Genomic DNA, 1,035,806 nt, shown 5'->3' on the forward strand with positions numbered 1-1,035,806 from the left:
AGTGCTACTACTACTGTCAGTGCTGCCGCTACCGCTACGGCTACTGTTAGTGCTACTACTACTATCAGGGCTGCTGCTACCGCTACCGCTACGGCTACTGTTAGTGCTACTACTACTGTCAGTGCTGCCGCTACCGCTACGGCTACTGTTAGTGCTACTACTACTGTCAGGGCTGCTGCTACCGCTACGGCTACTGTTAGTGCTACTACTACTGTCAGGGCTGCTGCTACCGCTACCGCTACGGCTACTGTTAGTGCTACTACTACTGTCAGGGCTGCTGCTACCGCTACGGCTACTGTTAGTGCTACTACTACTGTCAGGGCTGCTGCTACCGCTACCGCTACGGCTACTGTTAGTGCTACTACTACTGTCAGTGCTGCTGCTACCGCTACCGCTACGGCTACTGTTAGTGCTACTACTACTGTCAGTGCTGCCGCTACGGCTACTGTTAGTGCTACTACTACTGTCAGGGCTGCCGCTACCGCTACGGCTACTGTTAGTGCTACTACTACTGTCAGGGCTGCCGCTACCGCTACGGCTACTGTTAGTGCTACTACTACTGTCAGGGCTGCTGCTACCGCTACCGCTACGGCTACTGTTAGTGCTACTACTACCGTCAGTGCTGCTGCTACCGCTACCGCTACGGCTACTGTTAGTGCTACTACTACTGTCAGGGCTGCCGCTACCGCTACCGCTACGGCTACTGTTAGTGCTACTACTACTGTCAGTGCTGCCGCTACCGCTACGGCTACTGTTAGTGCTACTACTACTATCAGGGCTGCTGCTACCGCTACGGCTACTATTAGTGCTACTACTACTGTCAGGGCTACCGCTACCGCTACGGCTACTGTTAGTGCTACTACTACTATCAGGGCTGCTGCTACCGCTACGGCTACTGTTAGTGCTACTACTACTGTCAGGGCTGCCGCTACCGCTACGGCTACTGTTAGTGCTACTACTACTGTCAGTGCTACCACTACGGCTACGGCTACTGTTAGTGCTACTACTACTGTCAGTGCTGCGGCTACCGCTACCGCTACGGCTATTGTTAGTGCTACTAGTACTATCAGTGCTGCCGCTACCACTACCGCTACGGCTACTGTTAGTGCTACTACTACTGTCAGGGCTGCCGCTACCGCTACCGCTACGGCTACTGTTAGTGCTACTACTACTGTCAGTGCTGCCGCTACCGCTACGGCTACTGTTAGTGCTACTACTACTATCAGGGCTGCTGCTACCGCTACCGCTACGGCTACTGTTAGTGCTACTACTACTGTCAGTGCTGCTACTACCGCTACGGCTACTGTTAGTGCTACTACTACTGTCAGTGCTGCCGCTACGGCTACTGTTAGTGCTACTACTACTGTCAGGGCTGCTGCTACCGCTGCCGCTACGGCTACTGTTAGTGCTACTACTACTGTCAGGGCTGCCGCTACGGCTACTGTTAGTGCTACTACTTCTGTCAGTGCTGCCGCTACGGCTACTGTTAGTGCTACTACTACTGTCAGTGCTGCCGCTACCGCTACGGCTACTGTTAGTGCTACTACTACTGTCAGGGCTGCTCCTACCGCTACCGCTACGGCTACTGTTAGTGCTACTACTACTGTCAGGGCTGCTGCTACCGCTACCGCTACGGCTACTGTTAGTGCTACTACTACGGTCAGGGCTGCTGCTACCGCTACCGCTACGGCTACTGTTAGTGCTACTACTACTGTCAGGGCTGCTGCTACCGCTGCCGCTACGGCTACTGTTAGTGCTACTACTACTGTCAGTGCTGCCGCTACGGCTACTGTTAGTGCTACTACTACTGTCAGTGCTGCCGCTACCGCTACGGCTACTGTTAGTGCTACTACTACTGTCAGTGCTGCTGCTACCGCTACGGCTACTGTTAGTGCTACTACTACTGTCAGTGCTGCCGCTACGGCTACTGTTAGTGCTACTACTACTGTCAGTGCTGCCGCTACGGCTACTGTTAGTGCTACTACTACTGTCAGGGCTGCCGCTACCGCTACGGCTACTGTTAGTGCTACTACTACTGTCAGGGCTGCCGCTACCGCTACGGCTACTGTTAGTGCTACTACTACTATCAGTGCTGCCGCTACCGCTACGGCTACTGTTAGTGCTACTACTACTATCAGGGCTGCTGCTACCGCTACGGCTACGGCTACTGTTAGTGCTACTACTACTGTCAGTGCTGCTGCTACCGCTACCGCTACGGCTACTGTTAGTGCTACTACTACTATCAGTACTGCCGCTACCACTACCGCTACGGCTACTGTTAGTGCTACTACTACTGTCAGGGCTGCCGCTACCGCTACCGCTACGGCTACTGTTAGTGCTACTACTACTGTCAGAGCTGCCGCTACCGCTACGGCTACTGTTAGTGCTACTACTACTATCAGGGCTGCTGCTACCTCTGCCGCTACGGCTACTGTTAGTGCTACTACTACTGTCAGAGCTGCCGCTACCGCTACGGCTACTGTTAGTGCTACTACTACTATCAGGGCTGCTGCTACCGCTGCCGCTACGGCTACTGTTAGTGCTACTACTACTGTCAGTGCTGCTGCTACCGCTACGGCTACTGTTAGTGCTACTACTACTGTCAGGGCTGCTGCTACCGCTGCCGCTACGACTACTGTTAGTGCTACTACTACTGTCAGTGCTGCCGCTACCGCTGCCGCTACGGCTACTGTTAGTGCTACTACTACTGTCAGTGCTGCCGCTACCGCTGCCGCTACGGCTACTGTTACTGCTACTACTACTGTCAGTGCTGCTGCTACCGCTGCCGCTACGGCTACTGTTAGTGCTACTACTACTGTCAGTGCTGCCGCTACCGCTACGGCTACTGTTAGTGCTACTACTACTGTCAGTGCTGCCGCTACCGCTACGGCTACTGTTAGTGCTACTACTACTGTCAGTGCTGCTGCTACCGCTACGGCTACTGTTAGTGCTACTACTACTGTCAGGGCTGCTGCTACCGCTACCGCTACTGTTAGTGCTACTACTACTATCAGGGCTGCTGCTACCGCTGCCGCTACGGCTACTGTTAGTGCTACTACTACTGTCAGAGCTGCCGCTACCGCTACGGCTACTGTTAGTGCTACTACTACTATCAGGGCTGCTGCTACCGCTGCCGCTACGGCTACTGTTAGTGCTACTACTACTGTCAGTGCTGCTGCTACCGCTACGGCTACTGTTAGTGCTACTACTACTGTCAGGGCTGCTGCTACCGCTGCCGCTACGACTACTGTTAGTGCTACTAGTACTGTCAGTGCTGCTGCTACCGCTGCCGCTACGGCTACTGTTAGTGCTACTACTACTGTCAGTGCTGCCGCTACCGCTGCCGCTACGGCTACTGTTAGTGCTACTACTACTGTCAGTGCTGCTGCTACCGCTGCCGCTACGGCTACTGTTAGTGCTACTACTACTGTCAGTGCTGCCGCTACCGCTACGGCTACTGTTAGTGCTACTACTACTGTCAGTGCTGCCGCTACCGCTACGGCTACTGTTAGTGCTACTACTACTGTCAGTGCTGCTGCTACCGCTACGGCTACTGTTAGTGCTACTACTACTGTCAGGGCTGCTGCTACCGCTACCGCTACGGCTACTGTTAGTGCTACTACTACTGTCAGGGCTGCTGCTACCGCTACGGCTACTGTTAGTGCTACTACTACTGTCAGGGCTGCTGCTACCGCTACCGCTACGGCTACTGTTAGTGCTACTACTACTGTCAGGGCTGCTGCTACCGCTACGGCTACTGTTAGTGCTACTACTACTGTCAGGGCTGCTGCTACCGCTGCCGCTACGGCTACTGTTAGTGCTACTACTACTGTCAGAGCTGCCGCTACCGCTACGGCTACTGTTAGTGCTACTACTACTATCAGGGCTGCTGCTACGGCTACTGTTAGTGCTACTACTACTGTCAGGGCTGCTGCTACCGCTACGGCTACGGCTACTGTTAGTGCTACTACTACTGTCAGGGCTGCCGCTACCGCTACGGCTACTGTTAGTGCTACTACTACTGTCAGTGCTGCCGCTGCCGCTACGGCTACTGTTAGTGCTACTACTACTGTCAGTGCTGCTGCTACCGCTACCGCTACGGCTACTGTTAGTGCTACTACTATTATCAGGGCTGCTGCTACCGCTACGGCTACGGCTACTGTTAGTGCTACTACTCTGTCAGGGCTGCTGCTACCGCTACCGCTACGGCTACTGTTAGTGCTACTACTACTGTCAGGGCTGCTGCTACCGCTGCCGCTACGGCTACTGTTAGTGCTACTACTACTGTCAGTGCTGCCGCTACGGCTACTGTTAGTGCTACTACTACTGTCAGTGCTGCCGCTACGGCTACTGTTAGTGCTACTACTACTGTCAGTGCTGCCGCTACTGCTACGGCTACTGTTAGTGCTACTACTACTGTCAGTGCTGCTGCTACCGCTGCCGCTACGGCTACTGTTAGTGCTACTACTACTGTCAGGGCTGCTGCTACCGCTACGGCTACTGTTAGTGCTACTACTACTGTCAGGGCTGCTGCTACCGCTACCGCTACGGCTACTGTTAGTGCTACTACTACTGTCAGGGCTGCCGCTACCACTACCGCTGCGGCTACTGTTAGTGCTACTACTACTATCAGGGCTGCTGCTACCGCTACGGCTACTGTTAGTGCTACTACTACTGTCAGTGCTGCTGGTACCGCTACCGCTACGGCTACTGTTAGTGCTACTACTACTGTCAGTGCTGCTGCTACCGCTACCGCTACGGCTACTGTTAGTGCTACTACTACTGTCAGTGCTGCCGCTACCGCTACGGCTACTGTTAGTGCTACTACTACTGTCAGTGCTGCCGCTACCGCTACCGCTACTGTTAGTGCTACTACTACTGTCAGTGCTGCCGCTACCGCTGCCGCTACGGCTACTGTTAGTGCTACTACTACTGTCAGGGCTGCCGCTACCGCTGCCGCTACGGCTACTGTTAGTGCTACTACTACTGTCAGTGCTGCCGCTACGGCTACTGTTAGTGCTACTACTACTGTCAGGGCTGCCGCTACCGCTACGGCTACTGTTAGTGCTACTACTACTGTCAGGGCTGCCGCTACCGCTACGGCTACTGTTAGTGCTACTACTACTGTCAGGGCTGCTGCTACCGCTACGGCTACTGTTAGTGCTACTACTACTGTCAGGGCTGCCGCTACCGCTGCCGCTACGGCTACTGTTAGTGCTACTACTACTGTCAGTGCTGCCGCTACGGCTACTGTTAGTGCTACTACTACTGTCAGTGCTGCCGCTGCCGCTACGGCTACTGTTAGTGCAACTACTACTGTCAGTGCTGCCGCTACGGCTACTGTTAGTGCTACTACTACTGTCAGTGCTGCCGCTACCGCTACGGCTACTGTTAGTGCTACTACTACTGTCAGTGCTGCCGCTACCGCTACGGCTACTGTTAGTGCTACTACTACTATCAGGGCTGCTGCTACCGCTACCGCTACGGCTACTGTTAGTGCTACTACTACTGTCAGTGCTGCCGCTACCGCTACGGCTACTGTTAGTGCTACTACTACTGTCAGGGCTGCTGCTACCGCTACGGCTACTGTTAGTGCTACTACTACTGTCAGGGCTGCTGCTACCGCTACCGCTACGGCTACTGTTAGTGCTACTACTACTGTCAGGGCTGCTGCTACCGCTACGGCTACTGTTAGTGCTACTACTACTGTCAGGGCTGCTGCTACCGCTACCGCTACGGCTACTGTTAGTGCTACTACTACTGTCAGTGCTGCTGCTACCGCTACCGCTACGGCTACTGTTAGTGCTACTACTACTGTCAGTGCTGCCGCTACGGCTACTGTTAGTGCTACTACTACTGTCAGGGCTGCCGCTACCGCTACGGCTACTGTTAGTGCTACTACTACTGTCAGGGCTGCCGCTACCGCTACGGCTACTGTTAGTGCTACTACTACTGTCAGGGCTGCTGCTACCGCTACCGCTACGGCTACTGTTAGTGCTACTACTACCGTCAGTACTGCTGCTACCGCTACCGCTACGGCTACTGTTAGTGCTACTACTACTGTCAGGGCTGCCGCTACCGCTACCGCTACGGCTACTGTTAGTGCTACTACTACTGTCAGTGCTGCCGCTACCGCTACGGCTACTGTTAGTGCTACTACTACTATCAGGGCTGCTGCTACCGCTACCGCTACGGCTACTGTTAGTGCTACTACTACGGTCAGGGCTGCTGCTACCGCTACCGCTACGGCTACTGTTAGTGCTACTACTACTGTCAGGGCTGCTGCTACCGCTGCCGCTACGGCTACTGTTAGTGCTACTACTACTGTCAGTGCTGCCGCTACGGCTACTGTTAGTGCTACTACTACTGTCAGTGCTGCCGCTACCGCTACGGCTACTGTTAGTGCTACTACTACTGTCAGTGCTGCTGCTACCGCTACGGCTACTGTTAGTGCTACTACTACTGTCAGTGCTGCCGCTACGGCTACTGTTAGTGCTACTACTACTGTCAGTGCTGCCGCTACGGCTACTGTTAGTGCTACTACTACTGTCAGGGCTGCCGCTACCGCTACGGCTACTGTTAGTGCTACTACTACTGTCAGGGCTGCCGCTACCGCTACGGCTACTGTTAGTGCTACTACTACTATCAGTGCTGCCGCTACCGCTACGGCTACTGTTAGTGCTACTACTACTATCAGGGCTGCTGCTACCGCTACGGCTACGGCTACTGTTAGTGCTACTACTACTGTCAGTGCTGCTGCTACCGCTACCGCTACGGCTACTGTTAGTGCTACTACTACTATCAGTACTGCCGCTACCACTACCGCTACGGCTACTGTTAGTGCTACTACTACTGTCAGGGCTGCCGCTACCGCTACCGCTACGGCTACTGTTAGTGCTACTACTACTGTCAGAGCTGCCGCTACCGCTACGGCTACTGTTAGTGCTACTACTACTATCAGGGCTGCTGCTACCTCTGCCGCTACGGCTACTGTTAGTGCTACTACTACTGTCAGAGCTGCCGCTACCGCTACGGCTACTGTTAGTGCTACTACTACTATCAGGGCTGCTGCTACCGCTGCCGCTACGGCTACTGTTAGTGCTACTACTACTGTCAGTGCTGCTGCTACCGCTACGGCTACTGTTAGTGCTACTACTACTGTCAGGGCTGCTGCTACCGCTGCCGCTACGACTACTGTTAGTGCTACTACTACTGTCAGTGCTGCCGCTACCGCTGCCGCTACGGCTACTGTTAGTGCTACTACTACTGTCAGTGCTGCCGCTACCGCTGCCGCTACGGCTACTGTTACTGCTACTACTACTGTCAGTGCTGCTGCTACCGCTGCCGCTACGGCTACTGTTAGTGCTACTACTACTGTCAGTGCTGCCGCTACCGCTACGGCTACTGTTAGTGCTACTACTACTGTCAGTGCTGCCGCTACCGCTACGGCTACTGTTAGTGCTACTACTACTGTCAGTGCTGCTGCTACCGCTACGGCTACTGTTAGTGCTACTACTACTGTCAGGGCTGCTGCTACCGCTACCGCTACTGTTAGTGCTACTACTACTATCAGGGCTGCTGCTACCGCTGCCGCTACGGCTACTGTTAGTGCTACTACTACTGTCAGAGCTGCCGCTACCGCTACGGCTACTGTTAGTGCTACTACTACTATCAGGGCTGCTGCTACCGCTGCCGCTACGGCTACTGTTAGTGCTACTACTACTGTCAGTGCTGCTGCTACCGCTACGGCTACTGTTAGTGCTACTACTACTGTCAGGGCTGCTGCTACCGCTGCCGCTACGACTACTGTTAGTGCTACTACTACTGTCAGTGCTGCCGCTACCGCTGCCGCTACGGCTACTGTTAGTGCTACTACTACTGTCAGTGCTGCCGCTACCGCTGCCGCTACGGCTACTGTTAGTGCTACTACTACTGTCAGTGCTGCTGCTACCGCTGCCGCTACGGCTACTGTTAGTGCTGCTACTACTGTCAGTGCTGCCGCTACCGCTACGGCTACTGTTAGTGCTACTACTACTGTCAGTGCTGCCGCTACCGCTACGGCTACTGTTAGTGCTACTACTACTGTCAGTGCTGCTGCTACCGCTACGGCTACTGTTAGTGCTACTACTACTGTCAGGGCTGCTGCTACCGCTACCGCTACGGCTACTGTTAGTGCTACTACTACTGTCAGGGCTGCTGCTACCGCTACGGCTACTGTTAGTGCTACTACTACTGTCAGGGCTGCTGCTACCGCTACCGCTACGGCTACTGTTAGTGCTACTACTACTGTCAGGGCTGCTGCTACCGCTACGGCTACTGTTAGTGCTACTACTACTGTCAGGGCTGCTGCTACCGCTGCCGCTACGGCTACTGTTAGTGCTACTACTACTGTCAGAGCTGCCGCTACCGCTACGGCTACTGTTAGTGCTACTACTACTATCAGGGCTGCTGCTACGGCTACTGTTAGTGCTACTACTACTGTCAGGGCTGCTGCTACCGCTACGGCTACGGCTACTGTTAGTGCTACTACTACTGTCAGGGCTGGCGCTACCGCTACGGCTACTGTTAGTGCTACTACTACTGTCAGTGCTGCCGCTGCCGCTACGGCTACTGTTAGTGCTACTACTACTGTCAGTGCTGCTGCTACCGCTACCGCTACGGCTACTGTTAGTGCTACTACTATTATCAGGGCTGCTGCTACCGCTACGGCTACGGCTACTGTTAGTGCTACTACTCTGTCAGGGCTGCTGCTACCGCTACCGCTACGGCTACTGTTAGTGCTACTACTACTGTCAGGGCTGCTGCTACCGCTGCCGCTACGGCTACTGTTAGTGCTACTACTACTGTCAGTGCTGCCGCTACGGCTACTGTTAGTGCTACTACTACTGTCAGTGCTGCCGCTACGGCTACTGTTAGTGCTACTACTACTGTCAGTGCTGCCGCTACTGCTACGGCTACTGTTAGTGCTACTACTACTGTCAGTGCTGCTGCTACCGCTGCCGCTACGGCTACTGTTAGTGCTACTACTACTGTCAGGGCTGCTGCTACCGCTACGGCTACTGTTAGTGCTACTACTACTGTCAGGGCTGCTGCTACCGCTACCGCTACGGCTACTGTTAGTGCTACTACTACTGTCAGGGCTGCCGCTACCACTACCGCTGCGGCTACTGTTAGTGCTACTACTACTATCAGGGCTGCTGCTACCGCTACGGCTACTGTTAGTGCTACTACTACTGTCAGTGCTGCTGGTACCGCTACCGCTACGGCTACTGTTAGTGCTACTACTACTGTCAGTGCTGCTGCTACCGCTACCGCTACGGCTACTGTTAGTGCTACTACTACTGTCAGTGCTGCCGCTACCGCTACGGCTACTGTTAGTGCTACTACTACTGTCAGTGCTGCCGCTACCGCTACCGCTACTGTTAGTGCTACTACTACTGTCAGTGCTGCCGCTACCGCTGCCGCTACGGCTACTGTTAGTGCTACTACTACTGTCAGGGCTGCCGCTACCGCTGCCGCTACGGCTACTGTTAGTGCTACTACTACTGTCAGTGCTGCCGCTACGGCTACTGTTAGTGCTACTACTACTGTCAGGGCTGCCGCTACCGCTACGGCTACTGTTAGTGCTACTACTACTGTCAGGGCTGCCGCTACCGCTACGGCTACTGTTAGTGCTACTACTACTGTCAGGGCTGCTGCTACCGCTACGGCTACTGTTAGTGCTACTACTACTGTCAGGGCTGCCGCTACCGCTGCCGCTACGGCTACTGTTAGTGCTACTACTACTGTCAGTGCTGCCGCTACGGCTACTGTTAGTGCTACTACTACTGTCAGTGCTGCCGCTGCCGCTACGGCTACTGTTAGTGCTACTACTACTGTCAGTGCTGCCGCTACGGCTACTGTTAGTGCTACTACTACTGTCAGTGCTGCCGCTACCGCTACGGCTACTGTTAGTGCTACTACTACTGTCAGTGCTGCCGCTACCGCTACGGCTACTGTTAGTGCTACTACTACTATCAGGGCTGCTGCTACCGCTACCGCTACGGCTACTGTTAGTGCTACTACTACTGTCAGTGCTGCCGCTACCGCTACGGCTACTGTTAGTGCTACTACTACTGTCAGGGCTGCTGCTACCGCTACGGCTACTGTTAGTGCTACTACTACTGTCAGGGCTGCTGCTACCGCTACCGCTACGGCTACTGTTAGTGCTACTACTACTGTCAGGGCTGCTGCTACCGCTACGGCTACTGTTAGTGCTACTACTACTGTCAGGGCTGCTGCTACCGCTACCGCTACGGCTACTGTTAGTGCTACTACTACTGTCAGTGCTGCTGCTACCGCTACCGCTACGGCTACTGTTAGTGCTACTACTACTGTCAGTGCTGCCGCTACGGCTACTGTTAGTGCTACTACTACTGTCAGGGCTGCCGCTACCGCTACGGCTACTGTTAGTGCTACTACTACTGTCAGGGCTGCCGCTACCGCTACGGCTACTGTTAGTGCTACTACTACTGTCAGGGCTGCTGCTACCGCTACCGCTACGGCTACTGTTAGTGCTACTACTACCGTCAGTGCTGCTGCTACCGCTACCGCTACGGCTACTGTTAGTGCTACTACTACTGTCAGGGCTGCCGCTACCGCTACCGCTACGGCTACTGTTAGTGCTACTACTACTGTCAGTGCTGCCGCTACCGCTACGGCTACTGTTAGTGCTACTACTACTATCAGGGCTGCTGCTACCGCTACGGCTACTATTAGTGCTACTACTACTGTCAGGGCTACCGCTACCGCTACGGCTACTGTTAGTGCTACTACTACTGTCAGTGCTGCCGCTACCGCTACGGCTACTGTTAGTGCTACTACTACTATCAGGGCTGCTGCTACCGCTACGGCTACTGTTAGTGCTACTACTACTGTCAGGGCTGCCGCTACCGCTACGGCTACTGTTAGTGCTACTACTACTGTCAGTGCTACCGCTACGGCTACGGCTACTGTTAGTGCTACTACTACTGTCAGTGCTGCGGCTACCGCTACCGCTACGGCTATTGTTAGTGCTACTAGTACTATCAGTGCTGCCGCTACCACTACCGCTACGGCTACTGTTAGAGCTACTACTACTGTCAGGGCTGCCGCTACCGCTACCGCTACGGCTACTGTTAGTGCTACTACTACTGTCAGTGCTGCCGCTACCGCTACGGCTACTGTTACTGCTACTACTACTATCAGGGCTGCTGCTACCGCTACCGCTACGGCTACTGTTAGTGCTACTACTACTGTCAGTGCTGCTACTACCGCTACGGCTACTGTTAGTGCTACTACTACTGTCAGTGCTGCCGCTACGGCTACTGTTAGTGCTACTACTACTGTCAGGGCTGCTGCTACCGCTGCCGCTACGGCTACTGTTAGTGCTACTACTACTGTCAGGGCTGCCGCTACGGCTACTGTTAGTGCTACTACTTCTGTCAGTGCTGCCGCTACGGCTACTGTTAGTGCTACTACTACTGTCAGTGCTGCCGCTACCGCTACGGCTACTGTTAGTGCTACTACTACTGTCAGGGCTGCTCCTACCGCTACCGCTACGGCTACTGTTAGTGCTACTACTACTGTCAGGGCTGCTGCTACCGCTACCGCTACGGCTACTGTTAGTGCTACTACTACTGTCAGGGCTGCTGCTACCGCTACCGCTACGGCTACTGTTAGTGCTACTACTACTGTCAGGGCTGCTGCTACCGCTGCCGCTACGGCTACTGTTAGTGCTACTACTACTGTCAGTGCTGCCGCTACGGCTACTGTTAGTGCTACTACTACTGTCAGTGCTGCCGCTACCGCTACGGCTACTGTTAGTGCTACTACTACTGTCAGTGCTGCTGCTACCGCTACGGCTACTGTTAGTGCTACTACTACTGTCAGTGCTGCCGCTACGGCTACTGTTAGTGCTACTACTACTGTCAGTGCTGCCGCTACGGCTACGGCTACTGTTAGTGCTACTACTACTATCAGGGCTGCTGCTACCGCTACGGCTACGGCTACTGTTAGTGCTACTACTACTGTCAGTGCTGCTGCTACCGCTACCGCTACGGCTACTGTTAGTGCTACTACTACTATCAGTACTCCCGCTACCGCTACCGCTACGGCTACTGTTAGTGCTACTACTACTGTCAGGGCTGCCGCTACCGCTACCGCTACGGCTACTGTTAGTGCTACTACTACTGTCAGAGCTGCCGCTACCGCTACGGCTACTGTTAGTGCTACTACTACTATCAGGGCTGCTGCTACCGCTGCCGCTACGGCTACTGTTAGTGCTACTACTACTGTCAGAGCTGCCGCTACCGCTACGGCTACTGTTAGTGCTACTACTACTATCAGGGCTGCTGCTACCGCTGCCGCTACGGCTACTGTTAGTGCTACTACTACTGTCAGTGCTGCTGCTACCGCTACGGCTACTGTTAGTGCTACTACTACTGTCAGGGCTGCTGCTACCGCTGCCGCTACGACTACTGTTAGTGCTACTACTACTGTTAGTGCTGCTGCTACCGCTTCCGCTACGGCTACTGTTAGTGCTACTACTACTGTCAGTGCTGCCGCTACCGCTGCCGCTACGGCTACTGTTAGTGCTACTACTACTGTCAGTGCTGCTGCTACCGCTGCCGCTACGGCTACTGTTAGTGCTACTACTACTGTCAGTGCTGCCGCTACCGCTACGGCTACTGTTAGTGCTACTACCACTGTCAGTGCTGCCGCTACCGCTACGGCTACTGTTAGTGCTACTACTACTGTCAGTGCTGCTGCTACCGCTACGGCTACTGTTAGTGCTACTACTACTGTCAGGGCTGCTGCTACCGCTACCGCTACTGTTAGTGCTACTACTACTATCAGGGCTGCTGCTACCGCTGCCGCTACGGCTACTGTTAGTGCTACTACTACTGTCAGAGCTGCCGCTACCGCTACGGCTACTGTTAGTGCTACTACTACTATCAGGGCTGCTGCTACCGCTGCCGCTACGGCTACTGTTAGTGCTACTACTACTGTCACTGCTGCTGCTACCGCTACGGCTACTGTTAGTGCTACTACTACTGTCAGGGCTGCTGCTACCGCTGCCGCTACGACTACTGTTAGTGCTACTACTACTGTCAGTGCTGCTGCTACCGCTGCCGCTACGGCTACTGTTAGTGCTACTACTACTGTCAGTGCTGCCGCTACCGCTGCCGCTACGGCTACTGTTAGTGCTACTACTACTGTCAGTGCTGCTGCTACCGCTGCCGCTACGGCTACTGTTAGTGCTACTACTACTGTCAGTGCTGCCGCTACCGCTACGGCTACTGTTAGTGCTACTACTACTGTCAGTGCTGCCGCTACCGCTACGGCTACTGTTAGTGCTACTACTACTGTCAGTGCTGCTGCTACCGCTACGGCTACTGTTAGTGCTACTACTACTGTCAGGGCTGCTGCTACCGCTACCGCTACGGCTACTGTTAGTGCTACTACTACTGTCAGGGCTGCTGCTACCGCTACGGCTACTGTTAGTGCTACTACTACTGTCAGTGCTGCCGCTACCGCTACGGCTACAGTTAGTGCTACTACTACTGTCAGGGCTGCTGCTACCGCTACGGCTAGTGTTAGTGCTACTACTACTGTCAGGGCTGCTGCTACCGCTGCCGCTACGGCTACTGTTAGTGCTACTACTACTGTCAGAGCTGCCGCTACCGCTACGGCTACTGTTAGTGCTACTACTACTATCAGGGCTGCTGCTACCGCTGCCGCTACGGCTACTGTTAGTGCTACTACTACTGTCAGTGCTGCTGCTACCGCTACCGCTACGGCTACTGTTAGTGCTACTACTACTGTCAGGGCTGCTGCTACCGCTGCCGCTACGACTACTGTTAGTGCTACTACTACTGTCAGTGCTGCTGCTACCGCTGCCGCTACGGCTACTGTTAGTGCTACTACTACTGTCAGTGCTGCCGCTACCGCTGCCGCTACGGCTACTGTTAGTGCTACTACTACTGTCAGTGCTGCTGCTACCGCTGCCGCTACGGCTACTGTTAGTGCTACTACTACTGTCAGTGCTGCCGCTACCGCTACGGCTACTGTTAGTGCTACTACTACTGTCAGTGCTGCCGCTACCGCTACGGCTACTGTTAGTGCTACTACTACTGTCAGTGCTGCTGCTACCGCTACGGCTACTGTTAGTGCTACTACTACTGTCAGGGCTGCTGCTACCGCTACCGCTACGGCTACTGTTAGTGCTACTACTACTGTCAGGGCTGCTGCTACCGCTACCGCTACGGCTACTGTTAGTGCTGCTACTACTGTCAGTGCTGCTGCTACCGCTACGGCTACTGTTAGTGCTACTACTACTGTCAGTGCTGCTGCTACCGCTGCCGCTACGGCTACTGTTAGTGCTACTACTACTATCAGGGCTGCTGCTACCGCTGCCGCTACGGCTACTGTTAGTGCTACTACTACTGTCAGTGCTGCTGCTACCGCTACGGCTACTGTTAGTGCTACTACTACTGTCAGGGCTGCTGCTACCGCTACCGCTACGGCTACTGTTAGTGCTGCTACTACTGTCAGTGCTGCTGCTACCGCTACGGCTACTGTTAGTGCTACTACTACTGTCAGTGCTGCTACTACCGCTACCGCTACGGCTACTGTTAGTGCTACTACTACTGTCAGTGCTGCTGCTACCGCTACGGCTACTGTTAGTGCTACTACTACTGTCAGGGCTGCTGCTACCGCTGCCGCTACGGCTACTGTTAGTGCTACTACTACTGTCAGTGCTGCTGCTACCGCTGCCGCTACGGCTACTGTTAGTGCTACTACTACTGTCAGTGCTGCTGCTACCGCTACGGCTACTGTTAGTGCTACTACTACTGTCAGTGCTGCCGCTACCGCTACGGCTACTGTTAGTGCTACTACTACTGTCAGTGCTGCCGCTACCGCTACCGCTACGGCTACTGTTAGTGCTACTACTACTGTCAGTGCTGCCGCTACGGCTACTGTTAGTGCTACTACTACTGTCAGTGCTGCCGCTACCGCTACGGCTACTGTTAGTGCTACTACTACTGTCAGTGCTGCCGCTACCGCTACGGCTACTGTTAGTGCTACTACTACTGTCAGGGCTGCTGCTACCGCTGCCGCTACGGCTACTGTTAGTGCTACTACTACTGTCAGTGCTGCCGCTACCGCTACGGCTACTGTTAGTGCTACTACTACTGTCAGGGCTGCTCCTACCGCTACAGCTACTGTTAGTGCTACTACTACTGTCAGGGCTGCTGCTACCGCTGCCGCTACGACTACTGTTAGTGCTACTACTACTGTCAGGGCTGCTCCTACCGCTACGGCTACTGTTAGTGCTACTACTACTATCAGGGCTGCTGCTACCGCTACGGCTACTGTTAGTGCTACTACTACTGTCAGTGCTTCCGCTACCGCTACGGCTACTGTTAGTGCTACTACTACTGTCAGTGCTGCCGCTACCGCTACCGCTACGGCTACTGTTAGTGCTACTACTACTGTCAGTGCTGCCGCTACGGCTACTGTTAGTGCTACTACTACTGTCAGTGCTGCCGCTACCGCTACGGCTACTGTTAGTGCTACTACTACTGTCAGTGCTGCCGCTACCGCTACGGCTACTGTTAGTGCTACTACTACTGTCAGGGCTGCTGCTACCGCTGCCGCTACGGCTACTGTTAGTGCTACTACTACTATCAGGGCTGCTGCTACCGCTGCCGCTACAGCTACTGTTAGTGCTACTACTACTGTCAGTGCTGCTGCTACCGCTACGGCTACTGTTAGTGCTACTACTACTGTCAGGGCTGCCGCTACCGCAGCCGCTACGGCTACTGTTAGTGCTACTACTACTGTCAGTGCTGCTGCTACCGCTGCCGCTACGGCTACTGTTAGTGCTACTACTACTGTCAGTGCTGCTGCTACCGCTACGGCTACTGTTAGTGCTACTACTACTGTCAGTGCTGCTGCTACCGCTACCGCTACGGCTTCTGTTAGTGCTACTACTACTGTCAGTGCTGCCGCTACCGCTACGGCTACTGTTAGTGCTACTACTACTGTCAGGGCTGCTGCTACCGCTACCGCTAGGGCTACTGTTAGTGCTACTACTACTGTCAGGGCTGCTGCTACCGCTACCGCTACGGCTACTGTTAGTGCTACTACTACTGTCAGGGCTGCTGCTACCGCTGCCGCTACGGCTACTGTTAGTGCTACTACTACTGTCAGTGCTGCCGCTACCGCTACGGCTACTGTTAGTGCTACTACTACTGTCAGTGCTGCCGCTACGGCTACTGTTAGTGCTACTACTACTGTCAGTGCTGCCGCTACCGCTACGGCTACTGTTAGTGCTACTACTACTGTCAGTGCTGCCGCTACCGCTACGGCTACTGTTAGTGCTACTACTACTATCAGGGCTGCTGCTACCGCTACGGCTACTGTTAGTGCTACTACTACTGTCAGTGCTGCCGCTACGGCTACTGTTAGTGCTACTACTACTGTCAGTGCTGCCGCTACGGCTACTGTTAGTGCTACTACTACTGTCAGGGCTGCCGCTACCGCTACGGCTACTGTTAGTGCTACTACTACTGTCAGGGCTGCCGCTACCGCTACGGCTACTGTTAGTGCTACTACTACTGTCAGTGCTGCCGCTACCGCTACGGCTACTGTTAGTGCTACTACTACTATCAGGGCTGCTGCTACCGCTACGGCTACGGCTACTGTTAGTGCTACTACTACTGTCAGTGCTGCCGCTACCACTACCGCTACGGCTACTGTTAGTGCTACTACTACTGTCAGGGCTGCCGCTACCGCTACCGCTACGGGTACTGTTAGTGCTACTACTACTGTCAGTGCTGCCGCTACCGCTACGGCTACTGTTAGTGCTACTACTACTATCAGGGCTGCTGCTACCGCTACCGCTACGGCTACTCTTAGTGCTACTACTACTGTCAGTGCTGCTGCTACCGCTACGGCTACTGTTAGTGCTACTACTACTATCAGGGCTGCTGCTACCGCTGCCGCTACGGCTACTGTTAGTGCTACTACTACTGTCAGGGCTGCTGCTACCGCTACCGCGACGGCTACTGTTAGTGCTACTACTACTGTCAGGGCTGCTGCTACCGCTGCCGCTACGGCTACTGTTAGTGCTACTACTACTGTCAGTGCTGCCGCTACCGCTACGGCTACTGTTAGTGCTACTACTACTGTCAGTGCTGCCGCTACGGCTACTGTTAGTGCTACTACTACTGTCAGTGCTGCCGCTACGGCTACTGTTAGTGCTACTACTACTGTCAGTGCTGCCGCTACGGCTACTGTTAGTGCTACTACTACTGTCAGTGCTGCCGCTACGGCTACTGTTAGTGCTACTACTACTGTCAGTGCTGCCGCTACCGCTACGGCTACTGTTAGTGCTACTACTACTGTCAGGGCTGCTCCTACCGCTACCGCTACGGCTACTGTTAGTGCTACTACTACTGTCAGGGCTGCAGCTACCGCTACCGCTACGGCTACTGTTAGTGCTACTACTACTGTCAGGGCTGCTGCTACCGCTACCGCTACGGCTACTGTTAGTGCTACTACTACTGTCAGGGCTGCTGCTACCGCTGCCGCTACGGCTACTGTTAGTGCTACTACTACTGTCAGTGTTGCCGCTACCGCTACGGATACTGTTAGTGCTACTACTACTGTCAGTGCTGCCGCTACGGCTACTGTTAGTGCTACTACTACTGTCAGTGCTGCCGCTACCGCTACGGCTACTGTTAGTGCTACTACTACTGTCAGTGCTGCCGCTACCGCTACGGCTACTGTTAGTGCTACTACTACTATCAGGGCTGCTGCTACCGCTACGGCTACTGTTAGTGCTACTACTACTGTCAGTGCTGCCGCTACGGCTACTGTTAGTGCTACTACTACTGTCAGTGCTGCCGCTACGGCTACTGTTAGTGCTACTACTACTGTCAGGGCTGCTGCTACCGCTACCGCTACGGCTACTGTTAGTGCTACTACTACTGTCAGGGCTGCTGCTACCGCTACCGCTACGGCTACTGTTAGTGCTACTACTACTGTCAGGGCTGCTGCTACCGCTACGGCTACTGTTAGTGCTACTACTACTGTCAGTGCTGCCGCTACCGCTACGGCTACTGTTAGTGCTACTACTACTGTCAGGGCTGCTGCTACCGCTACGGCTACTGTTAGTGCTACTACTACTGTCAGGGCTGCTGCTACCGCTGCCGCTACGGCTACTGTTAGTGCTACTACTACTGTCAGAGCTGCCGCTACCGCTACGGCTACTGTTAGTGCTACTACTACTATCAGGGCTGCTGCTACCGCTGCCGCTACGGCTACTGTTAGTGCTACTACTACTGTCAGTGATGCTCCTACCGCTACGGCTACTGTTAGTGCTACTACTACTGTCAGGGCTGCTGCTACCGCTGCCGCTACGACTACTGTTAGTGCTACTACTACTGTCAGTGCTGCTGCTACCGCTGCCGCTACGGCTACTGTTAGTGCTACTACTACTGTCAGTGCTGCCGCTACCGCTGCCGCTACGGCTACTGTTAGTGCTACTACTACTGTCAGTGCTGCTGCTACCGCTGCCGCTACGGCTACTGTTAGTGCTACTACTACTGTCAGTGCTGCCGCTACCGCTACGGCTACTGTTAGTGCTACTACTACTGTCAGTGCTGCCGCTACCGCTACGGCTACTGTTAGTGCTACTACTACTGTCAGTGCTGCTGCTACCGCTACGGCTACTGTTAGTGCTACTACTACTGTCAGGGCTGCTGCTACCGCTACCGCTACGGCTACTGTTAGTGCTACTACTACTGTCAGGGCTGCTGCTACCGCTACCGCTACGGCTACTGTTAGTGCTGCTACTACTGTCAGTGCTGCTGCTACCGCTACGGCTACTGTTAGTGCTACTACTACTGTCAGTGCTGCTGCTACCGCTGCCGCTACGGCTACTGTTAGTGCTACTACTACTATCAGGGCTGCTGCTACCGCTGCCGCTACGGCTACTGTTAGTGCTACTACTACTGTCAGTGCTGCTGCTACCGCTACGGCTACTGTTAGTGCTACTACTACTGTCAGGGCTGCTGCTACCGCTACCGCTACGGCTACTGTTAGTGCTGCTACTACTGTCAGTGCTGCTGCTACCGCTACGGCTACTGTTAGTGCTACTACTACTGTCAGTGCTGCTACTACCGCTACCGCTACGGCTACTGTTAGTGCTACTACTACTGTCAGTGCTGCTGCTACCGCTACGGCTACTGTTAGTGCTACTACTACTGTCAGGGCTGCTGCTACCGCTGCCGCTACGGCTACTGTTAGTGCTACTACTACTGTCAGTGCTGCTGCTACCGCTGCCGCTACGGCTACTGTTAGTGCTACTACTACTGTCAGTGCTGCTGCTACCGCTACGGCTACTGTAAGTGCTACTACTACTGTCAGTGCTGCCGCTACCGCTACGGCTACTGTTAGTGCTACTACTACTGTCAGTGCTGCCGCTACCGCTACCGCTACGGCTACTGTTAGTGCTACTACTACTGTCAGTGCTGCCGCTACGGCTACTGTTAGTGCTACTACTACTGTCAGTGCTGCCGCTACCGCTACGGCTACTGTTAGTGCTACTACTACTGTTAGTGCTGCCGCTACCGCTACGGCTACTGTTAGTGCTACTACTACTGTCAGGGCTGCTGCTACCGCTGCCGCTACGGCTACTGTTAGTGCTACTACTACTGTCAGTGCTGCCGCTACCGCTACGGCTACTGTTAGTGCTACTACTACTGTCAGGGCTGCTCCTACCGCTACAGCTACTGTTAGTGCTACTACTACTGTCAGGGCTGCTGCTACCGCTGCCGCTACGACTACTGTTAGTGCTACTACTACTGTCAGGGCTGCTCCTACCGCTACGGCTACTGTTAGTGCTACTACTACTATCAGGGCTGCTGCTACCGCTACGGCTACTGTTAGTGCTACTACTACTGTCAGTGCTTCCGCTACCGCTACGGCTACTGTTAGTGCTACTACTACTGTCAGTGCTGCCGCTACCGCTACCGCTACGGCTACTGTTAGTGCTACTACTACTGTCAGTGCTGCCGCTACGGCTACTGTTAGTGCTACTACTACTGTCAGTGCTGCCGCTACCGCTACGGCTACTGTTAGTGCTACTACTACTGTCAGTGCTGCCGCTACAGCTACGGCTACTGTTAGTGCTACTACTACTGTCAGGGCTGCTGCTACCGCTGCCGCTACGGCTACTGTTAGTGCTACTACTACTGTCAGTGCTGCCGCTACCGCTACGGCTACTGTTAGTGCTACTACTACTGTCAGGGCTGCTCCTACCGCTACGGCTACTGTTAGTGCTACTACTACTGTCAGGGCTGCTGCTACCGCTGCCGCTACGGCTACTGTTAGTGCTACTACTACTGTCAGTGCTGCCGCTACCGCTACGGCTACTGTTAGTGCTACTACTACTGTCAGGGCTGCTCCTACCGCTACCGCTACGGCTACTGTTAGTGCTACTACTACTGTCAGGGCTGCCGCTACCACTACCGCTACGGCTACTGTTAGTGCTACTACTACTGTCAGGGCTGCTGCTACCGCTGCCGCTACGGCTACTGTTAGTGCTACTACTACTGTCAGTGCTGCCGCTACCGCTACGGCTACTGTTAGTGCTACTACTACTGTCAGTGCTGCCGCTACGGCTACTGTTAGTGCTACTACTACTGTCAGTGCTGCCGCTACTGCTACGGCTACTGTTAGTGCTACTACTACTGTCAGTGCTGCCGCTGCCGCTACGGCTACTGTTAGTGTTACTACTACTATCAGGGCTGCTGCTACCGCTACGGCTACTGTTAGTGCTACTACTACTGTCAGTGCTGCCGCTACCGCTACGGCTACTGTTAGTGCTACTACTACTGTCAGAGCTGCTGTTACCGCTACCGCTACGGCTACTGTTAGTGCTACTACTACTATCAGGGCTGCCGCTACCACTACCGCTACGGCTACTGTTAGTGCTACTACTACTGTCAGGGCTGCTGCTACCGCTGCCGCTACGGCTACTGTTAGTGCTACTACTACTATCAGGGCTGCTGCTACCGCTGCCGCTACAGCTACTGTTAGTGCTACTACTACTGTCAGTGCTGCTGCTACCGCTACGGCTACTGTTAGTGCTACTACTACTGTCAGGGCTGCCGCTACCGCAGCCGCTACGGCTACTGTTAGTGCTACTACTACTGTCAGTGCTGCTGCTACCGCTGCCGCTACGGCTACTGTTAGTGCTACTACTACTGTCAGTGCTGCTGCTACCGCTACGGCTACTGTTAGTGCTACTACTACTGTCAGTGCTGCTGCTACCGCTACCGCTACGGCTTCTGTTAGTGCTACTACTACTGTCAGTGCTGCCGCTACCGCTACGGCTACTGTTAGTGCTACTACTACTGTCAGGGCTGCTGCTACCGCTACCGCTACGGCTACTGTTAGTGCTACTACTACTGTCAGGGCTGCTGCTACCGCTACCGCTACGGCTACTGTTAGTGCTACTACTACTGTCAGGGCTGCTGCTACCGCTGCCGCTACGGCTACTGTTAGTGCTACTACTACTGTCAGTGCTGCCGCTACCGCTACGGCTACTGTTAGTGCTACTACTACTGTCAGTGCTGCCGCTACGGCTACTGTTAGTGCTACTACTACTGTCAGTGCTGCCGCTACCGCTACGGCTACTGTTAGTGCTACTACTACTGTCAGTGCTGCCGCTACCGCTACGGCTACTGTTAGTGCTACTACTACTATCAGGGCTGCTGCTACCGCTACGGCTACTGTTAGTGCTACTACTACTGTCAGTGCTGCCGCTACGGCTACTGTTAGTGCTACTACTACTGTCAGTGCTGCCGCTACGGCTACTGTTAGTGCTACTACTACTGTCAGGGCTGCCGCTACCGCTACGGCTACTGTTAGTGCTACTACTACTGTCAGGGCTGCCGCTACCGCTACGGCTACTGTTAGTGCTACTACTACTGTCAGTGCTGCCGCTACCGCTACGGCTACTGTTAGTGCTACTACTACTATCAGGGCTGCTGCTACCGCTACGGCTACGGCTACTGTTAGTGCTACTACTACTGTCAGTGCTGCCGCTACCACTACCGCTACGGCTACTGTTAGTGCTACTACTACTGTCAGGGCTGCCGCTACCGCTACCGCTACGGGTACTGTTAGTGCTACTACTACTGTCAGTGCTGCCGCTACCGCTACGGCTACTGTTAGTGCTACTACTACTATCAGGGCTGCTGCTACCGCTACCGCTACGGCTACTCTTAGTGCTACTACTACTGTCAGTGCTGCTGCTACCGCTACGGCTACTGTTAGTGCTACTACTACTATCAGGGCTGCTGCTACCGCTGCCGCTACGGCTACTGTTAGTGCTACTACTACTGTCAGGGCTGCTGCTACCGCTACCGCGACGGCTACTGTTAGTGCTACTACTACTGTCAGGGCTGCTGCTACCGCTGCCGCTACGGCTACTGTTAGTGCTACTACTACTGTCAGTGCTGCCGCTACCGCTACGGCTACTGTTAGTGCTACTACTACTGTCAGTGCTGCCGCTACGGCTACTGTTAGTGCTACTACTACTGTCAGTGCTGCCGCTACGGCTACTGTTAGTGCTACTACTACTGTCAGTGCTGCCGCTACGGCTACTGTTAGTGCTACTACTACTGTCAGTGCTGCCGCTACGGCTACTGTTAGTGCTACTACTACTGTCAGTGCTGCCGCTACCGCTACGGCTACTGTTAGTGCTACTACTACTGTCAGGGCTGCTCCTACCGCTACCGCTACGGCTACTGTTAGTGCTACTACTACTGTCAGGGCTGCAGCTACCGCTACCGCTACGGCTACTGTTAGTGCTACTACTACTGTCAGGGCTGCTGCTACCGCTACCGCTACGGCTACTGTTAGTGCTACTACTACTGTCAGGGCTGCTGCTACCGCTGCCGCTACGGCTACTGTTAGTGCTACTACTACTGTCAGTGTAGCCGCTACCGCTACGGATACTGTTAGTGCTACTACTACTGTCAGTGCTGCCGCTACGGCTACTGTTAGTGCTACTACTACTGTCAGTGCTGCCGCTACCGCTACGGCTACTGTTAGTGCTACTACTACTGTCAGTGCTGCCGCTACCGCTACGGCTACTGTTAGTGCTACTACTACTATCAGGGCTGCTGCTACCGCTACGGCTACTGTTAGTGCTACTACTACTGTCAGTGCTGCCGCTACGGCTACTGTTAGTGCTACTACTACTGTCAGTGCTGCCGCTACGGCTACTGTTAGTGCTACTACTACTGTCAGGGCTGCCGCTACCGCTACGGCTACTGTTAGTGCTACTACTACTGTCAGGGTTGCCGCTACCGCTACGGCTACTGTTAGTGCTACTACTACTGTCAGTGCTGCCGCTACCGCTACGGCTACTGTTAGTGCTACTACTACTATCAGGGCTGCTGCTACCGCTACGGCTACTGTTAGTGCTACTACTACTGTCAGTGCTGCCGCTACGGCTACTGTTAGTGCTACTACTACTGTCAGTGCTGCCGCTACCGCTACGGCTACTGTTAGTGCTACTACTACTGTCAGTGCTGCCGCTATGGCTACTGTTAGTGCTACTACTACTGTCAGGGCTGCTGCTACCGCTACCGCTACGGCTACTGTTAGTGCTACTACTACTCTCAGGGCTGCTGCTACCGCTACGGCTACTGTTAGTGCTACTACTACTGTCAGTGCTGCCGCTACCGCTACCGCTACAGCTACTGTTAGTGCTACTACTACTATCAGGGCTGCTGCTACCGCTGCCGCTACGGCTACTGTTAGTGCTACTACTACTATCAGGGCGGCCGCTACCGCTACGGCTACGGCTACTGTTAGTGCTACTACTACTGTCAGGGCTGCCGCTACCGCTACCGCTACGGCTACTGTTATGGCTACTACTACTGTCAGTGCTGCCGCTACCGCTACCGCTACGGCTACTGTTACTGCTACTACTACTGTTAGTTCTGCTGCTACCGCTACCGCTATGGCTACTGTTAGTGCTACTACTACTGTCAGGGCTGCCGCTACCGCTAACGCTACGACTACTGTTAGTGCTACTACTACTGTCAGGGCTGCCGCTACCACTATGGCTACTGTTAGTGCTACTACTACTGTCAGGGCTGCCGCTAGCGCTAACGCTACGACTACTGTTAGTGCTACTACTACTGTCAGGGCTGCCGCTACCGCTACCGCTACGGCTACTGTTAGTGCTACTACTACTGTCAGTGCTGCCGCTACCGCTACGGCTACTGTTAGTGCTACTACTACTGTCAGTGCTGCCGCTACCGCTACGGCTACTGTTAGTGCTACTACTACTGTCAGGGCTACTGCTACCGCTACCGCTACGGCTACTGTTAGTGCTACTACTACTATCAGGGCTGCCGCTACCGCTACCGCTACGGCTACTGTTAGTGCTACTACTACTATCAGGGCTGCTGCTACCGCTACGGCTACGGCTACTGTTAGTGCTACTACTACTGTCAGTGCTGCCGCTACGGCTACTGTTAGTGCTACTACTACTGTCAGTGCTGCCGCTACCGCTACGGCTACTGTTAGTGCTACTACTACTGTCAGTGCTGCCGCTACCGCTACGGCTACTGTTAGTGCTACTACTACTATCAGGGCTGCTGCTACCGCTACGGCTACTGTTAGTGCTACTACTACTGTCAGTGCTGCCGCTACGGCTACTGTTAGTGCTACTACTACTGTCAGTGCTGCCGCTACGGCTACTGTTAGTGCTACTACTACTGTCAGGGCTGCCGCTACCGCTACGGCTACTGTTAGTGCTACTACTACTGTCAGGGCTGCCGCTACCGCTACGGCTACTGTTAGTGCTACTACTACTGTCAGTGCTGCCGCTACCGCTACGGCTACTGTTAGTGCTACTACTACTATCAGGGCTGCTGCTACCGCTACGGCTACGGCTACTGTTAGTGCTACTACTACTGTCAGTGCTGCCGCTACCACTACCGCTACGGCTACTGTTAGTGCTACTACTACTGTCAGGGCTGCCGCTACCGCTACCGCTACGGGTACTGTTAGTGCTACTACTACTGTCAGTGCTGCCGCTACCGCTACGGCTACTGTTAGTGCTACTACTACTATCAGGGCTGCTGCTACCGCTACCGCTACGGCTACTCTTAGTGCTACTACTACTGTCAGTGCTGCTGCTACCGCTACGGCTACTGTTAGTGCTACTACTACTATCAGGGCTGCTGCTACCGCTGCCGCTACGGCTACTGTTAGTGCTACTACTACTGTCAGGGCTGCTGCTACCGCTACCGCGACGGCTACTGTTAGTGCTACTACTACTGTCAGGGCTGCTGCTACCGCTGCCGCTACGGCTACTGTTAGTGCTACTACTACTGTCAGTGCTGCCGCTACCGCTACGGCTACTGTTAGTGCTACTACTACTGTCAGTGCTGCCGCTACGGCTACTGTTAGTGCTACTACTACTGTCAGTGCTGCCGCTACGGCTACTGTTAGTGCTACTACTACTGTCAGTGCTGCCGCTACGGCTACTGTTAGTGCTACTACTACTGTCAGTGCTGCCGCTACGGCTACTGTTAGTGCTACTACTACTGTCAGTGCTGCCGCTACCGCTACGGCTACTGTTAGTGCTACTACTACTGTCAGGGCTGCTCCTACCGCTACCGCTACGGCTACTGTTAGTGCTACTACTACTGTCAGGGCTGCAGCTACCGCTACCGCTACGGCTACTGTTAGTGCTACTACTACTGTCAGGGCTGCTGCTACCGCTACCGCTACGGCTACTGTTAGTGCTACTACTACTGTCAGGGCTGCTGCTACCGCTGCCGCTACGGCTACTGTTAGTGCTACTACTACTGTCAGTGTAGCCGCTACCGCTACGGATACTGTTAGTGCTACTACTACTGTCAGTGCTGCCGCTACGGCTACTGTTAGTGCTACTACTACTGTCAGTGCTGCCGCTACCGCTACGGCTACTGTTAGTGCTACTACTACTGTCAGTGCTGCCGCTACCGCTACGGCTACTGTTAGTGCTACTACTACTATCAGGGCTGCTGCTACCGCTACGGCTACTGTTAGTGCTACTACTACTGTCAGTGCTGCCGCTACGGCTACTGTTAGTGCTACTACTACTGTCAGTGCTGCCGCTACGGCTACTGTTAGTGCTACTACTACTGTCAGGGCTGCCGCTACCGCTACGGCTACTGTTAGTGCTACTACTACTGTCAGGGTTGCCGCTACCGCTACGGCTACTGTTAGTGCTACTACTACTGTCAGTGCTGCCGCTACCGCTACGGCTACTGTTAGTGCTACTACTACTATCAGGGCTGCTGCTACCGCTACGGCTACTGTTAGTGCTACTACTACTGTCAGTGCTGCCGCTACGGCTACTGTTAGTGCTACTACTACTGTCAGTGCTGCCGCTACCGCTACGGCTACTGTTAGTGCTACTACTACTGTCAGTGCTGCCGCTATGGCTACTGTTAGTGCTACTACTACTGTCAGGGCTGCTGCTACCGCTACCGCTACGGCTACTGTTAGTGCTACTACTACTCTCAGGGCTGCTGCTACCGCTACGGCTACTGTTAGTGCTACTACTACTGTCAGTGCTGCCGCTACCGCTACCGCTACAGCTACTGTTAGTGCTACTACTACTATCAGGGCTGCTGCTACCGCTGCCGCTACGGCTACTGTTAGTGCTACTACTACTATCAGGGCGGCCGCTACCGCTACGGCTACGGCTACTGTTAGTGCTACTACTACTGTCAGGGCTGCCGCTACCGCTACCGCTACGGCTACTGTTATGGCTACTACTACTGTCAGTGCTGCCGCTACCGCTACCGCTACGGCTACTGTTACTGCTACTACTACTGTTAGTTCTGCTGCTACCGCTACCGCTATGGCTACTGTTAGTGCTACTACTACTGTCAGGGCTGCCGCTACCGCTAACGCTACGACTACTGTTAGTGCTACTACTACTGTCAGGGCTGCCGCTACCACTATGGCTACTGTTAGTGCTACTACTACTGTCAGGGCTGCCGCTAGCGCTAACGCTACGACTACTGTTAGTGCTACTACTACTGTCAGGGCTGCCGCTACCGCTACCGCTACGGCTACTGTTAGTGCTACTACTACTGTCAGTGCTGCCGCTACCGCTACGGCTACTGTTAGTGCTACTACTACTGTCAGTGCTGCCGCTACCGCTACGGCTACTGTTAGTGCTACTACTACTGTCAGGGCTGCTGCTACCGCTACCGCTACGGCTACTGTTAGTGCTACTACTACTATCAGGGCTGCCGCTACCGCTACCGCTACGGCTACTGTTAGTGCTACTACTACTATCAGGGCTGCTGCTACCGCTACGGCTACGGCTACTGTTAGTGCTACTACTACTGTCAGGGCTGCTGCTACCGCTGCCGCTACGGCTACTGTTAGTGCTACTACTACTGTCAGTGCCGCCGCTACCGCTACGGCTACTGTTAGTGCTACTACTACTGTCAGTGCTGCCGCTACGGCTACTGTTAGTGCTACTACTACTGTCAGCGCTGCCGCTACCGCTACGGCTACTGTTAGTGCTACTACTACTGTCAGTGCTGCCGCTACCGCTACGGCTACTGTTAGTGCTACTACTACTATCAGGGCTGCTGCTACCGCTACGGCTACTGTTAGTGCTACTACTACTGTCAGTGCTGCCGCTACGGCTACTGTTAGTGCTACTACTACTGTCAGTGCTGCCGCTACGGCTACTGTTAGTGCTACTACTACTGTCAGGGCTGCCGCTACCGCTACGGCTACTGTTAGTGCTACTACTACTGTCAGTGCTGCCGCTACCGCTACGGCTACTGTTAGTGCTACTACTACTATCAGGGCTGCTGCTACCGCTACGGCTACGGCTACTGTTAGTGCTACTACTACTGTCAGTGCTGCCGCTACCGCTACGGCTACTGTTAGTGCTACTACTACTGTCAGTGCTGCCGCTACCGCTACGGCTACTGTTAGTACTACTACTACTGTCAGTGCTGCCGCTACGGCTACTGTTAGTGCTACTACTACTGTCAGGGCTGCCGCTACCGCTACGGCTACTGTTAGTGCTACTACTACTGTCAGCGCTGCCGCTACCGCTACGGCTACTGTTAGTGCTACTACTACTGTCAGTGCTGCCGCTACCGCTACGGCTACGGCTACTGTTAGTGCTACTACTACTGTCAGTGCTGCCGCTACCGCTACGGCTACTGTTAGTGCTACTACTACTGTCAGTGCTGCCGCTACCGCTACGGCTACTGTTAGTACTACTACTACTGTCAGTGCTGCCGCTACGGCTACTGTTAGTGCTACTACTACTGTCAGGGCTGCCGCTACCGCTACGGCTACTGTTAGTGCTACTACTACTGTCAGGGCTGCCGCTACCGCTACGGCTACTGTTAGTGCTACTACTACTGTCAGGGCTGCCGCTACCGCTACGGCTACTGTTAGTGCTACTACTACTGTCAGGGCTGCCGCTACCGCTACCGCTACGGCTTCTGTTAGTGCTACTACTACTGTCAGGGCTGCCGCTACCACTACCGCTACGGCTACTGTTAGTGCTACTACTACTGTCAGTGCTGCCGCTACCGCTACGGCTACTGTTAGTGCTCCTACTACTATCAGGGCTGCCGCTACCGCTACCGCTACGGCTACTGTTAGTGCTACTACTACTGTCAGTGCTGCCGCTACCGCTACGGCTACTGTTAGTGCTACTACTACTGTCAGTGCTGCCACTACGGCTACTGTTAGTGCTACTACTACTGTCAGTGCTGCCGCTACCGCTACGGCTACTGTTAGTGCTACTACTACTGTCAGTGCTGCCGCTACCGCTACGGCTACTGTTAGTGCTACTACTACTGTCAGTGCTGCCGCTACCGCTACGGCTACTGTTAGTGCTACTACTACTGTCAGTGCTGCCGCTACCGCTACGGCTACTGTTAGTGCTACTACTACTGTCAGTGCTGCCGCTACCGCTACGGCTACTGTTAGTGCTACTACTACTGTCAGGGCTGCTGCTACCGCTACCGCTACGGCTACTGTTAGTGCTACTACTACTATCAGGGCTGCCGCTACCGCTACCGCTACGGCTACTGTTAGTGCTACTACTACTATCAGGGCTGCTGCTACCGCTACGGCTACGGCTACTGTTAGTGCTACTACTACTGTCAGTGCTGCCGCTACCGCTACGGCTACTGTTAGTGCTACTACTACTGTCAGTGCTGCCGCTACCGCTACGGCTACTGTTAGTGCTACTACTACTGTCAGTGCTGCCGCTACGGCTACTGTTAGTGCTACTACTACTGTCAGTGCTGCCGCTACCGCTACGGCTACTGTTAGTGCTACTACTACTGTCAGTGCTGCCGCTACCGCTACCGCTACGGCTACTGTTAGTGCTACTACTACTGTCAGTGCTGCCGCTACGGCTACTGTCAGTGCTACTACTACTGTCAGGGCTGCCGCTACCGCTACGGCTACTGTTAGTGCTACTACTACTGTCAGGGCTGCCGCTACCGCTACGGCTACTGTTAGTGCTACTACTACTGTCAGGGCTGCCGCTACCGCTACCGCTACGGCTACTGTTAGTGCTACTACTACTGTCAGTGCTGCCGCTACCGCTACGGCTACTGTTAGTGCTACTACTACTATCAGGGCTGCTGCTACCGCTACGGCTACGGCTACTGTTAGTGCTACTACTACTATCAGGGCTGCCGCTACCACTACCGCTACGGCTACTGTTAGTGCTACTACTACTATCAGGGCTGCCGCTACCGCTACGGCTACGGCTACTGTTAGTGCTACTACTACTGTCAGGGCTGCCGCTACCGCTACCGCTACGGCTACTGTTAGTGCTACTACTACTGTCAGTGCTGCCGCTACCGCTACCGCTACGGCTACTGTTAGTGCTACTACTACTGTTAGGGCTGCTGCTACCGCTACCGCTACGGCTACTGTTAGTGCTACTACTACTGTCAGTGCTGCCGCTACCACCATGGCTACTGTTAGTGCTACTACTACTGTCAGGGCTGCCGCTACGGCTACTGTTAGTGCTACTACTACTGTCAGGGCTGCCGCTACCGCTACGGCTACTGTTAGTGCTACTACTACTGTCAGGGCTGCCGCTACCACTACCGCTACGGCTACTGTTAGTGCTACTACTACTGTCAGTGCTGCCGCTACCGCTACGGCTACTGTTAGTGCTACTACTACTATCAGGGCTGCTGCTACCGCTACGGCTACGGCTACTGTTAGTGCTACTACTACCGTCAGTGCTGCTGCTACCGCTACCGCTACGGCTACTGTTAGTGCTACTACTACTGTCAGGGCTGCCGCTACCGCTACCGCTACGGCTACTGTTAGTGCTACTACTACTATCAGTGCTTCCGCTACTGCTACCGCTACGGCTACTGTTAGTGCTACTACTACCGTCAGTGCTGCTGCTACCGCTACGGCTACTGTTAGTGCTACTACTACTGTCAGTGCTGCTCCTACCGCTACAGCTACTGTTCGTGCTACTACTACTGTCAGTGCTGCTGCTACCGCTACGGCTACTGTTAGTGCTACTACTACTGTCAGTGCTGCTCCTACCGCTACGGCTACTGTTAGTGCTACTACTACTGTCAGGGCTGCTGCTACCGCTACCGCTACGGCTACTGTTAGTGCTACTACTACCGTCAGTGCTGCTGCTACCGCTACCGCTACGGCTACTGTTAGTGCTACTACTACTGTCAGGGCTGCCGCTACCGCTACCGCTACGGCTACTGTTAGTGCTACTACTACTATCAGGGCTGCCGCTACCGCTACCGCTACGGCTACTGTTAGTGCTACTACTACTGTCAGTGCTGCTACTACCGCTACCGCTACGGCTACTGTTAGTGCTACTACTACTGTCAGTGCTGCCGCTACCGCTACCGCTACGGCTACTGTTAGTGCTACTACTACTGTCAGTGCTGCTGCTACCGCTATGGCTACTGTTAGTGCTACTACTACTGTCAGGGCTGCTGCTACCGCTGCCGCTACGGCTACTGTTAGTGCTACTACTACTGTCACTGCTGCTACCGCTATGGCTACTGTTAGTGCTACTACTACTGTCAGGGCTGCTGCTACCGCTGCCGCTACGGCTACTGTTAGTGCTACTACTACTGTTAGTGCTGCCGCTACCGCTACCGCTACGGCTACTGTTAGTGCTACTACTACTGTCAGTGCTGCTGCTACCGCTATGGCTACTGTTAGTGCTACTACTACTGTCAGTGCTGCCGCTACCGCTACCGCTACGGCTACTGTTAGTGCTACTACTACTGTCAGGGCTGCCGCTACCGCTACGGCTACTGTTAGTGCTACTACTACTGTCAGTGCTGCTGCTACCGCTGCCGCTACGGCTACTGTTAGTGCTACTACTACTGTCAGTGCTGCTGCTACCGCTGCCGCTACGGCTACTGTTAGTGCTACTACTACTATCAGGGCTGCTGCTACCGCTACGGCTACTGTTAGTGCTACTACTACTGTCAGGGCTGCCGCTACCGCTACCGCTACGGCTACTGTTAGTGCTACTACTACTGTCAGGGCTGCTGCTACCGCTACCGCTACGGCTACTGTTAGTGCTACTACTACTGTCAGGGCTGCTGCTACCGCTACCGCTACGGCTACTGTTAGTGCTACTACTACTGTCAGGGCTGCTGCTACCGCTACCGCTACGGCTACTGTTAGTGCTACTACTACTGTCAGTGCTGCCGCTACCGCTACCGCTACGGCTACTGTTAGTGCTACTACTACTATCAGGGCTGCTGCTACCGCTACGGCTACTGTTAGTGCTACTACTACTGTCAGTGCTGCCGCTACGGCTACGGCTACTGTTAGTGCTACTACTACTGTCAGTGCTGCCGCTACCGCTACGGCTACTGTTAGTGCTACTACTACTGTCAGTGCTGCCGCTACCGCTACGGCTACTGTTAGTGCTACTACTACTGTCAGTGCTGCCGCTACGGCTACTGTTAGTGCTACTACTACTGTCAGGGCTGCCGCTACCGCTACGGCTACTGTTAGTGCTACTACTACTGTCAGGGCTGCCGCTACCGCTACGGCTACTGTTAGTGCTACTACTACTGTCAGTGCTGCCGCTACCGCTACGGCTACTGTTAGTGCTACTACTACTATCAGGGCTGCTGCTACCGCTACGGCTACGGCTACTGTTAGTGCTACTACTACCGTCAGTGCTGCTGCTACCGCTACCGCTACGGCTACTGTTAGTGCTACTACTACTGTCAGGGCTGCCGCTACCGCTACCGCTACGGCTACTGTTAGTGCTACTACTACTGTCAGTGCTGCCGCTACTGCTACCGCTACGGCTACTGTTAGTGCTACTACTACCGTCAGTGCTGCTGCTACCGCTACGGCTACTGTTAGTGCTACTACTACTGTCAGTGCTGCTCCTACCGCTACGGCTACTGTTCGTGCTACTACTACTGTCAGTGCTGCTGCTACCGCTACGGCTACTGTTAGTGCTACTACTACTGTCAGGGCTGCTGCTACCGCTACCGCTACGGCTACTGTTAGTGCTACTACTACCGTCAGTGCTGCTGCTACCGCTACCGCTACGGCTACTGTTAGTGCTACTACTACTGTCAGGGCTGCCGCTACCACTACCGCTACGGCTACTGTTAGTGCTACTACTACTATCAGGGCTGCCGCTACCGCTACGGCTACGGGTACTGTTAGTGCTACTACTACTGTCAGGGCTGCCGCTACCGCTACCGCTACGGCTACTGTTAGTGCTACTACTACTGTCAGTGCTGCTACTACCGCTACCGCTACGGCTACTGTTAGTGCTACTACTACTGTCAGGGCTGCCGCTACCGCTACGGCTACTGTTAGTGCTACTACTACTGTCAGGGCTGCCGCTACCGCTACCGCTACGGCTACTGTTAGTGCTACTACTACTGTCAGTGCTGCCGCTACCGCTACGGCTACTGTTAGTGCTACTACTACTATCAGGGCTGCTGCTACCGCTACGGCTACGGCTACTGTTAGTGCTACTACTACCGTCAGTGCTGCTGCTACCGCTACCGCTACGGCTACTGTTAGTGCTACTACTACTGTCAGGGCTGCCGCTACCACTACCGCTACGGCTACGGTTAGTGCTACTACTACTATCAGGGCTGCCGCTACCGCTACGGCTACGGCTACTGTTAGTGCTACTACTACTGTCAGTGCTGCCGCTACTGCTACCGCTACGGCTACTGTTAGTGCTACGACTACCGTCAGTGCTGCTGCTACCGCTACGGCTACTGTTAGTGCTACCACTACTGTCAGTGCTGCTCCTACCGCTACGGCTACTGTTCGTGCTACTACTACTGTCAGTGCTGCTCCTACCGCTACGGCTACTGTTAGTGCTACTACTACTGTCAGGGCTGCTGCTACCGCTACCGCTACGGCTACTGTTAGTGCTACTACTACCGTCAGTGCTGCTGCTACCGCTACTGCTATGGCTACTGTTAGTGCTACTACTACTGTCAGGGCTGCCGCTACCACTACCGCTACGGCTACTGTTAGTGCTACTACTACTATCAGGGCTGCCGCTACCGCTACGGCTACGGCTACTGTTAGTGCTACTACTACTGTCAGGGCTGCCGCTACCGCTACCGCTACGGCTACTGTTAGTGCTACTACTACTGTCAGTGCTGCTACTACTGCTACCGCTATGGCTACTGTTAGTGCTACTACTACTGTCAGGGCTGCCGCTACCGCTACGGCTACTGTTAGTGCTACTACTACTGTCAGGGCTGCCGCTACCGCTACCGCTACGGCTACTGTTAGTGCTACTACTACCGTCAGTGCTGCTGCTACCGCTACGGCTACTGTTAGTGCTACTACTACTGTCAGTGCTGCTCCTACCGCTACGGCTACTGTTCGTGCTACTACTACTGTCAGTGCTGCTGCTACCGCTACGGCTACTGTTAGTGCTACTACTACTGTCAGGGCTGCTGCTACCGCTACCGCTACGGCTACTGTTAGTGCTACTACTACCGTCAGTGCTGCTGCTACCGCTACCGCTACGGCTACTGTTAGTGCTACTACTACTGTCAGGGCTGCCGCTACCACTACCGCTACGGCTACTGTTAGTGCTACTACTACTATCAGGGCTGCCGCTACCGCTACGGCTACGGGTACTGTTAGTGCTACTACTACTGTCAGGGCTGCCGCTACCGCTACCGCTACGGCTACTGTTAGTGCTACTACTACTGTCAGTGCTGCTACTACCGCTACCGCTACGGCTACTGTTAGTGCTACTACTACTGTCAGGGCTGCCGCTACCGCTACGGCTACTGTTAGTGCTACTACTACTGTCAGGGCTGCCGCTACCGCTACCGCTACGGCTACTGTTAGTGCTACTACTACTGTCAGTGCTGCCGCTACCGCTACGGCTACTGTTAGTGCTACTACTACTGTCAGGGCTGCTGCTACCGCTACCGCTACGGCTACTGTTAGTGCTACTACTACCGTCAGTGCTGCTGCTACCGCTACTGCTATGGCTACTGTTAGTGCTACTACTACTGTCAGGGCTGCCGCTACCACTACCGCTACGGCTACTGTTAGTGCTACTACTACTATCAGGGCTGCCGCTACCGCTACGGCTACGGCTACTGTTAGTGCTACTACTACTGTCAGGGCTGCCGCTACCGCTACCGCTACGGCTACTGTTAGTGCTACTACTACTGTCAGTGCTGCTACTACTGCTACCGCTATGGCTACTGTTAGTGCTACTACTACTGTCAGGGCTGCCGCTACCGCTACGGCTACTGTTAGTGCTACTACTACTGTCAGGGCTGCCGCTACCGCTACCGCTACGGCTACTGTTAGTGCTACTACTACTGTCAGTGCTGCCGCTACCGCTACGGCTACTGTTAGTGCTACTACTACTATCAGGGCTGCTGCTACCGCTACGGCTACGGCTACTGTTAGTGCTACTACTACCGTCAGTGCTGCTGCTACCGCTACCGCTACGGCTACTGTTAGTACTACTACTACTGTCAGGGCTGCCGCTACCACTACCGCTACGGCTACTGTTAGTGCTACTACTACTATCAGGGCTGCCGCTACCGCTACGGCTACGGCTACTGTTAGTGCTACTACTACTGTCAGTGCTTCCGCTACTGCTACCGCTACGGCTACTGTTAGTGCTACTACTACCGTCAGTGCTGCTGCTACCGCTACGGCTACTGTTAGTGCTACTACTACTGTCAGTGCTGCTCCTACCGCTACAGCTACTGTTCGTGCTACTACTACTGTCAGTGCTGCTGCTACCGCTACGGCTACTGTTAGTGCTACTACTACTGTCAGTGCTGCTCCTACCGCTACGGCTACTGTTAGTGCTACTACTACTGTCAGGGCTGCTGCTACCGCTACCGCTACGGCTACTGTTAGTGCTACTACTACCGTCAGTGCTGCTGCTACCGCTACCGCTACGGCTACTGTTAGTGCTACTACTACTGTCAGGGCTGCCGCTACCGCTACCGCTACGGCTACTGTTAGTGCTACTACTACTATCAGGGCTGCCGCTACCGCTACCGCTACGGCTACTGTTAGTGCTACTACTACTGTCAGTGCTGCTACTACCGCTACCGCTACGGCTACTGTTAGTGCTACTACTACTGTCAGTGCTGCCGCTACCGCTACCGCTACGGCACTGTTAGTGCTACTACTACTGTCAGTGCTGCTGCTACCGCTATGGCTACTGTTAGTGCTACTACTACTGTCAGGGCTGCTGCTACCGCTGCCGCTACGGCTACTGTTAGTGCTACTACTACTGTCAGTGCTGCTGCTACCGCTATGGCTACTGTTAGTGCTACTACTACTGTCAGGGCTGCTGCTACCGCTGCCGCTACGGCTACTGTTAGTGCTACTACTACTGTTAGTGCTGCCGCTACCGCTACCGCTACGGCTACTGTTAGTGCTACTACTACTGTCAGTGCTGCTGCTACCGCTATGGCTACTGTTAGTGCTACTACTACTGTCAGTGCTGCCGCTACCGCTACCGCTACGGCTACTGTTAGTGCTACTACTACTGTCAGGGCTGCCGCTACCGCTACGGCTACTGTTAGTGCTACTACTACTGTCAGTGCTGCTGCTACCGCTGCCGCTACGGCTACTGTTAGTGCTACTACTACTGTCAGTGCTGCTGCTACCGCTGCCGCTACGGCTACTGTTAGTGCTACTACTACTATCAGGGCTGCTGCTACCGCTACGGCTACTGTTAGTGCTACTACTACTGTCAGGGCTGCCGCTACCGCTACCGCTACGGCTACTGTTAGTGCTACTACTACTGTCAGGGCTGCTGCTACCGCTACCGCTACGGCTACTGTTAGTGCTACTACTACTGTCAGGGCTGCTGCTACCGCTACCGCTACGGCTACTGTTAGTGCTACTACTACTGTCAGGGCTGCTGCTACCGCTACCGCTACGGCTACTGTTAGTGCTACTACTACTGTCAGTGCTGCCGCTACCGCTACGGCTACTGTTAGTGCTACTACTACTGTCAGTGCTGCCGCTACCGCTACCGCTACGGCTACTGTTAGTGCTACTACTACTATCAGGGCTGCTGCTACCGCTACGGCTACTGTTAGTGCTACTACTACTGTCAGTGCTGCCGCTACGGCTACGGCTACTGTTAGTGCTACTACTACTGTCAGTGCTGCCGCTACCGCTACGGCTACTGTTAGTGCTACTACTACTGTCAGTGCTGCCGCTACCGCTACGGCTACTGTTAGTGCTACTACTACTGTCAGTGCTGCCGCTACGGCTACTGTTAGTGCTACTACTACTGTCAGGGCTGCCGCTACCGCTACGGCTACTGTTAGTGCTACTACTACTGTCAGGGCTGCCGCTACCGCTACCGCTACGGCTACTGTTAGTGCTACTACTACTGTCAGTGCTGCCGCTACCGCTACGGCTACTGTTAGTGCTACTACTACTATCAGGGCTGCTGCTACCGCTACGGCTACGGCTACTGTTAGTGCTACTACTACCGTCAGTGCTGCTGCTACCGCTACCGCTACGGCTACTGTTAGTGCTACTACTACTGTCAGGGCTGCCGCTACCGCTACCGCTACGGCTACTGTTAGTGCTACTACTACTGTCAGTGCTGCTACTACCGCTACCGCTACGGCTACTGTTAGTGCTACTACTACTGTCAGTGCTGCCGCTACCGCTACCGCTACGGCTACTGTTAGTGCTACTACTACTGTCAGTGCTGCTACTACCGCTACCGCTACGGCTACTGTTAGTGCTACTACTACTGTCAGGGCTGCCGCTACCGCTACGGCTACTGTTAGTGCTACTACTACTGTCAGGGCTGCCGCTACCGCTACCGCTACGGCTACTGTTAGTGCTACTACTACTGTCAGTGCTGCCGCTACCGCTACGGCTACTGTTAGTGCTACTACTACTATCAGGGCTGCTGCTACCGCTACGGCTACGGCTACTGTTAGTGCTACTACTACCGTCAGTGCTGCTGCTACCGCTACCGCTACGGCTACTGTTAGTGCTACTACTACTGTCAGGGCTGCCGCTACCACTACCGCTACGGCTACTGTTAGTGCTACTACTACTATCAGGGCTGCCGCTACCGCTACGGCTACGGCTACTGTTAGTGCTACTACTACTGTCAGTGCTTCCGCTACTGCTACCGCTACGGCTACTGTTAGTGCTACTACTACCGTCAGTGCTGCTGCTACCGCTACGGCTACTGTTAGTGCTACTACTACTGTCAGTGCTGCTCCTACCGCTACAGCTACTGTTCGTGCTACTACTACTGTCAGTGCTGCTGCTACCGCTACGGCTACTGTTAGTGCTACTACTACTGTCAGTGCTGCTCCTACCGCTACGGCTACTGTTAGTGCTACTACTACTGTCAGGGCTGCTGCTACCGCTACCGCTACGGCTACTGTTAGTGCTACTACTACCGTCAGTGCTGCTGCTACCGCTACCGCTACGGCTACTGTTAGTGCTACTACTACTGTCAGGGCTGCCGCTACCGCTACCGCTACGGCTACTGTTAGTGCTACTACTACTATCAGGGCTGCCGCTACCGCTACCGCTACGGCTACTGTTAGTGCTACTACTACTGTCAGTGCTGCTACTACCGCTACCGCTACGGCTACTGTTAGTGCTACTACTACTGTCAGTGCTGCCGCTACCGCTACCGCTACGGCTACTGTTAGTGCTACTACTACTGTCAGTGCTGCTGCTACCGCTATGGCTACTGTTAGTGCTACTACTACTGTCAGGGCTGCTGCTACCGCTGCCGCTACGGCTACTGTTAGTGCTACTACTACTGTCAGTGCTGCTGCTACCGCTATGGCTACTGTTAGTGCTACTACTACTGTCAGGGCTGCTGCTACCGCTGCCGCTACGGCTACTGTTAGTGCTACTACTACTGTTAGTGCTGCCGCTACCGCTACCGCTACGGCTACTGTTAGTGCTACTACTACTGTCAGTGCTGCTGCTACCGCTATGGCTACTGTTAGTGCTACTACTACTGTCAGTGCTGCCGCTACCGCTACCGCTACGGCTACTGTTAGTGCTACTACTACTGTCAGGGCTGCCGCTACCGCTACGGCTACTGTTAGTGCTACTACTACTGTCAGTGCTGCTGCTACCGCTGCCGCTACGGCTACTGTTAGTGCTACTACTACTGTCAGTGCTGCTGCTACCGCTGCCGCTACGGCTACTGTTAGTGCTACTACTACTATCAGGGCTGCTGCTACCGCTACGGCTACTGTTAGTGCTACTACTACTGTCAGGGCTGCCGCTACCGCTACCGCTACGGCTACTGTTAGTGCTACTACTACTGTCAGGGCTGCTGCTACCGCTACCGCTACGGCTACTGTTAGTGCTACTACTACTGTCAGGGCTGCTGCTACCGCTACCGCTACGGCTACTGTTAGTGCTACTACTACTGTCAGGGCTGCTGCTACCGCTACCGCTACGGCTACTGTTAGTGCTACTACTACTGTCAGTGCTGCCGCTACCGCTACGGCTACTGTTAGTGCTACTACTACTGTCAGTGCTGCCGCTACCGCTACCGCTACGGCTACTGTTAGTGCTACTACTACTATCAGGGCTGCTGCTACCGCTACGGCTACTGTTAGTGCTACTACTACTGTCAGTGCTGCCGCTACGGCTACGGCTACTGTTAGTGCTACTACTACTGTCAGTGCTGCCGCTACCGCTACGGCTACTGTTAGTGCTACTACTACTGTCAGTGCTGCCGCTACCGCTACGGCTACTGTTAGTGCTACTACTACTGTCAGTGCTGCCGCTACGGCTACTGTTAGTGCTACTACTACTGTCAGGGCTGCCGCTACCGCTACGGCTACTGTTAGTGCTACTACTACTGTCAGGGCTGCCGCTACCGCTACCGCTACGGCTACTGTTAGTGCTACTACTACTGTCAGTGCTGCCGCTACCGCTACGGCTACTGTTAGTGCTACTACTACTATCAGGGCTGCTGCTACCGCTACGGCTACGGCTACTGTTAGTGCTACTACTACCGTCAGTGCTGCTGCTACCGCTACCGCTACGGCTACTGTTAGTGCTACTACTACTGTCAGGGCTGCCGCTACCGCTACCGCTACGGCTACTGTTAGTGCTACTACTACTGTCAGTGCTGCTACTACCGCTACCGCTACGGCTACTGTTAGTGCTACTACTACTGTCAGTGCTGCCGCTACCGCTACCGCTACGGCTACTGTTAGTGCTACTACTACTGTCAGTGCTGCTGCTACCGCTATGGCTACTGTTAGTGCTACTACTACTGTCAGTGCTGCCGCTACCGCTACCGCTACGGCTACTGTTAGTGCTACTACTACTGTCAGGGCTGCCGCTACCGCTACGGCTACTGTTAGTGCTACTACTACTGTCAGTGCTGCTGCTACCGCTGCCGCTACGGCTACTGTTAGTGCTACTACTACTGTCAGTGCTGCTGCTACCGCTGCCGCTACGGCTACTGTTAGTGCTACTACTACTGTCAGTGCTGCCGCTACCGCTACGGCTACTGTTAGTGCTACTACTACTGTCAGTGCTGCCGCTACCGCTACGGCTACTGTTAGTGCTACTACTACTGTCAGTGCTGCCGCTACGGCTACTGTTAGTGCTACTACTACTGTCAGCGCTGCCGCTACCGCTACGGCTACTGTTAGTGCTACTACTACTGTCAGGGCTGCCGCTACCGCTACGGCTACTGTTAGTGCTACTACTACTGTCAGGGCTGCCGCTACCGCTACCGCTACGGCTACTGTTAGTGCTACTACTACTGTCAGTGCTGCCGCTACCGCTACGGCTACTGTTAGTGCTACTACTACTATCAGGGCTGCTGCTACCGCTACGGCTACGGCTACTGTTAGTGCTACTACTACCGTCAGTGCTGCTGCTACCGCTACCGCTACGGCTACTGTTAGTGCTACTACTACTGTCAGGGCTGCCGCTACCACTACCGCTACGGCTACTGTTAGTGCTACTACTACTGTCAGGGCTGCCGCTACCGCTACGGCTACGGCTACTGTTAGTGCTACTACTACTGTCAGTGCTGCCGCTACTGCTACCGCTACGGCTACTGTTAGTGCTACTACTACCGTCAGTGCTGCTGCTACCGCTACGGCTACTGTTAGTGCTACTACTACTGTCAGTGCTGCTCCTACCGCTACGGCTACTGTTCGTGCTACTACTACTGTCAGTGCTGCTGCTACCGCTACGGCTACTGTTAGTGCTACTACTACTGTCAGGGCTGCTGCTACCGCTACCGGTACGGCTACTGTTAGTGCTACTACTACCGTCAGTGCTGCTGCTACCGCTACCGCTACGGCTACTGTTAGTGCTACTACTACTGTCAGGGCTGCCGCTACCACTACCGCTACGGCTACTGTTAGTGCTACTACTACTATCAGGGCTGCCGCTACCGCTACGGCTACGGGTACTGTTAGTGCTACTACTACTGTCAGGGCTGCCGCTACCGCTACCGCTACGGCTACTGTTAGTGCTACTACTACTGTCAGTGCTGCTACTACCGCTACCGCTACGGCTACTGTTAGTGCTACTACTACTGTCAGGGCTGCCGCTACCGCTACGGCTACTGTTAGTGCTACTACTACTGTCAGGGCTGCCGCTACCGCTACCGCTACGGCTACTGTTAGTGCTACTACTACTGTCAGTGCTGCCGCTACCGCTACGGCTACTGTTAGTGCTACTACTACTATCAGGGCTGCTGCTACCGCTACGGCTACGGCTACTGTTAGTGCTACTACTACCGTCAGTGCTGCTGCTACCGCTACCGCTACGGCTACTGTTAGTGCTACTACTACTGTCAGGGCTGCCGCTACCACTACCGCTACGGCTACTGTTAGTGCTACTACTACTATCAGGGCTGCCGCTACCGCTACGGCTACGGCTACTGTTAGTGCTACTACTACTGTCAGTGCTGCCGCTACTGCTACCGCTACGGCTACTGTTAGTGCTACTACTACCGTCAGTGCTCCTGCTACCGCTACGGCTACTGTTAGTGCTACTACTACTGTCAGTGCTGCTCCTACCGCTACGGCTACTGTTCGTGCTACTACTACTGTCAGTGCTGCTGCTACCGCTACGGCTACTGTTAGTGCTACTACTACTGTCAGTGCTGCTCCTACCGCTACGGCTACTGTTAGTGCTACTACTACTGTCAGGGCTGCTGCTACCGCTACCGCTACGGCTACTGTTAGTGCTACTACTACCGTCAGTGCTGCTGCTACCGCTACCGCTACGGCTACTGTTAGTGCTACTACTACTGTCAGGGCTGCCGCTACCACTACCGCTACGGCTACTGTTAGTGCTACTACTACTATCAGGGCTGCCGCTACCGCTATGGCTACGGCTACTGTTAGTGCTACTACTACTGTCAGGGCTGCCGCTACCGCTACCGCTACGGCTACTGTTAGTGCTACTACTACTGTCAGTGCTGCTACTACCGCTACCGCTACGGCTACTGTTAGTGCTACTACTACTGTCAGTGCTGCCGCTACCGCTACCGCTACGGCTACTGTTAGTGCTACTACTACTGTCAGTGCTGCTGCTACCGCTATGGCTACTGTTAGTGCTACTACTACTGTCAGGGCTGCTGCTACCGCTGCCGCTACGGCTACTGTTAGTGCTACTACTACTGTCAGTGCTGCTGCTACCGCTATGGCTACTGTTAGTGCTACTACTACTGTCAGGGCTGCTGCTACCGCTGCCGCTACGGCTACTGTTAGTGCTACTACTACTGTCAGTGCTGCCGCTATCGCTACCGCTACGGCTACTGTTAGTGCTACTACTACTGTCAGTGCTGCTACTACCGCTACCGCTACGGCTACTGTTAGTGCTACTACTACTGTCAGTGCTGCTAATACCGCTACCGCTACGGCTACTGTTAGTGCTACTACTACTGTCAGGGCTGCCGCTACCGCTACCGCTACGGCTACTGTTAGTGCTACTACTACTGTCAGTGCTGCTACTACCGCTACCGCTACGGCTACTGTTAGTGCTACTACTACTGTCAGTGCTGCCGCTACCGCTACGGCTACTGTTAGTGCTACTACTATTGTCAGTGCTGCTGCTACCGCTGCCGCTACGGCTACTGTTAGTGCTACTACTACTGTCAGTGCTGCTGCTACCGCTATGGCTACTGTTAGTGCTACTACTACTGTCAGGGCTGCTGCTACCGCTGCCGCTACGGCTACTGTTAGTGCTACTACTACTGTTAGTGCTGCCGCTACCGCTACCGCTACGGCTACTGTTAGTGCTACTACTACTGTCAGTGCTGCTGCTACCGCTATGGCTACTGTTAGTGCTACTACTACTGTCAGTGCTGCCGCTACCGCTACCGCTACGGCTACTGTTAGTGCTACTACTACTGTCAGGGCTGCCGCTACCGCTACGGCTACTGTTAGTGCTACTACTACTGTCAGTGCTGCTGCTACCGCTGCCGCTACGGCTACTGTTAGTGCTACTACTACTGTCAGTGCTGCTGCTACCGCTGCCGCTACGGCTACTGTTAGTGCTACTACTACTGTCAGTGCTGCTCCTACCGCTACGGCTACTGTTAGTGCTACTACTACTGTCAGGGCTGCTGCTACCGCTACCGCTACGGCTACTGTTAGTGCTACTACTACTGTCAGTGCTGCTGCTACCGCTACCGCTACGGCTACTGTTCGTGCTACTACTACTGTCAGGGCTGCTGCTACCGCTACCGCTACGGCTACTGTTAGTGCTACTACTACTGTCAGTGCTGCTGCTACCGCTACGGCTACTGTTAGTGCTACTACTACTATCAGGGCTGCTGCTACCGCTACCGCTACGGCTACTGTTAGTGCTACTACTACTGTCAGTGCTGCCGCTACCGCTACCGCTACGGCTACTGTTAGTGCTACTACTACTGTCAGTGCTGCCGCTACCGCTACCGCTACGGCTACTGTTAGTGCTACTACTACTGTCAGTGCTGCTGCTACCGCTATGGCTACTGTTAGTGCTACTACTACTGTCAGGGCTGCTGCTACCGCTGCCGCTACGGCTACTGTTAGTGCTACTACTACTGTCAGTGCTGCTGCTACCGCTATGGCTACTGTTAGTGCTACTACTACTGTCAGGGCTGCTGCTACCGCTGCCGCTACGGCTACTGTTAGTGCTACTACTACTGTCAGTGCTGCCGCTATCGCTACCGCTACGGCTACTGTTAGTGCTACTACTACTGTCAGTGCTGCTACTACCGCTACCGCTACGGCTACTGTTAGTGCTACTACTACTGTCAGTGCTGCTAATACCGCTACCGCTACGGCTACTGTTAGTGCTACTACTACTGTCAGGGCTGCCGCTACCGCTACCGCTACGGCTACTGTTAGTGCTACTACTACTGTCAGTGCTGCTACTACCGCTACCGCTACGGCTACTGTTAGTGCTACTACTACTGTCAGTGCTGCCGCTACCGCTACGGCTACTGTTAGTGCTACTACTATTGTCAGTGCTGCTGCTACCGCTGCCGCTACGGCTACTGTTAGTGCTACTACTACTGTCAGTGCTGCTGCTACCGCTATGGCTACTGTTAGTGCTACTACTACTGTCAGGGCTGCTGCTACCGCTGCCGCTACGGCTACTGTTAGTGCTACTACTACTGTTAGTGCTGCCGCTACCGCTACCGCTACGGCTACTGTTAGTGCTACTACTACTGTCAGTGCTGCTGCTACCGCTATGGCTACTGTTAGTGCTACTACTACTGTCAGTGCTGCCGCTACCGCTACCGCTACGGCTACTGTTAGTGCTACTACTACTGTCAGGGCTGCCGCTACCGCTACGGCTACTGTTAGTGCTACTACTACTGTCAGTGCTGCTGCTACCGCTGCCGCTACGGCTACTGTTAGTGCTACTACTACTGTCAGTGCTGCTGCTACCGCTGCCGCTACGGCTACTGTTAGTGCTACTACTACTGTCAGTGCTGCTCCTACCGCTACGGCTACTGTTAGTGCTACTACTACTGTCAGGGCTGCTGCTACCGCTACCGCTACGGCTACTGTTAGTGCTACTACTACTGTCAGTGCTGCTGCTACCGCTACCGCTACGGCTACTGTTCGTGCTACTACTACTGTCAGGGCTGCTGCTACCGCTACCGCTACGGCTACTGTTAGTGCTACTACTACTGTCAGTGCTGCTGCTACCGCTACGGCTACTGTTAGTGCTACTACTACTATCAGGGCTGCTGCTACCGCTACCGCTACGGCTACTGTTAGTGCTACTACTACTGTCAGTGCTGCCGCTACCGCTACCGCTACGGCTACTGTTAGTGCTACTACTACTGTCAGTGCTGCTCCTACCGCTACGGCTACTGTTAGTGTACTACTACTGTCAGGGCTGCTGCTACCGCTACCGCTACGGCTACTGTTAGTGCTACTACTACTGTCAGTGCTGCCGCTACCGCTACCGCTACGGCTACTGTTAGTGCTACTACTACTGTCAGTGCTGCTGCTACCGCTATGGCTACTGTTAGTGCTACTACTACTGTCAGGGCTGCCGCTACCACTACCGCTACGGCTACTGTTAGTGCTACTACTACTGTCAGGGCTGCCGCTACCGCTACCGCTACGGCTACTGTTAGTGCTACTACTACTGTCAGTGCTGCCGCTACCGCTACGGCTACTGTTAGTGCTACTACTACTATCAGGGCTGCTGCTACCGCTACGGCTACGGCTACTGTTAGTGCTACTACTACCGTCAGTGCTGCTGCTACCGCTACCGCTACGGCTACTGTTAGTGCTACTACTACTGTCAGGGCTGCCGCTACCACTACCGCTACGGCTACTGTTAGTGCTACTACTACTGTCAGGGCTGCCGCTACCGCTACGGCTACGGCTACTGTTAGTGCTACTACTACTGTCAGTGCTGCCGCTACTGCTACCGCTACGGCTACTGTTAGTGCTACTACTACCGTCAGTGCTGCTGCTACCGCTACGGCTACTGTTAGTGCTACTACTACTGTCAGTGCTGCTCCTACCGCTACGGCTACTGTTCGTGCTACTACTACTGTCAGTGCTGCTGCTACCGCTACGGCTACTGTTAGTGCTACTACTACTGTCAGGGCTGCTGCTACCGCTACCGGTACGGCTACTGTTAGTGCTACTACTACCGTCAGTGCTGCTGCTACCGCTACCGCTACGGCTACTGTTAGTGCTACTACTACTGTCAGGGCTGCCGCTACCACTACCGCTACGGCTACTGTTAGTGCTACTACTACTATCAGGGCTGCCGCTACCGCTACGGCTACGGGTACTGTTAGTGCTACTACTACTGTCAGGGCTGCCGCTACCGCTACCGCTACGGCTACTGTTAGTGCTACTACTACTGTCAGTGCTGCTACTACCGCTACCGCTACGGCTACTGTTAGTGCTACTACTACTGTCAGGGCTGCCGCTACCGCTACGGCTACTGTTAGTGCTACTACTACTGTCAGGGCTGCCGCTACCGCTACCGCTACGGCTACTGTTAGTGCTACTACTACTGTCAGTGCTGCCGCTACCGCTACGGCTACTGTTAGTGCTACTACTACTATCAGGGCTGCTGCTACCGCTACGGCTACGGCTACTGTTAGTGCTACTACTACCGTCAGTGCTGCTGCTACCGCTACCGCTACGGCTACTGTTAGTGCTACTACTACTGTCAGGGCTGCCGCTACCACTACCGCTACGGCTACTGTTAGTGCTACTACTACTATCAGGGCTGCCGCTACCGCTACGGCTACGGCTACTGTTAGTGCTACTACTACTGTCAGTGCTGCCGCTACTGCTACCGCTACGGCTACTGTTAGTGCTACTACTACCGTCAGTGCTCCTGCTACCGCTACGGCTACTGTTAGTGCTACTACTACTGTCAGTGCTGCTCCTACCGCTACGGCTACTGTTCGTGCTACTACTACTGTCAGTGCTGCTGCTACCGCTACGGCTACTGTTAGTGCTACTACTACTGTCAGTGCTGCTCCTACCGCTACGGCTACTGTTAGTGCTACTACTACTGTCAGGGCTGCTGCTACCGCTACCGCTACGGCTACTGTTAGTGCTACTACTACCGTCAGTGCTGCTGCTACCGCTACCGCTACGGCTACTGTTAGTGCTACTACTACTGTCAGGGCTGCCGCTACCACTACCGCTACGGCTACTGTTAGTGCTACTACTACTATCAGGGCTGCCGCTACCGCTATGGCTACGGCTACTGTTAGTGCTACTACTACTGTCAGGGCTGCCGCTACCGCTACCGCTACGGCTACTGTTAGTGCTACTACTACTGTCAGTGCTGCTACTACCGCTACCGCTACGGCTACTGTTAGTGCTACTACTACTGTCAGTGCTGCCGCTACCGCTACCGCTACGGCTACTGTTAGTGCTACTACTACTGTCAGTGCTGCTGCTACCGCTATGGCTACTGTTAGTGCTACTACTACTGTCAGGGCTGCTGCTACCGCTGCCGCTACGGCTACTGTTAGTGCTACTACTACTGTCAGTGCTGCTGCTACCGCTATGGCTACTGTTAGTGCTACTACTACTGTCAGGGCTGCTGCTACCGCTGCCGCTACGGCTACTGTTAGTGCTACTACTACTGTCAGTGCTGCCGTTATCGCTACCGCTACGGCTACTGTTAGTGCTACTACTACTGTCAGTGCTGCTACTACCGCTACCGCTACGGCTACTGTTAGTGCTACTACTACTGTCAGTGCTGCTAATACCGCTACCGCTACGGCTACTGTTAGTGCTACTACTACTGTCAGGGCTGCCGCTACCGCTACCGCTACGGCTACTGTTAGTGCTACTACTACTGTCAGTGCTGCTACTACCGCTACCGCTACGGCTACTGTTAGTGCTACTACTACTGTCAGTGCTGCCGCTACCGCTACGGCTACTGTTAGTGCTACTACTATTGTCAGTGCTGCTGCTACCGCTGCCGCTACGGCTACTGTTAGTGCTACTACTACTGTCAGTGCTGCTGCTACCGCTATGGCTACTGTTAGTGCTACTACTACTGTCAGGGCTGCTGCTACCGCTGCCGCTACGGCTACTGTTAGTGCTACTACTACTGTTAGTGCTGCCGCTACCGCTACCGCTACGGCTACTGTTAGTGCTACTACTACTGTCAGTGCTGCTGCTACCGCTATGGCTACTGTTAGTGCTACTACTACTGTCAGTGCTGCCGCTACCGCTACCGCTACGGCTACTGTTAGTGCTACTACTACTGTCAGGGCTGCCGCTACCGCTACGGCTACTGTTAGTGCTACTACTACTGTCAGTGCTGCTGCTACCGCTGCCGCTACGGCTACTGTTAGTGCTACTACTACTGTCAGTGCTGCTGCTACCGCTGCCGCTACGGCTACTGTTAGTGCTACTACTACTGTCAGTGCTGCTCCTACCGCTACGGCTACTGTTAGTGCTACTACTACTGTCAGGGCTGCTGCTACCGCTACCGCTACGGCTACTGTTAGTGCTACTACTACTGTCAGTGCTGCTGCTACCGCTACCGCTACGGCTACTGTTCGTGCTACTACTACTGTCAGGGCTGCTGCTACCGCTACCGCTACGGCTACTGTTAGTGCTACTACTACTGTCAGTGCTGCTGCTACCGCTACGGCTACTGTTAGTGCTACTACTACTATCAGGGCTGCTGCTACCGCTACCGCTACGGCTACTGTTAGTGCTACTACTACTGTCAGTGCTGCCGCTACCGCTACCGCTACGGCTACTGTTAGTGCTACTACTACTGTCAGTGCTGCTCCTACCGCTACGGCTACTGTTAGTGTACTACTACTGTCAGGGCTGCTGCTACCGCTACCGCTACGGCTACTGTTAGTGCTACTACTACTGTCAGTGCTGCCGCTACCGCTACCGCTACGGCTACTGTTAGTGCTACTACTACTGTCAGTGCTGCTGCTACCGCTATGGCTACTGTTAGTGCTACTACTACTGTCAGGGCTGCCGCTACCACTACCGCTACGGCTACTGTTAGTGCTACTACTACTGTCAGGGCTGCCGCTACCGCTACCGCTACGGCTACTGTTAGTGCTACTACTACTGTCAGGGCTGCCGCTACCGCTACGGCTACGGCTACTGTTAGTGCTACTACTACTGTCAGGGCTGCCGCTACCGCTACCGCTACGGCTACTGTTAGTGCTACTACTACTGTCAGTGCTGCCGCTACCGCTACCGCTACGGCTACTGTTAGTGCTACTACTACTGTTAGTGCTGCTGCTACCGCTACCGCTACGGGTACTGTTAGTGCTACTACTACTGTCAGTGCTGCCGCTACCACTATGGCTACTGTTAGTGCTACTACTACTGTCAGGGCTGCCGCTACCGCTAACGCTACGACTACTGTTAGTGCTACTACTACTGTCAGGGCTGCCGCTACCGCTACCGCTACGGCTACTGTTAATGCTACTACTACTGTCAGTGCTGCTGCTACCGCTATGGCTACTGTTAGTGCTACTACTACTGTCAGGGCTGCTGCTACCGCTGCCGCTACGGCTACTGTTAGTGCTACTACTACTGTTAGTGCTGCCGCTACTGCTACCGCTACGGCTACTGTTAGTGCTACTACTACTGTCAGTTCTGCTGCTACCGCTATGGCTACTGTTAGTGCTACTACTACTGTCAGTGCTGCCGCTACCGCTACCGCTACGGCTACTGTTAGTGCTACTACTACTGTCAGGGCTGCCGCTACCGCTACGGCTACTGTTAGTGCTACTACTACTGTCAGTGCTGCCGCTACCGCTACGGCTACTGTTAGTGCTACTACTACTGTCAGTGCTGCTGCTACCGCTGCCGCTACGGCTACTGTTAGTGCTACTACTACTGTCAGTGCTGCTGCTACCGCTGCCGCTACGGCTACTGTTAGTGCTACTACTACTGTCAGTGCTGCTCCTACCGCTACGGCTACTGTTCGTGCTACTACTACTGTCAGTGCTGTTGCTACCGCTACGGCTACTGTTAGTGCTACTACTACTGTCAGTGCTGCTGCTACCGCTACGGCTACTGTTAGTGCTACTACTACTGTCAGTGCTGCCGCTACCGCTACGGCTACTGTTAGTGCTACTACTACTGTCAGGGCTGCTACTGCCGCTACCGCTACGGCTACTGTTAGTGCTACTACTACTGTCAGTGCTGCCGCTACGGCTACTGTTAGTGCTACTACTACTGTCAGGGCTGCTGCTACCGCTACGGCTACGGCTACTGTTAGTGCTACTACTACTATCAGGGCTGCTGCTACCGCTACGGCTACTGTTAGTGCTACTACTACTGTCAGTGCTGCCGCTACCGCTACCGCTACGGCTACTGTTAGTGCTACTACTACTGTCAGTGCTGCCGCTACGGCTACTGTTAGTGCTACTACTACTGTCAGGGCTGCCGCTACCGCTACGGCTACTGTTAGTGCTACTACTACTATCAGGGCTGCTGCTACCGCTACCGCTACGGCTACTGTTAGTGCTACTACTACTGTCAGTGCTGCCGCTACGGCTACTGTTAGTGCTACTACTACTGTCAGGGCTGCTGCTACCGCTACGGCTACGGCTACTGTTAGTGCTGCTACTACTGTCAGTGCTCCCGCTACCGCTACGGCTACTGTTAGTGCTACTACTACTGTCAGTGCTGCCGCTACGGCTACTGTTAGTGCTACTACTACTGTCAGTGCTGCCGCTACGGCTACTGTTAGTGCTACTACTACTGTCAGGGCTGCTGCTACCGCTACGGCTACGGCTACTGTTAGTGCTGCTACTACTGTCAGTGCTGCCGCTACCGCTACGGCTACTGTTAGTGCTACTACTACTGTCAGGGCTGCTCCTACCGCTACCGCTACGGCTACTGTTAGTGCTACTACTACTGTCAGGGCTGCCGCTACCGCTACGGCTACTGTTAGTGCTACTACTACTGTCAGGGCTGCTGCTACCGCTACGGCTACTGTTAGTGCTACTACTACTGTCAGTGCTGCTCCTACCGCTACGGCTACTGTTAGTGCTACTACTACTGTCAGTGCTGCTCCTACCGCTACGGCTACTGTTAGTGCTACTACTACTGTCAGGGCTGCTGCTACCGCTACCGCTACGGCTACTGTTAGTGCTACTACTACCGTCAGTGCTGCTGCTACCGCTACCGCTACGGCTACTGTTAGTGCTACTACTACTGTCAGGGCTGCCGCTACCACTACCGCTACGGCTACTGTTAGTGCTACTACTACTATCAGGGCTGCCGCTACCGCTACCGCTACGGCTACTGTTAGTGCTACTACTACCGTCAGGGCTGCTGCTACCGCTACCGCTACGGCTACTGTTAGTGCTACTACTACTGTTAGTGCTGCTGCTACCGCTACCGCTACGGCTACTGTTAGTGCTACTACTACTGTCAGTGCTGCCGCTACCGCTACGACTACTGTTAGTGCTACTACTACTGTTAGTGTTGCTGCTACCGCTACCGCTACCGCTACTGTTAGTGCTACTACTACTGTCAGGGCTGCCGCTACCGCTACCGCTACGGCTACTGTTAGTGCTACTACTACTGTCAGGGCTGCTGCTAGTACTACCACTAGTCCTACTATTAGTGCTGCTACTTCTATCAGTACTGCTGCTACTACTACCACTAGTGCTATTAGTGCTGTTGCTACTACCATCAGTACTGCTGCTACTACCACCACTAGTGCTACTATTAGTGGTGCTGCTACTACTATCGCTATCACTACTATCTGTGCTAGTACTACTACTACTCCTACTATTAGTGCTGCTGCTACTACTATCATCAATACTGCTACTACTATAACTATTACTACTATCAATGCTACTAGTAGTAGTAGTATTAGTGTTGCTACTACTACTACTACCGCTATTGCTGCTGTTAGTGCTACTACTTCTATTAGTGTTGCTTCTACTACTATCGCTAATGGTACTATTAGTACTGTTGCTACTACTATCGCTATTACTACTATCGGTGCTAGTACTACTACTACTCCTACTGTTAGTGCTGCTGCTACTACTATTAGTCCTGCCACTACAACTACCACTATTACTTCTATCAGTGCTACTGCTACTACTACTATTAGTGAAAGCACCACTGAGTCTAGAGCTTGGATAACCTGGGTCTGTGGTTGAAAATACAAAATACCCCTACTACAAGTATTACTGGATCCCTGGGTGGTACAAATGGTTAAGCACTCGACTACTGGCCGGAAGGCTGGAGGTTCAAATCCACCCAGAGGTGCCTCGGAATAAAGGCCTGACCGTCTGCTTCTGAAAGCCCACAGCTTTGAAAGCTCTATGGAGCAAAGTTCCACTCTGCACATGTGGGGTCGCCAAGGGTCTGAATCAACCAGACAGCAACTAAAAATAACATCAATGTGCACACCAAGCGTGTAAATCTAGTGTGCATGTTCACTGGCCATAGGTCCATTTGTCATACGTGGTGGCTTGTGCGTTGCTAGGATGCTGGAAGCTATGCCACCGGTGTTTCACACACCAGCAGGGTCACCCATGGTGGACGTGTTTTAGTGTATTTTCTGAGACTAAGGTAGACTAGGAAGAAAGGCTGGTGATCTACTTCTGAAAATCAGCCAGTGAAAACCTCCTGGATCACAACAGAGCACTGTCGGATACAGCGCTGGAAGATGAGCCCCCTGGGTTGGAAGACACTCAAAACACCCAGCGGCCATAGGATGGATTCAGTCATGCCAACGATTGTGAAGATGGCGCAGGACTGGGCAATGTTTCGTTCTGTTTTACGTGGGATCGCCATGAGTTGGCGGTTCACAAAACTGTCTGTAGGGGCAGGCGACTAGAGTACCCATCCCAGGGAATGGGGATAGATACAACACAGAGAAGGTCACAGCTAAAAATAACAGATTCGATTACACATAGATAGGTATGCATAGGTAAATCTTTAACTAAAAAAAAAAAAGAGTAGTAGAAAAAATAAGAAACAGAGTCAAGTACAGTGAACCCTGTGAGAGCCGGAACTCGACGAGGCTGCCTGGTTTTTCCAGGTCTCGTCAGTTTTCTGCCTTGGACAAGGTGCAGCCTCACCACTTTTCTATGGCTCATTTTAGTGGAAAATATTTGAGTTTTGCTTGCTGACAGGTTTCCACCTTACACAGGTTCCAACTCTGCTATGCACAGGAGCATCTTTCACTAAATGTGACATAAAGCCATTTACAAAATAAAAATACTGCTCCAAAAGAGCACAGCAGAATTCGCAAGAATGAATACAACTAAAAAATGTACAAATTAAATGTAGTGCAAGGGCTGTCCCTGATGGGGGAGGGCGCAGGTGGTGGAGAATAGGAAAAGAAAGAAAAACAGACAAGTAAATTAATGAAAGCAAGAGAAGGCCTTACAGGGACAGAAAATAAAAATATGCCATGGAGACAGGTGGTAATAGTTGCATAACACCGTTTCCTGTCAAGCTGATTCCGACTCATAGCAACCCTACAGGACAGAGCAGAACTGCCCCATGGGGTTTCCAAGGAGCGGCTGGTGGACTCGAACTGCCGACATTTTGGTTAGCAGCCAAGCTTTTAGCTGCTTTGCTAGTAGTAACAGTACAGTGAAACCCGTGAGAGCTGGAACTCACCAGGACTGCCTCATTTTTCCGGGTCTCAAGAGTTTTCTGCCTTTGACAGGATGCAGTCCTACCACTTTTCGATCACTCCGTTTAGTGGGAAGTATTTGAGTTTTTCTTCTCTGACAGGTTTCCACATTGCACAGGTTCCACCTTTTGAAGGTTTTACCATCATAATCATAAACACCACCCAACACCTGAGGAAAGCTTTATGGCGCAGTGGTTAATAGCTATGGCTGGTAACCAAAAGGTCAGCAGTTCAAATCCACCAGCTGCTCCTTAGAAACCCTATGGGGCAGTTTTACTCTGTCCTGTAGGGTTGCTGTGAGTCAGAATCAACTCGATGGGATTTTTTTTTTTTGGTTACCCAACACCTGAAGTAGAAGGCAGAGATAAAAACAAAAAAGAGGAGGAGGAGCAGTGGGGAAAGGGCGGGGGAGGAGGAGGAATAATGAGAAGAAAAAGAGAAGGCAGTGGGGAGGAGAGGAGAGGGAAGTAAGGAGACAGGAGGGAGAGAGCAGGACAGGGAGGAGGATAGGTGGGGGGAGGGAGGGAGAGAGCAGGACAGAGAGGAGGACAGGTGGGGGAAGGGAGGGAGGGGAGAGGAGCAGGAGAAGGAGGAGGAGGCAAGGAAGAAGGGAAGGGAGGGTGTGACAAAGGAAGTGAGGGAAGGAGGGGAGAAAGTGGACCTGGAGGGGAAGGAGATAAGGAAGATGAGGAGAGAGGAGAAGGGAGGCAGGAAGAGGAGGAGGAAGTCTGTGAAAGGTTTGGCTATGCAACATACATCATGGACTGGAGGGCGAAGGGGTCAGTGGAACAAAATAGTGACCTCAGAAAAAAAATAGTTGGATGGATAGATAGATACAGGAGAGACAGAAGGATAGATAGATAGATACAGAGAGAGATGGATGGATAGATTGATAGATGATAAATAGGTTGACAGACAGATAATAGATGATGGGTAGATAGATGTTGGATAGATGATAGATAGTAGACAGATACATAGATGATAGAAGATAGACAGGAAGATACATAGGTAATAGATAAACAGACAGAGATAGAAAATAGATGGGTGGATGGATGGATGGACAGACAGGTGGGCGGGCGGACAGATAGATGGACGGACAGACAGTTAGATCAGCCTAGAAAACCCTATGGTGCAGGTCTACTTTGTCACACCGGGTCATAATGAGTTGGAATCAACTCAAGGGCACTCAACAACAACACAATTGTGACACCCATTACATCAGTCATGTGCTACCATCAGCAACACCCACTGCCAAGCTTTCCATCCCCCTACAAAAACTCAGTGCCACCTAAACAACGATTTCTCCCTCTCTTGGAACCTGAGTGTCGTTCAGGAGGTTAATAGAAGTTGGTTTTTGATGGAGAAGGCACTGGGAGCTTGGGGAGTGGAAAGGAAACCCCAGGAATGACGGAGGTAAAGTTTGGTGCCCTGAAGAGTTTGGCCAAGCATCCATCCTTCTCTGAGAAGGTGCATCTGAGGCCACTGGGGAGCCCTGGCACCCAGCAGGGAAACGTGGCAAAGATGAGAGAGCTCCTGGGGACAAAGGGCCAGCCGTGACGAGGATAGGACAAGAGATGGAAAGAGCGTGTGGTCTGCACAGAGCCTGTGTGGCAATGCAGCTCTGCTGGCAGCTGGGGACGGGGTGGGTGGTGACCAACAGGACAGGCCATTAGTGGGGAGGGCGCCAGGGCAACGCCCCACCCAGGTTTCATTTCCCCCTGGAGACAGTGAAAGAACTGGCAAGAACAACACAAGCTCTGCCCACTGGCTTTCTGGATTTATTTTTGCATAAAAATAAATCCATGGTTTCTAATGGCATCATAAACGTGGACCAGTTAACCAAGTAGTGATGGTTTCAGGACAGAAAATAATGTGATGGTCTAGAGAGAAAAGAAAGAATAAAACAAACCACTAAAAATACTGAATCTAGCATTAACTCTTTAATCTTTGCGTGTGTGTGCGTGTGTGTGTGTAAACCGCTCGCCATCAGGTGACTCTGACTCATGCCGCCCCCATGTGTGTCGGAGAACTGTGCTCCGCGGGTTTACAATGGCTGATTTTTCGGAAGCAGACAGCCAGGACTTTCTTCCAAGGCACCTCTAGGTGGACTTGAACTTGGGACCTTTTGGTTAGTAGCAAGAGCGTTCACTGTTTGCACCATCCAAGAACCCATTTATTCAAAATACTCTTTCTCATTTTACCCAAATGGTGAAAAAAAAAAAAAATGATCGGAGTTACACATAGCGACTTGACGGCACTGGGGTTTTCACACATAGAAGGGGAAAGGAGGTGGAACGGGAGGAGAGAGGAAGGAACACAGACTTATATTTATTGACTCCCCAGGTCACAACAGCCTCCCAACAACTGTACAAACAGAACTATTCCCATTCGGGGAGTGCGGTTCACGAGGAAGCAGACAGCCAAGGTCGTAGAAATGCGGGTCAGTCGCAGCACAAGCATTCCAACCCAGTTTCCTGGCTTCAGATTCATTCCTTCCATCTGTGCCCTCCTCCGCCCGGCCCTCTCCCCTGTGGGCTGCGTTTCCATTGAGAAAATATGGCCACCATACTGCTGGCAAGAAAACCAAGGGTTTGTTTTACCAGCACCAAACGAGAGTGAGTTACTCCACTTTATTTATTTTTCTCTTAAATATAGATGCTCAACGTTTTAATTTCAGATAAAAATATATATATCCTTTTTTTTTTTTTTTTAAAGAAAAGCAGAAAACCCATTGCCAATGAGTTGGACTCATAGCGATACTTTAGACAGAGTAGAACTGCCACCAAGGAGCAGCTGGTGAATTCGAACTGATGACCTTTTGGTTAGCAGCCTTAGCTCACCAGAGCTTTTAACCACTGTGGCACCAGGGCTCCATGAAACCAAATAAACCCACTGCTGTCGAGTCGATTCCGACTCATAGTGACCCTGTAGGACAGAGCAGAACTGCCCCACAGGGTTTCCAAGGAGAGCCTGGTGGATTCAAACTGCTTACCTTTTGGTTAGCAGCCATAGCTCTTAACCACTAAGAGCGCCACCAGGGTTTCCGTATGTTAACATTAAAACCCTGACTCAAACTGCAAAAGCCTACAAGAAGCTGCTCTATAGCAAAGTCAATTTATCTTACTCCGCTAGAAAAGGCTAGTCATCAAACCTTTACCTCCTAACTTAAATCTCAAAAAGCCTGCAGGTGAGTGGAGGGCCAAATTACTTTATGAGTCCGAATCAACTAGATGGCAGTGGGTTTTTTTAGTTTGTTTGGTAAGCCGGAAGTAACCTGATATCAGTGGATCTCAGTGAAGGGGGTGGCCAGGCTCAATCCATCATGTTAAGTTTAGCAAATGGTCGATCTTCTCTATTTCTCCGTCCTCTTCTCTCTATAAGCCCAATGTACCTTTTTCTAGCCCTTTGCTGCTTCTGAAATCAAGACGGCCTCCATAAACACATAAAGGGACTCTGTGAGTCCAAATCGACTCGATGGCAGCGGTTTATATGCATATAGAATAACCTCTCGGAATGAACTTTATGTTCAAAGTTCTGTGAGTTTTGCTTATTTTTAACAGGTGTCATCCCAGACAAAGTGAGACTAAAGTTTATCTTCTCAAAGAGAAAAATTAATAACAGACATCTCATTTTGACTTAAAGGGTTTTTCTTAACCAGGAAACCAAACGTTGACCATAAAAATTCCTGACCAAATCCATGTCAGCAGCTTTTTTTTTCCACCCAGAGTTGCTAATCTTCCCTGTTTGAAGCCAGGCTCACTTAATTTAAATTTCAAAAAGTATCATGGCTGCAGGTGGGCGGAGGGACCTAGACCACCTTGTGACCTGACATCACTTGATCTCAAGACAAGGGGAGGAGAGGGCTCAATCAATCATGTTAAGATGAGCCAATGTTTCTCCTCTATTATGTAGCCCTGGTGGTGCAGCGGTTAAGAGCTCGGCTGCTAACCAAAAGGTCAATAGTTCGAATCCACCAGGTGCTCTTTGGAAACCCTGTGGAGCAGTTCTGCTGTGTCCTATGGGGTCTCTATGAGTCTGAACCGACTCAATGGCCACAGGTTTGTTTGTTTGTTTGGCTTCTCTTTATAGTCTTCATTGTATCTTGGCCACTTTCAGCCATTCATTTTTTCTGGAATCAAAATGGCCTCCCTACATGTACATAGAATACTCGCTCAGAATAAATCTTATGTTCCCATTTCAGTGAGTTTTGATTATTTTTACCAAAGAAAACAGTGTACACCATCTCTACAATAGTCTTGGCCAGGCCACACCCGATGTGTTTACCAGATTCCACATGTACCTCACGAGGACAGACCTGGTGGATTGTAGAAAAAAAAGTGAAACCGTTCATTCCAACACACACAAACTAGGTCATTTGCCATTGAGCTAGCTCTGACTCATGGTGACCACATGGGTGTCGGTGCAGAACTGTGCACCATGAGGTTTTCGGCGGCTGATTTCAGGCCTTTCTTCCTAGTCTGTCTTAGTCTGGAAGCTCCCCTGAAACTTGTCCACCATGGGTGACCCTGCTGGTATTTGAAATACTGGTGGCCTAGGTTCCAGCATCACAGCAACACTCAAGCCCCCACAGTACAACAGATTGACAGATGGGTAGGGGGTACATACCATATTTCTTTAAGAATGATAAAAAGAAAATACAAACTTTAAGAACTAATGAAGAAAAACTTTATAAACTATTATCACTTTATATGAAAAAAGAATTAAAGATAACCTGAAACCTGTTGCCATCAAGTTGATTTCCACTCATAGCGACCCTATAGAAAACAGTAGAACTGCCCCACAGGGTTTCCAAGGAACACCTGGTGGATTCGAACTGCCGACCTTTAGGTTAGCACTTAACCACTACGCTACCAGGGTTTCCTTAAAGATAACAATGGGCATTTAAAAGAGGACATTAACTACGATATAAGGGAACAGACATTAATTATTATTATACTCTATTAAACTCTTGTTTGCAGCTGTTTCTTGTCATCTGGAGTCGTGCCACATCAGCAAATGAGGGTCCCAAAAGCTTGATTGCATCAACATCATTAAGGTCGGCTCTACTTTTTTTTTCTACCTTGAGGAGGCAGCTCTTCCCCACTCATCTTCTGAGCGCTTTCCAACTCTATCATTCTACCAGACAATGGTCCGCTGCTATGTATAAGGTCAATTTTTTTTAGAATTAGCTAAATCCTTCTTCCTAGTCTGCCTTAGTCTGGAAGCTATGGCCTCACATGCATGCAAAAGGTGAACAGTGAGTGAATCAGGAAGACTGAAGAAGAAATGAGGCCTTTGAATCATGGTGTTGGCGAACAATGTTGACTATACCATGGACTGTCAGAAGAATGAACAAATCTGTCTTGGAAGAAGTACAGCTGAATTTTGTTGGTAAGAAGCAAGGACGGCAAAACTTTGTCTCACATACTTTGGACATGATATCATGAGGGACCAGTCCGTGGAGAAGGACACCACGTATGGTAAAGTAGAGGGTCATCAAGAAAGTGGAAGAACCTCAACGAGATGGATTGATACAGTGGCGACAACGATGGGCTCAAGCCTAATAACGATTATGAGGCTGGCACAGGACCGGGCAGTGTTTCCTTCTGTTGCATATGGGGTCGCTATGGGTCAGAACCTAACAACATCGAACTCTTGGTAATGGTATTGGTGTTTGTCTTATGTTTAATTTTACCAGGGGATTTTAAGAAATGAATTAACATACAAACATCCAGTTAATATGGGCTTTGATCAATTTAGGGTGGTTATAAAACACATCTCACCACCTGAAATAGTGAAAAACATTTAGATTGCATTTTTATGGTCTATTTCTAACAGATATGAATATGTCCACTTATGAAAATTGAAATGAAGATCTCAATATGTATTTACTAAAATTCTACAATTTAGATGGTCAAACGTTACTGATATCATAATTCAATTTTTTCCTTCAACTAATGTTTAAATCTGAAATATCCAAGTAATTGCACAACTTATTCTCAATCATTGAGACACAAATCAGGGCGAAATTATATGATTGGTTTCAGATCATACAACATGATGTTGATATATCTTTTATATTGTTGTTGTTAGGTGCCGTCAAGTCGGTTCCGACGCATAGCGACCTGGTGCGCAACAGGACAAAACACTGCCTGGTTCTGTGCAATCCTTACAATCATTGTTATGCTTGAGCTCAATGTTGCAGCCACTGTGTCAATCCACCTTGTTGAGGGTCTTCCTCTTTTCTGCTGACCCTGTACTCTGCCAAGCATGATGTCCTTCTCCAGGGACTGATCCTTCCTGACAACATGTCCAAAGTACATCAGACCAAGTCTCACCATCCTTGCTTCTAAGTAGCGTTCTGGTTGTACTTCTTCCAAGACAGATTTGTTCATTCTTTTGGCAGTCCATGGTATGTTCAATATTCTTCACCAACACCACAATTCAAAGGTGACAACTCTTCTGTCTTCCTTATTCATTGTCCAGCTGTCACATGCATATGAGGCGATTGAAAACACCATGGCTTGGGTCAGGTGCACCTTGGTCCTCAAGGTGACATCTTTGCTTTCAACACTTTAAAGAGGTCTTTTGCAGCAGATTTGTCTAATGCGACACATTCTTTCACTTTGACTGCTGCTTCCATGGGTGTGGATTGTGGATCCAAGTAAAATGAAATCCTTGACAACTTCAATCTTTTCTCCGTTTATCATGATGTTGCTCATTGGCCCAGTTGTAAAGAGTTTTGTTTTACGTTAAGGTGTCATCTATACTGAAGTCTGTGGTCTTTTATCATCTATCTGTCAGTTTGTCATAACCAATGAGAACCCTTGTGGATCACAACACAACATTGTCTGATACCAAAAAAAAACCAAACCCAGTGCCGTTGAGTCGATTCCGGCTCGTCTGAAACAGTACTGGACAACGAGCCTCCCAGGTTGAAAGGCACTCAGAATACACAGTGGTCACCCCAGCAAACTCAAGCTTACCAACGATGATGAAGACGACGCAGGGCCGGGCAACGTTTCCTTCTGTTATACAAGGTCATCACGAGTCGGAGTTGACTGGAGAACAGCTAACAGCATCATTATTTCATATCATCAGGCCATTTCCATCCCTTCAGAACAGGAATTTTTATGCTAAAGTAGAAAATTCTTTCCTCTGAGATCTTAAGACAAGTTCTCCCCCGTTCTCCTCCAAAGACAGCATTGACGAGAATTGTCAAGATCCTCCTCGCCTACCCAAAACGTGGTCAAAAAGAAGTCACTCTGTCAAGACCAAGGACACTGTGAAGAAACATCGTACTTCATAAAAAGGGAATTTGTATCCCCTTTCTTCCAGGAACTCTCTCCTCCCAGGCTGACCTCAGAGCCGGGCTGCCTGCCCAAACTTCAGTTCTGACAAGAGATAAGAATATCATTGAAACCAAATGCATTCCAGGATCCAAAAACTGTGAACATAGAACTCTAGGGAATTAATGACACTCACGTTCTCTCTCCACGCGGATCGCAATTACTTCAGCTCCTATGAGCTGGAATTTCCATAAGCCTGGAAGCACCCCGCACTTTGAAATTAGCCAACGCAAGCGTTCCAGCAGATGGTCTGGCTAATTTTAACAAGTTGTGCAAGAAAGGAAATTAGAACCGGCCAAAGGATTTCTAAAGAGAGAAGCCAGAAAAGCTTTGCTGATTTTTTTTTATTTATTTATCTTATTGTGGTGAGTGTCTATATATACATATATAACAAAAATTTGCCATTTCAACATTTTTTACACGTAGGATGCAGTGACATGAATTACTTTTATCATCACTACTATCCATTTGCGAATTCTTCCGAGCTCTGTGGACTCTTCACAATCAACTGGACACCTCCTAGAAGAAGCTTCTGGAATGCTGGTGCTAGTGGACCTTGAGTAAAATGGTGGGTGAGGACATTTTTCAGGATACCAAAAAAAAAAAAAAAAAACCATCTGTGTCAAGTTGATTCACACTCATAGTGACCCCGTAGGGTTTCCAAGGCTGTAAATCTTTACGGAAGCAGGCTGCCACATCTTTATCCCAAGGAGCCGCTGGTGGTTTCGAACCGCCGACGAGCAGGGTACACATGCTATATTAATTCAGCCAAACTTTTTAATGAGCACTTGATGGCAATCCACATCTAATCTCTAATTATTTGTTGCTAGCTGAGTTCAGCTTTTTTGGGGGGGGGGAGGGGGTCAGGTATTAACATCTCCACCACCTGTCTGTAATTTTGTTGTACTGTGGAGGCTCGCATGTTGCTGTGATGCTGGAAGCTAGGCCACTGGTATTTCAAATACCAGCAGGGTCACCCGCAGTGGGCAGGTTTCAGCAGAGCTTCCAGACTGAGAGAGACGAGGCAGAAAGGCCTGGCAGTCTCCTTCCAAAAATCAGCCAGTGAAAACCCTGTGGATCACAAGAGAACATTGTCTGATATAGCGCTGGAAGATGGGCCCCCTAGGTTGGAAGGCACTCAAAACACACAGTGGCCACAACAATGGACTCGATCAGACCAATGATTATGAAAGATGGCACAAGACCGGACAGTGTTTTGTTCTGTGGGGCACAGGGTCTCCATGAGTCAGAGTCAAATCAACGGCAACTAATTTAGTTTACCGATGGATGAATGTTTGCATGTCCCGTTTCCTTAAATCAGGAGACCTTGTGGCACAGTGGTTAAGTACTCGGCTGCTAACCGAAATGTCAGCAATTGGAACCCACCAGCCCTTCCTCCCAAGAAAGATATGGCAGTCTGCTTCAGTAAAGAGGACAGCCTGGGAAACTCTGCGGGGCAGTTCTACTCTGTCCTATAGGGTCGCTACGGATCAGAATCGACACCCCGGCAATGGGTTTTTGGTTTTTCTCAGGTCACCTGTGAGAACCCTGGGGTATGAAATATCCCCCCATTCCTGTTTGCTCCCTAGCCTCCAGAATCCCAAAACAGTGTTTGCTTAACCAACATCACCAGCCAGGGGTCAGCGTGCTCTTCAGGGCCAGATGGTCAGTATTTTCAGCTTTGTCATCCGTATAATTTGTTTCAACTACTTAACTCTGCAGCTGTAAGCAGTGAATTTGTGAATTAGTATGGCTGTGCGCCACCAAAACTTTGTGTGTGCCCCAAAATATTCTTCTTCATTGGAACTTTTATTTTAAAAATGTTTTAAAATGTGACAACCATTCTTAGCCGGTCAACCCTACAAAAACAGGTGGAGGGTCTGATCTGGCCCGTGGGATGTAATTTGCCGACCACTGATATAAGCCGATGAACATTAAAACATTTAAGGAGTCATTCAAAACCTCAGATGAAAGACTGGAACCGTTCCCAAAGCCAACTCTTCAGACAGGGATTGGACTGGACTATAAGACAGAAAATGATACTGGTGAGGCGTGAGCTTCTTGGCTCAGGTAGACACGTGAGACTATGTGGGCAGCTCCTGTCTGGAAGGGAAATGAGAGGGCAGAGGGGGACGGGGCTGGCGGAATAGACACGAAAATAGAGAGTGGGGGGAAGGAGTGTGCTGTGTCATTAGGGGGAGAGCAACTAGGAGTACATAGCAAGGTGTATATAAATTTTTGTATGAGAGATTGACTTGATTTGTAAACTTTCACTTAAAACACAATAAAAACTTAAAAAAATAAAATAAAAATTTCCAACTCTCCAAAACTAGTTCAGTGGCTCGGGATTTGTGGGGCTTCGCCAAACAGATTTTTTTCAGCTCGAGTTTGCGGTGGTTGCCTTGCTGTTGTTGTTATCCGTCCTGGAGTTGATTCCAACTCACGGCGACTCCGTGTGTGTCAGAGTAAAACTGTGCAGTATAGGGTTTTCAGCGGCTGATTTTTCAGGAACAGATTGCCAAGCCTTTCTTCTGAGGCACCTCTGGGTGGACTCAAACCTCAAACCTTTAGGCTAATAGTTGAGTACGTAACCATTTGTGCCATCCAGGGACACCTACGTATGCAGATAACACACATACACACAAACCTATGTTGTTGTTAGTTGCAGCCGAGCCGACCCCATGCGTCCAGAGTAGAACTACTCCATAGAGTTTTCAGGGCTGTGACCTTTCAGAAGCAGATGGCCAGGCCTGTCTTCCAAAGCACCTCTGGGTGGGTTTGAACCAGCAATCTTTAAGCTAATAGTCAAGCGTTTAACCATTTTGTACCACCTAAGGACTCCTATGGAAACCCTGGTGGCGTAGTGGTTAAGTGCTACGTTTGCTACCCAACGGGTCGGCAGTTCGAATCTGCAGGCGCTCCTTGGAGACTGCAGGGCAGCTCTACTCTGTCCTATAGGGTCGCTATGAGTTGGAATCGACTCGGCGGCACTGTCCATACACACCTACACAAACGTATACATATCGCTGTTAGTTGCCATCAAGGCGATTACAATTCACGGCGCCCCCATGTGTGTCAGAGTAGAACTGCCCTCCATAGGGTTCTCAATGGCTGGTTTTTCAGAAGCAGGTGGCCAGGCCTTTCTTCCGAGGTGCCTCTGGGTGGGTTCGAACCACCAACCTTTCCACTCACAGTCGATCGCTTAACAATTTGTGCCATCCAGGGATTCCAGGTTCTGTGTCTTAGGTGAAACGAATTGTGTTTACAGAGTCTAAAAATTATGCTGAGTTGACACGGCCTTTGAAAACGTTATAATTGAGTCATAAAAGCTGCTTGCCACCTGCTGTCAGCAACACTTGGGATGTGTCCATAAAAACGGTGGCATTGAGGTTTCTAGGGACGGCTCCCCGGGCTCTGCAAACTGAAGTGCTGTTTATTTTGCCAGCTTGCAGCTGCTCCAGCCCCTGGGCCTGCAGGCACTGCTCAGAGGAGCCAAACCCAACTGGACCCCACCAGCCCACCCCACCACAAGGGCTGATATGCCTGCCACCCTGCTCGTGAAGTCAGCTGCCAGACACTGACATCCGCAGATGTACTCTCGATTTGTGTCCTTTGTTTTTCTTGGAAAGCTAACACCACGGCCATGCCTTGGAACCCATTTCTAGTTTCGCCAAGAGGAAAACAGAACAACAACAACAAAAAGCTCTCTGTTCTTAAACAGTCCAGCTGTTTAAAACCATTTATATCAAGCTACATGAAAGGGTTATAGCAGTTTAAGGAGGCCCTGGCTGCAGACAAACAGCTAAGCCCTGGGCTGCTAACCAAAAGAAAAGTTTGAGATTTGAGTCAACCCAGAGGTGCCTTGAAAGAAAGGCCTGGCAATCTACTTCCAAAAAATCAGCCATTGGAAACCCTATGGAGCACAGTTCTGCTCTGACGCACATGGGGTTGCCTTGAGTCAGCACCCACTCAATGACATTGGCTTTTTTTTCTATAGAAATATAATTATATAAAAACTCATATATATATTCCCACCGCCCATCTGTCAGTTTGTCACACTGTGGTGGCTTACGTGTTGCTGTGATGCTGGAAGCTATGCCACAGGTATTTCAAATGCCAGCAGGGTCACCCATGGTGGACAGGTTTCAGCGGAGCTTCCAGACTAAGACAGACTAGGAAGAAAGGCCTGGCGATCTCCTTCTAAAAATCAGCTATGGACAAGGACAAGCCCATAAAACAAAACGAGACTAAAGGGGCACACCGGCCCAGGGGCCAGGACAGGAAGGCAGGAGGGGACAGGAAAGGTGGTAACGGGGAACCCGATGTGAGACCAGGAGAGTGTTGACATGTCGGGGGGGTGGCAACCGATGTCACAAAACAATATGTGTACTACTTGTTTAATGAGAAGCGAGTCTGTCCTGTAAACCTTCATCTAAAGTACAATAAAAATAAAAAACAGCCATTGAAAACCCTCCGGAGCACAGGTCTGCTCTGACACACACGGGGTCGCCGTGACTCAGAGTCAACTAGACGGCAACTGGTTTGATTTTTTTGGTTTTCACAGCCGTTTAATCAATTACCTTTCTGCAAAAACCAAAGCCAGAATAGGACTGAGGATTATTTTAAAGCAGGTTTGATGAAAAACACACACGGTATGGACCCTAGTGAGGGTAAAAGGGCATCTTCTCAGATTGTTCATCAGGGCACTTCCTGGCTCCTTCCCGAAAAATAAATCACAGCCTCGGATGCCTCTCCCCCAGATGGAAACACGAACAGATGTGTAGATACGAGCAAGGATAAATCGCCAAGAGATGCTGAGATCAGAGGCCGGTTACGCATTGCAGTCGGTTTCAAGGTTTCTGGTGGCAGGCTTAACTTCCACTGGTACCATAAAGTTATTATTCGAATCTGATTAGATAGCTCCAAACAGACAGGAGAGATACGGTCTTGCTCAGCCTGTTTCTCTCTCCCCCATCTCTCTGTCTCCCTCTCTCTGAGGGCCTGTCTCTCTTTCTCTCTCTCACTCTTTTCCTTTCTCTCTGTCTCTCTTTCTCTCTCTCACTCTTTTCCTTTCTCTCTGTCTCTCTTTTTCTGTCTCCATTTCTTTCTGTCTCCATCTCTCCCTCTTTCTGTCTTTCTGACTCTGTCTCTCTTTCTCTCTCTTACACACACACGCATACACACGTTTGTGGAGAAAAAAAAAGAAATGGCCTGTTTTGATGAAACCCCAAACTGAAGGAAGTTCCAGGGATTGTTTACTGCTTGTCACTAATTCTAACCGGGATGGGATAGGGTTCACCCCAAAAAATGCTTTATCTACTTCATGAGAAAAGACTGTGGTCCTTGAGCTGTGTGGGTGTGTGTATGTGTATAGATAGATGGATGGACAGACAGGTAGGCGGATGGATGGACAGATGGGTGGGTGGGTAGATGGATGGATGAATAGGTGGGTGGGTGGATGGATAGATGGATGGATGGGGTGGGTGGATGAATGGGTGGGTGAGTGGGTGGATGGGTGGGTGGGTGGGCGGATGGATGGATGGATAGATATACGGGTGGATGGGTGGCTGGATGAACAGATGGGTGGATAGATGATGGATGGATGGATGGATGGGTGAATGGTGGATGGATAGTGGATAGGTGGATGGATGGATGGATGGATGGATGGATGGATGGATGGATGGATGGATGGATGGATGGATGGATGGATGGATGGATGGATGGTGGATGGATAGTGGATAGGTGGATGGATGGATGGATGGATGGATGGATGGATGGATGGATGGATGGATGGATGGATGGATGGATGGGTGTGTGGGTGGGTGGATGGGTGGATGGGTGGGTCGGTGGGTGAATGGGTGGGTGGGTGGATGGATGGATGGGTGGGTGGGTGGGTGGATGGATGGGTGGGTGGATGGGTGGGTCGGTGGTTGAATGGATGGATGGGTGAGTGGGTGAACAGACGGACAGACGGATGGGCGGATGGACAGGTGGATGGGTGGGTGGATGGATGGATGGATGGATGGATGGATGGATGGATGGATGGATGGATGGATGGATGGATGGATGGATGGATGGATAAATGATGGGTGGATGGATGGATAAATGATGGGTGGATAGATGATAGATACATAGATAGAGTATGGTCCTTTAGCCATGTGGATATGTGTATGTGTATAGATTGATTGATTGCTAGCTAGATGATAGATGATGGATGGGTGGATGGATGGATGGATGGATGGATGGATGGATGGATGGATGGATGGATGGATGGATGGATGGATGATAAGATAGATGGAGACATCCTGGGTGGTGCACATGGTTAACATGCATAACTGCTAACTGAAAGGTTGGAGGTTCTAGTCCACCCAGAGGCACCTCTGAAGAAAGGCCTGGCAATCTACTTCCAAAAAACCAGCCATTGAAAGCTCTATGAAGCATTGTTCTACTCTGACACACATAGGTCATAATGAGCCAAAATCGACTTGATAGCAACTGTATTTTGTTTTGTTTTTAATTTACAGGAGATGAACCAAGAGCAAAAGTTGATCAGCGACTTCTCCCGAGTCACACAGACGAAACATGGTAGAAGCAGGATTAGAACGGAAGTGGAATCTGACTAGATAGCCCTGCCTTCACCCAGGACATGATGATATTCTGAACGGCGTCCCCACCTGGTCTGTGTGGGTTGTTAAGGCTTCCCTGCCACGGAGCCACACAGCTGTTGTTTTCCTTAGATGTGAGCGTGTCTCACTGAGACTCTGTGCTGTGAAGAGTCAGCGGAAAGCAGACTTCAGATCCAGCCCAATCCACTCAGCACCAAGTGTGATGTTATTCTTTATAACATGAAAATATAAATTGAAGAAAAAATCAAAATATTACATATCCCTGAAATATGCTAAAAAAAAAGTTTGCCACCTTCTAAGAACTGATGATAATTCTTACATAAAACCAAATTTCTTCAGCCAAACTAATATCCAGACCAAACCCATTGCCGCCGAGTCGATTCCAACTCATAGCAACCCTATAAGAGTAGAACTGCTCCATAGACTTTCCAAGGAGGGCCTGGTGGATTTGAACCACCAACCTTTTGGTTAGCAGCCGTAGCTCTTAACCACTTCACCACCAGATTTTAAGCCAAACTGATAGGCTTGTAGACATGTGCTGGCTTTAAACTCCTTTTGCATGTATATATATAATGCGTTGGTCATTTTATCACTACTCCTTTTATCTTATCTGATATTCCTTTGCTAAATTACACAATATAGATAATATATTCTCTAACATATGCATTTAAATGATATAATATATTCTTTATTCTATATATTTATTGTATTTCATATTTGGCATATGAAATATATTTTATGATGCAGGTCTGTGAGAGGTCCAAGCAGTTTGCTCTCAGCTACTAACCTAAAGGTTGGTGGGTTGAACCCACCCAGTGGTGCCGTGAAAGAAAGCCCTGGCAATCTGCTTCCATCAAAATTACAGCCATGAAAAACCTATGGAGCAATTCTCCTCCATGACACGTAAGGTCACCACGAGTCAAAATCAATCCAGCAGCAAAAGTTTCTCTTATCATAAAATGCATATAATATCATATAGAATGTGTTATATAATTATATAATACATTTGGTATATAATTACAGAGTGCGGTGGCGGTTCCGTGGTAGAATTCTCACCTTCCATGCCAGAGACCCAGGTCTGATACCCCGCCAGCGTACTCCATGTGTAGACACCACCTGTCTGTCAGTAGAGGCTTGCGTGTTGCTCTGATGCTGAACAGGCTTCAGGGGAGCTTCAGGACTAAGGCAGACTAGGAAGAAAGGCCTGGCGATCTAATTCTGAAAATTAGCCAGTGAAAACCCTACGGATCACAAGAGTCTGACCCACAGCTGATCATGGTGATGGTGCAGGACCAGACAGCATTTAGTTCCCTTATGCATGCCGTCATGACAAGTAGAGGGCTGACAACAACATATATAATTCAATGCATGATATTGTATATGTTACATCCTCCACCATCCACGCTATATCCACCCTTCATCTTGTCTCCACCCTCCATCTTGTCTCTACCCTCCATCTTGTCTCCACCCTCCATCTTGTCTCCACCCTCCATCTTGTCTCCACCCTCCATCTTATCTCCACCCTCCATCTTGTCTCCACCCTCCATCTTGTCTCCAACCTCCATCTTATTTCCATGCTCTATCTTGCCTCCACCCTCCAGCTTGTATCCACCCTCCATCTTGTATCCAGCCTCCATCTTGTATCCAACTTCCATCTTATGTCCATCCTCCATCTTGTATCTACCCTCCATCCTCTACCGTCCATCTTGTATCCATCCTCCATCTTCTCTCCTCCCTCCATCCTGTGTCCACCCTCCATTTTGTCTCCACCCTCCATCCTGTCTCCACCTTCCACCCTGTCTCCACCTTCCACCCTGTCTCCACCTTCCATCTTGTCTCCACCCTCGATCTTGTCTCCAGCCTCCATTTTGTCTCCAACCTCCACCTTTTATCCATCTTCTATCGTGTCTCCACCCTCCACCATTCATCTCATCCCCATCCTCCATCTGTGTCCAACTTCCATCTTGTCTCCACCCTCCATCTGTCTTTTTTTTCCATTGTGTCTCCACCCTCCACTGTTCATCTCATCTCCATCCTCCATCTGTGTCCACCCTCCATCTCATCTCCACCCTCCATCTGTGTCCACCCTCCATCTTGTGTCCACCCTCCATTTTATCTACACTCTTCATTTTTAATCCACAGTCCATCTCACCAGGTTGGAGAGATTCTACACCTTCACAGAATCATGGAAGTCCCAGGGTGGTACAAACAGTGAACAGGCTTGGCTGCTAACTGTAAGGTTGGAGGTTTGAGTCCACCTACAGATGCCTCAGAAGATAGGCCTGGCAATCTATGTCTGATAAATCTGCCTTTCAAAACCCGGCAGAGTATGTACAGTTCTACTCTGACGCACGTGAGTTGACGTCAACTCAACCACAACTGGTCTATACGTTTTTGAACGAGGTGTAGTGCTCAGGGCTAAGGTGAGGCGCTTGAGGCAACCCCCAAGAGCACAAAGTTTACAGAGGCTCTGAGAGTCCCCAGTTGAGATAAATAATATCTTATTACCATATTGTAAAAAAGATAATAAATCCAAAAAAATTCACAAGAACAAAATAATAAATTTTAAATAAGGACTAGTTCCTAACTCTGAAAGAGGCTATTTTTCATACACATTAGGGGTTAAGAGCTATGGCTGCTAACCAAAAGGTCGGCAGTTCAAATCCACCATCTGCTCTTTGGAAATCTTATGGGGCAGTTCTATTCTGTCCTACAGGATTGCTATGAGCTGGAATTGACTCGACAGCAATGCGTTTTGTTGTGTTTTGGTTTGGTTATTAAGAAAGGTGATTTGCCGTGAAGAAACCATACTTGGGTTAGGATTCTGGGTTTGACTTCCGTTGGGCCCCATGTATTGAAACCACAGAGGGCCAACATTGAAGCTGCCACATGAATTGTGATTTCCCCAATAGCTGTTAACTGACAGACTGATTGATACCGAGAAGACCATTCCCTGATTGATTCCTTGCAGAGAGCATTCCCAGGGTGGATCTAAGACCTCCATTTGGATTGTGCCAACTCAGGAAAAATGGAGTTTTCTGGACACAGATTGATGAGAAGGGATTGGACAGTGAGTACTGGGGGTTCAGAGGAACCTCTCACGGGTCAGTGACCTGGAAATAGGAACTTCCTGTAGGAATGTCCTGAATAAACCCAGAGAAACAGCTAGGGTTCCCTGGGTGGTGCGAACGGTAAATGTCCTCAGCTGCTAACAAAAAGTTTGGAGGTCCCAGTCCACCCAGAGGCACCTCGAAAGACCCTCAATGAGATGGATTGACACAGTGGCTGCAACAATGGGCTCAAGCATAGCAACGAATGTGAGGATGGCGCAGGACCCGGAAGTGTTTCGTTCTGTTGTACATAGGGTCACTATGAGTCAGAACCGACTCAACAGCACCTAACAACAGCAGACTTTATGGGAGCAGATCGCCAGGTCTTTCTCCCTTGGAACCGCTGGGTGGGCTCAAACTGTCCACCTTTCAGTTAGCAGCCCAGTGCTTAACCACTGTGCCACCAAGGCTCCTTAAGCACAGCCATGCAGCTTACCAAACACCCTCCAAAGTACACACCAGTTCATTTATGGAAACAACCATCGATTGGTAACTGCAGAGTCATCGGTTATTTCTTTGGGTGGCACAGTTTATGCTCAACAACTAACCTAAAAGGTCGTCAGTTTGAACTCACCCAGCAGCACTGCAGAAGAAAGGCCTGGCAATATGCTGCCATAAAGATTAGAGCCAAGAGAACGCTATGGAGCTCAGTTCTACTCTATAGCACATGGAGTCACTGTGAGTTGGAATTGACTTGATGGCAGTGGGTACGGGTAGAATCATTAACGATAGCCCTGAAATTTCAGAATTTGCCCTCCAAAAGAGTTTTCTTTCAAAACTGTGAAACAAATATGGCAGTGATGTGCTTTTTAGTACCCTTTGGGGTAAATTCTTTCAGCCCATTTGGCCTTTTTCGTTGGCAGTAGCAACATCCCGGCCCTAAAAGAACTCTCCCTTTGAGAATAAGCATTTACTTATTTGTGGTTTTCCCATTTAATAAGCTATCAGAAGCCTGATCTTTTTTTCCCCAACCACCCCTAACCACAGCTTAATGCAATCTAAACAACCATGGTTGGCTACGTACATCATTTCTCAAAGTATTTCTGTAACATGTTCACCTTTATTTTAATCGACGAAAAGCCAGTATGCTGGGGAATTTAAAACATCACGTTAAGTTTTTTTCAGCAACGTTAGTTATCAATATTATTCAGGTGTCTTAGTCCCCGAGCCCTGCTTAACAGAAATAGCACAAGTCGGGGGCTTTAACAAACAGAAATTTATTCTCTCACAGCTCGGGAGGCTAGAAGTTGGAATTCAGGGTGCTAGCTCTAGGGGAAGGCTCTCTGTGTCGGCTCTGGAAGAAGGTCCTTGTCTCTTTTCAGTTTCTGTTCCTTTGTCTCCTTTCAGTTTCTGTTGCTGGGTTCCTTGTCAAGCTCCACGTGGCATCTGTCCTCCCCCATCTGTACTTACTTCTGTACCTAATGGGATCCTGTTTTATCTCAAAAGCAATTGGTTTAAGACACGCCCTACACTGACATGACTTCGTTACCATAACAAAGGAAACCCTATTCCCATATGGGATGTCATCCATAGGTATGTTCTTGCTGTGTGCCATTGAGTCGGCTTGGAGGCACAGAGGCCCCATAGGACAGAGGAGAACTGCCTCACAGGGTCTCCTAGGTTGGGTCCACTCTTTGGCTGAAGGGGGAACCTCAGGAGTGACTTCATCACTGAGCTAAAAGGGTGTCCGGGGGCCGTACTCTCGGGGTTAGGCTGTAATTTTGACAGGTGCAATTCACCAGGGCTTTTCTCCTGAAGAGCCGCTGAGTGGGTTGGGACCAAAAAAAAAAAAAAATTTCTTTTTTTTTTTTGACCACCAACCTTTTATTAGCAGCTGAGCGCTTAGCCACTGTGCCACCAGGGCTCTTTTCCAAAGGCATAGGGGTTACAGTTGACAACACATATTTTGGGGAGACACGATTCAGTCCATAACACCATAACACCAAAAGTGATTCTGCGATAAGGATATCTGTTTTGTCCTGGAGGCTTACGAGATTTTGCTGCGTATACTGGTGTTATGGATTGAATTTTAACCTCACCCCCACCCCAGTCCCCCAGTGCAAACCTGTGAAGGAGCTGTGGCGGTGAAGGAGTTAAGAGCCCAGCTTCTAACCAAAAGGTTGGCAGTTCAAAGCCACCAGCTGCTCCTTGAAAACCCTATGGTGCAGTTCTACTCTGACCTATAGGGGTCTATGACTCAGAATCGACTCTACAGCCGTTTTTTTTTTTTTTCTATCGGCTGGTAGAAACGTGTAAAGGAGCCCTGGTGGCACAGTGGTTAAGCACTCAGCTGCTAACCGAAAGGTCACCGGTTTGAACCCACCGGCGGCTCCGCAAGAGAAAGATGTGGCAGTCTTCTTCCGTAAATACTTACAGCCTTGGAAAACCTATGGGGCAGTTCTACTCTCTCCTACAGGGTTGCTATCGGCGGGATCGACTTGACGGCAACGGGTTTCATTTTGCTTTCGGTACCTGTGAACATGAACTTGTTTAGACCCAGGGTCTTTGCAGATGTTATCAGTTAACATGAGGTCGTACTGGAGCAGGGTGGGTCCTAATCCCATCTGAGTGGTGTCCTGATAAAAGAGGAGCAGAGACACGGAGGGGAAACAGCCATGTGAAGACCGAGCAGAGATTGGAGCGATGTGGCCACAGGCCCAGGAACGCCCAGAGCCGCCAGAAGCTAGGAGAGACAAGGAAAGATCCTCCCCTAGAACCTCTGGAGGGAGCAGGACCCTGCTCACACCTTGATTTCAGACTTCTGGTCTCCAGCACTGTGCGAGCATAAATCCCTGTTGTTTTAAGCCCCCCCATTCTTGGTACTTGGGTGCTTTTACAGTTGCGGGGGGTTACTTACTGCATTGTTTCCTAGGCGTGGGAAACAGTGTTTCATTCTCCAGATTTCTGGGGTCCATGGAGTTGGGGTGACCCACCCAGGACGTTGCCCTGACGGTGTCCTTCTGAACCTTGAGTCTGGAGGAGACTGGCTTCCTAAATCACCTTCAAGGCCAACAAGAGCCAGGTGAGCAGCTGGCTTAGTGGACATTCTTCCTATCTTCGGAACATTCTTGAGTCTCTTGTTGAAATGTTACCCCAATTTGCAAATCATGTATTAAAGACACTTCAGTCTGTTTCTGTGATTGGCTGAATAGGATTATTTTAACATGGGTTACATAGGTAATTACAACAGACAGCATGTACTGACTGGCTAATACCACTGAGGCCTGGAACACGTCGGAGATCATGAAGACGGTACGGGACCCGGAAACGTTTTGTTCTGTTGTACTTGGAATGACATGAGTCGGAGCCACCTTTAGGGCACCTATCTGTCTGTCTGTCTACCTATCCATCTATCAATCGTGTATCTGTTATCTCTCAATCAGTCATCTATCTACTGTATCTATTATCTATCTACCATCTTTCTTTCATCTATCATCTATGTATGTACCTATCTATCATCTATCTGTTTATCTACCTATTTATTTATCATCTATCTACCTATCTATTTATCTATCATCTATCTACCTATTTATCTATCAACTATCTACCTACCTGGCTATTTGTCTATCATCTATTTATCTATCATCTATCTACTTATCTGCCTATTATCTACCTACTCTCTGTCTATAACCTATCCATCGATCCTGTACCTATTATCCATGTATCATCTATCATCTATATATCATCTGCCTATTATCAATTATCTATCCATCTGTCTTCTACCTATTGTCTATCTACATACCTATCCATCTATTACCCATCTAATCTATCATCTCCCTATTACGTATCAGTTTATGTGTCTATATATCTATTATCTTTCTATCTGTCCATCTATTATCTATCTGTCTGTCTGTCTGTCTACCACTGGGGCCCAGAAAAAGGCAGTCATTGGGAGGACACATGCCTCAGCTGTCACAAGGAGGAGAGGGGCACGGATGAGGACACCAGAACAGACTTCCTCAGCAGCCACGCGAGGAGGCCCAGGGCCGGGGAGGGGTCTGAGGCAGCTGTCTGACCACCAATTTCACCATCCCGCCCCTATGAACCACACTGATGCGCCTGGCACATAAAGTGAACAGGCTGCTTTGTTCAAAGATAGCGAGCGGGAAGGATGAACAGGCAGAGCCCAGGGCGTTTTGGGGGCAGTGAAGCTAATCTGTGTGACATCCTAACGGTGGACGTATGACATGATGTTTGTCAAAACCCATGAGACTGAACAACACACACAGAGTGAATCCAGGGTGAGGCTTTAGTGAAAAATAGCCAGGTGCTTTTGAGTCAATTCCAACTCATGGCGCCCCCATGTGTGTCATAGGAGAACTGTGCTCCACAGGGTTTTCAGTGGCTGGTCTTTCGGAAGCAGATTGCCGGGCCTTTCTTCCGAGGCACCTCCGGGTGGACTTGAACCTCCAACTTTTCTGTTCGTAGCTGAGAGTATGAAACACTTGCATGTTGCTGTCATGCGGGAAGTTTCACACCAGCAAGGTCCATACAACAGCAGGGTCACCCATAGTGAAAAAGCTTCAGCAGAGCTTCCAGACTAAGACAGAGACTAGGCCCCAAGATGCTCTGTTAACCCAGAACTGAAACCATTCCTGAAGCCTGCTCTTCAGATAAAGATGAGGCAGGCCTATAAAACAAAAGACGAGACACGGGAGGAATGTGCTTCTTAGTTCAATCAGATATACGAGATCAGTGGGCGGCTTCTGTCCAGTGGCAGGACGAGAAGGCAGGAAGGGACAGGAAAGGGATGAATGGACACAGGAAACCCGGGGTGGAAAGCGGGAGTGTGCTGTCACATTGTGGGGACTGTAGCCAATGTCGAAAAACCAATATGTGTATAAATTTTTGAACGAGAAATTAACTTGACTGTCAACTTTCACCTAAAGCAAAATAAAACAAAAAAAGATGAGGAAACAGATTCAGGGAATAAAACCACGCTTAAACAAAAAAAGACTAGAAGAAAGGCCTGGCAATCTAGTCCAAAAATCAGCCAGTGAAAACCCTATGGATCACAACGGTCCCACCCACAACCAATCATGCGGATGGTGCAGGACCGGGCAACGTTTCATTCTGTGGCGCTTGGGGTCGCCCTGACTCTGGCCAATTCCTCAGCAGCTCACACCAACAACTTTTTTGCCCGTCAGGAACAGTTTTGGTCTTGTTATCTTTGCATCTCCACCTACTCCTTCTCCTCCTGGCTCTGGACCGGAAGCAGCTTGCAGCCACAATGTTGCAAGGAAGATGGTACCATGGAAACCAGGAGAGTTCAGCTGAGCTCTGGCCCACTGCAAACGTCACCCCTGCTGTGGCCATGGCTCAGGAGAGCATCCTGAGGCCCTTTTCAAACCCTCTAACTCCAGCCCCTTCCCCTCCAACTGCCTGTGGGCTCCTTGGCACCCCCCTCTCCGCATATTCATCTCACTTTTGTTTCTTTTCAAGTGCACACAGCAAGTGTCTGCAACCCCATCCATGAGACCGTCCCCCTGAGTCCTCCAAGTAGCCCCCGTGGCTCCCCCTGAGTCCTCCAAGTAGCCCCCGTGGCTCTCTGAGGGCCAGTCACCCGTGTGGAATTTCAAGACACTGGACCGGAAAACCGCATTCCAAACACTCTGCCTGCTGGTGAATTCTGAGTCAACAGCATCAGCTCTTGCTGGCGGGGGATTTTGCAATCGCCCAGACTCAGAGTACAGTGTTCATAACAGGCCACGGAGGCTGCAGATGGAAACGGTTGTTTTCCTAAAGGGGCTGGAGGAGGGAGGCAACGGTTATTTCCCTGTCCAGGGGAGAAGCGTGGGACAAACCGTCCAGGTCCCCAGCCCCTCACTTCCTCCAGCTGCTGTGGAGTCCACCCTGACTCACGGCGCCCCCGTGTGCGTCAGACTAGAACTGCACTCCACAGGGTGTTCAATGGCTGGTTTTTGGGAAGTAGATTGCCAGGACTTTCTTCCAAGGTGCCTTGGGGTAGACACGAGATTCTGAGTCTTCAGTTAACTGTTTGCACCACAAAGAGACTCCCATCACAGAGAAGGAAAAGCTGTTCCATCTCTGTAGTGGGGTCAGAACTGAGTTGGCTGGACCACCCAGCCCCTTTTCTCGTCCTCTTGCTCCTCTCTTTTCCTCTGTATCAAGCTTTACAGGAGCTGGTTCTGCCCCTAATTTTAGGCTTTCTTTTGCTAGCCAATGTGAATGTTGTTATTGTTTACTGAGCCCACGACCCCATGCACAACAGAACAAAACGCCCCCCGATCCTGAGCCATCCCCATGACCTGCTGCAGATCGGAACATTGTGATCCATAGGGTTTTCATTGGCTGATTTGCAGAACTTGATTGCCAGGCCTTTCTTCCTAGTCTGTCTTTGTCTGGAAGCTCCCCTGAAACCTGTTCAGCATCACAGCAACACGCAAGCCTCCACTGACAGACAGGTGATGGCTGCGTACAAGGTGTATTGGCTGGGAATTTAAGCTAGGTCTCCTGCACGGAAGGTGAGATTTCTACCACGGAACCCCCATTAAGAGAGGTTAGTACTTGGTGCCCTGGGTTGAGATTAAAATTCGAAAATCTCACGTCTGGGGTCTTAAAACCTTGTGAGCAGCCATCTAAATACATCTACTGGTCCTATCCCATTTGGAGCAAAGGAGAATGACGAAAACCAAAGACACAAGGAAAATATTAGCCCAAAGGACTAAAGGACCACGTGGACCACAGCCTCCACCAGCCTGAGCCCAGAAGAACTAGATGGTGCCCAGCTACCACCAAGGACTGCTCTGACAGGGATCACAATAGAGGGTTCCACACAGAGCAGGAGAAAAATGTAGAACAAAATTTAAATTCATAAAAAAAAGTCCAGACTTACTGGTCTGACAGAGACTGAAGGAATGCCTGAGATGATGGCTCCCGGACACCCTGTTGACTCAGAACCACAGCCACTCCCAAAGCCCACCTTGCAGCCAAAGATCAGACAGGCCTATAAAACAAACAGTAACACACGTGACGAACGAGCTTCTCAGTTCAGTCAAGTACACGTGACCAAATGGGCAACTCCTGCCCAAAAGCAAAGAAGAGAAGGCAGGAAAGGACAGGAGAAATGGACAGATGGACACGGGGAACCCAGGGTGGAAAGGAAAAGAGGGGAGAGTGCTGACACATTGCAAGGATTGCAACCAATGTCACAAAACAATTTGTGTATAAAATTTCTGAATGAAAAACCAACGTGCTGTGTAAAGTTTCACTTAAAACACAATAAAAAAATTTTTTTTAATCTCACCTGTTAATTCATATTCAATCTTTTATTTGTATTTTGTCCAAATGAAACATTAGGGAAAGGTATGGTAGGCAGGGTGACATCAGAGATTGTGTCTGAAAACTAATAAGTCATTCAGCTCTGACTACAGAGAGGACAGAAACTTTTGGTATGAAAAATAACCAAGGTCGGAAGAAAAAGTCTGAATAAAATCCGACACTTTCTCACTAAAAAACCCGACAGGTAGTGAAGAGATACATGTCTCCCTCACATTTACACCCACCAGCCACTGTTCATGTACAAAGTCAGGTCCAACAAATATTTCCCGATATGTGCATTCTCACTCAATAACACTGGCTGTTTCTGGCTCATGATTTTGTAATGTTCAGATACAAACTGGACCCACTGGGTGGTGCAAAAGGTTGAGCGCTCAGCCGCTGACCATAATGTTGGAGGTTCAAATCCACCCAGAGGCACCTTGGAAGAAAGGCCTGGCAATCGACTTCTGGAAAAACCTGGCATTGACAGTCCTATATGGGACGCAATTCTACTCTGACACTCGTGGGGTCAACATGAGTTGGGGTCGACTCGATGACAGCTAGTTTGGTTTTGGAGTCCCTGGTTGGCACAAATGGCTAAGTACTCCTTGAAAGATCAGCCGTTGAAAACCCTACAGAGCACAGTTCTACTCTAACACAAATAGGATTGCCAGGAGTTGGTACCCACTCAATGGCAATTGGTTAATTTTTTGTAATGCAGGGGCCGTCGTGGGCACTACAGGGTGTTTAGCAGCATCCCTGGCCTGCACAGTCTAAGTGCTAATACCACCTACCCCCACATATGAGAACAATTATGTCTCTAAACCAAAAGACCAAACCCATTGCTGTCCAGTCGATTCTGACCCACAGCGACCCTACAGGACAGAGTAGAACTGCCCCATAGGGTTTCCAAGGAGCAGCTGGTGGATTCGAACTGCTGACCTTATGTTTACCAGTCAGGCTCTTTAACTACTGCACCAATACGTCTCTAGACATTGCCAAATATCCACCAGGGGATAGAATTGCCCCCACTTGTGACCATCTCTGTAGGGAAAAGAAGGGGTGCAGAAATGGACTGAAGCAGGCGAAGACTTCATCCTTCCTTTCAAGTCCCCGAGAACAAGGACATTTCTTTAATTTGTCACCTTTTAACTGAAATTTGAGAAAGTTTAAAAATTACAACCTCGGGGAATGTCATAGTTATCTAGAGCTGCTATAAGAGAAATATCACAAGGGGGTGGCTTTAACAAACAGAAATTCTATTTTTCTCACAGTTGAGGAGACTGGAAGTCCAAATTCAGGGCACCAGCTCTAAGGGAAGGCTTTCTCTCTGTTGGCTTCGGGGCAGGAGGGTCCTTGTTCTTTGGTTCCTTGGCCATCTTCATGTGACATTTTTCTTCCCCCATCTCTGCTTGCTTGCTTAACCTGCTCTTTGATATCTCAAAAGAGGTTGATTTAAGACACACCCTACACTGATACTGAACTTTAATACAACAAAGGTAACCCATTCACCAACAGGATTATAACCACAGGTATAAACCCCAGTAAACCCCAGTGCTGTCGAGTCAATTCTGACTCACAGTGACCCTACAGGACAGAGTAGAACTGCCCCATAGAGTTTCCAAGGAGCGCCTGGTAGATGCGAACTGCCAATCCTTTGGTCAGGAGCCATAGCGCTTTGACACTACGCCACCAGGATTTCCGTAACCACAGGTATAGGGGTTAGGATTTACAGCATATATTTTGGGGGGACACCATTCAATCCATTCCAGGGGAAGATTAAGTATGAACCATCATGCCAAATGATGGAGCAGTCTATGGTACCATATCCACTTCTGTGGCCCTGGTGGTGCCAAAAGGTCAGCAGGTTCAATCTACCAGCCGCTCCTTAGAAACCCCGTGGGGCAGTTCTACTCTGTCCTATAGGGTCGCTATGAGTCGGAATCCTTCGGGTTTTTTTTTTTTTTTTTTTTTTTTTGGTATATTCGCTTCCAGTGAGTTGCTTACTATGCATGTGTGGGTTATGCTAAAGTGTAACATGTAATCTGCTATCTCAATCCCTGGCCCGGGAAGAACCTCCAGGCCAGCTTTGTGGTTTCACATAGCTGACAGCAGACACAAACTCGTCTAGCCGGCAGCTGAGTCCTAACCATCTCAGGGCAGCAGGAATGGCCACAAAGCTGGCCTGGAGGTTTCCTCCCACCCCTCACCATGCAACTAACTCCCCTTGTGGAAAGTGCATGTGTGAGAGAAAGGCTGGAGCTCTGAGAACAGAGCGGAGCTATGAGATCATTTGTTAAAATGACCCCAAAGGTTGAAACTTGTAGGAAATCCAATTTTTTTTTTTTTTTTTTACCGGTACCCTGCGCAATCGGTACATACAGCAACAGGCAGTCACTCAAACAGAACAAGGGGATCCTGCATGGTTTAAAATTACCGTTGCTGATGTCAGATGGATCCTGGCTGAAAGCAGAGAATACCAGAAAGATGTTTACCTGTGTTTTATTGACTATGCAAAGGCATTCGACTGTGTAGATCATAACAAATTATGGATAACATTGTGAAGAATGGGAATTCCAGAACACTTAATGGTGCACGTGAGGAACCTGTACATAGACCAAAACGCAGGTATCTGGAAAGAACAAGGGGATACTGATTGGTTTAAAGTCAGGAAAGGTGTGTGTCACGGTTGTATTCTTTCACCATACCTATTTAATCTGTATGCTGAACAAATAATCCGAGACGCTGGACTATATGAAGAAGAACGGGGCATCAGGATTGGGGGAAGACTCATTAACAACCTGCATTATCCAGATGACAGAACCTTGCTTGCTGAAAGTGAAGAGGACTTGAAGCACTTAGTGATGAAGATCAAAGACCACAACCTTCAGTATGGATTACACCTCAACATAAAGAAAACAAAAATCCTCTCAACTGGACCAATGAGCAACATCACGATAAACGGAGAAAATATTGAAGTTGTCAAGGATTTCATTTTACTTGGGCCCACAATCAACAGCCATGGAATCAGCAGTCAAGAAATCAAAAGACCCAATACATTGGGCAAACCTGCTGCAAAAGATCTCTTTAAAGTATTAAAAAGCAAACCTATCACTTTAAGGACTAAAGTGCCCCTGACCCAAGCCTTGTTTTCAATCACCTCATACGCATGCGAAAGCTGATGAATAAGGAAGACTGAAGAAGAATTGATGCCTTTGAATTGTGGTGTTGGTGAAGAATTTTGAATATACCCTGGACTGCTGGAAATAAGAACAAATCGGTCTTGGAAGAAATACGACCGACCGGAATGCTCCTTAGAAGCAAGGATGGCGAGACTGCGTCTCACATACTTTCCACATGTTGTCAGGAAGGAGCAGTCCCTGGAGAAGGACATCATGCTTGGTAGAGTGTCGGCAACAAAGAGGAAGCCCCTCAACGAGATGGACTGACACAGTCGCTGCAACGATGAGCTCAAGCATAACAACGATTGTGAGGATGGCGCAGGACTGGGCAGTGTTTCGTTCTGTCGTACATGGGGTCGCTATGAGTTGGAACCAACTCTACGGCACCTAAGAGCAACAACAAAGGAAAACTAAAATACTACCGTTCCCTGAGACCCCTCCCCTGCTCTGCGGCCACAGTTTCTTACAGACACAAGGAAAATGGTGCCCACAAAATAGTTTCTCTAGCTCTACCTGCGTCTGTCCTGCCTACCAGCCTTGGACCTGGCCTGTGTCTGGCCTCCCTAAATTGCCTTAGAAAATTGGAGACAGCAGGATTCTTTTTGTTTCAGGAAAGCATTATGTTCGCCGGAAAAGGGGGAGAAAAAAAAAAAAAGGCAAAGACACTGAATGTCTTGAATTTAGTTCAACCCCATCTGGTGCTTTTAAAAAGAGCTTCCCATTTCCATCCAGGTAATGAGACTGCGGAGACCTTGGGTGGTGCAAACAGTGAAAGTGCTCAGCTGCTAACCAAAAGGTCAGAGGTTCAAGTCCACCCAGAGGTGCCTCGGAAGAAAAGCCTGGCAATCTACTTCTGAAAAATCAGCCATTGAAAACCCCATGGAACACAGTTTTACTTTGACACACATGGGGGCACCGTGAGTCAGACTTGGCTCCACGGTAACTGGTTTTTGTTTTAAGGTTGACTCAGTAGAAATTAGCCCTGTGATACCATCTCCCAAGCTCTTGTAGGCTAGCCACAGCCCTGCCAGCAGACTTGGTCTCAAGCCCTTACATTCATTCACCAAGCCAAGGAAGACCAGAATGCTAGGAGAACCAGCTGGGATCACCGGCAGGAGGACAACTTTCCTTTTGGTGACTCATCTCAAGCTACGGAGGACAGACCAGAGAAGACAAGATTCCATTTCCCCAAGCTGATCTGTTAAGCGTGTATCTGCTTAAAACCAAACAACATTGTCGTGTGCCTCCAAGGTGATTCCAGCTCATTGCAATCCCATGGGCCAGAGTAGAATCGCACCGTAGGGTTTCCCAGGCTGCAATCTTCACAGGAGCAGGTTGCCACATCTTTCTCCTGCAGAGCAGCTGGTGGGTTTGAACCACAGACCTTTTGGGTAGCAGCCAAGTGCTTTAACCACTGTGCCACCAGGGCTCCTAAACCAAGCAATAAACCAAAACCAAACCGAACCGATTGCCACTGAGTCAATTCCAACTCATAGCGACCCTATAGGACAGAGTAGAACTGCCCCATACTGTTTCCAAGGAGCTGCTGGTAGTTTCAAACTGCCAACCTTTTGGTTAGAAGCTGAGCTCTTAACCACTGTGCCACCAGGGTCCTCAACCAGGTAGTAGTTCAGCTTAACTCCTAAAGAATGTCTGCCTTGAGCACTGTGCTCTTTTAAGAACTAGCTATATGGGATCGAATTGACAAGAGCAACCCGAAAGGTTAGATAGGAAGTTTAGGAGGCACGGAGTTTATGTCAGTGGCTGTTGTTAGGTGCTGTCGAGTCGGTTCCGACTCATAGCACCCTGTGCACCACAGAACGAAACACTGACCGGTCCTGAGCCATCCTCACAGTCATTGCTATGCTTGAGCTCATTGTTGCAGCCACTGTGTCAATCCACCTCGTTGAGGGTCTTCCTCTTTTCCGCTGACCCTGTACTCTGCCAAGCATGATGTCCTTCTCCAGGGACAGATCCCTCCCGACAACATGACCAAAGTATGTAAGACGCAGTCTCGCCATCCTTGCCTCTAAGGAGCATTCTGACCGCACTTCCTCCAAGACAGATTTGTTCGTTCTTTTGGCAGTCCACGGTATATTCAATATTCTTCGCCAGCACCACAATTCAAAGGCGTCAACTCTTCTTTGGTCTTCCTTATTCATCGTCCGGCTTTCACATGCATACAATGCGATTGAAAATACCATGGCTTGGGTCAAGCGCACCTTAGTCTTCAGGGTGACATCTGTGCTCTTCAACACTTTGAAGAGGTATGTTAGTGGGGAAGGAGCAATTTGAAAAAGGGGGGTGATAATGGGTGCACAACCCAAAAAAGTCACCGAATCGTACATGTAGAAACAGTTGAATTGGGGTATGTTCTGCTGTGTATATTCTCAACACAACAACAAAAAATAACGTAATTTCTTTTTTTTAGGCGTATCTTCTCCATGTCGTTCAAGAATATTGAGGTATTCTTTACTAAAATTTGAGGACAAGTCAGCAACGTGATGAGGAAAGAACGCTGTAACTCCACGAAAAACTGTTCCCTGAGATGAGGACAGATGGGTTTAGAAAAAAAAGAAAGAAAAGGAAAGGACAAAAATATGAGAAAAATAACAATACTCGGCAGGCTATGAACGGTTCATGTTTATGTTTTCACGTCTTCAGGATGGAACACTCCGCAGCTAACGAAGGTAACGCTCACTGTCAGAATTCAAGGAGAAAATGAGGTCAGGCTGCAGGGTAATTGGGGTAAAGATAGATAAACTCAGAGGGGTAAAAAACAAAAGCAACAAACCTAAAATATGGACGGTATTAGAACATGTCTTACTCCTTTCACTTGGTAGGAATAGTGATCAATAGACTCTCAGGTCAAACCAGCAACCAAGCCACAATTCTAACTTTTTCAACTTATTTATTTAGTGCCAGAAAGTTTGATTTCGGGAATCAGACACAACAAGGAACACATGTTGGAAATTCCTCACCCTTCATATTTCCGTCACTACCAGTCATTTACAATTTAGCGTCTTCTGCCCGAGCCTGTGGCTGGGTTTAAGTTACTTCTCCAACTGCGTTTACTGATTCTATTAGCAAACCTTCTTGGTATGAATACACTCAGTATTTAAGCTTCCTTTCTTTTTCTCTCTGTCTCTTTATAAATTCAAATCTGTTCCCATCTGGATATACTTATTTCATGAAGCTTAGATGCTCTTGATAACATCCTGCCATGACTTATTTAAATGAGTTGCATTTAGTCGGTAATATTCTGTATAAAAACCATATTTGGCTTTCTTGCTTCAAATGCAGGGGCAACTGAGTCAGCCAGCATTTCTCAGTAGTGAATCATTCTTTCTCATGTTTGGATGAGATTTCACCTTGAATAACCCTGGTGGTGTAGTGGTTAAGAACTAGGGCCGCTAAACAAAAGGTTGGCAGTTTGAATCCACCAGGCCCTCCTTGGAAACCCCATGGAGCAGTTCCCACACTGTCGCCATGAGTCGGAATTGACTTGACAGCAATGGATTTGGTTTTTTGGTTTAACTCATAGCTATCCCACATCTTGTTCACAAAATTTTACTTGGGCGGGGGGGGGGGGGACATAGAAAAAGGGGAAATATCTCTACATTACACACACACACATACAGATTTAGGGAAATTACATAGCTCTTGCTCTGGGCAATGCAAACGGTTTACACTCGACTACTAACCTAAAGGTTAAAGGTTCGAACCCAAGCAGCAGCATTGTGGAAGAAAGGGCTGGTGACCTGCTTCTGTAAAGATTTTAAAAAGAAAAACCAAACCCACTGCCACTGAGCCAGTTCTGACTCACAGGAACCCTATAGGACAGAGCACCCACAGCCGGGGTCATAGCGACCCTATAGGACAGATAGAACTGCCATATAGGGTTTCCACGGCTGTAAATCTTTACTGAAGCAGACCGCCACGTTTTTCCTCCGGGGAGCAGCTAGTGGATTTGAACTGCTGACCTCTTGGTTAGCAGCCGAGCGCTTAACCACTGCACCACCAGGGCTGCTGCATAAACATTACAGCCAGGAAAACCCTTCGGAGCATGGGGCCTCCATGAGTTGGAATTGACTCAACAGGCAACGGGTTTGGTTTTGTGGTTTAATTCTGGCGAATTAAAGAATAAAAACTGCTCCGCATCAAGAAAAAAAAAAAGCAAAAAGTAGCCGGAAAAAAAAAAAAAAAAATCTCTGCAGTGCGGGAATTACAAGCGTAAGTGGTATTAATACGGACGCATGCTATTTGACACCTTAATTTATTGCGAGACTTCCTTGTGTTTTGAAGCCAAGCTGCTACGTGTACAAAAGTTTCAAAATAAAGCTGTTATCATTTAAAAAAAAAAGTTATTGCTGTCAGTCGACTCCGACTCATAGCGACCCCAGAGGACAGAGTAGAACTGCCCCATAGAGTTTCCAAGGAGCACCCGGTGGATTCGAACTGCCCGCCTTTTGGTTAGCAGCCGAGCTCTTAGCCACTGTACCACCATTAAACAGAACCTCAAATTGAGAAACTGTTTCAATCATCATATTTTTATACGAGTTTGCAAACACTTGCAATATGCGGCGATGGAAATTCTGAGTCAGCCTTCACGGCAGGATTCCGCAGGAACGCCATTTAAGAATTACCCTCTGTAGAAACACTTCTGAACTTAGCAAAACATTGAAACTATTTCATGAATAGGTTCCAAACTGCTTTTCCCAATGTATTTCCCATTATAAACACACAGAGGTCGTACCACTACTCCATTCTTTGGCGCCTACGTTGTTCAGTCAGGGGAGTGGAGAACTTTTCATTCTCCTGCAATCAAGAGTCACTTTATATTTTAATAAAACCCAAAACCCATTACCATACAGTCGATTCCAACTTATAGAAACCCCATAGGGTTTCCAAGGCTGTAAATCTCTACGAAAACAGACTGCCACATTTTTCTTCCTTGGAGACGCTGGTGGTTTCTAACCGATGACCTTTCAGTTAGCAACTGAGTGCTTTAACCATTGTGCCAACAGGGCTCCAGGGTTTTTTTGTTTGTTTGTTTTTTACCCAAAATATTTTCGCCTTCTAGAAATCTTACGTCACCCAGATGGGGTCAATTGCTCCTTACTTTGAGCTTCCCCAAGCTGGTTATTTAGCAATTACGGGTTTAATCTGTCTTATATCAGTTAGGAGCTGACCCATGTCTCTAGGCTTTCCTGCTACACTGAATTTTTATTTTATTTATTTTCTATTATCCCTGTATTATTTCCTCTACCACCCATTGGTCAGTCTCTGGTACTGTGGTGGCCTGCGTGTTGCTGGGATGCTGGAAGCTATGCCACCAGTTATTTTCAAACACCAGCAGGGTCACCCACGGTGGATAGGTTTCAGTGGAGCTTCCAGACTAAGACAGAGTAGGAAGAAAGGCCTGGCAATCTACTTATGAAAATCAGCCAATGAAAGCCCTGTAGATTACAACAGAACGTTGTCTGACATACAGCTAGAAGTTGAGCCCTTTAAGTTGGAAAACACACCAAAACCCAGTGCCATCGAGTCGATTCCGACTCATAGCGACCCTACAGGACAGAGTAGAACTGCCCCATAGAGTTTACAAGGAACACCTGGCGGATTCGAACTGACGACCCTTTGGTTAGCAGCTGTAGCACTTAACCACGACGCCACCAGGGTTTCCTTAAGTTGGAAAGCACTCAAGATACCCAGTGGTCACAACAATGGACTCAAGCAGAGCAACGATGGAGAAGACGGCGCCGGACCGAGCATCATTCCGTTCGGTTGTATACGGGGTCCCCGTGACTCGGGGCCGACTGAACAGCAACTAGCAACAACCACGACATTGTTCTCTACTTCCTTACAGAGCACTAGGGGGTAATGCAAGAATCGCTCAAGGTCGAATTGAAAGGGTCACCGTGTAGGTATCACAAATACTAAGCGAAAATCAGTTTCTAATATAAGCGTTCCGCCGTTAGTGAAAATGGGCTAAAAATTTCAAATATGGTACAAATGCTGCTTTGATGACATTGAGGCCAACGAGAGTCGAGGAGAAATAGGTGGGGTTAGCTCTCAACGGAAGAAATACACCCTATGAATTGATCTATAAATGTGTGGTCAGTGTGATAAGGCAGGTTCCCCAGCCTTCATCAGGGAGATTCCAACACCGCTTCCAAAGACAGCCAAGGAAACAAAGCTGTTACTAATCAGAGGGTCTTGTCACAAGACAAGGGAGGTGTTCCCAGAAGAGGCTAGATAAAGGATAAAGGACAACTAAGGGTAAGGATCCTTCTGTATTTGTCCTGCTTGCTTCAGGAGGGGATGTTCTGATCCCAATCCATACCCAGTACCCTGGACAGATGGCCACAGAGTAGAGAAGGACGCATCTTTGACTGACCCCACTCTCCTCCCATTAAAAAAAAAAATTTTTTAATTGCCATCAAGTCAACCCCGACTCATAGCAACTCTGCAGGGCAGAGTAGAACAGCCCAGTAGGGCTTCCAAAAAACAGCTGGTGGATTCATACTGCCAACCTTTTGTTTAGTAACTGAGGCCTTAACCACTGTGCTACCAGGGCTCCTAAATATACATAATCGCATACATTTCCTGGTCATTTTTGCATATAAACAGGGCTGTACTAAACAGGGAGACCTTGGATGGTACAAATGGTTGGTGAACTAACCTGCTAACCTAAAGGTTAGAAGCTCGAGTCCACCGGAGGTGACTTGAAAGACAGGCCTGGCTATCCTTCTGAAAAATCAGCCGTTGAAAACCCTATGGAGCACAGTTCTGCGACACACACAGGTGCGCCATGAGTTAACCGTGTGCACCACCCAGGGCCTCCTCCATTCCCAAGGAAGACACCTAAACATGGCATCCGCCCGACACTGACTCATAGCAAACTCATGTGACAGAATAGAACTGCCCCATAGGCTTTCCCAGGCTGTAATCTTTATGGGAGCAGATCGATGGTCTTTCTCCCAGCCAGCTGGGTGGGCTCAAACCACTGACCTTTTGGTTAGCAGCGGAGCCCTTTAACCACTGTTGGCCCAGAACAGGAACCATTCCTGAAGGCAACTCATCAGACAGGGAATGGACTGGACAATGGGTTGGAGATAGATGCTGATGAGGAGTGAGCTACTTGTATCAGGTGGACACTTGAGACTGTGTTAGCATCTCCTGTCTGGAGGGGGATAGGAGGGTAGAGAGGGTTAGAAACTGGCAAAATTGTCACAAAAGGAGAGACTGGAAGAAGGGAGCGGGCTGACTCATTAGGGGGAGAGTAAGTGGGAGTATGGAGTAAGGTGTACATAAGTTTATATGTGACAGACTGACTTGATTTGTAAACTTTCACTTAAAGCACAATAAAAATTATTAAAAAAAAAAAAACCCTGGGGAGCACAGTTCTACTCTGGTACATTTGGGGTCGCCATGAGTTGGGGTTCACTGAATGGCAACTGGTTGGTTGGTAGGTAGGTTGGTGGGTGGGCTAGTTGGTTAGTTGGTTGGTGGGTGGGCTGGTTGGTTGGTGGGTGGGTGCGTGGGGTGGATGGTTAGTGGGTGGGTTGGTGGGTGAATGAGTGGGGGGGCTGGTTGGTTAGTTGGTTGTTTTGGTGGGTGGGCTGATTGGTTGGTGGGTGGGTGGGCTGGTTGGTGGGTGGGTGGCTGGGCTGGTTCGTGGGTGGATGGGTGGGCAGGTTGGTGGCTTGGTTGCTGGGTGGGTGGGTGGGTGGCCTGGATGGTTGTTTGGTTGGTGGGCGGATAGGCCGGTTGGTGGTTGGGTGGGTGGGTGGGCTGGTGAGTGGGTAGATGGGTTCGTTGGTTGGTTGTTAACCTCGGCTTAACTGTCCACCACCATGCCATATTTAATGAGAGTGTGCTATGTAGTCTTACTAGGCGGTCTAACAATGAAATCCATTCTCTAAAGGTTTTAAATAAGGTTCATCTACTGAAATTGCCTTTCATGAAGTAAAAACAGACTATAATAAAATTTTGACTTTTAAAAAGATATTTTCTTAAGTACTGTTTACTCCATGAAAATTCTATGTCATTTGGTGTTTCAAAATCATCTTTCCTTTGGTGTTTTACAGCCTATTATACGTTCATTTGTGTTGTGAGCTTTGTCACTTAATCCTTGATGAAAGAGTTTTAATTCTCCTGGAATCTAGATTCCTGGCTTTCGGGGAAGTTGGGGTAACCCACCCAGACCATTGCCCTTAGGTGTTCTTTTGAACCTTGAGCCTTGAAGAAACTGGTTCCTAAAAGCCACTTTTGAGTCAAACCGTGGGCTAGATAAACCAGTAAACCCGTTTTGCCTTGAGCATTGTGCTGTTTTTGCAGAATTCAGTCTCGGGGAACAGACTCCGAAGGTCAGACTGGGAGCTAGCTATGTTTTAGGGTAAACAGTAATTATTTTAATTGTTCTTCAAGACAATGCTGGATGAAAATCTTTCCTGACCACAAGCTGTTTTTCAGGTCTGCTCCTGTCCTTTTTTCCATGGTAATGCCGGATAAGATGTGTGACAGGAATTTTGAAAGTTCATGTCATCTTGGAAACATTTCTGACACTGTAGTGGAAATGTTACCCCAATTTGCAAACCATATATTTAATAACGTTCAATCAATTTCTATTATTGGCTTAATATGATTTTTGTTTTAACATCCTCAGTGTTTGGCATGGTTGTTATTGTTAGTGCCGTTGAGTCCATTTTGACTCACGGTGACCCCACGTGTACAGAGTAGAGCTGCTATGTAGGGTTTTCGAGGTTGTGACCTTTTGCAAGCAGATCGCCAGGCCTTACTTTCAATGTACCTCTGGCTGGGTTCGAACCACGAACCTTTCAGTTAGCAGTCTATCGCTTAATCACTTGCCCCATCCACAATCTTGTGACCCACAATGTTTGGTGCTAATGAATAATAAACATCAATAATTGATAATGCTAAAAAAATAAAATCTCAAAGAATTTGAAACGTAAGATTTATTCTGAGCAGTTATTCTATAAGCATGTAGGGAGACCATTCTGATTCCAGAAAAAACAAATGGTTCCAAGAAGCTAGGAAGAAAGGGAATTATAAAGACAGGAGGAGGAAAAGTATGGAAGACCACCCACTGGCTAATCTTCACATGATTGATTGAATCCTGCCTGCACCCTTCACTGAGATCAGTGGATCTATCAGGTTGCAAAGTGGGCCCTTCACTCAGCCCTATCTTTTGAAATTCAAATTTAGTAAACCTGGCTTCCAACAGGAAATAAAAGATTAACAAATTTGGGAGAAAGAAAAACTGCTGGAGAGATTAATTCTGGTCAGGGATTTCTTTCAAGTGAGTATTTGGTTTCACCGGTGAGAAAACCTTAAAATCAAAGTAAGATGTCTGTTATTCGTTATTTTCTTTGACAACAATCAATAGTCAATATATAACAAGTTCCTTAGAGGGAAGCTTTTCTCTAATGTCTTAGCATCCCCTACAGGGCTTACTTGTTGCTAAACAATGAAAAACCCTCAGGCCTTTGCATTTTTTAACTCGTAGATTGGTTTTTCTACTGACACAAAGAAATCTAATGTAGGACGTTGAAAACACCTGGTAGTATGCACACCAAAGCAAATCAAAGCAAACCCGTTGCTATCAAGTCAATTCTGACTCATAGCAACCCTACAGAATAGAGTAGATCTGCCCCATAGGATTTCCTAGTAGCGGGTGGTGGCCTCGAACTGCCAATTCTTTAGTTAGCAGCCAACCGCTTAACCACTGCACCACCGGGCTCCTGGTACACATGCATTCTAAATCAATCCTGCTTAGAATTTATCACATGAAATTTAGGCATTACACACTAAATTGTTCTGGATTTGTATAGTTGCATTGGTCCTTAAAAAATCAGCCCAACTTGGAAACGAAAACACTTCCTTTCATTCCCGGTGTCTAATGAATGTCTATTCTTGGCTGAGTTAGTTTTCTGTGTCTCATTCTCCTGTCCCCTTGTATAAATAACAGACCTGCTTGCCCAGTTGGTGCACTGTGACAGGATTTCACGCGTGATTGGGCCTGACTTTTCTCTTCCTGCTCATTACGGGGCTGCCTGGGAAGTCCCAGGGAGGTTAGCGCGCAGAAAGGGAGCCGGCAGGCAAGCTGAATGAATCCAGTGCAAGACTGGGATGCTTCCTCATGGGCTTCTCTGGACACTCGCTGACATTGTTGTTGTTGTTGGGTGAGCCCCAGTCAATTATGACTCAGAGTGACCCCATGGGACTGAGTAGAACTGCCCCATAAAGTTTTCTAAGCCCTGGAGGCGCAGTGCTAATCAAAAGGTCGGAGCTTCCAGTCCATCAGCCGCTGGTCAGGAGAAAGATGTGGCAATCCGCTTTCATAAAGATTTACAGCCTTGGAAACCCCATAAGGTAGTTCTACTCTGCACTATAGGGTCGCTATGAATTGGAATGGACGCAATGACAGTAGGGTTTTGGCTTTTTATGCATCTTCTATGGTTTCTGGTACAGTGGTGAAGAGCTCAACTGCTAACCAAAAGGCTGGCAGTTCGAATCCACCAGCCATTCCTTGGAAGCCCTAGGGGGCAGCTCTACTCTGTCCTATAGGGTCACTATGATCTGGAATCAACTCCACGGCAGCAGGTACGTCCACACCAGCGGGTATGTGCACAGTGGTCCATGGTTTTCTTCTTGTTTAATTACTTGGGAGGAAGGTCTAGTCACTGTGCACATGTGATTGACCCAAGAGAGCCCAGCCTATGTGGAGACAAACACCAAGGGTGTGGACCCACTCCTGTGGCACTATTCCCATTCTTGGCCCTCAACCCTACTCTGCCGGTGGCATTGATGGTTCAGTGGTAGAACCCTCACCTTCTACACAGGAACCCCAAGTTAGATTCCCGGCCAGTGCACCTCATGCGCCGCCACCACCCGTCTGTCAGTGGAAGCTTGCGTGTTGCTGTGACGCTGAACAGGTTTCAACCGAGCTCCCGAAGACAGACTAGGAAGAAAGGCCTGGCTATCCAGTTTCAAAAATCAGCTGATGAAAACCCTAGGACTCAAAACGGTCCATTCTGCAACCAATCATAGGGATGGCACAGGACTGGGTAGCATTTCATTCTATCACACAGGGGGTCACCACGAGTCAGGGGCCAACTCAACAGCAGTTAGCAACAACACTCTATTATGAAACATCTCTGCTGTTTTTTTTTTTTTCCTCATAAAAGCATCTGTCTGTCAACCACAAAGATGAGTCAGTAAGTTATAAATCCTCCCAAACACAAAAAACCAAACCTGTCGCGGTTGAGTCGATTCCGACTCTTAGCAACTCTACCACAAGTCACTCTTTACTCAAGCCTAGTTATGTTTTCAATCAAAACTGACGTTGTGGGCCCATAAATCCTTTTGTTGTTATTGTTTGTTTAAAGGAGCTTTATTCACAACTGCAGAAAATTGGAAGCAACCAGAATATATCCTTAGATAGGTGAACAGAGAAACCATGGCACATCCACACGGTGCAATACTATTGAGCAACAACAATGACAAAAATATATGAGCTATCAAGCTGCAAAAACACATGGAAGGAACCTAAATACATATTGCTGAGTGGAAGAAGCCATTCTGAAAAGGCTACATATCGTGCAATTCCCACTATAGAACATTCTGGAAAAGGTAAAACTATACAGGGAAAAGATCAGTGGTCACCAGGGGCTCAGGGGGAGGGAAGAGGGATGAACAGGGGGAGCCTAGGGGATTTTTTAGGACAGGTAAAACTATTCCACATGATACTTTAACGGTGGGCATATGGCATTACGTATTTGTCAAAATCGATGAGAGCCTGTAAATTCTTTTTTTTTTTTTTTAATAATGTTTTATTGAGTTCTTGGTGAAAGTGTACACAGAAACTTAGGCTTCCATTTGACAATTTCCACACAAACTGTTCAGTTACCTGTGTTACAATGTGACATTCTCTATAACTGTGTGCAGTTTGTTCCCTTTCCAGTACTCTAGTTTCCCTGGCCCCTTATCTTCTCATCTTTTAAGTCATTGCTAACCTTTTGGTCACCTGTAAATTCGTGATCACCAACTACCTATCAATTTCACACACTCACACACACACACAACACTGATATAGACTGCTGTTGTTGTTAGATGCCATCAAGCCTGTTTGACTAATAGCGACCTTGTGAACAACAAAACGAAACACCGCCCGGTCCTGCACCATCCTTGAGGTTGTTATTCTTGAGCCCATTGTTGCAGCCACTGTGTCAGTCCATCTCTTTGAGGGTCTTCCTCTTTTTTGATGACCCTCTATTTACCAAGCACGATGTCCTTCTCCAGGGACTGATCTCCCCTAACAACGTGTCCAAAGTATGTAAGATGTAGTCTGGCCATCCTTGCCTCTAAGGAGCATTCTGGCTGTATTTCTTCCAAGGCAGATTTGTTCATTCTTTTGGCAGTCCATGGTATATTCAATATTCTTCGCCAACACCACAATTCAATGGTGTCAATTCTTCAATCTTCCTTGTTCATTGTCCAGCTTTCATATGCATATGAGAGATTGAAAATACCTTGGCTGTGGTCAGGGCATCTTAGTCCTTAAAGTGACATCTTTATGAGTCAGAATCCACTCAACGCAGTGGGTTTTTACTTTTTAACACTTTAAAGAGGTCCTTTGCAGCAGATTTGCCCAATGCAATGCATCATTTGATTCCTTGACTGCTGCTTCCGTGGCTGTTGATTGTGAACCCAAGTAAAATGAAATCCTTGACAACTTCAATCTTTTCTCCATTTATCATGATGTGGCTTATCGGTCCAGTTGTGAGGGTTTTTGTTTTCTTTAGGTTGAGGTGTCATCCACACTGAAGGCTGTGGTCTTTGATCTTCATCAGTAAGTGCTTCAAGTCCTCTTCACCTTCAGCAACCAATATAGACTGTAGCCCCCAGATCCTCACTATCAGTTCTCTATCTAGTATTTTCTTTTTCACATGTGCTCATTCATATATTGTCTTTTGCCCATTTTCGAAGTCTGATGTCTAGTGGAAATGGTCATATGTCCGGGATCTGTTGGCCAGCCCTAGATAAAATTATGAACTGGATAATTGTCTCTGGAGTTCTCCAAACTCAGCGGCTTCTCCCCGTACCCTGTATTCCCTAAAACCCGCCCCTGCGTCTCCACTGCTTAGCAATACAGGTCTTTGTTCTGTCACCCAGGAGACAAGTAACAGAACACCCTACCTAATGACAAATACCCTGGGCTTCTAGACAAACAGCTTCCAGGGACACCTAGAGCTTCAGGCTTACCGAAGAATAAAATACGTGAAATCGTTACACGTGTTTTTCATCAAAAGGATTGAAATCGTTCAAAGAAGGCCAGCATTTTCGGAATTAATTAGCTCTCTGCCGCTTGGTGAAAAACCAAAAAGTCATCTGTTTTGCAGCGTTCCGAGGTCATGATTCCCCACACCCCCACACCCCCGCTGCTATGGAAGCAGATGGTTTGCGTTGAAAACTGTACTTGCTAAGGGAATTCCAGTCTTTGGGGAGATTCCTCAAAATGAATGTCATTACACACCACCCCCGTTTTAGCAACTTGGTAGATTACAACCACATACAACAAGGCAAGCAGTTCGCTTCTCTCCTGCCCACGTGTGTTGGCAAGCACGTGTGTTCGCCTAGAGGTCCCAAAGAGGCAACTTCTGAGGCTCACAGCTCTTGCCGGTCCCCAGATTCAGACAATTCCCCAGGATCCTGCCTGCTCATGTTAAAGAAGAGAAACAGAAGAGTAGACAGACCAAGGTGATGAACAAGAACAATGGAGAATGCTGACGGCAAAATCAGGCAAACCCCGTTTGTGACAAGACATTTGCTAACCATCGAGGAGGTCAGAGTTCCTCTCATGCAAAGGATTTCATGTGGCGTCATTGCCTTTGCTTCCCGAGGGATCATTCTAAAACTTGAGAGTTTCCCCAGTAGTTGAGGCACCTTTGTTTTACAGCCTTCTGACTATACCTGAGGATTTGGACGAGGGGAGGGGGAGGGAATGGATTCCCAAGGAGATCATGAAATGGGTCCACATGGGGGAAGGGAGGAAGTTTACAGGGGGATTATCACAGGAGACCAAACAGAGTCGTGGTGCACCGAGGAGATCTGAAACTGGACAAAGGGCAGAAGTCTGTTGCATGGCTTGAACCCTAAAGCTTTAAGCTCAAATGTTGGAGCATCAAAAAAAAAAAAAAAAAAAAACCTGTTGCCTCGTGCTATCAAGTCCATTCTGACTCACAGTAACCCTACATGACAAAGTAGAACTCCTCCATACATAGGGTTTCCTTGGTTGTATTCTTTACGGGAGCAGACTTCCTGGTCTTTCTCCTGTGGAGCCGCTTGACTGGTTTGAGCTGCCAACATTTCGGTTAGCAGCCAAGCACTTAACCACTGCCCTGTTGCTGGGTGGAAACCCCAGGTTCTGCTCAGAGTGATTCTTCTCAGCCAATAAACAAGAGACCAAGGTGGGAGAGTGGAAAGGTGCCTTTATGTTATCGTGCAAGGAAAGGAACAGTAGGGGCTGCTGCCCCCACGACTGCTCAGTGACGACAAAAGGGAAGGTTACTTTTAAGACGTTTACAAGTAGGAAGTTCATATGAGTTACACCAGCAACCTTCTTAATCATACTACAAAGACACAATGGGGTTTACGTATAACTTCATGCATCTTGTGTTCAGAAAATGGCAGTTAAACTCCACCCAGAGGTGGGGAGTTACTATGTATGAGGCCTAAAAGGTTATCCAAAATGTCAACACGGCACCTAAACCAGTTTCCACCAATTCCCTCTAGTTTGAGGCGGCAGTTAAGGAGAGGGGAACCAGGATTTTAATGTAAAGCTACGGGGTGAGCCAAGCAAGCTGCTTGAAGCTGTGGAATTTTCCGCAGCCTGGGGACCTCTGTCTTGGCACCACCAGGGCTCCTTAGCATCTCTGTGTTGCTGTTGTTGTTATGTGCTGTCTAGTCCGCTCTGACTCATAGTGAACCTATAAGATAGAGAGCTGCCTCATGGGGTTTCCGAGGAGTGACTGGGGGATTCAAACTGCAGACCTTTTGGTTAGCAGCCCAGCTCTTCACCTCTGCACCACCAGGGCTCCATCATCTGTGTATGGCTGGGCAAGTCCCTGTTCAGAACCAGTCAACGACTTGTTGACAATATTCCTCTCCGCTGCAACCCTCACCAGCATCCATGGGGTCTCCCCTTCTAGGTGGATAACACATGGGGCACTCGAGCTTTCCAGTTCCATGACCATTATTTTAATCTCCAGTAACCTTGACAACCATCTGAGAGACTAAATATGTTGTTGTAGTTAATTGCCATTGAGTTGGCTCCAGCTCATAGCGAGCCCATACACAACGGAAGGGAATTTTGCCCAGTCTTGCACCATCCCCATAAGAGTTGGGAAGCTTGAGTCCATCGGGCAATGTTCTGTTGTGATCCATAGGTCCTCACTGTCTGGTTTTCAGAAAATAGATCACCAGGCCTTTCTTCCTCATCTTAGTCTGGAAGCTCCACTAAAACCTGTCCACCATGGGTGACCCTGCTAGTATTAGAAGTACCAGTACCATGAACATGCAAGCCACCACAGTAGGACAAACTGACAGCTAGGTAGGTGGTGGAGAGACTGAACATATGAGACGATGGCCAGACAAATAGACAGATAGATAGACAGATTGATTGATTGATAGGTAGATGCTGCAGAGTCAACCCTGACTCATGGTGGCACCATGAAGAACAGTAGGAAACGGTGCCTGGTCATCCTCATAATGGCTAGTATGTTCGAGTCCACCATTGTGGCTACTGTGCCAATCCATCTCACTGAGGGTCTCCTTTGCCCTCACTGGCCTTCTGCTTCACTAAACATGATATCCATCTCCAGAGATTGACCCCTCCTGATGATGTGTCCAAAGCAAGCAAGTTGAGGATAATATCTTGTTGTGATTTGTAAGGTTTCATTAGCTAATTTTTGGAAGTAGATCCCGTATCTTCTATGGTTCTCTCCCGTGTAAATGGGGTCATACAGTGTATGAAATATCTAGAACAGACAAGTGTTCAGAGACCAAAGTTTACTCTGGGTTCCCAGGGATGGGTGGGAAGGAGGGGGAAAAGGGAATTCAATGCCTAAGGGGCTCCACCAGTTCAGAAATCATTTTAATTCTCCTGGACTCCAGATTTCTGGGGTCCATGGCGACGGGGTAACCCACCCTGGCCATTTGCCCTTATGGGTCCTTTTGAACTTGAGCTTGAGAGAACCGATTTCCTAAAGTCACTTTTAAGTCAAACAATAGCCCAGTGAGTAGTTTAGTGGGAACTGTTTTGCCAGAGGCACTGGGCTCTTTTGAAGAATTGTCTATGAGCAGACAGTTTTGAGGGGCCCTGGTGGCACAGTGGTGAAGACCTTGGCTACTAACCAAAAGGTCAGTGGCTGGAATCCACCAGCTGCTCCTTGGAAACCCCATGGGGCAGCTCTACTCTGTCCTGCAGGGTCGCTGTGAGTCAGCATCGACTCGACTCAGCGGTGATGGGTTTGATTTACCAACAGGTAACTATGGATTATATACTGATGTCAACTATATAGTATCTGCAGTGACGTCACACAGAAAACTTTTCACCATTTGTAAGTGCCTGTCCTTGAAATGGAGCCCTGGTGGCACAGTGGTTAAGGACTCGGCTACCAACCAGAATGTCAACAGTTCAAATCCACCAGCAGCTCCTTGGAAACCCTATGGGGCAGTTCTACTCTGTCCTATACAGTCGCTATGAGTCGGAATCAACTCCTCAGCAATGGGTTTGGGTTTTGTTTTTGTCCTTGAAATGGTGATTCCAAACATTGGAGGAGTGTATCGATTGCCTTAAGCCTGAAAAGGGTGATTCTGGACAAAACTAAACTCCTTAGGTCAACAAATTCTTTGTACTTGGAAAACGCCGCTGAAGCGCACAGCCCTGACACAGCTCCCATATGTGTTGGAGAAAACAACCTCGCTGCCCACAAGACTGAAACCATTGATCCTGAAAACGAAAACACCGTCCTGAGAAAGCGGTTCACGGTCATTTCAGCCAGGGGAGGAATATGGACCCCCTCAGCCTCAGCCACCCCCAGGAGCCTGCTGCCTGGCTTCAGAAGTCTGGCCACCAGCATTCACAGTGAAACCATTGTTTGTTTTCTTGAGACCATCAGCGTGAGACAGCCCAGCTCAGAACAAATACACAGGAGCAGGGATCCTGTGGCTCTGTCTAGCGCTGGCTCCCACTCTTCCGTCTTTGCTGACTCAGCATTCTCAGGCCTTCCACCAGGGTGCTCACAACCCCTGGTGGTTGAGTCAGGGGTCCCTGTTTTTTTCCCACCCCTCAGGTGGCCTCAGGGAAGGACCACCCAGTCTGTGAGACGCTTGGAGAACTTTGAACATCTGACAGGCGGGCCCTGTCGTTGGGATTCCATCCATCCTAGAAGACCCCAGGGGTCCGTTGAGTAAACACAGCCCTACATCCCCCAGAGGTGAGAGGAGCAATCAGCTGCTCAGGGTGCATGGGCCAAGGTTGACAGGTCAGACCAAAGAATCAATGGTGAGGCATGCTGGTGACGTCCTAAAATCTCCACAGCTGGAAGGAAATAGAAATGTCTGCAACACTTCATAGGCAATTCTCATTGGTTAGATAGATAGATAGATATGTACATAGATAGATACATAAACAAATACATAGATGATAGATGTAAACAGATATAAAAAAAATTTTTTTTAAACAGATATAGAGGTGAAGAAATGATACATAAATAAATTATAGATGATACATGACAGATACATAGATGATAGACAGGCAGGCAGACAGACAGATACATAGATAAAAGAAAGATAGAGAAAGGAGAGAGTGAAGAGAAAGAGGGAAATAAAGAGAGAAACTACAGGGAGAGCAGGAACATGGTATGAGATTGGTTTGTCCTTCAGCTGCTCTCTCTCCCTCTCTCTCCCACAAGTGGACTTGAATCTCCAACCTCTCAGTTAGCAGCTGAGGGTGTTAGCTGTTTGCACCAGCCAGGAACTCCACAAGGATATTAGAAGAAGTAAATAAAGTCATGAATGTACATGTCTGACACCTGGTGGTTATTCAACCATTATTTTGACAAAAAAAAAATTCTTTCAAAAATAAAATCTGATTATCAATTTAGAAAATGTATTATATGGGAGGGAGACTCTGGTGGTGTAGCGGTTAAATGCTATGGCTGCTAACCAAAAGTTTGGCAGTTTGAATCCACCAGGAGCTCCTTGAAAACTCTATGGGGCAGTTCTACTCTGTCCTGGAGGGTCACTGTGAGCCAGAATCAACTCGGTGGCAACAGGTTTAGTTTTTTTTTATTATTATTATTATTATATGGGAAGCTTGTTGCATAGTTTAAAAATATGTTGTCTTGTACCATACATAGAGGAACATGAGGAGTTAGCATCCTTAATTTTAGGTAATTTATTTATTCACTCAACAAACTGCAGAACATCCAGTGTGGGACAGGGTCTACATAACTGCAGCAGACACAAGAGAGAACCATTTCCAATGCCTTCACACATTCCATTTGGAAAACAAAGCTTAAAACAATCGGGATCACATTATTTTTAAAACAATCACAGGACTTTTTGAGAGAATCGCTACTGGTTTCCTCCAAGTAACTGAATGGATGACTCAGTCATCGTTCATCAAAATTGGTGTCTATGTACAGCCAAGCCTGACTATACTCGGATGTGTTGATTTCAATGCGATTGGCTCTCAGATGCGTTGTTGAGAACAATCTCGGTTATCCAACGTGGCATCTCTGGAGGTTCAGAGGCAGAGTGATTGGCTGGACTGCGAGCCAATTAAGGAGCAGAGCCAAGATTGAAGTTCAGCTCCAAGCCCTGCTCCTTTGGCTTCCTCTCTTTCTGTCTCGTTGTCTTCAAGCCATCCCTCGCCAGAGGCAAGAGGGAGAGAACCCACCTCTGGTTATCCCCAGTGTTCTTCTGAGCCATAAAAAATGTTGCAATGGCAAATGTTCTGTTATGTATATATTTACCACAATTTTAAAAAGGGGCACGGGGTCCTGATAACATGCTACAACATGGATGAACCTTGAAAACATGATGGTGAGTGGAAGAGCCCAAACACAAAGGACCACCTGCTGTGCGCTCCCAGTTACATGCCACCTCCAAATGGTCAAGAAATTGGTCGACTAGAGCCACAGGGGCCAGAAAGCAGAATACTGGTTCCAGGGCTAGGGGGGATGGGGAGATGGGAGGTTGGGGTGATGGCTAAGGGATGCAGGCTTTTTTTATGGGGGCAATGATGAAAATATTCCGAAATCGATTGTGGTGATGGTTATCCACAACTCTGTGGATATGCCAACAGCCATTGGCTTGTACACTTTAAATGACTGGATTGTACGGTATGTGTATTATATTCCAAGCTATTAAAAAAAAAAAAGGAGGAAGAAGATGGAGGGGTGGGGGAGCCCGGTGGGGAGGGCAGAAGAGAAATGCAGCTGGGAGAGTCCCCACGTGACCCCACTTCCCAACTCCCCGTTCCTGCTCCTTCAGCAGCTCCCAAACTCCACGTTCAAGGTGGTGTCCACAACTGCACAGGCGTGTGGCATCGGGACTGTGGTTCCTGGTGCTAAATACACACCTGACTGCAGGAACGCGTAGGGCTCAGCGTGAGGGATGTAGGGAATCACGAGCACACTAACATCCCTGGAGTCCTAGGACTACAGCTGGTACTGCTTCAGAGGCTCAGGGAGAATTTAGCTTCAATATAGTTCTTCTGCTGTCCACCCTGCTGCCCAGGCGTTTGACATGCCTGTGTATCTATCCATCTATCTATCACAGATGGATAGATACAGGTAGATGTATCTTTACAAGGACAGATATACACAGATGTATCTATCATTTATCTATCTATCCATCCAGTCACCCATCTACATTTCTATCACCTGTAGTCCCTGGGTAGCGCCAGACCACTCACCAAAAGGTTGGAGGTTCAAATTCACCCAGAGATGCTGTCATAGATTGAATTATGTCCCCTCATAAATGTGTGTGTTGACTTGGTTAGGCCACGATTCCCAGTATTGTGTGATTGTCCTCTATTTCGTGATTGTCATTTTATGTTAAAGAGGATTAGGGTGGGATTGTAACACCCTTAGCAGGTCACATCCCTGATCCAATGTAAAGGGAGTTTCCCTGGGGTGTGGCCTGCACCACCTTTTATCTCTCAAGAGAGAGAAGGAAAAGGAAACAAGCAGAGATTTGGGGACCTCATACCACCAAGAAAGCAGCACCAGGAGCAGAATGCATCCTTCGGACCTAGGGTCCCTGCGCTGAGAAGCTCCCAGACCAGGGGACGATTGATAAGAAGGACCTTCCTCCAGAGCTGACAGAGACAGAAAGCCTTCCCCTGGAGCCGGCGTCCTGAATTTGGGCTTCCAGACTACTGGACTGTGAGAGAATAAACTTCTTTGTTAAAGCCATCCACTTGTGGTATTTCTGTTATAGCCGCACTAGGTGACTAAGACAGGTGCCTCAGAGGAAAAGCCTGGCAACCCACTTCTGAAAAAGTGAGCCATTGAAAACCCTATGAGGTGAAGTTCTACTCTGGTACACACGGAGTTTCTAACAGCTGGAGCTGACTCAGCAACTGGTTTGTCTATCACCTATTTATTATCTGTCTGTCTAGCACCCATCCATCCACTTATCCACTTATCTGGTACACATACCCTTTGCTATCAAGTTGATTACACTTGGTAACACCCTACATGTTGCAGACTAGAACTGCTTCATAGGGCTTCCAAGGCAGTAATATTTATGGAAGCAGGCTGTCACGTCTCTCTCCTGTGGAGCAGCTGGGTTCCTTCTCAGCATATGTGTGTCTATATAAAGCTATCTTTTGATCTATATCTATCTATGTACATTGTCTCACTTACTTTGGACATGCCATCGGAGGGGATCAGTCCCTGGAGAAGGACATCGTGCATGGTAAAGTACAGGGTCAGCGAAAAAAGAGGAAGACCCTCAATGAGATGGATTGACACAGTAGCTGTAACAATGGGCTCGAGCATAACAACAACCATGAGCATGGCTCAGGACCGGGCACTGTTTCGTTCTGTTGTACGTAGGGTCACTATGAGCCTTGAACCAACTCGACAGCACCTAACAACAACAACATATCTGTAGATTTAATGTCTTTTCCAGGTTACCGCATGAACCCAATGATGGGAAACCAAGTAGCCAAGATATTTTCAACAGAACGTGCTGTTGGCTGCGTTCACCAAGAGCTCTCACTCCCTTACCCTCCGAAGAGAACAGGGCCATTGGGCATCTGAGCCAGCAAAGCTGTGACATCACGTGGACTGTGGAAGCGTTTCCACGTCACCCTGCGGAAACAACCAATGGGTCTAGACGTCATCCACAACGTCACAGGCTCTGGAATCTACATTAACCAGGGACCATGATGAACCGAATGTTTGCCTGATATAAATAAAATTCGCCATAAATTTTTTTTTGATCCAACCGCAGTTTCATCATCAATTTTTATAATGACTCCCTCAAGCTTTCAGTTGGGGTCATTGACACGCCTTGTCGTTTATGGTATATCCATCTGTTCAGAATTTTTCCAATTCTTTATTTAGCAATTTCTCTTAATATTTCAACTCTATAACAGATGATTCAAGGGCTAGAGAATGTAAGCTCTGAGTTTATGCCACTGTTTCGAAAGTAATGTTTCTAGCTTGTACTATCTGAGGTAGAAGGATGCTGAAGAAGAAAAAGAAACAAAAAAAAATTAGAGCTATGGCCCAAAAAAAAAAAAAATTCACTTTATCTCTGAACCGACCAGTTTTGTTTTTAATGAAAGTGAATCTTGAAACATACTTTTTATTCCCTTCCCTCACCCGTTCCACTCAGCTACTTTTTTCCACTGACGCAGAAGCATGCGTGGAATTCGGCTAGCTCGGAAATTGTATTTCTTTTGCTGTTTTTGAAGCATAAAGGTGTCTGGTGGGCTGGCAGGAAGCGGTGAGGTTTTAACGACTTTTAAGTCCCCCGCCCCCCCGCCCACTTATCCAAGTCTCAAATGAAACCAGTTAACAGGCAATCCCCTTATACTGACTGTGAATATTCACTAGAAGTAAAAATTAGCCTCTTTTTACTACGCAAGTTGAGGGAGTTTTCCATGAGCTAAGATACCAAGTAGTACTTCAAGAATAACAGTTTTTTATCGCTCCTTTTTTTTTTTTTTTCCCAAACTCTTAAAGACATGTAACAAACCAGTGGCCGTTAATTCCAACTCACAGAGACCCCGGGCTCGTCAGAGTACAACTGTGTTCCATGAGGTTTTTTCAGAAGTAGATCACCAGGCTTTTCTTCCGAAGTGCCTCTGGGTGGATTCAAACCTCCAACCTTTCTGTCAGCAGTCGAGCATGTTGACCACTATCACCACCCAGGGACTCCTTAAAACCAGTTGTCATGGAATTGATTCCAACTCTTGGCACCCACATGTGTGTCAGAGTAGAACTCTGGTCCACAGGTTTTCCCACGGCTGGTTTTTCAGAAGTAGATTGCCAGGCCTTTCTTCCAAGGTACCTCTGGGTGGGCTCAAACTTTGAAGCTTCCAGTTTGCAGTCAAGTGCATTAACAGTTTGCACGACCAGGGACTCCTAAAACAAACAAACGAAAACCAAACCCTTTGCCATCGAGTCGATTCTGACTCATAGCGGCCCTACAGGACAGAGCAGAACAGCCCCACAGGGCTTCCAAGGAGCGGCTGGTGGATTGGAACTGCCAAACTTTTGGTTAGTAGCCAAGCACTTAACCACTCTGGCCAACTAGGGACTCCTAGAAACCTGATCTACTCCAACGGCTGCAGAACAGGGATCTAAAATGAAAACTTTCCAGGTAGTCCTGCTTTGCAACTTTTTATCAGCTCCAGTTTTCTCGGTCACTTAAGACAGGAGCCACGAGTGGAGAAGAGGAAGCTGGTCAGGAGCTTCGTCTGCCTCCAGGATACTGTCCTTCCAAAAAGGTCAGCTAGCATCAAGCTAAGTCTCTGTTTCATAGTACAGGTCGTCCCCAACTTACGACAAGACAGGGTTCCATTCTGACAACTCTGTTGTAAGTCGGTTCTGAAGTAAGTTGAGTATCTCTTTTTTTAATTTCATAGTTATTGCCTTTTATCATCAGTATCTCTATAAATCCCATCTGTATATGTCTTTGGGGGTTGGAAACATTACATCTGAGAATGAGAACATCCACAAATTACACACTGCAACATTGTATATAGTACATATTACCAACAATAAGATGTACCAGAAAAAAAAAATGATGGTAGTGAGTGTCATAGATTGAATCGTGTTCCCCAAAAACACACATATTGGTTTGTCTAGTCCATGATTCCCAGTATCGTGTGATTGTCCACCATTTTGTCATCTGATGTGATTTTCCTATGTGTTGTAAATCCTACCTTTATGATATTAATGAGGTGGGGTTAGTGACAATTATGTTGACGAGGCAGGACTCAATCGACAGGATTAGATTGTGTCTTAAGCCAATCTCTTTTGAGATATAAAAGAGAAAAGCAAACAGAGAGACAGGGGGACCTCACACCACCAAGAAAGGAGCACCAGGAGCAGAGTGCATCCTTTGGACTCGGGGTCCCTGTGCTGAGATGCTCCTTAACCAGGGAAGATTGCCGACGAGGACCTTCCACCAGAACCGACAGAGATAAAGCCTCGCCTGGAGCTGACGCCCTGAATTTGGACTTGTAGCCTTCTAGACTGTGAGATAATAAATTTATCTTTGTTAAAGTCATCCACTTGTGGTATTTCTGTTATAGCTGCACTAGGTGACTAAGACAGTGAGGTTCACAACATAACTTGAATACAGTTTAGGAGTTGATGTTCCTAGCCGCAGCTGAATCGGCTCCATCTCCTGGCGACCCCATTCACGACAGTACGATACACCACTCTGTCCCGCGTCATCTTCATAACCCTTGGTCTGCTCAAGCCCATTGTTGCGGCCACTGTGTATTTTGAGTGCCTTCCAACCTAGGGGCTCGTCTTCCAAACACTGTATCAAATAACGTTCCGTGGTGATCCATAGGGTTTTCATTGGCTGATTTGTGAAACTTGTTCACCAGGCCTTTCTTCCTAGTCTGTCTTAATCTGGGAAGTCCTCTGAAACCTGTTCAGCATCCTAGCAACACACAAGCCTCCACTGGCAGAGGGGTGCTGGGTGCACATGAGGTGTATTGGCCAGGATTTGAACCTCAGGTTTCATTAGAATTTTATTCAATATTTATCAAGTCTGGATGTCTATTTTCAAGCAGCATTTGGTAGAGAGACTCGAGAGGAAATAAAATATTAAAAGGGAGTAGTGAAGGTGACTGGGAAGGAAGAAGGCTGAAAGGGGGTGTCTCAGTTATCTCGTGCTGCTATAACAGAAATAGCACAAGTTGGATGGCTTTAACAAACAGAAATTTATTCTCTCACAGTCTAGGAGGCTACGAGTCCAAGTTCACAGCACCAGCTCCAGGGGAAGGCTTTCCGTGTCTGTCAGGTCTGGGGGAAGGTCCTTGTCATCAGTCTTCCCTTGGCCCAGGTGCTTCTCAGCACAGGGACCCCAGGTCCAAAGGGCACCCTCTGCTTCTGGCTCTTCTTTCTTGGCGGTAGGAGGTCCCTTTCTCTCTGCTAGCTTCTTTCCCCTTTTATTTCTTATAAGATAAAAGGTGATGCAGGCCACACCCCAGGGACACTCCTCTTACATTGGATCAGGGCTGTGACCTGAGTAAGCGTGTTACATCCCACCCTAATCCTCTTTCACATAACCTAATCCTGCCTCGTTAACCACAGGCAGAGATTAGGATTTACAAAAAGTAGGAAAATTACATCAGATCACAAAATGGAGGACAACCACACAATACTGGGAATCATGGCCTAGCCAAATTGACATACATTATTTGGGGACACAATTCAATCCAAAACAAGGGGGAACGTGGCTAACATGAATAACCTACTAGTTGGTTTCATGGAAGGGTCATTACAAAGAGCACGTTGTTGTTGTTGGGTTCTGTCAAGTCGATCCCGACTCAGGGTGACCCCATGTGACAGAGTAGAACTGCCCCATAGGGTTTCCTAGGCTGTGATCTTTACGGAAGCAGACTGCCAGGCCTTTCTCCCTTGGAGCCACTGGGTGGGGTCAAACGGCTAACCGAGTGCTTAACCATCACACCACCAGGGCTCCTAACAAAGAGCTCATTGAAATTTGTTTCCACCTCCACACAAGTTCAAGGCCGAGCTGAAAGTAAAACCTGACTCATTATAAAGGGGAAAAGGGCCGCGGAGAAACCAGGTGGTAGCTTTCACCCAGGGCTACAAGCGCTGGGATCAGCACAGACCTGCCCGAGCATACTTCCAGCTGTCTGCTTCCGTAGGTAGAGTCTCCCCGAGGTATGAAGCAAGTTTCTGACACAGCCAGCACCGAGGCTCACCACCCCTCTGAGCCCAGCTAGCCCTGTGTTACCGAAAACGATACAGCCCCCTGACTGAATATTCAAAGGAGAAACGCGGTCCAAATTGTGCTAACAACATGTCCAAGTTACAAACGCTGTCCGGAGCACTCTAAAGAAATTTACAGAGAAGGGACAAAGTCCAGATGGGAAATTACTGCTCTAAAATTCATGGGGTGACCACAACCTTCATCAGGTCAGACCGTGGCCACGCGGCAGCCCATAACCCCCTCTTCCGCCCCCGTGATTCCAAGGGGAGGACTGGCCGTTCGCTGTTACCGTTTTTGTTGTTAGGTGCCGTTGAGTGGGTAGTAGATAGTAGTAGGTAGATAGATAGGCAGGTAGATTGTCGTTGTTGTTGTTATTGTTGTTAGGTGCTGTCGAGGCAGTTCCGACTCATAGCGACACTATGTACAACAGAATGAAACACCGCCCAGTCCTGTGCCATTCTCACAATCCTTGTTGCACTTGAGCCCATTGTTGCAGCCACTGTGTCAATCTACCTCGTTGAGGGTCTTCCTCTTTTTCTGTGACCCTCTACCAAGCATGATGTCATTATAGCCCAGGCTGATGTGGCTCCATCACTCCCCATTAACAAACAAGCAAAAACTGAAAGATCACCCCTGAAAACAGTACTGCTTCTTTCTCAAAGTCGGTCCTCAGCAAGCCCGTTACGGTGATGTTGGCATAGCCTCATAGGGGAGGTGGGTATCATTTAACTTTCCTGTCTTTGTCGCTTTGGGGCAGTGGTGGTTCACTGGTAGAATTCTCACCTCCCGTGCCGGAGACCCAAGTTTGATTCCCAGCCCATGTACGTCAGGCACAGCTACCATCCGTCTGTCAGCGGAGGCTTGTATGTTGCTGTGATGCTGAACAGGTTTCGGCGGAGCTCCCAGACTGAGAGAGACTCAGAAGAAAGGCCTGGCGATCTTCTGAAAATCAGCCAGTGAAAACCCTATGAATCATGATTTGACTCTGTCGTGTATGGGGTCATCATGAGTCAGAGCTGACGCGATGGCAGCAACAACAACACCTCTTTGTAACCATCACCCAAACCAAGAAACAGAACATTTATGGAGCCTGAAATAAATATCTGGAGCCCAGGTGGTGCAGTGGTTAGGAGCTATGGTTGTTAACCGAAAGGTCGGCAGTTTGAATCCACGAGTCGCTCCTTGGAAACCCTATGGGACGGTCCTACTCTGTCCTATAGGGTCGTGGTGAGTCAGAATCGACTCAACGGCAACAGGTTTTTGGTTTATATATATATAAATATAAGTTACATATATGTACCCACCACCGTCGAGTCGATTCTGACTCATAGTGACCCTACAGGACAAGTAGAACCGTCCTACAGGGTTTCCAAGGAGCACCTGGTGGATTCAAATGGCTGACCTTTTAGGTTAGCAGCTGTAGCTCTTAACCAATATGCTACCAGGGTTTATATATACATATAAATAAATAAGCTATATATGAATATATTTCTGATATATACCTGAGGGCCATGGTAGCTCAGTGGCAGAATTCTTACCTCCCATGCGGGAGACCTGGGTTCAATTCCCAGCCAATGCACCTCACGTGCACCCACCACCTGTCTGTCAGCGGAGACTTGCGTGTTGCCGTGATGCTGAACGGGTTTCAGAGGAGCTTGTAGACCAAGACAGACTAGGAAGAAAGGCCTGGAGATTGACTTCTGAAAGTCAGCCAATGAAAACTCTGTGGATTCCAACGGTCTGATCCCAAACTGATCGCGACCAGGCTGCATTTCATCCCATTCGTTGTGCGTGGGGTGGGTTTGCTGCTTTGTTATCGTGTGCTGTTGATTCCTACTCATAGTGGCCCCACGTGTTACAGAGGAGAACTGTCCCATAGAGTTTTCTAGGCTGTGATCTTTATAGGGAGCCCTGGTGGCACAGTGGTTAAGAGCTCAGCTGCTAATCAAAAGTTCGATACTTCTAATCAATCCACCAGCCACTCCCTGGAAACACTATGGGGCGGTTCTACTCTGTCCTACACTCTGGGGCGGTTCTACTCTGTCCTACACTCTGGGGCGGTTCTACTCTGTCCTACACTCAGGGCGGTTCTACTCTGTCCTACACTCTGGGGTGGTTCTACTCTGTCCTACGTGGTCACTATGCACTGGAATTGGCTTGATAGCAACGGGTAATCTTTATGGAAGGGCATCGTCTGGTCTCTCTTCCAAGGAACCACTGGGTGGGTTTGAACCAACAACCTACAGTTAGCAGCCAAGTGCTTAAACCACTACATCACCAGGGCCCCACCTTGCTGCTTTAATCCCCTAGGTATCTCAAGACCCAGCCTACTTCTTCAGACTCTGATGCCAACAGTGGCCAAAACGTCACCATCTCTTGCCTTGATGAGTACAAAACCCTCCCAACTGGTAAGTCCCCAATTTCCAGTCCTGTCCTTCTTTAGCCCCAAACCGTTGCCTGCCAATGGGAGTTGTGAAATCTTAAATCGGATCATTGTGAATTCTGTGTAAATCCTACCCATGGTTTCCCTCTGTCCCTGGGATAAAGATCAAACTCCTCCTCAAGGCAACAAGCCATGAGTGTTCTCTGTATCCTAAGTTTTCCTCATTCTGAGAGTTCCAGTAACGCTGGGCAGCTCTTCTTGGCTGCTGTGCCCATTTCTGCTCCATAGCCATTGCCAAGCTCTGCCTGGAAGATAGACACCCCTCCAAATGACCACTCCCTAGTGTTGCTGTTGTTAGGTGCCGTCAAGTCAGTTCCAACCCGTAGCAACCCTATGCACAACAGAACGAAACCCTGCCCGGTCCTGTGCCATCCTTACAATCATTGTTATGCTTGAGCCCACTGTTGCAGCCACTGTGTCAACCCGTCTCGTTGAGGGTCTCCCTCTTTTTCACTGACCCGCTACCTTACCAAGACTGATGTCCTTCTCCAGGGACTGTTCCCCTCTGTTAACATGTCCAAAGTATGTGAGATGCAGTCTCACCATCCTTACCTTTTTCATTATCATTCTCATTGTCAGATCTTCATTCAACTATCTCGTTCTCAGAGATATAAACATGGCTCTGTTTGGAAATGGGGTCTTTGCAGATGTTATGAGTTAAGTTAACATGAGGCCATCCTGAGGCAGGGTGGGTCCTAACCCCACCTGAGTGGTGTCTTTATAAAAGAGGGGAGACCACCGTGTGAAGATTCACGTACGGGGGAGGAAGGTCTGGGGCCACTAGCAGCTGGAACAGACAAGGGAAAATTCTCCCCTTAGAGACTCTGGAGGGAGATTAGACTTCTAGTTTCCATAACTGTGAGGTAATAAATTCCTGTTGCTCAAAGCCTCTCACTTTGTGGTACTTTGCTACACCAAAAAAAAAAAAAAAACCAGAACCCACTTCTGTCGAGTTGATTCCGGCTCAGCGACCCTGTAGGACAGGGTAAAACTGCCCCATAGAGCTTCTAAGGCTGTAATTTATGACCTATCTCTCTATCATCCATCCACTTATCTATATATCAATCTGTCTATACATATACCCTTGGCTATCAAGTCAGCTATGACTTATAGCGACCCTATGTGTCATAGAGTAGAACTGCCTCATAAGGTTTCCAAGGCTGTCATCTCTGCGGAAGCAGACTGCCACAGCTTTCTCCGGTGGAGCGGCTGGTGAATTTGAACAGCCCACTTTTCAGTTAGCAGCCGAGCGCTTAACCACCACGCCACTAGGGCTCCTAGTTTGTTACACACGCCCTAGGAGATGAATCCCATTCTCATTGCCGTCCAGTCGACGCCCAGCCATGGCACTCCCATGTGTATCAGAGTAGAACTGCACTCTGTAGGGTTCGTGATGACTGATAGCTGTCGTTGAGTTGACTCCAGCTCATGGTGACCTCAGGGACAACAGGACAAAGTGTTCCCTCGTCCTGCATCATCCTCACGACTGAAAGCATGTTCGAGTCCATCGTTGCTGCTATTGCACCGATCCATCCAACTGAGGGTCTCCCACGTCCTCAGTGGCCCTCTTCTTCATCCAACGTGATGTCCTCCTGCAGCGATTGATCCCTCCTGATGATGTGTTCAAAACAAGGGAGTCGGGCACTGTTCTGTGGTGACCCATAGGTTTTTCCTTGGCTAGTTTTTGAAAGATCGCCAGGCCTTTCTTCCTAGTCTTAGTCTGGAAGCTCCACTGGCAGCTGTCCGCCATGGGTGACCCTGCTGGTATTTGAATACCGGTGACACACCTTCCAGCATCATAGCAACACACGAGCCACCACAATACCACACATGGACAGACAGGCAGGTGGTCTTCAAGAAGAGATCCATGGGAATATCCCCCACAACCAGGGCCAGCTTCCTGGGTGTTCCATCTGTGCGTTATCACAGGGTTCTGTGCTCAGAAAGGCCTGCATTTGGTTCCATGCTCTGCTACCACTACCTTGAAATTCTTAAAGGGGTCCCATGTTTTCTATTTGTGCTGGCCCCCAGCCCCTACCCACCAAATTCTGTAGCCAGCCGTGACCCCAAAAGAGTGAGAACAAGAATTGAACTTGTTTCTGCCATTATGACTCAGACGCAGAGCACGAGCTGTTTGTGCCTGCAAAGGTTTGCTCTTAAGCGTCCTTATTTCTTGGGCAAGGAGCCCTGGTGTTGCAACAGTTAAGTGCCCGGCTCCTAATCCAATGGTTGGCAGTTTGAACCCAACCGGCAGCTGCACAGGAGAAAGACCTGGCTATCTGCTGCTGTAAAGATGACAGCCTAGAAAACCCTACGGGGCAGTTCTGCTCTGACGCACAGCATTGCTGTGAGTCGGAATTAACTTGACGGCACCGAACAACAACGTTCCTTGGGTCTGAATTTTTAAAACATTCTTTTAGCAGGGACCTATCTTGGTTGAAGTTAAGATCAGCCATCACTGATAAAGGTTTAACCAAAAAGGGTCATGGCTTCCTTTACTGTTTTAAGTAAGGTTATGGGCAAGGGCGATACTGTGACTAGTTGGCATTTTTCTTGCAGAGAGGTCATCTGCACGTTGTCTAACTGCGCCGGGAATTTCCGTAGGACATACTCGGGGAGATGACACAATTCTGAGTCAGAATCCAAACCACCCGTTTCTCAGCAGCCTGGTGCTGATTACCAGTTCCATCGCCCAGGGGTGGATGGGCGACTTCCCTTGGCCCAGCGTTTGGGGTTGAGTTGTGTCCCCCCGCAAAAGACGTGTTGAAGTCCTAACCCCTTATACCTGTGAAGGAGAGCTTGTTTGGAAATAGGGTCTTTGCAGATGTTTTCAGTTAAGTTTACCTCAGGTCATACTGAAGTACAACAAACCACCCCTTGCCATGGAGTCTATTCCAACTCATAGCAACCCTATAGGACAGGGTAGAACTGCACCATGGGGTTTTCAAGGAGTGGCTGGTGGATTCCAACTCCCTGTTTGGTTAGCAGCTGAGCTCTTAACCACTGCACCCCAAGTACGCTAGGTCCTAATCCTATATGCGGCGTCCTTATAAACGAGGAGACACAGAGACACAGAGGGAGACAGCCACGTGAAGACGGAGCACAGACTGGGGTGGTGCAGCCAGAAGCCCAGGAAGGTCTGGGGTCACCAGAAGCTGGGACAGACAAGGAAGGATTGTCCCCTAGAGCCTCAGTAGTGGTCCCGGCCCTGCGCATACATAGGGGCGTGTTTGGAAACAGGGTCTTTTCGGATGTTATCAGTTAACATGAGGTCATACTGGAGTAGGGTGGGCCCTAATCCCATTTAAATACCCATTGCTGTAGAGTCCATTCCAACTCATAGCAACCCTATAAGACAGAGTAGAGCTGCCCCATAGGGTTTCCAAGGAGCAGCTGGTGCATTCAAATTGCCGACCTTTTGCTTAGCAGCTGAGATCTTAACCACTGCGCCAGCAGGGCTCCCGCCTCTAAGTGGTGTCTTATAAAAGAGACACAGAGAGACAGAGGAAACACGCCATGCAAAGCTGTGTCTATAAGCCAAGGCACACCTGGGGCCACCAGAAACCAGGAGACAGGCAGGAATAGTCTCCCTCAGAGCCTCAGAAGGAATCAACACGGCCGCCATCCTGGTCTCAGACTCCCAGCCTCCAGAACTGAGAAACAATAAATTTCTATTCTTATAAAGCCCCTGGTTCATGGTATTTCGATATGACAGCCCCAGGAAAACCATAATGTCCTCTACCATCAGGGATCCAGGTGACCCACTCAGGCTGGGTGCTTCCCCAAAACTTCGACACCCTGTGTCATCCTCAGCTGCTATTTGGAGCATTGCTAAGAAAGTCCGCTCCGATTTCTCCCTCAGTACTGTCTGGAAACTATGCAGTATTTATCACTCATTATTTTTTGTGACAGCTCCACCCTGACTCATGTTTGTTTGATGGTGACCAAGCCAAAACCATTGCTATAGAAATGATTGTGACCCACGGCACCTCCATGTGTGTCAGAGGAGGACTGTGCTCCATAGAGTTTTAAATGGCTGATTTTTTGGAAGCAGGTGGCCAGGACTTTCTTCCAAACTGCTCCTGGGTGGACTTAAACCTCCAACTTTTTGGTTAGCAGCTGAGCGCATAACCACTGCACCAGCAGGGACTCTCTTTCGTATTATTAACATCTTGCATTCCTGTGGTCCATTTGTAACAACTGATGAGCCGAGTCACTGATACCTTGTTATTAACTAAAGTCCACAGTTTACATTGGAGCTGTGGTGGCGCTGCGGTTAAGCGCTTGGCTACTAACAATAAGGGTGGCAGTTCAAATCCCTCAGCTGCTCTTTGGAAACTCTGCAGGGCACTTCTACTCTGTCCTATAGGGTCGCTATGAGTCAGAATCGACTCGATGGCAATGGGTTATGGGTTTCTATGTTGTACAGTCCCATACGTTCTGACATATGTATAATCTTCTGAGTCCATCATTACAGCACCGTAAAGAGTGGTTTCACTACCCTTTCTTGCTCACGGATACCTCTAGGGGTTAAGTACTTTCCCTGTCTCTGAGGGTTTATTGGGAAGCTGTACCACTTGACGGAAACCCTGGTGGGGTAGTGGTTAAGTGCTACAGCTGTTAACCAAAAGGCTGGCAGTTCGAATCCGCCAGGCGCTCCTTGGAAACTCTATGGGGCGGTTCTACTCTGTCCTGTAGGGTCGCTTTGAGTCGGAATCCACTCGACAGCACTGGGTTTTTTTTTTGGTACCACTTGGCAGCGGGCGCTGTCGCAGGGCAGGGGCCTTTATGACTCTCTGAAACTGAAGAAACAGATGAGTGTCACAAATTACTGTTTTTAGGTGGTATGGTATGAGGTATCTGAATTTTTGGGTAGGAAAACAGAAATTTTGAAAATTTTTATTTATTATGCGTATGTACCCATGGGCACCTGCAATATAATCAATGATACTTCTTCCTATGTACCACTAAATACTGGGGTAAGCTTGTGGAAAGGAGGCAAGAAAAAAAAAAAATCCATGCTACCTACCAAAAATTGAGACACACTCACTCAATGAATCAGCATGCTTCCATTAATGAAAACACACAGTATCAACAAAAAATTCAAAGCAGAAAATAATTGGGTGATGAAGGGGTTAAAAATGCCCTGTGCTCTGCCTGGTCACCCCTCCTTCCTCCCCCTAAACTCCTAAAACCACTGATATTTTCACTCCATAATCTTGCCTTTTCCAGAATGTTCTATAGTTGGAATCACACCGTATGTAGGTCTTTCTCTCTCTCAGCTTCTCTGTTTCCTGTTATTCTGATCAGAACATTTAAAAAAATACACCCCATTCCTCCAAAGTTATTCTAACTTTGAGGGGTCCCTGTTAAGCAACGACCACTGAGATGTGCCAGGTGGACAAGGCTGAATTTCTGGATCCAGTCAGAGGCTATAGGTTGAAAAGGGTATCTGTTCTTTGCAAACTCCTCCTTCAAGAATTCTTATTTAAGCTCATGCTTCCTTTATTTTAAAACATAAAATAAATGTATGCTTTTTTAGGCACGTGAAGCTAGCTATGCACTGTATTTGTCTGCCCCCTAATGGTTAAATTCATCGAGATATTTAAATCAGCCATCACTCCTTAAGGATTGGATTAAGAGATATTGGGGAAGGGAAGAGGATAAAGATTGTTATTTTTTTGAGTAAGCATATATGGAGAGAGCACTATAAAATGTATGTCATTGGGGGACATGGTTAATTAATTATTCAAAGTAGAACTGCCTCATGGGGTTTCCTAGGCTGTAGTCTTTATGAAAGCAGGTCACCAGGCCTTTCTCCCGCATAGTCTCTGGTGGCTTCAAATAGCTGGCCTTTAGGCTAATAGCTGAGTCCTTAACCACTGTACCACCAGGGCTCCCTGGCTTCAAAATAGCTAATATCCAAGCAAGCACTACTGCCTGAAGAATGAGTAAATCAATTCTAAATGAAATAAAACCGGAATGCTCCTTAGAAGCAAGGATGGCAAGACTTCGTCTTGCTGACTTTGGACACGTCATCAGGAAAGACCAATCTGTAGAAAAGGACATCATGTTTCGTAAAGTGGAGATCAGCGAAAATGAGGGAGACCGTCCACGAGATGGACTGACACAGTGGCTGCAACCATGGACTCAAACACACCAGCGACAGTGAGGGTGGCGCAGGACCGGGCGATGTGTCTGCTGTTTACATGTAAAGTCGCCATGAGTTGGAGCCGACTGGACAGCAACTAACGAAAAGCACCACCACCTGTGGGCTGTGTACTGCGTCTTTTATAGATATTACCCCACCAATCTTTGCAAAAATCCTATGATAGAGGTACTGCTAGTGTTTGCATTCTGTAAATATGACAACTGAAGCTTGGATAGTGTCACGGATTGGATTATGTCCCCCCAAAAATGTGTGTATCAATTGGGCTGGGCCACGATTCCTGGTACTGTGTGATGTTCCTGTATGTTGTAAATCCTGCCTCTATGATGTTAATGAGGGAGGATGGGCGGCAGTTGTGTTAGTGAGGCAGGACTCAATCTACAAGGTTGGGTTGTGTCTTGAGGCAATCTCTTGAGACACAAAAGAGAGAAGCAAGCAGAGAGAAGGGGGACCTCATACCACCAAGAAAGCAGTGCCAGGAGCAGAGCACGTCCTTTGGACCTAGAGTCCCAGTACCTGAGAAGCTCCTAGACCAGGGGAAGATTGATGACAAGGAGCCCACAGAGAAAGAAAACCTTTCCCTGGAGCTGACACCCTAAATTTGGACTTTTAGCCTACTTTACCGTGAAAAAATAAACTTCTCTTTGTCAAAGCCGTCCACTTGTGGTATTTCTGTTAAAGCAGCCCTAGATGACTAAGGCAGATAGGTTAAGAAACTTTCCCCAAAGCCACATGGCTTGAACCTCCAGCCTTCCGGGTAGCAGACCAGCAAGTTTTCCATGTGCACCACTCAGCAACTGCTCAATACACACAAAAACAAAAACCAAGTGCATTGCCATGGAGTCAATTCCGACTCATAACCACCCTGAAAGACAGAGTAGACCTGCCCCATAGAGATTCCAAGGAGCAGCTGGTAGATTCAAACTTCCGAACTTTTGGTTAGCAGATAAGCTCTGAACAGCTGCCCCACCAGGGATCCTTGATACATATAAGCCCTTACATTTTGAGTTTGCATTGAAAAGCAAAAGGAGACTGGTGGCGCAGTAGATAAGTACTCACTGTTAACCAAAATGTTGGCAGTTTGAACCCACCATCTGCTCTGAGGGAGAAAAATGTGGCAGTCTGCTTCCGTGAAGACTGCAGCCTTGGAAACCATGTGGGGCAGTTCTACTTTGTCCTCTAGGGTCGCTAAGAGTCAGGGAGTCAACATGACTACAACGGGTTTGCTTTTTTGTAGAGAAACAGACCAGATGGGACAAAGGGCTATAGACGCTTGCTTCCTACCACTCAAAGTCATTAAAAAAAAAATTTTAAATCTGGAAATTAAATAAACAGTTTTCACCAGGAATCCAAAAGGTAAACAGAAAGCATTAAGACAAGTGGACATTTAATAACCTGGAATTGGAGAGGAATGCATTGGCTCTCAATTGCACTCTTGGCCAGTATGAAACGGCCAAGTGAGGCGGACTCAGACCGTCTGGTCTCCAACATCTTTTCTCTTTACAACTCCCCAGCCAAGCGTTTCCCCTCTTTGTCACACAGGCAAAACGGGAACACCCCACAGCAGGGCCTCAGCCACACCCTGTCCCGGTTTATTTCTGACAGCTGCTCCTGGACGGGAATCACCGATTTCAGGTGTTCCCTCAGGGCGGCGGCCACCTTCTCAATCACCAGGTCGTACAGGGGTTCTGTGTCCCTGGAGAGTGGAGTGGACTCAGATGGGTCCCGGGAGAGATCAAAGAGCAGAGGGGGGTTGTGGTGGGTGACGTTCTCCCCCGAGCATTGGCAGTACTTGGTGGCATAGCAGGCTTGAGCTCCCGGCGGCTGGAATATCGGGGTCACGTAATGAGCCTTCCAAACGGCCTCACCTGGAGAAGAGCAGGACCCTCAGACACATGCAACACAGCTGCCCACTTCCCTCTTTCACTCCCATCTTCTTGAGCGTCTTTTGCTTCGCACCCAGGTTCGTGCTAAATATTATTCTATCTCTAGAGCCTTATTAAACCAGCTGCCGTCTAGCCGACTCTGAGTCACAGCACTCCCATGTGTGTCCCTGTAGAACTGGGCTGCCCACGGGGTTTTTAGGGCTGAATTTTCCAAAGTAGATCACCAGGCCTTTCTTCCAAGGCACTTCCAGGTAGACTTGAACATGCAACCTTTCAGTTAGCAGTCGAGCATGTTAACCATTTGTACCTCTCAGGGAGTGCAGTGCTGGCACAGGAGTTAAGAGCTCGTCTGCTAACCAAAAGGTCGGCAGTTCAAATCCACCAGCCACTCCTTAGAAACCCCATGGGGAAGTTCTACTCTATCCTATAGGGTGGCTATGAATTGGAATCGACTCTACCGCAGTGGTTTTTTCTTCTTTTTCTTTTTTTAGGGACTCCAGAGACACACTAAAATAAACAGCTCAGTTGCCGTTAAGTCAGTTCTGGCTTATGGCACCCCCATGTGTTACAGAGTGGGACTGTGCTCCACAGGTTTTCCTGATTGTCACCTTGTACAGACGTTGATCACCAGGCCTTCCTTCTGAGGTGTATTTGGGTGGACTCGAACCTCCAACCTTTTGGTTAGCAGCCAAAAGCATTCCTCTTGGCACCACCCAGGACTCCAGACTAGGACATCAGAATCCACTTGTCTGAATTTACACACTTGTGCAAGAGTCAAGAATTTTATTTCTCGGAATGGATACTTCTTAAAGGCGTTTCCTGGCCTTTCTAAGGACAGCAGTGCTCAGGAAACTTTCCAAGGGGGTATTTCCAATCACTGCTGATAAGTCCAACTCATAACCAAAAACCTAGGTGTGCTTTTTCAGCCCTGACCAAAGGCAATGACAAACGCTTTACCTGGCCAAAGGTACCCAGATGGCACAAATGGCAAAGCACTCGATGACTAACCTAAAGGTTGGGGGGGTTAAACCCATCCAGAGGTGCTGTGGAAGAAAGGCCGGGCAATCTGCTTCTGTAAAGATCACAGCCAAGAAAACCCCACGGAACACAGCTCTACTCTGTAACCCATGGGGGTCACTGTGAGTTGGATACGACTGGACAGCAACAGGCTTGGTTTTTATTTGCTTTTACGAGGCAGACCTCAGGGGGAAGCTGCCCGCCCCACCTAGCCTTGGTGCACAGCCCTTGCACTGCAGGTTCTGAAGGCAGCTACCATGTTTTTTTTTTTTTTTTGCGAATAACGTGCCCACATATATAACTCGCCCACACATATAATGCACACAGTATGAATCTAATGTGTGAATGGGGTGTCTTGGCTGGCAAAAAAAAAAAAACACGTAAAACCAATGTATTATTTACATAAAACTACGGTACAATCAAGGACTCAGGCCATCCCAACCAGCCATGCTTTTGTGCATAGCCGTCTTCCTAGCTGTTACAGACTGAATTGTGTCCCCCCAAAACGTGTATCAACTTGGCTAGGCCATGATTCCCAGTATGGTGTGATTGTCCACCATTTTGTCAACTGATGTGATTTTCCTGTGTGTTGTAAATCCTACCTCTTTCACATTAATGAGGCAGGATTAGAGGCAGTTACGTTAATGAGGCAAGACTCAATCTAAAGGATTAGGCTGTATTTTGAGTCAGTCTCTTTTGGGACATAGAAAAGAGAAGCGAGCAGAAAGACAGGGGGACCTCCCACCACCAAGAAAGAAGAGCCAGGAGCAGAGTGCACCCTTTGGACCCAGGGTCCCTGTGCTGAGAAGCTCTTAGACCAGGGGAAGATTGATGACAAGGACCTTTGCCCTGAGCTGACAGAGAGAGAAAGCCTTCCTGTGGGGCTGGCACCCTGAATTTGGATGTCTAGCCTCCTAGGCTGTGAGAGAATAAATTTCTCTTTGTTAAAGCTGTCCACGTGTGGTATTTCTGTTATAGCAGCACTAGATGACTAAGACACAAGCACCTCCATCAGAGGTCTCTTTATTGGGAGTCGTCAGCCAAGGCCACCCTAGGCCTCTCACCCAAGACCTCCCACTAGAGGGAGGGGGAGATCCCCGAAGACACCTTTCTCCACTCTGAACAGTCAGTACCTGTCCACTCCTAGCCCTTCTCCTTCACCCCTCTGGTCCCCAAGTCCATAAAACAGCAGGAGCCATATTTTGGGTCTCCCAACATCTTCCATAACCCACCTGCCTCACCCGGTACTTCTCCATGGAGAAGGATGGAACAGGAGTGCTGTGGATTGAATTCTGTTCCCCCAAAATACGTGTTCTAAATCCTAACTCCTATCCCTGTGAATCCTGAACCCTATACCTGTGGAGGAGCCCTGGTGGTGCAGTGGTTAAAACACTCGGCTGCTAACTGAAAGGTCAGTGGTTCAAACCCACCAGCAATCCCGTGGGAGAAAGATATGGCAGTCTGCTTCCACAAAGATGACAGCCTTGGAAGCCCTATGGGGCAGTTCTACTCTGTCCTATAGGGTCACTGTGAGTTGGAATGGACTCTAGGGCAGTGGGTTTGTTTTTGGTTCTCTATATCTGTGGATGTAATCCCATTTGCAAATGGGGTTTTCTTTATTGTGTGAAAGAGGCCATGTCCTTCTGGGGTGTGTCTAAAACCAATCACCTTTGAAATATAAAAAGAGCAGATTCAGTACAGAAGAAGCAAACTCAGATGCAGAAGACAGGCGCCACGTGGAGATCACCAAGGAACAGACCGAACGGAAGCTGAAAAGAAACGACTTTCCCCCAGAGCCGACAGAGAGCTTCCCTAGAGCCAGTGCCCTGAATTCCGACGTCTGGTCTCCCAAACTGTGAGGAAATAAGTTGCTGTTTGTCAAAGCGATCGCTCTGTGGTATTTCTGTTACAGCAGAGCTAGATGACTAAGACAATAGGCCAAGGGGCGCTTTCTCGAGGTGGTGGTGCTTGTTGTTAGCGGCTGCTGAGTCGACTCCAACTCATGGTGACCCCACGTGTGCAGAGTGGAACTGTGCCCCGTAGGGTTTTCTTGGCTGAAACCTTAAGGAAGCAGATCACTAGGTCTTTCGTGGTGCTGCTGGGTGGGTTTGAACACCCAACCTGATGGTTAGCAGCCATGCACAAACAATGCTACCCAGGGACCCTTCTCGAGGTTAGCCTCTTGTTTATATTATCCCAGACAAAAAAGACACAAAACAAAACGATGCCATTGAGTCAACTCGGACTCATAACATATCCCAGTAGGTGATTAAAACTTTGACTATTACTTTCACTTTGGTCTTTATTTTAAGATATGTTGGTTGGACACTGGTTGGCTCAGCTCACCTCTCCAAGCTCGGCTCAGCTCTTGACAATAACTTTTTGGCTGCTAACCGAAAGGTTGGCAGTTAGAACCCGTGAGTGGCACCACAGAAGAAAGCCCTGGCAGGCTGCTCTTGTACAGATCCCATGACCTGCTGCCGTCGAGTCAATTACGACCTGTTTCGACCTCACATGACAGAGTAGAACTGCCCCAGAGTGTTTCCAAAGCTGTAATCTTTACAGGAGCTGGATCTCTAAGTCCTTCTCCTGTGGAGCCACTGAGTGGGCTCAAACTGCCGACCTTTCAGTTAGCAGCCAAGTTCTTAACCATTGCACCAGCAGGACCCTGCCAATAAAGATGACAGCCAAGAAAACCCTTTGGGGAAGTTCTACTCTATAACACATAGGGTCTCCATGGGTCAAAATCAACTTGGCAGCACCTAACAACAACCAAAACCAGAAATAATTTGTTGCCGTCGAGTGGATTCTGATGCCTAGCAACCCTATAGGACAGAATAGAACTGTCCTGTAGGGTTTCCAAGGAGTGCCTGGTGGATTCCAACTGCCGACCTTTTGGTTAGCAGTCAAACTCAACCACTGTGCCACCAGGAGTCCCTAACCACCACAGATGGGGAAAGTAGGAAGAGACCGATGGGGCTGGAGTGACAAATCCCACTCCTGGGGTCAGCAGGGAGCAGGCGAACGTGTACTCACTGTCTTGTGGATGCCACCTGACAGCGTGGAGGTACGAGCCGCAGTAGTGGAACAGAAATTGGTGCTCCGAGCGCTGGATCTCACCGCTCAGCAAGGGCATAAGGTCTCGGCCGTCAATCACCCTGTGGACACAGGACAAGATGGTGAGGCAAAGGGAAGTTGTCCCCAGGCTGTAGGAGGTATGCTCCCCGCAATCCTGGTCAACAATTACATTCTGCTTGGATCCACAATCAACACCCATGGAAGCAAAACGAAAAAAACCAAACCCAGTGCCGTCGAGTCGATTCCAACTCATTGCGACCCTATAGAGCAGGAATCAAGAAATCAAATGAGGCATGGCAGTGGGCAAATTTGCTGCAAAGGACCTCTTTCAAGTGTTGAAAAGCAAAGATGTCACCTCGAGGACTAAGGCTCACCTGCCCCAAGCCATGGTCTTTTCAATCACCTCTCATGCATAAGAAAGCTGGACAATGAATAAAGAAGACCGGAGAAGACTTGATGCCTTTGAATTGTGGCATTGGACCCCAGTGCTGACACTATTACCTATATCTTGGAATGGAAGATTCAGCTCAAATTCATGAAAAACTTTCTTCGAAAGAGAAGAGAGGAGTCCTTGGGTCAGCAAATTGCTAATGTGCTCAGCTGCTAATCAAAAGTTTGGAAGTTCAAATTCACACAGAGGCACCACGGAAGAAATGCCTGGCAACTTACTCCTGAAAAATTGGCCATTGAGAACCGTATGGAGCACGGTTCTATTAGGACACACCTGGGGTCACCAGAAGTTGGAATTGACTCAACAGCTGGTAGGTAGATAGGTAGGTAGGTAGACAGATAGAGGATATATAAAATAGAAACTGCTCTATGTGGTGCAAAGAGTTAACATGCTCAGCTGCAAACTTACTTCTGAAAAATCAGCCATTGAAAACCCTGTGGAGCACAGTTCTACTTTGACACACTTGGGGTCGCCATGAGGCAGGGTCGACTCCCCAGCAACTGGGCTGGACCGGTCTGAAGATGGACCGTGGTCATGTACAACCGGTCTCTGATACTTGAATGATGTTCCACAGGACAGCCATGTAGAGCAGGAAAACCACCCAGGGGTGACAGGGAATTTGTCGGGATTGAGTTGGTCTCATTTGTCTAGAGCCTCCTTACAAGGAAGAAGGTTGAGAAAGAGTTCCCATTCACAGATTATACGACTTCACGTCACCTGTCCCGAGGCAGAATTCCTCCGGACAATGAGGCTAGCGTGGGGAAAATATCCATTGAGCTTGTAGGTTCCTCAATCGATTGTCCAGCAGGCAACTTTGCAGGCCATCGGAAAATTCCCGGGACACGGATTCCACCTTCCCATCCTCCCATACCTTTACCACCTACAAGACAACAGAATTCAGTTCAGTGACTGTGACCAGACAAAATAGTTACGGTGGCCAGAGTGTTGTCAATGGAATTAATATCCAAACGGATACCCAAACACTTGAAAGCAGAAACTCAAACAGAGGTTTCTACAGCTACGTTCACTGTAGCATTATTGCAATCCCCAAAGGTGGTAGCAACCTAAGTGTCCATCGACAGTTGAACGGATAAAAAAAATGTGGTGTAGACATACAATAGTCTGTTATCCAGCCATAAACAGAAACAAAGTTCTGATACATGCTACTACATAGACAAGCCTTGAAGACATTTGAAGAGTGACACCAGACAGACACCAAAGGACAAACACTGTATAATCTCAGTGATATGAAACGTCCACCAAAAAACCCAAACGCACTGCCGTCGAGTTGATTCTGACTCACAGCGACCCTATAGGACCGAGTGGAACTGCCCCGTAGGGTTTCCAAGGATGTCATCTTTAGAGAGGTAGGCTGCCTCATCTTTCTCCAGAGACCAAAAAAACGTTGTTGCATCCACCCTGTGTTAATCCATCTTGTAGAGAGTATTCCTCTCTTTCACTGACCCTCTACTTTACCAAGCATGATGTCCTTCTTCCGGGACTGGTCCCTCCTGATAACATGTCTAAAGTATGTGAGACCAAGTCTCACCATCCTCACTTCTAAGGAGCATTCTGGCTGTGCTTCTTCCAAGATGGATTTCTGTATCTAGAATGCCCTTGCTTCACAACCAAACAAGTTCATTACCAGCCTCCTTCACACCTTTACTCAAAGTCACCTTCTTAGAGAGGCAGACCAGGACGCTTTATTAAAAAGGCAGCCCTACACCAGCTTTTCCCAACCTTCTTCCGTTTTCTGTTTCCGTAGTATGGTGGCACAGTGGTTAACACCTGTGGGGCGAGCTACGGCTGCTAACCAAAAAGGTCAGCATTTTGCGATCCACCAGCTGCTCCTTGGAAACCCTATGGGGCAGATCTAGTCTGTCCTGTAGGGTCATTGACTCAGAATTGACTCGACAGCCAAGGATTTCTTTTTTTTAGGAGTCCTGGTGATGCAGAGATTAAAGTGCTTGGCTGCTAACCCAGGGACTCCTGTTGACACATGACAGCTTATTACGTGGGAATAAGAATTAATACAAGGTTGACAGGGGAGGAGGCTGAAAATGAGGAAAAGTGACTGTAACTACGGCTCATCCAAAAATGCTCGTCAAGGAAAAACAATTTTTCACCACTTACTACATACAGAAGGGAGCCCTGGTGGCGCAGTGGTTAAGAGCTTGACTGCTAACCAAAAGGTCGGTAGTTCGAATCCACCAGCTGCTCCTTGGAAAGTCTATGGGGCAGCTCTACTGTCCTACAGGGTTGTTATGAGTCGGAATCGACTCAACAGCAATGGGTTTGGTTGGGTTTGGTTTTTTCTTCAGCATAGTACCTTCTTTGAAGGCTGCCTTCCACAGAAACATTGGCAGATCTGAACTTAATTTCCTTAGTCCTTGTGCTAAACCTTATTTTACTAAGAGCAAATGCAGCAAACGTGTTTAGTTCATCATGTATTCCTCTCTTCCTTTCGTGGGCTATAATGATAGCATGGAGTCCCTGGGTGCTGCAAACAGTTAATGCTCTCAGCTGCTAACCAAAAAGTTGGAGGTTCAAGTCTACCCGGGAGTGCCTCGGAAGAAAGTCCTGGCAACCTCCTTCTGAAAAGTCAGCCATTGAAAACCCTGTGGAGCACAGTTCTCCTCTGACACACACAGGGGCGCCATGACTCAGAAGTGATTCAGCAGCAACCGTTATTGTTTAATGATAATGAACATGAAAGAGCTTTATTGATGACAGGATCCCAAGAAAAACCCCCTCTGCTCACCTTTGAAAATCCCATTCCAGCCTCCAAGCTGGGTGTGGCCTATTCTCCCCTCCAGATGGCCCCCGTGATCCGATGTAAAGTGCACTAGGGTGTTGTTCCTCAGACCAAAGTCATCGATCACGGCGAGAATCTTGCCTGCAATAATCACAGAAAACGGGACTTGTGAAAAACAAGCACATTATGAACGATTAAACCCCTGAGTTAACTGGCCCTGAAATAACTATGGGAATCGAGGGTGGCGTGGCCCTTACTACGGCAAAATCTACAGAAGGTGAATGAGCACTCAGGGTTTAATTGGCCACACCATGGAAAGATAAATGGACTTAAAAAAAAAAAAAATTAGAACCCAAAATTTAAAAAAAAAATGCTGACGTACCTGAATTTAGAGACCATCTCGAGAATAGATTTGACGCATTGAACGCTAGTGACTGAAGAACAGACGAGTTGTGGAATGACATCAAGGACATCGTCCATGAAGAATGCAAGAGGTCATTGAAAAGACAGGAAAGAAAGAAAAGACCAAGATGGATGTCAGAGGAGACTCTGAAACTTGCCCTTGAGCGTCGAGCAGCTAAAGCAAAAGGAAGAATTGATGAAGTAAGAGAACTGAACAGAAGATTTCAAAGGGCCTCTCGAGAAGACCAAGTATTATAATGACATGTGCAAAGAGCTGGAGATGGAAAACCAAAAGGGAAGAACGCGCTCGGCATTTCTCAAGCTGAAAGAACTGAAAAAAAAAAATTCAAGCCTCGAGTTTCAATAGTGACGGATTCTATGGGGCAAATATTAAACAACACAGGAAGCTTCAAAAGAAGATGTAAGGAATACACAGAGTCATTATACCAAAAAGAATTAGTTGATATTCAACCATTTCAAGAGGTGGCATATGATCAGGAACCAATGGTACTGAAGGAAGAAGTCCAAGCTGCTGTGAAGGCATTGGCGAAAGACAAGGCTCCAGGAATTGATGGAATATCAGTTGAGGTGTTTCAACAAACAGATGCAGCGCTGGAGGCGCTCACTTGTCTGTGCCAAGAAATATGGAAGACAGCTTCCTGGCCAACTGACTGGAAGAGATCCATATTTATGCCTATTCCCAAGAAAGGTGATCCAACCGAATGTGGAAATTATAGAACAATATCATTAATATCACACACAAGCAAAATTTTGCTGAAGATCATTCAAAAACGGCTGCAGCAGTATGTCGACAGGGAACTGCCAGAAATTCAGGCTGGTTTCAGAAGAGGACGTGGAACCAGGGTTGTCACTGCTGATGTCAGATGGATCCTGGCTGAAAGCAGAGAATACCAAAAGAATGTTTACCTGTGTTTTATTGACTATGCAAAGGCATTCGACTGTGTGGATCATAACAAACTATGGATAACACTGCGAAGAATGGGAATTCCAGAACATTTAATTGTGCTCATGAGGAACCTGTACATAGATCAAGAGGCAGTTGTTTGGACAGAACAAGGGGATGATTGGTTTAAAGTTAGGAAAAGTGTGCGTCAGGGTTGTATCCTTTCACCATACCTATTCAATCTGTATTCTGAGCAAATAATCTGAGAAGCTGGACTATATGAGGAAGAACGGGGCATCAGGATTGGAGGAAGACTCATTAACAACCTACGTTATGCAGATGACAGAACCTTGCTTGCTGAAAGTGAAGAGGACTTGAAGCACTTACTAATGGAGGTCAAAGACCACAGCCTTCAGTATGGATTACACCTCAACATAAAGAAAACAAAAATCCTCACAAGTAGACCAATAAGAAATATCATGATAAACAGAAAAAAGATTGAAGTTGTCAAGGATTTCATTTTACTTGGGCTCACAATCGACACCCATGGAAGCAGCAGTCAGGAAATCAGACCAATTGCATTGGGCAAATCTGATGCAAAAGACCCCTGCAGTGTTGAAAAGCAAATATGTCACCCTGAAGACTAAGGTGTGCCTGCCCCAAGCCGTGGTGTTTTCTATCACCTCATATGCATGTGAAAGCTGAACAATGAACATAGAAGACCAAAGAAGAATTGACACCTTTTTGAACTGTGGTGTTGGTGAAGAATATTGAATATACCATGAACTGCCAAAAGAATAATCAAGTCTGTCTTGTAAGAAGTACAACCAGAATGCTCCTTAGAAGCAAGGATGGTGAGACTATGTCTCACATACTTTGGACATGTTGTCAGGAGGGACCAGTCCCTGGAGAAGGACATCATGCTTGGTAAAATAGAACCCAGTGCCATGGGTCAGTGAACAAGAGGAAGATCCTTAACAAGATGGAGTGACACAGTGGCTGCAAAAGTGGGCTCAAGCATAACAATTGTGAGGATGGTGCGGGACCAGACAGTGTTTCATTCTGTTTGTACATAAGGTCACTATGAGTCGGAACGGACTTGATGGCACCTGACAACAACAACATTTATTGTATGTCTGCTGCATACTGAAATTTTTTTTATAATTTTTATTGTGCTTTAAGTGAAAGTTTACAAATCAAGTCAGTCTCTCACATAAAAACTTATATACACCTTACTAAAAAAAACACACCCCCAGTTACTCTCCCCCTAATGAGACAGCCGGCTCTCTCCCTCCACTCTCTCTTTTTGTGTCCATTTCACCAGCTTCTAACCCCCTCTACCTTCTCATCTCCCTCCAGGCAGGAGATGCCAACATAGTCTCAAGTGTCCACCTGATCCAAGAAGCTCACTCCTCACCAGCATCCCTCTCCATCCCATTGTCCAGTCCAATCCCTGTCTGGAGAGTTGTCTTTGGGAATGGTTCCTGTCCTGGGCTAATGGAAGGTCTGGTGGCCACTACCACCGGGGTCCTTCTAGTCTCAGTCAGACCATTAAGTCTGGTCTTTTTATGAGAATTTGGGGTCTGCATCTCACTGTTCTCCTGCTCCCTCAGGGGTTCTTTGTTGTGTTCCCTGTCAGGGCTGTCATAGGTTGTAGCCGGGCACCATCTAGTTCTTCTGGTCTCAGGCTGGTGTAGTCTCTGGTTCATGTGGCCCTTTCTGTCTCTTGGGCACGTAATTACCTTCTGTCTTTGGTGTTCTTCATTCTCCTTTGATCCAGGTGCGTTGAGACCAACTGCACATCCTGAATTTTTGTTTTATTTTGATATATCCCAGTAGGCTGGGTGTGTGTGGTACTCTGGTCACTAGTCTGGCCATGCTGGAGCTCTCATTCCTGTCTCCTGGTGGGTGAGACAGCAACTGGGTATGTGAACATGTGTCCTTGTTTGCTGGTCTTGCAGGATTGCTGAGGATGTAGGTAGCTTTTCTGGTAAGGTGACGTGTCAGTCCTGCTGGTCACCCGGTGCAGGGGGCCTTCACCCTGGTCATTGGGTTGGGTGTTGTGTGTGCAGTCTGTGGCTTGCTGGTTGGTGGGGTGCAGAGGTGCCCAGGTTGTTGGTCACCAGGTAGGTGGTACGGAGACTCTCACCAACAGCCCCAGCGGGCAGGGCTGCACGAGGGGGTTCAGAACCAGCACAAGCCTCCGGGTGCAGGGGAGGAGGAAGGAGAGACATTGCCTGCCCACAGGTGCCTGATTGTCTGCTAAAACTCATTGTGAGGGAGCTTGGGCAGCCATTTCTTGGATGCCTGGTGACATTGGTAGAAGGGGCTGAGGGCCATCTCTGTCTCTCATGCCCCGGCACAGGTGGCTCGATGAAGGGGGCAACACCACCAGCCCTCGGGTCCCGGTTGTGGGTAGCTGAGCCCCCGGCTTAGGGGGTGGGATGGTGGTGAATGCCATTATACCACAGTCCACAGCATGGCAGGGAGATGGGCAACGGGGGTGTGAGTGTCCCCAGGCCTGCGAACATCCAGCACAGGAGGCTGCTGGGGTGAGTGTGGTGGGTGGGCTGGTGCAGTCAGCTCTCTCAAGGCAGGATGCACTCCTGCCTGACTCTGGCCATGACTGCGGGGCCTCCCCTGCTTGGCTGCACCAGGTGGAGTGGTTTTCAGCTGGGAAGGCTGCTTTCTTTGTCTCAATACGTCCACCTTGTGCAGGCTCAGCTAGCAGGACACTGCCAACCCGTAATTCTCCATTTTTGCTGTTTTTAATACTGTCTTTCCTTCCATCTGTCTCCCAGTCCTGTTCTTCAGACTTGTCCTTGATGCTTCTCGTTGCCATTGACTTGATTCTGACTCATGGTGATCCTATAGGACAGAGTAGTATTGCCCCATAGAGTTTCCAAGGAGGGGCTGGTGGATTCGAACTGCCGACCTTTTGGTTAGCAGCTATATGCTTAACCACTGCCTCACAGGGCTCCCTTTGATGCTTTTTGTTGTTGTTACTGTTAGGTGCCGTCGAGTCAGTTTGACTTGTAGCGACTCTATATACAACAGAACAAAACGCTGCCTGGTCCTGGCCATCCTCACGATCGTTGTTATGCTTGAGCCCATTGTTGCACCCACTGTGTCAATCCATCTCGTTGAGCATCTTCCTCTTTTTTGCTGACCCTCTACTTTACCAAGCATGACGTCCTTCTCCAGGGACTGGTCCCTCCTGATGACACGTCCAAAGTGTATGAGACGAAAGACTCACCATCCTTACTCCCAAGGAGCCTTCTGGCTGTACTTCTTCCAAGACAGATTTGTTGTTGATGCTTAGGGCTCCTAAATTGTCACCTATGTCCAATTCACTTGTTTTTTCAGGTCTTTGTTGTAAGAGGGATGACATGAAGCCTCTGACTACTCTGTCGTTTTCGACCACCTCCCGGCGGGGCTGTTATTTGCATGGTCAGCCCCTCACTGGGTCTGAGGAAGCAAGAGGCCAAATGGGGAGGTCCCTGGACTCTACTGATACCTGTACAATGACAGCATGGAGACACGATACCTGGGTACAGGAGGCCTGGCAGGTTGCAGGATGCATCAGAGACAAACCTGGCCACCATTCTCATCTCTCCCCAGAACCTGCCCTTCACAGAGGGGGCAAAGTTGGAGGACAAGGGCTACCTCCTGAGCCAGGCTCTGGATTCCAATCCTGCTCATACACTCGCCCATCCTGCAACCTGAAGCCCGTGCCCAGATTATGTTGTGCTCCTGTTTCCTCGTCTGTTAGCGGGGGATGATGAAGGTGATGAAGGTAGTACCACCTATTTAGATGTTTCTGGGTATCAAACAGGAACACACTTGGAAGAATGCATGGGGTATAAGCACTACATTGTTGCTATTGTTAGCTGCCCTCAAGTCCATTCCAACTCATAGCAACCCCCTGTGACAGCATAGAACTGACCCCATAGGGTTTCCTAGGCTGTGATCTTTACAGGAGGAGATCGCCAGGTCTTTCTCCTGCAGACCGGCTGGTGGGTTCGAATACTGCCAACCTTTTGGTGAGTAGGTGAGTGTAAAGAGGGGCCTGGTACATTATTCAATATTTTTCAACCATAAAGAGAAATGAAGCCTTGATACATGCCACCACATGGATGAACCTTGAAGAACATAAGGCTGAATGAAAGAAGCCAGACACGAAAGTCCACATATCTTACGATTCTATGTTAAAAGCCCAGGAGAGGCAAACCCATAGACACTGAAAGCAGACAGTCAGGAGGAGGTGGATAATGGAGATCGACCGTTTAATGAGTTGTTGTTGTATGCTGCCAAGTCAATTCTGACTCCTAGACACAGCATGTGACAGAGTAGAACTGCCCCATAGGGTTTATGGAAGCAGATCTCCAGGTCTTTCTTCCACAGAACCTCTGTAGGTTTGAACCGCTAACATTTTGGTTAGCAGCAGAGTACTTATTCATTGCGCCACTCTATGCCCATTGCCATCAAGTCGATTCTGAGTCATAGCGACCCTACAGGACAGAGTAACACTGCCCCATATGGTTTCCAAGGAGTGCAGGTAGCTTTGAACTGCTGACCTTTTTTGGTTAGCAGTTGAGCTCTTAACCACTGTGTTGCCAGGACTTGATTGCACCATTAGGAGCCCTTCTAAGTGTTACGTTAAAAATGTTTGCGGAGGTGGGGCCAAAATGGCTGACTAAGTAGAAGCTACCTCGGATCCCTCTTGCAACAAAGACTCAGAAAAACAAGTGAATCGATCACATACAAGACAATCTACGAACCCTGACCATCAAACACAGATCTAAGAGTTGATCTGAGTGACAGGTGAGCGAAAAGCTGTGCCCTGAACCAGCGACTGCTTCTGGAACCTGCGACCCACCCCACAGCCTTGAGCCCTCGCGGTTCCCTGGTGCTGAGTGGAAGGGCTGATAGCGGCTTGCTGAGGCGAGGCAGGCATGGGACACAGCCCTAACCCCTAACGCCCTGGGGTAACCTCCATAGAGACTCAGCCAGCACAAGTAGGCTGCACACCGACATGGCAAATGAGAGAACGAGCAACCACGGGGAAGTAGCGACTGTTTTCGGAGCCTGGAGCCAGTGTCCCAGTCAGAAAACCTTGGCACCAGGCTTTGGACTGGGCGCAAGGGAGTTGACCATGGCATCCTGAGACAGCACAAACACAGGACGCAGCCCTAGCTCCCTGAAGTAACCTCGGGGGGAGCCCAGCCAGTGCACACAGGCAGCGCAGCGACGCAGCTGACAGGAGGAGAAGTCACTAGCAGGCAGTGACTGGTTTTGGAGCCAGGAGTGCAGCATCCCAGCTGGGGAACCTTGGCACTGGGCTTTGGACTGGGAGTGGAGGAACTGACCACGGCTTCGGAGACAGGACATGCACAGGACGCTGGCCTGACCCTTGGGGGCAATCTTGACCCAGCCAATGAACACAGGCTACACAACCCTCGGGAATCTCAGATAAAACAGTCCTCACCAAGCAAGATAAGTAACTTTGTCTATATTCCAGGGTGCTACTCTCTCCTATCTATCTGATCCCTCCCCTCCTCTTCCCAGGCGGCTTCATTAACATTGGAATTTCCTCAGCCAGAGAGTGAAGTGCTCTGTGATTTTTTGTTTGTTTTGTCTTTTCCTAACCCATTCTCCTGGCCTGAGAGAAGCAGCTACAAAAACCCCAGGGACCAAGAATCCTTCCCTGACTTCCCAAAATTGGACTAAAAATACAGAACCAGATCCAGCCAAGCATATGAGATCCACAGTCTTGGGCTTTCATCCCTACAGGGAATAAGGAGGCTATTATAATGCAAAGGCAATTCTGATGTGATCTGACTGTCATTGTTTTAGCAGATTACTGGAAAGACAAGTTTCCCAGGTCTGATATCTCTACCTATTAAACAGAGCCCTCATTGACCCACGACGGGGAACTGAGGGCTGAAGCTCCACCAAAACCACCAAACCTCCTGCCATAGGGGTCTGAGGATAGTGACATCTACCAATCTGTAGAGGTACATGCATTGGGTGCCTAACGTACAGCTTCAGAGCCTACCCACCAAAGTGCTTTAGGAATAGAGACACACCTACCTCACTGGCACTTGGAGGAAGCCTGTCAGCATCCTGCCCGCCCCCCCCGGAATGTGACCCCCTGCTGCTACTAGAATCTGGTGCACACAACTAACACCACTACTCTTCTAAGCGAATAGGTGACAGTCTACACCACACACTTGATGACCCCAAATCAGATTCTACTCAAGAATAGTAAATGGACTCTTTCGCTTATATTTCTGGTAACGGCCCAAACCAGCTGGTAAGAGGACATAAGTGATTCAAAGGCTACAACAATCAAGACAGCGCAATCTAGTAGCCCAGCTATGTATATTGAAAGAAAACGAAACAATATAAGAGAAAATATAAAATAAATCATTACAATATCTTATAGATGGCTCGGAGACAGCAATTGATATCAAACCACATAAAGAAGCAGACCATGATTGCTTCTACAACTCCCCAAATTAAAGAATCAAAATCTTTCCCAAATGAAGATACAGTCCTGGAATTGATAGATGCAGAATATAAAAAACTAGTTTACAGGATGCTTCAAGACATCAGGGATGACCTCAGAAATGAAATAAGGCAATCTACAGAAAAAGCCAAGGAACACACTGATAAAGCAGTTGAAGAAATCAAAAAGATTATTCAAGAACATAGTGGAAAAATTGATAAGCTACAAGAATCCACAGAGAGACATCATTCAGAAATCCAAAAGATTAACAGTCAAATTACAGAATTAGACAACTCAACAGGAAGTCAGAGGAGCAGAATGGAGCAACTGGAATGCAGAGTGGGGGAGCTGGAGGATAAGGCAATTGACACCAATATGGTTGAAGAAAAATCAGATAAAAGAACTTTAAAAAAGGAAGAAACCCTAAGAATCATGTGGGACTCTATCAAGAAGAGTAACTTGCATGGGATTGGAGCTCCAGAACAGGGAGGGAGAACAGAAAATACAGAGAGAATAGTTGAAGATCTGTTGGCAGAAAACTTCCCTGACATCATGAAAGACGAAAGGATATCTATCCAAGACGCTCATCGAACCCCATAGAAGATTGATCCAAAAAGAAAATCACCAAGACATATTATCATCAAACTTGCCAAAACCGAAGATAAAGAGAACATTTTAAAAGCAGCCAGGGAGAAAAGAAAGGTCTCCTACAAAGGAGAATCAATAAGAATAAGTTCAGACTACTCAGCAGAAACCATGCAGTCAAGAAGGCAATGGGATGACATATATAGAGCACTGAAGGAGAAAAACTGCCAGCCAAGGATCGTATATCCAGCAAAACTCTCTCTCAAACATGAAATTAAAACATTTACAGATAAACACAAGCTTAGAGAATTTGCAAAAACCAAACCAAAGCTACAAGAAATACTAAAGGAAATTGGTCAGAAAATCAATAATATCAGATACTGACACAACACAAGGTCGCAGAACAGAACATCCTGATATCAACTCATATAGGGAAATCACAAAAACAAGTTAAGATTAATTCTAAAAAGAAAAAAATGCTCAAAACAGGGAATCATTGAAGTCATTATGTAAAAGATCACGATAATCAAAAAGAGGGACTAAATACAGGAGGCATAGAACTGCCATATGGAGAGGAAAACAAGGCGATACAGGATGATACAAGTTAGGTTTTTACTTAGAAAAATGGGGTAAATATTAAGGTAACCACAAAGAGGTATAACAACTCCATAACTCAAAATAAAAACCAAGAAAAACATAACGACTCAGCAAACATAAATTCAACTACTATGAAAATGAGGAACACACAATTTACAAAGAAAAACGTCTCAGCACAAAAAAGTGGAAAAATGAAATTGTCAACAACACATACAAAAAGGCATCAAAACGACAGCACTAAACACATACTTATCTATAATTACACTGAATGTAAATGGACTAAACCCACCAGTAAAGAGACAGAGAGTCTCAGACTGGATAAAGAAACACTATCCATCTATGTGCTGCCTACAAGAGATACATCTTAGACTTAGAGACACAAACAAACTAAAACTCAAAGGATGGAAAAAAAAATATCAAGCGAACAACAAGCAAAAAAGAGCAGGAGTAGCAATATTAATTTCTGACAAAATAGACTTTAAAGTTAAATCCACCACAAAGGATAAAGAAAGACACTACATAATCATTAAAGGGACAATTGGCCAGGAAGATATAACCATATTAAATATTTATGCACCCAATGACAGGGCCGCAAGGCACATAAAACAAACTTTAACAGAACTGAAAAGTGAGATAGACACCTCCACAATTATAGTAGGAGACTTCAATACACCACTTTTGGAGAAGGACAGGACTTCCAGTAAGAAGCTCAATAGAGACACGGAAGACCTAATTGCTACAATCAACCAACATGACCTCATAGACCTATACAAAACCCTCCACCCAACAGCTGCAAAGTATACTTTTTTTTCTAGTGCACATGGAACGTTCTCTAGAATAGATCACATATTAGGTCATAAAACAAACCTTTGCAGAATCCAAAACATTGAAATATTACAAAGCATCTTCTCAGACCACAAGGCCATAAAAGTGGAAATCAATAACAGAAAAATCAGGGAAAAGAAATCAAATACTTGGAAACTGAACGATACCCTGCTCAAAAAAGACTGGGTTATAGAAGACATTAAGGAAGGAATAAAGAAATTCATAGAATGCAATGAGAACGAAAACACTTCCTATCAAAACTTCTGGGACACAGCAAAAGCAGTGCTCAGAGGTCAATTTATATCGATAAATGCACACATACAAAAAGAAGAAAGAGCCAAAATCAGAGAACTGTCCCTACAACTTGAACAAATAGAAAGGGAGCAACAAAAGAATCCATCGGGCACCAGAAGAAAACAAATAATAAAAATTAGGGCTGAACTAAATGAATTAAAAAAAAAAATGAATTACAGAACAGAAAAACAATTGAAAGAATTAACAAAGCCAAAAGCTGGTTCTTTGAAAAAAATTGACAAAATTGATAAACTGTTGGCCAGACTGACGAAAGAAATACAGGAAAGGAAACAAATAATCTGAATAAGAAACGAGATGGGCCACATCACAACAGACCCAACTGAAATTAAAAGAATCATATCAGATTATTAGGAAAAATTGTACTCTAACAAATTTGCAAACCTAGAGGAAATGGATGAATTCCTAGAAAAACACTACCTACCTAAACTAACACATTCAGAAGTAGAACAACTAAATAGACCCATAACAAAAAAAGAGATTGAAACGGTAATCAAAAAACTCCCAACGAAAAAAAGCCCTGGCCCGGACAGCTTCACTGCAGAGTTCTACCAAACTTTCAGAGAAGAGTTAACACCACTACTATTAAAGGTATTTCAAAGCATGGAAAATGGTGGAATACTACCTAACTCATTCTATGAAGCCACCATATCCCTGATACCAAAACCAGGTAAAGACACCACAAAAAAAGAAAATTACAGACCTATATCCCTCATGAACATTGGTGCAAAAATCCCCAGCAAAATTCTAGCCAATAGAATTCAACAACATATCAAAAAAATAATCCACCACAACCAAGTGGGATTTATACCAGGTATGCAAGGCTGGTTTAAAATTAGAAAAACCATCGATGTAATCCACCATATAAATAAAACAAAAGACAAAAAAACACATGATCTTATCAATTGATGCAGAAAAGGCATTTGACAAAGTCCAACACCCATTCATGATAAAAACTCTCAGCAAAATAGGAATTGAAGGAAAATTCCTCAGCATAATAAAGGGCGTCTATATAAAAAATAAAAATAAAAAATTCTTTTTTTTATATACAAAGCTAACAGCCAACATCATTCTAAATGGAGAGAGCCTGAAAGCATTTCCCTTGAGAGCGGGAACCAGACAAGGATGCCCTTTATCACCGCTCTTATTCAACATTGTGCTAGAGGTCCTAGCCAGGGCAATTAGGCTAGACAAAGAAATAAGGGCATCCAGATTGGCAAGGAAGAAGTAAAATTACCTTTATTTGCAGATGACATGATCTTATACACAGAAAACCCTAAGGAATCCTCCAGAAAACTACTGAAACTAATAGAAGAGTTTGGCAGAGTCTCAGGTTATAAAATAAACACACAAAAACCACTTGGATTCCTCTACATCAACAAAAAGAACATCAAAGAGGAAATCACCAAATCAATACCATTCACAGTAGCCCCCAAGAAGATAAAATACTTACGAATAAATCTTACCAAAGATGTAAAAGACCTATACAAAGAAAACTACAAAGTACTAGTGCAAGAAACTGAAAAGGACCTACTTAAGTGGAAAAACATACCTTGCTCATGGATAGGAAGACAACATAGTAAAGATGTCTATTCTACCAAAAGCCATCTATACATACAATGCACTTCCGATCCAAATTCCAATGACATTTTTTTAAGTGATGGAGAAACAAATCACCAACTTCATATAGAAGGGAAAGAAGCCCCGGATAAGCAAAGCATTACTGAAAAAGAAGAAGAAAGTGGGAGGCCTTACTCCACCTGATTTTAGAACCTATTATACAGCCACAGTAGTCAAAACAGCCTGGTACTGGTACAACAACAGGCACATAGACCAGTGGAACAGAATTGAGAACCCAGATATAAATCCATCCACATTTGAGCAGCTGATATTTGACAAAGGCCCAGTGTCAGTTAATTGGGGAAAAGATAGTCTTTTTAACAAATGGTGCTGGCATAACTGGATATCCATTTGCAAAAAAATGAAACAGGACCCATACCTCACACCATGCACAAAAACTAACTCCAAGTGGATCAAAGACCTAAACATAAAGACTAAAACGATAAAGATCATGGAAGAAAAAATTGGGACAACCCTAGGAGCCCTAATACAAGGCATAAACAGAATACAAAACATTACCAAAAATGATGAAGAGAAACCAGATAACTGGGAGCTCCTAAAAATCAAACACCTATGCTCATCTAAAGACTTCACCAAAAGAGTAAAAAGACCACCTACAGACTGGGAAAGAATTTTCAGTTATGATATCTCCGACCAGCGCCTGATCTCTAAAATCTACATGATTCTGTCAAAACTCAACCACAAAAAGACAAACAACCCAGTCAAAAAGTGGGCAAAGGATATGAACACGCACTTCACTAAAGAAGATATTCAGGCAGCTAACAGACACATGTGAAAATGCTCTCAATTATTAGCCATTAGAGAAATGCAAATTAAAACTACAATGAGATTCCACCTCACTCCAACAAGGCTGGCATTAATCCAAAACACACAAAATCATAAATGTTGGAGAGGCTGCGGAGAGATTGGAACTCTTATACACTGCTGGTGGGAATGTAAAATGGTACAACCACTTTGGAAATCTATCTGGCGTTTTCTTAAAAAGTTAGAAATAGAACTACCATACAACCCAGAAATCCCACTCCTCAGAATATACCCTAGAGAAACAAGAGCCTTCACACAAACAGATATATGCACACCCATGCTTACTGCAGCTCTGTTTACAATAGCAAAAAGCTGGAAGCAACCAAGGTGTCCATCAACGGATGAATGGGTAAATAAATTGTGGTATATTCACACAATGGACTACTACACATCGATAAAGAACAGTGACGAATCTGTCAAACATTTCATAACATGGAGGAACCTGGAAGGCATTATGCTGAGCGAAATCAGTCAGAGGCAAAAGGACAAATATTGTATAAGACCACTATTATAAGATCTTGAGAAATAGTATAAACTGAGAAGAACACATACTTTTGTGGTTACGAGGCGGGGAGGGAGGGAGGGAGGGAGAGGGATTTTTACTGATTAATTAGCAGATAAGAACTGCTTTAGGTGAAGGGAAGGACAACACTCAATACATGGAAGGTCAGCTCAACTGGACTGGACTGGACCAAAAGCAAAGAAGTTTCCGGGATAAAATGAATACTTCAAAGGTCAGCGGAGCAAGGGCGGGGGTTTGGGAACCATGGTTTAAGGGGATTTCTAAGTCAATTGGCAAAATAATTCTATTATGAACACATTCTGCATCCCACTTTGAAATGTGGCATCTGGGGTCTTAAAAGCTAACAAGCGGCCATCTAAGATGCATCAATTGGTCTCAACCCACCTGGAGCAAAGGAAAATGAAGAACACCAAGGTCACACGACAATTAAGAGCCCAAGAGACAGAAAGGGCCACATGAACCAGAGACCTACATCATCCTGAGACCAGAAGAACTAGTTGGTGCCCGGCCACAACCGATGACTGCCCTGACAGGAAACACAACAGAGAACCCCTGAGGGAGCAGGAGATCAGTGGGATGCAGACCCCAAATTCTCATAAAAAGACCAGACTTAATGGTCTGGCTGAGACTAGAGGAATCCCGGCGGTCATGGTCCCCAAACCTTCTGTTGGCCCAGGACGGGAACCATCCCCGAAGACAACTCATCAGACATGGAAGGGACTGGACAGTGGGTAGGAGAGAGATGCTGACGAAGAGTGAGCTAATGATATCAGGTGGACACTTGAGACTGTGTTGGCATCTCCTGTCTGGAGGGGGGATGGGAGGATAGAGAGAGTTGGAAGCTGGCAAAATTGTCACGAAAGGAGAGACTGGAAGGAGGGAGCTGGCTGACTCATGAGGGGGAGAGTAAGTGGGAGTATGGGGTAAGGTGTATATAAGTTTATACGTGAGAGTCTGACTTGATTTGTGAACTTTCACTTAAAGCACAATAAAAATTATTTTAAAAAAAATGTTTGTTCTAGAGGTGCCATAGTTGCAAGCACTGTTCTGTGAAAAGCCAGTAAGCAGCACCTCTCAGTGACTCACAGCGCCTCCATGGGTGTCAGAGCAGAACTGTGCCCCATAGGGTTCTCAAAAGTTCGGGTTTTAGAAGGAGATCACCAGGCCTTTCTTCCGAAGCACCTCTGGGTGGACTTGAACCTCCAACCTTTCACTTAGCAGCCAAAGAAATTAACTATTTACACCACCCAGGGGCTCCTATTGTGGTCTCAGCTGACCTTTCTTTCTTGTAAAAATGCATTAACCGAAAGAGAATCTATGTAACGTTCTTGTTATCATTATTGCTGCCATCATTCCTGTCGTTACTCAATAGTAGTGAAACTCTATAGTACCTGGCTAAACGCTTCCACCTGGGACTTCATTGACATCTAAGGTCAACACTCGCCTAAGCCTGTTGCCATCAAGTCGATTCTGACTCAAGGCGACCCCGTACGACAGAGTAAAACTGCTCTGTGGGGTTTTCTTGGCTGTAATCTTTAGGGAAGGCATTCACCAGGCCTTTCCTCCTTGGTGCGTCTGAGTGGGTTCGAACCACCAACCTTTTGGTGAGTAGAGTACGCCACCCAGATCAACCCAGCCTGGTGGGAACCACTCTCTTCCATGTTCAGAGGACTGCACCCACTTCCCTGTTACAGGTTAACAAAGGCATTTCCTGGGTGTCACGAACTGGCAACGCACCAGGGTGCTTTGTGCTCCACTCACCCACCATGGCGTCCATCTCCTGCACGTTGTCTCCGTACAAACCGTGCTGGCTGGTGCCGATGAAGTCCTCCGTGGTGGGGAGAGGGATGTGGACATGGAGGAAGGAGAAATACAGAAGGAAGGGCCCCCTACGGTTCCTAGAGAGACACCAAAGGCATTGCTCGAGGGTTTTCCAAACCCCAAAATGTGGATAACACCTTCTCGGACCCCTTGTCCCACATGGGCACTGTCCCATTCCTTCTACTCTTTACCTGGTGGGCAGAAGGAACGCTCCTGGGATGCAGCAGCTGTAAGACGTCCCCCTGGCCACAGACTCTTCCAGGGTTCCCCATAGCCTGGAATGCTCCCCCCACTTTGGAGTGATGTTACCTGTTGTGGATTGGATTGAGTCCGCCCCAAAAAATATATAGGGAAGTGGTTAAGAGCTCGGGCTGCTAACTGAAAGATCAGCAGTTCAAATCCACCAGGCACTCCTTGGAAACCCTACAGGGCAGTTCTATAGGGTCGCTATGAGTCGGAATCGGCCCCAGGGCATACAACCACAACAAAAAGAAAACACGTGCTGGAGTCCTAACCCCTATACCTTTGGAGAGCCCTGGTGGTGCAAGAGAAGTGGCAGTCTGCTTCCATAAAGGAAACCCTATGAGGCAGTTCTACCTTGTCCTGTAGGATAGCCATGAGTTGGAAGTGACTCAATGGCAACAGGTTTCATATTTATGAAAGCAGATTTCCAGGCCTTTCTTCCATGGCACCTCTCGGCGGGTTTGAACTGCCAACCTTAAAGTTAGTAGCTGAGCACTTAACTGTTTGCAGCACCACCACCCAGGGACCCATGTACCAACTAGAGGGTGATGAAGCTCATTCCCTTGGCAAGCTTCAAGCCACTATGTTCCAGAAGCACCAGGCTCTCTCAGCTTTATAACAATGGCCGATTTTCACATCACCCTACGACTACCCGGGAAACCCTGGTGGCGCAGTGGTTAAGAGCTACGTTTGCTAACCAGAAGGTCGGCAGTTTGAATCCACCAGGCACTCCTTGGAAACACTATGGGGTCGTTCTACTCTGTCTTATAGGGTTGCTAAAAGTCAGAATTGACTCGACGGCAACGGGTTTGGTTTTTTTTTTTTTTTAATGACTGCACTTATACCCCTTGTTCAAAGAGAAGATTTTTTATTTTAATTTCCCAAGTAGATTTTTTTCCCCACAGGGAGAAAATGTAACGGTTAATGTATTCTATTGCCTAATTCCCTGGCAAACATATTTGTTATCATAAATTCATACGCTGACAACTGATAAAGCCCAGTTTCACCAGTTTGGCAGGGGTGGATATGCCTGTCTCCGATCTGATTAAATACAAAAGTCAGGGCCAATATCTTAATAATAAGGAAGTAAACAAGAACGAACAAATCTCTTTTGGAAGAAGTACAACCAGATAGCTCCTTAGAAGCAAGGATGGCTGGCGAGACTCCATCTCACATACTTTAGACATGCTATCAAGAAGGATCAGTCCCTGGAGAAGGACAAAATGCTTGCCAAAGTAGAGGGTCAGTGAAAAAGAGGAAGACCCTCAACGCGATGGATTGACACAGTGGCTACAAAAGTGGGCTGAAGCATACCAACGATTGTGAGGATGGCTCAGGGCCGGGTAGTGTTTCATTCTGCTGTGCATAGGGTTGCTATGAGTCGGAACCGACTAGATGGCACCTAACAACAACGAACGAGATACCAGCTTTTCAGATATTATCTGGAGAGTGGTAGTCCAAAACACTTCGTATTCTTGTCTAGTCCTAATTAGTACAGTGTTTGGAAAGATTTCTTTTTTTTTCCCACCCACTGCCCACTCTCAGGCTTCTCTTGGTTTCCCAGAATAATGCCTATTGAAACTCCTACCTTATTCTGTTGTTTTTTAAGCTGTGATGTGCCCTGTATCCTTAGCAAGAGACCAAGGGAAACATCAGAGTCTTTTTGTTTTTTTTATAATACTTTGAGCCATTTTTACATTTAAATGATGTAGAAAATGGGTGCAAATACAATACATTTGCTTCGAATATTGCCAGGCTGTTGGTTTTTTGTTAAGTGTTTTTTTTTTCAAGTGTGGCTTTTGACCTAAATTGGTTAGATAACCACATAGACCCAGCTTACTTTGATTTTTTAAACTTTTCAGAGACAGTTATATAACCACTCTTTGTATGTCTCCACACACAATTTCTTTCTTTTTTTCCTCACCCTGCCCTCTTTTTGTTGAGTTTCCTCTTCTGATCCTTTTATAAACAATTCAACACACATATAAATGACACCAGAGAAATACGCCCTCTAGCTCCTCTGAACGCTGGGATAACAAAGAACATAGTCTCATTTCATTCCTCATTGAGAAAAATGTTTTAGAAATAACTTTTTTTTGTCCTTATTAGGCTTTTCACTATGATCCAAGAGGAGAAAACTGAAATTGTCTGCAATTCTTCCTCTCAAGAAAAATGACTGTTTTGAACATATTAGTGTTGACGTGTTAGCCTAGGCTCTTACGTGCTGAGAGATTCCATTTCCCAGCTCAACTTTCTTCAGATTATCAACCTTTATTATCTATTTAGGTATTTATTTATTTAGCCCCCTTACTGAATTTGATTTTATTAAGGAATTTGGCCAAACTTCTTTTTATACCAAAAAACCAAACCTGTTGCCGTTGAGTCGACCCCGACTCATAACGACCCTATAGGACAGAGTAGAACTGCCCCATAGGGTTTCCAAGGAGTAGCTGGTGGGTTCGAACTGCCAAAATTTTGGTTAGCAGCCGACCGCTTAACCACTGCACCACCAGGGCTCCTGTTTTTATACAGACACACGTATTTGTGTTACGTTCCCTGCTTCATTTGTCATTCTCTCAGCAAAATATTCTGTATTTAGAAATGCCAACTTCCTATAGGTTACTTATATGTTTTTGAACGTGGTGAATATTATACCCATTGTATATGTATGGCATTATATATACGCATTGCCTTTGAGTCAATTTCGACTCATAGCAACCCCGTGCGATGTAGTTGAACTGCCCCACAGGGTTTCCTAGGCTGTCATCTTTACAGGGGAGCCCTAGTAGTGGAGTAGTTAAGCACTCAGCTGCTAACCAAAAGGTCACTAACCGCTCCTTGGAAACCCTCTGGGGGCAGTTCTACCCTGTCCTATAGGTTCTCTATGAGTCGGAATTGACTCGACAGCAACAGATTTGGTTATTTTGGGATCTTTACAGGAGCAGATCACCGGCTCTTTCTCCTGTGCAGCTGCTGATAGGTTTAAACTGCCAACCTTTCAGTTAACAGCTGGGTGCTTAACCAGTGTGCCACCAGGGCTCTCTCTCTATGTATATATGTAAAACATACATATGTTATATATAATATGCATATTTTAAAAACTTGCCGTTTCAACAATTTTCACGTGTAAAATTCAGTGGCATTGATTATATATACATATATGTTATATATATGTATATAACAAAAATTTGCCATTTCAACAATTTTCACATGTACAATTCAGTGACATTAATTACTTTCATCGTGTTGTTCAACCGTCACAACTATCCGCTTCCAAATAAAGAAAATACTAAGAAACTAAACCAGTTGTGTTGAGTCAAGCTCAACTCATGGCAACCCTACATGTATTTGAGTAGAACTGTGCTCCACAGGGTTGTCAGTGGCTGATTTTTCACAAGTCAGTCACCAAGGCTTTCTTCCAAGGTGCCTCTGGGTGGACTTGAACCTCTAACCTTTTGGACCGTAGTTGAATGTGTTCATCATTTGCACCAGCCTGGGACAACTCCTTGGAATTAAACCAGTTGCCGTCGAGTAGATTCTGACTCACAGTGACCCCACGTGCATCAGAGTAGAACTGTGTGTCATAGGGTTTTTTCTATGGCTGATTTTCCCCAAATAGATTGCAGGCCTTTCTTTCGAGGTGCCTCTGGGTAGACTTGAACCATCAATCTTTTGGTTAGCTTCCAAGAGGCTTAAGCATTTCCACCACCCAGGGACTACTCAGCATAAATACTCATCCTATATCATCATTTCATGCATTTAAAATAAATACATATATATATATATATGTAGATTGTTACCTTTCTATAAATGAAATTGCCTCCTGAACCATTATGGACCCAGCTCTCTCCGCCTTCATGGGCTGCTCTGTGATCTCCTGTCCACGCATGAGGATGCAATCCCAGTAAAGGCCAGACGTGAAGCTGGAGAACCAGGAGTAGGCCATAAGGAAGAGGAACAAGTTCATGGCCAGGATGAAGGGCCAGGGGACAGAGATCCAGCCACTCAGCTTCCCAATGGCCAGGGTGAGTACAGCCAGGGCGACCAGCTGCACGCACTGCCAGAGCTTGCTCCCGATGGCCAGCTCCGTGTCTTGCGAGGGGTCCGGCCAGCAAGGTTCATACAGGGTGTATGGCATGCCATAGTAGTAATCGAACCCATAATGATATGGATGGTGGCAGTAGTCACTCCGGAAGTGACAGTTCAAGCCTTGGTGCCATTTGCCTGAAATTAAACACACACACACCAAAAAAAAAAAAACATAATTTATTCTCATGTTACAACGAACACGTTAACCACTCTTCACTGGAAACAATCCACTGATTGCAAACAACAAATAACAGATTTTTCCATTTGGTTGAAAATCTGACTCATGTGTCATCATTGCTGGGTGCCGTCCAGTCGATTTCTACTCCTAGTGACCCTGCGCCACAGAGTAGAACTGCCCCACAGGGTTTCCTAGGCTGTACTCTTTATGGGAGCAGATTGGCAGGTCTTTCTTCCGTGGAGCTGTTGGTGGGTTTGAACCGCCGACCTTTCAGTTAGCAGCTGAGTGCGTAACCAGTGCACCACAAGGGCACCTTGAGTTATCTGTAGCCTCACTTATTTGCTTTTCCTTAGTTGGCAGAAAAGTTTTCTGTTCAGATCTGATTGTGAATGACCACACAGGGTGGAAAATACAGGGAGGGGACTACAACTGTCAGCTTGTAGCAAGGGTATGAACTAAGCACTTCCTCAGAGAGGACAGGGTCACAGCCAGGAAGACAGACAAGTGATACAGGAGAGGCAAGGCAGAAAGGTAGATGTGTGATGGATGGATGGATGGATGGATGGATGGATGGATGGATGGATGGATGGATGGATGGATGGATGGATGGATGGATGGATGGATGGATGATAGATAAATAGACAGATGATAGGTACATAAATGATAAGCAGATAGATGATGGAGGGATGAATAGATAAATGATGGGCATAAAATAAATGACAGATAGATGACAGATAAGTAGATAGATTGATAAATGATGGATGGATGGATAGATGATGGAAATAAAATAGATGGTAGATAGATGGGTAGATAGATGATAGATAGATAGATAGATAGATAGATAGATAGATAGATAGATAGATAGATAGATAGATAGATAGATAGATAGATAGATAGATAGATAGATAGATGATAGAAGATAGACGGACAGACGGACAGACAGATAGATAGACAGATGATAGATGATAGACGGACGGACGGACAGACAGATAGATAAATGACAGATAGATGGCGGATGGATGATGGATGGATGGACAGATGTTAGACATAAAATAGATGATGGATAGATCATAGATAAGTAGACAGATTGAGAGATGTTAGATAAATGGTGGATGGATGGATAGATGTTGGATATAAAATAAATGATAGATGAAGGACAGGATAGATAGATGATACACAGACAAATAGATGATGGGTGGATGATGGATGGATGGATAGACAGATGATGGGCATAAAATAGATAATAGATGATGGGTAGATGATAGATAAGCAGATAGATTGATAGATGGTAGATGGATGGGTAGATGTTGGATATAAAATAGATGCTATATAGATACATTGACTCAACGGCACTGGGTTTTGGGATATAGATACACGAAAGACAGATGATAGATGAGAGATAGGTAGATGGATGGGTGGATAGATAGGTAGGTAGACAGATATAGATAGATGATAGAGAGGTGATAGGTAGATACATAGATACATTAACACATAGATACGTGGACACATAGATATATAGACAGACAGATAGGTAGACGATGCTGTTGTCTTGAAATGCAAGCAGCTTAGTCACAGAGAGTAAACTGTAAGGTAGCCTGTGGCAAGAGAAAGGGCAGAAGAAACAGAAGACACCACATCCCAAGACTGTGTCTCACCTGTCAGCCCCGTGCTGTACCCTTGCATCTTGAGCATCTATCTATCCATCCATCCTTCCATCATCGATCTATCATCTCTCAATCTATCTACTTATCTATCATCTATTCATCATCTATTATCTATTTTATGCCTGTCGTCCGTCCGTCCATCCATCCATCCAACCATCCGTCCATCCGTCCATCCGTCCATCCGTCCATCCATCCATCCATCCGTCCATCCGTCCATCCATCCAGTGAAAAGCTCAGACCTTTTTAAATGAAGAGTTTCCCAGTAACGAGCAAGTCAGTGACACAGCAGAGTCTGTTACTACCTCACGGTACAGGAGTAACGCTGATGACTGTGTCTCACCTATCAGCCCCGTGCTGTACCCTTGCTTCTTGAGCAAGGCTGCGAATGTCGTTTCGTTATGAGGGAGCCCCGAGGGAACGCCCAGGCTTGCGATGACCCGTGTACCTCTGTTGGAAACCATACCTAAATGCAAGGATAAGAAAATGCACAGTGAGTAGGCACTGACCGCTGAGGAGAAAGATCCGCGGTGGTTTGCCGGATGGAAGGTGGAGAGACGGTGTGCAAGGAGGGGAAAGCAATATCGTGGAGGGGGACACTGGGCTCTCCCTACAAAAATCACACCCGTCCACAATACAAGGCAAACACACGCACACCATACAGACCACTCATCACACACACACTACACACACACTTACCACACACACCACGCCAACATAGTACACACACCACACTCACACAACACACCAACACACACTCACCTGCCACACATGCACCTCACAGACACAGTCATGCACACTTCACACACTCACACACCACACACCCCACACATACACACACACTCACACATACCTCAGACTCACATACCACACTCACACCTCACACACTCACCCCCCACACACCACACATTCACACATACCACACACTCACACACACCACACACACTCACACAAGCCACACTCACACACACTTCACACACCACACACACTCACACGAACCACATGCTTATACACACGTCAACCACACACACTACTATCAGATACACACAACAGTCACAGACTAAGGCTTTGAGCAGAGCTTGTGGCATTTTTACAAGGCACCAGGACCAGCTGCCGTCAAGTCGTCGCCAACCCCCGGAGCCTCCCTGTGTGTCAGACTAGAGCTGTGCTCCTTGGCGTTTTCAGTGGCTGATTTTTTGGAAGAAGGTCGCCAGCCCTTTCTTCAGGTGCCTGTGGGTAGACTCAAACCTCCAACCTTTCAGTTAGCAGTGAACACTTCACCCTTTGCACCACCCAGGGAATATAATATAACATGGAATAACATAATGTAATATTAAAAAAAAAACAGTTTTCCTGGAGTCAACTATGACTCGTGGTGCCCCCATGTGTGTCAGAGTGAAACTGCTCCACAGAGTTTTCAGTGGCTGAGTTTTCAGAAGCAAGTCTCCAGGACTTTCTTCCACAGCAGCTCTGGGTGGACTTGAACCTCCGAGAAGCTCCAACCTTTCGGTTAGCGGCTGAATGCTTAACTGTTCGTGCTACCACCTTTACAAACATAGCCAGAACACAACTAAGGCAGGGGGTCATTTTCTTTTACTGCTTCTCTTGTCCTTTCCTCCAAGATTTGAAATGAATCCAGCTAGAAGACAGTGATGTTGTCTCCAAAGCTAAGATGTCATGATGCAACTTTTAGGAATGGTGTAGATATTTCTGTGTGGCAGCTGGAATATGTGCAGACATGTTTTATTAATTGCTCCCAGCAAGGGAGCATCTGGTTATTGTTCTCCGTGGGAAGCCGGGCTTACGCCCAGTACAAGGAGTTCAAAGTGGGTCGTTAGGTGTCGAGCCGATTTCCGACTGGCGTGATCCTGTGTGACAGAGTACAACTGCCCCATAGGGCTTCCCAGGCTGTAATTTTTATGGAAGCAGGTGGCCAGGTCTTTCTTCTGCAGAGCTGCCGGGTGTGTTCAAACCGCAGACCTCTTCGTAAGCAGCTGAGTGTTTAGCCATTGTAGCACCGGGGCTCTCTGAGGTCAGAATAAAGTCATCAAGGTGTGAGAAGATGCCACCTAGCCTCACACAGGTGGTCTTGTCTCAATTAGGAGCACATTGGTTTTGATGTTAACAGTAGTAACTGTGCAGAAATGTGTGTGCGTGTGTGTGTGTGCACATTTTTAAATTAAAACTCCTTTAAAAGTTCAGGCCACATTTAATTTCTGCCCCTCCAAAGAGGACTGCAGAGTGCTGCAGACCCTCCAGGGCTGACTCACCTGACCGGATGGGGTACCTGCCCGTGAGGAAGGCGGCCCTGCTGGGTGTGCACGTGGAGGCTGCGGACACATGCTGCAGCAGCTGGATCCCCTCACTGGCCAGGCGGTCTATGTGAGGGGTCCTGAGGAGAGAGGAGGGAAAAAGTCAGAGGGGAGGGGGCAGGGAGCAGAGGTGGGGGGGTGGGAGGAGACTCAGAGAGACAGAGACAAAGAGAGAAAAAGAAAGACAGAGAGAGGAAGAAAGAGAGATAGAGAGAAGAAGAAACAGGGAGAGAGAGACAGAGGCAGAGGGACAGAGAAGGAAGGGAGAGAAAGAGGAGACACAGAGAGAGAGGAAGGATCAGGGAGAGAGGGACAGAGAAGGAAGGGAGAGAAAAAGGAGACAGAAAGAGAATCAGAGAGAGACACAGAGAAACAGAGACAGAAAGAAAGAGAGGGAGAGAGAGACACCAAAGGAGACAGACAGACAGGCAGCAAAAGAGAGAAAGACAGGAAGAAAAAGGCAGAGAGAGATGAAGAAAGAAGGACGGAGAAGAAAGGGAGAAACAGAGGAGACAGAGAGAAGGAGGAACGGAGGGAGGAAGGGAGAGAGGAGACAGTGAGAGAAGGGCAGGGGAAGAGAGAAGAGGGGGGTAGGGGAAAGGAGAGAGAGAAAAAGAGGAAGAAAGGGAGGGAGGGAGGGAGAAGAGAGGAGACAGAGAGGGACGAGGGAAGGACAGACAGAGAGGCAGGGAGAGAGAGAGAGAGACGGAGGTGCAGAGAGAGGGAAAGGGGGAAGGGAGAGATAATAGAGGGAGAGAGATGTTTAACACACCTGTAAAATGAATGAAGCCCTGGTGGCGAAGCAATTAAGAGCTCAGCTGCTAACCACAAAGATCTGCAGTTTGAGTTATCAGCCACTCCTTGGAAACCCTGTGGGGCAGTTCTACTCTGTCCTAAATGGGTCGCTATGAGTCAGTATCGGCTCGATGGCACCCAACCACGACTACAGGTATATTCTAAGCACTTTGTGTATATGAATTCATGAGGCATAAAAGACTCATATGTGCATTCTACAGATGAGGAAACTGAGGCACAGGGAGGTTTAATGACTTGTCCAAGGCTTCATAGTCACCAAGCGTCAGAACCAAGATTTGATTCCATTCGGTCCTGCTTTTAATACCACTTGTCCCTTTAACTTCACCACCTGTCTATTTGTCATTCTGTGGTGGCTGCTAACCAAAAGGTCGGCAGTTCGAATCCACCATCTGCTCCTTGGAAACCCTATGGGGCAGTTCTACTCTGTCCTGTAGAGTTGCTACGACTCAATGGCAACGGGTTTGGTAGCTTGCGTACTATGATGCTGGGAGCTATGCCAATGGTATTTCAAATACCAGAAGAGTTACCCATGGTGTAAAAGATCCCAACCAAGCAATTTAATTTTTGCGTGTAGACACAGTCATCCCACATACCAACTTTCCAAGCCTGAGTGACAGATGAAAATAAAATGTAAAAGCCATACCTTATCGTATCGTTGCCATAGCAGCCCAGGTCACCTATCCCAAGGTCGTCAACCATAATCAAAAAGATATTAGGCTTGTCCTCAGTCGCCGTGTGTGACTGCTGAGTGTTTAGAAATAAACACACCAAGGACAGGAAGATGGAGGGGACCCTGGAACGCAATTGTGGTTTTCACTGGAAATTGTTCATCTTGATAGTTTTAGGAGCTACATTCCAACATTATCTTCCGGACACAACCAACACACCAGTTGCTGTGAAGTTGACTCTGACTCATGGCGACCCCACGCATGTCAGAGGAGAGCTGTGCTCTGGAGGGTTTTCACTAGCCGATTTTTTATTTTTTTGTACTTTAGATGAAGGTTTACAGAACAAACTAGTTTCTCGTTAAACAGTTAGTACACGTATTGTTCTGTGACATTGGTTAACAACCCCATGACCTGTCAACACTCTCCCTCCTCAACCTGGGGTTCCCTATTACCAGCTTTCCTGTCCCCTCCTGCCTTCTAGTCCTTGCCCCTGGGCCGGTGTGCCCCTTTAGTCTCGTTTTGTTCCATGGGCCTGTTCAATCTTCGGCTGAAGGGTGAACCTCGGGAGTGACTTCATTACTGAGCTAAAAGGATGTCTGGGGGTCATATGCTCAGGGTTTCTCCAGTCTCCATCAGACCAGTAAATCCAGTCTTCTTTTGTGAGTTAGAATTTTGTTCTACATTTTTCTCCAGCTCTGTCCAGGACCCTCAATTGTGATCCCTGTCAGAGCAGTCAGTGTTGGTATCTGGGCACCATCTAGTTGTACTGGACTCAGTCTGGTGGAGGTCGTGATGTGGTCCATTAGTCCTTTGGACTAATCTCTCCCTTGTGTCTTTAGTTTTCTTCATTCTCCTTGCAATAGCTGATTTTTCAGTGGTAGATCAACAGGCATTTCTCCCTAGTCTGTCTTACTCTGGAAACTCGCCTGAAACCTGTTCAACATCACAGCCACACACAAGCCTCCAGGGACAGATGGGTGGTGGCTGTGTATAAAGTGCATTGGCCAGGAATCAAACCCAGGTCTCCTGAGTGGAAGGAGAGAATTTCACCACCGAACCAACACTGCCCCTTTCCCCCTTTAAAAAGGAAAACAAACCCCTTGCTGTCGAGTCGATTCCAACTCAGCGACCTTAGAGCCCTTTATAAATGACCTGAAACAACACTAGCCCTATGGTGTTGCTAGGTTTTGCTTTAGTCATTCATCGTCCCTGGAGACTGTGAACTTTTTAAGGGTGGAAGATGTATGCCCAGGACCTTTCTGAGTGCCCAATGCCAATAGTTACAGAAATGCTTGTTGCCCGTCCACAGTTGGTTGAGTTGCTTTTACCACCTCCTGTATTTTAAAATAGTATATATGTGTCAAGGAGCCCTGGTGGTGCAATGGTTACACACTCAGCTGCTAATCTAAAGTTTTGGTGGTTCAAACTCACCCGGTGGCACTGCGGAAGAAAGACCTGGCAATCTGCTCCCATAAAGTTCACAGCCTAGAAAACCTGGTGGGGCAGCGCTACTGTGTAAGATGTGGGGTCGCTATGAGCCGGAATCAGCTCTACAGCACCGAAGAACAACAACATGTGCACTGGAAATGTACAACTTATGTTTGTATCAGTCGCCTATATCCCTCTTATTTCTTTTTATTATAGACTTACTGAGTCCACAATATCAGCGTAAACATCTGATGGACAGTTGTCTAAAGGAAGCATGACATTAACTTCCTTCATTCTGTAAAGCTGAATTTGCACGTCACAAAAATTCTCCATCAGATTCAATGTGCTCAAAATACGGATTCAGTCTATAGCTTCCCTTACCCGGCCTTCATGTTGTAGCTTCAAATAGCTCCTTTTTCTTTCTCTTTATTTTTTTGGCAAAAGATCCTGGGGGAAAAAGAAAAAAAGTAGCATGATCTTTTATCAAGTTAATATCCATCATGAAATTTTCACCGGCTTTGGGAAGCTCATCTCTATTTCCCATATTTTAAAACTGGTTTTCCAGCACTCTTCTTACGCAAACCCTATTCTTTCTTGATTTGTTTTGCCCTGGCAGCCTGTTTTTAAAGAAGGCTGCTATGTAGCCAAGTCCCTGGGCCTCCTGGCTTCCTTCAACACTGGAGTCAGTGGCCCCGTCCCTGCATCTGCCCTTCAACATCCTTGGATGACAGGATGGCTCCGGTTCCTGCTGAGACCACTGAGCCTCAGAGAGACTATGAGGAGTGGATTTGGCTTCCCAGAAAAGAAGAGGTTACCTGAATTCACCCACCTGGTTTACTTTGCATTCGTGCCAGTCTAGAAACCTCTACGAGGGGGGTTATAAGATGACTGATGGGCACATATAATGGGTGGGGTGGGGGGGGTGGATGTCTGCCAAATGACATGACAGCAAAACCCACTGCAATTAAAGGAATGCCCCTATTGGGTCAGTAACCAATTACCCACACTGCTATCTTAAAATAATGTTGAGAAGATAATACTAACCTGTCTTAGTCACCCAGTGCTGCTATAACAGAAATACCACAAGTGGATGGCTTTAACAAAGAGGAATTTATTCTCTCACAGTTTAGGAAGCTACAGTCCAAATTCAGGGCATCAGCTCTATGGGAAAGCTTTCTCTATGTGTCGGTTCGGGAGGAAGGGCCTTGTCATCAACCTTCTCTTGGTCAAGGAGCTTCTCAGAGCAGGAACCTCAGGTCCAAAGGACCCACTGTGCTCCTGGTGCTGCTTTCTTGGTGGCATGAGGTCCCTATGTCTCTCTGCTGGATCCTGTCTTTTATATCTCAGAAGAGATTGGCTCAAGACACAATCCAATCTTGTAGATTGAGTCCTACCTCATTGACATAACTGCCACTAATCCCATTTCATTAACATCCTAGAGATAGGATTTACAACACATAGGAAAGTCACATCAGATGACAAAATGGTGGACTATCACACAATACTGGGAATCGTGGCCTAGCCAAATTGATACGCATATTTTGGGGAGACACGATCCAATCCATGACATTCCACCCTTTGGTCCCCCCAAATTCATGTCCTTGCCACACGTAAGACATACTCTTTCCATCATATCATAGCAAAAGTCTTAAATACACTCCAAGTCCAAAATCCAAAAAACTCCTCATCTGTGAAATCTAGGGTACAAGTTATCTGCTTCCAAATTAAACGGTGGGATGGACACAAGCTAGATATTTCCATTACAAATGGGAGAAATTGGAGGGAAAGAAGGCAGGAGACAGAGCTCCCACAGTGTGTATTCTTGACCTGGCCTCCTCCCCTACAGTGCTGTATTACAAAATCATTTCCTTTGCTGGGCTCCCCCGACTCCCTCAGCTTTGCATTTGAATACTGCTTTTCTTGGAGGTTATATGTAAACCCCATTGTGCCTACTACTATGATTAAGAATGTTGAACTGGTATGAACTCCTTACTTGTAATCCCCTTTAAAAGTAACTTGTCTGACGGCCCTTGGTGAGCCGTCCTGGCAGTAGCAGCTCTGACTGACTCCGTTTCCTTGTACAATGAAATAAATGTGCCTTTCCTGTTCTCCCACCTCAGTCTGTCGTTTATAGGCCAATCCGAGTCACGCTGAGCACAAACCTGGGGTTTTCACCTGGTAATGCTTCTGGCAAGCCAGCCAGAGGCCATCTGCTCGGTTCCTCAGGTGGACCACAACACACTGGCCCTGATGAATGGTGCCACCAAGAGGTTTCTCCCAGAGACCTTGGAGCAGCTCTGAAAGCTGATCCCTCCGCCAAGGGACCCAAATGATGGCTCTGTGAGTGACATGAAACACACCTGGGTTGTTTGGTAAGTGCCTAGGTAAGGCCTTAGAAGAGTCCCAAGAAGTGGGAGGAATTGAGCACTGACTGAGGGCATAAAAGGCTCAGGTACCAGTTAAGTGGTGCACCGGCTTAGGCGGTGTGAGTGTGTGTATACGGAGAATGGAGAACGTTCACGGGATCCCGGAATGTGGCCTCTAAGACACATCCTTTCTTTTTGCTTTACTAAACTTTCTGGTGTTTTCACCCTACAAGAGTTAATGGTGTACCTATTGCAGAGATTCTAAAACCATGAACCCAGTCAACCTTGACGAGACCTGGACCACGGAGCAGAAACCAGCAAAAAGAGAGGTCCTACCTTCTGGACCTAAGCACTCATACTCCATGTCCTTTCAACACTGATGGGATGAGTGCTTTTGGAAAACAAGCCTTTGCTTGTTCTTTTTGTTGTTTTCCTCATATTTACTTAAGTTTTGTTTGTCATATTTGTTTGAAATACCGGTTATCTGATTAAGGAGAATCTTTCTTAGATTTTTCTTGACTGTTTTGTTTAAGAGTGATAACTAGTAACTCTTGGTGAACTGCAGTTTAGGTCCGGATTCGGGCATTTGAAACATTAAATAGGTAATTCTGTTTCCAAAGAGCTCTGGGCCACTGTAAGCTGCAAAAATTAGGGCACAGGTTGACCAGTAAAACTCATTAATTAGGGTAGTCACTTATGAGCATTAAAGACTCCGCTGACAGGATAAGGAGGTCAAAAAGCAGGCTAGAGCACTATGTTGCCTCCACCCACAAGCAAACTCTCACACAATAAAGGCACACATTGGTCTAAGCAAAACACTGTCCAATCCCCACAGCATTTCTCGTTAGGTTTTTTTCTGTGGCTCAGAGAAAACCTGGAAAACAGTGCTCTGTTTTGCCAAATTTGCAGGGGAGGTGGCAGCTTCTGACCTGTGTGACGAAATTTGCAGGGAGAAGTGGCAGCTCCTGACCCGGTTTATAAAATCTGCGGGGTGAAGTGGTAGCCCCATACCTAACGTTCCGGCAAGTTAGTTAGTTTTATCTAAAACCTGTTATTTCCATTGAATTGAGTCGATCTTAACAAAAATTGCTATATACACTTTAGGAAACTAGAATCCCCGTATCCTTGTTGTGTGTGGTAGTGTTTGGCGAGTTTATGTGCTCTTTCTGTCTTCTTTTGTTTTGAGAGCTTGCTTCTGGTGGAGAGCGCTGTGTCTAAGTTTCTGCCTTGTATCAGGTTGGAGGCTATGGCTGAGAATTGTTGTTTGTTGTAAGGCTGTCTTAGAACCTCAGTTCTTTCCTTGTCCAGGAAAAACTGTCTTCTGTCTGGCTTATGGTTTAGATTTTTAGTAGCTGCACCGAAGAACTTCATGTTTAAGTCAATCTTAAAAGCAAAACCTAAGTAACTTAAGCTAGATATTATGTGAAATATGTTTTATCTGAGGGAAAAAAAAAAATGTCTTAAAGTAAAACTAGTAGTTCCAGAGTGGGTAAAAAAAGAGATATACGACAAGCCCGGGCTGGGGGTGGTGGGGCGGCGGTGGGGGAGGCTAGCCAAGAATTGATGGATGCATTTACAAATTTGCTAAAGAGCTTTGGTGTTTACTGGGTAGACAGCCTTTCAAAATGCCTAGGCCAATTTAAGCACAAGTAAATGTATCAGAATGGTCTAATCTTGTCTTCTTCCAGGAGTCAAAAACAGGGAAGGTGGGACAAAAATCAAGTCTCCAAGGTCGTATATCTTCAGAAAGCTTACTATAGTTACCAGAAACTGGGTGGATTCCAGTCATAAAAGAACTGTGAACAAGCTCTGTCCATTGCAGGGGAACTTTAAGAAGCCAAAGGGGAGGGGGGGGATAGAAATCACAATGAGACACACTTGAAAAGGCCTAAAAAAATGTTTCCAATTCTAGCCAAATACTTAAGGTTATATTCATGCCAATGAATAGGTCAGTTGAGCAGAAACTTTGTGATTTCCAAAGCCAGCTGATAAAATCTTTAAGTGCTAAAATTTAGATTGGGAAAATATGAGACTTATTGAGACAAATAGGGTTAACTGTGTTGGTGGATGAACAAAAGAGCTTTTAAAAGATTATCACCTAGAAGTTGGGTAAACAGAACCAAACCCTATCATGATACAGATAGTGTTAACTGTGCTGGTGGAACAAAAGAGCTTTTAGAAAGATTACCATCTAGAACTTGGCTAAACAGGAACCCACCCTGTCAACACGAGATTGGATTGGGGCAGCCTGTGAATTCCTATCTCCTTCTTAGTGTCTTTGTAGTCCCCCCTCCTCCTTTGCAGGCTCCGTGTGTGCAGAGTGTGACTGCTGTTTGACCTTCCCTAGCTCTCCAAAGATGGCGATGTAGTGCCAAAGATCAAGTGCACTTGCGCTATATCCCATAATAAGTGATGCCAAGGGCTGCCAAAAGGGCTCCATCTTGAATATCAGTGGGTTCCATCTTGGATTCCAGATGCCTGCACAATCTAATTAACATGCGCCCCCATTCTGAGAAGTACCCGTCCCTTGAAAGAAGCCCACTAAATATTCATTACTCTGTTGTCTCCATCAAACCCATATAAGCCCTAGCCTTGCTTCTCTTTTTGAGGCAGTCTTTTGGAGAGGCTTAGATCCCCCCAACTCCTTTTGCTTGACTCAAGCAAAATAAAGCTTCCTCAAGATAAAGTTTGTCTTTCACGTGTGCTCTTACTCAAGAAAAGGCAAGGACCCTTGTGTCAGATTGGCAATTGGTAACAAGAGTAAAAGTTGAATGAAAACTTAGAATGTTTAAACAGGCTTTCTTTCAACAACAGTTATGTTTTATGGTATATAGTCTTAAAATAATTTCTAAGACCTTTTAGGTAACTTATTGAAGTTAAATTGAGCTAATAGATACTCCTCATAATTTAACCTTATATATTTTTCCTTTTTATGCCACAAGAGAAAGACAAAGGATATATACACACACACATATATATATTTAAATCTGCTAATGAGTGTGTCCATCTTTGCTATTTTAAAAGAATGTACTATAAGGTATGCAGCAAAAACAATGTTTAAGAGGTTTATTAAAAACAAATGTATTTGATATGGTCAGAAGTTTTATCTGTCTGATTAAACTTTGGTGGTTTAATTCATGGGATTTTTAGGAGCTTTAATGTTAAATAAATTATAAAACAAAGAATTGGGTTTCTTGTTATTAAAATAACGAAATTTTCTTTGAATTCTGAGTAAAAGGGTTAATTTATTTTTTGCGTAATCTGCCTCGAAGGCAAAGGTTTGGCCTTTCATTAGAATAAGATTCCTGAATCGGAAACCAAACCGCATGGCTTTTAGGGGAAAAAAAAAAAAGCTAAGGTTTTTTACTTCACCATCTTTGGTTAAATTAATTATTGTTTCACGGTGACCTATAATAAACTCCTAACAACGCTGAAACTTGATGGAAAGCCACAAAAAAAACTTTTATAAAAGTGCTAAAAAGTTTTATTTAATAGATTACATGGAGCATGCTGTCAAAATCAAGAGAAGCGCCTGATTCTCTTTGGGTTAAAATTTATATATTAGTATTTCTTCTTGGGTTTTTGACTAATATCAGACAGCAAAAGCATATGTCATAATTTTATTATTATTTCTTAATTGCTAACTTGGTCACAACTTTATCAAAGCCAGTGGTTTGACTGGAAATTCATATCATTTACCTATGAAGTTTTCTTTTATTATTATTCAGGTATTTAAAGATTTGATAATTTTGGTATATCCTGACTTGGCACATCCTGATATTATGTCTCAAATTATGTATGATACCTGAAACTCTTTAAAAATATGGTTAATGCTTATATTTAGAGATATTTTTATCTAAATTTTTTTTAACTGATTTTATTTGGCCTTTACCTTATGCTTGTAATTAATTTCTATCAGGTCTTTCACTGTAAGAGTATTATTTTTGTAAGTTAATCATGGCCGTATTAAGTTTCGTCATCTGCAGATTAGCTTTTATTTTGCTGATGTGCTGAAAACATTTGGCCAAAACATCTCAACAGAAAGATGGGCTGTAATGGACTTTCAAGGAGAGCGTCTGGTGGATTCAAACAGCTGATTGCAGTCGCTATGAGTTGGAATCGACTCAACAGCAGTGGGTGGTGGGTAATGGACTTGAGAAAAAAACTGTGACGAGACCGAATGAAATTTCCAGAACTCCTACGCAGAACTGGCTGTGGCTGATCCAGAATCACACAAAACAGAAATTAGCGACGTGAGACTGAGTCAACAAAAGAAAATTATGGGTTTTATATGGGCATATTGCTGACGTTGTACGGTCTTACTTTCTGGAGGTAAGTCACCATTTTCCTTTCTCCTGAATTATTTAACTAATGGGTTTAGATACTGTAACTCTTGTTTAGAAGTTCTTCTCTCCAAAAAACACTTTTGTGAGACTTCTGCTTCTGAGAAAGTGACCCATGACTGTTAATAGGTAAACCAAGGGGGGACAGCTTGCCCTTCAGAAGAACATTTAGTATGTTTAAAACAGATTGACTGAAGACTTCGAACAGGAGAAGTCCATCCTATATCATCTTGTTAATCACTTATTCTCTAATGAAAATCTGGTTGCCACATGTGAATTTTTCTCTCCCTTCTGTTTTCTCTAGCTCTGGGTGAGCAGCAGCTCTGACTGACTCCATTTCCTTGTACAATGAAATAAATGCGCCTTTCCTGTTCTCCTACCTCAGTCTCTCATTTATTGGCCGATACAAGTCATGCTGAGCACGAACCTGGGGTTTCTACCCAGTAACAGCCACCAAACAAGTCAGCAGAACACATTATACATTAGCCCTCAACACTTGAAAATAATCTTCTGTTCTCTGAGACCATTTACACAATGGCCCTGCCCTCCAGACTCTAGGTATTGGCCACACTCTCTGGATTCTGAGTGGAGGCCCCCCGGCCCTGGGCTTCAGCTCTGCCTTCTAGGCCCACTGGAATGGCAACCCTGCTCCCTCAGCTTTAGGTGCACCATTCTCCTAGTCCATCTGAGTGGCGACTCTACCCTTGAAACACCAGAGGTTATGGTTCCACCCTCTGAGACCCCAGAGGTCATAGCCATACTTTTTGAGACTGAGGCAGCTTGGCTTATGTATTCCTTGTCTCTTCAGCTTCTGCTTCCTGGTTCCTTGACCTCTTGGCCCATTGGGCTTCTCTGCCCATGTCTGCCCTGCTGGGGAAGTGTTCCAAAGCTCTTTAGCTCCACTGGTAAGTACCTGGAGGTACCTCACTGCATCAGTGAACTTTGGTTGGAAGGCACTGAGCTTTCTTGCTCCATTGGTCAGCAAGCCCAGCTCCACCGTTAATGGCCGGGAGGCTCCCTACTCTGCCAGGGAGTCTCCAGCACACAGGCACTCAGCTCTCTTGCTCTGTGGATTGGTTCCATCTCTGTGTAGTGCTGGTCTCATGGTTCTGCCACTGCCAGTTCTGATGGAAGGTCCTTGTCATCAATCTTCCCTTGGTTTAGGAGCTTCTCAGTGCAAATAATCTGAGAAGCTGGACTATATGAAGAACGGGGCATCACGATGCAGGGAAGACTTCTTAACAACCTGCATTATGAAGATCATATAACCTTGCTTGCTGAAAGTGAAGAGGACTTGAAGCACTTACTAATGAAGATCAAAGACCACAGCCTTCAGTATGGATTACACCTCAACATCAAGAAAACAAAAATCCTCACAACTGGACCAATGAGCAACATCATGATAAATGGAGAAAAGACTGAAGTTGTCAAGGATTTCATTTTACTTGGATCCACAATCAACAGCTATGGAAGCAGCAGTCAAGAAATCAAACGATGCATTGCATTGGGTAAATCTGCTGCAAAGGACCTCTTTAAAGTGTTGAAGAGCAAAGATGTCACCCTGAAGACTAAGGTGCGCCTGGCCCAAGCTATGGTATTTTCAATCACATTATATGCATGTGAAAGATGGACAATGAATAAGGAAGACCAAGAAAGAATTGATGCATTTGAATTCCAGTGTTGGAGAAGAATACTGAATATACCATGGACTGCCAAAAGAATGAACAAGCTGTCATGGAAGAAGTACAGCCAGAATGCTCCGTAGAGGCAAGAATGGGGAGACTGCGTCTTATATACTTTGGACATGTTGTCAGGACGGATCAGTCCCTGGAGAAGGACATCATGCTTGGCAGAGTACAGGGTCTGCGGAAAAGATGAAGACCCTCAACGAGGTGCAGTGACACAGGGGCTGCAACAATGAGCTCAAGTATAATAACGATTGTAAGGATGGCGCAGGACCGGGCAGTGTTTCGCTCTGTTGTGCACAGGGTCGCTATGAGTCAGAACCCACTCCATGGCACCTAACAACAACACAGGGACTTCAGGTCCCCCCTGTCTCTCTGCTCGCTTCTCCCTTTTAAATCTCAAAAGAGACTGACTTAAGACACAACAACATCTTGTAGATTAAGTCCTGCCTCGTTAGCATAACTGCCTCTAATCCTGCCTCATTAACATCACAGAGGTTAGAATCTACAGCACAAAGGAAAATCACATCAGATGACAAAATGGTGGACAGTCATCTGATACTGGGAATCATGGACTAGCCAAGTTGACACACATATTTTTTGGCAACACAATTCAATCCATAACATAACCCTCTAATCAATAAATCCATCTTGCTCAAAAGGATGCAAACTATGAACACAGGCAACATAAAAGAGTTCTTGGTTAAGAAAGAGGAGAAAGAAAGGAAGGGAGGGAGGAAGGAACGAAACAAGGAAGGAAGGAAGAGAAGGAGGCAGAAAGTAGAAAAACTTACACTCCTCCCTCCCCGCCACCAAAGAAATAAAAAGTTTGGAATTAGCTTCTCACCAGGATCCAAAGCTGAACCGATGAGTTCCGGAAAATAAAAAACAAAAACCTGTTGCCATCAAGTCAATTCTGACTCATAATGACTCTATAGGACAGAGTTGAACTGCCCCATAGAATTTCCAGGGAGTGCCTGGTAGATTCGAACTGCTAACATTTTAGTTAGCAGCTGTAGCACTTAACCACTATGCCACCAGGGTTTCCTCCAGAAAATAGTCAGCAAAAGAAATTCTCAAAATCCCTGGAGCCCATCCACCCTGCCTATCACTACCAAAACTCCCCAACAAAGCCTGTCCTGGCAAGCCTCCTCATTTACCTGCCAGGGTGTTTCCTCTTGAATTGCTGGGACAGAAGTGGGGTGTGAAGAGCATCGACCGCCCTCCTGCATCCACCCATGATAATTATGCACACGTCACCCACCCCTTCAAGGGCGGCCTCCCTCTGCCCCGGGTGCTCCTCGGGCTGCCTCCATTGGTGCTGATGCTTCCCATCTGCAAAACACAAACAAGGTCATCAGAAACCTTGATTTGCATACCTTTCTAAAGACCAGGAAAAAGGTACCACGGGTGTTCAGTGAGACATCTGCCACCTTGCTTGTGGACACTGCATGAGCTCATCCGTGAACTGGTGAGTCACCCAACCAGGCTCTAAACCAACCTTCAAGTTAATTCCAGCTCATAGCAACCCTATAGGACAAAGTAGAAGCGCCCCATAGGGTTTCCAAGGCTGTAAATCTTTACAGAAGCAGACTGCCACATCTTTCTCCCACAGAGTGGCTGGTGGGTTTGGTGAACAGCTGAGGGCTGTAACCACTACGCCACCAGGGCTCCTGAACCAAGTTCCAAGGAAGAGAAATCGCCTTCCACCTTGGCCACTGGATTCTGCTGACCCCATGACTCCAGCAACCCCTCAGAGACATCAGACACCTAACTGTCCACGTTCTGGCCGTCAAGTTGGCTCCAGCTCATAGCAGCCTCACGTACAACAAAAGGAAACGTTGCCCGGTCCTGCACTGTCCTCATGTTGCTGATAAGCTCAAGTCCATTGTGAGTAGTGTGTCAATCCATCCCATGCAGGCATTCCCTCAGTTTTGCTGACCCTCTACCTTACCAAACGTGATGTCCTTCTCCAGTGATTGGTCTCTACTTATGACATGTCCAAAGTAAGAAAGTCGAGGGAGTCTAAGAAACATTATGGAAAATACGATATCTTCCCCAGGGTGATTCCTTCGTTATCTTTAACGAGACCAAGTCGGGGGGAAATTTGAGAACTAGCGGTGAGCAACAAAAATGCTCCTTAAAGGATTCTTACTTCTTACTATTTTACTTCTTACCCTTCCAGATGTGGAGCCCTGGTGTCGCAGTGGTTAAGAGTTTGGCTGCTAACCAAAAGGTCTGCAGTTCAAATCCACCAGCCGCTCCTTGGAAACCCTATAGGGCAGTTCTACTCTGTCCTATAGGGTCACTGTGAGTTGGAATAGACAAAAGCAACAGGTGTTTTGTTTCGTTTTTAAATGTATATATTGAGAGCAGTGGTGTCCAGTGGTAGAATCCTCACCTTCCATGTGGGAGACCTGGGTTCAATTCCCAGCCAGTGCACCTCATGAAAAGCCACCACCCGTCTGTCCGTGGAGGCTTGCGTGTTGCTGCGATGCTGAACAGGTTTCAGTAGAGCTTCCAGACTAAGAAGGACTAGGAAGAAAGGGCTGGCGATCTCCTTCCTGAAAGCAGCCAATGAAAATCTTATGGATCAAAACAGTCAGGTCCACAACCGATCATGGAGATGGCATAGGATCAGGGAAACGTTTGTTCCATTGCACATGTGGTCGCCGAGAGTCAGGGGCCAAATCGACGGCAAATGACAACATAGAATCAAATAAAAAATAGAATGAAAAAGGAGACCCAAATGATAATGGCAACAAACAAAATAAAATATGGAGGACTGGCAGAAACGATCTAAAAACAAACAAAAACCAATTTCTGGAGGGTTTTTTTTCTATAAGACTTTAATAAAAAAGTATGGATTTTTTTTTTTTTTCTTAAACAGGGAAATTCAGTACTATAAAAATGTGCCTTCTCCCAATCCTCAGCCATAGTTTAAATGGAATCCTAGTTAAGGGAGGCATGTTTTCTTGTAAATTGGCAAACGGACTTTGAAATTCATCTAGAAAAATATGCACAGAACAGAAAGGTAATTGTCCAAAGAATTCCAATGAGCCACAAGTTACCCTTTTCGGCATTAAAATGGTTATAAAACAATAGTAACGTGATCAATTTACAACATCAAAACGCAAGAGAAAATGTTACATACACACCCCCAAAAAAATCGCCATAAGAGAACAGAAAGAAGTACTTCTTCCAAAGAATTTTGATGAGAGGCAAGCCGCGGCCATGGGACACTAAAATGGTTATAAAACTAAGAGACGTGGTCAATTGACCACAGGAAACAGAAAGAGGAAAAGTTGTGTACACGGTTTACGTAACCTCAAGCCAATTTTGTAAGTACATAAACACACTCAGGACAATGAATAGAAAAAAAACACACCAACCTGCTAAGCTGTTTTTCTGGATAAAAATACTACAAATCATATTTGTTTAATTTTTTCCCCCAGTTTTTCTAGATGTGCTTTGTGTTTCTATTTGGGAAAAATTTTTATTCATTGAAAACCCAAGGACTCATCTGCTTGCGGGACTCCAGAAAACCAACCAGTTGCCGTCAAGTCGACTTACTCGTGGCTACCCCGTTGGGTCAGAGTACAACTGTGATCCACAGGGTTTTCAAAGGCTGATTTTTTGAAGTAGATTGCCGAGTCTTTCTTCTGAGGCTCCTCTGGGCAGACTCGAACCTCCAACCTTTTGGTTAACAATCAAGTGCTTGCCTGTTTGCACCATCCAAGGAAACTTAAAAAGCTTCTTAGATAGCCCTCTTTCACTATGCATTCGTAGTTGCTGAGGATCGACGAAAAAGAGGAAGACCCTTGTCATGGATTGAGTTGTGTCCCCCCCAAAATATGTGTCAACTTGGTTAGGCCCTGATTCCCAGTATTGTGTGGTTGTCCTCCATTTTGCGATTGTAATTTTATGTTAAGAGGATTAGGGTAGGATTGTAACACCACCCTTACTCAGATCACCTCCCTGATCCAAGATGTGAAGGGAGTTTCCCTGCAGTGTGGCCTGCACCACCTTTTCTCTCTCAAGAGACAAAAGGAAAGGGAAGTGAGCACAGAGAGGTGGGGACCTCATACCACCAAAAAAGCAGTGCCTGGAACAGAGCGCGTCCTTTGGACCGAGGGTCACTGTGCCTGAGAAGCTGTTTGACCATGAGAAGACTGATGACAAGGACCTTCCTCCAGAGCCGACAGAAAAAGCCTTCCCCTGGAGCCGACACCCTGAATTTGGACTTTTAGCTTACTTTACTGTGAGGAAACATATCTCTCTTTGTTAAAGGAATCCACTGTGGTATTTCTGTTATGGCAGAATTAGATGACTAAAGACAATTCTCAATGAAATGGATTGACAGAGTGGCTGAAACAGTGGGCTTAAGCATTGCAAAGGTCATGAGGATGGTGCCGGACCGGGCAGTGTTTCGTCTGTTGTACATAAGGTCGCAATGAGTCGGAACCAACTGAACGGCACCCAGCAACAGGTTGCTGATACTCATCCTTCACCAAGTTTTTCTCTTAGCATCTTCAAAAAAAATCAGTTGCCATAGAGTTGTTTCTGATTCCTGGCGACCCCATGTGTTACCGAGTAAAACTGTGCTCCATAAGATTCCCACAACTGAGTTTTCAGAAGTAGGTCACCAGGCCTTTCTTCCGAGGCACAACATTTCAGTTAGCAGTTGGGCACGTTAATGCATTACACCAGCCAAAGACTCCTCCGGGTGGAGTACGAGATCAAATCCATTCTGTACTTCATCACTTGAATGGAGTGACCCAGGCCATACAGAAATGAGGACATCTCCGTATTTCACAACAGGCAGCACTCAGCCTATTTATTTACTCCAAGACCACAAGAAGATGAGTCAAAAGCACAAAGAGGACCTCAGATAGTATTCTCTGATGCCGGGCTCTGAGCTGTGGGCCGCTGGCTCAAATGGGCTCTTTGGAGACACTAGAGCGTTGAGAGAGAAATTCAGTATTGATTCATATCACCCACACGGTAAATGAATGAAATTGTTGTTGGCAGCAAATACCTCTATGCTGCTGTGTAAACGGGCTTCAAATTGGGAATTTGGAAGAGAAAATGATATATCTTTACAGACAGGGTATATGGAAACCTGGTGGCATAGTGGTTAAAAGCTACAACTGCTAACCAAAAGGTCAGCAGTTTGAATCCACCAGGTACTCCTTGCAAATCCTATGGGGCAGTTCTCCTCTGTCCTGTAGGGTTGCTATGAGCCGGAATCGACTCAACGGCAACAGGTTTTTTTACAAACAGAATTTCCCCAGAAGGTATATAAAGAAACCATCATAGAGAAGCCAGGGGACTATAGTTTTCTTTCTTTTTTGTCATTTATGATTTGGGGATTGACTTCGAAATTCACCCAGAAAAGTTAGCAGAGTAGAACAGACGGGACACCTGTTGTGAAGAATTCTGAGACAAGTTGATAAATGCAGATTACCACAAAGCAAAAAAAAAAAAACCTGTAATTCTATCATGCGAAGATTTACACATTTAACATTCATTTTAAATTTCCGGTACCCTGTCTGTAAATTTACATCCTGAAAAATAAGTACAGAAGTTAAGACTTTACACACTTAAAAATACACATAAACTGGACTAAAAAACAGACCAAACCCATTGCCATCAAGTCGATTCAGACTCATAGAGACACTATACGACAGAGAAGAACTGCCCCGTACGGTTTCAAGGAGCGGCTGGTGGATTCAAACTGCCAACGTTTTGGTTAGCAGCCGTAGCTCTTAACCACTGCGCCACCAGGGTTTCCTAAATTGGACCACACCTTCGAAATCATCCAGCAACCTGCTATGCTTTGTTTGCTTGCTCGTTTGTTCTTTAACTTAACAGAGTTTGATAAGAGCTGAACTCACACAACTAGAAGAGACAATGGACCCAGCCCCAACAATTCAAAACCAAACCAACGCCCCGGAATCAACTCTGACCCATGGCACTCCCCTGTGTGTCAGAGTAGAACTGCGCTCCACGGGGTTCTCAGTGGCTGGTTTTTCAGAAGTAGTTTACCTGGCCTTTCTTCCGAGGTGCCTCTGGGTGGACTAAAATCTCCAACCTTTCGGTTAGCAGCTGAGCACATTTTTGCACTGCCCAGGGACTTCTCAACTATTCAAAGACCCTGCCTGCATTTTCTCCAGTCTGTGAGAGATGGTCAACCCCATCCTTGTGACTCTATTTCCTGAAAGTTCTCTAACCAGAAAAAATTGCATGTATATTAGTGGTTCTCATCCAAGGGTAGTTTTGCCACCCAGAGGACATGTACCAATGTCTGGGGACAGTTAGCGTTGTCATAACTGGAAGTTGCTACCGGGATTCTTATGGGTGGAAGCCATGATTGGTAGTAATTATCATACAAAACTTGGAGCATAACCACTGCCCACAACAAATAAATTATGGTGCCCAAGACATTGCCAGCAGCAAAGCTGAGAAATCTTGCTGTGTAGAAAGACCCTTTGTTTGCACTCCTACACACAGCCACAGGCCTGCAGAAACAGACAAAGACATTTCAGAGTAAGATGGCAAATGGAAGCAACGTTACAGAATTTAACTTGTTACCATTGAGTTGATTCCTAACCGTGGCGACCCCATGTGTTACAAAGTACACATGTGCTCCATGGGGTTTTCAGTGACCGTCATCTTTACCGAAGGAGCCCTTGTGTTGCAGCGGCTAAGCACGCGGCTGCTAAGCGAACGGTCAGTGGTTTGAACCCACCACCCGCACCAACTGGAGAAAGACGGGGCAGTTGGCTTCCGTAAAGCTCACAGCCTTGGCGATCCGATGGGGGAAGTTCTGCTTTGTCACGTGGGGTTGCTAGGACTCAGAGTCGACTCAACAGCAGAAGGTTTTGATCTTTAAGGAAGCAGATCACCACAGCATTCACCTGCAGCCCCACCAGGTAAGTTCAAACCACTAAGCTTTCATTAGCAGCCAAGCACAGACCGTTTGTGCCACCCACAGACACCTTCCAAAAAAGGGTGAAAAAATAGGAACGACATCCTGTCTAAAAAGAGTGGGAGAGAGGGGGCAGGAGCACCCACACAAAGGGCATAATTAAAAAAAAATAATCATTTTAAATCAAACATCAAAACGGGAGACAGAGGACACGCTGCACTGGGTTGGAACAAGGAGCTGGGTGCGGCCACTGCTTTTGTACAGAAGTTGAAACAGTGAGTCTATAGAGTCCTGATAACCCTCACCGGTATTTCCAAATGTGGAAGAAAGCAAACTTGCATTTCACCTGACTGAGGAAGACTGGAAACGTCTCCTAAAGCAGGAAAAAGTAACGAAGGAGCAGGCAATTCTCAACACAAACTTTCTGGGACACACATGAAGCTAGAGAAGGTATAACACGGTACAGGACCCAACAGCAGCCATCTCTCTATTTGTGTTGCTTTCAAAATCCATTTAGGAAGTGTTATGGACTGAATTGTGTCCCTAACAAAATACGTGTTGTAAATCTTAACCCCTATACCTGGTGGTGCGATGGTTCGGAGTTCAGCTGCTAACCAAAAGGTCAGTAGTTTGAACCCATCAGCGACTCCAGAGGAGGAAGTTGTGGCCGTCTGTTCCCGTAAAGATTGTTGTGAGGTGCCGTCCAGTCGGTCCTGACTCAACGACCCTATGTACCACAGAACAAAACACTGCCCAGTCCTGCGCCATCCTCACGATGGTTGCTATGCTTGAGCCCATTGTTGTAGCCACTGTCAGTCCATCTCGTTGAGGGTCTTCCTCCATAAAGATTACAGCTTTGGAACCCTGTGGGGCACACAACAACAGCCACATACCTGTGGATATAATCCCATTTGGGAATGGGCTTTCTTTGTTATGTTAACGAGGCCATATTCCTGTAGGATTGTTAAACCAGTGACTTTTGAAATACAGAAAGAGCAAATTAGGCAAAAAAGCAAGCAAACACAGGTGGGGGAAGATAGATGCCGTGGGGGAGACCCCCAAGGAACTGAGTGTCATGGATTGAATTGTGTTCCCCCAAAAAATATGTGTCAACTTGTTTAGGCCACAATTCCCAGAATTGTCTGGTTGTCCTCCATTCTGTGATTATAATTTTATGTGAAAGGGGATTAGAGTGGGATTATAACACCACCCTTACTCAGGTCACCTCCCTGATCCAAGATAAAGGGAGTTTCCCTGCAGTGTGGCCTGCACCACCTTTTCTCTTTCAAGAGATAAAAGGAAAGGGAAGCAAGCAGAGATTGGGGACCTTATACCACCAAGAAAGCCCCACCAGGAGCCGAGCGTGTCCTTTGGACCCGGGATCCCTGCAAGTGAGAAGCTCCTCAACCAAGGAAAGATTGAAGACAAAGACCTTCCTCCAGAGCCAACAGAGAGAGAAAGCCTTCTCCCTGGAGCCCGTGCCCTGAATTTGGATTTTTAGCCTACTCTTCTGTAAGGAAATAAATTTCTCTTTGTTAAAGCCATCCACTTGTGGTATTTCTGTTATAGCAGCAGTAGATAGCGAAGTCACCGAGGAACAGAAGCTGAAAGAGATGAGGACCTTCCCCAAGAACCAACAGATAGAGAGCCTTCCTGTAGAGCTGGCACCCTGAGTTCAGACTTCTAGTCTCAAAAACAAAAATAAATGTCTGTTTGTTAAAGCCACCCACTTGTGGTTTTCAGTTACAGCAGAACTTTCAAAATGGCTTGGGGGCGTCTTCTGACCTCTTATAAATTCATGGGGGAAGGAGAATCAATCAAGATCAACAGCCGAAGGCTGATTGCTATGAGGCGGAGGTCAGACATGCCTCCGCTCTCGGCCATCTTTACCAATTCTGACACCAGCCCTCCCTCCCACCGCACTCTCCGCTTCTCTGCAGGGTTCGATAATTCATTGCAATGGCCACACAGGACTCGCAGACCACACTCAGGATTATGGAGTTTATTAGGGAAGTAACACGTTACAACTCAGGTTCAGGAACTGTCAGGAGACAGTTCTTCCATCAGGACAGCCTCTTCCCAGCTGTGCTCAAAGGCAGGCCTCTCTTTGGCCCCTCGGCCCCCCAGCCCGGCCTCTGCCCAGCTCCGGCAAGTGTTACAAAGCTCTTTTAGCTCTGCCAATAATTGCCAAGAGACACCTCACCCAGCCAGTAAGCCTCAGCCGAAAGCGCTCATCTTTCTTGCTCTGGGACCGGCAAGCCCACCAGGCCATCTCCTGCTACTCTCATGGTTCTGCTGCCTCTTTGCAGCTGCTGTTTCTCTGTGGTTTGTTCTCGCTGTCTTTAGTGTTACAGCTCTCTCTCTCTCTCTGTCTCCTGAATCTAGGAGGGTCTCAGCACAGGATCCCGTGTCCAAAGGATGCACTTCCCTCCTGGTTCTTGGTAGTGGTGAGATCTTTTCTTTCTTACCTCTGGCATGGCTCATTTTAAGCCTAGTGGGGTGGCAAAACTGACAGATCCCTTCATTAGGGTTTTGTTATGGATTGAATTGTGTCCTCCCAAAACGTGAGTCAACTTGGCTAGGCCATAATTCCCAGTGTTGTGTGATCACCCACCATTTTGTCATCTGATGTGATTATCCTATGAGTTGTAAATCCCACCTCAGTGATGTTAATGAACCAGGATTAGAGGCAGTTATGTTAATGAGACAGGACTCAATCTACAGGATTAGGTTGTATCTTGAGTCAACACCTTTTGAGACATAAAAGAGAGAAGTGAGCAGAGAGACAGGCGGACCTCAAAGCACCAAAAAAGAACCAGGAACAGAGTGTGTCCTTTAGAAGCTCCTAGTCCAGGGAAAGATTGACGACAAGGACCTTCCCCCAGAGTTGATAGAGAGAGAAAGCCTTCCCCTGAAGCTGGGTACCCTGAATGAGTACTTGTAGCATACTAGACTGAGAGAGAATAAATTTCTGTCTGTTAAAGCGGTCCACTTGTAGTATTTTGCTATAGCAGCACTAGATGACTAAGACAGGTTCCACAGACCTTATTTGTACAGTCCTACGCCCACATGGGTGCCATTCTGCCAAGTGGAAACCTCAGGTTTTGCTCCACGCGACTCATCAGAGCAAATAAACAAGAGACCAAGGTGGGAGATCAGAAAACAAAAAACAACAACAACAAAAAAAACCAAACCCAGAGCTGTCGAGTTGATTCCGACTCATAGCGAGCCTGTAGGACAGAGTAGAACTGCCCCATAGAGTTTCCAAGGAGCACCTGGCAGATTCAAACTGCCGACCCTTTGGTTACCAGCCGTAGCACTTAACCACTATACCGCCAGGGTTTCCAGGAAATCAGAAAAGTGCCTTTATTTCATTTCACGAGGAAAGGAACAGTCAGGGCTGCTGCCTCCAAGACTGCTCACAGGCAGCTTGGGAACGCAGGCTCTTATAGAGAGCAGACAAGGAAATGTAAATTTATCGTGAATATTCAGGCTCGACCTTTGAGGAGGTGCCCAGAGCTCAGAGATGACTATGCAATTTTCCTTAAGGGTTCGATTCCCCTGGGTGGAGAAAGAGGTCAATTTTCCTTCATTAGGGTGTTAAGTCTCCACCTAGATGCAGGGTGGTTATAGGTATTTTGTACTTAATGAGCTGATAGATCACTTAAAATGCCAGACAGTGTTGATAATCTACTAAAACCAGTTGAAGCCAGCTATTTTTTTTTTTTTTTTATGGCCTGTTCTTATCTTGTCAAGAATAATACCAGGAAAAATGTGTGGCCTGTTTTACTCTCTGTAGGAGGATAAGCCAGGGCAGGTTATTCAAAGAAGGGCTGGGCATTTTGGTTTTGTGCAATACTTATTGAATTTTAACACAGAGCTGAGATGGGATGCAATCTTCAAATATGAATAATTTTGTAAGCATAAGTAGATTCCTTTTTTTTTTTTTTTAAATTGTACTTTAGGTGAAAGTGTACAGAACAAATTAATTTCTCATTAAACAATTAATACACACATTGTTTTGTGACGTTGGTTGCCAACCCCATAACGTGTCAACAATTTCCCCTTCTCCACCTCAGTTTCCCATTTCCATTTACCCAGTTTTCCTGCCCCTCCTGCCTTCTCATCCTTGCCCCTGGGCTAGTGTGACCATTTAGTATACAGGGCTGAGTTCCATGTATTACTGTTTGTGTTATGGGCATGTCTAATCTTCGGCTGAAGGGTGGACCTCAGGAGTGACTTCAGCACTGAGTTAGAAGGACTTTCTGGGGTCATATTCTTGGGGTTTCTCCATGTTCCATCAGACCAGTAAGTCTGGTCTTTTATTTTTGTGAATTTGAATTTTGTTCTACAGTTTTCTCCAGCTCTGTCTGGGAGTAGATTCCTTTTACTCAGTCTAACACAGTTTTGCCTCATGAGTAAAATGGAAATAATCACATCTACCTCAAGGAGCCCCAGTGGTGCAACGGTTAAGCACTTGGTTGCTAACCACAAAGTACGTGGTTTGAACCCACCCAGTGGTTCCGCAGGAGAAAGACCTGGTGATCTGCTCCCGTAAAGATTACAGGGTAGGAAACCCAAGGACGCAGATCTGCTCTGTCACATGAGGACGTTATAAGTCGGAAGCAACTCGACGGCACCCAACAATAACAACGCCTCAAAAGGTATCTTTTTAAAATTATGTTAGGACCACAACAGCTGCACAATAACCTGAGTTTCTCTCCTTCGTCCCTTCAGTACTCGTGTTTTCTTTTTTAATTGTGGTAAATGTTGTTAGGTGCCACTGAGCCAGTTCCGACTCATAACAATCCCATGTGCAACAGGAGGAAACGCTGCCCAGTCCCGCGCCATCCTCACAATCGTTGCTCTGTTTGAGCCCATTGTTGCAGCCGCTTTGTCAGTCTATCCACCTGTTTATCTACCTCTATATTGCTAACATCTATCCATCTCTCCATCCACCCATCCATCCATCCATCCATCCATCCATCCATCCATCCATCCATCCATCCATCCATCCATCCATCCATCCATCCATCCATCCATCTCTCCATCCATCCATCCATCCATCCATCCATCCATCCATCCATCCATCCATCCATCCATCCATCTCTCCATCCATCCATCTCTCCATCCATCCATCTCTCCATCCATCCATCCATCCATCCATCCATCCATCCATCCATCCATCCATCCATCCATCCATCCATCCATCCATCCATCCATCCATCCATCCATCCATCCATCCATCCATCCATCCATCCATCCATCCATCCATCCACCCATCTTCCATTGTCTAACTATCTATCATTTATCTATATACCTATCATCTATCAATCGATCTTCTATCATCTATCTATCCATTCATCTATCCATCGTCTATCTACCTATCTATCCATCCATCCATCTACTATCATCTATCTAAATACCTATTATCTATCAATCTATCTTCTATCATCTATCTATCCATCCTTCCATTCATCTTCTATTTATCTCTCGTCTATCTATCTATCTAAAATATAGCCCAAGTCAAAGGAAGGAAATCCCTTATTCATCTCTTTATACATTCTCATAGATATCTTACTTGGCACCTTACCTTCTGGGAAATTCTAAAACAATTTTTATACATATTATTATTAATTGAAGAGAACGTTAAGCACAGGGATTGCTAGTCTATCAATGAGTAGTCAGAAAGAAAATCTCATAAATTAAATTTCTCTGCCAGCCATGCATGTTTTGCTTAGAAACTCTAAGCGTTTGTTTGGGATTGTGTATGTTGCTCACAGCCGTGTTAGTAGAAGCTGTAAGTGTACCAAGTCTTGAATAGGAGTTTAACTAAAATTGTTGAAAGAATAAAGAAATGACGTTTTTCTACGTAAAGCACAGTTTCTAAATCTCTGTCGAAATCATCCATGCTGTGTGATTTTAACCGTCACCTAAATTACCTTAACCATCCACCTGGACCGCCATTGTGGTGGGCGGAATTCTAAGACGAACCCAAGATGCATGCCCTCTGGTGTACACACCTCCCAATTATTCAATCAAAGACTCACCTAGGTGTTTAGAGTTAGTAATATTCTTATCTTTTCCAGGAGACCTTTGTGTCTGAGCAACACTAATATTTCATATATGTTTTTTCATAATTTCTGTATAATTTCATTCTTAATTCTACTTGACGTACGTCCACACTAAAAGTTGTATAATGAGGTTTGCTAGTAGTCTCTGTTCTGATTTGTCTCATCATTTCCCAGAGTAAGAAGTCATACTCCATTCCAAAAAGACACATTCCACTATATACTTTTCTGATTTTACAATCCTCTTTTGCATTTTTTGTTATTGTTAGTTGCCACCGAGCAGCCGGCTCTGACTCGTGGCAACCCCGTGCACAGCAGAAGGAAACACTGCCCGGTCCTCCACCATCTTTGCAATCGTCGGTATGTTTCCTTCCATTGTTGCCCCTATTGTGTCCACCTGACAACTATTTGGCATAGTCATCTTTAATTTGAGAGAAATCGATTTAGCGTATAATGTGACCTGGTCTAAATTTTAAGGAAGTATGTTCAATCATAATTTTTAGGATTCGTCCTGGGGTGGTACAAAGGTTTAACATGTTCCGCTGCTAATGGAGCCGGTAATTGAGGGGTTGGAAGCTTGAGTACATGGAAAGGTACCTCAGAAGAAAGGCCTGGCGATTTACTTCTAAAAAACTGGCCTTTTGAAAACCTTATGGAACACGGTTCTACTCTGACACACGTGGGGTCGCCATGAGTCGGAGTTGACTCCACGAAAACTGGTTTTACTGGTAGCTTTTTTTTAAGTGGATGGGGCATGTTTGAGTAACTTTAGTGGTACAGCAGTTAAGTGCTCCGCCACTAACGGAAAGGTTGGCGGTTTGAACCCAACCAGCGGCTCTGCAATTATTCAGTCAAAGACTGATCTAGGTGTTACTGTTGATATTATTCTTACCCATTTCCAGGAGATGTTTGTGTCTGAACAACACCAATATTTCATGGTTTTTCTTTCATCATTTCTGTTTAATTTCTATTTCTAATTCTGTTTGACACACATCAAAACTGGCGATCTGCTCCCCTTGAAGGTTACAGCCTAGGAAAGCCCTATGGGGCAGTTCTGCTCTGTCACGTGGGGTCGCTATGAGTCGAACGGACTGGATGGCCCGACAGCAACAAGACATACTGGATGCAAACACAAAACAAGGAACCCAGAGGGTCTGCCTCATGTGAATAACAACTGGTAAGCAAAATGGAAGGCGGTACCTTATACTGGGAAATAAATAAGTGCGGGCAAGTGAAACCATGCTTAATTCCTCATTCCTTAGAAGTGCTAATAAAAAGATACAATGCTTTTCTTTAAGGTGATGGATGTATCTGGTTACAAAAGGTTTTCAGAAATCTTAAGAACTAATCATTAAAAGAGCTAAGAAGTTAAAACACAAATATAAATTAAAAGGAATATAAACATAAATTTGATATGAATATAAATACAAATATAAATAAAAACATAAACATAATAGATATACATTTAAGTATTAAAATAAATATAAATAATAGGTATAAAATATAATATAAAAATGATAAATATAAATACAACTACAAATATAATATGTATACAAATATAGGAAGCCCTGGTGGCATAGTGGTTAAGTGCTACGGCTGCTAACCAGAAGGTCAGCAGTTCGAATCCACCACCTGCTCCTTGGAAACCCTATGGGGCCGTTCTACTCTGTCCTATAGGGTCTCTGTGAGTTGGAATCGACTCTACAGTAATGGGTTTTTTTAATATAAATATAAATGTAAATAAACATAAATTTACTATCAACATAAATACAAATATGATATAAATGGAAATATAAACACAAAATCGTATAAACATAAAATACATATAAATATAAATTCAACATAATGTAAATATAATTACATTATAAATATAAACACAAACATAAACAACATATAAAATATCACAATGTGAATGTAAAATAAATTTTAAGTATAAAATAAATACAAATATAATCATACCTGTAAATTCAAATATAAGATATAACACTAATTCGTCTCTACTCCAAACACACATGAATATAAACGTAGCTATAAATCTGAACCTGCCTTGTGACAAGCCCCCAGGACAGCCTTGTGCACACCGGGCTTGCACAGCCCTGTTTTAGGCTATGATTTCAGACCGGGAAGGGATCCTTGCTTTCAGCCTCAGAAGCTCTCTGGGATCCCCTCGTAGCCCTGCCCTGTGTGGCCCAGCGTCCAGAGGACACGGGTGTTCCTGGAAACTGTGGGTCCTGAGTGCCCTTTCCAGGGAACTTGTCAGTGGGGATCCGGCCAGTGAGCGTATTTCGTGGTCGACAGCGGTTCTCCAAGAGGAGTCCTTGGACCAGCAGCATCAGAGTCTCCCGGGACTTGTTAGAGATGTAGGTTCCAGGCCGCACCCCTTCAGAGCCCTAAAGAAGAGATGCTGGCTGGGGGCCAGCAGTCGGTGTTTAATAAACGCCCCAGGGGATTGGGATGCGGGCTAAAGCTCGAGAACCACTGAGGAAGAGGATGTACTGAAACCGTGTCCCCTGAGTGGGGTTTCAGTAAGCTCAGCTTCTCTCCACCCCGATACTCCAAAACAACAAAAGTTGACATCAGAGGACTCTGCTAAGCAGGAGGAGGTCCTCGGTGGTGCAGACAGTGAATGCGACCCAAAGGTTGGAGGTTCAAGTCCACCCAGAGGCGCCTCTGAAGAAAAGCCTGGAGACCTACTTCTGAAAAGTCAGTCAATGAAAACCCTGTGGTGTGTCAGGCACGGGGTCGCCATGACTCGGAGTTGACGTGATGGCAACTGGTAAATTTTTAAGAGAAAAAAATTTTTTTATAAAGTGAAAGAGCAGAGGTGGTGATTGAATTCTGCAAAATGACTTTTAGAAAACCTATTGGCGTGATCATAGATTTTCCACCTTCCGCTTTGCTTTTAAAGATTCAACGCCTGCTGTTTTGACAGCCATCAGGTGATTTTACATATTAATATTAACGAAAGGAAGCCTTGCCCTATCAATTAGGTCTAGTAAGGTAAAGTCCTGAGAAGTGAGTACGAAATGTATTATTTTATATGCATTTTTATGTCTCGCTTCTCCTGTGGTCTTTATTACATTTCTCTGTCCTGCTGGTTTATGTTTATACATTACAAATTTTTACATTCTCCTGGCTTATATTTATAGTCCTGATTTTATATATTGTACTGGTTTTATACACTCTGTTGGTTTATATTTACATTCTATTAGTTTATATATGGAGAGACTTTGTCTCACTTATTTTGGACATGTTATCAGAAGAGACCAGTCCCTAGAGAAGGACATCATGCTTGGTGGAGAGTCAGCAAAAAAGAGGAAGACCCTCAAGGACATGAACTGACATGAATTGGCTGCAACAATGAGCTCAAGCATAACAACGATTGTGAGGATGGTGCAGGGCCAGGAAGTGTTTCCTTCTGTGGTACATAGGGTCGCTATGAGCTGGAGCGGACTCAATGGCACCTAACAACAACAAAAACAACAATTTATATTCATAAATTTTAAATTCATACCATCTGTGTTTTCTGTCCTTGTAGTTTTACGTGTCTTTCTAACAAACTCTGAGATTAATTGGTATCTCTTCCCTGACCCCATCCCAGAAGAGTTTAACTCTTGTAGCCTTCCTCCTGAAAAGAGTTATTATTTCCAGTGCATTTTAGTTTATTTAACTTCTACGTTACTTAGACAGTTTATATATATAAAGACAATGTTTGTTTGCAGTTATCCATGGTTTAACAATTTCTCTGTTCACCATTTCATCTAACATTTCAGATCTTCCATTTCTGGAATTGCGTCCCTTCTCTTTTCAGAAATTCCTTTAGCTAATTGTTACTCCAAGGCTGCGTGGCGGAAAACTGCTTTTTGTTGTTCTGTGTTTTTAAACATTTCGTCATCATTACTGAATAGCTTGGAAACCCTGGTGGTGTAGTGGTTAAGAGCTATGGCCGGTAACCAAAAGGCCGGCAGTTCGAATCCACCAGGTGCTTCTTGGAAACCCTATGGGGCAGTTCTACTCTGTTAGGTATGTAACTCTGGGTTGATGGTTTTCTCCCAATACTTGGAGCAGATTATTCCATCGCCTGGTTTAATGCTTCTTGCATTGTAGGTAACCTGTCCTTTCTCTCTGACTGATTTGAAGATCTTTTATTTGTCTTTCGTGTTCCGCAGTTTCATGCTTCAAATTATGGATTTAGTTGTGTTTATTCTGCTTAGAATGACTTCCTGAATGTGTTTCCTGAATACCTCTCAACAATTAAAAAGCATAAAATCATCCATTTTCTCCCCATTTTTCTGTACATGTTGCCTCTTCCCCGTTCTTCCTATTCTGACCTTCAGGAAGTACAGCTAACAACAATCGACAACGATGGCAACCACAAGAACATTAATAATCATTACACTTATTGAGTGCTTACTATGCACCAGGCATGAGTTAATTTCACACGAATTAACACAAGTGATCCTGATAATGTCACAGAGTAGACACTGTTTTTCCACACTTTACTCACGAGGAAACCAAGATGCAGAGATTTCTCCTCAATCACATGGCTATCGGGAAGCAGACCCTAGGTCTGCAGCCACAATTTCCACCCAGAGGCAGACGCTTGTTAAATGGAAAGAGGACGAAAGATGAAAAGAAGGGAACTGAAGGAGTGAAAATGACCATTTCACTACCTCAAGTTTTATGTACACCGTCTGCTTCATGCCGAAATGAAGTGGTTATTGAGATTTATTACAAAACGAGTGTGTCTGTGCTACTTTGGTGAGTAGCATCTGGGGTCTTGAAAGCCTGTGAGCAGCCACCTAAGATACATCTACTGGTCCCACCCCATCACGAGCAAGGGAGAATGAAGAAAACCAAAGACACAAGGGAAAGATTAGTCCAAAGGACTAATGGACCACATCCACCACGGCCTCCACCAGACTGAGTCCAGAACAACGAGATGGTGCCCGGCTACCACCACCGACTGCTCTGACAGAGATCACAGTAGAGGGCCCTGGACAGAGCTGGAGAAAAATGTAGAACAAAATTCTAACTCACAAAAAAGACCAGACTTGCTGGTCCGATAGAGACTGGAGAAAACCTGAGAGTATGGCCCCGGACACCCTTTCAGTTCAGTAATGAGGTCACTCCGGAGGTTCACCCTTCAGCCAAAGATTAGACAGGCCTATTTTTTATAAAATAAACAATAATACTTGCAATTCAACCATGTATATGAGACTAAATGGGCACACCAGCCCAAGGGCAAGAATGGGAATGCAGGAGGGGACAGAAAAGCTGGACAAATGGAAATGGGAAACCCGAGGTTGAGAAGGGGAGAGTGCTGACACACTGCGGGGTTGGCAACTGTCTTACTTATCTAATGCTGCTATAACAGAAATATCACAAGAGGCTGGCTTTAACAAAGAGAAATTTATTTCCTCACAGTAAAGTCGACCAGAAGTCCAAATTCAGGGCATCGGCTCCAGGGGAAGTCTTTCTTTCTCTGTCGGCTGTAGAAGAAGGTCCTTGTCCTCAATCTTCCCCTGGTCAAGGAGCTTCTCAGGCACAGGGACCCTGGGTCCAAAGGATACACTCTGCTCCCGGTGCTGCTTTCTTGGTGGTATGAAGTCTCCCTATCTCTCTGCTCATTTCTCACTTCTATATCTCAAGAGATTGCCTCAAAACATAATCCAATCTTGTAGATTGAGTCCTGCCTCACTAACACAACTGCCGCCCATCCTCCCTCATTAACATCACAGAGGCAGGATTTACACCATAGAGGAAAATCACACAATACCAGGAATTATGGCCCAGCCCAACTGATAGACACACACATTTTTGTGGGGACATAATTCAATCCCTGACAGCAACCAGTGTCACAAAATGATTTGTGTATTAAATGTTTAATAAGAAACTAATTTGCTCTGTAAACTTTCACCTAAAACACAATGAAAAAAAGGAAGAAATTACTCTAGGAAAAAAAAAAAGTCAGTGAGGCCATTTCTGTCCATTGATACTCAACTTGTGTATTCCATAATTTGGAGCCTTGATGGCGTAATGGCTAATGAGCTTGGCTGCTAACCAAAACATCAGCGATTCAAATTCACCAGCCACACCTTGGAAACCCCACGGGGCAGTTCTACTCTCTCCTATAGAGTCGCTATGAGTCGGAATTGACTCAACAGCAATGGGTTTGGTTTGGTTTTGGTGCCCTATAATTAAAAAAAAAAAAAAAAGGAGCGTGCATGGGTTTAGGACATACAGGAAGGAATGTCTAACTTAACCACGTGAAATCCATAACACTGGACCTGCTACATCTATAAGGCAGCTTCTAAGAACCCCGGGTCCGCTAGAATCTTCAGAAGGTCACCTCGATCTGTCCTTGACCAATGACATGATTGTATATAAACTTGATAAAGTAAATGTTACACTCTGGGCTCACCCTGGTACAGACCAACTTTTGTTTCATTGAGCTCTGGGACATGACTCAAAGAAAGACTTGAAATTTGAGAGAGAAGAGTATGGTTTAGGCCACGTTTTGGGATCTCAAATGGAATTGAATAGCCAGCCGAGGCTTGCTCCTGTGAGCATTGTTTAAAAGTCACTTCATGGTTGGTAACAAGTAGCCCCTGCCACTCACTGAGCAATGGGTATGATGTCACCCTCCTTGTCACACCCACAGAAAGGAAACGTCCCACAGCAGGGCTGTAACCATGGTTTCCAGACGCTGTTGAACAGGGACATCTGCTGGGGTACAGGCGTTAAGGTCCTACGGTGTTCCTTGACGGCAGCCTCAATTATCCTTATCACAGAGTCGAAGTGCTCTTCGTTGTCAGGGTTAAGAGGTCGAGATTCTGAAGGGTCCCTCGAGATGTCGAAGAGCAGTGGCGGGTCGTGGTAGTTGACGTCCCCGGAACATGAGCATGTTCCGCCTCCGTAGCAGGCCCCGGCTCCCTCCGGGTGGAATTTTGGAGTCACGTAATGCACCTTCCACACGGTAGCACCTGGGGAAACATGGCTCCAGCGCAATGGTGTAATATGTAATGATAATTTAGGGACTCTTTCCATTACAAAATATTTTTCTCAAACCCTGAGACTATGGCCTCTGGGCACCCTTTTAGCTCAGTACTGAAGTAACTCCTAAGGTCCATCCTTCAGCCAAAGATTAGACAGGCCCATAAAACAAAATGAGACTAAAGGGGCACACCAGACCAGGGGCAAGGACTAGAAGGCAGGAGGGGTCAGGAAACCTGGTAATGGGGAACCCAAGGTCTAGAAGGGGAAAGTGTTGACATGCTGTGGGGTTGGCAACCAACATCATAAAACAATATGAGTATTAATTGTTTAATGAGAAGCTAGTTTGCTCTGTGAACATCTAAAGCACAATTAAAAATATATATATATATATTTTTTTTTTCCTCAAATGCTTTCCCTAACAGCTGACAATCTTCTGTACAGAGTTATACAGCAACAGGGGCGTTTCATCAAACAGAAGGACAATAAACAAGTTTACTGAAAACTTAACAGTTTTCTTTTTAGCTTATCGTGAGAACTGCTGGAGACAAGCGTTTGTACCAAAATGGCCACTAACCAAATAAATCAGTTGCCACCGAGTCCATTCTGACTCACACCAACCTCATGTAGAACTACACCCTGCAAGGTTTCAATGGCTGTGATCTTCCAGAAGTAGATTGCCAGGCCTTTCTTCTGAGACACCTCTGGGTGGATTAGAACCTCCAACCTTTGGTTAGCAGCTGAATGCTAACCCAGGGACTGAAGAATGGTTATGGCAGTCATGGAAATTCTAATTCAAAACACTACCTTGAGTTGACTTGGCATAAGCAAGGTAGGAAAATTATAAAAGCCTAAATACTACTTTCCGATCTGAAGTTGGCAATGTTCATTTGGCAAGATCAGTCATTCACTGTTCTTTACACACAGTCTGCTGGCTGGGTCTTGCAGAAAAGCTTTGTTTTCCTGCTAAAACTGGATTAAATCGCTTGGCTAGATCCTTTCCCCTCTTTGCTCTTCCCTCTCCTTCCTCCATGGAGCACAGATGTGATGGCTGGAGGAACAGCAACCATTTTGCAGCCATGCGGCGACTATCACAAGATAACAGCACCTCAGGGAAGACAGAATAGAAATAAAGAACCTAAGACTCTGATCATGTCTTTGAGCTACCGTTCCAGTTCTCTGCTTCCAGCCTCTGTAATTCTCATGATGTGAAAGAGTAAAACAGTTTGTACTTGTTCAACCGTCTGTAGGGTGTCCCTGGGTAGTACAAATGGTGAACGCATTGTGCTGCTAACCGTAATGTGGTGGCTGTGGTTGTTGGGTGCCACCGAATCAATTCCAACTCCTAGCGACCCTATAGGACTGAGTAGAACTGCTCCACAGGGTTTCCAAGGCTGGAATCTTTACAGGACCAGATCACCAAGTCTTTTCCCCCATGAAGACGATGGGTGGGTTTGAACGGCTGACCTTTCGGTTAGCAGCTGAGGGCTTAACCAGTGTGCCACCAGGGCTTCTCAGATATACACACACACGTACATAACACCACAAACATACACGCAATTCCACACAGCACACAAAACATATACACACACTCTGGTGTCACAGTGGTTAAGAGCTATGTGTGCTCACCAAAAGGCTGGCAGTTTGAATCCACCACCCACTCCTCGGAAACCCTGTGGGGCAGTTCTACTCTGTCCTATATAAGTTGGAATCGACTCGACAGCAACGGGTTTTGTACACACACCACACACTCATATGCACACACATCACACAAATACACTCACACACACATCACATACAGTTTCACACACCACAACAGACAACAGACAACATAAAACCTAAAAAAAAAAACAAAAACCTGTTGCCATGGATTCCAACTCATAGCTACCCTATAGGACAGAGTAGAACTGCTCCATTGGGTTTCCAAGGAGCGCCTGGTGGATTTGAACTGCCAACCTTCTGGTTAGCAGCCATTGCATTTAACCACTGCGCTACCAGGGCTCCACATATACATGTACACACACGACACACACGTACATACACACATTTGTATGCAGATACCACACATATACACTCACACACACAATGCCCAACACAAGCACACACACACACACCCCTCTAAAATCCTATTGTAATCACGCTGCCTAAGCCACTTTCCCACAGAGAAGACCCACGTGGCTGGGTGCTGCATGCCATGGCGTGGCTTCCCCCGGGAGCAGGAGGAGAAGGGCTGTGTCCCCCTCTGCCCATGTGTCTGCCGACCCCATACTCACAGTCCCGCTGGTGCCACCTCACTGCGTGCAGGTAGAGCCCACAGTAGTGGAAGAGGAACTCGTGGTCTGAGTGGGAGACCCTGCCTTCCAGCAGGGGCATCAGGTTCCGGGCATCAATCACCGTTAGGGAGAGTGGGTAACAAAGAACGTGGTGAGAGGAGCCTGGGCCACTTACACAGCTTGGAGCAGGAGGAGGACGAAGGGGAGGAGGAGGAAGAGGAGGAGGGAGACAGGGAGGAAGAATAAGGGGAGGAGGAGGAGGGAGAGAATAAGGAGGAGGAGGAGGAGAGAGGAGGAGAGGAGAGAAAGATGGGGAAGAGGGGAAGAAGAGGAGACAGAAGCAGGAGGACGAGAAGGAGGAGGACAAGGAGGAAGAAAAGAAAAAGGAGGAAGACAAGGAGAAGGAGGACCAGAAGGAGGAAGAAAAGGAGGAGAAGAAGAAGGAGGAGGAAGAAGAAAATGAGTAAGAGGAGGAAGAGGGAAGCACTTGAAACGAGGAATAAATTATCTTTTTAATTGACTACACATTTTCACTCAATTTATAAGAAAAAAGTCATTATGCATATTCTAAGACAACGGGAGAGGTGACAAGCTGGACATAATCATCTGATACCTTGGAAAGCAATACAAATTAATGTCATGAAATGGAAAAAGTGAGATCTTTTTGTTCGTGGAATTCAAGGAAAACTCCACGGCAGACGGTAGGTCCCGCATCCCACAGACAATGACACCCGTCAAGTGCGTGGTATATTTGTGCGTTTCAAAGCCCATAGAGAAAGTGCAGAAGAGAAGTTAGGGTGTACTCTATCATACATATATTTACACATATTTGTAATCGTCAATTCCTTTAACAAATACTTACTAAAAGGTCTGGATACCGTGAAGGATATAAGAAATAAGGAGGTATAGGTCCTACCCATGAAGAATACCAGGCACATGTATATGTAACTACATGGCACCCCCATGAGTGTCAGAGTAGAACTGTGCTCTGTAGGGTTTTCAATGGCGGATTTTTTGGAAATAGATGATCAGGCCCTTTTCCGAGACACCTCTGGGTGGACCTGAACTGCCAACTTTTTAGTTAGCAGCCGAATGTGTTAACCATTTGCACGACCCAGGGATTCCAAGTATACTAAAAAAAAAAAGTATACTACACACGTATAAAATCTTCAGGTGGAACGACATGCATGGTAAATAAATATCTGTACATTGCGAGCAGCCTTGGTCTCCATACCTGTCCTGGGGCAGTATCCCTCCGCCAATATAGGACAACGTTGGGTAAACATCCATCAGACTGGTGGGTTCATCGATCACTTTCCCAGCCTCCAGGACGGTCGGCCACCGGAATATTCCTGGGACACGGATTCCCCCTTCCCAGCCCCCCATTCCTTTACCACCTAAAGATGAAAACCAAAGCTTAATTAGACTCAACCATACCATACCCTGCCACATTGAAAATTAAACCCGGATAGCACACTTTTGTTTGCTTGCTGTATCAAAGGGGGAGGCTGAGAATCTGCTTGAAATGAAAACGAAGTGTCATGGATTGAATTATGTCCCCCCCCTCCCCCGCCAAAATGTGTCTATCAACTTGGTTAGGCTGGATTCCCAGTATTGTGTGGTTGTCCTCCATTTTGTGGTTGTAATTTTATGTTAAGAAGATTAGGGTGAGATTGTAACACCACCCTTACTCAGGTCACCTCCCTGATCCAATGCAAAGCAAGCAGAGAGTGGGGGACCTCATACCACCAGGAAAGCAGTGCCAGGAGCAGAGCGTGTCCTTTGGACCCTGGGTTCCTGCGCAGAGAAGCCCCTAGTCTGGGGGAACATTGATGAGAAGGCTGACGGAGAGAGAAAACCTTCCCCTGGAGCTGACACCCCAAATTTGGACTTCTAGCCTACTTTACTGTGAGGAAATAAGCTTCTCTTTGTTAAAGCCATCCACTTGTGGTATTTCTGTTATGCCAGCACTAAATAACTAAGATTCCTATTCTAATAAAATAATAGTAGCTCCTGATCAGAATTACATTTCCTGAAGCATGGTGATAACGTGATGAGTCTTTTATGAAATAAAAAACCTGAATTTGGGTATTCAAGTATTTATCGGTCTGAATCAGCAGTTCTCACCTGTAGATGATGCTGCCCCCTAGTGGAGACTGAGCAATGTCAGGAGACATAGTTCATCTTCACAACTAGGGGGGATGTTACTGGCATCTGGTGGGCAGAGATCAGGGGTGCTGCTCAACACCCCACAGTGCATGGGACGGCCCCTCCACAGAGAATGATCCAGCCCAGATGTCAGTAATGTTGGAGTTGAGAAAACTTGCCTTAGTGTGAGAAATCCTGTCTGCTATCATCTGTCTATCATCTATTTATCTATCTTCAATCTATCCATCTATCATCTCTTATGTCTATCATCTACCTATCTATCCATCTATCTATCTATCTATCCATCCATCCATCCACCGACCCACCCACCCACCCACCCACCCATCCATCCATCCATCCATCATCTATCTATCCATTATCTATCTATCTATCTATCTTCTATCTATCTATCTATCTATCTATCTATCTATCTATCTATCTATCTATCTATCTATCCACCTATCCATCCATCCATGCATCCATGCATCCATCCATGCATCCATGCATCCATCCATGCATCCATCCACCCACCCACCCACCCATCCATCCATCCATCCATCCATCCATCCATCCATCCATCCATCCATCCATCCATCATCTATCATCTATCTATCTACCTACCTACCTGTCTATCTATCTTTCTATCTTTTATGGATTGAATTGTGACCCCCTAAAAGTATGTGTTGTAAATCCTAACTGGTATGCACGTGGTTATAATCTCACTTAGAAACGGGTTGTCTTTGTTATGTTAATGAGGCAGGATTAGTGTAGGATTGTCTTGAATCCATCTTTTTTGATATAAAAGAGATTAAACAAGCAATTGAAAGAAGCAGAGACAGGGGATGAGAGATGCCAAGCCATGTGACAATCACCCAGGAGCAGAAGCTCAGAAGAGACAAGGACATGCCTCCAGAGCAGAGAGAGAGAAAAAGCCTTGGAGCTAGCACCCTGATTTGGACTTCTAGCATCCTAGATTATGAGAAAAAATTTTCCGTTAAAGCCACCCCTTTAAAAAAAAATTTTTTTGTGTGTGGTATTTCTGTTATGGCAGCACTGGATAACTAAGACACCATCCGTCTATCTATCTATTATCTATCTATCCATGTATCATCTATCAATCTATTTATCTATCTTCTATCCATCTATTAAACATCTATCTATTCATCTATCGTCTGCCTTCGGGAGAAAGACGTGGCAATCCGCTTCTGTAAAGATTTACAGGAGCCTTGGGAACCTTAGGGGCCCTGGTGGCAAAGTGGTAAGTGTTCAACTGCGAACCAAAAAGGTGGCCTTTTGAATTCACCAGTTGCTCCTCAGAAACCATACGGGGCACTTCTACTCTGTGCTATAGGGTCGCTATGAATCGGAATCAGCTCGACAGCAATAGGTTTTTGGGTACCATTTATCTATCCATCTATCTGTCTATCCGTCCGTCTGTCCCTCCGTCCATCCGTCCATCCTTCCTTCCTTCCATCCATCCACCCACCCACCCACCCGTCCACCCATCCATCCATCCATCCATCCACCCACCCACCCATCCATCCATCCATCCATTCATCTTTTCATTTATCTATCCATCTATCATCTACCTATCCATCTGTTCACCTACCATCTATCTATCATCTACCATCTGCCTATGTATCAGGAGCCCTGGTGGTGCAGTAAGAGTTCAGCTGCTAACCAGAAGGTTGGCAGTTCGAATCCACCAGCTGCTCCCTGGAAATCCTATTGGATAGTTCTGATTTGTCCTATAAGATTGGTATAAGTCAGAATCGACTCAACAGGTTTGGTTTTGGTTATCTATCGATGAATTATCAATCTATAAATCTACCTATCTATTTATGTATCATTTATGTATCTATTGTCTATCTATCAATTATCTATCTATCTACCTACATACCTATCTATCATAGTGGTTCTCAACCAGGGTGATTTTGCCACCCCCCGTCCCCACGGAACATTGCACAATGTCAGGAGACATGTTTGGTTGTCACACCTGGGGTGGGGGGAGCTACTGACATCTAGTAGGTGGAGACCAGGGATGCCGCTCATCACCCTACAGTGCACAGGACAGCCCCACCCCAGAGAGTGATCCAGCCCAGAATGTCCACTGTGCCGAGACTAAGAAACCCTTCTCTACATGGACTTTGAGATCCTGTGCACTTATTCTTACGAGGCTTTCATTACAGCAAACATTGAAAAGAAAAGAAAGAAAGAAACTCTTGGAAATTGACCCAGAATTCATAGCATTTTTCAACTAACATCATAAAAGTATAAACCAAAAAAAAAAAAAAATCCCTTGCCGTTGAGCCAACCCCAACTCATGACAACCCTCATGTGTTATGAGTAGAACTCTCTTCCACAGGGTTTTCTTGGCTGTAATCTGTATGAAAGCAGTTTGCCAGGCCTTTCTTCCACAGCACTGCTGGGTGAGTTCGAACTGTGAACCTTTAGGTTCATCACTGAGCGCACACCGTTTGTGCCACCCAGGGGTTCATAACTGCCATAAAAACCCCCCAAAAACAGTGCAAATGAATTAAAGCAAAATCAAGCCTGTCCGAGTAGAGACGACGTTGGTTATAAATGGAAAAGCACTAGTTCTCTGCCCCATATTACCTCTGTAGACTCCGTTCCAGCCGCCCAGCTGGACTGGCCCATCCTGACACTCCAGGCAGCCACCGTTGTCCGAGGTAAAGTACACCAGAGTATGGTTGGTCAAGCGCTCCTGGTCCAGGGCGTCCAGGATTTTCCCTGGTGAAGGTCAGAGATACAGACCCTTGTACTCCTTAATGTGGATCTCGGTTATTTTATCGTCTATTCATTATCTACTTATTACATAATATATAACATAGCAAAAACCAAACCCAGTGCCATCGAGTCGATTCCGACTCATAGCAACCCTATAGGACAGAGTAGAACTGCCCCATAGAATTTCCAAGGAGCGCCTGGCAGATTCAAGCTGCCGACCCTTTGGTTAGCAGCCGTAGCACTTAACCACTACACCACCAGGGTTTCCATATATAACATAGCTATAAATAATTTCTATTAATTATAGTTAATATACTGAATTAATTTGACAGTATATGTTAACTAATATTTGTACAAATTATTTTTTATTACATAATAATACATGGAGCCCTGGCGGCACAGCGGTTAAGAGCTACAGTGTGCTACAGCTGCTAACCGAAAGGTCGGCAGTTCGAATCTGCCAGCTGCACCTTGGAAAACTATGGGGCACTTCTACTCTGTCCTACGGGTTCGCTATGAGTTGGACTCAACTCGACAGCAAACAGGTTTCTTTTAATATAATAATATATAAAGCAAAGAGCCCTGGTAGTGCTGTGGTTAAGCACTCCCCTGCTAAATAAATGGTCAGTGATTGGAACCCACCAACCACTTCCCAGGCGAAAGACCTGGCGACCTGCTTCCGTAAAGATTATAGCTTAGGAAACCCTATGGGGCAGTTCTACCCTGTCACTTGGGGTTACTCTGAGTCAGAACGTATTTGATGACAACGGGTTTGGTCTGGGTTTGGAATATATAAAGTATTATTATACTATAAATAATTTATTATATAATATTATGTATTATATAATATTTATAACAGATGATGTTGTTAGCTGCCTTGAGTCAGCCCCAACTCATGGCAACCCCATCTACAAGAGAAGACAAAGCTGCCCAGTCCTGTGCCATCCCCATGATTTGTTGTGGATTGAACCATTGTGATCCATAGGGTTTTCACTGGCTGATTTTCAGAAGTAGATAGCCAGGCCTTTCTTCCTAGTCTGTCTTAGTCTGGAAGCTCCCCTGAAACCTGTTCACCATCACAGCAACATGCAAGCTTCCACCGACAGACTGCATATGAGGTGTGCTGGCTGGGAGTCGAACCCGGGTCTCCTGCATGGAGGACGAGAGTTCTACCACTGAGCCTCCAGGATTCCCGCCTTACAGACAATACATGTCCCTGTTGTCCACAGCAAATCAAACAACCAACACAAATTGGATACAGCAGTTAAAACAAATGTATGAGACCTAATAACAAACAGTTTCAAAAATGACAATTCTGGGAATAAATAAGCCAAGTCTTACACTCCAGGGAACAAGCATCCATCATTTTAAGAATTCTGTGTCCCCTCACGCTGTCTTGAGTCTGCATCTAAACTACAGGTTATTGTTTGTGTGTGTTAAAAAAAAAAAAAAAGAACAGACCTCTCGCCGTCGAGTCAATTCCAACTCATAGCAACCCTATAGGACAGAGTAGAACGGCCCCATACAGTTTCCAAGGAGCGGCTGGTGGGTTAAATGGCTGACCTTTTGGTTAGCAGCTGAGCTCTTAGCCACTGCACCACCAGGGCTCTGTGTGTTTAAAAAAAAAAAAAACCCGGTTGCCATTGAGTCAATTCCGACTCATAGAGATCCTATAGGACAGAGTAGAACTGCCCCACAGGGTTTTCAAGGAGCACCCAGTGGATTTGAACTGCCAACGTTTAGGCTAGCAGCCATAGCTCTTAACCGCTACACCACCAGGGTTTCCCCATGTGTGTTAAAAGTGTGTTAGGTCCCTGATAATAACTAATACTTTGCTCAACCCAGCAAGCACTGTTTTTATACTCCGGCAACCCCTCAAAAGAACAGTTTTTGGAAGAGAAAAAAAAAAAAAAAGTAAAAAATGATCGAGTCATATTCCAAACACTGTCCATTTAATTTCTGATTCCCGTGGTATTTGCCAATTAATAGGGAACATTGCCCTGAGTTCACAAAGTAAAGATTCAAGTGTTCGAATAGCACAATTATTTATTTTATTATGTGTGGAATGCCCTCCCTAGCCCTCCCCGCGAAACTGCCCCCTCTCTGATTTAAAATCCTTACTACTATTTTCGGTCTTGATCACTGCTGTGACTTTGAGACAAACAGCTTCAGTTTTGGTAAGTTAACTGAAAAACTAACAAATAATACTGACGTGCTTCCTCCTATATCCATCAGGGTACTGGGAACAGGTGATATTGTTTGCGACTTCCCTGACCTTGCCAGTGAGTGTTTCGGGAACATGGCTGTCTTTAACTTAAACATGGGGAAACCAAACCAAACCTGTTGCCATTGAGTCGACTCATAGCGACCCTACAGGACAGAGGAGAACTGCCCCAATAGGGTTTCCAAGGAGCGGCTGGTGAATTCAAAGTATTAGCAGCCAACCTCTTAACCACTGCACCACCAGGGCTCCAAACATGGGGAATTCATCTTTAAATTAAAGATTCATCTGTTGGGACTGTTATCTTGGGGGATGTATTTATTGGTATTGACGATGCTAGAACCAGTTTTTAATTCAATTCAGAGAAAACCATGCAGTAAAACCTGCAAAAACTATAACCTGTGTAAGGTGGAAACCCGTCAGAGGAGGAAAATGCAAATATTTCCCACTAATAGAGAGGATAGAAAAGTGGTAAGGCTGCACCCTGCCAAAGGTGGAAAACTTTTGAGACCCCGAAAAACAAGGCAGTCCTATAGAGTTCCAGCCCTCACGGGCTCACTGTACTCCAGAGTTCCTAGGTGGTGCAAATGGTTTACTGCTCAGCTACACACTGAATGGTTGTCCATTCGAATCCACCCAGAGATACCTCGGAAGAAAGACCTGGCCATCTACTCCCCAAAAAGTCAGCCTTTGAAAACCCTGTGGAGCACAGTTCTACGCTGACACACATGTGGGGGCTCCATGAGTCGAAATCGACTCTACGGCATCTGGTTTGTTTATCCCTTTGTTTGTTTCCCCGTGATACACGAGGGGTTGGACTATACACGAGACAATAAATATGGACTTGATTTTCTGTAAGCGGTGAATCAGATACGTAAAGCTGTGTTCCTGACCACTTACTTACCCACCATCCAATCCATCTCTTCAACGTTATCCCCGTATAATCCGTATTTGCTGTGTCCCACAAACTTCTCCTTGGTTAGGAGCGGAGTGTGGACGTGCAGAAAGGACACGAAGAGAAGAAACGGTGCGCGCTTATACCTAAGGGGTAGAAAATCAGTTGTGTTATCTACATCGATAAGGCATCAGCCCCACCTGGGTACAGTCTGCATCGTTAGTTAAAGCTGATGGACGTTCTATGCGCTGTATGGCACAATGGTTAAGTGCTCGACTATACCCAGAAGGTTGACATTCAAATCCACCCAGCCGCTCAGCAGGAGAAAGACCTGGCAATCTGCTCCCATAAAGATTACAGCCTAAGAAACGCTATGGGGTCACTGTGATTCAAAATCAACTCTATGGCAATGGGTACGTGTGTGTGCGTGTACACGTGTGTGTGTTTATGGAGCCCTGGTGCTACAATAGTTAAGCACCCAGCTGTTAACCGAATGGTCAGTGTTTTGAACCTGCCAGGTGCTCTGTAGGAGAAAGACCTGGCAATCTGCTTCCCTTAAGGTCACAGCCTAGGAAACCAATGGGGCAGTTCTACTTTGTCACTTTGGTCACTGTGAGTCAGAATCAACTCGACAGGACTCAAGAACAACAACGTAATTATCAATACCATTCATTTGAGTAGATAAATACCACAGTGAGGGTTTGGGGGAAGATGTGAAGAGGAATAAACAATCAATGAAAATTTGTATTAGCAATAAAATTTTGAATGTAGTCAGTCTTTCAGGAGCCCTTGGGTGGCACAAACATTTAAGCGTTCAGGCACTAACTGAAAGGTTGGAGGTTTGAGTCCACCCACGGTGCCTCGGAAGAAAGGCCTGGCTATCTACTCCTGAAAAAAACAGCCACGGAGCACAGTTCTACTCTGACACCTACAGGGTCACCGTGAGTTAGAATTGACTTGACAGTGAGCCTGTGTTTTTGTTTAGTGGAGAGATACAAGTTTATTAGAACTATCACGCAAAAATGCACCCACTACTATGGAATAGAATAGATTTTGTGCGCAGAAAGTCGGCCAGACACGACTACCTTTCAACGAAGGACAGTGCTTCCTTCAACATGAGAGAAGACACCTTCTCCTCCTTCATGGGCTGCTGGATGATCTCATGGTCTCTTATCAGGAGGCAGTTCCAGGGCCGGACGAATCCATAGCTCGAGTACCAGGAGATGAAGAAGAGGAAGGCAAGCAGGCTGAAGACCACAATGAGCTTCCAGGGCACCTGGAACCAGCCGGCCATCTTGGGGACCAGGAGCAGCAGGGGCACCAGGCCCAGAGTTGCCGTGGACAGCCACAGCTTGAGGCGTAAGCCGCGGTGCAGCTCCCACCTCTGCCGGGGCTGGCAGTGGCTCAGCAGGCCCAAGGGCGGCCCATAGAAGTAGTCGAAGCCGTGGTTGAGCGGGTGGTAGCAGTGGTCGTTGCGGGAGCCGCAGCTCAGGCCCTGGTGCCACTTTCCTGGGAGAGGAGGGAAGATGAAGGAACAGATAAAATGACATAAATCAACATGCCATAATTAAAATAAATTCACAAAGCATAAATAAAATAACATCAATTAACAACATAAATTAACACAAGTAAAATAACTTCAATTAAGTCAACAACATAAGTGAAATAAACTAACATAACATGAAATAACCCAGTGCTTTTTACATAATATGAAATAACATGACATAAATAAAATAAATTAACATAACATAAATTAAATTAACATAGCATAACTAAAATAAATTAACATAATATAAATAAAATAGCATGACATGAGTAAAATAAAGTAACAACAAGTAAAATAACATGACAAATAAAATAACATAAATTAACATAACAAGTGAAATAAATTAACATCATAAATTAAATTAACGTAGCATAAATAAACATAACATAAATTAAATTAACATAAATAAAATAGCATGACATGAATAAAATTAATTACATAACCATTATATAAATAAAATAAATAAATTAACATAATGTAAATAAAATAGCATGAAGAATAAAATAAATAACCATAACATAAAGTAAATTAATATAAATAAATTAACATCACATAAAGATACCATAAACAAAATAAAATAGATTAACATAACAAAAATGAAATAAATTCACATAACAAATAAAATAACATGACATAAAATAAATTAACAATACAAAATCAAATAACGTAACATAAATCAAATAAATTAACATAAATAGAATAAAATAGAAGATTTCACTGTCTCAGCATTAGTGTGAACGTGTTTCTGGAATGAGGGCTTTTTACTCGCTAACGTTAAATGTGGTGTTGACTCTCTTGCCATCATGTTAACTTCCGTTTTCTTATTATTATTGTGGTTAAAAGGAATCCTGGTGGCACAATGTTAAAGTACTCAGCTGCTAACCAAAACGTTGGCTGTTGTGCTTTCAGTGAAAGTTTACAAATCGAGTCAGTCTCTCATACAAATATTTATATACACCTTGTTATATACTCCTAATTGCTCTCCCCCTAATGAGACAGCCCGCTCCCTCCCTCCACTCTCTCTTTTCGTGTCCATTTCACCAGCTTCTAACCCCCTCCACCCTCTCATCTCCCCTCCAGGCAGGAGATGCCAACATGTCTCAAGTGTGCACCTGATCCAGGAAGCTCACTCCTCACCAGCACCCCCTGCAACCCATTGTCCAGTCCAATCCCTGTCTGAAGAGTCGGCTTTGGGAATGGTTCCTGTCCTGTCTGGGAGCCATGACCTCCGGGGTCTTTCTAGTCTCAGTCAGACCATTAAGTCTGATCTTTTTACAAGAATTTGGGGCTTGCATCCCATTGCTCTCCTGCTCCCTCAGGGGCTCTCTGTTGTGTCCCCTGTCAGGGCTGTCATTGGTTGTAGCCAGGCACTATCTAGTTCTTCTGGTCTCAGGCTGATGTAGTCTCTGGTTTATGTGGCCCTTTATGTCTCTTGGGCTCGTAATTGCCTTGTGTCCTCGGTGTTCTTCATTCTCCTTTGCTAAAGGTGGGTTGAGACCAATTGATGCATCTTAGATGCCACTCTCCAAAGTGGGATGCAGAATGTTTTCTCAATGTTGTTGTTGTTGTTAGGTGCAGTGGAGTCGGTTCCGACTCACAACAACCCCGTGCACAACAAAATGAGACACTGCCTGGTCCTGCGCCATCTTTACAATCGTTGTTATGCTTGAGCTCATTGTTGCAGCCACTGTGTCAATCCACCTCATTGAGGGTCTTCCTCTTTTCCGCTGACCCTGTACTCTGCCAAGTATAATGTCCTTCTCCAGGGACTGATCCCTCCTGACAACATGTCCAAAGTATGTAAGACGCAGTCTCGCCATCCTTTCCTCTAAGGAGCATTCTGGCCACGCTTCTTCTGAGACAGATTTGTTCGTTCTCTTGGCAGTCTATGGTATATTCAATATTCTTTGCCAACACCACAATTCAAAGGCATCAACTCTTCTTCGGTCTTCCTCATTCATTGTCCAGCTTTCACATGCATACGATGCGATTGAAAATACCATGGCTTGAGTCAGGTGCACCTTAGTCTTCAGGTGACATCTTTGCTCTTCAACACTTTGAAGAGGTCCTTTGCAGCAGATTTACCCAATGCAATGCATCTTTTCATTTCTTGACTGCTGCTTCCATGGCTGTTGATTGTGGATCCAAGTGAAATGAAATCCTTGACAACTTCAATCTTTTCTTCGTTCATCACGATGTTGCTCATTGGTCCAGTTGTGGGATTTTTGTTTTCTTTATGTTGAGGTGCAATCCATACTAAAGGCTGTGGTCTTTGATCTTCATTAGTAAGTCCTTCAAGTCCTCTTCACTTTCAGCAAGCAAGGTTGTGTCATCTGCATAACACAGGTTGTTAATGAGTCTTCCTCCAATCCTGATGCCCCGTTCTTCTTCATATAGTCCAGCTTCTCGTATTATTTGTTCAGCATACAGATTAAATAGGTATGGCCAAAGAATACAACCCTGTCGCACACCTTTCCTGACTTTAAACCAATCAGTATCCCTTTGTTCTGTCTGAACAACTGCCTCTTGATCTATGTTCAGGTTCCTCATGAGCACCATTAAGTGTTCTGAATTCCTATTCTTCGCAGTGTTATCCATAGCTTGTTATGATCCACACAGTTGAATGTCTTTGCATAGTCAATGAAACACAGGTAAACATCCTTCTGGTATTCTCTGCTTTCTGAATAGATTTTCTTATTAGGCTGTAAGTTTTAAGGGAGCAGATCACCAGGTCTTTCTACCTTGAAGCCACTAGGTGTATTTGAACTGCTGACCTTTCAGTTAGCAACCAAGCACTTAACCACTAAGCCACCAGGGCTCCTTTTCCAAGCTCTGGGCAACCACTAATCTTTCTGGCTCCATGGATTTCCATATTCTATGTATTTCATATAAATGGGATCATACAATATTTGTCCTTCTGTGTCTGACTTATTTCACTCAGCATAATTTTTCAAGGTTCATCCACTATGTAGCAGGTGTCAGAACTTCATTCCTCTTTATGGCCAAATAAAGTTTCATTACATGGATGGCGGAAACCCTAGTGGCACAGTGGTTAAGAGTGCTCACCAAAAGGTCGGCAGTTGGAATCCATCAGCCGTTTCCTGGAAACCCTATGGGGCAGTTCTCTTCTGTCCTAGAGGGTAGCTATGAGTTGGAATCAACTTGAAGGCAAAGGGTTTGGTTTTTTGGGTTTGCATGGATGGCCTACATTTTGTGTTAAATTCCTTCCCTGTGTGCCTGATCTCAAAGATAAGTCAACTGGTACAAAATCAGCCAGTATTCCTAGAAGTTTTGAGTCACAAGAGAAGGGACACTGAATTACTATATTGCAGATAAAGTCAGTCCCCCAGGTTACAAACCGCCTACTTACATACAATCCATAGTTACGAACCAACCCCGTAAAGCCTATTAAAAATTCAAGGTACGTACAAGCGTCCATAATAACAAACGGGCACTACTTTGCAACTCACACCAAAACAGTAGTAGTAGTGCTGTCTTATTTTGTGAAAAATGTTTTAATGTATCTGCAACCGTTTCTTAATGTTCCTTATGCAGGTACACTCTATACCACATACTGAGACAAACATTTGAGTAACTGGTATTAGATACCAGACGTCCCTAACTGTTCTGACTTAAGTACTGATTTGACTTAAAGACAGATTTAGGAATGGAATTCGTTCGTAATCCTGTGGCTGCCTGTATGGAGTTCCGAGTGCCATACCGATCAGTCCAGTGCGGTAGCCCCGATGCTGCAGCAGCCTGGCGGACGTCGTTTCGTTGGTAGGCAGACCACCCGAGCCAGCGAGCCAGGCGAGGGCACGGTTCAGATTAAAGGGAGAGGCCGTTCCTAAATTCACAGAAGGCAACAGATTAATACCATAGTGTACTTTTAAACGAAATCGTTTGTGTCAAATAAGTATATATATATATATATATATATATATACATGCTGTTGCAAGGTTTTTTGATTTAAATCCTTATGGATGCAGGTTGCCAGGTCTTTCTTCTGGTGCCCCTGGGTGGACTCTAATGCCAACCTTTAGGTTACCAAAACCACAAAAAACCAAACCTGTTGCCATCAATCCCAACTCATAGCGACTCTATAGGACAGAGTAGAACTGCCCCATAGGGTTTCCAAGGAGCACCTGGTGGATTCAAACTGCTGACCTTTCGGTTAGCAGCCATAGCTGTTAACCACTATGCCACCAGGGCTTCCTCTATGCACGCAGGTGAGTGGCTATGATGACGCCTGGAGAGAGGCACACATGTTTAAGTTCTTCAGACGCATAGCAGCACCTCCATTTGGACTTGGATTTATAAAACCTGTGAAAGCTGGAAACTGCGTAAGGCAGAAACCTGCAGAGAAGGAACACTCGACTATTTTCCACTAAATAGAGAACGAAAGAAATATGGTAAGACTGCACCCTGTCAAAGGCAGAAAACTTGGGAGACCCACAAAAACAAGGCAGTCCCATCGAGTTTTGGCTCTCACAGGTGTCACTGTATCTTGAACAACATTTTCAGAGTTGTTATGAAGAGTTGCAAGAAACAATCACAGGAAAACATTTTTATCAGACAGGAATGTGGCCGTGTCACCCCGCCCCACCTGATCGGATGGGGTACCGGCCCGTCAGGAAGGCAGCTCTGCTCGGACTGCACACAGACCCGGCCGCCAGGTGCTGGGTGAGCCTGACTCCTTCGCTTGCTAGGCGGTCAATATTAGGTGTGCTGCAGAAAGGACACTGATCAGGGGAGGTTTTAATTCCCCACAAAATGAACCAGATTCAAAGACCCTCCATCTTGGGCCAAAGTGACCTTGGGTCTCAAAGATCTAAAACACATTCTTTTCAAATGTCAATCTTTCTACCTAACCCCCCCAAAACCCAGCCCCATGGGCTTTGTCAATTCCGACTCATAGCGACCCTATAAGACAGAGTAGAACTGCCCCAATAGGGTTTCCAAGGAGTGGCTGATGGATTCAAACTGCCGACCTTCTGGTTAGCAGCTGTAGCTCTTAACCACTGCGCCACCAGGCCTCCAAAGAGTAAGCATCCTTGGATGGGCTATTACAGACTAATTCAGGCCACCAATGATAAAACCAAAAAAACCCAACCCCCTGCCATCGAGTCGATTCTGACTCATAGCGACCCCATAGTGTTTCCAAGACTGAAAATCTCTGTAGAAGTAGACTGCCACATCTTTCTCCCGCAGAGCTGTTAGAGGTTTCGAACCACCAACCTCTCTGTTAGTAGTCGGTCACTTTAACCATGGTGCCACCAGGGCTCCTTACCAATGATAAAATATTGCTAAACTAAAATAATACCAAAACTAGTTGCCCTCAGGTTGATTCCAACTCATGATGATCCCCATGTGTGTCAGAGTAGAACTGTGCTCCATAGGGTTTCCGATGGCAGGTTTTTTGGTAGTAGATTGCCAGGCCTTTCTTCTGAGGCACCTCTAGGTGGTTTCAAACCTCCAACCTTTAAGTTAGTAAAAACCAACACCCAGTGCCGTCGAGTCGATTCTGACTCATAGTGATCCTATAGGACAGAGTAGTGGAGCGAAAACTATTTGTTCCACCCAGGAGCCTTCGTGATCTGCTGTTTAAATTCAAACTAAGTCTTATGGATTGAATTATGTCCCCTTCAAAAATATGTGTTGGTGCCCGGCCACAATCGATGACTGCCCTGACAGGGAGCACAATAGAGAACCCCTGAGGGAGCAGGAGAGCAGTGGGATGCAGACCCCAAATTTTCATAAAAAGACCAGACTTAATGGTCTGATTGAGACTAGAGGAATCCCGGTGGTCACGGTCCCCAAACCTTCTGTCGGTACAGGACAGGAACCATTCCCGAAGACAACTCATCAGACATGCAAGGGACTGGACAGTGGGTGGGAGAGAGATGGTGATGAAGAGTGAGCTGATTATATCAGGTGGACACTTGAGACTGTGTTGGCATCTACTGTCTGGAGGGGGGATGGGAGGATAGAGAGAGTTGGAAGCTGGCAAAATTGTCACGAAAGGAGAGACTGGAAGGGCTGACTCATTAGGGGGAGAGCAAGTGGGAGTAAGGAGTAAGATGTATGTAAACTTATATGTGACAGAGTGACTGGATTTGTAAACATTCACTTGAAGCTCAATAAAAGCTAATAAAAATATATATATATATGTGTTGGGATTCTAAACTCTACACTCATGAATGTCATCCTGTTTGGGAATAGGGTTTTCTTTGTTATGTTATGTTATGCCATATCAGTGCAGGGTGTGTCCTGAACCTAATAGCCTCTGAGTTATAAGTAGATTAGACACACAGAAGAAAACACCAACCAGGGGAAGATAAACACCACAGGAAGATCCATGAGGAACCAAGGAACACCAGGGTCACAGAAGCTGAAGGAGACAAGGACCTTCCCCCGGAGCCAACAGAGAGAGAGCCTTCCCCTAGAGCCGCTACCCTGAATTCAGACTTCTAGCCTCCTGAACTGTGAGAAAATTAACTTCCATTCTTTAAAGCCACCCACTTTCGGCACAGGCAATCCCTGCGTTACAAACAGCTGACTTACAACAGGGACAACTTCTACTTCCCTTCAACGGTCTGTAAATTTGCCCTTGCTTTGAAAGGATAGCAACAGATTCTTCATCACAACCACCTTCAGTTGCTACACCCGCAGCTTTGAGGTCAACAGAAGAAGCTTCCAGCCTTTTCTTGCATTAACAACAACAAAAACAAACCCGTTGCTGTCGAATTGATTCTGACTCAATAGGACAGAGTAGAACTGCCCCATAGGGTTTCCAAGGAACACCTGGTGGATTCAAACTGCCGACCTTTTGGTTAGCAGCCAAACTCTTAACCACTATGCCACCAGGGTTCCCATCTGGCACTAAAGTAAGGCTAAATAAGAACCTTATGCATCTGTTGTGACTTAACCTACACATTTGACCTAAAGACACACTCAGGAATGGACCTCGTTCATAGCCTGGGGACTGCCTGTATCTCTGTTACAGCAGCAGTCGCAAACTAATACACTAAGAAACACACATACTGTCACACGAGCAGGACTTGTTTCGTGATGGGGGTTAACAGGGTAGGTAGGAGGGTAAAAAGGGGATCCTGCTACCAGAGGCTTTAGAAAGCATTTAAGGAAAACATTTAGAAACTCTAGACTTATGTGGTCCATCCATACATGGAATATCAATCAACCATAAAGAGAAATGAAGTCCTGATACATACAATGACATGAATGACCCTTGAAAACATACATACTAAGTGAAAGAGACTAGATGGAAAAGATCACACACTGTATGAGCCCATTTGTTAAGGACTGAATTGTGTCCTTCAAAAATATGGGTTGTAAAGCCTAACTCCTATACCTGTGGTTATAATCCCATTTGGGAACGGGTTGTCTTTGTTATGATAATGAGACGGTATTAGTGTACCGTGTGTCTTAGGTCAATCTCTTTTGAGGTCCTGTATAAAAGAGAATGAAGCATGCAAGTAGAGATGGAGGGAGAAAGATACCACACGAAGATCACCAAGGAGCCAAAGAACAGAAGCTGAAGAGACAAGGACCTTCCCCCAGGGCCGACAAAGAGGCTTCTCCTACAGCCAGCCCCTGAATTCAGACTTCTAGCCCCCTAAATTGTGAAAAAATAAATTTCTGTTTGTTAAAACCGCCCACTTGCAGTATTTGTGCAATAGCAGTATTCGATAACTAAGATACCATTTATATAAAATATGTAGAATTAACACATCCACAGAGACAGAAAGTAGCCTAGTGGTTGCCTAGTGATTGAGAAGTGACTGCTAATGGGTATGAGGTCTCTTTTTGAGGTGAGGAAATTGTTCTGGAACCAGATAGAGGTGATGGTTGCAAACATGTGAATGTACTCCATGTCACTGAATTGTATGCTTTAAAATGGTGAGTTTTATGTCATGTGAATTTCCCCTGAATAAAAACAAACAAACAACTCTGGGCTCAGGAGGACCTGGATTCTAACTAAGTACTGTTCTGATATTTTCCAGGTTTCCTAGGGTGACCTCTGCTGCTCTCGTTGATAATTGTGGTGGTTAACGTCATGTGTCACCTTGACAAGGCTGTGATCCTCAGTGGCTTGGCAGACACTGGACTGGGTGCTCTTCTGTAATATACTGTCATGTAATATAAAGTAGTGTAGTATAATGTAATCACCTTCCATAATGCAATGTAATATAATCACTTTCCATAATGTAATCACTTTCCAAAATGCCATGTAATATAATCACTTTTGGTAATGTAATGTAATCATTTTCCATAATGTAATGTGATCACTTTCCATAAAAAAACCCGCTGTTGTCGAGTCTAATTGCAACTCATAGCGACCCTATAGGACAGAGTAGAACTGTCCCATAGAGTTTCCAAGCAGTGCCTGGTGAATTCAAACTGCTAGCCTCTTGGTTAGCGGCCGTAGCACTTTCCATAATGCAATATAATATAATCACCTTCGCTAATGCAATGTAATCACATTCCATAATGCAATGTAATATAATCATCTTCCATAATGTAATCACTTTCCATAATGTGATATGATGTAATCACTTTCCATAATGCAATGTAATGTAATCACTTTTCATGATGTGATTTGATGTGAGCAGCCAATCAGTGGAAAGGGGAGTTTTATTGGGGGTGTGGTCTTCCTCCAGTATATAAATGGATGTTCTGGCAACTCTCTCTCTCTCTTTATTCCCCCTGTGCTCTTCTCATTGCCTGACATCCAGTTCCGGGGATATAAACCTGTAGAAGTCTCCAGCCTGCTGCCTGACCTACAGATTTTGGATTCACCACCTCCCACAATCTTCTGAGGCAGCAGAGGTCTCCAGCCTGCTGCCGCACCAACAAATTTGAGATTTGCCAGCCCTCACAATTGTCTGAGCCATTTTCTCGCAATTCTATGAGCCATTCCCCTGAAGTGAATTTCTCTCTACATATCCATATACACTTTATTGGTTTTGCTCCCCTAGAGAACTCAGACTACAACTGTAACTTTATGAAAGTTATAGTGGTTCCTCTCTCCAAACCCTTCTTTATGATGGCAAAGATAAGGATGTCTTGACATGGGGCGCCGTCATATACATGCAGGGTGGTGGATAGCCCATCTTTACCTCACTGTGTGATTACCGTAGCAGCACAAATCTCCCACCCCAAGGTCATCTGCCATTAGCAGCACAATATTGGGTCTGGAGTTCCTCGTTACTACGGCTCCATTTGCGCTCCCAAACAAATACCACAGCCATACTGTCAACTAGCAGTTCCTGAAAGTATTTGGGGCAAAACAAACAATAAAAAAAAACATTCAATTAATGCTTGCATTCTAGACCACTTAAAACGTGAAAAGATAGTGGTGTTGTTGTTACTTGCTGTGGGATTGATCCCAACTCATGGTGACTCCATGTGTGCAGAGTAGAACTGCTCCATAGGATTTTCAAGGGTGTGACCTTTCAGAAGCAGATTGCCAGGCCTTACTTCCGAGGCACCTCTTGGGGAGGATTTGAAATGCCAACCTTTCAGCTAGTAGTTGGGCCACCCAGAGGCTCCATAAAGATAATGATATCCCTTATCAATTATCGCTATAGAACATATCTGGGTTGGCTTACTCAAAAACTGGCATTTTTTTAAATAAAATTAATTTTATTTTAACGTGGTATCATATTTCGCAAATGAATTGTGGGTCGAATACTCTTCCCCAAAATTCACATTCACCTGGAACATGAGACTATGACATTGTTAGAAATAGGTTCTCTACAAATCTGATTTGTTAAGGATTTCAGGTTAAGTCATCCTCAGTATAGGATGGGCCCTAAATCCAAAGACCGATGTCCTTGTAAGTGAAAGGAGAGAAAAATCTGATGTTGAGACACAAAGACGGCCGTGTGAACACGAGGCTGAGACTGGATTGATTCTGCCACAAACCAAGGAACAAGAAGGTAAGAGGCACAGAAGAGAGAATGAAATAGTCCATCCTACATTTAATAGGGGAAACCCTGGTGGTGTAGTAGATAAGTGCTACGGCTGCTAACCCAAAAGTCGGCAGTTAGAATTCACTAGGCGCTCCTTGGAAACCCTGTGGGGCAGTTCTTCTCTGTCCTATAGGGTCGCTATGAGTCAGAATTGACTCGACAGCAATGTTGGTTTTTTTTTTTTTTTTTTTAACATTTAATAGGATTTAAATCCAAACCAAAAACCAAACCCACTGTTGCCAATTTGATTCCAACTCATAGCGACCCTGTAGGACAGGGTAGAACTGCCCCATAGGGTTTCCAAGGCTGGAATCGTTAGAGAAGCAGGCTGTCATATCTTTCTCCCATAGAATGGCTGGTGGATTGAAACTGCTGACCTTTTGGTTAGCAGCCAAGTGCTTTAACCACGGTGCTACCAGGTCTCATAATAGGATTGTTTTTAATAGGATTTAAGGATGGATATATTAGAATGAGCCCTGGTGGCAAAGCGATTAAGCCTCTGGCTGCTAACCAAAAAGGGTCAGCAGTTGGAATCCACCAACTGCTTCTGGGAAACCCTATGGGGAAGTTCTAGTTTGTCCTGTAGGGTTGCTCTGAGTCGGACTCAACAGCAATACGCATGTGAAAGCTGGACAAGGAATAAGAAAGATGGAAGAAAAATTGCTTCCTTTGAATTATGGTGTTGGCAAAGAATATTGAATATGCCAGAGACTGCCAAAAGAATGAACAAGTCTGTCTTGGAAGAAGTACCGCCAGAATGCTCCTTAGAAGCAAGAGCGGCAAGACTTCGTCTCACATACTTGGGACGTGTTACCAGAAAGGACCAGTCCCTAGAGAAGGACATCAAGCTTGGTAAAGTAGAGGGTCAGTGAAAAAGAGGAAGACCCTCAACGAGATGGACTGACACAGTGGCTGCAAAAATGGGCTCAAGCATAACAATGATTGGGAGGATGGCCCAGTACCGGGCAATGCTTCATTCTGTTGAACATGGGGTCACTATGAGTCAGAACCGACTCCACGGCACCTCACAACAACATTAGAATGGCTAAGGAGAGGATATATTCAAAGTTTTACTGACTAAAAATTTCCCAGAATTGAAGACAGACATGAGTTTTCAGACTGAAATAGCACGGTGAGACTCAGGTAGGAAAAAAGCTTTCCCATTTGGTTCTAGCTCTTTAACATGCAACCCAGCGGAGACAGAAACGCTAGTTTAAAAGTAGCCTCAGGTTTCCTAAAGCAGAAAGACAACCGGCAAGAAGCTTCTCAATGATCCCAATAGATGCCTGAAAACCCATTGCCGTCAAGTCGATTCTGACTCATAGCAACCCTATAGGACAGAGTAGAACTGCCCCATAGGGTTTCCAAGGAGGAGCCAGTGGGTTTGAACTGCCAACCTTTTGGTTAGCAGCCTAGCTGTTAGCCACTGTGCCACCATGGCTCCGTATATATAAACACACATATAAAAGTCACCATCAGCTGAGAATTGCATAGTGTGCTAATGTATCATTCAAAAATGAGATGAGATTGTGGGCATTTGGGGATATATATATACATATATATACACCAAAAGACACTTGATGAAACAACTACTGAAGAATTTTTTTCAGTAAATCACAAATTTATCCCACAAGGCAAAAGTGGACATAAGAAGATACATTAAGAAAAAAAAAGAAGAAAGTAATTGCCCGGAGGATGGGAGGGAGAGGTTTGGAGTTAAAACGTGCTATTATTTTTTATTTCTTCAAGAGGAGGGTACAGATGCTGATCAACCATCATGTTTTGATAAGTTAAAATCATGTTTAAAATAATTAAGGGCAAACACACAATTAAAAATATTGAAAAATGGCTGATAGCTTCTAAGCCATTTGAAGAAGAGGCAAAAAAGAAATTTAAAAAAAAAAAAAAAACCTCAATAAAGACCCTGAAAAACTGGAAAGCCTTGTTCAAAGGGGAAAAATAGTAAGACGAGTAGAAATAAGTTCAACTATGTCAATATTTGATAGGAGTCCCGGTGGCACAGTGGATAGACTCTTGGCTGCTAACCAAAAGGTCAGCAGTTGGAACACACCAGCTGCCCCTAAGGAGAAAGATGTGGCTGTCTGCTTCTGTAAAGATGACAGCCTTGGAGACGCTACGGGACAGTGCTACCGTGTCCTATAGGGTCTCTATGAGTCAGAATCGACTCGATGGCCATGGGTATGTCAATATTTACAATAAACGTAGGTGCACTTATTCCATTGTTAAAAGAAACAGGATCTCAGATTAAAATTTTCAAATCCACCTTATGCTTTTTCTAAAGAGCACACCTGAAATGTAATGACAGAGAAAGTCTGAAAAAAGACGTAGAAGGCTACATGGTACAGGTAATAACCAAAACAAAGCTGTGGCAGCAATAGGAGCACCAGCCAAAGCAAAATGAAAATCTTTGAAATAGATAGGTAGGGCTGGGACTGAATGAATAACAACACCCCAATCCATAGGGACAATACGAAAATTATGGAATGGTGTGAACTTATGCCAGAATGCTCCTGAGAAGCAAGGATGGCAAGACTTCGTCCCACAGACTTTGGACGTGTTCTCAGGAGGGACCAGTCAGTACAGAAGGACATCATGCTTGGTAAAGTAGAGGGTCAGCAAAAAAGAGGAAGACCCTCAACAAGATAGATTGACACAGTGGCTGCAACAATGGGCTCAAGCATAACAACAATTGTGAGGATGACACAGAACTGGACAGTGTTTTGTTCTGTTGTCCATAGGGTTGTTATGAGTCAGAACCAACTCAATGGCACCTAACAACAACAACATGAATGTAATGATACTTCCAAAGCAAATAAAACATAAATTGAATAACCTATAAGGAAAGATTGATAATCCAGTCATCGTGGAAGTTTTTTTGTTTTTTTTAACATTTATCTCTTGGGTAGCTCAAGCAGACCCAAAATTAGCTGAGATGGAGAAGGCTTTGACAAGAACCCTTCTGTCAACCTACAGATAATTGTGAAGGTTTCTGAATTTGCCTACTTACCAGTCATGGCATGGATGTTCCATGGCTCCTTATAATTTTCCTGAGGAAGAGAAGAATAAATTCAGCTACAAAGCAAATATTCTCCTCAATGCTAGACAGTCAATGGTTCAAAGTGCTAACTAGCACGTGTGTGGTAACCCACTAAATGCTTTATACCTAATTGCAAAGGGAGGATGGCAAAACTTCATCTCGCTTACGTTGGATACGCCATCACGTTTGGTAGAGGGTCAACAAAAATGAGAGAAAAACCTCAGTGAGATGGATTAACACAGGAGCTGCAAGATGGGTTCAAATTTATCAACCATCATGAAGGTGTCACAGGACCAGGCAACGTTTCCTTCTGTAATACATAAGGTTGCCACGAGTCGGAACCAATTCGAAAGCAACAACAATAGTTGCAAACACGTGATGTTTGTCCAGAGAGAAAAAGGCAAAACAGCGTGCTCAATCTACCCAGCCAAGACAGGTCTCCTGGTAGATTTCCAACGAGTACTCTGAGCTTAATTGATTCATCAACAAAAATCCCTCATTCCTGAGTCACCCCACAAGACAGGGCCCCCAGACTCTCCATTAGCCCAGAACTAAAACCATTCCCAAAGCCAACTCTTCAGACAGAGATTAGACTGACTATGAGACATCAAATGATACCCATGAAGAGTGTGCTTCTCAGCTCAAGTAGATACACAAGACTAAATGGGCAGCTCCTGTCCGGAGGCGAGACGAGAAGGCAGAAAGGGACAGGAGCTGGTTGGACGGACACGGGGAATCTGGGGTGGAAAGGAGGGGGTGTGCTGTCACATTATAGGGAGAGCACCTGGGGTCACATAACAAAGTGTGTATAAATTTTTGTCTGAGAACCTACCTTGAGCTGTAAGCTTTCACTGAAAGCACAATATAAATAAATAAAAGGGAAAAAAAGTTATTATAGGGATCACAAAAATTTATCTCAAACCAGCGAGTATAGAGGGAGGAGAAGTCTCCAGGCAAAGAATTTCCTAACTGGTGAATTAAAACAATTTATGGTAGTTGTAAATATGTCAGCAGTCACGAGGCAAAAGCCGCTAAAATCAAGCATTTCCAAAAAAGCGTTTAAGAACAGAAAGTTAAAGGCAAGGTGAATCTTTGTGCTCATAAGATTAGACTAAGCACAAACATGGACAAATGAACTTGGTTTTTCTAATCTACCTACAGTTTACAATAAAAGCACCCAGGATTCAAAAAAAAAAAAAGGAAACTCCTCATTCCAGAGTCACTAAAATAAATAATAAACCGACAGGCACGTATCCAACAGATACTTACATCAGACCTATGTTATTCTTGGTATTCTGCTGCAACGTGTGGTTTTTGCAAACGGCAAGTCCACAGCACCTTTGCTGCCTAAGTGGCCAGTGCTCCGAACGTTAAGATCCATAACCACGACCAGCTCTGACCTGCTATAGTCACCGGAGGCTATGTTTTAGCAGCTGTAATTACGATCCTTTTATAAGAATCTAACTCGTTGCACACTCCCCATCTTTTGTTGTTGTTAGTGGCGGTTGAGTTGGCTCCCACTCTTGGCGACCCCGCGTACAACAGAACGGAACGCTGCCCGGTCCCGCACCACCTTCCTGATCGTCGGTGTGTTTCATTGCATTGTTGCAGCTGTTGCGTCAATCTATCTCATGGAGGTTTTCCCTCGTTTTCGCTTATGCTGTCCTTTTCTAGCAGTTGGTCTTTCCAGATGACGTGTCCAGAGTAAGTGAGCAGAAGTCTCATCATCCTCATTTCTAAGAGGTGTTCTGGTTCTATTTCTTCTAAGACTAATTTGTTCGTTCTTCTGACAGCCCACGGTATATTCAATGTTCTTCACCAACACCACAATTTGAATGCGTCAATTCTCTGTCTTCCCTTTTCATTGTCCAGCTTTTGCATACATGTAGGTAACTAAAAAGACCATGGCTTGGGTCAGGCACACCCTTTACGCCTCTGTCTAGGACTTCAAAAAGGAGCCCTGGTGGTACAGTGGTTAAGCACTCGACTGCTAACCAAAAGTCGGTGGTTCAAATCCACCAGCTGCTCCTTGGAAACCCTATGGGGTAGTTCTACTCTGTCCTATAGGGTCGCTATGAGTCGGAATCAATTTGACAGCAATGGTTTAGGATTGTCAAACCACTTAAAGTTTGTGAGGTTACACACCTCACAACACAGGTGGCATATAATGGGAATTAATAACCCTGCTATAACGGTAATGTATAAGACTTAGCTCAGCTGGTAGCCAAAAGGTCAGCAGTTCGAATCCACCAGCAGCTCCTTGGAGACTGTGGGTGCAAGTCTACTCTGTCCTACAGGGTCACTATGAGTGGAAGTCAACTCAATGGCAAAGGGTTTGGGTTTTTTTAATTTGTTTTTTGGTATAATGTCCAAGGCATTTCCACACGCATTTTCCCATTTGATCTCAAAATATCTTTCCCTGCCTTCTTTAGAGGGTTAACTGTGACCCTCCCATGTTACGGGAGAGGGAACTGAAAGTCAGAGAGTTTAAAAGCCTTTCCCGAAGCTGGTTAATTGAAGAGCTGAGGTTCCAGATGAGGCTTCCGACTCAGGCTTGTGTGTGTGTGTGCGCACGTGTGTGCGTCCATGTATGTGTAAATTAGCCAAGAAGAAATTCTTAGGATCATCATCTCATGTTCGGCCTCTCCAACATGATTGCTCAGGCAGCTGACCACCCTTGGGGCCACTGAAGCCCACACTCCAATCTGTGAGTGGTCATCCATTCTCACTACCCCTACAGGCCCCTAGGAATGCTTCTGTATAAGACTCCTCACCCCCTTAAAAGGCAGACTGTGGTTTTCATCTCGGGTGCTGCTGATTTCACATTAATTCACCCTGTGGCCTTTGCAAAGCTTCTTCTCTGGGCTGCTGGTTGTTTCCTTTTAAAATAAAGGGGTTGGACTTAAAAATGTTTCTTTGAAAATAAGAGGAATGAACAGAATTCAACCACACATTAAGAAAACCATACATCATCGTGATCAGGTGGAATCCATACCAGGCATGCAAGGATGGTTCAACATTAGAAAAATCAACCAATGTAATTCACCACATAAAATAAAACCAAGAAAAAAAATCACATGATCATCTCAGTCGATGCATATCATGGACTGAATTTCATCCCCCCCAAATGTCTGTCAACTTGGCTAGGTCATGATTCCCAGTATTATAGGACTGTCTACAATTTTATCTTCTGATGTGACTTCCCAAAGTGTTATAAATCCTACCTCTATGATGTAATGAGATAGAGTAGTGGCAGTTATATTGATGAGATCTACAAGGTTAGATAGCATCTTAAACCAGTCTCTTTCAAGATATAAAAGACAGAAACAAGCAGAGAGACAGGGAGACCTCATACCACCAAGAAAGCAGTGCCGGGAGCAAAGCGCGTCCTTTGGACCTGAGGTTCCTGGGCTGAGATGCTCCCAGACCAAGGGAAGCCTGATGACAAGGACCTGCCTCCAGAGTCGACAGAGAGAGAAAGCCTTCCTGGGAGCTGGTACCCTGAGTTTGGACTTCTAGCCTCCTAGACTGTGAGAGAATAAATTTCTCTCTGTTAAAGCCATCGACTTGTGGCATTTCTGTTATAGCAGCACTAGATGACTAAGACCATGCATAAAAGGCACCTGATAAAATCCAACACTCTTTCCTGATAAAAACTCTCAGCAAAATAGAAACAGAAGGCAAATTCCTCAACATAATTAAGGACATATACACAAAACCTAGGAGCCCTGGTGACACAGTGGTAAAGCAACTGATGAAAGGTTGGCAGTTTGAAAACACTAGTGGGGAAAGATGTGGCAGTCTGCTCCCATAGAGATTTACAGCCTCGGAAACTCTACAGGGTGGCTATGAGTTGGAATCGACTCCATGGCAGTGGGTTTGGTTTTTTGGCTTTTATCCAAAACCAGCCACCAACATTATTCTCAATGGAGGAAGACTAAGATCCTTCCCCTTGAGAACAGGAACAAGGTAAGGACGTCCATCATCACCACTCTTATCCAATATTGTACTAGAAGTCCTAGCCAAAGCAATAAGGCAAGAAGGAGAAACAGAGTGTGTTCAAAGTGAAAAGGCAGAAGTAAAACTATCCCTACTTGCGGGTGACGTGATCCTATACATAGAAAATCCCAAAGAATCCACAAGAAGTCTTCTGGATATGATAGAAGAATTCAGCAACATTGCAGGTTGTGAGATCCACACACAAAAATCTGTTGTGTTCCTTCACACAAACAGTGAGAATTCCATACAAGAAAACAATACCATTTATAATAGCCTCCCAAAGGATAAAATACCTAGGAATACACCTAACCAGGGATGGAAAAGACTTACACAAAGGAAATTACAAAACACTAGTACAAGAGAATAAAAGAGACCTACGTAAGTGGAGGAAACCCTGGTGGCGTAGTGGTTAAGTGCTGTGGCTGCTAACCGAAGGATCGGCAGTTCAAATCCACCAGGAGCTCCCTGGAAACTCTATGGGGTGGTTCTACTCTGTCCTATAGCTAAGTGGAAGGGCATTCTGTGCTCATGGATTGGAAGACTTCGTATAATAAAACAAATGGAATGGACTCAGCGATTTCCTGGTCCCCTCTGACTGAAGTTGTATAATCCCATAAGGCATTTCCCAGCCACAGGTGAAGTAAAAATAATAATTAGTTTTACAAGCCTTTTCATCCAAGGAAACCACCTGGTGACCTGAATATCACCAACTTGACCTTCAGCACTTCTCAGTGAGGAAAAACAGCCTTAATATCATTAGACCCACTTGTACACAGATTCAATCAGCTACAGGAGAAAAGACCTGTATTTTAAAGTCAACTAGTAAATAAAAATAAATAAATATAATTATTTATTTTATTTTTAGTAAATTCAGACCAAGACAGACCAGGAAGAAAGGCCTTGAAATCTACTTCTGACAATCACCCAATGAAAACCCTACGGGTTACAGCAGAATATGGTCTGCTATAATCCTGGAAGATGAGACTTCTAGACTGGACCACAAATAAAACCAAGCTAGCTGCCATCGAGTCAATTCTAAATCATGGTGACCCCACGTGTTACAGAGTAGAACTGTGCTCCATAGGGTTTTCAAGGCTGTGACCGTTCAGAAGTGGATAGCCAGGCCTTTCTTTCTATGCCTTTGAGTGGATTCAAACCACCAACTTTTTGATTAGTAGGCAATGATTAACAGTTTGTGCCAGCCAGGGACTCCTCTAGGTTGGAAGGCATTCAAAATACACAACGCCCACAGCAATGGACTCAAGCATACCAGTGAAGATGGTGCAGAACCAAGCAATGTTTTGTTCCGTTGTGCGTGGAGTTGCCATGAGTCATGGCCAACTCGACGGCAAGTTAGCAGCAATAATAAATTCAAATGCAGCCCGCCCATTAATAAGAAAAATACTTCATCTATTAACTAACATATTCTGGAGGCCTGGTTGCACAGTGGTTAAGAGCTAGGCTGCTAACCAAAAGGTTGGCAATTCAAATCCACCAGCCAACCCTATGGGACAGTTGTACTCTGCCCTATAGGGTCACTATGAGTCGGAATTGACTGGACAGCAACAGGTTTGGTTTGGGATTGGATAGAATATACTCTAGGTGTCAAACTACTCCCGTAGTGCCTGTGCTGTTTAAATGAAAGAGAAATCTCTTTCTTCCTTCCCACACACACCTGGAGAGCCTGCGAACATATACAAACCCATAACACACTCGCATAGTAAGACCCTCAGTGCAGCTCAGTTCTCAGTGTTGGACCCCAAAGTCAGCTGGATAGGAGTAATCAGTGTTTATAATTATAACCCAGGGAAGACGTTCAGCAGAATCCAGCAGTTTGTGTCTTCAAGTAGAGAAAAGGACCTATCACGCTTCTTATTTTTGCCCCTGCTTCCCTCTTTGCTATGTGCTCGGAACCCAAACTTGGGGACGGGGGTGGTTCATGAAGCCCCCTTTCCTCATCAGCTAAAGTGGAGATGCCCTGGTACCATTTACAGACACAGAGCTCAAGGCATATGCGTGGCTGGGGATGTGAGCCAGCTTAGAGAACCAGGCAGACGGCACCAGAGCAAGAGTCTCAGCTTTGGCACTGCGGACATTTGGGGCTGGGTGATTCTCTGGGGTGGGGGTCCTCCTGTGCACTGGAGGGTGTTGAGCAGCTTCCCTGCTCTCTGCCCACCAGAGGCCGGTACGACCTGCCCTCCCAGTGTGAAATCCAGAATGTCTCCATACATGGCCAAGTGTCCCCTGGTGATCAGAGTCATTGGTTGCAAACCTCTCCCATAGATATAGAAGGATGGAGGGGCGGACGGACGGACGGATGGACGGACAGACAGAGGGACGGAGGGAGGGAGGGAGGGAGGGAGAGAGGGAGGGTTGGAGGGAGGGAGGGAGGGATGGAGGGAGGGAGGGATGGAGGGAGGGAGGGGTGGATGGAGGGAGGGAGGGAGGGGTGGATGGAGGGAGGGATGGATGGAGGGATGGATGGAGGGAGGGAGGGGGGATGGGGGAATGGAGGGATGGTGGGATGGATGGAGGGAGGGATGGGGGATGGGGGTGGGGGATGGGGGAGGGAGGGAGGGTTGGATATTTAGATAGGCAGATAAGATGGATATCAAGTAGGCAGATGATAGATATAATAGACAAACAGATATTGATAAATAAAAATGATAGATAATGGATGAATAGGTAGAGAGATGGGTAGATGGATGGATAGATAAGATAGATAGACAAGTAGATAGATATTAGGTAGGTAGGTAGGTAGATAGTAGATGACAGATAAATAAGATAGAAAGATATAGATAAATTGACATTTTGGGGTGGATGATTCTTTCTTGTAGGATGTTCAGCGTTCCCTCTGGCCTCCACCCCCTAGATGCCAGCAGCTCCCACATTTCTGACAACATGTTTTCAGAAGTTGCCAAGCGTCCCCTGGGGAGGGGGGCAATATAACCTCTTCTCCCCCTCCTCCCCTCCCCCGAGAACACCTGAACTAACGTGACATTGTGTTCTTGTGTGACACCAAAGGCTGGATATTAATGATTCAAGTTTCTGACTCCCTCGGCCAAGGGCCATGATTTAGAATGCAAGCCCTATGGGTCTACTCTATTATCTGTAACTAAATATTATCATAATTAAAAGTTAGACCGTTTCTTAATTATCTTATTTTAGTAACTCACTACGGGATCGAATTTCATACAGTCCGATTATTGTTTTCTCGTACGATTCCATGTTGTATTAGTGGTTCCTAAAGCTTTCTAGAGATTCACAGAAATTCACCAGCTTTCCCCAAACTGCCTAATATTCAATATTTTGGGGATGCTGTGGTTAGGCATCATAAAGGCGAATATTAAACGATATGGAAAACTTTTAAATGAGTCTGTTATTAAAAGCATTGTTTTTCTTTTTAGCCATCGGAATAAACCAAGTTTTACATTGAATGAAATAGATTCCACACACCTAATTCTTTGCTTTTTACTCTGACAAACAGTAAGGAGCCCTGGTGGTGCAGTGGTTAAGCGCTTGGCTGCTAGATGAAAGGTTGGCGGTTCAAACCCACCAGCCACTCTATGGGAGAAAGATGTGGCAGTCAGCTTCTGTAAAGATTACAGCCTAGGAAACCCTACGGGGAGGTTCTACTCTGTCCTATACGGTTGCTATGAGTTGGAATTGATGCAACAGGTAAGAAAAACACTACCAATAAGAAATTAAAATATAGCCAATATGAAGTAAATTTACCATAAGGAAATCCTAGCCTCTGAAGTGGCAAAAACTATTATTTTATACTAAGTACGTCCAGAAGGAGTCCTGGTAGCACAGTGGTTAAGTCCTTGGCTGCTAACCTAAAGGTCAGCAGTTTGAACCCACCAGCTGCTCAAGGGAGAAAGACATGGCGGTCTGCTTCCATAAAGATTACAGCCTTGGAAACCCTGTGGGGTGATTCTGTTCTGTCACCCAGGGTCACTACGAATCAGCATCGGCTCGACAGCAACCGGTTGTATTGGTATATATGTCAAACTTCGATTTGTAAAAGCAGACAAAATAATAATATAGAATTTTCATTTATTTGTTGCAATGGGATGTGCTGCATCACCCCTGCCTTCAGTGATTATAATAGATGCCCTCTCAAAAAATAAGAAACAAATCTTTGGGTTTCCAACCTTATTCACACAGGCTTCATAAATCTACTACCAACCCACCGTCATCCACCTCCATCATCTTTCAAAGCCTGCTTAATTGTCTCCATAAAAATGGCAAATATTCTTAAACTTGAATGCCACAGATCGCTCTAAAATCCACTGCAGAAACTAGAATTTGGCTCCTCCAGTGTGCAGTCTGTGTTAGCTCAGCAAAAATCAGGGAAACCCCCCATGACATGGCTGGACTCAATGGCCGCAGCAATGGACTCCAACGTGCCAATGGTCGTGAAGATGGCGCCGGACCAGACAACGATTTGCTGTGTTGTACGTGGGGTGGCCGTGAGTCGGAGCCGACCAACCACAACAGTGCCCACCCGCAGGCGAATGGATAAACCACCTGTGGAACAGCCAGGATGCAATGTACCACTATCCAGCATAAAAAGGAACCAACTACGGATACAGACGACAGCATTCCTCCCTGGATCTCAGAAAGACGATACTGAGTAAAGCCAAAACCAGCTGGAGGAGCATATACTGTATGACTCCTTTTCCACAAAATTCTAGAAATTGCACAATAATATGACTTGAGAAAAGCAATAATCAGCTGTCCGCTTCCAACCGTGCTGATCGTTAAAAAAAACAAACCCACACAGCTAGAATTATAATAAACTTAGCCCATTTACTTACTTGCAGCAAGTTGCTTCTTCGGCTTCTACGTTTGTGGACGCTGGTCCTGCAAGACGGAGCTCCTGCCAGAATTCTAGGTCAGTGTCATCACCATTATCATTAAATATCAATTAAGTGCCCAGGTGGGTCAATACCCCAGCCCATCAATTATTTTTATAGCTAAGCATCACCTACTGGGAGGGTTGTGTATACCTACTTACCTATAAGCCTTTCAACTGGTACTAAATGTGCATCTATACTTAAAGGAATTTAATGAAATCGAATATATTTTCCCCCAAGATAAATTTTATAAAATGTAACTAACGGCCACAGTTAGGCTTTGGAAGGATGGAGGAGGGAATAGAACAAGATTAAGGTGGATATCACCATTTTAGATATTACTCCATGCTTTGCACTGTAGCTTTTATCTTTCAGTCTAAGTACATCTTACAGACATCCCATCATTAAGCCGGCGTGCACAGGTCTTAGGTAAGAGAGTTCGTTAGCTGCATTTATAGATGGAAGTATTGCAACACGGGTACATCCTTTGTCTTAGTTCTCCAGTGCTGCTGTAACAGAAATAACCACGAGGGGGTGGCTTTAACAAACAGAAATTTATTTTCTCACAGTTCAGGAGGCTGGAAGTTCTAATTGAGTGTGCAAGCTCTAGGGGAGCCTCTCTCTCTCTCTATCTCTCTTTCTCTCTCTATTGGCTCTGGGGGAAGGTTCTGGTCCCAGCCTCTCTAGCCAGCCGTCCTTGGAGTTCCTGGCTGGTAGACTGGTCTGTCTCTGTCATCTTCTGACCGTGTGGGTCTTCTCTCCGTGTCTGCTTTCTTCTGTGTCTAAACTTCTCCTTGTTAGTCTCAAAGTGATTGCATGAAGACACGCCCTACACTGACTGGCAGCCCTGGTGGTGCAGTGGTTAAGCGCTCGGCTGCTAACTAAAAGGTCAGCAGTTTGAATCCACCAGCCTCTCCTTGGGAACCCTAGGGGCAGTTCCACTCTGTCCTATAGGGTCGCTATGAGTCGAAATTAACTCGATGAGGATAACGGGTTACACTGAGATGGACCCATTAGCATAACAAAAAAACCTATTCCCAAATGGGATGACACCCACAGCTATAAAAAAAATAAATAAACCCACTGCCTTCAAGTCGATGCCAACTCACAGTAACGTTATAGGACAGAGTAGAACTGCCCCATAGCGTTTCCAAGGAGCAGCTGGTAGATTTGCGCTGCTGACCTTTTGGTTAGCCGCCATAGCACTTAACCACTGCGCTATCAGGGCTCCTCCACAGGTATAAAACAAAAAATAGGGGTTAGGATTTACCACACGTATTTTCAGGGGACACAATTCAACCCATAACACCCTTTGTGCAAGCTTGAGTTGGCAATTCACTAAGAAACACTTTTCTAACGGAAGCTTTCCTTGTTTAATTTCACCATTTATTAAAGCCTAGTTGTGTGTACCATGGAAACCCTGGTGGCTAGTGGTAAAGTGCTACGGCTGCTAACAAGAACGTCAGCAGTTCAAATCCAACACCCTCTCCGTGGAAACTCTATGGGGCAGTTCTAGTCTGTCCTATAGGGTCGCTACGAGTCAGAATCGACTCGATGGCAACAGGCTTGGTTGTTGTTTTTTTTTTTTTTTTGGTTTGGCATGTATCATAAATAAAAGAGGGGCTCGATGAGGGTGAGCAGAGATGCAAATATGAAAATTCTCCTGAAAAAGACAGACAAGCCAACAACCTACAATAATACACGCCAAGGCTAAGTAACTTCCAGAGAGGCAAGCAAAGGGCTCACAATGAATGAAGGGCATATTTCTTATTATCGTTATTGTGATACAATTATACACAACATGTGCCAATTCGGCAATTTCTACAGGTGCAATTCAGTGACACTGATTGCATTCTTCAAGCTATGCAACCGTTCTCACTCTCCTTTTCCAGATTATTCCACCGCCATTAACAAAAACTCTAACCAAACAACCAAACCCATTGCCGTCGGGTCGCTTCCGACACTTAGTCTTCCAGGACAGAGTAGAACTTCCCCCTGAGGTTTCCAAGGAGCCCGGGTCTTTCTTCTGTAGCACCTCAGGAGTGTTTGAACAGTCAACCTTTCTAACAGTAGCCGAGTGCAAGCCGTTGGCATCATCCAGAGACCTGGTTTGTCCATACAATAGAATATTATTGAACCGTAAAGAGAAATGAAGTCCTGGTATGTACTACAACATGGATGAACATTGAAGACATTACACTGAGTGGAATAAGTCAGTACCAAAAGGACAAATACTGTATTTTTCCATTTATATTCAAAGCCCGGAAGAGACAAATTCATAGAGACTGAAAGCAGATTTCCAGAGGGAGATGGTGTCACGGACGGAATTATGCCCCGCAAAAAATGTGTGTATCAACTTGGTTAGGCCATGATTCCCAGTATTCTGTGGTTGTCCTTCATTTTGTGATTGTAATTTTATGTTAAGAGGATTAGGGTGGGATTGTAACACCACCTTTACTCAGGTCACCTCCTTGATCCAATGTAAAGGAAGTTTCCCTGGGGTGTGGCCTGCACCACCTTTTATCTCTCAAGAGATAAAAGGAAAGGGAAGCAAGCAGAGACTTGAGGACCTCATACCACCAAGAAAGCTGTGCAGGGAGCAGAGGGCGTCCTTTGGACCCAGGGTCCCTGCGCCTGAGAAGCTCCTCAACCAGGGGAAGATTGAGGGCAAGGACCTTCCTCCAGAGTCGACAGGGCAAGAAAGCCTTCCCCTGGAGCTGATGCTCTGAATTTGGACTTGTAACCTACTAGACTGTGAGAAAATAGATTTCTCTTTGTTAAGGCCATCCGCTTGTGATATTTCTGTTATGGCAGCACTAGATGACTAAGACAGGTGGATAATGGAGAGTGACTGTTTAATGGGTATGTTGTTGTTGTGTGCCATCAAGTTGATTTCGACTCCTGGAGACCCTATAAGATAGAGTAGAACTGCCTCGTAGGGTTTCCCAGGTGGTCATCTTTTCTCCTGAGGAGCTACTGGTGGGTTTGAACCACCAAACTTAACTATCTCACCACCAGGGCCCCTTTTAATGGGTATGGGGGTTTTCTTTGGGGTTGATGGAAAATTCTGAAACTAGATTGTCTTAGTCATCTAGTGCTGGTATAACAGAAATACCACAAGTGGATGGCTCTAACAAAAAGAAATTTATTTCTTTACAGTAAAGTAGACTAAAAGTCCAAATTCAGGGCATTACCTCCAGGGGAAGGCTTTCTGTCTCTGTCAGTCTTCTCATCAATCCTCCCCCCGGACTAGGAATTCTCTGCGCAAAGACCCCAGGTCCAAGGGTTGCACTCTGCTCTCGGCACTGCTTTCTTGGTGGTGTGAGATCCCCTCTTCTCTCTGCTTGCTTCCCCTTCTTTTTATCTCCTGTAAGATAAAAGGTAACTCCCATCACATTGGATCAGGGATGTGACTTGAGTAAGGGTGTTACAATCCCACCCTAATCCTCTTTAACATAAAATTACAGTCACAAAATGGAGGACAACCACACAATGGGAATCATGGCCCAACCAGGCTGACACATATTTTTGAGGGACACAATTCAATTCACGACATAGGTAGAGATGATGGCTGTACAACACTGAAAATGTACTTGTCCTAGGCTGGGTTCTCTAGAGGAGTGGAACCAGTGAAGCGTATCTATATATCTATAGATACCTATATTTATCTGTATATATTCCCATTGCCATCGAGTCGATTCCAACTCATAGCAACCCTACAGGACAGAGTAGAACTGCCCCACATGATTTCCAAGGAGCTGCTGGTGGATTCGAACTGCCAGCCTTTTGGTTAGCAGTCAAGCACTTAACCACTGTACCCCCAGGGCCCCATTTATCTATAGCTATCTATCTATCTATATTTATCTATATAGAGAGATACATATTACTGCCCATAGAGTTTCCAAGGAGCAGCTGGTGGATTTGAATTGCCAGCCTTTTGCTTAGTAAGCAAGGTCTTAACCACTGCACCACCAAGGATTCTATACATATGGGGTATGTATATACACATGTGCACACACAGACACACACACACACATATAGAGAGAGAGAGATTTATCTCAAGGAAATAGCTCATGCAATTGTGGAGGCTGAAAAGTCCCAAGTCCATGGGTCAGGTGTCAGGCTTCTCCTGATTCATGCAGCTCCCAGGGCTGAGGAACCCAAGATCAGCAGGCAATACCACAGACTGCTGGCTCATGTCCCAAGAACCAGAGGTCAGACAATGAGGAGTCGAATGCAGAATCCAGACAAAGAAAAAGCCAGCCAGCTTTGCCAGAAAGTCCACATATATTGGAAGCAGGCCACACCCCCAAGGTAACTCCCCTTAGAACTGATTTGCTGATCACATCAGATCACATCGTGGAGATGATTACATTATATCACAAAATGAAGGATAACTACATCATTACATAACTACCAAACTTACATACCTCCCAAGATTGTGTGTCAACTTGGCTGGGCCGTGATCCTCAGTGGTTTGGCAGTTATGATGTAATTTGGCACTCGTATGATGGTGTGATCACCTCCATGATGGGATCTGCCGCGAGTAGCCAATCAGTTGAAAGGGACTTTCCTTTGGGGAGTGGTCTGCAAGAAATATAAGTGGACATTCTGGTAAGGCTCGAGGGCTTTGGCTCTCTCTGGATCCTGCAGCTGGCTCCCGTTCCTCTGACCACCAGTTCTTGGGACTTGAGCTAGCAGTTATCTGCTTTCTTACCTGTCAGTCTTGGGATTCATTGGTCTTTACAGTCTGTGAGCAAGAACCCTGCTGTCTGATCTACTGATCTTGGGTTCACCAGCCCCTGCAGCTCCATGTATCAAAAGTCCCCAGCCTGACCTAAGGATTTGGGACATTCCAACCTCTACAACCTCGTGACCCATTTACTTGATTTGAATCTGTTTATATAGATATTTATACACACCCTTTACTGGTTTTGTTTCTCCAGGTGTCTTGGTCATCTAGTGCAGGTATAACAGAAATACCACAGGTGGATGGCTTTAACAAAGAGAAGTTTATTCTTTCACAGTCTAGTAGGCTACAAGTCCAAATTCAGGGAGCCAGCTCCAGGGCAAGGCTTTCTCTCTCTGTCAGCTCTGGAGGAAGGTCCTTGTGACGCCTCAGTCTTCCGTTGGCCTGGGAGCATCAGCGCAGGAACCTCAGGTCCCAAGGGTGCGCTCTGCTCCAGGTGCTGTTTTCTCGGTGGTATGAGGTCCCCATGTCGCTCTTCTCGCTTCTCTCTTTTATATCTCAAAAGAGATTGGCTTAAGACACTATCTAATCTTGTAGAGCTCATCAGTATAACTGCCACTAATCCGTCTTATTACATCATAGTGAGAGGATTCACTACACAGAGGAAAATCACATCTGAAGACAAAATGGTAGACAATCACACGATCGTGCAAGGGAATCATGACCTGGCCAAGTTGACAGATATGTGGGGGGGACACAATTCAGCCCATGACACCAGGCGAAGACATTAATCACAGTACTAAATGTCACTGAACTGTTCACTTTAAAATGGTAAATTTTATGTTACATTTATTTCACCACAATTTTTTTAAATGAGAGAAAAAGTGGAGATAAAAAGCGCATATCTGAGAGTAGATAAAATTGAGTGTGTTACCTGCCCAAGGTAGTAAGTGGTTTGATCCCAGGTGGTGTTGAACAAGAACCAGTACACTCAACTACCTACAGACCTGGCCTCCCAGAAAAGAACAGACATGGGATTTAACCGCTTTTTTATTAATAAACAAACTAGGACATGTTTGCTTCGCAAATAAACCCCTTCTTCCCCAAACCCCAGACCCAGCTCTCTGTGCAGACACACCTTACAAGCTTGAGATCCACCTTTTAATCTGTTGCAGGCAGGATCCTTCAAGCTGCATCATTTGCTTGATAAAAAGTAGGATTTAAAGTCTCCCTGCAAATTGTCAGGCAGGGGTGGGTCAGTGGTAGAACCCTCGCCTTCCATGGGAGAGACCCGGGATGGAATCCCGGCCAGTGAGTCTCATCCACGGCCACCACCTATGCGTCACTGGAGGCTTGTGTGTTGCTAGGGTGCTAAACAGGTTTCAGCGGAGCTTCCAGACTCAGACAGACTAGGAAGAAAGGCCTGGCAACATACTTTAGAAAAACCAGCCGCTGAGAACCCTGCGGATCACAAGCATCCACAAACCATCACGGGGATGGTGAAGGACCAGGAAGTGTTTTGTTCCATTGAGAACTGGGTCTCCATGAATCAGGGACGACTGAACAGCAGCTGACGCCAAGCTATACGAGGAGCCCTGGTGGCACAACAGTTAAGCACTCTTCTGCTAACCAAAAGGTTGGCAGTTCAAACCCACCCAGCAGCTCCTTGGGAGAAAGACCTGGCAATCTGTTCCTGTAAAGATCACAGCCTAGGAAACCCTATGGGGCAGTTCTACTCTGTCACATGGGGTCACTATGAGTTGAAATCAACTGGGCGGCAGCTAACAACAACAATTACTGTATGTGTGTGTATGTACATACGTAAACATGTACAATGTGTGTGTGTATAAACACCCATGCACACACACAAATGTTCAATTTATTCGTTTCAAAATGTCTGGAGCAGAAAGCTCGGCAGGAAAGAGCTAATTCCGAGATTAATACTGCAAAACAGCTGTTTCCAAGCCCAGACGCGCACAAACAAATAGAAAGATTAAAAAGAAAAAGAAGAAATCTGAGCCCAACCCTAAGCTGCTGATTCAGAAACTCAGGGACAGAGTTAAACCGGTAATTTGCACAAACAGCTGCAGACATTTCTGAAACAGGGCCGGGCTGCGGGAACCCTGACATCCGGCTGCCTGCTAAACAGGGGGCACACGGGTATTTTTTGAAATCACAGAATGAATCTCAGAGGTTAAAAAAGGAAAAGTGAATGGGAACCTCATTGACTGTATAAACGTTCACCAAAAACGCAATAAAATATTGTAATAAGAAGTGAAATAAAAACGGAAAGTGATGCGTCCAAGCCAGTTACAACCCTCGCCTCCAGCTGTCACGCCAACAGATGTTTTCCTCGGGGTCTGTAAGGGCTGTGAGGAAGCTCGGGGCCCTCACCGCCCCATTGCCAGGAGAGACATTCCCATCCAACAACAACCGTAGAGGTTTTCCTCTGTATTTGCTCTGCTTCTCTGAACAAAGAGTCCCAGAAATGACATCCAGACTCCTGTAACCACAGCTCTTCCTCCCCAGAAGAACTTCATTTTCTGGTTTCTAACAAAGATGACTTTAGCAGACTTTTCCTCTTCTTACCTCCCATTTTGATAAAGATTGTTAAGAACAAAAACAAAACCAGCTGCCTGGAGTCAACCCCTACTCATTGCAACCCTGTGTATTACAGAGTAGAACCACCCCATACCACTTTCTTGGCTGCAATCTTTAGGGAATCAGATCGCCAGGTCATTCTTCCACAGGAGGAAAAAAAAAAAGTGCCCTTACTGGTTAACATTGTAACTATCAGATCTAATCTCTTGGAAATCTAAATTCTTCAGTAAAGCCAAAATACCTCTCTTCCTGACCTTTTACTGCCTATCGTAAATCTTCAGTGGAAAAAAAAAACGCCAAAATCATATCAATGGGAAATTTTTAAAATGGAGTAAGTGAATTCTATCTATCTGTCTGTCTATCTATCTATCTATCATCTATCTAATTATAAAAAAAAAAAAAATTTCTTTTGTATGAAACCCTGGCGGCGTAGTGGTTAAGTGCTAGGGCTGCAAACCAAAAGGTCGGCAGTTCAAATCCACCACATGCTCCTTGGAAACTCTATGGGGCAGTTCTACTCTGTCCTATAGGGTCACTAGGAGTCTGAATCGACTCCATGGCAACAGGTTATCTATACAGAGATAGAAACAGAGAGACCCACTGCCATGAAGTCAATCCTGGATTCAAACTGCTGACCTTTTGGTTAGCAGCTGTAGCTCTTAACACTCCACCACCAGGGTCTCCATATATACAGAGAGACAGACTATATATACTATATATATTCTTAAAAGCATAAAATATATATATTCCTAATAACATCAAAGCCAAATTAATTATTTTGGGAACAGGGATTTTAAGATTGTCTTCTTGTATGTAACCCACATGAAAATTTCTTATGATCCCCGAAAATTCTCAAGTATTGCCTTTTCAAGGAAAGAACATAGTGACCGGCTGCAGAAGGCTAATTCTTGCCACAAGGAGTTGTTCCCTTTATATGCCTTGAGAGTAAAATTTTAAACCACAACTCAGGATAAAGCTAACCTAAGTGGAATACAAAGAAGAAAGAGGAGGAGGAGGAAAAGAAGGATAAAATGAGGAAGAGAAAGGAAGGAGAGGGAGATGAGGGAAGGAAGGGCGGGAGAGAGGAAGGAAAGAAAGGGGAATGGATGGATGGATGGATGGATGGATGGATGGATGGATGGATGGATGGATGGATGGATGGATGGATGGATGGATGATGGTTGGATGGATGGATGGATGGATGGATGGATGGATGGATGGATGGATGGATGGATGGATGGATGGATGATGGTTGGAAGGTTGGTTGGATGGATGGATGGATGAATTATGGAAGGAAGGAAGGAATGGTGGCCAGGTGGGTGGGTGGATGGATAGATGATCGATGGGTCATAGAAGGAAACAAAGAAGGAAGGCAGAATAGAAGAGGGAGGATAAATCAGTCTCACTGGGGGTGGGAGTAAGTAGCATTAATTCTCTGAGTTGATGGCAAGGAGACAAAACAAACAGAAAGGATTCAAAGACAAGCACATTGGAGAATGAAGCAGTGGGTTGAGAAAGATGGACGTTGGGGTGTCTTCCTGTTCCAGGTGTCTCATCTTTTCCCTCTGCTTTCTGAGCAGTGTGGGATTCACTTGGAGATATAAAGGGGCCCCTGCTCCATCTCCCAGCTGGGGCCCTGGGAGAGCTGAGAGACCCCGAGGAAAACCATGATCATGTGTGTGCCTTATTTGATTAGTGGGGGCCCCGCCCAGCCTCCAAGAGTCCCCAGGACAGCCTGGAAGCAGCAGCATGAGTCCCCATCTTCTGAGAGACTCAGGAGTGCTCACTGGTCTGGGAGGGGCACCCAGGGGCTGCTGGAACATCTATTGCCCCTGAGGAGAAACCCTGCAAAGTCATCATTGTAGGCACTCAGAGTATAGGTTTGCTGTGACCAAATTGTGTGGTGGCAGAAGTTGACCATTCAGGAGTCATGAGGTTACTTAGTTCCAAGCATTAGTTGCCATTAGGGTTGATTTCGACTCATGGCGCCCCCATGAGTGTCAGAGGAGAACTGCGCTCTATAAAGTTTTCATGGCAGTGATCTTTACAGAAGCTGATTGCCAGGACTTTCTTCTGCAATGTCGCTGGGTGGGTTCATACCGCCAAACTTTCAACTAGCAGCCAACTGCATTAACCATTTACACCGCCCACACCTAACCAGTTGCCTTCGAGTCGATTCTAATTCCCGGATATCCCACATGTATCAGAGTAGAACTGTGCTCTGTAGAGTTTTTTTTGGTCCGATTTCTCAGAAGTAGATCTCCAGGCCTTTCTTCCTAGTCTGTCTTAGCCTGAAGGCTCCTCCAAAACTTGTCCACTATGAGTGACCTGCTGGTATTTGAAATACTGGTGGCATAGCTTCCAGCATCACAGCAACACACGAGCCACAACACACAGCATATGACAAACTAATAGACGGGTGGTGGGTATATGTATGAGTTTATATATAACTTTGTTTGCATATTATATATTTATTTATTTATGTTTGGAAACCCTGGTGGTGTAGTGGTTAAGTGCTACGGCTGCTAACCAAAGGGTCAGCAGTTTGAATCTGCCAGGCGCTCCTTGGAAACTCTACGGGGCAGTTATACTCTGTCTATAGGGTCGCTATGAGTCGGAATTGACTTGACGGCACTCGGTTTTGTTTTTTTTTTTTTTGGTTTATTTATGTTTGTAGGAAAAATCACTTGCTTTCGAGTCGACCCCCAACTCATGGTGACCCCATGTGCTGAGCAGAACTGTGTTCCACAGGGCTTTCAATGGCTGATTTTTTTGGAAGCAGACTGCCAGCCTTTCTTCCGAGGTGCCTCTGGGTGGGCTCAAACCTCTGTCCTTTTGGTTAGCAGTTGAGCACATTAATCGTTACAGGACAGTGTTGCTTTTTTGATGGCTGTGTTATAAATGCCGCCATACAAAGTGTGTTTGGGCTAAGAGCTAAGAGCTCTAAGTCTGGTGCTCACTTGTCTGGGATTCGGGCCTCGACCTGGGTTCCAGTTGTGATGCCTCAAGAGTCTGAGAAAGAAGGAATTTGAAACGGGTCAGCCAGCAGTGTTGTAACAAGTATTGTGCTGTCATCTGGGAAACACCTTCTCACATCTGGAGGGGAGATGAGAAGGCAGAGGGGGACAGGAGCTGACTGAATGGACACAGGAATCACGGGGTGGAGAGAAGGAGTGTGCTGACTCATTGCAGGGAGAGCAACTAGGGTCACATAACAATGTGTATAACTTTTTGTGTGAGAAACTGACTTGAATTGTAAACTTTTGCTTAAAGCACAATAAAAATGTCTTAAGCTGGAAAAACAAAAAAATCTTCTCACTAGTGGTTCTCCACCGAGGGGACTCTGCCCTCCAGGGGACACAGCGCAATGTCTAGAGATATTTTTGGTTGTCACACGGGGGGAGGAGGGGAGCTACCGGCATCTAATAGGTGGAGACCAGAAGCTACTCAACACCCTACAGTACACAGGATGGTCCTCCCCCCATAAGGAGTTAGTTATCTGCCCCAGTTGCCAACAGGGCTGCAGGGGAGAGATACTTCCTTATCTCTGAACGGTGAAAGTTTGGCTGAACTTCGGGTCTCCTGGGAGCTTTCATCTGCATACTAGAAGTTGGCTCCCTTTCTGCTGAGTTTGTTCAAAAACAACTGCAAGAGTTTAGAAAGATGTCCCAAACGTGCAGGGGATGCCTTCAAAGGCCTTATCTCATCATTTTAGCTAATTCCCTTTTAACTTAGCTTACTTCTATTTCTGGAAATATTACCATTTCTTTTTCTTCCAGTATAACTGTAACTGTAAGAGGTCCCCTTTGGGAAGCTTTCTTCCCTTTCTCTTTCTTCCTTTCTTCCCGTCCTTCCTCCCTCTCTCCATTTCTTTCTTTGATTAAAATTACCTATGCATTGCATACATATGTCCTAGCAGAAATTTTGCACTAGAATTTGGTAGGCTTGACACAGAGGAGTATTCCTAAAAAAATTTAAACCTATGCTTTGTCCTTTCAATCTGTTAAACTCATAAAGAACTTTGACAGCTGTGTAATTTATAAGAGGGTATTTTGTAAGTGTGAGCCTCAAATCAAAACAGCAAAATAAATATTTAGGCTGTAGACTGTTAAAAAAAAAAAAATCTCAAGGGAATCTAAGGATGGATATTTTTTTCTGTGACTGAACACCTAGAAGTTTGCACAAAGTTATCCTTATTTGGAAAAGTTTCTAAAAAGCATCATTTTACATCTAGAGCAGCCTGAAATGTATGCCTTGGCACAATGTGAAAATATTGTGCTCCCTAACGATCAGTAGAGGAAAAAAAGCAAAAAAAAAAAAAAAAAAGCATAAAATCCAAAGGGACTTGGCACATATAATTATACAGTAATAATTATATAAGCCATTGTATGCTGAGAGCGGTAGTCATTGCTGAAGTCAGAGTTATTTTCTGTCACCTTTATTTCTAAGACAGGCGCCAGGAGAAAGAAACAAAAAACAACGAAATTTAAGGGCCGTCGAGTAACAGTCTTCAAGAGAGATTTTTAAGGCAACTGCTTCCTCATTTGGGGGAAAATCAGCAAATGCCTCCTCTGACTTGAAGAAAGACCACGAGATTCTAATCCCCGTGGCAAAGAATGCCTCTCTCTGTTCAGAGAGCTCTCGGAGATTCTTCCGAGAGTGTTAAACTGCGAAAGTAATAACAGAAAGGATCCTGTTGTACAACCTGGAAGGGAACAGAAAGCAGACGCCTGTGGCAGCCCTACCCCTCCCTGGGACAACCTAACTTGGCTTCTCTGGCATTTTGGCTTAGGTTTCCAGAGTCACCCAGCTACGCACATGCGTCAACCAGGCTAGCAGGTCAGCCCTTGCTGAAATACCCTGCGAGCATATCCGTCTTGGAGAGAAGACTTCTCCTTGGAGAGCCAACTCCAGCACTCCACCCCAGCTGACCTCAGCCCTCACGGCGCATCCATCCAGGTAACCAGCCTTTCTTTCCTGGGCTGCTGACAACCCTGCTTCTGCTTGTCTGGAGGCGCTCGGCTGCTGCTGTAAGCATGCTCCTGTGGCCAGCCGCATCCCTTTGGGACTTGCCTCTGGCAGTGCTTAAAGAGCAACTTCCTTTGTTAAAAAAAAAAAAAAAATGTGTACTTGAAAATAGCAAAAGTAAAAACAGCTTTTAGTTGGGAGATTTCTAAACAAGATGCTTAACTAGAATCAAGGAGAAAAAATCACTGAGGGAAAAATTGTAGCTACACTGAGCTCTTAACATAGGCACATTCAGAGCCCTGTACACAACACTGAGGGATACATTGTAGCTACACTGGGCATATTCAGAGCATGTGTACAGAACACTGAGGGATACATTGTAGCTTCACTGGGCACATTCAGAGCACTGTACACAACACTGAGGGATACATTGTAGCTACACTGGGCACATTCAGAGCACTGTACACAACACTGAGGGATACATTGTAGCTACACTGGGCACATTCAGAGCACTGTACACAACACTGAGGGATACATTGTAGCTTCACTGGGCACATTCAGAGCACTGTACACAACACTGAGGGATACATTGTAGCTGCACTGGGCACATTCAGAGCACTGTACACAACACTGAGGGATACATTGTAGCTGCACTGGGCACATTCAGAGCCCTGTACACAACACTGAGGGATACATTGTAGCTTCACTGGGCACATTCAGAGCACTGTACACAACACTGAGGGATACATTGTAGCTTCACTGGGCACATTCAGAGCCCTGTACAGAACACTGAGGGATACATTGTAGCTTCACTGGGCACATTCAGAGCCCTGTACAGAACACTGAGGGATACATTGTAGCTACACTGGGCACATTCAGAGCACTGTACACAACACTGAGGGATACATTGTAGCTGCACTGGGCACATTCAGAGCCCTGTACAGAACACAGAGGGATACATTGTAGCTACACTGGGCACATTCAGAGCCCTGTACAGAACACTGAAGGATACATTGTAGCTTCACTGGGCACATTCAGAGCCCTGTACAGAACACAGAGGGATACATTGTAGCTACACTGGGCACATTCAGAGCCCTGTACAGAACACTGAGGGATACATTGTAGCTGCACTGGGCACATTCAGAGCCCTGTACAGAACACTGAAGGATACATTGTAGCTTCACTGGGCACATTCAGAGCCCTGTACAGAACACTGAGGGATACATTGTAGCTGCACTGGGCACATTCAGAGCCCTGTACAGAACACAGAGGGATACATTGTAGCTGCACTGGGCACATTCAGAGCACTGTACACAACACTGAGGGATACATTGTAGCTGCACTGGGCACATTCAGAGCCCTGTACAGAACACAGAGGGATACATTGTAGCTACACTGGGCACATTCAGAGCCCTGTACAGAACACTGAAGGATACATTGTAGCTTCACTGGGCACATTCAGAGCCCTGTACAGAACACAGAGGGATACATTGTAGCTACACTGGGCACATTCAGAGCCCTGTACAGAACACTGAGGGATACATTGTAGCTGCACTGGGCACATTCAGAGCCCTGTACAGAACACTGAAGGATACATTGTAGCTTCACTGGGCACATTCAGAGCCCTGTACAGAACACTGAGGGATACATTGTAGCTGCACTGGGCACATTCAGAGCCCTGTACAGAACACAGAGGGATACATTGTAGCTGCACTGGGCACATTCAGAGCACTGTACACAACACTGAGGGATACATTGTAGCTTCACTGGGCACATTCAGAGCCCTGTACACAACACTGAGGGATACATTGTAGCTTCACTGGGCACATTCAGAGCCCTGTACACAACACTGAGGGATACATTGTAGCTTCACTGGGCACATTCAGAGCCCTGTACAGAACACAGAGGGATACATTGTAGCTTCACTGGGCACATTCAGAGCCCTGTACAGAACACTGAGGGATACATTGTAGCTACACTGGGCACATTCAGAGCCCTGTACAGAACACTGAAGGATACATTGTAGCTTCACTGGGCACATTCAGAGCCCTGTACAGAACACAGAGGGATACATTGTAGCTACACTGGGCACATTCAGAGCCCTGTACAGAACACTGAGGGATACATTGTAGCTGCACTGGGCACATTCAGAGCCCTGTACAGAACACTGAAGGATACATTGTAGCTTCACTGGGCACATTCAGAGCCCTGTACAGAACACTGAGGGATACATTGTAGCTGCACTGGGCACATTCAGAGCCCTGTACAGAACACAGAGGGATACATTGTAGCTTCACTGGGCACATTCAGAGCCCTATACAGAACACTGAGGGATACATTGTAGCTACACTGGGCACATTCAGAGCCCTGTACAGAACACTGAGGGATACATTGTAGCTTCACTGGGCACATTCAGAGCCCTGTACAGAACACTGAGGGATACATTGTAGCTGCACTGGGCACATTCAGAGCCCTGTACAGAACACTGAGGGATACATTGTAGCTGCACTGGGCACATTCAGAGCCCTGTACAGAACACAGAGGGATACATTGTAGTTTCACTGGGCACATTCAGAGCCCTGTACAGAACACTGAGGGATACATTGTAGCTGCACTGGGCACATTCAGAGCCCTGTACAGAACACAGAGGGATACATTGTAGCTATGCTGGGCACATTCAGAGCCCTGTACAGAACACTGAAGGATACATTGTAGCTGCACTGGGCACATTCAGAGCCCTGTACAGAACACTGAGGGATACATTGTAGCTGCACTGGGCACATTCAGAGCCCTGTACAGAACACTGAGGGATACATTGTAGCTTCACTGGGCACATTCAGAGCCCTGTACAGAACACTGAGGGATACATTGTAGCTACACTGGGCACATTCAGAGCCCTGTACAGAACACTGAAGGATACATTGTAGCTACACTGAACATACTCAGAGCATGTGTACAGAAGGTTGAATAGATACATTGTAGCTACATTGTACTTACTTAGAGCATGTGTAGGGAACATTGAAGAGATAACAGGATTAAAGCCTAAATTGGGTTTAGAAGAGGACCCAGGTGGACGCACTATCCTGGGGGCTGGAGGACAGTAGGGTGGGGGGTAAGAGGGTATGAATTCCTTCATTCTGGAAGAGAATCAAAGGCTAAATGATGGGCCGGACTTGAAGGGTTTTGCTTTTCCTTTATTTTTCTTAGAGAAAAGTTTTACCTGGTATCAAGGAGCCAGTCTCCAGCAACGTATGCACCACTCTAAGGGCTGAAGTGCCACTGAGTTGGAATCAAGTCTATGGCCACGGGTTTGTTTATTTGTTTAAGAGTTCAAGGACTGAATTCGTTGAAACAGAAAAATGTGCTTTTATAATTAAACAGGGAAACCCTGGTGGCGTAGTGGTTATGTGCTACGGCAGCTAACCAAGAGGTCAGCAGTTCGAATCCGCCAGGCGCTCCTTGGAAACTCTATGGGGCAGTTCTACTCTGTCCTATAGGGTCACTAGGAGTCGGAATCGACTCGACAGCAGCGGGTTTGGTTTGGTTTTGGGCATAGCTAAACAGACAGCTGATCCCTGAGGAGCCAGACGACAGGCTGTTGTCGTTAGCTGCCCTAGAGTCAGCTCAGGCCCGTGGTGACCCCGTGTGCTCCATGGGATTTTCAATGGATGATTTTTCAGAAGTAGATGACCAGCACTTTGTTCTGAGGCACGTCTGGGTGGACTAGAACTTCCAACTTTTGGTCAGCAGCCTAGTATGTTAACTGTCTGCACTACTCAAGGTCCGATTCCTTATTAAGTCAAAAAAGCCCAACCATTTGCCATTTAACTGACCCCACGTCATAGCTATCCTATGTGTTATAGAGTAGAACTGCTCCATAGGGTTTTCAAGGCTGTGACCTTTTGGAAATAGATTGCCAGGCCTTTCTTCTGAGGTGTCTCTGGGTGAGTTCAAACCACCAACCTTTTAGCTAGTAGTCAAGCTCTTGACTGTTTGCACCACCCAGGGAGAGAAGTATTCTTATTTTAGGATTTTTCAACCATGACTGAGCCTCTTATACATAGGATTGGGGGATGGGTGGGGGGAACACACAGGTTACAAGCAATAGCTGCATCCCCAGGAAAGTCAGAAGAAGCCCATAATATGATTTTCCTGGGGAATATATAGACCCCTGAGAGGTGCCCTGGTGGTGCAGCAGTTAAGCCCTCTGCTGCTAACCGAAAGGTTGGCCATTCAAATCCACGAGGCACTCCATGGGAGGAAGATGTCACAATCTGCTTCCCTGAAGATTACAGCTTTGGAAACCCTATGGGACAGTTCTACTCTGTCCTATAGGGTCACTACGAGTTGGATTTGTCTTGACGGCAATGGTATAGTAACTCTAAGGAGCCCTGGTGGCGCAGGGGTTAAATATTTGGCTGATAATTGAAGGTTGGCTGTTGGAAAGACCAAGTGATCTGCTCCTGTAAAGATTAACCCAAACCAAACCAAACCTGTTGCTGTGAAGTCTATTCCAACTCGTGTGACCCTATAGGCCTCAGTAAAACTGCCCCATAGGGTTTCCAAGGCTGTGATCTTTATGGGAGCAGACTGCCACGTCTTTCTCCAGCAGAGCAGCTGGTGGGTTCAAACTGCCAACCTTTCAGTTAGCAGCCAAGCGCTTTAACTACTGTGCCACCAGGGCAGCCTAGAAAACCCTACAGAGTAATTCTACTCTATAACACATGGGGTCACCATGAGTCAAAAATTGACTCGACGGCACCTAACAACAACAAGAGGCACATGGAGCCCCTGGGTGCTGCAAATAGTCAACACACTCAACTTCAGGTCCACTCAGAGGTGCCTTGGAAGAAACGCCTGGTGATCTACTTCCAAAAAATCAGCCACTAAAAACCCAGTGGAGCACAGTTCTACTCTGACACAGCCAGGGCCAGCATGAGTCAAGGTCGACTTGACAGCGGCTGGCTCTGAGAGGTGATGAGTTAAGATTTATAGCTCAGAACTGCAGAGTAGAAGTAACCACGGATGGGTGTGCCAATGTGACAAGAAGAAAGCCTTTCTAGCTATCCCTCACGTGCTAGCACTGAGACGCACCATCCGAACTGTCTATGTGTAAAGACAAGTCTCACTGGGTGTCCCTGAAGTTCTCATCCATCAGAGAAGTGAATGATTCCATCAAGAATATAAGCAGGTGGTGGAACTACCACTGGACTTCAAAGACCCTGATTCGCGGCTGGTAGTTGTTAGGTGCCGTCAAGTCGGTTCTGAGTCATAGCGACCCTACGCACAACAGAAGGAAACACTGCCCGGTCCTGCAGCAGCCTCACAGTTGCTGCCATGCTTGAGCCCTTTTTTGCAGCCATAGTGTCAATCCATTTCGTTGAGGGTCTTCCTCTTTTCCACTGACTTTCTACCAAGCGTGATGTCCTTCTCCAGGGACTGATCCCCCCTGACAACATGTCCAAAGTATGTGAGATGTACTCTCATTATCCTCACTTCTAAGGAGCATTCTGGCTAGATATTGGCAATTTCCTGTGGTTCACCTTAAAAGTCAAGGTTTCAGGGAGGCGGGGCCAAGATGGCGGACTAGGGAGACGCTACCTCAGATCCCTCTTGTAACAAAGACTCGGAAAAACAAGTGAATCGATCACATACATAACAATCTACGAACCCTGAACAACAAACACATATTTAGAGACGAAAATGAACAAATACGGGGAAGCAGCGACTGTTTTCGGAGCCTGGAGCCAGCGTCCCAGTCAGGTAAACTTGGCACCCGGTTTAGGTCAGGGCCCAGGGTTGCTGATGGCGCAAACAAGGGGTGCAGCCCTACCCCCCTGAACTCGCCCCGGGAGGGGGCCCAGCCGGTCCGCGCGGGTGGCGTGGCGATGCAGCCGGTGGGAGAAGTCCCCGGGAGGAAGTGACTGGTCTTGGAGCTGGGAGAGCAGCATCCCAGCCCGGGAATCGTGCCGCCGGGCATTTGACTGTGTGCTGTCACAGCGCAAGCATGGGGAGCAGCTCCACTCCCCTGAACTAACCCTGGGAGGGGGCCCAGCCGGTCCGTGGGGGCGGCGCCGCGACACGGCTGGTGGGATGAGAAGTCCCCGGGAGGCAGCGACTGATTTTGGAGTCGGGAGTGCAGCATCCCAGCAGGGGAACCTTGACACTGGGCGTTGGACTGGCAGCGGAGGATCTGACCGCGGCTTCAGCGGGCCAGATCCCCGGGGGCAATCTCCACACAGCCAGCACACATAGGCGACACGCCCCTTGGGAATCTCAGATATAATAGTCATTCCAAGCAAGACAAGCAACTCTGGCTATATTCTGAGGTGCTACTCTCCTATCTCTCTGATCCCTCCCCCACCCTCCCCAGGCGGCTTCATTAACATTGGAATTTCCTGAGCCAGAAGGAGGATGGCTCCGGCTCGTCGGCGGCTTTGCTTCCCTCCCCCCCTTTTTTTTTTTCCTTTTGGTCTTTTCCTAACCCACTCTTCCGGCCTGAGAGAAGGAACCACAAAAAACCCAGGGACCAAAAATCCACCCCTAATTGGACTAAAAGCACAGAACCAGCTACAGCCAAGCATATATGATCCAAATCTCAGACTTTCATCCTTACAGGGAACAAGGTGGCAGTTATAATCCAAAGGCAGTTCTGATAGGGATCTGACTGCATTTTTTTTTTAGCAGACTTTCTGGAAAAACTAGTTTCCCAGTGATGGCTCAGAGACAGCAGTCGATATCAAACCACATAAAGAAGCAGACCATGACAGCTTCTACAACCCCCCAAACAAAAGAATCAAAATCTTTCCCAAATGAAGATACAATCCTGGAATTATCAGATACAGAATATAAAAAACTAATTTACAGAATGCTTCAAGACATCAGAAACAAAATAAGGCAAACTGCTGAAAAAGCCAAGGAACACACTGATAAAACAGTTGAAGAACTCAGATTATTCAAGAACATAGTGGAAAAATTAATAAGTTGCAAGAATCCATAGAGAGACAGCATGTAGAAATCCAAAAGATTAACAATAAAATTACAGAATTAGACAATGCAATAGGAAGTCACAGGAGCAGACTCGAGCAATTAGAATGCAGACTGGGACATCTGGAGGACCAGGGAATTAACACCAACATAGCTGAAAAAAAATCAGATAAAAGAATTAAAAAAAATGAAGAAACCCTAAGAATCATGTGGGACTCTATCAAGAAGGATAACTTACATGTGATTGGAGTCCCAGAACAGGGAGGGAGGACAGAAAACACAGAGAAAATAGTTGAAGATCTCCTGACAGAAAACTTCCCTGACATCATGAAAGACGAAAGGATATCTATCGAAGATGCTCATCGAACCCCATTTAAGATTGATCCAAAAAGAAAAACACCAAGACATATTATCATCAAACTCGCCAAAACCAAAGATAAACAGAAAATTTTAAAAGCAGCCAGGGAGAAAAGAAAGGTTTCCTTCAAGGGAGAATCAATAAGAATAAGTTCAGACTACTCAGCAGAAACCATGCAGGCAAGAAGGGAATGGGATGACATATACAGAGCACTGAAGAAGAAAACTGCCAGCCAAGGATCACATATCCAGCAAAACTCTCTCTGAAATATGAAGGTGAAATTAAGATATTTACAGATAAACACAAGTTTAGAGAATTTGCAAAAACCAAACCAAAGCTACAAGAAATACTAAAGGATATTGTCTGGTCAGAAAACCAATAATATTAGATACCAGCACAACACAAAGTCACAAAACAGAACATCCTGATATCAACTCAAATAGGGAAATCACAAAAACAAATTAAGATTAATTTAAAAAAAAATGCTCGTAACAGGGAATCACTAAAGTCAATATGTAAAAGATCACAATAATCAAAAGGAGGGACTAAATACAGGTGGCATAGAACTGCCATATGGAGAGTGATACAAGGCGATATAGGACAATACAAGTTAGGTTTTTACTTAAAAAAAATAGGGGTAAATAATAAGGTAACCACAAAGAGGTATAACAACTCCATAACTCAAGATAAAAGCCAAGAAAAACGTAATGACTCAACAAACATAAAGTCAAACACTACGAAAATGAGGATCTCACAATTTACTAAGAAAAACGTCTCAGCACAAAAAAGTATGTGGAAAAATGAAATTGTCAACAACACACATAAAAAGGCATCAAAATGACAACGCTAAACACTTATTTATCTATAATTACGCTGAATGTAAATGGACTAAATGCACCATTAAAGAGACAGAGAGTCTCGGACTGGATAAAGAAACACGATCCGTCTATACGCTGCCTACAAGAGACACACCTTAGACTTAGAGACACAAACAAACTAAAACTCAAAGGATGGAAAAAAATATATCAAGCAAACAATAAGCAAAAAAGAAGAGGAGTAGCAATATTAATTTCTGACAAAATAGACTTTAGACTTAAATCCACCACAAAGGATAAAGAAGGAAACTACATAATGATAAAAGGGAAAATTGATCAGGAAGACATAACCATATTAAATATTTATGCACCCAATGACAGGGCTGCAAGATACATAAATCAAATTTTAACAGAACTGAAAAGTGAGATAGACACCTCCACAATTATAGTAGGAGACTTCAACACACCACTTTCGGAGAAGGACAGGACATCCAGTAAGAAGCTCAATAGAGAAACGGAAGACCTAATTACAACAATCAACCAACTTGACCTCATTGACTTATACAGAACTCTCCACCCAACAGCTGCAAAGTATACTTTTTTTTCTAGCGCACATGGAACATTCTCTAGAATAGACCACATATTAGGTCATAAAACAAACCTTTGCAGAATCCAAAACATCGAAATATTACAAAGCATCTTCTCAGACCACAAGGCAATAAAACTGGAAATCAATAACAGAAGAACTAGGGAAAAGAAATCAAATACTTGGAAACTGAAAAATACCCTCCTGAAAAAAGACTGGGTTATAGAAGACATCAAGGAGGGAATAAGGAAATTCATAGAATGCAACGAGAATGAAAATACTTCCTATCAAAACCTCTGAGACACAGCAAAAGCAGTGCTCAGAGGCCAATTTATATCGATAAATGCACACATACAAAAAGAAGAAAGAGCCAAAATCAGAGAACTGTCCCAACAACTTGAACAAATAGAAACTGAGCAACAAAAGAATCCATCAGGCACCAGAAGAAAACAAATAATAAAAATTAGAGCTGAACTAAATGAATTAGAGAACAGAAAAACAATTGAAAGAATTAACAAAGCCAAAAGCTGGTTCTTTGAAAAAATTAACAAAATTCATAAACCATTGGCTAGACTGACTAAAGAAATACAGGAAAGGAAACAAATAACCTGAATAAGAAACGAGAAGGACCACATCACAACAGAACCAACTGAAATTAAAAGAATCATATCAGATTATTATGAAAAATTGTACTCTAACAAATTTGCAAACCTAGAAGAAATGGATGAATTCCTGGAAAAACACTACCTACCTAAACTAACACATTCAGAAGTAGAACAACTAAATAGACCCATAACAAAAAAAGAGATTGAAACGGTAATCAAAAAACTCCCAACAAAAAAAAGTCCTGGCCCGGACGGCTTCACTGCAGAGTTCTACCAAACTTTCAGAGAAGAGTTAACACCACTACTACTAAAGGTATTTCAAAGCATAGAAAATGATGGAATACTACCCAACTCATTCTATGAAGCCACCATCTCCCTGATACCAAAACCAGGTAAAGACGTTACAAAAAAAGAAAATTACAGACCTATATCCCTCATGAACATTGATGCAAAAATCCTCAACAAAATTCTAGCCAATAGAATTCAACAACATATCAAAAAAATAATTCACCACGATCAAGTGGGATTTATACCAGGTATGCAAGGCTGGTTTAATATCAGAAAAACCATTAATGTAATCCACCACATAAATAAAACAAAAGACAAAAATCACATGATCTTATTAATTGATGCAGAAAAGGCATTTGACACAGTCCAACACCCATTTATGATAAAAACTCTCACCAAAATAGGAATTGAAGGAAAATTCCTCAACATAATAAAGGGCATCTATGCAAAGCCAACAGCCAACATCACTCTAAATGGAGAGAGCCTGAAAGCATTTCCATTGACAACGGGAACCAGACAAGGATGCCCTTTATCACCGCTCTTATTCAACATTGTGCCAGAAGTCCTAGCCAGAGCAATTAGGCTAGACAAAGAAATAAAGGGCATCTGGATTGGCAAGGAGGAAGTAAAATTATCTCTATTTGCAGATGACATGATCTTATACACAGAAAACCCTAAGGAATCCTCCAGAAAACTACTGAAACTAATAGAAGAGTTTGGCAGAGTCTCAGGTTATAAAATAAACATACAAAAATCACTTGGATTCCTCTACATCAACAAAAAGAACACCGAAGAGGAAATAACCAAATCAATACCATTCACAGTAGCCCCCAAGAAGATAAAATACTTAGGAATAAATCTTACCAAGGATGTAAAAGACCTATACAAAGAAAACTACAAAGCTCTACTACAAGAAATTAAAAAGGACATACTTAAGTGGAAAAACATACCTTGCTCATGGATAGGAAGACTTAACATAGTAAAAATGTCTATTCTACCAAAAGCCATCTACACATATAACGTACTTCCGATCCAAATTCCAATGTCATTTTTTAAGGTGATAGAGAAACAAATCACCAATTTCATATGGAAGGGAAAGAAGCCTCGGATAAGCAAAGCATTACTGAAAAAGAAGAAGAAAGTGGGAGGCGTCACTCTACCTGATTTCAGAAGCTATTATACAGCCACAGTAGTCAAAACAGCCTGGTACTGGTACAACAACAGGCACATAGACCAATGGAACAGAATTGAGAACCCAGATATAAATCCATCCACATATGAGCTGCTGATATTTGACAAAGGCCCAGTGTCAGTTAATTGGGGAAAAGATAGCCTATTTAACAAATGGTGCTGGCATAACTGGATATCCATTTGCAAAAAAATGAAACAGGACCCATACCTCACACCATGCACAAAAACTAACTCCAAGTGGAGCAAAGACCTAAACATAAAGACTAAAACGATAAAGATCATGGAAGAAAAAATTGGGACAACCCTAGGAGCCCTAATACAAGGCATAAACAGAATACAAAACATTACCAAAAATGACGAAGAGAAACCAGATAACTGGGAGCTCCTAAAAATCAAACACCTATGCTCATCTAAAGACTTCACCAAAAGAGTAAAAAGACCACCTACAGACTGGGAAAGAATTTTCAGCTATGACATCTCCGACCAGCGCCTGATCTCTAAAATCTACATGATTCTGTCAAAACTCAACCACAAAAAGACAAACAACCCAGTCAAGAAGCGGGCAAAGGATATGAACACACACTTCACTAAAGAAGATATTCAGGCAGCTAACAGATACATGAGAAAATGCTCTCGATCATTAGCCATTAGAGAAATGCAAATTAAAACTACGATGAGATTCCATCTCACTCCAACAAGGCTGGCATGAATCCAAAAAACACAAAATAATAAATGTTGGAGAGGCTGCGGAGAGATTGGAACTCTTATACACTGCTGGTGGGAATGTAAAATGGTACAACCACTTTGGAAATCTATCTGGTGTTATCTTAAACAGTTAGAAATAGAACTACCATACAACCCAGAAATCCCACTCCTCGGAATATACCGTAGAGAAACAAGAGCCTTCACACAAACAGATATATGCACACCCATGTGTACTGCAGCTCTGTTTACAATAGCAAAAAGCTGGAAGCAACCAAGGTGTCCATCAACAGATGAATGGGTAAATAAATTGTGGTATATTCACACAAAGGACTACTACACATCGATAAAGAACAGTGACGAATCTGTCAAACATTTCATAACATGGAGGAACCTGGAAGGCATTATGCTGAGCGAAATCAGTCAGAGGCAAAAGGACAAATATTGTATAAGACCACTATTATAAGATCTTGAGAAATAGTATAAACTGAGAAGAACACATACTTTTGTGGTTACGACGGGGGGAGGGAGGGAGGGAGAGGGATTTTTACTGATTAATTAGCAGATAAGAACTGCTTTAGGTGAAGGGAAGGACAACACTCAATACATGGAAGGTCAGCTCAACTGGACTGGACTGGACCAAAAGCAAAGAAGTTTCCGGGATAAAATGAATACTTCAAAGGTCAGCGGAGCAAGGGCGGGGGTTTGGGAACCATGGTTTAAGGGGATTTCTAAGTCAATTGGCAAAATAATTCTATTATGAACACATTCTGCATCCCACTTTGAAATGTGGCATCTGGGGTCTTAAAAGCTAACAAGCGGCCATCTAAGATGCATCAATTGGTCTCAACCCACCTGGAGCAAAGGAAAATGAAGAACACCAAGGTCACACGACAATTAAGAGCCCAAGAGACAGAAAGGGCCACATGAACCAGAGACCTACATCATCTTGAGACCAGAAGAACTAGTTGGTGCCCGGCCACAACCGATGACTGCCCTGACAGGGAACACAACAGAGAACCCCTGAGGGAGCAGGAGATCAGTGGGATGCAGACCCCAAATTCTCATAAAAAGACCAGACTTAATGGTCTGATTGAGACTAGAGGAATCCTGGCGGTCATGGTCCCCAAACCTTCTGTTGGCACAGGACAGGAACCACCCCAGAAGACAACTCATCAGACATGAAAGGGACTGGACAGTGGGTGGGAGAGAGATGGTGATGAAGAGTGAGCTAATTATATCAGGTGGACACTTGAGACTGTGTTGGCATCTCCTGTCTGGAGGGGGGATGGGAGGATAGAGAGAGTTGGAGGCTGGCAAAGTTTTCACGAAAGGAGAGACTGGAAGGGCTGACTCATTAGGGGGAGAGCAAGTGGGAGTAAGGAGTAAGATGTGTATTAACTTACATGTGACACACTGACTTGATTTGTAAACGTTCACTTGAAGCTCAATAAAAGTTAATTAAAAAAAAAGTCAAGGTTTCAAACAAAGTTAATTGGATAGACTCATAAATTGCTGAGAGGCTCATTTGTTGTTTCAGAGTGTTTTATTTATTATCTTTTAATCATCAGTGCTTGGATAGAATGATAAAATGGCATACAGCCCCACACCCAGAACAACACTTCTCATTAAGTTGGCTCCAACCCCATGTGTATCAGACTATAACTGCTCCATAGGGTTTTCAACGGCTAACTTCTCAGAAGCAGATCTCCAAGCCTTTCTTCCAAGGTGCCTCTGGGTGGACTTGAACCTCCAACTTTTTGGTTAGCAGCCGAGCACGTTCATTGCTGTTGTTAACTGCCGTCGAGTTGCCTCCAACTCATGGCAACCCTGTGTGTGCAGAGAACAGCTATGCTCCACGGGGTTTTCAATGGCTGAGTTTTGGGAAGTAGATCACTGGACGTTTCCTCTGAGGCACCTCTGGGTAAGCTCGAACCTCCAAACTTTATGTTAGCAGGTGAGCTCAGTAACCATTTACAAAACCCAGGGGCTCCTGGCACAACTGCCTACATGTTAAAAAATAGACAACAGTTTAAAAACATAAGGAGACCCATAGATTGGTGAAAGTACATGGTTTTTGAGGTCCCAAGTTTTTGGGTGCTGGTGAAGTCCGTGAAACCTAAGGGCACAGGGAGGCCCCGTACACGTTCTAGAACTTTCTGTGTTGGATCCGACTCTGGGCCTGGGTCCTGGCAAACAAAGACTCCTTTCTCTGCTCTCCAAGAATGGCCCAGTGAGTTTTCACAGAGCAGAAAAGCAACGTGATTTGAAAACCAGTCCCCTTCGAGCCGACCCCAACTCGTGGTGACCCTATGTCTCTCAGAGAAGAACCGTGCTCCGTAGGGTTTTCTGTGGATGATTGCTGGAAAGCTGGTTGCCGGGACTTTCTTCCAAAGCACCTGAGTGCACTCCAACCTCCAACTTTTTGGCTAGCAGTGAAGCGTGTTAACCGTTTGCCCCACCCAGGGACTCCCTAGGAACAGCACGTTAACCATATCCTCTCCATCAGTCCAATCTCTACCGTGTATGCCATATTTGGTATTTTATGGATAACTGGTTCAGTCCATTGCAAATCTATGGGAACCTTGCTTGTTCATTTAACAGACGTTTCTCAGCAGAAAATAGTTGGTGTTCATTATTGTTGTTAGTTGCCACCAAGTTGGCGCTAACTCGCAGCGACCCCATGTGTGTCAGAGTAGAACTGTGCTCCACAGGGTTTCCAAAGACTGGGATTTTGGAAGTAGATCAGCAGATCTTTCTTCCGAGGTACCTCTGGGTGGACTCCAACCCCAAAACAGTTAGCAGCCAAGCTTGTTAACCATTCGCAAGGCCGGGGGGACTCCAATCAAGACTTGGAGGAAGGTGGACGGGTTATGGCAATTTGCCTTCGGAAGTTACCGCAGGCAGACTCCACTCTTTCTGCTGGTAGAATCACCTCCAACTCCAGGTATCCAAAATGGAACTCGTTAACTGCTCTGATTTCAATATTGCTCTTTATAAAAGAAATAAATAAAGAGATAACCTTTGCTAAGCAACTTTGCTGCAAATGTTCTTCCAATTTTTTTTTTTCTAGCTACAGACTTTTTTTTCAAATATTATGCTTTTATTCATTGTATTTTGAGCCACTCCTTGGAAATCCTATGGGGCAGTTCTACTGTGTCCTATAGGAGTCGGAATCCACTCGACAGCAATGGGTTTTGGGTGGGTGAGAGTTAGTCAGCCAGGGTTTGAGAATGAGGGTGAGGGTATTAAATCGTCAGACCGTCTAACTTTTTTCTGTGTACAACTTTAGGTAGCTTCCTTAGCTACCGATCAGACTCAGAGACGGTGTTAGAATTCTGCACACCTACCTCCGTGAAAACTCATGTTGCCTCTGCTGTTTTTTTTTCTTTTTTTTTTAATTCTGCTTTAGGTGAAAGTTTAGAGCTCAAGTTAGTTTCTCATACGAAAATCTATATACACATTGCTATGTGACCCTAGTTTTTATCCCACTAACGTGACTGCGCACTCCCCCTCTCCACCCCGGATTTCCTGTGTCCATTCAACCACCTCCTGCCCCTTACTGGCTTCTTATCTCGCCTCTGGATGGGAGCTGCCTATTTAGTCTCATGTATCCACTTGAACTAAGAAGCACACTCTTCACGAGCGTTATTTCATGTTTTATGTTCCAGTCTAATCTTTGTCTGAAGAGTTGGCTTCAGGAATGGTTTTAGCTGTGGGTTAACAGAGAGCCTGGGGGGCCATGTACACTGGGGCTCCTCTAGTCTCAGTCAGACCATGAAGCGTGGTCTTTTTACGTAAATTTGAGCTCTGCACCCCACTCTTCTCTGGCTCTGTCTGGGATGCTGTGTTGTGTTCCCTGTCAGGGTTCCTCTGCTCCTTCAACAGCAGCGGGCAGGGATGTCTTCAGGGAGAGAATGGCTGGGGGTGGGGTCATTCAAAAGCCTCGTTTTCTGTCTCTCGTGTCATCACTTCAGCTAATTTTGTCCGTCTCTTTTAATTTAGCTTACTTCTAGCTCTAGAAATATGACTGCTTCTATTTCTTCAGATAAAACTCTGAGAGGTCCCGTACAAGAGGTTTGCTTTTCTTCCTTCCTTCCTTCCTTTCTTTTCTTCTTCTCCTCTTCCTTCCCTTTTTCCTCCTCCTCCTCTTTTTTCTTCTCCTCCTACATTTCCTCCTCCTCCTTCTTCTTCTTCTTTTCTTTTTACCTTTATTAAACTCACACAAGTGCCCATCAGCACATGAATGGATAAACAAACTGTGGTTCATTCACGCAAAAGAATATTGTTGTTGTTAGGTGTCGTCAAGTAGGTTCCAACTCATAGTGACCCTATGCACAACAGAACAAAACACTGCCCGGTCCTGAGCCATCCTCACAACCACTGCTACGTTTGAGCCCACGGTTGCAACCATCCACTGTGTCACTCCATCTTATTGAGGGTCTTCCTCTTTTTCACTGACCCTCTACTTTACCAAGCATGATCTCCTTCTCCAGGGACTGATCCCTCCTGATAACCTGTGCAAAGTATGTGAGACAAAATCTCGCCATCCTTGCTTTCAAGGAGCATTCTGGCTGTACTTCTTCCGAGACAGGTTTGTTTGTTCTTATCACAGTCCATGGTATGTTCAATATTCTTCGACAACACTCCAATTCAAAGGCGTCAATTCTTCCTCAGTCTTCCTTATTCATTGTCCATCTTTTCCATACATGTGAGGCGATTGAAACGCCATGGTATAGGTCAGGTGCACCTTAGTTATCAAGGTGATGTCTTTGCTTTTTAACATTTCAAGGAAGTCTTTTGCAGCAGATTTGTCCAGTGCAATACGTCATTTGATTGCTGCTTCCATGGGCATTGATTGTGGATCCAAGTAAAATGAAGTCCTTAACTACTTCAGGAGCTCTGGTGGCACAGTGGTTAAAGCAATCGGCTGCCAGCCAAAAGGTTCGAACCCACTGTGGGAGAAAGATGTGGCAATCTGCTTCCGTAAAGATTTACAGTCTAGGAAACACTACGGGGCAGTTCTACTCTGTCCTATACGGTCACTATGAGTCAGAATCAACTCGACAGCTGAGGGTTTGGTTTAGTTTTTGTTGACAACTTCAATCTTTTCTCCATTTATCATGATGTTGCTTATTGGTCCAGTTGTGAGGATTTTTTGTTTCTTTATGTTGAGGTGTAACCCATACTGAAGGCTGTGATCTTTGATCTTCATCAGTTAGTACTTCAAGTCCTCATCACTTTCAGCAAGAAAGGTTTTGTCATCTGCATAACGCAGGTTGTTACTGAGTCTTCCTCCAATCCTGATGCCCCGTTCTTCTTCATATAGTCCAGTTTCTCATATTATTTGCTCAGCATACAGATTAAATAGGTATGGTCAAAGAACACAGCCCTGACGCACACTTTTCCTGACTTTAAACCAATCAGTATCCCCTTGTTCTGTCCAAACAACTGCCTCTTGATCTATGTAAAGGTTCCTCATGAGCTCCATTAAGTGTTCTGGAATTCCCATTCTTCGCAATGTTATCCATAGTTTGTCATGATCCACACAGTCGAATGCCTTTGCATAGTCAATAAAACACGGGTAAACATCCTTCTGGTATTCTCTGCTTTCAGCCAGGATCCATCTGGCATCAGCAATGATATCCCTGGTTCCACGTCCTCTTCTGAAATCAGCCTGAATTTCTGGCAGTTCCCTGTCGATATACTGCTGCAGCCATTTTTGAATGATCTTCAGCAAAATTTTGCTTGCCTGTGATATTAACAATATTGTTCTATAATTTCCACATTCGGTTGGATCACCTTTCTTGGGAATAGACATAAATATGGATCTTTTCCAGTCAGTTGGCCAGGAAGCTGTCTTCCATATTTCTTGGCATAGACGAGTGAGTACCTCCAGTGCTGCATCTGTTTGTTGAAACATCTCAATTGATATTCCATCAATTCCTGGAGCCTTGTTTTTCGCCAGTGCCCTCAGAGCAGCTTGGACTTCTTCCTTCAGTATCATCAGTTCCTGATCATATGCCACCTCTTGAAATGTTTGAACGTTGGCCAATGACTCTGTGTATTCCTTCCATGGAGTGTGACTTCCGTTATTTATTCTATTTGTGCCTAGAATTCCTGAAGATACTACAGTTACTTTTAACATTTGCAAAGTAGGAACCTCTGTAGCCACATTTCTACGGCCAATTCAGCACTAGCTGACTGGAAAACTTCTTCCCGTATGTAATATCACAGTATACAGACGTTTCTACTCTAAAATGGCTAAAAGAAAAAAAAAAAGACTGGTAATAAAAAAAAAAAACATTCTATGCTGAGGACCTTCAGGTACTTTTCACAGGCTGTAATCTTTATGGAAGTACATCACCAGGTCTGTCTCCTAAGGAGCTGCTGGGTGGGTTTGAACTGCCTACCTTATCAGTTAGCTGAGCGCTTAACCATTGCACCACCAGGGCTCTTTCCTTTAAAGATTACAGCCTAGAAAACCCTGTGGAGCAGTTCTACTGTGTCACATGGGGTCGCTATGAGGCAGAATCAACTCAATGGCACACCACAACAACAACGGTCTACTTCTTCAACAGTGTTCAACATTTTTAAAGACTTTTCACAAGGAAGAGCACTACTTCATGAGTTTTTAGTAATTATTGCAAGTTCTTTTGCTATGGATACCATTGGAGAGAATCAAAGTTTTCCATTCTAGTAATGTGCTCACAGTTTTAAATGTGGAATTAGCTCATTTCTTTTTGCCTATGGAGGCCCTGGGTGTTAACAGTTACCGTGCTCTGCTGCTAACCAAAAGGTTGGAGGTTCAAGTCCACCCAGAGGCACCAACAAAGAAAAGGCCTGGCTATCTATTTCCAAACAAAAACCAGGCTTTGAAACCCTACGGAGCACGGTTGTACTCTGACACACATGAGGTTGCCCTGAATTGGAGTCTCTGGGTGGGGCAGATGGTTAACGTGCTTGGCCGCTAACCAAAAGGCTGGAGATTTGAGTTCACACAGAGGGTCCTCAGACAAGAAGGCCTGGTGATCTACCATCAAAAAATTCAGCCATTGAAAATCCTATGGAGCACAGTTCTATTCTGACACACGTGGGGGCACCATGAGACAGATCAACTTGATGGAAACAGGTTTGGTTTTTATGTCATTAGTAACATCTTCATTTCTTACAGGAAGAAACCAAAGAGAACATGTTGGATCCGGGACATTCTTGGTAAGATAGAATAATCTGAACTAATGAATATTCTAATTCTGCGTCTGTGTTTCTTGGTGTCACTTTCTTGAAATGCATTGATCACAAAGAGTGGCTTCACTTAGTTAGCAGCAGGCTATGCTTCCGGAAGACTGGGCTTGGAACTCACGACTTATGAGCACTGCGTGCTGCCTACCTTGAGCTGTCCCAGGCAGCCGGGGAAGAAATTCTATTTCATTCGCTCACACCAAGTAGACAACCTTCCCTACCTTTCAGACGGTGTCTGCTTTTTCAGGGAGCCCACCTTTTTAATATTTTACTGTATTTTTGGTGATAGTACACACAACAAAACACTCTCCCATTCCACAGTTTCTAGACATAACGCTTAGTGACATTGGTTACGTTCTTCACATCGTACCAGCATTCTCTTTGTTTCCGTTCTTGCTGTTTTACCCCCATTAACTTACATTCACTACCCCCCAACTTTCTCATCTATACCTTACAAAAACTGTCGACCCTTTGGTCTCACGTAGATAATTTTTTCAAAGAGCGCAGTTCTCAAGGGTGACAGTTTTTACTCTATTTTTTTTTGAATAATATTTTATTGTGTTTTCAGTAAAGGTTTTACATAGTCGTTTAGGTTCTCATTCAACAATTTGTGTACAAGCTGTTCAGTGACATTGGTTACGTTCTTCACAATGCGTGAACATTCTCATTATTTCCATTTGGGATATTCCATTGACATTCTTTACTTTTTGAGCTAAACTGCTATTTAATTTAAAAGTGACTTCAGGAGGCGGAGCCAAGATGGCGGACTAGGCAGACGCTACCTCGGATCCCTCTTACAACAAAGACACGGAAAAACAAGTGAATCGATCACATACATAACAATCTACGAACCCTGAACAACAAACACAGATTTAGAGACGGAGAACGAACTAATACGGGGAAGCAGCGATTGTTTCCAGAGCCTGGAGCCAGCATACCAGTCAGGTACGGCACAAGCACAGAGACCTGCTCCACCCCCCTGAACTAACCCCGGGAGGGGGACTAGCCGGTTCCACGGGCGGCGTGGGACGCAGCCGTTAGGAGAAGTCCCCGGGAGGCAGTGACTGATCTTGGAGCAGAAAGAGTAGCATCCGAGCCGGGGAACCGTCCCACAGGGATTTGGACTGCACGCAGGTACGCCATAAACACGGAGAGTTGCTCCACCCCCTGAACTAACCCCGGGAAGGTGACCATCCGGGTCGCGCGGGCGGCGTGGGACGCAGCCGGTAGGAGAAGTCCCCGGGAGGCAGCGACTGGTATTGGAGCGGGGAGAACAGCGTTCCAGCCGGGACACTCGGTTGCGGCACAAGCACGGGGAGCTACTCCACCCATCTGAACTAACCCCGGGAGGGGGCCCACCTGGTTCACGGGGGCGGCACGGCCACGCGGCTGGAGGGACGAGAAGTCCCCGGGAGGCAGCGACTGATTTTGGAGTCGAGAGTGCACCGTCCCAGTAGGGGAGCCTTGACGCTGGGCGTGGGGCTGGAAGCGGAGGATCTGACCGTGACTCCAGCGGGCCAGACCCCCCGGGGGCAATCTCCACACAGACAGCACACATAGGCGACGCGCCTGCGGGAATCTCAGTTATAAGAGTCATTCCAAGCAAGACAAGCAACTCTGGCTATATTCTGAGGTGCTACTCTCATATCTCTCTGTTCCCTCCCCCACCCTCCCCAGGCGGCTTCATTAACATCTGAATAGCCTGAGCCAGAGGGAGAACTCTGATAGGGATCTGACTGCAGTTTTTTTTTAGCGGATTTTCTGGAAAAACTAGTTTCCCAGTGATGGCTCGGAGACAACAATCCATATCAAACCACTTAAAGAAGCAGACCGTGACAGCTTCTCCAACTCCCCAAACAAAAGAATCAAAATCTTTCCCAAATGAAGATACAATTTTGGAATTATCAGATACAGAATATAAAAAACTAATTTACAGAATGCTTAATGATATCACAAATGAAATTAGGATATCTGCAGAAAAAGCCAAGGAACACACTGATAAAACTGTTGAAGAACTCAAAAAGATTATTCAAGAACATACTGGAAAAATTAATAAGTTGCAAGAATCCATAGAGAGACAACATGTAGAAATCCAAAAGATTAACAATAAAATAACAGAATTAGACAACACACTAGGAAGTCAGAGGAGCAGACTCGAGCAATTAGAATGCAGACTGGGACATCTGGAGGACCAGGGAATCAACACCAACATAGCTGAAAAAAAATCAGATAAAAGAATTAAAAAAAATGAAGAAACCCTAAGAATTATGTGGGACTCTATCAAGAAGGATAACCTGCGGGTGATTGGAGTCCCAGAACAGGGAGGGGGGACAGAAAACACAGAGAAAATAGTTGAAGAACTTCTGACAGAAAACTTCCCTGACATCATGAAAGACGAAAGGATATCTATCCAAGATGCTCATCGAACCCCATTTAAGATTGATCCAAAAAGAAAAACACCAAGACATATTATCATCAAACTCACCAAAACCAAAGATAAACAGAAAATTTTAAAAGCAGCCAGGGAGAAAAGAAAGGTTTCCTTCAAGGGAGAATCAATAAGAATATGTTCTGACTACTCAGCAGAAACCATGCAGGCAAGAAGGGAATGGGACGACATATACAGAACACTGAAGGAGAAGAACTGCCAACCAAGGATCATATATCCAGCAAAACTCTCTCTGAAATATGAAGGCGAAATTAAGATATTTACAGACAAACACAAGTTTAGAGAATTTGCAAAAACCAAACCAAAGCTACAAGAAATACTAAAGGATATTGTTTGGTCAGAGAACCAATAATATCAGATATCAGCACAACACAAGGTCACAAAACAGAACGTCCTGATATCAACTCAAATAGGGAAATCACAAAAACAAACAAATTAAGATTAATTAAAAAAAAAATACACATAACAGGGAATCATGGAAGTCAATAGGTAAAAGATCACAATAATCAAAAAGAGGGACTAAATACAGGAGGCATTGAACTGCCATATGGAGAGTGATACAAGGCGATATAGAACAATACAAGTTAGGTTTTTACTTAGAAAAATAGGGGTATATAATGAGGTAACCACAAAAAGGTATAACAACTCTATAACTCAAGACAAAAACCAAGAAAAACGTAACGACTCAACTAACATAAAGTCAAACACTATGAAAGTGAGGATCTCACAATTTACTAAGAAAAACGCCTCAGCACAAAAAAGTATGTGGAAAAATGAAATTGTCAACAACACACATAAAAAGGCATCAAAATGACAGCACTAAAAACTTATTTATCTATAATTACCCTGAATGTAAATGGACTAAATGCACCAATAAAGAGACAGAGAGTCACAGACTGGATAAAGAAACACGATCCATCTATATGCTGCCTACAAGAGACACACCTTAGACTTAGAGACACAAACAAACTAAAACTCAAAGGATGGAAAAAAGTATATCAAGCAAACAATAAGCAAAAAAGAAGAGGAGTAGCAATATTAATTTCTGACAAAATAGACTTTAGACTTAAATCCACCACAAAGGATAAAGAAGGACACTATATAATGATAAAAGGGACAATTGATCAGGAAGACATAACCATATTAAATATTTACGCACCCAATGACAGGGCTGCAAGATATATAAATCAAATTTTAACAGAACTGAAAAGCGAGATAGATACCTCCACAATTATAGTAGGAGACTTCAACACACCACTTTCGGAGAAGGACAGGACATCCAGTAAGAAGCTCAACAGAGACACGGAAGATCTAATTACAACAATCAACCAACTTGACCTCATTGACTTATACAGAACTCTCCACCCAACTGCTGCAAAATATACTTTTTTTTCTAGCGCACATGGAACATTCTCTAGAATAGACCACATATTAGGTCATAAAACAAACCTTTGCAGAGTCCAAAACATCGAAATATTACAAAGCATCTTCTCAGACCACAAGGCAATAAAACTAGAGATCAATAACAGAAGAACGAGGGAAAAGAAATCAAATACTTGGAAAATGAACAATACCCTCCTGAAAAAAGACTGGGTTATAGAAGACATCAAGGAGGGAATAAGGAAATTCATAGAAAGCAACGAGAATGAAAATACTTCCTATCAAAACCTCTGGGACACAGCAAAAGCAGTGCTCAGAGGCCAATTTATATCAATAAATGCACACATACAAAAAGAAGAAAGAGCCAAAATCAGAGAACTGTCCCTACAACTTGAACAAATAGAAAGTGAGCAACAAAAGAATCCATCAGGCACCAGAAGAAAACAAATAATAAAAATTAGAGCTGAACTAAATGAATTAGAGAACAGAAAAACAATTGAAAGAATTAACAAAGCCAAAAGCTGGTTCTTTGAAAAAATTAACAAAATTGATAAACCATTGGCTAGACTGACTAAAGAAATACAGGAAAGGAAACAAATAACCCGAATAAGAAATGAGAAGGACCACATCACAACAGAACCAAATGAAATTAAAAGAATCATTTCAGATTATTATGAAAAATTGTACTCTAACAAATTTGAAAACCTAGAAGAAATGGATGAATTCCTTGAAAAACACTACCTACCTAAACTAACACATTCAGAAGCAGAACAACTAAATAGACCCATAACAAAAAAAGAGATTGAAACGGTAATCAAAAAACTCCCAACAAAAAAAAGTCCTGGCCCGGACGGCTTCACTGCAGAGTTCTACCAAATTTTCAGAGAAGAGTTAACACCACTACTACTAAAGGTATTCCAAAGCATAGAAAATGACGGAATACTACCCAACTCATTCTATGAAGCCACCATCTCCCTGATACCAAAACCAGGTAAAGACATTACAAAAAAAGAAAATTATAGACCTATATCCCTCATGAACATTGATGCAAAAATCCTCAACAAAATTCTAGCCAATAGAATCCAACAACACATCAAAAAAATAATTCACCCTGATCAAGTGGGATTTATACCAGGTATGCAAGGCTGGTTTAATATCAGAAAAACCATTAATGTAATCCATCACATAAATAAAACAAAAGACAAAAACCACATGATCTTATCAATTGATGCAGAAAAGGCATTTGACAAAGTCCAACACCCATTTATGATAAAAACTCTTACCAAAATAGGAATTGAAGGAAAATTCCTCAACATAATAAAGGGCATCTATGCAAAGCCAACAGCCAATATCACTCTAAATGGAGAGAACCTGAAAGCATTTCCCTTGAGAACGGGAACCAGACAAGGATGCCCTTTATCACCGCTCTTATTCAACATCGTGTTGGAAGTCTTAGCCAGGGCAATCAGGCTAGACAAAGAAATAAAAGGTATCCGGATTGGCAAGGAAGAAGTAAAGTTATCACTATTTGCAGATGACATGATTATATACACAGAAAACCCTAAGGAATCCTCCAGAAAACTACTGAAACTAATAGAAGAGTTTGGCAGAGTCTCAGGTTATAAAATAAACATACAAAAATCACTTGGATTCCTCTACATCAACAAAAAGAACACCGAAGAGGAAATAACCAAATCAATACCATTCACGGTAGCCCCCAAGAAGATAAGATACTTAGGAATAAATCTTACCAAGGATGTAAAAGACCTATACAAAGAAAACTACAAAGCTCTACTACAAGAAATTCAAAAGGACATACTTAAGTGGAAAAACATACCTTGCTCATGGATAGGAAGACTTAACATAGTAAAAATGTCTATTCTACCAAAAGCCATCTATACATTTAACGCACTTCCGATCCAAATTCCAATGTCATATTTTAAGGGGATAGAGAAACAAATCACCAATTTCATATGGAAGGGAAAGAAGCCCCGGATAAGCAAAGCACTACTGAAAAAGAAGAAGAAAGTGGGAGGCCTCACCTTACCTGACTTCAGAACCTATTATACAGCCACAGTAGTCAAAACAGCCTGGTATTGGTACAACAACAGACACATAGACCAATGGAACAGAATTGAGAACCCAGACATAGATCCATCCACGTATGAGCAGCTGATATTTGACAAAGGACCAGTGTCAATTAACTGGGGAAAAGACAGCCTTTTTAACAAATGGTGCTGGCATAACTGGATATCCATTTGCAAAAAAATGAAACAGGACCCATACCTCACTCCATGCACAAAAACTAACTCCAAGTGGATCAAAGACCTAAACATAAAGACTAAAACGATAAAGATCATGGAAGAAAAAATTGGGACAACCCTAGGAGCCCTAATACAAGGTATAAACAGAATACAAAACATTACCAAAAATGATGAAGAGAAACCGGATAACTGGGAGCTCCTAAAAATCAAACACCTATGCTCATCTAAAGACTTCACCAAAAGAGTAAAAAGACCACCTACAGATTGGGAAAGAATTTTCAGCTATGACATCTCCGACCAGCGCCTGATCTCTAAAATCTACATGATTCTGTCAAAACTCAACCACAAAAAGACAAACAACCCAATCAAGAAGTGGGCAAAGGATATGAACACACATTTCTCTAAAGAAGATATTCAGGCAGCCAACAGATACATGAGAAAATGCTCTCGATCATTAGCCATTAGAGAAATGCAAATTAAAACTACGATGAGATTCCATCTCACACCAGCAAGGCTGGCATTAATCCAAAAAACACAAAATAATAAATGTTGGAGAGGCTGCGGAGAGATTGGAACTCTCATACACTGCTGGTGGGAATGTAAAATGGTACAACCACTTTGGAAATCTATCTGGCGTTATCTTAAACAGTTAGAAATAGAACTACCATACAACCCAGAAATCCCACTCCTCGGAATATACCCTAGAGATACAAGAGCCTTCATACAAACAGATATATGCACACCCATGTTTATTGCAGCTCTGTTTACAATAGCAAAAAGTTGGAAGCAACCAAGGTGTCCATCAACGGATGAATGGGTAAATAAATTGTGGTATATTCACACAATGGAATACTACGCATCGATAAAGAACAGTGACGAATCTCTGAAACATTTCATAACATGGAGGAACCTGGAAGGCATTATGCTGAGCGAAATGAGTCAGAGGCAAAAGGACAAATATTGTATAAGACCACTATTATAAGATCTTGAGAAATAGTAAACCTGAGAAGAACACATACTTTTGTGGTTACGAGGGGGGGAGGGAGGGAGGGTGGGAGAGGGTTTTTTTATTGATTAATCAGTAGATAAGAACTGCTTTAGGTGAAGGGAAAGACAACACTCAATACATGGAAGGTCAGCTCAATTGAACTGGACCAAAAGCAAAGAAGTTTCCGGGATAAAATGAATGCTTCAAAGCTCAGCGGAGCAAGCGCGGGGGTCTGGGGAACATGGTTTGCGGGGACTTCTAAGTCAATTGGCAAAATAATTCTATTATGAAATCATTCTGCATCCCACTTTGAAATGTGGCGTCTGGGGTCTTAAATGCTAACAAGCAGCCATCTAAGATGCAGCAATTGGTCTCAACCCACCTGGAGCAAAGGAAAATGAAGAACACCAAGCCCACATGACAACTAAGAGCCCAAGAGACAGAAAGGGCCACATGAACCAGAGACCTACATCATCCTGAGACCAGAAGAACTAGTTGGTGCCCGGCCACAATCGATGACTGCCCTGACAGGGAGCTCAGCAGAGGACCCCTGAGGGAGCAGGAGAGCAGTGGGATGCAGACCCCAAATTCTCATAAGAAGACCAAACTTAATGGTCTGACTGAGACTGGAGGAATCCCGGCGGCCATGCTCTCCAGACCTTCTGTTGACACAGGACAGGAACCATCCCTGAAGACAACTCATCAGACATGAAAGGGACTGGTCAGCGGGTGGGAGAGAGACGCTGATGAAGAGTGAGCTAATTATATCAGGTGTACACTTGAGATTGTGTTGGCAACTCTTGTCTGGAGGGGGGATGGGAGGATAGAGAGAGAGGGAAGCCGGCAAAATTGTCAAGAAAGGAGAGACTGAACGGGCTGACTCAAGACGGGGAGAGTAAGTGGGAGTAGGGAGTGAGATGTATGTAAACTTATATGTGACAGACTGATTGGATTTGTAAACGTTCACTTGAAGCTTAATAAAAGTTATTATAAAAAAAAAAAAAAAAAAAAAAAAAAGTGACTTCAGAAGACAGTTTCAGGTTAAGGTTTGAAGAATATCTCAGGAGAATAGTCTCGGGGATTCCTCTAGTCTCAACGGGTCTAATAAGTCTGGATTCTTTGAGAATTTAAAGTTCTCTTCCACATTTTTCTTCCTTTCTATCAATATCCATCTATCATGACCCTGATCCGAACATCTGGTTGTGGTAGCCGGGCACCATCTAGTTCTTCTCGTCTCAGGGTAGAGGAAGTACGAGTCTGTGGAGGCAGTTAGGCCTGTAGAGTGGCTCCTTCTCTGATTCCTGGGTTTCCTTCTTTCTCTTTTGCTTCAGATGAATAGAGACAAATAGCTGTATCCAGGAAACCTGTTTTGCAAATCTGTATTACATTGCTCTGGGTGCTGTGAAGCTACCAAGCTGGTGATCACATGCATGTCTGGGTGGTGCCCAAGAAAACATCTACACAGGCCACCACGACAGTACTGGTGGAGATGGTGGGGAAGCCATCAACCACTGTGGCAATTCCTCTCACGGCATTCCACCACCAGGAGGCTCTGAGCTGGGTTGCCACCTCCATCACCCCCCAAACGTTCATTTCTCATCGGGTATCAGTGAGTTAAAAACGTCAGCCTTTGGTATTTCATACCTGCAAACTTCCTGTGAGCAGCTGAACACGTTAAGCATTTGCACCATTCAGGGACTCCTAAAAACCAGTCGTCTGGTTGACTGACTCATGGCAACCCCATGTGTGTCAGAGTAGAACTGTGCTCTGTAGGGTTTTCAATGGCTGATTTTTTGGAAATAGATCGCCACGCCTTTCTTCTGAGGTACCTCTGGGTGAACTCCAACCTCTAACCTTTTGGTTAGTAGCCAAATATTTGATCGTTTGGGCCACCAAAGGACTTCTAAGTACAGATTACAGAGCTTCCCAAAAATAAATAAAAGATGCTTAAAGTCTAGATAAAACCAACAACATTGTACATATTTTATAAATGAAAAAAATTAAATGCTTAAGAGATACGCTGTAACTATTCTGGAATGTGATAACACCAAAAAAAAAAAAAAAGCCATTGCTGTTGAGTCCATTCCAACTCATGGCGATCCTATAGGATAGAGTAGAACTGCCCCATAGACTTTCTAAGGCTGTAATCTTTACAGAAGCAGACTGCCACATCTTTCTTCTGGTGGGTTGGAGCCGCCAACCTTGGGGTTAGCAGCCGAGCACTTTACCGCTGCACCACAATGACATCAAAGCCACCTGAAATGGTGACACAAATGCCCTGCTTACAGAGGTGATGTGAACGGAACGGAAAGCAGAGTCGAGCCCCTTTGGTGTTTTGTGTTTCAGGAATTGGCTGTTGGTGGCACTCGGCATTTTCCTGGCTTTGAGGCCCTCTGGTTGTAGAGATTTATCTGGTTCCCGGCCCAACATCCTTCTCCTGATGGCAGACGACCTCGGCATTGGAGACGTTGGTTGCTATGGCAACACCACCCTCAGGCAAGACTCACGAGAATGGTTCAGTTTGTGTCCCCACAGAGAGCCCAGAGGACAGAGAAGTCACCGATAATACGTACAACCAAGTTCTAGGTTTATCAGATATCTGCACACATTGTTTCTTGTTGTTGTTGTTGGTTGCCATCAAATCAGCTCAGACACGTGGAGACAGAAGGAAAAGTTGCCTGGTCTAGCACTACATTCACAATTACTGGTATGCTCTAGCACCCCTTTGTGGTCATTATGTCAGTCCATCTGTGATGGACTGAATTGTGTCCCCCCCAAAATTACATGTTGTAAATCCTAACCCCTATACCTGTGGTTATCATCCCATCTGGGAATGGGTTTTCTTCCTGATGTTAATGAGGCCGTACTACTGTAGGGTGTGCGTCTTAACACTTTCATGCCCAGTGGCACATATAAAAAAAATTAAATCTTTTCTTGTTGGCTTGTTTTTTTTTTTAACATTTTATTGTGCTTTAGGTGAAAACTTCCACAGCAAATTAATTTTTCAATCAATGACTCTCACACAAATTATTTCATGATCTTGGTTGCAATCCCTGCAATGTGCCAGCATGCTCCCTATTTCCTCCCTGCGTTAGTTCTCCATTTCCTGTAGTCCAGTTTCCCTGTCCCTCCCTTCCCACCTTCTCATCTTTGGTTTTGGACCATCGGTGCCCTTTTGTTCTCATGTAATTGATTGTTCTAAGGAGCACATTTTTCACGGATGTTATTGTTGACCTTATAGCCCCGTCTATTATTTGGCTGAAAGCTGACCTCCAGGAGTGTCCGCAGTTTCAAGTTACAAGGTTGTCTTAGGGCAACAGCCTTGGAGTTCCCTCCAGTCTCTCAGAAGAGCAAATCTAGTCTTTTTTTTTTTTTAATTTGTATTTTGTTCTTCATTTTTTACCCATTCTATTTTTATCCAGGACCTTCTATTGTGATCCCAGCCAGAGTGCCAACCATGAACTTTTTTTCAGCCTCTGGAGTTTATTGGGAAGCTGTTGTACCACTGATAATGCATGGTACCACAAGGCGGGGGGCTTTATGACTGTTTAAAACTGAAGATAAGGACGCATGCCGCAATTGACTGTTTTTACAGAGTATTGTATGAGGTGTTTGAATCTTTGGTAGGAAAAACAGAAATTTAGGAAAATTTTTATTTGTTACACATAGGTACCAATAGACTCTGGGGTATTATTAGTGGTACTTCCTGTGTACCACTAAATATTTAGGCTTGTGGGAGGGGGCAAGAAAAAAAATCCATATGACCTACCAAAAATTCAGATATGCTCACTGATTCAGCCTGCTTCCGTTAATGACGACACACGGTATCAACAAAAAATTCAAAGCAGAAAATAATTGGGTCACCAAAGGGTTAAGTCCATCTCTTTTGAGGTATGAAAGGGCAGATTGAGCAAGGAAGCAAAGATGGTGGACAATAGGTGCCACACGCCAAGCAATCAGGAAACAGAAGCTGAAGAGACAAGGGCCTTCGCCCAGAGTCGACAGAAAGCCTTCCTTCCCCTGGAGCCAGCGCTCTGAATTCAGACTTCTAGCCTCCTAAACTGTAAGAAAATAAGTTTCTGTTCTCTAAAGCCACCCCCTTGTGGTATTTCTGTTATAGCAGGGCTTAGGTAACTAAGATACCATCTCATCGAGAGTAGCCCTCGTTTTTGCTGACCCTCTGCTTTACCAAACATGATGCTCTTTTCCAGTGATTGGTCTTTCCTGATGACAGGTCCAAAGTAAGTGATTTCGAGTCTCACCATCTGCCCTTGTGAGGAGAATTCTGGTTGTATTTCTTCTAAAGCTGATTTGTCTGTACCTCTGGCAGTCCACGGTGTATCTATGTGGTGGACTGACACAGTACTGCCACACTGCCTTGAGCATACCAGTGATCGCGAAGATGCCGCAGGCCCAGGAAGCGTGTCCTTCTGTCATGCTTCAGGTCCCCATGAGTCGGGGGTGACTCCATAGCACCAACAATGACAACGTATATACCTATGCTTTTGTGGGAAAACCTTTTGACTGGGAATAAAGTTGTAACTCTCTCCCTCCACAGGACCCCAAATATTAACCGCCTTGCAGAGGACGGGGTGACCCTCACCCAGCACATCGCTGCCGCACCCACCTGTACCCCAAGCCGAGCTGCTTTCCTGACGGGCAGGTACCCGCTCCGGTCAGGTTAGTTCTTTCTGACATCTAACCATGGGCTGGACAAGGACATGCTCTTTTTAACTCCCCAAAGACAATTATTTGAGCCCTGGTGACGCAGTGGTTAAGAGCTACAGGGAGCTACAGCTGCTAACCAAAAGGTCGGCAGTTCGAATCAACCAACCGCTCCTTGGCAACCCTATGGGCAGTTCTACTCTGTCCTGTAGGGTCGCTATGAGTCAGAATCAAGTCAACAGCAATGGGTTTGGTTTTTTTGTTTTTTAAGACAATTATCGCAGGGGGGTAGCGGTAGTTCAGTGGCAGAACTTTCGCCTTCTATGCGGGAGACCCAGATTCGATTCCCAGCCAGCGCGTCTCATGCACAACCGCCACCTGTCTGTCAGTAGAGGCTTGTGTTATGCTGTGATGCTGAACAGGTTTCAGGGGCATTTCCAGTCTAAGGCAGACTAGGAAGAAAGGCCTGGCATTTTTCTTCTGCAAAGTCGGCCACTGAAAACCCTACAGAGCGCAGTTCTACTCTGACACACATGGGGTAGCCATGACTTGGAGTCGATTTGATGGCAACTGATTTTGAATTATAGCAAGAGTTTGGTCAAACATCATCTCAGAAGGTTAGATGAGAAGATGGGGGGGTGGCCTGTGAGTTTATGGTGCTGGAATAACTTGGAAAAGGATACAGTTATACTCCTTGAAGAATGTAAACAATGTCACCATGTTATATGTGTAGAATTGTTGAAACAGTGTATCCTTTGCTGCATACATTTCCTCAAACGTTAAAATTAAATTTAGAAAAGTTTTGTCAAATCATAGACATTTTTTAACTATCATTCTTGTTTCATTCAATACTCGTTTTTTTTTTTTTTTTTAACAAGCCCCACATCATAAGACAATAAGGGTCCTTACTAGCTTTTTCGATTAATTGATCATTTCCTTGGCTCATGTAACCCAGGAGGCAAAGCCAAGTAGGACGTAAATTTTCCATTTAATTATGAGTAATGGGGTTTGTCACCAAATATTCCAAATTAAAATGATAATGATAAAAAAAAACAATGAATGTGTCTCAGTATAATGTTTCCCTGAAATTCACTGATGACAGGGATGGTTTCCAGCAGCGGCAACCGAGTTCTTCAGTGGACAGCAGTCTCCGGGGGCCTTCCCGAAAGTGAGACCACCTTTGCCAAAATATTAAAAAATCAAGGCTATGCCACTGGACTGATAGGTATGTACATGTTTAAAGCACGTTACTTTAATATGGGGCAGCCCATTCAACTAAAGGAGCCCCTGGGTAGTACAAGTGCACTCAGCTGCTAACTGAAAGGTTGAAGGTTCGAACCCACTTAGAGGCACCCCAGAAAAAAATTCCTGGCATTCTGCTTCCACAAAAATCAGCCACTGAAAACCGTATGGAGCACAGCTCTACTCTGACACACATGGGGGGCCACGAGCCAGGGTCAACCCAACACACCTCTTTTAGAGTCCCTGAGTGGTTGCAAACAGTTAATGCATTCGGCTGCTAACTGAGAGGTCAGAGGTTCTAGTCCACCCAGAGGTACCTCGGGAGAATGGCCTGGTGATCTACTTGTGAAAAACCCAGTGTTGAAAGCCCTGCGGAGCACAGTCCTGCTCTGACACACACGGGGGTGCTTATTTTCAGAGTCAGCTGGAGGGCAACTAGTTTTTTGTTTGTTTCTTGCTTTATAATATCCAGCTAACCACTTAGAAATGAAGTGCACGGGGATGCAGCATGACTCTCCACTCCATGGAAAGCAACCTGGTCACAAATGACTTTCTTTCCAGGCAGCTTGGTGCAAAGTGAGTGCTCAGGAGATACCGGTTTAATGACAAATCTCATGTTTTATGCAATGTGCTGATGTGCCACAAGTTAAAAAAAAAAAAAGGCAAAACTATATACCCTTTCAGCAAAAATGTCGTAATTCCACCTTAGTCCCGTGGAACCGGGACCCCCAGCTCAGCATGTCCCTGCCTCCACAAATCATGTGCTTATTTTCCTACCTGCTGGCAAGCCCTGGTAGGGACGGAATAGAAGAAATTAAGAACAATAGTTTCCTGACAGGGTACAAAGTTTCCATTATCATTATTATCTGACAATGATAATTCTTAGTAACATTTATTTATAGCAAAGAAAAATAGTAGGCGATACATTGAATATAAAATAGAAAAGACTCATTGCCTTTTTCTTTGTTTTTTTTTTTTAACATGAAATAGTCCATTCTCATGGGAGTGCTGTTGTCCTTAGCTGCCATGGGGTGGGGCCCTGATTCGTGGCGACCCCGTACGCAATGGCACAAAACCTGCCTGTTCCTGCACTGTTCTCGTGATCCGTTGCAGATCAGACTGCTGTGATCCATAGGGTTTTCACTGACTGAATTTCAGAAGTCGATCTCCAGGCCTTTCTTCCTAGTCTGTCTTGGTCCACAAGCTCCTCTGAAACCCATTCAGCATCACGGCAACACGCAAGTCTCCGCTGACAGACGGGTAGTGGGTGCACGTGAGGTGCATTGGCTGGGAATCGAACCCAGGTCTCCCACAGGAGAGGTAAGAATTCTGCCACTGAGCTACCATGGCCCTCAGGTATATATCGGAAATATATTCATATATAGCTTATTTATTTATATGTATATATAAACCCTGGTAGCATATTGGTTAAGAGCTACAGCTGCTAACCTAAAAGGTCAGCCGTTTGAATCCAACGGGTGCTCCTTGGAAACCCTGTGGGACGGTTCTACTTGTCCTGTAGGGTCACTATGAGTCAGAATCGACTCGACGGTGGTGGGTACATATATGTAACTTATATTTATATATATATAACCAAAAACCTGTTGCCATTGAGGCGATTCCGACTCACCACAACCCTATAGGACAGAGTAGGACCGTCCCATAGGGTTTCCAAGGAGCGACTGGTGGATTCAAACTGCCGACCTTTCGGTTAACAACCATAGCTCCTAACCACTGCACCACCAGGGCTCCAGATATTTATTTCAGGCTCCATAAATGTTCTGTTTCTTGATTTGGGTGATGGTTACAAAGAGGTGTTGTTGTTGCTGCCATCGCGTCAGCTCTGACTCATGATGACCCCATACACGACAGAGTCAAATCATGATTTATAGGGTTTTCATTGGCTGATTTTCAGAAGTAGATTGTGAGGCCTTTCTTCCGAGTCTGTCTCAGTCTGGAAGCTCTGCCGAAACCTGTTCAGCTTCAGAGCAACACGCAAGCCTCCGCTGACAGACAGATGGTGGCTGTGCCTGACGTACATGGGCTGGGAACCAAACGTGGGTCTCCGGCCCGGGAGGTGAGAATTCTACCACTGAGCCATCACTACCTCTAGGAAATCACATGGGGTTTTCTGGTGATGGACGCCATCGGAGGGGTGAGAAGACACCCCGTGTCTCTTTATCAGCAGCCTAGTAGTGGAAGAAGGGAAGCTAACCACCTACCTTTAATAGAAGTGAAGGTTGCACTCTGGGAAACCTATCACCACCTCCAGCCTGACCCCTATCAAAGTGGCTTAGCAAAGTGAGGAACAATTCCAACGTGAGCGAGTCTTGTGCCATACCAATGATGTCACGTAGAACTTTCTAGAACAATCTGGCCTCTCCGTGCCCTCCTCATCACCCCACCACAGACCATCATAAGACAGGTGTGGTAGGCCGAGCGATGCCAAAGGTAACAGCTGCTGAGTCGATTCCCACTCCTGGAGGCGCCCCCGCGTGTGTCAGAGTAGAACTGTGCTCCGCAGGGTTTTCCATGGCTGATTTTTCTGAAGCAGATCACCAGGCCTTTCTTCCAAGGCACCTCTGGGTGAATTCAAACCTCCAGCCTTTCAGTTAGCAGCCAACCACATCAACTGTTTTAACCACATGTAGCAGCGTATATATATTATATATACTCTATCTGTGTATCTATTATCATCTATTTATCTACCTACCTACCTTCCAGGTGTCATCGAGTCTATTACAACTCATGGCGACCCCATGTGTGTCAGAGTAAAACTGTGCTCCATAGGGTTTTCAATGGCTGATTTTTCAGGAGATTGCCAGGCCTTTCTTCTGAGGCACCACTTGGTGGACTTGAACCTCCAGCCTTTCACTTAGCAGCCAAACGCAAACCACTGGCACCACCCGGAGACCCCTAGGGTTCTCATGCCCCTGACATGGGGAGGTCAGGCTGCGGTGCAAGTAACCGAGCACACTGCCCACATTCCTGCGTGTCCCCAACACACCCCAGTGCCCCTCAGAGGGCCTATAACGGAGGACACTCATGATTTCTACTTACCAGTGGGTGGTCAACTAGTTTTCTGTCACATGGACATACTTTTGCCTTCCAGGAAAATGGCACCTGGGCCTCAACTGTGAGTCCCCCAGTGACCACTGCCACCACCCCCTCAACCACGGCTTCGACTATTTCTATGGGATGCCTTTCTCCATGATGGGAGACTGTTTGCGGTGGGATCTCTCCGAGAAGCGTGCAGGCCTGGAGCTCAAACTCAACTTCTGCGTCCAGATCCTGGCCTTGGCTGTCCTCACGGTGGCTGCCGGGAAGCTCACGGGCTTGGTATCGGTGCCATGGATGCCGGTTGTCTGGTTGACCATTGTGGCTGTCCTGCTCTGCGTGATCTCCCACTTCGTGGGCACGCTGATTGTTCACGCAGACTGTTTCCTAATGAGAAACCACTCCATCACGGAGCAGCCCATGCTTTTCCAGAGAACCACGTCTCTCATGCTCCAGGAGGCAGTGTCGTTTATCAAAAGGTGAGCGTTGACAGCAAAGACGGCATCAGTCCGGAATTTTGCTTTCTTTTCTTTTCAATAGGCACTGCCGATAGAAAATACTGAGCTGCCGAAAATACAGATTTAGACTGAAATAAGTCAGTCATGAAAACTGTTTGACTTACAACAACAGACATTCACTCTCGGGCAGTTCTAGAGACAGGAAGTCCGCAAACAAGGTGCGGGCAGGGCTGCGCTCCCTCCGGAGGCTCTAGGGGAGGGTCCTTCCTCGTTTCTTCCAGCTTCTGGTGGCCCCGGACGTTCCTGGGCTTGCAGCCCCTTCACTCCAGTCTCTGCTCTGTCTTCACATGGCCATCTTTTCTCTATGTCTCCCTGTCTCTGTGTCTCTTCTCCTCCCCTTACAAGGACGCCCATCCTTTGATTCGGAGCCTCCCTACTCCAGTATGGCAACCCTGGTGGTGCAGCGCTTAAGAGTCTGGCTGTTAACCAAAAGGTTGGCAGTTCAAATCCACCAGGCGCTCCTTGGAAACCCTATGGGGCAGTTCTGCTCTCTATGAGCTGGAATCAACTGGATGGCAACTAACAAGAACAGCTACTCCACTATGATCTCATGTTAACTTAAATTTTCTCTGCAAAAACCCTGACTCCCAACAAGGTCACGGTCACAGGTACTGGGGGTTAGGACTTGAACACATCGTTCTGGAAGGGGACGCCATTCAACCCATCACAAAGGACGTGACTGTTTTGTGTTTGCTGACTCTAGGGTCTCCATCTCTGCTGGTCACAAAGATAACTCTAGTTGCTTTGTGTTTACTCTCATATTCTTTTGCTTGAATTTTTTTTCTAATTTTATATTTTATTTGGTGAAAATGCACACAGCAAAATGTATACCAATTTGCCAGTTTCTACATGTTCAACGAAGTGGTATTTGGTGACATTCTTCAAGGTGTGTGAACACTCTCACCCTTCTTTTCCGAGTTGGCCCCCAACCCCCATTATTTGTGTTTGCTTTCAGAAACAAGCACGGCCCTTTCCTGCTCTTTGTTTCCTTCTTACATGTCCACGTTCCCCTCGTTACCACCGAGAAGTCCCTGGGAAAAAGCGTTCATGGGCTGTACGGGGACAACGTGGAGGAGATGGACTGGATGGTGGGTGAGTGTCTTCTTCACGTGAAAACATGGCTGCTCCTCCCCTAGAAGGGGCAGAGGGCGAATGGCGTCAGTGAGGAGAAGGTGAGATGAATTAAAGCCAAGCACAGCAGAAGCCATGGGAGGGTAACAACCAGACTGGATCTCAAGGGTTTACAATACCATACCATACATCTTCACTCAAGTCCCTGTTGGCATCAACAGTGAACGTGCTCAGCTCCTAACCAAAAGGTTGGTGGTTTAAACGCACCCAGAGGTACCTCGGAAGAAAGGCCTGGCAATCTACTTCCAAAAAAACAGCCACTGAAAATCCCATGGAACACAGTTCTGCTCCAACACACGTAGGGTTGCCAAGAGTTGGGGTCCACGGCAAGTCACAACAACAAGGGCGTATCTTTTATACAATGAGTCAATCCCATTGCTCGTGCGTGGTGTTGTTAGTTTCCGTTCAGTGGATCTGACTCATGGGGACCCCATAGGTGCCGAGTAGAACTGCTCCCCAGGGTTTTCAAGGCTGTGACCTTTCGGAAGCAGATCAACAGGTTTTTCTTCCAAGGTGTCTCTAGGTGGGTTCGAACCGCCAACATTTTAGCTGGTAGTCGAGTGCTTAATTGTTTGCAACACCCAGAGACTCCTGCAGGTAGGCAATCTAAATTTGGAGTCCACGCCTGAGTCTGAAAAATCAGATAAAACGATCAGAAATCAGAAATCAGCTTAAAAGTGTCCAAGAGCTCCCATTGCTGAGAAAAATAGTACCTGAGGGCAAAAACCTTCTACGGCCACCTAGACTTTCTTACGTGCACCTGGTACCTGGAACCACCGATTCGGTACAAACAATGCCCTCAGCTGCTAACTGAAAAACTGACTCTTTGGGTCCCCTTCGAGGTACCCAGGAAGAAAGGCCTGGCACTCGTGAAAAATCAGCTGCTGAAAACTCTATGGAGCACAGATCTGATACCCATGGGGTCACCATGAGTCAGAATCAGCTCAATGCCAACTTCTCTTTTTTACAATGGCCCAACCCCCTACCAGCTCTGGGCTCAAACACTGATAAGAATAAAGAGTCTGACCCCTCAGCACCAGCAGCTCCAGCCCGGAAGTTTGGAGGTTGGGCTAACTCCGGGAGAACTCCCTCGTTCTCAGATCTGTTCCACACTTGCTGACACGTCAGCTTCCTCAAGCTGCCAGATGTATGTAAGAAACAACACGTACTCTCCGGGGACGGCAAAGCGGAAGAGCACTGCAGCTCAGTCTCCACTGTTCTTCAGTACACACTTCTCGTACAAAATTTAAAAACGTTATTAGGTTTGCAAAGAAGCAAGAAAACTGGACTCACGACAAAAATAAATCAGTACATAAATTTCTGGAATCCAACCTTGCTATTTTGTCTCTACAACATTGCAGTGTGTGACGCATCGACTTCCTGTGGTCTTGTAACTCCCATCCGAGTGGTTGGGTGGGACTGTGTGATAGGATAATTGTGGCCCACCAACGGCATTGGTCAGTTTTGCCATCCTGCTGGGCTTGAAATGAGTGACCCCTGAGGTAGAAAAAAGAATCCTGTCACCACCAAGGAAGAACAGCCAAGAGCTGGCACGACGTTTGGACTTGGGATCCCTGTGCCGAGAAGCTCCTGGAAGCAGAAGACAGAGAGACAGAGAGTTGTAACCCTGAAGACGCTGAAAAGAGATGGCAGGAGAAACCCAGCAGCACAGACCTGGCAGCAGGAGACACCGTGATGGGGCCCCCGCCCACAGAGAGAGAAAGCTGAGTGCCTTTACGGAGAGTCCGAGGGCCAGGGAGAGGCGTCTGCCAGCACAGCTAGGAAGAGGCTGTCCTGATGGAAGAACTGTATCCTGAGTGCTCCTGAGCCTGAATTGTAACTCTTATTTCCCTAAGGAACCCCATAATCGTGAGTATGGTCTGTGAGTTCTGTGTGGCCATTGCAATGAACTATCGAGCCCAGCAGAGAAGTAGAAAGGGCCATGGGAGGGACAGTTGTTGTTAGAATTGGTAAAGATGGCAGAGAGAGGAGGCGTGTCTGACCTCCACCTCACAGCAATCAGCCTTGGGCTCTTGATCTTGATTCTCCTTCCCCTTGTGAAGTTAGAGGAGGTCAGACAGTGCCCCATGCTGTTTTTTATAAGCATACGCCCTTTTACCTTGCCTAAAATTTTTTGGAAATAGGATAGGGTACATACAAAGAACGGAGTTCCCGGCGGGGGGGGGGGGAGCAAATGATTAGCATGCTAAGCTAAAGTTTGGAGGTTCAAGGCCATCCAGAGGTACCTCAGAGGAAAGGCCTGGTGATCTGCTTCCAAAAAAACAGCAATTGAAAACCGTGTGGAGCACAGCTGTACCATGACACATAGTCTCCAGGAATCCGGGTCAACTTGACGACAACTGGTTTAACTGGACATATAAATAAATACTTCAGTCTTAGATCAAGGACACTCAAGAGATCAACATCAGAATACTACCCAATCCCTTTATGTTTTAAATCGAAAAGCTCTTCCCCATAGGTTTTTCCAAAAGGCTAAAAGTACAGCTGTGTGGTTTGGTTTAAGAGACTTTGTTTTCTGTGGCTCCAACTTCCCTCCTCTTTGCAGGACAGATTCTGGACACTCTGAACAAGGAAGGTTTGACTGACAATACCCTGGTTTATTTTACATCGGATCATGGTGGATCCTTGGAGTCCCAACTGGGAAACCACCAGTATGGTGGCTGGAATGGAATATATAAAGGTGAGGCTCCAGGATTCCCAGACCCTTATCTCCAAGCATTATCTCCTCCCTAAAATGCCCAACCCTCTATTGGAAAGCAGACTTCGACACCAAAAACCCATCGCTCTCAACTCAATTCCAATTCCTGCAACCCTGGACAAAGAGCAGAACGGCCCCATAGAGTTTCCAAGGCTGTACTCTTTACAGAGGAGCCCTGGTGGTGCAGTGGTTAAGGGCTCAACTGCTAGCCAAAAGGTCGGCAGTTCGAATCCACCAGCTGCTCCTTGGAAACCCTATGGGGCCGTTCTGCTCTGTCGTATAGGGTCACTGTGAGCCAGAACGGACTCAACAGAAATGAGATTAATCTTTACGGAAGCAGATTGCCACATCTTTCTCCCAAGAAGTGGCTGGCGGGTTTGAACCACACTTCTGGTTAGCCAAGTGCTTAACCACTACACCACCAACGCTCCTTCCTTCAGCCCCAAAGGATGGAAATACCGCTGCCTTACACCGTTGCTTTTTTCTTATCCTGTTTACCAAAACACCAATTTCTTTTTAAATTGTTTATCGTGCATTAGGTGAAAATTCTTGTTTTATAGTTTGCACATGTGTTCCGTGGCCTTGGTTTTACTCCCCACAATGCGTCAGCACTCTCCCCATTTCTGCCCTGGGTTCCCGTTTCCTTGTGTTCTGATTTTATTCCCCTTCCTGCCTTCTTATCTTTGCTTTCGGACAATTTTCGCCCTTTTGATCTTGTATAATTGATTTTTCCAAGGAGCACATTCCTCTCAGTGTTACTGTTTATTTTAGGGACCCGTCTATGGTTTGATTGGAGGGTGGTCTCTGGGAATGCCTTCAGTTTTCAGTTCCAGTTCAGATGTGTGTCTTAGGGCCATAGTCTCGGGGGTTCCCCCAGTCTCTGTCAGACCAGTAAGTCTGGTTTTTTTGTGTGAAATTTGATTTTTTGTTCTACATTTTTCCTCCCGCTCTGTCCAGGACCCTCTGCTGTGATCCCAGTCAGAGCGGTCAAAGAAATTCCAATTTGTAAAGCTCAGGTTTGATGTTTTTGTTTGTTTTTTAATTTGATAACTCAATAGTTTTTGGTATATTCACAAATTGGCAACTATCACCACAGTCCATTTTAGAACATTTTCATCATCCAACAACAAATTCCATACCCATGAAATATCACCCCTTATCCCCTCAATCCCCAGGCCCCTGGAACCCCCACCCCCTGCCCTTGGCCATCACTATTCTCCTTTCTGTCTCTACGGATTTGCTCAGTGGTTCAGAGCTGGGCTGCTAACCAAAAGGTCGGCAGTTCAAATCCCCCAGCCGCTCCTGGGAAACCCTGTGGGGCAGTTCTACTCTGTCCTATAGGGTCGCTGTGAGTCATAATCGACTCGATGGCAATGGTTTGGAGTTTTTGGACATTTCATATAAATGGAATCATACGATCTTTGTCTTTTGTGCCTGGCTTCTTTCACTCGGCGTCCTGATGTAGAATGTATCAGGACTTCATTTCTTTTTTCGGCTGAGTGATAAATATTCCATTGTATGGATAGACCACATTTTGTGTAACCATTTGTCCCCTGATGGGCTCAAGTTTGAATCTGTAGTTCAGAAAATGGATTCAAGGAGGGTTATCACTTTTTATTCAAACTAGGATTCCAGTGATGACAGATTAAACCCTTATTTGATGTACCACAAGGTTTCAAATCAAATTAACACAGTGTTGACACTCAGAATGTTTTCATTTTTATTCCGTGAAAGAGTTTGGACTAATTTTGATATATATGTTTATCATGTATCACTTTAGTTTGTGTGTGTGTGTGGAGCCCTGGTGGTGCAGTGATTAAGAGCTCAGACTGCTAACCAAAAGGTTGGCAGTTCGAATCCACCAGCAACTCCTTGGAAACCCTAAGGGGCAGTTCTACTCTGTCCTGTAGGGCCGTTGTGAGTCGGGATCAGCTCAATGGCAATGAGTTTTGGAATATATATATATATACATATACAGACACACACATTGAAACCCTGGCGGCGTAGTGGTTAAGTGCTACGGCTGCTAACCAAGGGGTCAGCAGTTCGAATCCACCAGGTGCTCCTTGGAAACTCTATGGGGCAATTCCACTCTGTCCTATAGGGTCGCTATGAGTCAGAACTGACTTGATGGCAACAGGGAATGGGGATACACATGCGTAATTATATACACATATATACAAATATATGGAGCCCTGGTAGCACAGTGGTTAAGAGCTATGGCTGTTAACCAAAAGGCTGGCAGTTTGAATCCACCAGCCGCTCCTTGGAAACCCTGTGGGGCAGTTCTACTCTCCCCTGTAGGGTTGCTATGAGTTGGAATCAACTTGACTGCTACGGGGTTGGGGGGGATACATATATATATATATATTCCCTGGATGGCACGAATGGAAAGGTCAGCAGCCTGAACCCACCCTATGGAGCACAGTTCTACTCTGTAATATCACGAGGTCACCACGAATCAGAGTAGACTAGGTGACAACTAACAACAACATCAATACTCACTTAAAAGATGAAGGGCAAATCCACCCACTGGCACCACGGAAAGAAGGCCTGGCCATCTGCTCCTATAAAGATTACAGCCAAAGAAAACTGTACCCTGTAACACATGGAACCTCCGCAAGTTGGAGTCAACTCAACGGCGATGGGTTTTGGTTTGATTTCGGTTTTTAGTTTTACACACACACACACACACACAGGTTAACTCAGTGTAGGCATTCCTAAGCCTTCTTCACACCTGGAATCAGACTCCTCTGTGATCTCTGTCATCTCAGCACCATGCATGTTTCCACGTGCGGTGATGGCGATTGTGTGGAAACAGATCATGGTGACAGTCACACACCACGATGGGTGCAATTATTGTCACTGAACTGGAGGCTTAAAAACGATTAGCGCGACAAATGTTGTGCCATCTACATTTTACCACAAAAATAAAATAAATGTTTCCCACGGCGCCATTTACGACGCTCAGAGAACCGATCTAACGATTAAGAAGTATGAGGGAAACTGAAACTCTCTGGCGTCACTCAGCAATACAGAAGGACAACACTCAGGTTATCGAAGATATAAAACCCAACGTCCCCCGGGAAGGAACTAAACATTATTGTAAAATAATAATAAATGATCGTTCTAAAGCAAACATCATGCTGAGTGAAGCCAATCACTCTCAGAGGGACAGATCCTATATGGTTCCACTGACGTGAAACATCCAAAACGTTGTTGTTGTTGTTAGGTGCCGTTGAGTCGGTTCCAAACCACAGCCACCCAAAGTACAACAGAACAAAACACTGCCCGGACCTGTGCCATCCCCACAATCGTCATTATGCTTGAGCCCCTTGTTGCAGCCACTGTGTCAATCCAAAATAGGTAAATATATACGGAGCCGAGGTCCCTGGAAGTTGCAGGTGGCTTGTGCACAAGTACTGACCTAAATCTTTGTGGTTCAAACCCACCCATTGGCGCTGAGAAAAAAAGTCCTGTTGATCTGCTTCTGTAAAAAAGGTTATTCTGTGCCACTGAGTCCATTCCGACTCACAGCAACCCAATTACAGCCAAGAAAATCCTACGAAAGAGTTTTACTCCGTAACACGTGAGGTCTCCGTGACTCCGAGTGAACTCAACCACAACGGGCTGATGCAGACCTGGTGGCTCCGTGGTTAAGCACTTGGCTGCTAACTGAAAGGTCTTTGGTCCAAACCCATCAGCCGCTGCACAGGACAAAAGACCTGGCAATCTGCTTCTGTAAAGATTGGAAACCCTACAGGGCAGTGCTACTCTGTCATATAGGGTCACAGGGAGTCAGGAGTTGGGTAAATCTGCTGCAAAAGCGCTCTTTAAGGTGTTAAAAAGGAAAGATGTCACTTTAAGGACCAAGGTGAGTGTGACTGAAGCCATGGTATTTTCTATCACCTCATATGCATGTGAAAGCTGGACAAAGAATAAGGAAGACCAAAGAAGAATTGACACCTTTGGATTATGGTGTTGGCGAAGAATACTGAATATACCAGGGACTGCCTGAAGAAGGAACAAACCTGTCTTGGAAGAAGTACAGCCAGAATGCTCCTTAGAAGCGAGGATGGCGAGACTATGTCTCACATACTTTGGACATGTTTTCAAAAGGGGTCAGTCCCGGGAAAAGGACAACCTGCTTGGTAAAGTAGAAGGTCTGCAAAAAAAAGAGGAAGACCCTCAACGAGGTGGATTGACACAGTGGCTGCAACAGTGGGCTCAAGCATAACAATGATTGTGAGGATGGCGCAGGACCGGGCAGTGTTTCGTTCTGTTGTACATAGGGTCGCTGAGTCGGAACCAACTGGACGGCATCTAACAACAAGAACAAAGTTTATTGGTAGTTACCAGGCAGGTAGGAGGGATGGGAAAAAGGGGGACTCATTGCTCAAGGTACACTGAGTTTCCACTAAGGGTGATAGAAATATCTGAAAACAGATAATGGCTGAACTACATGAAGAACGTGACTAATGTCACCGAACAGTACCGGTGAAGAATGTTGGAATGGCAAACAAATTGGTACGTACATATTTATTACAAAAAAAAAATGTTAAAGCCCTCAGAGCAAACACTCATTTCTGATTTTGAATCACGTCCTTTTGTTTGTGTTTTAACAAAGGAGGCAAAGGCATGGGCGGCTGGGAAGGGGGCATCCGTGTGCCCGGAATCTTCCGGTGGCCTGGGGTGCTGCCCGCTGGCCGGGTGATCAACGAGCCCACCAGTCTGATGGACATTTTCCCCACGGTGGTCCAGCTGGGAGGCGGCCAGGTGCCCCAGGACAGGTATGTGTGGGATGGGACCACCTGCCCTCTAGTTTCTGAGAGCTGATGTTTTGATTTTTCACATTTAGGGGGAAAAAATACAGCAACATGAGAACATTTTAAAAATTCTGATGATTTCTTATATAACAGTATCGGTTTCCTACCTGTTGCTGTCGAGTCGATTCCGACCCATAGCAACCCTATAGGACAGAATAGAACTACCACATAGATTTTCCAAGGAGCACCTGGTGGATTCGAACTGCCAACCTTTTGGTTAGCAACTGTAGCACTTAAACCACTACACCAACAGGGTTTCCACCGATTTTTTAGTTTCCTTCAAATCAGTTCCAACTCCTGGTGACCCCGTGTGTGTCAGGATACAACTGTGCTCCACAGGGTTTTCAATGGCTGATTTTTTGGAAGTAGATCTCCAGGCCTTTCTTCTAAGGCAACTCTGGGTGGACTGGAACCTCTAACCTTTCAACTAGCATGTTAACCGTTAGTGCCACCCAAACCAAAACAAACAAACTTGTTGTCAAGTTGATTCCGACTCATAGCAACCCTGCAGGACGGAGTAGAACTGTCCCATAGGGTTTCTAAAGCTGTAATCTTTACAGAAACAGGCTGCCACATCTTTCTCCCCAGGAGCCGCTGGTGGGTTTGAACCACTGATCTTTCAGTTAGCAACCAAGCGCTTTAACCGCTGCTCAACCAGGGCTCCTAAATCAGTTGCCATCAAGTTGATTCTGACTCACGGCAACCCCGTGTGTATCAGAGTAGAACTGTGCTCCATAGGGTTTTCAATGGCGGCTTTTTCATAAGTAGATCACCAGGCCTTTGTTCAGAGGTGCCTCTGGGTGGACTCGAATCTCCAACCTTTTGGTAGCAGCCAAGCGTGTTAACCATTTGTAGTACCAGGGCTTCCTAGACCAGTTGCTGTAGTCTCAGTTCTGACTCATGGCAACCCCGTGTGTGTCAAAGTAGAACTGTGCTCCACAGGGTTTTCAGTGGCTGATTTTTGACGAATAGATCGCCAGGCCTTTCTTCCCAGGCACCCGCGGGTGGACTCGAACCTCCAACCTTTCCACTAGCAGCCGAGCACCTTCACTATTTGCACCACCCAGGGATCCCTCCCCAGCCCTTAGATGTCCAAGAAATTTTGCACATTTTTGTTCTGTCATTGTACGAGATAGAGGACTGAATTCGTGAAGTGCATAATGGAAACATATACGTAGAAAAAGAGCCCTGGAGACATAACAGTCTCAGCTGCTGACTCCAAGGTTCGAACCCACTCAGCAGCTTCCTGGGAGAAAGACCTGGCAATCTGCTCCCTTGCAGATTAAACGAAACCCAAACGCATTGCTGTGGAGTTGATTCCGGCTCATAGCGACCCTGTGGGACAGAGTAGAGCCACCCCATAGGGTTTCCAAGGAGCGGCTGGTGGATTCAAACTGCCGACCTTTTGGTTAGCAGCAGAATGCTTAACCACCGTGCCACCAGGGCTCTAAACCAGAAACCAAACCTGTTGCCATCCAGTCAATTCCGACTCATAGCAACCCCTCAGGACAGAGTAGAACTGCCCCCAAAGGGTTTCCAAGGAACGGTTGGTTGATTTGAACTGCCGACATTTTGGTTAGCAGCCGTAGCTCACAGTAGCTCTTAACCACTGTGCCAGCAGGCCTCCACCAAGGCTTTAGGGGGACACAATTCAAGCCATGACACCATCTAGGTTCACACCCTGACTTCCCCCCAAGCGCTGTGAGCTAGCAGAGAGGAGCAGGGCCCCTTCACTCAGGGCCTGCAGGTGCCGTGGGACTGACCAACTGGATGCCCCTGCTACTTTCCACAGAGTGACAGATGGCCAGGACCTCACACCCCTGCTGCTTGGGGCCTCCGCACACTCGGGCCACCAGTTCCTGATGCATTACTGCGAGGGATTCCTGCACGCGGCCCGGTGGTACCAGAGGAGCAGTGAGTAGGGGGCTGCACCCCGAGGCCCCGAGGGGAGGACCCGCGCTGGCCAGAGAGCCAGGGAGCTGCAGGGCCGTCTTCATGTCTGCTTCCGTTGCTCTGCTCCTTTACAGACTGCCTGTTCACACCAGCTTCCAATTTCGTCCTTGGCTGTGTTTTTCCCCCTCCCTTGGTGTCCTGCCTGCTGAGACCATCTGTCAGTCAACTGTGAGAAGGGCCTTCTCCACGTCCTGTCAGCATCATTTAGGGAACTGTTTCTCTCTCTGTCCTTCCCCCCATGATGCCAGCTGCGACTTTCATCATTACTCACACACACCTTCACACTCACATAATACACCCACTCACTCATACTCCCTGTCTTAGTCATCTACTGCTGCTATAACAAATACCACGAGTGGGTGGTATTATCTTCTCACAGTTCAGGAGGCTAGAAGTTCTGATTCAAGGTGCCTGCTCTAGGGGAAAGCTCTCTCCCTCTCTGTCTTTCAGTCCTTGTCTCTTTGGAGCTTCTGCTCCTGAGCCATCTTCATGTGGTGTGCCATCTCTCTTCCTCTCTGCTTGCTAGCTCGCTTATTTAATCTCTTTTGTATCTCAAAAGAGGGTGACTCAAGACACACCCTCCACTAACTGTCTCCCTAACATAACCCAGAGAAACCCATCCCCAAATAGGGTTATAACTACAGCTATAGGGGTTAGGATTTATACCCTATTTTCAGGGGGGTCACAATTCAATCCCTAACACGCCTACATGCACACACACTTACACACTCAGCCACACATTCACACTCAACATACACACACACATGCACACCTATGTACACACACAGCACACAGGCACACACACGCATTTACACACTCACACACATCCTTAGACTCAAACGTACATTCACATACACACTCACACAAACACACACTATGCCTTAGGCTGGGTTCTCTAGAGAAGCAAAACCAGTGAGCTTCTATATATACATGCACATAGAGAGAGACAGAGATTAAGATCAAGGAAATGCTTCACTCGGTTGCAAAGGCAACAAAGTCCCGAGTCTGGGGTCACCCTGGAGGCTGACAAATCCCAAGATCTGCAGGCAAGACAGCAGCTAAGCTGCTAGCTCAAGTCCCGAGAACAGGAGGTCAGGTGAGCAGGAGCCAGCTGCAGGATCCAGAGTGAGTAAAAGCCAGCGACCCGGCCACACCCCCAAGGAAACTCTCTTTCAACTGACTGGTTACTCACAATTCTTATTAAAAAAAAAAAAAAAATCATTCATCAAGCACCTTATTCCCTTGCCATGTAATTTCATTGTATCTTGACTGCCTCAATCTTTGTGCCTATGTTCACCGTCTTCATCTATGGGATTTGCCAAAGATTTTCTATTTTTATGGATCTTTTTTCTAAGAGTCCCTCTCTTGCATTTACTTAACACCTGTACTTTTAAATTTTATAACTAATCGATTTCTGCTTCCATCTTTGTCTTCTGATAAGAGTTTCACCAATTCGAGTCTCTTACTCCTCTTTTTATTTTTAGGATCATACAATGTTTTTCCTCTTGTGTCTGGCTTACTTCATTCAGCATCATGTTTCCAAGGTCCATCCATATTGTGGCATGCATCAGGACTTCATTTCTCTTGGCGGCTGAGTAATATTTCATTGTGTGGATGGATCATATTTTGCTTATCCATTCATCTGTTGATGGGCACTTGGGTTGTCTCTTTTCATGGCTGAGTAATACTCCACTGTATGGATGGACCACATCTTACTTATCCATTCATCTGTTGATGGGCACTTGGGTTGTTTCTTTTTCATGGCTGAGTAATACTCCACTGTATGGATGGACCACATCTTACTTATCCATTCATCTGTTGATGGACACTTGGGTTGTTTCTTTTTCACGGCTGAGTAATACTCCACTGCATGGATGGACCACATCTTACTTATCCATTCGTCTGTTGATGGACACTTGGGTTGTTTCTTTTTATGGCTGAGTAATACTCCACTGTATGGATGGACCACATCTTACTTATCCATTCATCTGTTGATGGACACTTGGGTTGTTTCTTTTTCACGGCTGAGTAATACTCCACTGTATGGATGGACCACATCTTACTTATCCATTCGTCTATTGATGGGCACTTGGGTTGTTTCTTTTTCATGGCTGAGTAATACTCCACTGTATGGATGGACCACATCCACATCTTACTTACCCATTCATCTATTGATGGGCACTTGGGTTGTTTCTTTTTCATGGCTGAGTAATACTCCACTGTATGGATGGACCACATCTTACTTATCCATTCATCTGTTGGTGGGCACTTGGGTTGTTTCTTTTTCATGGCTGAGTAATACTCCACTGTATGGATGGACCACATCTTACTTATCCATTCGTCTGTTGATGGACACTTGGGTTGTTTCTTTTTATGGCTGAGTAATACTCCACTGTATGGATGGGCCACATCTTACTTATCCATTCATCTGTTGATGGACACTTGGGTTGTTTCTTTTTCACGGCTGAGTAATACTCCACTGTATGGGTGGACCGCATCTTACTTATCCATTCATCTGTTGATGGACACTTGGGTTGTTTCTTTTTCACGGCTGAGTAATACTCCACTGTATGGGTGGACCTCATCTTACTTATCCATTCATCTGTTGATGGAAACTTGGGTTGTTTCTTTTTCATGGCTGAGTAATACTCCACTGTATGGGTGGACCACATCTTGCCTATCCATTCATCTGTTGATGGGAACTTGGGTTGTTTCCACCTCTTGACTGTTGAGATTAGCGCTGTTACCCAGCAATGCCCCATATCGTCTATCTCACCCTCTAAATCGCTGTCCTTCCCCCAGCAGGCACCGTCTGGAAAGTCCACTTCACGACCCCCAAGTTCCACCCAGAGGGTGCCGGCGCCTGCTACGGCAGAGGGGTCTGCCCATGCTCAGGGGCTGGGGTCATCCACCATGACCCACCTGTGCTCTTCAATCTCTCCCGGGACCCTTCCGAGGCCCACCCCCTCACGCTGGCCACGGAGCCCTTGTTCCACCAGGTCATGGAGAGGGTGGCGCAGGCTGTGAAGGAACACCAGCAAACGCTCACCCCAGCCCCCCTGCAACTGGACTCACTGAACAACATCTGGAGACCCTGGCTCCAGCCATGCTGCGGTGTCTTCCCCTTGTGCTGGTGCAGTCAGGAAGAACACCAACAATAAATGTCTGCCAGAAAAACTGGGGTTCCTGTTGTGGGTCTCATTGCTGGAATCCCATTATGGACTGAATTGTGTATCCCTAAAAGTTGTACAGAAGTCCTAACCCCCGTACCTGTGTACCCATGATGACCCCACGTGTGTCACAGTAGAACTGTGCTCCATAGGGTTTTTAAGGCTGTGCCCTTTCAGAAACAGATTGTCAGGCCTGTCTTCCGAGGCGCCTCTAGGTGGGTTCAAACCACCAACCTTTCAACTAGCAGTTGGGCGCTTTTACCCTTTTGCCCACACATGGGATCCCCATGAGTCAGAATTAACTTGATTGCAACTAACTATAGCAACAACAACATTCATGTGGATGTGATCCTATCTGGGAATAGGGTTTTCCTTGTTATGTTAATGAGGCTGTACTGATGTAGGGTGTGTCTTAAACCTGGTCACTTTTGAGAAATAAAAATAGCAGATTAAACACAGAGAAGCAAACACAAATGGGCAAAAGATAGATGCTACATGGAGGTCACCAAGGAACCAAGGAACACCAGGTATACTGAAGCTGAGCCAAAGACCTCCCCTGATAGCCAACAGAGAGATAGCCTTCCCCCAGCATCAGTAGCCTTGATTTGGACTTCTAACTTCCTGAACTGTGAGAAAATAAATCTCTGTTCTTGAAAACCACCCACTTCTGGTATTTTTGTTACAGCAGAACTAGAAACTAAGAGAGCTTCTTCACCTGAATCACCAAGAAGCCTTCACTGTGAAGTTAAGACATTCATTTTGTTGGGCTTAATTCTTTCACCAAATCAAGAGTCAAGAAAAAGCAATAATGTATAATCACCACTAAATAAAATGACTTTTATCATTCCAGGTATGCATCAGAAAGAGCAAAGTTAAAGCCCTTGGCTGCTAACTGAAAGGCTGGAGGTTCCGGTTCACCCAGAGGTGCCTTGGAAGAAAGGCCTGGTGATCTGCTTCAAAAAAATCAGCTACTAAAAGCCGTATGGAGCACCGTTTACTCTGACACACATGGGGGCACTGGTAATCAGAATTGAGTCAATAACAACTGGTTGTAGGGCACTGCCCTAGTTGTTCCTGTGTTCCATCCAGTCAATTCTGACTCATAGCAACCCCTTGTGACACAGTAGAACTGCCTCATAGGGCTTAATCTTTATGGGAGCAGGCCACCAGGTCTTTGTCCCGTGGAGCAGCTGGTGGGTTCAAACTACTGACTTCTTGTTTAGCAGCCGAGCACTTAACCACCACTGCACCACCAGGGCTCCTTAGAGTAAACAGAGTAACAAATAACGCTGAAAAAAGAGAGAGAAGCAATAAACAATGCCCAAGAATCAACTTCAGATATAACAAGTCATCACAACAAATGTAAATGAACTAATTTTGCCTTTTAAGACAAAGGCTGTCGAAACGGATTTCTTTAAACAGAGACCTCCATCCCCATTTCTAGAGATTCTAAGTCAAGTGATTTTAGGGTAGGGCTTCTAACTCTGGGTGTTCAACAAGCAGCTCGGGGGCACCAAGGCTGCCCCTCCCTGAGGCCTTTGGGAAACACATTTTATTTTTGAGGGATACAGCACTGAATTGGAAAGGTAAAGGGACATGCCGTGGGGCAGAGTAACAGGGACCAGGACCCGGGATATGACCAACACAGTTCCCTGCCTGCACTGACCGCTGATGTAAAGTCCCATGGGTGAGGTCTGGCTGTTGTCAGCTGCTGTACAGTCTCATGGGAACTCCAGTGTTGCAGAGTAGAACTGCTCCATGGGTTGGTTGGTTTGGTTTTGACTAGACCCTTTATGGAATGGAGACCCCATGTGCTACAGAGTAGAACTGCTCCATGGGTTGGTTGGTTGGTTTGGTTTTGACTAGACCCTTTATGGAATAGAGACCCCATGTGCTACAGAGTAGAACTACTCCATGGGTTGGTTGGTTGGTTGGTTGTTTGGCTTGGTTTTGACTAGACCCTTAATGGAATGGGGACCCCATGTGCTGCAAGTAGAACTGCTCCATGGGTTGGTTGGTTGGTTGGTTTGGTTTTGACTAGAGCCTTTATAGAATGGAGACCCCATGTGATACAGAGTAGAACTGCTCCAAGGGTTGGTTGGTTGGTTGGTTGGTTTGGTTTTGACTAGAGCCTTTATAGAATGGAGACCCCATGTGCTACAGAGTAGAACTGCTCCAAGGGTTGGTTGGTTTGGTTGTTTTGACTAGACCCTTTATAGAATGGAGACCCCATATGTTACAGTGTAGAACTGCTCCTCAGGGTTATCTTGGCTGTGTCCTTTACTGAAGTTATTTCCCAGACCTTTCTTCTGTGGTGCCACCCAACCTCCTGAGGGTCCTCTAGCCTAGTTTATATATAAAAGGGCACACCTGGCACAATAGTGGAGAAGAAATCCACCATTCTGGGTTTTAGATGATGACCCCTGTGAAATCCAAATCCCAGGCCCAGTTGCCTGTAGTACCGGGCAAGTCCGAGACACTTCAGGAGATGGAGAAAGGGAGCTGGCTGGCCCAGGTGGCTTCCTGGAAGGCAGGCAGTAGGTTCCACGTACCAGAGCCTTTGCTAGGATTGAAAGGCTCCTCCTTGGGCCCCAGCCTCCCCAGAATGCTCGCCCGGAGTCGTCCGGGAACCCAGAAAAACCTGATTCCAAATCAGCACCCGCAGTCACAGAGTTACAGCGATTAGAAGGGATTGAGGAAAGAGGCGGCCCTACGCACCTGGCTCGTAGCCCCAGTGGGCACAGGTGCTGGTCTGGGAGCAACGGAACAAAGTCCCGCGCTGAGCCAGCCTCTCCACCGGATCCGCCGCGCGGATGGGAGGGCACAGGGGCCCGGGGTGCGCGATGCCTGCTTCCAGGTGCCCGGACCGGGAACGCGGCCTGACCCAGCCAGGGGGACGGGGGCAGGGGACCAGTGATGCCGCCCGATCCAGACAAAGGGGGTAAGGACCTGGAACGCGACTCGACTCGGGCGGGGCGGGGGCTTCCCGCTGGGTGGGGGTCGACACCCCTTCCGGGGCCGCTGGGCCGGACTCCGGGTCCCGGGAGGGCGGTGGGAGGAGGGGAGAGAGGAAGAGGAGGAGACGGAGAAGAAAGAAAGGGGGAGGAGGGAGAGGAAGAAGCGCCAAGGAGACGAGGGCAAGGAGGAAAGGGTGGGACCGGTCCTGGACACCCCCCCCCAACACCGCTATAGCCCCTTCGCACTCTCCACGGCTTTCTCGGTCCAGCCCCCTGACTCCGTCCCCATACTCGGAGGACTGCTGTGACCCTCCCCCAAGAGGACGCACACCGTCCCTGCCCCGCGGTCCTGCCCTCTGTCCTCCCCCACCACCCGCAGCGCCACTCTGACCCCCTTACTCTTCAGAACTTGCCCCCATGGCCCCACCCGATGTGACCCCCCCAGCACCACCCCCTGTACACGTCCCCATCCCGCCTCAAGGCCGTGCCACTCCCCCCGTATGAAGGCTGGGACACCCCCAGCCTCACAATTCAAGACACATCTCTCCCCTTGGTCCTGTCCCTCCCCGTCCCCCCATGACGGCTGTGACCCCCCCACCCCCACAATCCAGGACACGCCCGCTCCCTCCCTCCGCGTAGCGGGGTCCGCGGCCGTGACCCCCCGGGTCCACTCAGTGCTGTCCCGCCAGGGCGCGATGGTGGACCGGGTCGGTGCTGGGGGCCCTGCGGGGACCCTGTGGCTTCCCGGGACGAGCTGGACCCTGCGCCCGGAGCCAGGATCCGAACGACTGCGACTATGGCCAGACCTTCCTGGGCTCTGCCCTTTCTGGGGCGGGGAAACACAGGGTCCGCCCCCGGGGCGATCCAAATCCCCCTTACAGACTTACTTTCGCTTGAGTTTCGGCTCCTTGATAACACCCGGTGCCGTCATGCTTTCCACATCCTCGCAGTGTCTATTTCGACAAAACAGCCCCGGCTAACTGGCGTGTCTGGGGGCACCTTTAACCCCCCGCGAATCCTTTTAAAATGTAAGTTGTTCCTCTTCGGAGACTCCAGGGCCCCGCCCCGCTTATTGGTGCAGCCCGAGCTGTGTAGGCCATGGGCCAGGGCGCGGGGTGGACTTCCTGGCATAAAACCCAAAAAACCAAACCCGTTGCGGTCCAGCCGATTCCGACTGATAGCGACCCTATAAGACAGAGTAGAGCAGCCCCACAGAGCTTCCAAGGAGCACCTGGTGAATTTGAACTGCCCACCTTTTGGTTAGCAGCTGTAGCACTTAACCACTAAGCCACTAGGATTTCCATTTGGGGACACGAATTCAGAAAGACACCAAACATGAACAGACCGTGACCTAAAACAAAAAACGAGTGTGTTCAGGTTACTGGGATGTGGGGTTTTTTTTTCTTTTTAAATGCAAAACTTCGGAGACAAAAGGAATGAAAAACTAGATACAATCATTTGCGACAGTACTTTAGTGAGAGAAGCCCTGGTGGCACAATGGTTAAGTGCTTGGCTCCTAACCTAAAGGCTGTCAGTTTGAACTGGCCATCTGCTCCGATAAAGGTTCCATAGAGCCCTAGAAACCCTATGGGGCAGTCCTACTCTGTCACGTGGGGCTGCTCTGAGTCAGAATGGGCAGGCAACAACAATTTAGCGGTAATACTTATGTCTTTACACCAAGCAGGTTTGATCTGTCTCCTTCTCTTTGCAAACCATAGAAACTTATTTCTGCCATTTGTTTTGTTCTACAGGGACTTTTACCGGGTTCTGTTCGCTGTATGTTTGCTTCTGGGGACTTGTGATTCAAAAGCAGACAAAGCCTTTAGGCCCAACATTCTCCTGATCATGGCAGACGACCTTGGCATTGGGGACCTTGGCTGCTATGGAAATCACACCCTGAGGTAGAGCTGGTGATGGTGGTGGTGTGTATAAAGTTGTGTTTGGCCAGATGATACATTTAAAATCCACCTGTAGAAGCTGGAAAATTTGTAGAAGCATCAAAATTCAACACCAAAAAAAATTACTTTTCTACAGAAAAAGAGGGCCCTGAAGCTTCCAAAAAAGCATGGAACTGTGATAGGTGTTGTGTGAACTTCTTGGGGCCACCCTAGCAAAGGACCACACACTGAGCTACGTAAGACCACAGGAATTTATTCTCTCACAGTTCTGGGGGCTGGAAGTCTGAGATCAAGGTGTGGGCAGGGCCATGCTCCCTCAGGAGGGCCTGGGAGAGGATCCTTCCTCGTGTCTTCCAGCTTCTGGTGGCCCCAGGCGTTCCTGGGCTTGTGACCGCATCACTCCACTCTCTGCCCTGTCTTCACGTGGCCATCTCCCCTCTGTATCTGTGTCTCCTCTTCTGTCTCTTACAAGGATACTTGTCATTGCATTTATGGCCCACCCTAATAATCAAAAAAATCTCACTTAAAAACTCCTAACTTAATCACATTTAGAAGGACACCGCTCCCCCCATTTCCAAACAAGGTCCATTCACAGGATCCGAGGGTTGAGACTTGGACATATCTTCTAGGGAACACAATGCAACCCACTAGTCCCTGAGTTCAGTTGTAACCGAACGCTACTCGGGTTCTTGTCCTGCCTTATTAGCCAATTGAAATAAGGCGGACACTGATTACAACGGAAACAGAAAGTGGCAAGTTTATTATCTGCACATGCAAGGAGCGCGTGGGGTCTAGTGACCATAAGGCCATGTGCTTGCTGACTAAGGGGGCTGGGGAGCTTTTTGTTTCCAGTGGCGTCAGGGGCTTGGGTCTGGTACCGGGAACTTTCTGCCAGGTGATTGGTTTTTTATGCCTATATTTGGGGGTCAAGGGAGGGGGTCAGTTGAAGGATATGATTTCAATCTGTGCATGCTTCAAGGTGTAACTAGGGCTAGTCAGTGGACAACCTCCCGCTCAAAACAAGCTTGTGGTTAGCAAGACAAAGAGAGGGGGAAGGGGTGTTGACTGGGGTTTTTAGTATGGCTGACAGCCTGTTTCACAGTTAAGCACTTAGCTTAGTAACACAAAGGTTGGAGTTTCGAGTTCACCCAGAGACACCTCGGAAGAAAGGCTTGGGATCTCCTTCAGAAAAATCAGCCAGTGAAAACCCTGTGGAGCACAGTTCTACCCTGACACACATGGAGGCGCCATGAATCAGAATGGACTTGCCAGCAACACTTTTTGGTTTTAGTTTTTGGTATCCAGTTCCCTGGGTAATACACACAGTTAACCCACTTGCCTGCAAACCCAAAAGCTGGAGGTTCCAGTCCACCCAGAGGCACCTCGGAAGAAAGGCCTGGTGATCTGCTTTTGAAAAATCAGCCACTGAATACTGTAGGAGCAGAGCTGTACTCTGACTCACATGGGGTTTCCATGAGTCCAAATCCACTAGCCTGCAGCAGGTTTGGTTTTAGGTTTTGGCATACTCAGGCGGTCTCCTGGGTGACAATAATGTTTGTGTGCTTTCCGCAGGACACCAAATATTGACCGACTCGCCACAGAAGGAGTGAGGCTCATCCAGCACCTGGCAGCTGCCCCTCTCTGCACCCCAAGTCGAGCTGCTTTTCTCACAGGGAGATATCCCATCCGGTCAGGTGGGTATTCTCAGAAACTGGGGGACAGTCACGTCTGTGTCTTCTCACCCGATTATCTCTCACGGTGGGTATGGGACGGTTCAGATGCAGAGGAAAACAGGAAACAGTCATCTGCCATCGAATCGTCTTTCTTGTAATTGTGCAAAGAACTTTGTTGTATAGAGCCATGCAGAAATGTGTGCGTAGACGCACTCCCCACGTTACAAACAAGATTCGTTCCTAAGTCTGTCTTTACATCAAATTTGTAGGTAGGTCAGAACAGGTACCTACGGTTCTTATTTGGTGTCAGTCAAATGTTAGCATATAGGATTTATTTTACCTTTCTGTGTATGTAAAGGAGCCCTGGTGGCACAGTGGTTAAGAGCTCAGCTAATAACCAAAAGGTCAGCAGTTCAAATCCACCAACCGCTCCTTGGAAACACTATGGAGCAGTTCTACTCTGTCCTATAGAGTTGCTATGAGCCGGAATTGACTCGACTGGGCAACAGGTTTTTTATGCACATTAAACATGTAAGACCTTCAAACCACGCCATGTTTTCATGACTGTCACAAAGTAGTACATGCATTCATTATTACGAACCATTGCATTTAACTCAATTTTTTAATATAATAGGCTTTGTGGGTATTATACGAGCTGTCCGTAAGTCAAACGTTTGTATCCCAGGGACTGCCTGTGATAGGCTTTATGGCAATCTGGTCTGAAGTATGACTTGTCAGTAAATTGGATGTTTGTAACCTGGGTACTGCCTGTAATAGGCTTTATGGCAGCCCATTCTTAAGTACAAGGTGTCTGTAAGTTGCTCATAACCCAGGGCCTTATTGTGACAGGTTTTATGGCAGTCCGTTCTTAAGTGTGGTTGTCCTTAAGTCAGACATTCGTAACCCGGGGACTGCCTGTAATAGACTTTATGGTAGTCCACTCTTAGGTAAGAGCTGTCTATAAGTCAGACGTTGGTAACCCAGGGACTTACTGTAATAGGCTTTATGGCAATTTGTTCTTTAGTACACCAAAACCCAAACCAAACCCAGTGCCGTCGAGTCGATTCCGACTCATAGCGACCCTAGAGGACAGAATAGAACTGCCCCATAGAGTTTCCAAGGAGTGCCTGGTGGATTTGAACTGCCAGCCCTTTGGTTAGCAGCCGTAGCACTTAACCACTATGCCACCAGGGTTTTCTCTTTAGTACAACTGTCTGTAAGTTGCACGTTTGTAACCCAGGGACTGCCTGTGTTGCAAATTCAAGACTGAAACTCTCTTAGTCTCCTGTAAAACATAAAAATAAAAAAGCTGTTGCTGTCTGGTAGATTCCAACTCATAGCAGCCCTATACCTGCCATAATGCAAATATCACAAGTGGGTGGCTTTGAAGCACAGGAATTTATTTTCTCACAGTTCGGGAGGCTAGACGTCCAAATCAGGGTCCCAGCTGTGTGAATTCCTCCTGGGGCCCCTCTCCTCATTTCTGGTGACTGCTGATGTTCCCTGGCACCTGTCCTCCCCTCATGCGTGTCTCTGTGTGCATTCTGCTCTTTTTATGACTCAGAAGTGATCAGGTTTAGGATCCACCCTACAACGGTCATCTGATCTAATCACGAGTCACAGGCCAGCAGACGTAATCCCACGATTCAGGTCGTAACAGTGTATGGACAACGTTTACGCCAGAAAAGCAAGAAAACTGCAGCCAGCCAGAGTCCATCCAGGGCAGGGTGTGATTGACATTTGGGGCTGAACAACTCTTGACTACACACCTTAGGGTGTTGAGCAGCATCCCTGGTCTCCACCCACTAGATGCCAGAAGTACCCACCACCCAGCTGTGACAATTAGAAATCTCTCCAGGCATGGCCCAGTGTCCCCTGTGAGCAAAGCCATCCCTGGTTGAAAACAAGGGCCTTAGATTATAGATAGATGACTGGTAGATAGATGACAAATAAAACTTGTTGTCATCGAGTCAATTTTGACTCGTAGCGACCCTATATTGACCCTGTGGTATAGGGCAGAACTGCTTCGGAGGGTTTCCAAGGCTGCGAATCTTTATGGAAGCAGACTGCCACATCTTTCTCCTGACGTGTGGCTGGTGGGTTCAAACCGAGGACCTTTCAGTTAGCAGTCAAGCTCTTTACCACTGTGCCCCCCGGGCTCCTTGATGGATGGATGGATGGGTGGGTGGGTGGGGGGATGGATGGGTGGGTGGGTACATAATAGATAACGTTGTTGTTTGGTGCTGCCGATTTGACTCCAACTCATAGTGACCCATGTGACGCAGTAGAACTGCCCCATAGGGTTTTCTTGGCTGTAATCTTTACAGAAGACATCACCGAGTCTTTCTCTCACGTACCTACTGAGTGAGTTCAAACTGCCAACCTTTCCCTTAGCAGCCGAGTGCTTAACCATCGTGTCAACAGGGCTCCTTAGATAGATAATGGATGGATGGGTGGATAGATGAATAGACCAGACAGATAGATGATGGATGGATAGATATGATGGGCAGATGGATAGATAGGTGGATGCATGATGGATGGGCGGACGGATGGATAGGTACTCAGATGATTGATAGATGTAGAGAGATTGATCAATAGATGATAGATAGATGATAATGTAGGATGGAGGGATGGATAAATAGATGGATAGCCAGATAGATGTTAGATGGAGAAATACGATTGTGGACAGTGGATGGATGGATGGATGATAGACACATAGATAGATAATTGATAGAGTAGAGATTGATTGATAGATGATAAATAGATGATTGATAGACGTACAGATTGATTGATAGATGATAGAAAGAAAGATCAATAGATAGAGAAAGAATTTCTCATGCCAAGGCCCAGGGTTTCTCAGCCTTGAAAATGCTGACATTGGGTTCGGAATTGTCCTCTGTGGCAGGGCTGTCCTGTTCACTGTAGGGTGTTGAGAAGGATCCCTGGTCTCCGCCCCCTAGTCATTCTCTGTGGTGGGGGCCATCCTGTGCACTGTAGGGTGTTGAACAGCATCCCTGGTCTCCACCCCCTAGTCATCCTCTGAGGTGGGGGCTGTCCTGTGCACTGTAGGGTGTTGAGCAGCATCCCTGGTCTCCATCCCCTAGTCATCCTCTGTGGTGGGGCCGTCCTGTGCACTGTAGGGTGTTGAGCAGCATCCCAGGTCTCCACCCACAAGTCATTCTCTCTGGTGGGGGCCGTCCTGTGTACTGTAGGGTGTTGAACAGCATCCCTGGTCTCCACCCCCTAGTCATTGACTATGGTGGGGCCGTCCTGTGCACTGTAGGATGTTGAGCAGCATCCCTGGTCTCCACCCCACTAGTCATTCTCTGAGGTGGGGGCCGTCCTGTGCACTGTAGGGTGTTGAGCAGCATTCCTGGTCTCCATCCCCTAGTCATCCTCTGTGGTGGGGCCGTCCTGTGCACTGTAGGGTGTTGAGCAGCATCCCAGGTCTCCACCCATAAGTCATTCTCTCTGGTGGGGGCCGTCCTGTGTACTGTAGGGTGTTGAACAGCATCCCTGGTCTCCACCCCCTAGTCATTGACTATGGTGGGGCCGTCCTGTGCACTGTAGGATGTTGAGCAGCATCCCTGGTCTCCACCCGACTAGTCATTCTCTGAGGTGGGGGCCGTCCTGTGCACTGTAGGGTGTTGAGCAGCATTCCTGGTCCCCACCCCCTAGTCATTCTCTGAGGTGGGGGCCGTCCTGTGCACAGCAGGTTGTTTAGCAGTATCCCCGGTCTCCACCCACAAGATGCCAGTAGCTTCCCCTACCTTAATCCTGAAAACCTAACCATCGTCTGCAGTCGTGGATGTGTCCCTCAGTGAGAACCCCTCCTCTAGGAAGAGAAGAGTGACTTTTCTTCTCCGCTCTGCCCCACAGGCATGGAAGCCAGCAATGGGTACCGGGTGCTTCTGTGGAACGGGGGCTCAGGCGGACTCCCTCTGAACGAAACCACTTTCGCCAGAGTCCTGCAGCAGCAGGGCTACACGACAGGCCTCATAGGTATGTGGTGTGGGGTGCTCGTGTCCTGTCAGCAGTCGGAAGACCAGCGAGCAAAAGAAACCCCTTCTTCTCCACAGGGAAAAGTCACCGTGTCTTTGCTTGAACCCAAAGTTGGTCTCTAGTCCTCTGGGGTTGTTCACAATTACTATTATTATTATAGTTTGTCAATGAAGAGTAATTTTTAGTTCAAAATCTTGAGAGATGGGCCTCCATCTTTCCCTCAGCATGTCAATCTCCTCCCCTTCCCCAATTTAACAGAAATCTCCCTGGAGGTTATCTTTCACTAAACGGCCACCCACCAACCCAAAACCCCCAGAGTTAACCATCACGCCTACTTTGATATCCAGGTTCAGAGAAGGTCTCTCCTTATAAGGGAGGGTGAGTACGCGTATCCCCAAGCCCACCCCCAGGTTCACCGATTCACTAGGGGAACTTACAGAACTCGGCCCAGAGCTGAACTCAGGCTGTGATTTATGACACTGAAAGGCCACAGACCACAATTCGAAAAGGGAAAAGGCACATGGGACAGAGTCTGGGGGACACCAGGCAGAAGCTTCCAGAATCCTCATCCCATGGAGTCACTCATACTCACACACAAACCAAACCAGTTGCCAGTGAGTCCACTTCTATCTCATGGCGCCCCCATGCGTGTCAGAGTGGAAATGTGCTCCATAGAGTTTTCAGTAGCTGATTTTTCAGACGTAGATTGCCAGGCCTTTCTTCCGAGGCACCTTTGGGTGGACTCAAACCTCCAGCCTTTTGGTTAGCAGCTGAAGGCCATGGAACTTTGTAGCACTGAGGGACTCCAGATAGATGGATAGATGGATGGGAGAATGGATGGAAGGATAGACTGGATATGTGTATAAATATACATATATGTGCATAGACATGTATATACATGTACCTATATATTTATTTCTTTATAGATTAAAAAAAAGTTGTCCAGAGATTGGAGAAACCCCAAGAGTATCACCCCTGGACACCCTTTTAGCTCAGTAATGAAGTCACTCCTGAGGTTCACCCTTCAGCCAAAGATTGGACAGGTCCATAAAACAAAACGAGCCTAAAGGGGCACAACAGCCCTGGGGCGAGGACTAGAAGGCAGGAGGGGACAGGAAAGCTGGTAATGACATGCCATGGGGTTGGCAGCCAACGTCACAAAACAATATGTGTATTAATTGTTTAATGAGAAACTAGTTCCTCTATAAACCTTCATCTAAAAGTGCAATAAACAAAAAACCCACTGCCGTCGAGTCGATTCTGACTCATAGCAATAAAGATAAATAAAGTACAGTTTTTTAAAAAATGAAATGGGAAAAGAAAAAAAGACGTCAGCTCCAACTCATGGTGCCCTGTGTGTGTCAGAATAGAACTCTGCTCCGTAGGATTTTCAAATGCTGAATTTTTGTAAGTAGATCACCAGGCCTTTCTCCCAAGGCACCTCTGGGTAGACTCGAACCTCCAGCTTAACCATTTTCAACACCCAGGGACTCAAGAGACACTTAATTCCCCAGCAACAAGTGTGGCAGCACACCTTAAGCCTTCATCCTGAGCCTTTAATGGCTTGATGATGACCATTACATTTGTACATTTACCAATATTTAGGAGTGTCGTTTAGCCGTTTAAACACCGATATCTATTACATTCATTGCCTTTTCTTTTTGTGGACTCTTTGTCCTTTGAACATACAAATTATTATGGGAAGACAATGAGCATCAGACCACCCCCCCAAAAAAATATCCAACCAGTTGCCATCCGCTCCAACTATGGGCACCCCATGTGTGTCAGCGTAGAACTGTGCTCCACGGGGTTCTCAATGGCTGATTTCTCAGAAACAGATCGCCAGGCCTTTCTTCCGAGATGACTCTGGGTGGATTTGAACCTCCAGTCTATAAAAGCTGAGCACATCAACTCTTTGCATCACCCAGGGACTCCATAATTACATGACTGTGTGACGGGGCATAATACATACATTTAATCACCAGCAACAACTAGCATTCATTGCTTTTTCTGATTCAAGCGTTGCTGCTGGCGGATCCTCTTTTTCCTTTCGGTGCTCAGGTCCTGGGACGATGGTTAGTGACAGGCAGAGTGCTCTAACTCACGTTTCTGTTGAACATTTCGTGGTTATTTTCAGGAAAATGGCACCAGGGTGTAAACTGTGTGTGGCGTGGAGACCATTGCCACCACCCCCTGCGTCATGGGTTCGACTACTTCTACGGCATGCCGTTCACGCTGGTCAATGACTGCCACCCGGACAGGCCCAAACGAATGGACAGAGCCACGCAGGCGAAACTCCAGCTGTACACACAGGCCATGGCTCTGGGGGTGCTGACGCTCGCTGCTGGCAGAGCCTTGGGCTCCATCTCCGTCCGCTGGAAAGCCATCCTGGGCCTGGCCAGCCTGGTCTCCCTGTTTTTCCTTTCCTGGTACGCCAGCTTCGGGTTCTTGCGTCGCTGGAACTGTATCCTGATGCGGAACTATGATGTCACAGAGCAGCCCATGGCTTTGGAAAGCACAGCCAAGAAAATGCTAAAGGAGGCGACTGCTTTTATAGAAAGGTACTCAGACGGTCACGTCCTGACAAGGGGCTGAGCTCTCAGAGCATCTGAGTTTTTACTTATAACCTCTTGTTCTTGTCTGCTGCTGTCAAGTCAGCCCTGACTCATGGCAACCCGTGCACAACGGAACAAAACGATGCCTGGTCCTGGGTCATTCCCATGGTCAGTTGTAGAGCGGACTATTGTGCTCCATACAGTTTTTCATGGCTTGATTTTCTGAATTCAATTGCCAGGCCTTTCTTCCTAGTCCCTCTTAGTCTGGAAGCTCTATTGAAACCTGTCCAGCATCACAGCAACACTCAAGCTTCCACTGACAGACCAGTGGTGGCTGCACTCAAGGTGCATTGGCCGGGAATCGAACCCGGGTCTCCTGCACAGAAGGCGAGAATTCTCCCAGTGAACCATGACTTTTAAATCTCTGGGGTTTCATAAACTGACCCTAGAGAGGATGAGTTTGAGGAATTCATCCTTTCATTGTGGGTTGGTATCCAAAACTCACATGTCTAATTCAAAGTCATGTCATGTCATACCTTGATGGCTTGCAGGTTACAATGATGCTGGAAATCTATGTCTCCGGTATTTGAAATACCAGCAGAGTCATTGGTGGTAGACAGGTTTCAGCGAAGCTTCCAGAGTAAGACCAGGAAGAAAGGCCTGGTGATCTGCTTCTAAAAATCAGCCCATGAAAACCCTATGGATCACAACAGAGCATTGTTCTATATAGTGCTAGGAAATGAGCCGCTAGTTTGGAAGGCACTCAACGTACACAGTGGCTGCAGCAATGGACTTGAGCAGACCAAGCATCCTGAAGGCAGTGCAGGACCAGGCAGTGTTTCATTCTCATGTGTGTCTTGTTGCCACTAGTAGGAGCTGACTGTAACTAATGATAACAAGAATAACAATGTATCAGGTAGCAATGAACTAGGTGCCCTTGTATGCCATGAACTATCAAGGTGGTCTTCTTCTTTCAGAAACAAGCAGGGGCCATTTCTCCTCTTCCTGTCCTTGCTGCATGTTCATACTCCCCTTGTTACCACAAAAGAGTTCCTGGGGAAAAGTCGCCATGGCTTATACGGAGACAATGTGGAGGAAATGGACTGGATGGTGGGTAAGTCCAGGGTACCACACACTCTTCACTCTGACTTTCTGCGCAGAAAATACGATAACGTGCCGGCCACCTTACCATGAACCACACTGCATAAGGAAAGAGAAAAAAGACAAAGAAAAGGAAAAAAAAACAAAAAAACTCTTGCCTATCATTCCTTTAAAAGGAGCCCTGTGGCACAGTGGTGAAGCACTCAGTTGCTAACCAAAAGGTAGGCAGTTCGAACCCACAAGCTGCTCTGTGGGAGAAAGATGTGGGCAGTCCGCTTCCATAAAGATTAAAAACCAAACCCAACTCATTACCGTGGAATCAATTCCGACTCATAGCAGCCCTGCAGGATGGAGTAGAACTGGCCCATAGGGTTTCCAGGGAGCAGCTGGTAGATTCGAACTCCCAGCCTTTTGAGGAGTAGCTGAGTGCTTAACGACCGCACCACCAGGGCTGCTTCCTGTAACTATTACAGCCTTGGAAACCCTATGGGACAGTTCTACTCTGTCCTATAGGGTCGCTGTGAGTCGCCATCAACTCGACGGCAATGGGTTTGGGTTTTGCTGTCTATGCAAGAAGTCCTGATAGCACAATCGTTCAGTGCTTGTCTGCTGACTGAAAGGTTGGTGGTTCGAACCCACCAGCTGCTTCATAGGAGAAAGATGTGAGCATCTGCTCCTGTAAACGTGACAGCCTTAGAAACCCTATGGGGCAGTTTCACTCTGTCCTGTAGGGTCGCCACGAGTAGAAATTGACCGGACGGCAATAGGTTCGGTTTTTATCATTCATTTACTCCTTCAGTATTTTAGATAGTTACTTTTGGGTGCCGTCGAGTCAATTCCAACTCATAGCGACCCTACAGAGCAGAGTAGAACTGCCCCATAGGGTTTCCTAGGCTATGATTTTTATGGGAGCAGACTGTCACATCTTTCTCCCCTGGAGCCCCTGGGTGGGTTCAAACTGCCGACCTTTTGGTTGACAGCCGAGCACTTAACCACTGTGCCACCAGGGCTCCAGGTGTTTCAGCTTACTTAGCCTAATTTTGCATAAACCTATCCTTCTAAAAAGCCGACTATGTAAAACCATCATTAGGACCCACAGAGAAGGTGGCAAGGATGTGGTCTTGCAGGACATCCAAGCAAAATCGCTTTCCTTCTAGAGCCTCGAGAAATCAGGGAGACCCAATGAGATCACAGATCCTAAAAGAACGTAGACATTGAAATCCGTGCGGCTGATTATAGTATGTCCTGAGACAAGAGTAGTGATACGCTGGAGCAGTGAAAGAGGCAGATGTTTTTGTCGTTAGCTGCCGTCGAGTCAGCTCCGTCTCACAGTGACCCCGTGTACAACAGAACCAAACACTGCCCAGTCCTGCACCATCCTTAAAATTGTTCTTATGCTCGAGCACATCGCTGTAGCCACTGTGTCAATCCATCTTGTTGAGGGTCTTCCTCTTTTTTGCTGACCCTCCACTTTACCAAGCATGATATCCTTCTCCAGGGACTGATTCATCCTGACAGGAGGGTGGCCCTCAGTTTAAGAGTTCTGCAGTCAGTACTACAAATGCCCAAGGGTTTAAAGCCCTCAGTTTCCGTGATATAAGTGTGCGTGGGGTCTCCCTGGATGGAGCAGTCGCTTTGTGTGCAGGTTGTCCTCTGTCCGTTCTGTGTCTTGGAGCCTCACATGCCAAAGGCCACAGATGCTAACGGCCTGGCTCCTTCCGGCTGGGAGGGGGCTCTGTATTGCTCACCAACACCTTCCCCTCAGTGCACTTATTGTGGACCTGCGTGCACACAGAGACATGGCGTGCCCAAAGCACCCCATTCATGAAGGATTGGTTGTATGCATCTCTTCTGTTTCTGTGTCTATGGTCCCTTTGGAGGAGGCCTTGAGTGGCTCAAAGGGTTATACGCTCAACTGTTCCCTGAAAGGTTGGCAGTTCAAGTCCACCCAGAGATGTCTTGCGAGAAAGGTCTGGCAATCCACGTCCAAAAAATCAGCCACCGAAAACCCTGTGCAGTGCAGTTCTCCTCTGCACACATGGGGTTGCTGTGAGTCAAAATGGACTCAGCATCAGCGGGGTATCTTTGTAAATAGTCCTGTGGTCTCCAAATAACTAGCTACCTCTGAACACCTTATGGGAATCTGTGAGTGGTACAAAGGTTATCGCCCTTGGCTACTGACTGAGAGCTTGGACCAGGTTTGGTTACTCCCAGAGGCACCCCGGAAGAAAGGCCTGGCAGTTTCCTTTGGAAAAATCAGCCATTGAAAACTCTATGGAGGGCAGTTCTACTCTGACACAAGTGAGAGGCACCATGAGTTGGAATGGGCTCACCAGTGACAGGTTTGGTTTCGGTTTTTGGCATCCAGTTAATGGTATCCCTGGGTGGTACAAACAGTTAACATGCTCACCTGAAAACCAAAAGGTTAGAGGTTCGAGTCCACCCAGAGGTGCCTTGGAAGAAAGGCCTGGCAATCTGGTTTCAAAAAATCACCCACTGAAAACCCTGCGGGAGCTCACTTCTGCTCTGACACACTTGAGGTCACCACGAGCAAACTTGACTACATGACAATTGGTTTATTTTTGGTTTTGTTTTTTTCTTTTGAGGGGGCGGGGGACCCTTTGTAATTCTAGTGACAACAATGGTCTCCTGGTGACTATGGCTTCTTTTTATGACTTTCTACCAAGAGGTGACTCCTATAGAAAGGAGGAGGTGTATTGAATCAGCTGGTTTTTGTTCTGTGTACATTATCCTGAAATTTTCCTTTTTTCATTTTTTTTGTAAAGGTAAAATTCTTAACTCAATTGAAGAGAAGGGTTTGAAGAACTCGACATTCACTTATTTTACCTCTGATCACGGAGGACATTTGGAGGAGGGAGACGCACATGGACAGCAGGGAGGGTGGAACGGAATCTACAAGGGTGAGAGCCTGGGCGTGGGGGTGGACGGACAGATACCTGACCCATCAGGGACTCCCGCCAACTAACGCTCCGCCACCAGGCACTCCTTGGAAACCCTATGGGGCAGTTCTACTCTGTCCTATAGGGTTGCTATGAGCTGGAATCGACTTGAAGGCAACAGGTAATTTTTATGGGAGCAAATCACCAGGTCTTTTTCTCCCATGGGGCAATTGGTGGGTTCAAACCACCGACCTTTCGGCTAGCAACCAAATGCTTAACCATGGCACAACCAGGGCCCCATGTTGTTGTTTTTAGGTGCCGTTGAGTCGGTTCTGACTCATAGCAACCCCATAGAACAGAGTAGAACTGCCCCATAGGGTTTCCAAGGAGTGGATGGTGGGTGTGAACTGCTGACATTTTGGTTAGCAGTTGAATGTCTAACCACTGCACCACCAGGGCTCCTTAGGGCTCCTCCAACTCATCGCAACCCCGTGTACAACAGAATGAAATACTGCCTGGTCCTGCGCCATCCTCACAATCGCTGTTAGGTTTGAGCCCGTTGTTGCAGCCACTGTGTCAGTCTGTCTCATCGAGTGACTTCCTCTTATTCCCTGACCTTCTACTTTACCAAGAATGATGTCCTTTAGGAAACCCTGGTGGCATAGTGGTTAAGTGCTACAGCTGCTAACCAAGAGGTCGGCAGTTCGAATCCACCAGGTGCTCGTTGGAAACTCTAGGGGGCAGTTATACCCTGTCCTATAGGGCTGCTATGAGTCGGAATCGACTCAATGGCAGTGGGTTTTGGATAGACCAAGCTCTACCTAGATGTTAGGAACAGAGAGAAGAAAAGACACATCCTTTTCCCTTATGGGTTCACATTTTAGCAGGAGAGAAAGATGGACAAACTTGATTAAAATAAAGTGAAGTTGAATATCGTTCTAAATACAAGGCACTATACCAAAACCAAACCCACTGCCATCACGTCAACTACGACTCATGGGACCCCTACAGGACAGGGTAGAACTGCTCCATAGGGTTTCCTCAGCTGCTACCTTTACGGGAGGCGCCCTGGTTGCACAATGGTTGAAAAGAAGAAGAGAGAGGGAAGCCTTGGAAGTCACGTGTGTTCACTGAAGTAGCCACAGGGGAGGACAAATGGACTCCACCCCTGGGTAAGGGAGTAAGCGACAAGTCCTAGAAGAGGATGTGGGACCGGACATATCCCCATGGCCATTTTCAGAAAACAGAGTTTTCCCCAATGAACATGTATGTGTGTGTGTGCAAGTGAGGAGTCCTGGTGGCGCAGTAGTTAAAAGCTCTTGGCTGCTAACCCACAGGTCAAAGGTCGGCAGTTCAAACCCACAACCTGCTGCTTGGAAGAAAGATCTGGCAGTCTGCTTCCATAAAGATTTACAGCCTTAGAAACCCTATGGGGCAGTTCTACGCTGCCCTGTAGGGTGGCTATGCGTCGGAATCGACTCGACGACAGTGGGTTTGGTTTAGGCTTTTTCGTGTATAAAATGTGCCAATTGACTGGAAAATCCTAATAATGCCATTTACTTACAGGTGGCAAAGGCATGGGCGGCTGGGAAGGGGGCATCCGTGTGCCCGGAATCTTCCGGTGGCCTGGGGTGCTGCCCGCTGGCCGGGTGATCGACGAGCCCACCAGTCTGATGGACATTTTTCCCACGGTGGTCCAGCTGGGAGGCGGCCAGGTGCCCCAGGACAGGTACGTGCAGGGTGGAACCACCTGCTCTCTAGTTTGAGAGCTGATGTTTTAGAGAATAGCCTAATAAGCAGGTCGCCCGACCTTCCTTCTGAGGCACTACTGGGTGGACTCAAACCTCCAACCTTTCGGTTAGCGGCTGAGAGTGCTGTTTGCATCACCCGGGGACTCCTTTTCATCATCAGCTGTTTATAAGAAAGGGTTTCAGATCACCCACCTATCCTGGCTTCCCAGCCTGGCCCCTTTATACATGTGACTGTGTGTCTTAGACTTGATATGATTGAAAAGGCAGGGCAGTCAAGATGGGGTGTGTGCAGTCCAGCTGGAATTTCGGAATGTGTGTTAAGATCCAAGGGTCCCTGGATGGTGCAAACCATGTACACATGACTGCTAACGAAAAGTTGTTGGTTCAAACCCACTCAGTAGCTCTGCAGGAGAAAAGACCTGGCAATCTGCTCCCGTAAAGATTACAGCCTAGGAAACCCTATGGGGCAGTTCTACTCTGTCACATGGGGGCGCTGTGAGTCGAAGTCAACTCGACGGCAACAGGTTTGGTTTGGATTTTGGTCAACATCCAGGGTCAGAATGGGACCCTCACGGCCCTTGGCGTTTTATTCGGGGCTGCAAAATGCAGGCAGAAGAGCTTTGGTCTGACCCTTCCCCGTCTTTCTACATGTCAGGGTGATTGACGGCCACAGCCTGCTGCCCTTACTCCAAGGGTTGGTCCAGCACTCGGCCCATGAGTTCCTGTTTCATTACTGTGGGAGACACCTCCATGCCGCACGGTGGCACCAGAAAGACAGTGAGTACGCACCTCTCCCTGCTGCGGTCAGAGTGGATCCCCTCTGCCAGGGGCAAAGCTAAGGAGGGTCATTCCCACAGGGCAAAGAGGGAAGGGCTGGGTGCTGGGCCACTGCCTCGGCCAGGGTTCTCCAGGGAAACAGAGTCATATGTATGTGATTATAGGATGTCGAGTTTGCCTCGTGTTCTCAAGGTGGCTGCTGCAGCTCCAGGCAACACACAGACATTCCAGGTAGCAGTAGCAGGAAGTATCTGCGCATATATACATGTGTGTATTGTATGTAAACATGTTTACATATATGTGTGCTTGTATATAAATACATATATATGGGTGTGTATATACATGCATCTGTGTATACATATGTCCAAAACCCAAACCTGTTGCTGTCGTGTAGATTCTGAATCATGGTGACTTTATAGATACGAAGATACACACATACATGTATATATGTATGTATACATATGTGTGTGTGTATAGCTATACCAACAAAAAAAACCAAACCCAGGCCGTCAAGTCGATTCTGCTCTGTCCTAGCAGGTCACTATGAGACGGAATGGACTCAATGGCAAAGGGTTTGGGTTTGTTTTTTTTTTTTTTTTGGTTTGTATATATACTAAGAACCAAACCTGTTGCCGTCCAGTTGATTCTGACTCATAGCGACCCTGTAGGACAGAGTAAAGCTGCCCCACAGGGTTTCCAAGGAGCAGCTGGTGGATTTGAACTGCTGAACTCTTAACCACTGCACCACCAGCCATCTTCTGTATATAAATAGATACATATATATGTGTGTGTGTGTATTTTATTGTTGTTTTTGTGTGATGTCGTTGAGTCAGCCCCTGACTCATGGTGACCCCATGCACAAAGGAATCAAATACTGCCTGGTTCTGTGCCATCCCCACGACGAACTGTGGATCAGACTGTTGTGATCCATAGGGTTTTCACTGGCTGATTTTCAGAAGCACATCGCCAGGCCTTTCTTCCTAGTCTTAGTCTGGAAGCTCCGCTGTAACCTGTCCAGCATTGCAGCAACATACAAGCCTCCACGGACAGACGGGTGGTGGCTGTGCAATGAGGTGCACTGGCTGGGAATCGAAGCGGTGTCTCCCGCATGGAAGGCGAGAATTCACAGCTGCCATAGACACACACACACAGAGACACACACAGACATACAGACACACACAGAAGGGGGAGGCTTTTTTAAAAAATCATGGGGACCGGCAGTCTGAAATCCTCCTTCCGTTGCACATTGGGTCGCCATGATTCGGGGCCAACTCAGTGGCCGCTAACAACAACAAGAAAAGCCCCTATGGTTCCGATACCCAAAGGTAGCACATTGAACACTTTGGAGTAGGTCCCTGCGCCTCTCCATGCCTACAGCACCCCACGGAGACACGGGTGGGTGCACACGCTTACAGCCCCACTGATTTGCAAAACCCATGCCCTAACTGTGGGAACAACCCAGTCTCCTTCCCTTTTCTCTTTTCTCTAAACGTTCCCTCCGCCCATCACCCCATCATGGTGACTCTGGTCATCAGGTCAGTACAGCTCACCCCCAGCTCCCAGATATTCTCCCCATTTGCTCAGCTTCTGAACCCCATCCTGTTTGGGGGGCCTTCCTCCTGAGAAAGAGACCCTCCTCCTATAGACAAGGAACTTGGACTAGGCCCACTGTCCCACCTCCCTTGCTGCTAGAACAGGGAGGGGGCTGTCATGGGCTAGAGTACTGACCCCTTAAAAGGTACTCCACATCGTAAACCCTGTATTATGGATTGAATTGTGCACCCCCCTGCATAAAAAAAGATGTAAGTCCTAACCCTTATACCTGTAGTTAGGAGCCTGGCAGTGCGGTGGTTAAGTCCTCGGCTGCTAACTGAAAAGTTGATGGCTTGAACTCACCAGTCATTCGGTGGGAGAGAGACCTGGCAATCTGCTCCCATAAAGATTACAGCCTAGGAAACCCCATGGGGCAGTTCTATTGCATCACATAGGAGTGCTGTCAGTCAAAATCGCCTCGACAGCAACGGGTTTGGTTTTGGTTTTTTATACCTGTAGTTATAATCCAGAGCCCTGTGGCACACTGGTTAAAAGCTACAAACAAAAGGTCAGCAGCTGGACTCCACCAGCTATAGGGTTGCTAAGACTTGGAATTGGCAAGGAAGCAACGGGTTTGGGTGGTTTAGTTAAAATCCCATTTGGGACTGGGTTTTCTTTGTTATGTGAATGAGACAATATCAGTATAGGGTGTGTCTTAAATCAATCTCATTTGAGATACAAGAGAGCAGATGAAGCAGGCAAGGGAGTACAAACGGAGGGGAAGATACAGGCCACGTGATGACCAAGGAACCAAGGAACAGATGCCGAAAAGAGACAAGGACCTTCCCCCAGAGCAGACAGAGAGAGCTAGCAGCCTAGGCTCCTGAACTGTGGAAAAACAAATGTCTGTTCCTCAAAGCCACCCCCTTGTGGTGTTTCTGCTACTGCGGCAGTAGGAGACCAAGAATCTGCGAATGTGGCCCTTGCACAAAGCGTCTCTGCAAACCTGTTCACGTGGATTTCTGCACCTCTGACCACCTTCTTGTTCCCACACAGGCGGAAGACTCTGGAAGGTCCACTACGTGACTCCCGTGTTCCACCCCGAGGGTGCCGGGGCTTGCTACGGCCAAGGGATATGCCCATGCTCGGGGGCAGGCGTGACCCACCACAGCCCACCCCTGCTCTACGACCTCTCTAGGGACCCCTCGGAGGCACACCCCCTGTCCACCATCTCTGAGCCCCTGCACGGCACCGTGATAGCCAGGGTGGGTGAGGCGGTGGAGGCTCACCGTGGGACCCTGAGCCCCGTACCTTGGCAGTTCTCCGTGGGCAACAACCTATGGAAACCATGGCTGCAGCCGTGCTGTGGAAACTTCCCCTTCTGCTCCTGCCAGGAGGATGGGGGCAGCACCCCCGAGGGGCCAGATCTGTGAGTGGGGACCCAGAGAGAATCAGGAGCTGCCCTCCTGGCACCCCATCTGTGTCAGAGGAGAACCGTGCTCCATGGGGTTTACAATCGCTGATTTTTCTGAAGTAAATCACCAGGCCTTTCTTCCGAGGCACCTCTAGGTGGACTCAAGCCTCCAACCTTTTGGTTAGCAGCTGAGGTGTCTTCCCTGTACCACCCAGGGCTCCATTTACAGATAAAGGGGCCGGATTTCAATATATATGTTGAGCGGAACAAAATTCAGTCCATGACAGGGTAATGTTTCACCTCAGAGAAAGGGTTAGGGGCTCTGAGCCTCCCATAAAAACAGATAAGGCACCAAAGAACCAAACCTGACTCATGGAGACCCCGTGTGTTTCAGAAGAGAACTGCCCCACAGGGTTGTCAATGGCTCCAGTCTTTTTGGAAGCAGATCTCCAGGTTTTCTGAGGTGCTGCTCCACCTCCATTTTGTACCCACCCTCCCTCTTGTCTCCACCCTCCATCTTGTCTCCACCCTCCATCCTGTCTCCACCCTTCATCCTGTCTCTACCCTCCATCCTGTCTCCACCCTTCATCTTGTCTCCACCCTCCATCCTGTCTCTATTCTCCATCCTGTCTTCACCCTCCATCTTGTCTCCATTCTCCATCTACCTTCCATCTGTGTCCACCCTCCATATTGTCTCCACCCTCCATATTGTCTCCACCCTCCATCTTGTCTCCGCTCTCCATCCTGTCTCCACCCTTCATCATGTCCACCCTCCATCTTGTCTCCACCCTCCATCCTGTCTCACCCTCCATCTTGCCTCCACCCTTCATCCTGTCTTCACTGTCCATCCTGTCTCCACCCTCCATCTTGTCTCCACCCTCCATCCTGTCTCCACCCTCCATCTTGTCTCCACCTTTCATCCTGTCTTCACTCTCCATCCTGTCTCCACTCTTCATCTTGTCTCCACCCTCCATCTTGTCTCCATCCTCCATCCTGTCCACCGTCCATCTTGTCTCCACCCTCCATCTTGTTTCTACCTCCTATCTTGTGTCCACCCTCCATCCTGTCTCCATCCTCCATCTTGTCTCCACCCTCCATCCTGTCTCCACCCTCCATCTTGTCTCCACCTTTCATCCTGTCTTCACTCTCCATCCTGTCTCCACTCTTCATCTTGTCTCCACCCTCCATCTTGTCTCCATCCTCCATCCTGTCCACCGTCCATCTTGTCTCCACCCTCCATCTTGTTTCCACCTCCCATCTTGTGTCCACCCTCCATCCTGTCTCCACCCTCCATCTTATCTCCACCCTCCATCCTGTGTCCACCCTCCGTCTTGTCTCCATCCTCCATCTTGCCTCCACCTTCCCATTTTGGTTTATTGTATTACTCTTTGTAATTATTCATGGACACAGTGATGGTTCAGTGACAGAATCCTCACCTTTCGTGTGGCAGACCTGGGTATGATTCCTGGCCAATGCACCTCATGTAACAGCCACCACCTATCTGCCGTGATACTGAACAGGTTTCAACAGACCTTCCAGACTAAAACGGGCTTGGAAAAAAAGGCCTGATGGTCTACTTCCAAAAACCAGCCATTGAAAATCCTGTTGATCACAACAGTCCAGTCCACAACTGATCATGGGGATGCCACAGGACCAGGCAGTGTTTCATTCCTTTGTGCATGGAGCCCCCATGAGTTGGCAGCTGACTCCATAGGAAATAACGACAGAAACAAGGAAGGGGCCATTCATCACCATGTGTTGGGGTGCCCAAGGACCTTCCAACCACCACCCCACACATCCTGGTCTCTCCTTCTGCTCCTCACGCCCACCCACCCACTTTCTGAAGGGTCCCCTATGGATTGACCTTAAAGCCAGAGGGAATCCCAATCAAGGGGTGCAGAGTCTAGAGGGCAGAGGTGAGAAGGGTTGGGCAAGACCTGGAAGGGCCAACAGAAAATCCAGCCTCAAACAACAAAACCCAAAGTTGTGAGGGAGGAGCGAATGTAAAAAGCCATCCAGTCTTTCTCTTGATTTCCAATGACTTTGAGCAAATCCACTGAACAAATCACGGACCCCAGTTGTTCAAAACAAAGACTAAGAATTTTCCAGTGCCCGGTGGAAACGGCTGTGAATTTTGGTTTCTCGAAGCCCTACGTAAAGTAGGATTCAAAAATGTATTTGGTTCCTTACAGCTCACAAAGAGGGTTCCAGTGTGTTCGCCAGAGCTATGGAGCTTTCTCTCCGCCCCTCAGTTTACCTCAGAAGTGAATGGGAAAGGTTTGAATCCACATACCCCCAGCCCCTGGTGGTGGTGAATTCAATTATCTTCCCTCTGTCAACGGGCATTGTCCCACAGATTGTTTCTTCTATGGTGTTTCCTGGGAAACAAGGACATTGTTAAGCTGATCACTGAGTCGAGTTCCTGAATAAAATCTGAGAGAATCTCTACCGACCATTTTATTTGCATTTGTGCAAAGTGGCTACACACTGGGCCACTAGCTGAAAGGTTGGCGGCTTCAGCCCAACCAGACGTACCTTGGAAGAAAGTCCTGGTGATCTAAAAAATCAGGCATTGAAAGCCCTATGGCACAGTTCTACTCTGACACACATGGGGGTACCATGAGTCAGAATCGACTTGATGGCAACTAACAACAACAAGTCTCCAACCCCCGGTCCTTCCCTACCAGCCCTAATCTCCTAAACCACGCGTTGGCGTACCTTGCTTCACGGATCCTGGAGACAAAATTAAACAACCCAAATCCCTCTCCCCTTTTTGGAAAACCTAAATCAGGGTCATCAGCTCAAATACTTACAGGGCTATATAGATGAGCAATGGGGACCCTGAATGGTGCAAACAGTTAACGTGCTCAGCTGCTAACCCAAAGGCTGGAGGTTCAAGCCCACCCAGAGGCACCTCGGAAGAAAGGCCTGGCAATCTTATGAAAGATCAGCCATTGAAAACCCTATGGCTACTCTGACACACATGGGGTCGCCATGAGTCAGAGTCCACTCAAGGCAACTGGTTTGTAATTCCAGAGTGGTGCACATGTTTAAGCACTCATCTTCTAACTGAAAGGCTGGAGGTTCAAGTCCAGCCAGAGGAATGTCAGAAGAACAGCCTGGTGATCGACTTCCAAAAACTCAGCAACTGAAAACCCTGTGGAGCACAGTTCTACTCTGAGACACATGGGGGCACCATGAGTTGCAGTCAACTTGAAAGCAGCTGGTTTGGGTTTTGTTTTTGGAATACCTAGCTCACCCCACACCCAGAATATGTGCTCAAAAGAAAAAAGAAAAAAAAAAAGTTTTTCAGAGCCAATAAACGCCTCGATGCCCATCTACTGTTTTCCTGTGAGAAAAACCTCCATCTTCTCCCACACCTCAGAGCCAACAACAAAGATGGGTGTGCTTCCAATTTAGGGGTTCCAGCTGGCTTTTAAACAGCTGGGATTTCTGCAGAAAACCCCCTTTGGGCCTTTTTTGTTTGTTTGTTTGTTTGTTTTTAAATTCCTTGAAACTTTGGTGTATCATTCTTTGTCGGTTGTTAGCTTTGGGGTCAATCCTCTTTCCTCTCACAAAACGCTGTCAGTGTTTAACTCCTGAGTCCTTTTCCTTATATACTTTCCCCAGGAATTGCTTGCAAAAATCAGCCTGAGGAGATCAAGCAGGCAGCTGGGAGGTGTGGGGAGGAGATGAGGAAAGACCCCAGGAGAAGGGTCTTTTCAGAGAGGCCTAAATTAGGACACAGAGCTAGAGCCCTGGAGTGTCCTAACCGGCTGACCATCGCATGGCTCCCCCAAGTGTGTCAGAGTAGAGCAGCGCTCCATGGGGTTTTCCGAGGCTGGTTTTTCAGAGGTAGATTGCCAGGCCTTTCTTCTGAGGTACCTCTGGGTGGACTTAAACGTGAACCTTTCAGTTAACGTGTTAACCACTTTCCCCACTCAGGGATTCCTAAAAACCAGTTGACTCCAACTCACGGTGCCCCCATGTGTGTCAGAGTAGAACTTCATCGGGTTTCCGGTGGACAATTTTTCGGAAGTAGATCTCCAGGCCTTTCTTCCAAGGTGCCTCTGGGCAGACTGGAACCTCCACCCTTTCAGTCAGCAGCCAAGTGTATTGAAGGTGTGCACTACCCCACCCCTCCCCTCCCACCCCTCCACCCAACCCTGTGCCAGGGGCATAGAGGAACGTTGAATTACAGCTACACTGTCAAGGCCCTGTCTTTATCTCAGGGGACCCTGGAAGTCTGGTCTTTGACTCTTGGGTACTGTGAGATTTAGGATCTATCTGCTTGCTGTTTAAAGTCCGAAACCCCGCAGGTTACCCCCAGGGGTCCAGGGGTCAGCTTCTTTCCCGGTGGTTTACAGGTTTGCAACTGGGTTAACCGGTTAGGCAGGGTTATTCAGTAGCCAGAAGGGTGTGAACCCCTCCCCCCTCCACACACACCCTGACACTTTGGGAACAGCTGCTTTGAGCTCCCCGAAGCCCAGGATCTCAGATCTTGGTGGCTCAATTCATGTGTAAAGAGGGGCCTGGGAGCTTGGAAGGGGTGTCTGTGGGCCCCCAGAGCTGGTCGCTCGCTCTCTTTCCTACTCTCTTTGTCTGTCTCTGCTGTCCCCATCAGGCGCTCTCTTTCATACTCTCTGTTTTTCTCCCACCCTCTTTCTCTCCTGCCGTGTCTCCACCTCTCATTTGCTCTCTCTCATACTCCCTCTCTCTGTCTCTGTTTGTTTGTCTCTGCCTTCTTCCCCCGTCTCTCTCTCTCTGCCTCTCCCTGTATCTCTCACTGTAGCAAACGCTTCCTCTAAAAATGAAGTGCTGTGGTGCCTGTCTCCCTCTCTGCTGCCCTGCCCTGTCTCCGCCCCCCGCCGCCCCGTCTCTCTCTCTCCCCCTCTGTCCATGTCTCTCTCTCTCTTCCTTTCCCCCCTCTCTGTCTCTCTCTTTTCCTGCCTCTCTTTCTTTCTCCCGGTCTCTCCCCCTCTATCCCTGTCTCTCTCTCTCCCTCTGCCCCCTCCCTGTGTGTGTCTCTCTCTCTCTCTCGCCCTGTCTCTCTGTCCCTCTCTTTTCTTGTCTCCTCCTCTCTCTCCCTCTTCCTCCCTTTCCCCTCTTCCTGTCTCTCCCCTGTCTCCCTGTCCCTCTCTCTCTCCGTCTCTACCTGTCACTCTCCACTTCCTGTCTCCCCGTCTCTCCCCGTCCCTCTTTCCCTCTCTCTCCGCCCCTCCCCCACCCTGTCTCCCTCTCTCTCTTTCTCACTCCCCCACCCCGTCTCTCTCCCCCCTCTACCTGTCACTCTCTCCCCTTCCTCTCTCCCCGTCTCTCCCCCTCTCCCTGTCCCTCTCTTTCCCTCTCTCTGCCGTTCCCCCCACCCCGTCTCCCTCTCTCTCACTCTCTCCCCCACCCCGTCTCTCTCCCCCCCACCTGTCACTCTCTCCCCTTCCTGTCTCCCCGTCTCTCCCCCTCTCCCAGTCCCTCTCTTTCCCTCTCTCTGCCCTTCCCCCCACCCCGTCTCCCTCTCTCTTTCTCACTCTCTCCCCCACCCCGTCTCTCTCTCCCCCACCTGTCACTCTCTCCCCTTCCTGTCTCCCCATCTCTCCCCCCTCCCTGTCCCTCTCTTTCCCTCTCTCTCTGCCCCTCCCCCACCCCGTCTCCCTCTCTCTCACTCTCTCCCCCACCCCGTCTCTCTCCCCCCAACCTGTCACTCTCTCCCCTTCCTGTCTCCCCGTCTCTCTCCCTGTCCCTCTCTTTCCCTCTCTCTGCCCTTCCCCCCACCCTGTCTCCCTCTCTCTCACTCTCTCCCCCACCCCGTCTCTCTCTCCCCCTCTACCTGTCACTCTCCCCTTCCTGTCTCCCCATCTCTCCCCCTCTCCCTGTCCCTCTCTCTGCCCCTCCCCCCACCCCATCTCCCTCTCTCTCTTTCTCACTCTCTCCCCCTCTGTATACCACAGCTTCCTGTAAAAATGAAGCTCTGCAGTTGCCTTTGTTTTGTGGAGTCTGGTGAGTGATTTCAAACATCCAAACTGAGGACATCTTTGCAGAGGGGACACCTCTGAGACCCTAATACTCCCCAGCATGTTTTCTCCTTTTCAGACTGGGTGACTGAGAGCTTGACAAAACTAATGCCACGATGAACCTACAAGTTCTCCTTCCTCTGTCTGTTCCTTCGCATACCTCTGTTAATGACTTCGTTTTGACCTAATGCTAATGATTTCAACCCCGCACCCCGCCATGGAGATCCGAGGTGTCTGACATGTATATCTTTAGCCTAATAAAAGAGATGTCCGGGCCTGTACCTCTTTAGTCTGGTAGAGAGTCTTTTGTCACTATCTTGTAGTGAATAACCCCTCCAGCCAGGCCATCTGCAGACTACAAAGACCCTTTTAACCCTTTTAAGATTCTATATAAGTTGCTCATTGGGACTCCATAGAGACAGGCTGTGTTGCTGCGTGTTCCCGAAGAGGTATGCATCTCTAAATGAACCTTCTCACTCTTTCTGACTTGAAGTACGTTTCATTGGCTTGACTGCTCCAGGGCACGGACCCTAAATGGGTTATACCTTAGTCAGCTCTGGCTGCCCGGTATTTGTGGCCATTAAAAATCCAATTGAGTGTGTCATTGTTCAGGGCAGCACTACTCAAAACAGCCAAAAGGTGGAAGCAGCCTGTGTGTCCATCAGCAGATGATAAATAAAATGTGGTCCTTCTGAAACAGGGTGCTCAGCCATATTGAAAACCCCAATCAACACCCCTTCCCCCCTCTTTCTCTTGCTAACCACAAGCTTGTTTTGAGCAGGAAGTTGCAGCAGGTAGTGGTTCGGTGCACTGACTGGCCCTAGTTATACCTTGAGGCATGTACAGATTGAAATCACATCCTTCAACTGACCCCCCAAAAATAGGCACGGGAGGGCTAAAGGCAGAAAATTCCAGGTACCAAACCCAACCCCCTGACGCCATTGGAAACAAAAAGCTCCCCAGCTCCTTTAGTCAGCGAGCATGTGGCCTTAAGGTCGGTCACTGGACCCCACTGGCTCCTTGTATGCGCAGACAGTAAACTTGCCACTTTCTGTTTCCCTTGCAATCAGCGTCCGTCTTATTTCAATCGGCTGTTTTTTTTAATAAGACAGGACAAGAACCCACGTGGTGGTCGTCACCCCTAACTCATGGCGCCCCCATGTGTGTCAGAGTAGAACTGTGCTCCGTAGGGTTCTCAATGGCTGATTTTTTGGAAGGAGATCGCCAGGCCTTTTTTCTGAGGCACCTCTGGGTAAACTCGAACCTCCAGTCTTTTGGTCGGCAGCCAAAAACATTCACTGTTTTTGCCACTGGGGGGCTCCATAGATATACAGTGGAATATTATTTAGCCATGAAGAGGAATGGTACCAGGTACAAGTTGGGTGAACTTCGAAGACATCATGTTGTGTGAAGTGTAAGTCCGACACAAAAGACCACTTACATGAAGTGTCCAACAGAAGCAAATCCACAGAGACAGAAAGAAGTGACCAGGGGCTGGGGGGAGGGGAGGATGCGGAGGTATAGCCTAAGGGGCACAGAAGTTCTGTTTGGAGACGGCGGTGATGGTTGTACAGCGTGGTAAATATAATTATTGCCCCTGAATTGTACATTTTAAAACAGCTTTTGCCGCAGTAACGGGGGAAAAAAAATTGAAAGTCCAACAAACGGCGGGGGCACGGTTGGATGTTCACGTAAGAGAAGGCCAAGGTAGACCCCAGTCTCACAGGCACAAAGATGAACTCCAAATCGATAAAAAGGAGCCTTTGGCTGGGGGTGCTGAGCTTGTGTTAAGGGTGATGGAAAATTTTGGAAATGGGTAGTGCTCATGCTTGAACGACATGGTAGACATGCCTTTGAGCTGACCCCAATGCATGGCGGCGCTGTGTATATCAGAGTAGAACTGCGCTCCATAGGGGTTTTTCACTGGTGACTTTTCAGTAGTTCACCAGGCCTATCTTATGAGGCATCTCTGGGTGGACTTGAACCTCCAACCATTCAGTTAGCAGCCAAGTGCTCAACCTTTTGCACCACCCAGGGACTCCAAGTTTGTCCCAAGCACAGCTCTACTCTGACACACGTGGGGTCACCATGAATCGGCATTGACTCAACAGTAACTCGTTTAAGCACAGGAAATGATGGCCAGGCCAGTTCCTCAATTTCACTCTGTAATTGTTAGGTAAAAAAAAAAAGTTGTAAATACTCCATACCACCTGCTGTGGATCAAAGTGTGTTCTCCAAAAATGGGTGTCAACTTGGCTAGGCCATGATTCCCAGGATTGTGTGACTGTCCACCATTTTTGTGACCTGATGCAGTTTTCCTATGTGTTGTAAATCCTACACGCTCTTTGGAAACTCTATGGGGCAGCTCTACTCTGTCCTATAGGGTCGCTATGAGTCGGAATAGGCTCAAGGGCACTGGGATGATGTTACTGATGTGGGATTACAGTCAATTATGTTCATGATGCGGGTTTAATCTCCAAGATTAAATTGTGTCTTGAGTCAATCTCTTTTGAGATACAAAAGAGAGAATTGAGCAGAAAAACAGGGGCACCTCATACTGTAACGGAACGAGGGTTCTTGTCCTGTACTATTAAAAAAAAAAAATTTTTTTTTTTTTTTTTAGCCAATCAAAATAAGACAGATGCCACACCACCAGTTTGCAAGGGAAACGGAAATTTATTGTCTGCGCAGACAAGGAGCAATGTGGGGTCTAGTGACCTTACAGCCACGTGCCCTCCGTCTAAGGGGGCTGGGGAGCTTCTTGTTTTCAGTGGCTTCGGGGGTTCGGTTTGGCACCCAGAACTCTCCACCCTTAGCCCTCCCATGCCCATACTTGGGGGTCCGGGTATTAAATCATTTTCCATCAGATGTGTGTGTGGTGGGTCCCCTCTCTTCTAAAATCATGGGCTGGGATATACCGGTCTTTCCAGTGACAGTCGGGTCCGGGGTGGGTTGAAGGACGTGATCTCTTACATCTGCGTGTGCTTCAAGGCGTAGCTCGGGCTAGTTCAGTGGATGGAGCCACTACCTGCTACGACTTCCTGAAAAATATTGCTCAAAACAAGCTTGTGGTTAGCAAGACAAAGAAAGGCGGGGAGGGGAGGGGTGTTAATTGGGGTTTCCAATACCATCAATAAAGTAGTACCAGCAGCAGAGCAAGTCCTTTGGACTCAAGTTTCCTATACTGAGAAGCTTCCAGAACAGGGGGAGATTGACGACAAGGACGTTCCCCCAGAGCCAACAGAGAGAGAAAGCCTTGCACTGGAGCTGACGCCCTGAATTTGGACTTCTAGCCTCCTAGACCGTGAGAGAATAAATTTCTTTTTGTTAAAGCCACCCACTTGTGATATTTCTGTTATAGCAGCACTAGATAACGAAAACAATGATGTTAATGAGGCAGGATTGGAGGCAGTTATGCTAACAAGGCAGGATACAATCTGCACAATTAGGTTGTATCTTGAGTCACTCCCTTTTAGCAGCACCAAGGTAACTAAGACACTGGATTTAAGATACACGAATTGCCCTGTAACCAAGGTCTCATGAACATAAAAGAGAAGAAAGCAATTCTTCAGGGTGTGAAGCACTTAGGTGCGTCCCTTTCTAGTTGTAAAGAAAAAATATTACAAGGTTTAGTAAAGCAAAAAGAAAATTTTATTCGGCATATATTCAAAAAGGCAAAAGTGGGAAGCAGACAAGCACGCTGCCACAGTCACGTCTGCCCCAGTCCAGAGAACATTACGGAGTCATCAGAATCTATTAAAATTACAAATGGGCAAAACCATCGAAAGCTTCACCTTTTCACAGATTGGCTGGAAACTGTCATCCTACATTTTGAATTGTCTTTCTTACCTTTTTTTTTTTTCTTTCTTACCATCATTGATGCAGGTTTCAGTAACAGTCAGAAGGGTCTTCGTTAGGCCAACATATTTTCCATTCACTAAATGCTAACAGAAAAAGATGAGTGGAAAGTCTCTTGTGTTCTGTTTGATTGGCTTATGTGAAAGTTTCCCTAAAAGATCTTTTCCAAGATTGTCCTAGTTATTGTCTTTGTATCTCAGGGCCCAATTGATATGTTCTTGTGAGTCCTTGTGTGTCCTTGTAAGTCCTTATGAGTCCATCTCCAGCTGGTCACATTCTCTATGCCCAAGGACAGGGAATAATGGCTCCAATATTATTTCCTAAGTCACATTAAAAGGCTCGAAAGAAAAGAGTTGCCTTTTGGCCTTGTGAATAAGCTGCAAAAGAAAATTCTCTTTAATTGAGGCAAGACACACTCGTCTGTCCCCCACTGGGATATTTTTTGTCTGTGAAAAACTTGGAGCCAGCCAAATTCCATTATTCAGCCTCATATTTTGATACATAACACTGTCTTCAGGAGCCCTGGTGGCGCAGTGGTTAAAGGGTTCGGCTGGTAACTGAAGTCTCAGCAGTTCAAACCCACCGTCCACTCTTCGGTAGAAAGATGTGGCAGTCTGCTTCCACAAAGATGACAGACTTGAAAATCCTGTGGGGCAGTTCTATTCTGTCCTATAGGGTTGCTGTGAGTCAGAATTGACTCAACGGCAACGGGTTTGGTATTTTTGGTTTAACGTGGTTGTCAGCTATGGGTAGATGGTCTTCCTTGGAGGTGATAGATATTATCCTATCACTGAGAGCGTCATACTTAAGGGTAGATCTTGAAATGTTCTTTTTGACAATGAACGCAATGCCATCCCTCTTCAATCTGTCATTCCTGGTGTAGTAGACTGCTGGCCCATTGCCCTGGAGCAGTCAAGCAATGAATCGTACTCCAAGTCAGAAACAGAGACAGTTTTTTTAGGAAGTGACACAAACGGACAGTCCAGCGGCAACACAGGCTGTCTTTATGGAGCCCTGAAAGGCAATTTCACATTAGAGCTTATATATGGCTGTTACAACAGTTAGAAGTGTCCTTTTGGCACGTAGCCCACAGATGGCATGGTGAGATCGGTTATTCTTTACAAGATAATTACAAGAGACTATCAGACTGAAGAGATACATGCGGGACCGACATCTCTCTGTCAGGCTTAAGATAAACATGCCAGACATCTGGGCTCTGATCTCCACGTGGGGGGTTGTAAGTCACAGGTGGCTGGACAGAACAAAACAAAGTCATTAGGAAAAGTATGCAGAAAGGAGAAGGCAGGCAGAAAAAACCTTATAGGTTCATCATGGTGCTAGTTATGTCAAGCTCTCAATTGTCCATTTTGAAAAGGAGAAAACACGTTGCACAGTATTAGGGTCACATAGACCATATGATGGTCGGATTCAACATGGCCAATACCAGTCCATTTCAGCTCACTCATGCCTGCGATATGGATCTTTATGTGTTCCACATATTTTGGACATGTTACCAGGAGAGTAACATGGAGAGTTACCAGGAGAGACGGCAGTGGGTGGTACCAGGAGAGACCAGACCCTAGAGAAGAACCTCATACTTGGTAATAAGGTAGAGCATGAGCAAAAATGAGGAATACCCTTGACGAGGTGAATTGACACAGTAGTTCCAAGAATGGTCTCAAGCATAGCAACGATTGTGAGGATGGCGCATGACCGGGCAATGTTTCATTCTGTTGGACGTAGGGTTGCTCTGAGTTGGAACTGACTTGGCGGCACCTGACAACCACATGGGTAGATATTCTCCTACATGCCTTGTACCTAAACACTTACAGGTGTGCAGTTGTGAGGTTGGCTTTCTGAATAGCCTCACAATAGGTGATGCAAATGGCTAAGGACTCAACTACTAGCCCTAACGTTAGAGGTTCCAGTCCACCCAGAGGCACCTCGGAAGAAAGGCCTGGCAACTTACTTCTGAAAGGTCATAGCCTTGAAAACCCTATGGATCCCAGTTTTATTCTGGCACACGTGGGTCCATGAGTCGGAATCAACTGGATAGCAACTAGGACAGGTGTACTGCTCTGGGTGGAGGGGCGAGGAACTCTCTGCTACTCTCCCTGTGAGCACGTGGCCCCTTTCCTGCCCTGCCCATTGCAGGTGGGGACAGGTGAGAACAGGTGAGTCTCTGTTCCTTCCCTTCTACCTGTGCCCTCTGGCACCTTCCTCTGGCTGCCCCAGGAAGAGGGTGGAGGAGGTAGTCTGCCTCTCCTCCTTCCTCACCCTCTGATTTCATCTCCTACACAGCCCGGTCCACTGGAAAGGCGACACCGAATCTGGAAACCGAGTTTGCCGCAAGATGAGGTTAGAGTTTGTTTCATGACTCCCTCCCTTATCAGGGAGGTGGTGAGGACTTGCTTAAAATGATTCAATACCGTGATTTCACAAGCAGACAGCCTTGAGGACAAAGTCCTGTCTCTATTGCTCTTTGGACAAATTAAACTCAACTTCAGTTGACTCTGGAGCCCTGGTGGCATAGTGGTTAAGTGCTATGGCTACTAACCAAAAGGTCGGCAGTTCGAATCTACCAGGCACTCCTTGGAAACTCTATGGGCCAGTTCTGCCTTGTCCTATAGGGTCACTATGAGTCACTATGAGTCGACTCAATGGCAATGAGTTTTTTCAGTCAATTGTAGGGTACTGCAACTGCACTTTTAATCTTTTTTTTTCTTAGCTTATTTTGAGATCATTGTGGATTCATATGCAGATACAAGACAAGATACAGAGAGATCCCATGTACGCTTCACCCAGCTTCCCCCAATGGTAACATGGAGCAAAACTAGAGTGCAGTGTCACAACCAGGATTTTGACTTTGATACAACCACTGATCTTTATCAGATTTCCCCAGTTTTATTTGTACCCTCCTTTGTGTGTGTGTGTATTTAGCTCTATCCAAAATGTTTGCACGTATAGGTTCCTGAGACCACCCCCACAGTCAAGACCCAGAACAGTTTGATCAACAGGCCCCCCTGAGCCACACGTTTATAACCGCAACCTCCTCTTCTCCAACCCCGGAAACCACTAACCTGTTCCCCATTTGTATAATTTTGACGTTTCAAGAAGCAACTGCCATTTCTATAGGTCGAATATGATCCAATAGTTGCAGGCTCGGATGGTGCAGGGTAACCTACGTTGGCAATACTAGTAACGCCCAGATGCAAAGGCTGGAAAAATTTTATGAGCCGATGCAGCTACAGTATCTGCTCAGGTGGGAGCTCCAATGAAGCTTTTGGAAATAATCATAAAAATGGCAAACCACTGACCCTCAGACAAATACAGTAGAACAAGATTTATTGATCTGATAGGTTTTAAATAAGTAGTGACCACTAAACCCGTTGCTGTTGAGTTGATTCTGACTCATAGTGACCCAATAGGACAGAATAGAACTGCCCCACAGGGTTTCCAAGGAGCAGGGGGTGGAATCAAAATACCAACCTTTTGGTTAGCAGCCGAGCTCTTAACCACTGTGCCATCAGGACTCCAATGACCTCTAAAAAAACTTGTTGCCATTAAGTCAATTTTGATTCCAACTCATAGAAACCGTATAAAAAACCCAAAAAATCAAACCCACTGCCGTCGAGTCGATTCCGACTCATAGCGACCCTGTAGGACAGAATAGAACTGCCCCATAGAGTTTCCAAGGAGCACCTGGCGGACTTGAACTGCTGACTGTTTGGTTAACAGCCACAGCTAGGGCAGAGTAAAATTGCCCCCATAGAATTACGGTGTTGGCAAAGAATGTTGACTATACCATGGACTGCCAAAAGAATGGACAAATCTGTCTTGGAGCAAGTACAGCCAGAATGCTCCTTAGAAGAAAGGATGGTGAGACTTCATCTCACTTACTTTGAACAGGTTATCAGGACACGTTATCTAATTTACCAAGCACGATGTCCTTCTCCAGGGACTAGTCCCTCCTGATAACATGTCCAAAGTACATGAGATGAAGTCTCTCCATTCTTGCTTCTGAGGAGCATTCTGGCTGTACTTTGGAAAAGTAGAGGGTCAGCAAAAAAGAGGAAGGCCCTCAATAAAATGGATTGGCACAGTAGGTGCAATGATGGGCTCAAGCATAGCAATGATTGTGAGGATGGCACAGGACCAGGCAGAGTTTCATTCTGTTATACATAGGGTCACTGTGAGTCTGAACCGACTCAACAGAACGCAGAAATAACCTGCCAGTGGGGAACGTTGAGTTCTCACTGATAATAATATAAAATCCATCTTTAAAGCCATCCTTTCTCACCAAAATATAAGGTACCGATAAGCCAGTGAGTCCCCAAAAAGATCAAAGAAGAATATTCCCAACGGATAAATGATGTGAAATTCCGACAACTGGGTCTTGTATTGGACGTTCAAGTCCACCCAGGCACCTTGGAAGAAAGGCCTGGAAATCTACTTCCAAAAGATCAGCCACTGAAAACTCTGTGGAGCAAAGTTCTACTCAGACACAACAGTGGGTCTCCATGAGTCAGAGTTGACTCAATGGTAACTGCTTGGTTAGTCAATGATTCAGGTAGCAAACTTCTGTTCCTCGTTGTCTTAATTTATCTAGTGCTACTATAACAGAAACACCACAAGTGGATGGCTTTAACAAACAGAAGTTTATTCCCTCACCATCTAGAAGGCTAGAAGTCCAAATTCAGGACGCCAGCTCCAGGGGAAGGCTTTCTCTCTCTGTCAGCTCTGGGGGAAGGTCCTTGTCATCAATATTCTCCTGGTCTAAGAGCTTCTCCACACAGGAACCCCAGGTCCAAAGGGTGTGCTTTACTTCTGGCACTACTTTCTTGGTGGGATGACATCCCTCTGTCTCTCTGCTTGCTTCTCTCTTTTACCATCTCAAAAGAGATTGACTTAAAACACAGTCTAATCTTGTAACTTGAGTCCTGCCTCATTAACATAACTGCTGATAATCTCACCTAATGAACATCATAGAGGTAGGATTTACAACACATAGGAAAATCACATCAGATAACAAAATGTTGGATAATCACACAATACCGAGAATCATGGCCCAGTCAAGTTGACACACATAATTTTTTGGAGACAATTCAATCCATAATGCTCATCCTTCCCTCTAACTGCTTGCTATATTTCACAACTTTCTGCCTCATAGAGTAGGTGTATGGCTAGTAGAGTGATTCTGGAGTCCCTGGGTGGTGTAAACGATTCAATGCTCAGCTGCTAACCAAAAGGTTGGAAATTTCAATGTGTCCAAAGTCACCTCAGAACAAAGTTGTAGCAGTCTACTTTTGAAAAATCAGTCATTGAAAACCCTGTGGGCCTCAGTTATACTCTGATGCACATGGGGCCATGAGTCAGAGTTGACTTGATGACAGCAGGTTGGTGGTTGGTTGGTGGGTGGGCAGGTGGGTGGGTGGGCAGTTAGTGCTTTGTTTGATTGGTTGGTTGGTTGTTCATTGTTGGTTGGTTCATTGGTTACTTGGTCGTTGGTTGGTTGGTTGGTTGATTAGTAGGTTGGTTGGTGGGCTGTTGGTTATTGGTTGCTTGGTTGGTTGTTGGTTGGTTGTTGGATGGTTGTTGGCTGGTTCGTGGTTGGTTCGTTGGTTCGTGGTTGGTTGGCTTGTTGGTTAGCTGTTGGTTGGTTGTTGGCCAGTTGCTGGTTGGTTGGCTGGCTGTTGGTTGTTGGTTGGTTGTCGTTTGGTTCATGGTTGGTTGGTTGGTTGGTTTGTGGTTGGTTGGCTGTTGGTTGGTCCATGGTTGGTTGGTTGGTGGTTGGTTGGTGGTTGGTTGGTTGTTTCATTGGTTGTTGGTTGGTTGGTGGGTGGGTGATTGGTTGGTTGGTGGTTCGTTGGTTAGCTGGTTGATTGTTGGTTGGTTGTTGGCTGTTGGCTGTTGGTTGGTTGGTTGGTTCCTGGTTGGTTGGTTGGCAGTTGGTTGGTGGTTCGCTGGTTGGTTGTTGATTGGTTGGTTTGTGGTTGGTTGGTTGGCTGTTGGTTGGTTGTTGGCTGTTCATTGGTTGGTTGTTTGTTTGGTTTGTGGTTGATTCCTGGTTGGTTAGTTGGTTCCTGGTTTGTTGGTTGGTTGGTTGGTTGGCTGGTTGGTAGTTCATTGGTTGGTTGTTGGTTTGTTGGTTGGTCAGTTGGTTGGTGGCTGGTAGGTTGGTGGTTGGTTGGTTCATTGTTTTTTGGTTGGTTGTTGGTTGGTTGGTTGGTTGGCTAGTTGGGCTTGTATTTGGCTGGGCTTAGCAAAGGGAAAAGAGGAGGTGATGAAAACAGATGCCTTAGTAGGGAAGGTGGAGCTTTCCATTGCCAAATGGATCACAGAATTTGTACCCAGGCTCCTTTCCATAAAACAGCAGATGTCTACCGGCCACGCACACGTTGCAAGACAAAAACAATGAGAGTGGATGTTTAAGTATGAAAATGCATATCCTTTCAGGGGCAATTTCATGAACTCAACCAGGTCATTTTCCTTGTGGTGTTGATTCATTTATTGCTTGCCCATGAAAAAACCATCTTGAAGTGCCTCTTGGTTACACCACAGGGCTCTGTGCTGGATGTGGAGCAGTGGAAATCTCAAAAAGGTGAATGCACATGCCCAACTCCAGGGAGCAGAGAGTCACCTCACTCTGCCTACTCCCTCTGCTGTGCACAAAACACTCAAGCCCTGGAAGCTCAGAGTCAGTGCTAGCGACCTCAGTGAGTTCTGTCATTGGTGAGGAGTCAGCTGGCAGAACTACTCACACACACACACAATAATGCATGCTTACTATGAGACATAATAAATTTCTCTAATAGTCAAAATAATACTTTACAAAGTTTTTAGAACAGATCTAGGTGATTCTTGGCTCATCGGTGGTAAAACAAACGAGTGTTTCTCAACCTTGGCACAACTGTCAAATTGGAGCAAGAGAATGCTTAGTTGTGGGGGGCTCTCTTGCATTGGGTAGGGGGTTGAGCAACAGCTCTACTCATAAGATGCAAGCAGCCTACCTAGTGTTGTTGTTCTTGTTGTCACTGAGTCTATTCCAACTCATGGTGACCTCATGTGTGCAGAGTAGAACTGTGCTCCATAGGGTTTTCAAGGCTGCAGCCTTCAGAAGTAGATCACAAGGCCTTTCTTCTGAGGCATCTTTGGGTGGCTTCCAACCTCCAATCTTTCAGCTAGGAGTCCCATGCATAGCCATTTATGCAACCCAGGGTGCACACTGCCAGGCTCACCCTCACCCAACAGAGCAGCAGGCCCCCATCCAGGACTGAATCACCAGCTGAGGGTTCAGATGTGTGGGAGCTGGGCTGAAGCGTGGGTGGGGAGGGGCAGAGAGGGGCCCTTGCACCCAGGTGGAAGTCCCAGGGGGTACCAGATGAGGCCTGGAGTGACATTCCAAGGTACCAAGAGTATCAAAGGCACCTGACTGAGACAGTTGGACAAGAAGCAGGGAAGTGTTTCTGCTGACATGTTACAGCTGTCAATGTCTGTTCATCTTGAAATTGGGGGGCCCAACTTAGAGATTGCCTCTGGGCACTAGTTACCCTTGCTACACCCTGAACCTCATCACCAAGTCGTGGCAATGAAAAATATTTCCAAACCCTTTGCCATCAAGTCAATTCTGCTGCATGGGACCCTACAGGATGGAGTAGAACTGCCCCCATAGGGTTTCCAAAGAGCAGCTGGTGGATTCAAACTGTCAGCCTTTTGGTTAGCAGCCAAGCTCTTAACCACGGCACCACCAGGGCTCCAAAACGTATCTCCAGTTATTGCCAAATGTCTCCTTTGTACAGGATCATTTCCAGCTTAGACCCATGACCTTAGATCACTTTGTCTCTGAGCTCATAAATACTGAAAATGATACGGACTAATAATATATCAAAGTATGTAGACCATGCCTGGCATAAGGCAAGTTATCAATAAATATTTATTGTTATTACAAAGGAAGTCTACTTAAGAGAAGTCCCTGGATGGTACCTGCACAGGATCAGATGCAAGTATACATGGGACCTTCCTGATGCTGGTGGTGGAATAAAGATATTGTGGTTATAGTGGCCATCTAAGATGCATCAGTTGGTCCCAACCCACTTGGAGCAAAGGAGAGTGAAGAACACCAAAGACACAAGGAAAATATTAGCCCAAGAGACAAAAGGGCCACATAAACCAGAGACTCCATCAGCCTGAGACCAGAAGAACTAGATGGTGCCCAGCTACCAGCAATGACTATCCTGACAGGGAACACAACAGAGTCCCTGACAGAGCAGGAGAAACGTGTAGAGCAGAACTCAAATTCACATAAAAGGACCAGACTTAATGGTCTGACTGAGACTGGAGGCACCCCCGAAGTCATGGCCCCCAGACGCTCTGTTAACTCAGAACTAAAATCATTCCCAAAACTCAGTCTTCAGACAAGATTAGACTGTACTATAAAACATAAAATAATGCTCACAAAGAGTGTGCGTCTTAGTTAAAGCAGATACATGAGACAAAATGGGTAGCTCATGTCCGGAGGAAGAATGAGAAGGCAGGAAGGGACAGGAAACCTGAGGTGGAAAGGGGAAGTGTGCTGTCACGTTATAGGGATTGCAACCAGTGTCACATAACAATACCTGTGTAAATTTTTATATGAGAAGTTAACGTGAGCTGTAAACTTTCACCTAAAGCACAATTAAAAAAAATAAATAAAGACATTGTGGTTATGTAGGTCGGTTTTTTTTTTTTTTTTTAGGTCAAATCTTTGTGATTATGAGAATTAAGCATAGATACTACAGAGTTCTTATAAGGTGGACCAGAATCTAAGACCTGGGACAGAAGAGTGAAAACCCATGAATCCTGAAGAGGGGAAGGACGATGCACGGAGTAATTAAAACTACAGTGTGCGACCATATCCCTAAATGCTGGATCCAGGTAGAAAAGACAACCTGTGCTCCACGGGGATACTCGTGGAAATTCAGGAAAAGGGAAACCACAGCAGCCCAGAGAGCCTCCCAACTCGCTATCCTCTGTTGTCAGTTCTTAAGCCCATGAGGAGTACTTTAGGGATGAAGATAGTGTTGACCCCAATATCACCCAGCATGTTTTCTCCTTTTTCAAAATGGGCAGCTGAGAGCTTAACATAACCAAGGCCATGATAAACCTATAAGTTGTTCTAACTCTGCCTGCCTCCTCACATACCTCTGTTAATGACTTTGTTTCCACCAAATGTTAATGACTTTGTTCTGTGTTTTAAACTGATGCAAATAACCTTTTGTTCTATCTAGACTACCTGTGGCATACAACCCCCACAGGAAAGTTGGAGCCCAGGTATCCGATATGTATGTCTTCAGCCTAGTAAAGAAATGTCTGACAGGGGACAACGAAGACACCTGTAACCCTTGTAAGATTCTCTATAAGCTCTAATGTAAAACTGCTCTTTGGGACTCCATAGAGACAGCCTGTGTTGCTGCTGGGTCCCTGGTGATGTATTCATCTCACTCTTTCTGGCTTGAAGTATGTTTCATTGGCTTGACTGCTCCAGGGCATGGACCCTAATCGGGTAACAATAGTAAAGATAGTAGAGGACAGAATTGACTCATCTTGGAAATGGGAAAATTGAGCTTCAGAAACTTGCCTGAGTTTCTCCAGGTTCTTTCTAGTTCTTCATGAGTGAGGTCAGATAACCTGTAATTTATACAAAGACCCTCACCAAAATGGGAAGCAGAAATGGGAAACAAACAGGCTGAACATGGGAGAGGAGGACTCAATTCCAGAAAATTAAAAGGTCTCTTCAAACTACCTAAGGTCCTCCATCCACTGATGAATGTGCACTTGGTTGCTCCTCTTCCCACCTACCACCCTGCCCCATCCACCTCCAAACCAAGACACATGTTGGCAAGAAGGACCTTTCCTGATTTTAGAAGGAGGCTCCTTCCTCAGTGTACATCAACAAGGCTAACACAGGCTCCATTCATTGTTGTTGTCAATATTAGTTACCATCAAGTTGATTCTGAATCAACTTGTATCAGGGTAGGATTGTGCTCCACAGGGTTTTCAAGGCTGTTTTTTTTTAATCTTTACAGGAGCAGATCACCAGGCCTTTCTTCCAAGGCACCTCTGGGTGATTTTCAATTGCCAACCTTTCAGCTAGTAGTAGAGCGCGTAAACATTTGGGTCACCCAAGAACTTCTTTGTAATAATAATAAACATTTATTGATAACTTGCCCTGTGCAATGCATGGTCCTGTTGTTGTTAGGTGCTGTTGAGTCAATTCTGACCCACAGAGACCCTACGTACAACAGAATGAAACACTGCCTGGTCCTGCTCCAGCCTCACAATAGTTGTTATGCTTGAGCCCACGGTTGCCGCCACTATGTCAATTCTTGTCCTTATGGGTCTTCCTTTTTTTCCCCTTACCAAGCATGATGTCCTTTTCCAGGGACTGGCCCCTCTTGATAACATGCCCAAAGTGTGTGAGAGGAAGTCTGACCATTCTTGCTTCCAAGGCACATTTTGGCTGTACTTTAAATGTATTGCTTCATTTTAACACTCACAGAAACCCTTCCAGGACAGCGCCCTAACTCTCCCTCCCCCTCCCCTCCTCTCAGGCTTGAAGTAATTCGAGCCTCTGAAATATGTCCCGCCTCCTTGGCCCATGGCCACCCCAATTCTTCAGCCTGGAAATAGAAACTTCTGAGAAATCGAAACTACTGAGAGAAGTGAGGCCAGGAAGCTAAACCTCTCACGCAAGACCCTCATCTACTGCTGGACGTCTCAGGAAACCATGAACCACACTTCTCAACACTTCTTCACTCGCGCAGGTACCAGCCTCTCTCCAGCCTACGAGATGCTCAAAGAGGAACATGAGGTGGAAATGTTGGGGGCTCCCCACTGCTCAGTGCCCCCTGGCCCCGTGGCGCCCGTGACATCCACCGTGATCAACATCCGCAGTGATACCTCGGTGCCGGATCATATCGTCTGGTCCCTCTTCAACACGATCTGTATAAACTGCTTCTGCCTAGGGTTTGTGGCCTTCGCCTACTCCGTGAAGGTGCGTGTGTGTGTGCCAGACACCAGGGGATTCTCCAGGAGGGTGCACTTGGGCGCTAGGGGTGCCCTCTGCCCACTTGGTTCTGGGGCTACCAAGGGTGTTTGTGTGTGTTCTTGTGTGTGCCTTTGTGGATGTGTGTGTGTCCATGTGTATGCATGTGCACGTGTGTGTGTCCGTGTTTACACATGTGCACATGTGTGTGCCGGGCACCTGGGCGATTCTTCACCAGGGCGGAGTGAGCACTTGGAGTGCGCTCCCCCCAGATGGGCCTGGCGGGGAGAAAGGACCTGTGTGTGTCCCTGCGTTAATATTTTTGTGTGTGTCTCTCTTGCGCGTGTATTTTATGTGTGCTTCCTTGTGAGTGTCTGTGTCTTGGGAGGGGGGTCTTTCACAGCGTAGATCAGCAATGACACCCCAGAGGGTGCTTGAGGATGTCCTTATCAGTCCATGTTCCCACAACTTCCCCAAAAAATGTTTGTCAGAGTTAACAGAGAAGTTCATCCCTCCCTCACCCTTGGGTTAGGGCTCCAGGCTGGGGCTGGGGTGGGGGGAAGGAAGGAAGGGTGGCACTGGGGCACAGCAGAGGGAAGACAAGCCCAAGGCTCCCTGAAAGGACTGGGGGATTGTGAGGAGGTCTCTGCCCCAGCAGGCAGGGAAAGAAACTGTCCTGCTAGGGCTCCATGGAATGGGCAGGGGGGGGGGGCTCTCAGATGTGGGTGAGGGCCAGTGCAGGCTGAACTGGGGACAGAGCTTCAGGTGCCCTCATTGTTTCCTCTCCTTCAGTCTAGGGACCGGAAGATGGTGGGCGACATGATAGGGGCCCAGAGCTACGCCTCCACAGCCAAGTGCCTGAACATTTGTGCCCTGCTCTTCAGTGTCCTGGTGACCATCGGGTTCATTGCTCTCGTGGCCAGTGGAGCCATGATAAGCCTCGATGCAATCTCAAAGCTCAGGCAGGCACAGGGGGGCCACTGACCGCTGCCCATTGCTGCTGCCTGAGCCCCCCAAGGCTCCACAGCTGGTCCTGCTTTCCCGCCTGTTGACACCCCACCCCAACTCTTGTCTAAAGCAGTTTGCACTCGATGATCTGTCTATAAACGAATTCAGTAAAGTTCCTCTGTGCGTAACGGGGAAACCCTGGTGTCATGGTGGTTAAGTGCTACAGCTGCTAACCTAAAGGTCAGCGGTTCGAATCTACCAGGCGTTCCTTAGAAACTATGGGGCAGTTCTACTCTGTCCTATAGGGTCACTATGAGTCAGAATCGACTCGACAGCAACGGGTTTGGTTTTGGTTTTTGGTGTGCAATGGTGCTGTGATATCGCCCGGGGAGAGGGTCCTGCTCTCAGTCACCAGTCTGCTCCTCAGCTGAGGGTCATCTCACCTTGTCCCACTACCAGGCAGAGCAGAGAGCAGGACACACCCTCAGGCCTGGCTGGTTCTGGCCTCAGGTGGGGCCACAGCTGGGCTGGAGTGGGGGCCCCTCTGACCCTGAGGTCTGAGCCCTGACGCAGGGCGGCTTCTTACAGGGGGATCGGTACTAGGAGGCACCCTCAGCCTCACACAGGGTGCAGAGGACCCTACTCAGGCACTCTGGGATGCCTAGGTCCAGCGGTCAGCCCTCTGGGGTGCACCTGGACCCTAGCTGTTCTGACAGGACCAAGCTTCCAGTGATCCCTTGTCTCTGGAGCACAGAGAAGGGAGAGCGCTAGCTCCTGAAGGGTCTTCCTCTGACCACCGCCCGGGAACCCGAGGGAAAGGTGGTTGGCCCCAGCTGGCGGCACCTCCTGCTTGGTAGCCCTGGATGAAAGAGGCTGCAGGTCCAGACTCAACTGCTCAGGCCTCAGGGAGGTTTTCCAGCCCATCCACGGGAGCCGGGCCTCTGTGGGGGCTGGGGCTACAGTTCCGGGAGGCGGGGCCGCCCTCTCAGTGATCCTGGGGAAGAACTTTCCCCCGGGTAGATCTGCAGCGGGGTGGGGAGCGGCCTGCCAGGGCCTACTTCCACGCCCTGCACGGTGGGGCAGGGGGTGAGAAGTCTGCGCGGCCCAGGCCCTCCTGGGACGGTCCTCATGGCTGGCCTCAGGGAGTGGGCCCTCCTGGCACATCTGGGTCCCAGCAGAGGGGACAACGGCCAGTCCAGTCTGCAGAAGCTCCGGCCCGTGCTTTCCCTGGTGTGTCCCCGATCCATCTTGGATCCACCCAGCCCCGACTTTTCATCCTCACTCCCCCTCCCCCAGCGTCCTAACTCTTCTCTGGCGGAGGCGCCGGCACCCCGCTCTCCCGGGGGTGCCCTTTACGTGAGCCCGGGGGGGGGGGGGGGCCGAGCAGGGCGGGAGGCTGGGCGGTGGGGAGGGGGCGCGCTGTCCCTGCCTGGTTGGAGACAGAGAACTGCTCCGGAAAGGGGGCGGCACCCCCTACCGGCGGCCGGCAGCTCCCGGGTCTGGGGGAACCAGCTGCCCCAGGACAGGACCTGGGCGGGTCCAACGTCCCCTTGGATGGACGGTGCTCGGCGTGGCCTGAAGCGGCCAGATTTGGGCCGGAAGCTCCCCTAAGCTGCACTAACTTGAGAGTCTGAGAGGGCCCTGCCAAGTGATGAGACCCCCACCGTCGTGCAGGCCCCCAGTGGCGTCATTAGGGTTGGTATCACCCGGTATGTAACTCATGGCGTCACCTCTGACTTAGAAAGTAATGTGGGGGTCATCACCCCCTGTCCTTGAGCATAGAGAATGTGACCCAACTGGAGCAGGACTCAGGGACTCACAAGGACACATCCACTGGGCCCTGAAGTATAACGATAATAGCTAAGATAATCTTGCAAACCATCTTTTAGGGAACTTTCACAGAAAGCCAATCAAACAGCACACAAAAGACTTTCTGGTCTTTATCTTTTTCTGTTAGCATTTAGTGAATAGAAATTTTTTGGCCCAATGAAGACCCTCCTGACTGTCGTTAGGGAAACCTGAAACCTTCACCCATGATGGTTAAGAAACACAATTCAAAACGTAGGATCAGAGTTTTCAGCCAATCTGTGAAAAGGTGAAGCTTTCAACGGTTTTGCCCATTTGTAACGTTAATAGATACTGATGACTCTAACCTTCTCTGGACTGGGGCAGACGTGGCTGTGGCAGCGTGCCTGTGCCTTTTCCCATCTCTGTTTATTCTGTAATACCCTTTGGACTTAGACAGACATGGCTCTGGCAGCATGCTTGTCCGGTTTTTCCATTTTGCCTCTGAAATATGCCGAATAAAACTTTCTTTTTGCTTTACTAAACTCTGTGATGTCTTTACACCTGGGTGGGCAGGCTGGCGGCCATCTCCCCTCTTCCCCCTTGGGCCAGCGGCCAGTTCCGCCCCTGCAGAACCGAGATCCCTCCCCTCCGCCCATCCCGCGCTCCCCCAGCACCTCTCTCTCCCTTTGGCCAAAGCCAAGACCCTCCTCTCCCTCCCATGGTGGCCGTCTGGCCGGCAGCCTGCACCCCCACTGGTAAGTGACACGTCTCCTTGGAGGCCCTCCCGCCCGAGGCACCCTGGGGTCATTTTGGTGTCATCGCCTGTGACAGTGAACCCACAGAGGCCTGAGGACGGACTTGACAGTCTGGAGGCCCTGGGCGCAGGCCCCGGCTCTCTGACCTGCACAGCCGCAGGCCCCTACCACCCGCCCAGGGCTCAGATGTGCGGGGCCCGCGGAGGCAAAGGGAGGTGGGTCCTTGTTCCCGGCAGCAAGTCTGAGGGTGGCTATAAGTAAGAAGGGTTTCAGACTGAGGCAGCGGACGAGAGGGGGAAAGTTTCTGCCGACGCCGCTACCAGAGTCTTATCTTGAAATTCAGAGGGGGGCCCGCAATTTAGAGGTTGCACTCGGGCTCTGGAAAAGGGCGCGCGAGCACTTTACAGATTGCCCTGTGGCGCTGTAAATGTGGGTGGGGAGCAATTTAGAGATTAGTTCTGGGACCTAGAAATGGTGGGGGGGGGTCAGTTTAGAGATTGCCACTGGGCGCTCTAAATCGGGGGCGGGGGTGCCTGCAATTTAGGGATTGCCCCTGGGTGCTCTAATTGAGGGGGCAACCAGGGGCGGATTAACCAGTAGGGTGGGACGGTATGGTTTACAGTAAGAAAGGTACTAATGGGCTTGATTGAGTTTACTTACTCATCTGTAGTGATCAGTTTCACAGGTTTCCCCACATCTGTGTTGTGCTGAAAACCAGAAGAAATTGCGCACAACAGATTATTAAATAAATAAACACAGGTAAGCCTCTAGGTACCTTCCTTATTGGGTCACCTTAACCTTAACCTAAACCTAGTGCGGTCGAGTCGATTCCGACTCCTAGCGACCCTATAGGACAGAGTAGAACTGCCCCATAGAGTTTTTTGGATGACCCTACCGCTCTTAATTGGGTAATCAGCCCCAAACCGACTGGCCTGCCGTTGGCTCCGCCCCCTCCCTGACCCGTCCGTTGTGGCGCTCCGGCCCCACCTCGCCTGCTGTGATCCCAGCTTCTCCCCAAGTTTGATGGGAGGTGGAGACCTGACCCGCTTTTAAGCTGGCTTCATTACCTGTGCCCTGAGACTCAGCCCCCTTTCGGGGCTCTGACCCATCCCTCCTCTTCAGGCTGCTGAGGAGGGAAGGTTGTCTAAGACAGGCCTCTCGTTCCACCTGCTGTGACCCAGCTCCCTTTCCCAGGGGGGAAGGTGAAGGTGGGTTCCCGCCCCCTCACTTTGTCCTGCCTTGGCCCTAACTTTGTCCCCAGGCTTGGAAATGTGCTCGAGGCCTGATAGTTTCAGACCTGCTCTCTACCTGTGTTCAGAGCCACACCTCCCAAGCTGAGTTTGGGCTCATGATGGTACAGAGAGGTGAGCATGGATTCAGACTGCCCTCTCCTGTCTCTGACCCCCAGAGGGGCTTCTATGGCTTCTCCTTCTGGCTCCTGGATTACTGAGACAAGAAAGACCTGGAGGGGATGCAGGAGCTGGAGCAGCAGTAGCAGGCCAGGGCCAGCCTGAAGTCCCCGGCCGCCAACCTCTTCACGGTCAGCAGGTGGAGGACGAGTGACCTGTGCAGTCTCGGGCCCAGAGGGCCTTGCACTTGACTGCTCCTGGCATGGCCTACGGCTGTGGTCCCCAACTTGTACAATCCAGGGGGTGGTGTCTGTGCTGGGACTTGAGGGCGTGACAACAAGCCCTTGGTGGATGACCCCTGCAGCCCCAAGTACAACACCAAAAAAAAAAAAAAAGAGAGAGAAGCGTTATCCTCAAGTTGATTCCGACACATCGCGACCCTACAGGACAGAATTTCCACACGGAGTTTTCAAGGAGCAGCTGGTGGATTCGAACTGCCGACCTTTGAGTTAGCAGCCGAGCTCTTAACCACTCTGCCACCAGGGCTCCGCAATGCCGAGGAGCTGGTCAGTTACTTCCTGCAGCTGGCTGCTGCTCAGGTAACCCCAGTATCCCAAGCCTATGGGACTGGTGCTGATAATTCAGGGCCCTTCCCGTGGCCTTGGCATTTCCTGTGAGGAAGGTAATTCCTTACTCACCATCACCATGTTCTCCTCTGGATTGGGGCACCTTCCTGATCAGAGCGGGAAGACCCCTCCCCCATTGCACACACTCCCCGAGACCATGAGACAGCCTGGCGCGGTACCTCAGTGTCCGCATCCTCTTGGTCAGCCTGAAGGAACTCATGGACAACTGTTGACTATTTTTATCTGTGTGTCACTATCTCCCACATGCCATTGTCCACTTTTTTTATATAAATTAATAGACTATTTTTTAGAGCCATTTTAGGGTTACAGAAAAATTGTACAGCAAGTACAGGGTTCCCATGTACTTCTGCCTCCCTGCATACAGTTTCTCCTATTATCATAAAGTCTTGATCACACACACACACATATATATCCAGGACACAGCTGCACACAGGTGGCCCAGGACACCCTGGCCTGAGGGCTTCCCTATCCCACCTGCTTTGCCTGCACTACCACAGCAACCATACTGAGAGGACCATAGACCTAGGCATGTTGGTGACAATGCAAACATGTGATTCAAGAACCTTGACAAGCTCATCTACCTGGTCAACACCCAGGTCAGTGTGCTCACCCAGGGTACCTGTGTGCACGTATGTGCTTGTATTTTTGCTTTGAGCCATAGTGATTGGTCCTGTAACAAATGACCACACACTTAATGGCCTAGAACTACAGAAACATATTGCCTTATGGTTCTCTCGGTCAAAAGTCCAACATGGTGGCTCCACAATAATAGTAGGAGACTTCAAAACACCACTTTCGGTGAAGGACAGAATATCCAGAAAGAAGCTCAATAAAGACACGGAAGATCTAAATGCCACAATCAACCTACTTGACCTCAGAGACATATACAGAACACTCCACCCAACAGCAGCCAAGTATACTTTCTTTTCTAGCACACATGGAACATTCTCTAGAATAGACCACATATCAGGCCTTAACAGAACCCGAAACATTGACATATTACAAAGCATCTTTTCTGACCATAAAGCCATGAAAGTAGAAATCAATAACAGAAAAAGCAAGGAAAAAAAAAAAATCAAACACTTGGAAACTGAACAACATCTTGCTCAAAAACTACTGGGTTATAGAAGAAATCAAGGACAGAACACAGAAGTCCAAAGTGGATCTCACTGGGCTGAAAGCTCGGTGTTAGCAGGGTTGCCTTTCTTTCTGGAGGCTCTGGAGAGAATCTGTTTCCTTACCTCTGCAGCTGCTAAAGGCTGCCCTCATTCCTTGGGGGGTGGCCCCTTCCTCCATCTTCCAGGCCAGCAACCCAGCATCTCTCTGACCTTACTCGGTAATTACGTCTTCCCTCCTGTCCTTTCACCTCTTCTGTCTTCCTCTTCCACTTTCAAAGATCCCCATAGTCATGAATTGAATTGTGTCCCCCAAAAAATACGTGTCAACTTGGTTAGGCCATGATTCCCAGTATTGCCTGGTTGTCCTCCCTTTTGTGATGTGTAATTTTATGCTAAAGAGGATTAGGGTGGGATTGTAATAACACCCTTCCTCAGTTCACCTCAATGATCACTCCCTGGGGTGTAGCCTGTACTACCTTTTATCTTAAAAACCAAAAACCAAACCCACTGCTCTCGAGTCGATTCCGACTAGTAGAGACCCTACAGGACAGAGTAGAACTGCCCCTTAGAGTTTCCAAGGAGAGCCTGGCAGATTCTAACTGCCGACCTTTATCTTACAAGAGATAAAAGGAAAGGGAAGCATGCAGAGAGTTGGGGACCTCGAACCACCAAGAAAGCAGCACTGGGAGCAGAGCGTGTCCTTGGGACCCGGGGTCCCTGCGCCTAAGAAGCTCCTCGACCAGGGGAAGATTGAAGAGAAAGACCTTCCTTCAGATCTGACAGTGAGAGGAAGCCTTCCCCTGGAGCTGACACCCTGAATTTGGACTTTTAGCCTACTTTACTGTGAGAGAATAAACCTCTCTTTGTTAAAGCCATCCACTTGTATGTCGCTTACAGCAGTGCTAGATGACTAAGACACCTGTGACGACATTTTGGAGCCCTGGTGGTACAGTGGTTAAGAGCTCAGCTCCTAACCAAAAGGTCGGCAGTTGGAATCCACCAGCCGCTTCTTGGAAGCTCTATGGGACAGTTTTACTCTGTCCTATAGGGCTGTTGTGAGCCAGAAACAACTCAACGGCCACAGGTTTTGGTTTTGGGTGAGGATATTGGGTCCAGCCGGATAATCCAGGATAATCTCCCTGTTTTAAAGTCAGCTGATTAGCAAATTTAATTCCATCTGGACCTTTACTTCCGTTTTGCCATGGAACCTTGGGTATTCACAGTTTCTGGGAATGAGGACATCTATGGGGGTGTGGACATTATTTTACATACCAGGAGTTGTTGGGGCAACCTCTGCAAACGGTCTGCGACTGGGGGCCTGTCAGCACAGAACCTTGTGTCATCTCTCCCATCTATGGTCCCCCTTCCTGTCAACCACATCCTCAGAGTCCTCCACCTACCCCACCTCCACGTCCTCACCTACCCACTCAGTTCCTGCACTGCTATTTCACCAAAAACACTCTAAACCATGTTGCTGAGGGCCTTCCAGCAGACATTTCTCAGTCCTCCTCCATATCCGGAGCCCTGGTGCCACAGTGGTTAAGAGCTTGGCTGCTAACCAAAAGGTTGTCTGTTCAAATCCAACCATGGCTCGTTGGAAACCCTATGGGGCAGTTCTACTGTCCTATGGAGTCGCTGTGAGTCAGAATCAACTTGACGGCATCAGGACTCCATATCCTGGGCCCTGAGGAGCCTTCAACACCCTGGGTCACTTCCTCCTGCATATACTATGCATTTGGCTACCAAGATGCCACCCTCTTGATTTTTCTCCTGCTAACAACTGCTCCTTTGCAGACTGTTTTGCAAACTCTGGAAATGGACGCTCTGGCTGCAGTTCCTGGCCCTGCCACTTACCGCCTCTGTGACCTTCGGCGGTGCTCTGAAATGCTCAGTGCCTTAGTTTTCTCATCTGTGAAATGGTTGTGATGGTGGTCCCCACCTTGCAGGGCTGGTATGGGAGTTGACTGGGTTCATATGCATACATTAGCAGAACATTGTCTGGCTCCTTGCAGGTGTTAGTGGTTGTTCATTATTATCTTTTTCTGGCTGGAAAACTCCTGCTTCTCCATCAAGACATGAGCTGCAGTGTTGTTACCCAATTAGGGTCCGTACCCTGGATCATTCGAGCCAATGAAATGTACTCCAAGTCAGAAAGAGTGAGAAAGTTTATTAAGGAGATGTATACATCAACGGGGACCCGGCAGCAACACAGACTGTCTCCATGGAGTCCCCAAGAGCAATTTTACATTAGGGCTTATATAGAATCTTATAAGGCTTAGAAGTGTCTTTGTAGTCCACGGATGGCCTGGCTGGAGGAGTTATTCATTACAAGATAGTGACAAAAGGCTCTTTATCAGACTAAAGATATACATATCAGATACCTGGGACCTGATTTTCCTGTGGGGGCTTGTAAGTCACAGGTGGTTGGACAGAACAAAACAAAGTTGTTTGCATCAGAGCAAACAAAGAACAAAGTCATCAACATTAGGTCAAAACAAAGTCATTAACAGGTATGTGAAGGAGGGGGCAGTCAGAGCAAGAAGAACTTACAGGGTCATCATGGTGTTAGTTATGTCAAGCTCTCAGTCGCCCATTTTGAAAAAGGAGAAAACATGCCGGGGAGTATTGAGGTCACAGTGTCTCCTCCTCCAGTATGGCTTCTCCAAACCCCAGGCTCTGTTCATACCCGATGCCACATCCAAGCCAATTTTAACCAATCGACTATTTGCTTAATGTCTCTTTTCCCATCTTGACTGGGAATTCCATGAGGGCAAGGGCTAGCCTCTCTGGTACTTGACTGTGTCTGCAGTCCTGGCATATGGAAGAACTGAGTGATTGCAGGCTGAGTCAACATGGCGTCTGTGTCTGGGTGTGTAAATGTGCCTACACCTGTGTGTGCCGGTATGTAGACGGGTGTGTACCCAGGTAAAGGGGCATAGTCCCACGTGCATCCCTTTATTTCCTCAAATATTTATTGAGCACCTACTGTGTACTGGGCACGGGGGTTTCAGCACCAGCAGAAGAAAGCTTCTTGTGTCTCTACCTTCCTCTGTTGAAGATGAGCCTCCATTCACCATAAAAACTGTGACATTTGGCACAAATAATTCTTCCTAAAAAAATTATTATTCCTCAGGGAGCATCTGGCTCACTTGGCATAACATACTTTATAAAGAAAATGTTTCACGTTCTACTTTGGTGAGTAGCGTCTGAGGTCTTAAAAGCCTGTGAGCGGCCATCTAGGAAAATCCACTGGTCTCACCCCCTTCGGGAGCAGGAAAGAATGTAGAAAACCAAAGATACAAGGGAAAGATTAGTTCAAAGGACTAATGGACCAGAACTACCACAGCCTCCAGCAGTCCGAGTCTGAGTCCAGTACAACTAGATGGTGCCCGGCTACCACGACCGACTGCTCTGACAGGGGTCACAATACACGGTCGTGGACAGAGCTGGAGAAAAATGTAGAACAAAATCCTAACTCACAAAAAAAGACCAGACTTACTGGCCTGACAGAGACTGGAGAAACCCTGAGAGTATGGCCCCCAGACACCCTTTTAGTTCAGTAATGAAGTCACTCCTGAGATTCACCCTTCAGACAAAGATTGGAAAGGCCCATAAAACAAAGTGAGACTAAAGGGGCACACCAGCCTAGGGGCAAGGGCTGGAAGGCAGGAGGGAAAAGGAAAGCTGGTAATTGGGAACGATATGCCGTGGGGTTGGCAACCAATGTCACAAAACAATCTATGTATTAATTGTTTAATCAGAAACTGATTTGCTCTGTAAAGCTTCATCTAAAGTACGATTAAAAAAGGGGCGGGGGGGCGGAGAAAAGATTATTCCTGCATTATACGAAAAACCATTGCTGTGGATTCGATTCTGACTCATAGGAACCCTACAGGACAGAGTAGAACTGTCCCCATAGGGTTTCCAAGGAGCAGCTGGTGGATTCGAACTGCCAATCTTTTGGTGAGCAGCCGAGTGCTTCACCACTGTGCCACAAGGGCTCCTCCTGTACTATAATGTCCAAGAAAACCCTATGGAACAGTTCTACTCTTTTAACACATGGGGTGACCATGAGTCGGTATTGCCTTGATGGCAACAAGCTTAGTTGGGTTTTTTTTTTTTTTTTAAATAAAGTCACAATTTTTCCACTAAGGTTTTCAGTAATAAAACCAAAATTATTTTTGAAGGTTTAGTACAATTTCAAGTTTATTCTTGCATCCCCGAGATTCTTTCAAGGTTGGTAATTATTTGGTTTTGTATTCATTTTCACACTTGGCTATTGTTTTGCACTCAAGACGTGTCTTAAGAGCACCTGATGGGTGAATGTGCACGCACGTATTGAAGCCTGTAGGTTCACACCTGTGTGCCCTCAGAGAAGACTCGCTCCAGGGACCCTCACCACTTCCGGGCCACCAGGAGCGCGCCAACACGCTGAGGGCTGGGGACTCTAGGAGGCGCTGAGGCGGGGGGCGAAGAGACACAGGCCTGGGTCTGGGTTTGGTTTGGGTTTGACCACTGAAGGGGATTGGACTTGGCCAACCAGGAATAACTGTGGAGGGTGACTCGGCCTTCCCTTCCATGATCCCCTATGGACCCAGTTGTTGGTCGCAGGGCTTCAAAGCGGTTTTGCCCGGTTCGGTCATGCCCGAGGAAGTGTCCCTGGAAGAAATCTGAATTTTTCTAAATTAGGGTGAACTGGAAAGATAGCTGGAATGGGAAAAATTATAGGTCAAAACCCTTCTAGAAACTTACTAACTTCTCTCTTGGAGAACAAGGGCAGCGCATCCATTGCATAGCAACCACATCTCTTGCCCTGGATTTTGAGCACAGTCCCAAGCCATGTTGCCCTGTTCATAGATGGCGGCGCCCTGCTCAGAGATGGCGGCGCCCCGCTCAAAGATGGCGGCTAACAGTGCTGCTTTGAATGTCGCTCAATCCTGCCAATAACCCAATCTCACGCATCAGGCTCCTGAAAGGGCTCACGACGCCTCTTCCAAGTCTCCCATTCCAGGGCTTCGATCTGTGATTTTTCCCATTCCCCGTACCATGCCGAATCTGCCAAATGGTAAAACGTTGGGTCTCTTCCTGTTTCCCTTTGTCAGCCAGGACTGAGCCGGTTTGAACCAGTTGGAAGCCCGGGTTGGCGGCTCTGCCTGCAGAAGCTTTTAAGTTGCATTCCGGCGTTTTGGGCTGGGCCGGGCTAAACGGGGCGGGGTAGACACGGAGCCCGACACCCACGTGGCCCCGAATGTCACATGTGCCTCCAGAAAACGTTTCTAAATCCCCTCCCAGAGTGGGAATCAAGGCAGGATCCTGGGCCAGCCCGGAACGCCTGGGAGGGGACCCTGAGCCTGGTTGCGGCCCCTCGTGGGGCCTGGTTAACAGATGTGCTCTTAATTTTTTTTTTCCTAGTCTCTCTCTAAAGAGAGGGACCATCTAGCAGGCCCACAGGCCCAAGGAGGGTTCCCCAGCCTAGCCCGGGTCCCATGTGCATCCCGGTGGCTTGATGCACCTCCCAAATGCCTTACAAAGCCTCCATGCAGAGGAGGAGACCTGAGGAGCTGACCAGGGAAGTCTGGGCAAGAGAGGCCCCAGCCTGTCAACCGCCCCTTGTTTGACGCGGATTACTGGGTGGAAACTCAGGTTCTTACTTGACATTACTCCTATTGGCCAATAAAGGAGAGACCGAGGTGAGAGAATGAAAAGACACCTTTATTTCTTTTTACAAGGAAATGGTGCTTACTGTTGCCAAGGCTACTGGCCAAGGGCGGGCAGGCAGGCTACTTTTTTTTTTCTTAATTGTGCTTTAAGTGAAAGTTTATAAATCAAGTCAGTCTCCCATACAAAACCTTGTATACACCTGGCTATATACTTCTAGTTGCTCTCCCCCTAATGAGACAGCACACTCCGTCTCTCCACCCTGTGTTTCCGTGCCCATTCAGCCAGCTTCTGTCCTCCTCGGACTTCTCATCTCCCCTCCAGATAGAAGCTGCCCAGATAGTCTCATGTGTCTTGATCCAAGAAGCCCACTCCTCACCAGTATCATTTTCTGTCTTGTAGTCCAACCCAATCCCTGTCTGAAGACTTGGCTTTGAGAATGGTTCTTGTCTTGGGCTAACAGAAGGTCTGGGGACCATGACCTCCCGGGTCCCTCTGGTCTCAGTCAGACCATTAAGTCTGGTCTTTTTACTAGAATTTGGGGTCTGCATCCCACTGCTCTCCTGCTCCCTCAGGGGTTCTCTGTTGTGTTCCCTGTCAGGGCAGCCATTGGTTGTAGCTGGGCAGCATCTAGTTCGGGTCTCAGGCCAATAGTAGTCTTTGATTTATGTAGCCAATTCTGATTCTTTGGCTCATACTTACTTTGTGTCTTTGGTGTTTTTCATTCTCCTTTGCTCCAGGTGGGTTGACCCCAATTGCTGCATCTTAGATGGCCACTCGCTAGTGCTTAAGACCCCAGACACAGGTAGGGTACTTTTAAAGGGGTTTAGAAGTAGGGAGTTCATACATACATGTTATGTCAGCAACATTTATAGTGGTACTAGTACTAGGCAGGTGCAATGGGGTTTACATACAACCTCCAAGCAAAAGCAGGATTCAAATGCAAAGCTGGGGGGGCCGTGGGGGGAGGTTCAAAGGAAAGGACTTTTCAATACAACACTGTGGCGGAGGAGGCCAGCTAAAGAATACAGCAGTGTGGGGGTCCTGTCTCCTAAGAACCTCTGGTGGCAGGATTGGACTGAGTCATGCTTGACCCTCACTTTGGGCCTGGTTGTTGCACATGTGCCCGTTTACAAGGTATTCAAGTTCCCCCCCAAATGGGGGGGGGCAGCATCCTGGGCTGGACGAGGAAGCCTGTGGAGGGTGCCAGGGACCCAGATGCTATCCCTTGTGAGCCCTGGGCATTGGGAGCACCTCTGAAAAGTTTATGTCTTTCTGTAGTGGCCGAGACCAGCAGAGGCAGCTGTGAAGGCTCAAGGTCAGTGCCGTGAGCCTGTTCATTGTCCAGCATGCAGCCTGGCCCAACAAACACTCTTGAAAATGTTTCTAAGTCTCACTCCCGTGGCAGGGACCAGCATGGGCCAGCCTGGGAGGTTCAGGGAGGCTGCCTACACCATTCTGTGGTCCCACATAGGGCCTGGGTATGGCAGGTGTCCCTAAAAAAGGTTGACAACTCCAAATCCTAGTCTGGGACCAGCCCAGGCCAGACGAGAAGCCCAGGAGAAGGTGCCCTGGGTCCGGCCACAGCCCATGTGGACCCACTTGTAGGACGAACCTCCCAAAACTGTTTCAGCGGGGAGCATACGCCTGGGCTGGCAAGAAAGGCCTGGCCGTGGTGAAACCATGTCAGACTGTGCCTCCCTGCCAATTTTTCTCTCTGTCCAAAGGAGAGAACCAGCCTGAACCAGCCAGCGATGTCTGGGGAGTGTGTCCTGCCCAGGTCATGGCCCCGGAAGGGGCTTAGCCTCAATAAGCATCTCCCCAAAACATTTCTAAGTCACCTTCTGGTGATGGAGGCCAGCCTTGGTCAGAGAGGCCCCAGGAGGGCATCACCAGGCAGGGCCTTGATTCCATAGTTGTTAAAATGCCTCCCCCTGAAAGTTTGCTAAGCCCCCTCCAGAGGCCAGGACCAGTCTGAGTAGAACAGGGCAGCCTAAGTAGGTAGCCCCAGCCTAGCCTTGGTGCTATGTGGTGCCTGTGATGGGTGCACCTCTTGAAAATATTTCCAAGTCTCCTTCCGGATGGGAGAACTGCGTAGTAGCCATGGAGGAGGTGCAGGGAGGCCGTGTCCCTCATTGGATCTAGTCATAGGAGGAGCCCCTAAAGTATTTGTAAGTCCCCCTTCACTGGTATGGACAGGCCAGAGCCAGCCAGGGAGGCCTAGGGCAGGTGGTCTGGTCTTAGAAGGCACCCACCAAAAATGTTTCTAATCTCCTCCAGTGGTGTGGACCAGACTGGGTGGGCCAGTGTGGCTTGAGGAGTGTGAGCAGACCTCAGCCAACTCCCTCTTGGGCCCTGGTCACTGTATTCTTTCACTCTGAGAGGGGACACAGACCAGGCCAGGAGGGAGGCTGGGTGTGGGGGAACCAGGCCTGGTGTTGGTCCTGCTTGGGTGGCAGATTTTAAGACTCCTAACAGAAAAGATTTCTGAGTCCTTCTCACTAGCCTGGGACTGGTCCAAGCCAGAGAGGAATGATCGTGGAGGAACCCCCTAGCCTGCCCATGGCCCTGTGTGGGACCAGATTGAGGATGTGGCTCTCAATGTTTTCTAAGCCCCCCTCCCACCTTAGGGGGAGCAGACCCAGGCCAACCAGGGAGGCCTGGAAAGATGCCCCAGGTGCACCCAATGAGCCGCTTAGGGCCTGGGCATTGGACGGACTTCCGGAAGACACTTCTAAGTTCCCCTGTGAAGGCCAGGCCTAGCCTGGCCAGCCATGGAGGCCACAGTCCTGCTTTGGGCCCTGTGTCTGGAGGTGCTCCCTGAGAAGGTGCCTAAGCCCCCTGCTTGGTGGGGTCTGGTCAGGTGCTGGGCACAGCCGCGTCTGAGTTTGTATCGGTTGTCACACGTGCCTCTTGAAAAAGTTTTCCAGTCCCCCTCTGGAGAAGGCCACAGGCCTGGGCTGAGTAGAACACCTTAGGAGGGCTCTCCAGTCCTGCCACTGCCCCTGTGGGGCCCAGTTTCTGGATGTGACACTTACAAAATTTTCTGTCTCCCTCTAGAGGAAAATACCAGTAGGAGCCCTGGTGGCACAGTGGTGAAGCATTTGGCTGCTAACCAAAAGGTCAGCAGTTCAAATCCCCCAGCCACTCCTTGGAAATACTAGTCTGTCCTGTGGGGTTGCTGTGAGTCGGAAGCAACTTGATGGCAATGGGTTTGTTTTTTTTGCTTGTTTATATAGGATCATAGCGAGTTCTTAACCACTACATCTCCAGGGCTCCATGACCCTATATAGGAACATATATATATATTGTTGTTGTTGAGTGCTGTCAAGTTGGTCCTGACTCATAGTGACCCTATAGGACAGAGTAGAACCATCCCATAGGGTTATCAAGGAGTGGCTAGTGGATTCAAACTTCTGACATTTTGGTTAGTAGGAAAGCTCTTAAGCACTGCGTCACCAGGGCTCCATATATATGTATAGGGTCACATTAGCTAATGGGGTCCGCATGTGACCATGGCTGAGACCAGACCATTCCCCGCCCCCCCACCTCGGGCCTCTCAGAATGACTTAAAAAAAAAAAAAAAAAAACCTGTTGCGGAGTTGATTCCAACTCTCTCTATATATGACCGTATACACATATATATGTGGCTCCAACAATGGGCAGAAGCATAACAATGATTGTGGGCATGGTTCAGGAACAGCAGTGTTTTGTTCTGTTGTAGGTAGGGTCGCTATGAGTCACAACGGACCGGAGGGCAGCTAACAACAACAACATGTGACCATATATATATATATATAAAACCACATATATCCATGAGACTATAAACCCATTGCCATGGAGTCGATTCCTACTCATAGCGACCCTATAGGACACAGTAGAACTGCCCCATGCAATTTCCAAGGAGCGCCTGGTGGATTCGAAGTGCTGACCTTTGGGTTAGCAGCCTTAGCTCTCAACCCAAATGCTACCTAGGTTTCCATACATGTGACTATATATAGTTGGAATCGGGTTTGGTTTTGGGGGGGGAGTCATCCCGAGACGCCCAGGAGGGGGTTCTGGTCCTAGCCACAATCACACGTGGACCCCATTAGCTGATGTGTCTCCTGAAAGTGTTTCTAGGTCTCCCTCCAGAGTGGCTAGGGATGGCCCTGCAGGGCCATCTCCCGTGGGGCTTGGTAACCACCCTTGATTTCCAAAAACGTTTAAGTCCTCCTCCAGATGGGGAGACTGATGGGGATGGCCAGGGAGGGCCGTGGAGGGCGCTCCCACAGCCTCACGTGGGGCCTGGTCATCAGGGGCACCTTCCAGAAGTGTTGTCTGTGTCCCCCGCCCAGGACAGAGGCGTCCTAGACCAGCGTGTCACCCCCGACTGCTGTAGGCGGGTGCTCCTGGCCTGAGACGCCCACCAGGCCCCCTCTGCAGGCCGCCTATGCGGTCCACGTCGGTCCAGGTTGTGCCGGTTGTCGGGCGCCACCTGGCGGCCACCTTTGTGTCGTCCCAGGCGCTCTGGCGGCCAACATGTGGGGTGGGCTTTGGCCGCCAGGGATGGCAGTGAGGAAAACCTGGTGGCCTAGTGGTTAAGTGCTAAGGCTGCTACCCAAGAGGTCAGCAGTTCGAATCCGCCTTGGAAACTCTATGGGGGCAGTTCTACTCTGTCCTTAGGGTCGCTATGAGTCGGAATCAACTCGACGGCAGTGGGTTTGGTTTGGTTTGGTTTGATGGCAGTGATGCTGCCCTAAAGGGAGTCCCTTGAGAGGTCACTGCAGCTAGAGGGGAGAGCCAGCATCTGGGAATTGAGTGGCTGGCAGGAGGTCCCCTCTGCCCATAGGCAAGATTAACCACAGGAAAGATTAAGATTCACAACATATAGGAAAATCACAATCACAATCACGAAGTGGTGGACAACCACACAATACTGGGAATCACAGCCTAACCAAGTTGACACATATTTTGGGGAAACACAGTCCAATCCATGACAACCTCCTTTTGACAACTAGGAGCCCTGGTGGCACAACAGTTAAGAGTTTGGCTGCTAACCGAAAGGTCAGCAGTTCAAAGCTGCTCCTTGGAAACCCTATGGGGCAGTTCTACTCTGTCCTACAGTGTTGCTATGAGTTGGAATCATCTCGATGGCAAAAGATTTTTTTTTTTAAACTAATATCTTCTCTTCTAAATTATTACCAATAATTAACCTGTTGTCAGTTCCCATTGAGCTGTCTCCGACTCCTGGGGACCTTACTTGTAATGGAATGAAACCTTGCTAGGTCTTGTGTCATCACGATTTATCTATGGATATGTTTGAGTCCTGTTAGTCAACATTCTTTTCTGATTCATAGGGTTTTCATTGGCTAATTTTCAAAATGCTTCTGCAGGCCTTTCTTCCCAGCCTGTCTTAGTCTGGAAGCTCTGCTAAAACCAATTTACTATGGGTGGCCCTGCTGGTATTTGAAATACCCAGAGACATAGCGTCCAGCATCACAGCGACATGCAAGCCACCACAGAATAACAAACCAATACACCCACAACAACAACCTGTTACCTTGGAGTTGGTTCGGACTCAGTGACCCTGCAGGACAGAGTAGAACTGCCCCATAGGATTTCCAAGGAGCAGCTGGTGGATTTGAACTGCTCACCTTTTGGTTAGTAGCTGTAGCTCTTAACCACTGTGCCACCAGGTCTCCTGTTAGATGTATGGTCCTTGAAAATTTCTCTCCCAATCTTTAGATTGTCTTTTCATTTTGTTGATAAAGTCATTTGAAGAACAAAATAATTTTCACAAGGTCCCATTTATCTATTTTGTCTTTTGCTGCTTGTGCTTTTGTGTTCATGTCCATCATTAAAAGCAGGTCCCACAGCCTTACGATGAGTGCCAGCTTTTAATCCCAGTGAGTTTTTTCATTACAAAATTCCCGACTACAGTAGAATTACTGGTGCACTTTCAGCATCGGGATATTATTCAAGATATAAAATTAATAAGATCATGAATGAATATTGAATAGAGTAAAAATAATATTTTAATATTGTAAAAATAATTTCAATGACCATAATCAGCACCACCCAATTTATGTGAGGTAGAGGTCAAATACATTGCAGATTGCCATATTCTCCAAGCTGCTGTACCACTCTATCCCTGACAGAGGTGCTCTGCCTCCCCTCAGTACTGTTCCCTCCCCCTGTTTAGGTTTGGCAATGGGATGCAAAGCCTCACAGACCTCACAAGCTGTGCTTACACTTAAGTGGCTTATTAAGGAAGTAACAGGAAGTAACTCAGGAGCAGTATCGGAAATATGTAGGCAAAATCTCTGTTCCTCAGTGCATGACAGCTCTCTCAGCCATGCACAGCTCCTCTCAGCCTCCTGAGGACAGGCTCCCTTTGGCTCTTCAGGACGGGCTCCCCTGGGCCCCCCTCAGGACACAGTCCCCGCAGCCCCCTCAGGACGGGCTCCTCTCAGCTCCCTCAGAATAGGCTCCACTCATCCCCTCAGGGCAGGGTCCCCTTGACCCTTAAGGCCAGGCTCCCCTGTGTCCCCTCAGGAGGGCTCGCCTCCTTACCATCAGAACAGGCTCCCCTTGGCCCCCTGAGAACAGACTCCCCTCAGCCCCCTCAGGACAGGCTACCCTCCATCCCATCAGAACAGGCTCCCCTCGTCCCCCTCAGACCAGGGTCCCCTCAGCCCCCACAGCACAGGCTCCTCTCAACCCGATGAGGATAGGCTCCCCTTGGACCTCTGAGGACAGGCTCCCCTCAGGCCCCTGAGGACAGGCTCCCCTGGAACCCCTCAGGACAGGCTCCCCTCAGCCCCCTAAGGACAGGCTCCCCTCAGCCCCCTAAGGACAGACTCCCCTCAGCCGTCTTAGGACAGTCTCCCCTCAGCCCCTCAGAGCAGGCTCCCCTCGGCCCCCCGAGGACAGGCTCCCCTCAGCCCCCCGAGGACAGGCTCCCCTCAGCCCACTGGGGATGTTACCACAAATCTCGGATTCCAGCCGCCTGCCCAAAGCCAGGACTGAGACAGGACGAGGTAAAAGGCAAGAGGGCTTTACTGAACACTGGTATTCAAGGGACAGAGGGGGTTAAGTTTCTCCCAAATTCTAATTCTAAAGAGCTTGCAGGAGGGTTTTGTAGGGGGAAGGTCAGGGTTAGCCCACAGTTGGCCTTATACATCACAAAACAACTATAAGAAACCCTTTATTAAACTAAAGATATGCATATCAGACATCTGGACTCTAATCAATATGTTTGTAACAGGCTGGAAAAAAACTTGCATAAGAATCTCTCAGCTGGTGAAACTGTTCTGCTAAGTCCACTTGGCTGAGATAGTGAGCAAGAAAGAAGTTGTAGATTAAAAATGCCAGGCAGCCTTTCTGCCCTTTTGCAGGCTAAAGGCCATTTCTCAAGAGAACAAAGAAGAGAAGAGAGACCAAGGCCACAGGCACTGAGAGAGCTCCGCACCCCTTTGGACGAGATCCGTGCACTGGTGCAATATAAAAGTGTTTAGCGGTTACTTAGAGCATCATTACGGCGTTAGTCACCTCAAGCTCTCAATCACGCATTTTGAAGAGGAAAAAACACGTTGTAAGGTATTAGGGTGTCTGTTATGATTAAGAGTGGAACAGGCTGCTCGGCCATATCTTGAACAGAGCCTGTGCCATTTTCTAAAGACTAGAGATTAATCACAGCTTATACAGCTATACTAAAACAAACTAGAAAATATATTCTCTCTACTTTAATATTAAAACACTGGAGAAAATGTATTTTCTCTACTTGAAGGATAGGCTCCCCTTAGTCCGCTGAGGACAGGCTCCCCTCGGCCCTGGCAGAACAGGTTCCCCTCGGCCCTGGCAGGACAGGCTTCCCTCAGCCCTGGGAGGACAGGCTCCCCTAGGCCCCCTGAGGACAGGCTCCCCTGGGTCCCCTGAGGACAAGCTCCCCTCAGTCCCCTCAGGCAGGCTCCCCTAATCCCCTTCAGGACAAGCTATCCTCGGCTCCCTCAGGACAGGCTCCCCTGGGCCCCCTGAGGACATACTCCCCTGGGCCCTCTGAAGACAGGCTCTTGTTGGCACTACCTTCTGTGACCACTAATCTGCCACTGGGCCCCCCAGCATTTTTCATTTTGTCCAGATTGATGGACATTTTCTGGGTGAGCTGTAAACAACTTGTGGTTTGATACTTTTTTTTCTGGTTCTGAGTGTTTCTCACACTAAAGCCCTAGAAACCTTTTAACTGACCAGTAAGTCGTCTGTGCATGTTAACTCCAAGACCTACACTTGCCATACCATACGTAAAAGCTCTCCTACAGTCCCAAAGTGTCGTTGCTTTGTTCCTAGGTGAAATCCCCTGTGTGGCCTTATGTCCAAGCATGTGGTAGTTTCCTCTCTGGTACCTCTGAGTACTAAACTCTATTAGTTTTCTGGCTTTCTCCTATGAGTCTCACTTCTGTCGCTCTTGTCAGACTATCCCCTACAGCAAGAAACCCCATTTCAGTCCAAATTAAGACATGCATCCCATGGTCCACAATACATATATATATATATATATGGAAAGCCTGGTGACATAGTTGTTAAGAATTTGGCTGCTAACCAAAAGGTTGGCAGTTGGAATCCACTAGACACTCCTTGGAAACCCTATCAGGCAGCTCTACTCTGTCCCGTAGGGTCACTATGAGTCCGAACTGACTCGACAACAATGGGTATGGGAGTACGTGTGTGTATATATATATATGTTTGGTGCTTTAGATGAAGGTTTACAGAAGAAATTAGTTTCTTATTAAACAATTAACACACATGTGGTTTTGTGACATTGTTTGCCAACCCAGCGACATGTCAACACTCTTCCCTTCTCCATCTTGGGTTTCCCATTTCTGTTCGTCCAGCTTTCCTGTCTCCTCCCGCCTTCTTGTCCTTGCCCCTGGGCTGGTGCGCCCATTTAGTCTCATATACACTTGTTGAAAATGCTGTTGGGCAAAATGGACCATTGATCCAATTCGGAATTCATCACTTCTTGGGTTTGGTGTGCTTGAGGGTTTTGTTTTTATAATTTTGACCAAGATTACAGAAAAGGAGACATATTATGTATTTGTCATCTTGATAGCTTTCCTTAAAGGGCAGTGAGGCAAATTATGCATCTAAAATGTTTAACACAACACCTGAGGGAGAATAAGTGCTCAGTAAGGAGTATCTACTATTATTTTTATGGAAACCCTGATGGCATAGTGGTTAAGAGCTACATCTGCTAACCAAAAGGTGGGCAGTTCAAATTTACCAGGCACTCCTTGGAAACTCTATGGGGCAGTTCTACTCTGTCCTGTAGGGTCACTAATCGACTCAACGGCAATGGGTTTATTATTATTATGGGCGAGTCAAATGGATTTGGATTTTCTGCAACATCTAATGGGAAGGTAGGAACAATTTACCATCTGAAAACCATTGTGAGAACCTTGGAATTTTGTTAACACTCTTTCTTTGAGGACACTGAAGCAGGCAGTCCTGAAACGGTTATTAAGGGTTATTAACCATCCTATAATACTTGTTTTTCAGAAAAATCTACTCTTGCTCCGTTTTTGTTACAACTTTTCCAGCACTTCACCATGATTGCTTGACTCCCCAGGTTCCTTCTCCTCTCCTGGCAGGAGGCTGAGGCGCAAGTGCACAGATTTCAAATTGACCCGCTATATGACCTTCCTGGGGTGATAGTAGCGCGCCATGGCCATTTTTTTTAGGGCTGTGTGCAGTATTTTTAGAGCCGTGCACAAAAACCCACTCAGTAAAATTATGCGGACTGTGCACACATCACAAAACTAAACACCTTCCCCTTGCTGTTCTTGCATATGTATGTCACTCCCTATAAAACCAGCAAGTCTGCCCTGGACCAGGGAGCTGGCAGCATTAGGTCACGAGACCCTGCCATTCTCCCAGTTTGCAAACTGTGAATAAACCTTTCTGTTCTTCCAATCTTGTGTCTTGTTGTTGTTAGGTACCATCGAGTCGGTTCTGACTCATAGCAACCCTGTGCAAAACAACAAAACACTGCCCGGTCCCGAGCCATCCTTGCAATCCTTGTTATGCTTGAGCTCATTGTTGCAGCCACTGTGTCAATCCACCTCGTTGAGGGTCTTCTTCTTTTCCGCTGACCCTGTACTCTGCCAAGCATGATGTCCTTCTCCAGGGACTGATCCCTCCTGACAACATGTCCAAAGTATGTAAGACGCAGTCTCGCCATCCTTGCTTCTAAGGAGCACTCTGGTTGTACTTCTTCTAAGACAGATTTGTTCATTCTCTTGGCAGTCCATGGTATATTCAGTATTCTTCACCAACGCCACAACAACCCTGTGTCTGGCTGGCTTCAGTTCACTAGTCTGCTTGACAAGAACCTATGAGTTGAGGGCTTCAACACCAGGTTGTTCATGAATGACTCTCAGGAAAGAAAAAAGCCACAGCAATAGATAATTTGTGTCATTTGTAGACAATGTGATTTGTCTTTCCAATGAGTTGGTAGAAAGGCCAATGCAGATATTTTTAAATGGAGAGCTGAAGTTATAGAATGTCATTGTTTTTGGTGTTCAAATCAATTGAATATAGTATGATGAGTAGAAGGGATAGGAAGAAAAATAGGAATATATATCATGTTATATCCAGCCATTCAGCTTCTTGAATAAACACAGAACATTGCACTTTGGTGAGTAGCATCTGGGGTCCTTTCCACAATGGATTTGCTGTGTCCATACAACCAACTACTGTCCCTTCCTGCCTTCTCATTGTGCTTCCAGACATGAGCCGCCTATTTGGTTACTTCTAGGGTGAATATCAACAGGGAAGAGGGCAGGAGGAAATCTTCTGTGTGTTGGAAAATTTCCCTACCTCCACCTCAGAGGAGGTTATACGAGTGTATATCCCGATGTAAAAATCCATCGCATTGTACACTGTCATGGATTGAATTGTGTCCCCCCTAAAATATGTGTCCACTTGGTTAGGCCATGATTCCCAGTATTCTGTGGTTGTCCCCCATTTTGTGATTATAGTTTTATGTTAAAGACGATTAGTGTGGGATTGTAACACCCTCTTACTCAGGTCACCTCCCTGATCTGATGTAAAGGGAGTTTCACTGGGGTGTGGCCTGCACCACTTTTTATCCCTCAAGAGATAAAAGGAAAGGGAAGCAGGCAGAGAGTTGGGGACCTCATACCACCAAGAAAGCAGTGCCAGGAGCAGAGCATGTGTTTTGGACTTGAGGTTTCTGTGCTGACATGCTCCCAGACTAAGGGAAGACTGATGACAAGGACTTTCCTCCAGAGCTGACAGGGAGTAAAAGCCTTCACCTGGAGCTGGTGCCCTTAATTCGGACTTTTAGGCTTCCGGACTATGAGACAATAAACTTCTCTTTGTTAAAGCCATCCACTTGTGGTATTTCTGTTATGGCAGCACTAGGTGACTAAGACACCATCTACTGTGGTATTTCTGTTACGGCAGCACTAGGTGACTAAGACACCATCCACTGTGGTATTTCTGTTACAGCAGCACTAGGTGAGTGAGACACCATCCACTGTGGTATTTCTGTTACAGCAGCACTAGGTGACTGAGACACCATCCGCTGTGGTATTTCTGTTACAGCAGCACTAGGTGACTGAGACACCATCCCCTGTGGTATTTCTGTTACAGCAGCACTAGGTGACTGAGACACCATCCCCTGTGGTATTTCTGTTACAGCAGCACTAGGTGACTGAGACACCATCCGCTGTGGTATTTCTGTTACAGCAGCACTAGGTGACTGAGACACCATCCCCTGTGGTATTTCTGTTACGGCAGCACTAGGTGACTGAGACACCATCCACTGTGGTATTTCTGTTACGGCAGCACTAGGTGACTGAGACACCATCCGCTGTGGTATTTCTGTTACAGCAGCACTAGGTGACTAAGACACCATCCACTTGTGGTAGTTCTGTTACAGTAGCACTAGGTGACTAAGACACCATCCACTGTGGTATTTCTGTTATGGCAGCACTAGGTGACTAAGACACCATCCACTGTGGTATTTGTGTTGTAGCAGCAGTAGGTGACTAAGACACCATGCACTGTGGTACTTCTGTTATAGCAGCACTAGGTGACTAAGACACCATCCACGTGTGGTATTTCTGTTATAGCAGAATTAGATAACTAAGACATACACTAAGATTAATATACATTGTGCACTTTATTATGTGTGTATATGAGACAAAAGTATACAGTTTGTAATTGTCATTTTCAAAGATACTTCACCTTTTACCTATGACTGGTACCTCCCTGCCTCTCACCCTGGAAAACTCCTCCCCCAGGTTCCTCAGCACTTAGAGAGGTCAGACTGGGTGTGCACAGTCTGTAAGCTGCTCCTAAGGAAAGATACTGGATACGCAAGAGACAACAAACCGTGAAATAGAAGCCAAACTAGAGACTTCACCAATCCTAAAGATTGGGAAACATTTATGGGGAGCAATGGAAGTAATTCTCTACGTGTTGCAGGTCAAGGCTCCCAGCTTGGGACTACGCCCTGCCTCTGTTCTTGCCTAAAACTCACCAAGGATGACCAGGAGAGGCTCACAGGTTCCACAGGAACAAAAAGCTCAAGAGCAGAGAACAGAGAGGGACTGGGCAACACTAGCCTCTGTTCCCCCGAACAAAGGATTTTTTCTGGGGCTTATATGGGTTTGGCGAGGATAACAGAGTGACGAATATTTATTTAGCAGGTTTCTTTCAAGGGGCCGGTACTTCTCAGAATGGCGGTGCATGCTAAATTAGACTTCTTGCCCATCTGGAATCTAAGATGGAACCATCCTGGGACGGGGTGGCAGGACTTATTATGGGGTGTCGCACCTGCGCAGTCCCTCCCATGGTGCTGGTTCGATTTCTGTCGCGAGTACTTGCATCAGGCAGAAGTCATCCCTCGGTCACCTTGTGGAAGTCTATGCGTGCTCCAGGGACCTGATCCGGTCAGTGCTTCTGAAAAACATCTTACAAGGAAGTATATTGCTCCTTCTTTCCTTATCGCACATTCCAGGATGGGGGTTTTGCGTCATTAGCCAAGCACATAATTTTTGTAAGTAGCTTGCAAGTTGCAGGTGTTGCAGGGTACCTTGCCTAGGGGCACAGGCCCTTTTTCTTCCTTGTCTCATACAGAATATGGGAAGACTTTTTCAAATGGCCAAATATGCAAATACTAACATCCTCTGTTCCCCCAAGGGTATCTCTGATTACTGAAATCCACGTTACAGCTCAGGTACACATTTAAGAAAACCCAGCCTTTTCTCCGTGGAGGAAATAAGGACAACCCTGGTCACATCCCAAATACCAAGGGGAACCACTGAACCCCACGGTCCCTATTTGGAGGGCTCTGGGTTCCCGCACGGAAGCACTCACGTACGCACCGACAGTCCCGAAAACCGGAAGCGGAAGAGGGCGGCCAAGGTCCTGACCATCGCTCTTCGATGTGAGGTGTGTGTGGCAGCAGTTGGTTCCTGGAGGCCGCGGAGGTGGGACCTGCGTGTGTCGGTGCGTGGACAGGTGAGGTGGTGGGAGCCGCGCACACCTGTGGTGCTCAGGGGGCGGGGAGACATGCAGGGTCCCGGGCCTCCTGGGTGCTCGGGGTGCTCCCGGCGTCTGAATGGCGTGTCCCTACGTGGGGTGCAGACACAGGTGCGGGGTCACCTCGAGCAGCTCCTCAGCCCTCAGTCACCGCCGGCCCGTCTGTGTATTTACTGTTTACTGAGGTGTTTCCGGAGGGCTGGGCACGGGGTGAAGAACTTTGTCTAAGGCACCTCCTTTGAGCCTCCAAACAGCACTGCCAGGGAGCGACGATTTGTAACGTTTTACAGAAGTCGAATAATCTCGGAGAAATTTAATACCTTGCCCGTAGACAAATACCTGCTAAGTGGCAGTGTCTGAACTCAAATGCAAATCTGTTCTTACTTCAAGGGGCATAGTGATCACAGTCTCCCTGCCTGAAACGGCTCGTCTTTCTTTTCTGTGCTTCATCAGGCAGGACTTTTGTTGAGTATTAGTGGTCCTGGGGAAATGAAGATTGTGGTGAGGAATATAACCTCCTCCTTTGATGGGTATATGTATTTAGGACTGATGAACACTCAACAAACATGACTTGGAAATAGTACGTACATTTAGGAGCACGTTTATTCCAGTTTCAGGAGGAAAACATTTAATACAGGCACCTTTCGAGGAATTTCTTGGGCATTAAGGCAGAAATTTTCATCACGATTGTGTGAGAAACCGTACAGCCAGGCCTAGTTGGTCCAATATAAAATGTGATGTTGCTGAACAGTCTTAATGCAGGCGACGAATGATTTATAGGTATCACACACCCTGGGTGTGTAGTCTGTGGTAGATTGGGTACTAGGAATTGAACTGTAACCTAACCACTCAGGTTCTTGTCCTGTCTTATTAGCCGATTGAAATAAGATGGACACTGATTGCACGGGAAACAGAAAGTGGCAGGTTTATTGTCTGCACATACAAGAAGTGCCTGGGGCCTAGTGACCTTATGGCCAGGTGCTGGCTGACTAGGGAAGCTGGGGAGCTTTTTGTTTCCAGTGGCCTCAGGAGTTGGGTTTGGTACCTGGAATTTTCTGCCTTTAGCCCTCCCCTGCCTATAATGGGGTGGGGGGAGGGTCAGGTGAAGGATGTGATTTTGATCTGTGCATGCTTCAAGGTGTAACTAGGGCTAGTCAGTGGACCCAGCCACTACCTGCTGCGACTTCCTGCTCAAAACAAGCTTAGTGTTATCAAGACAAAGGGGGAGGGGAAGGGGAGACAAGCAGGATCCCAGGCCTCCCGGGTGGAGGTGTTCCCTTCCTGAGTGTTTCCGTGCTTGGACAGGTGAGGTGGAGGGAGCCGCTCAGACATGTGGTGCTCAGGCAGCGGGGAGACATGCAGGGTCCCGGGGCTCCCGGGCGCCTGGGTCGCTCCCTGCGTCTCCGTGCCCCACCGCCACCGCCGCCCTCCGGTTCTCTTTTGTGTGTCTTTACCGTCCAGCTGCGGCCAGATGTGACGTCCTGTGAGCGGGCAGAATGGGGGCCGTGACGGGGGCAGGGAAAGGCGGTTGAGCAAGACTCTGGCGTTTGGGAAATCTAAGGCAACGTTTATTGGGAGTCCGCAGGCGGGGACCCGGGAAACATTTCCTCAGGTGAGGCTCCCTGCTTGAGGGGTGCGCTGCATGTTTATGGGGTGACGGAATAAGGAAGTTATAGGTATTCAGGAAGTTTGTGGGGAATCCTGTGCACAGGAACAGCGGGACGGGGGCAGATGTCTGAGCCGGATGCGGGTACCCGACCTCGGGCTTCTCAGTGTTTGGCCTCAGTTTTGTTGTGCAGCCCTTCGGTTCTTTTCCGGTCTTTTAATAGCATTTTTGTTCTGAGTAGGTCGTCCTAAGAACGCGGGAAGCTTCCCTACACGTGCCTTGTTGGTACCAGTTGTCAATTTCACACAAAAGGTTCTTGTTTTTTCCTCGAGTAAGAATACACTTTAAAGACAAACTTTACCTTCAGCAAGATTTCTTTTGCCTGAGTCAAGTGAAAGGAGTCAGCTGGGAGACTAAGTGTCTCCAAAGGACTGACTCCTTTGAGTCAGGGAGGTTATTGCTTTTATGTACCAGGTTATGTCAAGTGGCCTTTCTTTATTGATGCAGTTTCTGAGAAAAAGGCAAGGGTTTCAGGGGCAGGGGAGGAAGAGGGGGAAGGAATTGGTGTGGCTGTGGAAATGAGGTGAGTCCACGAGAGCTGTGGTTGGTAGCCAGAGGTTGCTATTTCAATTAAAACAAATTACAACTAAAAGAAGATGTTCAGTTCCTTAATCGTATTAGTCATATGTTCAGTGCTAAGTAGCCACGTGGGCTGGAGGCTACCATGTTAGAGTGTGCAGAAAGAGAACATGGCTGTCTTCACAGCAAGTTCTCCTGGATAGTGTTGCTCATAAGTATATACAACAGGTGATAATTTCTGTGTGTCAGTGTGATAAGCCATAAAAAGAAAAAGAGAAAAAAGCCATTGCTGTCAAGTCAATTCCAACTCGTAGCAACCCTATGGAACAGGGTACAACTGTCCAACAGAGTTTCCAAGGAGCACCTGGTGGATTTGAACTGTCACTCTTTTGGTTAGCAGTCGTAACACTTAACCACTGTGCCACCAGGGTTTCCAAATAGGTAGTGAAAAACCAGGGACATACGGTACTTGTACTAAAAGGACCTAAACTGAGAGATTGAACAGCATGAAAAGGAAAATTATTGGAGTGAAGATTAAAAAAAATTAGTTTTATTTGCTTACATGCATGATTGTGTAGGGCTTATAGCATGTTTTACGGGTGGGGGTGGAAAGAGTATTTCAGCTGGGAAAAATGAGTGTTGAAATTCCTGAGGCAACAGAGAACCCAGTATCCATTCGTTGATGAAAGTCGGAGATGATTGAAGCAGAGAAAACAAGGTGGTTGGACATGGGAGTAAACGAAGTGACAGCAGGCTGTTTTGAAGCCAGCTGACTACTTTGGGCTCTTTGTAGGCAAAGGCGCAGCCACTGACTGGCACTCAGCAGTTCCTGTGCTACAAGTAGGATTTGAAGTGACAACCATGATTGAGTGACTCAGGAGGAGCTTGTTATGAACAAGTTAGGGAAGACAGAGGAGGCCTAGACATGAAGATGGGTTGTGGATCAGGAAGATGATAAAAAAAAAAAACCATTGCTGTCAAGTCCATTTCGACTCCTAGTGACCCTGTAAGACAGGTTATAACTGCCCACAGGGTTTCCAAGGTATGCCTGGTGGGTTCAAACTGCCCACCTTCTGGTTAGCAGTGATAGCTCTTAACTACTGTGACACCAGGGTTTCCATCAGGAAGATAGTGTGGTGATGTAATGTAGATGTAGATGGTTCACAGGGTGTCCGATGTTGGACTGCTCATCCTTGACTTACAGGCTATAGATCAGTTAGTGACTTGAATGTCTATGTGTGTTATGGATTGAATTGTGGCCCCCAGAAATCAACTTGTCTAAGCTCTGATTCCCAGTATTGTGTGATTGGCCACCATTTTGTCATCTGAAGTGGTTTTCCTATGTGTTGTAAGTCTTACCTTTTTTATGTTAATAAAGGAGAATTAGAGGCAATTAGGAAACCCTGGTGGCTTAGTGGTTAACTGCTACGGCTGCTAATCAAAGGGTTGGCAGTTCGAATCCGCCAGGCACTCCTTGGAAACTCTACGGGGCAGTTCTACTCTGCCCTATATGGTTGGAATCGACTTGAGGGCACTGGGTTTGTTTTTTTGTTCAGAGGCAGTTATGTTAACTAGGCAGAACTCAATCTACAAGGTTAGGTTATATCTTGAGTCAGTCTCTCTAGGGATGTAAAAGAAGCCAGCAGAGAGACAGAGAGACCTCATACCACCAAGAAAGAAGCATCAGGAGCACAGCATGTCCTTTGGATCTGGGGTCCCCGCACTGAGAAGCTCATAGAGTAGGGGAAGATTGATGATAAGAACGTTCCCCGTACTGATAGAGAGAAAGCCTTCCCCTGAAGGTGGTGCTGTGAATTTGGTCTCCTAGCCTTCTAGACTGTGAGAAAATCAATTTGTTTGTTACAGGCATCCGCTTGTAGTGTTTCTGTTATAGGAGCACTAGATAATTAAAACAGTGTGGGTAACTCTGGGGATGTTGCTAAAAAGTGGATTTTGATTCAGCAGTTCTGGTGTGGGATGCAAGAGTCTACAAACTCAACAATCTTATAGTCTGTGCTGGGTATAAGGCTATGAATAAGGATGTGAATTAAAATTAGTGCTGTTAGAGGAAATAATAAAAGTAAGGATCATGCTTAAAGGGGAGACACTGGCATAAAGATCATGTGAGAGAGAGAACGTTGACTCTGAGACCAAGAAACGAAAGAATAGCAGTCAGCTGGGCAGGGAGCAAGGTGGAAAGCAATGGGAACAGAGACAGGGGAGGGCTCCATAGAGAAAACTCAGTGATTTTCTGATTTGCTGATTGATTTAGTATAAGGTTGAAAGACAAATATTTAGCAACCTTCCCTGATTTCTCAGATGTTTAGGGACTGGTGGTGTCATGGTTTGACAATGAAGGAGAGGGGGAAAAAACTCAAGGGGAAGAAAGAAATGTTCATTGCAAAGCAACGGGAAAACTACCTATTACATGTTAGAGTGCTGTAAATGAAAAAAAAGATTTCAAAGCATAATAAAAGAGTGTTAACTGCACATAATTAATAATGAATGAACTTAGATAAGTTCATTGACCACAGCTGAAAACTTCATCCTGACAGTTCACCCACATTGGTACGAAATGACGGTGCCTGTGTTGATCTGTAAGGGACAGAGGTACATAGGTGACCTCACAACTTCAACATTGGAGCCCTAACTCCCTGGAGGAAATCAGGTTCAAGTTTTGCAGCCTGGCCAGGCCTGGTTGCTCCTCATGCTCCGGGAGAGGTAAATTCCTCCATCTGTGATCTTGTTGCAGAAAGGAGAGGCCCATGGAGCTGCCTGAAGAATGCAGGTGTGTGTTTGGGGGGCTGGAGCCTGTTCTGCCTTCAGTGTAAAGGCCCTCAGGGTGGAGCATTGCCCTGAGCCTGGGAGGAGGCCAAAGGCCTGTGACTCCCTGCTTCCTCCACACTGTTTCCTCCCTATCCTTCCATTTCAGGCCTCAGGTGTGGTGCAGGGAGAACTAGTCCAGTCCAGGCAGCTGGGGACCTCAGGTGACTATCTTGCACATTCCTCAATCACAGGGAAGGATTTCAAGTGCTCAGACTGGTGTGTGGGCCAAGCATTATTCATCTGCCTCCAAATTGCCCAGGCCTCTGCTTCCAGTCCTGTCCCTCTTCCTGGAAGTGGCTTCTTGGGCTCAGAGACAACATTCCCTTAGACTTGCAGAAACTGGAGAAGGAAATGGTGAGTTCTGTGGAGAACTGGGTTATCCTTAGCATAAGTGGGTGAGGCTGGATCTGAATTGTTGGGGGAGCAGCTGTGTGCTGCGGGGCTGTGGTTCCTCAATGAAGAAAAAAGGTAGCAGAGGAGGCTGAGGGACTGAGGCCCAGGAGGCACCCTGAGGCCCTGCTTCTCTGTCACTGGGCCCTTCCCCTATACACATATGGCTTTTCAGGATTTAGATGCCTGCAGTCACCTTCCTTATGTGACTCTCAGAGCTGCCACCCTGGAGTGTTAACATCTCCACCCCGGGACTTTGTGCTCTGTGTTGAATGACAAAGTCTCCTGACCAGAGCCTGAAGACGGAGCATCTCTGGCTGTGGAGGCTGGGCCCCGCCATCCAGAGCCATCCTTGTCCTGTCTCTCTGACCAATGTTCTTGACTCCCCCCAGGCACTGGAACATTTTCAGTGCCGTTCTGAAACTACACCTGCAGCTGTGACACTGTTTTATGGGTTAGAAAAGGAGAGGAGAGTTCGTAGGGAAGGCCCTGACTGTTTATGGGGTCCCAGGTGTTGGTGGTGCTCTCCTGATGTCACAAAAAGGCATGAAGCTGGGGACAGTGAGTCCAGCTGGATCCTGTCTGCATTCTCCAAGCCCATTTTTACCTCCACTGGGGAAGGCTTTTGCCTTGAGGCTTTCAGGTATGTGGAAAGCATGACTCCGCAGTCTTGGTCCTCGTCCTCCCACCTGTGACTCGAGCTGTCTGTAATCCCTATGATTGTTGATGTTCTCCCTAGTCTTAAATTAGAATCTAAAATAAAGTATTCTCTAAGCAGAAGAGATGTGTGTGTTTAAATTCTTGGATTTACAGTTTCCAGTGGATGAAAATTTCTAGACCACTAGTTGTGTTTCTACTGAGAATTTTTCAATTTAATGGATGTAAACTTCTCAAGCACAGAGGAATGCTTATTTTTAACTTACGTAAAAGTTTCTCTAAAGCTTACTTAAATCTTGAGAAAGTTCTCATTTCTTGCCTATAGATTGTTATCATCTATTTTTATAAGTTTATGACCATTGCTGATATTATTCCCAGTATCATAGCTTCACCACCCAGGTCTGAATCCGTAAACTCTGTGTTGTTTAGTTTTGCCTCTTTTGAGCTTTCTGTTATTACTGTCTCTGGGTTCTTCAGTGACTTGTAATCTGCTCTGAAGGTTATAGTCTGATCTTCATCAGAAAATGCTTCAACTTCTCTTCTCAGTTTCAGTAAGCAAGATTGTGTTATCTGCATTGCCCAGGTGGTTTTTCAGTCTTCCTCTAATCCTGATGCTGTGTTCTGTTTCATATCGTCCAGATTCTCTGGTTATTTGCTCAGCATACAGTTGGGTAAGTATGGTGAAAAGATAGAACCCTGACACACACCTTTCCTGACTTTAAAACATGCGGTATTCCCTTGTTCTGTCTGAACGACTGCCTCTTGGTCTGTGTGCGGTTTCTACGGGAGCACAGTTAAGTGTTCTGGAATTCCCATTCTTCGTAATGTTATCCATCATTTTTATGATCCATATAGTCGAATGCTTTTGCATAGTCAGTGAAACGCAGGTAAACATCTTTCTGGTATTCTCTGCTTTCAGACACCAGCTGTGATATCTCTTGTTCCATGTGGTCTTCTGAATCTGGCTTACATTTCTGGCAGTTCCTTGTTGAAGTACTGCTGCAACTGCTTTTGAATGATCTTCAGGAAAATTTTCTTGCATGTGGTATGAAGGATGTTGTTCGATAATTTCCACATTCTGTTTTATCACCTGTCTTTGGAATAGGCCTGAATAGGGATCTCTTCCAGTTGCTTGGTCAGGTAACGGTCTTCCAAACTTCTTGGCATAGACGAGTGAGCGCTTCCGGCACTGCATCTGTTGGTTGAAACATCTCAATGGGTATTCCATCAATTTCTGGATGGCTGTATTTCGCCAGTTCTTTCGGTGCAGCTTGGACTTCTTCCTTCGGTACCATTGGTTCTTGATCCTATGCTACCTCCTGAAATGATTGAATGTTGACCAGTTCTTTTTGGTAGACTTACCGTGTTTTCCTTTCATCTTCTTTTGATGCTTCCTGCATGATTCGATATTTTCCCTGTAGGGTCCTTCAGTATTGCAGCTCGAGGCTTGAATTTTTTCTTCAGTTCTTTCAGCTTGAGAACTGTCAAGCATGCCCTTCCCTTTTCGTTTTCTAACTCCAGGTCTTTGGACATTCGTTGTAATACTTTGTGTTCTGGAGCTGCCCACTGAAATCTTCTGTTGCGCTCTTTTCTTTCATCATTTCTTCCATTTGCTTTAACTATTGTTTGTTCAAGAGTAAGTTTCAGAGTCTCTTCTGACATCCGTTTTGGTCTTTTCTATCTTTTCAATGATCTCTTGCTTTCTTTGTGTATGATGTTCTTGATGTCATTCACAGCTCGTCTGGTCTGTGGTCATTAATGCTCAGTGTATTGAGTATATTCTTGAGATGGTCTCTAAATTCAGGTGGAATTTACTCAAGGTCATACTTTGGCTCTCATGGAGTCGTCCTAATATTTTTCAGCTACATCTTGGCTTGCATATGAGCAGTTGTTGAAGTGTCCCATAGTCGGCTCCTGGCCTTGTTCTGACTGATGGTGTTGAGCTTTACCATATAGGTATAGGGTTAGGCTGTGCGATGCATATATTTTTCTTGGGGGTCAGGGAGGGACACAGTTCAGTCCGTGACACCATCCTTCTGGTTTTCAAAGGAAAAAATCTTGGACTCATCTTTGTCCTCTATTCCTTTTACACTTTAATGTTCAGTGCGTCAGGAAATTCTCTTACCTCTACCTTGAAAGTCTAGGGCCATCCCTTGCACTTGCCAGTTTTCCAGCCACAGCTCCAGTCTCAGGCATCATCATTTCTTATCTGTTCATGCCCATAACTTTATAGCATATCTTTCTATTATATTAGTCCCCTACACACCAGTTCTTTATAAGCTGTTCTATTGGTTTCCTCTTCCACTCAGGATTGTTAAATCACTCTGCATTTCCATCAGATTAAAAAGCCCTAGTCTTTTCAGTTGCCAACAGGTTCCCTAGAATGTGATAGGTCCCTTGACCTCAGTCGCTTGTCCCGTTTCCTCTAACATTACTCTCATTCTGCTCCAAACTTGGTGGCGTTTCGGTTTTAAAAGATACAGATACCTTCCCACCTTCTGGCCTGTGCTCTGGCTGTTCTTTCTTTCTGGAACAATGTCTTCTCAGATTTCTTGGATCGTTGCTTCCTATCCCTTGAGTCTTAGCTCAGGTGTTTCTTTTCAGTGAAGCCCAGTCTGAACCGCCTCCTTAGGCCGCTGCTTGCATTGTCAGGGCTGCCGGTACTCTGGATCCTGCTCTACCTTTCATTTTTCCACTGGACTGATCACCTTTCCATGTTCCTGTGATGTAACGTCCTATTGTTGATTGCTGAGTCTCTAATCGTTAGAATAGGGAGGTCTTTGAGTTTTTCAGTTATATATCCCAATTACAGAGAAGACCGTCTGACAAATTTTAGCTTATCTAATTTTCTGTTATTCATTTTTGTTTTCTAATGAATAGATTTTCTTTTTTAGAGCCGATTTAGATTAACAGAAGAAACAAGTGGAAAATACAAAGTTCCCATGTACCTCTACTTCCTCCTGTCCCTCCACTTCAGTTTTCCATATTACAGCGTCTAGTATTAGTATGCGAAATTTGTTACAATTGCTGAAGCAACATGGGTACCGTATAATCAGCAAAAAAACATAGTTTACATTAGGGTACCCTCTTTGTATTGTACGCTATATGGGATTTGACAAATGCGTAATATCAATGGATCCACCATTCTGATATCATGTGGAATATTTTCTCTTCCTTCAAAGTCCCTTATGCTCCACTTTTACGCATCTCTTCCCCTCTACCCTTTAACCTGGCAGCCGCTTGTCTTTTTACTGTCTGTATCCTTTTCCCTTTTCTAAAATCTTACAGAGTTGGAATCTTACAGTATGTAGTTTTTTCAGAGTAGTCTCTTTTACCGAGCAATATTCGTTTAAGGTTCTGCTCTGTCTTTACAGGATTTTTTTTTTCTTGTGATTTAGGTGAAAGTTTACAGAGCAAATTAGTTTCTTATTCAAAAATGTATACACAGATTTTTTCATGGTGTTGGCTGCAATCCCACATTGTGTCAGCATTCTCTCCCTTTCCCTTTCCACACCAGGGCCACCGTGTCCATTCGTCCAGCTTTCCTGTCCCCTCCCACCTTCTTGTCTTTGTTTCTTGGCAGGTGTTGCCTATTTGATCTCGTATGTTTGATGGATTTAAGAAGCATTTTCCTCATGTGTGTTATTGTTCATGTTATAAGCCTGCCTGATCTTTGGCTGAAGGTAAACTTTGGGAATGGCTTCAAGTGTGAGTTAAAAGGGTGTTTGGGGGCCATAGTCTCAGGTTCCTCCAGTCTCTGTCGGTCCGGTAAGTCAGGTCTTTTTTGTGAATTTGACCAGTTGTTCTACATTTTTCTCCCACTCTGTTGTAATCCCAGTCAGAACTGTCCGTAGGGGTAGCCCGGCACCATCTAGCTCTCTGGTCTCCGAGGCATGTGGTCTGTGGTTCATGAGGTCCATTAGCCCTTTGGACTAATTGTTCCCTTGGGTCTTTTGTTTTTTCCCCTCTCCTTTGCTGCTGACTGGAAGAGACCGATAGTTGTCTTTTTTAGATTGCCACCGAAAAGCCTTTAAGATGCCAAACGCTACTCACCAAATCTTTACATGAGTTTTGATAGCTCACTTCATTTTCTTGCTGAGTAATATTCTGGGGTGTAGTTGCACCACACTTTGCTTATCTATTTATTCACCCACTGAAGGGCCTCTTGATTGCCTCCAGCTTTTGACAAGGATGAATGAAACTGTTAGAAATATTCGTTGCAGATTTTTCTCTGGACAAAGGTTTTCAGCTCCTTTGGATAAGTATGAAGGAGTGAAATTGCTGGATCATGTGGTAAGGGGATATTCAATTTTGTAAGAAACTGCCAAACGGGGTGTACCGTTTTGCATTCGAACCAGCAGTGACTTAGAGTTCCTGTTGCCCTGCATCCTGGTGTCACTGGTGGGGAGTTTAGCCATTCTAATCAATATGTAGTGGTATTTTTTTGTTGTAGGTTGCAGTTTGTTACTGATACATAATGCTGAACATCTTTTCATACACCTGTTTGGCAGCTATTTGTTCAGATCTTTTGCTCATTTTCTAATTTGTTTTCTTTTTGGGGGTGGTTCTTGTTAAGTTTTAAGAGTTCTTTATATATTTTGAATTAAAGAGAAAAAAGGAAAACCAAACCCTTTGCCATTGAATCAATTCCAAGTAATGTCCACTCTGTGGATTACAGGGCAGGACTTTCTTGCCTGTAATTTTTAGAGAAGTAGATCACCATGACTTTATATCATGGTTCCGGTGGGTAGGTTTGAACTGTAAACCTTTGCGCTAGCAACTGAGCATGAACTGTTTGCCCTACTCAGGATCCTTTTTTGAATATCAATCCTTTATCATATATGTGTTTGGGAAAGATTATCTCCTAGGTTTTGGCGTGTCTTCATTCTCTTAACACTGTGTTTTGCAGAGCAGAAGTTTTTCCTTTTTTTAAAAACCATTTTGTTGTAAATACGTAGGTAATAAAACATTTTTTAATTTTAACCAAGTCCAATTTATGTGTTTCCATCATGGCTAGTACTTTATGTTGTGTCTAAAAAATCGTCCCGAAACCCGGAGATCACCTAGGTTTTCTTTTATGTTGTCTTCTTGGAGTTTTATAGTTTTACATTGGCGTTTAGGTTTTTGATCCATTTTGAGTTGATGTTTGTAAAAGGTGTAATATCTCCATCTGGATTCCCTTTTTTTTACTAGAGGATGTACAAGTGTTCTAGCACATTTATTGAAAAGGCTAGTCTTCCTCCTTTCAATTGCTTTTGGTACTTATTCAAAGATCAGAAGACTCTATTTGTGTCTATTTCTGAGCTCTGTCTTCTGTTCCATTTATCTATTTGCCTTTTCTTTTGCCAATGCCACACTGTCTTGCAAAATTTAATCATGCCACCTCCGGCATTGTTTCTGTCACCAAGGCCATATTTTCCAACTACCGATTCTTCTTTGTTTCCAACTTTCTCATTCTAATCAACCAGTAATTATCAATGCATCCTGACTGCACGTTTGATCAAGTTGAGAATACAGAAATCGATAAAAATCTTCAATTTCTTCACCTTCGTGGTTGGTGCATAAATTTGAATTATAGAATCAGTCTCTGAAGAAGGACATCCTGCTTGGTGAAGTAGAGGGTCAGCAAAAAAGAGGAAGACCCTCAACGAGATGGATTGACAGAGCTGCTATAACAATGGGATCAAGCATAACGATGACTGTGGGGGTGACACAGGACCAGGCAGTGTTTTGTCCTTTTGTACTTAGGGTTGCTAGGAGTTGGAAATGACTCAGTGGCCCCTGACAACACCTTATAACATTAGACTCTATTTATGTTGGAATGTATGAATTTGTTGAGGGGAGCAGGCACTAATAATTGATGTACAGTTACATCAGGTCTCAACATTTGAGAATTGTGTGGCGATCTGGATTCTTCTGTTTCCTGTCTCATTTGATCTCTTTTATTACCTTTTCCTGTTTCTAAAAAGGACAGGTGACAGACAGAACACCTGAGTTTTTGAAAACTAGGTGACTGACATGTAAAAATTCATAATTCTCCAAAATCATTCTTTTTTCTGTAGGTGAACCTGTGACCTTCTGATCTCCTAGAGTTCAAGAACATATGAGCAGCTCAGGGTGTTGGTTTGCCAGTTTGTTTGTTCAGGCCTTAGTGGTCCCTTGGCTGTGAAGGGCAAAATGAAAAACCGCCATTCTGCACTGTTTCCCACTTGTTAATACTTCAACCCTGCCTTCACCCTTTGCTTTATGTTTTGTTGAATGTTCTGGTGGGTCTTATGGGAGGAAGTGTAATTGTTTTATCACAAGGAAGTGATGGTCTGCATTAGAGTATTTCTCTAAATTCTGCTATGTTTTCTGTTTTAGACCATAAAGAGGAATGAGACTGCAGTGGGCTGCAGTCAAACTGTGGAGAGATTATTTCTGTTTCTTGAAAGTATGTGAAACAGGATGTAATCAGTGAGGAAGTGAATGTAGTTAGTGAAGGGAAGAGACTGATGACTACCCAAAGATAAACCTTGGTAAAATGCAGAGCTTTGTGTCAAATCTCTTTGAATTCTTAGTTCCCCTGGGCTGTGAGCCCTACCCTTCATTCTTGTACACAGTGAAGTCCATGGAACCTTGCTGATTCATAATGTATGGAATGTTTTAGGACTCAGTGGTCATTGAGGACGTGGCTGTGGTCTTTAGCCAGGAAGAGTGGGCGTTGCTGGATGTTGCTGAGAGGAAACTCTACAGAGATGTGATGATGGAAACCTTCAGAAACCTGACCTCAGTAGGTAAGAAGGGCATCTTTTCTTCTTTTATTTCTTTCTTTAGCAAATAAAAATATTTGACTCATTGACTTTACTCCAGAATTTGGGCTGAGGAATGGGAATAAATTGTTAACTAAATCACATGTGGTCCCTTGGTCTATGGACCCAACATAATCCTGAATTTCCTGTAAAGCTCTTTATGTACTAAGGTGAGTTTTCATTTCTCCTGTGATTAAAAGCCCTGAGGCTTTCTAAGTGTTGTAAGTGTAAGCATTGGCTTCAGGGTCACTATGGGACATTGAGATGTAGGTGGTTTGGGACCTTGTAGAGAGTTTTACAGTATTTATTACAAGTTCAACATGATTATTTTGCTGTATATAAAGTCACGCCCATCTTTCGTCAGAGATCCTGAAGAGGAAAGTATCGTCTCAGTTTCGAGGAAATGTTCATTGCTCTTCACTGTCTTCCCTTATGATGTGCATTTCTCCATTAGCACCATGTGAGCTATACCCATTTGATTTCTCAGAGAAAAAAAGGACAGATCTGAGTACAGTGAGGATAGGCCCGATCCAGGGCCCCTGTGTCAGGAAGCACCAGGAAAGCAAGAATTTTTGGAAAGACCAGCCCTGTATGAATGGAATTACATTTCAATTAGTCAGCCAGAAAAATTCTCTTTTGGTTTGTGGACACTACTTCACAGATACCCGAACTTACTTCTCTGACTTTAGCAGTCCTGTCAGAACTATGGTCACGGAGAGACTTTTCTTCTTTAATGTTACATTGCGCATTGTGTCCAATATTTTTGTTTTCAGCTCTCGTAACTGCACCTATTTATGTCACCATCACTCTCAATCCTCATGGAATTATTCCCTAGTAAATTGTTCTTTAACCATTGCGAACATGCTCAAACAGTGAAATGTGGCTAAGTCTTTCTTTGCTCATGGCAGCCTTTTTCCCCACTGACTCCTTTCTTTTTTCTTTCATATTGTGAACCTCAACTTGAACATTTGGGTTAGTCTCCCAAAACCTTATCGGTGGAGAAAAGTTATCCATATCCAGTGAATGTACAATGATGCGGTACATTAAGAATAATCCCCGGATGTCCACGTTACGAGAAATCTGCACGTGGCATGGCAATATAGGTCACTCTGACAACCAGGGGAGACATTTGAGGTGAGTGTTATTCAAACAAGAGAAAACAGTGCCTCAGGAGAAAGACCAAAAGTGTCCTGACATTAACGTATAGACATACATGTTTATGCAGGTGCATTAGCACTTTCAGCCGGTTTGTGAATGTTCAGTACTCGCCAGCGTAAATGAGGGGCAGCGTATGCGTTGCATAGAAACCAGATCTATTCCCTGTCAGATTTTGACTGGAGTAGGAAACAGTGAGCGGTGCCCTGCTTAAGGATGGAGGCTATTTGCGCTACTTTGAATATGTGTCACTCTCCACAGTCTTGCCAATAATCCAATTTCCTGCATCAGGCCCCTGAGACTTTTGGGATCCATGTGGGAGAGTGGATTATTGGCGGGACATTGGAAAGTGATACACATTCAAAGTGACACACTTGGCTGCCATCTCGAAGTTGGGTACTGCTGTTTTTCTCCTACTCATGTGAAAATTGAACAGGCAACTGATTTTGTTTCTGTGCAAAGTATATGGTGCCTTTGTTTATGTAGGCAATTCCTAAACTGTTACGAACCATTTTGAAATCTTGAAATGTACTAATATGTACACATTCTCCTCAGTTTTGACTGTCTCTTTACCCAGCATTTTGCATATTTGACAACGGTAGAAAAGTCTACTATCCGACTGTTTTGAGCTTTGAAGATGGACATTTGGCAGTAATGAATGCTGAGATGCAAGGCATAAGTATTGCTGGCTGTGATGGTTAAGATTATGTGTCAGAGTGACTGGACCACGATTCTCACTGGTCTGTTAGCTATGTAATGATGTAATTTGGCAATTACATAATGATGTTGTCATCCTTTACTTTCTCATCTAACGTCATCTGCCATTTTCACGTAATGCCAAAATTGCATAACAACCTGGTCTTTTGAACCTAGTCATGTTGATAAATGAGAAGAAATTGTACACATAGAGGTGTCTATGTATATGAACATAGATGGAAAAGTATGCATTTTGGGAGTTTTCATAATACAGCATATTCAAATAGATGAGTGAGATACAGGGTATTTGAAACATATTTCACTTGGACACAATTATCAGAAAGCCTCTTTTTTTTCATATTTTAGAAATTCAGTGACAGTAATGGTCGTGTCTCTGCTAGATGATTTAACCTAGGAAACCTGAGATAAGTCAGGCAAAAACCAAGCACCTTCACTATGTTTGGTAACGGTGAAATGGGAACACATTATTTCCAACACCGTGCACCCTATTTTTAACAGCAGTCGTACAGTAGAGAACCTCCATGAAAGTAATGAGGGCACTCAGTCTTGGAAAATCTTCAGCTGGATTCTAGATCTTACTGTGCTCCAAAGAAACCCTCCAGAAGTAAACGCTTTTGAATACTCTGAGTGTGGAAAGATCTTCATGGATCACTCACCATATAACCATCATATCAGATCTTCCACCAGATGCAGTGCCTCTCAGTGTAAGGAATGTGGAGAATCCTGCAGCTGTTCCTCTCACCTAACTACTCCTTTGAGAGTTCCTCATGGAAATAAACCCGATAAATGTAAGGTATGTGGGAAGGACTTAATTTGTATGCCAACCCTTAAGAGTCCTGTGACAACACTCACTGGTGAGAAATGTTATGAATGTAACAAATGTGGGAAAGGTTTCTGTGGTTTGTCATCACTTTGGACATGTGTGAGTGGTCATAAACATGCATGTAAAGAATATTGTGAAATCTATAATCCTTCATCCCTCATTTTACCTAAAAAATGTCCTGACAGAGATAAGCTTTATGAATGTGAGGAATGTGGGAAAGCCTGTAGCTCCTCAGAACTCAGTATAAAAAAAATACATATTAGAAATCACACCGTAGAGAGGCTTTATGAATGTGAAGAATGTGGGAAAGCCTTTATTCATTGCTCCCATCTCACTTCACATAGAAGAGCTCACAGTGGAGAGAGGCCTCATGAATGTAAGGAATGTGGGAAAGCCTTTATTCGTTCCTCCGACCTCACTTCACATAAAAGAACTCACAGTGGAGAGAAACCTTATAAATGTAAGGAATGTGGGAAAGCCTTTACTAGTTCCTCCAACCTCACTAAACATAAAAGAACGCACAGTGGAGAGAAACCTTATGAATGTACGGAATGTGGGAAAGCCTTTACTTGTCGGTCATCCCTTCGTAAACATAAAAGAGCTCACAGTGGAGAGAAACCTTACGAATGTAAGGAATGTGGGAAAGCCTTTCTTCGTTCCTTCAGCCTTACTTCACATAAAATAACTCACAGTGGAGAGAAACCTTATGAATGTACGGAATGTGGGAAAGCGTTTACTCGCCGCTCATCCCTTAATAAACATAAAAGAACTCACAGTGGAGAGAAACCTTATGAATGTAAGGAATGTGGGAAAGCCTTTATTTTTTCCTCCCAGCTCGCTTCACATAAAAGAACTCACAGTGGAGAGAAACCTTATGAATGTACGCAATGTGGGAAAGCATTTAATTGTTCCTCAGCCCTCACTAGGCATAAAAATGCTCACAATGGAGTGCGGCGTTATGAATGTACGGAATGTGGGAAAGCCTTTCGTTATTCCTCAGTCCTCAATGTACATAAAAGAACTCACAGTGGAGAGAGGCGTTACAAATGTAAGGACTGTGGGAAAGCCTTTGTTCATTGCTCCAATCTCACTTCACATAAGAGAACTCACAGTGGAGAGAAACCTTACGAATGTGCGCATTGTGGGAGAGCCTTTGTTCATTCCTCCCACCTCACTTCTCATAAGAGAACTCACAGTGGAGAGAAACCTTACGAATGTGCTCATTGTGGGAAAGCCTTTAGTTGTTATGCAACCCTCTATAAGCATAAAAGAACTCACAACGGAGTGAGGCCTTATGAATGTACAGAATGTGGGAAAGCCTTTATTCATTCCTCCAGCCTGACTTCACATAAAAGGACTCACAGTGGAGAGAAACCTTATGAATGTACTGAATGCGGGAAAGCCTTTACTATTCGTTCATCCCTTGGTAGACATAAAAGAATTCACAGTGGAGAGAAACCTTAGGAATGTATGGAATGTGGGAAAGCCTTTACTTGTCACTCATCCCTTAGTAAACATAAAAGAACTCACAGTGGAGAAAAACATTATGAATGTAAGGAATGTGGGAAAGACTTTATTCGTTCCTCCCAGCTCGCTTCACATAAAAGAACTCACAGTGGAGAGAAACCTTATGAATGTACGGAATGTGGGTAAGCCTTTATGCATTCCTCCAGCCTCACTTCGCCTATAAGAACTCACAGTGGAGCGAGGCCTTATGAGTGTAAGGAGTGTGGGAAAACCTTTTTTCAGAACTGGAACCTCACTAAGCATGTCAGAATTCACCATGGAGAAAGGCCCTATAAACATAAGCAATGTGGAAAGCCTTTAGTTGTTCCTCAGACCCCACTTTACATATAAGAACTCACAGAGAGTTGATTATTCTTATGTCAAAAGTGGGATGTTTTGTCCTTACTGTTATGATTTTGATAAATTTCTGAAAGTCAGCAATTAAAGACGAAAGTTTCTTGGTAAGTAAGAAATCAATACTAACTTAAAAGAACGGATCATTAAGAGTAATTTATGCCTTTGGGAGAAATGATAGTTTCATTGTAATTGTGGGACTGTCCTCATTGGTGTTTGTTACTTTCTTAGTCCAAGCTAAACTTCACCTTTCTGAAAGTCGTTGCTATTACAAATGAGGCTGCAGGGAATAATTGGCTTCATATTATTTAACGTTATTGTCCATGTTATTTTGCAAGCAATTAAATATGCTCATCTTGTATTTGGTTCAGACTGTTTTGTCATATTTGAAACGTTCTTTCCATTTTTTCCTATTGTAAAGTAAGCTATTTTATCTATTATAATTAATAACTCATAGTGGTACTTTGAGTCTGTGTAGATATTCTGTTTTTCGTTGTATTTTGGCCTACTAATTTTAGTATTCAAAGATAATTACATATCATTATTACTGTGGTGTTTACCAGATGATGTTTTTTGTCCCAATGTCCCAAAATACTATATCTATTAATTGGAATTCTGAAGGAAACAGCTTTTCCTTCTCCCCGATTTTATCATGTTTTTAAATGCTCGTAGTAGGATACGCAGTCCACAGATTATGAAGGAGTTCCTTCCCTAACTATGTGTTTAAGTTGAATTTTCATGTTGGAACAGTTAGGTATAATTGTAAATATGTAACATCGTTTAGTCGACTGTTTTCCTTAGAATATACCATATGACGTACCTTTCTGTGCTTAAAAAGGTTTTAAAGAAACACTTCTGGTTACAATAAAACATTGTTAACATAATAGTACAGTAACAACAGTAATGACGTTCTGATGCACATTACAATGTTGTAACCCTATGTTATTACGAAACTCTGCCACTTCATTGGGTTCTCTTTTGATACGCTTCTCTCACCTCTGACTTGGGGAGGCAAGGAGGCTGCCCTCCTAGGCACTGCACATGTGACTCCCCTCCATAGGGTAGTGGGGGAGGGAAGTACAGAGCACGGACCCCACCCCTGCACGATTCCTTATCTGACCTTACAGGGGACTTCGGCCTGTGCCCAGTTCCAAACAGTAAGAACAAGCAACACGGTGACACCGCATCACCACTGGGCAAGGGATGCAGGACTTGAGTTCCTGCAGGAGAGGATCTTCATTTCTAATAGGATGAGCCAGATTGGAAAGTCATGAGTCAGTCCAGTAAATGACTGGGAGGTGGGCATACAACAGGTAAAGATGGAGAGAAGCTGGTATAGATAAAAGACAGTAAAAGAAACAAGGGATTTTACATGGGAGTCGAAGAAGATCAACCCCGAAACAGTACTAAGGATTGAGACTAATGCTGACTTCACTGCTGGAATCAGAGGTACAAAGGGTGAGAGATAAAATTGAAAGCATTGAATTGATTTTTTAAAATCCAGAAGGAACTTGGAGAAGATACTTTTTCACAAAAAAATAGTGTCCACAAACAAGATCACTGGGAATTATAGGGAAAAAGGTTTACCCTCTTTAACCCATCTCTGTTTTCCTTACCCTGAGTTCTTTATCCTCTTTTTCTTTCCATTCCATCAGTGTTTTCCAACTTTTATAGCTCTGCTTTATTCTGTTTATTTTTGTATGTATCTTTAAGTTCATGTTATTTGGTTCCACAATCAACACCCATGGAAGGAGCAGTCAAGAAATCAAAAGACACATTGCATTGGGTAAATCTCCTGCAAGAGACCTCTTGAAAGTGTTAAAAAGCAAAGATGTCACCCTGAGAACTAAGGGACACATGACCCAAGCCAGGGTGTTTTGAATTGCCTAATTTGCATTTGAAAGCTGGGCAGTGAATAAAAAAGACAGAAGAAGAATTGAGGCCTTTGAATTGTGGTGTTGGGAAAGAGTATGGAACATACGATGGACTGCCAAAAGAACGAACAAATCTGTCTTGGAAGAAGCACAACGAGAATGCTCCCTGGAAGGAAGAATGGAGAGACTGTGTCTCACATACTTTGGACGTGTCGTCTGGAGGGATCAGTCCCTGGAGAAGGGCATCACGCTTGGTAAAGCAGAGGGTCAGCGAAAAAGAGGAAGACCCTCAATGAGATGGATTGACAGAGGCTGCAGTAGTCGGTTCAAGCTTAGCAGATATTGTGAGGATGGTGCAGCACCTGACAGTGTTTTGTTCTGTTGTACATGAGGTCACAATGAGTCGGAATTGACTCAGTGGCATGTAACAACAACTGTCTTTAAGTTCATGAAACCTATCTCCTGGTGTGTATCGAATGATATGAAACCTATCTACCCCCTTTAATTTTGCAATTATATGTTTAAATACAGAATTTGTGACTAGGTTTGGTGTTTTATATCTGTTTGTATGTTTCTGTTGTCTATGCTCGTTCATTCCCAGTGTGTCTGATAATTTGTTGTTCTGTGATAGACTTTATATTCTTTAGCTTTTCTTTTTATTTTGAACCATGTTTAAAATATAGGAAATAAAACCAAGACTTGTTTATATATTTGTTGTAAAGTCTCATCAGCTGTCAATATGTTGGATGTTTCAATTAAAGAGACAATTGAAGATATAATTTTTCTTCCAAAGGAATTTTTTTTTTTTTTTTTTTAGTGGCTGGAGTTACTATTACGAATCTCAGAAATCTTAGAACGTTCAGAGCTCAGTATTTCCTTTTGGATGACTCTCGGCCAGGCCATGTAGTCCCTGTGATGCATGGATATGGCTCCCACTTTTGGGAAGCCTGAACTCCAACTTCTGCCCATACATCTGAACCTCATTTCCATAGTTTTCTAACTGAGCCACCCTCCTGTTGGTTAAGTTCATGTGAAATGCTTGACTGCTCTCTCTCGTTCCATATTCGCCTAAATTGTGCCCAGCAACTTCTCAAGATTTTATTTTTTTATAATTTTAGAAAGATGTATTTTATTTCATCCAGTGCGTTTTTTTATTGTGCTTTAAGTGAAAGTTTACTAATCAAGTCAGTCTCTCACATAAAAACTTATATACACCTTGCTACACACTCCCAATTACTCTCCCCCTAATGAGGCAGCCCACTCTCTCCCTCCACTGTCTCTTTTTGTGTCCATTTCGCCAGCTTCTAACCCCCTCTACCCTCTCATCTCCGCTCCAGGGAGGAGATGCCAGCATAGTCTCAAGTGTCCACCTGATCCAACAAGCTCACTCCTCACCAGCATGCCTCTCTAACCCATTTTCCAGTCCAAGCCATGTCTGAAGATTTGGCTTCAGGAATGGTTCCTGTCCTGGGCTAACAAAAGCTCTGGGGGCCATGACTACCGAGGTCCTTCCAGTCTCAGTCAGACCATTAAGTCTGGTGTTTTTATGAGAGTTTGGGGTCTGCATCCCAGTGCTCTCCTGCTCCCTCAGGGGTTCTCTGTTGTGTTCCCTGTCAGAGCAGTCATCGGTTGTAGCTGGGCACCATCTAGTTCTTGTGGTCTCAGGATGATGTAGTCTCTGGTTCATGTGGCCCTTTCTGTCTCTTTGGCTCGTAATTACCTTGGGACCTTGGTGTTCTTCATTCTCCTTTGCTTCAGGTGGGTTGAGACCAATTCATGCATCTTAGATGGCTGTTTAATAGCATTTAAGACCCCAGACGCCACTCTTCAAAGTGGGATGCAGAATGTTTCCTTAATAGATTTTATTAATGCCAATTGACTTCTATGTCGCCTGAAATCATGGTCCCCAAACCTCTTCCCTTGCTGCACTGTCCTTCGAAGCATTCAGTTTATTCAGGAAACTGCTTCTTCTCAGTTTAAACTATTTCTCAAGTTCTTATAATAGTCGTCTTATACAATATTTGTCCTTTTGCAACTGACTAATTTCACTCAGCATAATGCCTTCCAGGTTCCTCCATGGTATGAAATGTTTCACAGATTCCTCACTGTTCTTTATCGATGCCTAGCATTCCATTGTGTGTGAATATACCATAATTTATCCATTCATCTGTTGATGGACACCTCGGTTGTTTCCATGTTTTTGCTATTGTACACAGTGCTGCAGTAAACATGGGTGTGCATATATCTGTTCTTGTAAAGGCTCTTATTTCTCTAGGATATATTCCGAGGAGTGGGATTGGTGGATCGTATGGTAGTTCTATTTCTAGCTTTTAAAAAAGAAAAATTAAGGAAGCACCAAAACGATTTCCAAAGTGGTTTTACCATTTGACATTCCCACCAGCAGTGTATAAGTGTTCCAATCTCTCCACGGCCTCTCCAACATTTATTATTTTGTGTTTTTTGTATTAAGGCCAACCTTGAGGGAGTGAGATGAAATCTCATCGTAGTTTTGATCTGCATTTCTCTAATGGCTAATGATGGTGAACGTTTCCTCATGTATCTGTTAGCTACCTGAATGTCTTTAGTGAAGTGTCTATTCATATGTCTTGCCCATTTTTTAATAGGGTTGTTTGTCTCTTTGCAGTTGAGTTTTTGCAGTATCATGTAGATTTTAGAGATCAGACACTGATCAGAAATGTCATAGCTAAAACCTTTTTCTCAGTCTGTAGGTGGTCTTTTTATTCTTTTGGTGATGTCTTTGGATGAGCATAGGTGTTTGATTTTTAGGAGCTCCCAGTTATCTAGTTTTTCTTCTGAATTCTTAATAATGTTTTGTATACTGTATATGCCTTGTATTAGGGCTCCTAACATTGTCCCTATTTTTTCGTCCATGATCTTTATCATTTTAGGTTTGATATTTAGGTCTTTGATCCATTTTGAGTTAGTTTTTGTGCATGGAGTGAGGTATGGGTCTTGGTTCTTTTTTGTTTTTGTAGATGGATATCCAGTTTTGCCAGCACCATTTGTTAACAAGACTCTTTCCCCCATTTAACTGTTTTGGGGCCTTTGTCAAATATCAACTACTCATATGTGGATGGATTTATGTCTGGATTCTCAATTCTGTTCCATTGGTCTGTGTATCTGTTGTTGTACCAGTACCAGGCTGTTTTGACTACTGTGGCGGTAGAGTAGATTCTAAAATCAGGTAAAGTAAGGCCTCCCACTTTGTTCTTCTTTTTCAGTCATTCTTATTTATCCGGGGCCTCTTTCCCTTGCATATGAAGTTGGTGGTTTGTTTCTCCATCTCATTAAAGAATGTTGTTGGGATTTGGATTGGAATTGCATTAAATGTATAGATCGCTTTTGGTAGAATAGACATTTTATAATGTTAAGTCTTCCTATCCATGGGCAAGGTGTGTTCTTCCACTTATATGGCCTTATGGTCTGAGAAGATGCTTTGGAATATTTTGATGTTTTGGATTCTGGAAAGGTTTGTTTTATGACCTAATATGTGGTCTATTCTAGAGACTGTTCCATGTGCGCTACAAAAAAAAGTATACTTTGCAGCTGTTGGGTGGAGTGTTCTGTCTGAGTCAATAAGATCAAGGTAGTTGATTGTAGCAATTAGGTTTTCCCTGTCTCTGTTGAGCTTCTTACTGGATGTCCTGTCCTTCTCCGAAAGTGGAGTGTGGAAGTCTCCTGCTATAATTGTGGAGGTGTCTATCTCACTTTTCCGTTCTGTTAAAGTTTGCTTTATGTATCTTGCAGCCCTGTCATTGGGTGCATAAATATTTAATATGGTTATATCTTCCTGGTCAATTGTCCCTTTAATCATTATGTAGTGTCCTTCTTTATCCTTTGTGGTGGATTTAACTTTAAAGTCTATTTTGTCAGAAATTAATATTGCTATTCCTGCTCTTTTTTGCTTATTGTTTGCTTGATATATTTTTTTCCATCCTTTGAGTTTTAGTTTGTTTGTGTCTCTTGTAGGCAGCATATAGTCGGATCGTGTTTCTTTATCCAGTCTGAGACTCTCTGTCTTTTTATTGGTGGGGTTAGTGTATTTACATTCAGCGTAATTATAGATAAGTATGTGTTTAGTGCTGTCATTTTGATGCCTTTTTATGTGTGTTGTTGAGAATTTCATTTTTCCACTGACTTTTTGTGGTGAGACGTTTTTCTTTGTAAATTGTGTGTTCCTCATTTTCATAGTAGTTGAATTTATGTTTGCTGAGTCGTTATGTTTTTCTTGGTTTTTATTTTGAGTTATGGAGTTGTTATACCTCTTTGTGGTTACCTTAATATGTACCCCATTTTTCTAAGTAAAAACCTAACTTGTATCATCCTGTATCACCTTGTTTTCCTCTCCATATGGCAGTTCTATGCCTCCTGTATTTAGTCCCTCTTTTTGATTATTGTAATCTTTTACGTAATGACTTCAATGATTCCCTTTTTTGAGCGTTTTTTTTCTTTTTAAAATTAATCTTAATTTGTTTTTGTGATTTCCCTATTTGAGTTGATATCAGGATGTTCTGCTCTGTGACCTTGTATTGTGCTGGTATGTGATATTATTGGTTTTTGGACCCATTCCTTTAGTGTTTCTTGTAGGCTTGGTTTGGTTTTTGCAAATTCTCTAAGCTTGTGTTTATCTGTAAATGTTTTAATTCACCTTCATATTTGACAGAGAGTTTTGCTGGATATATGATCCTTGGCTGGCAGGTTTTCTCCTTCAGTGCTCTGTATATGTCATCCCATTGCCTTCTTGACTGCATGGTTTCTGCTGAGGAGTCTGAACTTATTCTTATTGATTCTCCTTTGTAGGAGACCTTTCTTTTATCCCTGGCTGCTTTTAAAATTTTCTCTTTATCTTTGGTTTTGGCAAGCTTGATGATAATATGTCTTGGTGATTTTCTTTTTGGATCAATCTTAAATGGGGTTCAATGAGCATCTTGGATAGATATCCTTTCATCTTTCATGATGTCAGGGAAGTTTTCTGCCAACAGATCTTCAACTATTCTCTGTGTTTTCTGATATCCCTCCCTGTTCTGGGACTCCAATCACCCGCAAGTTATTCTTCTTGATAGAGTCCCACATGACTCTTAGGGTTTCTTCATTTTTTTAATTTCTTTTATTTGATTTTTTTTCACTATATTGGTGTCAATTCCCTGGTCCTCCAGATTTCCCACTCTGCATTCCAACTGCTCGAGTCTACTCCTCTGACTTCCTCTTGCGTTGTCTTATTCTGTAATTTTATTGTTAATCTTTTGGATTTCTGAGTGCAGTCTCTCTATGGATTCTTGGAACTTATTAATTTTTCCACTACGTTCTTGAATAATCTTTTTGACTTCTTCCACTGCATTATCAGTGTTCCTTGGCTTTTTCTGTAGATTGCCTTATTTCATTTCTGAAGTCATCCCTGATGTCCTGAAGCATGCTGTAAAGGAGTTTTTTATATTCTGCATCTGGCAATTCCAGGATTGTATCTTCATTTGGGGAAGATTTTGTTTCTTTGGTTTGGGGAGTTGTAGAAGCAATCATGGTCTGCTTCTTTATGTGGTTTGATATCGACTGTCATCTTTGAGCCATCATTAAGATATTGTAGTGATTTAGTCTATATTTGCTGAGTCTTATCTTGTTTTGTTTTCTTTTAATATACGTAGATGGGCTACTAGATTGCGCTGTCTTGATTGTTGTAGCCCTTGAATCACTTATGTCCTCTTACCAGCTGGTTTGGGCTGTTATCAGATATATAAGCCTAAGAGTCCATTCACTATTCTTGAGTAGAATCTGATTTTGTGTCACCAAGTGTGTGGTGCAGACTGTCACCTATCCACCTAGAGAAGTAGTGGTGATAGTTGTGTGCACCATATTCTAGTAGCAGCAGGGTTTCACACTCCGGGGGGTCAAGATGCTGACAGGCTTCCCCCAAGTGCTAGTGAGGTAGGTGTGTCTCTATTCCTAAAGCACTTTGGTGGGTGGGCTCTGCAGCTCTACCTTAGGCCCCCAATGCAAGTACCTCTACAGATTGGTAAGTGTCACCGTCCTTCAACCCCTAAGGCCAGAGGCTAGGTGCTCTGAGGGAGCTTCAGCCCTCAGTTCCCTGTTGTGGGTCAGTGAAGGCTCTGTTGAATATGCAGAGATTTCAGACCTTGGAAACTTGTCTTTCCAGTAATCAGCTAAAACAATTACAGTCAGATCTCTATCAGAAATATCTTTTCGTTATAATAGCCACCTTCTTCCCTGTAGGGATGAAAACCCAAGACTGTGGATCACATATGGTTGGCTGGAGCTGGTTGTGTGTTTTTAGTCCAATTAGGGAAGGATTTTTGGTCCCTGGGTTTTTTGTAGCTACTTCTCTCAGGCCAGGAGAATGGGTTAGGAAAAGACCAAAAAAAAAAAAAGAAAGGAAAGAAAAAAAAAAACGCAGCGCAGTTCTCTCTCTGGCTCAGGAAATTCCAATCTTAATGAAGGTCCCTGGGAAGGGGATGGGAGGGTTCAGATAAATAGGAGAGAGTAGCACCCCAGAATATAGACAAAGTTACTTATCTTGCTTGGGATGACTGTTTTATGTGAGATTCCCGAAGGGCACGTCGACTGCGCGCTGGCTGGGTAGAGATTGCCCCCGAGGGTCAGGCCCCTGTCCTGTGCTTGCACTGCCTCAGAAGCCGCGGTTATTTCCTCAGCTCCCAGTCCAAAGCCCAGCGCCAAGGTTCCCTGTCTGGGATGCCGCACTGCCGCTGCAAAACCAGTTGCTGCCCCCTGGTGACTTCTCCACCTGTCAGCCGCGTCGCTGCGCTGTCTGTGTGCACTGGCTGGGCTTCCCCCGTGGTCAATTCTGGGGGGTAGGGCCGCGTCCCGTGTGTGTGCCATGACAGGATGCCCTGTTCAGCTCCCCTGAGCCCAGTCCAAAGCCCGGCGCCAAGGTTTCCTGATTGGGACGCTGGTCTCTGCTTCCCCGTGGTTGTTCGTTTTCAGTCTCTGTCACTGAGGTCAACTCTTTAGATCTGTGTTTGATGCTCAGGGTTCGTAGATTGTCACGTATGTGATCGATTTACTTGTTTTTCCGAGTCTTTGTTGCAATAGGGATCCGAGGTAGCTTCTACCTAGTCAGCCATCTTGGCCCTGCCTCCTAACATCCTTTCTTTTATTACCAGCTGGTAACCTTGCAGTCTCCGTGACTGTCATGTCTCTTCAATGATTTTAAAGCCCCTCCTCCTTCCAATTCATAAATGTCTGTCAGCTATTTGCATTTCAAATACCCATCCCTGACCGCAGAACTTTCTGATATCCTGGAAGAAAGGTTAAAACTGTCCCATGCACATCTTGCCATCTGCTAATCCCAGACTGGAGACCCTTATAAATATGTTACGGAAAGCAGTTTAATCAAAGGACAATAAAAGAAAGAATCATATACATATGGAGGTTTATTTACCGCAGCTGTTTCGAAGGGTGAATCTCGTCCAAGGTCATCATTTTCACAGTGATAACATACGTGTGAGAGACAATGGGGTGGTGAGGGGGTTCACCTTGCTTCTGCTTACTGGTGTCCGGGGTGGACATGAGCTTACCCACCAAGAAAACATTCCTGTACTGTGTGTTCCGGCACTATCGCAAAAATGTCTCCTTCATTAGAAAATAATTGAATGGTAATGATTCTAACTACCAACTAATACCTCACTGTTCCACGTGTGCTCCATGGAACAAGAGCAGTAGCCCCATGTGGGAGCTTTTCAGAAACAAAGTTTCTGGAGCCCCACCTCAGGCCTATAGAAATAGAATCTGCATTTTAACAAGACCCACAGGTGATGTGTTTTTGTGAGAAAGTTTGAGAACCACTGGTCTAACTGAAGGAAGAGTAAATAGGATCAGAATTACCTTGAGGTAGTGGAAGGTAAAAGTAAGAATAGAGTTGGAGGGGCCATAATTAAGCTGAATATTACAATGAATTTTGGCCTCCTAAAGATTATTATACACAAACTGATAATAGTGTATCTGGGGTATTCATTTTCATAGGCGATTAGAGGACAAAAACGTCTAAAACATCTCCTTTATGGCAATAAAGAGAAGTTGAAAAACAGCGTTCTAGGGGTATGGAGGTACAGAAGGCTTTGGTGAATCGTAAGTGGCACTAAATTGAGTTGATGGATATTGAGTATAATTGATAATCTTGGTATATTCTTGGTATACCATATTTTTAACCAGATAATACACACCTTATACTTTGGTTTGCCAACTGTGCCCTCCCCTCACAAGGTATTTTTTAAGTGCCACCATCCCAAATTTTTAAAACATTGCTGTACAAAAATAGTTGGCATAGCACGCTTACAAAAATACCTTGTGGGGGGAGGTCGTGGTTGCCAAATAAATGTAGAAGGCGTGCATTATTACACATCAAGATTTCTATCTATTATATCCAAAGCACTTTGAAAATAAAGTTAATCATTGTTAGAGGCATTTTGTGATAATTTTTTTTGTAGTGGTTTTATTTAACTTTGCATTACTTTTGTAATTCCCTATATCCGACGTATAAAAAAAGCTGATAGTTTGAATGTGGATACCGCTAGACTGAATCAAGTTTTCCAGAGCTCATGCATAGAGAATGATTGGTTTACATACTGCTGCTGATCCTGAATTGCAAAGAATTGAATTAACTACATGGGACCGAATGGACTAAAAGTTCACTATGGTTACAAATACTCCATCAGAGTCAAGCTCTCAGAACAAAATGGGACAAAAAATACATAAACTAACCCGTCTGTTGAGTCCAGGTGAAAAGCCAGGCCTATACTCTTAAACAACATAACAAAATTGAAAGCAAATAAAGAACCCAGGGCCTTAAAACGTGTACATCAATTCCTTGGTAAGACTGACTCATTTCTACAGAAAACCAGGTTCTAATATCAGATGGGTAGATATCAGACCCTGTGAGAAAACCCGAATTCCTCAAAGAGGAAAGAAAAGATAAATGGGAACTCATTTTCCCAATGTGGAAGAAGTTGCAGGTGGGAACTCATTTTCCCAAAGTGAGCCCTGAAATTCCAAATTGCTTCTAATATATTTAGTTTCTAGTGTTTTTCGATATGAAACCCAAAGCAGCATCCCAGTAGGTGGAGTTTGAGGCTCCCTTGTCAAGGATCTTATTCCCAGGGGCTGAAACTCTGCTCTCCCCAAGTCCAATAAAATTCCTAGCAGGGTTTGGTCACTGTTTCGTTTTGCAGTGTACATCCACTGCATGAGAGTTCCCTGATGAGAAGCCTGATGCTGTGGCCCATCTCATGTCCCAGCTTATTCCAACATAAGTGTCTCTCTATTGGTAGTTCCCTGGAGACAGGCCTCCTCTCAGCTCCCTCAGGACAGGCTCCTCTTGGCGTCCCGAGGACAGGCTCCTGTGGCCCTGCTGTCTATCACCAGTGACTGCCAGTGGGCTTCAAAGGTTTGCTACTTTTTGTCCAGGTTCACTGACATTTCCTGGGTAAGCTGTAAACAACTTGTAGCTTGATACTTTTTCTCTGGTTCTGGGCTTTTCCCACACTAAAGCAGTAGAAACTTTTAAACCGATCAATAAATTCCTAGCACATGTCAACTCCAACACTTAGATCCTCTTACCTGCCATACTTAATGCCCTGTCATACAGTTCCAACATGTTGTTGCTTTGTCCCTGGGTGTAATCACCTGTGTGGCCCTGTATCCAAGTGTGCTGTAGGATCCTCTGGCTCCTGTGAGTACTTAATTCTGGCCTTCTTAATGTTAGTGTGTTTTTCTTTCCGCGGTTGACAGAGCATTGTGCAACACCCACAGACCCCCTTTGGGGGGAGATTATCACATGTATTCTATGGCCGAGAGATTTTTTTTTTTTTCTTTAATTAACCTTGAAGAACTTTAGATCCTACTCTTTAAGCCTCTTTTATACATGCCTCAGGTCATAAAACATCTCTGGATGTGTGCACAGTAAAATGGGAAAACTGCTTCCCATTTTCAGGGCTGTGTGGACAAGGTCACAGTAACTAATTATTCCTTCGTCTTTTACTCAAACTTCCCCTCCTTTCTTTTCTCCATTTCTAGAAAGGTATTACCATTTACCCTGTTGGTTATGTCAGAAAGGTGGAAATCAGGCGTGTTACTTCTGTTTACCTCAGTCACTGCCCATGAAATCAGTCTTCAAGTTCTGCTACTTGGACCTCCAAAACATAGTATTGTCTACTTCTGTGACAGATGTTCATCTCCCTCAATATTTGTTGTCACGTTGGACTTTCATCATAGAATTCCTGAGTTTCCGTTCTAAATCTGGTCGCCTAGGACCACCATTTTATATCCCAGTAGTCCTTGCTACCAGGTGGGACCATGTGACTGAGTTCTCTTCAATGAGCTCTAACTAAAAGTGTCATATGTAATGTCTAACAAATGTCCTTAAAGGTAGACAACTTACCTCTCTAAGTATATTTGATTCCTGAATTCCGCATTTCAGTTTATATTCGCACTTAAGACAACCCAGGCTTTTCTCTGTGGAGGAAATAAAGGACAGCCATGGCTAGATCCCAAACATCAGGGGGAGCCACTCAACCACAGGCCCCGACTTAGAGGGCTTTAGGTTCTGGTAGGGAAGCCACCTCCTGAGCAGTGAGCATCCCGGAAACTGGAAGTGGAAGTGAGCGTTCTGGGTGGGCAGCCACGGACGTGGCAGTCGTGTTGTGGTGTGAGGGCTCTGTTCCTCAATGGCCTGAGGTTACCTGTAGTCTGCTCCCCCTACGCCCCTCTGTTCTCTTTTTATTTGCAGTCCAATCTGGGCCAGACCCTTTGGCCTGGTCTACCACTGGTCGCTTACACACACGCACAGGCTCGCACACTAACTGGTGTCGGGGTGGACATCAGATCACACACCAAGAAGACATTTGTGCACCGTGTATTCCAGTGCCGTTAGGAAAATGCCTCTGAGGCCTCCGTGGGGATTTCCTCCCATTCCGTCGCGGTTCCCCTCCCGGCTAGCAGCCGCCAAGCCAGGGATTATAATTTCGTTTTGGCTGGAGCACACTGCACGGCTCTAAGCACAATTTGTATTTGGTGCCGGTACTTTGGGCATGCGCAGGACCTGAAGACCTGTGTCCTCAGTTTGTCCTTGGACATGGACTTCACGACATGATTCAACATCTGGACCTCCAGATGTGGACATGGGAGAGCTAAGGGGAGAGAGTTCTGGGCACCAAAACCAACTCCAGAGGCCATCGGGATTAAAAGCATCCCCAACCCCCTCAGAGAGGGAGCACATGGCCTCATGTTTGTGGAATCCTGCTTTGCTCCTTTTGTGCGCAGACAATAAATTTCCATTTTGTTTCTCTTGTAACTGGTGGTGTGGCGTCCATCTTATTTCAGCTGGCTAATAGGACGCAACAATAGCCCTCCTTCGGTTATATCTCCTCCATAAATAAAATAATGGGAATAAATATAATCACCATCCAATGTCTCTTGATTCCAAGTGTGGCTCAGCATCGCCAACACTACTTGATAGTTCTAGGGTCCTACCGCAGACGTGCGCAATCAGAATCTGCATTTTTGCAAAATTCACATGTGATGTGTGTGTGCAATCAAGTTTAGGAGCCACTGGTGTAACTGAAGAGTAAATAAGGCCGTAATTATCCTGACGCAATGAAATGGTGCAGCAGAAATAGGGTTTAGGAGCTTAAAATTTCCTGGATATTACAATCAATTGAGGCCTTCAAAAGACAATGATTACAAAAACCGATACAGAGTATGTCTGAGGTATCAATTTTAATGGGTAATTTGGGAGAAAAAAATGTCTAAAACTGCTCTTTCGGGCTAAAATAAAGAGGAAATAAGGACGACTGGGACAGATCCCTAATACAACAGGGAACTACTAAACCCAGCGGTCCCGAGTTGGATCGTTGTGGGTTCCCGTATGGAAGCCCTTCTCTGGGGCACCAGCATCCCCGGAAGCGGAAGTGGGCGTCCACGGTCGCTAGCCCTAGTGGGTGTCCGTAGCGCTCCGCTGCCTGGCGAGAGCAGGTCGTGTCCCGGGTCTGAGGGCGCCGCCCCAGCTCCCCGCGCCCTCCTGGTCCCTCTGCTCCCAGAGCCTCGGGCCTCCCTGGAGCCGGGGAGCCGCCGCCGCTTGTCCGCTTGTTTCGTGCGCGCCCCCGGCCCCGCGGCCGCAGCTGCTTCGTGGAGGCCGCGGAGGTGGGACCTGTGTGTTCGTGCGTGGACAGGTGAGGTGGGAGCTGTGGGAGCCGCGCAGACCTGTGGTGCTCAGGGAGCGGGGAGACATGCACGGTCCCGGGCCTCCGTGTTGGTGTGCCCATTTAGTCCTGTACACATGTGTTGTTGAAAATGGTGTTGGGCAAAATGAACCATCGATCCAATTTGGAGTTCATGACTTCCTGGGTTTTCTGTGCTCGAGTGTTTTGTTTTTATAATTTTGACCAAGATTACAGAAAAGGGAACATATTACGTGTTCTTCATCTTGGTAACTTTCCCTAAAGGGCAGTGAGGCAAGTTATACATATAAAATGTTTAACAGAACCCCTGAGGGAGAATAAGTGCTCAGTAAGTAATATCTGCGCTTATTATTATGGAAACCCTGGTTGCGTAGTGGTTAAGAGCCACATCTACTAACCAAAAGGTGGACAGTTCAAATCTACCAGGCGCTCCTTGGAAACTCTATGGGGCAATTCTACTCTGTTCTATAGGGTCACTAATCGACTCAACGACAATGGGTTTATTATTAATATGGGCGAGTCAAATGGATTTGGATTTTCTGCGACATCCAATGGGAAGATAGGAACAATTTACCATCTGAAAACCATTGTGAGAACTTTGGAGTTCTATTAAACCTTTTTCTTTGAGGACACTGAAGCAGGCAGTCCTGAAACGGTTATTAAGGGTTATTCACCATCCTATAATCGTTGTTTTTCAGAAAAGTCTACTCTGGCTGCGTTTTTGTTACAACTTTTATAGCACTTCACCATGCTCGGTTGAATCCCCAGGTTCCTTGTCCTCTCGTGGCAGGAGGCTGAGGCGCAGGTGCACAGATTTCAAATTGACCCGTTATATGACCTTCCTGGGGTGATAATAGAGCGCCAGGGCCATTTTTTTAGGGCTGTGTGCAGTATTTTTCGAGCCGTGCACAAAAGCCCACTCACTAAAATTATGCGGACTGCGCACGCACCACCAAACTAAAGATCCTGCCCTCGCTGTTGATGCATATGTATGTCACTCCGTATAAAAAGAGCAAATCTCCAGAGATTTAGCTCCACATGGTTAATGATGACTGAACTTTGATACGTTCATTGGCCAAAGTTGGAAACTGTTTTCTTCCTGACAATTCACATTGATACGAGGTAACTGCGTGTGTTGATCTGTAAGGGATGGAGTTACACAGGTGAGCCCACAACTTCAATATTGTACCCCTAACTCCCTGGAGGAAATCAGGTTCAAGTTTTGCAGCCTGGCCAGGTCTGGTTGCTCCTCCTGCTCCCGGAGAGGTAAATTCCTCCATCTGTGGTCTTGCTGCAGAAAGGAGAGGCCCATGGAGCTGCCTGAAGAATGCAGGTGTGTGCTGTGGGGGCTGGAGCCTGTTCTGCGTTCAGTGTAAAGGCCCTCAGGGTGGAGCATTGCCCTGAGCCTGGGAGGAGGACATAGGCCTGTGACTCCCTGCTTCCTCCGCACTGTTTCCTCCCTATCCTTCTTCCATTTCAGGTCTCAGGTGTGGTGCAGAGAGAACTAGTCCAGTCCAGGCAGGTGAGGACCTAGGGTGACCATCTTGCACATGCGTTAATCACAGGGAAGGATTTCAACTGCTCTGGCTGGTGTGTGGGCCAAGAATTATTCATCTGCCTCCAAACTGCCCAGGCCTCTGCTCACACTCCTATTCCTCTTCCTGAAGTAACTTCTTAGGCTGAGAGACGACATTCCCTTAGAATTCTAGAAGTTGGAAAAGGAAATGGTGAGTTCTACGGAGAACTGGCTTGTCCTTAGCAAAGTGGGTGAGGCTGGATCTGAATTGTTGGGGGAGCAACTGTGTGCTGCGGAGCTGTGGTTCCTCAATGAAGAAAAAAGGTAGCAGAGGAGGCCAAGGGACTGAGGCCTAGGAGGCACCCTGGGGCCCTCTCCCACTGCCATTGGGCCCTTCCCCTATACACAGGTGGCTTGTCAGGATTTAGATGCCTGGGTTCACCTTCCTTATGTGACTCTCAGAGCTGGCACCGTGGGGCATTACCATCCCCACCGTGGGCCTTGGTGCTCTGTGTTGAATAACAGTCTCCTGAGCAGAATCTAGAGACAGAGCAGCTCTGGATGTGCAGACTGAGCCCCGCCTTCCAGAGCCATCCTTGTCCCATCTCTCTGAACAATGTTCTTGACTCCTTCTAGGCAGTGAAGCATTTCTTGTGCTGTTCTAAAACCACAGCTCCCTGTTCACACTGTGATATGGGTTAGAAAAGGGGGTGGATAGTTTGTAGGGGAAGGCCCTGAATGTTTACTGGGTCCTGGATCATGGTAGTGCTCTCCTGATGTCAACAAAGTTATGAAACTTGGAACGGTGCATCCAGCTGGGTCCTGTGTGCACTCCACAGACCTGTTTTTCCTCCATTTGGGAATTTTTTTTTACCTCGAGCTTTCAGGTGTGTGGAAAGCATGGCTCCCCAGTGTCGGTCCTTGTTCTCCCACCTATACCTAGAGCTGGTGTTTCATCTGTACAATTGTAGATGTTCTCCATAGCTTTAAATCAGGATCAAAAATTAAAGGGTTCTCTGATCCTATGAGATTTGTGTATTCACGTTCTCGGATTTACAGATTACACTAGATGAAAATTCTAAGTTCCTAGTTGTGTTTCTAGTGAAAAATTTTCAACTTAATATAAACTTCTCAGACACAGAGGAATGCTTACTTTAACTTATCTAAAAGTTACGCTGGAGCTTACTTAAATCTTGAGGAAGTTCTCATCTTCTCTTTCCTGGAGATTGTTGGTAACTGTATTTAAAAGTTTATGATTACTACCAATATTATTGGTAATATTATAGCTTTGTCACCCAAGTCTTAATCCATAAACTCTGTGTTGTTTAGCTTTGCATCTTTTGTGCTTAGTGTAAATTCGTTATTACTCTGGGTTCTTGAGTGACTTATAATCCATACTGAATGTTGTAGTCTTTGATTGTCATGAATAAGTTCTTCAAGTTCTCTTCCCTTTCAGTAAGCTAGGTTGTGTCATCTGCCTAATGCAGGTTGTTAACAAGTCTTTCCCCAATCCAGATGCTGAATTCTTTCTCATATAGTGTAGCTTCTCTGATTATTTGCCGAGCATAGAGATTGAATAGGTTTGGTGAAAGGATACAACCCAGACACACACCTTCCCTGACTTTAAGCTGTGCAGTATCCCCTTGTTCTGTCTGAAGGACTACTACTTGGTGTATATGCAGGTATCGCATAGTCAGTGAAACACAGGAAAAGGTCTTTGTGGTGTTCTCTGTTTTAAGACATCAGCTGTGATATCCCTCATTCCATGTCCTCTTCTGAATCCAGCTTAAATTTCTGGCTGATCCTTGTTGACGTACTGCTACAACTGTTCTGAATGATCCTTAGCAAAATTTTACTTGCATGTGATGTTAATGATATTGTTTGATGATTTCCACATTCTGTTTGATCACCTTTCTTTAGAATAGTCATAAACACGGATCTCTTCAGTCAGTTGGCCAGATAGCTGTCTTCCAAATTTCTTGGCATAGACAGTGAGCACTTGTAGTGCTGCATCCGCTTGGTGAAACATCTGAATTGGTATTGCGTCAATTTCTAGAGCCTTGTTTTTCACCAGTGTCTTCAGTGTTGCTTGGCCTTCATCCTTCATTACCATCGGTTCTTTTTTTTTTAATTGTGCTTTCAGTGAAAGTTTACAAATCAAGTCAATCTCTCGTATAAAAAATTACATATACTTTGCTATATACTCCTAATTCCCCCCCCCCCCGCAGTGAGACAGCACACTGCTTCTCTCTATTCTCTCTTTTTGTGTCCATTCGGCCAGCTTGTGACCCTCTCTGCCCTCTCATCTCCCCTCCAGACAGGAGATGCCAACATAGTCTTGTGTGTCTACTTGATCCAAGAAGCTCATTCTTCACCAGTATCATTTTCTATCCCATTGACCAGTCCAATCCATGTCTGAAGTGTTGGCTTTGGTACTGGTTCCTGCCTTGGGCTAACGGAAGGTCTGGGGACCATGACCACCGGGGTACTTCTAGTCTCAGTCAGACCATTAAGTCTGCTCTTTTTAAAAGAATTTGGGGTGTGCATCCTAGTGCTCTCCTGCTCCCTCAGGGGCTCTGTGTTGTGTTCCCTGTCAGCGCAGTCATCGGTTGTAGCCGGGCACCATCTAGTTCTTCCGGTCTCAGGCTGATGTAGTCTCTGGTTTATGTGGCCCTTTCTGTCTCTTGGGCTCATAATTACCTTGTGTCTTTGGTTTTCTTCATTCTCCTTTGCCCCAGGTGGGTTGAGACCAATTGATGCATCTTAGATGGCCACTTGCTAGCATTTAAGACCCCAGACGCCACTCTCCAAAGTGGGGTGCAGAATGTTTTTTGAATAGATTTTATTATGCCAGTTGACTTAGGTGTCCCCCGAAACCCCTGCCCCTGCTATGCTGGCCTTTAAAGCGTTCTGTTTATTCAGGAAACTTCTTCGCTTCTGGTTTAGTCCAGTTGTGCTGACCTCGCCTGTAGTGTGTTGTCTTTCCCTTCACCTAAAATAGTTCTTATCGACTAATTAGTAAATACCTCTCTCCCTCCCTCTCTTCCTCCCTCCCCACCTCATAACTATCAAAGAATATTTTCTTCCCTGTTTAAACTATTTCTTGAGTTCTTATACTAGTGGTATTATACAATGTTTGTCCTTTTGCAGCTCAGTTCACTCAGCATAATACCTTCCAGATTCCTCCATGTTATGAAATGTTTCACGGATTCATCATTTTTCCTTATTGATGTGTAGTATTCCATTGTGTGAATATACCATAATTTATTTATCCATTTATTACCATCGGTTCTTGAGTATCGGGTACCATCTGAAATGACTGAATGTTGACCAGTTTGTTTTGGTACAGTGACCATGTGTGTTCCTTCCATCTTCTTTTGATGATTCCTTCATTGTTCAATTTTTTGCCCATAGAATCTTTCAGTATTGCAACTTGAGACTTGAATTTTTTCTCCAGTTCTTTCAGCTTCAGAAATGTTGAGCATGTTCTTCCCTTTTGGTTTTCTAACTCCAGGTCTTTGCACATGTCATAATACTTTGTCTTCTCAAGCTGTCATTTGAAATCTACTATAAATATAAAACAACATAAATATTTATAAATGTAATATAACTTTATCGATAAAGGAAATGAATAGAAGTCTTAACATTACATATGACGTGTTGGGACAGACCCCAGTGCCTTTTTCCTTAGAACGTATTGGGTAATCTTGGGCATTTGCCCTTTGAAATACTTTTTCAACGCAGTTTTTTGTGAAGTCCTAAAAAATAATGACATTGCTTGGAATTTTATGGAAGTGCATTGGAAATAACAATTTATCTGGGGAGAATCATTATCAGGGTACATCGTACCATTTTATTTACTGCTGTCTATTTGGATGTCATTTATAATGTTTTACCACTTTTTCATTGGGAATTTTAATCTACTTAATTATACTCCTTTTAGGTGTTGTTTATTTTAGCTAAAATGCATGTTGTCTTTTAAAAGTTCAGTGCTCAACTTATTGGTACTAGTGTTTGTAAATGAAACCTTTCCACCTTTGATATTTATTTTGTAATCTGAATGTGCAAAATCTCTTTAATCCCATAATCGTCTACACCGTCTTTTGGAGTTTTACATGTACTGTTCTTTAATCTGTAAAATGATATGGGGAGCTCCGAATTTGACATTCTTATTTCTTTACTTTTTTTCTTTTATTTTCTTTGTTGTCATGTACCAGATACAACCCTTTGGATGATGTTGAATCGGAATGGAATAATGGGTATCAGTTTTATATCTGCTTTTACTATCAAAATGTGGACTACCTAAGTGTGTATATTGTTTAGGTGTATATGTTTTGTCTTTGGCCCTTTTTGGATTATCCATGTTCCTTTCCAACTCTACACTGGAAAAGTATTTTTTAAAATTTCTCTTCAGGTGCAAGTTTACAGAGGAAATTAGTTTCTCATTCAAAAATTTATACACAGATTCTTTGTGACATTGGTTGCAATCTGCACAGAGCATCAGCACTCTGCCCTTTTTGCTTTCCACCCTGGGGTCTCGGTATCCGTTCATACAGTTGTCCTGTCCCTTCCTACCTTCATGTCTTTGCTTTTGGGCAGGTGTTGCCCATTTGGTCTCGCATACTTGATTGAACTAAGAAGCACTTTGGTCACGTGTGTTACTGCTTTTTTTAATAGGCCTGTCTAATCTTTGGTTGAAAGGTGGACTTTGGGAGTGGCTTTAGTTCTGAGTTAGAAGAGTGTCTGGGGGCCATCATCTCGGGGATTCTTCCAGTCTCTGTTAGACCACTAAATCTGTCCCCTTTTTTTGAATTTGAATTTTGTTCTACGTTTTTCTCCTGCTCTGTCTGGGACACCTAGGTGACAACTTAAGAACAACGATAATGTAGCAAAGTTGTTTAAGTTCATTTGTTTTGCAACTTTTGCCACTATTTTTTTCTTCCTTACTGCACCAGCAGTAGTAGAATCTCAGTGCCCTCTCTGCAGTGAACCTCCTTTTCCCTTCTTTCCCATCCCTGCTGATCACTAATAAATTTGTTCACTCTGTATTTGCCTGTTTCCTAGATGTTAGATCCTGTGGTATTTGTTCTTTTTTGACTGAATTAATTTCACTCAACATAACATTTTAAAAGTTCATCTGTATTGTAGCATCTATCAGGACTTATTTCTCTTTGTAGCTAATCAGTATTCCGTTGCGTGGATAGACTCTTACTCTGTTCATCCATTCATCTGTTGATGGGCATTTAGGTTGCTTCTGTATTTTAGCTCCTGTGAATACTCCTGCAAGGAATATTGGCGTACAGATTTCTGTCTTTAATTCTTCTGTTTATTTGCACAGGAGTGGGATTACTGGGTCATATCGTAGCTGTGGGGTGAACTTTTTGAGGAACTGCCAAACTTCCACAGGAGCTGTGCCGTTTTCCATTCCCAAGAGCAATAGATGATGGTTCCAGTTTCTCCACATCCTTGCCAACGCTTGTTATTTTCTATGTTCCTCCTTCCCTTTAAAGGCTAGTTTTGCTAGGTACAGAATTCTAGTGTAGTCTTTTTTTTCTCTCTCTCTCAACAAAATGCTAAATGTTTCATTCTCCTTGTTTGCATGATTTCTTAAGACAAATATACTCTAATTCTAACCGTTCTTTTCAGTAAAAAGTTGATTTTTTTTCTCCTCTGGCTGTTTTTCGTATTTTCTTTTTGATTTTGAGCATTTTGAATGTGACATCACCAGGTATAGTTTTTTGCTATTTGTTCTCCTTGGTATTCTCTGAGCTTCCTGAATCTTTGGTTTGGTGTGTGTCTTAGCTTTTCTAAGTTTCTCAGTCATTATTACCTGAAATATTTCTTTTTGTTTCTATTTTCTTTCCTTTGTGGCATCCTCAATATGTGGATAACCCTCTTCTAGTAATTGTCTGACAGTTTTTGCATATTCTGTTCCATCTTTTTCATTTCAGTTTTGAGTTCATTAACATATTTTCAAGCTCACTAATCTCTTCTTGGCTTTCTCCTGTCATTTGAGGAATTAGTTAAAGGTGTTTTTCATTGTTGTTACTAGCAATGGATTTGTGCCATTTCCTTTGGTTTCCTTGTTACGGTTTCCTTCTCTGCTAACTTTACCATGTGTTGTTACATGTTCTGTCCTTTATTATTAGCATTTTTAGTGTTAGAATAACTCAAAGTGTGTTAGTCGAAATTTTTGGTCTGGTGATTACAAAATGTTGGCTATCTTGATGCTTGCACTGTCTCTTCAAGCTGTGGTTTTGTCTTTAGTATGCCTGGTAGATTTTTGTTGAAAGACAGGGATTATGTATTAAGTAAAAGAAATGAGGTAAATAAATAGGCCTTTCTTAGGAGATTTATTTTTCCCTGGCTAGTCATTAGGCTGTGTATAGTGTAGTTCTCAGTTGCTCTGATGTGCTTGTTTTTTTCTTACCTATTGTGTCTGGGCTTCTTTAGATACTTCTTAAATCAGGCCTGAGGCTTGCAATTCTGTTGGAATCCTCTTATTACGTAGGAGCCCTATAGATGAGGTTGTAAGGTAGGGACAAAAGGAAGGCCTGAGACAGCCCAGTGATTAAGTCTCAGTCTTAGTGAGCCTGTGCCCTGGGCAGTGACCCTATAGGTGCTCCTCTGCTCCCCCTCACCCACTTTGGTGAGACAGGAAGCCTAGATGAGGCTGCAGTTGGACGTTTTACTATTGCAGCTCAGTTACACTCTGGTAAAATAGGTTCCCTTGAGGGAGGCTTTATCAGGTAGAACGAAACCCTCTGGGAAATTTTTGAAATGGCTGCTTTTCCTCTTCCCCCTACTATAAGGAATCATACGAGTTTTCCCTGATGGTCTCGCTGAGGACCTGATAGAGTTCCTGTAGGTAAAACTCAGAAAACTCTGGATTCACCTAAGTTTGGCCCCCTTGCATTTTTAACTTGGAAGTTGGTCCACATCCACTCTCCAGCAATTCATCGACTGTATTTTAAGTTTTCCTTCCCTGATACTGATCCTAGAGGAGGTTTTTGCTCTGGTATGAGTCTCCATAGCTGCTTATGTGTCCCTCCAGTTTTAGGACACCCGTTTGCCCATGTTACGTCAATTTTCTGAGTTCAGGATATTTAGTTTTTTCTTGCAAGGATGGAAGTGACAGCTTTCAAGCTCCTTCTATATCAGACCAGAACCTGGAAGCCTTCATTTGTGTTTTGTGTCATTATCGTGGTCTTTGTTTTCTTGTTACTTTGTTCATAATATTCCTTTATTCTGCTTTTGTTTTTCCCATTTCCTAACTTTACATGTTTGACCTACTGCTAATGACTTTTTTTTTCCCTGGGTTTAAGCAGTGTGTCTTTCCTTTACTGGGCATGAAGGTTAGTGGAGCCCTTTGGCTCCTGCACTTCTACTCTGGGACTTGCTGACATCAAAAAGCATGTTAAACATATATGAGTGTTTGCAGAATGTTTACAGTCTGCTTCTAATTTTTTAGAACTGAAAGTGCTATCCTTTTTTCTCTTGCCAAGCCAAGTTTCGCTAGTTAATGTTTTGTGAAATAATCATTTTGCTCCCTTCACTAATTTACTAAAGGGAAATATACTTCTGTTACTTGGCTGCTTATCCCCTTACTGGCCTGCATTTTATGTAGAATGTATCGCCACTCAAATATGTTGTCGTGATCTCGTCATACCAGGATTGATTAGAAATGACATAGACTGCTCATTTCACCCCTTCCCTAAGATGAGGAGTCTCTTTACTCTAAAGCTGCACTGGTTTAGGAGCCTTTTCTTTCCTCATGACAGGAGGAAGCCAATGGATTGGTGTTCTTTCACAGAGGTCACTCTTACAGACCCAGGGATTCCAGTGGTCCGGGTTCAGGTAGTCGTGGTTGTGTGCCTTCCAGGGGCTGCAAATGGGAGAGAATTTTGGAGCGGAGTCTCTAGAGGGCTGGTGTGTAACTGTTTCCTAGGGTTCACAGGCAATTTAACAGATAAACTGCACTTCACCTTACTTAAAAAATGGTGTCTATTGTTGCAGATATTACATATACCGTAATATTCGCCAATTCAACAAAGTTTACCGTGTATGATTTGACGACATTGATTACGTTCCTCACATTGTGCCATCATTACGAAATGGAAATCATAACCTCTTCTCGGTCGGCAAACGCAAGGGTGTGCCGTTCTTGTGTCTGCGGAGGTTGTGCTCTTTGGTATGGGATAACATTAGATTCTTTTTATTTGAGGATGTATGAATTCATGTTTGTTGAGGGGAGCAGTCACTAATAATTAATGTACAGTTACATCACATCTTGAAATGTGAGGATTGTGTGGCAGTCTGGATTCTCCTGTTTCCTGTCTTATCTAAGCTCTTAAAATTGTATTCCCTTTGCATGTTTCTGAAAAGGGCAGAAGATGACAGAAGAACTGAGTTTTTGAGGAATAGGTGATTGACTTGTAAAAATTCCTAATTCTCCAAAAGAATTCAGCAGGTGAATCTGTCACCTTCTGATGTCTTCGAGTTCGAGTATATATGATCAGCTCAGGGTCCTGGTTTGCCAGTTTGTGGAGGACCTTGGTCCTGCCATGGCTGTGAGGGGCAAAAGGAAACACTGTCCTTCTGCAGTGTTTTCCACTTGGTAATACCTCAGCCTGCCTTTACCCTTTGCTTTTTGTTTTGTTGAGTGTTCTGGTGGGTCCTATGGAAGGAAGTGGAATTGTTTTTTAACAAGGAAGTGATAGTCTGGATGAGAGTATTTCTCTAATTTCTGCTATGTGGGTCTGAGTCAAACTGTGGAAAGCTTATTTGTGCTTGTTGAAAGTGTATGAGACAGGATGGAATCGATGAGGCAGTGAATGTAGTTAGTGAAGGGAAGAGACTGATGACTAGCCAAAGGTAAACCTTGGTAAAATGCAGAACTTTGTGTCAAATCCCTTTGAATTCTTAGTTCCCCTGGGCTCTGAGCCCTACCCTTCATTCTTGTAGACACTGAAGTCCATGGAACCTTGCTGATTCATAATGTATGGAATGTTTTAGGACTCAGTGGTCCTTGAGGACGTGGCTGTGGCCTTTAGCCAGGAAGAGTGGGCATTGCTGGATGTTGCTGAGAGGAAACTCTACAGAGATGTGATGATGGAAACGTTCAGAAACCTGACCTCAGTAGGGAAGAAGGGCATCTTTTCTTTTTTTACTTCTTTCTTTAGCAAACAAAAATATTTGACTCATTGACTTTACTCCAGAATTTGGGCTGAGGAATGGGAATAAATTGTTAACTAAATCAGGTGTGGTCCCTTGGTCCATGGAGCTGACATATCCTGGATTCTGGATGAGCATAAAGCTCTTCTTATATTAAAGTGAGTTTTCATTTCTCCTGTGATGAAAAGCCCTGAGGCTTTCTAAGTGTTGTAAGTGTAAGCATTGGCTTCAGGGTCACTATGGGACATTGAGATGTAGGTGGTCTGGGACCTTGTAGAGAGTTTTACAGTATTTATTACAAGTTCAACATGATTATTTTGCTGTATATAAAGTCACACCTGTCTATCATCAGAGATCCTGAAGAGGAAAATATTGGCTCACTGTCAAGAAAATGTTCATTGCTCTTCACTGTCTTCTCTCATGATGTGCATTTCTCCAATAGGACCATGTGAGCTCTACCCATTTGATTTCTCAGAGAAAAAAGGAAAGATTTGAGTACAGTGAGGATAGGACCCCTCCAGGACCCCTGTGTCAGGAAGCAGCAGGAAAGCAGGAATTTTTGGAAGGGCAAGCCCTGTGTGAATGGAATTATATTTCAATTAGTCAGCTAAAAAAACTCCCTTTTGGGTTGTGGAAACTACGTCACAGATACCTGAACTTACTTTTCTGACTTTAGCAGTGTTGTCAAAACCGTGGTCACGGAGAGGAGAGCCTTTTCTTCTTTAATGTTATATTGTGTATCGTGTCCAATATTTTTCTTCTTTATTCTCCCAACTACACTTATTTATGTCACCATCACTCTCAGTCCTTATGGAATTATTTCATAGTAAATTGCTTTTGAACCGTTGTGAATGTGCTCAATGAAATGTGGTTAAGTCTTTCTTTGTTCACAGCAGCCTTTTTCCCAATAACTCCTTTGTTTTTTGTTTCGTATTGTGAACCTCAACTTGAATATTTGGGTCAGTCTCCCAGAACCTTATTGATGGAGAAAAGTTATCCGGTGAAGATACAATGCTACAATACATAAAGAATAACCCCCAGTTGTCCATGTTAGGAGAAATCTGCAGATGGCATGGCAATGTAGATCACTCTGAAACCCAGGGGAAATATTTGAGGTGAGTGTCATTCAAAGAAGAAAACAGTGCCTCAGGAGGAAGACCAAAAGTGTCCTGACATTAATGTGCACACACGTTCAGCCAGTATTGTAAATGTTTAGTACTTGCCAAGGTAAACGAGGGCAGTGTATGCATTGCATAGAAAACAAATCTGTTCCCTGTCAGGTTTGGACCCAAGTAGGAAATAGTCAGTGGTGCCCTGCTCAAGAATGGCAACTATTTGTGCTACTTTGAGTATGTGTCACTCTCTGCAGTCCTGCCCGTAATCCAATTTCCTGCATCAGGCTCCTGAGACTTTCGGTGTCCGTGTGGGAGAGTAGATTATTGACAGGACCCTGAAGAACGACATACATTCAAATTGACAGAATGACACACATTCAAATTGACACACACTTGACTGCTATCTTTGAGCGGGGCACAGCTGTATTTTACCTACTGACGTCAAAATTGAATGGGCAAAATATTTAGTTTCTATGCAAAGTATTTGCTGCCCTTGTTTTTGTAGGCAGTTCCTGAACCATTACGAACCATTTTGAAATCTTGATACCTACAAACATGTATACGTTCTCACTTTTGACTGTCTCTGTATCTATTTTGCATGTATGATTATGGTAAAGAAAAGTCTAGTATCTGACTATTTTCAGCATTAATGATGGATGTTTGTTGGTAATGAATGTTGGGATGAAAACTAAGTAATGCTGGCTGTGATGGTTAAGATTGTGTCAACATGGCTGGGCCACGATTCTCACTGGTTTATCACTTATGTAATGATATAACTTGGTGATTATGGAATCATGTTGTCATCCTTTATTTTCTGATCTAATGTCATCCTCCATTTTCACATAATGCTAAAATTGCATAACGAGCTGGTCTTTGGAACTTAACCATGTTGATAAATGAGGAGAAGGTGTACACAACACACACACATAGACATCTATGTATATGAACATAGATGGAAAAGTATGCGTTTTGGAAATTTGTATATTACAGCATATTCAAATAGATGAGTGAGATACAGAGTATTTGAAACGTATTTCACCTGGACGCGGTTATCAGAAAGCCTCTTATTTTAAGGATACTCTGTGAGAGTAATGGTCGTATCTGTACTAGGGTATTTAACCTAGGAAACATGGGACAAGTCAGGAAAAAACCAAGCATGTTCTGAATATTTGGTAATGGTGAAATGGGAACACATTAATTTCCAACACCATGTTCCCTATTTTTAACAGCAGTCATACAGTAGAGAACTTCCATGAAAGTAATGAGGGCACTCAGTCTTGGAAAACCTTCAGCTGGATTCCAGATCTTACTGCGCTCAAAAGAAACCCTCCAGGAGTAAACTCTTTTGAATACTCTGATTGTGGAAAGGTCTTCATGGATCACTCAGCATATAACCATCATATCAGATCTTCCACCAGATGCAGTGCCTTTCAGGGTAAGGAATGTGGAGAATCCTGCAGCTGTTCCTCTCACCTAACCACGCCTTTGAGAGTTCTTCATGGAAATAAATGCCATAAATGTAAGGTGTCTGGGAAGGATATGATTTGTATGTCAACCCTTAAGAATCCTGTGACAACACTCACTGGTGAGAAATGCTACAAATGCAACAAATGTGGGAAAGGATTTTGTAGTTTGTCATCCCTTTGTACAGACGTGAGTGGTCATAAGCATGCATGTAAAGAATGTTGTAAAATCTGTAGTCCTTCATCCCTCATTTTACCTAAAAAATGTCCTAACAGAGATAAGCCTTATGAATGTGTGGAATGTGGGAAAGCCTTTTGTTATTCCTCAGCCCTTAGTATCCATAAAAGAACTCACAGTGGACAGAAACCTTTTGAATGTAATCAGTGTGGGAAATCCTTTAGTAGTTCTTCAGCCCTCAGTGTGCATAAAAGGACTCACAGTGGAGAAAGGCCTTATGAATGTAAACAGTGTGGGAAAGCCTTTATTTGTCCCTCCTGCCTCAATTCACATATAAGAACTCACAGTGGAGAGAGGCCTCATGAATGTAAGGAATGTGGGAAAGCCTTTATTTGTTTCTCCCACCTCACTTCACATAAAAGAACTCACAGTGGAGAGAAACCTTATGAATGTATACCATGTGGGAAAGCCTTTAGTTGTTCCACAGCCCTCATTAGGCATAAAAAAACACACAATGGAGTGAGGCCTTGTGAATGTACAGAATGTGGGAAAGCCTTCATATATTCCTCATGCCTTACTATGCATAAAAGAGCTCACAGTGGAGAGAAACCTTATGAATGTAAACAATGTGGGAAAGCCTTTATTCCTCCCACCTCACTTCACATATAAGAAGTCACAGTGGAGAGAGGCCTCATGTATGTAAGGAATGTGGGAAAACCTTTATTCGTTCCTCCCACCTCACTTCACATAAAAAAACTCACAGTGGAGAGAAACCTTATGAATGTACACAATGTGGGAAAACCTTCAGTTCCCCAGCCCTCAGTAGACATAAAAAAACTCACAATGGAGTAAGGCCTTATGAATGTACGGAATGTGGAAAAGATTTTATTTATTCCTCAGCCCTTACTATGCATAAAAGAACTCACAGTGAAGAGAAACCTTATCAATGTAAGCAATGTGGGAAGGCCTTTATTTGTTCCTCGCACCTCACTTCACATATAAGAACTCACAGCGAGTTGATTGATTACTCTTAGGTCAAAAGTGAGATATTTCATCCTTACAGTTATGCTTTTGAACAGCAAATTTCTGAAAGTTTATAAATAAAGAACAAAGACTTTTAGTAAGAAATTAATACTAACTCAGAGGATCCTCAAACATAATTTATGCCTTTGGGAGAAATGCCAGTTTCATTGTAACTGGGACTGTCCTCATAAGTGTTTGTTACTTTCTCAGTCTAAGCTAAATTTTAGCTTTGTTAAAGTCTTTGCTATTACCAGTGAGGCTGCAGGGAATAGCATTGAGCAAATGTGGTTTTATATTATTTAATGTTATATCCTTGATGTTATTTTGCAAACAATAAAATACACTCATCTTATATTTGGATCAGACTGTTTTCATATTTGAAACATTCCTTCCATTCTTATCGTAAACCGTTTTGTCTGTTATAATTAATAACTGTCATATAGTGATAGTTTGAGACTGTGTAAATACTCTGGTTTTCATTGTACTTTGGCCTACCTATGTTAGTATTTGCATATAAATACGTATTATTATTACTGTGGTCTTTACTGGATGATATTTTTTGTTCCAATACCCAATAAAATATATCTATTAATTGGCATTCTGAAAGAAATAGATTTCTTTCACTCTGATATTTGTTTTTGATTATTCATAATAGTATAGGCAGTGCGCAGATTATGATGGAGTTCCATTCCTAAGTGCGTTTGTTAGTTGAATTTGCACGCCGGAACGCTTAGGTACGATTATTTGTATGTAATGTCGTTTAGTCGGATGTTTTCCTTAGAATATACTGTACAGTGTACCTTTCTATGCATAAAAAAGGTCCAAGGAAACACTTGTAGTTTCAATAAAATATTTTGAACATGATAGTACAGTGATAACAGTAATGACATTTTGATGTGCATTACAAAGTTGTAACCGTGTGTTATTACGAACCTCTGCCACTTCATTGGATTCTGTCTTGGTACGTTTCTCTCACAGCTCTGAGTTTGGGAGGCTAGGAGGCTGCCCTCCTAGGCACCGCACATGTGAGCCCCCTTCATCAGGTGGTGGGGGAGGGAAATGCAGAGCATGGACCCTGCCCCTGCACAACTCCTTACCTGAACTTACAGGGGATGTTGGCGTCTGCCCAGCTGCAAACAGTAAGAACGAGCAACACGGAAACACTGTATCACTAGTGGGCAAGGGATCCAGGACTTGAGTTCCTGCAAGGGGGGATCTTTGTAATAGGATGAGCCAGATTCAAAAGTCATGCGTCCGTCCACTAAATGACTGGGATATGGGCATACAACAGTGAAGATAGAGAGAAGCTGGTATAGATAAAAGACAGTAAAAGGACAAGGGATTTTACATGAGAGTGGAAGAAGATCAACTCCCAAGTGGTACTAGGGATTGAGACTAATTCTGACCTTACTCCTGGAATCAGAGGTACAAGGGGTATGAGATAAAATTGAAAGCATTGAATTGATTTTTAAAAACCCAGAAGAAATCTCGAGAAAAGAGGCTTTTTCACAAAAAGCAGAATATCCACAAACAAGATCTCTGGGTATTACAGGAAGAATGGTTTGCCCACTTTAACCTACCTCTACTTTCCTTATCATGAGTTTTTTTTGTCCTCTTTTTCCTTCCATTCCATCAGTGTTTTCCAACTTTTATAGCTCTACTTTATTCCGTTTATTTTTGTACCTATCTTTAAGTTCACTTTATTTGGTTCCACAATCAACACCTATGAAAGCAGTAGTGAGGAAATCAAAAGACACATTATTTGGGCAAACGGGCTTCAAGAGATCTCCTTAACGTGTTGAAAAGCAAAGATGTCACCCTCAGGACTTAGGTGCACCTGACTCAAGCCAGGCTGTTTTCAATTGCCTAATTTGCATTTTAAAGCTGAGCAGTGGATAAAGAAGAGTGAAGAATTGAGGCCTTTAAATTATGGTGCTGGGGGAAGAATATTGACTATACCACGGATTACCGAAGGAACGAACAAATCTGTCTTGGAGGAAGTGCAACCAGAATGCTCCTTGGAAGCAAGAATGGCAAGACTGCGTCTCACATACTTTGGTCGTGTAGTCAGGAGGAATCAGTCCCTGGAGAAGGACATCACGCTTGGTAAAGCAGAGGTTCAGCAAAAAAGAGGAAGACCTTCAAAGAGATGGATTTACACAGAAGTTCTAACAGTTGGCCCAAGCATAGCAAGTATTCTTAGGATGGCGTAGGACCTAAAAATGTTCTGTTCTACATGGGATCGCAGTGATTCGGAATTGACGAAATTGCATGTAACAACAACAATCTTTAAGTTCACGAAACCTACTTCCTGCTGTGTATGTAATGATATGAAACCTATCTACGTCTTCTAATTTTGTAATCATGTGTTTCAGTACAGAATTTATGACTAGGTTCAGTTTCTCGTATCTGTTCCTGTTGTCCATATTGGTTCATTTCCTGTGTGTCTGATAATTTTGTGGTTCTGTGATGTCATATTTTTTAGATTTTTTTATTATTTGGAATCATGTTTAAGGTATACTAAAAGAATAAGAGTTGTTCATATATTTGTGATCAAGGCTTAATGGCTGTCAATATGTTAGATATTTCAACTAAGGACATAATCGAAGATATAATTTTTCTTTTTCCAAAGAGCTTTTTTTTTTTTTTTTGCCAAGACAGGTGTTTGGAGTTACTATTACCAATCTCAGAAACCTTAGATCATTCAGAGCTCAGTATTCCCTTTTGGATGAATCACAGCCAGGCCATGTAGTCTCTGTGATATAATGATATGGCTCCCACTATTGGGAAGCCTGACCTCCAACTTCTGCCAAATCTGTGCCACCATCTTGATCCTCCTGCTACTTATTTCTGTTTTGAATCTTGCAGTTTCTAGAAGAACTGGAAGGGCGGGGGAAAGCACGGCTTATTTTTGACAAAGTGTTTTTATGGTACATGTTCCCTCTGATCCCGTCATTTGATGGGTGTAGCTTGGGTACACATTCACATATTTCAAGTGATGTGACAGGTTTTAAGTTACATGCACGGGTAGGGTGTTCATTTCCTTTCTAATAAGAAAGTTTACTTTGAAAGTGAAATGTGTTCTGTACCATGACTTAGAGCAGGGTCCAGCAAGCACTTTTGTAAAGGACTACATAGTAAACACTTTAGAGTTTGCAGCCCAGATATTTAGCTTTGCAAAGCCTTGGCTCTGTCAGTGTATCTTGAAAGCAGCTATAGGCAGTATTTCCATGAATTGTCGTGGCCATGTTCCAAGGAAATGCTATTTATAAATGCAGTTGTTGGAGCAGAATTGGCCTGGGGTTGTGTAGTGTGTTGAGCCCTGACTTACACAGTAGATTGAGATATAGGGACCAGGGAACTCAAAGAAGACAGTGTAAAATTCATAGACCAAATCACGTGCAGCTGCTTTTGTGCTAGTGGGACTCACCTAGTAGAAAGCCCAGGATGATTATGTCATCAGGCTCTGCCCTTATCCCTGGCCAATGCTGATGTGATTGTCAGGTCCTGAATCACCCAGACTTTCCCCTCTACCAACCAATGTACCTAAAAAAAGTTGCTTTCCAGTCAACTCAGACTTTTGGCAAGCATTGAGTTTCTCTTGTTTATAGTGATGGAAAATTTGACGGCAGATACTGGTGATGGTTGCACAACATGATTAATGTAATTGAAGTTACTAAATTATGTATATGAAAAATCGTTAAGTTGCTATGGCTGTGTAAAAACTCAGGGAGTTAGAAAAAGAAGCTGTTCTTTTTGGGTCCACATAACAGGTTTCTATTCCTGGCAGGCCCTTGGATGCCTTTGCATCAGCTGTGGGTCAGAAAGGCAGCTGCTAATCCAGGCTGGATTTTCCCCCAAGCTCGGGCTTAACTGGATGCTGGCTGGCCTAGGATAGGCCGTGGTTGGTTAACAAATGTGTAGAAGGTGTGCATTATTTCAGCAAAAATGTGGTATTCTCACTATACATTATTGCATCTCAAGATTACTATCTATTATATGTGAGGCACTTGAAAAGAAAGTCATTGTTAGAGATATGTTTGGGTTATATATGTAAAAAAAAACTCATACAAAAATTTATGTACACCTTGCTATGCACCCCTAATTGCTTTCCTTCTGATGAGATAGCACAGTACTTCCCTCCACTCTCTCTCCTTGTGTCCATTCGGGTAGCTTCTGGCCCCCTCTGCCCTCTCATCTCCCCTCCAGACAGGAAATGCCCATATAGTCTTATGTGACCACTTGCTCCAAGAAGCTCCCTCTTCACCAGTATCATTTTTTATTCCATAGTCCAGTCCAATCCTTGTCTGAAGAGTTGGCTTTGGGAATGGTTCTTGCCCTGGGGTAACGGAAGGTCTGGGGTCCATGGCCTCCGGGGTCCCTCCAGTCCCAGACTGACCGTTAAGTCTGGCCTTTCTATGAGAATTTGGGGTCTGCATCCCACTGCTCTTCTGCTCCCTCAGTTGGATTATGTTTTTGTATTGATTTTATTTAACTTTGCATTACTTTTGTAATTCCATCTCTCAGCCTTATAAAAAAGACTATTATAGTTTGAATGTGGATACCACTAGACTGAGTTAAGATTTCTAGAACTCTTGTGTAGAAAACAACCAGTTACATAGTGCTGCTGGTCCAGAATTGCAGTGAACCAAAATTAACTACATGGGACTGAATGGACTAAAAGATTACTACGGTTACAATTACTACATCACAGTCAAGCTTTCAGAGCAAAATGTGACAGAAAAACAACATAAACTCATCAGTCTATTGAGTTCAGATGAAAAGTCAGGCCTGTACTCCTAAACAATGTAACAGAATAGAAAGCAAATAGGGAACCCAGGGTCTTAAAATGTATACATGAATTCCTTGGTAAGATTGACTCAATTCTGCAGAAAAACAGGTCCTAAAGAAAACTTATTAACTTGCCAGAATATCAGATGTATAGGTATTTGACCCTGTGAGAAAACTTGAACGCCCAATAAGTATTCCTCAAAGAGGAAAGAAAAGACAACGCAAATGGGAACTCATTTTCCCAAAGTGGAAGGAGAAATAGGAGGGATCTCATTTTTCCAAAGTGATCCCTGAAATTACAAATTGCTTCTAGGATATTCAGCTTTTAGTGCTTTCCAACGTAGAGCTCCAGGCTCTCTGGTCATGGATCCTATTCCCCAGGGCTGGAACTTTGCCCTCTGCAAGTCAGATAAAATTCCTAGGAGGTAGTCTGCATTAGGATTTGGGTCAGTGTTTCGATTTACAGTGTATGTGCATTGCATAAGAGTTCCCTTTGTGCCTGATGCGCAGCTTAATGCTGTGGCCCATCATATGTCCCAGCTTATCCCAACACCGGCATCTCTATTGGTAGCCTCCTGAAGACAGGCCTCCTCTCAGCTCCTTCAGGAGAGGCTTCTCTTGGCCTCCTTAGGACCGGCTCCTCTTGTCCCCCTCAGGACATGCTCCTGTGTCCCTGCTGTCTGTCACCAGTGACTGCCAGTGGGCTTGGAAGGTTTGCTACTTTTTGTCCATGTTGGTTGACATTTCCTAGGTAAGCTGTAAACAACTTGTGTCTTGATACTTGTTCTCTGGTCCTGGGCTTTTCCCACACTAAGGCAGTAGAAACTTTTAAACTGATCAGTAAGTTCTTAGCACATCCCAACTCCAAGATGTAGACCCTCTTGCCATATTTAAGCCCTCTCCTATAGTTCCAACGTGTTGTTGCTTTGTCCCTGGGTGTAATCACCTGTGTGGCCATGTATCCAAGCATGCTGTAGCATCCTCTGGCTCCTATGAGTGCTTATATCTGGCCTTCTTACGTGAGTGCGTTTTTCTTTCTGCGGTTGACAGAGTATTCCAGAACACCCACAGACCCCCTTTGGGGGGAAATTAACACATGCATTCAATGGCCCACACCGTATTTTTGTAAAAATAAATTAACCTTAAAGAACTTCAGTTAGATCCTCGTCTTTGTGCCTCTTACAGTTACACATCTCAGGTCATAAAACATCTTTGAGTGTGTGCACAGGAAAATGGGAAGATTGCTTCCGTTCTTCAGGGCTGTGTGGACAAGGTCATAGTAACTAATGAATCCTGTGTTTTTGCCTCAAGTTTCTCCGCCTTTGATTTCTCCATTTCTAGAAAGGCACTGCCATTTGTCCTGTTGGTTAGGTCAGAAAAGTGGAAATTACGAGTTTTCTGTCTGCTTTCATCAGTCACTGCCCATTAAAGCAGTCCTCAAGTTCTGCTATTTGTACCCCCAACACGTATGTCAAAATTGCCCACTTTTGGTAACAGATGTTGGTCTCCTTCAATATTTGTTGTTCTTTTGGACTTTAGTCATAGAATTCCTGAGTTTCAGTTCTAACTGTGGTCACCTAGGAATAGCGTTTTATTTCCTAGCAGTCCTTGCTACCAGATGGTACCATGTGACTAAGCTTTCTCAGTGAGCTGTAGCTAAAAGTGTCTCATGTCATTTCTAAGAAATGTCATTAAATGTAGAGAACATACCCCTCTTCAGTATATTAGGTTGCTGAATTCTGCATTTCAGTTCATATACGCATTTAAGAAAACCCAGGCGTTTCTCTGTAGAGGAAATGAAGGGCAGCCATGGCCAGATCCCACACACCAGGGAGAACCACTGAGCCCCTAGGTCCCCAGATAGAGAGCACTCTAGGTTCCTGCACGGAAGCCCTCTACTGAGCATCTAGTGTCCCGGAAACCGGAAGCAGAAGTGAGCGTTCTGGGGGAGCAGCTGTGGACTGGGCAGTCCTGTCCAGGTGTGAGGTCTCTGTCCTAAATGTCCTGCCCCCACCTGCACTCCGCGGCCCCCGCGCCCCTTTGTTCTCTCTCTGTTTTTTTTTTTTTTTTGCAGTCCCATCTGGGCCAGACTCTTCGGCCTCGTCCACCACTGTTCGCCTACACACATGCACACACTCGTGCACTAACTGGTATCCAGCATGGACACCAGTTTATACACCAAGAAGACATTTGCTCACCGTGTATTGCAGTGCCTTCAGGAAAATGTCTCTGAAAGTTAACGATTTATGCTTATCCAGATATATTTCTGTTTTGTCGTAAAGCTGTATCTGCTTTGTCAACATGAAGTAGACTGTGTGTCAATGTGACCTAAATCAATTTTAATAAGTGAACATAAGCACAGTTAAGGACCTGAAGGACAAAGTCTTGTCTGAGATACAGGGCTTTACCAGGAGAAGCATCTCCGGGTTGTGTGAATTGAATAGGATGTTTCCTTTGTCTCGTCTCCCTAGTATCCAGCAGGGCCCTAGATCATCCATGGTACTTTTGGAGAATAACAGCCAGGATTAAGAACAAAACTGTAGCATATGAGCAGAAACGGGGTTGTCAGAAATTGAGACATCAAAGACAAATGGACCTGCCTCCTGACCCTGGCACGTCAGCATTCTGGCTGGCAGCGTCGAGCATGTGGTCAATCGATTGTCTCTAACTTTACTCAACTGTGAGATGTTTGAAATGATATCCGTGTAGGAGAGCCATGAGATGTAAATAAGCTAGTGTGTTGAAAACTTTTGGAAAACCTTTCATAAACCGTAGTTGCTCAATACGTGGAATATTTTATCATTATTCTATCGTATAATGAAGGTTAGGGTTTTTGATGTCTTTAAAACATGCACCTGGTCCACTGCAGTGGAGGGGACTATTGGATGTTGCTTCTAGCTCAAAATTTGTTGTGACCCGTCATACCAGGACTGATTAGAGAGGACATAGCACATTTCACCACTTCTCTGACAAGAGGAGCCTTCTTCCTCTAAAGCCGCTCTGACTTAGCACCCTCTGGCTATGTGAGGAAGCCGACGGATCGGTGCTATGTCACAGAGGTCACTCTTACAGACCAGGGGATTCCACATGTCAGGGTTCCGGTAGTCATGGATGTATGCCTCCAGGGGCTGCAAATATTAGAGAAGTTTGGAGTGGAGCCTCTGGAGGGTTGGTGGTAATCCTCTTTCCTAGGCTTCACAGGCAATTTTAGAGTTAATCTGTCTGCATTTCAGCTTACTTACAAAATTATATGTTTTTGTTGTAAAAATTAAAACTAATGAACCGTTTGCAAATTCAACAGTGTTTACACGTGTAACTTGGTGTCATTGATTATGCTTATCGTGTTGGGTGGTCCTTACAAAATGGAAGTTGTAACTTCTCAGCAGACACAAGGGTATGCTGTTGTCCTTTCTGCAGAGGTAGCCGTCTGTCATCTTATCGCAGGAGAGCGTGTGCGCGTGAGGGCATATGCGTTGATGTTTGCTGAGGGGGCAGTCACTAATATGTAATTGGCGTACATCCAGTTGCGTGGGGTCTTGGAATTTGAAAATTGTGGGGAGATCTGGGTTCTCATGTTCCCTGTCTCATCTGAGCTCGTTTTAATTTTTATTATCTTTGCCTGCCTCTGGAAGGGACAGAAAGTATGAGAGAACAAGTGAGTTTTTGAAAAATAGTTGACTGACACATAAAAATCCATAATTCTCTGAAAGAATTTTTTTTTTTTTTTTTTAGCTGATGAACCTGTCACCACTTGATCTGCTAGAGTTCAAGAAAATATAACCAGCCCAGGGCTTTGGGTTTCTAATTTGTGCGGGCGCTTGTTCCTCTCATGGCTGTGAAGGTCAGAAGGAAAAACTGCCATTCTGAAGTGTTATCCAGTTGTTAATCCTCACCGTGTGCTTTGTGTTTTGTTGAATGTTCTGGTGGGTCTTAATGGAAGGAGATACAGGTGATGATCTGAGTGAGAGCATTTTTCAAATGTCTGCAATGTTTTCTAACTATCCTAGACCATGAAGAGAGAAGAATAAGACTGCAGTTGGCAGCTTTCAAACTGTGGTGATGTTATTTCAGTGCGTTAGAAGGCCACAAGACAGGACGCAGTCAGTGAGGAGGAAGTGAATATAGTTAGTGAAGGGACATGGCTGATGGCTGTACTCTCGAGTAGACCTTAGAGCACAGAACTTTGTGTCAAATCCCCTTCAATTCTCAGTTCTCCGTGACCGTCAGCCTCAGCCTTTGTCCTTGGACACCGTGGAATACATGGTACCCTCCTGATCCGAATGTATGGGATATTTTAGGACTTGGTGATCGCCGAGGATGTCGCTGTGGTCTTTAGCCAGGAAGAGTGGCCTTTGCTGACTCTTGCTCAGAGAACTCTCTACAGAGATGTGATGATGGAAACTTTCAGAAACCTGGCCTCATCCCTCATTAAACATACAAGAACTCAGAGTGGAGGCCTTATGAATGTATGGAATGTGGGGAAGCCTTTTGGTGGTCCTCATGCTTCAATAGACATATGAGAAGTCACAGTGGAGTGAAATCTTAGGAATGTGGGAAAGCCTTTAGTCAAGCCTCACACCTCACTAAACACACGAGAACTCACAGCGGATTGACATGTTAGGAAGGTAAGGAATGTGGGAAAGCTTTTCGTTCTTACACCTCACTATACACATAAGATCTCACAGTAGAGAAAGCCTTTATGAACATAAAGATTGGGAGAAAGTCTTTAGACATACCTTATCCCTCATTAAATAGAATTCACAGTGGAGGGAGGCCTTATGAATGTAAGGAGTTTGGGAAAGCCTTTTGTGATTCCTCAGCCCTCACTATGCATAAATGAACTCACAGTGGACAGAAACCTTATGAATGTGCCAAATGTTTTCTATTTCAATCATTTCTCCTACTTTTATTAATTGGAAATTCGGAAGAAATATCTTTACCTTCTCTCCCCTTTATTTTTTAAATTGTTTATAGCAGTACAGGCAGTCCCCCAAATTATGAACGAGTTCTGTTCGTAAGTCTGTCCTTAAGTCAAATTTGTGCGTCAGTCAGAACCTTTAGGTGCAGTTCGTATCTAACATTAGTTAGTGAAGTGTTTGCCTTATTATGTAATATATAGTAGACTTTTCTATACGTAAAACATTAAAGGGAAGCTTGATACACTGAAACATGTTTAAGAAGATAATACTACAGTATTAACGTTTTGATCACTTTGCAAAGTAGCACCCGTTTGTTATTAGGAACCTTTGCCACTTCCTTGGATTACCTCTTGGTACGCCCTCCTCACCTCTGACTTGGTGAGGCCAAGAGGCCGCCTGTGTGGGCACTGCCCATTTTTGCTATGGCAGGTGTGTGGACTTGCTGCTAACGTCAGAGACCTTCAGACGTTTGGAACATGAGATTCCCATTTGGGTGACTCACGACCAGGCCACCAAGCCCTTGTGTTGTGTTCCTATGGCTCCCACTTTTGGGATGCTTGGGCGCCTATTTATGCCCCTGCATATGAACCTCGTTTCCATATTTTTCTAACTGAATCAGCCCCCTCTTGATAAAGTTCAGCCAAAATGCTTGACTTCCCTCTCTCTTATTCCATATTTTTCTGAATTTTGTCTGGCAGTTCCTCAGTATCTTGTTTAATACTTTAATGAAGATGTATTTTACTTTGGTGTCTGGCATATTTTACTCAGAATGTCTTCAAGGTTCATCCATGTCGTAGCATGTACCAGAATTTCCTTTCTCTTGAGGGTTGAACAATAATATTCCATTGTATGTATATATCACATTTTGTTCATTACTGGTTTGATGGGTACTTGGGTGGTTTTCACCTTTTGTCTACTGTGAATAATATTTCTATGAATATTTTTAGAATGTTTGAGTCCCTGTTTTCCATTCTTTTGGGTCTATACCTAGTGGAGTGGAATTACTGTGTCATAGGTAATTCTCATCTATGGGGTTGCTATGAATCAGAATCAACGTCAATGGGTTTCATTTTTTTGTTTTTTGGATTTTTTGGTGGGGGTTAGGGTCATTCTGTGTAACTTTGTTATTTGTTGTTTCGTGCTCAGGGTTCCAGTCGCCTGAGGATGAATTCTCTTACTAACATTCCTGGTAATAGCCATTTAGGGCTACCACAATATCTTGTGGTGCAAGGATTTAAATGGCGGCGGCACTCTCCACCCATGCATAATTGGAGCAGCCTAGGCTATTCACATGGCAGAATTGGGTGCTCAGAGTAAGAGGAGACATTCAGGCCCCTGGAGTCCTAGGCTGAGACCTGGCACATGCTAGTTTTTATTATTACCCAAAGCAAGTTGCCAAGAAAAGTAGTCGCTCATCAAGTCAGTGCCAACTTATGGGGACCCCGTGTCTGTCAGAGTAGAAACGTGTTCCATACGGTTTTCTATGCTATGACATCTTAGGTCTTTTGGGCAGTCTGGCAGTTCTTATTCTAGGCATTTTCTTACGAGGTCTTCTGAGGCACATGTGGGCAGGTGAAAACGGGTTTCTGGTCTTGGTTGGCTCCCACATGCACCTGCATTAGCTGAGGGTCCAGGAGGCAGCTGCATCTCCAGGCTGGGTTCTCTCACGAACTTGGGCTTGGCTGGATGCTGTGTGATCTAGGATGGCCCTGGATGGGATGACTGGGCTCTGCTCCATGAGGTGTCTCTTCGTCCAACAGGCAGCCCAGGCTGTTCCCGTGATGGAGGTGGGAGCCCAGAGTGAGAGGGAGCATGCGGCATTTCTTGAGGCGACAGAAGCAGACAGAAGCCGTCGTGGATAGAAGGAAGTTGTCTAGCCCTACAAACAGCATAAAAAGCCCATCTGAGGCAGCCGTCATAACCAAGGACTCTGCTGTGTCTGGATGTTCAGTAGCATCTTTAAGGTGGTGGTGGAGGTGTAACCGATGTCCACAGAGGACAGCCTGGAGAGGGACAGTACGTGCAGCTGGAGATGGGAGTCTGAGATGATGCCTGGGTTGATGGTCAGGTCCCGCATGAAGGTGACCACCTACATGGACAGGAAGGCCCGGACAGGAAGGGTTGCAATTCTGGTTCCTCTGAAAATCCCAAAAGAAGAAAATTGGAAGTTCACACATCATATTTTGTCTCCATGCGTTCATATTGAGTACGAGGAAAAGTTTAAGGAAAAAAAGGACTGATTTTCACGCAGACATTACGAACCTAGGAGTAATAGAAGAGTTTCTATTCTGAGGTAGATAGATGATGGTAGATGGTATCCTCTATTTTGTTTATGGGTCTGCTCCTCTCTAGGGAATACCTAGTGTCATTTCTGAGTAGCGAATTCTTGCGCCCCCACCCAGCCATTGCCCGAAGCACTCATGTGTTCTATGGTCTCTAAGAGAAATTTATCTGAGGAATATATGTTGAGCGCTAACTATGTGCCAGGCACTGTCTAGACAATGGGTATACAGTGCTGAAAAGCAGAAGTCTTTACAATCTAATGGTGGAGGCGGTGTGCAATCAAATAACAACATAGTATTGTAACATCAGATTGTTGACAAGTATTCTGGAGGAAAAGAAAGCAGGTGAAAAGTCGAAATTGAATAGGGGTAGCTGTTTTTTTGCTGGATGTTTAGGCAAGATCAGCAGACAAGGCAACGTGTAAACAGAGGCCTCAAGGATGAGCGTGCAGGAGACATGAAGATACCTGGGAAGTGTGTGCCACAGAGGGTGCAGACAGAGCAAAGTCCCCGAGAAAGGGGTTTGTTTAAGATGTTCAAGGCCGGAAGGCAGGCAGTGTGGTGAGAATGTGTTTAAGACGGAGATACGAGATGGTGAAGAACAAGGTGGCCTTGCAGCTACTGAGACTTCAAGAACACAGGTTGTCCCTCACCCACTAACTGGACCTCTTGTACTATTAATTAGGTTGAGTTGGGTCCTCTCTTTCCATTTGGTTATTGTTTGAGTTTCTGTGTTCTAGGAGACATCTTTTTGGATATATGAGCGCAGGTTCCCTTTCTCTGAAGGCCACTCATGCTGAGTGTAGTGCTCACACACACCCAGTACACCATGGCTTCCCGAGGCTCTGTGAGTGCCATGCTCCTCCCACCCCCAGCCACACAGATTAGGTCAGGATTGGACACATCACAAGCTGACAACATCAGATTGTCTTTCCCCTAAAGATTGTAGAAATGGTATCCAGATAGTCCAGTCGGGAAGCCTCGCATGGACCTGCAAACTTGGGCTCGTTTTGCCGTGGTCATTTTCTACCCTTGATTTAAAGAATTCTGAAAACGGCTCAGTAAACAGAGAGCAATGTAATGGACATGGAGTCAAATACATAAGGTTAGGTAGTCTCTGAGAGTCTGCGATGAAGAGAAGGATTCCAATCCTGCAGGATTCCAATCCTGGTTACATTCCCAGAAAAACTACAAGAAGAGCAAAAATAAACTTATCCATATAAGACAAAAGGAGTGCTATCTTTACAGTATCAAGACACCTTAAAGACTGAACACCCCTGGAGAAAAGGAGCAAAAAGCAGTAAGCCGGCTCTTCACAAAAGATAAAGTGTGAAGTACAACCAAAGTGAGGAATTGTTAAATGAAATGTTAGAAGACTTCCCATATGATACTGAACACCCGACTTTCGGAATCACACAAACCTGGATCTGTATCTCATATCTAAAACATATTAGGTGTTTGCTGCTATGCCCCCTTTTTTTTTTTTTTTAAAGGTTGCGGCATTCTTTTCATAAAAATACAGTAATCCTACTAAAACCAGTTGCCGTTTGAGTCGATTACGACTCATGGCGACCCCATGTTGTGTCAGAGTAGAACTGTGCTCCACAGGGTCTTCAGTGGGCCATTTCCCAGAAGTAGATTGCCAGGCCTTTCTTACAAGGCACTTGTGGGTGACTCGAACCTACAAACTTTTGGTGAGCAGCCAAGTGCTTACCGATTTGTGCTACCGAGGGACTCTTGTCCAGAATCATTTAGGGTAAGCCCCTGAGTGCTTCTAAACCAGTCAGTAAATTTAGACGAGATTACATCACCACCATGCCTGTTAAAATCATCCTTCCAGATTTCTCTGGCATTTCCCAAGTTGAGTTCCCATCAAAGGCACCGGGAATCCTGAAAGATTTCAGAGCTGAGAGGACAGCCACCATGGTGGTTCACAGACATGCTTCACCGCGACTAAATGAGCGTCAGTCAAAGAGGATGTCTGGATGCTAACTTAGCCCTAAAGGAGCAGACGTTTTATTCCCTGCGGTTTTCAACATACGGAATACATGGACAAGTGTCAGTAGCTTAGGGGCAGAAGGAAATTTGCAGGGAAATGTTTAAGTACACATAAAAAAAAAAAAATGTTGCCATGACGTCATCTCTGACTCACGGCGCCCCCATGAGTGTCAAGGTAGAACTGTGCTCCATGGAGTTTACAGAAGTGGACTGCCGGGCCTTCCTTCCAGACACCTCTGCGTCGGTTCAAACCTCCAACCTTTCAGTTAGGAGTCAAGCACTTCATCATTTGTGCCACCCAGGGAAGCCCTGCCGGGACTCTCCTAGAAGCTCACTCCTGCTCACTCTGCCCACAAGGTGAAAAGACAGACTCGGCCTTTCCGGAAAGCCTGGAGGTTGTTTGTCACTCGGATCAGCAGTGGGCTGGGTTTTTTATTTCCGATGTGATTTTCCTAGGTACTCAAGTTGGTCAACCAGAAGTAGAGGCACGTGGTTTAACAGTGTTTCCCTTTAGGACAGGAGATGTCCGAGTAACAGAACCATGGCAACGAGATAATCTCTGACCACACACACACACACATAAACACACACCTGCACAGATCACTGCAGAAAGCGGTCCAACTTCTCCTGAATTCAAGTGAAGGCATCCACAAACACACACACACACAGCTGCACAAATCACTGCAGAAAGCAGTCCAACTTCTCCTGAATTCGAGCGAAGGCATCCCTGCCCAGGTAGTCAATACGTCCCTCTTCCCATTTCTTCCGCTCTTCCTCCGGACTCAGTTCTCTGACCTTTTCCCGGATGGAGATCTCGGAGACAGAAATGGCCAGGTCGACCTGCAGAAGAGAAGCCAACAGAAGAGGGGCGTTGGCACTGTCCACCCCTGAATGAAAGGTGTCTACAGCATCCGTCTGCTCAGTAATCGATTCCATGAACAGTGATGTCACGAGGGGGGTGTGGGGGGAGTGCACCACACCGGGTGACGCTATCAGAGGGGGTAACACCAAAATGACTGCTTCTAAAACTTCTGTGCGGTGCTACAGCAGACATTATTTTTTATAAATAGAGGGTCCTGCACAGAGCTGGAGAAAAATGTAAAACAAAATTCTAACAACAGCAACAAAAGACCAGACTTACATGCCTGACAGAGACTGGAGAAACCCCGAGAGTATGGCCCCCAGACACCCTTTTAGCTCAGTACTGAAGTCACTCCTGAGGTTCACCCTTCAGCCAAAGATTAAACAGGCCCATGTAATAAAACAAGACTAAAGGGGCACAGCAGCCCAGGGGCAAGGACTAGAAGGCAGGAGGGGACAGGAAAGCTGGTAATAGGGAAGCCAAGGTCAAGAAAGGGAGAGTGTTGAGACATGGTGGGGTTGGCAAGTAACGTCACAAAGCACTATGTGTCTTAATTGTTTAATAAGAACTAATTTGCTCTGTAAACCTTCATCTAAAGTAAAATAAGTGGACCACAACTACCACGGCCTCCACCAGACTGAGTCCAGCACAACTAGATGGTGCCTGGCTACCACCACTGACTGCTCTGACAGGGATCACAATAGAACGTCCTGGACAAAGCTGGAGAAAAATGTAGAACAAAATTCTAACTCAAAAAAAGTGACCAGACTTGCTGGCCTGACAGAGACTGGAGAAACCCTGAGAATATGGCCCCAAGACACCCTTTTAGCTGAGTACTGAAGTCAGTCCTGAGGTTCACCCTTCAGCCAAAGATTGAACAGGCCCATAAAACAAAAATGAGACTAAAGGGGCACAGCAGCCCAGGGGCAAGGACTAGAAGGCAGGAGGGGACAGGAAAGCTGGTAATAGGGAGCCCACGGTTGAGAAGGGAGAGCGTTTACACATTATGGGGTTGACAACCAATGTCACAAAACAATATATGTATTAATGGTTTAATGAGAAGCTTGTTTGTTGTGTAAACCTTCATCTAAAGTACAATTGAAAAAAAAATCTCTGCAGTTAGTTGTAACAACAAAAACATTTTTGGTAAGCCCAGCTTACATGTATCAATATACCTACAAAACTAAAACTCTATGCTAATGTACTTTGGTGAACTTCTAATGCCCTCTGGTCAGAACTGTCACTTTACCCAATTACAATGACGCTTCGTCTGCACACGCTACAGGCACGCGCTGTTTTTGTCGCTCATGTTTTATAGTCGCTGATTTTGTCAAATTTTCTGGTGTTTTAGCTACGATACTGTGGTAATTAGTATTTGTGAACCTAAATCAACAACTTTTTTGAGAACGAAGTAGTAATTAAAGGAAAACAAGGAGTGATATACGGGAATTAAGATTCACGAGTAACATCAGTACGAAAAACATGAGTAAGGATTCTGTATAGCCTGGTATGGGAGGAGGTCCATGGGGGGGGTGACCCCAACCCTAGAGATGCCGGTGGCCATAAAGGACGGTCAGTTCTCAGAGAGAGCCTACAACCAGCAGCACTTTTTCTTGAACAAATACATACTGAACCTAGTGTAAGATGCTTTTTGCGCACGTTCTTTGAAATTTTATAAAATATATTCATTGTACATATGTTCACATTTCTCCTGAGAATTGCTGTTTAATTTCTAATGTGAGCTGCCTGAGTCAGTCTCCAACTTACAGCGACCCCATGCATGACAGAACGAAACACTGCCTGGTCCTGTACCATCCCCATGATGGATCCCGGATCAAACCACTGTGCTCCACAGGGTTTATGCTGGGTAGATTTCAGCAGTACATCTCCAGACCTTTCTTCCTAGTCAGTTTTGGATCAGACTGTTGTGATCCGTAGGGTGTTCATGGGCTCATTTTTGGAAGCAGAGTGCCAGGCCTTTCTTCCTAGTCTTAGTCTGAAAGCTCCACTGAAACCTGTCCAGCATCACAGCAACAGGCAAGCCTCCACTGACAGACGGGTGGGGGCTGCACATGAGGTGCACTGGCTGGGAATCAAACCCGGGTCTCCCACATGGAAGGCAAGAATTCTACCAGTGATCCGCCGCTGACCCACCTCCTGATTTCTGTGGGATTAACCATTTTGTGCACGCACACAGACACAGACACAGACACAATTGATTTAATATTTCCACTCACCAAAACCTTAATTTTGTATCACGGTAAATAATCAAGCTATGTTAAAGGAAGAAAAATGTTCACCTCGTGTAAATTAAACCTATAATGTTTGGAATTGGATGGCAAAAAAAAACCCCAAACTCATTGCTGTCAAGTTGATTCCAACTCATAGGGACCCTATAGGACAGAGTAGAACTGCCCCATTGAGTTTCCAAGGAGCGCCTGGTGGATTTGAACTGCTGACCTTTTGGTTAGCAGTCATAGCACTTAACCACTATGCCACCAGGGCTTTCGGGACAGCAAGATAAGCTAAATAATTTCCTCTTTCAATGGCCAGGCTTCTGTATTCTTAAGTGATAAAAACTTATTGCCGTCAAGTCAATTCTGACTCATAGCACCCTACAGGACAGAGTAAAACTGTCCCATAGGGTTTCCAAGGAGCGGTTGGTGGATTTGCACTGCCAACCTTTTGGTTAGCAGCCGAGCTCTTAACCACTATGCCAGCAGGGCTCCAGATATGATATATAAATATGCAGGTGTTCAAGCACACACACACCTTACTTCTGTTTAGTATTCAAGAGAGTCCACAAAAATAAACACATTTGCTTTAAAAACTTCTTACTAAGCATTAGAAGAAGACTTTCAAAAATACATATTGACAGTAATAACAGACTCACACAGACACACGTTTGACACTAAAATTGAGAAGGCTTTCCCCAGATGGTCAGTGCTGGACACTTAGTTGTTTTCTGCTGTTGAGTCCACTCTGACTCATGACGACCCCAGGTGACGTGGTAGAATTGCCCCATAGGGTGTTCTACACTGTCATCTTTATGGGAGCAGATCGCCAGGTCTCTCTCCTGCAGTCGCTGGTGGGTTCAAACCGCTGACCTTTCGATTAGCAGCCGAGTGCTTAACTATCGCACCACCAGGACTCCTTACAAAATGACTGTCGTTAGGTGCTGTCAAATCAGTTCTGACTAGCAACCCCATGTAACAAAGTAAAACTGCCCCCATAGGGTTTTCTAGGCCTTTCTCCCACGGAGCCTCTGGGTGGGTTTGAACCGCTGACTTTTCAGTTAGCAGCCGATCGAGTAACCCATGATGGACACTAGCTACGTGAATTACAGTTCACGGGTGGAGTAGTGGTTAAGAGCTATGGCTGCTAACCAAAAGATCACCAGTGTGAGTCCACCAGGTGCTCCTTGGAAACCCTATGGGGCAGTTCTACTCTGTCCTATCGGGTTGCTATGAGTGGGAATCCACTCGAAGGCAGTGGATTTTTTTTTGGATACCACTGGGCACACACTCGTTTTTCCACTTATTTTTTGCTCCGGTGTTTTCACAGTTAAGATTCTGCCTTCTACACAGACCATCATACATTCTATCTAAATATAGCCATCCCATTGATTAAGGAAATAGCAAGAGTTAAAAAAAAAAAAAAAAAAAAAAAAACTCTATTTCAGGTTAGCATCACATTTCTCCCCCCATAAGAAGTGTGGAAAAACCCGTTGCCGTGAAGTCGATTTCAACTCATAACGACCCTACAGGACAGAGTAGAGCTGCCCTATAGGGTTTCCAAGGAGCACCTGGTGGATTCGAACTGTTGACTTTTTGGTTAACAGCCAAGCTCTTAACCACTGTGCTTATGATAAACAGAGAAAAGATTGAAGTTGTCAAGGATTTCATTTTACTTGGATCCACAATCAGCACCCATGGAAGCAGCAGTCAAGAAATCAAATGACACATGGCATTGGGCAAATCGGTTGCAAAAGACCTCATTAAAGTGTTGAAAAGCAAAGATGTCAACTTGAAGACTAAAGTGGACCTGACCCAAGCCATGGTATTTTCAATCGCATCATATGCACGTGAAAGCTGGACAATGAATAAGGAAGACCGAAGAAGAGTTGACGCCTTTGAATTGTGGTGTTGGCGAAGACTATTGAATATACCATGGACTCCCAAAAGGATGAACAGATCTGTCTTAGAAGAAGTACAACCAGAATGCTCCCTAGAAGCACGTTTGGTGAGACTGCGTCTTACACACTTTGGACATGTTGTCAGGAGGGATCAGTCCCTGGAGAAGGACATCATGTTTGGTAGAGTACAGGGTCAGTGGAAAAGAGGAAGACCCTCAATGAGGTAGATTGACACCGTGGCTGCAACAATGAGCTGAAGCATAACAACGATTGTCAGGATGGCTCAGGACCGGGCAGTGTTTCGTTCTGTTGTGCATAGGGTCACTATGAGTCGGAACCGACTAGACAGCACCTAACAACATCAACAATAAAGAAGTTTGGATTTAGAGCCATGGTTTAAGTTAGACTCATGGTGAAAATTCTGGAATCGACAATACACACAGTAGCCCTGTTAGTCCTCGTCCCAAAACACTGTGGTGACTGAAGCAGTCATGATGAAAAGGAGAATCCGACAAACCAAGTGGCCTTTGGTTTCGTGAAACAGATTGTTAAACGAGATGCTAGTTTGGGATGTTCCATGATACATGGGCAGGAGTATGGCCAAGGGCCTGGTTAAATGGACAGATGACGAGAGCAGGTCGCCTTCCCAGCCACGAGCAGGCCGGTTGGGGTAGGACTCCATGTATATGGCAATGCCTCAGTGAGCTACGACACTCTTGGTGTCATCCACTAAGAACAGACCGGCAGTGGGACTGGAGCAGAGCGTACAAATCAGGCCCTAAGTAGGGTTTCCTCCAGACCCCCTCTCCGACCTATCCCCCCAGCTTTCTGTGGTGGGGAGCTTGTGTGTATCTCACAGATACTGGGGGAAGTCAACCAACTTAACCAAGGTCCCAATCTACTATAGGGCAAATCTGTCAATGTGAGGTCTGCCATGATTCCTCTTTGTGCTCTGAGAATATAAATTCCATGATTTCTGGTGGGTTATTCTGTGCATGGAGCCCTGGTGGTGCAGTGGTTAAGACCACAGTTGCTAACCAAAAGGTTGGCAGTTCGAATCTATCAGCTGCTCACTCTAGGGTCATTATGAGTCTCAATGGACTCCATGGCAACGGGTTTTTGTTTTTTTTTTTTGTATCCTGCATATACATGTCAAGGTACACATTTTGGATACCTCTTCAAATGGAAGGCTAGTTTGTCGACAGACGAGTTCACTATGTTGTTGAGTGCCATCAAGTCAATTCCAATTCATAGCAACCCCATGTGACAGAGTAGAACTGTCCCATAGGGTTTTCTAAGCTGTCATCTTTATGGGAGCAGATCGCCAGGTCTTTGTCCTGCAGAGCTGCTGGCAGGGTTCGAAGCACTGACCTTTCGGTTAGCAGCCAAGCACTTAACCTCTGTGCCACCGGGGCTCCTCCCACGACACCTTACCAGCTGCAGTTGTTGAAAAGGCTTTAAGGAAATCTTTACTCTCTTGGAGAGCTGAAACCTGGCCACGCTGTTCTCTGAGAAGCTCTCTGGAGCCATCAGAAAACCAGTTCCCGTCGAGTCCAACTCCGACTCTCAGCCACCCCACATGTCAGGGGCAGAACTCTGTGCTCCATGGGGGTTTTCAGCGGCTGAGTTTTTGGAAGCAGATTGCCAGACCCGTCTTCCAAGGCACCCCTGGGTGGATTCGAACGAGCAACCTTTCAGTTAGCAGCCGAGTGCTCAACTGTTTGTGACACCCAGGGACTCCACTTTCCCCCCAACAGCCTTTGGCTATTTTCCATTTACGATTACGGAGAAACCAATGTGCCTCAGGAGATCCCTGTTAGGGGGCAAAGAAGACATGAGCCATGGCTGTCATCGAATGCATCCAAGGACAAAATGGAGTCTGAGACGGGAACACCTGTTCCCAGACGAGCACTGGGCAGGAAGCAGGTGTCTTTCATTGTATTCTTAAAGACAGGACCACTGAGTGCTGCTGGGTTTGGATCGAAACGTTCACCTCCCTCCTCCCCACCCCTTGGTTTCACAGCTCGGATTCTCTTCATTTCAGAAAAGGAATGGCCGTGAGTCAGCTTCCACGTAAATAACCTTTGCAGAGAAGCTTTCTAGGGCGAGCACTGCAGAATTATCAGAGCCGTGGGCAGGAGACAGAGGAGACCAACCACCCCAGGCAAACGCCGACAGACCACAGACAAACGGAAAGAGGGAGCCCAGAGAGGCGGCTCTTATTTCAATCAAGCAGGGCTGAAATTGAGTTAGTGTGCCATGTATGCTTGCAGCCCCACGGGGTGCTGATGGCAAAGAGATTTCATCAGGAGGGACAGGGGTTTGAATACCACCTGCAATCTGTCCTGCGGAGCTGGGTCCTTTGGGGTCTGGACAGGGGGGTCCTGCCAGGGTTCCAAGTTGTCCTCCTCTGGGCTGCTCTCGGCTTTATCCAGTGGCTGCCAAAGATATAACTGCTCCATCAGTAATCTGCATTAGGCTCCAGGGACTTCAGTACCAACCCAGGGACTGGTCGTCCTGGAGTTGACTCCTACTCAAGGTACCCCATGTGTGTCAGACTGGACCTGCACCCTACAGGGTTTTTTAATAGATGTGCTCTTGTAGAAGTAGACTGCCAGGCTTTTCTTCCAAGGCGCCTCTGGGCAGACTCAAACCTCTAACCTTTCAGTAAGCATCTAAGTGCGTTAATTGTTTGCAGCTCCCAGGGATCACCAGCCCAAAAGACAGAGAGATATTTTTCCCCAAAATTAACCAGCTGCGCTAGCTAGTCTTCTCTGGGGAGATCAAGAGAGCTTTGCTGCACAACTCCTAGCTTCCCCTGAGCCACACACATCATGTCTTATGCAAGATGAGATGCTGAAAGTTCTTAGGAAGTTTATCAAAGCTAGCCTGTGGGGATGCAAAGAGTCAGTGCGCTCAGATGCTAACCAAAAGGTCAGAGGTTTAATTCTGTCCAGGGGTGCCTCGGAAGAAAAGGGTGGCTATCTGCTTCTGAAAACAGCCACTGAAAACCCTATGGAGTGTAGTTTTTACTCTGACACACATGGGGGCGCCATGAGGCAGAGTCCACTCGGCCGCAGTTTTTTTTCAGGGGATGTCTGATATAAATCATTTCCCCAGAACACTTTGGATGTTCAAAGGAAAAAGAGGCTCTACATACAGCAACTTCTGAAACAGAAAAGGCAGTGAAAGCCTTTGATAGTAGAGGTTAAATGGGTAGATTCTTCTCCGTAAGAGAGAAGTTACCGTGCATCTAGAGGAGTGGCTTTGGTGGTACAAAGAGTGAAGGTGCTCGGCTGGTAACAGAGAGGTCCGAGGTTCGAGTCCACCCAGAGGTGCCTCTGAAGAAAGGCCTGGTTATCTACTTCTGAGAAATCAGCCACCGAAAACCCTGTGGAGCCCAGCTCTACCCCCCGACACACGTGGGGGCCACCATGAGTTGGTGTCAACGCCACGGCAACTGTTTTGTTTTTGTTTTAACTGGTTGTCACTGAGAGTAAAGGTATCTGTAGAGTCTGTCATCAGACAACGTGCAGCAATGAAAGCCCAGATTCATTGGGGGTGAATTTTTTTTTTTTAATTAAACTTCCTCATCCTTAAATACAGATTCTAGATATTGGTGAAAAATCCCACCCACGATTAAAAACACAAAACAATTTAGTAAGATAAACATGGCATATTGACTTTATATCTTTTTCCTTTCTACTTCCTAAAATAAGGACCAAATGGCCAGATGACCGACATGGAATACAATGATAATATGAAGAAAAAAAAAGTTTGAATAGATAAAAACCAAAAAATCCACACGAGCTGCCCTGGAGTCAGCCCTGACTGATGGCGACCTCACGGGAGTCAAGAGTAGAACTGTGCTCCACAGGGTTTCCAGTGGCTCATAGTTCAGAAGTAGGTCGCCAGGCCTTTCTTCTGAGGTGCCTCCTAGTGGACTTGAACTTCCGGCCTTTTTGCTAGCAGCCAAGCGTGTTGACCGTTTGTACCACCCGGGGACTCTTTGGATGGACAACCAGTAACCTTATCCTCGTGGGTAGTAAGAAGTGAATGAAGTATAACACGCTTTTTTACTCTCTGAGGAAAGACTAGTCAGAAAGAACGTAGGATGCAACGCTTTCCTCGGTAGTTATCGGGCATAGACAAGCTGAGAAAACAAGGAAGGAGGGAGAGAGATGTGTTTAAGTAGCATCACAGAGATATACCAAGGGCATTTCCGCCTCTGTGACGTCTGAGAACTGGGGGGAGGATGGTGAAACCGGGCCGCGCGCTACTCCAGCGGAAGTCTCCATTTCAGGGCGACCTATCACCTGTTACAAAGATAAGAGAGCAAAGGCAGGTTAAATAAAGTCAGGTCAGCCGCAACCTTCATGCCGATAAAAGCAGTTCAACGGAAAACACCCCATCTATTGATTTCTGCCTTCACGATGCAAAGGAAGCCTGATGCTGAGTAGGTCTTGTGCAAACAGTTTACGTTCGGCTGCTACCCTAAAGGTCGGTGGTTCAAACCCACCCAGCAGCACCATGGAAGGAAGTCCTGGCCATCTGCTTCCATAAAGATCACAGCCAAGAAAACCCCGTGGAGCACAGTTCTCGTCCGTAAAACATGGGGTGGCCGTGAGTCGGAATGCACTCGGCTGCAACTAACAACAACAACACGTCAGAGAGCGACAGGCTCACTAACACCTGTGTTTGCCCCTTCCTGGGCACACACCTGAGTCTACTTCTCAGCCTCCTCGGAGTCGTAAGTACGGCTATGGGGCTGATTCTCCCAGTGGAACAGGAGCAGGTGTCCTGGGGGTCCCCACGACACTGGGAAGGGGAAAAGGAATGCCCTTCCTACTTTCTCTTTCCCCACTGGCCATGTGAAGAACAAACCCCCAAGCCTTCCTCAATGGGGGTTTCACAAGAGAATGAAACCCCAGGAAAACAACCCTACTGACTCTTTTCTCAGTTCTAAAACCAAACCAAACCAAATCCGTTGCCAACAACTCGATTCTAAGTCACAGCAACCTGAGAACTGCCCCATGGGGTTTCCAAGGCTGTAATGGAAGTGGACTGCCACCGTCTTTCTCCTGTGCAGCAGCGGGGGGAGTTGAACCACCGACCTTTTGATTAGCAGCGGAGCGCTTTAACCACCGTGCCACCAAGACTCCTTTAGTTCTCCCGAGGGAGGTAGAAAACTAGCCACCGTGCTGGATGCAAAACAAACGCCACTGCTATGGGGGCAGTTCCCACGCATGACCCCTTGTGACAGAGGAGAACTGCTCCACAGGGCACTTTTCTTGGCTGTAATCTATAGGAGCAGCTTGCCAGGCCCTTGTTCTGTGGCAGTGCAGGGTGGGTTCAAACTGCCAACCTTTAGGTTAGTAGCTGAGCGCAAACCATTCGTGCCACCCGGTGTTACTGTTTGTTTTATAGATCTGTCTAGTCTTTGCCTGAAAGGTGGACTTCAGGAGTGCTTCAGTTCTGAGTTAGCAGGGCGTCCGGGGGCCATCGTGTCAGGAGCCCCTCCAGTCTCTGTCAGACCAGTCAGTCTGCTCTTTTTTTGGGTTTGTGTGTAAATTTGAATTTTGTTCTTCGTTTTTCCCCTGCTCTGTCTGGGACCCTCTGCTGGAAGGTATATGAATGCTCATAGAAGTCCGTGGGTGGCGCACGGTTAAGTGCTTGACTACTAGTGGGAAGGTTGGTGGTTTGAGCTCCCCGAGAGGTGCCTATAGGGTCGCTATGGGTCAGAATCGACTCGACGGCAGTGGGTTTGGTGTGCTTTTATGTGTGGTACAAATAGCTAACGTGCCCGGCTGCTAACCAAAAGGCTGGAGGTTCAAGTCCACCCAGACGTGCCTCAGAAGAAAGTCCTGCTGATCTGCTCCTGAAAACCCTGTGGAGCACAGTTCCACTCTGCCACACGCGGGGTCACCATGAGTTGGAACGGGCTCAACGGCAATGTGTTTTTATGGCGCAAAGTCAGACTTTAAAATCATTTTTGGAAGGCATATGAATGTGCGTAGGAGTCCCTAGGTGGCGCACATGGTTAAGCGCACAACTACTAGCTGAAAGGTTGATGGTTCATAACACACCCAGAGGACCTCAGAAGAAAGGCCTGGCAATCTCCCACTGAAAGGCCACCACTTTGAAAACTCTATGGAGCACAGCTATACTCTGCACAAATGGGTTCGTCACTAGGATAAATGGGGTTGTCACCCGCACAGCGCGGATGTGCTTGTATACAATCTGACTTCCTCAAACTGCATTTATGTTTACCCCCAGATAATAAGCTCTTCACGGATTCAGTCCCTGAGAGGCATCCTGAAGTTCGGGTCGTCTAGAAAGAAGAGACTGAGAACTTGAAAATCCTGTAGAAGGAGGTTCTTGGCTCAGCGGAGACAGAGGCTGAAACACGGAGAGAAGCTGAAAAGCAGTAGTCTCTGTCTGGAAGTATGTAATCTGAGAGAGGACGTAATACGAATGTCACAATCATCTCAACAATGGAAGAAGGATTTTCCATTTACTGCAGTTGGCTAAACTGCTTCTTGTAGACTCTGTTGCCAAGAACAATTCAAAAGGCTGGACAAAAAATAATGTATACGTATATATATCGTGATGCACTGGAGTCACCAAGGAGGCAGAAACTTGAAAGTCAAGATCTCAAGGACAAGCGGAAGAGTTGAGCCTGAAACTTGGCAGCTTACTTGGTCTTGGGGCAACTAAAGGCTGAGAAGCTAAGAAGAGTTTTCAGCAGCCCTATAGGGCCAAACCAGTGTTACGGAATCGATTGTGTACCCCCCAAAATGTGTGTCAACTTGGCTATGTTTGCCAGTATTGTGTGGCTCTTCTCCATTTTGTTATCTGAGGTGATTTTCCTGTGTGTTGTAAATCCTAACCTCTATGATGCTAATGAGGCAGGATTAGAGGCAGTAACATTCATGAGGCAGGACTCAGTCTACAAGATTAGGTTGTATCTTGAGTCAATCAATTTTGAGATATAAAAGGGAGAAGTTAGCAGAGAGGAGAGGGACCTCAAGCCACCAAGAAAGCTAAGCACGGGAGTGAAGCTGGGGAGTGGACAAAGCACGTCCTTTGGACTTGGGGTCCCTGTGCGGAGAAGCTCTTAGACTAGAGGAAGACTGAGGACAAGGACCTTCCCCCAGAGCCGACACAGAGAGAAAGCCTTCTCTTAGAGCTGGTGCCCTGAATTTGGACTTGTAACCTCCTCAACTGTGAGAGAATAAACTTCCAGTTGTTGAAGCCATCCGCGTGTGGTATTTCTGGTATAGCAGCACTAGGTAACTGAGACAACAGTAAACCCAAAACCAGTTGTCATCGCATCAGCCACAACACATGGCGAACAAGTACAACAGAATGAGACACTGCCCGGTCCTGCACCACCTTCATGGCCGTTGGTATGCCAGAGTCCATTGTCGCCGTCACTGTGTCAATCCGTCTCACGCGTGGTCTCCCTCGTTTTCACCGAGCCCCACTTTACCAACCATGATGTCCTTTTCTAGTGATCGGTCTTTCCTGATGACGTGTCCAAAGTAAGGGAACCAAAGTCTTGCCATCCTTACTTGTGAGGGGCATTCTGGTTGTATTTCTCCTAAGACTGATTTGTTCATTCCTCTGTCAGTCCATGGTATATTCAGTATTCTTTGAGTGTATCCTGTTGTCATTGTAAGGAGCCCTAGTGGTGCAGTGATTAAGCACTCAGCTGCTAACTGAAAGGTTGGCGGATCGATCCCACCAGCCACTGTGCAGGAGAAAGACATGGTGGTCTGCTCCAGTAAAGATGTACAGCCTAGGAAACCCTGTGGGGCAGTTCTGCTCTGTCTTATAGGGTCCCTATGAGTTGGAATCAATTTGATGGCATTGGGCTGATGAATTTGGGTTTGGGTGGGTTATCATCGTTATTTGCAGTTGAGTTGGCTCTGATTCATGGCAACCCCATGTACAACAGAAGAAAATGTTGGTCAGTCCTGAGTCCTCTTCACGATCGTTGGCGTGTCTGAGTCCATGGTTGAGGGCTCCCCTCTTTACTAACCATGATGTCCTTTTCTAGCAACTGCTGTTTTCTTTTCTGCAGAGTACTCGTATTAGTCAAAGTTATAAAATGTCTATCAGCAATAGAATTATTAAGTACATTGTATTTTTTAGGGTTTTTTTTTTAATATAATCAAGTCATCTACATGAGACCAGACAGTCAACAATGACTTTAAAACAATGATGAGACTGTAGAGGGGCAGGGAAACTAGACGAATGGAAACAGAACAGCCAGAATGAAAACAGTGAGAAGGTTCACACATTGTGAAGAATGTAACCGTTATCACTGAACGACTTGTGTAGAAACTGTTGAACGGGGAACCTAAACTGCCGTGAAAATCTCCACTGAAAACACAATATACTGTTATTAAAAAAAAAAAAAGATTACAAATAAAACGAGATGCACTGTGAACAGCAGTAAAAACAACCACCCGTATCATAAAAGGAAAAGAAGTGTCAACCTTAATATTTTCATGAACCACAGTGTTTCTTTGCCCAGCGTACTGCAAGACAAAACACTTGGCTGAGAAGATACTAAACTGAAAATTTTTTTCTTAGCACATTCATTTAGTTAGACATCCAACTTTATTTCTGGAAACAGTCACCTGGCCATTGACACTGCCATGATTATGTACACAAAAGTTGGAATAAGGAGACCCAGTATCCCATTCTTCCACAGGAATAAAAACAAAAACCGGTGGCCATCGAGTCGATTCCGACTCATGGTGCCTCCGCAGGTCAGAGTAGAACTGCCCCATAGGGTTTCCAAGGAGCGCCTGGGAGATTCAACCTTTTAGGTAGGAGCCGGGATCTTGCACACTGTGCCACCAGGGATCCGCCACAAGTATAGTAATTTGGGAAATCAACAGTCTCTTTCGGCCTGGATTCTGAACCAGAATAACCCGTAGCCACCCAACGGATTCCGACTCATGGCAACCCCATGTGTGACAGACCAGAGCGGCTCCATAGGGTTTTCTTGGATGTAATCTTAATGGAACCAGTTTGCCAGGCCTTTCTTCTGTGGCACTACTGGCTGGGCTCGAACCTCTAACATTTAGGCTTGTAGTCGAGCTGAAACTTTTTGCGTTCACCTGAGCTCCCCCGAAAAAGAAGCCACAGTAGAAGGACCCAGGGGCTCATGGTCGTCAGACCTTCTGTTAGCCCAAGACAGGAACCTTTCCCAAAGCCAACTCTTCAGACAGGGCTTGGACTGGACAACGGGATAGAAAATGATACTGATGAAGAGTGAGCTTCTTGGATCAAGTAGACACATGAGACTATGTGGGCAGCTCCTATCTAGGGGGGAGATGAGAGGGCAGAGGAGGTCAGAAGCTGCCTGAGTGGACATGAAAATAGAGACTGCAGGGAAGGAGCGTGCTGTCTCGTTAGGGGGAGAGCAACTGGGAGTATAGAGCAAGGTGTATATAAATGTTTACATGAGAGACTGACTTATTTGTAAACTTTCATTAAAAAAACAAAAGCTACTGTCAGAAATTCAATGAATGGCCAGTAGGTGGCAGCAATGCCGCATAAATTAATTATCGAACCTAAGTAGGAAGCTGGCGTGGAATGAGGTCAAAACCTGAGCCTTGTTGTCTCAGACTCATGGCGACCCCATGTGTGTCAGAGCAAAACTGTGCCCCACAGGATTTTGTGTGTGTCTGTGTGTGTGTGCTTTCTTACAAGAGATAAAAGGAAAGGGAAGCATGCAGAGAGTTGGGGACGTCGAACCACCAAGAAAGCAGCACTGGGAGCAGAGCGTGTCCTTGGGACCCGGGGTCCCTGCGCCTAAGAAGCTCCTCGACCAGGGGAAGATTGAAGAGAAGGACCTTCCTTCAGATCTGACAGTGAGAGGAAGCCTTCCCCTGGAGCTGACACCCTGAATTTGGACTTTTAGCCTAGTTTACTGTGAGAGAATAAACCTCTCTTTGTTAAAGCCGTCCACTTGTATGTCGGTTACAGCAGCGCTAGATGACTAAGACACCTGTGACGACATTTTGGAGCCCTGGTGGTACAGTGGTTAAGAGCTCAGCTGCTAACCAAAAGGTCGGCAGTTGGAATCCACCAGCTGCTCCTTGGAAGCTCTATGGGACAGTTTTACTCTGTTCTATAGGGCTGTTGTGAGCCAGAAACAACTCAACGGCCACAGGTTTTGGTTTTTGGTGAGGATATTGGGTCCAGCCCGATAATCCAGAATAATCTCCCTGTTTTAAAGTCAGCTGATTAGCAAACTTAATTCCATCTGCAGGTTTACTTCCGTTTTGCCATGGAACCTTGGGTATTCACAATTTCTGGGAATGAGGACATCTATGGGGGTGTAGACATTATTTTACATATCAGGAGTTGTTGGGGCAACCTCTGCAAACGGCCTGCGACTGGGGGCCTGTCAGCACAGAACCTTGTGTCATCTCTCCCATCTATGGTCCCCCTTCCTGTCAACCACATCCTCAGAGTCCTCTACCTACCCCACCTCCACGTCCTCACCTACCCACTCAGTTCCTGCACTGCTATTTCACCAAAAACACTCTAAACCATGTTGCTGAGGGCCTTCCAGCAGACATTTCTCAGTCCTCCTCCATATCCGGAGCCCTGGTGCCACAGTGGTTAAGAGCTTGGCTGCTAACCAAAAGGTTGGCTGTTCGAACCCAACCATGGCTCGTTGGAAACCCTATGGGGCAGTTCTATTGTCCTATGGAGTCGCTATGAGTCAGAATCAACTTGACGGCATCAGGTCTCCATATCCTGGGCCCTGAGGAGCCTTCAACACCCTGGGTCACTTCCTCCTGCACATACTATGCATTTGGCTACCAAGATGCCACCCTCTTCATTTTTCTCCTGCTAACAACCGCTCCTTTGCAGACTGTTTTGGAAACTCTGGAAATGGACGCTCTGGCTGCAGTTCCTGGCCCTACCACTGACCGTTTCTGTGACCTTCGGCGGTGCTCTGAAATGCTCAGCGCCTTAGTTTTCTCATCTGTGAAATGGTTGTGATGGTGGTCCCCACCTTGCGGGGCTGGTATGGGAGTTGACTGGGTTCATATGCATACATTAGCAGAACATTGCCTGGCTCGTTGCAGGTGTTAGTGGTTGTTCATTATTACGTTTTTCTGGCTGGAAAAGTCCTGCTTCTCCATCAAGACATGAGCTGCAGTGTTGTTACCCAATTAGGGTCCGTACCTTGGATCATTCGAGCCAATGAAATGTACTCCAAGTCAGAAAGAGTGAGAAAGTTTATTAAGGAGATGTATACATCAACGGGGACCCGGCAGCAACACAGACTGTCTCCATGGAGTCCCCAAGAGCAATTTTACATTAGGGCTTATATAGAATCTTATAAGTCTTAGAAGTGTCTTTGTAGTCCAGGGATGGCCTGGCTGGAGGAGTTATTCATTACGAGATAGTGACAAAAGGCTCTTTATCAGACTAAAGATATACATATCAGATACCTGGGATCTGATTATCCTGTGGGGGCTTGTAAGTCACAGGTGGTTGGACAGAACAAAACAAAGTTGTTTGCATCAGAGCAAACAAAGAACAAAGTCATGAGCATTAGGTCAAAACAAAGTCATTAACAGGTATGTGAAGGAGGGGGCAGTCAGAGCAAGAAGAACTTACAGGGTCATCATGGCGTTAGTTATGTCAAGCTCTCAGTCGCCCATTTTGAAAAAGGAGAAAACATGCCGGGGAGTATTGAGGTCACAGTGTCTCCTCCTCCAGTATGGCTTCTCCAAACCCCAGGCTCCGTTCATACCCTATGCCACATCCAAGCCAATTTTAACCAATCGACTATTTGCTTAATGTCTCTCTTCCCATCTTGACTGGGAATTCCATGAGGGCAAGGGCTAGCCTCTCTGGTATTTGACTGTGTCTGCAGTCCTGGCATATGGAAGAACTGAGTGATTGCACGCTGAGTCAACATGGCGTCTGTGTCTGGGTGTGTAAATGTGCCTACACCTGTGTGTGCAGGTATGCAGACGGGTGTGCACCCAGGTAAAGGGGCATAGTCCCACGTGCATCCATTTATTTCCTCAAGTATTTATTGAGCGCCTACTGTGTACTGGGCACGGGGGATTCAGCACCAGCAGAAGAAAGCTGGCAATAAGCTTCTTGTGTCTCTATCTTCCTCTGTTGAAAATGAGCCTCCATTCACCATAAAAACTGTGACATTTGGCACAAATAATTCTTCCTAAAAAAATTATTATTCCTCAGGGAGCATCTGGCTCACTTGGCATAACATACTTTATAAAAAAAATGTTCCACATTCTACTTTGGTGAGTAGCGTCTGAGGTCTTAAAAGCCTGTGAGCGGCCATCTAGGAAAATCCACTGGTCTCACCCCCTTCGGGAGCAGGAAAGAATGTAGAACACTAAAGATACAAGGGAAAGATTAGTTCAAAGGACTAATGGACCAGAACTACCACAGCCTCCACCAGTCCGAGTCTGAGTCCAGTAGAACTAGATGGTGCCCGGCTACCACGACCGACTGCTCTGACAGGGGTCACAATACACGGTCGTGGACAGAGCTGGAGAAAAATGTAGAACAAAATCCTAACTCACAAAAAAAGACCAGACTTACTGGCCTGACAGAGACTGGAGAAACCCTGAGAGTATGGCCCCCAGACACCCTTTTAGTTCAGTAATGAAGTCACTCCTGAGATTCACCCTTCAGCCAAAGATTGGAAAGGCCCATAAAACAAAATGAGACTAAAGGGGCACACCAGCCTATGGGCAAGGGCTGGAAGGCAGGAGGGAAAAGGAAAGCTGGTAATTGGGAACGATATGCCGTGGGGTTGGCAACCAATGTCACAAAACAATCTATGTATTAATTGTTTAATCAGAAACTGGTATGCTCTGTAAAGCTTCATCTAAAGTACGATTAAAAAAGGGGCGGAGGGGAGAAAAGATTATTCCTGCATTATATGAAAAACCATTGCTGTGGATTCGATTCTGACTCATAGGAACCCTACAGGACAGAGTAGAACTGTCCCCACAGGGTTTCCAAGGAGCAGCTGGTGGATTCGAACTGCCAATCTTTTGGTGAGCAGCCGAGTGCTTCACCACTGTGCCACAAGGGCTCCTCCTGTGCTATAATGTCCAAGAAAACCCTATGGAACAGTTCTACTCTTTTAACACATGGGGTCACCATGAGTCGGTATTGACTTGATGGCAACAGGCTTAGTTGGGTTTTTTGTTTTTTTTTTTTAAATAAAGTCACAATTTTTCCACTAAGGTTTTCAGTAATAAAACCAAAATTATTTTTGAAGGTTTAGTACCATTTCAAGTTTATTCTTGCATCCCCGAGATTCTTTCAAGGTTGGTAATTATTTGGTTTTGTATTCATTTTCACACTTGGCTCTTGTTTTGCACTCAAGACGTGTCTTAAGAGCACCTGATGGGTGAATGTGCACGCACGTGTTGAAGCCTGTAGGTTCACACCTGTGTGCCCTCAGAGAAGACTCACTCCAGGGACCCTCACCACTTCCGGGCCACCAGGAGCGTGCCAACGCGCTGAGGGCTGGGGACTCTAGGAGGCGCTGAGGCGGGGGACGAAGAGACACCGGCCTGGGCCTGGGTTTGGTTTGGGTTTGACCACTGAAGGGGATTGGACTTGGCCAACCAGGAATAACGGTTGAGGGTGATTCGGCCTTCCCGTCCACGATCCCCTATGGACCCAGTTGTTGGTCGCAGGGCTTCAAAGCGGTTTTGCCCGGTTCGGTCAGGCCCGAGGAAGTGTCCCTGAAAGAAATTTGAATTTTTTTAAATTAGGGTGAACTGGAAAGATAGCTGGAATGGGAAAAATTACAGGTCAAAACCCTTCTAGAAACTTATTAACTTCTGTCTTGGAGAACAAGGGCAGCGCATCCATTGCACAGCAACCACATCTCTTGCCCTGGATTTTGAGCACAGTCTCAAGCCCTGTTGCCCTGTTCATAGATGGCGGCGCCCCGCTCAAAGATGGCGGCCAACGGTGCTGCTTTGAATGTTGCCCAATCCTGCCAATAACCCAGTCTCACTCATCAGGCTCCTGAAAGGGCTCATGACGCCTCTTCCAAGTCTCCCATTCCAGGGCTTCGATCTATGATTTTTCCCATTCCCCGTACCATGCCGAATCTGCCAAATGGTAAAACGTTGGGTCTCTTCCTGTTTCCCTCTGTCAGCCAGGACTGAGCCGGTTTGAACCAATTGGAAGCCCGGGTTGGCGGCTCTGCCTGCAGAGGCTTTTAAGTTGCATTCCGGCGTTTTGGGCTGGGCCGGGCTAAACGGGGCCGGGTAGACACGGCGCCCGACACCCACGTGGCCCCGAATGTCACATGTGTCTCTAGAAAACGTTTCTAAATCCCCTCCCAGAGTGGGAATCAAGGCAGGATCCTGGGCCAGCCAGGAACGCCTGGGGTGGGGACCCTGAGCCTGGTTGCAGCCCCTCGCGGGGCCTGGTTAACAAATGTACTCTTAAATTTTTTTTTCCTAGTCTTTCTCTAAAGAGAGGGACCATCCAGGAGGCCCAGAGGCCCAAGGAGGGTTCCCCAGCCTAGTCCGGGTCCCATGTGCAGCCCAGTGGCTTGATGCACCTCCCAAATGCCTTACAAAGCCTCCATGCAGGGGAGGAGACCTGCGGAGCTGACCAGGGAAGTCTGGGGAAAAGAGGCCCCAGCCTGTCAACCGCCCCTTGTTTGACCCGAATTACTGGGTGGAAACTCAGGATCTTACTTGGCATTACTCCTATTGGCCAATAAAGGAGAGACCGAGGTGAGAGAACGAAAAGACACCTTTATTTCTTTTTACAAGGAAATGGTGCTTACTGTTGCCAAGGCTACTGGCCAAGGGCGGGCAGGCAGCTTACTTTTTTTTTTTTTTTTAATTGTACTTTAAGTGAAAGTTTATAAATCAAGTCAGTCTCCCATACAAAACCTTGTATACACTTGGCTATATACTTCTAGCTGCTTTCCCCCTAATGAGACAGCACACTCCCTCTCTCCACCCTGTGTTTCCGTGCCCATTCAGCCAGTCCCCCTAATGAGACAGCACACTCCGTCTCTCCACCCTGTGTTTCCGTGCCCATTCAGCCAGCTTCTGTCCTCCTCGGACTTCTCATCTCCCCTCCAGATAGAAGCTGCCCAGATAGTCTCATGAGTCTTGATCCAAGAAGCCCACTCCTCACCAGTATCATTTTCTGTCTTGTAGTCCAACCCAATCCCTGTCTGAAGAGTTGTCTTCGAGAATGGTTCTTGTCTTGGGCTAACAGAAGGTCTGCGGACCATGACCTCCCGGGTCCCTCTGGTCTCAGTCAGACCATTAAGTCTGGTCTTTTTACTAGAATTTGGGGTCTGCATCCCACTGCTCTCCTGCTCCCTCAGGGGTTCTCTGTTGTGTTCCCTGTCAGGGCAGCCATTGGCTGTAGCTGGGCAGCATCTAGTTCGGGTCTCAGGCTGATAGTAGTCTTTGATTTATGTAGCCAATTCTGACTCTTGGGCTCATACTTACTTTGTGTCTTTGGTGTTTTTCATTCTCCTGTGGTCCAGGTGGGTTGACACCAACTGCTGCATCTTAGAAGGCCACTCGCTAGTGCTTACGAACCCCAGACAGAGGTAGGCTACTTTTAAAGAGGTTTACAAGTGGGGAGTTCTTACATACATATTATGTCAGCAACATTTATACTGGTACTAGTACTAGGCAGGTGCAATGGGGTTTACATACAACCTCCAAGCAAAAGCAGGATTCAAATGCAAAGCTGGGGGGGGGGGGATGTGCAAAGAAAAGAATTTTCAATACAACACTGTGGGGGAGGAGGCCAGCTAAAGAATACAGCAGTGTGGGGGTCCTGTCTCCTAAGAACCTCTGGTGGCAGGATTGGACTGAGCCATGCTTGACCCTCACTTTGGGCCTGGTTTTTGCACATGTGCCTGTTTACAAGGTATTCAAGTTCCCCCCCAAATGGGGGGACAGCATCCTGGGCTGGACGAGGAAGCCTGTGGAGGGTGCCAGGGACCCAGATGCTATCCCTTGTGAGCCCTGGGCATTGGGAGCACCTCTGAAAAGTTTATGTCCTTCTGTAGTGGCCGAGACCAGCAGAGGCAGCTGTGAAGGCTCAAGGTCAGTGCCGTGAGCCTGTTCATTGTCCAGCATGCAACCTGGCCTAACAAACACTCCTGAAAATGTTTCTAAGTCTCACTCCCGTGACAGGGACCAGCATGGGCCAGCCTGGGAGGTTCAGGGAGGCTGCCCACACCATTCTGTGGTCCCACATAGGGCCTGGGTATGGCAGGTGTCCCTAAAAAAGGTTGACAAGTCCAAATCCTAGTGTGGGACCAGCCCAGGCCAGACGAGGAGCCCAGGAGAAGGTGCCCTGGGTCTGGCCACAGCCTATGTGGACCCACTTGTAGGACGAACCTCCCAAAACTGTTTCAGCGGGGAGCATAGGCCTTGGCCGGCAAGAAAGGCCTGGCCGTGGTGAAACCATGTCACTGACTGTGCCTCCCCGCCAATTTTTCTCTCTTTCCAAAGGAGAGAACCAGCCTGAACCAGCCAGTGGTGTCTGGGGAGTGTGTCCTGCCCAGGTCATGGCCCCAGAAGGGGCTTAGCCTCAATAAGCATCTCCCCAAAACATTTCTAAGTCACCTTCGGGTGGTGGAGGCCAGCCTTGGTCAGAGAGGCCCCAGGAGGGCATCACCAGGCAGAGCCTTGATTCCATAGTTGTTAAAAGGCCTCCCCCCGAAAGTTTGCTAAGCCCCGTCCAGAGGCCAGGACCAGTCGGAGTAGAACAGGGCAGCTGCCTAGCCTTGGTGCTATGTGGGGCCTGTTTGATGGGTGCACCTCTTGAAAATATTTCCAAGTCTCCTTCCGGATGGGAGAACTGCGTAGTAGCCATGGAGGAGGTGCAGGGAGGCCGTGTCCCTCATTGGATCTAGTCATAGGAGGAGGCCCTAAAGTATTTGTAAGTCCCCCTTCACTGGTATGGATAGGCCAGAGCCAGCTAGGGAGGCCTAGGGCAGGTGGTCTGGTCTTAGAAGGTACCCACCAAAAATGTTTCTAATCTCCTCCAGAGGTGTGGATCAGACTGGGTGGGCCAGTGTGGCTTGAGGAGTGTGAGCAGTCCTCAGCCAACTCCCTCTTGGGCCCTGGTCACTGTATTCTTTCACTCTGAGAGGGGACACAGACCAGGCCAGGAGGGAAGCTGGGTGTGGGGGAACCAGGCCTGGTGTTGGTCCTGCTTGGGTGGCAGTTTTTAAGACTCCTAACAGAAAAGATTTCTGAGTCCTTCTCACTAGCCTGGGACTGGTCCAAGCCAGAGAGGAATGATCGTGGAGGAACCCCCTAGCCTGCCCATGGCCCTGTGTGGGACCAGATTGAGGGTGTGGCTCTCAATGTTTTCTAAGCCCCCCTCCCACCTTAGGGGGAGCAGACCCGGGCCAACAAGGGAGGCCTGGAAAGATGCCCCAGGGGCACCCAATGAGCCGCTTAGGGCCTGGGCATTGGACGGACTTCCGGAAGACACTTCTAAGTTCCCCTGTGAAGGCCAGGCCTAACCTGGCCAGCCATGGAGGCAACGGTCCTGCTTTGGGCCCTGTGTCTAGAGGTGCTCCCTGAGAAGGTGCCTAAGCCCCCTTCTTGGTGGGGTCTGGTCAGGTGCTGGGCACAGCCGCGTCTGAGTTTGTATCGGTTGTCACATGTGCCTCTTGAAAAAGTTTTCCAGTCCCCCTCTGGAGAAGGCCACGGGCCTGGGCTGAGTAGAACACCTTAGGAGGGGTCTCCAGTCCTGCCACTGACCCCGTGGGGCCCAGTTTCTGGATGTGACACTTACAGAATTTTCTGTCTCCCTCTAGAGGAAAATACCAGTAGGAGCCCTGGTGGCACAGTGGTTAAGCATTTGGCTGCTAACCAAAAGATCAGCAGTTCAAATCCACCAGCCACTCCTTGGAAATACTACTCTGTCCTGTGGGGTTGCTGTGAGTCGGAAGCAACTTGATGGCAATAGGTTTGGGTTTTTTGCTTGTTTACATAGGATCATAGCAAGTTCTTAACCACTACATCACCAGGGCTCCATGACGCTATATAGGATCATATATATATTTTGTTGTCGTTGAGTGCTGTCGAGTTGGTTCTGACTTATAGTGACCCTATAGGACAGAGTAGAACCATCCCATAGGGTTATCAAGGAGTGGCTAGTGGATTCAAACTGCTGACCTTTTCGTTAGCAGGCAAGCTCTTAAGCACTGCGCCACCAGGGCTCCATATATATGTATAGGGTCACATTAGCTAATGGGGTCCGCACGTGACCACGGCTGAGACCAGACCATTTCCCGCACTCCCCCGGGCCTCTCCGAATGACTGAAAAAAAAAAAACAAACCAAACCTGTTGCGGAGTTGATTCCAACTCTCTCTATATATGACCCTATACATATATATATATATATGTCTCCAACAATGGGCAGAAGCTTAACAATGATTGTGGGCATGGTTTAGGAACAGCAATGTTTTGTTCTGTTGTAGGTAGGGTCTCTATGAGTCACAACGGAATGGAGGGCAGCTAACAACAACAACATGTGGCCGTATATATATATATATAACCACATATATACATGTGACTGTAAACCCATTGCCATGGAGTCGATTTCTACTCATAGCGACCCTATAGGACACAGTAGAACTGCCCCATGCGATTTCCAAGGAGCGCCTGGTGGATTCGAACTGCTGACCTTTGGATTAGCAGCCTTAGCTCTCAACCCGAATGCTACCTAGGTTTCCATACATGTGAGTATATACAGTCGGAATCGGGTTTGGGTTTGAGGGGGGAGTCATCCCGAGAGGCCCAGGAGGGGGCTCTGGTCCTAGCCACAATCACACGTGGACCCCATTAGCTGATGTGTCTCCTGAATGTGTTTCTAGGTCTCCCTCCAGAGTGGCTAGGGACGCCCCTACAGGGCCATCTCCCGTGGGGCGTGGTAACCACCCTTGATTTCCAAAAACGTTTAAGTCGTCCTCCAGATGGGGAGACTGATGGGGATGGCCAGGGAGGGCCGTGGAGGGCGCCCCCACAGCCTCACGTGGGGCCTGGTCATCAGGGGCACCTTCCAGAAGTGTTGTCTGTGTCCCCCGCCCAGGACAGAGGCGTCCTAGACCAGCGTGTCACCCCCGACTGCTGTAGGCGGGTGCTCGTGGCCTGAGACGCCCACCAGGCCGCCTCTGCAGGCCGCCTCTGCGGTCCACGTCGGTCCAGGTTGTGCCGGTTGTCGGGCGCCACGTGGCGGCCACCTTTGTGTCGTCCCAGGCGCTCTGGCGGCCAACATGTGGGGTGGGCTTTGGCCGCCAGGGATGGCAGTGAGGAAACCCTGGTGGCCTAGTGGTTAAGTGCTAAGGCTGCTACCCAAGAGGTCGGCAGTTCGAATCCGCCTTGGAAACTCTATGGGGGCAGTTCTACTCTGTCCTTAGGGTCGCTATGAGTCGGAATCAACTCGACTACAGTGGGTTGGGTTTGGTTTGGTTTGATGGCAGTGATGCTGCCCAAAAGGGAGTCCCTTGAGAGGTCACTGCAGCTAGAGGGGAGAGCCAGCATCTGGGAATTGAGTGGTTGGCAGGAGGTCCCCTCTGCCCATAGGCAAGATTAACCACAGGCAAGATTAAGATTTACGACATATAGGAAAGTCACAATCACGATCACAAAGTGGTGGACAACCACACAGTACTGGGAATCACAGCCTAACCAAGTTGACACATATTGTTTGGGGACACAGTCCAATCCATGACAACCTCCTTTTGACAACTAGGAGCCCTGGTGGCACAACGGTTAAGAGTTTGGCTGCTAACCAAAAGGTCAGCAGTTCAAAGCTGCTCCTTGGAAACCCTATGGGGCAGTTCTACTCTGTCCTACAGTGTTGCTATGAGTTGGAATCATCTCGATGGCAATAGGTTTTTTTTTTTAAAAAGAAACTAATATCTTCTCTTCTAAATTATTACCAATAATTAACCTGTTGTGAGTTCCCATTGAGCTGTCTCCGACTCCTGGGGACCTTACTTGAAATGGAATGAAACCTTGCTGGGTCTTGTGTCATCACGATTTATCTATGGATATGTTTGAGTCCTGTTAGTCAACATTCTTTTCTGATTCATAGGGTTTTCATTGGCTAATTTTCAAAATGCCCCTGCAGGCCTTTCTTCCCAGCCTGTCATAGTCTGGAAGCTCTGCTAAAACCAATTCACTATGGGTGGCCCTGCTGGTATTTGAAATACCCAGAGACATAGCGTCCAGCATCACAGCGACATGCAAGCCACCACAGAATAACAAACCAATACACCCACAACAACAACCTGTTACCTTGGAGTTGGTTCGGACTCAGTGACCCTGTAGGACAGAGTAGAACTGCTCCATAGGGTTTCCAAGGAGCAGCTGGTGGATTTGAACTGCTCACCTTTTGGTTAGTAGCTGTAGCTCTTAACCACTGTGCCACCAGGTCTCCTGGGAGATATATGGTCCTTGAAAATTTCTCTCCCAATCTTTAGGTTGTCTTTTCATTGAGTTGATAAAGTCATTTGAAGAACAAAATAATTTTCACAAGGTCCCACTTATCTATTTCGTCTTTTGCTGCTTGTGCTTTTGTTTCCATGTCCATCATTAAAAGCAGGTCCCACAGCCTTACGATGAGTGCCAGCTTTTAATCCCAGTGAGTTTTTTCATTACAAAATTCCTGACTATAGTAGAGTTACTGGTGCACTTTCAGGCTCGGGGTATTATTCAAGATATAAACTTAATAAGATCATGAATGAATATTGAAAAGAGTAAAAATAATATTTTAATATTGTAAAAATAATTTCAATGACCATAATCAGCACCACTCAATTTATGTGAGGTAGAGGTCAAATACATTGCAGATTCCCATATTCTCCAAGCTGCTGTACCACTCCATCGGTGACAGAGGTGCTCTGCCTCCCCTCAGTACTGTTCCCTCCCCCTGTTTAGGTTTGGCAATGGGATGCAAAGCCTCACAGACCTCACAAGCTGTGCTTACACTTAAAAAAAAAAGCTCACAGACCTCAGAAGCTGTGCATACACTTAAGTGGCTTATTAAGGAAGTAAAAGGAAGTAACTCAGGAGCAGTATGGGAAATATGTAGGCGAAATCTCTGTTCTTCAGTGCATGACAGCTCTCTCAGCTCTCAGCCATGCACAGCTCCTCTCAGCCCCCTGAAGACAGGCTCCCTTTGGCCCTTCAGGACGGGCTCCCCTGGGCCCCCCTCAGGACACAGTCCCCGCAGCCCCCTCAGGACGGGCTCCTCTCAGCTCCCTCAGAACGGGCTCCACTCATCCCCTCAGGGCAGGGTCCCCTTGACCCTTAAGGCCAGGCTCCCCTGTGTCCCCTCAGGAGGGCTCACCTCCTTACCATCAGAACAGGCTCCCCATGGCCTCCTGAGAACAGACTCCCCTCAGCCCCCTCAGGACAGGCTACCCTCCATCCCATCAGAACAGGCTCCCCTCGTTCCCCTCAGACCAGGGTCCCCTCAGCCCCCACAGCACAGGGTCCTCTCAACCCGATGAGGATGAGGATAGGCTCCCCTCGGACCTCTGATGACAGGCTCCCCTAAAGCCCCTGAGGACAGGCTCCCCTGGAACCCCTGAGGACAGGCTTCCCTCAGCCCCCTAAGGACAGACTGCCCTCAGCCCTCTTAGGACAGTCTCCCCTCAGCCCCTCAGAGCAGGCCCCCGATGGCCCCCGAGGACAGGCTCCCCTCAGCCCCCTGGGGATGTTACCACAAATATCGGATTCCAGCCACCTGCCACAAAGCCAGGACTGAGACAAAAAAAGGAGGAGGTAAAAGGCAAGAGGGTTTTACTGAACACTGGTATTCAAGGGACAGAGGGGGTTAAATTTCTCTGGAATTCTAATTCTAAAGAGCTAGTCAGAGGGTTTTGTAGGGGGAAGGTCAGGGTCACCTAATCTTTTTAAGCACAGAGCCCACAGATGGCCTTAAACATCACAAAACAACTATAAGAAACCCTTTATTAAACTAAAGATATGCATATCAGACATCTGGACTCTAATCAGTATGTTTGTAACAGGCTGGAAAAAAACTCGCATAAGAATCTCTCAGCTAGTGGAACTGTTCTGCTAAGTCCACTTGGCTGAGATAGTGAGCAAGAAAGAAAGTTGTAGATTAAAAATGCCAGGCAGCCTTTCTGCCCTTTTGCAGGCTAAAGGCCATTTCTCAAGAGAACAAAGAAGAGAAGAGAGACCAAGGCCACAGGCACTGAGAGAGCTCCGCACCCCTTTGGAAGAGATCCGTGCACTGGTGCAATATAAAAGTGTTTAGCGGTTACTTAGAGCATCATTACGGCGTTAGTCACCTCAAGCTCTCAATCACCCATTTTGAAGAGGAGAAAACACGTTGTAAGGTATTAGGGTGTCTGTTATGATTAAGAGTGGAACAGGCTGCTCGGCCATATCTTGAACAGAGCCTGTGCCATTTTCTAAAGACTAGAGATTAATCACAGCTTATACAGCTATACTAAAACAAACTAGAAAATATATTCTCTCTACTTTAATATTAAAACACTGGAGAAAATGTATTTTCTCTACTTCAAGGATAGGCTCCCCTTAGCCCCCTGAGGAGAGGCTCCCCTCGGCCCTGGTAGAACAGGTTCCCCTGGGCCCTGGCAGGACAGGCTTCCCTCAGCCCTGGCAGGATGGCTCCCCTAGGCCCCCTGAGGACAGGCTCCCTTAGGCCCCCTGAGGACAGGCTCCCCTGGGTCCCCTGAGGACAAGCTCCCCTCAGTCCCCTCAGGCAGGCTCCCATAATCCCCTTCAGGACAAGCTATCCTCGGCTCCCTCAAGACAGGCTCCCCTGGGCCCCCTGAGGACATACTCCCCTGGGCCCTCTGAAGACAGGCTCTTGTTGGCACTGCCTTCTGTGACCACTAATCTGCCACTGGGCCCCCCAGCATTTTTCATTTTGTCCAGATTGATGGACATTTTCTGGGTGAGCTGTACACAACTTGTGGTTTGATACTTTTTTTTCTGGTTCTGAGCGTTTCTCACACTAAAGCCCTAGAAACCTTTTAACTGACTGGTAAGTCCTCTGTGCATGCTAACTCCAAGACCTACACTTGCCATACCATACGTAAAAGCTCTCCTACAGTCCCAAAGTGTCGTTGCTTTGTTCCTAGGTGCAATCCCCTGTGTGGCCTTGTGTCCAAGCATGTGGTAGTTTCCTCTCTGGTACCTGTGAGTACTAAACTCTATTTGTTTTCTGGCTTTCTTCTATGAGTCTCACTTTTCTTCTGTCGCACTTGTCAGACTATCCCCGACAGCAAGAAACCACCTTTCAGTCGAAATTAAGACATGCATCCCATGGCCCACAATACATACATATATGTGTGTGTGTATATCTATATATGGAAAGCCTGGTGACATAGTTGTTAAGAATTTGTCTGCGAACCAAAAGGTTGGCAGTTGGAATCCACTAGACACTCCTTGGAAACCCTATCGGGCAGCTATACTCTGTGCCATAGGGTCACTATGAGTCCGAACTGACTCGACGACAATGGATATGGGAGTACGTGTGTGTGTGTGTGTGTGTGTGTGTGTATATATATATATATATGGAAACCCTGGTGGCGTAGTTGTTAACAGCTACGGCTGCTAACCAAGAGGTCGGCAGACTGTATATGTGTATTTATTGTGCTTTAGATGAAGGTTTACAGAACAAATTAGTTTCTTATTAAACAGTTAACACACATGTGGTTTTGTGACATTGTTTGCCAACCCAGCGACATGTCAACACTCTTCCCTTCTCCATTTTGGGTTTCCCGTTTCTGTTCGTCCAGCTTTCCTGTCTCCTCCCGCCTTCTTGTCCTTCCCCTGGGCTGGTGCGCCCATTTAGTCTCATATACATTTGTTGTTGAAAATGCTGTTGGGCAAAATGGACCATTGATCCAATTTGGAATTTATCACTTCTTGGGTTTGGTGTGCTTGAGGGTTTTGTTTTTATAATTTTGACCAAGATTACAGAAAAGGAGACATATTATGTATTTGTCATCTTGATAGCTTTCCTTAAAGGGCAGTGAGGCAAGTTATGCATCTAAAATGTTTAACACAACACCTGAGGGAGAATAAGTGCTCAGTAAGGAGTATCTACTATTATTTTTATGGAAACCCTGATGGCATAGTGGTTAAGAGCTACATCTGCTAACCAAAAGGTGGGCAGTTCAAATCTCCAGGCACTCCTTGGAAACTCTATGGGGCAGTTCTACTCTGTCCTGTAGGGTCACTAATCGACTCAACGGCAATGGGTTTATTATTATTATGGGCGAGTCAAATGGATTTGGATTTTCTGCGACATCTAATGGGAAGGTAGGAACAATTTACCATCTGAAAACCATTGTGAGAACCTTGGAGTTTTGTTAAAACTTTTTCTTTGAGGACACTGAAGCAGGCAGTCCTGAAAATGTTATTAAGGGTTATTAACCATCCTGTAATACTTGTTTTTCAGAAAAGTCTACTCTTGCTACATTTTTCTTACAACTTTTACAGTACTTCACCATGATCGCTTGACTCCCCAGGTTCCTTCTCCTCTCCTGGCAGGAGGCTGAGGCGCAGGTGCAGAGATTTCAAATTGACCCGCTATATGACCTTCCAGGGGTGATAGTAGTGTGCCATGGCCATTTTTTTTTAGGGCTGTGTGCAGTATTTTTAGAGCCGTGCACAAAAACCCACTTAGTAAAATTATGCGGACTGTGCACAGGTCACAAAACTAAAGATCTTCCCCTTGCTGTTCTTGCATATGTATGTCACTCCCTATAAAACCAGCAAGTCTGTCCTGGACCAGGGAGCTAGCAGCATTAGGTCACGAGACCCTGCCAGTCTCCCAGTTTGCAAACTGTGAATAAACCTTTTTGTTCTTCCAATCTTGTGTCTTGTTGTTGTTAGGTGCCATCAAGTCGATTCCGACTCATAGCAACCCTGTGCAAAACAACAAAACGCTGCCCGGTCCTGAGCCATCCTTGCAATCGTTGTTATGCTTGAGCTCATTGTTGCAGCCACTGCGTCAATCCACCTCGTTGAGGGTCTTCTTCTTTTCCGCTGACCCTGTACTCTGCCAAGCATGATGTCCTTCTCCAGGAACTGATGCCTCCTGACAACATGTCCAAAGTATGTAAGATGCCGTCTCGCCATCCTTGCTTCTAAGGAGCACTCTGGTTGTACTTCTTCTAAGACAGATTTGTTCATTCTCTTGGTAGTCCATGGTATATTCAGTATTCTTCACCAACGCCACAACAACCCTGTGTCTGGCTGGCTTCAGTTCACTAGTGTGCTTCACAAGAACCTATGAGTTGACGGCTTCAACACCAGGTCTTTCACGAATGACTCTCAGGAAAGAAAAAAGCCACAGCAATAGATAATTTGTGTCATTTGTAGACAATGTGATTTGTCTTTCTAATGAGTTGGTAGAAAGGTCAATGCAGATATTTTTAAATGGAGACCTGAAGTTATAAAATGTCATTGTTTTTGGTGTTCAAATCAATTGAATAAAGTATGATGGGTAGAAGGGATAGGAAGAAAAATAGGAATATATATTATGTTATATCCAGCCATTCAGCTTCTTGAATAAACACAGAACATTGCACTTTGGTGAGTAGCATCTGGGGTCCTTTCCACAACGGATTTCCTGTGTCCATACAACCAACTACTGTCCCTTCCTGCCTTCTCATTGTGCCTCCAGACATGAGCCGCCCATTTGGTTACTTCTAGGGTGAATATCAACAGGGAAGAGGGCAGGCGGAAATCTTCTGTGTGTTGGAAAATTTCCCTACCTCCACCTCAGAGGAGGTTATACGAGTGTATATCCCGATGTAAAAATCCATCGCATTGTACACTGTCATGGATTGAATTGTGTCCCCCCTAAAATATGTGTCCACTTGGTTAGGCCATGATTCCCAGTAGTCTGTGGTTTTCCCCCTTTTTGTGATTGTACTTTTATGTTAAAGAGGATTAGTGTGGGATGTAACACTACTCTTACTCAGGTCACCTCCCTGATCTGATGTAAAGGGAGTTTCCCTTGGGTGTGGCCTGCACCACTTTTTATCCCTCAAGAGATGAAAGGGAAGCAGGCAGAGAGTTGGGGACCTCATATCACCAAGAAAGCAGTGCCAGGAGCAGAGCATGTCTTTTGGACCTGAGGTTTCTGTGCTGAGATGCTCCTAGTCTAAGGGAAGACTGATGACAAGGACCTTCCTGCAGAGCTGACAGGGAGTAAAAGCCTTCGCCTGGAGCTGGTGCCCTTAATTCGGACTTTTAGCCTTCCAGACTATGAGAGAATAAACTTCTCTTTGTTAAAGCCATCCACTTGTGGTATTTCTGTTACGGCAGCACTAGGAGACTGAGACAGCATCCACTGTGGTATTTCTGTTACAGCAGCACTAGGTGAGTGAGACACCATCCACTGTGGTATTTCTGTTACAGCAGCACTAGGTGACTGAGACACCATCCACTGTGGTATTTCTGTTACAGCAGCACTAGGTGACTGAGACACCATCCACTGTGGTATTTCTGTTACAGCAGCACTAGGTGACTGAGACACCATCCACTGTGGTATTTCTGTTATGGCAGCACTAGGTGACTAAGACACCATCCACTTGTGGTATTTCGGTTACAGCAGCACTAGGTGACTAAGACACCATCCACTGTGGTATTTCTGTTGTAGCAGCAGTAGGTGACTAAGACACCATGCACTGTGGTACTTCTGTTATAGCAGCACTAGGTGACTAAGACACCATCCACTGTGGTGTTTCTATTACAGCAGCACTAGGTGAGCGAGACACCATCCACTGTGGTATTTCTGTTACAGCAGCACTAGGTGACTAAGACACCATCCACGTATGGTATTTCTGTTATAGCAGAATTAGATAACTAAGACATACACTAAGATTAATATACATCGTGCACTTTATTACATGTGTATATGAGACAAAAGTATACAGTTTGTAATTGTCATTTTCAAAGATACTTCACCTTTTACCTATGACTGGTACCTCCCTGCCTCTCACCCTGGAAAACTCTTCCCCCCAGGTTCCTCAGCACTTAGAGAGGTCAGACTGAGTGTGCACTGTCTGTATGCTGCTCCTAAGGAAAGATACTGGATACGGAAGAGACAACAAACCATGAAATAGAAGCCAAACTAGAGACTTCACCAATCCTAAAGATTGGGAAACATTTATGAGGAGCAATGGAAGTAATTCTCTACGTGTTGCAGGTCAAGGCTCCTAGCTTGGGAGTACGCCCTGCCTCGGTTCTTGCCTAAAACTCAGCAGGATGACCAGGAGAGGCTCAGAGGTTCCACAGGAACAAAAGCTCAAGAGCAGTGGACAGAGAGGGACTGGGCAACACTAGCCTCTGTTCCCCCGAACAAAGGATTTTTTCTGAGGCTTATATGGGTTTGGGGAGGATAATAGAGTGACGAATATTTATTTAGCAGGTTTCTTTCAAGGGGCCGGTACTTCTTAGAATGGCGGTGCATTCTAAATTAGACTCCATGCCCATCTGGAATCTAAGATGGAACCATCCTGGGACTGGGCGGCAGGACTTATTATGGGGTGTAGCACCTGCGCAGTCCCTCCCATAGTGCTGGTTCGATTCCTGTCGCGAGTACTTGCATCAGGCAGAAGTCATCCGTCGGTTACCTTGTGGATGTCTATGCGTGCTCCAGGGACCTGATCCGGTCAGTGCTTCTGAAAAACATCTTACAACGAAGTATATTGCTCCTTCTTTCCTTATCGCACATTCCAGGATGGGGGTTTTGCGTCATTAGCCAAGCACATAATTTTTGTAAGTAGCTTGCAAGTTGCAGGTGTTGCAGGGTACCTTGCCTAGGGGCACAGGCCCTTTTTCTTCCCTGTCTCATACAGAATATGGGAAGACTTTTTCAAATGGCCAAATATGCAAATACTGACATCCTCTGTTCCCCCAAGGGTATCTCTGATTACTGAAATCCACGTTACAGCTCAGGTATACATTTAAGAAAACCCAGCCTTTTCTCCGTAGAGGAAATAAGGACAACCCTGGTCACATCCCAAATACCAAGGGGAACCACTGAACCCCACGGTCCCTATTTGGAGCGCTCTGGGTTCCCGCAGGGAAGCACTCACGTACGCACCGACAGTCCTGAAAACCGGAAGCGGAAGAGGGCGGCCAAGGTGATGACCCTCGCTCTCCGGTGTGAGGTGTGTGTGGCGGCAGCTGGTTCCTGGAGGCCGCGGAGGTGGGACCTGCGTGTGTCGGTGCGTGGACAGGTGAGGTGGTGGGAGCCGCGCACACCTGTGCTGCTCAGGGGGCGGAGAGACATGCAGGGTGCAGGACCTCCCGGGCGCCGGGGTCGCTACCTGTGTGTGTCGGTGCGTGGACAGGTGAGGTGTTGGGCGCCATGTGAGCCGCGCACACTTGTGCTCAGGGAGCGGGGCGACATGCAGGGTCCCGGGCCTCCTGGGTGCTCGGGTCGCTCCCGGCGTCTGAATGGCGTGTCGCTACGTGGGGTGCAGACACAGGTGCGGGGTCACCTCGAGCAGCTCCTCAGCCCTCAGTCACCGCCGGCCCGTCTGTGTGTTTACCGTTTACTGAGGTGTTTCCGAGGGCTGGGCACGGGGTCGAGAACTTTGTCTAAGGCACCTCCTTTGAGCCTCCAAACGGCACTGCCAGGGAGCGACGATTTGTAACGTTTTACAGAAGTTGAATAATCTCGGAGAAATTTAATACCTTGCCCGTAGACAAATATCTGCTAAGTGGCAGTGTCTGAACTCAAATGCAAATCTGTTCTTACTTCAAGGGGCATAGTGATCACAGTCTCCCTGCCCGAAACGGCTCCTCTTTCTTTTCTGTGCTTCATGAGGCAGGACTTTTGTTGAGTATTAGTGATCCTGGGGAAATGAAGATTGTGGTGAGGAATATAACCTCCTCCTTTGATGGGTATATGTATTTAGGACTGATGAACACTCAACAAACATGACTTGGAAATAGTACGTACGTTTAGGAGCAGGTTTATCCCAGTTTTAGGAGGAAAACATTTAATACAGGCACTTTCGAGGAATTTCTTGGGCATTAAGGCAGAAATTTTCATCACGATTGTGTGAGAAACCGTACAGCCAGGCCTAGTTGGTCCAATATAAAATGTGATGTTGCTGCACAGTCTTAATGCAGGCGACGAATGATTTATAGGTATCATACACCCCGGGTGTGTAGTCTGTGGTCGATTGGGTACTGGGAATTGAAGTGTAACCTAACCACTCAGGTTCTTGTCCTGTCTTATTAGCCGATTGAAATAAGATGGACACTGATTGCACGGGAAACAGAAAGTGGCAGGTTTATTGTCTGCACATACAAGAAGTGCCTGGGGCCTAGTGACCTTAGGGCCAGGTGCTGGCTGACTAGGGAAGCTGGGGAGCTTTTTGTTTCCAGTGGCCTCAGGGGTTGGGTTTGGTACCTGGAATCTTCTGCCTTTAGCCCTCCCCTGCCTATAATGGGGTGGGGGGAGGGTCAGGTGAAGGATTTGATTTCGATCTGTGCATGCTTCAAGGTGTAACTAGGGCTAGTCAATGGACCCAGCCACTGCCTGCTGCGACTTCCTGCTCAAAACAAGCTTAGTGTTATCAAGACAAAGGGGGAGGGGAAGGGGAGACAAGCAGGGTCCCGGGCCTCCCGGGTGGCGGCGTTCGCTCCCTGCGTGTGTTGGTGCGTCGACAGGTGAGGTGGTGGGAGGCGCGCACACCTGTCCTGCTCAGGCAGCGGGGAGACATGCAGGGTCCCGGGCCTCCCGGGCGCCGGGGTCGCTCCCTGAGTCTCCGTTCCCCACCCCCACCGCCGCCCCCCGGTTCTCTTTTGTATGTCTTTACGGTCCAGCTGCGGCCAGATGTGACGTCCTGTGAGCCGGCAGAATGGGGGCCGTGACGGGGGCAGGGAGAGCCGGTTGAGCAAGACTCTGGCGTTTGGGAAATCTAACGCAACGTTTATTGGGAGTCCGCAGGCGGGGACCCGGGAAACATTTCCTCAGGTCAGGGTCCTTGCTTGAGGGGTGCACTGCAGGTTTATACGGTGACGGAATAAGGAGGTTATACATATTCAGGAAGTTTGTGGGGAATCTTATGCACACGAACACTGGGACGGGGGCAGATGTCTGAGCCGGATGCTGGTACCCGACCTCGGGTTTCTCAGTGTTTGGCCTCAGTTTTGTTGTGCAGCCCTTCGGTTCTTTTCCGGTCTTTTAATGGCATTTTTGTTCTGGGTAGGTCGTCCTAAGAATGCGGGAAGCTTCCCTACACGTCCCTTGTTGGTACCAGTTTTCAATTTCACGGAAAAGGGCCTTGTTTTTTCCTGGAGTAAGAATAGACTTTAAAGACAAACTTTACCTTCAGCAAGATTTCTTTTGCCTGAGTCAAGCGAAAGGAGTCAGCTGGGAGACTAAGTGTCTCCAAAGGACTGACTCCTTTGAGTCAGGGAGATTATTGCTTTTATGTACCAGGTTATGTCAAGGGGCCTTTCTTTATTCATGCAGTTTCTGAGAAAAAGGCAAGGGTTTCAGGGGCAGGGGAGGAAGACGGGGAGGGAATTGGTGTGGCTGTGGAAATGAGGTGAGTCCACGAGAGCTGTGGTTGGTAGCCAGAGGTTGCTATTTCAATTAAAACAAATTACAACTAAAAGAAGATGTTCAGTTCCCTAATCGTATTAGTCATATGTTCAGTGCTAAGTAGCCACGTGGGCTGGAGGCTACCATGTTAGACTGTGCAGAAACAGAACATGGCTGTCTTCACAGCAAGTTCTCCTGGATAGTGCTGCTCATAAGTATATACAACAGGTGATAATTTCTGTGTGTCAGTGTGATAAGCCATAAAAAGGAAGAAAAAGCCATTGCTGTCAAGTCAATTCCAACTCGTAGCAACCCAATGGAACAGGGTACAACTGTCCAACAGAGTTTCCAAGGAGCACCTGGTGGATTTGAACTGTCACTCTTTTGGTTAGCAGTCGTAACACTTAACCACTGTGCCACCACGGTTTCCAAATAAATAGTGAAAAACCAGGGACATATGGTACTTGTATTAAAAGGACCTAAGCTGAGAGGTTGGACAGCATGAAAAGGAAAATTATTGAAGTGAAGATTCAAAAAATTAGTTTTATTTGGCTACATGCATGATTGTGTAGGGCTCATAGCATGTTTTATGGGTGGGGGTGGAAAGAGTATTTCAGCTGGGAAAAATGAGTGTTGAAATTCCTGAGGCAACAGAGAACCCAGTATCCATTCGTTGATGAAAGTCGGAGATGATTGAAGCAGAGAAAACAAGGTGGTTGGACATGGGAGTAAACAAAGTGACAGCAGGCTGTTTCGAAGCCAGCTGACTACTTTGGGCTCTTTGTAGGCAAAGGCGCAGCCACTGACTGGCACTCAGCAGTTCCTGTGCTACAAATAGGTTTTGGAAGTGACAACCATGATTGAGTGACTCAGGCAGGAGCTTGTTATGAACAAGTTAGGGAAGACAGAGGAGGCCTAGACATGAAGATGGGTTGTGGATCAGGAAGATGAAAAAAAAAAAAAAAAACCATTGCCGTCAAGTCCATTTCGACTCCTAGTGACCCTGTAAGACAGGTTATAACTGCCCACAGGGTTTCCAAGGTATGCGTGGTGGATTCAAACTGCCCACCTTCTGGTTAGCAGCGATAGCTCTTAACTACTGTGACACCAGGGTTTCCATCAGGACGATAGTGTGGTGATGTAATGTAGATGTAGATGGTTCACAGGGCGTCCGATGTTGGACTGCTCATCCTTGACTTACAGGCTATAGATCAGTTAGTGACTTGAATGTCTATGTGTGTTATGGATTGAATTGTGGCCCCCAGAAATGCGTGCCAACTTGTCTAAGCCCTGATTCCCAGTATTGTGTGATTGGCCACCATTTTGTCATCTGAAGTGGTTTTCCAATGTGTTGTAAGTCTTACTTTTTGATGTTAATAAAGGAGAATTAGAGGCAGTTAGGAAACCCTGGTGGCTTAGTGGTTAAGTGCTAGGGCTGCTAATCAAAGGGTTGGCAGTTCGAATCCGCCAGGCACTCCTTGGAAACTGTACGGGGCAGTTCTACTCTGTCCTATACGGTTGGAATCGACTTGAGGGAACTGGGTTTGTTTTTTTGTTTAGAGGCAGTTATGTTAACTAGGCATAACTCAATCTACAAGGTTAGGTTGTATCTTGAGTCAGTCTCTCTAGGGATGTAAAAGAAGCCAGCAGAGAGACAGAGAGACCTCATACCACCAAGAAAGAAGCATCAAGAGCACAGCATGTCCTTTGGATCTGGGGTCCCCGCACTGAGAAGCTCCTAGAGTAGGGGAAGACTGATGATAAGAACCTTCCCCGTACTGATAGAGAGAAAGCCTTCCCCTGAAGGTGCTGCTGTGAATTTGATCTCCTTCTAGACTGTGAGAAAATAAATTTGTTTGTTACAGCCATCCGCTTGTAGTGTTTCTGTTATAGGAGCACTAGATAATTAAAACAGTGTGGGTAACTCTGGGGATGTTGCTAAAATGTGGGTTTTGATTCAGCAGTTCTGGTGTGGGATGCAAGAGTCTACAAACTCAACAATCTTATAGTCTGTCCTGGGTATAAGGCTAGGAATAAGGATGCGAATTAAAATTAGTGCTCTTAGAGGAAATAATAAAAGGAAGGATCATGCTTAAAGGGGAGACACTGGCATAAAGATCATGTGAGAGAGAGAACATTACTCTGAGACCAAGAAACGAAAGAATAGCAGTCAGCTGGGTGGGGAGCAAGGTGGAAAGCAGTGGGAACAGAGACAGGGGAGGGCTCCATAGAGAAAACTCAGTGATTTTCTGCTTTGCTGATTGATTTAGTATAAGGTTGAAAGACAAATATTTAGCAACCTTCCCTGATTTCTCAGATGTTTAGGAACTGGTGGTGTCATGGTTTGAGAATGAAGGAGAGGGGGGAAAAAACTCAAGGGGAAGAAAGAAATGTTCATTGCAAAGCAACGGGAAAACTACCTATTACATGTTAGAGTGCTGTAAATGAAAAAAAGATTTCAAAGCATAATAAAAGAGTGTTAACTGCACATAATTAATAATGAATGAACTTAGATAAGTTCATTGACCACAGCTGAAAACTTCATCCTGACAGTTCACCCACATTGCTACGAAATGACGGTGCCTGTGTTGATCTGTAAGGGACAGAGGTACATAGGTGACCTCACAACTTCAACATTGAAGCCCTAACTCCCTGGAGGAAATCAGGTTCAAGTTTTGCAGCCTGGCCAGGCCTGGTTGCTCCTCATGCTCTGGGAGAGGTAAATTCCTCCATGTGTGATCTTGTTGCAGAAAGGAGAGGCCCATGGAGCTGCCTGAAGAACGCAGGTGTGTGTTTGGGGGGCTGGAGCCTGTTCTGCCTTCAGTGTAAAGGCCCTCAGGGTGGAGCATTGCCCTGAGCCTGGGAGGAGGCCAAAGGCCTGTGACTCCCTGCTTCCTCCACACTGTTTCCTCCCTATCCTTCTTCCATTTCAGGCCTCAGGTGTGGTGCAGGGAGAACTAGTCCAGTCCAGGCAGCTGGGGACCTCAGGTGACTATCTTGCACATTCCTCAATCACAAGGAAGGATTTCAAGTGCTCAGACTGGTGTGTGGACCAAGCATTATTCATCTGCCTCCAAATTGCCCAGGCCTCTGCTTCCCGTCCTGTCCCTCTTCCTGGAAGTGGCTTCTTGGGCTCAGAGACGACATTCCCTTAGACTTCCAGAAACTGGAGAAGGAAATGGTGAGTTCTGTGGAGAACTGGGTTATCCTTAGCATAAGTGGGTGAGGCTGGATCTGAATTGCTGGGGGAGCAGCTGTGTGCTGCGGGGCTGTGGTTCCTCAATGAAGAAAAAAGGTAGCAGAGGAGGCTGAGGGACTGAGGCCCAGGAGGCACCCTGAGGCCCTGCTCCTCTGTCACTGGGCCCTTCCCCTATACACATATGGCTTTTCAGGATTTAGATGCCTGCAGTCACCTTCCTTATGTGACTCTCAGAGCTGCCACCCTGGGGTGTTAACATCTTCACCCCGGGACTTTGTGCTCTGTGTTGAATGACAAAGTCTCCTGACCAGAGCCTGAAGACGGAGCATCTCTGGCTGTGGAGGCTGGGCCCCGCCATCCAGAGCCATCCTTGTCCTGTCTCTCTGACCAATGTTCTTGACTCCCCCCAGGCACTGGAACATTTTCAGTGCCGTTCTGAAACTACACCTGCAGCTGTGACACTGTTTTATGGATTAGAAAAGGAGAGGAGAGTTCGTAGGGAAGGCCCTGACTGTTTATGGGGTCCCGGGTGTTGGTGGTGCTCTCCTGATGTCACAAAAAGGCATGAAGCTGGGGACAGTGAGTCCAGCTGGATCCTGTCTGCGTTCTCCAAGCCCATTTTTACCCCCACTGGGGAAGGCTTTTGCCTTGAGGCTTTCAGGTATGTGGAAAGCATGACTCCGCAGTCTTGGTCCTCGTCCTCCCACCTGTGACTAGAGCTGTGTGTAATCCCTATGATTGTTGATGGTCTCCCTAGTCTTAAATTAGAATCTAAAATAAAGCATTCTCTAAGCAGAAGAGATGTGTGTGTTTAAATTCTTGGATTTACAGTTTCCAATGGATGAAAATTTCTAGATCACTAGTTGTGTTTCTACTGAGAATTTTTCAATTTAATGAATATAAACTTCTTCAACACAGAGGAATGCTTATTTTCAACTTACGTAAAAGTTTCTCTAAAGCTTACTTAAATCTTGAGAAAGTTCTCATTTCCTGCCTATAGACTGTTATCATCTATTTTTATAAGTTTATGACCATTGCTGATATTATTCCCAGTATTATAGCTTCACCACCCAGGTCTGAATCCGTAAACTCTGTGTTGTTTAGTTTTGCCTCTTTTGAGCTTTCTGTAATTACTGTGTCTGGGTCCTTCAGTGACTTGTAATCTGTTCTGAAGGTTATAGTCTGATCTTCATCAGAAAATGCTTCAACTTCTCTTCTCAGTTTCAGTAAGCAAGATTGTGTTATCTGCATTGCCCAGGTGGTTTTTCAGTCTTCCTCTAATCCTGATGCTGTGTTCTGTTTCATATCGTCCAGATTCTCTGGTTATTTGCTCAGCATACAGTTTGGGTAAGTATGGTGAAAAGATAGAACCCTGACACACACCTTTCCTGACTTTAAAACATGCGGTATTCCCTTGTTCTGTTTGAACGACTGCCTCTTGGTCTGTGTGCGGTTTCCACAGGAGCACAGTTAAGTGTTCTGGAATTCCCATTCTTCGTAATGTTATCCATCATTTTTATGTTCCATATATTCGAATGCTTTTGCATAGTCAGTGAAACGCAGGTAAACATCTTTCTGGTATTCTCTGCTTTCAGACAGCAGCTGTGATGTCTGTTGTTCCATGTGGTCTTCTGAATCTGGCTTAAATTTCTGGCAGTTCCCTGTTGAAGTACTGCTGCAACTTCTTTTGAATGATCTTCAGGAAAATTTTCTTGCATGTGGTATGAAGAATGTTGTTTGATAATTTCCACATTCTGTTTTATCACCTGTCTTTGGAATAGGCTTGAATAGGGATCTCTTCCAGTTGCTTGGTCAGGTAACGGTCTTCCAAACTTCTTGGCATAGATGAGTGAGCGCTTCCGGCGCTGCATCTGTTGGTTGAAACATCTCAATGGGTATTCCATCAATTCCTGGATGGCTGTATTTCGCCAGTTCTTTCGGTGCAGCTTGGACTTCTTCCTTCGGTACCATTGGTTCTTGATCCTATGCTACCTCCTGAAGTGATTGAATGTTGACCAGTTCTTTTTGGTACACTTACCGTGTATTCCTTTCATATTCTTTTGATGCTTCCTGCATGATTCGATATTTTCCCTGTAGGGTCCTTCAGTATTGCAGCTCGAGGCTTGAATTTTTTCTTCAGTTCTTTCAGCTTGAGAACTGTCAAGCATGCCCTTCCCTTTTCGTTTTCTAACTCCAGCTCTTCGGACATTCGTTGTAATATTTTGTCTTCTGGAGCTGCCCACTGAAATCTTCTGTTGAGCTCTTTTCTTTCATCATTTCTTCCATTTGCTTTAACTATTGTTTGTTCAAGAGTAAGTTTCAGAGTCTCTTCTGACATGCGTTTTGGTCTTTTCTATCTTTTCAATGATCTCTTGCTTTCTTCGTGCGTGATGTTCTTGATGTCATTCACAGCTCATCTGGTCTGTGGTCATTAATGCTCAGTGCATTGACTATATTCTTGAGATGGTCTCTAAATTCAGTTGGGATTTACTCAAGGTCATACTTTGGCTCTCGTGGAGTCGTCCTAATATTTTTCAGCTACATCTTGGCTTGCATACGAGCAGTTGTTGATCTGTTCCATAGTCGGCTCCTGGCCTTGTTCTGACTGACGGTGTTGAGCTTTACAATATAGATATAGAGGTAGGCTGTGCAATGCATATATTTTTTGGGAGGTCAGGGAGGGACACAGTTCAGTCCATGACACCATCCTTCTGGTTTTCAAAGGAAAAAATCTTGGACTCATCTTTGTCCTCTATTTCTTTTACACTTCAATGTTCAGTGCGTCAGGAAATTCTCTTACCTCTACCTTGAAAGTCTAGGGCCATCCCTTGCACTTGCCATTTTTCCAGCCACAGCTCCAGTCTCAGGCATCATCATTTCTTATCTGTTCATGCCCGTAACTTTATAGCATATCTTTCTTTTAATATTAGTCCCCTACACACCAGTTCTTTATAAGCTATTCTATTGGTTTCCTCTTCCACTCAGGATTGTTAAATCACTCTGCATTTCCATCAGATTAAAAAGCCCTAGTCTTTTCAGTTGCCAGCAGGTTCCCTAGAATGTGATAGGTCCCTTGACCCCAGTCGCTTGTCCCGTTTCCTCTAACATTACTCTCATTCTGCTCCAAACTTGGTGGCATTTCGGTCTTAAAACATTCAGATACCTTCCCACCTTCTGGCCTGTGCTCTGGCTGTTCTTTCTTTCTGGAACAATGTCTTCTCAGATTTCTTGGATCGTTGCTTCCTATCCCTTGAGTCTTAGCTCAGGTGTTTCTTTTCAGTGAAGCCCAGTCTGAACCGCCTCCTTAGTGCCGCTGCTTGCATTGTCAGCGCTGCCGGTACTCTGGATCCTGCTCTACCTTTCATTTTTCCACTGGACTGATCACCTTTCCATGTTCCTGTGATGTAACGTCCTATTGTTGATTGCTGAGTCTCTAACCTTTAGAATAGGGAGGTCTTTGAGTTTTTCAGTTATATATCCCAATTACAGAGAAGACCGTCTGACAAATTTTAGCTTATCTAATTTTCTGTTACTCATTTTTGTTTTCTAATAAATAGATTTTCTTTTTTAGAGCCGATTTAGATTAACAGAAGAAACGAGTGGAAAATACAAAGTTCCCATGTACCTCTACTTCCTCCTGTCCCTCCACTTCAGTTTTCCATATTACAGCACCTAGTATTAGTATGTGAAATTTGTTACAATTGCTGAAGCAACATGGGTACCGTATAATCAGCAAAAAAACATAGTTTACATTAGGGTACGCTCTTTGTATTGTACGCTATATGGGATTTGACAAATGCGTAATATCAATGGATCCACCATTCTGATATCATGTGGAATATTTTCTCTTCCTTAAAAGTCCCTTATGCTCCACTTTTACGCATCTCTTCCCCTCTACCCTTTAACCTGGCAGCCGCTTGTCTTTTTACTGTCTGTATCCTTTTCCCTTTTCTAAAATCTTACAGAGTTGGAATGTTACAGTATGTAGTTTTTTCAGAGTAGTCTCTTTTACCGAGCAATATTCGTTTAAGGTTCTGCTCTGTCTTTACAGGATTTTTTTTTTCTTGTGATTTAGGTGAAAGTTTACAGAGCAAATTAGTTTCTTATTCAAAAATGTATACACAGATTTTTTCATGGTGTTGGCTGCAATCCCACATTGTGTCAGCATTCTCTCCCTTTCCCTTTCCACACCAGGGCCACCGTGTCCATTCGTCCAGCTTTTCTGTCCCCTCCCACCTTCTTGTCTTTGTTTCTGGGCAGGTGTTGCCTATTTGATCTCGTATGTTTGATGGATTTAAGAAGCATGTTCCTCATGTGTGTTATTGTTCATGTTATAAGCCTGCCTGATCTTTGGCTGAAGGTAAACTTTGGGAATGGCTTCAAGTGTGAGTTAAAAGGGTGTTTGGGGGCCATAGTCTCAGGTTCCTCCAGTCTCTGTCGGACCAGTAAGTCAGGTCTTTTTTGTGAATTTGACCATTTGTTCTACATTTTTCTCCCACTCTGTTGTAATCCCAGTCAGAACTGTCCGTAGGGGTAGCCCGGCACCATCTAGCTCTCTGGTCTCCGAGGCATGTGGTCTGTGGTTCATGAGGTCCATTAGCCCTTTGGACTAATTGTTCCCTTGGGTCTTTTGTTTTTTCCCCTCTCCTTTGCTGCTGACTGGAAGAGACCGATAGTTGTCTTTTTTAGATTGCCACCGAAAAGCCTTTAAGATGCCAAACGCTACTCACCAAATCTTTACATGAGTTTTGATAGCTCACTTCATTTTCTTGCTGAGTAATATTCTGGGGTGTAGTTGCACCACACTTTGCTTATCTATTTATTCACCCACTGAAGGGCCTCTTGATTGCCTCCAGCTTTTGACAAGGATGAATGAAACTGTTAGAAATATTCGTTGCAGATTTTTCTCTGGACAAAGGTTTTCAGCTCATTTGGATAAGTATGAAGGAGTGAAATTGCTGGATCATGTGGTAAGGGGATATTCAATTTTGTAAGAAACTGCCAAACGGGGTGTACCGTTTTGCATTCGAACCAGCAGTGACTTAGAGTTCCTGTTGCCCCGCATCCTGGTGTTGTCACTGGTGGGGAGTTTAGCCATTCTAATCAATATGTAGTGGTATTTTTTTGTTGTAGGTTGCAGTTTGTTACTGATACATAATGCTGAACATCTTTTCATACACCTGTTTGGCAGCTATTTGTTCAGATCTTTTGCTCATTTTCTAATTTGTTTTCTTTTTGGGGGTGGTTCTTGTTAAGTTTTAAGAGTTCTTTATATATTTTGAATTAAAGAAAAAAAAGGAAAACGAAACCCTTTGCCATTGAATCAATTCCAAGTAATGTCCACTCTGTGGATTACGGGGCAGGACTTTCTTGCCTGTAATTTTTAGAGAAGTAGATCACCATGACTTTATATCATGGTTCCGGTGGGTAGGTTTGAACTGTAAACCTTTGCGCTAGCAACTGAGCATGAACTGTTTGCCCTACTCAGGATCCTTTTTTGAATATCAATCCTTTATCATATATGTGTTTGGGAAAGATTATCTCCTAGGTTTTGGCGTGTCTTCATTCTCTTAACACTGTGTTTTGCAGAGCAGAAGTTTTTCCTTTTTTTAAAAACCATTTTGTTGTAAATACGTAGGTAATAAAACATTTTTTAATTTTAACCAAGTCCAATTTATGTGTTTCCATCATGGCTAGTACTTTATGTTGTGTCTAAAAAATCGTCCCGAAACCCGGAGATCACCTAGGTTTTCTTTTATGTTGTCTTCTTGGAGTTTTATAGTTTTACATTGGCGTTTAGGTTTTTGATCCATTTTGAGTTGATGTTTGTAAAAGGTGTAAGATCTCCATCTGGATTCCCTTTTTTTGCTAGAGGATGTACAAGTGTTGTAGCACATTTATTGAAAAGGCTAGTCTTTCTCCTTTCAATTGCTTTTGGTACTTATTCAAAGATCAGAAGACTCTATTTGTGTCTATTTCTGAGCTCTCTCTTCTGTTCCATTTATCTATTTGCCTTTTCTTTTGCCAATGCCACACTGTCTTGCAAAATTCAATCATGGAACCTCCGGCATCGTTTCTGTCACCAAGGCCATATTTTCCAACTACCGATTCTTCTTTGTTTCCAACTTTCTCATTCCAATCAACCAGTAATTATCAATGCATCCTGACTGCACGTTTGATCAGGTTGAGAATACAGAAATCGATAAAAATCTTCAGTTTCTTCACCTTAGTGGTTGGTGCATAAATTTGAATTATAGAATCAGTCTCTGAAGAAGGACATCCTGCTTGGTGAAGTAGAGGGTGAGCAAAAAAGAGGAAGACCCTGAACGAGATGGATTGACAGAGCTGCTGTAACAATGGGATCAAGCATAACGATGATTGTGGGGATGACACAGGACCAGGCAGTGTTTTGTCCTTTTGTACGTAGGGTTGCTAGGAGTTGGAAATGACTCAGTGGCACCTGACAACAACTTATAACATCAGACTCTATTTATGTTGGAATGTATGATTTTGTTGAGGGGAGCAGTCACTAATAATTGATGTACAGTTACATCAGGTCTCAACATTTGAGAATTGTGTGGCGATCTGGATTCTTCTGTTTCCTGTCTCATTTGATCTCTTTTATTACCTTTTCCTGTTTCTAAAACGGACAGGTGACAGACAGAACACCTGAGTTTTTGAAAACTAGGTGACTGACATGTAAAAATTCATAATTCTCCAAAATCATTCTTTTTTCTGTAGGTGAACCTGTCACCTTCTGATCTCCTAGAGTTCAAGAACATATGAGCAGCTCAGGGTGTTGGTTTGCCAGTTTGTTTTTTCAGGCCTTAGTGGTCCCTTGGCTGTGAAGGGCAAAATGAAAAACCGCCATTCTGCAGTGTTTCCCACGTGTTAATACTTCAACCCTGCCTTCACCCTTTGCTTTATGTTTTGTTGAATGTTCTGGTGGGTCTTATGGAAGGAAGTGTAATTGTTTTATCACAAGGAAGTGATGGTCTGCATGAGAGTATTTCTCTAAATTCTGCTATGTTTTCTAACTGTTTTAGACCATAAAGAGGAATGAGACTGCAGTGGGCTGCAGTCAAACTGTGGAGAGATTATTTCTGTTTCTTGAAAGTATATGAGACAGGATGCAATCAGTGAGGAAGTGAATGTAGTTAGTGAAGGGAAGAGACTGATGACTACCCAAAGATAAACTTTGGTACAATGCAGAGCTTTGTGTCAAATCCCTTGGAATTCTTAGTTCCCCATGGCTGTGAGCCCTACCCTTCATTCTTGAACACATTGGAGTACATGGTACCTTGCTGATCCATGACGTATGGAATGTTTTAGGACTCAGTGGTCATTGAGGACGTGGCTGTGGTCTTTAGCCAGGAAGAGTGGGCATTGCTGGATGTTGCTGAGAGGAAACTCTACAGAGATGTGATGATGGAAACCTTCAGAAACCTGACCTCAGTAGGTAAGAAAGGCATCTTTTTTTTATTTCTTTAGCAAATTAAAATATTTGACTCATTGATTTCACTCCAGAATTTGGGCTGAGGAATGGGAATAAATTGTTAACTAAATCAGGTGTGGTCCCTTGGTCTATGGACCCGACATATCCTGAATTCCCTGTAAAGCTCTTTATGTACTAACGTGAGTTTTCATTTCTCCTGTGATTAAAAGCCCTGAAGCTTTCTAAGTGTTGTAAGTGTAAGCATTGGCTTCAGGGTCACTATGGGACATTGAGATGTAGGTGGTTTGGGACCTTGTAGAGCGTTTTACAGTGTTTATTACAACTTCAACATGATTATTTTGCTGTATATAAAGTCACACCCATCTATCGTCAGAGATCCTGAAGAGGAAAGTATTGTCTCAGTGTTGAGGAAATGTTCATTGCTCTTCACTGTCTTCCCTTATGATGTGCATTTCTCCATTAGCACCATGTGAGCTATACCCATTTGATTTCTCAGAGAAAAAAAGGAAAGATCTGAGTACAGTGAGGATAGGCCCCATCCAGGGCCCGTGTGTCAGGAAGCACCAGGAAAGCAAGAATTTTTGGAAAGACCAGCCGTATATGAATGGAATTACATTTCAATTAGTCAGCCAGAAAAATTCTCTTTTGGGTTGTGGACACTACTTCACAGATACCCGAACTTACTTTTCTGACTTTAGCAGTCCTGTCAGAACTATGGTCATAGAGAGACTTTTCTTCTTTAATGTTACATTGCGCATTGTGTCCAATATTTTTCTTTTCAGCTCTCGTAACTGCACCTATTTATGTCACCATCACTCTCAATCCTCATGGAATTATTCCCTAGTAAATTGTTCTTTAACCATTGCGAACATGCTCCAACAGTGAAATGTGGCTAAGTCTTTCTTTGCTCATGGCAGCCTTTTTCCCCACTGACTCCTTTCTTTTTTCTTTCATATTGTGAACCTCAACTTGAATATTTGGGTTAGTCTCCCAAAACCTTATTGGTGGAGAAAAGTTATCCATATCCAGTGAATGTACAATGATGCGGTACATTAAGAATAATCCCCGGATGTCCACGTTAGGAGAAATCTGCACGTGGCATGGCAATATAGGTCACTCTGAAAACCAGGGGAGACATTTGAGGTGAGTGTCATTCAAACAAGAGAAAGCCGTGCCTCAGGAGAAAGACCAAAATGTCTTGACATTAACATATAGACATACATGTTTACGCAGGAGCATTAGCACTTTCAGCCGCTTTGTGAATGTTCAGTACTCACCAGCGTAAACGAGTGGCAGCGTATGCATTGCATAGAAACGAGATCTATTCCCTGTCAGATTTTGACTGCAGTAGGAAACAATCAGCGGTGCCCAGCTTAAGGATGTAGGCTATTTGCACTACTTTGAATATGTGTCACTCTCCACAGTCTTGCCAATAATCCAATTTCCTGCATCAGGCCCCTGAGACTTTTGGGATCCATGTGGGAGAGTGGATTATTGGCAGGACATTGGAAAGTGATACACATTCAAAGTGACACTCTTGGCTGCCATCTCGGAGTTGGGCACTGCTGTTTTTCTCCTATTCATGTGAAAATTGAACAGGAAACTGATTTTGTTTCTGTGCAAAGTATATGCTGCCTTTGTTTATGTAGGCAATTCCTAAACTGTTAACGAACCGTTTTGAAATCTTGAAATGTACCAATATGTACACATTCTCCTCAGTTTTGACTGTCTCTTTACCCAGCATTTTGCACATTTGACAATTGTAAAAAAGTCTACTATCCGACTATTTTGAGCATTGAAGATGGACATTTGGCAGTAATGGATGCTGAGATGCAAGGCATAAGTATTGCTGGCTGTGATGGTTAAGATTATGTGTCAGAGTGACTGGACCAGATTCTCACTGGTCTGTTAGCTATGTAATGATGTAATTTGGCAGTTACGTAATGATGTTGTCATCCTTTATTTTCTCATCTAACGTCATCTTCCATTTTCACATAATGCCATAATTGCACAACAGCCTGGTCTTTTGAACCTAGTCATGTTGATAAATGAGGAGAAAGTGTACACATACAGGTGTCTATGTATATGAACATAGATGGAAAAGTATGCATTTTGGGAGTTTTCATAATATAGCATATTCAAATAGATGAGTGAGATACAGGGTATTTGAAAGATATTTCGCTTGGACACAATTATCAGAAAGCCTCATATTTTAGAAATTCAGTGACAGTAATGGTCGTGTCTCTGCTAGATGATTTAACCTAGGAAACCTGAGGTAAGTCAGGCAAAAACCAAGCACCTTCACTATGTTTGGTAACGGTGAAATGGGAACACATTTATTTCCAACACCATGCACCCTATTTTTTAACAGCAGTCATACAGTAGAGAACCTCCATGAGAGTAATGAGTGCACTCAGTCTTGGAAAATCTTCAGCTGGATTCCAGATCTTACTGTGCTCCAAAGAAACCCTCCAAAAGTAAACGCTTTTGAATACTCTGAGTGTGGAAAGATCTTCATGGATCACTCACCATATAACCATCATATCAGATCTTCCACCAGATGCAGTGCCTCTCAGTGTAAGGAATGTGGAGAATCCTGCAGCTGTTCCTCTCACCTAACTACTCCTTTGAGAGTTCCTCATGGAAATAAACCCGATAAATGTAAGGTATGTGGGAAGGACTTAATTTGTATGCCAACCCTTAAGAGTCCTGTGCCAACACTCACTGGTGAGAAATGTTGTGAATGTAACAAATGTGGGAAAGGTTTCTGTAGTTTGTCATCACTTTGGACATGTGTGAGTGGTCATAAACATACATGTAAAGAATATTGTGAAATCTATAGTCGTTCATCCCTCATTGTACCTAAAAACTGTCCTGACAGAGATAAGCATTATGAATGTGAGGAATGTTGGAAAGCCTGTAGCTCCTCAGAACTCAGTATAAAAAAAATACATATTAGAAATCACACTGTAGAGAGGCCTTATGAATGTGAAGAATGTGGGAAAGCCTTTATTCATTGCTCCCATCTCACTTCACATAGAAGAGCTCACAGTGGAGAGAGGCCTCATGAATGTAAGGAATGTGGGAAAGCCTTTATTCGTTCCTCCGACCTCACTTCACATAAAAGAACTCACAGTGGAGAGAAACCTTATAAATGTAAGGAATGTGGGAAAGCCTTTATTCGTTCCTCCGACCTCACTTCACATAAAAGAACTCACAGTGGAGAGAAACCTTATAAATGTAAGGAATGTGGGAAAGCCTTTATTCGTTCCTCCCACCTCGTTAGACATAAAAGAACTCACAGTGGAGAGAAACCTTATGAATGTACGGAATGTGGGAAAGCCTTTACTCATTCCTCATCCCTTAATAAACATAAAAGAACTCACAGTGGAGAGAAACCTTATAAATGTGAGGAATGTGGAAAAGCCTTTATTTGTTCCTCCGAGCTCGCTTTACATAAAAGAACTCACAGTGGAGAGAAACCTTATGAATGTACGCAATGTGGGAAAGCCTTTAGATGTTCCTCAGCCCTCACTACGCATAAAAAAACACACAATGGAGTGAGGCCTTATGATTGTACAGAATGTGGGAAAGCCTTTCGTTATTCCTCAGTCCTCAATGTACATAAAAGAACTCACAGTGGAGAGAGGCCTTATGAATGTAAACAGTGTGGGAAAGCCTTTATTTGTCCCTCCCGCCTCAATTCACATATAAGAACTCACAGTGGAGAGAGGCCTCATGAATGTAAGGAATGTGGGAAAGCCTTTCCTTGTCGCTCATACCTTCGTAAACATAAAAGAACTCACAGTGGAGAGAAACCTTATGAATGTACGGAATGTGGGAAAGCCTTTACTTGTCGCTCATACCTTCGTAAACATAAAAGAACTCACAGTGGAGAGAAACCTTATGAATGTACGGAATGTGGGAAAGCCTTTACTCGTCGCTCATCCCTTAGTAAACATAAAAGAATTCACAGTGGAGAGAAACCTTATGAATGTAAGGAATGTGGGAAAGCCTTTACTCGTCGCTCATCCCTTAGTAAACATAAAAGAATTCACAGTGGAGAGAAACCTTATGAATGTAAGGAATGTGGGAAAGCCTTTATTTGTTCCTCCCACCTTGCTTCACATAAAAGAACTCACAGTGGACAGAAACCTTATGAATGTACGGAATGTGGGAAAGCCTTTACTCGTCGCTCATCCCTTAGTAAACATAAAAGAATTCACAGTGGAGAGAAACCTTATGAATGTAAGGAATGTGGGAAAGCCTTTATTAGTTCCTCCCACCTTGCTTCACATAAAAGAACTCACAGTGGAGAGAAACCTTATGAATGTACGTAATGTGGGAAAGCTTTTATTTCTTGCTCATATCTTAGAATGCATAAAAAAACTCACAGTGGACAGAAACCTTATGAGTGTAAGCAGTGTGGGAAAGCCTTTATTCATTCCTCTAGCCCCACTTCGCATATAAGAACTCACAGTAGAGAGAGGCCTTATGAGTGTAAGGAGTGTGGGAAAGCCTTTTTTCAGAACTCGAACCTCACTAAGCATGTCGGAATTCACCATGGGGAAAGGCCCTATAAACATAAGCAATGTGGAAAGCCTTTAGTTGTTCCTCAGACCCCACTTTACATATAAGAACTCACAGAGAGTTGATTATTCTTATGTCAAAAGTGGGATGTTTTGTCCTTACTGTTATGATTTTGATAAAGTTCTGAAAGTCAGCAATTAAAGATGAGAGTTTCTTGGTAAGTAAGAAATCAATACTAACTGAAAAGAACGGATCATTAAGAGTAATTTATGCCTTTGGGAGAAATGATAATAGTTTCATTGTAATTGTGGGACTGTCCTCATCGGTGTTTGTTACTTTCTTAGTCCAAGCTAAACTTCACCTTTCTGAAAGTCGTTGCTATTACAAATGAGGCTGCTGGGAATAATTGGCTTTATATTATTTAACGTTATTGTCGATGTTATTTTGCAAGCAATTAAATATGCTCATCTTGTATTTGGTTCAGACTGTTTTGTCATATTTGAAACGTTCTTTCCATTTTTTCCTATTGTAAAGTAAGCTATTTTATCTATTATAATTAATAACTCATATAGTGGTACTTTGAGTCTGTGCAGATATTCTGTTTTTCATTGTATTTTGGCCTACTAATTTTAGTATTCAAAGATAATTACATATCATTATTACTGTGGTGTTTACCAGATGATGTTTTTTGTTCCAATGTCCAAAAATAGTATATCTATCAATTGGAATTCTGAAGGAAAAAGCTTTTCCTTCTCTCCGATTTTATCATGTTTTTAAATGTTTGTAATAGGACACGCAGTCCACAGATTATGAAGGAGTTCCTTTCCTAACTATGTGTTTAAGTTGAATTTTCATGTTGGAATAGTTAGGTATAATTGTAAATATGTAACATCGTTTAGTTGACTGTTTTCCTTAGAATATACTATATGGCGTACCTTTCTGTGCTTAAAAAGGTTTTAAACACTTCTGGTTACAATAAAAGATTGTTAACATAATAGTACAGTAACAACAGTAATGACGTTCTGATGCACATTACAACGTTGTAACCCTATGTTATTACGAACCTCTGCCACTTGCTTGGGTTCTCTTTTGATACGCTTCTCTCACCTCTGACTTGGGGGGGCTAGGAGGCTGCCCTCCTAGGCACTGCACATGTGACTCCCCTCCATAAGGTAGTGGGGGAGGGAAGTACAGAGCATGGACCCCACCCCTGCACGATTCCTTACCTGACCTTACAGGGGACTTCGGCCTGTGCCCAGTTCCAAACAGTAAGAACAAGCAACACGGTGACACCGCATCACCACTGGGCAAGGGATGCAGGACTTGAGATCCTGCAGGAGAGGATCTTCATTTCTAATAGGATGAGCCAGATTGGAAAGTCATGAGTCAGTCCAGTAAATGACTGGGAGGTGGGCATACAACAGGTAAAGATGGAGAGAAGCTGGTATAGATAAAAGACAGTAAAAGAAACAAGGGATTTTACATGAGAGTGGAAGAAGATCAACCCCGAAATAGTACTAGGCATTGAGACTAATGCTGACTTCACTCCTGGAATCAGAGGTACAAAGGGTGTGAGATGAAATTGAAAGCATTGAATTGATTTTTAAAAATCCAGAAGGAACCTGGAGAAAAGATACTTTTTCACAAAAAAATAGTGTCCACAAACAAGATCACTGGGAATTATACGGAAAAAGGTTTGCCCTCTTTAACCCATCTCTGTTTTCCTTACCCTGAGTTCTTTATCCTCTTCTTCTTTCCATTCCATCAGTCTTTTCCAACTTTTATAGCTCTGCTTTATTCTGTTTATTTTTGTATGTATCTTTAAGTTCATGTTATTTGGTTCCACAATCAACACCCATGGAAGGAGCAGTCAAGAAATCAAAAGACACATTGCATTGGGTAAATCTCCTGCAAGAGACCTCTTGAAAGTGTTAAAAAGCAAAGATGTCACCCTGAGAACTAAGGGACAGCTGACCCAAGCCAGGGTGTTTTCAATTGCCTAATTTGCATTTGAAAGCTGGGCAGTGAATAAAAAAGACAGAAGAAGAATTGAGGCCTTAAAATTGTGGTGTTGGGAAAGAGTATGGAACATACCATGGACTGCCAAAAGAACAAACAAATCTGTCTTGGAAGAAGCACAACGAGAATGCTCCCTGGAAGGAAGAATGGAGAGACTGCGTCTCACATACTTTGGACGTGTCGTCCGGAGGGATCAGTCCCTGGAGAAGGGCATCACGCTTGGTAAAGCAGAGGGTCAGCAAAAAAGACGAAGACCCTCAATGAGATGGATTGACAGAGGCTGCAGTAGTCGGTTCAAGCTTAGCAGATATTGTGAGGATGGTGCAGCACCTGACAGTGTTTTGTTCTATTGTACATGAGGTCGCAATGAGTCGGAATCGACTCGATGGCATGTAACAACAACAGGCTTTAAGTTCATGAAACCTATCTCCTGGTGTGTATGGAATGATATGAGACCTATCTACCCCCTTTAATTTTGCAATTATATGTTTAAATACAGAATTTGTGAGTAGGTTTGGTGTTTTATATCTGTATGTTTCTGTTGTCTATGCTCGTTCATTCCCTGTGTGTCTGATAATTTGTTGTTCTGTGATAGACTTTATATTCTTTAGGTTTTCTTTTTATTTTGAACCACGTTTAAAATATAGGAAATAAAACCAAGACTTGTTTATATATTTCTTGTAAAGTCTCATCAGCTGTCAATATGTTGGATGTTTCAATTAAAGAGACAATTGAAGATATAATTTTTCTTCCAAAGGAATTTTTTTTTTTTTTTTAGTGGCTGGAGTTACTATTACCAATCTCAGAAATCTTAGAACGTTCAGAGCTCAGTATTTCCTTTTGGATGACTCTCAGCCAGGCCATGTAGTCCCTGTGCTACATGGGTATGGCTCCCACTTTTGGGAAGCCTGAACTCCAACTTCTGCCCGTACATCTGAACCTCATTTCCATAGTTTTCTAACTGAGCCAGCCTCCTGTTGATTAAGTTCATGTGAAATGCTTGACTGCTCTCTCTTGTTCCATATTCGTCTAAATTGTGCCCAGGAACTTCTCAAGATTTTATTTTTTTATACTTTTAGAAAGATGTATTTTATTTCATCCAGTGCATTTTTTTATTGTGCTTTAAGTGAAAGTTTACTAATCAAGTCAGTCTCTCACATAAAAACTTATACACACCTTGCTACACACTCCCAATTACTCTCCCCCTAATGAGACAGCCCACTCTCTCCCTCCACTGTCTCTTTTTGTGTCCGCTCCAGGGAGGAGATGCCAACGTAGTCTCAAGTGTCGACCTGATCCAAGAATCTCACTCCTCACCAGCATCCCTCTCTAAGCCATTGTCCAGTCCAAGCCGTGTCTGAAGATTTGGCTTCAGGAATGGTTCCTGTCCTGGGCTAACAAAAGCTCTGGGGGCCATGACTACCGAGGTCCTTCCAGTCTCAGTCAGACCATTAAGTCTGGTGTTTTTATGAGAATTTGGGGTCTGCATCCTAGTGCTCTCCTGCTCCCTCAGGGGTTCTCTGTTGTGTTCCCTGTCAGAGTAGTCATCGGTTGTGGCCGGGCACCATCTAGTTCTTGTGGTCTCAGGATGATGTAGTCTCTGGTTCATGTGGCCCTTTCTGTCTCTTTGGCTCGTAATTACCTTGGGACCTTGGTGTTCTTCATTCTCCTTTGGTCCAGGTGGGTTGAGACCAATTCATGCATCTTAGATGGCTGCTTAATAGCATTTAAGACCCCAGATGCCACTCTTCAAAGTGGGATGCAGAATGTTTCCTTAATCGATTTTATTAAAGCCCATTGACTTAGTTGTCCCCTGAAATCATGGTCCCCAAACCTCTTGCCTTGCTACACTGTTCTTCGAAGCATTCAGTTTATTCAGGAAACTGCTTTTGGTTTAGCCCGGTTATGCTAACCTCCCCTGTACTGTGTGTTGTCTTTCCCTTCACCTAAAGTAGTTCTTACCTACCAACTAATTAGTGAATAACCCTCTCCCACCCTCCTTCCTCTCATAACCACAAAAGAATGTTTTCTTCTCAGTTTAAACTATTTCTCAAGTTCTTATAATAGTCGTCTTATACCATATTTGTCCTTTTGTAACTGACTAATTTCACTCAGCCTAATGCCTTCCAGGTTCCTCCATGTTATGAAATGTTTCACAGATTCCTCACTGTTCTTTATCGATGTCTAGCATTCCATTGTGTGAATATACCATAATTTATCCATTCATCTGTTGATGGACACCTCGGTTGTTTCCATGTTTTTGCTATTGTACACAGTGCTGCAGTAAACATGGGTGTGCATATATCTGTTCTTGTAAAGGCTCTTATTTCTCTAGGATATATTCCGAGGAGTGGGATTGGTGGATCGTATGGTAGTTCTATTTCTAGCTTTTAAAAAAAAAAAAATTAAGGAAGCGCCAAATCGATTTCCAAAGTGGTTGTACAATTTGACATTCCCACCAGCAGTGTATAAGTGTTCCAATCTCTCCACAGCCTCTCCAACATTTTTTATTTTGTGTTTTTTGTATTAATGCCAACCTTGTTAGAGTGAGATGAAATCTCATCGTAGTTTTGATCTGCATTTCTCTAATGGCTAATGATGGTGAACATTTCCTCATGTATCTGTTAGCTACCTGAATGTCTTCTTTAGTGAAGTGTCTATTCATATGTCTTGTCCATTTTTTAATAGGGTTATTTGTCTCTTTGCAGTTGAGTTTTTACAGTATCATGTAGATTTTAGAGATCAGACGCTGATCAGAAATGTCATAGCTAAAGCCTTTTTCCCAGTCTGTAGGTAGTCTTTTTACTCTTTTGGTGAAGTCTTTGGATGAGCATAGGTGTTTGATTTTTAGGAGCTCCCAGTTGTCTAGTTTTTCTTCTGAATTCTTAATAATGTTTTGTATACTGTATATGCCTTGTATTAGGGCTCCTAACATTGTCCCTATTTTTTCTTCCATGATCTTTATCATTTTAGATTTGATATTTAGGTCTTTGATCCATTTTGAGTTAGTTTTTGTGCATGGAGTGAGGTATGGGTCTTGGTTTTTTTTTTTTGCAGATGGATATCCAGTTATGCCAGCACCATTAGTTAAAAAGACTCTTTCCCTCATTTAACTGTTTTGGGGCCTTTGTCAAATATCAACTGCTCATATGTGGATGGATTTATGTCTGGATTCTCAATTCTGTTCCATTGGTCTGTGTATCTGTTGTTGTACCAGTATCAGGCTGTTTTGACTACTGTGGCGGTAGAATAGATTCTAAAATCAGGTAAAGTGAGGCCTCCCACTTTGTTCTTCTTTTTCAGTCATTCTTATTTATCCAGGGCCTCTTTCCCTTGCATATGAAGTTGGTGGTTTGTTTTTCCATCTCATTAAAGAATGTTGTTGGGATTTGGATTGGAATTGCATTAAATGTATAGATTGCTTTTGGTAGAATAGACATTTTATACTGTTAAGTCTTCCTATCCATGGGCAAGGTATGTTCTTCCACTTATATGGCCTTATGGTCTGAGAAGATGCTTTGGAATATTTCGATGTTTTGGATTCTGCAAAGGTTTGTTTTATGATGTAATATGTGGTCTATTCTAGAGACTGTTCCATGTGCGCTAGAAAAAAAAGTATACTTTGCAGCTGTTGGGTGGAGTGTTCTGTACGAGTCAATAAGGGCAAGGTAGTTGATTGTAGCAATTAGGTTTTCCGTGTCTCTGTTGAGCTTCTTACTGGATGTCCTGTCCTTCTGCGAAAGTGGAGTGTGGACGTCTCCTACTATAATTGTGGAGGTGTCTATCTCACTTTTCCGTTCTGTTAACGTTTGTTTTATGTATCTTGCAGCCCTGTCATTGGGTGCATAAATATTTAATATGGTTATATCTTCCTGGTCAATTGTCCCTTTAATCATTATGTAGTGTCCTTCTTTATCCTTTGTGGTGGATTTAACTTTAAAGTCTATTTTGTCAGAAATTAATATTGCTATTCCTGCTCTTTTTTGCTTATTGTTTGCTTGATATATTTTTTTCCATCCTTTGAGTTTTAGTTTGTTTGTGTCTCTAAGTCTAAGGTGTGTGTCTTGTAGGCAGCATATAGACGGATCGTGTTTCTTTATCCAGTCTGAGACTCTGTGTCTTTTTATTGGTGGGGTTAGTGCATTTACATTCAGCGTAATTATAGATAAGTATGTGTTTAGTGCTGTCATTTTGAGGCCTTTTTATGTGTGTTGTTGAGAATTTCATTTTTCCACTTAACTTTTTTGTGGTGAGACGTTTTTCTTTGTAAATTGTGTGTTCCTCATTTTCATAGTAGTTGAATTTATGTTTGCTGAGTCGTTATGTTTTTCTTGGTTTTTATTTTGAGTTATGGAGTTGTTATACCTCTTTGTGGTTACCTTAGTATTTACCCCTATTTTTCTAAGTAAAAACCTAACTTGTATTGTCCTATATCGCCTTGTATCTCTCTCCATGTGGCAGTTCTATGCCACCTGTATTTAGTCCCTCTTTTTGATTATTGTAATCTTTTACGTAATGACTTCAATGATTCCCTGTTTTGAGCGTTTTTTTCTTTTTAAAATTAATCTTAATTTGTCTTTGTGATTTCCCTATTTGAGTTGTTATCAGGATGTTCTGCTCTGTGACCTTGTATTGTGCTGGTATGTGATATTATTGGTTTTTTGACCCATTTCCTTTAGTATTTCTTGTAGGCTTGATTTGGTTTTTGCAAATTCTCTAAGCTTGTGTTTATCTGTAAATGTTTTAATTCACCTTCATATTTGACAGAGAGTTTTGCTGGATATATGATCCTTGGCTGGCAGGTTTTCTCCTTCAGTGCTCTGTATATGTCATCCCATTGCCTTCTTGACTGCATGGTTTCTGCTGAGTAGTCTGAACTTATTCTTATTGATTCTCCTTTGTAGGAGACCTTTCTTTTATCCCTGGCTGCTTTTAATACTTTCTTTTTGGTTTTGGCAAGCTTGATGATAATATGTCTTGGTGATTTTCTTTTTGGATCAATCTTTAAACGGGGTTCAATGAGCATCTTGGATAGACATCTGATTTTTTTTCACCTATATTGGTGTCAATTCCCTGGTCCTCCAGATTTCCCACTCTGCATTCCAACTGCTCGAGTCTAGTCCTCTGACTTCCTCTTGCGTTGTCTTATTCTGTAATATTATTGTTAATCTTTTGGATTTCTGAGTGCAGTCTCTCTATGGATTCTTGGAACTTATTAATTTTTCCACTACGTTCTTGAATAATCTTTTTGAGTTCTTCCACTGCATTATCAGTGTTCCTTGGCTTTTTCTGTAGATTGCCTTATTTCATTTCTGAAGTCATCCCTGATGTCTTGAAGCATGCTGTAAATGAGATTTTTATATTCTGCATCTGGCAATTCCAGGATTGTATCTTCATTGGGGAAGATTTTGTTTCTTTGGTTTGGGGAGTTGTAGAAGCAATCATGGTCTGCTTCTTTATGTGGTTTGATATCGACTACCGTCTTCGAGCCATCACTAAGATATTGTAGTGATTTATTCTATATTTGCTAACTGAGTCTTATCTTGTTTTGTTTTCTTTCAATATACGTAGATGGGCTACTAGATTGCGCTGTCTTGATTGTTGTAGCCCTTGAATCACTTATGTCCTCTTACCAGCTGGTTTGGGCTGTTATCAGATATATAAGTCTAAGAGTCCATTTAGTATTCTTGAGTAGAATCTGATTTTGTGTCACCAAGTGTGTGGTGCAGACTGTCACCTATCCACCTAGAGAAGTAGTGGTGATAGTTGTGTGCACCAGATTCTAGTAACAGCAGGGGTTCACACTCCAGGGGGGTCAAGATGCTGACAGGCTTCCCCCAAGTGCTAGTGAGGTAGGTGTGTCTCTATTCCTAAAGCACTTTGGTGGGTGGGCTCTGCAGCTCTACCTTAGGCCCCCAATGCAAGTACCTCTACAGATTGGTAAGTGTCACCGTCCTTCAACCCCTAAGGCTGGAGGCTAGGAGGTCTGAGGGAGCTTCAGCCCTCAGTTCCCTGTTGTGGGTCAGTGAGGGCTCTGTTGAATATGCAGAGATATCAGACCTTGGAAACTTGTCTTTCCAGTAATCAGCTAAAACAATTACAGTCAGATCTCTATCAGAAATGTCTTTTCGTTATAATAGCCACCTTCTTCCCTGTAGGGATGAAAACGCAAGACTGTGGATCACATATGGTTGGCTGGAGCTGGTTCTGTGTTTTTAGTCCAATTAGGAAAGGATTTTTGGTCCCTGGGTTTTTTGTAGCTACTTCTGTCAGGCCAGGAGAATGGGTTAGGAAAAGAGCAAAAGAAAAAAAGAAAGGAAAGGAAAGAAAAAAAAAATCGCAGCCCAGTTCTCTCTCTGGCTCAGGAAATTCCAATCTTAATGAAGCTGCCTGGGAAGGGGATGGGAGGGTTCAGATAAATAGGAGAGAGTAGCACCCCAGAATATAGACAAAGTTACATATCTTGCTTGGGATAACTGTTTTATCTGAGATTCCCAAGGGGCATGTCAACTGTGCGCTGGCTGGGTAGAGATTGCCCCCGAGGGTCAGGCCCCTGTCCTGTGCTTGCACTGTCTCAGAAGCCGCGGTTATTTCCTCAGCTCCCAGTCCAAAGCCCAGCGCCAAGGTTCCCTGTCTGGGACGCTGCACTCCCGGCTGCAAAACCAGTTGCTGCCCCCTGGTGACTTCACCTGTCAGCCGCATCGCTGCACTGTCTGTGTGCACTGGCTGGGCTTCCCCCGAGGTCAATTCCGGGGGGTAGGGCAGCGTCCCGTGTTTGTGCCGTTACAGGATGCCCTGTTCAGCTCCCCTGAGCCCAGTCCACAGTCCAGCGCCAAGGTTTCCTGACTAGGACGCTGCTTCCAGGCTTCTAAAACAGTCTCTGCTTCCCCGTGGTTGTTCGTTCTCAGTCTCTGTCACTGAGGTCAACTCTTTAGATCTGTGTTTGATGGTCACGGTTCGTAGATTGTCATGTATGTGATCGATTCACTTGTTTTTCTGAATCTTTGTTGCAATAGGGATCCGAGGTAGCTTCTACCTAGTCAGCCATCTTGGCCCCGCCTCCTAACATCGTTCTTGTATTACCAGCTGGTAACCTTGCAGTCTCCGTGACTGTCATGTCTCTTCAATGATTTTAAAGCCCCTCCTCCTTCCAATTCATAAATGTCATCTATTTGCATTTCGAATACCCCTCCCTGACAGCAGAACTTTCTGATATCCTGGAAGAAAGGTTAAAAACTGTCCCATGCACATCTTGCCATCTGCTAATCCCAGACTGGAGACCCTTATAAATATGTTATGGAAAGCAGCTTAATCAAAGGACGATAAAAGAAAGAAACGTATACGTATGGAGGTTTATTTACCTCAGCTGTTGCGAAGGGTGAATCTCGTCCAAGGTCATCATTTTCACAGTGATAACATACATGTGAGAGACAATGGGGTGGTGAGGGGGTTCACCTTGCTTCTGCTTACTGGTGTCCGGGGTGGACATGAGCTTACCCACCAAGAAAACATTCGTGTACTGTGTATTCCAGCACTATCACAAAAATGTCTCCTTCATTAGAAAATAACTGAATGGTAATGATTCTAACCACCAACTAATACCTCACTGTTCCATGTGTGGTCCATGGAACAGCAGCACTAGCCCCATGTGGGAGCTTTTCAGAAACAAAGTTTCTGGGGCCCCACCTCAGGCCTACAGAAATAGAATCTGCATTTTAACAAGACCCACAGGTGATGTGTTTTTGTGAGAAAGTTTGAGAACCACTGGTCTAACTGAAGGAAAAGTAAATAGGATCAGAATTACCTTGAGGTAGTGGAGGGTAAAAGTAAGAATAGAGTTGGGGGGGCCATAATTAAGCTGAATATTACAATGAATTTTGGCCCCCTAAAGTTTATTATACATAAACTGGTAATAGTATATCTGGGGTATTCATTTTCATAGGTGATTAGAGGACAAAAACGTCTAAAACATCTCCTTTATGGCAATAATAAGAAGTTTAAAAACAACGTTCTAGGGGTATGGAGGTACGGAAGGCTTTGGTGAACAGTAAGTGACACTAAATTGAGTTGATGGATATTGAGTATAATTGATAATCTTGGTATATTCTTGGTATACCATATTTTTAACCAAATAATACACACCTTGTACTTTGGTTTGCCAACTGTGCCCTCCCCTCACAAGGTATTTTTTAAGTGCCACCATCCCGAATTTTTTAAAATGTTGCTGTACAAAAATAGTTGGCATAGCACGCTTACAAAAATACCTTGTGGGGGGAGGTTGTGGTTGCCAAATAAATGTAGAAGGCGTGCATTATTACATCTCAAGATTTCTATCTATTATATCCAAAGCACTTTGAAAATAAAGTTAATCATTGTTAGAGGCATTTTGTGATAATTTTTTTTGTAGTGGTTTTATTTAACTTTGCATTACTTTTGTAATTCCCTATATCAGACGTATAAAAAAAACCTGATAGTTTGAGTGTGAATACCGCTAGACTGAATCAAGATTTCCAGAACTCATGCATAGAAAATGATTGATTTACATACTGCTGCTGATCCTGAATTGCAAAGATTTGAATTAACTGCATGGGACCGAATGGACTAAAAGTTCACTATGGTTACAAATACTCCATCAGAGTCAAGCTCTCAGAACAAAATGAGACAAAAAATACATAAACTCACCCGTCTGTTAAGTCCAGGTGAAAAGCCAGGCGTATGCTCTTAAACAACATAACAGAATTGAAAGCAAATAAAGAACCCAGGGCCTTAAAACGTGTACATCAATTCCTTGGTAAGAGTGACTCATTTCTACAGAAAACCAGGTCCTAATATCAGATGGGTAGATATCAGATCCTGTGAGAAAACCCGAATTCCTCAAAGAGGAGAGAAAAGATAAAACAAATGGGAACTCATTTTCCCAATGTGGAAGAAGTTGCAGGTGGGAACTCATTTTTCCAAAGTGAGCCCTGAAATTCCAAATTGCTTCTAATATATTTAGGTTATAGTGTTTTTCGATATGAAACCCAAAGCAGCATCCCAGTAGGTGGAGTTTGAGGCTCCCTTGTCAAGGATCCTATTCCCAGGGGCTGAAACTCTGCTCTCCCCAAGTCAAATAAAATTCCTAGCAGGGTTTGGTTACTGTTTCGTTTTACAGTGTACATCCACTGCATGAGAGTTCCCTGATGAGAAGCCTGATGCTGTGGCCCATCTCATGTCCCAGCTTATTCCAACATAAGTGTCTCTCTATTGGTAGTTTCCTGGAGACAGGCCTCCTCTCAGCTCCCTCAGGACAGGCTCCTCTTGGCCTCCTGAGGACAGGCTCCTGTGGCCCTGCTGTCTATCACCACTGACTGCCAGTGGGCTTCAAAGGTTTGCTACTTTTTGTCCAGGTTCACTGACATTTCCTGGGTAAGCTGTAAACAACTTGTAGCTTGATACTTTTTCTCTGGTTCTGGGCTTTTCCCACACTAAAGCAGTAGAAACTTTTAAACCGATCAATAAATTCGTAGCACATGTCAACTCCAACGCTTAGACCCTCTTACCTGCCATACTTAATGCCCTCTCATACAGTTCCAACATGTTGTTGCTTTGTCCCTGGGTGTAATCACCTGTGTGGCCCTGTATCCAAGTGTGCTGTAGGATCCTCTGGCTCCTGTGAGTACTTAATTCTGGCCTTCTTAATGTTAGTGTGTTTTTCTTTCCGCGGTTGACAGAGCATTGTGCAACACCCACAGACCCCCTTTGGGGGGAGATTACCACATGTATTCTATGGCCGAGAGATTTTTCTTTAACCTTGAAGAACTTTAGATCCTACTCTTTCAGCCTCTTTTATACGTGCCTCAGGTCATAAAACATGTCTGGATGTGTGCACAGTAAAATGGAAAAACTGCTTCCCTTTTTCAGGGCTGTGTGGACAAGGTCACAGTAACTAATTATTCCTTCGCCTTTTACTCGAACTTCCCCTCCTTTTCTCCATTTCTAGAAAGGCATTACCATTTACCCTGTTGGTTATGTCAGAAAGGTGGAAATCGGGCGTGTTACTTCTGTTTACCTCAGTCACTGCCCATGAAATCAGTCTTCAAGTTCTGCTACTTGGACCTCCAAAACATAGTATTGTCTACTTCTGTAACAGATGTTCATCTCCCTCAATATTTGTTGTCACCTTGGACTTTCATCATAGAATTCCTGAGTTTCCGTTCTAAATCTGGTCGCCTAGGACCACCATTTTATATCCCAGTAGTCCTTGCTACCAGATGGGACCATGTGATTGAGTTCTCTTCAATGACCTCTAACTAAAAGTGTCATATGTAATTTCTAAGAAATGTCCTTAAAGGTAGACAACTTACCTCTCTAAGTATATTTGATTCCCGAATTCTGCATTTCAGGTTACATTCGCACTTAAGACAACCCAGGCTTTTCTCTGTAGAGGAAATAAAGGACAGCCATGGCTAGATCCCAAACATCAGGGGGAGCCACTCAACCACAGGCCCCGACTTAGAGCGCTTTAGGTTCTGGTAGGGAAGCCACCTCCTGAGCAGTGAGCATCCCGGAAACCGGAAGTGGAAGTGAGCGTTCTGGGTGGGCAGCCACGGACGTGGCAGTCGTGTTGTGGTGTGAGGGCTCTGTTCCTCAATGGCCTGAGGTTACGTGTAGTCTGCTCCCCCTACGCCCCTCTGTTCTCTTTTTATTTGCAGTCCAATCTGGGCCAGACCCTTTGGCCTGGTCTACCACTGGTCGCTTACACACACGCACAGGCTCGCACACTAACTGGTGTCAGGGGTGGACATCATTTCACACACCAAGAAGACATTTGTGCACCGTGTATTCCAGTGCCCTTAGGAAAATGCCTCTGAGGCCTCCGTGGGTATTTCGCCCCATTCCATCGCGATTCCCCTCCCGGCTAGCAGCCGCCAAGCCAGGGCTTATCATTTCGTTTTGGCTGGAGCACACTGCATGGCTCTAACCACAATTTGTACTTGGTGCCGGTACTTTGGGCATGCGCAGGACCTGAAGACCTGTGTTCTCTGTCCTTGGACATGGACTTCACGACATGATTCAACATCTGGACCTCCAGATGTGGACATGGGAGAGCTAAGGGCGGAGATTTCTGGGCACCAAAACCAACCCCCGAAGGCCATCGGAATTAAAAGCATCCCCAAACCCCTCAGAGAGGGAGCACATGGCCTCATGTTTGTGGAACCCTGCTTTGCTCCTTGCCTGCGCAGACAATAAATTTCCACTTTGTTTCTCTTGTAACTGGTGGTGTGGCCTCCGTCTTATTTCAACTGGCTAATAGGACGCAACAACAGCCCTTGTTCGGTTATATCTCCTCCATAAATAAAATAATGGTAATAAATATAATCACCATCCAATGTCTCTGGATTCCAAGTGTGGCTCAGCATCGCCAACACTACTTGATAATTCTAGGGTCCTACTGCAGCCGTGCGTAATCAGAATCTGCATTTTTGCAAAATTCACATGTGATGTGTGTGTGCAATCAAGTTTAGGAGCCACTGGTGTAACTGAAGAGTAAATAAGGCCGTAATTATCCTGACGCAATGAAATGGGACAGCAGAAATAGGGTTTAGGAGCTTAAAATTTCCTGAATATTACAATCAATTGAGGCCTTCGAAAGACAATGATTACAAAAACCGATACAGAGTATGTCTGAGGTATCAATTTTAATGGGTAATTTGGGAGAAAAAAATGTCTAAAACTTATCTTTTGAGCTAAAATAAAGAGGAAATAAGGACGACTGGGGACAGAACCCTAATACAACAGGGAAGTACTAAACCCAGCGGTCCCGAGTTGGATGGTTGTGGGTTCCCGTATGGAAGCCTTTCTCTGCGGCACCAGCATTCCCGGAAGCGGAAGTGGGCGTCCACGGTCGGTAGCCGCGGTCGGTGTTAGTCCCGCTCCACTGCACGGCGAGCGCAGGTCGTGTACCGGGTCTGAGGGCGCCGCCCCAGCTCCCCGCGACCTCTTAGTCTCTCCGTTCCCAGAGCCTCGGGCCTCCCTGGAGCCGGGGCGCCGCCGCCGCTTGTTTCCTGCGCGTCCCCGGCCGGCGGCAGCCGCTGCTTGGTGGAGGCCGCGGAGGTGGGACCTGGCGTCTGTCGGTGCGTGGACAGGTGAGTTGGTGGGATCCGCGCAGACCTGTGGTGCTCAGGGAGCGGGGAGACATGCTGGGTGCCGGGCCTCCGGGGTCGCTCTCTGTGTGTGTCGGTGTGTGGACAGGTGAGGCGGTGGGCGCCGTGGCAGCCGCTCAGGGAGCAGGGAGACATGCAGGGTCCTGGGCCTCCCGGGCGCCGGGGTCGCTCCCTGTGTGTGTCGGTGCGTGGACAGGTGAGGTGGGAGCTGTGGGAACCGCGCAGACCTGTGGTGCTCAGGGAGCGGGGAGACATGCAGGGTCCCGGGCCTCCGTGTTGGTGTGCCCATTTAGTCTTGTACACATGTGTTGTTGAAAATGCTGTTGATGAAAATGAACCATCGATCCCATTTGGAATTAATGACTTCTTGGGTTTGGTGTGCTCGAGTGTTTTGTTTTTATAATTTTGACGAAGATTACACAAAAGGGGACATATTACGTGTTCTTCATCTTGGTAACTTTCCCTAAAGGGCAGTGAGGCAAGTTATACATATAAAATGCTCAACACAACCCCTGAGGGAGAATAAGTGCTCAGTAAGTAATATCTGCGAGTATTATTATGGAAACCCTGATGGCGTAGTGGTTAAGAGCCACATCTACTAACTAAAAGTTGGGCAGTTCAAATCTACCAGGCGCTCCTTGGAAACTCTATGGGGCAGTTCTGCTCTCCTGTAGGGTCACTAATTGACTCAGCGGCAATGGGTTTATTATTATTATGAGCGAGTCAAATGGATTTGGATTTTCTGCGACATCCAATGGGAAGATAGGAAGAATTTACCATCTGAAAACCATTGTGAGAACTTTGGAGTTCTATTAAACCTTTTTCTTTGAGGACACTGAAGCAGGCAGTCCTGAAACGATTATTAAGGGTTATTCACCATCCTATAATCGTTGTTTTTCAGAAAAGTCTACTCTGGCTGCCTTTTTGTTACAACTCTTATACCACTTCACCATGATCGGTTGAATCCCCAGGTTCCTTCTCCTCTCGTGGCAGGAGGCTGAGGCCCAGGTGCACAGATTTCAAATTGACCTGGTATATGACCTTCCTGGGGTGATAATAAAGCGCCACGGCCATTTTTTTAGGGCTGTGTGCAGTATTTTTCGAGCCGTGCACAAAAGCCCACTCACTAAAATTATGCGGACTGCGCACGCACCACCAAACTAAAGATCCTCCCCTCGCTGTTGATGCATATGTATGTCACTCCTTATAAAAAGAGCAAATCTCCAGAGATTTAACTACACATGATTAATGATGAGTGAACACTGATATGTTCATTGGCCAAAGTTGAAAAGTATTTTCTTCCTGACAATTTACATTGATACGAGGTAACTGCGTGTGTTGATCTGTAAGGGATGGAGTTACACAGGTGAGCCCACAACTTCAATATTGTACCCCTAACTCCCTGGAGGAAATCAGGTTCAAGTTTTACAGCCTGGCCAGGCCTGGTTGCTCCTCATGCTCCGGGAGAGGTAAATTCCTCCATCTGTGGTCTTGCTGCAGAAAGGAGAGGCCCATGGAGCTGCCTGAAGAATGCAGGTGTGTGCTGTGGGGGCTGGAGCCTGTTCTGCCTTCAGTGTAAAGGCCCTCAGGGTGGAGCATTGCCCTGAGCCTGGGAGGAGGCCATAGGCCTGTGACTCCCTGCTTCCTCCACACTGTTTCCTCCCAGAGGTGCCTCAGAAGAAAGGATTGGTGACCTGCTTCCAAAAAAACAGGAACTGAAAACCCTGCGGAGCACAGTTCTATTCTGCCACACGGGGTCGCCATGAGTCAACTCGATGGCAACAGAATTTTTTTTGTTTGTTTTTCAGTATGAAAAAGCAAAGGATAAATTAGACCCAGGTTTTAAAAAAGCTGGAGGACTATGTCAGATAGTTTGATTAACCGGGTGTCTTCAGTCCTGAAACAAATTATTTTTGAGCCAACAGGGAATTTGGGTGAAATTTCCCTTGTGTTTGTTTGTGGCATCCATGTGGGGAAGGCGTGGGATCTGGAGGGTTCGTTTCCCTCTGGGAGGTGATTTGCAGTCTGGATTAGCAGTGCGTACAAGATGTTTCAGGGGCTGACTTAACAGGGCCATACAGGCAGAGTCTCGGGTGGACTGGGATGCGGCGGGAATCAAAGCCAGTGTACAGGTCAGAGACAGAGCGCAGGTGCCGTGAGCTATGGTGTCGGCTGTGAATAACACAAGTCTCCGCCCGACGAATCCAGAGGGAAGACTGCAGAGAAGAGTGACTCTGTTTTGGCTTCTCTGGAGAAGAGAATGAATGCTTGTTCAGGGCCGCTGGTCAATCGTCTCAAGGTCTAAGTTCCACACGGAATTCTGTATTCTACGTGCATTATCACGTTTGGACTAACACTAACACATTTAAATTAAAATTTTTAAACAGCAGTAGTGTCTCTGTCTGGTTTGTGTTTGCATATGTTGCAAGAAATCAGTAACGTTTTCTGTTTGAGAGAAGACGTGTGGTCGCCTTTTTCCTACAGTAGACTTATTAAATGCGTTCTCAGAATTGCTGGAGTACCTGGGTGGTACAGACCGTGAACGTGCTTGGCTGCTAACTGAAAGGTTGGACGTTTGAGTTTGCCCAGAGGTCCCTCGGAAGAAAGGCCTGGCAACCTAGCTCTGAAAAGGCAGCCATTGAAAACCCTTTGGAGCTCAGGTCTACACTGACACACATGGAGGTGCCATGAGTTGGCGTCGACTTGTCTTCAGCTGACTACATATGTATGTATATGCTACATGGAAATCCTGGTGGCGCAGCGGTTAAGAGCTACGGCTGCTAACCTAAAGGTCGGCAGTTCGAATCCACCAGGTGCTCCTTGGAAACCATATGGGGCAGTTCTACTCTGTCCTAAAGGGTCACTATGAGTCAGAACTGACTCAAGGGCATCGGGTTTGGTTGATTTTTTATCCGGTTTTTATATGTGTATATGGAAGCCTTAGGTGGTACAAACATTAAACACTCGGCTTCTAACCTAAAGGATGGCAGTCTGAAGTCATGAGCAGCTCTTCGGGAAAAAGACCTAGCGATTTCCTCCCATAAAAATTACAGCCTAGAAAACCCTATGGGGCACTTCTGCTCTGCCACAAGGGGTCCGTATGAGTTGAAATCTACTCGACAGCAGTGGGTGTGGCACAGACAGTTAACGTGCTCAGCTGCTCACCTAAAGTTTGCCAATTCGAGTCCACCCAGAGGCACCTCGCAAGAAAGGCCTGGAGATCAACTTCCAAAAAACCAGCCATTGAAAACCCTGTGGAGCACAGCTGTACCTGACACACGGGGGTTGCTGTCACAGTCAACTCGATGGCAACTGGTTTAGGTGTGTGATGTGTGTGTGCCATGTAAATAGTTAGTGCACTGGGCTGCTAACTCAAAGGCTGGAGGTTTGAGTCCACCCAGATGCACACTGGAAGAAAGTCCTGGCAATCTATTTCCAAAAAATTAGCCCTTGAAAACCCTGTGGAGCAGAGTTCTACCCCGACACGTCCAGGGCCATCGTGAGTCAGAATCCGCTAGATGGCACTTGGTTTTGGAGTCCCCGGGTGATGCAAATGGTGAACACACTCTGCTGCTGACTCAAAGTTTGCAGGTTCGAGTCCACCCAGATGCACCTCAGAAGAAAGTCCTTGCAACCTACTTCCAAAAAACCAGCCATTGAGAACCCTGTGGAGCACCATTACTTTGCACCCATGAGGGCACCATGAGCCAGGGTCCACTCAGCAGCAGCTGGTATAACTTTGGACCGCCCCCATTGGTCTCTGGCCACTTCCTTGTTTCCTGGGAAAACACAGCCTGCTAGAAACACTGTATGCCTGCTCCTCTCAGACCTGTAATCAGCATTTTTTTTTTAAACACCCGATTGTGGTGCTTTTTTGAAAACAGCCCCATCTCATGAATGGAACACAGCCCATTGCTTAAAAAGCCCTCCTCTGAAGCATCCCAATAAAAAATAAACTTTCCTTCCCTTTTACCTTGTCTGTAAAAAGAATTTATCATGATGCGTGCTTGCAGGGTTTTGCAGAGAATGAAATAGGATACAGAACACAGCTCAGCGTGACATGTGCTTTTAAGCACTCAATCTGTAGTTGCTGTTGTCATTGGTAACATTACTGGAATTTCTGGAGACACTGCCAATCATTTGCCTTCTGTAAAACACTAACCCAGTGAACACTACTAAGGCTGAAAAAAAAAGTTATCCACGTCGTTAAATCATAGACAAACGCTGAAAACTTTTTGTTGTTGTTGTTAGCTGCTCTCGAGTCACTCCTGCCTCATGGCGATTTAATGTACAACAGAATGAAACATTGCCCGGTCCTGCGCCGTCTTCATGATCGTTGGTACATTTGAGCCCATCGTTGCAGCCACTGTGTCAATCCATCTCATGGAGGGTTTTTTACTGATCCTCCACTTTACCGAATATGATGTCCTAGTCTAGCGGTTGGTCTTTCTTGATAAGATGCCCAAAGGAAGTGAGCTGAAGTCTCACCATCCTTGTTTCTAAGGTAGGCAGGTAGATAAGTAGGTACCATCTATGTATATATCTGTCATCCATCTATCTACCCATCACCTATCTATATCTATCAATCATCTATTTGTCTGTTGTGCATCTTCTATATATCATCTATCAACCATCTATCTACATATCTACCATCCTCAATGCATCCATCCATCATGTCTGTCTACCATCTATCAATCAATCTGTGCATCCTTCTATCGATCTACCCTCTACCTATCATTTATCTGTCAATCATCTATCTATATATCTATCATCTATCATTCATCGATCCATCCACCTACCATCTATCATCCGTCTATCCATCCATCATCCATCTATCTAGCTATCTGTGTCTATCCGTATCTATATATCTACCTATCTGTCTGCGTATGATTCATTATCTATAGCGGTGATGCTTGCACAGTCTTGTGAATGTACCTTAAGACGGCAAAATTTACATTACATGTATTTTACAATACTAAGTTTAATGGAACAAAAAAACCAAATGATGTCTAGTCAGTTCACAGAAAATATAAGAAAGTTCAAAAGATTATGCAGCCATTGCTATAAAACCTTTTAAAAAAAGGGTAACGTATTTTGTTTTTTTTAAAGACTATTTTTAGAGAAGTTTATGTTTACAGAAAAACTGCAATCGTTAAGCTCTTAGTGCTTAAACAGAAAGATTGGCGGTTCAAACCCACCCAGCTCCTCCAAGGGAGAAAGACCTGGTTATCTGCTTCCATAAGGATTACAGCCCACAAAACCCTATGGGGCAATTCTAATCTGTCATAGAGTGTCACTAGAAGTCAGAATGGACTCGATGGCACGCAAAAGGTCAACATGGTTGGCGGCGATGGTGATGTCCAGGTCTTCTATGTGCTTGCTGAATTCCATGTCCTAGTGAAGGTTGGTAAGAAAATGGTGTAGAAAACTAAGACAATTATGATGAGCCAAAAATGTTTTCATACATTCATGAATAAAACGCCATGATTAAAGGACCCGCAAACACTTGGAAAATGTTGTTTCCTGTTGAAATTGTATCAGAGGCTCCACTCAAAACTGGTAGACATTAGGGTTACTCAGAACATGGTTCAGTAGAGCTGGCCTAAATCATGTGCATATTGTCTCCAAAGACTAAGGAGGCCAGTAGGATTGGTGCCTCGTTCCCAGTGGCAGGAGGGAACAGATGCAGCAAGGTGTCCTTCACATTGGAAAGGACACGTCACCATGCTGCAGACCCTGGACTCCTAGAAATTTCACTAGGTGGCAGACCTATGGATTTTTAGGGGGTGTCTTAGTTATCTAGTGCGACTATAACAGAAATACCACAAGGGGATGGCTTTAACAAGCAGTTTATTCTCTCACAGTCTGGGAGGCTGGAAGTCTGAATCCAGGGCGCCCGCTCCAGGGGAAGACTTTGTCAGGTCTGGGGGAAGGTCTTTGTCCTCAAACTTCCCCTGATCTACGAGCTTCTCAGCGCATGACCCCCGGGTCCAAAGGATGTGCTCCACTCCTGGCCTTTCTTTCTTGGTGGTATGAGATCCCTCTCCTTTCTGCGAGCTTCTCTCTTTTATATCTTAAAAGAGAGTGACTCAAGTCACAACCTAACCCTGTAGGTGGTGTCCTACCTCATTAACATAACTGCCTCTAATCCGGCTTCATTACCGTCATAGAAGTTAGGATTTACAACACATGCGAAATTACAGCAGAAGACAAAAAGGAGGACAACCACGCAATACAGGGAATCACGGCCTAGCCAAGTTGACACACATTTACAGGGGACACAATTCAATCCATAACAAGGTCTTTATGTCCTACCCACTGGTCAACATTTGTCTTACCAAGGTGTCTAGAAGTGTTGCTACTTCCTGATCAAACCCATCCAAGTCAGCGTAACACCATCGATGTCATAGTAGACCAGTTTGTTGTCTTGTGAAGTAAAATAGTGATCAATCTCTGCAGAGGAAGCCGTGACAGAGTCCTGGAGAGTTTCTATATCCCTGAGAAGGCAGAGGGAAGGTGTTTTGGTCCTGCCCCCTAAGAGCAAACATCTTCTTTTGGGATTTACTAGTGCAAATAGACAGTAAAAACATTTACCAGGGAAATACCTGCATACCAGGTGCTAAGGACTGTACTGCTTTGTTCCAGCAATGAAAAGACACCTGGGACAGCAGATAAATTGGCGTGACTACCTGGTTAGGTAAATAACAAGCCACTGTCCTTCACCAAGATCCATTTAGCCTTTTTTTTTATACAGAAGTAACTGAGGAATTCATACTTTAATAAAAAAGAAATTGGGGATAAGATTACACCTCTAGTGAGTGCCTGAATAGGATTCAAACCAGTGTGTCCGACTCCAAAGCCTAGGTTCACCTTCACTGCACCATCACACCTTAATAGCTCTGTAAACCCGTCAAGCCACCATCCTCAAGTCTGGACCCGCAGGTTCATTGGTGGCATAGTCTCACTTTTCCTTAAACAATTTTTTAAAATTTTAAAAATTCCGCTCTCCCCATAATATGTCCATTTAGGTATGTACCACAAAAAAGACCCTGTCCTTCCACTGCAATATTTAAAAGATGTCTAGTGGAAGTTCAAATACGCACTCACTCTCTGGATGACAGTTTCCTAATGGAACTATTCCAAATGGACCTTCCAGGGATGGGCATGGGTGGTCCTGCTGGTGCCTGACCTTGTGGACTGCGAATTCCATCCGGTGTGTGTGTGGCGGCAGGGGGCGGGGGTGGGTGGCTGCATAGGAAAAGGAGCATTGCAACCCTCACCCTCAGCTTGGGGAACGCAACAAGTAAATGTTTTTCTTTCCCCTTTTTAAAAAATTAAGGTTGTTTAACAATTCCCATGAGTGATACTACAATGTCTCTGGGTCAATGTGAATATCGGGCTGAACGATTGCCAACCTGGGATTGCTGGGGAAAATGATAAGGAACTGAAATAAGGCTGGAGGCTGGGGCACCGAGATCTGGAAAGAGTGGAGAGATTTGAGATGCAGGAAAAAAAAATCAGCCCCATGTCATCACCGTTCATGGACTAAGGAGTCCCTGGGTGGTGCAAGAGGCTAAGCACGTGGGTACTAACCGAAAGGCTAGCAGTTTAATTACACCCAGAGGTGCCTTGAAAGGAAGGCCTCGTCATCTACTTCCAAAAGATTACAACCATGAATTTAAAAAAAAACAACTAAGGGAAACCCTGGTTGCATAGTGGTTAAGAGCTATGGCTGCTAACCAAAAGGTCAGCAGTTCGAATCCACCAAGCACTCCTTGGAAACCCTGTGGAGGCAGTTCTACTCTGTCCTACAGGGTCGATATGAGTCGGAATCAACTCTCCGGCAACAGGTGTGTGTGTAACCAACAAAGAGGATGGATAGTAATACCCCTACCAGAGAGGGAGGAGCCCTGGTGGCATTGTGGTTAACAGCTATGGCTGCAAAGCAAAAGGCTGGCAGTTTGAATCCACCAGCCACTTTTTGGAAACTGTATGGGGTAGTTCTCTCTCATAGGGTTGCTATGAGTTGGAATCGACAGGAACTTGATTGGTGTACTACAGAGTCAAAGATATTAAGAATCAGAATGCTTCCGTGTCTGCCCAACTGCAAACACCTAATATGTATTAGATATGAGATACAGATCCAGGTTTGTGTGATTCTGAAAGTCGTGTCTTCAGTATCATATGGGAAGTCTTCTAACATTTCATTTAACAATTCCTCACTTTGGTTGTACTTCACATTTTATCTTTTGTGAAGAGCCGGCTTATTGCTTTTTGCTCCTTTTCTCCAGGGGTGTTCAGTCTTTAAGGTGTCTTGATACTGTAAAGATAGCACTTCTTTTGTCTTATATGGATAAGTTTATTTTTGTTCTTCTAGTAGTTTTTCTGGGAATGTAAGCACGATTGGAATGCTGCAGGATTGGAACCTTTCTCTTCATCGCAGACTCTCAGAGACTACCTAACCTTATGTATTTGATTCCATGTCCATTACATTGCTCTCTGTTTACTGAGCCGTTTTCAGAATTCTTTAAATCAAGGGTAGAAAATGACCACGACAAAACAAGCCCAAGTTTGCAGGTCCATGCGAGGCTTCCCGACTGGACTATCTGGATACCATTTCTACAATCTTTAGGGGAAAGATAATCTGATATTGTCAGCTTGTGATGTGTCCAATCCTGACCTAATCTGTGTGGCTGGAGGTGGGAAGAGCATGGCACTCACAGAGCCTCGAGAAACCACGGTGTGCTGGGTGTGTATGAGCACTACACTCAGCATGAGCAGCCTTCAGAGAAAGGGAACCTGCGCTCATATATCCAAAAAGATGTCTCCTAGAACACAGAAACTCAAATAATAACCAAATGGAAAGAGAGGACCCAACTCAACCTAATTAATAGTAGAAGAGGTCCTGTCAGTGGGTGAGGGACAACCTGTGTTCTTGAAGTCTCAGTAGCTGCAAGGCCACCTTGTTCTTCACCATCTCGTATCTCCGTCTTAAACACATTCTCACCACACTGCCTGCCTTCCGGCCTTGAACATCTTAAACAAACCCCTTTCTCGGGGACTTTGCCCTGTATGCACCCTCTGTGGCACACACTTCCCAGGTATCTTCATGTCTCCTGCACGCTCATCCTTGAGGCCTCTGTTTACACGTTGCCTTGTCTACTGATCTTGCCTGAACATCCAGCAAAAAATAGCAACCCCTGTTCAATCTCGACTTTTCACCTGCTTTCTTTTCCTCCAGAATACTTGTCAACAATCTGATGTTACAATACTATGTTCTTATTTGATTGTACACCGCCTCCACCATTGTATTGTAAGGATTTCTGCTCTTCAGCACTGTATACCCGTTGTCTAGACAGTGCCTGGCACATAGTTAGCGCTCAACATATATTCCTCAGATGAATTTCTCTTAGAGACCATAGAACACATGAGTGCTTCGGGCAATGGCTGGGTGGGGGCGTAAGAATTCGCTACTCAGAAATGACACTAGGTATTCCCTAGAGAGGAGCAGACCCATAAACAAAATAGAGGATACCATCTACAATCATCCATCTACCTCAGAATAGAAACTCTTCTATTACTCCTAGGTTCGTAATGTCTGCGTGAAAATCAGTCCTTTTTTTCCTTAAACTTTTCCTCGTACTCAATATGAACGCATGGAGCCAAACTATGATGTGTGAACTTCCAATTTTCTTCTTTTGGGATTTTCAGAGGAGCCAGAATTGCAACCCTTCCTGTCCGGGCCTTCCTGTCCATGTAGGTGGTCACCTTCATGCAGGACCTGACCATCAACCCAGGCATCATCTCAGACTCCCGTCTCCAGCTGCACGTACTGTCCCTCTCCAGGCTGTCCTCTGCGGACGTCGGTTACACCTCCACCACCACCTTAAAGATGCTACTGAACATCCAGACACAGCAGAGTCCTCGGTTATGACAGCTGCCTCAGATGGGCTTTTTATGCTGTTTGTAGGGCTAGACAACTTCCTTCTATCCACGACGGCTTCTGTCTGCTTCTGTCGCCTCAAGAAATGCCGCATGCTCCCTCTCACTCTGGGCTCCCACCTCCATCACGGGAACAGCCTGGGCTGCCTGTTGGACGAAGAGACACCTCATGGAGCAGAGCCCAGTCATCCCATCCAGGGCCATCCTAGGTCACCCAGCATCTAGCCAACCCCAAGTTCGTGAGAGAACCCAGCCTGGAGACGCAGCTGCCTCCTGGACCCTCAGCTAATGCAGGTGCATGTGGGAGCCAACCAAGACCAGAAACCCGTTTTCACCTGCCCACATGTGCCTCAGAAGACCTCATAAGAAAATGCTTAGAATAAGAACTGCCAGACTGCCCAAAAGACCTAAGATGTCATAGCATAGAAAACCGTATGGAACACATTTCTACTCTGACAGACACGGGGTCCCCATAAGTTGGCACTGACTTGATGAGCGACTACTTTTCTTGGCAACTTGCTTTGGGTAATAATAAAAACTAGCATGTGCCAGGTCCCAGCCTAGGACTCCAGGGGCCTGAATGTCTCCTCTTAGTCTGAGCACCCGATTCTGCCATGTGAATAGCCTAGGCTGCTCCAATTATGCATGGGTGGAGAGTGCCGCCGCCATTTAAATCCTTGCACCACAAGATATTGTGGTAGGCCTAAATGGCTATTACCAGGAATCTTAGTAAGAGAATTAATCCTCAGGCTACTGGAACCCTGAGCACAAAACGACAAATAACAAAGTTACACAGAATGACCCCAACCCCCACCAAAAAATCCAAAAAACAAAAAAATGAAACCCATTGACGTGGAGTTGATTCTGACTCATAGCAACCCCATAGATGAGAATTATCTACGACACAGTAATTCCACTCCACTACGTATAGACCCAAGAGAATGGAAAACAGGGACTCAAACATTCTATGAATATTCATAGAATTATTCAGAGTAGACAAAAGGTGAAAACCACCCAAGTACCCATCAAAGCAGTAATGAACAAAATGTGATATATACATACAATGGAGTATTATTGTTCAACCCTCAAGAGAAAGGAAATTCTGGTACATGCTATGACATGGATGAACCTTGAAGACATTCTGAGTAAAATATGCCAGACACCAAAGTCAAATACCCCAGGCAAATATTGTATGATTTTGTTTATATGAAATGTCAAGAACAGACAAATACAGAGACCAAAGATTATAAGCAGTTACTAGGGGTTGGAGGGAGGTGAAATGAGGGGTTATTGCTTCATGGGTACAAAGCATGTTTGGGTGATGAAAATTTTTTTGCTATAGATAAGGGTGACGGTTGCACAACACTGTGAATGTACTTACTGCATTTCCACACTTAAGATGGTTACGATGGCAAAGTTTACATTACATATATTTTATCACGATTTTTTTAATTCAGTTATAAAAAACAAAAATTAGACCAAATGATGTCTAGTCAGTTCACACAAAACAAAACATAAGGGCCTTTGACAGATTATGCACTCTTTCTTATAAAAAAACTTAAAACGAAAATTGGATACCACATTTTTGTTGACTGCTTTCAAACAGACTTCATTTTCAAACAGGTTTATGTTCATAGAAAAATTGTGTATAGTGTCCCCGTGCACCCCACCTACACCCAGTGTTTCTAATGTCCTTAACATCTTGCATTCCTCTGGTGTGGGACACATGGGTTACAATGAACAAATTAATATTAATACATTATAAAATTAGCTAAAGTCCATAGATTACATCACGGTTCACTCTTTGTGTTGTACAGTCATATGGGTTTTGACAGATGTATGTCATGTGTTCATCATTACAGTACCCTACAAAATAGTTACACTGCCCTAAAAATGCCCAGTGCTCCCTCTATTCATTCTGCCTCCCTCTCCCTAAGCCCTTTTTGACCACTGATCTTTGTACTACTGACTCTACAGTTTTGAGTTTTCCAGAATTTCACAGACTTGGAATCATACACTATGTGGCACTTCTGGAGTGGCTTCTTTTACTTACTTCTTTCCACATTGCAACATTTTTGACTCCCTAGTCGAAATGTGGAGCCACAATGGTACAGTGGTTAAGAGCACATGGCTGCTAACCGAATGGTCAGCAGTTCAAACTTACCACCCCTCCTCGAGAGAAAGATGTGCCAGTCTGCCTCTGTAAAGATTACAGCCTTGGAAACCCTATGGAACAGTTCTAGTCTGACCTATAGGGTCACACATTTCCCACATTCCTTCCATTCATAAGGCTTCTCTCCACTGTGACTTCTTTTATGTACAGTAAGAACTGAGGGCCATCTAAAGGCTTTCCCACATTCCTCACATTCATAAGCCCTCACATCACTGTGAGTTTTTCTGTGTTGAGTGAGGTATTTGGCCTGACTAAAGGCTTTCCCACATTCCTTACATTCATAGGATCTGTCTCCACTGTGAGTTCTTTCATGTAGAATGAGGTGTGAGAATCATCTAAAGGCTTTCTCACATTCCTTACATTCATAAGGTTTATCCATATTAAGAAATTTTTTATGTAACTTTTTTTTAGGGATAAAGGACTATAGGTTTTAAAACATTCTTGACATTCACTCATTTGACCTCTTACATGTGTCCAGAAGGATAAGAAACTACAGGAATCCTTCCCACATTCATTACATTCACAGCATTTCTCACTGGTGAGTCTCATCACAAGATTCCTAAAGGTTGAGATACAAATGAAGTACTTCTCAAACACCTTACATTTATTGCGTTTCTTTCCATTAACAGTTCTCATAGGAGTGGTTGGCAGAGAGGGAGAACTGCAGGCTTCTCCATATTCCTTACACTCACAGATACTGCGTCCGTTGTAAGATCTGGTATAATGGTTACGTGGTAAGTGATCCATGAAGGCTGTTGCACAGTTATGGCATTGAAAAAGATTTACTTTGGAAGGATTTCTTTTAAGTCCGGTAAGATCTGGAATCCAACAGAAGGCTTCCCAACATTGATTGCCTTCGTTACTTTCATGGAGGTTCTCTGCTGTATGACTTCTATTAAAAAAAGGCAACATGCATTGGAAATAAATTTTTTCCATTGCGCTATTACCAAACACAGTGAAAGTACATGGTTTTGGTCCTGATTTGTCTCGTGTTTCTCAGATTAAGTCGTCTATGATAAATGCTACCATTACTGTCACTGTTTTTCTAAAACATGAGACTTCTGATCATTGTATCCAAGTGAAATATGTTTTAAATACTCGAAACCTGACTCATTTTTAAATTATGTTGTATTATGAAAGTTCTCTGAACACACATACAGCTAGATTCATTTATACATACATAGATATATCTACACATGCATACATACACCTTCTACTCACGTATCAACCTTGAGATTCCAAAGATCGGGTCATTGTGCCAAAACGGAGGGTAACCACATCAGATCATAAAATGGAGGATGACTATATCGTTACATAACTGCCAAAGTATATCCTTACATGACTGCCAGACCACTGAGATTCACGGCCTAGCCAAAGTGACACATAATCTTAACCATCATAGCCAGTGTTACTCTTGCCTTGCACCTCAGCGTTGTTTACTTGCAAATGTGTGTTGTTGATGTGCAAAATAGTCGGAGAGTAGATTTTTCACTATTGTCTTAAATGTAAAATGTTGGGTACAGAAATAGTCAATAAGTGAGGAGGAGGTGTATTTATTACTATACATCAAGGCTTCAGAACGGTTTGTAACAGTTCAGGAACTGACAACATAAATGAAGACAGTATACACATTCCATCAACAACCAAGCTTGTTGTCCTGTGATTTTGATCCAAACAGGAAACAAAGAGCAACACTCTGCTCACAAATGGTGGCCTATATGCCACACCGAATGTGTGTTTCTCTTCAGAGTCTTGCCAATAATTCCAATCACCCACAGAGATCCTGAAACTTTCAGGAGCTTGATGCAAGAGATTGCTTTTCTGGTAGGAATGTGGAGAGCAACACGCATCCAAAGTGGCGCAGTCCACCAGAATCTTTGAGCAGGGCACCACTGATTGTTTGCTAATTGAGTCAAAATCGAAACAGACGAAACCCCAAGTATGGCCCCAGGACACCCAGATAGCTCAGTAATGTGGTCACTCCTGTGGTTCACCCTTCAACCAAAGATTAGACAGGCCCATAAAACAAAAAAGAAACTAAAGGGGCGCAGCAGCCTAGGAGCAACGACAAGAAGGCATGAGGGTACAGGAAAGGTGGTAATGAAGAACCCAAGGTTAAGAAGGGGAGACATGTCGTGGGGTTGGCAGCCAATGTCACAAAACAGTATGTGCATTAGATGTGTAATTAGAAACTAGTCTGTTGTGTAAACCTTCATCTAAAGCACAAAAAGAAAAAATGCAGAAAAAAAAAGCAAATGGGCAACATATTTGGTTGCCCTACAATGTATCCGCTGCCCTCGTTACTTTGGCATTAGCTGAATCGTAACAACATGCGTGAAGTCCTAATACACATACATATATACACACATACACACATATGTATGTATTTCTATGTCTCACACTTTAGGACTTTCTCCTGAGGCACTGTTTTCTCGTGTTTGAATGACACTCACCTCAAACGTCTGCCCTGGTTTTTATACTGATCTTTATTGCCGTGCAATTCAAAGGTTTCTCCTAACATGGACAACGAGGTATTATTCTTCATGTATCGCACCACTGTACATGCACTGGATAACTTTTCCCCATCATTAAAGTTTTCAGAGACTGACCCCATAATTCAACTTCAGGTTCACGACGTAAAACAAAAAAAGAAAGGAATTGTGAGGGGATAAAAAAGGCTCTGAACAAAGAAACACGCAGCCACGTTTTGCTGTTGCAGCACATTCACGATGGTTAAAAAGCAATTTACTAGGACATACTTCCGTGAGGATTTACAGTGACGGCGACGTAAAAAAGGTGTAGCCAGGAGAGCTAAATAGAAAAGCGTTGGGCATAACACACATGTAACATTAAAAGAGGCAAAAGGTCTCCATGACCACGGTTGTGAGGATTACTAAAGTCAGAAAAGTAAGCTCGGGTGTCTGCAAAGTTGTCTCCTCAACACAGTAGAGACTTTTTCTGACCGATTCAAATGTAATTCCCTCCAGGCAGGGCTAGTCCTTCAAAAAATTCTTGCTTTCCTGGTGCTTCCCCACACACTGGCCCTGGGTGAATCCTCTCTCCACTGTCCTCAGATCTTTTCCCTGTTTCTCTGGGAAAACAAATGCTTACAGCGGACATGGTGTTCACGGAGAAACACACATCACAAAGGAGGACTGTGAAGAGCAACGGACATTTCCTTGACATGCAGCCAACACTTTGCTCTTCAGGCTCTCTGAACATAGGTGTGAGTTTATGTGCACCAAGATAATCATATCAGTCTTGTAACAAACACAATAAAACTCTCTACCAGGTCCCACACCACTTATCTCTCAGTACCCCATAAGGACCGCTGGAGCCAGTATTTACACTTACAGTGCTTCAAGACCCTCAGGACTTTTAATCACAAAGGAAATAAAAACTCACTTTAATATACAGAGCTTTATATTCATGGGGACGCCAGGATACGTGAGCTCCATAGATCAAAGGACCACCCCTGTTTTATTTAACAATTTATTGCCATTGCTCAGCCCAAACACAGAAGCATCGTCAATGAGTAAAATACTTATGTTCACTAAAGAAATAAATAGGGGGAAAAAAAAGAGTCATGCCATCCTTACCTACTGAGGCCAGGTTTCTGAAAGTTTCCATCATCACATCTCTGTAGAGAGTTCTCTGAGCAAGAGTCAGCAAAGGCCACTCTTCCTGGCTAAAGACCACAGCGACATCCTCAGCGATCACCGAGTCCTAAAACATCCCATACATTCGGATCAGGAGGGTACCATGTATTCCACTGTGTCCAAGGACGAAGGCTGAGGCTGACGGTCATGGAGAACTGAGAATTGAAGGGGATCCGACACAAAGTTCTGTGCTCTAAGGGGTACTCGAGAGTACAGCCATCAGCCACGTCCCTTCACTAACTATATTCACTTCCTCCTCACTGACTGCGTCCTGTCTTGTGGCCTTCTAACGCACTGAAATAACATCACCACGGTTTGAAAGCTGCCAACTGCAGTCTTATTCTTCTCTCTTCATGGTCTAGGATAGTTAGAAAACATTGCAGACATTTGAAAAATGCTCTCACTCAGATCACCACCTGTATCTCCTTCCATTAAGACCCACCAGAACATTCAACAAAACACAAAGCACACGGTGAGGATTAACAACTGGATAACACTTCAGAATGGCAGTTTTTCCTTCTGACCTTCACAGCCATGAGAGGAACAAGCGCCCGCACAAATTAGAAACCCAAAGCCCTGGGCTGGTTATATTTTCTTGAACTCTAGCAGATCAAGTGGTGACAGGTTCATCAGCTAAAAAAAAAAAAAAAAAATTCTTTCAGAGAATTATGGATTTTTATGTGTCAGTCAACTATTTTTCAAAAACTCACTTGTTCTGTCATACTTTCTGTCCCTTCCAGAGGCAGGCAAAGGTAATAAAAATTAAAACGAGCTCAGATGAGAGAGGGAACATGAGAACCCAGATCTCCCACAATTTTCAAATTCCAAGACCCCACGCAACTGGATGTACGCCAATTACGTATTAGTGACTGCCCCCTCAACAAACATCAACGCATATGCCCTCAGGCGCACACGTTCTCCTGCGATAAGATGACAGACGGCTACCTCTGCAGAAAGGACAACAGCATATACTTGTGTCTGCTGAGAAGTTACAACTTCCATTTTGTAAGGACCACCCAACACGATAAGCATAATCAATGACACCAAGTTACACGTGTAAACACTGTTGAATTTGCAAACGGTTCATTAGTTCTAATTTTTACAACAAAAACATATAATTTTGTAAGTAAGCTGAAATGCAGACGGATTAACTCTAAAATTGCCTGTGAAGCCTAGGAGAGAGGATTACCACCAACCCTCCAGAAGCTCCACTCCAAAATTCTCTAATATTTGCAGCCCCTGGAGGCATACATCCATGACTACCAGAACCCTGACATGTGGAATCCCCTGGTCTGTAAGAGTGACCTCTGTGACATAGCACCGATCCGTCGGCTTCCTCACATAGCGAGAGGGTGCTAAGTCAGAGCGGCTTTAGAGGAAGAAGGCTCCTCTTGTCAGAGAAGTGGTGAAATGTGCTATGTCCTCTCTAATCAGTCCTGGTATGACGGGGTCACAACAAATTTTGAGCTAGAAGCAACATCCAATAGTCCCCTCCACTGCAGTGGACCAGGTGCATGTTTTAAAGACATCAAAAACCCTAACGTTCATTATACGATAGAATAATGATAAAATATTCCATGTATTGAGCAACTACCGTTTATGAAAAGTTTTTCAAAAGTTTTCAACACACTAGCTCATTTATATCTCATGGATCTCCTACACGGATATCATTTCAAACAGCTCACAGTTGAATAAAGTTAGAGACAATCGATTAACCACGTGCTCGACGCTGCCAGCCAGAATGCTGACGTGCCAGACTCAGGAGGCAGGTCCATTTGTCTTTGATGTCTCAATTTCTGACAACCCCGTTTCTGCTCATATGCTACAGTTTTGTTCTTAATCCTGGCTGTTATTCTCCAAAAGTACCATGGATGATCTACAGCCCTGCTGGATACTAGGGAGACGAGACAAAGGAAACGTCCTATTCAATTCACACAACCCGGAGATGCTTCTCCTGGTAAAGCCCTGTATCTCAGACAAGACTTTGTGCCTTCAGGTCCTTAACTGTGCTTATGTTCACTTATTAAAATTGATTTAGGTCACATTGACAAACAGTCTACTTCATGTTGACAAAGCAGATACAGCTTTACAACAAAACAGAAATATCCGTTTAAGCATAAATCGTTAACTTATTTCAGTATACCTAAGTATATGTGTACATATAAAATATATACATAAAACACAACGTCAAATGGCGTCCCATCCTGTCGGAAATGTAGCACAGTAAGGGCCTACGCAGTAAATAACACAAGCATATTTATCTCTAGTAAGTTATCGCAGGAGCAAAATAATCATTTTAGAAAACATTGGCTAGTGAAACCTGCCTTGGTAAGGGAAAAAACAGATCACTCCTGGAATTCTAAAAATTTTGATGTAGACTATGATGATTTGGTAAACACTCATGTACATCTCACATGCTTATCGGCTTCAAGTCGTCCCAACATAGACGCACAGGTGTCAAAGGGCTCCACTAACCTTCATGCCCAGGAAGGGGAAGATACACTGCTCATACCCAGAAAAAAATTAAAAAAAAAAAAAGAAATTAGCAATGGTTGTTTTTTGAAACATGCACCTTTGGGAAACGGAAAAAACAAAAGGAGCATAAACAGCTGTAGCACTTAACCACTATGCCACCAGGGTTTCCATTATAAAGTATCATGAAAATGAAAACAACAGTAATGACACAAAACACAAATAACGTCCAGTATGTGGTTTGATACATAAGGAGCTTGGAAGATTGGCAGTTGTCACTTCCATTCTCACAAGAAAAAATCTGAGTATCTTGAAGTCAGAAAATTGCAGTCGCAGAGCAAACAGCTGTCCCGAAACTGGAGGGAAAGAAACACCTAGAAAGAATCATACCGGAGCAAAAACCTAGGAGCAGAAACCACCTCTAGGGTCAGTATCAGTGTAGAAAAACGTAAAGTGCAACTGATGAACTGCTGGAGGCCAGATGGGGACAGGAAACCCCGGTGGCGTAGTGGCTAAATGCTATGGCTGCTAACCAAAGGGTCGGCAGTTCAAATCCACCAAGCGCTCCTTGGAAACTCCATGGGGCAGTTCTACTCTGTCCTATGGGGTCGCTATGGGTGGGAATCGACTCGACGGCACTGGGTTTGGTTTGGTTTTGGTACCTGGCCTGGAGTCGTGAAGCACCCAACTCCAGCACTATGTAGACTTTCTGTCTCACCAAAGTGAGTGAGGGGAGAAGCAAAGAAGCACCTGTAGGGTCACTGTTCATGGCACAGGCTCGCAAAAAGATTGAGACTTAATCATTGGACTGTATCAGGCTTCCGCTCTGTCCACGCTTTACCGTTGCATCAGTAGGGCTTACAAGAGAAAGAACTCCAAGGCTAACACCTGATTTAAGAAGTCTTCAGGAAACTCAAACACAACAGGTAAGGAAAAAACAAGAAGATCAGAGCAACTGACAAGTACAGTAAACAAAGTCCAACCTCTAGCCAAGTATAGATTAAACCTCATACTAAAGGCCTATTTATTTACCAATTTCCTTTTTCTCAGTACATAATTTCTGGCTTTCAACAAAGTATCACTAGTCATACTAAAGACAAAAATGCACCTTAAGGAGACAGAGCAAGCATCGAAATCAGTCTAAGATACAGCATAGATTTTGTAATTATCAGGCCACAAATTCCAAATAACTCTAATTAACATGCTAGGGGCACTAATAAATAAAGCATATAACATGTAACAACTCCTGGGTAGTAAAAGCAGAGAGATGGAAACTGGAACAAAGAAATCAAAGGAAATGCTAGAAGTGAAAAACACTAACAGAAACAAAGGATGCTTTCCTCAGTTCATCAAAAAAAGGACAAAGCCAAGGAAAGAATCAGTGAGCCTGAAGGTATGTCAATAGAAACTCTCAAAACTGAAATGCAAAGAGAAAAAGAACAAAAAAATGGAAAAGATGGACCAGAATGTCCAAAAACCGTGGTGCCATTACGAAAGCAGGCTGTTCACGTATGGAGAATATCAGAAAGGAAAGATGGTGGAAGTGAGCAAAAGAAACATTTGAGGAAGTGACTGTGAAATTTAGAAAGTCAACCACCGTCTTAAGAAACAAGCAACCAAGGAGAGAGTGAAATAAAATATTTAGCGTTTCTTGAGAGGAAAAAAAAAAAAAAAAAAACACTGACTAAACCAGAATTCTGTATCTAGCAAAATTAGCCTTCAAAAGGGAAGGAGAAAAATGTAAAATAACAAGTGCTGATGGAGAAAAACTGGAATCACCATTCCCTGCTGGTGGGAAGGCAAAATGGTCTAGCCACTGCGGAAGAAGTTTGGCAGTTCCTGAAAAAGTTCACTATCGAACTAAAATATGACCCAGTCATCCCACTGCAAGGCAAATACCCAAAAGAATTTAAAACGTAAGATCAAACAGAAATTTGTACACCGATATTCATGGTAGCACTATTTACAATAGCAAAATATGGAAACAAACTAAATGCCCGTCAACGGACGAATGGATGAACAAAATACAATCTGTACAATGGAATATGGATCAGTTATGAAGAGAAACGAAGTCCTGAATAGATACTACAACATGGATAACTTTGAAAATATTATGCCCAGTGAAGCAAGTCAGCCACAAAAGGACAAATAACTGTATGATCCCACTTAGGTGATATCGTTGTTAGGTGCTATGCAGTAGGTTTAGACTTACACCAACTACATGAATAAGAAAATGAAACAATGCCCAATCCTGTACCATCGTCATGATCATTGCCGTTTGGGGCCACTGTTGCACCCACTGTGTCAACCGATATCGTTGAGCGTCTATTTTCTGCTGACCCTGTACTCTGCCAAGCATGATGTCCTTCTCCAGGGACTGATCCCTCCTGACAGTATGTCCAAAGTAAGTAAGACACAGTCTCACCATTCTTGCTTCTGAGGTTGTACTTCTTCTAAGACAGATTTGTTCTTTCTTTTGGCAGTCCATGGTATATTCAATATTCTTCACCAACACCACGATTCAAAGGCATTAACTCTTCTTTGGTCTTCCTTATTCATTGTCCAGCTTTCACATGCATATGATGCGATTGAAAATACCATGGCTTGGGTCAGGCGCACCTTAGTCTTCACGGTGACATCTTTGCTCTTCAACACTTTGAAGAGGTCCTTTGCAGCAGATGTGCCCAATGCAATGTGTCTGTTGATTTCTTAACTGCTGCTTCCATGGCTGTTGATTGTGGATCCAAGTAAAATGAAATCCTTGACAACTTCAATCTTTTCTCCATTTATCATGATGTTGCTCATTGGTCCAGTTGTGAGGATTTCTGTTTTCTTTATGTTGAGGTGTAATCCATACCGAAGGCTGTGGTCTTTGATCCTCATCAGTAAGTGCTTCAAGTCCTCTTCACTTTCAGCAAGCAAGGTTGTGTCATCTGCGTCTCGCAGGTGTTAACGAGTCTTCCTCCAATCCTGAGGCCCCGTTCTTCTTCATATAGTCCAGCTTCTTGGATTCTTTTGCTCAGCAGACAGATTGAGTAAGTATGGAGAAAGGCTACAACCCTGACGCACACCTTTCCTGTATTTAAACTACTCAGTACTCCCTGGTTCTGACAGAACGACTACCTCTTGGTCTATAAGCATGTTCCTTACCATTGCTCATGCATTTTGGGATTGCGTTCTTTGCAATGTTATCCATAATTTGTTATGACCCACAGCTGAATGGCTTTCCATAGTCAATAAAACATAGGAAAACACCTTTCTGGTATTCTCTCCTTACGGCCAGGATCCATCTGACATCAACAATGATACTCCAAGTTCTATGTCCTCTTCCGAATGTGGCTTGAATTTCTGGCAGTTCCCTGTTGATGCACTGCCGCAACCACTTTTCAATGATCTTCAGCAAAATTTTACTTGTATGTGCTACTAATGATATTGTTCGCTAATTTATGCATTCTGTTGGATCACCTTTTTTGGGAACGAACACAAATATAGATCTCTTCCAGTCCGCTGGCCACGTGGCTGTCTTCCGAATTTCTTGGCATTCACGAGTGGGCACCTCCAGTGCTGCTGTGTTTGTTCAAACGTCTCAATGGGTATTCCTCGAATTCCTGGGGCATTGTTCTTTACCAATGCCTTCAGTGAAGCTTGGACTTCTTCCTTCACTCCCATTGGTTCTTGATCACATGCCATCTCCTGAAATCGTTAAATGTTGACCAATTCTTTTTTAGTACAGTGACTCTATTCCTTTCATCTTTCGATGCCTCAGGCGTCATTCAATATTTTTACCGTAGACTCCTTTGGTATTACAACTCGAGGCTTGAATTTCTTCTCCAGTTCTATCAGCTTGAGAAATGCCAAGAATGTTCTTCCCTTTTGGTCTTCTAACTGTAGATGTTTCAGATTTCATTACATTATTTTGTGTTCTCGAGCCACCCATTAAAATCTTTTTCTTCATCATTTCTTTCATTCACGTCAGCTACTCCATGTTTAAAAGCAAGTTTCAGAGTCTCTTCCGACATAAATTTTGGTCTTTTCTTCCTTCCTGTCTTTTTGATGACTTCTTGCTTTCATCATGTGTGATGTCCTTCCACAACTCGTTTGGTCTTTGGTCGTGACTGTTCAGTGTGTCAAATCTGTTCTTGAGATGGTCTCTGAATATACGTAGGTTATACGCAAGGTCGTATTTGGGCTCTCGTGGATGTGCTCTAATTTTCATCAGTTTCAACTTGAACTTGCACATGAGCAATTGATGGCCTCTTCCCCAGACGGCCCCTGGTTTTGTTCTGACTGATACTAACCTTCTCCATCGTCTCTTTCCATGGATGTAGTTGACTTGATTCTTGAGTATTCCATCTGGTGAGGTCCATGTATAAAATCACCTTTTATGCTGTTAAGAAAAGGTATAACAATGCAGAAGTCATCGGTCTTGCTAAATTTTATCATGCAATCTCCAGTGTCTCTCCAGTGTCATCTCTATCACCAAGATGGTACTTTCCAACTACCAATCCATTTTCTTTATTTGCAACTTTCACATTCCAATCACCAGTAATTATCAATGCATCTCGATTGTATGTTTGATCAATTTCAGACTGCAGAAGTTGGTAAAAATGTTCAATTTCTACATCTTTGTCCTTAGTGGTTGGTGCGTAAATTTGAATAACAGCCATATTAACTAGTATTTCCTATAGCTATATGGATATTATCTTATTACTGAAAGGACTATTTCAGGAGAGACCTTGAAATGTTCTTTTTTTTTATGATGAATGCAACACCATTCCTCTTCAATTTGTCATTCCCAGTAAACTAGACTACATGATTCTCTAACTCAAAATGGCCAATACAAGTCCTTTAAGCACACTAATGAGTAGGATATTGATTGTTAGGCATTCCATTTCAGTTTTGATGACCTTCCAATTTTTCTAGATTCATACATCATAAATTTCACGGTCAATAATTAACAAATGTCTGCAGCTGTTTCGTCTTATTTTCAGTCATGACACATCAGCAAATGAAGGTCCCAAAAGCTTGACTCCACCCACATCATTCAGGTTGACTCTACTTTGAGTAGTTAGCTCTTCCCCAGTCGTATTTTGAGTGCCTTCCAACCAGAGGGACTCATCTTCAGGCACTATATCAGACAATGCTCCTCTGCTATATATAAGGTTTTCACCGGTCGATGTTTAAAGAAGGAGTCCGTTATGTCCTGCTTCCTAGGCTGTCTTAGTCTGCAAGCTCCGCTGAAACCTCTTCACCATTGGTGACCGTGATGGTATTTGAAATACCAGTCACATAGTGTCAAGCATCACAGCAACACACAAGCCACCACAGTATGACAAACTGACAGAAAACCAGTGTTTCATACGATACAGACAAATTTATAAGGCCATACTTATTATACTGGTAACCAGAGGTGAGAGAGAAAAGGGGGCTCAATGCAAAGCGGGGACTGAGTTTTTTTTAGGGGGGGTAGAATACGTTAAGGAGAAGATAGCGGTAATAGTTCCATAACAAATGAACATAATTAATGTGACTACATTACTGCTGTCGTTTTTAAGTTGCTGTCAAGTAGCTTATGACTCACGGTAATCCCATGTCCGCTCGGTAGAACTGCTCCACAGTCTTCAAGGCAGGTTACCCAGCCTGTCTTTCTTTTCCACCAGCAGTCGACTGCTTAACCGTTTCCACCACCCATTAAGTGATACAGGTACAAATACAACTGAATTACCAAATATCTTGTTATATAATTTTATTACACTTAAAAAGTTCTTTTAAAAAGAGTGAATGAGAATTATGGACATTTCCACGGAAACAAATATGGAAGAAATTGGTCACCAGTACAACTTCCTTCCAAGAAATGGCAAAAATTCCTCAGAGAGAAGGAAAACGATACGGATCAGGAACTTGGAACTACATAAGGCAGAGCACTGGAGTATGAATAATTAAAGGTAATATAAGCTCTTATTTTTCTTATTCATAACCAATATAAAAGTTAACAGCTTGTTCAAAGTAATAACAGCGACAACATATTACAAAATTATAGTTAATGGCCATTTAATATTTTCCCCGCAGAATTCCTCAATATTACAACTCAAGGCTTGAATTTTTTCTTCAGTTCTTTCAGCTTAAGAAATGCTAAGCGTGTTCCTCCCTTCTGGTTTACTACCTCCAGGTTGTTGCATATGTCATTATAATACTTTACTTTGTCTTCTTAAGCCACCCTTTGAAACCTTCTATTCAGCTATTTTACTTCATCATTTTTGCCTTTTGCTTTAGCTACTTGATATTCAAAAGCAAGTTTCAGAGTCTCTTCTGACAGCCATTTTGGTCTTTTATTTCTTCTTAGTGACCTCTTGCTTTCTTCATGTATGATGTCCTTGATGTCATTCCGAAACTCGTCTGGTCTATGGTCATTAGAAAATATTAAACAACGCAGGTAGCATTAAAAGAAGATGGAAGGAAAACACAGCGTCGCTATGCCAAAAAGAACTGCTCAACGTTCAACTGTTTCAGGAGGTAGCATACAATCAGGAACCGATGGTGCTGAAGGAAGAAGTCCAAGCTGCACTGAAGCCACTGGTGAAAAAAAAGGCTCCAGGAATTGACCGAACACCAACTGAGATGTTTCAACAAATGGACGCAGCACTGCAAGTGCTCACTCGTCGTCTATGCCGAGCAATTTGGAAGACGGCTACCTGGCCCGCTGACTGGAAGAGACCCATATTTACGCCTAACCCCACGGAAGGTGATCCAACCGAATGCAGAAATTATCAAACAGTATCTTTAATATCACACGCAAGCACAATTTTGCTAAAGATCATTCAAAAGTGGCTGCAGCAACATATCAACAGAAAAGTGAAAGAAAATAAGGCCGGATTCAGAAGAGGACGTAGAACCTGGAATATCTTTGCTGATGTCAGATGGATCCTGGCTGAGAGCAGAGAATACCAGAAGGATGTTTACTTGTGTTCATTATAGACCGTGCAAAGGCATTTGACTGGGTTGATGTTAACAAATTATGGATAACATTTCAAAAAATGGGAATTCCAGAACACTTAATTGTGCTCATGAGGAACCTTTACATAGAACAAGAGCCAGTCGTTTGGACAGAACAAGGGGATACTGCATGGTTTAAAGTCAGGAAAGGTGTGCGTCAGGCTTGTATCCTGTGACCATACCTAGTCAAACTGTATGCTGAGCAAATAATCCAAGAAGCTGGACTATATGAAGAGGAAAAGGGGATCAGGATTTGAGGAAGACTCATTAACAACCTGCGTTATGCAGATGACACAACCTTGCTTGCTGAAAGTGAAGAGGACCTGAAGCACTTACTAATGAAGATCAAAGACCACAGCCTTCGGTATGGATTACACCTCAACATAAAGAAAAGAAAAATCCTCACAATTACACCAATAAGTAACATCATGATAAACAGAGAAAAGACTGAAGTTGTCAAGGATTTCATTTTACTTGGATCCACAATCAACAGCCATGGAAGCAGCAGTCAAGAAACCAAAAGATGCATTGCATTGGGCAAATCTGCTGCAAAGGACCTCTTTAAAGGTTGAAAAGCAAAGATGTCACCTTGAAGACTAAGGTGCACCTGACCCAAGCCATGGTATTTATTTTCGATCGCATCATATGCATGTGAAAGCTAGACAATGAATAAGAAAGACCTAAGAAGAACTGACGCCTTTGAATTGTGTTGCTGGAGAAGAATATTGAATATACCATGGACCGCCAAAAGAATAAACCAACCAGTCTTGGAAGAAGGACAATCAGAATGCTCCTTAGAAGCAAGTATGGCAAGACTGTATCTTACATACTTTGGACATGTTGTTGGGAGGGATGAGTTCCTGGAGAAGGACTTCATGCTTGGAAAAGCACGTGGTCAGCAGAAAAGAAGGTGGCCCTCAACGAGATGAACTGACACAGAGGCTGCAACAATGACCTCAAGTGTAACAACGACTGTAAGGATGACACAGAACCCGGCAGTGTTGTATTCTGTTGCATACACGGTCACTACGAGTTGGAACTGACTTGATGGACCGAACAACAACTAGGCACAGGTGTGATGACAAGGGCCTAGATTGGGGATTCATGCTTTCCACACACCTGAAAGCCTGAAGGTAAAAGCCTTCCTCACTAAGGGGTAAAATGGGTTTGTAGACCCCACACAGGATACAGCTGGACTCACTGCACCCAGCTTCATACCTTCGGTGATGTCAGGAGAACATCAACAAGGCCCAGTACCCCACAAACAGTCAGGACCTCCCACTACAAACTTGTCCCTCCTTTTCTGACTGATAACACAGTGTGAGGGGGGAAGCTGTAGTTTTAGGACTGCATAGAAAATGCTCCAGGGCCTGGGGGGAGTCAAGAACATTGGTCAGAGAGACAGGACAAGGATGGCTCTGGAGGGCAGGGCTCAGCCTCCACAGCAAGAGCTGCTCCGTCTTCAGGCTCTGGTCAGGAGATTCTGTCATTCAACACAGAGCACCAAGGCCCAGGGTGGGGATGTTAACGCCCCACAGTGCCAGCTCTGAGACTCACATAAGGAAGGTGAGCCCAGACATCTAAATCCTGAAAAGCACATATGTACAGAGGAAGGGCCCAGTGACAATGGGGCAGAGACTTAAGATACCTCTCATGCCTCACCCCTTGGCATCTTTTTTTTTTTTTTTAAGAAACCACAGTCCTGCAGCACAAAGCTGCTCCCCCAACAATTCATATCCAGCCTTAACCACCTATGATGAGAATACCCCAGTTCCCCACAGAACTCACCATTTCCTTCTCCAGTTTCTGAAGTCTAAGGGAATGTCGTCCCTGAGCCCAAGAAGCCACTTCAGGAAGAGGGACAGGAGTGGAAGCAGAGCACTGGGCTGTCTGGAGGCAGATGAATAATGTTTGGTACACACACTAGTGACAGCAATTGAAACCCTTCCACGTGATTTACGGATGTGCTAGATGGCCACCTGAAGTCCTGAGCTGCCTGGACTGGACTAGTTCTCCCTGCACCACACCTGAGGCCTGAAATGGAAGAAGGATGTAGAGGAAACAGTGTTGAGGAATCAGGGAGTGACAGGCCTCTGGCCTCCTCCCAGGCTCAGGGCAATGCTCCACCCTGAGGGTCTTTACACTGAAGGCAGAACAGGCTCCAGCCCCCCAAACACACACCTGCATTCTTCAGGCAGCTCCATGGGCCTCTCCTTTCCGCAACAAGATCACAGATGGAGGAATTTACCTCTCCTGGAGCATGAGAAGCAACCAGGCCTGGCCAGGCTGCAAAACTTGAACCTGATTTCCTCCAGGGAGTTAGGGCTCCAATGTTGAAGTTGTGGGTTCACCTATGTACCTCTGTCCCTTATAGATCAACACATGCACTGTTATTTGATATTAACACGCGCTAAATGTCAGGAAGGTTTTGTCAGTGAAGTCACCACGATTTGTTAATTTTAACTTCCGTGCTGGAAAATCCTCCAACCGTTCTTTTAAAAAACTTTTTCATTGCAGGTATTGCATCATTATATGCGATTGGTAGTTTCCGTGTTGCTTATGCAATTAACATTTCTTTCTGCCCCTTTAATTTTATTTTCAAAATATGACATCACGTATCCCTAAACTTTTGAGAAATCTGGGAATATTCCTGCACTTTGACCTCCAACTTCTTAAGTTTCCTCAAGGAGGTGTATCCCACCTGTGTTCCAATTTTTTTCCATCCTGCTCTCCCTCCAAGCTGCCTCCTAGTCTTGCCTTTTTTCTTCTCAGTGTCAAAGTTCTCGCTCTAGCATGACGTTTACACTGGTGTTTCTTCTTTCAACATTATCTGTCCTTTTATTATTTTCTCCAGTACACTCATTTTAAGTCATGTCTTTTTTCCAAACTTATTATTTCCACCACAAACTAGGAGCCTCTTCAGCACGTAGAATCTGGAGCCCCACTGGCCCCATAACTGTTCAATCGAAATTTGTATTTTAACCACATCCCTGGCTTATCCACACTGATACTCAATTATGAGAAATACTCACAGATCTACAGCCTGTAACTCACGGAACAAGCATCCTATCAAAGGATGACCTGTGAACCATCCACATCTACATTACAGCACGATGCTGTCTCCCTGATTCACAACCAATCTCCATGCCTAGGCCTCCTCACGGTCTTCTTTAACTTGTTCACAACAAGCTCCTCCCTGAGTCATTCAAGCATTTCCAAAACCTACTGGCAGCACACAAATTGCTTAATGTCTGTCAGTCACTGTCCACCGCAAGCCTTCTAAGAGCCCAGAGCAGTCAGCCTGCTTTTAAGGGACCTGTTGCCATTGCCTCCACTAAGATGCCTCACACAAACACCATCAAGGATTGAAATGTTTCCCCTCAAAATATGTGTCAACTTGGTTGGGCCATGATTCCCAATATTGCGTGGTTGTCCTCTATGGTGTGATTGTATTGTTATGTTAAAGAGGATTAGGGTGGGATTGCAACATCATTACTAAAATCAAGTCCCTGACCCAATGTAAAAGGAAGTTTCATGGGGAGTAGTCTGCACCACGTTTTAGAAGAATCAAAAAGGAAGGGGAAGCAAGCAGAGAGGGTGAACCTCAAACCACCAAGAAAGCAGTGCCTGGAGCAGAGTTGGACCCACGATACCTCTGTGGAGAAGGTCCTAGTCCAGGGGCACACTGATGAGAAGGGGGGCAGAGACACAAAGCCTTCACCTGGAGCTGACACCCCACATTTGGAATTTTACTGGGAGGAAATAAACTTCTCTTTATTAAACGCATCCACTTGTCCTATTTCTGTTAGGGCAGCATTAGATAGCCAAGACACGGCCACCCCACCCACGTTTTCTCTGCTTCAATCATCTGTCTTTCATCAAGGAACGATGATACTGGCTTCTCAGCTGCTTCAGGGCTCTAATACTCTGAGAAAATGTATTAAGAGTTTATCTAACATGGGGGTGGTACAAATTTTATTAACAGAGCTATACATAAGGATGAATTTCTACTACCTTGTTGGCCAACGTAAAACAAGTGGATTTTAATCTACATGTGATTAAAAAAAAAAAAAAAAACCTAAAGTCATTGCCGTGCAGTCGATTCGGGATCACACAACCCTGTAAGGCACAAAACTGCTTCACAGGGTCTCCAAGCAGCGGCTGGTGGAGTCCGCCTGCTGAGCTTTCGGTGAGCAGCTCGCTCAAATTTGGGCACGGGGCTGGAAAACGTTTATTTTCTGCTCACACTGGTTGTCTACAATGGATTCTTAGATCTGATAAAAACCACTTCAACAAAGAAAGACGAAACCCAAGAAAAACCTTGGCGAAAAAGAAATTGGTCAACAAAGGAAAGACCCAACATATGGAATGGGACGAAATACAGGGAAATCTGTGAAAGCAGGGGCTGAAGCTCACGACAGTGCGTGTGTGGACGGGAGAGCGCGGGTGGACTCTGCTCTCTGTGGGCGGAAAGGCGCCCTAGGGCTGCGCCGTGTGTGCGGGTGGGAGGGCGTGCGTGGGGTCCGGCGTGTGCTGGCGGGAGGGCGCACGTGGACTCTCCCGTGTGTGCGGGCGGGAGGGCGCGCGTGGGCTCCAACGTGTCCGGGCGGGAGAGCGCGGGTGGCTCCGCCCTGTGCGCGGGCCAGAGGACGCGCGTGGGCTCTGCCGTGTGCGGGCGGGAGGGCGCGCGTGGACGTGGGGTCCTCAGTGCGTACTTGAGTCCGCGCCCATGCGCGTCAGTCTCACGTGGCAGACAAGCCCCAAGTCTGGCAGAGACAGGAGAAAAAAGAAACAGAAAAGAGAACCGGGGGGCGGGCATTTCTCCCTGCTCCCTGCGCAGCACAGGTGTGCGCGGCTCCCACGGTGCCCACCACCCCACCTGTCCACCGACACACACAGGGAGCGACCCGAGCGCCCAGGAGGCCCGGGACCCTGCATGTCTCCCCGCTCCCTGAGCACCACAGGTCTGCGCAGCTCCCACGGCTCCCACCACGTCACCTGTCCACGCAGGGACACACACAGGGAGCGACCCCGGGGCCAGGGAGGCCCGGGACCCTGCATGTGTCCCGCTCCCTGAGCACCACAGGTCTGCGCGGCTCCCACCACCTCACCTGTCCACGCACCGACACACACAGGGAGCGACCCTGGTGCCCGGGAGGCCCGGGACCCTGCATGTCTCCCCGCTCCCTGAGCACCACAGGTCTGCGCGGCCCCGACGGCTCCCACCACCTGAACTGTCCGCGCACCGACACACACAGGGAGCGACAAAAGTAATGCAAAGTTAAATAAAATCTATACAAAAATATAACCCAACTGAGGGAGCAGAAGAGCAGTGGGATGCAGACCCCAAATTCTCGTAGAAAGGCCAGACTTAACGGTCAGTCTGGGACTGGAGGGACCCCGGAGGCCATGGACCCCAGACCTTCTGTTACCCCAGGGCAAGAACCATTCCCAAAGCCAACTCTTCAGACAGGGATTGGACTGGACTATGGGATAGAAAATGATACTGGTGAAGAGGGAGCTTCTTGGAGCAAGTGGTCACATAAGACTATGTGGGCATTTCCTGTCTGGAGGGGAGATGAGAGGGCAGAGGGGGCCAGAAGCTACCCGAATGGACACAAGGAGAGAGAGTGGAGGGAAGTACTGTGCTATCTCATCAGAAGGAGAGCAATTAGGGGTGCATAGCAAGGTGTATGTAAATTTTTGTAGGAGAGACTGAACTGATTTGTAAACTTTCACTTAAAGTACAATAAAAATTAATTTAAAAAATATATATATAACCCAAACATATCTCTAACAATAACTTTCTTTTCAAGTGCCTCACATATAATAGTAATCTTGAGATGCAATAATGTATAGTGAGAATACCACATTTTTGCTGAAATAATGCACACCTTCTACACATTTGTTAACCAACCACGGCCTATCCTAGACCAGCTAGCATCCAGTTAAGCCCGAGCTTGGGGGAAAATCCAGCCTGGATTAGCAGCTGCCTTTCTGACCCACAGCTGATGCAAAGGCATCCAAGGGCCTGCCAGGAATAGAAACCTGTTATGTGGACCCAAAAATAACAGCTTCTTTTTCTAACTCCCTGAGTTTTTATACAGCCATAGCAACTTAACGATTTTCATATACATAATTTAGTAACTTCAATTACATTAATCGTGTTGTGCAACCATCACCAATATCTGCTGTCAAGTTTTCCATCACCATAAACAAAAGAAACTCAATGCCTGCCACAAGTCTGAGTTGACTGGAAAGCAACTTTTTTTAGGTAGCATAGGTTGGTAGAGGGGAAAGTCTGGGTGATTCAGGATCTGACAATCACATCAGCATTGGCCAGGGATAAGGGCAGAGCCTGATGACATAATCATCCTGGGCTTTCTACTAGGTGAGTCCCACTAGCACAAAAGCAGCTGCACGTAATTTGTTCTATGAATTTTACACTGTCTTCTTTGAGTTCCCTGGTCCCTATATCTCAATCTACTGTGTAAGTCAGGGCTCAACACACTACACAACCCCAGGCCAATTCTGCCCCAACAACTGCATTTATAAATAGCATTTCCTTGGAACATGGCCACGACAATTCATGGAAATACTGCCTATAGCTGCTTTCAAGATACACTGACAGAGCCAAGGCTTTGCAAAGCTAAATATCTGGGCTGCAAAGTCTAAAGTGTTTACTATGTAGTCCTTTACAAAAGTGTTTGCTGGACCCTGCTCTAAGTCATGGTACAGAACACATTTCACTTTCAAAGTAAACTTTCTTACTAGAAAGGAAATGAACACCCTACCCGTGTATGTAACTTAAAACCTGTCACATCACTTGAAATATGTGAATGTGTACCCCAGCTACACCCATCAAATGGCGGGATCAGAGGGAACATGTACCATAAAAACACTTTGTCAAAAATAAGCCGTGCTTTCCCCTGCCCTTCCAGTTCTTCTACAATCTGCAAGATTCAAAACAGAAATAAGTAGCAGGAGGATCAAGATGGTGGCACAGATATGGCAGAAGTTGGAGGTCAGGCTTCCCAATAGTGGGAGCCATATCATTATATCACAGAGACTACATGGCCTGGCTGTGATTCATCCAAATGGGAATACTGAGCTCTGAATGATCTAAGGTTTCTGAGATTGGTAATAGTAACTCCAAACACCTGTCTTGGCAAAAAAAAGCTCTTTGGAAAAAGAAAAATTATATCTTCGATTATGTCCTTAGTTGAAATATCTAACATATTGACAGCCATTAAGCCTTGATAACAAATGTATGAACAACTCTTATTCTTTTAGTATACCTTAAACATGATTCCAAATAATAAGAAAATCTAAAAAATATGACATCACAGAACCACAAAATTATCAGACACACAGGAAATGAACCAATATAGACAACAGGATCAGATATGAGAAACTGAACCTAGTCATAAATTCTGTACTGAAACACATGATTACAAAATTAGAAGAGGTAGATAGGTTTCATATCATTACATACACAGCAGGAAGTAGGTTTCGTGAACTTAAAGATTGTTGTTGTTACATGCAATTGCGTCAATTCCGAATCACTGCGATCCCATGTACAACAGAACATTTTTAGGTCCTACGCCATCCCAACAATACTTGCTGTGCTTGGGCCAACTGTTAGAACTTCTGTGTAAATCCATCTCTTTGAAGGTCTTCCTCTTTTTTGCTGAACCTCTGCTTTACCAAGCGTGATGTCCTTCCCCAGGGACTGATTCCTCCTGACTACATGACCAAAGTATGTGAGACGCAGTCTTGCCATTCTTGCTTCCAAGGAGCATTCTGGTTGCACTTCTTCCAAGACAGATTTGTTCATTCCTTCAGCAATCCGTGGTATAGTCAATATTCTTCCCCCAGCACCATAATTTGAAGGCCTCAATTCTTCACTCTTCTTTATCCACTGCTCAGCTTTAAAATGCAAATTAGGCAATTGAAAACAGCCTGGCTTGAGTCAGGTGCACCTAAGTCCTCAGGGTGACATCTTTGCTTTTTAACACTTTAAGGAGATCTCTTGAAGCCCATTTGCCCAATATAATGTGTCTTTTGATTTCCTCACTACTGCTTTCATAGGTGCTGATTGTGGAACCAAATAAAGTGAACTTAAAGATAGGTACAAAAATAAACAGAATAAAGCAGAGCTATAAAAGTTGGAAAACACTGATGGAATGGAAGGAAAAAGAGGACAAAAAAACTCATGAGAAGGAAAGTAGAGGTGGGTGAAAGTGGGCAAATCTTTCTTCCTGCAATACCCAGAGATCTTGTTTGTGGATATTCTGCTTTTTTTGAAAAAGCCTCTTTTCTCGAGATTTCTTCTGGGTTTTTAAAAATCAATTCAATGCTTTCAATTTTATCTCACACCCTTTGTACCTCTGATTCCAGGAGTGAGGTCAGAATCAGTCTCAATCCCTAGTACCACTTGGGAGTTAATCTTCTTCCACTCTCATGTAAAATCCCTTGTCCTTTTACTGTCTTTTATCTATACCAGCTTCTCTCCATCTTTACTGTTGTATGCCCATGTCCCAGTCATTTAGTGGACTGATCCATGACTTTTGAATCTGGCTCATCCTATTACAAAGATCCCCTCTTGCAGCAACTCCAGTCCTGGATCCCTTGCCCACTAGTGATACAGTGTTTCCGTGTTGCTCGTTCTTACTGTTTGCAGCTGGGCAGACGCCAACATCCCCTGTAATTTCAGGGAAGGAGTTGTGCAGGGACAGGGTCCATGCTCTGCATTTCCCTCCCCCACCACCTGATGAAGGGGGCTCACATGTGCGGTGCCTAGGAGGACAGCCTCCTAGCCTCCCAAACTGAGAGGTGAGAGAAACGTATCAAGACAGAATCCAATGAAGTGGCAGAGGTTCGTAATAACACACGGTTACAACTTTGTAATGCACATCAAAACATCATTACTGTTATCACTGTACTATCATGTTCAAGATATTTTATTGAAACTACAAGTGTTTCCTTAGACCTTTTTTATGCATAAAAAGGTACACTGTACAGTATATTCTAAGGAAAAAATCCGACTAAATGACATTACATACAAATAATCGTACCTAAGCGTTCCGGCGTGCAAATTCAACTAACAAATGCACTTAGGAATGGAACTCCATGATAATCTGTGCACTGCGTATACTATTATGAATAATCAAGAACAAATATCAGAGTGAAAGAAAATCTATTTCTTTCAGAATGCCAATTAATAAAAAAAAAATTAATAGATATATTTAATTGGGTATTGGAACAAAAAATATCATCCGGTAAAGACCACAGTAATAATAATACATAATTATATGCAAATACTAATATAGGTAGGCCAAAGTACAATGAAAACAAGAGTATTTACACAGTTTCTAAGTATCACTATATGACAGTTATTAATTATAACACTCAAAACAGTTTACGATAAGAATGGAAGGAATGTTTCAAATATGAAAACAAAACAGTCTGATCCAAATAAAAGATGAGTGTATTTTATTGTTTGCAAAATAACATCAAGGATATAACATTAAATAATATAAAACCACATTTGCTCAATGCTATTCCCTGCAGCCTCACTGGTAATAGCAAAGACTTTAACAAAGGTAAAATTTAGCTTAGACTGAGAAAGTAACAAACACTTATGAGGACAGTCCCAGTTACAATGAAACTGGCATTTCTCCCAAAGGCATAAATTATGTTTGATGATCCTTTGAGTTAGGATTAATTTCGTACTAAAAGTGTTTGTTCTTTATTTATAAACTTACAGAAATTTGCTGTTCAAAATCATAACTGTAAGGATGAAATATCTCACTTTTGACCTAAGAGTAATCAATCAACTTGCTGTGAGTTCTTATATGTGAAGTGAGGTGCCAGGAACAACTAAAGGCTTTCCACGTTGCTTAGGTCTATAAAGCCTTTCTCAATTGAGAATTCTCAGATGGCGAGCGAGGTGTGAGGTCTGAACAAAGGATTTCCCACACTCCTTACACCCATAAGGCCTCTCTCCACTGTGAGTTCTTATATGTGAAGTGAGGCGTGAGGAACAAATAAAGGCTTTCCCACACTGCTTACATTGATAAGGTTTGTCCACTGTGAGCTCTTTTATGCGTAGTAAGGTCTCAGGAATAAATAAAGGCTTTTCCACATTCCGCACATTCATAAGGCCTTACTCCATTGTGAGTTTTTTTATGCCTACTGAGGGCGGGGGAACAACTGAAGGCTTTCCCACATTGTGTACATTCATAGGGCCTCTCTCCACTGAGTTTTTTTATGTGAAGTGAGACGCGAGGAGCAACTAAAGGCCTTCCCACATTGCTTACATTCATAAGGTTTCTCTCCACTGTGAGTTCTTTTATGCATACTAAGGGCTGAGGAATAAATAAAAGCTTTTCCACATTCCGTACATTCATAAGGCCTTACTCCATTGTGAGTTTTTTTATGTCTACTGAGGGCTGGGGAACAACTGAAGGTTTTCTCACATTGTGTACATTCATAAGGTTTCTCTCCACTGTGAGTTCTTTTATGTGAAGTGAGGTGGGAGGAACGAATAAAGGCTTTGCCACATTCCTTACATTCATGAGGCCTCTCTCCACTGTGAGTTCTTATATGTGAATTGAGGCGGGAGGAACAAATAAAGGCTTTCCCACATTGTTTACATTCATAAGGTTTCTCTCCACTGTGACCTCTTTTATGCATAGTAAGGCATGAGGAATATATGAAGGCTTTCCCACATTCTGTACAGTTATAAGGCCTCACTCCATTGTGTATTTTTTAATGCCTAATGAGGGCTGTGGAACAACTAAAGGCTTTCCCACAGGGTATACATTCATAAGGTTTCTCTCCACTGTGAGTTCTTTTCTGTGAAGTGAGGTGAGAGAAACGAATAAAGGCTTTCCCACATTCCTTACATTCATGAGGCCTCTCTCCACTGTGAGTTCTTATATGTGAATTGAGGCGGGAGGAACAAATAAAGGCTTTCCCGCACTGTTTCCATTCATAAGGCCTTTCTCCACTGTGAGTCCTTTTATGCACACTAAGGGCTGAGAAATAACAAAAGGCTTTCCCACATTCCACACATTCATAAGGCTTTTCTCTGTTAGGACATTTTTTAGGTAAAATGAGGGATGAAGGACTACAGATTTTACAACATTCTTTACATGCATGCTTATGACCACTCACGTCTGTACAAAGGGATGACAAACTACAAAATCCTTTCCCACATTTGTTACATTCGTAGCATTTCTCACCAGTGAGTGCTGGCACAGGATTCTTAAGGGTTGACATACAAATCATATCCTTCCCAGACACCTTACATTTATGGCGTTTATTTCCATGAAGAACTCTCAAAGGCGTGGTTAAGTGAGAGGAACAGCTGCAGGATTCTCCACATCCCTTACCCTGAAAGGCACTGCATCTGGTGGAAGATCTGATATGATGGTTACATGCTGAGTGATCCATGAAGACCTTTCCACAATCAGAGTATTCAAAAGAGTTTATTCCTGGTGGGTTTCTTTTGAGCGCAGTAAGATCTGGAATCCAGCTGAACGTTTTCCAAGACTGAGTGCCCTCATTACTTTCATGGAAGTTCTCTATTGTATGACTGCTGTTAAAAATAGGGAACATGGTGTTGGAAATTAATGTGTTCCCATTTCACCATTACCAAATATTCAGAACATGCTTGGTTTTTTCCTGACTTGTCCCATGTTTCCTAGGTTAAATCCCATAGCAGAAATACGACCATTACTCTCACAGAATATCCTTAAAATATGAGGCTTTCTGATAACCGCGTCCAGGTGAAATACGTTTCAAATACTCTGTATCTCACTCATCTATTTGAATATGCTGTAATATACAAATTTCCAAAACGCATACTTTTCCATCTATGTTCATATACATAGACGTCTATGTGTGTGTGTTGTGTACACCTTCTCCTCATTTATCAACATGGTTAAGTTCCAAAGACCAGCTCGTTATGCAATTTTGGCATTATGTGAAAATGGAGGATGACATTACATCAGAAAAGAAAGGATGACAACATGATTCCATAATTACCAAGTTATATCATTACATAAGTGATAAACCAGTGAGAATCACGGCCCAGCCATGTTCACACAATCTTAACCATCACAGCCGGCATTACTTAGTTTTCATCTCAACATTCATTACCACCAAATATCCATCATTAATGCTGAAAATAGTTGGATACTAGATTTTTTTTACCATAATCATGCATGCAAAATAGGTACAGAGACAGTCAAAAGTGAGAACGTATACATGTTTGTAGGTATCAAAATTTCAAAATGGTTCGTAATGGTTCAGGAACTGCCTACAGAAACAAGGGCAGCAAATATTTTGTATAGAAACTAAATATTTTGCCCATTCAATTTTGACGTCAGTAGGTAAAAAACAGCTGTGCCCCGATCAAAGATAGCAGTCAAGGGTGTGTCAATTTGAATGTGTGTCATTCTGTCAACTGAATGTATGTCGTTCTTCAGGGTCCTGTCAATAATCTACTCTCCCACATGGACACCGAAAGTCTCAGGAGCCTGATGCAGGAAATTGGATTACCGGCAGGACTGCGGAGAGTGACACATACTCAAAGTAGCACAAATAGTTGCCATTCTTGAGCAGGGCACCACTGACTATTGCCTACTTGGGTCCAAACCTGACAGGGAACAGATTTGTTTTCTATGCAATGCATACACTGTCTTCGTTTACCTTGGCAAGTACTAAACATTTACAATACTGGCTGAAAGTGCTAATATACATACATAAATATATATGTGTGTACATTAATGTCAGGACACTTTGCTCTTCCTCCTGAGGCACTGTTTTCTTCTTTGAATGACACTCACATCAAATATTTCCCCTGGGTTTTAGAGTGATCTACATTGCCATGCCATCTGCAGATTTCTCCTAACATGGACAACTGGGGTTTATTCTTTATGTATTGCAGCATTGTATCTTCACCAGATAACTTTTCACCAGCAATAAGGTTCTGGGAGACTGACCCAAATATTCAAGTTGAGGTTCACAATAGGAAACAAAAAACAAAGGAGTTATTGGGAAAAAGGCTGCTGTGAACAAAGAAAGACTTAACCACATTTCACTGAGCACATTCGCAATGGTTAAAAAGCAATTTACTACGACATAATTCCATAAGGACTGAGAGTGATGGTGACATAAAAAAGTGTAGTTAGGAGAACGAAGAAGAAAAATACTGGACACGATACACAATATAACATTAAAGAAGAAAAGGCTCTCTTCTCCGTGACCACAGTTTTGACAACACTGCTAAAGTCAGAAAAGTAAGTTCAGGTATCTGTGACGTAGTTTCCACAACCCAAAAGGGAGTTTTTTTAGCTGACTAATTGAAATATAATTCCATTCACACAGGGCTTGCCCTTCCAAAAATTCGTGCTTTCCTGCTGCTTCCTGACACAGGGGTCCTGGATGGGTCCTATCCTCACTGTACTCAGATCTTTCCTTTTTTCTCTGAGAAATCAAATGGGTATAGCTCACACGGTCCTATTGGAGAAATGCACATCATGAGAGAAGACAGTGAAGAGCAATGAACATTTTCTTGACAGTGAGCCAATATTTTCCTCTTCAGGATCTCTGACGATCCACGGGTGTGACTTTATATACAGCAAAATAATCATGTTGAACTTGTAATAAATACTGTAAAACTCTCTACAAGGTCCCAGACCACCTACATCTCAATGTCCCATAGTGACCCTGAAGCCAATGCTTACACTTAGAACACTTAGAAAGCCTCAGGGCTTTTCATCACAGGAGAAATGAAAACTCACTTTAATATAAGAAGAGCTTTATGCTCATCCAGAATCCAGGATATGTCAGCTCCATGGACCAAGGGACCACACCTGATTTAGTTAACAATTTATTCCCATTCCTCAGCCCAAATTCTGGAGTAAAGTCAATGAGTCAAATATTTTTGTTTGCTAAAGAAAGAAGTAAAAAAAGAAAAGATGCCCTTCTTACCTACTGAGGTCAGGTTTCTGAAGGTTTCCATCATCACATCTCTGTAGAGTTTCCTCTCAGCAACATCCAGCAACGCCCACTCTTCCTGGCTAAAGACCACAGCCACATCCTCAAGAACCACTGAGTCCTAAAACATTCCATACATTATGAATCAGCAAGGTTCCATGGACTTCAGTGTCTACAAGAATGAAGGGTAGGGCTCAGAGCCCAGGGGAACTAAGAATTCAAAGGGATTTGACACAAAGTTCTGCATTTTACCAAGGTTTACCTTTGGCTAGTCATCAGTCTCTTCCCTTCACTAACTACATTCACTGCCTCATCGATTCCATCCTGTCTCATACACTTTCAACAAGCACAGATAAGCTTTCCACAGTTTGACTGAGACCCACATAGCAGAAATTAGAGAAATACTCTCATCCAAACTATCACTTCCTTGTTAAAAAACAATTCCACTTCGTTCCATATGACCCACCAGAACACTCAACAAAACAAAAAGCAAAGGGTAAAGGTAGGCTGAGGTATTACCAAGTGGAAAACACTGCAGAAGGACAGTGTTTCCTTTTGCCCCTCACAGCCATGGCAGGACCAAGGTCCTACACAAACTGGCAAACCAGGATCCTGAGCTGATCATATATTCTCGAACTCGAAGACATCAGAAGGTGACAGATTCACCTGCTGAAATCTTTTGGAGAATTAGGAATTTTTACAAGTCAATCACCTATTCCTCAAAAACTCAGTTCTTCTGTCATCTTCTGCCCTTTTCAGAAACATGCAAAGGGAATACAATTTTAAGAGCTTAGATAAGACAGGAAACAGGAGAATCCAGACTGCCACACAATCCTCACATTTCAAGGTGTGATGTAACTGTACATTAATTATTAGTGACTGCTCCCCTCAACAAACATGAATTCATACATCCTCAAATAAAAAGAATCTAATGTTATCCTATGCCAAAGAGCACAACCTCCGCAGACACAAGAACGGCACACCCTTGCGTTTGCCGACCGAGAAGAGGTTATGATTTCCATTTCATAATGATGGCACAATGTGAGAAACGTAATCAATGTCATCAAATCATACACGGTAAACTTTGTTGAATTGGCGAATATTACGGTATATGTAATATCTGCAACAATAGACACCATTTTTTAAGTCAGGTGAAGTGCAGTTTATCTGTTAAATTGTCTGTGAAGCCTAGGAAACAGTTACACACCAGCCCTCTAGAGACTCCGCTCCAAAATTCTCTCCCATTTGCAGCCCCTGGAAGGCACACAACCACGACTACCTGAACCCTGACCACTGGAATCCCTGGGTCTGTAAGAGTGACCTCTGTGACAGAACACCAATCCATTGGCTTCCTCCTGTCATGAGGAAAGAAAAGGCTCCTAAACCAGTGCAGCTTTAGAGTAAAAAGACTCCTCATCTTAGGGAAGGGGTGAAATGAGCAGTCTATGTCATTTCTAATCAATCCTGGTATGACGAGATCACGACAACATATCTGAGTGGCGATACATTCTACATAAAATGCAGGCCAGTAAGGGGATAAGCAGCCAAGTAACAGAAGTATATTTCCCTTTAGTAAATTAGTGAAGGGAGCAAAATGATTATTTCACAAAACATTAACTAGCGAAACTTGGCTTGGGAAGAGAAAAAAGGATAGCACTTTCAGTTCTAAAAAATTAGAAGCAGACTGTAAACATTCTGCAAACACTCATATATGTTTAACATGCTTTTTGATGTCAACAAGTCCCAGAGTAGAGGTGCAGGAGCCAAAGGGCTCCACTAACCTTCATGCCCAGTAAAAATACAGTCGATGAATTGCTGGAGAGTGGATGTGGACCAACTTCCAAGTTAAAAATGCAAGGGGGCCAAACTTAGGTGAATCCAGAGTTTTCTGAGTTTTACTTACAGGAACCCGATCAGGTCCTCAGTGAGACCATCAGGGAAAAATCTTATGATTCCTTCTAGTAGGGGGAAGAGGAAAAGCAGCCATTTCAAAAATTTCCCACAGGGTTTCGTTCTACCTGATAAAGCCTCCCTCAAGGGAACCTATTTTACCAGAGTGTAACTGATCTGCAATAGTAAAACATCCAACTGCAGCCTCATCTAGGCTTCCTGTCTCACCAAAGTGGGTGAGGGGGAGCAGAGGAGCACCTGTAGGGTCACTGCCCAGGGCACAGGCTCACTAAGACTGAGACTTAATCACTGGGCTGTCTCAGGCCTCCCTTTGGTCCCTACCTTACAACCTCATCTATAGGGCTCCTACGTAATAAGAGGATTCCAACAGAATTGCAAGCCTCAGGCCTGATTTAAGAAGTATCTAAGAAGCCCAGACACAATAGATAAGAAAAAAACAAACATCAGAGCAACTGAGAACTACAGTATACACAGCCTAATGACTAGCCAGGAAAAAATAAATCTCCTAAGAAAGGCCTATTTATTTACCTCATTTCTTTTACTTAATACATAATCCCTGTCTTTCAACAAAAATCTACCAGGCATACTAAAGACAAAACCACAGCTTGAAGAGACAGTGCAAGCATCAAGATCAGCCTGAGGTAGAGCCAACATTTTGTAATCATCAGACCAAAAATTTCGACTAACACACTTTGAGTTATTCTAACACTAAAAATGCTAATAATAAAGGACAGAACATGTAACAACACATGGTAAAGTTAGCAGAGAAGGAAACCATAACAAGGAAACCAAAGGAAATGGCACAAATCCATTGCTAGTAACAACAATGAAAAACACCTTTAACTAATTCCTCCAATGACAGGAGAAAGCCAAGAAGAGATTAGTGAGCTTGAAAATATGTTAACGAACTCAAAACTGAAATGAAAAAGATGGAACAGAATATGCAAAAACTCTCAGACAATTACTAGAAGAGGGTTATCCACATATTGAGGATGCCAGAAAGGAAAGAAAATAGAAACAAAAAGAAATATTTCAGGTAATAATGACTGAGAAACTTAAAAAAGCTAAGACACACATCAAACCAAAGATTCAGGAAGCTCAGAGAATACCAAGAAGAACAAATAGCAAAAAACTATACCTGGTGATGTCACATTCAAAATGCTCAAAATCAAAAAGAAAAAACGGAAAGAAGCCAGAGGAGAAAAAAAAATCAACTTTTTACTGAAAAGAACGGTTAGAATTAGAGTATATTTGTCTTAAGAAATCATGCAAACAAGGAGAATGAAACATTTAGCATTTTGTTGAGAGAGAGAAAAAAAAAAAGACTACACTAGAATTCTGTACCTAGCAAAACTAGCCTTTAAAAGGAAGGAGGAACATAGAAAATAACAAGCGTTGGCAAGGATGTGGAGAAACTGGAACCATCATCTATTGCTCTTGGGAATGGAAAACGGCACAGCTCCTGTAGAAAAGTTTGGCAGTTCCTCAAAAAGATCACCCCACAGTTACGATATGAACCAGCAATCCCACTCCTGTGCAAATAAACAGAAGAATTAAAGACAGAAATCTGCATGCCAACATTCCTTGCAGGAGTATTCACAAGAGCTAAAATACGGAAGCAACCTAAATGCCCATCAACAGATGAATGGATGAACAGAATAAGAGTCTATCCACGCAACGGAATACTGATTAGCTACAAAGAGAAATAAGTCCTGATAGATGCTACAATACAGATGAACTTTTAAAATGTTATGTTGAGTGAAATTAATTCAGTCAAAAAAGGACAAATACCACAGGATCTAACATCTAGGAAACAGGCAAATGTAGAGTGAACAAATTTATTACTGATCAGCAGGGATGGGAAAGAAGGGAAAAGGAGGTTCACTGTAGAGAAGGCACTGAGATTCTACTACTGGTGGTGCAGTAAGAAAAAGATAGTGGCAAAAGTTGCAAAACAAATGAACTTAAACAACTTTGCTACATTATCGTTGTTCTTAAGTTGTCACCTAGGTGGTCCCAGACAGAGCAGGAGAAAAACGTAGAACAAAATTCAAATTCAAAAAAAGGGGACAGATTTAGTGGTCTAACAGAGACTGGAAGAATCCCTGAGATGATGGCCCCCAGACACTCTTCTAACTCAGAACTAAAGCCACTCCCAAAGTCCACCTTTCAACCAAAGATTGGACAGGCCTATTAAAAAAAAGCAGTAACACACGTGACCAAAGTGCTTCTTAGTTCAATCAAGTATGCAAGACCAAATGGGCAACACCTGCCCAAAAGCAAAGACATGAAGGTAGGAAGGGACAGGACAACTGTATGAAGGGATACCGAGAACCCAGGGTGGAAAGCAGAAAGGGCAGAGTGCTGATGCTCTGTGGAGATTGCAACCAATGTCACAAAGAATCTGTGTATAAATTTTTGAATGAGAAACTAATTTCCTCTGTAAACTTGCACCTAAAGAGAAATTTTAAAAAATACTTTTCCAGTGTAGAGTTGGAAAGGAACATGGATAATCCAAAAAGGGCCATAGACAAAACATATACACCCAAACAATATACACACTTAGGTAGTCCACATTTTGATAGTAAAAGCAGATATAAAACTGATACCCATTATTCCATTCCGATTCAACATCATCCAAAGGGTTGTATCTGGTACATGACAACAAAGAAAATTAAAGAAAAAAAGTAAAGAAATAAGAATGTCAAATTCGGAGCTCCCCATATCATTTTACAGATTAAAGAACAGTACATGTAAAACTCCAAAAGACGGTGTAGACGATTATGGGATTAAAGAGATTTTGCACATTCAGATTACAAAATAAATATCAAAGGTGGAAAGGTTTCATTTACAAACACTAGTACCAATAAGTTGAGCACTGAACTTTTAAAAGACAACATGCATTTTAGCTAAAATAAACAACACCTAAAAGGAGTATAATTAAGTAGATTAAAGTTCCCAATGAAAAAGTGGTAAAACATTATAAATGACATCCAAATAGACAGCAGTAAATAAAATGGTACGATGTACCCTGATAATGATTCTCCCCAGATAAATTGTTATTTCCAATGCACTTCCATAAAATTCCAAGCAATGTCATTATTTTTTAGGACTTCACAAAAAACTGCGTTGAAAAAGTATTTCAAAGGGGCAAATGCCCAAGATTACCCAATACGTTCTAAGGAAAAAGGCACTGGGGTCTGTCCCAACACGTCATAAGTAATGTTAAGACTTCTATTCATTTCCTTTATCAATAAAGTTATATTAGATTTATAAATATTTATGTTGTTTTATATTTATAGTAGATTTCAAATGACAGCTTGAGAAGACAAAGTATTATGACATGTGCAAAGACCTGGAGTTAGAAAACCAAAAGGGAAGAACATGCTCGACATTTCTGAAGCTGAAAGAACTGAAGAAAAAATTCAAGTCTCAAGTTGCAATACTGAAAGATTCTATGGGCAAAAAATTGAACAATGAAGGAATCATCAAAAGACGATGGAAGAAACACACACGGTCACTGTACCAAAACAAACTGGTCAACATTCAGTCATTTCAGATGGTACCCGATACTCAAGAACCGATGGTAATAAATGGATAAATAACTTATGGTATATTCACACCATGGAATACTACACATCAATAAGGAAAAATGATGAATCCATGAAACATTTCATAACATGGAGAAATCTGGAAGGTATTATGCTGAGTGAACTGAGCTGCAAAAGGACAAATATTGCATAATACTACTAGTATAAGAACTCAAGAAATAGTTTAAACAGGGAAGAAAATATTCTTTGATAGTTATGAGGTGGGGAGGGAGGAAGAGAGGGAGGGAGAGAGGTATTTACTAATTAGTCGATAAGAACTATTTTAGGTGAAGGGAAAGACAACACACTACAGGCGAGGTCAGCACAACTGGACTAAACCAGAAGCGAAGAAGTTTCCTGAATAAACAGAACGCTTCAAAGGCCAGCATAGCAGGGGCAGGGAAATGGGGGGACATCTAAGTCAACTGGCATAATAAAATCTATTCAGAAAACATTCTGCACCCCACTTTGGAGAGTGGCGTCTGGGGTCTTAAATGCTAGCAAGTGGCCATCTAAGATGCATCAATTGGTCTCAACCCACCTGGGGCAAAGGAGAATGAAGAAAACCAAAGACACAAGGTAATTATGAGCCCAAGAGACAGAAAGGGCCACATAAACCAGACACTACATCAGCCTGAGACCGGAAGAACTAGATGGTGCCCGGCTACAACCGATGACTGCGCTGACAGGGAACACAACACAGAGCCCCTGAGGGAGCAGGAGAGCACTAGGATGCACACCCCAAATTCTTTTAAAAAGAGCAGACTTAATGGTCTGACTGAGACTAGAAGTACCCCGGTGGTCATGGTCCCCAGACCTTCCGTTAGGCCAAGGCAGGAACCATTACCAAAGCCAACACTTCAGACAGGGATTGGACTGGTCAATGGGATAGAAAATGATACTGGTGAAGAATGAGCTTCTTGGATCAAGTAGACACACAAGACTATGTTGGCATCTCCTGTCTGGAGGGGAGATGAGAGGGCAGAGAGGGTCACAAGCTGGCCGAATGGACACAAAAAGAGAGAATAGAGAGAAGCAGTGTGCTGTCTCACTGGGGGGGGGGGGGGGGAATTAGGAGTATATAGCAAAGTATATATAATTTTTTATATGAGAGATTGACTTGATTTGTAAACTTTCACTGAAAGCACAATTAAAAAAAAAAAGAACCGATGGTAATGAAGGATGAAGGCCAAGCAACACTGAAGACACTGGTGAAAAACAAGGCTCTAGAAATTGACGCAATACCAACTCAGATGTTTCACCAAGCGGATGCAGCACTACAAGTGCTCACTGTCGATGCCAAGAAATTTGGAAGACAGCTATCTGGCCAACTGACTGAAGAGATCCGTGTTTATGACTATTCTAAAGAAAGGTGATCAAACAGAATGTGGAAATCATCAAACAATATCATTAACATCACATGCAAGTAAAATTTTGCTAAGGATCACTCAGAACAGTTGTAGCAGTACGTCAACAAGGATCAGCCAGAAATTTAAGCTGGATTCAGAAGAGGACATGGAATGAGGGATATCACAGCTGATGTCTTAAAACAGAGAACACCACAAAGACCTTTTCCTGTGTTTCACTGACTATGCGATACCTGCATATACACCAAGAAGTAGTCCTTCAGACAGAACAAGGGGATACTGCATAGCTTAAAGTCAGGGAAGGTGTGTGTCTGGGTTGTATCCTTTCACCAAACCTATTCAATCTGTATGCTCGGCAAATCATCAGAGAAGCTACACTATATGAGAAAGAATTCAGCATCTGGATTGGGGAAAGACTTGTTAACAACCTGCATTATGCAGATGACACAACCTAGCTTACTGAAAGGGAAGAGAACTTGAAGAACTTATTCATGACAATCAAAGACTACAACATTGAGTATGGATTACAAGTCACTCAAGAACCCAGAGTAATAACTGAATTTACAGTAAGCGCAAAAGAGGCAAAGCTAAACAACACAGAGTTTATGGATTAAGACTTGGGTGACAAAGCTATAATATTACCAATAATATTGGTAGTAATCATAAACTTTTAAATACAGTTACCAACAATCTCCAGGAAAGAGAAGATGAGAACTTCCTCAAGATTTAAGTAAGCTCCAGAGTAACTTTTAGATAAGTTAAAGTAAGCATTCCTCTGTGTCTGAGAAGTTTATATTCAGTTGAAAATTTTTCACTAGAAACACAACTAGGAACTTAGAATTTTCATCTAGCGTAATCTGTAAATCCGAGAACATGAATACACAAATCTCATAGGATCAGAGAACCCTTTAATTTTAGATCCTGATTTAAAGCTATGGAGAACATCTACAATTATACAGATGAAACACCAGCTCTAGGTATAAGTGGGAGCACAAGGACCGACACTGGGGAGCCATGCTTTCCACACACCTGAAAGCTCGACGTAAAAAAAAAATTCCCAAATGGAGGAAAAACAGGTCGGTGGAGCGTGCACAGGACCCAGCTGGATGCACCGTTCCAAGTTTCATAACTTTGTTGACATCGGGAGAGCACTACCATGATCCAGGACCCAGTAAACATTCAGGGCCTTCCCCTACAAACTATCCACCCCCTTTTCTAACCCATATCACAGTGTGAACAGGGAGCTGTGGTTTTAGAACAGCACAAGATATGCTCCACTGCCTAGAAGGAGTCAAGAACATTGTTCAGAGAGATGGGACAAGGATGGCTCTGGAGGGCGGGGCTCAGTCTGCACATCCAGAGCTGCTCTGTCTCTAGATTCTGCTCAGGAGACTGTTATTCAACACAGAGCACCAAGGCCCACGGTGGGGATGGTAATGCCCCACGGTGCCAGCTCTGAGAGTCACATAAGGAAGGTGAACCCAGGCATCTAAATCCTGACAAGCCACCTGTGTATAGGGGAACGGCCCAGTGACAGCGGGGGAGGGCCTCAGGGTGCCTCCTGGGCCTCAGTCCCTTGGTCTCCTCTGCTACCTTTTTTCTTCACTGAGGAACCACATCCCCGCAGCACACAGTTGCTCCCCCAACAATTCAGATCCAGCCTCACCCACTTTGCTAAGGAGAAGCCAGTTCTCCGTAGAACTCACCATTTCCTTTTGCAACTTCTAGAATTCTAAGGGAATGTCGTCTCTCAGCCTAAGAAGTTCCTTCAGGAAGAGGGATAGGAGTGGAAGCAGAGCACTGGGCAGTCTGGAGGCAGATGAATAATGCTTGGCCCACACACCAGCCAGAGCAGTTGAAATCCTTCCCTGTGATTAACGCATGCGCAAGACGGTCACCCTAGGTCCTCAGCTGCCTGGACTGGACTAGTTCTCTCTGCACCACACCTGAGACCTGAAATGGAAGACGGATAGGGAGGAAACAGTGTGGAGGAAGCAGGGAGTCACAGGCCTTTGGCCTCCTCCCAGGCTCAGGGCAATGCTCCACCCTGAGGGCCTTTACACTGAAGGCAGAACAGGCTCCAGCCCCCCAAACACACACCTGCATTCTTCAGGCAGCTCCATGGGCCTCTCCTTTCTGCAGCAAGACCACAGACGGAGGAATTTACCTCTCCCGGAGCATGAGGAGCAACCAGGCCTGGCCAGGCTGCAAAACTTGAACCTGATTTCCTCCAGGGAGTTAGGGGTACAATATTGAAGTTGTGGGCTCACCTGTGTAACTCCATCCCTTACAGATCAACACACGCAGTTACCTCGTATCAATGTGAATTGTCAGGAAGAGAACAGTTTTCAACTTTGGCCAATGAACGTATCAAAGTTCAGTCATCATTAACCATGTGGAGCTAAATCTCTTGAGATTTGCTCTTTTTATAAGGAGTGACATACATATGCATGAACAGCGAGGGGAGGATCTTTAGTTTGGTGGTGCGTGCGCAGTCCGCATAATTTTAGTGAGTGGGCTTTTGTGCACGGCTCTAAAAATATTGCACACAGCCCTAAAAAAATGGCCGTGGCGCTCTATTATCACCCCAGGAAGGTCATATAACGGGTCAATTTGAAATCTGTGCACCTGCGCCTCAGCCTCCTGCCACGAGAGGACAAGGAACCTGGGGATTCAACCGATCATGGTGAAGTGCTATAAAAGTTGTAACAAAAACGCAGCCAGAGTAGACTTTTCTGAAAAACAACGATTATAGGATGGTGAATAACCCTTAATAACCGTTTCAGGACTGCCTGCTTCAGTGTCCTCAAAGAAAAAGGTTTAATAGAACTCCAAAGTTCTCACAATGGTTTTCAGATGGTAAATTGTTCCTATCTTCCCATTGGATGTCACAGAAAATCCAAATCTATTTGACTCGCCAATAATAATAATAAACCCATTGAAGTTGAGTCGATTAGTGACCCTATAGGACAGAGCAGAACTGCCCCACAGAGTTTCCAAGGAGCGCCTGGTAGATTTGAACTGTCCACATTTTGGTTAGTAGATGTGGCTCTTAACCACTACGCCATCAGGGTTTCCATAATAATAATCGCAGATATTACTTACTGAGCACTTATTCTCCCTCAGGGGTTGTGTTAAACATTTTATATGTATAACTTGCCTCACTGCCCTTTAGGGAAAGTTACAAAGATGAAGAACACGTAATATGTTCCCTTTTCTGTAATCTTGGTCAAAATTATAAAAACAAAACACTCGAGCATACCAAACCCAAGAAGTCATTAATTCCAAATTGGATCGATGGTTCATTTTGCTCAACAGCATTTTCAACAACACATGTGTACAAGACTAAATGGGCACACCAACACGGAGGCCCGGGACCCTGCATGTCTCCCCGCTCCCTTAGCACCACAGGTCTGCGCGGCTCCCACACCTCCCACCACACCTGTCCACACACCGACACACACAGGGAGCGACCCCGGCGCCCGGGAGGCCCAGGACCCTGGATGTCTCCCTGCTCCCTGAGCGGCTGCCACGGTGCCCACCACCTCACCTGTCCACGCACCGACACACACAGGGAGCGACCCCGGAGGCCCGGGACCCTGCATGTCTCCCCGCTCCCTGAGCAGCACAGGTCTGCGCGGCTCCCATCACCTCACCTGTCCACACACCGACACACACAGGGAGCGACCCCGGCGCCCGGGAGGCCCGGCACCCAGCATGTCTCCCCGCTTCCTGAGCACCACAGGTCTGCGCGGCTCCCATCACCTCACCTGTCCACGCACCGACACAAGCAGGTCCCACCTCCGCGGCCTCCACGAAGCAGCTGCGGCCGCGGGGCCGGGGACGCGCAGGAAACAAGCGGACAAGCGGCGGCGGCTCCCCGGCTCCAGGGAGGCCCGAGGCTCTGGGAGCAGAGGGACCAGGAGGGCGCGGGGAGCTGGGGCGGCGCCCTCAGACCCGGGACACGACCTGCGCTCGCCGGGCAGCGGACCGGTACGGACACCGACCACAGCTACCGACTGTGGACGCCCACTTCCGCTTCCGGGGATGCTGGTGCCCCAGAGAAGGGCTTCCATACGGGAACCCACAACGATGCTACTCGGGACCGCTGGGTTTAGTAGTTCCCTGTTGTATTAGGGATCTGTCCCCAGTCGTCCTTATTTCCTCTTTATTTTAGCCCGAAAGAGCAGTTTTAGACATTTTTTTCTCCCAAATTACCCATTAAAATTGATACCTCAGACATACTCTGTATCGGTTTTTGTAATCATTGTTTTTCGAAGGCCTGAACTGATTGTAATATCCAGGAAATTTTAAGCTCCTAAACCCTATTTCTGCTGCACCATTTCATTGCGTCAGGATAATTATGGCCTTATTTACTCTTCAGTTACACCAGTGGCTCCTAAACTTGATTGCACACACATCACATGTGAATTTTGCAAAAATGCAGATTCTGATTACGCACGTCTGCGGTAGGACCCTAAAACTATCAAGTAGTGTTGGCGATGCTGAGCCACACTTGGAATCAAGAAACACTGGATGGTGATTATATTTATTACCACTATTTCATTTATGGAGGAGATATAACCGAACGAGGGCTGTTGTTGCGTCCTATTAGCCAGTTGAAATAAGACAGACACCAAACCACCAGTTACAAGAGAAACAAAATGGAAATTTATTGTCTGCGGAGACCAGGAGCAAAGCAGGATTCCACAAACATGAGGCCATGTGCTCCCTCTCTGAGGGGGTTGGGGATGCTTTTAATTCCGATGGCCTCTGGGGGTTGGTTTTGGTGCCCAGAACTCTCTGCCCTTAGCTCTCCCATGTCCACATCTGGAGGTCCAGATGTTGAATCATGTCGTGAAGTCCATGTCCAAGGACAAACTGAGGACACAGGTCTTCAGGTCCTGCGCATGCCCAAAGTACCGGCACCAAGTACAAATTGTGCTTAGAGCCGTGCAGTGTGCTCCAGCCAAAACGAAATGATAAGCCCTGGCTTGGCGGCTGCTAGCCGGGAGGGGAACCGCGACGGAATGGGGGGAAATCCCCACGGAGGCCTCAGAGGCATTTTCCTAACGGCACTGGAATACACGGTGCACAAATGTCTTCTTGGTGTGTGATCTGATGTCCACCCCGACACCAGTTAGTGTGCGAGCCTGTGCGTGTGTGTAAGCGACCAGTGGTAGACCAGGCCAAAGGGTCTGGCCCAGATTGGACTGCAAATAAAAAGAGAACAGAGGGGCGTAGGGGGAGCAGACTACAGGTAACCTCAGGCCATTGAGGAACAGAGCCCTCACACCACAACACGACTGCCACGTCCGTGGCTGCCCACCCAGAACGCTCACTTCCACTTCCAGTTTCCGGGATGCTCACTGCTAAGGAGGTGGCTTCCCTACCAGAACCTAAAGCGCTCTAAGTCGGGGCCTGTGGTTGAGTGGCTCCCCCTGATGTTTGGGATCTAGCCATGGCTGTCCTTTATTTCCTCCACAGAGAAAAGCCTGGGTTGTCTTAAGTGCAAATATAAACTGAAATGCGGAATTCAGGAATCAAATATACTTAGAGAGGTAAGTTGTCTACCTTTAAGGACATTTCTTAGAAATTACATATGACACTTTTAGTTAGAGGTCATTGAAGAGAACTCAATCACATGGTCCCATCTGGTAGCAAGGACTACTGGGATATAAAATGGTGGTCCTAGGCGACCAGATTTAGAACGGAAACTCAGGAATTCTATGATGAAAGTCCAAGGTGACAACAAATATTGAGGGAGATGAACATCTGTTACAGAAGTAGACAATACTATGTTTTGGAGGTCCAAGTAGCAGAACTTGAAGACTGATTTCATGGGCAGTGACTGAGGTAAACAGAAGTAACACGCCCGATTTCCACCTTTCTGACATAACCAACAGGGTAAATGGTAATGCCTTTCTAGAAATGGAGAAAAGAAAGGAGGGGAAGTTTGAGTAAAAGGCGAAGGAATAATTAGTTACTGTGACCTTGTCCACACAGCCCTGAAAAAGGGAAGCAGTTTTTCCATTTTACTGTGCACACATCCAGACATGTTTTATGACCTGAGGCATGTATAAAAGAGGCTTAAAGAGTAGGATCTAAAGTTCTTCAAGGTTAATTAAAGAAAAAAAAATCTCTCGGCCATAGAATACATGTGTTAATCTCCCCGCAAAAAGGGTCTGTGGGTGTTGCACAATGCTCTGTCAACCGCGGAAAGAAAAACACACTAACATTAAGGTCAGAATTACGTACTCATAGGAGCCAGAGGATCCTACAGCACACTTGGATACAGGGCCACACAGGTGATTACACCTGGGGACAAAGCAACAACATGTTGGAACTGTATGAGAGGGCATTAAGTATGGCAGGTAAGAGGGTCTAAGCGTTGGAGTTGACATGTGCTACGAATTTATTGATCGGTTTAAAAGTTTCTACTGCTTTAGTGTGGGAAAAGCCCACAACCAGAGAAAAAGTATCAAGCTACAAGTTGTTTACAGCTTACCCAGGAAATGTCAGTGAACCTGGACAAAAAGTAGCAAACCTTTGAAGCCCACTGCCAGTCACTGGTGATAGACAGCAGGGCCACAGGAGCCTGTCCTCAGGAGGCCAAGAGGAGCCTGTCCTGAGGGAGCTGAGAGGAGGCCTGTCTCCAGGAAACTACCAATAGAGAGACACTTATGTTGGAATAAGCTGGGGCATGAGATGGGCCACAGCATCAGGCTTCTCATCAGGGAACTCTCATGCAGTGGATGTACACTGTAAAACGAAACAGTAACCAAACCCTGCTAGGAATTTTATTGGACTTGGGGAGAGCAGAGTTTCAGCCCCTGGGAATAGGATCCTTGACAAGGGAGCCTCAAACTCCACCTACTGGGATGCTGCTTTGGGTTTCATATCGAAAAACACTGTAAACTAAATATATTAGAAGCAATTTGGAATTTCAGGGCTCACTTTGGAAAAATGAGTTCCCACCTGCAACTTCTTCCACATTGGGAAAATGAGTTCCCATTTGTTTTATCTTTTCTTTCCTCTTTGAGGAATTCGGGTTTTCTCACAGGGTCTGATAACTACCCATCTGATATTAGGACCTGGTTTTCTGTAGAAATGAGTCAGTCTTACCAAGGAATTGATGTACACGTTTTAAGGCCCTGGGTTCTTTATTTGCTTTCAATTCTGTTATGTTGTTTAAGAGTATAGGCCTGGCTTTTCACCTGGACTCAACAGACGGGTGAGTTTATGTAGTTTTTGTCCCATTTTGTTCTGAGAGCTTGACTCTGATGGAGTATTTGTAACCATAGTGAACTTTTAGTCCATTCGGTCCCATGCAGTTAATTCAAATCTTTGCAATTCAGGATCAGCAGCGGTATGTAAATCAATCATTTTCTATGCATGAGCTCTGGAAATCTTGATTCAGTCTAGCGGTATTCACACTCAAACTATCAGGTTTTTTTTATACGTCTGATATAGGGAATTACAAAAGTAATGCAAAGTTAAATAAAACCACTACAAAAAAAATTATCACAAAATGCCTCTAACAATGATTAACTTTATTTTCAAAGTGCTTTGGATATAATAGATAGAAATCTTGAGATGTAATAATGCACGCCTTCTACATTTATTTGGCAACTACGACCTCCCCCCACAAAGTATTTTTGTAAGTGTGCCATGCCAACTATTTTTGTACAGCAACATTTTAAAAAATTTGGGATGGTGGCACTTAAAAAATACCTTGTGAGGGGAGGGCACAGTCGGCAAACCAAAGTAGAAGGTGTGTAGTATTTGGTAAAAAATATGGTATACCAAGAATATACCAAGATTATCAATTATACTCAATATCCATCAACTCAATTTAGTGTCACTTACGATTCACCAAAGCCTTCTGTACCTCCATACCCCTAGAACGTTGTTTTTCAACTTCTCTTTATTGCCATAAAGGAGATGTTTTAGACGTTTTTGTCCTCTAATCGCCTATGAAAATGAATACCCCAGATATACTATTATCAGTTTATGTATAATAAACTTTAGGAGGCCAAAATTCATTGTAATATTCAGCTTAATTACGGCCCCTCCAACTCTATTCTTACTTTTACCTTCCACTACCTCAAGGTAATTCTGATCCTATTTACTCTTCCTTCAGTTAGACCAGTGGTTCTCAAACTTTCTCACAAAAACACATCACCTGTCGGTCTTGTTAAAATGCAGATTCTATTTCTATAGGCCTGAGGTGGGGCTCCAGAAACTTTGTTTCTGAAAAGCTCCCACATGGGGCTACTGCTCTTGTTCCATGGAGCACACGTGCAACAGTGAGGTATTAGTTGGTGGTTAGAATCATTACCATTGGGTTATTTTCTAATGAAGGAGACATTTTTGTGATACTGCTAGAATACACAGTACAGGAATGTTTTCTTGGTGGGTAAGCTCATGTCCACCCCGGACACCAGTATGCAGAAGCAAGGTGAACCCCCTCACCACCCCATTGTCTCTTACACGTATGTTATCACTGTGAAAATGATGACCTTGGACGAGATTCACCCTTCGAAACAGCTGAGGTAAATAAACCTCCATACATACATGATTCTTTCTTTTATTCTCCTTTGATTAAACTGCTTTCCATAACATATTTATAAGGGTCTCCAGTCTGGGATTAGCAGATGGCAAGATGTGCAGGGGACAGTTTTAACCTTTCTTCCAGGATATCAGAAAGATCTGCTGTCAGGGAGGGGTATTTGAAATGCAAATAGATGACAGACATTTATGAATTGGAAGGAGGAGGGGCTTTAAAATCATTGAAGAGACATGACAGTCACGGAGACTGCAAGGTTACCAGCTGGTAATAAAAGAAAGGATGTTAGGAGGCAGGGCCAAGATGGCTGACTAAGTAGAAGCTACCTCGGATCCCTCTTGCAACAAAGACTCGGAAAAACAAGTAAATCGATCACATACGTGACAATCTACGAACCCTGAGCATCAAACACAGATCTAAAGAGTTGACCTCAGTGACAGAGACTGAGAACGAACAACCACAGGGAAGCAGAGACTGTTTTCGGAGCCTGGAACCAGCGTCCCAGTCAGGAAACCTTGGCGCCAGGCTTTGGACTGGGCTCAGGGGAGCTGAACAGGGCATCCTGTGATGGCACACACACGGGACGCGGCCCTACCCCCCAGAATTGACCACGGGGGTAGCCCAGCCAGTGCACACAGACAGCACAGCGACGCGGCTGACAGGTGGAGAAGTCACCAGGGGGGAGCAACTGGTTTTGCAGCGGCAGTGCGGCGTCCCAGACAGGGAACCTTGGCGCTGGGCTTTGGACTGGGAGCTGAGGAAATAACCGCGGCTTCTGAGACAGTGCAAGCACAGGACAGGGGCCTGACCCTCGGGGGCAATCTCTACCCAGCCAGCGCGCAGTCGACGTGCCCCTCGGGAATCTCACATAAAACAGTCATCCCAAGCAAGATAAGTAACTTTGTCTATATTCTGGGGTGCTACTCTCTCCTATTTATCTGAACCCTCCCATCCCCTTCCCAGGCAGCTTCATTAAGATTGGAATTTCCTGAGCCAGAGAGAGAACTGGGCTGCGTTTTTTTTTTTCTTTCCTTTCTTTTTTTTTTTGGTCTTTTCCTAACCCATTCTCCTGGCCTGAGAGAAGTAGCTACAAAAAACCCAGGGACCAAAAATCCTTCCCTAATTGGACTAAAAACACACAACCAGCTCCAGCCAACCATATGTGATCCACAGTCTTGGGTTTTCATCCCTACAGGGAAAAAGGTGGCTATTATAACGAAAAGATATTTCTCATAGAGATCTGACTGTAATTGTTTTAGCTGATTACTGGAAAGACAAGTTTCCAAAGTCTGATATCTCTGCATATTCAACAGAGCCCTCACTGACCCACAACAGGGAACTGAGGGCTGAAGCTCCCTCAGACCACCTAGCCTCCGGCCTTAGGGGTTGAAGGACGGTGACACTTACCAATCTGTACAGGTACTTGCATTGGGGGCCTAAGGTACAGCTGCAGAGCCCACCCACCAAAGTGCTTTAGGAATAGAGACACACCTACCTCACTAGCACTTGGGGGAAGCCTGTCACCATCTTGACCCCCCTGGAGTGTGAAACCCTGCTGCTACTAGAATATGGTGCACACAACTATCACCACTACTTCTCTAGGTGGATAGGTGAGAGTCTGCACCACACACTTGGTGACACAAAATCAGATTCTACTCAAGAATAGTGAATGGACTCTTAGGCTTATATATCTGATAACAGCCCAAACCAGCTGGTAAGAGGACATAAGTGATTCAAGGGCTACAACAATCAAGACAGCGCAATCTAGTAGCCCATCTATGTATATTCAAAGAAAACAAAACAAGATAAGACTCAGTTAGCAAATATAGACTAAATCACTACAATATCTTAATGATGGCTCAAAGATGACAGTCGATATCAAACCACATAAAGAAGCAGGCCATGATTGCTTCTACAACTCCCCAAACCAAAGAAACAAAATCTTCCCCAATGAAGATACAATCCTGGAATTGCCAGATGCAGAATATAAAAAACTCATTTACAGCATGCTTCAAGACATCAGGGATGACTTCAGAAATGAAATAAGGCAATCTACAGAAAAAGCCAAGGAACACTGATAATGCAGTGGAAGAAGTCAAAAAGATTATTCAAGAACGTAGTGGAAAAATTAATAAGTTCCAAGAACCCATAGAGAGACTGCACTCAGAAATCCAAAAGATTAACAATAAAATTACAGAATAAGACAACGCAAGAGGAAGTCAGAGGAGTAGACTCGAGCAGTTGGAATGCAGACTGGGAAATCTGGAGGACCAGGGAATTGACACCAATATAGGTGAAAAAAAATCAGATAAAAGAAATTAAAAAAATGAAGAAACCCTAAGAGTCATGTGGGACTCTATCAAGAAGAATAACTTGCGGGTGATTGGAGTCCCAGAACAGGGAGGGATATCAGAAAACACAGAGAATAGTTGAAGATCTGTTGGCAGAAAACTTCCCTGACATCATGAAAGATGAAAGGATATCTATCCAAGATGCTCATCGAACCCCATTTAAGATTGATCCAAAAAGAAAATCACCAAGACATATTATCATCAAGCTTGCCAAAACCAAAGATAAAGAGAAAATTTTAAAAGCAGCCAGGGATAAAAGAAAGGTCTCCTACAAAGGAGAATCAATAAGAATAAGTTCAGACTCCTCAGCAGAAACCATGCAGTCAAGAAGGCAATGGGATGACATATACAGAGCACTGAAGGAGAAAACCTGCCAGCCAAGGATCATATATCCAGCAAAACTCTCTGTCAAATATGAAGGTGAATTAAAACATTTACAGATAAACACAAGCTTAGAGAATTTGCAAAAACCAAACCAAGCCTACAAGAAATACTAAAGGAAATGGGTCCAAAAACCAATAATATCACATACCAGCACAATACAAGGTCACAGAGCAGAACATCCTGATATCAACTCAAATAGGGAAATCACAAAAACAAATTAAGATTAATTTTAAAAAGAAAAAAAGCTCAAAAAAGGGAATCATTGAAGTCATTACGTAAAAGATTACAATAATCAAAAAGAGGGACTAAATACAGCTGGCATACAACTGCCATTTGGAGAGGGATACAAGGCGATATAGGACAATACTAGTTAGGTTTTTACTTAGAAAAATACGGGTAAATACTAAGGTAACCACAAAGAGGTATAATTCCATAACTCAAAATAAAAACCAAGAAAAACATAAAGACTCAGCAAACATAAATTCAACTACTATGAAAATGAGGAACACACAATTTACAAAGAAAAACGTCTCACCACAAAAAAGTCAGTGGAAAAATGAAATTCTCAACAACACACATAAAAAGGCACCAAAATGACAGCACTAAACACATACTTATCTATAATTACGCTGAATGTAAATGCACTAACCCCACGAATAAAAAGACAGAGAGTCTCAGACTGGATAAAGGAACACGATCCGTCTATATGCTGCCTACAAGACACACACCTTAGACTTAGAGACACAAACAAACTAAAACTCAAAGGATGGAAAAAAATATATCAAGCAAACAATAAGCAAAAAAGAGCAGGAATAGCAATATTAATTTCTGACAAAATAGACTTTAAAGTTAAATCCACCACAAAGGATAAAGAAGGACACTACATAATGATTAAAGGGACAATTGACCAGGAAGATATAACCATATTAAATATTTATGCACCCAATGACAGGGCTGCAAGATACATAAAACAAACGTTAACAGAACGGAAAAGTGAGATAGACACCTCCACAATTATAGTAGGACACTTCCACACTCCACTTTCGAAGAAAGACAGGACATCCAGTAAGAAGCTCAACAGAGACAGGGAAAACCTAATTGCTACAATCAGCTACCTTGCCCTTATTGACTCGTACAGAACACTCCACCCAACAGCTGCAAAGTATACTTTTTTTTCTAGCGCACATGGAACAGTCTCTAGAATAGACCACATATTACATCATAAAACAAACCTTTGCAGAATCCAAAACATCGAAATATTCCAAAGCATCTTCTCAGACCATAAGGCCATATAAGTGGAAGAACATACCTTGCCCATGGATAGGAAGACTTAACAGTATAAAATGTCTATTCTACCAAAAGCAATCTATACATTTAATGCAATTCCAATCCAAATCCCAACAACATTCTTTAATGAGATGGAAAAACAAACCACCAACTTCATATGCAAGGGAAAGAGGCCCTGGATAAATAAGAATGACTGAAAAAGAAGAACAAAGTGGGAGGCCTCACTTTACCTGATTTTAGAATCTATTCTACCACCACAGTAGTCAAAACAGCCTGATACTGGTACAACAACAGATACACAGACCAATGGAACAGAATTGAGAATCCAGACATAAATCCATCCACATATGAGCAGTTGATATTTGACAAAGGCCCCAAAACAGTTAAATGAGGGAAAGAGTCTTTTTAACTAATGGTGCTGGCATAACTGGATATCCATCTGCAAAAAAAAAAAACCAAGACCCATACCTCACTCCATGCACAAAAACTAACTCAAAATGGATCAAAGACCTAAATATCAAATCTAAAATGATAAAGATCATGGAAGAAAAAATAGGGACAATGTTAGGAGCCCTAATACAAGGCATATACAGTATACAAAACATTATTAAGAATTCAGAAGAAAAACTAGACAACTGGGAGCTCCTAAAAATCAAACACCTATGCTCATCCAAAGACTTCACCAAAAGAGTAAAAAGACTACCTACAGACTGGGAAAAAGGCTTTAGCTATGACATTTCTGATCAGCGTCTGATCTCTAAAATCTACATGATACTGTAAAAACTCAACTGCAAAGAGACAAATAACCCTATTAAAAAATGGACAAGACATATGAATAGACACTTCACTAAAGAAGACATTCAGGTAGCTAACAGATACATGAGGAAATGTTCACCATCATTAGCCATTAGAGAAATGCAGATCAAAACTACGATGAGATTTCATCTCACTCTAACAAGGTTGGCATTAATACAAAAAACACAAAATAAAAAATGTTGGAGAGGCTGTGGAGAGATTGGAACACTTATACACTGCTGGTGGGAATGTCAAATTGTACAACCACTTTGGAAATCGATTTGGCGCTTCCTTAATTTTTTTTTTTTTAAAAGCTAGAAATAGAACTACCATACGATCCACCAATCCCACTCCTCGGAATATATCCTAGAGAAATAAGAGCCTTTACAAGAACAGATATATGCACACCCATGTTTACTGCAGCACTGTGTACAATAGCAAAAACATGGAAACAACCGAGGTGTCCATCAACAGATGAATGGATAAATTATGGTATATTCACACAATGGAATGCTAGACATCGATAAAGAACAGTGAGGAATCTGTGAAACATTTCATAACATGGAGGAACCTGGAAGGCATTAGGCTGAGTGAAATTAGTCAGTTACAAAAGGACAAATATGGTATAAGACGACTATTATAAGAACTTGAGAAATAGTTTAAACTGAGAAGAAAACATTCTTTTGTGGTTATGAGAGGAAGGAGGGTGGGAGAGGGTTATTCACTAATTAGTTGGTAGGTAAGAACTACTTTAGGTGAAGGGAAAGACAACACACAGTACAGGGGAGGTTAGCATAACCGGGCTAAACCAAAAGCAGTTTCCTGAATAAACTGAATGCTTCGAAGAACAGTGTAGCAAGGCAAGAGGTTTGGGGACCATGATTTCAGGGGACAACTAAGTCAATGGGCTTTAATAAAATCGATTAAGGAAACATTCTGCATCCCACTTTGAAGAGTGGCATCTGGGGTCTTAAATGCTATTAAGCAGCCATCTAAGATGCATGAATTGGTCTCAACCCACCTGGACCAAAGGAGAATGAAGAACACCAAGGTCCCAAGGTAATTACGAGCCAAAGAGACAGAAAGGGCCACATGAACCAGAGACTACATCATCCTGAGACCACAAGAACTAGATGGTGCCCGGCCACAACCGATGACTACTCTGACAGGGAACACAACAGAGAACCCCTGAGGGAGCAGGAGAGCACTAGGATGCAGACCCCAAATTCTCATAAAAACACCAGACTTAATGGTCTGACTGAGACTGGAAGGACCTCGGTAGTCATGGCCCCCAGAGCTTTTGTTAGCCCAGGACAGGAACCATTCCTGAAGCCAAATCTTCAGACACGGCTTGGACTGGACAATGGCTTAGAGAGGGATGCTGGTGAGGAGTGAGATTCTTGGATCAGGTCGACACTTGAGACTACGTTGGCATCTCCTCCCTGGAGCGGACACAAAAAGAGACAGTGGAGGGAGAGAGTGGGCTGTCTCATTAGGGGGAGAGTAATTGGGAGTGTGTAGCAAGGTGTGTATAAGTTTTTATGTGAGAGACTGACTTGATTAGTAAACTTTCACTTAAAGCACAATAAAAAAATGCACTGGATGAAATAAAATACATCTTTCTAAAAGTATAAAAAAATAAAATCTTGAGAAGTTCCTGGGCACAATTTAGACGAATATGGAACGAGAGAGAGCAGTCAAGCATTTCACATGAACTTAATCAACAGGAGGCTGGCTCAGTTAGAAAACTATGGAAATGAGGTTCAGATGTACGGGCAGAAGTTGGAGTTCAGGCTTCCCAAAAGTGGGAGCCATACCCATGTAGCACAGGGACTACATGGCCTGGCTGAGAGTCATCCAAAAGGAAATACTGAGCTCTGAACGTTCTAAGATTTCTGAGATTGGTAATAGTAACTCCAGCCACTAAAAAAAAAAAAAAAATTCCTTTGGAAGAAAAATTATATCTTCAATTGTCTCTTTAATTGAAACATCCAACATATTGACAGCTGATGAGACTTTACAAGAAATATATAAACAAGTCTTGGTTTTATTTCCTATATTTTAAACGTGGTTCAAAATAAAAAGAAAACCTAAAGAATATAAAGTCTATCACAGAACAACAAATTATCAGACACACAGGGAATGAACGAGCATAGACAACAGAAACATACAGATATAAAACACCAAACCTACTCACAAATTCTGTATTTAAACATATAATTGCAAAATTAAAGGGGGTAGATAGGTCTCATATCATTCCATACACACCAGGAGATAGGTTTCATGAACTTAAAGCCTGTTGTTGTTACATGCCATCGAGTCGATTCCGACTCATTGCGACCTCATGTACAATAGAACAAAACACTGTCAGGTGCTGCACCATCCTCACAATATCTGCTAAGCTTGAACCGACTACTGCAGCCTCTGTCAATCCATCTCATTGAGGGTCTTCGTCTTTTTTGCTGACCCTCTGCTTTACCAAGCGTGATGCCCTTCTCCAGGGACTGATCCCTCCGGACGACACGTCCAAAGTATGTGAGACGCAGTCTCTCCATTCTTCCTTCCAGGGAGCATTCTCGTTGTGCTTCTTCCAAGACAGATTTGTTTGTTCTTTTGGCAGTCCATGGTATGTTCCATACTCTTTCCCAACACCACAATTTTAAGGCCTCAATTCTTCTTCTGTCTTTTTTATTCACTGCCCAGCTTTCAAATGCAAATTAGGCAATTGAAAACACCCTGGCTTGGGTCAGCTGTCCCTTAGTTCTCAGGGTGACATCTTTGCTTTTTAACACTTTCAAGAGGTCTCTTGCAGGAGATTTACCCAATGCAATGTGTCTTTTGATTTCTTGACTGCTCCTTCCATGGGTGTTGATTGTGGAACCAAATAACATGAACTTAAAGATACATACAAAAATAAACAGAATAAAGCAGAGCTATAAAAGTTGGAAAAGACTGATGGAATGGAAAGAAGAAGAGGATAAAGAACTCAGGGTAAGGAAAACAGAGATGGGTTAAAGAGGGCAAACCTTTTTCCGTATAATTCCCAGTGATCTTGTTTGTGGACACTATTTTTTTGTGAAAAAGTATCTTTTCTCCAGGTTCCTTCTGGATTTTTAAAAATCAATTCAATGCTTTCAATTTCATCTCACACCCTTTGTACCTCTGATTCCAGGAGTGAAGTCAGCATTAGTCTCAATGCCTAGTACTATTTCGGGGTTGATCTTCTTCCACTCTCATGTAAAATCCCTTGTTTCTTTTACTGTCTTTTATCTATACCAGCTTCTCTCCATCTTTACCTGTTGTATGCCCACCTCCCAGTCATTTACTGGACTGACTCATGACTTTCCAATCTGGCTCATCCTATTAGAAATGAAGATCCTCTCCTGCAGGATCTCAAGTCCTGCATCCCTTGCCCAGTGGTGATGCGGTGTCACCGTGTTGCTTGTTCTTACTGTTTGGAACTGGGCACAGGCCGAAGTCCCCTGTAAGGTCAGGTAAGGAATCGTGCAGGGGTGGGGTCCATGCTCTGTACTTCCCTCCCCCACTACCTTATGGAGGGGAGTCACATGTGCAGTGCCTAGGAGGGCAGCCTCCTAGCCCCCCCAAGTCAGAGGTGAGAGAAGCGTATCAAAAGAGAACCCAAGCAAGTGGCAGAGGTTCGTAATAACATAGGGTTACAACGTTGTAATGTGCATCAGAACGTCATTACTGTTGTTACTGTACTATTATGTTAACAATCTTTTATTGTAACCAGAAGTGTTTAAAACCTTTTTAAGCACAGAAAGGTACGCCATATAGTATATTCTAAGGAAAACAGTCAACTAAACGATGTTACATATTTACAATTATACCTAACTATTCCAACATGAAAATTCAACTTAAACACATAGTTAGGAAAGGAACTCCTTCATAATCTGTGGACTGCGTGTCCTATTACAAACATTTAAAAACATGATAAAATCGGAGAGAAGGAAAAGCTTTTTCCTTCAGAATTCCAATTGATAGATATACTATTTTTGGACATTGGAACAAAAAACATCATCTGGTAAACACCACAGTAATAATGATATGTAATTATCTTTGAATACTAAAATTAGTAGGCCAAAATACAATGAAAAACAGAATATCTGCACAGACTCAAAGTACCACTATATGAGTTATTAATTATAATAGATAAAATAGCTTACTTTACAATAGGAAAAAATGGAAAGAACGTTTCAAATATGACAAAACAGTCTGAACCAAATACAAGATGAGCATATTTAATTGCTTGCAAAATAACATCGACAATAACGTTAAATAATATAAAGCCAATTATTCCCAGCAGCCTCATTTGTAATAGCAACGACTTTCAGAAAGGTGAAGTTTAGCTTGGACTAAGAAAGTAACAAACACCGATGAGGACAGTCCCACAATTACAATGAAACTATTATCATTTCTCCCAAAGGCATAAATTACTCTTAATGATCCGTTCTTTTCAGTTAGTATTGATTTCTTACTTACCAAGAAACTCTCATCTTTAATTGCTGACTTTCAGAACTTTATCAAAATCATAACAGTAAGGACAAAACATCCCACTTTTGACATAAGAATAATCAACTCTCTGTGAGTTCTTATATGTAAAGTGGGGTCTGAGGAACAACTAAAGGCTTTCCACATTGCTTATGTTTATAGGGCCTTTCCCCATGGTGAATTCCGACATGCTTAGTGAGGTTCGAGTTCTGAAAAAAGGCTTTCCCACACTCCTTACACTCATAAGGCCTCTCTCTACTGTGAGTTCTTATATGCGAAGTGGGGCTAGAGGAATGAATAAAGGCTTTCCCACACTGCTTACACTCATAAGGTTTCTGTCCACTGTGAGTTTTTTTATGCATTCTAAGATATGAGCAAGAAATAAAAGCTTTCCCACATTACGTACATTCATAAGGTTTCTCTCCACTGTGAGTTCTTTTATGTGAAGCAAGGTGGGAGGAACTAATAAAGGCTTTCCCACATTCCTTACATTCATAAGGTTTCTCTCCACTGTGAATTCTTTTATGTTTACTAAGGGATGAGCGACGAGTAAAGGCTTTCCCACATTCCGTACATTCATAAGGTTTCTGTCCACTGTGAGTTCTTTTATGTGAAGCAAGGTGGGAGGAACAAATAAAGGCTTTCCCACATTCCTTACATTCATAAGGTTTCTCTCCACTGTGAATTCTTTTATGTTTACTAAGGGATGAGCGACGAGTAAAGGCTTTCCCACATTCCTTACATTCATAAGGTTTCTCTCCACTGTGAATTCTTTTATGTTTACTAAGGGATGAGCGACGAGTAAAGGCTTTCCCACATTCCGTACATTCATAAGGTTTCTCTCCACTGTGAGTTCTTTTATGTTTACGAAGGTATGAGCGACAAGTAAAGGCTTTCCCACATTCCGTACATTCATAAGGTTTCTCTCCACTGTGAGTTCTTTTATGTTTACGAAGGTATGAGCGACAAGGAAAGGCTTTCCCACATTCCTTACATTCATGAGGCCTCTCTCCACTGTGAGTTCTTATATGTGAATTGAGGCGGGAGGGACAAATAAAGGCTTTCCCACACTGTTTACATTCATAAGGCCTCTCTCCACTGTGAGTTCTTTTATGTACATTGAGGACTGAGGAATAACGAAAGGCTTTCCCACATTCTGTACAATCATAAGGCCTCACTCCATTGTGTGTTTTTTTATGCGTAGTGAGGGCTGAGGAACATCTAAAGGCTTTCCCACATTGCGTACATTCATAAGGTTTCTCTCCACTGTGAGTTCTTTTATGTAAAGCGAGCTCGGAGGAACAAATAAAGGCTTTTCCACATTCCTCACATTTATAAGGTTTCTCTCCACTGTGAGTTCTTTTATGTTTATTAAGGGATGAGGAATGAGTAAAGGCTTTCCCACATTCCGTACATTCATAAGGTTTCTCTCCACTGTGAGTTCTTTTATGTCTAACGAGGTGGGAGGAACGAATAAAGGCTTTCCCACATTCCTTACATTTATAAGGTTTCTCTCCACTGTGAGTTCTTTTATGTGAAGTGAGGTCGGAGGAACGAATAAAGGCTTTCCCACATTCCTTACATTTATAAGGTTTCTCTCCACTGTGAGTTCTTTTATGTGAAGTGAGGTCGGAGGAACGAATAAAGGCTTTCCCACATTCCTTACATTCATGAGGCCTCTCTCCACTGTGAGCTCTTCTATGTGAAGTGAGATGGGAGCAATGAATAAAGGCTTTCCCACATTCTTCACATTCATAAGGCCTCTCTACAGTGTGATTTCTAATATGTATTTTTTTTATACTGAGTTCTGAGGAGCTACAGGCTTTCCAACATTCCTCACATTCATAATGCTTATCTCTGTCAGGACAGTTTTTAGGTACAATGAGGGATGAACGACTATAGATTTCACAATATTCTTTACATGTATGTTTATGACCACTCACACATGTCCAAAGTGATGACAAACTACAGAAACCTTTCCCACATTTGTTACATTCACAACATTTCTCACCAGTGAGTGTTGGCACAGGACTCTTAAGGGTTGGCATACAAATTAAGTCCTTCCCACATACCTTACATTTATCGGGTTTATTTCCATGAGGAACTCTCAAAGGAGTAGTTAGGTGAGAGGAACAGCTGCAGGATTCTCCACATTCCTTACACTGAGAGGCACTGCATCTGGTGGAAGATCTGATATGATGGTTATATGGTGAGTGATCCATGAAGATCTTTCCACACTCAGAGTATTCAAAAGCGTTTACTTTTGGAGGGTTTCTTTGGAGCACAGTAAGATCTGGAATCCAGCTGAAGATTTTCCAAGACTGAGTGCACTCATTACTCTCATGGAGGTTCTCTACTGTATGACTGCTGTTAAAAAATAGGGTGCATGGTGTTGGAAATAAATGTGTTCCCATTTCACCGTTACCAAACATAGTGAAGGTGCTTGGTTTTTGCCTGACTTACCTCAGGTTTCCTAGGTTAAATCATCTAGCAGAGACACGACCATTACTGTCACTGAATTTCTAAAATATGAGGCTTTCTGATAATTGTGTCCAAGCGAAATATCTTTCAAATACCCTGTATCTCACTCATCTATTTGAATATGCTATATTATGAAAACTCCCAAAATGCATACTTTTCCATCTATGTTCATATACATAGACACCTGTATGTGTACACTTTCTCCTCATTTATCAACATGACTAGGTTCAAAAGACCAGGCTGTTGTGCAATTATGGCATTATGTGAAAATGGAAGATGACGTTAGATGAGAAAATAAAGGATGACAACATCATTACGTAACTGCCAAATTACATCATTACATAGCTAACAGGCCAGTGAGAATCGTGGTCCAGTCACTCTGACACATAATCTTAACCGTCACAGCCAGCAATACTTATGCCTTGCATCTCAGCATCCATTACTGCCAAATGTCCATCTTCAATGCTCAAAATAGTCGGATAGTAGACTTTTTTACAATTGTCAAATGTGCAAAATGCTGGGTAAAGAGACAGTCAAAACTGAGGAGAATGTGTACATATTGGTACATTTCAAGATTTCAAAACGGTTCGTAACAGTTTAGGAATTGCCTACATAAACAAAGGCAGCATATACTTTGCACAGAAACAAAATCAGTTGCCTGTTCAATTTTCACATGAATAGGAGAAAAACAGCAGTGCCCAACTCCGAGATGGCAGCCAAGAGTGTCACTTTGAATGTGTATCACTTTCCAATGTCCTGCCAATAATCCACTCTCCCACATGGATCCCAAAAGTCTCAGGGGCCTGATGCAGGAAATTGGATTATTGGCAAGACTGTGGAGAGTGACACATATTCAAAGTAGTGCAAATAGCCTACATCCTTAAGCTGGGCACCGCTGATTGTTTCCTACTGCAGTCAAAATCTGACAGGGAATAGATCTCGTTTCTATGCAATGCATACGCTGCCACTCGTTTACGCTGGTGAGTACTGAACATTCACAAAGCGGCTGAAAGTGCTAATACTCCTGCGTAAACATGTATGTCTATATGTTAATGTCAAGACATTTTGGTCTTTCTCCTGAGGCACGGCTTTCTCTTGTTTGAATGACACTCACCTCAAATGTCTCCCCTGGTTTTCAGAGTGACCTATATTGCCATGCCACGTGCAGATTTCTCCTAACGTGGACATCCGGGGATTATTCTTAATGTACCGCATCATTGTACATTCACTGGATATGGATAACTTTTCTCCACCAATAAGGTTTTGGGAGACTAACCCAAATATTCAAGTTGAGGTTCACAATATGAAAGAAAAAAGAAAGGAGTCAGTGGGGAAAAAGGCTGCCATGAGCAAAGAAAGACTTAGCCACATTTCACTGTTGGAGCATGTTCGCAATGGTTAAAGAACAATTTACTAGGGAATAATTCCATGAGGATTGAGAGTGATGGTGACATAAATAGGTGCAGTTACGAGAGCTGAAAAGAAAAATATCGGACACGATGCGCAATGTAACATTAAAGAAGAAAAGTCTCTCTATGACCATAGTTCTGACAGGACTGCTAAAGTCAGAAAAGTAAGTTCGGGTATCTGTGAAGTAGTGTCCACAACCCAAAAGAGAATTTTTCTGGCTGACTAATTGAAATGTAATTCCATTCATACAGGGCTAGTCTTTCCAAAAATTCTTGCTTTCCTGGTGCTTCCTGACACACGGGCCCTGGATGGGGCCTATCCTCACTGTACTCAGATCTTTCCTTTTTTCTCTGAGAAATCAAATGGGTATAGCTCACATGGTGCTAATGGAGAAATGCACATCATAAGGAAAGACAGTGAAGAGCAATGAACATTTCCTCGACACTGAGACAATACTTTCCTCTTCAGGATCTCTGATGATAGACAGGTCTGACTTTATATACAGCAAAATAATCATGTTGAACTTGTAATAAATACTGTAAAACTCTCTACAAGGTCCCAAACCACCTACATCTCAATGTCCCATAGTGACCCTGAAGCCAATGCTTACACTTACAACACTTAGAAAGCCTCAGGGCTTTTAATCACAGGAGAAATGTAAACTCACGTTAGTACATAAAGAGCTTTACAGGGAATTCAGGATATGTCGGGTCCATAGACCAAGGGACCACACCTGATTTAGTTAACAATTTATTCCCATTCCTCAGCCCAAATTCTGGAGTGAAGTCAATGAGTCAAATATTTTTATTTGCTAAAGAAAGAAATAAAAAAAGAAAAGATGCCCTTCTTACCTACTGAGGTCAGGTTTCTGAAGGTTTCCATCATCACATCTCTGTAGAGTTTCCTCTCAGCAACATCCAGCAACGCCCACTCTTCCTGGCTAAAGACCACAGCCACGTCCTCAATGACCACTGAGTCCTAAAACATTCCATACGTCATGGATCAGCAAGGTACCATGTACTCCAATGTGTTCAAGAATGAAGGGTATGGCTCACAGCCATGGGAAACTAAGAATTCCCAGGGATTTGACACAAAGCTCTGCATTGTACCAAGGTTTATCTTTGGGTAGTCATCAGTCTCTTCCCTTCACTAACTACATTCACTTCCTCACTGATTGCATCCTGTCTCATATACTTTCAAGAAACAGAAATAATCTCTCCACAGTTTGACTGCAGCCCACTGCAGTCTCATTCCTCTTTATGGTCTAAAACAGTTAGAAAACATAGCAGAATTTAGAGAAATACTCTCATGCAGACCATCACTTCCTTGTGATAAAACAATTACACTTCCTTCCATAAGACCCACCAGAACATTCAACAAAACATAAAGCAAAGGGTGAAGGCAGGGTTGAAGTATTAACAAGTGGGAAACAGCGAAGAATGGCGGTTTTTCATTTTGCCCTTCACAGCCAAGGGACCACTAAGGCCTGAACAAACAAACTGGCAAACCACGACTCTGAGCTGTTAATATGTTCTGGAACTCTAGGAGATCAGAAGGTAACAGGTTCACCTATAGAAAAAAGAATGACTTTGGAGAATTATGAATTTTTACATGTCAGTCACCTAGTTTTCAAAAACTCAGGTGTTCTGTCATCGGTCGTTTTTAGAAACAGGAAAATGTAATAGAAGAGATCAAATGAGACAGGAAACAGAAGAATCCAGATCGCCACACAATTCTCAAATGTTGAGACCTGATGTAACTGTACATCAATTATTAGTGACTGCTCCCCTCAACAAATTCATACATTCCAACATAAAATAGTGTCTAATGTTATAAGTTGTTGTCAGGGGCCACTGAGTCATTTCCAACTCCTAGCAACCCTACGTACAAAAGGACAAAACGCTGCCTGGTCCTGTGTCACCCCCACAATCATCGTTCTGCTTGATCCCATTGTTACAGCAGCTCTGTCAATCCATCTCGTTGAAGGTCTTCCTCTTTTTTGCTGACCCTCTACTTCACCAAGCAGGATGTCCTTCAGAGACTGATTCTATAATTCAAATTTATGCACCAACCACTAAGGTGAAGAAATTGAAGATTTTTATCGATTTCTGTATTCTCAACTTGATCAAACGTGCAGTCAGGATGCATTGATAATTACTGGTTGACTGGAATGAGAAAGTTGGAAACAAAGAAGAATCGGTAGTTGGAAAATATGGCCTCGGTGACAGAAACGATGCCGGAGGTTGCATGATTGAATTTTGCAAGACAGTGTGGCATTGGCAAAAGAAAAGGCAAATAGATAAATGGAACAGAAGAGAGAGCTCAGAAATAGACACAAATAGAGTCTTCTGATCTTTGAATAAGTACCAAAAGCAATTGAAAGGAGAAAGACTAGCCTTTTCAATAAATGTGCTAGAACACTTGTACATCCTCTAGCAAAAAAAGGGAATCCAGATGGAGATCTTACACCTTTTACAAACATCAACTCAAAATGGATCAAAAACCTAAACGCCAATGTAAAACTATAAAACTCCAAGAAGACAACATAAAAGAAAACCTAGGTGATCTCCGGGTTTCGGGACGATTTTTTAGACACAACATAAAGTACTAGCCATGATGGAAACACATAAATTGGACTTGGTTAAAATTAAAAAATGTTTTATTACCTACGTATTTACAACAAAATGGTTTTTAAAAAAAGGAAAAACTTCTGCTCTGCAAAACACAGTGTTAAGAGAATGAAGACACGCCAAAACCTAGGAGATAATCTTTCCCAAACACATAGATGATAAAGGATTGATATTCAAAAAAGGATCCTGAGTAGGGCAAACAGTTCATGCTCAGTTGCTAATGTAAAGGTTTACAGTTCAAACCTACCCAGCGGAACCATGATATAAAGTCATGGTGATCTACTTCTCTAAAAATTACAGGCAAGAAAGTCCTGCCCTGTAAGCCACAGAGTGGACATTACTTGGAATTGATTCAATGGCAAAGGGTTTGGTTTTCCTTTTTTTTTTTTAACTCAAAATATATAAAGAACTCTTAAAACTTAACAAGAACCACCCCCCAAAAGAAAACAAATTAGAAAATGAGCAAAAGATCTGAACAAATAGCTGCCCAACAGGTGTATGAAAAGATGTTCAGCATTATGTATCAGTAACAAACTGCAACCTACAACAAAAAAATACCACTACGTATTGATTAGAATGGCTAAACTCCCCACCAGTGACAACACCAGGATGCGGGGCAACAGGAACTCTAAGTCACTGCTGGTTCGAATGCAAAACGGTACACCCCGTTTGGCAGTTTCTTACAAAATTGAATATCCCCTTACCACATGATCCAGCAATTTCACTCCTTCATACTTATCCAAATGAGCTGAAAACCTTTGTCCAGAGAAAAATCTGCAACGAATATTTCTAACAGTTTCATTCATACTTGTCAAAAGCCGGAGGCAATCAAGAGGCCCTTCCGTGGGTGAATAAATAGATAAGCAAAGTGTGGTGCAACTACACCCCAGAATATTACTCAGCAAGAAAATGAAGTGAGCTATCAAAACTCATGTAAAGATTTGGTGAGTAGCGTTTGGCATCTTAAAGGCTTTTCGGTGGCAATCTAAAAAAGACAACTATCGGTCTCTTCCAGTCAGCAGCAAAGGAGAGGGGAAAAAACAAAAGACCCAAGGGAACAATTAGTCCAAAGGGCTAATGGACCTCATGAACCACAGACCACATGCCTCGGAGACCAGAGAGCTAGATGGTGCCGGGCTACCCCTACGGACAGTTCTGACTGGGATTACAACAGAGTGGGAGAAAAATGTAGAACAAATGGTCAAATTCACAAAAAAGACCTGACTTACTGGTCTGACAGAGACTGGAGGAACCTGGGACTATGGCCCCCAAACACCCTTTTAACTCACACTTGAAGCCATTCCCAAAGTTTACCTTCAGCCAAAGATCAGGCAGGCTTATAAGATGAACAATAACACACATGAGGAACATGCTTCTTAAATCCATCAAACATACGAGATCAAATAGGCAACACCTGCCCAGAAACAAAGATAAGAAGGTGGGAGGGGACAGGAAAGCTGGACGAATGGACACGGTGGCCCTGGTGTGGAAAGGGAAAGGGAGAGAATGCTGACACAATGTGGGATTGCAGCCAACACCATGAAAAAATCTGTGTATACATTTTTGAATAAGAAACTAATTTGCTCTGTAAACTTTCACCTAAATCACAAGAAAAAAAAAATCCTGTAAAGACACAGCAGAACCTTAAACGAATATTGCTCAGTAAAAGAGACTACTCTGAAAAAACTACATACTGTAACATTCCAACTCTGTAAGATTTTAGAAAAGGGAAAAGGATACAGACAGTAAAAAGACAAGCGGCTGCCAGGTTAAAGGGCAGAGGGGAAGAGATGCGTCAAAGTGGAGCATAAGGGACTTTTAAGGAAGAGAAAATATTCCACATGATATCAGAATGGTGGATCCATTGATATTACGCATTTGTCAAATCCCATATAGCGTACAATACAAAGAGGGTACCCTAATGTAAACTATGTTTTTTTGCTGATTATACGGTACCCATGTTGCTTCAGCAATTGTAACAAATTTCGCATACTAATACTAGACGCTGTAATATGGAAAACTGAAGTGGAGGGACAGGAGGAAGTAGAGGTACATGGGAACTTTGTATTTTCCACTTGTTTCTTCTGTTAATCTAAATCGGCTCTAAAAAAGAAAATCTATTTATTAGAAAACAAAAATGAATAACAGAAAATTAGATAAGCTAAAATTTGTCAGACGGTCTTCTCTGTAATTGGGATATATAACTGGAAAACTCAAGACCTCCCTATTCTAAAGGTTAGAGACTCAGCAATCAACAATAGGATGTTACATCACAGGAACATGGAAAGGTGATGAGTCCAGTGGAAAAATGAAAGGTAGAGCAGGATCCAGAGTACCGGCAGCGCTGACAATGCAAGCAGCGGCACTAAGGAGGCGGTTCAGACTGGGCTTCACTGAAAAGAAACACCTGAGCTAAGACTCAAGGGATAGGAAGCAACGATCCAAGAAATCTGAGAAGACATTGTTCCAGAAAGAAAGAACAGCCAGAGCACAGGCCAGAAGGTGGGAAGGTATCTGTATGTTTTAAGACCGAAACGCCACCAAGTTTGGAGCAGAATGAGAGTAATGTTAGAGGAAACGGGACAACGGACTGAGGTCAAGGGACCTATCACATTCTAGGGAACCTGTTGGCAACTGAAAAGACTAGGGCTTTTTAATCTGATGGAAATGCAGAGTGATTTAACAATCCTGAGTGGAAGAGGAAACCAATAGAACAGCTTATAAAGAACTGGTGTGTAGGGGACTAATATAATAAAAAGATGTGCTATAAAGTTACGGGCATGAACAGATAAGAAATGATGATGCCTGAGACTGGAGCTGTGGCTGGAAAAATGGCAAGTGCAAGGGATGGCCCTAGACTTTCAAGGTAGAGGTAAGAGAATTTCCTGACGCACTGAACATTAAAGTGTAAAAGAAATAGAGGAGAAAGATGAGTCCAAGATTTTTTCCTTTGAAAACCAGAAGGATGGTGTCATGGACTGAACTGTGTCCCTCCCTGACCCCCAAGAAAAATATATGCATCGCACAGCCTAACCCTATACCTATATGTTAAAGCTCAACACCGTCAGTCAGAACAAGGCCAGGAGCCGACTATGGAACAGATCAACAACTGCTCATATGCAAGCGAAGATGTAGCTGAAAAATATTAGGACGACTCCACGAGAGCCAGAGTATGACCTTGAGTAAATCCCAACTGAATTTAGAGACCATCTCAAGAATATAGTCAATGCACTGAGCATTAATGACCACAGACCAGACGAGCTGTGAATGACATCAAGAACATCATACACGAAGAAAGCAAGAGATCATTGAAAAGATAGAAAAGACCAAAACGCATGTCAGAAGAGACTCTGAAACTTACTCTTGAACAAACAATAGTTAAAGCAAATGGAAGAAATGATGAAAGAAAAGAGCTCAACAGAAGATTTCAGTGGGCAGCTCCAGAAGACAAAGTATTACAACGAATGTCCAAAGACCTGGAGTTAGAAAACGAAAAGGGAAGGGCATGCTTGACAGTTCTCAAGCTGAAAGAACTGAAGAAAAAATTCAAGCCTCGAGCTGCAATACTGAAGGACCCTACAGGGAAAAGATCGAATCATGCAGGAAGCATCAAAAGAAGATGAAAGGAAAACACGGTAAGTGTACCAAAAAGAACTGGTCGACATTCAATCATTTCAGGAGGTAGCATAGGATCAAGAACCAATGGTACCGAAGGAAGAAGTCCAAGCTGCACCGAAAGAACTGGCGAAATACAGCCATTCAGGAATTGATGGAATACCCATTGAGATGTTTCAACCAACAGATGCAGCCCTGGAAGCGCTCAATCGTCTATGCCAAGAAGTTTGGAAGACCGTTACCTGACCAAGCAACTGGAAGAGATCCCTATTCAAGCCTATTCCAAAAACAGGTGATAAAACAGAATGTGGAAATTATCGAACAACATCCTTCATACCACATGCAAGAAAATTTTCCTGAAGATCATTCAAAAGCAGTTGCAGCAGTACTTCAACAGGGAACTGCCAGAAATGTAAGCCAGATTCAGAAGAGGACATGGAACAAGAGATATCACAGCTGGTGTCTGAAAGCAGAGAATACCAGAAAGATGTTTACCTGCGTTTCACTGACTATGCAAAAGCATTCGACTATATGGAACATAAAAATGATGGATAACATTACGAAGAATGGGAATTCCAGAACACTTAACTGTGCTCCTGTGGAAACCGCACACAGACCAAGAGGCAGTCGTTCAGACAGAACAAGGGAATACCGCATGTTTGAAAGTCAGGAAAGGTGTGTGTCAGGGTTCTATCTTTTCACCATACTTACCCAAACTGTATGCTGAGCAAATAACCAGAGAATCTGGACGATATGAAACAGAACACAGCATCAGGATTAGAGGAAGACTGAAAAACCACCTGGGCAATGCAGATAACACAATCTTGCTTACTGAAACTGAGAAGAGAAGTTGAAGCATTTTCTGATGAAGATCAGACTATAACCTTCAGAGCAGATTACAAGTCACTGAAGAACCCAGACACAGTAATAACAGAAAGCTCAAAAGAGGCAAAACTAAACAACACAGAGTTTACGGATTCAGACCTGGGTGGTGAAGCTATAATACTGGGAATAATATCAGTAATGGTCATAAACTTATAAAAATAGATGATAACAATCCATAGGCAAGAAATGAGAACTTTCTCAAGATTTAAGTAAGCTTTAGAGAAACTTTTACGTAAGTTAAAAATAAGCATTCCTCTGTGTTTGAGAAATTTACATCCATTAAATTGAAAAATTCTCAGTAGAAACACAACTAGTGATCTAGAAATTTTGATCCACTGGAAACTGTAAATCCAAGAATTTAAACACACACTTCTGTTCAAAGAATGCTTTATTTTAGATTCTAATTTAAGACTAGGGAGAACATCAACAAGCATAGGGATTACACACACCTCTAGTCACAGGTGGGAGGACGAGGACCAAGACTGCGGAGTCATGCTTTCCACATACCTGAAAGCCTCAAGGCAAAAGCCTTCCCCAGTGGAGGTAAAAATGGGCTTGGAGAACGCAGACAGGATCCAGCTGGACTCACTGTCCCCAGCTTCATGCCTTTTTGTGACATCAGGAGAGCACCACCAACACCCGGGACCCCATAAACAGTCAGGGCCTTCCCTACGAACTCTCCTCTCCTTTTCTAATCCATAAAACAGTGTGACAGCTGCAGGTGTAGTTTCAGAACGGCACTAAAAATGTTCCAGTGCCTGGGGGGAGTCAAGAACATTGGTCAGAGAGACAGAACAAGGATGGGTCTGGATGGTGGGGCCCAGCCTCCACAGCCAGAGATGCTCCGTCTTCAGGCTCTGGTCAGGAGACTTTGTCATTCAACACAGAGCACAAAGTCCCGGGGTGAAGATGTTAACACCCCAGGGTGGCAGCTCTGAGAGTCACATAAGGAAGGTGACTGCAGGCATCTAAATCCTGAAAAGCCACATGTGTATATAGGGGAAGGGCCCAGTGACAGAGGAGCAGGGCCTCAGGGTGCCTCCTGGGCCTCAGTCCCTCAGTCTCCTCTGCTACCTTTTTTCTTCATTGAGGAACCACAGCCCCGCAGCACACAGCTGCTCCCCCAACAATTCAGATCCAGCCTCACCCACTTATGCTAAGGATAACCCAGTTCTCCACAGAACTCACCATTTCCTTCTCCAGTTTCTGCAAGTCTAAGGGAATGTCGTCTCTGAGCCCAAGAAGCCACTTCCAGGAAGAGGGACAGGACTGGAAGCACAGGCCTGGGCAATTTGGAGGCAGATGAATAATGCTTGGTCCACACACCAGTCTGAGCACTTGAAATCCTTCCCTGTGATTGAGGAATGTGCAAGATAGTCACCTGAGGTCCCCAGCTGCCTGGACTGGACTAGTTCTCCCTGCACCACACCTGAGGCCTGAAATGGAAGAAGGATAGGGAGGAAACAGTGTGGAGGAAGCAGGGAGTCACAGGCCTTTGGCCTCCTCCCAGGCTCAGGGCAATGCTCCACCCTGAGGGCCTTTACACTGAAGGCAGAACAGGCTCCAGCCCCCCAAACACACACCTGCGTTCTTCAGGCAGCTCCATGGGCCTCTCCTTTCTGCAACAAGATCACACATGGAGGAATTTACCTCTCCCAGAGCATGAGGAGCAACCAGGCCTGGCCAGGCTGCAAAACTTGAACCTGATTTCCTCCAGGGAGTTAGGGCTCCAATGTTGAAGTTGTGAGTTCACCTATCTACCTCTGTCCCTTACAGATCAACACAGGCACCGTCATTTCGTACCAATGTGGGTGAACTGTCAGGATGAAGTTTTCAGCTGTGGTCAATGAACTTATCTAAGTTCATTCATCATTAATTATGTGCAGTTAACACTCTTTTATTATGCTTTGAAATCTTTTTTTCATTTACAGCACTCTAACATGTAATAGGTAGTTTTCCCGTTGCTTTGCAATGAACATTTCTTTCTTCCCCTTGAGTTTTTCCACCCCCCTCCTTCATTCTCAAACCATGACACCACCAGTCCCTAAACATCTGAGAAATCAGGGAGGGTTGCTAAATATTTGTCTTTCAACCTTATACTAAATCAATCAGCAAATCAGAAAATCACTGAGTTTTCTCTACGGAGCCCTCCCCTGTCTCTGTTCCCACTGCTTTCCACCTTGCTCCCCACCCAGCTGACTGCTATTCTTTCGTTTCTTGGTCTCAGAGTCAATGCTCTCTCTCTCACATGATCTTTATGCCAGTGTGTCCCCTTTAACCTTTATCCTTCCTTTTATTATTTCCTCTAACAGCACTAATTTTGATTCACATCCTTATTCCTAGCCTTATACCCAGCACAGACTATAAGATTGTTTAGTTTGTAGACTCTTGCATCCCACACCAGAACTGCTGAATCAAAACCCACATTTTAGCAACATCCCCAGAGTTACCCACACTGTTTTAATTATCTAGTGCTCCTATAACAGAAACACTACAAGCAGATGGCTGTAACAAACAAATTTATTTTCTCACAGTCTAGAAGGAGACCAAATTCACAGCAGCACCTTCAGGGGAAGGCTTTCTCTCTATCAGTACAGGGAAGGTTCTTATCATCAGTCTTCCCCTACTCTAGGAGCTTCTCAGTGCGGGGACCCCAGATCCAAAGGACATACTGTGCTCTTGATGCTTCTTTCTTGGTGGTATGAGATCTCTCTGTCTCTCTGCTGGCTTCTTTTACATCCCTAGAGAGACTGACTCAAGATACAACCTAACCTTGTAGATTGAGTTCTGCCTAGTTAACATAACTGCCTCTAAACAAAAAAACAAACCCAGTTCCCTCAAGTCGATTCCAACCGTATAGGACAGAGTAGAACTGCCCCGTACAGTTTCCAAGGAGTGCCTGGCGGATTCGAACTGCCAACCCTTTGATTAGCAGCCCTAGCACTTAACCACTAAGCCACCAGGGTTTCCTAACTGCCTCTAATTCTCCTTTATTAACATCAAAAGGGTAAGACTTACAACACATCGGAAAACCCCTTCAGAGGACAAAATGGTGGCCAATCACACAATACTGCGAATCAGGGCTTAGACAAGTTGGCACACATTTATGGGGGCCACAATTCAATCCATAACACACATAGACATTCAAGTCACTAACTGATCTATAGCCTGTAAGTCAAGGATGAGCAGTCCAACATCGGACGCCCTGTGAACCATCTACATCTACATTACATCACCACACTATCTTCCTGATGGAAACCCTGGTGTCACAGTAGTTAAGAGCTATCGCTGCTAACCAGAAGGTGGGCAGTTTGAATCCACCAGGCATACCTTGGAAACCCTGTGGGCAGTTGTAATCTGTCTCATAGGGTCACTAGGAGTCGAAATGGACGTGATGGGAATGGGTTTTTTTTTCTCATCTTCCTGATCCACAACCCATCTTCATGTCTAGGCCTCCTCTGTCTTCCCTAACTTGTTCATAACAAGCTCCTGCCTGAGTCACTCAATCATGGTTGTCACTTCCAAAACCTATTTGTAGCACAGGAACTGCTGAGTGCCAGTCAGTGGCTGCGCCTTTGCCTACAAAGAGCCCAAAGTAGTCAGCTGGCTTCGAAACAGCCTGCTGTCACTTTGTTTACTCCCATGTCCAACCACCTTGTTCTCTCTGCTTCAATCATCTCCGACTTTCATCAACGAATGGATACTGGGTTCTCTGTTACCTCAGGAATTTCAGCACTCATTTTTCCCAGCTGAAATACTCTTTCCACCCCCACCCGTAAAACATGCTATGAGCCCTACACAATGATGCATGTAGCCAAATAAAACTAATTTTTTGAATCTTCACTTCAATAATTTTCCTTTTCATGCTGTCCAACCTCTCAGCTTAGGTCCTTTTAATACAAGTACCGTATGTCCCTGGTTTTTCACTACCTATTTGGAAACCCTGGTGGCAAAGTGGTTAAGTGTTACGACGGCTAACCAAAAGAGTGACAGTTCAAATCCACCAGGTGCTCCTTGGAAACTCTGTTGGACAGTTGTACCCTGTTCCATAGGGTCACTACGAGTTGGAATTGACTTGACAAGCAATGGCTTTTTCTTTTTATGGCTTATCACACTGACACACAGAAATTATCACCTGTTGTATATACTTATGAGCAACACTATCCAGGAGAACTTGCTGTGAAGACAGCCATGTTCTGTTTCTGCACAGTCTAACATGGTAGCCTCCAGCCCACGTGGCTACTTAGCACTGAACATATGACTAATACGATTAAGGAACTGAACATCTTCTTTTAGTTGTAATTTGTTTTAATTGAAATAGCAACCTCTGGCTACCAACCACAGCTCTCGTGGACTCACCTTATTTCCACAGCCTCACTAATTCCCTCCCCGTCTTCCTCCCCTGCCCCTGAAACCCTTGCCTTTTTCTCAGAAACTGCATGAATAAAGAAAGGCCACTTGACATAACCTGGTACATAAAAGCAATAACCTCCCTGACTCAAAGGAGTCAGTCCTTTGGAGACACTTAGTCTCCCAGCTGACTCCTTTCGCTTGACTCAGGCAAAAGAAATCTTGCTGAAGGTAAAGTTTGTCTTTAAAGGGTATTCTTACTCGAGGAAAAAACAAGGACCTTTTCCGTGAAATTGAGAACTGGTACCAACAAGGCACGTGTAGGGAAGCTTCCCGCGTTCTTAGGACGACCTACCCAGAACAAAAATGCCATTAGAAGACCGGAAAAGAACCGAAGGGCTGCACAACAAAACTGAGGCCAAACACTAAGAAGCCCGAGGTCCGGTACCAGCATCGGGCTCAGACATCTGCCCCCGTCCTGCTGTTCGTGTGCATAAGATTCCCCACAAACTTCCTGAATAGTATAACTTCCTTATTCCGTCACCCCATAAACGTGCAGCGCACCCCTCAAGCAGGGAGCCTGACCTGAGGAAATGTTTCCCGGGTCCCCGCCTGCCGACTCTCAGTAAACATTGCGTTAGATTTCCCAAACGCGAGTCTTGCTCAACCGGCTTTCCCTGGCCCCGTCACGGCCCCCATTCTGCCGCTCACAGGACGTCACATCTGGCCGCAGCTGGACCGTAAAGACACAGAAAAGAGAAGCTAAAGACACACAAAAGAGAACCGGGGGGCGGCGGTGGGGGTGGGGCACGGAGACGCAGGGAGCGACCCCGGTGCCGGGGAGGTCCGGGACCCTGCATGTCTCCCCGCTCCCTGAGCAGCACAGGTCTGCGCGGCTCCCTCCACCTCACCTGTCCAAGCACCGAAACACACAGGGAGCTAACACGGCCACCCGGGAGGCCTGGGAACCTGCTTGTCTCCCCTCCCCCGTTTGTCTTGCTAACACTAAGCTTGTTTTGAGCAGGAAGTCGCAGCAGGTAGTGGCTGGGTCCACTGACTAGCCCTAGTTACACCTTGAAGCATGCACAGATCAAAATCACATCCTTCACCTGACCCTCCCCCCACCCCATTATAGGCAGGGGAGGGCTAAAGGCAGAAGATTCCAGGTACCAAACCCAACCCCTGAGGCCACAGGAAACAAAAAGCTCCCCAGCTTCCCTAGTCAGCCAGCACCTGGCCATAAGGTCACTAGGCCCCAGGCACTCCTCCTATGTGCAGATAATAAACCTGCCACTTTCTGTTTCCCGTGCAATCACTCTCCATCTTATTTCAATCGGCTAATAAGACAGGACAAGAACCTGAGTGGTTAGATTACAGTTCAATTCCCAGTACCCAATCGACCACAGACTACACACCAAGGGTGTGTGATACCTATAAATCATTCGTCGCCTGCATTAAGACTGTGCAGCAACATCACATTTTATATTGGACCAACTAGGCCTGGCTGTACGGTTTCTCACACAATCGTGATGAAAATTTCTGCCTTAATGCCCAAGAAATTCCTCGAAAGGTGCCTGTATTAAATGTTTTCCTCCTGAAACTGGGATAAACGTGCTCCTAAATGTACGTACTATTTCCAAGTCATGTTTGTTGACTGTTCATCAGTCCTAAATACATATACCCATCAAAGGAGGAGGTTATATTCCTCACGACAATCTTCATTTCCCCAGGACCACTACTACTCAACAAAAGTCCTGCCTGATGAAGCAAAGAAAAGAAAGAGGAGCCGTTTCGGGCAGGGAGACTGTGATCACTATGCCCCTTGAAGTAAGAACAGATTTGCATTTGAATTCAGACACTGCCACTTAGCAGATATTTGTCTACGGGCAAGGTATTAAATTTCTCCGAGATTATTCGACTTCTGTAAAACGTTACAAATCGTCGCTCCCTGGCAGTGGTGTTTGGAGGCTCAAAGGAGGTGTCTTAGACAAAGTTCTCGACCCCGTGCCCAGCCCTCCGGAAACACCTCAGTAAACGGTAAATACACAGACGGGCCGGCGGTGACTGAGGGCTGAGGAGCTGCTCGAGGTGACCCCGCACCTGTGTCTGCACCCCACGTAGGGACACGCCATTCAGACGCCCGGAGCGACCCGAGCACCCAGGAGGCCCGGGACCCTGCATGTCTCCCCGCCCCCTAAGCACCACAGGTGTGCGCGGCTCCCGCCACCTCACCTGTCCACGCACCGACACACGCAGGTCCCACCTCCGCGGCCTCCAGGAACCAGCTGCTGCCACACACACCTCACACCGGAGAGCGAGGGTCATCACCTTGGCCGCCCTCTTCCGCTTCCGGTTTTCGGGACTGTCGGTGCGTACGTGAGTGCTTCCGTGCGGGAACCCAGAGCGCTCCAAATAGGGACCGTGGGCTTCAGTGGTTCCCCTTGGTATTTGGGATGTCACCAGGGTTGTCCTTATTTCCTCTACGGAGAAAAGGCTGGGTTTTCTTAAATGTATACCTGAGCTGTAACGTGGATTTCAGTAATCAGAGATACCCTTGGGTGAACAGAGGATGTCAGTATTTGCATATTTGGCCATTTGAAAAAGTCTTCCCATATTCTGTATGAGACAGGGAAGAAAAAGTGCCTGTGCAGCTAGGCAAGGTACCCTGCAACACCTGAAACTTGCAAGCTACTTACAAAAATTATGTGCTTGGCTAATGACGCAAAAACCCCATCCTGGAATGTGCGATAAGGAAAGAAGGAGCAATATACTTCCTTGTAAGATGTTTTTCAGAAGCACTGACCGGATCAGGTCCCTGGAGCACACATAGACATCCACAAGGTGACCGACGGATGACTTCTGCCTGATGCAACTACTCGCGACAGGAATCGAACCAGCACCATGGGAGGGACTGTGCAGGTGCGACACCCCATAATAAGTCCTGCCACCCAGTCCCAGGATGGTTCCATCTTAGATTCCACATGGGCATGAAGTCTAATTTAGAATGCACCGCCATTCTGAGAAGTACCGGCCCCTTGAAAGAAACCTGCTAAATAAATATTCGTCACTCTATTATCCTCGCCAAACCCATATAAGCCCCAGAAAAAATCCTTTGTTCGGGGGAACAGAGGCTAGTGTTGCCCAGTCCCTCTCTGTCCCCTGCTCTTGAGCTTTTCTTCCTGTGGAACCTGTGAGCCTCTCCTGGTCATCCTTGGTGAGTTTTAGGCAAGAACCGAGGCAGGGCGTACTTCCAAGCTAGGAGCCTTGACCTGCAACACGTAGAGAATTACTTCCATTGCTCCTCATAAATGTTTCCCAATCTTTAGGATTGCTGAAGTCTCTAGTTTGGCTTCTATTTCATGGTTTGTTGTCTCTTGCGTATCCAGTATCTTTCCTCAGGAGCAGCATACAGACTGTGCACACCCAGTCTGACCTCTCTACGTGCTGAGGAACCTGGGGGGAGGAGTTTTCCAGGGTGAGAGGCAGGGAGGTACCAGTCATAGGTAAAAGGTGAAGTATCTTTGAAAATGACAATTACAAACTGTATACTTTTGTCTCCTATACACACATAATAAAGTGCACGATGTATATTAATCTTAGTGTATGTCTTAGTTATCTAATTCTGCTATAACAGAAATACCACAGTGGGTGGTGTCTTAGTCACCTAGTGCTGCTGTAACCTTAATACCACAAGTGGATGGTGTCTCAGTCACCTAGTGCGGCTGTAACAGAAATACCACAGTGGATGGTGTCTCACTCACCTAGTGCTGCTGTAACAGAAATACCACAGTGGATGGTGTCTTAGTCACCTAGTGCTGCTGTAATAGAAATACCACAGTGGATGGCTTTAAGAAAGAGAAGTTTATTCTCTCATAGTCTGGAAGGCTAAAAGTCCGAATTAAGGGCACCAGCTCCAGGCGAAGGCTTTTACTCCCTGTCAGCTCTGCAGGAAAGTCCTTGTCATCAGTCTTCCCTTAGTCTGGGAGCATCTCAGCACAGAAACCTCAGGTCCAAAAGACATGCTCTGCTCCTGGCACTGCTTTCTTGGTGGTATGAGGTCCCCAACTCTCTGCCTGCTTCCTTCCCTTTTATCTCTTGAGGGATAAAAAGTGGTGCAGGCCACACCCCAGGAAAACTCCCTTTACATCAGATCAGGGAGGTGACCTGAGTAAGAGTAGTCTTACATCCCACACTAATCCTCTGTAACATAAAACTACAATCACAAAATGGGGGACAACCACAGAACACTGGGAATCATGGCCTAACCAAGTGGACACATATTTTAGGGCGGACACAATTCAATCCATGACAGTGTACAATGCGATGGATTTTTACATCGGGATATACACTCGTATAACCTCCTCTGAGGTGGAGGTAGGGAAATTTTCCAACACACAGAAGATTTCCACCTGCCCTCTTCCCTGTTGATATTCACCCTAGAAGTAACCAGATGGTCAGCTCATGTCTGGAGGCACAATGAGAAGGCAGGAAGGGACAGTAGTTGGTTGTATGGACACAGGAAATCCGTTGTGGAAAGGACCCCAGATGCTACTCACCAAAGTACAATGTTCTGTGTTTATTCAAGAAGCTGAGTGGCTGGATATAACATGATATATATTCCTATTTTTCTTCCTATCCCTTCTACTCATCATACTTTATTCAATTGATTTGAACACCAAAAACAATGACATTCTATAACTTCAGCTCTCCATTTAAAAATATCTGCATTGGCCTTTCTACCAACTCATTGGAAAGACAATTCACATTGTTTACAAATAACACAAATTATCTATTGCTGTGGCTTTTTTCTTTCCTGAGAGTCATTCGTGAACAACCTGCTGTTGAAGCCGTCAACTCATAGGTTCTTGTCAAGCAGAGTAGTGAACTGAAGCCAGCCAGATACAGGGTTGTTGTGGCCTTGGTGAAGAATACTGAATATACCATGGACTGCCAAGAGAATGAACAAATCTGTCTTAGAAGAAGTACAACCAGAGTGCTCCTTAGAAGCAAGGATGGCGAGACTGCGTCTTACATACTTTGGACATGTTGTCAGGAGGGATCAGTCCCTGGAGAAGGACATCATGCTTGGCAGAGTACAGGGTCAGCGGAAAAGAAGAAGACCCTCAACGAGGTGGATTGACGCAGTGGCTGCAACAATGAGCTGAAGCATAACAACGATTGCAAGGATGGCTCAGGACTGGGCAGTGTTTCGTTGTTTTGCACAGGGTTGCTATGAGTCTGAACTGACTCGATGGCACCTAACAACAACAAGACACAAGATTGGAAGAACAGAAAGGTTTATTCACAGTTTGCAAACTGGGAGACTGGCAGGGTCTCGTGAGCTAATGCTGCCAGCTCTCTGGTCCAGGGCAGACTTGCTGGTTTTATAGGCAGTGACATACATATGCAAGAACAGCAAGGGGAAGATCTTTAGTTTTGTGATGTGTGCACAGTCCGCATAATTTTACTGAGTGGGTTTTTGTGCACGGCTCTAAAAATACTGCACACAGCCCTAAAAAAAATGGCCATGGCACGCTACTATCACCCCAGGAAGGTCATATAGCGGGTCAATTTGAAATCTCTGCACCTGCGCCTCAGCCTCCTGCCAGGAGAGGAGAAGGAACCTGGGGATTCAACCGATCATGGTGAAGTATTGTAAAAGTTGTAAGAAAAATGTAGCAAGAGTAGACTTTTCTGAAAAACAACTATTATAGGATGGTTAATAACCCTTAATAACCGTTTCAGGACTGCCTGCTTCAGTGTCCTCAAAGAAAAAGTTTTAACAAAACTCCAAGGTTCTCACAATGGTTTTCAGATGGTAAATTGTTCCTACTTTCCCATTAGATGTCGCAGAAAATCCAAATCCATTTGACTCGCCCATAATAATAATAAACCCATTGCCGTTGAGTCGATTAGTGACCCTACAGGATAGAGTAGAACTGCCCCATAGAGTTTCCAAGGATCCCCTGGTAGATTTGAACTGCCCACCTTTTGGTTAGCAGATGTTGCTCTTAACCACTATGCCATCAGGGTTTCCATAATAGTAGATACTACTTACTGAGCACTTATTCTCCCTCAGGTGTTGTGTTAAACATTTTAGATGCATAACTTGCCTCACTGCCCTTTAAGGAAAGCTATCAAGATGACAAATACATAATATGTCTCCTTTTCTGTAATCTTGGTCAAAATTATAAAAACAAAACCCTCAAGCACACCAAACCCAAGAAGTGATAAATTCCAAATTGGATCAATGGTCCATTTTGCCCAACAGCATTTTCAACAACAAGTGTATATGAGACTAAATGGGCGCACCAGCCCGGGGGCAAGGACAAGAAGGCCGGAGGAGACAGGAAAGCTGGACAAACAGAAATGGGAAACCCAAGATGGAGAAAGGAAGAGTGTTGACATGTCGCTGGGTTGACAAACAATGTCACAAAACCATATGTGTGTTAACTGTTCAATAAGAAACTAATTTGTTCTGTAAACCTTCATCTAAAGCACAATAAATACACATATACAGTCTGCCGACCTCTTGGTTAGCAGCCGTAGCTGTTAACCACTACGCCACCAGGGTTTCCATATATATATATATATATATATATATATATATATATACACACACGTACTCCCATACCCATTGTCGTCGAGTCAGTTCGGACTCATAGTGACCCTATGGGAGAGAGTATAGCTGCCCGATAGGGTTTCCAAGGAGTGTCTAGTGGATTCCAACTGCCAACCTTTTGGTTCGCAGCCAAATTCTTAACAACTATGTCACCAGGCTTTCCATATATATATATATATATATATATATATATATATATATATATATATGTATTGTGGACTATGGGATGCATGTCTTAATTTGGACTGAAAGGTGGTTTCTTGCTGTCGAGGATAGTCTGACAAGTGCGACAGAAGAAAAGTGAGACTCATAGGAGAAAGTCAGAAAACAAATAGAGTTTAGTACTCACAGGTACCAGACAGGAAACTACCACATGCCTGGACACAAGGCCACACAGGAAATTTCACCTAGGAACAAAGCAAGGACACTTTGGGACTGTAGGAGAGTTTTTATGTATGGAATGGCAAGAGGGTGTAGGTCTTGGAGTTAGCATGCACAGAGGACTTACTGGTCAGTTAAAAGGTTTCTAGGGCTTTAGTGTAAGAAACGCTCAGAACCAGAAAAAAAAGTATCAAACCACAAGTTGTTTACAGCTCACCCAGAAAATGTCCATCAATCTGGACAAAATGAAAAATGCTGGGGGGCCCAGTGGCAGATTAGTGGTCACAGAAGGCAGTGCCAACAAGAGCCTGTCTTCAGAGGGCCCAGGGGAGTATGTCCTCAGGGGGCCCAGGGGAGCCTGTCCTGAGGGAGCCGAGGATAGCTTGATCTGAAGGGGATTAGGGGAGCCTGCCTGAGGGGACTGAGGGGAGCTTGTCCTCAGGGGACCCAGGGGAGCCTGTCGTCAGGGGGCTAAGGGGAGCCTATCCTTGAAGTAGAGAAAATACATTTTCTCCAGTGTTTTAATATTAAAGTAGAGAGAATATATTTTCTAGTTTGTTTTAGTATAGCTGTATAAGCTGTGATTAATCTCTAGTCTTTAGAAAATGGCACAGGCTCTGTTCAAGATATGGCCGAGCAGCCTGTTCCACTCTTAATCATAACAGACACCCTAATACCTTACAACGTGTTTTCTCCTCTTCAAAATGGGTGATTGAGAGCTTGAGGTGACTAACGCCGTAATGATGCTCTAAGTAACCGCTAAACACTTTTATATTGCACCAGTGCACGGATCTCTTCCAAAGGGGTGCGGAGCTCTCTCAGTGCCTGTGGCCTTGGTCTCTCTTCTCTTCTTTGTTCTCCGGAGAAATGGCCTTTAGCCTGCAAAAGGGCAGAAAGGCTGCCTGGCATTTTTAATCTACAACTTTCTTTCTTGCTCACTATCTCAGCCAAGTGGACTTAGCAGAACAGTTCCACTAGCTGAGAGATTCTTATGGGAGTTTTTTTCCAGCCTGTTACAAACATATTGATTAGATTCCAGATGTCTGATATGCATATCTTTAGTTTAATAAAGGGTTTCTTATAGTTGTTTTGTGATGTATAAGGCCATCTGTGGGCTCTGTGCTTAAAAACATTAGGTAACCCTGACCTTCCCCCTACAAAACCCTCTGGCTAGCTCTTTAGAATTAGAATTTGGGAGAAATTTAACCCCCTCTGTCCCTTGAATACCAGTGTTCATTCAGTAAAGCCCTCTTGCCTTTTACCTCCTCCTGTCTCAGTCCTGGCTTTGTGGCAGGCGGCTGGAATCGGAGATTTGTGGTAACATCCCCAGGGGGCTAAGGGGAGCCTGTCCTGGGGTGGGGGGGGCGCTGAGGGGAGCCTACTCTGAGGGGCTGAGGGGAGACTGTCCTAAGAGGGCTGAGGGCAGTCTGTCCTTAGGGGGCTGAGGGGAGCCTGTCCTGAGGGGGCTGAGGGGAGTCTGTTCTCAGGGGGCCAAGGGGAGCCTGTCCTGATGGTAAGGAGGCGAGCCCTCCTGAGGGGACACGGGAGCCTGGCCTTAAGGGTCAAGGGGACCCTGCCCTGAGGGGATGAGTGGAGCCCGTTCTGAGGGAGCTGAGAGGAGCCCGTCCTGAGGGGGCTGCGGGGACTGTGTCCTGAGGAGGGCCCAGGGGAGCCCGTCCTGAAGGGCCAAAGGGAGCCTGTCCTCAGGGGGCTGAGAGGAGCTGTGCATGGCTGAGAGAAGCTGAGAGAGCTGTCCTGCACTGAAGAACAGAGATTTCGCGGACATATTTCCCATACTGCTCCTGAGTTACTTCCTGTTACTTCCTTAATAAGCCACTTAAGTGTATGCACAGCTTCTGAGGTCTGTGAGCTTTTTTTTTTCAGTGTAAGCACAGCTTGTGAGGTCTGTGAGGCTTTGCATCCCATTGCCAAACCTAAACAGGGGGAGGGAACAGTACTGAGGGGAGGCAGAGCACCTCTGTCAGGGATGGAGTGGTACAGCAGCTTGGAGAATATGGTAATCTGCAATGTATTTGACCTCTACCTCACATAAATTGGCTTGGTGCTAATTATGGTCACTGAAATTATTTTTACAATATTAAAATATTATTTTTACTCTTTTCAATATTCATTCATGATCTTATTAAGTTTATATCTTGAATAATACCCCGAGGCTGAAAGTGCACCAGTAATTCTACTATAGTCAGGAATTTTGTAATGAAAAAACTCACTGGGATTAAAAGCTGGCACTCATCGTAAGGCTGTGGGACCTGCTTTTCATGATGGACATGAACACAAAAGCACAAGCAGCAAAAGACGAAATAGATAAATGGGACCTTGTGAAAATTATTTTGTTCTTCAGATGACTTTATCAACTAAATGAAAAGACAACCTAAAGATTGGGAGAGAAATTTTCAAGGACCATATATCTCCCAGGAGACCTGGTGGCACAGTGGTTAAGAGCTACAGCTACTAACCAAAAGGTGAGCAGTTCAAATCCACCAGCTGCTCCTTGGAAACCCTATGGGGCAGTTCTACTCTGTCCTACAGGGTCACTGAGTCGGAATCAACTCCATGGCAACAGGTTGTTGTTGTTGGTGTATTGGTTTGTTATTCTGTGGTGGCTTGCATGTCCCTGTGATGCTGGACGCTATGTCTCTGGGTATTTCAAATACCAGCAGGGCCACCCATAGTGAATTGGTTTTAGCAGAGCTTCCAGACTATGACAGGCTGGGAAGAAAGGCCTGCAGAGGCATTTTGAAAATTAGCCAATGAAAACCCTATGAATCAGAAAAGAATGTTGACTAACAGGACTCAAACATATCCATAGATAAATCGTGATGACACAAGACCTAGCAAGGTTTCATTCCATTCCAAGTAAGGTCCCCAGGAGTCGGAAACAGCTCAATGGCAACTGACAACAGGTTAATTATTGGTAATAATTTAGAAGGGAAGATATTAGTTTCTAAAAAAAAAACCAAAATAAACCTTTTGCCATCGAGATGATTCCAACTCATAGCAACACTGTAGGACAGAGTAGAACTGCCCCATAGGGTTTCCAAGGAGCAGCTTTGAACTGCTCACCTTTCGGTTAGCAGCCAAACTCTTAACCGTTGTGCCACCAAGGCTCCTAGTTGTCAAAAGGAGGTTGTCATGGATTGGACTGTGTCGCCAAAAAATATGTGTCAACTTGGTTAGGCTGTGATTCCCAGTATTGTGTGGTTGTCCACCACTTTGTGATTGTGATTGTGACTTTCCTATATGTCGTAAATCTTAATCTTGCCTGTGGTTAATCTTGCCTATGGGCAGAGGGGACCTCCTGCCAGCCACTCAATTCCCAGATGCCGGCTCTCCCCTCTAGCTGCAGTGACCTCTCAAGGGACTCCCTTTTGGGCAGCATCACTGCCATCAAACCAAACCAAACCCAACCCACTGCCGTCGAGTTGATTCCGACTCATAGCGACCCTAAGGACAGAGTAGAACTGCCCCCACAGAGTTTCCAAGGCGGATTCGAACTGCCGACCTCTTGGGTAGCAGCCTTAGCACTTAACCACTAGGCCACCAGGGTTTCCTCACTGACAACCCTGCCGGCAAAGTCCACCCCACATGTTGGCCGCCAGAGCACCTGGGACGACACAAAGGTGGCCGCCACGTGGCGCCCGACAACCGGCACAACCTGGACCGACGTGGACCGTAGAGGACGCCCGGTTGGTCGGCATCTCAGGCCACGAGCACCTGCCCACAGCAGTCAGGGGTGACACGCTGGTCTAGGACGCCTCTGTCCTGGGCGGGGGACACAGACAGCACTTCTGGAAGGTGCCCCTGATGACCAGGCCCCATGTGAGGCTGTGGGGGCGCCCTCCACGGCCCTCCCTGGCCATCCCCATCAGTCTCCCCATCTGGAGGAGGACTTAAACGTTTTTGGAAATCAAAGGTGGTTACCAAGCCCCACGGGAGATGGCCCTGCAGGGGCGTCCCTAGCCACTCTGGAGGGAGACCTAGAAACACTTTCAGGAGACACATCGGCTAATGGGGTCCACGTGTGACTGTGGCTAGGACCAGAGCCCCCTCCTGGGCCTCTCGGGATGACTCCCCCCCAAAACCCAAACCCGATTCCGACTATATATAGTCACATGTATGGAAACCTAGGTAGCATTCGGGTTGAGAGCTAAGGCTGCTAACCCAAAGGTCAGCAGTTCGAATCCACCAGGCGCTCCTTGGAAATCGCATGGGGCAGTTCTACTGTGTCTTATAGGGTCGCTATGAGTAGGAATCGACTCCATGGCAATGGGTTTATAGTCACATGTATATATGTGGTTTTATATATATATATATATACAGCCACATGTTGTTGTTGTTAGCTGCCCTCCAGTCCGTTGTGACTCATAGAGACCCTACCTACAACAGAACAAAACATTGCTGTTCCTGAACCATGCCCACAATCATTGTTATGCTTCTGCCCATTGTTGGAGCCATATATATATATGTATACGGTCATATATAGAGAGAGTTGGAATCAACTCCGCAACAGGTTTGGTTTATTTTTTTTCTTTTTAAGTCATTCGGAGAGGCCCGGGGGGGTGCGGGGAATGGTCTGGTCTCAGCCGTGGTCACATGCAGACCCCATTAGCTAATGTGACCCTATACATATATATGGAGCCCTGCTGGTGCAGTGCTTAAGAGCTTGCCTACTAACCAAAATGTCAGCAGTTTGAATCCACTAGCCACTCCTTGATAACCCTATGGGATGGTTCTACTCTGTCCCGTAGGGTCACTATGAGTCAGAACCAACTCGACAGCACTCAACAACAACAAAATATATATATGATCCTATATAGCGTCATGGAGCCCTGGTGATGTAGTGGTTAAGAACTCGCTATGATCCTATATAAACAAGCAAAAAAACCAAACCCATTGCCATCAAGTTGCTTCCGACTCACAGCAACCCCACAGGACAGAGTAGTATTTCCAAGGAGTGGCTGGTGGATTTGAACTGCTGACCTTTTGGTTAGCAGCCAAATGCTTAACCACTGTGCCACCAGGGCTCCTACTGGTATTTTCCTCTAGAGGGAGACAGAAAATTTTGTAAGTGTCACATCCAGAAACTGGGCCCCACGGGGGCAGTGGCAGGACTGGAGAGCCCTCCTAAGGTGTTCTACTCAGCCCAGGCCTGTGGCCTTCTCCAGAGGGGGACTGGAAAACTTTTTCAACAGGCACATGTGACAACCGATACAAACACAGACGTGGCTGTGCCCAGCACCTGACCAGACCCCACCAAGCAGGGGGCTTAGGCACCTTCTCAGGGAGCACCTCCAGAGACAGGGCCCAAAGTAGGACCGTGGCCTCCATGGCTGGGCAGGCTAGGCCTGGCCTTCACAGGGGAACTTAGAAGTGTCTTCCGGAAGTCCGTCCAATGCCCAGGCCCTAAGCGGCTCATTGGGTGCACCTGGGGCATCTTTCCAGGCCTCCCTGGTTGGCCCGGGTCTGCTCCCCCTAAGGTGGGAGGCGGCCTTAGAAAACATTGAGAGCCACATCCTCAATCTGGTCCCACACAGGGCCATGGGCAGGCTAGGAGGTTCCTCCACGATCATTCCTCTCTGGCTTGGACCAGTCCCAGGCTAGTGAGAAGGACTCAGAAAACTTTTCTGTTAGGAGTCTTAAAAACTGCCACCCAAGCAGGACCAACACCAGGCCTGGTTCCCCCACACCCAGCTTCCCTCCTGGCCTGGTCTGTGTCCCCTCTCAGAGTGAAAGAATACAGTGACCAGGGCCCAAGAGGGAGTTGGCTGAGGACTGCTCACACTCCTCAAGCCACACTGGCCCACCCAGTCTGGTCCACACCACTGGAGGAGATTAGAAACATTTTTGGTGGGTGCCTTCTAAGACCAGACCACCTGCCCTAGGCCTCCCTGGCTGGCTCTGGCCTGTCCATACCAGTGAAGGGGGACTTACAAATACTTTAGGGGCTCCTCCTATGACTAGATCCAATGAGGGACATGGCCTCCTTGCACCTCCGCCATTGGCTACTACGCAGTTCTCCCATCCGGAAGGAGACTTGGAAATATTTTCAAGAGGTGCATCCATCAAACAGGCCCCACATAGCACCAAGGGAGGCCGGGGCTACCTACTTAGGCTGCCCTGTTGTATTCAGACTGGTCCTGGCCTCTGGACGGGGCTTAGCAAACTTTCAGGGGGAGGCCTTTTAACAGCTCTGGAATCAAGGCCCTGCCTGGTGATGCCCTCCGGGGCCTCTCTGACCAAGGCTGACCTCCACCACCAGAAGGTGACTTAGAAGTGTTTTGGGGAGATGCTTATTGAGGCTAAGCCCCTTCTGGGGCCATGACCTGGGCAGGACACACTCCCCAGACATCGCTGGCTGGTTCAGGCTGGTTCTCTCCTTTGGAAAGAGAGAAAAATTGGCGGGGAGGCACAGTCTGACATGGTTTCACCACGGCCAGGCCTTTCTTGCCGGCCAAGGCCTATGCTCCCTGCTGAAACAGTTTTGGGAGGTTCGTCCTACAAGTGGGTCCACATGGGCTGTGGCCGGAACCAGGGCACCTTCTCCTGGGCTCCTCGTCTGGCCTGGGCTGGTCCCAGACTAGGATTTGGACTTGTCAACATTTTTCAGGGACACCTGCCATACCCAGGCCCTATGTGGGACCACAGAATGGTGTGGGCAGCCTCCCTGAACCTCCCAGGCTGGCCCATGCTGGTCCCTGTCACGGGAGTGAGACTTAGAAACATTTTCAGGAGTGTTTGTTGGGCCAGGCTGCATGCTGGACAATGAACAGGCTCACGGCACTGACCTTGAGCCTTCACAGCTGCCTCTGCTGGTCTCGGACACTACAGAAGGACATAAACTTTTCAGAGGTGCTCCCAATGCCCAGGGCTCACAAGGGATAGCATCTGGGTCCCTGGCACCCTCCACAGGCTTCCTCGTCCAGCCCAGGATGCTGTCCCCCCATTTGGGGGGGAACTTGAATACCCTGTAAACGGGCACATGTGCAACAACGAGGCCCAAAGTGAGGGTCAAGCATGGCTCAGTCCAATCCTGCCACCAGAGGTTCTTAGGAGACAGGACCCCCACACTGCTGTATTCTTTAGCTGGCCTCCTCCCCCACAGTGTTGTACTGAAAAGTCCTTTCCTTTGCACCTCCCCCCACCCCCCCCAGCTTTGCATTTGAATCCTGCTTTTGCTTGGAGGTTGTATGTAAACCCCATTGTACCTGCCTAGTACTAGTACCACTATAAATGTTGCTGACATAATATGTATGTATGAACTCCCTACTTGTAAACCCCTTTAAAGGTAGCCTACCTGTGTCTGGGGTCTTAAGCGCTAGCGAGTGGCCATCTAAGATGCCAGCAGTTGGTGTCAACCCACCTGGACCAAAGGAGAAAGAAAAACACCAAAGACACAAAGTAAGTATGAGCCCAAGAGTCAGATTTGGCTGCATAAATCAAAGACTACTATCAGCCTGAGACCCGAACTAGATGCTGCCCAGCTACAACCAATGGCTGCCCTGACAGGGAACACAACAGAGAACCCCTGAGGGAGCAGGAGAGCAGTGGGATGCAGACCCCAAATTCTAGTAAAAAGACCAGACTTAATGCTCTGACTGAGACCAGAGGGACCCGGGAGGTCATGGTCCCCAGACCTTCTGTTAGCCCAAGACAAGAACCATTCTCGAAGACAACTCTTCAGACAGGGATTGGGTTGGACTACAAGACAGAAAATGATACTGGTGAGGAGTGGGCTTCTTGGATCAAGACTCATGAGACTATCTGGGCAGCTTCTATCTGGAGGGGAGATGAGAAGTCCAAGGAGGACAGAAGCTGGCTGAATGGGCACGGAAACACAGGGTGGAGAGACGGAGTGTGCTGTCTCATTAGGGGGAGAGCAACTAGAAGTATATAGCCAGGCGTATACAAGGTTTTGTATGGGAGACTGACTTAATTTATAAACTTTCACTTAAAGTACAATTAAAAAAAAAAAAAGTAGCCTGCCTGCCTGCCCTTGGCCAGTAGCCTTGGCAACAGTAAGCACCATTTCCTTGTAAAAAGAAATAAAGGTGTCTTTTCGTTCTCTCACCTCGGTCTCTTGTTTATTGGCCAATAGGAGTCATGCCAAGTAAGAACCTGAGTTTCCACCCAGTAATCCGGGTCAAACAGGGGGCGGTTGACAGGCTGGGGCTTCTTTTCCCCAGACTTCCCTGGTCAGCTCCGCAGGTCTCCTCCTCTGCATGGAGGCTTTGTAAGGCTTTTGGGAGGTGCATCAAGCCACCGGGCTGCACATGGGACCCGGACTAGGCTGGGGAACCCTCCTTGGGCCTCTGGGCCTCCTGGATGGTCCCTCTCTTTAGAGACACTAGGAAAAAAAAATTAAGAGCACATTTGTTAACCAGGCCCCACGAGGGGCCGCAACCCGGCTGAGGGTCCCCTCCCCAGGCGTTCCTGGCTGGCCCAGGATCCTGCCCTGATTCCCACTCTGGGAGGGGGGATTTATAAACGTTTTCTAGAGGCACATGTGACATTCGGGGCCACGTGGGTGTCGGGCGCCGTGTCTACCCCGCCCCGTTTAGCCCGGCCCAGCCCAAAACGCCGGAATGCAACTTAAAAGCCTCTGCAGGCAGAGCCGCCAACCAGGGCTTCCAAGTGGTTCAAACTGGCTCAGTCCTGGCTGACAAAGGGAAACAGGAAGAGACCCAACGTTTTACCATTTGGCAGATCCGGCATTGTACGTGGAATGGGACAAATCACAGATCGAAGCCCTGGAATGGGAGACTTGGAAGAGGCGTCTTGAGCCCTTTCAGGAGCCTGATGCGTGAGATTGGGTTATTGGCAGGTTTGAGCGACACACATTCAAAGCAGCACTGTTAGCCGCCATCTTTGAGCGGGGCGCCGCCATCTATGAACAGGGCAACTTGGCTTGGGACTGTGCTCAAAATCCAGGGCAAGCGATGTGGTTGCTATGCAATGGATGTGCTGCCCTTGTTGTCCAAGAGAGAAGTTAAGTTTCTAGAAGGGTTTTGACCTGTAATTTTTCCCATTCCAGCTATCTTTCCAGTTCACCCTAATTTAGAAAAATTCAGATATCTTCCAGGGACACTTCCTCGGGCCTGACCGAACCGGGCAAAACCACTTTGAAGCCCTGCGACCAACAACTGGGTCCATAGGGGATCGTGGACGGGAAGGCCGAATCACCCTCCACCGTTATTCCTGGTTGGCCAAGTCCAATCCCCTTCAGTGGTCAAACCCAAACCAAACCCAGGCCCAGGCCGGTGTCTCTTCGTCCCCCGCCTCAGCGCCTCCTAGAGTCCCCAGCCCTCAGCGTGTTGGCGCGCTCCTGGTGGCCCAGAAGTGGTGAGGGTCCCTGGAGCGTCTTCTCTGAGGGCAGACACGTGTGAACCTACAGGCTTGAACACGTGCGTGCACATTCACCCATCAGGTGCTCTTAAGACACGTCTTGAGTGCAAAACAATAGCCAAGTGTGAAAATGAATACAAAACCAAATACTTACCAACCTTGAAAGAATCTCGGGGATGCAAGAATAAACTTGAAATGGTACTAAACCTTCAAAAATAATTTTGGTTTTATTACTGAAAACCTTAGTGCAAAAATTGTGACTTCATTGAAAAAAAAAAAGAACCCAAATAAGCCTGTTGCCAGCAAGTCAATACCGACTCATGGTCACCCCATGTGTTAAAAGAGTAGGACTGTTCCATACGGTTTTCTTGGACATTATAGCACAGGAGGAGCCCTTGTGGCACAGTGGTGAAGCACTCGGCTGCTCGCCAAAAGATTGGCAGTTCGAATCCACCAGCTGCTCCTTGGAAACCCTATGGAGACAGTTCTACTCTGTCCTGTAGGTTTCCTATGAGTCAGAATCGAATCCACAGAAATGGTTTTTCGTATAATGCAGGAATAATCTTTTCTCCCCCCCGCCTTTATAATCGTACTTTAGATGAAGCTTTACAGAGCAAACCAGTTTCTGATTAAACAATTAATACATAGATTGTTTTGTGACATTGGTTGCCAACCCCACGGCATATCGTTCCCAATTACCAGCTTTCCTTTTCCCTCCTGCCTTCCAGCCCTTGCCCCTAGGCTGGTGTGCCCCTTTAGTCTCATTTTGTTTTATGGGCCTTTCGAATCTTTGTCTGAAGGGTGAATCTCAGGAGTGACTTCATTACTGAAATAAAAGGGTGTCTGGGGGCCATAGTCTCAGGGTTTCTCCAGTCTCCATCAGGCCAGTCAGTCTGATCTTTTTTTGTGAGTTAGGATTTTGTTCTACATTCTTCTCCAGCTCTGTCCACGACCGTGTATTGTGACCCCTGTCAGAGCAGTCGGTCGTGGTAGCCGGGCACCATCTAGTTGTACTGGACTCGGACTCGGACTGGTGGAGGCTGTGGTAGTTCTGGTCCATTAGTCCTTTGAACTAATCTTTCCCTTGTATCTTTAGTGTTCTACATTCTTTCCTGCTCCCCAAGGGGGTGAGACCAGTGGATTTTCCTAGATGGCCGCTCACAGGCTTTTAAGACCTCAGACGCTACTCACCAAAGTAGAATGTGGAACATTTTCTTTATAAGGTATGTTATGCCAATTGAGCCAGATGCTCCCTGAGGAATAATAATTTTTTTAAGAAGAATTATTTGTGCCAAAAGTCACAGTTTTTATGGTGAATGGAGGCTCATCTTCAACACAGGAAGGTAGAGACACAAGAAGCTTATTGCCAGCTTTCTTCTGCTAGTGCTGAATCCCCCGTGCCCAGTACACAGTAGGCGCTCAATAAATATTTGAGGAAATAAAGGGATGCACGTGGGACTATGCCCCTTTACCTGGGTATACACCCGTCTGCATACCTGCACACACAGGTATAGGCACATTTACACACCCAGACACAGACGCCATGTTGACTCAGCGTGCAATCACTCAGTTCTTCCATATGCCAGGACTGCAGACACAGTCAAGTACCAGAGAGGCTAGCCCTTGCCCTCATGGAATTCCCAGTCAAGATGGGAAGAGAGACATTAAGCAAATAGTCGATTGGTTAAAATTGGCTTGGATGTGGCATCAGGTATGAACGGAGCCTGGGGTTTGGAGAAGCCATACTGGAGGAGGAGACACTGTGACCTCAATACTCCCCGGCATGTTTTCTCCTTTTTCAAAATGGGCGACTGAGAGCTTGACATAACTAACGCCATGATGACCCTGTAAGTTCTTCTTGCTCGGACTGCCCCCTCCTTCACATACCTGTTAACGACTTTGTTTTGACCTAATGTTGATGACTTTGTTCTTTGTTTGCTCTGATGTAAACAACTTTGTTTTCCTCTGTCCAACCACCTGTGACTTACAAGCCCCCACAGGAAAATCAGATCCCAGGTATCTGATATGTATATCTATAATCTAAAGAGCCTTTTGTCACTATCTTGTAGTGAATAACTCCTCCAGCCAGGCCATCCCTGGACTACAAAGACAGTTCTAAGCCTTATAAGATTCTATATAAGCCCTAATGTATAATTGCTCTTGGGGACTCCATGGAGACAGTCTGTGTTGCTGCCGGGTCCCCGTTGATGTATACATCTCCTTAATAAACTTTCTCACTCTTTCTGACTTGGAGTACATTTCATTGGCTCGAATGATCCAGGGTACGGACCCTAATTGGGTAACAACACTGCAGCTCATGGCTTGATGGAGAAGCAGGACTTTTCCAGCCAGAAAAAGGTAATAATGAACAACCACTAACACCTGCAACGAGCCAGGCAATGTTCTGCTAATGTATGCATATGAACCCAGTCAACTCCCATACCAGCCCCACAAGGTGGGGACCACCATCACAACCATTTCACAGATGAGAAAACTAAGGCGCTGAGCATTTCAGAGCACCGCCGAAGGTCACAGAAACGGTCAGTGGCAGGGCCAGGAACTGCAGCCAGAGCGTCCATTTCCAGAGTTTCCAAAACAGTCTGCAAAGGAGCGGTTGTTAGCAGGAGAAAAATGAAGAGGGTGGCATCTTGGTAGCCAAATGCATAGTATGTGCAGGAGGAAGTGACCCAGGGTGTTGAAGGCTCCTCAGGGCCCAGGATATGGAGACCTGATGCCGTCAAGTTGATTCTGACTCATAGCGACTCCATAGGACAGTAGAACTGCCCCATAGGGTTTCCAACGAGCCATGGTTGGATTCGAACAGACAACCTTTTGGTTAGCAGCCAAGCTCTTAACCACTGTGGCACCAGGGCTCCGGATATGGAGGAGGACTGAGAAATGTCTGCTGGAAGGCCCTCAGCAACATGGTTTAGAGTGTTTTTGGTGAAACAGCAGTGCAGGAACTGAGTGGGTAGGTGAGGACGTGGAGGTGGGGTAGGTAGAGGACTCTGAGGATGTGGTTGACAGGAAGGGGGACCATAGATGGGAGAGATGACACAAGGTTCTCTGCTGACAGGCCCCCAGTCGCAGGCCGTTTGCAGAGGTTGCCCCAACAACTCCTGGTATGTAAAATAATGGCCACACCCCCATAGATGTCCTCATTCCCAGAAACTGTGAATACCCAAGGTTCCATGGCAAAACGGAAGTAAAGCTGCAGATGGAATTAAATTTGCTAATCAGGTGACTTTAAAACAGGGAGATTATCCTGGATTATCCGGCTGGACCCAATATCCTCACGAAAAACCAAAACCTGTGGCCGTTGTTTCTGCCTCACAACAGCCCTATAGGACAGAGTAAAACTGTCCCATAGAGCTTCCAAGGAGCGGCTGGTGGATTCCAACTGCCGACCTTTTGGTTAGCAGCTGAGCTCTTAACCACTGTACCACCAGGGCTCCAAAATGTCGTCACAGGTGTCTTAGTCATCTAGCGCTGCTGTAACTGACGTACAAGTGGACGGCTTTAACAAAGAGAGGTTTATTCTCTCACAGTAAAGTAGGCTAAAAGTCCAAATTCAGGGTGTCAGCTCCAGGGGAAGGCTTCCTCTCACTGTCAGATCTGAAGGAAGGTCTTTCTCGTCAATCTTCCCCTGGTCGAGGAGCTTCTTAGGCGCAGGGACCCCGGGTCCCAAGGACACGCTCTGCTCCCAGTGCTGCTTTCTTGGTGGTTCGAGGTCCCCAACTCTCTGCATGCTTCCCTTTCCTTTTATCTCTTGTAAGAAAGCACACACACACAGACACACACAAAACCCTGTGGGGCACAGTTTTGCTCTGACACACATGGGGTCGCCATGAGTCTGAGACAACAAGGCACAGGTTTTGACCTCATTATTCCACGCCAGCTTCCCTGGTAGGCTCGATAATTAATTTATGCGGCATTGCTGCCACCTACTGGCCATTCATTGAATTTCTGACGGTGGCTTTTTTTTTTTAAGTGAAAGTTTACAAATCAAGTCAGTCTCTCATATAAAAATTTATATACACCTTGCTCTATACTCCCAGTTGCTCTCCCCCTAATGAGACAGCACGCTTCTTCCTTCTACTCTCTATTTTCGTGTCCATTCAGCCAGCTTCTGACCTCCTCTGCCCTCTCATCTCCCCTCCAGACAGGAGCTGCCCACATAGTCTCATGTGTCTACTTGATCCAAGAAGCTCACTCTTCATCAGTATCATTTTCTATCCCGTTGTCCAGTCCAAGCCCTGTCTGAAGAGTTGGCTTTGGGAAAGGTTCCTGTCTTGGGCTAACAGAAGGTCTGACGACCATGAGCCCCTGGGTCCTTCTACTGTGGCTTCTTTTTCGGGGGAGCTCAGGTGAACGCAAAAAGTTTCATCTCGACTACAAACCTAAATGTTAGAGGTTCGAGCCCACCCAGTAGTGACACAGAAGAAAGGCCTGGCAAACTGGTTCCATTAAGATTACATCCAAGAAAACCCTATGGAGCCGCTCTGGTCTGTCACACGTGGGGTCGCCATGAGTTGGAATCCGTTGGGTGGCTACGGGTTATTTTGGTTCAGAATCCAGGCCGAAAGAGACTGTTGATTTCCCAAATTACTATACTTGTGGCGGATCCCTAGTGGCGCAGTGTGCAAGATCCCGGCTCCTACCTAAAAGGTTGAATCTCCCAGGCGCTTCTTGGAAACCCTATGGGGCAGTTCTACTCTGACCTGCGGAGTCACCATGAGTCGGAATCGACTCGATGGCCACCGGTTTTTGTTTTTATACCTGTGGAAGAATGGGATACTGGGTCTCTTTATTCCAACTTTTGTGTACATACTGATGGCAGTGCCAATGGCCAGGTGACTGTTTCCAGAAATAAAGTTGGATGTCTAACTAAGTGAATGTGCTAAGGAAAAATTTTTCAGTTTAGTATCTTCTCAGCCAAGTGTTTTGTCTTGCAGTACGCTGGGCAAAGAAACACTGTGCTTCATGAAAATATTAAGATTGACACTTCTTTTCCTTTTATGATACGGGTGGTTGTTTTTACTGCTGTTCACAGTGCATCTCGTTTTGTTTGTAATCTTTTTTTTTTTTTTTAATAACAGTATGTTGTGTTTTCAGTGGAGGTTTACACGGCAGTTTAGGTTCCCCGTTCAACAGTTTCTACACAAGTCGTTCAGTGATAACGGTTACATTCTTCACAACGTGTGAACCTTCTCACTGTTTTCATTCTGGCTGTTCTGTTTCCATTAGTCTAGTTTCTCTGCCCCCTTACAGTCTCATCATTGTTTTAAAGTCATTGTTGACTGTCTGGTCTCATGTAGATGACTTGATTGTATTAAAAAAAAAAAAACCTAAATAATACAAAGTACTTAATAATTCTATTGTTGATAGACATTTTATAACTTTGACTAATACGAGTAATCTGCAGAAAAGAAAAGAGCAGTTGCTAGAAAAGGACATCATGGTTAGTAAAGAGGGGAACCCTCAACCATGGACTCAGGCATGACAACGATCATGAAGAGGACTGAGGACTGACCAACATTTTCTTCTGTTGTACATGGGGTTGCCATGAATCAGAGCCAACTCAACTGCAAATAATGATGATAACCCACCCAAACCCAAATTCATCAGCCCAATGCCATCAAACTGATTCCAACTCATAGGGACCCTATAGGACAGAGCAGAACTGCCCCACAGGGTTTCCTAGGCTGTACATCTTTACTGGAGCAGACCACCGTGTCTTTCTCCTGCACAGTGGCTGGTGGGATCGATCCACCAACCTTTCAGTTAGCAGTTGAGTGCTTAGTCACTGCACCACTAGGGCCTTACAATGACAACAGGATACACTCAAAGAATACTGAATATACCATGGACTGACAGAGGAATGAACAAATCAGTCTTAGGAGAAATACAACCAGAAGGCCCCTCAGAAGTAAGGATGGCAAGACTTTGGTTCCCTTACTTTGGACATGTCATCAGGAAAGACCGATCACTAGAAAAGGACACCATGGTTGGTAAAGTACGGGCTTGGTGAAAACGAGGGAGACCACGAGTGAGACGGATTGACACAGTGACCTCGACAATGGACTCTGGCATACCAACGGTCATGAAGGTGGTGCAGGACCGGGCAGTGTCTCATTCTGTTGTACTTGGTTGCCATGTGTTGTGGCTGATGCGATGACAACTGGTTTTGGGTTTACTGTTGTCTCAGTTACCTAGTGCTGCTATACCAGAAATACCACACGTGGATGGCTTCAACAAATGGAAGTTTATTCTCTCACAGTTGAGGAGGCTACAAGTCCAAATTCAGGGCACCAGCTCTAAGAGAAGGCTTTCTCTCTGTGTCGGCTCTGGGGGAAGGTCCTTGTCCTCAGTCTTCCTCTAGTCTAAGAGCTTCTCCGCACAGGGACCCCAAGTCCAAAGGACGTGCTTTGTCCACTCCCCGGCTTCACTCCCGTGCTTAGCTTTCTTGGTGGCTTGAGGTCCCTCTGCTCTCTGCTAACTTCTCCCTTTTATATCTCAAAAGAGATTGACTCAAGATACAACCTAATCTTGTAGACTGAGTCCTGCCTCGTGAACGTAACTGCCTCTAATCCTGCCTCATTAGCATCATAGAGGTTAGGATTTATAACACACAGGAAAATCACCTCAGATAACAAAATGGAGAAGAGCCACACAATACTGGCAATCATAGCCAAGTTGACACACATTTTGGGGGGTACACAATCGATTCCATAACACTGGTTCGGCCCTATACCGCTGCTGAAAACTCTTCTCAGCTTCTCAGCCTTTAGTTGCCGCAAGACCAAGTAAGCTGCCAAGTTTCAGGCTCAGCTCTTCCGCTTGTCCTTGAGATCTTGACTTTCACGTTTCTGCCTCCTTGGTGACTCCAGTGCATCACGATATATATACGTATACATTATTTTTTGTCCAGCCTCTTGAATTGTTCTTGGCAACAGAGTCTACAAGAAGCAGTTTAGCGAACTGCAGTAAATGGAAAATCCTTCTTCCCTTGTTGAGATGATTGTGACACTGGTATTTTTAGCGAGTAACACCTCCTGCTGTGATCACGTTTGCAACTTTATAGCCAGTAATGCAAAGTAGTGCTTCCTTTTCATTTTTTTTTTTAATATGTATCACTGGGTCCTTTATTTCATTCCACATCCATTGTGGTTTCATATCCCTACATAATTTGGGGTCATTACGTCTTCTCTCAGATTACGTACTTCCAGACAGAGACTACTGCTTTTCAGCTTCTCTCCGTATTTCAGCCTCTGTCTCCGCTGAGCCAAGAATCTCCTTCTACAGGATTTTCAAGTTCTCAGTCTCTTCTTTCTAGACGACCCGAACTTCAGGCTGCCTCTCAGGGAGTGAATCCGTGAAGAGCTTATTATCTGGGGGTAAACATAAATGCAGTTTGAGGAAGTCAGATTTTATACAAGCACATCCACGCTGTGCGGGTGACGACCCCATTTATGCTAGTGACGACCCCATTTGTGCAGAGTAGAGCTGTGCTCCATCGAGTTTTCAAAGTGGTGGCCTTTCAGTGGCAGATTGCCAGGCCTTTCTTCTGAGGTCCTCTGGGTGTGTTATGAACCATCAACCTTTCAGCTAGTAGTTGTGCGCTTAACCTTGTGTGCCAGCTAGGGACTCCTACGCACATTCATAGGCCTTCCAAAAATGATTGTAAAGTCTGACTTTGCGCCGTAAAAACACATTGCCGTTGAGCCCGTTCCAACTCATGGTGACCCCACGTGTGGCAGAGTGGAACTGTGCTCCACAGGGTTTTCACTGACTGGGTTTTCAGGAGCAGACCAGCAGGCCTTCCTTCTGAGGCACGTCTGGGTGGACTCGAACCTCCAGCCTTTTGGTTAGCAGCTGGGCATGTTAGCTATTTGTACCACACATAAAACCCACACCAAACCCACTGCCGTCGAGTCGATTCCGACCCATAGTGACCCTATAGGCACCTCTCGGGGAGCTCAAACCACCAACCTTCCCACTAGTAGTCAAGCACTTAACCGTGCGTGCCACCCGCGGACTTCTATGCGCATTCATATACCTTCCAGCAGAGGGTCCCAGACAGAGCAGGGGAAAAACGAAGAACAAAATTCAAATTTACACACAAACCCAAAAAAAGAGCAGACTGACTGGTCTGACAGAGACTGGAGGGGCTCCTGACACGATCGCCCCCGGACGCCCTGCTAACTCAGAACTGAAGCACTCCTGAAGTCCACCTTTCAGGCAAAGACTAGACAGATCTATAAAACAAACAGTAACACCGGGTGGCACGAATGGTTTGCGCTCAGCTACTAACCTAAAGGTTGGCAGTTTGAATCCACCCTGCACTGCCACAGAAGAAGGGCCTGGCAACCTGCTCCTATAGATTACAGCCAAGAAAAGTGCCCTGTGTAGTTCTCCTCTGTCACAAGGGGTCATGCGTGGGAACTGCCCCCATAGCAGTGGCGTTTGTTTTGCATCCAGCACGGTGGCTAGTTTTCTACCTCCCTCGGGAGAACTAAAGGAGTCTTGGTGGCATTGTGGTTAAATCGCTCCGCTGCTAACCAAAAGGTCTGTGGTTCAACTCCCCCCGCTGCTGCACAGGAGAAAGACGGTGGCAGTCCATTTCCATTACAGCCTTGGAAACCCCATGGGGCAGTTCTCAGGTTGCTGTGACTTAGAACTGAGTTGTTGGCAACGGATTTGGTTTGGTTTGGTTTTAGAACTGAGAAAAGAGTCAGTAGGGTTGTTTTCCTGGGGTTTCATTCTCTTGTGAAACCCCCATTGAGGAAGGCTTGGGGGTTTGTTCTTCACATGGCCAGTGGGGAAAGGGAAAGTAGGAAGGGCATTCCTTTTCCCCTTCCCAGTGTCGTGGTGATCCCCAGGACACCTGCTCCTATTCCACTGGGAGAATCAGCCCCATAGCCGTACTTACGACTACGAGGAGGCTGAGAAATAGACTCAGGTGTGTGCCCAGGAAGGGGCAAACACAGGTGTTAGTGAGCCTGTCGCTCTCTGACGTGTTGTTGTTGTTAGTTGCAGCCGAGTGCATTCCGACTCACGGCCACCCCATGTTTTACAGACTAGAACTGTGCTCCACAGGGTTTTCTTGGCTGTGATCTTTATGGAGGCAGATGGCCAAGACTTCCTTCCATGGTGCTGCTGGGTGGGTTTGAACCACCGACCTTTGGGGTAGCAGCCGAACGTAAACCGTTTGCACAAGACCTACTCAGCATCAGGCTTCCTTTGCATCGTGAAGGCAGAAATCAATAGATGGGGTGTTTTCCCTTGAACTCCTTTTATTGGCATGAAGGTTGCGGCTGACCTGACTTTATTTAACCTGCCTTTGCTCTTTTATCTTTGTAACAGGTGATAGGTCGCCCTGAAATGGAGACTTCCACTGGAGTAGCGCGCGGCCCGGTTTCACCAGCCTTCCCCCAGTTCTCAGGCGTCACAGAGGCTGAAATGCCCTTGGTATATCTCCGTGATGCTCCTTAAACACATCTCTTTCCCTCCTTCCTCGTTTTCTCAGCTTGTCTATGCCCGATAAATACCAAGGAAAGCGTTGCATCCTACGTTCTTTCTGACTAGTCTTTCCTCAGAGAGTAGTGTGTTATCATTCATTCACTTCTTACTACCCACGAGGATAAGGTTACTGGTTGTCCATCCAAAGAGTCCCCGGGTGGTACAAACGGTCAACACGCTTGGCTGCTAGCAAAAAGGCCGGAGGTTCAAGTCCACTAGGAGGCACCTCGGAAGAAAGGCCTGGCGACCTACTTCTGAACTATGAGTCACTGGAAACCCTGTGGAGCACAGTTCTACTCTTGACTCCCGTGAGGTTGCCATCAGTCAGGGCTGACTCCAGGGCAGCTCGTTTGGATTTTTTGGTTTTTATCTATTCAAACTTTTTTTTTCCTTCATATTATCGTTGTATTTCATGTTGGTCATCTGGCCGTTTGCTCCTTACTTTAGGAAGTAGAAAGTAAAAGATATAAGGTCTATATGCCATGTTTATCTCACTAAATTGTTTTGTTTTTTTAATCGTGGGTGGGATTTTTCACCAATATCTAGAATCTGTATTTAAGGATGAGGAAGTTTAATTAAAAAAAAAAAAATTCATCCCCAATGAATCTGGGCTTTCATTCCTGCGCGTTGTCTGATGACAGACTCTACAGATACCTTTACTCTCAGTGACAACCAGTTAAAACAAAAACAAAACAGTTGCCATGGCGTTGACACCAACTCATGGAGGCCCCCACGTGTGTCGGGGGGTAGAGCTGGGCTCCACAGGGTTTTCGGTGGCTGATTTCTCAGAAGTAGATAACCAGGCCTTTCTTCAGAGGCACCTCTGGGTGGACTCGAACCTCGGACCTCTCTGTTACCAGCTGAGCACCTTCACTGTTTGTACCACCAAAGCCACTCCTCTAGATGCACGGTAACTTCTGTCTTACGGAGAAGAATCTACCCATTTAACCTCTACTATCAAAGGCTTTCACTGCCTTTTCTGTTTCAGAAGTTGCTATATGTAGAGCCTCTTTTTCCTTTGAACATCCAAAGTGTTCTGGGGAAATGATTTATATCAGACGCCCCCCCAAAAAAAAACCTGCAGCCGAGTGGACTCTGCCTCATGGCGCCCCCATGTGTGTCAGAGTAAAAACTACACTCCATAGGGTTTTCAGTGGCTGTTTTCAGAAGCAGATAGCCACCCCTTTCTTCCGAGGCACCCCTGGGCAGAATTAAATCTCCGACCTTTTGGTTAGCATCTGAGCACACTGACTGTTTGCATCTCCACGGGCTAGCTTTGATAAACTTCCTAAGAACTCTCAGCATCTCGTCTTGCATAAGACATGGTGTGTGTGGCTCAGGGGAAGCTAGGAGTTGTGCAGCAAAGCTCTTTTGATCTCCCCAGAGAAGACTAGCTAGCGCAGCTGGTTAATTTTGGGGAAAAATATCTCTCTGTCTTTTGGGCTGGTGATCCCTGGGTGGTGCAAACAATTAACGCACTTAGCTGCTTACTGAAAGTTTGGAGGTTCGAGTCTGCCCAGAGGCGCCTTGGAAGAAAGGCCTGGCAATCTAGTAACTTTGGAGGTTCGAGTCTGCCCAGAGGCGCCTTGGAAGAAAAGCCTGGCAGTCTACTTCTACAAGAGCACATCTATTTAAAAACCCTACAGGGTGCAGTTCCAGTCTGACACACATGGGGTACCTTGAGTAGGAGTCAACTCCAGGACGACCAGTCCCTGGGTTGGTACTGAAGTCCCTGGAGCCTAATGCAGATTACTGATGGAGCGGTTATGTCTTTGGCAGCCAGTGGATAAAGCTGAGAGCAGCCCAGAGGAGGACAATTTGGAACCCTGGCAGGACCCCCGTGTCCAGACCCCAAAGGACCCAGCTCCACAGGACACATTGCAGGTGGTATCCAAACCCCTGTCCCTCCTGATGAAATCTCTTTGCCATCAGCACCCCGTGGGGCTGCAAGCATACATGGCACACTAACTCAATTTCAGCCCTGCTTGATGGAAATAAGAGCCGCCTGTCTCTCTGGCCTCCCTCTTTCCGTCTGTCTGTGGTCTGTCGGCGTTTGCCTGGGGTGGTTGGTTTGCTCTGTCTCCTGCCCACGGCTCTGATAATCGTGCAGTGCTCGCCCTAGAGAGCTTCTCTGCAAAGGTTATTTAGGTGGAAGCTGACTCACGGCCATTCCTTTTCTGAAATGAAGAGAATCCAAGCTGTGAAACCAAGGGATGGGGAGGAGGGAGGTGAACGTTTCGATCCAAACCCAGCAGCACTCAGTGGTCCTGTCTTTAAGAATACAATGAAAGACACCTGCTTCCTGCCCAGTGCTCGTCTGGGAACAGGTGTTCCCGTCTCAGACTTCATTTTGTCCCTGGATGCATTCGATGACAGCCATGGCTCATGTCTTCTTTGCTCCCTAACAGGGATCTCCTGAGGCATATTGGTTTCTACGTAATCGTAAATGGAAAATAGCCAAAGGCTATTGGGGGGAAAGTGGAGTCCCTGGGTGTCACAAACAGTTGAGCACTCGGCTGCTAACTGAAAGGTTGCTCGTTCCAGTCCACCCAGGGGTGCCTTGGAAGATGGGTCTGGCAATCTGCTTCCAAAATCACAGCTGCTTAAAACCCCCATGGAGCACACAGTTCTGCCCCTGACATGTGGGGTGGCTGAGAGTCGGAGTTGGACTCGACGGGAACTGGTTTTCTGATGGCTCCAGAGAGCTTCTCAGAGAACAGCGTGGCCAGGTTTCAGCTCTCCAAGAGAGTAAAGATTTCCTTAAAGCCTTTTCAACAACTGCAGCTGGTAAGGTGGCGTGGGAGGAGCCCCGGTGGCACAGCGGTTAAGTGCTTGGCTGCTAACCGAAAGGTCAGTGCTTCGAACCCTGCCAGCAGCTCTGCAGGACAAAGACCTGGCGATCTTCTCCCGTAAAGATGACAGCTTAGAAAACCCTATGGGACAGTTCTACTCTGTCACACGGGATTGCTATGAATTGGAATTGACTTGATGGCACTCAACAACAAAATGACAACGACATAGTGAACTTGTCTGTCGACAAACTAGCCTTCCATTTGAAGAGGTATCCAAAATGTGTACCTTGACATGTATATGCAGGATACAAAAAAAAAAAAACATTGCCATGGAGTCCATGGAGACTCATAATGACCCTAGAGTGAGTGGCTGCTAGATTCAAACTGCCAACCTTTTGGTTAGCAACTGTGGTCTTAACCACTGCACCACCAGGGCTGCATGCACAGAATAACCCACCAGAAATCATGGAATTTATATTCTCAGAGCACAAAGAGGAATCATGGCAGACCTCACATTCACAGATTTGCCCTAGAGTAGATTGGGACCTTGGTTAAGTTGGTTGACTTCCCCCCAGTATCTCTGAGATACAGACAAGCTCCCTACCACAGAGAGCTGGGGGGATAAGTCGGATAGGGGGTCTGGAGGAAACCCTACTTAGGGCCTGATTTGTACGCTCAGCTCCGGTCCCACTGCCGGTCTGTTCTTAGTGGATGACACCAAGAGTGTCGTAGCTCACTGAGGCATTGCCATATACATGGAATCCTACCCCAACCGGCCTGCTCGTGGCTGGGAAGGCGACCTGCTGTCGTCGTCTGTCCATTTAACCAGGCCCTTGGCCATACTCCTGCCCCTGTATCATGGAAGATCCCAAACTAGCATCTCGTTTAACAATCTGTTTCACAAAACCGAAGGACCGTTGGTTTGTCGGATTCTCCTTTTCATCACGACTGGTTCAGTCACCCCAGTGTTTTGGGACGAGGACTAACCAGGGCTGCTGTGTGTATCGTCGATTCCAGAATTTTCACCATGAGTCTAACTTAAACCATGGCTCTAAATCCACACTTCTTTATTGTTGATGTTGTTAGGTGCTGTCTAGTCGGTTCCGACTCGTAGTGACCCTATGCACAACAGAACGAAACACTGCCCAGTCCTGAGGCATCCTGACAATCGTTGTTATGCTTCAGCTCATTGTTACAGCCACAGTGTCAATCTACCTCATTGAGGGTCTTCCTCTTTTCCACTGACCCTGTACTCTACCAAACATGATGTCCTTCTCCAGGGACTGATCCCTCCTGACAACATGTCCAAAGTGTGTAAGACGCAGTCTCACCATTCCTGCTTCTAGGGAGCATTCTGGTTGTACTTCTTCTAAGACAGATCTGTTCATCCTTTTGGGAGTCCATGGTATATTCAATAGTCTTCGCCAACACCACAATTCAAAGGCGTCAACTCTTCTTCGGTCTTCCTTATTCATTGTCCAGCTTTCACATGCATATGATGCGACTGAAAATACCATGGCTTGGGTCAGGTCCACCTTAGTCTTCAAGTTGACATCTTTGTTTTTCAACACTTTAACGAGGTCTTTTGCAACCGATTTGCCCAATACCATGTGTCATTTGATTTCTTGAGTGTTGCTTCCATGGGTGCTGATTGTGGATCCAAGTAAAATGAAATCCTTGACAACTTCAATCTTTTCTCTGTTTATCATAAGCACGGTGGTTAAGAGCTTGGCTGTTAACCAAAAAGTCAACAGTTCGAATCCACCAGGTGCTCCTTGGAAACCTTATAAGGCAGCTCTACTCTGTCCTGTAGGGTCATTATGAGTTGAAATCGACTTGACAGCAACGGGTTTTTCCATACTTCTTGGGGGGGAGAAATGTGATGCTAACCTGAAATAGAGTTTTTTTTTTTTTTTAACTCTTGCTATTTCCTTAATCAATGGGATGGCTATATTTAGATAGAATGTATGATGGTCTGTGTAGAAGGCAGAATCTTAACTGTGAAAACACCGGAGCAAAAAATAAGTAGAAAAGCGAGCGTGTGCCCAGTGGTATCCCCCAAAAAATCCACTGCCTTCGAGTGGATTCCGACTCATAGCAACCCAATAGGACAGAGTAGAACTGCCCCATAGGGTTTCCAAGGAGCACCTGGTGGACTCACACTGGTGATCTTTTGGTTAGCAGCCATAGCTCTTAACTACTACTCCACCCGTGAACTGTAATTCAGGTAGCTAGTGTCCATCATGGGTTACTCAATCGGCTGCTAACTGAAAAGTCAGCAGTTCAAACCCACCCAGAGGCTCCGTGGGAGAAAGGCCTAGAAAACCCTATGGGGGCAGTTTTACTTTGTCACATGGGGTTGCTAGTCGGAACTGATTTGACAGCACCTAACGACAGGCCTTTTGTAAGGAGTCCTGGTGGTGCGATGGTTAAGCACTCGGCTGCTAATCGAAAGGTCAGCGGTTTGAACCCACCAGCGACTCCGCAGGAGAAAGACCTGGCGATCTGCTCCCATAAAGATGACAGCGTAGAACACCCTATGGGGCAATTCTACCACGTCACCTGGGGTCGTCATGAGTCAGAGTGGACTCAACAGCAGAAAACAACTAAGTGTCCAGCACTGACCATCTGGGGAAAGCCTGGTCAATTTTAGTGTCAAACGTGTGTCTGTGTGAGTCTGTTATTACTGCCAATATGTATTTTTCAAAGTCTTTTTCTAATGCTTAGTAGGAAGTTTTTAAAGCAAATGTGTTTATTTTTGTGGACTCTCTTGAATACTACACAGAAGTAAAGTGTGTGTGTGCTTCAACACCTGCATATTTATATATCATATCTGGAGCCCTGCTGGCATAGTGGTTAAGAGCTCGGCTGCTAACAAAAAGGTCGGCAGTTCAAATCCACCAACCGCTCCTTGGAAACTCTATGGGACAGTTTTACTCTGTCCTGTAGGGTGCTATCAGTCAGAATCGACTTGATGGCAATAAGTTTTTATCACTTAAGAATACAGAACCCTGGCCATTGAAAGAGGAAAATGTTTAGCTTATCTTGCTGTCCCAGAAGCCCTGGTGGCATAGTGGTTAAGTGCTATGACTGCTAACCAAAAGGTCAGCAGTTCAAATCCACCAGGTGCTCCTTGGAAACTCAATCGGGCAGTTCTACTCTGTCCTGTAGGGTCCCTATGAGTTGGAATCAACTTGACAGCAATGAGTTTGGGTTTTTTTATCATCCAATTCCAAACATAGGTTTAATTTACACGAGGTGAACATTTTCTTCCTTTAACGTAGCTTGATTATTTACCGTGATACAAAGTTAAGGTTTTGGTGAGTGGAAATATTAAATCAATTGTGTGTGTGTGTGTGTGTGTGTGCGTGCACAAAATGGTTAATCCCACAGAAATCAGGAGGTGGGTCAGCGGCGGATCACTGGTAGAATTCTCGCCTTCCATGTGGGAGACCCGGGTTTGATTCCCAGCCAGTGCACCTCGTGTGCAGCCCCCACCCGTCTGTCAGTGGAGGCTTGCCTGTTGCTGTGATGCTGGACAGGTTTCACTGGAGCTTTCAGACTAAGACTAGGAAGAAAGGCCTGGCACTCTGCTTCCAAAAATGAGCCCATGAAAACCCTACGGATCACAACAGTCTGATCCAAAACTGACTAGGAAGAAAGGCCTGGAGATGTACTGCTGAAATCTACCCAGCGTAAACCCTGTGGAGCACAGTGGTCTGATCCGGGATCCATCATGGGGATGGTACAGGACCAGGCAGTGTTTCGTTCTGTCATGCATGGGGTCGCTGTAAGTTGGAGACTGACTCAGGCAGCTCACATTAGAAATTAAACAGCAATTCTCAGGAGAAATGTGAACATATGTACAATGAATATAGTTTATAAAATTTCAAAGAACATGTGCAAAAACCATCTTACATTAGGTTCAGTATGTATTTGTTGAAGAAAAAGTGCTGCTGGTTGCAGGCTCTCTCTGAGAACTGACCGTCCTTTATGGCCACTGGCATCTCTAGGGTTGGGGTCACCCCCCATGGACCTCCTCCCATACCAGGCCATACAGAATCCTTACTCATGTTTTTCATACTGATATTACTCGTGAACCTTAATTCCCGTATATCACTCCTTGCTTTCCTTTAATTACTACTTCATTCTCAAAAAAGTTGTTGATTTAGATTCACAAATACTAATTACCACAGTATCGTAGCTAAAACACCAGGAAATTTGACAAAATCAGCGACTATAAAACATGAGCGACAAAAACAGCGCCTGCCTGTAGCGTGTGCAGATGAAGCGTCATTGTAATTGAGTAATAGTGACAGTTCTGACCGGAGGGCATTAGAAGTTCACCAAAGTACATTAGCAGAGTTTTAGTTTTGTAGGTATATTGATACATGTAAGCTGGGCTTACCAAAAACGTTTTTGTTGTTACAACTAACTGCAGAGATTTTTTTCCAATTGTACTTTAGATGAAGGTTTACACAACAAACAAGCTTCTCATTAAACCATTAATACATATATTGTTTTGTGACATTGGTTGTCAACCCCATAATGTGTAAACGCTCTCCCTTCTCAACCGTGGGCTCCCTATTACCAGCTTTCCTGTCCCCTCCTGCCTTCTAGTCCTTGCCCCTGGGCTGCTGTGCCCCTTTAGTCTCATTTTTGTTTTATGGGCCTGTTCAATCTTTGGCTGAAGGGTGAACCTCAGGACTGACTTCAGTACTGAGCTAAAAGGGTGTCCGGAGGCCATACTCTCGGGGTTTCTCCAGTCTCTGTCAGACACGTAAGTCTGGTCTTTTGTTGTTAGAATTTTGTTTTACATTTTTCTCCAGCTCTGTGCAGGACCCTCTATTTATAAAAAATAATGTCTGCTGCAACACCGTACAAAAGTTTTAGAGGCAGTCATTTTGGTGTTACCCCCTCTGATGGCGTCACCCGGTGTGGTGCACTCCCCCCACACCCCCCTCATGACACCACTGTTCATGGAATCGATTACTGAGCAGACGGATGCTGTAGACACCTTCCATTCAGGTGTGGACAGTGCCAACACCCCTCTTCTGTCGGCTTCTCTTCCACAGGTCGACCTGACCGTTTCTGTCTCCGAGATCTCCATCCGGGAAAAGGCCAGAGAACTGAGTCCGGAGGAAGAGCCGAAGAAATGGGAAGAGGGACGTATTGACTACCTGGGCAGGGATGCCTTCACTCGAATTCAGGAGAAGTTGGACTGCTTTCTGCAGTGATCTGTGCAGCTGTGTGTGTGTGTGGTCAGAGACTATCTCGTTGCCATGGTTCTGTTACTCGGACATCTGTCCTAAAGGGAAACGCTGTTAAACCACGTGCCTCTACTTATGGTCGACCAACTTGAGTACCTAGGAAAATCACATCGGAAATAAAAAACCCAGCCCACTGCTGATCCGAGTGACAAACAACCTCCAGGCTTTCCGGAAAGGCCGAGTCTGTCTTTTCACCTTGTGGGCAGAGTGAGCAGGAGTGAGCTTCTAGCAGAGTCCCGGCAGGGCTTCCCTGGGTGGCACAAATGATGAAGTGCTTGACTCCTAACTGAAAGGTTGGAGATTTGAACCGACGCAGAGGTGCCTGGAAGGAAGGCCCGGCAGTCCACTTCTGTAAACCCCATGGAGCACGGTTCTACCTTGACACTCATGGCGGCGCCGTGAGTCAGAGATGACGTCATGGCAACTTTTTTTTTTTATGTGTAGTTAAACATTTCCCTGCAAATTTCCTTCTGCCCCTAAGCTACTGACACTTGTCCATGTATTCCGTATGTTGAAAACCACAGGGAATAAAACGTCTGCTCCTTTAGGGCTAAGTTAGCATCCAGACGTCCTCTTTGACTGACGCTCATTTAGTCGCGGTGAAGCATGTCTGAGAACCACCATGGTGGCTGTCCTCTCAGCTCTGAAATCCTTCAGGATTCCCGGTGCCTTTGATGGGAACTCAACTTGGGAAATGCCAGAGAAATCTGGAAGGATGGTTTTAACAGGCATGGTGGTGATGTAATCTGGTCTAAATTTACTGACTGGTTTAGAAGCACTCAGGGGCTTACCTTAAATGATTCTGGACAAGAGTCCCTCGGTAGCACAAATGGGTAAACACTTGGCTGCTCACCAAAAGGTTGGAGGTTCGATTCACCCAGAAGTGTCTTGTAAGAAAGGCCTGGCAATCTACTTCTGGGAAATCGCCCGTTGAAAACCCTGTGGTGCACAGTTCTACTCTGACACAAAATGGGGTCGCCATGAGTCGGAATCGACTCAAACGGCCACTGGTTTTAGTAGGATTACTGTATTTTTATGAAAATAATGCCGCAACCTGTAAGAAAAAAAGGGGGGGCATAGCAGCACCTATGAAACTGTGTCAGGGTGGAGGAGGGCACGGCTGGCAAACACAGAAGGCACGCATTATTTTCATAAAAATACAGTATGTGGTCTAGTTTGCCTTGTCGGAAGTTCATTTTTAATTACACCACCCAGAGGCACCTCAGAAGAAAGGCCTGGCAATCTACTTCCAAAAAATCAGCCATCGAAACCCTGTGGAGCACAGTTCTACTCTGACATACATGGGGTCGATATGAGTCAGAATCCACTCCACGGCAAGTGGTTTGGTGTGGCTTTTTTTGTTTGTTTTTAATTTCAATCAACAGCTCACTCATAGTAACAGGACTTGGAGACGTTCTTCATTTAAAGATAAGCCAATCTGTGGTCAATTTGATGGCAATTTGGTTAGTCTAGCTTGCTATCTCTCAGCCTCACTACCTCAGTCTAAATGACCTTTGGAGCCACTGTGTTCTCCAAGCCGTTCAACCCAGCTCTCTCAGGAGAATTCTCCGTTTTATAAGGCAGGACACTTTATTCCACAGGGGAGCCTCGTCTTCAGAAATATCCTATTTTTCTGTGTTGATGACATACTGTGTTGTAACATCTCATTGGGCCTCCAGTTCGCAGCCACAGCCATTATAATCGAAAACGGAAATCAGCATAACAAAGAGAAGGAAGTGTGATTTGCAAAATTAAGTATGAGTCCTTGGGTGGTGAAATGGGTAAGCCCTTGGTTGCCAACCTAAACGTTACAGGTTCAAGTCCACCCAGAAGTGCCTTGGGAGAAAGGCCTGGCAATCTACTTTGGAAAAAACCAGCCATTGAAAACCCTGTGGAGCACAGCTCTACTCTGACACACATGGGGGTGCCATGAGTCGGAGTCGACTTGATGGCAACTCGTTTTCAGAATCCCTGAGTGGTGCAAACGTTGAACGCACTCAGCTGCCCACCGAAGGGCTGGAGGCTCGAGTTTACCCAGAGGTGCCTCAGAAGAAAGGCCTGGCGACCTGCTTCCAAGAAAACAGACACTGAAAACCCTGCGGAGTACAGTTCTGTTCTGCCACATGGGGTCGCCATGAGTCAACTCGATGGCAACAGATCTTTTTTTGTTTGTTTTTCAGTATTAAAAAGCAAAGGATGAATTAGACCCAGGTTTTGAAAAAGTTGGAGGACTATGTCAGATAGTTTGATTAACCGGGTGTCTTCAGTCCTGAAGCAAATTATTTTGGAGCCAACAGGGAATTTGGGTGAAATTTCCCTTGTGTTTCTTTGCTTGTGGCATTCATGTGCAGAAGGCATGTGTTCTGGAGGGTTCGTTTCCCTCTGGGAGGTGATTTGCGGTCTGGATTAGCAGTGCGTACGAGATGTTTCAGGGGCTGACTTAACATGGCCATAGAGGCAGAGTCTCGGGTGGACTGGGATGCGGCGGGAATCAAAGCCAGTGTACAGGTCAGAGACAGAGCGCAGGTGCCGTGAGCTATGGTGTTGGCTGTGAATAACACAAGTCTCCGCCTGACGAATCCAGAGGGAAGACTGCAGAGAAGAGTGACTCTGTTTTGGCTTCTCTGGAGAAGAGAATGAATGCTTGTTCAGGGCCGCTGGTCAATCGTCTCAAGGTCTAAGTTCCACACGGAATTCTGTATTCTACGTGCATTATCACGTTTGGACTAACGCTAACACATTTAAATTAAAATTTTGAAACAGCAGTAGTCTGTCTGGTTTGTGTTTGCATATGTTGCGAGAAATCAGTAACGTTTTCTGTTTGAGAGAAGACGTGTGGTCGCCTTTTTCCTACAGTAGACTTATTAAATGCGTTCTCAGAATTGCTGGAGCACCTGGGTGGTACAGGCCGTGAACGTGCTTGGCTGCTAACTGAAAGGTTGGACGTTTGAGTTTGCCCAGAGGTCCCTCGGAAGAAAGGCCTGGCAACCTAGCTCTGAAAAGGCAGCCATTGAAAACCCTGTGGAGCTCAGGTCTACACTGACACACATGGAGCTGCCATGAGTTGGCGTGGACTTGACTGCAACTGACTACATATGTATGTATATGCTACTTGGAAATCCTGGTGGCGCAGCGGTTAAGAGCTACGGCTGCTAACCTAAAGGTCGGCAGTTCGAATCCACCAGGTGCTCCTTGGAAACCATATGGGGCAGTTCTACTCTGTCCTATAGGGTCACTATGAGTCAGAACTGACTCAAGGGCATCGGGTTTGGTTGATTTTTTATCTGGTTTTTATATGTGTATATGGAAGCCTTAGGTGGTACAAACATTAAACACTTGGCTTCTATCCTAAAGGATGGCAGTCTGAAGTCACGAGCAGCTGTTCGGGAGAAAGACCTAGCGATTTCCTCCCATAAAAACTACAGCCTAGAAAACCCTATGGGGCAGTTCTGCTCTGCCACAAGGGGTCCCTATGAGTTGAAATCTACTCGACAGCGGTGGGTGTGGCACAGACAGTTAACGTGCTCAGCTGCTCACCAAAAGGTTGCCAATTGGCGTCCACCCAGAGGCACCTCGCAAGAAAGGCCTGGAGATCAACTTTCAAAAAACCAGCCATTGAAAACCCTGTGGGGCACAGCTGTACCTGACACACGGGGGTTGCTGTCACAGTCAACTCGATGGCAACTGGTTTAGGTGTGTGATGTGTGTGTGCCATGTAAATAGTTAGTCCACTGGGCTGCTAACTCAAAGGCTGGAGGTTTGAGTCCACCCAGATGCACACTGGAAGAAAGTCCTGGCAACCTATTTCCAAAAAATCAGCCCTTGAAAACACTGTGGAGCAGAGTTCTACCCCGAGACATCCAGGGCCATCGTGAGTCAGAATCTGCTAGATGGCACTTGGTTTTGGAGTCCCCGGGTGATGCAAATGGTGAACACACTCTGCTGCTGACTCAAAGTTTGCAGGTTCGAGTCCACCCAGATGCACCTCAGAAGAAAGTCCTCACAACCTACTTCCAAAAAACCAGCCATTGAGAACCCTGTGGAGCACCATTACTTTGCACCCATGAGGGCACCATGAGCCAGGGTCCACTCAGCAGCAGCTGGTATAACTTTGGACCGCCCCCATTGGTCTCTGGCCACTTCCTTGTTTTCTGGGAAAACACAGCTTGCTAGAAACACTGTATGCCTGCTCCTCTCAGACCTGTAATCAGCATTTTTTTTTAAACATCCGATTGTGGTGCTTTTTTGTAAACAGCCCCATCTCATGAATGGAACACAGCCCATTGCTTAAAAAGCCCTCCTCTGAAGCATCCCAATAAAAAATAAACTTTCCTTCCCTTTTTCCTTATCTACAAAAAGAATTTATCATGATGCGTGCTTGCAGGGTTTTTCAGAGAATGAAATAGGATACAGAACACAGCTCAGCGTGACATGTGCTTTTAAGCACTCAATCTGTAGTTGCTGTTGTCATTGGTAACATTACTGGAATTTCTGGAGACACTGCCAATCATTTGCCTTCTGTAAAACACTAACCCAGTGAACACTACTAAGGCTGAAAAAAAAAAGTTATCCACGTCGTTAAATCATAGACAAACGTTGAAAACTTTTTGTTGTTGTTGTTAGCTGCTCTCGAGTCACTCCTGCCTCATGGCGATTTAATGTACAACAGAATGAAACATTGCCCGGTCCTGCGCCGTCCTCATGATCGTTGGTGCATTTGAGCCCATCGTTGCAGCCACTGTGTCAATCCATCTCATGGAGGGTTTTTTACTGATCCTCCACTTTACCGAATATGATGTCCTTGTCTAGCGGTTGGTCTTTCTTGATAAGATGCCCAAAGGAAGTGAGCTGAAGTCTCACCGTCCTTGTTTCTAAGGTAGGCAGGTAGATAGGTAGGTACCATCTATCTATATATCTATCATCCATCTATCTATATATCTATCATCCATCTATCTACCCATCACCTATCTATATCTATCAATCATCTATTTGTCTGGTGTCCATCTTCTATATATCATCTATCAACCATCTATCTACATATCTACCATCCTCAATGCATCCATCCATCATGTCTGTCTACCATCTATCAATCTGTGCATCCTTCTATCGACCTACCCTCTACCTATCATTTATCTGTCAATCATCTATCTATATATCTATCGTATCATTCATCAATCCATCCACCGACCATCTATCATCCATCTATCCATCCATCCATCCATCCATCCATCCATCATCCGTCTATCTAGCTATCTGTGTCTATCTGTATCTATATATCTACCTATCTGCGTATCATCCATTATCTATAGGGGTGATGCTTGCACAGTCTTGTGAATGTACCTTAAGACGGCAAAATTTACATTACATGTATTTTACAATATTAAGTTTAATGGAAAAAAAAAAAACAAATGATGTCTAGTCAGTTCACAGAAAATATAAGAAAGTTCAAAAGATTATGCAGCCATTGCTATAAAACCTTTTAAAAAAAAGGGTAACGTATTTTGTTGTTTTTAAATAGACTATTTTTAGAGAAGTTTATGTTTACAGAAAAACTGCAATCGTTAAGCTCTTAGTGCTTAAACAGAAAGATTGGCGGTTCAAACCCACCCAGCTCCTCCAAGGGAGAAAGACCTGGTTATCTGCTTCCATAAGGATTACAGCCCACAAAACCCTATGGGGCCGTTCTAATCTGTCATAGAGTGTCACTAGAAGTCGGAATGGACTCGATGGCACGCAAAAGGTCAACATGGTTGGCGGCGATGGTGATGTCCAGGTCTTCTATGTGCTTGCTGAATTCCATGTCCTAGTGAAGGTTGGTAAGAAAATGGTGTAGAAAACTAAGACAATTAGGATGAGCCAAAAATGTTTTGATACATTCATGACTAAAACGCCATGATTGAAGGACCTGCAAACGCTTGGAAAATGTTGTTTCCTGTTGAAATTGTATCAGAGGCTCCACTCAAAACTGGTAGACGTTAGGGTTACTCAGAAAATGGGTCAGTAGAGCTGGCCCAAATCATGTGCATGTTGTCTCCAAAGACTAAAGAGGCCACTAGGATTGGTGCCTCGTTCCCAGTGGCAGGAGGGAACAGATGCAGCAATGTGTCCTTCGCATTCGAAAGGACACGTCACCATGCTGCAGACCCTGGACTCCTAGAAATTTCACTAAGGTGGCAGACCTATGGATTTTTAGGGGGTGTCTTAGTTATCTAGTGCAACTATAACAGAAATACCACAAGGGGATGGCTTTAACAAGCAGTTTATTCTCTCACAGTCTGGGAGGCTGGAAGTCTGAATCCAGGGCGCCCGCTCCAGGAGAAGACTTTGTCAGCTCCGGGGGAAGGTCTTTGTCCTCAACCTTCCCCTGATCTAGGAGCTTCTCAGCGCATGACCTCCGGGTCCAAAGGATGCACTCCACTCCTGGCCTTTCTTTCTTGGTGGTATGAGATCCCTCTCCTTTCTGCGAGCTTCTCTCTTTTATATCTTAAAAGAGAGTGACTCAAGTCACAACCTAAGCCTGTAGGTGGTGTCCTGCCTCATTAACATAACTGCCTCTAATCCGGCTTCATTACCGTCATAGAAGTTAAGATTTACAACACATGCGAAATTACAACAGAAGACAAAAAGGAGGACAACCACGCAATACAGGGAATCACGGCCTAGCCAAGTTGACACACATTTATAGGGGACACAATTCAATCCATAACAAGGTCTTTATGTCCTACCCACTGGTCAATATTTGTCTTACCAAGGTGTCTAGAAGTGTTGCTACTTCTTGATCAAACCCATCCAAGTCAGCGTAACACCATCGATGTCATAGTGGACCAGTGTGTTGTCTTGTGAAGTAAAATAGTGATCAATCTCTGCAGAGGGAGCCGTGACAGAGTCCTGGAGAGTTTCTATATCCCTGAGAAGGCAGAGGGAAGGTGTTTTGGTCCTGTCCCCTAAAAGCAAACATCTTCTTTGGGGATTTACTAGGGCAAATAGACAGTAAAAACATTTACCAGGGAAATACCTGCATACCAGGTGCTAAGGACTGTACTGCTTTGTTCCAGCAATGAAAAGACATCTGGGACAGCAGATATATTGGCGTGACTACCTGGTTACATAAATAACAAGCCACTGTCCTTCACCAAGATCCATTTAGCCTTTGTATACAGAAGTAACTGAGCAATTCACACTTTAATAAAAAAGAAATTGGGGTTAAGATTACACCTCTAGTGAGTGCCTGAATAGGATTCAAACCAGTGTGTCCGACTCCAAAGCCTAGGTTCACGTTCACTGCACCATCACACCTTAATAGCTCTGTAAACCCGTCAAGCCACCATCCTCAAGTCTGGACCCGCAGGTTCATTGGTGGCATAGTCTCACTTTTCCTTAAACAATTTTTTTAAATTTAAAAAATTCCGCCCTCCCCATAATATGTCCATTTAGGTATGTACCACGAAAAAGACCCCGTCCTTCCACTGCAATATTTAAAAGATGTCTAGTGGAAGTTCAAATACTCACTCACTCTCTGGATGACAGTTTCCTAATGGAACAATCCCAAATGGATCTTCCAGGGATGGGCATGGGTGGTCCTGCTGGTGCCTGACCTTGTGGACTGCGAATCCCATCCGGTGTGTGTGTGGCGGCAGGGGGCGGGGAGGGGGGGTGGCTGCATAGGAAAAGGAGCATTGCAACCCTCACCCTCAGCTTGGGGAACGCAACAAGTAAATGTTTTTCTTTCCCCTTTTTAAAAAATTAAGGTTGTTTAACAATTCCCTTGAGTGATACTACAATCTCTCTGGGTCAATGTGAATATCGGGCTGAACGATTGCCAACCTGGGATTGCTGGGGAAAATGATAAGGAACTGAAATAAGGCTGGAGGCTGGGGCACCGAGATCTGGAAAGAGTGGAGAGATTTGAGACGCAGGAAAAAAAATCAGCCCCATGTCATCACCGTTCATGGACTAAGGAGTCCCTGGGTGGTGCAAGAGGCTAAGCACGTGGGTACTAACCGAAAGGCTAGCAGTTTAATTACACCCAGAGGTGCCTTGGAAGGAAGGCCTGGTCATCTACTTCCAAAAGATTACAATCATGAATTTTAAAAAAACCAACTAAGGGAAACCCTGGTAACATAGTGATTAAAAGCTATGGCTGCTAACCAAAAGGTCAGCAGTTCGAATCCACCAAGCGCTCCTTGGAAACCCTATGGGGCAGTTCTACTCTGTCCTACAGGGTCGATATGAGTCAGAATCAACTCTACGGCAACGGGTGTGTGTGTAACCAACAAAGAGGATGGATAGTAATACCCCCACCAGAGAGGGAGGAGCCCTAGTGGCATTGTGGTTAACAGCTATGGCTGCGAAGCAAAAGGCTGGCAGTTTGAATCCACTGGCCACTTTTTGGAAACCGTATGGGGTAGTTCTGTCTTATACGGTTGCTATGAGTTGGAATCGACAGGAACACGGTTGGTGTACTACAGAGTCAAAGATATTAAGAATCAGAATGCTTCTGTGTCTGCCCAAGTGCAAACACCTAACATGTATTAGATATGAGATACAGATCCAGGTTTGTGTGATTCCGAAAGTCGTGTCTTTAGTATCATACGGGAAGTCTTCTAACATTTCATTTAACAATTCCTCACTTTGGTTGTACTTCACACTTTATCTTTTGGAAAAGCCGGCTTACTGCTTTTTGCTCCTTTTCTCCTGGGGTGTTCAGTCTTTAAGGTGTCTTGATACTGTAAAGATAGCACTCCTTTTGTCTTATATGGATAAGTTTATTTTTGCTCTTCTAGTAGTTTTTCTGGGAATGTAAGCAGGATTTGAATGCTGCAGGATTGGAACCTTCCTCTTCATCGCAGACTCTCAGAGACTACCTAAACTTACGTATTTGACTCCATGTCCATTACATTGCTCTCTGTTTACTGAGCCGTTTTTAGAATTCTTTAAATCAAGGGTAGAAAATGACCACGGCAAAACGAGCCCAAGTTTGCAGGTCCATACGAGGCTTCCCGACTGGACTATCTGGATACCATTTCTACAATCTTTAGGGGAAAGATAATCTGATATTGTCAGTTTGTGATGAGTCCAATCCTGACCTAATCTGTGTGGCTGGAGGTGGGAAGAGCATGGCACTCACAGAGCCTCGGGAAGCCACGGTGTGCTGGGTGTGTATGAGCCCTATACTCAGCATGAGTGGCCTTCAGAGAAAGGGAACCTGCGCTCATATATCCAAAAAGATGTCTCCTGGAACACAGAAACTCAAATAATAACCAAATGGAAAGAGAGGACCCAACTCAACCTAATTAATAGTACAAGAGGTCCAGTTAGTAGGTGAGGGACAACCTGTGTTCTTGAAGTCTCAGTAGCTGCAAGGCCACCTTGTTCTTCACCATCTCGTATCTCCGTCTTAAACACATTCTCACCACACTGCCTGCCTTCCGGCCTTGAACATCTTAAACAAACCCCTTTCTCGGGGACTTTGCTCTGTCTGCACCCTCTGTGGCACACACTTCCCAAGTATCTTCATGTCTCCTGCACGCTCATCCTTGAGGCCTCTGTTTACACGCTGCCTTGTCTACTGATCTTGCCTGAACATCCAGCAAAAAATAGCAACCCCTGTTCAATCTCGACTTTTCACCTGCTTTCTTTTCCTCCAGAATACTTGTCAACAATCTGATGTTACAATACTATGTTGTTATTTGATTGCGCACCGACTCCACCATTGGATTGTAAGGACTTCTGCTTTTCAGCACTGTATACCCATTGTCTAGACAGTGCCTGGCACATAGTTAGCGCTCAACATATATTCCTCAGATGAATTTCTCTTAGAGACCATAGAACATATGAGTGCTTCGGGCAATGGCTGGGTGGGCGCGCAAGAATTCGCTACTCAGAAATGACACTAGGTATTCCCTAGAGAGGAGCAGACCCATAAACAAAACAGAGGATACCATCTACAATCATCCATCTACCTCAGAATAGAAACTCTTCTATTACTCCTAGGTTCGTAATGTCTGCGTGAAAATCAGTCCTTTTTTTCCTTAAACTTTTCCTCGTACTCAATATGAACGCATGGAGCCAAAATATGATGTGTGAACTTCCAATTTTATTCTTTTGGGATTTTCAGAGGAACCAGAATTGCATCCCTTCCTGTCCGGGCCTTCCTGTCCATGTAGGTGGTCACCTTCATGCGGGACCTGACCATCAACCCAGGCATCATCTCAGACTCCCATCTCCAGCTGCACGTACTGTCCCTCTCCAGGCTGTCCTCTGCGGACATCGGTTACACCTCCACCACCACCTTAAAGATGCTACTGAACATCCAGACACAGCAGAGTCCTCGGTTATGATGGCTGCCTCAGATGGGCTTTTTATGCTGTTTGTAGGGCTAGACAACTTCCTTCTATCCACGACGGCTTCTGTCTGCTTCTGTCGCCTCAAGAAATGCCGCATGCTCCCTCTCACTCTGGGCTCGCACCTCCATCACGGGAACAGCCTGGGCTGCCTGTTGGAGGAAGAGACATCTCATGGAGCAGAGCCCAGTCATCCCACCCAGGGCCATCTTAGATCACCCAGCATCCAGCCAAGCCCAAGTTCGTGAGAGAACCCAGCCTGGAGACGCAGCTGCCTCCTGGACCCTCAGCTAATGCAGGTGCATGTGGGAGCCAACCAAGACCAGAAACCCGTTTTCACCTGCCCACATGTGCCTCAGAAGACCTCGTAAGAAAATGCGTAGAATAAGAACTGCCAGACTGCCCAAAAGACCTAAGATGTCATAGCATAGAAAACCGTATGGAACACATTTCTACTCTGACAGACACGGGGTCCCCATAAGTTGGCACTGACTTGATGAGCGACTACTTTTCTTGGCAACTTGCTTTGGGTAATAATAAAAACTAGCATGTGCCAGGTCCCAGCCTAGGACTGCAGGGGCCTGAATGTCTCCTCTTACTCTGAGCACCCGATTCTGCCATGTGAATAGCCTAGGCTGCTCCAATTATGCATGGGTGGAGAGTGCCGCCGCCATTTAAATCCTTGCACCACAAGATATTGTGGTAGCCCTAAATGGCTATTACCAGGAATGTTAATAAGAGAATTAATCCTCAGGCGACTGGAACCCTGAGCACAAAACAACAAATAACAAAGTTACACAGAATGACCCCAACCCCCACCAAAAAATCCAAAAAACAAAAAAATGAAACCCATTGACGTTGAGTTGATTCTGACCCATAGCAACCCCATAGATGAGAATTACCTACGACACAGTAATTCCACTCCACTAGGTATAGACCCAAAAGAATGGAAAACAGGGACTCAAGCATTCTATGAATATTCATAGAAATATTATTCACGGTAGACAAAAGGTGAAAACCACCCAAGTACCCATCAAACCAGTAATGAACAAAATGTGATATATACATACAATGGAGTATTATTATTCAACCCTCAAGAGAAAGGAAATTCTGGTACATGCTATGACACGGATGAACCTTGAAGACATTCTGAGTAAAATATGCCAGACACCAAAGTAAAATACCCCAGGCAAACATTGTATGATTTTGTTTATATGAAATGTCAAGAACAGACAAATACAGAGAGACCAAAGTTTATAAACAGTTACCAGGGGTTGGAGGGAGGTGAAATGAGGAGTTATTGCTTCATGGGTACAAAGCATGTTTGGGTGATGAAAATTTTTTTTGACATAGATAAGGGTGACGGCTGCACAACACTGAATGTACTTACTGCATTTCCATAATTAAGATGGTTACGATGGCAAAGTTTACATTACATATATTTTATCACAATTTTTTTAATTCAGTTATAAAAAACAAAAATTAGACCAAATGATGTCTAGTCAGTTCACACAAAACAAAAGGGCCTTTGGCAGATTATGCACTCTTTCTTATAAAAAAACTTAAAACGAAAATTGGATACCACATTTTTGTTGACTGCTTTCAAACAGACTTCATTTTCAGACAGGTTTATGTTTATAGAAAAATTGTGTATAGAGTCCCCGTGCACCCCACCGACACCCAGCGTTTCTAATGTCATTAACATCTTGCATTCCTCTGGTGTGGGACACATGGGTTACAATGAACAAATTAATATTAATACATTATAAAATTAGCTAAAGTCCATAGATTACATCACGGTTCACTCTTTGTGTTATACAGTCATATGGGTTTTGACAGATGTATGTCAGGTGTTCATCATTACAGTACCCTACAGAATAGTTACACTGCCCTAAAAATGCCTAGTGTTCCCTCTATTCATTCTGCCTCCCTCTCCCTAAGCCCTTTTTGACCACTGATCTTTGTACTGACTCTACAGTTTTGAGTTTTCCAGAATTTCACAGACTTGGAATCATACACTATGTGGCACTTCTGGAGTGGCTTCTTTTACTTACTTCTTTCCACTTTGCAACATTTTTAACTCCCTAGTCGAAATGTGGAGCCACGATGGTACAGTGGTTAAGAGCACATGGCTGCTAACCAAACGGTCAGCAGTTCAAACGTACCACCCCTCCTCGGGAGAAAGATGTGCCACTCTGCCTCTGTAAAGATTACAGTCTTGGAAACCCTATGGAGCAGTTCTACTCTGACCTACAGGGTCACTATGAGTTGGAATTAACTGGAAGTCACACACCACAAACAACAAAATCTATACTACTGACAGAGCAATAAAGATAGAGCCATAGGCAAAAAAAAAAAAAAAAAAAACCCGCTGCCATCAAGTTGATTTCAACTCATAATCATAGCAATGCCATAGGACAGAGTAGAACTGCTCCATAGGGTTTCCAAGGAGCGGCTGGTAGATTTGAACTGCCGACCATTTGGTTAGTAGCTGAGCTCTTAACCACTATGTCCCCAGGGCTCCCAACCCATAGCCATTGAGTCGATTCTGACTCACTGCAGCCCTATAGGACAGAGCAGGACTACCTCAAAGGCTTCCCAAGGAGTGGCTGGAGGATTCAAACTGCCAATCTTTTGGTTAGCTGCCATATCTTAGCCATTGCGCTACAAGGGCTCCTTATAAGTATAGGTATATATGCTAAATCTTAATAAATGTTCAAATAACAAAGGAGATGTCCACTTTCAGTAGACTGGACCAAGTCTTCCCGAGATGACACCTTAAAAAGTCTGGATGGAGTAAGACACATCTTCATTAAAGTATTAAACAAGATACTGAGGAACTGCCAGACGAAATTCAGAAAAATATGGAATAAGAGAGAGGGCAGTCAAGCATTTTGGCTGAACTTTATCAAGAGGGGGCTGATTCAGTTAGAAAACTATGGAAACGAGGTTCATATGCAGGGGCATAAATAGGCGCCCAAGCATCCCAAAAGTGGGAGCCATAGGAATACAACACAAGGGCTTGGTGGCCTGGTCATGAGTCACCCAAATGGGAATCTCACGTTCCAAACGTCTGAAGGTCTCTGACGTTAGCAGCAAGTCCACACACCTGGCATAGCAAAAATGGGCAGTGCCCACACAGGCGGCCTCTTGGCCTCACCAAGTCAGAGGTGAGGAGGGCGTACCAAGAGGAAATCCAAGGAAGTGGCAAAGGTTCGAAATAAGAAACGGGTGCTACTTTGCAAAGTGATCAAAACGTTAATACTGTACTATTATCTTCTTAAAGATGTTTCAGTGTATCAAGCGTCCCTTTAATGTTTTACGTATAGAAAAGTCTACTATATATTACATAATAAGGCAAACACTTCACTAACTGATGTTAGATACGAACTGTACCTAAAGGTTCTGAAGGACGCACAAATTTGACTTAAGGACAGACTTACGAACAGAACTCGTTCATAATTTGGGGGACTGCCTGTACTGCTATAATTTAAAAGATAAAGGGGAGAGAAGGTAAAGATATTTCTTGCAAATTTCCATTAATAAACATAGGAGAAATGATTGAAATAGAAAACATTTGGCACATTCATAAGGTTTTTCTCCACTGTGAGTTCATTTATGCATAGTGAGGGCTGAGGAATCACAAGAGGCTTTCCCAAACTCCTTACATTCATAAGGACTCCCTCCACTGTGAATTCTCTTTAATGAGGGATAAGGTATGTCTAAAGACTTTCTCCCAATCTTTATGTTCATAAAGGCTTTCTCTACTGTGAGATCTTATGTGTACAGTGAGGTGTAAGAACGAAAAGCTTTCCCACATTCCTTACCTTCCTAACATGTCAATCTGCTGTGAGTTCTCGTGTGTTTAGTGAGGTGTGAGGCTTGACTAAAGGCTTTCCCACATTCCTAAGATTTCACTCCACTGTGAGTTCTCATATGTCTGTTGAAGCATGAGGACCACCGAAAGGCTTCGCCACATTCCATACATTCATAAGGCCTCCACTCTGAGTTCTTATATGTTTAATGAGGGATGACAGCTGACTAAAGGTGTTCCCACATTACTTACATTTATATGGCTTCTCTCCACTGTGAGTTCTTATATGTGTTGTGAGGTGTGAGGCCTGAGTAAAGACGTTCCCACATTCCTTACATTCATAAGGTTTCTCTCCACTGTGAGTCCTTTTATGCGCAGTGAGGCCTGAGGGATAACTAAAGCATTTCCCACATTCCTTACATTCATAAGGCTTCTCTCCACTGTGAGTTCTTATATGTCTAGTGAGGCCTGAGGGATAACTAAAGCATTTCCCACATTCCTTACATTCATAAGGCTTCTCTCCACTGTGACTTCTTTTATGTACAGTAAGAACTGAGGGCCATCTAAAGGCTTTCCCACATTCCTCACATTCACAGGGTCTCTCTCCACTGTGAGTTCTTTTATGTGTAGCAGTGGGCTGAGTAACACCTAAAGGTTTTCCCACATTTCTTACATTCATAAGGCCTCACATCATTGTGAGTTCTTCTGTGTTTAATGAGGCATTTTGCCTGAATATAGGCTTTCTCACATTCCTTACATTCATAAGGCTTCTCTCCACTGTGACTTCTTTTATGTACAGTAAGAACTGAGGGCCATCTAAAGGCTTTCCCACATTCCTCACATGCATAAGCCCTCACATCACTGTGAGTTTTTCTGTGTAGAGTGAGGTATTTGGCCTGACTAAAGGCTTTCCCACATTCCTTACATTCATAGGATCTGTCTCCACTGTGAGTTCTTTCATGTAGAATGAGGTGTGAGAATCATCTAAAGGCTTTCTCACATTCCTTACATTCATAAGGTTTTTCCATATTAAGAAAATTTTTATGTAACATTAGGGATAAAGGACTATAGGTTTTAAGACATTCTTGACATTCACTCATCTGACCTCTTACATGTGTCCAGAAGGATGAGAAACTACAGGAATCCTTCCCACATTCATTACATTCACAGCATTTCTCACTGGTGAGTCTCATCACAAGATTCCTAAAGGTTGAGATACAAATGAAGTCCTTCTCAAACACCTTACATTTATTGGGTTTCTTTCCATTAACAGTTCTCATAGGAGTGGTTGCCAGAGAGGGAGAACTGCAGGCTTCTCCATATTCCTTACACTGACAGGTACTGCGTCCGTTGTAAGATCTGGTATGATGGTTATGTGGTAAGTGATCCATGAAGGCTGTTGCACAATTATGGCATTGAAAAGGATTTACTTCGGGAGGATTTCTTTTAAGTCCGGTAAGATCTGGAATCCAACAGAAGGCTTCCCAACATTGATTGCCTTCGTTACTTTCATGGAGGTTCTCTGCTGTATGACTTCTATTAAAAATAGCCAACATGCGTTGGAAATGAATTTTTTCCGTTGCGCTATTACCAAACACAGTGAAAGTACATGGTTTTGGTCCTGATTTGTCTCATGTTTCACAGATTAAATCGTCTATGATAAATACTACCATTATGTCACTGTTTTTCTGAAACATGAAACTTCTGATCATTGTATCCAAGTGAAATATGTTTCAAATACTCGAAACCTGACTCATTTTTTAAATATGTTGTGTTATGAAAGTTCTCTGAACACACATACAGCTAGATTCATTTATACATACATAGATATATCTACACGTGCATACATACACCTTCTACTCACTTATCAAACTTGAGATTCCAAAGATCGGGTCATTGTGCCAAAATGGAGGGTAACCACATCAGATCATAAAATGGAGGATGACTATATCGTTACATAACTGCCAAAGTATATCCTTACATGACTGCCAGACCACTGAGATTCACGGCCTAGCCAAAGTGACACATAATCTTAACCATCATAGCCAGTGTTACTCTTGCCTTGCACCTCAGCGTTGTTTACTTGCAAATGTATGTTGTTGATGTGCAAAATAGTCGGAGAGTAGATTTTTCACTATTGTCTTAAATGTAAAATGTTGGGTACAGAAATAGTCAATAAGTGAGGAGGAGGTGTATTTATTACTATACATCAAGGCTTCAGAACGGTTTGTAACAGTTCAGGAACTGACAACATAAATGAAGACAGTATACACATTCCATCAACAACCAAGCTTGTTGTCCTGTGATTTTGATCCAAACAGGAAACAAAGAGCAACACTCTGCTCACAAATGGTGGCCTATATGCCACACCGAATGTGTGTTTCTCTTCAGAGTCTTGCCAATAATTCCAATCACCCACACAGATCCTGAAACTTTCAGGAGCCTGATGCAAGAGATTGCTTTTCTGGTAGGAATGTGGAGAGCAACACGCATCCAAAGTGGCGCAGTGCACCAGAATCTTTGAGCAGGGCACCACTGATTGTTTGCTAATTGAGTCAAAATCCAAACAGAAGAAACCCCAAGTATGGCCTCAGGACACCCATATAGCTCAGTAATGTGGTCACTCCTGTGGTTCACCCTTCAACCAAAGATTAGACAGGCCCATAAAACAAAAAAGAAACTAAAGGGGCGCACCAGCCTGGCAGCAATGACAAGAAGGCATGAGGGTACAGGAAAGGTGGTAATGGAGAACCCAAGGTTAAGAAGGGGAGACATGTCGTGGGGTTGGCAGCCAATGTCACAAAACAGTATGTGCATTAGTTGTGTAATTAGAAACTAGTCTGTTGTGTAAACCTTCATCTAAAGCACAATAAGAAAAAATGCAGAAAAAAAAGCAAATGGGCAACACATTTGGTTGCCCTACAATGTATCCGCTGCCCTCGTTACTTTGGCATTAGCTGAATCGTAACAACATGCGTGAAGTCCTAATACACATACATATATACACACATATGTATGTATTTCTATGTCATCACACCTTAGGACTTTCTCCTGAGGCACTGTTTTCTCTTGTTTGAATGACACTCACCTCAAATGTCTGCCCTGGTTTTTATCCTGATCTTTATTGCCGTGCAATTCAAAGGTTTCTCCTAACATGGACAACGAGGTATTATTCTTCATGTATCGCACCACTGTACATTCACTGGATAACTTTTCCCCATCATTAAAGTTTTGAGAGACTGACCCCATAATTCAAGTTCAGGTTCACGACATAAAACAAAAAAAGAAAGGAATTGTTAGGGGTTAAAAAAGGCTCTGAACAAAGAAACACGCAACCACGTTTTGCTGTTCCACCACATTCACGATGGTTAAAAAGCAATTTACTAGGAAATACTTCCGTGAGGATTTACAGTGATGGCGACGTAAAAAAGGTGTAGCTAGGAGAGCTAAATAGAAAAGCGTTGGGCATAACACACATGTAACATTAAAAGAGGCAAAAGGTCTCCACGACCACGGTTGTGAGGATTACTAAAGTCAGAAAAGTAAGCTCGGGTGTCTGCAAAGTTGTCTCCTCAACACAGTAGAGACTTTTTCTGACCGATTCAAATGTAATTCCCTCCAGGCAGGGCTAGTCCTTCAAAAAATTCTTGCTTTCCTGGTGCTTCCCCACACACTGGCCCTGGGTGAATCCTCTCTCCACTGTCCTCAGATCTTTTCCCTGTTTCTCTGGGAAAACAAATGCTTACAGCGGACATGGTGTTCACGGAGAAACACACATCACAAAGGAGGACTGTGAAGAGCAACGGACATTTCCTTGACATGGAGCCAACACTTTGCTCTTCGGGCTCTCTGAACATAGGTGTGAGCTTATGTGCACCAAGATAATCATCTCAGTCTTGTAACAAACACAATAAAACTCTCTACCAGGTCCCACACCACTTATCTCTCAGTACCCCACAGGGACCCCTGAAGCCAGTATTTACACTTATAATGCTGCAAGAGCCTCAGGACTTTTAATCACAAAGGAAATAAAAACTCACTTTAATACACAGAGCTTTATATTCATGGGGACGCCAGGATACGTGAGCTCCATAGACCAAAGGACCACCCCTGTTTTATTTAACAATTTATTGCCATTCCTCAGACCAAACACAGAAGCATCGTCAATGAGCAAAATACTTTTGTTCACTAAAGAAAAAAAAAAAAAAAAAAAAAAAAACTATAAAAGAAATAAATAGGGGGAAAAAAAAAGAGTCATGCCATCCTTACCTACTGAGGCCAGGTTTCTGAAAGTTTCCATCATCACATCTCTGTAGAGAGTTCTCTGAGCAAGAGTCAGCAAAGGCCACTCTTCCTGGCTAAAGACCACAGCGACATCCTCAGCGATCACCGAGTCCTAAAACATCCCATACTTTCGGATCAGGAGGGTACCATGTATTCCACTGTGTCAATTTGGGCACGGGGCTGAAAAACGTTTATTTTCTGCTCACACTGGTTGTCTACAATGGATTCTTAGATCTGATAAAAACCACTTCAACAAAGAAAGACGAAACCCAAGAAAAACCTTGGCGAAAAAGAAATTGGTCAACAAAGGAAAGACCCAACATATGGAATGGGACGAAATACAGGGAAATCTGTGAAAGCAGGGGCTGAAGCTCACGACAGTGCGTGTGTGGACGGGAGAGCGCGGGTGGACTCTGCTCTCTGTGGGCGGAAAAGCGCCCTAGGGCTGCGCCGTGTGTGCGGGTGGGAGGGCGTGCGTGGGGTCCGGCGTGTGCTGGCGGGAGGGCGCGCGTGGGCTCCTCCGTGTGTGCTGGCGGGAGGGCGCACGTGGACTCCCCCGTGTGTGCGGGCGGGAGGGCGAGAGTGGGCTCCAACGTGTGCGGGCGGGAGGGCGCGCGTGGGCTCCAACGTGTCCGGGCGGGAGAGCGCGGGTGGGCTCCGCCCTGTGCGCGGGCCAGAGGACGCGCGTGGGCTCTGCCGTGTGCGGGCGGGAGGGCGCGCGTGGACGTGGGGTCCTCAGTGCGTACTTGAGTCCGCGCCCATGCGCGTCAGTCTCACGTGGCAGACAAGCCCCAAGTCTGGCAGAGACAGGAGAAAAAAGAAACAGAAAAGAGAACCGGGGGGCGGGGGCCGGGGGGCGGGCATTTCTCCCTGCTCCCTGCGCAGCACAGGTGTGCGCGGCTCCCACGGTGCCCACCACCCCACCTGTCCACCGACACACACAGGGAGCGACCCGAGCGCCCAGGAGGCCCGGGACCCTGCATGTCTCCCCGCTCCCTGAGCACCACAGGTCTGCGCAGCTCCCACGGCTCCCACCACGTCACCTGTCCACGCACGGACACACACAGGGAGCGACCCCGGGGCCAGGGAGGCCCGGGACCCTGCATGTGTCCCGCTCCCTGAGCACCACAGGTCTGCGCGGCTCCCACCACCTCACCTGTCCACGCACCGACACACACAGGGAGCGACCCCGGTGCCCGGGAGGCCCGGGACCCTGCATGTCTCCCCGCTCCCTGAGCACCACAGGTCTGCGCGGCCCCGACGGCTCCCACCACCTGAACTGTCCGCGCACCGACACACACAGGGAGCGACAAAAGTAATGCAAAGTTAAATAAAATCTATACAAAAATATAACTCAACTGAGGGAGCAGAAGAGCAGTGGGATGCAGACCCCAAATTCTCGTAGAAAGGCCAGACTTAACGGTCAGTCTGGGACTGGAGGGACCCCGGAGGCCATGGACCCCAGACCTTCTGTTACCCCAGGGCAAGAACCATTCCCAAAGCCAACTCTTCAGACAGGGATTGGACTGGACTATGGGATAGAAAATGATACTGGTGAAGAGGGAGCTTCTTGGAGCAAGTGGTCACATAAGACTATGTGGGCATTTCCTGTCTGGAGGGGAGATGAGAGGGCAGAGGGGGCCAGAAGCTACCCGAATCGACACAAGGAGAGAGAGTGGAGGGAAGTACTGTGCTATCTCATCATAAGGAGAGCAATTATGGGTGCATAGCAAGGTGTATGTAAATTTTTGTAGGAGAGACTGAACTGATTTGTAAACTTTCACTTAAAGTACAATAAAAATTAATTTAAAAAATATATATATAACCCAAACATATCTCTAACAATGACTTTCTTTTCAAGTGCTTTTTCACATATAATAGATAGTAATCTTGAGATGCAATAATGTATAGTGAGAATACCACATTTTTGCTGAAATAAGGCACACCTTCTACACATTTGTTAACCAACCACGGCCTATCCTAGACCAGCTAGCATCCAGTTAAGCCCGAGCTTGGGGGAAAATCCAGCCTGGATTAGCAGCTGCCTTTCTGACCCACAGCTGATGCAAAGGCATCCAAGGGCCTGCCAGGAATAGAAACCTGTTATGTGGATCCAAAAAGAACAGCTTCTTTTTCTAACTCCCTGAGTTTTTACACAGCCATAGCAACTTAACGATTTTCATATACATAATTTAGTAACTTCAATTACATTAATCATGTTGTGCAACCATCACCAGTATTTGCTGTCAAACTTTCCATCACTATAAACAAAAGAAACTCAATGCCTGCCAAGAGTCTGAGTTGACTGGAAAGCAACTTTTTTTAGGTAGCATAGGTTGGTAGAGGGGAAAGTCTGGGTGATTCAGGATCTGACAATCACATCAGCATTGGCCAGGGATAAGGGCAGAGCCTGATGACATAATCATCCTGGGCTTTCTACTAGGTGAGTCCCACTAGCACAAAAGCAGCTGCACGTGATTTGGTCTATGAATTTTACACTGTCTTCTTTGAGTTCCTGGTCCCTATATCTCAATCTACTGTGTAAGTCCGGGCTCAACACACTACACAACCCCAGGCCAATTCTGCCCCAACAACTGCATTTATAAATAGCATTTCCTTGGAACACGGCCACGACAATTCAGGGAAATACTGCCTATAGCTGCTTTCAAGATACACTGACAGAGCCAAGGCTTTGCAAAGCTAAATATCTGGGCTGCAAAGTCTAAAGTGTTTACTATGTAGTTCTTTACAAAAGTGTTTGCTGGACCCTCTGTAAGTCATGGTACAGAACACATTTCACTTTCAAAGTAAACTTTCTTACTAGAAAGGAAATGAACACCCTACCCATGTATGTAACTTAAAACCTGTCACATCACTTGAAACATGTGAATGTGTACCCAAGCTACACCCATCAAACGACGGGATCAGAGGGAACATGTACCATAAAAACACTTTGTCCAAAATAAGCCGTGCTTTCCCCTGCCCTTCCAGTTCTTCTACAATCTGCAAGATTCAAAACAGAAATAAGTAGCAGGAGGATCAAGATGGTTGCACAGATATGGCAGAAGTTGGAGGTCAGGCTTTCCAATAGTGGGAGGCATATCAGTATATCACAGAGACTACATGGCCTGGCTGTGATTCATCCAAAAGGGAATACTGAGCTCTGAATGATCTAAGGTTTCTGAGATTGGTAATAGTAACTCCAAACACCTGTCTTGGCAAAAAAAAAAAAAAAGCTCTTTGGAAAAAGAAAAATTATGTCTTCAATTATGTCCTTAGTTGAAATATCTAACATACTGACAACCATTAAGCCTTGATCACAAATATATGAACAACTCTTATTCTTTTAGTATACCTTAAACATGATTCCAAATAATAAAAAAATCTAAAAAATATGACATCACAGAACCACAAAATTATCAGACACAAAGGAAATGAACCAACATAGACAACAGGAACAGATACGAGAAACTGAACCTAGTCATAAATTCTGTACTGAAACACATGATTACAAAATTAGAAGAGGTAGATAGGTTTCGTATCATTAGATACACAGCAGAAAGTAGGTTTCGTGAACTTAAAGATTGTTGTTGTTACATGCAATTGCGTCAATTCCGAATCACTGCGATCCCATGTACAACAGAACATTTTTAGGTCCTACGCCATCCTAACAATACTGGCTATGCTTGGGCCAACTGTTAGAACTTCTGTGTAAATCCATGTCTTTGAAGGTCTTCCTCTTTTTTGCTGAACCTCTGCTTTACCAAGCGTGATGTCCTTCTCCAGGGACTGATTCCTCCTGACTACACGACCAAAGTATGTGAGACGCAGTCTCGCCATTCTTGCTTCCAAGGAGCATTCTGGTTGCACTTCTTCCAAGACAGATTTGTTCGTTCCTTCGGCAATCCGTGGTATAGTCAATATTCTTCCCCCAGCACCATAATTTGAAGGCCTCAATTCTTCACTCTTCTTTATCCACTGCTCAGCTTTAAAATGCAAATTAGGCAATTGAAAACAGCCTGGCTTAAGTCAGGTGCACCTAAGTCCTCAGGGTGACATCCTTGCTTTTTAACACTTTAAGGAGATCTCTTGAAGCCCATTTGCCCAATATAATGTGTCTTTTGATTTCCTCACTACTGCTTTCATAGGTGCTGATTGTGGAACCAAATAAAGTGAACTTAAAGATAGGTACAAAAATAAACAGAATAAAGCAGAGCTATAAAAGTTGGAAAACACTGATGGAATGGAAGGAAAAAGACGACAAAAATACTCATGAGAAGGAAAGTAGAGGTGGGTTAAAGTGGGCAAACCTTTCTTCCTGTAATACCCAGAGATCTTGTTTGTGGATATTCTGCTTTTTGTGAAAAAGCCTCTTTTCTCGAGATTTCTTCTGGGTTTTTAGAAATCAAATCAATGCTTTCAATTTTATCTCACACCCTTTGTACCTCTGATTCCAGGAGTGAGGTCAGAATCAGTCTCAATCCCTAGGACCACTTGGGAGTTGATCTTCTTCCACTCTCCTGTAAAATCCCTTGTCCTTTTACTGCCTTTTATCTATACCAGCTTCTCTCCATCTTCACTGTTGTATGCCCATGTCCCAGTCATTTAGTGGACGGATGCATGACTTTTGAATCTGGCTCATCCTATTACAAAGATCCCCTCTTGCAGGAACTCCAGTCCTGGATCCCTTGCCCACTAGTGATACAGTGTTTCTGTGTTGCTCGTTCTTACTGTTTGCAGCTGGGCAGAGGCCAACATTCCCTGTAAGTTCAGGTAAGGAGTTGTGCAGGGGTAGGGTCCATGCTCTGCATTTCCCTCCCCCACCACCTGATGAAGGGGGCTCACATGTGCAGTGCCTAGGAGGGCAGCCTCCTAGCCTCCCAAACTCAGAGGTGAGAGAAACGTACCAAGACAGAATCCAATGAAGTGGCAGAGGTTCGTAATAACACACGGTTACAACTTTGTAATGCACATCAAAACGTCATTACTGTTATCACTATACTATCATGTTCAAAATATTTTATTGAAACTACAAGTGTTTCCTTAGACCTTTTTTATGCATAGAAAGGTACACTGTACGGTATATTCTAAGGAAAACATCCGACTAAATGACATCACATACAAATAATCGTACCTAAGCGTTCCGGCGTGCAAATTCAACTAAAATTCAACTAAAAAACGCACTTAGGAATGGAACTCCATCATAATCTGCAGACTGCCTATACTATTATGAATAATCAAAAACAAATATTAGAGTGAAAGAAAATCTATTTCTTTCAGAATTCCAATTAATAGATATATTTTATTGGGTATTGGAACAAAAAATATCATCCGGTAAAGACCACAGTAATAATAATACATAATTATATGCAAATACTAATATAGTTAGGCCACAGTACAATGAAAACAAGAGTATTTACACAGTCTCAAAGTATCACTATATGACAGCTATTAATTATAACAAATGTTTACGATAAGAATGGAAGGAATGTTTTAAATATGAAAAAAGTCTGATCCAAATACAAGATGAGTGTATTTTATTGTTTGCAGAATAACATCAAGGATATAACATTAAATAATATAAAACCACATGTGCTCAATGCTATTCCCTGCAGCCTCATTGGTAATAGCAAAGACTTTAACAAAGGTAAAATTTAGCTTAGACTGAGAAAGTAACAAACACTTATGAGGACAGTCCCAGTTACAATGAAACTGGCATTTCTCCCAAAGGCATAAATTATGCTTGATGATCCTTTGAGTTAGTATTAATTTCTTACTAAAAGTGTTTGTTCTTTATTTATAAACTTTCAGAAATTTGCTGTTCAAAATCATAAGTGTAAGGACGAAATATCTCACTTTTGACCTAAGAGTAATCAATCAACTCGCTGTGAGTTCTTATATGTGAAGTGAGGTGCCAGGAACAACTAAAGGCTTTCCACGTTGCTTAGGTCTGTAAAGCCTTTCTCAATTGTGAATTCTAAGATGGCGAGTGAGGTATGAGGTCTGAACAAAGGATTTCCCACACTCCTTACACCCATAAGGCCTCTCTCCACTGTGAGTTCTTATATGTGAAGTGAGGTGGGAGGAACGAATAAAGGCCTTCCCACATTGCTTACATTCATAAGGTTTCTGTCCCCTGTGAGCTCTTTTATGCATGGTAAGGTCTGAGGAATAAATGCTTTCCCACAATCCATACACTCATAAGGCCTCACTCCCTTGTGAGTTTTTTTATGACTACTGAGGGCTAGGGAACAACTGAAGGCTCTCCCACATTGTGTACATTCATAGGGCCTATCTCCACTGTGAGTTTTTTTATGTGAAGTGAGGTGGGAGGAATGAATAAATGCTTTCCCACATTCCTTACATTCATGAGGCCTCTCTCCACTGTGAGTTTTTATATGTGAAGTGAGGCGCGAGGAACAAATAAAGGCCTTCCCACATTGCTTACATTCATAAGGTTTCTCTCCACTGTGAGTTCTTTTATGCATAGTAAGGGCTGAGGAATAAATAAAAGCTTTTGCACATTCCGTACATTCATAAGGCCTTACTCCATTGTGAGTTTTTTTATGTCTCCTGAGGGCTGGGGAACAACTGAAGGTTTTCCCACATTGTGTACACTCATAAGGTTTCTCTCCACTGTGAGTTCTTTTGTGAAGTGAGGTGGGAGAAACGAATAAAGGCTTTCCCACATTCCTTACATTCATGAGGCCTCTCTCCACTGTGAGTTCTTATATGTGAATTGAGGTGTGAGGGACAAATAAAGGCTTTCCCACACTGTTTACATTCATAAGGCCTTTCTCCAGTGTGAGTCCTTTTATGCACACTGAGGGATGAAGAACTACTAAAGGATTTCCCACACTGATTACATTCAAAAGGTTTCTGTCCACTGTGAGTTCTTTTATGCATACTAAGAGCTGAGAAATAACAAAAGGCTTTCCCACATTCTGTACATTCATAAGGCTTATCTCTGTTAGGACATTTTTTAGGTAAAATGAGGGATGAAGGACTACAGATTTTACAACATTCTTTACATGCATGCTTATGACCACTCACGTCTGTACAAAGGGATGACAAACTACAAAATCCTTTCCCACATTTGTTGCATTCGTAGCATTTCTCACCAGTGAGTGCTGTCACAGGATTCTTAAGGGTTGACATACAAATCATATCCTTCCCAGACACCTTACATTTATGGCGTTTATTTCCATGAAGAACTCTCAAAGGCGTGGTTAGGTGAGAGGGACAGCTGCAGGATTCTCCACATTCCTTACCCTGAAAGGCACTGCACCTGGTGGAAGATCTGATATGATGGTTATATGCTGAGTGATCCATGAAGATCTTTCCACAATCAGAGTATTCAAAAGAGTTTACTCCTGGAGGGCTTCTCTTGAGCGCAGTAAGATCTGGAATCCAGCTGAAGGTTTTCCAAGACTGAGTGCCCTCATTACTTTCACGGAAGTTCTCTACTGTATGACTGCTGTTAAAAATAGGGAACATGGTGTTGGAAATTAATGTGTTCCCATTTCACCATTACCAAATATTCAGAACATGCTTGGTTTTTTCCTGACTTGTCCCATGTTTCCTAGGTTAAATCCCCTAGCAGAGATACGACCATTACTCTCACAGAATATCCTTAAAACATGAGGCTTTCTGATAACCGCATCCAGGTGAAATACGTTTCAAATACTCTGTGTCTCACTCATCTATTTGAATATGCTGTAATACACAAATTTCCAAAACGCATACTTTTCCATCTATGTTCATATACATAGACGTCTACGTGTGTGTGTTGTGTACACCTTCTCCTCATTTATCAACATGGTTAAGTTCCAAAGACCAGCTCGTTATGCAATTTTGGCATTATGTGAAAATGGAGGATGACATTAGATCAGAAAATAAAGGATGACAACATGATTCCATAATCACCAAGTTATATCATTACATAAGTGATAAACCAGTGAGAATCGTGGCCCAGCCATGTTGACACAATCTTAACCATCACAGCCGGCATTACTTGGTTTTCATCTCAACATTCATTACCGCCAAATATCCATCATTAATGCTGAAAATAGTCAGATACTGGACTTTTTTTTACCATATTCATACATGCAGAATAGATACAGAGACAGTCAAAAGTGAGAACGTATACATGTTTGTAGGTATCAAGATTTCAAAATGGTTCGTAATGGTTCAGGAACTGCCTACAAAAACAAAGGCAGCAAATACTTTGCATAGAAACTAAATATTTTGTCCATTCAATTTTGACGTCAGTAGGTAAAAAACAGCTGTGCCCCGCTCAAAGATAGCAGTCAAGTGTGTGTCAATTTGAATATGTGTCATTCTGTCAATTTGAATGTATGTCGTTCTTCAGGGTCCTGTTAATAATCTACTCTCCCACATGGACACCTAAAGTCTCAGGAGCCTGATGCAGGAAATTGGATTACTGGCAGGACTGCGGAGAGTGACACATACTCAAAGTAGCACAAATAGTTGCCATTCTTGAGCAGGGCACCACTGACTATTGCCTACTTGGGTCCAAACCTGACAGGGAACAGATTTGTCTTCTATGCAATGCATACACTGCCCTCGTTTGCCTTGGCAAGTACTAAACATTCAGAAAACTGGCTGAACGTGCTGATATACATACATAAATATATATGTGTGTACATTAATGTCAGGACACTTTTGGTCTTCCTCCTGAGGCACTGTTTCCTTCTTTGAATGACACCTCAAATATTTCCCCTGGGTTTCAGAGTGATCTACATTGCCATGCCATCTGCAGATTTCTCCTAACATGGACAACTGGGGGTTATTCTTTATGTATTGCAGCATTGTATCTTCACCGGATAACTTTTCACCAGCAATAAGGTTCTGGGAGACTGACCCAAATATTCAAGTTGAGCTTCACAATATGAAACAAAAAACAAAGGAGTTATTGGGAAAAAGGCTGCTGTGAACAAAGAAAGACTTAACCACATTTCATTGAGCACATTCACAATGGTTCAAAAGCAATTTACTATGAAATAATTCCATAAGGACTGAGAGTGATGGTGACATAAATAAGTGTAGTTAGGAGAACGAAGAAGAAAAATACTGGACACGATACACAATATAACATTAAAGAAGAAAAGGCTCTCCTCTCCGTGACCACGGTTTTGACCACACTGCTAAAGTCAGAAAAGTAAGTTCAGGTATCTGTGACGTAGTTTCCACAACCTAAAAGGGAGTTTTTTTAGCTGACTAATTGAAATATAATTCCATTCACACAGGGCTTGCCCTTCCAAAAATTCCTGCTTTCCTGCTTCTTCCTGACACAGGGGTCCTGGAGGGGTCCTATACTCACTGTACTCAAGTCTTTCCTTTTTTCTCTGAAAAATCAAATGCGTAGAGCTCACATGGTCCTATTGGAGAAATGCACATCATGAGAGAAGACAGTGAAGAGCAATGAACATTTTCTTGACAGTGAGCCAATAGTTTCCTCTTCAGGATCTCTGACGATACACGGGTGTGACTTTATACACAGCAAAATAATCATGTTGAACTTGTAATAAATACTGTAAAACTCTCTACAAGGTCCCAAACCACTTACATCTCAATGTCCCATAGTGACCCTGAAGCCAATGCTTACACTTACAACACTTAGAAAGCCTCAGGGCTTTTAATCACAGGAGAAATGAAAACTCACTTTAATATAAGAAGAGCTTTATGCTCATCCAGAATCCAGGATATGTCAGCTCCATGGACCAAGGGACCACACCTGATTTAGTTAACAATTTATTCCCATTCCTCAGCCCAAATTCTGGAGTAAAGTCAATGAGTCAAATATTTTTGTTTTCTAAAGAAAGAAGTAAAAAAAGAAAAGATGCCCTTCTTACCTACTGAGGTCAGGTTTCTGAAGGTTTCCATCATCACATCTCTGTAGAGTTTCCTCCCAGCAACATCCAGCCACGCCCACTCTTCCTGGCTAAAGACCACAGCCACGTCCTCAAGGACCACTGAGTCCTAAAACATTCCATACATTATCAATCAGCAAGGTTCCATGGACTTCAGTGTGTACAAGAATGAAGGGTAGGGCTCACAGCCCAGGGGAACTAAGAATTCAAAGGGATTTGACACAAAGTTCTGCATTTTACCAAGGTTTACCTTTGGCTAGTCATCAGTCTCTTCCCTTCACTAATTACATTCACTGCCTCATCGACTGCATCCTGTCTCATACACTTTCAACAAGCAGAAATAAGCTTTCCACAGTTTGACTCAGACCCGCATAGCAGAAATTAGAGAAATACTCTCATTCAGACTATCACTTCCTTGTTAAAAAACAATTCCACTTCCTTCCATAGGACCCATCAGAACACTCAACAAAGCAAAAAGCAAAGGGTAAAGGCAGGCTGAGGTATTACCAAGTGGAAAACACTGCAGAAGGACAGTGTTTCCTTTTGCCCCTCACAGCCATGGCAGGACCAAGGTCCTACACAAACTGACAAACCAGGACCCTGAGCTGATCATATATTCTTGAACTCGAAGACATCAGAAGGTGACAGATTCACCTGCTGAATTCTTTTGGAGAATTAGGAATTTTTACAAGTCAATCACCTATTCCTCAAAAACTCAGTTCTTCTGTCATCTTCTGCCCTTTTCAGAAACATGCAAAGGGAATACAATTTTAAGAGCTTAGATAAGACAGGAAACAGGAGAATCCAGACTGCCACACAATCCTCACATTTCAAGGTGTGATGTAACTGTACATTAATTATTAGTGACTGCTCCCCTCAACAAACATGAACTCATACATCCTCAAATAAAAAGAATCTAATGTTATCCTATGCCAAAGAGCACAACCTCCGCAGACACAAGAACGGCACACCCTTGCGTTTGCCGACCAAGAAGAGGTTAGGATTTCCATTTCATAATGATGACACAATGTGAGGAACGTAATCAATGTCATCAAGTCATACACGGTAAACTTTGTTGAATTGGCGAATGTTACAGTATATGTAATATCTGCAACAATAGACACCATTTTTTAAGTCAGGTGAAGTGCAGTTTATCTGTTAAATTGCCTGTGAAGCCTAGGAAACAGTTACACACCAGCCCTCTAGAGACTCCGCTCCAAAATTCTCTCCCATTTGCAGCCCCTGGAAGGCACACAACCACGACTACCTGAACCCTGACCACTGGAATCCCTGGGTCTGTAAGAGTGACCTCTGTGAAAGAACACCAATCCATTGGCTTCCTCCTGTCATGAGGAAAGAAAAGGCTCCTAAACCAGTGCAGCTTTACAGTAAAAAGACTCCTCATCTTAGGGAAGGGGTGAAATGAGCAGTCTATGTCATTTCTAATCAATCCTGGTATGACGAGATCACGACAACATATCTGAGTGGCGATACATTCTACATAAAATGCAGGCCAGTAAGGGGATAAGCAGCCAAGTAACAGAAGTATATTTCCCTTTAGTAAATTAGTGAAGGGAGCAAAATGATTATTTCACAAAACATTAACTAGCGAAACTTGGCTTGGGAAGAGAAAAAAGGACAGCACTTTCAGTTCTAAAAAATTAGAAGCAGACTGTAAACATTCTGCAAACACTCATATATGTTTAACATGCTTTTTGATGTCAACAAGTCCCAGAGTAGAGGTGCAGGAGCCAAAGGGCTCCACTAACCTTCATGCCCAGTAAAGGAAAGATATACTGCTTAAACCCAGGGAAAAAAAAAGTCATTAGCAGTAGGTCAAACATATAAAGTTAGGAAATGGGAAAAAAAAAAAGCAGAGTAAGGGAATATCATGAACAAAGTAACAAGAAAATAAAGACCAGACCACGATAATGACACAAAACACAAATGAAGGCTTCCAGTTTCTGGTCTGATATAGAAGGAGCTTGAAAGCTGTCACTTCCATCCTCGCAAGAAAAAAATAAATATCCTGAACTCAGAAAATTGACGTAACATGGGCAAACGGGTGTCCTAAAACTGGAGGGACACATAAGCAGCTATGGAGAATCATACCAGAGCAAAAACCTCCTCTAGGATCAGTATCAGGGAAGGAAAACTTAAAATACAGTCGATGAATTGCTGGAGAGTGGATGTGGACCAACTTCCAAGTTAAAAATGCAAGGGGGCCAAACTTAGGTGAATCCAGAGTTTTCTGAGTTTTACCTACAGGAACCCGATCAGGTCCTCAGTGACACCATCAGGGAAAAATCTTATCATTCCTTCTAGTAGGGGGAAGAGGAAAAGCAGCCATTCCAAAAATTTCCCAGAGGGTTTCGTTCTACCTGATAAAGCCTCCCTCAAGGGAACCTATTTTACCAGAGTGTAACTGAGCTGCAATAGTAAAACATCCAACTGCAGCCTCATCTAGGCTTCCTGTCTCGCCAAAGTGGGTGAGGGGGAGCAGAGGAGCACCTGTAGGGTCACTGCCTAGGGCACAGGCTCACTAAGACTGAGACTTAATCACTCGGCTGTCTCAGGCCTCCCTTTGATCCCTACCTTACAACCTCATCTATAAGGCTCCTACGTAATAAGAGGATTCCAACAGAATTGCAAGCCTCAGGCCTGATTTAAAAAGTATCTACGAAGCCCAGACACAATAGGTAAGAAAAAAACAAGCACATCAGAGCAACTGAGAACTACAGTATACACAGCCTAATGACTAGCCAGGAAAAAATAAATCTCCTAAGAAAGGCCTATTTATTTACCTCATTTCTTTTACTTAATACATAATCTCTGTCTTTCAACAAAAATCTACCAGGCATACTAAAGACAAAACCACAGCTTGAAGAGACAGTGCAAGCATCAAGATCAGCCTGAGGTAAAGCCAACATTTTGTAATCACCAGACCAAAAATTTCGACTAACACACTTTGAGTTATTCTAACAATAAAAATGCTAATAATAAAGGACAGAACATGTAACAACACATGGTAAAGTTAGCAGAGAAGGAAACCGTAACAAGGAAACCAAAGGAAATGGCACAAATCCATTGCTAGTAACAACAATGAAAAACACCTTTAACAAATTCCTCAAATGACAGGAGAAAGCCAAGAAGAGATTAGTGAGCTTGAAAATATGTTAATGAACTCAAAACTGAAATGAAAAAGATGGAACAGAATATGCAAAAACTGTCAGACAATTACTAGAAGAGGGTTATCCACATATTGAGGATGCCAGAAAGGAAAGAAAATAGAAACAAAAAGATATATTTCAGGTAATAATGACTGAGAAACTTAGAAAAGCTAAGACACACATCAAACCAAAGATTCAGGAAGCTCAGAGAATACCAAGAAGAACAAATTGCAAAAAACTATACCTCGTGATCTCACATTCAAAATGCACAAAAAGAAAATACGGAAAGAAGCCAGAGGAGGAAAAAAATCAACTTTTTACTGAAAAGAACGGTTAGAATTAGAGTATATTTGTCTTAAGAAAACATGCAAACAAGGAGAATGAAACATTTAGCATTTTGTTGAGAGAGAGAAAAAACAAAAAAGACTACACTAGAATTCTGGACCTAGCAAAACTAGCCTTTAAAGGGAAGGAGGAACATAGAAAATAACAAGCGTTGGCAAGGATGTGGAGAAACTGGAACCATCATCTATTGCTCTTGGGAATGGAAAACGGCACAGCTCCTGTGGAAAAGCTTGGCAGTTCCTGAAAAAGTTCACCCCATAGCTACGATATGACCCAGTAATCCCACTCCTGTGCAAATAAACAGAAGAATTACAGACAGAAATCTGTACGCCAATATTCCTTGCAGGAGTATTCACAAGAGCTAAAATACGGAAGCAACCTAAATGCCCATCAACAGATGAATGGATGAACAGAATAAGAGTCTATCCACGCAACGGAATACTGATTAGCTACAAAGAGAAATAAGTCCTGATAGATGCTACAATGCAGATGAACTTTTAAAATGTTATGTTGAGTGAAATTAATTCAGTCAAAAAAGGACAAACACCATAGGATCTAACATCTAGGAAACAGGCAAATGTAGAGTGAACAAATTTATTAGTCATCAGCAGGGATGGGAAAGAAGGGAAAAGGTGGTTCACTGCAGAGAGGGCACTGAGATTCTACTACTGGTGGTGCAGTAAGGAAGAAAAAGATGGTGGCAAAAGTTGCAAAACAAATGAACTTAAACAACTTTGCTACATTATCTTTGTTCTTAAGTTGCCATCTAGGTGGTCCCAGACAGAGCAGGAGAAAAACGTAGAACAAAATTCAAATTCAAAAAAAGGGGACAGATTTAGTGGTCTAACAGAGACTGGAAGAATCCCCGAGATGATGGCCCCCAGACACTCTTCTAACTCAGAACTAAAGCCACTCCCAAAGTCCACCTTTCAACCAAAGATTGGACAGGCCTATTTAAAAAAAGCAGTAACACACGTGACCAAAGTGCTTCTTAGTTCAATCAAATATGCGAGACCAAATGGGCAACACCTGCCCAAAAGCAAAGACATGAAGGTAGGAAGGGACAGGACAACTGTATGAACGGATACCGAGAACCCAGGGTGGAAAGCAAAAAGGGCAGAGTGCTGATGCTCTGTGGAGATTGCAACCAATGTCACAAACAATCTGTGTATAAATTTTTGAATGAGAAACTAATTTCCTCTGTAAACTTGCACCTGAAGAGAAATTTTAAAAAATACTTTTCCAATGTAGAGTTGGAAAGGAACATGGATAATCCAAAAAGGGCCATAGACAAAACATATACACGCAAAGAATATACACACTTAGGTACTCCACATTTTGATAGTAAAAGCAGATATAAAACTGATACCCATTATTCCACTCCGATTCAACATCATCCACAGGGTTGTATCTGGTACATGACAACAAAGAAAATTAAAGAAAAAAAGTAAAGAAATAAGAATGTCAAATTGGGAGCTCCCCGTATTATTTTACAGGTTAAATAACAGTACATGTAAAACTCCAAAAGACAGTGCAGACGATTATGGGATTAAAGAGATTTTGCACATTCAGATTACAAAATAAATATCAAAGGTGGAAAGGTTTCATTTACAAACACTAGTACCAATAAGTTGAGCACTGAACTTTTAAAAGACAACATGCATTTTAGTTAAAATAAAGAACACCTAAAAGGAGTATAATTAAGTAGATTAAATTTCCCAATGAAAAAGTGGTAAAACATTATAAATGGCATCCAAATAGACAGCAGTAAATAAAATGGTACGATGTACCCTGATAATGATTCTCCCCAGATAAATTGTTATTTCCAATGCACTTCCATAAAATTCCAAGCAATGTCATTAGTTTTTAGGACTTCACAAAAAACTGCGTTGAAAAAGTATTTCCAAGGGCAAACGCCCAAGATTACCCAATACGTTCTAAGGAAAAAGGCACTGGGGTCTGTCCCAACACGTCATATGTAATGTTAAGACTTCTATTCATTTCCTTTATCGATAAAGTTATATTAGATTTATAAATATTTATGTTGTTTTATATTTATAGTAGATTTCAAATGACAGACAGCTTGAGATGACAAAGTATTATGACATGTGCAAAGACCTGGAGTTAGAAAACCAAAAGGGAAGAACATGCTCGACATTTCTGAAGCTGAAAGAACTGAAGAAAAAATTCAAGTCTCAAGTTGCAATACTGAAAGATTCTATGGGCAAAAAATTGAACAATGAAGGAATCATCAAAAGAAGATGGAAGAAACACACACGGTCACTGTACCAAAACAAACTGGTCAACATTCAGTCATTTCAGATGGTACCCGATACTCAAGAACCGATGGTAATAAATGGATAAATAAATTATGGTAAATTCACACAATGGAATACTACACATCAATAAGGAAAAATGATGACTCCGTGAAACATTTCATAACATGGAGGAATCTGGAAGGTATTATGCTGAGTGAACTGAGCTGCAAAAGGACAAATATTGTATAATACCACTAGTATAAGAAATCAAGAAATAGTTTAAACAGGGAAGAAAATATTCTTTGATAGTTATGAGGTGGGGAGGGAGGAAGAGAGGGAGGGAGAGAGGTATTTACTAATTAGTCAATAAGAACTATTTTAGGTGAGGGAAAGACAACACACTACAGGCGAGGTCAGCACAACTGGACTAAACCAGAAGCGAAGAAGTTTCCTGAATAAACAGAACGCTTCAAAGGCCAGGATAGCAGGGGCAGGGATTTGGGGGGACATCTAAGTCAACTGGCATAATAAAATCTATTCAGAAAACATTCTGCACCCCACTTTGGAGAGTGGCGTCTGGGGTCTTAAATGCTAGCAAGTGGCCATCTAAGATGCATCAATTGGTCTCAACCCACCTGGGGCAAAGGAGAATGAAGAAAACCAAAGACACAAGGTAATTATGAGCCCAAGAGACAGAAAGGGCCACATAAACCAGACACTACATCAGCTTGAGACCGGAAGAACTAGATGGTGTCCGGCTACAACCGATGACTGCGCTGACAGGGAACACAACAGAGAGCCCCTGAGGGAGCAGGAGAGCAGTAGGATACACACCCCAAATTCTTTTAAAAAGACCAGACTTAATGGTCTGACTGAGACTAGAAGTACCCCGGTGGTCATGGTCCCCAGACCTTCCGTTAGCCCAAGGCAGGAACCATAACCAAAGCCGACACTTCAGACAGGGATTGAACTGGTCAATGGGACAGAAAATGATACTGGTGAAGAATGAGCTACTTGGATCAAGAAGACACACAAGAGTATGTTGGCATCTCCTGTCTGGAGGGGAGATGAGAGGGCAGAGAGGGTCACAAGCTGGCCGAATGGACACAAAAAGAGAGAATAGAGAGACGGAGTGTGCTGTCTCACTGGGGGGGGGGGGCGGGGGGGGGGATTAGGAGTATATAGCAAAGTATATATAATTTTTTATATGAGAGATTGCCTTGATTTGTAAACTTTCACTGAAAGCACAATTAAAAAAAAGAACCGATGGTAATGAAGGATGAAGGCCAAGCTACACTGAAGACACTGGTGAAAAACAAGGCTCTAGAAATTGACGCAATACCAATTCAGATGTTTCACCAAGTGGATGCAGCACTACAAGTGCTCACTGTCTATGCCAAGAAATTTGGAAGACAGCTATCTGGCCAACTGACTGAAGAGATCCGTGTTTATGATTATTCTAAAGAAAGGTGATCAAACAGAATGTGGAAATCATCAAACAATATCATTAACATCACATGCAAGTAAAATTTTGCTAAGGATCACTCAGAACAGTTGTAGCAGTACGTCAACAAGGATCAGCCAGAAATTTAAGCTGGATTCAGAAGAGGACATGGAATGAGGGATATCACAGCTGATGTCTTAAAACAGAGAACACCACAAAGACCTTTTCCTGTGTTTCACTGACTATGCGATACCTGTGTATAGACCAAGAAGTAGTCCTTCAGACAGAACAAGGGGATACTGCATAGCTTAAAGTCAGGGAAGGTGTGTGTCTGGGTTGTATCCTTTCACCAAACCTATTCCATCTGTATGCTCGGCAAATCATCAGAGAAGCTACACTATATGAGAAAGAATTCAGCATCTGGATTGGGGAAAGACTTGTTAACAACCTGCATTATGCAGATGACACAACCTAGCTTACTGAAAGGGAAGAGAACTTGAAGAACTTATTCATGACAATCAAAGACTACAACATTCAGTATGGATTACAAGTCACTCACGAACCCAGAGTAATAACTGAATTTACAGTAAGCGCAAAAGAGGCAAAGCTAAACAAAACAGAGTTTATGGATTAAGACTTGGGTGACAAAGCTATAATATTACCAATAATATTGGTAGTAGTCATAAACTTTTAAATACAGTTACCAACAATCTCCAGGAAAGAGAAGATGAGAACTTCCTCAAGATTTAAGTAAGCTCCAGCGTAACTTTTAGATAAGTTAAAGTAAGCATTCCTCTGTGTCTGAGAAGTTTATATTCAGTTGAAAATTTTTCACTAGAAACACAACTAGGAACTTAGAATTTTCATCTAGTGTAATCTGTAAATCCGAGAACATGAATACACAAATCTCATAGGATCAGAGAACCCTTTAATTTTAGATCCTGATTTAAAGCTATGGAGAACATCTACAATTATACAGATGAAACACCAGCTCTAGGTATAAGTGGGAGCACAAGGACCGACACTGGGGAGCCATGCTTTCCACACACCTGAAAGCTCGACGTAAAAAAAAAATTCCCAAATGCAGGAAAAACAGGTCTGTGGAGCGCACACAGGACACAGCTGGATGCACCGTTCAAAGATTCATAACTTTGTTGACATCGGGAGAGCACTACCATGATCCAGGACCCAGTAAACATTCAGGGCCTTCCCCTACAAACGATCCACCCCCTTTTCTAACCCATATCACAGTGTGAACAGGGAGCTGTGGTTTTAGAACAGCACAAGAAATGCTCCACTGCTTAGAAGGAGTCAAGAACATTGTTCAGAGAGATGGGACAAGGATGGCTCTGGAGGGCGGGGTTCAATCTGCACATCCAGAGCTGCTCTGTCTCTAGATTCTGCTCAGGAGACTGTTATTCAACACAGAGCACCAAGGCCCACGGTGGGGATGGTAATGCCCCATGGTGCCAGCTCTGAGAGTCACATAAGGAAGGTGAACCCAGGCATCTAAATCCTGACAAGCCACCTGTGTATAGGGGAACGGCCCAGTGACAGTAGGGGAGGGCCTCAGGGTGCCTCCTGGGCCTCAGTCCCTTGGTCTCCTCTGCTACATTTTTCTTCACTGAGGAACCACATCCCCGCAGCACACAGTTGCTCCCCCAACAATTCAGATCCAGCCTCACCCACTTTGCTAAGGAGAAGCCAGTTCTCCGTAGAACTCACCATTTCCTTTTCCAACTTCTAGAATTCTAAGGGAATGTCGTCTCTCAGCCTAAGAAGTTCCTTCAGGAAGAGGGATAGGAGTGGAAGCAGAACACTGGGCAGTCCGGAGGCAGATGAATAATGCTTGGCCCACACACCAGCCAGAGCAGTTGAAATCCTTCCCTGTGATTAACGCATGTGCAAGATGGTCACCCTAGGTCCTCAGCTGCCTGGACTGGACTAGTTCTCTCTGCACCACACCTGAGACCTGAAATGGAAGACGGATAGGGAGGAAACAGTGTGGAGGAAGCAGGGAGTCACAGGCCTTTGGCCTCCTCCCAGGCTCAGGGCAATGCTCCACCCTGAGGGCCTTTACACTGAAGGCAGAATAGGCTCCAGCCCCCACAGCACACACCTGCATTCTTCAGGCAGCTCCATGGGCCTCTCCTTTCTGCAACAACACCACAGATGGAGGAATTTACCTCTCCCGGAGCATGAGGAGCAACCAGACCTGGCCAGGCTGCAAAACTTGAACCTGATTTCCTCCAGGGAGTTAGGGGTACAATATTGAAGTTGTGGGCTCACCTGTGTAACTCCATCCCTTACAGATCAACACACGCAGTTACCTCGTATCAATGTGAATTGTCAGGAAGAGAACAGTTTTCAACTTTGGCCAATGAACGTATCAAAGTTCAGTCATCATTAACCATGTGGAGCTAAATCTCTTGAGATTTGCTCTTTTTATAAGGAGTGACATACATATGCATGAACAGCGAGGGGAGGATCTTTAGTTTGGTGGTGCGTGCGCAGTCCGCATAATTTTAGTGAGTGGGCTTTTGTGCACGGCTCGAAAAATATTGCACACAGCCCTAAAAAAATGGCCGTGGCGCTCTATTATCACCCCAGGAAGGTCATATAACGGGTCAATTTGAAATCTGTGCACCTGCGCCTCAGCCTCCTGCCACGAGAGGACAAGGAACCTGGGGATTCAACCGATCATGGTGAAGTGCTATAAAAGTTGTAACAAAAACGCAGCCAGAGTAGACTTTTCTGAAAAACAACTATTATAGGATGGTGAATAACCCTTAATAACCGTTTCAGGACTGCCTGCTTCAGTGTCCTCAAAGAAAAAGGTTTAATAGAACTTCAAAGTTCTCACAATGGTTTTCAGATGGTAAATTCTTCCTATCTTCCCATTGGATGTCGCAGAAAATCCAAATCTATTTGACTCGCCCATAATAATAATAAACCCATTGCCGTTGAGTCGATTAGTGACCCTATAGGACAGAGCAGAACTGCCCCACAGAGTTTCCAAGGAGCGCCTGGTAGATTTGAACTGCCCACCTTTTGGTTAGTAGATGTGGCTCTTAACCACTACGCCATCAGGGTTTCCATAATAATAATCGCAGATATTACTTACTGAGCACTTATTCTCCCTCAGGGGTTGTGTTAAACATTTTATATGTATAACTTGCCTCACTGCCCTTTAGGGAAAGTTACCAAGATGAAGAACACGTAATATGTTCCCTTTTCTGTAATCTTGGTCAAAATTATAAAAACAAAACACTCGAGCATACCAAACCCAAGAAGTCATTAATTCCAAATTGGATCGATGGTTCATTTTGCTCAACAGCATTTTCAACAACACATGTGTACAAGACTAAATGGGCACACCAACACGGAGGCCCGGGACCCTGCATGTCTCCCCGCTCCCTGAGCACCACAGGTCTGCGCGGCTCCCATCACCTCACCTGTCCACACACCGACACACACAGGGAGCGACCCCGGCGCCCGGGAGGCCCGGCACCCAGCATGTCTCCCCGCTTCCTGAGCACCACAGGTCTGCGCGGCTCCCATCACCTCACCTGTCCACGCACCGACACAAGCAGGTCCCACCTCCGCGGCCTCCACGAAGCAGCTGCGGCCGCGGGGCCGGGGACGCGCAGGAAACAAGCGGACAAGCGGCGGCGGCTCCCCGGCTCCAGGGAGGCCCGAGGCTCTGGGAGCAGAGGGACCAGGAGGGCGCGGGGAGCTGGGGCGGCGCCCTCAGACCCGGGACACGACCTGCGCTCGCCGGGCAGCGGACCGGTACGGACACCGACCACAGCTACCGACCGTGGACGCCCACTTCCGCTTCCGGGGATGCTGGTGCCGCAGAGAAGGGCTTCCATACGGGAACCCACAACGATCCAACTCGGGACCGCTGGGTTTAGTAGTTCCCGGTTGTATTAGGGATCTGTCTCCAGTCGTCCTTATTTCCTCTTTATTTTAGCCCGAAAGAGCAGTTTTAGACATTTTTTTCTCCCAAATTACCCATTAAAATTGATACCTCAGACATACTCTGTATCGGTTTTTGTAATCATTGTTTTTCGAAGGCCTCAATTGATTGTAATATCCAGGAAATTTTAAGCTCCTAAACCCTATTTCTGCTGCACCATTTCATTGCGTCAGGATAATTATGGCCTTATTTACTCTTCAGTTACACCAGTGGCTCCTAAACTTGATTGCACACACATCACATGTGAATTTTGCAAAAATGCAGATTCTGATTACGCACGTCTGCGGTAGGACCCTAAAACTATCAAGTAGTGTTGGCGATGCTGAGCCACACTTGGAAGCAAGAAACACTGGATGGTGATTATATTTATTACCACTATTTCATTTATGGAGGAGATATAACCGAACGAGGGCTGTTGTTGCGTCCTATTAGCCAGTTGAAATAAGACGGACACCAAACCACCAGTTACAAGAGAAACAAAATGGAAATTTATTGTCTGCGGAGACCAGGAGCAAAGCAGGATTCCACAAACATGAGGCCATGTGCTCCCTCTCTGAGGGGGTTGGGGATGCTTTTAATTCCGATGGCCTCTGGGGGTTGGTTTTGGTGCCCAGAACTCTCTGCCCTTAGCTCTCCCATGTCCACATCTGGAGGTCCAGATGTTGAATCATGTCGTGAAGTCCATGTCCAAGGACAAACTGAGGACACAGGTCTTCAGGTCCTGCGCATGCCCAAAGTACCGGCACCAAGTACAAATTGTGCTTAGAGCCGTGCAGTGTGCTCCAGCCAAAACGAAATGATAAGCACTGGCTTGGCGGCTGCTAGCCGGGAGGGGAACCGCGACGGAATGTAGCAGAACTTGAAGACTGATTTCATGGGCAGTGACTGAGGTAAACAGAAGTAACACGCCTGATTTCCACCTTTCTGACATAACCAACAGGGTAAATGGTAATGCCTTTCTAGAAATGGAGAAAAGAAAGGAGGGGAAGTTTGAGTAAAAGACGAAGGAATAATTAGTTACTGTGACCTTGTCCACACAGCCCTGAAAAAGGGAAGCAGTTTTTCCATTTTACTGTGCACACATCCAGAGATGTTTTATGACCTGAGGCATGTATAAAAGAGGCTTAAAGAGTAGGATCTAAAGTTCTTCAAGGTTAATTAAAGAAAAAAAAAAATCTCTCGGCCATAGAATACATGTGATAATCTCCCCCCAAAGGGGGTCTGTGGGTGTTGCACAATGCTCTGTCAACCGCGGAAAGAAAAACACACTAACATTAAGGTCAGAATTAAGTACTCATAGGAGCCAGAGGATCCTACAGCACACTTGGATACAGGGCCACACAGGTGATTACACCTGGGGACAAAGCAACAACATGTTGGAACTGTATGAGAGGGCATTAAGTATGGCAGGTAAGAGGGTCTAAGCGTTGGAGTTGACATGTGCTACGAATTTACTGATCGGTTTAAAAGTTTCTACTGCTTTAGTGTGGGAAAAGCCCAGAACCAGAGAAAAAGTATCAAGCTACAAGTTGTTTACAGCTTACCCAGGAAATGTCAGTGAACCTGGACAAAAAGTAGCAAACCTTTGAAGCCCACTGCCAGTCACTGGTGATAGACAGCAGGGCCACAGGAGCCTGTCCTCAGGAGGCCAAGAGGAGCCTGTCCTGAGGGAGCTGAGAGGAGGCCTGTCTCCAGGAAACTACCAATAGAGAGACACTTATGTTGGAATAAGCTGGGACATGAGATGGGCCACAGCATCAGGCTTCTCATCAGGGAACTCTCATGCAGTGGATGTACACTGTAAAACGAAACAGTAACCAAACCCTGCTAGGAATTTTATTTGACTTGGGGAGAGCAGAGTTTCCGCCCCTGGGAATAGGATCCTTGACAAGGGAGCCTCAAACTCCACCTACTGGGATGCTGCTTTGGGTTTCATATCGAAAAACACTGTAAACTAAATATATTAGAAGCAATTTGGAATTTCAGGGCTCACTTTGGAAAAATGAGTTCCCACCTGCAACTTCTTCCACATTGGGAAAATGAGTTCCCATTTGTTTTATCTTTTCTTTCCTCTTTGAGGAATTCGGGTTTTCTCACAGGGTCTGATAACTACCCCATCTGATATTAGGACCTGGTTTTCTGTAGAAATGAGTCACTCTTACCAAGGAATTGATGTACACGTTTTAAGGCCCTGGGTTCTTTATTTGCTTTCAATTCTGTTATGTTGTTTAAGAGTATAGGCCTGGCTTTTCACCTGGACTCAACAGACGGGTGAGTTTATGTAGTTTTTGTCCCATTTTGTTCTGAGAGCTTGACTCTGATGGAGTATTTGTAACCATAGTGAACTTTTAGTACATTCGGTCCCATGCGGTTAATTCAATTCTTTGCAATTCAGGATCAGCAGCAGTATGTAAATCAATCATTTTCTATGCATGAGTTCTGGAAATCTTGATTCAGTCTAGCGGTATTCACACTCAAACTATCAGGTTTTTTTTATACGTCTGATATAGGGAATTACAAAAGTAATGCAAAGTTAAATAAAACCACTACAAAAAAAATTATCACAAAATGCCTCTAACAATGATTAACTTTATTTTCAAAGTGCTTTGGATATAATAGATAGAAATCTTGAGATGTAATAATGCACGCCTTCTACATTTATTTGGCAACTACGACCTCCCCCCACAAAGTATTTTTGTAAGTGTGCCATGCCAACTATTTTTGTACAGCAACATTTTAAAAAATTTGGGATGGTGGCACTTAAAAAATACCTTGTGAGGGGAGGGCACAGTCGGCAAACCAAAGTAGAAGGTGTGTAGTATTTGGTAAAAAATATGGTATACCAAGAATATACCAAGATTATCAATTATACTCAATATCCATCAACTCAATTTAGTGCCACTTACGATTCACCAAAGCCTTCTGTACCTCCATACCCCTAGAACGCTGTTTTTCAACTTCTCTTTATTGCCATAAAGGAGATGTTTTAGACGTTTTTGTCCTCTAATCGCCTATGAAAATGAATACCCCAGATACACTATTATCAGTTTGTGTATAATAATCTTTAGGAGGCCAAAATTCATTGTAATATTCAGCTTAATTATGGCCCCTCCAACTCTATTCTTACTTTTACCTTCCACTACCTCAAGGTAATTCTGATCCTATTTACTCTTCCTTCAGTTAGACCAGTGGTTCTCAAACTTTCTCACAAAAACACATCACCTGTGGGTCTTGTTAAAATGCAGATTCTATTTCTATAGGCCTGAGGTGGGGCTCCAGAAACTTTGTTTCTGAAAAGCTCCCACATGGGGCTACTGCTCTTGTTCCATGGAGCACACGTGGAACAGTGAGGTATTAGTTGGTAGTTAGAATCATTACCATTCAATTATTTTCTAATGAAGGAGACATTTTTGCGATAGTGCCGGAACACACAGTACAGGAATGTTTTCTTGGTGGGTAAGCTCATGTCCACCCCGGACACCAGTAAGCAGAAGCAAGGTGAACCCCCTCACCACCCCATTGTCTCTCACACGTATGTTATCACTGTGAAAATGATGACCTTGGACGAGATTCACCCTTCGAAACAGCTGCGGTAAATAAACCTCCATATGTATATGATTCTTTCTTTTATTGTCCTTTGATTAAACTGCTTTCCGTAACATATTTATAAGGGTCTCCAGTCTGGGATTAGCAGATGGCAAGATGTGCATGGGACAGTTTTAACCTTTCTTCCAGGATATCAGAAAGTTCTGCGGTCAGGGATGGGTATTTGAAATGCAAATAGCTGACAGACATTTATGAATTGGAAGGAGGAGGGGCTTTAAAATCATTGAAGAGACATGACAGTCACGGAGACTGCAAGGTTACCAGCTGGTAATAAAAGAAAGGATGTTAGGAGGCAGGGCCAAGATGGCTGACTAGGTAGAAGCTACCTCGGATCGCTATTGCAACAAAGACTCGGAAAAACAAGTAAATCGATCACATACGTGACAATCTACGAACCCTGAGCATCAAACACAGATCTAAAGAGTTGACCTCAGTGACAGAGACTGAAAACGAACAACCACGGGGAAGCAGAGACCAGCGTCCCAATCAGGAAACCTTGGCGCCGGGCTTTGGACTGGGCTCAGGGGAGCTGAACAGGGCATCCTGTCATGGCACACACACGGGACGCGGCCCTACCCCCCAGAATTGACCACGGGGGAAGCCCAGCCAGTGCACACAGACAGCGCAGCGACGCGGCTGACAGGTGGAGAAGTCACCAGGGGGCAGCAACTGGTTTTGCAGCGGCAGTGCGGCATCCCAGACAGGGAACCTTGGCGCTGGGCTTTGGACTGGGAGCTGAGGAAATAACCGCGGCTTCTGAGGCAGTGCAAGCACAGGACAGGGGCCTGACCCTCGGGGGCAATCTCTACCCAGCCAGCGCGCAGTCGACGTGCCCTTCGGGAATCTCACATAAAACAGTCATCCCAAGCAAGATAAGTAACTTTGTCTATATTCTGGGGTGCTACTCTCTCCTATTTATCTGAACCCTCCCATCCCCTTCCCAGGGACCTTCATTAAGATTGGAATTTCCTGAGCCAGAGAGAGAACTGCGCTGCGTTTTTTTTTTTCTTTCCTTTCTTTTTTTTTTTTGGTCTTTTCCTAACCCATTCTCCTGGCCTGAGAGAAGTAGCTACAAAAAACCCAGGGACCAAAAATCCTTCCCTAATTGGACTAAAAACACACAACCAGCTCCAGCCAACCATATGTGATCCACAGTCTTGGGTTTTCATCCCTACAGGGAAGAAGGTGGCTATTATAACGAAAAGATATTTCTGATAGAGATCTGACTGTAATTGTTTTAGCTGATTACTGGAAAGACAAGTTTCCAAGGTCTGAAATCTCTGCATATTCAACAGAGCCTTCACTGACCCACAACAGGGAACTGAGGGCTGAAGCTCCCTCAGAGCACCTAGCCTCTGGCCTTAGGGGTTGAAGGACGGTGACACTTACCAATCTGTAGAGGTACTTGCATTGGGGGCCTAAGGTAGAGCTGCAGAGCCCACCCACCAAAGTGCTTTAGGAATAGAGACACACCTACCTCACTAGCACTTGGGGGAAGCCTGTCAGCATCTTGACCCCCCTGGAGTGTGAAACCCTGCTGCTACTAGAATATGGTGCACACAACTATCACCACTACTTCTCTAGGTGGATAGGTGAGAGTCTGCACCACACACTTGGTGACACAAAATCAGATTCTACTCAAGAATAGTGAATGGACTCTTAGGCTTATATATCTGATAACAGCCCAAACCAGCTGGTAAGAGGACATAAGTGATTCAAGGGCTACAACAATCAAGACAGCGCAATCTAGTAGCCCATCTACGTATATTAAAAGAAAACAAAACAAGATAAGACTCAGCAAATATAGACTAAATCACTACAATATCTTAATGATGGCTCAAAGATGACAGTCGATATCAAACCACATAAAGAAGCAGACCATGATTGCTTCTACAACTCCCCAAACCAAAGAAACAAAATCTTCCCCAAATGAAGATACAATCCTGGAATTGCCAGATGCAGAATATAAAAAACTCCTTTACAGCATGCTTCAGGACATCAGGGATGACTTCAGAAATGAAATAAGGCAATCTACAGAAAAGGCCAAGGAACACTGATAATGCAGTGGAAGAAGTCAAAAAGATTATTCAAGAACGTAGTGGAAAAATTAATAAGTTCCAAGAATCCATAGAGAGACTGCACTCAGAAATCCAAAAGATTAACAATAAAATTACAGAATAAGACAACGCAAGAGGAAGTCAGAGGAGTAGACTCGAGCAGTTGGAATGCAGAGTGGGAAATCTGGAGGACCAGGGAATTGACACCAATATAGTGAAAAAAAATCAAATAAAAGAAATTAAAAAAATGAAGAAACCCTAAGAGTCATGTGGGACTCTATCAAGAAGAATAACTTGCGGGTGATTGGAGTCCCAGAACAGGGAGGGATATCAGAAAACACAGAGAATAGTTGAAGATCTGTTGGCAGAAAACTTCCCTGACATCATGAAAGATGAAAGGATATCTATCCAAGATGCTCATTGAACCCCATTTAAGATTGATCCAAAAAGAAAATCACCAAGACATATTATCATCAAGCTTGCCAAAACCAAAGATAAAGAGAAAATTTTAAAAGCAGCCAGGGATAAAAGAAAGGTCTCCTACAAAGGAGAATCAATAAGAATAAGTTCAGACTCCTCAGCAGAAACCATGCAGTCAAGAAGGCAATGGGATGACATATACAGAGCACTGAAGGAGAAAACCTGCCAGCCAAGGATCATATATCCAGCAAAACTCTCTGTCAAATATGAAGGTGAATTAAAACATTTACAGATAAACACAAGCTTAGAGAATTTGCAAAAACCAAACCAAGCCTACAAGAAATACTAAAGGAAATGGGTCCAAAAACCAATAATATCACATACCAGCACAATACAAGGTCACAGAGCAGAACATCCTGATATCAACTCAAATAGGGAAATCACAAAAACAAATTAAGATTAATTTTAAAAAGAAAAAAAACGCTCAAAAAAGGGAATCATTGAAGTCATTACGTAAAAGATTACAATAATCAAAAAGAGGGACTAAATACAGGTGGCATAGAACTGCCACATGGAGAGGGATACAAGGTGATATAGGACAATACTAGTTAGGTTTTTACTTAGAAAAATAGGGATAAATACTAAGGTAACCACAAAGAGGTATAACAACTCCATAACTCAAAATAAAAACCAAGAAAAACATAACGACTCAGCAAACATAAATTCAACTACTATGAAAATGAGGAACACACAATTTACAAAGAAAAACGTCTCACCACAAAAAAGTCAGTGGAAAAATGAAATTCTCAACAACACACATAAAAAGGCATCAAAATGACAGCACTAAACACATACTTATCTATAATTACGCTGAATGTAAATACACTAACCCCACCAATAAAAAGACAGAGAGTCTCAGACTGGATAAAGAAACACGATCCGCCTATATCCTGCCTACAAGACACACACCTTAGACTTAGAGACACAAACAAACTAAAACTCAAAGGATGGAAAAAAATATATCAAGCAAACAATAAGCAAAAAAGAGCAGGAATAGCAATATTAATTTCTGACAAAATAGACTTTAAAGTTAAATCCACCACAAAGGATAAAGAAGGACACTACATAATGATTAAAGGGACAATTGACCAGGAAGATATAACCATATTAAATATTTATGCACCCAATGACAGGGCTGCAAGATACATAAAACAAACGTTAACAGAACGGAAAAGTGAGATAGACACCTCCACAATTATAGTAGGAGACTTCCACACTCCACTTTCGAAGAAAGACAGGACATCCAGTAAGAAGCTCAACAGAGACACGGAAAACCTAATTGCTACAATCAGCTACCTTGCCCTTATTGACTCGTGCAGAACACTCCACCCAACAGCTGCAAAGTGTACTTTTTTTTCTAGCGCACATGGAACAGTCTCTAGAATAGACCACATACTACATCATAAAACAAACCTTTGCAGAATCCAAAACATCGAAATATTCCAAAGCATCTTCTCAGACCATAAGGCCATATAAGTGGAAGAACATACCTTGCCCATGGATAGGAAGACTTAACATTATAAAATGTCTATTCTACCAAAAGCGATCTATACATTTAATGCAATTCCAATCCAAATCCCAACAACATTCTTTAATGAGATGGAAAAACAAACCACCAACTTCATATGCAAGGGAAAGAGGCCCTGGATAAATAAGAATGACTGAAAAAGAAGAACAACGTGGGAGGCCTCACTTTACCTGATTTTAGAATCTATTCTACCGCCACAGTAGTCAAAACAGCCTGATACTGGTACAACAACAGATACACAGACCAATGGAACAGAATTGAGAATCCAGACATAAATCCATCCACATATGAGCAGTTGATATTTGACAAAGGCCCCAAAACCGTTAAATGGGGGAAAGAGTCTTTTTAACTAATGGTGCTGGCATAACTGGATATCCATCTGCAAAAAAAAAAAAAGAACCAAGACCCATACCTCACTCCATGCACAAAAACTAACTCAAAATGGATCAAAGACCTAAATATCAAATCTAAAATGATAAAGATCATGGACGAAAAAATAGGGACAATGTTAGGAGCCCTAATACAAGGCATATACAGTATACAAAACATTATTAAGAATTCAGAAGAAAAACGAGATAACTGGGAGCTCCTAAAAATCAAACACCTATGCTCATCCAAAGACTTCACCAAAAGAGTAAAAAGACTACCTACAGACTGGGAAAAAGGCTTTAGCTATGATATTTCTGATCAGCATCTGATCTCTAAAATCTACATGATACTGCAAAAACTCAACTGCAAAGAGACAAATAACCCTATTAAAAAATGGACAAGACATATGAATAGACACTTCTCTAAAGAAGACATTCAGGTAGCTAACAGATACATGAGGAAATGTTCACCATCATTAGCCATTAGAGAAATGCAGATCAAAACTACGATGAGATTTCATCTCACTCCAACAAGGTTGGCATTAATACAAAAAACACAAAAAAATAAATGTTGGAGAGGCCGTGGAGAGATTGGAACACTTATACACTGCTGGTGGGAATGTCAAATGGTACAACCACTTTGGAAATCGTTTTGGCGCTTCCTTAATTTTTTTTTTTTAAAAGCTAGACATAGAACTACCATACGATCCACCAATCCCACTCCTCGGAATATATCCTAGAGAAATAAGAGCCTTTACAAGAACAGATATATGCACACCCATGTTTACTGCAGCACTGTGTACAATAGCAAAAACATGGAAACAACCGAGGTGTCCATCAACAGATGAATGGATAAATTATGGTATATTCACACAATGGAATGCTAGACATCGATAAAGAACAGTGAGGAATCTGTGAAACATTTCAAAACATGGAGGAACCTGGAAGGCATTAAGCCAAGTGAAATTAGTCAGTTACAAAAGGACAAATATTGTATAAGACGACTATTATAAGAACTTGAGAAATAGTTTAAACTGAGAAGAAAACATTCTTTTGTGGTTATGAGAGGAAGGAGGGTGGGAGAGGGTTATTCACTAATTAGTTGGTAGGTAAGAACTACATTAGGTGAAGGGAAAGACAACACACAGTACAGGGGAGGTTAGCATAACCGGGCTAAACCAAAAGCAGTTTCCTGAATAAACTGAATGCTTCGAAGAACAGTGTAGCAAGGCAAGAGGTTTGGGGACCATGATTTCAGGGGACATCTAAGTCAATTGGCTTTAATAAAATCGATTAAGGAAACATTCTGCATCCCACTTTGAAGAGTGGCGTCTGGGGTCTTAAATGCTATTAAGCAGCCATCTAAGATGCATGAATTGGTCTCAACCCACCTGGACCAAAAGAGAATGAAGAACACCAAGGTCCCAAGGTAATTACGAGTCCAAGAGACAGAAAGGGCCACATGAACCAGAGACTACATCATCCTGAGACCACAAGAACTAGATGGTGCCCGGCCACAACCGATGACTACTCTGACAGGGAACACAACAGAGAACCCCTGAGGGAGCAGGAGAGCACTGGGATGCAGACCCCAGATTCTCATAAATGCACCAGACTTAATGGTCTGACTGAGACTGGAAGGACCTCGGTAGTCATGGCCCCCAGAGCTTTTGTTAGCCCAGGACAGGAACCATTCCTGAAGCCAAATCTTCAGACATGGCTTGGACTGGACAATGGGTTAGAGAGGGATCCTGGTGAGGAGTGAGCTTCTTGGATCAGGTGGACACTTGAGACTACGTTGGCATCTCCTCCCTGGAGCGGACACAAAAAGAGACACTGGAGGGAGAGAGTGGGCTGTCTCATTAGGGGGAGAGTAATTGGGAGTGTGTAGCTAGGTGTATATAAGTTTTTATGTTGGAGACTGACTTGATTAGTAAACTTTCACTTAAAGCACAATAAAAAAACGCACTGGATGAAATAAAATACATCTTTCTAAAAGTATAAAAAAATAAAATCTTGAGAAGTTCCTGGGCACAATTTAGACGAATATGGAACGAGACAGAGCGGTCAAGCATTTCACATGAACTTAACCAACAGGAGGCTGGCTCAGTTAGAAAACTACGGAAATGAGGTTCAGATGTACAGGCAGAAGTTGGAGTTCAGGCTTCCCAAAAGTGGGAGCCACACCCATTTAGCACAGGGACTACATGGCCTGGCCGAGAGTCATCCAAAAGGAAATACTGAGCTCTGAACGTTCTAAGATTTCTGAGATTGGTAAGAGTAACTCCAGCCACTAAAAAAAAAAAAAAAAAATTCCTTTGGAAGAAAAATTATATCTTCAATTGTCTCTTTAATTGAAACATCCAACATATTAACAGCTGATGAGACTTTACAACAAATATATAAACAAGTCCTGGTTTTATTTCCTATATTTTAAACGTGGTTCAAAATAAAAAGAAAACCTAAAGAATATAAAGTCTATCACAGAACAACAAATTATCAGACACACAGGGAATGAACGAGCATAGACAACAGAAACATACAGATATAAAACACCAAACCTAGTCACAAATTCTGTATTTAAACATATAATTGCAAAATTAAAGGGGGTAGATAGGTTTCATATCATTCGATACACACCAGGAGATAGGTTTCATGAACTTAAAGCCTCTTGTTGTTATGTGCCATCGAGTCGATTCCGACTCATTGTGACCTCATGTACAACAGAACAAAACACTGTCAGGTGCTGCACCATCCTCACAATATCTGCTAAGCTTGAACCGACTACTGCGGCCTCTGTCAATCCATCTCATTGAGGGTCTTCCTCTTTTTCGCTGACCCTCTGCTTTACCAAGCGTGATGCCCTTCTCCAGGGTCTGATCCCTCCGGACGACACGTCCAAAGTATGTGAGACACAGTCTCTCCATTCTTCCTTCCAGGGAGCATTCTCGTTGTGCTTCTTCCAAGACAGATTTGTTCGTTCTTTTGGCAGTCCATGGTATGTTCCATACTCTTTCCCAACGCCACAATTCAAAGGCCTCAATTCTTCTTCTGTCTTTTTTATTCACCGCTCAGCTTTCAAATGCAAATTAGGCAACTGAAAACACCCTGGCTTGGGTCAGGTGCCCCTTAGTTCTCAGGGTGACATCTTTGCTTTTCAACACTTTCAAGAGGTCTCTTGCAGGAGATTTACGCAATGCAATGGGTCTTTTGATTTCTTGACTGCTGCTTCCATGGGTGTTGATTGTGGAACCAAATAACATGAACTTAAAGATACTTACAAAAATAAACAGAATAAAGCAGAGCTATAAAAGTTGGAAAACACTGATGGAATGGAAAGAAAAAGAGGATAAAGAACTCAGGGTAAGGAAAACAGAGATGGGTTAAAGAGGGCAAACCTTTTTCCCTATAATTCCCAGTGATCTTGTTTGTGGACACTATTTTTTTGTGAAAAAGTATCTTTTCTCCAGGTTCCTTCTGGATTTTTAAAAATCAATTCAATGCTTTCAATTTTATCTCACACCCTTTGTACCTCTGATTCCAGGAGTGAAGTCAGCATTAGTCTCAATGCCTAGTACTATTTCGGGGTTGATCTTCTTCCACTCTCATGTAAAATCCCTTGTTTCTTTTACTGTCTTTTATCTATACTAGCTTCTCTCCATCTTTACCTGTTGTATGCCCACCTCCCAGTCATTTACTGGACTGACTCATGACTTTCCAATCTGGCTCATCCTATTAGAAATGAAGATCCTCTCCTGCAGGATCTCAAGTCCTGCATCCCTTGCCCAGTGGTGATGCAGTGTCACCGTGTTGCTTGTTCTTACTGTTTGGAACTGGGCACAGGCCGAAGTCCCCTGTAAGGTCAGGTAAGGAATCGTGCAGGGGTGGGGTCCATGCTCTGTACTTCCCTCCCCCACTACCCTATGGAGGGGAGTCACATGTGCAGTGCCTAGGAGGGCAGCCTCCTAGTACCCCCAAGTCAGAGGTGAGAGAAGCATATCAAAAGAGAACCCAAGGAAGTGACAGAGGTTCGTAATAACATAGGGTTACAACGTTGTAATGTGCATCAGAACGTCATTACTGTTGTTACTGTACTATTATGTTAACAATGTTTTATTGTAACCAGAAGTGTTTCTTTAAAACCTTTTTAAGCACAGAAAGGTACGCCATATAGTATATTCTAAGGAAAACAGTTGACTAAACGATGTTACATATTTACAGTTATACCTAACTGTTCCAACATGAAAATTCAACTTAAACACATAGTTAGGAAAGGAACTCCTTCATAATCTGTGGACTGCGTATCGTATTACAAACATTTAAAAACATGATAAAATCGGAGAGAAGGAAAAGCTGTTTCCTTCAGAATTCCAATTGATAGATATACTATTTTTGGACATTGGAACAAAAAATATCATCTGGTAAACACCACAGTAATAATGATATGTAATTATCTTTGAATACTAAAATTAGTAGGCCAAAATACAATGAAAAACAGAATATCTGCACAGACTCAAAGTACCACTATATGAGTTATTAATTATAATAGATAAAATAGCTTACTATACAACAGGAAAAAATGGAAAGAACGTTTCAAATATGACAAAACAGTCTGAACCAAATACAAGATGAGCATATTTAATTGCTTGCAAAATAACATCGACAATAACGTTAAAAAATATAAAGCCAATTATTCCCAGCAGCCTCATTTGTAATAGCAACGACTTTCAGAAAGGTGAAGTTTAGCTTGGACTAAGAAAGTAACAAACACCGAAGAGGACAGTCCCACAATTACAATGAAACTATCATCATTTCTCCCAAAGGCATAAATTACTCTTAATGATCCGTTCTTTTCAGTTAGTATTGATTTCTTACTTACCAAGAAACTTTCATCTTTAATTGCTGACTTTCAGAACTTTATCAAAATCATAACAGTAAGGACAAAACATCCCATTTTTGACATTACAATAATCAACTTTCTGTGAGTTCTTATATGTAAAGTGGGGTCTGAGGAAAACTAAAGTCTTTCCACATTGCTTATGTTTATAGGGCCTTTCCCCATGGTGAATTCTGACATGCTTAGTGAGGTTCGAGTTCTGAAAAAAGGCTTTCCCACACTCCTTACACTCATAAGGCCTCTCTCTACTGTGAGTTCTTATATGCGAAGTGGGGCTAGAGGAATGAATAAAGGCTTTCCCACACTGCTTACACTCATAAGGTTTCTGTCCACTGTGAGTTTTTTTATGCATTCTAAGATATGAGCAAGAAATAAAAGCTTTCCCACATTACGTACATTCATAAGGTTTCTCTCCACTGTGAGTTCTTTTATGTGAAGCAAGGTGGGAGGAGCTAATAAAGGCTTTCCCACATTCCTTACATTCATAAGGTTTCTCTCCACTGTGAATTCTTTTATGTTTACTAAGGGATGAGCGACGAGTAAAGGCTTTTCCACATTCCGTACATTCATAAGGTTTCTCTCCACTGTGAGTTCTTTTATGTGAAGCAAGGTGGGAGGAACAAATAAAGGCTTTCCCACATTCCTTACATTCATAAGGTTTCTCTCCACTGTGAGTTCTTTTATGTGAAGCAAGGTGGTAGGAACTAATAAAGGCTTTCCCACATTCCTTACATTCATAAGGTTTCTCTCCACTGTGAATTCTTTTATGTTTACTAAGGGATGAGCGACGAGTAAAGGCTTTCCCACATTCCGTACATTCATAAGGTTTCTCTCCACTGTGAGTTCTTTTATGTTTACGAAGGTATGAGTGACAAGTAAAGGCTTTCCCACATTCCGTACATTCATAAGGTTTCTCTCCACTGTGAGTTCTTTTATGTTTACGAAGGTATGAGCGACAAGGAAAGGCTTTCCCACATTCCTTACATTCATGAGGCCTCTCTCCACTGTGAGTTCTTATATGTGAATTGAGGCGGGAGGGACAAATAAAGGCTTTCCCACACTGTTTACATTCATAAGGCCTCTCTCCACTGTGAGTTCTTTTATGTACATTGAGGACTGAGGAATAACGAAAGGCTTTCCCACATTCTGTACAATCATAAGGCCTCACTCCATTGTGTGTTTTTTTATGTGTAGTGAGGGCTGAGGAACATCTAAAGGCTTTCCCACATTGCGTACATTCATAAGGTTTCTCTCCACTGTGAGTTCTTTTATGTAAAGCGAGCTCGGAGGAACAAATAAAGGCTTTTCCACATTCCTCACATTTATAAGGTTTCTCTCCACTGTGAGTTCTTTTATGTTTATTAAGGGATGAGGAATGAGTAAAGGCTTTCCCACATTCCGTACATTCATAAGGTTTCTCTCCACTGTGAGTTCTTTTATGTCTAGCGAGGTGGGAGGAACGAATAAAGGCTTTCCCACATTCCTTACATTTATAAGGTTTCTCTCCACTGTGAGTTCTTTTATGTGAAGTGAGGTCGGAGGAACGAATAAAGGCTTTCCCACATTCCTTACATTTATAAGGTTTCTCTCCACTGTGAGTTCTTTTATGTGAAGTGAGGTCGGAGGAACGAATAAAGGCTTTCCCACATTCCTTACATTCATGAGGCCTCTCTCCACTGTGAGCTCTTGTATGTGAAGTGAGATGGGAGCAATGAATAAAGGCTTTCCCACATTCTTCACATTCATAAGGCCTCTCTACAGTGTGATTTCTAATATGTATTTTTTTTATACTGAGTTCTGAGGAGCTACAGGCTTTCCCACATTCCTCACATTCATAACGCTTATCTCTGTCAGGACAGTTTTTAGGTAAAATGAGGGATGAACGACTATAGATTTCACAATATTCTTTACATGTATGTTTATGACCACTCACACATGTCCAAAGTGATGACAAACTACAGAAACCTTTCCCACATTTGTTACATTCACAACATTTCTCACCAGTGAGTGTTGTCACAGGACTCTTAAGGGTTGGCATACAAATTAACTCCTTCCCACATACCTTACATTTATCGGGTTTATTTCCATGAGGAACTCTCAAAGGAGTAGTTAGGTGAGAGGAACAGCTGCAGGATTCTCCACATTCCTTACACTGAGAGGCACTGCATCTGGTGGAAGATCTGATATGATGGTTATATGGTGAGTGATCCATGAAGATCTTTCCACACTCAGAGTATTCAAAAGCGTTTACTTTTGGAGGGTTTCTTTGGAGCACAGTAAGATCTGGAATCCAGCTGAAGATTTTCCAAGACTGAGTGCACTCATTACTCTCATGGAGGTTCTCTACTGTATGACTGCTGTTAAAAAATAGGGTGCATGGTGTTGGAAATAAATGTGTTCCCATTTCACCGTTACCAAACATAGTGAAGGTGCTTGGTTTTTGCCTGACTTACCTCAGGTTTCCTAGGTTAAATCATCTAGCAGAGACACGACCATTACTGTCACTGAATTTCTAAAATATGAGGCTTTCTGATAATTGTGTCCAAGCGAAATATGTTTCAAATACCCTGTATCTCACTCATCTATTTGAATATGCTATATTATGAAAACTCCCAAAATGCATACTTTTCCATCTATGTTCATATACATAGACACCTGTATGTGTACACTTTCTCCTCATTTATCAACATGACTAGGTTCAAAAGACCAGGTTGTTGTGCAATTTTGGCATTATGTGAAAATGGAAGATGACGTTAGATGAGAAAATAAAGGATGACAACATCATTACGTAACTGCCAAATTACATCATTACATAGCTAACAGACCAGTGAGAATCGTGGTCCAGTCACTCTGACACGTAATCTTAACCGTCACAGCCAGCAATACTTATGCCTTGCATCTCAGCATTCATTACTGCCAAATGTCCATCTTCAATGCTCTAAATAGTCGGATAGTAGACTTTTTTACCATTGTCAAATATGCAAAATGCTGGGTAAAGAGACAGTCAAAACTGAGGAGAATGTGTACATATTAGTACATTTCAAGATTTCAAAATGGTTCGTAACAGTTTAGGAATTGCCTGCATAAACAAAGGCAGCATATACTTTGCACAGAAAGAAAATCAGTTACCTGTTCAATTTTCACATGAGTAGGAGAAAAACAGCAGTGCCCCACTCCGAGATGGCAGCCAAGTGTGTCACTTTGAATGTGTATCACTTTCCAATGTCCCGCCAATAATCCACTCTCCCACATGGATCCCAAAAGTCTCAGGGGCCTGATGCAGGAAATTGGATTATTGGCAAGACTGTGGAGAGTGACACATATTCAAAGTAGTGCAAATAGCCTACATCCTTAAGCTGGGCACCGCTGATTGTTTCCTACTCCAGTCAAAGTCTGACAGGGAATAGATCTCGTTTCTATGCAATGCATACGCTGCCACTCGTTTACGCTGGTGAGTACTGAACATTCAGAAACCGGCTGAAAGTGCTAATGCTCCTGCGTAAACATGTATGTCTATACGTTAATGTCAGGACACTTTTGGTCTTTCTCCTGAGGCACGGCTTTCTCTTGTTTGAATGACACTCACCTCAAATATCTCCCCTGGTTTTCAGAGTGACCTATATTGCCATGCCACATGCAGATTTCTCCTAACATGGACATCCGGGGATTATTCTTCATGTACCGCATCATTGTACATTCACTGGATATGGATAACTTTTCTCCACCGATAAGGTTTTGGGAGACTAACCCAAATATTCAAGTTGAGGTTCACAATATGAAAGAAAAAAGAAAGGAGTCAGTGGGGAAAAAGGCTGCCATGAGCAAAGAAAGACTTAGCCACATTTCACTGTTGGAGCATGTTCGCAATGGTTAAAGAACAATTTACTAGGGAATAATTCCATGAGGATTGAGAGTGATGGTGACATAAATAGGTGCAGTTACGAGAGCTGAAAACAAAAATATTGGACACAATGCGCAATGTAACATTAAAGAAGAAAAGTCTCTCCGTGACCATAGTTCTGACAGGACTGCTAAAGTCAGAAAAGTAAGTTCGGGTATCTGTGAAGTAGTGTCCACAACCCAAAAGAGAATTTTTCTGGCTGACTAATTGAAATGTAATTCCATTCATATACGGCTGGTCTTTCCAAAAATTCTTGCTTTCCTGGTGCTTCCTGACACACGGGCCCTGGATGGGGCCTATCCTCACTGTACTCAGATCTTTCCTTTTTTTCTCTGAGAAATCAAATGGGTATAGCTCACATGGTGCTAATGGAGAAATGCACATCATAAGGGAAGACAGTGAAGAGCAATGAACATTTCCTCGACACTGAGACAATACTTTCCTCTTCAGGATCTCTGACGATAGATGGGCGTGACTTTATATACAGCAAAATAATCATGTTGAAGTTGTAATAAATACTGTAAAACGCTCTACAAGGTCCCAAACCACTTACATCTCAATGTCCCATAGTGACCCTGAAGCCAATGCTTACACTTACAACACTTAGAAAGCCTCAGGGCTTTTAATCACAGGAAAAATGAAAACTCACCTTAGTACATAAAGAGCTTTACAGGGAATTCAGGATATGTCGGGTCCATAGACCAAGGGACCACACCTGATTTAGTTAACCATTTATTCCCATTCCTCAGCCCAAATTCTGGAGTAAAGTCAATGAGTCAAATATTTCAATTTGCTAAAGAAAGAAATAAAAAAAAGATGCCCTTCTTACCTACTGAGGTCAGGTTTCTGAAGGTTTCCATCATCACATCTCTGTAGAGTTTCCTCTCAGCAACATCCAGCAACGCCCACTCTTCCTGGCTAAAGACCACAGCCACGTCCTCAATGACCACTGAGTCCTAAAACATTCCATATGTTATGGATCAGCAAGGTTCCATGTACTCCAATGTGTTCCAGAATGAAGGGTGGGGCTGACAGCCATGGGGAACTAAGAATTCCAAGGGATTTGACACAAAGCTCTGCATTGTACCAAGGTTTATCTTTGGGTAGTCATCAGTCTCTTCCCTTCACTAACTACATTCACTTCCTCACTGATTGCATCCTGTCTCATATACTTTCAAGAAACAGAAATAATCTCTCCACAGTTTGACTGCAGCCCACTGCAGTCTCATTCCTCTTTATGGTCTAAAACAGTTAGAAAACATAATAGAATTTAGAGAAATACTCTCATGCAGACCATCACTTCCTTGTGATAAAACAATTACACTTCCTTCCATAAGACCCACCAGAACATTCAACAAAACAAAAAGCAAAGGGTGAAGGCAGGGTTGAAGTATTAACACGTGGGAAACAGTGCAGAATGGCGGTTTTTCATTTTGCCCTTCACAGCCAAGGGACCACTAAGGCCTGAACAAGCAAACTGGCAAACCAAGACCCTGAGCTGCTCATATGTTCTTGAACTCTAGGAGATCAGAAGGTGACAGGTTCACCTACAGAAAAAAGAATGATTTTGGAGAATTATGAATTTTTACATGTCAGTCACCTAGTTTTCAAAAACTCAGGTGTTCTGTCTGTCACCTGTCCTTTTTAGAAACAGGAAAAGGTAATAAAAGAGATCAAATGAGACAGGAAACAGAAGAATCCAGATCGCCACACAATTCTCAAATGTTGAGACCTGATGTAACTACACATCAATTATTAGTGACTGCTCCCCTCAACAAAATCATACATTCCAACATAAATAGAGTCTAATGTTATAAGTTGTTGTCAGGTGCCACTGAGTCATTTCCAACTCCTAGCAACCCTACGTACAAAAGGACAAAACACTGCCTGGTCCTGTGTCATCCCCACAATCATCGTTATGCTTGATCCCATTGTTACAGCAGCTCTGTCAATCCCTCTCGTTGAGGGTCTTCCTCTTTTTTGCTCACCCTCTACTTCACCAAGCAGGATGTCCTTCTTCAGAGACTGATTCTATAATTCAAATTTATGCACCAACCACGAAGGTGAAGAAGTTGAAGATTTTTATCGATTTCTGTATTCTCAACTTGATCAAACGTGCAGTCAGGATGCATTGATAATTACTGGTTGATTGGAATGAGAAAGTTGGAAACAAAGAAGAATCGGTAGTTGGAAAATATGGCCTTGGTGACAGAAACGATGCCGGAGGTTGCATGATTGAATTTTGCAAGACAGTGTGGCATTGGCAAAAGAAAAGGCAAATAGATAAATGGAACAGAAGAGAGAGCTCAGAAATAGACACAAATAGAGTCTTCTGATCTTTGAATAAGTACCAAAAGCAATTGAAAGGAGAAAGACTAGCCTTTTCAATAAATGTGCTACAACACTTGTACATCCTCTAGCAAAAAGGGGAATCCAGATGGAGATCTTACACCTTTTACAAACATCAACTCAAAATGGATCAAAAACCTAAACGCCAATGTAAAACTATAAAACGCCAAGAAGACAACATAAAAGAAAACCTAGGTGATCTCCAGGTTTGGGGACGATTTTTTAGACACAATATAAAGTACTAGCCATGATGGAAACACATAAATTGGACTTGGTTAAAATTAAAAAATGTTTTATTACCTACGTATTTACAACAAAATGGTTTTTAAAAAAGGGAAAAACTTCTGCTCTGCAAAACACAGTGTTAAGAGAATGAAGACACGCCAAAACTAGGAGATAATCTTTCCCAAACACATATATGATAAAGGATTGATATTCAAAAAAGGATCCTGAGTAGGGCAAACAGTTCATGCTCAGTTGCTAACGTAAAGGTTTACAGTTCAAACCTACCCACCGGAACCATGATATAAAGTCATGGTGATCTACTTCTGTAAAAATTACAGGCAAGAAAGTCATGCCCTGTAAGCCACAGAGTGGACATTACTTGGAATTGATTCAATGGCAAAGGGTTTGGTTTTCCTTTAATTCAAAATATATAAAGAACTCTTAAAACTTAACAAGAACCACCCCCAAAAAGAAAACAAATTAGAAAATGAGCAAAAGATCTGAACAAATAGCTGCCAAACAGGTGTATGAAAAGATGTTCAGCATCATGTATCAGTAACAAACTGCAACCTACAACAAAAAAATACCACTACATATTGATTAGAATGGCTAAACTCCCCACCAGTGACAACACCAGGATGCGGGGCAACAGGAACTCTAAGTCACTGCTGGTTCGAATGCAAAACGGTACACCCCGTTTGGCAGTTTCTTACAAAATTGAATATCCCCTTACCACATGATCCAGCAATTTCACTCCTTCATACTTATCCAAAGGAGCTGAAAACCTTTGTCCAGAGAAAAATCTGCAACGAATATTTCTAACAGTTTCATTCATCCTTGTCAAAAGCTGGAGGCAATCAAGAGGCCCTTCAGTGGGTGAATAAATAGATAAGCAAAGTGTGGTGCAACTACACCCCAGAATATTACTCAGCAAGAAAATGAAGTGAGCTATCAAAACTCATGTAAAGATTTGGTGAGTAGCGTTTGGCATCTTAAAGGCTTTTCGGTGGCAATCTAAAACATACAACTATCGGTCTCTTCCAGTCAGCAGCAAAGGAGAGGGGAAAAAACAAAAGACCCAAGGGAACAATTAGTCCAAAGGGCTAATGGACCTCATGAACCACAGACCACATGCCTCGGAGACCAGAGAGCTAGATGGTGCCGGGCTACCCCTACGGACAGTTCTGACTGGGATTACAACAGAGTGGGAGAAAAATGTAGAACAAATGGTCAAATTCACAAAAAAGACCTGACTTACTGGTCTGACAGAGACTGGAGGAACCTGAGACTACGGCCCCCAAACACCCTTTTCACTCACACTTGAAGCCATTCCCAAAGTTTACCTTCAGCCAAAGATCAGGCAGGCTTATAAGATGAACAATAACACACATGAGGAACATGCTTCTTAAATCCATCAAACATACGAGATCAAATAGGCAACACCTGCCCAGAAACAAAGACAAGAAGGTGGGAGGGGACAGAAAAGCTGGACGAATGGACACGGTGGCCCTGGTGTGGAAAGGGAAAGGGAGAGAATGCTGACACAATGTGGGATTGCAGCCAACACCATGAAAAAATCTGTGTATACATTTTTGAATAAGAAACTAATTTGCTCTGTAAACTTTCACCTAAATCACAAGAAAAAAAAAATCCTGTAAAGACAGAGCAGAACCTTAAACGAATATTGCTCAGTAAAAGAGACTACTCTGAAAAAACTACATACTGTAAGATTCCAACTCTGTAAGATTTTAGAAAAGGGAAAAGGATACAGACAGTAAAAAGACAAGTGGCTGCCAGGTTAAAGCGTAGAGGGGAAGAGATGCGTAAAAGTGGAGCATAAGGGACTTTTAAGGAAGAGAAAATATTCCACATGATATCAGAATGGTGGATCCATTGATATTACGCATTTGTCAAATCCCATATAGCGTACAATACAAAGAGGGTACCCTAATGTAAACTATGTTTTTTTGCTGATTATACGGTACCCATGTTGCTTCAGCAATTGTAACAAATTTCGCATACTAATACTAGGTGCTGTAATATGGAAAACTGAAGTGGAGGGACAGGAGGAAGTAGAGGTACATGAGAACTTTGTATTTTCCACTCATTTCTTCTGTTAATCTAAATCGGCTCTAAAAAAGAAAATCTATTTATTAGAAAACAAAAATGAGTAACAGAAAATTAGATAAGCTAAAATTTGTCAGACGGTCTTCTCTGTAATTGGGATATATAACTGAAAAACTCAAAAACCTCCCTATTCTAACGATTAGAGACTCAGCCATCAACAATAGGACGTTACATCACAGGAACATGGAAAGGTGATGAGTCCAGTGGAAAAATGAAAGGTAGAGCAGGATCCAGAGTACCGGCAGCGCTGACAATGCAAGCAGCGGCACTAAGGAGGCGGTTCAGACTGGGCTTCACTGAAAAGAAACACCTGAGCTAAGACTCAAGGGATAGGAAGCAACGATCCAAGAAATCTGAGAAGACATTGTTCCAGAAAGAAAGAACAGCCAGAGCACAGACCAGAAGGTGGGAAGGTATCTGAATGTTTTAAGACCGAAACGCCACCAAGTTTGGAGCAGAATGAGAGTAATGTTAGAGGAAACGGGACAAGCGACTGGGGTCAAGGGACCTATCACATTCTAGGGAACCTGCTGGCAACTGAAAAGACTAGGGCTTTTTAATCTGATGGAAATGCAGAGTGATTTAACAATCCTGAGTGGAAGAGGAAACCAATAGAACGGCTTATAAAGAACTGGTGTGTAGGGGACTAATATAATAGAAAGATATGCTATAAAGTTATGGGCATGAACAGATAAGAAATGATGATGCCTGAGACTGGAGCTGTGGCTGGAAAAATGGCAAGTGCAAGGGATGGCCCTAGACTTTCAAGGTAGAGGTAAGAGAATTTCCTGACGCACTGAACATTGAAGTGTAAAAGAAATAGAGGACAAAGATGAGTCCAAGATTTTTTCCTTTGAAAACCAGAAGGATGGTGTCATGGACTGAACTGTGTCCCTCCCTGACCTCCCAAAAAATATATGCATTGCACAGCCTACCTCTATATCTATATTGTAAAGCTCAACACCGTCAGTCAGAACAAGGCCAGGAGCCGACTATGCAACAGATCAACAACTGCTCGTATGCAAGCCAAGATGTAGCTGAAAAATATTAGGACGACTCCACGAGAGCCAAAGTATGACCTTGAGTAAATCCCACCTGAATTTAGAGACCATCTCAAGAATATAGTCAATGCACTGAGCATTAATGACCACAGACCAGACGAGCTGTGAGTGACATCAAGAACATCACGCACGAAGAAAGCAAGAGATCATTGAAAAGATAGAAAAGACCAAAACGCATGTCAGAAGAGACTCTGAAACTTACTCTTGAACAAACAATAGTTAAAGCAAATGGAAGAAATGATGAAAGAAAAGAGCTCAACAGAAGATTTCAGTGGGCAGCTCCAGAAGACAAAATATTACAACGAATGTCCAAAGAGCTGGAGTTAGAAAACGAAAAGGGAAGGGCATGCTTGACAGTTCTCAAGCTGAAAGAACTGAAGAAAAAATTCAAGCCTCGAGCTGCAATACTGAAGGACCCTACAGGGAAAATATCGAATCATGCAGGAAGCATCAAAAGAAGATGAAAGGAATACACAGTAAGTGTACCAAAAAGAACTGGTCGACATTCAATCATTTCAGGAGGTAGCATAGGATCAAGAACCAATGGTACCGAAGGAAGAAGTCCAAGCTGCACCGAAAGAACTGGCGAAATACAGCCATTCAGGAATTGATGGAATACCCATTGAGATGTTTCAACCAACAGATGCAGCGCCGGAAGCGCTCACTCATCTATGCCAAGAAGTTTGGAAGACCGTTACCTGACCAAGCAACTGGAAGAGATCCCTATTCAAGCCTATTCCAAAGACAGGTGATAAAACAGAATGTGGAAATTATCAAACAACATCTTTAATACCACACGCAAGAAAATTTTCCTGAAGATCATTCAAAAGCAGTTGCAGCAGTACTTCAACAGGGAACTGCCAGAAATTTAAGCCAGATTCAGAAGACCACATGGAACAACAGACATCACAGCTGCTGTCTGAAAGCAGAGAATACCAGAAAGATGTTTACCTGCGTTTCACTGACTATGCAAAAGCATTCGAATATATGGAACATAAAAATGATGGATAACATTACGAAGAATGGGAATTCCAGAACACTTAACTGTGCTCCTGTGGAAACCGCACACAGACCAAGAGGCAGTCGTTCAAACAGAACAAGGGAATACCGCATGTTTTAAAGTCAGGAAAGGTGTGTGTCAGGTGTGTTCTATCTTTTCACCATACTTACCCAAACTGTATGCTGAGCAAAAAACCAGAGAATCTGGACGATATGAAACAGAACACAGCATCAGGATTAGAGGAAGACTGAAAAACCACCTGGGCAATGCAGATAACACAATCTTGCTTACTGAAACTGAGAAGAGAAGTTGAAGCATTTTCTGATGAAGATCAGACTATAACCTTCAGAACAGATTACAAGTCACTGAAGGACCCAGACACAGTAATCACAGAAAGCTCAAAAGAGGCAAAACTAAACAACACAGAGTTTACGGATTCAGACCTGGGTGGTGAAGCTATAATACTGGGAATAATATCAGTAATGGTCATAAACTTATAAAAATACATGATAACAATCCACAGGCAAGAAATGAGAACTTTCTCAAGATTTAAGTAAGATTTAGAGAAACTTTTACGTAAGTTAAAAATAAGCATTCCTCTGTGTTTGAGAAGTTTACATCCATTAAATTGAAAAATTCTCAGTAGAAACACAACTAGTGATCTAGAAATTTTCATCCATTGGAAACTGTAAATCCAAGAATTTAAACACACACATCTCTTCTGCTTAGAGAATGCTTTATTTTAGATTCTAATTTAAGACTAGGGAGAACATCAACAATCATAGGGATTACACACAGCTCTAGTCACAGGTGGGAGGACGAGGACCAAGACTGCAGAGTCATGCTTTCCACATACCTGAAAGCCTCAAGGCAAAAGCCTTCCCCAGTGGGGGTAAAAATGGGCTTGGAGAACGCAGACAGGATCCAGCTGGACTCATTGTCCCCAGCTTCATGCCTTTTTGTGACATCAGGAGAGCACCACCAACACCCAGGACCCCATAAACAGTCAGGGCCTTCCCTACGAACTCTCCTCTCCTTTTCTAACCCATAAAACAGTGTGACAGCTGCAGGTGTAGTTTCAGAACGGCACTGAAAATGTTCCAGTGCCTGGGGGGAGTCAAGAACATTGGTCAGAGAGACGGGACAAGGATGGCCCTGGATGGCGGGGCCCAGCCTCCACAGCCAGAGATGCTCCGTCTTCAGGCTCTGGTCAGGAGACTTTGTCATTCAACACAGAGCACAAAGTCCCGGGGTGAAGATGTTAACACCCCAGGGTGGCAGCTCTGAGAGTCACATAAGGAAGGTGACTGCAGGCATCTAAATCCTGAAAAGCCACATGTGTATAGGGGAAGGGCCCAGTGACAGAGTAGCAGGGCCTCAGGGTGCCTCCTGGGCCTCAGTCCCTCAGCCTCCTCTGCTACCTTTTTTCTTCATTGAGGAACCACAGCCCCGCAGCACACAGCTGCTCCCCCAGCAATTCAGATCCAGCCTCACCCACTTATGCTAAGGATAACCCAGTTCTCAACAGAACTCACCATTTCCTTCTCCAGTTTCTGGAAGTCTAAGGGAATGTCGTCTCTGAGCCCAAGAAGCCACTTCCAGGAAGAGGGACAGGACTGGAAGCAGAGGCCTGGGCAATTTGGAGGCAGATGAATAATACTTGGTCCACACACCAGTCTGAGCACTTGAAATCCTTCCTTGTGATTGAGGAATGTGCAAGATAGTCACCTGAGGTCCCCAGCTGCCTGGACTGGACTAGTTCTCCCTGCACCACACCTGAGGCCTGAAATGGAAGAAGGATAGGGAGGAAACAGTGTGGAGGAAGCAGGGAGTCACAGGCCTTTGGCCTCCTCCCAGGCTCAGGGCAATGCTTCACCCTGAGGGCCTTTACACTGAAGGCAGAACAGGCTCCAGCCCCCCAAACACACACCCGCATTCTTCAGGCAGCTCCATGGGCCTCTCCTTTCTGCAACAAGATCACAGATGGAGGAATTTACCTCTCCCAGAGCATGAGGAGCAACCAGGCCTGGCCAGGCTGCAAAACTTGAACCTGATTTCCTCCAGGGAGTTAGGGCTTCAATGTTGAAGTTGTGAGTTCACCTATGTACCTCTGTCCCTTACAGATCAACACAGGCACCGTCATTTCGTACCAATGTGGGTGAACTGTCAGGATGAAGTTTTCAGCTGTGGTCAATGAACTTATCTAAGTTCATTCATTATTAATTATGTGCAGTTAACACTCTTTTATTATGCTTTGAAATCTTTTTTTCATTTACAGCACTCTAACATGTAATAGGTACTTTTCCTGTTGCTTTGCAATGAACATTTCTTTCTTCCCCTTGAGTTTTTTCCCCCCTCTCCTTCATTCTCAAACCATGACACCACCAGTCCCTAAACATCTGAGAAATCAGGGAAGGTTGCTAAATATTTGTCTTTCAACCTTATACTAAATCAATCAGAAAATCACTGAGTTTTCTCTATGGAGCCCTCCCCTGTCTCTGTTCCCACTACTTTCCACCTTGCTCCTCGCCCAGCTGACTGCTATTCTTTCGTTTCTTGATCTCAGAGTCAATGTTCTCTCTCTCACATGATCTTTATGCCAGTGTGTCCCCTTTAACCTTTATCCTTCCTTTTATTATTTCCTCTAACAGCACTAATTTTAATTCACATCCTTATTCCTAGCCTTATACCCAGCACAAACTATAAGATTGTTTAGTTTGTAGACTCTTGCATCCCACGCCAGAACTGCTGAATCAAAATCCACATTTTAGCAAAATCCCCAGAGTTACCCACACTGTTTTAATTATCTAGTGCTCCTATAACAGAAACACTACAAGCGGATGGCTATAACAAACAAACTTATTTTCTCACAGTCTAGAAGGCTAGGAGACCAAATTCACAGCACCACCTTCAGGGGAAGGCTTTCTCTGTATCAGTACAGGGAAGGTTCTTATCATCCATCTTCCCCTATTCTAGGAGCTTCTCAGTGCGGGGACCCCAGATCCAAAGGACATGCTGTGCTCCTGATGCTTCTTTCTTGGTGGTATGAAGTCTCTCTGTCTCTCTGCTGGCTTCTTTTACATCCCTAGAGAGACTGACTCAAGATACAACCTAATCTTGTAGATTGAGTTCTGCCTAGTTAACATAACTGCCTCTAAACAAAAAAACAAACCCAGTGCCCTCAAGTCGATTCCAACCATATAGGACAGAGTAGAACTGCCCCGTAGAGTTTCCAAGGAGTGCCTGGTGGTTTCGAACTGCCAACTCTTTGATTAGCAGCTGTAGCAGTTAACCACTACGCCACCAGGGTTTCCTAACTGCCTCTAATTCTCCTTTATTAACATAAAAAAGGTAAGACTTACAACACATTGGAAAACCACTTCAGATGACAAAATAGTGGCCAATCACACAATACTGGGAATCAGGGCTTAGACAAGTTGGCACACATTTCTGGGGGCCACAATTCAATCCATAACACACATAGACATTCAAGTCACTAACTGATCTATAGCCTGTAAGTCAAGGATGAGCAGTCCAACATCGGACGCCCTGTGAACCATCTACATCTACATTACATCACCACACTATCTTCCTGATGGAAACCCTGGTGTCACAGCAGTTAAGAGCTATCGCTGCTAACCAGAAGGTGGGCAGTTTGAATCCACCAGGCATACCTTGGAAACCCTGTGGGCAGTTATAATCTGTCTTACAGGGTCACTAGGAGTCGAAATGGACTTAACGGCAATGGTTTTTTTTTTTCATCTTCCTGATCCACAACCCATCTTCATGTCTAGGCCTCCTCTGTCTTCCCTAACTTGTTCATAACAAGCTCCTGCCTGAGTCACTCAATCATGGTTGTCACTTCCAAATCCTATTTGTAGCACAGGAACTGCTGAGTGCCAGTCAGTGGCTGCGCCTTTGCCTACAAAGAGCCCAAAGTAGTCAGCTGGCTTCGAAACAGCCTGCTGTCACTTTCTTTACTCCGATGTCCAACCACCTTGTTTTCTCTGCTTCAATCATCTCCGACTTTCATCGACGAATGGATACTGGGTTCTCTGTTACCTCAGGAATTTCAACACTCATTTCTCCCAGCTGAAATACTCTTTCCACCCCCACCCATAAAACATGCGATGAGCCCTACATAATCATGCATGTAGCCAAATAAAACTAATTTTTTGAATCTTCACTTCAATAATTTTCCTTTTCATGCTGTCCAACCTCTCAGCTTAGGTCCTTTTAGTACAAGTACCGTATGTCCCTGGTTTTTCACTACGTATTTGGAAACCCTGGTGGCACAGTGGTTAAGTGTTACGACTGCTAACCAAAAGAGTGACAGTTCAAATCCACCAGGTGCTCCTTGGAAACTCTGTTGGACAGTTGTACCCTGTTCCATAGGGTTGCTACGAGTTGGAATTGACTTGACAGCAATGGCTTTTTTCTCTTTTTCTTTTTATGGCTTATCACACTGACACACAGAAATTATCACCTGTTGTATATACTTATGAGCAGCACTATCCAGGAGAACTTGCTGTGAAGACAGCCATGTTCTGTTTCTGCACAGTCTAACATGGTAGCCTCCAGCCCACATGGCTACTTAGCACTGAACATATGACTAATACGATTAGGGAACTGAACATCTTCTTTTAGTTGTAATTTGTTTTAATTGAAATAGCAACCTCTGGCTACCAACCACAGCTCTCGTGGACTCACCTCATTTCCACAGCCACACCAATTCCCTCCCCCTCTTCCTCCCCTGCCCCTGAAACCCTTGCCTTTTTCTCAGAAACTGCATGAATAAAGAAAAGCCACTTGACATAACCTGGTACATAAAAGCAATAACCTCCCTGACTCAAAGGAGTCAGTCCTTTGGAGACACTTAGTCTCCCAGCTGACTCCTTTTGCTTGACTCAGGCAAAAGAAATCTTGCTGAAGGTAAAGTTTGTCTCTAAAGTCTATTCTTACTCCAGGAAAAAACAAGGCCCTTTTCCGTGAAATTGAAAACTGGTACTAACAAGGCACGTGTAGGGAAGCTTCCCGCGTTCTTAGGACGACCTACCCAGAACAAAAATGCCATTATAAGACCGGAAAAGAACCGAAGGGCTGCACAACAAAACTGAGGCCAAACACTGAGAAACCCGAGGTCGGGTACCAGCATCCGGCTCAGACATCTGCCCCCGTCCCGCTGTTCGTGTGCATAAGATTCCCCACAAACTTCCTGAATATATATAACTTCCTTATTCCGTCACCCCATAAACCTGCAGTGCACCCCTCAAGCAAGGAGCCTGACCTGAGGAAATGTCTCTGGGCTCCCCGCCTGCGGACTGGCAATAAACATTGCGTTAGATTTCCCAAACGCCGGAGTCTTGCTCACTGTCTCTCCCTGCCCCCGTCACGGCCCCCATTCTGCCGGCTCACAGGAGGTCACATCTGGCCGCAGCTGGACCGTAAAGACACAAAAAAGAGAACCGGGGGGCGGCGGTGGGGGTGGGGCACGGACACGCAGGGAGCGACCCAGGCGCCCCAGAGGCCCGGGACCCTGCATGTCTCCCCGCTCCCTGAGCAGCACAGGTGTGCGCGGCTCCCATGGCGCCCAACACCTCACCTCTCCACGCACCAACACATACAGGGAGCGACAGCGGCGCGCGGGAGACCCGGGACCCTGCATGTCTCCCCGCTGCCTGAGCAGCACAGGTGTGCGCGGCTCCCACCACCTCACCTGTCTCCCACCACCTCACCTGTCGACGCACCGACACACGCAGGGAGCGAACGCGGCCACCCGGGAGGCCCGGGACCCTGCTTGTCTCCCCTTCCCCTCCCCCTTTGTCTTGATAACACTAAGCTTGTTTTGAGCAGGAAGTCGCAGCAGGCAGTGACTGGGTCCATTGACTAGCCCTAGTTACACCTTGAAGCATGCACAGATCGAAATCACATCCTTCACCTGACCCTCCCCCCACGCCATTATAGGCAGGGGAGGGTTAAAGGCAGAAAATTCCAGGTACCAAACCCAACCCCTGAGGTCACTGCAAACAAAAAGCTCCCCAGCTTCCCTAGTCAGCCAGCACCTGGCCATAAGGTCACTAGGCCCCAGACATTCGTTGTATGTGCAGACAATAAACCTGCCAGTTTCTGTTTCCCGTGCAATCAGTGTCCATCTTCTTTCAATCGGCTAATAAGACAGGACAAGAACCTGAGTGGTTAGGTTACACTTCAATTCCCAGTACCCAATCGACCACAGACTACACACCCAGGGTGTGTGATATCTATAAATCATTCGTCGCCTGCATTAAGACTGTTCAGCAACATCACATTTTATATCGGAGCAACTAGGCCTGGCTGTACGGTTTCTCACACAATCGTGATGAAAATTTCTGCCTTAATGCCCAAGAAATTCCTCGAAAGGTGCCTGTATTAAATGTTTTCCTCCTGAAACTGGGATAAACCTGCTCCTAAACGTACATACTATTTACAAGTCATGTTTGTTGAGTGTTCATCAGTCCTAAATACATATACCCATCAAAGGAGGAGGTTATATTCCTCACCACAATCTTCATTTCCCCAGGATCACTAATACTCAACAGAAGTCCTGCCTGATGAAGCACAGAAAAGAAAGAGGAGCCGTTTCGGGCAGGGAGACTGTGATCACTATGCCCCTTGAAGTAAGAACAGATTTGCATTTGAGTTCAGACACTGCCACTTAGCAGATATTTGTCTACGGGCAAGGTATTAAATTTCTCCGAGATTATTCAACTTCTGTAAAACGTTACAAATCGTCGCTCCCTGGCAGTGCTGTTTGGAGGCTCAAAGGAGGGGCCTTAGACGAAGTTCTTCACCCCGTGCGCAGCCCTCCGGAAACACCTCAGTAAACGGTAAATACACAGACGGGCCGGCGGTGACTGAGGGCTGAGGAGCTGCTCGAGGTGACCCCGCACCTGTGTCTGCACCCCACGTAGGGACACGCCATTCAGACGCCCGGAGCGCCCCGAGCACCCAGGAGGCCCGGGACCCTGCATGTCGCCCCGCTCCCTGAGCACAAGTATGCGCGGCTCCCATGGCGCCCACCACCTCACCTGTCCACGCACCGACACACACAGGGAGCGACCCCGGCGCCCGGGAGGCCCTGCACCCTGCATGTCTCCCCGCCCCCTGAGCACCACAGGTGTGCGCGGCTCCCGCCACCTCACCTGTCCACGCACGGACACACGCAGGTCCCACCTCCGCGGCCTCCAGGAACCAGCTGCTGCCACACACACCTCACACCGGAGAGCGAGGGTCATCACCTTGGCCGCCCTCTTCCGCTTCCGGTTTTCGAGACTGTCGGTGAGTACGTGAGTGCTTCCGTGCGGGAACCCAGAGCCCACCAAATAGGGACCGTGGGGTTCAGTGGTTCCCCTTGGTATTTGGGATGTGACCAGGGTTGTCCTTATTTCCTCTACGGAGAAAAGGCTGGGTTTTCTTAAATGTATAACTGAGCTGTAACGTGGATTTCAGTAATCAGAGATACCCTTGGGGGAACAGAGGATGTTAGTATTTGCATATTTGGCCATTTGAAAAAGTCTTCCCATATTCTGTGTGAGACAGGGAAGAAAAAGGGCCTGTGCCCCTAGGCAAGGTACCCTGCAACACCTGAAACTTGCAAGCTACTTACAAAAATTACGTGCTTGGCTAATGACGCAAAACCCCCATCCTGGAATGTGCGATAAGGAAAGAAGGAGCAATATACTTCCTTGTAAGATGTTTTTCAGAAGCACTGACGGGATCAGGTCCCTGGAGCACGCATAGACATCCACAAGGTGACCGACGGATGACTTCTGCCTGATGCAACTACTCGCGACAGGAATCGAACCAGCACCATGGGAGGGACTGCGCAGGTGCTACACCCCATAATAAGTCCTGCCACCCAGTCCCAGGATGGTTCCATCTTAGATTCCAGATGGGCATGGAGTCTAATTTAGAATGCACCGCCATTCTGAGAAGTACCGGCCCCTTGAAAGAAACCTGCTAAATAAATATTCGTCACTCTATTATCCTCGCCAAACCCATATAAGCCTCAGAAAAAATCCTTTGTTCGGGGGAACAGAGGCTAGTGTTGCCCAGTCCCTCTCTGTCCACTGCTCTTGAGCTTTTGTTCCTGTGGAACCTCTGAGCCTCTCCTGGTCATCCTGCTGAGTTTTAGGCAAGAACCGAGGCAGGGCGTACTCCCAAGCTAGGAGCCTTGACCTGCAACACGTAGAGAATTACTTCCACTGCTCCTCATAAATGTTTCCCAATCTTTAGGATTGGTGAAGTCTCTAGTTTGGCTTCTATTTCATGGTTTGTTGTCTCTTGCGTATCCAGTATCTTTCCTTAGGAGCAGCATACAGACTGTGCACACTCAGTCTGACCTCTCTAAGAGCTGAGGAACCTGGGGGGAGAAGTTTTCCAGGGTGAGAGGCAGGGAGGTACCAGTCATAGGTAAAAGGTGAAGTATCTTTGAAAATGACAATTACAAAGTGTATACTTTTGTCTCATATACACACATAATAAAGTGCACGATGTATATTAATCTTAGTGTATGTCTTACTTATCTAATTCTGCTATAACAGAAATACCATACGTGGATGGTGTCTCAGTCACCTAGTGCTGCTATAACAGAAGTACCACAGTGCATGGTGTCTTAGTCACCTACTGCTGCCATAACAGAAATACCACAGTGGATGGTGTCTCAGTCACCTAGTGCTGCCATAACACAAATACCACAGTGGATGGTGTCTCAGTCACCTAGTGCTGCTGTAACAGAAATACCACAGTGGATGGTGTCTCACTCACCTAGTGCTGCCATAACAGAAATACCACAGTGGATGGTGTCTCAGTCACCTAGTGCTGCCATAACACAAATACCACAGTGGATGGTGTCTTAGTCACCTAGTGCTGCCATAACAGAAATACCACAGTGGATGGTGTCTCAGTCACCTAGTGCTGCTGTAACAGAAATACCACAGTGGATGGTGTCTCAGTCACCTAGTGCTGCTGTAACAGAAATACCACAGTGGATGGTGTCTTAGTCACCTAGTGCTGCTGTAAGAGAAATACCACAGTGGATGGTGTCTCAGTCACCTAGTGCTGCTGTAACAGAAATACCACAGTGGATGCTGTCTCAGTCTCCTAGTACTGCCATAACAGAAATACCACAAGTGGATGGCTTTAACAAAGAGAAGTTTATTCTCTCATAGTCTGGAAGGCTAAAAGTCCGAATTAAGGGCACCAGCTCCAGGCGAAGGCTTTTACTCCCTGTCAGCTCTGCAGGAAAGTCCTTGTCATCAGTCTTCCCTTAGACTAGGAGCATCTCAGCACAGAAACCTCAGGTCCAAAAGACATGCTCTGCTCCTGGCACTGCTTTCTTGGTGATATGAGGTCCCCAACTCTCTGCCTGCTTCCCTTTCCTTTTATCTCTTGAGGGATAAAAAGTGGTGCAGGCCACACCCAAGGGAAACTCCCTTTACATCAGATCAGGGAGGTGACCTGAGTAAGAGTAGTGTTACATCCCACACTAATCCTCTTTAACATAAAAGTACAATCACAAAAAGGGGGAAAACCACAGAATACTGGGAATCATGGCCTAATCAAGTGGACACATATTTTAGGGGGGACACAATTCAATCCATGACAGTGTACAATGCAATGGATTTTTACATCGGGATATACACTCGTATAACCTCCTCTGAGGTGGAGGTAGGGAAATTTTCCAACACACAGAAGAATTCCGCCTGCCCTCTTCCCTGTTGATATTCACCCTAGAAGTAACCAAATGGGCGGCTCATGTCTGGAGGCGCAATGAGAAGGCAGGAAGGGACAGTAGTTGGTTGTATGGACACAGGAAATCCGTTGTGGAAAGGACCCCAGATGCTACTCACCAAAGTGCAATGTTCTGTGTTTATTCAAGAAGCTGAATGGCTGGATGTAACATGATATATATTCCTATTTTTCTTCCTATCCCTTCTACTCATCATACTTTATTCAATTGATTTGAACACCAAAAACAATGACATTCTATAACTTCAGCTCTCCATTTAAAAATATCTGCATTGGCCTTTCTACCAACTCATTGGAAAGACAAATCACATTGTCTACAAATGACACAAATTATCTATTGCTGTGGCTTTTTTCTTTCCTGAGAGTCATTCGTGAACGACCTGGTGTTGAAGCCGTCAACTCATAGGTTCTTGTGAAGCAGACTAGTGAACTGAAGCCAGCCAGACACAGGGTTGTTGGGGCGTTGGTGAAGAATACTGAATATACCATGGGCTGCCAAGAGAATGAACAAATCTGTCTTAGAAGAAGTACAACCAGAGTGTTCCTTAGAAGCAAGGATGGCAAGGCGGCATCTTACATACTTTGGACATGTTGTCAGGAGGGATCAGTCCCTGGAGAAGGACATCATGCTTGGCAGAGTACAGGGTCAGCGGAAAAGAAGACGACCCTCAACGAGGTGGAATGACGCAGTGGCTGCAACAATGAGCTCAAGCATAACAACGATTGCAAGGATGGCTCGGGACCGGGCAGTGTTTTGTTGTTTTGCACAGGGTTGCTATGAGTCGGAATCGACTCGATGGCACCTAACAACAACAAGACACAAGATTGGAAGAACAAAAAGGTTTATTCACAGTTTGCAAACTGGGAGACTGGCAGGGTCTCGTGACCTAATGCTGCTAGCTCCCTGGTCCAGGGCAGACTTGCTGGTTTTATAGGGAGTGACATACATATGCAAGAACAGCAAGGGGAAGATCTTTAGTTTTGTGACGTGTGCACAGTCCGCATAATTTTACTAAGTGGGTTTTTGTGCACGGCTCTAAAAATACTGCACACAGCCCTAAAAAAAAGTGGGCATGGAACACTACTATCACCCCAGGAAGGTCATATAGCGGGTCAATTTGAAATCTGTGCACCTGCGCCTCAGCCTCCTGCCACGAGAGGAGAAGGAACCTGGGGATTCAACCGATCATGGTGAAGTACTGTAAAAGTTGTAAGAAAAATGTAGCAAGAGTAGACTTTTCTGAAAAACAAGTATTATACGATGGTTAATGACCCTTAATAACATTTTCAGGACTGCCTGCTTCAGTGTCCTCAAAGAAAAAGTTTTAACAAAACTCCAAGGTTCTCACAATGGTTTTCAGATGGTAAATTGTTCCTACCTTCCCATTAGATGTCGCAAAAAATCCAAATCCATGTGACTCGCCCATAACAATAAGAAACCCATTGCCGTTGAGTCGATTAGTGACACTACAGGATAGAGTAGAACTGCCCCATAGAGTTTCCAAGGAGCGCCTGGAGATTTGAACTGCCCACCTTTTGGTTAGGAGATGTAGCTCTTAACCACTATGCCATCAGGGTTTCCATAAATATAATAGTAGATACTACTTACTGAGCACTTATTCTCCCTCAGGTGTTGTGTTAAACATTTTAGATGCATAACTTGCCTCACTGCCCTTTAAGGAAAGCTATCAAGATGACAAATACATAATATGTCTCCTTTTCTGTAATCTTGGTCAAAATTATAAAAACAAAACCCTCAAGCACACCAAACCCAAGAAGTGATAAATTCCAAATTGGATCAATGGTCCATTTTGCCCAACAGCATTTTCAACAACAAGTGTATATGAGACTAAATGGGCGCACCAGCCCGGGGGCAAGGACAAGAAGGCCGGAGGAGACAGGAAAGCTGGACAAACAGAAACGGGAAACCCAAAATGGAGAAGGGAAGAGTGTTGACATGTCGCTGGGTTGGCAAACAATGTCACAAAACCACATGTGTGTTAACTGTTTAATAAGAAATTAATTTGTTCTGTAAACCTTCATCTAAAGCACAATAAATACACATATACAGTCTGCCGACCTCTTGGTTAGCAGCCGTAGCTGTTAACCACTACGCCACCAGGGTTTCCATATATATATATATATATATACACAGACGTACTCCCATACCCATTGTTGTCGAGTCAGTTCGGACTCATAGTGACCCTACGGGACAGAGTAGAGCTGCCTGATAGGGTTTCCAAGGAGCGTCTAGTGGATTCCAACTGCCAACCTTTTGGTTAGCAGCCAAATTCTTAACAACTATGTCACCAGGCTTTCCATATATAGATATACACACACACATATATGTATGTATTGTGGGCCATGGGATGCATGTCTTAATTTCGACTGAAAGGTGGTTTCTTGCTGTCGGGGATAGTCTGACAAGTGCGACAGAAGAAAAGTGAGACTCATAGGAGAAAGCCAGAAAACAAATAGAGTTTAGTACTCACAGGTACCAGAGAGGAAACTACCACATGCTTGGACATAAGGCCACACAGGGGATTTCACCTAGGAACAAAACAACGACACTTTGGGACTGTAGGAGAGCTTTTACGTACGGTATGGCAAGTGTAGGTCTTGGAGTTAGCATGCACAGAGGACTTACCGGTCAGTTAAAAGGTTTCTAGGGCTTTAGTGTGAGAAACGCTCAGAACCAGATAAAAAAGTATCAAACCACAAGTTGTTTACAGCTTACCCAGAAAATGTCCATCAATCTGGACAAAATGAAAAATGCTGGGGGGCCCAGTGGCAGATTAGTGGTCACAGAAGGCAGTGCCAACAAGAGCCTGTCTTCAGAGGGCCCAGGGGAGTATGTCCTCAGGGGGCCCAGGGGAGCCTGTCCTGAGGGAGCCGAGGATAGCTTGTCCTGAAGGGGATTAGGGGAGCCTGCCTGAGGGGACTGAGGGGAGCCTGTCCTCAGGGGGCCTAAGGGAGCCTGTCCTGCCAGGGCTGAGGGAAGCCTGTCCTGCCAGGGCCCAGGGGAACCTGTTCTACCAGGGCCGAGGGGAGCCTATCCTCAGGGGGCTAAGGGGAGCCTATCCTTGAAGTAGAGAAAATACATTTTCTCCAGGGTTTTAATATTAAAGTAGAGAGAATATATTTTCTAGTTTGTTTTAGTATAGCTGTATAAGCTGTGATTAATCTCTAGTCTTTAGAAAATGGCACAGGCTCTGTTCAAGATATGGCCGAGCAGCCTGTTCCACTCTTAATCATAACAGACACCCTAATACCTTACAACGTGTTTTCTCCTCTTCAAAATGGGTGATTGAGAGCTTGAGGTGACTAACGCCGTAATGATGCTCTAAGTAACCGCTAAACACTTTTATATTGCACCAGTGCACGAAACTCTTCCAAAGGGGTGCGGAGCTCTCTCAGTGCCTGTGGCCTTGGTCTCTCTTCTCTTCTTTGTTCTCCGGAGAAATGGCCTTTAGCCTGCAAAACAGTAGAAAGGCTGCCTGGCATTTTTAATCTACAACTTTCTTTCTTGCTCACTATCTCAGCCAAGTGGACTTAGCAGAACAGTTCCACTAGCTGAGAGATTCTTATGCGAGTTTTTTTCCAGCCTGTTACAAACATATTGATTAGAGTCCAGATGTCTGCTATGCATATCTTTAGTTTAATAAAGGGTTTCTTAAAGTTGTTTTGTGATGTATAAGGCCATCTGTGGGCTCTGTGCCTAAAAACATTAGGTGACCCTGACCTTCCCCCTACAAAACCCTGGAACTAGCTCTTTAGAATTAGAATTCCGGAGAAATTTAATCCCCTCTGTCCCTTGAATACCAGTGTTCAGTAAAGCCCTCTTGCCTTTTACCTCGTCCTTTTTTTATCTCAGTCCTGGCTTTGTGGCAGGCGGCTGGAATCCGAGATTTGTGGTAACATCCCCAGGGGGCTGAGGGGAGCCTGTCCTCGGGGGCGAGGGAAGCCTGCTCTGAGGGGCTGAGGGGAGACTGTCCTAAGAGGGCTGAGGGGAGTCTGTCCTTAGGGGGCTGAGGGGAGCCTGTCCTGAGGGGTTCCAGGGGAGCCTGTCCTCAGGGGCCTTAGGGGAGCCTGTCCTCAGAGGTCTGAGGGGAGCCTATCCTCATCCTCATCGGGTTGAGAGGACCCTGTGCTCTGGGGGCTGAGGGGACCCTGGTCTGAGGGGAACGAGGGGAGGCTGTTCTGATGGGATGGAGGGTAGCCTGTCCTGAGGGGGCTGAGGGGAGTCTGTTCTCAGGAGGCCATGGGGAGCCTGTTCTGATGCTAAGGAGGTGAGCCCTCTTGAGGGGACACAGGGGAGCCTGGCCTTAAGGGTCAAGGGGTCCCTGCCCTGAGGGGATGAGTGGAACCCATTCTGAGGGAGCTGAGAGGAGCCCGTCCTGAGGGGGCTGCAGGGACTGTGTCCTGAGGGGGGCCAAGGAGAGCCCGTCCTGAAGGGCCAAAGGGAGCCTGTCCTCAGGGGGCTGAGAGGAGCTGTGCATGGCTGAGAGAAGCTGAGAGAGCTGTCATGCACTGAAGAACAGAGATTTCGCCTACATATTTCCCATACTGCTCCTGAGTTACTTCCTGTTACTTCCTTAATAAGCCACTTAAGTGTATGCACAGCTTGTGAGGTCTGTGAGCTTTTTTTTTTAAGTGTAAGCACAGCTTGTGAGGTCTGTGAGGCTTTGCATCCCATTGCCAAACCTAAACAGGGGGAGGGAACAGTACTGAGGGGAGGCAGAGCACCTCTGTCAGGGATGGAGTGGTACACCAGCTTGGAGAATATGGGAATCTGCAATGTATTTGATCTCTACCTCACATAAATTGGCTTGGTGCTGATTATGGTCATTGAAATTATTTTTACAATATTAAAATATTATTTTTACTCTTTTCAATATTCATTCATAATCTTATTAAGTTTATATCTTGAATAGTACCCCGAGGCTGAAAGTGCACCAGTAATTCTACTATAGTCAGGAATTTTGTAATGAAAAAACTCACTGGGATTAAAAGCTGGCACTCATCGTAAGGCTGTGGGACCTGCTTTTAATGATGGACATGGAAACAAAAGCACAAGCAGCAAAAGACGAAATAGATAAATGGGACCTTGTAAAAATTATTTTGTTCTTCAGATGACTTTATCAACTAAATGAAAAGACAACCTAAAGATTGGGAGAGAAATTTTCAAGGACCATATATCTCCCAGGAGACCTGGTCGCACAGTGGTTAAGAGCTACAGCTACTAACCAAAAGGTGAGCAGTTCAAATCCACCAGCTGCTCCTTGGAAACCCTATGGAGCAGTTCTACTCTGTCCTACAGGGTCACTGAGTCCGAACCAACTCCAAGGTAACAGGTTTTTGTTGTGGGTGTATTGGTTTGTTATTCTGTGGTGGCTTGCATGTCGCTGTGATGCTGGAAGCTATGTCTCTGGGTATTTCAAATACCAGCAGGGCCACCCATAGTGAATTGGTTTTAGCAGAGCTTCCAGACTAAGGCAGGCTGGGAAGAAAGGCCTGCAGAGGCATTTTGAAAATTAGCCAATGAAAACCCTATGAATCAGAAAAGAATGTTGATTAACAGGACTCAAACATATCCATAGATAAATCGTGATGACACAAGACCCAGCAAGGTTTCATTCCATTCCAAGTAAGGTCCCCAGGAGTCGGAGACAGCTCAATGGCAACTGACAACAGGATAATTATTGGTAATAATTTAGAAGAGAAGATATTAGTTTCTTTTTTAAAAAAAAAAACCTTTTGCCATCGAGATGATTCCAACTCATAGCAACACTGTAGGACAGAGTAGAACTGCCCCATAGGGTTTCCAAGGAGCAGCTTTGAACTGCTCACCTTTCGGTTAGCAGCCAAACTCTTAACCGTTGTGCCACCAAGGCTCCTAGTTGTCAAAAGGAGGTTGTCATGGATTGGACTGTGTCCCCAAACAATATGTGTCAACTTGGTTAGGCTGTGATTCCCAGTACTGTGTGGTTGTCCACCACTTTGTGATCGTGATTGTGACTTTCCTATATGTCGTAAATCTTAATGTTGCCTGTGGTTAATCTTGCCTATGGGCAGAGGGGACCTCCTGCCAGCCACTCAATTCCCAGATGCCGGCTCTCCCCTCTAGCTGCAGTGACCTCTCAAGGGACTCCCTTTTGGGCAGCATCACTGCCATCAAACCAAACCAAACCCAACCCACTGTAGTCGAGTTGATTCCGACTCATAGCGACCCTAAGGACAGAGTAGAACTGCCCCCATAGAGTTTCCAAGGCGGACTCGAACTGCCGACCTCTTGGGTAGCAGCCTTAGCACTTAACCACTAGGCCACCAGGGTTTCCTCACTGCCATCCCTGGCGGCCAAAGCCCACCCCACATGTTGGCCGCCAGAGCGCCTGGGACGACACAAAGGTGGCCGCCACGTGGCGCCCGACAACCGGCACAACCTGGAGCGACGTGGACCGCAGAGGCCGCACGGTCCGTCGGCGTCTCAGGCCACGAGCACCCGACCACAGCAGTCAGGGGTGACAGGCCTCTGTCCTGGGCGGGGGACACAGACAGCACTTCTGGAAGGTGCCCCTGATGACCAGGACTCACGTGAGGCTGTGGGGGCGCCCTCCACGGCCCTCCCTGGCCATCCCCATCAGTCTCCCCATCTGGAGGAGGACTTAAACGTTTTTGGAAATCAAGGGTGGTTACCACGCCCCACGGGAGATGGCCCTGCAGGGGCGTCCCTAGCCACTCTGGAGGGAGACCTAGAAACACTTTCAGGAGACACATCAGCTAATGGGGTCCACGTGTGATTGTGGCTAGGATCAGAGCCCCCTCCTGGGCCTCTCAGGATGACTCCCCCCTCAAACCCAAACCCGATTCCGACTGTATATACTCACATGTATGGAAACCTAGGTAGCATTCGGGTTGAGAGCTAAGGCTGCTAATCCAAAGGTCAGCAGTTCGAATCCACCAGGCGCTCCTTGGAAATCGCATAGGGCAGTTCTACTGTGTCCTATAGGGTCGCTATAAGTAGAAATCGACTCCATGGCAATGGGTTTATAGTCACATGTATATATGTGGTTTTATATATATATATACGGCCACATGTTGTTGTTGTTAGCTGCGCTCCGGTCCGTTGTGACTCATAGAGACCCTACCTACAACAGAACAAAACATTGCTGTTCCTGAACCATGCCCACAATCATTGTTATGCTTCTGCCCATTGTTGGAGACATATATATATATATATATATATGTATAGGGCCATACAGAGAGAGAGTTGGAATCAACTCCGCAACAGGTTTGGTTTGTTTTTTTTTTTAAGTCATTCGGAGAGGCCCGGGGGAGTGCGGGGAATGGTCTGGTCTCAGCCGTGGTCACGTGCGGACCCCATTAGCTAATGTGACCCTATACATATATATGGAGCCCTGGTGGCGCAGTGCTTAAGAGCTTGCCTGCTAACCAAAAGGTCAGCAGTTTGAATCCATTAGCCACTCCTTGATAACCCTATGGGATGGTTCTACTCTGTCCTATAGGGTCACTATAAGTCAGAACCAACTCGACAGCACTCAACAACAAGAAAATATATATATGATCCTATATAGCGTCATGGAGCCCTGGTGATGTAGTGGTTAAGAACTCGCTATGATCCTATATAAACAAGCAAAAAACCCAAACCTATTGCCATCAAGTTGCTTCCGACTCACAGCAACCCCACAGGACAGAGTAGTATTTCCAAGGAGTGGCTGGTGGATTTGAACTGCTGACCTTTTGGTTAGCAGCCAAATGCTTAACCACTGTGCCACCAGGGCTCCTACTGGTATTTTCCTCTAGAGGGAGACAGAAAATTTTGTAAGTGTCACATCCAGAAACTGGGCCCCACGGGGGCAGTGGCAGGACTGGAGAGCCCTCCTAAGGTGTTCTACTCAGCCCAGGCCCGTGGCCTTCTCCACAGGGGGACTGGAAAACTTTTTCAAGAGGCACATGTGACAACCGATACAAACTCAGACGCGGCTGTGCCCAGCACCTGACCAGACCCCACCAAGCAGGGTCTTAGGCACCTTCTCAGGGAGCACCTCCAGACACAGGGCCCAAAGCAGGACCGTGGCCTCCATGGCTGGGCAGGCTAGGCCTGGCCTTCACAGGGGAACTTAGAAGTGTCTTCCGGAAGTCCGTCCAATGCCCAGGCCCTAAGCGGCTCATTGGGTGCCCCTGGGGCATCTTTCCAGGCCTCCCTTGTTGGCCCGGGTCTGCTCCCCCTAAGGTGGGAGGCGGCCTTAGAAAACATTGAGAGCCACACCCTCAATCTGGTCCCACACAGGGCCATGGCCAGGCTAGGGGGTTCCTCCACGATCATTCCTCTCTGGCTTGGACCAGTCCCAGGCTAGTGAGAAGGACTCAGAAATCTTTTCTGTTAGGAGTCTTAAAAACTGCCACCCAAGCAGGACCAACACCAGGCCTGGTTCCCCCACACCCAGCTTCCCTCCTGGCCTGGTCTGTGTCCCCTCTCAGAGTGAAAGAATACAGTGACCAGGGCCCAAGAGGGACTTGGCTGAGGACTGCTCACACTCCTCAAGCCACACTGGCCCACTCAGTCTGGTCCACACCACTGGAGGAGATTAGAAACATTTTTGGTGGGTGCCTTCTAAGACCAGACCACCTGCCCTAGGCCTCCCTGGCTGGCTCTGGCCTGTCCATACCAGTGAAGGGGGACTTACAAATACTTTAGGGCCTCCTCCTATGACTAGATCCAATGAGGGACACGGCCTCCCTGCACCTCCTCCATTGGCTACTACGCAGTTCTCCCATCCGGAAGGAGACTTGGAAATATTTTCAAGAGGTGCACCCATCAAATAGGCCCCACATAGCACCAAGGCTAGGCCAGGCCTACCTATTTCGGCTGCCCTGTTCTACTCAGACTGGTCCTGGCCTCTGGACGGGGCTTAGCAAACTTTCGGGGGGAGGCCTTTTAACAACTCTGGAATCAAGGCCCTGCCTGGTGATGCCCTCCTGGGGCCTCCCTGACCAAGGCTGGCCTCCACCACCCGAAGGTGACTTAGAAATGTTTTTGGGAGATGCTTATTGAGGCTAAGCCCCTTCTGGGGCCATGACCTGGGCAGGACGCACTCCCCAGACACCGCTGGCTGGTTCAGCCTGGTTCTCTCCTTTGAAAAGAGAGAAAAATTGGTGGGGAGGCACAGTCATTGACATGGTTTCACCACGGCCAGGCCTTTCTTGCCGGCCAAGGCCTATGCTCCCTGCTGAAACAGTTTTGGGAGGTTCGTCCTACAAGTGGGTCCACATAGGCTGTGGCCAAACCCAGGGCACCTTCTCCTGGGCTCCTCATCTGGCCTGGGCTGGTCCCAGACTAGGATTTGGACTTGTCAACATTTTTCAGGGATATCTGCCATACCCAGGCCCTATGTGGGACCACAGAATGGTGTGGGCAGCCTCCCTGAACCTCCCAGGCTGGCCCATGCTGGTCCCTGCCACGGGAGTGAGACTTAGAAACATTTTCAAGAGTGTTTGTTTGGCCAGGCTCCATACTGGACAATGAACAGGCTGATGGCACTGACCTTGAGCCTTCACAGCTGCCTCTGCTGGTCTCGGCCACTACAAAAGGACATAAACGTTTCAGAGGTGCTCCCAATGCCCAGGGCTCACAAGGGATAGCATCTGGGTCCCTGGCACCCTCCACAGGCTTCCTCGTCCAGCCCAGGATGCTGTCCCCCCATTTGGGGGGGAACTTGAATACCTTGTAAACAGGCACATGTGCAAAAACCAGGCCCAAAGTGAGGGTCAAGCATGACTCAGTCCAATCCTGCCACCAGAGGTTCTTAGGAGACAGGACCCCCACACTGCTGTATTCTTTAGCTGGCCTCCTCCCCCACAGTGTTGTACTGAAAAGTCCTTTCCTTTGCACCTCCCCCCCAACCCCCCCAGCTTTGCATTTGAATCCTGCTTTTGCTTGGAGGTTGTATGTAAACCCCATTGCACCTGCCTAGTACTAGTACCACTATAAATGTTGCTGACATAATATGTATTAAGAACTCCCTACTTGTAAACCCCTTTAAAAGTAGCCTACCTGTGTCTGGGGTTCGTAAGCACTAGCGAGTGGCCATCTAAGATGCAGCAGTTGGTGTCAACCCACCTGGAGCAAAGGAGAATGAAAAACACCAAAGACACAAAGTAAGTATGAGCCCAAGAGTCAGAATTGGCTACAGAAATCAAAGACTACTATCAGCCTGAGACCCGAACTAGATGCTGCCCAGCTACAACCAATGGCTGCCCTGACAGGGAACACAACAGAGAACCCCTGAGGGAGCAGGAGAGCAGTGGGATGCAGACCCCAAATTCTAGTAAAAAGACCAGACTTAATGGTCTGACTGAGACCAGAGGGACCCGGGAGGTCATGGTCCCCAGACCTTCTGTTAGCCCAAGACAAGAACCATTCTCGAAGCCAACTCTTCAGACAGGGATTGGGTTGGACTGACTACAAGACAGAAAATGATACTGGTGAGGAGTGGGCTTCTTGGATCAAGACTCATGAGACTATCTGGGCAGCTTCTATCTGGAGGGGAGATGAGAAGTCCGAGGAGGACAGAAGCTGGCTGAATGGGCACGGAAACACAGGGTGGAGAGACGGAGTGTGCTGTCTCATTCGGGAGAGAGCAACTAGAAGTATATAGCCAGGCGTATACAAGGTTTTGTATGGGAGAATGACTTGATTTATAAACTTTCACTTAAAGTACAATTAAAAAAAAAAAAAAGTAGCCTGCCTGCCCGCCCTTGGCCAGTAGCCTTGGCAACAGTAAGCACCATTTCCTTGTAAAAAGAAATAAAGGGAGGCGGAGCCAAGATGGCGGACTAGGCAGACGCTACCTCGGATCCCTCTTACAACAAAGACACGGAAAAACAAGTGAATCGATCACATACATAACAATCTACGAACCCTGAACAACAAACACAGATTTAGAGACGGAGAACGAACTAATACGGGGAAGCAGCGATTGTTTCCAGAGCCTGGAGCCAGCATACCAGTCAGGTACGGCACAAGCACAGAGACCTGCTCCACCCCCCTGAACTAACCCCGGGAGGGGGACTAGCCGGTTCCACGGGCGGCGTGGGACGCAGCCGTTAGGAGAAGTCCCCGGGAGGCAGTGACTGATCTTGGAGCAGAAAGAGCAGCACCCGAGCCGGGGAACCGTCCCACAGGGATTTGGACTGCACGCAGGTACGCCATAAACACGGAGAGTTGCTCCACCCCCTGAACTAACCCCGGGAAGGTGACCATCCGGGTCGCGCGGGCGGCGTGGGACGCAGCCGGTAGGAGAAGTCCCCGGGAGGCAGCGACTGGTATTGGAGCGGGGAGAACAGCGTTCCAGCCGGGACACTCGGTCGCGGCACAAGCACGGGGAGCTACTCCACCCATCTGAACTAACCCCGGGAGGGGGCCCACCTGGTTCACGGGGACGGCACGGCCACGCGGCTGGAGGGACGAGAAGTCCCCGGGAGGCAGCGACTGATTTTGGAGTCGAGAGTGCACCGTCCCAGTAGGGGAGCCTTGACGCTGGGCGTGGGGCTGGAAGCGGAGGATCTGACCGTGACTCCAGCGGGCCAGACCCCCCGGGGGCAATCTCCACACAGACAGCACACATAGGCGACGCGCCCGCGGGAATCTCAGATATAATAGTCTTTCCAAGCAAGACAAGCAACTCTGGCTATATTCTGAAGTGCTACTCTCCTATCTCTCTGTTCCCTCCCCCACCCTCCCCAGGCGGCTTCATTAACATCTGAATAGCCTGAGCCAGAGGGAGAACTCTGATAGGGATCTGACTGCAGTTTTTTTTTTAGCGGATTTTCTGGAAAAACTAGTTTCCCAGTGATGGCTCGGAGACAACAATCCATATCAAACCACTTAAAGAAGCAGACCGTGACAGCTTCTCCAACTCCCCAAACAAAAGAATCAAAATCTTTCCCAAATGAAGATACAATTTTGGAATTATCAGATACAGAATATAAAAAACTAATTTACAGAATGCTTAATGAAATCACAAATGAAATTAGGATATCTGCAGAAAAAGCCAAGGAACACACTGATAAAACTGTTGAAGAACTCAAAAAGATTATTCAAGAACATACTGGAAAAATTAATAAGTTGCAAGAATCCATAGAGAGACAACATGTAGAAATCCAAAAGATTAACAATAAAATAACAGAATTAGACAACACACTAGGAAGTCAGAGGAGCAGACTCGAGCAATTAGAATGCAGACTGGGACATCTGGAGGACCAGGGAATCAACACCAACATAGCTGAAAAAAAATCAGATAAAAGAATTAAAAAAAATGAAGAAACCCTAAGAATTATGTGGGACTCTATCAAGAAGGATAACCTGCGGGTGATTGGAGTCCCAGAACAGGGAGGGGGGACAGAAAACACAGAGAAAATAGTTGAAGAACTTCTGACAGAAAACTTCCCTGACATCATGAAAGACGAAAGGATATCTATCCAAGATGCTCATCGAACCCCATTTAAGATTGATCCAAAAAGAAAAACACCAAGACATATTATCATCAAACTCACCAAAACCAAAGATAAACAGAAAATTTTAAAAGCAGCCAGGGAGAAAAGAAAGGTTTCCTTCAAGGGAGAATCAATAAGAATATGTTCTGACTACTCAGCAGAAACCATGCAGGCAAGAAGGGAATGGGACGACATATACAGAACACTGAAGGAGAAGAACTGCCAACCAAGGATCATATATCCAGCAAAACTCTCTCTGAAATATGAAGGCGAAATTAAGATATTTACAGACAAACACAAGTTTAGAGAATTTGCAAAAACCAAACCAAAGCTACAAGAAATACTAAAGGATATTGTTTGGTCAGGGAACCAATAATATCAGATATCAGCACAACACAAGGTCACAAAACAGAACGTCCTGATATCAACTCAAATAGGGAAATCACAAAAACAAACAAATTAAGATTAATTAAAAAAAAAATACACATAACAGGGAATCATGGAAGTCAATAGGTAAAAGATCACAATAATCAAAAAGAGGGACTAAATACAGGAGGCATTGAACTGCCATATGGAGAGTGATACAAGGCGATATAGAACAATACAAGTTAGGTTTTTACTTAGAAAAATAGGGGTATATAATGAGGTAACCACAAAAAGGTATAACAACTCTATAACTCAAGACAAAAACCAAGAAAAACGTAACGACTCAACTAACATAAAGTCAAACACTATGAAAGTGAGGATCTCACAATTTACTAAGAAAAACGCCTCAGCACAAAAAAGTATGTGGAAAAATGAAATTGTCAACAACACACATAAAAAGGCATCAAAATGACAGCACTAAAAACTTATTTATCTATAATTACCCTGAATGTAAATGGACTAAATGCACCAATAAAGAGACAGAGAGTCACAGACTGGATAAAGAAACACGATCCATCTATATGCTGCCTACAAGAGACACACCTTAGACTTAGAGACACAAACAAACTAAAACTCAAAGGATGGAAAAAAGTATATCAAGCAAACAATAAGCAAAAAAGAAGAGGAGTAGCAATATTAATTTCTGACAAAATAGACTTTAGACTTAAATCCACCACAAAGGATAAAGAAGGACACTATATAATGATAAAAGGGACAATTGATCAGGAAGACATAACCATATTAAATATTTACGCACCCAATGACAGGGCTGCAAGATATATAAATCAAATTTTAACAGAACTGAAAAGCGAGATAGATACCTCCACAATTATAGTAGGAGACTTCAACACACCCCTTTCGGAGAAGGACAGGACATCCAGTAAGAAGCTCAACAGAGACACGGAAGATCTAATTACAACAATCAACCAACTTGACCTCATTGACTTATACAGAACTCTCCACCCAACTGCTGCAAAATATACTTTTTTTTCTAGCGCACATGGAACATTCTCTAGAATAGACCACATATTAGGTCATAAAACAAACCTTTGCAGAGTCCAAAACATCGAAATATTACAAAGCATCTTCTCAGACCACAAGGCAATAAAAATAGAGATCAATAACAGAAGAACGAGGGAAAAGAAATCAAATACTTGGAAAATGAACAATACCCTCCTGAAAAAAGACTGGGTTATAGAAGACATCAAGGAGGGAATAAGGAAATTCATAGACAGCAACGAGAATGAAAATACTTCCTATCAAAACCTCTGGGACACAGCAAAAGCAGTGCTCAGAGGTCAATTTATATCAATAAATGCACACATACAAAAAGAAGAAAGAGCCAAAATCAGAGAACTGTCCCTACAACTTGAACAAATAGAAAGTGAGCAACAAAAGAATCCATCAGGCACCAGAAGAAAACAAATAATAAAAATTAGAGCTGAACTAAATGAATTAGAGAACAGAAAAACAATTGAAAGAATTAACAAAGCCAAAAGCTGGTTCTTTGAAAAAATTAACAAAATTGATAAACCATTGGCTAGACTGACTAAAGAAATACAGGAAAGGAAACAAATAACCCGAATAAGAAATGAGAAGGACCACATCACAACAGAACCAAATGAAATTAAAAGAATCATTTCAGATTATTATGAAAAATTGTACTCTAACAAATTTGAAAACCTAGAAGAAATGGATGAATTCCTTGAAAAACACTACCTACCTAAACTAACACATTCAGAAGCAGAACAACTAAATAGACCCATAACAAAAAAAGAGATTGAAACGGTAATCAAAAAACTCCCAACAAAAAAAAGTCCTGGCCCGGACGGCTTCACTGCAGAGTTCTACCAAATTTTCAGAGAAGAGTTAACACCACTACTACTAAAGGTATTCCAAAGCATAGAAAATGACGGAATACTACCCAACTCATTCTATGAAGCCACCATCTCCCTGATACCAAAACCAGGTAAAGACATTACAAAAAAAGAAAATTATAGACCTATATCCCTCATGAACATTGATGCAAAAATCCTCAACAAAATTCTAGCCAATAGAATCCAACAACACATCAAAAAAATAATTCACCCTGATCAAGTGGGATTTATACCAGGTATGCAAGGCTGGTTTAATATCAGAAAAACCATTAATGTAATCCATCACATAAATAAAACAAAAGACAAAAACCACATGATCTTATCAATTGATGCAGAAAAGGCATTTGACAAAGTCCAACACCCATTTATGATAAAAACTCTTACCAAAATAGGAATTGAAGGAAAATTCCTCAACATAATAAAGGGCATCTATGCAAAGCCAACAGCCAATATCACTCTAAATGGAGAGAACCTGAAAGCATTTCCCTTGAGAACGGGAACCAGACAAGGATGCCCTTTATCACCGCTCTTATTCAACATCGTGTTGGAAGTCTTAGCCAGGGCAATCAGGCTAGACAAAGAAATAAAAGGTATCCGGATTGGCAAGGAAGAAGTAAAGTTATCACTATTTGCAGATGACATGATTATATACACAGAAAACCCTAAGGAATCCTCCAGAAAACTACTGAAACTAATAGAAGAGTTTGGCAGAGTCTCAGGTTATAAAATAAACATACAAAAATCACTTGGATTCCTCTACATCAACAAAAAGAACACCGAAGAGGAAATCACCAAATCAATACCATTCACGGTAGCCCCCAAGAAGATAAGATACTTAGGAATAAATCTTACCAAGGATGTAAAAGACCTATACAAAGAAAACTACAAAGCTCTACTACAAGAAATTCAAAAGGACATACTTAAGTGGAAAAACATACCTTGCTCATGGATAGGAAGACTTAACATAGTAAAAATGTCTATACTACCAAAAGCCATCTATACATTTAACGCACTTCCGATCCAAATTCCAATGTCATATTTTAAGGGGATAGAGAAACAAATCACCAATTTCATATGGAAGGGAAAAAAGCCCCGGATAAGCAAAGCACTACTGAAAAAGAAGAAGAAAGTGGGAGGCCTCACCTTACCTGACTTCAGAACCTATTATACAGCCACAGTAGTCAAAACAGCCTGGTATTGGTACAACAACAGACACATAGACCAATGGAACAGAATTGAGAACCCAGACATAGATCCATCCACGTATGAGCAGCTGATATTTGACAAAGGACCAGTGTCAATTAACTGGGGAAAAGACAGCCTTTTTAACAAATGGTGCTGGCATAACTGGATATCCATTTGCAAAAAAATGAAACAGGACCCATACCTCACACCATGCACAAAAACTAACTCCAAGTGGATCAAAGACCTAAACATAAAGACTAAAACGATAAAGATCATGGAAGAAAAAATTGGGACAACCCTAGGAGCCCTAATACAAGGTATAAACAGAATACAAAACATTACCAAAAATGATGAAGAGAAACCCGATAACTGGGAGCTCCTAAAAATCAAACACCTATGCTCATCTAAAGACTTCACCAAAAGAGTAAAAAGACCACCTACAGATTGGGAAAGAATTTTCAGCTATGACATCTCCGACCAGCGCCTGATCTCTAAAATCTACATGATTCTGTCAAAACTCAACCACAAAAAGACAAACAACCCAATCAAGAAGTGGGCAAAGGATATGAACACACATTTCTCTAAAGAAGATATTCAGGCAGCCAACAGATACATGAGAAAATGCTCTCGATCATTAGCCATTAGAGAAATGCAAATTAAAACTACGATGAGATTCCATCTCACACCAGCAAGGCTGGCATTAATCCAAAAAACACAAAATAATAAATGTTGGAGAGGCTGCGGAGAGATTGGAACTCTCATACACTGCTGGTGGGAATGTAAAATGGTACAACCACTTTGGAAATCTATCTGGCGTTATCTTAAACAGTTAGAAATAGAACTACCATACAACCCAGAAATCCCACTCCTCGGAATATACCCTAGAGATACAAGAGCCTTCATACAAACAGATATATGCACACCCATGTTTATTGCAGCTCTGTTTACAATAGCAAAAAGTTGGAAGCAACCAAGGTGTCCATCAACGGATGAATGGGTAAATAAATTGTGGTATATTCACACAATGGAATACTACGCATCGATAAAGAACAGTGACGAATCTCTGAAACATTTCATAACATGGAGGAACCTGGAAGGCATTATGCTGAGCGAAATGAGTCAGAGGCAAAAGGACAAATACTGTATAAGACCACTATTATAAGATCTTGAGAAATAGTAAACCTGAGAAGAACACATACTTTTGTGGTTACGAGGGGGGGAGGGAGGGAGGGTGGGAGAGGGTTTTTTATTGATTAATCAGTAGATAAGAACTGCTTTAGGTGAAGGGAAAGACAACACTCAATACATGGAAGGTCAGCTCAATTGGACTGGACCAAAAGCAAAGAAGTTTCCGGGATAAAATGAATGCTTCAAAGCTCAGCGGAGCAAGCGCGGGGGTCTGGGGAACATGGTTTGCGGGGACTTCTAAGTCAATTGGCAAAATAATTCTATTATGAAATCATTCTGCATCCCACTTTGAAATGTGGCGTCTGGGGTCTTAAATGCTAACAAGCAGCCATCTAAGATGCAGCAATTGGTCTCAACCCACCTGGAGCAAAGGAAAATGAAGAACACCAAGTCCACATGACAACTAAGAGCCCAAGAGACAGAAAGGGCCACATGAACCAGAGACCTACATCATCCTGAGACCAGAAGAACTAGTTGGTGCCCGGCCACAATCGATGACTGCCCTGACAGGGAGCTCAGCAGAGGACCCCTGAGGGAGCAGGAGAGCAGTGGGATGCAGACCCCAAATTCTCATAAGAAGACCAAACTTAATGGTCTGACTGAGACTGGAGGAATCCCGGCGGTCATGCTCTCCAGACCTCCTGTTGACACAGGACAGGAACCATCCCTGAAGACAACTCATCAGACATGAAAGGGACTGGTCAGCGGGTGGGAGAGAGACGCTGATGAAGAGTGAGCTAATTATATCAGGTGTACACTTGAGATTGTGTTGGCAACTCTTGTCTGGAGGGGGGATGGGAGGATAGAGAGAGAGGGAAGCCGGCAAAATTGTCAAGAAAGGAGAGACTGAAAGGGCTGACTCAAGACGGGGAGAGTAAGTGGGAGTAGGGAGTGAGATGTATGTAAACTTATATGTGACAGACTGATTGGATTTGTAAACGTTCACTTGAAGCTTAATAAAAGTTATTATAAAAAAAAAAAAAAAAAGAAATAAAGGTGTCTTTTCGTTCTCTCACCTCGGTCTCTCCTTTATTGGCCAATAGGAGTCATGCCAAGTAAGAACCTGAGTTTCCACCTAGTAATCCGCGTCAAAGAAGGGGCGGTTGACAGGCTGGGGCCTCTTTTGCCCAGACTTCCCTGGTCAGCTCCGGAGGTCAACTCCTCTGCATGGAGACTTTGTAAGGCATTTGGGAGGTGCATCAAGCCACTGGGCTGCACATGGGACCCGGACTAGGCTGGGGAACCCTCCTTGGGCCTCTGGGCCTCCTGGATGGTCCCTCTCTTTAGAGAGAGACTAGGAAAAAAAAAATTTAAGAGCACATTTGTTAACCAGGCCCCACGAGGGGCTGCAACCAGGCTCAGGGTCCCCAACCCAGGTGTTCCTGGCTGGCCCAGAATCCTGCCTTGATTCCCACTCTGGGAGGGGATTTAGAAACGTTTTCTGGAGGCACTTGTGACATTCGGGGCCACGTGGGTGTCGGGCGCCATGTCTACCCGGCCTCGTTTAGCCCGGCCCAGCCCAAAACGCCGGAATGCAACTTAAAAGCCTCTGCAGGCAGAGCCGCCAACCCGGGCTTCCAAGTGGTTCAAACCGGCTCAGTCCTGGCTGACAAAGGGAAACAGGAAGAGACCCAAAGTTTTACCATTTGGCACATTCGGCATGGTACGTGGAATGGGAAAAAACATAGATCGAAGCCCTGGAATGGAAGACTTGGAAGAGGCGTCGAGAGCCCTTTCAGGAGCCTGATGCGTGAGATTGGGTTATTGGCAGGATTGAGCGACATTCAAAGCAGCACTGTTAGCCGCCATCTTTGAGCGGGGCGCCGCCATCTCTGAGCGGGGCGCCGCCATCTATGAACAGGGCAACAGGGCTTGGGACTGTGCTCAAAATCCAGGGCAAGAGATGTGCTTGCTATGCAATGGATGCGCTGCCCTTGTTCTCCAAGACAGAAGTTAATAAGTTTCTAGAAGGGTTTTGACCTGTAATTTTTCCCATTCCAGCTATCTTTCCAGTTCACGCTAATTTAAAAAAATTCAAATTTCTTCCAGGGACACTTCCTCGGGCCTGACCGAACCGGGCAAAACCGCTTTGAAGCCCTGCGACCAACAACTGGGTCCATAGGGGATCGTGGACGGGAAGGCCGAATCACCCTCCACCGTTATTCCTGGTTGGCCAAGTCCAATCCCCTTCAGTGGTCAAACCCAAACCAAACCCAGGCCCAGGCCGGTGTCTCTTCGCCCCCCGCCTCAGCGCCTCCTAGAGTCCCCAGCCCTCAGCGTGTTGGCGCGCTCCTGGTGGCCCGGAAGTGGTGAGGGTCCCTGGAGCGAGTCTTCTCTGAGGGCACACACGTGTGAACCTACAGGCTTGAACACGTGCGTGCACATTCACCCATCAGGTGCTCTTAAGACACGTCTTGAGTGCAAAACAATAGCCAAGTGTGAAAATGAATACAAAACCAAATAATCACCAACCTTGAAAGAATCTCGGGGATGCAAGAATAAACTTGAAATGGTACTAAACCTTCAAAAATAATTTTGGTTTTATTACTGAAAACCTTAGTGGAAAAATTGTGACTTTATTTAAAAGAACAAAAACAAAAACCCAACTAAGCGTGTTGCCATCAACTCAATACCGACTCAGGGTGACCCCATGTGTTAAAAGAGTAGAACTGTTCCATACGGTTTTCTTGGACATTATAGTACAGGAGGAGCCCTTGTGGCACAGTGGTGAAGCACTCGGCTGCTCACCAAAAGATTGGCAGTTCGAATCCACCAGCTGCTCCTTGGAAACCCTATGGGGACAGTTCTACTCTGTCCTGTAGGGTTCCTATGAGTCAGAATCGAATCCACAGCAATGGTTTTTCGTATAATGCAGGAATAATCTTTTCTCCCCTCCGCCCCTTTTTTAATCGTACTTTAGATGAAGCTTTACAGAGCAAACCAGTTTCTGATTAAACAATTAATACATAGATTGTTTTGTGACATTGGTTGCCAACCCCACGGCATATCGTTCCCAATTACCAGCTTTCCTTTTCCCTCCTACCTTCCAGCCCCTGCCCCTAGGCTGGTGTGCCCCTTTAGTCTCATTTTGTTTTATGGGCCTTTCCAATCTTTGGCTGAAGGGTGAATCTCAGGAGTGACTTCATTACTGAACTAAAAGGGTGTCTGGGGGCCATACTCTCAGGGTTTCTCCAGTCTCTGTCAGGCCAGTAAGTCTGGTCTTTTTTTGTGAGTTAGGATTTTGTTCTACATTTTTCTCCAGCTCTGTCCACGACCGTGTATTGTGACCCCTGTCAGAGCAGTCGGTCGTGGTAGCCGGGCACCATCTAGTTGTACTGGACTCAGACTCGGACTGGTGGAGGCTGTGGTGGTTCTGGTCCATTAGTCCTTTCAACTAATCTTTCCCTTGTATCTTTAGTTTTCTACATTCTTTCCTGCTCCCGAAGGGGGTGAGACCAGTGGATTTTCCTAGATGGCCGCTCACAGGCTTTTAAGACCTCAGATGCTACTCACCAAAGTAGAATGTGGAACATTTTCTTTATAAAGTATGTTATGCCAAGCGAGCCAGATGCTCCCTGAGGAATAATAATTTTTTTTAGGAAGAATTATTTGTGCCAAATGTCACAGTTTTTATGGTGAATGGAGGCTCATTTTCAACAGAGGAAGATAGAGACACAAGAAGCTTATTGCCAGCTTTCTTCTGCTGGTGCTGAATCCCCCGTGCCCAGTACACAGTAGGTGTTCAATAAATACTTGAGGAAATAAAGGGATGCACGTGGGACTATGCCCCTTTACCTGGGTGCACACCCGTCTGCATACCTGCACACACAGGTGTAGGCACATTTACACATCCAGACACAGACGCCATGTTGACTCAGCGTGCAATCACTCAGTTCTTCCATATGCCAGGACTGCAGACACAGTCAAGTACCAGAGAGGCTAGCCCTTGCCCTCATGGAATTCCCAGTCAAGATGGGAAGAGAGACATTAAGCAAATAGTCGATTGGTTAAAATTGGCTTGGGTGTGGCATCGGGTATGAACGGGGCCTGGGGTTTGGAGAAGCCATACTGGAGGAGGAGACACCGTGACCTCAATACTCCCCGGCACGTTTTCTCCTTTTTCAAAATGGGCGACTGAGAGCTTGACATAACTAACGCCATGATGACCCTGTAAGATCTTCTTGCTCTGGCTGCCCCCTCCTTCACATACCTGTTAATGACTTTGTTTTGACCTAATGCTCATGACTTTGTTCTTTGTTTGCTCTGATGCAAACAACTTTGTTTTGTTCTGTCCAACCACCTGTGACTTACAAGCCCCCACAGGAAAATCAGATCCCAGGTATCTGATATGTATATCTTTAGTCGGATAAAGAACCTTTTGTCACTATCTTGTAATGAATAACTCCTCCAGCCAGGCCATCCCTGGACTACAAAGACACTTCTAAGACTTATAAGATTCTATATAAGCCCTAATGTAAAATTGCTCTTGGGGACTCCATGGAGACAGTCTGTGTTGCTGCCGGGTCCCCGTTGATGTATACATCTCCTTAATAAACTTTCTCACTCTTTCTGACTTGGAGTACATTTCATTGGCTCGAATGATCCAGGGTACGGACCCTAATTGGGTAACAACACTGCAGCTCATGTCTTGATGGAGAAGCAGGACTTTTCCAGCCAGAAAAAGGTAATAATGAACAACCACTAACACCTGCAACTAGCCAGGCAATGTTCTGAAAATGTATGCATATGAACCCAGTCAACTCCCATACCAGCCCCACAAGGTGGGGACCACCATCACAACCATTTCACAGATGAGAAAACTAAGGCGCTGAGCATTTCAGAGCACCGCCGAAGGTCACAGAAACGGTCAGTGGCAGGGCCAGGAACTGCAGCCAGAGCGTCCATTTCCAGAGTTTGCAAAACAGTCCGCAAAGGAGCGGTTGTTAGCAGGAGAAAAATCAAGAGGGTGGCATCTTGGTAGCCAAATGCATAGTATGTGCAGGAGGAAGTGACCCAGGGTGTTGAAGGCTCCTCAGGGCCCAGGATATGGAGACCTGATGCCGTCAAGTTGATTCTGACTCATAGCGACTCCATAGGACAGTAGAACTGCCCCATAGGGTTTCCAACGAGCCATGGTTGGATTCGAACAGCCAACCTTTTGGTTAGCAGCCAAGCTCTTAACCACTGTGGCACCAGGGCTCCGGATATGGAGGAGGACTGAGAAATGTCTGCTGGAAGGCCCTCACAACATGGTTTAGAGTGTTTTTGGTGAAACAGCAGTGCAGGAACTGAGTGGGTAGGTGAGGACGTGGAGGTGGGGTAGGTAGAGGACTCTGAGGATGTGGTTGACAGGAAGGGGGACCGTAGATGGGAGAGATGACACAAGGTTCTGTGCTGACAGGCCCCCAGTCGCAGGCCGTTTGCAGAGGTTGCCCCAACAACTCCTGGTATGTAAAATAATGGCCACACCCCCATAGATGTCCTCATTCCCAGAAATGTGAATACCCAAGGTTCCATGGCAAAACGGAAGTAAAGCTGCAGATGGCATTAAATTTGCTAATCAGCTGACTTTAAAACAGGGAGATTATCCTGGATTATCCGGCTGGACCCAATATCCTCACGAAAAACCAAAACCTGTGGCCGTTGTTTCTGCCTCACAACAGCCCTATAGGACAGAGTAAAACTGTCCCATAGAGCTTCCAAGGAGCGGCTGGTGGATTCCAACTGCCGACCTTTTGGTTAGCAGCTGAGCTCTTAACCACTGTACCACCAGGGCTCCAAAATGTCGTCACAGGTGTCTTAGTCATCTAGCGCTGCTGTAACCGACATACAAGTGGACGGCTTTAACAAAGAGAGGTTTATTCTCTCACAGTAAAGTAGGCTACAAGTCCAAATTCAGGGTGTCAGCTCCAGGGGAAGGCTTCCTCTCACTGTCAGATCTGAAGGAAGGTCTTTCTCGTCAATCTTCCCCTGGTCGAGGAGCTTCTTAGGCGCAGGGACCCCGGGTCCCAAGGACACGCTCTGCTCCCAGTGCTGCTTTCTTGGTGGTTCGACGTCCCCAACTCTCTGCATGCTTCCCTTTCCTTTTATCTCTTGTAAGGAAGCACACACACACAGACACACACAAAACCCTGTGGGGCACAGTTTTGCTCTGACACACATGGGGTCGCCATGAGTCTGAGACAACAAGGCTCAGGTTTTGACCTCATTCCACGCTAGCTTCCTACTTAGGCTCGATAATTAATTTATGCGGCATTGCTGCCACCTACTGGCCATTCATTGAATTTCTGACAGTAGCTTTTTTTTTTTTAAGAGAAAGTTTACAAATAAGTCAGTCTCTCATGTAAACATTTATATACACCTTGCTCTATACTCCCAGTTGCTCTCCCCCTAATGAGACAGCACGCTCCTTCCCTGCAGTCTCTATTTTCATGTCCATTCAGGCAGCTTCTGACCTACTCTGCCCTCTCATCTCCCCTCCAGACAGGAGCTGCCCACATAGTCTCATGTGTCTACTTGATCCAAGAAGCTCACTCTTCATCAGTATCATTTTCTATCCCGTTGTCCAGTCCAAGCCCTGTCTGAAGAGTTGGCTTTGGGAAAGGTTCCTGTCTTGGGCTAACAGAAGGTCTGAGGACCACGAGCCCCGGGTCCTTCTACTGTGGCTTCTTTTTCGGGGGAGCTCAGGTGAATGCAAAAAGTTTCAGCTCGACTACAAACCGAAATGTTAGAGTTTCAAGCCCACCCAGTAGTGCCACAGAAGAAAGGCCTGGCAAACTGGTTCCGTTAATATTACATCCAAGAAAACCCTACGGAGCCGCTCTGGTCTGTCACACATGGGGTTGCCATCAGTTGGAATCCGTTGGGTGGCTACGGGTTATTCTGGTTCAGAATCCAGGCCGAAAGAGACTGTTGATTTCCCAAATTACTATACTTGTGGCGGATCCCTGGTGGCGCAGTGTGCAAGATCCCGGCTCCTACCTAAAAGGTTGAATCTCCCAGGCGCTCCTTGGAAACCCTATGGGGCAGTTCTACTCTGACCTACGAAGTCGCTATGAGTCGGAATCGACTCGATGGCCACCGGTTTTTGTTTTTATACCTGTGGAAGAATGGGATACTGGCTCTCCTTATTCCAAATTTTGTGTACATAATCACGGCAGTGTCAATGGCCAGGTGACTGTTTCCACAAATAAAGTTGGATGTCTCACTAAATGAATGTGCTAAGAAAAAAATTTTCAGTTTAGTATCTTCTCAGCCAAGTGTTTTGTCTTGCAGTACGCTGGGCAAAGAAATACTGTGGTTCATGAAAATATTAAGGTTGACACTTCTTTTCCTTTTATGATACGGGTGGTTGTTTTTACTGCTGTTCACAGTGCATCTCGTTTTATTTGTAATCTTTTTTTTTTTTTTTTTAATAACAGTATACTGTGTTTTCAGTGGAGATTTACACGGCAGTTTAGGTTCCCCGTTCAACAGTTTCTACACAAGTCGTTCAGTGATAACGGTTATTCTTCACAACGTGTGAACCTTCTCACTGTTTTCATTCTGGCTGTTCTGTTTCCATTCATCTAGTTTCCCTGCCCCCTTACAGTCTCATCATTGTTTTAAAGTCATTGTTGACTGGTCTCATGTAGATGACTTGATTATATTAAAAAAAAAAAAACCCTAAAAAATAAAATGTACTTAATAATTCTATTGCTGATAGACATTTTATAACTTTGACTAATACGAGTAATCTGCAGAAAAGAAAAGAGCAGTTGCTAGAAAAGGACATCATGGTTAGTAAAGAGGGGAGCCCTCAACCATGGACTGAGACACGCCAACGATCGTGAAGAGGACTCAGGACTGACCAACATTTTCTTCTGTTGTACATGGGGTTGCCATGAATCAGAGCCAACTCAACTGCAAATAACGATGATAACCCACCCAAACCCAAATTCATCAGCCCAATGCCATCAAATTGATTCCAACTCATAGGGACCCTATAGGACAGAGCAGAACTGCCCCACAGGGTTTCCTAGGCTGTACATCTTTACTGGAGCAGACCACCATGTCTTTCTCCTCCACAGTGGCTGGTGGGATCGATCCGCCAACCTTTCAGTTAGCAGTTGAGTGCTTAATCACTGCACCACTAGAGCTCCTTACAATGAGAACAGGATACACTCAAAGAATACTGAATATACCATGGACTGACAACGGAATGAACAAATCTGTCTTAGGAGAAATACAAACAGAATGCCCCTCAGAAGTAAGGATGGCAAGACTTTGGTTCCCTTACTTTGGACACGTCATCAGGAAAGACCGATCACTAGAAAAGGACATCATGGTTGGTAAAGTGGGGCTCGGTGAAAACGAGGGAGACCACGCGTGAGACGGATTGACACAGTGACGGCGACAATGGACTCTGGCATACCAACGGCCATGAAGGTGGTGCAGGACCGGGCAGTGTCTCATTCTGTTGTACTTGGTCGCCATGTGTTGTGGCTGATGCGATGACAACTGGTTTTGGGTTTACTGTTGTGTCAGTTACCTAGTGCTGCTATACCAGAAAAACCACACGCGGATGGCTTCAACAACTGGAAGTTTATTCTCTCACAGTTGAGGAGGCTACAAGTCCAAATTCAGGGCACCAGCTCTAAGAGAAGGCTTTCTCTCTGTGTCGGCAATGGGGGAAGGTCCTTGTCCTCAGTCTTCCTCTAGTCTAAGAGTTTCTCCACACAGGGACCCCAAGTCCAAAGGACGTGCTTTGTCGACTCCCCGGCTTCACTCCCGTGCTTAGCTTTCTTGGTGGCTTGAGGTCCCTCTCCTCTCTGCTAACTTCTCCCTTTTATATCTCAAAATTGATTGACTCAAGATACAACCTAATCTTGTAGACTGAGTCCTGCCTCATGAACGTAACTGCCTCTAATCCTGCCTCATTAGCATCATAGAGGTTAGGATTTACAACACACAGGAAAATCACCTCAGATAACAAAATGGAGGAGAGCCACACAATACTGGCAATCATAGCCAAGTTGACACACATTTTTGGGGGGGTACACAATCGATTCCGTAACACTGGTTCGGCCCTATAGGGCTGCTGAAAACTCTTCTCAGCCTCTCAGCCTTTAGTTGCCCCAAGACCAAGTAAGCTGCCAAGTTTCAGGCTCAACTCTTCCGCTTGTCCTTGAGATCTTGACTTTCAAGTTTCTGCCTCCTTGGTGACTCCAGTGCATCACGATATATATACGTATACATTATTTTTTGTCCAGCCTTTTGAATTGTTCTTGGCAATAGAGTCTACAAGAAGCAGTTTAGCGAACTGCAGTAAATGGAAAATCCTTCTTCCATTGTTGAGATGATTGTGACATTCGTATTACGTCCTCTCTCAGATTACGTACTTCAAGACAGAGACTACTGCTTTTCAGCTTCTCTCCGTATTTCAGCCTCTGTCTCCGCTGAGCCAAGAGTCTCCTTCTACAGGATTTTCAAGTTCTCAGTCTCTTCTTTCTAGACGACCCGAACTTCAGGCTGCCTCTCAGGGACTGAATCCGTGAAGAGCTTATTATCTGGGGGTAAACATAAATGCAGTTTGAGGAAGTCAGATTGTATACAAGCACATCCACGCTGTGCGGGTGACGACCCCATTTATGCTAGTGACGACCCCATTTGTGCAGAGTAGAGCTGTGCTCCATCGAGTTTTCAAAGTGGTGGCCTTTCAGTGGCAGATTGCCAGGCCTTTCTTCTGATGTCCTCTGGGTGGACTCGAACCTCCAGCCTTTTGGTTAGCAGCTGGGCATGTTAGCTATTTGTACCACATATAAAACCCACACCAAACCCACTGCCCTCGAGTCGATTCCGACCCATAGTGACCCTATACGCACCTCTCGGGGAGCTCAAACCACCAACCTTCCCACTAGTGGTCAAGCACTTAACCGTGCGTGCCACCCACGGACTTATTTGCCCATTCATATACCTTCCAGCAGAGGGTCCCAGACAGAGCAGGGGAAAAACGAAGAACAAAATTCAAATTTACACACAAACCCAAAAAAAGAGCAGACTGACTGGTCTGACAGAGACTGGAGGGGCTCCTGACACGATGGCCCCCGGACGCCCTGCTAACTCAGAACTGAAGCACTCCTGAAGTCCACCTTTCAGGCAAAGACTAGACAGATCTATAAAACAAACAGTAACACCGGGTGGCACGAATGGTTTGTGCTCAGCTACTAACCTAAAGGTTGGCAGTTTGAACCCACCCTGCACTGCCACAGAACAAGGGCCTGGCAAGCTGCTCCTATAGATTACAGCCAAGAAAAGTGCCCTGTGGAGCAGTTCTCCTCTGTCACAAGGGGTCATGCGTGGGAACTGCCTCCATAGCAGTGGCGTTTGTTTTGCATCCAGCACGGTGCCTAGTTTTCTACCTCCCTCGGGAGAACTAAAGGAGTCTTGGTGGCACGGTGGTTAAAGCGCTCTGCTGCTAACCAAAAGGTCGGTGGTTCAACTCCCCCCGCTGCTGCACAGGAGAAAGACGCTGGCAGTCCACTTCCATTACACCCTTGGAAACCCCATGGGGCAGTTCTCAGGTTGCTGTGACTTAGAATCGAGTTGTTGGCAACGGATTTGGTTTGGTTTGGTTTTAGAACTGAGAAAAGAGTCAGTAGGGTTGTTTTCCTGGGGTTTCATTCTCTTGTGAAACCCCCATTGAGGAAGGCTTGGGGGTTTGTTCTTCACATGGCCAGTGGGGAAAGGGAAAGTAGGAAGGGCATTCCTTTCCCCCTTCCCAGTGTCGTGGGGACCCCTAGGACACCTGTTATTGTTCCACTGGGAGAATCAGCCCCGTAGCCGTACTTACGACTATGAGGAGGCTGAGAAGTAGACTCAGGTGTGTGCCCAGGAAGGGGCAAACACAGGTGTTAGTGAGCCTGTCGCTCTGACGTGTTATTGTTGTTAGTTGCAGCCAAGTGCATTCCGACTCACGGCCGCCCCATGTTTTCCGGACTAGAACTGTGCTCCACGGGGTTTTCTTGGCTGTGATCTTTATGGAAGCAGATTGCCAGGACTTCCTTCCATGGTGCTGCTGGGTGGGTTTGAACCACCGACCTTTGGGGTAGCAGCCGAACGTAAACCGTTTGCACAAGACCTACTCAGCATCAGGCTTCCTTTGCATCGTGGAGGCAGAAATAAATAGATGGGGTGTTTTCCGTTGAACTGCTTTTATTGGCATGAAGGTTGCAGCTGACCTGACTTTATTTAACCTGCCTTTGCTCTCTTATCTTTGTAGCAAGTGATAGGTCGCCCTGATGTGGAGACTTCCGCTGGAGTAGCGCGCGGCCCGGTTTCACCATCCTCCCCCCAGTTCTCAGATGTCACAGAGGCTGAAATGCCCTTGGTATATCTCCGTGATGCTACTTAAACACATCTCTCTCCCGCCTTCCTGGTTTTCTCAGCTTGTCTATGCCCGATAACTACAGAGGAAAGCGTTGCATCCTACGTTCTTTCTGACTAGTCTTTCCTCAGAGAGTAGCGTGTTATCATTCATTCACTTCTTACTATACACGAGGATAAGGTTACTGGTTGTCCATCCAAAGAGTCCCCGGGTGGTACAAACGGTCAACACGCTTGGCTGCTAGCAAAAAGGCCGGAGGTTCAGGTCCACTAGGAGGCACCTCGGAAGAAAGGCCTGGCGACCTACTTCTGAACTATGAGTCACTGGAAACCCTGTGGAGCACAGTTCTACTCTTGACTCCCCTGAGGTCGCCATCAGTCAGGGCTGACTCCAGGGCAGCTCGTTTGGATTTTTTGGTTTTTATCTATTCAAACTTTTTTTTTCCTTCATATTATCATTGTATTCCATGTCGGTCATCTGGCCATTTGCTCCTTATTTTAGGAAGTAGAAAGGAAAAAGATATAATGTCAATATGCCATGTTTATCTCACTAAATTGTTTTGTGTTTTTAATCGTGGGTGGGATTTTTCACCAATATCTAGAATCTGTATTTAAGGATGAGGAAGTTTAATTAAAAAAAAAAAAATTCACTCCCAATGAATCTGGGCTTTCATTGCTGCATGTTGTCTGATGACAGACTCTATAGATACCTTTACTCTCAGTGACAACCAGTTAAAACAAAAACAAAACAGTTGCTGCGGCGTTGACACCAACTCATGGTGGCCCCCACGTGTGTCGGAGGGTAGAGCTGGGTTCCACAGGGTTTTCGGTGGCTGATTTCTCAGAAGTAGATAACTAGGCCTTTCTTCAGAGGCACCTCTGGGTGGACTCGAACCTCGGACCTCTCTGTTACCAGCCGAGCACCTTCACTCTTTGTACCACCAAAGCCACTCCTCTAGATGCACGGTAACTTCTCTCTTACAGAGAAGAATCTACCCATTTAACCTCTACTAACAAAGGCTTTCACTGCCTTTTCTGTTTCAAAAGTTGCTGTATGTAGAGCCTCTTTTTCCTTTGAACATCCAAACTGTTCTGGGGAAATGATTTAAATCAGACACCCACCCAAAAAAAACCTGCGGCGAAGTGAACTCTGCCTCATGGCGCCCCCATGTGTGTCAGAGTAAAAACTACACTCCATAGGGTTTTCAGTGGCTGTTTTCAGAAGCAGATAGCCACCCCTTTCTTCCGAGGCACCTCTGGGCAGAATTAAACCTCTGACCTTTTGGTTAGCATCTGAGCACACTGACTGTTTGCATCCCCACGGGCTAGCTTTGATAAACTTCCTAAGAACTCTCAGCATCTCATCTTGCATAAGACATGATGTGTGTGCCTCAGGGGAAGCTAGGAGTTGTGCAGCAAAGCTCTTTTGATCTCCCCAGAGAAGACTAGGTAGCATAGCTGGTTAATTTTGGGGAAAAATATCTCTCTGTCTTTTGGGCTGGTGATCCCTGGGGAGTGCAAACGATTAACACACTTAGCTGCTTACTGAAAGTTTGGAGGTTCGAGTCTGTCCAGAGGCACCTTGGAAGAAAGGCCTGGCAATCTAGTAACTTTGGAGGTTCGAGTCTGCCCAGAGGCGCCTTGGAAGAAAAGCCTGGCAGTCTACTTCTACAAGAGCACATCTATTAAAAAGCCCTGTAGAGTGCAGTTCCAGTCTGACACACATGGGGTACCTTGAGTAGGAGTCAACTCAAGGACCAATCTGTTCTTCACATTGGAAAGGACACGTCACCATGCTGCAGACCCTGGACTCCTAGAAATTTCACTAAGGTGGCAGACCTATGGATTTTTAGGGGGTGTCTTAATTATCTAGTGCGACTATACCAGAAATACCACAAGGGGATGGCTTTAACAAGCAGTTTATTCTCTCACAGTCTGGGAGGCTGGAAGTCTGAATCCAGGGCGCCCGCTCCAGGGGAAGACTTTGTCAGCTCCGGGGGAAGGTCTCTGTCCTCAACCTTCCCCTGATCTAGGAGCTTCTCAGCGCATGACCCCCGGGTCCAAAGGATGCGCTCCACTCCTGGCCTTTCTTTCTTGGAGGTATGAGATCCCTCTCCTTTCTGCGAGCTTCTCTCTTTTATATCTTAAAAGAGAGTGACTCAAGTCACAACCTAAGCCTGTAGGTGGTGTCCTACCTCATTAACATAACTGCCTCTAATCCGGCTTCATTACCGTCATAGAAGTTAGGATTTATAACACATGCGAAATTACAGCAGAAGACAAAAAGGAGGACAACCACGCAATACAGGGAATCACGGCCTAGCCAAGTTGACACACATTTATAGGGGACACAATTCAATCCATAACAAGGTCTTTATGTCCTACCCACTGGTCAACATTTGTCTTACCAAGGTGTCTAGAAGTGTTGCTACTTCCTGATCAAACCCATCCAAGTCAGCGTAACACCATCGATGTCATAGTGGACCAGTGTGTTGTCTTGTGAAGTAAAATAGTGATCAATCTCTGCAGAGGAAGCCGTGACAGAGTCCTGGAGAGTTTCTATATCCCTGAGAAGACAGAGGGAAGGTGTTTTGGTCCTGCACCCTAAAAGCAAACATCTTCTTTGGGGATTTACTAGTGCAAATAGACAGTAAAAACATTTACCAGGGAAATACCTGCATACCAGGTGCTAAGGACTGTACTGCTTTGTTCCAGCAATGAAAAGACATCTGGGACAGCAGATATATTGGCGTGACTACCTGGTTACGTAAATAACAAGCCACTGTCCTTCACCAAGATCCATTTAGCCTTTGTATACAGAAGTAACTGAGCAATTCATACTTTAATAAAAAAGAAATTGGGGTTAAGATTACACCTCTAGTGAGTGCCTGAATAGGATTCGAACCAGTGTGTCCGACTCCAAAGCCTAGGTTCACCTTCACTGCACCATCACACCTTAATAGCTCTGTAAACCCGTCAAGCCACCATCCTCAAGTCTGGACCCGCAGGTTCATTGGTGGCATAGTCTCACTTTTCCTTAAACAATTTTTTAAACTTAAAAAATTCCGCCCTCCCCATAATATGTCCATTTAGGTATGTACCACGAAAAAGACCCCGTCCTTCCACTGCAATATTTAAAAGATGTCTAGTGGAAGTTCAAATACGCACTCACTCTCTGGATGACAGTTCCTAATGGAACAATTCCAAATGGATCTTCCAGGGATGGGCGTGGGTGGTCCTGCTGGTGCCTGACCTTGTGGACTGCGAATCCCATCCGGTGTGTGTGTGGCGGCAGGGGGCGGGGGGGGGTGGCTGCATAGGAAAAGGAGCACTGCAACCCTCACCCTCAGCTTGGGGAACGCAACAAGTAAATGTTTTTCTTTCCCCTTTTTAAAAAATTAAGGTTGTTTAACAATTCCCTTGAGTGATACTACAATCTCTCTGGGTCAATGTGAATATCGGGCTGAACGATTGCCAACCTGGGATTGCTGGGGAAAATGATAAGGAACTGAAATAAGGCTGGAGGCTGGGGCACCGAGATCTGGGAAGAGTGGAGAGATTTGAGACGCAGGAAAAAAAATCAGCCCCATGTCATCACCGTTCGTGGACTACGCAGTCCCTGGGTGGTGCAAGAGGCTAAGCACGTGGGTACTAACCGAAAGGCTAGCAGTTTAATTACACCCAGAGGTGCCTTGGAAGGAAGGCCTGGTCATCTACTTCCAAAAGATTACAACCATGAATTTTCAAAAAACCAACTAAGGGAAACCCTGGTGGCATAGTGGTTAGGAGCTATGGCTGCTAACCAAAAGGTCAGCAGTTCGAATCCACCAAGCGCTCCTTGGAAACCCTATGGGGCAGTTCTACTCTGTCCTACAGGGTCGATATGAGTCGGAATCAACTCTCCGGCAACGGGTGTGTGTGTAACCAACAAAGAGGATGGATAGTAATACCCCCACCAGAGAGGGAGGAGCCCTGGTGGCACTGTGGTTAACACCTATGGCTGCTAACGAAAAGGCTGGCAGTTTGAATCCACCAGCCACTTTTTGGAAAGCGTATGGGGTAGTTCTGTCTTATAGGGTTGCTATGAGTTGGAATCAACAGGAACACGGTTGGTGTACTACAGAGTCAAAGATATTAAGAATCAGAATGCTTCCGTGTCTGCCCAAGTGCAAACACCTAATATGTATTAGATATGAGATACAGATCCCGGTTTCTGTGATTCCGAAAGTCGTGTCTTCAGTATCATATGGGAAGTCTTCTAACATTTCGTTTAACAATTCCTCACTTTGGTTGTACTTCACACTTTATCTTTCGTGAAGAGCCGGCTTATTGCTTTTTGCTCCTTTTCTCCAGGGGTGTTCAGTCTTTAAGGTGTCTTGATACTGTAAAGATAGCACTCCTTTTGTCTTATATGGATAAGTTTATTTTTGCTCTTCTAGTAGTTTTTCTGGGAATGTAAGCAGGATTGGAATGCTGCAGGATTGGAACCTTTCTCTTCATCGCAGACTCTCAGAGACTACCTAACCTTATGTATTTGACTCCATGTCCATTACATTGCTCTCTGTTTACTGAGCCGTTTTTAGAATTCTTTAAATCAAGGGTAGAAAATGACCACGGCAAAATGAGCCAAAGTTTGCAGGTCCATGCGAGGCTTCCCGACTGGACTATCTGGATACCATTTCTACAATCTTTAGGGGAAAGACAATCTGATGTTGTCAGCTTGTGATGTGTCCAATCCTGACCTAATCTGTGTGGCTGGAGGTGGGAAGAGCATGGCACTCACAGAGCCTCGGGAAGCCATGGTGTGCTGGGTGTGTGTGAGCACTACACTCAGCATGAGCGGCCTTCAGAGAAAGGGAACCTGCACTCATATATCCAAAGAAATGTCTCCTGGAACACAGAAACTCAAATAATAACCAAATGGAAAGAGAGGACCCAACTCAACCTAATAAATAGTACAAGAGTTCCAGTTAGTGGGTGAGGGACAACCTGTGTTCTTGAAGTCTCAGTAGCTGCAAGGCCACCTTGTTCTTCACCATCTCGTATCTCCGTCTTAAACACATTCTCACCACACTGCCTGCCTTCCGGCCTTGAACATCTTAAACAAACCCCTTTCTCGGGGACTTTGCTCTGTCTGCACCCTCTGTGGCACACACTTCCCAGGTATCTTCATGTCTCCTGCACGCTCATCCTTGAGGCCTCTGTTTACACGTTGCCTTGTCTACTGATCTTGCCTGAACATCCAGCAAAAAACAGCAACCCCTATTCAATCTCGACTTTTCACCTGCTTTCTTTTCCTCCAGAATACTTGTCAACAATCTGATGTTACAATACTATGCTGTTATTTGATTGCATACCGCCTCCACCATTGGATTGTAAGGACTTCTGCTTTTTAGCACTGTATACCCATTGTCTAGACAGTGCCTGGCACATAGTTAGCGCTCAACATATATTCCTCAGATGAATTTCTCTTAGAGACCATAGAACACATGAGTGCTTCGGGCAATGGCTGGGTGGGGGCGCAAGAATTTGCTACTCAGAAATGACACTAGGTATTCCCTAGAGAGGAGAAGACCCATAAACTAAATAGAGGATACCATCTACCATCATCCATCTACCTCAGAATAGAAACTCTTCTATTACTGCTAGGTTCGTAATGTCTGCGTGAAAATCAGTCCTTTTTTTCCTTAAACTTTTCCTTGTACTCAATATGAACACATGGAGCCAAAATATGATGTGTGAACTTCCGGTTTTCTTCTTTTGGGATTTTCAGAGGAGCCAGAATTGCAACCTTTCCTCTCCGGGCCTTCCTGTCCATGTAGGTGGTCACCTTCATGCGGGACCTGACCATCAACCCAGGCATCATCTCAGACTCCCGTCTCCAGCTGCACGTACTGTCCCTCTCCAGGCTGTCCTCTGCGGACATCGGTTACACCTCCACCACCACCTTAAAGATGCTACTGAACATCCAGACACAGCAGAGTCCTCGGTTATGACGGCTGCCTCAGATGGGCTTTTTATGCTGTTTGTAGGGCTAGACAACTTCCTTCTATCCACGACGGCTTCTGTCTGCTTCTGTCGCCTCAAGAAATGCCACATGCTCCCTCTCACTCTGGGCTCCCACCTCCATCACGGGAACAGCCTGGGCTGTGTGTTGGAGGAAGAGACACCTCATGGAGCAGAGCCCAGTCATCCCATCCAGGGCCATCCTAGGTCACCCAGCATCCAGCCAAGCCCAAGTTCGTGAGAGAACCCAGCCTGGAGACGCAGCTGCCTCCTGGACCCTCAGCTAATGCAGGTGCATGTGGGAGCCAACCAAGACCAGAAACCCGTTTTCACCTGCCCAAATGTGCCTCAGAAGACCTCGTAAGAAAATGCTTAGAATAAGAACTGCCAGACTGCCCAAAAGACCTAAGATGTCATAGCATAGAAAACCGTATGGAACACATTTCTACTCTGACAGACACGGGGTCCCCATAAGTTGGCACTGACTTGATGAGCGACTACTTTTCTTGGCAACTTGCTTTGGGTAATAATAAAAACTAGCATGTGCCAGGTCCCAGCCTAGGACTCCAGGGGCCTGAATGTCTCCTCTTAGTCTGAGCACCCGATTCTGCCATGTGAATAGCCTAGGCTGCTCCAATTATGCATGGGTGGAGAGTGCCGCCGCCATTTAAATCCTTGCACCACAAGATATTGTGGTAGGCCTAAATGGCTATTACCAGGAATGTTAATAAGAGAATTAATCCTCAGGCGACTGGAACCCTGAGCACAAAACAACAAATAACAAAGTTACACAGAATGACCCCAATCCCCACCAAAAAATCCAAAAAACAAAAAAATGAAACCCATTGACGTTGAGTTGATTCTGACTCATAGCAACCCCACAGATGAGAATTACCTACGACACAGTAATTCCACTCCACTAGGTATAGACCCAAAAGAATGGAAAACAGGGACTCAAACATTCTATGAATATTCATAGAAATATTATTCACGGTAGACAAAAGGTGAAAACGACCCAAGTACCCATCAAACCAGTAATGAACAAAATGTGATATATACATACAATGGAGTATTATTATTCAACCCTCAAGAGAAAGGAAATTCTGGTACATGCTATGACACGGATGAACCTTGAAGACATTCTGAGTAAAATATACCAGACACCAAAGTAAAATACCCCAGGCAAATATTGTTATGATTTTGTTTATATGAAATGTCAAGAACAGACAAATACAAAGAGACCAAAGTTTACAAGCAGTTACCAGGGGTTGGAGAGAGGTGAAATGAGGCATTACTGCTTCATGGATACAAAGCATGTTTGGGTGATGAAAATTTTTTTGACATAGATAAGGGTGACGGTTGCACAACACTGTGAATGTACTTACTGCATTTCCACACTTAAGATGGTTAAGATGGCAAAGTTTACATTACATATATTTTATCACGATTTTTTTAATTCAGTTATAAAAAACAAAAATTAGGCCAAATGATGTCTAGTCAGTTTACACAAAAAAAAACATAAGGGCCTTTGACAGATTATGCACTCTTTCTTATACAAAAACTTAAAACGAAAATTGGATACCACATTTTTGTTGACTGCTTTCAAACAGACTTCATTTTCAGACAGGTTTATGTTTATAGAAAAATTGTGTATAGAGTCCCCGTGCACCCCACCTACACCCAGTGTTTCTAATGTCGTTAACATCTTGCATTCCTCTGGTGTGGGACACATGGGTTACAATGAACAAATTAATATTAATATATTATAAAATTAGCTAAAGTCCATAGATTATATCACGGTTCACTCTTTGTGTTGTACAGTCATATGGGTTTTGACAGATGTATGTCATGTGTTCATCATTACAGTACCCTACAGAATAGTTACACTGCCCTAAAAATGCCCAGTGCTCCCTCTATTCATTCTGCCTCCCTCTCCCTAAGCCCTTTTTGACCACTGATCTTTGTACTGACTCTACAGTTTTGAGTTTTCCAGAATTTCACAGACTTGGAATCATACACCATGTGGCACTTCTGGAGTGGCTTCTTTTACTTACTTCTTTCCACTTTGCAACATTTTTGACTCCCTAGTTGAAATGTGGAGCCACAATGGTACAGTGGTTAAGAGCACATGGCTGCTAACCAAACGGTCAGCAGTTCAAACGTACCACCCCTCCTCGGGAGAAAGATGTGCCAGTCTGCCTCTGTAAAGATTACAGCCTTGGAAACCCTATGGAGCAGTTCTACTCTGACCTATAGGGTCACTATGAGTTGGAATTAACTGGAAGTCACACACCACAAACAACAAAATCTATACTACTGACAGAGCAATAAAGATAGAGCCATAGACAAAGAAAAAATAAAACCCGCTGCCATCAAGTCGATTTCAACTCATATGCATAACAATGCCATAGGTCAGAGTAGAACTGCTCCATAGGGTTTCCAAGGAGCGGCTGGTAGATTTGAACTGCCGACCATTTGGTTAGTAGCTGAGCTCTTAACCACTATGCCCCCAGGGCTCCCAACCCATAGCCATTGAGTCGATTCTGACTCACTGCAGCCCTATAGGACAGAGCAGGACTACCTCAAAGGCTTCCCAAGGAGTGGCTGGAGGATTCAAACTGCCAGTCTTTTGGTTAGCTGTCATATCTTAGCCATTGCGCTACAAGGGCTCCTTATAAGTATAGGTATATATGCTAAATCTTAATAAATGTTCAAATGACAAAGGAGATGTCCACTTTCAGTAGACTAGACCAAGTCTTCCAGAAATGACACCTTAAAAAGTCTAGATGGAGTAAGACACATCTTCATTAAAGTATTAAACAAGATACTGAGGAACTGTCAGACGAAATTCAGAAAAATATGGAATAAGAGAGAGGGCAGTCAAGCATTTTGGCTGAACTTTATCAAGACAGGGCTGATTCAGTTAGAAAACTATGGGAATGAGGTTCATACGCAGGGGCATAAATAGGCGCCCAAGCATCCCAAAAGTGGGAGCCATAGGAATACAACACAAGGGCTTGGTGGCCTGGTCGTGAGTCACCCAAATGGGAATCTCACGTTCCAAACGTCTGAAGGTCTCTGACGTTAGCAGCAATTCCACACACCTGGCATAGCAAAAATGGGCAGTGCCCACACAGGCGGCCTCTTGGCCTCACCAAGTCAGAGGTGAGGAGGGCGTACCAAGAGGTAATCCAAGGAAGTGGCAAAGGATCCTAATAACAAACGGGCGCTACTTTGCAAAGTGATCAAAACGTTAATACTGTACTATTATCTTCTTAAAGATGTTTCAGTGTATCAAGCGTCCCTTTAATGTTTTACGTATAGAGAAGTCTACTATGTATTACATAATAAGGCAAACACTTCACTAACTGATGTTAGATACGAACTGTATCTAAAGGTTCTGACTGACGCACAAATTTGACTTAAGGACAGACTTACGAACAGAACTCGTTCATAATTTGGGGGACTGCCTGTACTGCCATAAACAATTTAAAAGATAAAGGGGAGAGAAGGGAAAGATATTTCTTGAAAATTTCCAATTAATAAACATAGGAGAAATGATTGAAATAGAAAACATTTGGCACATTCATAAGGTTTCTGTCCACTGTGAGTTCATTTATGCATAGTGAGGGCTCAGGAATCACAAAAGACTTTCGAAACTCCTTACATTCACAAGGCCTCCATCCACTGTGAATTCTCTTTAATGAGGGATAAGGTATGTCTAAAGACTTTCTCCCAATCTTTATGTTCATAAAGGTTTTCTCTACTGTGAGATCTTATGTGTATAGTGAGGTGTAAGAACAAAAAGCTTTCCCACATTCCTTACCTTCCTAACATGTCAATCCGCTGTGAGTTCTCCTGTGTTTAGTGAGGTGTGAGGCATGACTAAGGGCTTTCCCACATTCCTAAGATTTCACTCCACTGTCAGTTTTCATATGTCTGTTGAAGCATGAGGACCACCGAAAGGCTTCCCCACATTCGATACATTCATAAGGCCTCCACTCTGAGTTCTTATATGTTTAATGAGGGATGAGGACTGACTAAAGGTGTTCCCACATTACTTACATTTATATGGCTTCTCTCCACTGTGGGTTCTTATATGTGTTGTGAGGTGTGAGGCCTGAGTAAAGACGTTCCCACAGTCCTTACATTCATAAGGTTTCTCTCCACTGTGAATTCTTTTATGTGCACTGAGGCCTGAGGGATAACTAAAGCATTTCCCACAATCCTTCCATTCATAAGGCTTCTCTGCACTGTGAGTTCTTATATGTCTAGTGAGGCCTGAGGTATAACTAAAGCATTTCCCACATCCCGTACATTCATAAGGCTTCTCTCCACTGTGCGTTCTTATATGTCTAGTGAGGCCTGAGGGATAACTAAAGCATTTCCCACATTCCTTACATTCATAAGGCTTCTCTCCACTGTGACTTCTTTTATGTACAGTAAGAACTGAGGGCCATCTAAAGGCTTTCCCACATTCCTCACATTCACAGGGTCTCTCTCCACTGTGAGTTCTTTTATGTGTAGCAGTGGGCTGAGTAACATCTAAAGGTTTTCCCACATTTCTTACATTCATAAGGCCTCACATCATTGTGAGTTTTTCTATGTTTAATGAGGTATTTTGCCTGAATATAGGCTTTCCCACATTCCTTACATTCATAAGGCTTCTCTCCACTGTGACTTCTTTTATGTACAGTAAGAACTGAGGGCCATCTAAAGGCTTTCCCACATTCCTCACATACATAAGCCCTCACATCACTGTGAGTTTTTCTGTGTTGAGTGAGGTATTTGGCCTGACTAAAGGCTTTCCCACATTCCTTACATTCATAGGATCTGTCTCCACTGTGAGTTCTTTCATGTAGAATGAGGTGTGAGAATCATCTAAAGGCTTTCGCACATTCCTTACATTCATAAGGTTTATGCATATTAAGAAATTTTTTACGTAACTTTTTTTTTAGCGATAAAGGACCATAGGTTTTAAGACATTCTTGACATTCACTCATCTGACCTCTTACATGTGTCCAGAAGGATGAGAAACTACAGGAATCCTTCCCACATTCATTACAGTCACAGCATTTCTCACTGGTGAGTCTCATCACAAGGTTCCTAAAGGTTGAGATACAAATGAAGTCCTTCTCAAACACCTTACATTTATTGAATTTCTTTCCATTAACAGTTCTCATAGGAGTGGTTGGCAGAGAGGGAGAACTGCAGGCTTCTCCATATTCCTTACACTGACAGGTACTGCGTCCGTTGTAAGATCTGGTATGATGGTTACGTGGTAAGTGATCCATGAAGGCTGTTGCAGAGTTATGGCATTGAAAAGGATTTATTTCGGGAGGATTTCTTTTAAGTCCGGTAAGATCTGGAATCCAACAGAAGAATTCCCAACATTGATTGCCTTCGTTACTTTCATGGAGGTTCTCTGCTGTATGACTTCTATTAAAAATAGGCAACATGCGTTGGAAATAAATTTTTTCCATTGCGCTATTACCAAACACAGTGAAAGTACATGGTTTTGGTCCTGATTCGTCTCATGTTTCACACATTAAATCGTCTATGATAAATACTACCATTATGTCACTGTTTTTCTAAAACATGAGACTTCTGATCATTGTATCCAAGTGAAATATGTTTCAAATACTCGAAACCTGACTCATTTTTTAAATATGTTGTATTAGGAAAGTTCTCTGAACACACATACAGCTAGATTCATTTATACATACATAGATATATCTACACGTGCATACATACACCTTCTACTCACGTATCAACCTTGAGATTCCAAAGATTGGGTCATTGTGCGAAAATGGAGGGTAACCACATCAGATCATAAAATGGAGGATGACTATATCGTTACATAACTGCCAAAGTATATCCTTACATGACTGCCAGACCACTGAGATTCACGGCCTAGCCAAAGTGACACATAATCTTAACCATCATAGCCAGTGTTACTCTTGCCTTGCCCCTCAGCGTTGTTTACTTGCAAATGTATGTTGTTGATGTGCAAAATAGTCGGAGAGGAGATTTTTCACTATTGTCTTAAATGTAAAATGTTGGATACAGAAATAGTCAATAAGTGAGGAGGAGGTGTATTTATTACTATACATCAAGGCTTCAGAACGGTTTGTAACAGTTCAGGAACTGACAACATAAATGAAGACACTATACACATTCCATCAACAACCAAGCTTGTTGTCCTGTGATTTTGATCCAAACGGGAAACAAAGAGCAACACTCTGCTCACAAATGGTGGCCTATATGCCACACCGAATGTGTGTTTCTCTTCACAGTCTTGCCAATAATTCCAATCACCCAAACAGATCCTGAAACTTTCAGGAGCTTGATGCAACAGATTGCTTTTCTGGTAGGAATGTGGAGAGCAACACGCATCCAAAGTGGCGCAGTCCACCAGAATCTTTGAGCAGGGCACCACTGATTGTGAGCTAATTGAGTCAAAATCCAAACAGACGAAACCCCAAGTATGGCCCCAGGACAACCATATAGCTCAGTAATGTGGTCACTCCTGTGGTTCACCCTTCAACCAAAGATTAGACAGGCCCATAAAACAAAAAAGAAACTAAAGGGGCGCAGCAGCCTAGGAGCAACGACAAGAAGGCATGAGGGTACAGGAAAGGTGGTAATGGAGAACCCAAGGTTAAGAAGGGGAGACATGTCGTGGGGTTGGCAGCCAATGTCACAAAACAGTATGTGCATTAGTTGTGTAATTAGGAACTAGTCTGTGTGTAAACCCTCATCTAAAGCACAATAAGAAAAAATGCAGAAAAAAAAGCAAATGGGCAACACATTTGGTTGCCCTACAATGTATCCGCTGCCCTCGTTACTTTGGCATTAGCTGAATCGTAACAACATGGGTGAAGTCCTAATACACATACATATATACACACATACACACATATGTATGTATTTCTATATCATCACACTCTAGGACTTTCTCCTGAGGCACTGTTTTCTCTTGTTTGAATGACACTCACCTCAAATGTCTGCCCTGGTTTTTATCCTGATCTTTATTGCCGTGCAATTCAAAGGTTTCTCCTAACATGGACAACGAGGTATTATTCTTCATCTATCGCACCACTGTACATTCACTGGATAACTTTTCCCCATCATTAAAGTTTTGAGAGACTGACCCCATAATTCAAGTTCAGGTTCACGATATAAAACAAAAAAAGAAAGGAATTGTTAGGGGATAAAAAAGGCTCTGAACAAAGAAACACGCAGCCGCGTTTTGCTGTTGCAGCACATTCACGATGGTTAAAAAGCAATTTACTAGGAAATACTTCCGTGAGGATTTACAGTGACGGCGACGTAAAAAAAGTGTAACTAGGAGACCTAAATAGAAAAGCGTTGGGCATAACACACATGTAACATTAAAAGAGGCAAAAGGTCTCCATGACCACGGTTGTGAGGATTACTAAAGTCAGAAAAGTAAGCTCGGGTGTCTGTAAAGTTGTCTCCTCAACACAGTAGAGACTTTTTCTGACCGATTCAAATGTAATTCCCTCCAGGCAGGGCTAGTCCTTCAAAAAATTCTTGCTTTCCTGGTGCTTCCCCACACACTGGCCCTGGGTGAATCCTCTCTCCACTGTCCTCAGATCTTTTCCCTGTTTCTCTGGGAAAACAAATGCTTACAGCGGACATGGTGTTCACGGAGAAACACACATCACAAAGGAGGACTGTGAAGAGCAACGGACATTTCCTTGACATGGAGCCAACACTTTGCTCTTCGGGCTCTCTGAACGTAGGTGTGAGTTTATGTGTACCAAGATAATCATATCAGTCTTGTAACAAACACAATAAAACTCTCTACCAGGTCCCACACCACTTATCTCTCAGTACCCCAAAGGGACCCCTGGAGCCAGTATTTACACTCACAATGCTCCAAGAGCCTCAGGACTTTTAATCACAAAGGAAATAAAAACTCACTTTAATACACAGAGCTTTATATTCATGGGGACGCCAGGATACGTGAGCTCCATAGACAAAAGGACCACCCCTGTTTTATTTAACAATTTATTACCATTCCTCAGCCCAAATACAGAAGCATCGTCAATGAGTAAAATACTTTTGTTCACTAAAGAAATAAATAGGGGGGAAAAAAAAAAAGAGTCATGCCATCCTTACCTACTGAGGCCAGGTTTCTGAAAGTTTCCATCATCACATCTGTGTAGAGAGTTCTCTGAGCAAGAGTCAGCAAAGGCCACTCTTGCTGGCTAAAGACTACAGCGACATCCTCAGCGATCACCGAGTCCTAAAACATCCCATACTTTCGGATCAGGAGGGTACCATGTATTCCACTGTGTCCAAGGACGAAGGCTGAGGCTGACGGTCATGGAGAACTGAGAATTGAAGGGGATCCGACACAAAGTTCTGTCCTCTAAGGTCTACTCGAGAGTACAGCCATCAGCCACGTCCCTTCACTAACTATATTCACTTCCTCCTCACTGACTGCGTCCTGTCTTGTGGCCTTCTAACGCACTGAAATAACATCACCACAGTTTGAAAGCTGCCAACTGCAGTCTTATTCTTCTCTCTTCATGGTCTAGGATAGTTAGAAAACATTGCAGAAACTTGAAAAATGCTCTCACTCAGATCACCACCTCTATCTCCTTCCATTAAGACCCACCAGAACATTCAACAAAACCCAAAGCACACGGTGAGGATTAACAACTGGATAACACTTCAGAATGGCAGTTTTTCCTTCTGACCTTCACAGCCATGAGAGGAACAAGCGCCCGCACAAATTAGAAACCCAAAGCCCTGGGCTGGTTATATTTTCTTGAACTCTAGCAGATCAAGTGGTGACAGGTTCATCAGCTAAAAAAAAAAAAATTCTTTCAGAGAATTATGGGTTTTTATGTGTCAGTCAACTATTTTTCAAAAACTCACTTGTTCTGTCATACTTTCTGTCCCTTCCAGAGGCAGGCAAAGGTAATTAAAATTAAAACGAGTTCAGATGAGACAGGGAACATGAGAACCCAGATCTCCCTACAATTTTCAAATTCCAAGACCCCACGCAACTGGATGTACGCCAATTACATATTAGTGACTGCCCCCTCAACAAACATCAACGCATATGCCCTCAGGCGCACACGTTCTCCTGCGATAAGATGACAGACGGCTACCTCTGCAGAAAGGACAACAGCATATACTTGTGTCTGCTGAGAAGTTACAACTTCCATTTTGTAAGGACCACCCAACACGATAAGCATAATCAATGACACCAAGTTACACGTGTAAACACTGTTGAATTTGCAAATGGTTCATTAGTTTTAATTTTTACAACAAAAACATATAATTTTGTAAGTAAGCTGAAATGCAGACGGATTAACTCTAAAATTGCCTGTGAAGCCTAGGAGAGAGGATTACCACCAACCCTCCAGAGGCTCCACTCCAAAATTCTCTAATATTTGCAGTCCCTGGAGGCATACATCCATGACTACCGGAACCCTGACATGTGGAATCCCCTGGTCTGTAAGTGTGACCTCTGTGACATAGCACCGATCCGTCGGCTTCCTCACATAGCGAGAGGGTGCTAAGTCAGAGCGGCTTTAGAGGAAGAAGGCTCCTCTTGTCAGAGAAGTGGTGAAATGTGCTGACTATGTCCTCTCTAATCAGTCCTGGTATGACGGGTCACAACAAATTTTGAGCTAGAAGCAACATCCAATAGTCCCCTCCACTGCAGTGGACCAGGTGCATGTTTTAAAGACATCAAAAACCCTAACCTTCATTATACGATAGAATAATGATAAAATATTCCACATATTGAGCAACTACCGTTTATGAAAAGTTTTTCAAAAGTTTTCAACACACTAGCTCATTTATATCTCATGGCTCTCCTACACGGATATCATTTCAAACAGCTCACAGTTGAATAAAGTTAGAGACAATCGATTAACCACGTGCTCGACGCTGCCAGCCAGAATGCTGACGTGCCAGGGTCAGGAGGCAGGTCCATTTGTCTTTGATGTCTCAATTTCTGACAACCCCGTTTCTGCTCATATGCTAAAGTTTTGTTCTTAATCCTGGCTGTTATTCTCCAAAAGTACCATGGATGATCTAGAGCCCTGCTGGATACTAGGGAGACGAGACAAAGGAAACATCCTATTCCAATTCACACAACCCGGAGATGCTTCTCCTGGTAAAGCCCTGTATCTCAGACAAGACTTTGTGCCTTCAGGTCCTTAACTGTGCTTATGTTCACTTATTAAAATTGATTTAGGTCACATTGACACACAGTCTACTTCATGTTGACAAAGCAGATACAGCTTTACGACAAAACAGAAATATATCTGGATAAGCATAAATCGTTAACTTTCAGAGACATATTCCTGACGGCACTGCAATACACGGTGAGCAAATGTCTTCTTGGTGTATAAACTGATGTCCATCCTGGATACCAGTTAGTGCACGAGTGTGTGCATGTGTGTAAGCGAACAGTGGTGGACGAGGCCGAAGAGTCTGGCCCAGATGGGACTGCAAAAAAAAAAAAAAGAGAGAACAAAGGGGCGCGGGGGCCGCGGAGTGCAGGTGGGGGCAGGACATTTAGGACAGAGACCTCACACCTGGACAGGACTGCCCAGTCCACAGCTGCTCCCCCAGAACGCTCACTTCTGCTTCCGGTTTCCGGGACTCTAGATGCTCAATAGAGGGCTTCCGTGCAGGAACCTAGAGTGCTCTCTATCTGGGGACCTAGGGGCTCTGTGGTTCTCCCTGGTGTGTGGGATCTGGCCATGGCTGCCCTTCACTTCCTCTACAGAGAAACGCCTGGGTTTTCTTGAATGCGTATATGAACTGAAATGCAGAATTCAACAATCTAATATACTGAAGAGAGGTATGTTCTCTACATTTAATGACATTTCTTAGAAATGACATGAGACACTTTTAGCTACAGCTCACTGAGAAAGCTTAGTCACATGGTACCATCTGGTAGCAAGGAATGCTGGGAAATAAAATGCTATTCCTAGGTGACCACAGTTAGAACCAAAACTCAGGAATTCTATGACTAAAGTCCAAAAGAACAACAAATATTGAAGGAGACCAACATCTGTTACCAAAAGTCGGCAATACTGACATACGTGTTGGGGGTACAAATAGCAGAACTTGAGGACTGATTTAATGGGCAGTGACTGATGAAAGCAGACAGAAAACTCGTAATTTCCACTTTTCTGACCTAACCAACAGGACAAATGGCAGTGCCTTTCTAGAAATGGAGAAATCAAAGGCAGAGAAACTTGAGGCAACACAGGATTCATTAGTTACTATGACCTTGTCCACACAGCCCTGAAGAACAGAACCAATTTTCCCATTTTCCTATGCACATACTCAAAGATGTTTTATGACCTGAGATGTGTATCTGTAAGAGGCACAAAGACGAGGATCTAACTAAAGTTCTTTAAGGTTAATTTATTTTTACAAAAATACGGTGTGGGCCATTGAATGCATGTGTTAATTTCCCCCCAAAGGGGGTCTGTGGGTGTTCTGGAATACTCTGTCAACCGCAGAAAGAAAAGCGCACTCACGTAAGAAGGCCAGATATAAGCACTCATAGGAGCCAGAGGATGCTACAGCACGCTTGGATACATGGCCACACAGGTGATTACACCCAGGGACAAAGCAACAACATGTTGGAACTATAGGAGAGGGCTTAAATATGGCAAGAGGGTCTAGATCTTGGAGTTGGGATGTGCTAAGAACTTACTGACCAGTTTAAAAGTTTCTACTGCCTTAGTGTGGGAAAAGCCCAGGACCAGACAACAAGTATCAAGCCACAAGTTGTTTACAGCTTACCTAGGAAATGTCAACCAACATGGACAAAAAGTAGCAAACCTTCCAAGCCCACTGGCAGTCACTGGTGACAGACAGCAGGGACACAGGAGCATGTCCTGAGGGGGACAAAAGGAGCCGGTCCTAAGGAGGCCAAGAGAAGCCTCTCCTGAAGGAGCTGAGAGGCGGCCTGTCTTCAGGAGGCTACCAATAGAGATGCCGGTGTTGGGATAAGCTGGGACCTATGATGAGCCACAGCATTAAGCTGCCCATCAGGCACAAAGGGAACTCTTATGCAATGCACATACACTGTAAAACGAAACACTGACCCAAATCCTAAAGCAGACTACCTCCTAGGAATTTTATCTGACTTGCAGAGAGCAAAGTTTCAGCCCTGGGGAATAGGATCCATGACCAGAGAGCCTGGAGCTCTACGTTGGAAAGCACTAAAAGCTGAATATCCTAGAAGCAATTTGTAATTTCAGGGGTCACTTTGGAAAAATGACATCCCTCCTATTTCTCCTTCCACTTTGGGAAAATGAGTTCCCATTTGCGTTGTCTTTTCTTTCCTCTTTGAGGAATACTTCTTTGGTGTTCAAGTTTTCTCACAGGGTCAGATACCTATACATCTGATATTCTGGCAAGTTAATAAGTTTTCTTTAGGACCTGTTTTTCTGCAGAATTCAGTCAATCTTACCAAGGAATTCATATACATTTTAAGACCCTGGGTTCCCTATTTGCTTTCTATTCTGTTACATTGTTTAAGAGTACAGGCCTGACTTTTCATCTGAACTCAATAGACTGATGAGTTTATGTTGTTTTTCTGTCACATTTTGCTCTGAAAGCTTGACTGTGATGTAGTAATTGTAACCGTAGTAATCTTTTAGTCCATTCAGTCCCATGGAGTTAATTTTGGTTCACTGTAATTCTGGACCAGCAGCACTATGTAACTGGTTGTTTTCTACACAAGAGTTCTAGAAATCTTAATTCAGTCTAGTAGTATCCACATTCAAACTATAGTAGTCTTTTTTATAAGGCTGAGAGATGGAATTACAAAAGTAATGCAAAGTTAAATAAAATCAATACAAAAATATAACCTAACTGAGGGAGCAGAAGAGCAGTGGGATGCAGAGCCCAAATTCTCGTAGAAAGGCCAGACTTAACGGTCAGTCTGGGACTGGAGGGACCCCGGAGGCCATGGACCCCAGACCTTCTGTCACCCCAGGGCAAGAACCATTCCCAAAGCCAACTCTTCAGACAGGGATTGGACTGGACTATGGGATAGAAAATGATACTGGTGAAGAGGGAGCTTCTTGGAGCAAGTGGTCACATAAGACTATGTGGGCATTTCCTGTCTGGAGGGGAGATGAGAGTGCAGAGGGGGCCAGAAGCTACCCGAATGGACACAAGGAGAGAGAGTGGAGAGAAGTACTGTGCTATCTCATCAGAAGGAGAGCAATTAGGAGTGCATAGCAAGGTGTATGTAAATTTTTGTATGAGAGACTGAACTGATTTGTAAACTTTCACTTAAAGCACAATAAAAATTAATTAAAAATATATATATATAACCCAAACATATCTCTAACAATGACTTTCTTTTCAAGTGCTTTTTCACATATAATAGATAGTAATCTTGAGATGCAATAATGTATAGTGAGAATACCACATTTTTGCTGAAATAAGGCACACCTTCTACACATTTGTTAACCAACCACGGCCTATCCTAGACCAGCTAGCATCCAGTTAAGCCCGACCTTGGGGGAAAATCCAGCCTGGATTAGCAGCTGCCTTTCTGACCCACAGCTGATGCAAAGGCATCCAAGGGCCTGCCAGGAATAGAAACCTGTTATGTGGACCCAAAAATAACAGCTTCTTTTTCTAACTCCCTCAGTTTTTACACAGTCATAGCAACTTAACGATTTTCATATACATAATTTAGTAACTTCAATTACATTAATCATGTTGTGCAACCATCACCAGTATTTGCTGTCAAACTTTCCATCACTATAAACAAAAGAAACTCAATGCCTGCCACAAGTCTGAGTTGATTGGAAAGCAACTTTTTTTAGGGAGCATAGGTTGGTAGAGGGGAAAGTCTGGGTGATTCAGGATCTGAAAATCACATCAGCATTGGCCAGGGATAAGGGCAGAGCCTGATGACATAATCATCCTGGCCTTTCTACTAGGTGAGTCCCACTAGCACAGAAGCAGCTGCACGTGATTTGTTCTATGAATTTTACACTGTCTTCTTTGATTTCCCTGGTCCCTATATCTCAATCTACTGTGTAAGTCTGGGCTCAACACAGTACACAACCCCAGGCCAATTCTGCCCCAACAACTGCATTTATAAATAGCATTTCCTTGGAACATGGCCATGACAATTCAGGGAAATACTGCCTATAGCTGCTTTCAAGATACACTGACAGAGCCAAGGCTTTGCAAAGCTAAATATCTGGGCTGCAAAGTCTAAAGTGTTTACTATGTAGTCCTTTACAAAAGTGTTTGCTGGACCCTCTGTAAGTCATGGTACAGAACACATTTCACTTTCAAAGTAAACTTTCTTACTACAAAGGAAATGAACACCCTACCCGTGTATGTAACTTAAAACCTGTCACATCACTTGAAATATGTGAATGTGTACCCCAGCTACACCCATCAAATGACGGGATCAGAGGGAACATGTACCATAAAAACACTTTGTCCAAAATAAGCCGTGCTTTCCCCCGCCCTTCCAGTTCTTCTACAATCTGCAAGATTCAAAACAGAAATAAGTAGCAGGAGGATCAAGATGGTGGCACAGATACGGCAGAAGTTGGAGGTCAGGCTTCCCAATAGTGGGAGCCATATCATTATATCACAGAGACTACATGGCCTGGCTGTGATTCATCCAAAAGGGAATACTGAGCTCTGAATGATCTAAGGTTTCTGAGATTGGTAATAGTAACTCCAAACACCTGTCTTGGCAAAAAAAAAAAAAAAAATAGCTCTTTGGAAAAAGAAAAATTATATCTTCAATTATGTCCTTAGTTGAAATATCTAACATATTGACAACCATTAAGCCTTGATAACAAATATATGAACAACTCTTATTCTTTTAGTATACCTTAAACATGATTCCAAATAATAAAAAAAATCTAAAAAATATGACATCACAGAACCACAAAATTATCAGACACACAGGAAATGAACCAAATGGACAACAGGAATAGATACGAGAAACTAAACATACTCATAAATTCTATACTGAAACACATGATTACAAAATTAGAAGCAGTAGATAGGTTTCATATCATTAGATACACAGCACGAAGTAGGTTTAGTGAACTTAAAGATTGTTGTTGTTACATGCAATTGCGTCAATTCCGAATCACTGCGATCCCATGTACAACAGAACACTTTTAGGTCCTACGCCATCCTAACAATACTTGCTATGCTTAGGCCAACTGTCAGAACTTCTGTGTAAATCCATCTCTTGGAAGGTCTTCCTCTTTTTTGCTGAACCTCTGCTTTACCAAGCGTGATGTCCTTCTCCAGGGACTGATTCCTCCTGACTACACGACCAAAGTATGTGAGACACAGTCTTGCCATTCTTGCTTCCAAGGAGCATTCTGGTTGCACTTCTTCCAAGACAGATTTGTTCGTTCCTTCGGTAATCCATGGTATAGTCAATATTCTTCCCCCAGCACCATAATTTGAAGGCCTCAATTCTTCGCTCTTCTTTATTCACTGCTCAGCTTTAAAATGCAAATTAGGCAATTGAAAACAGCCTGGCTTGAGTCAGGTGCACCTAACTCCTCAGGGTGACATCTTTGCTTTTTAACACTTTAAGGAGATCTCTTGAAGCCCATTTGCCCAAGATAATGTGTCTTTTGATTTCCTCACTACTGCTTTCATAGGTGTTGATTGTGGAACCAAATAAAGTGAACTTAAAGATACGTACAAAAATAAACAGAATAAAGCAGAGCTATAAAAGTTGGAAAACACTGATGGAATGGAAGGAAAAAGAGGACAAAAAAACTCATGAGAAGGAAAGTAGAGGTGGGTTAAAGTGGGCAAACCTTTCTTCCTGTAATACCCAGAGATCTTGTTTGTGGATATTCTGCTTTTTGTGAAAAAGCCTCTTTTCTCGAGATTTCTTCTGGGTTTTTAAAAATCAATTCAATGCTTTCAATTTTATCTCATACCCTTTGTACCTCTGATTCCAGGAGTGAGGTCAGAATCAGTCTGAATCCCTAGGACCACTTGGGAGTTGATCTTCTTCCACTCTCATGTAAAATCCCTTGTCCTTTTACTGTCTTTTGTCTATACCAGCTTCTTTCCATCTTCACTGTTCTATGCCCATGTCCCAGTCTTTTAGTGGACTGATCCATGACTTTTGAATCTGGCTCATCCTATTACAAAGATCCCCCCTTGCAGGAACTCAAGTCCTGGATCCCTTGCCCACTAGTGATACAGTGTTTCCGTGTTGCTCGTTCTTACTGTTTGCAGCTGGGCAGAGGCCAACATCCCCTGTAAGTTCAGGTAAGGAGTTGTGCAGGGGTAGGGTCCATGCTCTGCATTTCCCTCCCCCACCACCTGATGAAGGGGGCTCACATGTGCGGTGCCTAGGAGGGCAGCCTCCTAGCCTCCCAAACTCAGAGGTGAGAGAAATGTATCAAGACAGAATCCAATAAAGTGGCAGAGGTTCGTAATAACACACGGTTACAACTTTGTAATGCACATCAAAACGTCATTACTGTTATCACTGTACTATCATGTTCAAAATATTGTATTGAAACTACAAGTGTTTTCTTAGACCTTTTTTATGCATAGAAAGGTACTCTGTATAGTATATTCTAAGGAAAACATCCGACTAAATGACATTACATACAAATAATCGTACCTAAGCGTTCCGGCGTGCAAATTCAACTAAAAAACGCACTTAGGAATGGAACTCCATCATAATCTGCACTGCCTATACTATTATGAATAATCAAAAACAAATATCAGAGTGAAAGAAAATCTATTTCTTTCAGAATGCCAAGTTATAGATATATTTTATTGGATATCGGAACAAAAAATATCATCCGGTAAAGACCACAGTAATAATAATACATAATTATATGCAAATACTAACATAGGTAGGCCAAAGTACAATGAAAACCAGAGTATTTACACAGTCTCAAACTATCACTATATGACAGTTATTAATTATAACAGACAAAACAGTTTACGATAAGAATGGAAGGGATGTTTCAAATATGAAAACAAAACAGTCTGATCCAAATACACGATGAGTGTATTTTATTGTTTGCAAAATAACATCAAGGACATAATATTAAATAATATAAAACCACATTTGCTCAATGCTATTCCCTGCAGCCTCATTGGTAATAGCAAAGACTTTAACAAAGGTAAAATTTAGCTTAGACTGAGAAAGTAACAAACACTTATGAGGACAGTCCCAGTTACAATGAAACTGGCATTTCTCCCAAAGGCATAAATTATGTTTGAGGATCCTTTGAGTTAGTATTAATTTCTTAGTAAAAGTCTTTGTTCTTCATTTATAAACTTTCAGAAATTTGCTGTTCAAAAGCATAACTGTAAGGATGAAATATCTCACTTTTGATCTAAGAGTAATCAATCAACTCGCTGTGAGTTCTTCTATGTGAAGTGAGGTGCGAGGAACAAATAAAGGCCTTCCCACATTGCTTATATTCATAAGGTTTCTCTCCACTGTGAGTTCTTTTATGCATAGTAAGGGCTGAGCAATAAATAAAAGCTTTTCCACATTCCGTACATTCATAAGGCCTTACTCCATTGTGAGTTCTTTTATGTCTACTAAGGGCTGGGGAACAACTGAAGGTTTTCCCACATTGTGTACATTCATAAGGTTTCTCTCCACTGTGAGTTTTTTTTATGTGAAGTGAGGGGGGAGGAACGAATAAAGGCTTTGCCACATTCCTTACATTCATGAGGCCTCTCTCCACTGTGAGTTCTTATATGTGAAGTGAGGTGGGAGGAACAAATAAAGGCTTTCCCACATTGTTTACATTCATAAGGTTTCTCTCCACTGTGAGCTCTTTTATGCATAGTAAGGCATGAGGAATATATGAAGGCTTTCCCACATTCTGTACATTCATAAGGCCTCACTCCATTGTGTGTTTTTTTATGCCTAATGAGGGCTGTGGAACAACTAAAGGCTTTCCCACATGGTATACATTCATAAGGTTTCTCTCCACTGTGAGTTCTTTTATGTGAAGTGAGGTGGGAGAAACGAATAAAGGCTTTCCCACATTCCTTACATTCATGAGGCCTCTCTCCACTGTGAGTTCTTATATGTGAATTGAGGCAGGAGGGACAAATAAAGGCTTTCCCACACTGTTTACATTCATAAGGCCTTTCTCCACTGTGAGTCCTTTTATGCACACTGCGGGATGAAGAACTACTAAAGGATTTCCCACACTGATTAAATTCAAAAGGTTTCTGTCCACTGTGAGTTCTTTTACGCATACTAAGGGCTGAGGAATAAGAAAAGGCTTTCCCACATTCCTCACATTCATAAGGCTTATCTCTGTTAGGACATTTTTTAGGTAAAATGAGGGATAAAGGACTACAGATTTTACAACATTCTTTACATGCATGCTTATGGCCACTCACGTGTGTACAAAGGGATGACAAACTACAAAATCCTTTCCCACATTTGTTGCATTTGCAGCATTTCTCACCAGTGAGTGCTGTCACAGGATTCTTAAGGGTTCACATACAAATCATATCCTTCCCAGACACCTTACATTTATGGCGTCTATTTCCATGAAGAACTCTCAAAGGAGTGGTTAGGTGAGAGGAACAGCTGCAGGATTCTCCACATTCCTTACCCTGAAAGGCACTGCATCTGGTGGAAGATCTGATATGATGGTTATATGCTGAGTGATCCATGAAGACCTTTCCACAATCAGAGTATTCAAAAGAGTTTACTCCTGGAGGGTTTCTTTTGAGCACAGTAAGATCTGGAAACCAGCTGAACGTTTTCCAAGACTGAGTGCCCTCATTACTTTCATGGAAGTTCTCTACTGTATGACTGCTGTTAAAAATAGGGAACATGGTGTTGGAAATTAATGTGTTCCCATTTCACCATTACCAAATATTCAGAACACGCTTGGTTTTCTCCTGACTTGTCCCATGTTTCCTAGGTTAAATCCCCTAGTACAGATACGACCATTACTCTCACAGAGTATCCTTAAAATAAGAGGCTTTCTGATAACCGCGTCCAGGTGAAATACGTTTCAAATACTCTGTATCTCACTCATCTATTTTAATATGCTGTAATATACAAATTTCCAAAGCGCATACTTTTCCATATATGTTCATATACATAGACGTCTACGTGTGTGTGTTGTGTACACCTTCTCCTCATTTATCAACATGGTTAAGTTCCAAAGACCAGCTCGTTATACAATTTTGGCATTACGTGAAAATGGAGGATGACATTAGATCAGAAAATAAAGGATGACAACATGATTCCATAATCACCAAGTTATATCATTACATAAGTGATAAACCAGTGAGAATCATGGCTCCGCCATGTTGACACAATTTTAACCATCACAGCCAGCATTACTTAGTTTTCATCTCAACATTCATTACCGCCAAATATCCATCATTAACGCTGAAAATAGTCGGATACTAGATTTTTTTTATCATAATCATACATGCAAAATAGATACAGAGACAGTCAAAAGTGAGAACGTATACGTTTGTAGGTATCAAGATTTCAAAATGGTTCGAAATGCTTCAGGAACTGCCTACAGAAACAAAGGCAGCAAATACTTTGTATAGAAACTAAATATTTTGCCCATTCAATTTTGACGTCAGTAGGTAAAAAACAGCTGTGCCCCGCTCAAAGATAGCAGTCAAGTGTGTGTCAATTTGAATGTGTGTCATTCTATCAATTTGAATGTATGTCGTTCTTCAGGGTCCTGTCAATAATCTACTCTCCCACATGGACACCAAAACTCTCAGGAGCCTGATGCAGGAAACTGGATTACCGGCAGGACTGCAGAGAGTGACACATACTCAAAGTAGCACAAATAGTTGCCATTCTTGAGCAGGGCACCACTGGCTATTTCCTACTTGGGTCCAAACCTGACAGGGAACAGATTTGTTTTCTATGCAATGCATACACTGCCCTCGTTTACCTTGGCAAGTACTAAACATTTACAATACTGGCTGAAAGTGCTTATATACATAGATAAATATATATGTGTGTACATTAATGTCAGGACACTTTTGGTCTTCCTCCTGAGGCACTGTTTTCTTCTTTGAATGACACTCACTTCAAATATTTCCCCTGGGTTTCAGAGTGATCTACATTGCCATGCCATCTGTAGACTTCTCCTAACATGGACAACTGGGGGTTATTCTTTATGTATTGCAGCATTGTATCTTCACCGGATAACTTTCCTCCATCAATAAGGTTCTGGGAGACTGACCCAAATATTCAAGTTGAGGTTCAAAATACGAAATAAAAAACAGAGGAGTTATTGAGAAAAAGGCTGCTGTGAACAAAGATAGACTTAACCACATTTCATTGAGCACATTCACAATGGTTAAAAAGCAACTTCTACGAAATAATTCCATAAGGACTGAGAGTGATGGTGACATAAATAAGTGTAGTTAGGAGAACGAAGAAGAAAAATACTGGACACGATACACAATACAACATTAAAGAAGAAAAGGCTCTCCTCTCCGTGACCACGGTTTTGACGACACTGCTAAAGTCAGAAAAGTAAGTTCAGGTATTTGTTACGTAGTTTCCACAACCCAAAAGGGAGTTTTTTTAGCTGACTAATTCAAATATAATTCCATTCACACAGGGCTTGCCCTTCCAAAAATTCCTGCTTTCCTGCTGCTTCCTGACACAGGGGTCCTGGATGGGTCCTATCCTCACTGTACTCAGATCTTTCCTTTTTTCTCTGAGAAATCAAATGGGTATAGCTCACATGGTCCTATTGGAGAAATGCACATCATGATAGAAGACGGTGAAGAGCAATGAACATTTTCTTGACAGTGAGCCAATATTTTCCTCTTCAGGATCTCTGACGATACACAAGTGTGACTTTATATACAGCAAAATAATCATGTTGAACTTGTAATAAATAATGTAAAACTCTCCACAAGATCCCAAACCACCTACATCTCAATGTCCCATAGTGACCCTGAAGCCAACGCTTACACTTACAACACTTAGAAAGCCTCAGGGCTTTTCATCACAGGAGAAATGAAAACTCACTTTAATATAAGAAGAGCTTTATGCTCATCCAGAATCCAGGATATGTCAGCTCCATGGACCAAGGGACCACACCTGATTTAGTTAACCATTTATTCCCATTCCTCAGCCCAGATTCTGGAGTAAAGTCAATGAGTCAAATATTTTTGTTTGCTAAAGAAAGAAGTAAAAAAAGAAAAGATGCCCTTCTTACCTACTGAGGTCAGGTTTCTGAAGGTTTCCATCATCAAATCTCTGTAGAGTTTCCTCTCAGCAACATCCAGCAATGCCCACTCTTCCTGGCTAAAGACCACAGCCACGTCCTCAAGGACCACTGAGTCCTAAAACATTGCATACATTATCAATCAGCAAGGTTCCATGGACTTCAGTGTGTACAAGAAGGAAGGGTAGGGCTCACAGCCCAGGGAAACTAAGAATTCAAAGGGATTTGACACAAAGTTCTGCATTTTACCAAGGTTTACCTTTGGCTAGTCATCAGTCTCTTCCCTTCACTAACTACATTCACTGCCTCATCGATTCCATCCTGTCTCATACACTTTCAACAAGCACAAATAAGCTTTCCACAGTTTGACTGAGACCCACATAGCAGAAATTAGAGAAATACTCTCATTCAGACTATCACTTCCTTGTTAAAAAACAATTCCACTTCCTTCCATAGGACCCACCAGAACACTCAACAGAACAAAAAGCAAAGGGTAAAGGTAGGCTGAGGTATTACCAAGTGGAAAACACTGCAGAAGGACAGTGTTTCCTTTTGCCCCTCACAGCCATGGCAGGACCAAGGTCCTACACAAACTGGCAAACCAGGACCCTGAGCTAATCATATGTTCCCGAACTCGAAGACATCAGAAGGTGACAGATTCACCTGCTGAATTCTTTTGGAGAATTAGGAATTTTTACAAGTCAATCACCTATTCCTCAAAAACTCAGTTCTTCTGTCATCTTCTGCCCTTTTAAGAAACATGCAAAGGGAATACAATTTTAAGAGCTTAGATAAGACAGGAAACAGGAGAATCCAGACTGCCACACAATCCTCACATTTCAAGATGTGATGTAACTGTACATTAATTATTAGTGACTGCTCCCCTCAACAAACATGAATTCATACATCCTCAAATAAAAAGAATCTAATGTTACCCTATGCCAAAGAGCACAACCTTCGCAGACACAAGAACGGCACACCCTTGCGTTTGCCGAACGAGAAGAGGTTAAGATTTCCATTTCATAATGATGGCACAATGTGAGGAACGTAATCAATGTCATCAAGTCATACACGGTAAACTTTGTTGAATTGGCGAATATTACAGTATATGTAATATCTGCAACAATAGACACCATTTTTTAAGTAACGTGAAGTGCAGTTTATCTGTTAAATTGCCTGTGAGGCCTAGGAAACAGTTACACACCAGCCCTCTAGAGACTCCGCTCCAAAATTCTCTCCCATTTGCAGCCCCTGGAAGGCACACAACCACGACTATCTGAACCCTGACCACTGGAATCCCTGGGTCTGTAAGAGTGACCTCTGTGAAAGAACACCAATCCATTGGCTTCCTCCTGTCATGAGGAAAGAAAAGGCTCCTAAACCGGTGCAGCTTTACAGTAAAAAGACTCCTCATCTTAGGGAAGGGGTGAAATGAGCAGTCTATGTCATTTCTAATCAATCCTGGTATGACGAGATCACGACAACATATTTGAGTGGTGATACATTCTACATAAAATGCAGGCCAGTAAGGGGATAAGCAGCCAAGTAACAGAAGTATATTTCCCTTTAGTAAATTAGTGAAGGGAGCAAAATGATTATTTCACAAAACATCAACTAGCGAAACTTGGCTTGGGAAGAGAAAAAGGGATAGCACTTTCAGTTCTAAAAAATTAGAAGCAGACTGTAAACATTCTGCAAACACTCATATATGTTTAACATGCTTTTTGATGTCAACAAGTCCCAGAGCAGAGGTGCAGGAGCCAAAGGGCTCCACGAACCTTCATGCCCAGTAAAGGAAACATATACTGCTTAAACCCAGGGAAAGAAAAAAGTCATTACCAGTAGGTCAACCATGTAAAGTTAGGAAATGGGAAAAACAAAAGCAGAATAAAGGAATATTATGAACAAAGTAACAAGAAAATAAAGACCACGATAATGACACAAAACACAAATGAAGGCTTCCAGTTTCTGGTCTGATATAGAAGGAGCTTGAAAGCTGTCACTTCCATCCTCACAAGAAAAAACGAAATATCCTGAACTCAGAAAATTGACGTAACATGGGCAAACGGGTGTCCTAAAACTGGAGGGACACATAAGCAGCTATGGAGAATCATACCAGAGCAAAAACCTCCTCTAGGATCAGTATCAGGGAAGGAAAACTTAAAATACAGTTGATGAATTGCTGGAGAGTGGATGTGGACCAACTTCCAAGTTAAAAATGCAAGGGGGCCAAACTTAGGTGAATCCAGAGTTTTCTGAGTTTTACCTACAGGAACCCGATCAGGTCCTCAGTGAGACCATCAGGGAAAAATCTTATGATTCCTTCTAGTATGGGGAAGAGGAAAAGAAGCCATTTCAAAAATTTCCCAGAGGGTTTCGTTCTACCTGATAAAGCCTCCCTCAAGGGAACCTATTTTACAGAGTGTAACTGATCTGCAATAGTAAAACATCCAACTGCAGCCTCATCTAGGCTTCCTGTCTCACCAAAGTGGGTGAGGGGGAGCAGAGGAGCACCTGTAGGGTCACTGCCCAGGGCACAGGCTCACTAAGACTGAGACTTAATCACTGGGCTGTCTCAGGCCTCCCTTTTGTCGCTACCTTACAGCCTCATCTATAGGGCTCCTACGTAATAACAGCATTCCAACAGAACTGCAAGCCTCAGGCCTGATGTAAGAAGTATCTAGGAAGCCCAGACACAATAGGTAAGAAAAAAACAAGCACATCAGAGCAACTGAGAACTACAGTATACACAGCCTAATGACTAGCCAGGAAAAAATAAATCTCCTAAGAAAGGCCTATTTATTTACCTCATTTCTTTTACTTAATACATAATCCCTGTCTTTCAACAAAAATCTACCAGGCATACTAAAGACGAAACCACAGCTTGAAGAGACAGTGCAAGCATCAAGATCAGCCTGAGGTAGAGCCAACATTTTGTAATCACCAGACCAAAAATTTCGACTAACACACTTTGAGTTATTCTAACACTAAAAATGCTAATAATAAAGGACAGAACATGTAATAACACAAGGTAAAGTTAGCAGAGAAGGAAACCGTAACAAGGAAACCAAAGGAAATGGCACAAATCCATTGCTAGTAACAACAATGAAAAACACCTTTAACTAATTCCTCAAATGACAGGAGAAAGCCAAGAAGACATTAGTGAGCTTGAAAATATGTTAATGAACTCAAAACTGATATGAAAAAGATGGAACAGAATATGCAAAAACTCTCAGACAATTACTAGAAGAGGGTTATCCACATATTTAGGATGCCAGAAAGGAAAGAAAATAGAAACAAAAAGAAATATTTCAGGTAATAATGACTGAGAAACTTAGAAAAGCTAAGACACACACCAAACCAAAGATTTAGGAAGCTCAGAGAATACCAAGGAGAACAAATAGCAAAAAACTATACCTGGTGATGTCACATTCAAAATGCACAAAATCAAAAAGAAAATACGGAAAGAAGCCAGAGGAGAAAAAAAATCAACTTTTTACTGAAAAGAACGGTTAGAATTAGAGTATATTTGTCTTAAGAAATCATGCAAACAAGGAGAATGAAACATTTAGCATTTTGTTGAGAGAGAGAGACAAAAAAAAAGACTACACTAGAATTCTGTACCTAGCAAAACTAGCCTTTAAAGGGAAGGAGAAACATAGAAAATAACAAGCGTTGGCAAGGATGTGAAGAAACTGGAACCATCATCTATTGCTCTTGGGAATGGAAAACGGCACACCTCCTGTGGAAAGCTTGGCAGTTCCTCAAAAAGTTCACCCCACAGCTATGATATGACCCAGTAATCCCACTCCGGTGCAAAAAACAGAAGAATTAAAGACAGAAAATCTGTACGCCAATATTCCTTGCAGGAGTATTCACAAGAGCTAAAATATGGAAGCAACCTAAATGCCCATCAACAGATGAATGGATGAACAGAATAAGAGTCTATCCACGCAACAGAATACTGATTAGCTACAAAGAGAAATAAGTCCTGACAGATGCTACACTACAGATGAACTTTTAAAATGTTATGTTGAGTGAAATTAATTCAGTCAAAAACGGACAAATACCATAGGATCTAACATCTAGGAAACAGGCAAATGTACAGTGAACAAATTTATTAGTCATCAGCAGGGATGGGAAAGAGGGGAAAAGGAGGTTCACTGCAGAGAGGGCACTGAGATTCTACTACTGGTGGTGCAGTAAGGAAGAAAAAGATAGCGGCAAAAGTGGCAAAACAAATGAACTTAAACAACTTTGCTACATTATCGTTGTTCTGAAGTTGTCATCTAGGTGGTCCCAGACAGAGCAGGAGAAAAACGTAGAACAAAACTCAAATTCAAAAAAAGGGGACAGATTTAGTGGTCTAACAGAGACTGGAAGAATCCCCGAGATGATGGCCCCCAGACACTCTTCTAACTCAGAACTAAAGCCACTCCCAAAGTCCACCTTTCAACCAAAGATTAGACAGGCCTATTAAAAAAAAGCAGCAACACACGTGACCAAAGTGCTTCTTAGTTCAATCAAGTATGCGAGACCAAATGGGCAACACCTGCCCAAAAGCAAAGACATGAAGGTAGGAAGGGACAGGACAACTGTATGAACGGATACCAAGAACCCAGGGTGGAAAGCAGAAAGGGCAGAGTGCTGATGCTCTGTGGAGATTGCAACCAATGTCACAAACAATCTGTGTATAAATTTCTGAATGAGAAACTAATTTACACTGTGAACTTGCACCTAAAGAGAAATTTTAAAAAATACTTTTCCAGTGTAGAGTTGGAAAGGAACATGGATAATCCAAAAAGGGCCATAGACAAAACATATACACACAAGGAATATACACACTTAGGTAGTCCACATTTTGAAAGTAAAAGCAGATATAAAACTGATACCCATTATTCCACTCCGATTCAACATCACCCAAAGGGTTATATCTGGTACATGACAACAAAGAAAATTAAAGAAAAAAAGCAAAGAAATAAGAACGTCAAATTGGGAGCTCTCCATATTATTTTACAGATTAAATAACAGTACATGTAAAACTCCAAAAGACGCTGTAGACGATTATGGGATTAAAGAGATTTTGCACATTCAGATTACAAAATAAATATCAAAGGTGGAAAGGTTTCATTTACAAACACTAGTACCAATAAGTTGAGCAGTGAACTTTTAAAAGACAACATGCATTTTAGCTAAAATAAACAACACCTAAAAGGAGTATAATTAAGTAGATTAAAGTTCCCAATGAAAAAGTGGTAAAACATTATAAATGACATCCAAATAGACAGCAGTAAATAAAACGGTACGATGTACCCTGATACTGATTCTCCCCAGATAAATTGTTATTTCCAATGCACTTCCATAAAATTCCAAGCAATGTCATTATTTTTTAGGACTTCACAAAAAACTGCGTTGAAAAAGTATTTCAAAGGGCAAATGCTCAACATTACCCAATACGTTCTAAGGAAAAAGGCACTGGGGTCTGTCCCAACACGTCATATGTAATGTTAAGACTTCTATTCATTTCTTTTATTGATAAAATTATATCAGATTTATAAATATTTATGTTGTTTTATATTTATAGTAGATTTCAAATGACAGCTTGAGAAGACAAAGTATTATGACATGTGCAAAGACCTGGAGTTAGAAAACCAAAAGGGAAGAACATGCTCGACATTTCTGAAGCTGAAAGAACTGAAGAAAAAATTCAAGTCTCAAGTTGCAATACTGAAAGATTCTATGGGCAAAGAATTGAACAATGAAGGAATCATCAAAAGAAGATGGAAGAAACACACACGGTCACTGTACCAAAACAAACTGGTCAACAGTCATTTCAGATGGTACCCGATACTCAAGAACCGATGGTAATAAATGGATAAATAAATTATGGTAAATTCACACAATGGAATACTACACATCAATAAGGAAAAATGATGAATCCGTGAAACATTTCATAACATGGAGGAATCTGGAAGGTATTATGCTGAGTGAACTGAGCTGCAAAAGGACAAATATTGTATAATACCACTAGTATAAGAACTCAAGAAATAGTTTAAACAGGGAAGAAAATATTCTTTGATAGTTATGAGGTGGGGAGGGAGGAAAAGAGGGAGGGAGAGAGGTATTTACTAATTACTCGATAAGAACTATTTTAGGTGAAGGGAAAGACAACACACTACAGGCGAGGTCAGCACAACTGGACTAAACCAGAAGCGAAGAAGTTTCCTGAATAAACAGAACGCTTCAAAGGCCAGCATAGCAGGGGCAGGGATTTGGGGGGACATCTAAGTCAACTGGCATAATAAAATCTATTCAGAAAACATTCTGCACCCCACTTTGGAGAGTGGCATCTGGGGTCTGAAATGCTAGCAAGTGGCCATCTAAGATGCATCAATTGGTCTCAACCCACCTGGGGCAAAGGAGAATGAAGAAAACCAAAGACACAAGGTAATTATGAGCCCAAGAGACAGAAAGGGCCACATAAACCAGAGACTACATCAGCTTGAGACCGGAAGAACTAGATGGTGCCCGGCTACAACCGATGACTGCGCCGACAGGGAACACAACAGAGAGCCCCTGAGGGAGCAGGAGAGCAGTAGGATGCAGACCCCAAATTCTTTTAAAAAGACCAGACTTAATGGTCTGACTGAGACTACAAGTACCCCGGTGGTCATGGTCCCCAGACCTTCCGTTAGCCCAAGGCAGGAACCATTACCAAAGCCAACACTTCAGACACGGATTGCACTGGTCAATGGGATAGAAAATGATACTGGTGAAGAATGAGCTTCTTGGATCAAGTAGACACACAAGACTATGTTGGCATCTCCTGTCTGGAGGGGAGATGAGAGGGCAGAGAGGGTCACAAGCTGGCCGAATGGACACAAAAAGAGAGAATAGAGAGAAGGAGTGTGCTGTCTCACTGCGGGGGGGGGGGGGGGGAATTAGGAGTATATAGCAAAGTATATATATAATTTTTTATATGAGAGATTGACTTGATTTGTAAACTTTCACTGAAAGCACAATTAAAAAAAAAAGAACCGATGGTAATGAAGGATGAAGACCAAGCTACACTGAAGACACTGGTGAAAAACAAGGCTCTGGAAATTGACGCAATACCAATTCAGATGTTTCACCAAGCGGATGCAGCACTACAAGTGCTCACTGTCGATGCCAAGAAATTTGGAAGACAGCTATCTGCCCAACTGACTGAAGAGATCCGTATTTATGACTATTCTAAAGAAAGGTGATCAAACAGAATGTGGAAATCATCAAACAATATCATTAACATCACATGCAAGTAAAATTTTGCTAAGGATCATTCAGAACAGTTGTAGCAGTACGTCAACAAGGATCAGCCAGAAATTTAAGCTGGATTCAGAAGAGGACATGGAATGAGGGATATCACAGCTGATGTCTTAAAACAGAGAACACCACAAACACCTTTTCCTGTGTTTCACTGACTATGCGATACCTGCGTATACACCAAGAAGTAGTCCTTCAGACAGAACAAGGGGATACTGCACAGCTTAAAGTCAGGGAAGGTGTGTGTCTGGGTTGTATCCTTTCACCAAACCTATTCCATCTGTATGCTCGGCAAATCATCAGAGAAGCTACACTATATGAGAAAGAATTCAGCATCTGGATTGGGGAAAGACTTGTTAACAACCTGCATTATGCAGATGACACAACCTAGCTTACTGAAAGGGAAGAAAACTTGAAGAACTTATTCATGACAATCAAAGCCTACAACATTCAGTATGGATTACAAGTCACTCAAGAACCCAGAGTAATAACGAAGTTACACTAAGCACAAAAGAGGCAAAGCTAAACAACACAGAGTTTATGGATTAAGACTTGGGTGACAAAGCTATAATATTACCGATAATATTGGTAGTAGTCATAAACTTTTAAATAGAGTTACCAACAATCTCCAGGAAAGAGAAGATGAGAACTTCCTCAAGATTTACGCAAGCTCCAGAGTAACTTTTAAATAAGTTAAATTAAGCATTCCTCTGTGTCTGAGAAGTTTATATTCAGTTGAAAATTTTTCACTAGAAACACAACTAGGAACTTAGAATTTTCATCTAGCGTAATCTGTAAATCCGAGAACATGAATACGCAAATCTCATAGGATCAGAGAACCCTTTAATTTTAGATCCTGATTTAAAGCTATGGAGAACATCTACAATTACACAGGTTTAAACACTAGCTCTAGGTGGGAGGACAAGGACCGACACTGGGGAGCCATGCTTTCCACACACCTGAAAGCTCGAGGTAAAAAAAAATTCCCAAATGGAGGAAAAACAGGTCTGTGGAGCCCACACAGGACACAGCTGGATGCACCGTTCCAAGTTTCATAACTTTGTTGACATCAGGAGAGCACTACCATGATCCAGGACCCGGTAAACAGTCAGGGCCTTCCCCTACAAACTATCCACCCCCTTTTCTAACCCATATCACAGTGTGAACAGGGAGCTGTGGTTTTAGAACAGCACAAGAAATGCTCCACTGCCTAGGAGTCAAGAACATTGTTCAGAGAGATGGGACAAGGATGGCTCTGGAGGGCGGGGATCAGTCTGCACGTCCAGAGCTGCTCTGTCTCTAGATTCTGCTCAGGAGACTGTTATTCAACACAGAGCACCAAGGCCCACGGTGGGGATGGTAATGCCCCACAGTGCCAGCTCTGAGAGTCACATAAGGAAGGTGAACCCAGGCATCTAAATCCTGACAAGCCACCTGTGTATAGGGGAAGGGCCCAATGACAGTGGGGGAGGGCCTCAGGGTGCGTCCTAGGCCTCAGTCCCTTGGCCTCCTCTGCTACCTTTTTTCTTCACTGAGGAACCACATCCCCGCAGCACACAGTTGCTCCCCCAACAATTCAGATCCAGCCTCACCCACTTTGCTAAGGACAAGCCAGTTCTCCGTAGAACTCACCATTTCCTTTTCCAACTTCTAGAATTCTAAGGGAATGTCGTCTCTCAGCCTAAGAAGTTCCTTCAGGAAGAGGGATAGGAGTGGAAGCAGAGCACTGGGCAGTCTGGAGGCAGATGAATAATGCTTGGCCCACACACCAGCCAGAGCAGTTGAAATCCTTCCCTGTGATTAACGCATGTGCAAGATGGTCACCCTAGGTCCTCAGCTGCCTGGACTGGACTAGTTCTCTCTGCACCACACCTGAGACCTGAAATGGAAGACGGATAGGGAGGAAACAGTGTGGAGGAAGCAGGGAGTCACAGGCCTTTGGCCTCCTCCCATGCTCAGGGCAATGCTCCACCCTGAGGGCCTTTACACTGAAGGCAGAACAGGCTCCAGCCCCCACAGCACACACCTGCATTCTTCAGGCAGCTCCATGGGCCTCTCCTTTCTGCAACAACACCACAGATGGAGGAATTTACCTCTCCCGGAGCATGAGGAGCAACCAGGCCTGGCCAGGCTGCAAAACTTGAACCTGATTTCCTCCAGGGAGTTAGGGGTACAATATTGAAGTTGTGGGCTCACCTGTGTAACTCCATCCCTTACAGATCAACACACGCAGTTACCTTGTATCAATGTGAATTGTCAGGAAGAAAACAGTTTTCAGCTTTGGCCAATGAACGTATCAAAGTTCAGTCATCATTAACCATGTGTAGCTAAATCTCTTGAGATTTGCTCTTTTTATAAGGAGTGACATACATATGAATCAACAGCGAGGGGAGGATCTTTAGTTTGGTGGTGCGTTCGCAGTCCGCATAATTTTAGTGAGTGGGCTTTTGTGCACGGCTCGAAAAATACTGCACACAGCCCTAAAAAAATGGCCGTGGCGCTCTATTATCACCCCAGGAAGGTCATATACCGGGTCAATTTGAAATCTGTGCACCTGCGCCTCAGCCTCCTGCCACGAGAGGACAAGGAACCTGGGGATTCAACTGAACATGGTGAAGTGGTGTGAAAGTTGTAACAAAAACGCAGCCAGAGTAGACTTTTCTGAAAAACAACTATTATACCATGGTTAATAACCTTAATAACCGTTTCAGGACTGCCTGCTTCAGTGTCCTCAAAGAAAAAGGTTTAATAGAACTTCAAAGTTCTCACAATGGTTTTCAGATGATAAATTGTTCCTATCTTCCCATTGGATGTCGCAGAAAATCCAAATCCATTTGACTCGCCCGTAATAATAATAAACACATTGCCGTTGAGTCCATTAGTGACCCTATAGAACAGAGTAGAATTGCCCCATAGAGTTTCCAAGGAGCGCCTGGTACATTTGAACTGTCCACCTTTTGGTTAGTAGATGTGGCTCTTAACCACTACGCCATCAGAGTTTCCATAATAATATTCGCAGATATTACTTACTGAGCACTTATTCTCCCTCAGGACTTGTGTTAAAAATTTTATATGTATAACTTGCCTCACTGCCCTTTAGGGAAAGTTACCAAGATGGAGAACACGTAATATGTCCCCTTTTCTGTAATCTTGGTCAAAATTAGAAAAACAAAACACTCGAGCACACCAAACCCCAGAAGTCATTAATTCCAAATTGGATCGATGGTTCATTTTGCCCAACAGCATTTTCAACAACACATGTGTACAAGACTAAATGGGCACACCAACACGGAGGCCCGGCACCCTGCATGTCTCCCCGCTCCCTGAGCACCACAGGTCTGCGCGGCTCCCACCAACTCACCTGTCCACGCAGCGACACAAGCAGTTCCCACCTCCGCGGCCTCCACGAAGCAGCTGCGGCCGCGGGGCCGGGGACGCGCAGGAAACAAGCGGACAAGCGGCGGCGGCTCCCCGGCTCCAGGGAGGCCCGAGGCTCTGGGAGCGGAGAGACCAGGAGGCCGCGGGGACGTGGCGCGGCGCCCTCAGACCCGGGACACGACCTGCGCTCTCCGCGCAGCGGAGCGATACACACACCGACCACGGCTACCGACCGTGGACGCACACTTCCGCTTCCGGGGATGCTGGTGTCGCAGAGAAGGGCTTCCATACGGGAACCCACAACGATCCAACTCGGGACCGCTGGGTTTAGTAGTTCCCTGCTGTACCAGGGATCTGTCCCGAGTCGTCCTTATTTCCTCTTTATTTTAGCCCGAAAGAGCAGTTTTAGACATTTTTTTCTCCCAAATTACCCATTAAAATTGATACCTCAGACATACTCTGTATCGGTTTTTGTAATCATTGTTTTTCGAAGGCCTCAATTGATTGTAATATCCAGGAGATTTTAAGCTCCTAAACCCTATTTCTGCTGCACCATTTCATTGCGTCAGGATAATTATGGCCTTATTTACTCTTCAGTTACACCAGTGGCTCCTAAACTTGATTGCACACACACATCACATGTGAATTTTGCAAAAATGCAGATTCTGATTACGCACGTCTGCGGTAGGACCCTAAAACTATCAAGTAGTGTTGGCGATGCTGAGCCACACTTTGAATCAAGAGACATTGGATGGTGATTATATTTATTACCACTATTTCATTTATGGAGGAGATATAACCGAACGAGGGCTGTTGTTGCGTCCTATTAGCCAGCTGAAATAAGATGGACGCCACACCACCAGTTACAAGAGAAACAAAATGCAAATTTAATGTCTGCGCAAACAAGGAGCAAAGCAGGATTCCACAAACATGAGGCCATGTGCTCCCTCTTTGACGGGCTTGGGGATGCTTTTAATTCCGATGGCCTCTGGGGGTTGGTTTTGGTGCCCAGAACTCTCTGCCCTTAGCTCTCCCATGTCCACATCTGGAGGTCCAGATGTTGAATCATGTCGTGAAGTCCATGTCCAAGGACAAACTGAGGACACAGGTCTTCAGGTCCTGCGCATGCCCAAAGTACCGGCACCAAGTACAAATTGTGCTTAGAGCCATGCAGTGTGCTCCAGCCAAAACGAAATGATAAGCCCTGGCTTGGCGGCTGCTAGCCGGGAGGGGAACCGCGACGGAATGGGGGGAAATCCCCACGGAGGCCTCAGAGGCATTTTCCTAACGGCACTGGAATACACGGTGCACAAATGTCTTCTTGGTGTGTGATCTGATGTCCACCCGTGACACCAGTTAGTGTGAGAGTCTGTGCGTGTGTGTAAGCGACCAGTGGTAGACCACGCCAAAGGGTCTGGCCCAGATTGGACTGCAAATAAAAAGAGAACAGAGGGGCGTAGGGGGAGCAGACTACAGGTAACCTCATCAGGCCATTGAGGAACAGAGCCCTCACACCACAACACGACTGCCACGTCCGTGGCTGCCCACCCAGAACGCTCACTTCCACTTCCGGTTTCCGGGATGTTCACTGCTCAGGAGGTGCCTTCCCTACCAGAACCTAAAGCACTCTAAGTCGGGGCCTGTGGTTGAGTGGCTCCCCCTGATGTTTGGGATCTAGCCATGGCTGTCCTTTATTTCCTCTACAGAGAAAAGCCTGGGTTGTCTTAAGTGCGAATGTAACCTGAAATGCGGAATTCAGGAATCAAATGTACTTAGAGAGGTAAGTTGTCTACCTTTAAGGACATTTCTTAGACATTACATATGACACTTTTAGTTAGAGCTCATTGAAGAGAACTCAGTCACATGGTCCCGTCTGGTAGCAAGGACTACTGGGATATAAAATGGTGGTCCTAGGCGACCAGATTTAGAACGGAAACTCAGGAATTCTATGATGAAAGTCCAAGGTGACAACAAATATTGAGGGAGATGAACATCTGTTACAGAAGTAGACAATACTATGTTTTGGAGGTCCAAGTAGCAGAACTTGAAGACTGATTTCATGGGCAGTGACTGAGGTAACCACAAGTAACACGCCTGATTTCCACCTTTCTGACATAACCAACAGGGTAAATGGTAATGCCTTTCTAGAAATGGAGAAAAGAAAGGAGGGGAAGTTTGAGTAAAAGACGAAGGAATAATTAGTTACTGTGACCTTGTCCACACAGCCCTGAAAAAGGGAAGCAGTTTTTCCATTTTACTGTGCACACATCCAGAGATGTTTTATGACCTGAGGCATGTATAAAAGAGGCTGAAAGAGTAGGATCTAAAGTTCTTCAAGGTTAATTAAAGAAAAAAAAAATCTCTCGGCCATAGAATACATGTGTTAATCACCCCCCAAAGGGGGTCTGTGGGTGTTGCACAATGCTCTGTCAAACGCGGAAAGAAAAACACACTAACATTAAGAAGGCCAGAATTAAGTACTCATAGGAGCCAGAGGATCCTACAGCACACTTGGATACAGGGCCACACAGGTGATTACACCCGGGGACAAAGCAACAACATGTTGGATCTGTATGAGAGGGCATTAAGTATGGCAGGTAAAAGGGTCTAAGCGTTGGAGTTGACACGTGCTAGGAATTTATTGATCGGTTTAAAAGTTTCTACTGCTTTAGTGTGGGAAAAGCCCAGAACCAGAGAAAAAGTATCAAGCTACAAGTTGTTTACAGCTTACCCAGGAAATGTCAGTGAACCTGGACAAAAAGTAGCAAACCTTTGAAGCCCACTGCCAGTCACTGGTGATAGACAGCAGGGCCACAGGAGCCTGTCCTCAGGAGGCCAAGAGGAGCCTGTCCTGAGGGAGCTGAGAGGAGGCCTGTCTCCAGGAAACTACCAATAGAGAGACACTTATGTTGGAATAAGCTGGGACATGAGATGGGCCACAGCATCAGGCTTCTCATCAGGGAACTCTCATGCAGTGGATGTACACTGTAAAACGAAACAGTCACCAAACCCTGCTAGGAATTTTATTGGACTTGGGGAGAGCAGAGTTTCAGCCCCTGGGAATAGGATCCTTGACAAGGGAGCCTCAAACTCCACCTACTGGGATGCTGCTTTGGGTTTCATATCGAAAAACACTATAAACTAAATATATTAGAAGCAATTTGGAATTTCAGGGCTCACTTTGGGAAAATGAGTTCCCACCTGCAACTTCTTCCACATTGGGAAAATAAGTTCCCATTTGTTTTATCTTTTCTTTCCTCTTTGAGGAATTCGGGTTTTCTCACAGGGTCTGATAACTACCCCATCTGATATTAGGACCTGGTTTTCTGTAGAAATTAGTCACTCTTACCAAGGAATTGATGTACACGTTTTAAGGCCCTGGGTTCTTTATTTGCTTTCAATTCTGTTATGTTGTTTAAGAGTATAGGCCTGGCTTTTCACCTGGACTCAACAGACGGGTGAGTTTATGTAGTTTTTGTCCCATTTTGTTCTGAGAGCTTGACTCTGATGGAGTATTTGTAACCATAGTGAACTTTTAGTCCATTCGGTCCCATGTAGTTAATTCAATTCTTTGCAATTCAGGATCAGCAGCAGTATGTAAATCAATCATTTTCTATGCATGAGCTCTGGAAATCTTGATTCAGTCTAGCGGTATCCACATTCAAACTATCACCTTTTTTTATACGTCGGATATAGGGAATTACAAAAGTAATGCAAAGTTAAATAAAACCACTATAAAAAAATTATCACAAAATGCCTCTAACAATGATTCACTTTATTTTCAAAGTGCTTTGGATATAATAGATAGAAATCTTGATGTACAATAATGCACGCCTTCTACATTTATTTGGCAACCACGACCTCCCCCAACAAGGTATTTTTGTATATAAGCGTGCTATGCCAACTATTTTTGTACAGCAATATTTTAAAAATTTGGGATGGTGGCACTTAAAAAATACCTTGTGAGGGGAGGGCACAGTTGGCAAACCAAAGTATAAGCTGTGTATTATCTGGTTAAAAATATGGTATACCAAGAATATACCAAGATTATCAATTATACTCAATATTCATCAACTCAATGTAGTGTCACTTACTGTTCACCAAAGCCTTCCGTACCTCCATACCCCAAGAACGTTGTTTTTAAACTTCTCTTTATTGCCATAAAGGAGATGTTTTAGACGTTTTTGTCCTCTAATCGCCTATGAAAATGAATACCCCAGATATACTATTATCAGCTTATGTATAATAAACTTTAAGGGGCCAAAATTCATTGTAATATTCAGCTTAATTATGGGCCCCCCAACTCTATTCTTACTTTTACCTTCCACTACCTCAAGGTAATTCTGATCCTATTTACTCTTCCATCAGTTAGACCAGTGGTTCTCAAACTTTCTCACAAAAACACATCACCTGTGGGTCTTGTTAAAATGCAGATTCTATTTCTGTAGGCCTGAGGTGGGGCCCCAGAAACTTTGTTTCTGAAAAGCTCCCACATGGGGCTAGTGCTGCTGTTCCATGGACCACACGTGGAACAGTGAGGTATTAGTTGGTGGTTAGAATCATTACCATTCAGTTATTTTCTAATGAAGGAGACATTTTTGTGATAGTGCTGGAATACACAGTACACGAATGTTTTTTTGATGGGTAAGCTCATGTCCACCCCGGACACCAGTAAGCAGAAGCAAGGTGAACCCCCTCACCACTCCATTGTCTCTCACACGTATGTTATCACGGTGAAAATGATGACCTTGGACGAGACTCACCCTTCGCAACAGCTGAGGTAAATAAACCTCCATACGTATACATTTCTTTCTTTTATTGTCCTTTGATTAAACTGCTTTCCATAACATATTTATAAGGGTCTCCAGTCTCGGATTAGCAGATGGCAAGGTGTGCATGGGACAGTTTTTAACCTTTCTTCCAGGATATCAGAATGTTCTGCTGTCAGGGAGGGGTATTCGAAATGCAAATAGATGACAGACATTCATGAATTGGAAGGAGGAGGGGCTTTAAAATCATTGAAGAGACATGACAGTCACGGAGACTGCAAGGTTACCAGCTGGTAATACAAGAAGGATGTTAGGAGGCGGGGCCAAGATGGCTGACTAGGTAGAAGCTACCTCGGATCCCTCTTGCAACAAAGATTCAGAAAAACAAGTGAATCGATCACATACATGACAATCTACGAACCCTGACCATCAAACACAGATCTAAAGAGTTGACCTCAGTGACAGAGACTGAGAACGAACAACCACGGGGAAGCAGAGACTGTTTTCGAAACCTGGAACCAGCGTCCCAGTCAGGAAACCTTGGCGCCGGGCTGTGCACTGGGCTCAGGGGAGCTGAACAGGGCATCCTGTGACGGCACAAACACGGGACGCTGCCCTACCCCCCAGAATTGACCTCGGGGGAAGCCCAGCCAGTGCACACAGACAGCACAGCGACGCGGCTGACAGGTGGAGAAGTCACCAGGGGGCAGCAACTGGTTTTGCAGCCAGGAGTGCGGCATCCCAGACAGGGAACCTTGGCGCTGGGCTTTGGACTGGGAGCTGAGGAAATAACCGCGGCTTCTGAGACAGTGCAAGCACAGGACAGGGGCCTGACCCTCGGGGGCAATCTCTACCCAGCCAGCGCACAGTCGACATGCCCCTCGGGAATCTCAGACAAAACAGTCATCCCAAGCAAGATAAGTAACTTTGTCTATATTCTGGGGTGCTACTCTCTCCTATTTATCTGAACCCTCCCAACCCCTTCCCAGGCAGCTTCATTAACATTGGAATTTCCTGAGCCACAGAGAGAACTGGGCTGCGATTTTTTTTTTTCTTTCCTTTCCTTTCTTTTTTTCTTTTGGACTTTTCCTAACCCATTCTCCTGGCCTGACAGAAGTAGCTACAAAAAACCCAGGGACCAAAAATCCTTCCCTAATTGGACTAAAAACACACAACCAGCTCCAGCCAAGCATATGTGATCCACAGTCTTGGGTTTTCATCCCTACAGGGAAGAAGGTGGCTATTATAACGAAAAGACATTTCTGATAGAGATCTGACTATAATTGTTTTAGCTGATTACTGGAAAGACAAGTTTCCAAGGTCTAATATCTCTGCGTATTCAACAGAGCCCTCACTGACCCACAACAGGGAACTGAGGGCTGAAGCTCCCTCAGACCTCCTAGCCTCCAGCCTTAGGGGTTGAAGGACGGTGACACTTACCAATCTGTAGAGGTACTTGCATTGGGGGCCTAAGGTACAGCTGCAGAGCCCACCCACCAAAGTGCTTTAGGAATAGAGACACACCTGCCTCACTAGCACTTGGGGGAAGCCTGTCAGCATCTTGACCCCCCTGGAGTGTGAACCCCTGCTGTTACTAGAATCTGGTGCACACAACTATCACCACTACTTCTCTAGGTGGATAGGTGACAGTCTGCACCACACACTTGGTGACACAAAATCAGATTCTACTCAAGAATACTGAATGGACTCTTAGGCTTATATATCTGATAACAGCCCAAACCAGCTGGTAAGAGGACATAAGTGATTCAAGGGCTACAACAATCAAGACAGCGCAATCTAGTAGCCCATCTACGTATATAGAAAGAAAACAAGACTCAGTTAGCAAATATAGAATAAATCACTACAATATCTTAGTGATGGCTCGAAGACAGCAGTCGATATCAAACCACATAAAGAAGCAGACCATGATTGCTTCTACAACTCCCCAAACCAAAGAAACAAAATCTTCCCCAATGAAGATACAATCCTGGAATTGCCAGATGCAGAATATAAAAAACTCATTTACAGCATGCTTCAAGACATCAGGGATGACTTCGGAAATGAAATAAGGCAATCTACAGAAAAAGCCAAGGAACACTGATAATGCAGTGGAAGAAGTCAAAAAGATTATTCAAGAACGTAGTGGAAAAATTAATAAGTTGCAATCCATAGAGAGACTGCACTCAGAAATCCAAAAGATTAACAATAAAATTACAGAATAAGACACTGCAAGAGGAAGTCAGAGGAGTAGACTCGAGCAGTTGGAATGCAGAGTGGGAAATCTGGAGGACCAGGGAATTGACACCAATATAGCTGAAAACAAATCAGATGTCTATCCAAGATGCTCATCGAACCCCATTTAAAGATTGATCCAAAACGAAAATCACCAAGACATATTATCATCAAACTTGCCAAAACCAAAAAGAAAGTATTAAAAGCAGCCAGGGATAAAAGAAAGGTCTCTTACAAAGGAGAATCAATAAGTTCAGACTACTCAGCAGAAACCATGCAGTCAAGAAGGCAATGGGATGACATATACAGAGCACTGAAGGAGAAAACCTGCCAGCCAAGGATCTTATATCCAGCAAAACTCTCTGTCAAATATGAAGGTGAATTAAAACATTTACAGATAAACACAAGCTTAGAGAATTTGCAAAAACCAAACCAAGCCTACAAGAAATACTAAAGGAAATGGGTCCAAAAACCAATAATATCACCTACCAGCACAATACAAGGTCACAGAGCAGAACATCCTGATATCAATTCAATTAGGGAAATCACAAAAACAAATTAAGATTAATTTTAAAAATAAAAAAAAACGCTCAAAACAGGGTATCATTGAAGTCATTACGTAAAAGATTACAACAATCAAAAAGAGAGACTAAATACAGGTGGCATACAACTGCCATATGGAGAGGGTTACAAGGCGATATGGACAATACAAGTTAGATTTTTACTTAGAAAAATAGGGGTAAATACTAAGGTAACCACAAAGAGGTATAACAACTCCATAACTCAAAATAAAAACCAAGAAAAACATAACGACTCAGCAAACATAAATTCAACTACTATGAAAATGAGGAACACACAATTTACAAAGAAAAACGTCTCACCACAAAAAAGTCAGTGGAAAAATGAAATTCTCAACAACACACATAAAAAGGCATCAAAATGACAGCACTAAACACATACTTATCTATAATTACGCTGAATGTAAATACCCTAACCCCACCAATAAAAAGACACAGAGTCTCAGACTGGATAAAGAAACACGATCCGTCTATATGCTGCCTACAAGAGACACAAACAAACTAAAACTCAAAGGATGGAAAAATATATATCAAGCAAACAATAAGCAAAAAAGAGCAGGAATAACAATATTAATTTCTGACAGAATAGACTTTAAAGTTAAATCGACCACAAAGGATAAAGAAGGACACTACATAATGATTAAAGGGACAATTGACCAGGAAGATATAACCATATTAAATATTTATGCACCCAATGACAGGGCTGCAAGATACATAAAACAAACTTTAACAGAACGGAAAAGTGAGATAGACACCTCCACAATTATAGTAGGAGACTTCCACACTCCACCTTCAGAGAAGGACAGGACATCCAGTAAGAAGCTCAACAGAGACACGGAAAACCTAATTGGTACAATCAACTACCTTGATCTTATTGACTCATACAGAACACTCTACCCAACAGCTGCAAAGTATACTTTTTTTTCTAGCACACATGGAACATTCTCTAGAACAGACCACATATTAGGTCATAAAACAAACCTTTCCAGAATCCAAAACATCGAAATATTCCAAAGCATCTTCTCAGACCATAAGGCCATATAAGTGGAAGAACACACCTTGCCCATGGATAGGAAGACTTAACGTTATAAAATGTCTATTCTACCAAAAGCGATCTATACATTTAATGCAATTCCAATAAAAATCCCAACAACATTCTTTAATGAGATGGAGAAACAAACCACCAACTTCATATGCAAGGGAAAGAGGCCCCAGATAAATAAGAATGACTGAAAAAGAAGAACAAAGTGGGAGGCCTTACTTTACCTGATTTTAGAATCTACTCTACCGCCACAGTAGTCAAAACAGCCTGGTACTGGTACAACAACAGATACACAGACCAATGGAACACAATTGAGAATCCAGACATAAATCCATCCACATATGAGCAGTTGATATTTGACAAAGGCCCCAAAACAGTTCAATGGGGGAAAGAGTCTTTTTAACAAATGGTGCTGGCATAACTGGATATCCATCTGCCAAAAAAAAAAAAAAAAAAGAAACAGGACCCATACCTCACTCCATGCACAAAAACTAACTCAAAATGGATCAAAGACCTAAATATCAAATCTAAAACGATAAAGATCATGGAAGAAAAAATAGGGACAATGTTAGGAGCCCTAATACAAGGCATATACAGTATACAAAACATTATTAAGAATTCAGAAGAAAAACGAGATAACTGGGAGCTCCTAAAAATCAAACACCTATGCTCATCCAAAGACTTCACCAAAAGAGTAAAAAGACCACCTACAGACTGGGAAAAAGGTTTTAGCTATGACATTTCTGATCAGCGTCTGATCTCTAAAATCTACATGATACTGCAAAAACTCAACTGCAAAGAGACAAATAACGCTATTAAAAAATGGGCAAGACATATGAATAGACACTTCACTAAAGACATTCAGGTAGCTACCAGATACATGAGGAAATGTTCACCATCATTAGCCATTACAGAAATGCAGATCAAAACTACGATGAGATTTCATCTCACTCCAACAAGGTTGGCATTAATACAAAAAACACAAAATAATAAATGTTGGAGAGGCCGTGGAGAGATTCGAACACTTATACACTGCTGGTGGGAATGTCAAATGGTACAACCACTTTGGAAATCGTTTTGGCGCTTCCTTAATTTTTGCTTTTTAAAAGCTAGAAATAGAACTACCATACGATCCACCAATCCCACTCCTCGGAATATATCCTAGAGAAATAAGAGCCTTTACAAGAACAGAAACATGCACACCCATGTTTACTGCAGCACTGTGTACAATAGCAAAAACATGGAAACAACCGAGGTGTCCATCAACAGATGAATGGATAAATTATGGTATATTCACACAATGGAATGCTAGGCATCGAAAAAGAACAGTGAGGAATCTGTGAAACATTTCATACCATGGAGGAACCTGGAAGGCATTATGCTGAGTGAAATTAGTCAGTTGCAAAAGGACAAATATTGTATAAGAAGACTATTATAAGAACTTGAGAAATAGTTTAAACTGAGAAGAAAACATTCTTTTGTGGTTATGAGAGGAGGGAGGGTGGGAGAGGGTTATTCACTAGTTAGTTGGTAGATAAGAACTACTTTAGGTGAAGGGAAAGACAACACACAGTACAGGGGAGGTTAGCATAACCGGGCTAAACCAAAAGCAGTTTCCTGAATAAACTGAATGCTTCGAAGGACAGTGTAGCAAGGCAAGAGGTTTGGGGACCATGATTTCAGGGGACATCTAAGTCAATGGGCATTAATAAAATCGATTAAGGAAACATTCTGCATCCCACTTTAAAGAGTGGCGTCTGGGGTCTTAAATGCTATTAAGCAGCCATCTAAGATGCATGAATTGGTCTCAACCCACCCGCAGCAAAGGAGAATGAAGAACACCAAGGTCCCAAGGTAATTACGAGCCCAAGAGACAGAAAGGGCCACGTGAACCAGAGACTACATCATCCTGAGACCACAAGAACTAGATGGTGCCCGGCCACAACCGATGACTGCCCTGAAAGGGAACACAACAGAGAACCCCTGAGGGAGCAGGAGAGCACTGGGATGTAGACCCCAAATTCTCATAAAAACTCCAGACTTAATGGTCTGATTGAGACTGGAAGGACCTCGGTAGTCATGGCCCCCACAGCTTTTGCTAGCCCAGGACAGGAACCATTCCTGAAGCCAAATCTTCAGACATGGCTTGGACTGGACAATGGGTTAGAGAGGGATGCTGGTGAGGAGTGAGCTTCTTGGATCAGGTGGACGCTTGAGACTATGTTGGCATCTCCTCCCTGGAGCGGAGATGAGAGGGTAGAGGGGGTTAGAAGCTGGCGAAATGGACACAAAAAGAGACAGTGGAGGGAGAGAGTGGGCTGTCTCATTAGGGGGAGAGTAATTGGGAGTGTGTAGCAAGGTGTATATAAGTTTTTATGTGAGAGACTGACTTGATTAGTAAACTTTCACTTAAACCATAATAAAAAAAAACCACTCTGGATGAAATAAAATACATCTTTCTAAAATTTAAAACAAGTAAAATATTGAGAACTTGCTGGGCACATTTTAGATGAATATGGAACGAGAGACAACAGTCAAGCGTTTCAGATGAACTTAACCAACAGGAGGCTGGCTCAGTTAGAAAACTATGGAAATGAGGTTCAGATGTACGGGCAGAAGTTGGAGTTCAGGATTCCCAAAAGTGGGAGCCATATCCATGTATCACAGGGACTACATGGCCTGGCCTGGCCGAGAGTCATTCAAAAGGAACTACTGAGCTCTGAACGTTCTAAGATTTCTGAGATTGGTAATAGTAACTCCAGCCACTAAAAATAAAAATTCCTTCGGAAGAAAAATTACATCTTCAATTGTCTCTTTAATTGAAACATCCAACATATTGACACCTGATGAGACTTTACAACAAATATATAAACAAGTCTTCCTTTTAGTTCCTATATTTTAAACGTGGTTCAAAATAAAAAGAAAACCTAAAGAATATAAAGTCTATCACAGAACAACAAATTATCAGACACACAGGGAATGAACGAGCATAGACAACAGAAACATACAAACAGATATAAAACACCAAACCTAGTCACAAATTCTGTATTTAAACATATAATTGCAAAATTAAAGGGGGTAGATAGGTTTCATATCATTCGATACACACCAGGAGATAGGTTTCATGAACTTAAAGACAGTTGTTGTTACATGCCATCGAGTCGATTCCGACTCATTGCGACCTCATGTACAACAGAACAAAACACTGTCAGGTGCTGCACCATCCTCACAATATCTGCTAAGCTTGAACCGACTACTGCAGCCTCTGTCAATCCATCTCATTGAGGGTCTTCCTCTTTTTCGCTGACCCTCTGCTTTACCAAGCGTGATGCCCTTCTCCAGGGACTGATCGCTCCGGACGACACGTCCAAAGTATGTGAGACACAGTCTCTCCATTCTTCCTTCCAGGGAGCATTCTCGTTGTGCTTCTTCCAAGACAGATTTGTTCGTTCTTTTGGCAGTCCATGGTATGTTCCATACTCTTTGCCAACACCACAATTCAAAGGCCTCAATTCTTCTTCTGTCTTTTTTATTCACCGCCCAGCTTTCAAATGCAAATTAGGCAACTGAAAACACACTGGCTTGGGTCAGGTACCCCTTAGTTCTCAGGGTGACATCTTTGCTTTTTAACACTTTCAAGAGGTCTCTTGCAGGAGATTTACCCAATGCAATGTGTCTTTTGATTTCTTGACTGCTGCTTCCATGGGTGTTGATTGTGGAACCAAATAACATGAACTTAAAGATACATACAAAAATAAACAGAATAAAGCAGAGCTATAAAAGTTGGAAAACACTGATGGAATGGAAAGAAATAGAGGATAAAGAACTCAGGGTAAGGAAAACAGAGATGGGTTAAAGAGCGTAAACCTTTTCCCCTATAATTCCCAGTGATCTTGTTTGTGGACACTATTTTTTTGTGAAAAAGTATCTTTTCTCCAGGTTCCTTCTGGATTTTTAAAAATCAATTCAATGCTTTCAATTTTATCTCACACCCTTTGTACCTCTGATTCCAGGAGTGAAGTCAGCATTAGTCTCAATGCCTAGTACTATTTCGGGGTTGATCTTCTTCCACTCTCATGTAAAATCCCTTGTTTCTTTTACTGTCTTTTATCTATACCAGCTTCTCTCCATCTTTACCTGTTGTATGCCCACCTCCCAGTCATTTACTGGACTGACTCATGACTTTCCAATCTGGCTCATCCTGTTAGAAATGAAGATCCTCTCCTGCAGGAACTCAAGTCCTGCTTCCCTTGCCCAGTGGGGATGCGGTGTCACCGTGTTGCTTGTTCTTACTGTTTGGAACTGGGCACAGGCCGAAGTCCCCTGTAAGGTCAGGTAAGGAATCGTGCAGGGGTGGGGTCTATGTTCTGTACATCCCTCCCCCACTACCCTATGGAGGGGAGTCACATGTGCAGTGCCGAGGAGGGCAGCCTCCTAGCCTCCCCAAGTCAGAGGTGAGAGAAGCATATCAAAAGAGAACCCAACGAAGTAGCAGAGGTTCGTAATAACATAGGGTTACAACGTTGTAATGTGCATCAGAACGTCATTACTGTTGTTACTGTACTATCATGTTAACAATGTTTTATTCTAACCAGAAGTGTTTCTTTAAAACTTTTTAAGCACAGAAAGGTACGTCATATGGTATATTCTAAGGAAAACAGTCGACTAAACGATGTTACATATTTACAATTATACCTAACTGTTCCAACATGAAAATTCAACTTAAACACAGTTAGGAAAGGAACTCCTTCATAATCTGTGGACTGCGTATCCTATTACGAACATTTAAAAATATGATAAAATCGGAGAGAAGGAAAAGCTGTTTCCTTCAGAATTCCAATTAATAGATATAGTATTTTGGGACATTGGAACAAAAAACATCATCTGGCAAACACCACAGTAATAATGATATGTAATTATCTTTGAATACTAAAATTAGTAGGCCAAAATACAACGAAAAACAGAGTATCTGAACAGACCCAAAGTACCACTATATGAGTTATTAATTATAATAGATAAAATAGCTTACTTTACAATAGGAAAAAATGGAAAGAACGTTTCAAATATGACAAAACAGTCTGAACCAAATACAAGATGAGCATATTTAAATGCTTCCAAAATAACAGCGACAATAACGTTAAATAATATAAAGCCAACTATTCCCTGAAGCCTCATTTGTAATAGCAACGACTTTCAGAAAGGTGAAGTTTAGCTTGGACTAAGAAAGTAACAAACACCGATGAGGACAGTCCCACAATTACAATGAAACTATCATTTCTCCCAAAGGCATAAATTACTCTTAATGATCCGTTCTTTTCAGTTAGTATTGATTTCTTACTTACCAAGAAACTTTCGTCTTTAATTGCTGACTTTCAGAACTTTATCAAAATCATAACAGTAAGGACAAAACATCCCACTTTTGACATAAGAATAATCAACTCTCTGTGAGTTCTTATATGTAAAGTGGGGTCTGAGGAACAACTAAAGGCTTTCCACATTGCTTATGTTTATAGAGCCTTTCTCCGTGGTGAATTCTGACATGCTTAGTGAGGTTCGAGTTCTGAAAAAACGCTTTCCCACACTCCTTACACTCATAAGGCCTCTCTCCACTGTGAGTTCTTATATGCGAGGTGAGGCTGGAGGAGTGAATAAAGGCTTTCCCACATTCCGTACATTCATAAGAGTTCTGTCCACTGTGAGTTCTTTTATGTGAAACGAGCTGGGAGGAACGAATAAAGGCTTTCCCACATTCCTTACATTCATAATGTTTCTCTCCACTGTGAGTTCTTTTATGTTTATTAAGGGATGAGTATCAAGTAAAGGCTTTCCCACATTCCATACATTCATAAAGTTTCTCTCCACTGTGAGTTCTTTTATGTAAATTGAGTTTGGAGGAAAGAAAGGCTTTCCCACATTCCGTACATGAATAAGGTTTCTCTCCACTGTGAGTCCTTTTATGTGAAGTGAGGCAGGAGGAATGAATAAAGGCTTTCCCACATTCCGTACATTCATAAGGCCTCACTCCATTGTGAGTTCTTTTATGCTTATAGAGGGTTGCATAACAAAGCTTTCCCAAAATGCGTACATTTGTAAGGTTTCTGTCCACTGTGAGTTGTCTTATGTGAAGTGAGGTGGGAGGAATGAACAAAGGCTCTCCCAATATGCGTATATTCGTAAGGTTTCTCTCCACTGTGAGTTCTCTTATGTGAAGTCAGATTGGAGCAATGAACAAAGGCTTTCCCACAGTCCTTACATTTGTAACACCTCTCTCCACTGTGAGTTCTTTTATGTACGTTGAGGACTGAGGAATAACGAAAGACTTTCCCACATTACGTACATTCATAAGGCCTCATTCCGTGGTGAGTATTTTTATGCCTAGTGAGAGCTGAGGAAAAACGAAAGGCTTTCCCACATTGCGTACATTCATAAGGTTTCTCTCCACTGTGAGTTCTTTTATGTTTAGTGAGGCCAGAGGAACGAATAAAGGCTTTCCCACATTCCTTACATTCATGAGGCCTCTCTCCACTGTGAGCTCTTGTATGTGAAGCGAGCTGGGAGGAAAAAATAAAGGCTTTCCCACATTCCTTACATTCATAAGGTTTCTCTCCACTGTGAGTTCTCTTATGTGAAGTGAGGTGGGAGGAATGAACAAAGGCTCTCCCACAATGCGTACATTCGTAAGGTTTCTCTCCACTGTGAGTTCTCTTATGTGAAGTCAGATTGGAGCAATGAACAAAGGCTTTCCCACAGTCCTTACATTTGTAACGCCTCTCTCCACTGTGAGTTCTTTTATGTACATTGAGGACTGAGGAATAATGAAAGGCTTTCCCACATTCCGTACATTCATAACGCCTCACTCCATGGTGAATATTTTTATGCCTACTGAGGGCTGAGGAAAAACTAAAGGCTTTCCCACACTGTGTACATTCATAAGGTTTCTCTCCACTATGAGTTCTTTTATGTTTAGTGAGGTTGGAGGAACGAATAAAGGCTTTCCCACATTCCTTACATTCATGAGGCCTCTCTCCACTGTGAGCTCTTTTATGTGAAGCGAACTGGGAGGAAAAAATAAAGGCTTTCCCACATTCCTTACATTCATAAGGTTTCTCTCCACTGTGAGTTCTTTTATGTTTATTAAGGAATGAGCGACGAGTAAAGGCTTTCCCACATTCCGTACATTCATAAGGTTTCTCTCCACTGTGATTTCTCTTATGTAAAGTGAGGCTGGAGGAACGAAGAAAGGCTTTCCCACATTCCTTACATTCATAAGGTTTCTCTCCACTGTGAGCTCTTTTATGTTTACGAAGGGATGGGCGACAAGTAAAGGCTTTCCCACATTCTGTACATTCATAAGGTTTCTCTCCACTGTGAGTTCTTTTATGCGCAGTGAGGTAGGAGGAACAACTAAAGGCTTTCCCACATTGCGTACATTCATAAGGTTTCTCTCCACTGTGAGTTCTTTTATGTTTAGTGAGGTCGGAGCGATGAATAAAGGCTTTCCCACATTCCTTACATTCATGAGGCCTCTCTCCACTGTGAGCTCTTGTATGTGAAGCGAGCTGGAAGGAAAAAATAAAGGCTTTCCCACATTCCTTACATTCATAAGGTTTCTCTCCACTGTGAGTTCTTTTATGTTTATTAAGGGATGAGCGACGAGTAAAGGCTTTCCCACATTCCGTACATTCATAAGGTTTCTCTCCACTGTGAGTTATTTTATGTGAAGTGAGGCTGGAGGAATGAAGAAAGGCTTTCCCACATTCCTTACATTCATGAGGTTTCTCTCCACGGTGAGCTCTTTTATGTTCACGAAGCGATGAGCGACAAGTAAAGGCTTTCCCACATTCCGTACATTCATAAGGTTTCTCTCCACTCTGAGTTCTTTTATGTTTACTGAGGTTGGAGGAACTACTAAAGGCTTTCCCACATTCCTTACATTCATAAGGTTTCTCTCCACTGTGAGTTCTTTTATGTGAAGTGAGGTCGGAGGAACGAATAAAGGCTTTCCCACATTCCTTACATTCATGAGGCCTCTCTCCACTGTGAGCTCTTGTATGTGAAGTGAGATGGGAGCAATGAATAAAGGCTTTCCCACATTCTTCACATTCATAATGCTTATCTCTGTCAGGACATTTTTTAGGTAAAATGAGGGATGAACGACTATAGATTTCACAATATTCTTTACACGCATGTTTATGACCACTCACACATGTCCAAAGTGATGACAAACTACAGAAACCTTTCCCACATTTGTTACATTCACAACATTTCTCACCAGTGAGTGTTGTCACAGGACTCTTAAGGGTTGGCATACAAATTAAGTCCTTCCCAAGTACCTTACATTTCTCGGGTTTCTTTCCATGAGGAACTCTCAAAGGAGTAGTTAGGTGAGAGGAACAGCTGCAGGATTCTCCACATTCCTTACACTGAGAGGCACTGCATCTGGTGGAAGATCTGAAATGATGGTTATATGGTGAGTGATCCATGAAGATCTTAACACACTCAGAGTATTCAAAAGAGTTTACTTCTGGAGGGTTTCTTTGGAGCACAGTAAGATCTGGAATCCAGCTGAAGATTTTCCAAGACTGAGTGCACTCATTACTTTCATGGAGGTTCTCTACTGTATGACTGCTGTTAAAAAATAGGGTGCATGGTGTTGGAAATAAATGTGTTCCCATTTCACCGTTACCAAACATAGTGAAGGTGCTTGGTTTTTGCCTGACTTATCTCAGGTTTCCTAGGTTAAATCATCTAGCAGAGACACGACTATTACTGTCACTGAATTTCTAAAATATGAGGCTTTCTGATAATTGTGTCCAAACGAAATATGTTTCAAATACCCTGTATCTCACTCATCTATTTGAATATGCTATATTATGAAAACTCCCAAAATGCATACTTTCCCATCTATGTTCATATACATAGACACCTGTATGTGTACACCTTCTCCTCATTTATCAACATGACTAAGTTCAAAACACCAGGTTGTTATGCAATTTTGGCATTATGTGAAAATGGAAGATGACGTTAGATGAGAAAATAAAGGATGACAACATCATTATGTAACTGCCAAATTACATCATTACCTAGCTAACAGACCAGTGAGAATCGTGGCCCAGTCACTCTGACACATAATCTTAACCATCACAGCCAGCAATACTTATGCCTTGCATCTCAGCATTCATTACTGCCAAATGTCCATCTTCAATGCTCAAAATAGTCGGATAGTAGACTTCTTTACCATTGTCAAATATGCAAAATGCTGGGTAAAGAGACAGTCAAAACTGAGGAGAATCTGTACATATTAGTACATTTCAAGATTTCAAAATGGTTTGTAACAGTTTAGGAATTGTCTACATAAACAAAGGCAGCATATACTTTGCACAGAAACAAAATCAGTTGCCTGTTCAATTTTCACACGAGTAGGAGAAAAACAGCAGTGCCCCACTCCGAGATGGCAGCCAGGTGTGTCACTCTGAATGTGTATCACGTTCCAATGTCCCGCCAATAATACACTCTCCCACATGGATCCCAAAAGTCTCAGGGGCCTGATGCAGGAAATTGGATTATTGGCAAGACTGTGGAGAGTGACACATATTCAAAGTAGCGCAAATAGCCTCCATCCTTAAGCAGGGCACTGCTGATTGTTTCCTACTCCAGTCAAAATCTAACAGGGAATACATCTGGTTTCTACGCAATGCATACGCTGCCCCTCGTTTATGCTGGCAAGTACTGAACATTCACAAACCGGCTGAAAGTGCTAATGCACCTGCGTAAACATCTATGTCTATACCTTAATGTCAGGACACTTTTGGTCTTTCTCCTGAGGCGCTGTTTTCTCTTGTTTGAATGACACTTACCTCAAATGTCTCCCCTGGTTTTCAGAGTGACCTATATTGCCATGCCACATGCAGATTTCTCCTAACGTGGACATCCGGGGATTATTCTTAATGTATCGCATCATTGTACATTCACTGGATATGGATAACTTTTCTCCACCGATAAGGTTTTGGGAGACTAACCCAAATATTCAAGTTGAGGTTCACAATATGAAAGAAAAAAGAAAGGAGTCAGTGGGGAAAAGCCTGCCATGAGCAAAGAAAGACTTAGCCACATTTCACTGTTGGAGCATGTTCGCAATGGTTAAAGAACAATTTACTAGGGAATAATTCCATGAGGATTGAGAGTGATGGTGACATAAATAGGTGCAGTTACGAGAGCTGAAAAGAAAAATATTGGACACAATGCGCAATGTAACATTAAAGAAGAAAAGTCTCTCTATGACCATAGTTCTGACAGGACTGCTAAGGTCAGAAAAGTAAGTTCGGGTATCTGTGAAGTAGTGTCCACAACCCAAAAGAGAATTTTTCTGGCTGACTAATTGAAATGTAATTCCATTCATATACGGCTGGTCTTTCCAAAAATTCTTGCTTTCCTGGTGCTTCCTGACACACGGGCCCTGGATGGGGCCTATCCTCACTGTACTCAGATCTTTCCTTTTTTCTCTGAGAAATCAGATGGGTATAGCTCACATGGTGCTAATGGAGAAATGCACATCATAAGGGAAGACAGTGAAGAGCAATGAGCATTTCCTCGACACTGAGACAATACTTTCCTCTTCAGGATCTCTGATGATAGACGGGTCTGACTTTATATACAGCAAAATAATCATGTTGAACTTGTAATAAATACTGTAAAACTCTCTACAAGGTCTGAAACCACCTACATCTCAATGTCCCATAGTGACGCTGAAGCCAATGCTTACACTTACACCACTTAGAAAGCCTCAGGGCTTTTAATCACAGGAGAAATGAAAACTCACGTTAGTACATAAAGAGCTTTACAGGGAATTCAGGATATGTCGGGTCCATAGACCAAGGGACCACACTTGATTTAGTTAACAATTTATTCCCATTCCTCAGCCCAAATTCTGGAGTGAAGTCAATGAGTCAAATATTTTTATTTGCTAAAGAAAGAAATAAAAAAAGAAAAGATGCCCTTCTTACCTACTGAGGTCAGGTTTCTGAAGGTTTCCATCATCACATCTCTGTAGAGTTTCCTCTCAGCAACATCCAGCAACGCCCACTCTTCCTGGCTAAAGACCACAGCCACGTCCTCAATGACCACTGAGTCCTAAAACATTCCATACGTCATGGATCAGCAAGGTACCATGTACTCCAATATGTTCAAGAATGAAGGGTATGGCTGACAGCCATGGGGAACTAAGAATTCCAAGGGATTTGACACAAAGCTCTGCGTTGTACCAAGGTTTATCTTTGGGTAGTCAACAGTCTCTTCCCTTCACTAACTACATTCACTTCCTCACTGATTGCATCCTGTCTCATATACTTTCAAGAAACAGAAATAATCTCTCCACAGTTTGACTGCAGCCCACTGCAGTCTCGATCCTCTTTATGGTCTAAAACAGAAAACATAGCAGAACTTAGAGAAATACTCTCATGCAGACCATCACTTCCTTGCGATAAAACAATTACACTTCCTTCCATAAGACCCACCAGAACATTCAACAAAACATAAAGCAAAGGGTGAAGGCAGGGTTAAAAGTATTAACAAGTGGGAAACAGCGCAGAATGGCGGTTTTTCATTTTGCCCTTCACACCCATGGGACCACTAAGGCCTGAACAAACAAACTGGCAAACCAAGACGCTGAGCTGCTCATATGTTCTTGAAACTCTAGGAGATCAGAAGGTGACAGGTTCACCTATAGAAAAAAGAATGATTTTGGAGAATTATGAATTTTTACATGTCAGTCACCTATTTTTCAAAAACTCAGGTGTTCTGTCTGTCATCTGTCCTTTTTAGAAACAGGAAAAGGTAATAGAAGAGATCAAATGAGACAGAAAACAGAAGAATTCAGATCGCCACACAATTCTCAAATGTTGACACCTGATGTAACTGTACATCAATTATTAGTGACTGCTCCCCTCAACAAATTCATACATTCCAACATAAATAGAGTCTAATGTTATAAGTTGTTGTCAGGGGCCACTGAGTCATTTCCAACTCCTAGCAACCCTACGTACAAAAGGACAAAACGCTGCCTGGTCCTGTGTCATCCCCACAATCATCGTTATGCTTGATCGCATTGTTACAGCAGCTCTGTCATTCCATCTCGTTCAGGGTCTTCCTCTTTTTTGCTCACCCTCTACTTCACCAAGCAGGATGTCCTTCTTCAGAGACTGATTCTATAATTCAAATTTATGCACCAACCACTAAGGTGAAGAAATTGAAGATTTTTATCGATTTCTGTATTCTCAACTTGATCAAACGTGCAGTCAGGATGCATTGATAATTACTGGTTCACTGGAATGAGAAAGTTGGAAACAAAGAAGAATCGGTAGTTGGAAAATACGGCCTGGGTGACAGAAACAATGCCGGAGGTTGCATGATTGAATTTTGCAAGACACTGTGTCATTAGCAAAAGAAAAGGCAAATAGATAAATGGAACAGAAGAGAGAGCTCAGAAATAGACACAAATACAGTCTTCTGATCTTTGAATAAGTACCAAAAGCAATTGAAAGGAGGAAGACTAGCCTTTTCAATAAATGTGCTAGAACACTTGTACATCCTCTAGTAAAACAAGGGAATCCAGATGGAGATCTTACACCTTTTACAAACATCAACTCAAAATGGATCAAAAACCTAAATGCCAATGTAAAACTATAAAACTCCAAGAAGACAACCTAAAACAAAACCTAGGTGATCTCCAGGTTTGGGGACGATTTTTTAGACACAACATAAAGTACTATCCATGATGGAAACACATAAATTGGACTTGGTTAAAATTAAAAAATGTTTTATTACCTACGTATTTACAACAAAATGGTTTTTTGAAAAGGAAAAACTTCTGCTCTACAAAACACAGTGTTAAGAGAATGAAGACACGCCAAAACCTAGCAGATAATCTTTCCCAAACACATATATGATAAAGGATTGATATTCAAAAAAGGATCCTGAGTAGGGCAAACAATTCATGCTCAGTTGCTAATGTAAAGGTTTACAGTTCAAACCTACCCACCGGAACCATGATATAAAGTCATGGTGATCTACTTCTGTAAAAATTACAGGCAAGAAAGTCCTGCCCCGTAATCCACAAAGTGGACATTACTTGGAATTGATTCAATGGCAAAGGGTTTGGTTTTCCTTTTTTTTTTTAATTCAAAATATATAAAGAACTCTTAAAACTTAACAAGAACCACCCCCAAAAAGAAAACAAATTAGAAAATGAGCAAAAGATCTGAACAAATAGCTGCCAAACAGGTGTATGAAAAGATGTTCAACATCATGTATCAGTAACAAACTGCAACCTACAACAAAAAAATACTACTACATATTGATTAGAATGGCTAAACTCCCCATCAGTGACAACACGAGGATGGGGGGCAACAGGAACTCTAAGTCACTGCTGGTTCGAATGCAAAACGGTACACCCAGTTTGGCAGTTTCTTACAAAATTCAATATCCCCTTACCACATGATCCAGCAATTTCACTCCTTCATACTTATCCAAAGGAGCTGAAAACTTTGGCCAGAGAAAAATCTGCAACGCATATTTCTAACAGTTTCATTCATACTTGCCAAAAGCTGGAGGCAATCAAGAGGCCCTTCAGTGGGTGAATAAATAGATAAGCAAAGTGTGGTGCAACTACACCCCAGAATATTACTCAGCAAGAAAATGAAGTGAGCTATCAAAACTCATGTAAAGATTTGGTGAGCAGCGTTTAGCATCTTAAAGGCTTTTCGGTGGCAATCTAAAAAATACAACTATCGGTCTCTTCCAGTCAGCAGCAAAGGAGAGGGGAAAAAACAAAAGACCCAAGGGAACAATAAGTCCAAAGGGCTAATGGACCTCATGAACCACAGACCACATGCCTCGGAGACCAGAGAGCTAGATGGTGCCGGGCTACTCCTACGGACAGTTCTGACTGGGATTACAACAGAGTGGGAGAAAAATGTAGAACAAATGGTCAAATTCACAAAAAAGACCTGACTTACTGGTCCGACAGAGACTGGAGGAACCTGAGACTATGGCCCCCAAACACCCTTTTCACTCACACTTGAAGCCATTCTCAAAGTTTACCTTGCAGCCAAAGATCAGGCAGGCTTATAAGATGAACAATAACACACATGAGGAACATGCTTCTTAAATCCATCAAACATATGAGATCAAATAGACAACCCCTGCCCAGAAACAAAGACAAGAAGGTGGGAGGGGACAGGAAAGCTGGAAGAATGGACACGGTGACCCTGGTGTGGAAAAGGAAAGGGAGGGAATGCTGACACAATGTGGGATTGCAGCCAACACCATGAAAAAAATCTGTGTATACATTTTTGAATAAGAAACTAATTTGGTCTGTAAACTTTCAGCTAAATCACAAGAAAAAAAAAATCCTGTAAAGACACAGCAGAACCTTAAACGAATATTGCTCAGTAAAAGAGACTACTCTGAAAAAACTACATACTGTAACATTCCAACTCTGTAAGATTTTAGAAAAGGGAAAAGAATACAGACAGTAAAAAGACAAGCAGCTGCCAGGTTAAAGGGTAGAGGGGAAGAGATGCATAAAAGTGGAGCATAAGGGACTTTTAAGGAAGAGAAAATATTCCACATGATATCAGAACGGTGGATCCATTGATATTACGCATTTGTCAAATCCTATATAGCGTACAATACAAAGAGGGTACCCTAATGTAAACTATGTTTTTTGCTGATTATACGGTACCCATGTTGCTTCAGCAATTGTAACAAATTTCACATACTAATACTAGATGCTGTAATACGGAAAACTGAAGTGGAGGGACAGGAGGAAGTAGAGGTATATGGGAACTTTGTATTTTCCACTCGATTCTTCTGTTAATCTAAATCGGCTCTAAAAAAGAAAATCTATTTATTAGAAAACAAAAATAAATAACAGAAAATTAGATAAGCTAAAATTTGTCAGACGGTCTTCTCTGTAATAGGGATATATAACTGAAAAACTCAAGACCTCCCTATTCTAAAGGTTAGAGACTCAGCCATCAACAATAGGACGTTACATCACATGAACATGTAAAGGTGATGAGTCCAGTGGAAAAATGAAAGGTAGAGCAGGATCCAGAGTACCGGCAGCGCTGACAATGCAAGCAGCGGCACTAAGGAGGAGGTTCAGACTGGGCTTCACTGAAAAGAAACACCTGAGCTAAGACTCAAGGGATAGGAAGCAACGATCCAAGAAATCTGAGAAGACATTGTTCCAGAAAGAAAGAACAGCCAGAGCACAGGCCAGAAGGTGGGAAGGTATCTGTATGCTTTAAGACCGAAACGCCACCAAGTTTGGAGCAGAATGAGAGTAATGTTAGAGGAAACGGGACAACGGACTGAGGTCAAGGGACCTATCACATTCTAGGGAACCTGTTGGCAACTGAAAAGACTAGGGCTTTTTAATCTGATGGAAATGCAGAGTGATTTAACAATCCTGAGTGGAAGAGGAAACCAATAGAACGGCTTATAAAGAACTGGTTTGTAGGGGACTAATATAATAAAAAGATATGCTATAATGTTACGGGCATGAACAGATAAGAAATGATGATGCCTGAGACTGGAGCTGTGGCTGGAAAAATGGCAAGTGCAAGGGATGGCCCTAGACTTTCAAGGTAGAGGTAAGAGAATTTCCTGACGCACTGAACACTGAAGTGTAAAAGAAATAGAGGACAAAGATGAGTCCAAGATTTTTTCCTTTGAAAACCAGAAGGATGGTGTCATGGACTGAACTGTGTCCCTCCCTGACCCCCAAGAAAAATATACGCATCGCTCAGCCTAACCCTATACCTATATGGTAAAGCTCAACACCGTCAGTCAGAACAAGGCCAGGAGCCGACTATGGGGCAGATCAACAACTGCTCATATGCAAGCCAAGATGTAGCTGAAAAATATTAGGACGACTCCACGAGAGCCAAAGTATGACCTTGAGTAAATCCCACCCCAATTTAGAGACCATCTCAAGAATATAGTCAATGCACTGAGCATTAATGACCACAGACCACACGAGCTGTGAATGACATCAAGAACATCATACACGAAGAAAGCAAGAGATCATTGAAAAGATAGAAAAGACCAAAACGGATGTGAGAAGAGACTCTGAAACTTACTCTTGAACAAACAATAGTTAAAGCTAATGGAAGAAATGATGAAAGAAAAGAGCGCAACAGAAGATTTCAGTGGGCAGCTCCAGAAGACAAAGTATTACAACGAATGTCCAAAGACCTGGAGTTAGAAAACGAAAAGGGAAGGGCATGCTTGACAGTTCTCAAGCTGAAAGAACTGAAGAAAAAATTCAAGCCTCGAGCTGCAATACTGAAGGACCCTACAGGGAAAATATTGAATGATGCAGGAAACATCAAAAGAAGACAAAAGGAATACACAGTAAATGTACCAAAAAGAACTGGTCAACATTCAATCATTTCAGGAGGTAGCATAGGATCAAGAACCAATGGTACCGAAGGAAGAAGTCCAAGCTGCACCGAAAGAACTGGCGAAATACAGCCATCCAGGAATTGATGGAATACCCACTGAGATGTTTCAACCAACAGATGCAGCCCTGGAAGCGCTCAATCGTCTATGCCAAGAAGTTTGGAAGACCGTTACCTGACCAAGCAACTGGAAGAGATCCCTATTCAAGCCTATTCCAAAGACAGGTGATAAAACAGAATGTGGAAATTATCGTACAACATCCTTCATACCACATGCAAGAAAATTTTCCTGAAGATCATTCAAAAGCAGTTGCAGCAGTACTTCAACAGGGAACTGCCAGAAATGTAAGCCAGATTCAGAAGACCACATGGAACAAGAGATATCACAGCTGCTGTCTGAAAGCAGAGAATACCAGAAAGATGTTTACCTGCGTTTCACTGACTATGCAAAAGCATTCGACTATATGGAACATAAAAATGATGGATAACATTACGAAGAATGGGAATTCCAGAACACTTAACTGTGCTCCTGTGGAAACCGCACACAGACCAAGAGGCAGTCGTTCAGACAGAACAAGGGAATACCGCATGTTTGAAAGTCAGGAAAGGTGTGTGTCAGGTGTGTTCTATCTTTTCACCATACTTACCCAAACTGTATGCTGAGCAAATAACCAGAGAATCTGGACGATATGAAACAGAACACAGCATCAGGATTAGAGGAAGACTGAAAAACCACCTGGGCAATGCAGATAACACAATCTTGCTTACTGAAACTGAGAAGAGAAGTTGAAGCATTTTCTGATGAAGATCAGACTGTAACCTTCAGAGCAGATTACAAGTCACTGAAGAACCCAGACACAGTAATCACAGAAAGCTCAAAAGAGGCAAAACTAAACAACACAGAGTTTACGGATTCAGACCTGGGTGGTAAAGCTATAATACTGGGAATAATATCAGTAATGGTCATAAACTTATGAAAAGAGAACTTTCTCAAGATTTAAGTAAGCTTTAGAGAAACTTTTACGTAAGTTAAAAATACGCATTTCTCCGTGTTTCAGAAGTTGACATCCATTAAATTGAAAAATTCTCAGTAGAAACACAACTAGTGATCTAGAAATTTTCATCCATTGGAAATTGTAAATCCAAGAATTTAAACACATACATCTCTTCTGTTTAGAGAATCCTTTATTTTAGATTCTAATTTAAGACTAGGGAGAACATCAACAATCATAGGGATTACACACAGCTCTAGTCACAGGTGGGAGGACGAGGACCAAGACTGCGGAGTCATGCTTTCCACATACCTGAAAGCCTCAAGGCAAAAGCCTTCCCCAGTGGGGGTAAAAATGGGCTTGGAGAACGCAGACAGGATCCAGCTGGACTCATTGTCCCCAGCTTCATGCCTTTTTGTGACATCAGGAGAGCACCACCAACACCCAGGACCCCATAAACAGTCAGGGCCTTCCCTACGAACTCTCCTCTCCTTTTCTAATCCATAAAACAGTGTCACAGCTGCAGGTGTAGTTTCAGAACGGCACTGAAAATGTTCCAGTGCCTGGGGGGAGTCAAGAACATTGGTCAGAGAGACAGGACAAGGATGGCTCTGGATGGCGGGGCCCAGCCTCCACAGCTAGAGATGCTCCGTCTTCAGGCTCTGGTCAGGAGACTTTGTCATTCAACACAGAGCACAAACTCCCGGGGTGAAGATGTTAACACTCCAGGGTGGCAGCTCTGAGAGTCACATAAGGAAGGTCACTGCAGGCATCTAAATCCTGAAAAGCCACATGTGTATAGGGGAAGGGCCCAGTGACAGAGTAGCAGGGCCTCAGGGTGCCTCCTGGGCCTCAGTCCCTCAGCCTCCTCTGCTACCTTTTCTCTTCATTGAGGAACCACAGCCCCGCAGCACACAGCTGCTCCCCCAACAATTCAGATCCAGCCTCACCCACTTATGCTAAGGATAACCCAGTTCTCCACAGAACTCACCATTTCCTTCTCCAGTTTCTGCAAGTCTAAGGGAATGTCGTCTCTGAGCCCAAGAAGCCACTTCCAGGAAGAGGGACAGGACTGGAAGCACAGGCCTGGGCAATTTGGAGGCAGATGAATAATGCTTGGTCCACACACCAGTCTGAGCACTTGAAATCCTTCCCTGTGATTGAGGAATGTGCAAGATAGTCACCTGAGGTCCCCAGCTGCCTGGACTGGACTAGTTCTCCCTGCACCACACCTGAGGCCTGAAATGGAAGAAGGATAGGGAGGAAACAGTGTGGAGGAAGCAGGGAGTCACAGGCCTTTGGCCTTCTCCCAGGCTCAGGGCAATGCTTCACCCTGAGGGCCTTTACACTGAAGGCAGAACAGGCTCCAGCCCCCCAAACACACACCTGCATTCTTCAGGCAGCTCCATGGGCCTCTCCTTTCTGCAACAAGATCACAGATGGAAGAATTTACCTCTCCCAGAGCATAAGGAGCAACCAGGCCTGGCCAGGCTGCAAAACTTGAACCTGATTTCCTCCAGGGAGTTAGGGCTCCAATGTTGAAGTTGTGAGGTCACCTATGTACCTCTGTCCCTTACAGATCAACACAGGCACCGTCATTTCGTATCAATGTGGGTGAACTGTCAGGATGAAGTTTTCAGCTGTGGTCAATGAACTTATCTAAGTTCATTCATCATTAATTATGTGCAGTTAACACTCTTTTATTATGCTTTGAAATCTTTTTTTCGTTTACAGCACTCTAACATGTAATAGGTAGTTTTCCCGTTGCTTTGCAATGAACATTTCTTTCTTCCCCTTGAGTTTTTTCCCCTCTCCTTCATTCTCAAACCATGACACCACCAGTTCCTAAACATCTGAGAAATCAGGGAAGGTTGCTAAATATTTGTCTTTCAACCTTATACTAAATCAATCAGCAAATCAGAAAATCACTGAGTTTTCTCTATGGAGCCCTCCCCTGTCTCTGTTCCCATTGCTTTCCACCTTGCTCCCCGCCCAGCTGACTGCTATTCTTTCGTTTCTTGGTCTCAGAGTCAACGTTCTCTCTCTCACATGATCTTTATGCCAGTGTCTCCCCTTTAAGCATGATCCTTACTTTTATTATTTCCTCTAACAGCACTAATTTTAATTCACATCCTTATTCCTAGCCTTATACCCAGCACAGACTATAAGATTGTTGAGTTTGTAGACTCTTGCATCCCACACCAGAACTGCTGAATCAAAATCCACATTTTAGCAACATCCCCAGAGTTACCCACACTGTTTTAATTATCTAGTGCTCCTATAACAGAAACACTACAAGCGGATAGCTGTAACAAACAAATTCATTTTCTCACAGTCTAGAAGGCTAGGAGACCAAATTCACAGCACCACCTTCAGGGGAAGGCTTTCTCTCTATCAGTACGGGGAACATTCTTATCATCAATCTTCCCCTACTCTAGGAGCTTCTCAGTGCGGGGACCCCAGATCCAAAGGACATGCTGTGCTCCTGATGCTTCTTTCTTGGTGGTATGAGGTCTCTCTGTCTCTCTGCTGGCTTCTTTTACATCCCTAGACAGACTGACTCAAGATATAACCTAACCTTGTAGATTGAGTTCTGCCTAGTTAACATAACTGCCTCTGAACAAAAAAACAAACCCAGTGCCCTCAAGTCGATTCCAACCATATAGGACAGAGTAGAACTGCCCCGTAGAGTTTCCAAGGAGTGCCTGGCGGATTCGAACTGCCAACCCTTTGATTAGCAGCCGTAGCAGTTAACCACTAAGCCACCAGAGCTTCCTAACTGCCTCTAATTCTCCTTTATTAACATAAAAATGTAAGACTTACAACACATCGGAAAACCACTTCAGAGGACAAAATGGTGGCCAATCACACAATACTGGAAATCAGGGCTTAGACAAGTTGACACACATTTCTGGGGGCCACAATTCAATCCATAACACACATAGACATTCAAGTCACTAACTGACCTATAGCCTGTAAGTCAAGGATGAGCAGTCCAACATTGGACGCCCTGTGAACCATCTACATCTACATTACATCACCACACTATCTTCCTGATGGAAACCCTGGTGTCACAGTAGTTAAGAGCTATCGCTGCTAACCAGAAGGTGGGCAGTTTGAACCCACCAGGCATACCTTGGAAACCCTGTGGGCAGTTGTAATCTGTCTCATAGGGTCACGAGGAGTCGAAATGGACTTGACGGCAATGGTTTTTTTTTTTTTAATCTTCCTGATCCACAACCCATCTTCATGTCTAGGCCTCCTCTGTCTTCCCTAACTTGTTCATAACAAGCTCCTGCCTGAGTCACTCAATCATGGTTGTCACTTCCAAATCCTATTTGTAGCACAGGAACTGCTGAATGACAGTCAGTGGCTGTGCCTTTGCCTACAAAGAGCCCAAAGTAGTCAGCTGGCTTCGAAACAGCCTGCTGTCACTTTGTTTACTCCCATGTCCAACCACCTTGTTTTCTCTGCTTCAATCATCTCCGACTTTCATCAACGAATGGATACTGGGTTCTCTGTTGCCTCAGGAATTTCAACACTCATTTTTCCTAGCTGAAATACTCTTTCCACCCCCACCCGTAAAACATGCTATGAGCCCTACACAATCATGCATGTAGCCAAATAAAACTAATTTTTTTTAATCTTCACTTCAATAATTTTCCTTTTCATGCTGTCCAATCTCTCAGTTTAGGTCCTTTTAGTACAAGTACCGTATGTCCCTGGTTTTTCACTACCTATTTGGAAACCCTGGTGGCACAGTGGTTAAGTGTTACGACGGCTAACCAAAAGAGTGGCAGTTCAAATCCACCAGGTGCTCCTTGGAAACTCTGTTGGACAGTTGTACCCTGTTCCATAGGGTTGCTACGAGTTGGAATTGACTTGACAGCAATGGCTTTTTTCTCTTTTTCTTTTTATGGCTTATCACACTGACACACAGAAATTATCACCTGTTGTATATACTTATGAGCAACACTATCCAGGAGAACTTGCTGTGAAGACAGCCATGTTCTCTTTCTGCACACTCTAACATGGTAGCCTCCAGCCCACGTGGCTACTTAGCACTGAACATATGACTAATACGATTAAGGAACTGAACATCTTCTTTTAGTTGTAATTTGTTTTAATTGAAATAGCAACCTCTGGCTACCAACCACAGCTCTCGTGGACTCACCTCATTTCCACAGCCACACCAATTCCCTCCCTCTTCCTCCCCTGCCCCTGAAACCCTTGCCTTTTTCTCAGAAACTGCATCAATAAAGAAAGGCCACTTGACATAACCTGGTACATAAAAGCAATAACCTCCCTGACTCAAAGGAGTCAGTCCTTTGGAGACACTTAGTCTCCCAGCTGACTCCTTTCACTTGACTCAGGCAAAAGAAATCTTGCTGAAGGTAAAGTTTGTCTTTAAAGTGTATTCTTACTCGAGGAAAAAACAAGAACCTTTTGTGTGAAATTGACAACTGGTACCAACAAGGCACGTGTAGGGAAGCTTCCCGCGTTCTTAGGACGACCTACTCAGAACAAAAATGCTATTAAAAGACCGGAAAAGAACCGAAGGGCTGCACAACAAAACTGAGGCCAAACACTGAGAAGTCCGAGGTCGGGTACCCGCATCCGGCTCAGACATCTGCCCCCGTCCCGCTGTTCGTGTGCACAGGATTCCCCACAAACTTCCTGAATACCTATAAGTTCCTTATTCCGTCACCCCATAAACATGCAGCGCACCCCTCAAGAAGGGAGCCTCACCTGAGGAAATGTTTCCCGGGTCCCCGCCTGCGGACTCCCAATAAACGTTGCGTTAGATTTCCCAAACGCCAGAGTCTTGCTCAACCGGCTTTCCCTGCCCCCGTCACGGCCCCCATTCTGCCCGCTCACAGGACGTCACATCTGGCCGCAGCTGGACCGTAAAGACACACAAAAGAGAACCGGAGGGCGGCGGTGGGGGTGGGGCACGGAGACGCAGGGAGCGACCCCGGCGCCAGGGAGCCCCAGGACCCTGCATGTCTCCCCGCTGCCTGAGCACCACATGTCTGAGCGGCTCCCTCCACCTCACCTGTCCAAGCATGGAAACACTCAGGGAGCGAACACCGCCACCCGGGAGGCCTGGGATCCTGCTTGTCTCCCCTTCCCCTCCCCCTTTGTCTTGATAACACTAAGCTTGTTTTGAGCAGGAAGTCACAGCAGGCAGTGGCTGGGTCCACTGACTAGCCCTAGTTACACCTTGAAGCATACTCAGATCGAAATCACATCCTTCACCTGACCCTCCCCCCACCCCATTATACGCAGGGGAGGGCTAAAGGCAGAAGATTCTAGGTACCAAACCCAACCCCTGAGGCCACAGGAAACAAAAAGCTGCCCAGCTTCCCTAGTCAGCCAGCACCTGGCCATAAGGTCGCTAGGCCCCAGGCACTCCTTGTATGTGCAGACAATAAACCTGCCACTTTCTGTTTCCCCTGCAATCACTGTCCATCTTCTTTCAATCGGCTAATAAGACAGGACAAGAACCTGAGTGGTTAGCTTACAGTTCAATTCCCAGTGCCCAATCTACCACAGACTACACACCCGGGGTGTGTGATCTCTATAAATCATTCGTCGCCTGCATTAAGACTGTTCAGCAACGTCACATTTTATATTGGACCAACTAGGCCTGGCTGTACGGTTTCTCACACAATCGTGATGAAAATTTCTGCCTTAATGCCCAAGAAATTCCTCGAAAGGTGCCTGTATTAAATGTTTTCCTCCTGAAACTGGGACAAACGTGCTCCTAAAGGTACATACTATTTCCAAGTCATGTTTCTTGAGTGTTCATCAGTCCTAAATACATATACCCATCAAAGGAGGTAGTTATATTCCTCACCACAATCTTCATTTCCCCAGGACCACTACTACTCAACAAAAGTCCTGCCTGATGAAGCACAGAAAAGAAAGAGGAGCCGTTTCGGGCAGGGAGACTGTGATCACTATGCCCCTTGAAGTAAGAACAGATTTGCATTTGAATTCAGACACTGCCACTTAGCAGATATTTGTCTACGGGCAAGGTATTAAATTTCTCCGAGATTATTCGACTTCTGTAAAACGTTACAAATCGTCGCTCCCTGGCAGTGCCGTTTGGAGGCTCAAAGGAGGTGCCTTAGACAAAGTTCTTCACCCCGTGCCCAGCGCTCCGGAAACACCTCAGTAAACGGTAAATACACAGACGGGCCGGCGGTGACTGAGGGCTGAGGAGCTGCTCGAGGTGACCCCGCACCTGTGTCTGCACCCCACGTAGGGACACGCCATTCAGACGCCGGGAGCACCCCGAGCACCCAGGAGGCCCGGGACCCTGCATGTCGCCCCGCTCCCTGAGCACAAGTGTGCGCGGCTCCCACCACCTCACCTGTCCACGCACCGACACACACAGGGAGCGACCCCGGCGCCCGGGAGGCCCTGCACCCTGCATGTCTCCCCGCCCCCTGAGCACCACAGGTGTGCGCGGCTCCCACCACCTCACCTGTCCACGCACCGACACACGCAGGTCCCACCTCCGCGGCCTCCAGGAAGCAGCTGCCGCCACACACACCTCACACCGGAGAGCGAGGGTCATCACCTTGGCCGCCCTCTTCCGCTTCCGGTTTTCGGGACTGTCGGTGCGTACGTGAGTGCTTCCGTGCGGGAACCCAGAGCCCTCCAAATAGGGACCGTGGGGTTCAGTGGTTCCCCTTGGTATTTGGGATGTGACCAGGGTTGTCCTTATTTCCTCTATGGAGAAAAGGCTGGGTTTCCTTAAATGTATACCTGAGCTGTAACGTGGATTTCAGTAATCAGAGATACCCTTGGGGGAACAGAGGATGTCAGTATTTGCATATTTGGCCATTTGAAAAAGTCTTCCCATATTCTGTATGAGACAGGGAAGAAAAAGGGCCTGTGCCCCTAGGCAAGGTACTCTGCAACACGTGCAACTTGCAAGCTACTTACAAAAATTATGTGCTTGGCTAATGACGCAAAACCCCCATCCTGGAATGTGCGATAAGGAAAGAAGGAGCAATATACTTCGTTGTAAGATGTTTTTCAGAAGCACTGACCGGATCAGGTCCCTGGAGCACGCATAGACATCCACAAGATGACCAACGGATGACTTCTGCCTGATGCAACTACTCGCGACAGGAATCGAACCAGCACCATGGGAGGGACTGCGCAGGTGCGACACCCCATAATAAGTCCTGCCACCCAGTCCCAGGATGGTTCCATCTTAGATTCCAGATGGGCATGGAGTCTAATTTAGAATGCACCGCCATTCTGAGAAGTACCGGCCCCTTGAAAGAAACCTGCTAAATAAATATTCGTCACCCTATTATCCTCGCCAAACCTATATAAGCCCCAGAAAAAATCCTTTGTTCGGGGGAACAGAGGCTAGTGTTGCCCAGTCCCTCTCTGTTCCCTGCTCTTGATCTTTTGTTCCTGTGGAACCTCTGAGCCTCTCCTGGTCATCCTTGGTGAGTTTTAGGCAAGAACCGAGGCAGGGCGTAGCCCCAAGCTGGGAGCCTTGACCTGCAACACGTAGAGAATTACTTCCATTGCTCCTCATAAATGTTTCCCAATCTTTAGGATTGGTGAAGTCTCTAGTTTGGCTTCTATTTCATGGTTTGTTGTCTCTTGCGTATCCAGTACCTTTCCTTAGGAGCAGCATACAGACTGTGCACACCCAGTCTGACCTCCCTAAGTGCTGAGGAACCTGGGAGGAGGAGTTTTCCAGGGTGAGAGGCAGGGAGGTACCAGTCATAGGTAAAAGGTGAAGTATCTTTGAAAATGACAATTACAAACTGTATACTTTTGTCTCATATACACACATAATAAAGTGCACGATGTATATTAACCTTAGTGTATGTCTTAGTTATCTAATTCTGCCATAACAGAAATACCACAGTGGATGGTGTCTTAGTCACCTAGTGCTGCTGTAACAGAAATACCACAGTGGATGGTGTCTCAGTCACCTAGTGCTGCTGTAACAGAAATACCACAGTGGATGGTGTCTCACTCACCTAGTGCTGCCATAACAGAAATACCACAAGTGGGTGGCTTTAACAAAGAGAAGTTTATTTTCTCATAGTCTGGAAGTCTAAAAGTCTGAATTCAGGGCACCAGCTCCAGGGGAAGGCTTTACTCTCTGCCAGCTCTGGAGGAAGGTCCTTGTCATCAGTCTTCCCTTAGACTAGGAGCATCTCAGCACAGAAACCTCAGGTCCAAAAGACATGCTATGCTCCTGGCACTGCTTTCTTGGTGGTATGAGGTCCCCAACTCTCTGCCTGCTTCCTTCCCTTTTATCTCTTGAGGGATAAAAAGTGGTGCAGGCCACACCCCAGGGAAACTCCCTTTACATCAGATCAGGGAGGTGACCTGAGTAAGAGTAGTGTTACATCCCACACTAATCCTCTTTAACATAAAACTACAATCACAAAATGGGGGACAACCACAGAATACTGGGAATCATGGCCTAACCAAGTGGACACATATTTTAGGGGGGACACAATTCAATCCATGACAGTGTACAATGCGATGGATTTTTACATCTGGGTATACACTCGTGTAACCTCCTCTGAGGTGGAGGTAGGAAAATTTTCCAACACACAGAAGACTTCCGCCTGCCCTCTTCCCTGTTGATATTCACCCTAGAAGTAACCAGATGGGCGGCTCATGTCTGGAGGCACAATGAGAAGGCAGGAAGGGACAGTAGTTGGTTGTATGGACACAGGAAATCCGTTGTGGAAAGGACCCCAGATGCTACTCACCAAAGTACAATGTTCTGTGTTTATTCAAGAAGCTGAGTGGCTGGATATAACATGATATATATTCCTATTTTTCTTCCTATCCCTTCTACTCATCATACTTTATTCAATTGATTTGAACACCAAAAACAATGACATTCTATAACTTCAGCTCTCCATTTAAAGATATCTGCATTGGTCTTTCTACCAACTCACTGGAAAGACAAATCACATTTTTTACAAATGACACAAATTATCTATTGCTGTGGCTTTTTTCTTTCCTGAGAGTCATTCGTGAACAACCTGGTGTTGAAGCCGTCAACTCATAGGTTCTTGTCAAGCAGACTAGTGAACTGAAGCCAGCCAGACACAGGGTTGTTGTGGCGTTGGTGAAGCATACTGAATATACCATGGACTGCCAAGAGAATGAACAAATCTGTCTTAGAAGAAGTACAACCAGAGTGCTCCTTAGAAGCAAGGATGGCGAGACTGCGTCTTACATACTTTGGACATGTTGTCAGGAGGGATCAGTCCCTGGAGAAGGACATCATGCTTGGCAGAGTACAGGGTCAGCGGAAAAGAAGAAGACCCTCAACGAGGTGGATTGACGCAGTGGATGCAACAATGAGCTCAAGCATAACAACGAGTGCAAGGATGGCTCAGGACCGGGCAGTGTTTTGTTGTTTTGCACAGGGTTGCTATGAGTCGGAACCGACTCGATGGCACCTAACAACAACAAGACACAAGATTGGAAGAACAGAAAGGTTTATTCACAGTTTGCAAACTGGCAGACTGGCAGGGTCTTGTGACCTAATGCTGCCAGCTCCCTGGTCCAGGACAGACTTGCTGGTTTTATAGGGAGTGACATACATATGCAAGAACAGCAAGGGGAAGATCTTTAGTTTTGCGATGTGTGCACAGTCCGCATAATTTTACTGAGTGGGTTTTTGTGCACGGCTCTAAAAATACTGCACACAGCCCTAAAAAAAATGGCCATGGCACGCTACTATCACCCCAGTAAGGTCATATAGCGGGTCAATTTGAAATCTGTGCACCTGCGCCTCAGCCTCCTGCCAGGAGATGAGAAGGAACCTGGGGATTCAACCGATCATGGTGATGTACTGTAAAGTTGTAAGAAAAATGTAGCAAGAGTAGACTTTTCTGAAAAACAACTATTATAGGATGGTTAATAGCCCTTAATAACCGTTTCAGGACTGCCTGCTTCAGTGTCCTCAAAGAAAAAGTTTTAACAAAATTCCAAGGTTCTCACAATGGTTTTCAGATGATAAATTGTTCCTACCTTCCCATTAGATGTCGCAGCAAATCCAAATCCATTTGACTCGCCCATAATAATAATAAACCCATTGCCGTTGAGTCAATTAGTGACCCTACAGGAGAGAGTAGAACTGCCCCATAGAGTTTCCAAGGAGCGCCTGGTAGATTTGAACTGCCCACCTTTTGGTTAGCAGATGTACCTCTTAACCACTATGTCATCAGGGTTTCCATAAAAATAATAGTAGATACTCCTTACTGAGCACTTATTCTCCCTCAGGTGTTGTGTTAAACATTTTAGATGCATAACTTCCCTCACTGCCCTTTAAGGAAAGCTATCAAGATGACAAATACATAATATGTCTCCTTTTCTGTAATCTTGGTCAAAATTATAAAAACAAAACCCTCAAGCACACCAAACCCAAGAAGTGATAAATTCCGAATTGGATCAATGGTCCATTTTGCCCAACAGCATTTTCAACAACAAGTGTGTATGCGACTAAATGGTCGCACGAGCCCAGGGGCAAGGACAAGAAGGCAGGAGGAGACAGGAGAGCTGGACAAACAGAAATGGGAAACCCAAGATGGAGAAGGGAAGAGTGTTGACATGTCGCTGGGTTGGCAAACAATGTCACAAAACCATATGTGTGTTAATTGTTTAATAAGAAACTAATTTGTTCTGTAAACCTTCATCTAAAGCACAATAAATACACATATACAGTCTGCCGACCTCTTGGTTAGCAGCCGTAGCTGTTAACCACTACGCCACCAGAGTTTCCATAAATAAATATATATATACACACACACACACTCACACCTACTCCCATACCCATTGTTCTTGAGTCAGTTCGGACTCATAGTGACCCTATGGAACAGAGTAGAGCTGCCCGATAGGGTTTCCAAGGAGTGTCTAGTGGATTCCAACTGCCAGCCTTTTCGTTTGCAGCCAAATTCTTAACAACTATGTCACTAGGCTTTCCATATATATATATATATATATATATATATATATATATATATATATATATATATATATATGTATTGTGGACCATGGGATGCATGTCTTAATTTGGACTGAAATGGGGTTTCTTGCTGTCGGGGATAGTCTGACAAGAGCGACAGAAGTGAGACTCATAGGAGAAAGCCAGAAAACAAATAGAGTTTAGTACTCACAGGTACCAGACAGGAAACTACCACATGCTTGGACACAAGGCCACAGAGGGGATCTCACCTAGGAACAAAGCAACGAGACTTTGGGACTGTAGGAGAGCTTTTACGTACGGTATGGCAAGTGTAGGTCTTGGAGTTAACATGCACAGAGGACTTACTGGTCAGTTAAAAGGTTTCTAGGGCTTTAGTGTAAGAAACGCTCAGAACCAGAAAAAAAAGTATCAAACCACAAGTTGTTTACAGCTCACCCAGAAAATGTCCATCAATCTGGACAAAATGAAAAATGCTGGGGGGCCCAGTGGCAGATTAGTGGTCACAGAAGGCAGTGCCAACAAGAGCCTGTCTTCAGAGGGCCCAGGGGAGTATGTCCTCAGGGGGCCCAGGGGAGCCTGTCCTGAGGGAGCCGAGGATAGCTTGTCCTGAAGGGGATTAGGGGAGCCTGCCTGAGGGAACTGAGGGGAGCCTGTCCTCAGGGGACCCAGGGGAGCCTGTCCTCAGGGGGCCTAGGGGAGCCTGTCCTGCCAGGGCTGAGGGAAGCCTGTCCTGCCAGGGCTGAGGGGAGCCTGTCCTGCCAGGGCCGAGGGGAGCCTGCCCTCAGGGGGCTAAGGGGAGCCTATCCTTGAAGTAGAGAAAATACATTTTCTCCAGTGTTTTAATAGTAAAGTAGAGAGAATATATTTTCTAGTTTGTTTTAGTATAGCTGTATAAGCTGTGATTAATCTCTAGTCTTTAGAAAATGGCACAGGCTCTTTTCAAGATATGGCCGAGCAGCCTGTTCCACTCTTAATCATAACAGACACCCTAATACCTTACAACGTGTTTTCTCCTCTTCAAAATGGGTGATTGAGAGCTTGAGGTGACTAACGCCGTAATGATGCTCTAAGTAACCGCTAAACACTTTTATATTGCACCAGTGCACGGATCTCTTCCAAAGGGGTGCGGAGCTCTCTCAGTGCCTGTGGCCTTGGTCTCTCTTCTCTTCTTTGTTCTCCGGAGAAATGGCCTTTAGCCTGCAAAAGGGCAGAAAGGCTGCCTGGCATTTTTAATCTACAACTTTCTTTCTTGCTCACTATCTCAGCCAAGCGGACTTAGCAGAACAGTTCCACTAGCTGAGAGATTCTTATGAGAGTTTTTTTCCAGCCTGTTACAAACATATTGATTAGAGTCCAGATGTCTGATATGCATATCTTTAGTTTAATAAAGGGTTTCTTATAGTTGTTTTGTGATGTATAAGGCCATCTGTGGGCTCTGTGCTTAAAAACATTAGGTAACCCTGACCTTCCCCCTACAAAACCCTCCGGCTAGCTCTTTAGAATTAGAATTTGGGAGAAATTTAACCCCCTCTGTCCCTTGAATACCAGTGTTCAGTAAAGCCCTCTTGCCTTTTACCTCCTCCTGTCTCAGTCCTGGCTTTGTGGCAGGCGGCTGGAATCCGAGATTTGTGGTAACATCCCCAGAGGGCTGAGGGGAGCCTGTCCTGGGGGGCTGAGGGGAGCCTGTCCTCGGGGGGCCGAGGGGAGCCTGCTCTGAGGGGCTGAGGGGAGACTGTCCTAAGAGGGCTGAGGGGAGTCTGTGCTTAGGGGGCTGAGGGGAGCCTGTCCTGAGGGGTTCCCAGGGAGCCTGTCCTGAGGGGCCTGAGGGGAGCCTGTCCTCAGAGGTCCGAGGGGAGCCTATCCTCATCGGGTTGAGAGGAGCCTGTGCTGTGGGGGCTGAGGGGACCCTGGTCTGAGGGGGACGAGGGGAGCCTGTTCTGATGGGATGGAGGGTAGCCTGTCCTGAGGGGGCTGAGGGGAGTCTGTTCTCAGGGGGCCAAGGGGAGCCTGTCCTGATGGTAAGGAGGCGAGCCCTCCTGAGGGGACACAGGGGAGCCTGGCCTTAAGGGTCAAGGGGACCCTGCCCTGAGGGGATGAGTGGAGCCCGTTCTGAGGGAGCTGAGAGGAGCCCGTCCTGAGGGGGCTGCGGGGACTGTGTCCTGAGGGGGGCCCAGGGGAGCCCGTCCTGAAGGGCCAAAGGGAGCCTGTCCTCAGGGGGCTGAGAGGAGCTGTGCATGGCTGAGAGAAGCTGAGAGAGCTGTCCTGCACTGAAGAACAGAGATTTTGCCTACATATTTCCAATACTGCTCCTGAGTTACTTCCTGTTACTTCCTTAATAAACCACTTAAGTGTAAGCACAGCTTGTGAGGTCTGTGAGGCTTTGCATCCCATTGCCAAACCTAAACAGGGGGAGGGAACAGTACTGAGGGGAGGCAGAGCACCTCTGTCACCGATGGAGTGGTACAGCAGCTTGGAGAATATGGGAATCTGCAATGTATTTGACCTCTACCTCACATAAATTGGCTTGGTGCTGATTATGGTCATTGAAATTATTTTTACAATATTAAAATATTATTTTTACTCTTTTCAATATTCATTCATAATCTTATTAAGTTTATATCTTGAATAATACCCCGAGGCTGAAAATGCACCAGTAATTCTACTGTAGTCAGGAATTTTGTACTGAAAAAACTCACTGGGATTAAAAGCTGGCACTCATCGTAAGGCTGTGGGACCTGCTTTTCATGATGGACATGAACACAAAAGCACAAGCAGCAAAAGACTAAATACATAAATGGGACCTTGTAAAAATTATTTTGTTCTTCAGATGACTTTATCAACAAAATGAAAAGACAACCTAAAGATTGGGAGAGAAATTTTCAAGGACCATATATCTCCCAGGAGACCTGGTGGCACAGTGGTTAAGAGCTACAGCTACTAACCAAAAGGTGAGCAGTTCAAATCCACCAGCTGCTCCTTGGAAACCCTATGGGGCAGTTCTACTCTGTCCTACAGGGTCACTGAGTCGGAATCAACTCCATGGCAACAGATTGTTGTTGTGAGTGTATTGGTTTGTTATTCTGTGGTGGCTTGCATGTCGCTCTGACGCTGGAAGCTATGTCTCTGGGTATTTCAAATACCAGCAGGGCCACCCATAGTGAATTGGTTTTAGCAGAGCTTCCAGACTATGACAGGCTGGAAAGAAAGGCCTGCAGAGGCATTTTGAAAATTAGCCAATGAAAACCCTATGAATCAGAAAAGAATGTTGACTAACAGGACTCAAACATATCCATAGGTAAATCGTGATGACACAAGACCCAGCAAGGTTTCATTCCATTCCAAGTAAGGTCCCCAGGAGTCGGAGACAGCTCAATGGCAACTGACAACAGGTTAATTATTGGTAATAATTTAGAAGAGAAGATATTACTTTCTTTTTAAAAAAAAAAAAAACCTTTTGCCATCGAGATGATTCCAACTCATAGCAACACTGTAGGACAGAGTAGAACTGCCCCATAGGGTTTCCAAGGAGCAGCTTTGAACTGCTCACCTTTCGGTTAGCAGCCAAACTCTTAACCGTTGTGCCACCAAGGCTCCTAGTTGTCAAAAGGAGGTTGTCATGGATTGGACTGTGTCCCCCAAAAATATGTGTCAACTTGGTTAGGCTGTGATTCCCAGTACTGTGTGGTTGTCCACCACTTTGTGATCGTGATTGTGACTTTCCTATATGTCGTAAATCTTAATGTTGCCTGTGGTTAATCTTGCCTATGGGCAGAGGGGACCTCCTGCCAGCCACTCAATTCCCAGATGCCGGCTCTCCCCTCTAGCTGCAGTGACCTCTCAAGGGACTCCCTTTTGGGCAGCATCACTGCCATCAAACCAAACCAAACCCAACCCACTGTAGTCGAGTTGATTCCGACTCATAGCGACCCTAAGGACAGAGTAGAACTGCCCCCATAGAGTTTCCAAGGCGGATTCGAACTGCCGACCTCTTGGGTAGCAGCCTTAGCACTTAACCACTAGGCCACCAGGGTTTCCTCACTGCCATCCCTGGCGGCCAAAGCCCACCCACATGTTGGCCGCCAGAGCGCCTGGAACGACACAAAGGTGGCCGCCACGTGGCGCCCGACAACCGGCACAACCTGGAGCGACGTGGACCGCAGAGGCCGCACGGTCCGTCGGCGTCTCAGGCCACGAGCACCCGACCACAGCAGTCAGGGGTGACAGGCCTCTGTCCTGGGCGGGGGACACAGACAGCACTTCTGGAAGGTGCCCCTGATGACCAGGACTCACGTGAGGCTGTGGGGGCGCCCTCCACGGCCCTCCCTGGCCATCCCCATCAGTCTCCCCATCTGGAGGAGGACTTAAACGTTTTTGGAAATCAAGGGTGGTTACCACGCCCCACGGGAGATGGCCCTGCAGGGGCGTCCCTAGCCACTCTGGAGGGAGACCTAGAAACACTTTCAGGAGACACATCAGCTAATGGGGTCCACGTGTGACTGTGGCTAGGACCAGAGCCCCCTCCTGGGCCTCTCGGGATGACTCCCCCCTCAAACCCAAACCCGATTCCGACTGTATATACTCACATGTATGGAAACCTAGGTAGCATTCGGGTTGAGAGCTAAGGCTGCTAATCCAAAGGTCAGCAGTTCGAATCCACCAGGCGCTCCTTGGAAATCGCATAGGGCAGTTCTACTGTGTCCTATAGGGTCGCTATGAGTAGAAATCGACTCCATGGCAATGGGTTTATAGTCACATGTATATATGTGGTTTTATATATATATATACGGCCACATGTTGTTGTTGTTAGCTGCCCTCCGGTCCGTTGTGACTCATACAGACCCTACCTACAACAGAACAAAACACTGCTGTTCCTGAACCATGCCCACAATCATTGTTATGCTTCTGCCCACTGTTGGAGACATATATATATATATGTATAGGATCATATATAGAGAGAGTTGGAATCAACTCCGCAACAGGTTTGGTTTTTTTTTTTTTTTTAAGTCATTCGGAGAGGCCAGGGGGAGTGCGGGGAATGGTCTGGTCTCAGCCGTGGTCACGTGCGGACCCCGTTAGCTAATGTGACCCTATACATATATATGGAGCCCTGGTGGCGCAGTGCTTAAGAGCTTGCCTGCTAACCAAAAGGTCAGCAGTTTGAATCCATTAGCCACTCCTTGATAACCCTATGGGATGGTTCTACTCTGTCCTATAGGGTCACTATAAGTCAGAACCAACTCGACAGCACTCAACAACAACAAAATATATATATGATCCTATATAGCGTCATGGAGCCCTGGTGATGTAGTGGTTAAGAACTCGCTATGATCCTATATAAACAAGCAAAAAACCCAAACCTATTGCCATCAAGTTGCTTCCGACTCACAGCAACCCCACAGGACAGAGTAGTATTTCCAAAGAGTGGCTGGTGGATTTGAACTGCTGACCTTTTGGTTAGCAGCCAAATGCTTCACCACTGTGCCACCAGGGCTCCTACTGGTATTTTCCTCTAGAGGGAGACAGAAAATTTTGTAAGTGTCACATCCAGAAACTGGGCCCCACGGGGGCAGTGGCAGGACTGGAGAGCCCTCCTAAGGTGTTCTACTCAGCCCAGGCCCGTGGCCTTCTCCAGAGGGGAACTGGAAAACTTTTTCAAGAGGCACATGTGACAACCGATACAAACTCAGACACGGCTGTACCCAGCACCTGACCAGACCCCACCAAGCAGGGGGCTTAGGCACCTTCTCAGGGAGCACCTCCAGACACAGGGCCCAAAGCAGGACCGTGGCCTCCATGGCTGGGCAGGCTAGGCCTGGCCTTCACAGGGGAACTTAGAAGTGTCTTCCGGAAGTCCGTCCAATGCCCAGGCCCTAAGCGGCTCATTGGGTGCCCCTGGGGCATCTTTCCAGGCCTCCCTTGTTGGCCCGGGTCTGCTCCCCCTAAGGTGGGAGGGGGCCTTAGAAAACATTGAGAGCCACACCCTCAATCTGGTCCCACACAGGGCCATGGCCAGGCTAGGGGGTTCCTCCACGATCATTCCTCTCTGGCTTGGACCTGTCCCAGGCTAGTGAGAAGGACTCAGAAATCTTTTCTGTTAGGAGTCTTAAAAACTGCCACCCAAGCAGGACCAACACCAGGCCTGGTTCCCCCACACCCAGCTTCCCTCCTGGCCTGGTCTGTGTCCCCTCTCAGAGTGAAAGAATACAGTGACCAGGGCCCAAGAGGGAGTTGGCTGAGGACTGCTCACACTCCTCAAGCCACACTGGCCCACCCAGTCTGGTCCACACCACTGGAGGAGATTAGAAACATTTTTGGTGGGTGCCTTCTAAGACCAGACCACCTGCCCTAGGCCTCCCTGGCTGGCTCTGGCCTGTCCATACCAGTGAAGGGGGACTTACAAATACTTTAGGGGCTCCTCCTATGACTAGATCCAATGAGGGATATGGCCTCCCTGCACCTCCTCCATGGCTACTACGCAGTTCTGCCATCCGGAAGGAGACTTGGAAATATTTTCAAGAGGTGCACCCATCAAACACGCCCCACATAGCACCAAGGCTAGGCCGGGGCAACCTACTTAGGCTGCCCTGTTCTACTCCGACTGGTCCTGGCCTCTGGACGGGGCTTAGCAAACTTTCGGGGGGAGGCCTTTTAACAACTATGGAATCAAGACCCTGCCTGGTGATGCCCTCCTGGGGCCTCTCTGACCAACGCTGGCCTCCACTACCAGAAGGTGACTTAGAAATGTTTTGGGAAGATGCCTGTTGAGTCTAAGCCCCTTCTGGGGCCATGACCTGGGCAGGACACACTCCCCAGACACCGTTGGCTGCTTCAGGCTGGTTCTCTCCTTTGGATAGAGAGAAAAATTGGCAGGCAGGCACAGTGACATGGTTTCACCACGGCCAGGCCTTTCTTGCCGGCCAAGGCCTATGCTCCCTGCTGAAACAGTTTTGGGAGGTTCGTCCTACAAGTGGGTCCACATGGGCTGTGGCCGGAACCAGGGCACCTTCTCCTGGGCTCCTCGTCTGGCCTGGGCTGGTCCCAGACTAGGATTTGGACTTGTCAACATTTTTCAGGGACACCTGCCATACCCAGGCCCTATGTGGGACCACAGAATGGTGTGGGCAGCCTCCCTGAACCTCCCAGGCTGGCCCATGCTGGTCCCTGCCACGGGAGTGAGACTTAGAAACATTTTCAAGAGTGTTTGTTGGGCCAGGCTGCATGCTGGACAATGAACAGGCTCACGGCACTGACCTTGAGCCTTCACAGCTGCCTCTGCTGGTCTCGGCCACTACAGAAGGACATAAACTTTTCAGAGGTGCTCCCAATGCCCAGGGCTCACAAGGGATAGCATCTGGGTCCCTGGCACCCTCCACAGGCTTCCTCGTCCAGCCCAGGATGCTGTCCCCCCATTTGGGGGGGAACTTGAATACCTTGTAAACAGGCACATGTGCAATAACCAGGCCCAAAGTGATGGTCAAGCATGACTCAGTCCAATCCTGCCACCAGAGGTTCTTAGGAGACAGGACCCCCACACTGCTGTATTCTTTAGCTGGCCTCCTCCCCCACAGTGTTGTACTGAAAAGTCCTTTCCTTTGCACCTCCCCCACCCCCAGCTTTGCATTTGAATCCTGCTTTTGCTTGGAGGTTGTATGTAAACCCCATTGCACCTGCCTAGTACTAGTACCACTATAAATGTTGCTGACATAATATGTATTAAGAACTCCCTACTTGTAAACCCCTTTAAAAGTAGCCTACCTGTGTCTGGGGTTCGTAAGCACTAGCGAGTGGCCATCTAAGATGCAGCAATTGGTGTCAACCCTCCTGGACCAAAGGAGAACGAAAAACACCAAAGACACAAAGTAAGTATGAGCCCAAGAGTCAGAATTGGCTACAGAAATCAAAGACTACTATTGGCCTGAGACCCGAACTAGATGCTGCCCAGCTACAACCAATGGCTGCCCTGACAGGGAACACAACAGAGAACCCCTGAGGGAGCAGGAGAGCAGTGGGATGCAGACCCCAAATTCTAGTAAAAAGACCAGACTTAATGGTCTGACTGAGACCAGAGGGACCCGGGAGGTCATGGTCCCCAGACCTTCTGTTAGCCCAAGACAAGAACCATTCTCGAAGCCAACTCTTCAGACAGGGATTGGGTTGGACTGACTACAAGACAGAAAATGATACTGGTGAGGAGTAGGCTTCTTGGATCAAGACTCATGAGACTATCTGGGCAGCTTCTATCTGGAGGGGAGATGAGAAGTCCGAGGAGGACAGAAGCTGGCTGAACGGGCACGGAAACACAGGGTGGAGAGACGGAGTGTGCTGTCTCATTCGGGAGAGAGCAACTAGAAGTATATAGCCAGGCGTATACAAGGTTTTGTATGGGAGAATGACTTGATTTATAAACTTTCACTTAAAGTACAATTAAAAAAAAAAAAAAAGTAACCTGCCTGCCCGCCCTTGGCCAGTAGCCTTGGCAACAGTAAGCACCATTTCCTTGTAAAAAGAAATAAAGGTGTCTTTTCGTTCTCTCACCTCGGTCTCTCCTTTATTGGCCAATAGGAGTAATGCCAAGTAAGATCCTGAGTTTCCACCCAGTAATCCGGGTCAAACAAGGGGCGGTTGACAGGCTGGGGCCTCTTTTGCCCAGACTTCCCTGGTCAGCTCCGCAGGTCTCCTCCCCTGCAAGGAGACTTTGTAAGGCATTTGGGAGGTGCATCAAGGCACTGGGCTGCACATGGGACCCGGACTAGGCTGGGGAACCCTCCTTGGGCCTCTGGGCCTCCTGGATGGTCCCTCTCTTTAGAGAAAGACTAGGAAAAAAAAATTTAAGAGCACATTTGTTAACCAGGCCCCGCGAGGGGCTGCAACCAGGCTCAGGGTCCCCAACCCAGGAGTTCCTGGCTGGCCCAGGATCCTGCCTTGATTCCCACTCTGGGAGAGGATTTAGAAACCTTTTCTGGGCCACGTGGGTGTCGGGCGCCGTGTCTACCCCGCCCCGTTTAGCCCGGCCCAGCCCAAAACGCCGGAATGCAACTTAAGAGCCTCTGCAGGCAGAACCGCCAACCCGGGCTTCCAATTGGTTCAAACCGGCTCAGTCCTGGCTGACAAAGGGAAACAGGAAGAGACCCAAAGTTTTACCATTTGGCACATTCGGCATGGTACGTGGAATGGGAAAAAACATAGATCGAAGCCCTGGAATGGGAGACTTGGAAGAGGCGTCGTGAGCCCTTTCAGGAGCCTGATGCGTGAGACTGGGTTATTGGCAGGATTGAGCGACATTCAAAGCAGCACCGTTGGCCGCCATCTTTGAGCGGGGCGCCGCCATCTTTGAGCGGGGCGCCGCCATCTATGAACAGGGCAACATGGCTTGAGACTCTGCTCAAAATCCAGGGCAAGAGATGTGCTTGCTATGCAATTGATGCGCTGCCCTTGTTCTCCAAGACAGAAGTTAATAAGTTTCTAGAAGGGTTTTGACGGGTAATTTTTCCCATTCCAGCTATCTTTCCAGTTCACGCTAATTTAAAAAAAATTCAAATTTCTTTCAGGGACACTTCCTCAGGCCTGACCGAACCGGGCAAAACCGCTTTGAAGCCCTGCGACCAACAACTGGGTCCATAGGGGATCGTGGACGGGAAGGCCGAATCACCCTCCACCGTTATTCCTGGTTGGCCAAGTCCAATCCCCTTCAGTGGTCAAACCCAAACCAAACCCAGGCCCAGGCCGGTGTCTCTTCGTCCCCCGCCTCAGCGCCTCCTAGAGTCCCCAGCCCTCAGCGTGTTGGCGCGCTCCTGGTGGCCCGGAAGTGGTGAGGGTCCCTGGAGCGAGTCTTCTCTGAGGGCACACAGGTGTGAACCCACAGGCTTCAACACGTGCGTGCACATTCACCCATCAGGTGCTCTTAAGACACGTCTTGAGTGCAAATCAACAGCCAAGTGTGAAAATGAATACAAAACCAAATAATCACCAACCTTGAAAGAATCTCGGGGATGCAAGAATAAACTTGAAATGGTACTAAACCTTCAAAAATAATTTTGGTTTTATTACTGAAAACCTTCGTGGAAAAATTGTGACTTTATTTAAAAAACAAAAAACCCAACTAAGCCTGTTGCCATCAAGTCAATACCGACTCATGGTGACCCCATGTGTTAAAAGAGTAGAACTGTTCCATACGGTTTTCTTGGACATTATAGTACAGGAGGAGCCCTTGTGGCACAGTGGTGAAGCACTCGGCTGCTCACCAAAAGATTGGCAGTTCGAATCCACCAGCTGCTCCTTGGAAACCCTATGGAGACAGTTCTACTCTGTCCTGTACGGTTCCTATGAGTCAGAATCGAATCCACAGCAATGGTTTTTCGTATAATGCAGGAATAATCTTTTCTCCCCTCCGCCCCTTTTTTAATCGTACTTTAGATGAAGCTTTACAGAGCAAACCAGTTTCTGATTAAACAATTAATACATAGATTGTTTTGTGACATTGGTTGCCAACCCCACGGCATATCGTTCCCAATTACCAGCTTTCCTTTTCCCTCCTACCTTCCAGCCCTTGCCCCTAGGCTGGTGTGCCCCTTTAGTCTCATTTTGTTTTATGGGCCTTTCCAATCTTTGGCTGAAGGGTGAATCTCAGGAGTGACTTCATTACTGAACTAAAAGGGTGTCTGGGGGCCATACTCTCAGGGTTTCTCCAGTCTCTGTCAGGCCAGTAAGTCTGGTCTTTTTTTGTGAGTTAGGATTTTGTTCTACATTTTTCTCCAGCTCTGTCCACGACCGTGTATTGTGACCCCTGTCAGAGCAGTCGGTCGTGGTAGCCGGGCACCATCTAGTTGTACTGGACTCAGACTCGGACTGGTGGAGGCTGTGGTGGTTCTGGTCCATTAGTCCTTTCAACTAATCTTTCCCTTGTATCTTTAGTTTTCTACATTCTTTCCTGCTCCCGAAGGGGGTGAGACCAGTGGATTTTCCTAGATGGCCGCTCACAGGCTTTTAAGACCTCAGACGCTACTCACCAAAGTAGAACGTGAAACATTTTCTTTATAAAGTATGTTATGCCAAGTGAGCCAGATGCTCCCTGAGGGATAATAATTTTTTTAGGAAGAATTATTTGTGCCAAATGTCACAGTTTTTATGGTGAATGGAGGCTCATTTTCAACAGAGGAAGATAGAGACACAAGAAGCTTATTGCCAGCTTTCTTCTGCTGGTGCTGAATCCCCCGTGCCCAGTACACAGTAGGTGTTCAATAAATACTTGAGGAAATAAAGGGATGCACGTGGGACTATGCCCCTTTACCTGGGTGCACACCCGTCTGCATACCTGCACACACAGGTGTAGGCACATTTACACATCCAGACACAGACGCCATGTTGACTCAGCGTGCAATCACTCAGTTCTTCCATATGCCAGGACTGCAGACACAGTCAAGTACCAGAGAGGCTAGCCCTTGCCCTCATGGAATTCCCAGTCAAGATGGGAAGAGAGACATTAAGCAAATAGTCGATTGGTTAAAATTGGCTTGGGTGTGGCATCGGGTATGAACGGAGCCTGGGGTTTGGAGAAGCCATACTGGAGGAGGAGACACTGTGACCTCAATACTCCCCAGCACGTTTTCTCCCTTTTCAAAATGGGCGACTGAGAGCTTGACATAACTAACGCCATGATGACCCTGTAAGTTCTTCTTGCTCTGACTGCCCCCTCCTTCACATACCTGTTAATGACTTTGTTTTGACCTAATGCTCATGACTTTGTTCTTTGTTTGCTCTGATGCAAACAACTTTGTTTTGTTCTGTCCAACTACCTGTGACTTACAAGCCCCCACAGGAAAATCAGATCCCAGGTATCTGATATGTATATCTTTAGTCGGATAAAGAGCCTTTTGTCACTATCTTGTAATGAATAACTCCTCCAGCCAGGCCATCCCTGGACTACAAAGACACTTCTAAGACTTATAAGATTCTATATAAGCCCTAATGTAAAATTGCTCTTGGGGACTCCATGGAGACAGTCTGTGTTGCTGCCGGGTCCCCGTTGATGTATAAAGAGTACAACTCCTTAATAAACTTTCTCACTCTTTCTGACTTGGAGTACATTTCATTGGCTCGAATGATCCAGGGTACGGACCCTAATTGGGTAACAACACTGCAGCTCATGTCTTGATGGAGAAGCAGGACTTTTCCAGCCAGAAAAAGGTAATAATGAACAACCACTAACACCGGCAACTAGCCAGGCAATGTTCTGAAAATGTATGCATATGAACCCAGTCAACTCCCATACCAGTCCCGCAAGGTGGGGACCACCATCACAACCATTTCACAGATGAGAAAACTAAGGCGCTGAGCATTTCAGAGCACCGCCGAAGGTCACAGAAACGGTCAGTGGCAGGGCCAGGAACTGCAGCCAGAGCGTCCATTTCCAGAGTTTGCAAAACAGTCTGCAAAGGAGCGGTTGTTAGCAGGAGAAAAATCAAGAGGGTGGCATCTTGGTAGCCAAATGCATAGTATGTGCAGGAGGAAGTGACCCAGGGTGTTGAAGGCTCCTCAGGGCCCAGGATATGGAGACCTGATGCCGTCAAGGTGATTCTGACTCATAGCGACTCCATAGGACAGTAGAACTGCCCCATAGGGTTTCCAACGAGCCATGGTTTGATTCGAACAGCCAACCTTTTGGTTAGCAGCCAAGCTCTTAACCACTGTGGCACCAGGGCTCCGGATATGGAGGAGGACTGAGAAATGTCTGCTGGAAGGCCCTCAGCAACATGGTTTAGAGTGTTTTTGGTGAAATAGCAGTGCAGGAACTGAGTGGGTAGGTGAGGACGTGGAGGTGGGGTAGGTAGAGGACTCTGAGGATGTGGTTGACAGGAAGGGGGACCATAGATGGGAGAGATGACACAAGGTTCTGTGCTGACAGGCCCCCAGTCGCAGGCCGTTTGCACAGGTTGCCCCAACAACTCCTGGTATGTAAAATAATGGCCACACCCCCATAGATGTCCTCATTCCCAGAAACTGTGAATACCCAAGGTTCCATGGCAAAACGGAAGTAAACCTGCAGATGGAATTAAATTTGCTAATCAGGTGACTTTAAAACAGGGAGATTATCCTGGATTATCCGGCTGGACCCAATATCCTCACCAAAAACCAAAATCTGTGGCCGTTGAGTTGTTTCTGCCTCACAACAACCCTATAGGACAGAGTAAAACTGTCCCATAGAGCTTCCACGGAGCGGCTGGTGGATTCCAACTGCCGACCTTTTGGTTAGCAGCTGAGCTCTTAACCACTGTACCACCAGGGCTCCAAAATGTCGTCACAGGTGTCTTAGTCATCTAGCGCTGCTGTAACCGACATACAAGTGGATGGCTTTAACAAAGAGAAGTTTATTCTCCCACAGTAAAGTAGGCTAAAAGTCCAAATTCAGGGTGTCAGCTCCAGGGGAAGGCTTCCTCTCACTGTCAGATCTGAAGGAAGGTCTTTCTCGTCAATCTTCCCCTGGTCGAGGAGCTTCTTAGGCACAAGGACCCCGGGTCCCAAGGACATGCTCTACTCCCAGAACTGCTTTCTTGGTGGTTCGAGGTCCCCAACTCTCTGCATGCTTCCCTTTCTTTTTATCTCTTGTAAGAAAGCACACAGACACAGACACACACAAAACCCTGTGGGGCACAGTTTTGCTCTGACACACATGGGGTCGCCATGAGTCTGAGACAACAAGGCACAGGTTTTGACCTCATTATTCCACCCCAGCTTCCTACTTGGGCTCGAAAATTAATTTATGCAGCATTGCTGCCACCTACTGGCCATTCATTGAATTTCTGAAGGTGGCTTTTTTTGTGTGTGTGTGCTTTAAGTGAAAGTTTACAAATCAAGTCAGTCTCTCATATAAAAATTTATATACACCTTGCTCTATACTCCCAGTTGCTCTCCCCCTAACGAGACAGCACACTTCTTCCTTCTACTCTCTATTTTCATGTCCATTCAGCCAGCTTCTGACCTCCTCTGCCCTCTAATCTCCCCTCCAGACAGGAGCTGCCCACATAGTCTCATGTGTCTACTTGATCCAAGAAGCTCACTCTTCATCAGTATCATTTTCTATCCCGTTGTCCAGTCCAAGCCCTGTCTGAAGAGTTGGCTTTGGGAAAGGTTCCTGTCTTGGGCTAACAGAAGGTCTGAGGACCATGAGCCCCTGGGTCCTTCTACTGTGGCTTCTTTTTCGGGGGCGCTCAGGTGAACGCAAAAAGTTTCAGCTCGACTACAAACCTAAATGTTAGAGGTTCAAGCCCACCCAGTAGTGCCACAGAAGAAAGGCCTGGCAAACTGGTTCCATTAAGATTACATCCAAGGAAACCCTATGGAGCTGGTCTGGTCTATCACACGTGGGGTCACCATGAGTTGGAATCCGTTGGGTGGCTACGGGTTATTTTGGTTCAGAATCCAGGCCGAAAGAGACTGCTGATTTCCTAAATTACTATACTTGTGGCGGAGCCCTGGTGGCGCAGTGTGCAAGATCCTGGCTCCTACCTAAAAGGTTGAATCTCCCAGGCGCTCCTTGGAAACCCTATGGGGCAGTTCTACTCTGACCTACGGAGTCACCATGAGTCGGAATCGACTCGATGGCCACCGGTTTTTGTTTTTATACCTGTGGAAGAATGGGATACTGGGTCTCTTTATTCCAACTTTTGTGTACATACTGATGGCAGTGCCAATGGCCAGGTGACTGTTTCCAGAAATAAAGTTGGATGTCTAACTAAGTGAATGTGCTAAGGAAAAATTTTTCAGTTTAGTATCTTCTCAGCCAAGTGTTTTGTCTTGCAGTACGCTGGGCAAAGAAACACTGTGCTTCATGAAAATATTAAGATTGACACTTCTTTTCCTTTTATGATACGGGTGGTTGTTTTTACTGCTGTTCACAGTGCATCTCGTTTTGTTTGTAATCTTTTTTTTTTTTTTTAATAACAGTATGTTGTGTTTTCAGTGGAGGTTTACACGGCAGTTTAGGTTCCCCGTTCAACAGTTTCTACACAAGTCGTTCAGTGATAACGGTTACATTCTTCACAACGTGTGAACCTTCTCACTGTTTTCATTCTGGCTGTTCTGTTTCCATTAGTCTAGTTTCTCTGCCCCCTTACAGTCTCATCATTGTTTTAAAGTCATTGTTGACTGTCTGGTCTCATGTAGATGACTTGATTGTATTAAAAAAAAAAAAAACCTAAATAATACAAAGTACTTAATAATTCTATTGTTGATAGACATTTTATAACTTTGACTAATACGAGTAATCTGCAGAAAAGAAAAGAGCAGTTGCTAGAAAAGGACATCATGGTTAGTAAAGAGGGGAACCCTCAACCATGGACTCAGGCATGACAACGATCATGAAGAGGACTGAGGACTGACCAACATTTTCTTCTGTTGTACATGGGGTTGCCATGAATCAGAGCCAACTCAACTGCAAATAATGATGATAACCCACCCAAACCCAAATTCATCAGCCCAATGCCATCAAACTGATTCCAACTCATAGGGACCCTATAGGACAGAGCAGAACTGCCCCACAGGGTTTCCTAGGCTGTACATCTTTACTGGAGCAGACCACCGTGTCTTTCTCCTGCACAGTGGCTGGTGGGATCGATCCACCAACCTTTCAGTTAGCAGTTGAGTGCTTAGTCACTGCACCACTAGGGCCTTACAATGACAACAGGATACACTCAAAGAATACTGAATATACCATGGACTGACAGAGGAATGAACAAATCAGTCTTAGGAGAAATACAACCAGAAGGCCCCTCAGAAGTAAGGATGGCAAGACTTTGGTTCCCTTACTTTGGACATGTCATCAGGAAAGACCGATCACTAGAAAAGGACACCATGGTTGGTAAAGTACGGGCTTGGTGAAAACGAGGGAGACCACGAGTGAGACGGATTGACACAGTGACCTCGACAATGGACTCTGGCATACCAACGGTCATGAAGGTGGTGCAGGACCGGGCAGTGTCTCATTCTGTTGTACTTGGTTGCCATGTGTTGTGGCTGATGCGATGACAACTGGTTTTGGGTTTACTGTTGTCTCAGTTACCTAGTGCTGCTATACCAGAAATACCACACGTGGATGGCTTCAACAAATGGAAGTTTATTCTCTCACAGTTGAGGAGGCTACAAGTCCAAATTCAGGGCACCAGCTCTAAGAGAAGGCTTTCTCTCTGTGTCGGCTCTGGGGGAAGGTCCTTGTCCTCAGTCTTCCTCTAGTCTAAGAGCTTCTCCGCACAGGGACCCCAAGTCCAAAGGACGTGCTTTGTCCACTCCCCGGCTTCACTCCCGTGCTTAGCTTTCTTGGTGGCTTGAGGTCCCTCTGCTCTCTGCTAACTTCTCCCTTTTATATCTCAAAAGAGATTGACTCAAGATACAACCTAATCTTGTAGACTGAGTCCTGCCTCGTGAACGTAACTGCCTCTAATCCTGCCTCATTAGCATCATAGAGGTTAGGATTTATAACACACAGGAAAATCACCTCAGATAACAAAATGGAGAAGAGCCACACAATACTGGCAATCATAGCCAAGTTGACACACATTTTGGGGGGTACACAATCGATTCCATAACACTGGTTCGGCCCTATACCGCTGCTGAAAACTCTTCTCAGCTTCTCAGCCTTTAGTTGCCGCAAGACCAAGTAAGCTGCCAAGTTTCAGGCTCAGCTCTTCCGCTTGTCCTTGAGATCTTGACTTTCACGTTTCTGCCTCCTTGGTGACTCCAGTGCATCACGATATATATACGTATACATTATTTTTTGTCCAGCCTCTTGAATTGTTCTTGGCAACAGAGTCTACAAGAAGCAGTTTAGCCAAATGCAGTAAATGGAAAATCCTTCTTCCCTTGTTGAGATGATAGTGACACTGGTATTTTTAGCGAGTAACACCTCCTGCTGTGATCACGTTTGCAACTTTATAGCCAGTAATGCAAAGTAGTGCTTCCTTTTCATTTTTTTTTTTAATATGTATCACTGGGTCCTTTATTTCATTCCACATCCATTGTGGTTTCATATCCCTACATAATTTGGGGTCATTACGTCTTCTCTCAGATTACGTACTTCCAGACAGAGACTACTGCTTTTCAGCTTCTCTCAGTATTTCAGCCTCTGTCTCCGCTGAGCCAAGAATCTCCTTCTACAGGATTTTCAAGTTCTCAGTCTCTTCTTTCTAGACGACCCGAACTTCAGGCTGCCTCTCAGGGAGTGAATCCGTGAAGAGCTTATTATCTGGGGGTAAACATAAATGCAGTTTGAGGAAGTCAGATTTTATACAAGCACATCCACGCTGTGCGGGTGACGACCCCATTTATGCTAGTGACGACCCCATTTGTGCAGAGTAGAGCTGTGCTCCATCGAGTTTTCAAAGTGGTGGCCTTTCAGTGGCAGATTGCCAGGCCTTTCTTCTGAGGTCCTCTGGGTGTGTTATGAACCATCAACCTTTCAGCTAGTAGTTGTGCGCTTACCCTTGTGTGCCAGCTAGGGACTCCTACGCACATTCATAGGCCTTCCAAAAATGATTGTAAAGTCTGACTTTGCGCCGTAAAAACACATTGCCGTTGAGCCCGTTCCAACTCATGGTGACCCCACGTGTGGCAGAGTGGAACTGTGCTCCACAGGGTTTTCACTGACTGGGTTTTCAGGAGCAGACCAGCAGGCCTTCCTTCTGAGGCACGTCTGGGTGGACTCGAACCTCCAGCCTTTTGGTTAGCAGCTGGGCATGTTAGCTATTTGTACCACACATAAAACCCACACCAAACCCACTGCCGTCGAGTCGATTCCGACCCATAGTGACCCTATAGGCACCTCTCGGGGAGCTCAAACCACCAACCTTCCCACTAGTAGTCAAGCACTTAACCGTGCGTGCCACCCGCGGACTTCTATGCGCATTCATATACCTTCCAGCAGAGGGTCCCAGACAGAGCAGGGGAAAAACGAAGAACAAAATTCAAATTTACACACAAACCCAAAAAAAGAGCAGACTGACTGGTCTGACAGAGACTGGAGGGGCTCCTGACACGATCGCCCCCGGACGCCCTGCTAACTCAGAACTGAAGCACTCCTGAAGTCCACCTTTCAGGCAAAGACTAGACAGATCTATAAAACAAACAGTAACACCGGGTGGCACGAATGGTTTGTGCTCAGCTACTAACCTAAAGGTTGGCAGTTTGAACCCACCCTGCACTGCCACAGAACAAGGGCCTGGCAAGCTGCTCCTATAGATTACAGCCAAGAAAAGTGCCCTGTGGAGCAGTTCTCCTCTGTCACAAGGGGTCATGCGTGGGAACTGCCTCCATAGCAGTGGCGTTTGTTTTGCATCCAGCACGGTGCCTAGTTTTCTACCTCCCTCGGGAGAACTAAAGGAGTCTTGGTGGCACGGTGGTTAAAGCGCTCTGCTGCTAACCAAAAGGTCGGTGGTTCAACTCCCCCCGCTGCTGCACAGGAGAAAGATGCTGGCAGTCCACTTCCATTACACCCTTGGAAACCCCATGGGGCAGTTCTCAGGTTGCTGTGACTTAGAATCGAGTTGTTGGCAACGGATTTGGTTTGGTTTGGTTTTAGAACTGAGAAAAGAGTCAGTAGGGTTGTTTTCCTGGGGTTTCATTCTCTTGTGAAACCCCCATTGAGGAAGGCTTGGGGGTTTGTTCTTCACATGGCCAGTGGGGAAAGGGAAAGTAGGAAGGGCATTCCTTTCCCCCTTCCCAGTGTCGTGGGGACCCCTAGGACACCTGTTATTGTTCCACTGGGAGAATCAGCCCCGTAGCCGTACTTACGACTATGAGGAGGCTGAGAAGTAGACTCAGGTGTGTGCCCAGGAAGGGGCAAACACAGGTGTTAGTGAGCCTGTCGCTCTGACGTGTTATTGTTGTTAGTTGCAGCCAAGTGCATTCCGACTCACGGCCGCCCCATGTTTTCCGGACTAGAACTGTGCTCCACGGGGTTTTCTTGGCTGTGATCTTTATGGAAGCAGATTGCCAGGACTTCCTTCCATGGTGCTGCTGGGTGGGTTTGAACCACCGACCTTTGGGGTAGCAGCCGAACGTAAACCGTTTGCACAAGACCTACTCAGCATCAGGCTTCCTTTGCATCGTGGAGGCAGAAATAAATAGATGGGGTGTTTTCCGTTGAACTGCTTTTATTGGCATGAAGGTTGCAGCTGACCTGACTTTATTTAACCTGCCTTTGCTCTCTTATCTTTGTAGCAAGTGATAGGTCGCCCTGATGTGGAGACTTCCGCTGGAGTAGCGCGCGGCCCGGTTTCACCATCCTCCCCCCAGTTCTCAGATGTCACAGAGGCTGAAATGCCCTTGGTATATCTCCGTGATGCTACTTAAACACATCTCTCTCCCGCCTTCCTGGTTTTCTCAGCTTGTCTATGCCCGATAACTACAGAGGAAAGCGTTGCATCCTACGTTCTTTCTGACTAGTCTTTCCTCAGAGAGTAGTGTGTTATCATTCATTCACTTCTTACTACCCACGAGGATAAGGTTACTGGTTGTCCATCCAAAGAGTCCCCGGGTGGTACAAACGGTCAACACGCTTGGCTGCTAGCAAAAAGGCCGGAGGTTCAAGTCCACTAGGAGGCACCTCGGAAGAAAGGCCTGGCGACCTACTTCTGAACTATGAGCCACTGGAAACCCTGTGGAGCACAGTTCTACTCTTGACTCCCGTGAGGTTGCCATCAGTCAGGGCTGACTCCAGGGCAGCTCGTTTGGATTTTTTGGTTTTTATCTATTCAAACTTTTTTTTTCCTTCATATTATCGTTGTATTTCATGTTGGTCATCTGGCCGTTTGCTCCTTACTTTAGGAAGTAGAAAGTAAAAGATATAAGGTCTATATGCCATGTTTATCTCACTAAATTGTTTTGTTTTTTTAATCGTGGGTGGGATTTTTCACCAATATCTAGAATCTGTATTTAAGGATGAGGAAGTTTAATTAAAAAAAAAAAAATTCATCCCCAATGAATCTGGGCTTTCATTCCTGCGCGTTGTCTGATGACAGACTCTACAGATACCTTTACTCTCAGTGACAACCAGTTAAAACAAAAACAAAACAGTTGCCATGGCGTTGACACCAACTCATGGAGGCCCCCACGTGTGTCGGGGGGTAGAGCTGGGCTCCACAGGGTTTTCGGTGGCTGATTTCTCAGAAGTAGATAACCAGGCCTTTCTTCAGAGGCACCTCTGGGTGGACTCGAACCTCGGACCTCTCTGTTACCAGCTGAGCACCTTCACTGTTTGTACCACCAAAGCCACTCCTCTAGATGCACGGTAACTTCTGTCTTACGGAGAAGAATCTACCCATTTAACCTCTACTATCAAAGGCTTTCACTGCCTTTTCTGTTTCAGAAGTTGCTATATGTAGAGCCTCTTTTTCCTTTGAACATCCAAAGTGTTCTGGGGAAATGATTTATATCAGACGCCCCCCCAAAAAAAAACCTGCAGCCGAGTGGACTCTGCCTCATGGCGCCCCCATGTGTGTCAGAGTAAAAACTACACTCCATAGGGTTTTCAGTGGCTGTTTTCAGAAGCAGATAGCCACCCCTTTCTTCCGAGGCACCCCTGGGCAGAATTAAATCTCCGACCTTTTGGTTAGCATCTGAGCACACTGACTGTTTGCATCTCCACGGGCTAGCTTTGATAAACTTCCTAAGAACTCTCAGCATCTCGTCTTGCATAAGACATGGTGTGTGTGGCTCAGGGGAAGCTAGGAGTTGTGCAGCAAAGCTCTTTTGATCTCCCCAGAGAAGACTAGCTAGCGCAGCTGGTTAATTTTGGGGAAAAATATCTCTCTGTCTTTTGGGCTGGTGATCCCTGGGTGGTGCAAACAATTAACGCACTTAGCTGCTTACTGAAAGTTTGGAGGTTCGAGTCTGCCCAGAGGCGCCTTGGAAGAAAGGCCTGGCAATCTAGTAACTTTGGAGGTTCGAGTCTGCCCAGAGGCGCCTTGGAAGAAAAGCCTGGCAGTCTACTTCTACAAGAGCACATCTATTTAAAAACCCTACAGGGTGCAGTTCCAGTCTGACACACATGGGGTACCTTGAGTAGGAGTCAACTCCAGGACGACCAGTCCCTGGGTTGGTACTGAAGTCCCTGGAGCCTAATGCAGATTACTGATGGAGCGGTTATGTCTTTGGCAGCCAGTGGATAAAGCTGAGAGCAGCCCAGAGGAGGACAATTTGGAACCCTGGCAGGACCCCCGTGTCCAGACCCCAAAGGACCCAGCTCCACAGGACACATTGCAGGTGGTATCCAAACCCCTGTCCCTCCTGATGAAATCTCTTTGCCATCAGCACCCCGTGGGGCTGCAAGCATACATGGCACACTAACTCAATTTCAGCCCTGCTTGATGGAAATAAGAGCCGCCTGTCTCTCTGGCCTCCCTCTTTCCGTCTGTCTGTGGTCTGTCGGCGTTTGCCTGGGGTGGTTGGTTTGCTCTGTCTCCTGCCCACGGCTCTGATAATCGTGCAGTGCTCGCCCTAGAGAGCTTCTCTGCAAAGGTTATTTAGGTGGAAGCTGACTCACGGCCATTCCTTTTCTGAAATGAAGAGAATCCAAGCTGTGAAACCAAGGGATGGGGAGGAGGGAGGTGAACGTTTCGATCCAAACCCAGCAGCACTCAGTGGTCCTGTCTTTAAGAATACAATGAAAGACACCTGCTTCCTGCCCAGTGCTCGTCTGGGAACAGGTGTTCCCGTCTCAGACTTCATTTTGTCCCTGGATGCATTCGATGACAGCCATGGCTCATGTCTTCTTTGCTCCCTAACAGGGATCTCCTGAGGCATATTGGTTTCTACGTAATCGTAAATGGAAAATAGCCAAAGGCTATTGGGGGGAAAGTGGAGTCCCTGGGTGTCACAAACAGTTGAGCACTCGGCTGCTAACTGAAAGGTTGCTCGTTCCAGTCCACCCAGGGGTGCCTTGGAAGATGGGTCTGGCAATCTGCTTCCAAAATCACAGCTGCTTAAAACCCCCATGGAGCACACAGTTCTGCCCCTGACATGTGGGGTGGCTGAGAGTCGGAGTTGGACTCAACGGGAACTGGTTTTCTGATGGCTCCAGAGAGCTTCTCAGAGAACAGCGTGGCCAGGTTTCAGCTCTCCAAGAGAGTAAAGATTTCCTTAAAGCCTTTTCAACAACTGCAGCTGGTAAGGTGGCGTGGGAGGAGCCCCGGTGGCACAGCGGTTAAGTGCTTGGCTGCTAACCGAAAGGTCAGTGCTTCGAACCCTGCCAGCAGCTCTGCAGGACAAAGACCTGGCGATCTTCTCCCGTAAAGATGACAGCTTAGAAAACCCTATGGGACAGTTCTACTCTGTCACACGGGATTGCTATGAATTGGAATTGACTTGATGGCACTCAACAACAAAATGACAACGACATAGTGAACTTGTCTGTCGACAAACTAGCCTTCCATTTGAAGAGGTATCCAAAATGTGTACCTTGACATGTATATGCAGGATACAAAAAAAAAAAAACATTGCCATGGAGTCCATGGAGACTCATAATGACCCTAGAGTGAGTGGCTGCTAGATTCAAACTGCCAACCTTTTGGTTAGCAACTGTGGTCTTAACCACTGCACCACCAGGGCTGCATGCACAGAATAACCCACCAGAAATCATGGAATTTATATTCTCAGAGCACAAAGAGGAATCATGGCAGACCTCACATTCACAGATTTGCCCTAGAGTAGATTGGGACCTTGGTTAAGTTGGTTGACTTCCCCCCAGTATCTCTGAGATACAGACAAGCTCCCTACCACAGAGAGCTGGGGGGATAAGTCGGATAGGGGGTCTGGAGGAAACCCTACTTAGGGCCTGATTTGTACGCTCAGCTCCGGTCCCACTGCCGGTCTGTTCTTAGTGGATGACACCAAGAGTGTCGTAGCTCACTGAGGCATTGCCATATACATGGAATCCTACCCCAACCGGCCTGCTCGTGGCTGGGAAGGCGACCTGCTGTCGTTGTCTGTCCATTTAACCAGGCCCTTGGCCATACTCCTGCCCCTGTATCATGGAAGATCCCAAACTAGCATCTCGTTTAACAATCTGTTTCACAAAACCGAAGGACCGTTGGTTTGTCGGATTCTCCTTTTCATCACGACTGGTTCAGTCACCCCAGTGTTTTGGGACGAGGACTAACCAGGGCTGCTGTGTGTATCGTCGATTCCAGAATTTTCACCATGAGTCTAACTTAAACCATGGCTCTAAATCCACACTTCTTTATTGTTGATGTTGTTAGGTGCTGTCTAGTCGGTTCCGACTCGTAGTGACCCTATGCACAACAGAACGAAACACTGCCCAGTCCTGAGGCATCCTGACAATCGTTGTTATGCTTCAGCTCATTGTTACAGCCACAGTGTCAATCTACCTCATTGAGGGTCTTCCTCTTTTCCACTGACCCTGTACTCTACCAAACATGATGTCCTTCTCCAGGGACTGATCCCTCCTGACAACATGTCCAAAGTGTGTAAGACGCAGTCTCACCATTCCTGCTTCTAGGGAGCATTCTGGTTGTACTTCTTCTAAGACAGATCTGTTCATCCTTTTGGGAGTCCATGGTATATTCAATAGTCTTCGCCAACACCACAATTCAAAGGCGTCAACTCTTCTTCGGTCTTCCTTATTCATTGTCCAGCTTTCACATGCATATGATGCGACTGAAAATACCATGGCTTGGGTCAGGTCCACCTTAGTCTTCAAGTTGACATCTTTGTTTTTCAACACTTTAACGAGGTCTTTTGCAACCGATTTGCCCAATACCATGTGTCATTTGATTTCTTGAGTGTTGCTTCCATGGGTGCTGATTGTGGATCCAAGTAAAATGAAATCCTTGACAACTTCAATCTTTTCTCTGTTTATCATAAGCACGGTGGTTAAGAGCTTGGCTGTTAACCAAAAAGTCAACAGTTCGAATCCACCAGGTGCTCCTTGGAAACCTTATAAGGCAGCTCTACTCTGTCCTGTAGGGTCATTATGAGTTGAAATCGACTTGACAGCAACGGGTTTTTCCATACTTCTTGGGGGGGAGAAATGTGATGCTAACCTGAAATAGAGTTTTTTTTTTTTTTTTAACTCTTGCTATTTCCTTAATCAATGGGATGGCTATATTTAGATAGAATGTATGATGGTCTGTGTAGAAGGCAGAATCTTAACTGTGAAAACACCGGAGCAAAAAATAAGTAGAAAAGCGAGCGTGTGCCCAGTGGTATCCCCCAAAAAATCCACTGCCTTCGAGTGGATTCCGACTCATAGCAACCCAATAGGACAGAGTAGAACTGCCCCATAGGGTTTCCAAGGAGCACCTGGTGGACTCACACTGGTGATCTTTTGGTTAGCAGCCATAGCTCTTAACTACTACTCCACCCGTGAACTGTAATTCAGGTAGCTAGTGTCCATCATGGGTTACTCAATCGGCTGCTAACTGAAAAGTCAGCGGTTCAAACCCACCCAGAGGCTCCGTGGGAGAAAGGCCTAGAAAACCCTATGGGGGCAGTTTTACTTTGTCACATGGGGTTGCTAGTCGGAACTGATTTGACAGCACCTAACGACAGGCCTTTTGTAAGGAGTCCTGGTGGTGCGATGGTTAAGCACTCGGCTGCTAATCGAAAGGTCAGCGGTTTGAACCCACCAGCGACTCCGCAGGAGAAAGACCTGGCGATCTGCTCCCATAAAGATGACAGCGTAGAACACCCTATGGGGCAATTCTACCACGTCACCTGGGGTCGTCATGAGTCAGAGTGGACTCAACAGCAGAAAACAACTAAGTGTCCAGCACTGACCATCTGGGGAAAGCCTGGTCAATTTTAGTGTCAAACGTGTGTCTGTGTGAGTCTGTTATTACTGCCAATATGTATTTTTCAAAGTCTTTTTCTAATGCTTAGTAGGAAGTTTTTAAAGCAAATGTGTTTATTTTTGTGGACTCTCTTGAATACTACACAGAAGTAAAGTGTGTGTGTGCTTCAACACCTGCATATTTATATATCATATCTGGAGCCCTGCTGGCATAGTGGTTAAGAGCTCGGCTGCTAACAAAAAGGTCGGCAGTTCAAATCCACCAACCGCTCCTTGGAAACTCTATGGGACAGTTTTACTCTGTCCTGTAGGGTGCTATCAGTCAGAATCGACTTGATGGCAATAAGTTTTTATCACTTAAGAATACAGAACCCTGGCCATTGAAAGAGGAAAATGTTTAGCTTATCTTGCTGTCCCAGAAGCCCTGGTGGCATAGTGGTTAAGTGCTATGACTGCTAACCAAAAGGTCAGCAGTTCAAATCCACCAGGTGCTCCTTGGAAACTCAATCGGGCAGTTCTACTCTGTCCTGTAGGGTCCCTATGAGTTGGAATCAACTTGACAGCAATGAGTTTGGGTTTTTTTATCATCCAATTCCAAACATAGGTTTAATTTACACGAGGTGAACATTTTCTTCCTTTAACGTAGCTTGATTATTTACCGTGATACAAAGTTAAGGTTTTGGTGAGTGGAAATATTAAATCAATTGTGTGTGTGTGTGTGTGTGTGTGTGCGTGCACAAAATGGTTAATCCCACAGAAATCAGGAGGTGGGTCAGCGGCGGATCACTGGTAGAATTCTCGCCTTCCATGTGGGAGACCCGGGTTTGATTCCCAGCCAGTGCACCTCGTGTGCAGCCCCCACCCGTCTGTCAGTGGAGGCTTGCCTGTTGCTGTGATGCTGGACAGGTTTCACTGGAGCTTTCAGACTAAGACTAGGAAGAAAGGCCTGGCACTCTGCTTCCAAAAATGAGCCCATGAAAACCCTACGGATCACAACAGTCTGATCCAAAACTGACTAGGAAGAAAGGCCTGGAGATGTACTGCTGAAATCTACCCAGCGTAAACCCTGTGGAGCACAGTGGTCTGATCCGGGATCCATCATGGGGATGGTACAGGACCAGGCAGTGTTTCGTTCTGTCATGCATGGGGTCGCTGTAAGTTGGAGACTGACTCAGGCAGCTCACATTAGAAATTAAACAGCAATTCTCAGGAGAAATGTGAACATATGTACAATGAATATAGTTTATAAAATTTCAAAGAACATGTGCAAAAACCATCTTACATTAGGTTCAGTATGTATTTGTTGAAGAAAAAGTGCTGCTGGTTGCAGGCTCTCTCTGAGAACTGACCGTCCTTTATGGCCACTGGCATCTCTAGGGTTGGGGTCACCCCCCATGGACCTCCTCCCATACCAGGCCATACAGAATCCTTACTCATGTTTTTCATACTGATATTACTCGTGAACCTTAATTCCCGTATATCACTCCTTGCTTTCCTTTAATTACTACTTCATTCTCAAAAAAGTTGTTGATTTAGATTCACAAATACTAATTACCACAGTATCGTAGCTAAAACACCAGGAAATTTGACAAAATCAGCGACTATAAAACATGAGCGACAAAAACAGCGCCTGCCTGTAGCGTGTGCAGATGAAGCGTCATTGTAATTGAGTAATAGTGACAGTTCTGACCGGAGGGCATTAGAAGTTCACCAAAGTACATTAGCAGAGTTTTAGTTTTGTAGGTATATTGATACATGTAAGCTGGGCTTACCAAAAACGTTTTTGTTGTTACAACTAACTGCAGAGATTTTTTTCCAATTGTACTTTAGATGAAGGTTTACACAACAAACAAGCTTCTCATTAAACCATTAATACATATATTGTTTTGTGACATTGGTTGTCAACCCCATAATGTGTAAACGCTCTCCCTTCTCAACCGTGGGCTCCCTATTACCAGCTTTCCTGTCCCCTCCTGCCTTCTAGTCCTTGCCCCTGGGCTGCTGTGCCCCTTTAGTCTCATTTTTGTTTTATGGGCCTGTTCAATCTTTGGCTGAAGGGTGAACCTCAGGACTGACTTCAGTACTGAGCTAAAAGGGTGTCCGGAGGCCATACTCTCGGGGTTTCTCCAGTCTCTGTCAGACACGTAAGTCTGGTCTTTTGTTGTTAGAATTTTGTTTTACATTTTTCTCCAGCTCTGTGCAGGACCCTCTATTTATAAAAAATAATGTCTGCTGCAACACCGTACAAAAGTTTTAGAGGCAGTCATTTTGGTGTTACCCCCTCTGATGGCGTCACCCGGTGTGGTGCACTCCCCCCACACCCCCCTCATGACACCACTGTTCATGGAATCGATTACTGAGCAGACGGATGCTGTAGACACCTTCCATTCAGGTGTGGACAGTGCCAACACCCCTCTTCTGTCGGCTTCTCTTCCACAGGTCGACCTGACCGTTTCTGTCTCCGAGATCTCCATCCGGGAAAAGGCCAGAGAACTGAGTCCGGAGGAAGAGCCGAAGAAATGGGAAGAGGGACGTATTGACTACCTGGGCAGGGATGCCTTCACTCGAATTCAGGAGAAGTTGGACTGCTTTCTGCAGTGATCTGTGCAGCTGTGTGTGTGTGTGGTCAGAGACTATCTCGTTGCCATGGTTCTGTTACTCGGACATCTGTCCTAAAGGGAAACGCTGTTAAACCACGTGCCTCTACTTATGGTCGACCAACTTGAGTACCTAGGAAAATCACATCGGAAATAAAAAACCCAGCCCACTGCTGATCCGAGTGACAAACAACCTCCAGGCTTTCCGGAAAGGCCGAGTCTGTCTTTTCACCTTGTGGGCAGAGTGAGCAGGAGTGAGCTTCTAGCAGAGTCCCGGCAGGGCTTCCCTGGGTGGCACAAATGATGAAGTGCTTGACTCCTAACTGAAAGGTTGGAGATTTGAACCGACGCAGAGGTGCCTGGAAGGAAGGCCCGGCAGTCCACTTCTGTAAACCCCATGGAGCACGGTTCTACCTTGACACTCATGGCGGCGCCGTGAGTCAGAGATGACGTCATGGCAACTTTTTTTTTTTATGTGTAGTTAAACATTTCCCTGCAAATTTCCTTCTGCCCCTAAGCTACTGACACTTGTCCATGTATTCCGTATGTTGAAAACCACAGGGAATAAAACGTCTGCTCCTTTAGGGCTAAGTTAGCATCCAGACGTCCTCTTTGACTGACGCTCATTTAGTCGCGGTGAAGCATGTCTGAGAACCACCATGGTGGCTGTCCTCTCAGCTCTGAAATCCTTCAGGATTCCCGGTGCCTTTGATGGGAACTCAACTTGGGAAATGCCAGAGAAATCTGGAAGGATGGTTTTAACAGGCATGGTGGTGATGTAATCTGGTCTAAATTTACTGACTGGTTTAGAAGCACTCAGGGGCTTACCTTAAATGATTCTGGACAAGAGTCCCTCGGTAGCACAAATGGGTAAACACTTGGCTGCTCACCAAAAGGTTGGAGGTTCGATTCACCCAGAAGTGTCTTGTAAGAAAGGCCTGGCAATCTACTTCTGGGAAATCGCCCGTTGAAAACCCTGTGGTGCACAGTTCTACTCTGACACAAAATGGGGTCGCCATGAGTCGGAATCGACTCAAACGGCCACTGGTTTTAGTAGGATTACTGTATTTTTATGAAAATAATGCCGCAACCTGTAAGAAAAAAAGGGGGGGCATAGCAGCACCTATGAAACTGTGTCAGGGTGGAGGAGGGCACGGCTGGCAAACACAGAAGGCACGCATTATTTTCATAAAAATACAGTATGTGGTCTAGTTTGCCTTGTCGGAAGTTCATTTTTAATTACACCACCCAGAGGCACCTCAGAAGAAAGGCCTGGCAATCTACTTCCAAAAAATCAGCCATCGAAACCCTGTGGAGCACAGTTCTACTCTGACATACATGGGGTCGATATGAGTCAGAATCCACTCCACGGCAAGTGGTTTGGTGTGGCTTTTTTTGTTTGTTTTTAATTTCAATCAACAGCTCACTCATAGTAACAGGACTTGGAGACGTTCTTCATTTAAAGATAAGCCAATCTGTGGTCAATTTGATGGCAATTTGGTTAGTCTAGCTTGCTATCTCTCAGCCTCACTACCTCAGTCTAAATGACCTTTGGAGCCACTGTGTTCTCCAAGCCGTTCAACCCAGCTCTCTCAGGAGAATTCTCCGTTTTATAAGGCAGGACACTTTATTCCACAGGGGAGCCTCGTCTTCAGAAATATCCTATTTTTCTGTGTTGATGACATACTGTGTTGTAACATCTCATTGGGCCTCCAGTTCGCAGCCACAGCCATTATAATCGAAAACGGAAATCAGCATAACAAAGAGAAGGAAGTGTGATTTGCAAAATTAAGTATGAGTCCTTGGGTGGTGAAATGGGTAAGCCCTTGGTTGCCAACCTAAACGTTACAGGTTCAAGTCCACCCAGAAGTGCCTTGGGAGAAAGGCCTGGCAATCTACTTTGGAAAAAACCAGCCATTGAAAACCCTGTGGAGCACAGCTCTACTCTGACACACATGGGGGTGCCATGAGTCGGAGTCGACTTGATGGCAACTCGTTTTCAGAATCCCTGAGTGGTGCAAACGTTGAACGCACTCAGCTGCCCACCGAAGGGCTGGAGGCTCGAGTTTACCCAGAGGTGCCTCAGAAGAAAGGCCTGGCGACCTGCTTCCAAGAAAACAGACACTGAAAACCCTGCGGAGTACAGTTCTGTTCTGCCACATGGGGTCGCCATGAGTCAACTCGATGGCAACAGATCTTTTTTTGTTTGTTTTTCAGTATTAAAAAGCAAAGGATGAATTAGACCCAGGTTTTGAAAAAGTTGGAGGACTATGTCAGATAGTTTGATTAACCGGGTGTCTTCAGTCCTGAAGCAAATTATTTTGGAGCCAACAGGGAATTTGGGTGAAATTTCCCTTGTGTTTCTTTGCTTGTGGCATTCATGTGCAGAAGGCATGTGTTCTGGAGGGTTCGTTTCCCTCTGGGAGGTGATTTGCGGTCTGGATTAGCAGTGCGTACGAGATGTTTCAGGGGCTGACTTAACATGGCCATAGAGGCAGAGTCTCGGGTGGACTGGGATGCGGCGGGAATCAAAGCCAGTGTACAGGTCAGAGACAGAGCGCAGGTGCCGTGAGCTATGGTGTTGGCTGTGAATAACACAAGTCTCCGCCTGACGAATCCAGAGGGAAGACTGCAGAGAAGAGTGACTCTGTTTTGGCTTCTCTGGAGAAGAGAATGAATGCTTGTTCAGGGCCGCTGGTCAATCGTCTCAAGGTCTAAGTTCCACACGGAATTCTGTATTCTACGTGCATTATCACGTTCGGACTAACGCTAACACATTTAAATTAAAATTTTGAAACAGCAGTAGTCTGTCTGGTTTGTGTTTGCATATGTTGCGAGAAATCAGTAACGTTTTCTGTTTGAGAGAAGACGTGTGGTCGCCTTTTTCCTACAGTAGACTTATTAAATGCGTTCTCAGAATTGCTGGAGCACCTGGGTGGTACAGGCCGTGAACGTGCTTGGCTGCTAACTGAAAGGTTGGACGTTTGAGTTTGCCCAGAGGTCCCTCGGAAGAAAGGCCTGGCAACCTAGCTCTGAAAAGGCAGCCATTGAAAACCCTGTGGAGCTCAGGTCTACACTGACACACATGGAGCTGCCATGAGTTGGCGTGGACTTGACTGCAACTGACTACATATGTATGTATATGCTACATGGAAATCCTGGTGGCGCAGCGGTTAAGAGCTACGGCTGCTAACCTAAAGGTCGGCAGTTCGAATCCACCAGGTGCTCCTTGGAAACCATATGGGGCAGTTCTACTCTGTCCTATAGGGTCACTATGAGTCAGAACTGACTCAAGGGCATCGGGTTTGGTTGATTTTTTATCTGGTTTTTATATGTGTATATGGAAGCCTTAGGTGGTACAAACATTAAACACTTGGCTTCTATCCTAAAGGATGGCAGTCTGAAGTCACGAGCAGCTGTTCGGGAGAAAGACCTAGCGATTTCCTCCCATAAAAACTACAGCCTAGAAAACCCTATGGGGCAGTTCTGCTCTGCCACAAGGGGTCCCTATGAGTTGAAATCTACTCGACAGCGGTGGGTGTGGCACAGACAGTTAACGTGCTCAGCTGCTCACCAAAAGGTTGCCAATTGGCGTCCACCCAGAGGCACCTCGCAAGAAAGGCCTGGAGATCAACTTTCAAAAAACCAGCCATTGAAAACCCTGTGGGGCACAGCTGTACCTGACACACGGGGGTTGCTGTCACAGTCAACTCGATGGCAACTGGTTTAGGTGTGTGATGTGTGTGTGCCATGTAAATAGTTAGTGCACTGGGCTGCTAACTCAAAGGCTGGAGGTTTGAGTCCACCCAGATGCACACTGGAAGAAAGTCCTGGCAACCTATTTCCAAAAAATCAGCCCTTGAAAACACTGTGGAGCAGAGTTCTACCCCGAGACATCCAGGGCCATCGTGAGTCAGAATCTGCTAGATGGCACTTGGTTTTGGAGTCCCCGGGTGATGCAAATGGTGAACACACTCTGCTGCTGACTCAAAGTTTGCAGGTTCGAGTCCACCCAGATGCACCTCAGAAGAAAGTCCTCACAACCTACTTCCAAAAAACCAGCCATTGAGAACCCTGTGGAGCACCATTACTTTGCACCCATGAGGGCACCATGAGCCAGGGTCCACTCAGCAGCAGCTGGTATAACTTTGGACCACCCCCATTGGTCTCTGGCCACTTCCTTGTTTTCTGGGAAAACACAGCTTGCTAGAAACACTGTATGCCTGCTCCTCTCAGACCTGTAATCAGCATTTTTTTTTAAACATCCGATTGTGGTGCTTTTTTGTAAACAGCCCCATCTCATGAATGGAACACAGCCCATTGCTTAAAAAGCCCTCCTCTGAAGCATCCCAATAAAAAATAAACTTTCCTTCCCTTTTTCCTTATCTACAAAAAGAATTTATCATGATGCGTGCTTGCAGGGTTTTTCAGAGAATGAAATAGGATACAGAACACAGCTCAGCGTGACATGTGCTTTTAAGCACTCAATCTGTAGTTGCTGTTGTCATTGGTAACATTACTGGAATTTCTGGAGACACTGCCAATCATTTGCCTTCTGTAAAACACTAACCCAGTGAACACTACTAAGGCTGAAAAAAAAAAGTTATCCACGTCGTTAAATCATAGACAAACGTTGAAAACTTTTTGTTGTTGTTGTTAGCTGCTCTCGAGTCACTCCTGCCTCATGGCGATTTAATGTACAACAGAATGAAACATTGCCCGGTCCTGCGCCGTCCTCATGATCGTTGGTGCATTTGAGCCCATCGTTGCAGCCACTGTGTCAATCCATCTCATGGAGGGTTTTTTACTGATCCTCCACTTTACCGAATATGATGTCCTTGTCTAGCGGTTGGTCTTTCTTGATAAGATGCCCAAAGGAAGTGAGCTGAAGTCTCACCGTCCTTGTTTCTAAGGTAGGCAGGTAGATAGGTAGGTACCATCTATCTATATATCTATCATCCATCTATCTATATATCTATCATCCATCTATCTACCCATCACCTATCTATATCTATCAATCATCTATTTGTCTGGTGTCCATCTTCTATATATCATCTATCAACCATCTATCTACATATCTACCATCCTCAATGCATCCATCCATCATGTCTGTCTACCATCTATCAATCTGTGCATCCTTCTATCGACCTACCCTCTACCTATCATTTATCTGTCAATCATCTATCTATATATCTATCGTATCATTCATCAATCCATCCACCGACCATCTATCATCCATCTATCCATCCATCCATCCATCCATCCATCCATCATCCGTCTATCTAGCTATCTGTGTCTATCTGTATCTATATATCTACCTATCTGCGTATCATCCATTATCTATAGGGGTGATGCTTGCACAGTCTTGTGAATGTACCTTAAGACGGCAAAATTTACATTACATGTATTTTACAATATTAAGTTTAATGGAAAAAAAAAAAACAAATGATGTCTAGTCAGTTCACAGAAAATATAAGAAAGTTCAAAAGATTATGCAGCCATTGCTATAAAACCTTTTAAAAAAAAGGGTAACGTATTTTGTTGTTTTTAAATAGACTATTTTTAGAGAAGTTTATGTTTACAGAAAAACTGCAATCGTTAAGCTCTTAGTGCTTAAACAGAAAGATTGGCGGTTCAAACCCACCCAGCTCCTCCAAGGGAGAAAGACCTGGTTATCTGCTTCCATAAGGATTACAGCCCACAAAACCCTATGGGGCCGTTCTAATCTGTCATAGAGTGTCACTAGAAGTCGGAATGGACTCGATGGCACGCAAAAGGTCAACATGGTTGGCGGCGATGGTGATGTCCAGGTCTTCTATGTGCTTGCTGAATTCCATGTCCTAGTGAAGGTTGGTAAGAAAATGGTGTAGAAAACTAAGACAATTAGGATGAGCCAAAAATGTTTTGATACATTCATGACTAAAACGCCATGATTGAAGGACCTGCAAACGCTTGGAAAATGTTGTTTCCTGTTGAAATTGTATCAGAGGCTCCACTCAAAACTGGTAGACGTTAGGGTTACTCAGAAAATGGGTCAGTAGAGCTGGCCCAAATCATGTGCATGTTGTCTCCAAAGACTAAAGAGGCCACTAGGATTGGTGCCTCGTTCCCAGTGGCAGGAGGGAACAGATGCAGCAATGTGTCCTTCGCATTCGAAAGGACACGTCACCATGCTGCAGACCCTGGACTCCTAGAAATTTCACTAAGGTGGCAGACCTATGGATTTTTAGGGGGTGTCTTAGTTATCTAGTGCAACTATAACAGAAATACCACAAGGGGATGGCTTTAACAAGCAGTTTATTCTCTCACAGTCTGGGAGGCTGGAAGTCTGAATCCAGGGCGCCCGCTCCAGGAGAAGACTTTGTCAGCTCCGGGGGAAGGTCTTTGTCCTCAACCTTCCCCTGATCTAGGAGCTTCTCAGCGCATGACCTCCGGGTCCAAAGGATGCACTCCACTCCTGGCCTTTCTTTCTTGGTGGTATGAGATCCCTCTCCTTTCTGCGAGCTTCTCTCTTTTATATCTTAAAAGAGAGTGACTCAAGTCACAACCTAAGCCTGTAGGTGGTGTCCTGCCTCATTAACATAACTGCCTCTAATCCGGCTTCATTACCGTCATAGAAGTTAAGATTTACAACACATGCGAAATTACAACAGAAGACAAAAAGGAGGACAACCACGCAATACAGGGAATCACGGCCTAGCCAAGTTGACACACATTTATAGGGGACACAATTCAATCCATAACAAGGTCTTTATGTCCTACCCACTGGTCAATATTTGTCTTACCAAGGTGTCTAGAAGTGTTGCTACTTCTTGATCAAACCCATCCAAGTCAGCGTAACACCATCGATGTCATAGTGGACCAGTGTGTTGTCTTGTGAAGTAAAATAGTGATCAATCTCTGCAGAGGGAGCCGTGACAGAGTCCTGGAGAGTTTCTATATCCCTGAGAAGGCAGAGGGAAGGTGTTTTGGTCCTGTCCCCTAAAAGCAAACATCTTCTTTGGGGATTTACTAGGGCAAATAGACAGTAAAAACATTTACCAGGGAAATACCTGCATACCAGGTGCTAAGGACTGTACTGCTTTGTTCCAGCGATGAAAAGACATCTGGGACAGCAGATATATTGGCGTGACTACCTGGTTACGTAAATAACAAGCCACTGTCCTTCACCAAGATCCATTTAGCCTTTGTATACAGAAGTAACTGAGCAATTCACACTTTAATAAAAAAGAAATTGGGGTTAAGATTACACCTCTAGTGAGTGCCTGAATAGGATTCAAACCAGTGTGTCCGACTCCAAAGCCTAGGTTCACGTTCACTGCACCATCACACCTTAATAGCTCTGTAAACCCGTCAAGCCACCATCCTCAAGTCTGGACCCGCAGGTTCATTGGTGGCATAGTCTCACTTTTCCTTAAACAATTTTTTTAAATTTAAAAAATTCCGCCCTCCCCATAATATGTCCATTTAGGTATGTACCACGAAAAAGACCCCGTCCTTCCACTGCAATATTTAAAAGATGTCTAGTGGAAGTTCAAATACTCACTCACTCTCTGGATGACAGTTTCCTAATGGAACAATCCCAAATGGATCTTCCAGGGATGGGCATGGGTGGTCCTGCTGGTGCCTGACCTTGTGGACTGCGAATCCCATCCGGTGTGTGTGTGGCGGCAGGGGGCGGGGAGGGGGGGTGGCTGCATAGGAAAAGGAGCATTGCAACCCTCACCCTCAGCTTGGGGAACGCAACAAGTAAATGTTTTTCTTTCCCCTTTTTAAAAAATTAAGGTTGTTTAACAATTCCCTTGAGTGATACTACAATCTCTCTGGGTCAATGTGAATATCGGGCTGAACGATTGCCAACCTGGGATTGCTGGGGAAAATGATAAGGAACTGAAATAAGGCTGGAGGCTGGGGCACCGAGATCTGGAAAGAGTGGAGAGATTTGAGACGCAGGAAAAAAAATCAGCCCCATGTCATCACCGTTCATGGACTAAGGAGTCCCTGGGTGGTGCAAGAGGCTAAGCACGTGGGTACTAACCGAAAGGCTAGCAGTTTAATTACACCCAGAGGTGCCTTGGAAGGAAGGCCTGGTCATCTACTTCCAAAAGATTACAATCATGAATTTTAAAAAAACCAACTAAGGGAAACCCTGGTAACATAGTGATTAAAAGCTATGGCTGCTAACCAAAAGGTCAGCAGTTCGAATCCACCAAGCGCTCCTTGGAAACCCTATGGGGCAGTTCTACTCTGTCCTACAGGGTCGATATGAGTCAGAATCAACTCTACGGCAACGGGTGTGTGTGTAACCAACAAAGAGGATGGATAGTAATACCCCCACCAGAGAGGGAGGAGCCCTAGTGGCATTGTGGTTAACAGCTATGGCTGCGAAGCAAAAGGCTGGCAGTTTGAATCCACTGGCCACTTTTTGGAAACCGTATGGGGTAGTTCTGTCTTATACGGTTGCTATGAGTTGGAATCGACAGGAACACGGTTGGTGTACTACAGAGTCAAAGATATTAAGAATCAGAATGCTTCTGTGTCTGCCCAAGTGCAAACACCTAACATGTATTAGATATGAGATACAGATCCAGGTTTGTGTGATTCCGAAAGTCGTGTCTTTAGTATCATACGGGAAGTCTTCTAACATTTCATTTAACAATTCCTCACTTTGGTTGTACTTCACACTTTATCTTTTGGAAAAGCCGGCTTACTGCTTTTTGCTCCTTTTCTCCTGGGGTGTTCAGTCTTTAAGGTGTCTTGATACTGTAAAGATAGCACTCCTTTTGTCTTATATGGATAAGTTTATTTTTGCTCTTCTAGTAGTTTTTCTGGGAATGTAAGCAGGATTTGAATGCTGCAGGATTGGAACCTTCCTCTTCATCGCAGACTCTCAGAGACTACCTAAACTTACGTATTTGACTCCATGTCCATTACATTGCTCTCTGTTTACTGAGCCGTTTTTAGAATTCTTTAAATCAAGGGTAGAAAATGACCACGGCAAAACGAGCCCAAGTTTGCAGGTCCATACGAGGCTTCCCGACTGGACTATCTGGATACCATTTCTACAATCTTTAGGGGAAAGATAATCTGATATTGTCAGTTTGTGATGAGTCCAATCCTGACCTAATCTGTGTGGCTGGAGGTGGGAAGAGCATGGCACTCACAGAGCCTCGGGAAGCCACGGTGTGCTGGGTGTGTATGAGCCCTATACTCAGCATGAGTGGCCTTCAGAGAAAGGGAACCTGCGCTCATATATCCAAAAAGATGTCTCCTGGAACACAGAAACTCAAATAATAACCAAATGGAAAGAGAGGACCCAACTCAACCTAATTAATAGTACAAGAGGTCCAGTTAGTAGGTGAGGGACAACCTGTGTTCTTGAAGTCTCAGTAGCTGCAAGGCCACCTTGTTCTTCACCATCTCGTATCTCCGTCTTAAACACATTCTCACCACACTGCCTGCCTTCCGGCCTTGAACATCTTAAACAAACCCCTTTCTCGGGGACTTTGCTCTGTCTGCACCCTCTGTGGCACACACTTCCCAAGTATCTTCATGTCTCCTGCACGCTCATCCTTGAGGCCTCTGTTTACACGCTGCCTTGTCTACTGATCTTGCCTGAACATCCAGCAAAAAATAGCAACCCCTGTTCAATCTCGACTTTTCACCTGCTTTCTTTTCCTCCAGAATACTTGTCAACAATCTGATGTTACAATACTATGTTGTTATTTGATTGCGCACCGACTCCACCATTGGATTGTAAGGACTTCTGCTTTTCAGCACTGTATACCCATTGTCTAGACAGTGCCTGGCACATAGTTAGCGCTCAACATATATTCCTCAGATGAATTTCTCTTAGAGACCATAGAACATATGAGTGCTTCGGGCAATGGCTGGGTGGGCGCGCAAGAATTCGCTACTCAGAAATGACACTAGGTATTCCCTAGAGAGGAGCAGACCCATAAACAAAACAGAGGATACCATCTACAATCATCCATCTACCTCAGAATAGAAACTCTTCTATTACTCCTAGGTTCGTAATGTCTGCGTGAAAATCAGTCCTTTTTTTCCTTAAACTTTTCCTCGTACTCAATATGAACGCATGGAGCCAAAATATGATGTGTGAACTTCCAATTTTATTCTTTTGGGATTTTCAGAGGAACCAGAATTGCATCCCTTCCTGTCCGGGCCTTCCTGTCCATGTAGGTGGTCACCTTCATGCGGGACCTGACCATCAACCCAGGCATCATCTCAGACTCCCATCTCCAGCTGCACGTACTGTCCCTCTCCAGGCTGTCCTCTGCGGACATCGGTTACACCTCCACCACCACCTTAAAGATGCTACTGAACATCCAGACACAGCAGAGTCCTCGGTTATGATGGCTGCCTCAGATGGGCTTTTTATGCTGTTTGTAGGGCTAGACAACTTCCTTCTATCCACGACGGCTTCTGTCTGCTTCTGTCGCCTCAAGAAATGCCGCATGCTCCCTCTCACTCTGGGCTCGCACCTCCATCACGGGAACAGCCTGGGCTGCCTGTTGGAGGAAGAGACATCTCATGGAGCAGAGCCCAGTCATCCCACCCAGGGCCATCTTAGATCACCCAGCATCCAGCCAAGCCCAAGTTCGTGAGAGAACCCAGCCTGGAGACGCAGCTGCCTCCTGGACCCTCAGCTAATGCAGGTGCATGTGGGAGCCAACCAAGACCAGAAACCCGTTTTCACCTGCCCACATGTGCCTCAGAAGACCTCGTAAGAAAATGCGTAGAATAAGAACTGCCAGACTGCCCAAAAGACCTAAGATGTCATAGCATAGAAAACCGTATGGAACACATTTCTACTCTGACAGACACGGGGTCCCCATAAGTTGGCACTGACTTGATGAGCGACTACTTTTCTTGGCAACTTGCTTTGGGTAATAATAAAAACTAGCATGTGCCAGGTCCCAGCCTAGGACTGCAGGGGCCTGAATGTCTCCTCTTACTCTGAGCACCCGATTCTGCCATGTGAATAGCCTAGGCTGCTCCAATTATGCATGGGTGGAGAGTGCCGCCGCCATTTAAATCCTTGCACCACAAGATATTGTGGTAGCCCTAAATGGCTATTACCAGGAATGTTAATAAGAGAATTAATCCTCAGGCGACTGGAACCCTGAGCACAAAACAACAAATAACAAAGTTACACAGAATGACCCCAACCCCCACCAAAAAATCCAAAAAACAAAAAAATGAAACCCATTGACGTTGAGTTGATTCTGACCCATAGCAACCCCATAGATGAGAATTACCTACGACACAGTAATTCCACTCCACTAGGTATAGACCCAAAAGAATGGAAAACAGGGACTCAAACATTCTATGAATATTCATAGAAATATTATTCACGGTAGACAAAAGGTGAAAACGACCCAAGTACCCATCAAACCAGTAATGAACAAAATGTGATATATACATACAATGGAGTATTATTATTCAACCCTCAAGAGAAAGGAAATTCTGGTACATGCTATGACACGGATGAACCTTGAAGACATTCTGAGTAAAATATGCCAGACACCAAAGTAAAATACCCCAGGCAAACATTGTATGATTTTGTTTATATGAAATGTCAAGAACAGACAAATACAGAGAGACCAAAGTTTATAAACAGTTACCAGGGGTTGGAGGGAGGTGAAATGAGGAGTTATTGCTACATGGGTACAAAGCATGTTTGGGTGATGAAAATTTTTTTTGACATAGATAAGGGTGACGGCTGCACAACACTGTGAATGTACTTACTGCATTTCCATAATTAAGATGGTTACGATGGCAAAGTTTACATTACATATATTTTATCACAATTTTTTTAATTCAGTTATAAAAAACAAAAATTAGACCAAATGATGTCTAGTCAGTTCACACAAAAGGGCCTTTGACAGATTATGCACTCTTTCTTATAAAAAAACTTAAAACGAAAATTGGATACCACATTTTTGTTGACTGCTTTCAAACAGACTTCATTTTCAGACAGGTTTATGTTTATAGAAAAATTGTGTATAGAGTCCCCGTGCACCCCACCGACACCCAGCGTTTCTAATGTCATTACCATCTTGCATTCCTCTGGTGTGGGACACATGGGTTACAATGAACAAATTAATATTAATACATTATAAAATTAGCTAAAGTCCATAGATTACATCACGGTTCACTCTTTGTGTTATACAGTCATATGGGTTTTGACAGATGTATGTCATGTGTTCATCATTACAGTACCCTACAGAATACTTACACTGCCCTAAAATTGCCTAGTGTTCCCTCTATTCATTCTGCCTCCCTCTCCCTAAGCCCTTTTTGACCACTGATCTTTGTACTGACTCTACAGTTTTGAGTTTTCCAGAATTTCACAGACTTGGAATCATACACTATGTGGCACTTCTGGAGTGGCTTCTTTTACTTACTTCTTTCCACTTTGCAACATTTTTAACTCCCTAGTCGAAATGTGGAGCCACAATGGTACAGTGGTTAAGAGCACATGGCTGCTAACCAAACGGTCAGCAGTTCAAACGTACCACCCCTCCTCGGGAGAAAGATGTGCCACTCTGCCTCTGTAAAGATTACAGCCTTGGAAACCCTATGGAGCAGTTCTACTCTGACCTATAGGGTCACTATGAGTTGGAATTAACTGGAAGTCACACACCACAAACAACAAAATCTATACTACTGACAGAGCAATAAAGATAGAGCCATAGGCAAAAAAAAAAAAACCCGCTGCCATCAAGTCGATTTCAACTCATAATCATAGCAATGCCATAGGACAGAGTACAACTGCTCCATAGGGTTTCCAAGGAGCGGCTGGTAGATTTGAACTGCCGACCATTTGGTTAGTAGCTGAGCTCTTAACCACTATGTCCCCAGGGCTCCCAACCCATAGCCATTGAGTCGATTCTGACTCACTGCAGCCCTATAGGACAGAGCAGGACTACCTCAAAGGCTTCCCAAGGAGTGGCTGGAGGATTCAAACTGCCAATCTTTTGGTTAGCTGCCATATCTTAGCCATTGCGCTACAAGGGCTCCTTATAAGTATAGGTATATATGCTAAATCTTAATAAATGTTCAAATGACAAAGGAGATGTCCACTTTCAGTAGACTGGACCAAGTCTTCCAGAGATGACACCTTAAAAAGTCTGGATGGAGTAAGACACATCTTCATTAAAGTATTAAACAAGATACTGAGGAACTGCCAGACGAAATTCAGAAAAATATGGAATAAGAGAGAGGGCAGTCAAGCATTTTGGCTGAACTTTATCAAGACGGGGCTGATTCACTTAGAAAACTATGGAAACGAGGTTCATATGCAGGGGCATAAATAGGCGCCCAAGCATCCCAAAAGTGGGAGCCATAGGAATACAACACAAGGGCTTGGTGGCCTGGTCGTGAGTCACCCAAATGGGAATCTCACGTTCCAAACGTCTGAAGGTCTCTGACGTTAGCAGCAAGTCCACACACCTGGCATAGCAAAAATGGGCAGTGCCCACACAGGCGGCCTCTTGGCCTCACCAAGTCAGAGGTGAGGAGGGCGTACCAAGAGGAAATCCAAGGAAGTGGCAAAGGTTCGAAATAAGAAACGGGTGCTACTTTGCAAAGTGATCAAAACGTTAATACTGTAGTATTATCTTCTTAAAGATGTTTCAGTGTATCAAGCGTCCCTTTAATGTTTTACGTATAGAAAAGTCTACTATTATTACATAATAAGGCAAACACTTCACTAACTGATGTTAGATACGAACTGTACCTAAAGGTTCTGATGGACGCACAAATTTGACTTAAGGACAGACTTACGAACAGAACTCGTTCATAATTTGGGGGACTGCCTGTACTGCTATAAACAATTTAAAAGATAAAGGGGAGAGAAGGTAAAGATATTTCTTGCAAATTTCCATTAATAAACATAGGAGAAATGATTGAAATAGAAAACATTTGGCACATTCATAAGGTTTTTCTCCACTGTGAGTTCATTTATGCATAGTGAGGGCTGAGGAATCACAAGAGGCTTTCCCAAACTCCTTACATTCATAAGGACTCCCTCCACTGTGAATTCTCTTTAATGAGGGATAAGGTATGTCTAAAGACTTTCTCCCAATCTTTATGTTCATAAAGGCTTTCTCTACTGTGAGATCTTATGTGTACAGTCAGGTGTAAGAACGAAAAGCTTTCCCACATTCCTTACCTTCCTAACATGTCAATCCGCTGTGAGTTCTCGTGTGTTTACTGAGGTGTGAGGCTTGACTAAAGGCTTTCCCACATTCCTAAGATTTCACTCCACTGTGAGTTCTCATATGTCTGTTGAAGCATGAGGACCACCGAAAGGCTTCGCCACATTCCATACATTCATAAGGCCTCCACTCTGAGTTCTTATATGTTTAATGAGGGATGACGGCTGACTAAAGGTGTTCCCACATTACTTACATTTACATGGCTTCTCTCCACTGTGAGTTCTTATATGTGTTGTGAGGTGTGAGGCCTGAGTAAAGACGTTCCGACATTCCTTACATTCATAAGGTTTCTCTCCACTGTGAGTCCTTTTATGCGCAGTGAGGCCTGAGGGATAACTAAAGCATTTCCCACATTCCTTACATTCATAAGGCTTCTCTCCACTGTGAGTTCTTATATGTCTAGTGAGGCCTGAGGGATAACTAAAGCATTTCCCACATTCCTTACATTCATAAGGCTTCTCTCCACTGTGACTTCTTTTATGTACAGTAAGAACTGAGGGCCCTCTAAAGGCTTTCCCACATTCCTCACATTCACAGGGTCTCTCTCCACTGTGAGTTCTTTTATGTGTAGCAGTGGGCTGAGTAACACCTAAAGGTTTTCCCACATTTCTTACATTCATAAGGCCTCACATCATTGTGAGTTCTTCTGTGTTTAATGAGGCATTTTGCCTGAATATAGGCTTTCTCACATTCCTTACATTCATAAGGCTTCTCTCCACTGTGACTTCTTTTATGTACAGTAAGAACTGAGGGCCATCTAAAGGCTTTCCCACGTTCCTCACATGCATAAGCCCTCACATCACTGTGAGTTTTTCTGTGTAGAGTGAGGTATTTGGCCTGACTAAAGGCTTTCCCACATTCCTTACATTCATAGGATCTGTCTCCACTGTGAGTTCTTTCATGTAGAATGAGGTGTGAGAATCATCTAAAGGCTTTCTCACATTCCTTACATTCATAAGGTTTTTCCATATTAAGAAAATTTTTATGTAACATTAGGGATAAAGGACTATAGGTTTTAAGACATTCTTGACATTCACTCATCTGACCTCTTACATGTGTCCAGAAGGATAAGAAACTACAGGAATCCTGCCCACATTCATTACATTCACAGCATTTCTCACTGGTGAGTCTCATCACAAGATTCCTAAAGGTTGAGATACAAATGAAGTCCTTCTCAAACACCTTACATTTATTGGGTTTCTTTCCATTAACAGTTCTCATAGGAGTGGTTGGCAGAGAGGGAGAACTGCAGGCTTCTCCATATTCCTTACACTGACAGGTACTGCGTCCGTTGTAAGATCTGGTATGATGGTTATGTGGTAAGTGATCCATGAAGGCTGTTGCACAGTTATGGCATTGAAAAGGATTTACTTCGGGAGGATTTCTTTTAAGTCCGGTAAGATCTGGAATCCAACAGAAGGCTTCCCAACATTGATTGCCTTCGTTACTTTCATGGAGGTTCTCTGCTGTATGACTTCTATTAAAAATAGCCAACATGCGTTGGAAGTGAATTTTTTCCGTTGCGCTATTACCAAACACAGTGAAAGTACATGGTTTTGGTCCTGATTTGTCTCATGTTTCACAGATTAAATCGTCTATGATAAATACTACCATTATGTCACTGTTTTTCTGAAACATGAAACTTCTGATCATTGTATCCAAGTGAAATATGTTTCAAATACTCGAAACCTGACTCATTTTTTAAATATGTTGTGTTATGAAAGTTCTCTGAACACACATACAGCTAGATTCATTTATACATACATAGATATATCTACACATGCATACATACACCTTCTACTCACGTATCAACCTTGAGATTCCAAAGATCGGGTCATTGTGCCAAAACGGAGGGTAACCACATCAGATCATAAAATGGAGGATGACTATATCGTTACATAACTGCCAAAGTATATCCTTACATGACTGCCAGACCACTGAGATTCACGGCCTAGCCAAAGTGACACATAATCTTAACCATCATAGCCAGTGTTACTCTTGCCTTGCACCTCAGCGTTGTTTACTTGCAAATGTATGTTGTTGATGTGGAAAATAGTCGGAGAGTAGATTTTTCACTATTGTCTTAAATGTAAAATGTTGGGTACAGAAATAGTCAATAAGTGAGGAGGAGGTGTATTTATTACTATACATCAAGGCTTCAGAACGGTTTGTAACAGTTCAGGAACTGACAACATAAATGAAGACAGTATACACATTCCATCAACAACCAAGCTTGTTGTCCTGTGATTTTGATCCAAACAGGAAACAAAGACCAACACTCTGCTCACAAATGGTGGCCTGTATGCCACACCGAATGTGTGTTTCTCTTCAGAGTCTTGCCAATAATTCCGATCACCCACACAGATCCTGAAACTTTCAGGAGCTTGATGCAAGAGATTGCTTTTCTGGTAGGAATGTGGAGAGCAACACGCATCCAAAGTGGCGCAGTCCACCAGAATCTTTGAGCAGGGCACCACTGATTGTTTGCTAATTGAGTCAAAATCCAAACACACGAAACCCCAAGTATGGCCTCAGGACACCCATATAGCTCAGTAATGTGGTCACTCCTGTGGTTCACCCTTCAACCAAAGATTAGACAGGCCCATAAAACAAAAAAGAAACTAAAGGGGCGCAGCAGCCTAGGAGCAACGACAAGAAGGCATGAGGGTACAGGAAAGGTGGTAATGGAGAACCCAAGGTTAAGAAGGGGAGACATGTCGTGGGGTTGGCAGCCAATGTCACAAAACAGTATGTGCATTAGTTGTGTAATTAGGAACTAGTCTGTGTGTAAACCCTCATCTAAAGCACAATAAGAAAAAATGCAGAAAAAAAAGCAAATGGGCAACACATTTGGTTGCCCTACAATGTATCCGCTGCCCTCGTTACTTTGGCATTAGCTGAATCGTAACAACATGGGTGAAGTCCTAATACACATACATATATACACACATACACACATATGTATGTATTTCTATATCATCACACTCTAGGACTTTCTCCTGAGGCACTGTTTTCTCTTGTTTGAATGACACTCACCTCAAATGTCTGCCCTGGTTTTTATCCTGATCTTTATTGCCGTGCAATTCAAAGGTTTCTCCTAACATGGACAACGAGGTATTATTCTTCATCTATCGCACCACTGTACATTCACTGGATAACTTTTCCCCATCATTAAAGTTTTGAGAGACTGACCCCATAATTCAAGTTCAGGTTCACGATATAAAACAAAAAAAGAAAGGAATTGTTAGGGGATAAAAAAGGCTCTGAACAAAGAAACACGCAGCCGCGTTTTGCTGTTGCAGCACATTCACGATGGTTAAAAAGCAATTTACTAGGAAATACTTCCGTGAGGATTTACAGTGACGGCGACGTAAAAAAAGTGTAACTAGGAGACCTAAATAGAAAAGCGTTGGGCATAACACACATGTAACATTAAAAGAGGCAAAAGGTCTCCATGACCACGGTTGTGAGGATTACTAAAGTCAGAAAAGTAAGCTCGGGTGTCTGTAAAGTTGTCTCCTCAACACAGTAGAGACTTTTTCTGACCGATTCAAATGTAATTCCCTCCAGGCAGGGCTAGTCCTTCAAAAAATTCTTGCTTTCCTGGTGCTTCCCCACACACTGGCCCTGGGTGAATCCTCTCTCCACTGTCCTCAGATCTTTTCCCTGTTTCTCTGGGAAAACAAATGCTTACAGCGGACATGGTGTTCACGGAGAAACACACATCACAAAGGAGGACTGTGAAGAGCAACGGACATTTCCTTGACATGGAGCCAACACTTTGCTCTTCGGGCTCTCTGAACGTAGGTGTGAGTTTATGTGTACCAAGATAATCATATCAGTCTTGTAACAAACACAATAAAACTCTCTACCAGGTCCCACACCACTTATCTCTCAGTACCCCAAAGGGACCCCTGGAGCCAGTATTTACACTCACAATGCTCCAAGAGCCTCAGGACTTTTAATCACAAAGGAAATAAAAACTCACTTTAATACACAGAGCTTTATATTCATGGGGACGCCAGGATACGTGAGCTCCATAGACAAAAGGACCACCCCTGTTTTATTTAACAATTTATTACCATTCCTCAGCCCAAATACAGAAGCATCGTCAATGAGTAAAATACTTTTGTTCACTAAAGAAATAAATAGGGGGGAAAAAAAAAAAGAGTCATGCCATCCTTACCTACTGAGGCCAGGTTTCTGAAAGTTTCCATCATCACATCTGTGTAGAGAGTTCTCTGAGCAAGAGTCAGCAAAGGCCACTCTTGCTGGCTAAAGACTACAGCGACATCCTCAGCGATCACCGAGTCCTAAAACATCCCATACTTTCGGATCAGGAGGGTACCATGTATTCCACTGTGTCCAAGGACGAAGGCTGAGGCTGACGGTCATGGAGAACTGAGAATTGAAGGGGATCCGACACAAAGTTCTGTCCTCTAAGGTCTACTCGAGAGTACAGCCATCAGCCACGTCCCTTCACTAACTATATTCACTTCCTCCTCACTGACTGCGTCCTGTCTTGTGGCCTTCTAACGCACTGAAATAACATCACCACAGTTTGAAAGCTGCCAACTGCAGTCTTATTCTTCTCTCTTCATGGTCTAGGATAGTTAGAAAACATTGCAGAAACTTGAAAAATGCTCTCACTCAGATCACCACCTCTATCTCCTTCCATTAAGACCCACCAGAACATTCAACAAAACCCAAAGCACACGGTGAGGATTAACAACTGGATAACACTTCAGAATGGCAGTTTTTCCTTCTGACCTTCACAGCCATGAGAGGAACAAGCGCCCGCACAAATTAGAAACCCAAAGCCCTGGGCTGGTTATATTTTCTTGAACTCTAGCAGATCAAGTGGTGACAGGTTCATCAGCTAAAAAAAAAAAAATTCTTTCAGAGAATTATGGGTTTTTATGTGTCAGTCAACTATTTTTCAAAAACTCACTTGTTCTGTCATACTTTCTGTCCCTTCCAGAGGCAGGCAAAGATAATAAAAATTAAAACGAGCTCAGATGAGACAGGGAACATGAGAACCCAGATCTCCCCACAATTTTCAAACTCCAAGACCCCACGCAACTGGATGCACGGCAGTTACATATTAGTGACTGCCCCCTCAACAAACATCAACGCGTATGCCCTCACACGCACACGCTCTCCTGCGATAAGATGACAGACGGCTACCTCTGCAGAAAGGACAACAGCATATACTTGTGTCTGCTGAGAAGTTACAACTTCCATTTTGTAAGGACCACCCAACACGACAAGCATAATCAATGACACCAAGTTACACGTGTAAACACTGTTGAATTTGCAAATGGTTCATTAGTTTTAATTTTTACAACAAAAACATATAATTTTGTAAGTAAGCTGAAATGCAGACGGATTAACTCTAAAATTGCCTGTGAAGCCTAGGAGAGAGGATTACCACCAACCCTCCAGAGGCTCCACTCCAAAATTCTCTAATATTTGCAGCCCCTGGAGGCATACATCCATGACTACCGGAACCCTGACATGTGGAATCCCCCGGTCTGTAAGTGTGACCTCTGTGACATAGCACCGATCCGTCGGCTTCTTCACATAGCGAGAGGGTGCTAAGTCAGAGCGGCTTTAGAGGAAGAAGGCTCCTCTTGTCAGAGAAGTGGTGAAATGTGCTGACTATGTCCTCTCTAATCAGTCCTGGTATGACGGGTCACAACAAATTTTGAGCTAGCAGCAACATCCAATAGTCCCCTCCACTGCAGTGGACCAGGTGCATGTTTTAAAGACATCAAAAACCCTAACCTTCATTATACGATAGAATAATGATAAAATATTCCCCATATAGAGCAACTACCGTTTATGAAAAGTTTTTCAAAAGTTTTCAACACACTAGCTCATTTATATCTCATGGCTCCCCTACACGGATATCATTTCAAACAGCTCACAGTTGAGTAAAGTTAGAGACAATCGATTATCCACGTGCTCGACGCTGCCAGCCAGAATGCTGACGTGCCAGGCTCAGGAGGCAGGTCCATTTGTCTTTGATGTCTCAATTTCTGACAACCCCGTTTCTGCTCATATGCTAAAGTTTTGTTCTTAATCCTGGCTGTTATTCTCCAAAAGTACCATGGATGATCTAGAGCCCTGCTGGATACTAGGGAGACGAGACAAAGGAAACATCCTATTCAATTCACACAACCCGGAGATGCTTCTCCTGGTAAAGCCCTGTATCTCAGACAAGACTTTGTGCCTTCAGGTCCTTAACTGTGCTTATGTTCACTTATTAAAATTGATTTAGGTCACATTGACACACAGTCTACTTCATGTTGACAAAGCAGATACAGCTTTACAACAAAACAGAAATATATCTGGATAAGCAGAAATCGTTAACTTTCAGAGACATTTTCCTGACGGCACTGCAATACACGGTGAGCAAATGTCTTCTTGGTGTATAAACTGATGTCCATCCTGGATACCAGTTAGTGCACGAGTCTGTGCATGTGTGTAAGCGAACAGTGGTGGACGAGGCCGAAGAGTCTGGCCCAGATGGGACTGCAAAAAAAAAAAAAAGAGAGAACAAAGGGGCGCGGGGGCCGCGGAGTGCAGGTGGGGGCAGGACATTTAGGACAGAGACCTCACACCTGGACAGGACTGCCCAGTCCACAGCTGCTCCCCCAGAACGCTCACTTCTGCTTCCGGTTTCCGGGACTCTAGATGCTCAATAGAGGGCTTCCGTGCAGGAACCTAGAGTGCTCTCTATCTGGGGACCTAGGGGCTCTGTGGTTCTCCCTGGTGTGTGGGATCTGGCCATAGCTGCCCTTCACTTCCTCTACAGAGAAACGCCTGGGTTTTCTTGAATGCGTATATGAACTGAAATGCAGAATTCAACAATCTAATATACTGAAGAGGGGTATGTTCTCTACATTTAATGACATTTCTTAGAAATGACATGAGACACTTTTAGCTACAGCTCACTGAGAAAGCTTAGTCACATGGTACCATCTGGAAGCAAGGACTGCTGGGAAATAAAATGCTATTCCTAGGTGACCACAGTTAGAACTCAAACTCAGGAATTCTATGACTAAAGTCCAAAAGAACAACAAATATTGAAGGAGACCAACATCTGTTACCAAAAGTGGGCAATACTGACATACGTGTTGGGGGTACAAATAGCAGAACTTGAGGACTGATTTAACGGGCAGTGACTGATGAAAGCAGACAGAAAACTCGTAATTTCCACTTTTCTGACCTAACCAACAGGACAAATGGCAGTGCCTTTCTAGAAATGGAGAAATCAAAGGCAGAGAAACTTGAGGCAACACAGGATTCATTAGTTACTATGACCTTGTCCACACAGCCCTGAAGAACACAAGCAATTTTCCCATTTTCCTGTGCACATACTCAAAGATGTTTTATGACCTGAGATGTGTATCTGTAAGAGGCACAAAGACGAGGATCTAACTAAAGTTCTTTAAGGTTAATTTATTTTTACAAAAATACGGTGTGGGCCATTGAATGCATGTGTTAATTTCCCCCCAAACGGGGTCTGTGGGTGTTCTGGAATACTCTGTCAACCGCAGAAAGAAAAGCGCACTCACGTAAGAAGGCCAGATACAAGCACTCATAGGAGCCAGAGGATGCTACAGCACGCTTGGATACATGGCCACACAGGTGATTACACCCAGGGACAAAGCAACAACATGTTGGAACTATAGGAGAGGGCTTAAATATGGCAAGAGGGTCTAGATCTTGGAGTTGGGATGTGCTAAGAACTTACTGACCAGTTTAAAAGTTTCTACTGCCTTAGTGTGGGAAAAGCCCAGGACCAGAGAACAAGTATCAAGCCACAAGTTGTTTACAGCTTACCTAGGAAATGTCAACCAACATGGACAAAAAGTAGGAAACCTTCCAAGCCCACTGGCAGTCACTGGTGACAGACAGCAGGGACACAGGAGCATGTCCTGAGGGGGACAAGAGGAGCCGGTCCTAAGGAGGCCAAGAGAAGCCTCTCCTGAAGGAGCTGAGAGGCGGCCTGTCTTCAGGAGGCTACCAATAGAGATGCTGGTGTTGGGATAAGCTGGGACGTATGATGGGCCACAGCATTAAGCTGCCCATCAGGCACAAAGGGAACTCTTATGCAATGCACATACACTGTAAAACGAAACACTGACCCAAATCCTAAAGCAGACTACCTCCTAGGAATTTTATCTGACTTGCAGAGAGCAAAGTTTCAGCCCTGGGGAATACGATCCATGACCAGAGAGCCTGGAGCTCTACGTTGGAAAGCACTAAACGCTGAATATCCTAGAAGCAATTTGTAATTTCAGGGGTCACTTTGGAAAAATGAGATCCCTCCTATTTCTCCTTCCACTTTGGGAAAATGAGTTCCCATTTGCGTTGTCTTTTCTTTCCTCTTTGAGGAATACTTATTGGGTGTTCAAGTTTTCTCACAGGGTCTGATATCTATACATCTGATATTCTGGCAAGTTAATAAGTTTTCTTTAGGACCTGTTTTTCTGCAGAATTGAGTCAACCTTACCAAGGAATTCATATACATTTTAAGACCCTGGGTTCCCTATTTGCTTTCTATTCTGTTACATTGTTTAAGAGTACAGGCCTGACTTTTCACCTGAACTCAATAGACTGATGAGTTTATGTTGTTTTTCTGTCACATTTTGCTCTGAAAGCTTGACTGTGATGTAGTAATTGTAACCGTAGTAATCTTTTAGTCCATTCAGTCCCATGTAGTTAATTTTGGTTCACTGTAATTCTGGACCAGCAGCACTATGTAACTGGTTCTTTTCCACACAAGAGTTCTAGAAATCTTAATTCAGTCTAGTAGTATCCACATTCAAACTATAGTAGTCTTTTTTATAAGGCTGAGAGATGGAATTACAAAAGTAATGCAAAGTTAAATAAAATCAATACAAAAATATAACCCAACTGAGGGAGCAGAAGAGCAGTGGGATGCAGACCCCAAATTCTCGTAGAAAGGCCAGACTTAACGGTCAGTCTGGGACTGGAGGGACCCCGGAGGCCATGGACCCCAGACCTTCTGTTACCCCAGGGCAAGAACCATTCCCAAAGCCAACTCTTCAGACAGGGATTGGACTGGACTATGGGATAGAAAATGATACTGGTGAAGAGGGAGCTTCTTGGAGCAAGTGGTCACATAAGACTATGTGGGCATTTCCTGTCTGGAGGGGAGATGAGAAGGCAGAGGGGGCCAGAAGCTACCCGAATGGACACAAGGAGAGAGAGTCGAGAGAAGTACTGTGCTATCTCAACAGAAGGACAGCAATTAGGGGTGCATAGCAAGGTGTATGTAAATTTTTGTATGAGAGACTGAACTGATTTGTAAACTTTCACTTAAAGTACAATAAAAATTAATTTAAAATATATATATATAACCCAAACATATCTCTAACAATGACTTTCTTTTCAAGTGCTTTTTCACATATAATAGATAGTAATCTTGAGATGCAATAATGTATAGTGAGAATACCACATTTTTGCTGAAATAAGGCACACCTTCTACACATTTGTTAACCAACCACGGCCTATCCTAGACCAGCTAGCATCCAGTTAAGCCCGAGCTTGGGGGAAAATCCAGCCTGGATTAGCAGCTGCCTTTCTGACCCACAGCTGATGCAAAGGCATCCAAGGGCCTGCCAGGAATAGAAACCTGTTATGTGGACCCAAAAATAACAGCTTCTTTTTCTAACTCCCTGAGTTTTTACACAGTCATAGCAACTTAACGATTTTCATATACATAATTTAGTAACTTCAATTACATTAATCATGTTGTGCAACCATCACCAGTATTTGCTGTCAAACTTTCCATCACTATAAACAAAAGAAACTCAATGCCTGCCACAAGTCTGAGTTGACTGGAAAGCAACTTTTTTTAGGTAGCATAGGTTGGTAGAGGGGAAAGTCTGGGTGATTCAGGATCTGACAATCACATCAGCATTGGCCAGGGGTAAGGGCAGAGCCTGATGACATAATCATCCTGGCCTTTCTACTAGGTGAGTCCAACTAGCACAGAAGCAGCTGCACGTGATTTGTTCTATGAATTTTACACTGTCTTCTTTGATTTCCCTGGTCCCTATATCTCAACCTACTGTGTATGTCCGGGCTCAACACACTACACAACCCCAGGCCAATTCTGCCCCAACAACTGCATTTATAAATAGCATTTCCTTGGAACATGGCCACGACAATTCAGGGAAATACTGCCTATAGCTGCTTTCAAGATACACTGACAGAGCCAAGGCTTTGCAAAGCTAAATATCTGGGCTGCAAAGTCTAAAGTGTTTACTATGTAGTCCTTTACAAAAGTGTTTGCTGCACCCTGCTCTAAGTCATGGTACAGAATACATTTCACTTTCAAAGTAAACTTTCTTACTACAAAGGAAATGAACACCCTACCCGTGTATGTAACTTAAAACCTGTCACATCACTTGAAATATGTGAATGTGTACCCCAGCTACACCCATCAAATGACGGGATCAGAGGGAACATGTACCATAAAAACACTTTGTCCAAAATAAGCCGTGCTTTCCCCCGCCCTTCCAGTTCTTCTAGAATCTGCAAGATTCAAAACAGAAATAAGTAGCAGGAGGATCAAGATGGTGGCACAGATACGGCAGAAGTTGGAGGTCAGGCTTCCCAATAGTGGGAGCCATATCATTATATCACAGAGACTACATGGCCTGGCTGTGATTTATCCAAAAGGGAATACTGAGCTCTGAATGATCTAAGGTTTCTGAGATTGGTAATAGTAACTCCAAACACCTGTCTTGGCAAAAAAAAAAAAAAAAAAGCTCTTTGGAAAAAGAAAAATTATATCTTCAATTATGTCCTTAGTTGAAATATCTAACATATTGACAACCATTAAGCCTTGATAACAAATATATGAACAACTCTTATTCTTTTAGTATACCTTAAACATGATTCCAAATAATAAAAAAAATCTAAAAAATATGACATCACAGAACCACAAAATTATCAGACACACAGGAAATGAACCAAATAGACAACAGGAATAGATACGAGAAACTAAACACAGTCATAAATTCTATACTGAAACACATGATTACAAAATTAGAAGCGGTAGATAGGTTTCATATCATTAGATACACAGCACGAAGTAGGTTTCGTGAACTTAAAGATTGTTGTTGTTACATGCAATTGCGTCAATTCCGAATCACTGCGATCCCATGTACAACAGAACACTTTTAGGTCCTACGCCATCCTAACAATACTTGCTATGCTTGGGCCAACTGTTAGAACTTCTGTGTAAATCCATCTCTTTGAAGGTCTTCCTCTTTTTTGCTGAACCTCTGCTTTACCAAGCGTGATGTCCTTCTCCAGGGACTGATTCCTCCTGACTACACGACCAAAGTATGTGAGACGCAGTCTTGCCCTTCTTGCTTCCAAGGAGCATTCTGGTTGCACTTCTTCCAAGACAGATTTGTTCGTTCCTTCGGTAATCCGTGGTATAGTCAATATTCTTCCCCCAGCACCATAATTTGAAGGCCTCAATTCTTCGCTCTTCTTTATTCACTGCTCAGCTTTAAAATGCAAATTAGGCAATTCAAAACAGCCTGGCTTGAGTCAGGTGCACCTAAGTCCTCAGGGTGACATCTTTGCTTTTTAACACTTTAAGGAGATCTCTTGAAGCCCATTTGCCCAAGATAATGTGTCTTTTGATTTCCTCACTACTGCCTTCATAGGTGTTGATTGTGGAACCAAATAAAGTGAACTTAAAGATACGTACAAAAATAAACAGAATAAAGCAGAGCTATAAAAGTTGGAAAACACTGATGGAATGGAAGGAAAAAGAGGACAAAAAAACTCATGAGAAGGAAAGTAGAGGTGGGTGAAAGTGGGCAAACCTTTCTTCCTGTAATACCCAGAGATCTTGTTTGTGGATATTCTGCTTTTTGTGAAAAAGCCTCTTTTCTCGAGATTTCTTCTGGGTTTTTAAAAATCAATTCAATGCTTTCAATTTTATCTCATACCCTTTGTACCTCTGATTCCAGGAGTGAGGTCAGAATTAGTCTCAATCCCTAGTACCACTTGGGAGTTGATCTTCTTCCACTCTCATGTAAAATCCCTTGTCCTTTTACTGTCTTTTGTCTATACCAGCTTCTTTCCATCTTCACTGTTGTATGCCCATGTCCCAGTCATTTAGTGGACTGATCCATGACTTTTGAATCTGGCTCATCCTATTACAAAGATCCCCTCTTGCAGGAACTCCAGTCCTGGATCCCTTGCCCACTAGTGATACAGTGTTTCCGTGTTGCTCGTTCTTACTGTTTGCAGCTGGGCAGAGGCCAACATCTCCTGTAAGTTCAGGTAAGGGGTTGTGCAGGGGCAGGGTCCATGCTCTGCATTTCCCTCTCCCACCACCTGATGAAGGGGGCTCACATGTGCGGTGCCTAGGAGGGCAGCCTCCTAGCCTCCCAAACTCAGAGGTGAGAGAAATGTATCAAGACAGAATCCAATAAAGTGGCAGAGGTTCATAATAACACACGGTTACAACTTTGTAATGCACATCAAAATGTCATTACTGTTATCACTGTACTATCATGTTCAAAATATTTTATTGAAACTACAAGTGTTTTCTTAGACCTTTTTTATGCATAGAAAGGTACTCTGTACAGTATATTCTAAGGAAAACATCCGAATAAATGACATTACATACAAATAATCGTACCTAAGCGTTCCGGTGTGCAAATTCAACTAAAAAACGCACTTAGGAATGGAACTCCATCATAATCTGCACACTGCCTATACTATTATGAATAATCAAAAACAAATATCAGAGTGAAAGAAAATCTATTTCTTTCAGAATGCCAATTTATAGATATATTTTATTGGATATTGGAACAAAAAATATTATCCGGTAAAGACCACAGTAATAATAATACATAATTATATGCAAATACTAACATAGGTAGGCCAAAGTACAATGAAAACCAGAGTATTTACACAGTCTCAAACTATCACTATATGACAGTTATTAATTATAACAGACAAAACAGTTTACGATAAGAATGGAAGGAATGTTTCAAATATGAAAACAAAACAGCCTGATCCAAATATAAGATGAGTGTATTTTATTCTTTGCAAAATAACATCAAGGATATAACATTAAATAATATAAAACCTCATTTGCTCAATGCTATTCCCTGCAGCCTCATTGGTAATAGCAAAGACTTTAACAAAGGTAAAATTTAGCTTAGACTGAGAAAGTAACAAACACTTATGAGGACAGTCCCAGTTACAATGAAACTGGCATTTCTCCCAAAGGCATAAATTATGTTTGAGGATCCTTTGAGTTAGTATTAATTTCTTACTAAAAGTCTTTGTTCTTTATTTATAAACTTTCAGAAATTTGCTGTTCAAAAGCATAACTGTAAGGATGAAATATCTCACTTTTGATCTAAGAGTAATCAATCAACTCGCTGTGAGTTCTATGTGAAGTGAGGTGCGAGGAACAAATAAAGGCCTTCCCACATTGCTTACATTGATAAGATTTCTCTCCACTGTGAGTTCTTTTATGAATAGTAAGGGCTGAGGAATAAATAAAAGCTTTTCCACATTCCGTACATTCATCAGGCCTTACTCCATTGTGAGTTTTTTTATGTCTACTGAGGGCTGGGGAACAACTGAAGGTTTTCCCACATTGTGTACATTCATAAGGTTTCTCTCCACTGTGAGTTTTTTTATGTGAAGTGAGGGGGGAGGAACGAATAAAGGCTTTGCCACATTCCTTACATTCATGAGGCCTCTCTCCACTGTGAGTTCTTATATGTGAAGTGAGGTGGGAGGAACAAATAAAGCCTTTCCCACATTGTTTACATTCATAAGGTTTCTCTCCACTGTGAGCTCTTTTATGCATAGTAAGGCATGAGGAATATATGAAGGCTTTCCCACATTCTGTACATTCATAAGGCCTCACTCCATTGTGTGTTTTTTTATGCCTAGTGAGGGCTGTGGAACAACTAAAGGCTTTCCCACATGGTATACATTCATAAGGTTTCTCTCCACTGTGAGTTCTTTTATGTGAAGTGAGGTGGGAGAAACGAATAAAGGCTTTCCCACATTCCTTACATTCATGAGGCCTCTCTCCACTCTGAGTTCTTATATGTGAATTGAGGCGAGAGGGACAAATAAAGGCTTTCCCACACTGTTTACATTCATAAGGCCTTTCTCCAGTGTGAGTCCTTTTATGCACACTGAGGGATGAAGAACTACTAAAGGATTTCCCACACTGATTACATTCAAAAGGTTTCTCTCCACTGTGAGTTCTTTTATGCATACTAAGGGGCTGAGGAATAACAAAAGGCTTTCCCACATTCCGCACATTCATAAGGCTTATCTCTGTTAGGACATTTTTTAGGTAAAATGAGGGATAAAGGACTACAGATTTTACAACGTTCTTTACATGCATGCTTATGGCCACTCACGTGTGTACAAAGGGATGACAAACTACAAAATCCTTTCCCACATTTGTTGCATTTGCAGCATTTCTCACCAGTGAGTGCTGTCACAGGATTCTTAAGGGTTCACATACAAATCATATCCTTCCCAGACACCTTACATTTATGGCGTCTATTTCCATGAAGAACTCTCAAAGGAGTGGTTAGGTGAGAGGAACAGCTGCAGGATTCTCCACATTCCTTACCCTGAAAGGCACTGCATCTGGTGGAAGATCTGATATGATGGTTATATGCTGAGTGATCCATGAAGACCTTTCCACAATCAGAGTATTCAAAAGAGTTTACTCCTGGAGGGTTTCTTTTGAGTGCAGTAAGATCTGGAATCCAGCTGAACGTTTTCCAAGACTGAGTGCCCTCATTACTTTCATGGAAGTTCTCTACTGTATGACTGCTGTTAAAAATAGGGAACATGGTGTTGGAAATTAATGTGTTCCCATTTCACCATTACCAAATATTCAGAACATGCTTGCTTTTTTCCTGACTTGTCCCATGTTTCCTAGGTTAAATCCCCTAGTACAGATACGACCATTACTCTCACAGAGTATCCTTAAAATAAGAGGCTTTCCGATAACCGCGTCCAGGTGAAATACGTTTCAAATACTCTGTATCTCACTCATCTATTTCAATATGCTGTAATATACAAATTTCCAAAACGCATACTTTTCCATCTATGTTCATATACATAGACGTCTGTGTGTGTTGTGCACACCTTCTCCTCATTTATCAACATGGTTAAGTTCCAAAGACCAGCTCGTTATGCAATTTTGGCATTATGTGAAAATGGAGGATGACATTAGATCAGAAAATAAAGGATGACAACATGATTCCATAATCACCAAGTTATATCATTACATAAGTGATAAACCAGTGAGAATCGTGGCTCCGCAATGTTGACACAATTTTAACCATCACAGCCGGCATTACTTAGTTTTCATCTCAACATTCATTACCGCCAAATATCCATCATTAACGCTGAAAATAGTCGGATACTAGATTTTTTTTATCATAATCATACATGCAAAATAGATACAGAGACAGTCAAAAGTGAGAACGTATGCGTTTGTAGGTATCAAGATTTCAAAATGTTTCGTAATGCTTCAGGAACTGCCTACAGAAACAAAGGCAGCAAATACTTTGCATAGAAACTAAATATTTTGTCCATTCAATTTTGATGTCAGTAGGTAAAAAACAGCTGTGCCCCGATCAAAGATAGCAGTCAAGTGTGTGTCAATTTGAATGTGTGTCATTCTGTCAATTTGAATGTATGTCGTTCTTCAGGGTCCTGTCAATAATCTACTCTCCCACATGGACACCAAAAGTCTCAGGAGCCTGATGCAGGAAACTGGATTACCGGCAGGACTGCAGAGAGTGACACATACTCAAAGTAGCACAAATAGTTGCCATTCTTGAGCAGGGCACCACTGGCTATTTCCTACTTGGGTCCAAACCTGACAGGGAACAGATTTGTTTTCTATGCAATGCATACACTGCCCTCGTTTACCTTGGCAAGTACTAAACATTTACAATACTGGCTGAAAGTGCTGATATACATAGATAAATATATATGGGTGTACATTACTGTCAGGACACTTTTGGTCTTCCTCCTGAGGCACTGTTTTCTTCTTTGAATGACACTCACTTCAAATATTTCCCCTGGGTTTCAGAGTGATCTACATTGCCATGCCATCTGTAGACTTCTCCTAACATGGACAACTGGGGGTTATTCTTTATGTATTGCAGCATTGTATCTTCACCGGATAACTTTCCTCCATCAATAAGGTTCTGGGAGACTGACCCAAATATTCAAGTTGAGGTTCAAAATACGAAATAAAAAACAGAGGAGTTATTGAGAAAAAGGCTGCTGTGAACAAAGAAAGACTTAACCACATTTCATTGAGCACATTCACAATGGTTAAAAAGCAATTTCTACGAAATAATTCCATAAGGACTGAGAGTGATGGTGACATAAATAAGTGTAGTTAGGAGAACGAAGAAGAAAAATACTGGACACGATACACAATATAACATTAAAGAAGAAAAGGCTCTCCTCTCCGTGACCACGGTTTTGACGACACTGCTAAAGTCAGAAAAGTAAGTTCAGGTATCTGTGACGTAGTTTCCACAACCCAAAAGGGAGTTTTTTTAGCTGACTAATTCAAATATAATTCCATTCACACAGGGCTTGCCCTTCCAAAAATTCCTGCTTTCCTGCTGCTTCCTGACACAGGGGTCCTGGATGGGTCCTATCCTCACTGTACTCAGATCTTTCCTTTTTTCTCTGAGAAATCAAATGGGTATAGCTCACATGCTCCTATTGGAGAAATGCACATCCTGAGAGAAGACGGTGAAGAGCAATGAACATTTTCCTGACAGTGAGCCAATATTTTCCTCTTCAGGATCTCTGACGATAGACAGGTGTGACTTTATATACAGCAAAATAATCATGTTGAACTTGTAATAAATAATGTAAAACTCTCCACAAGGTCCCAAACCACCGACATCTCAATGTCCCATAGTGACCCTGAAGCCAATGCTTACACTTACAACACTTAGAAAGCCTCAGGGCTTTTTATCACAGGAGAAATGAAAACTCACTTTAATATAAGAAGAGCTTTATGCTCATCCAGAATCCAGGATAGGTCAGCTCCATGGACCAAGGGACCAAACCTGATTTAGTTAACCATTTATTCCCATTCCTCAGCCCAGATTCTGGAGTAAAGTCAATGAGTCAAATATTTTTGTTTGCTAAAGAAAGAAGTAAAAAAAGAAAAGATGCCCTTCTTACCTACTGAGGTCAGGTTTCTGAAGGTTTCCATCATCACATCTCTGTAGAGTTTCCTCTCAGCAACATCCAGCAACGCCCACTCTTCCTGGCTAAAGACCACAGCCACGTCCTCAATGACCACTGAGTCCTAAAACATTCCATACATGATGAATCAGCAAGGTTCCATGGACTTCAGTGTCTACAAGAAGGAAGGGTAGGGCTCACAGCCCAGGGGAACTAAGAATTCAAAGGGATTTGACACAAAGTTCTGCATTTTACCAAGGTTTACCTTTGGCTAGTCATCAGCCTCTTCCCTTCACTAACTACATTCACTGCCTCATCGATTCCATCCTGTCTCATACACTTTCAACAAGCACAAATCAGCTTTCCACAGTTTGACTGAGACCCACATAGCAGAAATTAAGAGAAATACTCTCATTCAGACTATCACTTCCTTGTTAAAAAACAATTCCACTTCCTTCCATAGGACCCACCAGAACACTCAACAAAACAAAAAGCAAAGGGTAAAGGTAGGCTGAGGTATTACCAAGTGGAAAACACTGCAGAAGGACAGTGTTTCCTTTTGCCCCTCACAGCCACGGCAGGACCAAGGTCCTACACAAACTGGCAAACCAGGACCCTGAGCTGATCATATATTCTCGAACTCGAAGACATCAGAAGGTGACACATTCACCTGCTGAATTCTTTTGGAGAATTAGGAATTTTTACAAGTCAATCACCTATTCCTCAAAAACTCAGTTCTTCTGTCATCTTCTGCCCTCTTCAGAAACATGCAAAGGGAATACAATTTTAAGAGCTTAGATAAAACAGGAAACAGGAGAATCCAGACTGCCACACAATCCTCACATTTCAAGATGTGATGTAACTGTACATTAATTATTAGTGACTGCTCCCCTCAACAAACATGAATTCATACATCCTCAAATAAAAAGAAACTAATGTTACCCTATGCCAAAGAGCACAACCTTCGCAGACACAAGAACGGCACACCCTTGCGTTTGCCGAACGAGAAGAGGTTATGATTTCCATTTCATAATGATGGCACAATGTGAGAAACGTAATCAATGTCATCAAGTCATACACGGTAAACTTTGCTGAATTGGCGAATATTACAGTATATGTAATATCTGCAACAATAGACACCATTTTTTAAGTAAGGTGAAGTGCAGTTTATCTGTTAAATTGCCTGTGAAGCCTAGGAAACAGTTACACACCAGCCCTCTAGAGACTTCGCTCCAAAATTCTCTCACATTTGCAGCCCCTGGAAGGCACACAACCACGACTATCTGAACCCTGACCACTGGAATCCCTGGGTCTGTAAGAGTGACCTCTGTGAAAGAACACCAATCCATTGGCTTCCTCCTGTCATGAGGAAAGAAAAGGCTCCTAAACCGGTGCAGCTTTACAGTAAAAAGACTCCTCATCTTAGGGAAGGGGTGAAATGAGCAGTCTATGTCATTTCTAATCAATCCTGGTATGACGAGATCACGACAACATATTGGAGTGGCGATACATTCTACATAAAATGCAGGCCAGTAAGGGGATAAGCAGCCAAGTAACAGAAGTATATTTCCCTTTAGTAAATTAGTGAAGGGAGCAAAATGATTATTTCACAAAACATTAACTAGCGAAACTTGGCTTGGCAAGACAAAAAGGGATAGCACTTTCAGTTCTAAAAAATTAGAAGCAGACTGTAAACATTCTGCAAACACTCACATATGTTTAACATGCTTTTTGATGTCAACAAGTCCCAGAGTAGAGGTGCAGGAGCCAAAGGGCTCCACGAACCTTCATGCCCAGTAAAGGAAAGATATACTGCTTAAACCCAGGGAAAGAAAAAAACTCATTACCTGTAGGTCAAACATGTAAAGTTAGGAAATGGGAAAAACAAAAGCAGAATAAAGGAATATTATGAACAAAGTAACAAGAAAATAAAGACCACGATAATGACACAAAACACAAATGAAGGCTTCCAGTTTCTGGTCTGAGATAGAAGGAGCTTGAAAGCTGTCACTTCCATCCTCACAAGAAAAAATGAAATATCCTGAACTCAGAAAATTGACGTAACATGGGAAACGGGTGTCCTAAAACTGGAGGGACACATAAGCAGCTATGGAGAATCATACCAGAGCAAAAACCTCCTCTAGGATCAGTATCAGGGAAGGAAAACTTAAAATACAGTCGATGAATTGCTGGAGAGTGGATGTGGACCAACTTCCAAGTTAAAAATGCAAGGGGGCCAAACTTAGGTGAATCCAGAGTTTTCTGAGTTTTACCTACAGGAACCCTATCAGGTCCTCAGTGAGACCATCAGGGAAAAATCTTATGATTCCTTCTAGTAGGGGGAAGAGGAAAAGAAGCCATTTCAAAAATTTCCCAGAGGGTTTCGTTCTACCTGATAAGGCCTCCCTCAAGGGAACCTATTTTACAGAGTGTAACTGATCTGCAATAGTAAAACATCCAACTGCAGCCTCATCTAGGCTTCCTGTCTCACCAAAGTGGGTGAGGGGGAGCAGAGGAGCACCTGTAGGGTCACTGCCTAGGGCACAGGCTCACTAAGACTGAGACTTAATCACTCGGCTGTCTCAGGCCTCCCTTTGATCCCTACCTTACAGCCTCATCTATAGGGCTCCTACGTAATAAGAGGATTCCAACAGAATTGCAAGCCTCAGGCCTGAAGTAAGAAGTATCTAAGAAGCCCAGATACAATAGGTAAGAAAAAAACAAGCACATCAGAGCAACTGAGAACTACAGTATACACAGCCTAATGACTAGCCAGGAAAAAATAAATCTCCTAAGAAAGGCCTATTTATTTACCTCATTTCTTTTACTTAATACATAATCCCTGTCTTTCAACAAAAATCTACCAGGCATACTAAAGACAAAACCACAGCTTGAAGACACAGTGCAAGCATCAAGATCAGCCTGAGGTAGAGCCAACATTTTGTAATCACCAGACCAAAAATTTCGACTAACACACTTTGAGTTATTCTAACACTAAAAATGCTAATAATAAAGGACAGAACATGTAACAACACATGGTAAAGTTAGCAGAGAAGGAAACCGTAACAAGGAAACCAAAGGAAATGGCACAAATCCATTGCTAGTAACAACAATGAAAAACACCTTTAACAAATTCCTCAAATGACAGGAGAAAGCCAAGAAGAGATTAGTGAGCTTGAAAATATGTTAATGAACTCAAAACTGAAATGAAAAAGATGGAACAGAATATGCAAAAACTTTCAGACAATTACTAGAAGAGGGTTATCCACATATTGAGGATGCCAGAAAGGAAAGAAAATAGAAACAAAAAGAAATAGTTCAGGTAATAATGACTGAGAAACTTAGAAAAGCTAAGACACACACCAAACCAAAGATTTAGGAAGCTCAGAGAATACCAAGGAGAACAAATAGCAAAAAACTATACCTGGTGATGTCACATACAAAATGCTCAAAATCAAAAAGAAAATACGGAAAGAAGCCAGAGGAGAAAAAAAATCAACTTTTTACTGAAAAGAACAGTTAGAATTAGAGTATATTTGTCTTAAGAAATCATGAAAACAAGGAGAAGGAAACATTTAGCATTTTGTTGAGAGAGAGAGAGAAAAAAAAGACTACACTAGAATTCTGTACCTAGCAATACTAGCCTTTAAAGGGAAGGAGGAACATAGAAAATACCAAGCGTTGGCAAGGATGTGGAGAAACTGGAACCATCATCTATTGCTCTTGGGAATGGAAAACGGCACACCTCCTGTGGAAAGCCTGGCAGTTCCTCAAAAAGTTCACCCCACAGCTACGATATGACCCAGTAATCCCACTCCTGTGCAAATAAACAGAAGAATTAAAGACAGAAAATCTGTACGCCAATATTCCTTGCAGGAGTATTCACAAGAGCTAAAATACGGAAGCAACCTAAATGCCCATCAACAGATGAATGGATGAACAGAATAAGAGTCTATCCACGCAACGGAATACTGATTAGCTACAAAGAGAAATAAGTCCTGATAGATGCTACACTACAGATGAACTTTTAAAATGTTATGTTGAATGAAATTAATTCAGTCAAAAAAGGACAAATACCGTAGGATCTAACATCTAGGAAACAGGCAAATGTAGAGTGAACAAATTTATTAGTCATCAGCAGGGATGGGAAAGAGGGGAAAAGGAGGTTCACTGCAGAGAGGGCACTGAGATTCTACTACTGGTGGTGCAGTAAGGAAGAAAAAGATAGCGGCAAAAGTGGCAAAACAAATGAACTTAAACAACTTTGCTACATTATCGTTGTTCTTAAGTTGTCATCTAGGTGGTCCCAGACAGAGCAGGAGAAAAAAGTAGAACAAATCTCAAATTCAAAAAAAGGGGACAGATTTAGTGGTCTAACAGAGACTGGAAGAACCCCCGAGATTATGGACCCCAGACACTCTTCTAACTCAGAACTAAAGCCACTCCCAAAGTCCACCTTTCAACCAAAGATTAGACAGGCCTATTAAAAAAAGCAGTAACACACGTGACCAAAGTGCTTCTTAGTTCAATCAAGTATGCGAGACCAAATGGGCAACACCTGCCCAAAAGCAAAGACATGAAGGTAGGAAGGGACAGGACAACTGTATGAACGGATACCGAGAACCCAGGGTGGAAAGCAGAAAGGGCAGAGTGCTGATGCTCTGTGGAGATTGCAACCAATGTCACAAACAATCTGTGTATAAATTTCTGAATGAGAAACTAATTTCCTCTGTAAACTTGCACCTAAAGAGAAATTTTAAAAAATACTTTTCCAGTGTAGAGTTGGAAAGGAACATGGATAATCCAAAAAGGGCCATAGACAAAACATATACACCCAAACAATATACACACTTAGGTAGTCCACATTTTGATAGTAAAAGCAGATATAAAACTGATACCCATTATTCCATTCCGATTCAACCTCACCCAAAGGGTTATATCTGGTACATGACAACAAAGAAAATTAAAGAAAAAAAGTAAAGAAATAAGAATGTCAAATTGGGAGCTCCCCATATTATTTTACAGATTAAATAACAGTACATGTAAAACTCCAAAAGACGGTGTAGACGATTATGGGATTAAAGAGATTTTGCACATTCAGATTACAAAATAAATATCAAAGGTGGAAAGGTTTCATTTACAAACACTAGTACCAATAAGTTGAGCACTGAACTTTTAAAAGACAACATGCATTTTAGTTAAAATAAACAACACCTAAAAGGAGTATAATTAAGTAGATTAAAGTTCCCAATGAAAAAGTGGTAAAACATTATAAATGACATCCAAATAGACAGCAGTAAATAAAACGGTACGATGTACCCTGATCATGATTCTCCCCAGATAAATTGTTATTTCCAATGCACTTCCATAAAATTCCAAGCAATGTCATTATTTTTTAGGACTTCACAAAAAACTGCGTTGAAAAAGTATTTCAAAGGGCAAATGCTCAACATTACCCAATACGTTCTAAGGAAAAAGGCACTGGGGTCTGTCCCAACACGTCATATGTAATGTTAAGACTTCTATTCATTTCCTTTATTGATAAAGTTATATTAGATTTATAAATATTTATGTTGTTTTATATTTATAGTAGATTTCAAATGACAGCTTGAGAAGACAAAGTATTATGACACGTGCAAAGACCTGGAGTTAAAAAACCAAAAGGGAAGAACATGCTCGACATTTCTGAAGCTGAAAGAACTGAAGAAAAAATTCAAGTCTCAAGTTGCAATACTGAAAGATTCTATGGGCAAAAAATTGAACAATGAAGGAATCATCAAAAGAAGATGGAAGAAACACACACGGTCACTGTACCAAAACAAACTGGTCAACATTCAGTCATTTCAGATGGTACCCGATACTCAAGAACCGATGGTAATAAATGGATAAATAAATTATGGTATATTCACACAATGGAATACTACACATCAATAAGGAAAAATGATGAATCCGTGAAACATTTCATAACATGGAGGAATCTGGAAGGTATTATGCTGAGTGAACTGACCTGCAAAAGGACAAATATTGTATAATACCACTAGTATAAGAACTCAAGAAATAGTTTAAACAGGGAAGAAAATATTCTTTGATAGTTATGAGGTGGGGAGGGAGGAAGAGAGGGAGGGAGAGAGGTATTTACTAATTAGTCGATAAGAACTATTTTAGGTGAAGGGAAAGACAACACACTACAGGCGAGGTCAGCACAACTGGACTAAACCAGAAGCGAAGAAGTTTCCTGAATAAACAGAACGCTTCAAAGGCCAGCATAGCAGGGGCAGGGATTTGGGGGGACATCTAAGTCAACTGGCATAATAAAATCTATTCAGAAAACATTCTGCACCCCACTTTGGAGAGTGGCGTCTGGGGTCTTAAATGCTAGCAAGTGGCCATCTAAGATGCATCAATTGGTCTCAACCCACCTGGGGCAAAGGAGAATGAAGAAAACCAAAGACACAAGGTAATTATGAGCCCAAGAGACAGAAAGGGCCACATAAACCAGACACTACATCAGCTTGAGACCGGAAGAACTAGATGGTGCCCGGCTACAACCGATGACTGCGCCGACAGGGAACACAACAGAGAGCCCCTGAGGGAGCAGGAGAGCAGTAGGATGCAGACCCCAAATTCTTTTAAAAAGACCAGACTTAATGGTCTGACTGAGACTACAAGTACCCCGGTGGTCATGGTCCCCAGACCTTCCGTTAGCCCAAGGCAGGAACCATTACCAGAGCCAACACTTCAGACACGGATTGCACTGGTCAATGGGATAGAAAATGATACTGGTGAAGAATGAGCTTCTTGGATCAAGTAGACACACAAGACTATGTTGGCATCTCCTGTCTGGAGGGGAGATGAGAGGGCAGAGAGGGTCACAAGCTGGCCGAATGGACACAAAAAGAGAGAATAGAGAGAAGGAGTGTGCTGTCTCACTGGGGGGGCGGGGGGTGGGGGGAATTAGGAGTATATAGCAAAGAATATATAATTTTTTATATGAGAGATTGACTTGATTTGTAAACTTTCACTGAAAGCACAATTAAAAAAAAAAACCGATGGTAATGAAGGATGAAGACCAAGCTACACTGAAGACACTGGTGAAAAACAAGGCTCTAGAAATTGACGCAATACCAATTCAGATGTTTCACCAAGCGGATGCAGCACTACAAGTGCTCACTGTCGATGCCAAGAAATTTGGAAGACAGCTATCTGGCCAACTGACTGAAGAGATCCGTGTTTATGACTATTCTAAAGAAAGGTGATCAAACAGAATGTGGAAATCATCAAACAATATCATTAACATCACATGCAAGTAAAATTTTGCTAAGGATCACTCAGAACAGTTGTAGCAGTACGTCAACAAGGATCAGCCAGAAATTTAAGCTGGATTCAGAAGAGGACATGGAATGAGGGATATCACAGCTGATGTCTTAAAACAGAGAACACCACAAAGACCTTTTCCTGTGTTTCACTGACTATGCGATACCTGCGTATACACCAAGAAGTAGTCCTTCAGACAGAACAAGGGGATACTGCACAGCTTAAAGTCAGGGAAGGTGTGTGTCTGGGTTGTATCCTTTCACCAAACCTATTCCATCTGTATGCTCGGCAAATCATCAGAGAAGCTACACTATATGAGAAAGAATTCAGCATCTGGATTGGGGAAAGACTTGTTAACAACCTGCATTATGCAGATGACACAACCTAGCTTACTGAAAGGGAAGAGAACTTGAAGAACTTATTCATGACAATCAAAGACTACAACATTCAGTATGGATTATAAGTCACTCAAGAACCCAGAGTAATAATGAAGTTACACTAAGCACAAAAGAGGTAAAGCTAAACAACACAGAGTTTATGGATTAAGACTTGTGTGACAAAGCTATAATATTACCAATAATATTGGTAGTAGTCATAAACTTTTAAATAGAGTTACCAACAATCTCCAGGAAAGAGAAGATGAGAACTTCCTCAAGATTTAAGGAAGCTCCAGAGTAACTTTTAAATAAGTGAAATTAAGCATTCCTCTGTGTCTGAGAAGTTTATATTCAGTTGAAAATTTTTCACTAGAAACACAACTAGGAACTTAGAATTTTCATCTAGCGTAATCTGTAAATCCGAGAACGTGAATATACAAATCTCATAGGATCAGAGAACCCTTTAATTTTAGATCCTGATTTAAAGCTATGGAGAACATCTACAATTACACAGTTTTAAACACTAGCTCTAGGTGGGAGGACAAGGACCGACACTGGGGAGCCATGCTTTCCACACACCTGAAAGCTCGAGGTAAAAAAAAAATTCCCAAATGGAGGAAAAACAGGTCTGTGGAGCCCACACAGGACACAGCTGGATGCACCGTTCCAAGTTTCATAAGTTTGTTGACATCAGGAGAGCACTACCATGATCCAGGACCCGGTAAACAGTCAGGGCCTTCCCCGACAAACTATCCACCCCCTTTTCTAACCCATATCACAGTGTGAACAGGGAGCTGTGGTTTTAGAACAGCACAAGATATGCTCCACTGCCTAGGAGTCAAGAACATTGTTCAGAGAGATGGGACAAGGATGGCTCTGGAGGGCGGGAATCAGTCTGCACGTCCAGAGCTCCTCTGTCTTTAGATTCTGCTCAGGAGACTGTTATTCAACACAGAGCACCAAGGCCCACGGTGGGGATGGTAATGCCCCACGGTGCCAGCTCTGAGAGTCACATAAGGAAGGGGAACCCAGGCATCTAAATCCTGACAAGCCACCTGTGTATAGGGGAAGGGCCCAGTGACAGTGGGGGAGGGCCTCAGGGTGCCTCCTAGGCCTCAGTCCCTTGGCCTCCTCTGCTACCTTTTTTCTTCACTGAGGAACCACATCCCCGCAGCACACAGTTGCTCCCCCAACAATTCAGATCCAGCCTCACCCACTTTGCTAAGGACAAGCCAGTTCTCCGTAGAACTCACCATTTCCTTTTCCAACTTGTAGAATTCTAAGGGAATGTCGTCTCTCAGCCTAAGAAGTTCCTTCAGGAAGATGGATAAGAGTGGAAGCAGAGCACTGGGCAGTCTGGAGGCAGATGAATAATGCTTGGCCCACACACCAGCCAGAGCAGTTGAAATCCTTCCCTGTGATTAACGCATGTGCAAGATGGTCACCCTAGGTCCTCAGCTGCCTGGACTGGACTAGTTCTCTCTGCACCACACCTGAGACCTGAAATGGAAGACGGATAGGGAGGAAACAGTGTGGAGGAAGCAGGGAGTCACAGGCCTTTGGCCTCCTCCCATGCTCAGGGCAATGCTCCACCCTGAGGGCCTTTACACTAAAGGCAGAACAGGCTCCAGCCCCCACAGCACACACCTGCATTCTTCAGACAGCTCCATGGGCCTCTCCTTTCTGCAACAACACCACAGATGGAGGAATTTACCTCTCCCGGAGCATGAGGAGCAACCAGGCCTGGCCAGGCTGCAAAACTTGAACCTGATTTCCTGCAGGGAGTTAGGGGTACAATATTGAAGTTGTGGGCTCACCTGTGTAACTCCATCCCTTACAGATCAACACACGCAGTTACCGCGTATCAATGTGAATTGTCAGGAAGAAAACAGTTTTCAGGTTTGGCCAATGAACGTATCAAAGTTCAGTCAGCATTAACCATGTGTAGCTAAATCTCTGGAGATTTGCTCTTTTTATAAGGAGTGACATACATATGCATCAACAGCGAGGGGAGGATCTTTAGTTTGGTGGTGCGTGCGCAGTCCGCATAATTTTAGTGAGTGGGCTGTTGTGCACGGCTCGAAAAATACTGCACACAGCCCTAAAAAAATGGCCGTGGCGCTCTATTATCACCCCAGGAAGGTCATATACCGGGTCAATTTGAAATCTGTGCACCTGCGCCTCAGCCTCCTGCCACGAGAGGAGAAGGAACCTGGGGATTCAACCGAACATGGTGAAGTGCTGTAAAAGTTGTAACAAAAACGCAGCCAGAGTAGACTTTTCTGAAAAACAACTATTATAGGATGGTTAATAACCCTTAATAACCGTTTCAGGACTGCCTGCTTCAGTGTCCTCAAAGAAAAAGGTTTAATAGAACTTCAAAGTTCTCACAATGGTTTTCAGATGGTAAATTGTTCCTATCTTCCCATTGGATGTCGCAGCAAATCCAAATCCATTTGACTCGCCCGTAATAATAATAAACACATTGCCGTTGAGTCGATTAGTGACCCTATAGGACAGAGTAGAACTGCCCCATAGAGTTTCCAAGGAGCGCCTGGTAGATTTGAACTGTCCACCTTCTGGTTAGTAGATGTGGCTCTTAACCACTACGCCGTCAGAGTTTCCATAATAATAATCACAGATATTACTTACTGAGCACTTATTCTCCCTCAGGGGTTGTGTAAAACATTTTATACGTATAACTTGCCTCACTGCCCTTTAGGGAAAGTTACCAAGATGAAGAACACGTAATATGTCCCCTTTTCTGTAATCTTGGTCAAAATTATAAAAACAAAACACTCGAGCACACCAAACCCAAGAAGTCATTACTTCCAAATTGGATCGATGGTTCATTTTGCCCAACAGCATTTTCAACAACACATGTGTACAAGACTAAATGGGCACACCAACACGGAGGCCCAGGACCCTGCATGTCTCCCCGCTCCCTGAGCACCACAGGTCTGCGCGGCTCCCATCACCACACCTGTCCATGCACGGACACACACAGGGAGCGACCCCGGCGCCCGGGAGACCCAGGACCCTGCATGTCTCCCGCTCCCTGAGCACCACAGGTCTGCGCGGCTCCCACCAACTCACCTGTCCACGCACCGACAGACGCAGGTCCCACCTCCGCGGCCTCCACGAAGCAGCTGCGGCCGCAGGGCCGGGGGCGCGCAGGAAACAAGCGGACAAGCGGCGGCGGCTCCCCGGCTCCAGGGAGGCCCGAGGCTCTGGGAGCGGAGAGACCAGGAGGCCGCGGGGACATGGCGCGGCGCCCTCAGACCCGGGACACGACCTGCGCTCGCCGGGCAGCGGAGCAATACACACACCGACCAAGGCTACCGACCGTGGACGCACACTTCCGCTTCCGGGGATGCTGGTGCCGCAGAGAAGGGCTTCCATACGGGAACCTACAACGATCCAACTCAGGACCGCTGGGTTTAGTAGTTCCCTGTTGTACCAGGGATCTGTCCCGAGTCGTCCTTATTTCCTCTTTATTTTAGCCCGAAAGAGCAGTTTTAGACATTTTTTTCTCCCAAATTACCCATTAAAATTGATACCTCAGACATACTCTGTATCGGTTTTTGTAATCATTGTTTTTCGAAGGCCTCAATTGATTGTAATATCCAGGAAATTTTAAGCTCCTAAACCCTATTTCTGCTGCACCATTTCATTGCGTCAGGATAATTATGGCCTTATTTACTCTTCAGTTACACCAGTGGCTCCTAAACTTGATTGCACACACACATCACATGTGAATTTTGCAAAAATGCAGATTCTGATTACGCACGTCTGCGGTAGGACCCTAAAACTATCAAGTAGTGTTCGCGATGCTGAGCCACACTTTGAATCAAGAGACATTGGATGGTGATTATATTTATTCCCGTTATTTTATTTATGGAGGAGATATAACCGAACGAGGGCTGTTGTTGCGTCCTATTAGCCAGCTGAAATAAGATGGACGCCACACCACCAGTTACAAGAGAAACAAAATGCAAATTTAATGTCTGCCCAGACAAGGAGCAAAGCAGGATTCCACAAACATGAGGCCATGTGCTCCCTCTCTGAGGGGGTTGGGGATGCTTTTAATTCCGATGGCCTCTGGGGGTTGGTTTTGGTGCCCAGAACTCTCCGCCCTTAGCTCTCCCATGTCCACATCTGGAGGTCCACATGTTGAATCATGTCGTGAAGTCCATGTCCAAGGACAAACTGAGGACACAGGTCTTCAGGTCCTGCGCATGCCCAAAGTACCGGCACCAAGTACAAATTGTGCTTAGAGCCGTGCAGTGTGCTCCAGCCAAAACGAAATGATAAGCCCTGGCTTGGCGGCTGCTAGCCGGGAGGGGAACCGCGACGGAATGGGGGGAAATCCCCACGGAGGCCTCAGAGGCATTTTCCTAACGGCACTGGAATACACGGTGCACAAATGTCTTCTTGGTGTGTGATCTGATGTCCACCCCGACACCAGTTAGTGTGCGAGCCTGTGCGTGTGTGTAAGCGACCAGTGGTAGACCAGGCCAAAGGGTCTGGCCCAGATTGGACTGCATATAAAAAGAGAACAGAGGGGCGTAGGGGGAGCAGACTACAGGTAACCTCATCAGGCCATTGAGGAACAGAGCCCTCACACCACAACACGACTGCCACGTCCGTGGCTGCCCACCCAGAACGCTCACTCCCACTTCCGGTTTCCGGGATGTTCACTGCTCAGGAGGTGCCTTCCCTACCAGAACCTAAAGCACTCTAAGTTGGGGCCTGTGGTTGAGTGGCTCCCCCTGATGTTTGGGATCTAGCCATGGCTGTCCTTTATTTCCTCTACAGAGAAAAGCCTGGGTTGTCTTAAGTGCGAATGTAACCTGAAATGCGGAATTCAGGAATCAAATGTACTTAGAGAGGTAAGTTGTCTACCTTGAAGGACATTTCTTAGACATTACATATGACACTTTTAGTTAGAGCTCATTGAAGAGAACTCAGTCACACGGTCCCATCTGGTAGCAAGGACTACTGGGATATAAAATGGTGGTCCTAGGCGACCAGATTTAGAACGGAAACTCAGGAATTCTATGATGAAAGTCCAAGGTGACAACAAATATTGAGGGAGATGAACATCTGTTACAGAAGTAGACAATACTATGTTTTGGAGGTCCAAGTAGCAGAACTTGAAGACTGATTTAATGGGCAGTGACTGAGGTAAACAGAAGTAACACGCCTAATTTCCACCTTTCTGACATAACCAACAGGGTAAATGGTAATGCCTTTCTAGAAATGGAGAAAAGAAAGGAGGGGAAGTTTGAGTAAAAGATGAAGGAATAATTAGTTACTGTGACCTTGTCCACACAGCCCTGAAAAAGGGAAGCAGTTTTTCCATTTTACTGTGCACACATCCAGAGATGTTTTATGACCTGAGGCATGTATAAAAGAGGCTGAAAGAGTAGGATCTAAAGTTCTTCAAGGTTAATTAAAGAAAAAAAAAATCTCTCGGCCATAGAATACATGTGGTAATCACCCCCCAAAGGGGGTCTGTGGGTGTTGCACAATGCTCTGTCAAACGCGGAAAGAAAAACACACTAACATTAAGAAGGCCAGAATTAAGTACTCATAGGAGCCAGAGGATCCTACAGCACACTTGGATACAGGGCCACACAGGTGATTACACCCAGGGACAAAGCAACAACATGTTGGAACTGTATGAGAGGGCATTAAGTATGGCAGGTAAGAGGATCTAAGCGTTGGAGTTGACATGTGCTAGGAATTTATTGATCGGTTTAAAAGTTTCTACTGCTTTAGTGTGGGAAAAGCCCAGAACCAGAGAAAAAGTATCAAGCTACAAGTTGTTTACAGCTTACCCAGGAAATGTCAGTGAACCTGGACAAAAAGTAGCAAACCTTTGAAGCCCACTGCCAGTCACTGGTGACAGACAGCAGGGCCACAGGAGCCTGTCCTCGGGACGCCAAGAGGAGCCTGTCCTGAGGGAGCTGAGAGGAGGCCTGTCTCCAGGAAACTACCAATAGAGAGACACTTATGTTGGAATAAGCTGGGACATGAGATGGGCCACAGCATCAGGTTTCTCATCAGGGAACTCTCATGCAGTGGATGTACACTGTAAAACGAAACAGTCACCAAACCCTGCTAGGAATTTTATTGGACTTGGGGAGAGCAGAGTTTCAGCCCCTGGGAATAGGATCCTTGACAAGGGAGCCTCAAACTCCACCTACTGGGATGCTGCTTTGGGTTTCATATCAAAGAACACTAGAAACTAAATATATTAGAAGCAATTTGGAATTTCAGGGCTCACTTTGGGAAAATGAGTTCCCACCTGCAACTTCTTCCACATTGGGAAAATAAGTTCCCATTTGTTTTATCTTTTCTTTCCTCTTTGAGGAATTCGGGTTTTCTCACAGGGTCTGATATCTACCCATCTGATATTAGGACCTGGTTTTCTGTAGAAATGAGTCAGTCTTACCAAGGAATTGATGTACACGTTTTAAGGCCCTGGGTTCTTTATTTGCTTTCAATTCTGTTATGTTGTTTAAGAGTATAGGCCTGGCTTTTCACCTGGACTCAACAGACGGGTTAGTTTATGTAGTTTTTGTCCCATTTTGTTCTGAGAGCTTGACTCTGATGGAGTATTTGTAACCATAGTGAACTTTTAGTCCATTCGGTCCCGTGTAGTTAATTCAATTCTTTGCAATTCAGGATAAGCAGCAGTATGTAAATCAATCATTTTCTATGCATGAGCTCTGGCAATCTTGATTCAGTCTAGCGGTATCCACATTCAAACTATCACCTTTTTTTATACGTCGGATATAGGGAATTACAAAAGTAATGCAAAGTTAAATAAAACCACTATAAAAAAATTATCACAAAATGCCTCTAACAATGATTAACTTTATTTTCAAAGTGCTTTGGATATAATAGATAGAAATCTTGATGTATAATAATGCACGCCTTCTACATTTATTTGGCAACCACGACCTCCCCCCACAAGGTATTTTTGTAAGCGTGCTATACCAACTATTTTTGTACAGCAATATTTTAAAAATTTGGGATGGTGGCACTTAAAAAATACCTCGTGAGGGGAGGGCACAGTTGGCAAACCAAAGTATAAGCTGTGTATTATCTGGTTAAAAATATGGTATACCAAGAATATACCAAGATTATCAATTATACTCAATATTCATCAACTCAATGTAGTGTCACTTACTGTTCACCAAAGCCTTCCGTACCTCCATACCCCAAGAACGTTGTTTTTAAACTTCTCTTTATTGCCATAAAGGAGATGTTTTAGACGTTTTTGTCCTCTAATCGCCTATGAAAATGAATACCCCAGATATACTATTACCAGTTTATGTATAATAAACTTTAAGGGGCCAAAATTCATTGTAATATTCAGCTTAATTATGGGCCCCCCAACTCTATTCTTACTTTTACCCTTCACTACCTCAAGGTAATTCTGATCCTATTTACTCTTCCATCAGTTAGACCAGTGGTTCTCAAACTTTCTCACAAAAACACATCACCTGTGGGTCTTGTTAAAATGCAGATTCTATTTCTGTAGGCCTGAGGTGGGGCCCCAGAAACTTTGTTTCTGAAAAGCTCCCACATGGGGCTAGTGCTGCTGTTCCATGGACCACACGTGGAACAGTGAGGTATTAGTTGGTGGTTAGAATCATTACCATTCAGTTATTTTCTAATGAAGGAGACATTTTTGTGATAGTGCTGGAATACACAGTACACGAATGTTTTCTTGATGGGTAAGCTCATGTCCACCCCGGACACCAGTAAGCAGAAGCAAGGTGAACCCCCTCACCACTCCATTGTCTCTCACACGTATGTTATCACTGTGAAAATGATGACCTTGGATGAGACTCACCCTTCGCAACAGCTGAGGTAAATAAACCTCCATACGTATACATTTCTTTCTTTTATTGTCCTTTGATTAAACTGCTTTCCATAACATATTTATAAGGGTCTCCAGTCTCGGATTAGCAGACGGCAAGGTGTGCATGGGACAGTTTTTAACCTTTCTTCCAGGATATCAGAATGTTCTGCTGTCAGGGAGGGGTATTCGAAATGCAAATAGATGACAGACATTCATGAATTGGAAGGAGGAGGGGCTTTAAAATCATTGAAGAGACATGACAGTCACGGAGACTGCAAGGTTACCAGCTGGTAATACAAGAAGGATGTTAGGAGGCGGGGCCAAGATGGCTGACTAGGTAGAAGCTACCTCGGATCCCTCTTGCAAGAAAGATTCAGAAAAACAAGTGAATCGATCACATACATGACAATCTACGAACCCTGACCATCAAACACAGATCTAAAGAGTTGACCTCAGTGACAGAGACTGAGAACGAACAACCACGGGGAAGCAGAGACTGTTTTCGAAACCTGGAACCAGCGTCCCAGTCAGGAAACCTTGGCGCCGGGCTGTGGACTGGGCTCAGGGCAGCTGAACAGGGCATCCTGTGATGGCACAAACACGGGACGCTGCCCTACCCCCCAGAATTGACCTCGGGGGAAGCCCAGCCAGTGCACACAGACAGCACAGCGACGCGGCTGACAGGTGGAGAAGTCACCAGGGGGCAGCAACTGGTTTTGCAGCCAGGAGTGCGGCGTCCCAGACAGGGAACCTTGGCGCTGGGCTTTGGACTGGGAGCTGAGGAAATAACCTCGGCTTCTGAGACAGTGCAAGCACAGGACAGGGGCCTGACCCTCGGGGGCAATCTCTACCCAGCCAGCGCACAGTCTACATGCCCCTCGGGAATCTCAGATAAAACAGTCATCCCAAGCAAGATAAGTAACTTTGTCTATATTCTGGGGTGCTACTCTCTCCTATTTATCTGAACCCTCCCAACCCCTTCCCAGGCAGCTTCATTAACATTGGAATTTCCTGAGCCAGAGACAGAACTGGGCTGCGATTTTTTTTTTCTTTCCTTTCCTTTTTTTTTTTTCTTTTGCTCTTTTCCTAACCCATTCTCCTGGCCTGACAGAAGTAGCTACAAAAAACCCAGAGACCAAAAATCCTTCCCTAATTGGACTAAAAACACACATCCAGATCCAGCCAAGCATATGTGATCCACAGTCTTGGGTTTTCATCCCTACAGGGAAGAAGGTGGCTATTATAACGAAAAGACATTTCTGATAGAGATCTGACTATAATTGTTTTAGCTGATTACTGGAAAGACAAGTTTCCAAGGTCTAATATCTCTGCGTATTCAACAGAGCCCTCACTGACCCACAACAGGGAACTGAGGGCTGAAGCTCCCTCAGACCTCCTAGCCTCCAGCCTTAGGGGTTGAAGGACAGTGACACTTACCAATCTGTAGAGGTACTTGCATTGGGGGCCTAAGGTACAGCTGCAGAGCCCACCCACCAAAGTGCTTTAGGAATAGAGACACACCTACCTCACTAGCACTTGGGGGAAGCCTGTCAGCATCTTGACCCCCCTGGAGTGTGAACCCCTGCTGTTACTAGAATCTGGTGCACACAACTATCACCACTACTTCTCTAGGTGGATAGGTGACAGTCTGCACCACACACTTGGTGACACAAAATCAGATTCTACTCAAGAATACTGAATGGACTCTTAGGCTTATATATCTGATAACAGCCCAAACCAGCTGGTAAGAGGACATAAGTGATTCAAGGGCTACAACAATCAAGACAGCGCAATCTAGTAGCCCATCTACGTATATAGAAAGAAAACAAGACTCAGTTAGCAAATATAGAATAAATCACTACAATATCTTAGTGATGGCTCGAAGACAGCAGTCGATATCAAACCACATAAAGAAGCAGACCATGATTGCTTCTACAACTCCCCAAACCAAAGAAACAAAATCTTCCCCAATGAAGATACAATCCTGGAATTGCCAGATGCAGAATATAAAAAACTCATTTACAGCATGCTTCAAGACATCACGGATGACTTCAGAAATGAAATAAGGCAATCTACAGAAAAAGCCAAGGAACACTGATAATGCAGTGGAAGAAGTCAAAAAGATTATTCAAGAACGTAGTGGAAAAATTAATAAGTTGCAATCCATAGAGAGACTGCACTCAGAAATCCAAAAGATTAACAATAAAATTACAGAATAAGACAACGCAAGAGGAAGTCAGAGGAGTAGACTCGAGCAGTTGGAATGCAGAGTGGGAAATCTGGAGGACCAGGGAATTGACACCAATATAGCTGAAAACAAATCAGATGTCTATCCAAGATGCTCATCGAACCCCATTTAAAGATTGATCCAAAAAGAAAATCACCAAGACATATTATCATCAAACTTGCCAAAACCAAAAAGAAAGTATTAAAAGCAGCCAGGGATAAAAGAAAGGTCTCTTACAAAGGAGAATCAATAAGAATAAGTTCAGACTACTCAGCAGAAACCATGCAGTCAAGAAGGCAATGGGATGACATATACAGAGCACTGAAGGAGAAAACCTGCCAGCCAAGGATCTTATATCCAGCAAAACTCTCTGTCAAATATGAAGGTGAATTAAAACATTTACAGATAAACACAAGCTTAGAGAATTTGCAAAAACCAAACCAAGCCTACAAGAAATACTAAAGGAAATGGGTCAGAAAACCAATAATATCACCTACCAGCACAATACAAGGTCACAGAGCAGAACATCCTGATATCAACTCGAATAGGGAAATCACAAAAACAAATTAAGATTAATTTTAAAAAGAAAAAAATGCTCAAAACAGGGAATCACTGAAGTCATTACGTAAAAGATTACAATAATCAAAAAGAGGGACTAAATACAGGTGGCATAGAGCTGCCATATGGAGAGGGATACAAGGCGATATAGGACAATAGAAGTTAGGTTTTTACTTAGAAAAATACTAAGGTAACCACAAAGAGGTATAACAATTCCATAACTCAAAATAAAAACCAAGAAAAACATAACGACTCAGCAAACATAAATTCAACTACTATGAAAATGAGGAACACACAATTTACAAAGAAAAACGTCTCACCACAAAAAAGTCAGTGGAAAAATGAAATTCTCAACAACACACATAAAAAGGCATCAAAATGACAGCACTAAACACATACTTATCTATAATTACGCTGAATGTAAATACGCTAACCCCACCAATAAAAAGACAGAGAGTCTCGGACTGGATAAAGAAACACGATCCGTCTATATGCTGCCTACAAGAGACACAAACAAACTAAAACTCAAAGGATGGAAAAATATATATCAAGCAAACAATAAGCAAAAAAGAGCAGGAATAACAATATTAATTTCTGACAGAATAGACTTTAAAGTTAAATCGACCACAAAGGATAAAGAAGGACACTACATAATGATTAAACGGACAATTGACCAGGAAGATATAACCATATTAAATATTTATGCACCCAATGACAGGGCTGCAAGATACATAAAACAAACTTTAACAGAACGGAAAAGTGAGATACACACCTCTACAATTATAGTAGGAGACTTCCACACTCCCCCTTCAGAGAAGGACAGGACATCCAGTCAGAAGCTCAACAGAGACACGGAAAACCTAATTGCTACAATCAACTACCTTGATCTTATTGACTCATACAGAACACTCTACCCAACAGCTGCAAAGTATACTTTTTTTTCTAGCGCACATGGAACATTCTCTAGAACAGACCACATATTAGGTCATAAAACAAACCTTTGCAGAATCCAAAACATCGAAATATTCCAAAGCATCTTCTCAGACCATAAGGCCATATAAGTGGAAGAACACACCTTGCCCATGGATAGGAAGACTTAACATTATAAAATGTCTATTCTACCAAAAGCGATCTATACATTTAATGCAATTACAATAAAAATCCCAACAACATTCTTTAATGAGATGGAGAAACAAACCACCAACTTCATATGCAAGGGAAAGAGGCCCCAGATAAATAAGAATGACTGAAAAAGAAGAACAAAGTGGGAGGCCTTACTTTACCTGATTTTAGAATCTACTCTACCGCCACAGTAGTCAAAACAGCCTGGTACTGGTACAACAACAGATACACAGACCAATGGAACAGAATTGAGAATCCAGACATAAATCCATCCACATATGAGCAGTTGATATTTGACAAAGGCCCCAAAACAGTTCAATGGGGGAAAGAGTCTTTTTAACAAATGGTGCTGGCATAACTGGATATCCATCTACAAAAAAAAAAAAGAAACAGGACCCATACCTCACTCCATGCACAAAAACTAACTCAAAATGGATCAAAGACCTAAATATCAAATCTAAAACGATAAAGATCATGGAAGAAAAAATAGGGACAATGTTAGGAGCCCTAATACAAGGCATATACAGTATACAAAACATTATTAAGAATTCAGAAGAAAAACGAGATAACTGGGAGCTCCTAAAAATCACACACCTATGCTCATCCAAAGACTTCACCAAAAGAGTAAAAAGACTACCTACAGACTGGGAAAAAGGTTTTAGCTATGACATTTCTGATCAGCGTCTGATCTCTAAAATCTACATGATACTGCAAAAACTCAACTGCAAAGAGACAAATAACGCTATTAAAAAATGGGCAAGACATATGAATAGACACTTCACTAAAGACATTCAGGTAGCTAACAGATACATGAGGAAATGTTCACCATCATTAGCCATTACAGAAATGCAGATCAAAACTACGATGAGATTTAATCTCACTCCAACAAGGTTGGCATCAATACAAAAAACACAAAATAATAAATGTTGGAGAGGCCGTGGAGAGATTGGAACACTTATACACTGCTGGTGGGAATGTCAAATGGTACAACCACTTTGGAAATCGTTTTGGCGCTTCCTTAATTTTTGCTTTTTAAAAGCTAGAAATAGAACTACCATACGATCCACCAATCCCACTCCTTGGAATATATCCTAGAGAAATAAGAGCCTTTACAAGAACAGAAATATGCACACCCATGTTTACTGCAGCACTGTGTACAATAGCAAAAACATGGAAACAACCGAGGTGTCCATCAACAGATGAATGGATAAATTATGGTATATTCACACAGTGGAATGCTAGGCATCGAAAAAGAACAGTGAGGAATCTGTGAAACATTTCATACCATGGAGGAATCTGGAAGGCATTATGCTGAGTGAAATTAGTCAGTTGCAAAAGGACAAATATTGTATAAGACGACTATTATAAGAACTTGAGAAATAGTTTAAACTGAGAAGAAAACATTCTTTTGTGGTTATGAGAGGAGGGAGGGTGGGAGAGGGTTATTCACTAGTTAGTTGGTAGATAAGAACTACTTTAGGTGAAGGGAAAGACAACACACAGTACAGGGGAGGTTAGCATAACCGGGCTAAACCAAAAGCAGTTTCCTGAATAAACTGAATGCTTCGAAGGACAGTGTAGCAAGGGAAGAGGTTTGGGGACCATGATTTCAGGGGACATCTAAGTCAATGGGCATTAATAAAATCGATTAAGGAAACATTCTGCATCCCACTTTGAAGAGTGGCGTCTGGGGTCTTAAATGCTATTAAGCAGCCATCTAAGATGCATGAATTGGTCTCAACCCACCCGCAGCAAAGGAGAATGAAGAACACCAAGGCCACACGATAACTAAGAGCCCAAGAGACAGAAAGGGCCACATGAACCAGAGACTACATCATCCTGAGACCACAAGAACTAGATGGTGCCCGGCCACAACCGATGACTGCCCTGAAAGGGAACACAACAGAGAACCCCTGAGGGAGCAGGAGAGCACTGGGATGTAGACCCCAAATTCTCATAAAAACTCCAGACTTAATGGTCTGATTGAGACTGGAAGGACCTCGGTAGTCATGGCCCCCACAGCTTTTGTTAGCCCAGGACAGAAACCATTCCTGAAGCCAAATCTTCAGACATGGCTTGGACTGGACAATGTGTTAGAGAGGGATGCTGGTGAGGAGTGAGCTTCTTGGATCAGGTGGACGCTTGAGACTATGTTGGCATCTCCTCCCTGGAGCGGAGATGAGAGGGTAGAGGGGGTTAGAAGCTGGCGAAATGGACACAAAAAGAGACAGTGGAGGGAGAGAGTGGGCTGTCTCATTAGGGGGAGAGTAATTGGGAGTGTGTAGCAAGGTGTATATAAGTTTTTATGTGAGAGACTGACTTGATTAGTAAACTTTCACTTAAACCATAATAAAAAAAACCCACTCTGGATGAAATAAAATACATCTTTCTAAAATTTAAAACAAGTAAAATATTGAGAACTTGCTGGGCACATTTTAGATGAATATGGAACGAGAGACAACAGTCAAGCGTTTCAGATGAACTTAACCAACAGGAGGCTGGCTCAGTTAGAAAACTATGGAAATGAGGTTCAGATGTACGGGCAGAAGTTGGAGTTCAGGATTCCCAAAAGTGGGAGCCATATCCGTGTATCACAGGGACTACATGGCCTGGCCTGGCCAAGAGTCATTCAAAAGGAACTACTGAGCTCTGAACGTTCTAAGATTTCTGAGATTGGTAATAGTAACTCCAGCCACTAAAAAAAAAAAATTCCTTCGGAAGAAAAATTATATCTTCAATTGTCTCTTTAATTGAAACATCCAACATATTGACACCTGATGAGACTTTACAACAAATATATAAACCAGTCTTCCTTTTATTTCCTATATTTTAAACGTGGTTCAAAATAAAAAGAAAACCTAAAGAATACAAAGTCTATCACAGAACAACAAATTATCAGACACACAGGGAATGAACGAGCATAGACAACAGAAACATACAAACAGATATAAAACACCAAACCTAGTCACAAATTCTGTATTTAAACATATAATTGCAAAATTAAAGGGGGTAGATAGGTTTCATATCATTCGATACACACCAGGAGATAGGTTTCATGAACTTAAAGACAGTTGTTGTTACATGCCATCGAGTCGATTCCGACTCATTGCGACCTCATGTACAACAGAACAAAACACTGTCAGGTGCTGCACCATCCTCACAATATCTGCTAAGCTTGAACCGACTACTGCAGCCTCTGTCAATCCATCTCATTGAGGGTCTTCCTCTTTTTCGCTGACCCTCTGCTTTACCAAGCGTGATGCCCTTCTCCAGGGACTGATCGCTCCGGACGACACGTCCAAAGTATGTGAGACACAGTCTCTCCACTCTTCCTTTCAGGGAGCATTCTCGTTGTGCTTCTTCCAAGACAGATTTGTTCGTTCTTTTGGCAGTCCATGGTATGTTCCATACTCTTTCCCAACACCACAATTCAAAGACCTCAATTCTTCTTCTGTCTTTTTTATTCACCGCCCAGCTTTCAAATGCAAATTAGGCAACTGAAAACACACTGGCTTGGGTCAGGTGCCCCTTAGTTCTCAGGGTGACATCTTTGCTTTTTAACACTTTCAAGAGGTCTCTTGCAGGAGATTCACCCAATGCAATGTGTCTTTTGATTTCTTGACTGCTGCTTCCATGGGTGTTGATTGTGGAACCAAATAACATGAACTTAAAGATACATACAAAAATAAACAGAATAAAGCAGAGCTATGAAAGTTGGAAAAGACTGATGGAATGGAAAGAAATAGAGGATAAAGAACTCAGGGTAAGGAAAACAGAGATGGGTTAAAGAGGGTAAACCTTTTCCCCTATAATTCCCAGTGATCTTGTTTGTGGACACTATTTTTTTGTGAAAAAGTATCTTTTCTCCAGGTTCCTTCTGGATTTTTAAAAATCAATTCAATGCTTTCAATTTTATCTCACACCCTTTGTACCTCTGATTCCAGGAGTGAAGTCAGCATTAGTCTCAATGCCTAGTACTATTTCGGGGTTGATCTTCTTCCACTCTCATGTAAAATCCCTTGTTTCTTTTACTGTCTTTTATCTATACCAGCTTCTCTCCATCTTTACCTGTTGTATGCCCACCTCCCAGTCATTTACTGGACTGACTCATGACTTTCCAATCTGGCTCATCCTATTAGAAATGAAGATCCTCTCCTGCAGGAACTCAAGTCCTGCTTCCCTTGCCCAGTGGGGATGCGGTGTCACCGTGTTGCTTGTTCTTACTGTTTGGAACTGGGCACAGGCCGAAGTCCCCTGTAAGGTCAGGTAAGGAATCGTGCAGGGGTGGGGTCTATGTTCTGTACATCCCTCCCCCACTACCCTATGGAGGGGAGTCACATGTGCAGTGCCGAGGAGGGCAGCCTCCTACCCTCCCCAAGTCAGAGGTGAGAGAAGCATATCAAAAGAGAACCCAACGAAGTAGCAGAGGTTCGTAATAACATAGGGTTACAACGTTGTAATGTGCATCAGAACGTCATTACTGTTGTTACTGTACTATTATGTTAACAATGTTTTATTCTAACCAGAAGTGTTTCTTTAAAACTTTTTAAGCACAGAAAGGTACGTCATATGGTATATTCTAAGGAAAACAGTCGACTAAACGATGTTACATATTTACAATTATACCTAACTGTTCCAACATGAAAATTCAACTTAAACACAGTTAGGAAAGGAACTCCTTCATAATCTGTGGACTGCGTATCCTATTACGAACATTTAAAAATATGATAAAATCGGAGAGAAGGAAAAGCTGTTTCCTTCAGAATTCCAATTAATAGATATAGTATTTTGGGACATTGGAACAAAAAACATCATCTGGCAAACACCACAGTAATAATGATATGTAATTATCTTTGAATACTAAAATTAGTAGGCCAAAATACAACGAAAAACAGAGTATCTGAACAGACCCAAAGGACCACTATATGAGTTATTAATTATAATAGATAAAATAGCTTACTTTACAATAGGAAAAAATGGAAAGAACATTTCAAATATGACAAAACAGTCTGAACCAAATACAAGATGAGCATATTTAATTGCTTGCAAAATAACAGCGACAATAACGTTAAATGATATAAAGCCAATTATTTTCTGCAGACTCATTTGTAATAGCAACGACTTTCAGAAAGGTGAAGTTTAGCTTGGACTAAGAAAGTAACAAACACCGATGAGGACAGTCCCACAATTACAATGAAACTATCATTTCTCCCAAAGGCATAAATTACTCTTAATGATCCGTTCTTTTCAGTTAGTATTGATTTCTTACTTACCAAGAAACTTTCGTCTTTAATTGCTGACTTTCAGAACTTTATCAAAATCATAACAGTAAGGACAAAACATCCCACTTTTGACATAAGAATAATCAACTCTCTGTGAGTTCTTATATGTAAAGTGGGGTCTGAGGAACAACTAAAGGCTTTCCACATTGTTTATGTTTATAGAGCCTTTCTCCATGGTGAATTCTGACATGCTTAGTGAGGTTCGAGTTCTGAAAAAACGCTTTCCCACACTCCTTACACTCGTAAGGCCTCTCTCCACTGTGAGTTCTTATATGGGAGGTGAGGCTGGAGGAGTGAATAAAGGCTTTCCCACATTCCGTACATTCATAAGAGTTCTGTCCACTGTGAGTTCTTTTATGTGAAACGAGCTGGGAGGAACGAATAAAGGCTTTCCTACATTCCTTACATTCATAATGTTTCTCTCCACTGTGAGTTCTTTTATGTTTATTAAGGGATGAGTGTCAAGTAAAGGCTTTCCCACATTCCATACATTCATAAGGTTTCTCTCCACTGTGAGTTCTTTTATGTGAATTGAGTTTGGAGGAAAAAAAGGCTTTCCCACATTCTGTACATGAATAAGGTTTCTCTCCACTGTGAGTCCTTTTATGTGAAGTGAGGCAGGAGGAATGAATAAAGGCTTTCCCACATTCCGTACATTCATAAGGCCCCACTCCGTTGTGAGTTCTTTTATGCTTATAGAGGGTTGCATAACAAAGCTTTCCCAAAATGCGTACATTTGTAAGGTTTCTGTCCACTGTGAGTTCTCTTATGTGAAGTGAGGTGGGAGGAATGAACAAAGGCTCTCCCACAATGCGTATATTCGTAAGGTTTCTCTCCACTGTGAGTTCTCTTATGTGAAGTGAGATTGGAGCAATGAACAAAGGCTTTCCCACAGTCCTTACATTTGTAACACCTCTCTCCACTGTGAGTTCTTTTATGTACATTGAGGACTGAGGAATAACGACTTTCCCACATTACGTACATTCATAAGGCCTCATTCCATGGTGACTATTTTTATGCCTCGTGAGGGCTGAGGAAAAACGAAAGGCTTTCCCACATTGCGTACATTCATAAGGTTTCTCTCCACTGTGAGTTCTTTTATGTTTAGTGAGGCCAGAGGAACGAATAAAGGCTTTCCCACATTCCTTACATTCATGAGGCCTCTCTCCACTGTGAGCTCTTGTATGTGAAGCGAGCCGGAAGGAAAAAATAAAGGCTTTCCCACATTCCTTACATTCATAAGGTTTCTCTCCACTGTGAGTTCTTTTATGTTTATTAAGGGATGAGCGACGAGTAAAGGCTTTCCCACATTCCGTACATTCATAAGGTTTCTCTCCACTGTGAGTTATTTTATGTGAAGTGAGGCTGGAGGAACGAAGAAAGGCTTTCCCACATTCCTTACATTCATGAGGTTTCTCTCCACTGTGAGCTCTTTTATGTTCACGAAGCGATAAGCGACAAGTAAAGGCTTTCCCACATTCCGTACATTCATAAGGTTTCTCTCCACTCTGAGTTCTTTTATGTTTACTGAGTTTGGAGGAACTACTAAAGGCTTTCCCACATTCCTTACATTCATAAGGTTTCTCTCCACTGTGAGTTCTTTTATGTGAAGTGAGGTCGGAGGAACGAATAAAGGCTTTCCCACATTCCTTACATTCATGAGGCCTCTCTCCACTGTGAGCTCTTGTATGTGAAGTGAGATGGGAGCAATGAATAAGGGCTTTCCCACATTCTTCACATTCATAAGGCTTATCTCTGTCAGGACATTTTTTAGGTAAAATGAGGGATGAAGGACTATAGATTTCACAATATTCTTTACATGCATGTTTATGACCACTCACACATGTCCAAAGTGATGACAAACTACAGAAACCTTTCCCACATTTGTTACATTCACAACATTTCTCACCAGTGAGTGTTGTCACAGGACTCTTAAGGGTTGGCATACAAATTAAGTCCTTCCCAAGTACCTTACATTTATCGGGTTTCTTTCCATGAGGAACTCTCAAAGGAGTAGTTAGGTGAGAGGAACAGCTGCAGGATTCTCCACATTCCTTACACTGAGAGGCACTGCATCTGGTGGAAGATCTGAAATGATGGTTATATGGTGAGTGATCCATGAAGATCTTAACACACTCAGAGTATTCAAAAGAGTTTACTTCTGGAGGGTTTCTTTGGAGCACAGTAAGATCTGGAATCCAGCTGAAGATTTTCCAAGACTGAGTGCCCTCATTACTTTCATGGAGGTTCTCTACTGTATGACTGCTGTTAAAAAATAGGGCGCATGGTGTTGGAAATAAATGTGTTCCCATTTCACCGTTAGCAAACATAGTGAAGGTGCTTGGTTTTTGCCTGACTTATCTCAGGTTTCCTAGGTTAAATCATCTACAGAGACACGACCATTACTGTCACTGAATTTCTAAAATATGAGGCTTTCTGATAATTGTGTCCAAACAAAATATGTTTCAAATACCCTGTATCTCACTCATCTATTTGAATATGCTATATTATGAAAACTCCCAAAATGCATACTTTCCCATTTATGTTCATATACATAGACACCTGTATGTGTATACCTTCTCCTCATTTATCAACATGACTAGGTTCAAAACACCAGGTTGTTATGCAATTTTGGCATTATGTGAAAATGGAAGATGACGTTAGATGAGAAAATAAAGGATGACAACATCATTATGTAATTGCCAAATTACATCATTACCTAGCTAACAGACCAGTGAGAATCGTGGCCCAGTCACTCTGACACATAATCTTAACCATCACAGCCAGCAATACTTATGCCTTGCATCTCAGCATTCATTACTGCCAAATGTCCATCTTCAATGCTCAAAATATTCGGATAGTAGACTTTTTACCATTGTCAAATATGCAAAATGCTGGGTAAAGAGACAGTCAAAACTGAGGAGAATCTGTACATATTAGTACATTTCAAGATTTCAAAATGGTTTGTAACAGTTTAGGAATTGTCTACATAAACAAAGGCAGCATATACTTTGCACAGAAACAAAATCAGTTGCCTGTTCAATTTTCACACGAGTAGGAGAAAAACAGCAGTGCCCCACTCCAAGATGGCAGCCAGGTGTGTCACTCTGAATGTGTATCACGTTCCAATGTCCCGCCAATAATACACTCTCCCACATGGATCCCAAAAGTCTCAGGGGCCTGATGCAGGAAATTGGATTATTGGCAAGACTGTGGAGAGTGACACATATTCAAAGTAGCGCAAATAGCCTCCATCCTTAAGCAGGGCACTGCTGATTGTTTCCTACTCCAGTCAAAATCTAACAGGGAATACATCTGGTTTCTATGCAATGCATACGCTGCCCCTCGTTTATGCTGGCAAGTACTGAACATTCACAAACTGGCTGAAAGTGCTAATGCACCTGCGTAAACATCTATGTCTATACCTTAATGTCAGGACACTTTTGGTCTTTCTCCTGAGGCACTGTTTTCTCTTGTTTGAATGACACTCACCTCAAATGTCTCCCCTGGTTTTCAGAGTGACCTATATTGCCATGCCACATGCAGATTTCTCCTAACGTGGACATCCGGGGATTATTCTTAATGTATCGCATCATTGTACATTCACTGGATATGGATAACTTTTCTCCACCGATAAGGTTTTGGGAGACTAACCCAAATATTCAAGTTGAGGTTCACAATATGAAAGAAAAAAGAAAGGAGTCAGTGGGGAAAAAGGCTGCCATGAGCAAAGAAAGACTTAGCCACATTTCACTGTTGGAGCATGTTCGCAATGGTTAAAGAACAATTTACTAGGGAATAATTCCATGAGGATTCAGAGTGATGGTGACATAAATAGGTGCAGTTACGAGAGCTGAAAACAAAAATATTGGACACAATGCGCAATGTAACATTAAAGAAGAAAAGTCTCTCTATGACCATAGTTCTGACAGGACTGCTAAAGTCAGAAAAGTAAGTTCGGGTATCTGTGAAGTAGTGTCCACAACCCAAAAGAGAATTTTTCTGGCTGACTAATTGAAATGTAATTCCATTCATACAGGGCTAGTCTTTCCAAAAATTCTTGCTTTCCTGGTGCTTCCTTACACACGGGCCCTGGATGGGGCCTATCCTCACTGTACTCAGATGTTTCCTTTTTTCTCTGAGAAATCAAATGGGTATAGCTCAGATGGTGCTAATGGAGAAATGCACATCATAAGGGAAGACAGTGAAGAGCAATGAGCATTTCCTCGACACTGAGACAATACTTTCCTCTTCAGGATCTCTGATGATAGACGGGTCTGACTTTATATACAGCAAAATAATCATGTTCAACTTGTAATAAATACTGTAAAACTCTCTACAAGGTCCGAAACCACCTACATCTCAATGTCCCATAGTGACCCTGAAGCCAATGCTTACACTTACAACACTTAGAAAGCCTCAGGGCTTTTAATCACAGGAGAAATGAAAACTCACCTTAGTACATAAAGAGCTTTACAGGGAATTCAGGATATGTCGGGTCCATAGACCAAGGGACCACACTTGATTTAGTTAACAATTTATTCCCATTCCTCAGCCCAAATTCTAGAGTGAAGTCAATGAGTCAAATATTTTTATTTGCTAAAGAAAGAAATAAAAAAAGAAAAGATACCCTTCTTACCTACTGAGGTCAGGTTTCTGAAGGTTTCCATCATCACATCTCTGTAGAGTTTCCTCTCAGCAACATCCAGCAACGCCCACTCTTCCTGGCTAAAGACCACAGCCACGTCCTCAATGACCACTGAGTCCTAAAACATTCCATACGTCATGGATCAGCAAGGTTCCATGTACTCCAATGTGTTCAAGAATGAAGGGTATGGCTGACAGCCATGGGGAACTAAGAATTCAAAGGGATTTGACACAAAGCTCTGCATTGTACCAAGGTTTATCTTTGGGTAGTCATCAGTCTCTTCCCTTCACTAACTACATTCACTTCCTCACTGATTGCATCCTGTCTCATATACTTTCAAGAAACAGAAATAATCTCTCCACAGTTTGACTGCAGCCCACTGCAGTCTCGTTCCTCTTTATGGTCTAAAACAGAAAACATAGCAGAACTTAGAGAAATACTCTCATGCAGACCATCACTTCCTTGTGATAAAACAATTACACTTCCTTCCATAAGACCCACCAGAACATTCAACAAAACATAAAGCAAAGGGTGAAGGCAGGGTTAAAAGTATTAACAAGTGGGAAACAGCGCAGAATGGCGGTTTTTCATTTTGCCCTTCACACCCATGGGACCACTAAGGCCTGAACAAACAAACTGGCAAACCAAGACCCTCAGCTGCTCATATGTTCTTGAACTCTAGGAGATCAGGTGACAGGTTCACCTATAGAAAAAAGAATGATTTTGGAAAATTATGAATTTTTACATGTCAGTCACCTATTTTTCAAAAACTCAGGTGTTCTGTCTGTCATCTGTCCTTTTTAGAAACAGGAAAAGGTAATAGAAGAGATCAAATGAGACAGAAAACAGAAGAATTCAGATCGCCACACAATTCTCAAATGTTGACACCTGATGTAACTGTACATCAATTATTAGTGACTGCTCCCCTCAACAAATTCATACATTCCAACATAAATAGAGTCTAATGTTATAAGTTGTTGTCAGGGGCCACTGAGTCATTTCCAACTCCTAGCAACCCTACGTACAAAAGGACAAAACGCTGCCTGGTCCTGTGTCATCCCCACAATCATCGTTATGCTTGATCGCATTGTTACAGCAGCTCTGTCAATCCATCTCGTTCAGGGTCTTCCTCTTTTTTGCTCACCCTCTACTTCACCAAGCAGGATGTTCTTCTTCAGAGACTGATTCTATAATTCAAATTTATGCACCAACCACTAAGGTGAAGAAATTGAAGATTTTTATCGATTTCTGTATTCTCAACTTGATCAAACGTGCAGTCAGGATGCATTGATAATTACTGGTTCACTGGAATGAGAAAGTTGGAAACAAAGAAGAATCCGTAGTTGGAAAATATGGCCTGGGTGACAGAAACAATGCCGGAGGTTGCATGATTGAATTTTGCAAGACACTGTGTCATTAGCAAAAGAAAAGGCAAATAGATAAATGGAACAGAAGAGAGAGCTCAGAAATAGACACAAATAGAGTCTTCTGATCTTTGAATAAGTACCAAAAGCAATTGAAAGGAGGAAGACTAGCCTTTTCAATAAATGTGCTAGAACACTTGTACATCCTCTTAGTAAAACAAGGGAATCCAGATGGAGATCTTACACCTTTTACAAACATCAACTCAAAATGGATCAAAAACCTAAATGCCAATGTAAAACTATAAAACTCCAAGAAGACAACATAAAACAAAACCTAGGTGATCTCCAGGTTTGGGGACGATTTTTTAGACACAACATAAAGTACTATCCATGATGGAAACACATAAATTGGACTTGGTTAAAATTAAAAAATGTTTTATTACCTACGTATTTACAACAAAATGGTTTTTTGAAAAGGAAAAACTTCTGCTCTACAAAACACAGTGTTAAGAGAATGAAGACACGCCAAAACCTAGCACATAATCTTTCCCAAACACATAGATGATAAAGGATTGATATTCAAAAAAGGATCCTGAGTAGGGCAAACAGTTCATGCTCACTTGCTAATGTAAAGGTTTACAGTTCAAACCTACCCACCGGAACCATGATATAAAGTCATGGTGATGTACTTCTCTAAAAATTACAGGCAAGAAAGTCCTGCCCTGTAATCCACAAAGTGGACATTACTTGGAATTGATTCAATGGCAAAGGGTTTGGTTTTCCTTTTTTTTTTTAATTCAAAATATATAAAGAACTCTTAAAACTTAAGAACCACCCCCAAAAAGAAAACAAATTAGAAAATGAGCAAAAGATCTGAACAAATAGCTGACAAACAGGTGTATGAAAAGATGTTCAACATCATGTATCAGTAACAAACTGCAACCTGCAACAAAAAAATACCACTACATATTGATTAGAATGGCTAAACTCCCCATCAGTGACAACACGAGGATGGGGGGCAACAGGAACTCTAAGTCACTGCTGGTTCGAATGCAAAACGGTACACCCAGTTTGGCAGTTTCTTACAAAATTGAATATCCCCTTACCACATGATCCAGCAATTTCACTCCTTCATACTTATCCAAAGGAGCTGAAAACTTTGGCCAGAGAAAAATCTGCAACGAATATTTCTAACAGTTTCATTCATACTTGCCAAAAGCTGGAGGCAATCAAGAGGCCCTTCAGTGGGTGAATAAATAGATAAGCAAAGTGTGGTGCAACTACACCTCAGAATATTACTCAGCAAGAAAATGAAGTGAGCTATCAAAACTCATGTAAAGATTTGGTGAGCAGCGTTTAGCATCTTAAAGGCTTTTCGGTGGCAATCTAAAAAATACAACTATCGGTCTCTTCCAGTCAGCAGCAAAGGAGAGGGGAAAAAACAAAAGACCCAAGGGAACAATAAGTCCAAAGGGCTAATGGACCTCATGAACCACAGACCACATGCCTCGGAGACCAGAGAGCTAGATGGTGCCGGGCTACTCCTACGGACAGTTCTGACTGGGATTACAACAGAGTGGGAGAAAAATGTAGAACAAATGGTCAAATTCACAAAAAAGACCTGACTTACTGGTCCAACAGAGACTGGAGGAACCTGAGACTATGGCCCCCAAACACCCTTTTCACTCACACTTGAAGCCATTCTCAAAGTTTACCTTGCAGCCAAAGATCAGGCAGGCTTATAAGATGAACAATAACACACATGAGGAACATGCTTCTTAAATCCATCAAACATATGAGATCAGATAGACAACCCCTGCCCAGAAACAAAGACAAGAAGGTGGGAGGGGACAGAAAAGCTGGAAGAATGGACACGGTGACCCTGGTGTGGAAAAGGAAAGGGAGAGAATGCTGACACAATGTGGGATTGCAGCCAACACCATGAAAAAAATCTGTGTATACATTTTTGAATAAGAAACTAATTTGGTCTGTAAACTTTCAGCTAAATCACAAGAAAAAAAAAATCCTGTAAAGACACAGCAGAACCTTAAACGAATATTGCTCAGTAAAAGAGACTACTCTGAAAAAACTACATACTGTAACATTCCAACTCTGTAAGATTTTAGAAAAGGGAAAAGGATACAGACAGTAAAAAGACAAGCAGCTGCCAGGTTAAAGGGTAGAGGGGAAGAGATGCATAAAAGTGGAGCATAAGGGACTTTTAAGGAAGAGAAAATATTCCACATGACATCAGAACGGTGGATCCATTGATATTACGCATTTGTCAAATCCCATATAGCGTACAATACAAAGAGGGTACCCTAATGTAAACTATGTTTTTTGCTGATTATACGGTACCCATGTTGCTTCAGCAATTGTAACAAATTTCGCATACTAATACTAGATGCTGTAATACGGAAAACTGAACTGGAGGGACAGGAGGAAGTAGAGGTACATGGGAACTTTGTATTTTCCACTCGATTCTTCTGTTAATCTAAATCGGCTCTAAAAAAGAAAATCTATTTATTAGAAAACAAAAATGAGTAACAGAAAATTAGATAAGCTAAAATTTGTCAGACGTTCTTCTCTGTAATTGGGATATATAACTGAAAAACTCAAGACCTCCCTATTCTAACGGTTAGAGACTCAGCCATCAACAATAGGACGTTACATCACACGAACATGTAAAGGTGATTAGTCCAGTGGAAAAATGAAAGGTAGAGCAGGATCCAGAGTACCGGCAGCGCTGACAATGCAAGCAGCGGCACTAAGGAGGCGGTTCAGACTGGGCTTCACTGAAAAGAAACACCTGAGCTAAGACTCAAGGGATAGGAAGCAACGATCCAAGAAATCTGAGAAGACATTGTTCCAGAAAGAAAGAACAGCCAGAGCACAGGCCAGAAGGTGGGAAGGTATCTGAATGTTTTAAGACCGAAACGCCACCAAGTTTGGAGCAGAATGAGAGTAATGTTAGAGGAAACGGGACAACGGACTGAGGTCAAGGGACCTATCACATTCTAGGGAACCTGTTGGCAACTGAAAAGACTAGGGCTTTTTAATCTGATGGAAATGCAGAGTGATTTAACAATCCTGAGTGGAAGAGGAAACCAATAGAATGGCTTATAAAGAACTGGTGTGTAGGGGACTAATATAATAAAAAGATATGCTATAATGTTACGGGCATGAACAGATAAGAAATGATGATGCCTGAGACTGGAGCTGTGGCTGGAAAAATGGCAAGTGCGAGGGATGGCCCTAGACTTCCAACGTAGACGTAAGAGAATTTCCTGACGCACTGAACATTGAAGTGTAGAAGAAATAGAGGACAAAGATGAGTCCAAGATTTTTTCCTTTGAAAACCAGAAGGATGGTGTCATGGACTGAACTGTGTCCCTCCCTGACCCCCAAGAAAAATATACGCATCGCTCAGCCTAACCCTATACCTATATGGTAAAGCTCAACACTGTCAGTCAGAACAAGGCCAGGAGCCGACTATGGAACAGATCAACAACTGCTCATATGCAAGCCAAGATGTAGCTGAAAAATATCAGGACGACTCCACGAGAGCCAAAGTATGACCTTGAGTAAATCCCACCCCAATTTAGAGACCATCTCAAGAATATAGTCAATGCACTGAGCATTAAAGACCACAGACCAGACGAGCTGTGAATGACATCAAGAACATCATACACGAAGAAAGCAAGAGATCATTGAAAAGATAGAAAAGACCAAAACGGATGTCAGAAGAGACTCTGAAACTTACTCTTGAACAAACAATAGTTAAAGCAAATGGAAGAAATGATGAAAGAAAAGAGCGCAACAGAAGATTTCAGTGGGCAGCTCCAGAAGACAAAGTATTACAACGAATGTTCAAAGACCTGGAGTTAGAAAACAAAAAGGGAAGGGCATTCTTGACAGTTCTCAAGCTGAAAGAACTGAAGAAAAAATTCAAGCCTCGAGCTGCAATACTGAAGGACCCTACAGGGAAAATATCGAATCATGCAGGAAGCATCAAAAGAAGACAAAAGGAATACACAGTAAGTGTACCAAAAAGAACTGGTCAACATTCAATCATTTCAGGAGGTAGCATAGGATCAAGAACCAATGGTACCGAAGGAAGAAGTCCAAGCTGCACCGAAAGAACTGGCGAAATAGAGCCATCCAGGAATTGATGGAATACCCATTGAGATGTTTCAACCAACAGATGCAGCCCTGGAAGCGCTCACTCGTCTATGCCAAGAAGTTTGGAAGATCGTTACCTGACCAAGCAACTGGAAGAGATCCCTATTCAAGCCTATTCCAAAGACAGGTGATAAAACAGAATGTGGAAATTATCGAACAACATCCTTCATACCACATGCAAGAAAATTTTCCTGAAGATCATTCAAAAGCAGTTGCAGCAGTACTTCAACAGGGAACTGCCAGAAATGTAAGCCAGATTCAGAAGACCACATGGAACAAGAGATATCACAGCTGCTGTCTGAAAGCGGAGAATACCAGAAAGATGTTTACCTGCGTTTCACTGACTATGCAAAAGCATTCGACTATATGGATCATAAAAATGATGGATAACATTACAAAGAATGGGAATTCCAGAACACTTAACTGTGCTCCCGTAGAAACCGCACACAGACCAAGAGGCAGTCGTTCAAACAGAACAAGGGAATACCGCATGTTTTAAAGTCAGGAAAGGTGTGTGTCACGTGTGTTCTATCTTTTCACCATACTTACCCAAACTGTACGCTGAGCAAATAACCAGAGAATCTGGACGATATGAAACAGAACACAGCATCAGGATTAGAGGAAGACTGAAAAACCACCTGGGCAATGCAGATAACACAATCTTGCTTACTGAAACTGAGAAGAGAAGTTGAAGCATTTTCTGATGAAGATCAGACTATAACCTTCAGAACAGATTACAAGTCACTGAAGAACCCAGACACAGTAATAACAGAAAGCTCAAAAGAGGCAAAACTAAACAACACAGAGTTTACGGATTCAGACCTGGGTGGTAAAGCTATAATACTGGGAATAATATCAGTAATGGTCATAAACTTAGGAAAAGAGAACTTTCTCAAGATTTAAGTAAGCTTTAGAGAAACTTTTACGTAAGTTAAAAATATGCATTCCTCTGTGTTTCAGAAGTTGACATCCATTAAATTGAAAAATTCTCAGTAGAAACACAACTAGTGATCTAGAAATTTTCATCCATTGGAAATTGTAAATCCAAGAATTTAAACACATACATCTCTTCTGTTTAGAGACTGCTTTATTTTAGATTCTAATTTAAGACTAGGCAGAACATCAACAATCATAGGGATTACACACAGCTCTCGTCACAGGTGGGAGGATGAGGACCAAGACTGCGGAGTCATGCTTTCCACATACCTGAAAGCCTCAAGGCAAAAGCCTTCACCAGTGGGGGTAAAAATGGGCTTGGAGAACGCAGACAGGATCCAGCTGGACTCATTGTCCCCAGCTTCATGCCTTTTTGTGACATCAGGAGAGCACCACCAACACCCAGGACCCCATAAACAGTCAAGGCCTTCCCTACGAACTCTCCTCTCCTTTTCTAACCCATAAAACAGTGTCACAGCTGCAGGTGTAGTTTCAGAACGGCACTGAAAATGTTCCAGTGCCTGGGGGGAGTCAAGAACATTGGTCAGAGAGACAGGACAAGGATGGCTCTGGATGGCGGGGCCCAGCCTCCACAGCTAGAGATGCTCCGTCTTCAGGCTCTGGTCCGGAGACTTTGTCATTCAACACAGAGCACAAACTCCCGGGGTGAAGATGTTAACACTCCAGGGTGGCAGCTCTGAGAGTCATATAAGGAAGGTGACTGCAGGCATCTAAATCCTGAAAAGCCACATGTGTATAGGGGAAGGGCCCAGTGACAGAGAAGCAGGGCCTCAGGGTGCTTCCTGGGCCTCAGTCCCTCAGCCTCCTTTGCTACCTTTTTTCTTCATTGAGGAACCACAGCCCCGCAGCACACAGCTGCTCCCCCAACAATTCAGATCCAGCCTCACCCACTTATGCTAAGGATAACCCAGTTCTCCACAGAACTCACCATTTCCTTCTCCAGTTTCTGCAAGTCTAAGGGAATGTCGTCTCTGAGCCCAAGAAGCCACTTCCAGGAAGAGGGACAGGACTGGAAGCAGAGGCCTGGGCAATCTGGAGGCAGATGAATAATGCTTGGTCCACACACCAGTCTGAGCACTTGAAATCCTTCCCTGTGATTGAGGAATGTGCAAGATAGTCACCTGAGGTCCCCAGCTGCCTGGACTGGACTAGTTCTCCCTGCACCACACCTGAGGCCTGAAATGGAAGAAGGATAGGGAGGAAACAGTGTGGAGGAAGCAGGGAGTCACAGGCCTTTGGCCTCCTCCCAGGCTCAGGGCAATGCTCCACCCTGAGGGCCTTTACACTGAAGGCAGAACAGGCTCCAGCCCCCACAGCACACACCTGCATTCTTCAGGCAGCTCCATGGGCCTCTCCTTTCTGCAACAAGACCACAGATGGAGGAATTTACCTCTCCCGGAGCATGAGGAGCAACCAGGCCTGGCCAGGCTGCAAAACTTGAACCTGATTTCCTCCAGGGAGTTAGGGCTCCAATGTTGAAGTTGTGAGGTCACCTATGTACCTCTGTCTCTTACAGATCAACACAGGCACCGTCATTTCGTATCAATGTGGGTGAACTGTCAGGATGAAGTTTTCAGCTGTGGTCAATGAACTTATCTAAGTTCATTCATCATTAATTATGTGCAGTTAACACTCTTTTATTATGCTTTGAAATCTTTTTTTCGTTTACAGCACTCTAACATGTAATAGGTAGTTTTCCCGTTGCTTTGCAATGAACATTTCTTTCTTCCCCTTGAGTTTTTTCCCCCCTCTCCTTCATTCTCAAACCATGACACCACCAGTCCCTAAACACCTGAGAAATCAGGGAAGGTTGCTAAATATTTGTCTTTCAACCTTATACTAAATCAATCAGCAAATCAGAAAATCACTGAGTTTTCTCTATGGAGCCCTCCCCTGTCTCTGTTCCCATTGCTTTCCACCTTGCTCCCCGCCCAGCTGACTGCTATTCTTTCGTTTCTTGGTCTCAGAGTCAACGTTCTCTCTCTCACATGATCTTTATGCCAGTGTCTCCCCTTTAAGCATGATCCTTACTTTTATTATTTCCTCTAACAGCACTAATTTTAATTCACATCCTTATTCATAGCCTTATACCCAGCACAGACTATAAGATTGTTGAGTTTCTAGACTCTTGCATCCCACACCAGAACTGCTGAATCAAAATCCACATTTTAGCAATATCCCCAGAGTTACCCACACTGTTTTAATTATCTAGTGCTCCTATAACAGAAACACTACAAGCGGATGCCTGTAACAAACAAATTGATTTTCTCACAGTCTAGAAGGCTAGGAGACCAAATTCACAGCACCACCTTCAGGGGAAGGCTTTCTCTCTATCAGTACGGGGAACGTTCTTATCATCCATCTTCCCCTACTCTAGGAGCTTCTCAGTGCGGGGACCCCAGATCCAAAGGACATGCTGTGCTCCTGATGCTTCTTTCTTGGTGGTATGAGGTCTCTCTGTCTCTCTGCTGGCTTCTTTTACATCCCTAGAGAGACTGACTCAAGATATAACCTAACCTTGTAGATTGAGTTCTGCCTAGTTAACATAACTGCCTCTGAACAAAAAAACAAACCCAGTGCCCTCAAGTCGATTCCAACCATATAGGGCAGAGTAGAACTGCCCCGTAGAGTTTCCAAGGAGTGCCTGGCGGATTCGAACTGCCAACCCTTTGATTAGCAGCCGTAGCAGTTAACCACTAAGCCACCAGGGTTTCCTAATTGCCTCTAATTCTCCTTTATTAACATAAAAAAGGTAAGACTTACAACACATAGGAAAACCACTTCAGATGACAAAATGGTGGCCAATCACACAATACTGGGAATCAGAGCTTAGACAAGTTGATTTCTGGGGGCCACAATTCAATCCATAACACACATAGACATTCAAGTCACTAACTGATCTATAGCCTGTAAGTCAAGGATGAGCAGTCCAACATCGGACACCCTGTGAACCATCTACATCTACATTACATCACCACACTATCTTCCTGATGGAAACCCTGGTGTCACAGTAGTTAAGAGCTATCACTGCTAACCAGAAGGTGGGCAGTTTGAACCCACCAGGCATACCTTGGAAACCCTGTGGGCAGTTATAACCTGTCTTACAGGGTCACTAGGAGTCGAAATGGACTTGACAGCAATGGTTTTTTTTTTTTATCATCTTCCTGATCCACAACCCATCTTCATGTCTAGGCCTCCTCTGTCTTCCCTAACTTGTTCATAACAAGCTCCTCCTGAGTCACTCAATCATGGTTGTCACTTCAAATCCTACTTGTAGCACAGGAACTGCTGAGTGCCAGTCAGTGGCTGCGCCTTTGCCTACAAAGAGCCCAAAGTAGTCAGCTGGCTTCGAAACAGCCTGCTGTCACTTCGTTTACTCCCATGTCCAACCACCTTGTTTTCTCTGCTTCAATCATCTCCGACTTTCATCAACGAATGGATACTGGGTTCTCTGTTGCCTCAGGAATTTCAACACTCATTTTTCCCAGCTGAAATACTCTTTCCACCCCCACCCGTAAAACATGCTATAAGCCCTACACAATCATGCATGTAGCCAAATAAAACTAATTTTTTTTAATCTTCACTCCAATAATTTTCCTTTTCATGCTGTCCAATCTCTCAGTTTAGGTCCTTTTAGTACAAGTACCGTATGTCCCTGGTTTTTCACTACCTATTTGGAAACCCTGGTGGCACAGTGGTTAAGTGTTACGACTGCTAACCAAAAGAGTGACAGTTCAAATCCACCAGGTGCTCCTTGGAAACTCTGTTGGACAGTTGTACCCTGTTCCATAGGGTTGCTACGAGTTGGAATTGACTTGACAGCAATGGCTTTTTTCTCTTTTTCTTTTTATGGCTTATCACACTGACACACAGAAATTATCACCTGTTGTATATACTTATGAGCAACACTATCCAGGAGAACTTGCTGTGAAGACAGCCATGTTCTGTTTCTGCACAGTCTAACATGGTAGCCTCCAGCCCACGTGGCTACTTAGCACTGAACATATGACTAATACGATTAAGGAACTGAACATCTTCTTTTAGTTGTAATTTGTTTTAATTGAAATAGCAACCTCTGGCTACCAACCACAGCTCTCGTGGACTCACCTCATTTCCACAGCCACACCAATTCCTTCCCCCTCTTCCTCCCCTGCCCCTGAAACCCTTGCCTTTTTCTCAGAAACTGCATCAATAAAGAAAGGCCACTTGACATAACCTGGTACATAAAAGCAATAACCTCCCTGACTCAAAGGAGTCAGTCCTTTGGAGACACTTAGTCTCCCAGCTGACTCCTTTCACTTGACTCAGGCAAAAGAAATCTTGCTGAAGGTAAAGTTTGTCTTTAAAGTGTATTCTTACTCGAGGAAAAAACAAGAACCTTTTGTGTGAAATTGACAACTGGTACCAACAAGGCACGTGTAGGGAAGCTTCCCGCGTTCTTAGGACGACCTACTCAGAACAAAAATGCTATTAAAAGACCGGAAAAGAACCGAAGGGCTGCAGAACAAAACTGAGGCCAAACACTGAGAAGCCCGAGGTCGGGTACCCGCATCCGGCTCAGACATCTGCCCCCGTCCCGCTGTTCCTGTGCACAGGATTCCCCACAAACTTCCTGAATACCTATAACTTCCTTATTCCGTCACCCCATAAACATGCAGCGCACCCCTCAAGCAGGGAGCCTCACCTGAGGAAATGTTTCCCGGGTCCCCGCCTGCGGACTCCCAATAAACGTTGCGTTAGATTTCCCAAACGCCAGAGTCTTGCTCAACCGGCTTTCCCTGCCCCCGTCACGGCCCCCATTCTGCCCGCTCACAGGACGTCATATCTGGCCGCAGCTGGACCGTAAAGACACACAAAAGAGAACCGGAGGGCGGCGGTGGGGGTGGGGCACGGAGACGCAGGGAGCGACCCAGGCGCCCGGGAGCCCCGGGACCCTGCATGTCTCCCCGCTGCCTGAGCATCACATGTCTGAGCGGCTCCCTCCACCTCACCTGTCCAAGCACGGAAACAATCAGGGAGGGAACACCTCCACCCGGGAGGCCTGGGATCCTGCTTGTCTCCCCTTCCCCTCCCCCTTTGTCGTGATAACACTAAGCTTGTTTTGAGCAGGAAGTCGCAGCAGGTAGTGGCTGGGTCCACTGACTAGCCCTAGTTACACCTTGAAGCACACTCAGATCGAAATCACATCCTTCACCTGACCCTCCCCCCACCCCATTATAGGCAGGGGAGGGCTAAAGGCAGCAGATTCTAGGTACCAAACCCAACCCCTGAGGCCACAGGAAACAAAAAGCTGCCCAGCTTCCCTAGTCAGCCAGCAACTGGCCATAAGGTCCCTAGGCCCCAGGCACTACTTGTATGTGCAGACAATAAACCTGCCACTTTCTGTTTCCCGTGCAATCAGTGTCCATCTTCTTTCAGTCGGCTAATAAGACAGGACAAGAACCTGAGTGGTTAGGTTACACTTCAATTCCCAGTACCCAATCGACCACAGACTACACACCCAGGGTGTGTGATATCTATAAATCATTCGTCGCCTTCATTAAGACTGTTCAGCAACGTCACGTTTTATATTGGACCAACTAGGCCTGGCTGTACGGTTTCTCACACAATCGTGATGAAAATTTCTGCCTTAATGCCCAAGAAATTCCTCGAAAGGTGCCTGTATTAAATGTTTTCCTCCTGAAACTGGCACAAACGTGCTCCTAAAGATACGTACTATTTCCAAGTCATGTTTGTTGAGTGTTCATCAGTCCTAAATACATATACCCATCAAAGGAGGAGGTTATATTCCTCACCACAATCTTCATTTCCCCAGGACCGCTAATACTCAACAAAAGTCCTGCCTGATGGAGCACAGAAAAGAAAGAGGAGCCGTTTCGGGCAGGGAGACTGTGATCACTATGCCCCTTGAAGTAAGAACAGATTTGCATTTGAATTCAGACACTGCCACTTAGCAGATATTTGTCTACGGGCAAGGTATTAAATTTCTCCGAGATTATTCGACTTCTGTAAAACGTTACAAATCGTCGCTCCCTGGCAGTGGTGTTTGGAGGCTCAAAGGAGAGGCCTTAGACAAAGTTCTTCACCCCGTGCCCAGCCCTCCGGATACACCTCAGTAAACGGTAAATACACAGACGGGCCGGCGGTGACTGAGGGCTGAGGAGCTGCTCGAGGTGACCCCGCACCTGTGTCTGCACCCCACGTAGAGACACGCCATTCAGACGCCCGGAGCGACCTGAGCACCCTGTCTCCCCGCCCCCTGAGCAGCACAGGTGTGCGCGGCTCCCACCACCTCACCTGTCCACGCACCGACACACGCAGCTCCCACCTCCGCGGCCTCCAGGAACCAGCTGCTGCCACACACACCTCACACCGGAGAGCGAGGGTCATCACCTTGGTCGCCCTCTTCCGCTTCCGGTTTTCGGGACTGTCGGTGTGTACGTGAGTGCTTCCGTGCGGGAACCCAGAGCGCTCCAAATAGGGACCGTGGGGTTCAGTGGTTCCCCTTGGTATTTGGGATGTGACCAGGGTTGTCCTTATTTCCTCTACGGAGAAAAGGCTGGGTTTTCTTAAATGTGTACTTGAGCTGTAACGTGGATTTCAGTAATCAGAGATACCCTTGGGGGAACAGAAGATGTTAGTATTTGCATATTTGGCCATTTGAAAAAGTCTTCCCATATTCTGTATGAGACAGGGAAGAAAAAGGGCCTGTGCCCCTAGGCAAGGTACCCTGCAACACCTGCAACTTGCAAGCTACTTACGAAAATTATGTGCTTGGCTAATGACGCAAAACCCCCATCCTGGAATGTGCGATAAGGAAAGAAGGAGCAATATACTTCCTTGTAAGATGTTTTTCAGAAGCACTGACCGGATCAGGTCCCTGGAGCACGCATAGACATCCACAAGGTGACCGACGGATGACTTCTGCCTGATGCAAGTACTCGCGACAGGAATCGAACCAGCACCATGGGAGGGACTGCGCAGGTGCGACACCCCATAATAAGTCCTGCCACCCAGTCCCAGGATGGTTCCATCTTAGATTCCAGATGGGCATGAAGTCTAATTTAGAATGCACCGCCATTCTGAGAAGTACCCGCCCCTTGAAAGAAACCTGCTAAATAAATATTCGTCACTCTATTATCCTTGCCAAACCTATATACGCCCCAGAAAAAATCCTTTGTTCGGGGGAACAGAGGCTACTGTTGCCCAGTCCCTCTCTGTCCCCTGCTCTTGAGCTTTTGTTCCTGTGGAACCTCTGAGCCTCTCCTGGTCATCCTTGGTGAGTTTTAGGCAAGAACTGAGGCAGGGCGTAGTCCCAAGCTAGGAGCCTTGACCTGCAACACGTAGAGAATTACTTCCATTGCTCCTCATAAATGTTTCCCAATCTTTAGGATTGGTGAAGTCTCTAGTTTGGCTTCTATTTCATGGTTTGTTGTCTCTTGCGTATCCAGTATCTTTCCTTAGGAGCAGCATACAGACTGTGCACACCCAGTCTGACCTCTCTAAGTGCTGAGGAACATGGGGGGAGGAGTTTTCCAGGGTAAGAGGCAGGGAGGTACCAGTCATAGGTAAAAGGTGAAGTATCTTTGAAAATGACAATTACAAACTGTATACTTTTGTCTCATATACACACATAATAAACTGCACGATGTATATTAATCTTAGTGTATGTCTTAGTTATCTAATTCTGCTGTAACAGAAATACCACAGTGGATAGTGTCTCAGTCACCTAGTGCTGCTATAACAGAAGTACCACAGTGGATGGTGTCTCAGTCACCTAGTGCTGCTGTAACAGAAATACCACAGTGGATCGTGTCTCAGTCACCTAGTGCTGCTGTAACAGAAATACCACAGTGGAGGCTGTCTTAGTCACCTAGTGCTGCTGTAACAGAAATACCACAGTGGATGGTGTCTCAGTCACCTAGTGCTGCTGTAACAGAAATACCACAGTGGATGGTGTCTCAGTCACCTAGTGCTGCTGTAACAGAAATGCCACAGTGGATGGTGTCTCAGTCACCTAGTGCTGCCAAAACAGAAATACCACAGTGGATGGTGTCTCAGTCACCTAGTGCTGCTGTAACAGAAATACCACAGTGGATGGTGTCTCAGTCACCTAGTGCTGCTGTAACAGAAATACCACAGTGGATGGTGTCTCAGTCACCTAGTGCTGCCATAACAGAAATACCACAGTGGATGGTGTCTCAGTCACCTAGTGCTGCTATAACAGAAATACCACAGTGGATGGTGTCTCAGTCACCTAGTGCTGCTGTAACAGAAATACCACAGTGGATGGTGTCTCAGTCACCTAGTGCTGCTGTAACAGAAATGCCACAGTGGATGGTGTCTCAGTCACCTAGTGCTGCCAAAACAGAAATACCACAGTGGATGGTGTCTCAGTCACCTAGTGCTGCTGTAACAGAAATACCACAGTGGATGGTGTCTCAGTCACCTAGTGCTGCCGTAACAGAAATACCACAGTGGATGGTGTCTCAGTCACCTGGTGCTGCTGTAACAGAAATACCACAGTGGATGGTGTCTGAGTCACCTAGTGCTGCTGTAACAGAAATACCACAGTGGATGGTGTCTCAGTCACCTAGTGCTGCTGTAACAGAAATACCACAGAGGATGGTGTCTCAGTCACCTAGTGCTGCTGTAACAGAAATACCACAGTGGATGGTGTCTCAGTCACCTAGTGCTGCCAAAACAGAAATACCACAGTGGATGGTGTCTCAGTCACCTAGTGCTGCTGTAACAGAAATGCCACAGCGGATGGTGTCTTAGTCACCTAGTGCTGCTGTAACAGAAATACCACAGTGCATGGTGTCTTAGTCACCTACTGCTGCCATAACAGAAATACCACAGTGGATGGTGTCTCAGTCACCTAGTGCTGCCATAACAGAAATACCACAGTGGATGGTGTCTCAGTCACCTAGTGCTGCCGTAACAGAAATACCACAGTGCATGGTGTCTTAGTCACCTACTGCTGCCATAACAGAAATACCACAGTGGATGGTGTCTCAGTCACCTAGTGCTGCTATAACAGAAATACCACAGTGGATGGTGTCTCAGTCACCTAGTGCTGCCGTAACAGAAATACCACAGTGGATGGTGTCTCAGTCACCTAGTGCTGCTGTAACAGAAATACCACAGTGGATGGTGTCTCAGTCACCTAGTGCTGCTGTAACAGAAATACCACAGTGGAGGCTGTCTTAGTCACCTAGTGCTGCTGTAACAGAAATACCACAGTGGATGGTGTCTCAGTCACCTAGTGCTGCTGTAACAGAAATACCACAGTGGATGGTGTCTCAGTCACCTAGTGCTGCTGTAACAGAAATGCCACAGTGGATGGTGTCTCAGTCACCTAGTGCTGCCAAAACAGAAATACCACAGTGGATGGTGTCTCAGTCACCTAGTGCTGCCGTAACAGAAATACCACAGTGCATGGTGTCTTAGTCACCTACTGCTGCCATAACAGAAATACCACAGTGGATGGTGTCTCAGTCACCTAGTGCTGCTATAACAGAAATACCACAGTGGATGGTGTCTCAGTCACCTAGTGCTGCCATAACAGAAATACCACAGTGGATGGTGTCTCAGTCACCTAGTGCTGCTGTAACAGAAATACCACAGTGGATGGTGTCTCAGTCACCTAGTGCTGCTGTAACAGAAATACCACAGTGGATGGTGTCTCAGTCACCTAGTGCTGCTGTAACAGAAATACCACAGTGGATGGTGTCTGAGTCACCTAGTGCTGCTGTAACAGAAATACCACAGTGGGTGGTGTCTCAGTCACCTAGTGCTGCTGTAACAGAAATACCACAGAGGATGGTGTCTCAGTCACCTAGTGCTGCTGTAACAGAAATACCACAGTGGATGGTGTCTCAGTCACCTAGTGCTGCTGTAACAGAAATACCACAGTGGATGGTGTCTCAGTCACCTAGTGCTGCTGTAACAGAAATGCCACAGCGGATGGTGTCTTAGTCACCTAGTGCTGCTGTAACAGAAATACCACAGTGCATGGTGTCTTAGTCACCTACTGCTGCCATAACAGAAATACCACAGTGGATGGTGTCTCAGTCCCCTAGTGCTGCCATAACAGAAATACCACAGTGGATGGTGTCTCAGTCACCTAGTGCTGCCGTAACAGAAATACCACAGTGCATGGTGTCTCAGTCACCTACTGCTGCCATAACAGAAATACCACAGTGGATGGTGTCTCAGTCACCTAGTGCTGCTATAACAGAAATACCACAGTGGATGGTGTCTCAGTCACCTAGTGCTGCCGTAACAGAAATACCACAGTGGATGGTGTCTCAGTCACCTGGTGCTGCCGTAACAGAAATACCACAGTGGATGGTGTCTCAGTCACCTAGTGCTGCTGTAACAGAAATACCACAGTGGATGGTGTCTCACTCACCTAGTGCTGCTGTAACAGAAATACCACAAGTGGATGGTGTCTCAGTCACCTAGTGCTGCTGTAACAGAAATACCACAGTGGATGGTGTCTCACTCACCTAGTGCTGCCGTAACAGAAATACCACAGTGGATGGTGTCTCAGTCACCTAGTGCTGCTGTAACAGAAATACCACAGTGGACGGTGTCTCACTCACCTAGTGCTGCTATAACAGAAATACCACAGTGGATGGTGTCTCAGTCACCTAGTGCTGCTGTAACAGAAATACCACAGTGGATGCTGTCTCACTCACCTAGTGCTGCTGTAACAGAAATACCACAGTGGATGGCTTTAACAAACAGAAGTTTATTCTCTCATAGTCTGGAAGGCTAAAAGTCCGAATTAAGGGCACCAGCTCCAGGCGAAGGCTTTTACTCCCTGTCAGCTCTGCAGGAAAGTCCTTGTCATCAGTCTTCTCTTAGTCTGGGAGCATCTCAGCACGGAAACCTCAGGTCCAAAAGACATGCTCTGCTCCTGGCACTGCTTTCTTGGTGGTATGAGGTCCCCAACTCTCTGCCTGCTTCCCTTTCATCTCTTGAGGGATAAAAAGTGGTGCAGGCCACACCCCAGGGAAACTCCCTTTACATCAGATCAGGGAGGTGACCTGAGTAAGAGTGGTGTTACAACCCACACTAATCCTCTTTAACATAAAACTACAATCACAAAATGGGGGACAACCACAGAACACTGGGAATCATGGCCTAACCAAGTGGACACATATTTTAGGGAGGGAAATTCAATCCATGACAGTGTACAATGCGATGGATTTTACATGGGGATATACACTGGTATAACCTCCTCTGAGGTGGAGGTAGGGAAATTTTCCAACACAGAAGATTTCCGCCTGCCCTCTTCCCTGTTGATATTCACCCTAGAAGTAACCAAATGGGCGGCTCATGTCTGGAGGCACAATGAGAAGGCAGGAAGGGACAGTAGTTGGTTGTATGGACACAGGAAATCCGTTGTGGAAAGGACCCCAGATGCTACTCACCAAAGTGCAATGTTCTGTGTTTATTCAAGAAGCTGAATGGCTGGATATAACATGATATATATTCCTATTTTTCTTCCTATCCCTTCTACTCATCATACTTTATTCAATTGATTTGAACACCAAAAACAATAACTTTCTGTAACTTCAGCTCTCCATTTAAAAATATCTGCATTGGCCTTTCTACCAACTCATTGGAAAGACAAATCACATTGTCTACAAATGACACAAATTATCTATTGCTGTGGCTTTTTTCTTTCCTGAGAGTCATTCGTGAACAACCTGGTGTTGAAGCCGTCAACTCATAGGTTCTTGTCAAGCAGACTAGTGAACTGAAGCCAGCCAGACACAGGGTTGTTGTGGCGTTGGTGAAGAATACTGAATATACCATGGACTGCCAAGAGAATGAACAAATCTGTCTTAGAAGAAGTACAACCAGAGTGGTCTTTAGAAGCAAGGATGGCGAGACTGTGTCTTACATACTTTGTACATGTTGTCAGGAGGGATCAGTCCCTGGAGAAGGACATCATGCTTGGCAGAGTACAGGGTCAGCGGAAAAGAAGAAGACCCTCAACGAGGTGGATTGACGCAGTGGCTGCAACAATGAGCTCAAGCATAACAAGGATTGCAAGGATGGCTCAGGACTGGGCAGTGTTTTGTTGTTTTCCACAGGGTTGCTATGAGTCGGAACCGACTCGATGGCACCTAACAACAACAAGACACAAGATTGGAAGAACAGAAAGGTTTATTCACAGTTTGCAAACTGGGAGACTGGCAGGGTCTCGTGACCTAATGCTGCCAGCTCCCTGGTCCAGGGCAGACTTGCTGGTTTTATAGGGAGTGACATACATATGCAAGAACAGCAAGGGGAAGATCTTTAGTTTTGTGATGTGTGCACAGTCCCCATAATTTTACTGAGTGAGTTTTTGTGCACGGCTCTAAAAATACTGCACACAGCCCTAAAAAAAATGGCCTTGGCACGCTACTATCACCCCAGTAAGGTCATATAGCGGGTCAATTTGAAATCTCTGCACCTGCGCCTCAGCTTCCTGCCACGAGAGGACAAGGAACCTGGGGATTCAACCGATCATGGTGAAGTACTGTAAAAGTTGTAAGAAAAATGTAGCAAGAGTAGACTTTTCTGAAAAACAACTATTATAGCATGGTTAATAACCCTTAATAACATTTTCAGGACTGTCTGCTTCAGTGTCCTCAAAGAAAAAGTTTTAACAAAACTCCAAGGTTCTCACAATGGTTTTCAGATGGTAAATTGTTCCTACCTTCGCATTAGATGTCGCAGCAAATCCAAATCCATTTGACTCGCCCATAATAATAATAAACCCATTGCCGTTGAGTCGATTAGTGACCCTACAGGACAGAGTAGAACTGCCCCATAGAGTTTCCAAGGAGCGCCTGGTAGATTTGAACTGCCCACCTTTTGGTTAGCAGATGTTGCTCTTAACCACTATGCCATCAGGGTTTCCATAAAAATAATAGTAGATACTACTTACTGAGCACTTATTCTCCCTCAGGTGTTGTGTTAAACATTTTAGATGCATAAGTTGCCTCACTGCCCTTTAAGGAAAGCTATCAAGATGACAAATACATAATATGTCCCCTTTTCTGTAATCTTGGTCAAAATTATAAAAACAAAACCCTCAAGCACACCAAACCCAAAAAGTGATAATTTCCCAATTGAATCAATGGTCCATTTTGCCCAACAGCATTTTCAACAAGTGTATATGAGACTAAATGGGCGCACCAGCCCAGGGGCAAGGACAAGAAGGCGGGAAGAGACAGGAAAGCTGGACAAACAGAAATGGGAAACCCAAAATGGAGAAGGGAACAGTGTTGACATGTCGCTGGGTTGGCAAACAATTTCACAAAACAATATGTGTGTTAATTGTTTAATAAGAAACTAATTTGTTCTGTAAACCTTCATCTAAAGCACAATAAATACACATATACAGTCTGCCGACCTCTTGGTTAGCAGCCATAGGGTTTCCATATATATATATATATATATATATATATATATATATATATATACATACATACACACACGTACTCCCATACCCATTGTCGTCGAGTCAGTTCGGACTCATAGTGACCCTATGGAACAGAGGAGAGCTGCCCAATAGGGTTTCCAAGGAGTGTTTAGTGGATTCCAACTGCCAGCCTTTTGGTTAGCAGCCAAATTCTTAACAACTATGTCACCAGGCTTTCCATATATATATATATATGTATAGTGGACCATGGGATGCATGTCTTAATTTCGACTGAAAGGTGGTTTCTTGCTGTCGGGGATAGTCTGACAAGTGCGACAGAAGAAAAGTGAGACTCATAGGAGAAAGCCAGAAAACAAATAGAGTTTAGTACTCACAGGTACCAGACAGGAAACTACCACATGCTTGGACACAAGGCCACAGAGGGGATTTCACCTAGGAACAAAGCAACGACACTTTGGGACTGTAGGAGAGCTTTTACGTATGGAATAGCAAGAGGGTGTAGGTCTTGGAGTTAACATGCACAGAGGACTTACTGGTCAGTTAAAAGGTTTCTAGGGCTTTAGTGTGAGCAATGCTCAGAACCAGAAAAAAAAGTATCAAACCACAAGTTGTTTACAGCTTACCCAGAAAATGTCCATCAATCTGGACAAAATGAAAAATGCTGGGGGGCCCAGTGGCAGATTACTGGTCACAGAAGGCAGTGCCAACAAGAGCCTGTCTTCAGAGGGCCCAGGGGAGTATGTCCTCAGGGGGCCCAGGGGAGCCTGTCCTGAGGGAGCCGAGGATAGCTTGTCCAGAAGGGGATTGGGAGCGGAGGATAGCTTGCCCTGAAGGGGATTAGGGGAGCCTGCCTGAGGGGACTGAGGGGAGCTTGTCCTCAGGGGACCCAGGGGAGCCTGTCCTCAGGGGGCCTAGGGGAGCCTGTCCTGCCAGGGCTGAGGGGAGCCTGTACTGCCAGGGCCGAGGGGAGCCTCTCCTCAGGGAGCTAAGGGGAGTCTATCCTTGAAGTAGAGAAAATACATTTTCTCCAGTGTTTTAATATTAAAGTAGAGAGAATATATTTTCTAGTTTGTTTTAGTATAGCTGTATAAACTGTGATTAATCTCTAGTCTTTAGAAAATGGCACAGGCTCTGTTCAAGATATGGCCGAGCAGCCTGTTCCACTCTTAATCATAACAGACACCCTAATACCTTACAACGTGTTTTCTCCTCTTCAAAATGGGTGATTGAGAGCTTGAGGTGACTAACGCAGTAATGATGCTCTAAGTAACCGCTAAACACTTTTATATTGCACCAGTGCACGGATCTCTTCCAAAGGGGTGCGGAGCTCTCTCAGTGCCTGTGGCCTTGGTCTCTCTTCTCTTCTTTGTTCTCTTGAGAAATGGCCTTTAGCCTGCAAAAGGGCAGAAAGGCTGCCTGGCATTTTTAATCTACAACTTTCTTTCTTGCTCACTATCTCAGCCAAGTGGACTTAGCAGAACAGTTCCAGTAGCTGAGAGATTCTTATGCGAGTTTTTTTCCAGCCTGTTACAAACATATTGATTAGAGTCCAGATGTCTGATATGCATATCTTTAGTTTAATAAAGGGTTTCTTATAGTTGTTTTGTGATGTATAAGGCCATCTGTGGGCTCTGTGCTTAAAAACTATAGGTAACCCTGACCTTCCCCCTACAAAACCCTCTGGCTAGCTCTTTAGAATTAGAATTCCGGAGAAATTTAACCCCCTCTGTCCCTTGAATACCAGTGTTCAGTAAAGCCCTCTTGCCTTTTACCTCCTCCTGTCTCAGTCCTGGCTTTGTGGCAGGCGGCTGGAATCCGAGATTTGTGGTAACATCCCCAGGGGGCTGAGGGGAGCCTGTCCTCGGGGGGCCGAGGGGAGCCTGCTCTGAGGGGCTGAGGGGAGACTGTCCTAAGAGGGCTGAGGGGAGTCTGTCCTTAGGGGGCTGAGGGGAGCCTGTCCTGAGGGGTTCCAGGGGAGCCTGTCCTCAGGGGCCTGAGGGGAGCCTGTCCTCAGAGGTCCGAGGGGAGCCTATCCTCATCCTCATCGGGTTGAGAGGAGCCTGTGCTGTGGGGGCTGAGGGGACCCTGGTCTGAGGGGAACAAGGGGAGCCTGTTCTGATGGGATGGAGGGTAGCCTGTCCTGAGGGGGCTGAGGGGAGTCTGTTCTCAGGGGGCCAAGGGGAGCCTGTTCTGATGGCAAGGAGGCGAGCCCTCCTGAGGGGACACAGGGGAGCCTGTCCTTAAGGATCAAGGGGACCCTGCCCTGAGGGGATGAGTGGAACCCGTTCTGAGGGAGCTGAGAGGAGCCCATCCTGAGGGGGCTGCAGGGACTGTGTCCTGAGAGGGGCCAAGGAGAGCCCGTCCTGAAGGGCCAAAGGGAGCCTGTCCTCAGGTGGCTGAGAGGAGCTGTGCATGGCTGAGAGAAGCTGAGAGAGCTGTCATGCACTGAAGAACAGAGATTTCGCCTACATATTTCCCATACTGCTCCTGAGTTACTTCCTGTTACTTCCTTAATAAGCCACTTAAGTGTATGCACAGCTTGTGAGGTCTGTGAGCTTTTTTTTTTAAGAGTAAGCACAGCTTGTGAGGTCTGTGAGGCTTTGCATCCCATTGCCAAACCTAAACAGGGGGAGGGAACAGTACTGAGGGGAGGCAGAGCACCTCTGTCAGGGATGGAGTGGTACAGCAGCTTGGAGAATATGGCAATCTGCAATGTATTTGACCTCTACCTCACATAAATTGGCTTGGTGCTCATTATGGACACTGAAATTATTTTTACAATATTAAAATATTATTTTTACTCTTTTCAATATTCATTCATAATCTTATTAAGTTTATATCTTGAATAGTACCACGAGGCTGAAAGTGCACCAGTAATTCTACTATAGTCAGGAATTTTGTAATGAAAAAACTCACTGGGATTTAAAGCTGGCACTCATCGTAAGGCTGTGGGACCTGCTTTTAATGACGGACATGAACACAAAAGCACAAGCAGCAATAGACAAAATAGATAAATAGGACCTTGTAAAAATTATTTTGTTCTTCAGATGACTTTATCAACTAAATGAAAAGACAACCTGAAGATTGGGAGAGAAATTTTCAAGGACCATATATCTCACAGGAGACCTGGTGGCACAGTGGTTAAAAGTTACACCTACTAACCAAAAGGTGAGCAGTTCAAATCCACCAGCTGCTCCTTGGAAACCCTATGGGGCAGTTCTACTCTGTCCTACAGGGTCACTGAGTCCGAACTAACTCCATGGCAACAGGTTGTTGTCGGTGTATTGGTTTGTTATTCTGTGGTGGCTTGCATGTCGCTGTGATGCTGGAAGCTATGTCTCTGGGTATTTCAAATACCAGCAGGGCCACCCATAGTGAATTGGTTTTAGCAGAGCTTCCAGACTATGACAGGCTGGGAAGAAAGGCCTGCAGAGGCATTTTGAAAATTAGCCAATGAAAACCCTATGAATCAGAAAAGAATGTTGACTAACAAGACTCAAACATATCCATAGATAAATCGTGATGACACAAGACCCAGCAAGGTTTCATTGCATTACAAGTAAGGTCCCCAGGAGTCGGAGACAGCTCAATGGCAACTGACAACAGGTTAATTATTGGTAATAATTTAGAAGAGAAGATATTAGTTTAAAAAAAAAAATCTTTTGGCATCAAGATGATTCCAACTCATAGCAACACTGTAGGACAGAGTAGAACTGCCCCATAGGGTTTCCAAGGAGCAGCTTTGAACTGCTGACCTTTCGGTTAGCAGCCAAACTCTTAACCGTTGTGCCACCAGGGCTCCTAGTTGTCAAAAGGAGGTTGTCATGGATTTGACTGTGTCCCCAAACAATATGTGTCAACTTGGTTAGGCTGTGATTCCCAGTACTGTGTGGTTGTCTACCACTTTGTGATCGTGATTGTGACTTTCCTATATGTCGTAAATCTTAATCTTGCCTGTGGTTAATCTTGCCTATGGGCAGAGGGGACCTCCTGCCAGCCACTCGATTCCCAGATGCCAGCTCTCCCCTCTAGCTGCAGTGACCTCTCAAGGGACTCCCTTTTGGGCAGCATCACTGCCATCAAACCAAACCAAACCCAACCCACTGTAGTCGAGTTGATTCCGACTCATAGCGACCCTAAGGACAGAGTAGAACTGCCCCCACAGAGTTTCCAAGGCGGATTCGAACTGCCGACCTCTTGGGTAGCAGCCTTAGCACTTAACCACTAGGCCACCAGGGTTTCCTCACTGCCATCCCTGGCGGCCAAAGCCCACCCCACATGTTGGCCGCCAGGGCGCCTGGGACAACACAAAGGTGGCCGCCACGTGGCGCCCGACAACCGGCACAACCTGGACCGACGTGGACCGCAGAGGCTGCACGGTCAGTCGGCGTCTCAGGGCACCAGCACCCGCCCACAGCAGTCAGGGGTGACAGGCTGGTCTAGGACGCCTCTGTCCTGGGCGGGGGACACAGACAGCACTTCTGGAAGGTGCCCCTGATGACCAGGCCCCACGTGAGGCTGTGGGGGCGCCCTCCACGGCCCTCCCTGGCCATCCCCATCAGTCTCCCCATCTGGAGGAGGACTTAAACGTTTTTGGAAATCAAGGGTGGTTACCACGCCCCACGGGAGATGGCCCTGCAGGGGCGTCCCTAGCCACTCTGGAGGGAGACCTAGAAACACTTTCAGGAGACACATCAGCTAATGGGGTCCACGTGTGATTGTGGCTAGGACCAGAGCCCCCTCCTGGGCCTCTCGGGATGACTCCCCCCTCAAACCCAAACCCGATTCCGACTGTATATACTCACATGTATGGAAACCTAGGTAGCATTTGGGTTGAGAGCTAAGGCTGCTAATCCAAAGGTCAGCAGTTCGAATCCACCAGGCGCTCCTTGAAAATCGCATGGGGCAGTTCTACTGTGTCCTATAGGGTCGCTATGAGTAGAAATCGACTCCATGGCAATGGGTTTATAGTCACATGTATATATGTGGTTTTATATATATATATACGGCCACATGTTGTTGTTGTTAGCTGCCCTCCAGTCCGTTGTGACTCATAGAGACCCTACCTACAACAGAACAAAACATTGCTGTTCCTGAACCATGCCCACAATCATTGTTAAGCTTTTGCCCATTGTTGGAGCCATATATATATATATATGTATACGATAAAATATAGAGAGAGTTGGAATCAACTCCTCAACAGGTTTGGTTTGTTTTTTTTTTTAAGTCATTCGGAGAGGCCCGGGGGGGTGCGGGGAATGGTCTGGTCTCAGCCGTGGTCACATGCGGACCCCATTAGCTAATGTGACCCTATACATATATACGGAGCCCTGGTGGCGCAGTGCTTAAGAGTTTGCCTGCTAACCAAAAGGTCAGCAGTTTGAATCCACTAGCCACTCCTTGATAACCCTATGGGATGGTTCTACTCTGTCCTATAGGGTCACTATGAGTCAGAACCAACTCGACAGCACTCAACAACAACAAAATATATATATGATCCTATATAGGGTCATGGAGCCCTGGTGATGTAGTGGTTAAGAACTCGCTATGATCCTATATAAACAAGCAAAAAAACCAAACCCATTGCCATCAAGTTGCTTCCGACTCACAGCAACCCCACAGGACAGAGTAGTATTTCTAAGCAGTGGCTGGGGGATTTGAACTGCTGACCTTTTGGTTAGCAGCCAAATGCTTAACCACTGTGCCACCAGGGCTCCTATTGGTATTTTCCTCTAGAGGGAGACAAAAATTTTGTAAGTGTCACATCCAGAAACTGGGCCCCACAGGGGCAGTGGCAGGACTGGAGAGCCCTCCTAAGGTGTTCTACTCAGCCCAGGCCCGTGGCCTTCTCCAGAGGGGGACTGGAAAACTTTTTCAAGAGGCACGTGTGACAACCGATACAAACTCAGACGCGGCTGTGCCCAGCACCTGACCAGACCCCACCAAGCAGGGGGCTTAGGCACCTTCTCAGGGAGCACCTCCAGACACAGGGCCCAAAGCAGGACCGTGGCCTCCATGGCTGGCCAGGCTAGGCCTGGCCTTCACAGGGGAACTTAGAAGTGTCTTCCGGAAGTCCGTCCAATGCCCAGGCCCTAAGCGGCTCATTGGGTGCACCTGGGGCATCTTTCCAGGCCTCCCTGGTTGGCCTGGGTCTGCTCCCCCTAAGGTGGGAGGGGGGCTTAGAAAACATTGAGAGCCACATCCTCAATCTGGTCCCACACAGGGCCATGGGCAGGCTAGGGGGTTCCTCCACGATCATTCCTCTCTGGCTTGGACCAGTCCCAGGCTAGTGAGAAGGACTCAGAAATCTGTTAGGAGTCTTAAAATCTGCCACCCAAGCAGGACCAACACCAGGCCTGGTTCCCCCACACCCAGCTTCCCTCCTGGCCTGGTCTGTGTCCCCTCTCAGAGTGAAAGAATACAGTGACCAGGGCCCAAGAGGGAGTTGGCTGAGGACTGCTCACACTCCTCAAGCCACACTGGCCCACCCAGTCTGGTCCACACCACTGGAGGAGATTAGAAACATTTTTGGTGGGTGCCTTCTAAGACCAGACCACCTGCCCTAGGCCTCCCTGGCTGGCTCTGGCCTGTCCATACCAGTGAAGGGGGACTTACAAATACTTTAGGGGCTCCTCCTATGACTAGATCCAGTGAGGGACACGGCCTCCCTGCACTTCCTCCATGGCTACTACGCAGTTCTCCCATCCGGAAGGAGACTTGGAAATATTTTCAAGAGGTGCACCCATCAAACACGCCCCACATAGCACCAAGGCTAGGCCGGGGCAACCTACTTAGGCTGCCCTGTTCTACTCCGACTGGTCCTGGCCTCTGGACAGGGCTTAGCAAACTTTCGGGGGGAGGCCTTTTAACAACTATGGAATCAAGACCCTGCCTGGTGATGCCCTCCTGGGGCCTCTCTGACCAAGGCTGGCCTCCACTACCAGAAGGTGACTTAGAAATGTTTTGGGAAGATGCTTATTGAGTCTAAGCCCCTTCTGGGGCCATGACCTGGGCAGGACACACTCCCCAGACACCGTTGGCTGGTTCAGGCTGGTTCTCTCCTTTGGATAGAGAGAAAAATTGGCAGGCAGGCACAGTCAGTGACATGGTTTCACCACGGCCAGGCCTTTCTTGCCGGCCAAGGCCTATGCTCCCCGCTGAAACAGTTTTGGGAGGTTTGTCCTACAAGTGGGTCCACATGGACTGTGGCCGGAACCAGGGCACCTTCTCCTGGGCTCCTCGTCTGGCCTGGGCTGGTCCCAGACTAGGATTTGGACTTGTCAACATTATTCAGGGATACCTGCCATACCCAGGCCCTATGTGGGACCACAGAATGGTGTGGGCAGCCTCCCTGAACCTCCCAGGCTGGCCCATGCTGGTCCCTGCCACGGGAGTGAGACTTAGAAACATTTTCAGGAGTGTTTGTTGGGCCAGGCTGCATGCTGGACAATGAACAGGCTCACGGCACTGACCTTGAGCCTTCACAGCTGCCTCTGCTGGTCTCGGCCACTACAGAAGGACATAAACTTTTCAGAGGTGTTCCCAATGCCCAGGGCTCACAAGGGATAGCATCTGGGTCCCTGGCACCCTCCACAGGCTTCCTCGTCCAGCCCAGGAAGCTGTCCCCCCATTTGGGGGGGAACTTGAATACCTTGTAAACGGGCACATGTGCAACAACCAGGCCCAAAGTGAAGGTCAATCATGACTCAGTCCAATCCTGCCACCAGAGGTTCTTAGGAGACAGGACCCCCACACTGCTGTATTCTTTAGCTGGCCTCCTCCCCCACAGTGTTGTATTGAAAAGCCCTTTCCTTTGCACCTCCCCACCCCCTCCCCAGCTTTGCATTTGAATCCTGCTCTTACTTGGAGGTTCTATGTAAACCCCATTGCACCTGCCTAGTACTAGTACCACTATAAATGTTGCTGACATAATATGTATGTATGAACTCCCTACTTGTAAACCCCTTTAAAAGTAGCCTACCTCTGTCTGGGGTCTTAAACGCTAGCAAGTGGCCATCTAAGATGCAGCAATGGGTGTCAACCCACCTGGACCAAAGGAGAAAGAAAAACACCAAAGACACAAAGTAAGTATGAGCCCAAGAGTCAGAATTGGCTACAGAAATCAAAGACTACTATCAGCCTGAGACCCGAACTAGATGCTGCCCAGCTACAGCCAATGGCTGCCCTGACAGGGAACACAACAGAGAACCCCTGAGGGAGCAGGAGAGCAGTGGGATGCAGACCCCAAATTCTAGTAAAAAGACCAGACTTAATGGTCTGACTGAGACCAGAGGGACCCGGGAGGTCATGGTCCCCAGACCTTCTGTTAAGCCAAGACAAGAACCATTCTCGAAGCCAAGTCTTCAGACAGGGATTGGGTTGGACTACAAGACAGAAAATGATACTGGTGAGGAGTGGGCTTCTTGGATCAAGACACAGGAGACTATCTGGGCAGCTTCTATCTGGAGGGGAGATGAGAAGTCCGAGGAGGACAGAAGCTGGCTGAATGGGCACGGAAACAGGGTGGAGAGACGGAGTGTGCTGTCTCATTAGGGGGAGAGCAACTAGAAGTATATAGCCAGGTGTATACAAGGTTTTGTATGGGAGACTGACTTGATTTATAAACTTTCACTTAAAGTACAATTAAAAAAAAAAAAAAGTAGCCTGCCTGCCCGCCCTTGGCCAGTAGCCTTGGCAACAGTAAGCACCATTTCCTTGTAAAAAGAAATAAAGGTGTCTTTTCGTTCTCTCACCTCGGTCTCTCCTTTATTGGCCAATAGGAGTCATGCCAAGTAAGAACCTGAGTTTCCAGCTAGTAATCCGTGTCAAACAAGGGGCGGTTGACAGGCTGGGGCCTCTTTTGCCCAGACTTCCCTGGTCAGCTCCGGAGGTCAACTCCTCTGCATGGAGACTTTGTAAGGCATTTGGGAGGTGCATCAAGCCACTGGGCTGCACATGGGACCCGGACTAGGCTGGGGAGCCCTCCTTGGGCCTCTGGGCCTCCCGGATGGTCCCTCTCTTTAGAGAGAGACTAGGAAAAAAAAAAATTTAAGAGCACATTTGTTAACCAGGCCCCACGAGGGGCTGCAACCAGGCTCAGGGTCCCCACCCCAGGCGTTCCTGGCTGGCGCAGGATCCTGCCTTGATTCCCACTCTGGGAGGGGATTTAGAAACGTTTTCTGCAGGCACATGTGACATTCGGGGCCACGTGGGTGTCGGGCGCCCTGCCTACCCCGCCCCGTTTAGCCCGGCCCAGCCCAAAACGCCGGAATGCAACTTAAAAGCCTCTGCAGGCAGAGCCGACAACCCGGGCTTCCAACTGGTTTAAACCGGCTCAGTCCTGGCTGACAAAGGAAAACAGGAAGAGACCCAAAGTTTTACCATTTGGCAGATTCGGCATGGTACGGGGAATGGGAAAAATCACAGATCGAAGCCCTGGAATGGGAGACTTGGAAGAGGCGTCGTGAGCCCTTTCAGGAGCCTGATGCGTGAGATTGGGTTATTGGCAGGATTGAGCGACATTCAAAGCAGCACTGTTAGCCGCCATCTTTGAGCGGGACGCCGCTATCTTTGAGCGGGGCGCCGCCATCTTTGAGCGGGGCGCCGCCATCTTTGAGCGGGGCGCCGCCATCTATGAACAGGGCAACAGGGCTTGAGACTGTGCTCAAAATCCAGGGCAAGAGATGTGGTTGCTGTGCAATGGATGCGCTGCCCTTGTTGTCCAAGAGAGAAGTTAATAAGTTTCTAGAAGGGTTTTGACCTGTAATTTTTCCCATTCCAGCTATCTTTCCAGTTCACGCTAATTTAAAAAAATTCAGATTTCTTTCAGGGACACTTCCTCGGGCCTGACCGAACCGGGCAAAACCGCTTTGAAGCCCTGCGACCAACAACTGGGTCCATAGGGGATCGTGGACGGGAAGGCCGAATCACCCTCCACCGTTATTCCTGGTTGGCCAAGTCCAATCCCCTTCAGTGGTCAAACCCAAACCAAACCCAGGCCCAGGCCTGTGTCTCTTCGTCCCCCGCCTCAGCGCCTCCTAGAGTCCCCAGCCCTCAGCGTGTTGGCGCGCTCCTGGTGGCCCGGAAGTGGTGAGGGTCCCTGGAGCGAGTCTTCTCTGAGGGCACACACGTGTGAACCTACAGGCTTGAACACGTGCGTGCACATTCACCCATCAGGTGCTCTTAAGACACGTCTTGAGTGCAAAACAATAGCCAAGTGTGAAAATGAATACAAAACCAAATAATTACCAACCTTGAAAGAATCTCGGGGATGCAAGAATAAACTTGAAATGGTACTAAACCTTCAAAAATAATTTTGGTTTTATTACTGAAAACCTTCGTGGAAAAATTGTGACTTTATTTAAAAAACAAAAAAACCAACTAAGCTTGTTGCCATCAAGTCAATACTGACTCATGGTGACCCCATGTGTTAAAAGAGTAGAACTGTTCCATACGGTTTTCTTGGACATTATAGCACAGGAGGAGCCCTTGTGGCACAGTGGTGAAGCACTCGGCTGCTCACCAAAAGATTGGCAGTTCGAATCCACCAGCTGCTCCTTGGAAACCCTATGGGGACAGTTCTACTCTGTCCTGTAGGGTTCCTATGAGTCAGAATCGAATCCACAGCAATGGTTTTTCGTATAATGCAGGAATAATCTTTTCTCCCCTCCGCCCCTTTTTTAATCGTACTTTAGATGAAGCTTTACAGAGCAAACCAGTTTCTGATTAAACAATTAATACACAGATTGTTTTGTGACATTGGTTGCCAACCCCACGGCATATTGTTCCCAATTACCAGCTTTCCTTTTCCCTCCTGCCTTCCACCCCTGCCCCTAGGCTGGTGTGCCCCTTTAGTCTCATTTTGTTTTATGGGCCTTTCCAATCTTTGGCTGAAGGGTGAATCTCAGGAGTGACTTCATTACTGAACTAAAAGGGTGTCTGGGGGCCATACTCTCAGGGTTTCTCCAGTCTCTGTCAGGCCAGTAAGTCTGGTCTTTTTTTGTGAGTTAGGATTTTGTTCTACATTTTTCTCCAGCTCTGTCCACGACCGTGTATTGTGACCCCTGTCAGAGCAGTCGGTCGTGGTAGCCGGGCACCATCTAGTTGTACTGGACTCAGACTCGGACTGGTGGAGGCTGTGGTAGTTCTGGTCCATTAGTCCTTTGAACTAATCTTTCCCTTGTATCTTTAGTGTTCTACATTCTTTCCTGCTCCCGAAGGGGGTGAGACCAGTGGATTTTCCTAGATGGCCGCTCACAGGCTTTTAAGACCTCAGACGCTACTCACCAAAGTAGAATGTGGAACATTTTCTTTATAAAGTATGTTATGCCAATTGAGGCAGATGCTCCCTGAGGAATAATAACTTTTTTAGGAAGAATTATTTGTGCCAAATGTCACAGTTTTTATGGTGAATGGAGGCTCATCTTCAACAGAGGAAGGTAGAGACACAAGAAGCTTATTGCCAGCTTTCTTCTGCTGGTGCTGAATCCCCCGTGCCCAGTACACAGTAGGTGCTCAATAAATATTTAAGGAAATAAAGGGATGCACGTGGGACTATGCCCCTTTACCTGGGCACACACCCGTCTGCATACCTGCACACACAGGTGTAGGCACATTTACACACCCAGACACAGACGCCATGTTGACTCAGGGTGCAATCACTCAGTTCTTCCATATGCCAGGACTGCAGACACAGTCAAGTACCAGAGAGGCTAGCCCTTGCCCTCATGGAATTCCCAGTCAAGATGGGAAGACAGACATTAAGCAAATAGTCGATTGGTTAAAATTGGCTTGGGTGTGGCATCGGGTATGAACGGAGCCTGGGGTTTGGAGAAGCCATACTGGAGGAGGAGACACTGTGACCTCAATACTCCCCGGCATGTTTTCTCCTTTTTCAAAATGCGCGACTGAGAGCTTGACATAACTAACACCATGATGACCCTGTAAGTTCTTCTTGCTCGGACTGCCCCCTCCTTCACATACCTGTTAATGACTTTGTTTTGACCTAATGTTGATGACTTTGTTCTTTGTTTGCTCTGATGCAAACAACTTTGTTTTGTTCTGTCCAACCACCTGTGACTTACAAGCCCCCACAGGAAAATCAGATCCCAGGTATCTGATATGTATATCTTTAGTCTGATAAAGAGCCTTTTGTCACTATCCTGTAATGAATAACTCCTCCAGCCAGGCCATCCGTGGACTACAAAGACACTTCTAAGCCTTATAAGATTCTATATAAGCCCTAATGTAAAATTGCTCTTGGGGACTCCATGGAGACAGTCTGTGTTGCTGCCGGGTCCCCGTTGATGTATACATCTCCTTAATAAACTTTCTCACTCTTTCTGACTTGGAGTACAGTTCATTGGCTTGAATGATCCAGGGTACGGACCCTAATTGGGTAACAACACTGCAGCTCATGTCTTGATGGAGAAGCAGGACTTTTCCAGCCAGAAAAAGGTAATAATGAACAACCACTAACACATGCAAGGAGCCAGACAATGTTCTGCTAATGTATGCATATGAACCCCGTCAACTCTCCTACCAGCCCTGCAAGGTGGGGACCACCATCACAACCATTTCACAGATGAGAAAACTAAGGCGCTGAGCATTTCAGAGCAACGTCGAAGGTCACAGAGGCGGTCAGTGGCAGGGCCAGGAACTGCAGCCAGAGCGTCCATTTCCAGAGTTTGCAAAACAGTCTGCAAAGGAGCAGTTGTTAGCAGGAGAAAAATCAAGAGGGTGGCATCTTGGTAGCCAAATGCATAATATGTGCAGGAGGAAGTGACCCAGGGTGTTGAAGGCTCCTCAGGGCCTAGGATATGGAGACCTGATGCCGTCAAGTTGATTCTGACTCATAGCGACTCCATGGGACAGTAGAAATGCCCCATAGGGTTTCCAACGAGCCATGGTTGGATTCGAACAGCCAACCTTTTGGTTAGCAGCCAAGCTCTTAACCACTGTGGCACCAGGGCTCCGGATATGGAGGAGGACTGAGAAATGTCTGCTGGAAGGCCCTCACAACATGGTTTAGAGTGTTTTTGGTGAAACAGCAGTGCAGGAACTGAGTGGGTAGGTGAGGACGTGGAGGTGGGGTAGGTAGAGGACTCTGAGGATGTGGTTGAAAGGAAGGGGGACCATAGATGGGAGAGATGACACAAGGTTCTGTGCTGACAGGCCCCCAGTTGCAGGCCGTTTGCAGAGGTTGCCCCAACAACTCCTGGTATGTAAAATAATGGCCACACCCCCATAGATGTCCTCATTCCCAGAAACTGTGAATACCCAACGTTCCACGGCAAAACGGAAGTAAACCTGGAGATGCAATTAAATTTGCTAATCAGCTGACTTTAAAACAGGGAGATTATCCTGGACTATCCGGCTGGACGCAATATCATCACCAAAACCAAAACCTGTGGCCGTTGAGTTGTTTCTGGCTCACAACAGCCCTATAGGACAGAGTAAAACTGTCCCATAGAGCTTCCAAGGAGCGGCTGGTGGATTCCAACTGCCGACCTTCTGGTTAGCAGCTGAGCTCTTAACCACTGTACCACCAGGGCTCCAAAATGTCGTCACAGGTGTCTTAGTCATCTAGCGCTGCTGTAACCGATGTACAAGTGGACGGCTTTAACAAAGAGAGGTTTATTCTCTCACAGTAAAGTAGGCTACAAGTCCAAATTCAGGGTGTCAGCTCCAGGGGAAGGCTTCCTCTCACTGTCAGATCTGAAGGAAGGTCTTTCTCGTCAATCTCCCCCTGGTCGAGGAGCTTCTTAGGCGCAGGGACCCCGGGTCCCAAGGACACGCTCTGCTCCCAGTACTGCTTTCTTGGTGGTTCGAGGTCCCCAACTCTCTGCATGCTTCCCTTTCCTTTTATCTCTTGTAAGAAAGCACACACACACAGATACACACAAAACCCTGTGGGGCACAGTTTTGCTCTGGCACACATGGGGTCGCCATGAGTCTCAGACAACAAGGCACAGGTTTTGACCTCATTATTCCACGCCAGCTTCCTACTTAGGCTCGAAAATTAATTTATGCGGCATTGCTGCCACCTACTGGCCATTCATTGAATTTCTGAAGGTGGCTTTTTTTGTGTGTGTCTGTTTCAAGTGAAAGTTTACAAATCAAGTCAGTCTCTCATATAAACATTTATATACACCTTGGTCTATACTCCCAGTTGCTCTCCCCCTAACGAGACAGCACGCTTCTTCCTTCTACTCTCTATTTTCGTGTCCATTCAGCCAGCTTCTGACCTCCTCTGCCCTCTCATCTCCCCTCCAGACAGGAGCTGCCCACATAGTCTCATGTGTCTACTTGATCCAAGAAGCTCACTCTTCATCAGTATCATTTTCTATCCCGTTGTCCAGTCCAAGCCCTGTCTGAAGAGTTGGCTTTGGGAAAGGTTCCTGTCTTGGGCTAACAGAAGGTCTGAGGACCATGAGCCCCGGGTCCTTCTACTGCGGCTTCTTTTTCGGGGGCGCTCAGGTGAACGCAAAAAGTTTCAGCTCGACTACAAACCTAAATGTTAGAGGTCCAAGCCCACCCAGTAGTGCCACAGAAGAAAGGCCTGGCAAACTGGTTCCATTAAGATTACATCCAAGAAAACCCTACGGAGCCGCTCTGGTCTGTCACACATGGGGTCGCCATTAGTCGGAATCCGTTGGGTGGCTACGGGTTATTTTGGTTCAGAATCCAGGCCGAAAGAGACTGTTGATTTCCCAAATTACTATACTTGTGGCGGAGCCCTGGTGGCGCAGTGTGCAAGATCCCGGCTCCTACCTAAAAGGTTCAATCTCCCAGGCGCTCCTTGGAAACCCTATGGGGCAGTTCTACTCTGACCTGCGGAGGCACCATGAGTCGGAATCGACTCGATGGCCACCGGTTTTTGTTTTTATACCTGTGGAAGAATGGGATACTGGGTCTCCTTATTCCAACTTTTGTGTACATAATGATGGCAGTGCCAATGGCCAGGGGACTGTTTCCAGAAATAAAGTTGGATGTCTAACTAAATGAATGTGCTAAGAAAAAAGTTTTCAGTTTAGTATCTTCTCAGCCAAGTGTTTTGTCTTGCAGTACGCTGGGCAAAGAAACACTGTGGTTCATGAAAATATTAAGGTTGACACTTCTTTTCCTTTTATGATACGGGTGGTTGTTTTTACTGCTGATCACAGGGCATCTCGTTTTATTTGTAATCTTTTTTTTTTTTTTTAATACGTCGTTCAGTGATAACGGTTACATTCTTCACAACGTGTGAACCTTCTCACTGTTTTCATTCTGGCTGTTCTGTTTCCATTAGTCTAGTTTCTCTGCCCCCTTACAGTCTCATCATTGTTTTAAAGTCATTGTTGACTGTCTGGTCTCATGTAGATGACTTGATTGTATTTAAAAAAAAAAAAAAACCCTAAATAATACAAAGTACTTAATAATTCTATTGTTGATAGACATTCTATAACTTTGACTAATACGAGTAATCTGCAGAAAAGAAAAGAGCAGTTGCTAGAAAAGGACATCATGGTTAGTAAAGAGGGGAACCCTCAACCATGGACTCAGACATGCCAACGATCGTGAAGAGGACTCAGGACTGACCAATATTTTCTTCTGTTGTACATGGGGTTGCCATGAATCAGAGCCAACTCAACTGCAAATAATGATGATAACCCACCCAAACCCAAATTCATCAGCCCAATGCCATCAAACTGATTCCAACTCATAGGGACCCTATAGGACAGAGCAGAACTGCCCCACAGGGTTTCCTAGGCTGTACATCTTTACTGGAGCAGACCACCATGTCTTTCTCCCGCACAGTGGCTGGTGGGATCGATCCGCCAACCTTTCAGTTAGCAGTTGAGTGCTTAATCACTGCACCACTAGGGCTCCTTACAATGACAACAGGATACACTCAAAGAATACTGAATATACCGTGGACTGACAGAGGAATGAACAAATCAGTCTTAGGAGAAATACAACCAGAATGCCCCTCACAAGTAAGGATGGCAAGACTTTGGTTCCCTTACTTTGGACACGTCATCAGGAAAGACCGATCACTAGAAAAGGACATCATGGTTGGTAAAGTACGGGCTCGGTGAAAACGAGGGAGACCACGTGTGAGACGGATTGACACAGTGACCTCGACAATGGACTCTGGCATACCAATGGCCATGAAGGTGGTGCAGGACCGGGCAGTGTCTCATTCTGTTGTACTTGGTCGCCAGGTGTTGTGGCTGATGCGATGACAACTGGTTTTGGGTTTACTGTTGTGTCAGTTACCTAGTGCTGCTATAACAGAAATACCACACGCGGATGGCTTCAACAAATGGAAGTTTATTCTCTCACAGTTGAGGAGGCTACAAGTCCAAATTCACGGCACCAGCTCTAAGAGAAGGTTTTCTCTCTCTGTCACCTCTGGGGGAAGGTCCTTGTCCTCAGTCTTCCTCTAGTCTAAGAGCTTCTCTGCACAGGGACCCCAAGTCCAAAGGACGTGCTTTGTTCACTCCCCGGCTTCACTCCCGTGCTTAGCTTTCTTGGTGGTTTGAGGTCCCTCTCCTCTCTGCTAACTTCTCCCTTTTAAATCTCAAAAGAGATTGACTCAAGATACAACCTAATCCTGTAGACCGAGTCCTGCCTCATGAACATAACTGCCTCTAATCCTGCCTCATTAGCATCATAGAGGTTAGGATTTACAACACACAGGAAAATCACCTCAGATAACAAAATGGAGGAGAGCCACACAATACTGGCAATCATAGCCAAGTTGACACACATTTTTGGGGGGGGTACACAGTCGATTCCGTAACACTGGTTCGGCCCTATAGGGCTGTTGAAAACTCTTCTCAGCTTTTCAGCCTTTAGTTGCCGCAAGACCAAGTAAGCTGCCAAGTTTCAGGCTCAGCTCTTCCGCTTGTCCTTGAGATCTTGACTTTCACGTTTCTGCCTCCTTGGTGACTCCAGTGCATCACGATATATATACGTATACATTATTTTTTGTCCAGCCTCTTGAATTGTTCTTGGCAACAGAGTCTACAAGAAGCAGTTTAGCCAACTGCAGTAAATGGAAAATCCTTCTTCCCTTGTTGAGATGATTGTGACACTGGTATTTTTAGCGAGTACCACCTCCTGCTGTGATCACGTTTGCAACTTTATAGCCAGTAATGCAAAGTAGTGCTTCCTTTTCATTTTTTTTTTTAATATGTATCACTGGGTCCTTTATTTCATTCCACATCCATTGTGGTTTCATATCCCTACATAATTTGGGGTCATTACGTCTTCTCTCAGATTACGTACTTCCAGACAGAGACTACTGCTTTTCAGCTTCTCTCCGTATTTCAGCCTCTGTCTCCGCTGAGCCAAGAGTCTCCTTCTACAGGATTTTCAAGTTCTCAGTCTCTTCTTTCTAGACGACCCGAACTTCAGGCTGCCTCTCAGGGAGTGAATCCGTGAAGAGCTTATTATCTGGGGGTAAACATAAATGCAGTTTGAGGAAGTCAGATTGTATACAAGCACATCCACGCTGTGCGGGTGACGACCCCATTTATGCTAGTGACGACCCCATTTGTGCAGAGTAGAGCTGTGCTCCATCGAGTTTTCAAAGTGGTGGCCTTTCAGTGGCAGATTGCCAGGCCTTTCTTCTGAGGTCCTCTGGGTGTGTTATGAACCATCAACCTTTCAGCTAGTAGTTGTGCGCTTAACCTTGTGTGCCAGCTAGGGACTCCTACGCACATTCATAGGCCTTCCAAAAATGATTTTAAAGTCTGACTTTGCGCCGTAAAAACACATTGCCGTTGAGCCCGTTCCAACTCATGGTGACCCCACGTGTGGCAGAGTGGAACTGTGCTCCACAGGGTTTTCACTGACTGGGTTTTCAGGAGCAGATCAGCAGGACTTTCTTCTGAGGCACATCTGGGTGGACTCGAACCTCCAGCCTTTTGGTTAGCAGCCGGGCATGTTAGCTATTTGTACCACACATAAAACCCACACCAAACCCACTGCCGTCGAGTCGATTCCGACCCATAGCGACCCTATAGGCACCTCTTGGGGAGCTCAAACCACCAACCTTCCCACTAGTGGTCAAGCACTTAACCGTGTGTGCCACCCACGGACTTCTTTGCCCATTCATATACCTTCCAGCAGAGGGTCCCAGACAGAGCAGGGGAAAAACGAAGAACAAAATTCAAATTTACACACAAACCCCAAAAAAGAGCAGACTGGCTGGTCTGACAGAGACTGGAGGGGCTCCTGACACGATGGCCCCCGGACGCCCTGCTAACTCAGAACTGAAGCACTCCTGAAGTCCACCTTTCAGGCAAAGACTAGACAGATCTATAAAACAAACAGTAACACCGGGTGGCACGAATGGTTTGTGCTCAGCTACTAACCTAAAGGTTGGCAGTTTGAACCCACCCTGCACTGCCACAGAAGAAGGGCCTGGCAAGCTGCTCCTATAGATTACAGCCAAGAAAAGTGCCCTGTGGAGCAGTTCTCCTCTGTCACAAGGGGTCATGCGTGGGAACTGCCTCCATAGCAGTGGCGTTTGTTTTGCATCCAGCACGGTGCCTAGTTTTCTACCTCCCTCGGGAGAACTAAAGGAGTCTTGGTGGCACGGTGGTTAAAGCGCTCCGCTGCTAACCAAAAGGTCTGTGGTTCAACTCCCCCCGCTGCTGCACAGGAGAAAGACGGTGGCAGTCCATTTCCATTACAGCCTTGGAAACCCCATGGGGCAGTTCTCAGGTTGCTGTGACTTAGAATTGAGTTGTTGGCAACGGATTTGGTTTGGTTTGGTTTTAGAACTGAGAAAAGAGTCAGTAGGGTTGTTTTCCTGGGGTTTCATTCTCTTGTGAAACCCCCATTGAGGAAGGCTTGGGGGTTTGTTCTTCACATGGCCAGTGGGGAAAGGGAAAGTAGGAAGGGCATTCCTTTTCCCCTTCCCAGTGTCGTGGTGATCCCCAGGACACCTGCTCCTATTCCACTGGGAGAATCAGCCCCATAGCCGTACTTACGACTACGAGGAGGCTGAGAAATAGACTCAGGTGTGTGCCCAGGAAGGGGCAAACACAGGTGTTAGTGAGCCTGTCGCTCTCTGACGTGTTGTTGTTGTTAGTTGCAGCCGAGTGCATTCCGACTCACGGCCACCCCATGTTTTACAGACTAGAACTGTGCTCCACAGGGTTTTCTTGGCTGTGATCTTTATGGAGGCAGATGGCCAAGACTTCCTTCCATGGTGCTGCTGGGTGGGTTTGAACCACCGACCTTTGGGGTAGCAGCCGAACGTAAACCGTTTGCACAAGACCTACTCAGCATCAGGCTTCCTTTGCATCGTGAAGGCAGAAATCAATAGATGGGGTGTTTTCCCTTGAACTCCTTTTATTGGCATGAAGGTTGCGGCTGACCTGACTTTATTTAACCTGCCTTTGCTCTTTTATCTTTGTAACAGGTGATAGGTCGCCCTGAAATGGAGACTTCCACTGGAGTAGCGCGCGGCCCGGTTTCACCAGCCTTCCCCCAGTTCTCAGACGTCACAGAGGCTGAAATGCCCTTGGTATATCTCCGTGATGCTCCTTAAACACATCTCTTTCCCTCCTTCCTCGTTTTCTCAGCTTGTCTATGCCCGATAAATACCAAGGAAAGCGTTGCATCCTACGTTCTTTCTGACTAGTCTTTCCTCAGAGAGTAGTGTGTTATCATTCATTCACTTCTTACTACCCACGAGGATAAGGTTACTGGTTGTCCATCCAAAGAGTCCCCGGGTGGTACAAACGGTCAACACGCTTGGCTGCTAGCAAAAAGGCCGGAGGTTCAAGTCCACTAGGAGGCACCTCGGAAGAAAGGCCTGGCGACCTACTTCTGAACTATGAGCCACTGGAAACCCTGTGGAGCACAGTTCTACTCTTGACTCCCGTGAGGTTGCCATCAGTCAGGGCTGACTCCAGGGCAGCTCGTTTGGATTTTTTGGTTTTTATCTATTCAAACTTTTTTTTTCCTTCATATTATCGTTGTATTTCATGTTGGTCATCTGGCCGTTTGCTCCTTACTTTAGGAAGTAGAAAGTAAAAGATATAAGGTCTATATGCCATGTTTATCTCACTAAATTGTTTTGTTTTTTTAATCGTGGGTGGGATTTTTCACCAATATCTAGAATCTGTATTTAAGGATGAGGAAGTTTAATTAAAAAAAAAAAAATTCATCCCCAATGAATCTGGGCTTTCATTCCTGCGCGTTGTCTGATGACAGACTCTACAGATACCTTTACTCTCAGTGACAACCAGTTAAAACAAAAACAAAACAGTTGCCATGGCGTTGACACCAACTCATGGAGGCCCCCACGTGTGTCGGGGGGTAGAGCTGGGCTCCACAGGGTTTTCGGTGGCTGATTTCTCAGAAGTAGATAACCAGGCCTTTCTTCAGAGGCACCTCTGGGTGGACTCGAACCTCGGACCTCTCTGTTACCAGCTGAGCACCTTCACTGTTTGTACCACCAAAGCCACTCCTCTAGATGCACGGTAACTTCTGTCTTACGGAGAAGAATCTACCCATTTAACCTCTACTATCAAAGGCTTTCACTGCCTTTTCTGTTTCAGAAGTTGCTATATGTAGAGCCTCTTTTTCCTTTGAACATCCAAAGTGTTCTGGGGAAATGATTTATATCAGACGCCCCCCCAAAAAAAAACCTGCAGCCGAGTGGACTCTGCCTCATGGCGCCCCCATGTGTGTCAGAGTAAAAACTACACTCCATAGGGTTTTCAGTGGCTGTTTTCAGAAGCAGATAGCCACCCCTTTCTTCCGAGGCACCCCTGGGCAGAATTAAATCTCCGACCTTTTGGTTAGCATCTGAGCACACTGACTGTTTGCATCTCCACGGGCTAGCTTTGATAAACTTCCTAAGAACTCTCAGCATCTCGTCTTGCATAAGACATGGTGTGTGTGGCTCAGGGGAAGCTAGGAGTTGTGCAGCAAAGCTCTTTTGATCTCCCCAGAGAAGACTAGCTAGCGCAGCTGGTTAATTTTGGGGAAAAATATCTCTCTGTCTTTTGGGCTGGTGATCCCTGGGTGGTGCAAACAATTAACGCACTTAGCTGCTTACTGAAAGTTTGGAGGTTCGAGTCTGCCCAGAGGCGCCTTGGAAGAAAGGCCTGGCAATCTAGTAACTTTGGAGGTTCGAGTCTGCCCAGAGGCGCCTTGGAAGAAAAGCCTGGCAGTCTACTTCTACAAGAGCACATCTATTTAAAAACCCTACAGGGTGCAGTTCCAGTCTGACACACATGGGGTACCTTGAGTAGGAGTCAACTCCAGGACGACCAGTCCCTGGGTTGGTACTGAAGTCCCTGGAGCCTAATGCAGATTACTGATGGAGCGGTTATGTCTTTGGCAGCCAGTGGATAAAGCTGAGAGCAGCCCAGAGGAGGACAATTTGGAACCCTGGCAGGACCCCCGTGTCCAGACCCCAAAGGACCCAGCTCCACAGGACACATTGCAGGTGGTATCCAAACCCCTGTCCCTCCTGATGAAATCTCTTTGCCATCAGCACCCCGTGGGGCTGCAAGCATACATGGCACACTAACTCAATTTCAGCCCTGCTTGATGGAAATAAGAGCCGCCTGTCTCTCTGGCCTCCCTCTTTCCGTCTGTCTGTGGTCTGTCGGCGTTTGCCTGGGGTGGTTGGTTTGCTCTGTCTCCTGCCCACGGCTCTGATAATCGTGCAGTGCTCGCCCTAGAGAGCTTCTCTGCAAAGGTTATTTAGGTGGAAGCTGACTCACGGCCATTCCTTTTCTGAAATGAAGAGAATCCAAGCTGTGAAACCAAGGGATGGGGAGGAGGGAGGTGAACGTTTCGATCCAAACCCAGCAGCACTCAGTGGTCCTGTCTTTAAGAATACAATGAAAGACACCTGCTTCCTGCCCAGTGCTCGTCTGGGAACAGGTGTTCCCGTCTCAGACTTCATTTTGTCCCTGGATGCATTCGATGACAGCCATGGCTCATGTCTTCTTTGCTCCCTAACAGGGATCTCCTGAGGCATATTGGTTTCTACGTAATCGTAAATGGAAAATAGCCAAAGGCTATTGGGGGGAAAGTGGAGTCCCTGGGTGTCACAAACAGTTGAGCACTCGGCTGCTAACTGAAAGGTTGCTCGTTCCAGTCCACCCAGGGGTGCCTTGGAAGATGGGTCTGGCAATCTGCTTCCAAAATCACAGCTGCTTAAAACCCCCATGGAGCACACAGTTCTGCCCCTGACATGTGGGGTGGCTGAGAGTCGGAGTTGGACTCGACGGGAACTGGTTTTCTGATGGCTCCAGAGAGCTTCTCAGAGAACAGCGTGGCCAGGTTTCAGCTCTCCAAGAGAGTAAAGATTTCCTTAAAGCCTTTTCAACAACTGCAGCTGGTAAGGTGGCGTGGGAGGAGCCCCGGTGGCACAGCGGTTAAGTGCTTGGCTGCTAACCGAAAGGTCAGTGCTTCGAACCCTGCCAGCAGCTCTGCAGGACAAAGACCTGGCGATCTTCTCCCGTAAAGATGACAGCTTAGAAAACCCTATGGGACAGTTCTACTCTGTCACACGGGATTGCTATGAATTGGAATTGACTTGATGGCACTCAACAACAAAATGACAACGACATAGTGAACTTGTCTGTCGACAAACTAGCCTTCCATTTGAAGAGGTATCCAAAATGTGTACCTTGACATGTATATGCAGGATACAAAAAAAAAAAAACATTGCCATGGAGTCCATGGAGACTCATAATGACCCTAGAGTGAGTGGCTGCTAGATTCAAACTGCCAACCTTTTGGTTAGCAACTGTGGTCTTAACCACTGCACCACCAGGGCTGCATGCACAGAATAACCCACCAGAAATCATGGAATTTATATTCTCAGAGCACAAAGAGGAATCATGGCAGACCTCACATTCACAGATTTGCCCTAGAGTAGATTGGGACCTTGGTTAAGTTGGTTGACTTCCCCCCAGTATCTCTGAGATACAGACAAGCTCCCTACCACAGAGAGCTGGGGGGATAAGTCGGATAGGGGGTCTGGAGGAAACCCTACTTAGGGCCTGATTTGTACGCTCAGCTCCGGTCCCACTGCCGGTCTGTTCTTAGTGGATGACACCAAGAGTGTCGTAGCTCACTGAGGCATTGCCATATACATGGAATCCTACCCCAACCGGCCTGCTCGTGGCTGGGAAGGCGACCTGCTGTCGTCGTCTGTCCATTTAACCAGGCCCTTGGCCATACTCCTGCCCCTGTATCATGGAAGATCCCAAACTAGCATCTCGTTTAACAATCTGTTTCACAAAACCGAAGGACCGTTGGTTTGTCGGATTCTCCTTTTCATCACGACTGGTTCAGTCACCCCAGTGTTTTGGGACGAGGACTAACCAGGGCTGCTGTGTGTATCGTCGATTCCAGAATTTTCACCATGAGTCTAACTTAAACCATGGCTCTAAATCCACACTTCTTTATTGTTGATGTTGTTAGGTGCTGTCTAGTCGGTTCCGACTCGTAGTGACCCTATGCACAACAGAACGAAACACTGCCCAGTCCTGAGGCATCCTGACAATCGTTGTTATGCTTCAGCTCATTGTTACAGCCACAGTGTCAATCTACCTCATTGAGGGTCTTCCTCTTTTCCACTGACCCTGTACTCTACCAAACATGATGTCCTTCTCCAGGGACTGATCCCTCCTGACAACATGTCCAAAGTGTGTAAGACGCAGTCTCACCATTCCTGCTTCTAGGGAGCATTCTGGTTGTACTTCTTCTAAGACAGATCTGTTCATCCTTTTGGGAGTCCATGGTATATTCAATAGTCTTCGCCAACACCACAATTCAAAGGCGTCAACTCTTCTTCGGTCTTCCTTATTCATTGTCCAGCTTTCACATGCATATGATGCGACTGAAAATACCATGGCTTGGGTCAGGTCCACCTTAGTCTTCAAGTTGACATCTTTGTTTTTCAACACTTTAACGAGGTCTTTTGCAACCGATTTGCCCAATACCATGTGTCATTTGATTTCTTGAGTGTTGCTTCCATGGGTGCTGATTGTGGATCCAAGTAAAATGAAATCCTTGACAACTTCAATCTTTTCTCTGTTTATCATAAGCACGGTGGTTAAGAGCTTGGCTGTTAACCAAAAAGTCAACAGTTCGAATCCACCAGGTGCTCCTTGGAAACCTTATAAGGCAGCTCTACTCTGTCCTGTAGGGTCATTATGAGTTGAAATCGACTTGACAGCAACGGGTTTTTCCATACTTCTTGGGGGGGAGAAATGTGATGCTAACCTGAAATAGAGTTTTTTTTTTTTTTTTAACTCTTGCTATTTCCTTAATCAATGGGATGGCTATATTTAGATAGAATGTATGATGGTCTGTGTAGAAGGCAGAATCTTAACTGTGAAAACACCGGAGCAAAAAATAAGTAGAAAAGCGAGCGTGTGCCCAGTGGTATCCCCCAAAAAATCCACTGCCTTCGAGTGGATTCCGACTCATAGCAACCCAATAGGACAGAGTAGAACTGCCCCATAGGGTTTCCAAGGAGCACCTGGTGGACTCACACTGGTGATCTTTTGGTTAGCAGCCATAGCTCTTAACTACTACTCCACCCGTGAACTGTAATTCAGGTAGCTAGTGTCCATCATGGGTTACTCAATCGGCTGCTAACTGAAAAGTCAGCGGTTCAAACCCACCCAGAGGCTCCGTGGGAGAAAGGCCTAGAAAACCTTATGGGGGCAGTTTTACTTTGTCACATGGGGTTGCTAGTCGGAACTGATTTGACAGCACCTAACGACAGGCCTTTTGTAAGGAGTCCTGGTGGTGCGATGGTTAAGCACTCGGCTGCTAATCGAAAGGTCAGCGGTTTGAACCCACCAGCGACTCCGCAGGAGAAAGACCTGGCGATCTGCTCCCATAAAGATGACAGCGTAGAACACCCTATGGGGCAATTCTACCACGTCACCTGGGGTCGTCATGAGTCAGAGTGGACTCAACAGCAGAAAACAACTAAGTGTCCAGCACTGACCATCTGGGGAAAGCCTGGTCAATTTTAGTGTCAAACGTGTGTCTGTGTGAGTCTGTTATTACTGCCAATATGTATTTTTCAAAGTCTTTTTCTAATGCTTAGTAGGAAGTTTTTAAAGCAAATGTGTTTATTTTTGTGGACTCTCTTGAATACTACACAGAAGTAAAGTGTGTGTGTGCTTCAACACCTGCATATTTATATATCATATCTGGAGCCCTGCTGGCATAGTGGTTAAGAGCTCGGCTGCTAACAAAAAGGTCGGCAGTTCAAATCCACCAACCGCTCCTTGGAAACTCTATGGGACAGTTTTACTCTGTCCTGTAGGGTGCTATCAGTCAGAATCGACTTGATGGCAATAAGTTTTTATCACTTAAGAATACAGAACCCTGGCCATTGAAAGAGGAAAATGTTTAGCTTATCTTGCTGTCCCAGAAGCCCTGGTGGCATAGTGGTTAAGTGCTATGACTGCTAACCAAAAGGTCAGCAGTTCAAATCCACCAGGTGCTCCTTGGAAACTCAATCGGGCAGTTCTACTCTGTCCTGTAGGGTCCCTATGAGTTGGAATCAACTTGACAGCAATGAGTTTGGGTTTTTTTATCATCCAATTCCAAACATAGGTTTAATTTACACGAGGTGAACATTTTCTTCCTTTAACGTAGCTTGATTATTTACCGTGATACAAAGTTAAGGTTTTGGTGAGTGGAAATATTAAATCAATTGTGTGTGTGTGTGTGTGTGTGTGTGCGTGCACAAAATGGTTAATCCCACAGAAATCAGGAGGTGGGTCAGCGGCGGATCACTGGTAGAATTCTCGCCTTCCATGTGGGAGACCCGGGTTTGATTCCCAGCCAGTGCACCTCGTGTGCAGCCCCCACCCGTCTGTCAGTGGAGGCTTGCCTGTTGCTGTGATGCTGGACAGGTTTCACTGGAGCTTTCAGACTAAGACTAGGAAGAAAGGCCTGGCACTCTGCTTCCAAAAATGAGCCCATGAAAACCCTACGGATCACAACAGTCTGATCCAAAACTGACTAGGAAGAAAGGCCTGGAGATGTACTGCTGAAATCTACCCAGCGTAAACCCTGTGGAGCACAGTGGTCTGATCCGGGATCCATCATGGGGATGGTACAGGACCAGGCAGTGTTTCGTTCTGTCATGCATGGGGTCGCTGTAAGTTGGAGACTGACTCAGGCAGCTCACATTAGAAATTAAACAGCAATTCTCAGGAGAAATGTGAACATATGTACAATGAATATAGTTTATAAAATTTCAAAGAACATGTGCAAAAACCATCTTACATTAGGTTCAGTATGTATTTGTTGAAGAAAAAGTGCTGCTGGTTGCAGGCTCTCTCTGAGAACTGACCGTCCTTTATGGCCACTGGCATCTCTAGGGTTGGGGTCACCCCCCATGGACCTCCTCCCATACCAGGCCATACAGAATCCTTACTCATGTTTTTCATACTGATATTACTCGTGAACCTTAATTCCCGTATATCACTCCTTGCTTTCCTTTAATTACTACTTCATTCTCAAAAAAGTTGTTGATTTAGATTCACAAATACTAATTACCACAGTATCGTAGCTAAAACACCAGGAAATTTGACAAAATCAGCGACTATAAAACATGAGCGACAAAAACAGCGCCTGCCTGTAGCGTGTGCAGATGAAGCGTCATTGTAATTGAGTAATAGTGACAGTTCTGACCGGAGGGCATTAGAAGTTCACCAAAGTACATTAGCAGAGTTTTAGTTTTGTAGGTATATTGATACATGTAAGCTGGGCTTACCAAAAACGTTTTTGTTGTTACAACTAACTGCAGAGATTTTTTTCCAATTGTACTTTAGATGAAGGTTTACACAACAAACAAGCTTCTCATTAAACCATTAATACATATATTGTTTTGTGACATTGGTTGTCAACCCCATAATGTGTAAACGCTCTCCCTTCTCAACCGTGGGCTCCCTATTACCAGCTTTCCTGTCCCCTCCTGCCTTCTAGTCCTTGCCCCTGGGCTGCTGTGCCCCTTTAGTCTCATTTTTGTTTTATGGGCCTGTTCAATCTTTGGCTGAAGGGTGAACCTCAGGACTGACTTCAGTACTGAGCTAAAAGGGTGTCCGGAGGCCATACTCTCGGGGTTTCTCCAGTCTCTGTCAGACACGTAAGTCTGGTCTTTTGTTGTTAGAATTTTGTTTTACATTTTTCTCCAGCTCTGTGCAGGACCCTCTATTTATAAAAAATAATGTCTGCTGCAACACCGTACAAAAGTTTTAGAGGCAGTCATTTTGGTGTTACCCCCTCTGATGGCGTCACCCGGTGTGGTGCACTCCCCCCACACCCCCCTCATGACACCACTGTTCATGGAATCGATTACTGAGCAGACGGATGCTGTAGACACCTTCCATTCAGGTGTGGACAGTGCCAACACCCCTCTTCTGTCGGCTTCTCTTCCACAGGTCGACCTGACCGTTTCTGTCTCCGAGATCTCCATCCGGGAAAAGGCCAGAGAACTGAGTCCGGAGGAAGAGCCGAAGAAATGGGAAGAGGGACGTATTGACTACCTGGGCAGGGATGCCTTCACTCGAATTCAGGAGAAGTTGGACTGCTTTCTGCAGTGATCTGTGCAGCTGTGTGTGTGTGTGGTCAGAGACTATCTCGTTGCCATGGTTCTGTTACTCGGACATCTGTCCTAAAGGGAAACGCTGTTAAACCACGTGCCTCTACTTATGGTCGACCAACTTGAGTACCTAGGAAAATCACATCGGAAATAAAAAACCCAGCCCACTGCTGATCCGAGTGACAAACAACCTCCAGGCTTTCCGGAAAGGCCGAGTCTGTCTTTTCACCTTGTGGGCAGAGTGAGCAGGAGTGAGCTTCTAGCAGAGTCCCGGCAGGGCTTCCCTGGGTGGCACAAATGATGAAGTGCTTGACTCCTAACTGAAAGGTTGGAGATTTGAACCGACGCAGAGGTGCCTGGAAGGAAGGCCCGGCAGTCCACTTCTGTAAACCCCATGGAGCACGGTTCTACCTTGACACTCATGGCGGCGCCGTGAGTCAGAGATGACGTCATGGCAACTTTTTTTTTTTATGTGTAGTTAAACATTTCCCTGCAAATTTCCTTCTGCCCCTAAGCTACTGACACTTGTCCATGTATTCCGTATGTTGAAAACCACAGGGAATAAAACGTCTGCTCCTTTAGGGCTAAGTTAGCATCCAGACGTCCTCTTTGACTGACGCTCATTTAGTCGCGGTGAAGCATGTCTGAGAACCACCATGGTGGCTGTCCTCTCAGCTCTGAAATCCTTCAGGATTCCCGGTGCCTTTGATGGGAACTCAACTTGGGAAATGCCAGAGAAATCTGGAAGGATGGTTTTAACAGGCATGGTGGTGATGTAATCTGGTCTAAATTTACTGACTGGTTTAGAAGCACTCAGGGGCTTACCTTAAATGATTCTGGACAAGAGTCCCTCGGTAGCACAAATGGGTAAACACTTGGCTGCTCACCAAAAGGTTGGAGGTTCGATTCACCCAGAAGTGTCTTGTAAGAAAGGCCTGGCAATCTACTTCTGGGAAATCGCCCGTTGAAAACCCTGTGGTGCACAGTTCTACTCTGACACAAAATGGGGTCGCCATGAGTCGGAATCGACTCAAACGGCCACTGGTTTTAGTAGGATTACTGTATTTTTATGAAAATAATGCCGCAACCTGTAAGAAAAAAAGGGGGGGCATAGCAGCACCTATGAAACTGTGTCAGGGTGGAGGAGGGCACGGCTGGCAAACACAGAAGGCACGCATTATTTTCATAAAAATACAGTATGTGGTCTAGTTTGCCTTGTCGGAAGTTCATTTTTAATTACACCACCCAGAGGCACCTCAGAAGAAAGGCCTGGCAATCTACTTCCAAAAAATCAGCCATCGAAACCCTGTGGAGCACAGTTCTACTCTGACATACATGGGGTCGATATGAGTCAGAATCCACTCCACGGCAAGTGGTTTGGTGTGGCTTTTTTTGTTTGTTTTTAATTTCAATCAACAGCTCACTCATAGTAACAGGACTTGGAGACGTTCTTCATTTAAAGATAAGCCAATCTGTGGTCAATTTGATGGCAATTTGGTTAGTCTAGCTTGCTATCTCTCAGCCTCACTACCTCAGTCTAAATGACCTTTGGAGCCACTGTGTTCTCCAAGCCGTTCAACCCAGCTCTCTCAGGAGAATTCTCCGTTTTATAAGGCAGGACACTTTATTCCACAGGGGAGCCTCGTCTTCAGAAATATCCTATTTTTCTGTGTTGATGACATACTGTGTTGTAACATCTCATTGGGCCTCCAGTTCGCAGCCACAGCCATTATAATCGAAAACGGAAATCAGCATAACAAAGAGAAGGAAGTGTGATTTGCAAAATTAAGTATGAGTCCTTGGGTGGTGAAATGGGTAAGCCCTTGGTTGCCAACCTAAACGTTACAGGTTCAAGTCCACCCAGAAGTGCCTTGGGAGAAAGGCCTGGCAATCTACTTTGGAAAAAACCAGCCATTGAAAACCCTGTGGAGCACAGCTCTACTCTGACACACATGGGGGTGCCATGAGTCGGAGTCGACTTGATGGCAACTCGTTTTCAGAATCCCTGAGTGGTGCAAACGTTGAACGCACTCAGCTGCCCACCGAAGGGCTGGAGGCTCGAGTTTACCCAGAGGTGCCTCAGAAGAAAGGCCTGGCGACCTGCTTCCAAGAAAACAGACACTGAAAACCCTGCGGAGTACAGTTCTGTTCTGCCACATGGGGTCGCCATGAGTCAACTCGATGGCAACAGATCTTTTTTTGTTTGTTTTTCAGTATTAAAAAGCAAAGGATGAATTAGACCCAGGTTTTGAAAAAGTTGGAGGACTATGTCAGATAGTTTGATTAACCGGGTGTCTTCAGTCCTGAAGCAAATTATTTTGGAGCCAACAGGGAATTTGGGTGAAATTTCCCTTGTGTTTCTTTGCTTGTGGCATTCATGTGCAGAAGGCATGTGTTCTGGAGGGTTCGTTTCCCTCTGGGAGGTGATTTGCGGTCTGGATTAGCAGTGCGTACGAGATGTTTCAGGGGCTGACTTAACATGGCCATAGAGGCAGAGTCTCGGGTGGACTGGGATGCGGCGGGAATCAAAGCCAGTGTACAGGTCAGAGACAGAGCGCAGGTGCCGTGAGCTATGGTGTTGGCTGTGAATAACACAAGTCTCCGCCTGACGAATCCAGAGGGAAGACTGCAGAGAAGAGTGACTCTGTTTTGGCTTCTCTGGAGAAGAGAATGAATGCTTGTTCAGGGCCGCTGGTCAATCGTCTCAAGGTCTAAGTTCCACACGGAATTCTGTATTCTACGTGCATTATCACGTTTGGACTAACGCTAACACATTTAAATTAAAATTTTGAAACAGCAGTAGTCTGTCTGGTTTGTGTTTGCATATGTTGCGAGAAATCAGTAACGTTTTCTGTTTGAGAGAAGACGTGTGGTCGCCTTTTTCCTACAGTAGACTTATTAAATGCGTTCTCAGAATTGCTGGAGCACCTGGGTGGTACAGGCCGTGAACGTGCTTGGCTGCTAACTGAAAGGTTGGACGTTTGAGTTTGCCCAGAGGTCCCTCGGAAGAAAGGCCTGGCAACCTAGCTCTGAAAAGGCAGCCATTGAAAACCCTGTGGAGCTCAGGTCTACACTGACACACATGGAGCTGCCATGAGTTGGCGTGGACTTGACTGCAACTGACTACATATGTATGTATATGCTACTTGGAAATCCTGGTGGCGCAGCGGTTAAGAGCTACGGCTGCTAACCTAAAGGTCGGCAGTTCGAATCCACCAGGTGCTCCTTGGAAACCATATGGGGCAGTTCTACTCTGTCCTATAGGGTCACTATGAGTCAGAACTGACTCAAGGGCATCGGGTTTGGTTGATTTTTTATCTGGTTTTTATATGTGTATATGGAAGCCTTAGGTGGTACAAACATTAAACACTTGGCTTCTATCCTAAAGGATGGCAGTCTGAAGTCACGAGCAGCTGTTCGGGAGAAAGACCTAGCGATTTCCTCCCATAAAAACTACAGCCTAGAAAACCCTATGGGGCAGTTCTGCTCTGCCACAAGGGGTCCCTATGAGTTGAAATCTACTCGACAGCGGTGGGTGTGGCACAGACAGTTAACGTGCTCAGCTGCTCACCAAAAGGTTGCCAATTGGCGTCCACCCAGAGGCACCTCGCAAGAAAGGCCTGGAGATCAACTTTCAAAAAACCAGCCATTGAAAACCCTGTGGGGCACAGCTGTACCTGACACACGGGGGTTGCTGTCACAGTCAACTCGATGGCAACTGGTTTAGGTGTGTGATGTGTGTGTGCCATGTAAATAGTTAGTCCACTGGGCTGCTAACTCAAAGGCTGGAGGTTTGAGTCCACCCAGATGCACACTGGAAGAAAGTCCTGGCAACCTATTTCCAAAAAATCAGCCCTTGAAAACACTGTGGAGCAGAGTTCTACCCCGAGACATCCAGGGCCATCGTGAGTCAGAATCTGCTAGATGGCACTTGGTTTTGGAGTCCCCGGGTGATGCAAATGGTGAACACACTCTGCTGCTGACTCAAAGTTTGCAGGTTCGAGTCCACCCAGATGCACCTCAGAAGAAAGTCCTCACAACCTACTTCCAAAAAACCAGCCATTGAGAACCCTGTGGAGCACCATTACTTTGCACCCATGAGGGCACCATGAGCCAGGGTCCACTCAGCAGCAGCTGGTATAACTTTGGACCGCCCCCATTGGTCTCTGGCCACTTCCTTGTTTTCTGGGAAAACACAGCTTGCTAGAAACACTGTATGCCTGCTCCTCTCAGACCTGTAATCAGCATTTTTTTTTAAACATCCGATTGTGGTGCTTTTTTGTAAACAGCCCCATCTCATGAATGGAACACAGCCCATTGCTTAAAAAGCCCTCCTCTGAAGCATCCCAATAAAAAATAAACTTTCCTTCCCTTTTTCCTTATCTACAAAAAGAATTTATCATGATGCGTGCTTGCAGGGTTTTTCAGAGAATGAAATAGGATACAGAACACAGCTCAGCGTGACATGTGCTTTTAAGCACTCAATCTGTAGTTGCTGTTGTCATTGGTAACATTACTGGAATTTCTGGAGACACTGCCAATCATTTGCCTTCTGTAAAACACTAACCCAGTGAACACTACTAAGGCTGAAAAAAAAAAGTTATCCACGTCGTTAAATCATAGACAAACGTTGAAAACTTTTTGTTGTTGTTGTTAGCTGCTCTCGAGTCACTCCTGCCTCATGGCGATTTAATGTACAACAGAATGAAACATTGCCCGGTCCTGCGCCGTCCTCATGATCGTTGGTGCATTTGAGCCCATCGTTGCAGCCACTGTGTCAATCCATCTCATGGAGGGTTTTTTACTGATCCTCCACTTTACCGAATATGATGTCCTTGTCTAGCGGTTGGTCTTTCTTGATAAGATGCCCAAAGGAAGTGAGCTGAAGTCTCACCGTCCTTGTTTCTAAGGTAGGCAGGTAGATAGGTAGGTACCATCTATCTATATATCTATCATCCATCTATCTATATATCTATCATCCATCTATCTACCCATCACCTATCTATATCTATCAATCATCTATTTGTCTGGTGTCCATCTTCTATATATCATCTATCAACCATCTATCTACATATCTACCATCCTCAATGCATCCATCCATCATGTCTGTCTACCATCTATCAATCTGTGCATCCTTCTATCGACCTACCCTCTACCTATCATTTATCTGTCAATCATCTATCTATATATCTATCGTATCATTCATCAATCCATCCACCGACCATCTATCATCCATCTATCCATCCATCCATCCATCCATCATCCGTCTATCTAGCTATCTGTGTCTATCTGTATCTATATATCTACCTATCTGCGTATCATCCATTATCTATAGGGGTGATGCTTGCACAGTCTTGTGAATGTACCTTAAGACGGCAAAATTTACATTACATGTATTTTACAATATTAAGTTTAATGGAAAAAAAAAACAAATGATGTCTAGTCAGTTCACAGAAAATATAAGAAAGTTCAAAAGATTATGCAGCCATTGCTATAAAACCTTTTAAAAAAAAGGGTAACGTATTTTGTTGTTTTTAAATAGACTATTTTTAGAGAAGTTTATGTTTACAGAAAAACTGCAATCGTTAAGCTCTTAGTGCTTAAACAGAAAGATTGGCGGTTCAAACCCACCCAGCTCCTCCAAGGGAGAAAGACCTGGTTATCTGCTTCCATAAGGATTACAGCCCACAAAACCCTATGGGGCCGTTCTAATCTGTCATAGAGTGTCACTAGAAGTCGGAATGGACTCGATGGCACGCAAAAGGTCAACATGGTTGGCGGCGATGGTGATGTCCAGGTCTTCTATGTGCTTGCTGAATTCCATGTCCTAGTGAAGGTTGGTAAGAAAATGGTGTAGAAAACTAAGACAATTAGGATGAGCCAAAAATGTTTTGATACATTCATGACTAAAACGCCATGATTGAAGGACCTGCAAACGCTTGGAAAATGTTGTTTCCTGTTGAAATTGTATCAGAGGCTCCACTCAAAACTGGTAGACGTTAGGGTTACTCAGAAAATGGGTCAGTAGAGCTGGCCCAAATCATGTGCATGTTGTCTCCAAAGACTAAAGAGGCCACTAGGATTGGTGCCTCGTTCCCAGTGGCAGGAGGGAACAGATGCAGCAATGTGTCCTTCGCATTCGAAAGGACACGTCACCATGCTGCAGACCCTGGACTCCTAGAAATTTCACTAAGGTGGCAGACCTATGGATTTTTAGGGGGTGTCTTAGTTATCTAGTGCAACTATAACAGAAATACCACAAGGGGATGGCTTTAACAAGCAGTTTATTCTCTCACAGTCTGGGAGGCTGGAAGTCTGAATCCAGGGCGCCCGCTCCAGGAGAAGACTTTGTCAGCTCCGGGGGAAGGTCTTTGTCCTCAACCTTCCCCTGATCTAGGAGCTTCTCAGCGCATGACCTCCGGGTCCAAAGGATGCACTCCACTCCTGGCCTTTCTTTCTTGGTGGTATGAGATCCCTCTCCTTTCTGCGAGCTTCTCTCTTTTATATCTTAAAAGAGAGTGACTCAAGTCACAACCTAAGCCTGTAGGTGGTGTCCTGCCTCATTAACATAACTGCCTCTAATCCGGCTTCATTACCGTCATAGAAGTTAAGATTTACAACACATGCGAAATTACAACAGAAGACAAAAAGGAGGACAACCACGCAATACAGGGAATCACGGCCTAGCCAAGTTGACACACATTTATAGGGGACACAATTCAATCCATAACAAGGTCTTTATGTCCTACCCACTGGTCAATATTTGTCTTACCAAGGTGTCTAGAAGTGTTGCTACTTCTTGATCAAACCCATCCAAGTCAGCGTAACACCATCGATGTCATAGTGGACCAGTGTGTTGTCTTGTGAAGTAAAATAGTGATCAATCTCTGCAGAGGGAGCCGTGACAGAGTCCTGGAGAGTTTCTATATCCCTGAGAAGGCAGAGGGAAGGTGTTTTGGTCCTGTCCCCTAAAAGCAAACATCTTCTTTGGGGATTTACTAGGGCAAATAGACAGTAAAAACATTTACCAGGGAAATACCTGCATACCAGGTGCTAAGGACTGTACTGCTTTGTTCCAGCGATGAAAAGACATCTGGGACAGCAGATATATTGGCGTGACTACCTGGTTACGTAAATAACAAGCCACTGTCCTTCACCAAGATCCATTTAGCCTTTGTATACAGAAGTAACTGAGCAATTCACACTTTAATAAAAAAGAAATTGGGGTTAAGATTACACCTCTAGTGAGTGCCTGAATAGGATTCAAACCAGTGTGTCCGACTCCAAAGCCTAGGTTCACGTTCACTGCACCATCACACCTTAATAGCTCTGTAAACCCGTCAAGCCACCATCCTCAAGTCTGGACCCGCAGGTTCATTGGTGGCATAGTCTCACTTTTCCTTAAACAATTTTTTTAAATTTAAAAAATTCCGCCCTCCCCATAATATGTCCATTTAGGTATGTACCACGAAAAAGACCCCGTCCTTCCACTGCAATATTTAAAAGATGTCTAGTGGAAGTTCAAATACTCACTCACTCTCTGGATGACAGTTTCCTAATGGAACAATCCCAAATGGATCTTCCAGGGATGGGCATGGGTGGTCCTGCTGGTGCCTGACCTTGTGGACTGCGAATCCCATCCGGTGTGTGTGTGGCGGCAGGGGGCGGGGAGGGGGGGTGGCTGCATAGGAAAAGGAGCATTGCAACCCTCACCCTCAGCTTGGGGAACGCAACAAGTAAATGTTTTTCTTTCCCCTTTTTAAAAAATTAAGGTTGTTTAACAATTCCCTTGAGTGATACTACAATCTCTCTGGGTCAATGTGAATATCGGGCTGAACGATTGCCAACCTGGGATTGCTGGGGAAAATGATAAGGAACTGAAATAAGGCTGGAGGCTGGGGCACCGAGATCTGGAAAGAGTGGAGAGATTTGAGACGCAGGAAAAAAAATCAGCCCCATGTCATCACCGTTCATGGACTAAGGAGTCCCTGGGTGGTGCAAGAGGCTAAGCACGTGGGTACTAACCGAAAGGCTAGCAGTTTAATTACACCCAGAGGTGCCTTGGAAGGAAGGCCTGGTCATCTACTTCCAAAAGATTACAATCATGAATTTTAAAAAAACCAACTAAGGGAAACCCTGGTAACATAGTGATTAAAAGCTATGGCTGCTAACCAAAAGGTCAGCAGTTCGAATCCACCAAGCGCTCCTTGGAAACCCTATGGGGCAGTTCTACTCTGTCCTACAGGGTCGATATGAGTCAGAATCAACTCTACGGCAACGGGTGTGTGTGTAACCAACAAAGAGGATGGATAGTAATACCCCCACCAGAGAGGGAGGAGCCCTAGTGGCATTGTGGTTAACAGCTATGGCTGCGAAGCAAAAGGCTGGCAGTTTGAATCCACTGGCCACTTTTTGGAAACCGTATGGGGTAGTTCTGTCTTATACGGTTGCTATGAGTTGGAATCGACAGGAACACGGTTGGTGTACTACAGAGTCAAAGATATTAAGAATCAGAATGCTTCTGTGTCTGCCCAAGTGCAAACACCTAACATGTATTAGATATGAGATACAGATCCAGGTTTGTGTGATTCCGAAAGTCGTGTCTTTAGTATCATACGGGAAGTCTTCTAACATTTCATTTAACAATTCCTCACTTTGGTTGTACTTCACACTTTATCTTTTGGAAAAGCCGGCTTACTGCTTTTTGCTCCTTTTCTCCTGGGGTGTTCAGTCTTTAAGGTGTCTTGATACTGTAAAGATAGCACTCCTTTTGTCTTATATGGATAAGTTTATTTTTGCTCTTCTAGTAGTTTTTCTGGGAATGTAAGCAGGATTTGAATGCTGCAGGATTGGAACCTTCCTCTTCATCGCAGACTCTCAGAGACTACCTAAACTTACGTATTTGACTCCATGTCCATTACATTGCTCTCTGTTTACTGAGCCGTTTTTAGAATTCTTTAAATCAAGGGTAGAAAATGACCACGGCAAAACGAGCCCAAGTTTGCAGGTCCATACGAGGCTTCCCGACTGGACTATCTGGATACCATTTCTACAATCTTTAGGGGAAAGATAATCTGATATTGTCAGTTTGTGATGAGTCCAATCCTGACCTAATCTGTGTGGCTGGAGGTGGGAAGAGCATGGCACTCACAGAGCCTCGGGAAGCCACGGTGTGCTGGGTGTGTATGAGCCCTATACTCAGCATGAGTGGCCTTCAGAGAAAGGGAACCTGCGCTCATATATCCAAAAAGATGTCTCCTGGAACACAGAAACTCAAATAATAACCAAATGGAAAGAGAGGACCCAACTCAACCTAATTAATAGTACAAGAGGTCCAGTTAGTAGGTGAGGGACAACCTGTGTTCTTGAAGTCTCAGTAGCTGCAAGGCCACCTTGTTCTTCACCATCTCGTATCTCCGTCTTAAACACATTCTCACCACACTGCCTGCCTTCCGGCCTTGAACATCTTAAACAAACCCCTTTCTCGGGGACTTTGCTCTGTCTGCACCCTCTGTGGCACACACTTCCCAAGTATCTTCATGTCTCCTGCACGCTCATCCTTGAGGCCTCTGTTTACACGCTGCCTTGTCTACTGATCTTGCCTGAACATCCAGCAAAAAATAGCAACCCCTGTTCAATCTCGACTTTTCACCTGCTTTCTTTTCCTCCAGAATACTTGTCAACAATCTGATGTTACAATACTATGTTGTTATTTGATTGCGCACCGACTCCACCATTGGATTGTAAGGACTTCTGCTTTTCAGCACTGTATACCCATTGTCTAGACAGTGCCTGGCACATAGTTAGCGCTCAACATATATTCCTCAGATGAATTTCTCTTAGAGACCATAGAACATATGAGTGCTTCGGGCAATGGCTGGGTGGGCGCGCAAGAATTCGCTACTCAGAAATGACACTAGGTATTCCCTAGAGAGGAGCAGACCCATAAACAAAACAGAGGATACCATCTACAATCATCCATCTACCTCAGAATAGAAACTCTTCTATTACTCCTAGGTTCGTAATGTCTGCGTGAAAATCAGTCCTTTTTTTCCTTAAACTTTTCCTCGTACTCAATATGAACGCATGGAGCCAAAATATGATGTGTGAACTTCCAATTTTATTCTTTTGGGATTTTCAGAGGAACCAGAATTGCATCCCTTCCTGTCCGGGCCTTCCTGTCCATGTAGGTGGTCACCTTCATGCGGGACCTGACCATCAACCCAGGCATCATCTCAGACTCCCATCTCCAGCTGCACGTACTGTCCCTCTCCAGGCTGTCCTCTGCGGACATCGGTTACACCTCCACCACCACCTTAAAGATGCTACTGAACATCCAGACACAGCAGAGTCCTCGGTTATGATGGCTGCCTCAGATGGGCTTTTTATGCTGTTTGTAGGGCTAGACAACTTCCTTCTATCCACGACGGCTTCTGTCTGCTTCTGTCGCCTCAAGAAATGCCGCATGCTCCCTCTCACTCTGGGCTCGCACCTCCATCACGGGAACAGCCTGGGCTGCCTGTTGGAGGAAGAGACATCTCATGGAGCAGAGCCCAGTCATCCCACCCAGGGCCATCTTAGATCACCCAGCATCCAGCCAAGCCCAAGTTCGTGAGAGAACCCAGCCTGGAGACGCAGCTGCCTCCTGGACCCTCAGCTAATGCAGGTGCATGTGGGAGCCAACCAAGACCAGAAACCCGTTTTCACCTGCCCACATGTGCCTCAGAAGACCTCGTAAGAAAATGCGTAGAATAAGAACTGCCAGACTGCCCAAAAGACCTAAGATGTCATAGCATAGAAAACCGTATGGAACACATTTCTACTCTGACAGACACGGGGTCCCCATAAGTTGGCACTGACTTGATGAGCGACTACTTTTCTTGGCAACTTGCTTTGGGTAATAATAAAAACTAGCATGTGCCAGGTCCCAGCCTAGGACTGCAGGGGCCTGAATGTCTCCTCTTACTCTGAGCACCCGATTCTGCCATGTGAATAGCCTAGGCTGCTCCAATTATGCATGGGTGGAGAGTGCCGCCGCCATTTAAATCCTTGCACCACAAGATATTGTGGTAGCCCTAAATGGCTATTACCAGGAATGTTAATAAGAGAATTAATCCTCAGGCGACTGGAACCCTGAGCACAAAACAACAAATAACAAAGTTACACAGAATGACCCCAACCCCCACCAAAAAATCCAAAAAACAAAAAAATGAAACCCATTGACGTTGAGTTGATTCTGACCCATAGCAACCCCATAGATGAGAATTACCTACGACACAGTAATTCCACTCCACTAGGTATAGACCCAAAAGAATGGAAAACAGGGACTCAAGCATTCTATGAATATTCATAGAAATATTATTCACGGTAGACAAAAGGTGAAAACCACCCAAGTACCCATCAAACCAGTAATGAACAAAATGTGATATATACATACAATGGAGTATTATTATTCAACCCTCAAGAGAAAGGAAATTCTGGTACATGCTATGACACGGATGAACCTTGAAGACATTCTGAGTAAAATATGCCAGACACCAAAGTAAAATACCCCAGGCAAACATTGTATGATTTTGTTTATATGAAATGTCAAGAACAGACAAATACAGAGAGACCAAAGTTTATAAACAGTTACCAGGGGTTGGAGGGAGGTGAAATGAGGAGTTATTGCTTCATGGGTACAAAGCATGTTTGGGTGATGAAAATTTTTTTTGACATAGATAAGGGTGACGGCTGCACAACACTGAATGTACTTACTGCATTTCCATAATTAAGATGGTTACGATGGCAAAGTTTACATTACATATATTTTATCACAATTTTTTTAATTCAGTTATAAAAAACAAAAATTAGACCAAATGATGTCTAGTCAGTTCACACAAAACAAAAGGGCCTTTGGCAGATTATGCACTCTTTCTTATAAAAAAACTTAAAACGAAAATTGGATACCACATTTTTGTTGACTGCTTTCAAACAGACTTCATTTTCAGACAGGTTTATGTTTATAGAAAAATTGTGTATAGAGTCCCCGTGCACCCCACCGACACCCAGCGTTTCTAATGTCATTAACATCTTGCATTCCTCTGGTGTGGGACACATGGGTTACAATGAACAAATTAATATTAATACATTATAAAATTAGCTAAAGTCCATAGATTACATCACGGTTCACTCTTTGTGTTATACAGTCATATGGGTTTTGACAGATGTATGTCAGGTGTTCATCATTACAGTACCCTACAGAATAGTTACACTGCCCTAAAAATGCCTAGTGTTCCCTCTATTCATTCTGCCTCCCTCTCCCTAAGCCCTTTTTGACCACTGATCTTTGTACTGACTCTACAGTTTTGAGTTTTCCAGAATTTCACAGACTTGGAATCATACACTATGTGGCACTTCTGGAGTGGCTTCTTTTACTTACTTCTTTCCACTTTGCAACATTTTTAACTCCCTAGTCGAAATGTGGAGCCACAATGGTACAGTGGTTAAGAGCACATGGCTGCTAACCAAACGGTCAGCAGTTCAAACGTACCACCCCTCCTCGGGAGAAAGATGTGCCACTCTGCCTCTGTAAAGATTACAGTCTTGGAAACCCTATGGAGCAGTTCTACTCTGACCTACAGGGTCACTATGAGTTGGAATTAACTGGAAGTCACACACCACAAACAACAAAATCTATACTACTGACAGAGCAATAAAGATAGAGCCATAGGCAAAAAAAAAAAAAAAAAAAAACCCGCTGCCATCAAGTTGATTTCAACTCATAATCATAGCAATGCCATAGGACAGAGTAGAACTGCTCCATAGGGTTTCCAAGGAGCGGCTGGTAGATTTGAACTGCCGACCATTTGGTTAGTAGCTGAGCTCTTAACCACTATGTCCCCAGGGCTCCCAACCCATAGCCATTGAGTCGATTCTGACTCACTGCAGCCCTATAGGACAGAGCAGGACTACCTCAAAGGCTTCCCAAGGAGTGGCTGGAGGATTCAAACTGCCAATCTTTTGGTTAGCTGCCATATCTTAGCCATTGCGCTACAAGGGCTCCTTATAAGTATAGGTATATATGCTAAATCTTAATAAATGTTCAAATAACAAAGGAGATGTCCACTTTCAGTAGACTGGACCAAGTCTTCCCGAGATGACACCTTAAAAAGTCTGGATGGAGTAAGACACATCTTCATTAAAGTATTAAACAAGATACTGAGGAACTGCCAGACGAAATTCAGAAAAATATGGAATAAGAGAGAGGGCAGTCAAGCATTTTGGCTGAACTTTATCAAGAGGGGGCTGATTCAGTTAGAAAACTATGGAAACGAGGTTCATATGCAGGGGCATAAATAGGCGCCCAAGCATCCCAAAAGTGGGAGCCATAGGAATACAACACAAGGGCTTGGTGGCCTGGTCATGAGTCACCCAAATGGGAATCTCACGTTCCAAACGTCTGAAGGTCTCTGACGTTAGCAGCAAGTCCACACACCTGGCATAGCAAAAATGGGCAGTGCCCACACAGGCGGCCTCTTGGCCTCACCAAGTCAGAGGTGAGGAGGGCGTACCAAGAGGAAATCCAAGGAAGTGGCAAAGGTTCGAAATAAGAAACGGGTGCTACTTTGCAAAGTGATCAAAACGTTAATACTGTAGTATTATCTTCTTAAAGATGTTTCAGTGTATCAAGCGTCCCTTTAATGTTTTACGTATAGAAAAGTCTACTATATATTACATAATAAGGCAAACACTTCACTAACTGATGTTAGATACGAACTGTACCTAAAGGTTCTGAAGGACGCACAAATTTGACTTAAGGACAGACTTACGAACAGAACTCGTTCATAATTTGGGGGACTGCCTGTACTGCTATAATTTAAAAGATAAAGGGGAGAGAAGGTAAAGATATTTCTTGCAAATTTCCATTAATAAACATAGGAGAAATGATTGAAATAGAAAACATTTGGCACATTCATAAGGTTTTTCTCCACTGTGAGTTCATTTATGCATAGTGAGGGCTGAGGAATCACAAGAGGCTTTCCCAAACTCCTTACATTCATAAGGACTCCCTCCACTGTGAATTCTCTTTAATGAGGGATAAGGTATGTCTAAAGACTTTCTCCCAATCTTTATGTTCATAAAGGCTTTCTCTACTGTGAGATCTTATGTGTACAGTGAGGTGTAAGAACGAAAAGCTTTCCCACATTCCTTACCTTCCTAACATGTCAATCTGCTGTGAGTTCTCGTGTGTTTAGTGAGGTGTGAGGCTTGACTAAAGGCTTTCCCACATTCCTAAGATTTCACTCCACTGTGAGTTCTCATATGTCTGTTGAAGCATGAGGACCACCGAAAGGCTTCGCCACATTCCATACATTCATAAGGCCTCCACTCTGAGTTCTTATATGTTTAATGAGGGATGACGGCTGACTAAAGGTGTTCCCACATTACTTACATTTATATGGCTTCTCTCCACTGTGAGTTCTTATATGTGTTGTGAGGTGTGAGGCCTGAGTAAAGACGTTCCCACATTCCTTACATTCATAAGGTTTCTCTCCACTGTGAGTCCTTTTATGCGCAGTGAGGCCTGAGGGATAACTAAAGCATTTCCCACATTCCTTACATTCATAAGGCTTCTCTCCACTGTGAGTTCTTATATGTCTAGTGAGGCCTGAGGGATAACTAAAGCATTTCCCACATTCCTTACATTCATAAGGCTTCTCTCCACTGTGACTTCTTTTATGTACAGTAAGAACTGAGGGCCATCTAAAGGCTTTCCCACATTCCTCACATTCACAGGGTCTCTCTCCACTGTGAGTTCTTTTATGTGTAGCAGTGGGCTGAGTAACACCTAAAGGTTTTCCCACATTTCTTACATTCATAAGGCCTCACATCATTGTGAGTTCTTCTGTGTTTAATGAGGCATTTTGCCTGAATATAGGCTTTCTCACATTCCTTACATTCATAAGGCTTCTCTCCACTGTGACTTCTTTTATGTACAGTAAGAACTGAGGGCCATCTAAAGGCTTTCCCACATTCCTCACATGCATAAGCCCTCACATCACTGTGAGTTTTTCTGTGTAGAGTGAGGTATTTGGCCTGACTAAAGGCTTTCCCACATTCCTTACATTCATAGGATCTGTCTCCACTGTGAGTTCTTTCATGTAGAATGAGGTGTGAGAATCATCTAAAGGCTTTCTCACATTCCTTACATTCATAAGGTTTTTCCATATTAAGAAAATTTTTATGTAACATTAGGGATAAAGGACTATAGGTTTTAAGACATTCTTGACATTCACTCATCTGACCTCTTACATGTGTCCAGAAGGATGAGAAACTACAGGAATCCTTCCCACATTCATTACATTCACAGCATTTCTCACTGGTGAGTCTCATCACAAGATTCCTAAAGGTTGAGATACAAATGAAGTCCTTCTCAAACACCTTACATTTATTGGGTTTCTTTCCATTAACAGTTCTCATAGGAGTGGTTGCCAGAGAGGGAGAACTGCAGGCTTCTCCATATTCCTTACACTGACAGGTACTGCGTCCGTTGTAAGATCTGGTATGATGGTTATGTGGTAAGTGATCCATGAAGGCTGTTGCACAATTATGGCATTGAAAAGGATTTACTTCGGGAGGATTTCTTTTAAGTCCGGTAAGATCTGGAATCCAACAGAAGGCTTCCCAACATTGATTGCCTTCGTTACTTTCATGGAGGTTCTCTGCTGTATGACTTCTATTAAAAATAGCCAACATGCGTTGGAAATGAATTTTTTCCGTTGCGCTATTACCAAACACAGTGAAAGTACATGGTTTTGGTCCTGATTTGTCTCATGTTTCACAGATTAAATCGTCTATGATAAATACTACCATTATGTCACTGTTTTTCTGAAACATGAAACTTCTGATCATTGTATCCAAGTGAAATATGTTTCAAATACTCGAAACCTGACTCATTTTTTAAATATGTTGTGTTATGAAAGTTCTCTGAACACACATACAGCTAGATTCATTTATACATACATAGATATATCTACACGTGCATACATACACCTTCTACTCACTTATCAAACTTGAGATTCCAAAGATCGGGTCATTGTGCCAAAATGGAGGGTAACCACATCAGATCATAAAATGGAGGATGACTATATCGTTACATAACTGCCAAAGTATATCCTTACATGACTGCCAGACCACTGAGATTCACGGCCTAGCCAAAGTGACACATAATCTTAACCATCATAGCCAGTGTTACTCTTGCCTTGCACCTCAGCGTTGTTTACTTGCAAATGTATGTTGTTGATGTGCAAAATAGTCGGAGAGTAGATTTTTCACTATTGTCTTAAATGTAAAATGTTGGGTACAGAAATAGTCAATAAGTGAGGAGGAGGTGTATTTATTACTATACATCAAGGCTTCAGAACGGTTTGTAACAGTTCAGGAACTGACAACATAAATGAAGACAGTATACACATTCCATCAACAACCAAGCTTGTTGTCCTGTGATTTTGATCCAAACAGGAAACAAAGAGCAACACTCTGCTCACAAATGGTGGCCTATATGCCACACCGAATGTGTGTTTCTCTTCAGAGTCTTGCCAATAATTCCAATCACCCACACAGATCCTGAAACTTTCAGGAGCCTGATGCAAGAGATTGCTTTTCTGGTAGGAATGTGGAGAGCAACACGCATCCAAAGTGGCGCAGTCCACCAGAATCTTTGAGCAGGGCACCACTGATTGTTTGCTAATTGAGTCAAAATCCAAACAGAAGAAACCCCAAGTATGGCCTCAGGACACCCATATAGCTCAGTAATGTGGTCACTCCTGTGGTTCACCCTTCAACCAAAGATTAGACAGGCCCATAAAACAAAAAAGAAACTAAAGGGGCGCACCAGCCTGGCAGCAATGACAAGAAGGCATGAGGGTACAGGAAAGGTGGTAATGGAGAACCCAAGGTTAAGAAGGGGAGACATGTCGTGGGGTTGGCAGCCAATGTCACAAAACAGTATGTGCATTAGTTGTGTAATTAGAAACTAGTCTGTTGTGTAAACCTTCATCTAAAGCACAATAAGAAAAAATGCAGAAAAAAAAGCAAATGGGCAACACATTTGGTTGCCCTACAATGTATCCGCTGCCCTCGTTACTTTGGCATTAGCTGAATCGTAACAACATGCGTGAAGTCCTAATACACATACATATATACACACATATGTATGTATTTCTATGTCATCACACCTTAGGACTTTCTCCTGAGGCACTGTTTTCTCTTGTTTGAATGACACTCACCTCAAATGTCTGCCCTGGTTTTTATCCTGATCTTTATTGCCGTGCAATTCAAAGGTTTCTCCTAACATGGACAACGAGGTATTATTCTTCATGTATCGCACCATTGTACATTCACTGGATAACTTTTCCCCATCATTAAAGTTTTGAGAGACTGACCCCATAATTCAAGTTCAGGTTCACGACATAAAACAAAAAAAGAAAGGAATTGTTAGGGGTTAAAAAAGGCTCTGAACAAAGAAACACGCAGCCACGTTTTGCTGTTCCACCACATTCACGATGGTTAAAAAGCAATTTACTAGGAAATACTTCCGTGAGGATTTACAGTGATGGCGACGTAAAAAAGGTGTAGCTAGGAGAGCTAAATAGAAAAGCGTTGGGCATAACACACATGTAACATTAAAAGAGGCAAAAGGTCTCCACGACCACGGTTGTGAGGATTACTAAAGTCAGAAAAGTAAGCTCGGGTGTCTGCAAAGTTGTCTCCTCAACACAGTAGAGACTTTTTCTGACCGATTCAAATGTAATTCCCTCCAGGCAGGGCTAGTCCTTCAAAAAATTCTTGCTTTCCTGGTGCTTCCCCACACACTGGCCCTGGGTGAATCCTCTCTCCACTGTCCTCAGATCTTTTCCCTGTTTCTCTGGGAAAACAAATGCTTACAGCGGACATGGTGTTCACGGAGAAACACACATCACAAAGGAGGACTGTGAAGAGCAACGGACATTTCCTTGACATGGAGCCAACACTTTGCTCTTCGGGCTCTCTGAACATAGGTGTGAGCTTATGTGCACCAAGATAATCATCTCAGTCTTGTAACAAACACAATAAAACTCTCTACCAGGTCCCACACCACTTATCTCTCAGTACCCCACAGGGACCCCTGAAGCCAGTATTTACACTTATAATGCTGCAAGAGCCTCAGGACTTTTAATCACAAAGGAAATAAAAACTCACTTTAATACACAGAGCTTTATATTCATGGGGACGCCAGGATACGTGAGCTCCATAGACCAAAGGACCACCCCTGTTTTATTTAACAATTTATTGCCATTCCTCAGACCAAACACAGAAGCATCGTCAATGAGCAAAATACTTTTGTTCACTAAAGAAATTAAAAAAAAAAAAAAAAAACTATAAAAGAAATAAATAGGGGGGAAAAAAAAGAGTCATGCCATCCTTACCTACTGAGGCCAGGTTTCTAAAAGTTTCCATCATCACATCTCTGTAGAGAGTTCTCTGAGCAAGAGTCAGCAAAGGCCACTCTTCCTGGCTAAAGACCACAGGGACATCCTCAGCGATCACCGAGTCCTAAAACATCCCATACTTTCGGATCAGGAGGGTACCATGTATTCCACTGTGTCAATTTGGGCACGGGGCTGAAAAACGTTTATTTTCTGCTCACACTGGTTGTCTACAATGGATTCTTAGATCTGATAAAAACCACTTCAACAAAGAAAGACGAAACCCAAGAAAAACCTTGGCGAAAAAGAAATTGGTCAACAAAGGAAAGACCCAACATATGGAATGGGACGAAATACAGGGAAATCTGTGAAAGCAGGGGCTGAAGCTCACGACAGTGCGTGTGTGGACGGGAGAGCGCGGGTGGACTCTGCTCTCTGTGGGCGGAAAAGCGCCCTAGGGCTGCGCCGTGTGTGCGGGTGGGAGGGCGTGCGTGGGGTCCGGCGTGTGCTGGCGGGAGGGCGCGCGTGGGCTCCTCCGTGTGTGCTGGCGGGAGGGCGCACGTGGACTCCCCCGTGTGTGCGGGCGGGAGGGCGAGAGTGGGCTCCAACGTGTGCGGGCGGGAGGGCGCGCGTGGGCTCCAACGTGTCCGGGCGGGAGAGCGCGGGTGGGCTCCGCCCTGTGCGCGGGCCAGAGGACGCGCGTGGGCTCTGCCGTGTGCGGGCGGGAGGGCGCGCGTGGACGTGGGGTCCTCAGTGCGTACTTGAGTCCGCGCCCATGCGCGTCAGTCTCACGTGGCAGACAAGCCCCAAGTCTGGCAGAGACAGGAGAAAAAAGAAACAGAAAAGAGAACCGGGGGGCGGGGGCCGGGGGGCGGGCATTTCTCCCTGCTCCCTGCGCAGCACAGGTGTGCGCGGCTCCCACGGTGCCCACCACCCCACCTGTCCACCGACACACACAGGGAGCGACCCGAGCGCCCAGGAGGCCCGGGACCCTGCATGTCTCCCCGCTCCCTGAGCACCACAGGTCTGCGCAGCTCCCACGGCTCCCACCACGTCACCTGTCCACGCACGGACACACACAGGGAGCGACCCCGGGGCCAGGGAGGCCCGGGACCCTGCATGTGTCCCGCTCCCTGAGCACCACAGGTCTGCGCGGCTCCCACCACCTCACCTGTCCACGCACCGACACACACAGGGAGCGACCCCGGTGCCCGGGAGGCCCGGGACCCTGCATGTCTCCCCGCTCCCTGAGCACCACAGGTCTGCGCGGCCCCGACGGCTCCCACCACCTGAACTGTCCGCGCACCGACACACACAGGGAGCGACAAAAGTAATGCAAAGTTAAATAAAATCTATACAAAAATATAACTCAACTGAGGGAGCAGAAGAGCAGTGGGATGCAGACCCCAAATTCTCGTAGAAAGGCCAGACTTAACGGTCAGTCTGGGACTGGAGGGACCCCGGAGGCCATGGACCCCAGACCTTCTGTTACCCCAGGGCAAGAACCATTCCCAAAGCCAACTCTTCAGACAGGGATTGGACTGGACTATGGGATAGAAAATGATACTGGTGAAGAGGGAGCTTCTTGGAGCAAGTGGTCACATAAGACTATGTGGGCATTTCCTGTCTGGAGGGGAGATGAGAGGGCAGAGGGGGCCAGAAGCTACCCGAATGGACACAAGGAGAGAGAGTGGAGGGAAGTACTGTGCTATCTCATCATAAGGAGAGCAATTATGGGTGCATAGCAAGGTGTATGTAAATTTTTGTAGGAGAGACTGAACTGATTTGTAAACTTTCACTTAAAGTACAATAAAAATTAATTAAAAAAATATATATATAACCCAAACATATCTCTAACAATGACTTTCTTTTCAAGTGCTTTTTCACATATAATAGATAGTAATCTTGAGATGCAATAATGTATAGTGAGAATACCACATTTTTGCTGAAATAATGCACACCTTCTACACATTTGTTAACCAACCACGGCCTATCCTAGACCAGCTAGCATCCAGTTAAGCCCGAGCTTGGGGGAAAATCCAGCCTGGATTAGCAGCTGCCTTTCTGACCCACAGCTGATGCAAAGGCATCCAAGGGCCTGCCAGGAATAGAAACCTGTTATGTGGATCCAAAAAGAACAGCTTCTTTTTCTAACTCCCTGAGTTTTTACACAGCCATAGCAACTTAACGATTTTCATATACATAATTTAGTAACTTCAATTACATTAATCATGTTGTGCAACCATCACCAGTATTTGCTGTCAAACTTTCCATCACTATAAACAAAAGAAACTCAATGCCTGCCAAGAGTCTGAGTTGACTGGAAAGCAACTTTTTTTAGGTAGCATAGGTTGGTAGAGGGGAAAGTCTGGGTGATTCAGGATCTGACAATCACATCAGCATTGGCCAGGGATAAGGGCAGAGCCTGATGACATAATCATCCTGGGCTTTCTACTAGGTGAGTCCCACTAGCACAAAAGCAGCTGCACGTGATTTGGTCTATGAATTTTACACTGTCTTCTTTGAGTTCCTGGTCCCTATATCTCAATCTACTGTGTAAGTCCGGGCTCAACACACTACACAACCCCAGGCCAATTCTGCCCCAACAACTGCATTTATAAATAGCATTTCCTTGGAACATGGCCACGACAATTCAGGGAAATACTGCCTATAGCTGCTTTCAAGATACACTGACAGAGCCAAGGCTTTGCAAAGCTAAATATCTGGGCTGCAAAGTCTAAAGTGTTTACTATGTAGTTCTTTACAAAAGTGTTTGCTGGACCCTCTGTAAGTCATGGTACAGAACACACTTCACTTTCAAAGTAAACTTTCTTACTAGAAAGGAAATGAACACCCTACCCGTGTATGTAACTTAAAACCTGTCACATCACTTGAAACATGTGAATGTGTACCCAAGCTACACCCATCAAACGACGGGATCAGAGGGAACATGTACCATAAAAACACTTTGTCCAAAATAAGCCGTGCTTTCCCCTGCCCTTCCAGTTCTTCTACAATCTGCAAGATTCAAAACAGAAATAAGTAGCAGGAGGATCAAGATGGTGGCACAGATATGGCAGAAGTTGGAGGTCAGGCTTTCCAATAGTGGGAGGCATATCAGTATATCACAGAGACTACATGGCCTGGCTGTGATTCATCCAAAAGGGAATACTGAGCTCTGAATGATCTAAGGTTTCTGAGATTGGTAATAGTAACTCCAAACACCTGTCTTGGCAAAAAAAAAAAAAAAGCTCTTTGGAAAAAGAAAAATTATGTCTTCAATTATGTCCTTAGTTGAAATATCTAACATACTGACAACCATTAAGCCTTGATCACAAATATATGAACAACTCTTATTCTTTTAGTATACCTTAAACATGATTCCAAATAATAAAAAAATCTAAAAAATATGACATCACAGAACCACAAAATTATCAGACACAAAGGAAATGAACCAACATAGACAACAGGAACAGATACGAGAAACTGAACCTAGTCATAAATCCTGTAGTGAAACACATGATTACAAAATTAGAAGAGGTAGATAGGTTTCATATCATTAGATACACAGCACGAAGTAGGTTTCGTGAACTTAAAGATTGTTGTTGTTACATGCAATTGCGTCAATTCCGAATCACTGCGATCCCATGTACAACAGAACATTTTTAGGTCCTACGCCATCCTAACAATACTGGCTATGCTTGGGCCAACTGTTAGAACTTCTGTGTAAATCCATGTCTTTGAAGGTCTTCCTCTTTTTTGCTGAACCTCTGCTTTACCAAGCGTGATGTCCTTCTCCAGGGACTGATTCCTCCTGACTACACGACCAAAGTATGTGAGACGCAGTCTCGCCATTCTTGCTTCCAAGGAGCATTCTGGTTGCACTTCTTCCAAGACAGATTTGTTCGTTCCTTCGGCAATCCGTGGTATAGTCAATATTCTTCCCCCAGCACCATAATTTGAAGGCCTCAATTCTTCACTCTTCTTTATCCACTGCTCAGCTTTAAAATGCAAATTAGGCAATTGAAAACAGCCTGGCTTAAGTCAGGTGCACCTAAGTCCTCAGGGTGACATCCTTGCTTTTTAACACTTTAAGGAGATCTCTTGAAGCCCATTTGCCCAATATAATGTGTCTTTTGATTTCCTCACTACTGCTTTCATAGGTGCTGATTGTGGAACCAAATAAAGTGAACTTAAAGATAGGTACAAAAATAAACAGAATAAAGCAGAGCTATAAAAGTTGGAAAACACTGATGGAATGGAAGGAAAAAGACGACAAAAATACTCATGAGAAGGAAAGTAGAGGTGGGTTAAAGTGGGCAAACCTTTCTTCCTGTAATACCCAGAGATCTTGTTTGTGGATATTCTGCTTTTTGTGAAAAAGCCTCTTTTCTCGAGATTTCTTCTGGGTTTTTAGAAATCAAATCAATGCTTTCAATTTTATCTCACACCCTTTGTACCTCTGATTCCAGGAGTGAGGTCAGAATCAGTCTCAATCCCTAGGACCACTTGGGAGTTGATCTTCTTCCACTCTCCTGTAAAATCCCTTGTCCTTTTACTGCCTTTTATCTATACCAGCTTCTCTCCATCTTCACTGTTGTATGCCCATGTCCCAGTCATTTAGTGGACGGATGCATGACTTTTGAATCTGGCTCATCCTATTACAAAGATCCCCTCTTGCAGGAACTCCAGTCCTGGATCCCTTGCCCACTAGTGATACAGTGTTTCTGTGTTGCTCGTTCTTACTGTTTGCAGCTGGGCAGAGGCCAACATTCCCTGTAAGTTCAGGTAAGGAGTTGTGCAGGGGTAGGGTCCATGCTCTGCATTTCCCTCCCCCACCACCTGATGAAGGGGGCTCACATGTGCAGTGCCTAGGAGGGCAGCCTCCTAGCCTCCCAAACTCAGAGGTGAGAGAAACGTACCAAGACAGAATCCAATGAAGTGGCAGAGGTTCGTAATAACACACGGTTACAACTTTGTAATGCACATCAAAACGTCATTACTGTTATCACTATACTGTCATGTTCAAAATATTTTATTGAAACTACAAGTGTTTCCTTAGACCTTTTTTATGCATAGAAAGGTACACTGTACGGTATATTCTAAGGAAAACATCCGACTAAATGACATCACATACAAATAATCGTACCTAAGCGTTCCGGCGTGCAAATTCAACTAAAATTCAACTAAAAAACGCACTTAGGAATGGAACTCCATCATAATCTGCAGACTGCCTATACTATTATGAATAATCAAAAACAAATATTAGAGTGAAAGAAAATCTATTTCTTTCAGAATTCCAATTAATAGATATATTTTATTGGGTATTGGAACAAAAAATATCATCCGGTAAAGACCACAGTAATAATAATACATAATTATATGCAAATACTAATATAGTTAGGCCAAAGTACAATGAAAACAAGAGTATTTACACAGTCTCAAAGTATCACTATATGACAGCTATTAATTATAACAAATGTTTACGATAAGAATGGAAGGAATGTTTTAAATATGAAAAAAGTCTGATCCAAATACAAGATGAGTGTATTTTATTGTTTGCAGAATAACATCAAGGATATAACATTAAATAATATAAAACCACATGTGCTCAATGCTATTCCCTGCAGCCTCATTGGTAATAGCAAAGACTTTAACAAAGGTAAAATTTAGCTTAGACTGAGAAAGTAACAAACACTTATGAGGACAGTCCCAGTTACAATGAAACTGGCATTTCTCCCAAAGGCATAAATTATGCTTGATGATCCTTTGAGTTAGTATTAATTTCTTACTAAAAGTGTTTGTTCTTTATTTATAAACTTTCAGAAATTTGCTGTTCAAAATCATAAGTGTAAGGACGAAATATCTCACTTTTGACCTAAGAGTAATCAATCAACTCGCTGTGAGTTCTTATATGTGAAGTGAGGTGCCAGGAACAACTAAAGGCTTTCCACATTGCTTAGGTCTGTAAAGCCTTTCTCAATTGTGAATTCTAAGATGGCGAGTGAGGTATGAGGTCTGAACAAAGGATTTCCCACACTCCTTACACCCATAAGGCCTCTCTCCACTGTGAGTTCTTATATGTGAAGTGAGGTGGGAGGAACGAATAAAGGCCTTCCCACATTGCTTACATTCATAAGGTTTCTGTCCCCTGTGAGCTCTTTTATGCATGGTAAGGTCTGAGGAATAAATGCTTTCCCACAATCCATACACTCATAAGGCCTCACTCCCTTGTGAGTTTTTTTATGACTACTGAGGGCTAGGGAACAACTGAAGGCTCTCCCACATTGTGTACATTCATAGGGCCTATCTCCACTGTGAGTTTTTTTATGTGAAGTGAGGTGGGAGGAATGAATAAATGCTTTCCCACATTCCTTACATTCATGAGGCCTCTCTCCACTGTGAGTTTTTATATGTGAAGTGAGGCGCGAGGAACAAATAAAGGCCTTCCCACATTGCTTACATTCATAAGGTTTCTCTCCACTGTGAGTTCTTTTATGCATAGTAAGGGCTGAGGAATAAATAAAAGCTTTTGCACATTCCGTACATTCATAAGGCCTTACTCCATTGTGAGTTTTTTTATGTCTCCTGAGGGCTGGGGAACAACTGAAGGTTTTCCCACATTGTGTACACTCATAAGGTTTCTCTCCACTGTGAGTTCTTTTGTGAAGTGAGGTGGGAGAAACGAATAAAGGCTTTCCCACATTCCTTACATTCATGAGGCCTCTCTCCACTGTGAGTTCTTATATGTGAATTGAGGTGTGAGGGACAAATAAAGGCTTTCCCACACTGTTTACATTCATAAGGCCTTTCTCCAGTGTGAGTCCTTTTATGCACACTGAGGGATGAAGAACTACTAAAGGATTTCCCACACTGATTACATTCAAAAGGTTTCTGTCCACTGTGAGTTCTTTTATGCATACTAAGAGCTGAGAAATAACAAAAGGCTTTCCCACATTCTGTACATTCATAAGGCTTATCTCTGTTAGGACATTTTTTAGGTAAAATGAGGGATGAAGGACTACAGATTTTACAACATTCTTTACATGCATGCTTATGACCACTCACGTCTGTACAAAGGGATGACAAACTACAAAATCCTTTCCCACATTTGTTGCATTCGTAGCATTTCTCACCAGTGAGTGCTGTCACAGGATTCTTAAGGGTTGACATACAAATCATATCCTTCCCAGACACCTTACATTTATGGCGTTTATTTCCATGAAGAACTCTCAAAGGCGTGGTTAGGTGAGAGGGACAGCTGCAGGATTCTCCACATTCCTTACCCTGAAAGGCACTGCACCTGGTGGAAGATCTGATATGATGGTTATATGCTGAGTGATCCATGAAGATCTTTCCACAATCAGAGTATTCAAAAGAGTTTACTCCTGGAGGGCTTCTCTTGAGCGCAGTAAGATCTGGAATCCAGCTGAAGGTTTTCCAAGACTGAGTGCCCTCATTACTTTCATGGAAGTTCTCTACTGTATGACTGCTGTTAAAAATAGGGAACATGGTGTTGGAAATTAATGTGTTCCCATTTCACCATTACCAAATATTCAGAACATGCTTGGTTTTTTCCTGACTTGTCCCATGTTTCCTAGGTTAAATCCCCTAGCAGAGATACGACCATTACTCTCACAGAATATCCTTAAAACATGAGGCTTTCTGATAACCGCATCCAGGTGAAATACGTTTCAAATACTCTGTGTCTCACTCATCTATTTGAATATGCTGTAATACACAAATTTCCAAAACGCATACTTTTCCATCTATGTTCATATACATAGACGTCTACGTGTGTGTGTTGTGTACACCTTCTCCTCATTTATCAACATGGTTAAGTTCCAAAGACCAGCTCGTTATGCAATTTTGGCATTATGTGAAAATGGAGGATGACATTAGATCAGAAAATAAAGGATGACAACATGATTCCATAATCACCAAGTTATATCATTACATAAGTGATAAACCAGTGAGAATCGTGGCCCAGCCATGTTGACACAATCTTAACCATCACAGCCGGCATTACTTGGTTTTCATCTCAACATTCATTACCGCCAAATATCCATCATTAATGCTGAAAATAGTCAGATACTGGACTTTTTTTTACCATATTCATACATGCAGAATAGATACAGAGACAGTCAAAAGTGAGAACGTATACATGTTTGTAGGTATCAAGATTTCAAAATGGTTCGTAATGGTTCAGGAACTGCCTACAAAAACAAAGGCAGCAAATACTTTGCATAGAAACTAAATATTTTGTCCATTCAATTTTGACGTCAGTAGGTAAAAAACAGCTGTGCCCCGCTCAAAGATAGCAGTCAAGTGTGTGTCAATTTGAATATGTGTCATTCTGTCAATTTGAATGTATGTCGTTCTTCAGGGTCCTGTTAATAATCTACTCTCCCACATGGACACCTAAAGTCTCAGGAGCCTGATGCAGGAAATTGGATTACTGGCAGGACTGCGGAGAGTGACACATACTCAAAGTAGCACAAATAGTTGCCATTCTTGAGCAGGGCACCACTGACTATTGCCTACTTGGGTCCAAACCTGACAGGGAACAGATTTGTCTTCTATGCAATGCATACACTGCCCTCGTTTGCCTTGGCAAGTACTAAACATTCAGAAAACTGGCTGAACGTGCTGATATACATACATAAATATATATGTGTGTACATTAATGTCAGGACACTTTTGGTCTTCCTCCTGAGGCACTGTTTCCTTCTTTGAATGACACCTCAAATATTTCCCCTGGGTTTCAGAGTGATCTACATTGCCATGCCATCTGCAGATTTCTCCTAACATGGACAACTGGGGGTTATTCTTTATGTATTGCAGCATTGTATCTTCACCGGATAACTTTTCACCAGCAATAAGGTTCTGGGAGACTGACCCAAATATTCAAGTTGAGCTTCACAATATGGAACAAAAAACAAAGGAGTTATTGGGAAAAAGGCTGCTGTGAACAAAGAAAGACTTAACCACATTTCATTGAGCACATTCACAATGGTTCAAAAGCAATTTACTATGAAATAATTCCATAAGGACTGAGAGTGATGGTGACATAAATAAGTGTAGTTAGGAGAACGAAGAAGAAAAATACTGGACACGATACACAATATAACATTAAAGAAGAAAAGGCTCTCCTCTCCGTGACCACGGTTTTGACCACACTGCTAAAGTCAGAAAAGTAAGTTCAGGTATCTGTGACGTAGTTTCCACAACCTAAAAGGGAGTTTTTTTAGCTGACTAATTGAAATATAATTCCATTCACACAGGGCTTGCCCTTCCAAAAATTCCTGCTTTCCTGCTGCTTCCTGACACAGGGGTCCTGGAGGGGTCCTATACTCACTGTACTCAAGTCTTTCCTTTTTTCTCTGAAAAATCAAATGCGTAGAGCTCACATGGTCCTATTGGAGAAATGCACATCATGAGAGAAGACAGTGAAGAGCAATGAACATTTTCTTGACAGTGAGCCAATAGTTTCCTCTTCAGGATCTCTGACGATACACGGGTGTGACTTTATACACAGCAAAATAATCATGTTGAACTTGTAATAAATACTGTAAAACTCTCTACAAGGTCCCAAACCACTTACATCTCAATGTCCCATAGTGACCCTGAAGCCAATGCTTACACTTACAACACTTAGAAAGCCTCAGGGCTTTTAATCACAGGAGAAATGAAAACTCACTTTAATATAAGAAGAGCTTTATGCTCATCCAGAATCCAGGATATGTCAGCTCCATGGACCAAGGGACCACACCTGATTTAGTTAACAATTTATTCCCATTCCTCAGCCCAAATTCTGGAGTAAAGTCAATGAGTCAAATATTTTTGTTTTCTAAAGAAAGAAGTAAAAAAAGAAAAGATGCCCTTCTTACCTACTGAGGTCAGGTTTCTGAAGGTTTCCATCATCACATCTCTGTAGAGTTTCCTCCCAGCAACATCCAGCCACGCCCACTCTTCCTGGCTAAAGACCACAGCCACGTCCTCAAGGACCACTGAGTCCTAAAACATTCCATACATTATCAATCAGCAAGGTTCCATGGACTTCAGTGTGTACAAGAATGAAGGGTAGGGCTCACAGCCCAGGGGAACTAAGAATTCAAAGGGATTTGACACAAAGTTCTGCATTTTACCAAGGTTTACCTTTGGCTAGTCATCAGTCTCTTCCCTTCACTAATTACATTCACTGCCTCATCGACTGCATCCTGTCTCATACACTTTCAACAAGCAGAAATAAGCTTTCCACAGTTTGACTCAGACCCGCATAGCAGAAATTAGAGAAATACTCTCATTCAGACTATCACTTCCTTGTTAAAAAACAATTCCACTTCCTTCCATAGGACCCATCAGAACACTCAACAAAGCAAAAAGCAAAGGGTAAAGGCAGGCTGAGGTATTACCAAGTGGAAAACACTGCAGAAGGACAGTGTTTCCTTTTGCCCCTCACAGCCATGGCAGGACCAAGGTCCTACACAAACTGACAAACCAGGACCCTGAGCTGATCATATATTCTTGAACTCGAAGACATCAGAAGGTGACAGATTCACCTGCTGAATTCTTTTGGAGAATTAGGAATTTTTACAAGTCAATCACCTATTCCTCAAAAACTCAGTTCTTCTGTCATCTTCTGCCCTTTTCAGAAACATGCAAAGGGAATACAATTTTAAGAGCTTAGATAAGACAGGAAACAGGAGAATCCAGACTGCCACACAATCCTCACATTTCAAGGTGTGATGTAACTGTACATTAATTATTAGTGACTGCTCCCCTCAACAAACATGAATTCATACATCCTCAAATAAAAAGAATCTAATGTTATCCTATGCCAAAGAGCACAACCTCCGCAGACACAAGAACGGCACACCCTTGCGTTTGCCGACCAAGAAGAGGTTAGGATTTCCATTTCATAATGATGACACAATGTGAGGAACGTAATCAATGTCATCAAGTCATACACGGTAAACTTTGTTGAATTGGCGAATGTTACAGTATATGTAATATCTGCAACAATAGACACCATTTTTTAAGTAAGGTGAAGTGCAGTTTATCTGTTAAATTGCCTGTGAAGCCTAGGAAACAGTTACACACCAGCCCTCTAGAGACTCCGCTCCAAAATTCTCTCCCATTTGCAGCCCCTGGAAGGCACACAACCACGACTACCTGAACCCTGACCACTGGAATCCCTGGGTCTGTAAGAGTGACCTCTGTGAAAGAACACCAATCCATTGGCTTCCTCCTGTCATGAGGAAAGAAAAGGCTCCTAAACCAGTGCAGCTTTAGAGTAAAAAGACTCCTCATCTTAGGGAAGGGGTGAAATGAGCAGTCTATGTCATTTCTAATCAATCCTGGTATGACGAGATCACGACAACATATCTGAGTGGCGATACATTCTACATAAAATGCAGGCCAGTAAGGGGATAAGCAGCCAAGTAACAGAAGTATATTTCCCTTTAGTAAATTAGTGAAGGGAGCAAAATGATTATTTCACAAAACATTAACTAGCGAAACTTGGCTTGGGAAGAGAAAAAAGGACAGCACTTTCAGTTCTAAAAAATTAGAAGCAGACTGTAAACATTCTGCAAACACTCATATATGTTTAACATGCTTTTTGATGTCAACAAGTCCCAGAGTAGAGGTGCAGGAGCCAAAGGGCTCCACTAACCTTCATGCCCAGTAAAGGAAAGATATACTGCTTAAACCCAGGGGAAAAAAAAGTCATTAGCAGTAGGTCAAACATATAAAGTTAGGAAATGGGAAAAAAAAAAAGCAGAGTAAGGGAATATCATGAACAAAGTAACAAGAAAATAAAGACCAGACCACGATAATGACACAAAACACAAATGAAGGCTTCCAGTTTCTGGTCTGATATAGAAGGAGCTTGAAAGCTGTCACTTCCATCCTCGCAAGAAAAAAATAAATATCCTGAACTCAGAAAATTGACGTAACATGGGCAAACGGGTGTCCTAAAACTGGAGGGACACATAAGCAGCTATGGAGAATCATACCAGAGCAAAAACCTCCTCTAGGATCAGTATCAGGGAAGGAAAACTTAAAATACAGTCGATGAATTGCTGGAGAGTGGATGTGGACCAACTTCCAAGTTAAAAATGCAAGGGGGCCAAACTTAGGTGAATCCAGAGTTTTCTGAGTTTTACCTACAGGAACCCGATCAGGTCCTCAGTGACACCATCAGGGAAAAATCTTATCATTCCTTCTAGTAGGGGGAAGAGGAAAAGCAGCCATTCCAAAAATTTCCCAGAGGGTTTCGTTCTACCTGATAAAGCCTCCCTCAAGGGAACCTATTTTACCAGAGTGTAACTGAGCTGCAATAGTAAAACATCCAACTGCAGCCTCATCTAGGCTTCCTGTCTCGCCAAAGTGGGTGAGGGGGAGCAGAGGAGCACCTGTAGGGTCACTGCCTAGGGCACAGGCTCACTAAGACTGAGACTTAATCACTCGGCTGTCTCAGGCCTCCCTTTGATCCCTACCTTACAACCTCATCTATAAGGCTCCTACGTAATAAGAGGATTCCAACAGAATTGCAAGCCTCAGGCCTGATTTAAAAAGTATCTACGAAGCCCAGACACAATAGGTAAGAAAAAAACAAGCACATCAGAGCAACTGAGAACTACAGTATACACAGCCTAATGACTAGCCAGGAAAAAATAAATCTCCTAAGAAAGGCCTATTTATTTACCTCATTTCTTTTACTTAATACATAATCTCTGTCTTTCAACAAAAATCTACCAGGCATACTAAAGACAAAACCACAGCTTGAAGAGACAGTGCAAGCATCAAGATCAGCCTGAGGTAAAGCCAACATTTTGTAATCACCAGACCAAAAATTTCGACTAACACACTTTGAGTTATTCTAACAATAAAAATGCTAATAATAAAGGACAGAACATGTAACAACACATGGTAAAGTTAGCAGAGAAGGAAACCGTAACAAGGAAACCAAAGGAAATGGCACAAATCCATTGCTAGTAACAACAATGAAAAACACCTTTAACAAATTCCTCAAATGACAGGAGAAAGCCAAGAAGAGATTAGTGAGCTTGAAAATATGTTAATGAACTCAAAACTGAAATGAAAAAGATGGAACAGAATATGCAAAAACTGTCAGACAATTACTAGAAGAGGGTTATCCACATATTGAGGATGCCAGAAAGGAAAGAAAATAGAAACAAAAAGATATATTTCAGGTAATAATGACTGAGAAACTTAGAAAAGCTAAGACACACATCAAACCAAAGATTCAGGAAGCTCAGAGAATACCAAGAAGAACAAATAGCAAAAAACTATACCTCGTGATCTCACATTCAAAATGCACAAAAAGAAAATACGGAAAGAAGCCAGAGGAGGAAAAAAATCAACTTTTTACTGAAAAGAACGGTTAGAATTAGAGTATATTTGTCTTAAGAAAACATGCAAACAAGGAGAATGAAACATTTAGCATTTTGTTGAGAGAGAGAAAAAACAAAAAAGACTACACTAGAATTCTGGACCTAGCAAAACTAGCCTTTAAAGGGAAGGAGGAACATAGAAAATGACAAGCGTTGGCAAGGATGTGGAGAAACTGGAACCATCATCTATTGCTCTTGGGAATGGAAAACGGCACAGCTCCTGTGGAAAAGCTTGGCAGTTCCTGAAAAAGTTCACCCCATAGCTACGATATGACCCAGTAATCCCACTCCTGTGCAAATAAACAGAAGAATTTAAGACAGAAATCTGTACGCCAATATTCCTTGCAGGAGTATTCACAAGAGCTAAAATACGGAAGCAACCTAAATGCCCATCAACAGATGAATGGATGAACAGAATAAGAGTCTATCCACGCAACGGAATACTGATTAGCTACAAAGAGAAATAAGTCCTGATAGATGCTACAATGCAGATGAACTTTTAAAATGTTATGTTGAGTGAAATTAATTCAGTCAAAAAAGGACAAACACCATAGGATCTAACATCTAGGAAACAGGCAAATGTAGAGTGAACAAATTTATTAGTGATCAGCAGGGATGGGAAAGAAGGGAAAAGGTGGTTCACTGCAGAGAGGGCACTGAGATTCTACTACTGGTGGTGCAGTAAGGAAGAAAAAGATGGTGGCAAAAGTTGCAAAACAAATGAACTTAAACAACTTTGCTACATTATCTTTGTTCTTAAGTTGCCATCTAGGTGGTCCCAGACAGAGCAGGAGAAAAACGTAGAACAAAATTCAAATTCAAAAAAAGGGGACAGATTTAGTGGTCTAACAGAGACTGGAAGAATCCCCGAGATGATGGCCCCCAGACACTCTTCTAACTCAGAACTAAAGCCACTCCCAAAGTCCACCTTTCAACCAAAGATTGGACAGGCCTATTTAAAAAAAGCAGTAACACACGTGACCAAAGTGCTTCTTAGTTCAATCAAGTATGCGAGACCAAATGGGCAACACCTGCCCAAAAGCAAAGACATGAAGGTAGGAAGGGACAGGACAACTGTATGAACGGATACCGAGAACCCAGGGTGGAAAGCAAAAAGGGCAGAGTGCTGATGCTCTGTGGAGATTGCAACCAATGTCACAAACAATCTGTGTATAAATTTTTGAATGAGAAACTAATTTCCTCTGTAAACTTGCACCTAAAGAGAAATTTTAAAAAATACTTTTCCAATGTAGAGTTGGAAAGGAACATGGATAATCCAAAAAGGGCCATAGACAAAACATATACACGCAAAGAATATACACACTTAGGTACTCCACATTTTGATAGTAAAAGCAGATATAAAACTGATACCCATTATTCCACTCCGATTCAACATCATCCACAGGGTTGTATCTGGTACATGACAACAAAGAAAATTAAAGAAAAAAAGTAAAGAAATAAGAATGTCAAATTGGGAGCTCCCCATATTATTTTACAGGTTAAATAACAGTACATGTAAAACTCCAAAAGACAGTGCAGACGATTATGGGATTAAAGAGATTTTGCACATTCAGATTACAAAATAAATATCAAAGGTGGAAAGGTTTCATTTACAAACACTAGTACCAATAAGTTGAGCACTGAACTTTTAAAAGACAACATGCATTTTAGTTAAAATAAAGAACACCTAAAAGGAGTATAATTAAGTAGATTAAATTTCCCAATGAAAAAGTGGTAAAACATTATAAATGGCATCCAAATAGACAGCAGTAAATAAAATGGTACGATGTACCCTGATAATGATTCTCCCCAGATAAATTGTTATTTCCAATGCACTTCCATAAAATTCCAAGCAATGTCATTATTTTTTAGGACTTCACAAAAAACTGCGTTGAAAAAGTATTTCCAAGGGCAAACGCCCAAGATTACCCAATACGTTCTAAGGAAAAAGGCACTGGGGTCTGTCCCAACACGTCATATGTAATGTTAAGACTTCTATTCATTTCCTTTATCGATAAAGTTATATTAGATTTATAAATATTTATGTTGTTTTATATTTATAGTAGATTTCAAATGACAGACAGCTTGAGATGACAAAGTATTATGACATGTGCAAAGACCTGGAGTTAGAAAACCAAAAGGGAAGAACATGCTCGACATTTCTGAAGCTGAAAGAACTGAAGAAAAAATTCAAGTCTCAAGTTGCAATACTGAAAGATTCTATGGGCAAAAAATTGAACAATGAAGGAATCATCAAAAGAAGATGGAAGAAACACACACGGTCACTGTACCAAAACAAACTGGTCAACATTCAGTCATTTCAGATGGTACCCGATACTCAAGAACCGATGGTAATAAATGGATAAATAAATTATGGTAAATTCACACAATGGAATACTACACATCAATAAGGAAAAATGATGACTCCGTGAAACATTTCATAACATGGAGGAATCTGGAAGGTATTATGCTGAGTGAACTGAGCTGCAAAAGGACAAATATTGTATAATACCACTAGTATAAGAAATCAAGAAATAGTTTAAACAGGGAAGAAAATATTCTTTGATAGTTATGAGGTGGGGAGGGAGGAAGAGAGGGAGGGAGAGAGGTATTTACTAATTAGTCAATAAGAACTATTTTAGGTGAGGGAAAGACAACACACTACAGGCGAGGTCAGCACAACTGGACTAAACCAGAAGCGAAGAAGTTTCCTGAATAAACAGAACGCTTCAAAGGCCAGGATAGCAGGGGCAGGGATTTGGGGGGACATCTAAGTCAACTGGCATAATAAAATCTATTCAGAAAACATTCTGCACCCCACTTTGGAGAGTGGCGTCTGGGGTCTTAAATGCTAGCAAGTGGCCATCTAAGATGCATCAATTGGTCTCAACCCACCTGGGGCAAAGGAGAATGAAGAAAACCAAAGACACAAGGTAATTATGAGCCCAAGAGACAGAAAGGGCCACATAAACCAGACACTACATCAGCTTGAGACCGGAAGAACTAGATGGTGTCCGGCTACAACCGATGACTGCGCTGACAGGGAACACAACAGAGAGCCCCTGAGGGAGCAGGAGAGCAGTAGGATACACACCCCAAATTCTTTTAAAAAGACCAGACTTAATGGTCTGACTGAGACTAGAAGTACCCCGGTGGTCATGGTCCCCAGACCTTCCGTTAGCCCAAGGCAGGAACCATAACCAAAGCCGACACTTCAGACAGGGATTGGACTGGTCAATGGGACAGAAAATGATACTGGTGAAGAATGAGCTACTTGGATCAAGAAGACACACAAGAGTATGTTGGCATCTCCTGTCTGGAGGGGAGATGAGAGGGCAGAGAGGGTCACAAGCTGGCCGAATGGACACAAAAAGAGAGAATAGAGAGAAGCAGTGTGCTGTCTCAGTGGGGGGGGGGTGGGGGGGGGATTAGGAGTATATAGCAAAGTATATATAATTTTTTATATGAGAGATTGCCTTGATTTGTAAACTTTCACTGAAAGCACTATTAAAAAAAAGAACCGATGGTAATGAAGGATGAAGGCCAAGCTACACTGAAGACACTGGTGAAAAACAAGGCTCTAGAAATTGACGCAATACCAATTCAGATGTTTCACCAAGTGGATGCAGCAGTACAAGTGCTCACTGTCTATGCCAAGAAATTTGGAAGACAGCTATCTGGCCAACTGACTGAAGAGATCCGTGTTTATGATTATTCTAAAGAAAGGTGATCAAACAGAATGTGGAAATCATCAAACAATATCATTAACATCACATGCAAGTAAAATTTTGCTAAGGATCACTCAGAACAGTTGTAGCAGTACGTCAACAAGGATCAGCCAGAAATTTAAGCTGGATTCAGAAGAGGACATGGAATGAGGGATATCACAGCTGATGTCTTAAAACAGAGAACACCACAAAGACCTTTTCCTGTGTTTCACTGACTATGCGATACCTGTGTATAGACCAAGAAGTAGTCCTTCAGACAGAACAAGGGGATACTGCATAGCTTAAAGTCAGGGAAGGTGTGTGTCTGGGTTGTATCCTTTCACCAAACCTATTCCATCTGTATGCTCGGCAAATCATCAGAGAAGCTACACTATATGAGAAAGAATTCAGCATCTGGATTGGGGAAAGACTTGTTAACAACCTGCATTATGCAGATGACACAACCTAGCTTACTGAAAGGGAAGAGAACTTGAAGAACTTATTCATGACAATCAAAGACTACAACATTCAGTATGGATTACAAGTCACTCACGAACCCAGAGTAATAACTGAATTTACAGTAAGCGCAAAAGAGGCAAAGCTAAACAAAACAGAGTTTATGGATTAAGACTTGGGTGACAAAGCTATAATATTACCAATAATATTGGTAGTAGTCATAAACTTTTAAATACAGTTACCAACAATCTCCAGGAAAGAGAAGATGAGAACTTCCTCAAGATTTAAGTAAGCTCCAGCGTAACTTTTAGATAAGTTAAAGTAAGCATTCCTCTGTGTCTGAGAAGTTTATATTCAGTTGAAAATTTTTCACTAGAAACACAACTAGGAACTTAGAATTTTCATCTAGTGTAATCTGTAAATCCGAGAACATGAATACACAAATCTCATAGGATCAGAGAACCCTTTAATTTTAGATCCTGATTTAAAGCTATGGAGAACATCTACAATTATACAGATGAAACACCAGCTCTAGGTATAAGTGGGAGCACAAGGACCGACACTGGGGAGCCATGCTTTCCACACACCTGAAAGCTCGACGTAAAAAAAAAATTCCCAAATGCAGGAAAAACAGGTCGGTGGAGCGCACACAGGACACAGCTGGATGCACCGTTCAAAGATTCATAACTTTGTTGACATCGGGAGAGCACTACCATGATCCAGGACCCAGTAAACATTCAGGGCCTTCCCCTACAAACGATCCACCCCCTTTTCTAACCCATATCACAGTGTGAACAGGGAGCTGTGGTTTTAGAACAGCACAAGAAATGCTCCACTGCTTAGAAGGAGTCAAGAACATTGTTCAGAGAGATGGGACAAGGATGGCTCTGGAGGGCGGGGTTCAATCTGCACATCCAGAGCTGCTCTGTCTCTAGATTCTGCTCAGGAGACTGTTATTCAACACAGAGCACCAAGGCCCACGGTGGGGATGGTAATGCCCCACGGTGCCAGCTCTGAGAGTCACATAAGGAAGGTGAACCCAGGCATCTAAATCCTGACAAGCCACCTGTGTATAGGGGAACGGCCCAGTGACAGTAGGGGAGGGCCTCAGGGTGCCTCCTGGGCCTCAGTCCCTTGGTCTCCTCTGCTACATTTTTCTTCACTGAGGAACCACATCCCCGCAGCACACAGTTGCTCCCCCAACAATTCAGATCCAGCCTCACCCACTTTGCTAAGGAGAAGCCAGTTCTCCGTAGAACTCACCATTTCCTTTTCCAACTTCTAGAATTCTAAGGGAATGTCGTCTCTCAGCCTAAGAAGTTCCTTCAGGAAGAGGGATAGGAGTGGAAGCAGAACACTGGGCAGTCCGGAGGCAGATGAATAATGCTTGGCCCACACACCAGCCAGAGCAGTTGAAATCCTTCCCCGTGATTAACGCATGTGCAAGACGGTCACCCTAGGTCCTCAGCTGCCTGGACTGGACTAGTTCTCTCTGCACCACACCTGAGACCTGAAATGGAAGACGGATAGGGAGGAAACAGTGTGGAGGAAGCAGGGAGTCACAGGCCTTTGGCCTCCTCCCAGGCTCAGGGCAATGCTCCACCCTGAGGGCCTTTACACTGAAGGCAGAATAGGCTCCAGCCCCCACAGCACACACCTGCATTCTTCAGGCAGCTCCATGGGCCTCTCCTTTCTGCAACAACACCACAGATGGAGGAATTTACCTCTCCCGGAGCATGAGGAGCAACCAGACCTGGCCAGGCTGCAAAACTTGAACCTGATTTCCTGCAGGGAGTTAGGGGTACAATATTGAAGTTGTGGGCTCACCTGTGTAACTCCATCCCTTACAGATCAACACACGCAGTTACCTCGTATCAATGTGAATTGTCAGGAAGAGAACAGTTTTCAACTTTGGCCAATGAACGTATCAAAGTTCAGTCATCATTAACCATGTGGAGCTAAATCTCTTGAGATTTGCTCTTTTTATAAGGAGTGACATACATATGCATGAACAGCGAGGGGAGGATCTTTAGTTTGGTGGTGCGTGCGCAGTCCGCATAATTTTAGTGAGTGGGCTTTTGTGCACGGCTCGAAAAATATTGCACACAGCCCTAAAAAAATGGCCGTGGCGCTCTATTATCACCCCAGGAAGGTCATATAACGGGTCAATTTGAAATCTGTGCACCTGCGCCTCAGCCTCCTGCCACGAGAGGACAAGGAACCTGGGGATTCAACCGATCATGGTGAAGTGCTATAAAAGTTGTAACAAAAACGCAGCCAGAGTAGACTTTTCTGAAAAACAACTATTATAGGATGGTGAATAACCCTTAATAACCGTTTCAGGACTGCCTGCTTCAGTGTCCTCAAAGAAAAAGGTTTAATAGAACTTCAAAGTTCTCACAATGGTTTTCAGATGGTAAATTCTTCCTATCTTCCCATTGGATGTCGCAGAAAATCCAAATCTATTTGACTCGCCCATAATAATAATAAACCCATTGCCGTTGAGTCGATTAGTGACCCTATAGGACAGAGCAGAACTGCCCCACAGAGTTTCCAAGGAGCGCCTGGTAGATTTGAACTGTCCACCTTTTGGTTAGTAGATGTGGCTCTTAACCACTACGCCATCAGGGTTTCCATAATAATAATCGCAGATATTACTTACTGAGCACTTATTCTCCCTCAGGGGTTGTGTTAAACATTTTATATGTATAACTTGCCTCACTGCCCTTTAGGGAAAGTTACCAAGATGAAGAACACGTAATATGTTCCCTTTTCTGTAATCTTGGTCAAAATTATAAAAACAAAACACTCGAGCATACCAAACCCAAGAAATCATTAATTCCAAATTGGATCGATGGTTCATTTTGTTCAACAGCATTTTCAACAACACATGTGTACAAGACTAAATGGGCACACCAACACGGAGGCCCGGGACCCTGCATGTCTCCCCGCTCCCTGAGCACCACAGGTCTGCGCGGCTCCCACACCTCCCACCACACCTGTCCACACACTGACACACACAGGGAGCGACCCCGGCGCCCGGGAGGCCCAGGACCCTGGATGTCTCCCTGCTCCCTGAGCGGCTGCCACGGTGCCCACCGCCTCACCTGTCCACACACCGACACACACAGAGAGCGACCCCGGAAGCCCGGCACCCTGCATGTGTCCCCGCTCCCTGAGCACCACAGGTCTGCGCGGCTCCCACAGCTCCCACCTCACCTGTCCACACACCGACACACACAAGGAGCGACCCCGGCGCCCGGGAGGCCCGGCACCCAGCATGTCTCCCCGCTTCCTGAGCACCACAGGTCTGCGCGGCTCCCATCACCTCACCTGTCCACGCACCGACACAAGCAGGTCCCACCTCCGCGGCCTCCACGAAGCAGCTGCGGCCGCGGGGCCGGGGGCGCGCACGAAACAAGCGGACAAGCGGCGGCGGCTCCCCGGCTCCAGGGAGGCCCGAGGCTCTGGGAGCAGAGGGACCAGGAGGGCGCGGGGAGCTGGGGCGGCGCCCTCAGACCCGGGACACGACCTGCGCTCGCCGGGCAGCGGACCGGTACGGACACCGACCACAGCTACCGACCGTGGACGCCCACTTCCGCTTCCGGGGATGCTGGTGCCGCAGAGAAGGGCTTCCATACGGGAACCCACAACGATCCAACTCGGGACCGCTGGGTTTAGTAGTTCCCGGTTGTATTAGGGATCTGTCCCCAGTCGTCCTTATTTCCTCTTTATTTTAGCCCGAAAGAGCAGTTTTAGACATTTTTTTTCTCCCAAATTACCCATTAAAATTGATACCTCAGACATACTCTGTATCGGTTTTTGTAATCATTGTTTTTCGAAGGCCTCAATTGATTGTAATATCCAGGAAATTTTAAGCTCCTAAACCCTATTTCTGCTGCACCATTTCATTGCGTCAGGATAATTATGGCCTTATTTACTCTTCAGTTACACCAGTGGCTCCTAAACTTGATTGCACACACATCACATGTGAATTTTGCAAAAATGCAGATTCTGATTACGCACGTCTGCGGTAGGACCCTAAAACTATCAAGTAGTGTTGGAGATGCTGAGCCACACTTGGAAGCAAGAAACACTGGATGGTGATTATATTTATTACCACTATTTCATTTATGGAGGAGATATAACCGAACGAGGTCTGTTGTTGCGTCCTATTAGCCAGTTGAAATAAGACGGACACCAAACCACCAGTTACAAGAGAAACAAAATGGAAATTTATTGTCTGCGGAGACCAGGAGCAAAGCAGGATTCCACAAACATGAGGCCATGTGCTCCCTCTCTGAGGGGGTTGGGGATGCTTTTAATTCCGATGGCCTCTGGGGGTTGGTTTTGGTGCCCAGAACTCTCTGCCCTTAGCTCTCCCATGTCCACATCTGGAGGTCCAGATGTTGAATCATGTCGTGAAGTCCATGTCCAAGGACAAACTGAGGACACAGGTCTTCAGGTCCTGCGCATGCCCAAAGTACCGGCACCAAGTACAAATTGTGCTTAGAGCCGTGCAGTGTGCTCCAGCCAAAACGAAATGATAAGCACTGGCTTGGCGGCTGCTAGCCGGGAGGGGAACCGCGACGGAATGTAGCAGAACTTGAAGACTGATTTCATGGGCAGTGACTGAGGTAAACAGAAGTAACACGCCTGATTTCCACCCTTCTGACATAACCAACAGGGTAAATGGTAATGCCTTTCTAGAAATGGAGAAAAGAAAGGAGGGGAAGTTTGAGTAAAAGACGAAGGAATAATTAGTTACTGTGACCTTGTCCACACAGCCCTGAAAAAGGGAAGCAGTTTTTCCATTTTACTGTGCACACATCCAGAGATGTTTTATGACCTGAGGCATGTATAAAAGAGGCTTAAAGAGTAGGATCTAAAGTTCTTCAAGGTTAATTAAAGAAAAAAAAAAATCTCTCGGCCATAGAATACATGTGATAATCTCCCCCCAAAGGGGGTCTGTGGGTGTTGCACAATGCTCTGTCAAACGCGGAAAGAAAAACACACTAACATTAAGGTCAGAATTAAGTACTCATAGGAGCCAGAGGATCCTACAGCACACTTGGATACAGGGCCACACAGGTGATTACACCTGGGGACAAAGCAACAACATGTTGGAACTGTATGAGAGGGCATTAAGTATGGCAGGTAAGAGGGTCTAACCGTTGGAGTTGACATGTGCTACGAATTTACTGATCGGTTTAAAAGCTTTTACTGCTTTAGTGTGGGAAAAGCCCAGAACCAGAGAAAAAGTATCAAGCTACAAGTTGTTTACAGCTTACCCAGGAAATGTCAGTGAACCTGGACAAAAAGTAGCAAACCTTTGAAGCCCACTGCCAGTCACTGGTGATAGACAGCAGGGCCACAGGAGCCTGTCCTCAGGAGGCCAAGAGGAGCCTGTCCTGAGGGAGCTGAGAGGAGGCCTGTCTCCAGGAAACTACCAATAGAGAGACACTTATGTTGGAATAAGCTGGGACATGAGATGGGCCACAGCATCAGGCTTCTCATCAGGGAACTCTCATGCAGTGGATGTACACTGTAAAACGAAACAGTAACCAAACCCTGCTAGGAATTTTATTTGACTTGGGGAGAGCAGAGTTTCAGCCCCTGGGAATAGGATCCTTGACAAGGGAGCCTCAAACTCCACCTACTGGGATGCTGCTTTGGGTTTCATATCGAAAAACACTGTAAACTAAATATATTAGAAGCAATTTGGAATTTCAGGGCTCACTTTGGAAAAATGAGGTCCCACCTGCAACTTCTTCCACATTGGGAAAATGAGTTCCCATTTGTTTTATCTTTTCTTTCCTCTTTGAGGAATTCGGGTTTTCTCACAGGGTCTGATAACTACCCCATCTGATATTAGGACCTGGTTTTCTGTAGAAATGAGTCACTCTTACCAAGGAATTGATGTACACGTTTTAAGGCCCTGGGTTCTTTATTTGCTTTCAATTCTGTTATGTTGTTTAAGAGTATAGGCCTGGCTTTTCACCTGGACTCAACAGACGGGTGAGTTTATGTAGTTTTTGTCCCATTTTGTTCTGAGAGCTTGACTCTGATGGAGTATTTGTAACCATAGTGAACTTTTAGTACATTCGGTCCCATGCGGTTAATTCAATTCTTTGCAATTCAGGATCAGCAGCAGTATGTAAATCAATCATTTTCTATGCATGAGTTCTGGAAATCTTGATTCAGTCTAGCGGTATTCACACTCAAACTATCAGGTTTTTTTTATACGTCTGATATAGGGAATTACAAAAGTAATGCAAAGTTAAATAAAACCACTACAAAAAAAATTATCACAAAATGCCTCTAACAATGATTAACTTTATTTTCAAAGTGCTTTGGATATAATAGATAGAAATCTTGAGATGTAATAATGCACGCCTTCTACATTTATTTGGCAACTACGACCTCCCCCCACAAAGTATTTTTGTAAGTGTGCCATGCCAACTATTTTTGTACAGCAACATTCTAAAAAATTTGGGATGGTGGCACTTAAAAAATACCTTGTGAGGGGAGGGCACAGTCGGCAAACCAAAGTAGAAGGTGTGTAGTATTTGGTAAAAAATATGGTATACCAAGAATATACCAAGATTATCAATTATACTCAATATCCATCAACTCAATTTAGTGCCACTTACGATTCACCAAAGCCTTCTGTACCTCCATACCCCTAGAACGCTGTTTTTCAACTTCTCTTTATTGCCATAAAGGAGATGTTTTAGACGTTTTTGTCCTCTAATCGCCTATGAAAATGAATACCCCAGATACACTATTATCAGTTTGTGTATAATAATCTTTAGGAGGCCAAAATTCATTGTAATATTCAGCTTAATTATGGCCCCTCCAACTCTATTCTTACTTTTACCTTCCACTACCTCAAGGTAATTCTGATCCTATTTACTCTTCCTTCAGTTAGACCAGTGGTTCTCAAACTTTCTCACAAAAACACATCACCTGTGGGTCTTGTTAAAATGCAGATTCTATTTCTATAGGCCTGAGGTGGGGCTCCAGAAACTTTGTTTCTGAAAAGCTCCCACATGGGGCTACTGCTCTTGTTCCATGGAGCACACGTGGAACAGTGAGGCATTAGTTGGTAGTTAGAATCATTACCATTCAATTATTTTCTAATGAAGGAGACATTTTTGCGATAGTGCCGGAACACACAGTACAGGAATGTTTTCTTGGTGGGTAAGCTCATGTCCACCCCGGACACCAGTAAGCAGAAGCAAGGTGAACCCCCTCACCACCCCATTGTCTCTCACACGTATGTTATCACTGTGAAAATGATGACCTTGGACGAGATTCACCCTTCGAAACAGCTGCGGTAAATAAACCTCCATATGTATATGATTCTTTCTTTTATTGTCCTTTGATTAAACTGCTTTCCGTAACATATTTATAAGGGTCTCCAGTCTGGGATTAGCAGATGGCAAGATGTGCATGGGACAGTTTTAACCTTTCTTCCAGGATATCAGAAAGTTCTGCGGTCAGGGATGGGTATTTGAAATGCAAATAGCTGACAGACATTTATGAATTGGAAGGAGGAGGGGCTTTAAAATCATTGAAGAGACATGACAGTCACGGAGACTGCAAGGTTACCAGCTGGTAATAAAAGAAAGGATGTTAGGAGGCAGGGCCAAGATGGCTGACTAGGTAGAAGCTACCTCGGATCCCTATTGCAACAAAGACTCGGAAAAACAAGTAAATCGATCACATACGTGACAATCTACGAACCCTGAGCATCAAACACAGATCTAAAGAGTTGACCTCAGTGACAGAGACTGAAAACGAACAACCACGGGGAAGCAGAGACCAGCGTCCCAATCAGGAAACCTTGGCGCCGGGCTTTGGACTGGGCTCAGGGGAGCTGAACAGGGCATCCTGTCATGGCACACACACGGGACGCGGCCCTACCCCCCAGAATTGACCACGGGGGAAGCCCAGCCAGTGCACACAGACAGCGCAGCGACGCGGCTGACAGGTGGAGAAGTCACCAGGGGGCAGCAACTGGTTTTGCAGCGGCAGTGCGGCATCCCAGACAGGGAACCTTGGCGCTGGGCTTTGGACTGGGAGCTGAGGAAATAACCGCGGCTTCTGAGGCAGTGCAAGCACAGGACAGGGGCCTGACCCTCGGGGGCAATCTCTACCCAGCCAGCGCGCAGTCGACGTGCCCTTCGGGAATCTCACATAAAACAGTCATCCCAAGCAAGATAAGTAACTTTGTCTATATTCTGGGGTGCTACTCTCTCCTATTTATCTGAACCCTCCCATCCCCTTCCCAGGGACCTTCATTAAGATTGGAATTTCCTGAGCCAGAGAGAGAACTGCGCTGCGTTTTTTTTTTTTCTTTCCTTTCTTTTTTTTTTTTGGTCTTTTCCTAACCCATTCTCCTGGCCTGAGAGAAGTAGCTACAAAAAACCCAGGGACCAAAAATCCTTCCCTAATTGGACTAAAAACACACAACCAGCTCCAGCCAACCATATGTGATCCACAGTCTTGGGTTTTCATCCCTACAGGGAAGAAGGTGGCTATTATAACGAAAAGATATTTCTGATAGAGATCTGACTGTAATTGTTTTAGCTGATTACTGGAAAGACAAGTTTCCAAGGTCTGAAATCTCTGCATATTCAACAGAGCCTTCACTGACCCACAACAGGGAACTGAGGGCTGAAGCTCCCTCAGAGCACCTAGCCTCTGGCCTTAGGGGTTGAAGGACGGTGACACTTACCAATCTGTAGAGGTACTTGCATTGGGGGCCTAAGGTAGAGCTGCAGAGCCCACCCACCAAAGTGCTTTAGGAATAGAGACACACCTACCTCACTAGCACTTGGGGGAAGCCTGTCAGCATCTTGACCCCCTGGAGTGTGAAACCCTGCTGCTACTAGAATATGGTGCACACAACTATCACCACTACTTCTCTAGGTGGATAGGTGACAGTCTGCACCACACACTTGGTGACACAAAATCAGATTCTACTCAAGAATAGTGAATGGACTCTTAGGCTTATATATCTGATAACAGCCCAAACCAGCTGGTAAGAGGACATAAGTGATTCAAGGGCTACAACAATCAAGACAGCGCAATCTAGTAGCCCATCTACGTATATTAAAAGAAAACAAAACAAGATAAGACTCAGCAAATATAGACTAAATCACTACAATATCTTAATGATGGCTCAAAGATGACAGTCGATATCAAACCACATAAAGAAGCAGACCATGATTGCTTCTACAACTCCCCAAACCAAAGAAACAAAATCTTCCCCAAATGAAGATACAATCCTGGAATTGCCAGATGCAGAATATAAAAAACTCCTTTACAGCATGCTTCAGGACATCAGGGATGACTTCAGAAATGAAATAAGGCAATCTACAGAAAAAGCCAAGGAACACTGATAATGCAGTGGAAGAAGTCAAAAAGATTATTCAAGAACGTAGTGGAAAAATTAATAAGTTCCAAGAATCCATAGAGAGACTGCACTCAGAAATCCAAAAGATTAACAATAAAATTACAGAATAAGACAACGCAAGAGGAAGTCAGAGGAGTAGACTCGAGCAGTTGGAATGCAGAGTGGGAAATCTGGAGGACCAGGGAATTGACACCAATATAGTGAAAAAAAATCAAATAAAAGAAATTAAAAAAATGAAGAAACCCTAAGAGTCATGTGGGACTCTATCAAGAAGAATAACTTGCGGGTGATTGGAGTCCCAGAACAGGGAGGGATATCAGAAAACACAGAGAATAGTTGAAGATCTGTTGGCAGAAAACTTCCCTGACATCATGAAAGATGAAAGGATATCTATCCAAGATGCTCATTGAACCCCATTTAAGATTGATCCAAAAAGAAAATCACCAAGACATATTATCATCAAGCTTGCCAAAACCAAAGATAAAGAGAAAATTTTAAAAGCAGCCAGGGATAAAAGAAAGGTCTCCTACAAAGGAGAATCAATAAGAATAAGTTCAGACTCCTCAGCAGAAACCATGCAGTCAAGAAGGCAATGGGATGACATATACAGAGCACTGAAGGAGAAAACCTGCCAGCCAAGGATCATATATCCAGCAAAACTCTCTGTCAAATATGAAGGTGAATTAAAACATTTACAGATAAACACAAGCTTAGAGAATTTGCAAAAACCAAACCAAGCCTACAAGAAATACTAAAGGAAATGGGTCCAAAAACCAATAATATCACATACCAGCACAATACAAGGTCACAGAGCAGAACATCCTGATATCAACTCAAATAGGGAAATCACAAAAACAAATTAAGATTAATTTTAAAAAGAAAAAAAACGCTCAAAAAAGGGAATCATTGAAGTCATTACGTAAAAGATTACAATAATCAAAAAGAGGGACTAAATACAGGTGGCATAGAACTGCCACATGGAGAGGGATACAAGGTGATATAGGACAATACTAGTTAGGTTTTTACTTAGAAAAATAGGGATAAATACTAAGGTAACCACAAAGAGGTATAACAACTCCATAACTCAAAATAAAAACCAAGAAAAACATAACGACTCAGCAAACATAAATTCAACTACTATGAAAATGAGGAACACACAATTTACAAAGAAAAACGTCTCACCACAAAAAAGTCAGTGGAAAAATGAAATTCTCAACAACACACATAAAAAGGCATCAAAATGACAGCACTAAACACATACTTATCTATAATTACGCTGAATGTAAATACACTAACCCCACCAATAAAAAGACAGAGAGTCTCAGACTGGATAAAGAAACACGATCCGCCTATATCCTGCCTACAAGACACACACCTTAGACTTAGAGACACAAACAAACTAAAACTCAAAGGATGGAAAAAAATATATCAAGCAAACAATAAGCAAAAAAGAGAAGGAATAGCAATATTAATTTCTGACAAAATAGACTTTAAAGTTAAATCCACCACAAAGGATAAAGAAGGACACTACATAATGATTAAAGGGACAATTGACCAGGAAGATATAACCATATTAAATATTTATGCACCCAATGACAGGGCTGCAAGATACATAAAACAAACGTTAACAGAACGGAAAAGTGAGATAGACACCTCCACAATTATAGTAGGAGACTTCCACACTCCACTTTCGAAGAAAGACAGGACATCCAGTAAGAAGCTCAACAGAGACACGGAAAACCTAATTGCTACAATCAGCTACCTTGCCCTTATTGACTCGTGCAGAACACTCCACCCAACAGCTGCAAAGTGTACTTTTTTTTCTAGCGCACATGGAACAGTCTCTAGAATAGACCACATACTACATCATAAAACAAACCTTTGCAGAATCCAAAACATCGAAATATTCCAAAGCATCTTCTCAGACCATAAGGCCATATAAGTGGAAGAACATACCTTGCCTATGGATAGGAAGACTTAACATTATAAAATGTCTATTCTACCAAAAGCGATCTATACATTTAATGCAATTCCAATCCAAATCCCAACAACATTCTTTAATGAGATGGAAAAACAAACCACCAACTTCATATGCAAGGGAAAGAGGCCCTGGATAAATAAGAATGACTGAAAAAGAAGAACAACGTGGGAGGCCTCACTTTACCTGATTTTAGAATCTATTCTACCGCCACAGTAGTCAAAACAGCCTGATACTGGTACAACAACAGATACACAGACCAATGGAACAGAATTGAGAATCCAGACATAAATCCATCCACATATGAGCAGTTGATATTTGACAAAGGCCCCAAAACCGTTAAATGGGGGAAAGAGTCTTTTTAACTAATGGTGCTGGCATAACTGGATATCCATCTGCAAAAAAAAAAAAAGAACCAAGACCCATACCTCACTCCATGCACAAAAACTAACTCAAAATGGATCAAAGACCTAAATATCAAATCTAAAATGATAAAGATCATGGACGAAAAAATAGGGACAATGTTAGGAGCCCTAATACAAGGCATATACAGTATACAAAACATTATTAAGAATTCAGAAGAAAAACGAGATAACTGGGAGCTCCTAAAAATCAAACACCTATGCTCATCCAAAGACTTCACCAAAAGAGTAAAAAGACTACCTACAGACTGGGAAAAAGGCTTTAGCTATGATATTTCTGATCAGCATCTGATCTCTAAAATCTACATGATACTGCAAAAACTCAACTGCAAAGAGACAAATAACCCTATTAAAAAATGGACAAGACATATGAATAGACACTTCTCTAAAGAAGACATTCAGGTAGCTAACAGATACATGAGGAAATGTTCACCATCATTAGCCATTAGAGAAATGCAGATCAAAACTACGATGAGATTTCATCTCACTCCAACAAGGTTGGCATTAATACAAAAAACACAAAAAAATAAATGTTGGAGAGGCCGTGGAGAGATTGGAACACTTATACACTGCTGGTGGGAATGTCAAATGGTACAACCACTTTGGAAATCGTTTTGGCGCTTCCTTAATTTTTTTTTTTTAAAAGCTAGACATAGAACTACCATACGATCCACCAATCCCACTCCTCGGAATATATCCTAGAGAAATAAGAGCCTTTACAAGAACAGATATATGCACACCCATGTTTACTGCAGCACTGTGTACAATAGCAAAAACATGGAAACAACCGAGGTGTCCATCAACAGATGAATGGATAAATTATGGTATATTCACACAATGGAATGCTAGACATCGATAAAGAACAGTGAGGAATCTGTGAAACATTTCAAAACATGGAGGAACCTGGAAGGCATTAAGCCAAGTGAAATTAGTCAGTTACAAAAGGACAAATATTGTATAAGACGACTATTATAAGAACTTGAGAAATACTTTAAACTGAGAAGAAAACATTCTTTTGTGGTTATGAGAGGAAGGAGGGTGGGAGAGGGTTATTCACTAATTAGTTGGTAGGTAAGAACTACATTAGGTGAAGGGAAAGACAACACACAGTACAGGGGAGGTTAGCATAACCGGGCTAAACCAAAAGCACTTTCCTGAATAAACTGAATGCTTCGAAGAACAGTGTAGCAAGGCAAGAGGTTTGGGGACCATGATTTCAGGGGACATCTAAGTCAATTGGCTTTAATAAAATCGATTAAGGAAACATTCTGCATCCCACTTTGAAGAGTGACGTCTGGGGTCTTAAATGCTATTAAGCAGCCATCTAAGATGCATGAATTGGTCTCAACCCACCTGGACCAAAAGAGAATGAAGAACACCAAGGTCCCAAGGTAATTACGAGTCCAAGAGACAGAAAGGGCCACATGAACCAGAGACTACATCATCCTGAGACCACAAGAACTAGATGGTGCCCGGCCACAACCGATGACTACTCTGACAGGGAACACAACAGAGAACCCCTGAGGGAGCAGGAGAGCACTAGGATGCAGACCCCAGATTCTCATAAATGCACCAGACTTAATGGTCTGACTGAGACTGGAAGGACCTCGGTAGTCATGGCCCCCAGAGCTTTTGTTAGCCCAGGACAGGAACCATTCCTGAAGCCAAATCTTCAGACATGGCTTGGACTGGACAATGGGTTAGAGAGGGATGCTGGTGAGGAGTGAGCTTCTTGGATCAGGTGGACACTTGAGACTACGTTGGCATCTCCTCCCTGGAGCGGACACAAAAAGAGACAGTGGAGGGAGAGAGTGGGCTGTCTCATTAGGGGGAGAGTAATTGGGAGTGTGTAGCTAGGTGTATATAAGTTTTTATGTTGGAGACTGACTTGATTAGTAAACTTTCACTTAAAGCACAATAAAAAAACGCACTGGATGAAATAAAATACATCTTTCTAAAAGTATAAAAAAATAAAATCTTGAGAAGTTCCTGGGCACAATTTAGACGAATATGGAACGAGACAGAGCAGTCAAGCATTTCACATGAACTTAACCAACAGGAGGCTGGCTCAGTTAGAAAACTACGGAAATGAGGTTCAGATGTACAGGCAGAAGTTGGAGTTCAGGCTTCCCAAAAGTGGGAGCCACACCCATTTAGCACAGGGACTACATGGCCTGGCCGAGAGTCATCCAAAAGGAAATACTGAGCTCTGAACGTTCTAAGATTTCTGAGATTGGTAAGAGTAACTCCAGCCACTAAAAAAAAAAAAAAAAAAATTCCTTTGGAAGAAAAATTATATCTTCAATTGTCTCTTTAATTGAAACATCCAACATATTAACAGCTGATGAGACTTTACAAGAAATATATAAACAAGTCTTGGTTTTATTTCCTATATTTTAAACGTGGTTCAAAATAAAAAGAAAACCTAAAGAATATAAAGTCTATCACAGAACAACAAATTATCAGACACACAGGGAATGAACGAGCATAGACAACAGAAACATACAGATATAAAACACCAAACCTAGTCACAAATTCTGTATTTAAACATATAATTGCAAAATTAAAGGGGGTAGATAGGTTTCATATCATTCGATACACACCAGGAGATAGGTTTCATGAACTTAAAGCCTCTTGTTGTTATGTGCCATCGAGTCGATTCCGACTCATTGTGACCTCATGTACAACAGAACAAAACACTGTCAGGTGCTGCACCATCCTCACAATATCTGCTAAGCTTGAACCGACTACTGCGGCCTCTGTCAATCCATCTCATTGAGGGTCTTCCTCTTTTTCGCTGACCCTCTGCTTTACCAAGCGTGATGCCCTTCTCCAGGGTCTGATCCCTCCGGACGACACGTCCAAAGTATGTGAGACACAGTCTCTCCATTCTTCCTTCCAGGGAGCATTCTCGTTGTGCTTCTTCCAAGACAGATTTGTTCGTTCTTTTGCCAGTCCATGGTATGTTCCATACTCTTTCCCAACGCCACAATTCAAAGGCCTCAGTTCTTCTTCTGTCTTTTTTATTCACCGCTCAGCTTTCAAATGCAAATTAGGCAACTGAAAACACCCTGGCTTGGGTCAGGTGCCCCTTAGTTCTCAGGGTGACATCTTTGCTTTTCAACACTTTCAAGAGGTCTCTTGCAGGAGATTTACGCAATGCAATGGGTCTTTTGATTTCTTGACTGCTGCTTCCATGGGTGTTGATTGTGGAACCAAATAACATGAACTTAAAGATACTTACAAAAATAAACAGAATAAAGCAGAGCTATAAAAGTTGGAAAACACTGATGGAATGGAAAGAAAAAGAGGATAAAGAACTCAGGGTAAGGAAAACAGAGATGGGTTAAAGAGGGCAAACCTTTTTCCCTATAATTCCCAGTGATCTTGTTTGTGGACACTATTTTTTTGTGAAAAAGTATCTTTTCTCCAGGTTCCTCCTGGATTTTTAAAAATCAATTCAATGCTTTCAATTTTATCTCACACCCTTTGTACCTCTGATTCCAGGAGTGAAGTCAGCATTAGTCTCAATGCCTAGTACTATTTCGGGGTTGATCTTCTTCCACTCTCATGTAAAATCCCTTGTTTCTTTTACTGTCTTTTATCTATACTAGCTTCTCTCCATCTTTACCTGTTGTATGCCCACCTCCCAGTCATTTACTGGACTGACTCATGACTTTCCAATCTGGCTCATCCTATTAGAAATGAAGATCCTCTCCTGCAGGATCTCAAGTCCTGCATCCCTTGCCCAGTGGTGATGCAGTGTCACCGTGTTGCTTGTTCTTACTGTTTGGAACTGGGCACAGGCCGAAGTCCCCTGTAAGGTCAGGTAAGGAATCGTGCAGGGGTGGGGTCCATGCTCTGTACTTCCCTCCCCCACTACCCTATGGAGGGGAGTCACATGTGCAGTGCCTAGGAGGGCAGCCTCCTAGTACCCCCAAGTCAGAGGTGAGAGAAGCGTATCAAAAGAGAACCCAAGGAAGTGACAGAGGTTCGTAGTAACATAGGGTTACAACGTTGTAATGTGCATCAGAACGTCATTACTGTTGTTACTGTACTATTATGTTAACAATGTTTTATTGTAACCAGAAGTGTTTCTTTAAAACCTTTTTAAGCACAGAAAGGTACGCCATATAGTATATTCTAAGGAAAACAGTTGACTAAACGATGTTACATATTTACAGTTATACCTAACTGTTCCAACATGAAAATTCAACTTAAACACATAGTTAGGAAAGGAACTCCTTCATAATCTGTGGACTGCGTATCGTATTACAAACATTTAAAAACATGATAAAATCGGAGAGAAGGAAAAGCTGTTTCCTTCAGAATTCCAATTGATAGATATACTATTTTTGGACATTGGAACAAAAAATATCATCTGGTAAACACCACAGTAATAATGATATGTAATTATCTTTGAATACTAAAATTAGTAGGCCAAAATACAATGAAAAACAGAATATCTGCACAGACGCAAAGTACCACTATATGAGTTATTAATTATAATAGATAAAATAGCTTACTATACAACAGGAAAAAATGGAAAGAACGTTTCAAATATGACAAAACAGTCTGAACCAAATACAAGATGAGCATATTTAATTGCTTGCAAAATAACATCGACAATAACGTTAAAAAATATAAAGCCAATTATTCCCAGCAGCCTCATTTGTAATAGCAACGACTTTCAGAAAGGTGAAGTTTAGCTTGGACTAAGAAAGTAACAAACACCGATGAGGACAGTCCCACAATTACAATGAAACTATCATCATTTCTCCCAAAGGCATAAATTACTCTTAATGATCCGTTCTTTTCAGTTAGTATTGATTTCTTACTTACCAAGAAACTTTCATCTTTAATTGCTGACTTTCAGAACTTTATCAAAATCATAACAGTAAGGACAAAACATCCCATTTTTGACATTACAATAATCAACTTTCTGTGAGTTCTTATATGTAAAGTGGGGTCTGAGGAAAACTAAAGTCTTTCCACATTGCTTATGTTTATAGGGCCTTTCCCCATGGTGAATTCTGACATGCTTAGTGAGGTTCGAGTTCTGAAAAAAGGCTTTCCCACACTCCTTACACTCATAAGGCCTCTCTCTACTGTGAGTTCTTATATGCGAAGTGGGGCTAGAGGAATGAATAAAGGCTTTCCCACACTGCTTACACTCATAAGGTTTCTGTCCACTGTGAGTTTTTTTATGCATTCTAAGATATGAGCAAGAAATAAAAGCTTTCCCACATTACGTACATTCATAAGGTTTCTCTCCACTGTGAGTTCTTTTATGTGAAGCAAGGTGGGAGGAGCTAATAAAGGCTTTCCCACATTCCTTACATTCATAAGGTTTCTCTCCACTGTGAATTCTTTTATGTTTACTAAGGGATGAGCGACGAGTAAAGGCTTTTCCACATTCCGTACATTCATAAGGTTTCTCTCCACTGTGAGTTCTTTTATGTGAAGCAAGGTGGGAGGAACAAATAAAGGCTTTCCCACATTCCTTACATTCATAAGGTTTCTCTCCACTGTGAGTTCTTTTATGTGAAGCAAGGTGGGAGGAACTAATAAAGGCTTTCCCACATTCCTTACATTCATAAGGTTTCTCTCCACTGTGAATTCTTTTATGTTTACTAAGGGATGAGCGACGAGTAAAGGCTTTCCCACATTCCGTACATTCATAAGGTTTCTCTCCACTGTGAGTTCTTTTATGTTTACGAAGGTATGAGCGACAAGTAAAGGCTTTCCCACATTCCGTACATTCATAAGGTTTCTCTCCACTGTGAGTTCTTTTATGTTTACGAAGGTATGAGCGACAAGGAAAGGCTTTCCCACATTCCTTACATTCATGAGGCCTCTCTCCACTGTGAGTTCTTATATGTGAATTGAGGCGGGAGGGACAAATAAAGGCTTTCCCACACTGTTTACATTCATAAGGCCTCTCTCCACTGTGAGTTCTTTTATGTACATTGAGGACTGAGGAATAACGAAAGGCTTTCCCACATTCTGTACAATCATAAGGCCTCACTCCATTGTGTGTTTTTTTATGCGTAGTGAGGGCTGAGGAACATCTAAAGGCTTTCCCACATTGCGTACATTCATAAGGTTTCTCTCCACTGTGAGTTCTTTTATGTAAAGCGAGCTCGGAGGAACAAATAAAGGCTTTTCCACATTCCTCACATTTATAAGGTTTCTCTCCACTGTGAGTTCTTTTATGTTTATTAAGGGATGAGGAATGAGTAAAGGCTTTCCCACATTCCGTACATTCATAAGGTTTCTCTCCACTGTGAGTTCTTTTATGTCTAACGAGGTGGGAGGAACGAATAAAGGCTTTCCCACATTCCTTACATTTATAAGGTTTCTCTCCACTGTGAGTTCTTTTATGTGAAGTGAGGTCGGAGGAACGAATAAAGGCTTTCCCACATTCCTTACATTCATGAGGCCTCTCTCCACTGTGAGCTCTTCTATGTGAAGTGAGATGGGAGCAATGAATAAAGGCTTTCCCACATTCTTCACATTCATAAGGCCTCTCTACAGTGTGATTTCTAATATGTATTTTTTTTATACTGAGTTCTGAGGAGCTACAGGCTTTCCCACATTCCTCACATTCATAACGCTTATCTCTGTCAGGACATTTTTTAGGTACAATGAGGGATGAAGGACTATAGATTTCACAATATTCTTTACATGTATGTTTATGACCACTCACACATGTCCAAAGTGATGACAAACTACAGAAACCTTTCCCACATTTGTTACATTCACAACATTTCTCACCAGTGAGTGTTGGCACAGGACTCTTAAGGGTTGGCATACAAATTAAGTCCTTCCCACATACCTTACATTTATCGGGTTTATTTCCATGAGGAACTCTCAAAGGAGTAGTTAGGTGAGAGGAACAGCTGCAGGATTCTCCACATTCCTTACACTGAGAGGCACTGCATCTGGTGGAAGATCTGATATGATGGTTATATGGTGAGTGATCCATGAAGATCTTTCCACACTCAGAGTATTCAAAAGCGTTTACTTTTGGAGGGTTTCTTTGGAGCACAGTAAGATCTGGAATCCAGCTGAAGATTTTCCAAGACTGAGTGCACTCATTACTCTCATGGAGGTTCTCTACTGTATGACTGCTGTTAAAAAATAGGGTGCATGGTGTTGGAAATAAATGTGTTCCCATTTCACCGTTACCAAACATAGTGAAGGTGCTTGGTTTTTGCCTGACTTACCTCAGGTTTCCTAGGTTAAATCATCTAGCAGAGACACGACCATTACTGTCACTGAATTTCTAAAATATGAGGCTTTCTGATAATTGTGTCCAAGCGAAATATCTTTCAAATACCCTGTATCTCACTCATCTATTTGAATATGCTATATTATGAAAACTCCCAAAATGCATACTTTTCCATCTATGTTCATATACATAGACACCTGTATGTGTACACTTTCTCCTCATTTATCAACATGACTAGGTTCAAAAGACCAGGCTGTTGTGCAATTATGGCATTATGTGAAAATGGAAGATGACGTTAGATGAGAAAATAAAGGATGACAACATCATTACGTAACTGCCAAATTACATCATTACATAGCTAACAGACCAGTGAGAATCTGGTCCAGTCACTCTGACACATAATCTTAACCGTCACAGCCAGCAATACTTATGCCTTGCATCTCAGCATCCATTACTGCCAAATGTCCATCTTCAATGCTCAAAATAGTCGGATAGTAGACTTTTTTACAATTGTCAAATGTGCAAAATGCTGGGTAAAGAGACAGTCAAAACTGAGGAGAATGTGTACATATTGGTACATTTCAAGATTTCAAAACGGTTCGTTAACAGTTTAGGAATTGCCTACATAAACAAAGGCAGCATATACTTTGCACAGAAACAAAATCAGTTTCCTGTTCAATTTTCACATGAATAGGAGAAAAACAGCAGTGCCCAACTCCGAGATGGCAGCCAAGAGTGTCACTTTGAATGTGTATCACTTTCCAATGTCCTGCCAATAATCCACTCTCCCACATGGATCCCAAAAGTCTCAGGGGCCTGATGCAGGAAATTGGATTATTGGCAAGACTGTGGAGAGTGACACATATTCAAAGTAGTGCAAATAGCCTACATCCTTAAGCTGGGCACCGCTGATTGTTTCCTACTGCAGTCAAAATCTGACAGGGAATAGATCTCGTTTCTATGCAATGCATACGCTGCCACTCGTTTACGCTGGTGAGTACTGAACATTCACAAAGCGGCTGAAAGTGCTAATGCTCCTGCGTAAACATGTATGTCTATATGTTAATGTCAAGACATTTTGGTCTTTCTCCTGAGGCACGGCTTTCTCTTGTTTGAATGACACTCACCTCAAATGTCTCCCCTGGTTTTCAGAGTGACCTATATTGCCATGCCACGTGCAGATTTCTCCTAACATGGACATCCGGGGATTATTCTTAATGTACCGCATCATTGTACATTCACTGGATATGGATAACTTTTCTCCACCAATAAGGTTTTGGGAGACTAACCCAAATATTCAAGTTGAGGTTCACAATATGAAAGAAAAAAGAAAGGAGTCAGTGGGGAAAAAGGCTGCCATGAGCAAAGAAAGACTTAGCCACATTTCACTGTTGGAGCATGTTCGCAATGGTTAAAGAACAATTTACTAGGGAATAATTCCATGAGGATTGAGAGTGATGGTGACATAAATAGGTGCAGTTACGAGAGCTGAAAAGAAAAATATTGGACACAATGCGCAATGTAACATTAAAGAAGAAAAGTCTCTCCGTGACCATAGTTCTGACAGGACTGCTAAAGTCAGAAAAGTAAGTTCGGGTATCTGTGAAGTAGTGTCCACAACCCAAAAGAGAATTTTTCTGGCTGACTAATTGAAATGTAATTCCATTCATATACGGCTGGTCTTTCCAAAAATTCTTGCTTTCCTGGTGCTTCCTGACACACGGGCCCTGGATGGGGCCTATCCTCACTGTACTCAGATCTTTCCTTTTTTTCTCTGAGAAATCAAATGGGTATAGCTCACATGGTGCTAATGGAGAAATGCACATCATAAGGGAAGACAGTGAAGAGCAATGAACATTTCCTCGACACTGAGACAATACTTTCCTCTTCAGGATCTCTGACGATAGATGGGCGTGACTTTATATACAGCAAAATAATCATGTTGAAGTTGTAATAAATACTGTAAAACGCTCTACAAGGTCCCAAACCACTTACATCTCAATGTCCCATAGTGACCCTGAAGCCAATGCTTACACTTACAACACTTAGAAAGCCTCAGGGCTTTTAATCACAGGAAAAATGAAAACTCACCTTAGTACATAAAGAGCTTTACAGGGAATTCAGGATATGTCGGGTCCATAGACCAAGGGACCACACCTGATTTAGTTAACCATTTATTCCCATTCCTCAGCCCAAATTCTGGAGTAAAGTCAATGAGTCAAATATTTCAATTTGCTAAAGAAAGAAATAAAAAAAAGATGCCCTTCTTACCTACTGAGGTCAGGTTTCTGAAGGTTTCCATCATCACATCTCTGTAGAGTTTCCTCTCAGCAACATCCAGCAACGCCCACTCTTCCTGGCTAAAGACCACAGCCACGTCCTCAATGACCACTGAGTCCTAAAACATTCCATATGTTATGGATCAGCAAGGTTCCATGTACTCCAATGTGTTCCAGAATGAAGGGTGGGGCTGACAGCCATGGGGAACTAAGAATTCCAAGGGATTTGACACAAAGCTCTGCATTGTACCAAGGTTTATCTTTGGGTAGTCATCAGTCTCTTCCCTTCACTAACTACATTCACTTCCTCACTGATTGCATCCTGTCTCATATACTTTCAAGAAACAGAAATAATCTCTCCACAGTTTGACTGCAGCCCACTGCAGTCTCATTCCTCTTTATGGTCTAAAACAGTTAGAAAACATAATAGAATTTAGAGAAATACTCTCATGCAGACCATCACTTCCTTGTGATAAAACAATTACACTTCCTTCCATAAGACCCACCAGAACATTCAACAAAACAAAAAGCAAAGGGTGAAGGCAGGGTTGAAGTATTAACACGTGGGAAACAGTGCAGAATGGCGGTTTTTCATTTTGCCCTTCACAGCCAAGGGACCACTAAGGCCTGAACAAACAAACTGGCAAACCAAGACCCTGAGCTGCTCATATGTTCTTGAACTCTAGGAGATCAGAAGGTGACAGGTTCACCTACAGAAAAAAGAATGATTTTGGAGAATTATGAATTTTTACATGTCAGTCACCTAGTTTTCAAAAACTCAGGTGTTCTGTCTGTCACCTGTCCTTTTTAGAAACAGGAAAAGGTAATAAAAGAGATCAAATGAGACAGGAAACAGAAGAATCCAGATCGCCACACAATTCTCAAATGTTGACACCTGATGTAACTACACATCAATTATTAGTGACTGCTCCCCTCAACAAAATCATACATTCCAACATAAATAGAGTCTAATGTTATAAGTTGTTGTCAGGTGCCACTGAGTCATTTCCAACTCCTAGCAACCCTACGTACAAAAGGACAAAACACTGCCTGGTCCTGTGTCATCCCCACAATCATCGTTATGCTTGATCCCATTGTTACAGCAGCTCTGTCAATCCCTCTCGTTGAGGGTCTTCCTCTTTTTTGCTCACCCTCTACTTCACCAAGCAGGATGTCCTTCTTCAGAGACTGATTCTATAATTCAAATTTATGCACCAACCACGAAGGTGAAGAAGTTGAAGATTTTTATCGATTTCTGTATTCTCAACTTGATCAAACGTGCAGTCAGAATGCATTGATAATTACTGGTTGATTGGAATGAGAAAGTTGGAAACAAAGAAGAATCGGTAGTTGGAAAATATGGCCTTGGTGACAGAAACGATGCCGGAGGTTGCATGATTGAATTTTGCAAGACAGTGTGGCATTGGCAAAAGAAAAGGCAAATAGATAAATGGAACAGAAGAGAGAGCTCAGAAATAGACACAAATAGAGTCTTCTGATCTTTGAATAAGTACCAAAAGCAATTGAAAGGAGAAAGACTAGCCTTTTCAATAAATGTGCTACAACACTTGTACATCCTCTAGCAAAAAGGGGAATCCAGATGGAGATCTTACACCTTTTACAAACATCAACTCAAAATGGATCAAAAACCTAAACGCCAATGTAAAACTATAAAACTCCAAGAAGACAACATAAAAGAAAACCTAGGTGATCTCCAGGTTTGGGGACGATTTTTTAGACACAACATAAAGTACTAGCCATGATAGAAACACATAAATTGGACTTGGTTAAAATTAAAAAATGTTTTATTACCTACGTATTTACAACAAAATGGTTTTTAAAAAAGGGAAAAACTTCTGCTCTGCAAAACACAGTGTTAAGAGAATGAAGACACGCCAAAACTAGGAGATAATCTTTCCCAAACACATATATGATAAAGGATTGATATTCAAAAAAGGATCCTGAGTAGGGCAAACAGTTCATGCTCAGTTGCTAACGTAAAGGTTTACAGTTCAAACCTACCCACCGGAACCATGATATAAAGTCATGGTGATCTACTTCTGTAAAAATTACAGGCAAGAAAGTCCTGCCCTGTAAGCCACAGAGTGGACATTACTTGGAATTGATTCAATGGCAAAGGGTTTGGTTTTCCTTTAATTCAAAATATATAAAGAACTCTTAAAACTTAACAAGAACCACCCCCAAAAAGAAAACAAATTAGAAAATGAGCAAAAGATCTGAACAAATAGCTGCCAAACAGGTGTATGAAAAGATGTTCAGCATCATGTATCAGTAACAAACTGCAACCTACAACAAAAAAATACCACTACATATTGATTAGAATGGCTAAACTCCCCACCAGTGACAACACCAGGATGCGGGGCAACAGGAACTCTAAGTCACTGCTGGTTCGAATGCAAAACGGTACACCCCGTTTGGCAGTTTCTTACAAAATTGAATATCCCCTTACCACATGATCCAGCAATTTCACTCCTTCATACTTATCCAAAGGAGCTGAAAACCTTTGTCCAGAGAAAAATCTGCAACGAATATTTCTAACAGTTTCATTCATCCTTGTCAAAAGCTGGAGGCAATCAAGAGGCCCTTCAGTGGGTGAATAAATAGATAAGCAAAGTGTGGTGCAACTACACCCCAGAATATTACTCAGCAAGAAAATGAAGTGAGCTATCAAAACTCATGTAAAGATTTGGTGAGTAGCGTTTGGCATCTTAAAGGCTTTTCGGTGGCAATCTAAAACATACAACTATCGGTCTCTTCCAGTCAGCAGCAAAGGAGAGGGGAAAAAACAAAAGACCCAAGGGAACAATTAGTCCAAAGGGCTAATGGACCTCATGAACCACAGACCACATGCCTCGGAGACCAGAGAGCTAGATGGTGCCGGGCTACCCCTACGGACAGTTCTGACTGGGATTACAACAGAGTGGGAGAAAAATGTAGAACAAATGGTCAAATTCACAAAAAAGACCTGACTTACTGGTCTGACAGAGACTGGAGGAACCTGAGACTACGGCCCCCAAACACCCTTTTCACTCACACTTGAAGCCATTCCCAAAGTTTACCTTCAGCCAAAGATCAGGCAGGCTTATAAGATGAACAATAACACACATGAGGAACATGCTTCTTAAATCCATCAAACATACGAGATCAAATAGGCAACACCTGCCCAGAAACAAAGACAAGAAGGTGGGAGGGGACAGAAAAGCTGGACGAATGGACACGGTGGCCCTGGTGTGGAAAGGGAAAGGGAGAGAATGCTGACACAATGTGGGATTGCAGCCAACACCATGAAAAAATCTGTGTATACATTTTTGAATAAGAAACTAATTTGCTCTGTAAACTTTCACCTAAATCACAAGAAAAAAAAAATCCTGTAAAGACAGAGCAGAACCTTAAACGAATATTGCTCAGTAAAAGAGACTACTCTGAAAAAACTACATACTGTAAGATTCCAACTCTGTAAGATTTTAGAAAAGGGAAAAGGATACAGACAGTAAAAAGACAAGTGGCTGCCAGGTTAAAGCGTAGAGGGGAAGAGATGCGTAAAAGTGGAGCATAAGGGACTTTTAAGGAAGAGAAAATATTCCACATGATATCAGAATGGTGGATCCATTGATATTACGCATTTGTCAAATCCCATATAGCGTACAATACAAAGAGGGTACCCTAATGTAAACTATGTTTTTTTGCTGATTATACGGTACCCATGTTGCTTCAGCAATTGTAACAAATTTCGCATACTAATACTAGGTGCTGTAATATGGAAAACTGAAGTGGAGGGACAGGAGGAAGTAGAGGTACATGAGAACTTTGTATTTTCCACTCATTTCTTCTGTTAATCTAAATCGGCTCTAAAAAAGAAAATCTATTTATTAGAAAACAAAAATGAGTAACAGAAAATTAGATAAGCTAAAATTTGTCAGACGGTCTTCTCTGTAATTGGGATATATAACTGAAAAACTCAAAAACCTCCCTATTCTAACGATTAGAGACTCAGCCATCAACAATAGGATGTTACATCACAGGAACATGGAAAGGTGATGAGTCCAGTGGAAAAATGAAAGGTAGAGCAGGATCCAGAGTACCGGCAGCGCTGACAATGCAAGCAGCGGCACTAAGGAGGCGGTTCAGACTGGGCTTCACTGAAAAGAAACACCTGAGCTAAGACTCAAGGGATAGGAAGCAACGATCCAAGAAATCTGAGAAGACATTGTTCCAGAAAGAAAGAACAGCCAGAGCACAGACCAGAAGGTGGGAAGGTATCTGAATGTTTTAAGACCGAAACGCCACCAAGTTTGGAGCAGAATGAGAGTAATGTTAGAGGAAACGGGACAAGCGACTGGGGTCAAGGGACCTATCACATTCTAGGGAACCTGCTGGCAACTGAAAAGACTAGGGCTTTTTAATCTGATGGAAATGCAGAGTGATTTAACAATCCTGAGTGGAAGAGGAAACCAATAGAACGGCTTATAAAGAACTGGTGTGTAGGGGACTAATATAATAGAAAGATATGCTATAAAGTTATGGGCATGAACAGATAAGAAATGATGATGCCTGAGACTGGAGCTGTGGCTGGAAAAATGGCAAGTGCAAGGGATGGCCCTAGACTTTCAAGGTAGAGGTAAGAGAATTTCCTGACGCACTGAACATTGAAGTGTAAAAGAAATAGAGGACAAAGATGAGTCCAAGATTTTTTCCTTTGAAAACCAGAAGGATGGTGTCATGGACTGAACTGTGTCCCTCCCTGACCTCCCAAAAAATATATGCATTGCACAGCCTACCTCTATATCTATATTGTAAAGCTCAACACCGTCAGTCAGAACAAGGCCAGGAGCCGACTATGCAACAGATCAACAACTGCTCGTATGCAAGCCAAGATGTAGCTGAAAAATATTAGGACGACTCCACGAGAGCCAAAGTATGACCTTGAGTAAATCCCACCTGAATTTAGAGACCATCTCAAGAATATAGTCAATGCACTGAGCATTAATGACCACAGACCAGACGAGCTGTGAATGACATCAAGAACATCACGCACGAAGAAAGCAAGAGATCATTGAAAAGATAGAAAAGACCAAAACGCATGTCAGAAGAGACTCTGAAACTTACTCTTGAACAAACAATAGTTAAAGCAAATGGAAGAAATGATGAAAGAAAAGAGCTCAACAGAAGATTTCAGTGGGCAGCTCCAGAAGACAAAATATTACAACGAATGTCCAAAGAGCTGGAGTTAGAAAACGAAAAGGGAAGGGCATGCTTGACAGTTCTCAAGCTGAAAGAACTGAAGAAAAAATTCAAGCCTCGAGCTGCAATACTGAAGGACCCTACAGGGAAAATATCGAATCATGCAGGAAGCATCAAAAGAAGATGAAAGGAATACACAGTAAGTGTACCAAAAAGAACTGGTCGACATTCAATCATTTCAGGAGGTAGCATAGGATCAAGAACCAATGGTACCGAAGGAAGAAGTCCAAGCTGCACCGAAAGAACTGGCGAAATACAGCCATTCAGGAATTGATGGAATACCCATTGAGATGTTTCAACCAACAGATGCAGCGCCGGAAGCGCTCACTCATCTATGCCAAGAAGTTTGGAAGACCGTTACCTGACCAAGCAACTGGAAGAGATCCCTATTCAAGCCTATTCCAAAGACAGGTGATAAAACAGAATGTGGAAATTATCAAACAACATCCTTAATACCACACGCAAGAAAATTTTCCTGAAGATCATTCAAAAGCAGTTGCAGCAGTACTTCAACAGGGAACTGCCAGAAATTTAAGCCAGATTCAGAAGACCACATGGAACAACAGACATCACAGCTGGTGTCTGAAAGCAGAGAATACCAGAAAGATGTTTACCTGCGTTTCACTGACTATGCAAAAGCATTCGAATATATGGAACATAAAAATGATGGATAACATTACGAAGAATGGGAATTCCAGAACACTTAACTGTGCTCCTGTGGAAACCGCACACAGACCAAGAGGCAGTCATTCAAACAGAACAAGGGAATACCGCATGTTTTAAAGTCAGGAAAGGTGTGTGTCAGGTGTGTTCTATCTTTTCACCATACTTACCCAAACTGTATGCTGAGCAAAAAACCAGAGAATCTGGACGATATGAAACAGAACACAGCATCAGGATTAGAGGAAGACTGAAAAACCACCTGGGCAATGCAGATAACACAATCTTGCTTACTGAAACTGAGAAGAGAAGTTGAAGCATTTTCTGATGAAGATCAGACTATAACCTTCAGAACAGATTACAAGTCACTGAAGGACCCAGACACAGTAATCACAGAAAGCTCAAAAGAGGCAAAACTAAACAACACAGAGTTTACGGATTCAGACCTGGGTGGTGAAGCTATAATACTGGGAATAATATCAGTAATGGTCATAAACTTATAAAAATAGATGATAACAATCCACAGGCAAGAAATGAGAACTTTCTCAAGATTTAAGTAAGCTTTAGAGAAACTTTTACGTAAGTTAAAAATAAGCATTCCTCTGTGTTTGAGAAGTTTACATCCATTAAATTGAAAAATTCTCAGTAGAAACACAACTAGTGATCTAGAAATTTTCATCCATTGGAAACTGTAAATCCAAGAATTTAAACACACACATCTCTTCTGCTTAGAGAATGCTTTATTTTAGATTCTAATTTAAGACTAGGGAGAACATCAACAATCATAGGGATTACACACAGCTCTAGTCACAGGTGGGAGGACGAGGACCAAGACTGCAGAGTCATGCTTTCCACATACCTGAAAGCCTCAAGGCAAAAGCCTTCCCCAGTGGGGGTAAAAATGGGCTTGGAGAACGCAGACAGGATCCAGCTGGACTCATTGTCCCCAGCTTCATGCCTTTTTGTGACATCAGGAGAGCACCACCAACACCCAGGACCCCATAAACAGTCAGGGCCTTCCCTACGAACTCTCCTCTCCTTTTCTAACCCATAAAACAGTGTGACAGCTGCAGGTGTAGTTTCAGAACGGCACTGAAAATGTTCCAGTGCCTGGGGGGAGTCAAGAACATTGGTCAGAGAGACGGGACAAGGATGGCCCTGGATGGCGGGGCCCAGCCTCCACAGCCAGAGATGCTCCGTCTTCAGGCTCTGGTCAGGAGACTTTGTCATTCAACACAGAGCACAAAGTCCCGGGGTGAAGATGTTAACACCCCAGGGTGGCAGCTCTGAGAGTCACATAAGGAAGGTGACTGCAGGCATCTAAATCCTGAAAAGCCACATGTGTATAGGGGAAGGGCCCAGTGACAGAGTAGCAGGGCCTCAGGGTGCCTCCTGGGCCTCAGTCCCTCAGCCTCCTCTGCTACCTTTTTTCTTCATTGAGGAACCACAGCCCCGCAGCACACAGCTGCTCCCCCAGCAATTCAGATCCAGCCTCACCCACTTATGCTAAGGATAACCCAGTTCTCCACAGAACTCACCATTTCCTTCTCCAGTTTCTGGAAGTCTAAGGGAATGTCGTCTCTGAGCCCAAGAAGCCACTTCCAGGAAGAGGGACAGGACTGGAAGCAGAGGCCTGGGCAATTTGGAGGCAGATGAATAATACTTGGTCCACACACCAGTCTGAGCACTTGAAATCCTTCCTTGTGATTGAGGAATGTGCAAGATAGTCACCTGAGGTCCCCAGCTGCCTGGACTGGACTAGTTCTCCCTGCACCACACCTGAGGCCTGAAATGGAAGAAGGATAGGGAGGAAACAGTGTGGAGGAAGCAGGGAGTCACAGGCCTTTGGCCTCCTCCCAGGCTCAGGGCAATGCTTCACCCTGAGGGCCTTTACACTGAAGGCAGAACAGGCTCCAGCCCCCCAAACACACACCCGCATTCTTCAGGCAGCTCCATGGGCCTCTCCTTTCTGCAACAAGATCACAGATGGAGGAATTTACCTCTCCCAGAGCATGAGGAGCAACCAGGCCTGGCCAGGCTGCAAAACTTGAACCTGATTTCCTCCAGGGAGTTAGGGCTTCAATGTTGAAGTTGTGAGTTCACCTATGTACCTCTGTCCCTTACAGATCAACACAGGCACCGTCATTTCGTACCAATGTGGGTGAACTGTCAGGATGAAGTTTTCAGCTGTGGTCAATGAACTTATCTAAGTTCATTCATTATTAATTATGTGCAGTTAACACTCTTTTATTATGCTTTGAAATCTTTTTTTCATTTACAGCACTCTAACATGTAATAGGTACTTTTCCTGTTGCTTTGCAATGAACATTTCTTTCTTCCCCTTGAGTTTTTTCCCCCTCTCCTTCATTCTCAAACCATGACACCACCAGTCCCTAAACATCTGAGAAATCAGGGAAGGTTGCTAAATATTTGTCTTTCAACCTTATACTAAATCAATCAGAAAATCACTGAGTTTTCTCTATGGAGCCCTCCCCTGTCTCTGTTCCCACTACTTTCCACCTTGCTCCTCGCCCAGCTGACTGCTATTCTTTCGTTTCTTGATCTCAGAGTCAATGTTCTCTCTCTCACATGATCTTTATGCCAGTGTGTCCCCTTTAACCTTTATCCTTCCTTTTATTATTTCCTCTAACAGCACTAATTTTAATTCACATCCTTATTCCTAGCCTTATACCCAGCACAAACTATAAGATTGTTTAGTTTGTAGACTCTTGCATCCCACGCCAGAACTGCTGAATCAAAATCCACATTTTAGCAAAATCCCCAGAGTTACCCACACTGTTTTAATTATCTAGTGCTCCTATAACAGAAACACTACAAGCGGGTGGCTATAACAAACAAACTTATTTTCTCACAGTCTAGAAGGCTAGGAGACCAAATTCACAGCACCACCTTCAGGGGAAGGCTTTCTCTCTATCAGTACGGGGAAGGTTCTTATCATCCATCTTCCCCTACTCTAGGAGCTTCTCAGTGCGGGGACCCCAGATCCAAAGGACATGCTGTGCTCCTGATGCTTCTTTCTTGGTGGTATGAAGTCTCTCTGTCTCTCTGCTGGCTTCTTTTACATCCCTAGAGAGACTGACTCAAGATACAACCTAATCTTGTAGATTGAGTTCTGCCTAGTTAACATAACTGCCTCTAAACAAAAAAACAAACCCAGTGCCCTCAAGTCGATTCCAACCATATAGGACAGAGTAGAACTGCCCCGTAGAGTTTCCAAGGAGTGCCTGGTGGTTTCGAACTGCCAACTCTTTGATTAGCAGCTGTAGCAGTTAACCACTACGCCACCAGGGTTTCCTAACTGCCTCTAATTCTCCTTTATTAACATAAAAAAGGTAAGACTTACAACACATTGGAAAACCACTTCAGATGACAAAATAGTGGCCAATCACACAATACTGGGAATCAGGGCTTAGACAAGTTGGCACACATTTCTGGGGGCCACAATTCAATCCATAACACACATAGACATTCAAGTCACTAACTGATCTATAGCCTGTAAGTCAAGGATGAGCAGTCCAACATCGGACGCCCTGTGAACCATCTACATCTACATTACATCACCACACTATCGTCCTGATGGAAACCCTGGTGTCACAGTAGTTAAGAGCTATCGCTGCTAACCAGAAGGTGGGCAGTTTGAATCCACCACGCATACCTTGGAAACCCTGTGGGCAGTTATAACCTGTCTTACAGGGTCACTAGGAGTCGAAATGGACTTGACAGCAATGGTTTTTTTTTTTTTTTTTCATCTTCCTGATCCACAACCCATCTTCATGTCTAGGCCTCCTCTGTCTTCCCTAACTTGTTCATAACAAGCTCCTGCCTGAGTCACTCAATCATGGTTGTCACTTCCAAAACCTATTTGTAGCACAGGAACTGCTGAGTGCCAGTCAGTGGCTGCGCCTTTGCCTACAAAGAGCCCAAAGTAGTCAGCTGGCTTCGAAACAGCCTGCTGTCACTTTCTTTACTCCGATGTCCAACCACCTTGTTTTCTCTGCTTCAATCATCTCCGACTTTCATCGACGAATGGATACTGGGTTCTCTGTTACCTCAGGAATTTCAACACTCATTTCTCCCAGCTGAAATACTCTTTCCACCCCCACCCATAAAACATGCGATGAGCCCTACATAATCATGCATGTAGCCAAATAAAACTAATTTTTTGAATCTTCACTTCAATAATTTTCCTTTTCATGCTGTCCAACCTCTCAGCTTAGGTCCTTTTAATACAAGTACCGTATGTCCCTGGTTTTTCACTATTTATTTGGAAACCGTGGTGGCACAGTGGTTAAGTGTTACCACTGCTAACCAAAAGAGTGACAGTTCAAATCCACCAGGTGCTCCTTGGAAACTCTGTTGGACAGTTCTACCCTGTTCCATAGGGTCGCTACGAGTTGGAATTGACTTGACAGCAATGGCTTTTTCTTCCTTTTTATGGCTTATCACACTGACACACAGAAATTATCACCTGTTGTATATACTTATGAGCAGCACTATCCAGGAGAACTTGCTGTGAAGACAGCCATGTTCTGTTTCTGCACAGTCTAACATGGTAGCCTCCAGCCCACATGGCTACTTAGCACTGAACATATGACTAATACGATTAGGGAACTGAACATCTTCTTTTAGTTGTAATTTGTTTTAATTGAAATAGCAACCTCTGGCTACCAACCACAGCTCTCGTGGACTCACCTCATTTCCACAGCCACACCAATTCCCTCCCCCTCTTCCTCCCCTGCCCCTGAAACCCTTGCCTTTTTCTCAGAAACTGCATGAATAAAGAAAGGCCACTTGACATAACCTGGTACATAAAAGCAATAACCTCCCTGACTCAAAGGAGTCAGTCCTTTGGAGACACTTAGTCTCCCAGCTGACTCCTTTTGCTTGACTCAGGCAAAAGAAATCTTGCTGAAGGTAAAGTTTGTCTCTAAAGTCTATTCTTACTCCAGGAAAAAACAAGGCCCTTTTCCGTGAAATTGAAAACTGGTACTAACAAGGCACGTGTAGGGAAGCTTCCCGCGTTCTTAGGACGACCTACCCAGAACAAAAATGCCATTATAAGACCGGAAAAGAACCGAAGGGCTGCACAACAAAACTGAGGCCAAACACTGAGAAACCCGAGGTCGGGTACCAGCATCCGGCTCAGACATCTGCCCCCGTCCCGCTGTTCGTGTGCATAAGATTCCCCACAAACTTCCTGAATATATATAACTTCCTTATTCCGTCACCCCATAAACCTGCAGTGCACCCCTCAAGCAAGGAGCCTGACCTGAGGAAATGTCTCTGGGCTCCCCGCCTGCGGACTGGCAATAAACATTGCGTTAGATTTCCCAAACGCCGGAGTCTTGCTCACTGGCTCTCCCTGCCCCCGTCACGGCCCCCATTCTGCCGGCTCACAGGAGGTCACATCTGGCCGCAGCTGGACCGTAAAGACACAAAAAAGAGAACCGGGGGGCGGCGGTGGGGGTGGGGCACGGACACGCAGGGAGCGAACCAGGCGCCCCAGAGGCCCGGGACCCTGCATGTCTCCCGGCTCCCTGAGCAGCACAGGTGTGCGCGGCTCCCATGGCGCCCAACACCTCACCTCTCCACGCACCAACACATACAGGGAGCGACAGCGGCGCGCGGGAGACCCGGGACCCTGCATGTCTCCCCGCTGCCTGAGCAGCACAGGTGTGCGCGGCTCCCACCACCTCACCTGTCTCCCACCACCTCACCTGTCGACGCACCGACACACGCAGGGAGCGAACGCGACCACCCGGGAGGCCCGGGACCCTGCTTGTCTCCCCTTCCCCTCCCCCTTTGTCTTGATAACACTAAGCTTGTTTTGAGCAGGAAGTCGCAGCAGGCAGTGACTGGGTCCATTGACTAGCCCTAGTTACACCTTGAAGCATGCACAGATCGAAATCACATCCTTCACCTGACCCTCCCCCCACCCCATTATAGGCAGGGGAGAGTTAAAGGCAGAAAATTCCAGGTACCAAACCCAACCCCTGAGGCCACTGCAAACAAAAAGCTCCCCAGCTTCCCTAGTCAGCCAGCACCTGGCCATAAGGTCACTAGGCCCCAGACATTCGTTGTATGTGCAGACAATAAACCTGCCAGTTTCTGTTTCCCGTGCAATCAGTGTCCATCTTCTTTCAATCGGCTAATAAGACAGGACAAGAACCTGAGTGGTTAGGTTACACTTCAATTCCCAGTACCCAATCGACCACAGACTACACACCCAGGGTGTGTGATATCTATAAATCATTCGTCGCCTGCATTAAGACTGTTCAGCAACATCACATTTTATATCGGAGCAACTAGGCCTGGCTGTACGGTTTCTCACACAATCGTGATGAAAATTTCTGCCTTAATGCCCAAGAAATTCCTCGAAAGGTGCCTGTATTAAATGTTTTCCTCCTGAAACTGGGATAAACCTGCTCCTAAACGTACATACTATTTACAAGTCATGTTTGTTGAGTGTTCATCAGTCCTAAATACATATACCCATCAAAGGAGGAGGTTATATTCCTCACCACAATCTTCATTTCCCCAGGATCACTAATACTCAACAGAAGTCCTGCCTGATGAAGCACAGAAAAGAAAGAGGAGCCGTTTCGGGCAGGGAGACTGTGATCACTATGCCCCTTGAAGTAAGAACAGATTTACATTTGAGTTCAGACACTGCCACTTAGCAGATATTTGTCTACGGGCAAGGTATTAAATTTCTCCGAGATTATTCAACTTCTGTAAAACGTTACAAATCGTCGCTCCCTGGCAGTGCTGTTTGGAGGCTCAAAGGAGGGGCCTTAGACGAAGTTCTTCACCCCGTGCGCAGCCCTCCGGAAACACCTCAGTAAACGGTAAATACACAGACGGGCCGGCGGTGACTGAGGGCTGAGGAACTGCTCGAGGTGACCCCGCACCTGTGTCTGCACCCCACGTAGGGACACGCCATTCAGACGCCCGGAGCGCCCCGAGCACCCAGGAGGCCCGGGACCCTGCATGTCGCCCCGCTCCCTGAGCACAAGTGTGCGCGGCTCCCACCACCTCACCTGTCCACGCACCGACACACACAGGGAGCGACCCCGGCGCCCGGGAGGCCCTGCACCCTGCATGTCTCCCCGCCCCCTAAGCACCACAGGTGTGCGCGGCTCCCGCCACCTCACCTGTCCACGCACCGACACACGCAGGTCCCACCTCCGCGGCCTCCAGGAAGCAGCTGCCGCCACACACACCTCACACCGGAGAGCGAGGGTCATCACCTTGGCCGCCCTCTTCCGCTTCCGGTTTTCGAGACTGTCGGTGAGTACGTGAGTGCTTCCGTGCGGGAACCCAGAGCCCTCCAAATAGGGACCGTGGGGTTCAGTGGTTCCCCTTGGTATTTGGGATGTGACCAGGGTTGTCCTTATTTCCTCTACGGAGAAAAGGCTGGGTTTTCTTAAATGTATAACTGAGCTGTAACGTGGATTTCAGTAATCAGAGATACCCTTGGGGGAACAGAGGATGTTAGTATTTGCATATTTGGCCATTTGAAAAAGTCTTCCCATATTCTGTGTGAGACAGGGAAGAAAAAGGGCCTGTGCCCCTAGGCAAGGTACCCTGCAACACCTGCAACTTGCAAGCTACTTACAAAAATTACGTGCTTGGCTAATGACGCAAAACCCCCATCCTGGAATGTGCGATAAGGAAAGAAGGAGCAATATACTTCCTTGTAAGATGTTTTTCAGAAGCACTGACGGGATCAGGTCCCTGGAGCACGCATAGACATCCACAAGGTGACCGACGGATGACTTCTGCCTGATGCAACTACTCGCGACAGGAATCGAACCAGCACCATGGGAGGGACTGCGCAGGTGCTACACCCCATAATAAGTCCTGCCACCCAGTCCCAGGATGGTTCCATCTTAGATTCCAGATGGGCATGGAGTCTAATTTAGAATGCACCGCCATTCTGAGAAGTACCGGCCCCTTGAAAGAAACCTGCTAAATAAATATTCGTCACTCTATTATCCTCGCCAAACCCATATAAGCCTCAGAAAAAATCCTTTGTTCGGGGGAACAGAGGCTAGTGTTGCCCAGTCCCTCTCTGTCCACTGCTCTTGAGCTTTTGTTCCTGTGGAACCTCTGAGCCTCTCCTGGTCATCCTGCTGAGTTTTAGGCAAGAACCGAGGCAGGGCGTACTCCCAAGCTAGGAGCCTTGACCTGCAACACGTAGAGAATTACTTCCACTGCTCCTCATAAATGTTTCCCAATCTTTAGGATTGGTGAAGTCTCTAGTTTGGCTTCTATTTCATGGTTTGTTGTCTCTTGCGTATCCAGTATCTTTCCTTAGGAGCAGCATACAGACTGTGCACACTCAGTCTGACCTCTCTAAGAGCTGAGGAACCTGGGGGGAGAAGTTTTCCAGGGTGAGAGGCAGGGAGGTACCAGTCATAGGTAAAAGGTGAAGTATCTTTGAAAATGACAATTACAAAGTGTATACTTTTGTCTCATATACACACATAATAAAGTGCACGATGTATATTAATCTTAGTGTATGTCTTACTTATCTAATTCTGCTATAACAGAAATACCATACGTGGATGGTGTCTCAGTCACCTAGTGCTGCTATAACAGAAGTACCACAGTGCATGGTGTCTTAGTCACCTACTGCTGCCATAACAGAAATACCACAGTGGATGGTGTCTCAGTCACCTAGTGCTGCCATAACACAAATACCACAGTGGATGATGTCTCAGTCACCTAGTGCTGCTGTAACAGAAATACCACAGTGGATGGTGTCTCACTCACCTAGTGCTGCCATAACAGAAATACCACAGTGGATGGTGTCTCAGTCACCTAGTGCTGCCATAACACAAATACCACAGTGGATGGTGTCTTAGTCACCTAGTGCTGCCATAACAGAAATACCACAGTGGATGGTGTCTCAGTCACCTAGTGCTGCTGTAACAGAAATACCACAGTGGATGGTGTCTCAGTCACCTAGTGCTGCTGTAACAGAAATACCACAGTGGATGGTGTCTTAGTCACCTAGTGCTGCTGTAACAGAAATACCACAGTGGATGGTGTCTCAGTCACCTAGTGCTGCTGTAACAGAAATACCACAGTGGATGCTGTCTCAGTCTCCTAGTACTGCCATAACAGAAATACCACAAGTGGATGGCTTTAACAAAGAGAAGTTTATTCTCTCATAGTCTGGAAGGCTAAAAGTCCGAATTAAGGGCACCAGCTCCAGGCGAAGGCTTTTACTCCCTGTCAGCTCTGCAGGAAAGTCCTTGTCATCAGTCTTCCCTTAGACTAGGAGCATCTCAGCACAGAAACCTCAGGTCCAAAAGACATGCTCTGCTCCTGGCACTGCTTTCTTGGTGATATGAGGTCCCCAACTCTCTGCCTGCTTCCCTTTCCTTTTATCTCTTGAGGGATAAAAAGTGGTGCAGGCCACACCCAAGGGAAACTCCCTTTACATCAGATCAGGGAGGTGACCTGAGTAAGAGTAGTGTTACATCCCACACTAATCCTCTTTAACATAAAAGTACAATCACAAAAAGGGGGAAAACCACAGAATACTGGGAATCATGGCCTAATCAAGTGGACACATATTTTAGGGGGGACACAATTCAATCCATGACAGTGTACAATGCAATGGATTTTTACATCGGGATATACACTCGTATAACCTCCTCTGAGGTGGAGGTAGGGAAATTTTCCAACACACAGAAGAATTCCGCCTGCCCTCTTCCCTGTTGATATTCACCCTAGAAGTAACCAAATGGGCGGCTCATGTCTGGAGGCGCAATGAGAAGGCAGGAAGGGACAGTAGTTGGTTGTATGGACACAGGAAATCCGTTGTGGAAAGGACCCCAGATGCTACTCACCAAAGTGCAATGTTCTGTGTTTATTCAAGAAGCTGAATGGCTGGATGTAACATGATATATATTCCTATTTTTCTTCCTATCCCTTCTACTCATCATACTTTATTCAATTGATTTGAACACCAAAAACAATGACATTCTATAACTTCAGCTCTCCATTTAAAAATATCTGCATTGGCCTTTCTACCAACTCATTGGAAAGACAAATCACATTGTCTACAAATGACACAAATTATCTATTGCTGTGGCTTTTTTCTTTCCTGAAAGTCATTCGTGAACGACCTGGTGTTGAAGCCGTCAACTCATAGGTTCTTGTGAAGCAGACTAGTGAACTGAAGCCAGCCAGACACAGGGTTGTTGTGGCGTTGGTGAAGAATACTGAATATACCATGGGCTGCCAAGAGAATGAACAAATCTGTCTTAGAAGAAGTACAACCAGAGTGTTCCTTAGAAGCAAGGATGGCAAGGCGGCATCTTACATACTTTGGACATGTTGTCAGGAGGGATCAGTCCCTGGAGAAGGACATCATGCTTGGCAGAGTACAGGGTCAGCGGAAAAGAAGAAGACCCTCAACGAGGTGGAATGACGCAGTGGCTGCAACAATGAGCTCAAGCATAACAACGATTGCAAGGATGGCTCGGGACCGGGCAGTGTTTTGTTGTTTTGCACAGGGTTGCTATGAGTCGGAATCGACTCGATGGCACCTAACAACAACAAGACACAAGATTGGAAGAACAAAAAGGTTTATTCACAGTTTGCAAACTGGGAGACTGGCAGGGTCTCGTGACCTAATGCTGCTAGCTCCCTGGTCCAGGGCAGACTTGCTGGTTTTATAGGGAGTGACATACATATGCAAGAACAGCAAGGGGAAGATCTTTAGTTTTGTGACGTGTGCACAGTCCGCATAATTTTACTAAGTGGGTTTTTGTGCACGGCTCTAAAAATACTGCACACAGCCCTAAAAAAAAGTGGGCATGGAACACTACTATCACCCCAGGAAGGTCATATAGCGGGTCAATTTGAAATCTGTGCACCTGCGCCTCAGTCTCCTGCCACGAGAGGAGAAGGAACCTGGGGATTCAACCGATCATGGTGAAGTACTGTAAAAGTTGTAAGAAAAATGTAGCAAGAGTAGACTTTTCTGAAAAACAAGTATTATACGATGGTTAATAACCCTTAATAACATTTTCAGGACTGCCTGCTTCAGTGTCCTCAAAGAAAAAGTTTTAACAAAACTCCAAGGTTCTCACAATGGTTTTCAGATGGTAAATTGTTCCTACCTTCCCATTAGATGTCGCAGAAAATCCAAATCCATGTGACTCGCCCATAACAATAAGAAACCCATTGCCGTTGAGTCGATTAGTGACACTACAGGATAGAGTAGAACTGCCCCATAGAGTTTCCAAGGAGCGCCTGGAGATTTGAACTGCCCACCTTTTGGTTAGGAGATGTAGCTCTTAACCACTATGCCATCAGGGTTTCCATAAATATAATAGTAGATACTACTTACTGAGCACTTATTCTCCCTCAGGTGTTGTGTTAAACATTTTAGATGCATAACTTGCCTCACTGCCCTTTAAGGAAAGCTATCAAGATGACAAATACATAATATGTCTCCTTTTCTGTAATCTTGGTCAAAATTATAAAAACAAAACCCTCAAGCACACCAAACCCAAGAAGTGATAAATTCCAAATTGGATCAATGGTCCATTTTGCCCAACAGCATTTTCAACAACAAGTGTATATGAGACTAAATGGGCGCACCAGCCCGGGGGCAAGGACAAGAAGGCCGGAGGAGACAGGAAAGCTGGACAAACAGAAACGGGAAACCCAAAATGGAGAAGGGAAGAGTGTTGACATGTCGCTGGGTTGGCAAACAATGTCACAAAACCACATGTGTGTTAACTGTTTAATAAGAAATTAATTTGTTCTGTAAACCTTCATCTAAAGCACAATAAATACACATATAAAGTCTGCCGACCTCTTGGTTAGCAGCCGTAGCTGTTAACCACTACGCCACCAGGGTTTCCATATATATATATATATATATATACACACACGTACTCCCATACCCATTGTTGTCGAGTCAGTTCGGACTCATAGTGACCCTACGGGACAGAGTAGAGCTGCCTGATAGGGTTTCCAAGGAGCGTCTAGTGGATTCCAACTGCCAACCTTTTGGTTAGCAGCCAAATTCTTAACAACTATGTCACCAGGCTTTCCATATATAGATATACACACACACATATATGTATGTATTGTGGGCCATGGGATGCATGTCTTAATTTCGACTGAAAGGTGGTTTCTTGCTGTCGGGGATAGTCTGACAAGTGCGACAGAAGAAAAGTGAGACTCATAGGAGAAAGCCAGAAAACAAATAGAGTTTAGTACTCACAGGTACCAGAGAGGAAACTACCACATGCTTGGACATAAGGCCACACAGGGGATTTCACCTAGGAACAAAGCAACGACACTTTGGGACTGTAGGAGAGCTTTTACGTACGGTATGGCAAGTGTAGGTCTTGGAGTTAGCATGCACAGAGGACTTACCGGTCAGTTAAAAGGTTTCTAGGGCTTTAGTGTGAGAAACGCTCAGAACCAGATAAAAAAGTATCAAACCACAAGTTGTTTACAGCTTACCCAGAAAATGTCCATCAATCTGGACAAAATGAAAAATGCTGGGGGGCCCAGTGGCAGATTAGTGGTCACAGAAGGCAGTGCCAACAAGAGCCTGTCTTCAGAGGGCCCAGGGGAGTATGTCCTCAGGGGGCCCAGGGGAGCCTGTCCTGAGGGAGCCGAGGATAGCTTGTCCTGAAGGGGATTAGGGGAGCCTGCCTGAGGGGACTGAGGGGAGCCTGTCCTCAGGGGGCCTAAGGGAGCCTGTCCTGCCAGGGCTGAGGGAAGCCTGTCCTGCCAGGGCCCAGGGGAACCTGTTCTACCAGGGCCGAGGGGAGCCTATCCTCAGGGGGCTAAGGGGAGCCTATCCTTGAAGTAGAGAAAATACATTTTCTCCAGGGTTTTAATATTAAAGTAGAGAGAATATATTTTCTAGTTTGTTTTAGTATAGCTGTATAAGCTGTGATTAATCTCTAGTCTTTAGAAAATGGCACAGGCTCTGTTCAAGATATGGCCGAGCAGCCTGTTCCACTCTTAATCATAACAGACACCCTAATACCTTACAACGTGTTTTCTCCTCTTCAAAATGGGTGATTGAGAGCTTGAGGTGACTAACGCCGTAATGATGCTCTAAGTAACCGCTAAACACTTTTATATTGCACCAGTGCACGAAACTCTTCCAAAGGGGTGCGGAGCTCTCTCAGTGCCTGTGGCCTTGGTCTCTCTTCTCTTCTTTGTTCTCCGGAGAAATGGCCTTTAGCCTGCAAAACAGTAGAAAGGCTGCCTGGCATTTTTAATCTACAACTTTCTTTCTTGCTCACTATCTCAGCCAAGTGGACTTAGCAGAACAGTTCCACTAGCTGAGAGATTCTTATGCGAGTTTTTTTCCAGCCTGTTACAAACATATTGATTAGAGTCCAGATGTCTGCTATGCATATCTTTAGTTTAATAAAGGGTTTCTTAAAGTTGTTTTGTGATGTATAAGGCCATCTGTGGGCTCTGTGCCTAAAAACATTAGGTGACCCTGACCTTCCCCCTACAAAACCCTGGAACTAGCTCTTTAGAATTAGAATTCCGGAGAAATTTAATCCCCTCTGTCCCTTGAATACCAGTGTTCAGTAAAGCCCTCTTGCCTTTTACCTCGTCCTTTTTTTATCTCAGTCCTGGCTTTGTGGCAGGCGGCTGGAATCTGAGATTTGTGGTAACATCCCCAGGGGGCTGAGGGGAGCCTGTCCTCGGGGGCGAGGGAAGCCTGCTCTGAGGGGCTGAGGGGAGACTGTCCTAAGAGGGCTGAGGGGAGTCTGTCCTTAGGGGGCTGAGGGGAGCCTGTCCTGAGGGGTTCCAGGGGAGCCTGTCCTCAGGGGCCTTAGGGGAGCCTGTCCTCAGAGGTCCGAGGGGAGCCTATCCTCATCCTCATCGGGTTGAGAGGACCCTGTGCTCTGGGGGCTGAGGGGACCCTGGTCTAAGGGGAACGAGGGGAGCCTGTTCTGATGGGATGGAGGGTAGCCTGTCCTGAGGGGGCTGAGGGGAGTCTGTTCTCAGGAGGCCATGGGGAGCCTGTTCTGATGCTAAGGAGGTGAGCCCTCTTGAGGCGACACAGGGGAGCCTGGCCTTAAGGGTCAAGGGGTCCCTGCCCTGAGGGGATGAGTGGAACCCATTCTGAGGGAGCTGAGAGGAGCCCGTCCTGAGGGGGCTGCAGGGACTGTGTCCTGAGGGGGGCCAAGGAGAGCCCGTCCTGAAGGGCCAAAGGGAGCCTGTCCTCAGGGAGCTGAGAGGAGCTGTGCATGGCTGAGAGCTGAGAGAGCTGTCATGCACTGAAGAACAGAGATTTCGCCTACATATTTCCCATACTGCTCCTGAGTTACTTCCTGTTACTTCCTTAATAAGCCACTTAAGTGTATGCACAGCTTGTGAGGTCTGTGAGCTTTTTTTCTTAAGTGTAAGCACAGCTTGTGAGGTCTGTGAGGCTTTGCATCCCATTGCCAAACCTAAACAGGGGGAGGGAACAGTACTGAGGGGAGGCAGAGCACCTCTGTCAGGGATGGAGTGGTACACCAGCTTGGAGAATATGGGAATCTGCAATGTATTTGATCTCTACCTCACATAAATTGGCTTGGTGCTGATTATGGTCATTGAAATTATTTTTACAATATTAAAATATTATTTTTACTCTTTTCAATATTCATTCATAATCTTATTAAGTTTATATCTTGAATAGTACCCCGAGGCTGAAAGTGCACCAGTAATTCTACTATAGTCAGGAATTTTGTAATGAAAAAACTCACTGGGATTAAAAGCTGGCACTCATCGTAAGGCTGTGGGACCTGCTTTTAATGATGGACATGGAAACAAAAGCACAAGCAGCAAAAGACGAAATAGATAAATGGGACCTTGTAAAAATTATTTTGTTCTTCAGATGACTTTATCAACTAAATGAAAAGACAACCTAAAGATTGGGAGAGAAATTTTCAAGGACCATATATCTCCCAGGAGACCTGGTCGCACAGTGGTTAAGAGCTACAGCTACTAACCAAAAGGTGAGCAGTTCAAATCCACCAGCTGCTCCTTGGAAACCCTATGGAGCAGTTCTACTCTGTCCTACAGGGTCACTGAGTCCGAACCAACTCCAAGGTAACAGGTTTTTGTTGTGGGTGTATTGGTTTGTTATTCTGTGGTGGCTTGCATGTCGCTGTGATGCTGGAAGCTATGTCTCTGGGTATTTCAAATACCAGCAGGGCCACCCATAGTGAATTGGTTTTAGCAGAGCTTCCAGACTAAGGCAGGCTGGGAAGAAAGGCCTGCAGAGGCATTTTGAAAATTAGCCAATGAAAACCCTATGAATCAGAAAAGAATGTTGATTAACAGGACTCAAACATATCCATAGATAAATCGTGATGACACAAGACCCAGCAAGGTTTCATTCCATTCCAAGTAAGGTCCCCAGGAGTCGGAGACAGCTCAATGGCAACTGACAACAGGATAATTATTGGTAATAATTTAGAAGAGAAGATATTAGTTTCTTTTTTTAAAAAAAAAACCTTTTGCCATTGAGATGATTCCAACTCATAGCAACACTGTAGGACAGAGTAGAACTGCCCCATAGGGTTTCCAAGGAGCAGCTTTGAACTGCTCACCTTTCGGTTAGCAGCCAAACTCTTAACCGTTGTGCCACCAAGGCTCCTAGTTGTCAAAAGGAGGTTGTCATGGATTGGACTGTGTCCCCAAACAATATGTGTCAACTTGGTTAGGCTGTGATTCCCAGTACTGTGTGGTTGTCCACCACTTTGTGATCGTGATTGTGACTTTCCTATATGTCGTAAATCTTAATCTTGCCTGTGGTTAATCTTGCCTATGGGCAGAGGGGACCTCCTGCCAGCCACTCAATTCCCAGATGCCGGCTCTCCCCTCTAGCTGCAGTGACCTCTCAAGGGACTCCCTTTTGGGCAGCATCACTGCCATCAAACCAAACCAAACCCAACCCACTGTAGTCGAGTTGATTCCGACTCATAGCGACCCTAAGGACAGAGTAGAACTGCCCCCATAGAGTTTCCAAGGCGGACTCGAACTGCCGACCTCTGGGGTAGCAGCCTTAGCACTTAACCACTAGGCCACCAGGGTTTCCTCACTGCCATCCCTGGCGGCCAAAGCCCACCCCACATGTTGGCCGCCAGAGCGCCTGGGACGACACAAAGGTGGCCGCCACGTGGCGCCCGACAACCGGCACAACCTGGAGCGACGTGCACCGCAGAGGCCGCACGGTCCGTCGGCGTCTCAGGCCACGAGCACCCGACCACAGCAGTCAGGGGTGACAGGCCTCTGTCCTGGGCGGGGGACACAGACAGCACTTCTGGAAGGTGCCCCTGATGACCAGGACTCACGTGAGGCTGTGGGGGCGCCCTCCACGGCCCTCCCTGGCCATCCCCATCAGTCTCCCCATCTGGAGGAGGACTTAAACGTTTTTGGAAATCAAGGGTGGTTACCACGCCCCACGGGAGATGGCCCTGCAGGGGCGTCCCTAGCCACTCTGGAGGGAGACCTAGAAACACTTTCAGGAGACACATCAGCTAATGGGGTCCACGTGTGATTGTGGCTAGGATCAGAGCCCCCTCCTGGGCCTCTCAGGATGACTCCCCCCTCAAACCCAAACCCGATTCCGACTGTATATACTCACATGTATGGAAACCTAGGTAGCATTCGGGTTGAGAGCTAAGGCTGCTGATCCAAAGGTCAGCAGTTCGAATCCACCAGGCGCTCCTTGGAAATCGCATAGGGCAGTTCTACTGTGTCCTATAGGGTCGCTATAAGTAGAAATCGACTCCATGGCAATGGGTTTATAGTCACATGTATATATGTGGTTTTATATATATATATACGGCCACATGTTGTTGTTGTTAGCTGCGCTCCGGTCCGTTGTGATTCATAGAGACCCTACCTACAACAGAACAAAACACTGCTGTTCCTGAACCATGCCCACAATCATTGTTATGCTTCTGCCCATTGTTGGAGACATATATATATATATATATATATATATATATATATATATATATGTATAGGGCCATATAGAGAGAGAGTTGGAATCAACTCCGCAACAGGTTTGGTTTGTTTTTTTTTTTAAGTCATTCGGAGAGGCCCGGGGGAGTGCGGGGAATGGTCTGGTCTCAGCCGTGGTCACGTGCGGACCCCATTAGCTAATGTGACCCTATACATATATATGGAGCCCTGGTGGCGCAGTGCTTAAGAGCTTGCCTGCTAACCAAAAGGTCAGCAGTTTGAATCCATTAGCCACTCCTTGATAACCCTATGGGATGGTTCTACTCTGTCCTATAGGGTCACTATAAGTCAGAACCAACTCGACAGCACTCAACAACAAGAAAATATATATATGATCCTATATAGCGTCATGGAGCCCTGGTGATGTAGTGGTTAAGAACTCGCTATGATCCTATATAAACAAGCAAAAAACCCAAACCTATTGCCATCAAGTTGCTTCCGACTCACAGCAACCCCACAGGACAGAGTAGTATTTCCAAGGAGTGGCTGGTGGATTTGAACTGCTGACCTTTTGGTTAGCAGCCAAATGCTTCACCACTGTGCCACCAGGGCTCCTACTGGTATTTTCCTCTAGAGGGAGACAGAAAATTTTGTAAGTGTCACATCCAGAAACTGGGCCCCACGGGGGCAGTGGCAGGACTGGAGAGCCCTCCTAAGGTGTTCTACTCAGCCCAGGCCCGTGGCCTTCTCCACAGGGGGACTGGAAAACTTTTTCAAGAGGCACATGTGACAACCGATACAAACTCAGACGCGGCTGTGCCCAGCACCTGACCAGACCCCACCAAGCAGGGTCTTAGGCACCTTCTCAGGGAGCACCTCCAGACACAGGGCCCAAAGCAGGACCGTGGCCTCCATGGCTGGCCAGGCTAGGCCTGGCCTTCACAGGGGAACTTAGAAGTGTCTTCCGGAAGTCCGTCCAATGCCCAGGCCCTAAGCGGCTCATTGGTGCCCCTGGGGCATCTTTCCAGGCCTCCCTTGTTGGCCCGGGTCTGCTCCCCCTAAGGTGGGAGGCGGCCTTAGAAAACATTGAGAGCCACACCCTCAATCTGGTCCCACACAGGGCCATGGGCAGGCTAGGGGGTTCCTCCACGATCATTCCTCTCTGGCTTGGACCAGTCCCAGGCTAGTGAGAAGGAGTCAGAAATCTTTTCTGTTAGGAGTCTTAAAAACTGCCACCCAAGCAGGACCAACACCAGGCCTGGTTCCCCCACACCCAGCTTCCCTCCTGGCCTGGTCTGTGTCCCCTCTCAGAGTGAAAGAATACAGTGACCAGGGCCCAAGAGGGACTTGGCTGAGGACTGCTCACACTCCTCAAGCCACACTGGCCCACTCAGTCTGGTCCACACCACTGGAGGAGATTAGAAACATTTTTGGTGGGTGCCTTCTAAGACCAGACCACCTGCCCTAGGCCTCCCTGGCTGGCTCTGGCCTGTCCATACCAGTGAAGGGGGACTTACAAATACTTTAGGGCCTCCTCCTATGACTAGATCCAATGAGGGACACGGCCTCCCTGCACCTCCTCCATTGGCTACTACGCAGTTCTCCCATCCGGAAGGAGACTTGGAAATATTTTCAAGAGGTGCACCCATCAAATAGGCCCCACATAGCACCAAGGCTAGGCCAGGCCTACCTACTTCGGCTGCCCTGTTCTACTCAGACTGGTCCTGGCCTCTGGACGGGGCTTAGCAAACTTTCGGGGGGAGGCCTTTTAACAACTCTGGAATCAAGGCCCTGCCTGGTGATGCCCTCCTGGGGCCTCCCTGACCAAGGCTGGCCTCCACCACCCGAAGGTGACTTAGAAATGTTTTTGGGAGATGCTTATTGAGGCTAAGCCCCTTCTGGGGCCATGACCTGGGCAGGACGCACTCCCCAGACACCGCTGGCTGGTTCAGCCTGGTTCTCTCCTTTGAAAAGAGAGAAAAATTGGTGGGGAGGCACAGTCATTGACATGGTTTCACCACGGCCAGGCCTTTCTTGCCGGCCAAGGCCTATGCTCCCTGCTGAAACAGTTTTGGGAGGTTCGTCCTACAAGTGGGTCCACATAGGCTGTGGCCAAACCCAGGGCACCTTCTCCTGGGCTCCTCATCTGGCCTGGGCTGGTCCCAGACTAGGATTTGGACTTGTCAACATTTTTCAGGGATATCTGCCATACCCAGGCCCTATGTGGGACCACAGAATGGTGTGGGCAGCCTCCCTGAACCTCCCAGGCTGGCCCATGCTGGTCCCTGCCACGGGAGTGAGACTTAGAAACATTTTCAAGAGTGTTTGTTTGGCCAGGCTCCATACTGGACAATGAACAGGCTGATGGCACTGACCTTGAGCCTTCACAGCTGCCTCTGCTGGTCTCGGCCACTACAAAAGGACATAAACGTTTCAGAGGTGCTCCCAATGCCCAGGGCTCACAAGGGATAGCATCTGGGTCCCTGGCACCCTCCACAGGCTTCCTCGTCCAGCCCAGGATGCTGTCCCCCCATTTGGGGGGGAACTTGAATACCTTGTAAACAGGCACATGTGCAAAAACCAGGCCCAAAGTGAGGGTCAAGCATGACTCAGTCCAATCCTGCCACCAGAGGTTCTTAGGAGACAGGACCCCCACACTGCTGTATTCTTTAGCTGGCCTCCTCCCCCACAGTGTTGTACTGAAAAGTCCTTTCCTTTGCACCTCCCCCCCAACCCCCCCAGCTTTGCATTTGAATCCTGCTTTTGCTTGGAGGTTGTATGTAAACCCCATTGCACCTGCCTAGTACTAGTACCACTATAAATGTTGCTGACATAATATGTATTAAGAACTCCCTACTTGTAAACCCCTTTAAAAGTAGCCTACCTGTGTCTGGGGTTCGTAAGCACTAGCGAGTGGCCATCTAAGATGCAGCAGTTGGTGTCAACCCACCTGGAGCAAAGGAGAATGAAAAACACCAAAGACACAAAGTAAGTATGAGCCCAAGAGTCAGAATTGGCTACAGAAATCAAAGACTACTATCAGCCTGAGACCCGAACTAGATGCTGCCCAGCTACAACCAATGGCTGCCCTGACAGGGAACACAACAGAGAACCCCTGAGGGAGCAGGAGAGCAGTGGGATGCAGACCCCAAATTCTAGTAAAAAGACCAGACTTAATGCTCTGACTGAGACCAGAGGGACCCGGGAGGTCATGGTCCCCAGACCTTCTGTTAGCCCAAGACAAGAACCATTCTCGAAGACAACTCTTCAGACAGGGATTGGGTTGGACTGACTACAAGACAGAAAATGATACTGGTGAGGAGTGGGCTTCTTGGATCAAGACTCATGAGACTATCTGGGCAGCTTCTATCTGGAGGGGAGATGAGAAGTCCGAGGAGGACAGAAGCTGGCTGAATGGGCACGGAAACACAGGGTGGAGAGACGGAGTGTGCTGTCTCATTCGGGAGAGAGCAACTAGAAGTATATAGCCAGGCGTATACAAGGTTTTGTATGGGAGAATGACTTGATTTATAAACTTTCACTTAAAGTACAATTAAAAAAAAAAAAAGTAGCCTGCCTGCCCGCCCTTGGCCAGTAGCCTTGGCAACAGTAAGCACCATTTCCTTGTAAAAAGAAATAAAGGTGTCTTTTCGTTCTCTCACCTCGGTCTCTCCTTTATTGGCCAATAGGAGTCATGCCAAGTAAGAACCTGAGTTTCCACCTAGTAATCCGCGTCAAAGAAGGGGCGGTTGACAGGCTGGGGCCTCTTTTGCCCAGACTTCCCTGGTCAGCTCCGGAGGTCAACTCCTCTGCATGGAGACTTTGTAAGGCATTTGGGAGGTGCATCAAGGCACTGGGCTGCACATGGGACCCGGACTAGGCTGGGGAACCCTCCTTGGGCCTCTGGGCCTCCTGGATGGTCCCTCTCTTTAGAGAGAGACTAGGAAAAAAAAAATTTAAGAGCACATTTGTTAACCAGGCCCCACGAGGGGCTGCAACCAGGCTCAGGGTCCCCTCCCCAGGTGTTCCTGGCTGGCCCAGAATCCTGCCTTGATTCCCACTCTGGGAGGGGATTTAGAAACGTTTTCTGGAGGCACTTGTGACATTCGGGGCCACGTGGGTGTCGGGCGCCATGTCTACCCGGCCTCGTTTAGCCCGGCCCAGCCCAAAACGCCAGAATGCAACTTAAAAGCCTCTGCAGGCAGAGCCGCCAACCCGGGCTTCCAAGTGGTTCAAACCGGCTCAGTCCTGGCTGACAAAGGGAAACAGGAAGAGACCCAAAGTTTTACCATTTGGCACATTCGGCATGGTACGTGGAATGGGAAAAAACATAGATCGAAGCCCTGGAATGGGAGACTTGGAAGAGGCGTCGTGAGCCCTTTCAGGAGCCTGATGCGTGAGATTGGGTTATTGGCAGGATTGAGCGACATTCAAAGCAGCACTGTTAGCCGCCATCTTTGAGCGGGGCGCCGCCATCTTTGAGCGGGGCGCCGCCATCTATGAACAGGGCAACAGGGCTTGGGACTGTGCTCAAAATCCAGGGCAAGAGATGTGCTTGCTATGCAATGGATGCGCTGCCCTTGTTCTCCAAGACAGAAGTTAATAAGTTTCTAGAAGGGTTTTGACCTGTAATTTTTCCCATTCCAGCTATCTTTCCAGTTCACGCTAATTTAAAAAAATTCAAATTTCTTCCAGGGACACTTCCTCGGGCCTGACCGAACCGGGCAAAACCGCTTTGAAGCCCTGCGACCAACAACTGGGTCCATAGGGGATCGTGGACGGGAAGGCCGAATCACCCTCCACCGTTATTCCTGGTTGGCCAAGTCCAATCCCCTTCAGTGGTCAAACCCAAACCAAACCCAGGCCCAGGCCGGTGTCTCTTCGCCCCCCGCCTCAGCGCCTCCTAGAGTCCCCAGCCCTCAGCGTGTTGGCGCGCTCCTGGTGGCCCGGAAGTGGTGAGGGTCCCTGGAGCGAGTCTTCTCTGAGGGCACACACGTGTGAACCTACAGGCTTGAACACGTGCGTGCACATTCACCCATCAGGTGCTCTTAAGACACGTCTTGAGTGCAAAACAATAGCCAAGTGTGAAAATGAATACAAAACCAAATAATCACCAACCTTGAAAGAATCTCGGGGATGCAAGAATAAACTTGAAATGGTACTAAACCTTCAAAAATAATTTTGGTTTTATTACTGAAAACCTTAGTGGAAAAATTGTGACTTTATTTAAAAGAACAAAAACAAAAACCCAACTAAGCGTGTTGCCATCAACTCAATACCGACTCAGGGTGACCCCATGTGTTAAAAGAGTAGAACTGTTCCATACGGTTTTCTTGGACATTATAGTACAGGAGGAGCCCTTGTGGCACAGTGGTGAAACACTCGGCTGCTCACCAAAAGATTGGCAGTTCGAATCCACCAGCTGCTCCTTGGAAACCCTATGGGGACAGTTCTACTCTGTCCTGTAGGGTTCCTATGAGTCAGAATCGAATCCACAGCAATGGTTTTTCGTATAATGCAGGAATAATCTTTTCTCCCCTCCGCCCCTTTTTTAATCGTACTTTAGATGAAGCTTTACAGAGCAAACCAGTTTCTGATTAAACAATTAATACATAGATTGTTTTGTGACATTGGTTGCCAACCCCACGGCATATCGTTCCCAATTACCAGCTTTCCTTTTCCCTCCTACCTTCCAGCCCCTGCCCCTAGGCTGGTGTGCCCCTTTAGTCTCATTTTGTTTTATGGGCCTTTCCAATCTTTGGCTGAAGGGTGAATCTCAGGAGTGACTTCATTACTGAACTAAAAGGGTGTCTGGGGGCCATACTCTCAGGGTTTCTCCAGTCTCTGTCAGGCCAGTAAGTCTGGTCTTTTTTTGTGAGTTAGGATTTTGTTCTACATTTTTCTCCAGCTCTGTCCACGACCGTGTATTGTGACCCCTGTCAGAGCAGTCGGTCGTGGTAGCCGGGCACCATCTAGTTGTACTGGACTCAGACTCGGACTGGTGGAGGCTGTGGTGGTTCTGGTCCATTAGTCCTTTCAACTAATCTTTCCCTTGTATCTTTAGTTTTCTACATTCTTTCCTGCTCCCGAAGGGGGTGAGACCAGTGGATTTTCCTAGATGGCCGCTCACAGGCTTTTAAGACCTCAGATGCTACTCACCAAAGTAGAATGTGGACATTTTCTTTATAAAGTATGTTATGCCAAGCGAGCCAGATGCTCCCTGAGGAATAATAATTTTTTTTAGGAAGAATTATTTGTGCCAAATGTCACAGTTTTTATGGTGAATGGAGGCTCATTTTCAACAGAGGAAGATAGAGACACAAGAAGCTTATTGCCAGCTTTCTTCTGCTGGTGCTGAATCCCCCGTGCCCAGTACACAGTAGGTGTTCAATAAATACTTGAGGAAATAAAGGGATGCACGTGGGACTATGCCCCTTTACCTGGGTGCACACCCGTCTGCATACCTGCACACACAGGTGTAGGCACATTTACACATCCAGACACAGACGCCATGTTGACTCAGCGTGCAATCACTCAGTTCTTCCATATGCCAGGACTGCAGACACAGTCAAGTACCAGAGAGGCTAGCCCTTGCCCTCATGGAATTCCCAGTCAAGATGGGAAGAGAGACATTAAGCAAATAGTCGATTGGTTAAAATTGGCTTGGGTGTGGCATCGGGTATGAACGCGGCCTGGGGTTTGGAGAAGCCATACTGGAGGAGGAGACACCGTGACCTCAGTACTCCCCGGCACGTTTTCTCCTTTTTCAAAATGGGCGACTGAGAGCTTGACATAACTAACGCCATGATGACCCTGTAAGATCTTCTTGCTCTGGCTGCCCCCTCCTTCACATACCTGTTAATGACTTTGTTTTGACCTAATGCTCATGACTTTGTTCTTTGTTTGCTCTGATGCAAACAACTTTGTTTTGTTCTGTCCAACCACCTGTGACTTACAAGCCCCCACAGGAAAATCAGATCCCAGGTATCTGATATGTATATCTTTAGTCGGATAAAGAACCTTTTGTCACTATCTTGTAATGAATAACTCCTCCAGCCAGGCCATCCCTGGACTACAAAGACACTTCTAAGACTTATAAGATTCTATATAAGCCCTAATGTAAAATTGCTCTTGGGGACTCCATGGAGACAGTCTGTGTTGCTGCCGGGTCCCCGTTGATGTATACATCTCCTTAATAAACTTTCTCACTCTTTCTGACTTGGAGTACATTTCATTGGCTCGAATGATCCAGGGTGCGGACCCTAATTGGGTAACAACACTGCAGCTCATGTCTTGATGGAGAAGCAGGACTTTTCCAGCCAGAAAAAGGTAATAATGAACAACCACTAACACCTGCAACTAGCCAGGCAATGTTCTGAAAATGTATGCATATGAACCCAGTCAACTCCCATACCAGCCCCACAAGGTGGGGACCACCATCACAACCATTTCACAGATGAGAAAACTAAGGCGCTGAGCATTTCAGAGCACCGCCGAAGGTCACAGAAACGTTCAGTGGCAGGGCCAGGAACTGCAGCCAGAGCGTCCATTTCCAGAGTTTGCAAAACAGTCTGCAAAGGAGCGGTTGTTAGCAGGAGAAAAATCAAGAGGGTGGCATCTTGGTAGCCAAATGCATAGTATGTGCAGGAGGAAGTGACCCAGGGTGTTGAAGGCTCCTCAGGGCCCAGGATATGGAGACCTGATGCCGTCAAGTTGATTCTGACTCATAGCGACTCCATAGGACAGTAGAACTGCCCCATAGGGTTTCCAACGAGCCATGGTTGGATTCGAACAGCCAACCTTTTGGTTAGCAGCCAAGCTCTTAACCACTGTGGCACCAGGGCTCCGGATATGGAGGAGGACTGAGAAATGTCTGCTGGAAGGCCCTCACAACATGGTTTAGAGTGTTTTTGGTGAAACAGCAGTGCAGGAACTGAGTGGGTAGGTGAGGACGTGGAGGTGGGGTAGGTAGAGGGCTCTGAGGATGTGGTTGACAGGAAGGGGGACCGTAGATGGGAGAGATGACACAAGGTTCTGTGCTGACAGGCCCCCAGTCGCAGGCCGTTTGCAGAGGTTGCCCCAACAACTCCTGGTATGTAAAATAATGGCCACACCCCCATAGATGTCCTCATTCCCAGAAATGTGAATACCCAAGGTTCCATGGCAAAACGGAAGTAAAGCTGCAGATGGCATTAAATTTGCTAATCAGCTGACTTTAAAACAGGGAGATTATCCTGGATTATCCGGCTGGACCCAATATCCTCACGAAAAACCAAAACCTGTGGCCGTTGTTTCTGCCTCACAACAGCCCTATAGGACAGAGTAAAACTGTCCCATAGAGCTTCCACGGAGCGGCTGGTGGATTCCAACTGCCGACCTTTTGGTTAGCAGCTGAGCTCTTAACCACTGTACCACCAGGGCTCCAAAATGTCGTCACAGGTGTCTTAGTCATCTAGCGCTGCTGTAACCGACATACAAGTGGACGGCTTTAACAAAGAGAGGTTTATTCTCTCACAGTAAAGTAGGCTACAAGTCCAAATTCAGGGTGTCAGCTCCAGGGGAAGGCTTCCTCTCACTGTCAGATCTGAAGGAAGGTCTTTCTCGTCAATCTTCCCCTGGTCGAGGAGCTTCTTAGGCGCAGGGACCCCGGGTCCCAAGGACACGCTCTGCTCCCAGTGCTGCTTTCTTGGTGGTTCGACGTCCCCAACTCTCTGCATGCTTCCCTTTCCTTTTATCTCTTGTAAGGAAGCACACACACACAGACACACACAAAACCCTGTGGGGCACAGTTTTGCTCTGACACACATGGGGTCGCCATGAGTCTGAGACAACAAGGCTCAGGTTTTGACCTCATTCCACGCCAGCTTCCTACTTAGGTTCGATAATTAATTTATGCGGCATTGCTGCCACCTACTGGCCATTCATTGAATTTCTGACAGTAGCTTTTTTTTTTTTAAGAGAAAGTTTACAAATAAGTCAGTCTCTCATGTAAACATTTATATACACCTTGCTCTATACTCCCAGTTGCTCTCCCCCTAATGAGACAGCACGCTCCTTCCCTGCAGTCTCTATTTTCATGTCCATTCAGGCAGCTTCTGACCTACTCTGCCCTCTCATCTCCCCTCCAGACAGGAGCTGCCCACATAGTCTCATGTGTCTACTTGATCCAAGAAGCTCACTCTTCATCAGTATCATTTTCTATCCCGTTGTCCAGTCCAAGCCCTGTCTGAAGAGTTGGCTTTGGGAAAGGTTCCTGTCTTGGGCTAACAGAAGGTCTGAGGACCACGAGCCCCGGGTCCTTCTACTGTGGCTTCTTTTTCGGGGGAGCTCAGGTGAATGCAAAAAGTTTCAGCTCGACTACAAACCGAAATGTTAGAGTTTCGAGCCCACCCAGTAGTGCCACAGAAGAAAGGCCTGGCAAACTGGTTCCGTTAATATTACATCCAAGAAAACCCTACGGAGCCGCTCTGGTCTGTCACACATGGGGTTGCCATCAGTTGGAATCCGTTGGGTGGCTACGGGTTATTCTGGTTCAGAATCCAGGCCGAAAGAGACTGTTGATTTCCCAAATTACTATACTTGTGGCGGATCCCTGGTGGCGCAGTGTGCAAGATCCTGGCTCCTACCTAAAAGGTTGAATCTCCCAGGCGCTCCTTGGAAACCCTATGGGGCAGTTCTACTCTGACCTACGAAGTCGCTATGAGTCGGAATCGACTCGATGGCCACCGGTTTTTGTTTTTATACCTGTGGAAGAATGGGATACTGGCTCTCCTTATTCCAACTTTTGTGTACATAATCACGGCAGTGTCAATGGCCAGGTGACTGTTTCCACAAATAAAGTTGGATGTCTAACTAAATGAATGTGCTAAGAAAAAAATTTTCAGTTTAGTATCTTCTCAGCCAAGTGTTTTGTCTTGCAGTACGCTGGGCAAAGAAATACTGTGGTTCATGAAAATATTAAGGTTGACACTTCTTTTGCTTTTATGATACGGGTGGTTGTTTTTACTGCTGTTCACAGTGCATCTCGTTTTATTTGTAATCTTTTTTTTTTTTTTTAATAACAGTATACTGTGTTTTCAGTGGAGATTTACACGGCAGTTTAGGTTCCCCCTTCAACAGTTTCTACACAAGTCGTTCAGTGATAACGGTTACATTCTTCACAACGTGTGAACCTTCTCACTGTTTTCATTCTGGCTGTTCTGTTTCCATTCATCTAGTTTCCCTGCCCCCTTACAGTCTCATCATTGTTTTAAAGTCATTGTTGACTGTCTGGTCTCATGTAGATGACTTGATTATATTAAAAAAAAAAAACCCTAAAAAATACAATGTACTTAATAATTCTATTGCTGATAGACATTTTATAACTTTGACTAATACGAGTAATCTGCAGAAAAGAAAAGAGCAGTTGCTAGAAAAGGACATCATGGTTAGTAAAGAGGGGAGCCCTCAACCATGGACTGAGACACGCCAACGATCGTGAAGAGGACTCAGGACTGACCAACATTTTGTTCTGTTGTACATGGGGTTGCCATGAATCAGAGCCAACTCAACTGCAAATAACGATGATAACCCACCCAAACCCAAATTCATCAGCCCAATGCCATCAAATTGATTCCAACTCATAGGGACCCTATAGGACAGAGCAGAACTGCCCCACAGGGTTTCCTAGGCTGTACATCTTTACTGGAGCAGACCACCATGTCTTTCTCCTCCACAGTGGCTGGTGGGATCGATCCGCCAACCTTTCAGTTAGCAGTTGAGTGCTTAATCACTGCACCACTAGAGCTCCTTACAATGAGAACAGGATACACTCAAAGAATACTGAATATACCATGGACTGACAACGGAATGAACAAATCTGTCTTAGGAGAAATACAAACAGAATGCCCCTCAGAAGTAAGGATGGCAAGACTTTGGTTCCCTTACTTTGGACACGTCATCAGGAAAGACCGATCACTAGAAAAGGACATCATGGTTGGTAAAGTGGGGCTCGGTGAAAACGAGGGAGACCACGCGTGAGACGGATTGACACAGTGACGGCGACAACGGACTCTGGCATACCAACGGCCATGAAGGTGGTGCAGGACCGGGCAGTGTCTCATTCTGTTGTACTTGGTCGCCATGTGTTGTGGCTGATGCGATGACAACTGGTTTTGGGTTTACTGTTGTCTCAGTTACCTAGTGCTGCTATACCAGAAAAACCACACGCGGATGGCTTCAACAACTGGAAGTTTATTCTCTCACAGTTGAGGAGGCTACAAGTCCAAATTCAGGGCACCAGCTCTAAGAGAAGGCTTTCTCTCTGTGTCGGCAATGGGGGAAGGTCCTTGTCCTCAGTCTTCCTCTAGTCTAAGAGCTTCTCCACACAGGGACCCCAAGTCCAAAGGACGTGCTTTGTCGACTCCCCGGCTTCACTCCCGTGCTTAGCTTTCTTGGTGGCTTGAGGTCCCTCGGTTCTCTGCTAACTTCTCCCTTTTATATCTCAAAATTGATTGACTCAAGATACAACCTAATCTTGTAGACCGAGTCCTGCCTCATGAATGTAACTGCCTCTAATCCTGCCTCATTAGAATCACAGAGGTTAGGATTTACAACACACAGGAAAATCACCTCAGATAACAAAATGGAGGAGAGCCACACAATACTGGCAATCATAGCCAAGTTGACACACATTTTTGGGGGGGTACACAATCGATTCCGTAACACTGGTTCGGCCCTATAGGGCTGCTGAAAACTCTTCTCAGCCTCTCAGCCTTTAGTTGCCCCAAGACCAAGTAAGCTGCCAAGTTTCAGGCTCAACTCTTCCGCTTGTCCTTGAGATCTTGACTTTCAAGTTTCTGCCTCCTTGGTGACTCCAGTGCATCACGATATATATACGTATACATTATTTTTTGTCCAGCCTTTTGAATTGTTCTTGGCAATAGAGTCTACAAGAAGCAGTTTAGCGAACTGCAGTAAATGGAAAATCCTTCTTCCATTGTTGAGATGATTGTGACATTCGTATTACGTCCTCTCTCAGATTACGTACTTCAAGACAGAGACTACTGCTTTTCAGCTTCTCTCCGTATTTCAGCCTCTGTCTCCGCTGAGCCAAGAGTCTCCTTCTACAGGATTTTCAAGTTCTCAGTCTCTTCTTTCTAGACGACCCGAACTTCAGGCTGCCTCTCAGGGACTGAATCCGTGAAGAGCTTATTATCTGGGGGTAAACATAAATGCAGTTTGAGGAAGTCAGATTGTATACAAGCACATCCACGGTGTGCGGGTGACGACCCCATTTATGCTAGTGACGACCCCATTTGTGCAGAGTAGAGCTGTGCTCCATCGAGTTTTCAAAGTGGTGGCCTTTCAGTGGCAGATTGCCAGGCCTTTCTTCTGATGTCCTCTGGGTGGACTCGAACCTCCAGCCTTTTGGTTAGCAGGTGGGCATGTTAGCTATTTGTACCACATATAAAACCCACACCAAACCCACTGCCCTCGAGTCGATTCCGACCCATAGTGACCCTATAGGCACCTCTCGGGGAGCTCAAACCACCAACCTTCCCACTAGTGGTCCAGCACTTAACCGTGCGTGCCACCCACGGACTTATTTGCCCATTCATATACCTTCCAGCAGAGGGTCCCAGACAGAGCAGGGGAAAAACGAAGAACAAAATTCAAATTTACACACAAACCCAAAAAAAGAGCAGACTGACTGGTCTGACAGAGACTGGAGGGGCTCCTGACACGATGGCCCCCGGACGCCCTGCTAACTCAGAACTGAAGCACTCCTGAAGTCCACCTTTCAGGCAAAGACTAGACAGATCTATAAAACAAACAGTAACACCGGGTGGCACGAATGGTTTGTGCTCAGCTACTAACCTAAAGGTTGGCAGTTTGAACCCACCCTGCACTGCCACAGAACAAGGGCCTGGCAAGCTGCTCCTATAGATTACAGCCAAGAAAAGTGCCCTGTGGAGCAGTTCTCCTCTGTCACAAGGGGTCATGCGTGGGAACTGCCTCCATAGCAGTGGCGTTTGTTTTGCATCCAGCACGGTGCCTAGTTTTCTACCTCCCTCGGGAGAACTAAAGGAGTCTTGGTGGCACGGTGGTTAAAGCGCTCTGCTGCTAACCAAAAGGTCGGTGGTTCAACTCCCCCCGCTGCTGCACAGGAGAAAGATGCTGGCAGTCCACTTCCCTTACACCCTTGGAAACCCCATGGGGCAGTTCTCAGGTTGCTGTGACTTAGAATCGAGTTGTTGGCAACGGATTTGGTTTGGTTTGGTTTTAGAACTGAGAAAAGAGTCAGTAGGGTTGTTTTCCTGGGGTTTCATTCTCTTGTGAAACCCCCATTGAGGAAGGCTTGGGGGTTTGTTCTTCACATGGCCAGTGGGGAAAGGGAAAGTAGGAAGGGCATTCCTTTCCCCCTTCCCAGTGTCGTGGGGACCCCTAGGACACCTGTTATTGTTCCACTGGGAGAATCAGCCCCGTAGCCGTACTTACGACTATGAGGAGGCTGAGAAGTAGACTCAGGTGTGTGCCCAGGAAGGGGCAAACACAGGTGTTAGTGAGCCTGTCGCTCTGACGTGTTATTGTTGTTAGTTGCAGCCAAGTGCATTCCGACTCACGGCCGCCCCATGTTTTCCGGACTAGAACTGTGCTCCACGGGGTTTTCTTGGCTGTGATCTTTATGGAAGCAGATTGCCAGGACTTCCTTCCATGGTGCTGCTGGGTGGGTTTGAACCACCGACCTTTGGGGTAGCAGCCGAACGTAAACCGTTTGCACAAGACCTACTCAGCATCAGGCTTCCTTTGCATCGTGGAGGCAGAAATAAATAGATGGGGTGTTTTCCGTTGAACTGCTTTTATTGGCATGAAGGTTGCAGCTGACCTGACTTTATTTAACCTGCCTTTGCTCTCTTATCTTTGTAGCAAGTGATAGGTCGCCCTGATGTGGAGACTTCCGCTGGAGTAGCGCGCGGCTCGGTTTCACCATCCTCCCCCCAGTTCTCAGATGTCACAGAGGCTGAAATGCCCTTGGTATATCTCCGTGATGCTACTTAAACACATCTCTCTCCCGCCTTCCTGGTTTTCTCAGCTTGTCTATGCCCGATAACTACAGAGGAAAGCGTTGCATCCTACGTTCTTTCTGACTAGTCTTTCCTCAGAGAGTAGCGTGTTATCATTCATTCACTTCTTACTATACACGAGGATAAGGTTACTGGTTGTCCATCCAAAGAGTCCCCGGGTGGTACAAACGGTCAACACGCTTGGCTGCTAGCAAAAAGGCCGGAGGTTCAAGTCCACTAGGAGGCACCTCGGAAGAAAGGCCTGGCGACCTACTTCTGAACTATGAGTCACTGGAAACCCTGTGGAGCACAGTTCTACTCTTGACTCCCCTGAGGTCGCCATCAGTCAGGGCTGACTCCAGGGCAGCTCGTTTGGATTTTTTGGTTTTTATCTATTCAAACTTTTTTTTTCCTTCATATTATCATTGTATTCCATGTCGGTCATCTGGCCATTTGCTCCTTATTTTAGGAAGTAGAAAGGAAAAAGATATAATGTCAATATGCCATGTTTATCTCACTAAATTGTTTTCTTTTTTTAATCGTGGGTGGGATTTTTCACCAATATCTAGAATCTGTATTTAAGGATGAGGAAGTTTAATTAAAAAAAAAAAAATTCACTCCCAATGAATCTGGGCTTTCATTGCTGCATGTTGTCTGATGACAGACTCTATAGATACCTTTACTCTCAGTGACAACCAGTTAAAACAAAAACAAAACAGTTGCTGCGGCGTTGACACCAACTCATGGTGGCCCCCACGTGTGTCGGAGGGTAGAGCTGGGTTCCACAGGGTTTTCGGTGGCTGATTTCTCAGAAGTAGATAACTAGGCCTTTCTTCAGAGGCACCTCTGGGTGGACTCGAACCTCGGACCTCTCTGTTACCAGCCGAGCACCTTCACTCTTTGTACCACCAAAGCCACTCCTCTAGATGCACGGTAACTTCTCTCTTACGGAGAAGAATCTACCCATTTAACCTCTACTAACAAAGGCTTTCACTGCCTTTTCTGTTTCAAAAGTTGCTGTATGTAGAGCCTCTTTTTCCTTTGAACATCCAAACTGTTCTGGGGAAATGATTTAAATCAGACACCCACCCAAAAAAAACCTGCGGCGAAGTGAACTCTGCCTCATGGCGCCCCCATGTGTGTCAGAGTAAAAACTACACTCCATAGGGTTTTCAGTGGCTGTTTTCAGAAGCAGATAGCCACCCCTTTCTTCCGAGGCACCTCTGGGCAGAATTAAACCTCTGACCTTTTGGTTAGCATCTGAGCACACTGACTGTTTGCATCCCCACGGGCTAGCTTTGATAAACTTCCTAAGAACTCTCAGCATCTCATCTTGCATAAGACATGATGTGTGTGCCTCAGGGGAAGCTAGGAGTTGTGCAGCAAAGCTCTTTTGATCTCCCCAGAGAAGACTAGGTAGCATAGCTGGTTAATTTTGGGGAAAAATATCTCTCTGTCTTTTGGGCTGGTGATCCCTGGGGAGTGCAAACGATTAACACACTTAGCTGCTTACTGAAAGTTTGGAGGTTCGAGTCTGTCCAGAGGCACCTTGGAAGAAAGGCCTGGCAATCTAGTAACTTTGGAGGTTCGAGTCTGCCCAGAGGCGCCTTGGAAGAAAAGCCTGGCAGTCTACTTCTACAAGAGCACATCTATTAAAAAGCCCTGTAGAGTGCAGTTCCAGTCTGACACACATGGGGTACCTTGAGTAGGAGTCAACTCAAGGACCAATCTGTTCTTCACATTGGAAAGGACACGTCACCATGCTGCAGACCCTGGACTCCTAGAAATTTCACTAAGGTGGCAGACCTATGGATTTTTAGGGGGTGTCTTAATTATCTAGTGCGACTATACCAGAAATACCACAAGGGGATGGCTTTAACAAGCAGTTTATTCTCTCACAGTCTGGGAGGCTGGAAGTCTGAATCCAGGGCGCCCGCTCCAGGGGAAGACTTTGTCAGCTCCGGGGGAAGGTCTCTGTCCTCAACCTTCCCCTGATCTAGGAGCTTCTCAGCGCATGACCCCCGGGTCCAAAGGATGCGCTCCACTCCTGGCCTTTCTTTCTTGGAGGTATGAGATCCCTCTCCTTTCTGCGAGCTTCTCTCTTTTATATCTTAAAAGAGAGTGACTCAAGTCACAACCTAAGCCTGTAGGTGGTGTCCTACCTCATTAACATAACTGCCTCTAATCCGGCTTCATTACCGTCATAGAAGTTAGGATTTATAACACATGCGAAATTACAGCAGAAGACAAAAAGGAGGACAACCACGCAATACAGGGAATCACGGCCTAGCCAAGTTGACACACATTTATAGGGGACACAATTCAATCCATAACAAGGTCTTTATGTCCTACCCACTGGTCAACATTTGTCTTACCAAGGTGTCTAGAAGTGTTGCTACTTCCTGATCAAACCCATCCAAGTCAGCGTAACACCATCGATGTCATAGTGGACCAGTGTGTTGTCTTGTGAAGTAAAATAGTGATCAATCTCTGCAGAGGAAGCCGTGACAGAGTCCTGGAGAGTTTCTATATCCCTGAGAAGACAGAGGGAAGGTGTTTTGGTCCTGCACCCTAAAAGCAAACATCTTCTTTGGGGATTTACTAGTGCAACTAGACAGTAAAAACATTTACCAGGGAAATACCTGCATACCAGGTGCTAAGGACTGTACTGCTTTGTTCCAGCAATGAAAAGACATCTGGGACAGCAGATATATTGGCGTGACTACCTGGTTACGTAAATAACAAGCCACTGTCCTTCACCAAGATCCATTTAGCCTTTGTATACAGAAGTAACTGAGCAATTCATACTTTAATAAAAAAGAAATTGGGGTTAAGATTACACCTCTAGTGAGTGCCTGAATAGGATTCGAACCAGTGTGTCCGACTCCAAAGCCTAGGTTCACCTTCACTGCACCATCACACCTTAATAGCTCTGTAAACCCGTCAAGCCACCATCCTCAAGTCTGGACCCGCAGGTTCATTGGTGGCATAGTCTCACTTTTCCTTAAACAATTTTTTAAACTTAAAAAATTCCGCCCTCCCCATAATATGTCCATTTAGGTATGTACCACGAAAAAGACCCCGTCCTTCCACTGCAATATTTAAAAGATGTCTAGTGGAAGTTCAAATACGCACTCACTCTCTGGATGACAGTTCCTAATGGAACAATTCCAAATGGATCTTCCAGGGATGGGCGTGGGTGGTCCTGCTGGTGCCTGACCTTGTGGACTGCGAATCCCATCCGGTGTGTGTGTGGCGGCAGGGGGCGGGGGGGGGTGGCTGCATAGGAAAAGGAGCACTGCAACCCTCACCCTCAGCTTGGGGAACGCAACAAGTAAATGTTTTTCTTTCCCCTTTTTAAAAAATTAAGGTTGTTTAACAATTCCCTTGAGTGATACTACAATCTCTCTGGGTCAATGTGAATATCGGGCTGAACGATTGCCAACCTGGGATTGCTGGGGAAAATGATAAGGAACTGAAATAAGGCTGGAGGCTGGGGCACCGAGATCTGGGAAGAGTGGAGAGATTTGAGACGCAGGAAAAAAAATCAGCCCCATGTCATCACCGTTCGTGGACTACGCAGTCCCTGGGTGGTGCAAGAGGCTAAGCACGTGGGTACTAACCGAAAGGCTAGCAGTTTAATTACACCCAGAGGTGCCTTGGAAGGAAGGCCTGGTCATCTACTTCCAAAAGATTACAACCATGAATTTTCAAAAAACCAACTAAGGGAAACCCTGGTGGCATAGTGGTTAGGAGCTACGGCTGCTAACCAAAAGGTCAGCAGTTCGAATCCACCAAGCGCTCCTTGGAAACCCTATGGGGCAGTTCTACTCTGTCCTACAGGGTCGATATGAGTCGGAATCAACTCTCCGGCAACGGGTGTGTGTGTAACCAACAAAGAGGATGGATAGTAATACCCCCACCAGAGAGGGAGGAGCCCTGGTGGCACTGTGGTTAACACCTATGGCTGCTAACGAAAAGGCTGGCAGTTTGAATCCACCAGCCACTTTTTGGAAAGCGTATGGGGTAGTTCTGTCTTATAGGGTTGCTATGAGTTGGAATCAACAGGAACACGGTTGGTGTACTACAGAGTCAAAGATATTAAGAATCAGAATGCTTCCGTGTCTGCCCAAGTGCAAACACCTAATATGTATTAGATATGAGATACAGATCCCGGTTTCTGTGATTCCGAAAGTCGTGTCTTCAGTATCATATGGGAAGTCTTCTAACATTTCGTTTAACAATTCCTCACTTTGGTTGTACTTCACACTTTATCTTTCGTGAAGAGCCGGCTTATTGCTTTTTGCTCCTTTTCTCCAGGGGTGTTCAGTCTTTAAGGTGTCTTGATACTGTAAAGATAGCACTCCTTTTGTCTTATATGGATAAGTTTATTTTTGCTCTTCTAGTAGTTTTTCTGGGAATGTAAGCAGGATTGGAATGCTGCAGGATTGGAACCTTTCTCTTCATCGCAGACTCTCAGAGACTACCTAACCTTATGTATTTGACTCCATGTCCATTACATTGCTCTCTGTTTACTGAGCCGTTTTTAGAATTCTTTAAATCAAGGGTAGAAAATGACCACGGCAAAATGAGCCAAAGTTTGCAGGTCCATGCGAGGCTTCCCGACTGGACTATCTGGATACCATTTCTACAATCTTTAGGGGAAAGACAATCTGATGTTGTCAGCTTGTGATGTGTCCAATCCTGACCTAATCTGTGTGGCTGGAGGTGGGAAGAGCATGGCACTCACAGAGCCTCGGGAAGCCATGGTGTGCTGGGTGTGTGTGAGCACTACACTCAGCATGAGCGGCCTTCAGAGAAAGGGAACCTGCACTCATATATCCAAAGAAATGTCTCCTGGAACACAGAAACTCAAATAATAACCAAATGGAAAGAGAGGACCCAACTCAACCTAATAAATAGTACAAGAGTTCCAGTTAGTGGGTGAGGGACAACCTGTGTTCTTGAAGTCTCAGTAGCTGCAAGGCCACCTTGTTCTTCACCATCTCGTATCTCCGTCTTAAACACATTCTCACCACACTGCCTGCCTTCCGGCCTTGAACATCTTAAACAAACCCCTTTCTCGGGGACTTTGCTCTGTCTGCACCCTCTGTGGCACACACTTCCCAGGTATCTTCATGTCTCCTGCACGCTCATCCTTGAGGCCTCTGTTTACACGTTGCCTTGTCTACTGATCTTGCCTGAACATCCAGCAAAAAACAGCAACCCCTATTCAATCTCGACTTTTCACCTGCTTTCTTTTCCTCCAGAATACTTGTCAACAATCTGATGTTACAATACTATGCTGTTATTTGATTGCATACCGCCTCCACCATTGGATTGTAAGGACTTCTGCTTTTTAGCACTGTATACCCATTGTCTAGACAGTGCCTGGCACATAGTTAGCGCTCAACATATATTCCTCAGATGAATTTCTCTTAGAGACCATAGAACACATGAGTGCTTCGGGCAATGGCTGGGTGGGGGCGCAAGAATTTGCTACTCAGAAATGACACTAGGTATTCCCTAGAGAGGAGAAGACCCATAAACTAAATAGAGGATACCATCTACCATCATCCATCTACCTCAGAATAGAAACTCTTCTATTACTGCTAGGTTCGTAATGTCTGCGTGAAAATCAGTCCTTTTTTTCCTTAAACTTTTCCTTGTACTCAATATGAACACATGGAGCCAAAATATGATGTGTGAACTTCCGGTTTTCTTCTTTTGGGATTTTCAGAGGAGCCAGAATTGCAACCTTTCCTCTCCGGGCCTTCCTGTCCATGTAGGTGGTCACCTTCATGCGGGACCTGACCATCAACCCAGGCATCATCTCAGACTCCCGTCTCCAGCTGCACGTACTGTCCCTCTCCAGGCTGTCCTCTGCGGACATCGGTTACACCTCCACCACCACCTTAAAGATGCTACTGAACATCCAGACACAGCAGAGTCCTCGGTTATGACGGCTGCCTCAGATGGGCTTTTTATGCTGTTTGTAGGGCTAGACAACTTCCTTCTATCCACGACGGCTTCTGTCTGCTTCTGTCGCCTCAAGAAATGCCACATGCTCCCTCTCACTCTGGGCTCCCACCTCCATCACGGGAACAGCCTGGGCTGTGTGTTGGAGGAAGAGACACCTCATGGAGCAGAGCCCAGTCATCCCATCCAGGGCCATCCTAGGTCACCCAGCATCCAGCCAAGCCCAAGTTCGTGAGAGAACCCAGCCTGGAGACGCAGCTGCCTCCTGGACCCTCAGCTAATGCAGGTGCATGTGGGAGCCAACCAAGACCAGAAACCCGTTTTCACCTGCCCAAATGTGCCTCAGAAGACCTCGTAAGAAAATGCTTAGAATAAGAACTGCCAGACTGCCCAAAAGACCTAAGATGTCATAGCATAGAAAACCGTATGGAACACATTTCTACTCTGACAGACACGGGGTCCCCATAAGTTGGCACTGACTTGATGAGCGACTACTTTTCTTGGCAACTTGCTTTGGGTAATAATAAAAACTAGCATGTGCCAGGTCCCAGCCTAGGACTCCAGGGGCCTGAATGTCTCCTCTTAGTCTGAGCACCCGATTCTGCCATGTGAATAGCCTAGGCTGCTCCAATTATGCATGGGTGGAGAGTGCCGCCGCCATTTAAATCCTTGCACCACAAGATATTGTGGTAGCCCTAAATGGCTATTACCAGGAATGTTAATAAGAGAATTAATCCTCAGGCGACTGGAACCCTGAGCACAAAACAACAAATAACAAAGTTACACAGAATGACCCCAACCCCCACCAAAAAATCCAAAAAACAAAAAAATGAAACCCATTGACGTTGAGTTGATTCTGACTCATAGCAACCCCACAGATGAGAATTACCTACGACACAGTAATTCCACTCCACTAGGTATAGACCCAAAAGAATGGAAAACAGGGACTCAAGCATTCTATGAATATTCATAGAAATATTATTCACGGTAGACAAAAGGTGAAAACGACCCAAGTACCCATCAAACCAGTAATGAACAAAATGTGATATATACATACAATGGAGTATTATTATTCAACCCTCAAGAGAAAGGAAATTCTGGTACATGCTATGACACGGATGAACCTTGAAGACATTCTGAGTAAAATATACCAGACACCAAAGTAAAATACCCCAGGCAAATATTGTTATGATTTTGTTTATATGAAATGTCAAGAACAGACAAATACAAAGAGACCAAAGTTTACAAGCAGTTACCAGGGGTTGGAGAGAGGTAAAATGAGGCATTACTGCTTCATGGATACAAAGCATGTTTGGGTGATGAAAATTTTTTTGACATAGATAAGGGTGACGGTTGCACAACACTGTGAATGTACTTACTGCATTTCCACACTTAAGATGGTTAAGATGGCAAAGTTTACATTACATATATTTTATCACGATTTTTTTAATTCAGTTATAAAAAACAAAAATTAGGCCAAATGATGTCTAGTCAGTTTACACAAAAAAAAACATAAGGGCCTTTGACAGATTATGCACTCTTTCTTATACAAAAACTTAAAACGAAAATTGGATACCACATTTTTGTTGACTGCTTTCAAACAGACTTCATTTTCAGACAGGTTTATGTTTATAGAAAAATTGTGTATAGAGTCCCCGTGCACCCCACCTACACCCAGTGTTTCTAATGTCGTTAACATCTTGCATTCCTCTGGTGTGGGACACATGGGTTACAATGAACAAATTAATATTAATATATTATAAAATTAGCTAAAGTCCATAGATTATATCACGGTTCACTCTTTGTGTTGTACAGTCATATGGGTTTTGACAGATGTATGTCATGTGTTCATCATTACAGTACCCTACAGAATAGTTACACTGCCCTAAAAATGCCCAGTGCTCCCTCTATTCATTCTGCCTCCCTCTCCCTAAGCCCTTTTTGACCACTGATCTTTGTACTGACTCTACAGTTTTGAGTTTTCCAGAATTTCACAGACTTGGAATCATACACCATGTGGCACTTCTGGAGTGGCTTCTTTTACTTACTTCTTTCCACTTTGCAACATTTTTGACTCCCTAGTTGAAATGTGGAGCCACAATGGTACAGTGGTTAAGAGCACATGGCTGCTAACCAAACGGTCAGCAGTTCAAACGTACCACCCCTCCTCGGGAGAAAGATGTGCCAGTCTGCCTCTGTAAAGATTACAGCCTTGGAAACCCTATGGAGCAGTTCTACTCTGACCTATAGGGTCACTATGAGTTGGAATTAACTGGAAGTCACACACCACAAACAACAAAATCTATACTACTGACAGAGCAATAAAGATAGAGCCATAGACAAAGAAAAAATAAAACCCGCTGCCATCAAGTCGATTTCAACTCATATGCATAACAATGCCATAGGTCAGAGTAGAACTGCTCCATAGGGTTTCCAAGGAGCGGCTGGTAGATTTGAACTGCCGACCATTTGGTTAGTAGCTGAGCTCTTAACCACTATGCCCCCAGGGCTCCCAACCCATAGCCATTGAGTCGATTCTGACTCACTGCAGCCCTATAGGACAGAGCAGGACTACCTCAAAGGCTTCCCAAGGAGTGGCTGGAGGATTCAAACTGCCAGTCTTTTGGTTAGCTGTCATATCTTAGCCATTGCGCTACAAGGGCTCCTTATAAGTATAGGTATATATGCTAAATCTTAATAAATGTTCAAATGACAAAGGAGATGTCCACTTTCAGTAGACTAGACCAAGTCTTCCAGAAATGACACCTTAAAAAGTCTAGATGGAGTAAGACACATCTTCATTAAAGTATTAAACAAGATACTGAGGAACTGCCAGACGAAATTCAGAAAAATATGGAATAAGAGAGAGGGCAGTCAAGCATTTTGGCTGAACTTTATCAAGACAGGGCTGATTCAGTTAGAAAACTATGGGAATGAGGTTCATACGCAGGGGCATAAATAGGCGCCCAAGCATCCCAAAAGTGGGAGCCATAGGAATACAACACAAGGGCTTGGTGGCCTGGTCGTGAGTCACCCAAATGGGAATCTCACGTTCCAAACGTCTGAAGGTCTCTGACGTTAGCAGCAATTCCACACACCTGGCATAGCAAAAATGGGCAGTGCCCACACAGGCGGCCTCTTGGCCTCACCAAGTCAGAGGTGAGGAGGGCGTACCAAGAGGTAATCCAAGGAAGTGGCAAAGGATCCTAATAACAAACGGGCGCTACTTTGCAAAGTGATCAAAACGTTAATACTGTACTATTATCTTCTTAAAGATGTTTCAGTGTATCAAGCGTCCCTTTAATGTTTTACGTATAGAGAAGTCTACTATGTATTACATAATAAGGCAAACACTTCACTAACTGATGTTAGATACGAACTGTATCTAAAGGTTCTGACTGACGCACAAATTTGACTTAAGGACAGACTTACGAACAGAACTCGTTCATAATTTGGGGGACTGCCTGTACTGCCATAAACAATTTAAAAGATAAAGGGGAGAGAAGGGAAAGATATTTCTTGCAAATTTCCAATTAATAAACATAGGAGAAATGATTGAAATAGAAAACATTTGGCACATTCATAAGGTTTCTGTCCACTGTGAGTTCATTTATGCATAGTGAGGGCTCAGGAATCACAAAAGACTTTCGAAACTCCTTACATTCACAAGGCCTCCATCCACTGTGAATTCTCTTTAATGAGGGATAAGGTATGTCTAAAGACTTTCTCCCAATCTTTATGTTCATAAAGGTTTTCTCTACTGTGAGATCTTATGTGTATAGTGAGGTGTAAGAACAAAAAGCTTTCCCACATTCCTTACCTTCCTAACATGTCAATCTGCTGTGAGTTCTCCTGTGTTTAGTGAGGTGTGAGGCATGACTAAGGGCTTTCCCACATTCCTAAGATTTCACTCCACTGTCAGTTTTCATATGTCTGTTGAAGCATGAGGACCACCGAAAGGCTTCCCCACATTCGATACATTCATAAGGCCTCCACTCTGAGTTCTTATATGTTTAATGAGGGATGAGGACTGACTAAAGGTGTTCCCACATTACTTACATTTATATGGCTTCTCTCCACTGTGGGTTCTTATATGTGTTGTGAGGTGTGAGGCCTGAGTAAAGACGTTCCCACAGTCCTTACATTCATAAGGTTTCTCTCCACTGTGAATTCTTTTATGTGCACTGAGGCCTGAGGGATAACTAAAGCATTTCCCACAATCCTTACATTCATAAGGCTTCTCTGCACTATGAGTTCTTATATGTCTAGTGAGGCCTGAGGTATAACTAAAGCATTTCCCACATCCCGTACATTCATAAGGCTTCTCTCCACTGTGCGTTCTTATATGTCTAGTGAGGCCTGAGGGATAACTAAAGCATTTCCCACATTCCTTACATTCATAAGGCTTCTCTCCACTGTGACTTCTTTTATGTACACTAAGAACTGAGGGCCATCTAAAGGCTTTCCCACATTCCTCACATTCACAGGGTCTCTCTCCACTGTGAGTTCTTTTATGTGTAGCAGTGGGCTGAGTAACATCTAAAGGTTTTCCCACATTTCTTACATTCATAAGGCCTCACATCATTGTGAGTTTTTCTATGTTTAATGAGGTATTTTGCCTGAATATAGGCTTTCCCACATTCCTTACATTCATAAGGCTTCTCTCCACTGTGACTTCTTTTATGTACAGTAAGAACTGAGGGCCATCTAAAGGCTTTCCCACATTCCTCACATACATAAGCCCTCACATCACTGTGAGTTTTTCTGTGTTGAGTGAGGTATTTGGCCTGACTAAAGGCTTTCCCACATTCCTTACATTCATAGGATCTGTCTCCACTGTGAGTTCTTTCATGTAGAATGAGGTGTGAGAATCATCTAAAGGCTTTCGCACATTCCTTACATTCATAAGGTTTATGCATATTAAGAAATTTTTTACGTAACTTTTTTTTTAGCGATAAAAGATTATAGGTTTTAAGACATTCTTGACATTCACTCATCTGACCTCTTACATGTGTCCAGAAGGATGAGAAACTACAGGAATCCTTCCCACATTCATTACAGTCACAGCATTTCTCACTGGTGAGTCTCATCACAAGGTTCCTAAAGGTTGAGATACAAATGAAGTCCTTCTCAAACACCTTACATTTATTGAATTTCTTTCCATTAACAGTTCTCATAGGAGTGGTTGGCAGAGAGGGAGAACTGCAGGCTTCTCCATATTCCTTACACTGACAGGTACTGCGTCCGTTGTAAGATCTGGTATGATGGTTACGTGGTAAGTGATCCATGAAGGCTGTTGCAGAGTTATGGCATTGAAAAGGATTTATTTCGGGAGGATTTCTTTTAAGTCCGGTAAGATCTGGAATCCAACAGAAGGCTTCCCAACATTGATTGCCTTCGTTACTTTCATGGAGGTTCTCTGCTGTATGACTTCTATTAAAAATAGGCAACATGCGTTGGAAATAAATTTTTTCCATTGCGCTATTACCAAACACAGTGAAAGTACATGGTTTTGGTCCTGATTCGTCTCATGTTTCACAGATTAAATCGTCTATGATAAATACTACCATTATGTCACTGTTTTTCTAAAACATGAGACTTCTGATCATTGTATCCAAGTGAAATATGTTTCAAATACTCGAAACCTGACTCATTTTTTAAATATGTTGTATTAGGAAAGTTCTCTGAACACACATACAGCTAGATTCATTTATACATACATAGATATATCTACACGTGCATACATACACCTTCTACTCACGTATCAACCTTGAGATTCCAAAGATTGGGTCATTGTGCGAAAATGGAGGGTAACCACATCAGATCATAAAATGGAGGATGACTATATCGTTACATAACTGCCAAAGTATATCCTTACATGACTGCCAGACCACTGAGATTCACGGCCTAGCCAAAGTGACACATAATCTTAACCATCATAGCCAGTGTTACTCTTGCCTTGCCCCTCAGCGTTGTTTACTTGCAAATGTATGTTGTTGATGTGCAAAATAGTCGGAGAGGAGATTTTTCACTATTGTCTTAAATGTAAAATGTTGGATACAGAAATAGTCAATAAGTGAGGAGGAGGTGTATTTATTACTATACATCAAGGCTTCAGAACGGTTTGTAACAGTTCAGGAACTGACAACATAAATGAAGACATTATACACATTCCATCAACAACCAAGCTTGTTGTCCTGTGATTTTGATCCAAACGGGAAACAAAGAGCAACACTCTGCTCACAAATGGTGGCCTATATGCCACACCGAATGTGTGTTTCTCTTCACAGTCTTGCCAATAATTCCAATCACCCAAACAGATCCTGAAACTTTCAGGAGCTTGATGCAACAGATTGCTTTTCTGGTAGGAATGTGGAGAGCAACACGCATCCAAAGTGGCGCAGTCCACCAGAATCTTTGAGCAGGGCACCACTGATTGTTTGCTAATTGAGTCAAAATCCAAACAGACGAAACCCCAAGTATGGCCTCAGGACACCCATATAGCTCAGTAATGTGGTCACACCTGTGGTTCACCCTTCAACCAAAGATTAGACAGGCCCATAAAACAAAAAAGAAACTAAGGGGGCGCACCAGCCTGGCAGCAACGACAAGAAGGCATGAGGGTACAGGAAAGGTGGTAATGGAGAACCCAAGGTTAAGAAGGGGAGACATGTCGTGGGGTTGGCAGCCAATGTCACAAAACAGTATGTGCATTAGTTGTGTAATTAGGAACTAGTCTGTGTGTAAACCCTCATCTAAAGCACAATAAGAAAAAATGCAGAAAAAAAAGCAAATGGGCAACACATTTGGTTGCCCTACACTGTATCCGCTGCCCTCGTTACTTTGGCATTAGCTGAATCGTAACAACATGGGTGAAGTCCTAATACACATACATATATACACACATACACACATATGTATGTATTTCTATATCATCACACTCTAGGACTTTCTCCTGAGGCACTGTTTTCTCTTGTTTGAATGACACTCACCTCAAATGTCTGCCCTGGTTTTTATCCTGATCTTTATTGCCGTGCAATTCAAAGGTTTCTCCTAACATGGACAACGAGGTATTATTCTTCATCTATCGCACCACTGTACATTCACTGGATAACTTTTCCCCATCATTAAAGTTTTGAGAGACTGACCCCATAATTCAAGTTCAGGTTCACGATATAAAACAAAAAAAGAAAGGAATTGTTAGGGGATAAAAAAGGCTCTGAACAAAGAAACACGCAGCCGCGTTTTGCTGTTGCAGCACATTCACGATGGTTAAAAAGCAATTTACTAGGAAATACTTCCGTGAGGATTTACAGTGACGGCGACGTAAAAAAAGTGTAACTAGGAGACCTAAATAGAAAAGCGTTGGGCATAACACACATGTAACATTAAAAGAGGCAAAAGGTCTCCATGACCACGGTTGTGAGGATTACTAAAGTCAGAAAAGTAAGCTCGGGTGTCTGTAAAGTTGTCTCCTCAACACAGTAGAGACTTTTTCTGACCGATTCAAATGTAATTCCCTCCAGGCAGGGCTAGTCCTTCAAAAAATTCTTGCTTTCCTGGTGCTTCCCCACACACTGGCCCTGGGTGAATCCTCTCTCCACTGTCCTCAGATCTTTTCCCTGTTTCTCTGGGAAAACAAATGCTTACAGCGGACATGGTGTTCACGGAGAAACACACATCACAAAGGAGGACTGTGAAGAGCAACGGACATTTCCTTGACATGGAGCCAACACTTTGCTCTTCGGGCTCTCTGAACGTAGGTGTGAGTTTATGTGCACCAAGATAATCATATCAGTCTTGTAACAAACACAATAAAACTCTCTACCAGGTCCCACACCACTTATCTCTCAGTACCCCAAAGGGACCCCTGGAGCCAGTATTTACACTCACAATGCTCCAAGAGCCTCAGGACTTTTAATCACAAAGGAAATAAAAACTCACTTTAATACACAGAGCTTTATATTCATGGGGACGCCAGGATACGTGAGCTCCATAGACAAAAGGACCACCCCTGTTTTATTTAACAATTTATTACCATTCCTCAGCCCAAATACAGAAGCATCGTCAATGAGTAAAATACTTTTGTTCACTAAAGAAATAAATAGGGGGGGAAAAAAAAAAGAGTCATGCCATCCTTACCTACTGAGGCCAGGTTTCTGAAAGTTTCCATCATCACATCTCTGTAGAGAGTTCTCTGAGCAAGAGTCAGCAAAGGCCACTCTTGCTGGCTAAAGACTACAGCGACATCCTCAGCGATCACCGAGTCCTAAAACATCCCATACTTTCGGATCAGGAGGGTACCATGTATTCCACTGTGTCCAAGGACGAAGGCTGAGGCTGACGGTCATGGAGAACTGAGAATTGAAGGAGATCCGACACAAAGTTCTGTCCTCTAAGGTCTACTCGAGAGTACAGCCATCAGCCACGTCCCTTCACTAACTATATTCACTTCCTCCTCACTGACTGCGTCCTGTCTTGTGGCCTTCTAACGCACTGAAATAACATCACCACAGTTTGAAAGCTGCCAACTGCAGTCTTATTCTTCTCTCTTCATGGTCTAGGATAGTTAGAAAACATTGCAGAAACTTGAAAAATGCTCTCACTCAGATCACCACCTCTATCTCCTTCCATTAAGACCCACCAGAACATTCAACAAAACACAAAGCACACGGTGAGGATTAACAACTGGATAACACTTCAGAATGGCAGTTTTTCCTTCTGACCTTCACAGCCATGAGAGGAACAAGCGCCCGCACAAATTAGAAACCCAAAGCCCTGGGCTGGTTATATTTTCTTGAACTCTAGCAGATCAAGTGGTGACAGGTTCATCAGCTAAAAAAAAAAAAATTCTTTCAGAGAATTATGGGTTTTTATGTGTCAGTCAACTATTTTTCAAAAACTCACTTGTTCTGTCATACTTTCTGTCCCTTCCAGAGGCAGGCAAAGGTAATTAAAATTAAAACGAGTTCAGATGAGACAGGGAACATGAGAACCCAGATCTCCCTACAATTTTCAAATTCCAAGACCCCACGCAACTGGATGTACGCCAATTACATATTAGTGACTGCCCCCTCAACAAACATCAACGCATATGCCCTCAGGCGCACACGTTCTCCTGCGATAAGATGACAGACGGCTACCTCTGCAGAAAGGACAACAGCATATACTTGTGTCTGCTGAGAAGTTACAACTTCCATTTTGTAAGGACCACCCAACACGATAAGCATAATCAATGACACCAAGTTATACGTGTAAACACTGTTGAATTTGCAAATGGTTCATTAGTTTTAATTTTTACAACAAAAACATATAATTTTGTAAGTAAGCTGAAATGCAGACGGATTAACTCTAAAATTGCCTGTGAAGCCTAGGAGAGAGGATTACCACCAACCCTCCAGAGGCTCCACTCCAAAATTCTCTAATATTTGCAGTCCCTGGAGGCATACATCCATGACTACCGGAACCCTGACATGTGGAATCCCCTGGTCTGTAAGTGTGACCTCTGTGACATAGCACCGATCCGTCGGCTTCCTCACATAGCGAGAGGGTGCTAAGTCAGAGCGGCTTTAGAGGAAGAAGGCTCCTCTTGTCAGAGAAGTGGTGAAATGTGCTGACTATGTCCTCTCTAATCAGTCCTGGTATGACGGGTCACAACAAATTTTGAGCTAGAAGCAACATCCAATAGTCCCCTCCACTGCAGTGGACCAGGTGCATGTTTTAAAGACATCAAAAACCCTAACGTTCATTATACGATAGAATAATGATAAAATATTCCACATATTGAGCAACTACCGTTTATGAAAAGTTTTTCAAAAGTTTTCAACACACTAGCTCATTTATATCTCATGGCTCTCCTACACGGATATCATTTCAAACAGCTCACAGTTGAATAAAGTTAGAGACAATCGATTAACCACGTGCTCGACGCTGCCAGCCAGAATGCTGACGTGCCAGGGTCAGGAGGCAGGTCCATTTGTCTTTGATGTCTCAATTTCTGACAACCCCGTTTCTGCTCATATGCTAAAGTTTTGTTCTTAATCCTGGCTGTTATTCTCCAAAAGTACCATGGATGATCTAGAGCCCTGCTGGATACTAGGGAGACGAGACAAAGGAAACATCCTATTCAATTCACACAACCCGGAGATGCTTCTCCTGGTAAAGCCCTGTATCTCAGACAAGACTTTGTGCCTTCAGGTCCTTAACTGTGCTTATGTTCACTTATTAAAATTGATTTAGGTCACATTGACACACAGTCTACTTCATGTTGACAAAGCAGATACAGCTTTACGACAAAACAGAAATATATCTGGATAAGCATAAATCGTTAACTTTCAGAGACATATTCCTGACGGCACTGCAATACACGGTGAGCAAATGTCTTCTTGGTGTATAAACTGATGTCCATCCTGGATACCAGTTAGTGCACGAGTGTGTGCATGTGTGTAAGCGAACAGTGGTGGACGAGGCCGAAGAGTCTGGCCCAGATGGGACTGCAAAAAAAAAAAAAAAGAGAGAACAAAGGGGCGCGGGGGCCGCGGAGTGCAGGTGGGGGCAGGACATTTAGGACAGAGACCTCACACCTGGACAGGACTGCCCAGTCCACAGCTGCTCCCCCAGAACGCTCACTTCTGCTTCCGGTTTCCGGGACTCTAGATGCTCAATAGAGGGCTTCCGTGCAGGAACCTAGAGTGCTCTCTATCTGGGGACCTAGGGGCTCTGTGGTTCTCCCTGGTGTGTGGGATCTGGCCATGGCTGCCCTTCACTTCCTCTACAGAGAAACGCCTGGGTTTTCTTGAATGCGTATATGAACTGAAATGCAGAATTCAACAATCTAATATACTGAAGAGAGGTATGTTCTCTACATTTAATGACATTTCTTAGAAATGACATGAGACACTTTTAGCTACAGCTCACTGAGAAAGCTTAGTCACATGGTACCATCTGGTAGCAAGGAATGCTGGGAAATAAAATGCTATTCCTAGGTGACCACAGTTAGAACCGAAACTCAGGAATTCTATGACTAAAGTCCAAAAGAACAACAAATATTGAAGGAGACCAACATCTGTTACCAAAAGTCGGCAATACTGACATACGTGTTGGGGGTACAAATAGCAGAACTTGAGGACTGATTTAATGGGCAGTGACTGATGAAAGCAGACAGAAAACTCGTAATTTCCACTTTTCTGACCTAACCAACAGGACAAATGGCAGTGCCTTTCTAGAAATGGAGAAATCAAAGGCAGAGAAACTTGAGGCAACACAGGATTCATTAGTTACTATGACCTTGTCCACACAGCCCTGAAGAACAGAACCAATTTTCCCATTTTCCTATGCACATACTCAAAGATGTTTTATGACCTGAGATGTGTATCTGTAAGAGGCACAAAGACGAGGATCTAACTAAAGTTCTTTAAGGTTAATTTATTTTTACAAAAATACGGTGTGGGCCATTGAATGCATGTGTTAATTTCCCCCCAAAGGGGGTCTGTGGGTGTTCTGGAATACTCTGTCAACCGCAGAAAGAAAAGCGCACTCACGTAAGAAGGCCAGATATAAGCACTCATAGGAGCCAGAGGATGCTACAGCACGCTTGGATACATGGCCACACAGGTGATTACACCCAGGGACAAAGCAACAACATGTTGGAACTATAGGAGAGGGCTTAAATATGGCAAGAGGGTCTAGATCTTGGAGTTGGGATGTGCTAAGAACTTACTGACCAGTTTAAAAGTTTCTACTGCCTTAGTGTGGGAAAAGCCCAGGACCAGACAACAAGTATCAAGCCACAAGTTGTTTACAGCTTACCTAGGAAATGTCAACCAACATGGACAAAAAGTAGCAAACCTTCCAAGCCCACTGGCAGTCACTGGTGACAGACAGCAGGGACACAGGAGCATGTCCTCAGGGGGACAAAAGGAGCCGGTCCTAAGGAGGCCAAGAGAAGCCTCTCCTGAAGGAGCTGAGAGGCGGCCTGTCTTCAGGAGGCTACCAATAGAGGTGCCGGTGTTGGGATAAGCTGGGACCTATGATGAGCCACAGCATTAAGCTGCCCATCAGGCACAAAGGGAACTCTTATGCAATGCACATACACTGTAAAACGAAACACTGACCCAAATCCTAAAGCAGACTACCTCCTAGGAATTTTATCTGACTTGCAGAGAGCAAAGTTTCAGCCCTGGGGAATAGGATCCATGACCAGAGAGCCTGGAGCTCTACGTTGGAAAGCACTAAAAGCTGAATATCCTAGAAGCAATTTGTAATTTCAGGGGTCACTTTGGAAAAATGAGATCCCCCCTATTTCTCCTTCCACTTTGGGAAAATGAGTTCCCATTTGCGTTGTCTTTTCTTTCCTCTTTGAGGAATACTTCTTTGGTGTTCAAGTTTTCTCACAGGGTCAGATACCTATACATCTGATATTCTGGCAAGTTAATAAGTTTTCTTTAGGACCTGTTTTTCTGCAGAATTGAGTCAATCTTACCAAGGAATTCATATACATTTTAAGACCCTGGGTTCCCTATTTGCTTTCTATTCTGTTACATTGTTTAAGAGTACAGGCCTGACTTTTCATCTGAACTCAATAGACTGATGAGTTTATGTTGTTTTTCTGTCACATTTTGCTCTGAAAGCTTGACTGTGATGTAGTAATTGTAACCGTAGTAATCTTTTAGTCCATTCAGTCCCATGGAGTTAATTTTGGTTCACTGTAATTCTGGACCAGCAGCACTATGTAACTGGTTGTTTTCTACACAAGAGTTCTAGAAATCTTAATTCAGTCTAGTAGTATCCACATTCAAACTATAGTAGTCTTTTTTATAAGGCTGAGAGATAGAATTACAAAAGTAATGCAAAGTTAAATAAAATCAATACAAAAATATAACCTAACTGAGGGAGTAGAAGAGCAGTGGGATGCAGACCCCAAATTCTCGTAGAAAGGCCAGACTTAACGGTCAGTCTGGGACTGGAGGGACCCCGGAGGCCATGGACCCCAGACCTTCTGTCACCCCAGGGCAAGAACCATTCCCAAAGCCAACTCTTCAGACAGGGATTGGACTGGACTATGGGATAGAAAATGATACTGGTGAAGAGGGAGCTTCTTGGAGCAAGTGGTCACATAAGACTATGTGGGCATTTCCTGTCTGGAGGGGAGATGAGAGTGCAGAGGGGGCCAGAAGCTACCCGAATGGACACAAGGAGAGAGAGTGGAGAGAAGTACTGTGCTATCTCATCAGAAGGAGAGCAATTAGGAGTGCATAGCAAGGTGTATGTAAATTTTTGTATGAGAGACTGAACTGATTTGTAAACTTTCACTTAAAGCACAATAAAAATTAATTAAAAATATATATATATAACCCAAACATATCTCTAACAATGACTTTCTTTTCAAGTGCTTTTTCACATATAATAGATAGTAATCTTGAGATGCAATAATGTATAGTGAGAATACCACATTTTTGCTGAAATAAGGCACACCTTCTACACATTTGTTAACCAACCACGGCCTATCCTAGACCAGCTAGCATCCAGTTAAGCCCGACCTTGGGGGAAAATCCAGCCTGGATTAGCAGCTGCCTTTCTGACCCACAGCTGATGCAAAGGCATCCAAGGGCCTGCCAGGAATAGAAACCTGTTATGTGGACCCAAAAATAACAGCTTCTTTTTCTAACTCCCTCAGTTTTTACACAGTCATAGCAACTTAACGATTTTCATATACATAATTTAGTAACTTCAATTACATTAATCATGTTGTGCAACCATCACCAGTATTTGCTGTCAAACTTTCCATCACTATAAACAAAAGAAACTCAATGCCTGCCACAAGTCTGAGTTGATTGGAAAGCAACTTTTTTTAGGGAGCATAGGTTGGTAGAGGGGAAAGTCTGGGTGATTCAGGATCTGAAAATCACATCAGCATTGGCCAGGGATAAGGGCAGAGCCTGATGACATAATCATCCTGGCCTTTCTACTAGGTGAGTCCCACTAGCACAGAAGCAGCTGCACGTGATTTGTTCTATGAATTTTACACTGTCTTCTTTGATTTCCCTGGTCCCTATATCTCAATCTACTGTGTAAGTCTGGGCTCAACACAGTACACAACCCCAGGCCAATTCTGCCCCAACAACTGCATTTATAAATAGCATTTCCTTGGAACATGGCCATGACAATTCAGGGAAATACTGCCTATAGCTGCTTTCAAGATACACTGACAGAGCCAAGGCTTTGCAAAGCTAAATATCTGGGCTGCAAAGTCTAAAGTGTTTACTATGTAGTCCTTTACAAAAGTGTTTGCTGGACCCTCTGTAAGTCATGGTACAGAACACATTTCACTTTCAAAGTAAACTTTCTTACTACAAAGGAAATGAACACCCTACCCGTGTATGTAACTTAAAACCTGTCACATCACTTGAAATATGTGAATGTGTACCCCAGCTACACCCATCAAATGACGGGATCAGAGGGAACATGTACCATAAAAACACTTTGTCCAAAATAAGCCGTGCTTTCCCCCGCCCTTCCAGTTCTTCTACAATCTGCAAGATTCAAAACAGAAATAAGTAGCAGGAGGATCAAGATGGTGGCACAGATACGGCAGAAGTTGGAGGTCAGGCTTCCCAATAGTGGGAGCCATATCATTATATCACAGAGACTACATGGCCTGGCTGTGATTCATCCAAAAGGGAATACTGAGCTCTGAATGATCTAAGGTTTCTGAGATTGGTAATAGTAACTCCAAACACCTGTCTTGGCAAAAAAAAAAAAAAAAATAGCTCTTTGGAAAAAGAAAAATTATATCTTCAATTATGTCCTTAGTTGAAATATCTAACATATTGACAACCATTAAGCCTTGATAACAAATATATGAACAACTCTTATTCTTTTAGTATACCTTAAACATGATTCCAAATAATAAAAAAAATCTAAAAAATATGACATCACAGAACCACAAAATTATCAGACACACAGGAAATGAACCAAATGGACAACAGGAATAGATACGAGAAACTAAACATACTCATAAATTCTATACTGAAACACATGATTACAAAATTAGAAGCAGTAGATAGGTTTCATATCATTAGATACACAGCACGAAGTAGGTTTAGTGAACTTAAAGATTGTTGTTGTTACATGCAATTGCGTCAATTCCGAATCACTGCGATCCCATGTACAACAGAACACTTTTAGGTCCTACGCCATCCTAACAATACTTGCTATGCTTAGGCCAACTGTCAGAACTTCTGTGTAAATCCATCTCTTGGAAGGTCTTCCTCTTTTTTGCTGAACCTCTGCTTTACCAAGCGTGATGTCCTTCTCCAGGGACTGATTCCTCCTGACTACACGACCAAAGTATGTGAGACACAGTCTTGCCATTCTTGCTTCCAAGGAGCATTCTGGTTGCACTTCTTCCAAGACAGATTTGTTCGTTCCTTCGGTAATCCATGGTATAGTCAATATTCTTCCCCCAGCACCATAATTTGAAGGCCTCAATTCTTCGCTCTTCTTTATTCACTGCTCAGCTTTAAAATGCAAATTAGGCAATTGAAAACAGCCTGGCTTGAGTCAGGTGCACCTAACTCCTCAGGGTGACATCTTTGCTTTTTAACACTTTAAGGAGATCTCTTGAAGCCCATTTGCCCAAGATAATGTGTCTTTTGATTTCCTCACTACTGCTTTCATAGGTGTTGATTGTGGAACCAAATAAAGTGAACTTAAAGATACGTACAAAAATAAACAGAATAAAGCAGAGCTATAAAAGTTGGAAAACACTGATGGAATGGAAGGAAAAAGAGGACAAAAAAACTCATGAGAAGGAAAGTAGAGGTGGGTTAAAGTGGGCAAACCTTTCTTCCTGTAATACCCAGAGATCTTGTTTGTGGATATTCTGCTTTTTGTGAAAAAGCCTCTTTTCTCGAGATTTCTTCTGGGTTTTTAAAAATCAATTCAATGCTTTCAATTTTATCTCATACCCTTTGTACCTCTGATTCCAGGAGTGAGGTCAGAATCAGTCTGAATCCCTAGGACCACTTGGGAGTTGATCTTCTTCCACTCTCATGTAAAATCCCTTGTCCTTTTACTGTCTTTTGTCTATACCAGCTTCTTTCCATCTTCACTGTTCTATGCCCATGTCCCAGTCTTTTAGTGGACTGATCCATGACTTTTGAATCTGACTCATCCTATTACAAAGATCCCCCCTTGCAGGAACTCAAGTCCTGGATCCCTTGCCCACTAGTGATACAGTGTTTCCGTGTTGCTCGTTCTTACTGTTTGCAGCTGGGCAGAGGCCAACATCCCCTGTAAGTTCAGGTAAGGAGTTGTGCAGGGGTAGGGTCCATGCTCTGCATTTCCCTCCCCCACCACCTGATGAAGGGGGCTCACATGTGCGGTGCCTAGGAGGGCAGCCTCCTAGCCTCCCAAACTCAGAGGTGAGAGAAATGTATCAAGACAGAATCCAATAAAGTGGCAGAGGTTCGTAATAACACACGGTTACAACTTTGTAATGCACATCAAAACGTCATTACTATTATCACTGTACTATCATGTTCAAAATATTGTATTGAAACTACAAGTGTTTTCTTAGACCTTTTTTATGCATAGAAAGGTACTCTGTATAGTATATTCTAAGGAAAACATCCGACTAAATGACATTACATACAAATAATCGTACCTAAGCGTTCCGGCGTGCAAATTCAACTAAAAAACGCACTTAGGAATGGAACTCCATCATAATCTGCACTGCCTATACTATTATTAATAATCAAAAACAAATATCAGAGTGAAAGAAAATCTATTTCTTTCAGAATGCCAAGTTATAGATATATTTTATTGGATATCGGAACAAAAAATATCATCCGGTAAAGACCACAGTAATAATAATACATAATTATATGCAAATACTAACATAGGTAGGCCAAAGTACAATGAAAACCAGAGTATTTACACAGTCTCAAACTATCACTATATGACAGTTATTAATTATAACAGACAAAACAGTTTACGATAAGAATGGATGGAATGTTTCAAATATGAAAACAAAACAGTCTGATCCAAATATAAGATGAGTGTATTTTATTGTTTGCAAAATAACATCAAAGATATAACATTAAATAATATAAAACCTCATTTGCTCAATGCTATTCCCTGCAGCCTCATTGGTAATAGCAAAGACTTTAACAAAGGTAAAATTTAGCTTAGACTGAGAAAGTAACAAACACTTATGAGGACAGTCCCAGTTACAATGAAACTGGCATTTCTCCCAAAGGCATAAATTATGTTTGAGGATCCTTTGAGATAGTATTAATTTCTTACTAAAAGTCTTTGTTCTTCATTTATAAACTTTCAGAAATTTGCTGTTCAAAAGCATAACTGTAAGGATGAAATATCTCACTTTTGATCTAAGAGTAATCAATCAACTCGCTGTGAGTTCTTCTATGTGAAGTGAGGTGCGAGGAACAAATAAAGGCCTTCCCACATTGCTTATATTCATAAGGTTTCTCTCCACTGTGAGTTCTTTTATGCATAGTAAGGGCTGAGCAATAAATAAAAGCTTTTCCACATTCCGTACATTCATAAGGCCTTACTCCATTGTGAGTTCTTTTATGTCTACTAAGGGCTGGGGAACAACTGAAGGTTTTCCCACATTGTGTACATTCATAAGGTTTCTCTCCACTGTGAGTTTTTTTATGTGAAGTGAGGGGGGAGGAACGAATAAAGGCTTTGCCACATTCCTTACATTCATGAGGCCTCTCTCCACTGTGAGTTCTTATATGTGAAGTGAGGTGGGAGGAACAAATAAAGGCTTTCCCACATTGTTTACATTCATAAGGTTTCTCTCCACTGTGAGCTCTTTTATGCATAGTAAGGCATGAGGAATATATGAAGGCTTTCCCACATTCTGTACATTCATAAGGCCTCACTCCATTGTGTGTTTTTTTATGCCTAATGAGGGCTGTGGAACAACTAAAGGCTTTCCCACATGGTATACATTCATAAGGTTTCTCTCCACTGTGAGTTCTTTTATGTGAAGTGAGGTGGGAGAAACGAATAAAGGCTTTCCCACATTCCTTACATTCATGAGGCCTCTCTCCACTGTGAGTTCTTATATGTGAATTGAGGCAGGAGGGACAAATAAAGGCTTTCCCACACTGTTTACATTCATAAGGCCTTTCTCCACTGTGAGTCCTTTTATGCACACTGCGGGATGAAGAACTACTAAAGGATTTCCCACACTGATTAAATTCAAAAGATTTCTGTCCACTGTGAGTTCTTTTACGCATACTAAGGGCTGAGGAATAAGAAAAGGCTTTCCCACATTCCTCACATTCATAAGGCTTATCTCTGTTAGGACATTTTTTAGGTAAAATGAGGGATAAAGGACTACAGATTTTACAACATTCTTTACATGCATGCTTATGGCCACTCACGTGTGTACAAAGGGATGACAAACTACAAAATCCTTTCCCACATTTGTTGCATTTGCAGCATTTCTCACCAGTGAGTGCTGTCACAGGATTCTTAAGGGTTCACATACAAATCATATCCTTCCCAGACACCTTACATTTATGGCGTCTATTTCCATGAAGAACTCTCAAAGGAGTGGTTAGGTGAGAGGAACAGCTGCAGGATTCTCCACATTCCTTACCCTGAAAGGCACTGCATCTGGTGGAAGATCTGATATGATGGTTATATGCTGAGTGATCCATGAAGACCTTTCCACAATCAGAGTATTCAAAAGAGTTTACTCCTGGAGGGTTTCTTTTGAGCACAGTAAGATCTGGAAACCAGCTGAACGTTTTCCAAGACTGAGTGCCCTCATTACTTTCATGGAAGTTCTCTACTGTATGACTGCTGTTAAAAATAGGGAACATGGTGTTGGAAATTAATGTGTTCCCATTTCACCATTACCAAATATTCAGAACACGCTTGGTTTTCTCCTGACTTGTCCCATGTTTCCTAGGTTAAATCCCCTAGTACAGATACGACCATTACTCTCACAGAGTATCCTTAAAATAAGAGGCTTTCTGATAACCGCGTCCAGGTGAAATACGTTTCAAATACTCTGTATCTCACTCATCTATTTTAATATGCTGTAATATACAAATTTCCAAAGCGCATACTTTTCCATATATGTTCATATACATAGACGTCTACGTGTGTGTGTTGTGTACACCTTCTCCTCATTTATCAACATGGTTAAGTTCCAAAGACCAGCTCGTTATACAATTTTGGCATTATGTGAAAATGGAGGATGACATTAGATCAGAAAATAAAGGATGACAACATGATTCCATAATCACCAAGTTATATCATTACATAAGTGATAAACCAGTGAGAATCATGGCTCCGCCATGTTGACACAATTTTAACCATCACAGCCGGCATTACTTAGTTTTCATCTCAACATTCATTACCGCCAAATATCCATCATTAACGCTGAAAATAGTCGGATACTAGATTTTTTTTATCATAATCATACATGCAAAATAGATACAGAGACAGTCAAAAGTGAGAACGTATACGTTTGTAGGTATCAAGATTTGAAAATGGTTCGAAATGCTTCAGGAACTGCCTACAGAAACAAAGGCAGCAAATACTTTGTATAGAAACTAAATATTTTGCCCATTCAATTTTGACGTCAGTAGGTAAAAAACAGCTGTGCCCCGCTCAAAGATAGCAGTCAAGTGTGTGTCAATTTGAATGTGTGTCATTCTATCAATTTGAATGTATGTCGTTCTTCAGGGTCCTGTCAATAATCTACTCTCCCACATGGACACCAAAACTCTCAGGAGCCTGATGCAGGAAACTGGATTACCGGCAGGACTGCAGAGAGTGACACATACTCAAAGTAGCACAAATAGTTGCCATTCTTGAGCAGGGCACCACTGGCTATTTCCTACTTGGGTCCAAACCTGACAGGGAACAGATTTGTTTTCTATGCAATGCATACACTGCCCTCGTTTACCTTGGCAAGTACTAAACATTTACAATACTGGCTGAAAGTGCTTATATACATAGATAAATATATATGTGTGTACATTAATGTCAGGACACTTTTGGTCTTCCTCCTGAGGCACTGTTTTCTTCTTTGAATGACACTCACTTCAAATATTTCCCCTGGGTTTCAGAGTGATCTACATTGCCATGCCATCTGTAGACTTCTCCTAACATGGACAACTGGGGGTTATTCTTTATGTATTGCAGCATTGTGTCTTCACCGGATAACTTTCCTCCATCAATAAGGTTCTGGGAGACTGACCCAAATATTCAAGTTGAGGTTCAAAATACGAAATAAAAAACAGAGGAGTTATTGAGAAAAAGGCTGCTGTGAACAAAGATAGACTTAACCACATTTCATTGAGCACATTCACAATGGTTAAAAAGCAACTTCTACGAAATAATTCCATAAGGACTGAGAGTGATGGTGACATAAATAAGTGTAGTTAGGAGAACGAAGAAGAAAAATACTGGACACGATACACAATACAACATTAAAGAAGAAAAGGCTCTCCTCTCCGTGACCACGGTTTTGACGACACTGCTAAAGTCAGAAAAGTAAGTTCAGGTATTTGTTACGTAGTTTCCACAACCCAAAAGGGAGTTTTTTTAGCTGACTAATTCAAATATAATTCCATTCACACAGGGCTTGCCCTTCCAAAAATTCCTGCTTTCCTGCTGCTTCCTGACACAGGGGTCCTGGATGGGTCCTATCCTCACTGTACTCAGATCTTTCCTTTTTTCTCTGAGAAATCAAATGGGTATAGCTCACATGGTCCTATTGGAGAAATGCACATCATGATAGAAGACGGTGAAGAGCAATGAACATTTTCTTGACAGTGAGCCAATATTTTCCTCTTCAGGATCTCTGACGATACACAAGTGTGACTTTATATACACCAAAATAATCATGTTGAACTTGTAATAAATAATGTAAAACTCTCCACAAGGTCCCAAACCACCTACATCTCAATGTCCCATAGTGACCCTGAAGCCAACGCTTACACTTACAACACTTAGAAAGCCTCAGGGCTTTTCATCACAGGAGAAATGAAAACTCACTTTAATATAAGAAGAGCTTTATGCTCATCCAGAATCCAGGATATGTCAGCTCCATGGACCAAGGGACCACACCTGATTTAGTTAACCATTTATTCCCATTCCTCAGCCCAGATTCTGGAGTAAAGTCAATGAGTCAAATATTTTTGTTTGCTAAAGAAAGAAGTAAAAAAAGAAAAGATGCCCTTCTTACCTACTGAGGTCAGGTTTCTGAAGGTTTCCATCATCAAATCTCTGTAGAGTTTCCTCTCAGCAACATCCAGCAATGCCCACTCTTCCTGGCTAAAGACCACAGCCACGTCCTCAATGACCACTGAGTCCTAAAACATTGCATACATTATCAATCAGCAAGGTTCCATGGACTTCAGTGTGTACAAGAAGGAAGGGTAGGGCTCACAGCCCAGGGAAACTAAGAATTCAAAGGGATTTGACACAAAGTTCTGCATTTTACCAAGGTTTACCTTTGGCTAGTCATCAGTCTCTTCCCTTCACTAACTACATTCACTGCCTCATCGATTCCATCCTGTCTCATACACTTTCAACAAGCACAAATAAGCTTTCCACAGTTTGACTGAGACCCACAGAGCAGAAATTAGAGAAATACTCTCATTCAGACTATCACTTCCTTGTTAAAAAACAATTCCACTTCCTTCCATAGGACCCACCAGAACACTCAACAGAACAAAAAGCAAAGGGTAAAGGTAGGCTGAGGTATTACCAAGTGGAAAACACTGCAGAAGGACAGTGTTTCCTTTTGCCCCTCACAGCCATGGCAGGACCAAGGTCCTACACAAACTGGCAAACCAGGACCCTGAGCTAATCATATGTTCTCGAACTCGAAGACATCAGAAGGTGACAGATTCACCTGCTGAATTCTTTTGGAGAATTAGGAATTTTTACAAGTCAATCACCTATTCCTCAAAAACTCAGTTCTTCTGTCATCTTCTGCCCTTTTAAGAAACATGCAAAGGGAATACAATTTTAAGAGCTTAGATAAGACAGGAAACAGGAGAATCCAGACTGCCACACAATCCTCACATTTCAAGATGTGATGTAACTGTACATTAATTATTAGTGACTGCTCCCCTCAACAAACATGAATTCATACATCCTCAAATAAAAAGAATCTAATGTTACCCTATGCCAAAGAGCACAACCTTCGCAGACACAAGAACGGCACACCCTTGCGTTTGCCGAACGAGAAGAGGTTAAGATTTCCATTTCATAATGATGGCACAATGTGAGGAACGTAATCAATGTCATCAAGTCATACACGGTAAACTTTGTTGAATTGGCGAATATTACAGTATATGTAATATCTGCAACAATAGACACCATTTTTTAAGTAACGTGAAGTGCAGTTTATCTGTTAAATTGCCTGTGAGGCCTAGGAAACAGTTACACACCAGCCCTCTAGAGACTCCGCTCCAAAATTCTCTCCCATTTGCAGCCCCTGGAAGGCACACAACCACGACTATCTGAACCCTGACCACTGGAATCCCTGGGTCTGTAAGAGTGACCTCTGTGAAAGAACACCAATCCATTGGCTTCCTCCTGTCATGAGGAAAGAAAAGGCTCCTAAACCGGTGCAGCTTTACAGTAAAAAGACTCCTCATCTTAGGGAAGGGGTGAAATGAGCAGTCTATGTCATTTCTAATCAATCCTGGTATGACGAGATCACGACAACATATTTGAGTGGTGATACATTCTACATAAAATGCAGGCCAGTAAGGGGATAAGCAGCCAAGTAACAGAAGTATATTTCCCTTTAGTAAATTAGTGAAGGGAGCAAAATGATTATTTCACAAAACATTAACTAGCGAAACTTGGCTTGGGAAGAGAAAAAGGGATAGCACTTTCAGTTCTAAAAAATTAGAAGCAGACTGTAAACATTCTGCAAACACTCATATATGTTTAACATGCTTTTTGATGTCAACAAGTCCCAGAGCAGAGGTGCAAGAGCCAAAGGGCTCCACGAACCTTCATGCCCAGTAAAGGAAACATATACTGCTTAAACCCAGGGAAAGAAAAAAGTCATTACCAGTAGGTCAACCATGTAAAGTTAGGAAATGGGAAAAACAAAAGCAGAATAAAGGAATATTATGAACAAAGTAACAAGAAAATAAAGACCACGATAATGACACAAAACACAAATGAAGGCTTCCAGTTTCTGGTCTGATATAGAAGGAGCTTGAAAGCTGTCACTTCCATCCTCACAAGAAAAAACGAAATATCCTGAACTCAGAAAATTGACGTAACATGGGCAAACGGGTGTCCTAAAACTGGAGGGACACATAAGCAGCTATGGAGAATCATACCAGAGCAAAAACCTCCTCTAGGATCAGTATCAGGGAAGGAAAACTTAAAATACAGTTGATGAATTGCTGGAGAGTGGATGTGGACCAACTTCCAAGTTAAAAATGCAAGGGGGCCAAACTTAGGTGAATCCAGAGTTTTCTGAGTTTTACCTACAGGAACCCGATCAGGTCCTCAGTGAGACCATCAGGGAAAAATCTTATGATTCCTTCTAGTATGGGGAAGAGGAAAAGAAGCCATTTCAAAAATTTCCCAGAGGGTTTCGTTCTACCTGATAAAGCCTCCCTCAAGGGAACCTATTTTACAGAGTGTAACTGATCTGCAATAGTAAAACATCCAACTGCAGCCTCATCTAGGCTTCCTGTCTCACCAAAGTGGGTGAGGGGGAGCAGAGGAGCACCTGTAGGGTCACTGCCTAGGGCACAGGCTCACTAAGACTGAGACTTAATCACTGGGCTGTCTCAGGCCTCCCTTTTGTCGCTACCTTACAGCCTCATCTATAGGGCTCCTACGTAATAACAGCATTCCAACAGAACTGCAAGCCTCAGGCCTGATGTAAGAAGTATCTAGGAAGCCCAGACACAATAGGTAAGAAAAAAACAAGCACATCAGAGCAACTGAGAACTACAGTATACACAGCCTAATGACTAGCCAGGAAAAAATAAATCTCCTAAGAAAGGCCTATTTATTTACCTCATTTCTTTTACTTAATACATAATCCCTGTCTTTCAACAAAAATCTACCAGGCATACTAAACACGAAACCACAGCTTGAAGAGACAGTGCAAGCATCAAGATCAGCCTGAGGTAGAGCCAACATTTTGTAATCACCAGACCAAAAATTTCGACTAACACACTTTGAGTTATTCTAACACTAAAAATGCTAATAATAAAGGACAGAACATGTAATAACACAAGGTAAAGTTAGCAGAGAAGGAAACCGTAACAAGGAAACCAAAGGAAATGGCACAAATCCATTGCTAGTAACAACAATGAAAAACACCTTTAACTAATTCCTCAAATGACAGGAGAAAGCCAAGAAGACATTAGTGAGCTTGAAAATATGTTAATGAACTCAAAACTGATATGAAAAAGATGGAACAGAATATGCAAAAACTCTCAGACAATTACTAGAAGAGGGTTATCCACATATTTAGGATGCCAGAAAGGAAAGAAAATAGAAACAAAAAGAAATATTTCAGGTAATAATGACTGAGAAACTTAGAAAAGCTAAGACACACACCAAACCAAAGATTTAGGAAGCTCAGAGAATACCAAGGAGAACAAATAGCAAAAAACTATACCTGGTGATGTCACATTCAAAATGCACAAAATCAAAAAGAAAATACGGAAAGAAGCCAGAGGAGAAAAAAAATCAACTTTTTACTGAAAAGAACGGTTAGAATTAGAGTATATTTGTCTTAAGAAATCATGCAAACAAGGAGAATGAAACATTTAGCATTTTGTTGAGAGAGAGAGACAAAAAAAAAGACTACACTAGAATTCTGTACCTAGCAAAACTAGCCTTTAAAGGGAAGGAGAAACATAGAAAATAACAAGCGTTGGCAAGGATGTGAAGAAACTGGAACCATCATCTATTGCTCTTGGGAATGGAAAACGGCACACCTCCTGTGGAAAGCTTGGCAGTTCCTCAAAAAGTTCACCCCACAGCTACGATATGACCCAGTAATCCCACTCCGGTGCAAAAAACAGAAGAATTAAAGACAGAAAATCTGTACGCCAATATTCCTTGCAGGAGTATTCACAAGAGCTAAAATACGGAAGCAACCTAAATGCCCATCAACAGATGAATGGATGAACAGAATAAGAGTCTATCCACGCAACAGAATACTGATTAGCTACAAAGAGAAATAAGTCCTGACAGATGCTACACTACAGATGAACTTTTAAAATGTTATGTTGAGTGAAATTAATTCAGTCAAAAACGGACAAATACCATAGGATCTAACATCTAGGAAACAGGCAAATGTAGAGTGAACAAATTTATTAGTGATCAGCAGGGATGGGAAAGAGGGGAAAAGGAGGTTCACTGCAGAGAGGGCACTGAGATTCTACTACTGGTGGTGCAGTAAGGAAGAAAAAGATAGCGGCAAAAGTGGCAAAACAAATGAACTTAAACAACTTTGCTACATTATCGTTGTTCTGAAGTTGTCATCTAGGTGGTCCCAGACAGAGCAGGAGAAAAACGTAGAACAAAACTCAAATTCAAAAAAAGGGGACAGATTTAGTGGTCTAACAGAGACTGGAAGAATCCCCGAGATGATGGCCCCCAGACACTCTTCTAACTCAGAACTAAAGCCACTCCCAAAGTCCACCTTTCAACCAAAGATTAGACAGGCCTATTAAAAAAAAGCAGTAACACATGTGACCAAAGTGCTTCTTAGTTCAATCAAGTATGCGAGACCAAATGGGCAACACCTGCCCAAAAGCAAAGACATGAAGGTAGGAAGGGACAGGACAACTGTATGAACGGATACCGAGAACCCAGGGTGGAAAGCAGAAAGGGCAGAGTGCTGATGCTCTGTGGAGATTGCAACCAATGTCACAAACAATCTGTGTATAAATTTCTGAATGAGAAACTAATTTACACTGTAAACTTGCACCTAAAGAGAAATTTTAAAAAATACTTTTCCAGTGTAGAGTTGGAAAGGAACATGGATAATCCAAAAAGGGCCATAGACAAAACATATACACACAAGGAATATACACACTTAGGTAGTCCACATTTTGAAAGTAAAAGCAGATATAAAACTGATACCCATTATTCCACTCCGATTCAACATCACCCAAAGGGTTATATCTGGTACATGACAACAAAGAAAATTAAAGAAAAAAAGCAAAGAAATAAGAACGTCAAATTGGGAGCTCTCCATATTATTTTACAGATTAAATAACAGTACATGTAAAACTCCAAAAGACGCTGTAGACGATTATGGGATTAAAGAGATTTTGCACATTCAGATTACAAAATAAATATCAAAGGTGGAAAGGTTTCATTTACAAACACTAGTACCAATAAGTTGAGCAGTGAACTTTTAAAAGACAACATGCATTTTAGCTAAAATAAACAACACCTAAAAGGAGTATAATTAAGTAGATTAAAGTTCCCAATGAAAAAGTGGTAAAACATTATAAATGACATCCAAATAGACAGCAGTAAATAAAACGGTACGATGTACCCTGATACTGATTCTCCCCAGATAAATTGTTATTTCCAATGCACTTCCATAAAATTCCAAGCAATGTCATTATTTTTTAGGACTTCACAAAAAACTGCGGTGAAAAAGTATTTCAAAGGGCAAATGCTCAACATTACCCAATACGTTCTAAGGAAAAAGGCACTGGGGTCTGTCCCAACACGTCATATGTAATGTTAAGACTTCTATTCATTTCTTTTATTGATAAAATTATATCAGATTTATAAATATTTATGTTGTTTTATATTTATAGTAGATTTCAAATGACAGCTTGAGAAGACAAAGTATTATGACATGTGCAAAGACCTGGAGTTAGAAAACCAAAAGGGAAGAACATGCTCGACATTTCTGAAGCTGAAAGAACTGAAGAAAAAATTCAAGTCTCAAGTTGCAATACTGAAAGATTCTATGGGCAAAGAATTGAACAATGAAGGAATCATCAAAAGAAGATGGAAGAAACACACACGGTCACTGTACCAAAACAAACTGGTCAACAGTCATTTCAGATGGTACCCGATACTCAAGAACCGATGGTAATAAATGGATAAATAAATTATGGTAAATTCACACAATGGAATACTACACATCAATAAGGAAAAATGATGAATCCGTGAAACATTTCATAACATGGAGGAATCTGGAAGGTATTATGCTGAGTGAACTGAGCTGCAAAAGGACAAATATTGTATAATACCACTAGTATAAGAACTCAAGAAATAGTTTAAACAGGGAAGAAAATATTCTTTGATAGTTATGAGGTGGGGAGGGAGGAAAAGAGGGAGGGAGAGAGGTATTTACTAATTAGTCGATAAGAACTATTTTAGGTGAAGGGAAAGACAACACACTACAGGCGAGGTCAGCACAACTGGACTAAACCAGAAGCGAAGAAGTTTCCTGAATAAACAGAACGCTTCAAAGGCCAGCATAGCAGGGGCAGGGATTTGGGGGGACATCTAAGTCAACTGGCATAATAAAATCTATTCAGAAAACATTCTGCACCCCACTTTGGAGAGTGGCATCTGGGGTCTGAAATGCTAGCAAGTGGCCATCTAAGATGCATCAATTGGTCTCAACCCACCTGGGGCAAAGGAGAATGAAGAAAACCAAAGACACAAGGTAATTATGAGCCCAAGAGACAGAAAGGGCCACATAAACCAGAGACTACATCAGCTTGAGACCGGAAGAACTAGATGGTGCCCGGCTACAACCGATGACTGCGCCGACAGGGAACACAACAGAGAGCCCCTGAGGGAGCAGGAGAGCAGTAGGATGCAGACCCCAAATTCTTTTAAAAAGACCAGACTTAATGGTCTGACTGAGACTACAAGTACCCCGGTGGTCATGGTCCCCAGACCTTCCGTTAGCCCAAGGCAGGAACCATTACCAAAGCCAACACTTCAGACACGGATTGCACTGGTCAATGGGATAGAAAATGATACTGGTGAAGAATGAGCTTCTTGGATCAAGTAGACACACAAGACTATGTTGGCATCTCCTGTCTGGAGGGGAGATGAGAGGGCAGAGAGGGTCACAAGCTGGCCGAATGGACACAAAAAGAGAGAATAGAGAGAAGGAGTGTGCTGTCTCACTGCGGGGGGGGGGGGGGAATTAGGAGTATATAGCAAAGTATATATATAATTTTTTATATGAGAGATTGACTTGATTTGTAAACTTTCACTGAAAGCACAATTAAAAAAAAAAGAACCGATGGTAATGAAGGATGAAGACCAAGCTACACTGAAGACACTGGTGAAAAACAAGGCTCTGGAAATTGACGCAATACCAATTCAGATGTTTCACCAAGCGGATGCAGCACTACAAGTGCTCACTGTCGATGCCAAGAAATTTGGAAGACAGCTATCTGCCCAACTGACTGAAGAGATCCGTATTTATGACTATTCTAAAGAAAGGTGATCAAACAGAATGTGGAAATCATCAAACAATATCATTAACATCACATGCAAGTAAAATTTTGCTAAGGATCATTCAGAACAGTTGTAGCAGTACGTCAACAAGGATCAGCCAGAAATTTAAGCTGGATTCAGAAGAGGACATGGAATGAGGGATATCACAGCTGATGTCTTAAAACAGAGAACACCACAAAGACCTTTTCCTGTGTTTCACTGACTATGCGATACCTGCGTATACACCAAGAAGTAGTCCTTCAGACAGAACAAGGGGATACTGCACAGCTTAAAGTCAGGGAAGGTGTGTGTCTGGGTTGTATCCTTTCACCAAACCTATTCCATCTGTATGCTCGGCAAATCATCAGAGAAGCTACACTATATGAGAAAGAATTCAGCATCTGGATTGGGGAAAGACTTGTTAACAACCTGCATTATGCAGATGACACAACCTAGCTTACTGAAAGGGAAGAAAACTTGAAGAACTTATTCATGACAATCAAAGCCTACAACATTCAGTATGGATTACAAGTCACTCAAGAACCCAGAGTAATAACGAAGTTACACTAAGCACAAAAGAGGCAAAGCTAAACAACACAGAGTTTATGGATTAAGACTTGGGTGACAAAGCTATAATATTACCGATAATATTGGTAGTAGTCATAAACTTTTAAATAGAGTTACCAACAATCTCCAGGAAAGAGAAGATGAGAACTTCCTCAAGATTTAAGCAAGCTCCAGAGTAACTTTTAAATAAGTTAAATTAAGCATTCCTCTGTGTCTGAGAAGTTTATATTCAGTTGAAAATTTTTCACTAGAAACACAACTAGGAACTTAGAATTTTCATCTAGCGTAATCTGTAAATCCGAGAACATGAATACGCAAATCTCATAGGATCAGAGAACCCTTTAATTTTAGATCCTGATTTAAAGCTATGGAGAACATCTACAATTACACAGGTTTAAACACTAGCTCTAGGTGGGAGGACAAGGACCGACACTGGGGAGCCATGCTTTCCACACACCTGAAAGCTCGAGGTAAAAAAAAATTCCCAAATGGAGGAAAAACAGGTCTGTGGAGCCCACACAGGACACAGCTGGATGCACCGTTCCAAGTTTCATAACTTTGTTGACATCAGGAGAGCACTACCATGATCCAGGACCCGGTAAACAGTCAGGGCCTTCCCCTACAAACTATCCACCCCCTTTTCTAACCCATATCACAGTGTGAACAGGGAGCTGTGGTTTTAGAACAGCACAAGAAATGCTCCACTGCCTAGGAGTCAAGAACATTGTTCAGAGAGATGGGACAAGGATGGCTCTGGAGGGCGGGGATCAGTCTGCACGTCCAGAGCTGCTCTGTCTCTAGATTCTGCTCAGGAGACTGTTATTCAACACAGAGCACCAAGGCCCACGGTGGGGATGGTAATGCCCCACAGTGCCAGCTCTGAGAGTCACATAAGGAAGGTGAACCCAGGCATCTAAATCCTGACAAGCCACCTGTGTATAGGGGAAGGGCCCAATGACAGTGGGGGAGGGCCTCAGGGTGCGTCCTAGGCCTCAGTCCCTTGGCCTCCTCTGCTACCTTTTTTCTTCACTGAGGAACCACATCCCCGCAGCACACAGTTGCTCCCCCAACAATTCAGATCCAGCCTCACCCACTTTGCTAAGGACAAGCCAGTTCTCCGTAGAACTCACCATTTCCTTTTCCAACTTCTAGAATTCTAAGGGAATGTCGTCTCTCAGCCTAAGAAGTTCCTTCAGGAAGAGGGATAGGAGTGGAAGCAGAGCACTGGGCAGTCTGGAGGCAGATGAATAATGCTTGGCCCACACACCAGCCAGAGCAGTTGAAATCCTTCCCTGTGATTAACGCATGTGCAAGATGGTCACCCTAGGTCCTCAGCTGCCTGGACTGGACTAGTTCTCTCTGCACCACACCTGAGACCTGAAATGGAAGACGGATAGGGAGGAAACAGTGTGGAGGAAGCAGGGAGTCACAGGCCTTTGGCCTCCTCCCATGCTCAGGGCAATGCTCCACCCTGAGGGCCTTTACACTGAAGGCAGAACAGGCTCCAGCCCCCACAGCACACACCTGCATTCTTCAGGCAGCTCCATGGGCCTCTCCTTTCTGCAACAACACCACAGATGGAGGAATTTACCTCTCCCGGAGCATGAGGAGCAACCAGGCCTGGCCAGGCTGCAAAACTTGAACCTGATTTCCTGCAGGGAGTTAGGGGTACAATATTGAAGTTGTGGGCTCACCTGTGTAACTCCATCCCTTACAGATCAACACACGCAGTTACCTTGTATCAATGTGAATTGTCAGGAAGAAAACAGTTTTCAGCTTTGGCCAATGAACGTATCAAAGTTCAGTCATCATTAACCATGTGTAGCTAAATCTCTTGAGATTTGCTCTTTTTATAAGGAGTGACATACATATGAATCAACAGCGAGGGGAGGATCTTTAGTTTGGTGGTGCGTTCGCAGTCCGCATAATTTTAGTGAGTGGGCTTTTGTGCACGGCTCGAAAAATACTGCACACAGCCCTAAAAAAATGGCCGTGGCGCTCTATTATCACCCCAGGAAGGTCATATACCGGGTCAATTTGAAATCTGTGCACCTGCGCCTCAGCCTCCTGCCACGAGAGGACAAGGAACCTGGGGATTCAACTGAACATGGTGAAGTGGTGTGAAAGTTGTAACAAAAACGCAGCCAGAGTAGACTTTTCTGAAAAACAACTATTATACCATGGTTAATAACCTTAATAACCGTTTCAGGACTGCCTGCTTCAGTGTCCTCAAAGAAAAAGGTTTAATAGAACTTCAAAGTTCTCACAATGGTTTTCAGATGATAAATTGTTCCTATCTTCCCATTGGATGTCGCAGAAAATCCAAATCCATTTGACTCGCCCGTAATAATAATAAACACATTGCCGTTGAGTCCATTAGTGACCCTATAGAACAGAGTAGAATTGCCCCATAGAGTTTCCAAGGAGCGCCTGGTACATTTGAACTGTCCACCTTTTGGTTAGTAGATGTGGCTCTTAACCACTACGCCATCAGAGTTTCCATAATAATAATCGCAGATATTACTTACTGAGCACTTATTCTCCCTCAGGACTTGTGTTAAAAATTTTATATGTATAACTTGCCTCACTGCCCTTTAGGGAAAGTTACCAAGATGAAGAACACGTAATATGTCCCCTTTTCTGTAATCTTGGTCAAAATTAGAAAAACAAAACACTCGAGCACACCAAACCCCAGAAGTCATTAATTCCAAATTGGATCGATGGTTCATTTTGCCCAACAGCATTTTCAACAACACATGTGTACAAGACTAAATGGGCACACCAACACGGAGGCCCGGCACCCTGCATGTCTCCCCGCTCCCTGAGCACCACAGGTCTGCGCGGCTCCCACCAACTCACCTGTCCACGCAGCGACACAAGCAGTTCCCACCTCCGCGGCCTCCACGAAGCAGCTGCGGCCGCGGGGCCGGGGACGCGCAGGAAACAAGCGGACAAGCGGCGGCGGCTCCCCGGCTCCAGGGAGGCCCGAGGCTCTGGGAGCGCATAGACCAGGAGGCCGCGGGGACGTGGCGCGGCGCCCTCAGAGCCGGGAAACGACCTGCGCTCTCCGCGCAGCGGAGCGATACACACACCGACCACGGCTACCGACCGTGGACGCACACTTCCGCTTCCGGGGATGCTGGTGTCGCAGAGAAGGGCTTCCATACGGGAACCCACAACGATCCAACTCGGGACCGCTGGGTTTAGTAGTTCCCTGCTGTACCAGGGATCTGTCCCGAGTCGTCCTTATTTCCTCTTTATTTTAGCCCGAAAGAGCAGTTTTAGACATTTTTTTCTCCCAAATTACCCATTAAAATTGATACCTCAGACATACTCTGTATCGGTTTTTGTAATCATTGTTTTTCGAAGGCCTCAATTGATTGTAATATCCAGGAGATTTTAAGCTCCTAAACCCTATTTCTGCTGCACCATTTCATTGCGTCAGGATAATTATGGCCTTATTTACTCTTCAGTTACACCAGTGGCTCCTAAACTTGATTGCACACACACATCACATGTGAATTTTGCAAAAATGCAGATTCTGATTACGCACGTCTGCGGTAGGACCCTAAAACTATCAAGTAGTGTTGGCGATGCTGAGCCACACTTTGAATCAAGAGACATTGGATGGTGATTATATTTATTACCACTATTTCATTTATGGAGGAGATATAACCGAACGAGGGCTGTTGTTGCGTCCTATTAGCCAGCTGAAATAAGATGGACGCCACACCACCAGTTACAAGAGAAACAAAATGTAAATTTAATGTCTGCGCAAACAAGGAGCAAAGCAGGATTCCACAAACATGAGGCCATGTGCTCCCTCTTTGACGGGCTTGGGGATGCTTTTAATTCCGATGGCCTCTGGGGGTTGGTTTTGGTGCCCAGAACTCTCTGCCCTTAGCTCTCCCATGTCCACATCTGGAGGTCCAGATGTTGAATCATGTCGTGAAGTCCATGTCCAAGGACAAACTGAGGACACAGGTCTTCAGGTCCTGCGCATGCCCAAAGTACCGGCACCAAGTACAAATTGTGCTTAGAGCCATGCAGTGTGCTCCAGCCAAAACGAAATGATAAGCCCTGGCTTGGCGGCTGCTAGCCGGGAGGGGAACCGCGACGGAATGGGGGGAAATCCCCACGGAGGCCTCAGAGGCATTTTCCTAACGGCACTGGAATACACGGTGCACAAATGTCTTCTTGGTGTGTGATCTGATGTCCACCCGTGACACCAGTTAGTGTGAGAGTCTGTGCGTGTGTGTAAGCGACCAGTGGTAGACCAGGCCAAAGGGTCTGGCCCAGATTGGACTGCAAATAAAAAGAGAACAGAGGGGCGTAGGGGGAGCAGACTACAGGTAACCTCATCAGGCCATTGAGGAACAGAGCCCTCACACCACAACACGACTGCCATGTCCGTGGCTGCCCACCCAGAACGCTCACTTCCACTTCCGGTTTCCGGGATGTTCACTGCTCAGGAGGTGCCTTCCCTACCAGAACCTAAAGCACTCTAAGTCGGGGCCTGTGGTTGAGTGGCTCCCCCTGATGTTTGGGATCTAGCCATGGCTGTCCTTTATTTCCTCTACAGAGAAAAGCCTGGGTTGTCTTAAGTGCGAATGTAACCTGAAATGCGGAATTCAGGAATCAAATGTACTTAGAGAGGTAAGTTGTCTACCTTTAAGGACATTTCTTAGACATTACATATGACACTTTTAGTTAGAGCTCATTGAAGAGAACTCAGTCACATGGTCCCGTCTGGTAGCAAGGACTACTGGGATATAAAATGGTGGTCCTAGGCGACCAGATTTAGAACGGAAACTCAGGAATTCTATGATGAAAGTCCAAGGTGACAACAAATATTGAGGGAGATGAACATCTGTTACAGAAGTAGACAATACTATGTTTTGGAGGTCCAAGTAGCAGAACTTGAAGACTGATTTCATGGGCAGTGACTGAGGTAACCAGAAGTAACACGCCTGATTTCCACCTTTCTGACATAACCAACAGGGTAAATGGTAATGCCTTTCTAGAAATGGAGAAAAGAAAGGAGGGGAAGTTTGAGTAAAAGACGAAGGAATAATTAGTTACTGTGACCTTGTCCACACAGCCCTGAAAAAGGGAAGCAGTTTTTCCATTTTACTGTGCACACATCCAGACATGTTTTATGACCTGAGGCATGTATAAAAGAGGCTGAAAGAGTAGGATCTAAAGTTCTTCAAGGTTAATTAAAGAAAAAAAAAATCTCTCGGCCATAGAATACATGTGTTAATCACCCCCCAAAGGGGGTCTGTGGGTGTTGCACAATGCTCTGTCAAACGCGGAAAGAAAAACACACTAACATTAAGAAGGCCAGAATTAAGTACTCATAGGAGCCAGAGGATCCTACGGCACACTTGGATACAGGGCCACACAGGTGATTACACCCGGGGACAAAGCAACAACATGTTGGAACTGTATGAGAGGGCATTAAGTATGGCAGGTAAAAGGGTCTAAGCGTTGGAGTTGACACCTGCTAGGAATTTATTGATCGGTTTAAAAGTTTCTACTGCTTTAGTGTGGGAAAAGCCCAGAACCAGAGAAAAAGTATCAAGCTACAAGTTGTTTACAGCTTACCCAGGAAATGTCAGTGAACCTGGACAAAAAGTAGCAAACCTTTGAAGCCCACTGCCAGTCACTGGTGATAGACAGCAGGGCCACAGGAGCCTGTCCTCAGGAGGCCAAGAGGAGCCTGTCCTGAGGGAGCTGAGAGGAGGCCTGTCTCCAGGAAACTACCAATAGAGAGACACTTATGTTGGAATAAGCTGGGACATGAGATGGGCCACAGCATCAGGCTTCTCATCAGGGAACTCTCATGCAGTGGATGTACACTGTAAAACGAAACAGTCACCAAACCCTGCTAGGAATTTTATTGGACTTGGAGAGAGCAGAGTTTCAGCCCCTGGGAATAGGATCCTTGACAAGGGAGCCTCAAACTCCACCTACTGGGATGCTGCTTTGGGTTTCATATCGAAAAACACTATAAACTAAATATATTAGAAGCAATTTGGAATTTCAGGGCTCACTTTGGGAAAATGAGTTCCCACCTGCAACTTCTTCCACATTGGGAAAATAAGTTCCCATTTGTTTTATCTTTTCTTTCCTCTTTGAGGAATTCGGGTTTTCTCACAGGGTCTGATAACTACCCCATCTGATATTAGGACCTGGTTTTCTGTAGAAATTAGTCACTCTTACCAAGGAATTGATGTACACGTTTTAAGGCCCTGGGTTCTTTATTTGCTTTCAATTCTGTTATGTTGTTTAAGAGTATAGGCCTGGCTTTTCACCTGGACTCAACAGACGGGTTAGTTTATGTATTTTTTGTCCCATTTTGTTCTGAGAGCTTGACTCTGATGGAGTATTTGTAACCATAGTGAACTTTTAGTCCATTCGGTCCCATGTAGTTAATTCAATTCTTTGCAATTCAGGATCAGCAGCAGTATGTAAATCAATCATTTTCTATGCATGAGCTCTGGAAATCTTGATTCAGTCTAGCGGTATCCACATTCAAACTATCACCTTTTTTTATACGTCGGATATAGGGAATTACAAAAGTAATGCAAAGTTAAATAAAACCAGTATAAAAAAATTATCACAAAATGCCTCTAACAATGATTCACTTTATTTTCAAAGTGCTTTGGATATAATAGATAGAAATCTTGATGTACAATAATGCACGCCTTCTACATTTATTTGGCAACCACGACCTCCCCCAACAAGGTATTTTTGTATATAAGCGTGCTATGCCAACTATTTTTGTACAGCAATATTTTAAAAATTTGGGATGGTGGCACTTAAAAAATACCTTGTGAGGGGAGGGCACAGTTGGCAAACCAAAGTATAAGCTGTGTATTATCTGGTTAAAAATATGGTATACCAAGAATATACCAAGATTATCAATTATACTCAATATTCATCAACTCAATGTAGTGTCACTTACTGTTCACCAAAGCCTTCCGTACCTCCATACCCCAAGAACGTTGTTTTTAAACTTCTCTTTATTGCCATAAAGGAGATGTTTTAGACGTTTTTGTCCTCTAATCGCCTATGAAAATGAATACCCCAGATATACTATTATCAGCTTATGTATAATAAACTTTAAGGGGCCAAAATTCATTGTAATATTCAGCTTAATTATGGGCCCCCCAACTCTATTCTTACTTTTACCTTCCACTACCTCAAGGTAATTCTGATCCTATTTACTCTTCCATCAGTTAGACCAGTGGTTCTCAAACTTTCTCACAAAAACACATCACCTGTGGGTCTTGTTAAAATGCAGATTCTATTTCTGTAGGCCTGAGGTGGGGCCCCAGAAAATTTGTTTCTGAAAAGCTCCCACATGGGGCTAGTGCTGCTGTTCCATGGACCACACGTGGAACAGTGAGGTATTAGTTGGTGGTTAGAATCATTACCATTCAGTTATTTTCTAATGAAGGAGACATTTTTGTGATAGTGCTGGAATACACAGTACACGAATGTTTTTTTGATGGGTAAGCTCATGTCCACCCCGGACACCAGTAAGCAGAAGCAAGGTGAACCCCCTCACCACTCCATTGTCTCTCACACGTATGTTATCACTGTGAAAATGATGACCTTGGACGAGACTCACCCTTCGCAACAGCTGAGGTAAATAAACCTCCATACGTATACATTTCTTTCTTTTATTGTCCTTTGATTAAACTGCTTTCCATAACATATTTATAAGGGTCTCCAGTCTCGGATTAGCAGATGGCAAGGTGTACATGGGACAGTTTTTAACCTTTCTTCCAGGATATCAGAATGTTCTGCTGTCAGGGAGGGGTATTCGAAATGCAAATAGATGACAGACATTCATGAATTGGAAGGAGGAGGGGCTTTAAAATCATTGAAGAGACATGACAGTCACGGAGACTGCAAGGTTACCAGCTGGTAATACAAGAAGGATGTTAGGAGGCGGGGCCAAGATGGCTGACTAGGTAGAAGCTACCTCGGATCCCTCTTGCAACAAAGATTCAGAAAAACAAGTGAATCGATCACATACATGACAATCTACGAACCCTGACCATCAAACACAGATCTAAAGAGTTGACCTCAGTGACAGAGACTGAGAACGAACAACCACGGGGAAGCAGAGACTGTTTTCGAAACCTGGAACCAGCGTCCCAGTCAGGAAACCTTGGCGCCGGGCTGTGCACTGGGCTCAGGGGAGCTGAACAGGGCATCCTGTGACGGCACAAACACGGGACGCTGCCCTACCCCCCAGAATTGACCTCGGGGGAAGCCCAGCCAGTGCACACAGACAGCACAGCGACGCGGCTGACAGGTGGAGAAGTCACCAGGGGGCAGCAACTGGTTTTGCAGCCAGGAGTGCGGCATCCCAGACAGGGAACCTTGGCGCTGGGCTTTGGACTGGGAGCTGAGGAAATAACCGCGGCTTCTGAGACAGTGCAAGCACAGGACAGGGGCCTGACCCTCGGGGGCAATCTCTACCCAGCCAGCGCACAGTCGACATGCCCCTCGGGAATCTCAGACAAAACAGTCATCCCAAGCAAGATAAGTAACTTTGTCTATATTCTGGGGTGCTACTCTCTCCTATTTATCTGAACCCTCCCAACCCCTTCCCAGGCAGCTTCATTAACATTGGAATTTCCTGAGCCACAGAGAGAACTGGGCTGCGATTTTTTTTTTTCTTTCCTTTCCTTTCTTTTTTTCTTTTGGACTTTTCCTAACCCATTCTCCTGGCCTGACAGAAGTAGCTACAAAAAACCCAGGGACCAAAAATCCTTCCCTAATTGGACTAAAAACACACAACCAGCTCCAGCCAAGCATATGTGATCCACAGTCTTGGGTTTTCATCCCTACAGGGAAGAAGGTGGCTATTATAACGAAAAGACATTTCTGATAGAGATCTGACTATAATTGTTTTAGCTGATTACTGGAAAGACAAGTTTCCAAGGTCTAATATCTCTGCGTATTCAACAGAGCCCTCACTGACCCACAACAGGGAACTGAGGGCTGAAGCTCCCTCAGACCTCCTAGCCTCCAGCCTTAGGGGTTGAAGGACGGTGACACTTACCAATCTGTAGAGGTACTTGCATTGGGGGCCTAAGGTACAGCTGCAGAGCCCACCCACCAAAGTGCTTTAGGAATAGAGACACACCTGCCTCACTAGCACTTGGGGGAAGCCTGTCAGCATCTTGACCCCCCTGGAGTGTGAACCCCTGCTGTTACTAGAATCTGGTGCACACAACTATCACCACTACTTCTCTAGGTGGATAGGTGACAGTCTGCACCACACACTTGGTGACACAAAATCAGATTCTACTCAAGAATACTGAATGGACTCTTAGGCTTATATATCTGATAACAGCCCAAACCAGCTGGTAAGAGGACATAAGTGATTCAAGGGCTACAACAATCAAGACAGCGCAATCTAGTAGCCCATCTACGTATATAGAAAGAAAACAAGACTCAGTTAGCAAATATAGAATAAATCACTACAATATCTTAGTGATGGCTCGAAGACAGCAGTCGATATCAAACCACATAAAGAAGCAGACCATGATTGCTTCTACAACTCCCCAAACCAAAGAAACAAAATCTTCCCCAATGAAGATACAATCCTGGAATTGCCAGATGCAGAATATAAAAAACTCATTTACAGCATGCTTCAAGACATCAGGGATGACTTCGGAAATGAAATAAGGCAATCTACAGAAAAAGCCAAGGAACACTGATAATGCAGTGGAAGAAGTCAAAAAGATTATTCAAGAACGTAGTGGAAAAATTAATAAGTTGCAATCCATAGAGAGACTGCACTCAGAAATCCAAAAGATTAACAATAAAATTACAGAATAAGACACTGCAAGAGGAAGTCAGAGGAGTAGACTCGAGCAGTTGGAATGCAGAGTGGGAAATCTGGAGGACCAGGGAATTGACACCAATATAGCTGAAAACAAATCAGATGTCTATCCAAGATGCTCATCGAACCCCATTTAAAGATTGATCCAAAACGAAAATCACCAAGACATATTATCATCAAACTTGCCAAAACCAAAAAGAAAGTATTAAAAGCAGCCAGGGATAAAAGAAAGGTCTCTTACAAAGGAGAATCAATAAGTTCAGACTACTCAGCAGAAACCATGCAGTCAAGAAGGCAATGGGATGACATATACAGAGCACTGAAGGAGAAAACCTGCCAGCCAAGGATCTTATATCCAGCAAAACTCTCTGTCAAATATGAAGGTGAATTAAAACATTTACAGATAAACACAAGCTTAGAGAATTTGCAAAAACCAAACCAAGCCTACAAGAAATACTAAAGGAAATGGGTCCAAAAACCAATAATATCACCTACCAGCACAATACAAGGTCACAGAGCAGAACATCCTGATATCAATTCAATTAGGGAAATCACAAAAACAAATTAAGATTAATTTTAAAAATAAAAAAAAACGCTCAAAACAGGGTATCATTGAAGTCATTACGTAAAAGATTACAACAATCAAAAAGAGAGACTAAATACAGGTGGCATACAACTGCCATATGGAGAGGGTTACAAGGCGATATGGACAATACAAGTTAGATTTTTACTTAGAAAAATAGGGGTAAATACTAAGGTAACCACAAAGAGGTATAACAACTCCATAACTCAAAATAAAAACCAAGAAAAACATAACGACTCAGCAAACATAAATTCAACTACTATGAAAATGAGGAACACACAATTTACAAAGAAAAACGTCTCACCACAAAAAAGTCAGTGGAAAAATGAAATTCTCAACAACACACATAAAAAGGCATCAAAATGACAGCACTAAACACATACTTATCTATAATTACGCTGAATGTAAATACCCTAACCCCACCAATAAAAAGACACAGAGTCTCAGACTGGATAAAGAAACACGATCCGTCTATATGCTGCCTACAAGAGACACAAACAAACTAAAACTCAAAGGATGGAAAAATATATATCAAGCAAACAATAAGCAAAAAAGAGCAGGAATAACAATATTAATTTCTGACAGAATAGACTTTAAAGTTAAATCGACCACAAAGGATAAAGAAGGACACTACATAATGATTAAAGGGACAATTGACCAGGAAGATATAACCATATTAAATATTTATGCACCCAATGACAGGGCTGCAAGATACATAAAACAAACTTTAACAGAACGGAAAAGTGAGATAGACACCTCCACAATTATAGTAGGAGACTTCCACACTCCACCTTCAGAGAAGGACAGGACATCCAGTAAGAAGCTCAACAGAGACACGGAAAACCTAATTGGTACAATCAACTACCTTGATCTTATTGACTCATACAGAACACTCTACCCAACAGCTGCAAAGTATACTTTTTTTTCTAGCACACATGGAACATTCTCTAGAACAGACCACATATTAGGTCATAAAACAAACCTTTCCAGAATCCAAAACATCGAAATATTCCAAAGCATCTTCTCAGACCATAAGGCCATATAAGTGGAAGAACACACCTTGCCCATGGATAGGAAGACTTAACGTTATAAAATGTCTATTCTACCAAAAGCGATCTATACATTTAATGCAATTCCAATAAAAATCCCAACAACATTCTTTAATGAGATGGAGAAACAAACCACCAACTTCATATGCAAGGGAAAGAGGCCCCAGATAAATAAGAATGACTGAAAAAGAAGAACAAAGTGGGAGGCCTTACTTTACCTGATTTTAGAATCTACTCTACCGCCACAGTAGTCAAAACAGCCTGGTACTGGTACAACAACAGATACACAGACCAATGGAACAGAATTGAGAATCCAGACATAAATCCATCCACATATGAGCAGTTGATATTTGACAAAGGCCCCAAAACAGTTCAATGGGGGAAAGAGTCTTTTTAACAAATGGTGCTGGCATAACTGGATATCCATCTGCCAAAAAAAAAAAAAAAAAAGAAACAGGACCCATACCTCACTCCATGCACAAAAACTAACTCAAAATGGATCAAAGACCTAAATATCAAATCTAAAACGATAAAGATCATGGAAGAAAAAATAGGGATAATGTTAGGAGCCCTAATACAAGGCATATACAGTATACAAAACATTATTAAGAATTCAGAAGAAAAACGAGATAACTGGGAGCTCCTAAAAATCAAACACCTATGCTCATCCAAAGACTTCACCAAAAGAGTAAAAAGACCACCTACAGACTGGGAAAAAGGTTTTAGCTATGACATTTCTGATCAGCGTCTGATCTCTAAAATCTACATGATACTGCAAAAACTCAACTGCAAAGAGACAAATAACGCTATTAAAAAATGGGCAAGACATATGAATAGACACTTCACTAAAGACATTCAGGTAGCTACCAGATACATGAGGAAATGTTCACCATCATTAGCCATTACAGAAATGCAGATCAAAACTACGATGAGATTTCATCTCACTCCAACAAGGTTGGCATTAATACAAAAAACACAAAATAATAAATGTTGGAGAGGCCGTGGAGAGAT

General features: G+C 45.0%; 8 protein-coding genes and 2 long non-coding RNA genes across 25 annotated transcripts; 5 read left to right on the forward strand and 5 right to left on the reverse strand.

Annotated features, from left to right (window-relative positions):
* Positions 1-116,449: 116,449 nt before the first annotated feature.
* Positions 116,450-150,848, reverse strand: ARSF (arylsulfatase F). The gene is made up of 10 exons (XM_049871573.1): positions 150,838-150,848; positions 149,004-149,153; positions 147,503-147,624; positions 145,576-145,698; positions 143,105-143,528; positions 139,002-139,138; positions 124,143-124,277; positions 122,099-122,261; positions 120,889-121,010; positions 116,450-116,817 (listed from the first exon to the last, which is right to left on the reverse strand). The coding sequence occupies exons 1-10, from the start codon at positions 150,846-150,848 to the stop codon at positions 116,450-116,452; spliced, it is 1,755 nt and encodes a 584-aa protein (XP_049727530.1).
* A 26,961-nt stretch (positions 150,849-177,809) lies between these two features.
* ARSH (arylsulfatase family member H) lies at positions 177,810-203,913 on the reverse strand. Its single transcript, XM_049871574.1, has 10 exons — positions 203,900-203,913; positions 199,820-199,927; positions 195,286-195,407; positions 194,401-194,526; positions 190,219-190,642; positions 189,143-189,279; positions 185,886-186,020; positions 182,356-182,518; positions 181,122-181,243; positions 177,810-178,838 (listed from the first exon to the last, which is right to left on the reverse strand). The coding sequence occupies exons 1-10, from the start codon at positions 203,911-203,913 to the stop codon at positions 178,471-178,473; spliced, it is 1,719 nt and encodes a 572-aa protein (XP_049727531.1). The 3' UTR covers positions 177,810-178,470.
* An 11,813-nt stretch (positions 203,914-215,726) lies between these two features.
* On the reverse strand, positions 215,727-277,913 carry LOC126068964 (uncharacterized). The gene is made up of 3 exons (XR_007515785.1): positions 277,833-277,913; positions 217,024-217,180; positions 215,727-215,960 (listed from the first exon to the last, which is right to left on the reverse strand). It is a non-coding gene; the product is annotated as an uncharacterized LOC126068964 (long non-coding RNA).
* ARSL (arylsulfatase L) lies at positions 224,741-274,773 on the forward strand. Of its 2 annotated transcripts, none has more exons than XM_049871753.1 (11): positions 224,741-224,843; positions 243,559-243,599; positions 253,054-253,203; positions 255,266-255,387; positions 256,475-256,597; positions 259,727-260,150; positions 261,145-261,281; positions 263,887-264,021; positions 268,667-268,829; positions 270,658-270,779; positions 273,621-274,773. In XM_049871753.1, the coding sequence occupies exons 2-11, from the start codon at positions 243,577-243,579 to the stop codon at positions 273,977-273,979; spliced, it is 1,758 nt and encodes a 585-aa protein (XP_049727710.1). In that variant the 5' UTR covers positions 224,741-224,843; positions 243,559-243,576; the 3' UTR covers positions 273,980-274,773. The 2 variants fall into 2 exon arrangements, with proteins under 2 accessions (XP_049727710.1, XP_049727711.1); XM_049871754.1 differs by having other exon boundaries at positions 273,624-274,773.
* ARSD (arylsulfatase D) lies at positions 277,793-297,059 on the forward strand. The gene is made up of 10 exons (XM_049871755.1): positions 277,793-277,973; positions 278,697-278,846; positions 280,416-280,537; positions 284,396-284,518; positions 286,656-287,079; positions 288,051-288,187; positions 290,961-291,095; positions 292,641-292,803; positions 293,481-293,602; positions 296,192-297,059. Coding segments are annotated over exons 1-10 (1,755 nt in total). The 5' UTR covers positions 277,793-277,971; the 3' UTR covers positions 296,569-297,059.
* Positions 297,060-305,701: 8,642 nt separating this feature from the next.
* LOC126068560 (uncharacterized) lies at positions 305,702-315,905 on the forward strand. Its single transcript, XR_007515735.1, has 3 exons — positions 305,702-305,861; positions 315,150-315,328; positions 315,682-315,905. It is a non-coding gene; the product is annotated as an uncharacterized LOC126068560 (long non-coding RNA).
* Positions 315,906-317,091: 1,186 nt separating this feature from the next.
* On the forward strand, positions 317,092-318,582 carry LOC126068556 (interferon-induced transmembrane protein 3-like). Its single transcript, XM_049871223.1, has 2 exons — positions 317,092-317,447; positions 318,231-318,582. The coding sequence occupies exons 1-2, from the start codon at positions 317,181-317,183 to the stop codon at positions 318,420-318,422; spliced, it is 459 nt and encodes a 152-aa protein (XP_049727180.1). The 5' UTR covers positions 317,092-317,180; the 3' UTR covers positions 318,423-318,582.
* Positions 318,583-342,614: 24,032 nt separating this feature from the next.
* Positions 342,615-457,027, forward strand: LOC126068552 (zinc finger protein 709-like). Of its 7 annotated transcripts, none has more exons than XM_049871219.1 (10): positions 342,842-343,231; positions 348,455-348,617; positions 355,960-356,086; positions 357,079-357,235; positions 358,649-358,766; positions 376,235-376,276; positions 384,052-384,127; positions 386,409-386,559; positions 451,877-452,171; positions 455,862-457,027. In XM_049871219.1, exons 2-10 carry the CDS (start codon positions 348,615-348,617, stop codon positions 456,036-456,038), a joined length of 1,146 nt encoding a protein of 381 aa, XP_049727176.1. In that variant the 5' UTR covers positions 342,842-343,231; positions 348,455-348,614; the 3' UTR covers positions 456,039-457,027. The 7 variants fall into 7 exon arrangements, with proteins under 7 accessions (XP_049727177.1, XP_049727174.1, XP_049727176.1 ...); XM_049871215.1 differs by lacking the exon at positions 455,862-457,027 and adding an exon at positions 453,661-454,639 and having other exon boundaries at positions 451,877-452,988; XM_049871216.1 differs by lacking the exon at positions 455,862-457,027 and adding an exon at positions 453,661-454,639 and having other exon boundaries at positions 451,877-452,820.
* Positions 457,028-488,050: 31,023 nt separating this feature from the next.
* On the reverse strand, positions 488,051-964,870 carry LOC126068549 (zinc finger protein 709-like). 9 transcript variants are annotated; one of them, XM_049871208.1, is made up of 12 exons: positions 964,397-964,759; positions 951,292-951,418; positions 950,148-950,304; positions 948,625-948,919; positions 846,361-846,487; positions 739,438-739,594; positions 636,068-636,362; positions 536,958-537,084; positions 535,811-535,967; positions 534,288-534,582; positions 507,444-507,570; positions 505,051-506,969 (listed from the first exon to the last, which is right to left on the reverse strand). In XM_049871208.1, the coding sequence occupies exons 1-12, from the start codon at positions 964,487-964,489 to the stop codon at positions 506,917-506,919; spliced, it is 2,010 nt and encodes a 669-aa protein (XP_049727165.1). In that variant the 5' UTR covers positions 964,490-964,759; the 3' UTR covers positions 505,051-506,916. The 9 variants fall into 9 exon arrangements, 8 of the variants coding, with proteins under 8 accessions (XP_049727167.1, XP_049727165.1, XP_049727166.1 ...); XR_007515733.1 differs by lacking the exon at positions 505,051-506,969 and adding an exon at positions 516,024-516,270 and having other exon boundaries at positions 507,487-507,570; positions 964,397-964,669; XM_049871210.1 differs by lacking the exons at positions 505,051-506,969; positions 507,444-507,570 and adding an exon at positions 488,051-495,473 and having other exon boundaries at positions 964,397-964,675.
* Positions 501,778-620,966, reverse strand: LOC126068555 (zinc finger protein 501-like). Its single transcript, XM_049871222.1, is given in 4 exon segments — positions 501,778-505,044; positions 609,853-609,979; positions 618,813-619,059; positions 620,657-620,966. A coding segment is annotated over 1 exon segment (1,218 nt). The 5' UTR covers positions 504,900-505,044; positions 609,853-609,979; positions 618,813-619,059; positions 620,657-620,966; the 3' UTR covers positions 501,778-503,681.
* Positions 964,871-1,035,806: the final 70,936 nt, after the last annotated feature.

This window comes from Elephas maximus, chromosome X, assembly GCF_024166365.1.
Source record: "Elephas maximus indicus isolate mEleMax1 chromosome X, mEleMax1 primary haplotype, whole genome shotgun sequence".
Taxonomy (NCBI): Eukaryota; Metazoa; Chordata; class Mammalia; order Proboscidea; family Elephantidae; genus Elephas; species Elephas maximus.

Excerpts from the sequence above, each read along its gene's own strand:
- ARSF (XM_049871573.1), bottom strand. Across the intron at positions 121,011-122,098 it reads GGAATTCTGCCTCGGGACAG|GGTGATTGACGGCCGAGACC; the intron begins GTGACGTGAAGT and ends CTGTGTCCACAG. Across the intron at positions 116,818-120,888 it reads CAGGTGGCATCCACAAGACA|GTGAGGCCGTTTGGAAGGCT; the intron begins GTGAGTACACGT and ends GCTCTTCTCCAG.
- ARSH (XM_049871574.1), bottom strand. Across the intron at positions 190,643-194,400 it reads CTACCGCACTGGACTGATCG|GAAAGTGGCACCAGGGCCTG; the intron begins GTATGGCACTCG and ends CTCCTCTCCCAG. Across the intron at positions 189,280-190,218 it reads GCACTGTCCTTCGTTGAAAG|GTATAAGCGCGCACCGTTTC; the intron begins GTAGTCGTGTCT and ends TCTACCCCTTAG.
- ARSL (XM_049871753.1), top strand. The coding sequence starts at position 243,577 with ATGTTGGATCCGGGACATTCTTG. Across the intron at positions 253,204-255,265 it reads TATGGCAACACCACCCTCAG|GACCCCAAATATTAACCGCC; the intron begins GCAAGACTCACG and ends CTCCCTCCACAG. Across the intron at positions 255,388-256,474 it reads CAGGTACCCGCTCCGGTCAG|GGATGGTTTCCAGCAGCGGC; the intron begins GTTAGTTCTTTC and ends CACTGATGACAG.
- ARSD (XM_049871755.1), top strand. Across the intron at positions 278,847-280,415 it reads TATGGAAATCACACCCTGAG|GACACCAAATATTGACCGAC; the intron begins GTAGAGCTGGTG and ends TGCTTTCCGCAG. Across the intron at positions 288,188-290,960 it reads GGAAATGGACTGGATGGTGG|GTAAAATTCTTAACTCAATT; the intron begins GTAAGTCCAGGG and ends TTTTTTGTAAAG.
- LOC126068556 (XM_049871223.1), top strand. The coding sequence starts at position 317,181 with ATGAACCACACTTCTCAACACTTCTTCACTCGCGCAGGTACCAGCCTC. Across the intron at positions 317,448-318,230 it reads CCTTCGCCTACTCCGTGAAG|TCTAGGGACCGGAAGATGGT; the intron begins GTGCGTGTGTGT and ends CCTCTCCTTCAG.
- LOC126068552 (XM_049871213.1), top strand. Across the intron at positions 358,767-376,234 it reads ATAAACCCGATAAATGTAAG|GTCTCAGGTGTGGTGCAGAG; the intron begins GTATGTGGGAAG and ends CTTCCATTTCAG. Across the intron at positions 384,128-386,408 it reads TTCCAGTGGTCCGGGTTCAG|TCTCCCAGAACCTTATTGAT; the intron begins GTAGTCGTGGTT and ends TATTTGGGTCAG.
- LOC126068549 (XM_049871202.1), bottom strand. The coding sequence starts at position 964,489 with ATGACCCTCGCTCTCCGGTGTGAGGTGTGTGTGGCGGCAGCTGCTTCC. Across the intron at positions 846,488-948,624 it reads ATAAACCCGATAAATGTAAG|GACTCAGTGGTCATTGAGGA; the intron begins GTATGTGGGAAG and ends GGAATGTTTTAG. Across the intron at positions 739,595-846,360 it reads CAGAAACCTGACCTCAGTAG|TCTCCCAAAACCTTATCGGT; the intron begins GTAAGAAGGGTA and ends TATTTGGGTTAG.